The 1153433-nt window shown below is 36.9% G+C and overlaps 5 protein-coding genes and 1 pseudogene across 7 annotated transcripts; 4 read left to right on the forward strand and 2 right to left on the reverse strand.

Annotated features, from left to right (window-relative positions):
* The first annotated feature begins 1633 nt into the window (after nt 1-1633).
* Nucleotides 1634-102421, forward strand: LOC133099909 (NEDD8-activating enzyme E1 regulatory subunit-like; annotated as a pseudogene).
* A 128212-nt stretch (nt 102422-230633) lies between these two features.
* Nucleotides 230634-645333, forward strand: ANO3 (anoctamin 3). Its single transcript, XM_061203163.1, is given in 29 exon segments — nt 230634-230788; nt 348494-348548; nt 348550-348568; nt 443736-443930; nt 444823-444894; nt 483727-483845; nt 526653-526811; nt 539415-539515; nt 547420-547464; nt 552400-552531; nt 553249-553355; nt 555514-555569; nt 559066-559187; nt 563575-563709; nt 571700-571796; nt 578109-578169; nt 608022-608104; nt 608520-608660; nt 609195-609359; nt 618378-618414; nt 622932-623043; nt 623925-623982; nt 629176-629273; nt 633757-633890; nt 634760-634912; nt 635794-635941; nt 639794-639874; nt 640054-640159; nt 645151-645333. Coding segments are annotated over 29 exon segments (3129 nt in total).
* Nucleotides 481250-590806, reverse strand: MUC15 (mucin 15, cell surface associated). The gene is given in 5 exon segments (XM_061203164.1): nt 481250-481378; nt 481380-481576; nt 581505-581654; nt 583618-584339; nt 590476-590806. Coding segments are annotated over 4 exon segments (1161 nt in total). The 5' UTR covers nt 584303-584339; nt 590476-590806.
* A 10500-nt stretch (nt 645334-655833) lies between the features above and the next one.
* Nucleotides 655834-702332, reverse strand: SLC5A12 (solute carrier family 5 member 12). 2 transcript variants are annotated; one of them, XM_061203165.1, is made up of 15 exons: nt 701961-702332; nt 701628-701791; nt 693126-693177; nt 690625-690692; nt 686488-686642; nt 686227-686367; nt 681417-681546; nt 679930-680018; nt 674724-674836; nt 670040-670107; nt 665050-665136; nt 662374-662540; nt 661431-661534; nt 658324-658451; nt 655834-656347 (listed from the first exon to the last, which is right to left on the reverse strand). In XM_061203165.1, the coding sequence occupies exons 1-15, from the start codon at nt 702322-702324 to the stop codon at nt 656195-656197; spliced, it is 1983 nt and encodes a 660-aa protein (XP_061059148.1). In that variant the 5' UTR covers nt 702325-702332; the 3' UTR covers nt 655834-656194. The 2 variants fall into 2 exon arrangements, with proteins under 2 accessions (XP_061059148.1, XP_061059149.1); XM_061203166.1 differs by adding an exon at nt 694744-694809 and having other exon boundaries at nt 701628-702051.
* Nucleotides 702333-954837: 252505 nt separating this feature from the next.
* Nucleotides 954838-957851, forward strand: FIBIN (fin bud initiation factor homolog). The gene has a single exon (XM_061203167.1). It carries the CDS (start codon nt 955308-955310, stop codon nt 955941-955943), a length of 636 nt encoding a protein of 211 aa, XP_061059150.1. The 5' UTR covers nt 954838-955307; the 3' UTR covers nt 955944-957851.
* A 37492-nt stretch (nt 957852-995343) lies between these two features.
* BBOX1 (gamma-butyrobetaine hydroxylase 1) lies at nt 995344-1075967 on the forward strand. 2 transcript variants are annotated; one of them, XM_061203174.1, is made up of 8 exons: nt 995344-995588; nt 1001803-1002056; nt 1003280-1003394; nt 1021304-1021502; nt 1052213-1052318; nt 1057108-1057304; nt 1073581-1073747; nt 1075519-1075955. In XM_061203174.1, exons 2-8 carry the CDS (start codon nt 1001838-1001840, stop codon nt 1075677-1075679), a joined length of 1164 nt encoding a protein of 387 aa, XP_061059157.1. In that variant the 5' UTR covers nt 995344-995588; nt 1001803-1001837; the 3' UTR covers nt 1075680-1075955. The 2 variants fall into 2 exon arrangements, with proteins under 2 accessions (XP_061059157.1, XP_061059158.1); XM_061203175.1 differs by lacking the exon at nt 995344-995588 and having other exon boundaries at nt 1001832-1002056; nt 1075519-1075967.
* The last annotated feature ends 77466 nt before the right edge of the window (nt 1075968-1153433 follow it).

Consider the following 1153433-nt stretch of genomic DNA (forward strand, 5'->3'; position numbering starts at 1 on the left):
TTTCTTGGATCTCAACTAGTACAGAAAGGGAGCTAAATCTATTTTATTTATTCTGACTTATTATAGGCTCCAGCCTGATTTTATTTAAAGTACAAACAGTTTCGAACAGCAAAAGTTTCCAATTTTTTCAATCGCATTGAAGAGTTTGAGTACATCCAGTACTCATTGACATTTGCTGTTGTCCAAGCAAAATTCATCCATAAGCTTAATTCTCTCAAAGCCCTAGAACTATAACTTTACCATGTTTCTGAGGTGCGACAAAGCACTGGGCACAGCTTCACATGTTACAATCATCTGTTATTATAATTAAAGGTATAAATCTCACTTCCCTCAACATGATGCTTCAGTAGTCCAGGTTTTATTACTTGCTGGAGAGAATACTATAGAAGCACTTCTTGACTTCTTTTTCCAACAATATTCCACGTAGTGATTACGGGAATAGCAGAGTGCTAAACCTCCTAGTCATCCCCTCATCTCTCTATCTTCATAAAAGCCCTAAATCCCAGTTCCAAAATCTTAATGAGAAACCCATGTACTTCTAACAGAGTCAATTTGCTGTCTTACACTTGATGAGAAGAATTTAAATGTTGTATATCATATATAAAGTTTTAAAGTGGCATAAACTAGCATTTTAAAATTATGAAATCTCTGCTTTTATGTTAAGTGCCATTAGTTAAATTAATTTTACACCTTGAGAATCCCACTACCAGGAACTTGGCTTTTCTTCCTTTGTTGACTAAACTTGAAGGGGTCTCTGTGTTTTGGGTCACTGGGATACTTAGAATAATGGCCCTCCAAAAATAGGCACACTTTAATCCCTGGGATCTGTGAATAGGTTACTTTAAACTGTCAATAGCATTTTTCACATGTGATAAAGGTAATTATTCTGGATCACCCAGGTGGGCCCAATTTACTCACAGGTATCCTTAAAATGAGAGGATTATTTCTGGCTGGAGCAAGAGAGATGAAATGATAGAAAAGGAGGTAGCAGAGATTCCAAATGTGAGACATTCTATCTTCCTTTGCTGGCTTTGAAGATGGAGGGAGAGTTGCCAAGAGCCAAGAAACATAGGTGACCTTTAGAAGCTAAGAATGGCCCTGAGCAGACAGCCAGCAAGGATACAGGCCCTCTGCCCTACAAGCACATGGAACTCAATTCTTCCAACAAAATGAATGCAGGGAATGGATTTTTCCATTGAGAATCTCCAGAAAGGAACATGGCCTCCTTCCCATTTTGATTTCAGCCAATGAGACCCTAGTCAGACTTCTGGCCTACAGTACTATATAATAATACCTGTTTTAAGCTGCTGTTTGTAGTAGCATTAGAATGTTAATACAGACACTTTGTTGAAACTCCAGAAAGAAGAAAAAAAAATGAAAAGATAGTATTACCGAACCAGGTCCATTTGCCCAACACGCGAGCCAAACGCTGAGACGCCAGCGAGGTTTGCGGGAGAGAAAGAGCTTCTTCACAAGGTAGCCGAGCCAGGAGATCAGAGAACAAACCTCAAACCCACCTCCGCAAGGCGAGGGGACTTGGGTATTTATGGGATACTCAGGGTGGTCTTAGGTGTGGGGAAAGGTTTGGAAGTAGGGAAAAAGGTACGGTTATCAGTGTTCTACGCAGGCGCAAATGGACTCCCTTAGCAAACTAGGAGGGTGGGATTTCCGGAGCTCTGACGTTAAAAGGCCATTCAGCAGACACCTGCGCTGGCCCAACTTTAGGGCGGGTGGTCCCAACCAGCGCCAGCTGTCCATCACGGGGCAGGAGCTGACTACATGTTCCTGTAAAACAATGGGGCTAAGTGAAGCTGGAAAGGTGTGCAATTAAATGGGGTGGGGGGGGCGGAGAGGGGGAGGGGGGGAGGGGGGAGGGAGAAAAAGCGAGCTTAAACAGTGAAGGCAGTTTAAGATTCATGCATTTCATTGCATGTAAATTATACCTCAATAAAGTTCATTTGTAAAAAATGGTTACCTTCTCAGAATATTTTTCTTTTGTAGGAAATGATCTGGTCAAGAAGGACAAATCTAAGAAAGCAGGAAGAAAGAGGTCAGTTGCAGGAGGGATGTCCTTGAGTCGGAAGTAGGGGTAGATTCAGAAAGTTAAGTGAAGCCGTTGACTTTTAAGAAATGCAGGTAAAGTGTATATGTTTTAACATGATGAGTGCCAGAGTAAAGAGTCACAGATTCTGGTAACAGAAAAATGGAGCATTTTCATCTGATTGCTTCTGTTTTCTCATTTAAACATGAGTGATGCTAGCAAATGAGAGTGAAGAAGTACAGAGGTATTGGATGTTTGAACAAAGTTTTTTTTTTTTAAGCGTGAAACAACATTTCATCGAGTGGGAGAATAAACTAGCCTTAGCGCTGTGGCTCACCCATTCCCTCTGCTCTTCGCCTTGGGCTTCCTTTTACTGTGATTCTTTCCCTCATCACTGGGGTGTCTTGTTTGAGCAGCGGTGGTTGCAGAGGCTGCAGTGTCAGTTTCACAATCTTTGTTTATAGGTTGATCATCACCAAGGAATCTCAGAGTGAGACTCTGGAGGCACAGGGAAGGAATCTACAGGATGGAGCTGGAGTGTGCCCACCACACGGTGCACATAACACCTCTCAGAGAAGATTTCTGCTTGGTTTCTCAGATTCCTTGCAGATCCCAGGGACCTGTGAATTTAAGAAAGCAACGGGCTCCCAGCAGCCAGTGGCGAATGGAGACACTGGGACTGGGGTGGGGATGCAGGGGTAGCTCATGAGCGGAACTTCCAGGGATAGAGTAACAAGAGAGGGGTCAGGGGCTGCAAGTGTCCCCTTTTGACAGGAACTGATGAGGAGATGGGCCTGGCTGACTCAGGTGAAAGGTAAACGTCCAGGTTTCTGGGCTCTAAAACCACACAGAGAGAAGTCTTGATGATGAGAGACAGCTCCCTAGCCCTGTTCCATCATTGGGCTTCTTCCTTTTAGCGTTCTTCAGCATTAGCTCTAGAGAGGGGTCAGTTTAGACCTAGGCACCATTTCTGAGCTCTCACAATCTCAGCACTTTGTCTTCTACACTATCCACTCCCTACACAAAAGCTCTTTACTGGAATCTCTGTGGTGACACACCTGTTGCTCAGGGCCTTTGGATCTGAGTTTTTCTAGGGCCACCAGAGGAGCTGTGTTAAACACAAAGCCAAGGAATCTGAACTTTAAGGAGAGCTCCTGTTCTGGTTCATTTACATTCAGTGAAGGAGAAAGGAGCTGGAGAAAGAGGTATTAAACTCCATGGGTCATGAGAAAGGCTCTAAAAAAATAAAATTATGATAAAGCAAGGGCGATGATGACAAAATTATTGAGACAGGTACAAAATATAGTGAATGGCCTGGTTTACCTTCATTATAAGGTCTGAGTAGATCAGATCCTTATTGGTGGTTTGCAAACTCAGTAGTTTCCTGGATGAAATCTGAAACTGGCCCCTGCACTTGGAGGGCAAGGAGAGACCAAAGAAAGAGGCAGACCTTTCAGGACTGTTAGGTGGCAGGCAGTTTTTATAAGCAAGGGAACTTCCATATGAAGCTTGGTAAACAACCAATACACGTAGAACCATTCTGTACCCATACAACCATTCTTTCATTTTCAGTACAGTATTCAATAAATTACATAAGATATTCAACACTGTATTATAAAATAGGCTTTGTGTTAGATGATTCTGCCCAACTGTAGGCTAATGTGTTTTGAGCACGTTTAAGGTAGGCTAGGCTAAGCTGTGATGTTCAGTATGTTAGGTGTATTACTATGAAGGTTTCAACTTATGATAGGTTTATCATATGTAACCGCATCATAAGTCAAGAAAGATTTGTATATTTTCTTATATATATTTGAATATATATACATATTTATACATGCATGTAAATATACATATATGCATTTACATATATGCACACATATATACACGTTCAAAAGCACCATGTGTAAACTCATATTAGAATTTCTAAGTTATCTGAACAGGTAGCTATTTAATGCTGAACACCAGTCCCTATTTCTGTGTCCCTTGTCATCTTCGTTGTCTGAAGTTTTTTTTTTCACCCTTGTAAATTTCTCAGGAAAAGCACATAGTTACAATATCCTGTGAATGGTGAATGTTTGTTGATAAATGTGTATGTGCCTTTATATTTCACAGTCAAGTATATTTTAACCATTCTCCTTTAACGGAGATTTTGGAATAATTTTTTTTTTTTTTTTTTAATTTATTTATGGCTGTGTTGGGTCTTTCGTTTCTGTGCGAGGGCTTTCTCTACTTGCGGCAAGTGGGGGCCACTCTTCATCGCGGTGCGCGGGCCTCTCATTATCGCGGCCTCTCTTGTTGCGGAGCACTGGCTCCAGACGCGCAGGCTCAGTAATTGTGGCTCACGGGCCTAGTTGCTCCGCGGCATGTGGGATCTTCCCAGACCAGGGCTCGAACCCGTGTCCCCTGCATTGGCAGGCAGATTCTCAACCACTGCGCCACCAGGGAAGCCCTGGAATAATTTTTAATAGAAAAATTGTAATAGTAGAGAGTTCCAAATATTCTTCACCCAGGTCCTACTATTGTTAATATCCTACATCACCATGGTACACTTATCAAAACTAAGAAATCAACATTGGTCCATTGCTCTGAACTAAACTTCTGATTTTATTTACATTTTACTAGTTTTACCTTTTCCTGTTCCAGGATTCAGACCAGGATGCCACATTGCATTTAATCATCACATCTTCTTAATCTTTTTTTTTTTTTTGATGACATTCACAGAATTTCCTTATTTTTGATGACCTCGATAACAATTTGGAGGAGTGCTGGTCAGGTATTTTTGTCGAATGTCCCTCAGTTGGGATTTGTCTGACATGTAATTTTCATGATTAGACTTGGGCTATGTGGTTTTCGAGGAAGACCACAAAGGTGAAGTGTCACTCTTACCACATCACATCAAGGTTATGGGTATCAGCATGGCTTCTCATGATGATGTTAGCCTTGCTTACCTGGCTGAGACAGTGCTTGTAAGGTTTCTCCACTGTAAAGTTGCATTTTTTCCTCCTATCACACTGTATTATTTAGAAGTAAGTCATTAAGTTCAGTCCCTTTCACAACAAGCCTCTATATTCTGTTTTTGGGCACATCCTTACTTTCTGACATTACAAGATTTTTTGTTTAGGTAAAAATAAGTTTTTATTTTTAAAAATTCTTGAATGGTAGGAGACATTTACATGTAATTCACAGATTCTTTACAAAATAATTGCCAATCTTTGTCCAACTGTAATTTTTTTCTATACAGCCTTGGAAATTTTGCAGTGACATAGTATTTGCAAAATATTTTTTTTAGAAAGCATCACAATGCTAAATTTTGGCAAAATGATGTTTAAAACTAAAATTTTTACATGCAAGTCAGCTCTCAAACACCCATATTCTTTATTCCAGTGATAAGGTAATGGAAGAATGAACATTAAACTGACTTACTGAGGAAATAATGAATAAATACTCTGTAAACTTCTCAAACTTACTCAAATTTTTAAATTACTTTCAGAAGCAGCGCCATTACAAAGTATCAACAATCACACTAGGTACTCAAGTAAAATGAGTGTTAATCAAATTAACACTCAAAATATGGAAATATTGTTGCAAAGAGGCACCTTAGTTGTAAGATTTGTTAAAGAAGTCTTTATTACAATGAAGGCTTATGGTACAGGGCATACATCCTAGAGAAGACAATTTCTTCACACAGGATAATGATAATTCATCCCTTCTGAAAGTTAATAACATCTCTTTAATAGCATTGCTGGTATAAAAAAAAAGATACAAGTTCGAAATATGATGGCAACATATGAAAGTGACTGAAAAATAGCCTCTATTTTTTTTCTCTCCCAGCCATAGAAGCATCTATTTTGCCAAATAACACTGCTTCCTTTTATTGAAAAATGGCATTTAGAAACCAATATCTAAGTACCAGCTGTGCTTATTGCTGCTGTGTTGTCACTTTAACCTTCACTTTTAAGAGCTTTAGAATAATAGTTATCCCTTTCACATACAATTAAGTAAATACATTCAAATATTTTAAACTGCATTTAAAATTCAATATGTTCAATTTTGTTTTCAATATTTAAGTTACATGACTGAAAATAAATCCCAAAGGATGTTTTCTTTTTTTCTGCCAGAAAACAAAGGGAGCCTGTAAACCACAGAAGTTTATTCTCAGTGATAAATCCATAGACCCTCTGCACCTAGTCATGCTATAGAAAGAGGCTTGACCGGAGATTAGTATGAATTACAAGCTTCTGATGTGTACAAAGACAAGACAAACAGAAACTGGTAATATTTCAGAAATTGGTGTTTTGAGGGGAAGGGATAAATTGGAAGATTGGGATTGACATATACACACTAATATATATAAAACAGATAATTAATAAGGACCTACTGTATAGCACAGGGAACTCTACTCAATACTCTGTAATGGCCTATATGGGAAAAGAACCTAAAAAAGAGTCGATATACAATATGTATATGTATAACAGATTCACTTTGCTGTATACCTGAAACTAACACAACATTGTAAATCAACTATACTCCAATAAAAGTTTAAAAATTAAAAAAAAAAAAAAAAGAAATTGGTGTTTTTACAACCAACCCCATGAAGATGGACTCACCAAGACCTTCCACAGATAGGCCCTCTAAGCCACCAGTGGTCTTTTGGCCCCGTCATTGAAATAGACCAGGTCTTATATATCCCTTATTGGATGTACTGACCTGGGATGTCTTTCATTTCTGGTAAATGGAAGCGGGCCTAAAGTTGATCCTGTATAATTTTATGGTTCCCACATGGCCCTTGGGCATGTCTAAAGTGATCACTACAAAATATACTTCAAAATGGAGCCCTGAGGCACTTGACTAATGAATGAAAGCAGTCTCACCTGTTCTATGTGATGACTGCCCAAGCTGTGCCTTGTGCCAAAGACACACAGACTTCCAAACAAATGCCCAGCCTGGTCCCTTATGAGAAAGATGCCAAGCCAAACTGATACATTTGGATCAACTTCTCCCCTGAGGGGATTTTATGGACATCTGCCACTTCTTCAACTTTGATACAACTTTCTTGTACCTTATCCTTAAGAGACTTTACCTGAGTTATACCTGGAATATGAAGCATCTCATCACCGATGCTATGCTTAGGCATGTTCACTTTTCTACTTCAGTTTTGAGATTTTTGTATTTAGATACAGTATCATAAATAAAGATCACCTCACAGTGTAGCCTAACAAGGAATTGTTTACTTTTTAATTATTTCTAGTATATAATTTGAGTGCTAATTTAAATGTAATGCTTTTAAATCAGAGTTTTACTATTATGTTTTTATAAGCTCCCTAAAAACTTTAATGGACCATCAACGTTATGAACTAACCCCCCAGGGGAGTCTGGAGTCTATTTAAACATCCCAGGTTCTTGACACAGGAAAGGTAGAGGCTCAGAAAAGTTATCTTGCCCAAGATCACAGGAGCAAGTAAGCAACAGAAGTTATAGCTAAACTTGGTGTGCTCCTTACCAGGCACTATGCTGTGCACTTGACATGAACTATCTCATTTAATCCACACAACAACCATATAAGGTGGACATTATCATAAACTCTCTATCAGGATGAGGGAGACCAAAGCATAATCAAGGTTACATAGCCTGTACATGGCAAAACCAGTACTAGAAATCAGGCATCCACTTCTAAATTCCACCTATTGACCAGACAAGTCCAACACACCATAGGCCCTGCTTTCTTCATGAATGAGTTCAGCTCACCAGTGACTCTTCTTTCTCACTTCGGAAACAGGAGGAAGGCAAGTTCAATGTGCATGAAAGAACATGGCCACATAACCCAAAATTTCTCTTTGATGTCAGTGATGTACAGAAGTATTGGATGAAATCAAGGTTGAAAAAAAGGTAACTTAAGTTGCAGAGAATCTCCCCAAGAGCCACAGAAGTCACCTCAGTCCCCTCAGCCTCAGGGAGAGAAGCAGTTGTGTTGAGCATTTGCAGCCTTATACGGTCACTCCTCCTTGACAGGAAGAGGCAGATGATCACAAGAAGCAGCATCACTGGTTTATTTGTGAAGGGGACATGTCAGCAGCCCGTGTGTTTCATAGCTTCTATATCCTTGTGTATTCAGTGAGACAGTTCCTATTACTATTAATAAAGTTATTAATTTATTATAACTATAAATTATTGTTATTAATAAAGTCTCTATTCAGAATATCTCAGAATCTAAGTAGCATGTTTTAATATCTTTGAATTTTAGTAACATAACTGCATTTTGATTACACAAATGAGAAAGCTAAGTGTCAATGGGGTTAAATAATCTGCCCAAGGTCACATGCCTAGTGAGTGGTGGATCCAAGACAGTAATGTACGTCTCTTTAACTCCAAAACATATTACTTTAGCCACATTTTCTTTCATGGCAAAACAGGAATGAAAAAGTTATTAGGCCAGAGTCACAACGATGCTGTAAGGATTAGAATATCATTGATTGAAAAATGTCTGTTCCACTCCTTCTCCCTATTGAAATCTATTTTTACTGTGCCTCTCATGTCTGAAGTTCACTGTTTAATTTGATGGAACTAGGAAGAGAAAATCTTTTGGGTAATTCCAAGAATACTATTCTCCACAATCTAGAATAATGATATATTGGTAGGCTACTACTGACATCATGTTTGCACCTAGTACAGTTAGATGCTAAACCCCCAAAGACACCAATTTTTCCTAATATGTTCCACCCTATGCATCCTACTATAATCTTTATTACCCTTGTAAGTAGCTTTTTATAAGGTAATATTTCCCAAACTTTATTCATTTACATACCACATTCAAAATGTTATCTGCATACTATCTCTTTGTTTATAAATATTTCTTTAAATTGGTTCAAATTTTTGACTCATCTACTTATATTTCTTTAATATGTATTTAAAATAGATATATAACTTAAAATTTAAAGTTACTCTATATATTAACAAAAACCAATTTGTGTTATACAGAAACACAGGTGTGGACCTTGGAGACAATATCAAATTGGAAGTGATAGAGTTTTCATTAAAAAAAAAAAAGGCCAATTTTGATGTCCAGTGCCCCACACCAGCAGTATGAGTTGCTGTATCTATATCCTGTGTGTCAGGGGGTCAGTTAATTAACCTTTAAAAGGAAGTATGTAATAATTTCCCAGTTCTTGGAGACAGCCTTTAACACTGTTAGACATATAATAGATATTGAATAAATGATGTTGGATTGTTTTTTATCACCTTACTAAATTATAGAAACTTTCTTGGGAATGCCTTTTGGGAATCACATTTAATTTTCCAACCAGTTAATAATCATCCATGATAGATAAAAATGTATTTGCTAAAATGAATTATACCCAAACCTGTTCTTTTTATCGTTATTATATTATAGATAGCATGAAAAGAGACTGGCATAATAAGGGATTCTAGGGAACACTGTCTCTGACAGTTCATTTCAAATTGCAGCCTATAGAGGAGTTACCAAAGCCACAGCAATTTCAGTAAACTGGTGCAATTTTAATGCCCATCTTGCCTGATTGTTTTTCAAGAAATCAGTAACAACACACAGTCCCTGACAAATGACTCTAAAGCTTACTTCCGACACTGCAGCACAGCTCTCACAGGGTGCATGTGAATCTGTGGATTCCTGGACTGAGACACCTAAAGTTTCAGAGTTTGAGAGTCAACGAGAACTGTTTAGCCTGGTTCTCAGTAGCTGAAGCTTCACGTGCAAGGCCAATGTATTCTTTTCGTAGATACCGCCAGATATCATGCACAAAAACGGTGTCCCAGAAGTATTATCTTAATGGTTTCTTTGTTCTCCGATTTCTATTTGGTTTTGACCAATGATAAATACTAGAAAGAGACTGAAGAATGGGAAAAAAAGAGAGGCTCTCTACTTGCAGGGCTCTAGACTGGCAGTGAATAATTTCCTCTGTTAAAATTTCCTCTCTTGACTGGTGGTTCTTATCTACAGCTGGATTGCTCTCAGGTTCTGCTAGTAACTAACTCTCACCTTCCGTCCCCTTAAAATCATAGGTAGTAATTGCTTAACTCAGCTGCTAGCCCAGGGTGCTTCATCAATCCTTGGTAGTTTTCTTTAACTGTCCACATTCTCATAATAGTCCTTCTATTAAACGGTATTTAATAACCCCTTTTGAGCCTGCACTTATTTTCTTGCTGGGACCCTGATACAATGATACCAGGAGGGGACCCAAGAAACAGACTCTCAAAATGAGAATATGGGATTGGATTTTTCATATATTTGACAAATGCATGAATATTCTGGTGAGAATGGGACCCTGATAGCATATGACTTGCAATGACATCGTGATTATACAATTTACAGTGATAGGGTATGCAAAGTAGTGCAAATGGAGTGTAAGATGTGAGAGTTAGAGTATCTTTGACAACTTAGAATGACAATGAAGAATAAAGAAAAAGTGTGGCTTAAGATGCTACTTCTGAGAAAACTAGAGGCTACACAGAAAAATGGACAAAATATACGCTTTTAATGCCCAATTCAGGACAGAAGAGAAAAAAACTATTTACCAGTTTTAATGATTATGGAACAATCTCTGGGTCTGAATATATGGGTTGTAAAGCTGCCAAATCCACTGTCTTCAATTCATCCTTTTTTGGCCACACTGCACAGCTTGTGGGATCTTAGTTCCCTGCAAGGGATTGAACCCAGGCCCTTGGCACTGAAAGCGAGGAGTCTCAACCACTGGACCACCAGGGAATTCCCCATCCAATTTTCCAATAGTGTAGGGAAAAGACTGAGACTCTGAGACATAGGATGGGAACACCTGATCCGACGTAGCCAAGGAAAGGGACTTGAACATCTAAATCACACAGAACTTTCTTGCTAAAGAGAACATATTTCTACCTTCTCTCATGACCTCTAAGCACATACTGAGAGGTAGCTGCCAACAGGGCTGGCACAAAAAACAAAGCCTGGCCCAAGAGGAGTTAGCCTATACAACAGAAAAATTACAAGATCTTGCAAATTTGAATCAGAAGGATCATGAGCACATGTATGATTTTTTTTTTTTTAATTTGTCAACACCAATGCACTCACTTGAGATTTAAAGTACTGGCTTGCATTAGCTTTCCAATCTCAGTCCCATCATCAGGAAAAAGCTCGTTTGATAGAACCACGGAAAGACCTGTTGAAAGTTTAGTTAGAGCAACAGCTAGGAGAAAACACCCTGTAAACACGTGGTTCGCACTTAAAGGGTGTAGTATGTGCTCTAGACCAGTAAGTAACATAAGGTGAAGTCTCTCTTGTAGACGCATTACATGCATCCGGGGATTAAAATATAGAAATGAAAGTGGCTCTTGACACTATTTCACTTAATAATTCCCTTGAGAAATTTTTGCTTCCTGTCCCTTTACCTTTTGGTTCAGTAAGTTGAGAAGCCTTGTACCCAAATGGGGAATTGCCTCAATGTGGGAATACAGCCATACAACATTCCCATCTTCATGTGGACTCCTTAGGCCATTAAACTGTGAGGCAGAAAAGAGAGTCACTAGACTGGCCCAGGTTCTTAATAATGATTATACAACAGAAATTATTGGTAGGAGCAAAGACTATATCTGAAACCGCTGAATACACTGGGGAGCTCTTAACCCTATTCAAGCCTCTGTAAACCTTCCATTCAGTAAACACTTGTTTTGGAATGTGTCATCTCTTTCTTTTAGGGACCAGGAATTATATAATGATCAATGTAAGACTTACTGAAATCTGAGATATCTAGGAATTATGATATCCAATAATTTTTCCATCCTTTAAAAACACAAATCAGATTATTTCACTCCCTGGGCTAAAAGTATTCAAAGTTCCTACAAGGCCATGCATTATGTGGCTGCTGCTTCCTTCTCTGACTTCAATTCCTATAATCTCCACCCCCCACCCTTGCTCTTTCTGGTCCCATTACCCCTGTCTTGCAATTCTTGGAACATGCTAAGCTCATCTCTACCAAGGGCCTCAACCTAGAACATCTACCCTTAGGGCTTCTCAGGACTTTCTACTTCACATCCCTTGGATAGTGCTTAAATTTCACATCTCAGAAAAGCTGTCATAGCTAAACTATATAAAATATGAGTGCTTCCCTCATCATGATCTATCCCCTCTTCCAGATTTACTTATGCCACAGCACTTATCATTTTGAAAGTTATGCTAGTTATTTATTGGATGACTTCTTTATGGCCCATCTTCCCGAGGGGAGGAAAAAAAAAACTCTGTGAAATCAACAACTTTGTTTGCCTCCCTGACTTTTATATCTTGAACCTCTAGGACAGTGTCTGGCACCTCATAGACACTAAGTGTTATCATTATGAACATTTTACTGACCCTAAAGTTTCATGAGACTTTCCTTATCTCTATGTGTCTTGGCCCAGTGCATTAATTCTTCTATAGCCTATTTCCTCATCTATAAAAATTGGAAACATTAATATATTCCCTGGCTATCTGTGATGATGAATGTGAAAGTGAATACAAATTAAAAGTCCTGCTTTATAATTCTCAACTTCCTCTCTCCACTCCTAGTCCTTGAGCCGTGGTTAAACCACAGTATGCATCACTTCAGGCATATTATCTAATCCACACTTTTTTTTATAAGTAGTCAGCACTGTTTTTGATATAAGTGCTGAATTGTGTTTAAGTCTAGTGTTTATGCTATATAGAAATTCAAGTATCCTATTAAAATTGGAAATGGAAGTTATAAAATAATCTCTGCCCTCCTCAGTCTACTTCTTTACTACTATGTTTTATATGATTTGCAGTCATAGATGTTCTCAGGGATAAGTGTATTATATCTAACAGTGAATTGTTAAATTCTATTGTTCTTGGACAATGCTATAGTATATTAATTACTAAGGATTTAGGGTTAGACATACTGTAGATTCATACACTTTCTGAGAGTAATTATAATACAACCATAACTCAGGTAACTGTCGTAATCAATTATATTTTGATTACATATATAAATAGGATTAGTTAAGAAGAGTTTTAAAGGAAACTCTAATTTAAACAAGGCCTATATTTGCAATCACTTAAAACCAAAATGTTAAAACTATGTTATACCCTGGCCTACTAATTAGTGTAGATTGCTACACATATGAGGAAAACAACGGTTTGGAGATTAGACAAAATTGACATTTATTAAATGCCTATTATATATGTGCTGATGTCCAGCTCAATCTACATAATCACCTTCAAATCTCCATAAGAATCCGATGATGTAGATATTACTATCCACAGTTGGAAGGAATAGGAACTGTACCACAACCTTCTCAAGGGGCCAAATCTATAGTAAGAAGAGCTTCTCTCTGCCTCTGGAAACCAACTATATCTTCTTCTAAGCTGACTTCCAGACTCTCTCCACTATTGTTTCCACTTTAGACAAAGATGCCAGTGATTAATTCACTTGTTCTTGGAAGGAGAGCCTTGTGATCCTTTTTGGCACTCCTGCCTTCATTCTCACTGTGCATTCTCCCAGGAATACAGAGATATCTATCTTCACAGCATATATTAAGGCACTGATGTGGCAAGCCTTCTCTCACCTTCTTATTCTGCTATTCAACAAAGTGTATAATGGATTTAGGCTGCATTGTCACTCTTCTTCATCAGCATCTGGTATCAAATCATGATATTTACTGGCAGAAAATCTCTTTACTTAATATCTGCTATTCAGTAAAGTTAATGTTTTCTATTTTATCAGGCATAAATTAGCAATGCTTGCATTGTTGTACTATTTTCCTTTCACAGTTTTCCTATTTTCTTTTCAATATAGAGAATGCTATCTGAGTGCCTTATTAATGGATAATCATTACATGTAATATTTGCATGGTACTTTATGATTCAGAAAACAGTTTTACCAGATTATCTCATGTTATCTCTGCATATTACTATTTACATTCAGGAAATACTTACTGAGAATTATAACATCTCTGACCTTAAGGTTCTCAAACTAGGTGGGAAAAACAAAGAAAGTAGGAAAAAGCAATTGAATTATAGTGTGATTCAGGTTGTTAACACTGATTTCTATACTAGCACAGAGGAGCTTGTGGTGGGAGAATTCAGGGAAATATTTCTAAAAAGAGCTTATACCTGTAGAGAACCTTGAAAAGTGACTGGGAATTACTTTAGGGAAGGATACAAGAAAAACATTTCTGGCAGACCTAGATCAAGCCAAAGTTTCAGAGATTGGAATTTAGGACAGTAAAATTTAAGACTACAGTTCTGGACCAGATAATCTGGGTTCATGGAACAGCTTTCACCCCTTACTAGTTGTATAAATTTGAGCAAATTACCTACCTCTCTGTGCCCTGGTTTACTAATCTGTCAAATGTGGATTATCATAGCATGAATCTCATAGAAATGTTATAAGGATTAAAAGAGTTAATGTTATCGCAAGAAGTGTGCCCAACACACAGTGAGGCCAAACAAACTGAAATGTCGGAGTCGAGCAGAGAAAGGTTTATTGCAGGGCCATGCAAGGAGATGGGTGGCTCATGCCCTAAAAGCCCCAAACTCTCTGAAATGTTTTAGCAAAGCACTTTTAAAAGCCAGGTAAGGGAGGTGGGGTTGCAGGGTATGTGATCAGCTTGTGCACAATTCCCTTATTGGCTGATGGTGAGGTAGCAGGGTGGTGTCACAGGGGTTAACATTATCAGTCCTTAGGCTCCAAGAGGTCTGGGGCTATGTGCTCACGGTCCTCAAGTAGTTAACATCTTCCATTTGTTGGAGAGGGTTTTTTTTACATCTGCAAAACAACTCAGGAAATGTGCATCAAATACTACAGCTAAAGCAGAGGATATGGGGGAAGGCTCCCATGGGGTCCTGCTTGGTTACATTAACACACGTAAAACACATAAAAGACTTCTTTACACACAATAATCACTCAGTAAAGTTCAGCTGTGAGTTGTCATGAATGGATTGTGAGGAGACATTAAGGTAGTGGAGAGAGAGATGACCCTCCAAGCATGGCAGACATTGCCTCCGCTTTACACATGTAGAGACTAAAGCTCACAAAATCATAAGTAGAAGACATGCAATTCATTCTCTCTTTGATACCCTTTACTGCTACCTATACTATTTTTTTCTCAAACATAATACAAGAAGACATCTTTTTAACATGATGATTTTCTGAGTAGAAGCTACCTGTTAAACAGCACTTTAGTGCAAAAAGTCTTTTGTGGTAAAAACAGTGCTTGTAGTCTCCCTGGAATCTGACAATGAATACAAATGCAGTTCAGTCTCATCCCTAATCACTTCCTCTAGCAGTCATAGGCTTTTCTAGGCAGGATGTAAGCATCACCAAAATAATGCAAACATCCCAGAATTCTGTGCCCTTATAATGAGTACTGAAGCAAAGTTCTCCAATGGCAAATTTCAGCTTCCCAAGTAACCCTTTAAAGATGGAAAGCACTGTTTATTCAGAGCTTCAACATGAACAAAAATGCATCTTTTTTTTTTTTTGGCCATGCCACACAGCTTGTGGGATCTTAGTTCCCCGACCAGGGATCAAACCTGGGTCCATGGCAGTTGGACAGCTAGGGAATTCCCCAGAAATGCATTTTTTAATGCTGTCATTGATCATCATTTTAAATCAGAGGAACTTTTGTTCTAGGCTTCCCACCTGATCTAATCCTGATCTCTTCTCCTTATCTAATTTCCTCAGAGATAACCACTTTTAAAAATCTGGAGTTCTAAGGTGCATACAACTACTAAAAACATAATTGTGATATTATCCCAGTCAATATGAGGCTGTGGAAGAATTCCCCAATGCTAAAATTTCCAGAGTGCTTAGAAAGTAGTCAGGGCTATACCTGGCAAACAGAGAATATAAGTGTCAGGTGTGTCATTCAATATGGCTCCTGTTTTTTTAAGGTCAGTCACCGAGGGCTACTGTGAGAGTACTGAACCTCCACATCTTGAATGGAGATCAAATAAGGATAGAAAATCAAATAAGCTGCATGGTATCATGGTGAAACAAGTTAATTCCTTATTGTTAACTAAAAACAAAGGGCATGGTTATAAGTACACAGACAAGATAAGATTCTGCAACATAAAGATAAGGAGACTATCTTCAAACATCATTAGCCACAGGTCATCTTAAAGCTTAAATAGCAGTATGGCAACACACAATTATTTGGCTCGACTAGGTGAGGACCATTGCAACTGTTCCATGTTTTCTCTTCTGTAGAAGAATTTGAGACATCTAGGCCTGTCGATGTGACCACCAATCTTTCTCTGTATGGGTCTTCATTCTTCACTGGGAAAATAATTTAATTCATTTCATGTTTAGTGAGTACTTAGAACATGTGTACCATTGTGGAGCAACATTGTGCCATATTACAAAGACGACTAAGACAGTTACCTCCCTGTAGGAACCCAAGATGTGAAGGTATGTGTATGTGCACATGCAAAACTAAAGATCCCTCATGCTGTAACTAAAGATCCCGCATGTAGCAATGAAGATCCCGACTGCTGCAACTAAGACCCAGCGCAGCCAAATAAATACATACATACATATAAAAAAAAAAAGAATGCATACTGTGACTTATTTTAGAGAACAACTTCAGTTTTTCTTTTTCTTTATGAAAACCAAAACCCCAAAACACAGCAACACAGTATTTGGTTTTACCAAACTATCTTTTTTTTTTTAAGATCTCCATCTTTGGTAATGCCAAGAAGCCACTGTGAAAATAGGTTTATTTTATATTATTTTATTTTTTTGATTTTAAAGGGCTTTTTTTTTTTTAAGATCTTTATTAGAGTATAATTGCTTCACAATATTGTTTTAGTTTCTGTTGTACACAAAAGTGAATCAGCCATATGCATACATATGTCCCCATATCCCCTCCCTCTTGAGTTTCCCTCCCATCCTCCATATCCCACCCCTCTAGGTCATTGCAAAGCACCGAGCTGATCTCCCTGTGCTATGCTGCTGCTTCCCACTAGCTAACTATTTTACATTCGGTACTGTATATATGTCAATGCTACTCTCACTTCGCTCCAGCTTCCCCCCCGACCCCGTGTCCTCAAGTCCATTCTCTATGTCTACCTCTTTATTCCTGCCCTGCAACTAGGTTCATCAGAAGCATTTTTTTTTTTTTTTTTTTTTAGATTACATATATATATGTGTTAGCGTACATTATTTGTTTTTCTCTTTCTGACTTACTTCACTCTGTATGACAGACTCTGGGTCCATCCACTTCACTACAAATAACTCAATTTCATTTCTTTTTATGGCTCAGTAATATTCCATTGTATATATGTGCCACATCTTCTTTATCCATTCATCTGTCAATGGACATTTAGGTTGGTTCCATGTCCTGGCTATTGTAAATAGTGCTGCAATGAACATTGTGATACATGTTTCTTTCTGAATTATGTTTTTCTCAGGGTATATGCCCAGTAGTGGAATTGCTGGCTCATATGGTAATTCTATTTTTAGTTTTTTAAGGAACCTCCATGCTGTTTTCCATAGTGGCTGTATCAATTTACATTCCCACCAACAGTGCAGGAGGGTTCCCTTTACACCACACCCTTTCCAGCATTTATTGTTTCTAGATTTTTTAATAATGGCCTTTCTGACCAGTGTGAAGTGATACCTTATTGTAGTTTTGATTTGCATTTCTCTAATAATTAGTGATGTTGAGCATATTTTCATGTGCCTCTTGGCCATCTGTATGTCTTCTTTGGTGAAATGTCTATTTAGATCTTCCACCTATTTTTTAATTGGATTGTTTGTTTTTTTGATATTGAGCTCCATGAGCTGTTTGTATATTTTGGAGATTAATCCTTTGTTCTTTCATTTGCAAATATTTTCTCCCATTCTGAGGGTTGTCTTTTTGTCTTGTTTATGGTTACCTTTGTTGTGCAAAAGCTTTTAAGTTTAATTAAGTCCCATTTGTTTATTTTTTATTTTATTTCTGTTATTCTAGGAGGTGGGTCAAAAAAAATCTTGCTGTGGTCTATGTCAAAGAGTGTTTTTCCTATGTTTTCCTCTAAGAGTTTTATAGTGTCTGGCCTTAAAATTAGGTCTTTAATCCATTTTGAGTTTATTTTTGTGTATGGTGTTAGGGATTGTTCTAATTTCATTTTTTACATGTAGCTGTCCAGTTTTCCGAGCACCACTTATTGAAGAGACTGTCTTTTCTCTACTGTATGTCCTTGCCTCCTTTGTCATAAATTAGGTGACCATATGTGCATAGGTTTATCTCTGGGCATTCTATCCTGTTCCATTGATCTATATTTCTGTTTTTGTGCCAGTACCATACTGTCTTGATTACTGTAGCTTTGTGGTATAGTTTGAAGTCTGGGAGCCTGATTCCTCCAGCTCCATTTTTCTTTCTCAAGATTGCTTCTATTCGGGGTCTTTTGTGTTTCCATACAAATTGTAAAATTTTTTGTTCTAATTTTGTGAAGAATGCCATTGGTAGCTTGACAGGGATTGCATTGAATCTGTAGATTGCTTTGGTTAGTATAGTCATTTTCACAATATTGATTCTTCCAATCCAAGAATGTGGTATATTTCTCCATCTGTTTATGTCATCTTTGATTTCTTTCATCTTACAGTTTTCTGAGTACAAGTCTTTCACCTCCTTAGGCAGCTTTATTCCTAAGTATTTTATTCTTTTTGTCATGATGGTAAATGGGATTGTTTCCTTAATTTCTCTTTCTGGTTTTTCATTGTTGGTGTATAGGAATCCAGAGATTTCTGTGTGTTAATTTTGTATCCTGCAACCTTATCAAATTCATTGATTAGTTCTAGTAGTTTTCTGGTGGCATATTTAGGATTATCTATATATAGTATCATGTCATCTGCAAACAATGGCAGTTTTACTTCTTTTCCAATTTGTATTCCTTTTATTTATTTTTCTTCTCTGATTGCCATGACTAGGACTTCCAAAACTATGTTGAATAATAGTGGCAAGAGTGGACAACCTTGTCTTGTTCCTGATCTTAGTGGAAATGCTTTCAGTTTTTCACCATTGAGTATGATGCTTGCTGTGGGTTTGTCATATATGGCCTTTATTATGTTGAGGTAGGTTCCCTCTATGCCCGTTTTCTGGAGAGTTTTTATCATAAATGGTGTTGAACTTTGTCAAAAGCTTTTTCTGCATCTATTGAGATGATCATATGGTTTTTATTCCTTAATTTGTTAAAATTATGTGTCACATTGATTGATTTGCATATATTGATGAATCCTTGCATCCCTGAGATAAATCTCACTTGATCATGGTGTATAATCCTTTTAATGTGTTGTTGGATTCTGTTTGCTAGTATTTTGTTCAGGATTTTTGCATCTATGTTCATCAGTGACATTGGTCTATAATTTTCTTTTTTTGTGATATCTTTTTCTGGTTTTGGTATCAGGGTGATGGTGGCTTCGTAGAATAAATTTGGGAGTGTTCCTTTGCCTGCAATTTTTTAGACAACTTTGGGAAGGATTGGTATTAGCTCTTCTCTAAATGTTTGGTAGAATTCACCTGTGAAGCCATCTGGTCCTGGACTTTTGTTTGTTGGAAGATTTTTAATTACAGTTTCAATTTCATTACTTGTGATAGGTTTGTTTATATTTTCTAATTCTTCCTGGTTCAGTCTTGGAAAATTGGACCTTTCCAAGAATTTGTCCATTTCTTCGTGGTTGTCCATTTTATTGGCATATAGTTGCTTGCAGTAGTCTCTTATAATCCTTTGTATTTCTGCAGTGTCAGTTGTGATTTCTCCTTTTTTTATTTCCAATTTTATTGATTTGCATCCTCTCCCTTTTTTTCTTGATGAGTCTGGCTGAGGGTTTATCAATTTTGTTTATCTTCTCAAAGAACCAGCTTTTAGTTTTATTGATCTTTGCTATTGTTTTCTTCATTTCTATTTCATTTATTTCTGCTCTGATCTTTATGCTTTCTTTCCTTCTACAGACTTTGGGTTTTCTTTGTCCATCTTTCTCTAGTTGTTTTTAGTGTAGGGTTAGATTGTTTATTTGAGATTTTTCTTGTTTCTTGAGGTGAGATTGAATTGTTATAAACTTCCCTCTTAGAATTGCTTTTGCTGTGCCCTATAGGTTTTGGGTAGTCGTGTTTCCGTTGTCATTTGTTTCTTTTTATTTCTTCTTTGATTTCTTCAGTGATCTCTTGGTTATTTAGTAGCACACTGATTAGCCTCCATGTATTTGTGTTTTTTACAGTATTTTTCCTGTAATTGATTTCCAATCTCATAGCGTTGTGGTCAGAAAAGATGCTTGATATGATTTCAATTTTTTTAAATTTCCAAGGTTTGATTTGTGACACAAGATGTGACCTATCCTGGAGAATGTTCTGTGTGCACTTGAGAAGAAAGTGTATTCTGCCACTCTTGGGTGGAATGTTCTATAGGTTTATTTTTTGAGACAGACATAGAAGTGATATATCCCCTTCTATAAACAGACCTGAGGCAGATGCTGATTGTTGCTAGGTTTCCTTCTGAGAGGTCCATCTGGGCTGCTTCCTCTATTGTATTAGTAATGGAAACCAATCACTGACATACTGAATGTCAGGGTTTGGATTCCAAAGCTTTATCATTTCTAGTCTTTCACAAGCTGTTTTATTACTTATGTCTTGACACTTATTGCAATAGTATTTTATGAACAAGTCATGATATTATTCAGTAATCTGACTTGTTTCTAGTGTTTGCCACAAACATTTTTATCTGCATTGGATGGGATTATACACGAGGTGTGGAAATGCACCTGTCCTGAAAGAATGATCAATCTTTCAGTACTAAATGAGGCTTCCTGCATTACACTTAACTGAAAACATTTATTTATCTTTTTGCATTTATTCAATGAGTGATAAAGAAAGGAATGTTTCCAGATTCTTTCACTTCTACTGAAGCTTTTCTAGATGGTACGTTCCGAATCAACCTGAAGAGCCTAATATCTTTCAAATCCATTCTGTCCTCATTTCAAATCATGATTAGCAACAGTGAATATTTTGCAAATATTTAAAGTCAAATTCTCTTCTCACATTTTCAACAATCTCTGAAAATACTTGCCAAGGTAAGACTGATAACTACTAAGATACAGAGGTAATATATTTCCTTCCCTAATGCTGCATTAGATTTATTTCTTTTTTCTCTCCCTTTTTCTCTCCATCAATCTAAAATTTAAATGACTTTCAGGGTCATCTCAGGTTCTACCTCCTGCAGGGTAGTTTCCAGCAGAAACAATGTGATTTAAAAATTGGCTCAGAGTTTCCTCTGTTCTAACTCATTCAATCATCCTTAGGAGTCAGACAGATCTGTACTGAAATCTTGACTTCATTTATCACTAGCTGTGTGATGTGAGCAAGTTACTCAACTTCTCTTGTCTCACCTGAAATGTTGACCCTCAGAAGCTTTCTGATAAGGTTTTATGAGACTTTTATGCAAAGCATAGAGGACAGTGTGTATCTGTTTACTAACTGCTAAATATATCTTAGGGGTCACCATTATTATTATCACTATCACTATTCTTAAATTCTAACTCCATCTCTTATTATTTCTACCACTCTTTGGTTATTCCTTGCATTATTTAATTCTCTGTACATGCCTGTCTTTTCTCTTCAACAAAAGTATAACATCTGTGATAGCAGGGACTGGATTTTTATATTGTTACATGTGATGAATATAGAAAAGATAATATAAACTAGTAAAAGTCTGAGAAGTCACTAGGAGGAGAGGCTTCAAATGAATATAAAAGTTGCTCTTTGTTTAAGAAAAGAAATTTGCAAGTGCATGTGCATCCCCCTGTATATATGAGAGAGAGAGAGAGCTAAAGGCAGGCAGTGGGATACAGCAACTGTTGAATTATTCTCCCTGGTTAAATGGATTTTATGACAGAGAAAAACAATCAGTACTGTAGGGGGTAGTTTAAGGAAAGAGAAATAAATATATTCATGATAAAGTTTAAAGATGGGTGCTGATGATGTTGACAAAATAGAGTGAGGCCAAAATATGTGGTTGTAGTGGGGTGTGTTGTGGTGGACTGAAATGAGATGGTCATCAAATGCTTCAAAGAAGATCATTCACAATTCAGTTTGGGACTAGAGGCTAATTTCTGAGTGGATATTCAATCTGTCCATTACCATTGTGGAAATATCAATTAATTTCAATATGATAGGTATGAACCTGAAACCCAGAGCCATCACTTATTAGCTGTGTCATCTTCATTTAATTACTTAACTTTCTGAAATCTTATTTTTCTTAACTCTACATTAAGCCAGGTATATTACTTACTTCCTATGATTTCGGTGAGGATGAAATAAAATTCAGGATGTGAAAGTATTTTTAAAAACTAATATACAGGCTTTCAACATGTTTATAGCATTGTTATTATCTTTTGGTGCTGTCAATGCTGGTATTAAAAGACAACCCACAGAATGGGAGAAAATATTTGCAAACGATATGACTGACAAGGGATTAATCTCCAAAATTTACAAACAGCTCACGCAGCTCAATTAAAAAGAAAGAAAAAAAAAAAAAACAACCCACAAACAACCCAATCAAAAAATGGGTAGAAGACCTAAATAGACATTTCTACAAAGAAGACATACAGATGGCCAAGAGGCACATGAAAAACTGCTCAACATCACTAATTATTAGAGAAATGCAAATCAAACCTACAATGAGATGTCACCTCACACCAGTCAGAATGGCCATCACCAAAAAGTCTACAAACAATAAATGCTGGAGAGGGTATGGAGAAAAGGGAACCCTCCTGCACTGTAGGTGGGAATGTAAATTGGTACAGCCACTATGAAGAACAGCATGGAGGTTCCTTAAAAAACTAAAAATAGAGCTACCGTTTGATCCAGCAATCCCAGTCCTGGGGCTATATCCAGAGAAAAACATGGTTTGAAAGGATACGTTCATCCCAATGTTCATTGCAGAACTGTTTACAATAGCCAGGACATGGAAGCAACCTAAATGTCCATCGACAGAGGAATGGATAAAGAAGATGTGGTACATATATACAATGCAATATTACTCAGCCATTAAAAAGAATGAAATAATGTCATTTGCAGCAATATGGAAGGGATTAGAGATTATCATACTAAGTGAAGTAAGTCAGACAGAGAAAGACAAATCTCATATGATATTGCTTATATGCAGAATCTCAAAAAAAATGATACAAATGAACTTATTTACAAAACAGAAACAGACTCACAGACTTAGAAAACAAACTTATGTTTACCAAAGGAGAAAAGTGGTGGTGGGGGGTAGAAATAAATTGGAGTTTGGGATTGACATATACACACAACTATAGCTAAAATAGATAACAAAGATTTACTGTACAGCACAGGGAACTCTGCTCAATATTCTGTAATAACCTAAACATGAAGAGAACTTGTAAAAGAAGAGATAAGTATATGTATAACTGAATCACTTTGCTATACACATGAAACTAACACAACACTGTAAATCAATTACAGTCCAATAAAAAAAAAAAAAAAAGACCCTTATAATTAATCTGAGAATGAGTTAAAAGATATGTTGGAGAGGATAGTAAATGGAGACAGAAAATCTGAAGAGACACACTTGGAGTTTTGTAAATGTGAAGAAATAACAGATTTGATTGAGTTATTGAACCTTGAAGTAGCTAGCTTGCAATTATGATACACTCCAACCATATGCCCCCGAGATCAAAGGGTCTGAAAGACACTAGGCTCATTTATTCTTAGCATATCTAAATCAAACATCTACTTATAAGAAACCAGTTAATATTTCCAGAGTGTTTAGTACAATATCAATCTGAAAACTTTGCAAGTAGTTAAACAAATGCAAATTAATACAGGAGTATTAATTTAGTTCTTACTCTATTCAACAAATATTTATTGAACACTTGGTCTAGTTACTCTTTGCCAAGCTCTGATAGGTTATGCAGTAAAAAATACAGCAAATGTCACTATCCTTGATCATAAAAAACCTAGAATGTATTTGAAGATACACATTTTGTAATTAAATAGCTATGCAAGGACAAAAATTCAAACTATGATAAGTTACAGAAGGAAAAAATACAGTGTGTTAAGAAAGTGTATGGCATTCATGGCATGTACATGACATGAATGGGAGGCCTGTTGAGATATGAAGGATGAATAGGAGATGACTAGATGAAGAAGGCAGAGGGAACAGCCTGTTGAGTCATGGTCTAGAAAGGAAAAGGATGTGTTCAAGGAATTTAAGGAAGGTCAGTGGAGCAGTAAAGAAAGTAGACAGTCATATAGTGGAATAATAGTGGAATTATTATGGAATAATTATACTCTTGCATTGCAAAGGGACAAAGGAACAGATGTGAACCAACTCCTTCCTTTCTCTTTTTCTCTGAAGATTGTCCTGAAGAAGTGCACCATTTCCTATGCTCCTCCATGCTAAAAATTTCACAAGACAGCTTTCTATGTGCTTGACCTGCCATTATATAACAGCACATTATGAAGTGTTTGAGCATAATTTTGGAATAAAAATATTTGTAAACACACTTGGCTAACACATCCAAGTCATCCATGAAAATCTAGGCATTAGCAAAAATAAAGGTGATACTGTAATTTCTTTTGTATTTACCTAGTCTCTCTCCAAATTGTTTTGAATCTCAGCTAAAGAAAAAACGTGGTGTTATGCATTGACCACTCAAATTAAAATATAGATATAAATCAGACCTGGTGCATGTTGCATCATTTAGGCCATGGTAGAAACGTCAGTCAATTTTATTTGCAATGAAAACTGTTGAAGGTTTGTAAGAAACAAAATGACATGATAAGTTCTACAATTATTAATGTTTACTCTGGCTGATCTGTGGAGAATAGTTTCAGGACAAAACAGAATCAGTAACATTATGGGCTTATTAAAACAATTCTGGTAAGATATGTTTGAAGATATGTAAGAAGATATGGGGAAGACAGCGGAGTAGAAGGACATGACCTCACTCTCTCTTGCAAGAGCACCAGTATCAAACTAACTGCTGAACAATCATCGACAGGAAGACACTGGAACTCACCAAAAATGATACTCGACATCCAAAGACAAAGGAGAAGCCACAATGAGATGGTAGGAGGGGCGCAATCACAATAAAATCAAATCCCATAACTGCTGGGTGTGTGACTCACAAACTGGAGAAATTATACCACAGAAGTCCACCCACTGGAGTGAAGGTTCTGAGCACCATGTCAGGCTTCCCAACTGGGGGCTCTGGCAATGGGAGGAAGAATTCCTAGAGAATCAGACTTTGAAGGCTAGCCGGATTTGATTGCAGGACTTTGACAGGACTAGGGGAAACAGAGACTCCACTATTGGAGGGCACACACAAAGTAGTGTGCACATCGGGACCCGGGGAAGGAGCAGTGATCCCATAGGAGACTGAACCAGACCTACCTGCTAGTGTTGGAGGGTCTCCTGCAAAGGCGGGGGTGGCTGTGTCTCACCATGAGGACAAGGACACTGGCAGCAGAAGTTCCGGGAAGTACTCCTTGGCATGAGCCCTCCCAGAGTCCACCATTAGCCCCACCAAAGAGCCCGGGTAGGCTCCAGTGTTGGGTTGCCGCAGGCCAAACAACCAACAGGGAGGGAACCCAGCCACACCCATGAGCAGACAAGCAGATTAAAGTTTTACTGAGCTCTGGCCACCAGAGCAACAGCCAGCTCTACCCACCACCAGTCCCTCCCATCAGGAAACTTGCACAAGCTTGTTAGATAGCCTCATCCAGCAAAGGGCAGACAGCAGAAGCAAGAAGGACAATCCTGCAGCCTGTGGAACAAAAACCACATTCACAGAAAGATGAGATGGAAAGGCAGAGGGCTATGTACCAGATGAAGGAACAAGATAAAACCCCAGAAATACAACTAAATGAAGTGGAGATAGGCAACCTTCCAGAAAAAGAATTCAGAATAATGATAGTGAAGATGATCCAGGACCTCAGAAAAAGAATGTATGCAAAGATCGAGAAGGTGCAAGAAATGTTTAAAAAGACCTAGAAGAATTAAAGAACAAACAAACAGAGATGAACAATACAATAACTGAAATGAAAAATATACTAGAAGGAATCAATAGCAGAATAACTGAGGCAGAAGAACGGAGAACTGACCTGGAAGACAGAATAGTGGAATTCACTGCTGTGGAACAGAATAAAGAAAAAAGAATGAAAAGAAATGAAGACAGCCTAGGAGACCTTTGAGACAACATTAAACGCAACAACATTCGCATTATAGGGGTCCCAGAAGGAGAAGAGAGAGAGAAAGAACTCAAGAAAATATCTGAAGAGACTATAGTCGAAAACTTCCCTAACATGGAAAAGGAAATAGCCATGCAAGTCCAGGAAGTGCAGTGAGTCCCATACGGGATAAATCCAAGGAGAAACACGTTGAGACACATAGTAATCAAATTGGCAAAAATTAAAGACAAAGAAAAATTATTGAAAGCAGCAAGGGAAAAACAACAAATAACATACAAGGGAACTCCCAAAAGGTTAACAGCTGATTTCTCGTCAGAAACTCTACAAGCCAGAAGGGAGTGGCATGACATATTTAAAGTGATGAAAGGGAAGAACCTAAAACAAAGATTACTCTACCCGGCAAGGATCTCATTCAGATTCGATGGAGAAATCAAAAGCTTTACAGACAAGCGAAAGCTAAGACAATTCAACACCACCAAACCAGCTCTACAACAAATGCTAAAGGAACTTCTCTACGTGGGAAACACAAGAGAAGAAAAGGACCTAAAAAAACAAACCCAAAACATTTAACAAAATGGTAATAGGAATATACATATCGATAATTACCTTAAACGTGAATGGATTAAATGCTCCAACCAAAAGACACAGGCTCACTGAATGGATACAAAAACAAGACCCATATATATGCTGTCTACAAGACACCCACTTCAGACCTAGGGACACATACAGAATGAAAGTGAGGGGATGGAAAAAGATATTCCATGCAAATGGAAATCAAAAGAAAGCTGGAGTAGCAATACTCATATCAGATAAAATAGACTTTAAAATAAAGAATGTTACAAGAGACAAGGAAGGACACTACATAATGATCAAGGGATCAATCCAAGAAGAGGATACAGCAATTATAAATATATATGCACCCAACACAGGAGCACCTCAATACATAAGGCAACTGCTAACAGCTCTAAAAGAGGACATCGACAGTAACACAATAATAGTGGGGGATTTAACACCTCACTTACACCAATGGACAGATCATCCAAACAGAAAATTAATAAGGAAACACAAGTTTTAAATGACACAATAGTCCAGATAGGTTTAATTTATATTTATAGGACATTCCATCCAAAAACAGCAGATTACACATTCTTCTCAAGTGCGCACGGGACATTCTCCAGGATAGACCACATCTTGGGTCACAAATCAAGCCTCAGTAAATTTAAGAAAATTGAAATCATATCAAGCATCTTTTCTGACCGCAATGCTATGAGATTAGAAATCAATTACAAGGGGGCTTCCCTGGTGGCACAGTGGTTGAGAATCTACCTGCCAATGCAGGGGACACGGGTTCGAGCCCTGGTCTGGGAGGATCCCACATGCTACGGAGCAACTACACCTGTAAGCCACAATTACTGAGCCTGCACGTCTAGAGCCTGTGCTCTGCAACAAGAGAGGCCACGATAGTGAGAGGCCTGCGCATCGTGATGAAGAATGGCCCCCGCTTGCCACAACTAGAGAAAGCCCTCGCACAGAAACGAAGACCCAACACAGCCATAAATAAATAAATAAATAAATAAATACATGTTAAAAAAAAAAAAAGAAACCAATTACAGGGGAAAAAACATAAAAAACACAAACACATGGAGGCTAAACATCACTTACTAAATAACCAAGAGATCACTGAAGAAATCAAAGAGGAAATCAAAAAATACCTAGAGACAAATGGCAATGAAAACACGATGATCCAAAATCTATGGGATGCAGCAAAAGCAGTTCTAAGAGGGAAGTTTATAGCAATACAATCCTACCTCAAGAAACAACAAACACCTCAAATAAACAATCTAACGTTACACCTAAAGGAACTAGAGAAAGAAGAACAAACAAAACCCAAAGTTAGCAGAAGGAAAGAAATCATAAAGATCAGAGCAGAAAGAAATGAAATAGAAACAAAGAACACAATAACAAAGATCAATAAAACTAAAAGCTGGTTCTTTGAGAAGATAAACAAAATTGATAAACCATTAGCCAATATCATCAAGAAAACGAGGGAGAGGACTCAAATCAATAAAATTAGAAATGAAAAAGGAGAAGTTACAACAGACACCGCAGAAACACAAAGCATCCTAAGAGACTACTACAAGCAACTCTATGCCAATAAAATGGACAACCTGCAAGAAATGGACAAATTCTTAGAAAGGTATAGCCTTCCAAGACTGAACCAGGAAGAAATAGAAAATATGAACAGACAAATCACAAGTAATGACATTGAAACTGTGATTAAAAATCTTCCAACAAACAAAAGTCCAGGAGCAAATGGCTTCACAGGTGAATTCTATCAAACATTTAGAGAAGAGCTAACACCCATCCTTCTCAAACTCTTCCAAAAAATTGCAGAGGAAGGAACACTCCCAAACTCATTTTACGAGTCCACCATCACCCTGATACCAAAACCAGACAAAGATACTACAAAAAAAGAAAATTACAGACCAATATCACTGATGAATATAGATGCAAAAATCCTCAACAAAATACTAGCAAACAGAATCCAACAACACATTAAAAGGATCATACACCATGATCAAGTGGGATTTATCTCAGGGATGCAAGGATTCTTCAATATACACAAGTCAATCAATGTGATACACCATATTAACAAATCGAAGAATAAAAACCATATGATCACCTCAATAGATGCAGAAAAAGCTTTTGACAAAATTCAACACCCATTTATGATGAAAACTCTCCAGAAAGTGGGCATAGAGGGACCCTACCTCAACATAATAAAGGCCATATACCACAAACCCACAGCAAACATCATTCTCAATGGTGAAAAACTGAAAGCATAAGCTCTAAGATCAGGAACAAGACAAGAATGTCCACTCTCACCACTATTATTCAACATAGTTTTGGAAGTCCTAGCCACGGCAGTCAGAGAAGAAAAATAAATAAAAGGAATCCAAATTAGAAAAGAAGAAGTAAAACTGTCACTGTTTGCAGATGACATGATACTATACATAGAGAATCCTAAAGATGCCACCAGAAAAGTACTAGAGCTAATCAATGAATTTGCTAAGTTGCAGGATACAAAAGTAATGCACAGAAATCTTTTGCATTCCTATACAGTAATGATGAAAACTCTGAAAGAGAAATTAAGGATACAATCCCTTTCACCATTGCAATGAAAAGAATAAAATACATAGGAATAAACCTACCTAGGGAAACAAAAGTCCTGTATGCAGAAAACTATAAGATACTGATGAAAGAAATTAAAGATGATACCAACAGATGGAGAGATATACCATGTTCTTGGATTGGAAGAACGAATATTGTGAAAATGACTATACTACCCAAAGCAATCTACAGATTCAATGCAATCCATATCAAATTATCAATGGCATTTTTTACGGAACTAGAACAAAAAATCTTAAAATTTGTATGCAGACAGAAAAGACCCCAAAAAGCCAAAGCGGTCTTGAGGGAAGAAAACGAAGCTGAAGGAATCAGACTCCCTGACTTCAGACTGTACTACAAAGCTACAGTAATCAAGACAATATGGTACTGGCACAGAAACATAGATCAATGGAACAGGATAGAAAGCCCAGAGATATACCCACGTACCTATGATCAACTAGTCTATGACAAAGGAGGCAAGGATATACAATGGTGAAAAGACAGTCTCTTCAATAAGTGGTGCTGGGAAAACTGGGCAGCTACATGTAAAAGAATGAATTTAGAACACTCTCTAACACCATACACAAAAATAAACTGGATTAGAGACCTAAGTGTAAGACAGGATACTATAAAACTCTTAGAGGAAAACATAGGAAGAACACTCTTTGACATAAATCACAGCAAGATCTTTTTTGATCCACCTCCTAGAGTAATGGAAATAAAAACAAAAATAAACAAATGGGACCTAATGAAACTTAAAAGCTTTTGCACAGCAAAGGAAACTACAAACAAGACGAAAAGACAACCCTCAGAATGGGAGAAAATATTTGCAAATGAATCAATGGACAAAGGATTAATCTTCAAAATATATAAACAGCTCATGCAGCTCAATGTTAAAAAAACAAACAACCCAATCCAAAAATGGGCAGAAGACGTAAATAGACATTTCTCCAAAGAAGATATACAGATGGCCAAGAAGCACATGAAAAGCTGCTCAACATCGCTAATTATTAGAGAAATGCAAATCCAAACTACAATGAGGTATCACCTCACAGCAGTTAGAATGGGCATCATCAGAAAATCTACAAACAACAAATGCTGGAGAGGGTGTGGAGAAAAGGGAACCCTACTGCACTGTTGGTGGGAATGTAAATTGATACAGCCACTATGGAGAACAGTATGGAGGTTCCTTTAAAAACTAAAAATAGAATTACCATATGACCCAGCAATCCCACTAATGGGCATATACCCAGAGAAAACCCTAATTCAAAAAGACACATGCACCCCAATGTTCACTGCAGCATTATTTACAATAGCCAGGACATGGAAGCAACCTAAATGCCCATCGACAGATGAATGGGTAAAGAAGATGTAGCACATATATACAATGGAATATTACTCAGTCATAAAAAGGAACGAAATTGAGTCATTTGTAGAGACGTGGATGGATCTAGAGACTGTCATACAGAATGAAGTAAGTCAGAAAGAGAAAAACAAATATCGTATATTAACACATATATGTGGAACCTATAAAAATGGTACAGATCAACCAGTTTGCAGGGCAGAAATTGAGACACAGATGTAGAGAACAAACGTGTGGACACCAAGGGGGAAAGCGGCGGCAGGGGGTGGTGGTGGGATGAATTGGGAGATTGGGATTGACATGTATACACTAATATGTATAAAATGGATAACTAATGAGAACCTGCTCTATAATAAAATAAATAAATAAAATTTTAAAAAAAGAAGATATATAAGAACAATATTCTATGATTTTAGATTAAATATATAATATATATAATATTTATATTATATATATATACATATATATATAAAAAATATATAAGAGTTGCCTGTAACTATCATGTTTACCCGTAAGGCATTTTAAAACCAGGTGAATAAGGTTTGGCATATGGAAGTTTTTCCGTAGATATTGATGAATAAAGAAATGACAGTTGACTATCTGCTGGGCAAACAGCATATACAAGTCATGAATGTTTAATTTAAAAACACTTTCGAAAATATATTAATATCTTTTTCATTTTTGATTCTTCATTCTATAGGATCATCCTAGTTTCAGACAAAATGTTACATAGCCTTTGGTTCCAAATTATTAATGCAACTTTGCATGAATAAATAAGGAATTTAAGTTTAAAAAGTAACTTCCAAGATGAAAAAAAAGTCATTAAAAATATGATAGTCCTGAAATTACAGTATTATTGAATGAGTCAAGTTTTTTCCTAAATTTCAAAAGTTCTGTATCAAGTGCTATTTAAATGATAGAATTTTACTGTAAAGAATAGTGTAGAGAAGACGGTAGAAGTTGGTAGAAGGAAAATTCCCATCAGACAGGGAAAGGAAGGAGAGGAAGTAGAAAGCTACCATGGGAAGGTAAATTTGAATGTGAGAATGCTGACAGCTTGAGAATAGATGTAATATTTTCATCACTTCAACCTCTGTTAAAAGAGGGTTAAGATTTTCAATACCCAAATAAAATTGCTAGATGTGTTGAAAGAATCACAGAACATCCAGATACTGCACTTCCTTTCTGTTACTGATATGAACTGAACTGTCGGGTTCTTTTTGATAGAGATCAGTGCCTTCTTATTTTTCTATCCCCACAGCATCACTACCATGTGGTATGTTTTGATGAGATTTAAACCTCTGCCTGAATTTTGTTGCACATGGAGACATTTAACAGCAAGAGGGTACACATACATACAAAGATATATATACACAAGAGTTCCACATCCTCTTCCTGTAAAAGAGGTGAAGTCTCAGTTCTTGTTCTCACAGAAAATCGAATAGTCTGTTGAAAGGTTCCTTTTAGGTAGATGTAATGATATTACACTGGCAAGTTTAGCAAATTTTCTGGTCCAATCAGGGAAGAATCATCTCTTAGGTATAGGGACCCGGGACCAAATCTGAGCCCAAAGCTTGGAGTTGTACTCTGATAGTAAGGCAGTTAAGGACGTCGGAGTTTTACTAGGGCAAAATAATCCACACATCTTGACTACCAGCATTTTCCCCAAGAAAAAATTATATCTAATGTCACTTAGTAATTAAAGAATAGTCAAGTGAGGAGCCTATAGCCCTAATTGAAGCACTTTAAGTATTTCATCTTAGAGAATGCATGACTGATCAAACAGTTTCAGATACTAACTAACTGCCCTGAAAAACAGATTGGAACTAACAGACACATATACATTACACTGCTTATACTAAAGCGTTTGAAAGTAAATTAGAGACAGTATAATAACCAAGACCACTGTGTCAATTTACAATTATTACTGTGTGTACGAACGTACAAGAAATGATTGTACAACCAAATCATGGGTAGCTGCAGCAGAGAAGAGGGAGGAGTGTACCTATAATACATAAAGTAGTAGAATACATTGTTTCTTTGCAATTTAAGGTACTTATAAATCCCTGCTAAAAGTTTTCCTTTATTACAACTCTGACTCTGGGGAACCGCAGATGTGGAACTTCAGGCAGCTCCTGTGGACGTTTTTTGAGAAAACTCTCCTAAGTTCCAGACTTACACAAAGCTGTACAATATCTCATATGAGCTAGAGTAAGTAGAACAAGAACGCACCTAATGAGCTATTCTAGGCAAAGAGATTAACATGTCTTAATAATGAGTTGAATGTCTAGTACAAAAAACAGCCACTTAAAAGCAAAGTGATGCAAGAATCAGGAGGTTAATGGATGACTTAGAATTAGGACAAGTTTTAGACAAAAGAATCTGGATGCTATCACCTCCTAGCTATTTGCCTTTGCCATATTCCCGTATGAGTTTCACCAATTCCATTGTGAGGAAGCATCTCATATCAGTTCTCTCATGACAAGTATATATAAAATACATGTTTCATTGACTGAGGTTCTAAAATGTGGATTCAGCTCTTCTCATGGTCCTTTACGATGATTTTAAATAATGTCAGGTTAAACAATCTCGTCTGTATTTGAAAGATATATATTTCAATTACTGTCCATCAACGGCATCAGCATTCTGTTAACTCCAGAGACAGAACAGTCAGTGCACTCCTTGAAGACTGTTGCTATGTCAACCTTATTCCACTTTGGTTCTGCCTTTTATTATACGACTGAGCAAATAATACAGTATGCTAACACATATATATGGAATCTAAGAAAAAAAAAAAAAAAAAGGTCATGAAGAACCTAGTGGCAAGATGGGAATGAAGACACAGACCTACTAGAGAATGGACTTGAGGATATGGGGAGGGGGAGGGGTAAGATGTGACAGGGTGAGAGAGTGGCATGGACATATATACACTACCAAATGTAAAATAGATAGCTAGTGGGAAGCAGCCGCATAGCACAGGGAGATCAGCTCAGTGCTTTGTGACCACCTAGAGGGGTGGGACAGGGAGGGTGGGAGGGAGGGAGACGCAAGAGGGAAGAGATATGGGAACATATGTATATGTATAACTGATTCACTTTGTTATAAAGCAGAAACTAACACACCATTGTAAAGCAATTATACTCCAATAAAGATGTTAAAAAAAAAAAAAGACCTGATGCAGCCAAAAAAAAAAGAAATGGGCTACTGTGCTAATGGCAACTGAACTTAGAACAATTTTATAAACCTCAAAAACCTGAATCAATATAGCCATTAGTTTCTCACAATAAAGTCCCATATTCAGCATCCCCACTTTATAGAAATGTCAATAAATGTACTAAAAAAAAAAAAAAAAAAAAGAATATAAATAGTGGCACTCAATTGGCCTGTCAAAAATCTGCATCTTGGTCACTTGTGGAGCTTCTAAAAGCTGCACATGTTCTCTCTTTTCTCCACCTCCCCTTCCTGAGGTTCAGGCACCTTGCTTTATTGCCAGTGGGTGGAGGCATGGGTGAAGGAGCATAAAAATTGAGTTATCCCTGTGAAGTACTACAGTTTAAATAAGACTCTAAGCCTTATCCCTACTCTCATCCGTTATTATTCTGACTTGAGACTAAGTTACCTAATTTGGTTAAAGAGAGAGGGCTTGGGTTAATTTTGTCCTTAACACTTTTTCTCATATATAGAGATACAACGATAATATTAATGTGAAACAGCTCTCTGCCATGGAAGACAGAAAAGCCGTGATGTCCCAAAGGTTCTGGCACCACTTACATAAGCTTGTGGATGGTTTCCCATGTTAGTGGCATGTTACCTACTGAGCAACAGAGCATGATGTTAGGAGCAGAGGATTTGATGGTAAAGGCTGGATTTGGAATCCTGGCTCTTGTCACTTACTAGTTTAGCAGAGCTACTTGTTCATTTCTTGCCTTGGTTATCTCATCCATAAATTGAGGATAGTAATGATCTCTACCTCATGGGGATGTTGTTAGGATTAAATAAGAAAAAATGTATGTAAATTTCTTTGCTACATAGTAATTGTTTATAAATAATAGTTTTAACACTATTTGATTAGATTGAAAACATGTCATATGTATAGTAAAATAGTTTGTAGTGCTATACTCTTTGTGCTAAAAAATACACTCTAGTTGATTTACTGACATAATTATTGTATATAATTATAGCCGTATCAGTGACATTAAGACCAAATTGATTAATGACTTTAACTCATTAGTTACAGACTATGAAGAAATCTGAAGGTAACATTAAAGACTTGGTGGTAAAATGTGAAACAATGAATTAATCATTGGAATTAATCAAAATTAATTTCACTAGGTGATATCTAACTAATAAAAAGCAATGTAAATAAAAATAATAATGATTTATGTATAGAGGTACATTACTGTACCTAAAGTTAATGCTAAGAAAATAGCTAATTTAATTATCAACTTTCTAAATGCATCTAAAAAGCAATAAAAAGTAAACGCTCCCCTGAATTTTGTGTTGTTAACAGTTGTTCCTTTAGTCGGTGCAGTTGCAAAGCACATATATAATCATATCAAAGATAATGTCATTCATTTCATAACATTCAGTGGGAAACACTTCTGTCCTTGAATCCTAACTTCAGAAACACAGGAGTGACATGGAATAAAGTTCGAGTCCTCACACCTCATTAGCATTCTTCGCAGCACAGTCCTACAACTCATAAAGTGTTCTGCTCAGCAATTCCAGAAAATGTGAGGCTTCACCCATTTTCCATTTCAAATATAATTTGTATTTATGAATGTGTTTATTTTGGATTCATATTCCATTTTCTCCAAATCTAAACTATTTGAAGCAGTTTACAAAGCAGATATGATGCAAAGTAGGACTATTAGGGACTAAAGTCTAAGGGAAACACTGAACATGAGCTAGGGCATCAGAGATGCTGCCAGACCCCTTCCCTGGGACAGGCCATGATTACAGTGTTCATCACTAAGAAGCCACCTCACAGTTTCCTGGCAGTTAAAGAAAGTAAATAGGCAAAAGTTGAACATATTCTTCTAATTTCTGAAAAAACAAACATGATTTAACTAGGTCATTTACTACTTAAAAAAGTAGAAAATTGATCAGGTTAGGGTAGGAGTGAGGGTGTACTGCGCCCTAATGAGAATCTTCTCTCCTGTACATTCACTCATCTGAAATTCCAAGTTCATAACCTATCATTGTCCTATGGCTTCGGTGATGGATAATTATAGCAACTGTCTATTCTGCCTTTAATATGTGTCAGAACTGAGTGCCACTGCATACACCACAGACACACACACAATAGTATCGACTAAGCCTCTCTTATGATACATTTAAACTTCACAACAAACCTAGAAGCATTTTGTTATAATCATTCACTTTTATGGATGAAGAAACTAAGACTAAGAAAAGCATATGACTTATTCATCATGGTCACACAACTATTAAATGTTAGAATCATGAAACTAACTCAAGTCTTTCTAAGATCAGATCTCTTGTTGTGTTACCTCCCTTTATTTGTTTTATCTTTCATTCTTGGATCAATTAAATTAGCATAAGCATTAAGTTCTGAAATATACCCTATATCCATGTACTACTATCCATTTCTATTGTAACTGTTCTACGTCAGGTCAACATCATCTTTACCTGAACTATATACATGGCATCGTAAATGGTCTCCCTGGTTCCTGTTTCTTCCCGTCCAGACTATTCTAAATATGTCCATTTCCAAAAGCATAGCTCATTCTACTCTTCAAAAAATGGCTGCCTATTCATTGCCTTTTCAATTGTCAGTGTCAGAATTAAAGAGCCCCAACTCTCAGTCAAGAAATGAAATTATTAATTAACATAGCTGTAAAACACCACCATACCATGACATTAAAACTTAGAAAAAAAAGTGCTACAATCTTTCCTTCACATGCCAGACAAACTATTTATAGTTGTGGTTATCTACTTTTTTTTCCCCCTGAACTTCCACTCAGCAAAACTCAAAAGAGATGTACAGGCATCTGATTTTATCCACTCAGCTAAATGAATCTATTCTTTCACTTGCTCTTTCCTCTTTCTCCATTTTCTTAGTGTAGAATTGTTCTTGGAGAAAGGAGCCCATTGTATTTTAGGTATTTGATGTTCCTACCTTCAAAAACAGGCAAAGAGGAGTATGGCTCCTGGCCAAAAACCTATGCAGGACATTTCAAGCTCGCACTACACAGGTGATTATAAAGGCTTTACCTGGCAGGCATCATCGGAGAAAGCTGCCCTCTCTACACCAGACTTGGTACATAGCCAATGCATTACAGTCTTTAAGAGGAGCTGCAGTCAAGGACTCAGACCCTTCTGGCTGGTAATGCTCTTTGGCACATTTGCATTCGTAGCTCAGGTGCCTTCTATAAATATAGAACTCTGTCTTATCACTTTTTTTTGGTCCTTACCCCTCCACCATAAAATCAAACTCTTCTCTTCTCTTCCTATAGCATTTATATGCTCTGATGTTTTTCCAGGTTTTTACTACCCTCATAAACAGTACTGCAGTACAGATTATGTCATCACCTTCTAGAATCACACACACACACATTATATAGAACCATAAACACAATTTAAGTGTGTAAAATTGACAGACTAAGAGACATTTCATTAGATCATGCTATGCCATAAAAATCATGATATTTCTTTTGTTCTGTAAAAATTTAAACTTCTCAAATTCTTCAAGAAGCATCTATAACAAAATCAGTAGTAGCTGCAATTCTATTACCATAAGTTTTCTACAGAGTTTTAAATCTCTGAATATATCACCTCTATTGGACAATATACCAATCTATTGAAGGAAAGAACCAGTGCTCAGAGACATGTGTAATTGATAAGACTACATCGGGCCGCTGAACCAAGAGATTCCTAAAAGATAAAGTATTTAGTAAAGCAACCTACCAATCACTGAGCCATTTCTACCAGTGACATGGGTGGTATGTCAAAATTTAAACCCACTTATCCTTACTGGCAATTAAACAGAAGCTAGAATCAGATGAGTGATCTCTCTGTGTTGCTTGCAGCTGTTAATGCTCTGCTTTGTCATTTGTTAAAAGCCAGAAGCATCTTTGAAAACAATCAGACATTCACCTTTTCTCTAAGAAATCTAATGACCGTTGTGTCAGTCTCTTCAGATTTCTCCCCGTTCGACATGGTGATAACTGATAGCCTGAAGTTTGACATAGAAACACAAACTCTATATGTGTATAGAACAGAAACAGAATGAAAAAAAAAGTTCTGTGCTGAAGGGAAACTGAACAATAACATGAGCATTCTCCTTAAAGCACATATCTTACCTGACAAGTTCAGCCCCCATGAAAATCTGAAGTCTAGAATGTCTGTCCTACATTTATTCCCAAGCTTGTATCTCATCCTGTATCTATGGAAAACATTCACCCATTATTCTCTATAAGCACTTGACATTCTTTGCATTGAGTGAAGATATTTTACCTGCTTCATTCTCAAGCAATGTATTCCCTAAACACTAAGCATTTCAAGGAAGTTGCCTGCATTTGAAAAAAGCAATGTGTTATTCTTGACAGATCAGCCAACTGTTCCTTCGTGGTAACTGCTTTCTCCTTAAAGGAGAGTTGTTCCTATAGTATATTTATAAAAAGCAGGGATCGGGGAGGAAAGAACCAGATTAATACAATCTTAAATAGCTAGTAATACATAGCACCTACTCATAATGCTTTCATAACCTGGAAATGACTTGCTATGTTAATTTAGTTATTTTTCGAACATTTTCTACTTGCTAGATGCTATTTTTTTCATTGTGATAGAGTAGTGAATAAAAGAGATATAATTTCTGCCCTTATGGATTTTGTGGTAGAGATAGGACTACAGAAATTAGACACATCATTCTAAAAGTAACTAATTCGTTAGTTACAACTTGAGCAAGGTAGCTGAATAAGTTGAGGAAGCATCCAGCTTATATTCAATATAATAAATTCACTTTCTAGAATATGGGGTCAAAAGGTCTTCTGGGAGAAAGCGAAATTTAAGTAGTATGTGAGACGTACTGGGAAAGAATGATCCAGGCAGAGAAAACAACATGAAATAAAATCCTGAGGTGGGAAAAAGCTTGAGAGAATTGAAAAACAAGTAATATTATTGTGAATAGATCACCGAGAGGGAAGTCAGGGCAGGCAGGGGGGCCTGTGAAGCAAGGTTAAAGATTTTTACTCTTAGAAGAAAAGACATGAGGAACTACTGAGAGCCCCTAAACAAAGAATCTGTGCTGTGGAAAGTGGATTGAAGGAGGAATAATAATGGGCACAGGGAGACATGGCAGGAGAGGCTATTACAAGAACCTGAGAAGAGATGGCAGTGGCTTAGCCTGGGGTGACAGTGGTGGGAATGGAGAGGAACAAATACATTCAAGACTATTTAGAACTAAAACTCATGAGATACGATCATTGATTAGATATGGGGATGAAAGAGAAGATATCAAAGGCAACTTCAAGGTTTCTTAGTTTGAGTGAACACTGCTGTTAAAAACCACTTGTTTTTACCTGTGTGAGAAAAAAATCAGATTGTCATACAAGATTCACAAGAATCAAAGCTTTTGCTCACTATCAAGTGTTACTGTAATTAAAGGATGAAGGCACCATTTACAGGGGGAAGGAGGTGTCCTAAAGCTATCCAGCTCCTCCCTTTGCATTAGGATGCTCACTGCACTTACTAAAACATAATGCAGCCTTGAATAGATGTATGTTTTTAACAGAAGTAAGCAATGCCTCATAAATTCATAGATTCTAGAGTTATTTACCACAAGCAACCGTAGACAGATCAGGCAAATCATGCTGAAGGACTCTCATGGTAGTAAATACCATTAGTGTTTTGTCAGATCCATTATTCCCATGTTTGCAAGAAGATGCGAGCAGGTTACATTTCTTTCCTGGGCTTCCCACAGAAATAGGAGAGAATGGACTGAATTCCTTGTGTTATCCCTTTCCTTCTCACTGTGCATAGAAATTTAAACAAAGTATTTTACTTCATTAAGAATATATACTGGAGAGACTTCCCTAGTGGTCCAGTGTTTAAGACTTCACGCTCCCAATGCAGGGGGCCCAGGTTCGATCCCTGGTCAGGGAACTAGATTTTACATGCTGCAACTAAGAGCATGCATGCTGCAACTAAAAGATCCTGCATGCCGCAACTAAAGATCTCGCACGTGGCAAAGAAGATCCCTGCGTGCCACAACTAAGATTGCATGCGCAGCCAAATAAATGAATGAATAAATAAATAAATATATACATACATACATAAATGAATAAATAAAATATACTGGAAAAATAAACACATTCTTTAAAATTTCTTGAGTATTTTATGATATAAAATTTTTAAAAAATACTGTTATTAATTATTGCAACAACTCTAAGAAGTAGGTGGTATTTTCATTTTAAAGATAAGAGCACTGATACCTACAGAAATTATATAACTTAATAAGGACAGTTTTGACTCCAATTTCTATACTCTTTTCTCTAGACCACATTTTCTCCTCAATATATTTTAAAGGGTAACTTTAAACGAAAGCTAAATGCAAAGGTAAAATCGTATACTTTCCTCAAGTTTGAGACAGATATAGATTTTTTTTAAAAGTGGCTTGAATGCATGATTTAATTTTATTTTAATGGCCATTTCAAGAATCAAGATCTGTTATTTACTTGTGTACTGAAAGGAACAATTATTTCAACTTTGAATAGACACACTTATGAATTGGGGCTATATTAAGTGAGTTACTGGAAAAGACATAAAAATAGCAAAAAGAAGACTAGCCATTTTATTCTGATGGATCAAGAACTACATTAGAGTGTTTTATGCTAATAGTATAAACTGCAAAAAGACATAAAAAGATCTGTGTCCCACATTATTTGGAATGTCTACTGAGAGGGAATTTTGAAGAATAAATAATCTCTATACACGAGTGGATATATCCTCAAACCATATGGTTTTACAACTCTTCTAGACTAATATATTCACTCACAAATTTATAGAGACAAAAGTTAATTACAGATCATTAATAAGCTCTAAATCACAGAATTTGTGTAGTGTTGAGATTTGTCCTAAGACTCTGGAAGATGCAAGTGATACTTTAACTATACAAGTGCTTCACAGAAACACCTTCTAATAACATAAGATTTCAACCATCTCCAATATCCTTAGTAATGGCAACCTCCAGGGTTCCAAACAGAGGAAGGCTCCTAGGGGGAAAGATCACTGTCTTCTTTACAGAAGAAAGCAAAGACATGTTTTTCTACCCTGGATATTTATACATTAGCTCTCGACTGTCGACCTCCCCTCACCATGCTAACAGACACACATACACACACTCCTTTCCCCCAATCTCCCTTTGGTCTACTTTCACACTATAAGCAAGATCCATCTGTAAGGTCAGCACTCCTATCTGTTTAGTTTATTTGAGGCTGTTTGACTGTAGTCAGGTCATAATTTTGGCAGATACTACTCTTATCATGTTCTTAACATCTAAAATTCTGGATTTTCTGTGGCATAAGTATAGAAAATGAGAAGAAAATACCATTTTTTGTTTCTATTTTTACTTTTCATAGTATGATTCATACAACAAATTAAAATAGCTATAATCATTACTTATATTCACAATATTTAAATAAGAAACAAAAACAAGCCTGAGCTGGGAAAAAGCACTAGAACTCAAAATTTCTCATTGGACCTTGAGGTAATTTCTCTTTTGATATGAACAATTCTCTGCAAGTATAGTTTGAATGTGATTCATTCCATGACATTATTAATCTCTTCTTAATCTAATCCCAGAGCCTCTCCTCTCTGCCTCCCTGTTCCAGAGTTTTGGAAAACACCTTATAAAAATCCACTATGGAAAAGGCTGGCATCTGCCCAGGGATATATATCGAGAGTTAGAAGGAGAGTCATTTCCACCCTTACAATGAAAAAAAGGAGGACTAACTTCAAATGCAAGACTTTTTATAAGATGAATAAGGTCTGAGGATATAATGTCTAACCTGGTGACTATAGTTGATAACAGGTATTATATAATTGAAATTTGCCAAGAGAATAGAACTTAAATGTTCTCACCGAAAAAAAAAAAAAAGAAAGAAAAAAATACGTGAGGTGAGGGGTGTGTTAGTTAACTCAATGGGGGTGAAATCCTTTCACAATATATATGCGTATCAAATCATCACATTGAATACTTTAAATATTTTACAATTTTGTCAATTATATCGCAGTAAAGCTGAAAAAAAAAGAAAAAGAAACTGATGTGTCCGAGTTGTCACTTGATTAAAGTTAAACCATTTGTATTAATTTTTAGGGCTACCATAACAAAGTAGCACAGACTTGGTGGCTTAAACAACAGAAATTTGTTTTGTCACAGTTTTAGAGTCTGGTCATCCAAGATCAAGACAGGTTTATTTCTTTTAAAGCCTCTCCCATTGGCTCAGTCTTCAGATGGTCTTTTGTGCATGTCTGTGTCCTAATTTCTTTTTAAGGACTAGGGGCCACCCTAATAACCTCACTTAACCTTAAATACCTCTTTAAAGACCCTATCTCCAATACAGTCATATTCTGAGAGTTGGGACTTCAACATACGAGTTTTGAGGGAACATCAACACCCTACACTCTGCCCATAACACCATTATAGTTATTTTTTCTCAAATTAGCAGACCTTATACTCATCTTGCCCTGCTATCTGACTCTGCTCTTTTCCTCCCCACTGAGCAGAGAAGGAAACTAGAATGCTTAACTGGCTTAAACTGTTTAAGAATGTTTACACTGGTTGTACCATACCGATACCTAATAATGATCTGAATGATGCTATCCGATTCCAAAGCCTGTGCCATTCCCTCCTGAAAAGTGCCTACTTTTGCAGTATCTTGGGAAAAAGCCAGCACAAGGTGAGGTAGGTGTGAGGGTAAAATATGGGCATCAGCTAGATCAGGGTTCAAATTTCAGACCTGCTGCTTTCTTGCTGCATGACCTTAGACAATTAACTGCTTTGGATTTCAGTTTTTATCATGAGTAAAAATCAGAATAAAAATATATAACTTTTATTGTTTTAAGTGATATAAGCAAAGATGTTTATAATATTAGATATTTGATAGTACTGAAGTTCAGCCTCCTTTTCCACCTCCCATCTCTCTCTGTCTCTCTCTTCTTCTTCTTCTCCTTCTTTCTTCCAATTTGTTTTGACATTTCAATTGGGCTTGAAATAACATAAATGCCTTCTTACATATCACTCTATCTATTTCTTCCTGTTTTAAATGGAAGCATGGTTGATCTATAACCTCCTTGGATGGCCAGGTATAACGCAATTACTTGTTTTTATAGAGTTGGCCTAAAGGGCAATGCACAGGTTCATATATTTTCCTAAATATAATTTTTCAACTGGAGTAATGCATGGAAACAGTGTTCTCCTATATCTTTTGTCAAACTGAACTCCCAAGTAACTTCTTAAAGAAAAGGAGATTTTCAGATCCCACTATTCTTTGTTATTATAGGATGAACAACATGATTTGACTTTATGAAGCATGGATATAGATGTAATGAGGTATATGAGGTGATGGGTTATACAAAGGAACTACTTTCTGTATTAAAAAAAAGCAAAACATTAAAATACTTAAGCTTGAGAATCGCACAAAATAGTACAAAGAGTGGGTACAGTTCTTCAAACTACTTCTATCAACTCAATTATTCAAAAATTCAACTTCATTAGCAATCTACCTGTCTGGAAATTCAAGTAATGAAATATGCAGTTTGATTAGGAAATCATGCACTAATTCAGCTGCTTCAATATGTAGCTCGCCCATTCACTTATACAGGAGACCTAGGGAAGGGCACCGCTGAGCCTGTAAATTATGAAATGGGATGAGCCATGAATATCTTTATTAAAATGACTACACTCCCTCTCTCTTACATACATATCTTCACGAACACCACCAGAATAATCGGTTTATTTCTGTTCTTTTTGACAATGAACTGCAATCTGCCAAAATGTGATAACATAACATGACATAGGCAAGGAAACAACAAAACTGTAGATTAGTCAGACCCTGTTTGTTAGTTACTTACCTCTTTCCTTGAAAACAACACACAATAACATGCGGTGGGGAATGGAGATGTCACACTTCCTTGTCCTCAGTAATCAGCAGGACTCCTTTGCGGTGGGAGCAAACAGGCTTTGGAGCCATGTAAATGAATTTGAATCATAATGCCACTATATACTAGCTGTACCACTAGCTGTGATAATGTGGTAAGTTAATGCACATAGGGTTTCCTGGATTGTGATGTTTAATGGAAGAATCAAATTAAGTCATATTAACAAAATGTAAATTGCCAACATAAAGTGTTGACATTAAAACAAACCACCAAACAGAACAAAGAATATTTCAACACTATTTTAGAAAAGAAAAGGCATTTTAACAACCAAAGTACTGAAAGGATCCAATTTCAAAATAAATAATCATTCTTTAAGTTAAAGTGGTGGTGGTGGAGGGAGGAGAGAAAGAGATTGATTCATGGGAATGTCACTAATGTGTATTGTTTCACTTTCCATGTCATTTTTTACATCTCTGGACAATTGAGAACATCATCACATTTATCTGTGGGTCAGTGATCTGTGCACCAGTGCTTGGAAAGCACAGGCAAAACTGAGTTGTCTTTTATTATTCATTTGTCAAATAAGAATACTACTAATCATTCTCTAAATGCTGATACAAAAGTAAAATGAAATAATGGATATAACAAAACTCTGGAAAATTTATAGTTCGTGCTCAAAAAATGTAAATGAATCTCTTGGCTTCTTTCTTGAATTAACATTTAGGCAGTTAGGCAAAGAGCAAAGTGCCCATCCCAGGTTAGAATTCATTTACCACTTATTAGCTTTATAAATTTGGAGAAATAAATGTATGAGTCTGTAATAGGCTAAATGATGGACCCCAAAGGTATGAGGCCCTAAACCTTGGAACTTATAAATGTTATCTTTTATGGAAAAATAGTCTCTGCAGATGTGATTAAGGAGCTTGAAATATGGAGATAAGCCTGGATTATCCAAGTAGGCTCAAAATATAATCATAAGTATTTTTTTAAAAAATTCACCCAGTTTTATTGAGATATTATTGACATACAACATTGTATAAGTTTAAGGTGTACAACGAAAGGATTTGATATATGTATATATTGCAAAATGATTACCACAGTAAGCTTAATTAATATCCATCACCTCACATTGTTATAACTTTTTTTCCCCTTGTGATGAGAACTTTTAGGATCTATTATTTTAGCAACTTTCAAATATACAAAATGGTATTGTTAACTATGGTCATTATGTTGCACGTTGTACATTACATTCTCAGAACTCATATATCTTATAACTGGTACCTTCTTACCACCTTCACCCAGTCTGCCCACACCCCTACCTCTACTGCCTCTGGCAACCACCAAGCAGGAGGCAAAAGGGGATCTGGCGCACGCACGCGCGCACACACAAAGAAGGCAGTGGGAAGATAAAGCAGAGAGAGATTTCAAGATGTTGGCCTTAGAGACTGAAGGGATGAGGCCACAAGCCAAGGAATGGAGAAAGCCACCGGAAGCTGGAAAAGGCAAGGAACAGATTCTCCCCCAGACCTTCCAGAGGGAGGGCCGACCTCTAACACCTTGATTTTGGCCCAGTGATACTGATTTCAGACGCTGGCTTCCAAAATTGTGAAAGAATAAATTTTTGTTGTTTTAAGCCACCAAATCTGTAGTTACTTGTTACAACAACCACAAGAAACTAATACAGATCTCTTAAAATGATTGAGTGGGCTAATCTGATATTAATGTCTTAAGGAGATGAGGAGGAGAGTGGAAGAATAATAAATCTTCCTCAAGGTAAACTTTACCCACGAAGGCTGGAAGGTTTCTATTTTGATTCATGCACATCTTTGTCTTCAACATAAACATCCCATTTAGAAATGACAAGGATGAACACAGACCTTTCCCCTTTGGCCTGAACTTCCGAACAAGGCCAGACACAGATCCTTCTGCTTTCATCCCCAGCTACCTTCCCACTCTTTGTCTCATGAGCAATTACAATGAGAACTCTGTCCCCCTGGCGCTAGCTAACATGGAGATAAGCATGTCCTATTTAGCTAACTGAATGAGACGTCCTCTGATTGTAAAACAATCACAGCTTTAATCAATGCACCTGCAATTTGTTACCTGTCCCCATGAAAGTTTAAGGCAAACCACCCAGCTGAGACACTCCCATCTTGGGTTAGCAGGTTCTCCCTATTGCAACAGTCTGAATAAAATCAACTCAATTGCCTGGTGCATTTTGTCTTTAACAGAATTTTTTTAAACAAAATAACATTAGTAATTAGAAGGGCCTATGTCAAAGGGCCCTGTAACTGAATTAATTGTTTTTTAAAATAAAGTGGAGTGGTTTACAGTTATTCTTGGTACCACTTGAGGTTCGAGTCTGTGCTTCCTGCTCGTTGCCCTAACCCCACTATTGGCATTAATCACTTTGTTACACATTGCAAAAGAGACCAGTTAGAAATACTATGACCTTGTCCTAGTAAATTTTTAAAACTCAGCATAATTAACTCAAATGCATAATTGGGCAATCAGTAATCCTAGCAGCAAGAACTATCTCTGACATGATAAAAAACAAAACAAAACAAGACAAAAAATTCTCCAGTTCTCTCTGTTCATTTGAGAGATGGAAAGGATCAGCAGTTGAAAACAAGCACAATTTATTTCAAAGGGAAAAATTGGAATGAAGCCTTCTACTGCTTAGAGTACTTCTGCATATTAAAGCAGTATTTAACAATACCACGTTTTATACATGCATTAAAAACTACTGCTTTAATACTGGATAATTATTAACAAAAGTCAGAAATTGCAAGATAATAGTGAGGAGGAAGGAAGGTTCAAGATGGAGAATAAGATGCTAAATCATAGCAATGACCTTGAATCCAGCTGACAGACAACTGTGTGTTAGACTGGGGGGTAGCAGTTCATGTGGGTTCTAATAAGGATTATTCACTGACTGTCCAGGTGATTCCAGAAAGGTCACACTCCTCTGAACTTTAATTTCCTCATTCGTAAAGTGAAAGTGCTCAATTTGTTGAAATCTCTGATCGCTCTAGGCTGAAAATGATGCAATTTCATTCAACAAATATTAGTGAGTGTCTACAAGGGCAAGGACATTTATTGGTAGGTGCTGAAGTGAATACACAGATTCCTATAGCTCATGTTTTCAAATTTCTTTAATCTACTTCAAGTAGAGAAACCTTATATAGGTAGTTGAGCAAATAAAGACTTATACAAGTACATAAAGTAGATGATGACATCAGCTATAATATTTGAATAAACTAAGTACCATTCGTGGCAGAGAGGAAGAAGCCAATGTGTATCTTGGTTCAATGAGTCAAAGAATAATGGATCAGATTAATCTATGAGTTTGTACCTTTGCACTTTTCACAATTACCTTAGAATGTTGCCTACATTTCACTTTGCTTTTATTCCCCCAAATGAATATGAGTACTATTTTTAAGATATCCATAAGATCATAAGAATGCAATCACATCACTGCATTCTCTAAACCATATGTTACAGGAGGGTAGATGTGAAGATTGATACTTGATGGAAAAAAGCAGCCAGTTGGTCCAGAAACCTCAAAACTATCCATCATGTCTGCAATATCTGGAGACAAGGCTTGAAAAATACCATGTAAGTAGAATGCTGTGTAAGAAGCCTGTCTTCCCAGATGGCTTGATGCATTGATGCATTTTAGCCAGAGCGACAATGGTATGTGGTCTCTGTGATCAATATAGCAGGAAATGAATGGCTAAGAGATTTCTTAAAAATCAAATATCTGCCAACAATTCATCTAAGCCTGCAAATGCCACACAACAAACATGGAGTAACAGCAAACAGGGATTTCACAAATTATTGCCAAATTCAGTTTTAATTTTAAAAAAGCTGGCAGAAGTTTCTCTGCTCTGCTCTAGGACTTATTTTCTACACACCCTCTCCTCCCATTGTTCCTAGACAATGCCATGCTGTTAAATAAACTCCCCCTGGTCAGAAATGTGTAAGCAAGTGTAACATAGGAAACTGTGCATGAGGCCCCAGGGCTAATTAAAAGCCATTGTTGCTTTTCATTTCCTCAGTACATAAAAAAAAAAAAAAAAAAAAAAAATTGAGAAATGTTTTTACCTCTAAGAGTTGGAAACATTGCAAAACCCATTTAAATCAAGCATTAAAGCTCAATCCCTAAATTAAAAAAGGACTGCATAATTTCTTTAATTCTTGCTACACTATTAAACAGTATGAGGCACATTCACAAGCTGAAGGAGAATGGGTTGGAGCAGTTACATCCTTTTCTTTCTCTGTGTCACTTCAGTGCTGTCATTTAAGCAATATTGCTGAGACTATCCATCCGTTTTAAAGTAATTTCAACATATCCCAAACTGAAAATCTGACATTCCCTTAAGCCTTTGTTGATCCATTTCAAGTTTTCTCTAACTGTTAAAGAGAACCACAGGTAAGACATTTTCTGAATGGCCCTGCCAGGCTTCCAGAAGTTATAGGAACCCATGAATACATCTAATACTAAGCATGCCTTTAATAGCAACCTAGGAATTTTCACCATGGCTCAGGTATCTTAAATATTAATATTGCTAAGCAAGCTTTTTTGAGATGAAGTTAATAACTAATAACAGCCATAATGGATATTTTTCTTTTTTCTTTTTATTGGAGTAAAATTGCTTGACAATGTTGTTAGTTTCTGCTGTACAATGAAGTGAATCAGCTAAATGTATACATCTATCCCCTCCCTCTTGGACCTCCCTCCCCGCCCCGACTCATCTAGGTCATCAAAGAGCACCGAGCTGAGCTCCCTGTGCTATACAGCAGGTTCCCACTAGCTGTCTATTTTATACATGGTAGTGTATTTATGTCAAACCTAATCTCCCAATTTGCCCCACCCTCCCCTTCCCCCCCGGGTCCACATGTCAGTTCTCTACGTCTACGTCTCTATTCCTGCCCTGCAAATAGGTTCATCTGTACCATTTTTCTAGATTCCACATATATGCGTTAATATACAATATTTGTTTTTCTCTTTCTGGCTTACTTCACTATGTTTGAAAGAAGCCAATACACTTGCCAGTGTTTATCACTAATCAGAGTATTCTGGATAAATTGAGACAAACCAAGAAGAAACAGTTTCCATAACTCCAAACAAGGTTTCCACTTTCTTCTTATGGGCTAGAAGAAGATGGCAGAATTAGCTTATTTCTACTGGGAATTCATAGAAGGGAACAGCAGGGTTCCCCGGTTCAAGATTTACTTATACTCTGTGCTGCTTAGCTTGAGACTCTTATGATCCTCAGGCAGAAGGAGATTTGTTTAAGCAGGACTCTGCCTCAAGAAAACAGTCATGGGCCAGCACACTTCAAGGTACATGCAACTGGAAAGCTGTGTCCTATGTGTACCCCTCCTATACACCTTCCACACAGGTCTCAGAGTGATTTCTATGAAACATAAATCTTATCATACTGCTCATCTGCTTAAAAGTTTCCAAAGCCCCTTTACTATCCTACTCAATTGTCAATATAATTTTTGTATTTAATGTGCAATATAAAAAAATAAATAAAATTTGTATATCCAATTCAAAATGTTCTATTGTAAAGTAAACATATTGAGGTAAGATTTTAGACTGTAGTTTAAAATACTGCATAAATAATAGTACAGATAGTACAAAGACTTGGCAAAAATTGTGGTGGTGGGACATACCTTACTAAAATTGAAAACACTAGTCTAGAATAAAAGCCAGACTCCTCACTGGGAAGCAAGGTATTCCATACATTTCCCTAACTTCTGGTCTTATCCTTTTTAGGACCTCATTACCTGTCCCCTGCCATCTACAACCTTAACACACCTCCAGGAGTTCCCTGGACCTGGCAGACCATTTTATTTATCCCCGATTCTCTGGGTTTTCTGCCCAAGCTGAATCCTCTCCCATGAAAGCTATTCCCTTGTTTGGAAGCTTCTCCTTCTTTCTTGGGAGTGCATTTGCACTGAAGTACATTCTGCATACAATTTCTCCTAATTTATTACTTCTTTTAAGGATTAGTTCCACTTGAATGACTTTCCTAGTCCCTCCCCCAATCCTCCCCATCCCATAATATTGGCCAGTTCTCCTGTGCCCCCACATGTGCTTTGATCTTTCCTGTCATAACATTACTATTACCTACTTCACTTCATATTACATTAGTCTCCTCTACTACACTGTATCCCCAGAACTCAACACTATTGATGATACAGCTCCAACCAATTATGCTGCACAAATGAATTGTGTCTGCCTCTAATTAGTAACTCATGAAATGCTTCTATTACCTAAATAGAACACTGTTAGATTTTTTTATCATTCTGATGTTATTTTACAAGGAACAATGGGACTTTTTTTTGACAACCCACTCCCAATGCATAAAATAATATTAAGTTATGTTAGCTCTTTCTGTTAATAATTTAATATTTTTGACATACGTCCATACATTCTTTGATATTCTTCTCCTTAAGAGGTGAACCTTTAAATTCCCTCCTCTTGAATGTAGATGAAACTCTCTTCCATTGAATAGAATATGGAAGAAAAGATGTTATGTTCCTCCTAAGATTTGGTTATAAAAAACTGTGAATTTTATCTTGGGTTTGCTCTCTCTTCCTTGCATCTCACACTCCAGGAAAAGCCATTTCATCAGAACCACGTGCCAAGGAAATTAAATCTCCTGCCAACAGCCATGATGTGAGCTGGGAAGTGGATCCTCCAGACCCAGTCAAGCTTAAAATGACTGCAAATTAGTTGACACCTTGATTGCAGCTTTGGGAAAAACTCAGAGCCAGAACCACGCAAATAAGCTGCAGCTGTTCCCAGATTCCTGCCCCACCCCCCCCACCCCCCACCCCCCCTCCACCCACAGAAGCCTAGAGATGATTTTTTAAGCTTCTATTTTTGAAGGAAAGTGTTATGTATGAATAGATAACTAACACCAAACAGATGACCTTGGGCATATTGCTCAACTTCTCTGAGCATGATTTTCCTTGCATCTAAAATTAAAACAATAAAAATTTTAAAGGTTATCATGACATAAAGGGACCTATGTAACTTGAGCAGCAAAATGCCCAGTAATATGCAGACACATGATAAATAAATAATTCTTCCCCTGCCCCAAATGCCTTGTGACTTCTCTTTCTAAATGTGGTTATTATTAAATTAATGACCATAAGACTATAGTGCTATGCTGGGCATTATATAAAACAAGAAGGACAACTGTGACTCCTGTGTTGAAAGTACCATCCTCATTCCAAACTGCATTTTGTTTCTCAAGTCACTAGTCTATTGATCAATGATTCTTATGGTAAAGGTATAAATGAATGGTATACCCTGTCAGCTTTTTGATGAATTTCACAACCACATTACACAACTGGCCATGTATATAGTAGTTATATAATGGATAAAGGTTGGTTACAGGGATAAATCCCACCCACCCATAATCAAAAACCATGACCAAGTCTATAATCTTCACCAGAAAACCCACAGTTAAGAAGGAAAAAGGCTTTGCCCTCTTTAAGATGTAAAATATCTTGGTAGAAGAAGTAGAACACTTACTGATGCTTATTCTACTAGAAGAGATTTGTTTATCTATACGTCTCAAATTGTGGTCCACAAACCACCTGTCTCTAAATCACTATGGGTGTGTGTGGGGGGTGGGGGATGGGGGGTGTTTTTTATTAAAAATACAGGTTCCTGGGATCCACACAGCTCTCACTTTCATTTATCATTTCTTGCCAATAATTGGGAATATTCATGAACAAACAAACAAACAAAACACAAAACTCTCCAGGGATTCTTCTGTGCACATATTGATTTATAGTGGCTCTTAATCTTTTTTACACATTAAAATGTCCTCAGGAACTTTTTAAAGCTCCCCGGGTGACATGACATTGCAGTTAGCAATAAGAACTGCTGATCTAACATTGCAGATCCAATGAACCTGGTTCATTTTGCTCATTTGCATTATTCATTTTGCACTTGAATATATTTACTTTGCAACCTTTCAATTCAAAACACTACCTACACTAAAAAGTATAGCTTCTTGAAAGTACATGGCACTGGTGTCATAACCCTTCAGTTGGAAGGGGTGGTTAGAGAGAGAGCTTCCAATTAGTGCAGGTTATAGTCCCTTGGCAGGTCCAGTCCTATGATAATTGCAACTTGACACAAGCTAGTGAAATTACCCAAAACTACTTGCACTAGTTCCATGTTCATGAAGCTAAACATTTTAATATAATTTAGTTTCTTTCCTTCAACAAAAGAATGCACTAGTCCCACTGACATTCTGCAAGTACAGTCATATTTCTATGTGTAGTATAATGATATAATATTCACCTTTAATCACTCTTTACATTTTGGTTTTGTTTTTACTTTGAGAGGCCATGGATAACTTTGTAAATTGCATGCAATCAGCAGTGGACCAGATGACCAGCAAATATACATACGAGAAAATGCATACATCATTAGAGAAAACTCATGATTTCCCAGAAACCAATCCAACAATCCTAATTTTAAAATAGCCACAAAACGGGACTTCCTTGTTGGTCCAGTGGTTGAGACTTCACCTTCCAATGCAGAGGGTGTGGGTTCAATCCCTGGTCGGGGAGCTACGATCCCACATACCTCACTGCCAAACAACCAACACATAAAACAGAAACAATATTGTAACAAATTCAATAAAGATTTTTAAAATGGTACATGTCAAAAAAAGAATCTAAAAAAAAAAAAAAATAGCCACAAAACATTGGATATATTCCAAAGAAAAATCCCATAATTGTGTCTTTCTGGTATATGCTTTTATTTATTTATTTATTTTTATTTATTGAAAAGTGTATTGCAACTTTCCCGAGACCCATTTAGCCATTATTAATCTCAAAATTGAAGACTTTAAAAAGTGGGGGGATGAAGTAGGGGAGACAGAAAGAGGCCACTTCAGATGCTTGTGATTCTAGGGGCTCACTTTCTTTATACAGGGAGAAAGGAAAACTATTGCTTCCATCACCGATTCATTTTCATTAAGGCAATGGCTGAGCAGTGAGCAGTCAGAAAGTCCAGCCAAGTTACTAATGTAGCACTGTTAGATTTTCTTCCATGGAACTCCCCCTTTTCTCATTGTCTCACAATGGCTAGGCTTGGGAGAATCAGTGCAGAGTGGCATGAGGGACAGGAGTAAAACAAATAATCAAATTTCAAATATTTAGTCTATTAAAAGGCTTTCCTCCACGAAGCACTTGTTTTTCATGAGAAAGAAACAGGAGAACATAGTTAGACTCTGTTCAACTAATTGCTACCAAATTTCTTTTTAGCTTGCACTTTGCTGGAGCTTTATTCAGGAACAGCTCATGGCAAAGTCCAGCAGGCACTGGTTTGGGGCTCAAAACCCCTGGGTTTTAAGATTGGTACTGCCAATAATCTACTGTGTATCCTCAGTCAACCCACTAACCCTGCCAATTCTCTGGATCTTTATTTATAAAACAGTCTAAGTTTCTCTTAAGCATTACAGAGGTTAAGTAGTCCTATTTTAGGTTTCCCCCTGATCTAAAAGTCTGTGACTACATAATGTACTGATGTGGCTTTTGTCTGTAAGATCCCGCCTCCCCTTATGTAGAGTGAAATATCTCAAAGGCAAGTGGCAGTAGGGATGAGAACATGAAATTGAGGGGTCTAGAAAAAGATAAATGTAGATGATTCTTCCTTATTATTGGCACCTATGAAAATCTGGTTGCTGGAAAAGAGGATTTGTTTGTGCACAGTTTCCCTCTGGTGCCCCAGGAAGCTGTAGGGTTGTGGAGGCTGAAGATGGACGTAACACTGATTTGAGATTACGAAGTTGAAATACCAATTATTAACATCTGTAAAGTTTCAAAATATTTTCCCTGATGATCTTATTTAATCTTAATAGAACAAAGTGGGGGAGAAACATCCCTTTCATAGATGAGAATTACAAATCTCATCACATCCTAAGTGTTAAAGGGACCTCACATCTTGCCAACCCCACCCCACCCATTCCGAGTGACTCAGAATTCCCAAACAAAATAGAATGCAAAAAGCTTGTGATGACTAAGAGCTCAGGTTTTACAATAGGCTTCTGGTATATGCATCCTGGTTCTGGGACCTATCGGCTTGGTCTCCTCAGTCAACTTTCTTAACGTCTCCCAATTTTCTCCTGCTTAAAGTTAGGGTAGTACCTACCTTGTAGGTTAACTGTGAAGACACATTACAGGAATAGTAAAATATGCCAGAATCTGACATATATTAGATGCTTAGTCAATCTTAGCTTTTAATATTATTAAAAATGAATTTTAACTGCTATGCAAAAAAGTCATCTGATCATTTTTTTTTTTTTTAAGTAGGAGAAACATGTCCAAGAACCAGGGGGAGATAATCCGTATTAGGCTGTAAAAACGTAAAAACGAGATGGCAAGTGAACAGAAGGGAGCCTGCAATTGATTCTGCAGAAAGGACAGGTATATTACAGTCTAGAATTAAAATACTTCGAAAGAAATATTTTGTTGTCTAGGTTAAGATAAAAAGAGATGACTGTACTGAACTTGGAAGGATTTGACCTTGGGTGAAGATCAACCCTGCAGTTATAAGGAGAAAAAACTTTGCATTGGTGAGAGAAAGAGTTTAGAGCTAATGAGAAAGAATGGCTACTCAGTTTAGTGTTTCTGTTCCTTGAGCAGAGCTGGTTTAATTATAACTTCACTCTCATCCGTGAGTAAAGTTAATGAAGCCTAAAGAAAAATCAATTCAGTGAATGCTAACATGCTTGTGTCTAAAATTTTGTTTACAGTGGACATCAAAGGGTAGAATCAGAATGTGAATCAGGCCCACTGACATGAAAATCTACCCAGGCTTGTTCAACTGTGCTACTTTCCATGCAAAACTGACATTTTTTACAAGCAACTACATACCTTAGCAGGGGTACTGGCTATAAAATTGATGTCTGTAATAAAATAAAAAATAAGGTCTCTTAAGAAAATCATTAAAAATGAATTGGTCAAAATATTCAGAGACAGAAGAGAAAATAAAGCACCATATTTCACTAATATATTTCTTCAATCGACATATCCAGACTGCTTGGTTTAGAGCATGCGCACACACACACACGCAGGCGCGCGCGGGCGCACACACACACACACGCACAGGGAAAGCTATAACTCTTTTTCTAAACTTATTGAAGTTTAACTTACATTTTAGAAGGATGTACCCTCTCTCATTCATCTTTCTTTCCTTTTCTTCCTTATATATGACCCATTGGTATCTTTTCTGTGAAACAAACAAAAAAAAGTAGTTAAACTGGAAATAAAAATTTATATCCTCTAATCCTATGAATTATTTTCAACAATTTTGGTGTCCTCCTCTAATTCGAGATAAAAACCAAGCCATGGCTCTGTGCTAGTTGTTGCAGATGGACACAAGGATGAAAAAGGTGCTGTATTTGTGCTCAGAGTATGCACAGTCTAATCACTATTTAGATTATAGTAAAGCAGATTAAGTACTATAAAAAGTGACACAGCAGAGTTCAATTTGGACTGAAAGAAAGGAGATCACATTTACCTGAAATAGTAACAAAAAATTATAAAATGGGTAATTGTTAATGTTTTTTTTAATGATAGGTAGTAATTGGATTAGGGCCAGTATGGGAGGGCATTCCAAGTAAAGGGGGAAAAAAACCAAACATGAACAAAGATGTGGAGATAGTGGAGTCAGTTATGCGATCCAGGAATAGGAAGTCAGCTAGTTTGGTTAGTTTATAGGGTAGGAGAAGGACAGTCATGAAAGATAATGCTACAAAAGTGGGCAGGAGTTTGAGCTATAGAATTTGTACTTATATAAGTAAGGCATGGGAAGCCTTTCAGAGGTTTTAAAGCAGAGATGTGATTTTATTTGATCCCTTTCAGAAGGATGTAGCAGTGGTGTGTAAGCAGAATTAGAACAGAAAAAATAGCTTGAGCAAAACAGTTAGGCACTGTTAAAAAGACAAGGTAGCTGTTAATAAAGGGCTGAACTAATATGCCTACAGTGGCGATGTCAAAATCTACAGAAACTGGTCACACTGATCTTACGTTTGGAGAAAATGTTAGAACCTGTACACTTTGGAGAATTCTACACAAATAGAGTACCCAGGGGAAAGAGAAGATTTTGAGTGAGGATGAGGTTTTCAGTTTGGATAAAGAGAGTTAAAAACACTTGGGACTCCTATGTAGAGATGTGTTATTGGAGAGTAATAAAAATAATAATTAAAAAAAAACATATTAGCAAGGGTCAAAGGCAGCCATTTATTCTAACTAAAATCTACTGAGTCACTGGCATATTTCTTTCCATAGCCCCTAAAGTACAGTTGCTCCCAGGAAGCAAAGCCAACAAGAATTCATGAAGAATAAATAAAGACTAACACAGAATGACAGTCTCCCCAAGCATTCAGAGCAGAAATCACAGCTATAGTTAGAGAATAGAATTAAATCCCATTATCAGGTAAGGGAGCAATTTTAGAGTATTTTGCTGTTGTTGAATAGTGAGGAAACTGAATAAATAGTCCGAACTTTTCCTTATGTAACCATATTTATTTATTATATAACCATATTATAACAGCCTAAAGGAAACTGAAAAAATAAAACTCATCTATTTTTCTAGCAATAACTGTTTTCATTTCTCTGTGTTGTCTCCAAGTTTTTTATACAGTCATATACATTCATATTTTCATAGTCACAATTATATATCACCCATATTACTTTATATTTTGTTTTTAATTTTTCCAGGCTGCCATATAAGCTTCATATTTATACTTAGTGTCTGAATAATACTCCATTGAGTACACTTAAGAAAATTTATAAAATCATTTCTCTGTGATGGGAAATTTGGGCTGTTTTCAGTTTTGGTTTGTTTTAGCTAATGTTGTGACAAGTATCAGTCTTCTTGGCACCAGCATCTACGATAACGAGTGTCACGAGTCATTGGTCTACATGACTCACTCTCTGGATAAGCTGGGAGGCCCTATAGTGAAGACGTTTTGCCTTTTTTTTGTTGTTTTTACTATTGTATGCGCTGAATCTAGTGCATATTTTGAGTTTAATAATTTTTCGATAAATTGCTTTTCTTCTTTGATCATATTTTAAGATACACTATTAGGATAAAGAGGAGAATGGAAATTGGTGCTTAGGAAAGTGGATTTTTAATGTTTATAATTATGTTATCAAAATGTGTCAATTTTACTTACTTGGGCACTAGGAGTCAGAAAATATTTATTAAGCTTCCAGTCTGTGACAGCATTATGTTAGGAACCTAGAATCAAAGACAAGAACAAACATGATTACTGAGCTCAAGGAACTCATGAAAACAATAAACAGACATCTCTTCTCATTGTTCCTTCTCCCTTCCAACCAGCAACTAATTTCCTTCTGGAGTGTAGCCTCTTCCCCAGGATATACAAAGTGGAGCATCCCACACAGTTTGGTGCATCACATGCCAAGCCCTACTCAACAGGTGGACTCAAGATATGGGAGTCTCCCTCCCTAGAATTTGAATCTTGAACTGAGGATGGAGTGATTAAAAATGGCTGGGTATGTTCACTGAAGTAGGGTTCTCCGCTACAAAACTACTCTTATCCACAGGCTCCCTGGCCTTGTGGGGTTTCTCTTTCTAGTCCATTCTCAGACCTTTTTTCTCTCATTGTCTCTTTGGTACTGTGAACTCCCAAAGTTCTGACAATAAGCTACCTGTGTTTAAGTTGGCCAAGTCAGTGTTTGTTGTTTCCAACCAGAGAGTCATACCTGAAACCTGAGAAATTAATACAAATGGTGGAATAAAGATTTATCCCACCTAGTGGGGAGAGAGAAGGCGGGGAGGGACAAGACAGGGGTAGAAGATTAAGAGGTACAAACTTCTATGTATACAATAGGTAAGCTACAAGGATACACTCTAGATATATTTATTGTACAGCACAGAATATATAGCCAATATTTCATAATAACTATAAATGGAATATAATCTATACAAATTTTGAATCTTTATGTTGTACACCTGAAATTAATACAATATTGTAAATCAACTATATCTCAATAAAAAAATTAATTTATAAAAGAATTATACAGGAAACCAACAAGAAGGATAACTCACCCAGCTGAGAAACTCACCAAGATGAATGAATGTTGACCTATATAAAAATATTTGCTAATCATATATATACCATACACACACACACACACACACACACACATACACTTACACACGCACATCTATATATACACACACACACATACATTAAAACTATGTGTATGTTTTAGGTATATGCATGTATGTACATAGACGTACGTATATTTAAAAATACATGTGTATAGTTTTAATCAGCATGTTTATGGTTACTAGATATTTATCCATTTATATATTTATTCTATTTTTTCATAAAAACTGTGCATTTCAGAAATAGCCCCCATTTTCAAAGTAAAGTCAGAGGCAGTGGACACACCCATAATATAAGGAGCTATGTTTCAAGAATTTTGTGTGAGGGATGCTGAAATGAGCCCTATCTACTTAGAATCAAGGATAATAGGTGGGCCTTAATTAATTATTTAGGTGCAAAAATTTGGAAAGAAAGAAATGACAAATGTCCCTCCCTCCAGGAGCTTGTTGAAAACTTTGCTAGTGCTTATCTATCAAACAGCTGGAGTCCCTAACTTGCCAGTTTATCTGTTAACTCTGTAGTTATCTCAATTCATTCCATTTTAGGAGAAATATATGAATTAATTCTAACAATAAGAAGGAATTATATATAACTACACTAGTGTACTGATCACAGCTTAACACTCTTCCTTAGGGAAAAAAAACAGTGCCATCTGGATTTTACAAATTGTTTCTGTCCTTTGAGTAGAGAAGTAGAAGGAGAACCATATAAGCCTAGACCGTTTAACCATTTTAGACATTTTGCTAACTAGGCAATGGTACAAAAAAATAAATCTCATATCTTGACTTATTTTCTCACAATCTCCCTGGCTATGGCTGACCAATTCTCTCGGAAAAATCTCAAGTCCTAACTAATCAGCACAATGGAATCACATAACCAAGATTTCTATTTACAGGATTTCAGGTTGGAGACTATTGCTGCAGCCATTCATGTGCCACAACATACTGAACAAATGATAGTCCCTCCCTACACACAAAAATTCTTTCATGCATGTAATAACAGATATTCATTAAGAACAGCTCTTTCACAGAAAGGGAGAGGCAGCACGTGGAAAGGAGGGCTTCTGGAGTGTGGAGTTCCAGAGTCTGAAGCCATGTGGCTGACAGGGTCTTGGTGCTCCGGCCGGCTGTCAGGCCTGTGCCTCTGAGGTGGGAGAGCCGAGTTCAGGACACTGGTCCACCAGAGACCTCCCGGCTCCACGTAATAGCAAACGGTGAAAGCTCTCCCAGAGAACTCCATCTCAATGCTAAGACCCAGCTCCATTCAACAACCAGCAAGCTACAGTGCCGGACACCCTATGACAAACAACTAGCAAGATGGAAACAACCACACCCATTAGCAGAGAGGCTGCTGAAAATCATAATAAAGTCACAGACACCCCAAAACATATCACCAGATGTGGTCCTATGCAACAGAAAGACAAGATCCAGCCTCATCCACCAGAACACAGGCACCAGTCCCCTCCACCAGGAAGCCTACACAACCCACTGAACCAACCTTAGCCACTGGGGGAAGACACCAAAAACAACGGGAACTATGAACCTGCAGCCTGCAAAGAGGAGACCCCAAACACAGTAAGTTAAGCAAAATGAGAAGACAGAGAAACACACAGCAGATGAAGGAGAAAGGTGAAACTCCACCACACCAAACAAATGAAGAGGAAATAGGCAGTCTACCTGAAAAAGAATTCGGAGTAATGATAGTAAAGATGATCCAATATCTTGGAAACAGAATGGAGAAAATACAAGAAACATTTAACAAGGACCTAGAAGAACTAAAGAGCAAACAAACAATGATGAACAACAAAATAAATGCAATTAAAAATTCTCTAGAAGGAATCAATAGCAGAATTACTAAGGCAAAAGAACGGATAAGTGACCTGGAAGATAAAATAGTGGAAATAACTACTGCAGAGCAGAATAAAGAAAAAAGAATGAAAAGAATTGAGGACAGTCTCAGAGACCTCTGGGACAACATTAAATGCACCAACATTCGAATTATAGGGGTCCCAAAAGAAGAAGAAAAAAAGGAAGGGACTGAGAAAATATTTGAAGAGATTATAGTTGAAAACTTCCCTAATATGGGAAAAGAAATAATCAAGCCCAGGAAGCACAGAGAGTCCCATACAGGATAAATCCAAGGAGAAACACGCCAAGACACATATAATTCAAACTACCAAAAATTAAATACCAAGAAAAAATATTAAAAGGAGCAAGGGAAAAACAACAAATAACATACAAGGGAATCCCCATAAGGTTAACAGCTGACCTTCCAGCAGAAACTCTGCAAGCCAGAAGGGAGTGGCAGGATAATTTAAAGTGATGAAAGGGAAAAACCTACAACCAAGATTACTCTACCCAGCAAGGATCTCATTCAGATTCGATGGAGAAATTAAAACCTTTACAGACAAGCAAAAGCTAAGAGAATTCAGCACCACCAAACCAGCTTTACAACAAATGCTAAAGGAACTTCTCTAGGCAGGAAACACAAGAGAAGGAAAAGATCTACAATAACAAACCCAAAACAATTAAGAAAACAGTAATAGGAACATACATATTGATAACTACCTTAAATGTAAATGGATTAAATGCTCCAACCAAAAGACACAGACTGGCTGATTGGATACAAAAACAAGACCCGTATATACGCTGTCTACAAAAGTCCCATTTCAGACCTAGGGACTCATACAAACTGAAAGTGAGGGGATGGAAAAAGATATTCCATGCCAATAGAAATCAAAAGAAAGCTGGAGTAGCAATTCTCATATCAGACAAAATAGACTTTAAAACAAAGACTATTACAAGAGACAAAGAAGGACACTACATAATGATCAAGGGATCAATCCAAGAAGACCATATAACAATTGTAAATATTTATGCATCTAACATAGGAGCACGTCAATACATAAGGCAAATGCTAACAGCCATAAAAGGGGAAATCGACAGTAACACAATCATAGTAGGGGATTTTTAACACCTCACTTTCACCAATGGACAGATCTTCCAAAATGAAAATAAAAAAGGAAACACAAGCTTTAAATGACACATTAAACAAGATGGACTTAATTGATATTTATAGGACATTCCACCCAAAAACAACAGAATACACTTTCTTCTCAAGTGCTCAAGGAACATTCTCCAGGATAGATCATATCTTGGGTCACAAATCAAGCCTTGGTAAATTTAAGAAAACTGAAATCGTATCAAGTATCTTTTCCAACCACAACTCTATGAGACTAGATATCAATTACAGGAAAAAAGCTGTAAAAAATACAAACACATGGAGGCTAAACAATACGCTACTTAATAACCAAGAGATCACTGAAGAAATAAAAGAGGAAATCAAAAAATACCTAGAAACAAATGACAATTAAAACACAATGACCCAAAAGCTATGGGATGCATCAAAAGCAGTTCTAAGAGGGAAGTTTATAGCAATACAATCCTACCTCAAGAAACAAGAAACATCTCAAACAACCTAACCTTACACCTAAAGCAATTAGAGAAAGAAGAACAAAAAAACCCCAAAGTTAGCAGAAGGAAAGAAATCATAAAGATCAGATCAGTAATAAATGAAAAAGAAATGAAGGAAACAATTGCTAAGATCAATAAAATTAAAAGCTGGTTCTTTGAGAAGATAAACAAAATTGATAAACCATTAGCCAGACTCATCAAGAAAAAAAGCGAGAAGACTCAAATCAACAGAATTAGAAATGAAAAAGGAGTAGTAACAACTGACACTGCAGAAATACAAAGGATCTTGAGAGATTACTACAAGGAACTATATGCCAATAAAATGGAGAACCTGGAAGAAAAGGACAAATTCTTAGAAAAGCACAACCTTCCAAGACTGAACCAGGAAGAAATAGAAAATATAAACAGACCAATCACAAGCACTGATATTGAGACTATGATTAAAAATCTTCCAACAAACAAAAGCCCAGGACCATATGGCTTCACAGGTGAATTCTATCAAACATTTAGAGAAGAGCCAACACTTATCCTTTTGAAACTCTTCCAAAATATAGCAGAGAGAGGAACACTCCCAAACTCATTCTACAAGGCCACCATCACCCTGATACCAAAACCAGACAAAGATGTCACAAAGAAAGAATATCTCTGGTGAACATAGATGTAAAAATCCTCAACAAAATACTAGAGAACAGAATCCAACAGCACATTAACAGAATCATACACCATGATTAAGTGGGGTTTATCGCAGGAATGCAAGGATTCTTCAATGTACGCAAATCAATCAATGTGATAAACCATATTAACAAATTGAAGGATAAAAACCATATGATCATCTCAATAGATGCAGAAAAAGCTTTTGACAAAATTCAACACCCATTTATGATAAAAACCCTCCAGTAAGTAGGCATAGAGGGAACTTACCTCAACATAATAACGGCCATATATGACAAACCCATAGCCAATATTGTTCTCAAGGGTGAAAAACTGAAAGCATTTCCACTAAGATCAGGAACAAGACAAGGTTTTCCACTCTCACCACTATTATTCAACATAGTTTTGGAAGTTTTAGCCACAGCAATCAGAGAAGAAAAAGAAATAAAAGGAATACAAATTGGAAAAGAAGAAGTAAAGCCGTCACTGTTTGCAGATGACATGATACTATACATAGAGAATCCTAAAGGTGCTACCAGAAAACTACTAGAGCTAATCAATGAATTTGGTAAAGTAGCAGGATACAAAATTAATGCACAGAAATCTCTTGCATTCCTATACACTAATAATGAAACATCTGAAAGAGAAATTAAGGAAACACTCCCATTTACCATTGCAACGAAAAGAAAAAAAATACCTAGGAATAAACCTACCTAAGGAGACAAAAGACCTGTATGCAGAAAACTGTAAGACACTGATGAAAGAAATTAAAGATGATACAAACAGATGGAGAGATATACCATGTTCTTGGATTGGAGGAATCAACATTGTGAAAATGACTATACTACCCAAAGCAATCTACAGATTCAGTGCAATCCCTATCAAACTACCAATGGCATTTTTCACAGAACTAGAAGAAAAAAATTTCACAATTTGTATGGAAACACCAAAGATCCCGAATAGCCAAAGCAGTCTTGAGAATAAAAAACAGAGCTGGAGATATCAGGCTCCTGGACTTCAGTCTATACTACAAAGCTACACTAATCAAGACAGTATGGTACTGGCACAAAAACAGAAATATAGATCAATGGAACAGGAGAGAAAGCCCAGAGATAAACCCACGCACATATGGTCACCTTATATTTGATAAAGAAGGCAAGAATATACAATGGAGAAAAGACAGCCTCTTCGGTAAGTGGTGCTGGAAAAACTGGACAGCTACACATAAAAGAATGAAATTAGAACACTCCCTAACACCATACACAAAAATAAACTCAAAATGGATTAAAGACCTAAATGTAAGGCCAGACACTATAAAACTCTTAGAGGAAAACATGAGCAGAACACTCTATGACATAAATCACAGAAAGATCTTTTGACCCAGCTCCTAGAGAAATGGAAATAAAATAAAAAATAAACAAATGGGACCTAATGAAGCTTAAAAGCTTTTGCACAGCAAAGGAAACCATAAAGAAGATGGTTTAGTTTATAGAATGTGGTTGTGGCACGAGGGCTCAGTAGTTGTGGCCCATGGGCTTAGTTGCTCCGCGGCATGTGGGATCTTCCTGGACCAGGGCTTGAACTCATGTCTCCTGCATTGGCAGGCAGATTGTTAACCACTGCACCAGCAGGGAAGTCCCGCAAGATAGTTTTCTGAAGCAAGCTTGTGAATCAGTCACTTACACAGCAATTACAAGGGATCTATTTACATTTTTTTTAAAAAGATAAATACATAGCAAATAACTAAACATGCAGACTAATAATATAAAAATGCTTATGTAAAAGGCATTATATGTCAAGTCTATAAGTGTTGGTTGCAAACATTAAAAAAGAAATACAGACTATATAATCTAAAATTTAAGGACACTCTTCCTCAACCAAGATGGGAGAGTAACACTTCCTCAACAACTCAACTTGGTGATTAAGAAAAACATTTTCTACCTAAACAGAATTTTAACTAGCTGCTTCAGAAATGATTTCTTCTGGAAAAATAATTCACTGTTTATTGGACATTTGAAACTGAGAGAACAAAATGAATTTAGAACATTAGGCCTGTAAGTCATAAATTAAGAGAGGTATGAATGGGGTACAAAGTATATGGACTGAATATAAGATATTAAAGTTTAGGAGGGTTGGTTGGGACCAAATTATAAAGGATTTGGTACTACAGTTACTGAGGAGTTAGCCAGAGTTTCCAAGTTGAGAGATTACAGTGTAGTTAGTACATAAATTATATCAGAGGTCAGTAAACTAATGACCTGTGGATAAATCTGGCCTGCTCTCACTTTTATAAATAAAGTTTTATTAGAACATAGTCATGTCTATTTGTTTAAGATATTGTATATGGCTGCTTTCAACAGCAGAATGGAATAGTTGTATGAGAGATATTATCACCTGCAAAGCCTAAAATATTTACTATTTGGCTCTTTACAAGAAGTTTGCTGATAGCTGAATTACATGGTGTGATGTTAATTTTATATGTCAACTTGACTGGGCCACGGAGTGTCCAGATATTTGACCTAACATTATTCTGGGTGTTGCTGCAAGGGTGTTTTGGGATGAGCTTAACATTTAAATCGGTAGGCTGAGAGAAGTACGTTGCTTGCTATAAAATGGGTGGGCCTCATTCAATCAGTTAAAGGCCTCAATAGAACAAAAGAACGCTCTGCTGAGTAAGAGAAAACTCTCCTGCCTAATGGCCTTTGAACCACCACATCAGTTCTTCTTGGTTCTACAGCAGCCTGCTGGCCTTTGGACCTGACGTGATACATCAGCTCTGCAGATTTTGAACTTGCCAGACTCCAAAATTGTGTGAGCCAATTCCTTATAATAAATCTCTTTATATGAAATTGTATTTTTATTTTATATATTGTATATGTAATATATATGATATATAATCATATATAGAGAGACAGAGATTATAAGGAATTTTTATAAGAAAATAAATGTGCTTATTTTCTACATTATATATCCAATATATAATCATACATATATCCTATCTATTCTATTTCTCTGGAGAACCCCGAGTAATACACATGGTTACTTTTAAAACGAGACAAACAGTATGGCAGTGAGATGGAAGTAAGACAAGCAATCAGAAGCAAAGGGGACAGGTGGGAGTCAGGGCAATAAACCATGTGATTGATGATCTGAACCAGAACAGAGCTGAGGTGATTACAATGGAAGGCAAGAATAAACACAAAAAACCTGGCACCATGTCCTTGGATTATAAAGGCATTTTTATTTTAATGTAAGAAGAAAGCTTCTTAAATCTGTTCATGACAATGAGAAATTGACAATGTTCTCATTCCTGGATTATGGGTGCTTGTTATTTTTAATCTCAGGGGAGTTTTAATCTTTCAGGAAATTATGAATTCAGTAGGAAAAGAAGTGAAATTCTTAGAATTCTTTAATAATGAATTCTAGAGCTTCAAAATGAAAGTGCTTAGGAAGTTGCTTTTAATCAAAGCTGAGAAGGCATTTTTCTAAAGTATGGCTGGATGGACAGTGTTAAATTTAAATATGTTTATTGTTTATTTCTCCCTCTCTCCCTATTCTAAAAACTGTCCTGGTAGCCGAGGCTGATAGAGAAATCCCCTTCCCTGGGCTTAAGTATCGTGGGAGAGACCTCGCTTTGGAATGGAAAACTCAGTTGACGAGCTGGTGACTTTGGGTTTGAGGATCGTTTTCCCCAGGAAAACAGAAAAAAAAAATTCTTTTTGGAGATACTGGCTCTTTAACCCAGAGCTTCCTTCTTTATCGTGTGAATAAATAATGATAAATAACTAGCATGAGTTGGTTTCTCATCACACTTTGCACAATTTGTCACCTAGGAGGAATTTGACATTGCATTTCTAAAAGTTTACAGAGATGTTGTTTCTGGTTTTTGAACAGGAAAGACCAGCTCTTCTTTTACCTGCTTTCACTGCACTGTCTACATCTACCTGTGTCTTCCTGTGTCTACCATGGAGCTAGTGGGCAACACACTACTGCCTTCTCAAAAGCCTAATTGAAGGTCTATAGATAAAGGAAGGAGAGATGGGTAAAAAGAATTGTAAGGAAAGAGGCATTCTCCATTTTCCCAATTCTCTTGAGTATTATTAATTGTACCAAAAAAGGTACATCCAGAATTTTTTTAAACATCTTCTGGGAAATAAATTGTATTTTCCAAATCAGGCTAGGAATGGTAAAAAAATATTTTTGGTCTAGAAATAACCTGGGGAATACAATGGCAGTAACTAAAAGCATAATGAAATCTCATTTTCCTTAGAAGAAGAATGAATATTAAAAATGTTACAGGTGGATATTTTTATATTGAATCTTTTCCAGAATGGTGGATATAAAGAACTGAAATAAAAAGATAAAAGGATGCTAAGGAAACATTATCACACCTCTCTACTTCTATTGAGGACTGCATGGCAACCATTTAAGCCAAATGCTGATATACACACTTCTAAAACTGGGAGGCAGAAAAGGAAAAAATGAAGACTAAGAATTATATCCCACAAGACTCACTGATGACTTATAATAGGCTGAGAAGATTTGGTTTGTGATGCATCTAAGCCTGTTTAGGAAGAGCAACCCTGTAGGACACAGGAGGATTAGTGGGCAATGACAAAGAGAATCCTAAAAGGATTTAAACAGAGATATCTCTCTAGTCAGACTTTTCCTTAGCCCCTCCCTCTAGAGAGTCACCACTTCTTCACATGGATACAAATACTCTATCTGAAAACGTTTATTTTTTTGTTTTAAATCACACTATATATAAAACACTTTATGCTTTTTCTGCTGGATTTGACTGCAATTAGGCAAGGAATCACACCTGTATATTTCACAGGAACTGACATCTAGCAGGTACAAAATAAAGTTTGTTGGAGATAAGTTATGATATGGGTTTTATCTATTCAGAATGAGGAAGTAATGGGCACAAAGGAAAGATGACATATTATTTGTTGTTAAATTCTTTCCTAAGGATGCTTATGTAATGGGGTTCTATGACATCTTGAGGAAATAAGATTATACACTCTCTTCAATATTATATTTCCTTATTTATTTACCTTTCTCATCAAAATACTTGACTCTCTGTTTAACCTAGACCATTATTTCTGCAACTTAAGCCCATTTCCTTCTATTTTATTCTTCTGGAACATAAAAGATTTAATACCAAGCATGAATAGAAGGAGGAGGAGGAGGAGTAGAAGTGGGGGTGGGTAGAATAAAAAGAAGAAGGAGGAAGAGGAGGAGGAGGAAGACACTGGGGTATGGAGAAAAGAACTTGCATTTTGTAGACATAGACAACCAAGTTCAAATCTCAATTGTGCCATTTACTATTTGTATAATTTCTGTCAAGAAAGGTAATATCTCAGACTCTTTATTGATGCAATGTAAAATTTATCCCCTAAAATTGTTTGAAAATTAAATGAAATATTTATGCTTGAAACCTAGTTGGCACTCATAAATATTAAGATAAATTTCAAATGTGAGCTATAAAAAGATGTCCAAAGAAAGGGAAGATTAGCCCAAATAGGCATAATTATGCAAAAAAATTACTGAAAGTATAATTTATAAAAACACATTTTTGCTTTAGGAAAAAGAAATTGACACAAAACGTAGAAATTTCAAAAGTAGTCTTCAGATAAATTGATCTAGTTAGACACCTCAATGCTAGAAGCAATGACATAGTTTAAATCAAATACAGTGAATGTGTATCCGGAAAAAGAAATGCACAGTAACAGAAAAAGTTTCAGGTACTATAAATGACAAGATACAGAAGCATTCCTCAGATTCCCTTATAATTTATCCCTTCAACTAATATTTATTAAGTGCCTTCTGTGTGTCCAATGGATCTTTATGGATCTTATGAATGTTTGGGAATCATCAATGAAAGAAGGAGACAAAGATCCTGACCTTGTGGAATTTCAGTTTGGTTATAATTAAATTAATACAGTTCATCACAATATGATTTCTGACATCATGTTTAAACTTCAAGAAAACATGTTGAGATAGTCAATCATTACTTTTAAAAACATACTAAGGTAAATATTTCAGAATTAATAAACAAAAAAATATTTCTTTTTGGGCACTGGGCAGGATCAATACCTTTAGCAGTAAGCTTAAGTAAGTCAAGTCTATCCGTGAGTTAGCTATATGCTAGCTATAATTTGGAGTAGGTGAAACAAAGGCAAACACTCCAAGACTCCTGCCCTTGATACGCTCCCAGTGCAATCAAAAAGGTCATACACGTAAGGAAGAATTACAGTGTGCACTACAGGAAGTCCCAGAATGAACTTGTTCATTAGGGGCAGAATAAATTCTTAATTGTATTAGAGACTCAAAAATGTAGCCAAAGAAAAGGTGAAATATGTAGTGAATCCATAAAACTTGACTAGAAATTCATTAATTATATGGAAACAGAAGTCAAAATATTGTAGTTACTTGGAAAAGTCTAGAATCATGAAAGGATTAGAGGGACTCTTGCTGGCCCCCATTTAGCTTCTTTTCCCTTATTATTTGCCTTCTTAAACTTGAGCTCTAAAGTTGTCTAATAAATCACTAGGCCTCTCAATTCTACCTACTAAACACAATAGGGATCTCTCCCTTGCTCTCCATTCCCACAGCTGTCATTCTCTTTCGAGCTCTAATATCTCTCCTCTGTGTCATTCCATCATGTTCCCAAGTGGTCCCTACCTCTGGTCTTACCCTCACCTTCCAATCCAACATTGACAAGCCTGCCAGTTTGATCTCTCTCTACAACACACTTCCTACATATTTTATATGCCACAGTAAGTCTCCACAGTAAACCTATAGCAATAATTCTTAACTCACTGAGGACGTAGTTTTTCCACAGTTTTAAATGATCCTTTAGTATATTTCTATTCTACTGTAACAAATTTCTACAAAGTTAGTGGCTTAAAATAATACAAATTTATTATTTTCAAGTTCTGGAGATTAGAAGTCCAAAACTAGTCACACTGAGCTAAAGTACTGACAAGGCTGATTCCTTGTGGAGGCTCTGAGTGGAGAATCCATTCCAGTGCCTTTTCCAGTTTCTTGGAGTCACCTGCATTCTTTGGCTCATGGTCCCTTCCTCACATCACTCCAACTTCACACTCGTATTGTTAAATCTCCTAATAGTGACTGATCCTCCTGCCTCCCTCTTATAAGGACCCTTGTGATTTCACTGGGCAAACCCAGATAATCTAAAATAATATCCCAATTTTAAGACCCTTAACTTAATTAAATTTGTAAAGTCCCTTTTGCCATGTAAGGTAACATAGTCACAAGTTCTGTGTTTAGTACTTGAACATTTTGGGAAGGCCATTATTCAGCTTAACACAGCTATTGTGAAAAAAAATTAATATAAAATAAAATTTATTTTTCCTCATAATTTTTAAATATATAAAATTTCCTAACTGCAGTATATGAGAGATAAAAGGAACATGATTTATGATAAAATAACATGCATTTGAGTACACAGATGTTTGGGCACAATTGCACGAAAAACGTAATGATGCAGTCAGGTATCTTTACTGAAATGTATACGTACCATGAATGTCACAGAAATAATGCTGTAACATAGTAACGTATTGATATTGTCACATTGATATTGATATTGACATATTGTACTAGCAATTCAAAACAAGATTTTCTAAAATGAAGGACAACTCTTAGTAAAGTTCCAAACAAATATAATAACTTCTGCTGACTTACATGACATTCTCATTCCAAAAAATTTAGTGTATATTAAAATGTGCAAAGTGTTTTGTGTTCACATGTAAAAGAGTCTTGGTTCAGATAATTAAACATTGTTTTTTTACCTACCTGTATATCCAGTAGAGCATCAGAAACACTAAAACTTGCTGCCAGTAATATTAAATGGTGCAACCACTTTGGAAAATATCTTGGCAATTTCTTAAGAAAATTAAATGTACACCTAGCAAATGACTTGCCATTCCACACCTAAATATTTACTCAAAATAAATGAAAGCAATGTTTACATAAATACTTGTACATGAATATCTATAGCTTAACTTGCAACATCAACAGTTGAATAGATACACAAATTTGTGGTATATCCACATAATGGAATACTATTCAGCAATACAAATAAGTGAACTATTGATACCAGTATGAACATGAGTATAATACTGTGTAAGAGAGACCAAAAAAAAGAGAGAGAGAGAGAGAGAGGGAGAATGCATTGCTCTATCATTCCATTTATACACAATTCTAGCAAATTATAAACTAATCCTTAGTGATAAAAAAGATCAGCTCTGTGGGAAGCAAGAGGGTTGGAGGGAGCATGGAGAAAATTGTGGAGACGGTAAATATGTTCTTTACCTTCTTATGCGAAAATTTCATGTATACACATGTTAAAAGTCTAAAATTGTACTATATGTGTATTATATGCAGTTTATGCTGCAGCTGAAAAATAAACTTGAAGTTGTTTTTGCCTGGAATAGTTGTAATATGCTATACAAACATTTGATCAGAAAAAAAAAATCTGTGTATGTTTCCCTATTCCATCTTAAAGCTTCCCTCTAGAATTGAAAAGAGGATCTGTATCTCTGATCAAGTCATACCCCTCTCCACTTTAAATTAATAATACATTCAAGGGAATAACAAGTCAGCCCTTTCACTCCTAAAATATTCAGATCATCTTCTACGTAGATTCTTTGATCTTATATGTATGTTTGGGCAGGAACTCCCCAAATCCCTCTTTTAAAAAGTCTCTTGAGTAGGTAAATTGGGGCATCCCAATTATTACCCAGATTCCATGTCTTGAGAAGGTCATATTTGCAACATGAGTCAAGTTTACTACAGACTTACTTTTTAGGGGCCCATGGGAAATGGGTTTTCAGGTAAAATATAGGGTGCCTAGTTAAATCTGAATATCAGATAAAGAATAATATTTTAGTTTAAGTATGACCCCAAATTATTTATTGTTTATCTGAAATTCAAACTTAACTGGGTTTTCTGTACTTATATTTGCTAAATCAGGCAACCCTCCCTGAGGTTACTACTGTTGATTTTCATAGAAAAAAACAGAGAAACACTAGACATATGAATAAGCTGTGGGTGGTTAGCATGTCAGAGAGCCCTTAAAATTTATATATATTACCAGAGATTCTTGATGAATCAAGATACAGAAATATAATTAAACTTATATATTAGATTTGTTTCCAGTACAATTATACATGATGTAGAAGTTTTAGGGCATATTAGCCCTAAATTTTAATATTTGCAAGACTGAAGTTTTCTGAGAGAAAGAATGTTTGGCTACAAGATTTTGACTAATTGGTTCATCTTTTATTTCCCTCAGTTTGAATAAGTGTAAATTGAAACTAGTTAAGAATGTCTAAGAAAGTGAATTAGGACATAAAGTGATGATATGAACAAAGTTGAAAATGTAAGATCATGTAAGGCAAGCAACTCATTTTCTCAATATAAAAGATCTCACTTTCTCAATGTATGGTATGGTAAGCCAAACCGTTCATTTGTGCTTTCATCTTACCTTGAGTGTGTAAGGGGATAAGGAGGTGGCTGTAATTTTAGAATGTGTTTATAATTTGGATTTTGAATCTTGGAAGAGATCTTATTCCTCCTGATGCAGAGATAAACCAACCTTCCAAGTGAGAAATGAACTAGAAGTGAATAAATTTATTCTCAACCTCAGCCACAAAGTAACAGTGTAACCATGGGCAATTGCATTGACCCACAGACACCTTACAGGTCAAGTGAAGGTATAGGACTAGATAATTCATAAAATGTTTCTTTAGCTTTATGGTTTTGGAAGGACTTTAGCAGAGCTCCATATAATCTGTTAAATATGTGAGGGAGGGAGGGAGGGAGGGAGGGAGGGAAGGAAGGAAGGAAGGAAGGAAGGAAGGATGGAAGGGAGGAAGGAAGGATGGAAGGGAGGGAGGGAGGGAGGGAAGCAAGCAGGAAGGAATTATCCTCAAAATTCTAAGCACTATGACCACCATTTAGAAATTAACCACTGAAATGTTATTTACTGCATTTTAAATGTCACCATTTCTGTCATGCAAACGCATGTATTTTCTAACCTGGATGATCAACTATGAGAGAAAAAAAAAAAAATTGTTGGCTGAAGGTGGAGGAGTAACAGAGTCTCTGCACACTAGATTTTCCAGTTGATCTTGTGATGGGGTTTGGTTCCTTGAGACTTCACCTGTTCTATTTCTGCATTTACTTTTATTACTTTTATTTAATGTTCATAACAACACCATGAAAACATGACTAACAAAACTGAAGAACAGAGAGATTAAGGATGTGACTTTGTCAATTAAGACCTCAGTCAATTAAGCACATTATGTCACTGTTATAATTATCCAACTCTGAGGACTTCCCAGCTAAAATTTCTTATTTAAAGCAGTTACCTTTTTGTGTGTAAAGAAAAATTAATCTGTCTGGTGGCTCTATACTCATTCATTTATACTATTCAGGTTATTTCTAATATTATGTATGAGATGACTGCATAGAGATTAAGGCCAAAATTTATAAATATTTTTGCTAGTATTGAAAGAGTTAAAAATAAGCACACAACATAAATCCAAGCAAGCTTTTGATGCAAATATATAAAGAGAATTTTCTAGAACATTATTAACTGACATTGATTGGACTTTTATCTGAAACAATTGTATTTTTCTGATACCATTTTTGAGAAATGAGTAATCCCATAAGCAAACCCATCTGAACACTGCCTACATTTTTCTGTGATATGCCAAGTGAAATAATAAACACTAATTTTCATTTCACTCAAGCCTAGAAATCAGAAAATTCCCACACATTCAGGCTCATTAAAGTTATATATATATGTTAATGTAATGATAGACTTCAGCAAATAAATTTTGAGTTGGAGACAAATGTAGCATACCCATAGGATTATAAAGCTGTAACAGGGAAGAGCCAATTTTGACTCCATGCTGGATCTGTTTCTTTGACTTTAACCTTTGCTTCTCATTGTTTTTGTTATTATAATCATACAAAATGGCCTGCCTCAGGGAACCCTGCCCCTGTGCCTGAATGTTAAACTAAAGTGCCTTTGTTCAGCTCACAGGGAGACAACCTGACCCCACCCACTTGTGAATGGCTGCAGAAAAGAAGAAATTAACACATTCCCTCCACAGTGAAGGCCATGCCAGGAGATGTTTAGCAAGATAAATGGCCTTTTTACTTCACTTCCTCACTGCCTCTGCCTCTCCCTCTCCGATTCTCTAAAAGAAACTGACATCCAGATTCAGATGAGATGGTGTTTTGGGGACTCTAGTCTGTCATCTTCTCAGTCTGCCAGCTTTCCAAATAAAGTCATATTCCTTGCCTCAATACCTCGTCTCCTGATTTATTGGCCTGTCGTGTGGCGAGCAGAGCAAGCTTGGGCTCAGTAACAAAGCTGCTTCACTCAAAATTATCAGATCAAATTAAACAAAACTTTGTTCCTCCTTTTAAGTCAACTACCTACTTGGAGTCAGGATGTACCTCCTCTCCGTCTGTGAGGAGTTGGGTAGGTGGCTTTGATCATAGCACCAAACCATTATTTTCACAAACTGAGAATGAGGTTATTCTGCCACACTTCTGTTTGAGTTTCATTAAGCCAAAACACTCCAGATTTAGTGTTTTCAGAGAAGAGGTAGATTTAAAAAAAAAAAAGAAAATATGGATAAATATTAAAAATAGAGGTACTTTCTCTTTTCCCATTTTTCTGCCATTTCCGATGGTAGAAATACAATACTCAATGCTTGGAATATACTTCTTACATTACATTATAAAGTCTTTCCACAGCTAGTATTGAGACAGGAAAGAGGGGGGCAGGGCACAACCATTAAAAGAATGACACAACCACTAAGAACACGATACAACAAAAACTGGTTAGAACCAACTAGGCCCAAGAAGGAGGAAGATTTGACTTCCAGTGGACCTTGAGCCTCATTGTACATTCACTGTAATACGTCAGCACGTTAAACGACACACCACAGGCACCATGACAGTTCTGAGGATGACCAAAAAGGCCAAAAAGTGGGTGGTGCCCCAATTCCTAGAAATCCCCGACCCTTCTCAAAGATAATTATAATATTCCTTCCACTCATTAGCCTATGAAATTACCCAGCCTATAAAACTAACCACCCTATATTTCGACACTGCCTCTCGCCTTCTGAGATGGCCCACACTCAATATATGGAGTGTGTACCTCTCTTAACAAACCTGTTTGCACTTTACTATGGCTCACTGCTGAATTCTTTCCTGCATGAAGCCAAGGACCCTTACTTGATGGCCAGTCCCAGGGACTCACTTGAGACCTGTGACATGACTGTCTTCCTGCACCCATTTTTCTGGCAACAGTATTATCTCCATCACTATTTGTATTACGTGTTAGTGCATGGCACGAACCCTGTAAATGGATGGTGAGTCTCCACAAGATGCTGGTGGTGAGACTGGTGGTGTGTGAAGTTGGAATTCATGCACACCAGCAAGTGGACTTCCTGTAGCCTTTGCAGGATGGCCAAGGGTATACTTGCCCTCCATGAGCTTGGTGGTTGCTTTTTGTGATTTTAAGTGAGCATTTTATATGATTCCATTTTCTATCTTTTCATATCAGTTAAAACTCTTTTTTTCTTTTTTACTTTTTTTTAATGGTTGCCATAGAGTTTGCACATTTACAGTTGACCCAAGTGCACTTTCAAATAACACTATACTGCTTCATAGGTAGTGTGAACACCTTAAAATAACAAAATAATCCTAACTCCCATTCCTTGTATCATTGCTATCATTCATTTCATTTACATATAAGCATATATGAAATTGAATACATTGTTAGTACTATTATTTTAGACAAAGTGCTATCTATTAGATCAACCATGGATAAGAAAACAAGATGTTTTTATTTTACCTTTGCTTATTCTTTCTTTGATGCTCTTCTTTACATAGATCAGACTTTCTGAGCTATGATATTTTCCTCCCTCTAAAGAACTTCTTTTAACATTTTTTGTGAGGCAGGTCTACAGGCAACAAATTCCTCAAATTTTGTTTTTCTGAGAATGTCTATTTTTCCTTCACTTTTGAAGGATCAATTTCATGGTACAGGATTTTAGGTTAATTTTTTTTTTTTTTTCTCTCAACACTTTAAATATGTCACTACACTCTCTTCCTGCTTGCATGGCTTCTGAGAAGTTGGATGTAATTCTTATTTCTGTTCTTCACAGGTAAGGTGTTTTTTCCCCTCTGGCTTCTTTCAAGATTTTTCCCTTACTTTTAATTTTCTGTAGTTTGAAAATAATATGCCTTGGTGTAGCTTTTGGCATGCATCATGCTTCGTGTTCTCTGAGCTTCCTAGATCTGTGGTTTTGTGTCTGATGTTAATTTGGGAAAATTCTCAGTTATTTTTGTTTCAAATACTTAGTGTTCCTTTCTTTCTTCTTTTTCTGGTATTCCCATTACATGTATGTTGTGCCCTTTGTAGCTGAACCACAGTCCTTTGATGTTCCTTTTTTTTTTTTTTTCCAGACTTCGTTCTCTTTTCTTTTTAGTTTCAAGGATTCTATTAACATACCCTCTAGCTTGGAGATTCTTTCCTCAGCCATGTCCAGTCTATTCATAAGCCCAACGAAGGCATTCTTAATTTTGGTTATAGTGATTTTCACGTCTAACATCTCTTTTTGGTTATTTCTTAGAATTTCCATCTCTCTGCTGACATTGCCTATCTGTCCTTGCATGCTTCTACTTATCCATTAAAGTTCTTAACATGTTAATTAAAATTGTTTTAAGTTCACAGTCTGATAATTCCAACATCACTGCCATGTGGTTCTGGTGCTTGCTCTATTCCTTTTTTTGTGTGTGCGTGTGTCTTCTAGTGTGCCTAGCATGTTTTTCTTCATAACCGGGCATGATGTACCAGGTTAAAGGAACTGCTGTAAATAGGTCTTTAGTAACATGGTGGCAAGGTGTTGGGGGAGGGGAAGTGTTTTGTAGTCCTATGATTAACTCTCAGTCTTTTAGTGAGCTTATGCCTCTGGACTCTGAACTTTCCAAGTGTTTCTCAGAGTTTTTTTTTTTTTTCTTAGGTGGAACAGGATGGTTAGAGTGAGCTGGAGTTGAATATCCCCCTTCTCCCAGTCAGTCTCTGGTAATACTCCAGTAGTTTAGGCTCCAGTTAACTCCTGGAGTGCAGGCCTTGTTAAGAAGAGTAGAGTGCTATGGCATGTTTCAAAATGGTTCGTCTCCCCTTCTCCTTGCTAGAAGCATGAGGGAATTTTTCTCTGACATTTATTGTGAAAACCTGGTCAAGCTCCTGCAGGTAAAACTCACAAAAGTGTGGTGTACCCCTATGATTAAGTCCTCCGGGGTTTTTAACTCTCAGACTTGTCCACACTGAGCTTCCAGCAATTAGTCAATTTCATTTCAGGTTTTTCCACCCTGGTACTGGTTCCCACAGTTTTTTCACTTGTGAGTCTGCTCTAGTATGCTGTGATTCCCTGTGTTCACCTGTCTCTCCAATTTTGTGGGCAACGGTTTGACCTGTATCTTCACCTCTTATGCATCTGAGAAGAGTTGATTTTTTCAGTCTGTTCAGCTTTGTACTTGTCGTTTAGACAGAACAGCAATTTCCACACTTCTCGATGGGAATCAGAAACCTGAAGTCAGAAATACATTTTTAAAAATCATTCTTCATTTTTTTTCCTGTTTATAAAGCTTTCCAGTAAATGGTCAGAATTTTGAGGGTAAGGACCATAACTAGGTCCTTCAGAGTACCTTGTAGTATGCTTTCTGCTCATGTGTGACAGAGCTAATACTTATCATTAAGACAAAATTATATATTGCTATAATGGCTGTTTAAGCAATCTCACATTTTGTGATATTTATAAGAAGTAAAAACATCTGTAATGGAAACAGCTACTATGGTCTCTAGGGATGTGTTAGAAATAAGATAAACTTGCAATTTCTTTGCATTGACCTCATCTTGTCAAGTTGTCTAACACAGGATAAAAATCTAAAAGAACTAGGATAAAGGGGTGGTGGAATATGGGGAGAAGGGTACTGAATACATAAAACATAGGAAATATGTACACACACACTTTTTTTTCATATTTGTCACTTTGGATTTGCTTGCCAGGGTCCTTGGTTCCCTCACCTTCATCACCCCATTATTCCCTATCACCACGTTGATAGTTTCCTTCATATAATCTATTAGTGATTTTAATTTTAATATATTCATATATCAATGCACACTTTATACACAGTGCTTAGCATAGTTACCAACACAGAGATGACATTCAAGTGATAATTTTTAATACATGAACTTAACTAATAAAATAGGAAAACTTTCCTAGGATGGCAGTGAAAAAAGTTATAAGTAATTTGATTTTAAAACAAGAATATAGACAAAATGGCTCTTTCTATGGGTTATTTGCAATCATCTTGGCTGACTCTTCACTTCTCTGTCACCATAGAATAGGAGGTCATGGCATTGAATGTTGTGTCAGGAGTGGAATCAGCCAGTTGGCGCTGAAAAATTTAAGCATGATCCTCTTTTGCATATGTCAGTGTGACAATGAGAAGAGAGCCAATGTGACAGGGTTTGGAGTGTCTTGGACCAGAACCAAAGCCTATCTCGCTTTGAAACACAGACCTGAAATGCTCAGATTGGGCAGGAAGCAAGGATGGTTATTATCTCTTGAGCCAAAGACCACATCTCTATATTCATATGCTGACTCCTCTTACTATAATGCGTATCAAAACAAAACACTGTGTCTATAGAGATTAAAGGTACATCCTGACTGAACTGCCCTATCTCAATAAAGCACATTTCTTAAAAATAGATCTTAGATGCTAAAAAATGGATCTCTGAACTTATATTAATGGTTTTAAGCTTTTTGTTTAGCAGATGCTACATAGGCAAGGCAAAATTTCTAATATTTAATGGTCTGAACATTGACATAATTGTCTGATCCCACAAGGCAGCAGATATTGCCAATTTACCCAAAGCCATGAAGTCAGCAAGACACAGTGTCCTCTCACCTATCATGACCACTTTCATTCCTCTATTTCAACCTGCTCTTAAGTCTTTGGCTCTGAGTTAATTGCCCTTTTCACCACAGACCTGAGCTTTAACACCTCTGTTTTTGACTTTGGCTCCACTCCTGGATTACACTGTAGATCTCCAAGCTCCTCATTCCCACACACTCCCCACCAATCCTCCATTCTCCCTGCCATCCTCCATCTCAAGCAGCCTCAGGTTATCCTTATTATACTTTGTCCTGGCCCAGTCAGCTCTCCTCCCAATTAAACCCATACCGTGTCCCTGTAATTTAATGGAAACAGTTATGAACACTATTTAGTCTTGGCTTTAACTCAGTCCTATGAACAGGCCCTCCTTGAACAATCTTTATAAAATACAACACAGTTGTGTTTCCATTTTTACAGCTTGATACATTTTATTTTGAACCAACTGAACACTATTCACTCTGAAGTTCACTGGACCAGATTTCAGCTAAAATTTTTATGTAAATCCTACAGGTATTAATTTTCTCTGGATCTTACAATAAAAAAAGATAGATAAGCAGGTAAGTAAATAAATTCACTCATTCATTCACACACATGTTCTTTAATCCCTCTATTCAATAAATATTTATTATGTTCCCACTATAGGGTAGTCACAGGGCTGGATATTTCACTGTGGCAGAAATAGATCTAATTATTTAATTTTATACCCCTTAGAGTCTGTGTGTATCACCTCAGTTCTTTATATCTTCAACTCTTCATTTTTGAAATGGATGTAATAACCCACACCTTTTCTGACAAGTGTTGAGGTTGAGATATGATGCAATTTTTTTAATGTAAAAAGTTCCAAACAAATATAATGGATAATTATTCCTTTGGTGACCTCTGGGTTAATCTAAGTTTTTATGGCATATGTTTTTATGTTGCTACAGTGACAATTAACTGTAATTTATAAGATGTCACCTACTTAATAATTGTGCTGTAAACTCAAGGTTGTTTCTTAGATTTTGTTATTATTGTTGTTTTTATTAGAACTGTTAACTGAAGCTTTCTGCATAATGTACATGTAAAGAAACAAGCTGGTAAATGAAGATGCAGCTTTTGTATTATTTATGAGGTATTTAAGAATATTTGAGCCTGGACATATCATTCTTAGAAGACAAATAACCTAAGAGAGTAAAAACCTCATATAAGGAAGATGGAGAAACGTGAATAGTTATTGCATTGAACTATAGTTCCCATCCATTTTGAAGTGAGCCCAGCATTTCACCCTGAATTTAAGGCTGAAGTTTATGGGCATCAGATTTATCATACTGAGCTCTGTTGGAATTAGCCAGTAGTTAAGTGAAATGCTTTTACATTTCATGGTACCAAACTGAGCAACAAGCTCCAAATGTAAAGGAGGGAATTGCTATCACATACAGGCAGCCTCTGTGATCTGGTTCTCTAATAACTACTAAGTATGCTGAGTGTTTTCCATGTGTCAGGCACTGTTCTAAGTGCTTTTCATTTATTAAGTCATCTAACTCTTCAATGAACTCTTTGAAGTAGGTTCTATTATTATCTACAGTTATGGTGAATCATGAAGAGGTTATGGGATTTGCATAACAGCATTCATGAGAGAGCTGTGATTTCAAAGCAGGCACTATGGCTCTGGGGTCTCTTATCTTAACCACTGTCCTACATGGCCTCTCATCTAACACCCAGGAAAAACAGAAATTTGGGAGAAGAAATGAATAGATATGACCAAGGAAAGTAGGAACAACTCTACATTAACCTGGCATTTTGTGACCCAGACTTTTATTCTTCTTTCATGAAATGGTCATTCCCTTGCAACACTATATATAACTAACTCTTTAAGGACCAGACCAAATTCTACTTCTTTGATGAAGCCTTTTATGACCTCTCCATTACACCTGTACTTTCTGCTGTAAAAAATAAAGTCCTAAAAAAATTCAGTGTTCTGATTTATAACTATGATCTTTATTCATAGAATCATTCATTTTTATTCATTGCTCAAAGATTCATTGACTGCATCTGTGAACTGTGTATCAAGTATACAAAGAATAAGGTGAGATATCTGATCTTGAGCATCTCACTTCGATATGAAAAAGATAGTATTGATCTCACATATAAAATTCATATGTAATCCTGTGGTTACATTAAAAATCAGAATTATAATCAGTTATAATTAAGCCACTTTTATTTGCATGGTTTCTTAAGCAGCAAGAGGTAGGTCTCTGAAAATTCTCAAAGAAATGGATTAATGAAGAAGTTATTGAAGAAATGGATTGTGGAAATATTAGTTTACTAAAATAAACATAATAAAAATAGTACACTGAATAAAGAGAATGTTAGTGACTTTTTATACATCTACTCAACTTCAGTAAGTACAAATTATACAATGGATTGTATTTACCCTACTTGGTCTCTAAAAATTTGACATAAATTCCGCCAATACCCTCACAATTCAATATTACGCTTGTTAAGTGCATTTTGCTTTGTTGCAGACATTATGCTTCCCTGTAAACATATTTTCACTATATCTGTATCCCATAGAATTTGTAAATAACCATTTACTGAGATATAATTCATATGCCCTGCAATCACACATTTAATGTGTGCAATTATATGTTTTTTAGAATATTCTGAGCTGGACAGTCATCACCACAATCCGTTTTAAAACATTTTCATCACCCTTAAAAGAAACTTCATAGACATTAGCAGTCACTCCCCATTCTCCCTCCCCAACTGCTCCCAACACTTAAGCAATCAGGAAAGTGGTTTCTGTATTATAGATTCGCCTATCCTGAACATCTCATGTAAATGGAGTAATATAATATTGTCTTTATGACTGATTTCTTTCAATTAGCATGTTTTCAAGATTTAACCATGTTGTATCATGTGTCAGCAATTCAATGATTTTTATTGTCAAATAATAACCCATTATATAGATATACCATATTTTGTTTATTCATTCATCATTCATGGTAAGATTTGTGTTGTTTCCACCTTGGGGCTATTATGAATAATACTGCTATGACTATTCATAAGAGTTTTTGTGTGGACATATGTTTTCACTGATCTCAAGAATATTCATAGAAATGAAAATACCGGGTCATATGGTAACTATATGTTTAACTTTTCAAGGGACTGTGCAAGCTTTTTCAAAGCAAATACACAGATTTTTTTATTACAACCATAACCAAGCAGGACTCTGTGGGGTCTTCCCAGGACAGAACCTACTCCCACCTCATGTCCTTCACCTTCCCCTTGTCTATAGAAAAATTTTAGCCTCCTAGGCCTTCCCTGAGTTCCAAAGAATACATTTAATCACAGAAGTGAGGAAAATGCAGAAATAAAAGATTCAAGCAAGAAAAAGTGATAATATGTTAGCCATTAAACAAAATCAAGGACTTTTAGTTCCTCCTCAAGGGCTATAGATAATATTCTGAGCCATGTCCTTTGAGATATTTTTCAGATACTGAAACCCCCACCAGGTGGAAGAAGTTAACTGTATGCTGCCCACAAGCACATAGACCCCAGACTGGTTGGAACCAGAAGGTTGATGATGTTGACTACCAATTACCTCACCACCAACCCATCAGAAGAATGTTCACAAGCTAATCACACATCCCGCAACTCCCCTTCCTCACTCTGTCTTTATTTTTTTTAAATAGAATGTGATTACTAATTTTTTAAAAAATTTTTATTCATTTATTTATTTTGGGGCTGCATTGGGTCTTTGTTGCTGTGCACGAGCTTTCTCTAGTTGCGGCGAGTGGGGGCTACTCTTTGTTGCTGTGTGCAGGCTTCTTATTGTGGTGGCTTCTCTTGTGGAACACGGGCTCTAGGCACATGGGTTTCAGTAGTCGTGGTGCACGGGATCAGTAGTTGTGGTGCACGGGCTTAGCTGCTCTGTGGCATGTGGGATCTTCTTGGACCAGGGCTCGAACCCGTGTCCCCTGAATTGGCAGGCGGATTCTTAACCACAGCACCACCAGGGAAGTCACCCTCACTCTATCTTTAAAAACCTTTCCCTGAAAGCTATCAGGGAGTTCGGGTCTTCTGAGCAGTAGCTGCCTGGACTCCTCGCTTGGTGCCTTGCAATAAATACTGCACTTTCCTTCACCACAACCTGGTGTCAGTAGATTGGCTTTACTGCACACAGGCAAATGGACTGAATTTGTTATAAATAGCTCTAAATAGCTATATTATATGTCAATTAAACATGCTATATTCTTTCAAAATCCATTCATTGAATGCCTACTATAAGTTAGGGACTATAATAGGAACTTAACATTTGTAGGTAAATTAAATACAATTCCTACTATCTTGGACTTCATAGTCTGATGAGGAGTGGGTACATAGACATTAAACAATACACACATGCACATACAATTACACATCAAGCTAATGCCAATAAACAAACAGTGCACTGTAAAGAAGTCATTCTCTCTGATCATTTTCTCTCTCTGTGTTAGTTTAGGCTGCCTTTTTCAAATGGCTATGTCAGTGGTGTGCTGGTAAGCCAGTTCTGGGAAGGGAGGAAGCCTTTGTAGTTTTTGCCAATTTCCTTGGCGTAAACATTCCCACCATGGCTGATTTCAAGCTCCCAATACTATTCTACTGAATGCATAATTGATAAAAGAGGTGGATAATCTACTCTTACTAGCAGTATGAAACCAGCTCCAGCTAACTCAGGCTGTGTCCCAGCTAATCAATGATCTTGGATAAGGGCTCCATCTATTTGAGTCACAATTCCCTTAGCTGTTAATAAAAAGTTACAATGATTTGAACCATAAAATAATGTAATTCATATCCCCTTCACAAGGTGGTAGGAAAACACTTTGTAAAAGACCTGTACAGTAATGGAGTTATCATTGCCATTAATAATAATAGCAAAAACACATTTATTGGATCAAACAGTCTTGCATTTGTCTTGGCTTTACTATATATTGATGATATAATCTTGAAAAAATAATGCACATTTTTTTCTAAGTATAAGTTTGGTTGCAAGTTAAATGAGAAAAATAAGAGCATATAACATATAGCATTATGGTACATAAAGGGCTTTTTGTATTACCTGACATTTATGCCTTAATAAATATTAGCTATTGTTATTATTTCCCTTATACAAAAATCATGAAACTACATCCTGAGTCTAGTTTCTTGATTAGAAAGAAGCAGGTAACAACTCACAGGGGGGAATTATGGAGATAAAACACAAATACTCCAATAACTGGAAAGCACAAATACTAAGTTGGGGAGCAATGGAGATAATTAGAATACATTGAGCACATATTACTAAAAATCCAAAGTAAATCACTACGTACTTACTGAGATACGTTTTATCCACAGAACTCTTTTGACAACAAATGTGTGAGGTTTTTCCTCACACTGACAATTTTTAAACTCTCCAGACACCAGCTAGATGTTCCAGCTTAACTTTTTTCATCTGGATTTAGCATCAGATTCCCACAAGTTAAAGACCCAGTCCCACAAGACTGCCCTCACTTCAGATGCCAGTTCACAAGTCCTGGGCTTCCCATAATTCTGACTGATGGGCTATAAATTAGGGGCTGCCATTCTCCCCTGCTTTGGTTTGATAGTTTGCTAGAAACGGTCACAGAACTCAGGGAAACAGGTTACTTCCTATCACTGGTTTATTATTGAAGATACAATTCAGGAATAGACAAATGGAAGAGATGCATACATAGGTCAAGGCACAGGAGAAGAAGCACAGAACTTCCATGCCTTCCCTAGGTGTGTTACTCTCTCAGAACCTTGATGTGTTCACCAACTCAGAAGTTATCCAAATCCTATCATTTAAGGTTTTTCATGGAGGTTTCATTACATAGGCATGATTCATTAAGTCATTGGCCATTGGTGATGAACTTAATCTCCAGCCCCTCTCCTCTTCTCAAAGGTTGGATGGGGGTGGGGCTGAAAGTTCCAACTCTCTCATCTTGCCTTAGTTTTCCTGAGGACCAGCATCCGTCCTGAAGCTATCTAGGGGACCCCAGCCACCAATCATCTCATTATCATACAAATGATACTATTATCATTCTGGAGATTCCAAGGGTCTTAGAAGCTCTTTTGTCAGAACCTAGAGACTAACACCACATATTATTATAAAAATGCTTCTAGCACTCCTATCACACAGGAAATTACAAGGGTTTTAGGAACTCTGCACCAGGAACCAGGGACAAAGACAAATATACATTTCTTAGTATATGATAATATCACACAAAGCCATTTAGCCTCATGACAACTCTCAAAATACACCCACTTTATAGATGAGAGAATTGAGAGACTGAAAGTTGAAACAAACTGCCAAAGTAACAAGGGTTTGTAGGTGGCAAATCTGGAATCCAAAATTTGATGCCTCTCTCTTCAAGGCTTGAATCCATTTATTGTGGATTAAGCTGCTGTATGCTTCTAGCTGGATAAATTTTCCAGTATGAGTCTTTCCTCATATGTCCTTTAAAGGATGTAGAGCAGTTGTCATCCTGATACTTTTTATTCATAACCCTGATGATTATCTCTTTTGTCCTCATTCCAGATGTCATCCATTATTGATGGACTTCTTTTAACACCTGTCTCAGTGTTCAGACAATCCATGAATACAAGTTAAAGGTGTACACTGTATCCCGTTTATTCAGAGGCTTTAAACAAGATCCCAGTGCATCCTGAGTAATCACTGCTTGGGCAAGCACGCCTAGAATGTTGTTAGTTTGTCCTGTTGAACACAAATCTTTTAAAAATATTACTTAATACATAATCATCTGGCAATTTATATGTTGTATGCTTGCTGAGAGCACACACACACATTAAAAAGATTAAAATTTGGTGCAAAGCTACCAGGAATCCCTATTATACTTCAGAAAAGGTAGGAGTCAAGGTGGAGAAGGGTAGGAAACAGATATAATACAGGTAGAAGGAAGGGTAACTTAAGACACTCAGGAATTTAAATTCTGCCCACCATCCTTGAAAATATTAAATGCTTTTAAAGACATTCTCTTTTCCTTCTCCTTCTCCTTCATCTTCCTCCCCCCACCCCTCCTCCTCCTCCTCCTTTTTCTAACAATCTCAAACATATAGTAGTACAAAGAAAATGTTTTGCTTTATCCTGGACTATTTGAGTATACGGTGTTCTGTCTTATCACCCCAAAGTAATAAGTAAAGTAAGACTTTAGTGTGGATTTCCTATGAGCAAGGACATTCACCTGACAGAGGGTGTCTGATTTCTTTTTGCTTTGAATATTTATAGATATTGAAGTTAAATCTCCTCCAGGGCAGAGACATCCTTATTTTACTCATTCATTTACTTATTTGTTCAACAAATATTTATTTAGCGTACCTGTGAGTACAGTATTTGGAGTGCTTGTAACGTATTACTTGATATGGGTCCTGGTTGCATGGTTGTGCTCAGTTGGTGAACAATACTCAAGCTGGATACTTACATGTGCACTTTTCTATATGTACTTAAACATTCTTTTAAAATTTCTGAAAATGTGATACAATTAAACTTAAGATAAATCTCATGTGTTGGTTGCACAACCATATGAATGCATTTAATGTCACTGAACGCTGCACTTAAAAATGGTTGTAAGTTTTAAGTTATTCATGTTTTACCATGATGAAAAAAATAAACACATGGATGGACCTAGAGATTATTATACTAAGTGAAGTAAGTCAGAAAGAGAAAGACAAATATCATATGATATCACTTATATGTGGAATTAAAATATGACACAAATGAACTTATTTATGAAGCAGAAACAGACTCACTGACATAGAACACAAACTTATAGTAACCAAAGGGGAAAGGGGCTGGGGGAGGGATAAATTAGGAGTGTGGGATTAGCAGATACAAACTGCTATATATAAAATAGATAAACAACAAGGTCGTACTGTATAGCACAAGGAACTATATTCAACATCCTGTAATAAACCATAATGAAAAAGAATATATATATATATAAAACTGAATCACTTTGCTGTACACCTGAAACTAACACAACATTGTAAATCAACTACACTTCAATTTAAATAAATGAATAAATAAATAAACAAACCTCATGAGTGTTATACAAAAGGGAAAAACAGAGAGAGGATGATTTCTGGTTCTTTCTATGGGGCTTTTGAAAGGATGTGTAATAAACTACAAGCAATAAGAAATTCCATTTCTCCTTTAATTCTGTAGAATGAAATGATCTCTTTGTTTATAGGCTTACCTGCTATTCCTGTTTAATCTTAATGATGTCATTTGGTTACTCGGAAAACATCTGGAATAATTAAGATCTTACATAGTATATGTCAGTAACATTTCTTTGGTAAAGATATATGCTATTCCTCTCATACATTTCTTCATTTTTCCATCTTGTTTAGTGATTTTTTTTCAAGCAGGTATCTGAGGGATATTCCAAAGTTTCGTCTGCAGTTAAGAGTCCATTTATTTTCATGCATGATGCCTAAAAGTACACTGTTCACGTGAACTTCCTGCCCATTTAGGTCCAACCTCTCTGGACAATGACTAAAGTTAAATAATTTTTTCTCTTATTGGAGTTCAAACTCTGTTCCAGAGATTGTGCTACACTGGGACAACAGAGATGAGTAGGACATTGTATTTTTCTCAAGGAGTTTTTATTTGTCCAGATGATAGATAACAAATAACTTCAATATACCATAGTAGTTATAAATGTCAGTCCTTAGTTTCTTCATTCATTCATTAGAGAAACAGTAGAGCATAACAGTTAGCAGTTCCTGAAACATACCTTTTGGGCTTAATTTCCAGTTCTGCTTTTTTGTAGCAGCCGTGGGATTCGGGGCATATTACTAAACCCCAGTGTCTTCATCCCTATAAAGGGTAAAAAATATTACCTAACTCCTAGGATTATTGTAAAGATTACAACATGCAATACGTGCAAAGCTCTTATATGTGGCATATAATGCACATTATACAAATATTAATTATTCATTCATTTATGCATTCATCTGTAAACATTTCATTTTGCAGAGATTCATTTCAATTCCGTTGCAGTGTCCAGCTGTCCTGGGTGTGAGTTTGTCACAGCAATTGTCTCAAGGGGTGAATGCTTTATTTCCAGCTTTGCTCCTTGTGTAGGGCAGGGAGACATTTAAAAAATAACCTGTTTCCCGTTATCTGTGAATACTTATATATACCTATGAATCAAGCATTTTGACCTGCTGACTTTTTAACTTCAATTCCTTTTCTTGGTAAAAAGACGCCTAAGTTTCTTGTGCTATTTCTGTGATTTCTTCTTCCCAATCTGGAGTTTTCCATTTGCTTCTGTTGGGGAGAAAAAGCTTTTCCTATATCCTGTTGGATTCACACTTGGGAACTGAGAATTAAACTGACAAAAACCGGACTTCCTTGGAGGCGCAGTGGTTAAGAATCCGTTTGCCAATGCAGGGCACATGGGTTCAAGCCCTGGTCTGGGAAGATCCCACATGCCGCGGAGCAACTAAGACGGTGCGCCACAACTACTGAGCCTGTGCTCTAGAGCCCACGAGCCACAGCTACTGAGCCTGCGTGCCACAACTACTGAAGCCCGTGCACCTACAGCCCATGCTCCACAAGAGAAGCCGCTGCAATGAGAAGCATGTACACTGCAACAAAGAGTAGTCCCCGCTTGCTGCAACTAGAGAAAGCCAGCGCAGCAACGAAGACCCAACACAGCCAAAAATATATAAATACATAAATAAATAAATTTATATTTAAAAAAAATGACAAAAACCAGATTTTCAGGAGAAAAGACAAATTTAATCATTTACACATGAGAGTTCACAGAAAAAATGTGACTCAAAGATGTGGGTAGAATTTGAGGAGGACAAGAAGGGCACTAAAGGGCAAACAAATGACTTTTTGGAAAGATACGGTCCTTTAGGAGAATATATGGGAGATGATAGGTTTGTGACAATGGCTGTTTAGTGGGGTGTGGAGGCTTCTCATCTCCAGTGATAAGAGTCAGCCACCTTCTCTGGTCACTCCTGGGGAAGGCATCTGTGGCAATGGAGGTTTTTGAGTTCTTTTGGGAGGCTCTGCTTTTAGGCAGATGAGAGACTTCAGGAACTCAAATGCCTACTGCTCAAAATAACTTTTTTGCCACGCATATTCTGGACCCCTTCACTTGTTCCTCAGGATTGACTGACACACCCTCACCTTTCATCTGGTGATCACCCTCCCACTCCTTTACTTCTACTCAAGCTTTGCTAAGCATCCTCTCTACCCAGCACCTTTCTCAATTCGAATTTCCTTTCCAGGTTGCCATTCCTTCATTCCCTCTTATTCGTTTGCCCTCTGGAGCAGACCTCTCAAGCATATCTGCCTCCCTCTTCTCTTCTTTTCATAGGGAATGCAAGAGTTAGTAATGGAACTTTTCTTTCTCAGAAGTCAGCTTTTTGCTGAAGGAAATTAATGGGGATTTATCATGTCAGGCGCTCTCTTTAAAAAGGCACAGAAGGGCACATTGATTTTCTTGATCTTCCCCTTTGATGTGAAGCTGAAAGCCAGAGCCACTCACTGTCCTCTTACCTACAGTGATCTTAAGCGTTCCATTTCCCTCTTACTGTTGACTTTGTATTAATCTGAACTTTTTTTTAAATGAACACATTAAACTAACAATAAGGAAAGATCAAATTGACTTTTCTCTCTGGCCCTCTTGACCCTTATTCCCACGTATGGGTTTTCCAGCATCACTTGAAGGTCTCTGGGTAGCCGCCTTCCCTCTACATCTGGCTTATGGAAAATAAATGCTAGACTGACACTGAGACATCATAATTTTGAATTTTGCTCTGTTGTTCATCTGGGTTATGACACACCACTCAGAGGCTGATAAAAATTCACCAATTTACCAAGCAAGACAGGCAATAATAAGGGACACATTTTTCTGCTACAGAGATGATAACTATGAAAAGCACCTGCCGAGCAGGGGATAAAAAACTGGGATTCCAAGAATTATTTTTGCTCAGATATTAACTAGGTGTTTTACCATGAGCATTTTTTTGCACTCCAAAAACTTGTACCTGAGAATTTTTATCATTTCAATAAAACAGTAAAAATAGGGGATGTATACGAAAGCAATTTAAAAAATAATCTTAAACTACCTGCAACAGGATCTAAGTGCATAAGGTGTTTAACAATGAAAAGCACATCGGTAATTCCAATAGTTTGTATTCACCATGACCCAAATGCTGCCATCATTATGGGAGATATGGGGCACATGTGACCTGAAACAAGCGAGCAGAAAAGGAAAGAGCCTTGCTGTGGACTCAGGCTTTGGAATCCAGCTAAATTCTAAGAGATACATCATACTAGGAAATTTCCTATGGCCTGGAGAATGGCCACCATAACCCAGAGGTATTCCTTCGCAGTTGCCCCTAACATTAATGGGTTAGCCACCATGTCTGGGTTTCTAGTGACAGTCACCAAGAATTTTTCACAGACCAGAACTCTTAAATTTTAATTAATATAGATAAGGACCACTGGAATATTTGTTATAAATGCAGAGTCCCAGACCCCATCCTCAAAAATTGTTGATTCTGAAACAGAGTCCATGCCATTACCCATGAGACCTTGCACAACTGAGTCCCTGCCCATCCCTTCCACCTCAACTTGCACCAGGTTCCCCTTTTGTCTTTCGTCTCCAGCCCTTCCTTTTTGTCTGCAATGTTTCCTCCTGCCAAAAGTCCTTGTCATATACTATTCTTTGCACCTGAAACACCTTTTCCTTCTTGCTTCACTTAGTAAATTCCTAGTTCTATTTTAGATGTTAGTTAAAACTTTCCCTTCTACAGGGAAGTATTCTCTGACTTTCTAGGCTCAATCAGATACCTTAATTATAAGTTCCCTCTCATACTGTATAGCTTCCTCTCAGTAGTAATTTTATGTGTGTTTATGTAATTACTTAATTGATGTCTGACTCCTCAAATAAGCTCTATGTGAGCAAGAAGTTTACCTTTTCCATGTTATCACCAGTGCCCATGACAGAGCTTAGCACACAGTAACTGTTCAGTATATGTTCAGCACGTTTTTTATCAAGGTTTTTTTGATGATTCTCTGAAAGTGGCCTATAAATAAGACCTTGAGAAATAATGAATTAAGAAAACACTAACCTACCTTGCTCCTCTAAGAACAACCTATAAGGAAAAACTCAAGACTCTTTTTCAGGAAATAATTCTATTTCCTGAGCAAATTGGGAGTCACAGAAAATTAACAAGTCCAAGGTGTCTGACTGATAAGCCACACCACATAAATTTGGAAATCAGTCATCCATCATTCCATATCATTTGTGGGCTCAAGTTCATCAAGACTATATACCCTTTTATGCAATGTATATATATATATATATTTTAGAGAAGCACTTTATTTTTTTTTGGCTGCACTGGGTCTTTGTTGCTGCGCGCGGTCTTCCTCTGGTTGTGGCAAGTGGGGGTTGCGGTGCGCAGTCTTCTCATTGTGGTGGCTTCTCTTGTTGCAGAGCACAGGCTCTAGGCGCGTGGGCTTCAGTAGTTGTGGCACGCAGGCTCAGTAGTTGCGGCTTGTCAGTTCTACAGCGCAGGCTCAGTAGTTGTGGCGCACGGGCTTAGTTGCTCCGCAGCATGTGGGATCTTCCCGGACCAGGGCTCGAACCCACGTCCCCTGCATTGGCAGTCGGCTCCTTAACCACTGTGCCACCAGGGAAGTCCCCTATGCAATACATTTCATACTGGATATTTTCTCAGTCTTCTTGTTTTATTTTAAAATCAAAGAGATTGTAGTTTTTAATAGGAGGTCCCACATGCTTTGACACCTTCATGCCAACATGACTTTAATGATACTGTGGGACATCTTCTGGGCTCCTCATATAAGCATCATAGGTGTGCCAGAATGAGACAATATGTCAGCTCTCTTAAGCAGTATTTTATTCTGCCCTAAGCAATATTTAATTCCTCTATTTTTATTAACTATTAAACAGGGTCACTTGCTTAGAAAGTATATTCTTTAACTCTCTTAGGATACATTTTAGCATTCAATAATTTCACAGGTAGGACATTTTCATTAGGATACAGAGAATGGGCAATATCTACAGCAAAATCCTGGACTCCTCCAAGGCTGGATACATAATTTGTAGGACCCAGTACAAAAAGAAAATGTAGAACCCCTTGTTTAAAAACTAGGAGTAGGAAAATGCCATTAGTGGAGCATTTTCCTTTCTTCAGAGTCTTCAGTGTTTCATGTGTTTTTATTGACTATTTAATGTTCCAAGTAAAGAAAAATTAAAATTTTAACTTACTAGCATATTTTTTTTTTTTTACTATTCATCTGTTATGCAAGGCCAGTTTTGAATGAATGCACCATTTAAATTGCATGTAGAATCACTGAAATTAACAGAATTCCTAAGTTTATGGCTTGACCAGGGACGGTGCCTAAAACTGGCCAGAGCAATAAACACAAATCATACTCAGGAAGATTGGAAAGAGAAATAAAGCATCCCCACACTCACAGAGCTTGTCAAGAGAGTTCTCCTAGGCAAGTGACACTCATGGGGCAAGTGCAGACTCACAGAAACCAGTAGCCCCATTTTACCACAAGCCTGAGGGTTCTAGGTTAACCCTTCCACCAGCTGCCAGACTGATGTGCCATATCTTCAACTGAAGCAAACTTTAAGATCATCTAAATAAATCCACACGTATTTTACATGATGAAAGTGAAGTACAATGAGTTAAATAACTCATTCCTTGGATCACTGTTCATTAGTGACAAAGCAACAGTCACAACCTTCATTTTCTAAATTTCACCCCAGAGATTTTTCTCTAACAAAACATGTTTTCCAAATAATAACATCTCCAAATATTCTCCAACACCATAAATGGAAATATCCAGTTGTTTCAATTTTTTTTTTTGCAGGAAGGCAACTGAACTTTACTGAAGAACTGTTATGTACATATTGTTTCTGTTTAAATTAAACTTTTTAGGACATAATTGTAAATGCATATGCAGTTACAAGAATAATATAGAAAGATCTTGTATACTTTTAAACCATTTTACCCAAAGGTAACATCTTGCAAAACTACAGTGCAATATCATAGCCAGGACATCAGCTTTGATACACTCAAGACTGAGAATCCTTCCATGACCACATGATCCTCCCTATTGCCTTCACATAGCCACATCCACTACCCTCTCTTACCACGTTCCTGACCCCTGGCAATCACTAACATGTTCTCCATTGCTATCATTTTTGTCAATTCAAAGTTGTTATATATATAGAATCATACAGTATGTAAACTTTTGGAGTTGGCTTTTTAAACTCAGCCTAATTCCCTGGAGTTTCATCCAGGCTTTTGCAGGTTTATTATTTACTGCTGAGTAGTATTTCATAGCTTGGATGTAGTACAGTTTGTTTAATCATTCGTCCATTGAAGGTGTGCTGTTTCCAGTTTGATACTATTACAAATAAATTTGCTATGAGAATTTGTGTGTATGTTTTTGTGTAAACATAACTAAGTTTTTGTATTTCATGTGTATTATATAGTCTCCATAGTATAGATAGCATATAGTATACAGTATGGTGGATATCACATGTATATATACTAATATACATATTATGTATAATATATATTGTAACACATGGTGTCTACATATAATGTAACTTTTATATTGTATTAATTTTGTTTACCACAATCTTAGTGACTTAAACAACACAAATTTACTATCCTATATTTCTAGAGATCAGAGGTCCTAAAATGAAGGTGTCAGCAGGATGGCTCGTTCTGGAAGCTCTAGGGAGAATCTGTTTCCTTCCCTATCCATCTTTGAAAGGCCATTCTCACTTATCACCTTTCCCTTTTCTTCCATCATCACTTCACCTTCTCTCTTACATTGCCTCTATTGCTTCCTTCTTATAAGGACTCTTGTGATTACATTGGGTCCATCTAGATAACCCAGGCTAATTCCCCCACCTCAATATCCTTAGCTAGATTATATCTGCAAAGTCCCTTTTGCCATGGAAGGTAACATATACACAAACTCTGTGGTTTAGGGGATGTACATCTTTGTGGGGACATTATTCTGTGTACCATATATAGGGTAATATACTATATAGCATATATTACATGCAATATATTTATATCAATGTATAGATAGATTGCACATACATAATACATAAACATTCATACACAGACTTACAGGATAGTGTCTGTCTTCTTCACTGCTATATTGCCAGATCTACTGAGAATAGTGCCTCACACTGAACCTCACTCAATAAAATATTTGATAAATAAATAAGACCCTGTATCTTCTTCAACTTATGGAGAATATTTACTAACAAGCTTCCCTTACTTAAAGAAAAAGATAACAAGGATTTTGTAATACGTATACTAAAGCTTGTTTGGAGGCAAACAATAATTATGATTGTTGTAACATCAAACATCATTAAATCTACTGCAAAGATCTTCCAGCTAAATGTAGGGATTTGAAAATGTCTTGATTTTGCTTAAAGCTTTGTTTCTGCAAAATAAAGAGAAGTAAGATGGAGGAATACTGCCCTAGATCTAATTGCAATCAATGAGGAATAATGGCTGGTAAGATAGACAGCTGAGACCCCTGACAGTGGCCCTTGATTCACTGAGGGTGGTCATTATTGAAGACAAGACAACATGGTTGGATCAGACATATCTCTTGGGTCCTAAGTTCCTAAAAGACAACACAGATCACAAAGAATGGGAAAGGATGAAAGGGATGTTCTGACATCCCTATTAAGAGCTAATACTCTACTGTGAGGTGATGGATGTGTTAATTAACTCAGTAGTGGGAATCCTTTTACAACACAGATGTACATCAAGTCATCACTTTCTGCACTTTAAATATATCACAATTCTATTTGTCAATTATACTCAGTAAAGTTGATAAACAAACAAACACTCTTGAATCAACTGGGTGTCACTGAAAGAAAGGAAATAGGGATTGAGCAACCTACCAATGCACACGCAAACTATTAACCTCCAAATGTATATTCTACTTTTACTACTACTATTAACTCATAAACATTTCATCCTGTCATTAGATCTTTACATACACAATGACTTACATATAATTCCATCGTTTCCTGTATTTGCCTTGCCGTAAAAAAGGTTTGGAAACATGGATCTCTCTTACATCTTCTTACATCCTACCTATAGTTCTCATCATCTTCTTAACCATTCACCTTCATTGTACCTTCAAGTAACCTCAAAATGTGTGCTCTCTTCTTACTAGACTGTCTTTTGCAAACTTAAATGTTTGATGCAAACAATGCAAGGAAGAAACTACAGGAAAATTAGAAGATTTTTTTTCACTTTATTTTTTTAAGAAAGCCAGGTACAGGTTCATGGGAGCAAACAGCTAGTAACCAACTAAACAAGGGCAAGTCTATAACACAAATCCTGTTTAATAGGACTAGCAAGGTCTGGGGTCATGAAAGGTACGAGAACAGTTTCACTATGAAACTAGTGACTGTTTATAGAGTAGCAGAGTCATCTCAAGAAAATAGGGTCACAATTCCAAACAAGCTACTGCTCTGACCTCGTTAGCCTGCTTACAAATGCCTTATTATTCATTTCACCAATGTTAGCTTTTTACAAGTTCTCAGAGCAACTTTATAAAGCAGATGTCATTGTTCCAACTTTACAGAAGGGGAAACTTAAACTGATAGTTTATTTGACTGGGTCCTCACCATTTGGTTTCTTAGCTCAGAAAGTATCTGCTTAAAAATGTCTTTCTTCATCACTTTACCCATCACTACCAACCCTTTCTTTAATCTGCATCATATAACTCTCTTATTTTTTTGTTACAATTCTCATTTTATGTTACATTTAAATTTACTTATTTATTTTTTGGTCTGTCTCTACCACACAAATATGCAAACTGTTTGAAGGTACAGTATGCATTTGTCTTGGTTTCTTCTGTTTTCCCAGAGCCAAGAATGATCACTGGCCCATAATCAGCACTCAGCATTTATTTTGGAGAGATCAAACACCCAGGTTTTGTGGACTGCAGAGATGTGACTACATATAACAGGAAAATTCAGAAACATACATAAGTTTAGAATCAGGCATTTAAATTTAGCCTGGTACTTCTTTTATGGAAAATATGATACATTTAGGGAAAAACATGTAATTTTTTAAGTGACAGAATTTGAGGAATAAAAAGTTTAATAACTGTAATTTTTCTGTGCTTATGTGGCAATTTTGTCTAGTTGCAGAGCGAAACGCAGTAAAAATCATTGTGCTGGCAATGAAATTAGCAAGTATATCAAAAGTTCCTTGATCTTTTTATCTATTACATTTCAAAAATGCCACTTGTCACACACTGCAAAATATCTTCATGTAATATGAACACATCTTCCAGGTCATTTTTGCAAATGTGGATAATAAAATTCATTGTTTTCCTTTTTGCTACTAGCATGATATACTCTCATGCTATTGGTGCTTTAAAAAATGTTGGATATGGGCCAAGTTGTAATCAAGTAAAAATATTTAGGCTAGGCTAGGTAATTCAGATAATTTAGATTAGGCTAGATAATTTCCCAAGCACTTTAAGTGGCTGCAACTTAGTTCTCTTAAACAGCATTGGCTCCATTCCCGTCAACAGATTGGCGTAATAGAGATACTTGTCAATGGGAAATTTTTCAAAAAATCCTTTCAGACATTGACAAGTTGAATGATCTGTCTTGCAGTGGACCATGTTCAGGTTCTTTGTGTCTAGTAAACAGACACCACAAGTGGTTTCCTGTCAGGCAGGTGCCAATGAAAAGTTTTCTTTTGCTTTTTTGAGAATAGGTAATTCACTTCATTAACTAAGCAGAAAAAATATCACGCCCATTTTGTTTCTACACCACAGGTAACAAGTGATTTTTTAGTAACAGACATAGTTCTAGGGTCCCCACATATCACATATCCCTTTAGATTTAATAACTAGATACCTAACAGCCACAGACATTAGGATTTGAAAATATTTGTTTTAAAAGGATAAGTCTGATCACTTTGTAGGAAGTAACACATAAGCCTTAAAAACAAATTTCTTCCAAAAAGTGATAGGAGTCAGAGGAGAGCATATTAAAAATGGAAAAAAAAAAATTTGTTTGTTTCAGTCCTCAAATCTTTACTGAGTATCGGCCAGATGCTATGTCCTATGTTAGACAATGTCTATCAGGTCTTTCTGTGAGTTATTTCTACTTTCCCTTCAGGCCTCAGCTGAGGAATCTTGTCCTCAGAGAAGCCTTCCAAGAGTGGACCTTGTATTGTTTGATTCCCTTGTCATATATCCCTATATCCATCTTTATGAATCAATTATGAATATTATCATTGTTAATTTATGATGTGTGCCTTTCCCAACTGTCTGTAAGGTTCCAGAGATTAGAAACTGTGTCTGTTTTGTTTATCAACCCATCTCCAGTATCTATTACTGACTGCCATAAAACAGTTGCTCAATTGTTTCAGTATATGTATCCTGCATAAATGCAAATAATGAAAAATAAAATAATAATATGTAAAATGTAGATCTGCTAAAAGATACAGTAGGGGCCTATGGCTTATATAAACCCTGGTACCTGTAAAAGTCAGGAAAATTTTCATAGGGAGAAGACAATATAATTTACTTTGCAAAGAAGGTAATCAGGGCCAAGCAGATATAAGGGCAGTCAAAAGGAAAAAAGGGTGTAAGCCCAGAATGTGTGTGAGGGGCAGGGCTGGGATTACAAACTGAAGGAGTCACAGGAAAGGGACAGGATATGAGGCTACAAAGTTAGGCTGGAGCAGGTCACAAATGTCCTTGGATGCCTTGCTGCACAAGCGCCTTGATTTTATTTTTTTAGAGGTGATATAGATCAACAAGAAACTTCTGACCCCTGTTCTAAAAAGGGTAATTCAAAAATATTGTGGGAGTGTTTTGGGAGGAGACAAACCTGGATGCAAGGTAGGACTCCAGTTGAAATTGGAACATTAGAAGTGAGAACTGTGAAAAAATAAGGAATTGGAATATATTTCCAAAACTGATAATATTTGGTAACTGGCTGTTTGGGGTATGGGTATGAAAACAGAAGTAAGAAAGATCATGAGATCTGGAGTTCAAACTAGAAATAAATTAGTATTTTGGGGAGACTGAAAATGAATTGGAAAGTAAGATAAGATAACATGAAAAAGAGCTTAGAGTTCATCCAAGTTGTCATCCAGATGCCTTAATGCATTCTATGAAGCAGAAAACTTTATTTAATGTGACTGTGTATTAGTAACTTCACTGGAAGGTCTGAACCTAGAAAACAGATATGAACAATCTGATTCATGTCCCTCTTTGCACTTAATCAATGAAATTGCAAATCAACAAAATGGAGTGTAAATAACTTGGCAGTTTTTCTAATAGTGTTGTGAGACTAATTATCAATAAAATCAATGTATTGTATACCAGAAATATCCTATTGAAACTTTGCAAAATCAAAACAAACAAATCATGTGTTTATTTTCTTCCCTTGTGAAGGAGGAAATGATTGTTTGGTCAATGTAATTGATATATCATTATGTGAAGTATAGTAATAACAACTGTACACCTTTCTCAGTGCTGGAGCACTGCCTAGAAAATAGTGTGTCCTTAATAAGTATTTGCATGAAAGAAAAACTCAGTTCTCCAGATGTTATCTGCAGACTCTATATGTCAGTAGAATTTAAAATTTTACACACGACCTTTAATAATTCAAGTTATTCTTGTGTTAACTATTTTAACATCTGATATTAAGCTTATAATTGCATAAAAGTCTTTAAAGGTGCTCAGTAACTTTTTGTTTGAGGTCATATTTCCCAATAGCTGAACTCAGGCCCAGCCCAGGAGAATTCAAGGATCACAGCGGTTTAGTGTGTCAGTGAAGAGATGGGTGACCCTCTGTGAGTCTGGCACTGTCTAATCTGGGTTATAAACTAGCAAAGCTCAAAGAATACATGCCTTCCCTGCTCAGACTCAGATCTACTCAGAGAATGTGCCTCTACCTTAAACATGAAAACTCCTAGTAATTCCTCATCCCTACAGGGCTGGGTTTGTTCAAAACTGGTCTGACAATTTGGCATTTGGAGAGTGTGAATTAGGATAAGGGAAAGTCAGTAACCTTGAGTTATGAGGTCATGGTTTACAGAATACCGATAAAAGTTCTTGGCTCCAGAGGAACTGTATTTATTTTAATCCTGCTTCTGCCAGTTACTTATTGTAAGTATCTAGCATTCAACAGACTTGTCTGCTCATTCCAAAATAATAGTTGGTGTTAATTATATGCCAATTATCATTCTTGGCTCAAGGAATACAGAAGAAAACAAGACAAATGCATTCTGTACCCTCAGAGAGTTTCCATTCTTATGGTAGAGATAACCAAAAAAAAAAGTTAAATGAAATATAAAATTAATATTGTAGTAAAGAAATTAAAATAATATTACATGATGGGGCAATACAGGAAAGGGAACATATTGAAAGAAAGGCCGATTCAAGTCTCTACTGACAACCTCGATGGGGTTTACTAGGAGCAGGGCATTCAAGGGAAACACCAGGGTGCTGCACATCACAGACCATCAGAGCGGGGAGGCATCCGCTAGTCCAGGGCTGCTCTAATCACCACTCACTGAAGACCAAAGAGAAAATAATCGGGATGGAGTAAACTGATGAGATACCAAGTTTAATTTTTATTGCATGCTTTTCTTCTTCAGTTGTGCACATACATGTATAACATTCCTGACTTGTTCACAGAACACACCCTGGTTTTAGACAGGACCCACTTCTTTACACTAAAAATTATATTTCATCATTATTTCACAGATATGGGGCAATAAGGCAGATACACCAGTATAAATTCAACACGACTCCAGAATACAGAACTCAACGTGCCCACCATCCTGTTTGCAGGACACAGATATCCTTCTCCTATATAGCACACAAGGAACACATCTACTGCAACACTTAGGTATTCAAAATTTACATACAATTTCTCTCTATATATCCTGTGATACTGTTTGATATTCAATCTGGGACAGAAACTGAAGTATTACTCCCCCCCCCCTTTATATTTTGCTAATATATTTTGATAGTGCACATTGAGATTAATTATATAAGCTATATATTGGTGGCTATGAAGAGTGGCGGTTAAAGCATCTGGAGACTGAAAATAAGCCCATATGTCCTTGACTTAAGAGGGTTTTTTAAAGCTGATCAAAACTGATCAAAAAAAAAAAAAGGCAAGTATCTCCTTGAAGCCATTAAAGAAGAGGTTCTTTACACACACCACATATGCATGTGCTACTTTCTGGGCAGTGTATATTGTTGAGACAAACGATAATAAAATGATTTGTCAAACTTAGGCACCAAGGACAAATAACAAAACACTAAGAAATCCAATTTAATTTTCTTTCAAATGCCTAAAGCTGAATTCCTGATTAAACTGGTTATTATCTGTGATGATTTTAAAAATTCCTCTCAACATGGACAAAACACAGTAGAGAAAATACTTCCAGCAAAAATAAGAGTGACACTGGTTATGAGAACTAAAAACTGATGTTTTTTTCATATTCCTTTTATTTAAATTCATGGCACTGAATTTGTGATAAAATTATAAAAATAATAGAGATTCACTAATGTCATCATTTTAACAAGGACATTTGGTTTTAATATAATAATGGATATATGAACACATTTCCATTCTAAATTATGCAAGTACAGTTGACCCTTGAACAACTCGGGGGTTAGGGGCATGAATCCCCTGCATAGTCAAAAATCCAAGGATATCTTTTGACTCCCCCAAAACTTAACTACTAACAGCCTACTGCTGACTGGAAGCCACATAACATAAACAGTCAATTAACACATATTTTGTATGTTATATGTGTTATATATGAATTCTTACAGCAAAGTAAGCTAGAGAAAATAAAATGTTGTTAAGGAAATCATAAGAAAGATAAAATACATTTATAGTACTATACTGTATTTATCCATACCATAAGTTTACTTTGCCTGTTTACAAGATGAATTGTCTGTCAGTACCTACATCAATATTGTCTTATATGATACAAAACACTGTAGATGTTATACATATTACTAACACTAGACATAAAAAAGGGAAAAGATAATGTGAAAAAAATCGTATTTATTTACAGATATAATGATTCATGCATTGATAATGAACAAGTAGCAATATGATTGCTTTATGGTAGCCTAACGCCAACTGCCAAATGACTACATGACAAAGGTATAAGTTGAAGATTCTTTGTAGTTTAGAGAGTTTACACAGTTTATACTGGAGATTTCATTATCTATTACAAAATGGTCTTAAAATGAAATCAGAATTGAAGAGGTTTTTTTTTTTTTTCCCCCCCAAGATAACTAGTTTATTCTTATCCCTTTGGGACCTTTCTTTCTCACCTGTGGGGCTCAGTAAACAATAATATCAAGGAAACATTCAATATCAATGGAATAACCAAACATATGGACAGAAATGTTCGCAGTGAAATTTCATTTCTATATTAAACTTTACCCTGTACTGCATTAAAATATTAAAAATGGATTTCACTGTATCAAATCAACATGCTGTACACCTTAAACTTATACAATGTTATATGTCAATTACATCTCAATAAAGCTGGAAAAAAAGAAAAGCGTTTCTGATTAAAAAAAATACTGCAGGAGGTGATTGTGGCACTTTGCAGGGTCTTGGCTTTTTTCTGGGGGACAGGATTACTGAGTTTATGGAGTAATCATGGGCAAGATTATGGAGTAATCATGGAGTAATTAGTGTCTGCTCATGTTTGCCTAATAAATGCAACAGCCACAGGAACCGCAATTCTTAAGAACTTGGTACTCTCAGTACTGATTCATTTACAATTATTGATGGATATCAGATAAGCAGAGATGTTGAAAACATTTTTTCTTACAAAGAAGCAATATCAGCAAGAACCGAGATCAAGTTGTCATGGAATTATTATAACAATTAAATGACAATGGGTCTGAAAGTTTGTGGAAGTGAGTTTAGAAAATTTTCTGAACAATGACCTTTCTTTTTCCTCTAGCTTTACTACTATGGTTGCAACTAGGCTCCCCGAAAGTACAGTACTACCTTTGGCTGATGTCCTCTGGAGTTCTTAAATGGCTCTTTTAATCTGTAGAAGATATACGGCTAGTTGGCTATAGGAGGATCATTATAAAAGAACATCCAGATAATGGAATTTTACCCAGATGATGCACTGGAAGATCTACAACTGGATAAACCATTTCCTGAGCTGAGAGAACATTTTCAGTCTCATGATTTGGATCATATGGGGGGAAAAGGTCCATAGCCACACTCCATAGATTATAATCATCGCTAGATATTTAGCACAGTGGAACAGTGAAACAAATGGATGAACACCTAAAATGTACAAAGAAAAAGAGAACTTTAGATATGTGATTAGATAAAGGGTTCTAAAGAATGAAACTGGGGCTCCAGAAGCGAATTTTGAAGAAGCTATTAAAAATATAAACACAGCAATAAATATAACTCAGACTCCAATCAATATTGAAGATATATTTAATGATGATTGCTGCTTGAATATCAGCAAATAGACACCATCCTTTTGGATTTCAGCTTATGCCTTAAATGACTGTGTGGCCAAGGAGGACCAAAGATGCCTGTTTGAGGCATAACTTCCTACATGATTGCAGATTTTGGTGTGTATATATAAAAGTGCAAAATGTTTACAGTGTTAAAGCGAAGAAAGATGCTTCTTCTGCGAATGGTTATGTTGACAAAGTACTGCAGTCCATAGGCCAAGCAATGGAAGCTGTTTCACAGAAAGAATTAAAATTTTTCTGCAGTAATTCTTCATTTCTTGGAGTTGGTAGATGTTGATCTTTAACTAAAAAATGTGGTTTGGACACAATTAATAAAGATGGAATCATTTCCAGTATGAACATTCCAGATAACGAGATAGTACTGTACTTAATGTTATGGGCTGTTGATGGATTTCATAAAGGACATAGTAGACATCCAGGGGTATCTATTAGGTTGAAGAAAACATAGGAAAGTCTTGTCTCACTGGTTTCCTTTAGGAATATAGGTTATCTGTAATGGTGAAAGATGATTATGTCCACAAATTGTGCTGTTATGGAACTGCTGAGCCACACATAATTACTGCTGCCCAACAGGTTACAACAGATACCACCTAACATTGTCATTTTTAATAACCTACTTATATCTGCATGTCATAAACTTCAGGAACGTCCTCATTATAAAATAAGCACCCAGTGCAGTGTGTTAATAATCAAAATTATAATTGTCTTCAGATTGTGCTCAAGTCTATGAAATTCAAAGGGAAAACTCCTAAATTGTTGTTTTCTTAATAATCCTTTTTCTCACTTGTAAAAAGAAAAAATGTATCTCAAGTTATTCTGCCATCTAATGACACACAAAGGACTGGTACTATCCTATCCTCTTTATCATAATAAAGAGTAAACAATTTGGATGAAAACCTGAAGCCCACATTCCTAATGAGGGAATTTGATAATGGTGGGGGAAAAGGAGAAATGATCACTTTTCTTCCTTGAATCACTCTGTCTTTGCTTGACTTTTTGGATCCCATCTTCACTTGATTTTCTTCTTACACTCTTACTGTTCTTTCTCAGTGTCCTTGGAAAGTTCTTCCTCACATTCTTGACATCAAAAAATTGGAATGCTCTGGGGCTTCATTCACGGACACTGTTCTCTCTTCTGCCTACATGCATACCTTAGGTGATATAATCCAATTGCTTTACTTTGAGTACCACCTTCAAAGGAATAAATCCAGATGCACACTTTAAATCCATCCTGCCTCCCTGCATTCTGGGTATACTATGTAACTGACAAGACGCGGTGGTTTCATCGTGGGTCAACCTGGCTAATCTGGGATAATATTTCCCATAATTCCCTACTCTGTATATTTCCAAGTTAGGGTAGACCACAGAAGAAAATGAGATTTGAAAGCAAAGCCATGGACATTAAGTACTGAATGTGCCTGGTGCTGCCGCAGCTCACACACATTTCACTAGTCTGCTGGCTCACCTTGTTAATGAGGAAGGTCACACTATCCAATCCTTTCTGGTTGCCATTGCATTTCCTCTTGTCAGCTTCTCTGGTTTGGGCCAAGCACATCATGCATCTCTGTAGCAAAGTGATCCAGCTTCTTCTGCAAGGCAACCCTCATCATCGAGGTTAGAGGGAGTGAGAGAGAGACACATGTTCTGATTTGTTCTCACAGGTTTTATTTTGTCATCGTAGGTTGTTCCATGCATGCTGTTTCAGGGCTCATTTTGTACTGCTTACTTTCTCTTGCTATCTGTTTTCTCCCCAACTGCCAACCCTGCTGCGGAATAGTGATTTTAGGACCACCACCAGATGCAAAGATTACAGCTTTCCAAAAAATTCTTCATCAGTTCCAACAATTTTGGAAGTCTAATCTCTAGAATGAACCCCTTCTTCCCTACCATTCATACTGGTTCTGACTCCCTAATTGAATCCTAACTGATGTGCTACTTGACACTCAATACCTACTTGGCCTCTCAAATGCAATATATCCAAAACTGAAATTCTGACATTCCTCTACCACAAAATTTCTCTTTCTAATTTTCTCCAACATATATATAGCAACTTGATCTTTCTTTCTATTAAAGCCAAAAGTCTTGGTGTCACTCCCAATACCTCCCAGTACCACTCACACTCATATTCTGCATTTCAGAAAATATTTTCAGTCTATGTTTAAAATGTATCTAGAATCCAACCTCTTTCTGTCCTCTGCATGGTACCCCATTCTATCCCAAGTAAATCATGTCTCACTGGGATGATTATATCAGCCTCCTAATTTGTCTTCCAGCATTTATTGCTGCTCCTACGTCTATTCCCAACTCACTAGGCAGAGTAAGGCTGTTAGAAAACAAATAAGATAATGTTACTTCTTTGTTCAGAACCTCCTAAGGCTTCCCATCTCAGAGTAAAAGCAAAAGTTCGTACTCTGATTCAAAAGGCTTTACTTCATCTGGGGCCATCATTATTCTCCTCATCTTCTTATTCATTAGTCTTCCCTCTGGCTTACTTTATCTACCCATATGGACCCTCTCCTCACACCAGGCATTCTCCTGTCTCAGGATGTGCATGCTTGCTTTCCCCTCTGCCTGGAATGCTTTTTACAGACAGTAACACAACTTGTCCTTCACTTCCTTCCAGACTTTTTCTTGAAACCTTCCAGAACAACAACTTTAAAATTACAACCCCTATCCCCTCATAAAATATCTTCCTTCCCTGCTATATATTTTTGTTCTTAGCACTTAATACTGATTAAAATAATGTACATACATTTTACTTATTTATTTTATGTGTCATCTATTATATTACAAATTTGATGTGGGTAAAGATATCTATTGTTCTGTCCGATAGTGTAACCTAAGTCCACAGTACCAAGTCTGCCAAATAGTAGGCCCTCAATAAATATTGTTGGATGGATAAAGAAATATTAGTGTTACAATTAATACAGTGGCCTAAGTCCATTAGGTCCTGAAAAAAAAAAAAAAAGAGGCTACTGTCATGGTATGGCATAGCTCCATGAAAAGACCATGTCATTTTGTCTGTCATGTTGAACCATATGAATTTCTAAGTCTTTTTGATTTATATGAATAGAATTTCATGTGGTTCAACCAATATGTAAAATGAGATCCTAAAAAATATATGGTAGGCTGGGTAAACTGCCTATGAATAATATTAGTCAGTTGTTGTGCTTTGTTTTTTCTCAATGCTGATTGCTTTTCACTGCTGATAGTTTACAAATATAGTTCCCAAGTTCTAAAATCTACATACTAAGTGGATATCAGTAACTCTAATGATTAGATAGGTTGCCAAATATTCAGAACCCAATCACTTGTGATTCAGCTGCACCTCTCCAATTGCATACAGGGTAAATGCTGCCATTGATATTTTAATGGTACAAAGCTTAACCCTGGCATCCATGAGCTTTTTCAGCATCAGGAACAGTGATCATTAAATGTCTTTTTCTTGTATTGTAGAAATATAAAAAGAAAAAAATCAATACATCTACTAAAGGTTTTGAACATTGAGTCTAGCTCTCATTTCCCCTTTATAATTCCCTTTTAAGTACTTGTCCATTGAACAGATCAGATATTTAATATTGAACAAAACTCTACAGTTTATCTCTTTCATAGGGGTACAAAAGAAAATAAGAAAGATTTAGCTCTTTTACTCTCCAGTGGACAATAATTACGAGTTTGATACACATTAAAAATATCTTTAAAATAATAGGCTAATAGTCACACATCTTCTCCATTACTTATTTTCAATCTAGCTTAATAATAAGATGTGGCCATTATATCCAATCTATTTTTACAAGGGCAGAAAAAAATCCACAAGTAAGATAAAAATAAGAAAAAATGGAACATCAGTGCGGAGTTCCTTGAGTCAATAAGGCATGAGAAAGGAAGAAGAGTGTCCTTGTAATTTGGGGAGGCAGTTCTAGATGGGATGCTGAATTGGTAATGGAAAGGAGATGATAAATGGGTGAGCAGCCAAAAAAAAGAAAAAAAAGGAAACATACTGATCTCCTGAGATGTGGTCAGCTAAGTGTTAGTTTTTTTCCCTAGCAACTCTATTAGGTGAGTTTTTCTATCCCTGAGTAAACTAAAGGTAAGAAACTTGTCTGAGCTATCATGTATATTACACATACAATACACATATTTTATATATTTACACCTTGTCACAAAAATGATTTGAAATAATTTTAAGAAATTGCAGCTAGTGAGCAATGGGAGATAATTTAGAAGATATCTCTGTTTGATACCAAATATTTTGCTCTGGTAAGTAAATTATGTCATAATTCTTTAGGCAAATGAAAGTGTGTCAATGACCAGATAAATATTTATTGCCTTTATTGCTTGCTAGAAAACATACCCCTTATTGGCTTTATCCTTTCTTTTTCTCACTTCTTCACTCCTTTATTGGTATTTCCTCCACTCTCAAATACACTATTGCACTCAAAGCCTTCTTAGGGTATATTTCTAGCGGAAGCCAAACTAAGACACATATTTGGCTAGATGGTCTCAATGGCCATCTCCAGCTCTATTTTAAATGTCCTAAATACTTCAAAAGAATATGTCTAATGGTCTGACTTAAATGAATCATCTAGTAAATGTTTTCTGAATAAATTAATTGCCCTGGAGAGCTAATATAGACATCTGAAAAAAAAAATAAAGAAGCCAGTTAGTACCTTCTGTAATCTTCATATTTTGAGGGAAACATGGCAAAAACTTAGACTTTAACTGAGTGTCCTGGTTGTTTGTCTGCTGCCTTCTCAGTTGACTAATACTTACGCTGCCTCTTTGTCTCCTCCATTGCACTTGCCTCCAGTAATTCAATCTCTCAATGCCATTCTCTATTCTCTTGCTCATTTAGTTTGAACAATACCTAAAAAATATTCATTCCTTGAAGTCCTTGAAATTAAACCTTCAGTGCTGGGAATAAAAAGCTCTCTTTAAATTTAATAACACTGCCAGCTTTGAAAGCCTGCTCTAGGCACTGTAGCGAATATTTTATATATTTTTGCATTTTACATTAATAAAAAATTGAAGTAGTATAAGATTTATTTTGCAGAACAGTAACAGGCTTAGACAATTTAATAATTTTCCCCCATATGACCCAACTATTAAGTGACAGAGTCAGGTTTCAAACTTAAGCATGTATAACCCAGAGTATTTTCATTATATTATTTTCCAGAAAAATAAATATACTTATGCATATGCACACGAAGTTAAGAACAATTTGTCAACACTTCGCAGTAGGTATTCAGTATCTGTGACCTTGTAAATGTTGATGAATAAATACCCAATTAAGGGATCTCCCAGTTTTCCCAGTCACAGATCCATTTTTCATTAGCTGTGTTACATCAAGAGACTTATTTAATTTCTTTAGGTCTCAAAAAACAAAACAAAAGTGGAGAACAAATACAGTACCCACTTAATGGTACTGGTGTTAGATTTGAATGAAACAGCAAATCTGAAGTGCCTGACATGATCCCTGGAGCGTAATACATCACCCCAAACTGGAAACCATTATTGTTAATGATCTGAATAAAAAGTGGTTTAATGGTATATCAAGAAGGCTTTAAAAAGACAGAGGGCATGAGCTATAAAGGTAAGAAGTTCTATTTCTAGAATAGGGAAATAATGTTCCCCTATTATCCTTGCTTAATAAAATTTAGACTCTGTTGGAGATATTTCTAGAAATTCTATCACCGATAGCTTTGATGTGATGGGTAGTATGCTGACCCAGCAGAAGGAACATTTCCCTTGGAGACAATAACCCACAGAGAATATTGTATTATAAACAAAGGTCCTTTTCACAAATGTAAATGTTGAAGGCAAGCAAATTAAAAAAATAGAAAGAAGACAAGATTTCATGATGTAGCATGAAACAAAGAAGTGTTATTAAGGTTAGATCTACTCTGCACTTTCGCTACAAATCATTTTCATTCTGGTGGCAAATGCAGATACAATTCATAATAGTCTTTCCATGATACATTAGACACTAACACTATAACCATAAAGTAAGTGCAAATAAGCAAAAAATCCATTGTCCTTCCAGGGGAGAATTTGGGAAGGCATTTTAAGCAAAGCAAAGTTGACTGCAAATAGAAAATTGTTTCGAGAAGTTAGTGCATTTTTTATTTCTCTTATGCTTTGGAAACATTCCAATTGGGCCCTTAGTAAAATTTACGTGCATTGAACATCTGTCTAAAATCACAGAGAACAGTCCTGCCAGATGCTACTCATTCTCCCAGCATGAACAATGAATTGGAGATGACTGTGTATATATACACGTAGAGTCACTGCTGGGTTGAATGTGAATGTAACATGGGTAGGCTGGACGTGCAAACACTTTATCTCTGACTATTCAGTACCCCCTGCCTGAACTGTTGTCTTACATCTCATCTATTCAGCAGACTCGGATGGTAATATAATGTCATGGACTGGGTTGATTTTGTTAACTCAACTGAATCTGAAGTTAGTGTGTGGCAAACATCATCACGGTACAATACAGTGTGACACAAGGTCGAAAATGCTAAATCTGTTTGTTGTGTAAGACAGGAGGCTGCCTCAAAGCTCCTTCAAAAGGATTTCCAAACAAACACTTTCTGGGAAAGCTTTCAGTTTTACCACCTTCAGAGTTTCAGGTATGCATCTGGAGAGGACTGGAGAAGAGTTGAATGGTTTTCTCATTCTCTAGGCCATATGTAAATATAGAACTCTGACCTATAACCTGTGGCAACCAGCCCACCCAACCTTTGTAATAATCCACCCAAAATGGACAAAACTTAGTTAATAACTGTCAGCTTCCCTAATTTTTGCCCCCGCTTCCCCTTAGCCCTTACTCAGGAGCAAATATGCTCCCCTACACAGTCACATCGGATGCCTCGCGTCTAGTTAGCCGGCCTTCAGCTTCACCAGGCTAACGGCCTCCAGTCAGTGCACACCTGAAGCCTTCCCTTTTCGTTCCCCCACTACAAAGCTTCCCAACCCCCCTGCCTTTTAGTCTCTGCCAAGTGATGGTGGCTGATCCCTTTGTTAAGCAAACTCTGAATAAATAATTTTTGCTTGGTCTCATTTGAGCAGTATCCATTTATTTTTACAACAGTTTTATTGAAAAGTCTCTACTGTAGCAATCAATCAACAAGATTTTACCAGGGCCTAAGCTAGATTGTAAGAGAGCATTATACTTCATTAATTCTTTCCGAAACACACAAAAACAAAGTTTAATAAAATTTTATTTTGGGATACTAAGTCTCACTGCCAGATATTTTATTTAATATTCATGATGTCTCTTGAAGATAAATATTATTTACTCCATTTATGGATGAGGAAACTAAGGCTTAGAAAGCTACGTAACTATAATTGGTTTCAAAAAAAAAAAAAAGCTGGGATTTGGCAGAGCTAATATTTGAACACACTTCAAACTGAATCTAGAGCCAAGATCTAAATTACTCCAAGAAGGCAATACAGTGCAGTGATTAAGAGATGAACCCTGACATCAGATGGCCTGGATTGAGTTTACAGCTGCAGACACTAGCATAAGCTGCTTCTGCTCTTTGTTCTTTAGTTTTCTCATCTGTAAAAGGATAAAATAATTTCTATCAAAAAGGAATGCTCTGATAATTGAGTTACTTCATAGAAAGCACTTAAAATAGTGCCTGAAAGTAGAAAGTACTCAATTTGTGTTAATCATTATGAAGAAAGAAGGAATCTGAGGAGAGGAAGAAGATATAATGTTCTGCTTCGTCCTCTTCTCTTGGGTAAACCTTCCACCTCTTGGTGTTAGTTGTATCCCAGATAAAGAATGGGTGGCTTCTTAGAAAGGGTTATATTATGCTGAAAAGGCTAGCCTCGGCCAAAATAAACCTAACTATTGATTTACGTTTCATACACTGGTCATAATGCTTCCACCACCCGTGATGGCTAACTTCAGTGCTGTTTCCACGGGAAATGTGTCCTGAGGTCCACTTCAAAAGCTGGAAATGCAGCTTCTTCTCCACCTCTCTCCCACTTCCCCAGCTCTAGAGCATCTCTTCACTGCTAGGGGAGTTAGAATGATGTTTGCTGGATCTCCCAGCATAGGTACAACAGTTCTTTATATACTTGAACAACTTGTTAAAAAGAGTAGAGGGAAGGCTGTGTTTCTTTATCCTAACCCTCTAAATTGATTCTCCCTTATGTGTTCTGCTTGGATTGCCCTCAGGGTGATGAGAATTTAGAGGCATTCACTCTAGCACACCCTTCTGGTTCTGACTCTTTGCAAGTCTCTCAACTTAAAATAAGCTTTGAGCTTCAAAGAAAGAAGCTAGCAAAATACTTTGATTTTTCAAATTGTGTTTTATTTTGAAACCCCTCTGTGTTTCAGAGAGCATCAGTGTTAAGAAATGACTTAAAAATACTCTTTGCATTGTTATAGCTTATCAAATTTGGAAAATTTATCCTTTCTTATCTCCTTTACTTTGTGTCTGTCTTACTACTATTTCAGAGACCATCCTTGAGATTTCCCTTCACAAATAATGAAGGCTTCAAAATATCTTTAAGGAAACAAAGGGGAAAAATGTACAATTCAGTAGCACATTTTAAAATTTAATCCAAAACCCTCCTTAATATCTTGACAGCAGATGTTTCAAGAGGCCTCAATAAATAGAGCTCATGATCAATACCACTTGTTTTGTAGATTTTCTGCGATAAATCCTGAGAATAGTTGTTAGCTTGGCAATCTGAAATTAAGACCCTAGTGAAAAACTGTTTTTCTCCCATGTGATAAAAAATTGAATAGACAGGGAGCATCTTCTCCGACTAATTGGGAAAAGAAAAGACCTTGAGGATTGAATTTTGGTTATGCTACTTGCTTGCTTTGTGACCTAGAAGAAAATATTTAAACTTCTGCATTTTAAATGGAGGGAATTAATAATTAACTTGAAATACTGTTTCTAGAATTATATGATATAATGTACCTACCACACTCATAGAGCATACGCCAAATCTAAGTTTCAAGAGAGTGGCTGGCTACTCCTGAATGATCAAGTATGCGATTAGAGGGCTGGAAATTTCAGCCTCACCCCATCCTTCACCTCCACCGGAGGAGACAGGAGCTGGAGACTGAGCTCAATCACATGGCCTGTGACATAATCATACCCCAATAAAACTCTGAACAACCAAAGCTCAAAAATCTTCTTGGATGCTGAATATATTAATGTGCAAGGAGGGTGACACACCCTGGCACAGTACCTCAGCATCTAGCCTCCTCTCAGATTTTGCACCGTGTATCTCTTCCATTTGGCTGTTCTTGAGTTGTATCCTTTATAGTAAAACTGGAATTCTAAGTATAGTGTTTTCCTGATTTCTGTAAGTAATTTGATGATGTTATTGAGACTGATGGGATCACGGAAACCCCAAAATTCATAGCTGGCTGGTGAGAAGTACAGGTGGCCCTGAGCTTTGTGGCTGATGAGTGAAGTGAGGTAGTCTCCTGGAGGATTTGACCTTTTAAACCTCTGGAGTTCGGCACCAACTCCAGGTAGTTAGTGTCTGAATTGAAATGAATTGCAGAACACCAGCTGGTGTCAGAGAATTGGGTTAGTAATAAAATAATAATATGATACTCAATGACCTCCCTACCAAGTGAAGAGTTTGAGTATCAGAGAACATAGCCAAAGGGGAACATGTGAATCAGGTTGCTCAAAAAGACAAATCAATGTGATTTTGGAAGAATGTACCTTGCTTCACATATATAGTTTGTTTAAGATTTTGCAACACTAAAATGCTTTTACCCCTAAGAAATGTGACTGCTTAAGTCACCAGCCTCATTCACCAGACTTGACTCCAAATCAGTTGCAATTGCTTTCAAAAACAGACCGGTCCTGTAAACACAAAATTGTGCCATATTTGAGAAAATTCAAAATAATTTGCTTAAGGAAAAGCTGGAGTTTGTGGAGGGAAATGCACCTCCTAAGCATCTCTAAGCAGCAGAAAATGGGACATGGATCATTAACCTCTCACAGATAATGAGAACATGGCCAGAGTCACTGCATGCCATGCTCTCTGGAACTGCTGGGGTTGTGCTGGCATGTATAGAACATACAGAGAGGCTGTACATCTTGACGGAGATAATGCAGGTAGGTGTTGACAATTAGTTCCTTTAATGTCAATACAGTCTACATCACTGTAGTGAGATGAGAGAGTAGTGAGATTTGTGCTAAGTCACTTAAATTCTATGTCTCAAATTTTTAATTGATAAAATAGGGGTTAATAAATTATACCTCACATGGTTTAGAGGAGTTAAATGAAATAAGCTCATGGAAGTGATCTGTGAGATGCAAAGCTCTCTACACAATTTTGACATTTATTATTTTTATTTTCCTCTTAGTCACATAATTTACATGCTTTTTTATGCTGTAAATATCAGATACTGTTAGAGATTAATTAATAAACTTCCAGGCATAAAAATAAACATTATATTACTAACTTTTTACCAATTTTCAACAAAATGAAGTCAGAATAGAACAAAAAGCAGTAACAAAGAGGATAAAGAATATTCCCAACATATCTGAAGATCTGAGGTTACTTTTATGTGACAAGACATAATATTAATATTAAAAATAGTAAAAAAAAATTTTTTTTAAATACTAAAAATATTAATAGTACATGGAAGCAACCTAAGTGTCCATCAACAGAGAAGTGGATAAAACAGATATTGTAAACATATACAATGGAATGAATATTACTCAGCCATAAAAAAGAATGAAATTCTGCCATTTGAACAACATGGATGGACCTAGAGGGTATTATGCTTAGTGAAATCAGTCAGACAGAGAAAGAAAAATACAGTATGTTATTACTTATATGTGGGATCTAAAAAATAAACTAGTGAATATAACAAATCAGAAACAGATTCACAGATATAGAGAACAAACTAGTAGGTTACTAGTGGGGAGAGGGAAAGGAGGAGGGGCAAGATAGGTATAGGAAATTTAGAGGTACAAACTACTATATATAAAATAAATAAGCTACAAGGATATATTATATAGCACAGGAAAATATAGTCATTAATTTATAATAACCTTAAATGGAGTATAACCTATAAAAATATTGAATCATTATATGTACATATGAAACTAATATTATAAATTAACTATACTTCAATAAAAAATAAAAAATTAAAAAATTAAATTTAAGAATAAAAGATAAAAATATTAATAGTAAAAAAGTTAAAAAAATAATGTCACCCTATTTCCTAAAGTTTTATCATTAAAAATTATGCATACTACCCATGTGTCACCATATTTGTACCAGATTTGTGGTTCAGAATCGAAATTTAGAAGTTATCATTTATAATAAAGAGCACTGTGGAAAGTGCATTATGCTAGAAATTAAAATAACTTAAATTTAGCACTACTTTTGGGGTTAGCATTGAAAATGTTTAATTTTTCTCTGCCAATTACTCAAAAATATGACATGATTATTCATGTCAAATGATCCCAAACGTATTAAACCTTCAAACCTCTATGATATTTAGAATTTGCTTCTAGAATCTAGATAATCACAAGGTTAGTATAATAAGCATATTTATTCTTCCATTCTGTTAACAACATAACATTTTTATTACTTTAATCAACATGTGCTTTCACATCCATACTTTATTTGACCCTTAAAATAAAGCCAGTGAGAAAAGTGGGACAGAGAATACTATTCTCACCTTTTAAATGAGAAACTTAGGTATAAACTAACACAAACAGATTAAATACTTTATTGGTGCAAATCACAGCATTCCAAATTGTTTTGACTCCATAATAGTTTACAGAGCTCTATGTCCTTCTCCATTCCAAAATGATATCTATCAAAATAAGTGAATATTCAGTTCAAGTGAGTAAACAAAATGTCCAGGAGTCCAAGGTTGGGGTTTTTGATTTTCACTAAGTCTGATAATTTCTTTTGGTTTCTCTGTCATGGACCCCAATCCCAGTTATTCTGAATATAGAAACCATTGGGCAGCATCAAGACCATGTGAATTTCTGAAGATGAATAAGTGTACCCTCATCACTCACTACTGGAAACTAAACTCAAAAAGCACAACTTGGCCGATTAGAAGATTAATATGTACACACATGGAACACAAGCATCTAGTCTTGTCACTTTAACTTCTGCTGAGTCTGAGTTTAATGGGCTTTCTTCTCAAGCTCTTGGTATGACAGCTAAAGGGAATCCCTACAATACTAACAGGGTTAGGCTCTTGAGTTAGACTCTTAACCTTCTGCTTAAGATCCGATGGATATCTTGACAGGGGTGGGATAGGGAGGGTGAGAGGGAGGGAGATGCAAGAGGGAAGAGATATGGGAACATATGTATATGTATAACTGATTCACTTTGTTATAAAGCAGAAACTAACACACCATTGTAAAGCAATTATACTTCAATAAAGATGTTTAAAAAAAAAAAAAAAGCATCCCTTTCAGCTCAGGTTATTTGAAATGAGAAATCTAAGGCCAGGGTTAATGAAAATAGATTCCACTTTTCTCTCAAACTCAGTGTTAGGACAACTGTATGTTTCTCTCCTTTCTAACAATACATGATTAATGATCATCTGAGCACAAAAAAGAAAGGAGAAATGTTAGCAAATGTAACTCACTGTGACAATGTTTGAAACAGCTATAACATCAAGGCAGCTAGTAAAAGCATGTTAGAACAGCTGTTGCTAGTTTTTTTTTTTTTTTCCTTCATCAAGTTAGCATCAGGGCGATCCATAAAACCCTTCTCAACCACAACCAATCCATGAGCAGAGGGTATCCACAGGCATTTTCAGGAGGTCAGTAGCTGCAGCTCATGTTTCCGTGTGAGGGCAGTGCCCAGAAGCACACATACAGCCCTGCAGGTTTACTCAAAATCGTTTACCAAAAAATCAGAACAGAAAATTATAAAGAAAATCAATATAAAATAAAGCAAGATGCTATTAAGCAGAAAAGCTCTATAATTTAAAGGTCAAACTATAAAAAAAAGAGAGTAAAGTCTCAAGAATTAATATGTTAACTTTTGGGTTTATTTATTTATTTGTTTATGGCTGTGTTAGGTCTTCGTTTCTGTGCGAGGGCTTTCTCTAGTTGCGGCAAGCGGGGGCCACTCTTCATCGCGGTGCACGGGCCTCTCACTATCGCGGCCTCTCTTGTTGCGGAGCACAGGCTCCAGACGCGCAGGCTCAGTAATTGTGGCTCACGGGCCTAGCTGCTCTGCGGCATGTGGGATCTTCCCAGACCAGGGCTCGAACCCGTGTCCCCTGCATTGGCAGGCAGATTCTCAACCACTGCGCCACCAGGGAAGCCCAAGAATTAATATGTTAACAATGGCATAAACAAAACTAAACAATCTGATCTACTCAACTGGGCCACTGTCGGACTTAGATCAAAACAGGGCACAAAATCTCTTCAGAATAAAGTAAAATGAAATAACTTGTCTAAAACTGGTATGTTGCAGAGTAAAGATCCAAACTTAGGTTCTTCTGACTGCAAAGTCAAAACAGTTCCTGCCACGGCAGTTTGCTTTTCACTCAGGAATACTGACCAGGGATCAGGTAGATCAAATTTAAAGCACTGGAATTAGTCAAAGGAGAGCAAAGACAGGAATTCTCAGGAATGCAAAGGAACCAGAGTCAAAAATATGATTGAGAATCAATAAAAAATAATCTATAAAATCATCTATGGATAACATATGTAATGTATATATGCCATTTACCTAATGTATACATGAAAAATATGTATAGATGCGTATATATATAGCTATAATCAAAATGTAAATTAATTTCAAAGGAAGTTTGATTTTTAAAACACAAAAGCAATTTTAGTTTCCAGAATAAAGCAGAATGAGACAAGCACAGAACTGTAATCTAGGAGTCAATCACAAAGGTCCTTATAAGATTTTGCAAGTATTTTGACCTTTACTCTGAATGATATGAGAGGCCACTACAGAGTTTCGAGGGGAAGAATGACATATGTAACTTAAAGTTCAGTAAAATTCCTCTGATTCCTATGTTAAGGAGGGATGAGGTGGATTCCAAAAGACCAATTAGGATGTTACCATAACAATCCAGAGAAAGAATGGTGGCTAGACCAACACAGCGGTGTTGAAAGTAAAACAGGATTGGTTGATGGACCCACTGTAGGGTATGAGAGAAAGAGAAGTGTCAAAAATTATGCTCAGTTTTGTTTTGTTGTTTTGTTTGGTTTTGTCTTAGTAACTTCCACAGATGAGGAATCCTGTGGGAGGAATAGGTTGGTAGAGTGCCAACGATTCTGGTGGTTCACTTGTAATTGTTGGAAGTGGCCTTGAGCAAGAAAGATGAATGAATAAATGCAGCATATTGTTTCACTGAAGGGGTTTCCCAGTCACAGGATCTTCTTATGAACTGGGTTTTGTACACACAGCACATACAGGCAGTGATAATAGTGATTATGCTGAAGCTCCAAGGATAGCACCATCAAGTGTGTTGTTTGGAGGAACTAATTTTATGAGCAGTAAAGAACAATTATCAAATGCAAAGCCCTACCTTCCCTGTCTCATGATAACACTTAAAAATCGAACATCCTGTGAAAGGACAAAAAAGGGAGGTGGAGGATCAGTAAAACTTTACGAACTAGGAATAAGTAAATTAGGAACATTAATTAAGAGCCCTACCCTAGCAGCATGACCCTAACAACTCTCACTGATTCGTTTTTAACAGTTATACATGGAAAATCATCTGATAAGATGTAACCTTTTTCCCAATTTTAAATTACATAAAAACAAGAAAACTAAATAACGATTGTGAAAAGAGCTAACATGAATAGATGCTGACCTTGCCTTGGGTCGTTTCTAAGCACTTCCACACATACACCCTTTCTGTCCTCATATTAAACCCATGAGGTAGAGAGTATGATTATCTCTGTTTTCCAGATAAAAGAACTGATGTAAAGAATTGCCTAAAATAAATAAATATTTTTAAAAATTTAAGATATGTATCAACCACCAAAAAAAAAAAAAAAAATTCCCATAAACTGAGGTGCTGAATTTACTAGAATCAATATTCAGCTCAATCTCCTGGAACTGTAGCAGTTCAATCTATCCTAATGAGAATTGATCTTCAAAATGATGAACTCAAGACCCTGCAAAAGGCTTAAATTTTCAAGGAATTCATTGTTAAAGGAAATTAAACATTTGGGGTTTTAGAAAGATTACAACTTATAGCTGTTTGTGGAAGATGGGGAGGAAAGGAAGTAGACTGAGTTTGTGTTACTTATGTTAACAAGGACATTTGATTGACCCAGATACTCATTTCAAAACCTCTGATTAACTGGCAATGAATTGAATAAGCAATTCTGTCAATTCAGTCATATTTTAGTGACAGATATGGCTTCTTGATAATTTAAATTCTCTCAAGGAATATAAAAACTTTTTTTCCTCTTCACCAATATTGTGTTTACTTTTTAAAAGTTCAGTTTGTCACAAAAAGTAACTAAGAAAATGTAGGTGAATAACAGATAACTAGGATAAAGATGATTTTTCTTATCACTAAGCACAGGAAGAAAACAATCAATTGATTTTAATATTCTGTCGGTAATAGAAATCTTTAGTGATGCCCACCCCCTCAAAAATATAGAAAATATTAGCAAACTAAAGAGGAGGGTTCAGATGATACAAAAAACAGCTGTTTACCAAGAATATTTGATTAGAGAAAAAATTTATGTTACATTAAGTGTGACAGAACAGATACAAACCTATTTATGGTGGAATTCCAATCATATTTTAAAAAATACGTAAAACATGCCAGCATATTCTAAGTACTTATTTGTATGGTGAGAAAAGGGAACATAATATTCTGTAAGTTTCTTTAAGTGTTTTGCTCCTAAGGGAACACGTTTTACCATTGTTATTTGGAAAATAAGTTACTCCTCAAAGTGTCTTAATAAACATTTTAAAACAATGTATACTAGTAAAACATATAATATGCCTTTTTCTTTAGGTTTCCACAAGTGAGCTGAATATTACAATCTCTTCACAGCCCTGAAACATTTTTGAGAGGTTAGACTGAAAAGAAAATAATTTCCCAGGTGTCAGTGGGTGACAAATGCTCCCACCAAGTGAATACAGGTTAAATGCAAAGATGTGCTCAGTACCACAACTCACAACTTTAGCTCGAGAAACAAAACTCATAGTGTAAACTCAAGTAACTACACTTGGGGAATGCGTAAAAGAAACTGTAAGCATAGTTTCTGTGGGTAATAGCTAGTGCCAATTTGAAATGAAGTGTTTACAGGGAGAAATCAAACGCTCGTAAAAAGAGCCTTACTTCTGTAAGCCTAGGACTTCCCATCTGTAAAAGGATCAGGTTGTCTCCTCTAGGTCTGATCACTTAGATACTATCACTTAATGAAAATCCTAGCCACAATTTTATTACCAAACATAATGATTTATTTGTTTTAAATGAGTTATTTTGCCTTTATTATAGTCATATTATAATGACACATTGTGAGTAGAAAAGGCCATCCAGGTCTTATTGTCAAGCTCAGTAAAATTCCTACTGAAATGTCAGGCTCTTCTACAGATCTATCATTAATACTCTTAGGTAAATCAGTCTTAATATACCTTTATCCACCAGCCTGTCTACTTATTAAATTTAAATCCCTTCCTTCCTACCTCCCTTCCTCCCATCTAGGGATCCAATTCTTCCTCTTTTGATATCACCTAGAGCATTTCTACGGATTGCACAGTTGAAGACGGCCAGCATCACCTGGTTACACACCACCCATTGGCAAGGGGAGACAGGAAATGGATGACCAGTAGCATTCTGTTAATGGTATGATTAAGAGTATGACTCAGAGGTTGTACCAATCATATCTGATCAATTCTAGCTGCCAAAACTTAATATGTGGTAATGCCCAATTGCAATGGAGGATAGAAGGCTAATAATTGTAGTCTCTAGTTAAGCTATATAAGCCCAGCTAAAATTTAGATGTTCTATTACCAAATGGAAGACTTGGAGAATGGACACTGGTATATATATATATATATATATATATATACACATATATATACACACACATATATATATGTGTATATATGTATATATATGTGTGTATATGTATATATATGTATGTATATATATATATATATATTTAGCTGTCACATTACCTTATTTAAAGTCAAGTGTCTGGGATTCAGGGAAGGAAAGGATGGCAGAAAACATGTGAGCACTCCTTACAAAATTCTAAGTAGCACTAATTTTAGGATTCTGCCTTTATAATTTACTTCTTTGGGGCAATACATTATACAACATCTGTCTTTTTTTTTTTTTTTTTTAACCTTGAGCCTTTTGTGTCCCTGAAATTATATCTACAGGCCTTAATTTGAGAAAAATAATTTTACAAGCAAACATTATTTTAAGAAAAATTATTTCATTTGTCAGTTATCAATGCATATTTTTTAACTAGTAAAATGTTATCATGCATAGCAGGGCAGGGCAGTCATTTTATTAAGAACCAATTGCTCAGAATTGAAAATTAACAGACTCCTGTTTGGAAACAGAGGATTAGGTGACAGCTGTAGTCAAAAGAAGTTTGATTTCTATAAAAATCATATCCAAACATCAACATTCCCCAGATGGAACTGCAATAAGAAAAAAGTTACAAATTAGTCTGATCTTGTTTGGAGCAAAAGTATAAGTGCCATTCAATGAAAAACCCAGAGTAGGGCTTCCCTGGTGGCGCATTGGTTGAGAATCTGCCTGCCAATGCAGGGAACACGGGTTCGAGCCCTGGTCTGGGAAGATCCCACATGCCGCGGAGCAACTGGGCCCGTGAGCCACAACTACTGAGCCTGCGCATCTGGAGCCTGTGCTCCACAAAAAGAGAGGCCACGATAGTGAGAGGCCCGCGCCCCGCAATGAAGAGTGGCCCCCGCTTGCCGCAACTAGAGAAAGCCCTCGCACAGCAACGAAGACCCAACACAGCCAAAAATAAATAAATAATAAATTAAAAAAAAAAAATAGAATCTAGGCAATAAAATAAAGTCTAACCTTTAAAAAAAAAAAGAATGCATGGGAAGACAGGAAGAGTAGCATTCAATGTGTCAGATAATTCTTTATACAGAAAATAATGAATGGTTTCGTTTCACTTAGCTGTGGTATGAAGAGTGAGTCCCAAATCTGGACTTCGCCTGTGAAAATCCATATGTCATATTTATCAGGACTACAAATTATTTAAGTCCCAGCTTTAAGATATGAACCATGCCCACTGACCATTAGCATTCGGTTCTAACACCCCAATTAGTACTACAGAACTATCCCTTTCTCATTGGATACAGTCTGGTAGGACCAATTAATCAGCAGTCCTTCTTTAATCTGTACATCAAAAGAATAAATGATATATAGACAAGACCAAGGATGTTCTTTCCTTGTAATTAAAATGAAGATGGTTGGAGGCATGTAGCTATATGCATACCAGACTTTACATCACTACACCACTCCAGAAGCAGCTTCTTCCCAACCTTTCAGAGTTAATGGGTTAGCAGGCTTCCCATCATTTCTATGAAATCCTTATCTATGGAATGAAGTCCCTCTTACCTAAATTTAAAAAGTACAGATTCTCAAGTCCCAAGTCAGTCCTACCTACTGAGGCAGAATCATTAAAGAGATTTTAGTACTCTCAATATCAATACATATGATTGATGGTACCCACACAGCACTGGCACCGGCCGCTGACTAGCATTTGGCATTCTCTCCTTAGCAGCCTTGTACCCACATCAGTATCACTTGGAAGTTTTTAGAAATTTACAATCTGAGTCCTCACCCTGGATCTATTGAAATAAAACAGCACTTTCACAAGATTCCCAGGTTTGAGAATCAGTACTGGGGACAACAGTTTCAGGAAGAAAAAAAAAAAGAGTGCTGGAGTTGGGATGGCACTACATCCAGTGTGGAATATATGGTTTTAGATAAGCCCAGAGGTCCTTTGGTATGCGAACTTTCCCTAAAATGGCAACTTCTTTATAACTTCTGTTTTTGTTTTACTTGCTCAGGACTTTAAAGAATCTTGAAATGCAAGTTTCACTGACTAAGGAACTAAAAAGCTCCATGTGATGTTATCTTCTCTAACTTTCAGACATAGGTCAGAAGGGTCTTGATATGGTTTTGAGGGACCTTATATGATGGTTCAATCTACTTAAAAAATGGCAGAAATTTTACTTTAGTGCAGAGTTTAAAACATCACTAAGCTCCTTCAAAGTTGAAATAAATCTGTGTTTTAACCTGAGAAAGCATGGGGAGTTTTATACACAGGAGGGAAAAAGCGGAAAGGGGAGAACAGGCAGAAATAGGGGCAAGAGTTGGCCGATGATTGAAATTACGTTCAAAGGAGAGAGGAGAAATGTGTTGATTCCTCAGTCAGGCTTAAAGTAAAAGAATCTGGAAGAGGAAATACAGTGACTTCAGTTCAAACAAGATTTTCACTTAACAGATCACTAACTCTGTAGGCAGGAAGCCTGGGTTCAAATCCCAGCTCCAATATTTTCTAGCTGTTAGATACTAGGGAGCTACTTAACCTTTATAACCTTCAATTTCCTTATTTATAAACTGTGACTAAGAATACTAAAGGGGAATTTGGGAGGTCCTAGCCTAAACTGGGGTTTAGTACATTATTAAAAATAACTAAAAGAAAGAGAACAATGCAGAACCGATGCTGAAAATGTTCCATGGACTAAGGATTAAGATTAACCAATGTAATTATGGGTAACAGTTATCTGTCTTTGTAAAGTAGAGCTTTTTTGCTGTAGTTACATTTGATAGAGAAAATTCTTAGATTTATTTCCTGCATACTGAACTCTTTCTGTATTAATAAGGACAGGCTGCCCAAATGATTCCTTAAGTAGATAATCATAGCATTTAGATGGAGACTGCTAGGGCAGTCTTTGCAAACAAACTGGTCTGAAACTGTATTCAGTTACACAGCCATCAAATATAACTGTCTTAATACCACAAACAATAATTTTTATGTTGATAAAGGAACTTTTGAGGTATCAACCTTGTGTTATTTGGCTTTCTTAGTTGTGTGTAATAGATGCAAACTCCTCTGCTGTCATTCCTTCCAAAGGCCACCTTTTTCATGAAGCCTTCAGTAGTTACCACACCTGGATAAGATGCTGCCCTCGTTTGACCATGTACAGCATTTCATTACATTTTATTTTATTGTAATAATTATCTCAATCTGTTTTATACTGAAGTAATTGACATGCATTTTACAAAAGCTATATCATGCTATATATTATTATGTGGATGATATAACAGATAAATACTAACCTTGACTAAGAAAGGGATTATTCTGTATATTTTAAATTTAATAATTTTCTATTCTTTTGTAGAATCTAGTAAAGTGCTGAGAAAATATTAGGAATTCAGTATAGATTTATATTTTAAATGTCTAGATAAATGAACCTTACTATATGTGTATGTTAAATAAGAAATATGAATGGAGTATTCCATAGACAGTCTTCCATCAAATAAAATGTTTCCTCTTTACCTATTCATTAAAATTGTTGTTTGCCTAAAATACACACTAAGTAGAGATGTGCTAAGGTAAACTTTATTTTATTTATTTATTTATTTATTTACTATATTCATTTATTTATTTATTTTTGGCTCTGTTGGGTCTTTGTTGCTGTGCGCAGGCTTTCTCTAGTTGTGGCTTCTCTTGTTGTGGAGCATGGGCTCTAGGCCCGTGGGCTTCAGTAGTTGTGGCTTGCAGGCTCTAGAGTGCAGCCTCAGTAGTTGTGGTGCACGGGCTTTGTTGCTCCGCGGCATGTGGGATCCTCCCGGACCAGGGCTCGAACCCGTGTGCCCTGCATTGGCAGGCGGACTCCCAACCACTGCACCACCAGGGAAGCTCACGAAGGTAAACTTTAAATACTATATACATTATTAACCAAAGCAACGAATTACCCAGAACTTCTCAAGATTCACCACTTAAGATGGGCAAAAATGAAATAAAGTAAATCACAGTGATAAAATCATTCAAAAACATCTAAGTCATGTCTTGGACTCAGTATATAAGTGACTCAAACTCCTACCCCTATTTCATCTGCAGACATGAGAATCCACTTTCAGAATGATGATCCTGAAGCACTCTATCACATTATGAAATAACCCATCGTCTTCACTTCAAAGCATTTAATGAGACAAGAATATAGAATAATTTATTGTAGAGAGATTTACAGCCACAAGAGGTGGACAAAAATTGCTTTTCTTCTTAAAACTCACTAGAGTTCTCTCTAGATCAGTGGTTAATAAAGTTCTTTTTATTTTTTCAGCCATCTCCCTTTGAGAATCTGATGAAAGCTATGAGTTCTCTCACCTGAAAAATATACAAATATAACTTTCCTTTTTCTTTATCATTTCAGGAGGTCCAGTGCTCCTCCTACAACCATCCTTACACTGTTTACACTACTGAGAACCTCCATTCTATACTATAGCAAATTAGGAAAATCAGCCTTGCTCTCCAACTTTAGACATAGATTTCTGTGTTTCCTTGATTTATTTAAGCACTGGTGGAAGAGAATTTGTCTCTGCTATTTAATGCTAAAAGGGAGTTTTATTTCACACACTGTACAGAGGCCTGGGACCATGTGCTATGCTTCTGTGAGGATTCTGAATGAGGAGATCTTAGGGCAGCTAGGTCTTTTAACACTTATACCTCTTAAGGAAAGTTCTTGTAGTGCATGTTACTTCACAAACTTTTTGAATATTGCTTCTAAAATTTGATAGTTCCCACAGTGTTAATCCCATATTTCCAAGGAAAATTTCAAACAAACTACACCTTGCCCCCACTTTTCCAAGACCACTTGCAACTATAGGGCAGACATAACGTTCGCTTTGCTAGTCAGATATACATGCCTACAAGAGGTAGATATAAAAGTTAATTACCCGAGAAACAGTCTAGCTGTGTATTATCCATCTTACCTGTGCACAAAGTGCTAAGTCTAGTCAAAAGTAACATGCTCAGCTGCCAACTCTAAATTTATAGAGTTATAACCACATAACTCCCCCCTCCAACCCCATCACTAACTCCTGGCAACCACTAATCTGTTCTTCATCTACATAATTTTGTCATTTCAAAATGTTACATGTACCTTTTGATATTGACTTTTTTCTACTCAACATGATGCCTTTCATATCCACCTACACTGTTTATCAATAGTTTGTTCATTTTTATTGTTGAATAGTTTTTCATGGTACGAATGTACTGGAGTTTATTTAACCATTCACCCAATAAGGACATTTGGGTTGTTGGCAGCTTTTGGTTATTACAAATAAAGCTTCTATGATAATTTGTGTACAGGCTTTTTTGTGACCATAAGTCTTCATTTCTCTGAAATAGATGCCCAGTAGTGTAATTTCTGGGCTGTATGATAAGTGCATAATTAGTTTTACATGGAATTGAAAAAGTGTTCTGCAGAGTGGCTATACCATTGTACAGTCACACAAACAATGTATGAAAGATTCAGTTTCTCTGCACCCTTGCCAGCATTGGTATTATCTCTTTGTATTCTTGCTGTTTAATAGGTGTGTAGAGATACATCAACCTGCTCTTAATTTGCATTATTCAAAGGCTACTGGTGCTGAACATCTTTTCATATACTTATATGTCATATGAATATCCTCTTCAATGAAATGTCTGTTCATGCATTTTACCCATTTTTTATTGGATGATGATGATGATGACGATGATTGTTTGCTGCTGTTGATTTCTTTTTTAATGTTTATTTATTTTTTTTTCTGATTAGTCATCCATTTTCTACACATCAGTGTATACATGTCAATCCCAATCTCCCAATTCATCACACCACCATCCACACACCCCTGCCGCTTTCCCCTCTTTGTGTCCATACATTTGTTCTCTACATCTGTGTCTCAATTTCTGCTCTGCAAACCAGTTCATCTGTACCATTTTCTAGGTTCCACATACATGAGTTAATATACGATATTTGTTTTTCTCTTTCTGACTTACTTCACTCTGGATGACAGTCTCTAGATGCATCCACGTCTCTACAAATGACCCAATTTCGTTCCTTTTTATGGCTGAGTAATATTCCATTGTATATATGTACCATATCTTCTTTATCCATTCGTCTGTCGATGGGCATTTAGGTGGCTTCCATGACCTGGCTATTGTAAATAGTGCTGCAATGAACATTGGGGTGCATGTGTCTTTTTGAATTATGGTTTTCTCTGGGTATATGCCCAGTAGTGAGATTGCTGGGTCATATGGTAGGTCTATTTTTAGTTTTTTAAGGAACCTCCACACTGTTCTCCATAGTGGCTGTATCAATTTACATTCCCACCAACAGTGCAAGAGGGTTCCCTTTTCTCCACACCCTCTCAAGCAACTCTTGTTTGTAGATTTTCTGAGGATGCCCATTCTAACCTGTGTGAGGTGATACCTCATTGTAGGTTTGATTTGCATTTCTCTAATAATTAGTGATGTTGAGCAGCTTTTCAGGTGCTTCTTGGCCATCTGTATGTCACCTTTGGAGAAATGTCTATTTAGATCTTCTGCCCATTTTTGGATTGGGTTGTTTGTTTTTTTAATATTGAGCTGCATGAGCTGTTTATATATTTTGGAGATTAATCCCTTGTCTGATGATTCATTTGCAAATATTTTCTCCCATTCTGAGGGTTGTCTTTTCATCTTGTTTATGGTTTCCTTTGCTGTTCAAAACCTTTTAAGTTTCATTAGGTCCCATTTGTTTATTTTTGTTTTCATTTCCATTACTCTAGGTGGTGGATCAAAAAATATCTGGTTGGGATTTATGTCAAAGAGTGTTCTTCCTATGTTTTCCTCTAAGAGTGTTATAGTGCCCGGTCTTACATTTAGGTCTCTAATCCATTTTCAGTTTATTTTTGTATATGGTGTTAGGGAGTGTTCTAATTTCATTCTTTTACATGTAGCTGCCCAGTTTTCCCAGCACCACTTATTGAAGAGACTGTCTTTTCTCCATTGTATACCCTTGCCTCCTTTGTCATAGATTAGTTAACCACAGGTGTGTGGGTTTATCTCTGGGCTTTCTACTCTGTTCCATTGATCTATATTTCTGTTTTTGTGCCAGGACCATAATGTCTTTATTACTGCAACTTTGTAGTATACTCTAAAGTCAGGGAGTCTGATTCCTCCAGCTCCGTTTTATTCCCTCAAGACTGCTTTGGCTATTCGGGGTCTTTTGTGTCTCCATAAAAATTTTAAGATTTTTTGTTCTACTTCTGTAAAAAATGCCATTGGTAATTTGATAGGGATTGCATTAAATCTGTAGATTGCTTTGGGTAGTATAGTCATTTTCACAATATTGATTCTTCCAATCCAAGAACATGGTATATCTCTCCACCTGTTGGTATCATCTTTAATTTCTTTCATCAGTATCTTATAGTTTTCTGCATACAGGTCTTCTGTCTCCCTAGGTAGGTTTATTCCTAGGTATTTTATTCTTTTTGTTGCAATGGTAAATGGGAGTGTTTCATTAATTTCTCTTTCAGATTTTTCATCATTAGTGTATAGGAATGCAAGAGATTTCTGTGCATGAATTTTGTATCCTGCTAACTTTACCAAATTCATTGATTAGCTCTAGTAGTTTTCTGGTAGCATCTTTAGGATTTTCTATGTAGAGTATCATGTCATCTGCAAACAGTGACAGTTCTACTTCTTCTTTTCCAATTTGTATTCCTTTTATTTCTTTTTCTTTTCTGATTGCTGTGGCTAGGACTTCCAAAACTATGTTGAATAACAGTGGTGAGAGTGGACATCCTTGTCTTGTTCCTGATCTTAGAGGATATGCTTTCAGGTTTTCACCATTGAGAAAGATGTTTGCTGTGGGTTTGTTGTATATGGCGTTTATTATGTTGAAGTAGGTTACGTCTTTGCCCACTTTCTGGAGAGTTTTCATCATAAATCAGTGTTGAATTTTGTCAAAAGCTTTTTCTGCATCTATTGAGATGATCATATGGTTTTTATTCTTCAATTTGTTAATATGGTGTATCACATCAATTGATTTGCGTATACTGAAGAATCCTTGTATCTCTGGGATAAATTCCACTTGATCATGGTGTATGATCCTTTTAATGTGTTGTTGGATTCTGTTTGCTAGTATTTTGTTGAGGATTTTTGCATCTATATTCATCAGTGATATTGTTCTGTAATTTTCTTCTTTTGGAGTATCTTTGTCTGGTTTTTGTATCAGGGTGATGGTGGCCTCATAGAATGAGTTTGGGAGTTTTCCTTCCTCTGCAATTTTTTGGAAGAGTTTGAGAAGGACGGGTGTTAGCTCTTCTCTAAATGTTTGATAGAATTCACCTGTGAAGCCATCTGTTGCTGGACTTTTGTTTGTTGGAGGATTTTTAATCACAGTTTCAATTTTATTACTTTTGATTGGTCTTTTCATATTTTCTATTTCTTCCTGGTTCAGTCTTGGAAGGTTATACCTTTCTAAGAATTTGTCCATTTCTTCCAGGTTGTCCATTTTATTGGCATAGGGTTGCTTGTAGTAGTCTCTTAGGATGCTTTGTATTTCTGTGGTGTCTGTTGTAACTTCTCCTTTTTCGTTTCTAATTTTATTGATTGGAGTGCTCTCCCTCTTTTTCTTGATGATTCTGGCTAATAGTTTATCAATTTTTTTATCTTCTCAAAGAACCAGCTTTTAGTGTTATTGATCTTTGCTATTGTTTTCTTTGTTTCTATTTCATTTATTTCTGCTCTGATCTTTATGATTTCTTTCCTTCTGCTAACTTTGGGTTTTGTTTGTTCTTATTTTTCTAGTTCCTTTAGGTGTAATGTTAGATTGTTTATTGGAGATTTTTCTTGTTTCTTGAGGTAGGATTGTATAGCTATAAACTTCCCTCTTAGAACTGCTTTTGCTGCATCCCATAGGTTTTGGATCGTCGTGTTTTCATTGTCATTTGTCTCTAGGTATTTTTTGATTTCCTCTTTGATTTCTTCAGTGATCTCTTGGTTATTTAGTAACGTATTGTTTAGCCTCCATGTGTTTGTGTTTTTTACGTTTTTTTCCCTGTAACTTATTTCTAATCTCATAGCGTTGTGGTCAGAAAAGATGCTTGATATGATTTCAATGTTCTTAAATTTACTGAGGCTTGATTTGTGACCCAAGATGTGATCTGTCCTGGAGAATGTGCACTTGAGAAGAAAGTGTAATCTGCTGTTTTTGGATGAAATATTCAATAAATATCAATTAAATCTATCTGATCTATTGTGTCATTTAAAGCTTGTGTTTCCTTATTAATATTCAGTTGGATGATCTGTCCATTGGTGTAAGTGAGGTGTTAAAGTCCCCACTATTATTGTCTTACTGTCGATTTCCTCTTTTAGAGCTGTTAGCAGTTGCCTTATGTATTGAGGTGCTCCTGTGTTGGGTGCATATATATTTATAATTGTTATATCTTCTTCTTGGATTGATCCCTTGATTATTACTTAGTGTCCTCCCCTGTCTCTTGTAACATTCTTTATTTCAAAGTCTATTTTATCTGATATGAGTATTGCTACTCCAGCTTTCTTTTGATTTCCATTTGCATGGAATATCTTTTTCCATCCCCTCAGTTTCAGTCTGTATGTGTCCCCAGTTCTGAAGTGGGTCTCTTGTAGACAGCATATATATGGGTCTTGTTTTTGTATCCATTCAGCAAGCCTGTGTCTTTTGGTTGGAGCATTTAGTCCATTCACATTTAAGGTAATCATCGATATGTATGTTCCTATTACCATTTTGTTAATTGTTTTGGGTTTGTTTTTGTAGGTCCTTTTCTTCTCTTGTGTTTCCCACTTAGAGAAGTTCCTTTAGCATTTGTTGTAGAGCTGGTTTGGTGGTGCTGAATTCTCTTAGCTTTTGCTTGTCTGTAAGGCTTTTAATTTCTCCCTCGAATCTGAATGAGATCCTTGCCTGGTACAGTAATCTTGGCTGTAGGTTCTTCCCTTTCATCGCTTTAAGTATATCATGCCACTCCCTTCTGGCTTGTAGAGTTTCTGCTGAGAAATCAGCTGTTAACCTTATGGGATTTCCCTTGTATGTTATTTGTCGTTTTTCCCTTGCTGCCTTCAATAATTTTTCTTTGTCTTTAATTTTTGCCAATTTGATTACTATCGTCTTGGCATGTTTCTCCTTGGGTTTATCCTGTATGGGACTCTCTGGGCTTCCTGGACTTGGGTGGCTATTTCCTTTCCCATGTTAGGAAAGTTTTTGACTATAGTCTCTTCAAATATTTTCTCTGGTCCTTTCTCTCTCTGTTCTCCTTCTGGGACCCCTATAATCTTAATGTTGGTGTATTTAATGTGGTCCCAGAGGTGTCTTAGGCTGCCTTCATTTCTTTTCATTCTTTTTTCTTTATTCTGTTCCACAGCAGTGAATTCCACCATTCTGTCTTCTAGGTCACTTATCTGTTCTTCTGCCTCAGTTATTGTGCTATTGATTCCTTCTAGTGTATTTTTCATATCAGTTATTGCATTGTTCATCTCTGTTTGTTTGTTCTTTAATTCTTCTAGAGCTTTGTTAAACATTTCTTGCATCTTCTCGATCTTTGCCTCCATTCTTTTTCCGAGGTCCTGGATCATCTTCACTATCATTATTCTGAATTCTTTTTCTGGAAGATTGCTTATCTCCATTTCATTTAGTTGTTTTTCTGGGGTTTTATTTTGTTCCTTTATCTGGTACAGAGTCCTCTGCCTTTTCATTTTGTTTATCTTTCTGTGAATGTGGTTTTTGTTCAACAGGCTGCAGAATTGTAGTTCTTCTTGCTTCTGCTGCCTGCCCTCTGGTGGATGAGGCTACCTTAGAGGCTTGTGCAAGTTTCCTGATGGGAGGGACTGGTGGTGGGTAGAGCTGGCTGTTGCTCTGGTGGCCAGAGCTCAGTAAAACTTTAATCTGCTTGTCTGTTGATGGGTGGGGCCGGGTTCCCTCCCTGTTGGTTGTTTGGCCTGAGGCGACCCAACACTGTAGCCTACCCTGGCTCTTTGGTGGGGCTAATGGCAGACTCTGGGGGGGCTCATGCCAAGAAGTACTTCCCAGAACTTCTGCTGCCAGTGTCCTTGTCCCTTGGTGAGCCACAGCTGCCCCCTGCCTCTGCAGGAGACCATCCAACACTAGCAGGTAGGTCTGGTTCAGTCTCCTGTGGGGTCACTGTTCCTTCCCCTGGGTCTTGATGTGCACACTACTTTGTGTGTGCCCTCCAAGAGTGGAGTCTCTGTTTCCCCCAGTCCTGCCAAAGTCCTGCAATCAAATCCCGCTAGTCTTCACAGTCTGATTCTCTAGGAATTCCTCCTCCCATTGCCAGGCCCCCAGGTTGGGAAGCCTGATGTGTGGCTCAGAACCTTCACTCCAGTGGGAGGACTTCTGTGGTATAAGTGTTCTCCAGTTTGTGAGTCACCCACCCAGCAGTTATGGGATTTGATTTTATTGTGATAGCGCCCCTCCTACTGTCTCATTGTGGCTTCTCCTTTGTCTTTGCATGTGGGGTATCTTTTTTGGTGAGTTCCAGTGTCTTCCTTTTGATGATTGCTCTGCAGTTAGTTGTGATTCCGGTGTTCTCGAAAGATGGAGTGAGAGCATGTCCTTCTACTCTGCCATCTTGAACCAATCCCCCACTGCTGTTGATTTTTAAGGGTTCTTTATATATTCTGGAACCCAAGTCTTTTGTTACATATGTGGTTTGCAAATTTCTTATCTTAGTCTGTAGCCTTTCCTTTCATCCTCTCAATTGGTGGGTCTTACACAGAATAAGTTTATTTAAGTTTGATGAAATAACATTTATCAAAATTTTACTTTATCATGTTCTTAATGTCATGTTTATGAAGTCGTCACTCAATCCAATTCCTGAAGATTTTCTTTTAAAAAATTTTGTTTTACATTTAAAGTTTAAAAAGTTTTACATTTAAATCCAAGGTCCATTTTGAGTTTTTATTCTCCCCCTCACCCTGTCCCAGTATCAGTGGTTGAAAGTGGTAGCTTTACCTGAAAAGCTACCTGTCCTCCAATGAATTTTTAGAAAGCAAATATGGATTTTACAGGGATGGAAAACAAGTGTTGGAATAGAAACATTTAAAGAGAATGGTTTTGTTTGAAATGCTTGAGAGCTTTGTAGTATGATAGCTAAAACCTCAGAGAAGGTGAATTTTTAAGATTTTTATTGTGGAACGTCCTCTGGGGACAGAACCAGGCCAGACAAGAAACATCCATCAATAAAATTAATGAAACAAAAAGAGTCTTGTAATTTCTGAGTTACAGAACTGGAAATATAAAGAAGAACTGGTGGATTATTATGTTAAAATATATATATTTTAAAGTCAAGAATTTTCCTAGAAGTGCTACATCATCCTCAAACATTCTAAAATTACTATGGCTAAATTTGTATCTAAGAATAGCATATCAATGACTTACAGGCATTTCAGATACCCTTGGAAGATAGATTATGTCACCCTTGGTATCTTTGCCTCATTTTCACTAGCCACTTTATGCCCTTTATGATGGAGGGAAGATAAAGCCTTAATAAATATTTACCTGCCAATGTCATTTTCATATAACTCAGAAATTACAGCTTGGTTTAGTTGACAGAGCAAAAAGTTTGATTAAAAAGGGAATTTAGATTCAGTTCATTAATTAGTAGCTGTATATTCTTAAAGATTTCTCAAATCTCCTGCCACAAGTTATAAATAAATAAATAAATAAGCAAGCAAGTACATTAGATATGTTTATTAACTTGATGTTACTCCTTTGTACAATGGAGACAGGAAAATCTTAGTTTGCAGGATTGCTGTGGTAAAAGATTAGGACTTTGGGGACCACATAATAGGTGGTCAATACATTAGTTGCATTTTTTAACTGCTCACCCACTTCAGCATCCCATTTCCATTTTATTATCTCCTTTGGATCTTTGGAGATTCCAAGGACACTTATTACTCACTTAATACTATGAAAGGAAGTCCCATTTTTTCTTTGTTTCAATATACTGAATCTTTTAAATTTCTTGTTGTCTGGGATAAATGTACTGATGTAAATGTCTAGCACAATAAAGTAAGGTAGGTAGGAAATAAAAAAAGAAGGGTCATTTAACTGTTTTGTTTTGCTTTGCTTTGAAGTGTGTCCCTGGTAGTTACTGACCACTCAAGGGCAAAGTAATAATATAACTTTGTTTTTCTTTTTTCTCATCTTATCTTCCTCAACTTCTGTGAAAGAAGACAAGCTATAATATCTGGCTCAATGTACAATTGTTAGATTTGCTCAGGGGAAGACTACATAAAAGGGAATTATCATGATAGAAGGCAAAAAAACAAAACCTTACTCAATATTTCAATATCTTCAGTAGTTGATATTGATTTTTTTTGTATTTTTATAATAGAAGAAAAAATAGTTATTAAGTGATTATCCTTTCACGATGCTGCAAATCACAGATTGCAGAACTTTTCTCCAGTAAGCTACCTAGTGCTGGTATTTAGCCTGCATGTAACCACAGAGGAGCAGCTGAATCCTGAATAGTTGGGTTCTGGAATAAGTGATAGCTTTTTTTTCTTTTTACTGAAGTTACTGGTATTTGTTTAGTTTGTAGATTTTAGAATACGGGAACTACACTTCTGAATCATCAGAATGTCAAAGTCAATTTCTTTAAATATCCATTTTTAAATACTAGCACAAACTTCTCTATAGAAATGCTAATATTAATAAATTTACACCATTTATTTCTATAATTTCATTACAGATAATAACATTAAAAATTAAAGCTATGAAAATAACATCAATATTTGGGTTAGAATCAATGAGGTTGTTATATGTGTGTATATGTGTATATATGTATATTTTTCTGAAAGCACTTTCTCTACAGACTTTGGTGCATGATTGAATTAATATTAAAAATGCATCTCTGGAGATGATCATGAGTGTAGCTTTAGGCATTTTGGAGAATACTGAATTGTATTTCCTAGCACCTCAAATTTACCCTTTGTGAACAATTTAAATTTAAACTTACCTCAGTAATAAACACTTCCCAGCCCAGTGGGGCCAAATAAACAAGATCAGAGGGCAGAGAGAAAATAGAGCTCTTTTCTCATGATTTCTAGGCTGTTCTTGCTTTGTGAATAGCTTTAAGCAGTTCATCACATCTCACTTAAAGAAAGGACAAATGGGTTTGTTTTTCACCTTTCAGATCTTTCAGTTTCCACTTAACTTAGTGAATTGTCCTGTTGGAGATCCAATATATCTCTTATACCATAAGTTTACAGGTGCTTGATGCTATTTGTAGTATCAAAATAGGTTGGCAAAATACATTTTATAATTAGCTGAAATGTAAGTAACTCTTACTGTTAGAAATCAAATTCGGTCTTGTGGAATACAATTAATTATTGGCCTGTAGATACTAGCAAGTTTTGCCTGTTTTTGTATCTACTTTTAAATTTATTTCAACGTTTCATATTTGACTACAGATGTGTGGAGTGGCACTGTGAATTCTCCTTTGAACCTATTATAGCATCATAGTGTGTTCCCTCTTTAATTAATGAATTAAATGAAATCTTTAACATGTGTATACTTTATATCTATACTAGAATCATGATTATGATTTTCAATAATAATAACGACACAAATTACCTGGAGGAAGAATCACTCAAAAATGCATGGAAAATTTCAAAATAGTCAGAATTCTAAAATGATTATTATTACTATTGTTATCACTAGTATCAAATAATACTGAATATAAAAGATAGCAAAACAATTCAACAGATTAATTATGAAAACAAACCCTTCAGTTATTCCATTCACACACTGCTCAAGTCATAATTTTAAATATATTAATGAAATTAATGAAAAATATTATATTAAGAAAAGCTGTTCAGTTGTTTTCCTGTCTTTAATGCTCAGTATTTCCATTTCCAGGCAACCAGTCTACTATAAACAACTGTACACCAACTAATTGGACAACCTGGAAGAAATGGATAAATTCCTAGAAACATAAATACCAAGACTGAATCATGATGAAATTGAAAATCTGAACAAACCAATTACTAGCAAAAAGACTGATCAGTAATCAAAAATCTCTCAGCAAACAAAAGTCTAGTACCAGATGGCTTCACTGGTGAATTCTACCAAACATTTAAAAAAGAATTAATACCAACTGTTCTCAAATTTTTCCAAAAAATACAAGAGGAAGGAACACTTCCAAACTCATTTTATGAAGCAGCATTACCCTGATGCCAAAATCACACAAGCACACTACTAAAAAAGACAATTACAGGCAATATTCAGGATGAACACAGATGCAAATATCCTCAACAAAACATCAGCAAATCCAATTCAACAGTACATTAAAAGGATCATATACTATGACCAAGTGGGATTTATCTCTGAGATGCTATGATGGTTCAACATTCACAAATCAATCAATATGATATATACCACATTAACAAAATAGAGGATAAAAATCATATGATATCTCAATAGATTCAGAAAAAGCTTTTGACAAAATTCAACAACAATTTATGATAAAAACTCTCAACAATCTGAGTGTAGTGGGAATGAACCTCAACATGATAAATGTCATATATGACAAGCCCACAGCTAACATCATATTCAATGGTGACAATCTTAAAGCATTTCCTCTAATGTCAGAAATGAAGCAAGGATCCCCATTCTCACTACTTTTATTCAACATAAAATTGGAGGTTCTAGCTTGAGAAATTAGGCAAGAAAAAGAAATAAAAGACACACAAACTGGAAAGGAAGAAGTAACACTCACTGTTTGCAGGTGATATGATGCTATATATAGAAAACTCTAAACACTCCACCAAAACAATGTTAGAACTAATAAAAAAATTTTTAGTAAATTTGCAGGATGTAAAATCAATATACAAAAATTGGCTGTGTTTCTATACACTGGAAACAAATGATCAGAAAGGGAAATTTAAAAATTCCACTTATAATTGCATCAAAAACAATAAAATACACAGGAATAAATTTAACCAACGAGGTGAAAGATCTGTACATGAAAGACTATAAGACATTGATTAAAGAAATTGAAGAAGGCATACATAAATGAAAAAATATTCCATACTAATGGATTGGAAGAATTAATGATGTTAAAATGTCCATACTACCCAAAGCAATCTACAGATTCATTACAAAATTAAAACACATCAAAATTAAAATGACATATTCCAGGGCTTCCCTGGTGGCGCAGTGGTTAAGAATCTGCCTGCCAGTGCAGGGGACACGGGTTAGAGCCCTGGTCTGGGAAGATCCCACATGCCGCAGAGCAACTAAGCCCATGCACCACAACTACTGAGCCTGCGCTCTAGAGCCTGCGAGCCACAACTACTAAGCCCATGCACCACAACTACCGAAGCCCATGTGCCTGGAGCCCATGCTCTGCAACAAGAGAAGCCACTGTAATGAGACACCCAAGCACCGCAATGAAGAGTAGCTCCTGCTTGCCACAACTACAGAAAGCCCACGCAGCAACGAAGCCCCAACACAGCCAAAAATAAATAAATAAAATAAATTTTTAAAAATTAACATATTCCATAGAAACAGTAAAAGCAATCCTAAAAGTTGTATGGAACCACAAAATACCCCAAATGCCAAAGAAATCTTGAGTAAGAACAAAGCTGAAGGAATCACACTTCTGATTTCAAACTATACTACAAAGCTACAGTAATCAAAACAGTATGATATTGGCAAAAAAACAAACACATAGATCAATGAAACAAAATAGACAGCCCAGTAATAAACCCATGCATATATGGTCAACTAACTTACAACAAAAAAGCCAAGACTATAATTGGGGAAAGGATATTACCATCAATAAATGGTGTTGGGAAAACTGGACAGCCACATGCAAAAGAATGAAAGTGGATCCCTATCTTATGCCATACCAAAAAAACCAACTCAAAATGGATTAAATAAAGACTTGAACATAAGACCTAAAACCATAAAACTCTTAAAAGAAAACAAAGGCAATAAGCTCCTTTACATCACACTCGATGATGATTTTTTGGATTTGACACCAAAGCAAAGGCAAAAAAAAAAGCAAAAATAAATAAGTGAGACTACATTAAACTAAAAAGCTTCTTCACAGTAAAGAAAACCAACAAAATGAAAAGTCAACCTAAGGAATGGGAAAAATATTTGCAAATCATCAAATCATACATATGATAAGAGGTTAATGTCCAAAATATATAAAGAATGCAGGCAGCTCAATAGCAAAAAAAAAAAAAAAAAAATCTGATTGAAAAATGAGGAACTGAAGAGCAACTTTTCCAAGAAGACATGCAAATGGCTAATAGGTACATGGAAAGGTCCACGACACTACTAATTATCAGGATATGCAAATAAAAACCACAATGGAACATCACCTCACATCTGTTACAATGGTTGTCAACAACAACAAAAAAAAGAGAGCGAGAGATAACAGGTATTGGCAAGGATGTGGAGAAGAGGGAACCTCTGTGCACTTTTGCTAAGAATGTAAATTGGTGCAGCCACAATGGAAAACAGTATGGAAGTTACTCAAAAAATTAAAAATAGAGCAATCATATGACCCAGCAATCCCACTTCTGGGTATATATTCAAAGGAAATTTTAAAAGGATATTAAAGAGATATTGACACTCTCATGTTCACTGTAGCCATTATTCATGATAGGCAAGATATGGAAACAACCAAAGTGTCCACCAATGAATGAATGGTTAAAGAGAATGGGGTGATAAATATATATATATATATATATATATATATATATATATATATATAATATGTATGCAGCTGACCCTTGAAAAACATGGGTTTCAACTCTGAGGGTCCACATATACACGGATTTTTCTCAATAGTAAATAATACAGTACTACATGACCATAGGTTGGTTGAGTACATGGATGTGGAAGCTCAGATCCAGAGGAACCAAGGATACAGGGGGCCAGCTATAAATTATATGAAGATGTTTGTGCGGAGCATTGGTGCTCCTAATCCCCATGTTGTTCAAAATGTACATACAATGGAATATTAATCAACCATGAGAAAGAAGAAAATCCTGCCATTTGTGACAACATGGCTGGACCTTGAGGGCATTATGCTAAGTGAGGTAGGTTAGACAGAGTAAAACAAATACTTCATAGTAACACTTAAACGTAGAATCTTTAAAAGAAAGTCACGCTCATAGAAATAGAGGGTAGAAAAGTGGTTTCCAGGGCTTAAGTGGTAGGGAAAATAGAGAGAGGTTGGTGAAACAGTACAAATTTTCAGGGTACAAACCATAAGATGAATATGGTCTGAGGATATAATGTACAAAACCGTATTATATTTGATAACACTGCATCGTATGATTGAAATATGCTAACAAAGTAGAACTTAAATGCTATCACCAAAATAATAAGAACAAGGAGAAGGAGAAGAAGTGGTAAGGTGATAGATGTGTTAATTAACTAGATGGGATGAGTCTCCTCACAATGTATATGTACATCAAATCACCACGACGTACACTTTAAATGCCTTACAATTTTATTTGTCAATTATACCTTAATAAAGCTGAAAAAAAAAAGAAACTGAGGTGACGAGGTTGTCAGCTTTTTAGAGTTGAGAGTCTTTGATGGGCAGAGACAGGATTGTACCCTCCAGAATCAGCACTCTTATCCAACCTACTAACTACAGTGCCTCTTTCTTTAACTGTCTTAATTCTCATAACATCATTTGCATGTGTGTGTTACTGTCCCCATTATATAGAAGCATAAACAAGTTCAGACATCTAAGTTATACAGCTAGTAAGTAGCACACTACAGTATTTCAATGGCTTCTCTTATGCTCTGCTCTTGCAAATTCTTTCTTACTCTCATGTCTGATATTTCTCAAATTCATGTAGAGATTCCCATGACTCCTCCCTTCCTCTAAATGACAGCATGTCCCATGTTTCTATGCCTGACCTTTCAATTTTATTTTTATATAGTTACCTCTGTTGCTATTATTTTGTCACTCAATCTAACAAATTTTAAAGTTGAAATTTTAGTCAAAATATCTTGTTCAGTTTCTATTCCTAATGCTCCAAATGCAGTATGGATAATTCCCATCCAGAATCATGCTATCGGCCTAAACATGACTAAACACTACACCTCTGCCTTAGATATTACTCTTTCTAATCTCCTTTTTCCTTTTAAAGACGTTCAATTTTTTTCCCAGTTACTGAGACCTGAAACCTCTCAGACACTTTTAACCCCTCCCATATCTAGTTACCTGTCGCACCTTTCTTTTCCTCCTCTCTTGTCCACTGCTCTATCCAGATACCAGTGTAGTACCTGGCATGTAGAAACCATTCTGTAAATACTTGCTGTTAAGACTCGAGGGAGAAGTAGTGTTATTTAAGAAAGAACAGAAACACTAAAGTAGGTTGCTAAGATGTCTAATGTAAAGCAATAAAAGGACTGTGATTATTTACCTCCAGTGACGAAATTCCACACATAATACTCCTTTATTTCTCACCAAATCTCAGTTAGTTGAGTTAGGTACAATTATTACCTTTATTTTACAAATGAAGAATCCAAAGCTCAGAGAATTGTCTACCTAAATAACATTGCTGAGAAATGCTGGTGCTGGGATCCAAGTTCTCTTTTAGTGGAACTACATTCTTTCTACAATAATATAAAATTGTCCAGGGAACAATTCCAGACAAAAGAATGCCCAGGATATTGGAATGACATAAGGTTTTAGCTGCCTGAAGAACTCTGCTTACTCTAGTGGGACCACAAATGCCCCAGCAGACTTTTTTTTTTTTTTAATTTATTTATTTATGGCTATGTTGGGTCTTCGTTTCTGTGCGAGGGTCCTCCCCAGTTGCGGCAAGTGGGGGCCACTCTTCAACGCGGTGCACGGGCCTCTCACTATCGTGGCCTCTCTTGTTGCGGAGCACAGGCTCCAGACATGCAGGCTCAGCAATTGTGGCTCACCGGCTTAGTCGCTCCGCGGCGTGTGGGATCCTCCCAGATCAGGGCTTGAACCCATGTCCCCTGCATTGGCAGGTAGACTCTCAACCACTGCGCCACCAGGGAAGCCCCCCCCCCCACTAGATATTTGACTAGCCACTTAGTCATTCTATGATATTTAGAAGGATGTGTAAACATCTAACTGTTACCAACCAGGGTTCTTGGCCTCCTTACTCAATAGAAATTGATCAGAGGTCAGACAAGAAATTCAGGCAAGGCTTTATTGGGGTGCCTGCTGCAGGAGGGGGGAGCAAGAACAAACAACAGGTTCCCTTGCTGGCTCGCTCCCTGAGTGGGGGGCAAAGCTTGTTCCTTACATGGGGCGAGGGTAGGGGTGTGTCCAGGGGTTGGGCCGGAGGGGTGGCTTAGGTGTTTTGCCCACCCCTTAGGTGGTGGTGTGTGCAGGGGGCATGCTCAGTACCCTGCTTTTGCTCCCCACCCCCTGCTTTTGCTCCAGGCTCTTCAAAAGTGGCAGTTGGGTTTTTTGGTCTCTTTGTATCTTTTGTCCAGAATTTGTCCCAACTGCATATGCACGCAGTTATTTTTAGTCCCATACAGTTTCTTTGTATTTTGTTGCTAAAGGAGAGGTGTGTCCAGGTGCAAGCATTGCAGCACTGCAGCAAAGGGTCCCAGGGCCCAGCCTGTCTCATAAGTATCAGACCAACACCTCATTTAGGATAACACACAACATGGCTGTACACATGCTTACAGAGAACTGCACAGTGGACTGTACATAGCATAGGCTTTGGAGTAGGGCAGGTCTGGATTTGAATTCTGGCTGTCACTTAACCTGGGCAAGTTCCTTACTTTCTTTAACTTGCTTTTTGTCTGAACACTGGAATATTAAGGCCTACCTAAAATTGCTATTGTGAGGACAAAATAAGTAAAGGAATTAGAGGTTTTCTATGCAATGAATGCTTAGTACTAAATATGTCCTTATTAAGCAAAAATAATATCTTAATTAAAAGAAATTTAAATAATACTTTCTTACCTTTGTGTCATTTTTGACACAAGACCGTTAAATTTGACATAGGGAGTATGAAATTTAGATTGAGGGACTTTTGTTAAATCTTGGTTTTGCTCAGTGATTATGTATGAGTCCCTTATAAAGAGTTTTCAATGCTAAAATCTATCCAGTGTCAAGTAGATATTTGGAAAGCATAAGGAGAATCATTTAAAGGAGCATAACATTAAAATGCATCATTGAGGAGAGGATTCTAAGTATTGCCAGCCTCCAATATTAAACTTAAGCTTCATGTTTATGAAGATAATTAAATGAATGTTTATAAAGATAATTAAAAATCTCTCCATATGCTAAGTACTTACTCCCACGCTATAAATAATTATACATTTGAAGGTTTCAGTCATAAAAGGTAATGTCATTTGTTTGAATTTAGCCATTTTCTAAAATAAAAGGCTACCTGGTCCATATATATAGCTTGTTTCTCCAGACCTGTTTTCTATCCTTTCTACATTCATTTATCTTTTATCTATCCAAGGTTGCCCCAGTTATAAAGAGAGTGCTGCAATATATTTTACTTTTAAAATATTTATGTTCTCTAACTCAAAGAAATTGACTGAAGTGGAGCAAACATGATTGTTACTTTAGTGCACAATTTAACCTGATAAGTAAACATTATAGGCACTCATAAATCACCGGCCTGAAAAGAAATGTTCCAGCCTTATGAAGGTCGAGGGTCTGGCATGTTATAGTCTATTTACCAGACAGCTGAATTCCACAGAGTAAATACAGTTCAGGTGTTGGAAATCCTACAGCCTGCAGTAGAACTTTCTTAACACTGTATGTTAATACTGAATATGCACTCACACGAGGCTTATATTTTCACCTTTCTTTATATTTGGCCCAAACAACTATATGGTCAATGCTAATCTGATCAATGCCTAACAAGACAGAACAGGCAAATAAGTAGTTTTTGTCAGAGGTCTTCTCCATGCAGCTCAGGACAAATCAAGGAATGGTACGGACTCATTTCAGAGATTTGCTATCAAAGATCACAATGGGCATGGTTAAGCTCATTCTCTCTAAATTCTGCTTTGTAATCCATAATTTTATCTATTTGATGTTCTACTCTATAAAACCATGCCAAGTAGTAATATAATGATGAATAAAGCTTGGCTTCTCCCTGATGGAACTGACAGATATTCAGTGCAATGTTTCATGTGGTTTCTGCCTTTATTCCCTTGAAACACTGAGCCAGGTATGGTGAAGCCTCCTGGATAAAAGTCAGGACCGAACTGTCAGCAGATGTGAGGCTACTTTGGACCTTCCAGCTTGGGCTATTATCCAACAAAATACAACTCCATTTGTGGGCCCAAGTGAAACAAGCAAAGGTGAGAGAGCCCAGTTTCTGGGTTGCAAACTGACCACATCTTGTACCCTCAAGTGGCAGAAGGGATAGGGAGCTCTGCAGGTCTCTTTTATAAGGGGACTAATCACCTCCCAAAGGCCTCACCTCCTAATATCATCACCTTGAGGTGGGGGGAGGTTAGGATTTCAACAAATAAATTTTGGGAGGACACAAATATTCTGATACAATATTGCTTTGTATTTGTTATAATTTACTTTATGTGATATCTTCTAAGTCAGGGATCAGCAAACATTATCTCTGAAGGGTCTGACAGTAAATATTTCATGTTTTGAGGGTCCTAAGGCCTCTGTCATACCTATTCAACTCTGCCACTACACTGCACAGAGTAGGTAAACAAATGGCATGGCTGTGTTCCAATAAAACTTTATTTAGAAAAATAGGCAGATTTGGTTTACTGGCCATACTTTGCTGACCTCTGTTCTAATTTAACAGCCTAGGAGAATGTATGTAATTCTCATTTTATAGTATGAATTCAATTATTGGCAATTAGCCTTTTTGTTGTCTTCAGAAAATTCTATATTGAAGGAACTGTACAGACATTGTTATAGAGAATATCAAGACCAACTATTGCAGTCAACATACCAGTGCAAAGTGTGGAAAAGCCAGATAAACAGTTCTTATTACAGAATATTATACAGAACTTAGCAAATGTAAATAGTTTTGAGTATCATATTTTCCCTGAAATAATACTACTATTTTAAATACAATAACAGAAACTTAAAGACAATAATAAAGAATAATACAATCTCTTAGACTTTCTACTCTCCTACAATTATCAGAGCAACATAAATTAATGTGAACCTAAGAAAAACAACAACCTATTCCAACAGAATGTTTGTGTCTGATGAAATAACTACATAAATAATATAATTTAGCACCATGCATTGATAATAAAGATCTACATGCAAAGATCATTTGAATGAAATTGTATTTCTTTCACTCTTGGAACACCATTTGACACAAATTTTATGCAGATTCTCTAAATTTTTTCATTGTTCACTTGAGTTACATACATCAAAGTATAAACCAAAGTAAATAACATTGGAGACACAGATAAGAGCATTCTCACTGGAGAAGAAAATAAATATAACTTCAAAGAGACCAGCTTGTAGGACATTAAGCTTTTAAATGCCTCTTCTTACATGCTACCCAGGTTCTAACTAAATTAAACAACTGGCTCTTCCAAAAAGCCTCTCCTAACTTCAAAATTGATATAGCACAGACAGCAATGGTAATTTAAAAAGACTGAGACTAATTAATTTGAGTTGAAAAAACTGTTTCTATAAATGTCATTTCCTGGAATTTCCAACAGCCCCTATCTTGATGTTTGAGGATTGAAATAAACAAAAATACTTGTAATTCTAATAGTCACTAATTGATGAAGACTACCTCCTCTTGCTACTGACACATGAATAGATAAATCAGTAGAACAAGAGAGAAAGTTCAGAAGTATATTTAAGTACAGAGGGAAATCCAGGATATAAAAATATCTCAAATTACTGAGGAAAACTTATTAACTACTTATTGTGGGAAACCTGATAGAAATTTGGTAAAAAGAAAAAAAAAATGAACAACACTTTGCACAATACACAAGGGTAAACTCCAAAAAACTAAAACTAAAATAAAATAAGCCATATGTGTAATAGAAAAAAAAAATAGATTAATTATATTCTGAAGATGAGAAAACCAGACTTTTCCAACTATGGTTAAAAAATTCAAATTCAATACAAGAAATGCATAATAAATTCAACTACATTAAAATACAGTTATAAAGTGTAAAGACACTGTAGATAAAGTAAAAAGATAAATGAAAACAGGAAATATTTCCAAAAGATATCAGTGATGACAAGATAATCCCCCAATATAAAATGAGCTAATACTACATAAGGAAAAGATATCAGAAACACAATGTTAAAAATGAGTAATACTATAACTATGGTTCATCAAATAGATATGCAAAATGGCCCTAAAACTTATAAAAAGATGTTCAACTTCTTCCACAATAATAGTAACGCAAATGGAAAATACATTATGTCATTTCTCACTCATAATATTGGCAGAAAAACAAAAGCTTGACAAACCTATACAACATGTGAGTAAAATGCTTGGAAAACAGGCACTTTCACGTGTTGCTGGTAGGATTACAAGCATTCTGGAGAGGAATTTGGTAATATGTGACAAAACTTCCTATCAATTCACAATGTACGCAGCAAACCTACTTTTAAGAAGTTACTCCGAAGTCTCATTGTCAGAAGTATGAAAAAAAATATGTACAGATTTTCTCACTGTGGCATTGTTTTTAATAACAAAATATTGGGAACAAGATCTTGCCAAACACAGAAGGTTATCTGAATAAATAAATTATGATACATCTACAAATCCATACAATCATTACCATTCCTATGCAGTTGCCATAAAGAATGAAGACAATCTCTATAACTGATTTGGGGTGATTTCTAATATATACTATTAAGTGGAAAAAGCAAATTGCAAAATATGCTAACTTTTGTGCAAGAAAAAAAGGAAACAAGAATCAGTGTGGGACTGCAGAAGTACAAAGGATCATGAGAGATTACTACAAGCAACTATATGTCAATAAAATGGACAACCTGGAAAAAAATGGACAAATTCTTAGAAAAGCACAACCTTCTGAGACTGAAACAGGAAGAAATAGAAAATATAAACAGACCAATCACAAGCACTGAAATTGAGACTGCAATTAAAAATCTTCCATCAAACAAAAGCACAGGACCAGATGGCTTCACAGGAGAATTCTATCAATCATTTAGAGAAGAGCTAACACGCATCCTTCTCAAAGTCTTCCAAAATATAGCAGAGGGAGGAACACTCGCAAACTCATTCTACGAGGCCACCATCACCCTGACACCAAAACCAGACAAAGATGTCACAAATACAGAAAACTACAGAGCAATATCACTGATGAACATAGATGCAAAAATCCTCAACAAAATACTAGCAAACAGAATCCAACAACACATAAAAAGGGTCATACACCATGATCAAGTGGGATTTATACCAGGGATGCAAGGATTCTTCAATATACACAAATCAATCAATGTGATACACCATATTAACAAATTGAAGAATAAAAATCATATGATCATCAATAGATGCAGAAAAAGTTTTTGACAAAATTCAACACCCATTTATGATAAAAACCCTCCAGAAAATGGGCACAGAGGGAACCTACCTCAACATAATAAAGGCCATATACAACAAACCCACAGCAAACATCATTCTCAATGGTGAAAAACTGAAATCATATCCTCTAAGATCAGGAACAAGACAAGGATGTCCATTCTCACCACTGTTATTCAACATAGTTTTGGAAGTCCTACCCATGGCAATCAGAGAAGAAAAAAAAATAAAAGGAACACAAATTGGAAAAGAAGAAGTAAAAATGTCACTGTCTGCAGATGACATGATACTATACATAGAGAATCCTAAAGATGTCACCAGAAAACTACTAGAGCTAATCAATGAATTTGGTAAAGTTGCAGGATACAAAATTAATGCACAGAAATCTCTTCAATTCCTATACACTAATGATGAAAAATCTGAAAGAGAAATTAAGGAAACACTCCCATTCACCAATGCAACAAAAAGAATAAAATACCTAGGAATAAACCTACCTAGGGAGACAACAGAACTGTAGGCAGAAAACTATAAGACACTGATGAAAGAAATCAAAGATGATATATGAACAGATGGAGAGATATACCATGTTCTTGGATTGGAAGAATCAATATTGTGAAAATGACTATACTACCCAAAGCAATCTACAGATTCAATGCAATCCCTATCAAATTACCAGTGGCACTTTTTACAGAACTAGGACAAAAAATCTTAAAATTTGTATGGAGACACAGAAGACCCCGTATAGCCAAAGCAGTCTTGAGGGAAAAAAATGGAGTGGGAGGAACCAGATTCCCTGACTTCAGACTATATACTACAAAGCTATAGTAATCAAGACATTATGGTACTGTCACAAAAACAGAAATATAGATCAATGGAACAGGATAGAAAGCCCAGAGATAAACCCACGCACCTATGATCAACTAATCTATGACAAAGGAGGCAAGGGTATACAATGGAGAAAAGACAGTCTCTTCAATAAGTGGTGCTGGGAAAACTGGGCAGCTACATGTAAAAGAATGAAATTAGAACACTCCCTAACACCATACACAAAAATAAATTCAAAATGGATTAGAGACCTAAATGTAAGAGTGGACACTATAACACTCTTAGAGAAAAACATAGGAAAAACACTCTTTCACATAAATCACAGCAAGATCTTTTTTGATCCACCTCCTAGAGTAATGGAAATAAAAACAAAAATAAACAAATGGGACCTAATGAAACTTAAAAGGTTTTGCAAAGCAAAGGAAACTACAAACAAGACGAAAAGACAACCCTCAGAATGGGAGAAAATATTTGCAAACGAAGCAACTGACAAAGGATTAATCTCCAAAATATACAAGCAGTTCATACAGCTCAATATCAAAAAACAAACAACCCAATCCAAAAATGGGCAGAAGACCTAAATAGACATTTCTCCAAAGAAGACATACAGATGGCCAAGAAGCACATGAAAAGCTGCTCAACATCACTAATTATTAGAGAAATGCAAATCAAAACTACAATGAGGTATCACCTCACACAGGTTAGAATGGGCATCCTCAGAAATTCTACAAACAAGAGTTGCTTGAGAGGGTGTGGAGAAAAGGGAACCCTCTTGCACTGTTGGTGGGAATGTAAATTGATACAGCCTCTATGGAGAACAGTATGGAGGTTCCTTAAAAAACTAAAAATAGAATTACCATATGATGGTGCGATGAATTGGGAGATTGGGATTGACATGTATACACTGATGTGTATAAAATGGATGACTAATAAGAACCTGCTGTATAAAAAAATAAATAAAATAAAATTCAAAAAAAAAAAAAGAATTACCATATGATCCAGCAATCCCACTACTGGGCATATACCCAGAGAAAACCATAATTCAAAATGACACATGCACCCCAATGTTCATTTCAGCACTATTTACAATAGCCAGATCATGGAAGCAACCTAAATGGCCATCGACAGATGAATGGATAAAGAAGATGTGGTATATATATATACAATGGAATAGTACTCAGCCAGAAAAAGGAACGAAATTGGGTCATTTGTAGAGACGTGGATGAATCTGGAGACTGTCATCCAGAGTGAAGTAAGTCAGAAAGAGAAAAACAAATATTGTATATTAACGCATATATGTGGCACCTAGAAAAATGGTACAGATGAACTGGTTTACACGGCAGAAATTGAGACACAGATGTAGAGAACAAACGTATGGACACCAAGGAGGGAAAGCGGCGGAGGGGTGGTGGTGGTGGTGTGATGAATTGGGAGATTGGGACTGACATATATACACTAATATGTGTAAAATAGGTAACTAATAAGAACCTGCTGTATAAAAAAATAAATAAAATAAAATTTAAAAACTAAAAAAAAAGAATCAGTGTGGGAGCCAAGAATACACAATGGAGAAAAGACAGTCTCTGCAATAAATGGTGCTGGGAAAATTGGATATTCACGTGTAGAAGAATAAAACTTCACCCATAATTTACACCACTCACAAAAATTAACTCAAAAGGATTAAAGACTTAAATGTAAGACCTGAAACCATGAAATTCCAAGAAGAAAATGGGCTCCTTGACATAGGTCTTGGCAATCGTTTTTTTGGAAATCATGCCTAAAGCACAAGTAACAAATTAAAAAAAAAAAACTAACAAGTGGGCCTACATCAAACTATAAAATCTTTTGCACAGCAAAAGAAACCATCAACAAAGTGAAAAGACAACCTAGAGAATGGGGAAAAAAAATTTGCAAACCATTGTCAGGAAGGAGAAAATTCCCCCCTCTACCCGTCTTGAGCTCTTATGGCTGGACTAATAATAAAATTGACACAAGACAGATTATCAGGAGAAAAAGAAACAAATTTTATTCATGTGCAGGTCAAATTTTATTCATGAGGTCTCAAAGAAATAGGACCTAAAAAATGGTCAAAGTAGGCAGCTTTTATACTCTTTTTTAGACAAAGAAACAATAAATTTGTGAGAAATTGACAGGACAAAGAAACTTAGGTTTTGGGTGCTCAGTTAGTAAAGAATCTCAACAGAATTTGGATTTGTGGTAGTAAATTAAAGAAGTAACAAGATTTGCATATATAGGCTCAGGGCCTGAATTCTCTGTCTCTGGAAATAAGGGTGTCCTTCTACCTCCAGATGCAGGGAGTGCACCTTTCACATGAGAGATTTATTTCCTGCTTTCAGGGAGACAGAAAGGAGGGTTAGTCCCTCTTGCATTGGCCATTTCTTAAGTAACTTTAATCAAAATAATATGCCATTGTGTTATATTTTAGGGCAGCCCTCCCTGAGCCCCAACACCATATATCTGATAAAGGATTAATATTCAAAATATATAAAGAACTCATACAACTTGATAGCAAAAACCTCAACTAAAGAAATTTAAAAAATAAACATTTTTCCAAAGAAGATACACTAATGACCAAGAGGTACATGAGAAGATGCTCAACATCACTATTCATTAGGGAAATGAAAATTAAAACCACAATGAGATATCACTACACACCTATTAGAATGGCCATCATCAAAAAAGATTAGAGATAATAAATGCTGGTATGTATGTGGAGAAAAGGGAACCCTTGTGCACTGTTTGGTGGGATTGTAAATTGGCATAGCCATTATGGAAAACGGTATGGTGGTTCCTCAAAACATTGAAAACAGAACTACCACATGATCTAGCATTTCCACTTCTGGAAATATATCCAAAAGAAATGAAAACATTAACTCAAAAAGATATCCGCTCCCCCATATTCATAGCAACATTATTTCAATAGCCAAGGCATGGAAACAACCTAAGTGTCCACTGATGGAAGAATGAATAAAGAAGTTTTGGGGCTTCCCTGGTGGCACAGTGGTTAAGAATCCGCCTGCCAATGCAGCGGATGCAGGTTCCAGCCCTCATCCGGGAAGATCCCACATGCTGTGGAGCAACTAAGCCCATGTGCCACAACTACTGAGCCTGCACTCTAGAGCCCACGAGCCACAACTACTGAGCCCACCTGCCACAACTACTGAAGCCCACGTGCCTAGAGCCCATGCTCCGCAACAGGAGAAGCCACCACAACGAGAAGCCCGCACACTGCAACAAAGAGTACCCCCTGCTCGCCACAACTAGAGAAAGCCCACGTGCAGCAATGAAGACTCAACACAGCCAAAAATAAATAAATAAATAAATTAAGTAATTAAAAAAAAGAAGTTTTGGGGTATATATATATATATATATATATATATATATATATATATATACACACACACATATACACATGCAATGGAATATTATTCAGCTATAAAACAGAAGCAGTCCTGCCATTTGCAACAACATGGATGAAACTTGAGGGCATTATACTAAGTGAAATAAAGTTAGAGAAAGACAGATACTATACGATCTCACTTAAATGTAGAATCTAAAAACAAAACACTAAACTCATAGAAAAAGAGATCAGATTTATAATTACTAGAGGTGGAGGGAAGGGGGAGGAAGAAGGTGGTTGAAATGTACAAACTTCCAGTTGTAAGATAAATAAGTACTAGGGATATAGTGTAGAACATGATGACTGTATTAACACTGCTGTATCATATATAGGAAAGTTGTTAAGAGAGTAGATCCCAAGAGTTCTCATTACAAGGATAATATTCTTTTTCTTTTCTTTTAATTGTATCTATATGAGATGATGGACATTAACCAAACCTACTGTGGTAAACAGTTCACAATATATGTGAATCAAACCATCATGCTATACATCTTAAACTTATACAGTGATGAATGCCAATACATCAATAAATGTATGCTAATACACTTATTTCTCAATAAAACTGGGAAAAGAAAAGAATGTGTATGTCTATGTAAAAACTATATATAAACAGACATATATATGAACATTTACATATATGTATATACACACATATAGACATGTAGCTGTGTGTATATATGTATATATGTAAAATGCATGTGCATATATGTATATTTATATATATGTATGTATATGCAAAAACACACGTTTTGCAAAAAGGAACACGGGAAGATAAACCAAAATGAGTCAAATTGATCACCACATGGAGTAGGTAGAATCACAGTGGAAAAGACAGAGAAGGGAATGTGATTTTTCTTAATGTTGTATAGTTTGACTTTGACACCCCCCAAAAAAAAATCAGTAAGGATGGAAAAGCTTTATAATTGATTATGAACAAAAACAAATAAGCCTAAATATATTTTAAACTGATAACCCAAGCATACAGAAGAAAGAAGAAAAACAAATCAGATAACTTTTGAACATAGTACTGACTATATATGATCAGTGGGATACATTTTAAGGTGAAAAAAATAAAAAGAAATCTTGAATTTTAAAAGCAGGGTTTTTGGTAGTAATAGTATTGGTTGAGTGATTCTCAAACTACTTAATGTATATTGTAACATTAAGCAAATGGTACAGATGTATTATTAAAAGTTTTGGAGAACCAAGTTCCCTATAGGAGAAAGGGGAAGTGCAAGTATGGAATGGGAAAAGGAGAGGAAAGACTTTGTATTTTAGGATCAGAATTAGAATTGTCACTATGAACTCATAATTAAAAAACAAACAAACAAACAAAAAAACCCATTTCCTAGCTCTGTCCACAGAATGGGCCAAATAACAATGCCAACCTAACTATAAAACATACGCAATCTGAGTTTCTAAATTCCTTTCACTACTGAAATAGCCAGGGCTTCATGGATAAATTGTTGCTGCCAGAGGAAAGACAAGATATAAAACGAGACAGTTATTTGTGGCTGAGTGTATGGAAATGCTCAAAAAATGCTCATATCAAAGGATACATAGGGCCCAATTTGAAGGGTCTCCCACTGGTCACATCTGAGACATTTTAAGAATCAAAATAAATAACAACAGTAGTGAATTTTAACACATTACGTAAAAAAAGAAAAGAATCTATGAGCCCATGATGATACGAACAAAGCAAACAGAAACAAAGGGTGGGAATACTCAGAAGGGGAATCTAAGTTTTACAAAGAATGCCAACCATTAATTGTAGAAGAAATGGTTTTATTAGCATATCTCCATTTTAAAACCTATAATGGTAGTTTCAAGCAAATGTTATCAAATAGATAATAAATCACTGGGATCACTTTTCAGATTACTTATTAATGACAAGAGAAAATTACCTTTATATGACAACATCTTAACCCAGAGATCAAAGTTAGTATCACCAATAAAAGTACAACCTGACTGAGAACAGTACAATATCACCTCACAGAATTCTTATTAAAACTAATTCAAAGGAAGAATAAAATAAATAAAAACTTACATACATTAAAGATAACTTGTCTGAAATCTTAAAATATAATAGTGTCACAAAAGACAATAAAAAAGAAAGATTCTTCCATATTAGAGGAAATTAAAAAAAAGAGGCAACTAAATACAATATGTAATTCTTGATTGGAAACTTGATGCAAGCAAAACAAAAGGCATTATGGAGACAACTGGGGAAACTTGAATATGGGCTACATATTAGGTAGTAGAACTGTATCAATGTTCAATTTCTTAGTGCGATAACTGTGTAACGGTTATTTAGGAGAAAGACCTTCTGTAGGAGATACTGGCTAGAGTATTTAGGAGTAAACTGGGATATCTGCAAAATACTTTCAAAAGGTTCAGCCAAAGGAAAAATAAAAGGTAAACTGCTCACAATTGAAACATCTAGGTGAAGGGTATATAGGTGTTAACTCTACTATTCTTTCAACTTTTCTGCAACTTCAATTAAAAAAAAAAAAGAAAAAACAGAAATATGAAAGAATATTCCTTCTACTTTAACTACTACCTTTGTAACTGTCTTTAGACACTTTGGTGCTTTAGGTATTTCAGCCTAGATGTTGCATGTTGCGGATGAAAAAATATTCCTCCACCCTACTAGGTTCCTCTGGGTGGTCTAAGAATTAAATTGACAGATTAAGAGGAGAAAATCAAACAAAAGTTTAATAACTTGTATACATTGGAGAGACCCAGAAAAACTGAGTAACTCACCAAAATGGCTTAAACCCTCACCTTAAATACCATTTTCAGCTAAAAACAAAAGAGGATGTTGGGGGTAGTGGCTTGAGATGTCAAAGGGGAGGAATACAATTCACAGGAAGATGGAAAAGCAAATGTTTGTTAAACAAATTTTTACTGGGCCATGCAGAAACAATGGGTACACAGAGAAGGATTTTTAACAAATAGACTTTGCTAGGTACCTCCTGGTCAACCACATCTAGTCCAAACTATAGCTATCTATGGTGATCATTCCCTTCCTGTAAGAGGTCCTCTATCTAATTTCTTTAGGTAGCTAAGGGGGAAGGTCAACATTTCTTCCTGAGTCTTTTGGATCTTAATTGTTTTCAGCTCAAAATAATCTGCGTGCCAAAGAGACATTTTGGGGTTGCGACATTTGCTTTCCTACGCATACATATGAATCTACAGTATGATATGTTTATTGCACAGATTCCTAGGTTCCCACAATTTGAGATTCTGATATAGTAAGTGCAGGATACAGAGCTTCAGAAAAATACTTCAGGGATATTTTGAAGCTAGTGGTCTAAGATCCACACTGCAGACAGTTCCCCAAAACTGGTTGATAGACAACCTGAGGAAGTATTTTGTTGTTGTTGTTTTTTAAGTGCCTGGAATACTAAGCTGCCATCAACCTTACTAAGTAAGACTCTGCAGAATGACACCCAGGATTTGTTTTAAAAACTCCAAAAAAGCAAAATAACCTAGCAAACAATTCTCAATCCCCAAAGAGATTTTGATTCCAGAATCAATAATATGACATTTTATGCTCATTAAACTTCTTTGCAGCTTCCTGTCAAAGTGTGGTATGGTTTGGTCGAGAAAAGTTATAAATCCCAAGAAGTCACCCTATATTGTATTTTAAAGAACGAAAGATAAATTCTATCTACAAATTTCAAGTGAGCCTTTATTTTAACCACTAACTCCAGCTTCACCGGCATGGCTACCATACAGATTTTTTATTAGTTGTAGTACTACAGCAATTCCCTTGTTCTTTATAAATCAAACAAATAAGCATGAAAGAATCTGCACTTGCAAGGTATATGTAATTTGAGTAGATATTGTGTGAAGGAAAAAAAGTGGCTTTTTTTTTCTCTTTATAAACAAAACATTGAGAGGGGAAACAAAAGAATTACCTGCAGCATCTGGAGAGATCAGCATTCCACTTTTCCAAGTGAGAGTTTCTGTAATAGCAAAGAAGAAATCTGACTCCATATGAGATCTGTTTCTTTTACTTTAACCTTTGTATTCTATTGTTTTTGCTACAAGTTAAAAATGTTGCTTATAGCCTGAAATATACAGGAAAACCCATTCTCAAGGCTCTGACCTTAAAGGTATAATACTTTTCCATTCACATAGAGATAAAAAGTTGCAGAACAGAGAATAGCATTTGTCTTCGAGGTTTACAGTAACATCATGACCTGACCTACATGGAATGCAGCAAAAACAAAGGATTCTGACACCAAGAAGTCTGCAACAACCAACCATACCCCCTCCCCTTTTAATGTAAAAGAAGTCCGAATTCTAACCCAGGTAAGATGGTTCTTTGGGACACTAGTCCATCATCTTCTAGGTCTGCTGACTTTCCAAATAAAGTCACTATTCCTTGCCCCAACAAATTGTCTCGATTAATTGGCTTGTCATGCGGCGAGCAGTATGAGCTTGGACATGGTAACATTTTCACAGCTATTTCATAGGTAAGAGGATGGCTAGGTGACAGTTCATCATAGACCATCTACAATACCACCACCTGGGGGCTTGTTAAAAATGGAGGTGTTGCACAACTACAACAAGTGGAAGGGCTGGTAGGAGAAATAGCAAGTACTTCAGGGAGTATAGGGTGATAAACACAGGACTGGGGATGCAGTCACAGGAATGGGAATTTAGATTGAGCACACATTATACAGGATGTTAAATGCCAGCTGAATGAATTCAAATGTTATTTAGGTGGCAATGCTGAGATTTGAAAAGCTTGAAATTCAATCATCCTAGTGGTATGAATATTATCTCACAGTTTTGATGCACATTTCTCTAATGAGCAATGATGTTGAGCATCTTTTCATGTGCTTATTAGCTATTTGTATGTCTTCTTGGAGAAATATCTATTTAGATTCTTTGTCCAATTTTAACTGGATTATCTTTGTAGCATTAAGTTTTAAGAGTTCTTTATACATCCTGGATTCAAGTGCTTTATGATATATCTAAGTATATAGCAGTTTCTTTAAAAGTAAGAAATGTGTCTGAGAACAAATGGATAAATTACCTAGAGAAGTAAACTGTGGTTAATTAAAACATGGTTAAGGTTGTTTTTTAGGGGGAGAATTAGAGAAAAAAATTCTAGAGCAATGCTTAAGATTCCAGAATAATCACCAGCATAAGAATTTAGGCAAAAGTGTGTGTGGGGGGGGTATTTTCTTTCTAAATTGTACACTACACGAACTGTCTCACTGTTGAAACCAGACCTCTTGTCAACTCATATTTCAGAAGTATGTTTTACTAAAGAGACTAGAAAATTTAACACAGGATATCAGAGGTAAGTGATTCTTTCTACACATATTACTGCAATTTGAAAATCTTAAATATCAATTCCCAAGGCCATTTCCTCCCTCATGAAACATTCTGTTTTCTCAGTTCTAAAGAAATATATTGGTCTTTTGAGGTAGTTTGTTTCTGGCTTCCCTCTTTCAATGATGCCATTGAGACTGACCTCTACCTTTATGAGAGGATTTGATGGAGACATTTGAAGCCAGAGGAATTTTACACAGGCATTTAGAAGCAATGAAGAATGCCTCTTTCACAAAGTAGTACCAGTTTAATGTAAGCTTTGGAGAATGCCTAGGCCATGAGAATTATTATGTTACTATCATACTTCAAGTATGCTGAAATTTGACTCAAATTATTTACTCAGGTGGCCAAAACATTTTTGTTCAGAACTTTAGAATAAAAATGAGAAAGTATATTTACAGAATGTATCTTAGCAAAGTCTCTTTCTTGACAATGAGTCTCTGAGGAACCATTTCAATGAAAAAAATATTTCCACAGACACATTACAGGACTAAGGAATATCAGAAGAAAATGTATGGCAGAGGCTATAGACAATTTGCAACAAATACAGATTTCAGAAGTCACATATTCAGCAGCTTTGAGATGGCCCATCTTTACACATGTTGTTTTCTGCAATACACCAACCTAAGTGGGTTTCTGAAAACAGCTATCCTATCAACAGAAGTACTGGCTTGGTTGAAAATGCAATCACCTATATTTTTGGCCACAGCCTCACCATATCTGCTATATTCTTGTGCTCTTTTAATCAAATGCAAAGGTACAGCCCCAGTGTTGGAATTATAGTCACTCTATAGAATTTTTTTAAAACAACAATAATTACTGATTATTTTATATTATGTATTATTCTAAGAATTTTTTTCCTTATAAAATCATTCTCATGACTATTATTATTATCTTCATTTTATAGAAGGGGATACTGAGACATGAAAAGGTAAATTTAATTGGCCTAAGATCACAGAAAGATTAAACAAATTTGACAAGATCAGATCTAAAATTTGAACACCAGAGCCCACTATTTTAACTACTAGAATAAACTAGACTTTCTAAAATGCATTATTTCCTGAACCAGGAGTAAAATTTGTTTAATTGCTTGCATTTACTCTAGGACTATATTAACTACAGTGAAAATATTAAACTAAAGAGAAATGTAACCTGACTGAATATTTTAACCATGGGCAAGTAGGGAAAGTCATCATTCATTCAACAAATATTCATTTAGTATCTACTCTGTCCCTGTGTTGGGGCAGCAGTTATAGCCCTGAATGAGAAAGACAAAAGGCAGGCTCTCAGGGGGGTCAAACTGTGCAAAAGGAGGGCAATAAATAAGAAAAAAGCAGTAATTATTTAACTTCAGTGCTATAAAGAAAATAAAATAGTTAATATGACGGAGAATGCCAGAATGCAATGGATGATTTAAACAGTGTGTTGGAAAGGTCTCTTTGAAAAAGTGGCATTAGATTTGAAACCTTGTGTGTAAAATGTAGCCAGACTAGGGCTAACCTAAGGAAAGCACTCCAGGCAGAGAGAACTACAAGTACAGAGCAACAAAGGGTGGAAAATGCTTGGTGACAGCCCAGACATTGGAGAACTCAGCCCTGAACTCAGATCACAGAACCATTTTCATGAGTTGTATATTCATGGTGACACAGGTCAGCCCTGCTTCTTGCCCCCAAACCATGAAGCAGCATAAATGAGAGGTTACCACCTTATGGTCTCATATGAACTGGAATTTAAGACTTGTAGGAAAATCTCAGATCATTTAGCCAACTGCTCCTTGAAAACCAGTTAACAATGACCTCTGAATTATAAAGGAAAGATCTTTAAAAATTACAATACATTTTTCTATCTATGAAAGCAACTCATTATCAAGTAAAAAGTTAAACTATCTATATGCATTTCTGAATGTAAAAATAAGATAACATTAAAAATTAATATTGGTACCTATTATCATCCTTACTCTACTTTTTCCCATCTATCACCTTGTAATACACCAGGTAATTTACTTATTATTATATTTATTTTTTATGGATTGACTGTTATTGTAGAATGTACACTTCACAAGTACAGAGAGAGTGGCCTGCTTTGTTCACTAATATAGAACCTTGAACAATGTTTAGCCCCTACTATATAGAAAGCAGGGAATAATTAAGCAAATAAATGAATGAATATGTAACTGTGTTCAATGACTGAAAATTTAAAATAAAAAAGGTTGTGTTTGGCCATCAGTGGCGTGATTTTTTCCAGAGTAGTCTAGGGTTGGACCAGCTCATCTCAAGTTATTTTCAGCCTTACTCATCTATGATTTGACTCAAGATCTAACTTTGAACAGTGTAAAAATGCCATACTAAGTAAATACTTTGTTAATAATTTTTGCATTAAAAGAGATGATTTTACGTTCCCAGAATCTGTAAAAATTGTACAGTCAGATGGGTGAGTTTTATATTTTTATTACCATGTTTCCTCTTTGGGACTGGAACATGCTTAGGGTAATTCAGCCTTCAAAAAGCAAGTTTAATTTGACTAAATGTAGAATAAACTCTGAAAGTCTCTTTGTGTTTGTACTTATATCCACATGCACATGACTTTTTCTACAATACAAAAAGGGTGCTTCTATAAAGGGAGATAAATGTTTTCAGAGAATCTCTAAACTGTTTAAATGTGGAACCCTTGGCTTATTTGGTTAATATACAGTTTAAGTAACAGTATGTGTAAACTTTCCAGCTCTTGACTTCAAAACCACTTACCAGAAAGGGAATATTTAGTTTAGAATCACAAAATTTTCTACTGACATGTGACATTCAAAATATATTCATTTAAAAATAAGTAAAAAGAAAAGACTAAAGTAAAAGGTAGTTACTAAGCCCCCAAATTACAGAATACAGGTTAGAAATAGAAAACGATGCCTCAAATTCATCTCATTACTTTTGGCATATGTATTTTTTCCTTCTCTTACTTTCTTTCTATTGATTAAAAATAAATGACTTTTGCAGAGAATTTTATACAACACTGAAAGATATAAAGAAGAAAAAATTCCAGCTCAGATAAGAGGCAGATATATAGCTCATTATTTTCATGAACATCTTCAGTGGCATATGCAATTTGATGGAGTCAGGATGGTGGGCCTGTGCCAAGCACATATGACCTTGCACTAGTATCTAAGATTTGGAACTATATCTTGAGAACAATATGGATGTAGTGTATGAGTTAGAGGGTGCGGTTAGAGTTTAGGAGAGAGATGACACTGCCTTAAACGCAATGGACCTATTTTATACATCGATATTTTTCCACAATCTACACTCTACACACAAAGATATGGAACACCAATGTTCAATAGAGTTTATCAAGAACTACACAAATCAGTGAATAAACATGAATTTAATAATGCTATCATATCTTGATCTTTCCAGAATCTAATCTGGTCTTCCTGGTCCCATCCTCACCTTATGTGGTCTATTCTCCTTGGGGCTGTATGAGTGTTCCCCTTACAACATAAATCGTGTCATGGGACTACCTTGTTCAAATCCCACCCTCCACCTCCAATGACTTCCCATGATAAATATATTTACCACTGACTCTATATCCCCTAATAAGAGTGCCTGGTTCAGAATAAGAATTTTATAAGTATTTAAAGAAAGAGTTTTTGTTTGTTTGTTTGTTTGTTTTAAGTGTGAATGAATGAATCTAGGTGAACATCCCAGATTGGGAGTTATGCATTATTCTATTTGGGGCTTTTAAAAATTATTGTGGTGAAAAACATATAACATAAAAATTAATATCTTAACCATTTTTAAGTGTACAGTACACCAGTATTAACTAGAAGGTCTTTATTCCTCCATCATTTTTGAAGTACAGTTTTGCCTGATACACTGTTCTTAGTTGGCAGTTTTGTCTTTCAGTACTTTGAATATGTCATCCCACTCCATTCTAGCCTGTAATGTTTCTGTTGAGAAATCCACTGACGGGTGCTCCTTTTTACATGACAAGTCACTTTTCTCTCTCTGATTTTAAAATTCTTTGTCTTTGACTTTGGATAGTTGGATTATAAGGTATCTCAGCGTGGACATCTTTGAGTTCAACTTCATGAGTGTCTTTTGACCTTCTTATATTTGGATGCCCATTTCCTTCATCAGATTCCTTCATCAGTGAATCTGGGGTAATTACTTCATATAAGCTCTGTTCCTCTTGCTCTCTTTATTTTCCTTATGAGACACCCACAATGTATACACTGGTCTGACTTACGGCTTTTCTCACTTTTCTTCATTTTTTCTTTCTTTTTGTTTCTCTGATTTGATAATTTCAAATGACCTGTCTTCAAATTCACTGATTCTTTCTTCTAGTTGATCAAATTTGCTGTTGAACCCTCCTAGTGATTTTTTTCAATTCAGTTACTATATTCTTCAGGTCCAGAATTTCTGTTTAGTTCTTTTTTTAATAGTTTCTATTTCGCTGTTGATATTCTAATTTTGTTCATTTATCATTTCCTGACTTCATTTAGTTGTCTATCTGTGTTCTCTTGTAACTCACTGAGTTTCTGTAAGATAATTATCATAAATTATTTTTCAGGTAATTCACAGATCTCTGTTTCTTTAGGATTGTTTTGTAAAGGTTAATTTTGTTCCCTTGATTGGATTGTTTCTCCATTTCTTCCTATGATCTGTTAGTTTTTTGCTGGAATTTGTGTGTTTGTAAAAACAGTCACCTCTCTGGTCTTTATGGACTAACTTCATACAGGGGAAGATCTTCAACAGTGAGCCTGACTAGAGATTCTGGGGGACCTCTAAGACTTTTTATAGGGATGCATTTAATCTGGGTTTGTGTGTGTAATTGCCCAATTTGAGAGTTTTACTGGTTTCTTTCTCAGAAGCTCCTAACCTCTTGCTCTATGATGTTTGTCTATAAGTTCTCTCAGGCTGAAACAAGCTATCAAGCTCTGCTTTGTTCTCAGTGGTCCACAGACAGCCAAATTATGCCAGTTTCCATCAGCACTCTGAGGGAAGTGAGACAGAAAACATTCCCTCCAGCAGAATTCTGAAGTGCTAGAATGTTGGACATACATTCACCTCTTCTCTTTCCTTCCTAAAGGAAATATTTGCATTTGTTGGTTAACTAATTATTTTTCTGTTTTAAAATCTATCTTCTCCACTATCCCATAGCCTACTATACTCATGATGGCTACCACCCTCCCCCAACACTCACATATCAGAAGAAAAGTAGTAAGAAAGAGTCCTTCCTTGACCAAACTCTAGTCAGACTCCCCTGAGCCATCTTCTCAATTAGGCCTCAAACTTGGCCTATAAAAACTTAAGACTTCCGACACAAATGATTTTGTCCATCTGCTACAATAGACCTCAACAAACACTTACATAGTTTTTAACAGCTCAAGACTACATCCCTAGGGTGATGACTGCAGCCCCCTTCATTTCTTGCCTGGGCAAGCTCAAGGCTGCCAAAAAAAAAAATCACTGTCCATTTCAGCCAATGTCTGAAGATAGGGCCTCTGTCTCCTAGTTTCTGCAGGAGGGTAGGAGCCTAACTCTGATAAAGGTCAGTCAGGAAACCCAGATGGCCTAGTCACATGAGCCAATCTCCCCTCCAGCTTTTTGTAAATTTCCTCTTCTCTGATTCTTCTCAGTCCCCCACTCATCCTCATCCTCCCTCTGTCTATTCCCTCATGCTGTAATATATATACATATTTTATGTGTTTCAACAGCCAACAGAAAATGATTGGCAGTCATAATAGAGAATGATATTAATTTTGTTAATTATTAAAACAAAACAAACAAAAAAACCAATGCCAGACACCTCTGCACAAATTTGAGTTCAGTTCACACTGGACTCTTTTTCTTACCGCAATAGTCATTACTGATTAAAATTTGCCTGTACCACTTTAACTCACAACTGGTTTTATCTTTGACAGTAAACAGAATGGTATTAGTATCTTGATTTATTCATTTCCTGATGCACATCTGCACTTAAAACTAAAGGACCGATTTTAACTCAAAGGAATAAGTTGCTACCAGTGGAAGTAGGAGCATCAAAAACAGGCAAGTAGGAGAAACACGTCGTTAGGCATATCCCACAGGCACCACTGACAGCTGACTTTGCCCAGTGGTGTTTGGTAGTTCATGAAGAGAGCAGTATTCCTCTGCCAGAACTGTCTTCAATCTAACATAATGCCTTGTAGTTTAAAGCTGCTGAAAAATTCCAGCTCAAGTTTTGTAACTGCAATGCACATGGGTGAATTTGCCAAATATAAATGTCATTAAGTGACATGACTTGTCATCAGGGGATTTTAGAGTTTATTCACTCCATAGGTCACCACCTGTGCTTCCACCCTAAGCAAAAAATTGATTGTTAACCATGTGAGCACCTGACTGCAACATTTAAAGCAAGTGTTAAACATTGTGTCTTAGACTTCTCTGGCTGCCATGAGAAAATACCATAGAGTGGGTGGGTTAAACAGCAGAAGTTCATTTTCTGACAGTTCTGGAGGCTGGGAAGTCTAAGATCAAGGTACCAGCTTACTCAATTTCTGATAAGAACTCTTTCCTGGGTTATAAGCAGCCATCTTCTTGCTGTGTCCTCATATGGTGAAGAGACAGAGAACTCTCTACTATCTCTTATTATAAGGACACTAATTCTATTGTATCAGGGCCCCACTCTTATGACCTCATTCAATCTTAATTACCACCATGGAGGCCCTATCTTCAAGCACAGTCTTATGGAGAAGACACCATTCAGTCCATAGCTTATTGGTTTATAATTAGAAGACCTGGATTCAAGTTCACACTTTACAATGTGACTTAGCAGCTTCAGATCCATAGGTAAATCGCTAGACTTTTCTGAATCACAGTTTCCCTATCTACAAGGTACACATCATCATTGTATTTAGCTCACAGGACTACTAAAAAAGTAAAATATGAAAAGGACATAAGAGTACTGTGTACACTCTGAACAACTGAAAAAGATTAGTTCCCGAAAGAAGGGCTATGTATTCACATGGTCAGCAAAATCATACATCTTTGCTCTCATGAAAGAGTTTGATATTGTGGTTAAACCCTGCCCCCACCCCCCCGTCTCTGTAATCAGACTACCTGGATTCAATCTATAGCGATACCACTTACTTTTTGTGACAGTGGACAAACCACCTATCCCTTCTGTGCTTCAGTTTCCTTATCCGTAAAGACAGTTAATAATAATTTACCACAGAGGTTACCGTATATATCAGGGGCAATAACCTGTGCAACACTGAGGAGAAGTCCTGAGACACAGAAAGCATGCGGTAAATGTTAGATGATGATGATTATGAAATGATGAAGATGGTGATGATAATAATGATAATGACATCCTTTCCTCGTAGTTTCCTGTGGACTTTTCTAAGCTATATGAGTAAAAAATTCTATTTTTTAGTTAGAGAACACTATGATTAAAGTGTAATAGGTGTGCCAAAAGAAAAACTTTCAAGATTCTGCCAAATTTTATCTTGGATCACACTTAATTAACCCATTAAGATAATAAAAGTGAAAGGACTAATTTCAATTAGAAACTTATAATTGTGAATGAATTTAAAGTTATATAAAACATGTAGACTCAGAAAAGAAAAAGAAAAAGAAAAAAAGTTTGCAAACAACAAAGTCTCAGATATACAGTCAGGTCTAAATACCTGTGATCTCAAGAGGTTAGGATGCATCGTGCTTGACTCACAGCAATGGTGATTTATATGCTGGGTAGCCAAGTCCTTACTGTGTTGAATTCAGGCAAACAATTAGATTTTATGATCTTGCACCTTTTAAAATTCTTATTATACTATTTCTATTTTCTAGTGCTGAAATTACTAGATGTGATGTAAATTCTACTCTAGTAAACAGTAAGTTTAAGGAATTAATTACATGTAAAAAGCATTCAGTATTTTATAGATAAATGGAAAACTGGTTTCAACTAGTTGATCAAACACAATTGGGACTGACTGCCTGTATTGCTGTGCTGAAAAGAAGTCTAAGGTCTCAGAGAAACATAATACCATGGAGATGTCTGCCAGAGCGACATGGAATTACTACTGGAACCATGTACATGTGTAGCAGAATTTGATCTGAGACTCAATTTCATAGTAAAGTAGTAGCAGGGCTGTGGGGAGGAGGTCTGTAGTCCTTACCAAACTTTAATTGTTGAAGGCTATTTTATTTACTAAAGATCTAATAGTTGCACATGGTCAAAATGACTTACATCAATTCTTTACAAAGGAGAACTCTCATTTATCTTATTAGGACTATTTTGGCATTTTTTTGAGACTAGAGTAAGTGTCTTTTTAACTTTCAAAACCTCAACACATAGATGTCTAGAATAATGCCTAGCATATAGAATTTATAAAACATGTTGTTGGAAAAATAAAGGAATGATCCACAAGAAATAATTATAATTTAAAAGATTATTGGAGGTCACTAGAAAGCTGAATAGATAATTTCAAGAAATTTAAGCTGTTGTCTGTCTTACTTTAATAATACCAATTATAAGAGTGCGTTAAAAACAATATTGACGAAGCCACGTCTTGACACCATCCCCAGGATATAGCTGGCTTCATTCTGTTCCTTGGACATAGGCTGCATCTCATACCCTGCATTTTTTACACCTTATTATCAATGGCAAAAGAGAGACCAGAAGCACTTTGACCATTTACTTTGCCTAAATTCATTACCATAACTCTAACGTGTTTTATTGTTCAACACTCTTTCCAATTTATAAGCTATGTGTTAAGCATTGACAAATATTCAGAGCCAGCAATAAAAAACAAGACTCATTAACCCCATTCTATACATGAGAAAAATAAAATCCAGAGAGAACAAGTGATTTATCTACACAAAAATTGAGTGGTAGTCTGAAATCATGCCCATCTTTGTCTTCCTCCTGTTCTATTGCTACTTCTACAACAGCACACATTTTCATAGTTGTGCTCTGAATATATTAACCTGACCCTATAAGGGACTTAAAATCTAATTAGAAGAAAGAATTGTTACTGCGTACAATGGTTTTAGTAGCCTAGAATTCCCTGAAAACCCACTGTATTTTTTAATCATTGGCGATTTATTGAAGCACAGCATTGAGTAACATAAATCACTCCGCTTGTGACCAAGGCCAACAATGGTTCCCCAAGTAATAGTGTTTTCTACTCAGCTTTTCTTCATTCATCAATAGCCATGGCAAAATGGAAAGATTAGAATTCAACCACCAATAATGGACTTGAAGCAAAGAGAATGAAAAGAGATATATGGAATTCTGGTTTTTAATCAGAAAATAAAAGTTTTAGATTAAAAACAAGATTAGATTGTCAAATTCAGGGTTGACCTATCATTTGAACAACGATCAATATGTTATGTATTGAAATAAGAAAAAAAGAGTTAAAGAGTTTCAATGTAAGCCCTTGAGATAATGTAAAAAACTTCTTAAAAAGTGAGAAATAAAATGTAGGTGGGTGTTGAAACAACAGCTAACTTATAGTCTCAGTATATGGCATCAGATATGTGGCTTTTAGTGGAAATGCACTTCAAATAAAATTCATAAGCCTTTACAGCTATTTCTGCATTCATGATTATGGGAATTCCCTAAGGTTTCAGATGTATGTCTTATGAATACCAAGCATTTATTCTTCAAGAAAAGTATATATAAGAAGGCAAAGGTAAGAATATTAAAGATAACTGGAAATTAGAAATGTGGTTCATGAAAGAATTTTATAGGTTATTCAATCTTTTGTGAATTATTTAAGGAAACTGTATATTCAATGCATTGTGGAGTATTTAAGGAAGGCTACAGCAAGAGTGGGTTTCCATTTCTTGCATTCATGACATACATCTTATTAAATTTCTGTTGTTTAATAGGATTTATACTTGGCCCTGATGTAAAAACATGAACCAAAGACCAAGCCTGCCCACAATCTGCCTGGAATGCACATCACATGTGTCATCACTTATTTAACATCTATCTTCCTTGTTGTTTATTATTGAGTATAAAAGTTAAGAATTCTCTCTCTTTCTCCATTTATCTACCACACAGTGCACTGCACAAATAGTTACTCAGTAACTATCTTTTTTTTTTTTTTTTTTTTAGAAATTAAATTTCTTTTTTTAAATTAATTTATTTACTTTTGGGTGTGTTGGGTCTTCGTTTCTGTGCTAGGGCTTTCTCTAGTTGCGGCGAGCGGGGGCCACTCTTCATCGCGGTGCGCGGGCCTCTCACTATCGCGGCCTCTCTTGTTGCGGAGCACAGGCTCCAGACGCGCAGGCTCAGTAATTGTGGCTCACGGGCCTAGTTGCTCCGCGGCATGTGGGATCTTCCCAGACCAGGGCTCGAACCCATGTCCCCTGCATTGGCAGGCAGATTCTCAACCACTGCGCCACCAGGGAAGCCCCTACTCAGTAACTATTAATAGCAGGAATGAAAGTCTTTCCACCTCTCCTGAAAGCAGAGGCCATGTTTCTTTCCTTCATCTTTAAATTAATTGTGTATACAACGCCTCACATTTAGAAGGTGCTCAACAAATTCTATGGATTTGTAAAATAATATATTGTAAATATTTCAAAACTTGTACTTCATCCTGCAAATTTTCATTCTTCTCTTCATTTTTCTGTGATGAAATGTTTGCTTTCATATCACATTTTAAACACACTATTTATTACGTAATTTCATGAGTAACATAAGTGACTACCCTGCTGCATGGTATGTGTGGGTCAGAGCCAGTACATAAGAATAACCAGCCAGGTAATTGAGAGACTACTGAAAGGTGTAGGCATCCTGGAAATGGTTCCTAAGAAAGACCTGCTGGGTGACAAAGAACCTTGCTGACAAGTGCACAAAAACTGCAGCTGGCCCTTAAAAGCTGTTAAGAGGACTCCCAAATGCCATTCTGTTAGCAGCCATCCAAAAACAGTCCACTGAAATTGGGAAGAGCAGACCCTTTCGCTTGCTATAGCCTTGCACTTCCTCTGGTGTTCTTTTTCGGCAAAGCTTAAAATATCAAGCCAACGTGCAAAGGAGGAATATTTTCAAGGTCTAAATCTAATAATACAAAATGAGGCAAAGGACTGCAAATGTGTACCTAAGAGGTAATATGTTCACATTGGCACAGGAATTATTTTGACAGACTTAGAAGTCTCACCTCCAGTGTAGGTGAGGAAATCTGTGAGCAAAGCAACCGTCTTTACCCGTACAACTAGTCTTGCTTGACAATGCTACTAATGATACTTTCACATGGAGACAATTGTGCTTTTAAACAATTATCCTTGATATTTATGCTCTAGAATCTCAATCTTTATATCTAGATAAAATATTCTGGTCCTTTGTTTTCAATAAATAATGAAGAATTCATTTGGATTCTCCACAATGCCAATAAACACAATTTGTTTTCCCTTAAAAAAATGGGAGATTAGGAGTTCTTTGCTCTTTCATCAGTCTTAGGTGATTCTGACTATAGTTCAAGAATCATTTAGGAGATACATAAGAAGCACATTCCTGGGAATTCCCTGGTGGTCCAGTGGTTAGGATTCTGTGCTTCCACTGCAGGGGGCATGGGTTCGATTCCTGGTCGGGGAACTAAGATCCTGCAAGTGGCACATCTTAAAAACAACAACAACAAAAAATACTGAAAAGTCTATTCATTAACTTGCAGCTCTCAATTATAATTATACCAGAAAAAATTCTAATGCTCTCTGCCACCTTTCCTGTGAGAAAACTCAAGAAACTTTTGAAGGATTTTCTTATCACTCAATGTAATGTGTTTTCCAAATATTTTGGAAGTAATCAGAAGTAACATAATAGAGAAAAGTAGAGATTGTGAGGAAGGGGACATTGAGGGATATGGCTAAAAATGGTGTAAAATGTTTTTGCAAGATATCGTTAAAAGAAATTTTAAAAGTTGAAATAAGGTACACTTAAGCACTTAAGCAGTGGATTTTCACTCCTATCATGAACAGGCATTAGACCTATCCTATGAGGGTGTGTCTGAGTAACTGCATTAATTTATTCATTCATCATATATTTGTTTCCCTCTGATTCTACTACATTTTGCTAAATACTGGGAATATAGTGATGAAGAGAGAATCTGTATCTAATATCACTAAGTCTGGCCAAAGGAGACAGGCATTAAATAATTCCACAAATGTTGATGAAATGCAACTGTGACTGAAAAACTCAGACCAAAGCATCTCCAGCATGCTATGATATATGCTAATATAAAGTCACTGTGAACTGAGCTAATATCAAATAGCATTTGTGTGTTGGGGGGAGAGAGGTACAGATTTGGATGCTTACTCTGTGTCCACATGAGTTTTCCTCCTGATATTTCTATAAACATAAGGCATAAAGTTACTTTTCATTTCTTTATGGAATATCATATCCTTCTGCATTTCCTGAACTACATAATGAAGAAAATAAGAGTTGTCTAGAAAGATTATTTGACACTTGACAACAGATGATGTGTGGAGCCTACTCATCTCTCATTGTGCCCAACATAGTCCTGGTAACTTTGCAGACACACTGGCCATTCTAGCAATGAGGAATTCTTCCTTAGTCTTATGTTGATTCAATTCATGTCACAATCATTCTTCATTAATCATTTCCTGAGTAACAATGTGCACCCTGGAACTCCAATACAGATTAATGAAATAATGGTTCTCTAGATCTCAAAGACATCTTCCAAACTGCTAGCCCAGGGAAGAGAAAACATTATCAAGCCCCGTTCTCTGATTAATTTGTTGTGCTCTCTGGAACATTGTTGAGAAGGATTCTGAAGTCATATTTACACTTAGAAGCAAAGAGAATTGGAAGAGGTTATGCCATCCATGGACACAGAAGAGGATATTTGAAATGTGTGTACCAGTTATTTTGCATAAAATCACTTCAGTTTTATGCTAGGCTAAGAATGTCTCTAAATGAAATATCATCTACTTGAAAGGACATCGTTTTTCTTTAAATATGAATTTCCTAAAATGTACTGTTGGAGTCAATGTTCAGCCCCTGATGTTTTATGTTAACAGAAAAGAACACTGATCTGAATCAACTCAAATCATAATAAATTGAATGAACATATAAGCGAGCTAGAATCACAGACCACTCTTTACTTTGCCCCATTTAACCTATGTTCATCACATATATTATTTTCAAATCTTGACAAGACGGTAGAAAAAAATAAAAACTAAGCTTGCATCTCCCCATAGTGGGTACACATAGCTGGCAACGGAAATACTTAGTTTATGCGGGAAAGAGCTTGACATTCAGAAGGCTCTTGTATTTCGCCTGTACTAAAAAAAAAATGTTTATTGTATACAACATTTCTTCATAACTAATGATCCCAATGTTATCTAAAATGAGTAAGTGAACTGTTCCCTCCCAGCCTTTTAGGCATGCTGTTCTTTTTACCAGGAAACCCTTCCGCCCTCTTTGTCTCCTGACTCAATTCCTCCAGAAAGACTTCTATTACCCTTGGACTTATTAACATATTCTCTTTCTGCAATCCCATGGCTTGCTGTGCCTACGTCTTTCTACACAGTAAGTGCTGACATATCTTCTGCCTTATCCAGCAAACTATAAGCTCCTCTGGGTAGTTAACCATATTTTACTGTAATTTGCATCTCATGTTCTCATTCCCAACTACAGGGACAATTTTTCTTTTTCCATATACAATCTATAATGTTCTCAACACTGTTTTCAATTCTACTTATAAATGCGTATATTAAGTGTGTAGAAGCCAAAATGTCCACACATTGAGTTCTGTTCCTCTGAGGAACAAGAGGAGCTGCAACCTGGAAAGGAAGCCCCTGATTTCCTTTGCTTCTGCTTCTTTACTGCATCTTCTGACATGATCTATGTTTGCTGTTGGGGTCATTTGTCACTTCTCTGAGCCTCTTCTCTTTATGGGCTGAGTATCTAGGCAGCACTGAGGAATTTGAGCCAATGCCGGTGATGCTGTTTGTGTTGAAGATGATGTGATACTTTACTTTCACCTGAAACTCAGGGCTTCATCTGATTCTCTTCCCTGATAGCAAAGGCTAGGCGACAGTAAATATCGATCCTAGGGTACTGCACTGGGACCAAACTATTAACATGAAAATATCCTATATTATTCAATGGAGCATTTATTTCCTTGGTGATGATTTTGTAGGTGCTGTCTTGAGGCAGGGGGCATAGATGCTAGTCCAATTTGGACTCAAATAAGTCACTACGTCTCATTTATCTGTAAAGTGATTAAGATTGGGAGTGATTGTCTTCAATGTCTTTTACAGGTGTTGAATTTTTATGATTCTCTTCCATCTATGGGAGATTTCATTCTAACTCACCTATAAAAGTGCATGATACACAGCTGTTACTTTATGAATACATATTGATTGCAAAGCATGTTCACATGCTTAATCTCATACTTTTAACAATCCTTTGAAGTAAACAGGGAAAATACTGCCTTTTCTATTTTACAGTTGAGAAAACTTGCACATGGATTCAAGGTTAACAAGCAAATTCTGGCTACAAATCCTGTGCTCTTCCTTCCTTAGAACAAATTACTTTGGCCCACTATAACTATTTATTTCAAACATAAAGTTTTATAAAAATGATAGAACTTGGGTATATAAAAAAAATATGGGATTTTGAGTCCTCTCCAACACAAAAGCTTATAGAACATTTTTTCTAATTAAAAATTGCTTACTAGAAGAATATATGCATGAATCACTTCCGATCCTATCTCTTTACATAGAGAGAAAAGTGGCATTGTTTCCTAAAAGTATAAGATCCAGAAACTATGCTATAAATCAGATAACTCTTAATTATGACTCCCGTATACAGAACTCAACGTAAATTAATAATCAATACCCAAGTAACTAATTAAAACTGAGTTAATAAATGAACGATAGAATTCTGTATTTAAAAAAGGTCGTTATATTTTCACATCCATTTTCTTACAGACAATTTAACCATTACAATCAGAGATATCTGAAAGATTTCTATCGGATTGCCTGGTAGAAAAAAATAAAAAAGGGTGCATACCCTCTATATTTTCAAATTATGGTAAGGTTAATTTGAAACCTTTTTTTCTTGTTTTGTTTCAACCCTAGAGTTGCCTTAGTGTGTACAGTCTAATGAACATAATTTATTTCTGGATGATTAAAGATAATGAAGTGTCGTTAAGTTACTGGTAACTGTCTTAGACATAGCCTGTCGAGTATGATTAGTTTTAATTACAGAAGATAGGATGAAGACATTTATCACAGAAACTATATGTAAATTTTATTAAAAATAAATTCTTGTTCTCATTATGGTTAATTTGTGTATGATACATAGAGATATTTCAATAAAAAATTAATTTTTAGTGATAAACATCACTGCAGTTTCCTATTATTATATAACAAATCAGCCCCAAACTTAATGACTTGAGATAGTAAGAATAATTTTATTATTATCTCCCATCATTCTGGAGGTTGACTAGGTTCAGAAAAGGACTTCTCATTCAATATCTCTCGTGCAGTGGCAGTTGGATGAGGGCTGGATTTAATTCTGCTTGAAGTTAGCCAGATTATCTCTACATGGTCTCTACACATAGCCTGTGTGGCTGAGATCAGAGTCTACATTCCGAGAGAGAAAATGTAAACTGCCAGAATCCTAAACCTTGGGCCTAGAAACTGGTAGTGCCACATATCAACTTCACCATATTCTACTGTTGAAGCAAGCCTAAGTTCAAGAGGAGACACAGAATCCACCTCCCAGTGAAACAAATGTCAGTGAATATGGTGATTATATTTTGAAACTGCCAGAGTTGGTCCTCTGGCCACAAATCATTTATATACCAACCATATTCAAAAAACTCTCACACACTTCAAAGATTCCCTTTGCCAAAGCAACATCTCTTTACAGAATTAGTCTCAAGCTCGAGTCCTACATACTGTTATCTACATGTGGTCCAGATCCAGATGTACTCTCTGAGTGTGGTACCGAGAATAGACGTTTCTGAGTGCATTTCCTCTCAATATGAAGAACTCTTGACTAAAGAGACAAGATTTTGTCCCTACACAACCAACAAACGATGTAAGAAAAAGCATAGAATATCTTTCATTCAAAAAAGGGGAAAATAGGATGTACACAGCAGTCACCGGTCCATAGATATTCTGAAATATCTCTGGGCACAAGTTGCCAATCCTGTGATTAGGGCCCAACCTTACTCTGTGGCTTTTGGCTCTACCTTCTTGGCTCTTGGTTCTGTCCTCTGGTTCACCCTTCTATTTCCTTCAGAAATTACCAGTTTTTACTGTTACGTAGTTTCCTAACAGCTTTTCCTATCCAGCTTTCTAATTGTATTAGATCAAGGGCCCAAAGGCCTCTTCATTTCTTGTGGAGTCTGTACTTTAGTACAAGCTGGTGGTACTTCTACCAGCACCTAACAACTTTTACAATTTTGTAAAATTTCTTTGAATTTAATTTGGCTTTAGTGGATTAGACAAAAGTCACAACCACAAATCTTGTTAAGATAAATCCTTCTCTACCTTGGCTTCCCTATGCTACTGTGGGAAGTATCTGTGGGACAAAATCTCATGATTCTTTAGAAGCTTTATTGTTTAACAGAGTGGATCTGTTTGGCATGCAAAATCCTTAGAGTATCCTTATCTGTCTAAGTGGTTCTATGAATTTTTGCCTAAGATTTCTGTGATATCTTAAAAAAAAGTCATACGTGGATGGATCTAGAGACTGTCATACAGAGTGAAGTAAGTCAGAAAGAGAAAAACAAATATTGTATATTAACGCATGTATGTGGAACCTAGAAAAATGGTACAGATGAGCTGGTTTGCAGGGCAGAAGTTGAGACACAAATGTAGAGAACAGACATATGGACACCAAGGGGGGAAAACTGCGGTGGGGTGGGGATGGTGGTGTGCTGAATTGGGCGATTGGGATTGACATGTATACACTGACGTGCATAAAATTGATGACTAATAAGAACCTGCAGTATAAAAAAACAAACAAACAAACAAAAGTCACAATAGTCTCATCTTGGATTTAACCTATGGTCTGAAGCCCTTCTGCTCTCAGAAGATACTGGGAATAAGAAACTTTGATTTTTGTACCCAGCAAGTCTTTGCTTCATTTTAAGAGCTCATTCTTTAGCACATCTTTCTCTTCTCACATGTTAACATACAAAGCAGGAGGAAGCCAGATGGTACTTTCAATTATGCCACATCTCTTTAGCTAGATCACCAAGTCCATTGGGAATATTTCCTATTTGCCACATTACTCCATAGGACAGTGTTGCCAAATTTCTGCCGTTATATAACAAGGATCCCATTTCCTCCAGCTTTATACCATTTGTCTCTCTTTAAGCTCAAGGTCATTTAGGCTTTCAGTATCACTTTCTTTGATGCCCCTTTAAGCTTCCACATTCTCCTTGAGGCTCTTCTGACTTCCACCTTGTCCCAAAGCTACTACCATATATTTTTCATTGTTATTAATGTAGCACAAAATTCTGGGTACTAAAATCTGTTTGAGTATTTGTTGCATCACAAATCCCTGAAATACTGAATCCACTGGGTTCTAGACAAAGTCCTCCTTAGCCCTATTGTTTGGTAAAAACCCGATGTCTGCTCTGTAATCAGGGGATTGATGATTCTGGCCACTGCAGTTAGCATCATCTCTGCCTCTTGTTTCACAGACATGAGGAGCCCACAAGACCATGCCTCTATTCCCTGATGGACCCATACTCCCTTCAGCACAAAGACCTCAAGCTTACTAAATCTAAGATTGTGGGAGACAAGAATAAAAAAAATCCTTGTCCAAGTCTTGCATTTCTGATTTGAGATATGCTGATACCTAGCCTTCATTATGGGCCTAGAGGCTCATAGGAATAGGTCCTTGCTAGCAAAGAAGTGTCATGGGGAATTGGGATTCAAAATTCTCAGCCTTAGGACTTCCCTGGTGGCCCAGTGGCTAAGACTTCGCATTCCCAATGCAGGGGGCCCGGGTTCGATCTCTGGTCAGGGAACTAGATCCCACATGCCACAACTAAAAAGATCCCGCATGCCTAAGTAAGATCCTGCATGCTGCAACAAAGATCCTGCCCAGCCAAATAAATAAATATTAAAAAAAAAAAAATTCTCAGCCTTGTGTGTCTTAACCAAATGTCCTCATTCTATTTCTCAGGATCCCACACTATCTTGCCGGTGTCATTACTTTAGTGCAGGGGTCAGCAAACTTTTTCTGTAAAAGGCCACATAGTACATATTTTAGGTTTTTCTGGCCTATGTTCTCTGTTGCAACTGCTCAACTCCACCATTAGAGAACACGAATTGACAGTACACAAATGAATGGGCATGGTTGGGTTCCAATAAAACAAAAACTTTTTTTACAAAAGCTAGTGGTGGGCCAGATTTGGGCAGTAGTTTGCCTGCTTCTGCTTGAGTGTAACAGATGTGTCAGGATGAGCATTTAATTGGTGTTGCAATCGAAAAACTTATATTAATACCTTGGGATTGAGTTTCAGACATATCTACTACTGTAGATAAAGCACTTTTAAAAATTGTGATAGAGGCCTTCCAATTTTTCTCTAGTGTTCTTATTTAGGCATTTTTTCTTTGTTTACACCCTCTAGTTTTGTCAGAAACTGCAGCACGTTTCAACTGTTTTTAATCATCATTAACCATAATAGTAACAACATGCTACAGACAATTCATTTCTCAAAACCTTGCCCTCCACCTGCATTCCATTCAGGGCTGGCTATATAATTGGTAGGGACCAGTGCAAAATAAAAATGCAGGCCCCTGATCAAAAAACTGTAAAAAAGTTTTTCTTTCTTCCATGGTCTCCCTCTCAACTGTCATGGAATTTTTAACTTGCTATTAAGTATCACATTTGCTCAGGCCTGGGGAAAGTTGTGGTGCATGTGCAGACCCTCCTAGGTGCCCAGGGTCCTGTTCCAGGACAGGGGGGTGCACAAACCTCCTTCTCCCCTGTGCCAGCACCTGGGTTCCCTTTTGGGGCAGAGGAGGGCAGCAGTCACTGGGCAGAGGTGGAGGAGCAGGTGGCCAAGAGCAGTCACATGAAGGTAGAGAGAGGCGGGAGGAGGTGGGACCGTGTGTGAGCTGAAGCTCCAAGTCCTTGGCACATGCTCCAGGATCCCATGGGACTTCACTTACAAATTCTAAGATGAAATTTATTAAGAATTTCAAGACAGTGACTACATAGCATTAAACCCTAAGCATGGGGCCTTTATGACTGCACTGGTTGTATGCCCATGGAGTTGATACTAACCCTATTTCATCTTTCAATACCACAACCAATGATAATTTGTGTAACTATGCTTTCACTGAAAACCATGGATTACCATTTTCTTTTTTTTTTCCTCACAAGTAAGATATTCATGTACTCATTAAATAAATGGGCAACCCAATCCCAGATTCCCATTTGGAAGACTTGATTCCTGGGATTGTTCCTGGTCTAATTACCGTATCAGTAAGGGTGCCATCCACTCAAAAGTGGCGATCAAATAAATTCAAGGAAAAGACCATTTACAAAATTGTTGGGCAGGGTTAAAGAAAAATAACAAGGGTACCTTGTTAAGCACCCTGGAGTTAACTGGAGTGGAAAACAGTACTGCTTTTAAGTCTGAAGGGACGAAGACAGGGAGCTGTTTTCACGGAGAAAAATCTAGTTGTGGAATAACCAGACAGAAGCTGCATCATTCAATAGAGGAACTCATCCACTGCCAACCACACACCAGGAAGGAGGAAGCTGGTGGATAATTACCTCTACCTCTCTTTCTTTCCTTCTCTGATCTCCTCCTGCTGCCTCCCATTTGCCAACCAAAGTATTCCAAATGGCAGAGCTCATAAGGATCACACTTCTGAGACACAGAACAGTATCGAGTGGGTTGTAAAACAGAAATAATAGAGCAAACAGAAGATACAGTGCAAGTCAAATTTCACTTATGTGCCTACTGCTGTACACCTAGCAGTACCCTATACAACCACCACCAAAAATAAAATAATAATAAATAATAATAGTGTAATTCTATGGATTTAATGTGCTGAAATTTCAGATTTATAGAGTCAAGTCAACCAATGCTCAAAGATTTTCACATTCTGAAAATTACAGTTTAAGAATCTCTAACTGGAAACTAACTATTCAGCTGGCCCACAAATTCACACGTATCATCACTGGGTTGATCTAAAGAGTGAACAAGTTTCGGAATCATTTGTCAGGGAAAGTTTTTTGTTCTTTCTTTCATACAGTAATAATAATAATAATAATAATGATAATAATAGGCCAATTAGGCACTAAATTGAATTAATTCACGAGGATTTTTATGGCAGCAATTTGAAATGGATTGTCAGAGACAGTCTACAGACTCTCATATTATGCCAGGCTATTTTCATAACTATTTGGATTATAACAGAATAAAGATAAAATATAAGAGGTTTGGAGGATAAAATACCTTAGCAAAAATATTTTATGTAATACAGATGTGATTACTTAGTAGGACAATTTATCATGCTCAAAGACGATCTCAAGAACGACTGCATATTTTAACAACATGAATGTATATCAATTCATTAGTATTCATTCAATAATCATAGTGTACAACACTGTTCTGGTCTGCTTGAAGTGCAGGGAAAGTGTTACATACTTCTGCTTAAAAGCTGATTTACTGTTTTGCAAATTATTTAGAAAAACAATCACCTCTTTATCAGTCAGGATTCCTATTTGAGAGTAACAGAAGCCACTTCAATTAGTTCAAATGGAAAAGCAATTTATTTAAAAAGTATCTCATAAATCGCAGGAAGCAGGGAAGGGCAAAATATAAGATTTAGAGGCTTTTCATCTAAAGAAAACACTAAAACCACACCGCTGAAACTGGACCATGAGCATCAAACGCTTTATGTTTTAGCCACCAACACACCAGAAAATCTGGATTTCTTAATACATCTACTTCTTCACATTGCTTTCTTCTGAATCAAGGTCACACACTGGTGCCTCTGTTTGGTGAACCTAGGTTTTTGTTTTTGTTTTTCTAGGTGCAAGAAAGACTGAGAAATTCATGTTCTGGCTACTTTTAAAAGGGTGGGAATAATACACAAATAAAATTATGGCAAATACTCCAAACATTGGAAAGTCTTTAAAAAGGACTTCTGCATGATGAAATAACTTGGGGCAGACTGACTTCCCACTATGGAAAAACAAAAAACAGGATATTATGTGTGAAATAATTACTTTAAACATTAAATAATACACTTCTCAGTAACCCATAAGTCAAGGAGGATACCACAAGGAAAATTACAAAATATTATGAACTAAATAAAAATGAAAAAACAATGAACCAAAATTTACGTCTACCATTAACACAGCTCTTACAGGGAAATTTATGTTTTAAATGTTTATATTAAATACAAAGAAAAGTCTAAAATCAATGAACAAGGCTTCTACCTCTGAAAAAGCTAGGAAAACAAGAAAAACGTAAGACTAAAGTAAATAGAAAAAAAAATAAGAGAAAGATCATTAAAATAGGAAATGGATAAATACAGAGAAAAATCATTAAAACCGAAAGCAGTTTTTCTAAAAAAGATCAACAGAATTTAAGAAAAAAAAGTAACAACACTGTAGTTGGATTGATCAAAAATAAATAAATAAGAGAGAAGACAAAATCACCAATAACAGGAGTTAAAGAAGAGCCATCACCACAAATGCTACATACCTTAAAAAACATCAAGTGCAGATATATTATGATAAATTCAAGCAAATAAATTTGACATCTTATATGAATTACAAAATTTCCTTGAAAGGTACATATTTAAAATGATGCTAGAAGACTTATTAAATCTTAATAGCCCTGTATCCATTAAGGCCTTTGAATTTGTAATTTAAAACCTTTCCACAAAGAACATTCTGGGCCCAGAAGGCATCATTGGTCAAATCCATCAGACATTTAAGGAAGAAAAAATATCAATCCTTCACTAAATATTTTAGAAAAACAACAAAGAAGGAACATACCCAAACTCATTTTATGGGGCAAGCATTATGATACCAAAACCAGATCAAGATATTTCAAGAAGAAAAAACTAAAGACTGATATCCATCACTAATCTACATAAAAACAGGCTTAACAAAAGATTTACCAAATAAAATATAGCATTATAAAAAAGGATAATACATTGGGACCACATGAGTTTCAGCAGAACTAAAATAGTGGCTTACCAATTAAAAAATGCATTGATGTAATTCACCACATTAACAGAATAAGGGAGAAAAAACATATGATCATCTTAATACATGTTGAAAGCATTTAATAAAATGCAATATCCATTCAAAATAAAAGTTCTCATAAAACTAGAACCAGAGAGAAATTCCTCAACCTGTTCAGGGTATGTATCAAAATCACATACAACTTCATGCTTAATGGTGAATGCTTCTACTCTATGATCAGAAATAAAACAAGATGTCCACTCACCAGCTCTATTCAACACTGTATGGGAAGCAACAGCCAAAGGGGGAAAATATAAATGCCAGGGGTTTGGAGGGAAAGACGGATGAATAGGTGGAACACAGGGGATTTTTAGGAGAGCAGAACTGTTCTGTACTGTAATGGCTGAGACATACCATGACATATTCATCAAAACTGTAGGACGTACAATGCACATCAAATGTACCACACTGATGCAAGATGTTAATAATAGGGAAATTAAGGGGCACATGGGAACTCTCTGCTCAATTTTTTGGTATACCCAAAACTACTTTAAAATATCAAGTCTACTCATATATACTTAAATAAATAAATAAGTAAGCAAATAAATAAAATGTGTGTAAGTATATAAATATATATATATAAATGTAAAAATGGTGAATCTAGTGAAGAGTAGAGGGTGTTACTTCATGTTATTCCACTTTTCAAAATGAGAAGTTGTGAGAAATCTAAGGAATATATGAAGAAGTCTTCAAAATAATATTTAAGAATACATAAAATAAAATCTAAATATGTTAAAAATGTGTGTATCATCTTGGAAAAATCTAATCCTGTCATATCCCTGCTTAAAACCATAACCAGCTTCCCACTTTTCCTAGGATAAAGACACAACCGCTTAACATGGTGTATGAGGCACCTGCCTCTTCTTCCTCACTTCTGTCCACTGACTGGCTTCCCACCACCACCATCATCTCTGCTCTTCGGGCTCCAGTCATACCTAACTACACCCTAACACACCGGAGGAAACGACTCCTGCAAAGTTCTCTCTCCTCTCGGCCTTTGCACGTGCTGCTGCTTCAGGTTGGCTAAGAGGGACTGAGAAAGGGATTTTCATGCTGTCTCTTCTCGACTGTCCCCCTTTCTCTCCTTTCGGAAACTTTCTCCGTCACCTAAATCCAGGAACATGCTTCCTTAGCACCCAGTGCTTAGTCCCATATTGCATTTAGCACACGGTATTGTAATTGTATGCACGCTTGTCCATGTTCTCCAATGTTCTGTAAACCTAAGGACAGGACCTGTCTTTATTCCTCAGCCTCCAGTACTGGGTCTGGCACACAATAATTACATATCCAATAAATGGGCTCTATGTGAAATAAAAAAGTTGGACTAAATGATCGAGAAGATCTATTGGCATGTATTGAATAATCCCAACCCCAGGAAATACCTTTTTCTCTGAATTCCTCTGGTTCTGAGCGTCTGAAGACCTCAAGAGTCGGAGACTGTGGTTCCCATGAACCCTCCGCACGTCACGTGCTGCTCAGTCTAAGGTCACGGAACGTGGACTCCATTTCCCAGCATGCCTCGGGGCGTGGGGGCTGTGTCGCCCATGGGAGGCCTCGGCCCTGTGTGCGAGCTGAGGAGGTAGCCAAGGCGGAGTAGCCACTGACGCTGAGGCGGCCGTGGGTGGGCAGCCTGGTCTCCATGGCCGGTCGCGTTGCTCTGTCTGGGGCCGCGAGGGCTCAGAGACCATTTATTCATCTGTTCGAGGCGGCCATTCGCGTGAAGTTGGAGCAGATCCTGAGCCGCGAGATGCCGATCCCATCAGGCAGCAGATGCATTTCCGTGTGGCCATGGTGAGTTTTAGCCTTTAGGGGCTGAACTGGTACAAGCCACGCTGTCCAGAACGTGGACTGTCCATGGGCTGGCCAACCAGGCGTGGAACCTGCCCGGTGGAGGGATTTATTAACGGTGAGGACACTGGCCTCATTCTACTGGCACATGTTCATCAGACATAGCAATTCGTTAAAGCCAAAGCTAACCCAAGGGAAGGGCAGAATCATTCACTACTGCTCTTGCCGTGAACTATTCAGGAAGGCCTGTCCAGTTACTCTGTTTAATGATGACTAAGAAATCACCCTGGCCTGATGAGTTGGACACAATCCTGTATGTTAAAATAGAAATTATCATATGAGTTGCAAATAAGTAAGTAAATAAGTAAAGTTTATACAGATTAGAAATAGTTTCATTCCAGATGACATTACTCTGTGTGTAGAAAATCTCTCTCTCTATATATATATAAACAGATCTGGTAAGAGAATATATCAGTCTCACAAGATTCAAGGTAATATACAGAACTTAATTGTATTCCTATATTTAAGTAAGGTACAGTTGAAATTAAATACCATTAACAATAACATATAAATATATTACTTTTTGAAAAATATCCAGGAAGATATGTGCAATATATGTACACTAAAACCTATAAACCATCCTGAGAGAAGTTAAGTTTTCATTCTAAATTGATCTATAGATTGAAACTTAATGCAGTTAAAATTTCAGTAGTCTGTATTTTCTGCAAATGGACAAGCTGAAACTATAATATATATGGAAATTCAAGGAACATAGTATGATCTAAAGAATTTTGAAAATGCAAAAGTAGAAAGACACTACAGTACCTGATTTCAAGATTTACTAGAACACTAGAGTAATAAAAAGAGTGTGGTGTTTGTGTAAGAAACAAAATATTTACATAATATATAATTGGAGCAGAATAGTCCAGAAATATACTCACAGGTATGTGAACAAATGACTTTCAACATAGGTTCAGGGTAATTCAGTGGGGAAAGAATAGTGTTTTCAACAAATGGGACAATCAATAATTTCAAATAAAAATGAAGTTTATATCACACTATATAAAGTTAAACTTGAAATGTATCATAGAACTAAAACTACAAAATTTCTAGATGAAAACATAGGAGATAAAATTTGTAAACTTGGGTTATACAAAGATTTCTTAGAAAGGAAACAAAAAGTATGAATGATAAAAACATTTGTTAAAATTGAACTTAGTCAAAATTTAAAACTTCTGTTTTCAGGAGACACTTTAAAAAATGAGAAGTCTACCCACAGTCTGGAATACAAATTACATATGAAATACTAATATTCAGAATATTGTATGCACATATATACATATGCACACACATATAATATCTGTATATATGTATGTAAATTTATACATATACATGTATGTGAGTATTACGGAGCTGTAAGATTATATACGTATATGTGTATACATATATGTATAATTTTACAATTCAATAATACAAAGTGAACCAACGCAATTTAACAAAATGGTAAATGTTTTAAACAGACACTTCAACAAAGAAGATTGGCAGTTGAAAAGTAAGAACATGAAAGGTTGTCAACCTCATTATTCATTAGGGAAATGTAAACTAAAACCACAATGATATGTCAATACATCCACTCAAAGGGCTAAAATTTAGATATGCTAGCCAGGATGCAGAATAACTCAAACTCATTAAACTATATAGCTGAAACAGGTTATTTTATGCATATAAATAGTATCTTGATAAATCTGACTTAAACTTTCAAAGAAAACAGCATAACATAACTCAAAGGTGGTATGAGACTATAGGAAGACAGAGGAGGGCAAAGCCAGTCAGGAAAGACTTCTCAGAGGTGATGCTTGAGCTGGGTGTTGAGGATGACTAGGAGCTACCCAGCCACGTACAGAAGCAGGCAGGGAAAGAGGGTGCATATGAAGTTTGAAGAGAGTTTCAGGAGATTCAACAGTATATGAAAGCCAGTGAGGTATGAGAAAGGGGAGTGAAAGTGGCTCAATATAGCAAGAGTTTGGGGAGTGAATGAAGATTCAGCAGGAAATAATGCTGCCTAATATTATATGTTAATAATTAGGTATACATATATATAAAGAAAGATTAGTAGAAGCTAATTCATAAAGATCCTTGAATTATAAACTGAGATTTTAAACTATTTTATATGTGATGTTGTATAACCAAATGATTTTAAACAGGAGACTGATTTAATTAGATTTTATTTGTAAATGAATTCTGATTGCAATATGGAACTCAAAATGAAATATGGGGAAACTAAGTGAGAAACGTAGTTACAAAAGAAAGATGAGAAGGGCCTAAAACAAGACATTGGCAATTACATGGGGGATGACGTATAGAAGGTGATGTGATTCTGCCACTTAGACAAGGAGAGTCAGAAGATGAGTGTGATCTCCAGGTTGGATACCTTGATGATGGTGGTGTTTCCTGGATTGAGGAATGTAATGTTATGGTCAGATTTGTGTTGGAAGAAGTTAGAGAATCAAAGGTATGGTAGTAAATATGCTGAATCTGAGGTAACTGTGGTATAATTAAGTATAGTCTGGTACAATTTCTTTATTCCTTCCCCTCAAAATTGCATTTGTTTTGTCCTTTATGCCTCTTTAAAACCAAATATTTTCTTGTAGAGCTTTTAAAAATTGAATTACTTTTCCCCCATCCTTACTCTTGATCTTCTGTCTTCTACTGTAAAATTATTTACTTTAATGTGTATAGTGACTATGTGTATAAATATACACACAACCATCAAATCTCTTACAAACACGTGTAATTTGCAGGTCCTCTCTTCTTTCTTTAGACTGTGTATTTTCTAAGGGAAGTAGCTTTAGCTTGCTCCTTAATATAGTGACACTTGAAAAATCTCTCTAAAAAATAGCTCAAATTCTAGAGAATTAGGAGGCCTGAGGAGCTTCTCAGTATTTAGTCTGGATAATCATGTTTTGTTGTTGATGCTGCTGTGCTCTTGTTGTTGTTTATCCATTACCAAGCTTCTCTTATTTTGCTTATGATTGATTTGTTTCAGAGCTGATTAAACTTCTATCAGATATCAGGCAAAGGGAGAGGGAAAAGATAATATTTAACTGAACCCATTTCGGTATTGATTTTGAGCTAAAAGGTACACATTGCATTGTTAGAACTCTTTTCTTAGGCTTCTTGAAATAGGGGGAAATCCTTTCCATGTGGTGAGAATATTTTTAGAGAAGAATCACTTCCCTCTTTTTAGTAAACACTTCAAACTATATAGCAGGATCATGATGGATATTAGCGGATACAAATTAACTAGCAGTTACAGAAGATGAATAAATTGTATGAATCAGCACCTGGTATACATGTGTTGTTCTATCTAAGTTTTATAAAAACACAAGGTAAAGACATTTTCACATTTTTAGCATATGTTCTAGTTGAGTATGCTAATTATAAAGCAAATAAAACATTAGGAACTCACAATATTTTTTAATTCTTTTAAAAAATGTGTTCTGCTTAGTCAAAACTATTTTAGATTAATCTCTGAGTCATAATCTATAAGAATTCCAGGGAAGACAGGATATTGCCTGAGGTGATGGTATAGTCTGCTCTCCAAAGTGTACAAATGCATGAAATACTGGAAGTTGTTGATTTCATTTCTCTTGTGAAAGAAAAATAATCATTCAGAGCAGAACACACACACACACACACACACACACACACACAGTGAGACACCACATCTAATAGAACGGCTAAAATAAAAGATTGAAAACATGAAATGTTCATAAGAATGCAGAAAAATACAAATTTGCTGGTGGGAGGGTAAAATATTGCAACTAGTTCAGTAAACTTTCAAAATTATTTAGTAGTTTCTTACAAAGTTAAGCATGAATCAACTCCATGGTCCAACAATCCTATTCATAGACATTCCCAAAGAAAAATGAAAGTTATGCCCACAAAAGCAGTTGTACAAAAATTTCATAAAAGTATTACGTATAATAACAAATAAAGTAAAACAAAATAAAACTGAGAACAACCCAAATGTCAAACCATAGGAAAATGGATAAACACAATTGTGATGTATTCATACAATGAAATAGTACCCAGCAATTAAAAAAAAAACAAGAAAAGGAATACACTAGATATAAATGCAGTAGCAGAGACATTAGTGAAAGAATCTAGAGACACACACATACACACAGACATTACAGTGTGAAATTAAATTCCCATAAGGTACACATGAACTAGCAAAACCAGTCTATGATGATAGTCAGTGAGTGGGGAAGAGTGGGAATTATGATTGAAAGGGTAAAGAATTTTCTGGAGTGAGGAAAATGTTTCATATATTATTTGGAATGGCGATTACATGCTTGTAAAAACTCATCTTAAGAACTGTACATTGTATTATATATAAATCATGCCCCCTTTTTTTAAAGAAAGAAAAAACTGCTGAGTAGACCAGACATATTGGCTGATTTCTGTCTTTTGCAGTACTAGACCTGCCTCATTCCAAGATAGATGATGATTCCATTTGGAGTTAGAATTCTATTGCTCTGAGCTATTCTCTGGCTTTGTTTGATGCCTTTAGCACATTAAAACCAGGAGGACCGGGGCTTCCCTGGTGGCGCAGTGGTTGAGAATCTGCCTGCCAATGCAGGGGACATGGGTTCGAGCCCCGGTCCCGGAAAATCCCACATACATGCCGCGGAGCAACTAAGCCCGTGCGCCACAACTACTGAGCCTGCGCTCTAGAGCCCGCGTGCCACAACTACTGAAGCCTGCGTGCCTAGAGCCCGTGCTCTGCAACAAGAGAAGCCACGACAATGAGAAGCCCGCGCACTGCAACGTAGAGCGGCCCCCGCTCACTGCAACTAGAGATAGCCCGCGCACAGCAACGAAGACTGAACATAGCCAAAAATAAAAACAAATAAATAAATAAATTTATTTAAAACAAAACAAAACAGGAGGACCTTCGGTGTCTGTGGCCATAGTTCAGGGTTCTTGGAGAAGAACTAACAGAGTTGAACTGGTAGCAGAGGAGGGAAGTTACTGAAGTTGTTGGCCAAGGAAGAACTAGAGGATGAGGATGAGGTGATAAGTCATTTTCTCTTGTTCCAAAATTACCAAGTTTGGATCTAAAGTGATATTGTGTGAGTCATCTGATTTTCTTGTTTTGAATTTTACATACACAATATGCAGTATACAAAGAGTCAGTATTGTAGAAAGAATGTGGAATAAGTACAGAAAGTAGACTTCCATCCTGTGTACTACTTAATGGTATTTGAACTTTGCGAAAGCATCTACTCTCTCTAGATTTTTTTTTTCATTTTAAATATAAGTAGCTTGAACTAAATGACTTCAAAATTCTTACAACTCTGAACTGTTTTGTAAAATAAAATAATAGAAGTCACACCTAAACTATAATTATAGACTCCATATCACAAGAGCTACCAGAAAGAGTAAAGACAAAATAAACCGTCTAATGACAAAATCCTGTGGCTCACTTGGATATATTTACCTGACAGATTGGGCTTATATAAAATCAGTCTGTACTTGTGGAAAGATCGTAAGAACAAATTGGACATCAAGGCATTCATAATACATTATAATTATTTTTATGGCTGACAGGGATAATCCCTCTTCTGTAATTGGTTAGGTAAGTTACAGACTGATACTTGACATATTTCTAATACATATATTCTTTCACACTCCATTGTTTTTCCTGATTCCAGACTTTTTCATCTATAAACAAGGGTCAGTGGGCCAAAGAGGGCTTTGCTTATTGTTTTCTTTGTAGGTTTTTCAAAGAAAGGAGGGAGATCTGAATCAAAAGAGTGGAGTATAGTTGTTCATATATCAGTTTGAATGAGAACAAGAGAGCAACAGGGGAAATTTTAGAAGAAAAATGGGAAAATGTTCTTTCCATGAAGAGTTTTCTGAAGGATGTTGTATCTTGAGACAGTAAAGGAAGCCAAGACCCACTCTAGAGGAAGCAGCATGCAGTATTCTTCAAAATTATGCAGTGTTCTTCAAAATTATCCAGCCAGCAGTTTGAACCTTCCCTGGTTTCAACTCTTGTTAAATCTCATTTGTGTTCAGTTATTCTCTATGTTCTGTGAAAGGGTTCGAAACTCTTTAAAAATCCCTTCTCCTTATTAAGCCAAAAAAATTAGCCAACACTTTTTAATAATACAGAAATGTTCATGTTAAATTTTGTGTTTTGTTTATGTTTTTGTTATGCTGTAATTAGATGAATTAGAAAATTGAGAAGTAAGGAAAACCAGTAATGCTGGCCAGATTTGATTTGGGTAGCTTAGTGTATAAAACCATAGATGTGTGGCTTTCAGTTGAATGTAAGAAGAAACATTTTTTACTCAGAGTATTCCAAAGATGGGGTAAACTGCCTCAAAAAGTAGCAGATGTCAAAACATGAACTAGGTGACCATATCACTATGAAGTTGTAGAGGGGATTCAGCTTAGGTTGTTGTTTAAAATAAGCTAGAGAGAAATAAGTTGGCTTTTAGATGGTAGAGAGGTAAGTTAATAAGCATTGCCAAATGAGGAACGTTGTTTAAAAAGAGAAAAGTTATGGATGCAGAAGGCCCTTCAGCTCCAGAATGATATTTGCAGGAAGACCTGTGATATATATATATAAATTTTCCTGAGTCAGGCACTTAAATAATGTTATGAATGAGGCTGGTTGAGAATAAGCCATACTCAACTCACCTCACACCATCCATATATACAGAATTTATCTTTTCTGTAAACAATCATTTTCTTTATATCTGAAAGGGTTTTTTTTCCCAGTTAGACTTTATAGCCATTTAAGGAAAATTATGTTTTTTAATGGTTTGGAGGAATTTAAAATCCATCAGTGTCTCAAACTATTTCTCTTCAGTATCAAGAGATACTGTCTTTTGACAATATTCAAAGAAAAGTTGGAGTAACAGTTTAGTTAAAGTTCAGGTCACATGTTATCAAGCAAAAGGCAGGAAAATATGAGATGAGGTAGTAGAATGAAATGAACATTGTTTCTAGCGTACGTGGTGTAAAACCAATTGTGTTTGAATTTGGCTTTACACTGTCTACTTGCACAACCACAGGCAAGTGGCTTCATCTCTCAGAGCCTCCATTTTCTCACACGTTAAATTAGGATAACAGCAACTAGAGCTGTTCTGAAATTTATAGCAAATATTTGAGAAAAACTCCACATGCATTATCAAATTATAAACAAATATTAGCTACTTTAATTAAATTAATGGTGATATTAAATTAAATCTATCAGTAGCATGGGAATTTCAGAGAGCTGGTGATTCTTCAGTGTGAAACATGTTCATACTCTTGTTCCTTCATTCAGGATTTAGAGGAAATTGTGTTTAAGTCATCTGTGCCACTGCTTGTTTTAGTCATGTTTGTTTACTGAAGCTACTGTTTTTATCCTTGGAGTATTTGATCAGCTGTCTTAATTACTGGTAGAATAATGGAAGAAAATCAACTATCTGAACCATGTAGATGGAGGAAGAGCTGCCATGAAACCTCAACTCCTCTAGGTGAATGGAGTAGTAATTAGTGTATAAATAAAATAGTGCTGGAATCCCTTCCACCACCACCCTCCACACGCAAAAAAAAATCTGGGATTTTTTTTTTACTTTGTTCTGTTCTATTCCTTTTATTCCCTTTTCGAGCTCATACTATTCTGAACATGAGCATAAAACAAAATACAATTATAAATGTTTCAAATGATAATAAACTGAAAATTTTGACATCGATAACATAAACTTCCTGTTTTCCATAATGGCAGGTTATCCATCCAGAATCAATAAATCTTTCAAGCTAGAATATATTTTTTCTTGTTTTAGTTTCCATATAAATCTGTAATTCTGAAAGATATTAATGCTTTTTAGAAGAGGACAAAATTAACTCTAGAAAATCTCAAATATTGTGATGATGGCAATTTAAGAATACATACCTTTTAGCCCATTGTTGACCCCTCCTAGAAGACATGGCTGTTTTGCCTCATTGGGAGCCATTGCTAGGCTAAGATCAGCAATAATAAGTATATCTTTTAAGCTACATGGAGAATTTCTAAATCATTGGCAAAATTATATGCAATAAACTGCTGGCTGAAATTATCAGACTTGAAGCAGATAGGCACAGTGAAAATCTTGCTAAGTAAAATAAAAATGGAGAGATTGTGTTTTTCAAAATGAAGCTCATATGGACATCTGTTTATGTCAGCATAATCAGTTTAACAACTTTAATTTAGGCCTAAGTTTATTGCTTGGTTATTTATGAGGCAATTAGGTTTAGTTTTCAGTATGTAAAGCAATAAATGTCTCCCACGGTTTATTCATTCTTTTATCTGTTACAGATTTGTCAAGCTTACAGGTTTCAGTGTGGAGTGATTTATTTATTTAAAAAAAATTTTTAATGACCATTATGGCCCAAGTGTTTATATGTTCTGCAATTTTAAATACTTTGCAAGTGGGCTTCCCTGATGGCACAGTGGTTAAGAATCTGCCTGCCAATGCAAGGGACATGGGTTTGAGCCCTGGTCCGGGAAGATCCCACATGCCGCGGAGCAACTAAGCCTGTGCACCACAACTGAGCCTGAGCTCTAGATGACAAACATTCAGTCTTTCACCATTAGGATAATATTATCTGAAGGGTTTCCTTGGATGCTTTTTTTCAGGTTGAGAAAGTTTCCTTCTATTTCTAATTTGCTGAGAATTTTTATTATCCCTGGAAATGGACCTAAGAGACGAAAAACAGAGAAAAAAGTGAAGTAGAGATTGTGGAACTGAAGCCTGTTTCTTTGTGGTTGCAGTTACTATAGTTTCTAAACAATTATCTCAGATAATTTGGCTGAACTATATGTTTTAAGCTAGTGTTCCCCAATTTAAAAGTCTTCAATCATATCTTACCACCAAAGGATAAAATTCAGTTCACTTAGCATGGTGCGCATGGCTCTTAATAGTGTGCTCGCCGCTTTCAGCTTCCTGTTCTTAATCCTCCCTATTATCCTGCATGGCCTTCTATACTCTTGACAGTTGAACAGTGTGCCTTTCCTAAAACGTACAATAGCTAGCACTTCTGTTTTGTAACTGCCATTCCTTTTGTCTGGAATGTCTTCAGTTTGTATTCTGGGGGGAAATTTCCATGCATTTAATTTGAGCCACCTCTATGAACCAGTGTCAATCTGTCACACCTCATTATAAACATTTGTCTCAGAACACAATGTACAGTTACTATTTGTTATGTTTCTTGACCATCCTCTCCCTCCTCCCTTCCCCCCACACACACTGGACTGTGAATTTCCTAAAGGCATGGAGTTTCTGGATACTATGTTTGTATCCTGAAAGCTAAACTTACTTGTGTGTAGCAAGTGACACACATTAACAGTTTATAATGAATTCTTAAAGAAAGCAGTTTACCTGGATTGGCCAAGTCTGGGCAGAAGTATCTTGACAGAAAGAGTCAGTTTGGATTGATTTATCCTGGTATTTATATATGAAAATACCTGAATGGATGCTTAACTTTGGACCTTGTGGGTACAGCAAACAGATTTAGTATTAATGTGCGATTATTAATTTTGGAACAAGAATGAAATAAGTTTTGCAACACATTATTAAAGATAGAATTAATTAATACAATTATTTACACAGGGATTCTGAAGCAAGTTCCATCTCTTCCTCTCCAGTGACCTAACTAGGTACAATAAATCATTTCTAAATGGGACCTAGTTTTGAATTCACCTATACAATTTTTCAGCTATATGAATTTCAAAAATAAATTTAATCAATCCTTATTCACACCTAGAAGATGTATTCTTCGATATTCCTGGGCATCAACAGGAAGTTGACTCCATCCTATTTCCTATTTTCCCTCTGATAGCTCTCTGAAGAAAACACATTACTCTGACTGAAATCAAGAGTAGTGGTGTTAATCTATGCAGGATGATTTTCTAGGAATAGATCAACTTGGAGGTGTATGAAAAGGAATGAAAATTGAGAGATCTCTGCTTTTGTTTCAGGGTGTCAAACAAGAGATGAACTATAATAGCTGCCTAGACAAAATTGACGAAAGGGTGAAAAGGGACTGAAGTATGTCTTTGATGGGTGTGTCAGTTTGGAGGAGTGAATTTTGTGACATGCAGGAAATAAAGTCACAGCTTCCTTTAGAGATGTGCTCCGTAAAAACGTGCTTAAATTCCAGCTATGACGTCCCACCCGGGCTTGTAATTTGGTTCTGTTTGGGATCAGTCTCTCCTGCCCAGCTGTTGAGCTAAGGGTACATCTCTTGATCTTGGCACATCTGTGGCACATCCCTTATAGCAGTGATTTGTACATTTTAGAGTTTCATGGAGTCTCTAGTCCAAGTACACTGTAGTCAAAGGAGGTTTTTTAGTAACATATTATTTGACTGTTTTTCAGAAAGGACCACTTTATTCTTTTTTTTTTTTTAATTTTTATTTATTTATTTATTTATCTTTGGCTGTGTTGGGTCTTCGTTTCTGTGCGAGGGCTTTCTCTAGTTGCGGCGAGCGGGGGCCACTCTTCATCGCGGTGCGCGGGCCTCTGACTATCGCCGCCTCTCGTTGCGGAGAACAGACTCCAGACGCGCAGGCTCAGTAGTTGTGGCTCACGGGCCTAGTTGCTCCGCGGCATGTGGGATCTTCCCAGACCAGGGCTCGAACCCGTGTCCCCTGCATTGGCAGGCAGATCCTCAACCACTGCGCCGCCAGGGAAGCCCCCACTTTATTCTTAACAGTGTGACTTTATTTTAATGAGAGGCAAGGGTTAGTTGTCTAGGAAGGCCATGAAAGAATATCATAATTACCAGATGTTTTATTGATGCTATCAAATATTTGTCTGACACTAAGGTACCCATTAGCACTTTCAGAGCCCCAGAATAATTTCTCTGAATATTATTGATTGCCATGACACAAATCATACCTTTTACTTATTTTGTTCTCATATACTCAGTTTCCCCCTTTAAATTACTATCTAGAAACATTGGCACAATTGTAATAAAATGAGGCTATCTGCAGAAATACCTGAACAAAGTTTTGGTTTTTTTCCTTCTTTAGTGCCTTACTATTTTCTTAAGTAATTAGGATTAAAAAGACTAGATGAGAGATATTGGGAAATAGAAAACTGCATTTTCAATCTGTGATACAAGATTAAAAAGTTTAAATACTTAAAAAGTGATACAAGCTTAAGTCTAATCTTATAAGATACATGTTTATAAAATTTTGGGAAGAAAACAAAGCAGTATAAAGCAGAAAGTGACATCAGTGTATGGATGACCAAAATACTAACAGTATTTTTCTTGACAGATGAATAATCTCTAAATAGTGTAAAGAACACTGCTTCTCTTGACCGTCTATAATTGTAAGCCAGGAAAATACCTTTGTATAGAGGCATAGCCACAATTTGAATATTGGCAACCTGGAGGAGGGATAGCAGTAGACTTCATTGTTTAGAATCAGTCACTTGGACAATTTGTCATTTGTTGTGTTTTTAATGATCTGATAACACTCTCCTTTTATCCACACCTGTTGGCAAGATTCTGAACACGCTGAGTTATGACTGCAGGTGTATGTCATTAGTGAAGTAGGCAATTAATAAAGCAATGCTGATGTGGCTCAGCATTGCCTACAATGCAGGACAATATTCTTAATACTGGTTTGAAAACTGGTTTTAATGCAGTCAAACTCTGGAGGGAGTATTTCTCAAAGTTTTGAGGCAGAATTTGAGGCAGAATTAAATAAAATGCAGTTTTCTAAGCCCCACTGTAGACTTCTAAACTAGAATCTGAGCGAATGGGGTGAAGAACAAGAAATTTGATATATGATTTTAAGTATCTCCCCAAGAAAATTTCTTCACACTAAACATTTTGAGAAACACTGTTCAAAATTATAATATATTAGGTGAATAATGCAAGTTATTCTTGAATTTCCTTTTAAATTCTCGTAACCCCAGATCTAATCTGTCTCCAAATCAAATGGATTGCATCACTTCAAAGTTACTGGTATCTACTCTTTCTTATCAATGCCAACAACATGTAGGAACTCAGACCCTCCTTATTTCTAAGTGACGAGGTCTGTATTATTTAAGATAGTAGCATCTATCACATATAGCTATTGAGCACTTGAAAAAATGTGACCAAGAAAATGGTTATAATTCTATTTCATTTAAATTAGTTTAGCTAATTTTATAAATGAATACTTAATTCATATACTGGGAGACTTTTAAGTGTGTTTGAATCAATTTGGAAATATGAGTCTAATTTTTCCAAATGATAATTTTTTGAAATCTCAATATAAACCAAGTATTTCACATGGAAATTCAGCATCCAAATTGAGATTTTGTGTAAGTTAAAATATGCAGCATATCTCAAAGATTTAGTATGAAAAAAGGAATGCAAAATGTCTGAGTAATTTAATATTGTTTATATGCTAAAATAATAACTTGTATATATTGAGTTAAGTAAAATATATTTTTAACTCAAATATACCTGTTTCTTTTTATGTTTTTAATGTAGCTACCAGAATGCCTATATGCCATTCTCTTCTCCAAGAAATGAGTGATTGTTGGAGAAGTGACTGAATCCAAGGATAGGGCAACCGCACTTGAAGATTAGCCTGACACTTCTCATGCAAAAAGTAAAGAAATGTTCATAGAATAATATTTAAAAGGACACAGAAGCCAGCTTGTTCTCAGATAATTTAAGCACAAAAATAAACGGGATAGTAATGGATTATGATCCATTGAATAAAATGAGAAACCAGAAGCTCCAGAATAATAAAAAGAGATACGGGAATAAATTTAAAGATTTGTGAAGAAAGTATGTTTATATAATTTCAAAGCAACTCCCCACAAAACACCTATCTATTATAAAGCGAAAAAATATTATTTTGGAGAAGAGATGCCTAACAGTTATCACCCTTGTCAAGAGATCAAACATTATTAGTAATGGGACAAATTGAAATCTTGTGCCCCTAATAGGCTACAATGAGAAAAACATAGTATAACGTCTGCAATACCTATGGAAAGATGTATAACCTGAATCTGCTCATGAGGAAACATCAGATAAACCCAACTGAAGACCATTCTACAAAACAATTGGCCTCTAACCTTTGTTGGGGAGGGGGAAATTTCCCCCGCCCCTCTTGGTTCTTTTGGCTGGACTAATAATTAAATTGACACAAGACAAATTAACAGAAGAAAAAGAAATTCACACATACAGATGTCCCATAGATAAGGGAACCAAAGAAGTGACCAAAGCAGGAAGCTTTTATACCTTTTAGACAAAGAAACAATAAATTTGTGAAGAATTGTGAAGGAAAAGAAGTTTGGGCTTGGGGTATTAAATTAGTAAAGAAGTAACAAGGTCTGTTTATATAGCTTTCTAGGCTCTAAATTCTCTGTCTCTGGTGGTAAGGATGTCTCGCTACCTCCTACAGGGAGGGTACCTTTCACATGGGAGATTTATTTCCTGCTTTCAGGGGAACAAAGGAGGGTCAGAGTGTTCTTGCCTCAGCTGTCTCTTAAGTAACTTTAATTCAAGGAGTCAGGAAATTAACATTGAATCATTTCCAATCTAATCCTCATACCCCATCAAATCTCAACTTTGTCCCCAAAATGTCCTTTAGAGCCCAGAAATAGATTTCAGAATCATGCATTGCACTTAGTTGTCATGTCTCTTTAGTAATTTTCAGAATGGAGCAGTTCCATAGTCTTTCCTTAACTTTCATGACCTTGATACTTTTTAAGGTAATGAGGTTCAAGGCAGGCCACTTCAAATATGCTACTTTGGCATATTGATTATTTTGAATTACACGATGGTGGAAGAAGTAAGGTCCAGAAAGGAGAGTTGAAGGATCAGAGAAAATTTTTAATTGGCCTCCAGAAGAATTTCCAGCATTAAATCTCAAAGAGTATCACAGAAATGCAAATTTGGTCCTGGTAACCTGGTGAAGAACATCTATAAACAGAATGGTTTTGTGTTGGTTTTTGCTATTAAATCTTTATCAACAACACATTTCTTTAAATTTTGTATTGGTGTTTTGCTCCTAATATTTGCCAGCTTTTATGATTTGGCCTGACATTTCTCACAAGGAGAATTCTTGACATGATGAACTTGATGCTAAAATCCAAAAATTACTCATGAGTTCCAGATAATGATACCTGTTACTCCAGTTTAACACCTATGAGGTGATTATATTTAAGTCTAATCTCTTCCATGATTTGTGTTCACATGACTTTCATCGCTGAAATTTCTTATGAATCTGAAGAAACTGTGAGTTCTTTGTCTGTTTTTCAATATTAAAGGAGGTTGATGTCTTGTATTATGAGTTTAAAAATATCTATAGATAGGTTTCTGAGAAGTCTTCTGGAGATTGATATAATCAGCCATTGTTTGCAGGATTGTCACAGAGGAAAGTGCTGAACATTAACTGGATTTTTAAAATTTTAAACAAGATCTTTACTAGGAGTAAGTAAGGTGTATGGGAAAGAGATGTTATGGGGAAGGAGAGTTCAGCTATAAATGTTTATGGGTGGAATTAAAAGGTTTCCAAACAAGAGAACACAGAAAACCAAAAATGGAAGAAAAAAAAAAAAAAAAAGAACTAAATTTTATTGCCACTTAAAGATGGTAGAGTGTTGGGGCAGAAAGTTTATAGAAGTTAAATGTCCCTCTTCTAGCCCAATAAGCATTGAATTGCTTTATTTAACTAAACAGGGCAGGATGGAATTAGGCTGATATTTGGCAGTCTGTGTTAAGAAGAAATATTTTCCTTTAAATCAAATAGCGCAAGGGAGTGAATGCTCTGGAGTAAGCAGTCTTAGTTTCTGATACTACAGTATTTCCTAAAAATCTGTTCACAGATTTGAAGTTTCCTTCTAATCCCACAGCACATATGCCCAGGTCAAGCTCTATAACAGATAGTTTATTGGAAACACATTTCTTTGCCATTTTCAATTTACCTTACTTGAATATGAATTGAAAGAGGAAATGTACTACAAGCCCAAGCTTATGTTCAGTACTGAATGTAGAAGAAAAAGAGGGTCACATATGAATGATGTCTCTGTCTAGTCAAGAGATGCTTTTGGATACTTGCAGTTAAATCTGTGGTTATAGAATATGAAAGTGTCAGAGAAAGTATATTAATATAAAAGTAAAAAATAGAACACTAATTAAAGTTAGCAATATTTATCATACCAAAGGGCTTATAAAGGCTGAAAAATATATCTGTAAAATCTATTGTATCCCCTAGGTATATGCCATGTATATACAGCCTGCCAGAAACTGGCATCAAAGAAAAGTGCATATTGCCAAAATGAATGACTCTTGTGTCCTAACATGATACCACCTTGACCTGTAGTGTATGAAATTACCTGTCAGCTGTAACAAATTATCGCCCAACCAGTTGTGTGTGTCCTATTATAAAGGTATCTCTATTTCAGCCACTCCAAATCACAGACACTTTCTCAAGACAATCTTCTTCCCAATTCCTGCGTCCACTCTACCCAGTGTCCTTGTCAACCAGCATCTCCTGCAGTCTCACTTTTATCCCAACCCTTCTCCTGCCCTGATTGATGATTGCTTAGATCTATCAATAACAGCATCATCTAAGTGGAAACTCATAAGCTAGTGTCGATGGTCAGAGAATTACTGGACACCACTCCTATTCCCAGATTGTTAGTAATAATTTAACTATAACTTAATCTACATGGAAAGAATTATTAACTGGAATATATAATCCATTAATCCCAAACTAAATGTACCTTCTCAACTCAACTTTCCTTAAATCAGATTCTAAAACTGTTAATTGTCATGCTAAAACCACTGACAAGATGGGAAATATTATAAAGTGGAGGTAGAAATAAAAAAGACTAAACATTTTAAACTGGTTGTGGTTATACTGTCCTATTCTGCAAATTTTTAAGAAACATAATTATATTAATTAGGGCTCCTTAGAAGAGGCCTTGTGTAAGTGAGAGGCCATGACTCTTTTATTCCATTAGCTTCCCAGTAAATCTGCCTCTGACCATAACCCCAGCACCTAGAGTATATGGTGTATAGTAGGTTTATAAAAATGAGTTGTTAAATGCATGGGTTAATATATTAAAATGAAGAAAAAAGCAATGTAATATTGAATATAAGAATGACTGCTACTAGAATCCATATGTCACATTCCTCTAAAGGTCAGGGGTCCCTCCTGGTCCCTACCACCTTCTGATGAACTTCAGGGAAAACTTTTCCCCCATACAAATACCCCCGTATACATGTGCAGACTCAGAATGTAGGCCCTGATATCCTGGAGGTATCTGAGTCTCACCGTCATCATCATAACCGTCACCTGCATCTTTACCGTCTCCAGCCTCACAATTCAGCTAATTAGATGAAAGTGTTTTTATTATGTTGAGCAACTTGGCTCCTAAAGACAAGTCCCTCATTTTGAAGCAGGATGATAGTTTATTTTGAAGAGGGAAAAAAAAAAGACCCATTCAAAGTGTTTCTTTTAATCATAACGCACACAAAGGAGCAGTCTCTGCTGCCACTCCCCCTCCTCTGCAAAGGGATAGACTTCACCTGGTAGAGGAAATAGGGAAACAAGCTAAGGGTCTTAAAAATGTCAGAAGTAGTAGGTTATAGTTTCCAAGTACTCCACTAATCAGTGATAAAAGCTGCAATGAGATGGGTGCCCAAAGGGAACTGCAAGTAGTAGTGGAGTTCAGAGAAGAGAGAATCCACTTAGATACTTGCTGTAATCAGAAATTTGATGAAATCAGAACTGCAGCTGTAAGTGTAGGGCTCTGTAGGTGAGTGGAAAGAAATACTGAAGCTACATCCTCAAGGTTTTGAACATCAGTCCAAAAAATGACTATGTAGTGAAAGAAAAATAGTTTTTTCTCTACACTGCTAAATTCTTGACTGAGAACCCCCCCACCCCCATAATAAAAGGCAGATTAACAGAAGAAAAACAGAAGTTTAATAATATGTATACGTCCTGTATACATGGGAGAGACCCAGGAAAATGGAGTAACTCCCCAAAATGGCCCAAACCATTACCTTAAATACCATTTCCAGCTAAAGATAAAAGATGTGTGTTGTGGAGTGGAGAACCAGTTATGGGAGGTTTTCAGGCAAAGCACAATAAACAAAGGTACAGTTGTTATGCAGATTTAAGTCCAGGTGTTCTCCATTGATGAGACATTCTGGAGATTTAGTTGTCCTCCTCTTCCTGGTATAGCAATGGAGACACCCTTAGAAGGAGATTTCCCTTATCAATGTAAATGTCTATTTACATTACAAAAGATTAACTTCTGCTAGGTATTCTTAGCTTCTCCTGTGTCTGCTGTTTCTTAAAAGTAATCAGCTTAAAATAGTCTTTATGCCATAGAGACATATTTTAGGATAGCAGATTCTCTCCTTCAACTATTTGGTGGGAAATAAGCAACCCCACAGAGTTCCTGAGCAGATACCAGACATTATCAGATCTGTGAATCAGGAAGTTTTCTCCAGAGTGAGAAATATTGGTGAGAGGGAGAAGGAACCGGACTACTGAAGAGACAGCTGTCCAAGTGAGTTCAAGTCCAAGTGAGAACAAATCAAGAGCAATAGCAAAGGAGAGTGTGCAAAGAGTGTGGATACAGTAGGCTTTTGGGTGGCTTTCACAAGAAAAGGATCAGTGAAGTAGATACTTGATTGAACAAGTAAGCACTGAAGTTACTATTGTGAAACAGACAACACACGTGTTCCTATAAACTTCCACTGGTATGTAGATGCTCTATCAGAATTAAGCTCTGCTTATGTTTCTAGCTACTAAATAAGAATTTTGAGAGTCCCCTTGGCTTGTTTTTGTATTTTAACTACAGTGCAGTTCATAGATACGAGGACCATAGCTAATAGACATCAAGGCACATTACAAGAGTTAAGCTTTGTTCAATCTGCCATCATAAAGTTAAGAAACAGCCATTTTATTTTTTCAAATGAACATATATCATCATACATAAATTTGAATAAAATGTGCAACTTTAAAAATGGTCATGGAGATAGTGATTTTATTCAGTGATAGCTGAAGGTCACAGAATGCCTAGTTAAATTATAATAAAGTTTGTCTACTCAAAATCTTCTTCATAGATAGCTCTGAGAACTTCAAATTTTCCTGGGAAAAATTATTTTTCTCTTTTTCAGAGAACAGAAAGCAAAAGCCAGTAAACATTCAGGCCTCCTGCCAAAGGGAAATTATCTACGCCTAGAATGGTCAAATTCCCAGCACATAGAGATTTTTTTTCTTCATTTCCATGGCATAGTCATGTCTTATTCCAAGAGCTTCTGGCAGTTGCTAAAAAATTGTTGGTCCACTGGGCATGTCATTAAAACCACCTTCTCCCTTAAAGACAGTTGCACATCAGTCTTAGCAGTGATTCCTATTGTGTGTGCACACGCAATGAAACTTCTCATGACATCAAAAGCCTGAGAATAATTATGCAGACTATAGGAGAAAATAAATTAATACCTGTTGAGTTGTTGCTAATGCATGATAAAGAGTGTGCTTAGTGATTCACATTTTCACTTACTACTTGAGACAATCTATTGAGTTATGTTGCTATCTTTTTTTTAATTTATTTTTTATTGAAGTATAGTTGAATTACAATGTTGTGTTAATTACTGCTGTAGAACAAAGTGACTCAGTTATACATATATATAATCCTTTTTCATATTCTTTTCCATTATAGTTTATCACAGGATGTTTAATATATTGGTATAATTCCCTGTGTTATACAGTAGGACTTTGTTGTCAATCCATTCTAAATATACCAGTTTGCATCTGCTAATCCCAAACTCCCACTCCTACCCTCTCCCACCCCAGTCCCCCTTGACGACCACCAGTCTATTCTCTGTCCCTGATTTTGTTTCTGTTTCATAGATAGGTTCATTTGTGTCATATTTTAGATTCCACATATAAGTGATATCATATAGTATTTGTCTTTCTCTGTCTGACTTACTTCACTTAGTGAAGTATGATTCGTATGATAATCCCTAGTTGTGTAAGTTACTATCTTGACTCTATAAATGAGGAAGTTGAATCACAGAAGTTATGAAATTTGTCCAAAGTTATAAAGCTGCTATGTGAGGCAAAGATTTGGATTTGTGTCAGTTGCATTGTGTAGCATTAATGCTTCTACTGTAAGAACACAGTTTGGAAATTAACATTTATTGAACACCTCCCAAGATGGAACTTCAGAGTTAAACACTGCAACAGAAAGAGACTGCATTTGTTTGTTCTCTAGTCAGCTAAAAAGTAGATGAAATAACATAGCACTATTCAGGCTAATATCTCCATTGAAGTATATTTACCATATGATATTCTCAAAATCTCCTGGATTTACTGTATCCTCAAAAGTATATTTTGATTTTTACAAATTCTCATTGTTTTCACCAATGGTTCAATAAGCTAAGTCACTGTCTCCAGCCTGTACACTATAGCTCCTGAAATAGCTTTTCAGCTTCCACTCTTGATCCTCTACACTCAATTTCCCGAAAACAGTAGGAGCAGAGTTTTTAGAATGTAGATCATATTGTGCTCTGCTCAGAATCCTCTAAATTGTCTTGCCAAACTTTGTTTTGACTCCTGGCTCCCTCCCTGGCCTCATTCCTTCCTCTCTTCCTGTTTTTTACTGTGTGACAGCCACACTGGTCCTGCTGAAATTCAAATCAGGCAAAGTTCACTCTTGCCTCAGACCATTTTTTTCTATCTGGAATGCTTTCCCCTTGATATGCACTCCTTTTTCATGTAGGTCTCCTCAGAAAGCCCATCCTTGATTATTCTTTGATAAAAATAAATAAATAAATAACACCCCAGTCTCTATCTCTGGTTTCTGCTTGATTTATCTTCACATTTCTTGTTACTATTTGAAATTGCATTATATACTTATTTAATGTCTGGCTCCCCAGCAGGATGTGAGCTCTATGAATGTATGCCTGTTTTGTTTACCGCTGTATCCTGTGTCTACAACTTTGTCAAGCACGTAACAAGCTCTTAATAAATATTGCTTATGTGAATAAATGAGTGGATGAATGAAAGAAGAAAGAAGTCCTATCACCACTTTCCTCATTTGATTTTCCAAGCATCCAGAACCTTACAGAAGACATTGTAGGAATCATTTTATCCATTTGCCACTGTGTAACTCCAGAGGTCTTGGCAAATCCAGGACTTTATTTATTTATTTATTTTTTTTGATGGTTGGGGGTAGAGACTCCACTCTGCCCCTGCTGTCCATGAGGAGGCCATGGGAGGCTGGGAGGCTGCTAGTGATGACAGGAGAAAAGGCAGCCTGAGGGAACCACAGAGAAACCTGACGACACTGAACCTCACAACTAGTGAACCCACCCTACCTCTGCCTTTCTAGTTACATTTATAACCTTCAAGTGCTAAAGCCACTGGGATTTTTATTACATGAAATCAAAAGCAGCTTAGCTAATACATGCTTGCATCATATATCTGATTATTTAGCAAACATAGTTGTTCATCATAACTCCCTTTACTGTCACCTGTACATATTAAATTTCTAAGAAATGGAGTAAGGTATGATTAACCTGAATTTTCATTAAAGTTATAATTTTTTTAAAGCATTTAGAGACTCAATGAGAGACCATGTTATTGGTTGGATTTTTACTGAAGCTGTTTTTACACTTTTGTTTTTCTGTTTGCTTGCATGCACTTTTAGTTTGTTTCAAGGAATTCCAGTTCTAAAAGATTATACTATCTTTGAAATGTGATTGTCATCACATGCTAACTTGATCTCTTGGTTTTGTGAGAAATAAGATTGGTATTTCTTAAGTGAATATAAATCTATCTGATTCTTTAAAAATAAGTGGCATAAGCTACAATAGAAAGCAAAACTTGTGCACGGTATAAAAATAAGGAAGGTGAGACAAATGCATAAATAAGTACAATTAAGTTTTTTTTTCTTAAGGGACCATATCTGGAAAAAAAAAAGTAACATAAGCATAACAAGAGATATTCATGGGAAATAAATGCCAAATCAGCTTCCTCTTTGGCTTGAATTCTTTCTGAAGTTCAAACAAAGTTATATTATGTAATTTTAGGGAAAAAAGAAGAAAGGAAGATTTATTCTCATGGAAAAAATGACATAAGTTAAAGCAACATGAAACATAAAATAGTAAGGGGAAGAATATGTGGTGGGGAAAGAGAGAAAAAAATAAATTCCATTTAGGACTGTGTAGTACAGGAGTTGGTAATAGCATTATATTTGTACTCACATACTTGACAGGTGCATAGGAAAGATGTAGACATTTTTATCCCGTTGAATTCTTCCATAATCAAAGATCATGGACTGGTCCAGGGAATATTCTGTATTGATTCTTCCATGAAAGTTGGGTGCTACTTTGATAATTTACATTAATGTTAACCAGTCTGAACTTTGAAAACAATTATAGTGAAATGACATTTTATTGTGTGATCTCCTCCTACTAGTTATTAGTTGTAGTACTGGTGACAGCCTGGTTTAATGAATTTAGCTTTTCTTACATAGTGTTCTATGGTGCACTGTTTCCCAATATGCAATAACTGTTAACCAAAAAAAAAAAAAAGGAGTGGCTCTCTTTTCAAATACATATATACATATGTTAGAGAAATTCTGAATTAATGTTAATCTGATTCTTCCTGAAAAAAAATCAGAAGTTTTAATATTCTAACAGTCTTTTATATATCCTCGAAGTGCTTATTTTCAGATTTATGAGAACACTTTTTTTTAATGTTTCTTTTTTTTTTAATTGGAGTATAGTTGATTTACAATGTTGTGTTAGTTTCAGGTGTACAGCAAAGTGAATCAGTTATACATATACATATATCCACTCTTTTTTAGATTCTTTTCCCATATAGACCATTACAGATTATTGAGTAGAGTTCCCTGTGCTATAGAGTCACCCCTTATTATTTATCTATTTTATATATAGTAGTGTGTATATGTCAATCCCAATCTCCCAATTTATCCTCCCCCCCCCACCCCCTGGTAACCGTAAGTTTGTTTTCTACATCTGTAACTCTGTTTCTGTTTTGCAGATAAGTTCATTTGTACCCTTTTTCTTTAGATTCCACTTATAAGAGATATCCTATGATATTTGTTTCTCTCTGTCTGACTTACTTCACTTAATATGACAATCTCTAAGTCTGTCCATGCTGCTGCAAATGGCATTATTTTATTATTTTTTTATGGCTGAGTAATATTCCATTGTAACACATCTTGTTTATCCATTCCTCTGTTGATGGACATTTAGGATGCTTCCATGTCCTGGCTATTGTAAATAGTGCTGCAATGAACATTGGGGTGTATGTATCTTTTCCAATTATGATTTTCTCTGGATATATGCCCAGGGGCACGATTGCTGGGTCATATGGTAGCTCTATTTTTACTTTTTTAAGGAACCTCCATACTGTTCTCGATAGCGGCTGTACCAACCAACAAGGGATTAATCTCCAAAATATACAAACAGCTCATGCAGCTCAATATCAAAAAAGCAAATCCAGTCAAAAAATGGGCGGAAGATCTAAATAGACATTTCCCCAAAGACAACATACAGATGGCCAAGAGGCACAGGAAAACATGCTCAACATAACTAATTATTAGAGAAATGCAAATCAAAACTACAATGAGGTATCACCTCACACTGTTCAGAATGGCCATCATCAAAAAATCTACAAACAATAAATGCTGGAGAGGGTGTGGAGAAAAGGGAATCCTCCTATACTATTGGTGGGAATGTATATTGATATAGCCACTGTGGAGAACAGTATGGAGGTTCCTTAAAAAGCTAAAAGTAGAGCTACCATATGATAACAGTTTTAACATCTAAAGAAGTTAGTGTTCTAAGGAGCACCGATTGGAATTTGCTTATATACGTATTTTAACATCAGGGAATAAATGAACTATTCTAGGGCATTCTAGGGCATTAACCAATTCACCCTGTGAGGTTGAAGACACTTTCTCTCTCTGTCCCTCTGTCTCTGTCTCTCTCTTTCTCTCTCTTTTTATCTCTCTCTCCCTCCCTCCCTATTTCCTCCCTCTCTCTCTCCCACTCCCTCCCTTCCTTAAAAAACATTTGAAATCTATTTTCACAACAACATTCTATGATTGTGCATTTAATACATTTATGGCAACTTAGGACATCCCATTTGCCCGTGTGAATATGTGGGGCTTCTTAGTAAAAACTCTTTAAAATTCTCTTTCCACTAATATTGAACCTGAGAGCTTTATACAATTTAGAGCATCATTAACCAGTTATTTGTTGAGTGCCTTGAAGGTTCAGGGAAGAAAAAAATTTATGAGACAAAAACTGTAAGTTTCTTAAAGGCAAGGATGACTATTGGAACTAGTCTCAGACCTGTCATACCTGGCCATAGCTTGTGTCTTTTATTTATTTATTTTTTAAACATCTTTATTGGAGTATAATTGCTTTACAATGGTGTGTTAGTTTCTGCTTTACAACAAAGTGAATCAGCTATACATATACATATATCCCCATATCTCCTCCCTCTTGCGTCTCCCTCCCACCCTTGCTATCCCACCCCTCTAGGTGGTCACAAAGCACCGAGCTAATCTCCCTGTGCTATGTGGCTGCTTCCCACTAGCTAGCTGTTTTACATTTGGTAGTGTATATATGTCCATGCCACTCTGTCACTTCATCCCAGCTTACCCTTTCCCCCCCCATGTCCTCAAGTCCATTCTCTATGTCTGCGTCTTTATTCCTGTCCTGCCCTACGTTCTTCAGAACCACTTTTCTTTTTTTTTAGATTCCATTTATATGTGTTAGAATACGGTATTTATTTTTCTCTTTCTGACTTACTTCACTCTGTATGACAGACTCTAGGTCCATCCAGCTCACTACAAATAACTCAATTTTGTTTTTTTATGGCTGAGTAATATTCCATTGTATATATGTGCCACATCTTCTTTATCCATTCATCTGTTGATGGACACTTAGGTTGCTTTCATGTCCTGGCTATTGTAAATAGAGCCGCAATGAACATTGTGATACATGACTCTTTTGGAATTATGGTTTTCTCAGGGTATATGCCCAGTAGTGGGACTGCTGGGTCATATGGTAGTTCTATTTTTAGTTTTTTAAGGAACCTCCATACTGTTCTCCATAGTGGCTGTATCAATTTACGTTCCTACCAACAGTGTGAGGTGATACCTCATTGTAGTTTTGATTTGCATTTCTCTAATGATTAGTGATCTTGAGCATCCTTTCTTGTGTTTGTTGGCAATCTGTATATCTTCTTGGGAGAAATGTCTGTTTAGGTCTTTGGCCCATTTTTGGATTGGGTTTGTTTTTTTGATATTGAGCTGCATGAGCTGCTTGTAAATTTTGGAGATTAATCCTTTGTCAGTTCCTTCATTTGCAATTATTTTCTCCCATTCTGAGGGCTGCTTTTTGTCTTGTTTATGGTTTCCTTTACTGTGCAAAAGCTTTTAAGTTTCATTAGGTCCCATTTGTTTATTTTTGTTTTTATTTCCATTTCTCTAGGAGGTGGGTCAAAAAGGATCTTGCTGTGATTTATCTCATAGAGTGTTCTGCTTATGTTTTCCTTTAAGAGTTTTAGAGTGTCTGGCCTTACATTTAGGTCTTTAATCCATTTTGAGTTTATTTTTGTGTATGGTGTTAGGGAGTGTTCTAATTTCATTCTTTTACATGTAGGTGTCCAGTTTTCCCAGCACCACTTATTGAAGAGGCTGTCTTTTCTCCATTGTATATTCTTGGCTCCTTTATCAGAAATAAGGTGACCATATATGCATGGGTTTATCTCTGGGCTTTCTATCCTGTTCGATTTATCTATATTTCTGTTTTTGTGCAAGTACCATACTGTCTTGATTACTGTAGCTTTGTAGTTATAGTCTGAAGTCCAGGAGCCTGATTCCTCCAGCTCCGTTTTTCTTTCTCAAGATTGATTTGGCTATTCGGGGTCTTGGGGGTTCCATACAAATTGTGAAATTTTTTGTTCTAGTTCTGTGAAAAATGCCATTGGTAGTTTCATAGGGATTGCATTGAATCTGTAGATTGCTTTGGGTAGTATAGTCATTTTCAGAATGTTGATTCTTCCAATCCAAGAACGTGGTATATCTCTCCATCTGTTTGTATCATCTTTAATTTCTTTCATCAGTGTCTTATAGTTTTCTGCATACAAGTCTTTTGCCTCCTTAGGTAGGTTTATTCCTAGGTATTTTATTCTTTTTGTTGCAATGGTAAATGGGAGTGTTTCCTTAATTTCTCTTCCAGATTTTTCATCATTAGTGTATAGGAATGCAACACATTTCTGTGCATTAATTTTGTATCCTGCTACTTTACCAAATTCATTGATTAGCTCTAGTAGTTTTCTGGTAGCATCTTTAGGATTCTCTATGTATAGTATCATGTCATCTGCAAACAGTGACAGCTTTAGTTCTTCTTTTCCGAGTTGGATTCCTTTTATTTCTTTTTCCTTTGTGATTGCTGTGGCTAAAACTACCAAAACTATGTTGAATAATAGGGGTGAGAATGTGCAACCTTGTCTTGTTCCTGATCTTAGAGGAAATGGTTTCAGTTTTTCACCATTGGGAATGATGTTGGCTGCGGGTTTGTCATATATGGCCTTTATTATGTTGAGGTAAGTTCCCTCTATGCCTACTTTCTGGAGGGTTTTTATCATAAATCAGTGTTGAATTTTTTCGAAAGCTTTTTCTGCATCTATTGAGATGATCATATGGTTTTTATCCTTCAGTTTGTTTATATGATGTACCACATTGCTTGATTTGCATATACTGAAGAATCCTTGCATTCCTGGGATAAACCCCACTTGATCATGGTGTATGATCCTTTTAGTGTGCTGTTGGATTCTGTTTCCTAGTACTTTGTTGAGGATTTTTGCATCTATGTTCATCAGTGATATTGGCCTGTAGTTTTCTTTCTTTGTGACATCTTTGTCTGGTTTTGGTATCAGGGTGATGGTGGCCTCTTAGAAAGAGTTTGGGAGTGCTCCTTCCTCTGCTATATTTTGGAAGAGTTTGAGAAGGATAGGTGTTAGCTCTTCTCTAAATGTTTGATAGAATTCGCCTGTGAAGCCATCTGGTCCTGGGCTTTTGTTTGTTGGAAGATTTTTAATCACAGTCTCAATTTCAGTGCTTGCAATAGGTCTGTTTATATTTTCTATTTCTTCCTGGTTCAGTCTCAGAAGGTTGTGCTTTTCTAAGAATTTGTCCATTTCTTCGTGGTTGTCCATTTTATTGGCATATAGTTGCTTGTAGTAATCTCTCATGATCCTTTGTATTTCTGCAGTGTCATTTGTTACTTCTCCTTTTTCATTCCTAATTCTATTGGTTTGAGTCTTCTCCCTTTTTTTCTTGATGAATCTGGCTAATGGTTTATCAGTTTTGTTTATCTTCTCAAAGAACCAGCTTTTCGTTTTATTGATCTTTGCTATTGTTTCCTTCATTTCTTTCTGATCTGATCTTTATGATTTCTTTCCTTCTGCTAACTTTGGGGTATTTTTGTTCTTCTGTCTCGAATTGCTTTAAGTGTATGGTTAAGTTGTTTATTTGAACTGTTTCTTGTTTCTTGAGGTAGGATTGTATTGCTATAAGCTTCCCTCTTAGAACTGCTTTTGCTGCATCCCATAGGTTTTGGGTTGTCATGTTTTCATTGTCATTTGTGTCTAGGTATTTTTTGATTTCCTCTTTGATTTCTTCAGTGATCTGTTGGTTATTAAGTAGTGTATTGTTTAGCCTCCATGTGTTTGTATTTTTTACAGATTTTTTCCTGTAATTGATATCTAGTCTCATAGCATTGTGGTGGGAAAGGATACTTCATACAATTTCAATTTTCTTAAATTTACCAGTGCTTGACTTGTGACCCAAGATATGGTCTATCCTGGAGAATGTTCCATGAGCAGTTGAGAAGAAAGTGTATTCTGTTGTTTTTGGGTGGAATGTCCTATAAATATCAATTAAGTCCATTTTGTTTAATGTATCATTTAAACCTTGTGTTTCCTTATTTATTTTCATTTTGAATGATCTGTCCATTGGTGAAAGTGGGGTGTTAACGTCCCCTACTATGATTGTGTTACTGTCAATTTCCCCTTTTATGGCTGTTAGTATTTGCCTTCCCTATTGAGGTGCTCCTATGTTGGGTGCATAAATATTTAAAATTGTTATATTTTCTTCCTGGATTGACCCCTTGATCGTTATGTAGTGTTCTTCTTTGTTTCTTGTAATAGTCTTTATTTTAAAGTCTATTTTGTCTGATATGAGAATTGCTACTCCAGCATTCTTTTGATTTCCATTTGCATTGAATATCTTTTTCCATCCCCTCACTTTCAGTCTGTATGTGTCCCTAGGTCTGAAATGGGTCTCTTGTAGACAGCATATATATGGGTCTTGTTTTTGTATCCATTCAGCTAGTCTATGTCTTTTGATGGGAGCATTTAATCCATTTACATTTAAGGTAATTATCGATATGTATGTTCCTGTTACCATTTTCTTAATTGTTTTGGGTTTATTATTGTAGGTCTTTTCCTTCTCTTGTGTTTCCGGCCTAGAGAAGTTCCTTTAGCATTTGTTGTAGAGCTGGTTTGGTGGTGCTGAATTCTATTAGCTTTTGCTTGTCTGTAAAGGTTTTAATTTCTCTGTAGAATCTGAATGAGATCTTTGCTGGGTAGAGTAATCTTGGTTGTAGGTTTTTCCCTTTCATCACTTTAAATGTCTTGCTACTACCTTCTGGCTTGCAGAGTTTCTGCTGAAAGATCAGCTGTTAACCTTATGGGAATTCCCTTGTATGTTATTTTCCCCTTGTGCTTTTATTATTTTTTCTTTGTATTTAATTTTTGATAGTTTGATTAACGTGCGTCTTGGCATGTTTCTCCTTGGATTTTTCCTGTAATGAACTCTCTGCGATTCTTGGACTTGATTGACTATTTCCTTTACCATATTAGGGAAGTTTTCAACTATAATCTCTTCAAATATTTTCTCAGTCCCTTTCTTTTTCTCTTCTTCTTCTGAGACCCCTGTAATTCGAATGTTGGTGCACTTAATGTTGTCCCAGAGGTCTCTAAGACTGTCCTCAATGCTTTTCTTGAGGACAGTGTCCTCAAAGACTGTCCTCAATGCTTTTCTTGATTCCTTCTAGAGAATTTTTAAATTCATTTATTGTGTTGTTCATCGTTTCTTTGCGCTTTAGTTCTTCTAGGTCCCTGTTAAACATTTGTTGTATTTTATCCATTCTTTTTCTAAGATTTTGGATCATCTTTACTCTCATTACTCTGAATTCTTTTTCAGGTAGACTGCCTATTTCCTCTTCATTTGTTTGGTCTGGTGGGTTTTTACCTTGCTCCTTCATCTGCTGTGTGTTTCTCTGTCTTCTCATTTTGCTTAACTTACTGTCTTTTGGGGTCTCCTTTTCACAGACTGCAGGCTCGTAGTTCCCGTTGTTTTTGGTGTCTGCCCCCAGTGGCTAAGGTTGGTTCAGTGGGTTGTGTAGACTTCTTGGTGGAGGGGACTGGTGCCTGTGTTCTGGTGGATGAGGCTGGATCTTGTCTTTCTGGTGGCCAGGACCATGTCCGGTGGTATGTTTTGGTGTGTCTGTGACCTTTTTTTGATTGTAGGCAGCCTCTCTGCTAATGGGTGGGGTTGTGTTCCTGTCTTGCTGGTTGTTTGGCATAGGGTGTCCAGCACTGTAGCTTTCCGATTGTTGAGTGGAGCTGGGTCTTAACGTTGAGATGGAGATCTCTGGGAGAGCTTTTGCCGTTTGATATTACATGGAGCTGGGAGGTCTCTGGTGGACCAGTGTCCTGAACTTGGCTCTCCCGCCTCAGAGGCACAGGCCTGACACCCAGCTGGTGCACCAAGACCTTGTCAGCCACATGGCTCAGAAGAAAAGGGAGAAAAAAAGAAAGAAAGAAAGAAAAAAAGAAATAAAGTTATTAAAATAAAAAATAAAAAAAATGTTAAAAATAAAAATGGTTAAAAATTTATTAAAAAAAAGAAAAAACAAAGAAAGAAGAGAGCAACTAAACCAAAAAACAAATCCACCAATGATAAGAAGCCCTAAAAACTCACCTATAGCTTGTGTCTTTATTCCTTAACTGACCAGCACCCTGGATGATTTTAGTCTTCCAAGGCATTTGATCATATTAAGAAAACTCCCTAGTAAGCATCACAGTGGATCTCAAAGTGATTTAAAAACAGGGCATGCTGGTCAGGACCAGTAAAAACTGAAGACTTGGAATATAAATTTAAAATGACACTGACTGGAATTCTACACTACTAAAGTGCTAAGGGATTTTGTATTTTTTTGCTTATCTGAAGGACTGAGCTAGAGGTTTCTAAGGGGCCTTTTAACCAAATACTTAAAGAAGAAGTGATGAGTATTTATATGTTCCTTGATGAAAAACATTAGGACAAAATAGCAATCATTTTAAAAGATGGAAGTAGTCAATCAGTGAAAGTTGTTGTCTATGTGATCACCAACATTTTTGAATTGTTTTAATCCCTTTGAGGTAAATGAAGCAGCTGATTCCTGTCATACTGTGGGGCAATAGACAAATACCACTCAATAAGTCATTCAGCCAATCATTGATCCTTTCATTTATTTTTAACTCTGGCATTACCCTGTAATAGCTGAGAACGTCATTCAGTGTGCACAGAAAGGATTTGGTCTTACTCATAGTATCTTGGAGTCTGAAGAAGAGAGAAAGCAGCTATTTTCCATCCACCTAATGTTATCTGTCCACTGGTGTTTCTAATCCTTCATGTTTATCCCAAATCCCCTCCTCCTTCATTCTTTCACCTGCATTTATTTTCTCATCACTTCACACCAGGGTATTTTGCATTGTCTCATAGTCATTCCTTTAATTATTCCTGACATTGCTAAGAGTTGAGCATCCACAAAGTTTAAATCTCTCTTCTTAATATTGATTTCCTCTCATACATAACATAATTCTGAGATATGCAAATGCTACAAGACCTCTTTCCTGTGAGGTAAAACAAAATGGGAAAAAGAAATACAGACCGCCCCCCTTCAGGGAAAGAGCCTTCTAAAATACACTTTTACCATCTTCCTTAGTAACTGAACTCAACTGAATGATTTATATCAGTTAGTCATTGCCTTTCAGCTTCTGTAGCAAAGCAACTAAGTTCTGGTGAATGAAATAGGAATCAAATAGCTAAGAGGTACTTAAGGTTCATTTTTTGGAGGGGAGAGAAAATACTTCTGTGGCTCTTTTTATTATTAAGTGTGGTGCTGATGTTGTGGCTAGAGCTGCAGTGTTCATCTTGGACAAGTAGGGAAGCTTGAGGATGAAAACAGCCAGTGGTTGAGGTTCCTGTTGATTTTAGGAAGCATTAGATTAAACCCAGGATTGCCTGCCTTTTGATTTGTTTTACACGAGAGAAAAAACTCTTGAATATTTAAAGGAGGTCTTTTTTACTAGAAACCAAGCACAATGTTTATCTGATGCAAAGATTCTACTACATGTTTACCTAGAGCTCACTCTGCCCTCAGAACTGTACTAAGCTATGTCTTTCAATGATTTTGATGGTGACCCACAGTAAGAATTTACTTTATATCACAGTCCAGTATTCACATACACATTTTTTCTTATATATAATGGAAAAATATTTTAAGAAACAATATTTTATCCTTGCTATGTGCAATATATATTCAATATATCTATCCAATATATGTGATATTTGAAAATAGAGTTGGGTTAATCATGCCAAGAAGAACAAAAAGGGAATATAGAGGGAAAAATAATGTTAATCCTCATTTAAGCAAAGGAATGTCTGCTGCAGATAGAAAGAATGAATGAGAAAGAAGCTAGCAATTTAGTAATTACTATATGCCTGGCAGAGTGTTAGGTGGTTTGCATAGGTTGAGATCATTTGATTTTTATAAAAATGCTGTGAGTTAAAATTATCTACATTTAGTAGACAGTTGTAATTATTTGAGGTGAAAGAATTGTACCCTAACTCATGTAGTTAATGGGTCCTAGAGCCAGGTTTCAAACTCAGGCTTGTCTGCCAACTATGTTACTTTCAACTATTCACTTCTTTTTTTTTTTTTTTAATTAATTTTTATTGGAATATAGTTGCTTTACAATACTGTGTTAGTTTCTACTGTACAGGAAAGTGAATCAGCTATACATATACATATATCCCCTCTTTTTTGGATTTCCTTCCCATTTAGGTCACCACAGAGCACTGAGTAGAGTTCCCTGAACTATACAGTAGGTTCTCATTAGTTATCTATTTTATACATAGTATCAATAGTGTATATATGTCAATCCCAATCTCCCAGTTCATCCCACCTCCCCCTTTTCCCCCCTTGGTGTCCATACATTTGTTCTCTACATCTGTGTCTTTATTTCTGTTTTGCAAATAAGATCATCTATACCACCTTTCTAGATTCCACATATATGCGTTAATATACGATATTTGTTTTCCTCTTTCTGACTTACTTCACTGTGTATGACACTCTCTAGGTCCATCCACGTCTCTACAAATGACATAATTTTGTTCCTTTTTATGACCGAGTAATATTCCATTGTGTATATGTACCACATCTTCTTTATCCATTCCTCTGTTCATGGACATTTATGTTGTTCCCATGTCCTGGCTATTGTAAATAGTGCTGCAATAAACATTGGGGTGCATGTGTCTTTTTGAATTATGGTTTTCTCTGGGTATATGCCCAGTAGTGGGATTGCTGGGTCATATGGTAGTTCTATTTTTAGTTTTTTGAGGAACCTCCATACTATTCTCCATAGTGGCTGTATCAATTTACATTCCCACCAACAGTGCAAGAGGGTTCCCATTTCTCCACACCCTCTCCAGCATTTATTGTTTGTAGATTTTTTGGTGATGGCCATTCTGAACGGTGTGAGGTGATACCTCATTGTAGTTTTGATTTGCATTTCTCTAATAATTAGTGATGTTGAGCATCTTTTCATGTGCCTCTTGGCCATCTGTATGTCTTCTTTGGAGAAGTGTCTATTTAGGTCTTCCAGCCATTTTTTGATTGGGTTGTTTGTCTTTTTGATATTGAGCTGCATGAGCTGTTTGTATATTTTGGAGATTAATCCTTTGTCAGTTGCTTCATTTGCAAATATTTTCTCCCATTCTGAGGGTCTTTTCGTGCTGTTTATGGTTTCCTTTGCTGTGCAAAAGCTTTTAAGTTTAAGTTTAATTTTTGTTTGTTTTGTTTTTCTGTGAGCAGTGCTATTAGCTTGTTTCATTTTCACTCAAATGATGCCTTTGGAAATTTGAGAACTAAAGAAAAAAGTAAATAAAATAAAGGAAAATTATTTTGTTCACTTTTGCTCAAATGTACCTCCCAAATATGGTCATTGATGGACCAATTCAAAAGCAGTCCAATTTCAATGGATTCACTTTACATCTTAGAAATAGCCATGTTCTGTCTTGCATGTTCCTGAGCATTGCTATGGGATTTCATTGATCTGAACTTGATTTTATTTCTCTCTCTTGTTTTTTACAAGATTCTTTTAGAAGTTGTGAGTATTAAGTACCAAATCAAATTGTTGCTGAATAGGGCATTGGAGTCATAAAGACATTAATACAAATCCTACAAATACAAATACAAATCTCTAAATAAAGATGTTACCTTGTGCAAATTATGCAACTTCAGTTTCCTCACCTGTAAGATGGTGATATAAATATCAACCTCACAATGTTGGTTTTAGAATTATATATCTAAAGCAGTAAATGTAGAATGGACATTAGTAGTGTTAAGTGTTCAAACTTCAGGTCACACAGACCTAGTTCAATATCCTGGCACCTTCATTACTACCTGAGTAAACTGGCAATGTTACTTAACCTAGTTGTAAGCCTTTCTTTTCTTTCTGTAAACATTAAAAATACTCCTTTTGTGATAGCTGTGATATTATAAAAGATAATTTATTTGAAGTGCTTATCACAAAACATGTTATATTTAGGCACTCAAATGTTAGCACTTGTCATCATTCCTTAATGGATTAATAATGAGTTCATATATGAAATAGATGCTTCCAGATTTTAGCAGACAGGCTTTTATAACCCTGTTAGGAAAACCAATTAGTGCAATAAATCTTGCATCTTGGAGAATTATCAAACTCCACCTAACAGTATAAATATCTACTTACATAATCCTGCAGTGCTAGTTCTGGGGGACTTCTGACTGACTTCATAGAAGAAAAGATAGATGTAAAATGATTAAAACATGTACAAACTTTTGAAGTATATTTCTTTGTTTTGATATTTGAATAATTAATTAGAAAATATGCTCAATGTTAAAGTGAAAACATGCTTTTCCCACCATTTGGCTTAATGTGTTTTAGGTCATATACTAATTCTTAATTACATTGGGAGCAAAGATGAAAAATTCCATCTGGGACATAAAGTATTCTTTTCTTTATTTAGAGATTTCTCCTTGTGAACTCTTCAGTGTATTATAAGTCACTTGAGTGAAATCTTCATGAACATTAGGTGATGTTTTTTAACTGTCGCTACTTCAGAATAATCCACTTGTTGCTCAAGATTAATCTGTATTTCTGTATGACACACACAGACACATGAGCAATAAATCAACGTTAGGATTTTGCAGTTGTTTGATACACAGCAAACCTAGTTAATGTAGTCTGTTGCTTTCCCTTTCTTCAATTTAGTAGATACCCTGTCTGATTAATTGTTAACCTTAAAGCCCCTGAATAATTCCATTTCTGAGGCACATTTTATCTAAGTTTCCTACTGGATTAGTGCTTTCTGCTGGTACCTTATATTCAATCTATAACCAGTGATGTTACAATAGGCAAGATTGGAATTAATTTTAGAATGTGGAAAAACTTTATCAAAAAGGGCTCATGCAGGAATAAAGACGCAGACGTAGAGAATGGACTTGAGGACACAGGGAGGGGGAAGGGTAAACTGAGATGAAGTGAGAGAGTGGCATGGACTTATATATACTACCAAATATAAAATAGATAACTATTGGGAAGCAGTCGCATAGCACAGCGAGATCAGCTCTGTGCTTTGTGACCACCTAGAAGGGTGGGACAGGGAAGGTGGGAGGGAGACGCAAGAGGGAGGGGATATGGGGATATATGTATAGCTGATTCACTTTGTTATAAAGCAGAAACTAACACAACATTTTAAAGCAACTAATTATACTCCAATAAACATGTTAAAAAAAAAAGGGCTCACAAGGCTAATTTAAAATTAGTAGGAGTCCTCTTGTCATTTAATTTGCTGCTAGCCTAGGAAGTACAATAGTCTCAGCAACTTTGCAAAGCAACTACTGGCTTGATTGAAATTTAAGACACAGGTGATTGATCAGTTTATATCCTGCAGGGCAAATTTACTGTTGGCGAGGTGGTCTCCATAAATCCAAAGATAATCAGCCAGCATTTCCATACAACTGTATATCTATACCTTAGCTCAAATTTCCCATTATTATTGGTTTGAAATCCACTCATCCTTGTTTTTCACCATTTGATCTAATTAATCTAAAAGCATCAGCTAATTAAATGGCTCAGAGCTATCATTTTGAAATAACTAATAGAGCTATAATTTGGATACATTCATATACAATCATATTTATGCAACTTGATTTTATACAGTATTGGAAATAATTGCTAGTAATTGCAAAATTACTTTTCTGTTTTCAGATTAAAACAATACCCAAAATACCACTACTTTGATATCTGCCAGATTAATTGATGAATATAAATTGATCATCAACACATTTTCTATCAATATATCTTATTTTAGAGTCCAAAAGTTGAAAGATCTGGCTGGAGTCACATGAAACTTAAAACACAAAAATACTCTTTGCATCAGGATTTTAAGGCTTCATTTCAGAGATATCAACTAGAAAGTTATTTGCAAAAAGGCATCGTTTACTAATTATCTTTTCTCATCTCGAGGGCAAATTTAAATTTTAAGACTTGTACATGCATCTTCATTTGATATTTTTATATTACAAAATTTTCTATAAGAATAATTCTTAGTCAGGCAGAACCTTTTCCTAGTGCTGAAAACTTAAATTCTTAAACAAATGTTCTATACCAGGGAAGTTACTAAATTCTTTAAATTGGTACCCACCTATGAGTATATTTTGACCTTTTTTCATTCCACATTGTATGTATTATTTCTACTGTTACATCTAAAACAGTTTATCAGATTTGAGTAAATAATGCCAAGTTGGAGTTTCTTTCTGTCTTGTTCCACTCCCTCCATTCCCATTATCACCTTTCCTCAACTTTTCATCTAAAATGAAAATTTATTGAAACCAGGCAAAGGACCAGTAGTATGCTTCATTCAGGAGCTGCAAACATGAAGAGGAAACAGCCTGTTCTTCTCAGATCCTTCAAAGATCAGGAGCAAAGGGTATACAAATATTTGTAACTCCAAAGTAGTGTGACAAGTTTTATGATGGAAGTATAATCATGGGTGAATATGACAGAGAGATAATCATCTCTGGCTAATGAATAAAGGAAGGCATCCCAGATGCTGTAATATTTTCAAAAGGGCCTATTCAAGCCAGATTTTTATATCAAAGGAAGAAGGTAGGACTATTCAGATATAAGTATTTTCTGGAATAGAAAATGCAACAAGTGTTTAGACTTAGTATTTAAGGCTAGGGGATCATAGTGTACTACTTCATAAAACTGTGGATCCTGAATGGATATTAGAATAACTTTATTTTGGCTAAGGGGTTTGAATAATTTCCTCCTCTGAATTTTACCCTAGAAAGTGCTGGGGTGAACGGGGTGAAGGAATGACATTGGGCTAGTGAAGGTCAAAGAAGAGTATCAGATTTATCTGTAATGAGCTATTATTTCCAGTGGAAATTATTTTAATAAGTAATAACTATTACTATAATTTTTCAAAATTATAAATCTGGAAAAAAATCTCTGAAAGCAGTTGTGTCAAAATATTCAAGGTGGTTATTTCTGGAAGGTAAGAATGTAAGCATCTAAAAATTTTTTTCCTTGAACTATTTTTGAGATGTAAAAACTCATCTAAAGTTAAAAATTTGACCACTCCCAAAGAGAATCTATTTAACTGGAAGTTTGAATGACAGATTAATTAAATTAAGAATAAGGGCAGTGGGGAGTAGAGTAGGCAAAATGTATAAAAGGGGTCAAAAAGTACAAATTTGCAGTTATAAAAAAAAATAAGTCATAGGGATATAATGTGCAACACAATGACCATAGTTAACAATACTGTACTGTATATTAAAAAGTTGCTGAGAGAGTAGATCTTAAAAGTTCTCATCACAAGAAAAAAAATTGTAACTAGGGTGACGATGTTAACTAGATTCATTGTGGTGGTCATTTTGCTGTATTTCCAAATATTGATTTATTACCTTAATATTGTATGTCATACTTCAATTAAAAATGAGGGCAGAAATATCAGATAAGAGAAGAAAGCAGTAGTCCAAGTAAAAGGTATTATGTTTCTAAATGAAAGGAATGGCAGTAGGAGACTGAGTTTACAGACTCACTACTGTATTAAATAAAAGAAGCATCCTTCACAATACAGTTCTATTACAGTGAGTTGGAGGTATTACTTCATGTTAACTAGAGAGATATTTTTGTAATTAAAAAAATTTAAGATTTGTAATTAAAATTTTTATAGTGTCTAAATGAAGGCAATAGTATAAAACAACTATGTGCAACAGATGACAATTCTAAATTAATTCCTAGATTTTTTTAAGAGCCAATCTATATGTTTAAAAGGTAGGTAATGTGTAGAAGGCTTAAAGCCAAGAGCTAAGAGGAATCAAGTCACATTTTTAGAGCATAAGATGAGGCATTAATTGTCTGTGAGGGTAAAGAAAGCAGAAAGATTTAGAAACTCATACTCTAGACATAACAGTATATTCAAGAAATGCAGGTGCATGTGAAGGCTTGAGAAACATAATTTGTATCTCCCTTGACTTTGATGAATTCTCTAAATCTTTATGGAATGTACATCATGCCATGTTGCATTCTGTTAAGTTATGGAACCTAGCTATGACTCTAACTCTCACCTTCATTCTTCTCTCTTCATTTTTCCCCGTTTTGAGAGTTCAAGCAAACCTGAGAGAAAGACCATTCGTTAGTCCATAACTGGGTACCAGAATGCAAGGACAGATTTTAAAATTTCCTACCTAGGTCAGTCAGAAACACATAGACTATATATTGCATAAGTTCAAATCTTGGTTTAAAGAATAAGAGAAGCAATATTAAGCATTGGGTCCAAGAGTACAGAGATAAAGGTGGGAGATGATGGATCAGGAATCAATATGGTTATCAGGTGAGGGTACAAAGCAACAAATCAGGATGGAGTCACTAGTTTCAAGATACAGGTTATAAACAACACAGAGGTACTGTGAAAGCATTTTTACGGGTGATAGCTGCATCTGTAAGACTTACTATTGTTCTTATTTTATGTAAAAGGTAAATGAGACTCAGAAGATTAAGTATCTCACCTAATTTTACATGCATATGCCCATAAATAGAAGGGCTGTTATTCAAATCAAATCTTGCTGACTTTGAAGTCCACAATTTTTGCCTATACCATGTTGACCTCAAGACCTTAAGACATTTTTAAGGTCTTTTAAAATATATTCAGGTGTGCATTTTGGAAGGATGCTTTTGGCATAGTTTATTGTTAGAGACTATGTTATAAACCTTTTCTCCTACCTAAATATTCTCAAATTTTTTCGTGTTATGCATTCCACCTCCTCCAGCACCTAGTTGTTCTTCCTGTTTACATTTCAGTTTGACAATAACATGGTGTGTTAATCTGTTTTCTTCAAGAACCAGTCAACAAACAGGGTAAAATGTGGAAGAATTTTATTAGGGAAGCACCTGTTGTAAAGGAAATAGGGGAGATGTCAGAAAAGACAGGGAGGGTAAGTAAACTGTGATGTAAATTCAACGTTTTGTGAAGCAGAAAGGGAGGGAAGGTTGAGTAGAATTTTCCTAGACTGCAGTACAGTTTAATAAAGTTTGGACAAGGTCAGAATCCTTTAAGGAGTTCCGAGTCTTCCAGGAATAGGTCTGCCTTAGTAGCCCTGCCACACTGTCATTGGTTGGGAGCAGCTCTTGGGAAGTGGGATCTTGGCAAAAACATTGCAATGAATTTCAGATTGTAATGGGTAGGGCTCTTAATTAGTCTCTCTATAGGTGTGGATCTGCAAGCTACATTCTCATGGCTGCCACAGATGACTTCAAAAGTTTTATAAAAATTTAGAAAATTACCAGACACTATCCACCCTATACATTAAGGTGTATAGTTTTGACAATTATATGGCATTATATGTAAAGACTTTCTCATGCCTCTCCCATATCTCTCATATTCTTGGATGAGAGTCATGGAAGAATCCTTTCAAAGATTATTTAAATGAAAGGAAGAATTGAAAATCTAAATTTGAATTATAAGTGAAATGGAGCACAGTCTGCTACTAAGGGTGAAAAGTGTATTTTTCTTCTCAAAACTAAACTTGAAAGATAAACCAAGAGCATTAATGAGTCTTTGGAATACTAAATTAAAGATGAGCTTATTTTTGTTGCAAAATATAACATGTAATATTCGTTCAGTTTATTCCAACAGATGTGAGGGGTGGGGGGACTAGGAACACCAATACCTTTGAAATGACCATAATGTGTCCGAGATCATGGTAGATGATTTACATTTGAAGGGTAGCAGAATAGGCCACCCCAAAATATGACTGTAGGAGTTTGGGATGTGCCAATGCCAAATATGTCCCTTTGATATATTATTTTGAGCTATTGGCACTGGAAAAACAGCAAATGTGGGGAGAGGCTTACTCTGAACTCTTCTTATCTGCCTAAAAACAAATCCCCCCAAAAGAACTCAATTGTCATAAGGCCCCTCCCAGGAGTCTCATCAGCCAGGGAAGATTGACCCTTATTACAGGAGAGTAGACTAGAAGTTGACCCAACACCTAGACAAGCTTTGTACTCTCCCCTAAAAGATCTACATCCTCCCTCCCCTTTCCTTATTAATGTGGTATTTAAGCTAGAATTCTAAGCCACCTGGAGAAGTTATTCATTTTCCCTGGGTATCTCCCATGTATATGAGGTATACATCTTAATAAACTTCCGTTTGTTTTTTCTCTTATTATTCTGTGTTTTACTAAGTGGTTTCAGCTAAAAACTCAGAAGGGTAGAGGGAAAGTTATTTTTGCTCCTCTACACATTCAATCCATATAATGACTATGGTAGAAAAAAATTATTAGTCTTATTTAAAGATGAAGATAAGGCTCAGGATCATAGATCTAGGAAATGGCAAAGAACAAATTTCAGTCTAAATTTTTGTAGCTCTAAATCCTGTAATCTTTCCAAGTGCAGATATTTTAATTTGCTTATCAAAGATTTTCCAAATAACCCCTTTATATTCATACCCATTTTATAGACTCTGAAAGATTAAATATACATATATGTATATAATATTCAGTCCTTCTCTCAGGGAGTTTATAATCATTTGGAAGAGATAATATTATATACAAAGTTATACAACACAAACCCAATTGTATGTTATATGACTAGTAAAATCGGTGAGCTGAAGCCATTAGTGTGAGCTTTACGGTAGACTGGGTGCTTGCAAAACTAACAGAACGCAGTAGATGTTTTTGGATAGGTGTCTTGCTATAACATAATATCACAGACCGGGTAGCTAATAAACATAAGAAATTTATTTTTCACAGTACTGAAGACTGGAAGTCCAAAATCAGGGAGCCAACATGGTCAGGTGAGGGCCCTTTTCCTGGGTCCAGACTTCTTGTATCCTGACATGGTGGAAGCAACTAGAGATCTCTCTTTAATAAGGCACTAAATTCATGCAGGAGGGCTCTACCCTCATCACTTAAGCAGACCCCAAATGACCCACCTTCTAATACCATCACTTTGTGGGGGGCTAGGATTTAAACACATGAATTTTGGGGAGACACAAATATTCAGACCATAACAATAGGGAATATGTGTTGGACTTAAAACATCTAAGATTGAATTCTACCTCTAACATTTAACCTCACAGTTATTTTAAGTTAACTCTGTATGACCCTTAGGTTTTACCTCTTTAAAGTAGGGGAAATGATGCCCACTTCACTGTACTGTTGTCAGGATTGGATTGGAAAATGCATGAGAAAGCAAGCAGCAAACTCATAGTCTAAATACAAAAGGCATTATTATAGGCTATGAGATCTGCATTTTATTTGAATGCCAAATTCCAGTCATGCTTAAAGTAGATAAAATCTTCAACCCTACTGTAAAAAGTTTTCAAAAAGAAAACATCAAAACTATTTATTCTTGAATTTTAAAATTCTTCTTTGAATTTTATGATTCATCAGTTTTCAAAATGTTTGTTTGTATAGGTCACTGATGTTCAAGACATAGCAGAGCTTTTAAGTAAGATTTCTAAAGTTTGGAAATAAACAAAATACTTACTCTAGCTAAAAGAAACCTAAAAATAAAACAAGAGAAGAGCAGGAAAGACATATTTTCAAAACAGAAAACACCCATAAGATTCACACAAATAAAATGTATTTCAAAATGTTAATCCAAGAATTCTCATTGGACTATATTCTTGGTAAATGGAAGTTGATTTTCCAATAGGGGAAGCATGATAATCTATTCTATGTTTGGTATTAATTTAAAAAATAAGAGTCTTTGGTGTTTGCTATGTGCTAACACTTTATTATTTATTAATACATTTAGTTCTTACAACCACCTTAGGAGGTTTACTTTACAAATGAGTAAACCTAAACTCAGAAGGTTAAGTGACTTGCCACAGGATATAGACAGACAGTCTGATCCCCATGTCCTAGTTCTTAGCTATAGAATTTACCGCATGTATGCTCTTTGTGATGTTGTCTCCTAGTTTACATTCTAGGGACCTATTAGAACCTCTACACATTCACTGTCCTCCAACAGATGCAGTACATATGCTATTTATGGACTCTTCCCTTTGCCTGGAAGCCTCTTGCTCCAGATATCTACAAAGCACATCCCCTTTTTTCCATCTAGTTTCCTTACAGACAGCATCTCCCAACAGCCCTTCCTTGACCACCCTTTCACATGCTATCTTCTTACTTGTTTTGTTTTTGCTTTTTAATAATTTTTTATTGTTCTTTAGGTCACATTGTACCTTTGTTGGCTTTATTCTATCTTTTCTATTCTTTTGATAAACAATGCCTAAAGCAATGACTGGAATATTGCAGACTCTTTTTTTTAAACATGTATTGAATGAATAGGTGGTCATGAGCCAGATGTCATGCTAGCAGCTTTGAATATATTTAAAACAATCCTTCTAGGCATGGGTATCACTATTTCACTTTCCACACATGGGAAAATAGATTCAAATATGTCAAATAAATTTAACAGATGCACGTAAGTACTAAATATCCAAGACAGGATTGAATCCAGGTTCATATGACTTTAGAGTTCCCACTTTTTCAGTTACTCTGTGCTACCTTTCTAATTATTTTGAAAGAAAAATAAGGAAAATGAATATTTTATCTCTGCTGTAAATCATTATTTTGTATCACAATAACATGTTTTAGTGTAAGATATCCATTAAACTAAGTCTGTAGTTTTATAGGGATGTTTCTTCATACCATTATAATCAAAGTTCTGATTGTTTTTTCTGATATACTTTCATCTATCTTTGTACCTCTACAGAGATATGTAATTTAAGTTCTTCATTAAATAGTAACATGCAATTTCATGAACCTAGGAACTTTAAGAGGCACATCTATCCTTAACCCTATGTGCCTTAGGATCAAGTCAGAATTGTAAGGCTTTTTATAACACAGAACACTCCACAAGTGGCCACAATTATCTCTGCCCTGTTCCAAGAAAAACAAATGTTTCCTTTTCCTTTTTTCCCTGCAAATTTCTTTTATGAAGCCTCTATATTTGTGAAAAATATATTCATGATATTATCCTAGGACTTGCTTATAAATGCCTGATTGCTTGACTCTAAACTAATTTTTAAGAACACCCATAATGCATCTTTGGTTTAAGATAATAATCATGTGATGTGGTAAGTGCAGTGGTGGTCTGACAAAAAGGATTTTTGTGGCTATAGTTTGAAGTAGATGGAATGTGCAGCTAATGCATTCAAATAAATAACTTTTCCATTATTTCTAATAAAACTTGTGCTAAGTAGAATATTTCCAACTCTAAGCAGAGTTTTTAAACATACACTGGTGTGTGAGATTGAATCCCAGAAGTTAATTCTCAGAAGCTCACTTGAGAAATTTAGTAAGCAAATACCCAGGGCTTTGGGAATACGCGTTACTTACGTGAACTGTAAGTGTAATGAGATAAGGACGTTTTTTCCACTATCAGTAGTTGTTGGTGTTGGGGAAAATATATTTGGATGTGTAATCAATTTGATCATAGTGTTTAGAGCAACTTCAACATGGTTTGTGAACCTGATATGTGTGAGGTATTGTATAAAATGGTATCTGGAGACTCTTAGGTAGGTTAAAATGATCAATCAGGAGATTTGGGATCAAAAGCCATGATAAGATACAATAACATTCAATAAAGTTAAAGTTGGATACCAAGTAAAAGCAGTCTATTTTAATCTTGTTACTGATTTTTTCTGGCTCTAAAGACACTAAACGCCTCATGATTCAAGCTGAACTTTGTCTTGGTTTTCATATTCATAACTCATTTTGGAAGTTTAGGCAAATCAGCCAATTTCTATTGGACTTCCTTTATAGAATAAAATGAAAAGTCTGCATTATATGATCTCTAAGTTGCTTTTAAACATTAAGTGAATTATTTTGGAGCTAGCTAATATAAAGTCTTTAGAATCTTATATCATAGCGTCTTGAATAACTGAAGGGTTCTTGGGTGATATCTAATCCACTTATTCCTAAATATGACTCATTACTGAGATTGCATAGGTGGCTGTTGAAACATTCAACTCCTCTAACTCCAGTTCAAGGATTTCTGCTTCTGTAAATCTGAAGTGTGGCCAAGGAAAATGTATTAACACTTCCTGGATAAGTCCAATATACAATGGCTATGAGACAACAGAGGTTAAATGAATAATTTTCTCAATAATTAGAAATTAGTTTTGGCGAAATTTCACGGAAAAAAGATTATATCTGTAAAAGAATAAGAAGATGTTTCCTTGCTTTCTTGTGTCATTTGTACCTTGACATTTATAGATGAATATACAAACTTGTGAGTTGTCTTTTGAGGGGATATGTTTCTTATTTAAAATTGAGTGAGACATAGGACCTAAAAGACTGAAATTTATCACAGGATTATAGGATGCTCCCTCCCCCCCACATTTTAGCACCACCACAATAGGGCTTTAGTAATGTAATACTGGATTCCAACTAAAAGAGCTGGGGTGTGTAGACTCTGCTTAATCAGGCATTCTTAGGGAAATCCAAAGACAATTGGGGAGACAAAAACAGGAAACAGAGTAAAGCGAAACCTCTAAACCTACAGGTAGAACAAGCATTAAAGACAGACCAACTTCTATTACCTCATTATGTCTAACTAAGCCTGGAAGTGTTTGAGAAACCTTCACACTACATTTCCATCTGTTGCCATAGCCTCATCTAATAGTGTGAGAGATCACATGTACTGAGCAGTCTCTTCGCTTTCACACATGGGTTAAACCCTAGTCTGATTCTCTTTGCCATGGAAGAGTGCTTGCTGATAAAACACATTTCCCTCAGATCAAGTAACTAGAGCAACACACTTAATCCCATAACAATCACAAATGACAGTTAGAAAAATATTTTCTGCTGCTGCCTCTGCCAGCCACTTTTGTGAACAAGTGTCATGGCTTACAAAACCCATAATAAAGAAAACAACAAAGGCAGTTAGGTAGAAGAATCTGAGAGAAGTTTTAGAAAAATATGAAATTGCAAAAAAGAAGTGAAGAGCAAAGGACAGGGTAAATATTTGGGTAAATAGAAGTGAAACCATGATAACATTTTCTTGTAGGGATTAAACATATATACAGAATTAGAGTTACAGCCCCAAAAGGCAGGAGACAAATAAAGGGAGTTAAAAAGTGCTAAGGTCTATGCATTTTTAAAGAAGTGGCAAAAGCGCCAATTTATTAAACTAAAATAAGTATGCTGTATTATGATGATCACTAAGCAAAGATTGAAGTATGTATAATAACATTATAGGAAAATAAGAATAGCACAAAAGCAAAGCAGAACAAAACCATTGGTCTGTCCAAAAGGTTAAGCAAATTGAAAAAAAATGGTAGATTTAAACTTAAATATATCAGTAACTACATTTAAAGTAAATGCATTAAGTACCATTAAAGCACAAAGGCTGTCATTGAGATTTTTTAAAATCTTATTATATTCTCCTTAGAAGAGTCAGAACTGTAATATATAATGCAAAAAGCGTGAAAGTAAAGAGGTGGAAAAATGTTATACTATACAAATATTGACAAAAACCAGCCTGGTGTTGCTAAACTAGTATCAGATAAAGCAGACTATAAGTCAATAAATATTAGTAGACATAAGGAGGAGTATATCATTAAAAAAAAAAGGTTAAATCCACTATGAAGCGTTATAACTTTGCATTTGCACTAATAACATAGCCTCAAATTACATAAGGCAAACATGACAAAAATTGAAGGAAACAGATAAATACACATTCATAGTAAAAAATTGTAAGAGAATTTTCTCAGTTACTCATGAACCATGTAGATAAAAATCACCAAGTGTTTGGAAGCTTAATTTGATTAACAAATGGTCTTGCTGACCTGTAAGAATACTGCACCCAAGATCTTATTCTGGCTCTTAAATAAGTTTCAATAAAAGTCCAAAGACGGAAATCATGGTCCCTGGCCATGATACAACCCAACTTATCAGTAAAACCAACAAATGAAAAAAAGAAGGAAGGAAAGAAGGAAGGATCCCCAAATTTGTAAATTAAACAAGTGCTAAGTAGCCTGTAATTCAAGGAAGAAATCACAGTGCAAATTAGAAAATAATTTGAATTGAATAAAAATGATAATAATATTAATTATTAATAACAAAGTATATTAAAACACATGAAATATTGTTAAAGCCATGTTCAGAGGAAAATAAGTAACTTTAAATTTATACTTTAGAAAAGAAGAAAGATTGAAAATCTGTGTATGCCTCTTAGGAATCTAGAAAACAACAGCAAATTAATTCCAAAGAAAATAGCAAGAGGAAATTTTAAAAGTAAAAGTAGAAACTGAGATGTAAAACAAATAAATAAGAGAAAATCAACAAAACTTACTACTGTCAATTTAAAAACATTAATAGAAGTGAAAATACCCTAAACAGGGCTGATCAAATCAAAGGAAAGAAGGCATAAACTATCAATAACAGGAATGAAAAATGGAAATAACTTCAGATCCTATGTACATCAAAAAGATATGGAGAGGATGTTTTTAATAGCATTGTGCAAAAGAATTTTAAAAAGTAGATAGAAAGGGAAAATACCTTGAGAAAGACAACATTCCACAACTGACTCAGGGATTCAAGGAAAAAAAATAAAATTCTGTCTCTATTAAAGAGATTAGATTAATAATTAAGAATTTTCAAAGCAAGAAAACTTCAAAACTCAGTTTCCCCAGTTAGTTTTATCAAACATTTAAGAAAGAATAATACCAATGTTAAAAAGAAATTCTTCCAGAGAATAGGAAAAATAATAGTTTTTAACTATTTTATATAAGGACAGCATCATCTTCAATATCACATCTTACAAGGACTAAAGAAAGAAAATTATATTCTGATCTATCTCATAAACATAGATGCAATATTAGCATTTAAATCCAGTGACACATAAAAATAATCATTACATCAAGGCCAGTGTTGAACTTAATATAGGAATAAAAATTAGTTTTAAATTTAACAGTTAATCACTGTACCACATTAAAAGGGAAAAAACGTATTAATCATCTCAATAGATATTGAAAAAGCATTCGGCACAAGTCAACTCCCATATATTGTTTATAAAAGCAATACATTCTTATCAAAGTACGAATAAAGTGGATGGACTTAATCTAATAAAGGAATGTCTACAAAAAACATATGACAAACTACATAGTGAATTACTGAAAAATTTCCACTGAGATTAGGAATGAAATAAGAATATTCATTATTATCATTTCAATTAATATGTACTAGATTTACTAGGCAGTGCAGAAAGGAGGATAAAAAGAGCATAATTATTGAAAAGTTTTTAGGTAGATAATTGCTATAATTGTATTGTCCCTTGACCAAAACTGATCTAGGAGTAACACTATTTTTAACATCCTTTTATATATGTCCTTAACTATTATAACATTTTCAGTGATTTATACCTTTTTTCAATATGAAGCAATCTATTATAAATAACATTTCTATCTGGAATTTGGAATGTGATTTGAAGTGTGTCAGGGTTGAAGGGAAGACGGGAAAAAAGTAGTAGGTAATTCTGAGTCCCTGTTTAGTACGGTCATTAGACCACTTTCATTGTTACTTTATGTATTTGTTCCCCTTTTTATCTGTTCATCATTATTTTAATGTTTCCTTTCAATTAATTAATTTGTCTTATATTTATTGATTGATAAAGTTTTCTTTCTTCATCTTAAATCCTGTTAAAAAATAATCTGAATTAATAAATTATGAAATTCTCTTCTAATTATTTGTATTGTTCCAGAATAGACTTTTCAGCAATTGTTTAGGCATAAATACTTGTCTTACCAGATTATTTTTACTCACCATTTGCTATTTATTGTTTTTCTTTTTTGAATCCCTCATCCTGACTCTTTTGTTTTTCTCCCCATTTGGCTGGAGTATTTCCTCAAATAATGTTTTCAGAAATAACACTTGAGTTACATAATTTTGAATCTTGCTAGTTTTTTAATATTTTATTATTATCATGTTTTTAAATTATGGAGACGTGATATCTTTTTTTTAATTGAAATATAGTTGATTTACAGTGTTGTGTTAATTACTGCTGTACAGCAAAGTGACTCAGTTATACATATATATACATTCTTTTTCATATTCTTTTCCATTATGGCTTATCACAGGATATTGAATATAGTTCCCTGTACTATACAGTAGGACCTTGTTGTTTATCCATCCTATATATACCAGTTTGCATCTACTAATCCCAAACTCCTACCCCACCTCCCCCTTGGCAACCACCAGTCTATTCTCTATGTCTGTGATTCATTTTCTGTTTCATGGATAGGTTCATTTGTGTCATATTTTAGATTCCACATATAAGTGATATTATACGGTGTTTGTCTTTCTCTGTCTGACTTCTCTTAGTATGATAATCTCTAGGTCCATCCATGTTGCTACAGATGGCATTATTTCATTCTTTTTTATGGCTGAGTAATATTCCATTGTCTATATATGTGTACCACATCTTCTTTATCCATTCATCTGTCGATGAACATTTAGGTTGCTTCCATATCTTGGCTATTGTGAATAGTGCTGCTTTGAACATTGGGGTGCATGAATCTTTTTGAATTATGGTTTTCTCCAGATATATGCCCAGGAGTGGGATTGCTGGATCATATGGTAATTCTATTTTTAGTTTTCTGAGGAAACTCCATACTGTTTTCCACAGTGGCTGTACCAACTTACATTCCTACCAACACTGTAGGAGGGTTACCTTTTCTCCATACCCTCTCCAGCATTCGTTATTTGTAGACTTTTTAATCATGGCCATTCTGACTGGTGCGAGGTGCTAACTCATTGCAGTTTTGATTTGCATTTCTCTAATAATTAGCAATGTTGAGTATCTTTTCATGTGCTTATTGGCCATCTGTGTTTCTTCTTTGGAGAAATATCTCCTTAGGAGACATGATATCTTTTAAACAGAAACCTGTGAACTTCACTTTATATTATTTTCTCATTTGACATTGAAGCCAAGAAGTCCTCCACTCTGTCAGATTTGCACAACACTGCTTCCATCACTCTCAACTTTATATTGAAACTTGTTAGATATTATCTTTCACTGTGGAATTCAGATCACATCAAAAATTTTTTTTTTTTTTAAATTTTATTTATTTATTTATTTATTTATGGCTGTGTTGGGTCTTCGTTTCTGTGCGAGGGCTTTCTCTTGTTGTGGCAAGTGGGGGCCACTCTTCATCGCGGTGCGCGGGCCTCTCACCATCGCGGCCTCTCTTGTTGCAGGGCACAGGCTCCAGACGCGCAGGCTCAGCAATTGTGGCTCACGGGCCTAGTCGCTCCGCGGCATGTGGGATCTTCCCAGACCAGGGCTCGAACCCGTGTCCCCTGCATTGGCAGGCAGATTCTCAACCACTGTGCCACCAGGGAAGCCCCCAAAATATGTTTGATGTCAAGGTATGTACCTTCTTAAATTTGGTGCCTTTGGTTGATGTTAATGAGGTTTTTGAATTTAAAGAATCAGCATTTTCTTACACACAATAAACCTAAGTGTTTTCATTTTCTTATATTTTCATCATAAGTCCTATTCTTTATTAGTTTTTGTTTTATACATATTGTATTTTCTATGTTATCTATCATAATTTCCAACTTATATTTTGCTCTATATTCAAAATAATTCTTCATATTGATTTTCTAATCAATTAATGTGATTTTTAGCAGTGATGCCCCTGTTATCCAGTGCTTCCACTGAGTTGACTTTTAAGTGTTCTTTTTACTTACTTTAAACAACTTTTTCTTTACTCTGTTTCCTTTTCCTAGCAGCTTATTTTTATCATATGCATATAATATCCTCTAAAATCTCATTGGAATTAGGGAGTAAAATTATCATGCTGGTTTTTTTTGCATTTACTATGATATGGTGAAGCTCATTTTATTTGATTGCTCAATTTGATTCTTTAAATTGTTGTTTCTCTTCAATTTTTTTTTCTCCGTGAGGCAGAAATGGCTCTTGGGTTGACAGACAACAACCTGCATTTTACTCAACACATGAGCTGTACCAATTGCTACTCCTGGGTAGTCTGTGAGGAGGATTTTGTTAAAATAACCAAATTCCTGTGACTTACTCACTGGCTTGGCTTTTGCTTCCACCCCTGTTGGATGGAACTTGGTGCAACTGTTAATGGGAATTAGGGAAGGAGATTTGGCGGAGGCTGAGTGTGTACTAAAATTTCACTACTGAGAAGAGTGACTTTCTTCAGTTTTGGGGGGGCACTCTGCAGTTACCTGGGGAATGCTTCCTCCTCTGTCTTGCCCTGACATTCAGTTAAGGAAATGATTGAGCACTCATCTCTTGTTTCCTTATTGGGAGGCTAGAATCAAATGATGCTTAGGGACAAGGCAGCATATCCTGTCTTAGTTTCAGTCTCTCTGGCTCTGAACTGGGGGGGATTTGTCCATGGTCATCCTGAGTAAAACTCTTCACTTACTTCTAGGTAACGTCCTTTTTGCCATCATGAAGTTGCTCATTATTCAGTTTGTTTAGCACTCGCCTCCACCATATATTCCAGAATTTTCTAAAATTTTCTGATGTTTACTGTTCTGCTAGTCCTAGATTTTTAAAATTTCTTCAACTAGTTCAAGGGTATTCTATAGATTTTAGTTAGTTAGTTCAATGGTTAGTTCAATGGAAAGGATAGAGTATAAACCTGTGGGCTCAGAGTTATTCTGAAACCAGAAAAATGATAAATGATATGTCTAGTGGATTGTTTCACACAGTGCATCCAAGAGCAAAGCATCTGAGACAGTGAAAATATATTGTCTGAGTTACATTTCTAACAATTGTTCATTTGGGGATTTGTAAGTACACTAAAGCCTGTGTAAAAAGCAAGCTTATTATACTTGTTTAAAAATGTATTATATGATCTAGTTAAAATTGCAATTATTCTAGATAAGTTTAACTAGTTTCAAAATAAAATAAAGTTACTTTGGCCTGTTAAGAGAACCGAAGACAGATCATAGCAAAATTCAGCATTACTGAGAAGGACAAAGATTTGCAAATGCAGTTTATATTTTAGAATCAATGAAGGACCAGAGACTTGAATTTACTGTAACCACTAGCAAGTGAGTGGTTACTATAATAACAGAGACAAACTGATCCAGATTGAGAGAAAAATATTTGGAGCTAGACCAATCAAAAGGAAGGATGTTTCTGTGCACTGTTTCCTGCCATCTTATGTTCCCACTCTAAGAAGAAAAATCTTGGAGAACATGTTCCAGGTATCAGGAAGATGACATGAGTAAAAAGTTTGCACTGGTATTTCCAAAGATTTTCAGAAAACTATTCTGAATATAAGTATTAGCTAAGATGTCATGGAAAACACTTCACAAAAGACTTGAAGTCTACCATAAAGTTAGGTAACACCTCCATCTTACTCAATGTTATATATCAACTATACCTCAGTAAAGCTGGTGGGGGGGAGAGGTGGGGAATACAGTGCTTCTTGACAAAAAAAGACTTGAAGTCTACAGAGGTCTGGGTAGAAGGTAAAAGATTCTGCCCAAAGGCCCAGGAATAGAAACATGCTGAGGGTTCCAGTTCTTGAGTAGCCACATTAAGGAGAGGTTCTTTATTACCGACATTACTCAGGCCTCAGATATTTGTACCTACATCACTAGTGGAAAAGGACAGTGAAGTGAGTTTGTTGACAGAGTTTGCTCATGTATATTATTCATACCAATAAAATCTTATTTCTAATATACTAGAGAATAGTAATTCCCAGTTTATGGATATATGGACCATATCAAGTAATTATGTGTAGTTTATAAATCCACCTGTGTATTAACAATAGTCTTAGAGCAAATCAATAACATTTCTCACATATATATGAAGAAATTTTGAAGATATATATATGTGATTAATAAAATATATTTAAATGTTAGTGGATTTCAAGTAGTTTTTTAGGAATATGTCATATATTGATACTCAAAATATAACAGTATTATGAGTACAGAGGGATGGATGACGTTTATAGTTTATAAAAGCATGTGAAGCCGAGAGCCCGTTTTCTTTACTTGTTTGTTCAGTTACAGTAACTAATGATGAGTAAGACATGTCACTTTTTGTCCAGAATCCTTTTTATATTATAACAGCAATGGATTTGCAAACCTATTATATATATTTAACTTTCTCAAAGAGTGCTGAACATAGGAAGTAAAATTGCCATTCCTCATGTGTAGCACATCTATTGCCATACCTAATACCATCGTCATGATTAAAATCTCTAGTCAATCACACCTCTCTTTCCCACTGAGACCATATCCAGCCCACATCCTTTCCAGTGAGCCTGCCTTGACATTTTTGTATCTAAGTTAATACCTAATACAGGGTCAATAAATACTCACTTGAATGAAGAAATAAATGGTTAAATAATAGTCCATTGTGTATACACTACATTGCCTTTATCTATTTATCCATCAATGGACACTTATGTAGCTTTCATGTCTTGTCTATTGTGAAAAATGCTGCAGTGAACATGGAGGTGCAGATTTCTCTTCAAGATAGTGATTTCATTTCATTTGGATGTACATCCAGAAGTGGAATTACTGAATCATATGGTAGTTCTATTTTTTTTTAATTTTTTGAGGAACCTCCATAGTGTTTCCCATAGTGGCTTTACTAATTCACATTCCCCCGACAGTGCAGAGTTCCTTTTTTTCCATATCCTTGTCAGCATGTGTTATTTCTTGTTTATTTGTTTTGTTTTGTTTTTTTGGTAATAGCCATTCTAATGACTGTGAAGTGATATCTCATTGTGCTTTTTATTTGCATTTCCCTGATGATTAGTGATGTTGAGCACCTTTTCATGTACTTTTTGGCCAAGACATACAGGTTGTTTGCCCATTCTTTAATTGGATTCTTTTGCTGTCAAGTTGTCTGAATTCTTTGTACATTTTGGATATTAAACACTTTCAGTTACATGGTTTACAAATATTTTCTCCCATTCCATAGGTTGCCTTTTCATTTTGTTGATTGTTTCTTTTGTTGTGCAGAGCCTTTTAGTTTAACTCATCTTTTACTCTCCATAATCACAGGCATATTTCAATAAGCATTAGGACTACAGTCTCACAATCCTGACCCAGGAAATATAATTTAGAATTAACTTCCTTCCAAATTAAGACATTCCTCTGATGAGCTGCCCAGTGGAATAAAGTTACATTCTCTGACAGTCCTTAGCCCCACCCAGCTGATCTTTTGTACAGAGATATGTGAATGAGACCTTCTAATACCAAGTTACTAAAAGCATCTCTCTGCTGCCTTGGCTATGTCTTCACTTAGCTCATTTTACTTTCTATCGCAGCCTCTCTGAGATGGGTTTAGCGCTGCTATCATTTAAAGGCAGCAAGATATCTTCAAGAAAAACAGCTGTAAAATCCATCCATCCTATTGACGTCAATTGCTTAGGAAAGGAGTGAATACAGAAAACTTCTTAGAGAGTCAGCTCTGCATGTTTTATCTCTTTTAGATTTCCAAGTGAAAATAATTATTGGAAAGCCTGGGGTTGTTACTGATTATAAAACAGTGATTTTCCCCCTCCTATGATTTTTAAAACTTCAGTAGTTTGAACTATTTGAATCAAAGTTTAAACTTTGATTTAGATAGCTCTTTAAGAATTTTGCAATGTCAGCTGTGAAGTTTGAACTGGATTATCTTTCTCCTGAATGCTTCAGACATGAGCATGCTTCCAGCCCAGATTTTACTTTAACCTGCTTGACTGAACTTTCTGGTGATTCTAGTCAATTGGAACTTCAGCACTCGAATTCTGTCCCTGTTGGTAAGCTAAACTTTAGATTGATATTTTTGAGTATCTTAACTTACATCTGTACTTTTTAAATGTCAGATGTATAAAAAATAAATCTTGATGTCATTTACTTTGCAGTGGTATAGCTGATGCCAATTTGTTTCTTGAGTTATTTTTTCCTGAACTATATAAATAAATTTTTATAAAAAAGAACAGAGGGTTTGCCAATAGAATAAAGTATCAGAAAACAAATTCAATGAAGTAAAAAAAAAAAAAATGTTAATAGTGAAGTAGATTTTGTTTGTCTGAACACTCAAGCCTATCAAGGCTTAGTTTTGTTTGGGATGACTGATGAAATCAGGGATTTTATCCATAAACTGCAAAAAAAAAAAAAGTCCTGCCATCTTTCATTCCTCTCTTTTATTTCTGTTTCCTTTTACATAATTATATAAAAGATAATACATGTTTTACTTTCTCATTAAGAGCAAGATAATATTCCTTTTGGTTATGTTATTTTATAACTTGGACTCTGTGTTAGCTGACAGTGTTGATAGAATTCAAGGCAAAGAATTTCTTTTTTGATACCTTTGGGTTTTACTTATTCAGAATCTCAGTTTTCCTTCTTGCTCTGCAATTTTGAGGAAATAATGCTATACACTAATAGTTTGCATTCATCAAAAATTTCTGAGCGTTTGGTTTTTAATGAGATGTCAATAATAAATTGTGCTTTGTAGAAAAATTTTGTATAATAAATAAATAATACTTAAATGTTATTCTAAAGGAAATTTCCATTATGATTTAGATGATCATCTTTACTCATAAAAAAGGCAGTATAATGTGAATGTAAAAGTTAAGCAAAGCCTTCATAGCTTTGGATGTTACTGGGCATTAATCTTTGTCCAATGAAAAATATTTGTAGAAATAATAAATTCCATTTGGCAACCAGAGGATTCTTCCAAGAGAATTTGGCACATTTATGTATTTTGAGGTGTTTAAAAGAATTTTTATGTGACTCCCAACCAATCACTGATTTTTTTGTTCATAGATTCTTTTGTCTTGTATGACTTGTTTTACAGTATAGGCAGTTCTACAATCAGGAGATATAACAATCTTTTGTAAATTTTCTTTCAACTGTAAGAAAAGAGATCTCCATGCTATTGTTTTTTTTTTCTTAAATTGAGAGTCTTCCTGGGTGTTGAACCTACAATTTCATAAAGTGAAAAAGTCAGTTCTTTACAAATAAACATAGGAAACTTGGACAGGAAGATAAAATTTATAAAGTATTTGCCAGTTCAGTTATTTTATCTTCTAGTCATCTCTGTCACAGCACATCTATTCCAATAGATTGAATTGTTGTCTTTATGTAGTTGACCTGCACATCTCTAGCTTAGGTATAAACCCAGAGCCTGGAAGACACTTCCTCATTGATACCCTGGCAGTGCCTCAAATTCAACACAACTAAGCAAAACTTCCTAAAAACACCTCCTCCTTCTTACATCCTTTTTTCTGTCAATAACCCCTTAGCATATATTGCAGTATAAAGTTTGTGTTTATTTGTATGCATATTAGTTTAATATTTGTCTTCTCCGCCTCTTTGACCACCACTGTAGCCCCAGTACTCAATAGGGTGCCTGGCAATAAAAGGTTATTTTTGCCTTGACTCCCTGACTGCCTGCCTAAGGGACTGAAAGACTGGCCCTCTTCATTCCCCCTAGTGCATGCACCTGTGTGGACTTCTAACTGATCTCACCTCCAGGTTCTCCATAGCAAGCCTCTTGCCCATTGACAGCCACATAGTCCTGTGTAAGTACAAGTCTGACCTATTTCCACTTTTGTTTACAATTTCTATAATTCTCTGTGACGTAGGTTATAAACCTGGTGCTCTAGGATCTAAATCTGTTTTTTCCAAAACTTTTCCAGCCTCATATAACCTACACGTGTCCTACAAGAATGACTTACACTTTCAATCAGTGTGCATATTATTCTTTCAAAATAATTTCCAATAATTCTTTCTCCCAGCCTCTATTAAGATCTCACTGAGATAAAATACTGTTTTATTCCCAAATACCTATGGTTAACTCTCTGTATAAAGGAGTTTTTCCTGTTGCTAAGCTTCTACAAAATGTTTGTTCTATGTGTTAAATGCTCACATTCTATTTTTTTTTTTTTTTTGTAAATACATATGCTCATGGCTCCTCTCCTGTTAAATTATGTTTCTTAAGGGTAATTGCCATTTCACAATTGTTTGTATCTGTGCATGAGACACATGCAATAAATATGATTCCGTGAATTACCAATTAGTACAGTATAGTTTATCTTTTAATGAATTTTCTGTCATAGGTAGTATTTACTTAAATCAAATTATACATGTATTTTAACAGACAAAATATTATGTGGAAATTATTACACAATTTGTTACCTGATGATAACAGGTACCTGGAATTTGTTTTTCATTTGAAACTTTTATGGAGCATTGAGCGTTCTAGAATCTGTTTTGTATGCTAGATCTTTTTGCCCTATTTCTAATATAATCAAGTTGTATCCCTTCATTCAAAATATATTAATTGAATATTCATGATTTAGAGTTAGTGCTTGGATATCTATATGAAAATGAAAATAAGGTGATAGTAGAAGTAGGGAAAGAGCTGTGTCCTTTTAATCTCAGTGGTGTGACAGTATGTTTTTAACATGCATATGCACATACTCCAAGCATGGGAAAATAAAGTATAAGAGATGAATGTTAGTCCATAGAAAGTTGAACAGGTCTGCCTAAAAAGAAATATGTTCCATTGTCAGCAAAAGCGGTATTTATACCTTTCACTTATTTAATACCTTAATGATAACTCATACCTACAGAATTTCAGTAGTTCTCACAAGACATCTATGAGGTAGATTTCATTAATCTTAAACTCTATCCCCTAGAAGAAAAATTCAAATTTTGGAGAAGTAATTTAATTGGACCAAAGTCACATACATATAGTGAGAATGTGCGTGTGTGTGAGTGCGTGTGTGTGTGTGTGAGTGCGTGTGTGTGAGAGTGTGTGTGTGTGTGAGTGAGTGCATGTGTGTGAGAGTGTGTGTGTGTTGGGGAGGTGGTACAGACAGAGGGAAGCTGAAGAGCTCTTAATCTGTTTTCTGTCTGTAAGTTTAGTGTTCTTTTTTCCTCCTTAACACAACTTGGAAATTAAGTTTAAAAAAGTCATGTGGGGGAAAAATGCTTTGTTGTGTTCCAGAAATGGATTTAATCAGTAATCAGTAATGAGGATATAAATTTCCTGTCCGGACTCTGGAATGTGCTTTAAATGACTTGTAAGCCTGTGAGCATTTCATCATGGCCATCGTGGTCATCATCCCCTTTGTGGTATTAATGACAAGCACATATATATCATTTCCTGTGTATCAGGCAGTGCTCTAATTGTTTTATATCTATAATGTTTATATTTATATATAAACATATGTTTATATCTGACATACTTTGGTAAATATATATATACACATATTTACATATTTAATTTCTCACGTTCAGCCCTGTGGAGAGTTAGGTAACATTATTATTTCCATGTCACACTACTAACCAAATCAACAAATATTTCCTCGACCTTAAGAAATCTGTAGTGGAGCAATGGATCATTCCCTGCTGTGAGATCAGTGGTACACATTTGACACATGGGCCATCATGAACAATAAGAAACTAATTATGTGTACATAAATACAGTGGTTACCACTGATTCATAGATATTTATAAAATCTACACATCTTTAATTTTCTGTGACAATCTGTTATGCATCTATAGTTCATAAAAACTTATTTAAACCTAATTATGTCTTTGATTTTCATGACTTTTTGTTGACTGGCTCTACTTGAAGTCTAGAGGCCCGCAATTTAGGAAGCAGATCATTTGCTCATGTTATAGTTACTATAATAGAGCAGAAAGAAGACATGACTATTCCTGACTGAAGCAAACCTGAATGCAATTTTAAAAGATTTCTTCTCCCCTTGTCTAGTGTCTGCTTCCATGGATGTCTAATTCTCAATTAGACTGACTTACTGCTCTGTCTTTACATCTGTTTTTTCTGTATCCTTGATGCTTCTGAATGCCTGGTTTTTGTTTGTTTGTTTGTTTTTGCCAGCTCCTCAGGGTCTCCTACCTATTTCTATTTTTCATGAATTGTTTTTCTCGTTCCAAATTAACCTATTGTTACATGATGCGGATGTGACATTCCTTTAGAATTTAAGTACCTCAATACAATTAGATAATAACCTCTTTACATAAAATCCTACATTATTAAAAAAAAAAGTTGTGTCAGTTATCCCAATTATATGAAAACAAGCCAGTACGAGTAAACATCCAATTGAAACAATGGGCTGCATACTGAAACAGTATAGATATAATTCACATAAGTACTGATATAAATACTTCACAGTGGTGGTAAGTATGCAGTGCTAATTCCGAAGAATTCAAGATCATTTGGTCCTTCATCTGTTATTCCTTCCAAAACAGGTATGTCCCACTGGTAGTCATATAACTTCCAGTGTGATAAAGTAACATTTCAATCAATGTGATCCATAATTCACTTAGCCAATAGCATAATCTTTAAAAAAATTTTTAAGTGGTTGAAAAGCTTTTGGCCATAATAGATAGTATAAAATTTTTCTAGAGTTTCAGACAATACAGTCTATCATATTCAAGAATGTATGTGATTAAGTTTCTTAATTTCATTTAATCTAGAATTGCACGTTTATTAGACCCTAGAATGCTTTTACATAGAACATTTCCTAACATCCTGCAAGGTTTGCTTTGGAGATTTAGTGTTAAAGAATAAATTATATAACTAATGAAGTAATGGGAGAACTCTAATAAAAAATCAGGATAGGGTCCCACTCAGTCACCAACAAACTATGTCACCTTAGGCAAGGTTTTAACATCTCTCCTGGATGATTTTCCTAATCTACACAATGTCTAGAATAGATTAGTTGATCTTGAAGGCCACTGACAATTATAAAAAAGCTTCATGAAAACAATTAGAATTAGAACATTTCCAATGGGCATCATTAAGCTTGGTAAAGCCAATAATATAAAGATGGGCAAAGACAAAATATCTGTTTACATGTAAGTTATAACAATAATAATGAGTGTCAACATATGCAAAGAACTTCATAATTTACAGAGCTCTTTTACATTTGATTTTTCGACCACTCTGTATATCAAATCATTTTATTACTCCCATTTTTACAAATAAAGAAACTGCATATCTAACAGTGATATTTTACAGTGAAAGTTTAGTAAGTGACAAACCAAGAACTTAGATCCAGACTTTCTCCAATTCCAAATGTTATTGCCACTATACTACTACAAGTATGAGTACCACTATTGCTGCTACGATTATAACGAAAAATAACAGTAACGACAGTATTTACTATGTTAATTGCATACCAAACACTTCTAATCTCATTTTACTCTCCCAATACTGTTGTGAAGCATGGAGAAATTAAACAGTATTATAATCACTCATCATATTTCAAATATAGATTTATAGATCACTAACTTACAGACTAATTTGCTATTTTCAATTCAGAATGGTTGAACTGATATCTTTGTAAGGAAAAAAAAAACATTTACAAGTAACTTGATAAGCTAGGAAAGACTACTTGGCCTATTGAAAAGTAACTGTTATGCTGATTTTAAATAATGACTATATTCATTTCAAATGTGTTCTATATATTTGGTGAGGCACTTGCAGAATCTTTTAATTTTTTTTTTTCTGTTTAAATTAGGAAGCTTATTCAATTCAAATGATTTCTAGTAAACTAATCCTAACTTTTGACCAGCTGTCATTAAATACTAGACATTGACATGATTGCTATATTTTTTAAAATTGCCTTTGAGTTATTTCCATAAGAGACTTGCTTCCTTCTCTAAATTCTTATTTTTAAGAAATCCAAACATCTTAGCAAGGTGCTGGTGTACTATGGATTTACAATAACATTTTGAGGCAAATAAGCATCCTCTCTGTTTTCTTTTGTTTATAGCTGAAAATTAACTTGAAATGATTTATTCAGAGTCATACAGCTACTTATTACCAAAAATGAAGATGAGAAGCTGGGTCTCATGGTTCCTTGTCTATTGCATTTCACACTATTAAAGTAACTATCTTCCCTCAATGGTTTCTTAGTATCGTGTCTCCCTGATACCAGATGAAAATAAATCTACTCCACTGAAGTATAACTGAGTCATAGGACAATAAACTATCGTACTTTCCTTAGAATAACAGATTTTTAAGGTCTCATACGATCCCAAACAAATGCTATATTTTCCAAAAAGTGTTACAACATTCAGTAGTAGAGGAGTAAACATAAACCCATTATAAATATTACATAATATCCCCGTCAAACTACATGATCACACACACGCACACACACACACATTCAGTCACTGCACTTTTTAGAGAATTTGACTCTTGTTATCTTTCTGGATATGTTCTAGAACCCAGAAATGACTGACCACTCTGCTGAAATTCTAGTTGTGCTAAGGTCAGCATAAAAACAAGCTTTTCATCATCATGGGTGGTTTGGGGTTTTATGAGGTGGGCTTTGCAATGATTATTTCTTTGTCTCAAAAAATGAAGAGCATGACTACTAAGGATATGCAAGGAAATCCAAAGAATAGGCTCTGTGTTCCCTGACCTTGGGGTAGAGGATGAACATCCAACTAATTGCAGCCCAGAAGACTATCTCTGATCAAAAATTAGAAGACAGGCTACTACGTAAAAAGATTTTTGTTCAGTTAGAAGTATATAATTAGAGATCCTAACTTCTTGAGATGCTTAGAACTATGACCAGTTGCCACCTGACTAGTTATAGTTGTGGTGTTACCGTCATCAACTGTTCGTGTTTATTAGATGTCTACTCTGTCCCCAACTCTCTGCCAGTCTCTGTGAGAAATGTAAAGTATCTGGAAGGTCCAGTGCCTGCTCTAAATTGTACTCTCTAAATCTAGTTATGAAAAAAATCCATGTGTGATTGAAATAGGTGACTATCTCATCCTGCCAGTGTCATTCAGGGCAGAAACATATCAACTGGGAGGATAGTGCTTTTAGAGAGGTTGTTCTTAAAGCCAGAGTGTAGCCCACAGAGCACTTGAATTAGTATCACCAGAATACTTGGAATCCATGAAGATTCTAGGATCCCATCCCAGACCCTTTACATGTAAACTCTGGATATAATCCAGAAATATAGATTTTAGAAATTTCTCACATTATGACTGTATACACAAAGGTTGAGAACTGGTGTTTGTGTCGGGGGTCACGACAGGTTCATTGGCAAGGGCTCCTTACAGTGATCACTGTGCTATGGCATTTTTTCCCGATTATTTCCGATCATAGCAATTTGCAATCAACTATAACTCTTTTGTCAGCAACTTGTTTAATGGCTGTTGATCCATTTATATACTTGCCAGAGTGTCTTCCTATTTTTCTTACATCTACATATCACCCTCAGATAAATTCAGATTCAATCCCTTCTAAAAAGCCCTTCTTCTCATCCCTTACATAAAACATTTTCTCTGTATTGGATGCCCATAATACGTATTTATGTGGTACTGATATCAGTGTAAAATGTTTATTTTTTGCATTTAATCTTGCATTTAAATGTTTTAGCTATTAGATATTTGGTGTAGCTTTCAATGTAATTTTATCAAAATAGAGAATAAGCTCCTACAAGATAAGAGATATGTTGTACTTCTTTTCCCTCAAGAGGGACCAACAGAGAGCTCTATGAACAGAAGGAGCTGCATTACTTGTTCCTAATATGACTTTACAAAGATGGACCAGTTGATAGAAATCTTCACTTCCTTTGTGGATTTTTTAGTATAACTCTGATCTCTTAATGGCTCTGCCGAGGGGCCTTCAACTTGTTCTGTCTCAAGAAGAGCAATCTAGGTTCATATAACATGCATACTTTGGCTGCCTTGGTAAAAGGGAAAGTTAATGCTAATGCAATGTTGTAAAATGAAATAACCCCAACAACCATCATTTCACTAAATGCCTGCTGAAAGTATTCTACTAAGAATTGAGTACATCTATTATAATTCAAAATAATGAATTAAAAAGTGGTCTTTCTGATAACATACAAGGAGTGCTTATGTGGCCATTGCATTACTGCATAATAATTGGTGGAATTCCTAAAATATATAGAGATAAAGATAGATGCAGATATATAGATACCTCTCCTCAAATGTTTTCTGGTGTCATGTCTTCCTGATACCAGATGAAAAAAATTTACTTTTTTTTTGGAATAAATCTCAGTACCTTGGCTTACCCAACACTTTATTAAAAAAAAAAAATTAAGGCTTGTGGTAAAATGTTTATGATAATATTCTCAGGTTGACATGATGATATATAGCCATAATCTTTATTCATAAAGCTCTTTCTGGGAAACAATTGACAGAAACCTCTCTCTAAAGTAAGGGTTGTGTTCTCGTCTGAAGTATGGATTCAGGCATGCTACCAATAATTTATGACCAATTACAGAAAATGTACTTCACTGAAGCTTGCAAGTATTATCTCTTTACAATAGATTCAAGAATCTCTTGTAGTTAATCAATCTCACTTTAATTCCAATGGTTTTTTTTTTAAGTGGGAGATAAAGTAGTGGGGTACAGGTATACACTGTGAATTAATCAAATCCTGCATATATGAGTGCATTTCCATGTGTAAGGTAGAAACAAAATTGAAAATCACTGTCTTTAGTGATATAAGCAGGAGGATAGAGGTCAATGAGTAAACTATTCTGGAAAGAAATTTGACATTATTTTTCAAATGGATTTCAAATCATGTATAGCTTTGATTCAGAAATTCAACTTCTAGGGATTTGTTTCAAATAAAATCAGGGATATACACAGAAATAATGGAACAAAAATGCTCAATGCAGTGTTGCTTTTAATAGAGGTAATAAGAAATAAGAGTCCAACAGTGTGGAATTCATTAAATCATTAAACTATAACATATCTCCCAAGAAGGAATGTTTTAGAGACTTGTAACATGGGTAGTAAAGAAAACGCTATTGGCAATGGAAAATACTCAGGGTATAACGCTAAATAAGGCAATAAAATTATATGTAGATATTTTATACAACTTTTGTGTAGATGTTTATAATTATATGAGATCTGTGCAAAAAAATACAAGAAAAACATATACCAAAATAGTAAAATGTTAGTCCTGAGGTATACGATCCCAGTAAAATTTACCTTTTGTTTTTTGCTACATTTTCCAAATTTCCTTGATTAATCATGTATTATTTTTAATCATGTAATATATATATATTAAAGGAGTTTTACCTTTTTTATAACTTAAGAAAAAATTAGAAGCAACTTACATGAAAATAGACATAGAAGAAGGTGAAGTGTGCCAGAGTCCTTGACAAAGTATAGGTTTCTTGACATTTGAGAATTTTCAGGTCTCCACTTGACTCTCACAGCATTTCCACGACCCTCTTTATTCCAGTCTCATCTTCAGACTGGGGCCATAGCATAGAAGCCCACATGAAAGTATTAGATACTCAGAAAACAATTGTTCAGGATGGTGAGAATAGTAATCTTTAGCACGATTTTTGCAGCCATTGTTCTCCTCAGCCCTGCAAATCCCTAACCCTATTTCCAACAAAACCCTTCCATATATAGAAATAGCTAGTACACACACATAAATGGTCATTTATTATATCCAAGTAAAATTACAACCGTCACTTTTATGAGCTTCATTGTGTTTAATTTCTCAGAAGAAGAAATCATTTTACAACCATTCAAGAAATAAGATAATGCAGGGAAGACAAAGGCACCCAACAAACAGGTGCTCCATCTACTTTTTAAAGGCTGGAGTTAGCAGAAAGGAAAGAAAAGATACATAATGATAACTGTAAGCATCAAAAAGTCAGTGGGCATCAAAAAGCTAACTATAGGAGAGAAGAGAAAGGGACATGTATTAAAAACTATAACAACAGCAAAAGTATGGAAAGCAAGAGGAAGATAATTGTATAATGGAGAGAGAATTTTTTATGAATCAAGGTCTGTCTGTTTAAACACAAAGAGATTTGTTAGGAAGATACATTATAGCTCATAGAATCATTGCATCAGCTTTATAAATAGGCCTTAGGCTAAGTTTTCAGAAAAAAAATCATAGGACATGCTGATGTCCACACATGAAAAGAGAGACATAGCTGCTGCCAACTCCAAAGGCATGCTGCTTTTGCTGAGGTGACAGACTTTTACCTCTGCTCCAACCCCAGAACTACACAGAAAATCACTGAGTAAACAGGAAAAGGAAAGAGTGCTACCCCTCCAACCCAACTCAATGCCCTGATTGGTTTCTGACTAAATCACTGCTGAACCCCTAGCACTAGGGTGGGATGAACCCCACAAAGGACCCATTGCCTGAGAGTAGTCAGCGGGCAGATTCATCAAGAGAAGGCCACTCTGGACTTGTTTCCTCATTTGAAAAACAAGGGACTTGGACCTCTTTCAAAGATTCTTTGATTTTTTTCATAGGCATTTGATCAAAAAATAATAAGGATCTTTGTTGGGAGGGTCTACAAAGTCCTGCAAGTCACCATAAATTCAGAATGCTTATTGCTTAATATAAATTTGCACACTGGAGAAACTCCTCATTGGCTTCTGATCTCCCAGCTTCCATCGTTATGTTCTCACCCATCGCTCTGCCTTTTCAAAACTCATTGTGCCGCATGAGTACAATGCGGGGGTATTGCTCGGGGGTACTTTTCATCTATATCAAGAGCATTGGAGAAACCATTGCTTATCCCTTGAGTCAGCTGTGGTGGATCCTGTTACTAATAGTGGCATTCTGCATATTTTTAGATGACCAATGAACTACCCGCATGTTTCCCATGTTTGTATCTTACACATTCTCGCATTTCAGCTTTTGTTTTGCTTGTCCTTTGCTTTTTCTTGGTCTATAATTTGAGTTCTCAAAAACTAAATATACTAGTTTATGGTCTCTGAAAATTCTATGCAGAAGGTTCTTGCTCCAGTTTATGAGTAGAAACTATAAACTACAATGATAATCTTAGATTTAATATTCTCATTTTCTACTTCTCGTAAGTAAATCCAGAAGTTGATGGCATTTATTTTTGTAATTTTCTGAGCTATACATGTAAACTGAACAGTGACTGGCTGGTATAGAAGTAGGAGCTGTCTACCTAGAAATGGAACTTACCACATAATCCCGTACCCTATGGAAATTTGAATTCTGATTCCTCATATAAAGCAATAGAGAGGTAGTTGCTTAGACCCTAGCATCAAGCTAAAGTTCAGAGGTTGCTCTGATACTTCTTAGTTATGTGACTTCAGAAAATTCAATGAATCTCTATGTGTTTCTATTCCCTCATATGTAATAAGGGTGTAACCTCACAGAGTAGTTAAGAATATTAAGTGAAATAATACCAAAAAAACATTTAGCACAATGCCTATAACTAGTAAGTATCCAGAATATGATGACTGACCATGTTCTGGGGATTATAATCCACATGAGGCAAATTGCAGAATCTGTGTAGTGAAAACTGAGCTTCTCAGTTCAGGTACAGTTGTCCACAGGGATATATGAATGTGCAGAGAATTAACATCACAAATTTCGGGAGCATTTATTTTACTTGATAAGTAATCTTATTGAATTTTAATATTAAAAAAGGAGCATTTATTAGGAAGTGAATAAATACCTAGATTAATTTTTATAATAAAATGTTAGATTTCAAAGAAAATTCCTATTAGCCTAAAGATGTTTGTGGGCATTCACTTTTCTCTAACAAGAGAAATATTTCTAGAGGAAAGTTTGTGAGGCACTGGAAAGAAAACAAACCGAAACAAAAAGGTATTGGCTGCATTAGAACCCTGGTTTCTGCTGGTTACTTGGGTGTTGATGCCCCATGATGACAGTGGATGCTCAGTGCTTTTGATGGGGTTGTAATTTGTCTTGGGTTCAGTGAGGCCATGTAAGTTTTAGCATTGACATCATTGCATTGACATGAGACAGTGTTCTCTTCTCAGAATATCATGGGCTTTCAGAAGCAGTTGGGAATTTTACTTTATTTAAAACGAGAGTGGGAAAGGGAAACTTGAACTTTTTTTCTGTGCTAGATATTAAACTTGCCTATTTTGTTCCCACTCTAGATAAAAGTAGCCAAAAGAAAGTCTCCCCTGTGTTCATCTTTAAGAGGTAATCTAGCTTTTGCAACAACATGGATGGACCTGCAGAGTATTATGCTTAGTGAAATAAGTCATACAGAGAAAGACAAATACTGTATGTCATCATCACTTATGGTGGAATCTAAAACATAAAACAAACTAGTGAATATAACAAAAAAGGAACAGACTCACAGATATAAAGAACAAACTGGTGTTTACCAGTGGGGAGAGGGGAGGGAGAGGGACAAGATAGGGGTAGGGGATTAAGAGGTACAAACTACTACGTGTAAAATAAATAAGCTATAAGCATATTTGTACAGCACAGCAAATATTAGCCAGTGTTTTATAATAACTATAAATGGAGTATAATCTTTAAAAATTGTGAATCACTATGTTGTACACCTGAAACATATTACATTGTTCATCAACTATACCTCAATAAATTAAAAAATCTAGCTAGGTGATCTGACTTTTAGAAATGAGATGTCTTCTCTCAACATTGAATAATGCACTTAACAAAGAGGCAGAGATATTAGTGACGTTTATGCATTATCTGGATTAACTTGACTAAATTGTACTTGGAGTTGGGAAGAGCTAGATTTATAAGCTTCTCTTATGTGAGAATATGCGTGTGGGGCCAAGAGAGCACGTGTAGCTTGTCTAAGATCACACAAATAGTTAGATACAGAGGCCAGCCTATAATTTTCTATATCTTACATTGTCAGACCTTCAAGTGTCTTCTAACTCCCAGGGGTCATAATGAGTAAGAGACAGGACGTGGGCTTTGTCATAGGAATCTCTGACTGTGATTCAGACACATAGTATCGATAGATTCCAGAACTTGTGCAAGTTACTTAACAATTTTCTTCCTCTTCTCAGTGGGACAGCCACTTTGCAGAGTTGCCTATGGGATTGAGAAAATGTGTGAAAAAATACCTTGTGCAGGGAAGGGACTTACAATATATGTTTAATAGATATGAGATGTCTCCCCATTTCCCATTTCTAGTGTTTTGCCTTCTTATTTACTCCCTGTGGCTTCTCAAACCAAAAATTGCTGGGCCATTCCTGAGTTGCTGTGATAACCAGGGACAATGAATCTGAAAACCAAAAAGAGTTCTACAAATACATGTATCACTGTGAGTTTCCTAATTAATTCTTGCAACTACATGCCTTTTAAACAAAACTCCCTTGAGAGTGATTAATGACTAATTCCAAAAAGACAAAGATCTGGGAGTACTGGTCTAAACATCTCTGGTAATATAAGAATCTTGATCTCATCATTGTTGGTTTATTTTCCATTAACACTGAAGAAATTATCTTTCCCCTGTATCTATCCTGCAGGTGTTTTCTTTAGAATTCTTATTGGCTTCCTCGATAGATAAGCACAATTCAGTGTTTTATTTTTCTTCCTTTCCACTGAATATTTGCCTCCAGCCAGCCAAATTTCAGAATGCAGTCTCCATTTCCAAGGCCACAGTGGAGACAAGTCTCAAAGCAAAAGTATGTAAAGAAGTGGTCAATTCTGTAGCAGAGCCCAGAGTGTGGATTTTGGAAGTTGCCTAACTTCTACATCCAAAATGCTACTACATATTTCATAATTTCAGATGAAATACCATAGAATAATCACAGAGAGCTTGGTCATTTTTTCTCTGGTTTTGCCTTGGAAGACAAATGAAACTATTCTCAACAATTTACCTCATGTCCTTATTATAAGGATTCTTTAAAAATAAGTTTTTAGAAAGTAGCATTCTATTAGCTCTGTAAAATACATATGCAAACACTTTTAAATTTTAGTTGAAAGTGACCACTTATTTCATCACAGAGAAATGATGAGGAGAATAGGTGGAACTAGTGGAAGTTCCAGTGTATTAATTGTTTATTTATGAGTCAACAATATAATGTGTGACCTACTAAAATGTAAGACATTGTATAATACAAGGATAGGGATTAATTAAAAGATTAAAATATAGTGTCTTCTTTTAGTTGACTATTAGAGAAGACATTCATTACATTAATACTTGCTGAGTAGCCATATATACAATGTACCATATATACATATATACAATATACAATGTACCGTGTATACAATGTACTTTGATACACATGCATTAATGTGTGTGTGTGTGTGTGTGTGTGTGTACTGCCTTGGCTCGTACCAACCCTATTCTTCTTGACAGTCCAGACATCACTGACATCCCTTCCTTCATTCTTATCCATGAGTGTCCAGAATTAGTTAGAGCCACCCTTTCAGTCTTAGGATCTTGTTCTTGTCTCACCCTGAACATGGTCAGTATTAGGATCTTGATAGATGGTTATAAAGAAGGAGAAGGCAACCAAGAACAAAAGGAGAGCCTGCACGGGAGTTTTGCAATATAGTCACTGTGTGGATGTGTCCATGTCAGTTTAATTTTAGTCTTTAGTTTCCTGAAAGTTAAGCTAGAGCAGAGTCTCTTCCAGGACTTACAGTCTATGCTTCTATGTCATAATATCTCTTTATTTGTGTTAGTCTTCCCCTAGTGTTTCTTTCTAATATATACCCTCTTAGCTCTGGACTTGGCCACTGTTTTAGTCCTCATCCACACTAGATACTCATCCTCCACAAACATCACGTTCTGTTCTGTATTCTCTACCCCCTTCCCATGCCATCTCACTCAATCACACCTGTTGGAACATCTGTGCCTTGTGCATGACTCCAGCCTCCATATTGTTTGAAGACCTTTGAAGAATATGGGGGCATCAAAATGATTGGGAATGGACACCCTCTTTCACCTCCCAGGTCCAGTGAGGAAAGAGGTGGGAGCAGTGTCCTTCCCTCTCCCAATATAAGTGGTCAGGTGTTAGAGAACAGGAAGGGATTTAGGATTGTTTGGGAAAGTCAAATTAGAACTTTAATATTGTACCTCAGTCACATGATGAATTAATTAAATTTTGCTAAGCTATCCTGGAAAACTAACACACTGTATTATACCATTTTTCTAGGGGGAGAGTTTTCTGTCTTCTGTGCAGTGTAATTTAGGATTTAACTCTCACCAGCATACACAGATGCTTGTACGTTGGGATTGATCACTCGGGGGAAAAATGAGGTAACTGTTGATTCTAGTGTATGCCAAACGAAAAATCAATGATCAAGAATATGTGTCCTGGACTTTCAGAAGAATATATCAATATGACCCAAAGAGAGTAGAAAAGGAAAGACATTTTGAAGTAGGACAGACTTTTAAAAAGAAAGGAGGAAGGTATTCCTGGGGGATGGAATGACGCAGACTGACCATAGAACGTGGTGTCATAAAGCATTCATTTTTGTGTCTGTGTTTGCTGGTTTATTTTTTGCCATCCCTGCATACATACCTCTTTCTTCCAGTATGAATGCTCTGAAAATTTCTCTTGGGGAATTAATCCCTTTTCTACTCTTTGGTGGTATGGTTTATGCCCCTAATTTAAGCTATGCCCAAAGTCAGCCTTTCTTCCAAGTTATTTCAATTATTGGGCCAATGAATTCCTTATTGGTTATCACTCATTTGATTTGACTCTTCTATCACTTGCAACAGGAAGAGTTCTCAAAGGTAGATATGGTGATAAATTTCCAGTTTTTGGTAGGATAATGACGAGAAATGACCTGTTTAGCTAGAGTAGAAGATCCCTGTTGTAGGGTAGTGGAAGGTAAACTAAGTACGGATAGAATAGTCTATAATTTAGCCTCAAAGGCTAAATTAATAGTATTAGCCAGTACAGATGATAGACACCTTGCTATTTATGGGCGACCCAATTTAGCTTTCCTCTTTTTTTTCTAGTCAAGACCTCGTAACATTAGGCTGGGCCCGTAGCCAAACGTCCATTCTTAACTCATGGAAGTCTAACAAACTCTGGCCTTAACCTCTGCTCTCTAGGTTCCTGACTGTATATCCTTTTGCAGCTAAAACAGATGAAAACTGAGCCTCATATAGAGGCTTAATATGTCCCCAAGGCAACACTGAAATTTTCTCTTCCTCCCACTAAAGGGAAAATTTTATTTAATTTGTAGGAGGAGGAGGAAGTGGCTAATCTTAGGCTGTTTACAGAAACTCCTCCAGGGGTCTCAGATTGGCCTAGCCTGACTCAGTTCTATTTCAAGGTGGAATCCATGTGGGTACTTGATGTTCCTGTTTTTTGTTTCATTCAGGCATGGGACCTAGGCATAAATTTATACTTGCATAACCACCGAGAGATGTCATATTTAACCATCTGGTTAGGAACTGGGACAAAGATTCCTTTACACTCTGAGAAGCTGTGGCTATAGAAGTTGTTGATATTAACGACTTCCTGTGTTTCTATATTTTCGGGGTGCATTGGGGGCAAATGTTAATGGATTTAATCTTCCTTATATGAGAAAACTGATTTTTTTTCCAGTGGTTGGTTTTAGGACTAAAAACATAAGGCCTGTCTTGTTGGTTGTGTATAACAACTCCAACAGTGCACATTTTCCCCTCTTAATGGAAACCCTTAGCCATGTTTCTTCTAAGAAACCTTCCTTGCCACATTCTAATCATGATGTTCATAGATAAAAATCATATTCTCTGGGAGTGTGTCTGACTGACTCACGATCATAGAGTACCTTATTGATTTAGAAGGGAGACTGTGCTTGTTCAATTAGAGTGGACTTTAGACTTTAGTTAGGAATTCTGGGCTTACTTTTTGGGTTTGGGGAAAGATATGAGGCTAGAACTGAGACCTGAAACAATCATGAGGTGAGAGCCTGGAGTTGTCAGAGACTATCTGTGGAGCAAACTGAGAGAAAGCGGAGCCAAGAGGTGGATATTACTGTAATCTTTGAGTATTAATCAGGCTCTAATTGAAGCTGGTCTGAATCCAGAGTTCAGTTAAGTCTTTTATTTCTTAAAACTAGCTTATATCAGAATTTATGTAGCTATTTATAGTTTGGTACTATAGGAAATATTTTCCCTCTTTTGCCTTTTCCCTCAGAAAACCCTTTCCTTTTCTTCAGAATTTCTCTCAAGTATCTCTTTCTTTGTGAAGCTTTTTTTTGACACAACTTGATTGTTGGTTAATCTATCATAATCTTTATCATATAACATAATGATATGTTTACTTATCTGTATCTTTCATATTGCAAATTATTCTAATTAATTTTATAATATCTGTTTAGCACCTATTCTGTGCCACATTGTGTTCAATTTGGGAGACTGATCAAGACAAACATGGTTTGTGCTCTGAGTGAACTATTGAGCTGACAGGTTATTGATTATTAAAGGTATGATGTGTTTCATTTTTTTTTTTTTTTTGGCCACACCATGCAGCATGTGGGACCTTAGTTCCCCAGTCAGGGATTGAACCCGTGCCCCCTGCAGTGGAAGCTCAAAGTCTTAACCACTGGACCGCCAGGGAAGTCCCAGTATGATGTGTTTTAGACAAAGGACGAACTAGGGAAGCAATGGAAGATGGCTAATAAACAAGTTATTACATATGTGATATATTTGGGGAGTCATAAAAAGGGGGAATTGCACAGTGCTAAGTAAGTATGATGATTCCTAGAGGGCAGGATTGGCCTCTTGATCATGGTGTTTTGTTTTAAATTAGTGGGAGCTATTTCAATTCTTGTCCACAACAGAAACAAAAGAATTGCTGAATTAGTGCAAGGTTCACACATGCTCATCTCTGAATCGTTCTTGACTAACACCGCTCCACAAAGATCTTAAATCTTCATTGAATATACATCTTTGCATTCATTTGTTTCTTAACTTTTTGGGAATTGAGGCTTGGCATTCATAAGCCATATATCTCAGATCTTCAAAGATTTCCCAAATCAAAACTGCAGAAATATTTACCAAAGCAGGTAAAATTCTCCCTGAATCACAGTATCACCAAAAACCACATATAAACACCATGTGCCCGCAGCCTATGCTTGCCATCTTTTCAGTTTTCACAACATTTTTTCATCTATGTTGTAAAAATGTTACATTGACTAGAGAATTCATTAGAACAGTTAAAAAATACTTTTCTTATTTTTATACACACCATATTGTAGATTTTGTTCGAGTGATAGGTCAACACTGAATTTGACAATTTACTCTTGAGAGTAACTAAAATTATTATGCCCAGGCTAAGAACCAAGGGTTTATTATAACTATCGGCTTTATTTTTTCTTCTAATCCAGTGTCTTCAGTCAGACTTTCATTCTGCCTTGTGCCAGGGCCAACTTTTCATAATAAATATTTGCATAAATGACTTTCAAGAGTTATTATTTACTTAAATAATGAATGGAGAAAAGATGAGAAAAGTAACATATTATGAGCTGATGCTTGGCTTTGATCATAAGCTAAGTGAATCATATACTATTCAATTTTGTTAAGTCAGTAAATCACAAGTGAATCATATTGTGGATTTTCAGTGTGGTCAAAGCATATAGAAACCATGAATATCAAGTTCATGAATGTTATGTTTGTGGAGTAGTAACACGTTTAATTCAATGAGACTGTAAGTTACATGAAGGGATAATGATTTGTATATTCAAACTATGTAAATAAAACATTGAATGTATCTGGGTCTGTTTCTCATCTATCGTATCAGTACATGAGCTAATATTTTTATAAATGTCACTCAGAGCCTTTGAGTTCTTAACATACAGGTGATCAAATGAAAGACTGACCATTAGTAAAACCCTATTAGAGATGTACTAATGATTTTAGGCAGAACACTCTCATTTATGCTTATAGTCTGTTGCTACCTTTGCATTCATCTATAAAAAGGTCGTTTAGAGTTTGGGATGCAGCTGATGTTGGAACAGAATTAAGCAAACTGGTTCCCTGGAGATTAGGTTCAAGCTATTAGCTTCCTTGGTATTAATATTTAACCTACTCATATAACTGGTTGGGTCTAGAAGAGTCAGCAACAAAAATTTCTTAGAAGTTTCTTATCCAGAATTTCTAACTGACCTCAAATAATCTTCTAAATTATATTTCCATAATTCCATTCATTAATTTGTTATTTAAAAAAAAAAACACTTTTTAGAATCTTACATGGTGGATCTTCATCAATGAAACAGTTTAGTGGGAAGACAGACACTTAAACCTTCTATTAAAGTGCAACATGATTAGTTCTATAGTAAATTCATGAATAGTGTGTTGTGGAAACACAGCGCTGGGAGTGTTAAGTCCCGACAGAGAGAGTTAGGAAGGAATCTGCAGAGAAAGCACACGACGAAGGAGACATTTGAACAGACTCCTTATGAATAGAATTTTTTCATAAAGTTAAAGTATGAGGATAGTAAAGTAGTCCATGTAAAGGAAACATCGTAGTCAACCACGGAAAAACATGAGAAAGAAACCTGCAGTTCAGAAATCAAAATCAGTCTTTAAAGCCACCCCGAAGCCACCAGAGATATTCAGTCATTCCTCTGAACTCCTAGAACATTTTTCATATATTTGGTAGAATAGTTTTTTATGAGTCTCTTAGGCTACTTCCTTCAACATACTCTGTTCTTCAAGGCAGGGACCATTTCTGATTTACTTGGCAAAACATATGTTTGCTTGGCAGCAGTTTAACAGATAGTTGTTAAATGGATTGTAATGTAGCTGGACTGTGGGTTGTGTGAGACAGAGATTGAAAGATAAGAAGGTTAAGTTGGGCCAGTTTGTGATGGGATTTGAATGTCAAAACAAGCAGTTTAGCTTGTATTCTTTTAGTGAAGACAAGCCACCAAGGGCGTTAAAGGAGGTTAGTGACGCAGTCCAAGTTATGTTACTGATAGTTCCAAAAGAAAAGCTATTTTCTTTGGTCTCCAAATGAAGGCCAATTATCTCAGTGAAAAATGTTTTAGTGTAACCACACACAACTCTTAGGTTTATTAATAATTAAAGTAGCTTCTGAATAGTTAGAGGTGGGTAGGGATAATGTCTCTTCCTTGTTACCAGTGTATAATGAAATCAACATATACTGCTACATACAAACACTCATTAACAGACTAGTGTAAAAGAGTCATTCCAGTTCTGTAAGTTCATGAAGTCCTACGGCCAGTCCTTTTAGGTGCTCCAGTAGTGCCTTGAGTGAAAGATTTATCTGACACAACACAACAATGTTCTAAGGGTAGGGTTCACCTAATTGGAGTCAGGCACTTAAGTACCTTTTGAATTAACAGCTGTGAAACAAGACTGTTTAGAATTTAAATCTAGGGAACCATTCTTAAGAAATCTGGGGTATGGTTTCCCAGATTTGTATACCCTATTATGTAAAGGCAAAAATGCCTTTGTACTGTTTCTACATAAACTATGTTTTAAGCATCACTCTTTTCACCAATAAAAAAATCGTATATAACATTCACTGTTTTAATTGATAAACCATTGATGTTGACTGCAGATAATAATAGTGAAGAACTGGTAGTAACTGATTCTGGAGTGTGGATCAACTCCACAACACCCAGCCTCCTAGCATGTAGAGTAGTAGAACAAAAAGACACCTGCACACACATCTCACACACACGTGCACACACACACCCACTCAGATGCATGCACAAACTTATCACATCACATCCTCTTTGCAAAGGCATATTAAAGTAAATTTTAGAGTATAGAATATCCTTTCAGAATGTATATGCATTTTTTCTGCTTACTATGCTAATATTTCTATACATTAGTCAAGTCTGCCTTCTCTGCTCTTGAACACTAACACAGGACAATTCTGCTGCTTTTGCCAGTCACATTCAGGTTTACAAGAATCAAGTTTTCAGAAATTAAAAAGTCCAGAAAATAATGTGATTTACAAACTTCAACCTTCCATGCAGTTCAAAGTTATACTCACTTTACCTTCTGCTATAGATTCAGTGTTTGTTTCCCCTAAAATTCATATTGAAATCCTAACCCCCAATGTGATGATATTATAAGCTGGAGCTTTTAGGAGGGATTAGGTCCTGAGGATGGAGCCCCCATGAATGAAATAAGTGCCCTTATAAAAGAGACCCCAGAGAGCTCCCTGTTTCTTTCCTCCATGTGGGAACATAGTGAAAAGATGGCCATTTAGGAAGTTGGTCCTCACCAGACACAAATCTGCTGGCGCCATGATCTTAGACTTCTCAGCCTCCAGAACTGTGAGAAATGTGTTGTTTATAAACCGTTCAGTTTATGATATTTTTGTTAAAGCAGCCCAAATGTACTAAGACCCCTGCTCTGGACTGAGAACAGCAGAACAACAGCAGTAGGGAAGAGGGGGTAGGGGCGGTGGCCTTATATTCACTGTTTATTCACCTCGCTTTTCCACTCTTCCAGTTTTTATGACACAGGGGCTCTTCCAGAGCTGGTAGATGGTGGGAGGAGGTGTTAGTACTGACTAGTACTGTTGTAATCTGACCTTTGATTGCCCAAATGCAATCTCCTCTCTCTCTCTCTCTCTCTTTGCATGTGGAACACTTTCTGTGGATTTCCTGGAGATTCTCTCTGATCCCCACATCCATACCTCCTCTGCTGTTTCTACTCCAACCTCCCTGGGAAACTGGTTGCAGCCCCCTGCTCACACTTTATAATGTTTCTTCAGTTCCCATACACAGAACGTGCACCTCACACAGGCCTTTTGTTAGAAAAGTTTCCTCATCTTGGCAGGCATTCTTATTAGGCAGGTCCCTTTCAATGTGTCTGGGGCTCTGTTTCTTCCAAGCATTTGCCTAGACCACAGGATAACACAGTGATATTACACCCAACACATTCCAGAAGGGCAAGTAGCTAAGTAGCTACACTCCAGTTTTCTCTCTTTGCTTTGTCATCAGGGAAATCCCCAGCACCTTTGTCCTTCAGAATTTTCCAGGAAAAAAGTAAGATATCAATTTCTGTACCATGGGAACCCCAGAGAACACAGGTCAGTTTTTCCTGAAAAGACATTTATCACTTATCACTCTAGTCTCTTGAAGCTCTAAGAACCTTTCATTATCGGAGCTTGTGTGTGGGTGAAAAGCAGGTCTTTCCCTGCAGTCACACTCACTCTCTGGACTAGTTTTCTTGAATCTGCTACACTTGGTTTGAGATAGAGGTGAAGCACACTGGGGAGGTACACAGAGTATACAGCAGGCTAACACTTTTTCTCTGTACACAAGTCTTCACTCTTTCTTCCCTGTTAATCTTCTGCATTATCTTATATTTAGACTGGAGCTGAACGATGTGCTAAGGGAAGCAGACATGTGCTTTATAATCTATAAATGTGCCTAGCATCTTTCTTTGGAACGTGGGGGTAAATTTTACCTATTGTTTTCAGCTTTGTTGCCTCTTTCTAAACTGAAAAAAAAAAAAAAAAACAGGATAAATCTCGTTTTGCATCCTATTAGATATTCTGCAGCTCATTTAATACTCATATTGGATCTAAGAGGCAGTTATTATCTTCATTTTACAGATGTGGAAATGGATGTGGAGCTCATTATCTCTCGAAGTGGCAAAACTCAGCTGTACATCTGGTGCGTCTAGCTCTAAAGCCCAAACATGACGCTACCCAGTTCTGAAATGTTTGAGCAAGGAGGCTGCTGACAGAATAGACACTGTTGTGAGACTAAAAGGTCATTATCTCAACAATGGATATTTTCTCAAGGAAAGGCTCTATGTTCTAGAAGATTCCTCAGAAAATCTGAGTTTAGGTGACTTGACTACCAAGTTGTTTTGAATATATCAGTCTTTAAGCATAGGACCCAGTCATTCCTGTAGACATTAAATTGTATATTCATATTTCCAAGTAAAATGGCAGTTAAATCAAAGCTACCAATTCATGCCTAAAAGCCATTGTCTAACACCCAAGCTAAAGCTTAAGTTTCTTATGTGTCCTCTTCTAGTTATTTTTATTCCTTCACATGTTAAAGGAAAATCCAAAAACCTTTTAAGAAAAATGGAGGTATACGCATATATGAGAAGGGCAAAGATAGCAAGAAATACTGATAGCCAATAACAATATACTGTTGTAGTTTCCCAATTACAATTCAACTTTTATGGTTTAGTTTTCTATTGAATATATCATTGAAACAAACTATTTCTGATTGAGAAGATATTATCAAACATAATTTGATTATACATTTGAAAATTTGGTTTAATTAATAATTTGGAACTTTAGGTTTATATGGATGTAATACTCTTTTAATTGTGCTTCCAATTTATATTACTTTAATCTTGCGTATATGTGAAAAATCCAGCTTGCAGTCAAAATGTCACCTCTCCTTGATTTCTTAACATGATACATGATTCAACCCATACATCTCCAAATGCATATATTACATTGTTAGAAGTACTGCATAGTTAGAGTTCTTCTTAAAAAAGTCAGAAATCTGGTATTTGTTAATAAACTTGATCTGCGTTTCTAAGTAAACTTACTACCTTTATCTCCATTTTCACTACTTCTCTAAAAATAGCATCAACACTGTTTCCTTCCTGGGTAGTATCTCCCCAAGGAAAAGACAAGGTGGTATGTAGAGGACATCAGCATGATTATTATTTGACAAATGAAAATAATTTTATGTTCTTGGTACAAAGCTGTTTCAGAGACTGAAGAGAAAAATGTGTACAAGGACAAATTAATCAGAATTCTCAATCAGAACTATCTAGCTCAAGGTTAGTGAGTTATTTATCCTCATTTAAGGATTAGTTGTACAGAGATTTTGACACACTGGGACATAATGTACGTTAAAACATTAAGTTAGGGTTGAGCAGATGAATGAACATACAGGAAAGAAGCATTTTACTGTGACTCTGTCCTTTTGCTTTGCTAATTTAATAACTAATTTAACTGTTTCAGTTAATTATAGTTGATTTCTAAAATAAAGTCAAATTAATAGGGAATGTAGTACCTAGAGAAATCATTGTATAAGGATTAAGGGTTTAAAAAAAATAAAGCTTATGTTTTAAAGTATAAATGCCTTGTAATAAATCTGATTCGTAAATGCAGAGTTAATATTCCAAGGGTTTTTTTTCTATAACCTTTAGAAGTTTGAAAGAAAAACCTCAGCAATACCTCTCTTTTGTACCTACTGCCTAATTGCTTCATTAAGCGTTGATGTGGGTTTAAATTCACATGCCTCTCTCTGCCAACCACCTTTCATGAACAAGTACCTTCAACTTCTCCACTCTTCCAAAGTGTCTTCATCTTTAATGATAATAATAATGACATTAATAAAAATAAATTCATTAAGTACTTGGTGCCAGGCATTGTTTTACATGCTTTGTATAATTTAATTTATTTAATCCTCATAATGGGTCATTGAAGAAGTTACTATAATTATGGAGAAGAAACAGCTGAGGCACAGAGATGTTAAAGAGGCTGCCCATGATCACCTACTTTGTAAGTGGTAGAGCCAGGGGGATACAAAAACGGTTAATTCACTCTTAATACCAATATTAGGTTATAACAAGGTCGCTAAAAGGTAGAACTAGTAAAGGTGGCCTCTGAGCATTTCACTTTTATTAATATAATCCATTATAGGCCAACACTGAAATCTCTATGAGCTAATGATGTCAAAATCCATGCAAATGGTATGCATGATTAAAAGATATAATGCCAAGCTTTTTATGCTTTATTTGCTAAACATTGAGCATGGAGGCTCCCCACAGAGAGCCACAGCTCTGCAGATCATTTGACTGCAGGGAATTGAATGATGTATAAAATATGAAAATAAATGTCAAAACTAAAAATATTCTCATATATTATGAAAATGTTGTTAGCCCTCACTGAAGGAAAAAAAAAAGTCCTAAGGTATCCAAAGCATGTTTTTTAAATACTATTTTGATTAATATATTTAGTTTTCCACAAATATTTATTGTTTTGAATACATAAGTATATTTAAAAAAATCAAAGCAGTTAGCATGTCCTTGTCTTGGATCTGAATGAAGCAGCAGCCTTCGGTAGAGTCATCATGAGACACAACAGCCAGAATAAAAAGGCATTGAGGTGATTTTACTTTTGTCATATATATTCAGTTTTCTGATCCATTAAATTTGTTTCATTTTATAGCGTCTAAAGGCTATGTGAGACCTTTAACTTGTATTCTAACCCTTTGCTTCAAAGGATCTCCTTCTCTAATTTCCTTGTTTCTTCCGACTATTGAGGAACAACTTGGGCTGTTGTTGCCCTTGTTGAGGAGAGGAAGTGGGTGGAGGTGGTGGGGGTGGGTGTACTTGGTGTGACTCTAGCTTGTTATTCATCCTCATCCTTGGAATTTTCCTCGGAGATGGGAGTCTTATAAGAGAGTAGGTTAGGAGGAAATCCATGTTATAGCAGAAAAGATGCTGAAATTGGAATTGGAAGAACTAGGTTCCAGGACTGGCTCTGTTACTTGGTAACTTTGTAACTGCAAACAAGATAAGTAACTGTTGGAGCCGGTATAGCCTTAATTGTATAATGGGAATAGCTTTGATGCCACAAGGCTGATATTATCACTAAGTGAGCTAACTGATATGAAAGTGCTGGGTAAACTGTAAAAAACTGTTTATATACAAATGCATAATAAGTAGTAAACTAATGTGGTGTAGTAGTAGTTGTGATAATAATATTAATAGTAATGACAGTAATTTAGTGACATTCAACACCAGATGTACCTTAGTTTGTATAAAGACCTTTGGTATTGCTTTATCACAACTGGAGAGAAAATTCAATTTCAGTGGTATTAGTGGATTCTTTCCACATTTTACAGAACAATTATTATATTCGTGACAAGGTCAAGAGTTGACTTTAAAGTTCAAGTAAAACTGTCCATGATATAAAGAAATCAAGTTTGCAGTGAGTCTTGGGATGAGTGAAATGGGCTAAAAATATTCTTTATATGTCTGTGGTAAAAAGCATTTATGAACTAGACTAGCCAGGGGCACCTAAAACCCAACTGATTTTTCTCATTAGTGATTTTAAGACATTTCCACATTTATCAAGAAAGAGCATCAGTCCCCTGGGATTAAAATATTATTTAAATGGAACTGTTGCTCTCATATCTCCCAACCATTGAACCCTCTATGATAGTAACACACTATTCTAACAGGATCTTAACTCACTGACAATGTTACCATGAATAACATTCTCTGTTAGGGCAGAGAAAGCAGAAATATGGCCCCACTCACCTTGAAATCAGAAATTATCTGGAAACGAAGACTAAAAGGAACAGGTGTGTCGACTATTGAAATGAAGAAAAATCAATTCTGCCTTCCCTAAAGAGACTGCACTGAATTTTGGAAAGTTAGATTATTACCTCTTAATTACAACTTGGGCCCTCTTTTCTAAGGCCTAATGTATGAAAAATCATACAAAATTTAAGATTATAGTATAATCTCTTTAAGATTATATATCATAGTTAATGAATTGCCCTGAGTAATAGCAGTGATTTTTTAGGGGAAGTAGATTTATTTTCTACTCATTATTTTGCAATGGAGAATTGATGACCCTGTTTGTCCAGCAACTCCCCACTTACTCCCTAAATTGATATGGGTTGATGCAGTCCTAGTATTATTTTAGTGAGAATAATACTAACTTATCCTATGTGAATGTGATGACAGCTAATAAAAAGATACATTTAACAAATGAATTAATAAACTATTGCCTCAACCAATAAATAATACCTTCCTCCTAACTACAAAGAGTAAATTGATTGATGTTGGTTTTGTATATTCCTTATTTCTGTTAAATATAAATCTTTTTCTCCCTGTGGTCAAACATGCTGGTAACATGCACTCCTAGTCTCCCATCACTCCTCCTTGACAATGTTTCTCTTGAAAAAAAAAAAAGAATCTCTGCTAAATAATAGGTACTTAGAAGTTTTTAAGTCTTGGATGAGACTTTTTTTTTTTTTTTAACTGAACTAAAGGCTGCTTCCTTGAGCATAAAACTCAGGAATAAAGAATATAAATTTACACATCTAGCGTATTCTGGAAGTAGCAGTAGCTAAGAACTTGAGTATTAGGTTATATTCTGGCTCAAAATTACTGGTGGGAATTGAAACAGCAGTTACATAAATGTTACCACTTCTTCATTTATTTTCTATGTCTTTTTATGCATCTTTCATATGTTTGTGCTTGTCCAAACACATGTGTGTGCATACACACACATACATACTACTCCTGTGATATCATATACACTAGAAAAAAATTTCCATCTTAATTCAAATTGAAGCCTTCAAATATATGTAGCTACATAAATTTCCCCAAGCCAATGTTTAATGTGATTCTTTCCAGATTCACATCCACCTCCATCCAACCATTTTCCAAAACTTCTGAGAATATCAGAAATACATAGCAAGCATCTTTATATTAATCAGCATTAATTTAATGGTTGGTATATGAAATGTACAATGCTACCTTCTCTTATGTTATCAGGTTTTTAAGCTTATGAATATTTACCCAAATTTTCAATGACTGCAATTAGATATTTTTCAGGAGCGTTCTTTGCACAAATATGGTCACATGAGCAACTTTTGCACTTTTATTCAACATCTGATGAAAGCCACAGTTTCTTCTTTCCTCAGTAATGTGTCCCTTTATTCAGAGTATCTTCTGAGCATCTATATTTAAAGTACCATAAAAAACATGCATTCATAATCCAGAGGAAAAGTTCACTTTTGTTTCTGTGGTTTGAAGAAATTTGGGGAAGAAACTGGAAACAGTTGTATTTTACAGAAAAGTTAAAGTTTATAAAAGTGGAAAAAGTGGAGGAAGGGCAAATAAGTCAGTGGGAAAAAGTAGGACAAATGTCTGTCCTGTCTAGACCTAATCAAGACTGTTTCCATGCAATAAGAAGTTTTCCTGTAAAGCAAGAAATACATTCTTGCAGTAACTCAAATGATAGATTACTGACTTTGATAAGGTAACTTTCTAGTACCATCCTGATGAATCTCTTTTAGGTCTGTTCAGTAAGAACACATCATTCACTTGATGGTAATTGTCCTTTCTCACATGAGGGTGTGGCCAAAATGGGAGAACATTGTTTAGGATTTTGCAGGAACTATAAGGAAAGAAACTAATTCTGAGTTTACAAACACTAAGGATAATATCAGTCTGGAAATATCAGTTTGTCACTGTGTGGAAAATAGTCTTAAGAATACTCTTCTGGGAAAAACAAATATCATATATTAACGCATATATGTGGAAGCTAGAAAAATGGTACAGATGAACTGGTTTGCAGGGCAGAAATAGACACAGATGTAGAGAACAAACGTATGGACACCAAGGGGGGAAAGTGGCGGCGGGGGGGGTTGGTGGTGGGATGAACTGAGAGATTGGGATTGACATGTATACACTAATATGTATAAAATGGACAACTAATAAGAACCTGCTGTATAAAAAAATAAATAAAATAAAATTCAAAAATTCAAAGAAAAAAGAAAAAATTGCATGTAAAATTTAATAAAAATTGTTCTGTACATCTTAAAAAAAAAAAGAATACTCTTCCGGGACTTCCCTGGCAGTCCAGTGGTTAAGACTCCACACTCCCAATGCAGGGGGCACCGGTTCCATCCCTGGTCTGGGAACTAAGATCCCTCATGCCGCACAGCACGGCCAAAAAAAAAAAAATAGAATACTCTTCCCTTATAATGATAAAGCTAACCTCAAGGTAAACTTGGGAAAAGTTCAAATTTTCTGCTTTTTTTAAAAATAACGATAAATATTTTAAATGATATACTTTGATGTGCAAATTAATAAAGGTGATTTTAAAATGTTTGTATATCTGACATGTTTTAAAAGGTCTATTTCAAAGAAGTAGTCTTTATTCATTTAAATTTGCATCTATCTCTCTCTTCAAAGTACATTACATTGAAATATGTCTTGATTTGATTTCTATTTGGACGACTGCAAGTTTAATTAGATTTCTGAATCCAGAATATAATTTGGTTTCTCTATACATGGCTTTTAAAAGCAAAATAATTTTAGGTATTTGTTCTGAACATTAGAATAAAAATGAAAATTAGTTTTAATTTTACAAATCGTTTGGTAATAGGGGAGAGTTTTGAAAGGTAATTTTCACGTACATGACCTTTCATGTAATACCAGCATACTGATTTCCAAACAAATGTTTGTCCCTTGAAATAAAAATTTCAATACAATATATTATGCCACTCTCCTAAATTGGAAAAATTTAAAAAAAGTTACAAATATCATCTTTGTCTAAACCATAAAAATATGTTTGTGTATTTATGTAAATAAGTAACAACATTGATTTTTTTTTTTCTGTTGTGGAGATTAAGGGTGGGCAGTGGTGGTGCTTGTAAGATAGGCTGGCACCTTCTAGTTTTCCATGAGTTTACAACTGTCATGCTTCATTATCTTCTTTCCAATGGAGAACTATAGATTTAAGTGTTAGGCATGGATTCTGGCAAAAATATTCCACATCGTAACAGTAGTCACAAAATAGATTCCATCACTGTTAACTAAGAGTATCTGGACATGTGCAGCTACATCCAGAGCCACAATCTCAGGAATAATTTGATTCCTCTTCATATTCCATCCTTTACTCAATTTCTTTTCCTTCTCCTCTTCAACATAATATTTTAAAATAAACTTTTCAGAAAAGATTTAGATTTATAGAAAAGTCCAGGGAATAGTACAAGGAATTCCCATATACACCACACCTGGTTTTCCCTGTTACTAACATCTTGCATCAATTTGGTGCATTTGTACAATTAATAAACCAATATTGATATATTATTAACTAAGTTCCATACTTCATTGAGATTCTCTTAGTTTTTACCTATAGTCCTTTTGTTGTTTCAGAGTCTCATCCAGTATACCACAATACTTGTATTTGTCAAGTTTCCTTAAGGCTCCTCTTCGCTGTGACAGTTTTACAGACTTTCCTTGTTTTTGATGATCTTAACAGTTTTGAGAACTGGTCATCTATTTTGTAGAAAGTCCCTCAATATGTATTTGTCTTACACTTATGTTTAGACTGGGATTATGGGTTTGGGGGAGGAAGACCACAGAGGTAAATTCAATTTTCATCACATCGTGTCAAGGTTATACTATCAACATTACTTATCACTGTTGAAATTAACCTTCATCACATGGATGAAGTAGTGTTTGTCTGGTTCTCCATTAGAATGTTTTCATTTTTTTTTTTCTCTTCACCCTACTGTAGTCTTTAGAAGGAACTCACTAAGTACAGCCTGCACTTATGGAGTAGGGAGTTATGTTCAGCCTCCTTGAAGGAATAGTATTTAGATAAATTATTTGGAGTTCTTCTGCATGGGAGATTTATTCATTTTCCCTCATTTGTTTAGATATTCATTTATTTTTATCAGTATGGACACATGCATACTTATTTTGTATTTTGGGTTTTAATACAATACTGCTTTAGTTATTTTTTTGCTAAAATTGTTCCAACTTTGGCCATTTGGAGCTGTTTCAGTTGTCTCCTGTGTCACTTTGATGTACCACTACCATTGTGAGATTTTTTTTCCCTTATGAAACATTCCATACTTTTGGACAATACAAGATATTCCAGACTCTTCTTGTATATTTCCTTCCCCAGTCCTTCAGTGAGACATTTTTCTGAAGACTCTTGTTCCTTTTATTGAAGAATAGTATTAGAAACCAACATCTGAGCATTAAGTATACTCATTAGTATTCTCATATCATTGCTGTTAGGCTCTCTCAGCTGAAAGAACAATGAAATATATGTGTACATAATAACCTGTATGTATGCATCTTTCTATAAATATTTCACTGTGTAACTGTATCTATCTATGTTAAGCTAAACATGACTTCATACTTATATATCTGACTCTGATCCATTACCACATGAGTCATCATAGCTTCCTCCCTTGTTTATCTATAACACTTAGCTCTCAACAATGAGAAACTTGGCTCCCACCATCTACCATCCATTTATTGATTTATTTTTCAATACCAGTATACATGTATAGTGTTACCAGAATTGTTAACCTATACCTCCATCAGAAAGAACTTTATCAACTAGAGTACTGTACCTACGTTTAGTCTCTTGCTTTTAGTCTTATAGATTTCATTCATTTTCAAACTTTAGGACAGCAATGTTTTCCTCCACTCCCTTCAGTTAGGATGTTTCATATGTTGCAATACACGTAGATACCTTGGTCACATTCTGCCTTCTTTCCTGAAATACCCTGACTGCTTAGAAGAATTTTTTTTAAATTTGCATGTATTAGGGTTTGCTCTTTGCGTCACAAAGTTCTGAGGGTTTAAACAAATGTGTAGTGTCATGTATCCCACATCACAGTATCATAGGTAAAACTTTAACTGTCTTAAATATCACTGTGTTCCACCCATTAACTTTCCCTTACCCCAACACTTGGCAACCACCAATCTTTGTTTTTACTATCTTGATAGATTTTTTCCATTTAAAGAATATTAAGTAATTTGAAATCATACCATATGCAGCCTTTTCAGATTGGCTTTTTTCATTTCAACAGTGTGCATTTAAGGTTCATCTGTCGTTTTGTGGCCTGATTAGCTTATATCATTTTATGGCTGAATAACGTTCTATTGTATGTATGTGCCACAGGCTTTTTAGCCATTCACTTTTTTTTTTTTTTTAATTTTTTATTTATTTATTTATTTATTTATGGCTGTGTTGGGTCTTCGTTTCTGTGCGAGGGCTTTCTCTAGTTGCAGCAAGTGGGGGCCACTCTTCATCGCGGTGCGCGGGCCTCTCACTATCGCGGCCTCTCTTGTTGCGGAGCACAGGCTCCAGACGCGCAGGCTCAGTAACTGTGGCACACGGGCCTAGTCGCTCCGCGGCATGTGGGATCTTCCCAGACCAGGGCTCGAACCCGTGACCCCTGCATTGGCAGGCAGATGCTCAACCACTGCGCCAGCAGGGAAGCCCGCCATTCACTTATTGAAGGATATCTTGAATGCTTCCAGTTTGGGTGATTATGAATAAAGTTACTATAACTTTCATGTGCAAGTTTTATGTGGACATATTTTCAGTCAGTTTAGTAAGTACCTAAGAGCATGATTGCTGGAGTGTATGGTAAAATTATGTTTAGCTTTGAAATAAATAGCCAAACGGTCTTCCAAATTGGCTGTACCAGTCTGCATTCCCATCAGCAATGAATGAGAGTTCCTGTTTTTCTGCATCCTGGTCAGCAATTTGTGTTGCCCCTCTCCCCCCCCCCCCCCCCGCTTTTTAAACTTCTAAAAGGTGTGTAGTGATATTTAATTTTTGTTTTAATTTACAACTCTCTGATGACAAGATCTTGAGCATCTTTCATATGTTTATTTGCCACCCAGACATCTTCTTTGATGAGGTGTCTAGTCATATCTTTTGCCCAGTTTTTAACTATGTTAGTTTTTTCACTGTAGAGTTTTTCAGAGTTATTTCTATATTTTGTATACAAGTCCTTTATCAGATATTTATTTTACAGATATTTTCTCCAAATCTGTCTATTATCTTTCAATTAAATGTCTTTCTCAAAGCAAGAGTTTTAATTTTAACAAAGTGCAAGTTATCATTTTTTTCTTCCACAGATGGCACTTTTGGTGTTGTAGCATTCTCCTATATTACCTACTAGAAAGTTTATAGTTTTATATTTTACATTTAGTTTTATAATCTAGTTTGAGTTAATTTTTGTGAAAGATACAATGTCTGTGTCTAGGTTACAGACAGGTAATGGAAACTTTGATTCAGTGCCTGGATGTAGGAGAGGGGGTTTAAAATACCTTTCTCTGTCTCTGTCCCTGTCTCTGTCTCTGTTTCTCTCTTGGCCTGAATTTCAAGGAGTCTGAATGTCTATATGCCTTGCCAACAGACTGAGCTAATGATGGCCTCTGCCATGTCATGTACTTTCAGATGGGAGTTAGGTGGATCACAAAGTAAAGATTGGTGAGTCATAGTGAGAGATCATAGACTCCGGATTTAGACATCCTGATCAGAATCCTAAGTCTGTCTTTTACCAGCTAGTTGACCTTGGATGTGTTTTGCATAACCTCTTGTGTCTTGGTTTCTCCATCTGTATGAGGATGATATTAGTCCATGTTCATGGAGATGATGTGAGGTCAAATTAATACTTGCCCTGGAACAAAACCTGGGACGTAGTACATGCTGTAAAAATATTTGATTTTTAAAAAATTTTTATTTTATATTGGAGTATGGTTGATTAACAATGTTGTGTTAGTTTCAGGTTGTACGGCAAAGTGATTCAGTTATACATATACATGTATCTATTCTTTCTCAAATTCTTTTTGCATTTAGGTTATTACAGAATATTGAGCAGGGTTCCCTGTGCTATACAGTAGGTCCTTGTTTGTTATCTGTTTTAAATATAGTAGTGTACATGTGAAAAGTATTTGAGATATAAATGTAAATTTAAACTCAAATTATCTCTAGATATTTGTGGGCTTTTTTTTAACATTTTAACTTTAAAAAAAAATCCTTAGTCATTAAGGATATTTGGTATGTGCATGTGTATCTATGTATGTGTGTGTTCCTCTCTGAATGACTGGAGTTGGGGGGTGGGGGCTGGTGTCTGTGTTCATGCATGGACCAAAATGTTAAGTGGAGGATGTCATTTGCATTGTGACCAGTGTAATAACTAAGGACATTGAACTGCAGGCAGGAGAATTCAGGAACACCTGCGGCTATATGCTTCAGCTATCCTATGCTATAAGGAACTCCCTCTTTAACAACTTTACTGTTTCTGAAATTTAATTATTTATTTATTTTCTGTAGGTGAGGTAACATTGTTTATAGTGCACATTAGCAGAAATTAAGCATTCTTTTCTTGAGAGACAGTGGTCCTGGTTTCACTTTATGCCAGACACATCGGACCATGGCTGTCTGTTGCAGTCAGTTCAACCCTGGAAAGAATAATGACCGGAGGAAAGACTTGTAGCTGTATCTAGTGGTATTAGCAATAGGATGGCCTTTTCCTGGAGCCATCTAGAATCCTGGACGGACTGTATTTTCTCTGCTCTCTGTTGTAAGTGTAGTCTCTTGAATTTTTTCTCTTCCGTATTTTCTCATGCTAGTTTCCACTTTTGCTTGAGCAACAACGTTTTAATTTAATTTGTTACACTCATCCTCCCAGCTCTCTTCTCTGTTTCCTCACTTCTTCTCTAGATACTATCTCTGTTCAGTCACACTCCCTGACCCTTTATGCCCTGATCAGCTGCTTCATATCAGTGTTCAGCTCGTTGCAAATTTGCATGTGCCAAACAGCTATACTGATGTGAACTCCCCCAAAGGACAATATTAACAATCAGAATATTTATACAAGGTAAATAAATGTGTAAAGGCTTATATTTTTCTTGAGAGAAATAGCAGAGCTCCAGACTATTAAAGAAGATTGTTTTGTTTTTTTTTTCAAAAGGAAAAAAAGATATGTAAATCCATAGCCCCAGAACGTGACACACACATATTTTTTATGTGAAAATAAAACTGAAATGAAGCGGCGGAGAGCTGGTGTCTTGAAAATTGATGGTTTCAGTCATCATTTGAAAGCTGGATTCTAGTTGTCATGTTAAATCTCAACTCTTGTGTGTTTGCCATCTCATATCAGCGTTTCTCAATCTTGGTACTACTGACATTTTTTGCCATAAAATTCTTTGATTCCAGTGGCTGTCTTGCTCCTTGTAAGATATTTAGCAGCATCCCTTGTCTCAACAACACTAGATGCTAGCAGAACCCACCCCCGCCAACCAGTCGTGACAAACAAAAATGTCTCTAGTTATAGTCAGAAGTCCCATGGGGGGAAGAACTGCCTCCAGTTGAGAACTGCAACACAAAACATTTAAAAAATTCTTTTCCGGGAGATGTTTAAACCCATGGGAAAGAGATATGGTGAGATGGAGAACTTGAAAGTAAATATGAGTTAGAAACTTAGGCAGAACTTCAAAGAGTTATATTAAAGTTTCTGTGTTATCTGAGCCCGCTTAATCATTTTGTGCTTGGTGTTTGTTTTATTTGAGTAGAAATCTTTAATAACCAGCAGTGTAAAAAGAAATCATATCTTGTTTTTATTATGGTAAAATAAACAAAGCTCTTTTCCTTGGGATCTTAGTTTTTTCACAAACCCTGTCTTCGAGACATGATAATGTTAAATATTATACCAATTTGTGTGGCTGAGGAAAGTAAAAGACACAAAAGAGAGCACCTCACCTACGACACCTAACCAGTTACCCAGAGTCCGTGAGGAAACCAGGAGTTCGAAAATCCATATTCTCTTGCTTATAGCTTAAAGCCACGTACTGCTGCTGTTTTGGGGGTTGTGTTTTTACTGTAAATTTTAAAAAGGCATGTTCTCTTTATAGTGAAATTTTAAAATATCCATTTAATAAACTCTCACTACTGAGGTCATATTAAGCAAAGATTCTCAACTTAGAAAGCCTTCTTAATTCTGTATAACATTTTGCATGTCATAGGCACTGAACTAGAATAATTCAGCTTTATTCAAGAACAAGTAAGTGACAGAAAAAGATAGAGACCATGAAAGTCTCACAGAAAATTCAAATGAGAAATTACTTCTGGCTGGAGAATAAGGAATGATCCAGGATTTGTGAAGCCTGAAGCTTATATAATTAGTAGGGCCTGTTTCAAGAAATAATAATGCAAAATTTTGTATACAATAGTTGGTAGGAAGGAGAGCATTTATTTAGAGTTGAGAAAAGTAAATTACTACAATTACACTTTTTTTCAATGACAAGTTGCACAAAAGCACAAACTGCAAAAAAAAAAAAAGACATGTTATTTTTAGTAATTAACTTCCTGACACCCTCTACCATGTTTTTTCTCTGTAATTTTCAGATTCACACTCTTTGATAGCCTCTTCATATGACATTGATTTTATAACTTTTTCTATAGCAAGAATTGTTTTAAATGATTTATTTTCTCTCTCATGCTTGGTTGAAGTAGCTTATTTTCATTAAAAAAAGTTATTTTCAGCTACATGATAATTTTTGATAATGCTGTGTACATTTTTAGGATTAATGCCAAATTTGGAAATACCTGTCTCCAGTTTCTCATTTGTGATCTATAACAGTTAGTATAATTTCTCAGACGTTTCGGGTTTGGTACATCCCAAATGTTGTTTCCCCCCTAATCACAAATTTCTGGAGTGAAGCAACATAGGACACATCCCATTTTGCAAGCACAATTACTGTCCTTGTGCCTTTGTGCCATATCAGTGGGTGAGTTCACACAGCAGATGGTAGGAATATTCCTAAAAGCCATCTGTACACCGGGACTGCCAGAAATAACTTAATTCTACGTAGGTATAGGTGCTAAGCCCGCAATCATATCTCACTAAACCCAAAATAAGTGCATTCTCACTCAGCTTCCCCTATCAAGTCACAAAAGTGGGGCCAATCCAGATAAGAGGTGAGGTGTGACAGAGGGAGTTCAGAGTAGACAGAGACAACAGTCCTAATGCATTATGACTTTTGTAAATTTACAGAAACATATGCTTGATCATGGGGATATATATAAATGTGAAGCACCTTGAACTGTGGGCTTCATTAATTCCATTATCTGTTTCTGCATGGGAATTATCTTCAATAGAAAAAAAGCACTGTTTTATTCTATTATGACATGCAATCTATGTCATTGCTTGCACTACTTCTTTGCATTTTGATTTTTTTTTTAATGGTTTATACTATGTGGCACAAGCATGAACATGTCATGGTTGTGTAAGAGATAGGCTAGGCCTTGTGTCTATTCTTGGATTTTTTTTCTGGTAAAGCAGTAGATTATAAGGATTAGAAATACTGGCTGTGGGTTTGGCAGGCTTTAAATCCTGGCTGCCCATTTACTGCCTTGTGACCTTGGAAATGTTATGTCACTTCCTTATGCTCCAGTCCCTCATCCTCCACTTGGAGAAGATAATGCCTCCTGGGTTACTTGCTCTTTCCCACTAGCCTAAGTTTTTTAAGGATACAGTCTGCAGCTTGAGCACACATGGGCCTCTGGTACCTCACGGATTGCATGCAGTGGGCACTTTGAAATGTTTGTTGAATGAGAGTGAATGAACGCATAACTACTACTTGCTAAGGCCTGTAGTCTAATGGAGTGATCAGAGAAGTAAATAATCAATGAGAATTGGATTTGATTAAGAACTCGAGGGACATATCTAAACAATATCTAAACATATCTAAAACAATATCTGAACAATCAGGAAAAACTTTCAAAAGGGGTGAAATATTAGTGGGGACTTTTGAAGCATGAGTAGGGATGAACCTACAGAGAAGAGAGGTGTTCCTGATGGAAGGCACGCTATATGATAAATAAGGAGAGACACAGAAGAAAGAACACAGTGTTCTACATCTGGAGCATGGGATGCATTTGGGGCAATAGCAAGCAATGAAGTGGAGAGGTGGGCAGAAAGCAGATCTCCAAGGACCTTGAATTTATAATACCAAGTTACTTATAAATTAATAGACGCCATCGGCTGGTTTTAAGCAGAGGAGCAACAAATCCAACTTCTTATTTTCTGTAACTACTTCTCACCTCTTGGCTCACGTACCCGAGGAGCAGTTTTTGTTTGGATCATCCTAGTATATACAACCTCCACAGCCTCTTGTTAACCCCTTTTTATGCATATTCAGTCTGTTAATAAAATGATGCAAAATTGTTACCCTGCTACACTTTCCTTTTTAGATATTAAACATTTTTTGACCAGATTAAGATTTTGTTATATCACATAGACAAAGCTGGCAGATTACATTTAAAACAAGATAAATAGCATGACATTTCTTATTTTAGTTAAATGAATTTTGCAATACCTAACTTAAAATATATTATCCTTAAATCTTGAGTTATAAAAATTCACACTAAACTCAAAAAAAAAATCATGGAAATTTACGTTACTGAAAATTTTACTGTTGCCTCATGAGTTCGCTGTATTTCATTTTATGACTTCAATGAATTTCATTGACACCTGCCTCCATTGAGAAACATTCCTTTGAGCAACTGCTTTATAATGGGAAAGTCATGACTGGATCATCTATGTCCTCCTGCCACCTGCTGGTTGTAGTTGAGAACACATATTTACATCTTTACTGGTCTTCAGGAAATGATTGTGTTGATAAATATTGTGAAATTAAATCCATTTGTAGAAAACAGAGATGACGTTATCAATGATTCATCTCTAGTCAATATTGAGACGTTTCTTCCCTTTGTTGCTTATTAGAAGCTCTCAACTTTCATTTATTCATCCTGAGTTCTATGATGGAGAAAGATTCTTTATTTGCATGATTTCACTTGAGTTTCCCATGTGCTTTGGGCAAACATCTCTCTTCAGTCATGCCTTTCTCTTCCTCTGATACCTTATACTCCTCCTCAGAATAGCAATCCAAACAGCCAATTGTGTATGACCAGTGAGTTGAGGATATTTTGCTATTGTTGTATACAACAATGAACTTTTAAAACAGAATTTTTATTTCTTAACCCACTGCTTACACAAGTGAAGTTATGGTCACTTTGTGGTAAGTCAGCCCTAAGAAAAAGGAAAACTGACAAAGGAGTTTAAAAATGTAAGCTTGCCTATAAAATCTCACTATTTACCTCACTTCAACGCAAAGAGCTTCCCTGAGGCACAAATAAGTTGTCATTTCAATAACTCAGGCATAATGTATCCTAACCTTTTGAATTCTCAGGTGTTTGTTTAGACCTGACCATGAGCTTGAGACATTGTGGTTTGTATCTTAGCTTAGCAGAGAAAGCATGATTATTTTTAAGCTAATGCCTTTGTACAGTTCTAAACTAATTTAGTTCATTATGGTGAGAGGAGGTCAAATATAATAATCAGTCCTTATGGTTTCTGTGACCCATATACTTTTCAAATGCCTGTTCCATTCACACCAGCTAGTGCATTCCCTTCTAGCAGTATGCATCCCACTTTTCCTCTCGGACAGTTTTAAAATTTGACTGCCACATGGTACCAGGGTGCTGTCTGTGCTCCTTCTAATATAAGGATAAAGTACTCCCTGCCTTTGCACAACAAGTAGTCTAGTGCTAAAACCTGACATTATTTTCTCTTTTCTCATTTCATTTATGGCATCGATTGGCACAAGTCAGGTCTTGTGGTTGGCAATCCCTGAGACTGGCACAGGGGTAGGATATTTATTAATATTTATTAAAGAATGTCCTTGGGATCAATATCCATGGAAGGAAGGGGAAGGAAACTGGATTGAGCAGAGGGAAAAGTTGAACTGCTATGATGAAGTCTTGATGACAAAGTTAGCACCACAGAGAGCTCTGAAACATAATGGTCTGTCGCTGTCAGAGTTCTCCCGTGTTGAGCCAAAATAGCTGGGCCTTTATACTATACCTCCATCAGTTATTGGGTGTGGCCCGCCCAGGGAAGGGCATGCTCTTAGATAAAGTAGTAGTTCTCTGTAACTCAGATAATCCTAGAAAGGCTAAAATTAGAAGGCAGATATGATGGTGGGATGTTTGCCAAAGCAGTACGTATATTTTCAAATTTAATTGACTCTATCTGTTCAGAAATTGAATTAATAACTGTAAGATTTTGACCAAGTAAGAAAAAATAATCAAGAATGTCATCTTGTGGCCAAAACTGCCACTTCTAGGCCAAAGTCACCTGGGCCCCCAAAATATTTGTACTGTGCTACAACCCACAGCTATTTTTTTCAGGTGCTTACATCTTAGATAAAGAGGACTCTTTTTCTGCATAGACACAAGCTCTACCATATTGGCTTCATATAGGAATTTCTCTGAGGTTCTTAACCTGTCAATCCAGCTGGCATTAACTTCCTTCAGCTTAGAATTCTCTGCATTGGCCAGATTCAAGAAAAGATAGTATCCTTAGATGTTTGTAAAACATAAGGTACAACACAGTTATCCAGTATAATGATAATTATTATCAGGAGCATATAAAGCTCTGAGTCATAAGCATGATGTGATGCCTAGATCTGCCAGTTACTTATTCTGTGACCTTGAACCAAGCCATTTGACTTCAAACCATTTATTTCAGAACACCCTATTTTGTTAACTCAGCATATTATTGTCTACTCACTCCTTTGTGAATATAAAATAGGAAAATTATGTAAGGGAACTTTGCCAGTGGTAAAACGTGACATAAATGCTGTATCTTCTTAGTTCTGAGCATGTGGCCCCCTCTCGTATTTCGGTGTGCACATCCTAGCTTGCTTTTATTTTTTTAGAACGCACTGAGTGGTTTTTTTGTTTTGTTTTGTTTAATGCTAACCTATCCTCTCCTTCTTCTTTTTTTTTTTTTTTTTTTTGGCTTTTACTTCTATCCTAAAAATCTCTATCACCTACCTCTTAATGATGGATGACCCTGCTCTCTTTTCAGAACTGACATAGAGCCTTCGTTCTTCACCAGTCTACACTAGGTGCTAATCTAGGACCCATTGCTTCTTCATGGACAACATTTCCTGGGTCCACAGCATATGTATTTATTATTATTTAAGTTCAAGATCCTCAACATCTACAAGAGGTTAGAAAATGGGTTAATTTAAAATATTACCTATACACAAAACTACTCAGTATTCAAGTTGTTATGTCACTAATGCATCTGCAATATTAATATACAAATAAAGCCAGAAATGGAACATGAATAAAAGAATGATTATTAGAGATTTCCTGTTCTTTTTTGCCAATTTACTTTGCTATTGTAAAATTATTTCTACTTTCTGATTCTTAAATCTTAGCCTCGTTCTGTTTCGGGATCAGAGCCTTTTTGCTTTCTTCTGGGATTGGTGCCATGCAAAGAAATGTGGGCCGCCCAGAGATTAAAATAGACTGACACAGACATGCTAGTTGGCTAAAGACTTCAGCCTCTTGAAAGTGTGATTCTTTCTAGACACATACATTTTAAATTAGCGAAATTATGGAAGTGGAGAGTTGAATAAAACAGGTTGAATTGTTTGTAACCCATCGTCTTTGACCAGAGAGCAGAGGTGAGGAAATGGACACAGATAGGAAAGTTTTAATAGTGAGAAATGACAGTGTTATAAGCAGGGACAGTATGGAGAACTAGGGGGGAGGAGGGTCTTCAATGGAGAGCACTTGCCCATGAGGACAAGTCAGTACACCTACAAAAGAGTCCATAAAATATTTTGACTAAAAAAAGGAATGAGAAAGAAGTAGAGGGATCTAAAGACAATTTCTATCCCATATCTAGACTGAGATTCTTTTGATGTCTTAATTCATCAGTTTAATTTTGAAATAAGATGATTCTTTAGTGTCATTTTCATTGATTATTTTAAGTTGAAATACAGTTGAAGTACAATATTATGTTAGTTCCAGATGTACGATGTAGTGATTCGACAATTAAATACATTATGAAATGGTCATCACTATAAGTCTAATAACCTCTGTCCCCATACAAAATTATTACAATAACACTGACCATATTTCTTGTGCTGTATTTTATATCCCCTGACTTATTTGTTTTAAACTGGAAGTTTGTACCTCTTAATCTCCTTCACCTATTTCACCCAATCCCCCACCCACCTCCCCTCTGGCAACCACCTATTTGCTCTCTAAATCCGTGAGTCTGTTTTTGTTTTGTTTGTTCATTTGTTTTGTTTTGTTTTGTTTTAGATTCCACATATAAGTGAGAAAATCATGGTATTGGTCTTTCTCTGTCTGACTTATTTCACTTAGCATGATAGCCTCTAGATCCATCTATGTTGCCCCAAATGGCATGATTTCATTTTTTAATGGCTGAGTAATATTCCAGTGTGTGTGTGTGTGTGTGTGTGTGTGTGTGTGTGTGTGTACATCTTTATTAATTCATCTGTTGATGGAAGCTTAGGTTGCTTCCATATCTTGGCTACTGTAAATAATGCTGCAATGGATATAGGGGTGTACATATCTTTTCAAATTGGTGTTTTTGTTTTCTTCGGGTAAATACCCAAAAGTGAATTTTCTGGGTCATATGGTGGTTCTCTTTTTAATTTTTTGAGGAACCTCCATACTGTTTTCCATAGTGCCTGTACCAATTTACATCCCCACCCACAGTGCACATCCTTATTAAAGATTTGTCTTTTCACAAGAGTTTTCCTGGTTCTTCTTCAGTGTTTCCTTTTTGTATTCCTCTGAATAGATGATTCTCATAGACAAGATCATCTGGGGTTAAACCTGAGGTCTATCCTCAGGAGTCCTGGCCTTTGATCAGAGCTTTGGGTTTGGGTCAAGGCCCTTTGCTAAGAGTGTTCAAGCTCTGTGAGAATTATACTTAAATGAAGAAAATGCAGAGGAGTCACCATTGACCCATGATAGCCATGCATGTGTTTTGATGGAGATTCAGTAGGAGAATCCACAGTCTGGGATCTCTGGGGATGTGACTTGTCCAACTTTATCTCTGCCATACTGAACAATAGTAGTGAACCAGTCATCTTCAATTTAATGGTATTAATGCTCATACACAGAAGAAAGAATAGTGTACGTTCATCAACGCAAGGAAAAGTGAGTGTTATGAATCAGAATTAAGCCTCTGGGGCTTCTTCTCATGAGTCATGTTTCCTTTCTCATCAACAGTGTATTATACTTCAAGCAGTCTTTTAAAAGTGTTTGTGTGTTTGTTTGTTTGTTTTGCCTCAAAAGAATTTGTAACATAAAACAATTTCTTAAAGAAATATTTGTATTTCTCATACTTGTGAGATTTGATGGTATGAAATACTGGCTCCAGTGTCTTCAGAATTCCCAGTTATCGAATAAGTATTAGGTTAATTTATTCTGTGATTCTTATTGAGTCAGAAATGAGGATATGTACCATTCCAAAAGATTTCTGAATTTAGGGAAAACATATATTTTGGGTCAAAATTCAGTTATTCATAAATTTGAATTATCAAGGATTTTCTCTCTTGTACTGAGTCCTCTTCCCTCATAGTTCCATGTATAGTAAAGTAGAATAATAAAGGTTTTGAAGTCTGGCAAAACTGGTTGTGAATCTCACAGTTTTCACGCACATGATATTAATAGTTTGCTTGTCATCTCTAAAATCCAGGGTTTTATTCTATAAAATTGGTTCTAATTATATTTCCTATTCTGTCATTGCTAGGATTAAATAGTATAACCTATGAAACTTTACATAGATCATCAGAAATAGGGTAACTTTAAATTATATTTTTCCTTTCCTAAAGCATTTTAGGTGATTGAGGTTTGATTAAATTTTGGTTTTTAAAACAAGTTTGCTGTTTTTCTTTTTATCAATAAGTATCGGGACTTCCCTGGTGGCACAGTGGTTAAGAATCCACCTGCCAATGCAGGGGACACGGGTTCGAGCCCTGGTCCTGGAAGATCCCACATGCCACAGAGCAGCTAAGCCCTTGCGCCACAACTACTGAGCCCACGCGCCTAGAGCCCATGCTCTGCAACAAATGCGCGCTGCAACGAAGAGTAGCCCCCGCTCGCCACAACTAGCGAAAGCCCACGCACAGCAACAAAGACCCAACGCAGCCAAAAATAAATAAATTAATTAATTAATTAAAAAAAAATTCAAATAGCTGTAAAAAAATATCATACTTTTAATTGTACTTATATCTTTCATTTGTCAAAATATGTTTCCTGTTGCAACACATTTTAAGTAATTTACTTCAACATTTTGCAAATAAAATGGACAAAAATCATAATAAATCTTAAGAAATTACTAATTTTAAAAATGATTCTAAAAATATCTGAATATTTTTTCTTCTTTCGAAAAAACCATGAGTCATAGGATAACAAAAATTTAAGTTTGTTCCTGCTTTTATAAAGAGAGCTTTATTTATGTCTTTTTTTGTAGGTAAAACTAAAGGAAAGAGGGTTGGGAGTCCCTGTGTTACTGCAAATATCCTTTTATTTGTTGTCTAGAAATTCATTATAGTCAGGTTCCATAACATATTTAATTATTTATCTATTTCTGGACAGTTATTTAAAATCATTAACCCAAATTTGGAAAATCTAAATTCAAGGTTCTTCTACCTAGAGATAACTTCTTTTAGCATTTCATGGAATTGTGTCCATTTTTGTCCAGCATTTAAAAAATATTTATATTAATCATAATTTGGATTAAAAGACATTTATGGTTTTGTGTTCAGATTTTTTTAATTTGAAACTTTTTACCTAATAAAAGTTGGTTATATTCATAAATGATTGAGACATTATTAAACTATTTACATGGTAATGTATTTCTGCTTTACACAGAAAAATAATACCCCACACATGTTGTTAAAATAAAGATCCTTCATGTTCATGTGGTGACAAGCTGGTGACCCCCCATTTATGCTAATTAGAGCTCTGTTTCATAGCATTGGAACAAGAAGCAGGACTAATTTGCATCCCCATTTATATTCAGCCTCCTGAAAATGAGTCATGACTTGTGGCTCAAAGTTTTCTACTGTTTGCTAAATGCCAAACAGTCCCTTGCCTTCACAGCTGATCTGCTTCTGTTGCTCCAGATCAGCCCAGGGTGGCCCCTTCTCACAACTGTGATCTCAACTCAAATGTCATCCCACCAAAGAGATTTTTCTTCCCATGCTATTAAAGCAGCCATTCCCCTGGGTCACTTTCTTCCATATCACCCATTTTATTTCCCTCATAGCACTAAGGTTGATTTGTTTGTTTCCTGGTTTATTATCATTTTTTTACCTTAGCTCCTTGAGTGTCCAGTTCCTATTTGTCTTCGTCTCTGCTGTAACTCCTCTGGTCTCAGCTGAGTATCTGGAGTATCTGGCACATGACAAATGCTCAAGAAATACTTAAGTGACGAGTGAAGAATGATAATGATCCTAAACTTTCCATGATTAAAATATTCCAGGAAATTAATTTTTCTCCTTAATTAAGCATTTTCACTCTAGTTTTTAGTGCAAGATTAGGTGGAAATTAAATTAAATCGACACTTTTTGGGAGAAAAAAAGCATTTACAATAGAGTAGAATAGTATGGTATAGTATAGTAAGTTTAGTATAATGGTTAAAGTCACGGGCTGTGGGTCCATGTGGTCAGTATTGAAATTCTGGCTCAGCTACTTACTTGTGCAAGTAACCCCTCTGTGCCCTTTCATCTGTAAAATCAAGATCATAATAGTTACTCATACATTTACTGTGAAGACTAAATGAGCTTATTTCTCTGCATGTTTATGATAGTGCTTAGTACATAGTAAACATATGACAATATTGGCTATTATTATTATTATTATTATCATCATAATCATCATCATTCAGTGACTGTAATTCTCTTTCTCGTGATGGCCCCTGTGCATATAATAAAAAGAGCACGGGGTAATCCCCTCATATCCAGTAAGGTTCTACATAAAAATTTAGGTTGGAGCACTGTTCAGATCTTTAATCATAACAGAGCTTCCCTTGATAGTATAGCTGTCTTCAGAGGCCCATTTTGGTCAGTGCTGTGAGAGAAAAACAAAACATTGGGCTATTTCAAAGATGCTGAGTACATGAGTGCTGAAAACTGTATTTGCTGGAAATTATGTAAAGCACCAGCATTGCACTTTTTCCCCATGGTCCTCAGTCTTGTGGGAATTTTTTCATTGAAATTGGTCTCCAGAGACATGAAAATCAGAATCAAGCTTTGCTAAAGTGCATTCTTTAAATATACTTTCTTTTCTTTACTTCCAGTTTCATAAGAAAAATATTTTGACTGCTTGGGTAAATAGTATGAGTCACATTTAATCTGAACTTAATATGTGATAGCAACTTAGTAATTCCCTTCACCCAGGCACTAACCCAAACTTAAAACTACTACCACATTGTGAAAAAAGATATCTTATTATACCTGAATATCCTGTGTAAAATTCCTCAGGCTTCAAACATGACCATTAAGTCAAGTCTTAAATGAAAAGACCAGATTCAACACCATAATGAAAATTGGAAGACCCAGAAAAAAATACTACAAAAAGTCACTATGTTCTCCCAGAACTGAGATAGCCCAGTACCTCATGTGGGCAAAAGCGATCTTGGCAGTTACTACCTAAAATTGTTAAATTTCACAATATGTATAAGTAAAATGGCTTGCATAAGACAGCTTGTGTTAACATTTCTACTTCATTCTAATAATGGACATTTCTGAAATATGAGAGTTGACCTTTTGGATTTAAACAGAAAAGTAATCCAGGTGGCACAGGTCCTAAAAAGACTCCTTACCCTAAAATATATTCCCTGATTTAGTCTGGGGTCTTAAGGTTCACCATAGAATTCTCACTTTGTTACTCTAATACTCCTAACACAACTAGTTAACATATGTTGAGTACCAACTTTGTACAAACGAATCTTCTAGGTCTTTTCCCCATTTATGCTCAGATACATTTCTGCCTTTAAAGAAATTACTCTTTAGTAAGAAAGATGTAGGCTGATAACAATACAAACAATAAGTGCCATGATAGTAGCAATTAATAGCTAGTGTTTGCAGAACATTTACTACATTACAGAAACTAATATAACAGTTTATAAAGCTTACTTAATAATTCCTTTTCATCATGTCAGGTAGTGCTATTAATCTCCATTTTACAGATAAGACAACTGAGGCACATGGGGTTGAATCATTCAACTATGATGATTCAGAAAGCAACTGGTGGAGCTAGGATTCTAACCCAGGCGGTATCTGATGCCAAAGCCCTAATTTTTAATTACCCTGCTAAAATCAAGGCATGGATATAGTTATAAGTGGACAAAGGTAAATAATAAGCTTTTAGGAGAGGTGTAGAATAGAGAGCTTTCAAGGAAAATGAGAGAAGATATGACATTTGAAATGAGTTTTGAAGAATGCATAGTTTTGCAGGCAGATGGTCAAAGAAAGGATGCTTCAGGCAAAGAGAATAGCCTGAACAAAGCAAAGAAAGAGGGACTGATAATAACTGAAGCTGTTGTAAACATTTCTTTCCCCCCTGAATAGTGTTCAAATAATTAAACTAGCATTTAAGGCCCAGTGTGATCTTCTTTCAACCTAAATGTCTAGTCCTGTCTTTTACTATTATCTTCTACTATCTACTTTCCACATTGTGCCGTACCCTCTTTATTCTACCATCTCCATGCTTTCCTCCCTCTATCTCTTCATTCATATTATTTCATCCATATGAAATCTACTCTGTGGATCTCCACCTGTGTATCTTTTACTTAGTCTTCATGGCCTAGTTTAGAAACGCCTTCCCCTTCATGAAACGTTACCCTCCAAGGCAGAATTTTCCATTTCTCCTCTATCCTATTTCATAGCACTTACTTTCTCTGTACTTCCTCATGGTTCTCATTACTTCTCCCATACAGTTTATCTATGTATATATTTATGCATCATTCCATTTATCCATAAATAATTATCTATGCATATCTATCTATCTATCTATCTATCTATCTATCTATCTATCTATCTATCTATCTATCTATCTAGAAATCTACCAGAAAGCTTGATTGAATGGAAAGTTGCATAATAACAGTTAAGATCTTGGGCTTTGTAGTCTAACACAACTGGAAGGGAATACTGGTTCTGGGTTTACTAGCTTACAGAATTGCTAACAGGTTAGTTACATACTCTGAAGTTAAATATCCTCACCCTAGATGTGTCATAAAAATACGTCCCTCAGAGCACTGTTGTGAAGATTAAATTGAATAGTAAATGTAGATTGCTTAGCTCAATGTGAGCACTAATGAAATGATAGCTATGACTATTACTATTGTTAAGATAAACGGAAAGTTCCCAGGAGCAGACAACTAAGAATCACCAATGAAGAACAGAGCAGCATTTTAGTATTTATCTTTCTCATATATAGTCATCATACTAGGAGCTTATTAAAATATAGACTCCATGGCTTTGCTCTCAGATCCTCTGATTTTCTAAGTCTAGTTTGGGGCAAGAATCTCCATTTTTAAGAAGCAACCCAAGTGACACTACTACAGATAGCCTGGAGATGGTATTTTGAAGTCTCAGAAGAAATGTCAAAGCAGAGACGTGGCCAATGAAAATTCTCAGCTCGAAAAATAATACAGTAAGTCCCCTATAAACGAATGAGTTCCGTTCTGAGAGCGCGTTTATAAGTCCAATTTGTTCATAAATCCAACAAAGTTAGCCTAGGTACCCAACTAACACAATCGGCTATCTAGTACTGTACTGTAATAGGTTTATAGTACTTTTCACACAAATAATACATAAACAAACACAAAAAATAAAACATTTTTAATCTTATAGTACAGTACCTTGAAAAGTACAGTAGTACAGTACAACAGCTGGCATACAGGGGCTGGCATCGAGTGAACAGGCAAGAAGAGTTACTGACTGGAGGAGGGAGAAGAGGTGGGAGATGGTAGAGCTGAGGGATCGTCAGAAATAGGAGACGGAGGGCAAGCTGCAATTTCACTCATGCCTGACATTGATGGCACAGGTTCTGGTTCCTTGCTGGATTCAATTCTACCTACCCTCTTGAAAAAACGATCCAGTGATGTCTGGGTAGTAGCTTTTTTTTTTCTCATGATGACACGGTAGCACTGGATTGCATTCTGAACGGCTGCTGCAACCTTTGTGTACTGTTCTACGTTCGGGTCCTGTGCCTCAAAAGCTAACAGTGCCTCCTCAGATAAAGAAAATCCCCTTGCCATTTCCTGCATCGTGAATCTCTTCGGTTCTTCAGTCTTTTCTCTCTTCATCCTTCCTCTAGGCCGCTGCTTTTTTCTCATCACCACTGCTTTTACGCTTGCTTCCGGACATCTTGGGCTTGAAATAAAGATACTGTAGTACTGTACTCTATACAGTACTTACTGTACAGTAAACTACACAAAAGCACAACTACTTGTAGAGGATGCACGCACGTGACAATGTATACCAGACACGTGAACTAACTTATCTGATTGGACATGCGAACACATGTTGGCATCTTTGGAAGTTCGCACCTTGAAGGTTCATTGTAGGGGACTTACTGTATGCTTATTCAACCAGATGGATGAGAGGGATGTAATTAATTTCTTATCAATTTAGTTCCCATTTATCTCACACTCGTTTTTTAAGGAAAAATAGCATTTTTCTTTATGCATGGTCTTTCCAGATTATATATTCTTTGCAAGAATAGAGGCTTTGATGCTTACATTTAAGAACTCTCATGTATTTCTTTGATTTTCAAAGAACAAAGGAAAGCTATAATAAAGAAAAACAAACAAAAAAAAAATGGAAGATGAGTTTATAGAGTAGTAGTGACAAAAGTAGTAAAAGACAAAAGCTATTTCATTGCTTACTAAAAGATTCACTTTTGTTTGGTTAACTAATGCTGTCTTTTGTTCCTGACAATACGATTGAAAGTTCCCCATGGTGATTTTAACTATTCTCAGAAACAGAACACTTTTTGATTGCTGAATAGCCACTAGAATTTTTTATGGGCTAAAGACTAACACCACCTATCAGTGAATCTCAAATCAAGACCTTACGGGAAAATGGATTTGTTTTGATTCTGGTATCTAGGTGTAGTTTTAATATACATTTCCATTTTTAATGAGAGAAAACTGAACATTTCTTCATGTTTTAGGGGCAACTGTGTATTTTCGAGACTGTCCATGTCTTTTGCCTATTTTTCTCTTGAATTTTTGGTATTTATTTCCTTGATTCTTAAGAGTTCTTTACATACGAAGATATCATCCTATTTTCTGTGATAAGATATTGAAAATCTTTTCTCCCAGTTTTTAAGTTTTTTAAATTTTATTGATGATTTTATTTTTTATGTAACCAAATTTATTATAAACTTCTAATGTATCAGGATTTTCGACTCAGTTTGAAAATTAAAAAAAAAATAAACAACTTACCTCACACTGAGTTTAAAATGTCAGTTATATTTCCTTTTAGTATTGTGTTGTTTCATTTTTTTTTTTTTTTACTTTTAGAGCTCTGAGTCACTTGAAGTTTATTTTTATGTATAACATGAGGTCTGGATACAGTGCTATCTTTTTTTCTAATGAGGATGCAGTTGTCCACCTACATGTTTTAATATTTCATCTTTCCCTGAGTGATTTGAATGCCATTTTTATCAGATACTAAATTTCTGTACGTGGCTCTATTTCTAAATGTTTTATTTCACTGAGCTATCTGTGTGCCCATGTGCCAGTACCAAAAGGGGAATATACTTCATCAGTTACTCAGTGATTATTAGAATTGTAAGCACTTTTATTTTTGTTAGTCTTTTGTTAGTTGTTGAAACCAAGAGACAGGCCATTGGGAGTTGAAAGAAATGGTATTTGCAGAAACCATTGTTTCAGCTCAACTTAATTAGTGCTGGAGCCTTTTTCAATTACCATCTCTGTCTGTGTTATCCGACTATTTGTTTTGAAGGGAGGGGATTACTGCTAAAAGATCCAGATGTTTTATTTAGTTGGAAACTCCAGTCACTTTTAAGAGGAAGGATTTAAAATTTATATCTTCCAAGTGATCTCTTTCAAGTTAACCTTCTTTCCCAAATGAGATGGTTATTATATGTGACCATGATACTGGCTTTGGTTTTTGTTTACTTGAATGAATGACAGCAAATACAGAGAAACTGAAGAAAAGCTATGGCAAATGCTATTTATTACAACAAAAAACAAAGACATTCTTTCAAGGAATCTTTTCAATTATATCCTCTTGAAATCAATTAATGGAGCTTAACTGGATTATACATGCAGATACTGTTCACCCAGACACAATCATTCTGTTGAAATGACTTCTTGAAGTTCTGAAGTTTTTATTTTTTTGTGTGATATTCTTTAGTCTGTGGAATGCACCATTTTTTTAATTGTCTTTAGATTTCTGTATTTCTTTTATATCAGAACTGTAACTTAAGCAAAGATAAAATATTGACCATGACTTACATTTGCATAGCTCTTTAAAATATTCTCAAATGGAAACTGATTACCTAGCTTTGCCACTGGGGCATGTGGATATTGATTGCTACATTTGAACAGGACCCACTTAATCCAGACATCCTTCAGTCACCCTGTATACCTGCAAGGCTTTGTTGATACAGGACTTTGTAAAGACAACAAAGGGTTACTTATAAAAAACTGAATTTATTCTATGGAGTGACAGTTGAACACATTCCACTATGTAGTTAACACAGGAGATAATATATGTAACATGTTAACAAAGATATAGTGATATTCTGATATTAATTATCAATTGCTACACAAAGGAACAGATGAGAGGCCTTAGCCAGCTTTGGTTAAGGAATGAATTTTATGGTGATCTGGTTTCTATTCTTTTTTTGTTGTTGTTGTTGGACCTTGTTTATATTTTGATTCAAATAAACTGGTTACAAAACACAATTTTTGTGACTATCAGGGAAAATTGAACATGGATAGGGTTCTTCTTGAATTGTGCAGTACTTTGCCCCTCTGGTGCAGAGTGCAATACTCTGCACTTGGTGACTGTGCTAAACTAGTTTATGCTTAAAAAAAAAAATGGACTGATCAGAAAGGAAATATAAATATTTTGAGCATTGCTGTGCCCTTAAATATATATATTTTATATTATCTCATTTAACATACTGACTGTAAGATGTTTCCGTTTATGAATCTGTACGAATTTTATATTAAGTAATATAAATTAAATTGATTTAATATATATACTTAGTATATATCAAGTATATATATTAAGTACATATATATTAAATTGATTCTTATAAACATAATTTTCCTATTAAATAGACTAATCTCTGCTGCAGGACAAATCCAGAAATCTTAGTAGCTTAACATAGATGTTATCCTTTTTCTCCCCATGCAAAGTCCTCTGCGTTTCCCTTCCAAGCAGTGTCTCAATGACCTAGATTTATAGACCTGAGGGCTTTGTTCCCTGGACACCTGATCTCTACTCTCACTGCAACAGAAGGAAGAAAGAACATGGAGAACAAACATCTGTTGTTTCCTGTGACTAGAAGTGACCCACCTACATCACTATTACTTGTGCTTATAGGCCACTGGCCAGAACCTTTCACTTGTCCCCAACCCAACTATAATCTAACTATGAGGGAGTTTGGGAAATGTAGGCTAGCATATGGACTGTTTGGTGAGCAGTAACTCTCTCTGCCACTTGCTTTGCAAAAGCCTTGCTCATAAACTAGGAAAAGTTCCTTTTCTATTTACATGTGCTTGAAATTTTCTTTCCCCTGCAGCTCTGAGCAATTTATGTTTTCTGGCTGGCTGCCTCTTTGTTTTACTCATCTGTGTTGGTGAATATATAAAAATAAAGGAAAAGTAGACTCTGTTCTCTCTGGAGGACCAGGTAACCGTTTGATTGCATTTGGAGCTGAAGAGGCCCATGATGGGCCTAGTTCTAGATGCCACAATACTCCCTGAGTAACATGTTTAATCACCCCCCAGGTCAAAACACTTCTTGTATTCCTGTTTAATCTTTTCATTTCCAATATACAGACTACAGTGAAATAAACTTCCAAAGGTCACTATTTTAACGATTTTTCTGCTGCCTGAGGCTTACATAAGCTATCACTGAGCTGATTTTATGCAAAAATTTCCATTGGACTCATCAGTGCCATCCTTCAATATTGAAGCAGTCTACCACCTGAAAGATAGGGTTGAGACAATGAATTGATAAGCAAGAGAACTAAATTATCTTTTGAGTTCTGTCACTAGCTAGTTGTTTTCCTCTTTGAGCATTTTGCTTAACTTCTCCAGGCATAAGATTCTTAATCCGTTAAATGAAGGTACTATTATTTGACTCTCTTTCTAAATTTTACACACACACATACAAGCTGTTTTTTAAATGAAATTTGTCTTAGTTTCCCTAAATATAAACAAGAAAATGAAAAAAATTCTTTCTAACTGAAAAGTGGGTACAGGGAAGGAACAGGAGGCTTATCCTTCTACTCTGGGTCAAAATCTGAGGCATAGCTCTCTGATTCTAGGTGTGCTGTTTGCATAAAACTAAATTCAATTTTAGCCTTGACTCCAAAAGAAACTCAGAAAATCACGTGGTTTAATTCAAATTTTTTAAATGATATACTCAAATTTTTTAAATTTTCAAATTTTTAAAATGATATAGTTACTGCTTCAGTCTTATTTTGGAGTATAAAATACAGAAAAAATATCATCAGAAAAGTTATTCTGAAGATAGTGACATCTTAGCAAAGCCATGGATTACTGGAATCCCTTTAGGAAATCTCTTTTATTCTCCAGATAGTTTTCCTCTGGTTTCTGAACTAAAATTTCAGAGTCTCTTATACAGTGAGGCCAGTGAGGACCCTGAAGACAGACATGCGAATTGTTCTTTGATTTTCTAATATTTAAACTGAGTAGTTTTTAAACTCTTCCATGGAATACTACTTTCATCACCTTCTTAAGAAAAGTGAGTCACTTTAGTGAATGGCAATGACCACTTGGTGTTCCTAATTACTTAACCTTTATCCTCTCTCTCTTTAATTTTATTCAAGGCTTTTCACACACCAACTCATACAATAATTTGAACACCTCCCACACATAAACCCCTACTTAGACATATTAGACAGATACACATATTCATTTACACACACTTCATGCCTGTTTTCCTTTCTTCACCACTCACCCAGTGAACTGCATTTCATTAAAGATAAAACTTCTTTTTTATCTTTTCATGCTATTTCTAAGATCTGAACAAAATTCACATTTAAGGTAGAATATTAGTGTACTAGTGCCCTGGGTAAACCATTTAAAGTAATCCACCTGAAAGATTCTTCTGTGTCACTGATCCTAAAAGAAACACTTGAACAGTGCGAAAATGAGACACCTTCCCTTGTTAGATTTTAGTTAATTGAAAGTTAAAGTCCACACAGGACAATAACACTGGAGTCTCAGCCGTCCTGTCTAGAATGAAAATGCAGGAAGCAAACGGCTTCTTTAACACTTCACAATAATGATGACCATGTCCGCAGAAAGCAAACCCTTTTTCTCACTGCACTGTCTTTGGTGGAAGCCACTGTTGTAGCCCATACCATCTCTGCACACATTGACCATGGTCAGACTGCTGCACCAATGCTTTACAGCTCTAAAAGAGTATTCTAAAATATATAAAAATAAGAGGACACATTGGACATATTTTTCACAATTTGCAATGAGAGAATGCTTTATTTTGAAATAACCTTAAGAAATCAGTGAGTCAAATGCTTTGTCTTTTTAGATGAAGAAATTGAATTAAGAGATAATGACACTCTTATCCAAGGCCCAACAGCTAATCCATGGTAAAGATGAAATGTGAGGCCAGATAATCTGATTGCTAATCCACTATGCCACTCTACTTTGTGTTTGCCAACTTTGAGTCTGTGCCACACCCTGACTTATCTGGGTTTCATGGGCAAGGCCTCTGACACAAACAGCTCATTTACTTGGTCTGTCTGCTCTACTGGATGTTGAGTAGATTATTTAGGGGCCAGGATGGTAGTTTGGAATAATAAGAAGGCATGCTCAACAGTAACACTCAATGCTAACCTCTGCATGCTACAGTCTCATTCTAGAAGGAATTGCCAGCACCTGGATTGTGCTTTATGTTGTGGATTTCATGCCTAAATTTCGGCCTTTGTGCACCAGTGCCGAATGGAATCTCGGAGACAGAGTGTTGGGTGAAGTGGAAAGAGTAGTTTTATTGCTTTGCTAGGCAAAGGGGGACACAATGGGCTACTGCCTTGAAAAACTATGTGTCTCAACCCGGGGGGGATTTGATGAGGAGTTATATAGCAACAGTTCAAGTATGAGGTTGTTGATAGGATTTGCATGTGTGCAGGGCCTGCACTCCTCTAATCTGGTCTCATGTAATCTGGATGAGTTTCTCTGATTGCTTTACTCTGGCCTCAGGTAGTCTTCTCTGGTATGAAGAATGCTGACATCTTCCATTTGTTGGGTTTTAATTCTACAAAGAGCTTAAAGACATTGTTATGTGTATTCCTTGAGGCAACCAGGACGCTGCCCCAAGGCTGTGCTATTGTATCTCAGCTGCCCCTCCCTTGTCTTTGTATCCCTTCCCTTCCTGGATTAGCAACTGTTAGAATCTGCCCTTTGGAACTCAGGGAAGGTCATGGAGTCTGGAGTCTGTTCCCTAAAAGAAACGTGGGACTCAGAAAGTCTTCTGTGACCCAGGAGCCCCACAGGATCCCACTTGGTTTCAGATTCCATTATATGGAAACAGATTTAACATGTCAGGCTTTCAACGTCCACAAGGCTGGTATGTTTCTTTTCAAGGCTGATGACTTATGAGTGTTTGTAGCTTTTCCTGGAAAGGTTTTATTAGGTTACATCGTGCACTAAAGTACAGGTTGTAGCTGTCCCAATTCAGTCAATTTCTTTGGGTCAGAGAGCCTAAGTATTTTAAGATGTAGTATATTGCTGCACTTTCTGTCTAACTAGAATGACCTTGAATGGAGGAAAGATAAATGAACAGCAAAAGGAAAAAGCAGGGCTGGAGAAGAAAACTATCTGCACCAGAAAACCAATCTTTATTGTATATTCTTGCCTCCTTTATCAAAAATAACGTGACGGTATGTGCCTGGGTTTATCTCTGGGCTCTCTATCCTGTTCCATTGATCTGTATTTCTGTTTTTGTGCCAGTATCATACTGTCTTGATTACTGTAGTTTTGTAGTATAGTCTGAAATCCGGGCGCCTGATTCCTCCAGCTCCGTTTTTCGTTCTCAAGATTGCTTTCGCTACATGGGGTCTTTTGTGTTTCCATGCAAATTGTGAAATTTTTTGTTCTAGTTCTGTGAAAAATGCCATTGGTAATTTTTTTTTTTTAAATCTTTATTGGAGTATAATTGCTTTACAATGGGGTGTTAGTTTCTACTTTATAATAAAGTGAAACAGCTATACATATACATATATCCCCATATCTCGTCCCTCTTGCGTCTCCTTCCCTCCCTCCCTATCTGACCCCTCTAGGTGGTCACAAAGCACCGAGCTGATCTCCCAGGGCTATGCGGCTGCTTCCCACTAGCTATCTGTTGTACATTTGGTAGTGTATATATGTTCATGCCACTCTCTCACTTCATCCCAGCTTACCCTTCCCACTCCCCGTGTGCACAAGTCCATTCTCTATGTCTGCGTCTTTATTCCTCTCCTGCCCCTAGGTTCTCCAGAACCATTTATATATATATAATATATGTATACATAATATATGTATACATATATTATATATATATATTTTAGATTCCATATATAAGTGGTGGGATATGGTATTTATTTTTCTCTTTCTGACTTACTTCACTCCGTATGACAGACTCTAGGTCCATCCACCTCACTACAAATTACTCAATTTCGTTTCTTTTTATGGCTGAGTAATATTCCATTGTATATATGTGCCACAACTTCTTTATCCATTCATCTGTCAATGGACGCTTAGGTTGCTTCCATGTCCTGGCTATTGTAAATAGTGCTGCAATGAACATTGTGGTACGTGACTCTTTTTGAATTATGGTTTTCTCAGGGTATATGCCCAGTAGTGGGATTGCTGGGTCGTATGGTAGTTCTATTTTTAATTTTTTAAGGAACCTCCATACTGTTCTCCATAGTGGCTGTATCCATTTACATTCCCACCAACAATGCAAGAGGGTTCCCTTTTCTCCACACCCTCTACAGCATTTATTGTTTGTAGATTTTCTGATGATGGCCATTCTGACTGGTGTGAGGTGATACCTCACTGCAGTTTTGATTTGCATTTCGCTAATGATTAGTGATACTGAGCATCCTTTCATGTGTTCGTTGGCGATCTGTATATCTTCTTTGGAGAAATGTCTATTTAGGTCTTCTGCCCATTTTTGGATTGGGTTGTTTGTTTTTTGATATTGAGCTGCATGAGCTGCTTGAAAATTTTGGAGATTAATCCTTTGTCAGTTGCTTCATTTGCAAGTATTTTCTCCCATTCTGAGGGGTGTATTTTCATCTTGTTTATATTTTCCTTTGCTGTGCAAAAGCTTTTAAGTTTCATTAGGTTCCATTTGTTTATTTTTGTTTTTATTTCCATTTCTCTAGGAGGTGGGTCAAAAAGGATCTTGCTATGATTTATGTCGTGGAGTGTTCTGCCCATGTTTTCCTCTAAGAGTTTTGTAGTGTCTGACCTTACATTTAGGTCTTTAATCCATTTTGAGTTTATTTTTGTGTATGGTGTTAGGGAGTGTTCTAATTTCATTCTTTGACATGTAGCTGTCCAGTTTTCCCAGCACCAATTATTGAAGAGGCTGTCTTTTCTCCATTGTGTATTCTTGCCTCCTTTATCAAAAATAAGGTGACCATATGTGTGTGGGTTTATCTCTAGGCTTTCTATCCTGTTCCATTGATCTATATTCCTGTTTTCATGGCAGTACCATACAGTCTTGATTACTGTAGCTTTGTAGTATAGTCTGAAATTCAAGAGCCTGATTCCTCCAGCTGTTTTCCTTTCTCAAGATTGCTTTGTCTATTCAGGGTCTTTTGTGTTTCCATACAAATTGTGAATTTTTTTGTTCTAGTTCTGTGAAATATGCCATTGGTAGTTTCATAGGGATTGCATTGAATCTGTAGATTGCTTTCAGTAGTACAGTCATTTTCACAATGTTGATTCTTTCAATGCAAGAACATGGTATATTTCTCCATCTGTTTGTATCATCTTTAATTTCTTTCATCAGTGTCTTATAGTTTTCTGCATACAGGTCTTTTGTCTCCTTAGGTAGGTTTATTCCTAGGTATTTTATTCTTTTTGTTGCAGTGGTAAATGGGAGTGTTTCCTTAATTTCTCTTTCAGATTTTTCATCATTAGTGTATAGGAATGCAAGAGATTTCTGTGCATTAATTTTGTATCCTGCTACTTTACCAAATTCATTGATTAGCTCTAGTAGTTTTCTGGTAGCATCTTTAGGATTCTCTATGTATAGTATCATGTCATCTGCAAACAGTGACAGCTTTACTTCTTCTTTTCTGATTTGGATTCCTTTTATGTCTTTTTCTTCTCTGATTACTGTGGCTAAAACTTCCAAAACAATGTTGAATAATAGTGGTGAGAGTGGGCAACCTTGTCTTGTTCCTGATCTTAGTGGCAGTGGTTTCAGTTTTTCACCATTGAGGATGATGTTGGCTGTGGGTTTGTCATATATGGCCTTTATTATGTTGAGGTCAGTTCCCTCTATGTCTACTTTCTGGAGGGTTCTTATCATAAATGGGTGTTGAATTTTGTCAAAAGCTTTTTCTGCATCTATTGAGATGATTGTATGGTTTTTCTCCTTCAATGTGTTAATATGGTGTATCAAATTGATTGATTTGCATATTCTGAGGAGTCCTTGCATTCCTGGGATAAACCCCACTTGATCATGGTGTATGATCCTTTTAATGTGCTGTTGGATTCTGTTTGCTAGTATTTTGTTGAGGATTTTTGCATTGAAGTTCATCAGTGATACTGGCCTGTAGCATTCTTTCTTTGTGACATCTTTGTCTGGTTTTGGTATCAAGGTGATAATGACCTCGTAGAATGAGTTTGGGAGTGTTCCTCCCTCTGCTATATTTTGGAAGAGTTTGAGAAGGATAGGTGTTAGCTCTTCTCTAAATATTTGATAGAATTCGCCTGTGAAGCCATCTGGTCCTGGGCTTTTGTTTGTTGTAAGATTTTTCATCACAGTTTCAATTTCAGTGCTTGTGATTGGTCTGTTTATATTTTCTATTTCTTTCTTGTTCAGTCTCCGAAGACAGCCTCTTCAATAAGTGGTGCTGGGAAAACTGGACAGCTACATGTAAAAGAATGAAATTAGAACACTCCCTAACACCATACACAAAAATAAACTCAAAATGGATTAAAGACCTAAATGTAAGGCCAGACACTATAAAACTCTTAGAGGAAAACATAGGCAGAGCACTCTGTGACACAGATCACACACGATCCTTTTTGATCTACCTCCTAGAGAAATGGAAATAAAAACAAAAATAAACAAATGGGACCTTAAAAGCTTTTGCACAGCAAAGGAAAACATAAACAAGATGAAAAGACAACCCTCAGAATGGGAGAAAATATTTGCAGATGAAGCAACTGACAAAGGATTAATCTCCAAAATTTACAAGCAGCTCATGCAGCTCAATATGAAAAAAACAAATAACCCAATCCAAAAATGGGCAGAAGACCTAAATAGACATTTCTCCAAAGAATATATACAGATTGCCAACAAACACATGAAAGGATGCTCAACATCACTAATCATTAGAGAAGTGCAAATCAAAACTGCAATGAGGTATCACCTCACACCAGTCAGAATGGCCATCATCAGAAAATCTACAAACGATAAATGCTGTAGAGGGTGTGGAGAAAAGGGAACCCTCTTGCATTGTTGGTGGGAATGTAAATGGATACAGCCACTGTGGAGAACAGTATGGAGGTTCCTTAAAAAATTAAAAATAGAACTACCATACGACCCAGCAATCCCACTACTGGGCATATACCCTGAGAAAACCATAATTCAAAAAGAGTCACGTAGCACAGTGTTCATTGCAGCACTATTTACAATAGCCAGGACATGGAAGCAACCTAAGTGTCCATCGACAGATGAATGGATAAAGAAGATGTGGTACATATATACAATGGAATATTACTCAGCCATAAAAAGAAACAAAATTGAGTTATTTGTAGTGAGGTGGATGGACCTAGAGTCTGTCATACAGAGTGAAGTAAGTCAGAAAGAGAAAAACAAATACCATATGCCAACATATATATATGGAATCTAAAAAAAAAAAAAAAAATGGTTATGAAGAACCTAGGGGCAGGACAGGAATAAAGACGCAGATGTAGAGAATGGACTTGAGCACACAGAGAGTGGGAAGGGTAAGCTTGGACGAAGTGAGAGAGTGACATGGACATATATACACTACCAAATGTATAATAGATAGCTAGTGGGAAGCAGCCGCATAGCCCAGGGAGATCAGCTTGGTGCTTTGTGACCACCTAGAGGGGTTGGATAGGGAGGGAGGGAGAGAGACACAAGAGGGAGGAGATATGGGGATATATGTATATGTATAGCTGATTCACTTTGTTATAAAGCAGAAACTAACACACCATTGTAAAGCAATTATACTCCAATAAAGATGTTTAAAAAAAAAAGAAAACAAATCTTTAAAATGTCCAAATTATAACAAATGAAATGACAAGCTCTCTAAATTCTTCATAATTATTATCAATATAGCTATTATTGGGCTTCCCTGGTGGCACAGTGGTTAAGAATCCACCTGCCAATGCAGGGGACACGGGTTGGAGCCCTGGTCCGGGAAGATCCCACATGCCATGGAGCAACTAAGCCCGTGCGCCACAACTCCTGAGCCTGCACCCTAGAGCCCATGAGCCACAGCTACTGAGCCCACGTGCCACAACTACTGAAGCTTACGTGCCTAGAGCCCGTGCTCCGCAACAAGAGAAGCCACCACAGTGAGAAGCCCGCGGACCACAACAAAGAGTAGCCCTGCTCGCTACAACTAGAGAAAGCCCGTGCTCAGCAACAGAGACTCAACGCAGCCAAAAATTAAATAAATAAATAAATAAATAAATTTATTTAAAAAAAAAGAAAAGCATAGCTCTTATTGTAGGAGGTTATTACTTAGCACATTTGGAGAAAAAATGCATTTTGTAAGCATTCAGTTATTTCTGAAGCTTGGAATTAGTCTTATTGGTGGCTGGCAATTCTCAGAATTCTGTTTACCATTATGCATTTTGTTAATGCTATTTCAAATGTCTCTCTATTCTTTAAGTAACAACTGGAGATAAGATATGCTTTAATATAAAATGACTGTTTATAAGGAATATATATCATAAGATTTAATAAAAAATCATCAATCTAAGTAGCATAATTTCTGTATCCAGTTGAATAGTGTGGAGTTAAAAATGATGTGAAGCTCATTTAATATTTCAAAGGAAGATGTTATTATGTTTCAGGCATTCCTGCACAGCACTCTCAAAGTGTTTTATCTCTTTTAGTCCTCAGCACAACCATTTGAGGTTGGCCTCAATATTCCAACTTTATAGATGAAGAAACAAGTTCATTTAGATTAAAGAAGTTGCCCAAATTAAGTGATAGATCCAGAATTCAAATTCAAACCTACAGGAAAGCCCACACTGTGCTCAATCCTTCAAGCTATTTCTCTGTAATTATATGTTCAACCATGTTGTTTATTACCCTCCATGAAGAAATGATCTGACAGCTTGGTTAGAGTTTGGCATCTCTTTCTATGCATCTTAAAGAGATTAATTAGGAAAGCTGCTGAGGTGTCTGTGGGACACGGGATGGTTAGAGTAAACATCTTTTAATCTTATCCTCAGGCAACAAAGGCATTTTGTTTGTCTAATTTTGTTTTGTATCCCTCTGTCTGGCATTATTCCCTGGTTAGCACTATTATAGAGACAGTGTGGTGTTGTAGGGGAGGGGAGGATGGACTACGGGTTTAGATAGACCTCAATCCCAGCAACACCATTTCTAGCAGTGATATTTAATAAGCTACTCCAACTCAAAGGTACTTTTTGCTTCCTCGTGAGGATTAAGTGTGTGCTGTCTATGGAATTTACATGTTAATCATGGCTCATAAATTGCATTATATTAGACCCTTAGTAATCTACTTTATGTTTTCAAAACATTTTCAGACAGTACCATCTTTAATTTATTTTGAATCTTATTAGCAGGAATAGAACTGGAGATACACAGCTGAGAGGTTGAAGATACCAGTGAGAAAATATAAGAAGGGATTTGGGTCTTATATACATCAAACATTAGCAGACTATATAGAAAATCCTGATGTTTAACACTTCTATCCTTCAGTACATAAACTATTTATATGACATCTTTCTTTTTGAGATTTTTTAAAAATTGAGGTGCATTTTAAAATACCATCTTAATGTTATAAATGTGATGATGAATTGTTATAAATGGTTGATTCTCTCTAATTTCATGGATCAGATCAGCTGTGCTTGGCTGATGGAATAACAGTTCCCAATGGGACTCCTAGGAAGTGGGCAAGAAGAGGGGTCTCCTAACTACCACAAGCTGAGATGCCTTCTTCACTTAGCTTTGTCAAGAACCAGTTGTAGGGACTTCCCTGGTAGCGCAGTAGTTAAGAATCTGCCTGCCAATGCAGGGGACATGGGTTCGAGCCCTGGTCCGGGAAGATCCCACATGCCACGGAGCAACTAAGCCTGTGTGCCACAACTACTGAGCCTGCCCGCCTAGAGCCCGTGCTCTGTAACGCGAGAAGCCACCGCAATGAATAGCCCGTGCACCGCAATGAAGAGTAGACCCCACCCGCCACAACTAGAGAAAGCCTGCACACAGCAACGAAGACCCAACACAGCCAAAAATAAATAAATAAAAATAAATTTATTAAAAAAAAATAATGATCAAAATATCTTAAAAAAAAAAAGAAGAACCAGTTGTCATCCTTAGGAGTCTCAAATACAGTTCCATATGTGGTTGTGAACCTCAAAATATTGCCAGGTAACCAGGTGAGTTGAAATTATTCTAGTAGCAAAGACTACCACTTCGATTGATGGATGAGTCAGAAGTAGTGCTGAAGAAGTGCTTTAAGATCCAAGCTCAAGTGTTTTAAGGTGGGTTTTTTAAAGTAGGGTACAGATTGGAAATGGGAAAATTTCATGGTATGAGTTGAGGATTGGTGGACACAGAAAAGCAAGGGTCATGAAGTAAGCTGTGATCAATGAAATGGTGTTGATAAGAGAGCTGTTTGACCAGGGGAGCAGATTAGTGACTCAGATAAATTGGTAAGTCGGAGCTTCCTAGAGCCAACAGGGAAGTTATTTATTAGTTTACAGTTTTATCTTTCCCAGGCAGAGTTTTCCTGGAACACATAACTAAGTCATGATGACATAGGTGCTCTACAGTTGTATCTAAGGTATAATGGCAAAAATGTTCTCACTTCTCAGCAAAGTCACACCAGATTCCAGAGAGGAAGCCAGCATTCTCAGACTCTTGTTCAAACTCCAGAGACTTGACTAGAGAAGGCCAGTCACAGACTGTGTATAGACCTCAGTAATCTGACACTAGGCCTCTAGAATGATCTCCATGTGAGAGGATGGCAAAATATAAAGAGGAGAATTAAGTGATTGATGAGGGAAGAGGTGAATGAGAGGCTGGAGACTATCAGGAGGAAGGAGACGTAGGAAGAATCATTTAAGCCTGGAGACAAGTGTTTGGGTACCATTCCCTGCACTCTGTAAGTTAATAGGGTAGGGAAAAAAAAAACAAAAAACAAGACTAACCTCTTTGAATCCAAGCTGCTAGATGATTTTTAGCAAATGCCTTAGCTCTTCAAAATCATACCATATAAAACTATGTCATGTATTGAAACTTAGTCTCAAAGAGGTTACAATGGACTTTGTACTAAAGCTGGAGGTTCCTACTCTCAGTTGTTGAATGGATCAGTAAAACACCACTGTATACAAGAGATCCATCTAAGTTCCTTGGCTATTACCTTTCTCTTAGAATTCTTCTAAAATTATAAAGATTATAAATTATAAAAATGTTATAAAGATTACTTCTTTGCTTTCAGTTATGATCTTATTTGTCTTCCAGATATATAAAATGGTGGATAAAAACTTGAAACTTCTGGTTATTTATAGACACAAACTTTGGTTTCAAGTTTGATCAGGTTACTTTACTCTCACAAACCTTCTTACTTATTATTTAAGCAATATACTTATTATTCCTGTGAGTTTCTTATTCTATAAAATGATGCTAATAAGAACAACTTACCTATTTGTTGAATGAATCACAGGAGATAATGTATGTGAAAGTAACTAACACCACAATCCCTGTCACAAAGTAGACACTCAGGTATTTTATTTCTTCTCCCTTTTCTCAGCTACCAGATTTTTCACAGGCTACAGCCAAAATAGGTGCATGTCATCTTCTTTGATCATGTGCTAGCTAAGTAAGTCGTCTGAACTGGAGAGATTTTTCCCTGTAAGGGACATTTGACAATGTCTACAGTTATTTTTGTTGTTACAACAGGAGAGATGGATGCTACTAGCATCTAGTAAGTAGAGGCCAGAGATGCTGCTAAACATCCTGCATTGCATAGGACAGCTTCCTGCAACAATTATCCAGCTCAAAATGTCAACAATGCAGATCAAAATTGATTAGATGATTATTTTATTTAAAAGAGGTTTGGAATTGAGAGAATCATCAAAATCAAGACCATTATTAATATCAGTAATGTTTATTGGCAACTTTTGCTAAATATGTATGTGTATATATATAGTATATGTGCATATATATGTATGTATATATGTATATATATATCCATGTATTACTGTCATTATATCATTTTGTTTTACATCATTCAGTAGAGTTGGTTATTTTATACCCATTTTTATAGTAGGCTTGGCGATGTAATATAACCTGACCCAAGTACATGCAACTAATAGTTGATGGAGAAAAAAATGTAACCCACGTGTCTCTGACTTCAAAACCTATGCTTTAAACCACTAAGCAGTGTTGTCTCCCATTGGTTAAATCCTGGCCCTACCACATAATGGTTTGGATCTTTAACCAAGAATTTTATCTTCTTGAGTTACAGTTTCTATTCTGGGAAAAAAAAAAAAAGAAAAAAAGCAAGTTTACATTTCCATCTATGTTATGGAACCAATGTGAGCATCAAAGTTATGAAGTCAATGAACACACTTTAAAATTTTAAAGTACTGTAAAATGCAAGCTGCTATGCCTCCTAATTGACAGATCCATCTCATCCCAGAGTATATGTGGGGAATTTCAGCTTTCTGTTTCTGAGACATGTTGATAGCTCCATGCAGAAAGAGAGATAAATGAAAATAAAAAATTCTGTCCTATTGTGACCTAACTCCTGTTTGGATAAGTGACATTTCTGACAAATCATTAAAAGTAGAGGGACAAAAAAGAAATTGTCTAAAAGCCCCATGTTTCCTTTAAAAGTCCAACCTGTTGTATTTAGTGATGGGATTAGATATGATTGAACCAAAATAGTTGATACTAGAGAAGAAATTGAGTAGCCTGTTCACACAGCTTTACCCACACAACTTTCATGTTTTCTGTGAAAAATAAATCCAAGAACTATCAACAAATACCAGGACTCTAAGCTTAGAGACCAACATAACACATGTATTTTCAATAGAAGAATACCTATTTCTGTGAAGATTTAAAACTAGGTTACTATCACAATATATTCAAATAAAGTTTCCTTATTAATGTTACATTTTATAGAGTAAAAATTGATGTATTCTGGTTCTTACAAAAGTAAGTATATAATATATTAACTAACTTTTTATGAAGTTTTTGTTCTTGATTAATGTCTCTCCATGGTGTAATATTTTTTGATTGCCTTGCCTAGATCAGGACAATTAACTTCAAAAAGATGTTTCCTTTAATGTTCTTATTGATCAAAAATGTAATATAACGGTACTCACTACATATTTACTAAGCAGTTACATCAGTCAATCATTCAACACATTTATGAAATAGCTACTCTGTGCTCATCATTGTGCAGCTGTGTGCAAGGAAACTTGGAAATAGAAGAAGTTCACTTTCTGAAAATGAAATTGAAATTACTGATTTAATAACTTTTTCTTCCAGGAAGCTCAGAGCCAAGCATGAAGCTGCGTTATAGCCGCTCTGTAAGTCTTTAAGTTCCTCATATTTGAGTTATTTACTGAGTCATAACAGTTTCTTTTCTCTTTAAGCCGTCTTTTCACAGTATTATTTCTCTGTTAGATTCTTTTGTTTCACTCATACTCCTTGGGGACATTTCTGACCTGTTAAGAGTCCATTCCTATTAATTCTGAGTCTTAACAATCACATTAAGATACAAGATTAAAAAAAAAAAAAAAAAAAAAAAAAAGATACAAGATTAAATGCTAGCTTCATAGTAAACCTATACACCTCAGCCTATAACCAATGCATATTTATGAGATCAGTGCCCAAAGAAAAATCAAAAACTTCAAAATTCCCCTTGTAAGATGGCTCAACTTCTGTATAGAATGAGAAATGTTATCAATAAATTAAATATAAATATGTAGAGACATTCTCTGAGTGAATAGCCACTATGGACATTGTAGCTCTGTTGACAACATCCATGCCTTTGCTTCTCCACAGTGACACCTTAATGGGGTTTGGGTTGCAATCACTTCATAGTGAGCCTTGATCGACCAAAAACTGGACTTTGTCCATTCTTGCCACAATAAAAGATTCAGGTAGCCCAGGCCTAAGGTCAATACATGGTATTCCTCTGTCCACAGGACTTGGTTCTGGGATAATACCAAGATAAATACCCCCAATACCAAGGAAGTACGCATCAGACACCACCCCAAATTAAATCCACATAACCATTGTGGGTTATTTTTGTTTCATGGCTTCAGAGCACTTTAATGCACATAATGCACAAATTTTCCTTGGTGATTTTTACTTCTGTTAAGTTTGCAGGCCCTTGCGAGAGCCTCCCCTTGGTGAGTGTATTTATGATGCTAGGAAGGCTCTTTGAAGTGACTCAGGAGGAAATTACTAAGGCACAGAAACCCGCCAAGGAGATGTGCCTTTCCAGAAAATTAGCTTTGAATAGAATAATATGTCAACACAGCAGCTAATTCTACACATGACATAATTTATCAACAACCGCTGTAAGATTCTCTGTGCCGGAAGAGAACCTTCCATAGAGAACAAACATGAACAAAACAGGAGAATTTACTTTTTGGCTATCCTAAGCGGCCTGAAATACCTTTTAAAGAACGCATCAAACTAGAACTATCTATTTAGTTTTTAACAGGTCACTTGGAATGGCTTTTCACTGTGTTTCTTGCTTTTCCTGGGAAGTGAGACATTTTTATATGACTTCATTACTGATCTACATACCTGTCTCTTTATCAGGTATCTACAGAATAGCATTCTTTCCCTTTTCTGTCTTTTCCTCTATCAAGACGTGCCTAGTTTCTGCACCTTATAGTTCTAAAATCAGCCACACTCTGACAGAGTTTCTGGCCATGATAAGAAGCATATTTGGAGAGACTCCAAAATATTTTGACTCAGTTTCAAAATCTTTACCTTATTGCTGTGACCAACACCCATTTTCCTTGGCTGTCCTTTTTCTCTCATTTGTGTATATTTCCTCCTTCTTAAATGTTTTTTAAGTCCCACCTTGTACTACCCACCAGTGGCAGCAGCCTCCTCTGATTACTTGACTTATGGCTGACCATGCTGACCCCAAGCAACTCACTTTATTCCACAACAGACAGCTGCCAGGGCACCATCAAGACAAAATGTCCCAATTTTGATAGGCCTTAATGTTTACATCATCAGAAACTCAAAGAAACCTTGACATTTTGAAGGAAGAAGAGTGTATTTATTTCTAGAAAATTAAGGGTAATGCTTTAGCTTCGTAAAAGGAGTTGAGAGCATTTTAATCAAATAAATTTTGCATGTAATTGTATCCTGACACTTTTAGATTAGGATTCAACAGGTGTTTATAGATTTCAGAATAACATATGCAGGATGTTCTTTCTTGCAAAGCTGGCCAGAGGCACAGGCTGTAAAAAGAATGGTCAGTAGGACGAGATCTTTGAGATTGTGTAACTTTGAATCACGTGTTCAAGTCTAAGCGTCAGCATCATTGTACATGATGGCAGGTGCTACAGATCTACAGTGTTCTAGATGAGGAGGAGAGCTGTTCATGGCCTACACCTGCCTGAAAGAAAAGAATAGAGGAAATTTAGCCCCCAAGTCCCGTCATGACATGGCTCACGCTGACCTTTATAACATCATCCAAAACTACAAGAGTATTTTTCTTTATTAATTCCAAACTTCTTACAATTGTGTGAAAATGTGATATTTTCTCACACTTCTGTTTTATATGCATGTACTCTTCTCTCTGATTGAAGTGATTTCCCACTCTCTCAACACCCTCCTTCAGCCAGCTAAATTTCATTAAGACAAAATCAAGTGGCACATTTGACTTCTATTCTGTCTAGTTGCTGTTCCTCTGAGGCCCAATAATCCACTCTGATTATCTTTATCAGCTTTCAGGAACATGTATTAAAATTGATGTTGTATATTCAGCTTTTCCTATTAGCCTGTGAGAACTGTGGCACCACAGGGGTTGATATTTTATTATATTTCCTTTCCTTGAGTGACAATATTTGAAATATAATTGGCACTCACTGAACGTTTACTGGGTAAATAAGTGACTGAGTGAATGAGGTTTGTGAGCTCTTTGCCTTTATTTCCATCTGCAGTGTGGTTTTCTTCTCTTGTTGCCCATCTTCTTTATTCCAAAACCAAGCTTTCTGTCAGCCTGCCTAACCCTCTGCTTCCTCTATTGTTACCTCTTTGTCTTCTGCCCCCACATTTGCTTTACTTCCAGTACACAAAATGTATATCTGTATCATGTAAAAATTATTTGAGATCTAACTTTTAAAAATGCTGTTCAAATTTGTAGTTATGTCCAAATCCATCCTCCATCCTGCTCTGAGTCTCTCTCCTTCAGGCTTCTGAGGGCACTGGCTTGAACACTAGAGAACAGAAGGAAGAAACCAGGGGATTTACCCCCCTCTTTCTCTGCACGAGCTACACTCTTTCCTCAGTCCCACTTTGCTACTGACAAATGTGTTATACTTTCAGATTTGACCCGGATATCCCATGCCTTGATTTCCAGTAACACTGCCTCTGCCTGTTGTCACTCCATTCCAAGAGAACATGTTCTTTCCTAATGTCATTCATTTCCGGGTTGCTTCATAATTCCTTGTTTAGCTCCTCTGCTTTTCCACAGCCTGAATATTTAATTCACTGACTTAAATTTTCTTTATTTTTTAATACTTAGGATAGTTTTTTGTTTTCCTGCTTGGATCTTCACTAATAAAATAAATTTAGAGATAAGGGCAGAGAGTAGCCACATTTTTCTTGGTATATTTTTGAATTACAATGAAAATTCCATGTTTTTGGAATAACTACAGGGACTCCGTATAATTAGTCCACATTATATTGCTTTCAATGATTACTGGAAGCTCTGTGGAAATTGAAATAATAGCAAATGCAAATGAAAGTAAGAAATGAACACATGTTTATCATTTGATACTATAAAGATTAATATAGCTTCTTGGTCAAAGGCCTAAATACAGCCAGAACAAGTATTATTTCATGATTCTAGAATCTCAGGGTTATTTTGCTAAAAGTAAACCATTACATTTAGTTCCATATAAAATTATTCACCTTCATTAAAAAGATCAAAATTAAACACTCTTGGTTCTGTTCTGTGAAATGTCGGAAAATATATTTTCTTCAACTACACAGGGCAGGGGGGTGGGTCATGTAGGCTGAAGTGATAAAAGTAGATTTCCTGGAAGATAATGCAAGTTACTCAAAGAGAAAAATATAGTCCAGTAGATTTTGTAATATTTCCAAGTAATAAAGCTAGAAATTTAGCTCTCACTTCATCAGGAACCCAGTTTATTCAGTAATTTAAATTAAATGAATCAAATGATTATGAAGCTTTATCAGGTATTCTTGCATGAAAAAGCTAGCAATAATCTCTCCAACCATGTGCCTAGGTAAACATTTGGCACCGTATAGTCTTTGAAAGAAGTCCAGGGAAACAAACAAATGTTACAACAAAGACAACAATACCAGGACCCAGAGGAAATTAAGGCGCCGTCTGCTCTAGGTGTGTTTTTATAATACAAAATGAGGGAAGGACCTTTATTTTGATACTTTTTGTGTGATAATCCTTACCTTTTTACCAGTAGAGGAAGGACACTTGTGATATTGTTCATTGTATTAGTCTGCTAGGGCTACCATAACAAAGTACCGCAGACTGGGTAGCTAAAACAACAGAAATTTATTTACTCACAGTTCTGGAGCCTACAAGTCTGAAATTAATGTGTTGGCAGGGTTGGTTTCTTTTGAGCATTTCTCTCCTTGGGTTGTAGATGGTTGTCTTCTCCCTCTGTTTTCAAATGGTCTTCCCTCTTTATGTGTCTATGTCCTAATTTTCTCTTCTCGTAAGGAAAATAGTCATATTGGATTGTAGCTCACCCTAAGTATCTCATTTTAACATAATTACCTCTTTAAAGGTCCTATCTCCAAATACACTCACATTCTGAGGTACTGGGGGATAAAGACTTCAACATATGAATTTTGGAGGACATAATTCAGTCTATAACACATATAGTACTTGAATTTCTCTTTTGAAGGTAATATATATTGGATCTGGTGGTGTTGGTACTAAGGAAGAAATAAAGGGGGAAAATAGGAGACAATCAAGTAAAAGAAGATAAAAAGAAAAGGAGAATTTCTTCTCACTATGCTACACCCACACTTGTACCAATGTGACATTCTTTTCTACGTTTGTACACATTTTCTGTCAATAATAATTATTTCCCCATTTTTAAAAAAAATTATTAGCACCTTTAATTATTATTTATTTATTTATTTATTATTTTTTTTTGGCTGTGTTGGGTCTTCGTTTCTGTGCGAGGGCTTTCTCTAGTTGCGGCAAGCGGGGACCACTCTTCATTGCGGTGTGCGGGCCTCTCACTATCGTGGCCTCTCTTGTTGCGGAGCACAGGCTCCAGACGCGCAGGCTCAGTAGTTGTGGCTCACGGGCCTAGTTGCTCTGCGGCATGTGGGATCTTCCCAGACCAGGGCTTGAACCCGTGTCCCCTGCATTAGCAGGCAGATTCTCAACTACTGCGCCACCCGGGAAGCCCAATTTCCCCATTTTTTACATAGCTAATTCCTAGACATTCTTGAAGAATTAACACCATCCCCTGTAGGAAACATTTGCTCTCTCCCACTTTTATTGATTTGAATTCAGTGGTTTTCCTTGTGTTGCTTTAGCACCTGGATGTTTATCAGCACTGGTAGGATTATCATCTTGTACAATAATCATATACATTCCCTCCATTAAAATGAGAGCTCCTTGCGGACTAGGACTAGCTGTTTCATCCCCGTATCATCAATGCCTGGCTTGGTTGTACATAAACATAATTTCTTGATCCAATAGCTGTTGTTCAGCATCCTCTCTGTGGCAGACAGAGAGGAGGCAATGAGGAGAAAAATCAGACAGTCTCTGTTTTACTAAAACAGTTTAGTCAAAGCATCTCAGAAGCAATGCATCCTGGACACACCCCCACCATTAACACCACTACTATCCATAATCACGAAAAGGTATTCTTTATACCTTCTTCTCTAGATAAGTAGATTTTTATGAGGAACATTATATTCTTTGGGCAGAGATTTCCTTCCATTCTTAGTAATCCTGTCTAGGACAAATATTAGTGGCCCAAGACTTGAATTTTGTAGTGAGTCAAATACTGTGAAATGTAGGGCTGTTTCTCAAAGCTCAGGTGGGAAGCAGAAATTCACATACGACAACCTTTATACTGAATAAGATGCACGAAAAATTACAAATATAAAAACCTAGAGGTAAAATGGTTACAATTCAAAGGATGGTAATGATGAATGTAATACATGTCAAGTAAACCTGAAATTCCAACTGAGTAGCCTACTTCACAAGCTATACAGTGTAGGGGGAAATCCTGTCAGTGTCAGCCCATTTTTACTAGAATCCTTCTGGGGAATAAGGAAGTATTTTAAAGACATTCTCTATCTCTCATCTCTGGGATGAAGTTCATGATCAAATACAATTTTATAACTAGACGTTTACACTGTGATTCATCAAATCCCTCTATGAATAATCTAGGAGGAATTTTTTAGTCTACCTCTGCAAAGTTGCTCAACTTTCAAAATGAAGTACTTGCAACCTCCTGATACCTGTCCCCCAATTACTCTGAAATCTCTCTCCTCTCTCATTCATCACTTCCCCTTTCCCTGTGGTTCAGATTTTAAAGGTTTATTAATTAGAATTTATTCATTAATTGATTTTAATACTACTACGGGGCACTTACTATATGCCAGACAGTTCATATAATTCCTGCCTTTATGGAACTTAAATCCAAGCAGTTAATAATTAATTCAAACAACAAATGTAAATATTTCTAAGTACGGGATATTCAGTGGTTAGTATTTTTAAAAAACTTTCATGTATAAAGTGCAAGTTGAGTGTGTATAAGAACCACCTTCCCGGACTTCCCTGGTGGTACAGTGGTTAAGAATCCGCCTGCCAGTACAGGGGACACAGTCCGATCCCTGGTCCGGGAAGATCCCACATGCCGCGGAGCAAGTAAGCCCGTGTGCCACAAATACTGAACCTGTGCTCTACAGCCCACGAGCCACAACTACTGAAGCCCGTGCGCCTAGAGCCCGCGCTCCGCAACAAGATAAGCCACCACAATGAGAAACCTGCATGCTGCAACGAAGAGTAGCCCCTGCTCGTCACAACTAGAGAAAAGCCCGCATGCAGCAACGAAGACCCAATGCAGCCCCCCCAAAATAAATAAACAAAAAGTTTTAAAAATATATAAAAAAGAACCACCTTCCCACATATACACCAAAATCTGCAATGGTTCAAACTAAATTTACCTAGGATTTTCCAACACTCTTCAATGTCACCAAAAGTTTTCCTTTGAAGAGCACGTATCAGAATAGATGAGGTTCTAAAATTCTAACTGCTTGATGTTACCTAAAATATTGTGCCAGAAATTCATCACTAATAATTTATATTACATGGCAAGTGTTTCATTCCATAGAAAATTTATATTCAGAGATCCTTATATTTTTGCATGAACATTAAGGAAACATCTTAAAATATTATTTTTCTGCTTTATCAGTTTCCTTTATTTTATCCTTGGTTCAGCAGATAGCTTAAATGCCTTTAAAAAATCACCATCAGCTAAGAGAGTATAAAATCACAATCATTTCCATAACGTTTCCTTCTTCTTTTGAAAGTGAAGGTCAGGAATTTCTTTTCAAATTCAGTAGCAGATTAGTCAGATTTATTGTGCGGGTAGTTACCGGCTAAATTTGCCAGTTTCCTTGCCCTTCTTTATGGTTCTCCAGTTAATCTTATTGCACCTCTTTACTCATGTTTCCTTCTGCTGGGTCTACTGGGCAAAAAGTCTGAGATAAAAAACTTCTGCTTACTCTCTCTACAGAATTATGTAACTCCTTTTGTCTCAATTTGTTCTTTCCCTTTGATTTCTTGGCATATAAACCTTGGATAATATACTAAAATAAAAATTTAGTAAAGAAACTATTTTAGAACTCTAAAAGAAATATGTGAATAACTAAGAGTAAAATTAAGCACAGTACTAATAGCACAAAGACAAATCATTGTGGAGAAGAGAACAGACCTAGATTCTATGGTAAATTTATGGTCTGGAAAGGAATATGAGAAAATGAACATTTACAGAATATTTACCATGTGCCAGATACTGTCATAAGCACCACCAAAAATATAAATAGAGAGTTGGTTGTTTCAAATACTTGGTCTGAGATCAGAGAGCAATGGTGCAGTCACAGAGCTGAGACTGAAGGCAGGTAGATCTGATCCCAAAGAAAGTCCACATTCTTTTCAAATTCCATTCTAATGGGATTGATAGTATCAATGTCCAGTCCGTGGCAGTCTCAAAATCTGCAATGTGGAGGTAACATTACCTACCCACGTGATTGTTGTGAACATTGTATGAAATAATGTACCCAATCCCGCAAGGATGGTGCCAAGCATATAACTCAAATAATCACCACATATTTGTTCCCTCCAGAGACCTCTGTGTAACAGGTTCTTCTCAAGCAGAGAGAATGCATATGAGGATACCAAAGCCCCCTTTCACCTACGAAATTGTATCTACTGGAGTGTTGAGCCAAAGATACCAGTTTTTACATATTTATGTAATACTGGCTTATTGGCTTTTAAAAATTCTAAATTAAGAGGAGATTGCTAGAACTAATGATCTGAGGGTAATGTTTGCTGTCACTGTTGGCTGCCAAGGAAGTTACAAATCTCCTAGTTCCAGATCAGGACAACCGCTAACACTGAGCCACATTCAGCTGAGGATGTTCCTTTCCTAAATGATTTCACCCACAACATGATTCTCTCCATAGTCGCACTCACCATGGTAGAGGCTTAATGGACCTGGAAGGGAGGAAAAAATAAGTCACTGTGAGAATGTGATGCAGACACAACTGCAACAACAAGGACCTGGTCAGAGCACGTCAAAGGAAAAACTATTCCACATGCATACATATGGTATTTCCCACAACTCACAGGCTCAGAATCTTGCGGGGAGGTTCCCTTAACTCTTACACACTCAATTATTAAGTAGTTTAGACACTGGCCAAAAACCTATTTGTGGTCTTTCAAGCCCAACCATAGGCAACTACAAAGACTTTACCTGGCAAACCTCACAAAGGGAAACTGCCCTCTTTGCCCGGGGATTTGGTGCACAGCCAGTGCACTGCAGTCTTTGAAGAGAGTGCCAGTCGAGGACCTTGCTCCCCCTCGCCCACCAAGCTGGCCATCCTCTTACCTATAATCTGTATTCCTAGAACTGGCACCGCCCTTGGAGGCCTGTTTATCAGGGGCCTTTGGCAGAAGACTTTCTCAGGCACCTCTGCTGAGGTCTCCTTATCGGAGGTGAGAGAAGGGGACCGTTAACACATTTTCTCCGCTCTGCCTCAGGACTCAGTGGTTGTCCACTCCTCACCCTCTCCCCACTCCCCTCTCCCCTCCCTCCTGGGGCTCTCTCAGCAGTGAGGCAGTGCCCACACCTGTGCTTATCCAGCTGGCCCTAGATCAGCGCTCTCTCATGAGCAAAAATGGAACAGGGGAGCGCCAGGGCTTTCTCCACTTCAGCTTAAACTAGTTTTGCTTACACTACTACTGCAGGGAGTGATTAACGGCTTGAAAGTTACTTTTCCTTCTGGTTTGTAATCTTAATTGGCTACTTCAGCACCTGGTAGCTGAGATCTCTCCAGCTCATCTCCAGCTCCTGATCTTCATTTTCTTTTTTTTCTTTTTTAAAAATATTTATTTATTTATTTTTGGCTGCATTGGGTCTTCCTTGCTGCACGCGGGCTTTCTCTAGTTGTGGCGAGCAGGGGCTACTCTTCGATGCGGTTCGCGGGCTTCTCATTGCGGTGGCTTCTCTTGTTGCAGAGCACGGGCTCTAGGCGCGGGCCTCAGTAGTTGTGGCACACAGGCTCAGTAGTTGTGGTGCACGGGCTTAGTTGCTTCGCGGCATGTGGGATCATCCAGCACCAGAGCTCGAGCTCATGTCCCCTGCATTGGCAGGTGAATTCTTAACCACTGCGCCACCAGAGAAGTCCACCTGATTTTCATTTTCAGTTCCATACTTCGTGGAAGAGTGAAGTGTTGTCCAGAGCAGTCACAGAATCTGGAGTCAGATGACTGGATTCAAATTCACACTATGCTACTTTTTAGTGTTCGACAGTTGTTATGGGCTGACTTGTGTCTCCCCAAATTCATATGTTGAAGTTCTAACCCCCAGTACTTCAGAATATGACCATACTTGGATCAAGTCTTTAAATAGGTATTTAAAATAAGGTCATTAGGGTGGGCCCTAATCCAATATGACTATTGTCCTTATAAGAAGCAATTAGGACACACACCCAGAGAAGACCAAGTGAAGATACAGGGAGAAGACAGCTATCTGTAAGCCAAATAGAGAGGCCTCAGAAGAAACCAACCCTATCGACATCTGATTTTGGACTTGTAGCATCCAAAACTGTGAGAAAATAAATTTCTGTTGTTTAAGCCATCTAGTCTATGGCACTTTGTTATGGCAGTCAAAGAAAAGTGATACAAGAGTGATCATGTTACTTTTCTTGGCCATAATTTTCTCCTATGTAGACTGGGAATAAACTGATTATTGTTACAGCAGCATTTAAAAAAATGATAAGACCATTTAAGTAGAGAATATTGTAAATACCCAAGAAATATCAGCTCTATTTTCCTTTGTTTTTAGCTTTGAAATGATTAGCCTTCTTGTTCTAGGACCTCTGACCTAATAATGGTCTACATATACTGGAAGCTTAATCTTTGATCAGATCACTTACCTATGCCAAATGATTGAACAACTCCTAACTTTCCTGAGGCCGTAATTTAAACTTCTTGATCTGGATCTAAAATCAATCTGCTAAAATGGCCCCATTTTATTTTTTCTAACTGTATCGTCTACTATTAGCCAGACAAAATTTTCCGATTCAGTTACAATATATACACTCTTCTCTCAGAAGCCATTTTAGTATTTTAGTATTTTGCCTTTGTACATACTTTCATTCTATGCTTGAAATCTTCCTCTTTTTTTCTGTTCTTAAGCCTTCTCATTCTTTAGTGATTAAGTTGAGGAAGCATTTTCTTAACATTCCCACTCCTAGCAATCTCAAAGCAGGTAAGGAATAGTGGTTAGGAAATGAGGGTATTTATAGATAGATAACGAACTCATTTATTCATAAAACAATTACTGGGAATTCTCTATTTGCTAAGAATTGAGATATGTTTGGATATAAAAGTAAGAAAAATATAGACCTGTCCTCCAAGGTTTCATAATCTAGTGGGAGAAGGAACTATATTACATGTTGCTAAATACCCTGCTTGATGTATGAAAAGAATGCTTTATACACATAGGAGGATATATGCAAAAAAAAGAAGGGCAGAGCCAACTTTCAGGAGTAGAGAGCATTTGAGCTGAATCATGAAAAATCTGGAAGCATAAGCTAGGAGGAAAAAAAAAACTTTTTTCTGAAAAAGAAAGAGACATGTTCAATACACCTGGAGTGTGTAAAGAAGAGAGCAGTAGGAGGGGGGAGGGAGGAAAATCTCAAGACAGGTGAGAGACACATTTGGATAAGCAGAATTCACGTAAGCCAACCTGAAACCAACGTGTGTTTTGCTTTCCCTACTTCCTGTCTAGTCTGAAGCAGATATATTTTATGGGTGGTATATCTGTACCTGCTGGCAAATGGTTGGCATTTACAGATGGAGTCTTGACATAGGGCATATTACTTATCTTTATGTCTAAAAATCTTCTACTGCAGGAAAATCAAAACCAAAAGAATATTTATAAAAATTTAAGAACTTCAATTATACAAGAGAAGAAAAAATGATTTAGTGAATATTATCCAGGACAAATAGCTTTAGTATTCTCTTTCCTTTTTTCCCCCTAAGCTCTTTCTGCTGATTTTTTTGGTCACTCTTTATTACATTGCCATCCTTTCTTTGATCTTTGTACAATTAATAATTTAGAAGTATAATGGCACCACTTGAAGAAAGAAATTTAGCAGAACTTTATAAGCATTATAAACTTAAAAGATTACTTTCAAATACCATTTAGAGACTTTGCTGTACAATTTTATGTTGTTTTCCTTCTAAAAGTATTTAAGGTAAATATTCTTTTATCCCTGGACAGTCATTTATAATTCTGACAATTTCTGAGCAATACTTAAATGTGAGTGTGCTTTCAAAGCTCTGGAAATATAAGAAAGGGCAAATGGGAATATTAAATACTAAGCATTTACTCTGTTCTGAGTATTTATAACTTTATCTCATTTAAGCCTCATAAAACTGAAAAATAGGGATTATTAAGTACATTTTATGGATTAAGACACTAACCATTAGAGATATTAAGTAATTGACCTTTGCTTCATACTTTTATATTACAAAATTTCAGTGTTACCCCAGGCATTTCTGTTGACAAATTCCATGCTATTTCCATTAAACTAAGGCTAATTAAAAAGTGTTGTGGGAGAAGCAAAGGATGATAAACTTTATAATGTCATATGTTTTTCTGTGTGTTATTTTGTTTTGCTTTTTTGTTGTTTTTGAATTGCTGCTGGACTAAGTTCAGAAGGATTTAAAATTATTCATTATGGAAAGAAAAGTCATACACCACGTAGGATCTACTAATTCATGATGATGAGCTTCATAATAACAAGTGATAGTGCTATTTTCAAGATTCTTCATGTCACAAATGGTAAAACAGAGGCACAAGAGGTTAAGTAGTAAATGTGGGTGACTGATAACTATTAAATTTATTGGTGGGAATCAAATCCAGTTGATATAATATCAAACTTTCTTCTTTGGAAACTCCATGGTTTTCCAGCTACAATATTACAAAAAGAATCTCATCTAAATGATTTTAACAAAGAATCTGTGGCTCATGTTCCATCAGTAGAAGCTTTAATGTATTTTTCTGGTTGGGCTCTGATTTTTCCGAACAAATTCTAAAAATAGAGAACCCATAATATAAAAGGCTTCACAGTGAGCCCCACAGACTAGCATATCTGAAAGTAGGCACATGAATTGCTAAGAGAAGATCTGTTGTGCACAAAGAATTCATATTTGATAAGAAAATGTTCTCAAAAAATATACATAACTTGAAACTGACACTGTCCTAGAGAAACGTCACAGTCAGGCCCTCCCCACGATATCCTTTAGTAAAATATGTATCTTGAGAATGTTTATCTCTTTCTTTGATTCTTGATTACATATTATCTGGGTATAAATATTTTAGTGACAAAATTTCTCTATACTTCTATACTCATATTTTATGAAGAAGCCACCTAAGGTCAGTTTGTTTCAAAGTTTGTTAGTGTCATTATCTATCTATCTATCTATCTATCTGGCTGAACCACACTGACTCCATTTTGTCAGCTCCATCTCAGGCTGGCTGTCCTACCCCCTCCCCTTTCTGAGTGACTGAGCTTTAGCCTACTCACAAGGACTGTGCCCAAGCCAGATAAGTTCTCTATCAGCTTTTACCTTTGCCTTTGCCTTCATCTGATATGAAAACTGGAAGAGTGCCTTTTGCTGATGCAGATGGTTAATGGTCATGAGACCCCTAGGGGGAGGAAAAACCCCCAGTTCCCAGAAATGTGGACTTGCTTCTTCCTAGTGGTCAGATTCTATTTTTAGCTTTGGTGCCCTTAAATCCCCCTATACCCCTTTCAGCTGTGTGGAGTGCAGCTGTGAAGGCCTCTGGATCATTGTTAGCCCAATCCCACCAGTATGTAAGTTACCCACAATAAATTTCATAAGTGCACTTTGTGGAGTTGCCTGCTTCATTTTTCAGTCTTAAAGTTCCTTCTAGTTCAGAGGATGTTATTCAATATCTCTGCCTCCCAACATTGTCTGTCAGGTTTTTTTGGGCCACTCATAAGAGTCTTTCTTTATCCTTAAAATGCAGCCATTTAATTGGTATGTATCTCATGATTGATCATTTCATATGTTTCCTTGGGACACCATTGCCCTTTCAAACTACATATTTTAGGTTTTTGTTCTCTCCATCTCCCCACCTCAAAATTTTTTCTTTTCTCAAAAGTCTTTGAATATTTTTGTTCTATATTTTTTCTAGTTTCTTTCAAGAATACCACTCTAGGAAGTTGAAATGCTTTTATCTTTTAGTTGAATAAGTTTCTCTGTAATCATTTTTCTTTTGTTTGTTTCCATTTTATTTGCTCATTGCCTGTGTCTTTCCTAGTTTTCTCCTTGTAATGTCTCTTTGCTGTTTAATTATATTTTCTTGGATTTTTTGGTCACCACTGGAATTATAGCACACAGTACAATGCCTGCCACATAGTGTAGTTTCAACAAGTATTTGTTGAATATATTAAGAATAAAGGAAAAAGCAAGAACTTTCTTGCTTCTTTATCCTATTAATGTTAGTGGTGAGTGAAAGGAAGCTCATTTTCATTGATTTTATGTGTTTCGTTTGTCAACCAAGCAGAATAGGCAAGACTATTATTTACTTAGTAAAATATTTATTGATAGTGTAGTCTGCACATGTTTCTGTAGGCCATAATATATAGTAGTTAAAATTGCAGGCTTTGTTGACAGATAGATCTGGTTTCAGGTCACAGTTCTGCTGGGTAATAACTGGGAGAGTGTGGTAACAAGATCATGTTGTTCCTCCATAACTCCAGTGCCTTATCATGGTGTCTTTCACAAAGTAGGTCCTCAACAGATATTTCTGGAATGTCTGTTGGGTGAATAAATTTACAAAATTTTGGACGTAGTTTTTCTTTTTTTTCAGTTTCTTAGAAATATTATAATTAATAAATTTATACATCATAAAATACCATAATATATATCAAAATTACAAACAAGACTATGGATTTAAAAATATTTAAAGCCAAGTATAACTGTCCATTGATTTAAAAAAATATTACCCACTGTTTGATTGTGTTTGTTCAGTGACATAGGAAAAGAATGGCATTATTTCTTTCAAGTGGCTGAATATCAGGTATGTGTTAGAGCTTGAAATGGGCATGGAGAAAAAGAAGCTACCCCAGAGTTGACCCAAACTCAGCTAATGATATCCAAGTAGCCAAAAAGCTTACAAAGAATTAATTCTTTATGTAACATAGGTTTACAAGGTAAAAAAAAATATGATTAAAATAGTGTCAGAGGACAGCAGATTATCCTTCCTGAACTGCTTTTTCTTTTAAAATAAATGATCAAAAGTAAAGAGGACTTCAAATTCCAGCTTCCTGACACAGTAATATATATATATATATATATATATATATATATATATATATATATATATATATATATATATATATATAAAATGAAAAGTTGGTGGGTTTTTTATTAATTAATTAATTAATTTTTGGCTGCGTTGGGTCTTTGTTGCTGTTTTCTCTAGTTGCGGTGACTGGGGGGCTACTCTTCATTGCTGCACGCAGGCTTCTCATTGCGGTGGCTTCTCTTGTTGTGGAGCATGGGCTCTAGGCACACGGGCTTCAGTAGTTGTGGCAGGTGGGCTCAGTAGTTGTGGCTCGCGGGCTCTAGAGCTCAGGCTCAGTAGTCGTGGCACACGGGCTTAGCTGTTCCGCGTCATGTGGGATCTTCCTGGACCAGGGATCCAACCCGTGTCCCCTGCATTGACAGGTGGATTCTTAACCACTGTGCCACCAGGGAAGTCCCAGTAATAGGAATTTTAAGTCAGCTTCTGTCAGGATTTTGGTGAAAGGAGAGGCTATTTAACCAGGCAAGAATGACTCATATTATTTTATAAAAGAAAAAAAAAATGTGAGGAAAATGCAGGCATAGAAGAGAATCTATGATTTTCATATCTAAAAAAAAAATCTATGTGTATAATCTGTAGTTATTAAACATAGTCCAGAGGAAATGTGTTCATGTGGGTTTATGTTGAAGTATGTTCAGCCAAGCATTGTTTGTATTGAAAAATTAGACATAATTTTAGACATAAATGTCCACAAATTATGATGCATTCATATGATGAAATAATATATAATAATGCAAGTGTTAGATTTGGCAGATACTATTACTATTAAAAATACCTATTTTAATTTATATATTGTTAAAAATATTTGCTCACCCTCCTTATACATCCCAGACTCACTGGTATCAGGCTTGACCAAAGGACTTAAATAAGGAAATGAAATGTGAGCAGAAGAGATGCCTGCCACTTTTCTACAGAAACATCCATTCTCCATGGTTTTTCTTCCCTGTGCTATGATACATGCAATGTCCCTGTTAGTGTCTGTTCCATCATTCTGGTCTCATAGTGGAGAGTGACGGAGTCATGGAACAGAGCAGCTACCCACTCCTGTTGGCTGCACAGTAAGATTAAACCTTTGTTGTTGGGAGTCACCAGCGTTTTAGAGTCATTTGTTATTGCCAACAGCATCACTTTGAGCTGACACTGAGAGAGTAAATCCATCATCCTGACATAGCTTATATTGTTAACATTCTACCTCCTCAAATTCTGAATGTAAATCGATTAATTCATAAATCTATATTGGCTATATACAAATGATATATAATGCCATCTGCTTGTGACTTTGTCATACATCCTTTCACTTTAAGTCAGGGAATCATTTTGCTGTTTGCAAATGTGTAAGTTCAGATACAGTATACAGAGGCACTCCAGTGATACATTGTTCTTCATTAAAAAAAATGGACGATTTATCTAATCTACTTACCCTCCTAATTGTCTACCCTTTTTCAACTACTGATTTACCTATATGGATAGATATAAAAGAACACACAGTAAACCATGAGCCATGGTTAGAAGTGAGGGGGCAGAAGGAGGAGGAAACATAATTTTTACTTTATACAAATATGTATTAGTTTATTCTTTATAAAAATTGTAGCACAGATTGTGGTGATGGTTTCACAAATGAATGCTTATCTCCAAACTCATCAAATTGTATATATTATTATAGCTTTTTGTATGTCTAAAAAATTAATAAAACAAAATAGCTGAGGGAAGAAAATGCCAAATATGTATGTGTATATATGTATTATATATATAATACATAATTTAAAAATGAAAATAGGCTAACTGAAAATGCTATAATTTATCTTTACCCCTGTGAATATTATCATGGATTTCAGAAGTATTTTTTTAAGTCATTTGATTTTTTTTAAGGGTTAATTTTGTTGTGTGTTTGTTGCTTTATTCACATATTTGTAAGGGTGTCCAACTGTGTGTATATATATATGAAAATCTGGATTTTATCTCTTGGCTGACATATTTAAATGCATGCTACTGAAATGAAATACAGTTTACCAAAAAATGTTTTCTTTATTTAATGAGAATGGCCAAATCTACTAAAAAGAAAAGAAAATAAGCCACATTTCATTTTTATGCTATAGTATTTCATGACTACACTCTAATGAGTGAAATATGCTTCTTTAGAGAAGTCTAAAAAATCTGCAATAATTTTTCCAGAATTTTTATTCACTTTATTTTTGGTAGAGATGAGATGCCTGACCTTCTTTTAACTTTAAATGTTGAGGCCCATAGTTTATAAAATGCTACAGACACATCTCTAAACCAAAGAAATCCATTAAAATGGATTTTAAATGGATTTCCTTCAAGAAGATAGCATTAGAAGTCTTCTTTACCTCTTATTTTGAAACAGTCAGGAGTTAATGTTTTTCTCTAAAGTCATGTTGGTCAAAGATTAGCTTTTTCCCCGTGTAACTCTGGAGATCTCAGGAGATTGGGTGAATGTTCTAGGACAGCAGATTTGAATTTTATATAGGGGGGCTTTCTGACATCCAGTTCAATAACTGAGGAGTAGGAAATGAAGAGGAAATTAATACGTGAAGTCTAATAAACCTTGAAATGCTTCCCTCTTCCTCTCCTTCTTAGTTAAAGAACTTTAGAGGTAAATAGATCTTGCTTTTAATTCTGGTTTGGTTGCTTTCTAGTTGCAGGACCTTGGATGAATCAGTTAACTTCTCTGAAGCTGTGTTTTCTCTGATTTATAAAAGGGAATAACAATATATTCTTCACTGGCTTGGGGAAGATTAAAATACGATAATGTACATACAGTGCTTAGCAGAGTATGTGTCTAAATACAGGTGTCCCACACAAGGGAGGCTTTGCCTGCTTTATAAAAATGTGTATTTTTATGTAAGCAAACAGATGACCCTTAGATGCACTTAAGAGCCTGACTCATCAAAAGTGCCTAACACAGATATCATGCAGGTATCTTGAGTTATGCCACACTTCTGTCCCCAAAAACTGCAAATAAAAAGGGTCACCTAAGGCTCTTGTCAACAATGCAGATGCCTAGACCCCACCTCAGAAATTCTGATAGGGACGATCTGGGATGGAACCTACTCATCAAAAGTTTAGCCACTATTCCCATGTCTGAGGAAGGTAGCCTGAGGCAGGTAGTCCCCCTTCAAGGAACTCTGGCTTCATTTTTATAGGTGAATTTGATATTATTATAACTTTTAGCTCTTTTCAAAACAACACCAAGACTTTAATCTGAGATGAGGCTGTCTGCATACAGGCTATTCTAGGATCCTCATGCTTATATTCAAGTAGGGGTCAGTTTCCCAAGGAATAAACTCCTGTGAAAAAGGATACACCCCTCGGGGGTCTTATTTAGCCATTGTTTTTAGATTAAAAAGCACTTCCCACACTGCTCTATTTCTATTAGGATTAACCCCCGGTTACAACACGTTTTCAGCAGCTTATTTAAGGTGTTTGAAAAATGCCCCCACCTCATTCATGTAAAGGTAGAATTGGTTAACCCGACAGCCATCCCCTTCCTCCCTCTACAGGTCATCTCCGAGTCAAAATGATACTCTTCGCTTCTCTGATTTTTATTACCTTTGGGCTTTGATGGGTATAATTGATCAGCTTGGCTTCAAAGTGACTCAGATGATATTTCATCTCTGTCACTTGATGGACTGACCTCTCCTTTTACAGTAATGGGCTCTTGCTAACCTCTGCTGAGGTCACCTTTGTTGCCAAACCATGCTCTGAATTAAAGCAGCTGGTTGCTAACTGGTCACATCACGAAGTAAGCTTGTCCTCTAGTGGCCGCTGTTCAGATTGCGCCTTCAGGGCTTTGGTTCTGCCTTCACTCGCGGGGGTCGGGGCTGGAGCAATTTAAGTCAGAAGTAAATTAGTCCACACAAAAAATAGATGTCTCTCAGTTTCACCAAATAATAATGTTATTAGTGTGAGAATTTTTCTCAAAGTATTATTTTGGATGAGCCGACACGAATAGCATTTCAATAAAAATAAGCAGTTATTAAGAAATGCTTTGAAAATGTACATGTGTTTAGTAAAAGACTATTTCCCATCATATAAATGGAGGAGGAAGTGAGTTGCAAGATAGAATTGTTCATACTATACCTAGACTTTTTTTTTTTTTTTTAAATGAAAGCTTATTTATTTATTTATTTATTTTTGGCTGTGTTGGGCCTTAGTTTCTGTGCGAGGGCTTTCTCTAGTTGCGGAGAGCAGGGGCCACTCTTCATCGCGGTGCGCGGGCCTCTCACTGTTGCGGCCTCTCTTGCTGCGGAGCACAAGCTCCAGACGCGCAGGCTCAGTAGTTGTGGCTCACAGGCCTAGTTGCTCCGCGGCTTTTGGGATCCTCCCAGACCAGGGCTCGAACCCGTGTCCCCTGAATTGGCAGGCAGATTCTCAACCACTGCGCCACCAGGGAAGCCCGCCTAGACTTTTTATATTAAGGAATCAGTTTGATTCCCAGGATATCTGAATTCTTGCCTCATCATCTACCCACTCTTGTTAAAAACCCTTCATTGAATTCTTGTTGTCAATACATTAAAATATAAACTCCTTAGAAAAACGGGCTTTCACAATTTGGTTCGAAACAATTTTTTAAAAGTTTTTGCTACTCATTCATTTTTCATTCTAAGATTCTGGCCAGATCAAATTACATGTATCTAGACAAGTTACATCCATTCATATTTCTTTGCTTTACCACATGCTGTTCTTCTACTTGAAATGTCCTTCTTCCCTTCTTCCTTTCTTTCCTCCTTCAGAGACTTGTCCAAACACAGAATTCCTTCTTCTTGACTTAAGTATTGTCTTCTCTGTAAAACTTTCCTGACTCTTCCTTTTCCTAATTCTGCCTTAAAAATTCTACTACATCATCACTTGATATAGTAGACTGAGTTTTTGAGGATTTTCTTAAAGCCTGGTAGTGTGCCTGTGATCTAAAACATACTCAGGTCACACATTTCTATGAATAAAAGATTGATTTAATGTATAAATAAGCTTCATTGTGTTTCCAAGTATAAACTGGTAGACATACTCTGAACTTAATTCTGCCTGTGGTTTTCCTTCTAAGACACTGATGGTGGTAACTGTCATTATTGCAGCCCAGCATCCATTCCCCATTATTTTAATAATGACTCCCAGTCCCATTGTTGTAGTAATGACTCCCCGATTCTATTTCTGTACTTCCATGCACTCCCATGTGCTTCCAGTGATGTTGACTCCATTCAATTCTGCTTCTGTTAATGAGCGTGTGGTTTAGATCTGACTGATGAGAGTACCACATTCTTCTGGCCTTGGTGATTGACTCAAGGATGGACAACATTAAGACACTGCTAATCCTCCTGGAAAAGAGACTCATAGTTTTCCACTAACTATGAATCATGAAAGATGAGAGGAATGGAACTTCTACCACTATCTTGCTACCACACAAAGCCAGCGTTTTGGTAATAGAGCAGAAAGGCACAGAAATTGGAATGTTGGCGATGTTGTTGAGAATATAAATTGTCATGACTCAATAGAGCATATTTTGGAATGTGATCTAGTTAATATTGGTTTTTCTACCTTTCTGGAGTCCAAAGAGTCATAATTGATTATATGTATTTCACTACTTATCCTTACTCAGACCTTACTATTTATCCTTACTTATCTGAGCTCAAACAGAAAGCAAGCAAGCATCCATCAACAGATAGGTCTTAATAGTTGTCATAAAATTTTTTAAAAAATGCCATGGTTGGTTTGGACCTCAGGTGTACTAATTCTGAGATATTGAGTTTTGCACCTGTGTCTGAGAATTCCCCAGGTGCATGAAACTCCAATTACCCATGGTAGTAACTTTCTGGTTAATATACCCTTTATTATCTGTCTTCCCTGAATCACTTCCCCACTTTTCTGTTAGTGTTCTCTGTACCTCCCAAGCAAACTATCTGCATTTGAAATTTTGTCTCAGAGTCTTCTTCTGGGGGAACCCAGACTAAGACTCAGACTGTGTGTGTGTTGTGTGCACATGAGTGTGTGTTTGTGTGCTTTTGTGAGATGTGTGTACTATATCCTGGGATTTGTATAATAGGACCCTTTTATAATGTTGGGGAGGTTTGGGTTTTTTTGTTCTTTTTTCTTTAGTAGATTATCTGATCCCTGTGTCTGTGTTTATGTCTTTTTGTTGGCTGTCAAGTAACTCAGGGACAGATTTGTTGCCAACTTCTAATAATATTAGATTACCCCATAGCCTGCCTTCTACATATTAATTTCACTTTTGGATTCTTTTCCCAATAATATCTTCCTTTTGTTCTGTTTCTTCTCTACTTTTAAAATCTTACCATGTGTATTTGTTCCTTTCTGAAAAAGACAAGATTTTTTAAATTAAGTTTAATTTACTATTCCTAACACTATGTAGGTCACTTTGTGCCATTAAAATAGAAGTTGATTAAGATGACTAAATAAAATTGGAAATACAAGCATATATCTCCAATCTATCCAGTTGAATACAATACTTATCATGTATCACTTCAACCAAGCATTAAGGGAAAATTCAGGTTTCAAGAAGCTCCAGTAGTCTTTAATTTGAGGGGACTTTTGAAAAAAATAATACAAAATTACAAACATAGAACTAGAAAGTGAACGAGAAAACAAAACAAAAAAAATTATAAATTTTTAAAAGGTCACATACACCGAAAACATCACAAAACTCAGAAAAATAACATAAGGTATGTCTTAAGTAACTACCTGTCACAACTCTATAATTACTTTTCTGACATTTTGACTACTTGCTCTTTGAATATTTTAATGCATTTTTATAACATTTTCTACAGAAAACAAAATTGAAAGACAACTCATTGCTTCCTCCAAAAGAGCTGATCAGACACTTTAAATCATTAATATTGTTTTTTAAATTTTTGTTTCACAACTTACTGCCATGCAAATTTTTATCAATTATGGGAAATCCCCTTTTAATTTAATTTAATCCCCTTCATATATGAACTATGTGATGTCATTGTATTTCACATTTTCTTGTGCAGGAACTACTCTTAAACCCTCTTTGAATTGATGTCACTCATATACTAGTCTGTTAGCATAACCATATCTTAAGAAACTTTTAAAAAATGACAATGTGACCGTGTTTTTAGGGTCCCTCGCTTGGTCTTGGAAGGTCCAGGGAAAATCTGGGCTCCTGGTGCTTAAGGTTTATTAGCTTCACTTATGTATAAATATGCCCTGCAAGCAAGGGCAGAAGCACCATGTCTTTAGTTAATTACTTAAAGCATTAAACATTTACAGTTGACCCCTCTGTATCCAGGGGTTCTGCATCTGTGGATTCAACGAACCATGGATCAAATATATCCCCCACCCCCACCCCCCAAAAAAACTCCACAAAGTTCCAAAAAGGGAAAATTAAATTTGCTGGCAACTATTTAAATAACATTTACATTGTATTTACAACTATTTACATAGCATTTACATTATATTAGGTATTTTCAGTAATCTAGAGATGATTTAAAGTATATAGGAGGATGTGTATAGGTTATATGCAAACACTATGCCATTTTATATAAGGAAGTTGAGCATCCTTGGATTTTGGATTCCGAGGAGGGTCCTGGAACCAATCCCCATGAAAACCAAGGGACGACTGTAGTTCAACATAAAAAGTAGCTCGTAATTGCTACTAGAAATGAGAACTAGTTGAGCCCACATCTTCCTGGAAAGAGAAAAGGATTGACATTTAGTGAGGGCCTACTCAGGCCAACCTGTATCACGTAACTGTATAAAAATGAATCCATTTACAAATCTATTCAATAAATACTTAAAAGCACCAATTCTCCAGGATACTGGAAATCTAGTTGTCAAAGAAGACAGATCTGTACCTTAAATTCTAATAGGGGAAATAGATAATAAAGATTAAACAAACAAATAACTACAAATTGTATGAGTGCTCTGAAGGAAACAAATAGATTGCTATGAGAAAGAAAACTGAGGGATGGGAAACCAAGTTTAGATCTACAAATCTCTAAAGTATTATTTAAACTGAGACTTGCAAGATGAGACAGAGCAGACACAAGAAAAATGAGAAAAGTGTGTCCAAGGGTGGGAACAGTTTGTGCAGAGACACTGAGACATAAAATACCATGACTTATTTGGGACAACTTAGAGGAGATCACTGTGCTGACTCGAGTGGGTGGCACAGGTGGCCCCCAGATCACTGCAGCCTTGGAGGCCGGGGCAAGGAAGGTTCTGAGTGCAGCAAGGAGCAATTTAAGGGTTGGATTTAAGGCTGACAACATACTTGTCATTCAGTCCATTGTGTGCAGCATGGAGCATATAAATACAATACAGGGAAGCAGGGAGGGCAGGTAGGAGACCCTCCAACAGCATGGGTAAGAGGTGACGGCTGCTTGCACTAAACAGAGATTGCAGATAGGTGGAGTGTCAGAAAACAGATGCTAATTGCTGTCGAGTAGAATGTGAAGCAAAATGGGAGAAGGAGGATTCAAATTTGATTCCCTGGTGCTGCACACGTTTACTGATGTGGAGAAAGATTGGGGGAGAAACAGATTTCATTTATAAGCCTGTGGGGTAAGTGTTTTTGTGTTTATGGATAATGAGAGAGCTTTAACTTTCCCCCCATCATTCAATGCAAAAGGGGAAGAATATAAATCAATTTTTCCTGGATCTATTACCTTCAGAAATACACATTTTGAATACTTATCTTCCTTTCTCCCACTGTTTTGAATGTTTGGCCTAGCTGGTCTGTAAGTATTGGTATGGTATTCACGCCTCTGAATGTAGAATGGCTGTTCTGTTAGTGCTGCCTTACCTTCAGAATGTCCACTAGAGGGAGCTACTACAATGTTTTTTATTCATAGCTTTTGATAACTATGGTGAAGTTAGTATCTTTGGTCACCCATAGACTTAATAAAGATTACATCGTTATTTTTTATAAAATTGTATGCATATTTTACATACAAGATCCTGGAGTGTTGATCAGAAACCTTTTGGAAGGAGAAAATGTAGGAAATGAAGGGGAAAAAAAGAAACTCATCGTTTAAATAATTGGCAACAAAGCATCTAAGTTAAGCTGTGATTGAGGAAGAATCTGAAAATATTTTAGTAAGTAAGGCATACAGGGTTATATAAAATTTAATAGAAACCAGTGTTATTATCTTAAGATGTGTAAAATTATATTATTCATTGTGCTGTCTTTATTTTTTATTTTAAGTGAATAATAAATATTTAAGAACAATTTAAAAAGTTACCTTTTACATGGTCCCCAAATCTGTTTTTCCTCTAAGGTCATACGTTACTGAACATAAAATTTTTCTACCATAGGAAGTTTTCAGAGCACACGAGTCACATAGTATAAATATCTCCAGTTAAATAAATAACACAAAATAAGCATAAACATAACAAGAACAAAAACAACAATAATAGCAACCATTTGGGTGCCGCTTGATCTGCTAATAATGTTATGTATAGATTCTTATTTAATCATTTCCATTAGATCGGAAATGTTGGTTTCAGATACAGTGCAAGACAGGCCAACCCTGGGGTGTCCCTTCCCTTTGTTGTGTGCTGAACCATGAAATGCTGCTTGAGGACAGTAGCAGCAGGGTAGCAGCAGTCCATGCAAGGGTATGAGCGATAAAGACATCACTCAAAATGGAGTTTCTTAGGTGCCAGTAGATAGATGAGCGCCCTTCCAGTGAAGCATGTGTTTCTAATTTGGGATTGCCCTCCTCCCAAGGATCTAACACGTAATGTGTTGTGAGTTCTGAAAGTGCCTTGGATTTTATTTGTTACCTCCGGGTATCAGATAAAGTGGTAAATACCACCTTTTTAACTGGCACTGTTCCATCCTAACCGATGGCCATTAGCTCAGCCTGCTGGGGAATCGGCCTTTAGCTGTCTGTCTGAAAATAAGCAGGTCAGCTCTGCACAGACCCAACTCACAATGAGAGAAATAGTCCAGGAGGTTTGAAAACAGCATGTGACAATAAATATGCGGAAGAAAACTTTCTCAACCACGAAAGATATGCATTGGATATATCTTAACATTTTTTTATCCAGAGCCCATGAAAGAAATCATCGTAATTTAATGATACAAAACCTGGGATGTGTTAATATTTAGCTCAGTGGTTCTGAATTCTGGCTACACACTGAAATCGTTTGGGAAAATATTAATCTCAGATGCTCAGGCCACACTTCATACCAATTAAATCAGAATTGCTGGGATTAAAATCCAGGCATTAGTCATTTTTTAAGTTTTCCAGGTGACTCCAATGTGCAGCCAGTTCTGGAAATCATTGGTGTAGTGTAGTGTTTCCCAAATCTTTATATTATAGGAGTCACCTTGGGATCTTGTTAAAATACTGATTTTGCTTCAGTAAGTTTTGTGTGAAGCCTGAAATTCCCAGAAGATGGCGATGTTGCTGTTCACATACCACTGCTCAGCCTGGGTACCAGGCAATGTGGGTGGGCTTTCCTCTCCTCTATCAACACAGAGCTCCTAAAATGCCAGGAGTCTTTCAACTTATTTGGTGATATGTATTGTTGCTTGATGGTGTGGAAGCTTTTGGATATTTGACACAAACCTCAGCCCATCGTCTGAGAGTCTTTAGCTTTGCTCCAAAACCCACTAAGATTCTCTGCTTAGATGATTTTTTTCTTTCAGGAAACCTGGGCAACAGATATTCAGATTTTCAGCAGGAAGGAGTTTATAAGCAACAAAGTGTATATGAATTAGTGGAAGCACAATGAGTTTGTGGGCAATACATTACCCACCTGATTATCGTATCACTAGTATAGTAGGTAAAATTAGGTCTGTGGATTTTGAGATGCTTTTCCACTGAGTCAGAAATGGAAATACAGAGAAGTTAAGAAACTTACCTAAAGTCACACAGTAAATAATCGGTGAAATCAGGATTTAAACCCAGGCAGTAGGTGTTTCTAAGCCTTTGCTTCTAACCACCATTTTATACAGCTTTGCAATAAACCTGATACTGAGGAACCAATTAATAGATGAGAAAATTAGAGCACTGAAAAGTAAGTGACTTATTCGATTATCAAAAAGTGGTCAATGGGGCTTCCCTGGTGGCGCAGTGGTTGAGAATCCGCCTGCCAATGCAGGGGACACGGGTTCGAGCCCTGGTCTGGGAAGATCCCACATGCCGTGGAGCAACTAGGCCCGTGAGCCACAATTACTGAGCCTGCGCGTCTGGAGCCTGTGCTCCTCAACAAGAGAGGCCGCGATAGTGAGAGGCCTGCGCACCGCGATGAAGAGTGGCCCCCGCTTGCCGCAACTAGAGAAAGCCCTCGCACAGAAACGAAGACCCAACACAGCCATAAATAAATAAATAAATAGATAGATAGATAGATAGTCAATGGCCAGGGATGGGTTGAAACTCAGATTTATTTTCTTTCAGTTGTAAAGTCCAAGTTGTTCTCCATGTAGCTTCTGAAACCAAGGGAGAATCTTGTCAAATACCAGAAAATACTGACTTCTGAAGAGTCATGAAGACCTCCTTTGGATTCAATTTCCCTTCCATTTTCTTCTTCATATATGTTATGGACTGTCCACACTGCAGCGTGGACTAAGTACATCATAAAATTAATCAAATCATTATGGAAGGCAGAGAGTGCCCTCCTTCCTGCGGAGAATCTGAATATCGCTGAGGAGGAGACTAAGTACCCAAGAGGAAAGGGGGTGGACTCAGAAGATGCCTTAGCGAGACGGGCTGGCAACACTCTCCCCACAACAGGACAAAGGATTTTGAGGGGTAACCATCAACCTGCCATTTTCCTAGCTTGCTTTTAAGATCAAGAAGTGGAGGTTTACTTCAAAGGTATCTATTATTGCTCGTGTTTGAGAGAGTGGTTGTTCAGAAAACGTCAAGTGGACCCCATGTCAGTGGACAGTAAAAGTGGGATTTTCTGTTATTTTTTTAAAAATTGTTCTAAGAAAGTGCCTACAGGAGAAAACATAAATCTTGTCTCTTAAATTGTCACTATTCTGTGAGTGGGTAGAAAAGGGATTCCCAGCCTTATTAGTAGTAGTAGTAGTAGTATTTCCAAATAGGCTCAGTAAAGCTTGTCATTCTAGCTTCAGTAATAATGAACCCAAACAAGAGTGGATGAACGTGTAGACTTTCCCTGGCCTCTGCCCTCCTTCCAATTTCAGACCAATTTCTTTGGCCATTGTGTGCCTGGAGCAACAAAGAAAGAAAACATCTAAAGTAGACTGTTTCCCTCTTTAGGTCTGTACCATGTCCCAGAAAGCAGCAAGGTAGGAGGAGAGAGGAATATTGCTTTGCCAGCTTATACACTAAATTAGTCATCATGTGTGTGTGCAGAGTGGATGAATAACAGATATTTGAAGAAGTGATTACCAGTTAACCTACCAAAGATATGTGTTATGTCTACTTTAAACCAAGGTTAAATTTTAGTGGTTTATTTATGTAGACCTTGGTGCTTACAAAAAAAAGGTCATATATTTTTGAGAGACAGAGTAATGAACTGCCAATGCAAGTGGTTGAAAACGAACATTTGTTAAAATCCTAGCTCCTCCACTCTACCCAAGTGTGTTTTTAGACATGTTACCTAACTTCCTTGAGCCTTAGCTTCTTTAGTTAGAAAGAGAGAAAACAAGTCCCTCTTTCACACAGAAGTAGCATGACAAATACTCAGCATATAGCAACCACCAATGAATGGTAGTTTATTCATTTCATAAATGTCTATTGTGTGCCTTTCAAGTTCCAGATAGTTCTTGAAAATACAGGAATGAATGAAATATGGGTCTTGCTCTCCATGCATGTACAGTCTAAAGGCAAGACCCCTACAGAGAGAGAGAGAGAGAGGCACTAAGATAAGGGCAAACAGGATGCTGTTTATCACTATTGCTATTATAGAGTTTGGCCCCTCTTTGGACCAGGCTTCTTTCTTCACCACGAGCTCACTTAAACAAATTAGTCCATTTAATCCTGAAACCATGTGCGGAGGACCATGAATTAATGGACTAGATGGTGTGACTTGCTGTAATAGAAACATGATTAGAACAACACTGTAGTATCAGATGTCACACTGGCATTATTTTTATATTTGAAGGCCCCTCAACTAATAGTCCTACCAGATCTCTCTTCTCCTTCCCTGCATAAGGAACATTGTTTTGATTGAAGTGAAATGGATGGGATTTCTTATATTTATCAGAATTCTGTTCTACTATAGAGCTTGTTTTGAAAATAAGGATTTGTTTCAACGCAATTGATATATTAGAGGACAAATGTGAAGTCTGCATTTACTTGTGCATGAGTCCATCTACAGAAAACACTAGGTGAACACAGAAAACTGCACCCAACTGAACCCAGCCAAATAGGAATACACGAAACACACACATGCACACCCTCAAACAATTACCAGCTCCCTCAGCCATTTTGTGTGTTATGAGCCTCACCCATCCTCATCTGCATCACAGAATTCCCTTAGATTCGGATAACACCCCTTCATGATCTACAACACTTCCATAAACAAACTTTAGGTCTCCGTCAGTATAAAAGGGCATGTTTGGGGGTGGAGTCAAGATGGCGGACTAGGAGGACGCGGAATCCGCGTCTCCTCACAGCTAGGGCACCTACCAGGCACCGGTGGGGGTACACGGACACCTAAGGGCACGGGAGGAACCCCCAGCAACCAGGTAGGATGTGGGGCTTGGGGGGAGTGAAGGGGGAGGAGAAGTGGAGGCGGGAAGGGACTGGGGCCCCTGAGGGGCGGCTGGGGGAGGGGAAGGGATCCCACGCCCAAGGGAGAAATTGGGGAACCATTGGGAGGGCAGAGGATCAAAAGGGAGTGTGGCCAGCTTTCCCCTGCCCGCTTGGGCCCCCAGGAGCCTGCTGAGATCTCAGGCCTGATGTTCTGCCCACCTAGGCTCCCTCCAGCCGTGCGGGTCCTGAGGGAGTGGGAGAGAGGGAAGGGGGAGCAAATGTAAAGGCCGGACCTCCCGGACCGGCATCCCTGAGGAGCGGCTGGGGGAGGGGAGGAGTTCCTACACCCAGCGGGACCCACCCACGGTTAGGGGTCCAGTGGCGATGGGGGAGACCCTGGGGGAGACGGTGGGGGAGGGGCAGAGGAATGAAAGGGAACCCGGCCAGTGCTTTCCCTGTCCACTCAGCCACTGGGGAGCCTGCTGGGCTCCCGGGCCTAACCCTCTGCCTTTGGAACCTCCTTCCTGCCACACAGATCCCAAGCCCCGCCCCTACACCCCCACCCAGGGCCCCACCTCTACCCTCGGACACCCCCTCCAACGAGCTGGGCCTAAACCCCACCCACACGCCCTCACTCAGGGCCCTACCTCCAAACTCCGGAACTCCACACTCCACAGGCCCTCCTTTCCACCTGCTGCCTCCCCGCTTCCCTGCAGATCCTAAGCAGAGGCCCCGCCCCACGCTCAAACGTCACCCCCCACCCACCTAGGTCCCGCCCCACCCAAACCCCCCACCCCCACCCCCACCCCCACCCCCACCCCCACCCCCGTAAGTTCCATCCCCTGCCTAAACTCTGCCTCCATAGCCATGGCTTTTATTTATTTATTTATTTTTTCCTCTTTTAGACTGGGGTTCTGTTTTACCTTGTTGCTTCATTGTTGTTGATTCTTTTATATTTTTATTTTTCCTAATAAGTCTTTTATTTTTATTTATTTATTTATTTATTTACTTATGGCTGTGTTGGGTCTTCGTTTCTGTGCGAGGGCTTTCTCCAGTTGCGGCAAGCGGGGGCCATTCTTCATCGCGGTGCGCGGGCCTCTCACTATCGCGGCCTCTCTTGTTGGGGAGCACAGGCTCCAGACGCGCAGGCTCAGTAATTGTGGCTCACGGGCCTAGCTGCTCCGCGGCATGTGGGATCTTCCCAGCCCAGGGCTCGAACCCGTGTCCCCTGCATTGGCAGGCAGATTCTCAACCACTGCGCCACCAGGGTAGCCTGTCTTTTATTTTTCTAATTTTATTTTATTCTTTACACTTTGTTAGTGATCTCTCCTTTTGGCTTGTTCTCCCCCTCCTTTTCTTTTCTTTTTTTGGGGGGGGGGGTTTCTAAATGATTTCAAAAGTATTTTGAGTCTTTTACATAAAGAAAATACAAGAAAAAGAAACATGGCAGATCCATAAAATATATGGAGGATAAAACTGTCCATAATTTAAAAAATTTTACAGTCCATAAAAGTCATCATAAAAGTCTCAAAAACATGAACCTCAATTATAATAAATATATGGCCTACTAGAAACGAAATTACTGTTACTAAAACTACTGATAAACTGCAAACGTATTTTAAACAAACATCTTATTATCCATTTTAATGGCAAACATACTGATTAAGTTTTAACTTGATGGCCTCTACGGATTGCAGATAATTCGAATAAATACTTCCAAATTTGAAAAGTAGCTTTTGGTCGGAATTTGAACAATCCTCCAGATTGGCCATGATTGCAGCCCAGCCTTGGTGCTGAAGATGTTCATCATGTACCAGACCGTCACAGAAAGAGCAAAGTTTCTTGGCAACTTCGTACATTTCCACTGCAAGTTGTGTCCTTGAAGCAACAGTGTGAAAAACTGCAGGCATCATAAGGGACTCTTCAACTTTTCTTTCCATGTCATTTTCTGTTGAAAAGGTAGTTTTAGGAATAGCAGGTAGACGTTCAGATAAGACCATTTCCTTGTTAAAAAGAAAAAGTGGATTTGTGTCTGTCCCGGCGCTGTAGGTGCACACTCTCCGGTCTGCAGCCGTGCACTCTCCCCCGTTGACCACCAACACCTGGTGCTGAATAGCGATCTTGTGCTTGCTGTGGATGGCATGCTTCAGGTCAGCCACAGTTTGCACTGTAAGTTCAGTGTCAAATGTCAGGGTGGTTCCAGTGTTCACCAGAAATACATACAACTTCATGATGATTTCTCTGGATTCTGTGAGCTTATACCGCACTCTGATACGATTACGCCAGGCACTGTGAAAAGGATTACCGCTTTTCTTAAAAAGCAGATTAAAAGTGTCTTATGTTTGCTTTGCTTGATATTGGCAACTGAATGGCGTTACTGGTTAAACTCAGTGAACGGGCAGCGCCTCCTCCTCTGCCGGCGGCAGCAGCAGGGCCCGCGGCTCCCGGCACCATCTTCCGCCGCCGCCTTGTCCTCGGCGGCTGCTACCAACCGTCCATCGGCGCCGCCAACCGACACAAGCGCCGCGGCTGGGGCCGCCGCCTCTGGGCGGCGGGGGCGGGCAGGCCCCTCGGCTCTGGGTCGGGGGCCGGGGGAGGGCGGGCCGCGGCCGGTCAGAGCCGAGGGGCCGGGCAACGGGGAGCCGAGGCAGCGCTGGGCTCGTCAGGGCTGCGGACACGCCCTCCTTTTCTTTTTCTTTTTTTTTTTCTGCTGTGGTTTTATTTTACCTTGTTGCAGTTGTTTCAATTATACTTTTATTTTTCCTAATATATTTTTTATTTTTCTAATTTTATTTTGTTTTTTATTCTTTGATATTGTACTTCTTTTTTTCTTTCTTTCTTCCTTTTTTTTTTTTTAACCGTGCCACAAAGCTTGCGGGATCTTGGTTCCCAGGCCAGAGGTTGGGCCGGAGCTTCTGTGGTGGGAGCTCCGAGTCCAAACCGCTGGACTAACAGAGAAACTCAGACCCCAGGGAATATCAGTTGGAGTGAGGCCTCCCGGAGGTCCTCAGCACCAAGACCCAGCTCTATCCAACTGCCTGCAAACTCCACTGCCAGACGTCTAAGGCCAAACAACCAGTAAGACAGGAGTACAGCACCACCCATCCAAAAAAAAAAAAAAATGAAACGACAAAAGAATTTGTTACAGATGAAGGAGCAAGGTAAAAACCTACAAGACCAAATAAATGAAGATGAAATAGGCAACCTACCTGAAAAAGAATTCAGAGTAATGATAGTAAAGATGATACAAAATCTCGGAAACAGAATGGAGAAAATACAAGAAACATTTAACAAGGATCTAGAAGAACTAAAGAGCAAACAAACAGTGACTTACTATTATCAAATCATATGTCATTCATCTTTTGGAGATTCAAAGAAAGTCCTCTTTCAAGCAGTTCACAATCTAATGTAGGAAATGGAAGATAATAAATTACATTAGAGTAAAAGAGTAATATGAAAGAGTAGTTACAGGGATATTGAAGAAGAGCATGTGGCTTTGTCTTTGATGGGGATTTTGCATTAAAGGCTTACCAGAGAAGTTAACAATTAAGCTCCACATTGAAGCTTAAGAAGCACTAGTTGGCGAGAACTGTACTGATCAAATGAACAGTTATGCAAAGATTTTGAGTTATAAAGAGCATTGGGGAAATATAAACAGGTAGGTAAACCTAGAGCATGGAACTTTTGTGGGGAAATAGCAAGGGATGTAAGACAAAATTTGCATTCATATCTAAGGAACGTTGGTCTGTTCTATAGGCAATAAGATATAATTTCAAAACTGTTAAAGGGATGAATGCCATGACTGAATTTTACATTTTAATGAGAGTATATTGACAGACTATAGAAGAACAGTTGGTGGATTGCTCATGTTAATGACCCTTCTAGGATGCTAGTTAGGAAGGAAGGAAAGAGCTTTCAAAAAAATATTAAGAATAGGTAAACTTCTCACTCCATTCAGCAGTCAATGACTGCATTATTTCTTTGTCTGGTTTTCTACCATCCTCTCCTATCGACTATCAAGCAACTATTTTTGTAGTTAAATAATTCATACCCAATTTTGGACAGAAGGGATAAAGTACATTTTAATAATTCAAGTTTAAAGTAGTTTAATGTGGCAATAAGCCAAGTGTGAGGTAATGGGGGGCCTGAACTAAGTTAATAATAAAAGGAAAGAAAGGAAAGAGGATAACAGATGCTGGACACATATTGGAGATACCACGGACAAGATTTGGCTGTTCATTGGATATGAAAGACAAAGGAGAAGGAGTCACTGATTTATGGAAGGCTATTTTGACTGGGCTCCGAGATAACATGAGGTATAGGGAAGTCAGAAGGAAGAGCTGCTTTAAGTGTCTAGTCTGTGACTTTGATTTTGTATGTAATGTATCAGTGTGTCAGCAGACTAGGAGATTACAAATCAAGTTTTGAATGAGTAGCCCTGATGTTCCATGAGTCTCTGATGAGTAGTTATCAAAGACATAATTAAATGTAAGTATTATAATTCATTTGAGAAGCAATTCCAGGGAATGAGAGTAGGGAAGTAGAAAAGTAAGACAGGGAGTGGAAGAAGTTAATAGAGTAATAAAGTCATCAATGTAGGTATCTGTAGCTTAGTCCTGCTTGGAATCCCAGGTGATTTGGAAATGGCATAGCACACATGCCTCAGATTATCCCACCCCAAAGGTGAAGGACCTGGGATATTTATCTACTAAGACCCCTTAATCATTGTTTGAGGGATGTTCCCAGGGATGCTAATTCCCTAGAACTCCTAGCCTGCCTTTCACATGAACAGAATAGATGCTAACAGCAAAATTCAGGAAGGCATGTACTACAATGGCAAAGGCAGGGCACTGCTACAGCCATCTTTAGAGGTTATGTGTTCTAAGAATGCCAAATTCAAATATTATAACATTATTTGCAAACACGATTAATACTTAAGTGAAATTATTTGTCTTTCAAGACATGATAAAGGCACATTTTCATGCTAACACACTGACATCAGCTCTGTTGCTGGCATGCAGGCATGATAATAGTCACTGGAAATAGAATAAGAAACACCACATGCTACGAGACATCATAGAAACCAGAGGAACAATTATATATGGTTAGAGAAAAAGTCAGTGTTTTCATCATGTACCTTATAACTTAGAGTGTGCATTCTGAATGTGTTTATGTGTATGAATGGTATATGTTTATGATGTTCAAGTTACTGCTAAAGTAATTGTACCTGATGGTTTCCACCTGTATCAGAAATTTCCTTTTTTTCTTCACTGGTAAACCCTCCTAAAGACATATTTTTCTCAGACATTCAGCTGGACTATGTACTACTTATTAAAACTCTGTTATGATTCTTTTCCATATCCTTATTAAATGACTGTATTTCACCTTCTGTCCAAATGTATGTATAACCATTATTACAAATCAGCTGGTTTCTTTACTGATGATAAAGGATTCTCTCAAAATAAGTTTATCATCTAAATGATTTTTCTAGGGCTTTTCACTTGCGCCATGAAGCAAAGCATTGAAAGAAATACAAATTGAAATAAGATAAAGAAATTTGTGCTTGTCCTGCTTGAATAACAAACTCTAGTAATAATATAATACAAAATTTCAAAAGAAATAGCCTGAAAACTGGAAAACTGGATAACATAGTTAAGAAAAAAAAACAGTGTGATAAAATATTAGCCATCATAGTACTACTTACAGAGATATTCTCTCCGTGCATTAATATCAGCGGGTGTATTTGAGTGATAAGTGTTTAGATATCTAGAACAAAAAATCTATTTTTCTCAAGAACAATACATTTTATTTTTTCTATTAAAGTGATCATTAAATGTATAGTTAAATTGTAATATCAACTTCAGAAATTGAAAGTTTTTTTACATACACGTCTACACAAATCAAAAATTATCAGATAGAATGTCTGAAAGTTCAAGAAGTATGATCATTGATACTCTGAAGATCAAAAACATTTTACTAACATAGAACGTGAGTCAGAGTAATGGATCCTTGACCTTGACCTTGAGAATGAGAAATGAGTTCTAAAAATCACTTACATAGAATAACATCTCAATCACCACTCAACAACTCTAATGAATTTTACCTTTCTCTGGGCAGAAAAGAAATATGTCTTACACATTGAACCATGCTAATTCCAGTTTGAGAATAAGTTGATGACATGTTAGGTCATTTTGCTTTCCAAATACTCAAAGTAGGCTTAGGTCCTGTGGTTTGACATTTTGCACCAAAAGATTGGGAAACACCTCTTGTCTATGCAGCATTCACCTATTCCTATGCCCAGAGATGGCCAGAAGCAGGAAGATAGAGTAAGAAATTAGTAAGAAGTCTGTTTTCCCTGAATTCCCAATTCTGTGCCTCTTCCACTCCATTTTGTATTATTGTATAATTTTTCAATATAAACATAAATATGTGCTGATTGTTTAAAATTTTTTAAATACAAAAATATATCATGAAAAAGCAATCAAAATTAACCATAAGCCAGACATCCCCACAATCACTGTTAATATTTTAGGATATACCTTCACATTGTATTTTTCCTGCACAATTATGTGATTAGAAATACATCTTAGTGCACCTAACTATTGCTTTTATTGGATTACTTCCACAGGATAAAGTCTCAGAAAAATGATTATCCGTTGAAAGGGTATGAATAAGGAGTGACATTTTAGTGGTAGATTTTGGCTATTGGCAAATACGTGGCTGCCTCCTTCACCAAAGCAAATGATCCAGTCCTATTTATATGAATAATACTCTAAAGCTCCATTTCATGAACCCATCCTACTGCCCATTTTATTTTACTCTTTTTATGAGTAATTTAATAATTTTTTTTATCATGAATTTTATACTCAAGTATTTCGATTTTCTTATTTGTCTGATTGTTGCATGGGAGTTATGACTCAGGAGCTTAAAGTTTGGCTGAAAGAACAAATTTCAATTAACACAGATTAGAATTTATTGACCTTGGTTTTTCATGACAGACAAATCAGTCAGTTAATGACTAAAATGTGCTTTTGACATATAGAGAAATCTTCCTAGAGTATAGACATAAATACGCCAACAATGACTTACGATTATCTTCAAAGCTAAGTCCAATTCTTTTTATCTTGGCCTTCATGGTCCTACTCAATGTGGTCCTTATTTCCATTTCTAAATTTGTCCTTAGGATTTTTCATCATGTTATAATATATGACATTTTTGAGAGAATATGGGCTTTATAATTAGCTTTGATTTCAACTTCTTACCAGAATACATGTTTTCTCTGTCATCTTGTCAATTATTTATTTTTGTCAAAACTCTAATAATACCCACTTCACTGAGTTCTTGTAATGATTAAATAAAATTAGGTATTTCATGTGAAATGTACAGCAAGGTGACTAGCACTAAAGAACACACTCAAGAAGGTTATGTTCCTTCTCTTTTCTTTGGTAAGACTTATACTCCAGCCAAACTGAAATTATATTGCTTCTGTGCTCTTCTACCCACCTTCCTCCCCCACAGAATTTGCTCATATAGTTCTCTCTGCTTTGGGGGATACTGTACCTATTTTCACAGTTGAGAACTTCCTGTCTTAGAGATCGAAAGCAAAACATCTTCATGAGGTATTTGCTCACCTTGCCCCTATTAAAAAAAAAAAAAAAAAAAAAATATATATATATATATATATATATATATATATATATATATATATATATATATATATATAATTTTTCTGAAATTCCATCACAGTGCTTTATCTGTACCTCTGTTGTGGTCATTATTACTTTTTTCCTCCTATTATAATTATGCATATACATAGAAAGAAAAGCTATAAATTATTTAAAAGCATGAGTTTTAGAGTATGAGGGGTATGGCCTTTATTCCATTCTATTATTAACTTCTTGTGTGTGTGTGAAGTGAGTTTTCAATCTCACTGTGCCTCAGTTACCTCTTCTTTAAAATAGTACCCATTTGTGAGGTTTGTGTGCGTATAGAGCTTGACACAATGGATCTAAATAGTGATGATGATGGTTATGAGCTTTGTGAGGGCAAGTCCAATTTTATGAGACTTGGGAACCTCTGCAGAAGTGAATAACATGTATGTATTGAACACAGTAATAGGAACCAAGTGGCATGATGTTGTGTCCTGCTGCCATATGCTCCACTGTGTTCTCTCTGATACTTGTAACATCATGGGCTATCTCACTGTTTATCTCTTAGTGCCTTTGACATGTCTTCCTTTGCCAAGATGTTGGGAGTTGTTACAAATGCCCTGTAGCTGTTTGAAAAAATAATTATCATAGTGTTATCATACCATGCATGTATGTTTACTTGAAAACTTAATACCCATTGCCTTAAAATGTAACATGCTACATCACTCTCATTTAATTTGCATAAGTAAATGCATCTATTGACATTTTTGTTCTTGATAATCCTTAGTTCTTACTTGCCTGAAAACTAGCAGATACAAACCTATAGTCAGGGATAGATAGATCTTAAAATGTTATGTAAGTGACGTCCCTGGCAAGTATTAAGAAGAGGAAAATGTGCACGTTCCACTTCCATTGTGAAGTGTAAGAAAGAGAAGAGAGAAAAATACAGAACAAGGTGGTGTGACACCAGGATTCAGACTTTCTTTTTCTCTGACAGGAACCTAAGTTGGAGGGTAGTATAAATATCTGTAATGGTATGGAGAGTCTGAGAATATTTGTGCTATTGGTGTACATACACAAGCATCAACTGAGGATTCTAGGGGCCTCTAGGAAAATCCATGCTTCAATTTTGTGCCTACATATATGATACAAAGATGAAAAGGGGGTAGGCATATAGATGGACCAGGAAGTGGTCCAAGAATTCTGTGATCTGTGAATGGTATGCAGTGGATTTAGAACTTTCTGCATGCCCTGCTGAAGTGACATGGAGATTTTGGAAGGTGCATTGAACTGCAAATGCCTAAGAGGTCATAGTATGCCTAATTTTAAAATTCCCTTCTATTCACTAATTACTAGGGAAATAATACTTACCTTAAGTAAAATATTTAGTAACCAAAGCATCTGTATATATTGTTCTTGCTTTAGTTCTGTTCAGTGTTTCTCAAACTTAAGTGTGCTTAAGAATTATTATATAGGTTTATAAAATGAAAACTACAAATAAAAATATAAAGGCGCTTTCAAGGTCAGGTTGGCCATATATGGTTTGTTGATTTTATAGTGATTACAGGAAGTATGTCCATTTAGCATTCTGCTGATGAACAATTTAAAGCAGTAGCTTGAAACCACAATTCTCTTGTGGTTTGATGATTTTCTTTAGTGTTACATTTGGGTTCCTTTCTCTTTGCTTTTTTGTGTATTGTAGGTTTTTGGTTTATGATTACCATTTTATATGTATATGCGTGTGGTTATATATGTGTATATATATATATAAATATAAAAGATATATATATATCTATATATATAGATATATATATATATATCTATATATATAGATATATATATATATATCTTTTAAACTGATAGTCATTTAAGTTCAAACACATTCTAAATGCTGTACATTTTTACTCCTCCCCCATGTTTTTTGTTTTTGACATATGTAACATATTTTTGTGTATCCCTTAACTACTGTCTAGAGCCAGAGCCCAACATGGGCCAGGGTTTCTCCTGGGATGTGCTGAGGGCCTTTATCTTGGTGAGAGTGCTGGAGCCAGAGGGGCTAGAGCTGGAGCCTAGCTCTAGCTAGGTGTATTGTAGCTTCTCCTGGGGCATGCTGAGGGTTGCTGCCTTGGCAGAGGGCTTAGAGTTGGAGCTGGGTTTGGGCTGGTGTGTATGCTGGGGCAGCCTTGGCAAGCCAGCTTGAGTTTCAGGCGCTCTTCTGTCTGCTGCTTCTGTGCCGGCATTCAGAGCAAGTAAGTTCATACTCACCTTTAAGAGGGAGTCTTGGTTTCTTATAGCCCTCTGACTCTCCTGGTCATAGGCTCCACTGGTTTTCAAAACCAGTTAAGTGGCTCATTTTACAGGTGCCAGTCCCCAGGGCTGGGGTGCTCAAACTGGGGCTCAAATCCCTCACTCTTTAGGGAGGATCTCCTAGTTTTTGATATGCCCTTCCTCTTTTGGGTTGCCCACTGGGGGTGTGGGTTCTGATTGCTTTCTCCCCCACCTACTCATCTCAGTGTGGTTTTCTCTTTGTATCCTTAATTGTAGAAGAACTGTTCTGCTGGTCTTCAGGACATTCTCAGGAAGAATTGTTCTATATGTAGCTGTAGTTTTGGTGTGTCTGCGGGAGGAGGTGAGTTCAGGGTCTTCCTACTCTGCCACCTTGATCCCACCTCCTTGAAAATGCCTTTTAATGTATCTCTGGGTTTTGTTCTTACAGATGCTATTGTTTGGAAATAATCCAGTCTGAGAAAACAGAGCATAATGGACCCTTTGAACCAAATTCCTCTCTCTACCCTCACCCATGCTCTCATCTTCTGTGTTCCTCATGGGATTGTTTCTCCTCCTGCTCTCAAACTACAGAGCTGACACTGTCTATATGCCTCTGTTTCTTTCAGCTTGGAAATTCTCTTGTGATAAGCGCAGTCCAATGCTAAGTGGACAGAGGGATGGTAGAAAAAACACTTAAACACAGTGCTGCCACTGCTCTTCATTGCCTAAATATGCTTGTTTGTTTTTTCTTTAATAAGGAAAAGAAAATGAATTTGTTTAATATTCTCTGTAATAGAGTGGTGGTGGGTAGCAAGATTATTTTTTTTTTCTTGTAGTGGTAACTGATCCTGTGTGCACTGATTTATACATAAGAATGTTCTTGATACCTAAGGAAAACCAACTGTCATTACATGAATGGGTTTATTAAAACCTTACTGCCTTGGGCAAGTTAGCACTTTCTTTTTAAGTCCCTGAATGTAAACATCTCTAAAATAAGAAATGAGGAAATGTCTGCATGAGATGCCAAGGCTGCTCCTGACCCTAGATTAATTGACCCTCCCTTTAATGCTTTGAGGGGGTGACTAATAAGCAACATGTTTAAGTCATTGAAATTCAAAACATTTCTTTTTTACCATCTAAAAAGGAGAAAAAAATTAATATGCTGTTAGGGTAGAGTCCTTCCAGTCACTGACACAAGTTGGATTCCTCCTTAAACCTGAGAGTAGTTTTACTGTGAGATTTGAAGGTTTTACTGAGGTTGGGGATTAGGAGACGAGAAGGGGTCAGTCATTCTTACAGTTTTTGTGTTAAGTGACAGAAAATCATCCCATAGGTAAGAAGCTGTAGATGCTTCTATTATATTTCACTGCAGTGAGTAATTATCATTGATGAATGATAACAAGGGCACTGATTTGGCAAGCACTCCTATTTCCAAAACCGATAGAGCCTTAATAATTAAAAAAGATTGGTATAATTTACATATGAACAAAGGAACCAAGATTTTACTGTGAAAAATGTTTTAAGCTTCCAAGTCACATAAATGTGGGTTTGCTCTGAGTCCTTGAGACCAGGAACTGGAAGCTGGAACACTTGTAAAGATCATCTAGAATTCCTAATTATTATTCATGAATCTTCTCTAGGACTACTCCAATTAATAATCATTTAAAATATATTTGGGCATCTCTAGAGGTATAGGGAGCCACAAGAAAGGTAGCTCATTCCATATTGGGTAACTCAAAATTATGTTGGTCCAAATATTTACAAGGAGTTGGGTATCCCCTTTTTTACCTTGCTGATATCTATGAGCATTATTTAAGTTTGCTTTATAAGGGATGTGTTTTAGTAGTGAGTATGGCTGTCAATATCAGAAGTAACCAGTGAGTGTCACTGTTCTAACACAGACAGATATTTATGGGTTTGTTGTCATGTAATGATCAACATCCTTGCAGCAGCCATTAAAAAGTTGTAATTATGCAGAACACAAGTAGTTGGCTGGATGAATCAAGGGTTCTCTTATTCCACCCACATCAGCTACTGTAGAAATTTTGGACATTTACTGGTACCTTTTTCTTGTTCACTAGTCTACTTCAGTTTTGCAAGAAGATAATTTATTTGCTTTCCCTTCAAAATAAGAAACTAGTCGTTTTCCCTAAAATGCTGTTTGTACAACTCAGTTGTTTATGGTCTGTAAACAACTTTCTCATGACTACTGGTAAATCTTATTTCTGACATTTATCCAGTGGAGTATTGATATAAAGGGAACAATAAAATTCTGAGCATACATTTGTACCAGGTTGCCTGCTAGTCATTCCCTGTATTTTATTTCTTTTAACTCCACAATGATGCAATGAGAGAGTCATTGTTCATGCCATTGTATAGATTAGAGAAAAGAGCCCGAGAGGTGTTAAATAACTTGACTCAGGGTGACATAGTCAATAAGTAACACATCTGACATTAGAAGCCAAGACTGACTCCATAGCCCCATTCTTTCCGCCATACCCTTTTGCCCTCAGACTCTACATAAATAATGGGAAGCTTAGAAACTAGTATCGCAATCCTTGAATATGTTGGGATTTTGATGGACTCCATAGATTACACCTCTCTCTTCCCTGCCTGAATTTTAAACCAGTTGATAAATAGAGCACTAGAGACTGACAGATGGCTATCAAAAGGTCAGCTGTATAACTGATGAAAGCTAGGAGAATGGGACTTTGATGTGAGCAAATGAGCTTGCCCAATTTCCTCTTCTTCTGAGCTTGAGACCTTCCCACCAAGTAACTGACACAACTGGGAAACCTCAGGCAACCTCCATAGTGTCAGACCCCATATTATGTGGCAGAAGAGAGGGGAACAGACCAAAATAGAGGATAAAAAATTGCTGAACCAAGCATTCCTAGCTCCTTTTTCCCCAAACTTGCAAATCATATAAGCCAGATAAACTAGATATTTTCCCCTGGGGAAGAGAGGCCAGGGGTGTATTCTGTTGAAGTCCTCCACTTAGGAATTTTATATATGCAAGTTTATAATTCATATATTATTAACAAATACAGAAAACAATGAAAAGGAGTACTTAGCCCCCCCTTTCCATGAATCCAGGATTTTTTTCTTTAAACAGTTCACATTTATTATTGACAACAATAAAAATAAATATTGTATTATATACTGTATATATATTGCATCGTATTACCAAGAGTGAGGTAATAGGTTTATAAAACATTTATAGAATTTGATATGCAAAATATGAAATTAGGAAGGGAAGTGAATTAAGACACTAGTAATAGAAGGGGAAACCAAAATTATTAGGGCTGAAAAAAGATGAAATGACAGCAGCATTTTTAAAAGAGTATAAGGTACTGAAAGTGAAGAGACATTACAAATGGCATGATCAAATTATATATGCCCTGTAGTTCCATTGCAAGGATGATCAGGTGATGTATTAGTCATGAATAAACTCTGTAAGCATTTGTGCAGTGATGTGCTTTGAACTCTTAAAGATGCATTCACAAAGGAATGTGGAAAAATTGTCCCCTGAAACAGATGTGTTTTTATATCTGTAATGCCAAGCAAGATTATTTTAGGCCTTGTTGTCATATATTAATTATAAAAATTTGAGATTTTACTCTGAGTGAAGTGGAAGTTCACTGAATGAAGGGTTTTAAGCAAAGGGGTCATATTAGCTGGATTTCATTTTAAACTCATCTGCCTCATGTCTACTCACTCTCAATCCCAAACCTACCCCCATGCTCAGCAACTGTGATAGTAGAGAGACCAATTAGGAGACTTGCAGTAGTGGAGATGGTGAGAAGTCATAGTTAGATTCTGGATATATTTTGAAAGTGGACTGAATGTGGGTTATGAGAAAAAGTCAAGATTTTGGTCTCCAAGGTTTTCCCCATCAACTGATATGGGAAAACTATGAGTGAATTTGGTCTGGGAGCAAATGTCAGGAGGTTCATTTGGGAATGTTGTGTTTGGACATGATTCTTTCAGATCAAGTGGAAATGCAAAGAACACAGATATGTGATATAAATGCCTGGAGTTAGAGAGAGAGATCTGGACTGGAGATGTGCTTTTAGGAGATATCAGCATTTAGATAATGTTTAAAACCATGAGATATTATGAGATCACCAAGGGTAGGGAATAAAGATAAAAAAGAGAAGAATCCAAAGACTGAGCTGTGGGCCTTTCCAAAGTTGATAGGTCAAGAGATGAGAGTAACGCACAAAGGAGACTGAGAAGGAACATCTAGTGAGGTTGGGGAAGAGCCATGGAAGAGTTGTGTCCTGGAGGACAAGTGGGGAAAGTATATCAAGGAGGAAGGCACAAACAATTGTGTCAAATGTCCCTAATATACCAAATAAGATGAAGATGAAGAATTGACCATTGACTTTGGCAATGAAGAGCCATTGGTGACTTTGGCAGTCTTCCTGGAGCTATGGTACAACAACAATGACAAAAACCTACTATGGAGGGTTTAAGAAGAGGAGTTATAAATAATGACTACTGACCCTACTTTTGTGGAAGTTTGGAGCAAAAGGGAACAAGTAAATTGGGAAGAAACCACCAGGAAAACTGGAGTCAAAAGAGGTTGCTTTTTTTTTTTCTTTTTAATTTTTAGGGATTAAAACAGCATACTTGTATGGTGATGGGGAGTTACCAACTAAGGATAGAGTGGGGTGGGGAGAGAGGCTGGATTTGACTCTGTAAGGAGAGAGCATGGGAAAATTATTGGTCTGAAGTAGGTGAGAGCGATGGAAACTACTGCGTAAGTAGAGGAGATGGATGGGCTTAGTTGGGAGTGCAGTTAGTTTATCTTGAGTATCAGGCAGGAAGTCAGAACACATGGGTACAGATGCCAGTGGGTGGGTGGGAGCTGTGGAAGTTTTCTTCAGATTGCTTCAATCTTCTCAGTGAAACAGGAAGCAAAATCATTAGCTGAGAGTGAGGATTGGGGAGGAGGTGTTGGAAGACAGAATTTGCAGTGAGGGAATAAAATATGAAATATTCTTCTAGGAGAGTAGCAAAATAAGATGACCAGGGAAATATATTTTGACTGCTCGTCAGCATTAAGGACCCATTCGAGGTTATTGTTATAAATTTTAGGGAGATCAGCCTACATGTTGACACATTTTTTCCTCCAGTTGTGTTGTGGTTTAACTGCCCAGGTATATTCATTGAGTTGGTGTAATGTGCACATGTGCACAGACAAACACACACACGACTCATATTTTAAAAAAATTGTTTTGTGTCTCCCCTGTTCTATTCAAAAGAATATTTTTAATAATATCCATGGTCATGTTACAGCTCTATCTGAGATGGTATTTTTGAAAATAATAATACAAAGGCTTGATGCCATGTCTCTAAAACAGTTGCTAATATTTTTCTTCCTTTTGTCTTTTTCCCTCTAGACATTGAACCTGATTTTAAAACCAAACAAAAATACAAACAAAAAGCACTACACCCCAACTAACATAACCAAGTATGTAAGAATTGAAAATTATTTTAGAGATCAATTCTATTCCCCTCATTACAGATGGGGAAACTGAAGCCCATGGGAGAGGGATTGGCCCATAATACGCAAGATTCCATATAATTCTACCCATAGAATTTCCCAATCAAACTACCTTATTTGTTTTCTTTAGAGCCATATCGCAGATCAGATTCTGCTTTATGTTATGATATGGCCAAGGGGTATTACTGGTTCAGATTTTGGCAGTCATGTTGGAACAAACTTCTAGGCGCTTTCATTATAGATCTTCTTCTGCAGAACAGGTGTGTAGAAAAAGGTCTGTGTTAATTCCGGGCAGATGCTCAACCTCTCTTCTCCTACATATGCAACAGCTCAGCTGAAGCAAAAGTAACCTATCCCTGCATAATATCCCTCACATTATTTTTAGGAAAATGGCATTACTGTTGCCTGGTTACCTCTTTATTTTCTTAATTGCCTCTTTATAATGTGAGTTTCATAAGCTATAGCAACCTCATGGAAAATCCAGAATTACAGATGATTACCATTGTCATTAACTTTCTCATTTCCACTTGGAATTAAAAGTCTAGATACCTGGATTCTTTTCCTGTTTCTACCATAGATTTGTAACCTTGGTTAAGTAACTGAACTTTCTGGGCCACTAATTTTTTAACCTATTAAATGAATAAAATGGACTTGATCAGTGGTTACAATATTTTTAAAGTAGCAGCATCCAGGTTGTGTGAGAAATGAAAATGAAGTTGCTGTTTGTTTGTTTTTGTTTTTGTTTCTTAATTTAAATCAGAGCTAGGATGGCCCAGTTGATTACTCTTTCAGCACCTTCCAACCTTCCCAGGTTTCCTTGAGACAGCTGCACAGAACCCAGGTTCTCCAAGGATCACAATTTAAAACTGCTAGAGGGTCTAATATCACTTCTGGTTCTATCATTTTATATATGATGTTACGCTATGTGTGTGTGTGTGATGATGAAAATGTTCAGGCAAAAGATGCACCTGTAGTTTGCAAAGACCCTTAAATACCTTAGGCCATAGACCATGAACTTTTATTTTTCCCCTCATTGATGTAGCTTCAAAGGAAAAGAAGTAGGCTCAAAGTGAGATTGATGGATACCTTTGCCTTCTCATCCCATTTTTAAGTTCCATAATATAGATAAACTTATATCTGTTAGAAGAAGGTTCATGGTTATGGGTGGTGGAGAGTGAGTAATGCCACAGATTGCAAAGTGGGGAGAAACTGGTGATTCAGCCCTGCTAAGCTCCAGGTACTGGGCAGAAGCTGTGAAGGCATCTGCCAAGATCCAGCCAGTCTGCCAGTTATCGTGTGGTATCTGTCTCACATGATTCTTTACATGTAAACTGAATTTTACCCTGATCTTTGGAGAAGTGAGGAGAAAGGTTCCTTCATACAGAAGTGGTTAAGGCTTAAGAGTTCATTTTCAAAAACCAACAAAACTCAGAATACCTCTGATTATTCTAATGAATAATCTAAGGGCCTTAAACAAATACTACTTTCAAAATTCTTTTTATGTTTATATCACTGTAGAAGCAGTACAGATAACAAATTACAAACACTGGAATGTATATAGTTCAGAGAAGAAAATAAAAGTCTAAAATATTACTATTTGAAGATTAGCAATTTTAATATTCTGTAATATTTTACTTTCAGCTTTTGTGTAGACATATACATGCATTAATGAAATGATAATGATACCATACAAAAAAGTGTTACCACCAGCAATATATAAAAGTACTTTGTGATAAGATTCTCACAAATATTAAATATTATCAGTTTTAGCTTTTGTAATATGATACCCTATTCTTGTTTTTATTTCTTTGATTTCTGGTGAGAATATTTTTAGTATTTACATAATTTTTAATATTTTAAATTTGCTTTTAGAATAGAGCAAGCTTTCTCCTTAGGCTTTTATAGTGACTTAAATTGACCACTTTTAAAATAGTATGCTTAAGTACATGCAGCAGTGGCCAATGTAGGTTAACCTCTATATAATACTTTAGTGTTGAGGATTCATATGTTATATAACTAGTCACCAATGAGGAGCAATAATGCAGCATTACCTTTTTATCCATTAAATTCATGTTAAATTTTTGTGTTATTTGAAATTAATTTTCTCAAATTACAAACACATTATATATAATATGTAACGTATTTATAATATATTTATTTATTTAATAACATGTAAATCCCCCCATGACCTCCCAAAGCCACTCACCACAGGTGACCACTATAACAACTTAACATATTATCCTTCCTTAGTCTTTCCAATTTATATAATACAGATACATTCATAAAATAGGGGGATTACAACTAGGGAGGTCATAACATAATAATTTTTGAAACTTGCTTTGTTCCCTAAGAATATATAATAATATCTTTCCACATCAGTATATGTAGATCCACCTCATTCATTTTAATGGCTTCTTCATAGGATTGTAAAATTTTGAAAAGTTTTTTTAGGACTTGTTTTCAATTGTTCAGTGTTAGACATAATATGGTAATAAATATCACTGTGTGTCTATATTTTGGCTTTGTACATGTATTTCAGTAAGAGAGATTCCCAGAAGTGTAATTGCTGTGTTAAAGTTAATGTGTGTTTTAGTTTTTAAGTTACTGCCAAACTGACCTTAAAATGGGATTTGCCACTTTAAAGTTGTATCAACAGTGTATGTCAGCACCCATTTCTTTATACACTGTCAAACCTGGCTCTTATCAGTGTCTTTAGATATGTTGGCAATCTGACGGATTTTTTTTTTTTTTACGTCTTTATTGGAGTATAATTGCTTTACAATGTTGTGTTAGTTTCTGCTGTATAACAAAGTAAATCAGCTATATGTATACGTATATCCCCAATCTGATGGCATTTTGTTTTAATTTGTGTTCTTTAATTGTTCCTAAGGTTTCACACTCTTTTTCAAGTACAATCTCCTTATATATGTTAAAGAATGACTGATCTACAATTGTGTCTTGATTTCCTCTTTCATTCAATTGTTAATGTTGGATTTTTGAAAACTTTTATAATTAACTTCTAATTTTGTTGGATTGCAGTCAGAGAATATGTTCAGAGATACACTTATTTGGTCTCTTGAAAGTGAAATCCTATAGCTGTCTCTTTCTGACAGCCTGGTGATGTGCCCTGGTTGTGCTGCTAGTTTGGGGAATTGCGGAGACCAGGAGTTGCTGTGGGAGGACTTGGTATACTATTCCAACCAAACAAATGACATCAACAAAATGCCCACTTTTGCATGGTTGTTTCATGATTGCTTAAAAGGTTTATCTCTATTTTCTATATCTAGTGTTCATATTTCTACATAGTAATTGCACACAACACACACACACGCACATGTGCACACACACACATACACACACTACCGCCTTTGAGCTAAACAACCAGGTAGTCTCTCCCCATCTCCTAAAAGCTTTCCTGCCTTAGAAGCAGAACTTTTGCCGTCCTATGTTTCATAAAGCTTTGCACTAATTTTCCACATGATACATATCTACATTAATCTTTAAACCTCCCACAAATATACTTTTTAAGAAAATCTATTCACTTCAACCTAATGCTTAAATTTAATGCTTTACTTATAGCAAGTTATGTATTCCATACCTATATCCATATCCATGTTACAACTATGTGAAAAGTTAAGTTGCAGGGGGTTTGATAAGAGACATATTACCATCCCAGTTCAATAATTAGAAACTACTTAATTCTCGTTAAAGAGAGAAGGAACTTCAGATCATCCACCTCAATCCCATTTTACAGAGACAGAAATTAAGGAAAAGTGAACTTCCCAAGATTATCTGCTTAGTTGGGCATGACTTACTTTCATTCTGAACTGATTCATTAGTTTTTGTTTGTTTGTTTTTGTTTTTGACCGCACCACACAGCTTGTGGGATTTTAGTTCCCCGACCAGGGATTGAACCCGGGCCCTCGGCAGTGAGAGTGTGAAGTCCTAACCACTGGACTTCCAGGGGATTCCCCATTAGTTCTTTGAAAATTGAAAAAAAAATTCACACAAACCTTTGTAATCATGAAAAACAATCATAGGTTAAGTTGTGTTTCACCGTTGATGGTATACGATTTATTGTGGTTTAAAGAGCATCATTCAATGAATCAGTGAGTGGTTGCAAGCTTTTTAATTTAAACAAATTCTGACGCTGGTTGTCCTTTCTTCTTCCATCTCTTTCAAGATTATATGTAGCTCCGTCAGTGATACTGGTGTCCAGATTTGTCAACTTATTTAAGCAATTTAACCACACTAGTGAAGGCTTTCCCACTGAGTCAAATAACAGACATCATTTGTGCCTTAGTCATAAATCCTGATAAAATGGGTTTCAGAGCAAAAGCAAATTTGATATCTAATATTTAACAAGTAGTCTGGGGAGACTTTTACTTAGAAATCAAAATTTAATGAGATATTTCAATTCACTATTGCATTTCTGAAGATGAACTAGTCTGATGTAATTCTCTTCTTTCAAATTTCTTTACTGAACTTTCTATAATTGTTTTTCATGCAAGATTTGAAACATTTGTCCAGATATACATACTGACACAGAAACTAGCATTTTGAAATTGATATGCATATACATGGTGGACAGCCTCCCAAATTAACATTTAAGATATAGAATTCTCCCAAGATAGAGCTGAAAATACCATAGTGTTTTTGTTTTTTGTTTGTTTTTGTTTTCAAATACTCCACTTGTGGCCCTTCATTTCCTCATTGATTCCCTTTCTATCTTCTGCCAACCAGATGTGAGTATTGGCTAGGAATCTGTCTTGGCCTCCTGTACTTTTTTCTTCCTATTTTTCTCTTCCAAGAGCTTTCTCCTTATATAGGTTCAGTTCTCACCTTTATGTGTGTACCATCTCAATCTATGTCTCCTTCTCCTACCCCTCTCTCAGCTCATGAACACATGTACTGAGTTGTCTCACATTCAACCCAAAGATAGTGTGTCTGAAGCTGAACCTGTCATACTGAACCTGCCTGACCTTCTTCCATGCATCCTAATGTCGACATTGGAAAACTTGGGTCTCCTGAGCTTGAAATATTAGCATGAACTATGATATCCTTCTATTTCCATCTCTTCCCTTTACCTACTCTCCAGCCAATTGTGATTTTCTGATGTTTCTTTTGTAATGTTACTTATGTGTTTTACTTTCTACTGCTACAACTTGATTGGAGCTTCAGCCTACCTTTAAGGATTCCCAGATGATCTATGAGGATCTATACCATGACTTTTCCATAATCTTCTACACACAATTGCCAGATTAATCTTCCTAAAACTTACTTTTAATAATTAGGGCCTCTTCCTCAGTGTCCTTCAGATGTAGTTAATGATTTAGTGAAAAAGACAAGATGTTTCAGTTTTGTTTACCATCACATGATTGAATTGGACCACATGTTTCTCAGATTCCTTATAATTATGTCATTTTCTGCATTTGTTGGGCTGGAGTTCTGTAAACATGCTTCTCCAACCCCATCTTCTTCTCCTTGTCTCTCAGGAACCCTTTGTCTATTCTACTTCCACACTTATCTCATTACTTCTCACACTTGAAGTAACTTTAAAATATCCTTGGTCTATCCAGATCCTTTATACTTTTGAAGGTCAACTTAAATCTTATTACCTGAAGATATTCAGTTCAAAATTATTATTACCATTCTGAAAAAATATCTGGCCTTTGCTCAAAATCATTTTAGATGTTTTATCATATTGATAACACAGTTGGAAAATCTAAATACTCTTTTCCAAAGACATGTAAGTGCTAGGTAAGAAAGAATAATGAAGAAACCTGGGTTTAAGTCTCAGCTCTTTGACTTCCAGTCTGCATGTCTCCTAACAAGCCCTTTACCCAACACACACTGTGTCTCCGTTTGCTCATTTGTGAAATAAGTAGGGTTGGATTAGATAGTCCCCAAGTCTCTTTCAGTTTATAATTCATAAACCAATATTTAAAGACATTTCATATAGTATAGTGTAAACTATACTCTACTATTATACATCAAACTCTACTATTATGAAATAGACTCTATTTTATTACATGTTTATCTGGTGATCATTAAATTTCTCAAGCCCAGGCCCTTATAAAAATATTCAAGCTTCAGAATCAAAATGATAGATAAATTACAGGGTAGTTGTTATATTTTTATTACTGTATAAAACCAGTTTTATTCAGTTGAGCTATTAAAATGTGGGGTTACTTACTCAATAGGTTCTGATACTAATTCCAGTGTGGGTTATGGGAGAAGTTTCCCATACCAGCAAGCAATTCTTGGGACACCACCTGGATATCCTACAATTCAACTCAATTCTGACACTGTCTTTCCAGAAATATCATCAGATTCCACAGGTTACAAACTCCATCCTACAAGACTGCCCCCCCACCCCCATACTTCGCATGCTTGTCACAAGCCCAAGTTGTTACCTGTGCTTCTGACTGGCTACAAATTGGAGGTTTCAAGGACCCCCCTCCTTGGTCTTCAGATGCCAGTCACAAGCCCAGGCTGTTACCTGTAGTTCTGACCAACTGGCTATATATTAGAGGTTCCCATGAGTCCCTCCTTCCTTGGGTTTGATCAGTTTTTTAGAGAGGCTCACAGAACTCTGAAAAACATTTTACTTACTAGATTACTGGTTTATTGTAAAAGGTTATAACTCAGGAATAGCCAGATGGAAGAGATGCATAGGGCAAGGTATGTGGAAGGGGCACAGAGCTTCCATGCCCTCCCCAGGTGTGCCAGTCTCACCAAATCTCCATGTGTTCACCAACCCAGAAACTCTCAGAGCCCTGTCCTTTTAGGTGTTTATGGAGGCTTCATTACAGAGCTGTGATTGATTAAATCATTGGCCATTGGTGATTGAATTCAATCTCCAGCCACTTTTCCTTCCCCAGATGTCAGGATATCAGGGGGTGGGACTGCAGTTCCAACCTTCTAATCACATTGTTGACTGTCTTAGAAATTAAGCCCCTATTCACAGGTGCTTTCCATAAGTCACCTAATTAACGTAACAAAAATACCTTTAAGCCTCCCACACTTAGGAAATCCCAAGGGTTTTAGGAACTCTAGGCCAGAAATGGGGATGAATACCAAATATGTATTTCTTATTATAAATCACAACATCACACTTATATAATATATTAATTGAATAAGCTAGGGAACTTTTATTGGAAAAAAAAAGCTTGCTAAGTACAAGTCACTGTGACAAACATCGATGGATTGGGAATGGGGATGAAGATACAGAAATGAATTCAAAGGTTTGGTATCTACCTTCAAGGAACCTATTGTCTAATGGGGGAGGCATACAGATAAAGAAATTACTGTAATTATAAGCATAAGAAGCTGTTAATTGTTACCACTTATTGAATACTTACTGTGAACTAGGACCTATGCCAGAGACTAAAATACAAATGCTAATTAACATGCACAAACTATTTTTTACAACAAGATTCCAAGATTATTATTCCTATTTTGCAAAAGAAAAAAATGAGATCAGAAATCTTAATCTCTCCAAAGTCATATAACTAGAGTGATGAGAAAGTACTATCCATTACATCTTATTAGGTATCTTTTGAGGCTTGGAAATATTTCTGTAGAAAGGCTTATTCAAAAAGAATAATTATTTCTAAATGGAGGTGTCACTTAGAAAATTGCCTTTGAAAGTAGCCTTAGAGTTGAGTCTTATAAGAAGAGTAGATTTTCCATTGACTTGGTGGGTAGAGAAGTCATTTTAGGCACAGAGAACAGATTGAATAAAATCCCAGAGGCAAAGAAGTAGAAGTCATATTCAGGGAATTCTGGTGATTAGGCATATATAATAAGAAGAGCAGGGAGTGAGCAAAGAAAAAGATTTTGAGGTTGGGTGGGCAGGATATTAGAAGAGTGTGTTACTTACCCAGGGCAAGTTAATTGGAAAAAATAGCCATTCTAAGTTCTTTCAAAGATGACATCTCAATCAGCTTGCATAACAGGGAATAGAATCTACCCACCTGCTTAGTTCCTAATGCAATTTACTGAGGGCTGTGTCTTCCTACACACTTCTTCATAACTAATTTGACCTATACCAGATAGTAGTTTTACAGCAGCTGCAGTCAACATGAAAAGCTCTTTTTTTCATGATAATTTTCTACTCTCTTTCTGGTCTATTGAGTTTCTAAGCAATTTTTTTCTTGTTCTTTGTTCCCTCTTGCAAAAGTTTTGCTCTTCTCATCGTGGGCTTGAAAATAGTGTGTGGGTTGCCAAAAGGCAGATACAATGAAGGTGAGTTTTGAGGTTGGTTTCAGGTGCTCCCACCAACTTTTTTCTTCAGTATAATGGAGGAGCAACTCCAGAGTCTTTGTGGGGTGTGAAAATTTAACACATTTCCAGGATCACATTCATATTATTAATTATTATGTATTTTATTTAATTTTATCCAGTAAAGCCAATCTACTGACACCGGGTTTTGGTGAAGGAAAGTGCAGCATTTATTGCAGGTGCCAAGCAAGGACATCGGGCAGCTAATATTCAGAAGACCTGAACTCCCTGATGGGTTTCAAAGAAGGGTTTTTAAAGGCATGGTGAGCGAGAGAGTCTCAGGGTACATGATCAGCACGTGTACAATTCTCTGATTGGTTGACGGTGAGGTAACAGGGTGATGTCACAGGGGTTAGCATCATCAATCCTCAGGCTCCAGCCAGTCTGGGGGCTATGTGCTCATGGTCATCTTGCAGTTAACTTCTTCCATCTGGTGGGGGTTTTAGTATCTGTGAAACAGCTCAGGAATGTGCATCAGATGCTATTATCTATGTCCTTCAGGGAGGAACTAAAGATTCTGTGACTCTGCTATATGGCTGATCCATTGTTTAAATTGATACCAGTTCTCCTGGCCCAATTGCTATTTCTTTGTTACTACGTGTTCACATTTTTCTAATCATTAATTCTTGAGCCAGCCTTTTGTGACTCAGGAGAGGCCTAGGAGACTAAAGTTTTTCTATAAACAAGAGGTGGGCAAAGGACATGGAGGGGTCTGTTCTGGGAAGGCCCCGTAGGATCCTGCTCAGTTACATATCCTTCTAGTGAAATAACATTTACTTATAAGTGTCTAATACAAGAGCTTACATTTAAAAACCTTTGTACCACTTGTTTTTAAGAAGTGATCTTACATTATAAAATAACTTGGTAATCTAAGTATTAGTAAATTAATCAGCAAAAAAACACTGTGTAAACAATGCAATATATACTTAGTTATATCTTTTAATGTGAGACATTTAATGTAGATTTCATATGGTGAGGGTTTAATTTATATATATGAATACACACACGTATCTACATATATAAGACAGCAAACTGCCCTAAAAACCTTTAACTGTTAAAAGTTAACAATATAACAACACATAATAAATGATATCAGATAAATGCAAAATATACTTAATGATCAACTCCTTTTTGAAGTCCAGTCATAAAGAGAAAGACCAAGCTATTGGTTAACCAGTTGATTGGTTATTGGTTAATTAAGTTAACCAATTAAATTACCAGGGTTAGATGGAGAATAGATCACTCAGAAGGTAGATAGTTCAAACAAGAAAACATAAAACAGAGAGACAAACATTGGCAATACTTTTTAGAGAACTTTGCTTAGAAGAATTTACTCTGGTCTAAGAGATCCCTTTACCCCCAAAACAAATTGAGATGTGTACATTGAGATATCATAGCTTCATGCTATTAACCTTTCAAGTTATATAACTCACTTACCTTGCCTTGATTCTAGGCTTGACAGAAATCTTTGGACTAGAATTTATTTTCCAGTGTGTGTGGTGTGAATGTGTGTGTTTTGGGAAATGCATGTGCTGGATATATGATATGACTGCCAGTCCTCAAAGCAGTACTGTTTCCTATGACATAGGATTCATTTTATTAGTATCATATTGGTATTATTTTATTCCAGGTTTACTGATAGATCATTGACGTATGTGTATTTTTAAGGTGTACGATGTGATGATTTAATACACGTGTATATTGCAAAATGATTACCAAAATGAGGTTAATTGATACCTCTATTCCCTCACAAAATTACTGTGTGTGTGTGTGTGTGTGTATGTGTTGATAAATTTTAAGATCTATTCTCTTAACAACTTTCAAGTATATAATACAGTATTGATGATTATAGTCACCATGCTATACATTAGATCCCCAGAACTTATTCATCTTATTGTTGGAAGTTTGTAGACTTTGACCAACATCTCCCCATTTCCTCCTCCCCTATACCCTAGTAATCACCATTCTACTCTATGTTTCTAGGAATTTGGCTTTTTTATATTCCACATATAAGTGAGAACATACAGTATTTGTCTTTCTCTGTCTGACTCATTTCACTTAGAATAATGCCCTCAAGATCCATTCATGGTGTCACAAAAGGCAGGATTTCCTTCTATTTATGGTTGAATATATATACACAATAGAATATATCACATATCCCATCTTCCGTATCCAATCATCCATCGGTGGACACTTAGGTTATTTCCATGTCTTGGCTATCATGAATAATGCTGCAGTGAACATAAGGGTGCAGATATCTCTTTGATATCTTATTTTTATTTCTGTTGAATATATACCTAGAAGTGGAATTGCTGGATCATATGGTAGTTCTATTTTTAATTTTTTGAGGAACCTCCATACTGTTTCCATACTGGCTTTGCCAATTTACATTTCCACCAACAGTACACACGGTTTCCTATTCTCCACAGCCTCAATACTTGTTATTTCTTGTCTTTTTGATAATAGCCATTCTGACAGGTGTGAGGTTATATCTCATTGTGGTTTTTATTTGCATTACCCTGATGATTAGTGATGTCAAGCATCTTTTTATGTACTTCTTGGCCATTTGTATGACATCTTTGGAAAAATGTATTCGAGTCTTTTATCCATTTTTTTTTTTTTTTGCTATTGAGTTATGTGAGTTCCTTATATATTTCAAACATTAACTCCTTATCATATAGGTGATTTGCAACTATTTTCTCCCATTCGTAGGCTGCCTTTTTATCTTGCTAATTGTTTTTCTGTGCAGATGCTGTTTAGTTTGATGTAGTCCCACTTGTATATTTTTGCTTTTATTGCTTTCATTTTTTGCAATTCTCGTCATATTCAAAAAACTGTTTTCAAGACCAATATTAAGGAGCTTTTTCCTTACGTTTCCTTCTAGTAGTTTTATGCTTACAGGTTTTGCATTTAAGTCTTTAATACATTTTGAGTTAATCTTTTGAATAGTATAAAATAAGAGTTCAGTTCACTCTTCTGCATGTGGTTAGCCAGTTTTCCCAGCATTATATTTGTGTTATTAATATATCCTGCGAACTTTGGTACCCTGACTCCACCTTTAAAAAGTTTCTGCTTCTTTCTGTCAAAGTCACATTTCTGAGACCATAACTGAAAATCAGTCTCTCACCATTGTAAGTAAAAGCCACCTGAGGATGTCCCTTGGCAACAGTAGACTAGCTTTTCTGTGGTATAAAGTTTGCTGTTGTCTTCTTTCTTTGCTGTTTAACATCAGTCATTATTTTGCCTCTATTTTTTTATATTAAGTAGTATATGGAAGAAATTATCAGAAATTTCTACATACCCACAGAAAGGAAATTAGCAAGAAGAAATAGTGAATCAATGAACACTCACATGAATAAAAACAGGCTCTTATATAACATTAATGGCAATAAGAATGTTAGCAGGAACTGGTATTTATTGAGTTAGTCTATGTACCAAGTATTATGTAGGCTCTTTGTTTGGGATCATTGATTCCTCCCAGCAACTCTATGAGACCAAGACTACTATCAATTACAGATTAGGTAAATGAAGATTAGACAAGTGAAGTAACATGTTTGTGGTCTAGCTACTTCTGCCCTCATAGGGGCCTGAACCAAGACATGAAACCAGGTCTGACTTTTGAAGAGCCCTTGAACATTCACAGGTAGTGGTGTGATCCTAAAAATCAGTAACACACAAAATTTCCACCAACTGTGGAAATCAGAATTAGATGTATTGTTGAGAAGGCGAGTTGTTAGTTTGTCTTCAGACATATCCAAGAGAAATAATTCTTACATGATAAATCATCAAAATCCTGTGTGTAGATGAATAAATTATGGAAGAGGATAAGGATAACTTACTAGGTAACTCTAAGTTGATTTTTTTTAATTCCACAGTTCCACAGATGTTTTTATTTTTACCAAAAGTGAATAATTGCACTTTTCACATTTAGATTCACCTGTGGTATTTATCTCGGAGAGGCAGCAGCAGTGAGTGGTGGCTTGAAGCGAGATCTTAGTTCCACTGCCCAGGAATTGAACCTAGGTAGCCTAGATGAAAACCAGGAATCCTAGCTACTAGACCAGCAAAGGCTAGAGGCTAGAAGCAAATTTTCCCTGGCTCTTGCCTCTGTTTAAAAGCAAGAATGTTTCAAGGAGGCAAAAACTGTAAAAACAGGTGCAAAGTTTATTATTAGAGGCACAGCAAAACAAGTGGGAGAGCACACAGAGAAACAGTTTATTTAAGACAGAAGCAAGGCAGAGATACACACCTGGAAAGAAAGGGTGTCGGCATCCTCCCTAATGAGGAGGAGCTCGGCAAAGAGGCGGTTAAATCATTTATATAGGGCATTTCTTCCAGATCTTTGTTTACCTTTGGCCAATTATCTGGTTTCTTTTTCCACACCTGACCTGCCCTAGGACCCTGCCCAACATGCGTGCGCAACTTTTTTCCAAGATGGATTTCAGCCCAGAGGCCTATGAGACGGCCTTAGCATCACATATTATGGGGTGGTGCCCCCTCCTTTAGACCCCCAAGGAGCCTTTCTGCGCATGTGCAGTATTTCCCTTGTCCCAAGGATGGGAAATATATGACCTCTTGATCTTTTACTCAAACAAGGTTTATCCCTTTTCTGTTCCTGCCGTGACTATTATCTTAAGGTGTCCACAGGAAACAAAGTCCAGCTATTTACCCTGTTCCTGTTATTTCCATCTTGAAGTGCAAACAGGAGGCTGGCTGTAAATACCTAGTCTAGAGCCCACCTGCCTCCTTCCTCAGGAAATGTAAACAGGAGGCTAGTTGTAAATGCGTAGCCTGGAGCCCATCTATCTCCTGCCTCAGTATTAAACGGCAGGTCCTTTCTATCCTACTCTACGGAAGTTTCAGGTAGGGTTTTTATATCAAAGAATTTCCATTTATAATGAAGAAATTGACATCCAGGGGCTAACCTGTCTCCTTGTTAGCAAGGCTTAGGCTTCCAAGGCTTTCCTGCTCCAGGACCACGTGGCCACAAACCAGACCTGTCAGAGAAAGAAGACCTCTTGCCTCCTCTCTGATGCCCAATGGAAACAATCCTCTGTGCATTATACCTATTTTTGTATATTTCTTAGTGTCAAGTCGGAGTATTTACTAGTTTGTTTATTCTTGGGGGTGAGGGGCGAGTTTTGCTGTATTTGGCTTTTTATGTGTTGTTTTGTTTTAAATTACTTTAATGAGGTATGATTTACATTTAAAAAGCTCTACTTAATGTTAACAATGTGACGAATTTGGAGATAAGTATACACCCATGAAACCATCTCTGCAATCAACGCCATAAACATATCCATCACCTCCAAAATTACTCTCCTGCCCTATTCAGTCATTCATCCATTAATTCATTCTTTCATGGTAAGTAGAATGTTGGTTACTAGGAGCTGGGGAAAGGGGAACATGCAAAAGTGTTGGTCAAAGGTTACAAAACTTCAGTTATGCAAGATGATTAAGTTCTGAAGATCGATGGTATAACTAATGTTATAGCTGTGTTATATACCTAAAATTTGCTAACAAGGTAGGTAGATTTTATGTTGCATTTGTTTCAATGCCTCGTCCCTACTCCACTGCACTTATTTTTCTTCACAGCACTTATCTGATATACTACATTTTGTGTTGTTTTTATATTATTACCTTTCTTCTTCCATTAGATTGTACCCTACATGAGAGAAGGAAGTTTTGCTTTGTTTAGTTGTTTGTTTTGATCACTATCCTCAGTGCCTAGAACAGTGCCTGATAAATGGTAGGTTCTCAAAAACATTGCTGATGAAATGAACTACACAGTAATGTGTCTTTAATATGTAGAACTGACAGAAGTTTATGCAGTACTATATTAATTTCCCTGGGGTGAACTGTAGCATCAATTTGAGCTCCTCAGATAGCAGTCTCTGCTCTGTTATATGTGTCCTTCTGAAGATAGTCATTAGCCAAGTCCATGACTAGTGTATACACATCCCTAGTGTGAGGCAGAGCACTAATTGCCTCCCACACTAAGGCTTTATGGGTCTTCCAGTCTTAATTAAAGCCAGATTAGTAACTGTGGGGAAATTCCTATGATTCTTCTGGGATGTTGGTCCAGATTTCCCCCTTAATATATTCAAAGTTTCTCTCTTCTTTTAACACAGTTCTTATTCTCCTGGACATGGTAGATGCTTAAATATCAAAGGAATATACTTTTCTTCCATTTTCTTAAGAAAGTCTGTTTTAAAATAATTCCAAATCCTTGAGGGAGAATGTAATTTAATTTTCACTGTTACAAACCAGAAGTTGTTGCTCCTACTTACCATTTGTTCCTAAACGACAGCCTAGAAAAGCCCAATCTTTGCACCTAGCCATTCTATCCTGTGAATAAGAAGAGAAAGCTAGAAGATCTGTACAAAAGTATGTGCAGTGGAGTGATCTTCTTTTATTAGGACATGTGCTCACTCATTTATCACAGCATTGTAGTGGTTCTTTTTGCAACAGACATTGAGCTAGGTGAGAAAGTACATGAAGAGAGACTGAAAAGAACATTAGATTCAAAATTAGAAGAACCAAGATTGAGTCAGAATGGGGCATATAATAGCAGTGTGACTTTGGCAACTCAAATTTCTTTGAGTTTCATATTTTTTATTAAGAAAATGAAGGTGTTAATACGTACTTTAGAAACTTGGATTTTCTGAGCACTGGAAGAATTACTGATTACATTAAAACAAAAAGTTTTGTTTTTATATGAAATTAAATATTATAAAAAGTTTCATAATATAATAAGAAGGGGATATATAAGAAAGACAGAGAGAGAAAGGGAGAATGACTGCCAGGGTTCTTTTCTCAACATAAAAAATTCAGCATGAGAAAAATATATAAATGTTTGAAGTAAAAAGCAACTACATGGCATTGAAGTCAACTACATGGGATTTAGAGTCAGATTATCTGTGTTCAAATCTAGGTTATGCATTTCTCTCACTGCATGATTTTGAGTATTTACTTAATCCCTTTGTTCTTCAATTTCCTCATTTATAAATTTGAAATAATAGTATTGGTCTCATATGGCTAGTGTGAGGATTGGGATAAGCATTTAGCATACTAAGCTCCCATGTTGTTATTTTACGTATTAATGTTATTAATATTGTAAGTGGGACAGCACACAAAATTCCTGTTGCCAAAAGTGGATTTTCAGGAGTGCCATGCAGAGATGTGAGGTGGTCCCTTAGTATGATAAAGGAGAATGGCAAGTTGGCCATCTTTTTCTTCCCTCTTTTTCTCTTTCTTTGTCTTCTGTACATTGATGTTTCCACTTTCCAAAGCTTAGGTTGCCCAGGGCCCTTGCTGCAAACCCATCTGGTGCTCAGAGATCTTGGCTCTTCCCTTTTTGGGACTACAGTGTGCAAGGAACAGGGAGTACAGAGAGTAAATTAAATAAGTGACAAACTGACCCAAGTCATATTAATTATGACTTACTGGATTTTTTTCTCCATTTTCAACAAGAGGTGGTCAGTGAATAAAATGTGTGAAGAAGCAAGAAATACAGACTCTATCTGGGTATTCTAATGACCTCCCAAACCAAAAAGCATGCTCTATAAATATAGACCATCATCATCATCATCAGCATCATCAAGCCATATAACATTTTATAATTATTATAGTTTAAAATCACATTTACTGATTACTAGGTTTGATCCCAACAGTTTTATAGTTAAATAAATATTATTGTTTTTATTTTACATGTAATCTTTGTGTCCTTTTTATAAATTCTAGGCAGGTCTGTAAGTATGTTATTAAAAAAAAACAGCTGTAGATGATCACACTTACCTATGGTATTCAGATGAATGGTGAGCAATGTGATCTGTCAGTCCACAAATATTTAGTAATTATATATTATTTCCTGCCTCCTTCTATGTTATTTCCTATCTCAGTCCGTAAAGATCCACTTCAGTTGGGTAGAGTCCACTCTTTTCTTCTAGTCTCTATCCTTTTTCCCTTTTAAAATCTCCTTAGTTTTTCTAAGTCTCTGTTCTCCTTCTTGTTTCCAGCACCGCTCTGAAAATCTTTGCTGCAAGCTGTTTGAAGGGGGTTTACACGAAGCTCAAAAAAACATCTAAAATATTTCAGGGTCTTGGCAGGACCTGTGGGTGAATTGGGCAGGCAGTTCATAATATTACAAAGGGAATGATGAATGAAACTAAACCTCAACTTCAGGAGAAGTGTGATGACTTGGAGAGAGAATGAGAGAGGAGGCACTGACAGTTCAGTTCCACTTGACCCTTGACAAGTGATAATGAAGTTTCAGTTTTAACACATGTCTCCGATTTTTCAAGAGAAGTTGCAAATGAGGGTATTTATCTAAATATCTCAATTTAGAATATTGGCAATACTTTCAAATCCTTAAAAAAAAAATACTGTGTATGTCTTATAAAATGACCCCAAGACCGGATTTGTTCTTTGTCTATCAACCTGAAACCTCTGCTTTATACCCTTCAGAAGTTTGTGAGGGGACAATGTAAAGAAAATGTAGCCCTGTTAATATCGACTGCCCTTCATCAAGTAGCTGATGAGTTATGCCAGTCTGTCACTTTATTCTGTTTGGCTAAAGACCTCTCCTCTTTACTGGGGGCAGGGTTGAGAACAAAAAGGGCGAGTAGAGAAACTCCTGCTGCTTACGAATGAGGTATCTATGGCTCAAATATTTGCTCTAGATGGGGTCACCATAGGTTCTAGTTTGCCAGGGACAGTCCCTGTTTATACCTGCTGTCCCACCCAGTGTAATAATTAGTAGTTCCCCTTTCATACTCAGAAGTATGCAATTAGGTAAATAAATTATGTGGTGACATGAGTGCTGGTTAACACACGTGTCAGCTATTGACAGGCCAAAATCACTTGAATGCAGAGAGACAAGTAAATAATTGCTGGGTACTATATGAGATCAAACTGTTACAGTGTCTAGACTCAAAGCCAGGTTAGCTGACTCTAAAATCAGAACTCTTTCCATAATCCAGGCTGTTTTAAAGTTTTACATTAAGCTTTAGAGACCTATTTTACAGATACTGGAACTAAGGCTAAGAGAAAATGTACTCAGGCACATCTCTTAGGAAGTAACATAGCACAGATTTTAACTAAGATCTTTTGAGGTCAAGGCTGCATACTTTCCTAACTGTCTCCCTATTTAGAAACCCAAGACCAATCATTATACTATACATGACAATCACTACGCTAAAGGTACAATTTGGTGACGCATCTGTTAAGGGAAAAAGACTCATAGAATAGGACTAATCATTGGGGAGACAAGACTAACTGGCATAAAAGAATCAGAGAACAACTCATGATTCTATATAATTAAGTGCTGAATTATTTAGTAAGGATAAAGAAGTTCAGAAGAGACTCTGTGTGGGCTGGTATATTCAGGGAAGAGGTGGCACATCAACTACGCCTTGGAGAACTTGGGTGATGAACAGCAGGTGGAGAACATTCCCACAAGAGAAAACAGAGAGTATTTTTGGTTGTTTTTGTGAGGCAGATCAAGGAATATATTCTGACCCAAAACTGAGAAGTTGTGCTGGGGAATCAAGAGAAATCTGGTGGATAAATTAAGTTGGGCCAGATTATAAGATTTTTTTAATGTTTAATTTTGTTTTAGCCATACATACACATAACTTTACATAAATGCATAAATGTGTATTCAAATGTATAGTTATACACACGCTTTAGAATGTATAGTCATTTTTCTTTTTTCCCTTTTTTGGCTTCCTTCTCTCCCTTTCTTCTTCTATCCAGCTGTGTTAATCCACCCACACCCATGTTAACAAACTAGTATGTAGCTTTGTATATATTTTAACCCTGTTCAAATAATCGGATAGACTTCATGGTAGGATAAATCATAATTTACCATATTGCTGGGTCTGAGTTTTGTTTCCAGTGTTTTTCTACCAAGATCAATGATGCGATAAAGATGCTGACATACAGGTCATTATTTATGGCTGCTATGTTTGTATGGGATAGACTTTGAGGAGGTGGATTATTGGTTAAAATAGGCTCTCATATATCTCAGTTCCAAAGCAGTGTATGAAAGAATGCTTTCCCCAACATCCCCTAAAAAAATAGGTATCATGGCTCCTTTCCATTGTTGCTAATGTGAAGGGCTTAGAAATATACCTAGTTATTTTAACTTATATTTCCCTGACTGCCGGAGAAAATATTTTTCCCACTTTATTTATGATGTTTTTAGATTATGATCTGAGAATGTGGTCTGTAAATACTCTACATTCTTCTTTTATTTTTTTTCTATTGTGTCTTTTTTTTTCCTCCCTCCCTCTCTCTCTCTCTCTTTCTCTCTCTTTTAAATTTATCAATCAGGGTTTAATCAGGGAAGCAGAATGAGAAATATTTTAGGTATTATAGAATAGGGATTTATTTTAGAAATTGGAATTTACCTAACTATAGGAGATTTTGATAAAAATGGTTCAAAAAGGGATGTTGGAGGATCGGATGAAAGCTACTAACCAGCCCTTCTGTATCACTCGTATGGCAGACAATCAGGGAATCTGGAATGGGACCGTGATGGAGCACTGGTGGAGCAGCCCATGGAAAAGCTATTGCCTCTGCACCTGCTGGTGGCATGGCTTCTCTATAGGAAAAAAAAGCTGGCTATGGTGCCAGGAAGAACAGGAGTTAGCTAGAACCTGTGTGCACCTCAGTGTCATTCTCTCATTGCTTGTGAACACAATGACCTTCAGAGTGCAGTGGCTGCTGCTTCGCTTCAGCTTTCCTAGCCATGCACAAATTTCTCTCTTGATTAGCTTTAAGCTGGAACCACACAGGGAAGGCAATTCCGGAAAACATAGTTGTAGCTTAGTGAGGTTGATAAAAAAGGTGATGTGACAGTTTGTTCCGAAATACAAAGATAATGTATGTTCTTACAAAATTCTGTTAAATGAAATGTTCATTGATTGCAGTAAGTCATCTAGATCGCTCTTTGTTTACTTTGGTCTACTATATTGTTTAAATTTTTAGAGTAGTACCCAGTCTCTTCCATTACAATTGCAAATTTATTAATTTCTTGATTTTCTAATAGTTTTCATTTTGTATTAAAAGCTATACAATCTAAATGGGAAAATAACTTAAAAAAGAAGAGATACATGTATATGTATAACTGGACCACTTTGCTGTACACCTGAAACTACCACAATATTGTTAATAAGCTATGCTCCAATATAAAATAAAAAGTTAAAATAAACAGATGAATGTTAAAAAACAAAAAGTATATGTATTAAAGAAACCAAAAAAAGCTGTACAGATTGGTACAAAAAATATATGACTTATGTTTTATTTATAAATTATACCTTTATCTTTACATAATATGCCTCTGACACTTTAGTCATTGTAATGTGAAATTCCGTCTTGACTGATATTAATATGCTAGATTTGCTTACTTTTTTATTAGCGTTTACCTGGAATAACTTTGACCATCTCTTTGTTACTTTGCCTTAAATATTTTTATTTCTTAGAAAGTGCATATCTTGCCTTTAATCCAATACACCTTTCTTTTCTTTTTTTTTTTTTTTTAACATCTTTATTGGAGTATAATTGCTTTATAATGTTGTGTTAGTTTCTGCTGTATAACAAAGTGAGTCAGCTATATGTATACATATATCCCCATATCCCCTCCCTCTTGTGTCTCCCTCCTACCCTCCCTATCCCACCCCTCTAGGTGGTCAAAAAGCACCGAGCTGATCTTCCTGTGCTATGCAGCTGCTTCCCACTAGCTATCTATTTTACATTTGGTAATGTACATATGTCAGTGCTACTCGCTCACTTAGTCCCAGCTTACCCCTCCTCGGGTCCTCAAGTCCATTCTCTACGTCTGCATCTTTATTCCTGTCCTGCTTCTAGGTTCATCAGAAGCATTTTTTTTTTTTTAGATTCCATATATGTGTGTTAGCATACGATATTTGTTTTTCTCTTTCTGACTTACTTCACTCTGTATGACAGACTCTAGGTCCATCCACCTCACTACAAATAACTCAATTTTGTTTCTTTTTATGGCTGAGTAGTATTCCATTATATATATGTACCACGTCTTCTTTATCCATTCATCTGTCCATGGACACTTAGGTTGCTTCCATGTCCTGGCTATTGTAAATGGTGCTACAGTGAACATTGTGGTACATGTCTCTTTTTGAATTATGGTTTTCTCACGGTATATGCCCAGTAGTGGGATTGCTGGGTCATATGGTAGTTCTATTTTTGGTTTTTTGGGTAACCTCCATACTGTTCTCCATAGTGGCTGTATCAGTTTACATTCCCACCAACAGTGCAAGAGGGTTCCCTTTTCTCCACACCCTCTCCAGCATTTATTGTTTCTAGATTTTTTGATGATGGCCATTCTGACTGGTGTGAGGTGATGTCTCATTGTAGTTTTGATTTGCATTTCTCTAATGATTAGTTGATGTTGAGCATCCTTTCATGTGTTTGTTGGCAATCTGTATATCTTCTTTGGAGAAATGTCTATTTAGGTCTTCTGCCCATTTTTGGATTGGGCTGTTTGTTTTTTTTGATATTGAGCTGCATGAGCTGCTTGTATATTTTGGAGATTAATCCTTTGTCAGTTGCTTCTTTTGCAAATATTTTCTCCCATTCTCAGGGTTGTCTTTTCGCCTTGTTTCTGGTTTCCTTTGCTGTGCAAAAGCTTTTAAGTTTCATTAGGTCCCATTTTTTAATTTTTGTTTTTATTTCCATTTCTCTAGGATGTGGGTCAAAAAGGTTCTTGCTGTGATTTACGTCATAGAGTGTTCGGCCTGTGTTTTCCTCTAAGAGTTTGATAGTGTCTGGCCTTACATTTAGGTCTTTAATCCATTTTGAGTTTGTTTTTCTGTATGGTGTTAGGAAGTGTTCTAATTTCATTCTTTTACATGTAGCTATCCAGTTTTCCCAGCATCAGTTATTGAAGAGGCTGTCTTTTCTCCATGGTATATTCTTGCCTCCTTTGTCAAATATAAGGTGACAATATTTGTGTGGGTTTATCTCTGGGCTTTCTATCCTGTTCCATTGATCTATATTTCTGGTTTTGTGCCATTACCATACTGTCTTGATTACTGTAGCTTTGTAGTATAGTAAGAAGTCAGGGAGCCTGATTCCTCCAGCTCTGTTTTTCTTTCTCAAGATTTCTTTGGCTATTTGGGGTCTTTTGTGTTCCATACAACTTGTGAAAGTTTTTTCTAGTTCTGTGAAAAATGCCTCTGGTAGTTTGATAGGGATTGCACTGAATCTGTAGATTGCTTTGGGTACTATAGTCATTTTCACAATGTTGATTCTTCCCGTCCAAGAACATGGTATATCTCTCTGTTATTTTGTATTGTCTTTAATTTCTTTCATCAGTGTCTTATAGTTTTCTGCATACATGTCTTTTGTCTCCTTAGGTAGGCATATTCCTAGGTATTTTATTATTTTTGTTGCAGTGGCAAATGGGAGTGTTTCCTTAATTTCTCTTTCAGATTTTTCATCGTTAGTGTATAGGAATGCCAGAGATTTCTGTGCATTAATTTTGTATCCTGCTACTTTACCAGATTCATTGATTAGCCCTCGTAGTTTTCTGGTAGCATCTTTAGGATTCTCTATGTATAGTATCATGTCATCTGCAAACAGTGACAGTTTTACTTCTTCTTTTCTGATTTGGATTCCTTTTATTTCCCTTTCTTCTCTGCTTGCTGTGGCTAAAACGTCAAAAACTATGTTGACTAATAGTGGTGAGAGTGGGCAACCTTGTCTTTTTCCTGATCTTAGAGGAAATGCTTTCAGTTTTTCACCATTGAGAACGATGTTGGCTGTGGGTTTGTCATATGTGGCCTTTATTATGTTGAGGTAGGTTCCCTCTGTGCCTACTTTTTGCAGAGTTTTTATTATAAATGGGTGTTGAATTCTGTCAAAAGCTTTTTCTGCATCTATTGAGATAATCATATGTTTTTTCTCCTTCAGTTTATTAGCATGGTGTATCACATTGATTGATTTGTGCATATTGAAGAATCCTTGCATTCCTGGGGTAAACCCCATTTGATCATGGTGTATGATCCTTTTAATGTGCTGTTGGATTCTGTTTGCTAGTATTTTGTTGAGGATTTTTGCATCTATGTTCATCAGTAATATTGGCCTGTAGTTTTCTTTTTTTGTGATATCTTTGTCTGGTTTTGTTATCAGGGTGATGGTGGCCTCGTAGAATGAGTTTGGGAATGTTCCTCCTTCTGCTGTATTTTGGAAGAGTTTGAGAAGGATAGATGTTAGCTCTTCTCTAAATGTTTGATAGAATTCACCTGTGAAGCCATCTGGTCCTGGGCTTTTGTTTGTTTGAAGCTGTAATCACTCACAGTTTCAATTTCAGTGCTTATGATCGGTCTGTTTATATTTTCTATTTCTTCCTGGTTCAGTCTTGGAAGATTGTGCTTTTCTAAGAATTTGTCCATTTCTTCCAGGTTGTCCATTTTATTGGCATGTAGTTGCTTGTAGTGATCTCTCAGGATCCTTTGTATTTCTGCAGTTTCAGTTGTTACTGCTCCGTTTTCATTTCTAATTCTGTTGATTTGAGTCTTCTTCCTTTTTTTCTGGATAAGTCTTTTTTTCTGGATAAGTCTGGCTAATTATCAATCTTGTTTATCTTCTCAAAGAACCAGCTTTTAGTTTTAGTGATCTTTGCTATGGTTTCCTTCATTTATTTTTCCTTTTTCTCTGCTCTGATCTTTATGATTTCTTTCCTTCTGCTAACTTTGGTTTCTTTTGGTTCTTCTTCCTCTAATTGCTTTAGGTGTAAGGTTAGGTTGTTTATTTGAGATTTTTCTTGTTTCTTGAGGTAGGATTGTATTGCTATAAACTTCCCTCTTAGAACTGCTTTTGCTACATCCCATAGGTTTTGGGTCGTCGTGTTTTCACTGTCATTTGTTTCTAGGTAATTCTGATTTCCTCTTTGATTTCTTCAGTGATCTCTTGGTTATTTAGTAGCATATTTTTTAGCCTCCATGTGTTTGTGTTTTTTACATTTTTTTCCGTAATTGATATCTAGTCTCATAGTGTTGTGCTCGCAAAAGATACTTGATGTGATTTCAGTTTTCTTAAATTTACCAAGGCTTGATTTGTGACCCAAGGTATGATCTATCCTGGAGAATGTTCCATGAGCACTTGAGAAGAAAGTGTATTCTGTTGTTTTTGGATGGAATGTCCTATAAATATCAATTAATTCCATCTTGTTTAGTGTATCATTTAAAGCTTGTGTTTCCTTATTTATTTTCATTTTGGATGATCTGTCCACTGGTGAAAGTGGGGTATCAACGTCCCCTACTATGATTGTGTTACTGTTGATTTCCCCTTTTATGGCTGTTGGCATTTGCCTTATGTATTGACGTGCTCCTATGTTGGGTGCATAAATATTTACAATTGTTATATTTTCTTCTTGGTTTGATCCCTTGATCATTATGTAGTGTCCTTCTTTGTCTCTTGTAATAATATTTATTTTAAAATTTATTTTGTCTGATACGAGTATTGCCACTACAGCTTTCTTTTGATTTCCATTTGCATGGAATATCTTTTTCCATCCCCTCACTTTCAGTGTGTATGTGTCCCTGGGTCTGAAGTGGGTCTCTCGTAGACAGCATATATATGGGTCTCGTTTTTGTATTCATTCAGCCAGTCTATGTCTTTTGGTTGGATCTTTTAATCCATTTACATTTAAGGTGATTATCAATATGTATGTTCCTATTCCCATTTTCTTAATTGTTTTGGGTTTGTTTTTGTAGGCCTTTTCCTTCTCTTGTGTTTCCTGCCTAGAGAAGTTCCTTTAGCATTTGTTGTAAAGCTGGTTTGGTGCTGCTGAATTCTCTTAACTTTTGCTTGTCTGTAAAGGTTTTAATTTCTCCAGCGAATCTGAATGAGGTTCTTTCTGGGTAGGGTAATCTTGGTTGTTGGTTTTTCCCTTTCATCACTTAAAATATGCCCTGCCACTCCCTTCTGGCTTGCGGAGTTTCTGTTGAAAGATCAGCTGTTAACCTTATGGGGATTCCCTTGTATGTTATTTGTTGTTTTTCCCTTGCTGCTTTTAATATTTTTTCTTTGTATTTAATCTTTGATAGTTTGATTAATATGTGTCTTGGTGTGTTTCTCCTTGGATTTATCCTGTATGGGACTCTCTGAGCTTCCTGGACTTGATTGACTATTTCCTTTCCCATGTTAGGGAAGGTTTCAACTATAATCTCTTCAAATATTTTCTCAGACCCTTTCTTTTTCTCTTCTTCTTCTTCTGGGACCCCTATAATTCGAATGTTGGTGTGTTTAATGTTGTCCCAGAGGTCTCTGAGACTGTCCTCAATTGTTTTCATTCCTTTTTCTTTAGTGTGCTCTGCGGTAGTTATTTCCATTATTTTATCTTCCAGGTCACTTACCCGTTCTTCTGCCTTAGTTATTCTGGTACTGATTCCTTCTAGAGAATTTTTAAGTTCATTTATTTTGTTGTTCATCATTGTTTGTTTGCTCTTTAGTTCTTCTAGGTCCTTGTTAAATGTTTCTTGTATTTTCTCCATTCTATTTCCATGATTTTGGATCATCTTTACTATCATTCCTCTGAATTCTTTTTCAGGTAGACTGCCTATTTCCTCTTCATTTGTTTGGTCTGTTGGGTTTTTACCTTGCCCCTTCCTTTGCTGCATATTTCTTTGTCTTCTCATTTTGCTTAACTTACTGTGTTTGGGGTCTCCTTTTCTCAGGCTGCAGGTTTCTAGTTCCTGTGGTTTTCGGTGTCTGCCCCCAGTAGGTGAGGTTGGCTCAGTGGCTTGTGTAGGCTTCTTGGTGGAGGGGATTGATACCGTGTTCTGGTGGGTGGGGCTCGATCTTGTCTTCTGGTGGGCAGAGCTGTGTGTGGTGGTGTGTTTTGGGATGTCTGTGAACTTAGTATGATTTTAGGTAACCTCTCTGCTAATGAGTGGGTTTGTGTTCCTGTCTTTCCAGTTGTTTAGCATGGGGCATCCAGCACTGGAGCTTGCTGGCCTTTCGGTGGAGCTGGGTCTTAGCATTGAGACAAAGATCTCTGGGAGAGCTCTCACTGATTGATATTACTTGGCCCCGGGAGGTCTCTGGTTGTCCAATGTCCTGCACTCGGCTCTCCCACCTTGGAGGCTCAGGCCTGACACCAGGCCGGAGCACCAAAACCCTGTCAGCCACATGGCCATGTACGTGGGGATTTTCTTGCCTTTTGGGAAGTCTGAGATCTTCTGCCAGCGTTCAGTAGGTGTTCTGTTGGAGTTGTTCCACATGTAGATGCATTTTTGATGTATTTGTGAGGAAGAAGGTGATCTCTACGTCTTACTCCTCCGCCATCTTGAAGGTCCCCCTGCAATAGGAGACTCCACCAACGACGCCATCTCCTCAAGAACTAGTGGTGCAGAGGCAATTTTTTCAGAGGGTTTGAAGCTTGCTTTTTTATTTTTCTTTTCCTTTGTGCTTTGTCTAGTTTCACTTGTACACAGGGTGCTTCCTGCAGAGACCTCTCACCTGGCACTTCAGATCAGAGTGCCTAGTAAGAAATGGCTGTGCTGACATCTCAGCTCGGTGGGCTGGGCCATTTGCGGAAGTGCTGCCCCTGACACTACAACTCAAGATGGCCAATACATCTGTTTTTTAATGGGAAAAATGAATTTGTTTATATTTCGAATATTGGCTGATACACTTGATTTTAATCATTTCATTTTGCTTTGAATCTATTATGTATGTCCATTGTTGAGTGCATATTTTCCTTTTCCTTATTTTTCCTGGATTGATCAAGCTACAATATATTTCATTTGTTTTCTTATTGAACAATTTACTGTTCTTTACCCATTCATTAAATACTACTTTCATTCTCCTTGTTCTCATTATCAGATGCTTTAACCCAAATTATTTTGCCTATTAAGATACATGCTTCTGTTTGCCTCTTGTTTTATCCCCTCCTCAATAAAAGAAGGTCTTAAGATTGTTTTCACTTTTCACTTTTCCTTTCTCATGCTCCCTTCCCTCATTAGACTTCTGTAACATTTTTACTTCCCCCACTCTCAGCTACCCAGACTTGTTGAAAGAAGTGATAACTAACTAGAATTTATTTTATAGTGTTTCCTTTCTTTTAAATATATCTTAAATGCTCTTATATTAAGTATCCCTGGAAATTGTATTATTATTCACTTGAATACAATTAGATAAATATATATAAACATGATACTACTATACTTTGTTCTTCTTTCTCTTGAGGTATCTCTTCTGATTCATCTTTTTGTTTTTTTTTTTTTTTGGTAGTAGCATCTTTCCTTAAGTGTTTAACCAAAGAAATTATGTAAGTTATGTATCCCTCAAATTACTGCAAATCCTTAAATGTCTTCCTATACTTAAGAATAAATTATATCCTGCCTAGATATGTGATTTTGGTATGAAGTCATTTCACCATCAGTCTGAAGAAACGATTCTAGCTTCCAGCATTGCTGATTAGAAAGTCTGATGGCAGTCTATTTTCTTTTTTCCTTACTCAATATTTTAGTGATTCTTAGTGATAAAACTAATTTGGGGATTGGAAAATACAGTTACTAGCATTAACAAGCAAACTTTCCCTAAAGGAACCATATGCAAATTTTTGTTTTTATTGTGTAAAATGTAGTGCTATAATTTTTTTCCAAATGTTCAACCATTGTTTTACGATAAAACACCACAAACTTGGAAGACTTGAAACTTCAAACATCTAAGGTTTATACAACCATTTGCTATCTATTCTTAAAGTAATTACAAAGATGTACTGTTTCTTCGCCTATAAAACTTGCAAAGACTAAAATTATATATCCCTACTGAATTTGGCACATAGATTCCAGTATAAATTTGTTAAATGTACTGAAAAGAAAATATATAGTTTTCTCCTATTACTTGTAGAAATTACAGGAAAGGAGGAAGAAGACGTTTATTTGATATAAAATATGATTTACTGAATATTTTCAAGGTGATATAATGTAATCTACTATTCAGTGATGCTAAAATATTTTCTTTAGATTTATTTAATGAATACAAAGGCTATAATTGACACATTGACTATTGATTCATAAATGGTTTCAAGTAACCAATATTCATTTTTAAAGTAAATTCAGTGGTGTCTCATTAGCTAAATAATTAACTCAATAATTTTTTCATCCTATAACTTTTGTTTTTGCAAACTCTGTGTCTCTTCATTACATTACGATGTTCAATTTCAGATCTCACTCAAGTTCAAGTTGCACAAAGCTTCTATTTGTAGATTTACAACAGAGAGGATTTTCTGTACTATTTCCACTATTTTCCTTCAGAGGGGAAAGAAGGCCAACCATATGGATTATATTTCTGAAGTCATAGCACATGAAATTCTCTTCCAGCAGACACGAATCCTGGAATATGAGGAGCATAACAGACCTTAGGGAGTACCTAATCCATCAACCTTATTATAGATGAACCACCTTGGGCCAAGAAGGCAAAGCGATTTTCACACTGTTAGCATGCCAATTTATACACCAGGGTAAGTGTGTAGGCTCTAGACTCCCAAAGCAATGCCTTCCTTCCACATTTTTCTGCTAGGTTAAAAAGGGGGCCTCCATGGCTAATTGGCGATTTTTTTTCAACTCCAAATCTGTACTATTATTGGATTAAAATGGCATAATGATTTTTTATATCCAGGTTATTTTAAAATACTTGTTATCATTTTGTATTTCATTTTTATATTTATTTTTCTAACATAAATAATACATATTTGATGGTTAAAGTGACTGCATAACTTACTGTCCAAGACAGGACACTTTTTTTAAAGTTTGAGGCTATTAATAATTACATTATGACAAAAGGCAACCCAGAACATAAGGTCACTCTAGGAATAAATGGAGAATAAGGTTAAAATATCAGTAAGTAAAATGAAAAAACCTTCGATTCATTCATATCTCCTCCATGTAGACTTAGCTGTATTTTGAGTTTCACCATTATAGATGTATCTATGCATACATATGTTTTTGCAAAAGCTTATCTCACACTGAAATATTATTTTTCAGTCTGCTTTTATTAATAAAAAATGTATCAGGAACACTTTTCCAGTAAATAAATATTCATGCACACTATAGTTTTAAAGGATTTCTTAGATTACATTGTTAATATCTTTGGAGAAATGACAAGGCGGCAGACATAACTCCTTGCTCAGCAGGACTGGTAATGTTCAAATAGAGACCACAGTTTGTTCACAATCAGTCACCCCAGCTTCCCAGGAGTCAAGCATATATTATCTTTGAAAAGTAAATTGGTAATTACAAATTCTACCTCCATTTCCACATTCCTACTGGCAAACACCCAACAACCAACAATAGGACAGGCCTACACAAGTCAGGCAGAGGCATCAAGCTATTAGAAGAGATTGTAGCCGCACCCAGAGTCAGTACCACCACACCCAGAATACCAGCTGAGTATCAGCTGTGTTCAAAAGCATGGAAATTCACCAAAATGTAGTAGAGTAGTCGATATGACCAGAGTATCAGCTTAAGAACTTACAAAGATGAGCAGACATAGAAAATAAATCAATAATTATTACATTCTTAAGTTTTCAACACAGCACAACAAAAGCAGTCTTTATGAAATTATCTGCCTGGAGTAAATAAAATTACAAAGGAAGGCAAATCCATAGTCTCGCATTCAAATCTTGAAAGGTAAGGACTTATACTTGAATATCTTGTTATTAGACTCTTCTGACAAATATACAACAGTTGAGTATCAGAGAAAACCCTTATTTGGCAAATGTGTATTTGATCAGCTTTTATGTGCCAGACTATCCTTTAGGCAATGTGAGAAATAAAAAAAAGTGAGTCAGTACAGAGTCTTCCCTGAAGTATTTCTTTTGAACTGGAAGGAAAGTATGTGCCTACTTTCAAAAGCTAATATATATAATGCATGGTAGAAACATGGCAAAAATGCCATGAAATGATGTTAATCATATTCTATAGGAACTAGAAGAGGTAAAATTCACATCTAACTGGCTTTATAGTAGGTGGATATAGATAAAGGAAGTCTTCATCCTGAAAATGGCATTGTTCTGGGGCCTTGGATAACGGGTAGGGGTTGAAAAACCTTATGAGTCAGATAGGAGTTTTAGGATGAACATTCCAAGTAGAGGAAACAGCAACAGTAAAAGCAGAGAAGCCTATGAGGAAGAAATCCATTGTAGCATCAAAAGAGTTTATAAAGGAAAGCCTTAGAAACAAGTCTGGAAAGTGGTGAGAGTAGATCATGGAACTCCTTGAGTGGTAGAGCAGTGAACATGGACATGTTCCTATAGGCAGCTTGAAGAGGTAATTGTAAGTTTTTCCGCAGGGACATACAATATAAACTGTGGTTTAATCCATCATCACCTCTTTTGTCCCACATATCTGCCTTCTTTTGATGTTGTCTTTTTAAGAAAATCATTTTGTGTTCTTGTCTCTTGAAAATACTTGTGATAAGACCTTATCAGGCTGGATTCAGAGAAGGTGGAGGTTGCTGATTTTCCTCCATTGCTTTCTTTTAGTCACATGTATCCATCAAGAATGTTACTCCTGAATGCTTCTCTGAACATATAGTCTGGATTTGAGGAGGACTAATCTGATAAATTCTGTTGTTATATAGTCACATGTAGCCAGGAACCACTGGCTTTTGGGGAAACAATTGTACCCCATGCTTCCATTTATCACAGCATATGGTTTTTTTGAAGAGCTTTTTTGTGCCTTTAATAGAGTATGGAGAGCAAGTAGAACCAAAAAAGTACTTAATATAGTTATATATATATATATATATATATATATATATATATATATGTGTGTGTGTGTGTGTGTGTGTGTGTGTGTGTAAAATATATAAACTATTCTAAAATAATTTCCCTAGGTTTAAGAAAGCCTAAGAAAGAAGACAACTGCTCAGTGCACTAAACAAGCATTTTTTTTCTTGAAGTCACTTTACATGTTAAAATTCATTGCTTTCTTTACTTACTCATTAATAAGCATTTATTAAGCATGTGTGACAGGAAATACACTGATCTCTGAAGAAACAGATGCTCTACACTCAGTCTGCTCTCAAGGAGACCATAATCTTCCACTAATTGTGTCTTCCAGGGATATTTTGCCTTCTCTGTTTGTTACTCTTTGCAGATAAACCCATACTGACGTGACTTGGCTATTTCATTTTGCCCATTAATACCTTAAATAACTGGGTTCTAGAAAGGGAATAACCTCAAAGAGAATTTCTATCTCTATTTCTGTTTGCATTTAGGCAATGAGAAGCAGAATTGGAAATTTCAATTTCAATTAAGTGAGTTATTCAAGACCCAAAGAGGTAACAACGAAACTCTCTATTTTCCTGTGATAGAGCACAGTATGAGGAAACTCACAGTTGGCTGAGCTGAGCAGTCATATTTCAGAATTCAAAAGAATAAAAACCCCTCTCAATTATGTAAAGAACAGAGTCCCTTACCTCTCTGGGAGGCAACAGTTAGCATGGGGCCTGATAAATTAATTACTTAAAGAGGACAGGAGACAGGTGGCCAGCTGTGGGAGGGCAAATGCAGCAGAAACCTCAACAAGGAAAAAAAAGTCAGGTTCCAAGATCAAAAAAGAAAGAAAACTTGGAGTTGTAGAAAGATAGATATGGAGGAATTTTAAAGATATGTGTATTTAATCAATATAAAATCAATATTATATAATTTGTAGCAAGCATGAACGTGACAAACATACATGGAGGTATTAAAAAAAATCTACCCTAATCCCAGCTTAATCCCAGAATTAATTATTCTGGACATTTTGGTATGTTTCTTTCCAGTCTTTTTTTTTTTTTATTGTTTTGCAAAATATAGTCAAGCTCATACTACATGTATTAATCATGCCCCCCCTCACTGAAAAAGACATAAAATAATTATTTCTCATCATTAAAATTTGAAGATAGTAACTTGCTCAAGAGCAGCCATCTAGCAAGTAAAGAAGTCAAGATTTAACCCCAAGCAGGCCAAGTCTGGCTCTGAACCTCTGTGCTCTCCATTCTGCTTACACGCCTATGGTGAACATGTATCAGCCATTCCAGTATTCTTATTTTCGTGATAGTTCCCAAAAACGTATTATCTCCCTTCCTTCCTCTTTTTCTTGCTTTCTTACTTTTGCTCTTTCATTCGTTCATTCATGTGCCCACATTAAGCACTGCGATTGGCTCTGGGGAATACAAATTTAAATAAGACACATTCCCCATTCACAAAGAGCTGCCCTATCTAGAGGGAAGGCAGACAAATAAACAATTTCAAGGTATGCATGTATTTTCTTTCAGAAAATTTTGGAATCATTTTACTCAGCATATTTTCCACTTTGCATTAAAGTGCAAGAAATTTTTTAAAAATTTGAAGAATGAAGTTTGAAACCAATAATAGTAATACAAACCAAGCCAACAATCGGTTTAGCTTTCCCTAATGAGGCTATTTAATATTCATTCCTAAACTTTCTGCACTAGAGATGTCAGTATAAAATATTTCCTTTTATCAAATCACAGATTTATTTTTCAGGAAAGTCTTTGTTCAAACCCCTCTTTCTGCACTCCCCACTTCCAAAACACACAAATTCTCTTTCTTTACACACCACACACACACAGACACACACACACACACACACACACAGCCTTTCCTGCTCTTTGCAGTGCTTTTCCTGTAAACCAGATGGTGCTAGAAATTTCCTAGGCCCCTCACAAAGCTGTTCCTCTAGCAACCTTCCTTAAAAGACTGATTTTAAAACAAGCAAAGATGTTCTTTGAGTCCCTTGCTAGTCAATCTGTCAGTCCAGCCTAAAATGTTTCTAATTAAAAGTAATCAGCTTTATGAGAAGATAATTTAATCATAGCTGCCCTGCCGAGGTTTGGGTGCTAGGGTGTTAGAAAGAATGCCAAACTCCTTTTTTGGGAAAAAAATAATGAGGTTAAATTCTTTCTAATGAGGTTCAAATTCTTAGTCAGTCTTAGCTCCAGCGCACACATTCTTACCTCCTGCTGGGCTGTGGTTGGAGAAAATCAGACATCAGCAGAAAAAAGAGGCTTTAGGAAATTGAAGATGTTACCTATACCTGGAGTATAGGTAGAGTAGAACCAGAGGCTTTTAATTCTTTCAACTGTTCCTCCTGATCATGAGTTGAATTAATGCTCACATTTCATAAATATTTCTGATTCAAATCCCAGTGATTTAAAAGGATTTGAAAAGGAAGATCGATCCACAGGCATCATAATTATAATAATAGTATCTGATATTTTGGGGGTGTTAGTTTCCTGCCATAAACTAGTCCTTAAATACATTATCTAGTCTTTACCTGCGAGTTGGGTTGTATCAGAATGACCTGTGAGTTGAGTTGCATTGGAATTTTAATGAAACGAGCAAATATAACAAAAACATCCCCAGGCAAGTGATTTATTGCTCTGGGTTTCAGTGCCCTCTTTTATAAAACATCTCTAAAAGGACCCTTTGTGGAGATCATGTCTGAGGTTTGTTCCGAATCTTCAGTTGGAGATAAACTGGCATTGAGTTCATTCTTCTAACCAAGTATTTCTTCAGTGTCTGCGTCCTGAGCTCTTACTGAATGCTCAACATTTTCCTTCTGTAGGACCCTCCTTCATTAAAGAAGGCTGTACATCCTTGCCATGCCTCCCACTGAGAGTGGAATCTAATTTCTCTCTTGCTTCAGATGACTTCAGGCCCAGTCACTGAAAACTCAAGAGAGACTCTGAGTCAGAACCACCAAGCTGAGCCTAGCCTGTATAATAACATGAGAGGTAATAATAAATTGCAGTTTTAAGCCTCTAGTTTCAGTGTGGTTTGTTATGCAGCCATATATAACTGGAACATCTGCTTGTGCAAAGCTGCATTCCCTTTACTGTCCCTGTATCATGAACCACAGGTGAAATCAAAGAGCATATGTCAGTAGCTCAGCCTATTTGAGGTTTTGAAAATTTTGAAATCTGTGCATGTTTCTCTTTTTTATCTACCTATATTTGGATCTTTCACCTGATTCTGAGTTGATCTCACAAACTTCAAAACTCTTTTGCTGTGTGTCTCTTCTGTAATATGTTACATCTTCCAGGAGGAACTTGAGAAGTTTGAATCAGGCAGTATTGGTAAGAAGGAAAGAGACTGTACTGAAAAATATGTTGAGCAGGCCCCTGATTCCTATTTTGGCCACTGTGACCTTCTTAAAGTGACTTCACGTCTTTCGGTGTCAGATGCCTTCTTTGTCTCTCAAGTAAGGTGTTGGTTTACATGATCTTGAGAATTCTTTGTTGTGCTGCGCTTCAGTTTCTTTTATAATAGTAGTATGATAATAGTCTACCCACTTTGTAGGGCTTTTATGAGGATTAAATTAAGTAGCATGGTTATTGTTTTTTCAGCACCTGTTACTTAGTAGGTGATAAATGGTCCAGGGTCACTGTCATATATGGTTCAGTCCCAAGAGCTGAAATACAAGAGGAGAACTCAAGTGTAATGTGCAAGACATTTAATATTGTTTATCTAATAAAAACCATTCTACTGTATAAGTGGAGGTTATCCATATTTTCCAAATTCAAGTTTAAGAGGAAAAACAAAAATGTCTCTGCATCTGCAACTGCATTCCTCTCAGAGCAGAAACCAGCTTTGCCCTTCTGTAGGTGCTAGTGTTACAGACCAACTTTTAGGAAATCAGTGTCTGTGCCTGGATATAATAACCAGCCTCAAAACGAAAAAGAAGGAATTATTAGCAGTTCTAGAGATTTGTTCAGGTTTATTTACAGTCTCTAGGAAAAGTTCTCGCCTCCCACGCCCAGCATACCCCGCATAACGCCCACCCACACTGCGGCACTGGACTCTGGGTATGCGGGGCTATTCCGCGAGTAGCCGCTAAGGGGAGCCGGACGCTGGACCGCCCTAGCCGTTGCCAGGACAACAGAGGGCGCGCAGCCTAGGGAGCGAAGTGCCGGCTAAAGCAGGTGTCGGATTGCAGGGCGCTCGCGGATATTACGGAATTGCATTGAGCCCGGGAGGCTCTCTCAGGGTCCGGCTACTGGTCACCTTTCTCTCGGACAGCTTCCTAAACCGGCGGGGACGCACTGAGTGAAAATGGTCCATCATTCAGGCTCGATTCAGTCCTTTAAACAGCAAAAAGGTCAGTCGGAATCTCGGTCCCCCCTCCCTGTGGGCGTCACGTACCGTCTGCATGCCCTTGCAGTTGTGTAGGAGCATCCTTTCCCGACTAATGCGACGCAGAGGTGGAGAACTCTGTGAAGTTTAAAAAATGTTCTTCTTTTATTTTTTTAATGCCTCTTCACTCTGCATCCGAGATGAGTCTGATCTCTGAGCCTCCGCACGGTCCCTGGGAGAAGCGGAATTCGTCATTTCGGGGACTTGATTTAATGTATATCTCTCTAAGACTGTGTCAATGCATTGCAGTAAACCAGCTTAGTAGGGGTTTTCCTACCAGCACCCTGAGGTTTGAAGACAGAGATATTGGACCGGGTTTGTCCCAGTCTGTGCTTCAAATGGCTAATAAGCTCCACATAAGTGTGTCTCCTATTTGAGACGATTTTACACAATCCTAGGATAAATTAATTTTGGGACTGTTCCAGAAGTTGGCCTGTTGCAGGAGCTCTGGAAGTTTCTTAGAAAAATCAATTTTTTCCTTGTCCTATGCTTGATTCTGGGTTTCAAGTTTTTGTTAATATTGGTAGGTTCCTCTTGTAGGGCCGTTGTATTATCCTTCTTTGCTTCTCCTTCAAGTTTCTCCCTGGATGCAGTGATGAGTCTACATGTTCATAGTCAAATCAAGAATTTTTCCAAGTTATTCTCACCCTTTGGTCCTTGTTCCTTATTTTATTTAAAAGGTTTTTAATAGAGCATATATATTTTTGTACATATTTCCAGTTTTCTGGAGTTTGTCCAAAAATTATTAAACAACATAATTGCCATCTAATTGAATTAATGACGGTAATTATGCCATAGTTGACCATATGGTACCTAAGATATGTGAATTCTGGAATGGTAAATTTGCTCATGCAAAGTGAAGTAAATAGGGAATTCCCTGGTGGCCTAGTTGTTACAACTCCGACCTTTCACTGCCATGGCACATGTTCAATCCCTGGTTGGGGACCTGAGATCCTGCAAGTCGTGAGGCACGGCCAAAAAAAGCAGTGAAGTAAATATTTAGTTACATATTCCTACTCCCTCCAACCCAGATTTTATCCATATTATTTTGGTCAACAGTTTCTGTGTAGCTCTTTGCCTTTCTTTAAGCAAAAATTGGTGAACCCGCCAGGGATGATTTAGTAGGGATTCCTGCATTAAGTAGATTATTGGACTGAGTGAGCTTTGAACAGCATAATTTTATACTCTTTTCAAATCCAAGTTCTCTAGGTTATTTTACAAATATGTTGGAATTGGGAGTGAGGTGAAAGACTGTCTGGGTAGACAAAACATTCAGGTAGTATGCAGTTCCACTTCAAATCTAAATGTTCCAAAGAAAATTCAGTTGTTCAAGAAGTTGTATTCTCTTTAATCATTATTTTAAACACATACAAACTTTCAGAATGAAGACAATTATAGGAACTTTGCACCAGCTTCATACGATTAATATCCTCCTCTGAGGCATGGCTATGGGTAACTTATTTCTGGGACCTGGAATCTTGACATGCCCCCACATAACTTATTATGTATGGACACATACTGTGTTTTTAAAAGCAAATAATTGCCAACTTTAGGACTAACTGTCATTGCTCAAAGTGATTGATAAAAAATTATGCAAGTTCTGGAGCTTCATATTGTTTCCTTTATGATGCATTATGAGCCATTTATTTTCAAGTCTTCCTTTACTTTTTGGCACAAAAGGCAACTTTAGCAGAAGGATAAATGTGGAGAGCAAGAGGGATAGGAAAGGAAGCATCATTAAAGTGGTCCTGGTTAATTGCTTCTTAACCCTGAGTGGGCATTCCAAAAAGACATGCCAAACTCAGGATTAGCTGTTTTAATTTTACAAAGAGGGAGGAGTAAAATACTATTCTAGATGCTTTCTGACCCAGGAAGTATGAGACAGAAAACTTTTAAGGGTGCTCTTCATCATAACATTAACCTGAAAACTGCACATTAAAGAGGAGAAAATTCTGTACTGGAACTCTGGAGTTCTAAATGCTAAGCTCGCCTTTGTAACTAGCTTAAAAACCTTGAGTGAAGTTTTTAACTTCTTTGGAATTTACTTCATATATAAATATGAAAAGAGTGAACACCTGACCCCTATGGTCTTCCTCTGTTCTATGGGAAGGGCAGGTGCAATGAAAACAGAGATGATTTTTTTTTCCCCCTGGGCCAGATAAAAGGAAAGCCCTGCTTTTAGTTCACTCTTAGGAAATAATTTAGGTAAGTAAACCAAGTTATGAGGATTATTTTTTATCTTAATCAAGTGATATGTCTTTTGTGATTTTGATTTCAACTTTATAATACCTAGAAATAACCTGAGATATTCAGAAAACACTGTTATTATAAAACATTAAAAGTGTTCACTGACACTTGAAAAACAGACACACTCTATAATTAAACTCTCAGCAGGCTTGGAGATGTTCCAATATACTTGAGAAATATGTAGTAATCAATCACTGATCCAAATTCCCTCACTGATATTGCTTAGTGTTTTTCAATAAATCAATATAGATGTCAGAATAGTTATCTTGAAATGAAATACTGTATGTATTTCTCCTTAAGTTAATCTAGTATTTAGACCAAATTTCTTCTTAAGTTAATCTAGTATCTTCATTTTCAGCCTTGGATTTTAATCCTACATATCCTTCTTACAAGTTATGTTCTTTAATATGTCTGAGCCTCCATCACCACCTCTGTGAAGTGAAGATAATATATATGTTGCAAAGTTGTAAAGTACTTAGCAGTTTGTCTGGCACACAGTTGGGGCTCAATAATAATAATAATAATAATAGTTGTTATTCTTCCCAGGCTCATCCATCTTTTCTGACTTCTTAGGAGTAAAAATAACCCTCAGTGGTTTCTTTATAATTGGTTGCCCTTTATTTGCCTTTGTCTCACTCAGTTTTATTACTTTAGGGTTTCTTAGGGAAAACTGGATTCCAGACCATCTAAGGATTCCTTGAGTTACGGTCCCAAACTACTCAGTTCATACGCCCATCCCTCAGGAAAACTTCCCCCAAATTCCCGTAAAGTAAATTTAGGTATTCAATTATCTTCATAATTTTAAAATTCTATTGCAAATAAATTGCATTTATTCACTATCCACTCAACCCATATTTAGCAGGCTCTTGCTATAGAGAACTTTGTACAGTAGGAAGCCTGAGAGGTTTGCTAAACATAACCTTTATTTATAGGCAACTCTGCATTTTTCTAGGAAGATGTTGACATTTTGTTTCTTGGCCATGCCAGTTAAGTTTTGTTTTCTGAAGAAAAGACCCACATATATTTTTGATTTTTTAATTAAATCCTAGATTTTTCCATTAAGTGGCGTAATAAGTTAAGAAGTATAAAGTGAGAATCCTCAGCTAGAGTGGGGGGAGGGTTGGGATGGGATTATTTCATACTTTATTTCTGAAGTCCCAAAGGTAAACTGGAGTGTAATATGCTTACAGACAACTGGGAGTGTGTGTTTGCCTTTGCCTTGGCACGTGTTGGAGGAACATATTAGCTGGCAAATCATCAGTGATTTCTGGTAAAAGTCCAACTGTGCTCCTCAGCCAGGCTTGCTCTGTTTCACTTGATTTAAAATGGACTCATGTGTCATACAAGAGTGGGTGAGAAAAGGACAATGTTAGTTCTGGCTTCTGGTGGCTGTTATTTACCAATACAGCTAGTAAGACTTTCAGAGAAGCCATAGGTCACATCAAACACAGCCTGTCCCAAAAGGCTTGGGTTTAATGGAATCAGCTGAAGCTGTTAAGTGATTCATCATTATCCTAAAGGACATTTGGTTAAACATGAAAAGAGTGTTTTTAATATTTCCACATAATCAAATACTTCCTACTCAAATAAATTATGTAATAATAATAATCTTTACACTTACATGGGGATTTACAGACCACAAGCACGTTCATTCACTTTTTCTCAAAATAAATTACTCCCTTTTGCAGGGGCCCACCTGTAGAGCCTCTCAGCCACCAGCCTGCTTTGTGCCCAGTTCCTACTTCATAAGAACGAGGACGGTGTTGGGGAGAATACCTAGTTTCAGAATCTCTGATATCCACTGTTTAAGCCTTATTTTCCCCTCACTGATATTTTTAGGACATAGAATCTTCCTGTACCCTTACCCTGGTGAAGCCAGGAAAAAGTCTGAAGCCATTTATACATTGACAGAAATGCATTCACACATTCGTCTTAACTATCCCTGGTATTTTGACACTCTATTCTTTTTATTTATGACTGAAGAAGAGAAGGCATTGTGTCTTGTTAAAATACTTCCCAGCTATATAGGGAAAACAGTTGGGGAAGATATTTTAGGGTCAGAAATTATACTGACTGGTACTTAGGTACTGACTGGTACTCAGGCTCATACTGAGTATCAACCTGTATCATCAGAAAGAATTGACCATATAATCTAATTGAGAGCCTCTCTGGTCTTCTGATCTATTAATTTTCACCCTTCCCTTTCTTTCTCTTTCCACAGCAGACTTCTTAGATATTTATGACTCTCGTTATAGATAATCTCCTAGTAAGGGTGAGCCAAACTATGAAAAGAATATAGAACACTACCAAATGTAAAATAGATAACTAGTGGGAAGCAGCCGCATAGCACAGGGAGATCAGCTCGGTGCTTTGTGACCACCTAGAGGGGTGGGATAGGGAGGGTGGGAGGGAGGCGCAAGAGGGAGGGGATATGGGGATATATGTGTACATATAGCTGATTCACTTTGTTATACAGCAGAAACTAACACAACATTGTAAAGCAATTATACTCCAATAAAGATGTTAAAAAAAAAAAGAATATAGAGATATTTCAATCCAAAAAGCAAACGTGTGTCTAGCATCATTTCTTTAAAAATCCTGTACACCTCAAATGGCTCAGAGGAATTATTACCATGCTACTTCAAAGTAAGAACATGGATGTTTAAAATGATAACTTTGAATTAGCAACAATAGTATATATTATGTGATAAATATATATCTTATATTAGGAATGAAGACAAGTGATAAAGTTTAAAAGAAATTCCATCCAAAATAATTATAATGTAAATATGTGTGTTTATTAAAGCTGTCTAGAAGTTCAGTTATCCAAAGCCTCACATTTCTTGAGGATTCTAGAGAGCTGAATTTTTCATCTGAATCTAGAATTTAACATTGTACTGTGCACATGAATGTTCCTGGAAAAAAATATTGGGGGTTGATGATCACAGTTGTCCCTTGCACAACATGGGTCTGGCTTATGTGGGTCCACTTATATGTGGTTTTTCTTCAATAGTAAATACTACAATACTACACGATCTGCAGTTGGTTGAATCCACGGATGCAGAACCACGGATACAGAAGAACCAGGTATTTAGAGGCCAACTATAAATTACATGTGGATTTTTGACTGCATGGAGAATCAGCACCCCTAACCCTCATGTTGTTCAAGGGTCAACTGTATGTAAATTAACTTATCAAAAAAAGACCCCCAAATCTTTAAGAAAGCACAGAAAAGCTCAACCTTCTTCTATTTATTATTTTAGTATTTTATAATTGCTCAGATGTTTAGAAAATATTGATATTTGCAGATTCATGTAAAGTAGTTGTGCCTTGATGGAAAGAGCATTGACTCAAAATTTCCTGTGACTGAATCCTGTCTTTACCTCTGTAACTCTGGGTATTTACTTTTTCTGGGCCATAGGTTCCTTATCCACTGTTTCGGGGTGATAATCCTCATCTCTCAGGATTGTAGCGAAGGATAACAACAAAAACAGCAGAGGCAGCTAATGTTGTGTGAATACTATTACTGCCCACTGTCACAAAAACTTAAAAGTACACTGCATTATTTCATACTTACTAAAGCTTTAGTAGTTAGATATATAATTTGTTTTTTATTTTCAGTGTGAGGGAACTATGGTTTAGATGTTACATGCATTGCCAAGTTAACTCTTAATGAGTTCAAAGCAGAGTTCTAAGATCTCTGAGTTTGATTGTGGTTAGGTCACTATCCCTTCTGTGGCCTTAGTGAAATGAAAACTTTAGACAGAATAATCTCCATGACCCCTTCTGACTCTGCAGTTCATCAGAAGTTACAGAAGTGTGAAATCATATTCTAAACCTGACAGATCATTAGTACGACCAATCCAGCTGTCCCTTAATTTATTGCCTTTCCTCCTAAATTGCACAGTAAAGCAGCAATTACTTTAAATTCTGGTTGGTTTCAACTCAACAGGCATGTAAGAAGCCTGCACCAGCTGCAGGATCCAGGTTCACCAAAAAATGAGGCCCCAAATTCACATCCTCATGATAACTGAGATACAGTTGGCTATGGAGGAGAGGACTTTCTTGTGGGTAAATTGGATGGATGTGAAAGTACATTGCTGAAAGTATTTTTCAATTGCACTGTGTTATTCATGGTACACTTCTTATTATTACGTTTCTAGAAAGTTAATAGGCTGACCGAAAGGCATTGCCCCAGAATAACTCCTAAGAGTGTATATATTTTATGTTTGGCTTTGGAGCACTATTAGCAGCAATTTGGGGGTGGAGGTGTGGCTACGTTGCAAATATATGCAAAAGTTCTGGCTTAAACACAGTTTCCATCGCTCACCGGTATCTTGAGCAATTTGTTCTATCTACCTTAGCTCATTTCCCAAATTTGCGAGATCTAAATAATCACCTGGAGTTCTTGTTAAAATGTAAATTCTTCAGTGCCTCCAGACATAGAATCTCATCTGCAGGGAAGGAAACTAGGAATCTGTGTTCTTTACAAACATGCATCCTATGGAATTCTTACAAGGCCCATTTGAGAAACAATTTTGTAAAAAATTAATATAACTATGTAAGCACTGAGTGAGATAATGGATTTAAGTGAGTGGACTAAAGTAAGTTGTAAATAGATGATCTCTATTATTAGTAGAGGCAAACTGTATAGATTCTAGATACACTTAGCTGCATACATGCATCTAGTACTATGAAAATATAACTTTAATGTGTTTCTAATATTAATTATAATTCCCCAGTTCCTCCTCTTTAAGGTTTGATGAGGTTCCTAAATGAGAGTTACTGTCTGGTCTCCTTTACCGGACACTTCAGTAAAGGAGTTTTTATACTTGTAAGGAAGAACTCAGACTTTGTCTCCAGTTGTCTTATCATGACCTTTGTAAATACCACAAATGCTGTCAATTTATTTTTGCTCTAGGTATTTTAATTCCTAATTTTTACTGTATAACTTTTTGCAAAAGAAGACGCTTTGGTGAATATTCTGTCTTGATGACGTGTCTCAACATGGCTTTTTTAAAAATAAAATATATAGTAAAAGTTTATAGTTCTCCTTGATTTATGTATAGGATAGATATGTGTTAGGTTTGTGTTTTTTAAATAATTTACTGTCATAATTTAAAGTCATTGTGAGAAAGGCAATGTGTGCAATAAAAAGCCACGATATGGAATCACACAGACTGTGATAGTGGGTGATCATGGGCAAACTAATTTCAGTGGATTTCACTTTCCTCACTTCTGAAATCAGAATAATAATGTACTATTATTAAATGTTTAAACACTGTTTAAAGTGTTTTGCTTGTAGTAACCCCCTTAATATTCATAAAGAGACATTTCTATCAATGTAATTTCATAGATGAGAAAACAAGAGCAGAGAAATTAAGCAAGTGTTCAAAGTCACAAAACTAGTAGAGATGGAGCTAAGATACCTATCTGGCCGGTAGAAATGTTATGAAGATTAGCACTTGTGTATAGTTAGTTCCTCCTATAGGAATTGCTATATAGTAGCCTCAATACTTTGTAAATAATGTTTTTATAAAACATCATTAACTCTCTACTCTGACTCCAAATCAATGAGATTAAATATTGTTCATTACTCAGCACAGGGTTTTCATTCTTTACCTATTTCCTCTACCCGCTTGGTTGCACCAACATTTCCCAGTTCATTTTTTCAAATGATTCTCCCAAAGTTTAGCTCATTGCAAAGATTCAACTTCTTTTTTCTCTTTTAAGTAAAGTGAGTTTAATTTACTGACATTAGCTCAATTTAGACATATTCAAAAGACATAAAAGTAGTTTTTATCTGTGAACTGGTGGATCTCGCAGACACTGTGTTATATTTACTTGCAGTCAGTGGTACACTTATAGTCTATTTGCCCAAAATTACTTTGCATACAGACTGAACATAACACAAGGTGGCCTCAGACTTACAGTAAGAGAGAGATGAATGGTCACGAACTTGAGTGCAAGAGTCAAGAAGCTTGTGTTCAAATGATACTTCTGTATGATTTGCTATGTGTGATTGCATGATCTTTGCCATAATTTTACTTTTTTAAACTTCCCTCTTTCTCTTATATAAATTGGGGCTGATATGGTTGTTTTGAGGATGGCTTTTTGTAGTGCATTCTAAAAAGTAATCCATTTACCAAATTGGCTCTCCCCGTTTTTGCTACTTTTTCTAATCTTAAAGATTCTAAGATATCCCAGTACTAGTTATGCTTGTAGTATAGATGTTCCCATAAAACGCAGATCAGGAAAAGTTGAATTTAACACACTTTCCTTACAGTTCAGTACTTATGCCATGATTCAGAAGAAATCAGGCCAGGGCAGGAATAAAGATGCAGACGTAGAGAATGGACTTGAGGACACAGTGGGGGAAGGGGAAGCTGGGATGAAGTGAGAGAGTAGCATTGACATATATACGCTACCAAATGTAAAATAGATAGCTAGTGGGAAGCAGCTGCATAGCACAGGGAGATCAGCTCTATGCTTTGTGACCACCTACAGGGGTGGGATAGGGAGGGTGGGAGGGAGGCGCAAGAGAGAGGGGATATGGGGATATATGTATACATATATCTGATTCACTTTGTTGTACAGCAGAAACTAACAAACACAACATTGTAAAGCAATTATACTCCAATAAAGATGTAAAAAAAAAAAAAAAATCAGCCTATCTATGAGTTTCAACATACAAAGGTTTAAACTTAGAAAATAAAATTATCTAAAAATAATCCATATATTGTTAATCTCTGAATTTGCATTTATTTTTTATGTAACATTAGTAATTTATGATTATGATCTTTTATTATGCTTATAAAAATTATAGAGCAATATTATTCATGGATTGAAAGTATGGAAAATGGTAACTAAAACAAATTTTATTCACATTGGATTCAAATTACATGTTCCTCTTCTTCATATTTTGTGCCTGTTATAATATGAAACAAAAAGATTTACGAAGTCCATCACTGAAAATAGACCAAAAAATTGGGGGTGCACAGTAAATTCGAAGTTCCTTACTAAGGAAAATAGTCTTTGGCGTAATGCCTCCTTTGGGCCACTAATATTTTGAATGATGCTTCTCTATTTCTCACACGTTGCTCCATGATGAGTGAGTTGGGGGTGTGCACAACAGTGAACAGCTTGCAATTAGTCATAACTCTTACCAGATGTGAAGAAATCACCTACTCAGAGGCACTTATGACCATTTAGACAACATTAGTCTAGAATTTTAATCATGGATAACAGTTACTTTAGTATACAGTTCATGTAAATTCATGTTTTGCAAAACATTTTATATGTTCTAAAAACACTATATAATGATAGAACTGAACAATGAATGTATATACAAGGATATTCTGTCTAAATATGTTGTTTAAGACATGATTATTACAATTTTCATCATCTAATCCGAGACCTGCATAGTGCTTGAGTACCACATTGTCTTTAAGAATGGCATGTTTTGATAGTAAGAAGTAAAAAAGGGATGGGGAAATTCTGAACCTTTCTCTGCTTCAGACCCAGGCTTGAAAAAACCTTCCATAGCCAACTGGAAATGTCACAATCAAGGCTTTCTTTGAAATTATCTGATATTCCTTCCTTTAACCAAGATAATAATCCTTGATGTGAATAGTAGCCAACAGATACAAAGCTTAATATGTTTGAATTTTATTTCTGCCAAGAATATTTGGGCCAGATATAAATCTATTCTTCAATTTCTCAGTAAATGAAGAGATATTATCAAGTGTTTATTGAACACTTAAAATTCTTGTCTTAAAGCTGTGGAGGAATTTGTAATTGAACTTACTGTGCATGAAACTCATCACTATGTGCTTGATGTGCATGAATTCAAATAATTCTCTTGAAAACCCATCAAAGAAGGTACTATCAGCTTCATTTTACAGATGAGAAAATCAAGGCACAGCAGGACAAATAGTTTACCTGGTAACATAAGATGAGTGGTTAAGAGATGGACTTTAAACCAGCAATATGTCTGTATAACTTGTTCTCTAACACAGTATAAACGTTTTATTAAGGTGGGTAAAAAGAGTTGATAATATTTCAGGGCCTGCTGTGCATCTATCAATGTGCTGGCTATTGTATACATCCTATATCACACAATTTGTATATTTGAGGCAAAGATCTGTTTTACAGATAAGGAAACAGGTCGAGAAGTTAAGTTGCATGTGGCTACGTAGCTAATATGTGGCAAACCTGGAGTAAAATCCCATTGACTTGCTAGTACCGTGAAATACATTATGTTTAGGAAGAGTTGTTTCTGCCATAAGTCATCCTGAAAGAATTGGATTAGGAAAAGCACTTTATTAATGAATAGTTACAGTGAATACTCCAAGATATGAGCTTTGTGTGCCATGCAAGGTGGAAGGATTATGGGTGCTTGTGAAATTCAGTCAGTTACAAGGTACAACAAGGGGTATCAACAAAGTATCTTTGAGAATTTCTGTTACAGCTTATATCTCACTTTTTATAGGGTGGTCACAATCTATGAAGATTGTTTTGCCGTCTCAAAATGACTCCCTTCCAATCTCATGCTATTCTAAACCATCCTCTCCCAAAACACCCAATCCCCTTTAGTCGCATATCCTCCACACTACCCTTTCAAATCTGGACTCGATATTTGTTACTTTATTTCCCCTGAATATGAATATTGAATGTTAAGCTTTTGTTTACTGGGATATGTATACTGGGATGGGAAATAACAGGAGACCAGGAATCATAACGTGGCTCACCTTAACTCCATAATTGTGTGTTTCTGAAAATACATATTGAATATCTACTATGTTCCAGGTACTGTGCTAAATATTGGAAATACAACAGTTAATTAAATTTGACATCTGCTGAGGAAGCTCTGCTAAAATTTATGTTCCTTTCCATCGATACTCATGGTGTTTTAACATAGAGCTATCTCTTAACCAATCATTTTTTATTGAAGAAATAACTGGCTGTCATCAGTTTGGACATAAGCTTTAGTAATAAAAGTGCTTTTGTGGTCAAGGAATCACTTAAAATTTTGAAAGCAAACAAAACTTCTTTAAGAACAGCTATAGTCAGCCTTGTCCTGGGAATAAACTACTGGGAGCTGATCCAGCACTGAAGTTCAACATGTGCTGCCCATATTAATATTTTGGAAGTATTTTTAATAAAATATCATAGTATCTAATTCTTATAAGGAAGTAGTATAAGATGAGAGTTGTATACAGAAACTTCAAATTCTTGTTCTATTACTTACTGGCTGTGTCATCCTAATAACTTCAAAAATTATCTAAAACTAGCGTTATTATTTCTCATTCTTCCATTCTTGCCTTATTGTTCAACCATCACAATTAATTGTATAAACTCAGGGATATACACCTTTCAAATTAATTTATCTTCTCTCTTGTTATTGTCATCAGTTTTGCACTTTTTTTTCTATATTCTGACAGTGCTGCTTAAGATTGTCTTCTCTATCAATGATCTAGTTTTTTCATGGGTAGATTTTTTTCTTTATTTCTTCAAAAAGCATTTTAAGTGCCTACCAACAAATTATTAGCAACCCTGAATTATTTCTTCAATTTGCCCAGCTCTGTTTTCATTTTAGCATGTTGTAACAATTTTTGAGAGTACTTTTTGTTGTTGTTATTTAGGGGAAATTGCAGATGCTATCTGTATTTTGTTTATTGTAGCTTGCCTTGTTCAAAGTTTTACTCTTTTGCAACCTTTGAGACATATTATTTCCTCTTTTATTGAAAAAAAAAGAATAAGCATTTTCATTAGTCCTATATATTAATTTCTAATTTTCATCCTAATGAAGGAGAGGTCTATACAAGCCAGGTATTTGACCCAAAGCAATTGAGAGGATTCTCCTAGTCATTGCTCTCTGTTATCCTCTTTCAATCACATCTTAAAGTGGATGGCTGTTTGCTGTCAGTTCATTTGCTAGCTCAGTGAACTAAAATCTTGAGATGATTTGGGTAAGAAGTGGGTCTTTGGGCAGTTTCCTTTGTGCCATTTTTTTTTTAAGTGTTTATTTAATCAGCTATGCTTCTGGCTACATTTACTAATGAAAATTTTTTTTGGCCTGGTTTCTACTTCAGGCAAATTGTGTGTTTTTGTCTAATTCTTTCCTGCTTCTGTTTCTCCCTGTATCAAAGTAAACCCAGTAGGACCAATGAAAAACTCCACTTTGAATTGTTTTTCTGTTTGGTATGGACAAACTTGCCCTGGGCTATCGCTTCTCACCTGTTAACACATAGTGATGAAGGGATGCTAAACAGTCTATTTGCCCTGTCCACTTATCCTTGCTTTTCCAATCAACAGATATTAGTGAACTCAAATCAGAATCCCTTAAACTTTCTTCTAGTAATTTAGCACCAAATCTGACTAGATATCTTTATTTAATCTGGCTTTGTCTATTCCATAACTCTACTAGTTTCTAGCATTGAGGTAGGAATGAAAATTCATTCATTTACTTTATTTCTCCCTCTCCCTCCTCTCCCCTCCCCTCCTCTTCTTCCCCTCTCCTCCTTGGTCATTTCATTTGGAATTTCAGACAGAGGGAATTAAATGCTTGATCTTAACAGATGACTTTCCCAGAATTCTCTGAGAAATTTAATGGAAGAACTTTACCAAAATATGAATTACATTTGTCAAAATGGATGTGCCTTGCCCTTTTTTCATTTTATCTTAGTGCTCCTTGGATATTATGTTTCTTTACCATTCCTTTTGCTTTCTGTCTTTGTTATATTAAACTTAGTTTGTTGGTTTTCAACTTCCTCAATGATTTGGAAGGTATATATTCTGTTTTAAATTCTAATTATCTGGTGGCTTCTGCCTGCTATTCAATAAGTATTAGATCATTCACACCCTCCCCCCTTCATTATCTTGATTACATTTGCCCATCCAAGAAGTTTTTCTATAAATTTGGAAACTATCCCAGTTTTGAAATTTCTTCATAACTGAACTCAGCCACCCTCCCCAGTTTTATGAGCATAATCACCATGAATTCTAATCTCTGTTTACTTGCTGCCACTGCCACCCACTAATAAACTATAACCTGTTAAGAACATGTTCTTATTAATTTTTATCACCAGAATTGGAGTCCTTGCCTAACACACAGTAGATAGTCACTTTTTATTTTATTTTTGGAAAATTGGCATGATGAAATTTAGACCTCAATTAAAATATTTTGTTTAGTTATTTTTCCTTTTAACCGTAAAGCATGTTTTGCTGAAAATAAATGATTCGTCGTGCAAACAGAGACTTATGCAGAGCTGCACTGATTAGGAGGCATTGCTAAGACAACAGTTGCTGATTTCTTATTAAACATTTTTTAAAAAATTAAATTAATATACATGAATGGTTAGAAAAGTAAAGGAATAGTGAAAAAAGACTTAAAAAGACAGCAATGACTATTTCACCTATTTGTCCTCCCCAAGCCCTATTCCCAGAAGCAACCTCTTTAGCTCTTAGTAGTCTTTGTTTTGGCATTTCCCTCTATATTTCTAATTTATTATACTTATGATGCAATTTATTTGTTAAATTTAATTTTTTTTTAAACACTATTTATTTATTTATTTTTGGCTGTGTTGGGTCTTCGTTTCTGTGCGAGGGCTCTCTCTAGTTGTGGCAAGCGGGGGCCACTCTTCATCACGGTGCGCGGGCCTCTCACTATCACGGCCTCTCTTGTTGCGGAGCACAGGCTCCAGACGCGCAGGCTCAGTACTTGTGGCTCACGGGCCTAGTTGCTCCGCGGCATGTGGGATCTTCCCAGACCAGGGCTCGAACCCGTGTCCCCTGCATTGGCAGGCAGATTCTCAACCACTGCGCCACCAGGGAAGCCCCTATTATTTGTTAAATTTAGATATCATCTACTGATTTCCTATTGAATTAGCTGAAATTTAACTTTTCACACTGTCACTACACCACCACCACAATCCCTCTTCCTTTATTTTCCCAATAAAGTGCATCAGTTTTAATTAAATTAGTAGTTAATGAATATATTATTTTCATATTAAAATTGTTTAGTGCTTAGTCAAGTGGTAGTCAAATAGTATACTAAGATTAAATTCCTTTCTTATAAGTAAGAGTTCTTATTTTTTTCTTAAATAACTCCTTGTTTTTCATTTGCTTTATTTTAATCATTAACCCTTCCATCATTTTTTTAATGTTCAAAAGTAATATATCAAAGGCTGAGCAATTATTTTTCCTTATACTCAAACACAGGTGATTATAACTTTTTTTTTTCTCTTGAAGATGCTACTCCATCTTACCAGTCTCCTTCTACTCCAATAAGGAACTTTTAGCTTTCAAGATTGATGCAGAGCTGTCATACTGGGACTTCTTTTTGCAATTTTCTTATATCAGATCTCTTCTTGATCCCATGTCTTTCACTTTTTTGATTTGCTGCCTTATTTTACTAAGACATTCTCTAGTAGCTTCCTAAGAAAGGGTGTTTGAGGAGTTAATTGTTTGAGCCTTTGCATATCATAAAATGTCTTTTTTTTTTTTTTTTCCTACCTACAGAGTTGATTAACTATTTGGCTGGATGAAGAATTCTAAGATAGAAATTATTTCCTCCCAGAACTTTTATGGAATCATAATGCTGCTCACTTTAACAGACAAATTTGCTTTCAAATAGCCTAATATCATTCTGGATCCAAATCTGTTTTGTGATTTTTTAATTTGTCTGTTTCTTTCTTTCTTTCTTTCTTTTTCTCCCAACCTCTTGTTCCTCCACAGTACCAACTCTTCTAAAGTTTTAGGATCTTCTCTTTAACTCGGTATTCTGAAATTTCATAATGCTGAGCCTTGGCATGGTTCTACTTATTCTTTATGCTGACCACTTAGTAAGCTCCTTTTTTCAGCATATAAAATGATACCTGTTATTTCTGGGAGGGTTTCCTATATTATATCTCTAACAGTTCTCTAATTTTAAATTTTATTTGCTTTTTTTCTTAAGCTACTATAAGATAAATTTTAGAACTTGTGGCTTCTCAAATTTTCTCTCTTATCCTCTTCTACTTTTCATCCATGTGTATTTTTTCTTTTTGTTCCATTCTTCCATATCCACGCTATATATTATATATACATACATATGTATATACATTATGTGTATATGTGTATGCATATATGTGTGTGTATATATGCATATGTGTACCTGCTACATGCATATATATATATATATATATATTTTTTTTAAAGATTTATTTATTGATTGATTGATTGCTATGTTGGGTCTTCGTTTCTGTGCTAGGGCTTTCTGTATTTGCGGCAAGCGGGGGCCACTCTTCATTGCGGTGCGCAGGCCTCTCACTACTGTGGCCTCTCTCTTTGCAGAGCACAGGCTCCAGACGCGCAGGCTCAGCAGTTGTGACTCACGGGCCTAAGTTGCTCCGCGGCATGTGGGATCCTCCCAGACCAGGACGCGAACCTGTGTCCCCTACATTAGCAGGCAGATTCTCAACCACTGCGCCACCAGGGAAGCCCATGCATATATTTTTAATTTTAAAAGCTTTGAGGTATAATTGGCATATTATAAACTGCACGTAATTAAAGTGTACAATTTGATAAGTTTTGACTATGTACGCACCCATGAAACCAAACCTACAGTCAATATAATAAAATATTGTTTATCCCTGAAAGTTTCCGCATAGCACTCCTTTCCTCACCTACCTGTCCCTCATGTCCCCAGACAACTAACATGATCTCTGACACTATAGATTACTTTGCATTTTCTAGAATTTTGTGTAAATGACATAATTTTATGTAAATGGTATATACTATTTTTGTCTTTTTTGTTTACTCAGTATAATTATTTTTATATTCATTTGTATTATGGATATCAATAGTTCATTTCTTTTATTGTTGATTAGCATTCCATTATATAATGTATTTATTTCCTTTTGCTGCTATAACAAATTACCACAAATTTATTCTCTTACATTTTTGAAGGTCACAGTCCAAAATGAATTTCACCAAGGTAAAGTCAAATTGTTGGCAGGACTAGTGTGTTTTGGAGACTCTAAGGGGAGAATCCCTTTCCTTGCCTTTTGAGCTTCTAGTGACTGCCTGTTTTTCCCACTTGTGGCCCCTTCCTCCATTTTCAAGGTGTGCAGTACAGTCCTGGCTGCTGTCACCATATGGTCTTCCCTTCTGTAGTCAAATTTCTCTTCTCCTCCAGTTTATAAGGACATTTGGGGTTATATTTATGGCCCACCCAGGTAATCCAGGAGAATTTCCTTACCTGAAGATCCTTAACTTAATCACAACTGCAGAGTCCTTTCTGCCATATAAAGTTACATTCACAGGTTAATGAGAAGAGGACTTGGATTAATCAGCCTGTCACATATGGATATACCAAAAATTGTTTATCCACTCACCTGTTGATGGTCATTTGAGTTGTTTCCAGTTTGGTGGTTATTACAAAAAAAGGGACTGTGAACATTGAGTATATGTTTTTGTGTGGATATATGTTTTCACTTCTCTGAAATATCGAGGAGTCAAATGGCTGGATCATCCTATAGATGTATTCTTAACTTTTTAAAAAACTGTCAAACTGTTTTCCAACATGGTTCTGTCATTTTATATTTCCACTAGCAGTATATGAGAGTTCCAATTCCTTCATAAATTCACCAACACTTTCCACTTTTAGCCATTCTAATAGGTGCTTAGTAGTGGTATCCCTTGGTGGTTTTCATTTGCGTTTCCCTAATGATTCATTATGTCGAACATTTTTTCATGTACTTATTTGCCCTCTACATACCTTCCTTAGTAAAGTATCACTTCAAATCTTTTCCCCATTTTAAAAATTGGGTTATTTGGGTTTTTAGTTTGGAATATTCATATACATTCATATATATTGCATATAAAAGTACTATATTAGATATAAAATTTGCAAATATTTTCTCCCACTCTGTGGCTTGTCTTTACATCCTCTTAACGGCATCTTTGGTTGAGGAAATGTTTTTAATTTTAATGAAGTAAAATTTTTCAGTTTTTATCTTTTATGGGTCATGCTTTTGTATCATATCTAAAATATATTTGCCTAACTGAATGTCATAAATGTTTCCTTTTATGTTTCTTTCTAGAAGTTTTTATAGTTTTAGGTAGTAATTACATTTATTTCTATGATCCATTTTACATAAATGTTTTATATGGTGTGATATATGGATCAAAGTTTGTTTTTCATATGAATATCCAATTGTTCCGACACCATTTGTTGAAAATAATATCCTTTTTTCTCTGAATTGCCTTGGCAATTTGTCAAAAATCAGTTGTCCATGGATCTATTACTGAGCTATTTCCATTCCATTGCTCTATTTGTCAACCTTTACACCAATTTCACAGTCCTGATTACTGTAGTTTTATAATAAATATTGAAATTCAGTTAACATTACTCCTCATTTGTTCTTTGTTTCAATGTTCTTTTATCTATACTATGTTATTTGCATTTTCATATCAAACTTAGAATAAGTTCATTTCTACTTTATAAGCCTGTTGGAATTTTGATTAAATCTATAGACCAATTGGGGGAGAAATGGCATCATAACAATATTAATTCTTTTGACTTATAAAATGGTATATCTGTTTAATTCTTGTAATTTTTCATTCATTATTGTGTTTGGGGTTTGTTGAACTTCTTATATATATGCATTTACAGTTTCTACAAATTCAGAAAAAAAATTTGGCCACTAGTTTTTCAAGCATCCACCCTCCCCTTTTGTAGTCTCCAGTTACATATAAATTAGGCTACATGAAGTTGTCCCGAAACTCAATTATGCTCTCTTCATTTAAATTTTTCTTCTTCTTCTGTGTTTAATTTGGAATTGTTTCCATTACTACATGTTCAAATTCACTAATGTTTTATTTCTTCCATAATTATTATTAATCTTATTCAGTGTATGTTTTTTCTTACACAATTTTGGCTTTATCTCTAGAAGTTCAATTTGGTTCTTTTTTATGATTTCATGTCTCTGCTTAACTTCATGAACATGTGGAATAAAATTATAATAAGTATTTTAATGTCTTTATTTACTAATTCTGTCATATGTGTCAGTTCTGGGTTAATTTTGATTAATTAAATTATCTTGTCATTATGTTTCAAATTTTCCTGGTTTTTTGAATGCCTAATAACTTTTTAAAATTAGAAACCAGACACTGTCAATTTTACCTTGTTGAATGTGGGACATTTTTGTATTACTACAAATATCGTTGAGCTTTTTTCTAGAAGGCAGGTAAATTACTTGGAACTACTTTGATTCTCTTATGTCTTGCTTTTAAGTTTTGTGAGATGGGAACAGGGCAGTACTCAATCTAGTTATTTCTCACTATGGAGCAAGACTTTTGAATCTTGAGGGTTTTTAGTCTAGCTAGTGGGAACACACACTATTCCCTGGAATGTATGAGTACTGTGTACTGTAACCTGTAACCTGTAATTCATTGGAGTGGTACCAGCATTGACATCGGTTTTGGTGATGATTTTTTGAATATGACACCGAAAGCAAAGACAACAAAAGTTATGGGTTTACATCAAACTAAAGAGCGTCTATACAGCAAAGGAAACCATCAACAAAATAAAAAGGCAACCTACCAAATGGAAGAAAATGTTTGCAAATCATTTATCTGATAAGGGGTTAATATTCAAAATATATAAAGAACTCATATAACTCAATAGCAAAAAAAATCCAATTAAAAAAACGGGCAGAGGATCTAAATAGACATTTTTCCAAGAAAACATACAGATGGCTAACAGGTCCATGAAAAGGTATTCAACATCACTAGTCATCAGGGAAATGTAAATCAAAACCACAATGAGTTATCACCTAATACTTGTCAGAAATGCTGTTATCAAAAAGACAAGAAATAACAAGTTTTCGCAAGGATATGGAGAAAAAGGAAGCCTGTGCACTGTTGGTGGAAATGTAAATTGGTGCAGCCACTATAGAAAACAGTATGGAGGGCCCTCAAGACTTTAAAAATAGAACTACCACATGATCCAGCTATTTCACTTCCGGGTACTTATCTGAAGAAAATGAAAACACTAACTGGAAATATATATACACCCCTGTGTTCATTGCAGCATTATTTACAACAGCCAAGATATAGAAACAAGCTAAAGGACCATCAATGGATAAATGGAATATTTTTCAGCCATAAAAAAGGAAATCTTTTCATTTGTGACAACATGGATGGACCTCGAAGGCACTATGCTAATTGAAATGTCAGACAAAGAAAGACAAATACCAAATTATCTCACTTATATGTGGAATCTTAAAAAAACAAACAAAAAAAGACCCACGCTCACAGATACAGAGAACAGATTGGTGGTTGCCAGAGGCAGGGGGTGGGGAGGGTGAGCAAAATGAGTGAAGGGTATCAAGAGGTAGAAACTTCCAAAAAAAAAAAAAAGAGGTAGAAATTTCCTCTACTTATTTATCTTAATAAATAAGTCATGAGGATGGAATGTACAGCATAGTAACTACAGTTAACAATACTGTTATTTTATATTTGAAAGTTGCTAAGAGAGCAAATCTTAAAAGTTCTCATCACAAGAAAAATTTTCTAACTATATATGGTGACAGATGTGTATTAGTTTATTGTGGTGACCATTTAGCAATATACACAAATACTGAATCTTTATGTTGTACATCTAAAACTGATATATGTCAATTACTCCTCAGTAAAAAAAACAAAAAAGAGAGAAAGTTCTTCAGTAGGTATGTAAATGCAACTTCACCCCTAAATTTTAGCCTATTAAACTTCAAACTCAACATGTGACTACATGTTATACTTGTTTGCCAGAAGTCAGGATAGGCCAGTTTAAACTTAATTTGAGGGCTGTTTAAACCATATCAGAGGTCAGTGCTTGTAGGCTAGATAATGAAAAGCTGTTGTTTGAAATGAGAAGTATCCAGGTTCTTATGAGTATTTTGTTAAGAGTTCCATTGTCTTGGGAAAAAGGCCCATGGGTACTATTGCAGGTGTTTTGCATTTGCAGCAGTTTGGGGAATATTAGATTTATTTTTCATTTCACATACCTGATGATGTTTTATTGTTTCAGGCTTTGCCCTACATCACAGCAGAACAAAAAGAAACTGCACTTTGAAGAGATCTATTCTTTATTAAAATATTTATAATAAAACATAATTGCATTTAACACAGAAATGTGACTTAACTGCCTTTTGTAATATAACTGATAATGTAATTGTAATGACTTAGTTGAACCATTGTTTATGCTTCTCCCTTAAGAGTGCCAGGCAAAAAAGAGTAGAGAGCATTTGCAATAAACATATTTATTTTGAAGGAAAAGCAAAGGGATGGTAATTAGGCTTCTGGTATCAGCTGCCAACTTTGGTGCTTGCTGCCCCGAAGATTTAGAGGGTAATATTTCTGAAATTACTTTTCTAACTACCTTATGCATGTCCCAGTTAGTACATGTATAGTACTTACAAAACCACCAGTAAACATTCATGTTTATTCCTCTGGCCCTCTGATTTCTTTTTGCAATAACCCCCTATTTAAGATTTTCATCTCCTCTCCATAGGTAGTTGCCTTCTGACTCTGCTTCTGGGTGGTGAACCCTGTTCCAGATTTTCATAAAATACCTTTTTTTTCCCCTCCTTCCACACATCTCCATTAGAATTTAGCTGAACAATTGTCAATTCTTTGGACTTACTCAGTGACTGATTCACAGATTCAGGAGAGTTAATGGAACTATATGTTACTCTCTCTGATTACCATTTCCTCCTTCAAATAGGAGTTTTTAATATGAGAATGACACTTTAATGTGCAGCTTCTCTCACTGAGCCCATGACAGAAATTTTTCATTGACTGTGGGCCATGGATCTTGAGTCAAATCACAGACTCTTATTATTCTCATGACAGTGCACCAAGAAGCCACAATCAATTGTTAAAAATCATTTTGCCATTTTTGGGCTTCCCTGGTGGTGCAGTGGTTAAGAATCTGCCTGCCAGTGAAGGGACACGGGTTCAAGCCCTGGTCCAGGAAGATCCTACAAGCCAAAGAGCAACTAAGCCCATGTGTCACAACTACTGAGCCTGTGCTCTAGAGCCCGTGAGCCACAACTACTGAGCCCATGCACCACAACTACTGAAGCCCACATGCCTAGAGCCCGTGCTCTGCAACAAGAGCAGCCACCGCAATGAGAAGCCTGTGCACTGCAATGAAGAGTAGCCTCTGCTCGCCGCAATTAGAGAAAGCCTGCATGCAGCAACGAAGACCCAGCGCAGCCAAAAAAATAAACTAAATAAAATAAATAAATTTTTTAAAAGACCAGTAGGATATTAGAAATGAAAAAAAATCATTTTGCCATTTTTGCTTTGAAAAAAATAATGATTATAAACATTTTGTGTTCCTACTATATGTTAAATAGTGTCTCTGGAGTTTTGTGTATATTATCTCTAATTCTCAACTGTACAGGTAGATTATGATTTTCCATCACTCAGTTATAGAAATTAAAGCTCTGAAAGTTGAAGTAACAACTTCAGATTATTCTTTATGAAGTCTAAAACAGCTCTACCTGACCCTGAAAGCCCTCTTATTCCAATAAGCAAACCAGTTTATCTTAAAGGAATGACCGATGGCAAGCAAAGCCTGCAGATTTTTGAACAGACGGCTTTGTGGCAATTATGAAATCATGCTGGCTAGGGCTGACCCTAACAGAGGAGTTTCACCACTGATTTTAAATGCATGAGCAAATTGTGCTTTTGGTGTATGCCTCAGATTATTAGTCCCTCTCCTAAATTAATTTGATCTTTAGAGGAAGGAATTACCTTCCTTTGAATTCCAAAATAATATTACACTGTTTTTTTTCAAATATTCATTAAGGAAATATTAACATATTATTTCATATTTTACTAGTTGTTATATTTCTGAATTAACTTGCATAGTTTTGTTTGTCAGTTTCTTCCATAAAAGAAGGTGTCATATGCATCCTCTTTATAATTCTCAGCATCAGTGGTGCTTCACACATAGGATATGTTTAAGAAATATTTTTAAATGACTCATTAAATGCATGATGTAGAATCTTTCCTCAAGGCTGTTACAGCTCAATTGGTGGACTAAAATATGTTTGTATCAGTCAAGAACGAATGATAACTGGAATTTGTTCAACAGTCAGTAATGCAATTTATTAAGTGCATTTGTCAAGAGAATGGGAAACCTTGATGGGTTGGCATAATTAGGAATGTCGTCATTCCCATTAAATTTAAATTTGTGAATATCTTAGAGTTCTCCCATCATCTAGATGAGGAAACTGTGACCTACAGAGATTAAATAACTTCCCATAAATCATCCTGTTAGTTAATAGCAGAACACAGACTCATCAGGTAGTCCATGTACAAATCTTAATTGATGCCCATTTTAGGATTTATATTAGTCAGAATTCTGTTTAGTGCTGCCATAACAAAAAGCACAGACCGGATGACTTAACAAAATTTGATTTTTTTTCTGGAGGCTGTAAATCCAAGATCGTGTCACCAGTTTGGTTTCTCCTTAGGCCTCTCTCTTTGGCTTGCAAGTGGCCATCATCTTGCTGTGTTGTCACATGGCCTCTTTCTCCGTGTGCATGCATCCTTAGGGTCTCTTTCTCTTCTTATAAAGACATTAGTTATATTGGATTAGATCTTGCTGCATATGATCTAATTTAACCTTAATTGCCCCTTTAAAGGCCCTATTTCCAAAGACAGTCACATTGGGGGTTAGGACTTCCTAACTGAATCTTAGGAGGCACAGTGCAGTCCATATGAGGGTTCAAGTCTGTGCTTTCTGTGCACATGTCCTTGTGTTGCTTTCATATTCTTGAGGCAAACATACTCTTTACTAATGAATTTATTTTCTTCCAACCTCCTGTCACCTTCAGTTCTTACCGATAACTATATTTTCTATATTTTCTTCATGTTCTCTATTATAAGTTACAGAAAGAAAGAGATGAAGCCAATTGGCCTAACCCATCTCTCAAAGGAAGAAGATACCATAGGTCTGAGAAGAAAGGAGATTATCTTTTCAAAGTTCAAGGGCCTACTTTTGGTACATTTAGCCATGACCAGGACAGTCCTTTCTAAAGGACTGGCTTTATAGTGGGGGTTGGGGTATATGAGTTTGTAATGTTACTTAGAAGAGGTGGCCTTGTAGAAACTGTAATTAATCTCTGCAGTTCATTGTATTTTAATTACATCCTTTTGTATAGTTTCAACTAATAGTAGATGTTGCTATCCCATGTGGGTCCACATAGCTCCAGGGTCCTGGGTGCTGTTCCAAATCCAATAAGCTGAAAAGAAGAGATTTTAATTTCATTTCTTCTTCCATACAGAATGAGTGTATTGGCAAACTTAATCCTATCTCTGCGTGTCTGGCCTCTGTTTGCTTTGAGGATCATCCAGAAGCACAAAGGTTGGACCTACTCTTTGGGTTTGATAACCTTATTGGTTCAACAGCACACCATTTGCTAATACTTTCAGCAATTTCTTCAGTAATTCTAAAACATCATTGCCTTTGGTCTAGAAAGGCCCATCTCTCTTAATCTCTCTTTTTCATGCCTTCAAGGCCATCATTTAGAGACGGCACAGTCTTTGTATTGATGCTCTTTCCAGTTGAGATCCTGAATTCTGTAAGTACTAAATTCCACCTGAGTGGGCAACAAATCTTGGTGACAAAGAATTGGTGTCCAGAAGTGCTGAGAGCACTCTCTCTGCCTCCTCACTGTGAATACAAATATTAATGACAGATAGCTCTGTGGGTTTTATAGAGTAAGCCAGGAGAATCTATGTCCTGTGACTTTCCTGTAATAATTAAAGGTTAGCTCTAACATCAGTTCTGAATGATCTCTGTATCAAAGTTTATATCAAGAACCTCAATAAAAATGAATCTAATTTAAAATAAAATTATGCATTTTCTGGAAGTGCAACTGGCAAAGTTCAATTTTCTTTATTCTTACCTAATTTTGAAATAGTGGAGCATGGCTTTTCATATAACTTAGGGTTCAAAAAAGCACAAAGATCTACAGTCATGGTATAGGTAACTTAAAACCCTATCAATTTACAGGGTCCACATTCACAGAAGTAAATATTGTAAAAGAAGGCCTCATTTATTTTTCTATTCTAAATCAGATAAGTATGACTCTAAAGTAATATATGTCTTTTCAAATGACATGAATCTGTGTGTGTGTGTGTGTGTTGGAAGTGTGGAGGTGAGGAGTGAGAATAAAGGTGGCAAAAGAAGCAGAAGCTGAATTCTGAAATACTTATCAGATTTCAGAAGGGAATCTAGGAAATCATTCAAATCTGTCCTTTCTGGAAACATTTGAATGTCAAAGGAACTATAACATTTATCTTTGGCATTTTTTAATTTTCAATTTCTTCCTTCACTTCTTCCTCCTCCCTCTCCTCCTTCAAATTTTTTTTCCAGTCTGAGAGCTATGAGGCTAACAGGTAAACATAAAGCTGATTTTTAAATACTTTATGATTTTTAAAATAGGAAGCAACAACACACTGCCAATGACCAACTTTTTTCTTTTTTTCACTTTTGTTATAATACCTTTGGCAACCTTTAGGATACTCCTCCAATTTTAGCTCTTATTTTCAACATGGTCTGATTTTGTTTAACAATACCAAATGATGTACTCAACAGAATCTCTCTCTAACTGTATCCTCATGTTTTCTACTCTATCCCTGTGTAAGGAAAACATCTTTTTCCATTTTCTTTTCAAACAGTATTGACTACTTTCTGGTTTACTGTTATCTTCTAAATTGAAATTCTCCCTGCTTGGTGTATCATTGACCCATCATATGGGACTTATCCTTGGATACTCAAACAAATTTCAGTTTTTGAACATCATCGGTTCTACTTCTTGTATCCTGCTGATTGCCCAAAGAGGAGATGAAACTGAGCAGGTGAATGCCTTCTCATCTTTTCTCTCCCTCTGTACTCAGACTACTCTTTGATGTGAGGATTCAATCTGTTCTTGGATGAAAATTAAATTGACCTATTTAGAACAGCATATGCACTAAGAATGATTAACCCCTTAAAAATGGATTGCTAGCCTTTTTGTCCTCCCATGATGAAGAATCAGACCTGGATAAATGAGCTTAAATAAGTGTTCTTTTTATAAAAGAGGTTACTGCACATTTATAAAACATCGTCAGTGGATGCATTTTCCTTTTAATTCAAGTGTAAATCTTTAACAGTACTTTTTATACTATTTCAATTACTTTTTAAACAAATACTGATTGGTTTCATACAATGCACCAGACATTGTTCTAGATCCAACAGTAAACAAAACAGATAAAAATTTTGATTCTTAGCGAGTTAATATTCTGATGGTAGACAGAGACAATATAAGAGAAAATATATTTGCATAATGTATCAGACAAATGCTGACTGGTACCAAAGACATAAAATTAAAGCAGGAAAAGCACTGTAAGGTGGCACAGTAATAGTTGAAATTTTAGATAGGTTGGCTAATTCACTTTAAACATTTATATTCATATCATAAACATTATGTTTTTGTATGTGTTGTTTTATGGAAATAAGAGCAGTACATGTTTATTATAGAATATTTGGGAAAATGTAAAAATATATAAAAGATAACAAAAATTATAAACTACTACCTAGATTTTACAACTTTTATCATACTGGTTTATTTCCTTCCAGTTACTTTTCTAAGTCTAAAGATATATACATATAAACATATGCATACATTTATACTTGTATACATGTATACAGACACAGACACATAGGTGTAAGGATTTGTTGAAAGTCATTACTACTCACTGTTGATGGTTATATAGTATTGGGTTGGTCAAAAATTTGTTCGATTTTAAGTAAAAATAAAAGACACTTTTTATTTACACCAAGAATTTTATTGAACAATGTATTTAGTAACCAAACTTTTTGGCCAAACCAATATATTGGGCAAGAATTTAATTTTAGGACCAAATTGTTCTGGTACAAATCTAAGTTCTGTTACTAACTAATATTGTGATCTTGAACAAGTTATCGATGTTTGTTGATTAGTCAGATCTGTAAAATGGAATAATTATAACACCTGGCTCACAGTGTCATAAGGATTAAAGTATTATACAAACAGACACACATTCATGCACACACACACGAAGTCTATAGAACAGTACATAGCTTACAGAGCTATATTAAAATTAGTTATTAATAGAAATTAATATAAACTTGATGAAAAGTGTTGGTGAAAGTGTTTATGAAGATAAGAAGATGAAAGAACAAACATTCTACTTTAACAAATCTTAGTAATTAAGGAACAAGCCCCAAATAATTTTCCAGGAAAGATGACTGTATCCAACTGGCCAGAAGTCTTTGATTTCCTGACTTCCTTCCCTTCCAGGACTTACTGTTACTTTAATTTTCTCTGCAGGTTTAAATCATACTGGTAGGTAACACTTCCACACCTACCCCACAGAGTAAAATATACAAATGGTGTCAATCTTACTAGATTCTGAGATCTTATTTGCTTCCAGGTTCACAGCTATGTCATAGGTGCTTGTGTTTGCCAGATCTTATAAACCTGTGTGATTTAAAGCAGTATTAAATGAGGATATACTGTAGAATGTCTAAAGATCCATATTCCTTTTAGCCTCTTCTCTATTTCTGGAATCAATCTTTTTTGTGGGAGAGAGGGACTTTTTCATCAAATAATAGTTATTCTTTCTTATTTCTGTTGCAGAGTGGCAAAGAAACAGTTAAGGCATCTTATTTGATGCCTCAAATCTTATTTGAGGTGATAAACATCACATGATTTGCTATGGCAGTGGCAAAGGGAAATGCTTCTCAGTCCTGCATAGGAGGCCTTAGTAGTGAAAGGACCCATAACTAGGATATACGGCAAATTACTGTAGACCCATTTTCCTTTAATGCTTTTGTCTGTTTCTGGAGTCAGTCTTTGTAATTAATATCTTAAAGATCAAGAAACTTGGTCATAGGGAAAACAAATAAAATTCAAGTAGAACCAGAGAAAAGGTGAGTAATAATCATTTTTACATTTTAATTATATACTTTATTCAGGAAGGCTTTTGAAATTAAATATTACATTAAAATTTTAGTATGGATAAAAATGATAGATTCCTATTCCCTAAAAGTATAAAGATATTCCTATTCCCTTTTTTACTCAGGAATACAGTTTATACACATGCCTAGAAATTCATTCATCTCCAAATAATAAGTTCTTAATAAATACATGGCATTTGGTGTAGAAATTAATGTTAAAATTATTAATGAAGTGAGTGGATTATTGTTGGCTGCAACAAGTCATGTGATTGGTCACTGATCCTGATGTGCATCAGTTATTTTAGTAGTGATTTGTGGATTGAAGAGCTAGCAGTGAAGTTCATCCTTTATTCAACTACATATAGCTAATATATCATAGTATGAACTTTTTAAGTGTGTTGTTAAGGGACTTGTTATTGAATTATATTGTAGATATTGAAATTTGTCCATTTTAGAGCCATGCAAAGCAAGGACTATGTGTATCATCATTGAAGGAATGGACTAGACAAAAAATCTTGTTTGTCTTGGCTGTTGCTCAGTGAGGAGGGAAACAAAAAGCCTACTTTAAAAACTCATAAATCCACTCTAGATGTACATAAATCACAATAAACACAGTGTATACAGCAAACCACAATGATCAAGGATTGGCAAAACTAAAAGATGCCCAAGGGCTTCAGATATTGAAATTATCAAATATAGAATATTATTATTTAGGTATAAATAAAAGAAATGGATGAAAAGTATCACTACAGAGACCATAAATAGAGAGAACAGGTTTGAAAAGGAACCACACAAGCCTCTTGATTTATAAACATATAAGTGCTGTCATAAAAAGCTAACTGTTAAACTACAAAATTGACATGTATGAAGACAACTAATAAATTGGAATATATGAAGATAATTACAAAATATAACAGAAAGGAATGAGTTAGAAACTATAAAGAATAGGCTAAGATATGGAGACTAGAATGAAAAATTTTAACATGTATCTAATTGGAAATCTGGAAAAAGAGAATAGGGAAAACTAGGGAAGCTTCCAGAATTATTGAAAGTCACCAATCTTTAATAACAGGAAGTCCATGAATACCAAACATATAAATTAAAATAAATATACATCTGGATACATTGTAGTAAAACCGCAGAATATGAAAAAAGAGAGACTCTGAAAAGCATCCAGAAAAAGAAACGATTACCTACCAATGAACAGTAGAGAGCTGACTTCTCGAGAACAATGGAAACCATCAGACGGTCGTACAGTGTCTTCAAACTAAAGAAAGAATTGTCAATGCTGAATTTTACACTCTGTGATAAAACCATCTTTCAAAATCAGCTGTGAAATAAAGATATTTGCAGAGACTCAAAAACCGAGTTGGTTACCAAGAATTACTCAGTAAAGGACATTCTATAGAATATGATTCAATCAGAAGAAAAATACCCAGACTGAAGACCTGAGATACAAGACAAAATGCAGAATTAAAAAAAAAAAAAGAAATGTGGATAAATGTAAACAAACAATAATAATCCGTAATATCTTGGGTTCGAAAATAAATTGAAATAAAAACTAATGGACAACAATACCATTTGAAGAAGCCAGACATATCAACTCACAAGCAACTCTGGACCAAGACAAGCCTCCCCTCTCATGCAGTATTAGGATATAAGGTGCTTGGCAACTTTGGTATTATTCGAAGTCTTTGAGGCACCTGCTGAAACTCTGAGACAAAAAAGAAGTCCCATTTGATATAGTTTACACAAAAAACAAACCAAACCAAGAAATGATAAGGAATGCAGGGAACGAAAAGAGCAGTGTGGAAAAAGAGTGACATTCTCTGAATGTTGTCGGAGAAAGTATCTTAGCAGATAACAGAATGATAGACAGCTCTCCCTTGAAAGGTGCAGAAAAAGAGCTACTAAAAATATCCTAAGGAAGGAAAAACGTGAAAAGATATAGGAGAAGGTGGCCTTGGTTGAAGTGAAAAAAAGATAAAAGATACAGACAAACCACATGAAAATTATAAAGCTGCTTTTAAAGTTTGGATTCCCCCCACGTCCCCCCCACCCAAGTTTGAAGCCATTAGACTGTTTTAAACAGAAGAGAGGCATGATCTAATTTCCATTTGTAAATCCCTTAAACTTAGCCTGATCCTTGGGAAAGGACTAGGTGATGAATTGGTTTCAGGAGAAAGGGAAAAGGAGGAATCAAGGAAACCTGGGAAATGTGCCTTGAGCAGTTGGATGTATTGGTGAGCTCTCTTTACATTAAAAGATTTTTAGTTAATTCTGTTTAAACTCTACCCCATGTAGCTCATTAAGAGGTTCTTAATATTCACAATCTCTGAGCTGTTCTGCCTTCTAGGAGCTGATAGGCATGATTTCTTGTTGATTTCTCCATGCACCTTCAGCTTTTCACTAATTTCCAAAGTCAGTCATCAATCGCCTACCTGCTTTTCCAGATCCCACAGTTATGAGGACATCTACTGTAATTGTTATTGGAAGCAAAACACTCAGAAATGCCTGGCCCAAAGTATGTGCTATGTAAATGTTAGTTATTATTTTGCTATATTTTACTACTTATTTTTGTGGGTTATCTTTTGGAATATTTTACTGTCGTTTCCTTGCCAGTTGTGATAGGGATAGAAATAAAACATGAGTCAATGTCCATATGTAATCTGAAGTCTGAATTTTGTATTCTTTGTTTTTTCTAATTCAGGCTGAATCCTGGTACATGATTCAGGATCATTCTCTTTTTTCAATGTAATTCTTCTTCTAAAGGCAACCTGAGGTTGTGTAAACTAAAGCTTAACATGTTAGCAACCAGAATTTAATAATCTAAACTAATTCACAGTAGGGTGACCCATTATTTAAATTATTGTCAGCTCCTGAAGCTTACCACCCACTCCCCTAACTTGAGATTATTATCAGGAGCTTTTTAGCACATGATTATGGAAGGTCCATAAGACACCACACCAGAGTAACAGATCCTTGCTGTTTCCTCTTCCTGGGATGTTCTCTCAGAGCTCACATGGTTGGTTTGACTTCCTCTTATCATTCAGGCCTATCAGTACCTTCAATAGGCTTTTTCCTGCTTTGAACACCCTTTCTAAATAGCACTTGTGTTACCCTACTTTCCATCCCATCATCATGTTTTGTTTTCCTTAACCGTCTAGAATTATTCGTGCAGTACTGGCTTTCTATTAACTGTCTCATCCCCCTTGAAAGTTCTAAGGAACCATGTCTGTCGTTCATTGGTACATAGAACAGTACCTGACACACAGTAGGGTCATAATAAATGTTTTTTGATGAAAAAAGTATTTCATTGGCTGCTATATGAAGCTGGTAAAGCCTCATTCCTAAAGTATCTCCACCTCCACCCTCCATTTTTGTGAGTCTGATATAGAATATTACCAACAATGTACAAAGAATAACTTGTCCAAAGCTCTCCTCATCAGGGATTATGGGCAGGGCTATTTCCCACAGAGGGTGATTGTCAGCTATGATTGAGAAGTTAATAGTAACTCTGTAGTAGAATGGAGAATGGGTATTTTATTTTCAGAAAGAAGCATAGGATGGATCTATGCATAAACACTTTTTTTTAAAACTTCTTGGAAAAATACCCTTGATAGCAGGAAAAACCTTAATTGTGTTCTTTGTTTCTCAAACTGGGTTTTGAGGATACTGCATTTTTATTGATAAATAGATTCACTCTATATTATCATAATCTTTAAATTTTAGCCAATTTGGGTAATAATTTAGCCTATATACATGTGTATACATACATACATATCAATCTGTACAGTATATATTGTGCAACGAGCTTTCTGGGCTTAGCAGTTTTATTAGAAATTCATCAGTAAGTTGCTCAAAGAAGGGTAAAAATCATAAAATATGTCAGTGTATATTTCCCAAGTTAGAGGTTCCAAGACAGTAATTTGGACACTACTGATATTATAATAATAATAACAATCGTGTCCATATAATGAGTATACGGCCTTATAGTTTCCAAAACAATTGTCTCTTCATAACTGGTAGCCAAACTGACACCCTCAAAATCCAGTTTGCTGGGATTTCCAGAGATGAGAATGTAATTAGCAAGAACAATCTCTAACACACTGTACTTGGCTCCTCTACTCGTCTTCCTTCCTCCTCCCTCGACCACCCACTCTGATAATCTCTCAGCTAAAAAGAAGTATGAACTCCTACCTTATAAAATTTAATAAAAATGGGTGTTATTTTTTAAAGAAGAAACAGTTGTAGAAACAGGCTGGTTGTCCCCAAACGCTCCTCTACCGTGGAGTTAGTCATCCTGTCTCAGAAATTACATAAATATTCTCTCAAAGCCCACCTTCTCTCTGGTAACAAGCTTATAACATTTATGAACCTAGCCTTGTAAACCCATTTCTGCCTCCTTGATGATTCTCCAAGATAATGCAGTAATTGCACTGCTTATATAATTAGAAGTATGTGTTACCCAAGCTGGGAGATTGCCTTCTTTAGTTGTGAAAACACTGGCATTATTTGAAAAGAAGTCAAAGAATTGCAGCGTCTGAGCCTAACTATTTTTGTCAAAATAGCTTGCCTGCAGTGGTGAATCTGTATAGGAAAATTGGATTTATCCAAATCTGTGATATCCTGGACTTTGAGTAAACATATGCCTGACCTGAGGTATTTGTAAATGTCACTATTACTGTGATATTCAGTACTAAGTAGAAAAGAGGTATTCACTTACAATTAGATTGTGGCATTTTTAGATGAAGTTCAGTCTATATCCACATTTTCCAAAGTGTGGTCCCAGAAATTCTATTAAATATCCAAAGAAAAAGGAGTTAGTAATCAAATGAGGTAGGAATTTGTTTCTTAATAATATTTACTATCCCCTATCCCCTAATCACCTCCAAGATGGATATTAATAGTGAAAATTAGCATGCTGAAGACATACATAAGTTAGTTTTACCAAGCTCTGGCCAAATATGTTTTAAACAGACTTGTTTTCAACCAATATATACTAACACACTATAAAAGAATTCCATAAGACATGCTCTGAGAACTTTTAACCAAAGAGTGGGTCATTAAAACTACATGTTCTATCATGTTTAATTGTGAATTTAGTTGTGAGAATCTTGACTTATTCTCACTTTTGATGATACAATGCTTTATGGACATTTCACAATCACATGTTAGAATGTTCCTGATAATTAAACTCAAGTTAGGGTAGTAGATTGGCTGTTTTAGGAAATGACAGCAGTTTATATAAAGGGTTACCCCATCCTAAATGAGTTTAGACTATTAAATTGTGACATATAACATGTCAAACAATATGTTTTCATAATTATTTCAGGTTGCCTTTAGAGAATAACTACATTGAAAACAGAAACATCCTAAAACAAGTGTCAGGATTCAGCCTGAACTAGAAGAGAAAAAATACAATACTCAGACTCTTTATTAAATATGTATATTGACTAATATTTGCTTATGTCTAATCCCATCAAAACTGGCAAGGATGTGGAAGAAATAATAAGATATAACAGAACAACAACAATAGCTAACCCTTATATAGCATATATTTTGTGCCAGGCATTGTTCTCAGTGCTTTACATACAATAACAATTGATAATAGATGCCCTCACTGTTTTGGAATCTGGAAAAAGCAGATAAGCAAGTAGTAGCTAACTTTAGACATGATAGGTGAAAAGCTGAGAATACATGGAGAAGCCAACAAAAACCATGCCTATCAGACCTCAGAACAGCTCAGAAACTGTAAATAGCAAGAACCTCTGAATGGGCTACCTGGAATGGAGCTTAAACAGAATTAACTGAAAATCTTTTAAAAAGTAAAGAGAACACTTCAATTCATCCAAATGCTCAAGGCACAACTCCCAGTTTTCCTTCCTCTTTTCCCTTTCTCCTTAAACCAATTTATCACTTAGTCATTCAACTCTACTCCCAACACATGCCGGATCTTTCTTTTTTTCCTTTCTGTCCTGCATTCTTTGTAATTTGTTTAAATCCAATACCCCAGATCTCGCTATAGCTGTATCTAATCTACTGTTTATATTTTTCATTAATTTTTTTCATGTCTCAAATCCAAATTTTATGAATATTCCTTGTTTGTTCATCTTTTCAATTCTGTATTTTATTTTTAAACATTTTATCCTCAGTTACTTTATTATATGTGTTATGTGTGTTATTATTTAAGTATATAAAACTCTGAAGAATCTAAACCTATTTTTTTTTCTCCTGATTTTCATTTTCTTCTTTCTTTGAGTGATCTTTATGTGTCATATTTGCCAGATCTTAATCATCTTGATCGGTGGGAGTACTAGTGACCTCAGAGAAGCAACAGTGAGTGGTGGCATGAAGTGAGATCTTAATTCCCTGCCCAGAAATTGAACCTGGGTAGCCTGGATGAAAAGCAGGAATCTTAGCCACCACACCCCCTGGCTCTTGCCCCCAGTGAAAAATGCATTTCTCACGCAGGCAAAAACTGTAAAAACAGGTACAAAGATTATTGTTAGAGACACAGCACAACAAGTGGGAGAGCACACAGAGAAACAGTTTGTTTAGTTAAGATAGGAGCAAGGCAGAGATGCACACCTGGAGAGAAAGGGTGTGGGCGTCCTCCCCAATGAGGAGGAGCGCAGTGAAGAGGCAGTTAGGTCATTTATATAGGGCAGTTCATCAGGGTCTTTGTTTACCTTTGGCCAATTATCTGATTTCTTTTTCCACACCTGACCTGCCCTAGGACCCTGCCCAACATGCGTGCGCAAATTTTTTCCAAGATGGATTTCAGCCCAGAGGCCTATGGGATGGCCTTGGTATCACATATTATGGGGTGGTGCCCCCTCCTTTTGACCCCCAAGGAGCCTTTCTGCGCATGTGCAGTGTCTCCCTTGCCCCAAGGATGGGAAATGTATGACCTCTTGATCTTTTACTCAAACAAGGTTTATCCCCTTTCTGTTCCTGCCGTTACTGTTATCTTAAGGTGTCCACAGGAAACAAAGCTATTTACCCTGTTCCTGTTGTTCCTTCCATTTCAGAGAGCAAACAGGAGGCTGATTTTAAATGTCTAACCTGAAGCCCATCTACCTCCTGTCTCAGGAAATGTAAACAGGAGACTAGTTGTAAGTGTCCAGCCTGAAGCCTACTTTTTCCTGCCCCATGAAATGTAAATGGGAGACCAGTTGTAAATACCTAGCTTGGGGCCCATCTATCTCCTGCCTCACTAGGGCTTAAACCAGGGATGCTTTTCTCCAGAGAAAATTTGTGTTTTCCTTTGCTGGGAGCCAGGGGACAATGTGCCTGGGACCACTTTTTCCTGATTTAAATGCCCAATCTTAACGTGAAAAATCGCAATTTTAGCTCCACACTTTGGAGTGGCCAAAGGTCTAGTCTCCTGGGTAACACAGGCTTTTACAAGCTTACCACTCACTACCTCTGTTCTGGTTTCAGATCATGATTATTTCTTTGTTTAGTTTTTGTTTAATTTGTTTTGTTATGCTATTTTTTTGAGAGTTTCATTACTTCCAACAGTCTAAGAAATACATCAAAATATGTTTTAACCAGAATCAGGTAGTTCTTTAGCAAAAGAATTCTTTAAAATGTCAAGTCTTTTATTATGCAAAAAGAGGAATATTTTATATATAACATTTTATTATTTTTCCTGAAGTGACTATAAGTCTCTTATGGATAACACCAGTGTTGCATATGCTTATTGTCTTGGCTTTAGCACAGAATTTCACACAAAATAGTTGATTGCAAAGTCAACAACAAATGAATTAATAAAGGTCTATTTGAAATCTCTTAACAATAGCCTTTAACATATGTAATAATAGCTAAAATTTACTAAGCATTTAAATATGACAAGCTATGTTCTAAGTATATCGCATGTATCTCATTTAAGCCTCCATAATACATGCATGACTAGGCACTAATTGTTTTCTCATTTTACAGATTAGAAAACAGACTGAGAGAGCTAAATGAATTGTTTAAAATCAAACCTTATAAGTCATCCCATTATGACCAATTTTTAATACTGCTTATTGAACCACTTGAAGTCACTGCTAATGACCCATATTGAGAGAATGCCAGCAACTACACAAGGGGGAGGGACCTTTAAGCAAATATCAATCAGTCAATCAATCAATCAACAAAGTTTACCCAAATAGAGTAATGTTGGGTATTCTGTACGATGTTAACACTTGCAAGAAATATTGGGGAACATTTTATACTTGAGAAAATCTAAATGTCAAGGCAAACCTAGAGGTGTTCACGTGTGCAGAATAAAAATTCAGTGCTTAGAGGTGAAGCCTGCAGAATTTCTTCCTAAGCCATGCATCCTTAAGACAACTTTGATATGTTAATTTATAAATTCACATATTTTAATTTCTTTTCTACTCCATAGCAACAAGATCAAGCCAGTGTCACAGAGATATCAGCAACTACTACAAATGTGATTTTTTCCCTCTTTATTAGTGAAAAAGTGTAGAAACAAAATGGTACAGCAAGGAATAAGAACATGTGCTGAGACTGCCTGGGTTCAAATCCCAGCTCTACCATTTACCCTGTGGTGTTAGGCTAACTCAGCACCTCAGTTTCCTCCTGAATGTAACGTGAACGTTAGAAGTTTCTATCTCAAAAGGATTTTGTGAAGTTGTCGAGTGAATAGAGCTGAGTGCCTGACTGACTGAATGAATGAATAAATGATTCCAGGGTCTGACACAGAATTAGCACAATGTATGTATTTCTTATTGTATTTCTCCAACCTTAGCGAAGCTGACCCTCTCATGTGCAAACAGGCACTCTTTGCAAATTGATAGGTATAGATACAATTCTTTAGAAGCTTAGGAACTTTGATTAACCTTTGAAAAGAATTTTAATTCCTATGAAAAGTCTTACTTTATAATCATGAATATGTACTAAGTACCACATGTTTGCTAATTTTGTCTAAAAGTTGAATATCTCAAATTACATTTTATAGTTCTTTATCTTTTCATTATGCATACTGAAAAGGTATTCTTTTTCATCTTAAATAAAAGACTGAGGAATATTGAAATTCTAATTCTGTATGTACTCTGCAAAATTTTAAAATTTAAAAGAGGTTTATGGTAAACTTGATGTATTTTTGAAATATTATAATTAAAAGGCCCTGTGCACCTCTGCTGCCTAACTCAAGAAGGATGTACTGAGCTGTCTTAGGAAGTTCAGTACAATATGTGTGTAGTGGTCCGAATTGAGAGGTAACACTTGAGAGCCGATATAAAAGTTAAATAAGAAAGCAATCAGTAATCAATAAACCACTCACTGTCCTGCCTTCACATGGTTTTGCTTTTTATTAAGTTTCTCCAAACAGTTAGAAGCCATAGGATGTAATTTTGTGGTTGGAAGAGAATAGTGTGCCAAACTCTTAGAATATCACTAAGAGGGTCTTTCTTTCCTCTTAGTGAAGTTTTACAGAAATATGCACTCAAATTAGACCTCAGGTGTTTCTTTTGTATAGTATAGATGTTAATGTCTCGGTAATTCAAAAGGGAATGTTTTCATATTTATAAGCAATGTGAATTATAGGTGAGAGAGAAAGACAGAAGTGAGAGACACATTTAGGAGGTTATTACAGTAAGGTGAAGAAAGTGCTGATAAGAAAAGAAAGAGATCCCAAGTTCTACTGCAGAATTACCTTTATCTTGAATTTTGTAGGAATTGGCATTATGTTGAGAGAGAGAGGGAGAGAGAAACTGAATTAATTGAAAAAAATTATGTGATTTGTAATCACTATTTAAATTTTAAAATGATTTAATTATTTTGGTCTGGGCTCAAGCCTGAGCTCTATTACTCGTTAGCTGAATAACCTTGGATAATGACTCTCCCTCTTTCTTAAAACAGGAATAATGATACTCAGCTGAATGGATTATTTTGCAATTCTGTATTTCTGAGAATGCACTTGGCTTGAAAAACTGAATGAGAATTTTAAAAGTCATAAATCAGAGAACTTTTGAGATTATCTGGTTCTGGCATTATTATAATTGTGGGGAAACAGGCTCAGAGAAGTTATACCGCTTGCTTGGATCATAACAGAGACTAGAACCCAGGCCTTCTGACTAACAATTGCTTTTTTTTTAAATCACATAATACCTATAAAACCCATTCTTTAGACATTTCATTATATATTATGTATCCTTACATATTACACTACTTCCTAAAAGCTCTCTTTCTTCAAAATTAGTTATCTTTCCAGCGGATTTAGAATTGTAAATAAGTTTAGGTTTAGGAAGTCAGAAACCACACAAAAATTTATGGAGTTAGAATGCTATTATGATAACTTTGGCCAAATAACAAAATTGGTCAAAACTCTAAATCTCTCCTTAAAAACATTATTGGGAATTTCCTGGCAGTCCAGTGGTTAGGACTCCAGGCTTTCACAGCCGAGGGTCCGGGTTCAATCCCTGTTCAGGGAACTAAGATCCCACAAGCTGAGTGACGCGGAAAAAAAAAAAACAGTATTGATTAATGTCTTCAGTAATAGGAGCTGGATTGAAAAAAAAATTAATAGATTTCTGTAGATTTTCACAATTTTCTACAGTGTCAGTCTCATAGATAGTAACCAATACATAAACAAACATACAGTAAATAATGTTTCACCAGAGGCCCTTTTCCCAGTCTTCCAAGGCTCCTGGGAACAACATCATATTATGGGAAAGCTGTGTAATTTGGGACCAAATCTGTAGACTTGGTTAAACTCAATGTTTGAATTTTGTATTCAGCTAGGCTGTATGTGTATATGTGTGAGTGATCCTTATAACAAACTTGTATGGAAGAAATATTGTTACACTTTCTTTGCAGATGAAAAACCTAAGACTTGAGGATCTGTTTACTCATCCACAGTCCCAAAATGGCAGCACCAGGTGCATCTTTGTGCCCCTTTTATAGTGATACCTTCCTCAAATCCTGGGAGAATTCTTTCTCCAGTCTCACATTCCCTTAGCCCTTGGATGTGTCTATCACTGCACTTGCCATACTCCATTGCATTTATTTGGAAACATTCATTTCCTGCTTTTACCCATGTAGTCCTCAAGTACGAGAACCAAGGCCTATTCCATGGGTGTCCTCCGACACCGACATGGTATCTTCAGCTGTGAGCAGGTGTCAGTACATGTTTGTGAAGGCAGTGTGGAGTCAATTTCTGTAATAATAGTAATAACATAATAATATACTCTTTCCATGTATTGTGTTTTTACTATGTACCATGCACTTGACTAGGCACTTAAAATGGATTATCTTTTCTGTTTCTCTCAATGACCCATGTTATAGGCACTATTTCAGTATATTTGTTTAGTTGGTTGGCTTTCCTCCCTCCCCTGGGGCTAGGAGACTCCTGGTGCAGAACCTCCAATTTCTCATTCTCCTCAGTTCGTAGGACATTTAGGTGCAGCTATTATCATTGTGTTACAGATGAAGAAATGTGTATTAGCCTCAAGATCATCACAAGTACTGAGGAAGTTTCCAATGAGAAAAAAATTCAGTTTGTTCAATGCAATCAATTAACCCAGAGAAACATATTGAAGACCAAAGACAGAGTGATATAAGCATTTGTCAGACAGACGTGAGTCCCAGTCTTGAACATTTGTCACCTTAGAAAAGACAATGTACTTACTTTGAACCGCACTTTCCTCAGTGGTAAAAATGATGTTATAATTTATTTTTCTATGAGATATGATGAATAAGATTTATCATCACAGCATAGCCTTTAGAAGTTTGCACCTGGTATCACAAAATGTCATTTTATTTAGCCTGCTTCCCTTTTGTACAAAAAAAAGTTACCTGGAATTAAAAAAAAATATCAAAACACAGAAATAGCAAGGGATCACAAGATCACTTTAAGAATGTATTTGTTTCATAAAAATGGAGCTGAAGTTCTCTCATACAAAAAGAAAACGTCCTGGAAAGAATGCCAGTATGTTTTGTATAACTTTTGAGAAGAGATAAAAATACAGCTGTAAGATGTTAAGATGTTTTCTTTGTCCAGTCCCATGTGGGTTATGACACTTACAGATCATCTCTTACATCCTTTATTCCATGGTTTATATCAGCTCTAAAATGGTGAAGAAAACTTGTTCTCTTCAATTTTCTCAATCGTTATAAGGATGGATGAAAAAAAGCCCTTGAAAATAAAAGGTGCTGTACAACAGCATTGTCTTACATGAGAAACGTGTGATTAAAATCTGCAGAGCTCAGTAAATATTTAGGAAAAGAGCACTCAGAATGTCCTGGTGCAATTCCAAGCGACAGCTCTGATTTACAATCCATTAAGGGAGAGTGTACCCAGAATCACACTCCATCCAGGGTTCTGGACACACTAATTTTGAGGAAGCCAAAGAGCATAATTGATTTTTAAAGCAATCTGGAGAGAGGTTTTGCAGGAAATAAAGAACTCTTAGCCAGCATACGATTGAGGGGAATGGGCTCTATGAATTTTCATAAGATCCCTATAAGTATAGTGTTACCTTTGGAGAGGAATGGAGGGAAAGAAGTAAAAAGTATATTTCACGTGTGTGGGAACTGTTTTATAACTTAAAAAACGTGACACAAAGCAAATTTTAAAAAATGTTAATATTTGCCAAATATGTAATTTTAGTACATAGATATTCACTGTATTATACTCTATGTCTTTTGTATATCTGAGATGTTTTATAATTTTAAATTGATTTTCAAACAGGACCATGTGGGGTACTGCAGCATGGATGATGATTATTAGGACTAACTAAGTGAAAGGAACTGTGTAAGGCATGAATAAACATAAGCCATACTTTCACTGTCTGGTAGAGGTAGGGCTTCCTCATAGAGCCAGGCAGGATGTGCCCTGCAAAACTCGAGTGACGCTATCCAGATAGATTATCACGGGAAGAACTTGTGTCCCCTGGTGTTGTTCCATTCATCAGTCCTTGGAAGCAAAGGTGAGAGAGAGGAGCACAAGCTACCAAAGTGCCACTTATAAATTGGAGAGGACTAAGTGGGCAGGAACAGTTTTGTGAATGTGGTGACTGTTGAACTCAGTCTAGAAAGATGATTAGAATTTGGGTAGGTGATGGGGTAAGGGAGAGAGACAGCACATTCCAGGAAGATGGAATATTAAGGATGAAGTCATAGAGTTGAGAATATAGGGTATTTGTACATTCCTTCAACTCAGAATTTGTCCAGTACAGACACTTTATCTGGAAAACCTTAAAATCTGGGAAGATAAATTTATACCCAGACTCAGGTTTTGCTCTCCTCCAGAGCCCAATTTTACCTTCTTCTGTCCACCACTCTCTTTTTGTGAGTTTCAAGGCGCCCTTTTGCACTAAAGTCTTAAGAACTATAGGTATTACTTCTTTGGATATATTTCCAGAAGTGGAATTGCTGGATCGTATGTTAATTATATTTTTTAAGGATTTTTTAAGGATTCTCCTTAAAAATTTTTTTAAGGATTCTCCATACTGTTTTCCTTAGTGGCTGTACCAATTTACAATCCTGGCAATAGTACACAAGGGATCCCTTTTCTCCACGTCCGTGCCAACACTTTGTTATTTCTTGTCATATTGATAATAGCACTTCTGACAGGTGTGAGGTAATATCTCATTGTGGTTTTGACTTGCATTTCCCTAGTGACTAGTGATGTAGAGCATCTTTTCATGTGCCTGTTGGCCTTGTGTATATCTTCTTTGGAGAAATGTCTATTTAGGTCTTTTTGCCCATTTTTTAATTGTAACCCAAACATTTGAGGAAACTTTAATATGCAAGGTCATCAGGAGAAGTGGTTTTTGTAATTACTGGTCATGAGCTTACAGTGGATTGCTGGGCCATTTTCACAATCAAATCTTAATACTGAGGAAGCACTCAGATGATCATGTATGCCAACACAGACAATCATAGCATGTGAGAGAAAGAGATCATCCTGAATAACTGCCAAATTTTATTTTACTTTTTGTTTATTGAAAATATAATATAAAACAATGCTGAAAGCCATTTTGTAGTAAAAATCACTGTAACAAATTATAACGCTTTTGTTTTGCTTATCACATCCTGATCCTTGACCATAGACATACCTACTTGACAGTTGTAAACATAAACATAGTGCATCTGTCATTTGGCCTGTTGGTTTTTATTTCATAATTTAATTTTTTAAAAATTTTATTCATATGTTTGCTTTCTGTCAGGGAATATGCTAGGTGCTAAAGATACAGTGGTGAACAAAGCATTCACCACAAATTACACACACATATATATACTAAACAATGAAAGAAAATGAGGTTTCCATTAGTAAGAAGGAAATGGAGAAATTTTTTCAATAAATAACTAATAATATATCTCATAGCCTATCGCTTTGCTCCATACATGAATATCCTTTTTACTGTGTGCACACATCAATAACACTTAGACACCCCACAGCCCAAAAAGAGAGAAAATACCAAATTGCCTTCATGAACTGCTTTCATGCAAAAGTCAAGTATTTCTGTTTACTGTTGCTATTCTTTTTAGAAAGTTTTTTATATGTTTCTATGTGTAAAAATTATCATTCACTTTTAGATACCCATTATAGGATGGCACAAAAGGAACAGGATATTGGCAAAAAAAGTCCATTTCCAAAAGGGAGACTGAGATATCAAAAACAGTAGTCATTGTGACTTGACATACAGCATATCCCTGCGAAGAGGAAAAGTTTTTGGTCATGGAAGTGGAGTGAGTTCTGGGATCAGCTAATCATGGAATAGCCCCTGAGTCTGTTCTCTAAAATAATTTCCTCCATTTATTGTCCTTCATTGTCCTAGTTTTACCTTCTGAGAAAATCTCCCTTGTCATTCTTCTTCATGGCCTTCTCTGAGATGGGAGAAGACCTTTCTAGAGAAAGCACATGGTTAGTAATACACTTCCTGATATCTAAATTCAAGGATACAAGGATGACCTTAGTAGTTGAACAATTAGAGGATTTTGTGAAACAGAAATAGGTTTCTTTAATGTTAAAGTTTCATTCTAATTGAATATGCTCCTGGTCACTTGTTTCTTGTCAATCCCATGCGCTAAGAGCAACAGCCCGATATTTTGTGATCTTGTATAACATGAGACTCCGTGCTCTTAGTCACATTTTTCTATATTTTGCCAACTTCCTTGCTAAATTTTCTGCTTCTCTGGCTTTTCTGTCACCAACTTTAGTGTGAAATGGAAAATAATTTTCCAGCCTTATGAGAGTCCAAAAAATTCATTTTTTATTGTATGCCACAAAACATGTCCTTAGAAAAGCTATATTTTACTCCCTCCCTGCTTTTTCTTATGAGGCAGCTTTATATAAATTTTATCTTTTCTTGAAAAATTTTACTGAAAAAAAGTGGGAATCAGTCCTTCTATGAAAGCATTCTGATTTCTTTTTTTATTATTTCCCCTAAGATGAGTAACTGAATAAAAGTTGAAAAATATGTAACTATTTTACAAGCTCATAACAGGGACTGTCATCTCCCAGGCCTGAAATAATGGTATCACTGGTGCCGTTTGCTGCACGGTGGAGTTTGGCACACTTTTTTCTGTAAAAGACCAGATAGTAAATACTTTGGGGTTTGCAGGCCACATGGTCTCTGTTAGAACCACTAAATTCTGACATAATAGCATGAAAGAGCTGTAGTCAATATGTAGCTGTAGTCAATATGTTTACGCATTGTCTAAACAACTAGACAATATGTAAACAACTGTGTAGCAATGAAATTTACTTACAAAGATAAGTGGCAAGTCAGGGTTTGACCTGCAGAGAATAGTTTACTGACCGGTACTCTCAACTTCTTCACTCATTCAGTTCCACATTTTTTTTTAAATTAATTAATTAATTAATTAATTTATGTCTGTGTTGGGTCTTCGTTTCTGTGCGAGGGCTTTCTCTAGTTGTGGCAAGTGGGGGCCACTCTTCATCGCGGTGCGCGGGCCTCTCATTATCGCGGCCTCTCGTTGCGGAGCACAGGCTCCAGACGCGCAGGCTCAGTAGTTGTGGCTCACGGGCCTAGTTGCTCCGCGGCATGTGGGATCTTCCCAGACCAGGGCTCGAACCCGTGTCCCCTGCATTGGCAAGCAGATTCTCAACCACTGTGCCACCAGGGAAGCCCCAGTTCCACATTTTAAAGTCTGTTACTTCCAAACTCCTGCTGTTTTAAAATAAATTCTGATTTGACAATAGCATAAAACCTAATTCAAAACAGTTTAAACAATGAGGAACATTTATTTTCTCACCAAAGCAGCAATTCCAAATTAGGGCTCCTTCAGTATTGTTTAATGCACCAATTTATCAATACTTGCTCAAGGTTGTCAACAAGGACCCAGGTTATATACATCTGTCTGAACTACCATCTTTAGAGTCTTGTGCTCTAGTTATGCACAAACACACTATCACACTGTAAAAAAAGGAAGAGTCTTTTCCTTATATCTCCTTTTCAGAGTGAGAAAACTTTCCCATATGCCCCATTAACATATTTCACTTCACTTTCCATCCACACAAACTAGGTCACATGCTCAGTTGTAAGCAGATTACAGTTAAAAGAAATAGTATTGCCACCATTGGCTTGGACTTCTCAGAATTTATAACTGACTGAAGATAGAGTCACCTTTTTAAAATAGTGGATGCCTGAACAAAATCTGGGTCCTGATTGCAGTGATGTGGGAAATGGAGTTTTGGGTGGAAAACCAATAAATGTAAAAAGCATACTTAAGGCTGCTTGTGAACTATTTCCTTTGGGCAATATCTCAAAAGAGTAACTGATTCATCAAATATTAAGCATATTCTTACCATTCATGGTTACATTTTTTCCCCAAAAGCTTAAAAGAATGCACTTGGAGAGTAAGACTAGATTAGTTATACAGCAATCCTGCCAATGTTTCTACTCAATTATCTTTTTTTAGTTTTATAATCTTTTATTATGGAAAATTCCAAATGTATAAAACGTAGAGGGAATCATATAATGAATACCTATGTACACACACTGAGCTTCAACATTATCAACTCCTGGCCAAACATGTTTTATCTATACTCCTATTCACTTCTGTCATCCACTGGATTAGTATTCATCAAACACCATGTATCTCATGTTTTATAAAGTATTTCAGTGCGTATCTCTAAAATTTAAATAACATTTAAACCTAAAACCAAAATATAAGTTTCATACTTTAAAAAATCATCATCCTTAATATCATGTACTAAAATCCAGTCCTTGTTTGTGTTTCACAAATTGTTTCTTAAATTGAGTTTTGAAGTTGTTTAAATAAGAACCTAAAAAGATCCATACATTGCAATCGGTTGATGTTTCTCAGCTCTCTTTTAGTGTATAGGGTCCTCTCACTATCATTTTGTCTCTTGCAGTTTGTTTGATGGACAGCTTAAATTTTTAGCTTGTAGATTTACCCACATTCTAGACTTTGCTAGTTACATTCCCTTTATGTTGTTTAATATGTCCCTTGGTCCCCTGTGTTTCCTGTAACTTGAGAGATAGATTTTTAAGTGTGATCAGATTCAGATTCAATTTTTGTTAAAGAATATCTCGTAATTGGTGTTGTATATTTCCATCAGGAGGCACATAATGAGTGGTTTTCTCTCTTTTTGCAATAATAGCAGTCACTGGTGATCATTGTCTGGATTTATTATTTTACTAGGACATCATTTTATCCTAAAGATGTAGAAATTGAGGTTCAATTAGGTTCAGTTATTTTTACATAGTCACAGAGGAAGTGTGACAAAATTCATTAGCAAATCCTTTTGGCTCTAACTTCAAAATATAGCTTGAATAGGACTTTTCACACATCCTCTCTCACTACCACATTAGTTCAATGTCTGTTTTCTGTTGCCTGAACTACTTCTGTAGCATCTTAATTATCCAGTTTCAATCCTTACTTCCTCCAGCCTGTTTTCCACATAGTAGCCGAGCCAAGCCTTCGAAACAACAGACCAAGTCACTGCTTTTAACCTTCCAATGACTTCCCATCTCATGTATTATAAAAGGCAAATTCCTTATTGTGGTTTACAGGCTCCTACATTATACGGCTCCTGGCTTTTTCATTTGCCTTATTTTCTGCTACTCTTCTCCTGCTTACTGTTCTGTAGCCACAGAGGCCTCTTTGCTCTTCTTTGAACATTTCAAACTCTTTCTAATTCAGGGCCTGCACTTGTTTTGCGTTTGCACCGGGATGCTCTCAGCCCATATGTTTGCATGCTTCATTCTCCACTTCACAGATTTTTGCTCATTCTTCACCTTCATAGAATGAGCTTTTGTGATCTCCCCATCTAAAATTGCACTGCCCATCATTCTTTGTTCTCATACCCTGCTTTTTGTTTCATTTCTGAGCACTTATAAATACCTGACATTACATGTTTTTATGGACAGTCTTTCCCACTTGTATGTGAGTTACGCAAAAGGAGGACTTTGTGTTATTCATCCTCTTAATGCGATAGAACTAAAATAGTGCCTGTCACAAAGTAGGTGCTTAGTAATGTAAATGTTTGAATAACAGGATGACTGAATGAGTCAAAACAAGAAACTATACTGAATAACTCCTAGTCTTCATCAGAACTTGTCCAGGTGACGCTATGTGATGAATTTGAGCTTCTGTTTTGTTGGACTCTAGAGCACCAATACTGGGCTTACACACCTTATGGGGCCTGTTTAATGTTGTTTTGCCTAATCACTTTGGAAAACTACTGCTTCTCAAGGCAAATTTACTCCCTGTCTGATTTGTAGAATAATTGCTGCCCTTACTAACTAAACCTTTCTCTAGATTTGATTCTACATCAAGAAGAAAAGTAATTAATGAACAATTGTGTTGCAAAGTTTAGAACTAACACAGGCAGAGTTCCTAGAATATTGCTGATGCTTGATAAAATCTGGCAGTGCTAGTGGCGGTAGTAGCAGGAACAGGAGAAGAAATCATTATCCTTATTCAACTTACACTTCATTTTGGTTTCTTTTTCCTTAAGGCATTTCCAGTTTAGCAAGCCGTTGGAGGGAGGAACATTTATGTAAACTAACATTTATAGCAATGTAACCATTGTCAGTGTTGTGATGAAAAATTGCATGGGGAAATATAACAGTGATTTTTTTCAGAAAATACCTCCAAAAGATAGGATACTTAAAAGAAAACCATAAAAGTCCATGTCTTGTGCAGTGGAATTAAGTTTTAAAATCACATTACTAATTCTTGGTAAATTTGTTAATAGTCAGCGGCTAATTAGAATAACAAGTAATTCCGTGTGTTTGTGTGTGTGTGTATCTAAAGTCATTAGATAGCAGTGCCTACTAAAGTGTTTGCCTCACAGCAGTCATTCAAAAAAATGATACTTTTTTCTCCCCCTCACAGACACTGTATAGCTTTTTGTTCTTTCCATGAAAAAAAAAAAAATCTACAAAGTGAAAAAAAGAATAATTAGATAAAATGCCATTTGCTTTATATGGTATTATCTACTATCAACACTTTGCTGATGCTTGAAATAATCCATTTCTGGAATTCTCTTATCTCACTTGGATGATGTCATAATATTGCCTAAATATTTTCTGAGCTTGTCACAGATTCTAATCTTGAAGTTATTTTCTTCCAGGTTCTATTAAAGAAAATAGAAAGGAGGTATGTCTTTTTATTGACAAAGAAATTACGAATGTATATATGTTCATTTCTTTAGTTCTTTATTTTTTAGGTGTTCTGACTTCTGCTGGTAAAACCTAGTAACCAAACATGATTGAAAACCATTGAGAAGACACTGAGTTCAGGATATCAATGGCCAAGTCTGCACACATTCTTTATAGGCCAACCTATAAGATGATGAAGCTAGTACATGGCTGTCCTCTGTAAATGTCATGCATTCGAGCTAATGGTCAAGACCAACTGACCAAGAGCAAATAATCGTGACACAAAAGATCTGAGACAAGTCCCCTATCATCGTTAAAAGCTACTTGTGCAACTTTGAGCAAATCATTTATCTTCTCTGTCAGTTTCTCTATTGATTAAATGTGAAGGTTACATTATACAAGAAGTTTTCAAACTTAGGGAGCATGAGTATGTATATTAAAAATTCAGATTCTTAGACTCCTTCTTGAGGGATGTAGTAGTCCTGGAAAAGGACTGAGGGGTCTGCATTGTAATACACTCTGCAGGTGACCATGGACCTCACATTGAAACTGCAGAGCTGTCTGCAGGGTCTCCCCTGACTCTACAATTTCTAACAGTTTTTTTTTTTTTCCTTTTTCTCCTATTTTTGGCATTCTAAGCCTTGATGGCATATTTTCTAAGTGGGATCAAACATCCCTCTAGTCACCATGTTTCATCACTCAGACCCTTTGCTGATAGACCATTGAAGGCAATTTTTAATATCACAGAGAATTCCTGTGAGAATTCCACAGGAATCCCATTTTATCTTTTGATAGAATTTTCTCAGTAATCACAAGATTCTTGGAAAACTTTGGTTTAGTTAGCCCTTCACCTACATTACACAGAAAAAGAAAGGTGTGGGGTCCATATGGACCTACTGATTACACTGGCAAAATAAGACTGAACATATAACCTATTGTTAACTTTTAAGTGGGTAAGTTTTGCAGTAGATAAAAAGTAAACCAGCCCGGTTTAAAAGGTCTAAGAATCTATTGCAGTGTGTGTGTGTGTGTGTGTGTGTGTGTGTGTTGGAGGGGCAGTGGGAGGTGTGTCTGACATTATCTATAACATCAATTTCCTCAGTTGTTCCAATCATACAAAATATACTTACTCTTTCCCCTCAAGTTGTCACCTACTGTGAAGTTGATTATGTATGTTTTCCAGAAATCAAGACTTGGTTTAAGTTTCTTATGTTCTAGGAAATAGATTAACTCATTTTTAAAATCAGCCTGAATAATTTCCACAGAATTATATATAATATATATAATTATATATATATGAATTAGGAAAAACTATGTTATAGAGTTCAAAGTCCAACATTGTGCAATGATCAGCAAAAACAAAACAAACATTTCTGCAATTGAGTGTTCCAGTTAGTTCTATACATATATCTCTGTGCCTGGGTTAATTTGCTTTACTGTTTTGTACATCCAGCTTTGCCCTCTGAAAACCACATTCATTCTTCAAGACATAACTCAAATGGCACTTTTTTTCTTCTACCACTGTTACTATCCCCACTTGGAACTAATGTCTGCTATCTCTCTGCTTCTATGCTGTTGAAACATACTCTAGTGCTGACAGGATATTCTTTTACATTTAGTATTAAATGAGTATTTTCAATCAAACCTCATGGCCTGTGAATTCTAACTTTCTAAACTGTCTACTTTTTTCTAGTTCCACAGCCACAACCATGGCTCTAAAGCCACCTTCTGTTCTCCTGTCGATAACTGAAGCAGCCTATTCACTTGTTATCATGACTTACTCTTATCCTATTCACATCCATTCTCCACATTGAGAAGATGAATTAGACTGTGTCACTCCACAGCTTAAAAGCTTGCAGTGGCTCCCTATTCCCCTTAAGATAAAGTCTAAACTCCTCAGTAGGCCATGCAAGGCCATTCAAGAGCTAATCTCTGCTTTCCTCTGTAGCCCCATCTCTGTCCCCTGCCCCACTCTCCATCACTTTCTGCTCTATTTTCCAGTAATAAAAAACTTTTTCCTCACCTCCAGATATTTCTACACGATGTTACTTCTCTCTGGGCAAAATATAACACAGTGAAATCAAGCACAGGTTAAGAGTTGATTCTGAATTGAATCCCAAATCATCACCTTTACCTTTATAGGAATTGAAGGAAGATGGTGTGTTTTGGCAACATCCCAAAAAACAGTTGTAGAAACAAAATCTTTAGTTTAGAGAATACAGGATTTGAAGGGGAAATGATAGCTGTCTGCAAATATTTGAAGAGCTGTCATATGAAAGAAAGACTGCATTTATTTTTTTTGATTTTCTGAAAGGCAGAACAAACCAATGTCGGGAACCATAGGCAGGCAGATTCTTGCTCTGCAAAAAGTTCTTAACAGCTGGAATTGTCTGAATGTGGAACAGGCTGCCCTGGGGGAGCCATCGACAGTTTTAGAGCAGGGAATGACATAATGTAAGCAGAGCTGCAGAGTCTAATGTTAGAGCAGTATCAGTAGGTATTTCCATTGTTTGGAGGATGGACACCCTGTGCACTCACCATGCTACTGGCTGTCAGAAGCCGCTTTGTCTTTCTGTCCTGGGACCTGAGATTCCTGAATCTCTGGCAGAGGGTTTTTCTGGTTCTAGGAGAAATTGCTAGGCTTGAATTATAATAATTTTCTAGGGTAGGAGAAAGGGAAAAGTATCTTAACTTTGATGGAAACAGAGGCATCCATTTGTAAAATTTGTCACATGGAAAACCAACTTAGATGTATCTGAGGATTGAAATATTTCATTCTTTCATTCAGGAATTTGCCCGCTCTGCAAAATATGCAGGGTATGGTGTCCCATGGTTTGCAAGATATAAAGATATATTAGTTTGCAGATCTTGACTGCAAGTAGTCTGTAGTCTATAGTCTAACAGAGAAGACTGATGTGAATAATAGCTATGGTGTGGATAAAGAGATGTTAATTGTAACAAAAATGTTAAGTCTAATTAGATTAGCTAAAGAGTTGCAAATCTTGCCAATGGGAGAAAAGTGTTTTATCATTTCCACTGTCTCCAATAATTACCATAAGTTAAGCTAACATTTCTTTTGGAGATATGCCAATTATAGTGCGAATATTAGACTGCGTAGAAGCAGACCTTATAAAAAGGAACTTATCTATCCCAGATTTTTCAAAATAAATTGATCCTACTAATACCATTTTGCATTTCACCAAGTACTAACTTTTAATGATTCAAGTCAAAACACTCAGAAGTATGTTCACAAACTTTAGCCAGTATGATCTCCAAGTGACATGCTGGCACATTTGTATGCACTTATTGAATACTTCTGTACGCATCTCACTTCCTTTTTATCATATCTGTTCATTTGCTCACTTCAAGAAACCCACACCTATATTTGCCTTTCCTGTGTTCTTCATTATTTGTAGTTTTATATATTCTATATTATAGGTACAGTTAGCAGTATAACTGTTTTGCCCATCTTTGCATTTGAGGAGTGCATTTTCACTTGTCCTTTCCCCTCCATGAAGTCTAAGATTAGATGTTATAACCCCACATTTTCTACTCTCCTTGTAACTTTCCACAATAGGACCAGTGAAGTAGGTACTTCCCAATGTGTGTGGTTGATCATGAAAATTGGGGGAGTATTAATTGAAAATTAATGACATAAAATCAGTCACTATGTCTGTTAATTAATATGCTCTCCAACAACAAATATTTCCAAGTGATATACTGATCATTCCTTAAATTAAGTAAATTATAATTTAAAAATTCAAAATATGTATATAGAGATAAGAGAGCTATTGTGAAAATTCCACAGGATTTGGATAAATATAAATCTGTGTTTGAATATTAGCTCAACTGTTTATATGACCTAAAGCAGTTTAATTAGGCCATCTGAGCCTATATATTCAGCCACCTGTTAGATGAGGATAATGATACATTTTATGTGATCAGAAATATGGTATGTAAATGGTTTAGCATAGTGCCTGGCATATAAAAATCCCTTAATGAATATAGTCATTATAATAATATTGACTAAGCAAAAATAGAAAAGTCAAATAAAGGATTTATTTGATAAATAATAACTCATCAAAATCATAATTTTTAAATCATAAAACATAAAAAATTACATGAGTAATAATCTCTGTGTGTATACATGTTAATAGGCAATATACTTTAAAAAATCTAATAGCTGCAGCATATAGTGAAACAATATTGCTATTGATATAATACTCTGATAGCTGTTTTAGGATTTTTAGTCTGTGATGATATATTGGTATATTTTAAGGAGCATGGCTGGCCCTTGGTATACTGAAATCTACATAGTGCTTCAAGTTGTTCCGTGAATGTAAAGCACTGACCAAGCTACTATGGCAGAAATGAGGAAGCATCTGTTGTCCCTGACCTCAAGGGACTGAGTTCAATGGTAGAAATATAGCTTACTCGCAAAAATTATAATGCAAATAAAATTACCATTATTAGTTAAGGAGCCTAGGTGCTATTAAAACTCAGAAGAAAGAGACATTACTTTTAAGGAAAGAATAAAGGGAGATTGTGTGAGTGTATGGATGCTTTTGAATGTATTGCTAGATATATTAAACTCCCCATGAACCTCTAAAGTCATAAGTGGAGTCAGAAAAATGTCTGTGTATTTCTGGAAATGAATGTTATATGCCGTCACCAGTGTTCCAGAAATCAGGGTCCTTTTAAAAGAGATTCACAAGACACAGACTATTTCATATGTGTGCCTTACGGTTGGGAATGGCTTGAACACACTTACAATTGTACCTCATCCTACAATTCCATGGCAGCCATGAACTATATTTACTCAGCAGTGCTGAGTCCTGCCTTGACAGTACGTTGCCCATGGTGCTCTTAAAATCAGGCGAAGGAAGTAAAGGGAATTATGCCTGTTTCAATCACACATATTTGCAAGTTGTCATCCTATCATCCCTGAATGCCATTCCCATTGGTACTTCACTGAAGAAATTACTTTATATATTGTTTAACTGAAGATAATAGTTACACTGTCTTTATGGTATACTCTTTTAATCCCTAAATAAGAATGTATGAAGGCTGCTATGCCATGCATTTGGGAGAAACTGTTATCTGAAAGTGACTTAAATGCATTTCCTTGGAATTGTCTAATTTTTCGATCTTAGTATAATTACTCTTTCTATGTTTGTAGAGAAATATTATTATTTTAACCTATGTATAGAACTATCATAAATTTCAGTCTATTTTAATATGGTAGAGAACCAGTTTAGGTTGAAAATGAATTTAATATGAAACTAACCCCTTACCTTAGGAGTTACTTTAGAACTTAACCTCAAAGCACTAATGTCATAAACTATATTTATGTACTCCTTTCATCAATTTAATCTTTGAGTTTCCTTGTTATTTCTTTCAAAAACAGAACAAAGGGATTGGGTTAGTGAAGAGAATTTACACACAATGGCTCCTGCCCAAGTCTATAAAAATATGCTACCTGAGTTTATAGCCTCCTTGCATTTATTGGCAGCTTCACAGTTGCAGACTTAAAGAAACTGACAGGAGGTTAAATAAAGTAGGGCTGAGAAGAACTAGAACAAAACTTGAAATAAAGGCCTTGAGACTTCTCTTAGAAACAGAATCACAAAATTTAACTATGAAAACCATAGTATATTGCAGTCTTGGAATTGAAATTGTCCAGAATCTGGAAGTTAATCCAAATCTAACATTGGAGTAATCCCCTGCTTTGGGATTTTTTAAAAAATAATATGCAGTACTCTTCCTTAAAATTGTCCATGACCATTATGATCAGGCCAATTTATTTGTTTTGATTTGGGGGAAATTACTTATAGTTTAGAGGAGTGATTTCTTTTATCCTGAAACCATACTCCCAACCCCAAAACACACACTGTGGCTGTGAAGTAGCCATGGGTACCAAGGCAGAGAGCCAGACTGACCAAATGTTACTTGGTGTAGGTATGAGTATATGTGTGTATGTGTGTGCATGTGTGTGTGTATGTCTGTTTGGAGGTGCAAGTAAGCTACTTTAAGGCCTTTATATGCCCAGCTCTATCTGGAATCTCTTTTGGAGCTACGGAATATTCTTAGCACTGCCCTGAGACCACAATACCAGCTGACATATTGAAAAATACTGTATGCTAGACCTGCTGGGGTATTCCCTTTTGAAATGAGAGTCCCATCTAAACCTTTTCATTCACATAACAGTATGGCCTCAAAAAGACCTATTAGGCCTAAAGATAACTATATTCAGAGGTTCAGTGCCATACCCTGAACTGTGTTTGTGACCTATACCAATTCCAGTCCCACCTGTTTGACCACTGCTGCCTCTGGCTGCAAAAGGTCTGTAATCCAGTCAGTAAGGTAAAAATAAATAAAGTAACCTTTACTCACAATGCATATCTAAATAAAAAATTATGGCTATAGTTTCCATTGGAAGAGACAAAGCAGCCAGTGGGCTCTTGTCTTTTGAATCTGTTCACATTTCTTTGCTGTTCATTTTTTTTTCCTATTGAAAAAAGCAGCTCTTCTTCATCCATCAGTCCATTTTCCTTTTTAAAGAGTAGAAAAGAAAATTCCAGAACATTGCTTTGTTCTTTTGTGTGCCATTTTGGAAGAAAACCTATCAAGGACAAGTGATTCCTTGAAAACCAGGGAAATAAAGCAAGGGACTTGTTCCCTTTTTCTCTATCTTTGAACTGGCATGAAATTTCTGCATATCGTGAGTGATTTGAAAACATTCTTTTTTATAATGTCAGTCTATCAATTTAAAATACATTCTTCATATTATAGTGACAAGATTAGAACATTTATACTCAGACAGCTTTTAAAAGAAAATTAGGAGGCAATGAAGCTCCCTTGAGGTTTTTGACATTAGACTTTTACTGAATTAAATGAATTATTCTTAAATTTCTTACTGCTTTCAGCTTTGATATAATAACTAAAGTGCTGAGCATTGATTTTGTATAGGTTGGCAATTGTTTTCTTAATAACTTTCGTATTACGTAACAAGTGGTCTTGCTCTAGATACTCCAGTCATATTCTTCCTAAGATCATCCAAACTCTACTCTCCTTCTCTACCCTAAATAAAAAATATATGTATATTTATTTTAAAGCACATTTTTATTGTCCCTTAGACATTATTTGAATGTCGGTATCACTATTCAGTAAATTCCAATAATGCTGTGCAACTAGACAAAGAATGTGAGCATAGAATCCCTAAGGATTTGTAAGCATTTCTTGAATTAAGATGAAGATTTAACTGAGACCCAGGAAATTTATTTTCAAATCTTAAAATAGATTCATGAGAAAGATATGCAGAGAAGACACAAGACAGTGTGTTTTGTTTGTTTTATTTTTTTCTAACTAGGGCCTTGGCCTCAAAATTCTAGGTGAAACTATTGGCTCTGCTGAACTGGACTATGCTTTAAGATATGAAATAACAGCAGATCTAGTGGCCTTTTAGGTTTCTTTCTTCTAGGCCTATATCTAATTTTGAACCTTAAAGTCACATTCTTTCAAAACCTTAATAAACACCAGGAAATCTGAAAGAAAATGAAAACATATCCCTAAGGAGTAGTCTAAACTGGTTACACTATCCTCCAAAAGGTTAGCTGCATAAGCCCTATACTGTTTTTGCTTCACCTTCACAAATCCCAACACATGGAAGACAAATATAGTGAAAAGGCAAGACCAAGAGAGAGGCTGTACATGACAGAGTTTGTGATCTCTTTTATCCGTGTACCCATTGGCTTCACTCTTAAGAACCCTGGAACAAACATGTCCATTTTCTAGAACATTACCAGGGCCTCTTTACCTTGGAAGTGGAGTATAGAGAGGGAGAGTCTTTGTTGTTGCCCTAGAGGCCATTAATAATATTTCTTCTTGCATATTTGTGAAAGGCAGGGTGCTATGGTAAAAGGAACATAGCTCAAGCATCTCATGGACTTGAGTTCAGTTCATAGGTTTGGCAATTACTGGGCTGAATGTCCTTAAGTTAGTTAACTCTAATTTTCTCAATCTTAGATATGCATAATCAAAACTTTCTTTTAGGATTACTGTGAGAATTAAATATATTAAGTATCACCTAGGAATGCAAGGTTGGTTCAGCACTCAAAAAACAATCATTATAATTTACCACACTAACAGACTTGAGAGGAAAACTATATGATATATCAATAAATGCAGAAAAAGGCATTCAACATCTATCATGATAAAAATGTCAGCAACCTAGGGTTAGAAAGAAACTTCCTCCATGTGATAAATGCATTTACAACAAATTTACATCTAACATCATACTTAATCATGAGAGCTTGCTTTCCCCCAAGATCAGGAACTAGGCAAGATTTTCCACTGTCACCACTGCTATTCAATATTCAATTGGAAGTTCTAGAAAATAAAATGAGGATAGAAAAAGAAATAAAAGGTATTCAGTTGGAAAGTAATAAATTAAAGTACCCTTTCTTGAAGACAACATGATAGTCTATGTGGAAAATTCCAAGGAATCTACAAAATGTTTATCATTACTAGAACTAATAAATAATTTTGAAAGTTCACAGAATACAATAGCAATAAATAAAAATTAATTGCATTTCTGTACATTAACAATGCACGATTGAAAAATGAACAGTGAAAAACTGAAGTTTAAAAAGATTATCTTTTGTAAAAGCTCCAACAAAATGAAATAGTTAGCTATAAATCTAATAAACTATGCACAGGATTTGTATGAAGAAAACTACAGAAATATAGTTCAATCAATCAAAGAAAGACCTAAATAAATAACCATATGAGATTCATGGCCTAGAAGACATGGCGTAATTAAGATGTTAATTCTTCCCCAAGTGATATATATTAGATTTAATTCAACCTCAGTCATAATGTCAACACAATTATTTGTAGATATAGATAAGCTGATTCTAAAATGTATAAGGTCCGGTAAAAGAACTCAAATAGCCAAAGCAATTAAAAAAAGAAGTACAAATTTAGAGGACTAGCACTACCTGTTTTTAAGATTATTATAAAGCTAGAGAGGTCAAGACAGTATGGTATAGGTGAAAGGACAGACACATAACCAATAGTGTAGAATAGAAAATTTAGGAAGAGACCTACATAAGTATGGACAACTGATTTTTTACAAAGGTGCAGGGGCAACTGAATGGAGAAAGGACAGACTTTTCAACAAACAGTTGAACAACTAGCTGGAACAACTAGATAGGCATATGCCAAATATGATTGCTGTTCTATACCTCATACTACATAGAACAATTAACTTAAAATATATTATATACCTAAATGTCAAAATAAAACTGTAAAAGCCTAATCTAAAATATTCATAACATTGGGTTAGGCAATGATTTCTTAGATACAACACCAAAAGCATGATACATAAAATTTTACCTCATTGCAAATAAAAACTTTGCTTTGCAAAGGACACTGTTGAGAAAATGAAAAGGCAAACCACAGACTGGGAAAAATATTTACAGAGATGAACGATTTGTGTACAGAATGTATAAAAGACTCTCAAATCTTAATAATAAGAAAACAAACCACTTAGTTAAAAAATAGTCAAAATATTTGAACAGAGACTTCACCAAAGAAAATATATGAATGGTAAAAAGCGCATGTAGGGATGCTCAATATCGTTAGTCATTAAGGAAATGCAAATTAAAGTCTCAATGCAAACAGCCTCTCATGATTAAGTATTAGAAAAATCTAACAATAACAGCAACAACAATTCTGTTGATGAGTGTATGGTACACCAGAAACTCTCTCATACATTGGTGCTGGTACAGCCACTTTTGAAAAAAATTGGCAGTTTCTCTAAAAGTTAAATGTGCACTTACCATATGACGCAGCAAGCCTACTTCCATGTATTTATGAGAACTTAAAACCTCTGTATGAATGTTTATAGTAGCATTATTCATAATCACAAAAACTGGACACAACACATATGTATCAATACTTACATGAGTGATTGTATAATCAAATTGTGTTACATCCGGGACTTTCCTGGGGGTCCAGTGGTTAAGACTCCACACTTCCAATGCAGGGGGCACGTGTTCGATCCCTGGTCAGGGAAATAAGATCCCACATGCTGCGTGGCGTAGCCAAAAAAAAAAAAAAATTGTGTTACATCCATACAGTGGAGTTATGACTTAGTAATACAAATGAATAATTATTGATTATTGCATTGATTATTGCATTTTGCCAAATGAAAGAACCTAATCTTAAAATTTATACAGCGTATGATTCCGTTTATGTGGCACTCTGGAAAAGGCAAAGAATAGGTAAAAAGAACAAATCACTGATTGTCAGGAATTAAGGGTAAAGGGAGAGTCTGAACACAAATGGGAGGACTTGGGAATTCTTTGGGATGTTGTAATTTTTCGGACTTTGCCTTTGGAGTGGTTATAAGAATTTCTGTTTGTGTCAAAATTCAAATAACTCTACACCAAAAAAGTCAATTTTATTCCATGTAAATTAAAAAATAGATAAATAAAAGGGGAAAAAAACCCCAAGCACATGTGCTATCTCTCAAAACACATATGGTTTTTATAATGAGAATAAAAAGTGCTTGACAAAAATAATCTTAGGTTTTATTGAACTCAAAACTTTGCAAAATTGTATAATCTTCCTGATGAGTGTAAACCATGATTTTAAAAATATAATTTCAAAAATCAAGGCTAACAAAAAAAAAAAACAAGGCTAAAATACTATTAAACTAAATTAAAACTCAAATTCTGACTTTCTATAAAATAAATATCCCTGAGAAGAGTAGTTGATAAATAATAGGTGGTAAATTAATTATTAATAATTAGTATTACAAACATAATAAACAACAATATTAATAATAGCAATAATATATCCAATCCTTATTATTTATCACTTGTCTTTAAAAATGGACTTTATTTTTAAACACCATGACAATAGTTAAAATTTCTCATCCTGAACTGGTTGAAAAAATACCCAGAATAAATACTATTTTTCTGGGTTTTTTTTCTAGCATTAGTAAACTAATTTTTTCCCATTCTTAAGCTTTCGAAATAAGCTTTCAATGATAGAATATGCCAACCTTTGTTCAAAAGCAGATGTAGAAATTGCCAGCCTTTGGCACAGTATAAAGAAACCCGTAAGTAAGAACAAGAGCAACAGGTGGCAAGAAGTGGGAAGTTCTGTGGTTACAAATGTTCACAGCAGGAAAGAAATATAGAACAAGTTGTGCCCCAGTGCAGTACTGGTTAGACTAGTCATGCCTGTGTTTGGGTTCATATTCTACACATCAACAAAATTTCTTCTAGTTAAGTTATCGGTTTTTCCAATAACAATGTGTGGTTGGAAGAGATTGGACCAGATTTTTCGTTTTTCAAAATGTTGTCGTAGACCTGTGAGATGCAGTGGGGGGTCTCCAGAACCTCCCTACTTCAGGACAGGGTGTAATCCAGGTTCATTGCAGGGTCCATGTACTTTGGCCAAATGACTTTTTTGAGCTCTTTAGAGTGGAGCAACCTGTGCTGTTCTCGGCAGTAGTATAAATATTATAACTTTGCAGCTTGTCAGAAGTACTATGAGACTTTAAGTGTTTTATCTTTATCCAAACCCAAGGTTAGTTTTCATTTGCTATTACCTTCCATGAGGCAGGCAAGGATGATCAGGGATTCCATTTTACCCTTTTACACACACACACACACACACACACACACACACACACACACACACAAATACGTTGAGTGTGATGCAAGGAGCACCAATATGGTTTTCATAATAATAACTCCAAGGTATTTAAAGGTTTCATTTTCATCCCTTTCTCACAATGTTGAGAACCCAAACACTTTGATTAGGCATTTGAAGTCTATCAGTGGTCATGGTAGTGCTAGAAAAAAAACAACGAATATTTTTGTTATACCTGATGGCCATGTACTGCATTTCCATTTGAATATGAACTTGATGATGAGTGAATGTTACTGAAATCTCCTTGTTTTTAGCTAACTTCAGGCAAGAGATAGCTCAGGAGCCAATATCCTGAAAGCACCTTGTGTTTTGGGTCACAAGTGATCTTGTAGGAATGTGTGAAGGGGCATAGATTTCAGGCACACACAATGGGATGAACTGTCAATTGTCAGAATTCCTCCAATGATCACTACTTGGTTCCACCAAGATCATTACCAGTCTTTCCTTCAAGAAGTCCACTGCTCCCATCTGCATGAAACACAGCTGTGGTACATTAATTGAACGATAAAATTCAAGGTTTCAAAAGTTATCTGGAGGTTATTTTAAAAGGATATCTGCAACTGTTCAAGGTTATTTGTGATACGTGCCCTAACCAGGCTATCTCCTGTTCGTGCTTCCATGATTTCCAAACACAAAAGAATTAGCAAAAGGAAAAGAATATTTATGAGCCTTGTTAGACATTGTAATTAGGCAGATCAGGAGGAAGTTTTGGTCCCATTTGGGTTTCTCCATTAGAACCATTGTCAGTTTGCATGAAATCCCCTAATTTCTTATTATGCTGGTAGAAGGTTTGCTTCTGCTATTAGATTTTAATCTTTGAGAGTGTATAGGGAATCCACTAAGTCTCAGTTTCTCTCTTGGGCATTGATTCATGAATCCTTATTCAAATGGCTGTTGTCTTTTGAACATAGAGGTCTCTTTCCCTCAAGGACTTAGGCAGGAATTCCCTCAAATATATTGCATTTTCTTTCACCCAGATGCAGTCCTTGACCCAAACTACCAAAAGCTAAACCAGATTAGTTTCTTTATAGTGCTCTGTATCTCTGTGCTACATGAAATATGAATTTTTTGGAAAATGAGCTGCTCATTATTTTATTGGTATAAAAGCTCCAGAAGCTTCCCTTTTTTTTATTCTACATACTACATATTTATGGCTCTGACTTTAAATCTTATTACATCTTACATTTGCATGGCATCATTGATTCAGTTATAATAATAGCAAATACATATAGGATAAACTATGTACCAGGCATTATTCTAGCACTTTATGTTTAATCATTTAATTTTCACACTCATAATTCTGAGTTTATTATTATTATTCTCATTTTAAAGATGAGGAGACAGAGAGATTAAAGAGTTTATCCAAGATCAAAAATTCATATTATGTCAGATTTTGTGCATGAGTGAAACCATCACTCTTATCCATCTACCCGTACATTTCTCTCTCTCTCTAAACCAAAAATGTGCAAGATGCCAAGATCTCAAAACTGAATGAGACTTGGTTTCTTCCTTGAGGGGGCTCATGGTGTCACAGAAAAATGCATATCAATACTAGAATAGAGATGCATTGAGAGTGTTACAGAAGCACAGGGAACATGGTAGCTAATACTGCATAAACGCATTAAGAAAGATTTTCCAATGTTGGTAGCATCTGAGCTCCACTCTGAAGGGTAGAAGTTTTCAGAACAAAAAGAAATAACATGAGGAAAATGTAGCTGAGTGAATGACCAGGTTATTGAAGGAATAAGGAGACACTGACTATGGATGAACTATATATCATGAGCTTATGAACTTGACTATGTTGGGAAATTATGGGAAAAAAAACTGTTACAAATTTATCTTTTACTACTTCTTTTTTTTTTTTCCTGCGCATTCTAAAGAGAGCCCTTTGCATCATAGCACCTTTCATAAGTAGCAGGCATCTCTATGACTCTTCGGTTCAATTCCTGCCAAAATCTATTTGAGTTTTAAAAAGGAAGCAAGAACATTAATGGCATGTGGGGGGAGGGGGGATTTGCAATACCACAAATAAGTATATGGATCATTGTTTTTGTTTTTGTTTTTGTTGTTTTTTTATTGGAGTAAAATTGCTTTATAATGTTGTGTTAGTTTCTGCTGTACAATGAAATGAATCAGCTATATGTATACAAATATCCCCTCCCCCTTGGACCTCCCCCCCACCCCCCATCCCACCCATCTAGGTCGTCACAGAGCACCGAGCTGAGCTCCCTGTGCTATACAGCAGGTTCCTGCTAGCTATCTATTTGTAATGGTAAACATTCATATCTTATTTGTGGCATTACCGAATGAATATTTGATTTAAAGAAAAATCTCATTTGTACTTCAAAAAAACACTAAGGTGATAGGTTGTCTGAGCCTTCAAATTTCAGAACACTGTACCACAAAGAGTAAATGCCTCTCGAGGTCCCCTTGAGATTTTAATCTCTATGGGTACAGGGTCTTTTATCTATTTGTTCACTGCCATATCCCCATTGTCTAGAAAGAATATCTCGCATCTATTACAATAAACATCTATTACAATAAACACTTGTCAAATGAATATATTAATTAGTAAATTAATTAATAGAGCTTTATCTTTATCTCACTCTTTCATTTGGTAAGTATTCATTTGCATACTGTACGTGCAGACCCAGTGCCAGGTGCTGAAGTTGTGGCTGTAAACAAGACGAGTGTGACCCTTGCCCTCATGGAACTTCCCTTATAGCTAAAAAGGCTATATGTTAAATAATATCCTAATAAATAAATACATGCAAACATGGTAAGCAAAGTATATGTTTCTAACAGGACATATAACAAGGGAATGAACCTACTGGGGTGGGCTGTGTGACTTGGAAATTAGAGAACAGTACACAAAGATAAAGATAAAAACAAGGGCACTCATTTCACCTGCAAAACTTTAAAAATGTATTTTCATCAATTTAGAAACCCCTTCATAATTTTGTGCCCTTCTTAAAGTATTCTGTCTTGCATTAGACTTATAAGAGAGCTTTTCTTATTCACTGTAATATATTATAATTGAAGAGATAAATTTTGATGTTGCTAGTTACTAATTTAAAAGCTCACTGTATATTGTTCACCTTTGTCTCCTGCATCGTCTTGCACAGAGCAAGCAAACTCAAAAGTACATTAACGTCAATAGTTGCCGTTCCCATGTTTGCTTGTAAGCATCTTCAACTACTTACAGTTTATTTAAAAAAAAAAAAAAAACTTTAAATTTTATTCTTTAGTGGTAGAAGTGCATGCATTGTTTTCTGCCCCCAAAGGTGGTGCTCAAAGCTCCTCTGAAGTTATACATCTGTACATGTGTAGTGGATAATCTCTGTAGATCCCTCCAGACTCATCCCACACCTTTTTCTACCCTGCCCCGTGCCCCAGCAAGCTGATATCTATGACTTACAGCAACCATGGTTTCTCATGACCTCTAGCTACTGTTTAGATTTGACCAGTGGGAGGCATCAGCAGCAGATTAGAAGTTGACAAAAGAGAGGTTGGGGTATTTTATTTCCCTGGCTCCCTTCATGTCAGTCTGTGGTTGGCAGTGGCTGCATTCCTGTGTCTAAGCACACAGGATCTGCCAGATTTCCTCTCCCCCACCTATAATTGTCTCCAGGTTCATATATCTACTTCCTCTCCTTGCTCTGCAGGCCCAAGGGTGGTCAAGTTTTCTGGGCATTGTTAGTTGTAGGGAGCCTTACCATTATCCTTTTTCTCTTAATCCTGCCCACACCCTTTAAATAATCCCTTTATTAAGCTTTCTTCAGTTACTCTGAGTTAGCCATCTCTGCCCTACTAGGACTCTATAAGTAGACAAACTTTTTCTTGTTCAAAGTGAGGGGAAAACTAAAAAGTGAGTGAAGAGCAAATTTGTAAAAGAAGTTTCTGTGTAAACAGAGAAGTTGCTTGTTATATTACAAAGAGCAGAGGCCTTGAAATCAGATGGACCTGGTTTGTTTCAGGCTCCAACACTTCCTGTGTGTGACTTGAGACAAGTTACTTACATCCTTTGTGTCTCAGGATTCTCACATGTAAAGTGGGGATGACACATCCTAACAGGACTATTATGAGAATTACTGGTAACACACAGGATGCATCTAGCACTTTGTAGGCACTCAATAAATAGAGCTTTTATCACGTAGAAATAATTTATGCCAAAAAGGACACACTCAAGCCACATGTTCTTTTGAAGGAGAGAAAACTATAATAATTTTGACAAGGCAGAAAAATAAGAAAAGTCTGTGCCCATTTATGCTTTCCCCCCCCCCAAAGCTTATTATTTAGATAAATGTGCTTTGATTGTATCCACTAATATAGAAAAGTGTGTTTGGATTTTATGAAATTAAATGGCATCCTAAGACACCACCTCCCCTCAGCCCATCAGTTCTAAAATACTTCTGATAAAGGTATAAAATCTTACTAAACCACATAATTCATCTTGAGAATAAAACAAGAGACAAATATATTTATTTTTAAATTTATTTTTTAAATTTCCCTCTTGTGGACATAATATAAAATTCATTAGGTTATAATATCATGTTCTTTTGCTACATATATCCCAAAATTCTTGTAACAATATACTTGGCAGAAATTTAAAAGTTTGATCTATAAAAAAATACATATTTTTTTTTCACATGAGTCCTTAGGATGAGTTAGTCTTCTTGAAATTTTACTAAAAGACTGAATCTTTTGAAAAATGTGTATTTTTCACTCAGAATAACCAATTTTTCTTTTCTCTTCAATTTTCTCTTTGAAGTTTTCAAAGAACCTATTTTTCCAATTAAAACTCCATATCAGCTCAAAGCCCATTGAGTTAAGTAGTATCTTGATAACAACTTTACCTCCTTTGATGTCAGGTGTCTTATGTGAATGTATTTCTAGAAGATACCTTATTTGCAATTACATCTTATTTGCAATTGGACCTTTGTGTATACCCAAGTGAAACTGTCATTTCATGAGATCCTTTCAAATATGTGAGCATTTATGAAGTGCTCCTAGAACAGTTGGAAGTAGTACTAATTGTTGCTTTAGAAAAATCTGTTCTAAATATAGGAAATGACACATTTCTACACTTCTACAGGTTTATCCTTAAACTTAAGAGTTGCATATGCTTACCCAAACTTATGTGTTACTGTGGTCTCTTTTCTAGTTATTAGCTTTGAATAGGTAGCTGTCAAATATTATTCAAGGGTACCAGGTAAAGTCATACAAGAAAAGAAATGGAACTTTAGAATATAGAAGAAAAAAGGCCTGAATGTGCTGTGGGGGTAGCTAGTGTTAATCATGGCAAGCAAAGAACAGATATTGCTGGTTATGCCAAGCAGAATATGATGGCATTCGATGTGGAACTTTGAAAAGAACTGTACTCTTTCGAACATTAGGATCTCATATTTTCAGCTTAGATTATATTGGTTTCTAGCAAAGCTGATCTGTATGATAGCTTTGGAAACACTTGGTAGTTCAGGAAATGAGAAAGCATTGCTTTACAGATAAATGGGAAGGAAAATGCAGAGCTGTAGGAAGGATATGTGCATCATCAACATTTTTTTCTCAATTTTCTTTATATGTAGCATTTAACAAATATTTTCTGCAGTTATGTGTTTATGGAGAGTTTTATACAGGCTTTCTTACTTTATATGCATAATCCTTTGAAAAAAATGTATTAAATCCAAGAATCATAAATAAATAAAAATATAGGAGAAGGAATATTTCAAAAAGAATCAGCTCAGGTTACCTTCACAGTCAAGACTTCTCTGGTACTACCACTTGGATTCCTCTTTGGTGGTTCTATGATGCCTTATCTATATTTTGTATATTAGTTTTTAATATAAAGAACTGCTTTTATATATATATATATATATATATACTTCTCCTGATAGTGACCACCATTTTCACCCAACACTGAGTTAAGTTCTGGTCCAGAGAAAGATCTCAATAATTGTTTGGAATTGTTAAATAAATGATAGAACACTGAATGAATAAAAAGTTTAAAAATAATAATTAATATTTATTTCATATAACTCAGTTACACACATTGTTAACTAAATGATGGAAACTGAAAAATAACAATTAGGATTACAAATAATAGCTGATAACTTATTTTGTGCAACTCAGTTACACACATTGTTAACTCATAGCAGATTTTATATTATTCATAGCTATTATTTTATAGATCAGCAAAAGAACAACAGTTTGATAGAAGATGGGTAGACATTCCCAGTTAATGTGTACCAAATAGCACATATTCATTTTTCATCAACATATATTTCACAGTTGTCTAAGATTGTGGATATAGAATTACAGGTTCTGAGGTTTGCTTTCGCTCTGTGGTTTCTACATTCAGAGCTCTCTGCTTAAAATTTGTGTGATATTTCTACCAAGTGAAACCATGGTAACGACCCATCCAGGATTGGGGTTCATGAAGAGCCATGGAGCATTCTGGAAAGATCATCGGTTTTGGAATCCAATGGCCATAACTTTCACATTCAGTTCTGCCAGTTGCTTGATTTATGACCTAGAGTAAGTAAATTTCATTGCCTCTCCCAATTTCATTTCCCATTTGAAGTGAGTATATTTAAAATATTTTATGATTTTTGGCAAATGCAATTATTCAAAAAAAAGGACATAAGGCAGTAAATTTGTGGAAAATAATGGGCAAATAAGCATATGCAGAATTCCCCAAAGAACAGTAGGTAATTTTTATCCCCTATCTGGACTGCAGCTATAGCTCCTTTACACCTCTTTCTCTCACTTACTATACTGCAAACAGTTTTGTTGTTGTTGTTGTTGTTTTCAGTTTGTAAATACATTGCAATCTTCATACCTCAGGGCTTTCACACATGTTATTATCTTTGCCTAAAAGCACCCCCCCACAAACACACATATATATAAACGCCAACACAAACATACATAAACACCTTTCTGTATGTTAGGTTCCTTTTCATTTTTTGACCTAACATGTCACTTCTTCAGACAAAATGTCCCCGACCACTTCATAAAGAAAGTCCCCTTTATTATTCTCCATAATATAGCCGTGCCTGTATTTTCATAGCATTTCAGACAATTTATGTGTATATACATATTTATTTGTTTGGTCAATGTCTGACACTCTACTAGAATGGAAGTCCCATGAGGGCAGAAATTATATGTCCACCTTGTTCACCACTGTATACCCAGTGTCAGCAGGATGCCTGCAGAGAGCAAAAGCCCAAATAACATCTCCTCGATGACTAGGTGAATACAGGGGTGAATCAAATGATGGAAAATACTGACAGCATTGATATGCATAAAGCTAGTCTCACCCTATATTGGTTTATAAAATAATAATATCTACCAATGTGATTGTCATCTTTAGCTCAAAGAACAGTTTTTGAACATACGTGCTGGGGTCAGTGGATTAAGGTGACTAGTATTATTATAGAGTCCCCATCAAGGCCATTTCTCAGGGGCCCAAGGCATTACTCTCTGAGTCTAATATCTTTACTAGCAACTATCACCATCTTCCATCTGTGTACCACCACCTCCAAAATAATATTTATTCTTTTACTTATATGTTCTTCTAGAGTAAAAGGCAATTCTCAACCAGAGCCCAGTAATAAAAAACTGATCTTTTAATATTCTACATCTGTGTTTCCTAAATAAAAGAAGATATAAGACCACATGACAAAATATTCACAGGCATTAAAAAACTACTAGGACAGATTTTTCCTGTGCTATTCCTTGAATGTAGTTTAGAAAACACTAGTCGGTCCTTAAATAAGGGGGATTGTATGGTGTATGAGTAGGATTTCAGTATGAGTCCTGTGGGCCTTGGGGAATTCCTCTTCAAAAGGGTATTTTCCTTTCTTATCATTACAGAGTCCCAGAAAGCTAAGAGACTGGATCAATTCATAATTCTTTCTTCAATCCCTTTCTAGTTCACATTTTATTTTCACACTGAGAATTAATGTGAAAATAAAAAATACATTTTTTTATAAAACAGGAAGAGAAAATCCCTACTGCTAGGTTTGTCTGCATTTCATCTATTCAACCATGTCTTATTTCTATAGAACCTCTTTCAAAAATTGTCTTGTTATTTTTTTTTCAAGATTCTCGTTTGTCTCAAAGGGCAATGAACATTGGTACCTCTGCTTGTCTTTATCTGAATTCATGAATTTGAAAATTTCCTTAGAAATCTGGAGTTAATTCATGAGCTGATTATAAAGTAGCTAAAAAGTATTGACTGAAACAATATGAGTAGAGTTTAGTTAAATTTGTTTGTCTTATAATAAATATGATAATTATGGAAAATGTACCTTTCCTGTCTGTACCCCTTGCCCACACCTGTTAAGATCCAGATTCTACTCTGTCTCAAAAATAGAATTAAGATGAGTAATTGCAAGGCAAAATTTTCATTACTTGAGTGCTGTATGTACTGGTGGGTTTGCTTCGTCTTTTTCACCTTTCAGTCACTACATTTCAAATTTACTTTAATATAGAGAATATGGGCAGGTGAATAGGGAGGGTGGTAGAAGCAGATGTGTTTCTAGGTATATTCGGTCTGAGTTTTAGCCTCTACCAGAATGAATTTTGGTGTCTGTTCTTTACATTTCAGTGTCTGTGATTTTCGAGGTAAATGGATGGTGTGCAGGAGTTTCAAACTTAATTTATGGATGCAACATGATGTGATGGTTTTAGCACTAGAAACTGTTTGGAATATAAATCCCACACAGTTTTCTCGTTGGTGTGATATAAGGAATGTTACATATCCTCTCTAAGTCTCAGTTTCCACATAGCTAATAGGTATAATGTCCGCCTGGTAAGATTGTTAGAAAACTAAATGAAATAAACACAGCATATATTATGTTTAATATGTAGTCACTAAAATACTATATACATATATATGTATATATGAATGTATATATGTATATATGAATGTATATACAGTTGGCCCTTGAACAACAAAAGTTTGAACTGTGAGGGTCCCCTTACACATGGATTTTTTTCCATAAAAAATTCTACAGTACTACACAATCTGAGGTTGGTTGAATCTGCAGATGCAGAACTACTGACAGGAACAGTGGAGTCAGAGGGCTGGTTTTATATTGTATCTGGATTTTTAACTGCATGAAGGGTTGATACCCCAAACTCCCGCATATGTATATACACACACACATACTATAAATAATATGAAAAAGCCTAACAACACACTAGAAAAACTATAAAATAGCTTAGTCACTTAAGAATTATAATTGGCTAGAAATATATGAAAACATGTTCAATCTGTAACATGAAGATTAAAACAATTTTTTTTTGTTTTTTGTTTGTTGGCTTTTTATTTTATTCAGAATTAAAACAAATGATACTATCTAGAGTTCCCTAAGGAATTTCATAAGGAAATGGATTCCATCTTGTACTATTTGGGGAAGTGTGAAAAGATAAAGCTTTTAGGGAAGGCAGTTTGGCATTATTTATCCAAATGATAAATATTCATGCCCTTCAAACCAGCAGTTGTACATCTAAGTGTTTCCTCTTAGAGAAATACTCAATATGTGCAAAAAAGGCATATACCAGAATACCCACAGCAGTATTCCAGGGCTGAGGAATGCCCTGGGATTAATGTAAGGGAGATGAGGACGGATGGGGACAGAGGCATACAGGGACATGGGGTCATTCATTGCTGGGAGAACACAGTTACTGGGACTTCCAATTATGGAGGCAGAGTCCTGTTGAGGGGCATTCTTTCTTCTGGCAGGTCAGTCTTCTCTGCGTGAGGAGAGGGACTGTTACACAGAGCACAGGAATGCTGTCCCCCCGCTGGTCAGTTTTTGTACTAAACCACGTATGCTGTTCCTTTCCAGCCTCTTGATCACTATTAGTACATTATGCGGTGTGTTTAAAGGAGGATAGGTTATAGAAAGAAGTGCTCTGGTTAATAATAGTAATTTGAATGTCTATGCATTAGGTTTTATTTATTTTACTGCTTAAAAACCTAAATGGTTAAATTTATCCAAAGACAATCCAAATTATTGTTCTCATAACTCTCCAAATGAATTTAAACCTCAGTTTCTTTTTTACAGAACCTTTAAAAAACAGTGAAAGCTCAAACTGGAAGAGGAGCTATTTATTTCTCATAACTATTTGACAAAAATCTCAAAACACTTCCCCTGACAATATAGAAACAAATGAATTCAACTAGTCCTAATCCCTAGGTGATGCTTTTCAAGAGTACTTTTCTGAAACAGCCATCACAAGAATTAAAATTATTTGTTGATTTCTGCTGATTATTTCTAATTGCTAAAACTTGCCATTTTGAATTTGCAGGCATGAATATAAGCAAGAGTGAGATAGCAAAAGAAACTTCATTAAAACCATCTCGGAGATCCCTGCCTTGCCTGGCCCAGAGCTATGCTTACTCAAAGAACTTGAGCCAATCTACCTCACTCTTCCAGTCAACTGAGAGTGACTCTCAGGCGCCCACTTCTGTAACCTCAATCTCTGCTGACAAAGCAGAGCAAGGTGAGCTCTACTTTCTTGTTTAACTTTTAAAGAGTAGTGTTTTCCTCTAGTGTTTATAGAGTCTTCAGGAAGGAGATTGGCATAGAAAGGAGAACAGTAGCCCATGCCAGTCAGACAAAAGGCCATTCGTTGGCGAGATGTGTATTCATTTCTTTCTATCCTTGAAGGTAGCCAACCCCATGCAAATATGGACCTAACACTTTCTGTTGGCAAGAGAAGACAGATCAGCCACCTAAATCACTGGCTCATTAGCATTCCTGGTGAGAATTTATTACCAGTAATTAAATATGCCAGCAATAATAAACTCAGTTCCCTAAAAAGAAAGACCCAAAGCTATAAATAATACTGACAGTAAATCAGTGAAGGTTTGGTTGCACGAAGATGTGGTTAGACAAGTGTTGGCAAATAAAACTACACACATCTGACCGTCTGAGACACATTATACCTTTAGACAATCCCTTTTCACAAGAGTCAGGAGTCAGAATACAACCAGGCCCCTGTCATTCAGTGGATGGGTGTGTTTTTATTTTCCCATCCATCTCTAAGAGCTTTTATGTTATGAAAATTCATTCCCTTATGATTCCTTAGGGTTGCTTCTTCCTCTGGATAACTTGAAAATGCCAATATTCTCTTTTCAGTAGTATTGGGAAATCACTACCTATTTTAAATAGTCAGCTTACATCCATGTCCAATAAGGAAAGTGGCTAATTGTTCAAGAGAATCAAAGTGTTAAAATGTAATATAGATGTATCTCTCATTTCCACTCATTAACTTAAAAATATTTCTTCATGTTTGGCTATTATTTGGACAGCAGTCACCACGGTACTTGTTCTAGCTGTCATTATGTTTTTATTCCCCCAAACTAGAAAGTCTTTTTTGTTCTTGTTTCCAGTTAACACTGAGGAAGGCAGAAAAGACTCTGTGCTCAGATGTTCTTTTGCTGACCTCAGCGACTTTTGCTTGGGTGAGTTGCTTTCTATTACTTCCTTCCTCCTTTCCCCCTCTCCAAAGGTAAACTGACTTCTACTTCAAACAGAGAACATTATTTTTTTAAGAAAAAAAAATTCATGTTTAGTCTTTAACATTTGATGGATGAGAATAATATTCTAAGGTTAAAATATTATTAAGGTATTTCATGTACAGTTTGAAAGTCAAATACAGAAGATTTTTAATGAATAACATCCTATAACTGAAAAAAATTCTGTTATTAGTCTTTTGGAAATTTCCTTCAATTCTCTATGAATAAGTACATTTATACTACTGTGTCTAGATTTATCAAATTTCAGCATTATCTGTTGATCTCTTGTGCTAGATGAAGGTTTATTAGTTCATTCATATAACCTTTCCTATTTTTTTCATAGTTACATTGCCATTTTAAATTTTAAACCTCTCTCTACTTATTAAATTTGTAACTTTAGTATATTTGCATCTTTATATCATGTTTTTTTCCTTTTTAGCTTTTTTATTTTTTAATTTTTGTATTATTTTTAACATCTTTATTGGACTATAATTGCTTTACAATGGTGTGTTAGTTTCTGCTGTATAACAAAGTGAATCAGCTATACATATACATATATCCCCATATCTCCTCCCTCTTGTGTCTCCCTCCCACCCTACCTATCCGACCCCTTTAGGTGGACACAAAGCACCCAGATGATCTCCCTGTGCTGCGCGGCTGCTTCCCACTAGCTATCTATTTTACATTTCGTAGTGTGTAAATGTCCATGCCACTCTCTCACTTCGTCCCAGCTTACACTTCCATCACCCCGTGTCCTCAAGTCCATTCTCTACGTCTACATCGTTATTCCTGTCCTGCTCCTAGGTTCTTCAGAACCATCTTTTTTTTTTTAGATTCCATATATATGTGTTAGCATACAGTATTTGTTTTTCCCTTTCTGACTTACTTCACTCTGTATAACAGACTCTAGGTCCATACACCTCACTACAAATAACTCAATTTCGTTTCTTTTTATGGCTGATTAATATTCCATTGTATATATGTGCCACATCTTCTTTAACCATTCATCTGTCGATGGACACTTAGGGTGCTTCCATGTCCTGACTATTGTAAATAGAGCTGCACTGAACATTGTGGTACATGTCTCTTTTCGAATTACGGTTTTCTCAGGGTATATGCCCAGTAGTGGGATTGCTGGGTCTTATGGTAGTTCTATTTTTAGTTTTTTAAGGAACCTCCATACTGTTCTCCATAGTGCCTGTATCCATTTACATTCCCACCAACAGTGCAAGAGGGTTCCCTTTTCTCCACACTCTCTCCAGCATTTCTTGTTTGTAGATTTTTTGATGACGGCCATTCCGACCGGTGTGACGTGATACCTTATTGTGGTTTTGATTTGCATTTCTTTAATGATTAGTGATGTTGAGCATCCTTTCATGTGTTTGTTGGCAATCTGTATATCTTCTCTGGGGAAATGTCTATTTAGGTCTCCCGCCCATTTTTGGATTGGGTTGTTTGCTTTATTGATATTGAGCTGCATGAACTGCTTGTATATTTTGGACATTAATCCTTTGTCAGTTGCCTCATTTGCAAATATTTTCTCCCATTCTGAGGCCTGCCTTTTCGTCTTGTTTATGGTTTCCTTTGCTGTGCAAAAGCTTTTAAGTGTCATTAGTTCCCATTTGTTTATTTCTATTTTTATTTCCATTTCTCTAGGACGTGGGTCAAAAAGGATCTTCCTGTGATTTATGTCATAGAGCGTTCTGCCTATGTTTTCCACTTAAAGTTTGATAGTGTCTGGCCTTACATTTAGGTCTTTAATCCATTTTGAGTTTATTTTTGTGTATGGTGTAAGGGAGTGTTCTAGTTTCATTCTTTTACATGTAACTGTCCAGTTTGCCCAGCACCACTTATTGAAGAGGCTGTCTTTTCTCCACTGTATATTCTTGCCTCCTTTATCAAAGATAAGGTAACCATATGTGCATGGGTTTATCTCTCGGCTTTCTATCCTATTCCACTGATCTATATTTCTGTTTTTGTGCCAGTACCATACTGTCTTGATTACTGTAGCTTCGTAGTATAGTCTGAAGTCAGGGAGCCTTATTCCTCCAGCTCCATCTTTCTTTCTAAAGACTGCTTTGGCTATTCGGGGGCTTTTGTGAAATTTTTTGCTCTAGTTCTGTGAAAAATGCCATTGGTAGTTAGATAGGGATTGCATTGAATCTGTAGATTGCTTTGGGTAATATAGTCATTTTCACAATGTTGATTCTTCCAATCCAAGAACATGGTATATTTCTCCATCTGTTTGTATCATCTTTAATTTCTTTCATCAGTGTCTTATAGTGTTCTGCATACAGATCTTTTGTCTCCTTAGGTAGGTTTATTCCTAGGTATTTTATTCTTTTTGTTGCAATGGTAAATGGGAGTGTTTCCTTAATTTCTCTTTCAGATATTTCATCATTAGTGTATAGGAATGCAAGAGATTTATGTGCATTAATTTTGTATCCTGCTACTTTACCAAATTCATTGGTTAGCTCTAGTAGTTTTCTGGTAGCATCTTTAGGATTCTCTATGTGTAGTATCATGTCATAGGAAAACAGTGACAGCTTTACTTCTTCTTTTCTGATTTGGATTCCTTTTATTTCTTTTTCTTCTCTGATTGCTGTGGCTAAAGCTTGCAAAATTATGTTGAATAATAGTGGTGAGAATGGGCAACCATGTCTTGTTCCTGATCTTAGTGGAAATGGTTTAAGTTTTTCAACATTGAGAACTATGTTGGCTGTGGTTTTGTCATATATGGCCTTTATTATTTTGAGGTCAGTTCCCTCTATGTCTACTTTCTGGAGGGTTTTTATCATAAATGGGTGTTGAATTTCGTTGAAAGCTTTTTCTGCATCTATTGAGATGATCATATGGTTTTTATCCTTCAACTTGTTAATATGGTTTATCACATTGATTAATTTGCATATATTGAAGAATCCTTGCATTCCTGGGATAAACCCCACTTGATCCTGGTGTATGATCCTTTTAATGTGCTCTTGGATTCTCTTTGCTAGTATTTTGTTTAGGATTTTTGCATCACTGTTCATCAGTGATATTGGCCTGTAGTTCTCTTTTTTTGTGACATCTTTGTCTGGTTTTGGTATCAGGGTGAAGGTGGCCTCATAGAATGTGTTTGGAAGTATTCCTCCTTCTGCTATATTTTGGAAGAGTTTGATGAGGATAGCTGTTAGCTCTTCTCTAAATGTTTGATAGAATTCACCTGTGAAGCCATCTGGTCCTGAGCTTTTGTTTGTTGGAAGATTTTTAATCACAGTCCCAATTTCAGTGCTTGTGATTGGTCTGTTTATATTTTCTATTTCTTCCTGGTTCAGTCTTGGAAGGTTGTGCTTTTCTAAGAATTTGTCCATTTCTTCCAGGTTGTCCATTTTATTGACATATCGTTGCTTGTAGTAGTCTCCCACGATCCTTCGTATTTCTGAAGTGTCAGTTGTTACTGCTCCTTTTTCATTTCTAATTCTGTTGATTTGAGTCTTCTCCCTTTTTTTCTTGATGAATCTGGCTAATGGTTTATCAACTTTGTTTATCTTCTCAAAGAACTAGCTTTTAGTTTTATTGATCTTTACTATGGTTTCCTTCATTTCTTTTTCATCTATTTCTGATCTGATCTTTATGATTTCTTTCCTTCTGCTAACTTTGGGGGTTTTTTGTTCTTCTTTCTCTAATTACTTTAGGTGTAAGGTTAAGTTGTTTATTTGGGATTTTTCTTGTTTCTTGAGGTAGGATTGTATTGCTATAAAAACTTCCCTCTTAGAACTGCTTTTGCTACATCCCAACGTTTTTAGGCCTTGTGTTTTCATTGTCATTTGTTTCTAGGTATTTTTAGACTTCCTCTTCGATTTCTTCAGTGCTCTCTCGGATATTTAGTAGTTTATTGTTTAGCCTCAATATGTTTGTATTTTTTACAGATTTTTTCCTGTAATTGATATCTAGTCTCATAGCGTTGTTATCAGAAAGATACTTGATATGATTTTAATTTTCTTAAATTTACCAAAGCTTGATTTGTGACCCAAGATATGATCTATCCTGGAGAATGTTCCATGAGACTTGAGAAGAAAGAGTATTCTGTTGTTTTTGGATGGAATGTCCTATAAATATCAATTAAGTCCATCTTGTTTAATGTATTGTTTAAAGCTTGTGTTTCCTTATTTATTTTCATTTTGGATGATCTGTCCATTGGTGAAAGCAGGGTGTTAAAGTCCCCTACTATTATTGTGTTACTGTTGATTTCCCCTTTTATGGCTGTTAGCATTTGCCTTATGCATTGAGGTGCTCTTATGTTGGGTGCATAAATATTTACAATTGTTATATCTTCTTGGATTGATCCCTTGATCATTATGTAGTGTCCTTCTTTGTCTCTTGTAATAGTGTTTATTTTAAAGTCTATATTGTCTGCTATGAGAATTGCTACTCCAGCTTTCTTTTGATTTCCATTTGCATGGAATATCTTTTTCCATCCCCTCACTTTCAGTCTGTATGTGTCCCTAGGTCTGAAGTGGGTCTCTTGTAGACAGAATATGTACAGGTCTTGTTTTTGTATCCATTTAGCCAGTCTGTGTCTTTTGGTTGGAGCATTTAGTCCATTTACATTTAAGGTAATCATCGATATGTATGTTCTTATTACCATTTTCTTAATTGTGTTGGGTTTGTTATTGTTGGTCTTTTCCTTTTCTTGTGTTCCCTGCCTAGAGAAGTTCCTTTAGCATTTGTTGTAAAGCTGATTTTGTGGTGCTGAATTCTCTTAGCTTTTGCTTATCTGTAAAGCTTTTAATTTCTCTGTCAAATTTGAACGAGATCCTTGCTGGGTAATCTTGGCTGTAGGTTTTTCCCTTTCATCACTTTAAATATGTCCTGCCACTCCCTTCTGGCTTGCAGAGTTTTTGCTGAAAGATCAGTTGTTAACCTTATGGGGTTTCCCTTTTATGTTATTTGTTGCTTTTCCCTTGCTGCTTTTAATATTTTGTCTTTGTATTTAATTCTTGATAGTTTGATTAGTATGTCTTGGCATGTTTCCCCTTGGATTTATCCTGTATGGGACTCTCTGAGCTTCCTGGACTTGATTATTTCCTTTCCCATATTAGGGAAGTTTTCAACTATAATCTCGTCAAATATTTTCTCAGTCCCTTTTTTTTTCTCTTCTTCTTCTGGGACACCTATAATTCGAATGTTGGTGCATTTAATGTTGTCCCAGAAGTCTCTGACACTGTCCTCAATTCTTTTCATTCTTTATTCTGCTCTGCCGTAGTTTTTCCACTATTTTGTCTTCCAGGTCACTTATCCGTTCTTCTGCCTCAGTTATTCTGCTATTGATTCCTTCTAGAGAATTTTTAATTTCTTTTATTGTGTTATTCATCATTGTTTGTTTGCTCTTTAGTTCATCTAGGTCCTTGTTAAACATTTCTTGTATTTTCTCCATTCTATTTCCAAGATTTGGATCAACCTTACTATTATTACTCTGAATTCTTTTCCTGGTAGACTGCCTATTTCCTCTTCATTTGTTTGGTCTGGTGGGTTTTTACCTTGCTCCTTCATCTGTTCTGTATTTCTCTGTCTTCTCATTTTGCTTAACTTACTGTGTTTGGGGTCTCCTTTTCACTGGCTGCAGGTTCATAGTTCCCGTTGTTTTTGGTGTCTGCCCCCAGTGGGTAAGGTTGGTTTAGCGGGTTGTGTAGGCTTCCTGGTGGAGGGGACTGGTGCTTGTGTTCTGGTGGATGAGGCTGGATCTTTATTTTCTGGTGAGCAGGACCGCGTTCAGTTGTGTGTTTTGCTGTGTCTGGGAACTTATTATGATTTTAGGCAGCCTCTCTGCTAATGAGTGGGGTTGTATTCCTGTCTTGCTAGTTGTTTGGCATAGGGTGTCCAGCACTGTAGCTCTCTGGTCGTTGAGTGGAGCTGGGTCTTAGCGTTTAGATGGAGATCTCTTGGAGAGCTTTCACCATTTGATATTCCATGGAGCCGGGAGGTCTCTGGTGGACCAATGTCCTGAACTCAGCTCTCCCAGCTCAGAGGCTCAGGCCTGACACCTGGCCAGAGCACCAGAACCCTGTCAGCCACATGGCTCAGAAGAAAAGGGAGGAAAAAAAGCAAGCAAGCAAAAAAAATAATAATAAAATAAAATAAAGTTATTAAAATAAAAAATTTAAAAAGTTATTAGAAATAAAAAATAAAGGAATAATAAAAAAAAGAAAGAAAGAAGAGAGCAGCCAAACCAAAAAACAAATCCACCGTTATAACAAGCACTAAAAACTATACTAAAAAAAAAAAAAAACAACAGACAGAACCCTAGGACAAATGGTAAAAGCAAAGCTATACAGACAAAATCACACAAAGAAGCATACACATACACACTCACAGAAAGGGAAAAAGGAAAAAATATATGTATATATTAAAAAAAAAAAAGGAAGAGAGCAACCAAATCAATAAACAAATCTACCAATGATAATAAGCTCTAAATACTAAATTAAGATAAACATAAAACCAGAAACAGATGCAGAAAGCAAACCCAAAGTCTACAGTTGCTCCCAAAGTCTACCACTTCAATTTTGGGATGATTCATTGTCTATTCAGGTATTCCAGAGATGTAGGGTACATCAAGTTGATTGTGGAGATTTAATCCTCTGCTCCTGAGGTTGCTGGGAGAAATTTCCCTTTCTCTTCTTTGTTCGCACAGCTCCTGGGGTTCAGCTTTGGATTTGACCCAGTCTCTGCGTTTAGGTTGCCTGAGGGCATCTGTTCCCTGCCCAGACAGTACGGGGTTAAAGTAGCAGCTGATTAGGGGGCTCTGGCTCACTCAGGCGGTGGGGGGAGGGAGCAGTATGGAATGTGGGGTGAGCCTGTGGTGGCAGAGGCCAGCTTGACGTTGGAACAGCCTGAGGTTGCACCGTGTGTTCTCCCAGGGAAGTTGTCCCTGGATCACAGGACCCTGGCTGTGGTGGGCTGCACAGGCTTCCGGGGTGGGAGGTGTGGATAGTGACCTGTGCTTGCACACAGGCTTCTTGGTGGCTGCAGCAGCAGCCTTAGCATTTCATGCGGATTTCTGGTGTCCACGCTGATAGCTGCAGCTCATGCTCATTTAGGTGGTGCTCTTAATCCTCTCTCCTTGCACACCCCAAAACAATGGTCTTTTGCCTCTTAGGCAGTTCCAGACATTTTCCCGGACTCCCTCCTGGCTAGCTGTGGTGCACTAGCCCCTTCAGACTGTGTTCACGCCGCTAACCCCAGTCCTCTCCCTGGGATCTCACCTCCGAAGCCCGAGCCTCAGCTCCCAGCCCCTGCCCGCCCCAGCGGGTGAGCAGACAAGCCTCTCGAGCTGGTGAGTGCTGGTCGGCACCGATCCTCTGTGGGGAATCTCTCCACTTTGCCCTCTGCACCCCTGTTGCTGTGCTCTCCTCCATGGCTCCGAAGCTTCCCCCCCACCACACCCCCATCTCTGCCAGTGAAGGCAATTCCTAGTGTGTGGAAACTTTTTCTCCTTCACAGCTCCCTCCCCGAGTTTCAGGTCCCATCCCTATTCTTTTGTCTCTGTTTTTTCTTTTTTCTTTTGCCCTACCCAGGTACGTGGGGAGTTTCTTGCCTTTTGGGAAGTCTGAGGTCTTCTGCCAGCATTCTGTAGGTGTTCTGTAGGATTTATTCCACGTGTAGATGTATTTTTGATGTATTTGTGGGGAGGAAGGTGATATCCATGTCTTACTCCTCTGCCATCTTTGAAGGTCCCTCCTCTATATCATGTTTTATCACATTTAAACAATACCTCTTCCCTCCTCACTTGACAAATATATTACAGCTATGAAAATAATGCTTTCTGACAATGCAGTATCACTTCTTTTTCTACAATTCCAAGTTATGACCTCTATGCCACTCTTGAATACTCTTAGCATCAAGGTCAAATAAACTCTTCTTTGCAACCCTCCATCAAATACTCAAAGTCGTTTCACATTATATTTGCTTTGTTGCTTATACCCAAACTTTTGTTAGTTTTATTTTCCTAGATTATTTGATTTTTTTTTCTTAGGAGAAGAAAAATATCCCTTTTTCTAAATATTTCCATTATATTCCAGTTTCTTGTTTCTATATCCTTTCTCTCATTCTTCTTTAAGAAATTCTTGGTGTCCACTGACCTTTCATTGGAGTACTGGATTAATTCTATTTTCTAATTTCCCCACATATTCTTCTTTCTTAGTTTCATGCTCATTTTTTCAGAGTATTTCCTTAAACAACTACCTCTGAAGATTGATGTGAGATGCAAACTTTTTAAGTTACTCTGTATCTGAGATGACTTCAATTGGCTCTTACATTTGATTGATATTTCCTTGCTTATAAAATTCTGCATTAAAAATAATTTCCTATGAAATTTGTTGATTAATTCAATGTCGTCTAACATCCATTGTTACTGTTAGAAACCTGATTGCTATCTGATTCTTCTTTCTTTGTAGCTGATTTTTTCTTCTCTCTGTATATTTTTTATTATATTTACTTTTTGTGTTATAAAATTATATAACATTATGTTTATATGTGCCCACATGTATATGTGTGTGTGTGTGTGTGTGTGTGTGTGTGTGTGTGTTTTAATTTAACCCACTCTAGATATTGTCTGTCCTTTCTATTTGTCTCATGCCTCCTTCCACTTCTATGGTACTTTTTCCACAATTTATGCACTTCCGTTTTCCTCCTTTTTCTCTTTCTGGAAATTCAGTTAAAAGTTCAACATTTTCTTTTATCTCATGGTTTTGATTTCTGCCTCGGTTCAGGATGATTCCTGGAATTTTTGCTCCAAATGTCTTTTCATTTGTGTGTTTGTGTGGGGGGTGCAATAGTATATGTATATTTAATTTCCTAGACTGTTTTCTGTTTTCAGAATGCAATTTTTTCAGAGCATCCTATTGTATTTCATGAATACAACGTCTCTAATCTCTCTAATAACACTCGCGATTGTCTTAAGTTTTCCTTTGCTCTTTAAATTTTAGTCTGTTTTCCCAGGGATAATTTTTTCTGCCCGTTTTAATTATTCCCTTTTAGACTGTAGAACTTTCTCAAATATCTGGTGATCTTTGGTCATCGGTTTACATTTTAGAGTAGAAAAACAGAAAGACTGACTCAAAGCTGGGTACAAGGACAAGTCTTAGAAACAGAAAGCATCCACTCTAGAGTGAGTGGTTAAGGAACTATTGCTTAGATGACCCACCCAATGTTAGATTGAGGACTGCACATTACTGCTCTTGCGCTTTGAATTTCTTTAGAGAAACGGTTTGTGTTTGCATCTTCTATTGTCAGACCTTCAGTTCTCATCATGTTTTCACTCTCAATTCTCATTCCCATCCTCTGTTTATCTGCCATCTTTGAGTCCAGATGTCTCTAGGGTTTGGCTAAGGAAAATCATTCTCTCTGTCCGCCTCTGAACACATTCTAAGCTAAGCTACTCCATCAGTTAACACTCTTCCATCAGAATTTTGCCTTCTATTAAACTGTTGTAGGTTTTTACGTTTTGAAAGTTTTCTTATTATCATGTTAATGAAGTCTCCAGAGGAAGGGACAACAAACATACCTGAAAGTTCATTCAGCCACCTTGAACTCTGCTTCTTTACTCTATCAAGTTAATGATAAATGGCTCTTTGATGAGATATTTTATTGTATGGACCAAAGGAGGAAATCTGTGGAACATTTATTGTAGAGACTCAGTACACAGTTTTACATCTAAAGATCTATCCTAAGAAAAATAATATCAGAAATGAAAAATATTTTTTTCTCACAGCTTTTCTTTACAGTAATTATCAAATTTAAAAATGGAAGCAAATTGTACCACCTCACACCAGTCAGAATGGCCATCATTAAAAAGCCTACAAATACCAAATGCTGGAGAAGGTGTGGAAGAAAGGGAACCCTCCTATACTGTTGGTGGGAATGTAAAATGGTACAGCCACTATGGAGAACAGTATGGAGGTTCCTCAGAAAACTAAAAATAGAATTACCATTTTTTCCAGCAATCCCACTCCTGGGCATATACCTGGACAAAACTATGATTCATAGAGAATGGACTTGAGGACATGGGGTGGGAGGGGGAAGCTGGGGCAAAGTGAGAGTAGCATCAACATATATACACTACCGAATGTAAAATAGTTAGCTAGTGGGAAGCAGCCGCAGAGCACAGGGAGATCAGCTCGGTGCTTTGCAATGACCTAGAGGGGTGGGATAGGGAGGATGGGAGGGAGGCTCAAGAGGGAGGGGATATGGGGACATATGTATGCATATGGCTGATTCACTTTGGTGTACAACAGAAACTAACACAGTATTGTGAAGCAATTATACTCCAATAAAGATCTATTAAAAAAAAAAAAGGTACGTACACCCCTATGTTCATAGCAGCACTATTCACAATAGCCAAGACATGGAAACAGCCTAAATGTCTATCGATAGACGACTGGATAAAGACGATATGGTATATATATATATGGAATACTACAATGGAATACTGTTCAGCCATAAGAATGAAATTTTGCCATTTACAGCAACATTGATGCAGCTAGAGATTATGATATTAAGTGAAGTAAGTCAGAAAGAGAAAGACAAATACCATATGATATCACTTATATGTGGAATCTAAAATAAGGCACAAATGAACTTATCTACGAAACAGAAACAGACTCACAGACCTAGAGAACAGACTTGTGGTTACCAAGGGGCAGGTGGTGTGGGGAAGGGATGGGCTGGAAGTTTGGGTTTAGGAGATGTAAACTATTACATATAGAATGGATAAACAACAAGGTGCTACTGTATAGCACAGGGAACTATATTCAATATCTCAGGATAAATCATGATGGAAAAGAATATAAAAAGAATGTATATATGTGCATAACTGAGTCACTTTGCTGTACATCAGAAATTTACTCAACATTGTAAATCAACTATACTTCAGTTAAAAAAAAATTTTAAATATAAAAGTAAAAAAAATAAATTAAAAGTTTATTTTAAAAATTAAACAACAAAACAAAAAAACAAACATAAAAATGGAAGCAAATTGAGTATTTTAGTAATAGGGGAGTAGTTAAATACATTGTAAAACATCTACATGCTAGAATATCACAGAGACCCATTAATAAATTGTATTATTGAACCTTTAGTGACATGTTGCTAAGAGCGGAAAAATAGCTTAATATAGATGTAGACTGCCTCTCATTTTAGTTAAAAATGTATTTCAGGGACTTCCCTGGTGGCGCAGTGGTTAAGAATCCGCCTGCCAATGCAGGGAACACGGGTTCAAGCCCTGGTCCGGGAAGATCCCACATGCCGCGGAGCAACTAAGCCTGTGCGCCACAACTACTGAGCCTGCACTCTAGAGGCCGCGAGCCACAACTACTGAGCCTGAGGGCCACAACTACTGAGCCTGCACGCCTAGAGCTGGTGCTCCACAACAAGAGAAGCCACCACAATGAGAAGCCTGAGCACCGTGATGAAGAGTAGCCCCTGCTCGCCGCAACTAGAGAAAGCCCGCGCACAGCAACGAAGACCCAACACAGCCAAAAATAAATAAATAAATAAATAAACTTATTTTTAAAAAATGTATTGCAAAAGAGCTAGGAATAAATATACCAATATGCTAGCTGATAGTATCTCCACATGAGATTATTTGTGGTTGTTATATTTCTTCTTGCTGTCAGTATTTTCTTTCTTTTTTTCTCTAAACAAGATTTATACAAATATTGTATAATAAGAATATGCAAAGAAAAATATTCACATCAGAATTTTTTTATAAGTTGGGAAAAATGCTCATATTTCAGTCAAACTTGCACACAATTCTATGGATAGTTTTCAAAACTGAAATTTGAAGTTGGTTGATAGTCACTGATAGATAGTATTTGGTATAACAGTGGTACTGAAAGATTCTATCCTAACTCTCCATTAGTAGACAATATACTTTTTATTTATTTTTTCTATAACAGAGACAGTTTTACTCAATCTACTCTTTTGCCTTTTGCAGTTACAATGCAAGATTTGCTTCATTTGAACAAGACTTATATTCAAATCTGTACTTGCTGGACTTGCCTATGAGCAATGCCTTGAAACTGGGGTCTTTCCTCTTCATAAATTGAATAGAAATAAAATGAAGCCAAAATTCATCAAAAAATGATACTAGTCTGCCCCAACACTTATTTTATAACCTCAAGTGAATTTATTTGTAATCCACAGAAGTTAAGCCCTGAGTTTTCAGTAGTGAACACGTTGGTGGCCTGGCTGCATTGCCTAAGTCACCCCAGAGCTTTAAAAACTCCCTGGGACCCAACTCCAGAAAATCAGTTTTAATTGGTCTAAGGATTGAAATCAAGGTCCATACTTTCAACTCTTCCCCAGCTAAATATTAAATGTAGCCAGAATTAAGAATTTCTAGCCTAAAATATGTATATTGGTTTCTCTCTGAGGACATTGCTGGGGTACTTTTTCATAATTTTTTAAAGGATGAGTTGTGTTATTTATAATAGCACTCTGAATGACTGCAAATTAGTCATGTTTCTTATAATACTCCTTTTTGTGTGTGTGGCTCAGAAACAGTGCTGGCTTATTAAGTTTCCTAATTAATGGAAGACAGCCACCAGCAGGTTCATTTCACATACAACATCAAGAAGAACATTTCGTCAGAACAACTACACTCAATCAGAGTACAAAGGTCTTTCCCATAGAAAGTAATTAATTCTGAAAGAGGCTGCTATTGTTAGTTGTTTTCTGATAAGAAAACGAAAACAGAACAAAAATCTTGTCCGAAATATCCATACAGGTGGTAGAGTTTGCACAACACCTTTCATTAATAATTCTCCCAAGTTAGTAGCCTAACGATGACTCCAATCATGCAAACCTTTCTATTCAATTGAGGCATCTTATTTTTGACAGCTTGCCATTCCAAATACCAACATTTTCTCTAATGCATAATGTAATTAGATGCCCTAACTTCTCATTTCTTTCCTCATCATTCTAGTGTCTCAATCATTTGACACACTTGACTTGTGTTTATATTTCTCCAGGCATTGTACCTCATACCCGGTATTTTAGCATCTCCCAGCATCAGTCTATCATTTATTCAATTTAGAGAAACATCAGAGCTTCTGGAGGGGTTAAGACAGCACACAAGAGGTTTTTGCCCTTATCATGAAGGTGAGAATGAAGCTCTAGCTTACTGTAGTATCACCAGGAATTCCAGGAACCCATCTGGACGCAACATCTGGCTGTGAAATGCTCTTTTAGAGTCACCTGCATATCTGTAGTGTGTATGCCTTTATCATCTTTGAGAAGAGGTCAAGCAAAGCGATGTTAAATATGCCAAAAATGTAATTTCATAAAGCATGAGTATTTTAGTAATACATGCTCTCTTTTAAATTCAATGAGGTTACATTCTCTAATTTTGCTTTTAGAATGCAGACTACCAGTTTCTAGCATTGGGTTGGTTAATGTGTGGGAGTTTCCAAGTACCAGCAGGCTCTGATACAATTTTTGGAACCTGACTGATGTATCTAATTAATGGCTTTTCTTTTTTACGGTGAACTACTTTGAACTGCCCCATAAAAATATTAATGGTGTGGCAGAGTTACCTGTATGTGATCAGTGTTCCACTGAGGATTGATATTTCTCCCTGTTCAAAAATGAGAGCTATAGAGGAAGGAATATTCATGATTCTATTGATTCAGAGCTGCAAATTTCCAGTAAGATTGCCTAACAGAATTCCTAGTAGATGAAATGCTGTTTTCCCATCCAGACATTGGTCAAATCTTCATTCTTGTATCTACTAGCTGTGTGACTGTGGCATATTATTAACCTCTCTGAGCCTCAGTGATCTCATTTGTAAATCAGGATTAATGATCCTGCTTTGAAAGATTGTTGAATTAAATGAAGAGGCATAGCTCCATCACAGATGCTACTATGTCAATGAATATTTGTTGATTGCTTTATTCAGCCACTCATTAAACTTATCTGTCACACCAAATTTTGCTGGGCTCAGAGATACCTTCACTAACCAGCTCTTTCTTTTATCACCAAAATGTGACTCTTATGGCAGAGTGAAATAACAATAATTTACTGGACTCATTGCACAACTCTCTGCCTATGTTATCTCACTTAATTTTCTTAACAATCCTTTGGGTTGGGTATTATTATCATCCTCTTTTTACAGATGAGGGACCTGATTCACCAAGAGGCAAATTAACATGCCAAATGCCATATAGCTAGCCAGTGGAGAACTGAGGTTTCAACCCAGGAAGTCTTAATCCCTTACCACAGTAGCAATAGAGGCATTTAAGGTGAAAAGTGGTTAGTGATATCCAGGGAACACCAGCTCTACAAGGTGTTAATAAGTATCGGACTGGGAGTAGCAAAAGGTGGAGGGGAACACTGTGTGGTAAAATATATTTGGGAGATGACTGATTAAAGAAAGCTAATCAGGTTGGGAGGTTAGAATTTTGTTGCTTGGTTTGCTTCCTTCATTCTTTTAATTGCCATCTCTGAAATTTTAATTCTACTCTTCATAGAGCGGCCAGGGCCCCATTCCTCCCCATTACCCCCCAGCCACACACACACACAGACGCGCACACAATCATTCTGGAAAGTACTGATCCACGTAAGAATGAACTTGAAATCCTGGTGTGTCAGTAATCTTGTTCATCAATCCTGGAAGCCCTGTTACCATCACCCACCCTTTTTGCTTATCAGTATGCTGAAAAATGGCAAAGAGAGAGATGTCCACATTAACAAATGACTGATGCCTAATTCTACCCATGCCCATGCTGCAATAAAATAGGTAACTTGGAAGTGAAATAATCAGGGCTCATTAAAACCAACATAATTTGGGTCCAACCCACCAAAATATACGTCTATCTAATCTTGTGAAATCAACATTTTGCCAGTGTTACGAAATGACTCCCTCGGAAAATGGTTTACGTTAAATAATCAAGGCATCCAACTTTCTACAAGCTTAATAGTTCAGCTTGGTGGCATGTTCATTGGCCTTATTTCTTAAAACAGTTATGTTCAAATGAGTATGTGATGATTTTGCTTTCTTTCTGTAATTTCAATCTCCACTAATTTTCATGACTTTTTCCAGTGGTTTCATGTTAAAATGGTATAAAAAAAAACCGTTTCTACTAGTGTTACCAATCTACTTAAGGATTACAGAAAAAAGGGAATTACAGTGAACGACATATTATTTTTCATTTTTGAAAGCCTCACAGTCACTGTAAATCATTTCAATTGTATACTAAGCACATTACATAAGTCATCTTGGCACTCTTTTCAAATTATATTCAGAATCCGACACTGTTGACCAGTTGCTGCTGCAAGTGCTTTAGCCACTGCTACACCCTGATCCAGTCTGCCACTATTTCTTGGTAAACTAGTGTAATAACCTCCTAATTGGTTTCTCTGCTCCAACTCTTGCTTCCTTATAGTCTATTTTCTACACAACAATTACAGGAAGCTTCAATAAAAGGAAATTAAGTCTCATCATTTCTCTACTCATATCCCTCCAGCTTTCCCATTACATTTATTTATTTGTTTTAACATCTTTATTGGAGTATAATTGCTTTACAATGTTATATTAGTTTCTGCTGTATAACAAAGTGAATCCGCTATATGTATATATATATCCCCATATCTCCTCCCTCTTGTGTCTCCTTCCCACCCTCCCTATCCCACCCCCCTAGGTGGTCACAAAGCACCCAGCTTATCTCCCTGTACTATGCAGCTGCTTCCCACTGGCTATCTATTTTACATTTGGTAGTGTATATATGTCAGTGCTAATCTCTGATTTCATCCCAGCTTAACCTTCCACCACCCCATGTCCTCAAGTCCATTCTCTATGTCTGCATCTTTATTCCTGTCCTGCCCCTAGGTTTATCAGAACCGTTTTTAATTTTTTTAGATTCCATATATATGTGTTACCATACAGTATTTGTTTTTCTCTTTCTGACTTACTTCACTCTGTATGACAGACTCTACATCCATCCACCTCACTACAAATAACTCAATTTCGTTTCTTTTTATGGCTGAGTAATATTCCATTGTATATATGTGCCACATCTTCTTTATCCATTCATCTGTCGATGGACACTTAGGTTGCTTCCATGTCCTGGCTATTGTAAATAGTGCTGCAATAAACATTCAGGTACATGTCACTTTTTGAATTATGGTTTTCTCAGGGTATATGCCCAGTAGTGGGATTGCTGGGTCATATGGTAGTTCTATTTTTGGTTTTTTGGGTAACCTCCATACTATTCTCCATAGTGGCTGTATCCATTTACATTCCCACCAACAGTGCAGGAGGGGTCCCTTTTCTCCACACCCTCTCCAGCATTTATTGTTTGTAGATCTTTTGAAGATGGCCATGCTGACTGGTGTGAGGTGATACCTCATTGTGGTTTTGATCTGCATTTATCTAATGATTAGTGATGTTGAGCATCCTTTCAAGTGTTTGTTGGCAATCTGTATATCTTCTTTGGAGAAATGTCTATTTAGGTCTTCTGCCCATTTTTAGTTTGGGTTGTTTGTTTTTTTGATATTAGCTACATGAGCTGCTTGTATATTTTGGAGATTAATCCTTTGTCATTTGCTTCGTTTGCAAATATTTTCTCCCATTCTAGGGTTGTTTTTCATCTTGTTTATGGTTTCCTTTGCTGTTCAAAAGCTTTTAAGTTTCATTAGGTCCCATTTGTTTATTTTTGTTTTTATTTCCATTACTCTAGGAGGTGGGTCAAAAAGGATCTTCCTGTGATTTGTATCATAGAGTGTTCTGCTTATGTTTTCCTCTAAGAGTTTTATAGTGTCTGGCCTTACATTTAGGTCTTTATCCATTTTGAGTTTAGTTTTGTATATGGTATTAGGAAGTGTTCTAATTTCATTCTTTTACATGTAGCTGTCCTGTTTTCCCAGTACCGCTTATGGAAGAGGCTGTCTCTCCGTTGTGTATTCTTGCCTCCTTTGTCAAAGAAAAGGTGACCGTATGTGTGTGGGTTTATCTCTGGGCTTTCTATCCTATTCCACTGATCTATATTTCTGTTTTTGTGCCAGTACCATACTGTCTTGATTACTGTAGCTTCGTAGTATAGTCTGAAGTCAGGGAGCCTTATTCCTCCAGCTCCATCTATCTTTTTAAAGACTGCTTTGGCTATTCGGGGGCTTTTGTGAAATTTTTTGCTCTAGTTCTGTGAAAAATGCCATTGGTAGTTGGATAGGGATTGCATTGAATCTGTAGATTATTTTGGGTAATATAGTCATTTTCACAATATTGATTCTTCCAATCCAAGAACATGGTATATCTCTCCATCTGTTGGTATCATCTTTAATTTCTTTCATTAGTGTCTTATAGTTTTCTGCATACAGGTCTTTTGTCTCCTTAGGTAGGTTTATTCCTAGGTATTTTATTCTTTTTGTTGCAATGGTAAATGGGAGTGTTTCCTTAATTTCTCTTTCAGAGTTTTCATCGTTAGTGTACAGGAATGCAAGAGATTTCTGTGCATTAATTTTGTATCCTGCTACTTTACGAAATTCATTGATTAGCTCTAGTAGTTTTCTGGTAGCATCTTTAGGACTCTCTATGTATAGTATCATGTCATCTGCAAACAGTGGCAGTTTTACCTCTTCTTTTCCGATTTGGATTCCTTTTAATTCCTTTTCTTCTCTGATTGCTGTGGCTAAAACTTCCAAAACTATGTTGAATAATAGTGGTGACAGTGGGAAACCATGTCTTGTTCCTGAACTTAGTGGAAATGGTTTCAGTTTTTCACCATTGAGAATCATGTTGGCTGTGGGTTTGTCATATATGGCCTTTATTAAGTTCCCTCTATGCCTACTTTCTGGAGGGTTTTTATCATAAATGGGTGCTGAAACTTGTTGAAAGTTTTTCTGTATCTATTTAGATGATCATATGGTTTTTCTCCTTCAATTTGTTAATATGGTTTATCACATTGATTGATTTGTGTATATTAAAGAATCCTTGCATTCCTGGGATAAACCCCACTTGAATAGAGTGTATGATGCTTTTAATGTGCTGTTGGACTCTGTTTGCTAGTATTTTGTTGAGGATTTTTGCATCTATGTTCATCAGTGATATTGGCCTGTAGTTTTCTTTTTTTGTGACATCTTTGTCTGGTTTTGGTATCAGGGTGATGGTGACCTCATAGAATGAGTTTGGGAGTGTTCCTCCTTCTGCTATATTTTGGAAGAGTTTGAGAAGGATAGGTGTTAGCTCTTCTCTAAATGTTTGAAAGAATTCACCTGTGAAGCCATCTGGTCCTTGGCTTTTGTGTGTTGGAAGATTTTTAATCACAGTTTCAATTTCAGTGCTTGTGATTGGTCTGTTCATATTTTCTATTTCTTCCTGATTCAATCTTGGAAGGTTATACTTTTCTAAGAATTTGTCCATTTCTTCCAGGTGGTCCATTTTTTAGGCATATAGTTGCTTGCAGTAGTCCCTCATGACCCTTTGTGTTTCTGCAGTGTTTGTTGTCACTTCTTTTTCATTTCTAATTCTGTTGATTTGAGTCTTCTCCCTTTTGTTCTTAATGAGTCTGGCTAATGGTTTATCAATTTTGTTTACCTTCCCAAAGGTCCAGCCTTTAGTTTTATTGATCTTTGCTATGGTTTCGTTCATTTCTTTTTCATTTATTTCTGATCTGATCTTTAGGTTTTCTTTCCTTCTGCTAACTTTGGGGTTTCTTATTCTTCTTTCTCTAATTGCTTTAGGTGTAAGATTAGGTTGTTTATTTGAGATTTTTCTTGTTTCTTGAGGTAGGATTGTATTGCTATGAATTTCCCTCTTAGAACTGCTTTTCCTACATTCTATAGATTTTGGGTCATCGTGTTTTCATTGTCATTTGTTTCTAGGTATTTTTGGATTTCTTCATTGACTTCTTCAGTGATCTCTTGGTAGTTTAGTAGCATATTGTTTAGCCTCCATGTGTTTGTATTTTTTACTGTTTTTTTCCTGTAATTGATATCTAGTCTCATAGCATTGTGGTCAGAAAAGATGCTTGATACAATTTCAATTTTCCTAAATTTACCAAGGCTTGATTTGTGACCCAAGATATGATCTATCCTGGAGAATGTTCCCTGAGCACTTGAGAAGAATGTGTATTCTGTTGTTTTTGGATGGAATGTCCTATAAATATCAATTAAGTCTATCTGCCTGATGTGTCTTTTAAAGCTTGTGTTTCCTATTTATTTTCATTTTGGATGATCTGTCCATTGGTGAAAGCAGGGTGTTAAAGTCCCCTACTATTATTGTGTTACTGTCGATTTCCCCGTTTATGGCTGTTAGCATTTGCCTTATGTATTGAGGTGCTCCTATGTTCGGTGCATAAATATTTACAATTGTTATATCTTCTTCTTGGATTGATCCCTTGATCATTATGTAGTGTCCTTCTTTGTCTCTTGTAATTATGTTTATTTTAAAGTCTATTTTGTCTGATATGAGAATTGCTACTCCAGCTTTCTTTTGATTTCCATTTGCATGGATTATCTTTTTCCGTCTGCTCACTTTCAGTCTGTATGTGTCCCTAGGTCTGAAGTGGGTCTCTTGTACACAGCAGATATATGGGTCTTGTTTTTGTATCCATTCAGCCAGTCTGTGTCTTTTGGTTGGAGCATTTAATCCATTTACATTTAAAGTAATTATTGGTATGTATGCTCCTATTGCCATTTTCTTAATTGTGTTGGGTTTGTTATTGTAGGTCTTTTCCTTTTCTTGTGTTTCCTGCTTAGAGAAGTTCCTTTAACATTTGTTGTAAAGCTGGTTTGGTGGTGCTGAATTCTCTTAACTTTTGCTTGTCCGTAAGGGTTTTAATTTCTCTGTCGAATCTGAATGAGATCCTTGCTGGGTAGAGTAATCTTGGTTGTAGGTTTTTCCCTTTCATCACTTTAAATATGTCCTGCCTCTCCCTTCTGACTTGCAGAGTTTCTGCTGAAAGATCAGCTGTTAACCTTCTGGGGTTTCCCTTGTATATTATTTGTTGCTTTTCACTGGATTTTAATACTTTTTATTTGAATTTAATTTCTGATAGTTTGATTAATATGTGCCTTGGTGTGCTTCTCCTTGGATTTATCCTGTATGGAACTCTCTGCACTTCCTGGACTTGATTGACTATTTCCTTTCCCATGTTAGGGAAGGTTTCAACTATAATCTGTTCAAATATTTTCTCAGTCCCTTTCTTTTTCTCTTCTTCTTCTGGGACCCCTCTAATTCAAATGTTGGTTCTTTAATGCTGTTGTCCGAGAAGTCTCTAGACTGTCCTCAATTCTTTTCATTATTTTTCCTTTGTTCTGCTGTGTGGTAGTTATTTCCACTATTTTATCTTCCAGGTCACTTATCCCTTCTTCTCCCTCAGTTATTCTGCTATTGATTCCTTCTAGAGAATTTTTCATTTCATTTATTGTGTTGTTCATCATTGTTTGTTTGCTCTTTAGTTCTTCTAGGTCATTGTTAAACGTTTCTTGTATTTTCTCCATTCTATTTACAAGATTTTGGATCATCTTTACTATCATTACTCTGAATTCTTTTTCAGGTAGACTGCCTATTTCCTCTTCATTTGGTGAGTTTTTACCTTGCTCCTTCCTTTGCTGCATATTTCTTTTTCTTCTCATTTTGTTTGACTACTATGTTTGGTGTCTCCTCTTCGCAGGCTGCAGGTTCATAGTTCCTGTTGTTTTTGGTGTCTGCCCCCAGTGGGTGAAGTTGGTTTAGTGGCTTGAGTAGGCTTCCTGGTGGAGGGGACTGGTTCCTGTGTTCTGGTGGGTGGGGTTGTATTTTGTCTTTCTGGTTGGCAGGGCCACATCCAGTGGTGTGTTTTGGAGTGTCTGTGAACTTAGTATAACTTTAGGCAGCCTCTCTGCTAAAGGGTGGGGTTGTATTCCTGTCTTGCTAGTTGTTTGGCATGGGGCGTCTAGCAGTGGAGTTTGCTGGCCATTTGGTAGAGGTGGGTCTTAGTGTTTAGATGAAGATCTCTGGGTGCACTCTCATCGATTGATATTACATGGGGCCGGGAGGTTTCTCATGGTCCAATGTCCTGGACTTGACACTCCCATCTCAGAAGCTCAGGCATAACACCCGGCTGGCACACCAAGACCCTGCCAGCCACACGGCTCAGAAGAAAAGGAAGAAAAAAAAAAAAATGAAGAGATAGAACCCTAGGACAAATGGTAAAAGCAAACCTAAACAGACAAAATCACACAAAGAAGCATACACATGCACACTCACAAAAAGAGAAAAATGAAAAATAAAAATAGATAAATAAATTAAATAAAAAAGAATTCAAAAAATAAAAAAATTTAACGTAAAGGAGGGGAGCAACCAAACCCATAAACAAATCCACCAATGATAATAAGCACTAAAAACTAAACTAAGATAAACATAAAACCAGCAAAAAATTAGATGCAGAAAGCAAATCCCAAGTCTAAGTTTGCTCCCAAAGTCCACTGCCTCAGTTTTGAGAACATTCATTGCCTGTTCAGGTATTCTTCAGATGCAGGGTTTATCAAGTTGACTCTGGGGATTTAATCTGTTGCTCCTGAGGCTGCACAGAGAAATTTCCCTTTCTCTTCTTTTTTCACACAGGTACTGGTGTTCAGCTTTGTTTTGGCCCTGCCTCTGCATGTAGGCCACCCTGAGCCTCTTCCGTACCCAGACAGCAGGAGGTTAAAGCAGGAGCTGATTAGGGCTCTCTTGCTCCCTCAGGCCGGGGAGAGGGAAGGGTATGGTAGTAATAATTAGAATGCAGGGTGAGCCTGTGGCCACCGGTGTGACATTGCAACAGCCTGAGGCAAGCCATGTGTTCTCCCAGGGAAGTTGTCCCTGGATCACGGGACCCTGGCAGTGGTGGGCTGCACAGGCTCCCAGGGCAGGTGTGGGTAGTGACCTGTGCTTACACACAGGATCCTTGGTGGCAACTGCAGCAGCATTAGTGGTTCATGCCCGTCTCTGGGGTCTGAGCTGATAGCCGCGGCTCACACCCATCTCTGATGCTTGTTTAGACGGTGCTCTGCCTTCTGTGGGCACACTGGGAAGGAATCCCCTCTCCTCACGCACCCCAACACAATGGTCTCTTGCCTCTTAGGCAGGTCCAGACTTTTTCCTGGACTCCCTCCCAGCTAGCTGTGACACACTAGCCCCCTTCAGGCTGTCTTCACACAGCCAACCCCAGTCCTCTCCCTGGGATCTGACGTCCGAAGCCTGAGCCTTAGCTTCCGGCCCCCACCCACCCTGGCAGGTGAGCAGACAAGCCTCTCAGGCTGGTGAGTGCTGGTCGGCACCAATCCTTAGTGCAGAAATCTCTCCACTTTGCCCTCTGCACCCCTGCTGCTGCACTCTCCTTCATGGCTCTGAAGCTTCCCTCCCACCCACCCCCCACCCCCACCCCCACCAGTGAAGGGGCTCCCTAGTGTGTAGAAACTTTTCCTCCTTCACAGCTCCCTCCCAGAGGTGCAGGTCCAGTCCCTATTCTTTTGTCTCTGTTTTTTCTTTTTTCTTTTGCCCTACCCAGGTACGTGGGGATTTTCTTGCCTTTTGGGAAGTCTAAAGTCTTCTGCCAGCATTCAGTAGGTGTTCTGTAGGAGTTGTTCCACATGTAGATGTATTTCTGATATATTTGTGGGGAGGAAGTTGGTCTCCACGTCTTACTCCTCTGCCACCTTGAAGGTCTCCCCTCCCATTACATTTAAAATGAGAACCTCCTAATGTGGCCTTCAGAGGCCTTAAGAGATATCTGGGGCCTGGCCTCTTTAGGCCATTTCCTAATGCCTCCTTCCCCTTACAATGCTGCAGCCAATCCAACCTTGTTTTGTTCCCTGTTGCTCTTATCCCAGGGCCCTCCATTGAAATAAACCAGATTCATACAAGCTTCACTTTATGTGCCGCAATCTTGATTTATTTTTCTTCTTAATACTTAAGAAGTATTACCTGTAATTATGTGATTTGTTTCTCTCTCTCTTTCTTTTTCCAGAAGACAGAGAGTTTGCTAATTTTCTTGATGTCTGTAGCACAGAATAAAGAACATTATCTGGCACATAGTAGGTGCTCCAAGAATATTTTTAGGATCAGAAAAATGGATAAAAGGCAAAAAGGATATTGACACATATATCTTTGGAGAGTTTACTGTAAAATTTGCCCATTAGTTTTCTCTCCATGATGTCATTCCTCACTGTGACTTTTCTCACCTGTTAGAAATCATTACTTTGTTATTTTTCTCACTGAGGACCTAATCTGATTATGTTCCCCTTTTTCATTTAGATTGTGTTGACAAACATTTTGGAAGAGCATTTAAAGACCTAATAATCAACACTCTTCTTAAGAAGTAAGAGTATGACTTTCTAACATTACTCTCTTCTTTGAAGTCCTCCCTAACCCTCAGTCCTTGAGATTCCTCCTCATTTCTATTATTATAGCACTTTGGATATGGCTTTGTTCATATTCAGCTTACTAGATGATAATAATTACTATTTATATCTGTCTTATTCATATTTCCTAGCACATACCATGTTCTCAATAATAGATAAGTAGATAAATGATGATTGGGTGAATGTATGGAAGAGTAGACGTGAGTAGAAAAACACCAACACATAGACACTGGAACGTAGTTTATCTGCAGAATTTCCTTAGTTGGAGGGTTGACCCTGTCCAGCTCCAACCGTACCCTCACTGTGACTGGCTAGTGTCAGGACTTTAGAACAATGGTAGTGTTAGGGAAAAGCAGGCAACAAAGGAACAGCAAAGGATTAATAAGTCTGGATCTTCATTACCACCATATTCTAACCACTGAATAAACCATCTTATGAACCATTAGATTTATTTTTAACAGGAAACTTTGGTGGAGTAATAATTTTAAAAATTGTGGAATGTATTGGCAGTCAGAAGATCCAGTTTCAGGTATTAACTCTATCACTAACCAGAAGGGTACACACCATCTGCCTTAGCTACCTGATTTGTGAAATGGAGACAACAATATTACAGTTTGATTTTTTTCTTGTAATGTAACTAGAGATTGTTTGTTAAAATATAGTCACTATTACTGACTATATTCTCCATGCCATATATGCCCATGACTTATTTATTTTATATCTGGAAGTTTGTACCTCTTGATCCCCTTCACCCATTTTGCACCCAACCAACTTGCCTCCTCTCTGGCAACCACCAATCTGTTCTCTGTATCTATGAATCTGGTTTTGTTTTGCTTAATTTGTTTGTTTTGTGTTTTAGATTCCACATATAAGTGGAATTATACAAGTGAATTATGTAGTATTTGTCTTTCTCTGTCTTATTTCACTTAGCATAATATCGATGTTTTCCATCCATGTTGTCACGATTGGCAAGATTTCATTCTTTTACTTATGGCTGAGTAATATTCCGTTACATATATATACCACTTCTTTATCCATTCATCCACTGATGGGCACTTAGCTTGCTTCTGTATCTGGGTTATGGTAAATAATGCTATAGTGAACATAAGGGTGCATATCATTTTGAATTAGTGTTTTTGTTATCTTTGGACAGATACCCAAAAGCAAATTGCTGGATAAGATGAGAGTTCTATTTTTAATTTTTTGAAGAGTCTCCATACTGTTTTCCACAGTGGTTGCACCAATGTACATTTCCAGCAACAGTGTACAAGGGTTCCCTTTTTTCTGCATTCTTGCCAAAACTTGCTGTTTCTTGTCTTTTTGATAATAGCCATTCTGACAGGTGTGAGGTGATACCTCATTGTGGTTTTGATTTGCATTTCCCTGATGAATAGTGATACTAAACATCTTTTCATGTGCCTGTTGGCCATCTGTATGTTTTCTTTGGAAAAAATGTTTATTCATATCCTGTGCTCATTTTTTAATCAAGCTGTTTGTTTTTTTGATGTTGAGTTGTATGAGTTTTTTAATATTTTTTGGATATTAACCCCTTATTAGATATATGATTTACAAATATTTTCTCTGTCAGTAGGTGTCTGTTTCTTTTGTTGATGATTTCCTTCACCGTGCAGAAGCTTTTAAGTTTGATGTAGCCCCATTTGTTTATTTTTGCTTTTTGCTGTTGAAGTCAGATCCAAAAAAATACATTGCTAAGACTGATGTCAAAGAGCTTACTACCTATGTTTTCTTCCAAGAGTTTTATGATTTCAGGTCTTAAACATTCAAATCTTTGATCCATTTTGAGGTGTTTTGTTCTGTTTTGTTCTGTTTTGTTTTGTTTTTCATATATGGTATACAATGGTGCTACAATTTCATTCTTTTGTGTGTAGATGTCCAGCTTTCCCAACATCATTTATTGAAAAGACTGTCCTTTACCCATTTGTATATGCTGTCCTCCTTTGTCATAAAGTAATTAACCATATGTGCTTGGGTTAATTTCTGGGCTGTCTATTCTGTTCCATTGATTTATGTGTCTTTTTTGTACCAGTTCTATACAGTTTTGATTACCTAACTTTATCATATAGTTTGAAATCAGGTAGCAGGGTATCTCAGCTTTGTTCTTTCTCAAGATTGCTTTGGCTATTTGGAGCCTATTTGGAGTCTCTTGTGGTTCCATACAAATTTGAGAATCATTTGTTCTAATTCTGTGAAAAATACTGTTGGAATTTTGATAGGGATTGCATTGAATCTGTAGATTGCTTTAAGTCGTATGAACATTTTAAAAATATTAATTCTTCCAATCCATGAGCATGGAATACCTTTCCATTTATTTGTGTCATATTCAGTTGTTTTCATTAGTGTATTGTAGTTTTCAGAGTACAGGTCTTTCATCTTTTTGGTTTAATTTATTCCTAGGTATTTTATTCTTTGGGGTGCAATTGTAAGTGGGATTGTTTTCTTAATTTCTCTTTCCAATAGTTCATTATTAGTGTACAGAAACACAACAGATTTTTGTATAGTGATTTTGTATCATGAAATTTTACTGAATTTATTGGTTTTAATAGTTTTTTGGTAGAGTTTTTAGAGTTTTCTATATATAATATCATATCATCTGCAAATAATGACAATTTTACCTCTTCCTTTCTAATTTGGATGCATTTTATTTCTTTTTCTTGCCTAATTGCTCTGGCTAGAACTCCCAATACAATTTTAAGTAAAAGTGGTGAGAGTGGGCATCCTTGTCTTGTTTCTGATTTTAAAGGAAAAGTTTTCAACTTTTCACCATTGAGATATTACCTGTGGGTTTGTAATGTATGTCCTTTATTATGTTGAGGTTCATTCTCTCTATAACCACTTTTTTGAGAGTTTTTTATCATAAATGAATATTGAATTTTGTCATATGCTTTTTCTGAATTTATTGAGATGATTATATGATTTGTATCCTTCATTTTGTTAATGTGGTTTATCATGTTGATTGATTTGTGAATGTTGAACCATCCTTGCATCTTTGGAATAAATCCCAGTTGATCATGGTGTATTATCCTTTTAATGTATTGTTGAATTTTGTTTTCTAGTATTTTGTTGAGGATTTTTGCATCTATTTTCATTAGGGATATTGGTCTGTAATTTTCTTTCTTTGTGGTGTCCTCTGGTTTTGGTATCAGGGTAATGCTGTCCTTGTAAAATAAGTTTGGAAGCATTCCTTCCTCTTTTTGGAGGAGTTTGAGGAGGATAAATATTAAATCTTTGAATGTTTGGTAGAATTCACCAGTGAAGCCATCTGGAGCTAGACTTTTTTGTTGTTGTTCTTGGGAGATTTTTGATTGCTGATTCAATCTTCTTAGTAGAAATTGGCCTATTCAGATTTTTATTTCTTTATGGTTCAGTCTTGGAAAACTGTATGCTTCTAGGAATTAATCCATTTCCTCCATATTGTCCAATTTGTTGGCATATAATGTTCATATTAGTTGCTTATGAGCCTTTGTATTTCTGTGATATCAGTTGTAACTTCTCCTCTTTCATTTCTGTTTTTACTTATTTGAGCCCTCTTTTTATCTTGGTGAGTCTAGCTAAAGGTTTGCCAATTTTATTTATCTTTTCAAAGAGCTAGCTCTTATTTTCATTGATCTTTTCTATTGTCTTTTTAGTCTCTATTTTATTTATTTCCACTCTGATTTTCTTTTTTGTTTCCCTCTACTAACTTTGGGTTGTGTTTGTTTTTCTTTTTCTAGTTTGTTTGGTGTAAAGTTAGATTGTTTATTTGAGTTTCTTGTTTGTTTGTATGCTTCTTCAGGTAGGCTTGCATTGCTATGAACGTCCCTCTTAGAAATGCTTTTACTACATTCCATAGATTTTGAATGTTCATATTCATATTTATGTTCATATTATGTTCATTTATGTCATGTTTATGTTCTCATTTTGTCTCTAGGTATTTTTTTTATTTATGCTTTGATTTTTTTTTTTTTTTGATGACCCTGTGGTTGTTCAGTAGCATATTGTTTAATCTCCACATATTAGTGGTTTTCTAGTTCTCTTCATGTAATTGATTTCTAGTTTCATGCTGTTGTGGTCAGAAAAGATACTTGATATGATTTGGATAATCTTAAATTTTTTGAGACTTGTTTTGTGACCTAACATGTGATATATCCTGAGAATGTTCTGTGTGTGCTTGAGAAGAATGTGTATTCTTTTGCTTTTGGATGGAATGTTTTGCATATATCAATTAAGGCCACCTAGTTTAATACATCATTTAAGGCCAATGTTTTTTCTTACTCATTTCCTAACCAAATGATCTATCCATTGATGCAAGTGGAGTGTTAAAATTCAATACTAGTATTGTATTATTTCTCCATTTAGGTCTCTTAATATTTACTTTATATAATTTAGTGCTACTATGTTCAGTGCTTATGTATTTATAGATGTTATATCCTCTTGTTGGATTGTCCCCTTTATCATTATGTAATGCCCTTCTCTGTCTTTTATTACAGTTTTTGTTTTAAAGTCTATTTTGTCTGATATGAGTATAGCTACATGAGCTTTCTTTTTGTTTCCATTTGCATGGAATATTTTTCTTTTCAGCTCTTAACTTTCATTTTGTGTATGTCCTTCATTCTGAAGTGAGTCTCTCATAGGCAGCATATAGATGAGTCTGGTTTTTTATCCATTCAGCCATTCTATGCCTATAGATTGGAGCATTTAGTCCATTTACATTTAAACTAATTATTGATCGTATGTACTTTTTGCCATTTTGTCAATTGTTTTCTGGCTGTTTTTGTAGTTCCTCTCTGTTTCTTTATTCTACTCTTTCTTCCCTTGTGGTTTGATGATTTTCTTTAGTGTTATGTTTAGATTCCTTTCTCCTTTTCTTTTGTGTATCTACTGTAAGTAGATACATAGCAGTCTAAGTTGCTAGCAACTTAAATTTGAACATGTTCCAAAGTTCTACATTTTTACCCCCCAACCTTGTTTTTTATGTCACATTTTATATCTTTTCATTTTATGGATTTTTAACTAATTTTTATACTTTTAGTTAATTTTACTACTTTTGGCTTTAAATTTCTTACTAGATTTATAAGTGATTAATTCACTACCTTTTCTATATATTTACCTTTGCCAGTGAGATTTTTACTTTTATGTTTCCTCCAAGGGAAGAAATCTCATTTAGCACCTAGTTTCAGGCTGATTGAAAACCATGCCCTCAGGCAGCATCTTTTAATGTATGCAAATACATGCAGTTCCTATGGGGCCCGCAATCCTAAACCCTACTGGTCTTTAGACCAGGAGATCTGAGGGTGGCCTTAGGGAACAGTTACAAATATCAGGGCTCCAGGTAAGTGTATAAGCTATTATCAAGTTGTAGTGATACAAAGGGGTTGCACAAGGTTGCTGTCTCCCTGCTTATCTCCCTGCTTCCCTGGAAGTACCTCCATAGCCTCTAGGTGTGTGAGAAAACTTAAGCCTGTCACTCAGGCTGAAGCTCCAGCGTAAATAAATAGGCTTTTTCACAGGAAGATGGGGGTGCGTTTCAGTCTGCTCTCTGTGCAGTGCCCTGAGGGCAGTTGCCTGCCAAAAACTGTCTCTGTTACAGTCCAGTGGAGACCAGGAACCAGCCTTTTTGGCCACCAGGGTCACCTGATCAATAAATACCACCAGGGCGCCTGCTGGCTTTTCTGAGGCATCTAAAGTGTAGGAAGCCGGGCACTGTTGCAGGCTTTAGGAAGAGAGAAAATGCCTTGACTGTGCCTGCTTGCAGGCTTCAGTGATACAGTGGGAGAGTGCCTTGTAGAGCTTTGGAACATGTTCAAATTTAAGTTGCTATCAACTTAAAATAGACTGTTATGTGCATAGGATGTTATATGTGAGCCTCTTGGTAACCACAAAGCAAAAACTTACAGTAGATACAGAAAAGAAAAGGAGAAAGGAATCTAAACATAACATAAAGACAATCATCAAACCACAAGGGAAGAATGCTGTGACTGCTCTTGTTCCCTGGTCCCAGACAGCAAGCAAGGGAGTGTCACAACTGCCTGAGCTTTTTGGTTTCAGCAAGGCAGTGAGACAGTGCAGTGACTGCTTGCCCCGCCTGTCTTAGCAAGGCAGCAGGAGGCTTTGACTCTCCTGCCTGTGCTAGCAGGGCAGGTAGAGAGTACAAAAATGGTGTCCACCAACACCTCTGTCTCTGGGGAGAGATTTCAACTATCTCCTGCCCTTCCAGCAGATGCTTTATTTAAGATTAGCAAGTGAATCTCCTTCACATACAGTCTAGGCACTTTTTAAACTGCTGCTGTTGTGAGGGATCCTGGGGTGAATGAGACCACATGCAAGCCCTTTAAAAGGTGAATCTCAGTTCCCTGTGGCCCTTTGGGCCCCTTGAATGTATTCCTGTTTGTTTCCTAGCTAGGTATTTTGGGGGCTCGTCTTTCTGGTGCAGATCCGAAGGGCTGGGGTGCCTCATGCAGGGCACAAATCCCTTGCTCCTCTGAGAAAAATGCTGAGCTGGGGGGATCCCTCCCTGTTGTTTGTCACTGCGATGGGAGTGAAATTTTGGCAAGACTGTCAAATATGTTCTCTCCTACCTGTCTCGATGTCTTTTATCTTGTGTCTTGGAGGAGCAGTTCATCTAGTTTTCAGGTCTTTCTCAGAAGAAAATGATACATATGTAACTGTAGATTTGGTGTGTACCTGGGGAGAGGTGAGTCCTGGTTCTTCCTATGCTGCCATCTTGGACTTCTTAATTTTATTTTACTCTTCAGCCTCAACTACTTTGGCAGTCCTAAAACACGTTATCTTTAGTAATGAATGGGAAGGTTACATAGTGGCAAATAAGTGGAGACCAACTAATAAGATCACTCACACATATTTAAAATTGTTCAAGAGTTACATCATCCATTTCCAGAGGCTTAAGCAGTTATAATACAATGTAACAGCGTAATGAAATGAAATAGCATTATAATAAAGAAGAATGGTTGAGCTGGAATAATTTGGCTATTAAAATTATACTCCCAGAGATGACTCTAAAGTTTATGTTGCAATCTTAGTAGCCTGCTGTATTGATCAGTCCCCTCCAGTTTTGAGCTGGTGCTGGTTTGCAAACAAAATTTAGAAGACTTTATGGATTCCCACTTGACTCAACAAAAGTTTTTATCATAAATCATATTATTGGTGATTGGAAAAGAGATATTTAGATTAAATTTTAAATTGTTCATTGGCATACTCAAGGTAAGTACATTGTTTCCTACCCACTTAGGCTTAAAAGGGAAGATTACTCCGAATTACAAAATTTGTTTTGTGGATTCTAAACATTAGAATTATGAATTTAAAGAAAGACCAAAGGAAGGGAATATATATTTCTTCAATACCTTATGTGTACAATTCACATAGATTATTCCATTTAATCCTTGGAACGAGAAGATTTATTATCCCAAATTTTCATATTAAGAAACTGACCCACTGCCACTCAGCTAATAATTGGCACAACCAGAATTTTAACTTGGGTTTCATGGAACCAATATTATTTCTCTTTCCATTACATTAGGCTCCTTGTTTCAACATACTAAATGATTTTCTTAAGCTTTGAGAATCTTGGCTTCTTGGTTCTTTTTTTGTTTGTTTGTTTAATATAATGGCTTTATTGAGATACAATTCACCTTAACCATACAATTCACCCACTCAAAGTAGTGGGTGAAAATTCAGTGGTTTTTAGCATATTCTCAAAGGTATGCACCCATCACTACAGTCAATTTAGATCATTCCTGTCACCTCAAAAAGAAATCCCACACCTATTAGCAGTCAACTTTTATTGCCAGCCCAATGCCCCAAGCTGTAGGTAATAACAATTTACTTTCTGTCTCTATAGATTACTCTGAAAAGTTCATAAAAAATGGAATAATACAATATTTGATCCTCTGTGACTGGCTTTTTTCACCTGGCATAATGTTTCCAGGGTTCATCCATGTTTTTGCATTAATCAGTACTTCAGTCCTTTCTATTGCTGAATAATATTCCATGGTATGGATAAACTGTATTTTATTTATTTGTTCATCAGATGATGGACATTTTGATTGTTTCCACTTTTTGGCTATTATGAATAATGCATGTACGAGCATTTGTCTACAAATTTTTTGTGAAATTATGTTTTCATTTCTCTTGGGTGTTATACCTATATCATATGGTAACTCTATGTTAAAAGTTTTGAAGAACTGCCAGACTGTTTTTCACAGCAACTGCGCCATTTTTCATTCCCACCAGCAGTGTATGAAGGTTCAATTTCTCAACGTTCTCACCAACACTTGTTATGGTCTTTCTTTTTGATTATACCCATCCTAGTGAGTATGAAATGGTCTCATTGTGGGTTTGATTTGCATTTCCCTGAGAGCTAGTAATGTTGAGCATCTTTTCGTGTGTTTGGTTATTTTTGTTTATTTGTTTTGTTTTTTTGCCACTTGTATCTCTTTTTCAGAGAAATGTCTATCCAGATTTTTTGCCCGTTTTTATACTGGGTTGTTTGTCTATTATTGAGTTGTAAGAGTTATATATACGTATACAAGTCCCTTATCAGATATATGATTTGCAAACTTTTTCTCATATTCTGTAGGTTGTCTCTCTTTCTTGATGATATTCTTTAAAGTACACATTTTTAATTTTGATGAAATACAATTTATTTTTTAAAGGGTGTATGTCTTCCTACTGGAGAGCAACAATAGTTCCATTTGTCATAATCAAAATTATCTGTTTTCTACTGTACCAGAAAGTTGTTAGATGTTTTTGTTTTCTGAAAGTCTGTTTTTCTTAATTATCAAACTTCCTGGATTTTAAGACACTATCAGTTGTGAAAAGCATCATCAAATTAATAAGCACTTTTAGGAAAAATGGGTTGCTCCTATGTTAAATAAATACATGGAATGTTGACCCCATCCTGATTTCAGAAATGCTAAAATGTGGGGGAAAAGCATCTTAAGATAATGAAATATGTTATATATTTGGTATTGTAATTTAGTGTTATTGTTGAAATTATTCAGTTTGTTTGAAATTTAATTTATTTTTACCACATGGGGCAAATTTCATACAAATAAGGTCTGTGTCCTTGATCAGAACCAAAACACATTGGTAGGTTTTGTTTATATTTCAGATAATCCTTCTAATGGAAGAAGGATTAGCTTTATTAATCAAAATGCAGTGTGGTCCTCTTCACTGTCACTCTCAGATCTTAATACCAGCTGCAATTTTTTTAAAGTTCTGCTATTTATAATACACATAAAATTCTGGCAAGAATAACAGAAAAAGGTCTAGGAGGAGGGGAAAACTACTATTCCTCTGCCAAAATAAAAGAATGTTTCACATTCTTTTCATACTGTAGTTTTCACTCTTTGTCCTTAAGTTTACATAGTTTTACAAAGTTGCATTCAGAAGGGAAAGCATATTTGAAATAAAATATATCAAAATAGAAGAAAAGTAGCTTTTTAACTTAATAGTATACATTAAGCATTTCTATATGTTGTCAGTCTGTAAAATTAGCAATTTAACAAATGGAAAATAGTCCCACGTATGAGTGTACCATCTATTCATCAATTTATTCAACAGACACTAAGTGCTTACAAAATGCTAAACAATGAGCTAAATAATGGGTATGTAGCAGTGAACAAAACAGTCACCTCACCAATGGCACTTACAGTGAGAAGAGATAGATAACTGTCTATCAGCGCTCTCTCTCTATTTTTTTCTTTGTCTCTCATATAGGTACAAGCACAAATATATGCATGTAGAACATGTATATGTTCATTTGTATATATATACATACATATGCACATGTATATATACATGTGTATATATAGCATAAACATATAACATATATATGTTATATAGCTATGTTATAACAATGTCAGTTGCTGATATATAGGTACATATGTAGCACGTATGTTTTGCATATGTGTGTATTATTTTATATCAGGTGCTGATAAAAGTAATAAAGCCTTATGAGAAGACAGAGAACTATAGAAGTTTCTATTTTAGAAACAGTGGTCAAGGAGAGATTCTCTGATGTGACGTGAGCAGAACTCTGACTGAAAAAGGGATTGAGCATTCTTGACAGAGAGAGGAGCAAGTGCAAAGGCCCTGTGGTGAGAGTATACTTAACATCAAGGAACCCAGTGCAGCTGGATTGGAGGAAGTGAGGGTAGGGTTGTAGGACAGGGATGAGATGTGGTAGTAAGGAGACAGGTGATGCATACACGGTGTGTCATATTATGGACTATGACTTTTACTTAGAGCTACAAAATTATTGGAAGATTTTGAGTAAAGGTTAACGTGATTTAACTTCGGTTTTAAAAGGGCTACTCTGGCTGCCATGTAATAGGGGCAAAAGATAGGAACAGATCAGTTAGGAAGTCTCTTATAGACTTCTACTCAAGAGATAGTGACGGCTTGGATTAAGAAACTGTTATCAAGTATTGACAAATGATCAGTTTCTAGATATAATTTGAAGATAGTTCAGGTAAGATTTGCTGAGCATTTAAATCCATTTAGTTATTCAACAAATATATATTGAATGGCAACTAAGTGTCCTTAGTTGTTCTAGATGTTAGGGATGAAGCAGTGAACAAAAAGACAACAAAAGTGAACAAAGTGAAAACCCAGCACCCAAATACCTTGCTGAAGGAAACAGATAATAAATGAAGGTAAGTAAGTGAAAATGTACAGCATGTTAGGTGGTGATATATGCTAGAGAGTAAAGCAAAGCAGAAAAATGATGCTTTGTGCTAAGTCAACAGAATTTACTTAAGGATCAGACATGGGGATAAGAGAAAATGAGGAGTCAGGATTTTGGCCTATGTAACTGGAAGAATTGAGTTGCTGTTTATTAAGATGGCAGCGGTCTCTGTAGTATAGTATCCATAGGCTTGGTGAACATGCTTGTGAACATAGGTTTTCTTTCTTTTAGATTATAACTTTAGGATCACTCTCCAGTCATTCTGTTAAAACATATTGACACATTTTGTTCCAAAGGTTTTACTAACTTACGTTGGTACAGAAAATAAATGATGATACCAGTTTCCCTAGCGTCTTTCCAGCAATGGGTATTTTAATTAAAAACAAAAGATGCAAAAGAATATTTATGTACTAGCATAAAAGAGTACCATTTTTATTTAAATTATTGGTCACAGAGAATATTAAACCACATAAAAATAAATGTGTCTCACTTTTTATTACTTGTCTGTTGATAGTCTTTATCATTATCTATTGGGATATTAATATTTATCTATACATCATTGTCAACTTCAGGAAGATAGAGAGCTATGTCTATAATCTAGAAATTTCACCTATTTTTCATTCAACAAGTATACTGCATTTTTTAATAACCCACTTTTTTTTTCATTTGTAAATATTTTGTTGCCTCAACGTTTCCAAAATCATCATCTCTCCAATACTACAAGAAGCAATGTTACATAGTAGCTGGGAATGTAAGGTTTAGAGCCGGATTTCCTGGACTCTAATTCTGCCATACACTAAATGTGATATCCTAGGTAACTGCCTAAATTTCCTCATGCTAATGGAGGCTGGTAACAATACCTTTAAAGGATTTAGTAAAATATTATGTGAAAAATGGCACCCTTCCCATTGCTCAAGCCAAAAACATTAGGATTATTGTTGAACTCTCTCTTTCATGCACCATGGCCAATAGGACTCTGTTAGTTTTCCCTTAAAAATATATTCTCAATCTGATCATTTCTCAGTCTTGCTACCACCCTGATGCAAACCACATCCTCTCTCCCTGATTGTTGCAATAGCTCCTGACTAGTCTCTTTCCCTTTGCCGTTGGCCCCTTCAACCTATCTTCATCTCAGCAATCAGAGTAATTTTGTTAAAATCTAAGAGAGATGATGTCATCCTCTGCTCAGATTCATCCAGTGGCACTCTGTTTAACTCAGGATGAAAACCAAAATCTTTCTAATGGCCCCAATCCTGATGTGCTCCCACTTCCTCCATTACCAGTCTACAGGATATTCTGCCACTCTCACCCTTGCTCACTCCTCACTGCCACACTGATCTCCTTGTCTGTGAACAGACAAGGAAAGCATGCTCCCACCTCAGGGCCTTTGCATTTGTTGTACCCTTTGCCTGTGATGATATTACCAATTGGCATTTTTGCTCCAATGTTACCTCAGGGAAGCCATTCTTAAACAATTTTATTTAAAATTGCAAATTTCTGCCCTCCCCATACTCTTTATCTCCCTGCCCTTCTTTATATTTCTTTATTGATGGCATGACCTTCTAATACGTAAGTGGTATATTTGTTCTTTCCTTAATTTCATCACTGTCTACTTCATGAGGGTAAAGATTTTTGTTCATTGTGGTTCCCACTGTATCCTCAACCTGGAATAGTCTCTGGTACACTGCACGGCAGAACTCAATATATTAATTTAATGAATGAAGGATACCTGATACATTAAGTAATTATTAGCTATCCATGTTAAAAAACATTAGCTGTAAGTAATACTGTGTATAAAGTTAGTGTGAGAAAAAAATCAAGTATTTTAAAAAAGAACACAAACAACTTTAAGACCTTTTTATATTCAGGAATAATACATACTAAGTCACTAAGGATAGAGATTTCTAGTTTCTAAGCTGAGGAACATTGTATGAACATTGTGAAAAACAGTGATACCATTTACATTATGAGGACAGGAGTTTGCAATCTTGATAGTAGTAAAAAAAAAAAGAAAGCTATTGTTACATAACAGAAGAATCCTTTTGTGTAATGTCAAGGAAAATGACAATAAGAAAGATAAACATATTTACATTCCTAGCAATAAAAGGGAATTTAAAATTATATCATTTAGGATCAAGATTTTCCAAAATAAGTACATTTTTTCCTTCTTCTTCTTTTAATTAACTCACCTACTCATGATCAAGCTGTACTGGACTCTGTAGTAAATTAGAAAACAAATAATTAAGAGAACATGGCCCTAGGTGAATTTTTTCTAAATTCAGAAAAATAAAAGGAGCCATAAAAAGAAAAAAAGCAAGTAAGGAAAAGATGAAGAGAGAGGACAAAGGAGGAAGGGAGGGAAAAGAAAAGAGAAGAGGGGGGGAAAAGGGGGAAAATATGATGCAATTTGGAAGAGAAAAATGAGCAGTTCTAGTTGGGGCCTTGGGGCAAGAAGGAACAGAAGATTTGAAAAGTTTTTGTGAAATTTGTGGCATTTGGCACGTCTTTTAAAACTGAGCTTTCCTCCATCAAGATGATGATGTAGGTATGTTCTTATTCCAGGAATGTCTGTGTCATAAGAATTAAAGACAAAGAAAAGAAAGTCAAACTAAACAAAACTTAAAAACCTCTGCATAAAAATTAAATTGTGAGTGGAATAAGATTTAAATGAGTGAAAAACTTCTATAAATTGCATTTACTGTGTTCCATGGGAAATGAAATGCATTAATTAACATAAATGGAATTTTATCTTTTATAAACATTAAATTAGTAATCAAATAACTTTTAGAGTTTGAGGACTCTTTGAGAACTTCAAAAATCTCTGTTTTACAGATGAAGAAATAGACTCTCAGGGAAAGGAAATTACTTGGTTAGGACACGGCAGATTTAGGATGAGAAATGATGGTCTTGTGACCCACAGGCCAGTGCACTCTCATCAATAGCATATGCCGTTTACCGATTGCTGTTTACACTTTTTACTTTCTCCATCTAGACCATTCTTTACCTGTGTGACTTACTGCCTCACCTCATCGGGTCTTTGCTCAAATGTTACTACAATCCTCTGTACTAAAATAACATCTGTCCTCTCCACCTTGTACACCTGCATCTTTCCTCCTTACTGTATTTTTCTCCAATGCACTGACCACAAAGCATACCTAATATTTTATGTATTTTTTGTTGTTGCTTATTGTTTTTTCTTCTCTTACTTGAATCTTCCATGAAGGCAGGGTTCTGTTTCCTGCTATATGTCCTAAAAGAATATCTGGCATATCATAGGTGTTTAATAAATAATTGTTAAATAAATGAAATGTAATTTGCCTAAATCTAGGGAAACATTATAGTATTGATATATTCACAAACATCAGCTTCGGAGTCAATCTGGATGTTTTTGATGCACCCCCTACTGGTTTAGTGATTTTGCCATGCTACTTAATTTCCATATGCCTTAGTTTATTTATTATTAAGTGTAGGTAAAAATCGTACACACTTCATAGAGTTGTTATAAGGATTAAAGGAAATTATATATGTAAAGTTTCTGGCTCTTAGTATGTGCTCAGCAAATGTTAACCATCAATCAGTGATAGCTATTATTATTAATAGCTGTAGGTATAACTCAAATGCCTAGAGCATTTTAACATAATTGGTAATTAATTACATCCTAAGGTGTACTGTGATCTGTTCATTCTTAGTTCATACCACTGCTAATAACCTGATACTGCTAGCTGTACATCACATTCCATATGTTATAGCAGATTTTAAGCATTACTAATAAAAGAAACTAATGCATGTAGTGTAAACAAAATTATTTTATTTTGTTACAATGCTAAGTCACACAACTGAACTCTTGAAAACACTATATATAGTTGTCTATGTCAAAATTCGTTGTTGATAAGTATCAACACATTGAATAAAATAATTCCAAAACATTTTAATTTATTTGAAAAGACTAAATATTTAGGAATCTTTTTGAATTTGAAGAGATACTTGTATCACCTGGAACACAAATCCCAACCACCATGGATATTTCCTATTTTATACTCTTTTACATTGATTATAGCTTGCTCATTATTCATATAAGTTCTTACATGTGATTTATGTTTGTGGTTTACCCTTTCTGATTATTCCAGTGATAAATGCCATATTTCAATGTTCTTCCTCCTTTTCTGCTGTTGTGGTTTCATTTCAATCTCCTAATATTTTTTAAATCTTTCTTGTAAAGTTTGTTAGCTTTTCTTCTATGATTTCTCAGACTTCTTACTCTCTTCAAATTCACATTTATAAAACTGCAAATTTTTAAAAAATAAATGACCAAAATCAATAGTTTTTTTTAATTAAGTAAATAAATGCTTAAAATTTGCTTTAAAAAAAGCAAAATTCTATTGAATTCTTGCAAATATCTCGATCTTCAAGTTCAAAAGAAATGATGTGTCCAATGGCATTTGCATGACTCTAATTTTGTTTTCAAAAAGTTTAAGTACATTAAATAACAGAGATGCATTTAATTTTTTTGCAAGTTACTGGAGTGTTGACATTAATCCAATAACAGGCAAGATTCCCTGTTACTACCTTTTTTTGCTTATTTATTAGATGCATGGGTCATATGAAAATTATACCTGGTTACCTTGGGAAAACATGAAAAAAGAGAGCTTAGTATATTTAAAGAGAGAGAAAAGGAAGAAGGATAAAAATGGATGTAATTTTCTCTTTCTCTTTTCTAGCCCTAGGAAAAGATAAGGATTACACGGATGAATCAGAACATGCTAATTATGACCGATCTCGCCTCATTAAAGACTTTGTCCCCCAAAATAATTCTGAACCCAAGCCCAGATTGCCTAAGGTAATGCAAACTAAACAATGAATAAGTCATTTGAAGACTCTAACTTCTAAATCCATTCAGTTCTTTTCAATATTAATCGGTATTGTGCTGGAGAGAATAAGAGGCCACACAGGTTAATATATATCTTAAGGACTTAAAATTGAAACGTTATGTGTAGACATCATATTCATTTATACTATCAAACAGAATTTTACAAACATTCTGAAACATGAAATTATTCAGTAATATTTTCTTTAGAGGCTTATTCCTTCATGTTTCTTGTTTTTTGAAAGGCACCATGTTTTAATGAGAACATGGATTTTAGTATCAAGTGAACCAAGATTTGAATTACAGTTCCAGTACTTATAGTTGTGGTAACTTGGCAGGTTAATTAAACTCACTTAGCCTTGTTTTCATCATCTGTAGAATTAGAATCATGTTGTCCACTTGACAAAATTTTTTGTTTTTCTTTCAGTTTTATTGAGATATAATTGACGCAGCACTTTATAAGTTTAAGGTGTACAGTATAATATTTTGACTTACATACATCATGAAATGATTACCAGAATAAGTTAAGTGAACATCCATTGTCTCTTATAGATGCAAAATCAAACAAAGAGAAAAATATATATATTTTTCTTGTAATAAGAACTCTTAGAATTTACTCTCTTAACAACTTCCATATACGGCATACAGCAGTGTTCGTCACAGTTATCATGTTTTATCTTTACATCCCTAGTACTTAATTATCTTATAACTGGAAGTTTTTACCTTGTAACTGCCTTCATCCAATTCCCCCTCAGCCACTCCCCACCTCTATTAACCATAAATCTGATGTCTTTTTCTATGAGATTCTTTGTTTGTTTGTTTTTAAAGTATGACTGACCTACAACACGATGTTGGTTTCTATTACACAACAGTGATTTGGTATTTTTATACGTTTCAAAATGATCACCATGATAAGTCTAGTTATGATATGTCACCATATAAAGATATTACATACTTATTGACTATATTCCCCACACTGTATATTTCATACCCATGACTCATTTATTTTGCAACTGGAAGTTTGTACCTCTTAATCTCCCTCACTTATTTCTTTCCTCCTCTCATCCCCTTCCTGTCTGGCAACCACCTGTTTGTTCTATCTATAACTGTTTCTGTTTTATATTTGTCCCTTTGTTTTGTTTTTTAGATTCCACATATAAGTGAAATCATACAGTATTTTTCTTTCTCTGTCTGACTTATTTCACTAAGCATAATACCCTCTAGGTCCATCCATGTTGTCACAAATGGCAAGATTTCATTCTTCTTATGGCTAAGTAGTATTCCATATAATATATATACCACATCTTCATTATCCATTCATCTATTGATGGACACATAGGTTGCTTCCACATCTTGGCTATTGTAAATAAGGGTGCAATGAACATAAGGGTGCATGTATCTTTTCTAATTAGTGTTTTTGTTTTCTTCAGGCAAATACCCAGGAGTGGTATTGCTGTATCATATGGCAGTTGGATTTTAAATTTTTTGAGGAGTCTCCATACTGTTTTTCCATAGTGGCTGCACCAATTTACATTTCCAATAAAAATGCACAAGTGTCCCCTTTTCCCCACATTCTTGCCAACACTTGTTATTTGTTGCCTTTTTGCTAACAGCCATTCTGACATGTGTGAGGTGATATCTCATTGTCATTTTGATCTGCATTTCCCTGAAAATTACTGACGCTGAATATCTTTTCCTGTGCCTGTTGGCCATCTATATGTCTTCTTTGGAAAAATGTCTATTCAAATCCTCTGACCATTTTTTAATAGGATTTTTTTGGTTTTTTGATATGAGTTCTTTGTGTATTTTGGCTATTAACCACTTATTGGAAATATTGTTTGCAAATGTCTTCTCTCATTCAGTAGGTGGCCTTTCTATTTTGTTGATAGTTTCTTTTACTGTGCAAAAGCTTTTTAATATAATGTAGTCCCATTTGTTTATTTTTTATTTTGTTTCCCTTGCCTAAGGAGACATATTCAGAAAATATTGTTGAGACTAATATCAAAGAGCATACTGCCTGTATTTTGTCCTAGAAGTTTCATGGCTTCAGGTCTTACATTTAAGTCTTTAATTCATTTTAATTTATTTTTGTGCATGGTGTGAGAAAGCAGTCCAGTTTGATTTTTTTGCATGTAGTTGTCCAGTTTTCCCAACATCATTTATTGAAGAGACTGTCTTTTCCCATTGTATATTCTTATATCCTTTGTCACAGAATCATTGCCCAGACAAGTGTGGGTTAATTACTGGGCTCTCTATTCTGTTCCATTGATCTGTGTGTCTGTTTTTGTGCCAGTACCATACTGTTTTGATTATTTTAGCTTTGTAGTATAGTTTGAAATCACATAGCATGATAACTCCAGCTTTACTCTTCTTTCTCAAGATTGTTTTTGGCTATTTGGGATCTTTTATGTTTCCATACAGATTTTAGAATTATTTGTTCTAGTTCTGTGAAAAATGCCATTGATATTTTGATAGGGATTGCATTGAATCCGTAGAATGCCTCAGGTAGTATAGTCATTTTAACAATATTAATTCTTTCAATCCATGAGCATGGTATATCTTTCCATCTGTTTGTGTGGCCTTTGATTACTTTCATCAGTGTCAGTTTTCCAAGTATAAGCCTTTTACACTGTTAGGTAGATTTATTCCTAGGTATTTTATTCTTTTTGATGCAGTTGTAAATGTGATTTTTTTTTTAAATTTCTCTTTCTGGTAGTTTGTTGTTAGTGTATAGAAATGCAACATATTTTCATATATTAATTTTGTATCCTGCAACTTTTCAGAATTCATTGATGAGTTCTAGTAGTTTTTTGGGTGGTATTTTTAGGATTTTCTATGTACAGTATCATAGCACCTGCAAATATTGGCAGTTTTACTTCTTCCTTTCCAATTTGGATTCCGTTTATTTATTTTTATTGTCTGATTGCTGTGGCTAGGACTTCCAATACTACGTTGAATAAAAGTGGTGAGAATGAGCAGGCTTGTCTTGTCCCTGATCTTAGAATCAATGCTTTCAGCTTTTCACTGTTGAGTATGATGTTAGCTGTAGGTTTGTCATATATATTGAAGTATGTTCCCTCTATACCCATTTTGGTGGGGGGTTTTATTTTTTATTCTTATTTTTTAAATAGATTTATTTATTTATTTATTTATTTATTTATTTTTGGCTGCATTGGGTCTTCATTGCTGTGTGCGGGCTTTCTCTAGTTGTGGCAAGTGGGGGCTACTCTTCATTGTGGTGCGCAGGCTTCTCATTGCAGTGGCTTCTCTTGTTGCGGAGCACAGGCTCTAGGCGCGCGGGCTTCAGTAGTTGTGACATGTGGGCTCAGTAGTTGTGGCTCCTGGGCTCTAGAACACAGGCTCAGTACTTGTGGCGCACGGGCTTAGTTGCTCTGCGGCATGTGGGATCTTCCCCGACCAGGGTTCGAACCCGTGTCCCCTGCATTGGCAGGCGGCTTCTTAACCACTGCACCACCAGGAAGTCCCTAGTGGGAGTTTTTATTGTAGATGGATGTTGAATTTTGTCAAAAGCTTTTGCTGAATCTATGGAGCTGATCATATGATTTTTATTTTTCAGTTTGTTAATGTGGTATATCACATTGATTGGTTTACAGATGTTGAACTATATGGAAGGTTTTTATAACAACTTGGAGGTTGAGTACACCTCATTGAAACTATAGTTCTTCAGCAAATGAGTCACTGGGTTGGGGTTCAGTTTTAAAAATCCCTGGCTCCAGCAATCCCATCATTCCTAAAATTCTTTTGCAGATTCTTCAAAGCATCTGAATATGGTCATCCAGCACTGAATACCATCCCCTTTTGATACTTTCCAATAGAAATTCTGACTCAGTCCAAGCTCACTTTTTAAAAATTGCTTCTTATTGATTAAAGTGGGAATGCCTTTGTAAAAGAAATTTGGATATTAAATGCAATTTAACCCAAGGAATGACTTAGCTTTTGGTTATCACTGCATGGACAATAGCCAATAATCACTTCCTTGAAGATATCTTTTCCTGTGATGTTTGATTTAGTTTGACCTGGATTAATTTTGCAAATCCCTTCATTAGTCACCATCAGTGTGTTAGTGAAGAAATATGGCACAATTTAAACATTACTGTTATAATGATTCTGAACTGTAGTAAGTAGATACAGAAATAAATGTTTGTGTGAGATTTATTCATTCCTCTTTGGTTTTGTTTTGTTAAAGGGGGTTTACAATTTTATGCTGATAATACTTAGGTTATCTTCACAAATCAGGAGTTTCTCTCTCTCTGTTTACTTCATCTGCCTCCCTATGTCTGTCTGATTGGCATAGGAGAGTCTCTACTATCTGTAAAGCATTGTTTCAAGAGAACTGAGCCTGAGACAAATTATAAGAAAAGTTGAGAAAAAGCAGATGTTGTTCCTTAAGGTACTTATTGCACCAGTGAATGGGAAGACAAACACGATATGTTTCAAATAATTAGAAAATGAACTAAGGTTAAATAAAATTTGTGTTATCAGCTTCTCTAAAATTTAGCACATGCCACCAATGATACCCGCCACTTCATTTCTGCTCAACAGTAGCCATTTCCCAAATCTCGCTTTGACTAGACTTGAACTTTAGAATAGTAAAGTTAAGAAGAAATAGTTAAACCTGTATGCATGTTTTGTTTTTGACAGAAAAATAAGAGAATAATGTGTGATGATGGTAACATACCACAGCTGTTCAATCCAAGAAATCCTAGCCTAATGTCCTGTTAGTCTTACTGCACTTCTATTCAAATTCGAAAATGTAATGCATCACCTAGATGTTTTTGGATTCACTCTTTTAGCATCTATGTAGATGTGTCCACTTTTATCCATTTCATAGGTTAGGGTGCGGCACAAATCCAATTTGCATAAATGGTTCTATTCCAAAAAAAAAAAAGATACTTAAAATCCATTTAACTAGACTACTTGCTTGCAAAGCTTATCTATAAATGAAGGGCAAAATAATCTTCTTAGATATAGTCTTTGTGTACATTTATCAGAGAGAACCTCAAAAAAACAATGACCTATATATCTATTGTTTGACCTAGTATCTGGATAACCTTCAATTTATAACTTTGCTGACGTTCCTCATTCCATCCCATCATTAAATTATACGCATATATATATGTGTATACACATGTGTGTGTGTATTTTAAGGTTTGTCTTATGAAATTGACAATATTCATTCACTTGTGACCTACAAAATGGCAACTTTCATGTGGTTTAAATTAGCATGTATTAATCTGTATGTATCTAATTGTATAGCTGATGATCTGTGCCTCACATTATTTGCTTGGGATAATTGTACTGGTTGCAACCTGTCCCATGCATATTATACAATGTAACTGATATTTTATTTCTTCACAGTAGTTACTCGGTTACATTGTAGAGATGACCTTTTAGAGATGACAAAGCAATTTTATAAAGAGTCAACAGGAAGGGAGCAAAGACTCACAGAGGAAAATGACTCCTAATGTAAACTACATTGTAAGTAATGCAAGTTTTGGATTACAGAAAACAAATACAGCTTTCTAACAAGATTTGCCATCAGCTATAAACTAGGTTCTAGGAGGTAACTCCATATCTATCAAAGTAGTATCTTACATTGAAATTATGAAGAAACTCTGTTGAATTTATCAACAGTATAAACAAACAAATATAGAAATGCATCTGACTAGAGTACTGGGCATTGTGTAGATAGACTTTACATCTGCTTGAGAATTTGGTTTGTCAGTCATTGTGCAAATATTTCCTGAATGATCTCGAATCAGTGTGGTGAATTTTATTTTGATCATATATCCACTGCTTATGATAATTTTATAAGCCAAATATATTTATAAGACACTATAGTTTGCTCTAAAATTGAACTCAGAACAATGAATTGTCTTTAGAATATTTTGCTTCAAATCATTAACTTTTAGCACATATCATTTATACTAAAATTCTTTAATGTTTTAGAGATTAAACTCATCTGTGATACTGATATCTAATATGATGAAGTGATATTGATAAATTAATAGGACATTTTTCATTTATTTGAAACCCACTGTGAGTAAAGTTTGACGCTATAGGACAGAGAATAGAGAAAGATGGCAAACACGGACAGGTCTTGATTTCCATGTAATACAGTTCAGGAGGTGTGCATACGTATACATGGAAAAAGCTAAGAGGCTCTAGAAATTAGAGATGATACTAAATATGGGGTAAGTCTAGATTTATCTAGCCTCAAGCTTTATAGTAAAAGCCATATTTAAATATCTCATGGGCATTGCAGTAGATAGAAAAATTGTCCACAGCCCTTCTCTCTTCCCTATACCTACTTTGTTTTCAATGAGACTTTGCAGGTCCTCCCATCCAAGAGGTTGACTCTGTTAGACTGGCTTTGGGCCTTGCTTTGACCAATAGATGGCTGAAGAAATGACAATGTGCCAGTGCTGAACCTTGAACTCGAAAGACCTTGCATTCCCATTATTCCTCTTGGGACTCTTCCCCTACCATTTGAATAAGTCAGAGCTATCCTGCAGGAAGATAAGGCCATGTGGACCAGAGCCTAGTGAGTCCAGTTGCCCCAGCTGAGACAGAGATGTGAGAAAATCCAGTGGCAAAGACCAGGAAACTCAGACCCATAAGAAGGTCTAGCTGAGACCAGAAAAACTGCACAACTGGACCCAACCTATTCACAGAATCATGAGCTAAATAAAAATTATTTGGTGATGGTTTATTTATCAGCAATAGATAATGGAGACAGCCATAAATGTTAGAGGATATCATATTTGCTGATACCAACGATTGTTAATATATAGTGAATTCTTCATCACAAGAATGGGAAGAATTGCAAAATTGTCCCTGAGTTTTCCACAGATACTCATATTATCCATTTAACTCTATAGATCCCGAGTATATTTTAAATGTCATAACCTAAATTGCATAAAATCTAGGCATCTAACACTTTCTGAAATTATCTTTTTTTAAACTCTATTTACAAAAGTAGTTTTTTATACCTTTAAATAAGTGCAGAATTCCAAGATTACCTTCAGCTGAACCATATGTGTATCGTTAGCAGTGTCCCAAACACCCATTAAAATTGGTGAAGAACTAACTTTTTAAAGGCAAGTTTACTTCCTTTCTAGCATTTTGACAAAAACGTTCTGTAACACATGTGTGGACAAGAAAACTGAGGGAGCAAATGTATAATGTAATGTGAGAAAAGGAACAATTCTATGAATTCATAGACTGGAGCTCCTGGGCTGACTTCTCATTAGTATAGATAGCACTGTGAATAACACTTGAAGATAAGGTCCTATAACCAACTGGATGGTACTGAGAAACAAAATCCCTCTCTCCATCAAGGAGTCATGTCCTACATACCAGCTGAGGCCTCCAGATGTGGACAGGGAATGTCTATAATTAATCTAGGTTAAAAGGAGCAAAGCTGTGAAGCAAAATCCATGGCTTGTGTAATAGACATTAATGAAGAGTTTGCTGCTGCTACTGTCCCTCAGGATGCCAAAAATAACTACAGATGTTGCTAATAATGTCTGGGAATATAAATCTATACTCCAAATTACAGTGACTTCTCCTCTTAAAAGACATTGGGTATCAAATCAGACAGGAAAGAGGTCATAGACCAGGAAAATCTTGATGTGGATATTTTAGCAGTTCATTAAATTTAAATCACAAGGCTATTCAATTTGACTGTGTCAACTGGCATTGGTAGATGGTGTTCATCTTTAACTAAACTGGTAACAGGAATAATTTTCTCTTAAGAATGGATACACAGATCATGTGATGGCAAAGGTGCAGGGAGATGGCCTCTGTAGTCTTCTACAATGCACCTTTCACATAAGGCATTGGCAACTGTTTAATTTGGCTCAGTGGTTCTTTGCCTCCAAATCACGTACAGATACTGATATTCTGAACTTGCACACTTTTTCCCAGCAAATGTAAGATAACGTTAACTTAAACTACAAGATAAATGACTAAACTTGGCCCTATATGGCTGCTTCAATTGACAAAATTATACATGAAATTAAATACTATTTATTTGCATTTATTGAGATAGTTTCTAAAGAAAATGTTAATATCTCCCTAACTTAGGACCTGAAATAATACTTTCTTTATATTTGATAATTTCATTGTGGGAAATGGTACCCTAAATATTTAATTTTTATATAAACATGGGACATCCAGCAAATCATCTTGGTTTCTTAATCTTTTTAGCCAGTGTTTTAAATTTATCTTCTTGCCTAGTAGTAAGAAGACTCCTTTTTAAGCAGCCAAAAGGATACCTGGTCTTGTCTACAAAATCTTTGTTACTGAGGAAGGCATTGTCTTTCCTCTAGCCATAGGAGGCAACTCCCTCCCTGGTACCATTTAATTGGCTACCTTGACCATCAGAAGCCCTCCCCAGAAAATGTTCTACACTAGCTAATTGCTAGTGTGTGTTTTCCCAAAGATTTAGCATAAGATTTTCCAGAATCGCTCCACATTATCTATGGATTGCTTAAACCCAAATGTGTGTGCATGTGTGTATTATGATAAAAGTAGCATTTCAAATTGTAAAGAAATACTGATCTTAAAAATAATGTGCAAATGTTCTCACAATAACTGATCAATAATTTGGTCGGGGTTAAAATGTTTTCAGATGCCTATCTCACATCTTACACCAAAATGAACTGAAGATAGTTAATCAATTCAAAATTAATATGTAAAGATAAAATTAGCATTTTTTTCTAATCACAGGCTAGAAGAATGTCATTTCTAAATGGCTTTTCTACACCAACAATAAAATTAATCATGGAAATCTTGATAGAGCTATTTAGATACTAACCAGTATCAAAATTACAATAAAATTAAGAAGTGAGAGATAAACTTAAGATGTGATGATGAGCTGACATACTAGAATATACCAAAGGAGGGCTTCCCTGGTGGCGCAGTGGTTAAGAATCCACCTGCCAAGGCAGGGGACACGGGTTCAAGCCCTGGTCCGGGAAGATTCTGCATGCCGTGGGACAACTAAGCCTGTGCGCCACAACTACTGAGCCAGCACTCTAGAGCCCATGAGCCACAACTACTGAGCCCGCATTCCACAACTACTGAAGCGCTCGCGCCTAGAGCCCATGCTCTGCAACAAGAGAAGCCACCGCAATGAGAAGCCTGCGCACCACAACGAAGAGTAACCCCCACTCGCTGCAACTTGAGAAAGCCTGTGCGCAGCACCGAAGACCCAACACAGCCAAAAATAAATAAATAAATAAATTAATTAATTAATTAAAAAAAAGAATATACCAAAGGATGGTTAATGTTCTTATTCTACAAAGACATCATAATAATATAATTGATGAATGCAAGAGTAAAAAAATCATTAAAAAACAATATAATTTTAACATGTAAAATGATTAGCGGTACTAGTAATTGCAGAAATACAAATGTAAGCAACTTCTTTTAAACCAAATTATAATTTTTTTTAAAATAAAACTCAGAATTGACACTATAAACTGTTGCTTTTATTTCTTGCTGGTAGGTATGTATATTGATCCAAATTTTCTGGAAAGTAATTTAACAATAAGGATTAAAAGCCTTAAAATAATCTTTCCTTTTGACCCACTTCTAGGAATCTATTCAGGGAATGTAACTAGATGTTAGCCCAAATAATTGTGTTTAAAGATGTTTCTCACACTGTAATTTGTGAGGGACTTGTGGGGGAGGGAAGATAAAGCACTTAAATGATCAAGATGAAATTAAAAGTATTAATGCTTTTAAACAAGGTGATACTATATTGAAAAATAAGTCCCCAAATTATTTAAGGATGATAGGAAATGATCGCAGTGTATGATTATATAATAAGAAGGTGGTTTTAAAAAAACAATATGTGCTCGGTTGTTTTTTTTTTTTAATTAATTTATTATTTATTTTTGGCTGTGTTGGGTCTTCGTTTCTGTGCGAGGGCTTTCTCTAGTTGCAGCAAGCGGGGGCCACTCTTCATCGCGATGCGCGGGCCTCTCACTATCGCGGCCTCTCTTGTTGTGGAGCACAGGCTCCAGACGTGCAGGCTCAGTAGTTGTGGCTCACGGGCCTAGTTGCCCCACGGCATGTGGGATCTTCCCAGAGCAGGGCTCGAACCCGTGTCCCCTGCATTGGCAGGCAGATTCTCAACCACTGCGCCACTAGGGAAGCCCAATATGTGCTGTTTGATACCAACTGTATAAAAATAATCTAGCTCTTTTTCATAGATAAAATTATTAGAATTGTATACAAAAAATTACACCGATTGGTCAAATTCACATGACATAAAGTTTACTTCATGTATTCTTAAATTTAAGCCATAAGCAAATATTACAATATTATCATTCCCATTTTAAAATCTCACACGGCAGCTAAATGGCTGATCCAGGATTTGAAATAAGATGGTTCTGTTTTCCAAAACTGCTTTTCCACTTTGCTACACTGGTAAAACAAGAACAATTCAGGGCTTCACCTTTTCAGTCTGTTAACCTTCATTAAATAGCATTTTAGGTTTTCCCCTAGTAAGTATTCATCACTTACACACCGGAAGCTTTATATATACATATGCATTATCTAATTTAATTCTCATAATAACTCAATGAAAGTAAGTAGTGGTAGTCTCACTTTACTAATGAAGAAAATAAGGTTTAAAGAGGTAAGTTTCTTGCCCAGTCTCTGAGCTAGGCAGGAACAGAGCTGGACTGTAGCGTGTCTCTTTGACTCCTATGCTTTTCTGACTCCCGCTCAATAGTTAACTGTAAGAAATACACTCACATATATTAATCATATCTTTCAAAACCCCTAAAATGTTGCTCTGAAGTAGGCAGTTCTGTATTTTATTATTGTGTGGCTAACCCACAGCATCCAGGAGTGGGCTGAGCTGTTGTAATTTACTCTTGTATCAAAAAAGTAAAAATCTACAGGGAGTTGGTTACAAATAATATTTCTAGCAAAAGTAGCCACAAGGGAGAATGTGTACACTCCTTGATATTCCACAATAATCAGTAGACTAAATATTTTCAACTGCATCTGCTACACAGTGTAGGAACTACCCTTGTAAATCAGGAAAAAAAAGAACTCTACTCCGCTCCTCCACAAAAGCCCCTACAACTATGTCTAGAGCAGGAGGCTAGGAAATCAAGACATGGAGACGTTAATTATGAGAGTAGATTTAGGTGAGAGATGGATTTGTCGGGATCCATGTCTTTGTTCCCTCGAAGACTATATAGGAAAAAATGTACCTATATAGGAAGTCTTATTTCATAACCAATACCAGAAAACAAACAAGATGCCATAGATGTTTTCTGTCTCCTGGAACTAATGTCTTGGTAATTAGACACAGAACAGGCTTCCTGAATCACCAGCTTGCTGGTTTTCCCCGTGAGTATTTAGCTCATCTTGGGAGATCTCCTAAGCTTCCCTGGAGGACTTTAGCTCTAAAATGAGAGCTGCAGTAACTTGTCTGCAGAAATTTTACATATGTTTATGGGATGTGAAAGTAAATTCAGTAAATTAATGTGTGGGCACACCAGTTAAATGGTGCAGGTAATTGTTCTACTTGATATTTATACATTCAGTCAGTGATAGGCTCACATCAAATCAGTTCTCTACCTGCTGAGAAATGAAGGCAGCCAATGGAATCAGATCAAAACTAATGTTATTTGAACATAGTAGAAGTCAAATCTACTTCATTAATCTCCTACTTCAAGGCTCTCCAGTTTGTGTATGTAGCAGAAGGAACACTGGATTGGGAGTTGGAACATTAATAATAATGATAATATTAAATAATTACAACCGCTAACATTTATTAAGGACCCTTCAGGGATTTTATTGATGACCTGTATTCATTTATACTCACATCTCTACAAAGTAGGGTAGATTTTTATCCCCTTTTCATAGGTGAGGAAATGGAGGCTTGGAATGGCTAAGTATCCCTGTTCTCATACAGCTAGGTAAGCAGTAGGCAGGAAGTATATAGAGGCCACCACAGTGTTAAGCACTGCGCTATGCCAAGTATATTGGAGGTGCACAAAAGGGCCTGTAGAGGCCATGAGACAAGCACATCAGTAGTTAGAGAACATGTTTGCATCCCTCAGGAATTCTCATGTTCACTAGGGGCCATGAATATCATGCTTTCCTCAATGTTTTATGTTTAAGAAGAAAGTATGAAATTGAGGTTCCTGGGCTCAAATCCTAATCAACTGTGAAATACTCATCCCTTCCCTGCTGCTTGCAGCCCTTCACTTCCCCATGTCCTTTGCCTCCATTCACATTGGCCTACAGGCTTCTTAATCCCACCAAATGAGTCCATCAAAATATGACTATTTTGAGCAACTATCCCTATTTTCAAAGGGAAATATCAACAAAAATAAAACACTGTTGTGTTTATTAAATAACTTCTGAAGCTTGTGGATTTTTAAAAAGTTGTTTTGTGGCTGTTGACTTCTCTGCAAGATGAAAATCAAGATTCCAGATGAGGGTCCCAGTCATGGCGACCTGTATGATTTTATTGATCCCTTGATGCCACAGGCAGTTTAGACACAGGGATTACAGTAATCTACCATTTGTTGTTTAAAGGTTCCAAACTCTTGTGTGAAGTTAAAATGTTCTGTTATGTGGGCCTAACTGGAAAATCAGTTTTTAGCATGCTGATTAATTCAAGGCCATATCCATTAAGTGGCTGATTCTTAGTTCAATGTCTTGTCAGTCCCAATTACAAGCTATCCTGTGGAGGTTTTCTTGACAGAAATAAATGTAACCCTCTGTTGCACTGCATTATGTGAATGTTAACCACAAAGGGGCAAAATTTTTCAATTTTATTTATTACTTTATTTCTCTTTAGATAGCAGTTACTTCTATTGCTTTCATTATATGCAGCCCAGAACCAATATAATGCAATATCAAGTTTAACAGTTGTAGGATTTTTCAGAAATTACAAATGTTACTATTGTACCTTTCTCTAGTGAAAAAGAAAATGAGGCAATTTACATGAAAAGCTGAAAAAATATATAGGCAATCCTAGTAAACCCCATTCTATAAAAAAACATTACCTGGTTCACCAATAAAAAACTTTTTGTTTGTCAGACCACTATTATTCAGACTGAAACATACCTCCCACCTTTTATGTTAAACTGCCCAACTAATTCAAATAACCTAAAAATATGCAATAGATTATTAAAAATTGACAGTAAAATCATCAAAATGTCACCGACATTATATGACTAAATGCCACTTAGGTGAATCATACATAGACACTATTAAACAAGGGCACACGAAGGCAGCCCCCTACCCGACCCCATAAACACCCCGCTTAAAATAAAGTAATAAAAAACAATACAGAAGTTCTTATAAAGAGATGAGTTATCTTTTTTTTTCTTTTAATCATTATTCAGACTCAGGCATTTAAAGAGTTGTCTAAAAACCCTCCAGTCAAATGCTTTGTGCAGCGTTCAATATGTAACACTCTAGCTAATGGGAAAAGCAGGTGGTGGAAGAGAGAACTTTCTGTTGTCATGCTGAAGAGTGTGTCAAAGAAGATTGTCATTTGAAACTCTGTTGTCAGCAATGAAGGATTCCAAATGCAGCTGAACCCAGAGCTCTGACTGTGGTATGTTTAAATAAATATATCAGTCTAGGAATTCTCTTTTACTTTTCTGTTTTCTTAAAAATATGTAAGAAGCCAACTAAGAATAATAGATATTGATTTCAGAATTGGAGATGAGTGTATCTGTTTTGTCAAAATACTAGAAATGTATTTTTAAAAATAAGAAATATATGATCTAAATTGTTATATTTTAAGAATCAGTGTTTATCTCACATGACAGATGCTGCCTCTCTGGAGTTTTGACTATTTTTAAGTCCTTTGATTTTTGGTTTCAATGAAATAGGTATTTACCAGTTCTACTCTAAAATTTGTTCTTGATTCAAAAATACATGAAATATAATCACTTGTAAAAGTATGTCTTTTTAAGATGTTCTTAAGAAATTATTATACAAGATGCTTTAGTAAATAATTTCAGTCAAAGTAGAATATCTGAGAAAAAATCTGAATTTAAGGAAACATATCTTATAACATTAAATGTTAAAATAAATAAGTGACACAACTATGAAATTTATTGTGATTTAAACTAGGGAACAAAATGTTTTTCAACCCACCGTCTTTATTTTCTTATGCTTTTAAAGGTGATAAAATTAATTAATTTGTCCCATTCTGAAGGCTTCATTTTCATTTCTTTTAAAAATGTCAACTGCTTCCCTTTGGAGAACAGAGGTTCAACTTCTAGATCTGCATGCAAGGTTAGATCACCTAAAATAGATAATCACTGATATGGAAATAAGTGTTCTTTTCTTTGAGAAAAATAAGTACTTAAAACATTCATCATATAGTATTTAAAATATAAAAATCAGTGAGCAGGAAAGTATACTCAAATGTATCCTCGGTAAATTACTTTCACTAAGATTATATTTAAAGGTCACATATTAAAAAAGTATTTATTTCATTGAGAACCCAATAGAAAACCACAGTCTGCTCCATCATAGACTATTCTACTTAGAAAGGCTTGGCTTTTGGTTTTCATTAGAAAAAACAGAAAAACTTTGATTTTAAGCAAATAAAAATGGGTACAGAGAGAATCATGTAAGATAGTCTAAAAAACAGCACTTAGTTTAATGCCTGTTACATTATAGAAATTCAATCAGTATTTTGTTTCTGTCTTCCCTTTGGTTCCTTTTTAACTTTTAAAAAGAATATTTATACCTGCTTCATAATTTGTATCTTTCTATGGGTATATGTCTTATTCTATGGTACTGAGAGTCACAATTATCCAGTTATGCAGGTCAGGTAACTCAGGTGTTTTGGATCCAATCTGAAGTCTCACCTTCAATGATTAATTTTCAATCTCTTTGCAATCCCATTGATACTGTGCTGCTTAATGAACCCGTCCATTCCATAGGACACTCCAAATGTGAAAAACTGATTCCCCTTAAATAAAATAACTGAAGTCACTAATGGAAAAATTCACCTCGAAGACCAAGTGCTTGATACATCATTCAGAACAATTCATTGTTTGAACCATCTTGAGAGAAGTAGGAAATGTACTTTTCCATAATTATACCTGATTTTAACTGAATTAATACTCAGCCATCAGTAGGAAAGTAGCTTTACATTTGAGGACTCTTTTCAGGGAAGAGTATATGCTGTGTAATTTTACTTGATATTCATAAGAAGTATGTGTATTTTATTATCTTAAAAGCAAAATTATAAGCAAAACACTAATTGTCAGGTTACAATATTTTTTAAAATTATCTGTGGGCATTTTTTTCTCAATAAATGAGAGATGACATTTGGTGATATTTAAGGTTCAAATTTCACATCCCAAGAAATTTTAGCTGTGGGAAGTTTTAAACAAAATATGTATGTTTCTTTTTCTAAACAGATACCTTACAACAGTGGTTGTCAAACTGGGAACATCAAAATCACCTGTAGGGCTTATTAAAAAACAGATGACAGAGCTCTAACCCCAGAGTTTCTGATAACAATAATTCCAGTTGAGACCGGAGAATTTGTGTTTCTAACAAGTTCTCAGGTGATGTTGATGCTGCTGGTACTAGTACCACATTTGAGAACCACTGCCTTAAATCTTCCCTTAATATCTCCAGTGTACTCTGCATTTTGAGAGCCTATCATATGCCAGACCCTGTACTAAGTCTGGATATTCCTTGATGAATGAAACAGGCAGAATTCCCACCCTTGCAAAGCTTGTAGTCATCTAGTGGAAGAGTCAGGAAATAAATAGTAAACCAACAAGTAAATAACTATTTACAAGTTGTCATTGAGTGGGTCATTAGGTAGTGGAAGAGGAGCTACTTGGGGTGATCAGGGAGGCAACCTCTCAGAAGGTTTTAAAGGCAAGAACTGAAAGATGAGAAGTCAGCCGAGGGAGGAGTGGGAGAAAGAGGCATTCCAGGCAGACAGGTGCCTCTATGAGGGCCCTGAGGTGGGAAAGAGCTTGGTGTGTTTGAGAAACTGACACGTAGCCTGTGTGGCAGGAACACAGAGACTGAACACCAGGATGGCCGAAATGAGAGGAGACAGAGAGGTGAGCAAACACACCATTACAGGGGGCCTATGCTGGGGAGTCTGGATTTTATTCTAAGTTTAAAGGGTTTTCAACAGATTTCTGTTTTCAAAAGATCACTCTGTACATGAGAGTGGGGGAACAGTGATGGAAGTAAGGTGGCATTATAGCATCCCAGCTGAGAGATGATGGTGATTTAGCCAGGAGTGCTTGCAGTTGAGGTGGATACATCAGTTTCCAACATCAAAACGTGTATAGATGTATGATTACAGAGATGACAGTTATTAAAAATTCACAGTGAGGTTGATTAAAATGACATGTGAAGAAAGGAAAAAAGAAAGCAGGTTTGAAAGCAAAATTATACTTGTATGTGTGTGTGAGAGAGTCACCAAGCATAGTACTAGGATTATAGGTGATTTTTTATTCCCTTTATTTTTTATGCAATAAGAAAAAATGCACATTATTATAGAATTTCTAAATTCACATATATCATTGAAAAGAAAAAACTGTGACTTTGAGAAGACAACCCCAAGTTGAATGACTAATTGAGTCATTTGTGCGTGTGTGTGTGTGTGTGTCGGTGCCTACACATGCGTATATACAAAGTATATGGATATAGCACTATCCAAAATATAGTGGATATAAAATGAATAAAGTATAGTTCCAGTCATCAAAGAGTTTGTAGTTAGTTGGGGAGGATAAGAATAGGGACAGAAGAGCAACTCTGACTTATCCTTTATGTTCTTTGACAGTCCTTTCAGGTACCAATTTCTCCGAACACAACCAACACCCTAATAGGTCTTGAATACACTCTCCCATTTCCATGACCTGTGCCTTCGCGTGCAGAGTTTCCTCCCCTTTCTTCTATTCATTTTTCAGGAATCAGGTCACATATCACTTTTTAAAGTCTATTTTTAGAGCAATTTTAGATTTACAACAAAATTAAGAGGGAGGAACAGAGATTTCCCATATCCCCCGGCCCCCACACATGCATAGTCTCCCCCATTATCAGCATCACTCACCAGAATGGTACATTTTTTACTAAGGATCAACCTACATTAGCACATCATAATCACCCAAAGTCCACAGTTTACCTTAGGGTTCACTCTTGATACTGTACATTCTATGGGTTGAATAAATGTACAATGACATTTATACAGCATTATAGTAATATACAGAGCATTTTGACTGCCTAAAAATCCTCTGTGATCTGCCTATTTATCTCTCCCTTACTCTTGCCCCCTTGCCAGCAACCACAGATCTTTTTATTAGTGTTTTTGTTGTTTCCAAAGCTTTGTCTTCTCCAGAATGTCATATAGTTGGGATCACACAGTATATAGGCTTTCCAGATTGGTTTCTTTTACTGAGCAATATCCATTTAAGATTCCTCTATATCTTTTTCATAGCTTTATAACTCATTTACTTTTAATGATGAATAATATTCTGTTGTCTGGATGTACCACAGTTTTTTTATCCATTCACCTGCTGAAGGGCATCTTGGTTGCTTCCAATTTGGGGCAATTATTAATAAAGCTGCTGTGAACAACCACATGCAGGTTTTTGTGTGGACATAGGTTTTCAATTTCTTTGGGTAAATACCAAGGAGCACAATTTCTGGATCATATGGTAAGATTATGTTTAGTCTTGTAAGAAACTCCCAAACTGTCTTCCAAAGTAGCTGTACCATTTTGCATTTTCACCAGCAATGAGTGAGAATTCCTGTTGCTCCACAATCCTCACCAGCATACTGTTGTCAGTGTTCCAGATTTTGGCCATGCTAACAGATGTGTAATGGTACATCATTGTTGTTTTAATTTGCATTTCCCTGATGGCATATGATGTGGAGCATTTTTCATATGCTTATTTGCCATCTGTAGATCTTCTCTGAAAAGGTATTTGTTAAGTGATCACATACCATTTTTAATTGGATTTTTTATATTGAGTTTCACGAGTTCTTTATTTTGGCTAACAGGTCTTTATCAGATATGTCTTTTGAAAATATTTCCTCCCAGTCTATGCCTTGCCTTCTAATTCTCTTGATATTGTCTATTTCCAGAGCAGAATTTTAATGAAGTCTAGCTATGCATTATTTCTTTCAGGGATCATGTCTTTGGTTTTGTATCTAAAATGGTATCACCATATCCGAGGTCATCTAGGTTTTCTTCCATGTTATCTTCTAAGAGTTTTATAGTTTTATATTTTACATTTAGGTCTATGATCCATTTGGAATTATTTTCGTGAAGAGTGTAAAGTCCGTCTACATTAGTTGTTTTGTTTTGTTTTGTTTTGCATTTGTTGTTTTGCATGTCTAGTTGTTCCAGTACCATTTGTTGAAGAGAAGACTTTTCCTTTCTTCTCCAGACAGTCACTTTATCTTTGTTCTCATAGCTCTTGCACTCACCCCTCGTACAGCCCAAATCACACCAAATTGTAATTACTTGTCCTCCTCTCTGTCTACTTGACTAAATTACTCTCTCAAAGGATAGGGATCACGGATTATTTTTCTTTGTAATTACATCAACCCCTTGCACGGAACCTGCCTCATAACAGGAACTCACAATAAACTTGTTAAATGAGTGAACGTGAAAGAGAATATTAGGAAAACATTACAGCTTTAGGTGGAATAGAGTTATTAGTGTGGCCTTAAGAGTTTAGATAAAGTTTATGAAGAAGGAGGAAATCAAGCTTGTCTTTGAAATTGGATAAAATTTTTGAGTAATTTTAATTCTAGGAATTCATATGAATAAAACAATTAGAGAGGTTAATAGGGATGTATGAACAAGGATATTCATTGAATCATGATGAATCATAGCAAAGAATAGTTTAGCAAATTAAGCCAAAATATTCTTCAGTAGAAGGTAAATAAATGATAGAACGATAAAACTGAATACTGTTCAGCTATTTAACAGTGCAGTAGGACGTGGCCACCTTGCACCACTAAAAAGTGGGCCTTGGCATAACAATAAATAAATCATCAGAATATAAAATTGTGGTATTCCCCATGCCTGGTCTGGGATCCCCTGACCCAGCAAGTCTAATCCACATGAGCTACTGAGACTACAAAGCCTCAGACGCTCCTCCCTAAAAAGCTGGAAAAAGTTTAGGGAACCGCAGTATCACGTATCCTTGATCTCACTGTATTCTTTGCATTAAAACAGGATGAAAATACCTCATCACTCTCACCTGGAATAGGCTTTGTTTTCTGCCTAATTCAAATGAAATTAGATAAAACTTTGTCTATTGATATAAAGATATATAATGGACTTTTCCTGTTGTTTTACCCAAACATCACTTCCTTTGACATGCAGGTGCTACTGACCCTCTTTCCCTACCCTAAGAATGCCAATCAGAATCCTCCACCCTCTTGTCTATAGCAACAGACACAGTGACGGACAAGATCCCAAAGCTGAATTCCACTCTGGGATGTTCTCCAAGAACTATAGGGAAAGATGATCTCTCCCCAACTGTGGGAAGAAAGTTATTTTTAATGTAAGGAATGAGACAAATAGAAAAACAAACAAAAAAAGAATTAAAAGACAAGAGATAGAGAAGAGATATAATAGTAGAGAAAGTAAGAATCCAACAACTGCATTTGACTCTCTAGAACCAGCTGTTCTTGAAGCTAACTAGCTCTACTTCTGGACTTAGAGTTAAAGAGCTGAACACATTTTATAACAATATGTATAAAATTCCATGCCTGTGTATCTGTATTATGTATTGCATATTATATATCATATAAGTATATATGCATGCACACATATAGTTGCATCTATATCTGGGGGGAGAGAGAGGAGAGAATGAGAGAAAGAGAACTCTGAACTTGTAATAGCAGGCACCTCTGAGCAATACTTTGCATTTGTTTGCATTTGTTGTTTTGCATGTCTAGTTGTTCCAGTACCATGGAAAAGTCTTCTCTTCGTCTTCATTTTGTATCAAGCATGCATATTATTGGGGAAAAAAGAGCAGAGTTGGAAAAAAGGAAACAAAGGAAGGGATGGGGCAGCATGAACAAAAGTAGAGTCTAGACAAAATTATGTATGTGCAGTGGCCAAGGCAAGAGACACACTTAGCTATAGAACAGAGTATGGGACAAAGGGACTGTAGAAAGACTACAGGTATGGAGGCAATATGAATTTATATAACAAGTCTTATTCAGGAGCCTTTATTGCCTCATACCCATAAACTCAAACCTTTGTGACATCCTGCAGATTTGCAAAACACTTTCACACAGTGAATTAGTCGGCCAACTGAGCAGCTCCTGGGGGCACTAAAACATCATTCAAACAAATTGGAGCTATGTTGCCACTTAACTGGGCAACACATGTAACTCCTTACATAAATAACAGAATGAATCTTTCAATTTATGTAATAAACCCCTCAGTTTGGTTCTGAAGGACAGATATGGCATTGGAGGATCTTTTGTTTATGAGGTCAGGATGTTGATCTTTTATATACTTGATAGAAGTAGTAAAAATTAAAAAAAATAATAACAGTAATTATAAAAGTAATTAATGGGAATTCCCTGGTGGTCCAGTGGTTAGGACTCCACGCTTCCATTGCAAGGGGCCCGGGTTCAATCCCTGGTCGGGGATCCTGCAAGCTGCATGGCACAGCCAAAAAATATATATATATATATATGTAATTAACAAATAGTATGTGTTAAAGAGTACATGGGACTTTACATAATAAACATGTGAAATAGGTATGATTCTTATCACTTTATAAATATAAATCTTTTAATATAAGATAATAGTCAAGAACTTAGCTCCTGGATTTAGGACACATGAATTTGGATTTGGTGCTGCCTCTTACATGCTATGTTGGAAAAGTTGTTTAAATTCTCTTTGCCTCAGATTTCCTCTCTATAAAATAAGGGGGGAGAGTAATAACAGTCAATAATACCTACTGCATAGGGTATTTATAAAGAATCAACAAATGGGTATTCATATAAAACAGAATTGTGTTGGCACATAGTAATTTATCAATAAGACGGAGTATTCATATAATTATTGATGGGAAAATTGAAGATTTGAGAGATTAAATAACTGGTCCAAGGATGCACAGTCATGTTAAGTGGCAAAGCTGGCTTTATCCCTTTGGTGGCCTAATTCTGGGCTGAGAAAGGGAGGGAGATTGGGATTAAGGAAAGAAAAAATCCAAGAGGAGGAGGCAGGTGCTTAGAGGTTGTAGGACTGTAGGAGAAATAAAAGAGAAACTAAGAAAAAAATGATCTGGAAGAAGAGATTTGTGTAATGCACAGTGTGATGTACAGCCTCTCATTTCATTCTACACTATAGGTGGCAAATTCTACTTTGTTTACTAATTGCCTCCACAAATGGGATTTTGTGGGGGAGGGAGAGAAGTGAAGAAGAGGACGAGAGGAAGTTCGTAAATGCTATGTGTTATATGTTTATAACTTAAGAAAATAGACCTTGAATGTTGCGTCTGGCAAGCTAGTCTCTCCCTACGTCACTAAACAAGTGGTGACAAGTCTTTGAAAGGGCTTGGTGATGTCTAGGTTGGAAAATATGAATCTTCTGTTGCTCTGAAAAACTTTCAAAAGGCAAACAAAACTTAAGCAATATATAAAAAGATCAGCAGCCCCCATTACCTATTTAAATGTGTTCAGTTCTCTCTCCCTGATGAGTACTGCTCAAATCACAGGAGCTTCATGGGGATTATGCTTGTGACTTGGGATCGATTTTATAGAATACTTATGAATCTGGTCTTTCATCTTTTATTTTCCCACTTAACAAATAAGTTTTTTGTATGTATGTAAAAAAACCTTCCTACTTAGAAATTATCTGACTTCAGATATTTTCATATATAAGTAAAGTTCACGTATGTATATAATTGAGTTCCATTTGTATTTATTCCATTGTATTGTCTAAAACATTTAACTTTGCCTTTTAAAAAATAAACATGTGTACGTCAATAAAGCAAATATTGTTTAGGAAACATATTTAGTTAAAAAATCACAAAGGGTTAGAAGAGAATGCTTTTAGAATTCCTAAATAGAGGTCTCTGGACTCACATTATCTATAACTATTTTTCTTTGTGGTATCACTGCTTTGGAAAGCAATATTTTCGAAAACTATAGAGACTTGCCAAAGTGCTCAAAATGCTTATGTGTTTATAGGTGCAAATTTTCCTTTGTCTTTCTTAGGTAAGCAATTCTTCCTTTGGTAACAAGGAGATATGCAAGATACTGCCTTCAAAGGATTTCTCATCCTGACCTGAGATCTTAGAGTTTAGCAGATGCTACTGGCATTTTTGACACTGAAGTAAAATGTTTTCCATTAATGAATAAAAAACAGCCATCTGTAAAAAGAAAGTGATCCTGGAGCAGGGACAAAGGTTAAAGAAACTACTACTCTTGTGGAACCTGGGACCTTGGAATCTGTCATCTTTGTTTGATGGGGTCTTAAATTGGTACTGGGTCAAAACAGGCAGACAGGAGGGGAGGCTTTTAGTGGAAAAAATAGCATTATCTAACCATTTGTTGAATACTATTATTAAGAATTATCTCTAATGCTGTGTGCTTCTTGTTCATCATTACTTAATGCAGTTGCCACTGCCCTGCAGATGCCAACCTGATTCGCAGGGACTCTTTCATGACTCACAACTGTTTGGCTTTCAAAGTCTCCAGAAATTCAGTCACCACAATTCTTTAGCCCAAACACCATTGCATTCTTTATTCCTTCACCATGGTTGTTCCTAATAGCAAGAGGTTAAAAAACATCAAAACTATAGCTGTTCAAAACCCTACACGAAAATCAGGTTACTTATCCTACTTAAACTTATTTGCTGTGAGCAACTCCATCCCCCCAGTCAGGAGATGTTCTGCCTTGAAGTAAGAGAAACTTTATAAAAATCATGATTTATTCTGCCTTCTTCCATATATATAATTCATTCCTCAGCATCTCCTTTTTATCATAAGGGAATTATGGAAATGGTGGAACAGAGTTACTACACAATTGGGGATTTTTGTGTCCCTGGGTTATGATTTTAAAGGTCATATATAAGTTCTGAGAATGAGTCATCGCATGGATTTTCTACGTCTCCTATCTGATCTGTCTAGCTCAGATACACCCACCATATAGCAGGCACTAGACTAAGCGCCACACAGACGTTGTGAACAACAAAGATGTGGTCTCTGTCTTACTGCAACTGACAGTATAAGCAGTGGTGGTAAAGGGCTCAAACATTTATTTTGCTGATTTCCATGGTGCAAAAACAACAAACCCGCCTCCCCCTGCCTATTCAAGCTGTCAAAGTGAGGTCAGCTAGTTCATAAAATTTCCCAAAATTTAAAAATTGGCTCTTGTTGGCAGGTACAAGCTGGCTCTGAATGAGGGAAAGATCTCAGTGTAGAGAAGGGTATGCAGAAAATGGAGGCTGTGTATCAGAGTGTATCTCTTCATTACCAAGATACTGTAGGAAGTCTCAGAAGAACAGAAGTAACAGTGTTTCCCTGTTTATTTTTCACCAGTTTATTTTTACTTTTGATTATGAAAAGATAACCATAAGAAATCCTGATTTCTGACACAATTCGTCTATAACTTCTCCACACCCAGAGGGGAAACAGATGAATTTTAACTGACTCTTTCCACAGCCCCCACCTCCACTGCCACTTTCATCTTATTCCAAACAGTGTTAGATTTAGAGAAATCCTATTATTTACAATTTTCTGAAGTTTTCTTAAAACCAAACAAAATTATAAAAACTCATAACCAAAACATTTAATTACCTGTAAATTATTTATTAAATGATAACTTGTGCTAAGGATGCTTAATTTGTTCATAAGTGCAGTTTAACATCTCCTCTAAATACCTTTTAAAGTTAAAATCAGAGAATGTCATGTTTAAATCAGTCATTAAAAAGACAAGGGCTCCTCTGTTTTCTAGAGTTTCTCATTCCAACATGGATAAGCAAAAATGTATTGAATGTGGACCGTAGACTATGGACCATGCACCATGGCATACAAAAAACTTAGTTATCTAGAATTAAAATGGTGTTTGATAAAACTGGGTTCTCTCAAGGCATTGGAATGAGGTTAAGCATTAGTGTTTTATTAATGAGTTAGGGAGCTGAGATGTGTGTATCTTTTGCTCTACCTCAGCGCTGCCGTTGCACTTCTAGAGTATTCATAGATGCTTTTGCCTAAATGGTTATTGACACTATCTGATCTTTTTTTTCTTATATGTTGTCTGATTAGTAAAACCTATCTTTTCAGTTAAGCTACCTTTGGTCAGTGCCAACTACCGCTGCAGCTTCCTGTATTTAAATTCTGGGGTAGCAGTTGTCTGTTTAAACATATGATTTTAAATGCTTATTATTTTTCAGACAGTCATTTGTCATTTAATACCTACCACTTATTTTATTAAAATACTCTTATGTGCATGTATTCATCATCTTGTCCTCCATTCAAATTATCAATATTTAATAATTACAGCAATAAGTCCACTGTATCAACTTCCCACTAATCACTTTTAGATAAATCCACTCATTAGAGATTAATGTGCCCAAGTCCACGTAGCTAGCTGAGAGGCAGGGCCAGAATTCAAATTCAGGTCTGTCTACTTCCAAAGAATAAGCCTTTTTTTTTAAACAGATTATTTTTTATATTTATTTATTTATGTTTGGCTGTGTTGGGTCTTCGTTTCTGTGCGAGGGCTTTCTCTAGTTGCGGCAAGCGGGGGCCACTCTTCATCGCGGTGCGCGGGCCTCTCACTATCGTGGCCTCTCGTTGCGGAGCACAGGCTCCAGACGTGCAAGCTCAGTAGTTGTGGCTCACGGGCCTAGTTGCTCCGCGGCATGTGGGATCTTCCCAGACCAGGGCTCGAACCCGTGTCCCCTGCATTGGCAGGCAGATTCTCAACCACTGCGCCACCAGGGAAGCCCTAAGCCTTTAATTCTAGGCTGCACTAGCTCCCATAGGGTGGAAAGAAAAAAAACTAAGGTAAAGAAAAAGGCACACTTGTCAGCACATAATGAATGCTTAATAAACATTTTCTTATGCAAACTGGAGTATACAGGACTTCACTTTAGTACTCATTTTATTCTCCTGATTGCTGTTCACCGCTCTATCCCCAATGACTGGAAAAAGTGTCTGGAACTGAGTGGGCAGTAAAAAAATATTTGTTGAATAATAGATGCCTCTTTGTTTCTTCAGCATGTAGCTCAAAGTAGTTGCTAAGAACATTAGGGGTGTGTGTGTGTGTGTTAGGTTAATGAAAGTTGCACCTCTGAGTATTAATAATCTGGCTTTCATAAGATGTGACTTGTTTCCATCTGTTTTTTGACATATTTCTTATTGTCCATAGAGAAGCATGCTAGAAAGGACTGCTGTGGGCAGTTCTAGGCAACATTGGCTAAAAGATAAGCAGTGCCTTAATGACCTTCCAAATTCTTCACAGAATTACAACTTTGTGTGTAGCTTCTAAAAAGGGGTGTGTTATTAAAGATTTGCATCAGTAAATCAGCAGTTGAGAGCCATTTTTCTGCCTTCCAAGCTAATGTCCTGACCATTCCTGCCTTGTGTTTTAATTTTTACTTTTTGTAAGTGATAAATTATCTGTTACTTTTTGTTAGCTTTAGAATACTGCCCCCTTTAAACAGAGATGCAGCTTTAACCTGCTAAAAATGACAGGAGCTTGTCCAGCTCTGGACCTGAGATCAGTAACATCAGTCTTTAAAATTCATGCATCTTCTGTCCTGACCTCCTTTCCTTCTTCTCCTTGCTCGAAGCCCTCAGGGACTGTAATTCACTGGCTGAACGTCAGATGCCCACGGTACTGCCACCTGGACTCCTCAAGGCATTTCCCACCATCAAAACGCCAACCACCTTGTCTCCAGTCTTGCTCTTTGCCAAGGGAAATAATAAACCCAGATTAGGTTTAAGCTAAGGTTTAGTGGCTTGCTATAGCTGCATGCTTTCCTAATCATAGTTTTCAAAATAATTTTTAAGCTGCACAGAAACAACTTCAAAAAAGTTAATAGATATGACATCATTTTAATATGTGTTAGAAAAAAAAACATAACTAGCACACCAAACTTGTTATTTTTAGGTTAACATTATTTTGGCAAAGCCTATTTTTTTAGAAAGAGTGCCATCTAAAGAAAAAATATTTAATAGGTGGTCTGTAGCTGTGGCAAAAAATATAGATATATGAGTAAAGTTTGAGAAACAATGCCATATTGTATCTTGTCTAATCACTTCCCAGATGACAGTTGTCGTTTATCTAGCACCTAAGAAGTCTGGCACTCACGCTAGTTATTTTATACACATCAGCCACCATCTTCACAATTTTTCAGGGAAATAAACAGGCCTTATTATTACCATTTTATAAATAAAGATGCTGAAATTTAATTATTTGTGCACAGTAACACAAGATAAGAAGTAGAAGTGAGTCCTCATCTCTGGTACTCCAACTACAAATCATGTTGTCTTCACAAAATTAAAGAAATACAAACTGTCTCCACTTACCTCGGTTTCAAACATGAGGCATTGTTTTGTGTTGGTTTTTCACAGTGTCCAAAAAGGAAAGATTAAGAGGGGAAAAGAAATGTTGGGTACCTTCACTAGCACACACTTCTTTTATAAACTCAAATGGCCACACTTTTAGTTTGACTGTGAGCTTCCAAAGTGCTTGGAGGATTTGCTGTAAGAGATGCAGCTTCTTTCTGCCAAGGCTTGCCAAGGGGAGTTTAGTTTACAGAGGCAGGTGTTCCTAGACCTGGGAGGATTCTGAGACTGCCTGATGCAGAAGTTCTCAGCCTGGTGTCCAGGGAGCTCTACGGAGGCTTCCACATGAGTTCCAGGGGATCCATGAACTCTCTGAAAATATATGTATAATTATATGAATATGTAAGTACGTGCCTTCCTTTTTTCTCCAGATATTGTCTATTACCAAAGAAGAGTTAAAAGCCACTAGTCTTGTCTTGACCTATCCTTCTACAGTTTAGGGAACTAAACGACCAACGCTGGAGAAATCTATACAAGTACAAACAGCCAGGGCCATAATCTTAAATGACACCCATGGGTGCCTCAGAGAGTTCATCTTTCTATCTGTTTATAAATATCTAAATCTTAATAGCAAGAGTAACTCTGGTACTGGAAAGAACTAAACTCGTGGTAAAATAGGCATTCATATTCTATGGTATATTTTCAATGTTAACTTTCCAGAGTTTCCAACATGACCCAATTCATTTTTACTCTAAGTAGATTATTTGCAGCCAGTGTGAAAAGATCATGTGCTTTATTATATTAGCAAAAATATTTGCTTGATAATTCTTCTTCCTCTTACTGTGTCTCAAGAGATTCTTGTCTTATTGAGCTTTTAGGGAGAAGGCAAGAGGAACATAGGAGTGCTGGATCATGAAAAATAATTTTCTTCAAATGTAAGGAACACAACCTAGGACTCCTTTTTTGTGCAAGAAAGTCAACACATTTCTCATCAGAACAAATCCATCTTGCTGTAAAGGTTATGGAAGGCTTTATTCTCTGCCTTCTTAGAGTATATATATGATTGATGACAAATAAACATCTAGTAGTTTAGAATAGTTTGCTTTGGAGCATTATGTGAATTGTCCTAATTTCCACATATGGTCAAGGACAATGATGATGATACTAAGCAGTTATTCAGTGCCAGAAACTTTGATACCCTGATCTGAAGGTCTGCTATTTCAAGTTAAATATTCAAGTGAAACAGTAGCCTTTGACCAGGGTAATGTTCTGGGCTATTCCCCTCTTTCAGAGATAATATTTTCCCATTTCTATATTTTGACTTGACATTTTTACTTTTTTTTTTTTTTTTAATTAATTAGTTAATTTATTTTTGGCTGTGTTGGGTCTTCGCCTCTGTGCGAGGGCTTTCCCCAGTTGTGGCAAGCGGGGGTCACTCTTCATCGCGGTGCGCGGGCCTCCCACCATCGCGGCCCCTCCTGCTGTGGAGCACAGGTTCCAGACGCGCAGGCTCAGCAACCGTGGCTCACGGGCCCAGTCGCTCCGCGGCACGTGGGATCCTCCCAGACCAGGGCTCGAACCCGCGGCCCCTGCATTGGCAGGCGGACTCCCAACCACCGCGCCACCAGGGAAGCCCCGACATTTTTACTTTTGCATTTGCAAAACTGCGAATGAATTCATTCTGGCCTTGCATAATTTGACCTCTTTGTGTTGAGCTTCTCATTCTTTTTAGCATCTCCCTGCCCTTCATCTGCTATGAATTCAGAGCCAAAAGAAGGGAGTATCTTAATATTTTAAGTACACTTACTACTAAGGTGTCCTAAAAATATCTCGGCAGATTGGGCTGTCTGGCCCATTCACCATTGTATCCCTGGCACCCAGCACACAGAACAGTGGAAGCCCACACTTGTAAGATCTGCAAATGTCCTTGAGGGCAAAAGCAACTTAAGTGCTCAGGTATGCAATTTACCTCTCCACTTCTAATTTCTGCTGTCCTGAACTTAACATAACAATTCCTCACTATCTTTTCCTATCAAAGACGCTTTGATCTTCCATATGAGGATTAGCTTGTTAAGTTATGTACATACACACAAAACTCTGTTGAGATCTTCATTTGAATGATATCAGCTTTATAGATGAATGTGAGATAATGGGTATTTTTACAATACTGAGTCTGCCTGCGATGAACAGATGCTTTTACATGTAATGTAGGCAAATTTATCCATCTTTTTCTTTTTCTGTCCTGTTTTAGAAATATTCGCCTACTCTGAGTTCCTATGTTAGCTTCTAAAAGCTATATTCTTATGTAGTTCACAGTGAATAATCCATCTGTAACTGATTTTTAGTGCTTTACTGAGATAAAATTCACATACCATACAATTCATGGCCCATTTAAAGTGTACAGTTTACTGTTTTTAGTATATTCATAGGGGTTGTGTAATCATCACCATAATATTATTTTAAAATATTTTGTCTCCCCCCAAAAAAACCTGTACCTGTTAGCAGTTACTGTCCGTTCTCCCACTCCTCCAATCCTAGGAAATGATTAATTGATACTCTGTATATATTTGCCTACTATTGAATTTCATATTAATAGAATCATATAATATATGGTCTTTTGTACTAGCTTCTTTCACTTTGTATAATATTTTCAAGGTTGATCTATGTTGTAGCATGTGTCAATATTTAATTCCTTTTTAAGGCTGGATAATATTTCATTATATGGGTAATACCACATTTTATTTATGTATTCATCCAGTAGACACTGCATTGTTTCTTCTTTTTTACTATTTTGAATAATGCTGCTCTGAATGTTTCTGTACAAGTTTTTGTATGGATGTGTGTTTTCATTTCCCTGGGTATATACCTAGGAATGAAATTGATGATTTGGTAACTCTATGTTTAACATTAGGAGTAATTGTCAAACTGTTTTCCAAAGCTTCTCCACTATTTTACATCCCCACCAGCAACGTAAAAGGGTTCCAGTTTCTCCATATCCTTGCCAATACTGGTATAATTTTTGTCTTTCTGATTATAGCCATCATAATGGGTAAAAAATGGTATCTCACTATGGTTTTTATTTGCATTTCTCTGTAACTTTCATTATGCTGAAAATCCTTGAATGTTTATATGGCCATTTGTGTATCTTCTTGAACAAATCTCTGTTCAAAACTTTTACCCATTTTTAAGTGGGTTATTTGTGTTTTTAATTGTTGAGTTATTTATATTCTATGAATACAAGTACCCTATCAGATATATGGTTTTTCAAATATTTTTTTCATTCTGTGGTTTGCCTTTCACTTTCTTGATGGAATTATTTTGAAGCACAAAAGTGTTTAATTTTGATATAGTCCTATTTATATTTTGTTTGTTTAATTGTCACTTGTGCTCTTGGTGTTGTATCTAAGAAATCATAACCTATAAATCCAAGGTCCCAAATATTTACTCATGTTTTTAGTCTAATAATTTTATAGTTTTCTCGTTACATTTAGGTCTGTGCTCCATTTTGAGTTAATTTTTGTGTATGGTTTAAGATAGGGGTCCAAATTCTTTTGCACATGGATATATAGTTGCCCTAGCACCATTTTTTGAAAAGACCATTCGTATTCCCCATTGAATTGCCTTGGAACTGTTGTTGAAAGTCAATTGACCATAAATTTATGGGTTATTTCTGGACTAGAATTGATATTTGACTAGAATATCAATTGAATTGACTAGAATATCAGTTCTAAAAAGTCTATCAAGTCTAAAGTCAGAGTCAAATTAATCTTTTTCATATGGATATCCAATTCATCTGAATCAGCATCACATTAAATAGACCATATTTTCACTTTCAATATTTTCTAACTTTCATAGAATTTTATTTTTTTAGTTTATTAGTTATTTAGATGTTTTATTTTTTAATGTATAATTTTTTTTCCCACTATTGTTATTTTTGTTATTAATTTCTAGATCTTACCCAGAGTAGCCACACTCTAGACTTGCCAGCGTGTGTTACGGTTTTCTACCTTTTTTTTCTACCTGGAAGCTAGAGTTTTACATGCTTTCCTGCTAATTCCTCTATGAATTTCAAAAGATGTATGTTTTATTTTATCTATCATTTCTAGGTTTTTTATTGCATGAGGGTTTTGAAATTATGTTGTTTGCCATGTTGCTGGAATCACAGCCCTGCTTTTCTATTTTTATGCCCTATTTCTGAAAATTGGTGCTAGATTTTCCTAGGAGACTTTTACATCTCTGCATTTTCCCCTTCAGACTTTATTTCAGTGGTCAAAAAAGAGTGCTACATTCCAAAGTATGTGTTTTGTATTCCAGCTGATTTGTGAAATTTGATAACACTGATAAGATACTGCTTTTTATTTTGGAATAAGAGCAGCCTTTGTCTCCTGTTTTCTCCTTCATGATGTTAAAGGTGCTTACTGAGGCAGAAGTAAAACAGAGCTCAATTGTCATATACAATTTTCCCTGAAAAGACCTTTGGCTCACTTCAGTGAGTGAATTCAGCTGCCAGATATTTATGTGAGCATTATTCTGAAGGGAAATAAAAACCCTAGACAAAGTTAGTTGAAAAACCTGAGTGATCTTTAAAAAACAGCCTCTTGGAGAAATATTTGGAAAAAAGAAGAGCATCATGAATGTCAGAGCTGTAGGAACCCTTACTTGTTTTGCACCCACTCTTTGATTCTTGGTAGAGGAATTGAGCAACTGAGAGGAAAACACAATTGTCTGAAGACATTCTGTGCAGGCATAGAACCATGAGTAAAATCTAAATTCTTTCATTTCCTTATTTTTGTATTTTTTATGTCCTCCTGACATTTCCTAAACTGATATATTATCCCCCAGTTGTTCCACTGAGGAGTTTGGTGAATGAGACCATAAGCTTTCCTTCCCTTGTATAGGATTTCATAAGATTACTTTTAAAAATCAACCTTTTAATCTTTTAAACCAGATCTTTAACTTTTATCTAATTCATAAACTTTACTGTGACAGACAGCCTCTAGGATGGCCTGAATCATCTTTACCTCTTTGTGTTTACTTTCTTGTATAATCCTCTCCCCTATATACTTGCTTCTAAATACTAGAATAAGGCAAAAGAGATATGTTCCTTCTGTGATTATGTCACATTACATAAGACTCTGTCTTGCTCTCCAGCTCACTCTGGAGACTTTTCTTGTGTGTTTGATGAAGTAAGCTGCCATATTGGGAATGCCCACATGTCAAGGAACAGTAAGAAGCTACTAGAAGCTGAGAATGACCTCCAGCTAACAGCCAGAAAGAAGTCAGATACTCATTCCTTAGCCACAAGGAAATGAATTCTACTAAGAACCTGAGTTATCTTAGAAGTGGATTCTCCCTAGTCAAGTCTAAAGATGAGATTACAGCTTTGCTGACACCTTGATTGCAGCTTTGGGTGGCCCTGACCCAAAGACCCACTGAGCCATGCCTGAACTCCTGACCCACAGAAATGTAAGATAATATATCTACATTGTTTTTAGCTCCTAAGTTTGTATTAAGTTTTTAATGCAACAATAGATAACTCATACACTTACCATAAAATCTGCTATTCTGATACATTAAAATGCAACCCCATCAATGAATTTTTGGTATACCATTAATGGACCAAATTGAAACTGAAATATACCAGCAGGTGCTTGTCAGCAGGCCAGGGAAATATAATCAACAATATCCTTTTCTGACTGACCAAAACAGATTTGAAGTTTTGAGTAAATTAATTTTGTATAATTCATAAGCATTCATTGAATTAATTCAATAAAAATTTAGTCAACAAGATGCTCTACCAGCACAATTCCAAGTATTTGGCTTGACAAAAATATAATGGCCTAATCTCATGAATCTCTTTAGTTTAAGAAGCGATATTTTCAAAAATCACTTTTCTTTTGTACTTCTTTACTTCCCTGGCTACACAAAGGACCCCCTCTTCAGAACTTTCTCCCTCTCCTCTATATTTCTACTTAATAATAATATTGAGTAGAATAATGGTAATAATATTGAGTAGAGTAAATAATAACATCACATAATTGTAATAGTAGTAGTAATAATAAGTTTACAATATTTTACGTAATTTTTACTCCTGTCATTTATGCATTATCTCATTCAACATATTTATTGTATCCTATGTGTAAGGATGGGGTGTTAAAATGAACAAGAGATCATCCTACTTATGCACATTGCCTTATTACTTAATCATCCCTTCACAATAATTATGTGAACTATTGAACTATTCCTTTTATAGAAAAATAAATTTGACTGCTCTCTGTAACTTGAATCTTATTGCCCCAACTGCAAACCCTACATCTTTATTTCTGTCCATTAAAGTGGTCTTTACTGACGTTCCTCCAAAACACCAGACTTATTTTTACATAGTACTTGGCACTATCTGGATTATATCATATATTTATTCCTTTACTATATCTTCCTTACAGGAGGATATACCTCATTTTGCCTTGTTCATTGCTGTATTCTCAGAGCCTACAAGCATCCTTAGCACATAGTAGATAAATAAATAAATATACATGTATATAAACATTGTAAAGTAAATATTTCTTGAGCAAATACATTGTCTTATTAGAGAAAAAGGATCATGCAGCAAAATGAAAAGAAACAAAGTCCTTCAGTTTTTACTTTTTTACTTGAAAATGTCTCTTTTTTCCCCAAGATGTAAATTTAATATTGCTAGGAAAGTGGCAATAAGAGACATAGAGTAGCTTGTAAGGTATATGACATTTAACTCGGTCTTTTAAAAAAAACTTTCAAAAAGATTTTCTTTTTAAAAGCAGTTTTAGGTTCACAGAAAAATTCAGCAAAAAGTCAGAGATTTCCCGTATACTCTCTGCCCCCACTCACACATAGCCTCACCCATTATCAATATCCCCGCCAGAGTGTACATTTGTTACAATTGATGAACCCACATTAACACATCATAATCACCCAAAGTCTGTAGTTTACATTAGTGTTCACTCTTGCTGTTGTACAATCTCTGAGTTAACACAAATTTATGATGATATGTATCCATCATTATAGTATCATTCAGAGTCATTTCACTGCCCTAAAAATCCTCCTAAGCCCTGGCAACCCCTGATCTTTTTACTGTCCTCATAGTTTTGCCTTTTCCAGAATGTCATATAGTTAGAATCATACAATATGTTGCCTTTCAAACTGGCTTCTTTCACTTGGCAACTCAGTCACTTCTAAAGCTGAAAAAATTGGTATGATTTAAAAACAAACCGTGAAACTCTGAACCCTGTGAAGTTACCAAGAAATAGGAAAAACAGGAATCTTTAGTCCTATCTTTTCCCCAAGTGACTCTCTTCCTCTAAAAGTCCTCTCCCTGGGAGAGTGAGACTCAAAAATTAGATCCAGGTCAAGATTAGAGTAAGGTCCAGAATTTTTAGGGTGCTTTGTTATTGAAGCTACCATTTGGAGCAAACAGCTTTGTCCCACTAATTACATATGCTGTGACCAGGCAAGGCTGCTGAATCCATGTGCACCTCCCTCTAGGTCAGGGTAGAAGGCAGTGGCTTGTTTCCTTCCCTATTTTCCCAAGAAGCATGAGCAGTGAGAAAGAAGAGGCACTGACTGCTTCTCCCAAACCTCATTCCTTAATCTGGGGGTTACACAGAGCCACACAGCTTGTGCATCCACTAAGTCTCAAGTGAAAGGGAGATGAAGAGACTCCCCATGGGAATCCCAAATGGGACAAGTGGCTCTTAGACTGCCACTAGAGAAGAAGCTTATGACTGATTTCTGAATCCTGCTTTCAGCTCACCTTGTTGCCTTAGCTCTGCCTCTGAAAGAACAATCAGTCAGCAACATCTCTCTCTTCCATGCCGTAAGCTCCATGTATACTGTTCTCTGCCAGGCCTCAGAGGGAGCCTTCTGTGGTTGGCTGACAAGGCACCCTTTGGGTTCCTTGAGTGATGTACTGTCTTGTGAATCTTAAAACATTTTTTTTCAAAGTCAGTGTGACACAGCTTGCTAAATATTAAGCCGATCATATTATGGAGGCCCAGCTGCCAAGATATCACAAGCTATCTCTGGGGGTTAATGAAATCAATACCTTATTAGTTATAAATTGATTGAATTCCATGGTTAATAATGATTTTTAATCAGTAGCATGCCATAATTATGAGATATACACACGCAATACAGAACAAGAGTCGGTGTGAAGAAAGCAAAATGAAAATAGGAATAGCATCTCGCTGAGCAGAGAGGGATTATAAAATGCAGTGCTTAAGAGCTGGTGCTTCATCTCAGCCTGCCTGGATTCTAATCCACACTACAGCTGACTGACTCACTGACTTTGGGCACTGTTGCCTTATACACGTAACTGGGCTAATGATGAAACTGCCATATTGGGTTCTTATAAGGATTAAATTAGTTGGTATATATAAGTGCTTGGCTAAATTCTTGGCTTATAGAAAAGCTTTGATAAATGTTAGCTATCGTTATGACTATTGAGTCAATATATATTAGATATAGATATCTCAAATCCTAATAGTACAAGGTTAGAAAGCTAATTCAGCAAATGATTCTTTTAGTTCTTTAATTGAAATTATTAAAAATTCTCTATTTCCATAAGTGACAACATCAGTGGTGGTAATTATAACAGTGATATAAAATGTATGATGCTTTCCAGTGCCCTTGGTTTTCTATCTCAGCAATAGTTGAGAATACAGAGAATGAAAAGACCTTTCCATCCATTTTAAAGTCTGCCTCAATTTTAACATCTGTGATATGGGAAAAACAGTAGTTATCTCTCAGTTTCTGTGAGCATGAAATGTGTTAATATATGCAGAGTGTGTAGAGGAGTACTTGTTTTCTGCTTAGCTTATATTAGTATTATTATTTCTTTAAATGTTAGTTGTTATTTTCTTAAATCTCTGCCAGACTGTAAATAATAGGAGCTGGAATGCAATCAGTTAGAGACTCTGCCATCTGATTAGAGTACTCCAGAGTTACCGAAATAGAGGTTTGTATATTTCTGAAGGCTGCCTGGATTAGAGGTGGGATTGACTTTCTGTTAAGGAGGCGGTAAGACGAGCCTGGCCAGGTTTTGACCAGTAGTGAAACCACACTGTGTAGCACTGAGGTCAGATTTTTTGAGATTCCTCAGACTCATAATTAGAGAAGATTTGCATAGAAACGTTTGAATAGTAATAACATTTCTGGCACATTTTAAGTTAAGGTCGGTGCATTAAAATATGTATATATATGTATATGTATGTATTAATATATTTCTTTATCCCCCAGGAAACTCAGAAAATTAAAACATTTTTCTTCTATAAGTACCACTTTAAAATTAAAACTTTCTCTGATAGAAGAGCCAGAATTTTAATTAATCCAGTAGCACTTACTGAATTTACACCTATGCGTGGAATTTCTTTTGAACCATAGTGTAAGATGTGCTTTCTGTTAATTCGTTTTTTTTTAATAGGGATGTTTTTTGTTGTTGTAAATATGTGATTTTTCTTCACAAAACTGCTTCTCATTGGTCTGAAATGGAAAAAATATTAAAAACCTTTTTTTTTTTCCTCTGTAACAGGTAAGGCCAATAACAAGAGCTATTATGAGGAATGGTTTTACTCTGAAATAAATTACAGTTACATATAAGGGCTGCTTGGCTGTTTCTCTAATTAAGGAGTGTAAAGCTAGAACTTCTGAGTAAAACATGGCATCAGAATCACAGTGTCTGGACTGCCCTCTCCTAGTTTTCCATTAGGGACTGCCAAAAAAGGATACAGAAACACGAGAGCAAACACCACCACTGGAAACTAATGAAAAAGAATTTCATTATTAGAAGATTGGTAGGATGGGATTAAGAAACACAAGCCTGGAACAGACACTTGGCCTTATTAACTGAAACCAGCCTAATGGCACCGAAATTACAGAGGAGACTTGGGCCAACCTGGCCCATGGTCTATCCTTAATTTGGGGTTGCAGTGGCCACACACTCTAGGAAACTAAGCATCTGCTACCCTTCTCAACAGGCGCAGTCTTTTGAGTGGGCCAGAGTCATGCCCTGCTTCCTCTGCCCGTCCGCATCTGTGCCTCTCTCTCTAAATCCAAACAAAAACAGAAATACCCGGTGAATGGGCATGGCAATAATTTGTTGCATTCCAAACACCGAAATTTGGATAAACGTAGTGTTGTGGGTAGGAGTAGATACTAGTAGCACCTGAGACTCTTGCATACTGACAAGAGTGTTTTCTTCTCATTTCCACATATTATGGAAAATAAGTCCAATTTTTAAGAATAGACCAGGATGTCTAAAAAAAATAGTAATAATTATTATTTCTAAAAGACTGGGAAAAAGTTATAAAGCAGGGGTAATTTAAATACTACTGGTAGAGATTTAAATTGGTTTAGAAAGTAGTTTGGCATTATCTACTGAAGTTGAAAACAAGCATTCCCTATGAATCAGCAGTTTTTCTCTTAGGTACATACTTGATAGAAATGTATGGACAGTTGTATTACAAGATATACACATGAATGCCTATTTTAGCTTTATTTGTAATAATTAAGACTAGAAACAGCCCAAATATCCATCATTAGTAGAAAGCATAAATAAGTTTTGTTGTATTCATAGGGTAATATATTATAACAGTGAAAAAATAAACTACAAATATATGAAAATCAGGGATGGATTTCACACCCATAATATTACATGAAAGAAGCCAGACACAATAGATTACTCATTATATATTTGCATTTACATAAAGTTTGAAAAGGACAGAACTCAAATATAATGTTGAAGGATATATCCTTTGGTGATAAAACTGAAGAAAAGTGGGAAAATAGTACCATAAATGACAGGATTATGATTACCTTGGGGGAGAGAGGTGCAGAGGGCATCATGATTGAGAGAAAGGATAAAAGGGGGGCATCTGGTGTTTCATGATTTAGGTAATAGTTATAAAAGTGTTTGTCTTATAATAATTGTTATGCTTCTGTTTGTTGCACTTTTTATTTTGTAATAAATCATGTTTCATAAGTATATATAAAGCATATCTGCTTTCCTTTGCTCTAATTCCATATTCACACTAACATCCTTAGGCTTATTTTTCTATGTTTCTATCTGTCTTTGTCCTGAGAAAGATAACATTCCAAAATGTGAAAGGTGTCATTTGGATCATTAGAAAACAAGAAAAATTCCAACAGGAATTAATGCATTGCATACATTTTTTACCTTGTTTTCTTGTGACAATAGCTAACTTTTTCTTAAGTCTTGTAAAGTGAGTCAGATTACATTGAGAATGCTCTGTATGCATTATCTCATTTAGTCATAACAACAATCTTACAATGTTGATAATATTATTATCTTCACTTCAAAGCTACAGGAATTGAGGCTGAGCAATGAAGTTAAATTACATGTCTAAGGACACAGTTAATTAAAACCCAACGCTGTCTGATCCAGAGCTCAATACCTTAACTGTGTCATACTGCGTTTTACTACCTCAAAGATATGGTTAACAGATAATCAGCAATCACTTGCAGATTAGTGGCAAGATCTAATTTTGCAGTGGCCTGAGGAAGGACTGTGGTAAATTCACCTAGATAATATGACCCTTGATGGCTTCTGATACCCATTAATCAGGTTTCCTCTGGCTATACCCTGACATTCTTCAACTCTATAACTCAGATCTCTATTACTGCACATGTAAGATAGCAATGTAACTAAACATTTGCAGGCCTATCACTCCATATGTATGCTAAGATCTCTGAAGATATTCAGTGTCTACTTATTTTTATCCCTGGAGTTTAGCACAGCACCTAGCACACATTTGGTGTTCATTAGGTGTTCTTGTTAGATTGAGAAGAATAAATGCTAGAAAAAATATGCATCTCACAAACAAGCAGTTACTGCCATAATTTTATTTGAAGAATACCCTAAAAGGCATTCTCATGCAAATAGGCAGACTTCTATTGCAGTTTTGCAAATGGTCTAAAATCTTTGCAAACCTGAGCCTTAACTTGGGTATTCTCAAGATATTCTTTAGGAAGACAAGCTTTTCTGAAAGTCTCTGTGCTTCATGGTTTACAATGCCTTAAATAATTAAGTGGTTTTCAAAGCTGTTGAAAGATTAGGTACCTGATGGATGATCTGCATCCCAGCTTCTCTGAGAAAAGCTAGTTTTATTCTGTCTTCTGGGAACAATAAACATGAAAAACCTGGTGTAAAATGGAATGCATTCCACATTGTAACTGGAAAACATTTCACTGTTCCAGATGAGTCTTGATTTCATGTTTGAACAACCGTTATTATATCAAAAAAAGAGGTGGTTCTTTTGCTGTCTAGATAATAAATTTCCGGTCAATTCTGCTTTTAGGCAACAGATTTGAACGTGGGTTAATCAACATCTTGGTTAATGGTTGCCAAATATGTATTAAAATAAAATGTAATATTCTTAACCTTAAAATTATGTAAAACCTATATTATGTTCTTTATACGTAATTCAGAAGAGATTTCCAAATCTTGCCATGCTTCTTTATTACTATTTTGAAAACTACTTTTCTTTTTGCCTGATAAACTGGTAAAACTCATTATTCATAATTTAGAATGATAAAATAATTAGATACTAAATTAGAATGCTAGTTAATAGAGTTTGTGAACATGTTTACACAGAGACAAAACCTGTGAATAATACCTAAGGTCACTTATCATAAAAAGATGTAGGTTTTTTGGTTTTTGTTTTTTAAATAGTTAGGCAGTTGCTTCTCTGGGAGAGTTTAACATTTATTTTGCTTAATCTTAGAGTAACAGATAACAATACCTATCAGGGTTCTACTTTCAGTCCATGCTACTCTTAAAATAGGGAAAGCACATAAAATATTTTAAAACTATCTTATCTTCTCATAGTTTTCCTACCAACCAGTCATGTGATTCCTAGGTCTTCTCATTGAAGGATTTTACCTTCACCTGGGATTAAATATGTTATTATTAATTTAAGATTCAGGTGATACTTAATACTGGACTGGTATTAAGAGGGTGGTACACTTTAAGAAAAAGAAAATGCAGAGGAAAAATTTTATATAATCTTATTTTAGCTCCATCTTTGTTTACATTACCATAGAGATGCCTGGAGGCAGTGGGTCATAGTATAAAACAAAGGGAAAGCCATGGCTATTGCAGTTCTGCTACAATTTTGTGATCATTCGTCTTATTTGATTATAATTTGATTTGTGTTAATGTTGGAGGGGAGGGGATGAGAAATGACCACATGATATTTTAATGGCCTTATATTATTGAGGTTATTCCTACCTGGATACACATAACTATGGATTATTCCCTTCTTTCCTTTCCCTTCTTTCCTTCCCTCCTTCTTCCCATAAATATCTATTAATGCTTACTATGTGTCTGGCCCTGAGTTAGATGTTTGAAATACTCTGTGAACAAAACAGTAAAAATTTATCATCTTTGTAAAATTAATATTCCAATAACATAAGGTAGACAGTAAACAAAAGATAATTAATAAATAAATTATTTAGTGTTATATAACATGTTGGAATTTAACAGTTGCTAAGGAAAATAGATTAGGAAAAGTAGGATCAAGAATGGAATATCATGGAAAGCAGCTGGAAGGTCTTGAAGAGAGGAGTTACATAATGTCATTTAAAATGCGGAGGATCACTCAAGTGTCTTAACTGTCATGTTGAGAACAGACTTTAGAGGAGCAAAGATAGAAGCTAGGAGATGAGTCAGACTATTATAATAATGTAGTCAATATGTGATATATCTTAGAAAAGAGTAGTAATGAAGGTGTTAGAAAGTGGTCAGATTCTATATATATTTTGAAGAATTTTCTGATGATCTGAATATTAGATGGGTGAAAAGAGAGGAAATAAAGATGACTCAAGATTTTTGATCTGAGCAATTTAAAGGATAGATTTGCAACCAATCAGAATAAAGAGTGTTTTGGGAAACATCTGCTTGGATAAAATAAGGAATTCCATTTTGGACAGTCAACTCTGAGATGTCCATTAGACATCCAAGTGAAGAAATCAGGAAGGCAGTTGGATACACAAGCCTATGAATATTAATTATGTAGTCAGCATATAGATTGTTATTTAAAACCATGAGACTGAATGAAATCACAAGGAAGGGAATGCAGATAAAGAAGGCAAGAGAATCAATGACTGTTCCTTTAACAAATCAGAGGAAGAGAGAAATAATCAAAAGCTGAGAATAAGGAACCATTTATGTAGGAAAAAATCCAAATAAATGAGATGTCTTGGGAGTGCAAAGGAAAAAAACGTATTTCAAGGTGGAGTGAGTGATTCAACTACTGAAAGGTAAAGAAGAGGATAGAAAATTGATTAATGGGATACATCAATGAGTATGTCATTGGTAACACTGGCCAAAGAAACCTCTGGAGTGGTGGAGGCAAAAGCACTCTAAAGTCTGAAGTTAATTGTGTCTTCTCTGGCCATAAATTCTCGGTGTCTCCATCCTGTAGGACCTGTAAATGGCCTTTTGGCCAGTTAGCCTTCTATTACTGCTCAAGCCCCAGACCTAGTAATCTGCACTTATATATGCTTCCTTGTCTTTTTCAATATAGTCGTCAAGACCACCATCAAATAGGTGAGAGTTCTAGTTTCACTATTGCCATTTCCATGACATCTGGGATGTCACTTAACCTCTTTGGCTTCTGGTACTCATATCAATATCTACCTTAAAGAATTATGAGAATAAAGCACTTGGCACACTGCCTGGCACTATAGTAAGTGATCAGTTAGTGATAGCTATTACTATCATCATTATTATGCAACTACAAGGCCTTGATGACTCTGCTGGAGTTGTTAGTCACTTTATAGTATCCAATAAAATAATCCTGGGAATCTCAAAATCTTTTCATTCATTGAAGAAAAGGCTATGCAAACCTTCTTGTCCTTGAACGTGGGAGTCTCTAATACCCCCGAATTCACACACATGAACCTATTCTCTCTAAAAAGACAGCTCCTGAGCAGCCTAGCCTGTCCCTATACGATGACAGTCACTCAGATATCTTTTTTGTTGCTTCACCTGGATGACTTCTTGGCCACCAGGTTACTCTGGTCCTCACTTTTTGACCTCAAGCTGCATGTATGTCCCAAGTAGGCTCCTCCAAAGAAGATGGAGATGGCTTTGTCTGAAATTATCAGATAGCTCTCCAAATGTTAAGACATTTTTGAATCTCAAGAATGCCTGTAAGGGGAAAAATGGAATAGAGAATTGGTACAGATATTTAAATAGCTTGATGGAAAATGTGGAGAAAGAAGGATAATGTATCTAATACTTAAGAACATGGACCGGGAGTCAAACTTGAAGTCAAGTAATGCTGACAAAGTGCCAGCCCCCAAAAAAGACCATCGTGAAAATCAGTTGATCATAAAAACTAATTTTATTAAAGTTACAGCAAGTAAGGATACCATCTGGGTAGTCTTCGTAGTGTTTTAAAAAGATGAAGTTAGGGAAGAGTTTTCAGAGGGTTCTAGGACCTGGACTGGGGGATTTTAAGGTAAATCTTGCAAGGGAGGAAGTTGGTTGAAAATTGGTCGGAGTCTGTGAAAAACAGCTGGGGTAGGTGGACAGAGCAAGGTGAGGACCTTAAAGAAGTCTTAATAAGCATGCAATTAGTCTTAATAAGTAGGCTGTTTTAGTTGGATCACAGTCTTATATTCTGGGAGCAAGTATTTCTTGGAACAAGCAGCCCAGGAATTGTTTGGTTTGGTATTGTTGAACATAGGTTTAGGAAAATAATGCCTTATCCGAGTATTATTTCATGTAGGAAATTATGTTAATTTCTGTTCTCAATGCTTATGTTGTTTAAACCTTGTTGTCTTTATCTTCAAAATGAAAGTTTGAATACTAAAATATGTAAAACATTTATGTCTGGGCCTGATTTTGAGCAAATATTCAATGTATGTTGGCGATTATTTTTATAGGGTCTTATTGAATAAAACATACGCATTTTGATGCTAACATCAGAGAATCCATGTTCTGGTGTCAGACTGCCTAATTTCAAATCCTAGAACGTCACTTGCTAGCTTGTCTCCTACTGTAGATTGCAAACTTTTAAAATGATCTTTTCTTATCTCACAATTGGAATGTAAAAAACACCTTTTTATATTGGATTGCCAATATTCAAACGGAAGTGACTGAAAGCAAAATGTGTGTGCTTATCTAACCCACGCTATCAACAACCCTTGCTTTATTTGCAGAATGACATGAATTACATAGCATCCAGTGGACTTCTATTCAAAGATGGCAAAAAGCGGATTGATTACATCCTGGTTTATAGAAAGTCAAATATACAATATGACAAAAGAAACACCTTTGAAAAGAACCTCAGAGCAGAAGGCTTGATGTTAGAAAAGGAGGTATGTGCTTTAATAGTATTAGCTATGTGGCATAATATGCTGGAAGAGATATGATCGTTTATGTTTTAGTATAAAAGCGTATAACGTGTGGCTTTTTAAAATGTATAGCAATTATCTCCCAAATGTAAAAGAAATGCATATGTATAGTACTGTTTTAAAATATATTCCTTTTTTACTCTACATGTCTCTGTAAATTTAAATATTTTTCAAAGGGCATAACTATTTTTACAATTTTAAAAATTAGAGAAGGAACGATTCTATATAAAGTACAAAACTCTATGAAAAGAAAAACAAAATGTTGAAAGAAAAGAGTTTGCCAAACTGTTAATGTCTAGGTTTTAATATTTGTTGTTTTTAAATTTTTATTTTGTATTGGAGTACAGTTGATTAACAATGTTATTGATAGTTTCAGGTATACAGCAAAGTAATTAAGTGATTCAGTTAAACATATACATGTATCTATTCTTTTGTGCATGTATCCTTGGAACCATGTTTTTCTCTGGATATATGCCCAGGAGTGGGATTGCTGGATCATATGGTAACTCTATTTTTATTGTTTTAAGGAACCTCCATACAGTTCTCCATACTGGCTCTACCAATTTGCATTCCCACCAACAGTGTTGGAGGGTTCCCGTTTCAGCACACCCTATCCAACATTTATATTATTTGTAGATTTTTTGATGATGGCCATTCTGACTGGTGTGAGGTGACATCTCGGAGTTTTGATTTGCGTTTCTCTAATACTTAACAATGATGAGCATCTTTTCATATGCCTCTTGGCCATCTGTATATCTTCTCTGTAGAAATGTCTATTTAGGTCTTCTGCCGATTTTTTGCTTGGGTTGTTCATTTTTTGGATATTGAGCTGCACAAGCTGTTTGTAAATTTTGGAGACTAATCCCTTGTCAGTCACATTGTTTGCAAATATTTTCTCCCATTCTGTGGGTTGTCTTTTCGTTTTATTTATGGATTCCTTTGCTGTGCAAAAGCTTTTGAGTTTACTTAGGTCCCATTTGTTTATTTTTGTTTTTATTTCCATTACTCTAGGAAACAGATCTAAGAAAGATATTGCTGCAATTTATGTCAAAGGGTGTTCTGCCTGTTTTCTTCTAAGAGTTTTATAGTGTCCAGCCTTACATTTAGGTTTTTAATACATTTTGAGTTTATTTTTGTGTACGGTGTTAAGGAATTTTCTAATTTCATATTTTACATGTAGCTGTCCAGTTTTCCCAGCACTATTTATTGGAGGAATGTCTTTCCTCCATTGTACAGTCTTGCCTCCTTTGTCATAGATTAATTGACCATAGGTGCGTGGGTTTATTTCTGGGTTTCTATTCTGTTCTGTTGATCTATATTTCTGTTTCTGTGCCAGTATCATACTGTTTTGATGATTCTAGCTTTGTAGTATAGTCTTAAGTCAAGGAGCCTGATTCCTGCAGCTCCATTTTTCTTTCTCAAGATTGCTGTGTCTATTCGGGGTCTTCTGTATCTCCACACAAATTTTAAGATTTTGTTCTAGTTCTGTGAAAAATGCCATTGGTAATTTGATAGGGATTGCATTGAATCTGTAGATTGCCTTGGGTAGTATAGTCATTTTGACAATATTGATTTTTCCAATCCAAGTGTATGGTATATCTTTCCATCTGTTTGTGTCATCTTCAGTTTGAACTATTTCTTCTTAATCCTGTTTCTTTTATGCTTTTAAAAAAGACTTTATTTTTTAGAGCAGTTTAAGGATCATAGTAAAATTGAGAGGAAGGTACAGAGATTTCCCATATACCACGTTAACCCACACATGACCCTTTTATCATTATGTAAAGCCCTTCTTTATCCCTCATAACTGTCCTTTCTTCAAATGCTTTTTTTTAGTGTTCTTTAAGGAAAGCTATTTTTTTCAAGTGAAACAATAAAAGTAACAATGCTCACTAGGAAAAACATGAAAAATAGAAAGGATATAACACATAACCCTCACTCTTATTATCCAAAAATAACCACTCGTGCTATTTTAAACATTCTAGGGTTTTTTAAAAAAATGTATTTATAACATTACAGAAAGAAAAAAAAACAATGTAAAAAATCAGAAGTATAACAATGTACAAAATAAAAAGTCAAAGTGCACATCTACCATCTCTCAAATCATACCCTTTTCTCCTTTGGTAGCCTTGCTAATAATACCTTGAATTATCCTGTTCAGTGTCCCTCGATATATTTTCTATGTATATACAAACACATATAAATTTTTTACATAAAATTAGTCATGGTATACTTACTATTCTGCTATTCAATTCTGTTGTTTAACAATGTATTATGTATATGTATATCTTAAATTGCAGTGTATTTAGATCCAACTCATATTTTTTACTCAGGTGCCTAGTATTACAATTTGGTGATTTAGCCAACTGTTCCCTTACTGAGAGAAAAAAATTAAATTAAGGATTTGAGGGACCCCTAAATTACCACTGATTGGATTTAACTACTTTACCAATAAGTGGATTGACAAGGTCAAAAGCTTTGATGATTTATTTGCTTAAATATCTGGATAATTTGCTAATAAGCTTTATCAATGGAATAAAGTGGTCACCCATATTTTTATATGATATTGGAAACCACCCCTACTTTTTTGTTACCACGGGACGTCTCTTGTGATTAGTTATCTGAGGAACATCCATAGGAAATACTGAACTATAACTCAAGGTGGCCCTAGCAAAACTAATCCATTTATACTTATTAAAACTCTTTTACTATGTATAAAATAACAACCATACACTGCCTTGACTCTTTATGAGGTAAGGATTTATTCACACACTGCCTAGTGTTACAGAATTGGGCAAGTGGAATTCTGATCTCAGTTTCTACTGACTCCTTTAGTTGTGTTTCCTCTGGGAATTTTAACCCAGAATATCCATATCACTAGTGATTAATTCATTTAGGAAGTATTTATTGAAAAAATCTTATGAACTCAAGTCTTGTGATAGGTTTTTATTAATTTAATTTCCTTGTGATTTCTAAAAATCTCCATACAAACAGAATCAATCAAGTGATTGATTGTCATCTGTTCCCAGAGCAGTTTATACATGCTTGCTATTATAATACTGGTAGTTATTTTGCTCATGTATTTATAATTATTTCTTAATTCAGCAAGTAATTTTGACAGATTCCATGAAGATGTTGGAGATCAGGTGAGTTAAGCAGACCACACTCCACTCCTGCCTTCACTGAACATACAGTCTGTGGAGGAGTCAGTCATGAAAATTGTTTACTTGTAAAAGAGATGTAACTTGGCTCACAGTCTGCACCTAGTTTTCTTGGTGGAAAGTCCAGATTCTCTTGTGTGTGTTCCTCTCCCTCGCTCCTCCAAGTTTTCCCAAGAATAATACTGGATGTTATTCATCCAAAAGGGGTTTTGTTTTGCTTTTAAGGGAAATCCATTCATTCTTGAGCTCCCACTCTTCAGTTACTGCCAAAAGATTCCCATTTTTCTTAAAAAAAGCATCATGTCCCATTTTTTTTTTTCTATTTTTTCTAGAAAAAAAGTACACATGTTTACTTTTGTTCCTGGACAAATGGCTTTTCATTCTAGGTTCCATAATTACAGCTCTTTTAAGTTCACATTCACATGATTAGGATTTGGTCCCCACAGTTCAATAAAGTGCCAGGACAGCTGGCCAGAAAGGGTATTCAACCTCAGCTGCACATTTCATTGGAATGACCATCCCCACAAACTGTAGCCATCGTGTTCATACAAGTTACCAGGCTCTACTTCCCCTTTCCTTCTATTTACCTCCTCATAGAGATAAATGACTTATTTTTTTGACAATGGGAAGGGTTAAGGCTACCCCAATTCTGCAGAATAGATGATATTAGTTTTGTGGCAGAGTTGAGGAATTTGTATATCTTCCCTCCAGAAAGGCCCTAAAAGCCATATGAAATTTGATACAAAAATCTCTAAGAAACTCTGCCAACCCAAGCAAAGGAGACTGCTACAAAGTTTTTAAAAAAATCTTGTTATACTCTTTCCACTTGACTAGTACTTGCATATCTAAGAGGATATTTAGGTGGCTTTGCAAAATAAAGCTATTCTAATCCAAGGTGATTTTCAATCTCTACTTATTAATATAAAGTCTAAAATCCTTCCTTACAATACCCTTTATAAATTCAAATCATGTTAAGTGACCTAAAAGAGAAGCAAATGGTGCTAGAATGGCTTATAAGGAGGTCAGTAATCTAATCTTGAGGATGAGGGAAGACAAGAAGGAAAGGGAGAAGTGAAATCAAAGAAATAAACTTTGAACTGAGATTTGGAAAATGAAATAGTTAAAGTAGGTGGATGAAAGGGATAGGTGTTTTCATCTATGAAACCAGTATTGAAATCTGGTTTTCAATAGTGGCTGCACATTAGAATCCCCTGGGGATCTTTTAAACCCTTGATGCCAGACTCCACCATAGCGTGGATCAACTGAATATCAGTATGGCAGTGGGAGAAAGAACACTGGTATTTTTAATACCAGAAATAAAAAGTACTAAATGAGTTTGGATAGAATGGTTAGGGTTAAGTAATTCCATTTTGTAGTTTAAGACTTTTGATGATTTTCTTAGGAAAAATGGGAAGCTGCTGAATGATTTAAGCAGGCAGTATCATGACCATATTTGTTTTCAAAAATGAAACCTTAGATTGCTGAAAAGAGTATAGATTTAAAAGCAAGACTGGATATGCACAGAGATCATGGGTGGCATTAGAAATGGAGAGAAATGAATAGATCTGATAGATATTTAAGTTAAAATATAGATATTTGGTGGTGGTTTGGATATGGTAGAAAGAGAAAAGATTTCAAGGATAACTTGGACTTGTGACTTGAGCAATTTCTTTAATCATTCAAGGAACATTAATGAAGTACCTATTATATGCTACATTCTGGGGACAAATAGAAACCAAGATAAAAATGGGCCACGTTCTCATGGGAGGAAAAAAACCATAAATATACAAGAAAATGACATAGCAAGGAATATTACCAGTAATTAAAACCGAAAAGGGTATTATATAGAGAGTGTGACTAAGTAGCTATGTTAGCACGTGTGATGTGAAAGAAAGTAATCTGAATGAAAAGGAGTCCATCATGTGGAAGATAAGGGAACAGAAAACTATTTGCAGAAGGAATAGCCAGTATAAAATTTCTGGCCATCAGAAGAGAGCTAATTTGGGGAGAAAGTGGAATGGGATTTTGGGACTGAAGATCATAAGCTTGTAATTGAGGTACCATTGAGAAGTAGAAGTAAAAATGTTTGAAATTTGTGTCTAGAGCCCAAATGAGGAGTCTAAACTGAAGGTAAATGCTTTAGCCTTTATAATATAGATGGTAATATAAGCTGTGTATTAGTATGAAATCACTGGAGAGAATGGAAAAAAAAAAAAAGAGCCTAGGAGTGAGCCTGTAAAAAGTAGGAAAGGAAAAGAGACAGTTGAAGGAGTTGGATGTAGGTGGAAGAGGAAGAGATGAGGAGTCACAGGGAAGATTGGTTATCAGGGTAAAATACGCTAAGAAGTCACTTAAGACAAGAAAGAGGCCCAATTAGTTGGAGAATGTGGAGATCTTTGGTGAAATCAGTGAGAATCATTTCTCTGAGGAGATGGACTTGGAAGCTAGACTGTCATGAATTGAAGAGTGACTAGATAATGGAAAAATAGAGGCTGCAGCAAATATCATCAACCAACTTGCTCATCTGTGAATGGGAGGATGAAGAGCAAGAGCCAGAGAGGGAAATGCGGTCTCATGAGGTTTCACTTCTTTCTTCCTGTTTTCATTTTTTCTTATATGAGATGTTTAAATGATGATGGGGAAGATCCAGGAAAGAAGGGTGAATGGAGAGAGGCAGGAAGAGAAAGGAAGAGAAGGGAAGAGAAGGAAAGGGAAGAAACGGAAGAGAAAGATCGAGGAAACAGAAGACAGATGAGATAGAAAATTAAAAGGCTTTTGGGGAAGGATGAAGGGGGAGATCCAGTATAGAGTTAGAATAGCAAGTGTAATATCAAGGAAAATTAAGATTTCTAAATTGAATTTTAAAGTTAACTTTCTGCAGTTATTTGTTTTGGTTGCCAAAGATATTTTTACTTATGTTCCTAATTCTAAGAGTAATGACATTGATTTTTTAAATGGTTGAGTTAATTAGGACTAAATTAATTATCACAGTGTTAATGTGTAAAGTCAACCTGCTATGACAAACACAGTTTAAGTGAACAAAACATGTTTATATAATAAGCATGCTGGGACTTCCCTGGTGGCACAGTGGTTAAGAATCCTCCTGCCAATTAAGGGAACACGGGTTCGAGCCCTGGTCCAGAAAGATCCTGCATGCCACAGAGCAACTAAGCCCATGTGCCACAACTACTGAGCCTGTGCTCTAGAGCCCACGAGCCACAACTACTGAGCCCACATGCCACAACTACTGAAGCCTGCATGCCTAGAGCCCATGCTCTGCAACAAGAGACCCACCACAATGAGAAGGCTGCACACTGCAACAAAGAGTAGCCCCTGCTCACCACAACTAGAGAAAGCCCGTGCGCAACAACAAAGACACAATGCAGCCAAAAATAAATAAATAAATAAATAAATAAATAAATAAATAAATAAATAAAATAAGCATGCTAACATTATATCATGAAAAAGTATTGTCTTAAAATTTCCACAAGATTGTTTGACACTGTTTATATTGATTTTCTATTGCTGCTTAACAACTCACCACACATTCATCAGCTTAAAATAAAATCCATTTGTTAGCACACAGTTCTGCAGATCAGAAGTTTGGGCATGGCATGGCTGAGCTCTTGGCTCTGTTTCTCACAAGACTTAAATCAGTGTGTTGGATGGGCTTGCATTCATACCTGGAACTCAGGATACTCTTTCAAGCTCTCCATTCTCATTTCTTGCCGCATGCCCCCCACCATTTTTCACAAGGGAGACTCTCCCTTGTGTCCCTCTGCTGTTTTGAATCTCTCTTGCCAGGAAAAGCCCAGTCCTTTTTAGGGACTTACCTGCAGTGGAAGACAATATCTCTTTTTTAAAAGCAAATGTGCCATATAATAGAACTTAATCATGGGAGTGAATATGCCATAATATTCACAGATCCTGGAGATTGTACAAGACAAGGACAGTAGGGCATGAGGATCTTAGAGGACTTCTTAGAATTCTGCCACTATTAAAAAAAATCAATATCATGTGTATCGCCCTTTTAAGCAAACAAACATAGAAAGATACTTAACTCCATGATTACAAGATAGAACCTAGATATATTTTTAGTTTAAACCTTATGTTAACTGATGACTAACTGGTATCTAAATACTTGTAGCTATCTGAACTATCAAATCCAGCGTTTTGCATTATCATAAACATTTATTTCTTCTTAAAGTTTCTACTATTATAGGCTGTGAGCTTTGTTTGCAACTTAATTTTAATAACTATTAAATTGAAAATATTTAGGGCTTGTGGCAGGTGGAAAGGGAAAATGAAATTGTGAAAATGTCAGCAAGTATTGGATTTGTTAGCTGAAAAAAATGGGAGTATTCCCTAGGGAACAAGTTCCCATTTTTAAAATTTATATTCCCCAGAGTTAAGCACTGAGCCTGACACAGAGTGCATCTCAAATCTTCATTAAATTGCATGTTGATGTGGACAGTTTCTAGATAATCACATCAGCAGCAGATAATGATCCATATTTGAAGACCGTATAAATGAATAGGTAGATGATCTGTAACTGTCAGGATAGGTGCTTCGTTATCCAAGTGTATTTCCAGATTATATCAGCATTTTGTTTTTATCTTAGACTTAATACCGTGAGCTACCATATTCTTTTTTTTCTTTTTTCAGCTCTCTGCCACCAACTTGTAGAGCGACTGTGTAAAAACACATTTTAAAATTTCCTTTTCTCTCAAGAATGAATCTTCTACCTCTTGAGAATTTTGGATGGAATAATTAAATAATAATGTGAAGTGTGAAGGCGGTGGGTGCTTTGTTCCCTTGGAAAAGCCTGCCTGCATCAGAGCTAAGCAGAATAGTGCCAGATTGGGAGCTTCTGATTCCAAGGGAGAAAGTAATTTTTCTCCCTGCCAACACTAGCCCTTCACCAACCTCCTGCTCAGTAGCTGCAAGAAAATAAAACTACTTTTGTTTTTTGTTTTTTTGGTTTTTAAGTAGAGGTACAACAAAAGAGAAATTAAGTTGAGGAAATTATAAGAGAAGACAATTTATGTTGCTTGGAAAAGATATATATATATATTTAAAGTTAAGACATACAAAATTAGAAATGTTCTAGCTGTATGTGCACTCAGCTTGACGTTTCATTCATCAATGGTAGAATTAATGAAGTAACATCCTTCTAAAGCATCTCCTTTATTTGAATGTAATAGATTTTTTCACATCTTAAGGGTTGACAGGAATGAATTAATAATCAGTGCTAAGCCAGCTATTCATGATGCTAATTTGAATCCTGACATAGTACCTCTTCCAGAATAATTCTGGTTTATTTACTTCCTTGTCTTCATCATCTCTTGCTTAGGTACACGTTACATAGAATGTGTACTCAAAGTAAGTTAACTCATTCATTCATTCATCCTCTCAACAAATGCTTAGTAACTACTATGTGCCTGGCGTAGAACTAGGTGCTCAGTAGACATAAATGAACAAAGTGAAAATCCCTTCTCTCACGGCATTTATCATTCATTAGAAGATAATAAGTACTATAGGAAAAAATAGAGCGAGGTAAGAATGGTGGGGTGAGGGCAGGAAAGTCATAGTAAGTGACCAAATGATGGAAGTAGAGTGAATGAAAGGGAGATTAGTAGGAGAGTGGATTCACAAGATATTGAAGGTGAAATTGTAAAAGGCTGTGTAGGTCATTGGAAAAACTTTGGTTTTCACTCTGATTGAAATGGGGTTCTGAGAAATTACATGATTTGAGTCACGTTTTAAAGAATAATTCTGGCCATTGTGCTACGAATAGACTATTGCGGGCAAGAATGTGAGCAAAGCCTCTGTTAGAAAGCACTGTAGAAATCTAGGCCAGAGATGGTGGTGACTTAGGCCAGGGTGGTGGTTGTGGAGGAAGTCGGGAGTGACCAGATTCTAGCTGTGTGTACCGTAAGGTAAAACAAATCAGGAACCAAGTGGTAGTATGAAACCCAGGTTCTCCCGGTGTGGAGGCTAAACCTTCCCAGGTCTCTCCCAATACCCATGCATGTATTAGTCACTACTTCTTCATGCTGCTAAAATATTCTGGCAACCAAGATGCCTAGGTTCAAGAACCATGATGCTCTGTGGGAGAGTATGATCTTCATTCATACTAGAATAAGGCTCAGCTCCTGAGAAACTATTTTTTGTGTCCCAACATCTGCTTATTCAACAATAGAGATCCCTGCTTTCAAACTGTGTGAAACCATTGGAGGGAATGCAATAACCTAACATCAGTGCATTTCTCAAGGGATTGGTTGTTGTCTTAAATCATCCCACATGTAGAATGTGTCATTCTGGTATAGATTGATTTTTGTCTGAGTCTGGACTCATTCATTTTCATAGAGGTCTCACTTCCAGATGCTGGGGGGAAATAAGCACTGAATATGTTTTCTGTCATCTTGAGGATCTCATTTTCTCTGTCCTTGAATAACTGCTGAAAAAGAACCCACATCTCCCCACGAACTAAACAATGACATAAAGGCATAGGGCACTTTAAATACATACAGAGGAAAGAGAGAAATTTTCCAAAGAAACTATAGTCTATAGAAATACAGTTATTACAATTTATACCATTTATATTACCAAAAGAAAATATTTAACTCTTCAATCACTTGATTCAAGTCACTCTACTTCAGAGTTTTCCCCAAATCATAGGTTGTTACTGACTTTTTACTTGTGTGATTCATAGCCTACTATAGAAGGCCTACAAAATCAAGGGAAGGTTCCACCAAAGATGAATCAGGTAGCCATTTACTGAGAAAAAGAAAAAAGAGGAAGATTCTAGTGAAGATTTGAAATTAGCCATTATTTTGACCATGGTCTTATTTGAGAGGCATGCTCTTAACTGAGAATGAACATTCTGGGTAAACCTCTTATACTTGGGCCCTTTATAGTACAGTCTCTCATAAGACTCACAACTCTGTGAATTAAGACCATTCTCTCCATATCCCAGGAGAGAAAACTGAGGATCAGAGAGGATAGGTAATTTCCCCAAGATCATAGAGCTAGTAGATGCTAGAGATGGAATTTGTACTTACCTCTTTGTGATTCCAAACACTATGTTCTTTCTTCCATACCATGTGATTTCTTCTAAGTAGGCAGTTAGGATTAAATAAATATATTTACATTGTGCTTGGTAAGTGAAAGGCAAGTTGGTGTAACACCAGCAGCCGACACCATCATTTCAAAAAAAGGATATTTGTTATCACTTTGAATATAAGAACTTTTGTATGGATAAAACAGGAAAAACTATAATAAAACATGAAATGATCCTTTCACTTGCCTCACATGAGGGAGTCATTTAAATAGGTGAATGCCTATGTTTTATATGTTTTAGAAAGACTTTTTTTTGTCTCTACCACTCCTGCACAGAAACCTTTCAACCAAGTCTGGGGCAGTTACTAAAAAGAGCCTGGAGATATCAACATCATAATTATTCTTTTTTTCCTTGATCAGTGACAGATTTCTAGCTGAGTGAAAAAGATATATTTTTAAATAAACAGTTGTTTGAATGAATTAATGCTCATTTAAAAAGTTATACACATTATTTCCTCAAGCGTAGCTAAAGTGTGCAAACTTAGTCTGAATTCAAAGGCCTTTAGATATTTAACACCTACTATGCCTTCTGTCATTGTTAATTTTTTTTATCATTCTTTATCTTTAATTTAAAACAAACATATTCGAAGTAGGAAAGTCCTTTGGAAATTGCACAGGAAGCATCTTTTGCTATTTTCCCCTGGTGATTTGAAAAATACCTAGCACCTCAATAAACTATAAAGAAAAAATAGCACATGGTCCAAAATTTTGGAAATTCTGTTTATTTACCTTCTCGGATATTTTAGCAAGTACATGCATATTAAAATGTCTCACAAGTCCTCTAGTGAGAAACCCTAAATTGTCTTGACCTTGGAATGATCCCCCCTTTTTTCATAATACTTCAGGGAACAAACACTTCCAAATGCTAGTCTGTGAAAGTGCCTGTCCAGTGTCAATGGTGATCAGCCTGCTGTCTACACTTGAGTATTATTCCAATGATTGTCCCATGGATCTCTAATAATACTGTTTTAAAATGTGGGTACTACAAATTTGAAATATGTTCTGGCAAATTCATGAAATTAGCCATATCTAAAACATAGGGCTTTTTGAATATATGAATATAAAATTGTACAGTTTAATTTTTAAATATATAATTTTAAATTAGACTGATAAATTTCTTCCATACTTTTGAGCCTTTAAGATTGTTATGTTTCTTGAGATGTTCCATCTAGTTGAAGTTTAAAGGAAAAATGTTAACCAAGTGGAGTCCAGCTGTATGTAACCTGACATGTGTGCCTAAATGGAAGCGAAGAGCAGTTCTTCCTTGACATAATTCAGCTTCTCTAATCATTTGAGGAATAAGCTCTGTGGAATTCAGTGCTACAGTGGCCACAAACTTCTTTCTTGCTCTATGGGCCTCAGATATTGTAGGAATTTCAGAAAATAACTGTCTAGGCTTTTTTTTTTAAAGTATAATATGAACATTAATGATATATGATGACAAAATGGTCAATTATTTAGTTACTTATTTTAGACTACTGGACAAAATCTAGGAATCTTGATGATTATCTGGTTCAAAAAGGCATCTGATTCTCTGTTAGTGGTATGAGAAAAATATTCAGAACAATGGAATCCAATTCTGGGAATTCTTAAGAATTAGACCAGAGTACTCAATTTTGTTAAAAGCTCCTTAGATAATTCTGATGCACACTTGATTTTGCTTAAAAACCTCTTGTCAAGATCAAAGACACAAAGTCTTATGATCTCTTGCAGGAAACAGTATACTAACCTGTTAAGATTCGAGTAAGCATGCAAATCTGACAGCTCTGTAAGGCTATGGACTTGTAGGATTTTTACTCTGTTTATCCCCAGGATTTTCATAGGACCTCTCAAGGAGTAATTATGCAATAAATTGTGCTAGAAGAATAAGTGAATGAACAACTGGTAGCAACTGTCAGTGTTGTTTTTACCACTACCACCGCTGCCCCCCACCCCGCCACCCCAGAGCAGGAAAGAGAGGATCATGAGAAGGTGTCAAACAAGAATAATTTCAGATTCCTAATTGGCTCATGATTGTTCCGATTGGGGATTCTGGATCTTGATAATGATCAAGGGAAGAAAATGCACTAACTCACATGGATGATTATTTCTTGCATACAATGGCATTAGTACATTTTGATTAAGGTATTTCTGAATTAAGACATTTGATTCATATAAATTCCTTTTAAATGGGTGATAAGGATTCATGTGTAGACAAGGGGACAACGTCCTTCCCTCTCAGATCAAATTGTGGCATGATATTATCAGCTCTGATTCTAAGTGGTGTCTGTTCTGCTGTCCTTTGCAGCCAGCTGTTGCAAACCCTGATATCATGTTTATTAAAATTCATATTCCATGGGACACGCTGTGCAAGTATGCAGAGAGGCTGAATATCAGGATGCCCTTCAGGTACTTTCAAATTTTATTTCATTCTGTCTCAATGTATATTAAGATGATCCTGATTTTTGCAAAACTTGAGAGCAATAAATGTAATTCTTTCTACAGAAGAAATGCTTTTTCTTCCAAAGTTTAGCTTATCTTGGACATTTATCTTTCCTTCTAATTTTCTTGCTTAACGTGGTAAGCGTTCTGGTTCCCAGCTATATCATTCCTAGCTGGACTTGACTAGAGGGAGGGAAAAATAGTTGTTTTCAAATTTTAACTTATAATTCCCAAGATCAATTTCACTTCTTATTTAATGTAGGTAGATGGAACTCTTATTTCTGTGAAAGTCAGGAAATGTAAGTGTGTAGCATCCTTATGTATACAAATACAGTGTTCTTTCTCTGTATAGCAGTTAGCAAGAATCATTCCTCAGGTGGAATTCAACCAGATGGTTTCTTAGCTCTGTCCTCAATGCCAAAGGATAAATGGTAATAAAAGGCCTTCTCAGTTCAAAGATTTTTCAGTCCTTCCTATAGGCAAGCAAAAATTGAGTAGATGTGTTTCCCCATATTGTGTGTTTTGTGTTATATGCAGAATCTATCACTTTCCTTCATGATCTCTCACAATAAAATTCAAGTGTTTCTACTATGTGCAAAGTTTTAACTCACATTGAAGATATGAACATTTACACTTATTTGGAGCTCAGTATGCTTTATCAACTGCTAAGAAAGTTTAAAAAGGTTTAGGGTAACAAGATACCAAGTAAAAGAACCTCTAGATAATGAATATGAATGAACAGTAAGAGTGCAATTCAAAAATATGGAGAAATTTCTCAGACCTGGTAGCATGGAAGAGGCCAGCTCTGTAAGAGTGCTGACAGCCTCAGGTCTCATGACAAGCCTCTACAGTATTCAAGATGAAATATGGGGTGTTGATCACTGTCTTTTTAGTCATCTGAAACACCTCAGGCTTTGGAAGATGCAACCACAGTCATTGCCCACAAAACAGCGTTGGCAACTACAGAGGAATCTTACTGTGACAATATTAGAATTAGATACCTAAATTGGCTCCCATTCCTGCTTGGGTAAAAGTTTCAAAATTCTCTGTACAGATGATATTTATAAGATAGGTAAATAATACCTTGAAGAGCTTGGCAAAAATAATAATAATAACAAAATAAAAAACAAAAGAAAATGAGTAAAGTCTTTTGAATTCTTTAGCACCTTATATAAATTATTAATAAGATACCTACAAAAACCTGAAGTTTGTACATTTTTATGAAACTTGGTCCCTGAAAGAAGCAAGTAAGGACCTATGAGATATTATTTGTGTTATGATTAGATATTTTGAAGTCTACAGAGGACTGTTTTTAATTCAGGTCATTCTACTGAACCAAACTTGAGAGTACAACTAAGTAAGTGTACACTGTGCAACTCTTCATGTCTTGAGTTTTGAGGAATTTTTTCCTGCTGACACTACGTCTCCTTCTAAAAAGTCTTTTGAAATACATGCCGTGACTTATTACAGGCTGATAATGGGAGAATACTTGCCTTTGCTCTATCTGCTTTCTTCTTGTTTGGTCTGTATATGTGCATGCTACACAAAATCATGCAGAATTAAAACAATGAGTTTCATTTTAACTTATGAAATTATCAAAGACTTTCACAAGTAGTACTCTTCAAACCTCGCACAGATATAGTGAATAATCACGTCTGTTGATTTATGGTGAGAATCAAACCATAAAATATTCTGAAACTGAATTTAAAATTATTTGCTGTGAGACTTAAAACTTTTCATAACCACTTTTTATCTTAAGAAGATAATTGAAAAATATGTAAAAACATTCCCCGAAGTACTATTTATAATTATGAAAAATGGAAATATCTCCTATGTTCAATGGTAGAGGATTTAAATAATTTAGATATACCCTTGCAATGCAATATAATTCATTTAGAAAACAAATGGGTACAAGGATTTATTAATGATTGTAGAGAAATAATAAATAATAAAATGTAAATAAAATGTGAAGGATATGCATGTATTCATACAATGAGATTTCAACAGTGTAAAATGAATAGAAATAAAATTGGAAGAAAATATAATATGCTAAACATGATTGCTTCTGATGGGTGGGATTGTGGGTCCCTATTATTTTATTTGTTTACATTCTTACAAAATTATCTTAAACAAGTTCTATTTTGACTGCAGGATATAAACAAAGATGCAAAAGAAGTGTGACACCCAAGACAATAACCTACTTTCTGATATCAGGGTGAAATTGCTAAAAAATTCCACATTAAGCCTGATTTCACATACCTTTATCCTACCCCTATTCCTGTGATTTCACCATTGTTCCTAAGCAGAGGTATAGTTGAATTTATGCAGAAACTAATTTCCTTGTAGATCTAAAAGGAGGAAACCCTTAGAGACTATCACAAAGCATGCCATTTCAGTGGTTTTCAGTACTCAGGTTCTCTTCAGGTTAACTGAACATTGTGTTAAAATATGCCATCAAAAAAGGAGCAGATCTTCCACTTATCTCCTCTGGACTTTATACAAAGCACGTGTTTGCCAGGGGTGCAAAAGACTGAATCCTTTTTTGCTATCCAAGGGGGAATTTGTCATCATTTGATTCTTAGCCCCTGGCAAAGACACTTATTATTAATTTGAAATTATACTTTCATTCAATGAAAAACTAAATGTTGGTTAACATGTTTGCTTTACACCAAATATTTGACATTCATAATTTCAAAGATGGTTTTTCTTTCTTTGTCAATATACTTTCAAAGTATGTCCATTCTGCTGTAGTTTATAGGGAAAAAGTCTTACAAAGACGATGGCAACAGAATCTACAGCATCACACATTTCATACAGCTCATTCCACCATCTCAGTTGGATTTTATTAATTTTAAAAATGGAAAGTCTGTTAGAGCACATTGACCTTTTTTCTCTCATTTCCCTTACCCTTGACTTTTCAGATAAATTTCGAGGAACTCTGAAAGAATAATCAATATTCTCATAACTTTGTTTTTTTAAAAATCTGTATCAAATTTAATTATTTGTGTCTTTACCTTAGCAGTTCATTAAAAACAATTCCCTTACCAGACTGTGTCTCCAGTTTGTATAAATTAGATCCTAGGTCTCCAATCTGTGTACCATAGTGTCCTTCTATTTCAACGGAGGTTTTGAATAAGATGTTTTCTTCAGTTGATGGTTTTGCTTTTTATAAATGATATTCATTTTTATTTTCTGGTAAGATTGCATTTGAAAGAAGAGTTCTGATACAGCCAAAGAAAGAAATATGAAAACCATGAAATGGATGCAGTTACTGTCTCTTTTTATTGATGATATGGCTCAAATTTCTTCTTTATAATATGTTTTTCAAGATAATGTTCACAATTTCCACATTAGTGAAATTTTGGAAAATGCCATCGTGATGCTTTTGATTTAATAATATAAATATTAGAAAATATACAGCTTTTTTCCAAAGTTTGTCAAAGGAACACTGGTTCCAGAGGATGTAAAAGAAAAATATCCTGTGACCAAATATGTTCCTGAATTTCTAAGTTAAACAATAAATTTATTTACTGTAGGAATTTTTAGAGACGTGGTTCTCAGTCTTCAGAATACATCAGAATCACCTGGGAAACTTAGTAAAAATGAAGGTCCCTAGAACCTACATGCAGAGATTCTGGCATATTAAGTCAGGGATAAGATTGGGTATTTTTAACAAGCATCCCAAGTGATTCTGTTACAGTTGGTAGAGAAATATTGTCTTGAAGATTTTTAATATTTTAATAATTCTTATAAGTTTTATAAATTTCAACAGACAGTTACACAGAGAAGTCTTTCCTTAATTTCCATGTGATGATGGATTTTTTTTAAATCTTAATATGATGATGCTCTTGGGAAAACAGTTTGAGAAATGCTGGAACTCAGAGTTCGTTTAGAACATATTTACAGATCAGTTTAAATAATAGATGTAGCATTAACTAACTCCTTAGTAACCAACTTCTGATTTATTTATAAGGTACACCTAAAATTTGGGATAGCAGTCAGCTCATAAAAAGAGAATGTTATTCAAGCATAGAATAAGTGGCAAAGTGTTTTCATGACTACCAATTCATTTTCCAAATGTCCACTGTTATCATATTTAGGAACATATATATTGTCTTCAAAGTAAAATATACAAGAATAACAAAGAACTTAAATAGGAAAAATACATCTCTTTTTTCAAGACAAGATTTTTAAAAGATGTATGCATAAAAACATATCCGTGCTTGACTATTCCACGTATTTATTCAGTGTTGAAACCTATATATTGCATTTCAGAAAGAAAAGCTGCAAATTTATTCAGAAAAAAATTATTAGAGTTATAACCCTTCCTTCAAAAGTTTTCTGGTAACTTACTGTATGAACATGAAACTTCATCATATTATCTAAATTTTAAGCTTGATATTCTGCATGTATAGAATTTTATATACATAAATTTTCTAGCTATTTCTTTTCTTGATTATTTTTCCAAAGTAGATATGGCTTGCGTATTGGACTTGACGTTTCCAAACTAACCAAGAAATTTCAGAGAGTTAAAATAGTCCACATTTTCTAGTTTTTATTCTATCAGGAAAGACTTAGCCTGTGTCTTGTACATTCTAGAAATATCAGTTCCCACATTCATTACTTTTCTTTTGATTCAAAGGTGATTCCTATTCATTCTTACCCTTCTCTCACATTAAATTGGTCAAACATATTTTAAGATGATTCAGTCATCCTGTGGCTTCTCAGGTTGAGTTCAAAGGTGGGGTCAACCTTCCATCTTTCCTCAAGCTCCTCCTCCCACAAATATTTTAATCATAGCAAATTTGGGGGAAAATTTTTTAAAACATTAAGAACCATCTTTTATCACAATTGGGATTAAACTTAGATCACTTTTTTATGCAAAGGATATCTCACTCAAAAATGAAATAATGTAATAACATACAGGGAGCCCAATATATAGAATAGATAACAGTGCGGTAGCTTTGCTTGACAAGGAGCAGGGACCCAGGGTCGCACCCATGTGACCGTCCTTCTCATTTGGCCACACAGACATCTCCACAAGTGGCCACTGGCTGTGTGAAACGCTGGTTGGAAACAGTGATGGAGATAAGCATTTACTTATAATTTTGAGCGGTTGTTGTAATAAATAGATGGGTAAGTAGGTAGGTAGGTAAATGCTGTCTTGATGCAAGGTGTAGAATAGAAGAATCTTTCAAATGAAAAATTAAGGGAAAATAAAGAAAGCTCTGTCCATGAACAATATGCAGTTAATAAATTATGGAGTGAGGATTGTGGGTAGGAAATAGTTTGGTCCTGCAGGCTCATTTATGCAGAAGAACTAAGGAAAACTGCAGGTTATTATTGACTGCATGAATTAAAGGTACACTTGTATATGTTGGGGAAATATAATTAAAAACAAAATCTCCCCCAACCAAGGAAACTTCTCCACAAACATAAAAGAGAAAGATAACCCTTTTATCACTGAATAAACATTAAACCAGAATGCAACATGCATCACAGGCAATTCACTGAGATTGCAAATACAAAAAATAATCTCACCCTTTTCTATAGCCAAGCAGATACACCCACTACAGGCATGTCCTCAAGATAAACAATAACCTAACCGGTCCTCAAGTAAGAGGACTTGACAGCACTAATTGTCACACATAGTTCATCCTAGATTTGACTGGTAACTAGGGTGTTAGTTAATTGGGAAAAATTAGTCTCTTAATTTTATTCGTTCTTACAGTATAAGCAGTTTAAAAAATATGTGTATTCATCTTGTATGACTTTCTCCCTTCACTTGTTCTTATTTCTCCCAAAGCATTTCAAAATTGAAAAAGAAAATGTTTAAGAGAAATATTTCAAAATAGCAGCAATAAAAAGAATAATGTTTTATCCAAATGCCACCTTGTTCTTTTACATCATTCCTTACCATATCCACAACTGATCATTATAACCATAATCTTTATCTCCTCTTAATCACATTCCTAGATTTTTTTGATGCTGAAAATTATTTTAAACCAATTTCTACATTTGCAGTTTTTTAAAGAGATACCTTATTTAGTAAATGTTTATTAAATTCAAAGTGCCCTCCGGCACTGAAGGAAATAAATGCAACTGTGAATTAAACAAAAGCCCATTCACTTATTCATCAGCCATCGGAATGCTTACTATTTACCAAAGAATGTGCCGAGTATACACAAAGTCAGATGAACTGAAGCTACCGTCTTCAAGAAACCCAATCTCCTATAGAAGATAGTCATTGAACAGTTACATAATACGGGGTAAATAGTGCAAGAGAGTACTTTGTAGAGGAGGTTCGGAGAGAAGATGGGTTTATAGTCCAAAAGGGATTTTTTTTTTTAACATCTTTATTGGAGTATAATTGCTTTACAATGGTGTGTTAGCTTCTGCTTTATAACAAAGTTAATCAGCTATACATATACATATATCCCCATATCTCTTCCCTCTTGCGTCTCCGTCCCTCCCACCCTCCCTATCCCACCCCTCTAGGTGGTCACAAAGCACCAAGTTGATTGAATGATGTATGCACACAAAGCTGTGTATGTTTGATAAAATGAAGGAAGGTGATATTTAAAGTGTGAATTAGGATAGACAGAGCAAGCCTTGAAACTCATATCTGAATTTAGTGTTAGAGTATGTCAGAGACAACTTAAAAATTCTGTTCTAAGCTTATGACTGGTGAGTGCAATGAAATATGGTAGCTCAGAAGGTTTTTCAAGTTTTCTAAGCAGTTAATAACACAGGACTAAATATCAACTGTCCTGACTCTCAGCCCTGCTTTCTAGATACCACACCATGGAGGAGTTTTCTGGTTCTCTGGAATGGATTTTAGTGGGTGGGGATAAAGAGGCATTTTAGAAGGCCCTGAATGAGATTCTTGAGCTCCAAGACATGAATTTAGTGAGAATCTTTTAGCAGGTGAATTAACCTCTGTCACTAGAATATTTAGTTTCTCTAAAATCAGAATGCTACACACTTACTTAAAACACTCAATATCTTCCTATAACTTTTCACCCAAAAACCTTAGCATCAGTGGTAAGACCCCTCATCCTCTGTGCCTTGTTCATCATCCCCTCACCTCTTTTATTATTATCCTCAACTTGCAATTTATACCCCAACAATTACCAAGTAAGTCAAAGTTCCCTGAATCTTACAATGTTTAGTCTTGCTTTCATAACCATTTCATATGCTGCTACCTCTGTCTAAAATGCCATGTCCTAAGTACTCCATTCAGACGACTCCTGCCATTCATGCTTCATGATTCAACACAGATAACACATCCTCTGGGAAAGCGTCCCTGTCTCTTTTCTCCTCCATCTATGAAAACTAATTGAGATCCCTTCACAGGTACTTCCATAGCCCTCTCTGTTTTACTGCATTATCACACTTTGTTATAACTATCACTTGTCTCCTCAACTGAAAAGTAGCTTTTTGAGGGTAAAGACCCCCTTTTTTTCTCTAAATTTTTAGTGGTTATAACTTAACATTCTTTGCAAAGTCATAAATATTCATTACATATGTGTTTAGATCAATAGATGACTTCATATAACATACAAGCAAGTGATCTGGTTAATATGCATTACGTAGCAGAAGACAAACTTTCAAAAAGGACTTAAAAATCAAATATTCAAAAGTGATCTATTGATTTATGAAAGTGTCTTTGTTATTAGTAACTTAGATTCTGAAATTGAAACAATGCAAATTCAGAGTTCTTCCTATTATACTGGTTCATTTCGTGTCTTTCTTTAGCATGTGGAAATTAGAGTACTGAAATGCTCAGTATAATTGAATGTTGTCACTCGCTGGTTTCACTATTTTCATGTGACTTTCCTCAGCTGATTTCTTTCTTTTTTTTTTTTCAGGAAAAAATCCTATTACACTGACAAGAGGAGCAAATCAATGGGCAGGTTGGTGGGTGATATGAAATTTGTTTACGACCAATTTTTTCATTTGGGAAAAAAATAAAAAATACATTTGATTACCCATATCAGCAGCTGTAAATTTTAGAAAGAAAAACTTTACTGATTTGTTCAAGATATTTTCAAAATGACTTATGCCAAATTTAACAATGTTTAAAATCAGATGATCCCTTTTTGCTATTTACCATTGCCGTTCCCACAATCCTTCCTTGATATAATGTTATGGAACAAGGATTTTAATTGCAAGTTAGTGTTTCAGGAGATTTTAATTTTAAAAATAGTTATAAAACCAGGATTGATGGGTAAATGATGACCCACTAGAGTAACAGAACAATAGGCACAGCAGAAACCTCTTGGATCATTTAATCCAAACCTCTTATTGGTGAGGTGGTAAAAGAAAGACTAGCATCCAGAGTGATGAAGTGGTTTACCAAGGCCATACAGCATCTTTTGTATTACGGACCTACTCTTATTCCACCAGCTGAACCTGCCTCTCTTTCAATTCTGGTATTGAAAGGAAACTTCTTTTCAAGAGCTTTATCTCAAAACAACATCTCTTTACCTACTGTGGTAACAGTAGCTATGGCAAAGGAATTAATTAAAATACAACCCTGAGACACAAGAAACTCTCCCACCTGAATTGCCTTGACCCCGTTTCACTGGAGAAAATGAGCTTCCATTTAATGAACTCTACAAACAAAAGGCTTGTAATATTCGCTGTTTTTCTGCTCCTTGCAAAAAAATTAATCAACAAAAATAGAATGTGAATGTCGTAGAGGAGGCCCTATTGAATAATGTTGCAGAATATTGCAAATCAGAATGACACAAAAACTAGCAAAATCATACAGTGTAAATATCTGACCATTTTAGGAAAGAATTTAATAAATCTAGTTCCTTTACCAAAGAAAATGTCTGAATATAATTTAGAACTCTAAAATAGGAAAATTTTGAATTCTAGAAGAGAGTATTGTACTCTATTAAACATTAAATTTAGGTTGGTAGGAATGAGTGACAAGAAAAGTAAATCATGAAGGGGAAAACTTGAAATCTGAATGAATGCTAAAGGAATTAGTACTCAAATGGCTCTTAAAAAATTAATGATGTTCCTTAGCCAGTCAGATTCTTCTGTTTATCAGGTTGACATGCTCAGATTTACAATGAGCTTTCATCATTTCTCTTGTGCTCATTCATTCCTGGTCTATATAAGCAAATTTCCAAAGTTATTTTTGCATAATAAGGTCAAATTCATTGGAATATTATAATATATAAATTTACAACCGCAGGTTTTCCATATTTTTCTCTGCATGTGCCTGTTTAATATTGGATGTGTTGATAAAACATGTTTAGGTTTGTTTCTGGGTGCTGTATAGAATTAGTGAGATTTGCCACTGTATAATTAGTGTGTTTTCTGCTAAATAGGCATCTTCCTTTCAGAGACTCACAGAAGGATAAAATCCTGTATATTAAATTGGCAACAAATGTCTATGTAATACTGTCATAATTTAGTTTTAGAGTAAACTTGTATTTAGAATTCCTGATAAACATGTATATTCTAAATCCTAAAGAAACATTTTTAATAGTGGAAAAATGTTTTTCTTTACTATTTTGGTCAAACAAAAGTAAACTAGAAAAATAAATGCTATATTATGTGTCATAATATGTTTTATTATCTTTTGTGTTTATTATTTTTTGTTTAATTTTATGAAATGAAAATAAGGTTGTCAGTTATTCCAAACAATTGTTAATGTACCTTAAGCATTACTATAGTCTACTGCTTTACAGTTTACATATTACAAATAGTTCTCTTTGTTCTTTGAGTTAGTGGATGCGTATGGGGAGGGTAACAGATAAATAGGAAAGGCATTTATAAAGTTATATGACATATTAAACTGAAAAAATGACTGTCTTGGTATTTGCCTGAGTTTATACTTTCAATTAAGGAAATGACTGATTTTGATTTTTTTTAAACTTGACCTTTGGAAACGAAAATTTAAATGTTGTGTGTGTGTATGTACGGGCATCACTGTTATAAAATTATAAAACCCAATTTTTAGACAATTGGAAAGAGGGAAGCAAAAGTCTAATGTGTGTACTTAGATGTCACTTGTGCTTTCCATTTCCTGATGTGGGAAAGATGTTTTGTGCATGGGTAATTTGACCAGTAAACATTAGGGGTAAATATGTACAGGCAATTTTCCAGGTTTCAAAGATCATCGTTTCACCAGGCAGGTCGAAAGGAAATGCCTATAGTTTTATTATTGCTGCTCTCTGTCATTAGTTTACAAAGTACTTTCATATTCAATTATCAAAGCATCTTCAAAAGGACCATTCAAGGGGGCAGAACAAAGAGTAACTGGTTTGCAGATCAGGGAAAATAAATGACTCCATTATCACCACTCCTTACCACCCCACATCTCATCCCCTAGCTTTCACAGCTGGTGTGATAGAGTTTGTGCTCTGACCACGTTCTTTTGACCCTTTAATCCAGATTTCTTTTCAATTTCCATTGAATTCTCTGCGTTCCACTGATTTTAGCAAAGGAACTTAAAGCTCTGTTAGAAGTCATCCTCACATTATGCCATGAAATCTTGAGTTTGCAAGATGGCTAACGTGATAAAAGTTTGGTAGAGTGTAGGTAATACGTTAGATCATGTTGGTGGCATGGTGGTGGTAGTGGTGGTTGTAGAAGTGGTGGTGATACTCCTTTTCCTTATTATTATCATAAGTATTTATTGAGTGTTTACTTTGTGCTGGTCACTGTGGGATCAGTCATTACCTATTTAATTATCAGAATATCCCTTCATTTAAGAGATGAGAAAACTGAATGAGAATCAAAGAAATTAAGTAATGAGCTAGATCTTCACATCCTGTGATTCAGATCCAGCCCTGACCACATTTCACTATTAGACATCATGTATTCCTTCATAGAAAGTATGTGAAAAGCCTAAACTGATAATATGGTTTATTTTTCTGTAAAAGGCCAGTGATGGTCTAAAAGTCATTTTATTTCATTTCTTTAATTTTTTTGATTGGCATTTATTTCTAGTATGTTTGCAATTTTGTCAGAGATAGTAAGCCCTTGGGTGCTAGAGCTATCAGCATTTTCTAAGTGTCATCAGATGCCTCCTTTTATTTGATCCTCCTAGCCACCTAATGAAGTAGGACAGATGGAATTACTTTCTCTCTTTACAGATGAGGAACCTAAAGCTCAAAGATTGAAAATGTTTGGCTCAATTTCAATGACTGGCAAATTCATCCTCTAATTTTTTATCCCATTGTTTTCTCCACTAGGCTAACATTGAAAAGTTGGAGTAATTACTATATAATCCATTCAGTGTTTTTACATGTCTGTGCACTAGTGGCTGGAATACAGCGATATTTTGTGATTTCAGAGGCTTTCTTTGTAATAAGAAGAAGCAAAATGGACACTTCAGATAACACTCAATTATTTTAGGCTAGAAAGAAATGCTCTGGTCCCTCCAAAACCAAAAAAGGCTTGGCATCTAAGTGATAACATCACTTGGCAAAGAAAATGTCCAAACTCTTCACATGCTAAACATCAAAACTTGATGCTTATTTCAAATTATATATACATGGTAATTGAATGAAATCATGTTTAAGATACAGTCTGCCTGCACATTGCTGTACTAAATTTTTTAAAGTTTAAGCAGAGTTGGCCAAATATTAAGATGCATTGTACTTCTCTCATTGTACTAGGAAAATATTCTATCCTGCCACTTCGGCTCACTATTGCAGAAGAAGTCCAAAAACTGCCAAAGATAGAACCTCATAAATAGTGTGTAAATATAGCACATTTTTAAAGTAAACACAGCTGTTATTATAGCAACTCAGAATCTCATTTTCAGAATCAGTCTCTGGAGTCAGTATCTCTTTTGCTTTCATTTTTGTGTTTTGAAAAATAAATATGATTCCAATCAGTATATATACCACATAGAACTGAGTTGTGACTGTAATCTAAAGCTGAGGCCAAAGTATCCTCATGTGAGATTTCCTGAAACAGTGTTTTAATGTTCTCTAACCTGGTGTCTATGCTAAATCCACCCCTCAAAGCGCAGTCAGTGGATAGCAGGATGAGCCCCCCCACCCCCACCCCGGGAACTAGTTAGAAATGCAGAATCTCAGACCCCACCCTAAGTCTACTGAATTAGTATCTGCATTTTAACAAGATCTTCAGGTGATTTATATGCCCGTTAAAGTCTTAAAAATACCACAAAGGCTCCTTGACTCAACTATCCTTATTGTTAATCATCAAGTTTAATGTAAAACACCAACTCACAACTCTCCAGCAATGTCAGTATTATTACTTTTATTTTATGGGTAAAGAAACCAAGGCAAGAAATTAAATAACTTATACAAGTTTCCATAGCTACTATAATGCAGAGCTGCCTTTGAACCCAGTTTTTCTGGACCTGAAACCCTTGCTGTTACCATAGGACATGTGGCTCCCAGAACTGAATGCGTTGAGTGCATTGTAGCCATTTCTCTCTTTTCAGTCTCCACTTTTCTGGAGCCACATTGCTATAGATTTTTTAAAGTGATCTATAGCCACACATATATAGATATAGATATATACGTACATACACTCAACTTTAATAAACAATCTTGCTGGTTTTATTCTTTATGCTTTTTCCTACCCCATCTTTATGTATGATGATTTTCTAATATTTTCCACAGATTTTTCTTATGAGGATCACCTAGTTGCCCTGAAAGAGTTTAAATAAATGCAAGATTTGGTTTGCTTTGGAATTATTTCCTTTGTGTGGGTACAGGAATAATGCATGTATGTGTGTGTGAATGTGGGTGTGTGTATGTCTTTTGGGAACTCTTTCAGAACAGTAGTGGAAGGTAGGCATGGCTCTGGAGTGCAACCTAATTCAGTTCTAAAATGTGAATTTGTTCCAGGGTGCAAAAATATTTTAGAAGAATCAAAAAATGGATGTCCCAAAACCCAATGGTTCTTGACAAATCAGCTTTCCCAGACCTGGAGGAGTCAGACTGCTATACTGGCCCCTTCAGCCGTGCACGAATTCACCAGTGAGTTCCCATCTCTTTTCTCCCATCACCTCTTTTTTAAAATTATTTTTTAGTTATTTAATTTTTTTGGCCATGCCTTGTGGGATCTTAGTTCCCCGACCAGGGATTGAACCCAGGCCCTTGGCAGTGAAAGCGTGGAGTCTTAACCACTGGACCGTGCCAGGGAACACCCCTCCCACCTCCCACCACCTCTTGAAGTCACCCTTTTGCTCTTTACATCATTGGCTCTCATGTTTACTCCATACAACTCTTTCTATAATGGAACAGTAGGATATGAAGGGGAAGTGAGAAACGTTGCTTGTCGCTGAAGTACTGAAAACAAGCTAGCTCGGAAAGTGCAGTATTGGGGAATGACATCAATTTTTAATGTGTTCTATTTGGAACCACATTGCTTAAGGTAGTACCAAATTTATGGGAGCCAGCGGACAATCTGTTCTTGTTCCATGCTCAATAAGAAATATGAGGACATTTAGGCTTCCTTATAAACTGAAGGATATTAAAATGAATATTTGATATTCCCTGTATTATTTATAAGTGTATATTTTCTCAGCCAAATGATTTTTTTTTTAAGAAGATGGTTTCTCTTCTGATTTATTATACTTTACATGCATTCATTTTAATGGAGAAAATACATGGATGACTACCCAGGAACTTGTAACTGTTGCTAGATTCTGTGGTCTGCATTAAATATTAAAACCAATCCGCTTATCTTCCCAGCTTCATAATAAACAATAAGGACACCTTCTTCAGCAATGCTACTCGAAGCAGGATAGTCTATCACATGCTGCAGCACACCAAATATGAAAATGGAATATCAAAACTGGGTAAGAACACTAATTAAAAACGTACTATGGAATTTACTTTTACTGATTACACTCAGAAGTATTTTTTAACATCTGAAGCTTTGCCTTCGTGCATTAGATATAAGGATATAATTCAGTGAACAAACTCTAAACATTGTATTTTTCAGCCTTTCAATGAAAGAAAACAAAATAAAACAAACAAAAAACTTTTTTAAGGGCACTTGGCAATGTGTATCAAAATGTGAAATGTGCAAAAACTTTGGAACAGAAATTTTATTTCTAGAAATTTATCCCAAAGAAATAATCAGACTTTTGAATAACAATATATGTAGAAATTTGTTCATTGTGGCTTTGTAAACAAAGAATAGAATAGAATAATACTGGAGATACTTTAGCTGTCCATTAGGCTATATGCACATAATGCATCCATTAAAAATGATGTGATTTTATTCACTCTTAACTCAAATGTATTCAGCATCTATTATACACTATGTATTATGGAAAGTATATGACACAGACCCTTTACTCATGGAGATTGAAAATTTGTATCAGTTCTCTATTTATTGACTTCAAAAGATATCCGTAAAGCATTATTAAGTGGAAAAAAAACAGATTACAAAACTGTAAATTTAATGTGTAATCCCATTTTCTAAACACTCACAAAAAAAAAGAAAAAAATCTAGAATTTATATGAAACATTTTAGAGATTATCTCTGAGAGGTGAGATTACAGCTAATTTTAAATTTCTAAATGTCTCTGTTGTTTGAATGTTTAGCAGTATGCTACAACATGTCTGATGCAAAAGAAAACAGAAAGTTTCACCTGGGAAAATTAAGTAAAATTGCAAAGTTTACACAGAGCAGAGCAGAAAGCAACAGGTAACAAATGAGCTGGCTGTTTGTTAGTGTGAAAAATACAATATGGCTGAAGAAATAAAATGTTAATCATGTTCTAAAATTCCTTCAAATAAAAAAGTTGATAGCCAGTGGAAACTTGTACCAATATCTACTGATTTGCATTCAAATAGATTACCACATTAGTAAAATGAACTATGTTTCAAGTCATCCAAAGAGGAATGTTCAGACTTTGGTTCTCTTCTGATTAATGATTCATTTATTACTGAGCAGTCAAAATAATTAATTTAAAAACTAAATCCTTATAAAAAATTTGACACTTAATCAGAAGTTTTCTAAACAAGAAATAAAGGTAGAGAAATCCAGAATGTAAACTACAAATGTGTCTAAATGATAGCACTATGTGCTTATGTAGTCTTTAAAAAATAAAATTGACATTTAAATGATTGTAAAGATAGCATGCCCTTTGTCAAACATGCAATAAACACAGAAGGGTATAAAAATAAAATTTAAAAATCCCTACATTCAATTTTCACTGTACCAAATTAGTACTGAATATATATACATATACATCTCATAATTAGAATCGTGCAATGTTTACAATTTTCTATCCTTTTTGAAATTACCATTATGAGTACTTTCTCAAGCCCTTTAGTATGTCTGAAAACATTATTTTAAATAGCTGTACAATATTCTATTGTAAGCATTCATCAAATCACAGTCATTTACCAAGCACTTATATAATTGATTGAACCATAATAATGAAACAATCACCCAATTTTGGATGTACAATTATTTCTAATTCTTTACTAATATAAATAATATTGCAATGAAAATTGCTCTTCATAAGAGTTTTCCAAATATCTAGTCTTCCCAGAACTATATGAGAGAGTCCATTTCACTACACTCTCATTGGGATGGAAGAGATTTTAAGAAGGGTCACATATCGCTATTTATTCTCTTTGGATCAGTATTAAAGAATTAAAGATTTCTCAATACCAATCTCCTTTGAGACATTTTGAGGAGTGGGGAATTCCTCTGCTTCCTTGACCAAATTTTGTTTTGAGTAAAAAAAAAAAGTTGTTCCAGGCTCATGTGCCCCCAAATAAGTGGGTATTAAAATCCCCACATTTCATGATATGGAAAAGTGCCACATGTTGGCACCTTGCAAACCCTCACTGTCCTCATAGGTGATATGGCTATGGAAGTCATTTGGGTTATTTTGTTTTTAAATTAATTTATTTTCCCAAGTATTATGTAGGTTGCTTCAGAGAGAAGTCTTCAATTAAACTAACTCAAGAACTGTTCTTTTCTTCTTTTTCCAGGTATCTGTAAACTTATAAACAATGGCTCATATATAGCAGCTTTTCCCCCACATGAGGTAATTTTGAAATACAATTTCCATTTTAAAAAAATGTTTCTCTTGCTCAATGCTTGATCTCATTTTTTTTTCCACTTAAGTCTAGCTGCCTTATTCCCAGAGGGTTCAACCGGTGAGTGGCCTTGGACCCTTCTGAGACCCCGTGATAATCTGTGGCTGCACACTGGCTCCTGTGCTCCAGAACCCTTCTGCAGTTTGCCCTGTACCAGGAATCCCACCCTCAGAGGGAACTCATGGACATTGCTCAGCCACTCTGACCAGACATAGATAGCCCTCTGCTCCAACACAGCTCCATGCCTGACTCAGCTTGGGATTTACACAGCTTCCAAACAGGGCAGGTTCTGGTCTGTGCCTACTACTTTGGGATACCTGAAAACCTAAGACAAACCCAAACCAAAAATCTACACCCCATTATTTACTTGATTTTCTGCCAGATTATTACCTCTCTTCCAGTTTTAAGTAGGTCATGTTGTGGTAACTCTGCCTTCTGAGTCATGAATGACATGTGAATCAGTTTTAAACTCCCCCCCAATACACACACATACTATACTATTTTTAAGGCAGTTTTACATTTCAAAATAAGAACAGGTCTTTAGAGGTTTAATGTGTGTGTTTTCAAAGCCCATCAGTCTTCTTTTTTTAAAGGCTGAGAACTCATAGGACATAACCCTTATACCTGAGGAATTCACAGTCGAGTATAACTCATAAAGATAAAATGTATTGAGCACTTCCTGTCTGGTACTGAGCTAAACGTTTCATATGGACTATCTCATTTAACCTTTGCAACAACCCTTTGAGATAGGCAATAATATTAACTCTGTTTTACAGATAGATCACTGAGGCAGAAAAAGGTTAAGTATTAAAGGCACAGTTTTGAGCCCAGGAAGCCAGATTCCAATGCTTCTATTCATTATGGCATACCTACTTATATTAGGAATAGAAATAATGATAACAGATAATGTGTTAGAGTGTTTCATGCAACAGGTCCTGTGCATGGATTTTCCCACTCATCTGACAATAATTTTGGAGGGGAGATATTATTATTTTTCCATTGCAGAGATGCAGAAGCAAGGCTCAGAGAAATTAAACACCATGTCAAATACGACCTAGTCAGTAAGTGGTAAACTGTTCAGAGTGGCAAACCTGAGTCCCTGGGAGAGCTTCTGTAGCACAGGAAGGTTTGTTTTGTTCTCTAAGTAATTTTGTTTACCTAACTAGTCTGTGTTCTGACAGTTTATTTGACAGTTTCTTGTGAGAAATTTGGAACCTATTGGGAATAGGTTGTAAATAATAGTCATTTTCCCATTTATTCTTATAATTTGGTAGAAGTACTAGTATATGGTATACATACACAAAACGACTGGAAAACAATATTGTTGAAATACAAGTAACGAAAACAAAGCAGCAAGTCAATAAAATGGACTCAGGAATTTTCTATCAATTTTAAAGACTACTACTTGAAGAAAGAAAAACAAGACTTATTTAGAGGAAAATGGAGTCAGTGGCACTGACTATAATTTGAATAAGAACACTCACAGTTTAGACCTCCTTCTTCCTTAATGCAGGAGTATTATTAGGATCGGTCTCACACTTTTCACCCACAGTTGAGATTTATTTTTTACTTACAAAAGAGACAGTAGCTAGAGGGGAGAAAGAGATATGTCCAGTGAAATTTGGCATGACAAAGAAGAAAGAAAGGGAAGAAGGGGAATATATATATGAGAAAGAGTTTGCCTAAAATATTGATAGAATTGATAATCCCATCAATTATGAATAGTGGAGACAGAAGAAAAGTGTGTCAGTTGGAGGAAGGGGCCGATCATGGAGGTGGTGGGGATCACTGAGTGTACATAGTCCTCTGAAAAGGGATGAGAATGCATGGGTGGGCAAGAGTCAGAACATTATGGTTGATTGAGGTTACTGAGCTGAGTCAGAACAATGAGGTACTAAGGATCTAAAGCTTAGCGCCTAAAACCCAGGAAATGCCTATGTCTGACCACTGAGGCTGGGAAGGAAAGTCACGTATTTTAGGATTATCAGGAATGCATGAAAGAAACCTGAGATTTTGGTTCACCTTCCCTTACCTTCCCAATCTCAGGGCAGGCTACCTTAACAAGTCAGTCCAGTTTCACAAGCAAACAAACTTTTCTCAAGTGGATGTCTTAGAATCTTGATCTTTACTTTCATCTCCTTAGCTTCCAATCTTTAGGGTTTAAACACTTTGGGCTCCCTTAGGGAAGACTGTCCTTCCACCCTTACTCAATTAATGTATCTATTTTCTTAGAAAGCCAGAGGCAAAGTCCGTATGTGTCTCTCATTTCAGCCTTGAGGCACCTACAGACCATGATTCAAGGTGCCATCTTTCTTCATAGGAACTCACAGCCCTGGTTGTCTGGAACCATTCAGATGATAGTTTTGCACTGTTCGATGGCCACAATATAGCAAACACCTAAAATTAACTGACATTATTTTTATGCTTCTTATGTGGCTGGCACTTTATAGCTATTCTCCAAGGGGGTCCTCACAAGATCCCTCTGTATTGGTATCATTAATACTTATTCTTATCCCCATCATTTAGGTGAGGTAACTGAGGCATAATTCCACTTGTTTTAAATTTTCATCAAACATTTCATAGAAGTAGAATCACACATTAGAGTGAGCAGAGAGACTTTGTCAAATCCTGTGTCCTAAGTTTTGATTCAGAAAATAAAGTCACTATATCTATTGTCATTTTTTTAAATTATAAAAGCAGAGCAGTTCAGCCTTCAGGGAACACGTTCCTCTAAAAGGCATATATATTCTATGTTTCTGAAATTGCAACCCATATGACAGATGTTTGAGGGGAATATAAAGAATTGGAAAACATGCTTCCATTTTTGGAATATCTAACCTGAAGTAAATTTTACGGATTTCAAAACATGAATAACACTGGAGACAGGCTTCTTATACGTAAAATTTTTTTTATTGAAATATAGTTGATTTACAATATTATGTCAGTTTCGTGTGGACACCATAGTGATTCTTTTGGGGGGGGTCTATATTTGCTGAATGAACACTGACTCTTTCCCTTAGCTTCTATAAATGAAATAAATATTTTCTGGTACTGGATCGCTTCTCAAAGCAGAATAATGCTCAATTTCTGAACTAAAGATTACAACAATTTCTCTCAATGATAATAAAGATATTGTGTTTATTACAAGACCTTGGGTTCCAAACAATGAAACCTAAAGCTTACTTTAAGTGAAAGGGATCTCATTGGTTTAAAAAAGGAATTTAAGAAAGAATTTTTAAGGAACTATCAGAATATTTTCAATGAAAGATAGATATATAAATGCATTTACTACATCACTCCAGTGATGGGCTTATGTTTATAATTTCTGAAGCTTTCAGTAAGTTATTAAATTATTCCGTAAGGAAATACAGCAAAAACAATTCCTATTAGTTCAAATTTCACTAAAAGAATAGATATCACTTCATCTTATTTTATTTGTTTCAGGGAGCCTACAAGAGTAACCAGCCCATCAAAACCCATGGACCTCAGAATAACAGACATCTATTATATGAGCGCTGGGCACGCTGGGGAATGTGGTACAAGCATCAGCCCCTGGATTTAATCAGGTATTGGGGATGGATTGATAATGGAAGACATATTATGCTATTTTGTTATCCTTTTCTTATTATTTTATTTACCCACCAAATCATCTGTATTAGTTAGGGTGTGATTAAGAAAAAAGAAGCCACTATACGTCTTTTCAATGAAAGGAACTTAATTTAGGGAATCAGTAGCACAGGGGATGGGAAAGCTGAGAAATCAAACAGAAATGTGAGGCAACCAGCAATTAACTACAGCAGAAAATTGCTAACAACCCTTAAAGCTGGAGGGAAGATGAGATGAAGTATATTTCAGACCTTACTACCTGAGCTGTTGGGCAAGAGCTATGCCATCCATGAGTAGGACTACCTGCAGAAAAGTGAAGTGTTGAGAGTCGAGCCACAGAGAATTATGGAGCCATAACAAATTATAGCTGCTCTGGAGACAGCCCTGAGGACGGCCAGGAGAGGAGGAAAGATATGGGTTCTTCCCTTCCTTCCACCTTCGAGACTTCCAGTACCTCCTAGTGTAACTTACCAGCAGCAATTTACAAGTGAATCTATATAATCTACTTTTCCGTGAAAACAAATCCAAAGAGGAAAAGGCAGAAAATGGATCTAAGAGCAAAGAGAAAAATGGCCAATATAGCATCTATGCATGTATTTATCCTTCAACAAATACTTAGTGAGTGTCTATTCTATTCCAGGAGGTATATCCTAGTAAATAACTGCTCTCAACTTGAATTAGTCTTGAAATAGTGTTATATTCATGATTTATTTTATTTTGATGGAGAATAATTTGTTCTTATTTTTAAAAATCAGGAACTATATATTAAAAAGGACTTAAGTCCCCAGATAACTAGAAATATTTATAAAGTAAAATTTAAAAAGAGCATTCATATTATAAGGTTATATATGTTGATATTTTGAGCTGTTTATGAAATATAAATATCAAGAATAACTCATAACTGTATCAGTCATTTTCCCAACAGGAAACTGATAGAACTGATAGAATAGAAGGGGTATTTGAAGAGAATTTAATAATAGAATTTAATATGCAGAAGTGTAAATAGGATCAAGGGAGCCAACAGATGATAATGAAGCTTCCAGGGACTGGCAAAAGCTGGAAGCCATTACCAGACCTAGACTTGAAGGGACAAAGGCAGAGAGCAGTTGGCAGAACTTGTTAAAAGCTATAATCATAGAAGAAGAAAGTCAGGGTAATAAAAAATACCCCACATCTCTTATCCCTCCTTGTGATCTCCTGCTGGTACCTTCAGTTGGCCAATGAGCCTATCAGGAAGCAAGAAGAAGGAAGAAGCATAGGTGATACTATGCATAGAGGTGAGCCTCCTGGGCACATAGCAGGAAGGAAAAGGGTAGAACGTGGAATGGATGTACAAAGCATACTATCCAACACCAAACCATTTTTATCTCAAACATTAAGTACTTGGGTATATCCAAAATCAAGATTCTTTGATTCTAATTCAATCACGACAAATTATCAGAGTCTTATTTATGCAGGTTAAAGAATAATTGTTTTAGAGATACCTGAATACAGTGAGATGTGCTAATTCACAAAACCATATTTAATAGGAATTAAAGTGAAGTTGGGATTTTCAAGCAAGCATTTCAGTGTCAACAGTTCTCCTATCTATAGGAGACATTGCTATTGCTGCCTCAGGTAATTTCAGCAAGCAACCTTTATTTTCAATAAATAGGGTGATTCAGCTGCTATTACCAATTCTCTGGGTGTTGACTCAGAAGGGAAATTTTGCTTATGAAAATCATGTATTTTGTGTTCAAGTGGCTAAGGGGAGAGATGTGATGAGGGACCCACCCAAGATGAAGGCCATAAAAGAGTATAGATGGCATTTCAACAGGTGCCTGCTCTCTAGGAACTTGCTTGTTACCAAAACTGAGATGGCGATGAGGCATTCAGGTTAAACTATACAATCTTGTGCATAGCATTTTGTACAAGACCCAGTTTTCTACAATGAGTAGGAAGATTGCCTTAAAATCTGTGACTTTTAATTATTTGGAGTTACATTGTTCTTAAGACTAGACAATTTTGAGGACGTGAGCCTCTTATTGTGTGGCTTCCTCTCCATAGTGAGAGAAAGAGGGTGTCTTGGAATCGGAGTTTTTTTAATATACTTGTGTCACAGATGATGAACACCCACAGGCAAGGCCTGTATTCTCTCCTGCTGAAAAAGGCAGTTCAGTAATAGTGGATGAAAAGTGAGGGACTATCAATTCATTTTATTTTTTATAAACAACCATTCCTGAACCTGTGTTTGTGATTTGTTTTCATTTTAAGAATAGACTCAAACATTTAGTAGCCAACGCCTATCTTCGTTTCAATCTATTTTTCCATGGGAAATACTGGAATCTGGAAAGAATACATTTAAAAAATGGTCAACTACAAAACCTGCTTAACAAAATAGCTGTGTGGTTTTTTTTTCAATGTTTTTCAATAGGCACCGGAAGGATTTAAATTTAAAAACTAAATGAAATGATTCTCTCTAAAAGAGGTCAACTTAACATTTGTTTTTATAATAGAAGTCTTTTATGATAGAAGTTATTTCAGCAGCAGAGTCCTATCATCAAATGAAATGTCACATAGGATACCAGTATATAAAACATGAAAAGAAAGTGACTGTGGGTGAAGTGTGATGGGGTGACACCAATAGCAACCCCCTGTTCCTCCTTGCCCTGTCATTTTAAAGAAATTTAAAGGAACACCTAGAGATCCTAAAAGATTGTGACTTCCCACGTTCTAGGTTAAGGACATTTTCATTAGCCTTCTTGGCCTGGAACTAGCTTCTTCTCATGAAACAGATCTGAAATCTGCTGTAACTTAGGTAATTATACTCCTGTCAAATAACATTATTGCTCCTCTTAACCTTCAACAATGTATGATTTAAAATCTTGGTATAATGCACTCCGCATAAGGGGGTCTGTCTGTGCAGTCCTTTATAGTCATCGTTATAAAAATGTTAGTAATATGTGCCAAAACCCTACTCCACCCCACAGAAGAACACTTGTTTAAAGGAACAAGTGGCTATATTAGAATACCTGTTAATATTATAAGCTTCGTCTCAAAGTAGAACACTGCCAGTATATAAGAAATGAATAGACTATTGATCTGTCTCCTAGGAGAAATAAATGAAAAAACAAAAAAATTAGATAAATGATGCTCAGTGGAGGACGGCTCCATGTCTACACTTGGTAGAATACGCACAAATTTTAGTTGGCACAATATAGAGAATGGAGTAGAAAGAATGATTTTCAGAGAGAGAAGTCTTGTTAAGGAAAAACAATTAACAAGAGAATTTTCTTCCCATCAAGAATTTTTTCCCAGAGAGGTATTCCCAAATGAACTGTAAAACACCAATCTTTAAAACTAGTGCTGGGACAAACACCAGTACAGAATTCAAGAAATTATTATTTCTTACCAGAGCTTTATAAACTGTGACAGTTACTATTGGCAGTAGATTCGGTGAAGAAAGAACAACTGAGTGGTCATTAGAACTGCCTTATTCATCTGCTACTTCCATATAAATAATGTTAATAAGCTGAAGGGAAATAAAATGCATTCATTCCCTTCACTTCTTTCAATAAAACACTTCTGTGGTGGGTGCTAATGAAACAGGACACAGGTCCACTTTCAAGCAGCTTGCATTCTGATGAGGAGGAAGAGGAATAGGGGAGTGACAGGTAATTGTCATGAAGTTTTACAAGTTTAAGACACTGAAACATGGGTGAAGGGAATGTGATAGCAAGAGCAGGAACGTCTAACCCAGGTTTGACGTGAAATCAGGGCAGGCTTCCCGGGAGAAGTGATATATAGTACAGGATAAGTATAAGCCAGACAGGAGAAGAGGATGAAATGTAATATTCCAAAGTGAGGGAACAGCATTAACCAAGGAAAGAATCATGTGCTCCAGGAACAGCAGAGTTGAACTTTGTTGAGGAAGATGTGTGACACAGTTGTGCAGATTGTGTCTGGCATAAGGGAGTCTGGCCAAGGGTGCAGATGGAGACAGAAATCAAGTCTGCTTTTAGCAGCTACCTAGAGGGGGATGTTCTTCTAATTTACGGCAAAGCAATATGGTTTAGCACAGCTTTGTGTAAGGAAAACAAAAAGGGATTCTACTAGGAGGATGAAAGAAAAGCAAGACCTGGCTCACAAAAAGAAAGAAATAAACACATTTTATAAAATTGCTCCTATAATGACAATGTTTAATGATAAACAATATCACCATTATTGGATTCATTAACAAGCAAGATGGAGCGCAGGAGGAACTGAGCCATTATAGTCAATTGTCCATCTGAGATTGACTAGGTGCGACATCAATATTTGTAGTGTCACTTATGTTGCCTTAAGCTAAGGATTTGCTTTCTCATGCAGGTTATACTTTGGTGAGAAGATTGGGCTATACTTTGCTTGGCTGGGGTGGTATACTGGAATGCTGATTCCTGCAGCTATTGTTGGCTTGTGTGTTTTCTTCTATGGAATATTAACAATGAATGCAAGTCAAGTCAGGTAAGCTATTAACAGACTTATTAAAAAAATTTGGCCTTTCTTCTGATAGGATGAAAGCTTTATAGTAATGCTGACTATAAAAGCAAGTTATGGTACTAAATTAATTTGCTTGTTTTGTTTTTGCAGGGGAGAAGCACTATAAAAATGTCATTTCTATATTTTTATATGCAAAGTCTCTTGGATAAGTTCTAAGACCGTTTCTCTTTATGCCAAATTTCTCTTTCTAGTATATCCCACATAATCAATAATTCAGCAATGCAACAGACAGTTCTATATAATTTAAATTTGCATAGTATTTTGTAGTCTGGAATGCTCTCTCAATACATTAATTCAAATAATTATAATAGCTACAGTTCTTTAAACACTTAAGATATACAAAGACCGTCCAAATATATTGTTTCTGCAACTTTCACTACCACCTTTGGAGATGAGTATTCCTTTTAGCAGATGTGGGAACCTTACATAGTTAAAGATGTCTGAACAAAATATTCATACCACATAAATCCTACCCTAAGTAGTCTCCTCTCATGAGAACATAAAATCATTTTCTACTTTCTTCTTACTCTGTATGAGAATAGATTTATGAAAGATTTTAGTATCAACTTAAGATATCAAAATGGTAGTAAAATAAGATTTGAGAAACATCAAAATTTATCAGAATGGTGATTTTTCTGTTAAAGTTTAAATGACTCAAGATTTGGGTATAGGAACAATACATTATTATTCAGCAGAGGTAAAAATCACATTAAAGAATTAAATGAGTTAAAGAATTAATTTAAGAATCCTCTTAACAACATGTTCTATTTACTATACCACAAGGATTTCATCAAGTTCAACCTTGTATGATACAATTCAAAATATGAAAAAGTACTTTTCCCCTCCTTAAAAAAAAGCTCAGTACTTTTTTCCCTTTTGGTCCATCTTTTAACCATGGCCTTGCTACTGGGTAGTAATCATGACAGTTAATGGGACCATAAAATGCATTTCCTTGAATTTTCTTTATCTATATATATGTGCACATGTATTTGTATAACAATTTTGCCTAAAAGCAAAATATTTTCATTGTCCCAGGGTTGAATCCTATTCCATAACCAAATTCCTTGATTTGGTATCTCAGAATCCCCTTGTTCTTCATGAAGGCCAAATGGTAATTAGCATGAAAACAAAGAAACACCTACTGTTCAAAAGCATTTCACCTAGTGACAAGTTTATTTCAGAGTTTTGCAAACTCACTACCACTCTGGAAGGCAGCATCTTCCTGGACAAACATGTGCCCACTGGAAATATTCATCACCCTTTGGGCATTTCTTTATATGATGTTGAATCAGTAACCTCTGAAGCTGAGAAGTGATATGTAATTTGGAGTTACAGTGTCTTGAAAATAAAAATACTATTTTTTTTTTTTTTTTTTTACTACTTCTCTATTCTCTATGAGTTTGGCTCTTTTTTTTTTTTCTTTTTTAAGAGTTCACATATAAAGTGATACCATACAGTATTTTTCTTTTCTATCTGGCTTATCTCACTTAGTGTAATACCCTCAAAGCCCACGTTGTCACAAGTTGCAAGATTTCCTTCTTTCTCATGGCTGAATACTCTTCTATTTTGTGTGTGCGTGCGTGTGTGTATGTGTGTGTGTGTGTGTATCTCAAATCTTCTTTGTCCATTCCTCTGCTGATGGACACAAGTTGTTTACTTATCTTGGCTATTGTGAGTAATGGTGCAAAAACATGGGAATGCATATACCTCTTCAAGATCCTGTTTTCATTTCCTTTGGATATATACCCCGAAGTGGAATTGCTGGATTATATGGTGGTTCTATTTTTAATTTTTTAAGGAACTTCCATATTGTTTTCCATAGTAGCTGCACCAATTTACATTTCCATCAACTATGCACAAGGGTTCACTTTTCTCCACATCCTCACCAACACTTGGGTTTTTTTGTTTTTTGTTGTTGTTTTTGGCAGTGGAAGTGTGGAGTCCTAACCACTGGACTGCCAGGGAATTTACTATTTCTTGTCTTTTGGATAATAGCCACCCTAACAGGTATGAGGTAATTGTGGTTTTGATTTACATTTCCCTGGTGATTAGTGTTGTTGATCACTTTTTTATGTACCTGTTGGTTTATGTATATTCTTTGAAAGAATGTCTATTCAGTTTCTCTGCCTATTTTTTTTTTTTTAATTAATTAATTTATTTATTTATTTTTGGCTGTGTTGGGTCTTCATTTCTGTGCGAGGGCTTTCTCTAGTTGCGGCAAGTGGGGGCCGCTCCTCATCGCGGTGCGCGGGCCTCTCACTATCGCGACCTCTCTTGTTGCGGAGCACAGGCTCCAGACGCGCAGGCTCAGTAGTTGTGGCTCACGGGCCCAGTCGCTCCGCGGCACGTGGGATCCTCCCAGACCAGGGCTCGAACCCGTGTCCCCTGCATTGGCAGGCAGACTCTCAACCACTGCGCCACCAGGGAAGCCCTCTCTGCCTGTTTTTTAATCAGATTTTTTTTTTTTTTGCTATTGAGTTGTATGAGTTCTTTATATATTTTAGATTTTAACCCTGTATCAGATATATGATTTGCAAATATTTTCTCCCATTTGGTAGATTCCCTTTTTTAAAATATTTATTTATTTATTTATTATTTGGCTGTGTCGGGTCTTAGTTGCGGCACACAGGACCTTTTAGTTGTGGCATGCGAACTCTTAGTTGAGGCATGTGGAATCTAGTTCCCTGACCAGGGATCGAACCTGGGCCCCCTGCATTGGGAGCTCGGAGTCTTAGCCACTGGACCACCAGGGAAGTCCCCTGGTAGATTGCCTTTTAATTTTGTCGATAGCTTCCTTCGCTGTGCAGAAGCTTTGTAGCTTGATATAGTCACTCTTGATTATTTTTGCTTTTGTTGCCTTTACTTTTGGTGTCAAATCCTAAAAATCATTGCCAAGATTGACTTCATAGTTTTACAGTTTCAGGTTTTAAATTTACATCTTTAATCTATTTTGGGTTAATTTTTGTGTATGGTGGAAGATACAGCTGTAGGTTCATTCTTTTACATGTGGATATCCAGTTTTCCCACCACCATTTATTGAAGAGACTATCCTTTCCCCATTTAGTATACTTGGCTTTTTGTCGAAAATTGACCATATATACATGGGCTTATTTATGGTTTCTCTATTCTGTTCCATTGGTCTATGTATCTGTTTTTATGCCAATATGTACTCTTTTGATTACTATAGCTTTATAATATTGTTTGAAATCATGGGGTGTGATGCCTCCAGCTTTGTTCTTTCTCAAGATTGCTTTGGCTATTTGGGATTTTTGTGGTTTCATAAAAATGTTAGGATAGGTTTTTCTATTTCTGTGACAATACCATTGAAATTCTGATAGAGATTGCATTTAATCTGTAGCTCTTTGGGGGTAGTATGGACATTTCAACAGTATGAAATCTTCTAATCCATGAGCACAGAATATCTTTCCATTTATTTGTGTCTTCTTCAATTTCTTTTGCAAACGTCTTATAGTTTTCAGTGTATAGACCTTTCACCTCCTTGGCTAAATTTAATCCTAAATATTTTATTCTTTTTGATGTAATTGTAAATGGGATTGTTTTCTTAATTTCTCTTTTTGGTAGTATTTTGTTAGTATATAGAAACACAACTGATATTTGTATACTGATTTTTTTATCCTGCAACTTTACTGAATTCATGTATTAGTTATAGAGTTTTTTGATAGAGTCTTTAGGGTTTTATAAAAAAGTGGTCTTTTAAAATGAATTGACAAAAGCAGAAAATGATTTTTAGGTAGTTAGCTACTGTTCAAATTGGTTCCATGGAGAACATATTCACTAAGTTTTCCCATGTGGTGTAGACTTCCTCCTCCAGGCTTACAAAGCTGAAAATGAACAAAAGGCAATGAAAGGAATAGATTTTCTGTCCCTATTGATTTATGTGCCAATGAAGTAAATTAGGCTCCTTTTGTATGAGATAAGTATTCTTTAACCTTTAGCACAAGGAGTGTTTTAAAAGGCTCTAGCAAACTCTTTTCTTCTGTGCTTTGTGGTATTATATTACTGCTACTTCTGTCACACTGTAATTAAGATCCTGTCAGACTTTCTATTCTAAACCAAGATAAGCATCACTGAATATCTTGACTTTCAAAATTTCATGGGACTGAATTTTTCCATTCAAGGTGTCAGACATGGTTAAGTCTTAGGTGTTATCATGGCGAGTGAGTGGAGGACATAGGGCTTTTGTTTTGAGTTGCTTTGTTTTAGTTTTGTTTTAAGCTCTTTTTTTGTTTATTGCAAGGTAACAAAATGTTGAAAAGCTGAAGATTGGGTTGTATTATGTTTCTACCAGCTATGTTCACGTGAATTAATGTCATATTTCTTACCTGCTCTACAGTTAATTTTAGAATTACATGAAAATCATGTTATAGATTATTTATTGTGTGTATATGTGCATGTATATATTTACATGCACATTGGTCTTATACAATCAAAGGTGGTCAGATTTGTGCCAGGTAGAGCATATATCATAGGAATATAAAAATGAACAAGCAGGTAGATATGGTCCCTGCTTCTCAGGCTTTGGGTTTCAGATCAGGGACAAAGAGTAGAAATGACTCTCTGGCCCATTCTTGCCTCTTTGGCATGAGAACTCTGTATTTGGTCCTCAGTATTGACCAGCTTTTCAAAAGCTGTTACATCCTAAAGGGCCTCTCAGATCCTCTCCTGACAACATCCTTAGCAATAAGGGCTTCTTCCATTTATCAGGTGCCTATGATGTGCCAGGCACATTATCAATATTCATTACATAATATCCCAGTTGCATACTATCTCCAACTGGAGATGAAGAAATTGATCCTCAGAGAGGTAGGTGACTTAGGGGGAAATATCTAGTAAGTTTAAACCTATATCTGATTTTTTTAAATTGTGATAAGAACACTTAACATGAGATCTACCCTCTTCACAAATTTTTAAGTGCACTACAGTATTGTTAACTACAGGCACGATGTTGTACAGCACGTCTCTAGAACTTACTCATCTTACATAACTGACACTTTATACCCATTGAACAGCAACTCTCCATTTCCCTCTCCCTTACGCCCTAGCAACCACCATTCTACTGTTTCTATAAGTGTGTTTTTTTAAGATACCTAATATAAGTGGAATTACGCAGTATTTGTTCTTCTGTGACTGGCTCATTTCACTTAACATAATGTCCATCCATATTGTTGCATATGGCAGAATTTCCTTCTTTTCTTAAGGCTGCATAATATTCTATTGTATGTCAATTCCACAATTTTTTTATCCATCCATCTGTGGATGGACATTTGGGTTATTTCCATATTTTGGCTATTGTGAATAATGTTGCAGTGAACAAGGGAGTGTAGATATCTCTTTGAGATTCTGATTTCTGTTCCTTTAGATACATACCCAGAGGTGGGATTGCTGGATTAAATGGTAGTTATGTTTTTAATTTTTTGAGGAACCTCTGTATTGTTTTTCATAGTGGCGGTACCAATTTATAGTCCCACCAACAATATTCAAGTGTTCTAAATATTCCACATCCTTGCCAACACTTGCTACTTTTATTTTATTTTGTTTGTTTTGTTTGATAATAACAATCATAACAGGTATGAGGTAATACCTTGTGATTTGATTTGCTTTTCCCTGACGATTATATCTGATTCTAAAATCCATGCTTTACTCATGCTTCCATACTGCCTTCCTTTAAACCTACTTTCATATTACCACATTTCCCCAAAATGGACATCACCAAGCGTCTTATTCTGTGCTTTGTCAGGTTAACAGGATTACAGGAAGCATCAAGACCCTAGAGCAGGTCCAGGCATCCATCCCCAAATGGACAAATTGCTCCCTCCTCCCATATCTTAAATGGGTTGTAATTATCATTCCTTCCAATCAGCCCTTGATGTGTATATCTAACAACAGATATAAGACAAAAGAAAGCCACACTTCAAGCAGTGGTTTATATTATGAGGTTCTGCAAAAGAAATTAAGAAACACTCAAGTTGGGCACTCTCCCTCCATCTAGTGGTTAAGTAAAGTCAAAGAACTTTGTGATTTCATCTCAAATTCCATATTTTAGGCTAAAAAATACATTGCCAAAATTGTTTAATATTTTTTATGTTACCTATCAAGTTGAACTTCGGACAACTTATAGAAAATGAGTTTGATGATTCCGGAAATAAAAATAAGGCTCAGTCTAATGGCTGGGATTCTAGACTGAGTGCTTTGAAACATCTGTGCTTTTGTGTGATCATTTGGAAGGTGGGAAAGATAATATAGTATTAACCAAACTTAATACCATTTTAGTATGAGGTTTCAATGCAGGGCACATTATGTCATTATCGAAACAGTTAATTATGATAGCAAGCCTATTTTAATAAAAATTTTCTTCAGGAGGAACGTTAATTCTTATTTATACAAATTAGTAGTATTACCAAGAGGAGATATAATTGTCTTTCTTTTGAGTTTTTAAAATGTACGTTTTACCTGCTTCCTCCTACTTCACATAGACATTATGATTACTAGCAAGATGATGTGTGTGAAAGTGGGAGAATTATAGTATATATAAGACCTGTTACACCATCATCATTATTAATAAATTAGTTTTTGATGGGAAAGTTCCTCTTAATATGACATAAACTTATCTCTCCTTTAGATGAGTTATAGGTGATGGAGAACTGGACCTAGAAGCAGGAAAACCTAAACTCAGTTCCCTAAATTACCTCTTGTTAGCTGTATGACCTTGAGCAAATCACTTAAATTAAACATCAGTTTCCTCTCAGTTTGGAGACAGTTACCATTGCAGGAGATTGCATCGAGGACTAAACTTAATGGACATGGACCCATCTTTGCTTATTGTAAAGTATTGTATTACTGTATAGCATTATTACTTACTAGTCATTTCCAGTTTGGCTTGAGATTATACACATCAGGCATTTGAAATACACATGCATTATTTTTTGCTTTGAGTGTATACATTTTGAAAACAGCAAATCTTGCTATCAACACTGCCAACTAAACTTTTAATAACAGTTGCATTTCCAGGCATATTTTCAAAAGCCTTTATATTACTTTCAATATTTCCAAAGCATATTTACTTGGACAATTTATTTATGGTATACCTAGTGGGAAAGGGTCAGGTATGACAGATAAAGGCACAAAACATCTTAAAAACAGGTTGCTGTGAACTCTTAGGCTGTGAGGCTTTTGAGAAATTGTTATTGATGCCCTATTCATGTCACAGTGTCATCTATAATGTATGCTGAGATTTTTAAAAGATAGCATAAAACTTAAGAGACAAATATTATGAAGTTACCTTCTAATAGAGAATATTATATATTTCAGTAAATAAAATCTATGCCATGTTATCGTGACAGTGTGTGTCAGGGCACTGCAAAAAGAAAATAAACTTCCTCAGATTTCCAATGAACATAATGCACTGATTGACTGCAGTGGGGGTTATGAAATTATGTGAATTATGGATGCTGTTCATTTTGGTGATTGTAAAGCAACGAGATCCATGGGAAAGATCGTTAGACCTGAGAAATCAGCATAGTAAGATGTGACTCCAGCTCAGCCATGTCCAAGCCTGTGAGCTTGGTTAAAACACCCTTGGTTGTTCCTCACAAGATTACCCTGCATGCCATGAAATCAGGTGTAAAAGTGTCCTTGTAACAAAGCCCCGCAGGTGCCTCCCAAGTATAAAATATGGCTTATTATCATTACAATATCTTGGCAGAGATTTCTAAAACAAAGAAGCAAACAGAAAACTCTGTATCACAAAAATTCTAAAAATTTGAGTTGGAGCCACTCTAAGTTCTTCCTCACCTGTCCACCACCCCCCGCCCCAACTATTTCCATTTCTTCTTTTCCTCCCTGCCTTGCCGCTTCCCACAGGATTGGCCATAGGGTCTAAGTACCTCCTAAACATGGAGGTTCATGCTTTCTTTTTCTTCTTTGATTTCTCAAGCCAAGAAATTTGCAAGGCCACTGAAGTCTTCATGTGCCCTCTCTGTGACAAGAACTGCTCACTGCAGAGACTCAATGACAGCTGTATTTATGCCAAGGTGAGTGTGGACCCTCACGTTCCCCTCCCCGCCCTCTACTTTTTCTAGGAGGCAGGTAGTAAAAAGTCCTCCAGCAAACCGCTTTTTACCAAAGTTAAACGTTCCCAAGTGTTTCAACAATAAATATCATTGACAACTGAATAAAACATCACTCTGTGGCAATTACAGAAAGAGTATATTTTATTAGAATATCTTTGTCTTCCTTTGTTTTTATAAGTGATTATTGCCATCATAGACCTAAAACGTCCACCTGGAATGACATCTAGATTCTTTTTTGGGGAAAGATGATTATTTCCATGGGCAGTGATAAAATTTTTATCTTCCATGAAGACTGCTGAATTTAAAATACTTCTAATTTTACAGAGAAAATGAAATAACATACCAAAGCTCTCAAATTGCTGCCTATCAGAATCACCTGAAAGGGGTTTTAAACTCCTGAAGCCCAAGCCACATCCCAGAGCAATTAAATTAGAATCTTTGGATTTAGAACCTAGGCATCAGCATAACTTAAAACCTCCCAGGTGATTTCAAGGTGCATACAAGTTTGAGAAATGTGTAGTTGAATTTTACAATTACTATTATTCATTTGTAAAATGGTTTTATTAAAGTATAATTAACAGATAATAAAATGTACATATTTGAAGTATATAAGTGAATACATTTTGATTATATATATGCTCCTGTGAAACCATCACCACGATCAAGATAATGAACTTATTCATTACCTCCAAAAGTTTCCTCATGACCTCTTGTAATCTCTGCCTCCCATCCCTCCCAAATTCCACCCCTGTGCTCAGGCAACAAACTGTTTCCTGTCATCATAGATAAGTTTGTATTTTCCAGACTGTTAACGTAGATGGAATCACACAGTGTGTGATTTTTTTCTGATTTATTTCACCCAACATAATTATTTTGAGATTCATCCATGTCATAACATTTATCAGTCAATCATCTTTCTTTATTGCTGACTAGTATTGCATTATATGGCTATATCAAAATTTGTTTATCCATCTTCTATTAATGATCTTTTGGGTTGTTTTAAGTTGTTACCATTTTAAATAAAGATGCTACAAATGTCTACAAATCTTCATTTAGGCAAGTAGTGTTATTTCTCTTGGGCAAATACCTAGAACAAAATGGCTGGATTATGAGATAGAAAGATGTTTAACCTTCTAAGAAACGTCCAAACTGTTTTCCGAAGTGTCTAGACCATTTTACATTTCCACCAGCAATGTATGAGAATTCCAGTTTTCTATATAGTCACTGATTCTCAGGATGGTCTGTCTTTTTAATTCTAGCTGTTCTAATAGATGTTTAGAGAGATCTCATTGCGGTTTAGTTACTTGAAAAAAATTTGATTCTTTTGGGTGTTGCTTTTAGGATTTGTGAGCTGGGCTCACAGCAGTGCTCTTTCTAGCACTCATTTTTCCCCACAATAAAAACAAGATCTTTCTGTGTACTCTACCCAGTGCACTGTGAATAATGAGGATTTCCAGTCTGGCTGGCGGGAACAGGCACTATTCCTGACTCTGTGAGTGCCTGAAACTGTTTCCTCTAATCCTTTCAGGTGGCTCTTTCCTCAGGTAGCTTCCTCACATTAACGCTCCCTGTCTGGGTTGCCCCTCTCTGCACCCTGGTGACTACACTTTCAGTGTAGTAACCTGAGGCAATCATAATGCTCACCTCACTTGTTTCCTGCCTCTTAGGGATCACTGCCCTTCATTGCCTCGCATCCAATCTTGAAATCTGTTGCTTATATATTTGTGCATTCTTTGGCTGTTTCTGAATTATTTATTTTGAATGCATGACATGGGAAAAATCTGTTTTGTTTATAATTTAATTTCTAAAATGTGCTCAGTGTTGAATTCTTTTAAATGTTCCAAAAAGATGTCTTGTTTGGGGAAACATTTTCTCAACACTTTTTGCAGAAACCAAGTGTATAGAGTCATTAGATGTAAATACGCATGTTTTTCCCTTTGCCCATGCATTTCAAAGACATATAACAGCCCTAGGGACACCAACAAATCCATATATACATGTGTTACTTCTACTTGGACAGTTCTAATAAAACACACTGGCATTATCTGAACACTAAAGCTAAGAATCATATGTGGCAGAGTGATAAAGTGAAGAAACTGTCCAAGGAAACATTAAATCTAGGGGGCCTTTCTCATTGTACAGTATCTACATCCTTCCTTTACTCTGTAGAAATAGTATATATAGGGACAGGTATGACTCAGAAGGAATTCACTTGGTAACTATTATAAGGTAGGTGGAAAAGTTAGCTTGCAGAGGAGAATATTGCCTTATGGAACAAAACAAGAAATAAAACCCACTACGGTGAAATCTTTAATGTGTCTTGTATTTGTTCCTCTGGCTAAGGTAAAATGTAGCTACTTGGTTTACACCTTAAAAATCAGAATTACTCTTCCTTCATTGAATGAAAATAAACATTCTCTTTTAAAATCAGTTTACATACTTAAACACCTAGAGGTTACTGTATGGGCAGTGTCAGAAATAAGGGAAGAGATTTTTAGCAAAGAAACAAGGCCACCAATCTAGAATCATCTAGCCTACACCATCACCCAGCGACATCATCTAGGAACTGGTCAATTCCTTATGGAATCAATCACCACTTGTGACAAGTAACAGGAAATTAAATCTGTCATATTTTACTGAAATATGTGTGTGCATGTAATAATTTCCTGAATAATTTCAAGGGTGTGTTTCAGAGAAAATGCGGTCCTGTCATATAATAAAAATTATATTTAAGTACATTAACATTTTCTTTGGTGACTGTTTTCACTTTTAATACTTAAAAGTATGGGAATTAAGAAATATTTTCAATTAACTAATTCAGTGATATTTGCATACTGTTTTCAAAGCACCTGACACCAAACTGTCAATTTCCATTATGCTAGGATTTCTCAGTTAAGGTGAAATCATCAGGTACAAGGGTCCTGCATTGTTTTTACATATGATTCTTTTTAAATTAATTAATTAATTAATTAGTTTATTTATTTATTTATGGCTGTGTTGGGTCTTTGTTTCTGTGCGAGGGCTTTCTTCAGTTGCGGCAAGCGGGGGCCACTCTTCATCGCGGTGCGCGGGCCTCTCACTATCGCGGCCTCTCCTGTTGCGGAGCACAGGCTCCAGACGCGCAGGCTCAGTAATTGTGGCTCACGGGCCCAGTTGCTCCGCGGCATGTGGGATCCTCCCAGACCAGGGCTCGAACCCGTGTCCCCTGCATTGGCAGGCAGATTCTCAACCACTGCGCCACCAGGGAAGCCCCTACATATGATTTTACAAATGACTCAACCTTTGAAGTTAGCCTTATTTATAACAGTTATTAGTATCTGGGGTTTTTTCACTTGTTCAACAAATATTTATCCAATACCTAGAGTGAACCTCAGACTGTATACTGATATTAAGGCTACAACAGAATTAGGACAGACCATCTTTCTTCTTTAAGAAATTTCATGGATGAGTCTGCATAAGATTACACATCAGAATCACCTAGAACTTTTGTTAAAAAGCAGATTCCTGGGCCCCACGTCCTGAGATTCAGAATCAGTTGGCCAAGGGCGAGGCTTAGAAATCTGCATGTTAAGAGGCTCCTCAGGTGATTCTGATTTCTAGGACCACATTTAAAAAGCTGTTGCCCTAAATAAGTAATGAGTTGGGGGAGGGGTAAACAAATGAAGTTGCCATGTTTGGTGTACCTTTGCCCCGGTCCAATGGACATGGATAGTTACACAGATTTTGCTCTGTCGAAGAATTAGGAACTAAGGAACTGAGAGAGGGCTGAACTTCAGCCTAAATTCCAAACCCTGCCTCTCTCCCCGGTAATCGCCTGGCCCGCAGCATGGAATCTGCCCAAGAGGCACCTTGTTCACCTTAGCCCAGAGGGGCTTGAATGGAGTATAAGTGGCAGTTTCCAGAGGCTTAAGTTATTCTGAACCCATGAAACAATTTTAGAAAGAGATCTATCAACTACAGTAGAGGAGACATAGAGTTTAAGCTTCCAACCTAATAAGAAATTTATCTCCTTAAACAATATCCACATTTATTGATTTCCAGCCACACTCAGCTCTGCAAGAGAAATCACATGTCAAAGATAGTGGAGAATTTATGCTAAAACACAGCTTTGTTTGAGGGATAGTTTGCTTCTGTCTTCTTATATCATCCCTATTTACATCAACAATGTTGAATAAAAAGCTTGTCCAGAGGTTCCCTATGCATAAAAGCAAGCTATTTTTCCAATAAAATATTTAACTGCAAATATACATTTGTAGATCAGACAAGCTTTTTCTTTCTTTTTTTTTGGCTTTTAGAAAAGTCTGTTTTGTTGCTTTGGGATTTTTCTGATCACTCACGATCTAAGCTTGAGCCATCCACACTGGCGACTCTTATATCAGCACCCTAAAAAACCCATATCATCGGAAGCTATAACCACAGGCTTCTAAGTGCTTTTCTTATCTCCACAGTCTCCCCTGTCATAATACACCCCGCATGTAATAGTTTAGTGGGTAAAACAATGATTTTATACTTTTACACTCCTCCTCAGGGCAAGTTCTGAAGACTTCCCTAACTCCCATTCTAGCTTTATCTTGCACTACATGTATGTAATCTCACATTACATCAATATGGCATGTGTACCTCGCCGTGTCTCGTGGATGTGTTTCTGAAAAGCTGATATTTAAATTTACTTAGTTAAAAATGCCTGAAAGATTTGTAAACAAAACTAATAAGAAAAAAAAATGAAAAGCTTTTTTAAGGAAAATATTGCATGAGCAATGACAAATTATGTCTGTGCAACACAATTGTTGTTAAGTATTGCTTTTTATGTGTCACTTTTCTAAAAACACGGCTGTTTCTGGAGCAGGGGAAGCCATTATTTCTTGGTGACCTTTACGTCCCCATGTGTGAAGTCTCTGTTCTAACACTCTAAGAGGCTGTTTCCTGCACTAGGCTTGTTTATAAAGGAAAGCAGGCAGCTGTTCAGTTGCTTGGCAGCCGCAGGTGTCTCTGTGGGATGCCTTTGGACACAAAAAAGCTGGATTCCCCCGCTGGGTGGAATTTTATCAACTCTGTGAGAGAATTTCTTTGCGGTCCTTTTCTCTATTGTACATAATATATACTGATGATTGGTGTGAAAACCAAGTCTTATAACATTTTTTAAAAGCCCAAGCCTTAACAGTCTTAGAAGTGTAGAAGCATCTAGGACATCTTGCACCTATCCACCAACTTTCAAAAGGAGCACAACTTTTGTATAATAAAATTTGCAATAATGCTACATAATAGGAAAATATATCCCACGTTTATCTGTTTTATATTATTTTACAGCGTGTTCCAGATGTTACAATTAAAATACACATTAATGTTGTTTTAATGCACCCATTGAGCAGCCTCTAGACTGTAGACTGAGCAAAGAGGACACCATTCTACTCCCACTTTCCTTAGAATAATGTTCTTTAGCCCCCAATTGGCCTCTCACTCCTGTGAGGATAATGCCCCTATTTTCTCTTTAGTTTCTATGGTATTTAAATGACTGCCAAACATACATTGGCTTGGCTATATTGGTTTAACCTCCCTCACTAAATTATAAATATAGTTAGGGCATTACGCAAATAAAAAGAGGCAAAGGTAAATTGAGTTTATACTTTATTAAAGTCAAACAATTCTTACAACCCTGAAATGTATATTCAATAATGTTGTATAACTGTACATTGTTCTTTATAAAACTTCAGGTCATGTCTGATTAAAAAACACTTGGACTATATCCTAAATGTCCAGTGATTTATGAAATTTCTTAATGACCCATGGCACATTCTGAAAGACATCAGAGAGTCGGGATAGCACTGTGATACCTTTCCCTTGGAAGTGCTGGATCACTAATGGAATTCTGCATTTTGCAACTGTCCCAATCCTGGAAGTTTTGCTAACAGGAAGTGCAGCTAGGCATGCCTTCACTGGAAAGCTAACTTCTTAAAGCTCTCTGTGTAGCTTCTATTTGTGGCCCACAAGTACTTCCTCAGGGTACGAGAACCACTTCTAAGCAGAAATGAAGGTAGAGTCAAAGGGGAAAAGAGAAGAGAAGGGGGGAAATGCTGATTCCTCACCTCTCCCCATGAGAAAATCACATGAAAAAGTTGCAGGACCCATGAAAGGATTGCCTATCTTATATTTGCAAACTATAAAATAATGTGATCCCATTGGGAAAGAAAATCAATAGTACCTAAATGCAAACAGTAATCACTGGATTATTATAACCAAAAGTGTGACTAATACTTTTGTTTGTTTTCCACTAAGGTAACATATCTGTTTGATAATGGAGGGACAGTCTTCTTTGCTATTTTTATGGCAATATGGGGTAAGTATGTTCTTCCATTACTTACTTCCTGGCCCTCATTTTCTGAGGCTGTTGCTTTGTTTATTCATACCCACCATACACACACACAAGCAAACACACATACCATGTATCAATTCAACAGTAAAATCTCTTGTTTCGTAAGCTCTCTTCACACATCCACTGCTTCTTTGGGAATTTAACTCTTGATTTAATCTTCTAATCCCTAAAGCCTCAACCTTCCTATACTGTGGAGTATATTTTTCCTGCCAAAAATGGCAGTAATTGAAAACAAACTGAAATATACTAGAATCCAAATTAAGCTTCTTGTATTTTCACTTGTGAAAGTGACACTCAGAAAATGTTTTGTTTGCTTAAGGCTTCCATTATATATATTTTTAACCTTATATTTTATGCACTTAGAGATGCAGAATCTATTCCATATATGATTGAGCAATAATGTCTAATACAAAATAAATCCTGTTCCTATCTAACATGTTAAAACTGTAAAAGTTATGTATAGGTATATGTATTGGCTGACTTTTTTCACTAAGTTTCTCACTGAGTTTTTAAAGAACCCAATTAATTGAGGCCTAAAGTAAACCACAGATTGGAATTCCTGAAGCTTTGAAGAGAAGTGATTACTTTCCTGGTTAGGGTCAGCTTTCGTACCATAGTCTGTTGGATGCAAAGTCACTGTCAACTTGGCAACTCAAGGGGCTGACTATGTACCTGCTGATACAGAAAAGTAAAATGTACTAGAATTCAAGCCTCTCACTCCTGTTACTTTAATTTCCCAGGAACGGAATCTGTGCCATTCTCTCTTTCTAGCTTTAAGTCAAAATTAAAAAAAAATAAAATCACCCTTCCAATTTTCCTTCAGGAAAATGCCAATCTTGATATATGGTATTATGACTACACAGGGAGCAGTGAAGAGTCAATTCACCCCCCCCCCAAAAAACGTAAAAATGTAATTTGGGGTCCCTATTTTCATTGAAGGATTTTTTAATTAAATTATCGGGCAGGACAATCATGGTGAAATCTTTCAGTTTTACCTGATTCCACAAACATTTCCTGCTAAGAAAGAAATAGACCAAAATACAAGTTAAGGTTACTCAATAGATGATTCAGCACAGTGAGAAATGGAAGAAAGGAAACCTTTTGGATGATTTATCCTCTATGTTTCTGCTACTTGTCTCATGCTTTTACAGTTCTCTTTGGCACAGGCCACATGAGAGTGATCTTGCTTCAGCTTTTGGATGATGGATTTGAAAGGCCAGGATATAGTGAACATTTGCCATCTGAAGCCTTTTTCCCCTTAGTTTTATACTGAGGTACGAAGTGGAGGTATGTCATCCATAGGAATGCCATCCCGTGCATTTTCTCGGCCTGCTGGTGTAGATGAATCATTCTCAGCTGGGTTATAAGAACTAGAATTTCCAAAACTCACATCATAAGGTTCCGGTGCATTATCTAATCGCAGAACTAAAAATGCAACAAAAAAATTGCTTTATAGTGACAGTCTGGAAGATGCATGCTTAGGCACCTGCTAGACTGTAGGAATTGTTCTGGATGAGTTAGTTACACTTTTTTATATGGGCGTTTCAGAGATTAGTTTTGAATTTTAAATAAGTACATATTTTGCAAGCCACATTTTTCTTCTAAAACTATGAACAGTTTAACTTCCAAAATTTCACTGCTGGTGGTCCAAAAATAAAGGAACTAAGGGAGAGATCATGTCAGAAATATAGCAATACTTCATATGAAGAAGTATTGACATGTCTCATTGACTTTTAAATCTTGTGAATTCAGAGCCTTGTCAACATGTTCAGAATTTTTACTTCTGGTATAAAAATAATTTTTAAAAAGTGAAGAGCTTTAATTTTAAAATGTGTCATTATTTTACCAAGTGTCTTAATATCATTATGGGTGAGCCATTGAAGATGGAGATGAAAGAAAACAATTTGTAAAATCTTATGTTTCCTTCTGAGAGATCCAGGTTATTATCCTGATTAATAATATTGGAGATTGTTTTTATTTTCAACAAACAACTAATTATTATTTCTTTTATGTTCTTGAATTCAAAGAAAACTTGGGGCACTAGGTATTTGAATACTAAAGCAGGGACTACTTACTAATTAGACTAGTAATCTAATTATTCAGCTAGGTATTCTCATATCCTACCTATTCCTTAAGCCTTCTGTTTACAAATTGGACCCCCAGGAACCTTAGGAATTTGGGAAAGGTGTCTCAAAGCTGAAAGAGTAAAACAGGTGGTGTGATTGAATTATTCCATTATGCCTCAATCACAATATCTTAGATTATATCAAGTTGTTAGACTGAGCTTTTGCATGTGATAACATTTAAAGAAAATATTCTGAAGTTAAAAAAAAAAAAGTTTGGAAAACCCTGTTGATTGAAATCCTATCCTTCAATTTTGAAAAGTGATATAGTTTTTATTTTCTATGGATTGCTAGAAGCCCATAAACAGAATTCAGTTAATTTACAATTAATGGATTTGATTTTGAAAATTAACAATATATCAGTAATGTTCCAAACTTATCAAAAATCAACAAGACTTTATCAATGAGACCTAACAGGGGTATTTAACTATTTTTTATGGTGGCAAGAGTCCCTTGTGTAAACCAGAAAACAGATTTTTTTTTTTGTCCTGAAATATTAAAGAAAAAAAGGGTTGAATCAAGCATTTGAAGTGATTTTATTTCTGTCCTAATTACTACTGCATTATTAAGATCAAACTCAGTGCTTTATTCTTAGCAGACACATTTCTCATCCATAGATGTGGTGGGTTTTTGCATCACATGATTGGGAAATTTCTGAATTAAGGTTTATCTGACTTTATGTACCCAAATATGCAACCCTTTAGCAATTCTGTTTTAGAGACTCATTAAGATAATTAATAGAGGGCTATTGTATACGTGTAAACTTTGCAAGAGCTCCAGATTAGAATAAATCATTGTTCAAATTACTGCTACTAAGAGATCCAACAATGGTGAATAATGGCTCCCCAGTTACTTGCTAACAAAACTGCCCATTTTGTTCTTAATATCATGCCATCATCTTTCAATTATAATGATATGTTTTAGGTTCTGGGATTATTACTTAAAACCAATTGTGATGCGATGAGCAACAGTTCCAAATGGTTTTAAAATTTCACACACAGTTCCATAGTTATTTTGGTTATGTTCTTTGAGAAAGAGAGAATAGATCAGAATAAATCTTTAGTTCATTTCTGTCATATGAATCTCTAAATCCCTTCTAGATAATGCAGAGAACGTTAGCAACTTCACTTACTTAAAACCACTGTGTACAGGTGAAGTTCTGAAAGTTGTTTTTACCTGGTTCATTTCTGTCGTCATAAAGTCGCCGATGGGAAAATGAGTCTGTTTTCCTTTTTCCACACAGCAAGTAGCCAACAAGACTAAGCAATGAAGCACCCAGAATAGCACCTAAAATGGCCCCAAATACTACTCCTGTATTTCTGTTCTCTAGAGGACAAAGAAAAAATAATTTACAGATAAGAAATAGAAAACAATTATTCAAAGAACAGAAATATATACATGTGGACTTTGTGTAAGCAAAGAATGTTTAACACTTTTTTTAAAATTAGATAATGGATATGAATATACAGAGAAATATATATACATTGTGTGTATGTGTGTGTGTGTGTGTTTTACAAAGTACTGAGTTTTGGGGATATATTGGAAAATTTGCTTCCTGATAAAACTGTACTTCAAAATTTGAATATCTTGAAATACTTCTAAGCTTTAGTTTTATAACTGTTTCATTACATATTAACAGTAATAGTACTGAAATGCCATGTGTATTCTCTATTAAGATCTAATTTCTATGTTGAATTCTATATTACATTTTTAATCAACTCTGAATCTTTGATGAACTTTAATGATGAGATAAGCTTTGAGTTTGTTTCTATAATAATTGAAAAGTAAAAAGCTAATGGGAGTAAGTAGGTAATAGGAATTGAATCCACAAACCCCAAGTGAAAAGGCATTATGAAGAAAAAGAAATATATCGTGATAGAGGGTATTTCCAAATACAACAAATAGACCAAACAAAGCAGGATGTTTGCAGTGCCTTGCACATTGCGAACAGATGTGTAGGTCTGAGTTAAAGGAGTCCAAAATTTCATTCTATTATCCCCTTTACCAAGCACCTTATTTGAAGACTAAGTCATCAATAAATCACTGAATGCTTCCTGGATTTATACTTAGTGCATTTTATTTTCAGGTTTAAAAAAAATTTGTTGAGAAGCTTATTAATTAGGTAGGCAAGAGGTCTTATAGGGTCTCTAATTCTATATCAGTTTCCATTTATACACAAAAAACATGTTGGAAGGTTAACAGCAGCACATTTTTTTACCAAGATAAAAGTGAAGCAAAGTTAACTAAGTTTTTTTTGATTAATGAGCAATGGTAGGATTAAGTACTCAGTATTCTCAATATGTATATTAAGTTTAGAAAGACAAAACAGAATAGTTTTTAAAAAAATCTTTCTGATGGAATATCAGAGTATGTATGAATGGAAAGGTATCTTAAAATTATGAAAATATATGTATGTACAATATATTGGTTGCAGTACTATAATAATCCTAGATTTCAGAATTTAAAACTTTTCCTGTACACTAACAACAACTTTCAAATAGGAATTTGTTTATATGATTTGGTGTTTATATCACTAATATAATCTGTAGATAAGTTGTATTGGAAATCAGTGAGTTCATGAGGGGGAAAAGAGGAGTTATTTTTTTTTAATTCAGAAAACAAAACCATGGTTAGACCTGAGAAAATAAAATAGAATGAATTTTCATTAAATATTAGAGATCTTTTCCACTTTATGTTTTAAAGCTTGACTAATCTCTAAATGAAACAGAAATGTCCCCATAACACAATTTTCTTGTGATACTCAAAGCTGAATTCCATTTTTATGGTGTTCAGTAGGTACTGAACTAAAAATTAATTGAGGGTATTCTTCTGTTGAGTTTAAATTTTTAAAATACATATATTTTTATATATTTTTAAAATATATATATTTAAAAATGCATATATTTTAAAACTTCAGTTGTATCGTATTCCTAAAAGCCTGTGAAATTTCAGGTAGTCTTTCTGAAATGCAGTAAAAATTGTTACCCAGTATCTCAAAACTGTACCACTACCTCAGTTTCTGTTTCTTTTCAATCTAACCTACTTCTCATTTTGTCCCAGTCTCATCACATTCTCACATTCCCATACAGTAATGACTAGTATATGCTGACTTAAGCCCTAAAATCCCTTCACTATTCACTATGAATATCATGGTTTCTCCCCCCAAAATGAGAACCACCTGTGCTATTGCAGTCTCCTTTTTTTCTAGTGTGGTACATTTCTTAGGTGTAATGACTTATTTGGAGATTCAGTTTCACACAAAAGGAAAATTAAATCCATTTATATTTACCTTCTTGGGGGTCTGATGTATTTGGAAAGATTTTTGAATTATTGGTGAATTTCAAGGTGGGATATAAAGTTGTTTCTTGATAGGCAGTAAACCCCGCCAAGCTATCTCCAGTCATGGTAGGCCATCCATCTGTTTCCATTATCATGGGGGTCACAGATATGGTGTTTGATCCTGAAGGGAGGTTGCTAACTGTAATGGAACTGTTGTCAGGAGCTTTCATGGTATTATTGACCGAAGACCGAGTGAAGTTTTCGGAAGATACAATAGCTGTAGTATTGGGAGGTGCTGAGACTGGCAGAGGATTTTCGTCTGCTACGGATGAGTTCCAAGGCAATTTAGAAACAAAGCTGTGGCTCAGGGGAGGGCTTGGGGAAAGTGTGGGCATGAGTTTCAGACTGGAAGAGTTGTCTGTTGACAAATTATGGTAGAAATCTGTTCCATGGGTTTTATTTGATGGATCCCCAAAAGAGAAATTACTTGCCTTGGGATGGGAGGTTTCTCTATTTTCTTTATCTGAGGTTGAATTTGCTTCACTTTCCAAAGGAATAGATTGATTTTCCCTTGTTTTTAAGTCTTCTGCAGTGTTTTGTGTTGTGTTTATTTCTCGACCTTCTTCTCCGTGGCTTCCAAATAGTAGTAAACTAAACAAAATTGAAATCAACAGAATTTTGGCTGAAGTCAACATTGTAATCTTCTTTGGTATTGGTGTTAATAATGAGAATCTGAAAGAAAATAATGACAATTTGAATTATTAAATGAAGTATTGAGGTTTTTTTAAATGGATCTACATTTTTAAAGTGATAAAAAAATTCAGAGACATAACATTGACATGATAGTACCATACTCTTTATTCCAAAAGTTTGTTTCCTTTGGATTTTATTAAAACTAGAGTCACTGAGTTCTATTTCACTGAGTTCTATTTTCTATATGGTATTTCTTTCTTTCTTCCTCTAGGGAATGCCATGCAAAATCTTCGTCAAGCCAGACACTACTATTTCATTATTTCAAAGACCATTTAGCTTAGGACAAGTTGAAATACACACACACACACACGCACACACACATACGTATTGTACAATATATGGACTACTAAGTAATTTTTTAAAAATAATGTAATATAGGGCTGCTTTCTTCAACCTATTTTTAAAAAAATGTTCTTTATAAAGATGTAATTTGGAATATTTATTATGAAAATGATGTTATTGATTATACAGTAAACATACCACTTTAAAATGAGTCAGTCAGGAACTCCACTTGAAAACATTTTATTAGTTCCTAATTTGAGTTACTTGAATTTGAGGTTAACATCCCTTTTTTCACAGCATGTTTACTTCATGTTACCCTTTTTCCTGTTAATCCCAAATAACAGAAAGTCAGAAAGACTTTTAGAATTGGGGATTCTTTCATTGCATTCCCTTATTGTATAAATGAAGAATCTGGTTGTGAGTGTGTGTGGAAAAAAAAGTACCTAACTAGATTGTGGCAGAGTTGAAGTTTGAAACCATGGTTCTGACCTCCAATCTGGGCACATCATTCTGCCTGCCTCTTAAGCGTGGAAGCGCCACAATTCATAGATAGGAGGATATGGGGTAAAGGTTTTGAAATTATATTTATATTGTAATTCTGGTTTCTATCATGAATAACATGTGAAAAATAATCATCATATTAAGCAGTTGCTTTATCAATATCATAATCATATGACTTCATAGTGTTCTGCAGACTAAATGAAATGATTTATGTAGAAGTACTCTAAACAATATCTGGCCTAAAGTAAGCAGTTAGTAAATGTTAACTTCCATTTCTTATTATTAAAATATAATAATATTTCTATAAATGTCTTACAGTTTATAATATCATCTCATTTGAGCCTCACAATGATCCATTGAGACAAAAAGAGTAGCTCACGTTATCCCCATTTTCCAGATGAAGAAACCGAGGTTCAGAGTGGCCAGTAATGGAAGCTAGAAGAAGCAGCACTGAAAGCCAAGTCTACTGACTCCAACCTAATTAGGTGCTAAAATTTAAAGTGTTTTTAATTGAAAAAGGTAAAAAAAATGTTAGACTATTCCTCTTCAAACAATAAAGTCTGAGAACTGATTTTATGTTCTTTGAATTGGACCTTAGAGCTTATTTTTCACTAAAAGCCTCCAGGATGACTGAGATAAGAAAAGGAAGGAGGTGCAACTGCTATTATTTATGTCCAACATTAATTGCCATTTCTTAAAAGCTCCCCCAGAAATTTTTACAAATCTTTTCAACCTTGATGATTTTTCACTAGGGTCTGAGGAGCCTCTAAATTACTCCCTCTGATTATCGTGTGGTTTTAAGTACCCCTCTCCTTGCTTAATGACTACTTACACAGTGGTACAACTTAGACGTATCTATAATACATCCTGATACAATATTTTTTTCTCCAAAGACTTCTAGCAAGCAGTCTATACCTGTGGATTTCTAAGGTTTAAAAGATATAGTAATTTCCATGCCCTGTGCTTATCACTTAAGAAAGTTCTACTTAAAAAGCAAGCAGGCAGACATACAAGAACATTCATAAGGGCATTATTTATGTGTCTCCAACCTAAACATCCACCAGTAACAGGTTGGATAATAAATTGTTTAATATTTGCACATGAAAAATAAACGAGATGCACAGATGGGTTGCATACAGTAACATGAGTGATTATCACAAATATCATGCAGAGCTTAAAATGCCAGTTGTACTGTATGATTGCATGTTTATAACGTTCAAAAACTAGAATGTTAAAAGTCAGGAAGGTGGTTACTTGTGGGAAGGAAGGAGACAGTATTGATTGGGTGGGCATGAAAGGGACTTCTGTGTGCTCCTAATAATCTGTTTCTTCACTTGGTAGGGATTATATAGGTATTTGTATTTGTGATAATTCTGTTCATTTATATTTCATTCACTTTTCTGTGATAATCAAGAAAATTCATTTAGATCCTAAAAATTGTTCACATAATTGGAAAACATATTACTAGTATGCATCTATTACATCAGATGCTTTGCATGTTTTCTCATTTAATTCTTAACAAAAACAATCGAACAATAAGGAAGGGATTATTAATCCTATTTTACAGATAATTAAATGGGACATAAAAAATGTAAATAATGTATTCAAGGACACGTAGCTAGTGGCTGTAAGATAGGGTTAGGATTCAGACCTTGGCATTAAAAGCTAGTAATCACTCATCTATGTAACAAAAGTTACAAAGGAGTATAGAATTTGGTAATCAGCTGGTTTTTAGAACTCTTCCCACAAATGTTTTCTTAGCACAGAATAATAAAGAATAATGAAATCCTCCAAATTTTATTTTAACCAGAGCAGGTGATAATCCCACCTTTTTAAACACTAGAAACATAGTGACTTCTCCCTTAAGTGCCTCTTAAACATACTAAGTACACTTTTATCCTAATTTAAGAAAATCCCAACAATTGTCTCCATGGTTTCTAGATAAACACTTTTACCATGTAATTTACAGATTAACATTAACAACACAGGAATGATTATCCCCAGGACCTGAAGTTCACCAATATTTCATTACACTGTTGCTTCACCTAGCACATTTAAAATAGAATTCAATTTAGTTTAAAAATTCATACATGGACCTTTTCAGAAACAGCTCTTTCCTGTGAACTCTGTCAGTTTCATAGCAAACGTTATAACCTTTTTCATTGTCTACTGCCAGTGATCTGATTTGTTTATGCATTGTACTTGGCCACCTGTCTTATTGTTAGGCAGTTTGATTGCTTTCCCTAAACCTAGGCTTTCTGGTTATTTTCTCTTCCTAAAGAAGTGGTTACCAGAGGGGAGCAAAAAACAACCCTTAGCTTTTCATCTAATTTTCTCATAGTGTCACATGAGGAACGTGGCATAGAGCTTTTGCTCCGTTCCAGTAATGAGAATCCACATACCAAGAGTCAACAAAGTGAGTTTTGTTGTTCCTGTTTCACTTTGCTTGTAACATGGAACCACCAAGGGGATCTTGCTACCCTTTACCCAGCTTTTGATTGTAACTTGAAAACCTAAGGTATCAACACCCCCAATGAGCCAAGCATTCTGTTACTGCCTATAATTCATTTCCAGGGAAAAGAGAGAAAGGGAAGAGTGGGATAAGACAGTATGTTGTGAAGGCTATTCGCCATTTATTCCAAAATTAATACAGTTGTGGGAAAGGCTTTTGTGAATATTGATTCGTTCCTGTTGTCCTAGCTTGGCAGCTGGGGACAACTTTGCTTCTGCTCTCTGGCTTCTAAGAGAACAAGGTTACACCTCCTACTCAGGTCCATTCATCTTAAAGGGACAGAAGCAGCCAGGAATTGAAGCCGTCAGCTATTCAGAACCCCAGCCCTGGATTTTTGCTGGGGCAAGAACTAGGCAATTTTGGTTAAGTTTGACCCCATTCTGAGTTGAACCAAGCACATTATAAGCAGGGAAGGTTAATGGAAGTGGTACAGAAGCTCCAGAGGACAATAAAAGTACTCTGTATTCTTTATCTTTACCCTTTTCTTGCAGCCTCTTTCCATCTCTAGAGTTGAGACATGTAAACTGTGTGGTATATTTGTGTGTAAAGCTATGCTGGATGATGGATGGCATGCTTCTGTGTTCCCAAGTTCATCAGTCAACCAGGTGCACAGTAGAGACAGAGAGAATGTGGGGATGAAAGAAAGTGAAATTGGAGAGAGAGAGAGAGAGAGAGAACCAGGAGGACGAGGCAGCATCATTTCTTCTGTTCTTTGCCCCTTCTTGCCCCTAGGTGGAAATTCCTAAGAGGACTTTTCAGGATGTAACCTAGGAACAGAGATAAACTCATTACAAACTTGAAAAACTTCTAAGATGAGAATTATTATAAAGAGAACAGAAAGAGAGAGGAGGATTTCCATCCAATTTGTGATACCTGAAACAAAGATTCTAAATCTTTCTGTATATATTGAAATGTTTTTATTGTTTCTAATGTTCAGTAACTTTTAAAATATACTTTTGGAGAGTGTGAGTTTCACTGGTTTTTTAAAAAAAATAATTCGTTTATACAAAGAAAATGAAAACTGTTTTCTCCCCTGTCTTTGGTGTTGGCACTAAAAAGTGGTTTCACATTACTAGTTTTGTATAGAGGGCTTCAGGAGGTGGTGAGAGGGAAAATAAACAAAAAAAACCCAAAAACCTGTGGCCATTAAGGAAAGAAAATCCACACTTACTGTGCATAAAATTGTTCCTCCTTAAGTTCGTAAAGTTATTATTCTGCCCAGCCGTCCTGTTGTAACCGAGTCATACCCATTTTATACCAAGCTTTAAAAATAAGGAGGTACCCTGGTTTCTATCAGGTAATCAACCCATGCAAGGGAAAAGAAATGCTAGTCATTCTAAACTAAATCAAAATCAGAAATGTTAAATAAAAACATTACTTTAGCTGCACTGAGGGGATAATATAAAAACATGTTTCTGTAGTGAAATAACTAAAGAGTATATTCTGTACTACTTCTCTCTCAGTTGCCTGTGATCATTCTTCTTATAGGTTTCTGGCTAAAAATTAAGACAGATGAGTTTTGTTTGTCTTTGTCATAGGAAACTCAGTCTGACGTGTAGCCAATATCCCAGGCAGAACTTGAGTGTGACACTGAGCGGACTTTCCAATCTTGGACAGTATTTTGCTGTCCCTAGATGAAAGAACCACAGTAAATGAAGACATAAGGAATTATGCTTCTCGAAATGCCTCTTTTATAAGAGGGTTTTGAAAGGGCGTGAAGACTTAACTAGTCAGAAGGTAGGATTATACCTGAGGACCCACATCATTTCACTTTATTTGAGTTTAAAAGAAAGAAACAAATAAAAGGAAAAACATGACTTTCTTTCAGGAAATAATAAATTTCAAAAGTTTGTAATCATTTTAATTAAAAGACTGAGGAATGCATAAGCCCAGGAAAATAGATAGAATGTCATACTCCCTGCTAACTTGGGCATTCTCAGTCATAAACTTCAATACTGAAATAATTAGGTGGAAGAGTGTTAAGCTTAGAAAGATTGTGTCTCCAAAAGAAATATTCTGGACCCAAATTTCCAAACATGGGGTTTTCAGCCTTCTCTCGTGTTTCACTATCTGTAGAAGCAGCCTCTATGGATTGATTAGAAAGTGTTAAATAGTGAATCAGCATCCCTTTAATAAGAGAAGCCTTACACAGAACAAACTGAAAATAAATTTAAGAAACTTAATCCACATCTTTGATCCATGGGATGTCTTTTGCAGCGACTGTCTTAGCCTTTTAGATTTCCATTGAGTGCTATACATGTACACATACCATGCTAAGTAAAATAATACATAGACATCACTTTGCCAATTTTTAATTAAGAAAATCTTTGGGAAAGATATATAGAAGGTTAATAATTCATTGCATTAGCAGACTGTTTTTCAAAAGCTACCGTATTCTAATACTTTAGCAAGAACCTTTGAACCAAATGCATACTTTAAATCTACATATTCATTTATATTCATGTAGCCACTTCCACTTTAAACATTTTGAAACTTACTAAGATCTGACTTAAGAAAACTCTCTCTTGTAGTCACTTACGTTTTAAGCAAGGTTTTTATTTAACTCTTCAGCTGGTTTCATCATCTAGCAAATTTGGCAATAATTCTTAAAGTTAACTCACTTAGCAGAGATGCTCGTTTGGAAGGTAATTACTTAATGAAACAACTACCTGTCTTTACAAGGGTCTCTGTAGGTACTTGCCAGGCTGTTCTGCCGAAAGTTCAACTTGCTTTGATTCTATTTGGTAAATAAGTAAGAGAAAGAGCGAGAGAGCGAGGGATGAGGGACTAGGGATCCTACGTAATCCAGCACACACTTACCTTCAGGTCTAGGAGGTGTTGACAGACAAGAACTGAAGTATCACTGCTGTTCTGGCTGGAATGAGTCTGCCTTGCATTAGAGAAAGCAGATGGGTTAGGTGTACTGATGTCCCACCGAGCAGGAGGGTGCCAGAGAAACAAAATTAGGTGGGGCTGGTCTTATCTTGCTTGTGTAATAGAGCACCCAAGAACCTGACTGACCTGCTTCTCAGCTGTCAGCATGACGATATCGCCTCATTCAGACCTTTAAAAAAAAGAAAAAAAAAAGCCCAACCCTCCAGCTTTCATAGGTTGGTTGCTTTGACTTTCGGGACAGGCTAGTTCTCTTAAGTGCTGGCAAACAAAGGACATACATTTCTTGCCCTAAATGAAAAAAAGAAAAAAAAAAGGACAAAGACTTTGGTAATGGTCCCTGCTCTATCAGGAATTTCTGACACATGCTGGGTTCCCCCTTTGCAGGTGAGGAAACCAAAATGAGTCAGCCCTGCACCTGTCACTCATGTGCCAGCCACATGCTGTCCTCCTAACACATAAACAAATCTTTCTTTCCCGTGGTGGGGATGCCCTATTTGTGTACTTAATACCTGAATGGAGAAAGTGGTGTCTGCAGTGCACTGAAACTGGATTTATAGAAAGTCACACTTAACACCAAGTGGATTAATGTGCATCGGATCCTTGAGAAAGCTGTGAAATATTAAGTTAGAAATCATCACCAGGACTTCCGGAAGTTTGTGGAGTAACTGGAGTCTGGCTGAGAATGGCCACGTGATCCTGAGTAATCCTGGGAGCCTGCTCAATTAAGTGTTTTCCATCCTGTGTTCTCTTTGCTTTTCCTCTCAATTTAGAAGCCGGAGAGTTTCAGAAGAGCCTGAGTAATGCTTGATTAAATACTAGAGTTGAATAACAACCTGGCATACTTCCTTCACTTCCTTTCACTGCTTATGAAAGGGAGAAGAGTGAAACTGCACTTTCTGGGAGATTCTGCACATCAATATTTGGGGACTGGCGCCAAGGTCTGTTCAGCTCAGTACGCCTGAGGTTCATGCTTAGTTTCTGTTGCGCAAGGAGATAGGTTTCCAACTGCTGAGAGAGAAAATGAAACTTTAGCTAAGGTTCAGGAGCCTCAAATTGAATGCAAAGAATCTGCCCAGTTAATTGGCCCCAAGAAAGAACAAGGTAATCCTATAGTTTCAAACTTTCTGAAGCCCAAAGGCCCTTCAGAGTTTGATTAGAAATTAAGCCAAACCCTAGAAAATATTCACTCAAAAGATATTTAAGCTGTATCTGCACTAGTATGAAGAAAAGCAAGTTCAGTTTAATCAAATAACTGTTTACTGAACAATGGCTTAATAAAAATCAATTGGTTATTTTCAGATTAGCTAGTTACTAGGAAAAAATCCAACTGAATAAATATTTTATGTCTGTACTTAGAGAAATGAACATGACTTAGCAGGATTGGGTGTACCATACCCTGAGGGATTTTCCCAGATATGTGTGTGAATATCATTACCACTTTCTACTTAAGCATAGTAATTATGGCCTATACCAGGCAAGGAAATTACAAAGCACTTTTGCTACAACTCTGCTTTCACTGCCACAAGAGTCAAAGTTCATCTCCAATGACCCTCTTTTCTGAAGACCCTAGGTGTGGCCTCAGAATCCTTTTCATTACTGCCCTCCTGACAACCTTAACCAATTGATTAGAACTGACCCTAGAGATACACTTTATTTACCTTTCCTGTCATGAGCACATCTGGAAGTTGTAAAATGAAAACTATGCATAAATTTAATGCCTCACTTATTACTTAGCTCACTTAGTTGTGATCAGACACCTTTATGGAAGCACCTGAGTTGGAGTTAAAAAGTAATTTCTTGCCAAACAAACAAGCCTTGCCGAGATACATTTCCAGGTATATACCATGATACCATGTTCTGGGTAAGACCAATCCCATTTTGGACCTTGTTTCTCCAGAGGAACGCAACAATAACTGATAATCACCTGACAACTTCATCAGCCGAGCCAGCTGAGATGACACATTATGCAACGGTTACATAATTTTTGTTGTGCTTACCTTCTATGGAGGCTTTCATCTGGAACTCTCCAATTGCTTTACACCCATTAATTAAACCTCACAATACATAGTGGAAGAAGAACTACTGCCTCTTTGCCTGAAATGGTGGAACCACTCACCAGTGGAGATTCCAGAACATGAAGTCACATTATTGTCTCTGATGGATCTGAAAACAGAACCAGAATGTAGCTTGGCACCATGCCTCAGATAAAACTGAAATATTGTTCTGGATCCAAAATGGTATCTTATTTTACAAATCCTATAACACCATTTTGGATCCAGAACAATGTTTCGGTTTTACCTGAGGCATGGTCCCAAGCTACATTCTGGTTTTGTTTTCAGATCCATCAGTGACAATAATGTGACTTCATTAATCGAAACGTCGAAGAGCTAGAGAGTTGAGGGTATATGCAAGTGAGTCAGTATAATGATTGATCAATAGGATACATAGAGAAGAAAGTGAGGGCACAAGGGTGGGAAAGGACAGTGAAAATGTGATGGGGAGAATGGATTGAAAATCTGCGTCAAAAGTTAATGGATTGAAAACATCTGGGCCAAGGGATTACTGGAATTGGAGTTTATAGGGAGTGAGCTGCAAGGATGGAGGTGATAATTGGAGATTATGGAGGGTTTGGAGTCATTGATCAAAATTATGCCATGGGAGGACCAGGCATAAGGTAGAGTAGGAGAAAACAGCTCTGAAGATAAACATCAAAGAACTGAGAAGCCAAGATACTAGAAATATTATCTGTGTATGTTGTAATTTCAAAAATTTATTTTGGGAGTCATGTTGATAAGAGTTACCCTCAGCCAAGAGTTGAAAAACCTTTAGAGAATTTGAGGAAGTGTTCCAAGGGAGTGGTAAATGACTTCCACAAAGAGAGACAGTAGGAAGTATGGATTGATAATATGAGACTCAAATCTGTGACTCTTTAAGGAGAAGGGAGAGAAAAAGCCTTGAAGCAGCAATGAGGAACAAGAAATTCACCACCTCATCTTCGACACAAATAGCCATCACCTGAGATTGCCACATAGAAAGTGAGGTTTCAGGAGTGTCCCAGGTTTCAGTTCAGCAAGGAGGTGAGGGAACATTAAAGACTTTGCTATTGATGACTTTGAATAAGAGGGCCTAGTTGAAAGCATCTCAAATAGTTGGGAAGGAGTGGGAGAGGATCACAAAGGCAATTCCCATTTCCCTAGAACTAGAGGATCAAAATCTGAGTAAGGAATGATCTGGAAATTCTGGTCTTCTTGAAGTAACTGATAAGTACGCAGTTAAGGGGCAGAATGAATTAGTCCTGAGGGACCCACTTGTGAGTGATGACAGAGGGAAAGGTGTGTGTATAGGATATGGGGATGGGGGCATCTTGCCAAGATGGAGAGTTCTGGGCTCCTTCTAGACTCCTGCTGATAGACGAGTTCTGAAGGGAAGCCTCTTATTGCTGGCACCTAAAACAATTTCCAACCCTGCAGTAGCTGACTGCTGGGAAATGATATTGCTCTCTTTAACAAGTACATGATATTCCATTGTGTGGAAGTACCGCACAACTGATTCATTCCTGCATGATGGAGTATTCTGTTATACAAGTTTGCATCTTTTAGAACCCTGATTTCATTACAGAGTCTAACCTCATTAGATGGCTATTGCCCAGTTTATCAACTATGTAATCTATTTTGATATGAACTTAATTAAATGAAGTTACAACTATGTTTAAATACAATAAAATGGCAAAACTGGAAGATTGATAATATTATAACTTATTTTGCCACCTTTAGGAAAAGATCCAAGTGATTTATTAACCCTTTCTAAAAAAAAAAAATCAAGGTGGGTAATTAGATAATCCTGTTATTTCTAATTTTTTTTTTCTGGATCTAAAGTTAGAATAACTAAGTAATAACCTTGTAGCAACAGAGTTTGTTTGCTGAGTGCTCTCAGCACTGAGCCATGACCTGGAGAGGGTCAGAGTGAGGAGAGAAGGAGATGCCTAGGCTAGGTCTGTACACTCTGAAGAAGAATCTAGATTGGTTCCTTGGCTCAAAAGCAGGGGCAGAAGAAAAATCAAATGTATTCATGACCTGAAGGGGATTTTGACATTAAGTTCATGGGCAGAAAATAACAATAAGTGGTTTTCTCATCCGTTTAGAGGACTATAAACAACATAAACATTTTGTAGAGAACAATGAAAACACATTGGGTTTAACTAAGCTGACAGTTCTAGAAGCTCTTAGCTACAGAAAAGGGAAGACATTTTTGTGTTGTATCAGGAGAGAATCCTTATTTGTTTTTTAATGGCATTTGCAATCAAAACATTTATTGTAATCTACATTAAAATTCCAATATCCTTCTTTTACAGAAAAAGACTTTCAAAGAGTATGAATGCATTTTATGCAAGGTTGAAGAACTTTTTAACGATGGGCTGATCAAAAGGGGGTGAAATGCCTTTTCCGTAATACATTTTTAATTGATGTAGTATTAAAGTATAAAAATCACGTGGCCAAGCATTTTTTCTTTTCTTTATAAACAATATAATTATATTAACTTAAGAAAGTTAGTTTTTATCATTTCTCAATAACAATTAAGTTCAAACATTGAAAAAGAGAATCCTTATCAAGATACACCTAGGGTTGTTGTAAATCCCCTCTTTGAATGAATACTTTAAAGTTTAAAGTTTAAACCAGTACAGTACAATCATTTCTTGCACATGGAGCTGTTGTGAGGATTTCATGAGTAAATATGTGAAAAACATTTAGTAGGATGTCTGGCACATATGTGTCTGATGCATGATAGCTATTCATTGGAAGGAAATACACAATTTTGGAATCTCTCTTCAAGAAAAGAATACAAAATTATGAATATAAAAAGAGATACGAAAGTAAATGGAACAATCAAAAATTTACAAACTTCAGAAAGCTTAAAATACTACATAAAATCAAAATCCAGAAAAATAACAGTATTTTAATAACTAGATGCCTGACACATCTCTGTAGTGCTTTTTGTCTTATACTTTTATCCATATTTTTTATTATCTCTGCATATGATGTTTAAAAAAATATTTCATAGAAAGAATAGAGAACTAATTCAGTCTTTCCTCTTCCTCTAGCACAGTTAACTGAAAATTTTTTTTTATTATTGGCAGTTTTGAAAATCTTATTTCTGCTTCATAATTTATTATTGATAAAGCCATGTGCATTTTTAATATTGTTGGAACTTTGGGGAAATCTCTAGTGTGTTTCATATATGACTTGAAGTTTGTGAAATAATTTCCATAAAGTAGTTTCTGGCTCCATATATTTCAGACCTTATTTCTCTTTCATTATCAGAGCTGGATACCATAGAACATGTGCATTTCATCATATATCCCCTGGCCTGGCAACTGAAAGAGTCAGCATGTGAACTGGAGGAGTTTCCTCAGAATCCATTGCTACATTAGGATAATTAGCAATAATTGAACAACACTTGGAAGTGCCTGCAAATCACATAAACATATCTCACTAAGCCCAAAATAAATGTATACCTGACTCAACATTCCATTAGTCAACTGTCAAAAACACTCGGCCACTCCAGCACCCAATATTTGGAAAAGTCAGAGATTCTGGCTATGTCTAGAGGAAGCTTTTAGACACATCAAAATTGTAAATATAAGCAATTTAATTATCCTGGGACTAACTGAGTATTTGCTTGAATTGTGGACCAAGAAGCATCATGCTTACCTCTGCATGTCCGTCTTCACAAATTCAGATATAGTGGTCTAATGAAGGAAAAAAATAGTCTTTTCAGACAATTAAGTTATAAGCATGTGTCAATATTTTATTAGAGTTTTACTGCAAAAGAAAAGTTATCTAAAAGACCAATGCAAAGATTTCGGTCTTGGTAGAGACATATAAGAAAGGAGAATGGTTAGTAATCATTTTTAGACTCCAAACAAAACAAAAATGGCGTCAGATCAAACGACTGTAGACTTCTTTTTTTTTTTTTAACATCTTTATTGGAGTATAATTGCTTTACTATGTTGTGTTAGTTTCTGCTGTATAACAAAGTGAATCAGCTATACGTATACGTATATCCCCATATCCCCTCCCTCTTGTGTCTCCCGCCCATCCTCCCTGTCCCACCTCTCTAGGTGGTCAAAAAACACCGAGCTGATCTCCCTGTGCTATGCAGCTGCTTCCCACTAGGTATCTATTTTACATTTGATACTGTACATATGTCAGTGTTCCTCTCTCACTTCATCCCAGCTTACCCTTCCCCCTCCCCATGTCCTCAAGTCCATTCTCTATATCTATGTCTTTGTTCTTGTCCTTCCCCTAGATTCGTCAGAACCATTTTTTGCTTTTTAGATTCCATATATATCTGTGAGCATACGGTATTTGTTTTTCTCTTTCTGACTTACTTCACTCTGCATGACAGAATCGAGGTCTATCCACCTCACTACAAATAACTCAATTTCGTTTCTTTTTATGGCTGAGTAGTATTCCATTGTATATATGTGCCACATCTTCTTTATCCATTTATCTGTCAATGGACACTTAGGTTGCTTCCATGTCCTGGCTATTGTAAATAGTGCTGCAACGAACATAGTGGTACATGACTCTTTTGAATTATGGTTTTCTCAGAGTATGTGCCCAGTAGTGGGATTGCTGGGTCGTATGGTAGTTTTATTTTTAGTTTTTTAAGGAACCTCCATACTGTTCTCCATAGTGCCTGTATCCATTTACATTCCCACCAACAGTGCAAGAGGGTTCCCTTTTCTCCACACCCTCTCCAGCATTTACTGTTTGTAGATTTTTTGATAATGGCCATTCTGACCTGTGTGAGGTGATACCTCATTGTGGTTTTGATTTGCATTTCTTTAATGATTAGTGATGTTGAGCATCCTTTCATGTGTTTGTTGGCAATCTGTATATCTTCTTTGGAGAAATGTCTATTTAGGTCTTCTGCCCATTTTTGGACTGGGTTGTTTGTTTTTTTGATATTGAGCTGCATGAGCTGCTTGTAAATTTTGGAGATTAATCCTTTGTCAGTTGCTTTGTTTGCAAATATTTTCTCCCATTCTGAGGGTTTTCCTTTCATCTTGTTTATAGTTTCCTTTGCTGTGCAAAAGCTTTTAAGTTTCATTAGGTCCCATTCGTTTATTTTTGTTTTTATTTCCATTTCTCTAGGAGGTGGGTCAAAAAGCATCTTGCTGTGATTTATGTCACAGAGTGTTCTGCCTATGTTTTCCTCTAAGAGTTTGATAGTGTCTGGCCTTACATTTAGGTCTTTAATCCATTTTGAGTTTATTTTTGTGTATGGTGTTAGGGAATGTTCTAATTTCATTCTTTTACATGTAGCTGTCCAGGTTTTCCAGCACCACTTATTGAAGAGGCTGTCTTTCCTCCATTGTATATTCTTGCCTCCTTATCAAAGATAAGGTAACCATATGTGCGTGGGTTTATCTCTGGGCTTTCTATCCTGTTCTGTTGATCTATATTTCTGTTTTTGTGCCAGTACCATACTGTCTTGATTACTGTAGCTTTGTAGTATAGTCTGAAGTCAGGAAGCCTCATTCCTCCAGCGCAATTTTTCTTTCTCAAAATTGCTTTGGCTATTTGAGATCTTTTGTATTGCCATACAAATTGTGAAATTTTTTGTTCTAGCTCTGTGAAAAATGCCATTGGTAGTTTGATAGGGATTGCGTTGAATCTGTAGATTGCTTTGGGGAGTATAGTCATTTTCACAATGTTGATTCTTCCAATCCAAGAACATGGTGTATCTCTCCATCTGTTTGTATCGCCTTTAATTTCTTTCATCAGTGTCTTACAGTTTTCTGCATACAGGTCTTTTGTCTCCTTCGGTAGGTTTATTCCTAGGTATTTTATTCTTTTTGTTGCAATGGTAAATGGGAGGGGAGTGTTTCCTTAATTTCTCTTTCAGATTTTTCATCATTAGTGTATAGGAATGAAAGAGATTTCTGTACATTAATTTTGTATCCTGCCACTTTACCAAATTCATTGATTAGCTCTAGTAGTTTTCTGGTAGCATCTTTAGGATTCTCTATGTATAGTATCCTGTCATCTGCAAACAGTGACAGTTTTACTTCTTCTTTTCCAATTTGCATTCCTTTTATTTCTTTTTCTTCTCTGATTGCTGTGGCTAAAACTTCCAAAACAATGTTGAATAATAGTTGTGAGAGTGGGCAACCTTGTCTTGTTCCTGATCTTAGAGGAAATGGTTTCAGTTTTTCAACATTGAGAACGATGTTGGCTGTGGGTTTGTTGTATATGGCCTTTATTATGTTGAGACAGGTTCCCTCTATGCCTACTTTCTGGAGGGTTTTTATCATAAATGGGTGTTGAATTTTGTCAAAAGCTTTTTCTGCATCTAATGAGATGATCATATGTTTTTTCTCCTTCAGTTTGTTAATATGGTGTATCACATTGATTGATCTGCATATATTGAAGAATCCTTGCATTCGTGGGATAAACCCCACTTGATCATGGTGTATGATCCTTTTAATGTGCTGTTGGATTCTGTTTGCTAGTATTTTGTTGAGGATTTTTGCATCTATGTTCATCAGTGATATTGGCCTGTAGTTTTCTTCTTTTGTGACATCTTTGTCTGGTTTTGTTATCAGGGTGATGGTGGCCTCATAGAATGAGTTTGGGAGTGTTCCGCCCTCTGCTATATTTTGGAAGAGTTTGAGAAAGATAGGTGTTAGCTCTTCTCTGAATGTTTAATAGAATTCTCCTGTGAAGCCATCTGGTCCTGAGCTTTTGTTTGCTGGAAGATTTTTCATCACAGTTTCAATTTCAGTGCTTGTGATTGGTCTGTTTATATTTTCTGTTTCTTCCTGGTTCAGTCTCGGAAGGTTGTGCTTTTCTAAGAATTTGTCCATCTCTTCCAGGTTGTCCATTTTATTGGCATATAGTTGCTTGTAGTAATCTCTCATGATCCTTCATATTTCTGCAGTGTCAGTTGTTACTACTCCTTTTTCATTTCTAATTCTGTTGATTTGAGTCTTCTCCCTTTTTTTCTTGATGAGTCTGGGTAATGGTTTATCAATTTGTTTATCTTCTCAAAGAACCAGCTTTTAGTTTTATTGATCTTTGCTATGGTTTCCTTCATTTCTTTTTCATTTCTTTCTGATCTGATCTTTATGATTTCTTTCCTTCTGCTAACTTTGGGTTTTTTTGATTCTTCTTTCTCTAATTGCTTTAGGTGTGAGGTTAGGTTGTTTATTTGAGATTTTTCTTGTTTCTTGAGGTAGGATTGTATTGCTATAAAATTCCCTCTTAGAACTGCTTTTGCTGCACCCCGTAGGTTTTGGGTCATTGTGTTTACATTGTCATTTTTTTCTAGGTATTTTTATATTTTCTCTTTGATTTCTTCAGTGATCTCTTGGTTATTTAGTGACGTATTGTTTAGCCTCCATGTGTTTGTATTTTTTACAGTTTTTTTTCCTGTAATTGATATCTAGTCTTATAGCGTTTTGGTCGGGAAAGGTACTTGACATGATTTCAATTTTCTTAAAGTTACCAAGGCTTGATTTGTGACCCAAGATATGATCTATCCTGAAGAATGTTCCTTGAGACTTGAGAAGACTGTGTATTCTTTCATTTTTGGGTGGAATGTCCTATAAATATCCATTAAGTCCATCTTATCTAATATGTCATTTAAAGCTTGTGTTTCCTTATTTATTTTCATTTTGGATCATCTGTCCATTGGTGAAAGTGGGGTGGTAAAGTCCCCTATTATGATTGTGTTACTGTCGATTTCCCTTTTTATGGTTATTAGCATTTGCCTTATATATTGAGGTGCTCCTATGTTGGGTGCATAAATATTTACAATTGTTATATCTTCTTGGATTGATCCCTTGATCATTATGTAGTGTCCTAATTTGTCTCTTGTAATAGTCTTTATTTTAAAGTCTATTTTGTGTGATATGAGAATTGCCACTGCAGCTTTCTTTTATTTCCATTTGCAAAGAATATCTTTTCCCATCTCCTCACTTTCAGTCTGTGTGTGTCCTTACGTCTGAAGTGTGTCTCTTGTAGACAGCATATATATGGGTCTTGTTTTTGTATCTATTCAGCCAGTCTATGTCTTATGGTTGGAACATTTAATCCATTTACATTTAAGGTAATTATTGATATGTATGTTCCTATTACCATTTTCTTAATTGTTTTCCATTTGTTTTTGTAGGTCTTTCCCTTCTCTTGTGTATCCTGCCTAGAGAAGTTTCTTTAGCATTTGTTGTAAAACTGGTTTGGTGGTGCTGAATTCTCTTAACTTTTTCTTGTCTGTAAATGTTTTAGTTTCTCCATCAAATCTGAATGAGATACTTGCTGGGTAGAGTAGGTTGTAGGTTTTTCCCTTTCAACACTTTAAATATGTCCTGCCACTCCCTTCTGGCTTGCAGAGTTTCTGCTGAAAGATCAGCTGTTAACCTTATGGAGATTCCCTTGTATGTTATTTGTTGCTTTTCCCTTGCTGCTTTTAATATTTTTTCTTTGTATTTAATTTTTGACAGTTTGATTAATATGTGTCTTGGCATGTTTCTCCTTGGATTTATCCTGTATGGGACTCTCTGCACTTCCTGGACTTGATTGACTATTTCCTTTCCCATGTTAGGGAGGTTTTCAACTATAATCTCTTCAAATATTTTCTCAGACCCTTTCTTTTTCTCTTCTTCTTCTGGGACCCCTATAATTCGAATGTTGATGCATTTAATGTTGTCCCAGAGGTCTCTGAGACTGTCCTCAATTCTTTTCATTCTTTTTTTATTCTGCTCTGTGGTAGTTATTTCCACTATTTTATCTTCTAGGTCACTTATCCATTCTTCTGCCTCAGTTATTCTGCTATTGATTCCTTCTAGTGTATTTTAATTTCATTTATTATGTTGTTCATCATTGTTTGTTTGCTCTTTAGTTCTTCTAGGTCCTTGTTAAACGTTTCTTGTGTTTTCTCTATTCTATTTCCAAGATTTTGGATTATCTTTACTATCATTCCTCTGAATTCTTTTTCAGGTAGACTGCCTATTTCCTCTTCGTTTGTTTGGTCTGGTGGGTTTTTACCTTGCTTCTTCACCTGCTGCGTATTTCTCTGTCTTCTCATTTTATTTAACTTACTATGTTTGGGGTCTCCTTTTTCACAGGCTGCAGGTTCGTAGTTCCCATTGTTTTTTGTATCTGCCCCCAGTGGGTGAGGTTGGTTCAGTGGCTTGTTTAGGCTTCCTGGTAGAGGGGACTGGTGCCTCTCTTCTGGTGGGTGCGGCTGGATCTTGTCTTTCTGGTGGGCAGGGCTGCGTCTGGTGGTTTGTTTTGGGGTGTCTGTGAACTTAGTATGATTTTAGGCAGCCTCTCTGCTAATGGGTGGGGTTGTGTTCCTGTCTTACTAGTTGTTTGGCATGGGGCATCCAGCACTGGAGCTTTCTGGCCATCGTGTGGAGCCGGGTCTTCACGTTGAGACAGAGATCTCTGGGAGAGCTCTTGCTGATTGATAGTATGTTGAGCCAGGAAGTCTCTGGTGGTCCAATGTTCTAACTCGGCTCTCCCACCTCAGAGGCTCAGGGCTGACACCAGGCTGGAGCACTTAGACCCCATCAGCCATGCGGCTCAGAAGAAAAGGGAGAAAAAAAGAAGGAAAAAATAATAATAATAAATTTTAAAAATTATTAAAATAAAAACAAAAATAATAATAAAAGACAAAAGAAGAGAGCAACAAAGCCAATAAACAAATCCATCAATGATAACAAACCCTAAAAACTAAACTAAGGTAAATATAAAAATCAGAAACAAATCGGTTGCAGACAGCAAACCCCACATCTACAGTTGCTCCCAAAGTCCACCACCTCAATTTTGGGATGATTCGTTGTCTCTTCACAGATGCAGTGTACGTCAAGTTGATTGTGGGGATTTAATTGGCTGCTCCTGAGGCTGCACGGAGAAATTTCCCTTCCTCTTTGTTCCCACAGCTCCTGAGGTTCAGCTTTGGTTTCGGCCCCTTTTGCATGTAGGTTGCCCTCAGGCTTCTGTTCCCACCCAGACAGAATAGGGTTAAAGCAGCAGCTGATTAGGGGGCTCTTGCTCATTCAGGCTGGGGGGAGGGAGGGGTACAGTAGTGATAATTGGAATGCCAGGTGTGCCTGAGGTTGCAGAGGCCTATGTGACGTTGCAACAGCCTGAGGTGCACTGTGTGTTCTCCCAGGGAACTTGTCCCTGGTCACGGGACCCTGGCAGTCGCGGGCTGCACAGGCTCCTTGGGGGAGGGTTGCGGGTAGTGCCCTTGCTTGCACACAGGATTCTTGGTGGCTGTAGCAGCAGCGTTAGCGTTTCATGCCTGTCTCTGGGTCCGATCTGATAGCCGCGGCTCGCGCCTGTCTCTGGAGCTCGTTTAGGAAGTGCTCTGCCTTCTGTGGGCACACTGGGGAGGAATCCCCTCTCCTCGTGCACCCCAAAACAATGGTCTCTTGCCTCTTAGGCAGTTCCAGACTTTTCCCTGGACTCCTTCCCAGCTAGCTGTGGCGCAGTAGCCCCCATCAGGCTGTGTTCACGCAGCCAACCCCAGTCCTCTCCCTGGGATCTGACCTCTGAAGCCCGAGCCTCAGCTCCCAGCCCACACTCCCCCCAGCAGGTGAGCAGACAAGCATCTCAGGTTGGTGAGTGCTGGTCGGCACCAATCCTCTGTGTGGGAATCTCTCCACTTTGCCCTCTGCACCCCTGTTCCTGCGCTCTCCTCCATGGCTCCAAAGCTTCCCCCCTGCCACCCACTGTCTCTGCCAGTGAAGGGGCTTCCTAGTGTGTGGAAACTTTTCCTCCTTCACAGCCCCCTCCCAGAGGTGCAGGTCCCATCCCTATTCTTTTGTCTCTGTTTTTCCTTTTTTGTTTTGCCCTACCCAGGTACATGGGGATTTTTTTTGCCTTTTGGGAATTGTGAGGACTTCTGGTAGTGTTCAGTAGGTGTTCTCTAGGAGTTGTTCCACGTGTAGATGTATTTTTGATGTATTTGTGGGGAGGAAGGTGATCTCCATGTCTTACTCCTCTGCCATCTTGAAAGTCCCCCCAAAAGACTGTAGACTTCTGATTGATGGACCACTTGGTGTTTGAGCAGCTAACCTCCCAGAAGTTCTCAGTCTCATTTAGGTCTGTTAGAAATTTGCTTAAACCTTTTGTCTATAACGCTAATTTCTTCCCAGAAGGATGTTGCAAATTATGTAGCTCAAAAAGTTCTATCCCAAACCATGTTTAAAAATAATTTTTCCTTTGGCATAGAGAAAGGTCAGTGTTTGGATCTGGGTGTGAATTTCAACCAAGGGACTTCCTCAGGTAACTTAACCTCCAAGAGTTTCGATTTGCTTCTCTACTGAAGGAGATTAATAATCTTTATTTCACCTAGGTTGTTGTGGAAATAATAGGAGTCAATTAAAAACATCTAGCACAAAGTCTGGGATCTTGCAAGTGCTCAGTAAATACTAGTTCTCTTCTTCCTCTTTGGGACTCTGATGGAACTCATTTTCATTGTTTTTGTATGCTCTCTCTGAGAATAGACAAACATCATGCTCTCAAAAAATAATTTCGAATTGAATTATTTACTCTAGAGGCAGCTTTACCATCTTAAATACAAAAGAAGAAAAAGGACAATATAAGCTGTTTGCCATGTCACCAGCAAAAGATGGAAAGTGTTATGACAATTATGACTGAATTTTTATAAAAGTGAAACAATCAAAATATAAATAATTGACAATAGCCCATATTTCCTGCAGAAAAATATACAGTATCTTTATACAATGTAAGCCAAGAACTTTGTCTACAAAGTTCCCTATGTATAACAATGAACAGAATGTTGAAAAAAATGGGTTATTATAATTTATTGTACTCTTAAAATGAATTAAGCATAGTTAGACCACTTACAAATTATACCTCAGTTAATTTGTACAACACTGCCATAAAGACAATTTTACTATTCTTGTTTTTAAGTTGTGAAAACAAAGGCTTATCATTGTTTAGTCATTTGTCCAAGGTCACACAATTAGAAAAGAATACAGGCAACTCTCAAACCCAGAACATTTGTACCCCAAGCCATGCTCTTTCTCCAGCACCGCATTGCCATTCCTAGATGGTCTTTTGAGGGTCATTATAACTTGATCCAGAAGATAAATTGTATTTATTATAAAAGTGAAGTTAGTAATTTCTTATATTATTGTCATCATTCATCTATGGTGCTAAGTACAGTTCTAAGTATCCAGTTCTAGGGGGATGCTTATAAAGTGAGCAAATATTTAAGAGTTTTTAAGGCTCTGTACTGGCCAATCAGAATGGATATAGACTTTAGTTCTGGAGCACTTTCCTGGAGGCCAGCGCTGTTCCAAGGGTTAATTCTACATATACTTCATCCTGGTGAAGGTTTCCTAGGGAAGAAGGGCCAGCCTGTGAGGAATATGACACCTTTAGAGGGTTCATTATGAATCAGTTTTTTCTTTTTTCTGTCATAAATGAACAACCTATATGGCTATATCTCTGAGTATCAGAGATATATCAGTCCTAAGTATACTTCTTAAGAAAAATGCTTTGGATGGGATTACCTAAATTGCAATAGTGACTATTTATGAATGGTGGAATTGTAGGTGACTTCTGTTCTTTACAGTTTAATTCACTCATTCAGCATACATTTATTGAAAGCCTAGTAAATGGCAGGCCCTCCTAGACTCCTGTATTTCAGAAGTGAATAATACAGGAGTTGTTCCAGTTATTTTTGTTGGTTTTACATTTATAATCAGAAAATGTTCAACAGAGTTAAGTAAAGAAAGTATATCAAATAGTTGAATGGTAAGATGAGGAAAAGTCCTGAGAAAAATCAATACAGAACTTTAAAAAGATTACATTGTATTTATAAAAAAATACATGGCGAAAAGCTGACAGCTTATTTGTGCAGACACCTAATTGTTTAGCAATTCAGTTGAGAGTATCCATTTTAATGTGAACAAATACTACTGAATGTGTATTTAATGTACAAATGCCAATACCATACTGACAGGAAGTGTTAGCTTAGAGAGACACATTACATCAAATTTAAGAGTCTGCTCTGGTCAAGACTGTAGTGAGAGTTCTCCTATTTTAATATAGCACGATGCTATTTATGTGTAGCTTCTTCTTTCTAAATGAAATTGCTTAGGGGAAAAATTATGAAGTCTGATTTTAGAAATTGGTGAAGATTTTCAGTGATTATAGTTCAAATGCTGGCTTTCTCATGTTCTTAGAACTCAGATGCTTGTTATTTTATTTCTTACTTAGTGTTTTTAGAGAGAGAGAAGAAGGAGAGGGAAATTGGAAGTAAAGTTAGAGAGAGATTCCATGTCCTTAGACAAAGAGGAAATTTAACAATAAAGTAGGTCTTGACTAGCCAGTTCTATAACTAACCAGTTGAGGCTGTGTCAAGTACAGTTCAGCCCAAATATTCAAAATCTGCTGTTTCACACATATGTATAGGCTCTTTATATTGATTAGTCTACTAGTCAATAGTCTACTAGATACTCATGCAGAAAACTCTACTAATTGTATTGCTGTAAGGCATTAACCAGAAAATCAGTAACTTACCCTAGGCAGGGAAATTTAAAATGTCCCACACTCATGGCCCTTCTATTAATTGTAGAACCTGTTTAGTGAGGTTTCTATTTCTAACTCATGTACAGTGATGTTGCAATACCATGTGGGAAAGCTCATTATGCTTGCAGATGTTGCTGAAAACAAATCTAGGGAATGGAGGATTCTTTAGTAGTTCTTGGGTGTTGTACAAATTGGCTATGGCAGAGAGGTTGCTCTGATACACTCTCGTTTCAGCTGGGTCTCCTTTTGAGAAAGCTTTAAATTTTTATCTCTTCTGATGAAAACAATACTTGGAATTCTTTTTTGGGCTCCATATTCAGACATACTTAACTTCATTTGTGTTTGGAATTGACCTCTTGCCCCTGTTGCCCCTCTCATTAGCCACTCCCCCACCTTGAAGTACAGTGAAGTAGTTTTTAAAACTTTTTAAACAATAATTATTTTTCCAAATAAAATTGAACATGATTGCTTAATATATATATTAAAAAAAGAAGGGGATTCTCTGGTGAGGGACTCTCTTTCTTCCAATGTCTTTAGTGAAATTCCATAGAGCATAATTTGAAAACCTCTAGAATAATGCAAAGAACACTCCCCCAGGAGTTAGTCACAATCACTGAATTCTATTCAGTAATTCAGTTCAATTTAACAAACTTTTATTGAGCATTTTCAGTGTGCCAAGTACTAAAAATGCTAAGGAAAAAAGGGCCTCAAGAAACTTACCTTCAAGTGTGGGGAAAAGCAGGTACAGAAAAAAGTGTAATAAACTGTTGTAGATGCTTTGGCAGATTTCTGGACAAGGTCAGTGATGTATGTCAGTGACTCTGGGCCTTGTTTTCTGTGAATTTAAAATAACTTGGAACAAACTACATACAGAATCTTACCTCTCTTACATGCTTGACCCTATGATTCTGTTACTCTGTGCCATTGACTTTAGATCACAGAGGAAAGCCACTGGAAATGGACATGAGAAATGGAAGTACAAGGGATGGATGCAGCATGTGCATCTTTGAAATTTTTGTAAGGTTGAGAAAAGTATGTCATTATAGTCAGAGAGGTAGGAGTGAAAAAATAAATACAATGCATAGTTGCTAAGGAGCAGAATTATGGGGTATGATCTTCAGATTTTCCAAAATACTCTCTACCTCCATTGATGCACATGAAGCCCTGCTTTCCCCTGACAACGAAGTTCCTTTTTCCACTGAAGGCCTCTTATCTCCAGCTTCATCTCCAACCCAGTTTCACAAGATCAAGATCATGCTATTGTAACAAAAATCTCTGCTTATGTATTCCAATAAAAAGAATCACTCTTGGACTTCCCTGGTGGCGCGGTGGTTAATAATCCGCCTGACAATGCAGGGGACACGGTTTCGAGCCCTGGTCTGGGAAGATCCCACATGCCATGGAGCAGCTAAGCCCATGTGCCACAAATACTGAGCCTGAGCTCTAGAGCCCGCGAGCCACAACTACTGAGCCCGTGTGCCACAGCTACTGAAGCCCACGCTCTAGGGCCTGTGCTCCACAACAAGAGAAGCCACCGCAATGAGAAGCATGTGCACTGCAACGAAGAATAGCCCCCACTCGCCACAACTAGAGAAAGCCCGCATGCAGCAACGAAGACCCCATGCAACCAAAATTAAATAAATAAAATAAATAAATTTATAAAAGAAAATCACTCTCCATCAGGAGTGCATGCTGATAGCAGTTACACAGATAGGGAGAAGAGGGTAAGGGAAAAAACATTCCAGCTGTATAAATTTAATACAAATGTAGTTAATTTTAATTATTTAATAATAGGATGTGAATGCATCAATACAAGAAGAAAGGCAATGATGACAGAGTGGGATATGGTCAGGTAAAGAATTGTAATAATAATAATATTATTATTATTTATAGCCACAGTCTTCCTGGAGTTTTGGAAAAGGAGAAGAAGTACACTGACCTATACTTGGGACCTTATTGAATGGGAAGAAGAGGAGGTAAGATGTTAAGAAACCAGGAGATAAGGAAACTGGAATAACATATGGTACAGAAAATCATTCACTGTCCTTAATGTCCAAGCAGGAAGCAGCAAAACACCATTCAATTTTTACTTGACTTTTTTTACTAACAAGATTCTTATTTTATGAAGACGGTAAAGATCAATGATGAAATGTGTAATTTTTTCAAAGCACTTCTATGATGTTTCCTTAAATTGCATTAATGGAAAACCGTGCTAATTAAAATATAGTTTAAGGTTAAATAAACCCTAAAATAACTTTCATCTAATTTTTTACAATTTGCTTCTTTGCCAAGACTTGATATAAAAGTAGGCCAAATTCCAGGAATTTATTAACTATTGGATTTTTAAAAAATTTATGACAGATATTTAGTTAACTTCAGTTTTTCTCATAGGAAACACTTCGTCCCCAGTTTGAAGCAAAGTATTACAAGATGGAGAGAGTGAATCCCATCAGTGGAAAACCTGAGCCGCATCAGCCTTCCTCAGACAAAGTCACTCGTCTTCTTGTTTCTATCTCAGGAATATTCTTCATGGTAAAGTATAACCATAAATCTCAGAATATGGGATTCCAGGTTTAGAAAGACGTTCTAGGATACCAAGGCTCATTTTGTGACCCTGGGGGTGTAAGAAACTGTATCCTGTTCAGTACCTTGGTAATACATACATACTATTAAACAAAATAAAAATCACAGCAGGTCACAGAATAATTACAAAGGGAGTTTGTGCATATCCCTAAATAAAACACTCTTTGGGAGAAACAAAGATCATCTAAGATAAAATGGAAATTATATGGTCATCCTAAAATTAGATATTTTGTTTTAAAACCAAGCATTCATGTGAAAGTGGAGATTTGAACAGCATATCCCACTGAAACAACTGAATCTTGTACCATTTATTTTGACTCTAATGAAACTTAGTTCCTTAAAGGAAATTTTAAATTTACATATGCTTTCTTGGAAAAGTAAATTTCTTTAGCTTTTGGGGTCAGTGTATTGGATCTATGGTGTTGCTTTTGTTTTGTTAATGATGCACAGTGTGGATGTCTCCTCTGGTCTCCCATATTGTAGATTTCTCTGGTGATCACTGCAGTGTTTGCAGTCGTGGTGTATCGCCTGATTGTCATGGAACAGTTTGCATCATTCAAGTGGAATTTCATCAAACAACACTGGCAGTTTGCAACTTCTGCTGCTGCAGTCTGTATCAATTTTGTGATCATTATGGCACTGAATCTTGTAAGTGTTTACAAATTTTTCAATAGGTGTACAAGGAGTGGGTAAAGGACAGGACTGTGTTTCCTTTATACTTGGATTGGATTTACAGGAAGCCAAAATAAGACCTAGTATCATTTCTGGCAAAGACAATTTGGCTTAACAGAAAATATTTCATTTATGTGGTTTACATGATGGATTTTTAAAAAATTAAAATCAATGATAGTTGTATTGTCTTCCTTGCTCTTTGGGTTTAGAGTTTTGTTTAGCGACAACTTCCACTCATCGAGTATCTAGTGTGTGCTAGAAATGGTGCTATGCTCTTTTCATTCAGATAAGGGATTGTTTGGATTAGAAAGCCATTCCAACAAACTCAAACTCAGAGGAGAATTTATTGGAAAGATATAGGAAATTCTGTTTGAAAGTGTAGCCTTGTTATCTCCAAGACCTCATGTGAAATGGAAAACAGTCAGACAACTACTCCATTTTTATTCCTCTGGGACTAAGTTTTTTTTTTCCTTCCTTCCCTCCCTCCCTCCCTCTTCCTCTGTTTTTCTCTCCCTCTCTCTATCTTCTTTCCCTCTCTCTTTCTCTTTTCCTTTCTTTCTACCTCTTTTTCCAATGATTCTATTTGCATATCTGCTCCATTCTATCAGGAAGAGACTATCTGCCTACCCATGGCCTCCCTTTCAGAGTCTGGTATACTGTTGCATTGCTATGCTTTTGTTATTTTCATTGGCTCTAAATTCATGACCATGTTAGTCAATTTCTGTAGTTTATTTAACTTAGATCGTCCAGTGTTTCAATGTGCTAGTTTCTCAGAGAGAGCATCTGATTGGTTCAACTTCACATATACCAAGTGACTTATGAACCAAATGTCTATGGCTGAGAGGACAATATTATGCTTAGGTCTACCTCTTCAGCAAGATCTGTGGATGGGGCCCCATTTTCTCTGAAGACAGGAGGCACTTATTGGCACATTTAGAATAATATCTTTCCTTTAATTCTTCCAACAACACCACAAGGTCAATATTTTCTCCATTATGTAAATGAGGAAGCTGAAATTCAGAGAGCTTAAATAACTTGTCGCAGAGTATGCATATAGTAAGTGTTAGTGCTTATATATTTACATGATGAGATAATTCATATAGAGGGCTGACCAATGCACAAACAATGATGTTGATAACATAAACAGGTAATATGCATTTGGTTCCAAACGTGGATTGATACTGATGTTACATGGTTAGTCGGGAGGGGACCGGAACCATTTGTTATTTAACTTTAAAATTATCAGAGATGTTCTTAAGAGAAAATAAATAGTCACTGAGAAATGGGTAGATATTAATGCAAGGACAATAGTTAATATTTTCTACTGGAGTCTCCTTTCTTCAGTTTTAGGTTAATTTGCAGAAGAAGAATGTTGTTTACTGTATCTCCAAATAAGCCGTACAGTATTTTAATTTATGCTTTTGACTCATAAAGTGAACAATAAACATTGAAAAAAGACAGTGCTAGGATTGAGAGGCTTGTGTGGTAGCCTATATAAGGAAGTATATGTTGTGCATTGCACAAAGGCACCACATTGAAGGAGGAACCATTCACAGCAAGGACATTGTAGATTTTTATATTTATGGTTTTTATATTAACTATTCTGGCAGATAGGGAAAGAAATTGTTTCTAACAAAACCAGTGTATTGTGGCAGTTTTCCAGTGGACAGAGGTTATTGTGGTTGATCTCATTATCTAAGGAAAAGGAAGCTAAGTGGTTAATGTATTTATTTCTAGGTAATACTAGCGATCAGCTAGTCTGATTTTAAATTGATCCAATTTCTTATCCTTAGTAGGTTGGTTGAATTTTAAATTTTAATATTATTTAAGTACATGGCATACAGTTACGGAAGAAGGATATACAATTTCACTTGATTTCCATTGGAACACACCTGCATTTTGAAGAGTGACAATAAAATGTTAATAGTGGTTATATCTCAGGATACTGTTTGATTTAATATATATTTTTTCTGTTCATTCAAATATTTATCTCTATATGTAGGTTTTGATTTATAATCAGAAAAAAATAGCCTTTACTTTTAAAACATTCTACCATGATATAAAATTTGGAACAAATTAGAATTGGAATGTACTTTATTTTTACTTTATATATGAGCTACCCATAAAACCGCAGCCACCTAGGTAGCAACTTTGGGTCATTTTTTAAATTTCGTCTTTCACCAAGTAAGGAACAGGCTTATCAATGGCTAACATCCCAGGACACACACTCACACTCTCTCTCTCTCTCTCTCTCTCTCTGTCTCCGTCTGTTCCTTCTGTTCTCATTTATGCTCTCTCCCTCTCCCCTGCCCCTCTGAACACTGCCCAGGCTTTCATCAGTTTGAATCGTCAGTTCCTCAACTTAGTGTCCTAATAAAAGTCCATTACTTTCTATCAGGCTGGCTGAAGTTTTCACTGATGTACCAGACTCCAGTTTTATATTATTCCATGTGCTTCTCAATTCACAGTCCCTTGAACTCTGATTCTACTCCCCCTCCAATTTCTATCCTCGGTGATCACCCCTTCCCTAGAATCACAACTGACCCTCCAACATACATTCCTGTCTCTTATAGGTTCAGATACAACTTCTTCTCACTAAGTTTATATTTTTGATGAGGCTTAATGTATTCTTTCTTCCAAAGTACTTGCATTTACAGACAACAAAGACCTCTGTAGACAGGTAAGGATAGTACTATTTTTATCATAGAAACCATCCTTTGAGATCCTTAAAATCCCACTAGCTCTACTTAAATACAAAAGCCCATGTAAGTGCCTAGTGCTATGAAATAAGCATCCATAGTTCCCAGGAGAAAACAGAGCTGACTTTTCTCTTTCTAAATGTTTATTTCTACTTGTTGAGCATTTTGGCTTTCAGATTCAGGGATTGTTAGAAGTGAAATAGACCATACAACTTCTCCTTTGCCCTTGTAACTGACTCAGGAGAAGATTTTAAAATGGATTTAGCATAACAGAAGTGAATTACACAGCCAACTCAACAAATGTGAAAGGAATGTTATATTTCTCAGATTCAATCAGTGTAAAAAAAAATAATGCCCTTTTGAATTTATGCATTTCCTTCCCACCCAGGATGTTAAGGCACTTCACAGATTATTAAACAGCCCTTCTGACTCACCTGAACACACAGGATCAATTTAAGAGCTTAATTAAATAAGGATAGATTAACATCATTAATATCAAAATATCAGACTCTTTAAAAAATTATACCACCAAAAAGATTCACCTAGAATACCAAAGGCTATCTTTTGTTATTTGCAGAACAACTCTAAATATACAGCTCATACAAATGTACTTTTCAAATGTACTCATACAAATGTTTCTTTCTTTTTTTTAAATTAATTAATTAATTAATTAATTTTTGGCTGTGTTGGGTCTTCGTTTCTGTGCGAGGGCTTTCTCTAGTTGCGGCAAGCGGGGGCCACTCTTCATCGCAGTGCGCGGGCCTCTCACTATCGCGGCCTCTCTGGTTGAGGAGCACAGGCTCCAGATGCGCAGGCTCAGTAGTTGTGGCTCACGGGCCCAGTTGCTCCGCGGCATGGGGGAATCTCCCCAGATCAGGGCTCGAACCCGTGTCCCCTGAATTGGCAGGCAGATTCTCAACCACTGCGCCACCAGGGAAGCCCCACAAATGTTTCTTAATAGCTTGACTTTGTGATCCCTGCGCTAACATATTCCCCAAACGAGGGATTTGGACCCAGTTAAAATATTCTATTAATCTAATATGCTTTTCAGCTATAAGCCATATACATGAAACTATGAAATGAGTGCATGGAAAAATAGTTTAAATCAGCCAAATAATTTTTTAAAGCTGAACTTTTCATGTTTAATGTACACAGCCAGAAACCTTGTCATTCTTCATGCATTACTTTTGTCTCCTTCATCGTATCAGTGACTGTTGTGAACTGTGCTTCCGTAACATCTCTCTTATCCATTCCCTGCTCCCCATCCTCACTTCTGCTTCCTCAGTTCAGCTGTTTGTCATTTCTAGCTCAGGCTATTGTCACAGCCTTCTAACTGGTTAGTCTTCCTGTCTCTATTCTCCACTCTTCCCATCTCCCTTTCACACCACTGCTGCAAGGGTCTTTCAAAATTACAAATTTGATCATTTTATTTTGTACTCAGATCTGTATAACAGGTTCCCATTGCCTCTGACATCAATGGCATGGGAGGGTCTCCATTATTTAAAGGCAGTTTTCCCTTCTCCCCTTGTCGGAGTTTGTGTCTTGCCCCCTCCCTGTCACACCCTGCAGTCTAGCCTATAGAACCACTTGTGCTTGCTCCCTGGCATCCTGCTATTTCACACCCATCTCCTGGTTCACAGTGCTTCCTCTATTGACCTTTTTTTCTTTTTGTCTCCTCGAAGAATATCTCTTCATCTTTGAAAATTCCAGTTAAGGATCACTTCTTTTATAAAATTTTTTCTCAATCCCATATGTGGAATTAAAGAATCTCTTTGTGTCTGTTCTTCTCACAGGTGCTTGGACAGGTCTACTCTCCCTCCTTATCAGATTCTCCTGATAGCATTAAACAATCTCTTTTGTGAATACTCTTCTGCTACAGTGTTTGGGATATGCCTATTCTCCAGCTATCAGGTTATAAATTCCTCATGAGCAGGGGCTGTAGCTTCCTCATGTTTATATCTCCAGGTCTTTGCCTAATGCCTAAAAGACATTTAGAATATATTCTTTCAATACATTTAAAATATTTTATTCTCCAAATATCCTAGCATTTTGAATATTGTTATGTGCTCAAAGTCATTTTTGTTACTGGAATTATATTTTCAGTGTCTTTCAAGTTTTCTGCCCTTGTTAATTTCATTCAAACTAACAATCGAAGGATATATATTCTCTAAGCTTTTAAAACAGGTGGATTGTGGCATTCCTACCAATATTTAATTTGGGAGAGAAATATGGATCAAGATAATAAAAATTTGATGACAGGCCCATTTTACAGATCATAAAAGTAACTTAAAGGATTGTTTCCTACTCTTATACTCATCAAATCATCTGAAACACTTTTGAAAAACTACAGATTCCTGAGTCTCATTCAGAATCTTCTTTGTAGGACTATGAAGTCTGTATTTAAAACAAAAAATTTCCCATAATGCTCTCCAAGTGATTCTGATCCAGTTAGACCCCAAAATAGCATAATGAAATCAGTGATTTAAGGAGCTAAGGTGATTTTGATACACAGCCAAGATCAGAAATCACATCTTCCAAAGATAAATTGCAAATAATTTAACAATAACTAAAACTTCAAGTTATTATCTTTAACATCTTTTACCAGGCATATAGCTAAAAAACTACAAAGCCAGAATTTGAAACCAGGAGTTGCTCTGTACAAATCCCATCCTTTTTATTCTTTATTTTGCTGCCCCTCAAAATATAATGCTACCGAAGGTGCCATAAGTAGCATGGCTAACCATCATTAGGAAGTACTTCCAAAGAGATTTTAATAAAAATTTAAAATGTGCAGTTACTTTAAAAGTGTATATTCTTGTTGCTTGACAATCAAACCTCAATTAATTTAAGAATTATTTTAAGAACGAAAGTTCTCTGGTCTCATGATTAACATGTAATTTTTAAGAAAAAATAGAAACATCACAGCAGAAGTACTCTTGTACTTCTGGGATTAAGCCAATTAAACCATTTCAGCATTGTCAATAAAAGGATAAACTGCTTTTGGTATTCCTCCTCTCATTTTAAAGTCCATGTACCATGCATAGAGCACACGATAACCAAAAGGAAGGAAAAAAAAAAAGAAAGCCCTGAATACACTTGGCTATTGTGTATTCATGCTGATTCTGGACTCGTCCACATTATTGACCCACTTCCATCTCTAAAGTCCAGAGAATACATTCCTATGTTTCCTTCATGGGCCTGATCCCCAAAGACCTCAAAATGTACCTGACTTTCCTCAACACCTGATTCCCACTGGTAATTACAATGCAAATAGGTTATTATGGAATAGGGTGGTTCAAAGTGTTAGACCACACATCTTAACCTCGAAAGGAAGCAATGGCAAATGACTCATTTAATAAGAAGGTTAGCTTTTTTTTTTTTTAATGTATTTGTTTAGTTTTTTCATGTGTATGTCCACGATTTCTAGAAATTCAAAAAGGAGGATTCCTGGAAAAGTGCAGACTCTTTTTGACTCTGCAAAAGTCTGTTTGGAGCTCCTTTTTACAAGGAAGGTTAGATTGTGAGACTCTGACTCAGACATAAAGAGCATTAAAATACGTGTACAACTCCTTAATTTGCCCCTTCACAACAACCTTGCTGTTTTTTCTCTGCCTTTGCCACTTTTTTCCCACAACTGATTTCTGCATTGCACCCCAAAACAAAGCATTAGTAGGGAGATGACTTCTCAGCTCAGGATGAATTCTAAAGTCCTCACCATAGCCTACCAGGCCCTGAAAAGGTGTTTCCCTCTGAGATCTCTCTGACTCATCTCTTACTACCTTTACTGCCTCCACCCTTGTCCCTCTACCTTCCTTGTCCTTCATGAAGCACACCAAGCCCATGGCAGGCTCAGGCATTTGCACTTACAATTTCCGTGTCCCCCAGATACTGAGCTGCATCCCTGCTGGGTTCCCTCACTCCATGCAGCTCTCTGCTCAAATGCCACCTTCTTGGAGAGGCTTTCCTGACCACCCTCTAAATAGCACGCTGTGCCACCACTACTCTCTACCCCTCAGCCTGCTTCATCTTTCCTCTTAGTACTTTGCATCTCCTGGCCAATTACATATTTCTTTGTCATCTGTCTCTGAGCACTGGAGTTTAAATTCCATGAAAGTAGAGACTATGTTTGGTTCACTGTTATTTGGTTCCCTGAATAGTACCTGACTCATGAGAAATTCCTAATAAATATTTTTAACCCAATATATATGACCACAGAATATCAGCTTACTGAATGCACTAGTGAATAATTTTTAAAAGCATAGGTTCCTCAATATGGTATTTTATATACTTTTTAAATTTTATTTTATTTATAAATGTGTTTTACACACACACATATATTGCATATATATATATATATATATATAAAATGATGTATATTTATGTAGTGTATACATATACTACATGTATATAATGTAGTAACCAGAACAATTGACCCTGAGTCCCCTTATTCTCTCCTCCCCCAAGTACGTATCCATTCTACCACACACACACACACACACACACACAACTTGCTGTGTCAATGTGATTGCTGACACCATCCAGTTGGTTATATTTGAATTGTGGTTTCTTCCTACACATGTCACTCTGCATGGACTGATTTTGTAGCTCATCATCATGATGATGCCAATGGGCATTTGGGCCTTGGGTGATGCAGGCTGTCCACTACCCCAGAGAGCTTTCCAAGAGCAATATATCCAGGGGTGGCACAGCATCTTTTGTGATTCATAACATTCCTCCAAAGGTTATTAGGTTATTGTAATCCCTTGGGGCATCAGCTGCAGATATCACCATCCCAGGCTTACCGACAGGTCTATGTGCTAAGTATTAAGACAAAATCTGAAGTGGTTATGTGACAAGGCACAACATAGGTGGTACAAGAGAGCCATGATACCAAATCCGGACTTTGCTACTTGCTTAGAAGTATTATCTCAGGTTAGGTGCTTAACATTCTAAACCTTAGTTTCCTGTTCTGTAAAATGGGAATCATAATACCTATTTGATAATATTGTTGTAAGGACAAATATAAATAATAGTATATATAAAACACTGTTTGGCACCAGCCAAATACTCTAAATGGCAGTTATTTAAATAAAATTTTCTCTCAGTCCCCATGAGGGCACTTAATTCAGTGCCTGAGGCACAGGAGCTACTCAAGTACTATTTGCTGATTGATAAGGCTATCTTACCATACTCTCTGGAGACCCTTCTCTAATCATCTTAGTTGATAAATGGGGCATAGAAAAGAACAAAGTCAAGATAACTTTGGTGCTCATGAATTCAAGCTAATCGGGTCCTAAAATTTGAAAATGATTACTTGAGTGTACAGTTAAAAAAAAAAAAAAACTGCACCGGGGTAGAATGAGACTATAGTACTCAATATAATCTTTTTGTCTCAAGATAACACTTTAAATCTTAGGAAGGGATGGATTGAATCATGGTCAAGATGAATAATCATAAGAGTTCTATTGAAAGAACAGTCAGGGAAGGTGAACAACTTTTAAAGTGTCCAGACACCTTTTTGATTTTGCATGCCAATAGGCAGGGTTATTGGAATTTATAATCTAAAGAATAATTTGTTGAATTGCACACACATATCACCCTTCTGTCCATAGTAAATATACATTTCCAGCTGTATTTACTTGGAATATTGTGAAATATGTTTTCTTTCCTTGAGTGTGTATGAGTGGTACACAGAGTACAGTGGGGCAAGGAGAAGGTGGCAGAATATAAAAAATGTTATAAAAATCTATTGTGCATGTGACTTACAGATTCAACTGATTTGACTAGTGAATCTTGTTTTAAATAACCACCAAACCAGCTTTGTTCTTTAGGAATGCAACTTTGCCCACTGTCTTTGTCATAGTTTGGAAAATTCTTTATCAATAGTAAAGAAGACTTACTTCCACTTAACCTTCCAGTGTAGTAAAAAGCACATATAATTTGATTATCAAATCCCAGGTCAGCCATTAACTAGTTGAATGTCTTTGGGGTTTTTTTAAGTCTCATTTGTTTGATTTATAAAGTGGAAATAAAGGTAGCTAGCAGAAAAGACGTTATTGCAGAAATCAAGTGTGTCTGTATATATGCACATATTTACAACACGTTTTTATTGCATGCATTTTGTGTGTATGTGTATATATAAAGCACTGTAGAGTAAGATTTAAAACTTGCTTCTGCTTAATTAAAAGTGTAGCCACTATGTAGAATATACTTTAGATGTTTCTTGAATAGTGTAAATAACAGCCTTTTCTAAAAGAAAATAATAACATTAACTATTTGTTTTCTTTTATTACAGGCTTATGAAAAAATTGCTTACCTTCTCACTAATTTAGGTAAGTCCATTTTTCTTCACTCTTTAGTAACATGGGCATATTATTCTGCAGTTGCTTTACACACTTTAGCATTTTTTATATGTTTTTTATATCAACTTTAGTTATATAATTGTCAATAAAAGTGAAAGAAGTGGCGTAGGAAGTTGGACTACATCACATAACTATAGAGAGGCAATGTATATAGTTACAAAATCTTACTAGAAATTAGCAAACCTTGTTCTCCCTACTTGGAATTGCTTTTTTCCACTACCTTTTCTGTTCTTTGTGATTTACCCCCCCAATATTTATTTTTATCAAAGTGTCATATTACATGTACACAATTTAAAAGGCAAAAGATTATTAAGAGATTTATAATAAACACCAGTCCTTTGCCACATTACCCATTCTTATTTTCCGTATCCCTGAGGGACAGCTTTTTAGCATTTTAGCAATTAATTTCTTCTGTTATTTTCTACCCTATTTCTAAATTGCATGCCATTCTTGGGTTTTCCAGCTTTGGGAAGTGATTGCCTTCCCATCATAAACACAAGAACTTAAGTCTTTATTCCCTGCAGTGTCCTGTCCCCTCACACTTTCCCGTCCATCACCGGCTAAAAACAGACTTAATTCCCCTCCTTCCAAAGTAGTTGTACCAGCAGTTTCAGCCAAATGAATAATTAGTGTTCAAATCATTGTGTCTAGAGAACTATGTTCACATCTAAGGCATGGTGTGTACTGTGATCCTTCCTTTCTTACACAACCTTTATCTTTTCATGAAGCTAATAATAGCACTTTTTTTGCTTAATTGTCTACACATACTTTCCTTAATTTATCCCAAACTTCCTGCCATAACTCTAAATTCTCTCTAAATACATTCGAAAACATCAAGTATTGTATTCATTTTATTTCTTCTTAGAATTATCCTCCCTGAACCACTGTCTACTCCAATCTCAATAAGTTACCCTCTGGGCTTGTGCTCAGCTGCATCTACACTTCCCTTCACCAGCACTGTGGGAATTCCTTTCACCTTTTTTTTCTCGGTTGGACATTACTTTTTGGACCCTGTGTTTCTTCTGTCTTAACTTAATTCCTTATTTTGCTACCTGGAAAGTAAATTTCTCAAAACCTTCCATGTCAGAAAATGTCTTTTTTTCTATCCTCGAGCTTAATTTTTGGTCCCCCAGTTTGGGGTACAAAATTTTTATTGCAGATTTGTTTGAGCAGTGATCTTTTTTTTTTTTTTAAACTTTGGGTTTATTTATTTATTTATTTATGGCTGTGTTGGGTCTTCGTTTCTGTGCGAGGGCTTTCTCTAGTTGCGGCAAGTGGGGGCCACTCTTCATCGCGGTGCGCGGGCCTCTCATTATCGCGGCCTCTCTTGTTGCGGAGCACAGGCTCCAGATGCGCAGGCTCAGTAATTGTGGCTCACGGGCCCAGTTGCTCCGCGGCATGTGGGATCCTCCCAGACCAGGGCTCGAACCCGTGTCCCCTGCATTGGCAGGCAGATTCTCAACCACTGCGCCACCAGGGAAGCCCCAGCAGTGATCTTTTATTGTTTGAGAACTCACCGGAGCCAAGGCACTGGGCTAAGCTAAACACTTCTCCTTCATTATTTTGTTTTATTGTCATCACAACTCTATGACAGTATGATCCCTAGTTTATGGATCAGAAAACCAAGATAATTAAGTTAAATAAGTAGAATTTAAACTCAGAAGTGACAGACTCCATTGACTATGGTGGAGGAACTGTATGACTCTATTATGATCTATCACTTTCGTTATAACGTATTTACAAATACAAGTAACAAGAGAAGGAACAGTGTGTAGAGGGAAGAACTAGTCCCTAGTTCATCCTCTGGATGACATGATCACTTGGAAATTACATGACTCTGAGCAAGTTTTCCCCGCTCTCCATTCCATTCTTCCTCCTCCTCCTCTTTCCTCTGTTCTTCCTCCTTTTTCTTTTTCTTTTTTTTTTTTTTTGAGACTCAGTTTCTTCACTGGTAAAATGAGAATGATAATACTTCCTGTTTCACCATTGTAGGTTGGCTGCCTGACACATGACAAGTGCTCCATAAATGGGAATGATATTTTTCATCATTTTCATTGTTCCTTAAACCCACTGAGCTACAATTTCTTCAGTTGGGTAACAAAGCACTTGAACTAGACTGTCTCAAAGGTTTCTTCCAGCTCTGATTCCTTATATTTATTAACTTTTAAAGTACTTTATACCCAAGATAGAAGCAAATCTAAGCAAGTGATTTGGGGACCATAATTGATAGTAGGAAACAGAGCAGTTATCTGTGCTAAGTTCCAGGTGTATTCACTTCATATTTGATTTTTCCATCTGTAACTCATACCATAATGCCTGTGGATTCATAACTGTTGATTAATAATGAATGAATTGTAGTGATTTAAATTAATAAAATATTGATATTTTATTTAAAGTAATATAATATCATTGCATGTATATACCTATAAATATATAAATATATATATAATATATATGACATTATATTCTGTATAACTTTTGGCTTGCAAATTTATGCTTCAAATTAGAAATTAGGTTTAACTTTCTAGAAGAGGCCAAACACTGTTTTATTTAAAATATTTTTTTAAACTTTGTTTCTTGATTTCATTTTTTGTCCAAATATTTTATTTTCAAAAACCACACACACAAAAAAATCAAAGCTTCAATTCTATCACATTAAGGTTTTTTTAGAGAGGAAATATATAACATTTGATTCCAAGAGATAATTTTTTCAGCCTAGTTTTATAGTTGTTGAGAATTAGATCAGAATGGTTGTCAGTTTTCCAAATAATAAAGTAACTATAATAATGAACTGTGATTTATCTGTAATATTAATTATCTATAAAAATAAACCTGGATTCCAAGAAACAAATTAGGTCAACTGGTAAAAATAGTTTTTGTTTTGTCAGAGGTCAATTCAGCAATAAGAGCATCTATATCAAGAAAATAGTAACAATAAAATCATATGTCACCATATTAACATTAGGCAAACAAGAATTGAATATCTATTTGAGAGAGACAGAGAAACACTTCATACTGATAAAAAATCTACCAGGTCAATATAATAGTCATGATTTCTATACACATTTTCACAAACCTTCAAAACATAGAAAGCAAAAAATGATAGAAATACAAAAATAAATTGATAAATCCACACTCAAAATATAAGCCAGGATATAGAGTATTTGAATATCATAACTAGCAAGCTTCTTTTAAAATATATATAAACTGTATGCTCAACAGAAATATTATTTTCAGACACTTGATACATTGATAAAACTTATCCATGTAATTTGGCCACAATGAAATTGCCACTTTTTTGCCCCAAAGCAGAAATCACACAGGACACATTTGTGGATCACGATGCAATAAAATTAGAAATGGAGAACCAAAAGCAATCTTACTCACAGGATTTTTTTAAAAAATCCACATTGTCATTTCTAAATAAGTTTTATGCTTAATTTACAAACTATTTAGGAGGAAACAACAATGAAAACACAACCTATCAAAACCCATGGGGAAATGTCAGCCTCTCCTGACTGCTTTCACTGGTGCCCACCAACCAGTCACTCTTTTGGGTGCCCCACAGACCCCCTTCTATTTCTGGCACCTACCCACTTTGGGCTTGGAGTTCCCCAAGACCTGTTGCGTTCTTATTCTGTGCTTTGCTCATGCATATATTTTGGCCTATCTTTTCCTTAAGTCAGAGCCCATCTATTTTCTGCCTTTCTTGAATTTTTCAATTATATTAAAATATATATAGTAGATGTGCATATATATTTTCTATCACTTATTTGGATACTGAGTGGGAGCAGAGGCCGCAGTACATGCTGCCATCTTCATCCAATCTCGCTCATCACTGTATTTTGTTGTGTTTTGTTTGTTTTGTTTTGTTTGAAAAGTTAGAACCCTAAAGTGTGAGTTGACAGAGTTCTTAAAATTATCTTGTCTAAATTCCTCATTTCACAGATTATAAAACTGATTACAAAGAAATGTGAAGAGACCTGCCTGAGATTACCAGCAAATTAGGTGTAAGGTTGAGATAAAAACTGGGCTCTTGTGACTGATGCAGCCCTCTTTTCTCTTTACTATTCCACTTCAGTCTGCATACAAAATATTCCTTTTTCAAAGAACCCTGTGGACAATTTAGGTCCCTATATTAAGTATAGCCAGTTTGGGTGAAAGACTGATCTGATATTTATGGTTACCTCTAAATGAAAGGAGCAGAGAGAATCCTGAAAATCTTTATATCTTAATAACAAGCATCATACTCCTGTAGCTGTGGGAAATGTCTAAAGATTATCTCATCGGATCCTTTCAGCAACTCTATGGAACAGATATTATCATTCCTATTTTTACAGATGCAGACACTAGAACTCAGAGACATTGAGTGGCTCATAGAACTAGTAAATGACTGAACCAGACTTTGAACATGGGACTTCTGATTCTGTATCCATATTTCTTGTCATTTACCTCATCTATGTAAACACACCCTATGTTCCTTTTAGAATATCCTCGAACAGAATCTGAATGGGAAAACAGCTTTGCTTTGAAGATGTTCCTCTTCCAGTTTGTCAATTTAAACAGTTCTATCTTCTATATTGCTTTCTTTTTGGGGAGGTAAGTCAACTCCATAGGCATTATCTTTGCAGAATGACAGAGATTGTCAACAGTTCCACTGCCAGTTTGTTAACAGGGGTGGCAAATTCTTGTCCTCTGCTTTAGAAAACTGTCCCAATCAATCTTCACATGCTTTTTCAAATCAAAAGACTTCTCACTACAGTGCTTCTAGCTGCCACTCCCAATTAAAGTTGGCATAAAAAAATAAAATCATATAACCGAATCACTTTTCTGTATACCTGAAACTAACACAACATTGTAAATCAACTATACTTCCATTTTTAAAAAATAAATAGATAAAACATATATGCCATCCTTGGGTTGAATTATGACTCTCCAATCATAAGTAATGGTTTTGTTAAATAAGAAAATAATTTTTATGTAACCCCAGCTTACAGTTCCTTAGTGGGGAAACATACCTATCATGGTAATGTTTTTCTTTTCCCTAAATTTGCTGCAAAATATGAAAAAGAAGCATATTAAGCTACTGGTTCTGGTTTGCCATATGCTTAACACTCTGACAAGTGCCATGGAAACATACTGAAGCTAGAAACATTTTAAACTAAACCATTCAGCACATTGTATTAATATTTGTTAACTAGGTCAAGAAAACACTAAAACTCCACAGGTAAAAGTGGAAAATTTCATTCGGTTGGTTTCTCTGTACTTTCTCAACTCATTGATATTGACTTCACACATCATTTTTCCTTTTTAAGTTGGGTCCTTTGATGTGTAAACATGACCTAAGTCAACTGTTTGGGTACAAGTTGCTCCAGAGAACACTTATGTCTCTACCCACACATGCACTTGTTGTAATGCATTAGTAAATGTTCTTCAGTCAACCCACATAAACGCTAATGAATTAAAATGGCTTTTTACAGATTTGTAGGCCATCCAGGAAAGTACAATAAACTTTTCAACCGGTGGAGACTGGAGGAAGTAAGTAATCTTGTAAGGGTGGGTGTGGGGATAGGCATGGATATGGACCAATGACTATGGGAGGAAGAGGGTGTGGGAAGGGAGAGAAAGGGAAGGTGGAACAGGGAATTTCAGGCATGCTGAAGATGTGTTTTTGATAAAGGAGACTTCCTATGGTTTCAGAAATGAAGGAACTAAGTCTTTCCAAAAAAGAGGGTGAACTTGAAGGTTAAACCCCAAGATCCTGACCTCAGCTCTTTTTTTTTTTTTTTGTAAAGCAGGAATTTGCTCATGTATTTATTTATTTATATTTATTTATTTATTTGATTGTGCCGGGTCTTAGTTGTGGCTCGTGGCTCCTTAGTTGCAGCACGTGGGCTCCTTAGTTGTGGCATGCGAACTCTTAGTTGCGGCATGCATGTGGGATCTAGTTCCCTGAGCAGGGATCAAACCCAGGTGCCCTGCATTGGGAGCCCAAACTCTTACCACTGTGCCACCAGGGAAGTCCCTCAGCTCTTTTTAATATTCCATCAAAACTATTTTTTCCATTCACAAAGCCCAGAAATTTAGCTCCAGGACTGTTTTTCTTTGGGGGAATTATTATTGTCTATTGTACTGGTTTCCAAACTTTTAAACATGCTGGGTTTCCTTTTAAGCAGGGAAAATTTAGTCCAAAAGAAATCTTACTTCAAATACTAATTTATAAATATATAGGTATATCTTCAAAGTCTCATATTTCTTTATTGATTTATTATATGTATGTCATGGAAACAAAATGTCTAGGAATAATATCTCTCTATCACAGTGTAAGAATATTTTATATTTTCACTGAGACTGACAAATTGTCCTCCCAAATGCCATGCTCTACCTATAGAGTATGAATCTACTTTTCAGACTTTTGCCAAGAGAAACATTTTAATTTTTACCAATAATCCAAAGGATATCTTCTTTTGATTTCAGTTCCTTTAATTACAAGTGAAATGGAGAATATTTTTCATATGTTTGTTGATATTTTATACTTCTGTGTGTGTATTATTCCTGTTTATTTTCATTAAACTGTTTTTCTGTTTTAATAATTTATAAACAAATAAAATTAGACTCTAATCTTTCATATTTGCTGCAGACATGTTTCCCATTTTCTTGTATATAGTTTAGTTTCGTTTTGATGTATTTTTTACAAAACTATATAGCATTTTCTAATCAAAATATTACTGTTGTTAATGGTTTGGGGAATTTGTATCATGACAAAAAAAAATGTATTCTCCATTCAGGAAATTTTAAAAATTCACATTTAAAAAAAATTTTTATTTATTTATTTATTTTTGGCTGTGTTGGGTCTTCATTGCTGCGTGCGGGCTTTTTCTAGTCGCGGCGAGCAGTGGCTACTCTTCGTTGCGGTGCCTGGGCTTTCTCATTACGGTGGCTTCTCTTGTTGTGGAGCCCAGGCTCTAGGCGCACGGGCTTCAGTAGTTGTGGCACTTGGGCTCAGTAGTTGTGGCTCACAGGCTCTAGAGCGCAGGGTCAGTAGTTGTGGCACATGGGCTTAGTTGCTCCGCGCATGTGGGATCGTCCTGGCCCAGGGCTCAAACCCATGTCCCTTGCATTGGCAGGCGGATTCTTAACCACTGTGCCACCAGGGAAGCCCAAAATTAACATGTAGTTTTAGCTAATGTTATTTTTTTTAAATACTGATATCTCTGGCCCATTGGAAGTTTATTTTGGTGTAAAGAGTAATCAAGATCCCCCCATGCCTAATTGGCAGCCACACATTTAATAAATAAATGTAATAAATACATTTTTTCATTCGGCAAAATGAGACTGTAAGATTTTTTATATTCTACATCTTGAAATTTCTGGACTCTGTTCAGTCTCATTGTCAGACTGTTTATTCCTTGTCTAGTTCAAAATTGTTTTAATTATTCTAATGTAAAATCCAATTTAATTTGTGGCAGCATTAGTAGGAGGTCATAATTTAGAGAGAGGCTAAGAAAAGATTACCTGAGAAATAGGAGACATTCCTAGTCTCTATCTAAAAAGTCCCCAAAACTCAGGGCCTCTCTCATTAATGTTGTCTCCCCAGAGTCTTCTAAAAGTTTATTGGAATACATGGAGAAAGCCTAAAAATCCCAAAGAACATATGCTTTATATCACAGAAAACTGGGCTCAAATGTTAATATTGCTGATTATTCATTCTTTGTCCTTAATTTAACCTCTCTGAATATCTGTCTTCTCATCTGTGAACTGGCAATAGTAACACTTAGGTTGCAAAGCTGTTAATAAATAAGAGATAATTTGCATAAGACAATTAGCACAGTCCCTGGACTGCGGTAGGAACTCTGTAAATTGTAACTGATATTTATCTATGCTCTGTCTCTACAGCCACCTGGGTATTATTCTATTGGGCAGAGATCAACTAAGGCCTTTCATAGTCCCAGGCCTCCTGAAAGTCCCCAAATCAGACTTGCAGCTTTCTTTCATAGCCCAGAAGTATGACTATATCTGCTAAAAGGTTTTCAGCTACCCAAATGGGGGGAAAAAAGCAAGGCTTACTTTTTCCAGGAGTGTTCAGTGGAGTTAGCAAGGGTAGTGTGGGCAACAGTGTAGTCAGGCACAGGGAGATCTGCATATTGATGCCATTTTAGTGGCCGCTAGCACCAATAATTTTGTTTAATTGGGTACTCTTAATCGTGAAATTATTGGAATTCATGATTCTTCTTTGAAAGTACCAGGGGAATAATTATAATACTAATGTCAGGAAAAATATTTCATAACCATCCTAGATATTTTCCACAATACACGACATAGATAGTAGCCATATTTTCCAACAAAGGATTATTTATTTGCAAAAAAAACTCAGTGAAATAAACATATGGGTTTGTGATAGACCCTAGAAATCCTGGAAGTGTAGATAGAAAAAGTATACACGTTGGAAGATAAGAATTGACCCTCTGAATTCAATCATACAGCAAGCATTTATTGACACATATTCTACCCTAGGTCTCTGCTGGGTAATATGTGGTGTACAGATGAAGAAGTCTCTTTCCTTCCTTAATGATGTTAATAGTCTTGAAGAAAAGAACATAACCATGATCTGTAACAAATATTTTGTCTTTGGAATCTGACAGTCTACATTCTAATTTTGCCGCACCTGAATGCATGATCTTAATATCTCTACGTCTTGATTTTTTTATGTGCAAATTGCGATAAGAATAGCCATCTCAGTAATATTAGCCATAGGTGGATTAAATTGGATCATGCATGTAAAATCCCTGGCATAAATAATGGTAGTCATTATAAAGAAAGGAAAAAAGTACTACAAGTTTATTTAGAACATTTACGAACTGGCTGTACTGGACTTCCCTCATACTATGCCATATAATATCTCATGTATGTAAATCTGTGTAAAGTGTTAATAATAGGTAATATTTAATGAGTGTTTACTATATGCCAGCACATTCCAGCAATTGGGTCTAAGTGTTCTACATATATTAATGCATTTAATCCTCACAACAATTCTGTTATTACACTCATGTTACTGATGAGAAAACAGAAGCTTAGAGAAGTTATATAATTTGCCTAAAATTATTGAAACATACCTATAAATTGATGAAGTCATCAATTTGATATCAATTTGATATCAAATTGATGACTTAGTGATCTAAGTCGCTTAGTAATTAGCTAGTAATTATTCTGTAGCTTAGTAATTATTCTGTAGCTTAGTAATTATTCTGCCTCAGACATTCTACCGAACCAACTTATGGTATATATGTAGCAGAGTTCAGGGGGTCCTAAATTCAGAAGGAGCATGCTTGGATAGGAGACTTGAAACTTCTCCACACAATAAAAATTATCACTGGCAAACCCTCTCTCTGGCTCAGATTAGGGAGTTTTAAATTACTGGGCTGGAAACAGAAAAGCAGGCTCTTTGTGTCCTAAGTATTTGTTCCCTTTGAAGTCCCACTGGTACTGATTTGATAGAAATAGGAACTGTAGATCAAAGCTATAGACACCATCATCCTTACGAGCAGGACAGGAACCCATTTCCAAGGAAAAAGACCCATGCTTTCCTACCCAAATGTCTTCTATAGTGCAAAGTTTTCAAGCAAAACACATTGATTGCAATTTTCATTGGAATCACACTTTTGTTTGTGTGGGTTTCTAATGCTGTTACTGAGCATCTGAAAAACAGAGGAGCACAGAGAAGGCAACATTGGGATCATGCTGACAAACTATTTTGTGGCATACTTTTATCACTTAAAATACATTATAATATATGTAGATACTCCCTCTCCAGGAGATACGGGAAAATGAGTAACTTTGCAGTAGAAACACTTGGCAAATACTCTATTAACCAAGTGATGAAAGTTAATATCACTGATGATGTCATGTGGATACCATGTGGCCCTGATGGGATGTGATGGAAATGGCACTTTACCTCTGTGCCCTGCCTCCATTCTTAAAGCACATAACCCCAGTCTAAATACGTGAAAACATCAGACAAACCCAGATTTGGGGATTTTCCACAGGGTGCTGGTCCAGCAGTACTCAGAATTGTTAAAGATATGAAAATCTGAGAAACTGTCTAGACCAGAGGTGACTGGGGGGAACATGACAAATAAATGCTATGGGGTATCCCACGTTGCGTCCTGGAGCTGGTGAAATCTAAGTAAAGTCTGGAATTTGGTTAATAGCAATGTACTAATATCGCCTTCTTAACTTTGACAGTAGACCTTGGTAATGTAAGGGGCAATGGAGGGAATTGGGGGAGGGCTGCATGGGCACTCTCTTACTATGTTTGTAAATTTTCTGCAAATTTAAAATCAGTCTGAGACAAAAAGCTGATTTAAAAAAATATAAACATTTTGTCATAGAATTAAATATTTTGCTATCACCTGATTGTTAATAGATATGTAGTATTCCAGAGCATTCATTAAATGTGATCATGCCTAGCACAGAGCTTGGCAGTACTAAGTGCTCATTAAAAGTTAGATTTTTTGGTTATTGCTGTTATAATTTTGATCAATATTCCGATGTATATTACTGAAAACTTCCCTATCAGATATCCTCATATGCGCTATTTCTTCCCTGTTTTTATTCTCTATGCATTGATATAAGGTGCCCTGGCTTTAGAATTTGCTGTACAATTTGAATGTGGGGGTGTTTAAGGCAACCTAGAAGAGCAAGACCATTAATGCTCTTGTTGTTCTGTTTCAGTGTCATCCTAGTGGCTGTTTGATAGACCTTTGCCTCCAGATGGGAGTTATCATGTTTTTGAAGCAAATATGGAACAATTTCATGGAACTGGGATACCCGTGAGTACTTAATTTTTTTTTTTTTAACATCTTTATTGGAGTATAATTGCTTTACAATGGTGTGTTAGTTTCTGCTTTATAACAAAGTGAATCAGCTATACATATACATATGTTCCCATATCTCTTCCCTCTTGCATCTCCCTCCCTCCCACCCTCCCTATCCCACCCCTCTAGGTGGTCACAAAGAACCGAGCTGATCTCCCTGTGCTATGTGGCTGCTTCCCACTAGCTATCTACTTTATGTTTGGTAGTGTATATATGTCCATGCCACTCTCTCACTTCGTCCCAGCTTACCCTTCACCCTCCCCGTGTCCTCAAGTCCATTCTCTAGTAGGTCTACATCTTTATTCCCGTCTTGTCCCTAGGTTCTTCATGACCATTTTTTTTGTTTGTTTTTTAGATTCCATATATATGTATTAGCATACGGTATCTGTTTTTCTCTTTCTGACTACTTCACTCTGTATGACAGACTCTAGGCCCATCCACCTCGCTACAAATAACTCAATTTCATTTCTTTTTATTCCTGAGCAATATTCCATTGTATATATGTGCCACATCTTCTTTATCCATTCATCTGTCGATGGACACTTAGGTTGCTTCCATGTCCTGGTTATTATAAATAGAGCTGCAATGAACATGGTGGTACATGACTCTTTTTGAATTATGGATTTCTCAAGGTATATGCCCAGTAGTGGGATTGCTGGGTCGTATGGTAGTTCTATTTTTAGTTTTTTAAGGAACCTCCATACTGTTCTCCATAGTGGCTGTATCAATTTACATTCCCACCAACAGTGCAAGAGTGTTCCCTTTTCTCCACACCCTCTCCAGCATTTATTGTTTCTAGATTTTTTGATGATGGCCATTCTGACCGGTGTGAGATGATACCTCATTGTAGTTTTGATTTGCATTTCTCTAATGATTAATGATGTTGAGCATTCTTTCATGTGTCTGTTGGCAATCTGTATCTCTTCTTTGGAGAAATGTCTATTTAGGTCTTCTGCCCATTTTTGGATTGGGTTGTTTGTTTTTTTGTTATTGAGCTGCATGAGCTGCTTGTAAATCTTGGAGATTAATCCTTTGTCAGTTGCTTCATTTGCAAATATTTTCTCCCATTCTGAGGGTTGTCTTTTGGTCTTGTTTATGGTTTCCTTTGCTGTGCAAAAGCTTTTAAGTTTCATTAGGTCCCATTTGTTTATTTTTGTTTTTATTTCCATTTCTCTAGGAGGTGGGTCAAAAAGGATCTTGCTGTGATTTATGTCATAGAGTGTTCTGCCTATGTTTTCCTCTAAGAGTTTGATAGCGTCTGGCCTTACATTTAGGTCTTTAATCCATTTTGAGTTTATTTTTGTGTATGGTGTTAGGGAGTGTTCTAATTTCATTCTTTTACATGTACCTGTCCAGTTTTCCCAGCACCACTTATTGAAGAGGCTGTCTTTTCTCCACTGTATATTCTTGCCTCCTTTATCAAAGATAAGGTGACCATATGCGCATGGGTTTGTCTCTGGGCTTTCTATCCTGTTCCATTGATCTATATTTCTGTTTTTGTGTCAGAACCATACTGTCTTGATTACTGTAGTTTTTTAATATAGTCTGAAGTCAGGGAGCCTGATTCCTCCAGCTCTGTTTTTCTTTCTCAAGATTGCTTTGGCTATTCGGGGTCTTTTGTGTTTCCATACAAATTGTGAAATTTTTTGTTCTAAGAGTACTTAATTTTTAAACTAGCCTTCTATAGAGTTACAAAGAAGACTAGTTCTTTTTTTTTTTAATTTTTAAATTTTGTTTAATTAATTTTTTTATAAAAAATAAATTAGTTATCTTATCAGTTATCCATTTTATACATATTAGTGTATATATGCCAATTCCAATCTCCCAATTCATCACACTACCACCCCCTCCCTGCCACTTTCCCCCCTTGGTGTCCATATGTTTAAGAAGAACTAGTTCTTAAGAATTGGGGCTTGGTAATCAGAGAGATGACAGTTCAGTTCCTACTCCGCTCCTTACTAAATGTGTGACCATTTGTAAGCCAATCAACGTTTCTGTGCCTCAGTTTTCACATCTCTAAGAGAGGCTCAACAGCTGTATCTACCTCAAGAACCGTTGTAAGGATTAGAGGAAATAATGGATATAGAGTAACTTGTACTATGTTCAACATCTTAAGACACTTGTTGGTATTCTTAAAATATTATTGGCAGTGCAGTTTCTTGAAACAAAAATAACTTTCTGGTTTCTTTTGGCTACCAAAAGACCAAGGTTGTTGTTGTTTTTGTTTAATGCAGAGAACCTCCATTTCTATCTCCCCCCTTTAAGAATGAAATAAAATTAAAATCCTAGGTGGGGAGGTTTAGGGCTCTTTGTTACAACAACAACAGCAATAAATATTTAGAACAAGATTGATTGTGATAACATCAAAACAACAGCATTCTGTTTTGTCCCTATAGATAAATTCTAACTGTGAAATACTGACATAGAAGGACCCTGAATGCCCACTTTTACATCTGTTAAAATATATTATCCTTTAGAATACAGTGAAATAGAGTGTATTTAAAACATTGTGGTATGGAAGCATTGAGGCCTAATTAATTTAAAAACATTATAATTTTGAGGAATTTCCTTACTATGGGGAAAGAACTGGTTAGTTGATTAATGATATAAATAACTTAGGCTCAGTCATCAAATTATACCATGTTTCTTTCTCCTCCTTGGCCCTTAAGTAGCATCAGGATATTCCTGAGCAGAGACCTGGGGGTTGGAGAGGTGATATTAACCCAGTGCATCGGACTGGGAAATTGTGGAGACCTGGTACAAATTCCTTTTCTGCCTCTTGCTAAAGATGCTTATAATTTACTTAACCTCTCTGAGACATTTTTTTTTAATTTGTAAAATAAAGGATTTATAAAGATTAAATGAGATGACCCAATGGTATTTAAACCTTCATCAATAAATGACAGAAGCTTTTTGTGAAGAGAAGTTTACACAAATCCTCAATAGTCAAAACAGATTAAAATGAATCTCTTCTAAATGAAAGGAGAATAGGCATGGAGGTTTGGGAAACCCAGTCCATTTTTCGTATTCCTTTCTATCTTTGGCTTACCTCTTTGAAACATAAAGTTTGAGGAACATAATTTGAAAATATTTGAGTAAATTAGGTATCAAGTGCCTAGCACAGGATCTGACATGGTGTGGGTACTTCATAAGCACAGTCAAGATGGTGTAGTAGTCATTGTAATATTAAGAATGATTCTTGTTGTTATTATTATCTATGTACTTCTGTACATACCATGCACTTTGGACATCACATTTTCACCATGGCCTTGCCCAAGAGGTGAGCCTGGATTTTGTATATCAAATCCCAAGGGTACCATGGCAAATGACATCCTGGTGGGGTTTTCCCAACAGCTGGACAAAGGCCTTGCTGAAGAAACTCTGGCAGGAGTGAACCAGTCCTTAAAGCAATGATTTTTAAACTTTTAAAGCACAATTCTCTTTCCTCAAGTAAAATCTTAAGCAGACTGAAATAAATAAAATATAAGAAAGCAGGCCTTCCATTCTCAACCCCCTTTTTCATCTTCACGAGGCTCCAGAGGCAACCTCCATGGAGCACACATTGAAGCGCTACCTGACGTTTTGATCTAACTGTGGTGGTTCTTCCAACCCCCACTGAAGCTCTAGGTCCATGATTAATTAAAATTGAGAGTTGGATACTGTTCATTGAGTTCTGTGAGATTCACCTTACCCTAGAGATAATTTTTATCTAACTCTTAAGATAATTCATTACCCAGAAGTCTACAATATTTGCATACCAGGATATTTCTGAGTCATATAATTTCAAGACTGCCCCTGGGTTAGGGAAAGAGTGTTGCTACTTCCTTTCCAAGTCTGATAAATGGACTGAGACACAGATTCATTACCTGTAAATTATTGTTCACTATAGGAGCAGAGTGTAATCGCTTGAACCCTTCATATTTATAAACTCAGAGAAGTGAAGTGACTTGCTAAAAGCCACACAGCTAATGCATTGTAGGGTGAGGACTAGAAACTACATCTCTTGAAACTCTAGGTAGGGCTCAGTTATCTAATGTGAAACATGATTTTACTCATGTTCAGAGAGCATAGCCCAGCAGATTTGGAAGGAAGGGCTCAGATCCAATCACAACAGGCAGCATAAGAGTTTAGGTATTTACGTAGGTGGGGTAGGGGAAGGAATCACAGAAATGAGTATTTGTCTAATCAGTATCAGGAAGCACCTAGTATATGGGAGGATCAACTCTTTGATAACTATGTAGATGTTTATAGGGTCTAGGAAGTCTGAGGCCTCTTCTTCCTTGCTAAATTTAAAGTTGAGACCATGCAAAGACCCGCCCAATTCCCAGGCATGCTTAGTGTAGTCCCAAGGTAGTTGGAGTTTCTCTTTTCTTGATACACTATAAATTGTTTACCAGGTGCTTAAATATGAGCTTAAAAGGCCTTTGTCTTGATGCAGGTTGATCCAGAACTGGTGGTCACGACATAAAATCAAGCGGGGAATACAAGATGCTTCCATACCTCAGTGGGAAAATGATTGGAATCTACAGCCCATGAATATTCACGGACTGATGGATGAGTACTTAGAAATGGGTATGGAAAGAACCTTCTGCAAAGCTATTTGACCTTCTTGATACTTTTTTTCTACTTCACTCAGGCTCTGATTCAAGAGAGAAAACCATCTCTCTCCTTTCCAATCCCAACATTCTAAAACACATTTGTACCTTTATCTCAGCAGAGCTAGAGAAGATATTAAAGCAGTACCCCTTTATGGAAGGCTTATGCGTTTTGTCCTGTCAACCATAACGTTTGACCAAAATGAAAGCACATACCTTTTGAGCAAATATTTTAAAGGAACAAAATAAAGCAAAACCCATTCCTATGTTAAGAAATGTATCAGCCCACCCAAATAAAGCAATAATTCTTTCTCACAATAAACATTTGCACAGACCCAGTCTGAGTCTTGAGTCCTCAAGAAGCTTACTTATTTATATTACAAAAATAAGGATTCCCATTCCAACTGTTAAGATCACTGCATGTTGTTTTGACATTTGCTTTTGTTCTCTGGCCCTCAGTTTTCTCATCTATAAAAAGAGAGGACAAGATTAGGTCTCCTGCTTCCCTTCTAGGACTAAGCATTTTTCTTCAAGTCCTTCTCTGATGTTTATCTTCCTTCATGCTGCATGGCATAGCGGTGAAAGGCTCATAGACTTTCAATCTATTGAGATCTGAGTTTGAATGCAGGTTTTAACATTTTTCATTCATCTACCCTTTAGCCAGTTTACTTAACATGTATGAGCTACAGTTTTCTCAACTGTAAAGTGGGATAAGCATGCTTACTTTGTAGGGATGTTGAAAGGATTAAAGGCAATCTATGTAAAGATGCCTAATATGGCACAAAGAAAGCACTCAATAAATGATACTGTTTATATTACCGATTTTCTAACCCTCTCCCTTTACAGTTTTGCAGTTTGGTTTTACCACCATCTTTGTTGCGGCTTTTCCTCTGGCCCCTCTTTTGGCTTTGTTAAACAATATCATTGAAATCAGGCTGGATGCGTACAAATTTGTCACCCAGTGGCGGAGGCCTTTGCCAGCCAGAGCAACCGACATAGGTAAGATTCAGCAAGTACATGATTTTTGCATTGCTAAGGCCAAGTGGTGGCTTGATCTTACTTAGCACAGTGTGGGTTTCTATTGCTGGAGCTCCCTTCCAGCCATAACAAAACTGTTTTCGTTAACCAAAGAATGAAATGAGAGTAAGTTTAGTTATAACTCTTAGTTGAGAGTAAGTTCATACTGAACATGCTATTTCATAAACTTATTTGTAACTGAAAAGGATCTCATATATCCCTTTCCAGAGCTTATTTTTTCATTCCATTATTTTTTAAAGTTAACTTTAATCCTATTTGAAACATCAGTTTTGACCATAATCAATAGTCTATTGATACTATATACAATTTCAAAAGCTTTTTTGTGTATCTATATGATGCCAGATTGGCCTCTTAAGAAGTAGAAAATGTCAACTAGTGATTTCCAGGTGTTGACACTAAACTAGTTTTACTTTTGCGTATTTTTACATTAAAAAGGTAGCTGACAAAGATAAAGGCAAAACCCATAGTGAACACAGATATTTCAGAGTTCACACAATGATGTAGAACTTTATTTTTATAGGTTTGAGTACCTCATCAAGTTCTATACATAGGCTTTGAAGAATCTTAAGCAGCTGTGTCTACATCTCATTGGTACAGACATGAACCAGTTCCTAATGATATTTTAATTTTCAAATCTCTCTACATGGTGTCTACCTCCCCTCTATGGAAAAGTATTCAACAACTGTAATATCTGTAGTGAGATACATACCATCCTAAGAAAGTTAATAATGGACAGAGCCGTGGTTCCAACATAACTAAAACATTTTTTCCAAATTAAGGTTGATTAAAGGGTTTTAACTTTTTTTCTTTTTACTCACTATCTTTAATCTTTCTCTTACTAGGTATCTGGTATGGAATTCTTGAAGGAATTGGTATATTGGCTGTGATTACCAATGCGTTTGTAATTGCTATTACATCTGATTACATCCCACGTTTTGTCTATGAATACAAATATGGCCCCTGTGCAAGTCATTTTGAATATAGTGAAAGGTAAGGTTGAAATGTACGCATTTTTTATTTGTAATTAAAATGGGAACTTATTGGGAAGCTTTGTTCTGTGACCATTAAGGGTAATGTTTCTGATCATTGCGTTTATGTGTTTATTAGATGGAATCAAGTGGGATAAAAAGGGCAACAGTGTTTTTTACAGCAAATAATTTTAGAGTCTATGATTTTCTGTGTAAATGCATCACCGGTATTAAAATGTTAAAAACATTTTAATGTATTTAGAAGTTAAATTTAGAACTAGAAGAGACCTTTGAAAGAATCCAATGCAATATTTTGTCTATATAGATGGGAAATTGAGGCCTATACTAGTTAAATTACTGAAGGGAATTAAGCTAGTTTGTGGGGATATACAGAATATGAAGAAACTCTTAGCTATGTGACTAGAAATTTTTCTAAAGGAATTTACTGCTAGAGATTTTAAGCATGCAGAAAATGATACCCTAGACCTGTCTCCTTTTTCTTTTTTGTTAAAATTTAAATCAACACTTGAGAACAGGGTTTCTCAACCTCTGCACTATTGACGTTATAGACCAGATAATTCTATTTTTGAGGAGGAGGGGTGTCCTGTGCATCGTAGGATGTTTAGCAGCAACCTTGGCCTCTACCCAGTGGATACCAAGAGCAACCTCCCTGCTCTCCGACTTGTGACAACCAGAAGTGTCTCCAGACATTGCCAAATGGTCCCTGGGGGACAAAATCACCCAGTTTAGAACCACTGCCTTAGGGGATATGAGTTTTTCAGATCTTTCCTTCTTGAAAGCTTGAAGAATGCAAGGGAGCACTGGACTTGGAGACAGAGAGAAACTGGAGTTTTTAGCTGGAGGTTAGCCTTAGGTGTGGAAGTAGTGATAGGAAATAAAGTAGTGATAGGAGAAGCTGTGTCTCCTCCTTCCTTCAGGAGCAGCCCTGGGCATGCATCTTATCTAGATGCGGAACGTGTGCCAGAGCAAGCAGAGCCCCGGTTTAGGATGAAGTCAGCCCTTAGTTCTGCAGATGAACTCATTTGTCTCAGAACACTGCAGTGCCTTTTTGAACACAAACGTACGTCTCAAGTTTTCAAAGAGAGGTAATAAAGGCAGGAGATTTTCTTTTATATATTGGAGTCTTGTCAAGAGATTTTAACTTGAAGTCAAACTCCCAAGATGTAAGTGCTAACTTTGCCTTTTACTAAAAGGCACATCATCAATCTGGACCTATGTTTAAGAAATGGTGCCTGAGGTAACATTTTATGAACTGTAAGACACTAAACAGATATAAATTGGTTTTTAGTATTAATAGTGAAAACCCAAAAGTCTCCTTTTTCTTTATTCAAAATGGTCTAGAAGCAGATTTTAATGGTTTAAAATATGTAGGCTCGCTTGGCAGCCCTCTTCCTTACAGGCATTATTTGTTGGTGTGTTTACTGCCACCTAGTGGCAGGTGAAAATGAGATTGGATGGGGATAAACTCTGTTCACATTCCAGGTACTGACTTTTCACGTGGATAGCGCCTGACCCCTTCTCCATTAGCAGTGACTAGGGATGTAGAATCATTTCAAGAAGAGATGTGGAGGACTTATGTGAGTTTGAAACCACACATTCATAGGGACTTCCTGGTATTTAATTTTCTCCGGGTACGTTTAGCAGCTAAACTGGAGTAAATTCATTCAGATTGGAAATTTTCAGAGCAAGGGCCCAAAAAGACAAGGTGGCAATGGAGAGGATGATACTGGCAAGAGAGCAGCTGAAATGATAAGTTATGAGGTCTAGGATGGCCAGGGAGGGGAGTGAAGTTGAAGTCAGTGTGGCCCTGTAATTAAAATTTGGGGTTTAGAATAAGATAAATGGGCACTTGAATCCAGTCTCTAACAACTCTGTGTTCTGGGCAGTGGTTCTCAACCTATGGCCTGCATATCTCCTTCAGGATCCATGAGGTCAATACTATTTTCATAATAATACTAAGATACTATTTGCTTTTTTCACCACATTGACATATGCACAGATGGTACAAAAGCAGTGGTGGGATAAAATTTTCTGGTGGCTTTGCATCACTCAAGGCAGTGGCACCAAAAAATACTAGTAATGATTCTATTTCTCACCACTCTACATTCACCATTTTTAAAATGCCAGTAAGAAATTTCAGAATGTCTTTGATGAAGCAGTAATAATTATTCATTTGATCAAACCTCCACTCTTGAATAAATGTCTTCTCAATATTCTATTCGACAAAATGCAGAGCGCGCCTAAAGCACTTCTGCTACATCCTAAAGTGTGATGAGAGTGTCAAAGAAAAGTGCAAACTTTTGGAGCTGCAAACTAAAGAAACTTTTTTTAACATGAAATAAAATTGTCAGACAAGCTATGAGTATTCAGACTTGGGTATTTAAGAAACACTCTTTTACAGAATGCACAAAACTAGCTTGTCATTTTAAGGAAAATAATTGACAATATTTGTTGAGCTTTAAAGGTTCCCCGTACTTATAGGTTTGTTTTTTTTTTCTGATAAAAGTCAGTGACGATATTAACAATTGTGCTTTTTCATGGTCTATAGTAAAAATATATCAACATTTGGAAGATATGCATAATTCAGGGAACACACGTTCTCCAAATGGCCCCAATTTGATGTTACAAAATCATGCATGGATAAATGACGAATTCAAAGTACAAGATAGACCTATGGATTTTAATGAAAAATCCATATGGAACAATGCATATGAAAGTTCAGTTACACGAAGATTCCACCTTACAACTAAACTTTAAGAAATGACCACAGGTAGAGCTTTGGTGTAATATCAAAGAAAAATATTGACATTTATCTGAAATGATATTAAAATAGTCTTCCTTCTTCCAACTACTTGTCTGCATGAGGGCAGATTTTCTACTTACCCTTCAACCAAAACAACATATTGCAATAGGTTTAATGCAGGTATGAGTATCCAGCTGTCTTCTATTAAGGCAGGCATTAAGGTGTTTGCAAACACGCAAATCAGTGTCATTCTTCTCACTACGTTTTTTTTCTTTTGGAGTACATAACTATTTTTCAAATGTGTTATTTATATTATTTGAATGGATGTGATAGTTATTTTAAATGAATGAACATAAATTTCTATTTCAATTTCTAATGTGGTAAATATCAATAGATATACCCCTATGCAAAAAGCTCCTTGAGATCCTCAACGGCTTTTTTAAATGTAAAGGGTATCTGAGACCAGAAATTTTGACAATTATAGGCCTAGAGAAAGTCATTTAGTCTCTGTAAATCTTAGTTCTTTTATCTATGTGGTGAAGATAATAATATACATGTTCTAAGGCTATTGTAAAACTTAACCCTGATCACAGTTTAATACCTAACCACCAGAGTAAGGAATTTTGCCTTTTTTGTTTACTGTTGAATACCAAGCATCCAGAATTGTTCTAACAAATTATCGGTCCTCCATAAATATGTATTGACTAAGTTAATAAGTTACAAATAAACATGTTTATCAATTGGTTGTTTGATTATAATTATCCAAATCGTGTTACATGTATATATATATTTATGCAGTTTCAATGCATAGGAAGTAATTACCACAATGCCTAGTGCATAGTAAACACTTAATAAAACATAAGCCAAATAAGGCAAAATAGAAACTATTGGAGGGAAGTGGCAGGCAAGAGTCTGTCTCATTAAGGCATAATCACAGATGTAATGGGAGTCAGAGAATAGAATCAGAGAGCTGAATTGCTAGGAGTTTATAATTATAATGAAAGGCATAATGGCACTTATTAAATCTTGTCATTTGTAATGAAGGAATTGGACTAGAAATTCATGAATCTCTGAATCACACATGCTTTCTTTTCTTTTCTTTTCTCCCAGTTGTTTAACAGGGTATGTCAACAATAGCTTATCCTTCTTTGACCTGAGTGAGCTTGGCATGGGAAAATCTGGTTATTGCAGGTATTTACTTATAAATTATAGTTATCTTTTCTTTTTGCTTTCACCATTCCGTCTCCTCCCTTCAGCATGCTAATGAGCCCATTTAAACTGTCATTTTGGAGTTTTGGCAAATTAAGAACATTTGGGGCCTTCACATTTTGGTCTCTGTTCTTCAAATTCTTTGTTTTTGTGGATTTTAGGTACCGAGACTACAGAGGTCCTCCTTGGAGTTCCAAACCCTATGAATTTACCCTACAATACTGGCATATCCTCGCTGCTAGATTGGCCTTCATTATTGTGTTTGAGGTTAGTCACAGGCTGATAAAATTACTATAGGTAAATGCTTTTCTGACTGATATATTAGTTGCCTTTTTTTTTTTTTTTTAGATTTTATTTATTTATTTATTTTTGGCTGTGTCGGGTCTTAGCTGCGGCACGAGGGATCTTCGTTGAGGCATGTGGGCTCTTCGTTGCGGTGCACGGGCTTCTCTCTAGTTGTGGTGTGCAGGTTTTCTCTCTTTAGTTGTGACTCGCTGGTTCCAGGGCACGTGGGCTCTGTAATTTGTGGCATGCAGGCTCTCTAGTTGAGGCGCGTGAGCTCAGCATTTAAGGCGTCCGGCGTTACTTGCCCCGCGGTATGTGGGATCTTAGTTCCCCGACCAGGGATCGAACCAGCGTCACCTGCATTGCAAGGTGGATTCTTTACCACTGGACCACCAGGGAAGTCCCTAGTTGCCTTTTTAGAGTCAATTTCTCACTGACTTCCAAAACAGGACTTGAGTATGTCCCTGTAAAAGGTTCAGATACAAGGAAACCACTATGACATGCAAAAAAGCAAGAACTGAATAATGTATATTAAAGAGTATTTATATCAGAAAACTAGGATAATCTCTAGGTCCATGGGTGGACCTAGAGATTATCATACTAAGTGAAGTAAGCCAGACAAAGAAAGACAAATATCATATGATGTCACTTATTTGTGGAATCTAAAAAGATGATACAAATAAACATTTACAAAACAGAAACAGACTCACTAACATAGAAGACAAACTTATGGTTACCAAAGGGGAAAGGGGAGGGATAAATTAGGAGTTCGGGATTAACATATACACACTACTATATACAAAATAGATAACCAAAAAGACCTACTGTATAGCAAAGGGAACTATATTTTGTAATAACCTATAAGGGAAAAGAATCTGAAAAAAAATAGATATATATGTATGTATAACTGAATCACTTTGCTTTACACCTGAAACTAATACAACATTGTAAATCAACTCTACTTCAACTTAGTTTTGAGCCTCCTAATAACCAAATTTAAAAAGGAAAGGTTGATTTTCATCATCTAACAAAAGAACCCATATTTATTCATCGGGGTGGAGAGACTTATTTTCTGAACAATCAACTCTAATTATAGTTGATCATGTGTATTTGTACAGCAACAGTGCATAATTCAATAAATTATGCCTGAGAACACTTTTATAAAACGTGCACAGATTTTGATGATCAGAGTCATGCAATAATTTTAGATTGTAGTCTGTGAAGAAATTTTGGAGAAGCTACAGTATTATTGCCTTGCTTAAAATATAACCAGCTTGATACAGTGAAGAACTTAGCACTGGAATATATTGAGTATCTATTCACTAAGGTCTATGGAAAAACTTTAAATGCATCTGTTTCCTATGGCCAAAATTATGTAGAGAAAAAGATAGCCATACATAAGACTTTTTTGCATATGAAATAAGGTTTAATCCAGGACTAAATTCTATTATTTAGTGACTCTATGGGCCTATAAAAATGTCTCCTGATGAAGTTTGACTTTCTATTTTATTACAGGTAGCAAAAGAGTTTAAAGCATATTTCCAATCCAATGATTCCAAAAAGTCTTTTTTATTGTGTGTGTTAAAATGTACACTTTTTTCTTCTTCATCTTCTTTTGGAGCTCAGGTGGAAAGACTTAATCAAATGCCTCAATTAATAGCAACCTACCATCATGGATCCATAAGCCCAATGATTCCTTTTTCTTTTTTCCTCTTCATTCCCCATTACCCACCCACTCCAAAAGCACCCACTGTCTTTTCTTCTGTGGAAGATTTTCCACATCTTTATTTGAATATATGTTTGTTTATAAGTATATTGAATATATATGTGTGTGTGTATATATAGAGAGTATTATTTTTCAAAGTATTCTTTTTCAAAATTACCTCAATGGTATTATGTAATAATTCATTTTTATCTCTTACCCATTATACTTTTTCAGATCTAGAGAGACATCTATCCATGAGATTTATAATTTCTTTTGTCTATTTATGATATTTCATCAAAATTAAATACCATATTCCCCTAAGGATAGGTGCTTAGACCTACAATAATTCTCTCTACCTCAATAAATCTTTTATTAAGAATCTTGGGCATGTTACCTTGTAAACATATTTAAGGGTTTTTAAGGAGTATTTTACTCAGGTGTGGAACTGTTAGTTTATACACGTACTCGGTTTCATGTAATACCAACAGATTGCTCTTCAAAATTCTCTTGGATTTTCACCAGATTTTCATAGTATCTGAATTTCTAACATTTTGCAGTTGTATAAGAGTAAGGTAATATTTTGCTTTAATTTTTTTGGTTTTAGTCTGTTTACTAATGACACTGACCATCACTTTTAGTACTAGAAAGCCATTTGGGCTTCATTTTTTTGTAAATTTATAACCTTGATCCATTTTTGGTTGAGTTACCAAATTTGACAATTTCCTTATATATTCTACATATTAATCTTCACCAGTTATATACATAGCAGATATCTTTTCCTTGTCCATAACCCATTAACTTTATCTGTAAACAGATAATGTTCAATTTTGATGTAGTCAAGCGCATCATTTTTTTCCTTTTATGGTTTGTGCTTATTTTGTATAGCTTATTTAGGACATTTTCCTTATCTCCAGTTCAAAAAGATATTCTACTACATTTTTTACTATTAACTTTACAGTCTTACCTATCACATGTCTTTAATACCAGGAGTTTTTATAGAGTCTGAGGGAAACGGTTATTCTCCATACAATGAAATAATTTTTGTACTGCTATTTACTAAATCATCTATTATCTATCCACTGATTTGTAAATCCATCTGTGTAATATTCCAAGTTCCTACGTAGTCATGGGTGTATCTCTGGCCTCAGTATTCTGACTTATCACTCCGTTTGTCTGTTCCTGGATCACTATTGCACTATTTAAATGCAATATTTAAATATGTCATATCTGATAAAGCAAGTGACCGTCCACCCTGCCACACTTGCTCTTATTTTAAAAAATTATCTTAGCTATTTGGAGTTATTAATCATTCATATAAATTTTAGAAGCCATTTTTCAGGTTCCCCTGAATATTGAGCAAGGACTTTGGTTAGAATTACGTTTGTAGAAATCAAATTTTGACTTATTTACAAAATCTGTGCTGTTTCATTAATGAATGTAGAATTTATTCAAATCATTCTTATGTCCTTTAATATATTTTAAAATACTCTCTTACTTATTTGTACCTTCTTATTTCTAGAAACTTTATAAATATTTTTATTGCTGCTATGAGTACTGTCTTAAACTTCATTATATGATTTGCTTGATTTTTGCCGGAATACAAATAGTCTTTCTAAGATGGGCATACCTCCTTGTTTAAGTCTCTTACTGGTTCTAGTATTCTGTCTGCTAAATTGGTTGGGATTGTCTTTTCAAATGATAATACCAGCTGCAAATAACAACAGTTTTGTATGTTTACTTCCAAGGTTTATGTTTCATTGCTTTTGTTTGCCTTACTGTGTTGCTGGAATCTTCAATATGGTGTTGAATAGCAGCGGTGAGAACAAACATGTCTTTTTTCCAACTTCAGTGGAAATACTTCTGTTTTTTTCTTTAAGTATGATATCTGCTGTAGGTTTTTTGTTTAAGATGATTGGTTATGATAGTGTCTTGATAAATGGGTATCAAACTCTAGCTTTAAAAAAAAATAGATTTCCTTTTTAATATTAAGCCATCCTTGCATATCAAACTCTCTCTGTGAATCAGTTTATAGGTTTCTCTGTTACTATCGTATAGGACTTGGAGCATATTCTTTCTTACTAATTTAAATTGTAACAAATGTTTTTAATTTTTATATCTGTACTCTTGAGTCACATTGCTGGCTATTTCTGTGAATATCAAATATGTGGTCAGGAAAGAAGCTCTTGATCTGCTTCTCTATGGGAAAATATGACCTGCTTTTCTATGATCTATCAATAAATACTATGCAGTCCTGGGACACATATAGCAAGCCCAGTTAAAAGTGCCTTCTTCCTTTCCACGTAGAGACTACTGTCGCAAAGTCCTTTAGGTGAATGGGTTCTTTTCTACAGATCATCCTAAGTCTGTCAATCAGATTTTTCTTCTTTTATGAGAAATTAAAAGACTTATTGTTCATGGGAAAAGAAATAGGATGCATTTATAATAGTTGGAGATAATATTTAAGTAGTGCTTATACTGTGCGAAGCACTCCTTTGAGCCTTTCAAATATATTTACTCGTTTAATTTTTATACCAACCTTTAAGAGACACTATTATTAGCATCACTTTAGAGCTGAGACATAGAGAACATAGGTGGTCTGCATAAGGTTACACAACTAATGAGTGTCAGAGTAGGGTTCAAACATAGGCAGTCTCAGTCAGCATCTGTACTCTTAACCACTGGCGTATTACCTTTTGATTTTTGTCCCTGCTTTTTTTAAATACAATACTTTTATCAGTTTATTTTTTAAGTCTATTTTTATCATAGAATAAATAATTAATAGAGATAAGATATTTTAGAGCAGTTATAATAATATATGCTTTTAATAGAGTAGAAATTCTGAAAACTGTATGTGCTGGGGGTTGAGTCCAAATCCAGCATCACAGGCAGGACTGTATTCTGTGAGTTTTGTACACTGTGTATTTTAATCTGTCGAACAAGGATTGTCCCTGCACGTGCTCTCTCTTATCTGTGTATAACAAAGCATATCATAACAGTATTGCATAATATATAAGGTTTTTATAGGTGTGAATTTCAGATTCATTCAGTGTTTATAAGGTGACATCAACATGTCTTTGTTGGAATACTTATGTGATGGAAGGCAATAATTGTATTCCCAATATAATTTTGAAAATATTAATATTCTAGATGGTACATACTGAGTTCCGATGCTTGATTGTAAGGTAAATGCAACATTGTTCATGACTTCTGTTTTATAATTAGCATTTCAGAATCGTTGAAAATGTACTTTCTTCTCTTAACTTTTCAGCACCTTGTTTTTGGAATCAAGTCATTCATCGCTTACCTGATTCCAGATGTACCAAAGAATCTATATGACCGAATACGACGGGAGAAGTACTTAGTCCAAGAAATGATGTATGAGGCTGAACTAGAACATTTGCAACAACAACGGAGAAAAAGCGGTCACCCTGTTCACCATGAATGGCCTTAGTTGATAACTGTTGCCCAGCAGGGGCAATACCATTAGTGGGCATGATGGCAACTTCAAATTCTAGGTGGGATCTAGGAGGAAGGCATACCTGGCAAAACATACGTATAATATGTTACTTGGAAATGCATCACAGCCATCTCTGGGATTTGAAATATCCAGGCTTCTAGGGAAGAAAACAAATGACTCATGACCTTAAAAAAAAATGGTTAAATTGACATTGCAGGAAGCCAGGATCTAATTCTCAGAACCAGCCTCAGGGAGTTGTATGTTTGGAAACCTCCACCTTCCATCAGCTACAGTGTAATAGGAAGGGTGATGATGAGGTTTCTAGAGACAGATTTCCATGTAAATGTACACAAGCCAGGCATGACTTCAAGTATCATGTGGTCCTCACCCACATGCTAATCTTTGGATGTCTTTGGAACCTTAGGCTGAGTTGAGATACTTACAAGAAATGGCAAATCAATTATTACCTTTGCTGCCTGAACTCCATGTCCCTTCAGCTTACTGTTTCATAGAAATTTCCCTTATTTCTTGCTGAGATTTTGGATCTGTGACACAGGGAATTTATGCTGCTTTACACTGGCTATGCAGTTGAAGAGTTACACATCTTTAGTAGTCAAACCAAAAATCTAAGACTCCAAAAAGAATACCATTCATTGAAATAATATTCTATTGCATTGGCTACATTCAAATCTGTTTTATCACTGGCAGATTCAGTTTTACTGCATTTTTTTTTTTTTTTTTTTTTTTTTTTGCTAAATGCCAATAGAGCCCAGAGTTACAAAATATGGATGTGTGTTCTCATATCATTTAGAACATGATGAACCCATATTTTACTGTGGAAAGCTGTTTTATAGTATATTTAATTTCCACCTCCCTGATTTATTACAACACTCTCACAGAATAACTTGAAATGCTGTAAATATGTTGATTTTCCGTGTACCTTTGCACCTTAACAATATGGAATGCAAGTTACAATTCATGCAGCTCTGAGACCAGTTACACAGTATGCCACTGTGGCTTATTTATTCAGGAAAACAGAAGCCAGATGCTTTGCAACACTTAAGCTTTTCCAACAATGTGCACTCTTGCTCATGAGCTGATGAAAACAATGCATGAATATAAATTTATATTATTTGTAAAAAACATACATTTTTTGAGCTTTACTTTCTTTTCATCACTGAAGGGAGTTTTCTGTTATTATTTCTTTGGTAGATTGGTTTGGTTTATTTTTGAAAACTCACTAGAAACAAAGTCAAATTAATTGTGAAAGACATCATTTTTGCTTTGTTGTGGAGTTGCTGTTTCTCTGAACTCTGTATCTGTGAGTGTGAATGTTCACAGGCTGACGTTGTAGGAATGATGACGCATTCAACTAAAGAAAGTCTGGTGGAGGCATAAACTATGGGAGCAGGATGGGAAAGAAGAGAAGAGTTGAATTACGAAAATATATGGTAGAAATCAAGACACTTTTTCTTGCAAAACAAAGCTAATCTCAGTTTTCTTCCGCTGGGAATGGGATGAGGAATACATAATCATACAAATATGTGATTATTTTTTGTGCAATTTAACAAAGTACAGTTATTTCCAAATTTTATAAAGGTCAGATTAAACCCAATGGGAATAAAGCTACTTTGTAATATATATGCAAGGGTTTCTCTAGCAAGAAAAGTATAAAGTTTCTCTTAACTAAAAAACTATTTTTATAATGTTAACACTGAAAAATTTTTTGACTTTTCCTTTTTTCCCTCCAAGGAAAAGCTGATAAATTATAGTTGTTGGTTGGTTGATTGGTTTTTGTCAAAACTATTCACTTCCCTACTTGCCCTCTGACTGAACAAGGGGAAGAACCTCAGACTCTAAGTTTCCCTCCCATTCCCTTGCCACAAGGGATTCTTCCATTCAGATTCCAGAGAGGTTTTGTTTCTGCCACCTGCTTATTTATAGCAACTAATTCTACTAACTACACGAAGGAACTTTGAACGCCTCCATTTTTGTAGCATCTGCATTTCCTTTTTTGTTGTTGTTAGTTAAATGTATACACATGCCTGAGGATAAATACTCTATGCCTGTTGAAGACATAAATGAACCTGACATTTATGTCCCTTTCGAAATTAGGGACACAGACAAAGACATTTATCTTATAGTAAAGAATAATGATAGCTGTGTCCTTGAGAATTATTCTTCTCTTTCTGAGTTATTTTTATATAACCATATTGATTACTAGAGAGAAAAACATGAAAAGAGAAAGGTGTTTTTAATAAAAAATTATAATACCTTGATTTAGAAAATGCTTTCTCTGATATTTTTTGAAACCGATGGAAAAATAGAGAAACAATGAAAACATTGTCTGAAATTTTCCTTTTGTGAAACAATGCAGTAGAATCTAGCTATGCCTTCATCATTGTTGACATCAAAATATTGACAGCCCCTCATGGGTATATCAGTTTTAGAAGACTCTGCTTTAGTTGAGAGAAATGTTTTATATCATGGTTTTCAAATGAATACAAATTATTTCTCAAAGATTTATACGACACACACTATTCTCAGGAAATCTGTATTACATGAATGCTGCTTATATATTTTCTTATTCTAAATTGTTGTCTTTTCAAACAAATAAATAATATATATATATATGTGCATGCAGTCAGCCTTGACAAGTTGCACGAAGCTGAAGCGTTTTCATAGTACAGTATGTGGGAAATCGCTCTAGGTTATCGCTGAAATAGTCTGCAGTTGTCTGAGTCTGTGCACGCACTTTGAGATAAAATGCTCCTGAGTGACTGCATGATGACGTACAACTTCTGAATGCTGCACATCCTTCCAAAATGACTCTTAGCACAATCTGTTGTAGAATGCAATGAAAAAGAATCTTTTTCACTCAATAAATTTTCATGTGATATGGTATTTTTTCCTATAATCTGCATGTTAAATTTAATCCTGCTTGTTTTTTAAATATTAAGTTGGGATTTGTTGAGCGTGTATGGGGAGAGGGGATTGCTCACTCTTTAGCTCTCCAAGGCAATAGTTTCCTATTCTTGTGGGCCCTTCCCCACTCTTGAAAACTTTTGACTATGTGTCTTCCGTTAAGCTCATTGTCATCATCAAGGCGTTTGCACATGAAAGTGCAGGTGGAGTATCACATTGATCCTAATAATGCTTTGTGTTAGCAAAGTTGGGGGAGGAAGCTTGATTAGTTCTTCTGTCACACAAGCATTTTCTTTTTTTCACACTTGTGCTGGCTCTATCAATCACCATCAAAATCTCCTTGGAACAGGAATTTTAGCAGATATAATTCATGCCAAGGAAGGAGGACATATTGGGCCAAGTATCAATATGAGGCTACCAAATTGCCCATTTTTTTCTCAACTTGATGGTCAAAATTGAAAATCCAGGTTGTGTAGAGTTGCTTAACTGATAAGGCTGAATTGATTAGTCTGTCAACTGGGGACAGGGAGACATAGACCCAGGGTGTGTTTGTGTGTATGTGTGTGTGTGTGTGTGTGTGTATGCATCCGCACACATGACTAGGAATTCTTTTTATTATGTAAGAACTGGTGAGCACTTATTCTCTGTGAGATACGCCCAACTCAGTCCTGTTAGAGTCATCAGATATTTTCACTCCATTTTCCCCCAAATCACAGTATTATACCAAACTCTGGGGATAGTTGTACATTTTATCCAGGGAATCAGTTAACATCTTATGTCCTTCCTGTTATCCTCAGTAGCTCAAAAGAAAACATTTTAGGAATGGCCTAGAAAACTCAACTTCTGATGGAAAGGTGAGCATTTCCCTACAGACATTTCTGTTCAAAATGAAATGTGCCAACAAAACGTAGTCCAAAGGGAAAATTGATTGGGCTTTAGCTTGAATCATTGATCAGCTTAGGTTCTTGCTAGCTAGGATTTACATACTTGTAGTGGTGTTAAGTTACCTTCAAGAGTACTTGCTATCTGGGTTCATCTCAAAAACCACACCCACAACCACATTTGATGGTTTTCTTTCTAGAGAACACAAATATTAGAGCCACTGCATCCTAGCCACATTTACATTAAGGCATCTTTTTCAAGAAAGTAAAATAAAGCAGACAGATTGGGAGAGGAGACTCTTTGTTTGAGACCAGATCCAATTTCTTGGACCATCAAAGTCTACCATCAGGGAGAAGAAGCCTATACACCCTACCTTACAACCTTATGACTACCAATGTGTGCTCCAGCACATTCTCCCTAGAAAAAAACTACTGTTCCATGTACAACTATCCCAAAGTGGGAGCCTTGTACACTAGACAGTCAGCTAGGTCGATTCTGCTTTCCATCTTTCCCTAAGAAGGAAGAGGATGAGATTTTCAGGCATATGCTGGCATTGACTTCTTCAGAATATTTATTTCTATCTCAGTTCTCACTCTTTCTGTGGGAAAAGCAGTATCTTTGCTCTGTTTTTCAGAAAGCAAACATTTCCTAAATTTATTAGTTGAAAAACAAAACTGAATGAGATCCATTTAGATATGCCCCACAAAAATAATTGTCATGTGGATGGCTAGCCACCCTGTGGTATTTAAGCTGCCTCAAAACCTTTATAATTATTTTGTCGATGCCACTCAATGCTACCAGGTAAACACTTTAGACCACATTTAGTATCTTTTCTAACAAGCAGTGTGAGCAGATTTTCCCACTGATTTTGACCCATTGTCATCTTGTGGATGCTGTTCTCTAAGTGAGAAGAGGGGGATTGAATGGCCAGAAAATTCTGATGGCAAAGATAATTGTGGAAGCAATGTTTTGGGGTTGGTGTGTTGGGGCACACAGAGACTTTACTACCAAAGCAAAAATGTCTATTTTGCGGATCCTAATTCGGTATCTGCTGTCAGCACACCCTGCCTTCTTTCTGACTGAGAAACAATTGCAGTTTAGTTCATCTTTTAACGTGAAGAAGAAATGAAAGGTTTTTGTCTTGTTTTCCTTTTTTTTTTTTCTTGTCTATTTTAAGACTTATGAAGCTAAATCTAGTAAGCTTAGATTTCAGTGACAACTCTAGCCAAAGAATAAACGTCTCAGTTTTCAATGTTGAAGATGAAAATGCACTTAAAATAAGTGCAAAATTTTATCTTCCTAGGACGGGTGGTTATTGGCCTCTATATTGTAATTTTAAAGTAGGAAAGAACTATTAGAGTCCTTGACGACTAGAGTAATTGAAGAGGGAATTTGGGGAAGGCCAGAAGAGACAGACTGGATTTCTCCAAGTGTTTTCATTCTGAATATGAGAAATTATGTTGCAACCATATATTTAGCCAGACGATTATAAATATTGATTTTTTCCTTTTACTCTCAATATTTCCTCTGAAAATCTTAAAAATATGAATCTTAACAATGCCGATTGTTAATCATTAAAAACATTCTTTCCAAACTCTCATAAGAAATTTTAAAGCCAATTTAAGGAAGCTCTTTGCTCTGTTGAAATAAACTGAATCAATTTTTTAGATGGTGTCTTCGTCAACATTATTGAAAGAACTGAACAATAAAGATTCATAAACCTTTATAATGTAGATTCTGAATCAGTCAATAACATGGTCTGATTGCTCAGTTCTCTACGAATTCTGCCTGACTGTATTATACTGTTACAAATAAGCAATTTAGGGATTGATCATTAATTTTCTTACATGGCAGTTACATTAGGGGGCATGAAATCAATACACTACATGAAATTATTCTTGGCTTTTCAAATGTGTCAAAGCAGACTCTATAATTAGGAACTGTGTGTTATGAATACCTGTGTACGCACTTGCTAAAACAATTTTAAAAAACAGATGAATTGTTGTTTCTGGAAATTCCTGAGGACAAATAGGTCAAGTCCATAAATGATATCACCATTATATATTGCTTTTCTTGATATATAGTAACCTATTGTATTGTCATAAAATCTTCTTAATGTTTACTTCTGTGTGTGTGTGTGTGTGTGTGTGTGTGTGTGTGTGTCTGTGAAGCCCTGGGTAGCCCAAATGTTATAGGCATTATCGAAAACACTGAAAAATATGTCATGTTATATAACAATATGTCAAACCTTATTCTGATATATGTTTGCTTGGTCACTTGGTAGACCTGCCTTACTATATTGTTTAAATAAAAGATTTTAGGAAAAATAACTATTTTACATCCCACTCCTAACCCTGTAGAGAATATTCACATTAATCACTTGAATGCACTTCAATCTGCACTTATTTTTAAAAGAAATAATTAAAACAATTATATATCTATACTTATTCTATAGGCATTTTTTCTAAAATTAGAAAAATATAGCATTAAATGCTATAAAATATAGCATTAAATTTAGTGGTATTCCAGGGCTCTATGAAAAAGCTGCATACAATTTTGGAAATACAAAAATATCATCTTGAATTTCCTGTTGATGTACAGAAATATCATTATCAACTAACATTTTCCATTATAGAGTAGGATTATTTTTCTAGTTTGTCATGAGAGTATAGTGAGAGAGCCACTGACATACTGACATCCCAAGTAAGGGCCATTTTGTGATTAAGTAGCCAAACATTTATAACCTTACATCTGTCTTGTGAAGATAGCTTGATATTTCAAATACCAAAAGTGCAGTAAAAGAAAGGTGGGCTTACTAGTGTTTGTTATTCACATAGGTGTTTACAAATCTAGATTGATTTGGTCAGGAGATTGGAATGGCGGAGGAAATAATGGCATTAACTCTTTCCAAGAATTACAAATAAAAATAACCCATTAGGTGATTTACAATTACTAGTTACGCTTGTTTAATTTAAATTTTTGTATCTTTTTAATATACATCATTGGTAATATCAATTAAATTTTATTTGTTTGAAAATAGATTATATCAATACTTCAAGGTTATTAATGCTGAATAAAAGAGGTTAACTCTACAGAAAACTTATTTACCTTACAATATTGAGATTGAGCCATGAGATTTCTAAACATTCAAATGTACAGAAGGAGAGCTAAACTGTTTAGTATTTTAAAAGAATTTATTTCTAAAAGAACAATTAAAGGGAGACTCCTCTGTTTTTTCTATTTTCTGATCTGATCTTTGCAATAATGTTTAATTAAGATTGTAATACCATAAAAATATTTCAATAATACTCTCTTTGAAATACTGTTCATAAGCCCCCTGGTCTGTGGTTTGTTTTTATCTTTAGAAAGAAATGGTATAACCCCATAAAATCACAAAACAGTGAAATTTATATTAAAGAAAATTTATTTGAATTAAACAAAGGGAAAAGTCCTCCCCCTTCTATTGTTGTTTAGAGAATCACAGTTGCCATTAACTGTGCATTGAGTGGCAAACTTGGGTTGAGATGCTGTTTACGTATCAAGGTTTACATTTATAAATGTAGTACTTAAATCATAGATATGAATATTGCACTTTTCAGTAATAAAACTTGTCTATCTTTATAACAGTAGATTTTTTTTCTTTTTCAAGAATTTAAGATCTTTAGAAAAGTTACTCTCTGGAAAATCATATTTTATTTAAACTCAGCATTAAAAGAGCTACTGTTTGAAAATATGTGACATGACTTTTAATTTATATAATGCATTATGTTTATCTTGTTATTTCTAATTTCAAACTAATTCAGTAATGCATATACTAAACCAGTATCTTGAAAATCTTAAAGGGAAACAGTGAACCAATTTAACTTAAAATGAATACTGGAATGGATACCATTTTCTTCATATACTGCAGACTAACAAGAGTTGAGTGTTCCATGCGGGTCAGTCACTGTGCTAACTACTTTAGAGGATTAACTCTGTAAATCCTCACAACAATCCTATTAAGTAGGGACAATTTTTGCTCCTTTTAATTTGTGAATAAACTAAAGTTCAAAAAGCCTTGCCCAAGATTACCAAGATAATTTTTGTTAGAGCTTACATTTGAACCTGAAGCCGTTTGACTCCAATCCCTCACCTCAGTCAATAAGCTGTACTCCTTGCTCCAAATGGTGACAAAGAGAATGTCAGTCATCAAAACGAATTCATTCCGAATGAGTGAAAGAGGCATTGAGGTCATTCTGTTCCATTTTTACCCATATCTGTGAGTATGTTTAAAAGATAGAGACTGGCATCAAGTTTGGCACATTTTAGGCCATCCTAGGAGCTCATCATTCATTGCCTCTCTTATTGAAAATATCCCTGCTCACGCTGTGACCAAACCAACCACAAATTTAACCCATTTTTATGGCTTTGAACTTAGCCCTGGACAGACTTTGTACTGCACCTGTGGCCTTGACATAACTCTGAGCTGACATCCCTAGGGAAGAGTGAGGGAGGAGAGGTGTGCTATGACTGACTAGGCAAATCTGTTGACTGTGCCCTTGTAGTTCCCGTCTGCTTCATTACACAGCAAATGTAGTTTCTACGCACTCTGGAAGATGGTTCCCCTGTGGATCCCCATCTGCTCTCTAGCTAAAATGTTAGATTTTGCATCTGTTTAATCAGGAAGAATCAAGCAGCATACCTATACTGACCTCTAAAAGCTCTGAAATGTTACCTCAGAATGCCACAGGTTCCATCACATGATATTTTTATAATAATATAGTACTATTTTCCATGTGCAAGTCATTTTATGCTTTGATAACACTCCAGGTGAAAGAATTAGTGACTGAAAAAGAAAAAGGATCCAAAAAACTTTCTGGGAAAGTACTGAGCTAGTGAAATATCTGTAGGATAATTTGTGAGTAAAATTTGTGAGAGAATTTGTGAGTAAAATGAAAAAGTATATGGTACATTTTGGTTTTGTGGAATTCCAAGTGAAAGTTGTATTCCAAATTTCATATATATATGGCTACTATATATATATATAAATTTCATATATATTGCTACTATATATATAGTGCATATATACATATATATAGTGTGTGTGTGTATATATATATATATATAGCTACTGTTAATCTAATTCTTATCCTGTTTTTTTTTCCTTCTCTATCATATTAACTAAGCCAGTGAGGTTTGGCCCAGATTTCAACACTCACCTAATGTATTTCTGAAGTTCTAATTGATAAAAATGTCCTAACTACTAAATCATTTGGAAAGTAATTTCACTTCTCAATTTGCAAATACTTAGATCAATACCTTCATTAACTTGCTGGACCTCAAAAACATTTTTAGAAATTCTTTTCCTTCTCATTTTCAGATATTTTCCCCAGTGTACTCCCTTTTCACTTCTTTCCTCCTTTTTCAAAATGTATTTTTCTCATTTCTCTTGTAAACCACAGCCCAATTTTCTCTTCCTCTCCTATTATTTCCCCTCCTCTTTGAGACTGGAGAAGAGAAGGCAAGCAATGGACTGTGGCTTATGAACTCCAGCTATTTTTTTAATTCCTCTATTGACTGTTTTTCCCCTCTTTCTAGCTTCTCTCCCTATTAATAAACACCAGTTTCATAAACTTTTTCCCCTATCTCATGCTTCTTTTAAAGTTTTCTCCTCCTGGGTAACATTTAAACCACCCAGCCTTTGGGACTCCTTATCCCTGCCTATTTGGACCATTTCTTCTTACTTTGCTGACACATATTCTTTCTAGGCCTCTTGATCTTACCTGGCCACCTAAATAAATATCTGGCACCTGCCCTAATATGCCTGACACTGAGACATTGGTTTGTTTCCTACTATCTCTCCTCTGATCTAGCCCATATGGCACTGGTTCTTTTTTACCCTTTAAGGATTTTATTTCTTTGCTTCTTTCAAAAAGCTTTCACTGCCTCTCCATTTATTAATTCACTTCTTGATCCGTAGTCCCCTCTTACTCCAGAACTTTAACAATTATTTTCTAGAGTTCAACTGCTAAGATCTTTACTTCTGTCACCTTAGCCTGATGGAATGCATTGAGCTTTCAGGTGTGAACTGAGCAAAAAGAGTAGAAATCCTGTGGACAAAGCCTTTGGCACCAAAGAAGACCCTAGGGCTACTGAAATCCCCTGTGGGCTGGTAAGCTATCTACAAGGTTCTTTTACACAATATTGTCCTAACAGCTTCCTATAGGATGTGCCTTTCCTCTTTACCCAGCCCTGGAGAAAGACTCCAGACTTCTTACTGAGCACAGACTGAATTTTTCATTGTAAGGTGATAGAAGGGAAGAAGAAATACTACACTGAAAACACAAAGGGAGCAGAGTATTTAGTTATAATTACTCCTACTTACCAAACATACCAGTCTCTCCTTTGCTGAGCAAAATTAATTTCAAGGCTTGGTCAGGACAGCTGTAATCGCAAGAATGACTGGAAGAGGACTTAAAGGTGTGTGGGTGGGTTGGGGGGAGGGATCAAAAGCAGTTAAGTGTCCTAACTGCACCTGCAGGATGCAGGGATGTGACATGAGTTCACATATATGTGATGGGGGTGGGCTGGGGTGGATGACATTCCCTTGTCTTATCAGCAGTGTCAGAGAAGCATTTAATATGCATCTCCCCTCCTGCAAACTCCAACATATTTGATGGTTAAAAAAAACTACAGAAAAACCCAACAAACAAACAAAATCCCTGAAGTTTATTATAACACAAAGCAAGGAGACTGATTCTTGCACTATGATGAAATCAAGCCCTAGTTTATTCAAAAAGGAAGTTGCCGGGGCACTTAACGCTTGGCTGTTTTTTCTCACCTGAAAGTGGGGTCTTCCAAAGAATAACCTTCAGAATATTCTGGGGAACAGTCATGTTATTTGTGGTCTTAAATAAGTGTAAATACATATTAGACATCCCTGTCTTCTAGCAGGGGCAAGTAGAGAAGTCTACTAACCAATGGGCAAGAAGTATGCGGGCTGTGTGATGTGTGTGTGTGTGTGTGTGTATGTGTGTGTGTGTGTGTGTGTGTGTGTGTGTGTGTTGCCTTAGAAATGGGTAATCTTCTCGAAAGCCATGTTGTCATAGTTTTTGTCCTTGGGATCATAGCCTGGAACATGGACCAGGCTTTCTCGCCTGAGGCCGTTTTGTAAGACAGATTCAGCCCCTCGTTTCCAGGTACTGCCATTCTCAAGGTTTTCCTGAGGAAAATGGAAAGACACATATCAGTGGGATAGTCTTAATGCATTCCAAATCAAACTGAGGGAATCTTGCTTAGGCTTCTCCCTTTGGAAAAAATTGATAGATAAATATGCAAATAACTAAAGATAGATAAACATGAAATAAATAAATGATAGATAAATGTGAAATGATAGATTGATATGAAAATAAGTACAAATAACTGACCAAGGCACTTCCTAACTGATAATTTTGATGCCTCAATCCATGTAGGTACTACTTCTAATGATAATAAAAACAGAAAGAACAATTTAGTGAGCATTCACAATACATCAATGTGTGGTGTGAAGAAGTTTATATATCTAGTGCAACAGTCCTGTGAGGTAGTAGTATTACCTCCTGAGGAGAGACAAGCCTGTGTCTCAGAAGGGGGGCCCCCCTCCTTCCTGTGAACAGCAAGGCCTCTGGTTACAACAGGGGTCCCTGTATGCAAACTTCCCAGGAGGCTGCTGTTATCCTTTGGCAAAGGAACCCAGTAGTGACATACTAAGTGCCCCCTCCCACTCTCGACTCAGCCTTGAGAACAGAAGCTGCCTGCATCAACAGGATTTCTCATTTATTCCAGGAAACTCAGGCCTGGGAAGGTAAGTCTATAAAGCAGTAAATAACATGATTCTTTCCTTCTAGAACTTCCTCAAAATCCATTTATCCAAACAATACACTGCTTTGCTGGCTGTCATCTCAGCAAATAGATTGCCTTCCCATTCTGAGCCCTTGTCAAGATGATACCCTCCTCATGGCAAAACTATGAAACTCAGCTTTACTTCACATACATGTTATTATGGTGTTTTGGGGAAGGAAAGCAAATGACATCTTAGGAGTTGTGATAAGGACGAAGAGTCTCTCTCCTGAAGTACTGAAAGAGTAAAATATCTGGGTCTGAAAGAACAAGAATAAGCCCTCATTAAAAAAGAAAAAAAAAAATGCCTGCCTATAATCAGGCTGAGAGGACAGACACGGATAAGACCCGTTGCAACTCCAACAGGAAACAGTGCTTCTCCCAAGGTCTTGGAATTACCGGATGCCATAATAACTCATCAAGTGATTGCTGCTCTAACCAGTGCTGCCCCAGGTGGCTTTATCTTCATTCCCACTTCTCTTACTTAGACCCTTCTCAGAATCTTTCAGTGGGAACCCGAACCTTACCCTCTTGGTGAGGGTGGCACTCCCTGGTTCCCCTGGGGTAGCCCTGTCCCCTTGCTGTATGTATCAAGTCACTAAGTCCAATTTGGTCTGACCACAGGCTGTTCCTGGTGGTCTTGGGCTGATATGACCTTAATCGTACTCAGACAGTGTCTCTAGACCTTAATAGCCCTGGAACAATGTCCCTAGCCCTGTGTGGCTTAAACACAATTCTCAGCGGGATAAGAGGAGAGCTGGGAGGTTATGTGTATCCTGTCACTTCTCCACCTAAGAAGTTCCACCAATAGATCTTACTTTATATTTACACCTCATGGCACTCTGGAGATGTTCATGTGTAGATCACGATGCATGGTTTCCCCCCAGTTCACAGATAAAAGCTGAAGTTCCAAGAGGTTAAATAACTCACCCAAGGAAAGTTAGACATGGAACCAGGATTAAACCCAGGGCTGACTCTAAAGCCCATGCTTTTCACCATTATACTAGATGTGCCCCCTCTTTTCTATTATTAATTTTTAAAAATTTTCCTAGAATTTACCCTCACAGGGATTAAAGGGAATTTTGGAACTTGATCAGTTGCAACGACAATTCAACCCAAAGGCACATTTACCTATCAACATAATTTACGTGCTTAAAAACTAGTTAGCTGAGGTAACTGAAGTGGAAACCCAGATTCTTTCAGGTTCTCATATCCACTGCCTTCCCTCCTTGCACCCAGCCTTGCAGATGGTTTAAATGGGCAGAAAGGGAATCCTTTTGAGCCAATTCACATTGTTCAGAAGCTCAAACATCAGCTCACCTGCTCTGTTCCACTGTCATGCTGAACACCACACCAGCACAGTGTTTTGTATTTCTTGGACCAAAAGCAAAATAAATTGCAAACCGGTCTAATTAGCAGTGGTTGAATATCCTTGCCCTTTTGGTGACCTATTAACAAAAGGAAAAATGGATAAGGTGTTGCACGCTTCCAGGAGTTTCTTTGATGATTTAAGCATTGTCCACATGAGAAGCAGGTCACTTCTTAGCAGAAGGGTGAAAAGAGGCCTGATTGGTTAAAATACAGAAATTGGTAACTGCTCAAAAGAGTGAGAGTTTGCTTTTAAACGTCCACAAACTGTCAGGTCAGGCAAACTCACGGCTATAAACAAATAGAAACAACATATTTATTTTTAAATATTTATTGTGGAAAACCCTCCTAGTACCCTTTGTAGGCCAGCAGAGGAGATTGCAGGAATTATTTAATTTCCTCCTTTAGGAAAGCTCTCAGTTTTCCACCAAATCAGATCTATTAGAGGTCATCAGAATCAATATTAGTGAAATTAGGAAGATTATTTTTACTGTTTTTTCTTCCTTTCACCCCAGCATCCTGAACAAGGAATACCTTCATGTTCCCTCCAGCTACTCTGGACTTCCCTGACATCTCCTTCCTTATCATTAAAACATACCTGTTCAATGTCCTATTCCTTCAATCCTGTTGTGGAACCAGAGTCTCTGGCCAGCAGAGCCTAAAATATTTACTGTCTAGCCTTTAACGTAAAAAGTTTACTAACCTCTGTGTTGGATCTTTGATCTTGTCAGAGAAATGTTATAGATTACATTCTAAATTGTCAGGAATCATATATATGTGTACGGTAAACATATGGCCAGAGGGTCTTTGTTGCAATTACTCAACTCTACCTTTGTAGAGTGAAATCAGCTAGAGACAATAGTATATGAATGGGCATGACTGTGTTTCTCTAAAACTTTATTTATAAAAAGAAGTAATGGACCAGATGTGTTCTTAGTTTACTGACCCCCGACCTAAGAGATAAACCTAATGAATTGATAACTAAAGGTTTTATATCTGAGACCTGTAGCTATATGATACATGAAGAAATAAATTGGGAAGGTTCACACGAGTACAAACTGTTGTGCAGTGGAAACCAGAATAGAATAAACCCACACAGTGTCCTCAGAGTGGGAGGTTCTGGCCACTTGATAAACTGATGAAGATATTTGTTCTTGATTTAGGAAATGGTATTTTCATTTCACAAGGTTAATGAGATAAAGGAAAACAACTCTTAACTGCCCAGTAGAATTTTACCAGTAATAACGAAAACTTTAAAGTATATCTTGGGCCAAGATCACCTTTTAATAGCTGATGCAGAGAATCATTAATGATATAAACCATCTGGAGGTACTAATCAAAATAGACATAATTCTATTTTATGAGTAACATAAATAGCATATATTTGAAGTGCTAGATCATCTAGAAGAAGCAGAGTTGAAATTATCACCTATTAAGACCAAGCAAGACAAATAGCAAGAACAAGACAATATACGACACACGATGAGCAGGCCCACAAAAGGCCTCTGGCTTCCCCACTGACCCTGTCCTGCAAACAGTTAACATTTTAAGACATTTTTAAAGATTCACTGGGTGTTATAGAAGGTTTTTGAAAGCCCCTTTGTGACCAGACCTGAAGGTGTTCAGTTAGCACTAGGGCCTCATTTGGAAGATAGGTACCAGGAGGCAAGGATCAAAACTATTTTCAAAGATTCGGTCGAGTGTCATAATTACCCTCTGATAAAGTGCTTCCTTTTGGTGCTAAGGACATTTCCCTAAGATTTGGGATATTTGTAGGAAAATAAAACACAAGGGTTGATACAAGGACAGTTGTTTGTGCTCAAGATGGCAAAGAAGTTTCCATCTAAATACAACATAATGGCTGCTGCATCAACACAAGAACATGTCAATCCCAACAAGCATCTGGAAAATACCTAGAATTTATGATGCCCACAATACCTTCTTCGGAATCAGGCAACTAAAACTTTAGCTGTCTTCTAAAGGTGACTGACCACTCAACTGATAAGTCTAGGTGTATCCTACTAGGATCAAGGAAGCCTCCATGGTTGTTAGGGCATCGAGGCAAAAATCTAAGCACCATAAATAGACCACCTTTCATTTGAGTCCATTTTCCATAAAGAAAAATATTTGGGGAGTTGTTACTACATGAACGGCTGGGGTTACAAAATTTATGTTCTATTCCTTATCATAGCCGAGATTGGCTTAAATTTAAATGAAGAGCTGGTGGTCTCTTGCCCAGAGTAATAAGGCATTGGAGCTTGCACATAGTGTTTCTAGTCACCAGGAATATTGCCATTCAGATTTTGTGTTAAGTAGGAATCTTGACTTCCCGTATAGCCTGTGACTATATAATGGTAGTGGAAAACTAGAATATCTTAATATTTGATTCAGCTAAACTGCATACTCCAAGGAGGCAGAGTAGATTACAGTGGGCTTATTCCATGCCATCCTCCCCCACCAATCCTTCATGAGCTTTGGCATAAAAAGGACATTGAACCATCAGAGGAACTATGGCTCAAGGTACAGGAAAGTCAACACTGGTACCAGAAATGGCGTAGAGTGAAGCTGCTCACTGCAGAGCTCCTGGCCCTAGAGGAGTGGCCTCCGAAGGACACCATATGCAAAAGCAACAGTAAGACTCTCCTCTGCTTATCTGGTAGGTTAGTAAAGGTTAACCCATGAGATAGTAAGGCGTTTATGAGGAAAACACTGAGATGAAGGGGAAAAGAACCACTCTTAATATTTAATCTTCTTACTGATATATTACAAAGGATTTTTCCTACTCAGGCCCCTGAGGGCCACGTGTCTAAACATCTTTTTTTTAATAATATATGGGTAATATTTAAGAATACACTATACATATTAGTAATCACATGTATAATAATCAGGGGGATGCTTTTACATGTCAGTTTGGAGAAAGTAGATAATACCTCTTTGGGAAAAAGGACTTTTTGTGGTGGACCCAAATTCAGACCCGTAAGACATCTGCCTAGTCCAGAAGTGTGTGAGACCAGCCCACGTCTTCCTTGGTCCCCAGAAGAGGAAGGCATGTAACCAACCTGTCGCAAAGCTGATGATTACTCCAGCAGCCACGCATCCCAGGCAGCCTACTGCACTGTAGTATAGGTAGGAGAGCGCATACCAGGTCTCAGCGATGGCAGGTCTGCAGAGAACAATGGCACATCATCAGTTCCGTGAGTGTGAAGTCATGATGCACAGTGACTTACAGGACAGCCGAGGGTTCATTTTAGGGACTGGCATCTCTCAAAACCCCTAAAGCTTAACTTTTTGTCACTTGATTATTTTTGTTTAAAAACTGACTGTAGACTAGTTGTACTTTATATTCCACTCAACCCAATCCATCTGTGAGTTACAAGTCTTGCTACTGAACCACAATTGCAATGAGGACCGTCCCTTCCATTTCTTTTGCATTATTTATTCTTCAGACATTTACAAGGCCCAGATTTAGTGCCAGAAATTGTGACAGACACTGGAGATTAAAGATGAGTAAGCCACGAAGTCTACATGTAGGAGCTAACAATCACAAAATAGACTAGAACGCTGTGGTAGAAGAGAAACAAAGGATTTGGAGAATATTCAGAAAGAGTGTCAAACCCAGGCTGATATGTGAGATGATGCCTCAGCTTATTTTTTAAAAATAGTTAGTTTTAATCAATCAAAGAAGGTAGTTAGGGCTAGGATTTAGCATTCCAAGAAAAGAGGATAGAATAAGCACAGGCAGTAAGGAAGAAACAACATAGTGGACCTGAGAACTCAGATTAGCCCTCTTGCCAAGTTCACTCTTGGGCATCAGGATGCAGAGGGATAGATATTTACAGAAAGCTGGAGCCCCCAGCCACTCTTCAATGCTAGGTACCGCCCAGAGCGATTCTCATAGGGGAGCAAGATGGTCTCCCTCAGACTTAGCACAGAAGAATGCACTTTTCTCTAACCTGGTGACCCTCTCTCTGGGACTTGATGCTATCCTGAAGGTCAGCGTACCTGCTGGACAGCACTGGAGGCACGGATTCTGTCACATTTGATGGGACACACTGGTCAGTTGATAAAGGCAAAGGCCATGTCTTGGAGGTTGGTGCAGGGTAAATTAAGGCCCCAATGGCCACCCAAAATGACAAGATGATCCCAGTCAGAAGGCCTCCTAGGGCACCCTTGATGAAGAAAAAAAAAAAAAAGTAATGAGAGATTTGACAAAGCCATTGAAAGAATAATGAGATGAGGAGTCTTGTGTCTCAGGGATTCTGGTTTTCTACCCCAGATCTTGGCCACATGTGCTAGAAACAGCCCACTTAAACTACCTGCCTTCAACCCCCCACAATGTAGCTTTACTTAGGAATAAATGGTTCCTTAAATGAAGACATTGGAGGGTTTTACTGTGGTCATTATACGTAAAATTTCTAGCAGGAACTTTTTTTCTCCTTTTTGGCTTCTTCCTCATCACTTAAACATCTGCTGAACCTCAGTTTCCAGTAGAAGAGTTTCAGAAATTCAGGAAAACCTCAGATAATGGAGATGCTGGGGTCATTTTTCACTGACAGCCATTATAAGCTACTATATAGAAACTTTTACCCTCATAGCTCTTCCCAAGTAATTCTGCTCAAGTCCTCTGACTCCCAAGTTTGGAGTTTTTAGTTTGAGTCTAACTACTAGCAAGTATATTTACTAGTCCTGTCATTTGAGGGTCATACTTCTTGATAAAAAGTTAAAAGTCAATGAGTCATTTCTCCTGTAAAGGAAACAGAACAATCGAGCAGGGATCCGGACCACTGGAAACTAAAATTGGATGTTGCTGGTCTCTGCCAGATAGCTGAGCCTTCTCTGTGACAGAAAACAACTTGTTGGTTTCTCTATTTATTCAGAAAAAAAGACTCCTCAATTACAGCACCAGAATGTTCTGTTCGTTATAGTTTGGGGGAAACTAAAGCAATGTGTATGATTTGAATACCTGGGCCCTTGGTCTAGACCAGCAGTCTGCAAACTTCTTAACAGCCAGCTAAGGAGTGTTTTAGGTTTTGTGCGCCATTCAGTGTCTGTCACAACTACCTAATTCTGCCATCACAGCACAGAAACAGCCATAGACAGTGTATATACATAGGAGAGTGTCTGTGTTCCAGTAACACTACTTGTGGTCACTGAAAGGTGAATTTCACATAATATATATGTGTCATGAAGTATTATTTTTCTTTTGATTTTTGACAACCATTTAAAAATGTCTAAACCATTTTTAGCTTGCAGGTCATCCAAAAACTGGAGATCAGCTAGATTTAGCTTGAGGGATATAGTATGCTGGCCCCTGGCCTACCAGTAAAGGGTGAATGGACTTCAGTAGGAGAGTCAGCCCTCACTGATTTATAGTAGCTGCCTGGAGAGCAGTGCTGAGAAGGATTCTGAGGTTGCATCCACATTCTGTGGAAAGAGAGCCATGATTGATTAGTAGGCTCAGCCATGGCTAACGACAAGGGGAGAGGTGACCCCAACTGGTATTATTTACTTTCCTTTATTTACTTTCCTCTATCTAGAACAAGGTGGTTTCCTGGATTAAATAGCAGGACCATAACTCGCTAACATAGATAAATTAATGTTTAGAATGCACTAAGATGTTATGTTGCTAGTTATTAGGTTTTTTTTTTGTAGCTAGGAAATTACCTTCCCTCATATTATCTCTGCAAGAATAAAACTATCCCTGTCAACCTCAATCTCAGAAAAGTTGATTAAAACAAAGTGTCTCCTAATAAGACTGCAAGGAAGCACTGCAAATTCCCAAATGTTTCACATCTATCCACTCTCTTTACCTATCTACACAAGACTTATCTAGAATAGAGGTCAATAAGGGTCAGGTAGCCACAGAGACCTAATTAGGTATACCATGTGGCTCGGGCTTTATCAAGACTCCTATAGTATATTTAAAAATATGAAAAACTAACTAACTAAATAAAAATATGCATACAGTCAGGTTTCCTAGAGTTTAAAGACTTTCTAAAAAGATTTGCATGTAAGTGGATGAATGGCAATAAATGACAAACGGCAATTTTGTTAGATTGAAAAAATTATATTTAAATATTTAAAAATATTACTATAGTACTATTTTTCAAAATAAGTGTTCCTTTTGATTTATGTTTACTACACAGTCATCCAACCAATGTTTACTTAAAGGCAAACCACTAGCTTGTCAGCCAACAACACCAAGAAGATTCAGCTGTCAGACTATACCAGGCTGGTCTCCCCACCCCTTCTTTAATTAGTTAGTTAATTAAATTACTTATAATTTTGGGTAACTAAATATAGAAAAGAAAATTTACATTTTTAAAGTTTTCAAAATCATGTTTTAACTAAACTATGTCTGATCTCAATATCTATTTTAAATTTCATTTTGTGGGCTCTTAATTTAGAGAAGACAATTTAAACCCTAAAGAATCAGGTTTGATGCCATGACATACGGTATTTCATGACCACTATTTTCTTGGCTTTCTTCTCCTAATACAGCTTCACTGAAGTCAGAGATTGGAAGGCTGGGGTTCTATTTAGTTCTGCTATAGAAAGAAGCCCCCATTTTTTTCTGGCAAAGACAAATAGCCTTTCCATGGAGGACTGAGAGGAGGGAGAAAATGTCTGGGGCCCAGTCTCAGCTGGGAAGTGTGAAGAGGGGTGTGGGAGACTTACCTTCCAGTTCACAAAAGGGAACAGGATTCCCAGAGAGAACAAGCCCAGCATCGGTCCCCCACACATGCCGTGGATGCTGAGAGCAGCCTGTGGATCAAAGCAGATCAGATCAACACTATACTCCCCTGAATCTGTGGCCCACCTAGGACCACCCCCTTTCTTGGACCTGAGATGAAATACAGTCCTAGTCCTGACTGTGTCACTCATTAATCACGTGCTTTGTGGAAATCATTTCTCCATTCTGGGCTCATTAATAAGCACTGTGTATGTAAAACACCAAGAACGCCTACAAACATACGTGTGTGAGGGTGTGCGCGTGTGTGTAAACACACACAGGCAATTTGGATTTGGTAGAATAAGTTTTCCCTCAAGCTGGAACTTAATGATTTGTTTATATCTTCTATCTTTTCAAAAGCTTTTTAAATAATGTACCTAATAAATACATCTATAACTTATGTGGAATATCTCAGGTAGTTGATCCAGCTGTTCTAATTTAGTTTGAATAATTCTATAATTTTAATAATAATAATTGTCTGTTACCCCACTCCTGCTATCCCACCAGAATACCTCAAGGATGTTGAAGCATTAAGTTGGGACATGATGGGGAAGACATTGGACATTCCATATCCTATATCCCATTTTTATGGCTCTATCTCCTTTGGATATAGAGAGAGTTTGGCAAATGCATTTCCATATCTCTTAACCTCTAAGTTATTGAACCCGGCGAACTGGTTAGGGGCTTTAATTAAGCTAGTTTTCTATCAACCTATAGCCTTGGGCCATGGCCTTGCAAAAGTCTTGAACATACACAGGCACTGACATGCCTGCAAGGGAGCATGTACACACATATGTGCACACACACACACACACACACACACACACAAAGCTACTCTGCAATGCAGCCCTGTCTAGTTCTATCAATACAACTGCAGGGCTCTTAGATAAAGCGGCTGTGATAAGGATGCTCTAAAGATTTTATACATACTTCCTATTTGTCAGACACCCCTACGTGTCCTATGTGTCAGATAATAAAGATGAAATACCCTGGCACTCTAAATAAATGACCTCATTTCATCCCCACAATTACCCTGCTTAGTTGGTAACACTGGATTTTATAGATGAGAAATTTGGACTGAGAGAAAACATATTAAAAGTATACTTTCAGTTAGAAAGTGGCAGAGATGAGATTTAAGAGTTTTAAGCCAAGTTTGTCTGGTTCTAAAACCTACATTTTCTCTCCTAAGAGCAGTCCCACCTAAAAAAAAAATAAAAAAAAAAATTAAATAAAGTCAAGAGCACAGACCACCATCATGGTCTCGTTTTTCTATTTAAGGGGAAAAAGTTCTTGAAAGAGTCCATCACTAAGAGAATATTGAGATTCAAATTTTGGCCCTGCCACACATAACACATAATTTGGTGAACCTTCAGTTATTAACTCAGATTCATTTTACTTCAGAGAGTCTTCTTTCTCTATAAAAAAATAGAAATAGGACCAAGGGGCCTTCAAGTCCACTCCAGCTGCAATATAAATTCATTTATCCAGAAAAATGAGTTGCAATGCACTGTTATGATTGCTTTTCCAGGATAATTTTTAGAGAAGTCAATGATACAGATTGATCTTTGACAAGATGGAGGCAAATAAGATTAAAGTAGATACTTTTCCCTAATGTCAATACTTAATATTCTTGACATTTTCTCTGCTGATTGATAGTATTAATTCATAGATGCTGTGGTTGCTGAATTTGGAAGTTAATTTACTAGCTATTATATGGGAGAATCAATAAGTTAGGAAAAATGTTTATTTTCTCCTGTGGGAGAGAAAATGAACAATCTCTTACAAAGTCCTTAGCCAATATGCCCCAGGGGGGAAAAAGTCTTCACATGGTAGAAAGAGAAATAAATCAAAGAGTTTCTGGATTTGAAAAATATGTATTTCTGTAATGTACAAAACTAACCTCAATTTCTTATCTTTCTTTTTTTATTGTCATTAAGCGTGTTTAATTGGAGAAAGACAGAGCTCATCTGACAACCTCCACCTCAGTGGCCAAATTTCACCTAAGCCCCTCCTGCAAGGAAAGGACAATGGCTCAGAAAGTGTGTTCTAGGACTGAGGCTGCCTTGCTGTGTCTTAGCTTTCTCAGATGTAAAGTGGGGATCAAAATACCTGTTTCCTGGGTTGTTTTTGTGTACATGTATGAGAGTATTCAATGTGGAATCCAAAAGAAGTCTCTGAATAGTGCCTGGGCACTCTGGAGCACACGATAATTGCCCCCCAAATATTATCTACTATTATAATCTTACTATTATCCTTTTACCTACCCTGTTAGTGAGCTCTCTGATTCCTGAGGTGGGCCATTTGATGGTTGGACTGTTTTGAGAGCTAGAAAGTACTTTTTTTATACTTAAAAAGACAGAAGGAAGAAGGAAGGAAGGAAAGGAAGGAAGAAAGAAAGAAAGAAAGAAAGAAAGAAAGAAAGAAAGAAAGAAAGAAAGAAAGAAAGAAAGAAAGAAAGAAAGAAAGAAAGAAAGAAAGAAAGAAAGAAAGAAAGGAAGGAAGAAAGGAAGGAAGAAAGGAAGGAAGGAAGGAAAGAAAAAAAAAGAAGGAGGGAGGGAGGGAAGGAAGGAAGGACGGAAGGAAGGAATACCACTCCCCCCAAATAAAAGAGAAAAAAAAAGAAAGCACTTTCTTAAATTGAGAAAAGAATACTCCTGGAGTTCATCACAAGCCTTGGTAGAACTAGCTGAGGGTCAGTAGGATAGCAGCATAATGGACAGAATGGCCTTTCCCGGAGGGAGCTCCGCAAATCACTAGTTAACAGACCTTTGCTGCTGTTACCTGCCCCTCCTCCTATCTCTTCTCCCCGCATTTGGTTCTGTGGTCACATATTTAAAGGGAAACAGCTTTCTTGCTAGGTCTTCCCAGAGCCTTCGATATGCTACTGTGTGCTGTGGATTTCTGAAAGGGGAACGCATTGTGCAGCATTTCCCAAAAGTCTTTGACTTTGGAAATTTTCACTCTTGGAGCATTTCCCAGGGTGAGGGTCTCTAGAACACACTTTGAAAATCCTAAACTAAAACACTGAAAGGGCCTTTGTTTAAGGAGCTGACATCTGCCCACCCCCAGCACCACCAACAAACACACGCCATGAGTGTGTGTCGGTTTTGTGAACATGAAATTAAATCTGGCTCTATGCTGTATACCTATGGGATGTTTGGTTTCAGTCTTCCATATTCCCTGAATACATTATTCCATTATATTAGATCTAGCAAAGCTGTTTGGAAAATTAAATAGGGGGATTATAGTCTTTCTGCACCTGTCAAGTCAGATGTGTTCGGAGAAATGAGGGGGCCATTTTAGACACAAATATCTCTCCTAGGAAACAACACATCAGTGTTTTCATTGTCCCCTAAACTGTGTGAACACATTTTAACCAACGAAGAAAGCGAGCCTAGCATACTTATCTGAATAAGGACAAGTCAACGAGAGCATCACTCACAACTCCCTCTTCATTATAAGTTTTATGTGTTACACCAGTCTTGCAGAAGTCCTTATCTATTCCAGAGCCTTCATACCTCAATGGCAAACAAGCTTAATATGCAAATAATTCTGGAAGGAAACAATTTAGTGATTCAAATCCTCACTAAACTGAACATGGTGATACTTTCTTAAGAGTAAATAATAATTAGATAAAGGGGAGAAAAGAAAGGGGCACAAAGCATTAGAGGCAACTTGGAAATGGGAGAAAATAAACCTAAAAAAATGCTGCAGAGGTTACTAAAGACAAACCTCATCAACCCACCAGTTCTGCTGTGTGGATGGGTAGATATCAAAGTGCTTCAAAAATTGTAAAGAAATCACCAAACATCTGTCATTTTAAAAAGTTCATACTTAGCAGAGAGGACATCAAGTTTCCAGTCCCATAACTTCTCTTATATAGAAAGTGAATTATCATGTCACTCAACTCCCCTAGACTTAGTTCCTTGAACTTGAAAAAGGAAATAATGGAACCTATGTAAGCAGTCATTGGAAGGATCAAGCAAGATACACTGCTCTGGGAACTCAAACACATTCTATAAAAGTCAGTGATGACTATTCACTCACTCTTGTTCATGTCTTCATTTAAGCAGCATTTAATGAAAACCTAATCCATGCCAAGAAAGTATACAGGATGTTCAAATTATATAATGACACAATGGGACTGAGAGGGTTGAAATAGAATCTGAAGATTGGTTTATCTAATGGTCCTTTGTGAGTTGGGCAATTTGGGAAGGGAAGAGGGGTGGCTCCAGAGACTTTGGTCGTAAACCTGGTTTAGCCACTAACCAGATGTGAGAAGTTGAGCAGGATACTTTCACTCTTTTCTGTAACCATCTACAAAATGAATTTTGAAACAGATTATCCTTGAGGCTCTTTCTAGTGCTGATATTTTATGGAACTGGGAGTTGGACGTATGGGAGACAGGTCAGCCTGGATAACAGGTAGAGGCGGGCTCATTTCCCAGCTCCACCACTCTTTCATTATGTGAATTTGGGGCAGTTCTTCACCTTTCTATTTCTTAGTTTCTTCATTTGTAAAATTAGTACATTAATCATACTACCTCGTAGAGAAGTGACGAGGATTAGATGAGATAATACATTTGGGGTGGTAGCTTGAAAATAAGCATTCCATAAATGTCAATTGTAATTATTGTTTTTCCTGCTAAGATTATCATTCCTACTTTTATTTCAGGATCATACATTCTCAGATCTGGATTTCAAAAGGGTTTCTAATTTTATTACAGTGTACCTTGTCACTGAGTCTCATTACTAGTTTTTAAAAGTTTCCCCTCTTGAAAGAAATTTTGGTTGAAATTTTACATGTATGTGTAATTTGGACCTGGTATCGGAGAGTATGAGCATTTGGGATTTGGAGGAATAGGCAAAGAACTAGAAAAGAAGGTGGGTAAAAAGGTGCTACAAAATCAAATGTGTCTTTTTCCTCTTTCATTACCTGTACAACGCTCCCCAGGAGGGATGCAGCCACAGCCATGGAGGTACATATCACGCCAAACAAGAGACCTGGAGGAAAGAAACTTCATGACTATCATCCAAGCTGGCTTTGAGGGATCCACTGAGCTCCTGCCCAGGGCCATCTCTCATGTAAGCCCTATCAGAAGGGGTCTCAGGAAGGACCGTCCACCTCGCTTAGCCATCACAAGCCCCAAGAGGGGCATTTAAGAGACTTTCTCCCAAAGACATGCTTTCCTAGGTCAGGCAGAAGAGCTGGAATCCAGCCTTGAGGAGTCTTCTCTTCAGGATTTAAGAAGAACGCTGTCCTGGTGATTTCTCTGGCGGTCCAGTGGTTGAGACTTCGCCTTCCAATGCAGGGGGTGTGCAGGTTCGATCCCTGGTCAGGGAGGTAAGATCCCACATGCCTTGCGGCCAAAAAACCAAAATATAAAACAGAAGCAATGTTGTAACAAATTCAAGAAAGACTTTAAAAATGGTCCACATCCAAAAAATCTTAAAAAAAAGAAAAAAGAAGAAGAAAGCTGTCCTGTGGAAGCAACATGAAAATGCAGAAAGGTCACTGGTCTACTAGGCTAATCCAGATTAAATTCGTGAGAATTTAATCCATTTCGACCACTCACCAATAATCAGCTGAAGAGGTTACTAACCTCTCTGGGATATGGATAGTTTTTCATAATAAAAATGGCTAAATATCTATACAGTTTACCTCACAGATTTTGCAAATCTGGAAAATGTTCCTGATCTTTTCATGCTTTATTCATACCTTCATTATGGCCCTCAGTATACTGCATAACGATTTCTTGGTTTACATGGCTATGTTGGAGCACCATAAGGGCCATCAGGGTACCGCACTCTGCAGCATCTTGCACAGGGTGCCTCCAGCATCATAGGATCTCGCTGGATGAATCAACATATCCATCTTAGTAATCTTTTAAAGGTGATGTCTTCTTTCAAACTATCTTTTTAAAAATAATTGTTCTTATACATCTTTGTTTAAAAACTATCTTAAAAGTCATTCAATTCCCATTACAACCCATAGAATAAATGAGAGAGGGTGAGAGACAAGGTGCTGGAGATAGATTTAGACAGACACACAGGGACAGAAATAGAGAAAATGATTTTTCTCATTCTGTTTGAAATTCTCTCTCAGCTAAATATTTGGCTCAGTTCCCAATGTCACCATTAATGCAATTTTATTGAGTACTGACCATATGTCAAGCACTTTACTAAATGCCAGTGCTATAAATGCCACTGCCCCAGAGATCTCACATTTTAGGAAGGGACTACACATAAATAAATTAATTTATCCAACAGTGCCTGTTGCATAGCAAGTACTATGTGCTTGCCATTATTATTATTATTATCATTATTATTATTATCATCATCATCATTTCAGATTTAGTACATGATATCTATAAAATTTATTATCAGGAATTCACTTGTAAGATGAAATCAGGATAGCAAATTTTAATGCTATATTTTCCAACTTCTCAATAAAACACAGAAAAATAAGGAAACTCACACAACACTAAAATCCAAGTTTGATCAATAAACACCTTTCAGAATTCTAAAATTGTTCCCATTATATTTAAAGATGATAGATTAGAAACAATGTTTGCCCTCATTCTGTTTCACTTCATGAATAAGCAGAACTCCACCTGCCTGAAGAAAATAACAGAAGTGTCTTTTCTCTACTACCTATTACCCTCTTGCTGGGCCAACAGTTATCTGTTTCAAATGGGATTCTAGGCAACCACCCCTCAATCCAAGGGTTCTACTTTTTTGTGCTGACTAGGGAATTGATTCAGTCCCACTCTCCCCCATATCTTTACACTTCCACCAGATTGCAATCAATAGCAACCTGCAAGGCAGGGAGTTTAGGGGAAATTGGTGGGGTTCCATGGAGACCTGGAGTGTACGGATCCACAGACAAAGCAGTAAATGTGCGGGGTAGAGAAAGCACCACAGTTGCAGCAAATACTATGGATTTTCCAAGTGCTACATCAGCTCGGAGGATCAGACAATAAGCCATGGGCGTAAGAGAAACTTCTACCCAGCATATTCATGAATACCTGCTAGAAATTGGGAATTGCACCAGGAGTTATGTCAATCCACCTGCTATTAGCTGTAACTCATTATGCAAGATACTGAAAAAATTAAGGCAATTCAACTACCCAGTTAACAAACATTCGGTCAGCACCAATCTCTCCTCGTTCAAGTATAAGTAAAAAGAAGAAAAGAAATATGGGATCCATGCCAAAATGTTACTAAACAAGGAAATGAATAATTAACCTGAAAACTCAAATACAGAATATGTTTTCTGGAAATAAGAACCAGAAAAAAAAGTATTTAGAAACTGGCAATTTCAATATGATGCAAAACACATAGATTCAATGACGCAACAAGTGCAGTTCAAGAGAAAGCAAATGATATGAAAACACAACAAGGTAGGGTTCAACACCCATAAGTTTAGATGAAGATGAATCCAGGTGTGATAAGGAAGAACTATAAGGAAATTAAAAATTATAATAGTTGACCAAGCACTTCCACACCTAGGTATTTACCAAAGAGAAATGAAAACAGGTTCACAAAAAAGACCTGTGCAAGAATATTCATAGCAGCTTTATTCATAAAAACTTCAAACTGAAACAACCTAGGTCCATCAATAGAAGTAGAAGTTAAAAAAAAAAAAGGTAAATCCATACAATGTCATACTACTCAGCCATAAAAAGGGATAAACTACTGATACAAAAAAACATGGATGTATCTCAACAATATTATGTTGAGTGAAAGGAGTCCTTACAAAAAAGAGTGGTACTGTGTGATTCAATTTATATGAAATTCTAGAAGAGGTAAAACTAATCTATGATGAAAAATACCAGAATAGTAGCTGCCCCTAGAGGGAAGTGGGAGTAGGAATTGACCAGAATAACCAAGAGAACTTTCCAGGGTGATGGTAATGATTTATATCTTTAGTGATTGAGTTACACAGGTGTACGCATTTTTCAAAACTCAGCAAATGTATACTTAACATTTGTCCAATTCATTGTGGGTAGATTTTACATTTAAAAAACTTTAACCAATTATTGAATTCTAGTTAATAATATGCTAAAATAATTAGGGGAAAGTGTACTGATGTCTGCAATTTATTTTTAAGTGTATCAAATATATGATGCATTAATGAATGGATAGAGAGCTAGATAGATATGTGAAAAAGCAAGTTTAATAAAACATTAATGGAGAATCCTGGTGGTATATATACAGGAGATCATGGTAAATGTCTTTAAACTTTTCTGTATGATTGAATTTTTATAGTAAGATGTGAGGAACAAAACACAAGAGCAGAATTCAAATGATTATTATTAAGAAATTTACTTTGTGGAGAACTTAAATTAACATTGAGAAAAAACCTGAGCCCTTCAAGCATGCAGAGGAAAAGGACAAAGTTATGAAAATAAGGGAAATAATGAAGATTATGGAGAACACAAACCCCAAATTAGGGGAACATTTAAGAATAAGGATATGATAAAACTATCAATATTTGTAGGCAATAACCACACTTATTAGAAAATCAATTAAAATTTTGAGAATCAACAAGAGTTGTGCCAATGGCCAGATATGTGCTTTACAAAACAAACAAACAAAAACAAAAAGCTATAGCATTTCCACGTTGATAGTAAACAGTTTAGAAGATATTATGGGGAAAACATTCCATTCATAATATCAATGAAAGAAGTAGAAGAAGGAGGAGGAGGAGGAGGAGAGGAAAAGGGAGGAGGGGGAGAAGCAGAAAGATGAAGACATGAGGATAATTAATATCTAAGAGAGAAAATATGATGTTAAATGGAAAATGCTATTGCTAGATGGAAAGCTTATAAAGATGTTCATTATTTCCAAATACATTTTTCAATTTAATGCAATTCCGTTGAGATGGGGGGGGGGTGTGCAACTAGATAACATGCAGTGAATTATTTTAAACTTAATCTGAAAGAATAAATAAACATGAACAGCCCAAAATTTGTTTTTGCAAAAAAAGAAAAAAAACAGTCACAACATTTAAAATTTCTACCTAAAAGTGACAAGAGCTGCTCTACCAGATATTTTAAATAAAACACTGCAAAGCTATAATATAAAACAAGATGGTATTAGTTCTGCAATTGATAAATAATTTAATTTAATGAAAATAAGTATATAATATTAAACATATCCTTATAGGTAAAATAATTTTATATTGCATATTATTACTACTAAAACTATTAAAAACCAATGAAGAATATTTGGTAATAAAGGACTCTTTAGAAAAGAATTTGGCTTTATTAGACAAGCTGACTGGCGATAATGAGCAGAACATCTTCCTCTGTGGAGAGACTAAACAGGATCAATACATGGCATAATCAAGAGGTGTTGATGTGATGAATCTAGAGTGTAGGATGAACACAGAAGAATGTCGAATGTAAGGTTGGTAAAAGCTAAGCTAACTGGTCATTCTTTCCTAGTACCCTCCTGGTATCTCCAGAAGTGTAAGAATTGACATGTGAGATTCCTCACGTATCTCCACATGCACTTGTGCCTGTCAGAGTGCCCTGAATAGCGTGTGCAGGATTTGCCACGTACCACACGTTCATTTCATGACATGGAATAGACGATCCACCGGCTGTACCTACATAAGCCTTTACTGGTCCAGGTGCTCAGCTTGTCGGAGAGATGGGGAAAACAGCTCTTGACAAAATCCTCAAACGTCACTGTCGCTAAGGCATTGATGCTGGCAGCCACGGTGCTACAGGGAGAGAAAAGCGAGAACATAGTCCAAGGTAAATAAAGCTGACCAGGCTGCCCTGGTGTCCAGGGCAATTAGACAAGGCAGGGCTCTAGAAAAAAACAGAGACAGACATATGTCCTTATTCTGGAACTTCAGGGGAACTACATGACCTGTCTACTCACTCTTCAAAGCTGCTTCTGGGCTTAATGCTCTTTGATGTCTTCCTCTAACTCCAGTGAAGAAGCTAGGCTTCCATGCTGGAACTCTCACTGATTCCCCTAACGAGACATTAAATGAGTTAGCATGCAGTAGCGGAGAGATTTTGTGTGTGTGTGTATGTGTGTGTGTGTGTGTGTGTGTGTGTGTTTAAAGGTTAAACTTGAGGCAGAAAGTACTGACTATCCTAATCCAGGGATCAGTACAATATGCCATTCATTCATTCATTCATTCACTCATTCATTCATACCATTTATGCATCTGTTCATTCTGAGTACTAGGCATACAATGGTGAACCAGAAAGACGTAGAGCTTACACTCTACTTGGCGACATAGACATTTAACAACCAATTATACAATTGACTACAATTGTTATGAAGAAAAATAACAAAGAGCTATGAAATCATGTCTTTCAGAGGCCTAAACCGATATGAAGTTAGGATATTCTTCCCTAAGGAAGTGATGGTTAAGATAGGCACTGAGGGCTTCCCTGGTGGCGCAGTGGTTGAGAATCTGCCTGCCAATGCAGGGGACACGGGTTCGAGCCCTGGTCTGGGAAGATCCCACATGCCGCGGAGCAGCTAGGCCCATGAGCCACAACTACTGAGCCTGCGCGTCTGGAGCCTGCGCTCCGCAACAAGAGAGGCCGCGATAGTGAGAGGCCCGCGCACCGCGATGAAGAGTGGCCCCCACTTGCCGCAACTAGAGAAAGCCCTCGCACAGAAACGAAGACCCAACACAGCCAGAAATAAATAAATAAATAAATAAAAATTTTTAAAAAGATAGGCACTGAAAGGACCCATGCAAATTCAGAAAAAGATGTTTTAGAACAAAGGGAAAATTACAAGTAAAGATGTTTTAGAACAAAGGGAAAATTACAAGTAAATGCCTACAGGTGGAAAACTTGTTTCGTTCAACAACAGGAAGCACCAGTGTGACCAGCATGCAATTAATAAGGGAGAAAGGGGCAAAGATAAGACTAGGAAGCAGGCAAAGACCAAAAGCACATAAAAGCTCTGATATTCTCTCTCTGACTTTCCAATCAGAGTTCAGTTTTATAGCCCTAAAACTCGCTTAGTGGACAGAAAACCCAAGAAGTTGGAGTTTTCTTTGCAGAATAGCATGAAAGCTTATTAAATTCCTCATCTAGACTGGGAATATTTTAGCTAGTAGAATAGATGTTCCCTATGAGACTCCTCTTCTATATGTAGATCCATGCAAGTCAAATAAGGAAAGGAGATGATCAAGTAAAATAAACTTCCATGCTCCCAACATATATGGCTCAAAATCCATCATTTGAAAGTTTCGAACATTAGGGTTAACCCTTGAATCCATTGGGAGGGAGGGAACAAAAAGCTGATTTTGGCCCAGAGGGAGCAGATTTGTAGAACCTTTGCTGGGTTGCTTTTGAGGTCAGATGTATTATCCATATGTCAATTTCTCAGATTCTAAAACTGTTACAAGATGGTGAAAATCGTTTTTTTTTTTCCTATCGCTCAACCACCATCTCTTAACTCCACCCCCACTCTTGTCTTTCCCTTTCCCTAACCCAACACCCTCCTTAATGTTATAGTAATAGTAATCTCTCTATAATATGTACTGTCCAGTGTGTCTATTTCTTGGCATTTTCGAACTTGAGATCAAAAGAATCAACCATTCTCTTATGGGGGAATTAATCTGTTGACAGCTATATTTCTCCATTCTGGAGTCAGCTTTAAGAAAAATAAATAAAGCTCTGTAGGGAGGGACAAAATGAAAGCTAGCGTGTCACCCTACTTGTGTTTGATCCTCTGGTGTTCATCATTTCTGTCCTTAGTTTCCTTGAGATACTAATACCAACACCACAGAACAATATGATTTTATATTACTGATGCAAAATCCTACAAAGAGTATTAGTAAAAATAATTCAGCAGAACACTAAATTAAAATTATACCATAAGCAATTTAAAGTCATTATATGAATTAAGAGATTTCGTTATTTTGGAAATGTCAATATATTAATATTAATATGCCAAAAGCTAAAAAAGAAAAAAATACTCATTTCAAAAGTGCCAATAGTTTACCAAAATTCAGTATTTCTCCCTGATAAAAATATTTCTTAAAGTAGAATAAATATATGCATTTTTGTTCTTTTTTATGATTTTATTAGTTTTATATAAATATTTTAAAATGTAAATAAATAATATAGTTTAAACCAAAACCTGAAATCATATTTAATGGTAAAATCCAAGAACAATTCCCTTTAAAGTGCATAACAGGGACTTCCCTGGTGTTGCAGTGGTTAAGAATCCTGCCTGCCAATGCTGGGGACATGGGTTCGAGCCCTGGTCCGGGAAGATCCCACATGCTGCGGAGCAACGAAACCTGTGTGCCACAACTACTGAGCCTGTGCTCTACAGCCTGCGAGCCACAACTACTGAGCCCACCTGCCACAATTACTGAAACCCGTGAGCCTAGAGCCCGTGCCCCACAACAAGAGAAGCCACTGCAGTGAGAAGCCCGCGCACCACAAGGAAGAGTAGCCCCCACTCGCCGCAACTAGGGAAAGCCCGCACGCAGCAACGAAGACCCAACACAGCCAAAAATAAATAAATTTATTAAAAAATAAAATAAAAAGATAAAGTGCATAACAAAACAAGGATTTCTGTAATCCCTCAATTTTTTATCATTGTTCTCAAAGCATAATTACATAAGAGTGAACATAGAAGTGTAACTATTAGAAAAGAAGAGAACTCAAAAGTATTTGCAGGTATTATGATTTGAGTACACCCAAGTTCTATAGAATTAACTGCAAATAATTAGGAAAAATCTGATATCAAGGGAAATTCTGTAAAAGAAATGTAATGAATAAATACTAACCTAACATATTTTAAATCAAACTTTAAAGCTTAGTCATTAAAATTATTAGTATTGTCATAACTGTACACAAATAGATCAAAGGAATATAAAAGAAAATCCAGGAAAAGTTCCAAATATATAAAAGAATGTAGGACGTGATAAAAGTAGCATTTCAAGTCAGTGGTGAAAATGTGGCTTTTTACTAAAAAATAATGGGACAACTGTCTACTAACTTAGAAGGAAAATAAGTCAGGAACTCCACTTCATTTCTTATACCCCATGTATAGTCTAGATGATTTAGTAATTTTAACATTTAATAAGGCCATATACTAGAATGATGTCTGGATGATTATTTATAAACATGGAATGGAGAAGCCTTCATAAGAATGATATAAACCCAGAAACCATAATGTAAAAGGATTGATTAATATGAAATAGAAGCTCAACATACTCAAAAATACTATTAATAAAGCAAATATATACAGGACAGATGAGAAAAATGAGACATATATCAATAAGATATTTTCCTATATATATAAGGAAGAAAACTCAAAAGAAAAAAATAGCAGGGAATATGAATTGGCATTTTACAGAAAAAGAACTACAAACGGCCAGTGAATGTATGGAAAGGTAGCCAACCCCACTTCTGATCAAGGGAATATGTATCATACTAAGTGAAGCAAGTCAGACAGAGAAAGACAAATACCATATGATATCACTTCCATGTGGAATCTAAAAACATGATACTGTCTTAGTGTTTTAGTCCATTGCTCTCAACACTCTTGCCCCCATTCTCCAAGTCACTATCACGTCTAACCTGGATTAAGGCAAAAGCCTCCTGTATAGTCACCCACTTTCACCACTCTTGCTTTTGTGATAGCCACTTCCCTCCACAAAGAAGACTGAGTCTTCAGTTGTATGACATCATCAAACCTCCTTGCTTCAAACCTTCCTATTTAATATGAAATGCAAGCTCTTTACTCTTTCATAAAGGTTCTCCCTGATCTGATGCCTGCTTGCCTCTTTAGGCTCCTCCCCATCTGCTCTCCTCCCCGTTCCTTATGCTTCAACTCTTCTCTTGGATCCTGAACTATTCCATACAGATGATCTCCTTGGGGCTTTGGTATTTGCCCTCCCCCCTGCCTGTAAAAGTTCCTGCCTGTGATCTTCACAGAGCTGGCTTCTCCACACACTTTAGATCTCAACACAAATGTCATATACTTAAATAGGAATTCACTAAAGACCCTATCAAAAACAAAGCCCCCAAACCTAACCTCTCTCTAGGCTACCACTCTGTCATTTCCTTTATACTATTTGTCATTATCAAACAATATCTTGTCTTTTTTGTTGTTGTTTAGTTATATATTGTCCGTCTTCCATGTCTACGGGAATGCAAACTCTATATCAGGGCAACACTTATGCTAGTCTTGTTCCCTGAAGTATCCCCACTGTCACCAGCTGTGCCTGGCATAACATAAACCTTCTAAAATATTTGTTAGAATAAATGTGTGAAAAATTTTGTATTTAGAATTCTGTCTACATTTTGGATATGGATGTTCTTAGCTGCCTGAGTGTGTTATTGAAGATAGAGAGAACGGATTGCAAAGGATAGATCTGTAAGAATGTATTGCAGCTGAATGAGAAATGCCAGCAGAGACAGCTGCCTTGTGTGCAGGTGATGCGAAATCATGGGGACAGTTGGCATCAGACAAGGTTGAGAAAATAAACAGAGAGATCTAGTGCAAGGGCAGACCTAGGTTTACGTACCACCTCTGGAGTTTACTGTCTCACCATGGGTAAGTTATCTACCTTGCTAAATCTTAGTTTCCTTATTTGTAAGCTGATGATAATGAGTAGTTTTGGCCTCATATAATGTGTGACACCTAATGAGCAACTACATATAAGGCATTCAGCAGGGCAGCTGACATGCAGTGAATACTCAGTAATACTGATAATGACTACCACCATTACCCTTGTCATCCTTGTTGCCTTGCTATCACCATCCTCACCATCATCATTATCAGAACATTATTGCCAAGTGTAGTCAATACACTAACCTCAGAGTTCCACTGAAGGCACAAGCCACAAAAAGTCCTGGAAGTCCTGGCATTGTGGCAAATAACTCCATGACGAAGTATGGCATCAGCTGAAGAGGAGGCAAAACAGATGGGATTAGTGGTCTCATCAGCAATGTCTGAAATGTGGGACTGTATTGTAGCTTTTTAGCAAAAGGAGGTGGGAAACAAAGAAATAAATAAAGTAACAATAAAGGAATTTGCCTGGACTATCGTTGTTAAATGCTAACAAATGAGGTTATGATCAATCCACTTCCATGGACCTGAGGTGCAGCTGTAGGGGAGGGGAGGGGATAGGAAGGGGACAGTCATATAAGGAAAATGTTGGATGAACTTTAGAATATTCAGGAACTTTTAACTTTTTTTATGTTTGCAATGTGTGCTATTTTCTTGCCTGTTTACCCTTAATGTTAGAAACTAAATCCTAAAAACAAATGCTTAAAACAGGTCTTCAGGGAGTCTAGGTATTATGGTTCTACTCTGGAGCCAGATTTGTGGGAGAGGAACAGCCACAGGACACAGTGGGATAATTGCACATGTAGGGGGAGAGGATAGAGACGATAGCTCCTCCTGAGAATATTCTCCGTGAATGGAGTTTTTAAGGATGGACCAAGAGATTGTCATACTGAGTAAAATAAGTAACACAGAGAAAGACAAATATCATATGATGCCACTTATATGTGGAATCTTAAAATAATGGTACAAATGAACTTATTTACAAAACAGAAATAGAGTCACAGATGTAGAAAACAAACTTATGATCACCGGGGGGAAAGGAGGAGGAAGGATAAATTGGGAGATTTGGACTGACATATACACACTACTATGTATAAAATAGATAACTAATAGGAACCTACTGTATAGCACAGGGAACTCAATACTCTGTAATGACCTATATCAGAATAGAATCTAAAAAAGAGTGGATATATGTATATGTATAACTGATTCACTTTGCTGTACAGCTGAAACTAACACAACATTGTAAATCAACTGTACTCCAATAAAAATTAATTTTAAAAAAGCATTTTTAATGTAATATATTGGGGTGATATTGTTTAAGCCATAATGAGAAGACATGAGCAGAAGCATTATAGAAATAAGGGTCATTTTGTTCAACCTGAGATTAAAGCATCATTAATCAACCTTGTGATGGATAGAAAAAAAGAATTGAATGGTGGCATTGAAAACCAAAGCTATAGGTTCAAGTCCTCTTCCACTCTCCCCAGCCCTGCCCTGGCCCCAGTCCTTGCCTTCAAGGACAAGGTAAGGTACCTTCTTTTTACATGTTCACTCGCCAGTATTAGAACCTGATCTGTGATAATATCATCGAAGAGGAGAGGAAAGAAATCAAGTCTTTGGGGTTTGGGAAATACCTAGAGGTCCAGGTCGAAAAAGAGAAAGGCTCAACATCGATGGCCAGAAACACACTCATTTCAGCTGTTCCCCACTGGCCCCAAGGGAGCACATACCTGGTCTGGTGCTGAGATGATACCAGAAGTCCAAGGATCACAGTCTTTGAAGTGGGAGTACATGATTAAGCCAGAGAAGACAGCACATGCCAGAATGACCCAGAGGCCCAACAAGTTGAAATACAAGGCTCTAGAAAATAACACATGGATCTACTGGTAGACTCTATGTCATATTACAGTGTGGTGAGGGCATTACCAAAGACTCAAGGTAAAATTCTGGGGGCCTTTTTGCTATAAAATAAAATTCTATAGCCTTCAGGAATGTATATATTTTGATATCAAGTCACTATGTTATACACCTGAAACTAATACAAGTCGATTATATTTCAATTTTTAAAAAATCATTACTTTTTATACTTTTGCATATTTTTTTGTTTGGGCATGTTACATTTTTAGACTGATTATGAAATTTGAACAAGGTAGATTTTTGATGGGTTTGCTTTTGAAATAGCTTCTCTGCAAAGTCGCAATGTGTAGTGTGAGGTCTATTTCCTTGGATGAAATTTCACGTTATCAGTCACTCATATTATATAACTTCAAGTAATTTCCCCCCACTCAATTCATGAAACTGTCAAAAAGCCAACTTACATTTTAACGTCTTTTATTCCAGAGGAATGATGAGATAAATGTAGAAGTAGACACGTTTTGGAAATATTCGCTTTGGAGATTAAATCAGATGAAGTTTAAAGTTCAGGTTTTTAAAAGGCAATAGAAGGTATGAAAAACCTAAAGTCATTTTCCCCACATTCTTTGGAGCAATTCTTTTTATTCTACAACAATTCTTTTTATTCTATAACATTCTGCTTAACTTCACTTTGAGTGCATTTGTAGTATCCTATGGTTATTTTGTATTCATACCGTTCTTTGAAAGTCAAAATATTACACATCTTCTAAATCTCAGGAAAGACTTGAAAGTCGGCTGGCCTCACACTGGATCAGTGAGAGAACAAACAATCTCGCTCTAGAGAGAGTTTCAAGGGGCAGGGGGCCAAAAAAGCAACAGGAGGCATTTCCTGGGATTCAACCATTGTTTGAAGGGATTCAGATGCACTCACATTCAAATGTAAGGACACATATTCATTTCAAAGCCCCTTAAAACCCCTGCTGTACAGGTGTACCTGACTTTCAGAAAACCCTTAAATCAAAGTATTCTTTTATGAAGCAAATATGTTAAATAATCAACCCATTTGGAAATTTTTATTTTACTTTATTTACATTAGGAAAGGGTCTTATCTCTGAAATTCCTTCCTTGGGATTATTCCAACCATATTTATCTTTGAGTTTTAGTTGTTTGTTTGCTTTTGTTTGAAAAAGGTTGATTTAGACATAGTCTTTGGGGAATACATTTGATACATAAAATGGTCCATATCTGCAGACTGAATTAGCTGTACTCTTATTTCTGCCATTTAGACAAATTCTATTCAAACTTTTCTCAGGCCATATCCTGGCTGGGCCTCTTTACCTGAAAGGTCACTCCCTGCTCTCTCATCAGATTCTACTCCTTATACGGCTTTACATCTTTATAGCATTTATCCTTATCTGAAATTGTATAATACATCATTTATTTGTTTATTATCTGTTTCCCCCACCTGAACACACACAGGGCTATGTCCCCAGAACACACAATAGTGCTGGCACATAGCAGACATAAATTATTTTATTTTTGTTAAAAATGATTAAATGAATAAATGAAAGATAGAAATTCTTTACAATATGGTTATACTCTTTACATCATTTCTTTTTTGAAAAAACATTGGACCTGGAGTCAGAAGACTTTATTCTTAACAACTGTGTGACTTCAGACAAGTCACTAAGACTCTGAGCCAGTTAAATCCTTGGTAAAAAGAGTGTAACATACCTGCCTTACTTCTTATTATTGGACTAATATGAGGATTGAATGAGTTATACTCCGTAAAAATATATGGAGGTTATACAGCCATATGTAGGTTATATAGCCATTATTCAAAACAATTTTAAAAACTCACCAGTCAACTATGGGAAATGAGAAATCAGTGGCAAAATTGTATAATAGAATGTTAAAGCTTTTGTATTTGAACTTTTTTTTTCTTTAGAGATAGACTTTAATTCCCTACAGGGCTAATTCTCCTGTTTGCAACTTAAGCCACTTCATCGATTCATTCAGAAAATATTTATGAAGCATCACTATGTACCAGGTTCTTCTGGGTACTGAGGACATAGCAGTGAGCAACCCAGAGCCCACCCTCATGAAGATGATATTCTGGGATTAGAGGCAGGTAATAATCACCAAAATGAAATAAATAAACAAGGTGATTTTAGATGCAATAAAAGATATAAAGAAAATAAATAAAGGCAAAGAGAATGGAACATAAGTGACTGGGTGTGGATGTGCTCATCTTAGCTGGGACATGAGATGGTGATGGGAAGGGACCTGGTAACCTGCACCAGCTTCTCCTGCCATCACAGCATCATCTTCTACCTGCAGTCCTGAAATGTAAACTGAAGTCTAGAAACAAAAGCGTCCAAAGCAGCTTCCAGGGAGCACGTCTAAAATGACTTGGTAAGTGATAATATTCCTAAGTGTGAAGAAGATCTGGCTTAAGATGAAGCTGTCTTTAGTGAGTAATCAGCATTCTGGCCATGCAATTAAATGCATCTATAATGGGTCACTTCTGGTTTTAACCTATGGCCACATTCAGTATGAACTTTATGGATGTATTTTCACCTACCTATGATGCAGAGATTTTTCTAAACCCTGATGGAATGTCCTAATTACATCAGGCTCTCAGATAATTGAGCAGAAGTGATGCATGTAATCAACATTCTATAGAGCCTCCTAGATAAGAGTCTGTTGGCAGCTGGCTCTGAGTGGCCCCCAGTTGCCCTGGAAGCGCCCTTGAGGCTCCAGTTGCTTGACAAATGAGAGGTCCCACTGGAACCCCAATATAGCAATCTCCCCTCCAGCTGTGTGCACTTCAACCATACTGACCATTTGGACCGATTTCTCACTCCTGAATTGTATCAACTAAATCAACTAAGATTCTTACAGGAAAGTCTTTTCTGAAGACAGTTTTTGTTTTTTCATCTTTCCTTATTCTAACAAAATTCCTATCATAGCTCTGGTCCTTCCATGGGAGTGGGGATGGATGGAACCAGGAATGGCAGTCCTAAATGCTTAGGAAATTATATATATTTCTTCCTTCGTGAGTATCTCTCCTTTTCTGACAGTTTTCATACCCATCAAACACTAGTGTAACAAATTCCAAGAAACTATTGTGAATGGGTTGCTTAGTTTAAACCAATCCACTAAACGAGATTTAAAGATACACAAGCACAAGTACACATGCCTGAATATACATATATACACTCCTACACACACACACACACACATAAATTCTTATGTATATATGTGTCCATTTATGTGCCTACACATTCACACATTCAAGCATGACCTTCTTGAAGCATTACCTTGTTCAATAAGTAAGCAATATTTAATAAGCACAAAGTACTATTCTTGGCCTCTTGAAAAAATGATGAAAAAAATACATTTCCTAACTTTTAGGTGCTATTATAATAATAGGGAGAAATTAGGCATGTTCACAAGAATAAATAGTATAACACAAGCACATAAGATTTTAAAAACCCCTTGATTTAACAGAGAATTATTATTTATTTCACCTAAAGATTCTTCCCTTATCAGATATCGTCAACTCTAATTTATTTTAATGCAGAATTTTAAATGAATTCTAATTTTAAGTGAATTTTAAGATCAAAATTATATTTGAACCTAAATACATTTTTAGTAATTCAACTATTTGAGAAAGTGATGATCACATGTGTAGAGAGTTTAATATTATTTATTGTAATAGGATATGAATATGTTACCAGTGAATTGATAGAACAGTAGATAATGCTTTCACTTCTTCCTTCTGAGGATATGTGAACTATGTAAGTAATATATTCCCTTTTGAAATTCAAGTTACAAAATGTTGAACCATATCCAGTCAATTTTATCTTTTATTCTGTCTAAATAAGAAACTATGCATTGAAAGTATTTTATGATCAGTTGTGGAAATATTCATAGTGGCTGTTTCTCACTCCAGGAAAAGTTAACGGCATTCTGACAAGTCTGCAGAGGCTGGAAACTTGGGTAGCAGCAATGAGGATGAAATGCCCATTTTCAATGAAATTCTAGCTTATTTCTGCCAGTTTTACAAAAAAAAAAAAAAAGTGCATAACTTCCTTTGGTCTCCATTCTAGAACGTGGGATGAATTGCATGGTTTTAAAAAGCCTTAAGTTGTGGCTCTGTGGAGTCCTTCAGAGTAAGCAGACCTGGTAAAACTGGCGACTGGTTATTCCGGCAGGAGTTGGAGAAGCTGAAGCCCTGTTACGACTTGCTTCATTACCTTGGGTTTTCTTCTTTTAACCTCTCCTTGGAAACTTTTACAGTACATCCATCAAAATAAAAATAGTAATTGAAGAGACCACATGCTGAATGGAAATAGTGATGAGGACCATCTCATCACAGAAACTGTAAGTAAGAAATATGTGCTCCTTATTTCTGCATTGCTTCCCACAGCACCTAATTTAACCCAGTAATTTCTCAGTAAATGAAAGCAGCAAATGACGGTGAGCAAAGGCAGACAGAACGATCTAAGTTCAAATCCCAGCACTGCCACTTCCTTGTGGAGAAGGGAATAGTAATGCCTGCCTCAAAAAATCGTTGAAAGGTTAAATGAATCTTTCTCTCTTTTACACACACACACACAAACACATTTGAAGCATATAAAGGGCAGAGAAAAAACACTGAAATGTTCATTAATAACTCACAGCTTGGCATGTTTTTCTGTTTTGCAAGAGATGCATCGCTGGATGGTCGACTGATTAACTCCATAGATTCCAAGCCATGTAAAAGTTCCTCCCACTGAGATTGTCCAAAAAGTGTGCCTCCTGAGAGGATCTACATCAAAGCTATGAGGGAGAGAAAAGTGAGTGAACAAATACATTCCTTTGATGCCCAAATATTATTTTAGGTGATGAGGTCATATGGCTAAATCTTTATAAAGCAAGAAAAAGTAGCATTGGACATACTCAAATATACTTAGTCGAGATCCATTTGCTGATTGCTCTAATACATTGTGTAATCCACCAGCATCGGCTGAGCCTTGAATGAGAACCGTTAAGAAGCCCACAGTCATGACAACCATCTGAAATGCATCGGTCCACACCACTGCTTTTAATCCTCCCTGAAATGAAGAGAATGGATGTGAGTTCTTAAAAATGAAGCCTCAACTCTTCCATTTCTGCACAGCCTCTCTGCTAATGCATCTTTCTTTCTCCCTTTTCTCCCTTTCTTCCCCCTTCTCTCCCTCCCTCCCTCCCTCTTTCTCAATCTCTCTCTCTTTTTCTCTCTCTCCCTCCCTCCCTTCCTCCCTTCCTTCTTTCCTCCCTCCCTCCCTCCATCCCTCTCTCTTTCTCTCTCTCTCTCTCCCTCTTTCTTTCTCTATTTCCTTCTTTCTTTCTTTCTCTCCCTTTCTTCCTTCCTTCCTTCCTTCCTTCCTTCCTTCCTTCCTTCCTTCCTTCCTTCCTTCCTTCCTTCCTTCCTTCCTTTCTTTCTTTCTTTCTTTCTTCCTTTCTTTCTTTCTTTCTTTCTTTCTTTCTTTCTTTCTTTCTTTCTTTCTTTCTTTCTTTCTTTCTTTCTTTCTTTCTTTCTTTCTTTCTTTCTTTCTTTATCACTGAGCACCTTTTATGTGCCAGGTTTATTGAGGATGATCACCTGGGTCTGGCTTGTACAATTTGAGATTTTTTTTTTTTTTTTGTAAATTTAGTGCAGTGAATACATTTGGGGAAACTGAGATGGTAGGCTACTGAAAAAGAAGAAAAGAACTAGGAAGGAATGATAGATTCCAGACACTCATGGAGAAAGGTGTTTTAAGAGCTAGAGGATGGTCAAATAGTGAGGTGAGCAAACCAGAGTGTCAGGAGGGTGAATCTGACAGTTGACCTCAGGAGACGGTGATTCGGCAATAGGTTAGAGCAGTGGTTATCAAACCTGGATCCTTTTTAGAGTCACTTGGGGAATTTGAAAACAAACAAAAAAACCAATGTCTGAGCCCCATCCCCAGGAATTCTGAATACATTGAGGTCTGGGCTGGGACCCAGTTCTAAGTGTTTTTACAGCGCCCCAGGTGATTCCAATGTACAATTCTAGTTGGGACTATGTGCGCAAGAATAAAGGAGGAAAGAAAGAGGCTGCTGGAGAATCCCTTAGGAACATGGCGAAGGTGCCATGAGCAAATTAGGAAAGATTAAATGAAGTGATGTATTTTAAAAGTACTTTGAAAATGAATAAGCACTATGTGAATGAAAGGATGTGGTATTTTTAACATTGAAAAATAGAATTATCCCCGGTTACTCCCCCAGAGTGTCAAGAACTTCTGTGAAAAGATGACAGGCTTCATCTTTATCTTGAGAAGAAAGAAGACACTGGATTTGTCTTATCATTTCTCGTGTAGTTAAAATTAAAATGCAATCTAAAAATAGACATAAAAGTCCCTTCCACATGCATGTTGTTTCTGTATTCTGTTCAATTTCCAATTTGAGGAATATTCAATCTCTTACTTCCACCTTCCAAGAGTGGTATTTTGATTTTCTTTAAAGACATTAAGACTTCTAAACCCAAATCACAATATCAGATTTTAGTGATATGAAGACCAAATATCAAAGACCTCAGTTTTCAGAGGCTACTTGGCATGGGTTATATGCATAAACCTGAACTAGAGCTAGACCTGGGGCAAGAGAACAAACCACTTCATCACCACTTTACCAAATGTGCATCAAAAGGCAGATTACTATAGCTACCATGAAAACTTCTCTGATTCTATGACTCCTTCATACAGCAAGAGACACACCTGCCCACACACCACTCATCTGCAATCCTGACTGTGCCTTGAGTGTCACTTCGGTATTTTAATCAGTCTGTTGTTTTGGTTCTACTGTTTACCTCCCTAGATTGCAAACTCTTGGATGGCAGGAATCACTTCTTTCTTTCTTTTTCTTTTTTTTAAAAATATCTTCCACTGGTTATCTTAGCTAGGCTACACATCCACAGGATTAACAGAGTAAAGAAACTGCTCTATGAGCAAAAGTGTTAGATAAAAGAGCCACCAGTTTGGTGAGACATTGAAGCCTGTGGCCCGGCTAGAGACAGGAGATGGAACAGAGGTGTGGTGAGAAGAGGTTAGATGGGTGGATTGACGCAAAGATTTCCAACACTAGGTTAAGAAGCTTACACTTTATCCTGTGAACAATGGGAAGCAAGGAGAGAATTAGGTCAGTCAAGTGGCGTGAAGAGATGGATGTTTTAAGAAGATTAAGTTAACAGGCATGCAGGGTGGAGGGAAACACTGAAATCAATTAAGAGGTAGTACATTTAGCTTATTTTTGTTTATTGTGATTATTAAAGTATCCAGACTTGTTTCTGACATCTTTTTGGTTTCTATTTGTTCTACTTTTTCTGTATTTTTTTCTTGTCTTGCTTAAATCAATTGCGGTTTTGTTTTGCTTTGTTTTAATTCCCTTTTTCTACTCTGATTGTTTTATTTAAATGTCCCCTTGAAATTTTGCCATGAATTTTTCATTTAGAGTCTATATTTTTAAAATGTTTTAATCCACAACAATTCAAGGATTAAAAAAATCTTTAAGTCTAATTACTCTCTTCCTGATTTACATGCTATTGATGTCCAAATGAAAGTTATTCTTTTTCTTAATCACAAAATTACATATAATAGTAATCATTATTATTGTATTTATACTATTATAAACTATATTATTAGATACTATATAAATTATACCATACTATAAAATTATTGTCGTTTTCATTAAGCACCGGAAATTGTTTGACTAGACTTACTAAAGGTTTACTATTTTATTTTATTATCATTACTTCTTCCATCAAAAACTGGATAATTTTCCTTCTTCCCACAGTATTTCCTCTAGGTTTTTCTCAGGGGAAGATATGTTAGAGGTAATTTCTCTCAGTTCTTGACAGTCAGTTTCTGAAAGATAGTTTTGCTGAATACACAATTATAACTGACAATTGTTTTCCTTCAGTGCTTTGAAGATATTATTCCACTGTTTCTGGCTTCCATTGCTGTTGCTAAGCAATGCATCTAGTTATCCTCCTATGGGCAGTTACTTCAGAGTCACTAATCTGTCACATACGGCCAGGCATGTAAGGAATAGGAGACTATTTTTAATTTAGGTAGGAGGAGTATGTCTGGAATAGAATTATGGTAGTGAGAATGGAATGGAAAAAAAAAATAAGATAAAACTGTAGTGCAAAGAAATGGTGGGATTTGCAAGTATGAAAAGAGAGATAAGAGCATTTTAAAATTGTATGTTATCATGATATATGTTAAAAGAGTAAGTGATATGCACACAAGGCCAAAATACATGGATGGTGCTATATGATAATATATCAATTACTTTATTTTTCTCTGTAAAGGAGAATCCAACTATCTGGGGACCATTGCCATATTCTTAACTGGTTACTTAAAGCCTCCCTATATGGTACCAATGACTCAGAAGAATAAAGATTTCTATTGCAGGGTGTGGCAAATAATAGGTGCTCAATGAATGTTTGTTAAACTAAACCGATTGTAACAATTATATAAATATAATTGACAATACCACCCAGGTTCCTTGGTTAAAACTGACCATGTGTAAGACCAAATATTAAATGTAATCCAAACTTATCTATCTATAAGAGACAAAAACAAGTTGTGGAATCCTCAAGTTTACAAAATACCAGCCATCCTTGATCGTTCATTCATGCATTTTGTATTCCTCAACCAGTAGACAGTGAAGTGTAAATGCTACCTATGGTTTATAATCATTGTTAATGAGCACATTTTTATTTTTTCTCAGTAGTTGCACATGGTCACCTACCCTCCGAACACGGAGATATTTCTGTCATTAAATCTTCTCTTAGCCATGGCTTTCTCAAATGAGCCCAGAGCCCAAATTCTATTAATGGTTGGTACTGAAAAGAATTTTAAACAAAACAACGGCACCTTCCTCTGGAAACTGTGACAGATAAGCCAGCATATTTCTATTTAATTGTGGAATAGCAATTTCTGCTATACTTAGATGCCCTGTTGTTGGAAATTTGCCCTTATCCCGTATTAGGAGATAGTGCTAAATACTTTTTCACAGCTAGATACATACCAGGGTACAGTAGAATGTGCAAACAATTCCTGTTGCAAACACAGAGCCCCAGAGATCAAACCCAGTCACTATGAAAGGAGAAAAAATATTGAAAGAAGTTTCTCTAAGGAAAGTAAAAGAACAAACTTTATGAGGAAAAAGTCACAATATATTTGTCTGTGTTCTTTGTGCACAAATGGAAATCAAATTAGAGTTGTCTCATTAAATTTTCTCACCTCTGATAAAGATTATTTTATTACATTATTATACCTCAACCCAGTCCATAATTTTCATGTAATGTTAAACGCCAAATTTTTCCTCTTAAGATTCTCGAGGTCCCAATCTCTGCAACAATTGTTTGTTTGTTTGTTTTTCTTAACAAAGTTAGTCTGAGTACTTTGAAACCACCTAAACATTGACCATGAATAAATATTTCTCATTATAAGCACATAGCACAATTAAATTGAATACTGAGGACTTCTAATATTACAGGTATTATTATGAAATTTCTTTTACTTTTGCTTCTTCTTTCCTTTTTTTCCCTAGGATTCTATTCTTTCAAAGAGGTCAAGTATAAATCTTAAAATAATTACTACAAGCACATTTTACTCATGTATTCAGAGTATCTACTTCATGAGATTACTGAGAAAGGACCATATATTATAGATGACCTTATTTAGTGGTTGTGTATATACCATACAAAATTGCCAAACTTATGGTTACCAAAGGGGAAAGGGAAGGAGTAGGGATAAGTTAGTAGTATGGGATTACTGAAACACACTACTATACACACCTCACACCAGTTAGAATGGCCATCATCAAAAAATCTACAAAAATAAATGCTGGAGGGGGTGTGGAGAAAGGGGAACCCTCTTGCACTGTTGGTGGGAATGTAAATTGATACAGCCACCAGGGAGAACAGTATGGAGGTTCCTTAAAAAACTAAAAATAGAATTACCATATGACCCAGCAATCCCACTACTGGGCATATATCCTGAGAAAACCATAATTCAAAAAGACATATGCACCCCAATATTCATTGCAGCACTATTTGCAAAAGCCAGGTCATGGAAGCAACCTAAATGCCCATAGACAGATGAATGGTTAAAGAAGATGTGGTACTCATACACAATGGAATATTACTCAGCCATAAAAAAGAATGAAATTGGGTCATTTGTAGAGACGTGGATGGACCTAGAGACTGTCATACAGAGTGAAGTAAGTCAGAAAGAGAAAAACAAATATCGTAGGTTAACGCATATATTTGGAATCTAGAAAAAAGGTACAGATGAACTGGTTTGCAAGGCAGAAATAGAGACACAGATGTAGAGAACAAACGTATGGACACCAAGGGGGGAAAGCAGGGGTGGGGGTGGCAGTGGTGAGATGAATTGGGAGATTGGGATTGACATATATACACTAATATGTATAAAATAGATAACTAATAAGAACCTGCTGTATAAAAATAAATAAATAAAATTAAAAAAAAAAAAAAGACACATGTATCCCAGTGTTCATTGCAGCACTATTTACAATAGCCAGGACATGGAAACAACCTGAATATCCAACGACAGACAAATGGATAAAGAAGATGTGGTACATATACACAATGGAATATTACTCAGCCATAAAAAAGAACGAAATTGGGTCATTTGTAGAGATGTGGATGGACCTAGAGTCTGTCATACAGAGTTAAGTAAGTCAGAAAGAGATAAACAAATATTGTATATTAACACATATATGTGGAATCTAGAAAAATGGTACAGATGAACCTATTTGCAAGGCAGGAATAGAGATGCAGATGTAGAGAACAGACATGTGAACATGGGGGGTGGGGAAGGGGAGGGTGGAATGAATTGGGAGATTAGGATTGACATATATACACTACTATGTGTAAAATAGCCAGCTAGTGGGAACCTTTTGTATAGCACAGAGAGATCAGCTCGGTGCTCTGTGATGACCTAGATGGGTGGGATTGGGGGGGAGGGTGGGAGGGAGGTCCAACAGGGAGGGGATATATGTATACTTATCGCTGATTCACTTCATTGTACAGCAGAAACTAACACAACATTGTAAAGCAACTATACTCCAATAGAAAAAGAAAGATAAACAACAGAGATTTACTATATAGCACAAGGAACTATATTCAATATCTTGTAATAACTTATAATGGAAAATAATTTGGAAAAAATATATATACAACTGAAAAACTTTGATGTACAATCTAACAAAACATACTGTAAATCAACCATACTTCAAAAAAAATTGCCATAACTTCAGTGATTAGAAAACAAACAATAATCAAATTGGGTGTTTGGAACCATGTGGATAAAATCAAGTAACTAGTTATTTGCATGATTTTCAGTGTTCAATTTATAGAGCTTTATGTTGTGACAACTACAGTAATTCAAGCACCCTAACCACAGGAATGTCTCCTCAACAAGATGTTGTGTGTATATTTCTCAAGGTGACAAGGCAGGTATAAAAATGGTGGACAGTACAAGAGAGTGTCGCTAGCTCACCTTGATTGAGGGCCAGAGCAGGAGCATACACCACCACTCCTGTGTAGAGAATCTGGTGGAGAGACGAGAATCAGGTGAACAGTGAGAAAAGTGACACAGAAAAGAAGCCTGCCTAAAAAATTCCTTATGACCTTAGAGCTACATTTCCTTAAACTTCTTCATCAAACACTTCAATCCCATGCACTCTTGTTTTGAAGTCCTTGGCTACTGTAACTAATTTGCAGAAGGGATAATAAGCATGAGATGGAGGAAGAGTGTTGGACTTTTTTTTTTTTTTTTAATTTTATTTATTTATTTATTTATTTATTTTTGGCTGTGTTGGGTCTTCGTTTCTGTGCGAGGGCTTTCTCTAGTTGCGGCAAGCGGGGGCCACTCTTCATCGCGGTGCGCGGGCCTCTCACTATCGCGGCCTCTCTTGTTGCAGAGCACAGGCTCCAGACGCGCAGGCTCAGTAGTTGTGGCTCACGGGCCCAGTTGCTCCCTGGCATGTGGGATCTTCCCAGACCAGGGCTCGAACCCGTGTTCCCTGCATTGGCAGGCAGATTCTCAACCACTGCGCCACCAGGGAAGCCCGAGTGTTGGACTTTTAAGATGGCTGCATATTTTGAGATTTTATGGCTAGATCTGGTATATTTCTGAAGGATATGAAAATAGGGTTCAAGTTAAGTTTTTTTTTTTTTTCAAGTTAAGTTTTTGATTCACCCTTCCACTACCCCATCATACATATATCACCATGACACAAACACATTTTAGCAATTTGAAATATAAATTTTAGAGTGGAGATGGAAATAATCCGTGATTAGAACACCATGCAGGGAAAACTACCAACATGGGTGATCTTCATAGGGGGTATATCTTCAAGCTCCCAGAACTGCAGCCACTACACCGATGGAAGTGGATGGAGTCCCATTTAATTTTAAATGAAATTTCACCATTTAGAGATCCATGTGGGGTTTTAAAAGGCAAATATTTATGGACAGGTCAAGGAGCAGTGTTTCCCTCCTTTTCTTGTTCTTAAATCCTTCAGTCAGTGAGTGGGAGTTTTGATTAAGAAAAGAGAAGGTAGTTATCTCCTAGCAGAAATTTCTTGGTGAGTCATGGGAAATGCATTGAGGGTGTCCCACAGGCAAGTGTGGGGCAGCAAGAGGGCACCCTAGAACCCAGGAGAGGAGTCCAAAAGGGGAATGTGAGAATATTGGTTTGACAGTATAGTCTTAAACAGATTTTCAGCAAAATGGGTATTTCTGGTTCAACATAGTTTACTAGTAAAAAAAAAAAACAAAACAGAATTAGTTACCAGATCATTTCATATCAAAAGCAACTTGAACAGGTTAAATAAGAGTTCAAAATAAATTTAAGAAAAAGCTTTTTTTTTCCCTTGGTGGTTTATTTTATATATATATATATTTGTTTGTCATTATTTGTACAGATATATGGGGTCTATGAAATGTGGAAATACCTTGATATAATCACTTGTCTTGAAAGTGCTATCCTTAGAAGAAAGTAGTTTCTTCTTAGTGTTTAATCTTTCTTTTAATTGTGTTAATTGCCCCCTGAAATAAACAAACCCATACTTGTCACTCCCCAATCCACCTCTGCAGCAACCCTTACCACTTACAGTCTGCAGAATGTAGATGGCTGTGGCTGCATAGCGAACTGGTTTGTTGAATCGTAGTTGTAAGTACTAGAAAGAACAGAGAGAAGGACATGCAAAGAATCAGCAAGTTTTATGTAAGGGTTGCTAAGAAGGTTTTCTGTTTTCTTGGTATTTCTCTGAGTTTAGTGCTTAGTTTATAACATGATTTTACGTTATCTGTACTTGGGAGAAAAGGAAACAAATTTGGATTATTTAAAGTCAAAGATATAGTAAAACTCAATTTTTGCTCAAGCTTCCCTTGATGGTCAGAGAAGATAAATGTTTTTTATTTTTAAATTGTTATTGCTTCAATAAAAACCAAATTTTCTGGCTCATTATCCAGGGCTCTTCCTAGTGGATATGCTAAAGCCATTATTTCCTTTTATATCCCCACTGTCCCCAGATTCACCTCAGGCCTTCCTTTCCTCTTTCCCAGATCAATGCAGTAGCCCCCTAACTGACCTCTCTAATTCCAAGCCTTGCCCGCTCATTCCACCAACCACACACCTGATGCATTGATTCTCCTAAAGCAGGACTCTGGTCATGTCATGCTTTTCCTCAAACTTTCCAGTGATTCTCTATCATTGACAAAACAAAATACACATCCCAGGCTTGACATTCTAAACCCTCTACTGTCTGACCCACACCCTTCCTGTCTTAGCTCACATCACTAACCCTCACATGATTTATTCTCCACATAAAATCATTATGTATAATTCAACCATCATGCTTTGTACTCTGCAGATTTGTCCTTTGTGTAGGCAGATTTTCAGTGTGAGAGAGCCTTCCTCTCTCCAAATTCACCAATTCTTAGTCATCTTTCAAAAAGAATAGCCCAATTGCCATTCCTATTCCTACTCATACTTTCTCCTCTGAGCATTTAGGGCAACTATATTAAACTTCTTTCATATGTAATAACACTTGATCACCTGCTGCCTTGTATTTTAGCGTTGGATTCACATATCTTACTGTATTTGTTTCCTATGGCTACTGTAACAAAATATCACAAATTTGGTGGCTTAACGCAACAGAAATGTGTTCTCTTACAGTTCTGGAAGCCAGGAGCTCAAAATCAAGTTCACTGGGCCAAAATCAAAGTGTTGGCAGGGCTCTGCTCCCTCTGGAGGTCTTAGGGAAGAATTTACTTCTTGCTTCTTTGGAGTTTTTGGTGGCTGCAGGCAGTCCTTTAGCTTTTAGCTTTATCACTCTAATCTCTGCCTCTTTGGTCACACTGCCTTTTCTTCTGTCTTTCAAATCTCCTTCTGCCTCCCTCATATAAATGTGATCGTACTTAAGGCCTGCCTGGTTAAACCAGGATAATCTCTCCATCTCAAGATCCTTAATTTAATCAACTTTGCAAAGATCTCTTTTTCTAAACCATATAAGGTAACAGTCACAGGTTCCTGGGATTAGAACATTTTTTATGATTTTTAGAGGGAGGGGGATGCATTTTTCAGCCTACCACACTTACTTTCCCTGGTACATGTAAACAGGGTCTTATTTTATCCATTTTATCTTCGTCTTTCATGTATTCATTCATCTAACAAATATTTATTACTTGCCCTCTATATGGCATTCTGATATACAATGATAGCAAATATTATCTAGTTCATGTCACAAAGGATTTTACGGATTAGAGGAGACCATTAACAAATTTATACTAAAGTAAAGTTACAGTGATGGTATGTACTAGAAGAAAGGCTACAGGGAGCTGTGAACACACTAAACAGATGGATGTGATTTACTGTTGGAGGTCAAGAAAGGTATTCCTGAACAAGTATTCTAGAAGGCACTAGTATTTGTCTTCCAGTGCATGGTAAACATGTACCGAATGAACAAAATAGATGTTAAAAGTAGCAAATGACTTGAGGACTTAATATCCTGGTGGTAGTTCTTGGTAGTAATTTCTAATTGGTAGTAGTTCTTTCTTATCTAATTTAAGAAAAATCATTTTGATTAAACCAGGAGTTTACTGATGTGTCCTTTTCCTAGAAATGATACGTAAGTAAGTGTTGATTGATGGCTTAAGGTGGAACCTTCTTTGAAACCCTAGAAAAGACTCCTCTTGACAGAATTGTCACTCAGTTTCACACTAATCCACATCTCCCAATTTACTGCTGAACCCTTCCCCCAAGGAAAGAACCACCTTATTTTCAGACCATCTTTCTTCAGACAACACATTCAGTACACTGTGAGTCAGGTAATAATCCAGTGGATGTGTGACTGAGGGCACCAGGTATGAGGAAAATATTTTTAAAGAAGTGAGGAAGTCACTGAGAGAGGAACTGAAAGTCTCAGCTATCATAGGATAAAAAACAGTGCAAAACTTTTAAGCTGAAGACAACATGGGTTCAAATCACATGTCCTTGGAAAGATTAGTTTATTGCACTAAACGATGCCCACCTCTTTCTAAAATTGGCATTTGTAGGATCTAATGGTATCGTGCACGATAACGTCAAGTGCAGGGACAGGAATATAGTGGGATCTTAGTGACTGTAGTAGTCATTGTGGGTGTGACCCCTGGAGCTTATTGGCACTCTCTGTCCCGGTACATGTTGATAGCATCTAACTGCACCGTGATTTTCTGCTTGAGAGCTTTATCTCACCCCTTGCACAGGGCGTACTAGAAGTGCTTGGGGGTGTCATCATTGGCTTTCAGCCAATGACAAAGGAAGTTGGACCAAAAAATCCCGGTTATTTTCATTTCAAGGAGGCCAACCCTGCTATGTGATCTGTACTGTCCCCCAGAAATCCCCAGTGAGATAGAACCTCAGTTGCTCATAATTACAACCTGCTCAAAAACAAACCTTTTATTGGCTTCCTTTTTTTCCATGTCTTACTTGCCACTTGCCTACCAATGCTTAATAAAATCATTTCCCCCCAAAATGACTTGCATTCAACTCCTTGTCTCAGGATTTGCTTCTGGGGGAACACAACTTAAGACAGTGATATTTCTACCAAATATGATTCAGGTGGAGACTGCAAAATTGCTTGTGTAATGAGCTGTGTCTTCTGGTTGACAGGGACTCTTTTCGCATCACATGAAGAGCCCAGGATAGCCTACTAGAGGATGAGACCAAGTGTAGTATGCTACATGCTGTCCCATCTGAGTTCCCCTAGACCAACGAGCCACTAACCAACCCACTAGCTGATGGCAGTTACAGAGATGGCCCCAAATAAGACCAGAAGAACCTTACTGTCTTACTAGACTCTCTTGAGCTCAGGTCAGATTACTGACCCACAAAATTTTGAGCAGGTAAAATTGTTCGTTTAAGAAATTTACTTTGGGATGGTATGTTACACAGCAATAGATAACTGATGTAAAATGTGGTATCAGAAGTGGAGAAATGTAACAAAACCCAAACTATGTGATATTGGCTTTGAGACTGTTTGGCATATGAAGTCTAGGAAAGCAAAGAGGAAATTGTTCCTGAAAAATGGAAAGGTAGTGAGAAAACTGCTATAGGAATCTGCAAAAGTCAATGGTTTTAACATCTCAGTTTAGTTCCTCTAAATTCAGTCAATTCAATCAAACTAGAGAGACAGTATTAAGAAAAATATATATGAAAAAACAAAAGAACTAGATCAGAAGTAAGACACCTTGAATTCTAGTTTGAGCTTTGCCACTATCTCACTCTGTAATCTAAGCCTCTGGTTTCTCATCCATGAAATAAGAGACTATTCCAACTGCATAATTCTCCATCTGAAAGATTGTATTCACTCACTCACGTATCCAATGGTCATCCTGGATCGGTGTATAGCTTTAACTACAGTCAAAAGTAAAAATGGAAGTTCAGCAGAAAAGTTGCATGCTTTGTGCTTGCTTTTAAAAGTAGCACAGGTAACATTTACCATCATGTTAGATTATTTTCAAAACCCCAAACCTGATATAGCCACACTATTTTCCATCTCAGGAAATAAGTCCACTTTTCATGTTGGTTCAAGTATCATGGAGCCATCCTTGACTCCTCTTTCTGTCTCACTCCCCACATGCAATTCATAAAAGAATCCTGGCACCTCCTCCCCCCATTTCAAAATTTCACTTGCATCATCCCCTCTGTCTCCACGCTAATACCATCATTCTTGCCTAGATTACAGCAATAGCTTCCTAACTAGACCCCCCTGCTTCAGCAGTAAAATCCTTATAATTAGCCTCAACATACAGCTAGAGTAATACTCTTAAAATACAAATCACATTACAGCACTCTCCTGCCCAAACAGTGCAATGACCCATCTCACTGAGAGTAAAAACCAATCCTTATAATGACCTAAAAAGGCCTCATAACATTGGTTTAGACCCTATCACACCCTAAATATCCATTTTACAACAAATATTTTGTCACTGTATTTACTATACTGAAATAATACTCAATAATGATATCTTATACCTACACATTTAATTTCTCAAATTTTAAATCTAATTACTAAAATGCCACAAATGTAATTTAAAGGAGAACTAAAAGGAAAGCAATTTACAGAAGAAAAAAAGTGTATAATCTATGCTTAGAAAACACTATGGAAGAAGTAGTAGCCTGGGCATTATAATGAAAAAGTCTGGATTAGAGAGAAGTAAGTAGTTCAGAAACTATTTAGTTTAAGAAGTCCAAGAAAAATGAGAAAGCAGGTAGACATCAGCTCACAAGGTAGTGTTAAGGGTAAATAATAACAGACTGGATCTATTAATGTTTGATAAGAGAAAGAGGAAAATAACTCTAAGTGAATTGGAGACAACATGATGAGACCAATTATAAACTGTCCAAGTGGAGATAATGAAAATGTATGATATTGCAAATGAGCTGAGCCTAATTTATAACTTGAGGGTGAGAACAGTTCCTTATGCTTTGACATGGGAGAGGAGAGTGACAAAGTAGCACAGATGGCATAGATTAGTCTTGAAATCCCCCTGCATATCAAAGCATTTAAATCAGTTGGCTATTGCCAATCCCAAAACTCAATGGCTTAAAAACCAAGGACTTAATATTTCTCACAATTTTTAGGATTGGCTGGGTGATTCCTCTACTTGATTCTCCAGGGCTGCCATGGGGCTGCAATCAATGGGAAGGTCAGCTGGGGGAGAAAAATCCAAGATGGCATCACTCACATGTCTGGTGATTGGTGTTGGCTGCTGGCCAGTGTGCTTCTGTTCTTCTCTACTTGTTCACTCATCCTCCAGAAGCTAGAACAACTAGACCCACTTCCTGACATAGCTATATCAGGACAACATTCCAAGAAGGCAAAGGCAGAAGCTATAAGCCTCATGAGACTTAAGCTTCCAATTCACACATCACTTCTGCCACGTGCTATTGGTCAAAGCAAGTCACAAGGCCATCCCAGATTCAAGAGGTCGGGAAATAGACTCTACCCTTTCAGTTTTTACTACTTTAAAAGACCCTGGTAAGAATATCTATGGCTAGGGTAGCAGAAAATGGACGATGAACAAATAAACATAAATTCAAGTTTCTATACACAGATTGGTAGAAATTTGGCGACTGTAACAACACGAAAAATAATGATAAATAATATAAAACTCTTCCATGGCATTTACAGCTTGCCAGGCTCTGTTAAAAGTACTTGCATGTAATAACTCATTTACTCCTCACAGACATTCTTTAAGATAGGTAGTTTTATTATTCTTATTTTACATTTGTGAAAATCAGGTACAGAGAAGGTAAGTCATTTTCCCAAAAGTCATGCAGCTAGTTAAGCAGCAGAGCTAGTATTCAAAGCCAAGTAGCCTGAGTTTAGAGTTCATACTTTTAACCCCTATGCCACACTGCTAATTCTTTTTTTTTTTTTAATTTATTTATTTTTGGCTGCGTTGGGTCTTTGTTGCTGCGTGCAGGCTTTCTCTAGTTGCAGCGAGCGGGGGCTACTCTTCCCTGTGGTGCACGGGCTTCTCGTTGCGGTGGCTTCTCTTGTTGCAGAGCACGGTGGCAGTAGTTGTGGCACATGGGCTGAGTAGTTGTGGCTCGTGGGCTCTAGAGCGCAGGCTCAGTAGTTGTGGCGCACGGGCTTAGTTGCTCCGCGGCATGTGGGATCTTCCCGGACCAGGGCTCCAACCCGTGTCCCCTGCATTGGCAGGCGGACTCTTAACCCCTGCGCCACCAGGGAAGTCCCCACACTGCTAATTCTTATAGAGAAAGAGGCAGTCCCAAAATATGTACTTTACACAATCTGAATTTCTTCTTATTAGGGTACTACAATTTTAAAAATATGTAAAGGGCAAAGGTAAATGGTAAATTAAATTCAATGAAATGCTTATATGTCCTCTATCTGTACTGTCTCAAATCTCCTCAGTTATATATTTGCAATTGGTTTAATGTAGTAACTGAACTGTTTTACTAAAACTGTACAATCCACTGTACAATCTTGACTAAGTCATCTATCTGTATCTCCATTTTCTTAGCTGAAAAGTGACAATACACAATGTTCTTCCTGCTTTTCAGAATACTGATGTTAATAATAATACAAGTAATAACATCAGCTTTCCTTCATTGAGAATCTCCTACAAGTTAGGCAGTATATTAGATGTTTACCTACAGGTTCTCATTTAATCATTGAAGTAGCCTCGTGGGCTTGACTTTGTTATTTCTGTTCTACAGATGGAAGGTGTAGGTGTCTGTAGATGTCTTTGGATACAAGTGTATCTGTATCCAAAGCTTAAGCTTTCCCCAATAACACTGCAATATTTTTTCCCATGATGTGTAATTGCCCTGAAAATAAGTGAGTGTTTTTCAACTATCATGGGTTATTATCAAGACAATGTGTATTACTAGAGAAAAAAGCAAGAATAACAAAACATGTTCAAGTGGAGGGGAAACAGCGACTACCTCCCAAAGTGAAGATGAAGGAAGTAGTTGTCTTACCTCATATGTGCTGGTGATGCCAGATCTGTAGAACACAGGGAGAAAGAGCTCTGATGTGAAGATGATAACAAATGCGTATGCAATGAAGAAGAGGACGAAGGATGCCCCAAAGCGGTAGACCTCGGCCGGGGTCCCCAGCACAGTGACAGCGGACATGAAGCTGGCTGTCAGAGACAATGCCACGGGGCCAAAGGTCATTTGCCGTCCCCCAACCAGAAACTCCCTTGAAGTTGCCTTTTTTCTCTCCCTAATGGCAAAGAACACCCCAATTCCAGAGGAAATGACAAAGAGGGCTGCAAAGACTACATAATCCCAAACTTCAAAATTCTTCACCTCCATGCTGGGAAGTATGGCACCAGAGAGTTGCTCTCAACCTGGTCTCAGGGAGAAGTTCTTTCCAAAAGCAAAGCTCAGTATAGTAGACGCTTTTCCAGGAGAGGAGACTGTGGTTGTGTGAAGAGAATGATGACCAGAGGCACTTGTGTAGCACTTCGGAAACCAAGTTGTACTCAGGGAAGATCTCAAAAGTTGACGACAAAGAGGGATCTGGTAGTGGTACCAACAGATGAGAACTTGAAATCTGACCCTGGCCTGGAGCTGTCTTTTCCTCTGCTAAAGCATATGCCACAGAGAAGGAATTCAGATGTGTTCCGAAATTAATAACCACCGGGGGTGGAATGGACTTGCCAGATAACATGCTCTTTAATCTCCTAGACTTTTTTAAACTTAAGGTTAAACATTACTGGGAACCATAGAAGTGATACAAGTTCACCACCTCAGCATTTTTAATGAGTGAAACAGAATCTGTAAAATGCCAACACAACTATCACCTGTATCTTCCTTCTGAGTAAGGGAGGGTGAAGGTGTGTACCTGCAACTCCATGAGACGGTGGGTGTGGGGGAAAAGGAGTAAAGAACGAGGGATCAGGAGACCTTTGCTCAAGTTGGGGCAAACTTAAGTGAGCTGTGATATTGCTGATGAAATATTTAACCCCTCAGAGCTTCATCTGGAACATGGCATAATAACACCTCAGAGGGTTATGATGAGTCTTTAAGTGTCTCTGACTTTCTGACCCTCTTTATTCTGATAATAATTAGCTATTATGTGTGCTTATAGTGAAGCACCCTGGAACATAATAGAGTTGACTCTCTTTTGACTCTAGGCTTCAGAAAATAGATTTACCAATAATTAACAAATTTATTTGTTGTCCTCAGTTTTATCTTTTCTGTCTCTCCTTCATTTTGACCCATTCACAACTCTTGTACACAGAAGTTAAGTTTTAGTTAAGACCAGGACAAATGAGAGAAAGAAGGGAAGAATCCAGTTATAGATTCTTTTTCTTATGTGCCTTAAAATTATTTCTCTTTTTTATTTTTTTAATTTTACATTGGAGTATAGTCGATTAACAATGTTGTGTTAGTTTCAGGTGTACAGCAATGTGATTCAGTTATACATATACATATACATGTAGCTATTCTTTTTCAAATTCCTTTCCCATTTAGGTTATTACAGAATACTGAGCAGAATTCCCTGTGCTATACAGTAGGTCCTTGTTAGTTATCTATGTAAAATATAGCAGTGTGTACATGTCAATCCCACACTCCCTATCTATCCCTCCCCCCCAGCCTTCCCCACTGGTAACCATAAGTTCATTCTCTAAGTCTGTGAGTCTGTTTCTGTTTTGCACAACAAAGGAAACCATAAACAAAACAAAAAGACAACCCACAGAATGGGAGAAAATATTTGCAAATGATGCAACCGACAAGGGATTAGTCTCCAAAATTTACAAACAGCTCATGAGCTCAATATCAAAAAAACAAACAACCCAATCAAAAAAATGGACAGAAGACCTAAATAGACATTTCTCCAAAGAAGACATACAGATGGCCCAGAGGCACATGAAAAGATGTTCAACGTCACTAATTATTAGAGAAATGCAAATCAAAACTACAATGAGATATCACCTCACACTGGTCAGAATGGCCATCATCAAAAAAATTTACAAATGATAAATGCTAGAGAGGGTGTGGAGACAAGGGAACCCTCCTACACTGTTTGTGGGAATGTAAATTGGTACAGCCACTATGGAGAGCAGTATGGAAGTTCCTTAAGAAACTAAAAATAGAACTACCATATGATACAGCAATCCCACTCCTGGGCATATATCTGCAGAAAAACATGGTTTGAAAGGATACACACACCCCAATGTTCATTGCAGCACTGTTTACAATAGCCAAGACATGGAGGCAACCTAAATGTCCATTGACAGGTGAATGGATAAAAAAGATGCAGTACATATATGTGATGGAATATTACTCAGCCATTAAAAAGAATGAAATCATGCCATTTGCAGCTACATGGTTGGACCTGGAGATTATCATACTAAGTGAAGTAAGTCAGACAGAGAAAGACAAATATCATATGATATCACTTACATGTGGAATTTTTTTTTTTAATTTTACACTTTATTTATTTATTTATTTATTTTTGGCTGTGTTGGGTCTTCGTTTCTGTGCGTGGGCTTTTCTCTAGTTGCGGCGAGTGGGGGCCACTCTTCATCGCGGTGCGCGGGCCTCTCACTGTCGCAGCCTCTCTTGTTGTGGGGCACAGGCTCCAGACGCGCAGGCTCAGTAGTTGTGGCTCACGGGCCTAGTTGCTCCGCGGCATGTGGGATCTTCCCAGACCAGGGCTCGAACCCGTGTCCCCTGAATTGGCAGGCAGATTCTCAACCACTGCGCCACCAGGGAAGCCCTGGAAGTTTCAAAAAAATGATACAAATGAACTTATTTACAAAACAGTTATGGATTCTTGATTCTGCTCCTATTAGACTCTGTTTATTGTTCTGAAGTACCCCCAGCAAGCTTCTGGAGGACAATTTCTCTACATCATTCATGTTCTCCTGCCTTCTCAAAGGTCCTCCCCAACACCATCCCTACGAAACCAGTATGTTCCACAAGATCTAGTTCATGTCTATCTTGCTCTGTGGAGCCTTCCCTGACTCACATCTCCTGCTGCCCTCTCCCCCAACTCCTGTAGGAAGCAGCCTCCCTTGGTACTCACTTTTTACTCTGAGAATATCCTCACCTATTTTAAAGAATCTCTATGTGTATGTCTGTATGAGCCAGTCAGCAGTTGTAGATGACCAACTCATTGAAGGCAGAGGCACAAGGCCTGGTCCAGAGTGCCCAGTACGTAGTTATTATGTAGCTATACATAGTTAGCTATTGTAGAAAGTAAGGAACTCATCCAAAAAGCAAGAGAAGAAAACAAAAATTATCCATGATGTCCAAGGCCAGAAATATTTCCTATCAAACAGAGGAAACTTTAATTTTGTTTTTGACATCTGAGTAACTGAATGAATCTTTTATTATTTGTTTAGTCTGGGTACTGTCTGCACTCCCTCCTTTGATCCATGGATTTGAATTTGACCACACAAAGCTTTGATGGCTGAAATATGCTTTTAGTTGCAAATAAATGTGCAAAAACTCTGCCAGGAGTTGTCTGTGTCCTGTTGTTTAAATTCCTCCTCTAAGTTTACACAGTTGATATAATCAGGGTTAATGGGAAAAATAGGTCTTTAATATTTTGTCTTAACCTTGGCTTTTACTAATTTTTACTGTGGGGTATTCTAATTTTATAACAGATTTTTATTTGTTAACAGTCTCAGCAGAAAATCACTTACGTGTTAATGTTCAATCCACAAGGCATGTGGACAACTTGTACAAGTCTGGTGAATGTTAATTCAAAACACTATTATTACATCAATGAGGTCCCGAGGTTAAATACTAGAAGCTTGTAGCTGAAAAGTTGATGAGTACTGCTGATTCAATTAACCTTCATCAAGAAACAGTATTATCTACATGACTTCCACTGGTCTTGGACTTCAAAACAGTGGGGAAGCAGAGTGGCTAATGGTTCGGGATGTGAACCTCATGCCTCTCACAGTAAAGTATTCCTTGCTTCCAACATTTTGCTGATTATAAGGCACAGCATTAATGTATTAATTTAATTCTCAGTTATTTTCTATTTCTTTACACTTTCTCCCTTTGGTAGTATCCAGTGTCTTCATACTCTCTGTCTATCCCATTGAAACTCACTCTATACAAGGTTCATGCTGATTATAAGGCATAACACCCATTTATTCATAACTTTTCAAGGAAAACAAAAAGCCAACACATTCAATGGCTACGTGAGTTAGAAAGTACATCCCTATGTCAGAAATACTAACATGGGAGGAGAACAAAGGAAAATGTGCTTCTTTGGAGAAATCTCAGTATCTCCTGCACCCTCTTGCAGGGGCCTCCAAGGCCACCACCTCTAGTTTATTCCTTTAGTGTAAAGCTGGGACCCTTGTTAGAATGCAAACACCATCGTCTGCCACACATACACTCTCACACACACACACACACACACACACACACACACACTACCTTAACAAGGCCCAGCTACTCAATTACCCTCTTGCCTAATAGGTTAGGTTCATAGTGGTGATCATTAGTAGTCTCTGTAGTGTAAAATAGTTCTTCACCTGGCATAGGGTATTTATAATGGAAAAGAGGAAAACAGTTGGACATTGGATGCTACCAAGGTAAGGGTGGGGGGAAGGGTATAGAACTGGAAGGATAGGGCATCCAGGGAAAAGAACCATTGTTGCAATATTCCTAATAGCAGGCTATGCACACCATGTTTACGTTGGCCTAGGACAGAAAGGAGAAAAATAGGACAGGACTTGTCCATTTTGAGATTGCATTATCACTATATTACCTTTTCGTGGCTGTTATTTTGTTTTGTTTTGAATTTGGACAGGGAAGTGGCATGATCAGAACTGTGCCTCAGAGAGATTAATTCATTCTAATAATTTTACATGATGAATGAATTTTTTAATCCAGTGGACATTATTAAGGGTGACTCAAAGAACTCCCCACATGGTAAGTAAGCTGCTTAAATCAGGTTGTGAAAGGAGTCCTCCCCATAAAGTTCTTCTCTCAATGATCATGCCTATCAAACCAACCCCTAGGAGACAAACTCGTGTGCCAAGCTACAGTTGAACAGAAATTATCGTGCTTTTTTTTCAAACTGCAAAGGGACTGCACCCATTTTTCTCTTCCAAGGGAAATTGAATAATTCCTATCTTGAGGAAGATAATTCTATATAATTCTTACAGAGACTGATAAAGAAGGGACCACATCCAAGAATTTTATCATGAAAAAGAAAAACTACAAGTCCAGAGTTTCTGCTCCTCCTTTGAGCAGAAGACATGGTCTGGAGCTCTGCTGTAGAAGTCTCTTGATTAGCTGGTATTTTTATGAATATAGAAAAGTTAGGTTTGAGGAGAAAGTGAAGAAGCAAAAACTCTGCCTGCAAATTAATTAATTTTTTTTTCTTCTTTTACCCTTGGGAATGATGTTAGAGACATGGCATAGGAGTAAAGACAAGGAAATGGTACACAAATGTGAATGGAGGCAGGGACATTTCTCAAAACTAGTGAGACTGTCTCAGTATAAGGGAGAGCCAAAGGGATTTTAACAATGGAAATAATTAATATTAAATGTTAAATGTATTCTAGCTTTGTTGAGATATAATAACATATAACATGTGTAAGTTTAAGGTGTACAACATGATGATTTGATGCACTTATATACTGCAAAATGGTTACCACAGTAGGATTCCGTAACATCTCCATCACTCCACATAATTACCCCTTTTTGGTGAAGGGAAGGGTGAGAACATTTAAGATCTACTCTCTTAGCAACTGTCCAATATATAATACAATATTATTAACTATAGTCACCATACTGTCCATTAGACCTCCAAATAAATGTTAAGTTTTAGCCATGATGTGCTGGAGTGTAGTTCCCGTCTTTTCTCCTAACCTTTAGGGAAAACCTCCTATATCACTGGTATTGTATTGATGTTTTATCATTTAATTAAAGGGAAAAAAATCTGTGTTCATCTTTGATCTCAAAATGGAGCAGGATGACATAATATTAGTGAAGGAAGAGAGACACGAAGGAGATTGAGAACCCGGAAGAAAAAAAATTGGAGAAAGCGATCCTGAGAGCTTTATGATCTTTGAGGTTAAGTAGGGAAGACCACTTGGTATTCTATCAGAGTCAGGATATGGAGATTTCTTTCTTGTCTTTCTTTTCCTCCCACCCTTCTCCCTCTCCCCTCCCTTCCTTCCTCCCTCCCTCCCTCTTCCTTCCTTCCTTTTTTTTCTTTTCCCCTTCCTTCCTTCCTTCCTTTCCTTCTTTCTTTTTTTCTTCCAAATATTAAAGAGAGGAGTGATCTGAAAAGGCTGGAAGATTTAGGGCACCCAAGTGTTGACATTTGAATTTCATTCACATACTCTCACTAGAAAAACGTTCGTTTCCCAAGCCCTGGTGAGATATAGTGGAAAACATCCTTTATCTGCAACAAGGACCAAATTTCTTTCTCCACCCTCTCACTAAACAATCATGTGATTTTTGGACACATTACTGATTTCTCTGGTTCTGAGCTACCACATTTGAAAATGGTATATCATGTTAATAATTAGATAATTAGATTAATTTAAGTAACTAAATTACCTTTTCAAGACTGCTCAAATGTCACCTTCCTTGACCAAACAACCTATTTAAATTACAAACAACCACATTCTAAATCTCTACTCTCTTCATTCTCCATAAAATGTATCTCCTACTAATATACCATATAATATTTTAAATGTTAACATCTCCCCACTAGAATATAAGCTCCATAAAGGGCTCTATTTTGTTCTCTGAGGTACTCTTAGTACCTAGAAGTTTCTGTCCCATAGTAGACACTCAACAAATTAAATTATATGACTTCTAGGGGTTTCTTTCATCTTTATAATCTATGTTTAAATCTTGCTTTACTGAGAAAAAAGGAAAACTAAAAGAAAATTTTCCAAGATTTTTTTTAAAAAGCTGAAATATTTATCTACCTCCAAACACATTTTCCCATCTAAATAAAAACTGAAATTTATATTTCATTCTATTAGATTCTCAGAATTCATTATAGCTATATCTGACAGTAGTTAAAACTTTATTCATTCATTCTACATACACTTAACAAATTTGAAAAATGGTGATTTGCAAGTTTAAGAGGCAAATTTCAGAGTCCAGCAGAGAACATCATTTAATATTAAAACAGACTAATGGCACCACACATCTACAATAAACAAGTAGAACACTTAAAGTGAATGTCTAGTTGGGAGGGTAATTGAGCGTGAGGCTCAAGGTCCTTTGTTAAACATCCTTAGATACCAAGCAACCCCTCCATTTTAGAATGCCAAAGGGGAAAAGCACCAGCATGATCTACTATGAGCTTGATTTTGTTAAATAAGCATAAAAGGAAGGAATTCCTTGTTTGGTTCAGGCTTCTGACCATTAAAATAGAACTTCTGAATAAGTTTCAAAAGGGGACAGAACTTCCTATGTGTCTGACACTTTCATATATCATATCATTTTGGTCCCTATACAGCTATAAAAATCTGTTAAAATGAGTGTCAACAGTCCCATCTTGCAAATGGAAGAAAATGCACATAGAAGTGCTTTGTCCAAATCAATATCAAGTTCACACAGTCACTAAGCAGTGGTTTTAGCCTCAAGTCTAATTCTAGGTGACTAAAATCTATGCTCTTTGTACTGAGTGTGTCTTACAAAGACAATTTCTACTTACTCACTTTTCCAGCTTTGATGGGGAGACTTTTCAAAAGTAATAGAGAAAAATCTGGGGTTATGTATCCTGTCAAGCTGAACATGGATAATCAACACATCTCCAGCAAAACAGAGCAGTGATAATCAAGGCTCCTTGCGTTGATCCTGTGATATTGTCACATCCTCAAGTATCTTATAAATAAACAAATAACATTTCAATTAAATTCAAGCAAAATTTAATGTTGAGTGATTTTTGTTATTCAGATTCTTTGGAAATATACTTAAACATACAGTATAGTTAACAAGCTCAGAGGCAATTTTATCAGTTACCATGGAAACTCTTTAGTCCCTCATTTCCTATCAATTCCAACGTTCCTCATGCTATCCCTGCTATCACTAGGCACAACCATGAATGAATGACTTTTGTATATTTCTTAAACTGAAATTAACTGGTTATGTTTCATCACTAAGAATATACAAATAAATATGTCCCAGCCTCAAAGGCAACGTCAAAAGAAAATTTCGCAAAATGTGTAGTACAATGGTAATTACAACGTATAGTTTTCCAATAGGGACTTGTTTGAAGCCATGATTTGGGTGATTATGTTCTCAAGTGTTTAGTGACAAATAAAAGACGATGTTGTCCTCTTTAATAAGAAATCAAGATGATAATAACGGAGGTCCATCCACACTGGTCACAGGTCATTCCCTCTTCTTCAAGTGTTGAGTTTCTCAGTGATATTTGCGTGTGCCTTTTGGAATTCTATTTCTAGGAAATAATTCTTAGAAATTTTATTCTAATTCTATACCTTCTAATTTATTCTAAGACTTGCTTTCCTTACTCGGTAAGTTGCCAGGTCCCGGATGGTATTTTATTTTGGTTCATGATACATGGAAAATACGTCATAAAAAGAACTCCCCTTAGAATTCAGTTTTTCAGTTTTCTAAAATTTCAATTTTTAGAAATTATTTAAATTAATTATAAAATATTCTTCATACATTAAAAGCAGAAAGAACTGAATGCAAATCTCATCTCAGTAATCTACCAACCTTATGACCTTGGGAAAGTTGTTTTATGTCTTTCATTCTTCAGTATGAAACTCAGGATAATGCCAAAGCACACACAGGGGAATAAGCTGGTGCAATTTGCCAGCATGGCTTTCTGCAGGAGGTCAGTGGGCATACCTGTAAAAGTTCCATGTAAAGATTTTTAGCTGGTCCCCACTTGATGGGGACCTTGAATTTATTTTATTTATATCTTTTTTTTCTTGAAGCTTACTCTCGGTGGCCCTGCTTATGGTTTGGGGGTGAATTTAACAGTCAAGTGATTGACACATACTTAAGTGTATCAAGTGAAAGTGTATAAGTGATAGCTCTTATAATTAATAATGGAGACTGGAGAATTTGAGTCACAGCTAGGCTCAAATTTTTCCTCAGGTATTTATTAATTTTATCACCTTAATAAGTTATTTCATTTCTTTGATACTCAACTCCTCATCTTTAACATAGAAATAAGACCCTTTTCATTGTATTGTTTTCTGTATTAAAGATGTATGTCAACTACCTTATGCAGAGTTGGGCATATTATAGGAACTTCAGTAATGATATCTATCCATTACCTCTATGATTGACAACTGTCACATTTCAGCATTTGCACCAGGTACTTCCAATACTATCCTGGGAAGAACAAAGCCTAGACAAATAACATAGGAGCTACCATACTATCACTCATAAATATTTATTCCCCAACCAGAGGGACAGAAGTCATATTTCTGATTTGCGGTTCCCTTGGCTTTTGCTCTATTCTTTGTCTTCAATGTCTAGATTATGGAAATTTTCTCAATTTCATTGCACTGATGATATTCATCATTTTGTACCTTTTGTAACACTTTCTTCTTTCTTTTCAAATGAGCACTTTGTCAATCCTAATCCCCCAATCCGTCTCATCCTCCCCTTCCCCACCCCCGTGTCCACATGTCTGTTCTCTATGTCTGTGTCTCTATTCCTGCTCTGCAAATAGGTTCGTCTGTACCATTTTTCTAGATTCCACGTATATGTGTTAATATATGATATTTGTCATTCTTTTTCTGACTTACTTCACTCTGTATGACAGACTCTAGGTCCATCCACATCTCTACAAATGACTCAATTTCATTCCTTTTTATGGCTGAGTAGTATTCCATTGTATACATGTACCACATCTTCTTTATCCATTCATCTGTTGTTGGACATTCAGGTTGTTTCCATAACCTGGCTATTGTAAATAGTGCTACAATGAACACTGGGATCCATGTGTCTTTTTGAATTATGGTTTTCTTAGGGTATATGCTCAGTAGTGGGATTGCTGGGTCATATGGTAGTTCGATTTTTAGTTTTTTAAGGAACCTCCGTACTGTTCTCCATAGTGGCTGTATCAATTAGGATTGACATATATACACTACCATGTGTAAAATAGATACCTAGTGGGAACCTGCTGTATAGCACAGGGAGCTCAGCTCGGTGCTCTGTGATGACCTAGTTGGCTGGGATTGGGGGGACGGGTGGGAGGGAGGTCCAAGAGGGAGGGGATATATGTATACCTATAGCTGATTCACTTAGTTGTACAACAGAAACTAACACAACATTGTAAAGCAACTATATGCCAATAAAAAAATAAATTAAAAAAAATGAGCTCTTTGTGCCTTGGGATGAGAATCTCCTTATGAACGTGCTAAAAATTTTAGCTCAGCTGAAATCTGTCAGGCAAGCCTACAGCTGACTTTGTTTGCGATGCTGTAGGTATTTGCAGCCATTATGCTTTTAAGTAATTTCTCGTCATTTCTATACATTAGAAAAGCAAGTGTATGGCCCATTTTTCAAACGTTTTAAGCCTTCCCAAGTCAACGTTATTTCAGTTCCCCCATGAAGCAAAAACGTTATGTGATATCATAACAACTAGAACTTAGGGAAGAATGTATAAGAAAGCACATTTGCAAATGATCTTGCTGTGCACTATATTTTTAAATTGTAGAGGATTAGAAAAAAAGGTTTATGGAAAAACGTTAACAGTATCAGTGCCTTCATGGGACAAACATGAGTTGAAGAAGCTAATTTCTGCTTGTTTTAAAATATATCTATGCATGGGAATGCATATACGGATGAGATTTTAATATGTGTTTACCTGCTGCATTTCAAGTTCAAAATCCCACTTCTTGTCCCTGCCAAGTAAAATTATTAGACTTTGCTTGAGGTCTGTCTGGAATTGCTGAGGTTTTTCTAATGGGAAAGCATGGGTTAGTAACAAAAATCATCAATTGGGAAAGATATACTGTGACATTTTAAATCATAAGCACTTTTGATAACAATTTTAGAAAAACATATTGCAAGCCAAATAAATGCACAATTTTTATTTTTAAGAATTCATCACCAGCATAAATTAAAAGGCTGTGTATAGTATCCCTGAGGAAGGAGGGTTAGGGTGGAGTGGGGAGGGCACAATTAATCCTAAGGTGCTGAGGATGTCACCAAGTGAGCTATTCACCATTTTCAGTATTTTTAAAAATATCAGATCAAAGCAATTTGGGATTTGAAGTGAAAGGAACTGAGTTTGAGCCAAGCTCTATTGCTAATCTGCAGTGTGATCTTGAGTAAAACAAACAAGCAAACAAATTTAAAAAGTCACCTTTGTTAAAATGAAGATGATACTACTTACCTCAAAGGGCTGTTGTGAGGTTTCTGTACTATTATGCATTATAAACTGTAAAACCATTACACAAGGATGCTGGCATATGCAGTCAGGGGGAGACAGGGAGAATAATAGAATCTTGTGCTTAGATATCGAATAGAACTGAATTGCATTTTGCTATATTATTTATTAACTATACAACTTAGTCTGATTACTTAACCTCTCTTGAGTTTCCTCTTTGGTAAAACAAGAATACCTTGCAAGGTATTTATGAACAACAGAAGAGATCACCTAAATCAGTGCCTACCACACAGTAGTTTTTCTATACACATTAGGTGCTTTTTTTTTTTTTTTACCATGGGGGTATGAACACAGGAATCAATGTAGTAAAATAAGCACATGTTGAGTGCAAGCTATGTAAAAGGGTTAAAGCTTAGTGCTGAGGAAGCATGCAAGGGCAAAAGAAGTCTGGTTCATGGTCCCAGGAAAGCTATTATCTAGTAGGAGTGTGAAGATGAAAAGATAAGATCTATAAAGACATGATGTAATTTACGATTCATCATCTTAATCGGGAACACTGACAGTGAAAAGGGTGCTATGATACTGGGGCAGAGATTGCTGTTGCAAGCAAACCAAAACCTATGGCCACCTTCTCTACAGGGCATATGTCAGGCACTGGGAAGGGAGAATAAATTCAGCTGACTTTCTCCAATTGCCTAAGATCAACTTTTAGGCCAGTGATGTTTTGTTTCTGATCACAGGAGGATCCAGAATGTTCTGGTTTCCAGCCCCCACATTCTGGCAGTGTCTCCACTGGGTAAATGCTTGAGATCCAGAAGGGGCACATCCTCCAACGTCTTGTGAAAAAACACGCTCCGAAACAGGATTCTCACTGCAGTGGAGGAAAACCTACACACTGCAGCTGATTTGCTTTGATGCCCTGATTTCTGCCACTAAGCCTGACTTCTTAATATGTTTATTTTTAGTCACCAAGGAATGAAAATGCACCTAATGCCCTTGGGATTAAAGTTAACCTCACCGTCAAAGGAGGAAAAGCAGAGAGCAAGTAGAACTCACAGTACTGCTATTAAAAATATTTGTGCTTGATTTTGTCTTTGTGTTAAATCGAGAAGCTTCTATATAATTTATGTATAAGAATCAACTGAAAAAACAAACAAAAGAATCAACTGACACTGTTCCTACTCAAAAGGAACAATTCTATTTTTAGGGATGGTGGCTCTGTCTGTCCGTTTATTGTATGCCTTACATTCTGTTTCCCTAAGAGAGGCCTTGTATTTAATTAAAGGATTCTGGTTTTGAGTAACAACCTGAACTTGCAAATCTAAATTAAATACAAAAAAGGGGCGGGGGGAGCTTTTAAAAACCAGTGAGTGACCTTGTCAGGCAGAAGTAAATATTTTTAAGAAGACAGGGTATCATGTTGGACAGCTCATGACTTTGATTAAGTCTGGATTCTTTCCCAAGTTCTGCTCTACACTATGGCTTTGAAGAAAGTTCTGAAAACTGACTTAGTGTCCTCAGCTGTGAAATGAGTATAACACTATGAAAGATAGTCATTTGGATTAAATAAGATAATGCTTGTAAAGTAGTTAAGATGATTAATACAGTACTAGACCTACAGGTGGGGTAACTCAATAAATGGTCTTACTGCTTAGGATATAAAGTTCATAAATATGCATCTTGTAAGAAAATCTTACATCACTAAAAATTTTAAAACTTTTACTTAGCAATTTGCACACTACCAAGACAATTTTCCCTTCAGTTAAAGATTTACTTTTGGACTTTGGCTTTTGTTAATAATTGTTTTATCTAGTAAAAAGATGTTGCTGCCTAGCTATACCAAAGGTCACCGATCACAAGCATAAGACATAAATTTAGCTGTGACTTCATAAATTGTAAAGTTTCATTGCAGGGAATAGTCATTGAGTGTGAAGGAAAAGTATTAATATTACTTGTGAGAATAAAAAAGACATTCTCAACAATTTTTAGAATCTGAATCATCTTGGATAAAACATTTCCATAAATTGATTTCACATCCCATCTTTCCAGGGAATCAAAGGCTCATTGAGGGGGCATACTATGCAGTCTTGTTCCCAAGTCCAGCCCATGGGAAAGAGCTTACAGGAGGGAAAAGAGAAAAAAAGAAATGTACCTTTATTATGTGCTGATCAAAGGGCTACACACTGCATGACAAACCCAAATATCATCTGAGGTCCCCTTGCTTCTTGAGATGGAATCTTAATTTTCTCAGAGCCCCACTAATTAAACTACCTATGAATACCAGGAGACATCTGTACAATTTTGTTAATTCTCAGGAACCTATCTTTTCTATGGTCATCTGTACCTCCAGTGAGAACATAAGACTAGATAAAGGAGAGCTTGGGGAACCTGGGGAAACCTCTGTTAGGTAACGCCTTGGCCAGGACTCCAGGGAATGGTGCAGATTTACTGCTAGGATGGTTCCTAGAAGATCGAAAAAAGTAATGGCCCTTGATGAAAGAAGTTGAAGTCTGCATCGCCAAGGCAGATGGTGGAGAAAGGATAAAATGGCTCAGGACCCCTATCTAATCATAATAAAAATATCAGTCAAATGTAAATTGAGAAACATTCTATAAAACAAGTACGCCTCATATCTGTCAAGGTTATCAGAAACAAGGAAAGTCTGAGAAACTGTCACTGCCTAGAGGAGGCTAAATAAAAAGATGACATAATGTCATGGAATATTCTGGATGAGATCGTACAACAGAAAAAGAACATTAAGTAAAAATCCAGAAACTCCAAATAAAGTATGGACTTTAGTTAATAAAAATGTATTAATAATAGTTTATTAGTTGTGACAATTGTAGCATCGTAGTGTGAGAGATTAATAATAGGGGAAACTGACTGGGGGATAGATGAGAACTCTGTGCTACCTTTGTACCTTTTCGGTATACCTAAAACTATTCTAACATTAAAAGTTTATTCAGAAAAAAATAGGCTCGGGTAAGTGAGCAAGCTGGACATATATATTATAGGCAGCCAGAAGACTCAGGAGAGGATTAGGCTTCACCAGAGGGCCCCTGAAGCAAAGAAGCTAGATGTCAGCCTTAACTGCCAGAAACTAAGATGTCACAATTGTTATAACAAATGGCAAGGCCAGAGTGACAGTCAAGGGGGCTTAAATCAGTGAGAATTATGGACACGTAAATAGAGGATAGTGCCTCTAAGGGTAATGATACCTGGAGATCTGAGGAATCAGAATGTTCCCTAAAGTCTGAATTACTGTGAGTCCCCTGGGTTCATTAACTCACCTGGTGGTCACTTCTTCAGTCCATGAATGTGTACTTGTGACTGACATCCTTGGCTATTGGAGAATCCACCACACTAAGTCCCTTGGCCTATGGGGTAATTACCAGCATAGTAAGGAAAACAAGTGGAAACCTCTGAAACTTCATCCCAAGCCTGGCCAAAATAGTAAATTTAAAGCAATATCACATCCCAGAGGAGATGACAGAGAGATTAAAACATTACAAGATTTAAGGAAAGCAGGAGTGAGAGTCATTCTCCTAGTTCTATTTCATTTGTTAGACTGAGTTCCTATAAAAACCAAATGGATCCTGGAGAATGGTGTAGACGATCACAAGCTCAACCAAGGAGTAGCTACAACCAGGGTTACCATGGCAAACAAGATATTTCTGCGACAGTAGGTTGATATAGTATGACTTTGGGTACATGGTATGTGACCATTAATTTGGTGAATGTATTCCTTTCAATCCCATCACAATTGAGGATCAGAAACAGTTGACACTCACAGTAAAGAGATGGCAATATATTTACAATTTTAACCCAGAGTTATGTTAACTCTCCTTTTCTTTGTCATAATATAGTAAAGAGATTTGGGCTTTTCTGACATCCTGCAAAATATGACACTGATCTAGTATATCATTGATATCACATTGATCAGCTAGAATAAGAAGGAGGTGACTTACACGCAAAAGCCTTTGAGACATAAGTGCTACAGAGGCACGTAGATCAACCTTAAGAATATTTAGAGACCTGCCACCATAGTGAGCCAGAGGTCAGAGATGTGTGAGGACATTTCTTTAAAGTAAAAGACAAATTATGAATATTGCATCCTCTTCCACAAAGAAATCTAATTCCTGGAAATCTCTTTTGTTCTGGAGGTAACCCATTTCACAACTAGGAATACTGCTCTGACCCGTATATTGCATGCCATGAAAGAATGTCAGCATCGACTGGGAACCAGAGAAATAAAGATCTAAGCTGCAGTGTAAGTGGGCCTGCCACTTGGGTCACATGATCTGCCAGAATCTATGATTTTGGAGATGTCATTGGTGGAAAAAGATGTACTAAAGAATTTGTGTCAGACCCCTGTGAGATAATCAACACGTAGACTCCTGGGTCCTGAATCCTGGTAGAGACAGAAATGTTGGATATTTTTGGAACTTCTCATCATGAACTGGATGGATGGACCAAGTCATAAAGCCAGGCAGTAGTGCCAACTGAAATCCATTAGAAGACAGAACTATTTTTTATTCAGGATTGAGTATAGGCAGAACCAAGTTTGGTTTAAGGATCGGTCAACTTGGTATGTAGTGGAAAACAAAAACGGACAGTGGCTGCAATACAACCTCCCTTAGGGTGGCCTCTGAAGTAGCACTGTTACTCAAGTAGATCTATAAGCCACTTGGTGGAAAGTTGATTATTTTGGGCCCCTTCCAACTGGGAAAGTGATTCATTCTCAAAGAGCGGGCATTTAATCCAAATGTGGGTTTTTCTTTTCTGTCCACGGAACATCAGATAGCACCACCCAAAATGGGAATACTGCTTTCTCTTCTTGATTCACACTCATAAACTTGCACTAGGGCTTTTAACATGGAGCAGACTTTACTAAAGCTTTGGGAAGATGAGGGTGGGAGGGTTGTTTACATAACCACATGCAAACAACTTGAAACTGAATACCATCCATCCCTTTTCGATGTGTTTTTCCTTGGGTTTTTCCTGCCTGGGACTCTCTGCACTTCGTGGACCTGGGTGGCTATTTCCTTTCCCAAGTTAGGGAAGTTTTCGACTACAATCTCTTCAAATATTTTCTTGGGTCTTTTCTCTCTCTCTTCTCCTCCTGGGACCCCTATAATGCGAATGTTGGTGCATGTAATGTTGTCACAGATGTCTGTTAGGCTGCCTTCATTTCTTTTCATTCTTTTTTCTTTATTCTGTTCCACAGCAGTGAATTCCACCATTCTGTCTTCCAGGTCACTTATCCATTCTTCAGCCTCAGTTTTTCTGCTGTTGTTTCCTTCTAGTGTATTTTTCATTTCAGTTATTGTATTGTTTATCTCTGTTTGTTTGTTCTTTAATTCTTCTAGGTGTTTGTTCTTTAATTCTTCTATGTCTTTGTTAAACATTTCTTGCATCTTCTCGATCTTTGCCTCTAATCTTTTTCCGAGGTCCTGGGTCATCTTCACTATCATTTTTCTGAATTCTTTTTCTGGATGGTTGCCTATCTCCACTTCATTTAATTGTTTTTCTGGGGTTTTATCTTGTTCTTTCATCTGGTACATAGTCCTCTGCCTTTTCATTTTGTCTATCTTTCTGTGAATGTGATTTTCGTTCCACAGGCTGCAGGATTGTAGTTCTTCTTGCTTCTGCTGTCTGCCCTCTGGTGGATGAGGCTATCTAAGAGGCTTGCGTAAACTTCCTGATGGGAAGGACTGGTGGTGGGTAGAGCTGGATGTTTCTCTGGTGAGCAGAGCTCAGTAAAACTTCAATCCACTTGTCTGCTGATGGGTGGGGCTGAGATGCCTCCCTGTTGGTTGTTTGGCCTGAGGCGAACCAGCACTGGAGGCTACAGGCTCTTTGGTGGGGTTAATGGTGGCCTCCAGGAGGGCTCATGCCAAGAAGTATTTCCCTGAATTTCTGCTGCCAGTGTGTCCTTGTCCTTGCGGTGAGCCACATCCAACCCCTGCCTATTCAGGACACCCTCCAACACTAGCAGGTAGGTCTGGTTCAGTCTCCTGTGAGGTCATTGCTCCTTTCCCCTCGGTCCTGATGCACACACTACTTTGTGTGTGCCCTCCAAGCGTGGAGTCTCTGTTTTCCCCTGTCCTGTCAAAGTCCTGCAATCCAATCCCACTAGCCTTCAAAGTCTGATTCTCTGGGAATTCCACCTCCTGTTACCGGACCCCCAGCTTGGGAAGCCTGACGTGGGGCTCAGAACCTTCACTAGAGTGGGTGCACTTCTGTGGTATAAGTGTTCTCCAGTTTGTGAGTCACCCACCCAGCGTTTACGGGGATTTGATTTTATTGTGATTGCGCCCCTTGTGCCATCTCATTATGGCTTCTCCTTTGTCTTTGGATGTGGGTTACCTTTTTTGGTTTGTTCCAGTGTCTTCCTGTCAATGATTGTTCAGCAGTTATTTGTGATTCCAGTTCTCTCGCAAGAGGGAGTAGGTGCACGTCCTTCTACTCCGCCATCTTGAACCAGTCCTCACCACTCTTTTACTATTGTCTGTGGTTGCTTTCCTACTACAATGACAGAGTTCATTAGTGCAACAGAGGCTTTATGGGTCACAAACCTAAAATATTTACTGTTGGTTCATTTACAGAAAAAGTTTGCCAACCTCTGCTCTAGATACTAGAAAAATATATTTACATGCTGTGGTCTAATCTGCATTGTGGAGACTCATGCCATTTTCCAGATCATTCAAGCCCAAAACAAGTTCTTTTCATTATGTCATTATTTTGGATGGAGGAGTTTTAAGGTCTGAGTGAGCCAGACAATTGTTCATTTCTCCAATTTACTTCTGCTGCTCATAATTCATTGGACTAGGTAATTTTCAAATATTTTTACAAGTCTCTCTCTTTCCAGATCTCTCTCAGAAATTACAGAAAGTACAAGGAATCATTCTTCCCCATTCTGCTTCCTACTTAACAGCAAATATATGCTGTGAAATCATGACAAGATAAAAATGTATGCCTAACCCACCGTCACACGTTTATTTATAAGATGACTTCCTCCTTTGGCAGTGAATGTGCCTATTAACAAATGTATAAGAACATGCTTGTGTTTTTGCTAGAGCTCAAAAATGAATGAGGGCCTTAGTCAGCAAAGAAGTATAGTGAATCCATCCCCTGTTTGTGCTTTACAAAAAGTAGTTAGTGTTAGTTGTTTCTTTATCCAGTAGGTTTTATCTTGATGTAAAGATTTTGGGGCCATTATAGAAGAAAGGAAGTTTACATTTTACAAGTAATTTGAAGTTATGTAATTCATTGATTTCAGACTTCATTAAAAAATAACTTTTGATCAGAAACAAAAGATATGACAGACACACTCACATTGACATTTGGAATTAAAATGTAAACATCAGACAAATATATCAAATCTCAACTCTGGCAGCTTCCAACTCTCAGTTTTTCCCTGGTTATATGTTAAAGAGAAGATTACACAAAAAGTCTGCAGACTGGTGATGAAGTGGAGCCTGCTCTCAGCATATCAACCCCTATGAAACAGAACTATCCATAAAAAGGGCTAATTATAACTCAAAGATTTGCTCTGAGACTCAGATAAGACTGGATCCATGAACAGATTTTAAAAATTGGATTTGGTCAAGTGTGATACAGAATTACTAGAACCAGACTGTCATGTGCTATGATATATGAAATGGTTAGACCACATGAGTACAAACTCTGACTTTACTACTTACTAGTTCTGTAACTTTGTGCAAGTTACTTAGCCTCTTTGACACTTTGTCTCCTCATTTATAAAATACAAATTCTATTAGTAACCACAGATGTTTATTCATTTTAAATGAGAAAAGATATACAAAGTGCATAGCCCAATGTCTGATGAATGATAAGGATTTAATAAGTACCAGCACTTAATGAATACAATTATTATTATATTATTGTATCATATAAGCCATAATTATATTATTGTATTATACAAGACCTCCATCTTGGATACCTATTTTGCTTAAGCAGTAGCTCATGCCTCCTAAGAGTTTAACTAGAGCCTTTGCAAATTGGCATCTTGTAGCAAATTAAATATTATTGTGCCAAGAAAGTTGTAAATTGTCTTTTAAACTCTTTCTTAAAATTTTACAACCCAGCATTAAAAAATTTCCATCACACTTCTAATATATATTTTGTCTACTTAAATGTTATTGACATGTACTAATATGTTATGCACATTTTAAAGCATATTTAAATATAAACATTTAAGAGAAGATATGATATATATTAGAATATATATTATATTTATATAATGTATACTAGGATATTACATATATTTAGATAATAAGATATATAGATAGTAGATATATTACATAATATTTATTATTTATAATATATAGACATATATATGTGTGTGTGTATATATATATATACATTTATAAAGTCCCCTAATATTTTTCCTGCATCCCAATAGAACCACTAGAGAAAAAAACTCCCCTTTCCACACCATTATACTAGTCATTCAGAAGTAGATTGGGAAAGAAAGCCATGGGTACACCTGATTGTGAGCTGGATGGTGAGGGTTTGAAACTATGTTTACTGAATTAGCATGTGCTTTGTGAGTAATAATGGTAATTAACAAATATTGAATATTAAGTATTTCCAGGCATAGTGCTAAGCAAATTACATATTCTCTCATGCAATCCATACAGCCCCCTCTGAGGTAGATAATAATTTTGTACCTCATTTTATGTTTGAGGAATATGAAAATAAGGAGGTTAAGTAACTTGTCCAAAGTTTCTATCTAACTAAGCTATAGAGTGATACTTTGCAACCATATATCTCTCCCATGACCAGTGCTCTTCCCCTTGGCAAAATCATAATAATGATAATTACTATCTCCATTGTTATAAAATGCTATATTACTGAGCACATCGTATGTGCCAGAATTTTACTAAGTGTTGCTTGTAGGTAACAGGATAAAAGTTTTGTTCAGGAAACTCCTTTGATAAGTAAGCCACATCGGAGGAAGTGAAAATCTAAGGATATATGTCAACAGAAGTCAAAGAAGCAAGAGAGAAATTAATTACTTTGGGGAATGGTGAATGAAGTTGCAAAAGACTAAAAAGATAAAAGGAAAAGAGAGAAATAAGCTAGATGATTTGAGGCTAGGTTACACTGAAATGTGAAATGATGAGAGAAAAATTCCCTTAAGATGTGTACTTTAAACAACAACAATATCTAATTTTTAATTAGAAATTTTGTTCTCCCAAATCTTCAGTGATTTTTTACTACACACTTAAGTGTCCTGTATTTATTTAATCTCCCTCTCAATCCCCTCTTATCCTTCCTTCTCTCCCTTTCTCTTTTCTGCTATTCAAGGAGGGAACTGTGATTCTGAGAAAACCACTACAGAACTGACAAGAGCATGAGAGAGAAGGTGAGAGTGTTCATATACCTAAACAAATTCAGAAAAAGCAAAAAGCTCAGCGCGAGAGTTGACCATGAGAATATAAAACTCAGTCCCATCTGAGAAGAGATTCGGAATTCCAGGGAGTGTACAATGGAGCTCCAATTAAGTCTTATTAGATCTGGAGGGTTGCATAATGTTAGATCACTAATTTTTTATAACAGTCCTGTAAGGTGGTTTCTAGTATTCTGATCACACTGTACACCATACATGTGCTGGGCGCAAAAATGAGTGTGGATCCATCAGGAGATCACATGTTCTTAATGAGATTGTATCTAAAGATAATCAAAGAGTAACTCATCTGCCCTCTCATGAGATGAAGTCTAGTAATAAAAAATGCCCTGCAAAGTAGAACACCCTGAGATAGTCTATTAAAGTTACAAATCCTCCCATCATCACCTTACACAAGAGTAATTAAAGCTAATGTTTACTGCCCATTTATTGAGCAACAGAGGCAGGTCTAAGAATTATATGCCTATCATGTCTTTTAAGTCTCTTGACAATCTTTTGAAAAAGTACTATTATTACCATTAGCCTACAGATGAGGAAACTGAGGTACAGTTATCCAAGGACATACAATTATTAAAAAATGGTTATGAATTCAAACCTAGGCAGCTTGATTTCCATTCTTGTGTGCTTAACCACTATTCAAACTGCCTCCTTTTTGTAGCAGGTGAAAATAACAACTATAAAGACGATGTACACAAGACTTTATAAAGGCCATTTATTGAACAACTATGATGTGCCATGCTAGTTAATATGTATACATTGCCTTATTCAACATTATTAACACTTTTCAAGGTAGTATCAATTTCCTCATTTTATTGTCAGGAAACTGAGCCTCAAAAGAACGTAGTAATTTGGTCAGGGTCACACAGCTGGCATCAGAGGTCAAACTCAGGTCTGTTAGACCCCCCTCCCTTCCACCCAAACCTCTATTCTTTCCTTAAAGTAATGTTGAACCTTTGTTGCGGTGAATAATCCTATCCAATGGCTAACAATTTGAATTTATTCCACCTCTTTAAGGTTGAGTGCCTTCTAAGGCCTAGGGAATATGGTAGGAGATAATGCTCAGTTCAAAGGCATCAAAGATACCTCTTCTGTGGGGTAGAAAGTCAGGGGACCCTCCACAACCAACACCATATCTAGAGACCTGGAACCATACTCTCCATATTTTCTCCCTCAAAGGAAAAACAATTATAGATTATTTCAAGAGCATGAGAAAATTATTGTAAAATATTAAATAATCATATTAGATGACCGTATTATGATAATATTGGAGTAATATCCTTATTTCCACTCATCTACAAAAGTTTTAGAAAGGTTTAATAATAACATAATCAATTCCTAAAATCTAAATCATATTGGCTTTTCTCAGGGAATTTAGAACAATCATTCTCAAAGACACACATGAAACTCACTCTTTCTTTTGTATCTGAGATATTACTCTTCCCTGGTTTTCCTCTTACTTCTTCAAACACTTTTTTCATTCTCTTGCAATAATATTGCTTCTTTAGCCTGTCGTTTATTAGTGTCTTTCCAAAGATGCACATGAAGCCAGGTGTAAGCAAGTCAGCATAACCTGTTCTTCTAGCCAGATTAACTGGGAAGGAGGGAGACCATGATTTAAACTGGTCAATCAGAGCAAATCTGTGGAAGGCAGAGCAGGAATCAGGAATTGAATGGAAGCTTGTTCTTGTAAGACATTGTAAGCCAAATTTCAACCGAACTTACCCTACTTTTGGACGTTTCAATTATTAAACATCAATAGATTAGAGTTTGAGTTTAGCTTCCTGTTCCTTGCAGTTAACAGCTTCTCAGTTGACTCTGTATACTTTCCCTCTAAGGAAAGAAATCCACTCTCTTTGTGTATAATTATTTAGCTTCTCTGAGGTTCCCTGTGTTCAATAAGAAGATATTGACAGAATTAAATAAAATAATGTATTAAAGCTTTTAGCACCATGACTGGCACATAATCAGTACTCAGTCAATGGTAGCTATTGCTGTTGTTGTTACTGATGTTGTTATAATTACTTACATTCTTTCACCTTTTATCTTCATCTCTGAATCTTGAGCTCCAGACCACAATGTACAACTATTTACTGCACATCTCTTCTCAGATGACCCCTCAGCACTTCAAATCAACCCATCCAAAATTAACTTCAATATTGTGTCTGCAAAACTGCTCTTCCTCTTCTGTCAGATTGATGATTCTATCCATAACACTATCGTAGCTGCCATCAAAACTCCTATTTCGTTAATCTCCAATATCTGACTATTACCACCTTCTATTCATCTACCTCTGAAAAGCCTCTGGAATTTCAGTCTTACCCCTTTCACTCTCATTACCAGGACTTTGGTGCAAGCCCTTATTTTTCACATGGACTATGGCAATGACCAGTTTATCTTCTGTCTTGATTCTCCAAATTCTTTAGTTCTTATTCTATAGAGTTGCCAGAGTTCCTTCTAAAACAACATTAGACCAGTCATTCATTTACTTAAAAATCATAAAAACCATCCATAACCTTCCTGCCGAAAGACAAATTCCAAATCCTTAGCAAAACATACCTTGCTTTTCAAAATCTAACTCCGACCTAAGTCTTGGTCCTCAATTTTGTGCCGTGTCCCCATTTACCCCTTACTCCAGGATTTTCATGCATCTTTATATTTGTTCAGGCTGGTCCTCAGATGGAAAAATGGCTACTCATCTTTAAGACTGGTCCAAATGTCATTTCCTCCAGGAAGCCTTTCCCAACTACCCAGAACAGAATTAATAACTGATGAGCCTGTGCCCCTTTAGAACATCATACATGTTGCGCCTGTAATATTTATCACATTATTTCTTATTTCTTTATTTACCTGGCTGAAGCCTCTGTTAAGCTCTGCATTCTTGAGGATAAGAACTATGTTTTTATAGGCCAGAATCCAAAAAACAAAACAAAACAAAAAACCCTTTAAATGAGTAAAGTTGTTGTCAGGTATTGATTACTCCCATGTGCCTGTCTTTGAATAAGGTGTGTTAAAGAGTGTGTCTCCTTGTTTCTTCCATCAACCCTAAGAAATTGGTATCACTATTCCCATTTTATAGATAAAGAACTTAAGACTGAGAAAGTTGTTTGACTTTTCCAAGGACATGCAATTAGTAAGTGCCAGAGCCAGAACACAAATCCAGACCTGTATAACTCTAAAGCTATGACTATTCACAATGACTTACTGTTTTCTTGGGCATGAGCTTTTTTTTCAATTCTCCTATAATATGTTTCAGTGTTACCCAATATATGTGTTCATTTCTCCATTTAATTTCAAACCCTAGTCAAGGTCATTTTCCTGCCCTCTTTTTGCTTAAAAGGATATTATTGAATAACCTTCATAAAATTCTCCTTTGCTAAAATAAAGCCTTCTTCCTTTCTATTTTATAAGCTATAATTCTACTTTCCCTGACTGGAGAGACGGAGTCCTTTGGGACTGGTGGCTGGGATGTAACAAAAATTAAAATATCCCAAGACTTCGTAGTGGCTTTGCCTATAAAAGCAGGAATCCACCAAGGCCTTGCTGTGAATACCTGGTTATCTTTATGACAGAATTATGGAGCAGGAATATGATACTTTAATGAGCCCTTTTTCATTTGGGGAACTCACATTGGCAAGAATTTGCACATAAATGCTTCTAAGACCACAGTACCTAATTAAGCAGTCATTGTACTCTACTACAAATAACATTGTGTTATTATTTCTAAATGTTATTTCAACTGGTACTTGATCTCCTTCACATTTGAGTTACATGAGTTTTCTAATATTTCCTTGAGTATGCAACACTATCTGCCTGCCAAATTTAGATAATTTCTTGGAACAGATTCAGTTAAACTTCGTGGTGTAGTCCCATTACAATCAAGGTCAAACATTGGCTCATGATAAGTTTTCAAATCATAAGAAAAAATCTAAAAGAAAATCCCACTTTCCTTCTCTCTCACGTCTCCTCTCCTACCTACTTCTTTGTCCACTTGTAAATTCTTAATTTTATCAAGTCCATCATAAAGCATAAGATTAAAGCAATCAATTCTATATTTGTATCTCAAGGGAATATTTTCTGGGATTTTTTTTTTTTTTTTTTTTTGGTGAGGAGGAGGAGGAGAAGGAGCATTGAATTATCCATCAAAAGTAGTCAATATGGCCACAGTTAGGTGTTAGCTATTCTTTAATTACTATTAGCTCTAGTATTTTTCTCTGTGTGTGTATGTGTGTGTAGAGTGGGTGTGTGTGTGTTGGGTGGGAGCTGGGTGGGGGACAGAAAGAAACAGAGAGAAAGAGAAAGCCAAGATAGAGAGTATTATTGCAGGAAAAGTAACTTTCACCTGAAATAAATGTAGTGGGTGGTTATCTTGCTAAATTTAGAACCAAGATTACTTAAAATTCCATTTAGTAATCCATATGGTTTTATCTGATGACACTGGTTTATTTAATTGCCAAGTTTTTACCTTTTGACACCAGCTGCTCAAACCCATGTTAAATGTGTAGTTCATTATAGTTTGAATGATTAGCCTTATTTATGGCTCCATTTCGTACCTAGTCTTTCATAATTTGTTTGCCTACTTTTAACCTGGGCTAATTTATCATATTTTATTATGCTCTACAAGTCATTTATAAGCCTTCTGAAATTCTTGTTAGAACAAGGTGGGATATCATAAATAGTCAATAAAGAAGGCCTCAAAATTGTGAATTAACTGAATAATTATCTCATACACCCATGTAACTTTCCTTTCTTTTCTTTCTTTCTTTTTTTTTTTTTGTGGAAACACCAAGTTATTGTATGTGCTCCCTGTCTGCCAGGAACCAGGAGTAGATTGGATGTGGAGCTTAGCTGTTAGTCTCAGACGTCTCTCTAACCTACTTTGATTCTTCCTCTGAAATCTCTTAAACTCACTCTGCCTTCTGCAGTCCAAGTGCCTTTATTCTGTTTCCAGTTCTCTTTCGCATTTATAAGCCTTTGTATCATGCATTCTAGTTTACAAAGCATTTTACAATGCCTATTAAGCAAGGTCTTTACCTCATGTCTTCATCCATTCTAATTCATCCTGCAAATCTATACAACGTAGTTTTCTTAAAATGATAATTTTATCTTGCTCAAGAACCACTTTTTGTCACTGTATGATGAAACTTCTTTGCTTAGACTCCAACAGCTCTCATTAGCTTGTCCCATCCTACTTCTATAAATCACTCCTCTCTGCTCTCCAACATAAACCTTCTTCTTCAGTCCTTGTTCTATTGTTTCCACAGCAGTGCCATCATCATTCCTGCTTCTGTTCATTCAGTTTTCATTACCTAGAATGCCATCCCTGCTCCTGTCCTCCCATTCAAATCCAATCCAATTTTTAGACTCAGCTAAGCCATGGTTCTTTCACAGAGGTCCCAAATCTCAGAGGTTGTTCCCAATCAAATGTGCTAGATGTTTCTTTTTTTTTTTTCATTTTTTTTCCAACTGAATTACGTGTTCCTTGATGGCAGGTATACTATTGTGTCATTCTCTTGGGGCGTGTCACTAAGCACAGCATTGAGAGTTAGTATAAAATTAGTAGAGACTTACTGAGCCTTGATCTCTTCACATACATAATCAAGTACTCAGCTAGGGCTATATATTTTAGAATCAGTGAAAGAAAAGGCCTTAGAAACTCCAGGAACTCTTTAATGGCCTGATTCATCTAAGCAAGTATTTCATGATGATAATACTGAATCAAATGTGGAATATAATCAGAGTCTCCAACATGATCTAGATGAAAATATCTATGGCCTTTGTTTGCTTACTATAAACTGAGACTGAATATGGTCATGGGGAAATATCTCCATTTAAAGAACGGTCAAAAAGAATGAATTGGGGTTTTCTTTTCATGTACAAGAGACTCATGTTCCTTCCCAGGAGTTTGAAAAGTCAGTCTGAGTTTTCCAAGATCCATATGTCCTTAATACCTCATTTCCAGGGAAGTCAACTATATAGCATGTATGCTACCATTTTCCCTTGCCCACACTTAGCATAGGCATACTTCCTCAACCATGGCACTTGCTTTCCCTGATGTCATATGCATGCCAACAATCTTTCTCAACTTACCACTCCAGACAGCCATTAGCAATTAGTCTAACTTAGCACAACAGCTGAAATTTATTTATCACTCCCACCCTTACGATAAAGTTCAACTCTAATCCAACATTTGAAAATTTTGGATTCTGTTCCTACTTACCTTCAAAATCTTCTACATGAATCTGCCCTCATACCAACTTTTGTTCTAGTCAAGCTGGTTTACCCAACTGATCTAACTAATATACTAACTATAACTGTGATATTTGGCAAGTTACTTTACCTCTCCACAATTCAATTTACTGGCTGAAGTAAAATATGTGTGACAATAGGACCTGTCTATGAGCATTATCATGAAGATTAATTAAATTAAATTATGTAAAGCACGTGCACATGTTTGCTCATTTAATTCTTGTAACAAACCTATGAGCTAAGTATTATTATTCCCATTTAACAGAAGGAAAAAACCAAGTTACAGAGAAGATGGCAATTCATGCATGATCAGAAAGATCTTACTTGCTGGAACCAGGATTTAAGATGAGGCAGTCTGATTTCAGAGCCTACATTCTTTATAAGAAGAAATACAAGCCTCAGCATCTACCATATGCCAGGCTATGTGCTGGATACAAGGATACAAAAATAAGTTAGATTTGGCCTGGCTCTGGAGGAGGTTTAGTGGAAAGGCAGACAAGAAAGAGCTGTGATATGATATAAGTAAAAGAGACCTATCAGAGGATATTTAATAAGAAGCATTTATCGAGGCCCAATGGGATCAAAGATACAGAAGAGATGAAATCTGCCCGAGGGAATCAGAATAGGCTCCCAGAAATGGTAACATTCAAGCGGAAGCTTGAAGGAGAACATAATGCTGAGTGGATAATAGTGGAGAATGCATGGCAAGAGGTCCCAGGGAGAGGACTAAACAAGTGCAAAAGCAGGAGGTGACAGAGAAAACAGCTTTTGTGCGGGATGCGTCAGTAATATTGAAGCTTAGAATTTGAAAAGGGGAAGTAGATGAGGCTGTATCAGTTAAGCAGGCAACTGACCATGCCATGAAAAGAAGATTGGATTTTCAAGTATATATTATTGTACATTTCCTCATTGTCAAAGGGAAGTAGGCAATCACATTTGAATTTTTAGTTATTCTTGCAAATATTTATTGAATGCCCACCACGTGGAAAGCATTTTTAGATTAATTTGGTGATTGTATGGCAATAACTTGGCATGAGAAGAGCATGGAGACAGAGAGACCAGTTAAGAGGCTTATGTATTATTACATTAAAAATACTGGGGCTTCCCTGGTGGCGCAGTGATTGAGAATCTGCCTGCTAATGCAGGGGACACGGGTTCGAGTCCTGGTCTGGGAAGATCCCACATGCCGCGGAGCAACTAGGCCCGTGAGCCACGATTGCTGAGCCTGCGTATCTGGAGCCTGTGCTCCGCAACAAGAGAGGCCTCGATAATGAGGCCCGCGCACCGCGATGAAGAGTGGCCCCCACTTGCCACAACTAGAGAAAGCCCTCGCACAGAAACGAAGACCCAACACAGCCATAAATAAATAAATAAATAGATAAATAAAAATTAAAAAAATAAATAAATAAAAATACTGAATCACTCATTCATTCATCCATCTATTCACCACACATTTTTTTGGAATCCCCACTGAGCTGTGTTCTGAATATCTGTTGGATAGTCAGTAGTGAATAATTTCCCTTTTAGAGGGGAATTATTACATTTCCTGCTCTACCACTTGCCAACTGTGTGTGAACTTGGGCAATTATTTAAACTCTCTGTGTATCACTTCCTCTTTTGTTAAATGGGTGTAATAAGGGGTATCTTCCTCATAAGGTTGTATTAAATGAGTTGATATGTGTAAGTGTTCAGGATAATATCTAGTATGCAGTGAATGCATTGTGTGGCTATCCTATAAAACTTTCCTCTTTCCTCACTTACTACAAACTATCTCTTAGCCCCAGTCTTGTGCATGGCCATGGACCACACAGGCAGCCCCTAAATAGAGCTTGGGATTTATGAGGTTTTCCCTCTTCTTTATTCCAGCCTACAGAATCAGTGATAGACACCTACATCTCCTTTGACCCAGTTTAATAATAGATCATGCTCATCTTTTCCTCTTTGAAGACCCCTCTTCTATCACATAGGCCTAAGGTGCAATCAGAACAAACACAGAACAACTGACAGGTCAGCTAGAGTCTCTGTAGGTGATGACTTGCATCGAACAGAAAATTCATATCCTGTGGCTCTTGGTCCCACACTGGGCTCATGGCTTTGGTTAAGGGTTTCTTTTGTAGGCCATGAGTAGGCACTGGAGGTTTATGAATTGACGATCAGTATGATCCTTAATATAAAATGCCAATAAGTGTAGAAAGAATGATAAAGTTTTCAACAAATCTCCATTTTGCAATCTTATTTACTAATAATTGATTCAGGCAAGAATCAGCAGTGGATGCTAAAGTATTGGGTGAATGTTTGATGGGATAGGGATTAACATCTATAGTCTCAAAGTATCTCTCACAGATTATTATCACTTATGAAAGGGAAAATGGCAACTACATAGTTAAAAACCCTGGTAAACACTGCTAGTCAAGTAATCAAAATTAACATCACCCCTAACCGAATAATCTGATAGTATGCGCCTCCCTATGTAATACATTGAGATGACACAGCATCACTGCTGTGGTATTGCTACCAAAAAAATATCACCTGAGTCTAATCATGAGGAAAAAAATTCTGAAAGACCCAGATTAAGGAACATTTTGTAAAATAATCATCTTGTACTCTTCAAAAATGTCAGCAATGTGTGATCTTGAGTTGAATTTTTTAAGGACATTTTTTAAATAACTGGTGAAATGTGAATATTAGATAACAGTATCATCATCATTAATTTCCCATACGTTTTGCTAATTGCACTGTGGTTATAAGTGAATGCGCTTGTTCTTAAGAGCTACATTCTGAAGTATAAAGGGTTATAATGTCTGCCACTTACTTTCGAGCATAAGTAATATCATATATAATTACTATAATATGCATATATGTATAGGTATAAATATAGATAGATGGAGAGAAAAGTCATGATGATGAAGGGAATATTGAAGTTCATTGTACTTTTCTTTTTTTGTTTTTTTCTTTCTTTTTTAAAATATTTATTTATTTATTTGGTTGTACCAGGTCTTAGTTGTGGCAGGTGGGCTCCTTAGTTGTGGATCGAGGGCTCCTTAGTTGCGGCATGCGAACTCTTAGTTGGCGCATGCCTGTGGGATCTAGTTCCCTGACCAGGGATCAAACCCAGGCCCCCTGCATTGGGAACATGGCGTCTTATCCACTGCGCCAGCAGGGAAATCCCTCCTTGTACTTTTCTTGTGAGGCTTCTCTAACTTCTTGAGGTAGACAGAAGAGTGATCCCTGCATACATCCTCATTCTAATCCCCAGAATCTGTGAATATGTTAGCTTACATAGCAAAGGGCAATTAAATATTGATGATGAAATTAAGGTTGTTAATTAGCTGAACTTGAGATGGGGAGATTATCCTAGATTATCCCGGGGGCCCAGTGTAATCCTTAGGGTCCTTATAAATGGAAGAGTGAGGGAGAAAAAAGAGAAACAGAGAAACGGCAGCATGAGAAGGACTCTGCCTGACGTTGCTGGCTTTGAAGATGAATGAAAGGCCCACTAGCCAAGGAAGTCAGATGGCCTCTAGAAGCTGCAAAAGGCAAGGAAAGAGATTCTTCCTTAGAGCCTCCAGGAGTCTAGCACTGCTTGCTGCCATGTTGATTTTACCCGAGACCCACTTCAGACTTCTGCTCTTCAGAACTGTAAGATAATAAATTTGTATTGTCTAAGCAACTAAGTCTGTGGAAGATATTATGGCAGCAATAGAAAACAAATACACTTTTTTTTCAAAAAAATGATTAAAAAGAGAAGGTTATCATCAGAGTGATTTTTAAGAACACTATCTCTGGAGAGAGAGCTCAGTTGGGGAGGTCAAATAACGTTTACAGGGTTTGCAATCTTTTGGAAGCTTGATTTGTAACACAAATGAAGAACCAGAATAGTGTATCTGGGAATCAACACATGACAGAAGAATAATGGAACCCAGAGGAAGTGCGGCAGGAAGAGAGAAGAAAGTTTTCATCCTGAAAGTTCTTAGGCATTTACCAAGAGAGGAAGGAAAGGAGATAACTTTAAATAGGTATTTATATATTTGTAAAGTGTCATTTGGGGCATGTGAACTATTACAAAGGGGACTGAATTCTAATCCTGCCTCTACCAACCTGTTTTATCAAACTGGGAAACAATATAAATCCTCTGAGCCTCAGACCCCTCAACTGTACAAGAGAAAAAATGATACCTACCTTGATGATTGTTATGAGAATTAAATGAAAAAAATACAAATATCTACAGGTGGGGTTAGTATAAAATGGGTGATCAATATAGAGAAGAGTCAATATATTTTATTATTATCATTTTTGTAATTGTTATTATTTTGTTGCTGCTTATACTACTGTTGTTGGAACTCAATGACATTGCACTCTTGTTTTTTTCATCTTTCACCCCCTCTCCATCAATTATTTTCTAACCTTTTTCTCTTTGTCCAAGCTTTCTATTCAGCCATTTCTTTAATCTTTAACCTTCAACCTTCTTTTGTTCTCAAACTAAATTCATACCTTGGATGGACTTTTCACTTTGATGACTTAAAATATTGCCTCACTATTAATGACATCTTAATCTACATATCCAATTGAATTCTTGCCTCTGAGTCACACTATCAAAGTCACAGAAAGGCAGAAATGTAAATATCACTCTCAAGAGGTTTGTCAGGGGAAAGAAGAAAGAAGACTAGGAATGGTGGCTTAAGAGAAATAGATGGTTAAGCAAAGCTAGTCTTATTATTTGGTTTTGTTTCATTGTATATTTTTAGGGATGAGGAAGTTTTAGTTAATTTATACACTAATGGGAAATTGCTGAAGGAAATAATAAAGATAAAAGAAAGATGATCGAAAAAGCAAGACATCAGAGGAGACTTAGAAACATGGAATCAAGGGAAATTTGGAGGGAAAACCTAGTATGATGTGTGAGTGTGACAAGAACACAGATTCCCCAGAACTGAATTAGAATTCAATTAGGATGGGTTAGCTACAAAGATGCATTGAAAGATAAACTCACTTCTTTAAAATTTTTTGGTCCCAGAAGCTGCAACTCGCAGGCATTGGTTGACAGGTGGTATGTATAGTGCTTCTTATGTCTAAGGAGCCTACAGTGGAATAGATCTGAAGTGTTTTGTAGTAATTTCAATGTTACTTATTTCAACAAGGAGCCATCTGCATATCAGACAAAACGACACAGGCAATTTGAAGCCCACCATGCCATTTCCTCAAACATTAGCAAAAGCAAATGAATAGGTAAATTGAGTGTGTGTGTTTGAACAGAGCCTCCATATAAAATTTTTTGCACACTCTGAAATTCTAAGATATCTTTATAATATTTTCTCTGTTAAGCTACTACAGAGAGCCTTCTGTGTGGCTGTCCTTCCCTTAGTTGTCTGGGAAAAGTCCTCAGAATGCAGCAAACACACACAGTAAGGGGCACTGTGAATTTCTGAAGGCCTCCAATGACTGAAGACAGTAGGTCATTCAGAATAATGTTAACGGCAAAACTGCCGGAAATGGGCCACACGCCCAAACTCAAATGACCCTTTCTTTTTAAAAAGTCATAAAAAATGACTGTGTAAGACCCCAGTCCTACTCTAACACATGAATAGGATTTGTATTTATAGTCTATAGACCACAGTCTAATATGAACAAGTCTAATATGAACCAGCTGTTTTTTATTACCGGAAAGCTATGCAGACAGTGGACGCGTGCTCTCAACGGCCACAAGATGGCAGCCTCTACATGGTTAACTCTTCTGTGGTTTCCCTGCTTCTGCTGGGTTTTGATTTTAGGGGCAAGAACCTCAGGGTAGAAGGGAGGATTGAGAGCAGGGAGTCAATGAAGGGCCACAGATAAATAAAAGGCAACTTATTTTCCTTCTAAAATTTATTTTTTATCATATATTTAAAATTGTATTTTATCTCGTGTTGTCATCAGGAAGATAATAAAAGAACAAGTGTATTTACAGGGATCTGCCCCAAAGTTCCATCTGGTCTGACTCTGCTTGGCTGGGGGGCCTGAGGCCTTATGGTGCCAATTTGAGCCTGAAAGACAAACAGAGTTAAGGCTCTTCCTGGTTGTGGCAACCACATTTTCAAGGTTCTGTTTGTCCCTGCAGGGAAGAACTCTTTCTTATACTTTGTTTCTTTAGTCTTCTAAGTGGTTGAAAATGCACTTTATCTTTTATTTACTTTAAATTCGAATTTTAATTTAATTTTCTCCTTTTAGTAAGCACTTTTAACTGTATAATTTATCTTATAATTTATCTTATTTGAGAACAGGTAAAATAGTTACATTCAATAAAGACAGTAAATGTGTTTGACGTTCCTTTGTAAAACCATTTTATTTGACATGCTATGTACACTAAACAAGGACAAAATTTAAGATATGAAAACATGAAAAAGAATAACATAAAACAATATATCTTAGTACCACCCAAAGAGAAACCCTGTTAACTGTTTTATAAGATTCCACACCTCTATAAATAGGATATTTTCCAAAAACGGGATTTTGCTATATAGAGATGCTGTTTTGTAGGTTTTTAAAAACATTTAACAACGCATTATATACATTTTTCTATGTCAAAAACATATTGCTACACCATAAATTTTAATGGTTGTATAGTTTTCCATGGTGTTGATATGCGATTGCATGTTTAAGGCTTGACAGCCAAGAAGTTTTTAAAAATACTATAATTCTAAAAGATGAACTCTTAAGAAAGGAAGAAAGGATAGAAAAGAAGAATGTGAGCAAAGGAAGAAAAGATGCAGAATAGGAAAGGAGAAAAGAGAGAAAAGAGACAACCCAGAAAAGAAAGACAAAAACATAGAGAAGGAATGGATATGTGAAAGAGAGAAAGGGGTAAAGGAAGAGGGGAAAAAAAGGCAGACCTGATCGATGGTAAACCATCAATCAGAGGTTGGCTTTTCATTTGGGTTAGAGATTTCAAATTATCAGTCTTTGTCATAGCCTTTTGAAATATTAAGTTGCTGGTAGACAAGTGCTCTATACTTGTTCTTTATCTCAAAGGACAATAAATTTTCACTGAAGAACATGGTAAAGGAATGATGGGAACAAATGTTGATGCTGACATTATTCCCTGGTTGCAGCTACAGAAGAGAGGAACATAAACCTATGGTTTAGAATTAAGCAGAGGACCAAATCTCCAGGGGGGGAAAAAGACACAAAAACATATTTCTATTCCTAGTTCATTTCAACGGTAATATTGTGAAGAGAACACTCATCCCTGACATGATGTCATATATGTAGACAAAAATACGTATGCACACACGTTTTAGAAGATGCAGACAAGATGAAGTGGAAGGGTACATACTGAATTGGGACTGGCTGTAAAACTGGAGGTCTAAGGGGGCAATGAAAGAATAATTTGACTTTTTACTTGATATTTTTATAGTTTTCGAATTTTTATAGTAAGCCATGTATCATTTTTATAAACAAAAATAAATGAATATAAAGAGAAAATGTCAGCTTACTGAGCATGTGTTATTCATGGTTGGAAGGGAAGGGGGATGATTCATTTTAGGATGAAAATGCCTAAAACGGGGCTTCCAGGAACAGCCCCTCTGGTCTCACTTCACTGAGCGCTTTCTCCAGCGGCCCGAAAGACCTTATTCTCAGCTGGTGTCATGTGACTCATGCCATACTGTGCCTTTTAAGCCTCCCTTGAAGAAAATTCTTTATGAGGCTTGGATCTGGACCTCTTTATCTTCAAATAGTTGCAGATGGCGGTATTAGGTTTCATGAAGAAATACTGTGGATTAGCAGACCTGAGTCATTAACATATGAGTCCCTTCAGAGGGACTAGAGGATCTAAAAATGAAGACCTTTTCTGGGAGTAAAGCAATAGGATGAGAAAGTAAAACTAAGGGAAATATTAAGTTCTTCATGTTCCAAAAATAAAGGTGAGAGAATGGAATTGATTCACTCTAATGATTCCCCCAAAGCTTACATGGTGGGTTCCTCAGAATCTACAAAGATTGTAACAGGGGTCTGCAAACCATCTTCCATGTTTCTTAAAATTTTATGATAATCATATATTTCACCACAATAAAGCTGCATAATTTAGCTAAATGTCAAGAGTTTTCCCTTGTCTGAAACCATCTCAGCTCACTTCGATATATCATGCTACATTTCGACTTAGAAATTTTTGTTTTTAGTAAGAATGGGAGAATAATTAGCCATTACTTAAGAAATGGAACCTTTACCCTATTTTTGCAACTGAGTCTCATTTATCTTATAAACTCTACCCTTTGTTTAGACTTTCAGCTAGTTTCCCTTCCCATGTCCCACCTAGTAATTGACCACATGTTGGTGTCTCCTCAGGACACGTCTCTATCTGATACCTCTGAGCAGCTCTGGTAAGACCTCCCCAGAACTCCAGGCTTCCCTTCCTTGGTTCCTGCAGAAGTGCAGTGGAATCTACTTTCTCTTGCTTGGGAACCTACTTTTTCCTATTTTCAGGCAGAATCTTTGCTTAAGACCCTAGGCAAGTATCTGGTGTAGGGGTGATTCTCCAGCGCCAGCCACCAGAGACCCAAGCTTCTGATACAGAAAATTAAAATAAAATTTAAAACCCAGATTACTGTCCATGCCTCTTGGAAACTTGGTAAGGCTAAGAGGACTGATGAAAGCCTTTAATGAAGACTGTTGGGGGCTTATGTCAAGCACAAACATTTTTGAATGAAGTTTCACCTTCTGCCTCTAAAGTAACAGAAAAGATCCCTTCTTCTTACATAGTCATATTCTCTCTCTAGGAGAATTTTCAGAGGATAATGTAGCAATTGACCACTGTGGGGGAACTAAATTATTTTAGAGACTCTGTTAAGGTCTTGCAGAGATACAAGAGGAAACAACTTAATTCACTAGGAGTTTACAAGTGTGAAAAGCAGGTCTGTAGAACACAACAGAAGGTTGACTGAAATGTGTGCAAAATTCTGTGGAAGTACAGATGTAGAAGAGCTGAAAGGTCTTTATGTTTCCTAAAGGAACACTTGAGCTGGTCCCCAGAGGTGAATACAAATTTTTTTTTTTAAGTATGGAAAGAAAGAATTCCAGCTGTAAGGTATAGCAGGAGCAAAAACTTGTAAGTATGAAAAATGCGTGATAAAATGGAGGATGATAAGTACAGTATTATTGCTGGAGTTCAAAGTAGAGGGGAGTGTAGAGGGAAGAAAATCTGAAAAGAATTTCAGGGCCAGAATATACAGTGTCTTGAATCCCAGGCTAAGAGGATTTCATTTTGTTCTATATTTAATAAAAAGCCATTGAAGGATTTTAAGCAAGAAGTATTTTCAAAACTATGCCTTAGAAAGATTTATCTGGCAGCAACAGTAAGATAGTAAGATTGGAAGCCAGGAAACTAATGATTAAAATAATACCAATGGCAGATGTTGAAGACCTAAAATAGTACATTATGAAAAGAAAAAGACTGCATTTTGGCCATAACAACAAACAAAAACATCTGTCGTTTGAGAAGGTGGGCAATGAGCTTTTGCCTGTGGTTGTCAACGCCATCCCTGTCAAGCCCACAGGGAAGATCTAAAGTAAATATTTCTACTTGAAAAGGAGCTTGACAAAGACAAACATAAAACATTTCTTGGTGGACTTAAGGGCATCAATAGTGCCCTGAATAGAGGAAAAGCCCTGGCAAAGCAAGGCCTGATAGTAACATTTCCAAATGCTGTTTTATCCTTTAAATTATACCTACAATGCAGTCAAAGAAGGAGAACTGTAAAATTCACTGCTTCTGTAGAGAAAAACGTCTTCCATTGCCTCTTCATGGGAGGGTGAGTTTCACAAGTTTAACCTGGGAAATTTGTTTTGGATAAACAATTTAAGATGTGATCATGACAAATTTAGGCCACAGAAATTAGAAACTTCAAACTGAAGAACATGAGGATTTGAGGGACAATTATAACCTACGTATTCTGGAGTTTCCTGTCTTTTCATGTTGTATTTATTTTTTTCAATTAATAGAGAGCTTCACTCTTTGGTCATGACCAAGGTGACCCTGTTTTAGTACCAATGCCTGGTCCACCAATCATGTTCCAGAAAATTCTTAAAGGTATCTATAGCCAGGTAACATTTTTTATCACCTTTAAATAACCAATATAGTCTCAGTGCATTGATAAATTTCAAACAAAACCAAACTCAATAGTAATTACTTTTATAGCCCTATGATTTCCATTAAAAGTTCAGAGATATCAAAAACAATTTAATGATTCTTGTCACTACCTTATATTCCTAAATCCTTAAGGATTCCGGGAACCTTAGGTTAGGAACAGTAGTTCTAACCTTATTTCAGATGAAAATGAGATACGGAGAAGGGAAATGATCTCCAGGGAAACACAAGAGTCCTCAACATCCTATAATTTAATCTTAAGGAACTTTTCAGACCAAGGAAAAGAGACTAATCTTATGATCTATTTCAGTGGTTCCTTGCATCACTAGATTATAATAAGGCTGGTTTACATGCTGTCTTGCTTCTGACTTATAGGTAGACGGCAAATGGCTGCCCTTTCAGCCCTGCTCTTGTCTGTAGGTTTTTCCCCCAAAAGTGTTTAATTATGCCAAAAAAGCAACTGTCTTTGATTCCACAACTTGCTTAGCTGATTTCCCCAGGTTGTTTTAACACTGCTATCTGGACACATTACTGCTCTCTTTGGATCACTTTTAAATAATCATGGCAAGGAAAATTTAAAAAATAAAAAAATCAGAAAACAAAAAATAAAACCCAAAACCCAGAAACAGAAAAAATGGAAAGAAGCAAGACAAGGTTGACTTTCCTGGAGGGAAAACATAGTTGCATGGTAATTTCATCTTACTTCTGGGAAAAGAGGCCTGGCTGTGTAACATCCCCCTTCTCTCCTATTTCTCTGCTTTCTTTCCTTCTTTACCCCTGCCCTCTTTATCTTCATTCTGTGCACATAGGACCTGGAGCATTTCAAGTACCAGGTTCCTATTAAAGGATTCCTGTCAGTGAGAAAGAAGGACATGGTCAGATTGTTTGATTCTTCACCTATGAATTTGATTCCAGAGATGCTATAAATTAATGATCGGAAAAAAATTTTCAACAACTGAGCATTTCGTTGATGTGCAGAATGTATGTGGCCTGAGTAAATAGATGTAGGGTGTATTATTTATATCAGCAGTATTTTCAAATACACAACGTATGTGTGCTTCTACAAGGAAGCCTCAAAGACTCCTGTCTGATTCCATATTGTATGAGCAAATATGTTTTATAACTTCTGTCAAATATTTATCCAGTGTATTTCTCAGTGCCTTTCATAAAAATAATACATATCAGCCTGCTCTGACATTCAGAAGAAGATTTCTTTTTTTATTTTTTGCATCTTTTTTGGAGAATAATTATAATTGCTTTACAATGGCGTGTTAGTTTCTGCTTTATAACAAAGTGAATCAGCTATACATATGCATATATCCCCATATCTCCTCCCTCTTGCGTCTCCCTCCCACCCTCCTTATCCCACCCCTCTAGGTGGACACAAAGCACCGAGCTGATCTCCCTGTGCTATGTGGCTGCTTCCCACTAGCTATCTATTTTACATTTGGTGTTGTATATATATACATGCCACTCTCCCACTTCGTCCCATCTTACCCTTCCCACTCCTCGTGTCCTCAAGTCCATTCTCTATGTCTGCATCTTTATTCCTGTCCTGCCCCTAGGTTCATCAGAACCTTTTTTTTTTTTTAGATTCCATATATATGTGTTAGCATACGGTATTTTTTTTAACATCTTTATTAGAGTATAATTGCTTTACAATGGTGTGTCAGTTTCTGATTTATAACAAAGTGAATCAGTTATACATATACATATGTCCCCATATCTCTTCCCTCTTGCATCTCCCTCCCTCCGACCCTCCCTATCCCACCCCTCTAGGTGGTCACAAAGCACCGAGCTGATCTCCCTGTAGCATACAGTATTTGTTTTTCTCTTTCTGATTTACTTCACTCTGTATGACAGACTCTAGGCCCATCCACCTCACTACAAATAACTCAATTTCATTTCTTTTTATGGCTGAGTAATATTCCATTGTATATATGTGCCACATCTTCTTTATCCATTCATCTGTCGATGGACACTTAGGTAGCTTCCATGTCTTGCCTATTGTAAATAGAGCTGCAATGAATATTGTGGTACATGACTCTTTTTGAATTATGGTTTTCTCAGGGTAGATGCCCAGTAGTGGGATTGCTGGGTCATATGGTAGTCTATTTTTCATTTTTTAAGGAACCTCCATACTGTTCTCCATAGTGGCTGTATCAATTTACATTCCCACCAATAGTACAAGAGGGTTCCCTTTTCTCCACGCCCTCTCCAGCATTTATTGTTTGTAGATATTTTGAGGATGACCATTCTGACCGGTGTGAGGTGAAACCTCATTGTAGCTTTGATTTGCATTTCTCTAATGATTAATGATGTTGAGCATTCTTTCATGTGTTTGTTGGCAATCTGTATATCTTCATTGGAGAAATGTCTATTTAAGTCTTCTGCCCATTTTTGGACTGGATTTTTTGTTTTTTTGATATTTAGCTGCATGAACTGCTTGTAAATTTTGGAGATTAATCCGTTGTCAGTTGCTTCATTTGCAAATATTTTCTCCCATTCTGAGGGGTGTCTTTTTGTCTTGTTTATGGTTTCCTTTGCTGTGCAAAAGCTTTTAAGTTTCATTAAGTCCCATTTGTTTATTTTTGTTTTTATTTCCATTTCTCTAGGAGGTGGGTCAAAAAGGATCTTGCTGTGATTTATGTCACAGAGTGTTCTGCCTATGTTTTCCTCTAAGAGTTTGATAGTGTTTGGCCTTACATTTAGGTCCATTTTGAGTTTATATTTGTGTATGGTGTTAGGGAGTGTTCTAATTTCATTCTTTTACATTTAGCTGTCCAGTTTTCCCAGCACCACTTATTAAAGAGGCTGTCTTTTCTCCATTGTATATTCTTGCCTCCTTTATCAAAAATAAGGTGACCATAGGTGCGTGTGTTTATCTCTGGTCTTTCTATTGTCTTCCATTGATCTATATTTCTGTTTTCATGCCAGTACCATACTGTCTTGATTACTGTAGTTCTGTAGTATATCTGAAGTCCAGGAGCCTGATTCCTCCAGCTCCATTTTTCTTTCTCAAGATTGCTTTGGCTATTTGGGGTCATTTGTGTTTCCATACAAATTGTGAAATTTTTTGTTCTAATTCTGTGAAAAATGCCATTGGTAGTTTGATAGGGATTGCACTGAATCTGTAGACTGCTTTGGGTAGTATAGTCATTTTCACAATGTTGATTCTTCCAATCCAAGAACTTGGTATATCTCTCCATCTGTTTGTATCATCTTTAATTTCTTTCATCAGTGTCTTATAGTTCTCTGCATACAGGTCTTTTACCTCCTTAGGTAGATTTATTCTTAGGTATTTTATTATTTTTGTTGCAATGGAAAATGGGAGTGTTTTCTTAATTTCTCTTTCAGATTTTTCATCATTAGTGTATAGGAATGCAAGAGATTCCTGTGCATTAATTTTGTATCCTGCTACTTTACCAGATTCATTGATTAGCTCTAGTAATTTTCTGGTAGCATCTTTAGGATTCTCTATGTGTAATATCATGTCATCTGCAATCACTGACAGCTTTATTTCTTCTTTTCTGATTTGGATTCCTTTTATTTTTTTTTCTTCTCTGATTGCTGTGGCTAAAACTTCCAAAACTATGTTGAATAATAGTGGTGAGAGTGGACAACTTTGTTTTGTTACTGATGAGGAAATGGTTTCAGTTTTTCACCATTGAGAATGATGTTGGCTGTGGGTCTGTCATATATGGCCTTTATTATGTTGAGGTAAGTTCCCTCTATGTCTACTTTCTGGAGAATTTTTATCATAAATGGGTGTTGAATTTTGTTGAAAGCTTTTTCTGCATCGATTGAGTGATCATATGGCTTTTCTCCTTCAGTTTGTTAATATGGTTTATCACATTGATTGATTTGCATGTATTGAAGAATCCCTGCATTCCTGGGATAAAACCCACTTGCTCATGGTGTATGATCCTTTTAATGTGGTGTTGGATTCACTTTGCTAGTATTTTGTTGAGGATTTTTGCATATATGTTCATCAGTGATATTAGCCTGTGGTTTTCTTTCTCTGTGACATCTTTGTCTGGTTTTGGTATCAGGGTGATGGTGGCCTTGTAGAATGAGTTTGGGACTGTTCCTCCCTCTGCTATGTTTTGGAAGAGTTTGAGAAGGATAGGTGTTAGCTCTTCTCTAAATGTTTGATAGCATCCACCTGTGAAGCCAACTGGTCCTGGCCTTTTGTTTGTGGGAAGATTTCTCATCACAGTTTCAATTTCAGTGCTTGTGATTGGTCTGTTTATATTTCCCATTTCTTCCTGGTTCAGTCTCGGAAGGTTGTGCTTTTCTAAGAATTTGTCCATTTCTTCCAATTTGTCTATTTAATTGGCATATAGTTGCTTGTAGTAATCTCTCATGATCCTTTGTATTTCTGCAGTGTCAGTTGTTACTTCTCCTTTTTCATTTCTAATTCTGTTGATTTGAGTCTTCTCCCTTTTTTTCTTGATGAGTCTGGCTAATGATTTATCAATTTTGTTTATCTTCTCAAACAACCAGCCTTTAGTTTTACTGATCTTTGTTATTGCTTCCTTCATTTCTTTTTCATTTATTTCTGATCTGACATTTAGGTTTTCTTTCCTTCTGCTAACTTTGGGGTATTTTTTATTCTTCTTTCACTAATTGTTTTAGGTGTAAATTTAGGTTGTTTATTTGAGATTTTTCTTGTTTCTAGAGATAGGATTGTATTGTTATTAACTTCCCACTTAGAACTGCTTTTGCTGCATTCCATAGGTTTTGGGTCATGGTGTTTTCATTGTCATTTGTTTCTAAGTATTTTTTGATTTCCTCTTTGATTTCTTCACTGATCTCTTGGCTATTTAGTAGCGTATTGTTTAGCCTCCATGTGTTTGTATTTTTTACAGATTTTTTTCTGGTAAATGATATCTAGTCTCATAGCGTTTTGGTCAGAAAAGATACTTGATATGATTTCAATTTTCTTAGAGTTACTAAGGCTTGATTTGTGACCCAAGATATGATCTATCCTGGAGAATGTTCCATGAGCACTTGAGAAGAAACTGTATTCTGTTGTTTTTGGATGGAATGTCTTATAAATATCAATTAAGTCCATCTTTTCTAATGTCATTTAAAGCTTTTGTTGCCTTATTTATTTTCATTTTGGATGATCTGTCCATTGGTGAAAGTGGGGTGTTAAAGTTCCCTACTATGATTGTGTTGCTGTCGATTTCCCCTTTTATTGCTGTTAGCATTTGCCTTATGCATTGAGGTGCTCCTATGTTGGGTGCATAAATATTTACAATTGTTGTATCTTCCTCTTGGATTGTTCCCTTGATCAACTGTATGTAGTGTGCTTCTTTGTCTCTTGTAATAGTCTTTATTTTAAAGTCTATTTTGTCTGATATGAGAACTGCTCCTCCAGCTTTCTTTTGATTTTCATTTGCATGGAATATCTTTTTCCATCCCCTCACTTTCAATCTGTATGTGTCCCTAGGTCTGAAACGCGTCTCTTGTAGACAGTATATATATGTGTCTTGTTTTTGTATCTATTCAGCCAGTCTATGTCTTTTAGTTGGAGCATTTAATCCATTTACATTTAAGGTAATTACCGATATTTATGTTCCTATTACCATTTTCTTAATTGTTTTGTGTTTGTTATTGTAGGCCTTTTCCTTCTCTTGTGTTTCCTGTCTAGAGAAGTTCCTTTAGTATTTGTTGTAAAGCTGGTTTGGTGGTGAATTCTCTTAGCTTTTGCTTGTCTGTAAAGGTTTTAACTTCTCCATCGAATCTGAATGAGATCTTTGCTGTGTAGAGTAATCTTGGTTGTAGGTTTTCCTCTTTCATCGCTTAAAATATGTCCTGCCACTCCCTTCTGGTTTGCAGAATTTCTGCTGAAAGATCAGGTGTTAACCTTATGGGGATTCCCTTGTATGTTATTTGTTGGTTTTCCCTTGTTGTTTCTAATATTTTTTCTTTTTATTTAATTTTTGATAACTTGATTAATGTGTGTCTTGACGTGTTTCTCATTGGATTTATCCTGTATGGGACTCTCTGACCTCCTGGACTTGATTGACTCTTTCTTTTCCAGCATTTTGGAAGTTTTCAACTATAATCTCTTCAAATATTTTCTCAGTCCCTTTCTTTTTCTCTTCTTCTTCTGGGACTCCTATAATTCGAATGTTGGTTTATTTAATATTGTCCCAGAGGTCTCTGAGACTGTCCTCAATTCTTTTCATTCTTTTCTCTTTATTCTGCTCTGTGGTAGTTATTTCCACTATTTTATCTTCCAGGTCACTTATCCGTTCTTCTGCCTCTGTGTTCTGCTATTGATTCCTTCCAGAGAATTTTTAATTTCATTTATTGTGTTGTTAATCATTGTTTGTTTGCTCTTTAGTTCTTCTAGGTCCTTGTTAAACGTTTCTTGTATTTTCTCCATTCTATTTCCAAGATTTTGGATCATCTTTACTATCATTACTCTGAATTCTTTTTCAGGTAGGCTGCCTATTTCTTCTTCATTTGTTTGGTCTGTTGGGTTTTTACCTTGCTCCTTCATCTGCTGTGTGTTTCTCTGTCTTCTCATTTTGTTTAGCTTACTGTGTTTGGGGTCTCCTTTTCGCAGGCTGCAGGTGTAGTTCCCGTTGTTTTTTGTGTCTGCCCCCAGTGGCTAAGGTTGGTTCAATGGGTTATGTAGGCTTCCTGGTGGAGGGGACTGGTGCCTGTGTTCTGGTGGATGTGGCTGTATCTTGTCTCTCTGGTGGACAGGACAGCGTCTGGTGGTGTGTTTCAGGGTGTCTGTGAGCTTATTATGATTTTAGGCAGGCTCTCTGCTAATGGGTGGGGTTGTGTTCCTGTCTTGTTACTTTTTTGGCATAGGGTGCCCAGCACTGTAGCTTGCTGGTCGTTGCGTGGAGCTGGGTCCTAGCGTTGAGGTGGAGATCTCTGGGAGAGCTGTCACCATTTGATATTACATGGAGCCAGGAGGTGTCTGTTGGTCCAATGTCCTGAACTTGGCTCTCCCACCTCAGAGGCACCAGCTTGACACCCGGCCAGAACTCCAAGACCCTTTCAGCAACACAGCTCAGAAGAAATGGGAGAAAAAAGAAAGAAAGAATAAAATAAAATAAAATAAAGCAAAGTTATTAAAATAAAAAATTAAAAATATTATTAAAAATAAAAAATTAAAAAGTAATAAAAAAAGAAAAAAAGTGAAGAAAGAAAGAAGAGAGTGAGCAAACCAAAACACAAATCCACCAATGATAACAAGCACTAAAATGTATACTAAAAATAAGAAAAAAAATAATGGACAGCCAGGACCATAGACAAATGGTAAAAACAAAGCTATACAGGCAAAATCACACAAAGAAACATACACATACACACTCACAAAAAGAGAAAAAGGAAAAAATATATATATCTATATATTAAAAAAAAGGAAGAGAGCAACCAAATCAATAAACAAATCTACCAATGTTAATAAACTAAATACTAAACTACGATAAACATAAAACCAGAAACAAATTTGATTCAGAAAGCAAACCCCTAGTCTACAGCTGCTCCCAAAATCCACTGCCTCAATTTTTGGATGATTCGTTGTCTATTCAGGTATTCCAGAAACGCAGTGTACATCAATTTGATTGTGGAGATTAATCCTCTGTTCCTGAGGCTGCTGGGAGAAATTTCCCTTTCTCTTCTTTATTTGCACAGCTCCTTGGGTTCAGCTTTGGATTTGGCCCCGTCTCTGCATGTAAGTCACCTGTGGGCATCTGTTCTTCACTCAGACAGGATGGGGTTAAAGGAGCAGCTGATTAGGGAGCTCTGGCTCACTCAGACTGGGGGCAAGGGAGGGGTATCGAATGCGGGGTGAGCCTGCGTCAGCAGAGTCTGGCATGACATTGCAACAGCCTGAGGTGCGCCGTGTGTTCTCCCAGGGAAGTTGTCCCTGGATCATGGGACCCTGGCAGTGGCGGGCTGCACAGGCTCCTAGGAGGGGAGGTGTGGATAGTGACCTGTGCTTGCACACAGGCTTGTTGGTGGCGGCAGCAGCAACCTTAGCATTTCATGCCCGTCTCTGGTGTCCACGCTGATAGCCATGGCTCACGCCCGTCTCTGGAGCTCGTTTAGGCAGTTCTCTGAATCCCCTCTTCTCGCACACCCCAAAACAATGGTCTCTTGCCTCTTAGGTGGTTCCAGACTTTTTCCCGGACCCCCTCCCAGCTAGCTGTGGTGCACTAGCCCCCTACAGGCTGTGTTCACGCCGCCAACACCAGTCCTCTCCCTGGGGTCTGACCAAAGCCCGAGCCTCAGCTCCCAGCCCCCGCCCACCCCTGTGGGTGAGCAGACAAGACTCTCAGGCTGGTGAGTGCTGGTCAGCACTGATCCTCTGTGCGGGAATCTCTCTGCTTTGCCCTCTGCACCCCTATTGCTGCGTTCTCCTCCATGGCTCCAAAGCTTCCCCCCTTGCACACCCCCGTGTCCGCCAGTTAATGGGCTTCCTAGTGTGTGGAGACTTTTCCTCCTTCACAGCTCCCTCCCAGAGTAGCAAGTCCTGTTGTATTCTTTTGTCTCTGTTTTTTCTTTTTTCTTTTGCCCTACCTAGGCACATGGGGATTTTCTTGCCTTTTGGGAAGTCTGAGGTCTTCTGCCAGCGTTCAGTAGGTGTTCTGTAGGAGTTGTTCCACATGTAGATGTATTTCTGATGTATTTGTGGGCAGGAAGGTGATCTCCACATCTTACTCCTCCATCATCTTGAAGGTCTCCCTCTGAGATTTCTTATAATAAGCAAAAATTGGTCTCCCTGTGGGTTACCCTTTTTGTCCTAATCTTACATCTTTTAGTCATATAGAATAAGTTATATGCCTTTCTTCTCCAGTGGATCTTTTTGAAATTTCAAGAGATGCTTTCACAGCTCCTCTGAATTTTCTCTTCTCCAGGAAAAATTTTCCCTTGTTCCTGAAATTGTTTCTCCTAGGACTTACTTCTAGATGTATCCCATGTATGGATCTTTCTATTTTTCATGTCACCCAGAATTAGACATGATTCCATTTTGAAAATAATACAACTAATAAATATTTATTGAAGAAAAATTAGAAAACACAGGCAAGAATTATTTTTCAAATGACCTATGAAGTATTTCTAGGAATAAAGGGCTGCTTCTGATGTTTTGGCATATAACCTTCCAAAATTAGTCACATGTGAACATGCACTGTTAAATTTTAGCAGCATAGTCGGGTGAGATTGAACTTAAAAAGTGATGTTTTCTATGTCTCTTTCTGAAAATGGACACAGAAAAAGTGACATTGGAGTAGATCTTTTTTCCAGGAAGTGTCATTCAACAAATTCCTTGTAGTTATGTAAATTTAAGTTAGTTATAGCTCGATTCTCTAAAGCAGAGCTCAGCAAATGTTTGCTGTAAAATGCCAGGGAAGAAAATAGAATGATTGTTTAAGGATTTTGGGGCCACGTAAGGCCTCTATTGCTGCTGCTTCTCCTTCAACTCCTCCTCTTCTTTCTTGTTCATTTACAAAATTTTTTAAAAATGTTAAAACCATTCTTAAATTACAGGCCATACCAAAATAAGGTCCTGAACAGATTTTGCCAGCATGCTGTAGTTTGCCCATCCCTCCTCGAGAGGAAGTATTTAACACAGCTTCTCAGTTACTGACAAATGCTGCTTGTTATATAGAGCTGATTCCTGGGGAGAATTTGGATAAATGTGGAGCCTCCTGGGAAGAAAGGAATAGCTCACAAACCAGGCTTTTGTAATTAAATTATATTGAAGACTGTCCCATAGGTTGAGATGTTCCCAGCTGCAATGTGACAGTTAGAAAGTATACCAAGGGCTCCAAATTTGAACTAGCTATGAGAGAAATAGACATCTGGATTATTGTCCTGGACCCTTACATGGTTAAAGAAGAGAACTGACTTTCACATGGTTCATGCCTAATTAAGCTAGTTGAGTATAAAGATTATGCTTTGGAATTAATGACTAAGGGTATGAGTATATTCTTGGAAAATTATAATCCTCAAAGAAACTCAGGTAGCGAGCTCTCTGTTTTACTCATAGATTATGCTTTAGTAACAATCACTCAAAATCTCTGTGGCTTAACAAGATAAAGCCTTATGTATCACTTCCAGTTTGATGGACAGCTCCCCCAGATAGCTCTTTTGTACAGCTCTCCTACTGTACAAGTTCTCCTACATGATCAGCCAGGGATCCAGACTCCTTCCATCTTATAATGTCACCATCTTTAATGCATAACCATGTTTTCCATAGGAGGGAAGAAATAGCCTGGGCAAGCATTCAGGGTATTACGCTCAGGACTGAAATTGCCATGCATTACTTCCTTTCACATGCATTGGTCGGAATTTATTCATAGGACCCCAACCTAATTTCAAAAGAGGCTAGGAAATATAGCTGTCCTATGTGCCATGAAAAAACAATATTTTTCAATATCTATCCAGTCTTGGCCACACTCCCTTTACCAATATGTGGGTATGGGACAGGAGTTGGGTAGCATATGTGGCCTCTGCAAATATCTGGATCAGCAAAAGTGTAACTAGAGTAGCCACAAGTATGTACAATAACTTCAAATACCAGTTTTCATTAGTGACTTAAATAGGAATGATGACATACAGAGATTAGCCTAGAAACTATTTTAGTTCTTGAGTTCTCTCTTTGTCTGGTGTTTGGAACCCAGATGTAGTCAGTCTTTTTGAACTGAGCAACCTCTGGGGGTTTTCAGAAACTAGAAAGTAGAGAGCAAGAGAAACAAAACATCCTGCCAAGTTAGACAGATGAGGGCTTGAGCAATTTACTCAAATACTATATTTTGTGACTTTATATACGACCCAAGCTGGTGAAGTAGGCCCTACTCTTTACAAATATGTGTGAGTGTGTGTGTGTGTGTGTGTGTGTGTGTGTTTGTTTGTTTACAAATATACTGGAATAATTTATTTTCATCTCAACAACATGTTAAGGTTGATTTTCCCAGCATGATCTGAATACACATATTAGTATACATCTATTACTTTCTCATTTATCATACCTTGACTCTCAGTGTAGCCTAAGAGCAAATGAGAATTTAGTGGCTACATTACGCTGTTTGACCCTAATGGTGTCTAAAATTCTGAATCTTCTCACATGTGTGCTATATCTCTGCTATTTTGTGCTTGCACAATTTGCCTTGGTGGTTCACACTTGCTGTTTTACAGCCTCCAGCATTTTTCCTTCCCTCCTATTAGTAATAACAATAACTTGAATTTGAAATGAATCAGGGTAAAGGGAGAGATTATAATTAAAATGCTATTCTCTTCCTCATTGTAGACATGGGCATACAGTTAAGCATTTAGACTCTGTTTGCCCAGAATACTTAGTTTTATACAAAAGAAAATCAGATTGAGAATAAAAATGGTCATCATTTTCATCCCAGAAGTGGTCCTTCCTGAGGACTAAAGATGTTCTTATTACCTAGATAACTAGATTGGACTTGTTCTTATCTTTCTTGCAGTAGGTTCCCAGGTCTCTCATAATTTCTAGGTGTTAGCTGATACTTTTCAAATATTCTTTCGTATTAAGAATAGCCAGGATTGCACTCTGTTGTGTGTGGTCTAAGGGTATGTAAATGATATACACTTCAACCCCAGTAGAGGACTTATAGTCTTTTTTCATTAAAACTATTTTTTTAAAATTTGTGGCCTGTCGATCCACACAAAGTAGTCTTTTTTTGTACCTGGTTTCTGTCTAATAACTTATTCCCTAACCCATTCTGTTTCATTTCATTCTGTTGGATCCGTAGACATGACAAATGTGTCCTTAATATTGCTATCAAATATTTGATAAATATATTGCTATCTATAAGGAACATCTTTTTCCTCTCTCATAATTTTTAAGACATTTTTGTGACCTCATATGAGTAAACGTTTCATGTGAAATTTTTTAAAAATTAAATTTTATACACATACTCATCTCTTTGTGTCTTTTTTTCACCATCTTAAGTGAATCTCTAAAAATTTAGAATGTCTACTTGGTCCAATCTGGAAAAGAACGTGTACAATTAACCCAAAGTGTCAGTCCTGAAATTAGAGTGAGTTACTCTTTGTTACCTACTTCTTTGTAACAAATTACTTAAAAACATAGTGACTTAAAGCAATGATAAATATTTATTATTTATCACATAATCTGTGGGTCAGGAATTTGGGAGTAGCTTGGCTGAGCAGTCTGGCTCACGGTCTCTCATGAAGTTGTAACCACCTATTGCCTGAGGCTACAGTTACCTGATAGCTTAACTAAGGCTGGAGGACCCATTTCCAAGGTGACTAACTCATGTGGTTTGCAAGCTAGTGTTGGTTGTTGGTTGGAGGGCCTCAACGCCTCTCCACACTGGCTTCTCCACAAGGCTACTCAAGTGACCTCATGACATAGCAACCAGCTTCTCCCAGAGCAATTGATCCAAGGGAGCAAAGAGGAAGCTTCAGTGTTTTGTATGACCTTATCTTGTAAGTCACACACTGTCACCTCCATTATACTTTATTTGTCACACAGACCGGCTCTGATTCACTGTGGGAGAAAACTACACAAGGGAATAAACGCCAGGAAGCAAAGATCATGGGGGCCATTTTGGAGGCTGACTATGCAGTCAGTGAATGAATCTGGTTAGTGTTCAACAGTGCAGTTCCTTTAACCACTTAGCCAGTGAATGGGCCATGTAGGCTACACACTGAAATAGACTGTTGCTCTATGCGGGAGGAAAGTACATGCGATGCACTCAAGGATTTTTTTCAAACTACATGTAACATGCCTCCTCATTTGCCAAGATTCTATTAATATATGCTCCAAGACTTTTAGAATCATTGCTCTATTGAAACATCATTAATTAAAAGATATAAGTGGCTGTATCTCTCACATCAGTGTAGAAAAACTTACTTCTCTAAAAGTAGCCCTCAGCTCTCTCACTTTTCACAGACTCAGACCCGAGCCACGTACCCTGACTCACTCCATACAACCGACCACAAGCTGTTTCCAACACACAACCTCAATATGGCATGTTTGACTACAACCTTGGCCCCATTCCTAACTAGATGCCGGTTTATCCCTCTAGCTTCATCTAACCACATATCCTCAAGGACCCATATGTGAGTCCTTTAGAGAGAGGAGTTCCTGGCCAAAAAGCAAAGAACTAGCTTTATTGTTGACCCTGTGAGATGTGGAGGCCAAGCAGTACTGCTTCTGCACCCCAGCACAATCATTTTGTTCTTAGTGAGGAAAATGTATACCTTCCCCTTCTTCTGGGCAGAGCACATGCAAGTGTGGGCAGGGTGGGGAGGATAAGGGGGCATGGTGTTCTGTAGTACCATGACAGATAGCAATTTCAGGAGTTCTGGGAAACCATGTAGACAGCAGGGATTTACGGAAATAGGAAGAAGTAGAGAATGCTGTGAGGTTCCTTCAAGGACCTACACGGACAGGGGTGTGGATAAGGGGATTCATTGCAAGAGAGGAAGAAATAGAAGAAATTACTTACTAACTAAAAATGGCATACTTGCTCATAAGTATACGTGAGAAATTCCCCACAGACTCCTGGGAATAATTGGGAGACAATTTGAGAGAATCTGGAAGTTCTGTGTGAGCAGGTCAAAGCAAGAGTCATTAAACTAAATTTTACAGTTATTAAACCTCATTTTTCCCACAAGCCCACATGGTCTGGAAGATCTTAGAAGTAGTTGTGCTGTGTGTCAGTTTTGTTGAGGAGATGATCTGTTAGCAGGTAGCTGGCTCTAGTTCCTGAGTGGAAGTCTGGCCAGAGAAGCAATCATAGCATTATGTCCTCTTGGAATATCACTTTACTGATTGAAAACTGCTCTCACATTTATTACTTCAGCTGATCTGCACAGAAATCTGTGAACAAAGGGCTATTCATCCACTTATTACAAAGTTGTCAAAAATAGAAATCCTAGATGTTAAAAGCTTTGTTCAAGGATGTGTATTTGATAAGTAATAGGCTTGCAGTTGCAACTTAGAATTTGTGACAAGAAATCCTAGGCTCTTTCTGTTATAACAGTGGTTTTCAAGCTGTGCTCACTAGAGCCCTAAAATTCCACAAATCTGTCTAAAGAGAAATTTGGGGGAACAAGAGAAAGAGCACACAACCAGAGAAGTATTTATTTTAAACAAAAACTTTATGGCTAATAAAAAAAATTTAAAGCCCCTGCACCGAAACACACTATCTTGTGATGCAATCTGTCAACTCGCCTGCCTGATCCCCAGAACTTTCCTCTATCAGAGTTACTCCTTAGACAAGAAAGAGTCCTGTTAGAATACAGGACTTACATTATATGTCATCAATCTGTAAGTGTAACATGGCAACATTTCTCTGCTACCACCCTTAGTAAACACCTGTTATTTTTGTCTGCTGCAATCCTCTCCTTTCTTTTGGTAATACCATACTAAATGTCCTTGAGGAAACTATCCCTCTTCTATTTTCAATCTATGTAGTTAAAACAGGACTGAATCACCTTCTGTTTCTAGAGTTATGTGTTTGATCCAGATCTGTCCATTACTAACTGGTAATTATTTGAGAACTTAACCCTCTAAGTGGTGAATGAATGGGTACATGACTGAAAGCATGGAGCCTACAGACACCTTGGAATAGACACCGTTCTCAGGATCCATGATCTCAGGGAGCTTCCAGGAAGAGGAAGGGGGCTATCATGGAACAGTCAGGGGGAAGATGAAGGCATAAGTGGTTCTGAAAGAGAAGTCAAGGAACAGTGAGTCATGGAGAGGCAAGAGCAGGCAGCCGGTCTCCTCTAACCTGCCCTGTGCCTTGCTGGATGGATCTGGAAGCTACAATGAGATTCCCTCCACCCCTAAGTTTTAGGTATAAATGAATAGAGATTCCTTATAAATGTTAAACATTGGAATGGATCAAATCAGAGACATATTCACAGTCAACCTTAAAAAGAAAGAATGGTGGACTTCCCTGGTGGCGCAGTGGTTGAGAATCTGCCTGCCAATGCAGGGGACATGGGTTCGAGCCCTGGTCCGGGAAGATCCCACATGCTGTGGAGCAACTAAGCCCGTGCATCACAACTACTGAGCCTGCACTCTAGAGCCCGCGAGCCACCACTACTGAAGCCTGCGCCCCTAGAACCCACACTTTGCAACAAGAGAAGCCACCGCAATGAGAAATCCACGCACCACAATGAAGAGTAGCCCCCGCTCGCCGTAACTAGAGAAAGCTCGTGCACAGCAACGAAGACCCAAAGCAGCCAAAAAAAAAAAGAAAAGAATGGTGTCCAAGCCAACAGAATATGACTGCAACTTTAACTTAATGTATTCACGTTTCACTTAGAAGGGAGAGGGTTATTCAGCCAAATGTAGAAAAAAGAAGTCCTGAAGCCAATGAAGCTGGGCCCATATAAGCAGTGTGTCTAGGCAAAAGGTCACCTCCTACTGGCAAGGTCTATGATGGCAATGGACCTCCATCAGTGAAGAGCTGGATGGATGCCATTAATCTCCAAATCAGAAAATGAACTCTCCTCCTGAATCTGTGACCACCAACTCTGATATGATATGGTCCATGTGGGAGAAAAAGCATTGCCCAAGTGATATGAATGCTAGTCCTTTCGACATTCATGTTGCTTGTTGTAAATCAATTAACTGAAATCATGAATGTCAGTCCTAGTCTCTGGGCTTGGCAGATGTGAGTCTGCCACTCAAGAAGGCTCTCCTCTCAGAGTCAGAGCCGGGGGACCCGTGCATGTGTCCTAGCCCCTTAGGTCACTAAGGTAACCAGGCTGCTCCAACCCTAACCTGCCTCTCCTTCTCTCAGGACTTATTAGCCTTCCTCAGTCTCTTAAAGTTTCCACATAGATGCTTCTTTCAAATAATGTGCATGTTATATTAGAGCCAAGAGGAAAAATTTGTGGGAAATATACAGGGGCTTGATGGGAATAGAGTGTAATTGTTCACAGGCCCTGAGATGTACTCTATTCCCTTTGAAGGATGAAAGAATCATCCTTCCACATCATATCAAACATATTAAAATGCACCTACAGACCACTTAAATATAACTTTCCCTAATTTTTTGAAACTTTTAATAATATTGTTTTTGAAATTATTTATATATAAGTAATACATTTACCTGATTTTATTTATGATTTCTGTGTAAATACAGTGCACATTACTGAGAAAAACTCTATTAAAAATTGCTTAACAAGTAAAAAAAAAAGAATGGGTACATGACCACCCACACTGGGTCAGTGAGAGTCCTACCCAGGACTCTGCTAGATCCACCAGTTTTTAAGCTGGTGTGTTGTAAGCTTAAAGCTGCTGGTGATTAATTCTGTCACTATATTCTGAGAGCCAACCTGAGAAATGAGGCAATACTAAAGAGAGCACACTTCAGAAGTGGAAAAAGACAGATGATTGGTGATGAAATGTGAATATCTGGATACAGTTGTGCCTGAAACTATACTTTAAGGAATGTGAACTAATATTTATCTATTTGACTGGCTGTTTTCTCCTTACATATTTTTAGTTGGGTTTTGATCACTTGTAACCAATTAGAGTCCTAATTCACCTGCTGGTCATATAAATTAATTCCAAGTTGTCACTGATTATTATGCTTGGAAACTTACTCAAATTTTGATTTGCATTGTCCATTACAGGTGTTGTTCTAGATCAGAACTGTATATATTCTCTTCTACAAGTTTTACTTTAGGCATAGACCACACAATGGAACTCTGACATTTTTGCTCTTAATCCATCATTGACACATCTGATGAGCTAGTCAGAACCAAGCTGATGAGGATGAGACATGGAGAATTCTACATAAGTGTTTAGAACCTGGGAAAAAGTCAGAAGGTAACCAAAAAGTGAGTGTAAGTCCGTAAGGGAAAATTTTCATTATTGGCAAAAAAATAACATTTCTAGATCACCTGGAACTTGAGCATTTCCAAATATATGCTTCTGCTTAATCTTTATAATAAATCTGTAAAGCAGTTAATTTTTCCTTCTTATTAAAAACAGTTAGGCTCAAAGATAGTCATTTACCTAAGAACCCAGAACAAGTATGTGGTGAAGCTTGGTCTAATCATTTTTTTTTTCAATAAACATGTATGGAGTACCAACCCTGTGCCAGATGCTCTCTAAGGGCTTGGACAACAATGAAAGACAATAGAGAGAGCTGACATTCTGTCATGTTTACTCTGTGCCAGACACTGTTCTAAACTTTCCCCATAGTCACCTGCTTAAACTTCACAACAACCTGATGAGTTAGATAGTATTATTAGCATACCCCCTCTTTTTTAAAAAAGACTTAATTTTTTAGAGCAGTGTCAGGTCCACAGAAAAATTAAGAGGAAGTACAGAGGTTTCCTATGCACCTCCCTGACCTCACGTGTGTAGCCTCCTCCATTATCAATAGGCCCCACCACAGGTGTAGATTTCTTACAATTGATGAACCTACATTGATACATCATAATCACCCAAAATCCACAGTTTCCATTAGGGTTCACTGTTGGTGTTGTGCAAGAGTATAATGAAATGTATTCATCATTAGCATACCTTTCTAGAGATGAGGAAACTGAAGGAAGATCAAAACAACCTGCTTGTGAATATAATGTAAGGAGTAGAGCCCAGATATGAACCCTAGAGAGTCTAGAGTCATACATCTATCCCCCTAACCACTGCTCCCATGGTCCTCAAAGTGCCAGACCCACGGGGGTCTATGAGACCCTTCCATGAGATCAATGAGGTCAGTGTAATTTTCATAATAACACTAAGACATTATTTGCTTTTTCACCATGATGACATTTACACTTATGACACAAAATAGTGGTGGGTAAACAGCTGGTGTCATCTCATGAATCAACGCAGTGGTACTAAACTTACTAGTAGTCACTGTGTTCACACACAGAAAAAAAAAACTTACAAAGACATTAAGAATACCCTTGATGAAGGAGTAGAATTATTAATTATATTAAACTGCAACCTTTGAGTATGCATCTTTTTAATATTCCATGTAATGGAATGAGAAGTGCACATAAAGCACTAATCATACTTACAAAATATGACAGTTGTCTTGAGGAAAATCACTTACAGGATTGTTTGAATTGGGAGATAAGCTAGCCAGCTTTTTTTTAAAAATGAAATACCATTTTTATTTGAAGGAATAAGAGTCAAAATAAGGTTGCTCACATTTGGATATTTTGTAGATAATTTCTCAAAAATGAATGAAGTAAACTTATCAAAATTAGCAGGATGCAGTGAAAGCAATGCTTAGAAAAAATGCATAACTTTGAATAAATATATTAGAAAGGAGAAGGGTCTAAGATCTGTAATCTAAGTGTCCACCTCAGTAAACCAGAAACAGAAGATCAAATTAAATCCAAAGAAAACAAAAGGAACAAGAATTATATCAGAAATCAAAAAAAATTTGAAAACAGGAAACAAAAAGAGAAAATAAATGAAACGAAAAGCCAGTTCTCTAAAAAGATCAATAGAACCAATAAGACTCTAACCAGGCTAAGACAAGAAGAAAGAGGATGCAAATTACAAAAATCAGAAATGAAAGGGGGACATTACTACAGATCCCATGGACATTAACAGGATATTACAAATTATAGAAAACTGTATGACCACAAATGATAACCTGGATAAAATGAACCAATTTTGTCAAAGACACAATTTGCTAGAACTCACATAAGAAGAAATAGATACTCTGAGTAGGACTATATCTATTAAAGAAATTGAATCAATAATTAAATAAGCTTCCAAAACAAAAAACACCAGGCCCAGATGGGTCACTGGAAAATTCTGCCAAACATTTAAGGAAGAAATTATACCAAATGTCTACAAATTCATTCAGAGAATAAAAGCACAGGGAATATTTCCTAACTCATTCCATGAGACCAGCATTACCTTAAGAACAGACAAAGACATTTCAAGAAAAGAAAACTACAGAGCAATATCTCTCATGAACATAGATTTAAACTTTTTTCAACAAAATATTAGATCAGTGGTTGCCAAGAGAAGGGATGAATAGGCAGAGCACAGAAGATTTTTAGGACAGTGAAAATGCTCTGTATGGTACAGTAATGATGAATACCTGTCATCATACATTTATCCAAACCCATAGAATGTATAACACCAAAAGTGAACCATAATGTAAACTATGGCCTTTTTGGGTGATTATAGTATGTCAATGTAGGTTCATTAATTGTAACAAATGCACCACTCCAGTGGGGAATGTTGATAATGGGAGGATGTGTATATGTGTGGGTGGGGATTGTATGGGAAATCTCTGTACCTTCCCCTCAATTTTACTGTGATCCTAAAACTGATCTTAAAAAAAAAGTCTTAATAAAAAAAATTTTTAAGCCTGTCACTGTAAGACAAACAACTGACAATATTTGTTGCCATTCATGAAATTTAAGCTTTTAAGCAACAAACTAGGGTTTTGAAAAACTTGTATATGTCACTGTGAGATTAATAGCTTCCTAACACTTAAAGATTTTTCTCATGAGATTAGTGATGATATTGACAAATTAAACTATTTGATATCCTATCATGAACTATGTCAGCATTTGAGAGATATGCATAAACCAGTTAACCAAATTTATTTAGATGATCAATACATGGTATTAGAAAATCATTCAGAGGTAAAAAAAAAAAAAAAAAAAAACTCTTTCAAAGTACAAGGCTAATGTAACAGATGATTAGAAGTCCATTGATACAGTTTCAGGTTTCATTTTGCAACCAACCTTAAGGAACTACCACTTGTCAACTTTGGGTAAAATATCAAAGGAGATTGTATGCAATATTTTTTTCATGTTCTTCAACCAAAATTGTATATCACAACAAACTGAATGCAGAAGCCTATGTGACAATGTAGCTTTCTTTTAGCAAGACAGATATTAAAGAGAGTTACAAAAATATAAAACAATGCCACTCATTGCACTAATTGTCTTTTTATGTTTTGGAAGACACAGTATTTTTTTAATTAAAAAAATGTTCTTTATGTTCACATGCAATGAATTTTGCTACTCTTGTTTTTAAATGACTTAACATATTGCTAAAATTTATGCAGTTTTAGTTTTTAATACAGTAAATATAGATAAGTATAACTCACATAACTAAAAGTTCTTGGGATCTTCCATAGTTTTTAAGAGTGTAAAGGGATTCTAAGACCAAAAAAGTTTGAGAACCATGATACTATCTATTCTGTTTCTCAGATATAAAACAGATGTGTTTACAGTTCTGCTCTCAGGTAACTTGCCTCTCAGAGTGCAGGGAAAAACTAAAAAACAGATAAACAAAATACTTATATTTGGAGAAAATGTTTTGGACTAAATAAACCCAGGTTTGTGACGATAATATCTAGAGGGAGACAGGAAGGGTGTAACTTTCACTAGACTGGCCAGGGAAGGCCTCTTTGGAAAAGTGACAATGAAGCTGAGATGTGAAGAATAAGTTGTTAGTAATGCAACAAGCTGAGCTAAGAGAACAGTGATTCAGGCATGGGGAATAGCAATGCAAAGACCCCGAGGTAGTAAAAAGTTTGGACTAGATTCCAGAATTGTATCATTCCAAAGCCTATGCTTCTCTTTCCTTCTCATAAACCACAATTGATTTTTTTTTAGGCCAGCTATGCTCTGGCCCTTGGAACCTTCCATCTGGAAAATGGAGTGGAGATTGTTTTGATTCTTCCTAAACGATGGCTTCATATTCAGTTAGTTGGCAGGTTAATCAGAAGCTTGCAAACAGCCTTCCATGGCTCTAAGGAACAGCACTCTCAAGAGCTCAGCTTGTCAGCCGTGCCAGGAAACTGCTGTTGCAAGAAGAAGTAGGAAAAGGGTGGAATTTAATTTTACAGGGAGAAGACTTAAATGGGACCTATAAATTATGTAGCTATTTTTCTATACCTTGGCCCCAGTCTGGAATTCTTCAAAATAAATGATTTGAGCCAAGTTCACTGTGGTTGCAAACATTACATTGTGTGCTGTTGTCTCTGAAGCATATGTCTTGCTGACCAGGCATTTTGAAAAACTGCTGTAACGTTTTGAAGACAGTGGTGGTTCCCAGGAAAAGTGTTCTCTCACTTCCCCCTCCCCAAGATGCTCATGCAGGGACCAGAGGCAAAAAGCTAAATGACATCTGGGTAGTAAGTGAGGGACACTATAAGCATCATTTCACTAAATGATGGGATTTCCTTATATTTCCAAAAGTCAGAAAGTAATATATTCCCTCTCCTTCTGGAGTAAGCCTTCATAAAGCAGGAATTGGGCAAATATGAAAGGAACACATGAGTCAGTATCACAGTGCAGACATCCATGTTTAAACACTAGATACAGATGCAGGGGGAAAGCACGAAAGAGAAGGCATAGGCTGGTCAACGTGACACAAAAACAGCTGGGTGACTAGGACGATTCAGGCAAATCACATCTCTGATACAGCCCGACAGTCAAAAGAGCCTGTGTTCATGGCTGCTTGTTGTGTAGGGAGAACCACTAGTACTTTCTCCTATGATAGATGAGACAATTGATCTCAGGCTTCCCTTCTATTCTTCTCTGACATCTTTTTCTTCATAAAAAGGTATTTATTCTCAGAGTTTCAGTTGTTACCCCCATACCAGTGACTCAGTTATTTATCTCCAACCTCAACCCTCTGAAAGTTGCCATCTTTGATGTTTGTCTCCTGGATATTTCAACACATCACCACATATCCAAAGTGACACCACAGATCCAAAGTCAATGCCAGCAGCCTGCCCTCAATGTGGATGTCATCTTCTATCTTGCTATTTTTGCACATGGCTGCTTTTATTTTCCAGTTTTGGGGAGTCAAATCTGGAGGGTATTGATGGATTGTATACATTTTGCTCACATCCAACCTGCCAATACCACACTGTAAATAACTGGTGGGGCTGACATTTAAGCCTTGAGCCAAGAGAGTCTAAAGCTTGTGAACTTAAATCCAGGCATTCTAGTATGATCCTGAGGAAGTCACCTTGAAGGAAGCTGGGCTTGATTCTCTGTTCCAGGACACAAAGAGAGCAACCCCAAGATGAGATTTCTTAGAGTGAAAATCACCTTAAAGGAAACACCCTAAAGGGGAGATTCATGTCTTTCAATTGGCTAAACTCCCTGAAATGGACTTGGAATTTTTATTTTTTCCTGAGGTGTTAGCTATGTCAGTTATTCCTTTAAAATGCCTTTCATTCTCCTTCCCATCCCTACCTGCAGTCCCTACCACCAGCAGAGTCTAAATTTATATTATCTCACATATGTTTTGTTCATATAGTCCTAGCTGTTCTCTCTGTTTACAATCTTTACCCATTCCAAGCCATCCTGTAAACATGACTGTCCGTGGCTATCTATTGCTCAGAAATCTATAAAGTCTCCCTCTTTTACTGCCTCAACTCCTCCTGCATGAATTGAGTAACTGTTAGTTGAGGCAACTCTGGTTTTAATTACTTCCCAAATTTAATTACTTGCTTCAATGCAAGCAGCCTAGGAATCTTATAGTATGGACATAATTGTTTCTTCTGCTCTTTAATCAAGCTTTTTTCTCCTGTAGAGAATATCTTCCTCACGTATACTCTCACTTCTTTGTAACTTCTCTCACTTCTTTCTATTTTTAGGAAGTGCCAAGGATCATTATGAAAGAAAAAAAAATCCGTCTATGGAGGGGAGAGATAAAGCACCTAATGTATTGTAAAGATGAATACCCAGTTACAGAGTAGAGGGATTCATTTTAGTAGTGATTGAGCTACTCATATTATCTACAGGGTCAATGTTTTTCTCCAGAAACTTATGCCAGAGTCTTGGGCAGAAGTAGTGGTTAAAAATAAAAGTGATTTCTGCTAAAATTTCTATTGAGATCTTGAATGTGATGCTTCAGAGTCTCTAACAAAGGACAAGGGAGAATAAAGAATACACTTCAAAAAAAGTGATGGAAATATGGTGAAGGCATATGGGGAGCATGAAGCCGACAGGCTCACATCAGGAAAGGAGGAGAAGCTGAGAAAATAACAGACGTGACAAGCAGAGATATCGTGGCTCAGAATGCATGCGTTTGTGAAGTGAAAATTGCTGGTACCCTGCCGTGGCATGGAAAGTGCTCCCTTCCCTGTGACACTTGCCTGAGGAGATGGCAAACATTCTAATGTTAGCTAAAATGAATGAATTCACAAGCAGTGGAGTTACTCTCTGGGGACCCCGTAAACTAGCTGGGAAGGAGCTAACTTCAAAGAGCACTACAGTTCCCAGGATTCTCATAATTGTGTTAGTGAGAATAGAATTAGAGAAATTCAGCATTGCTACTGGGGTTGTGAAACGGTTTAACCCATAAACTAATGAGGGGTAGGAAACAGGAGGAAAATGTGAGGTTTATGTAGGGTGACTACCTGTTTCAGTTGCCAGGAGTAGCCCTAGTGTGTATGCCCCTCCCATAACTCATAAAAGTGTCCTAGTATGGAGGAAACATTATAGTTTTTCACCCAGTTTTTCCTTCCATAGCATAATATTCACCTTTTTAAAATTATTATCTATTTTATACATATTAGTGCATATACATGTCAATCCCAATCTCCCAATTCATCCCAACACCACACTCACCCCCCGCCACTTTCCCCCCTTGGTGTCCATATGTTTGTTCTCTACATCTGTGTCTTTATTTCGGCCCTGCAAACTGGTTCATCTATACCGTTTTTCCAGGTTCCACATATATGCGTTAATATACAATATTTGTTTTTCTCTTTCTGACTTACGTCACTCTGTATGACAGTCTCTAGATTCATCCACGTCTCTACAAATGACCCAATTTTGTTCTTTTTATGGCTGAGTAATATTCCATTGTATATATATACCACATCTTCTTTATCTATTCATCTGTCTATGGGCATTTAGGTTGCTTCCATGACCTGGCTATTGTAAATAGGGCTACAGTGAACACTGGGGTGCATGTGTCTTTTTGAATTATGGTTTTCTTTGGGTATATGCCCAGTAGTGGGATTGCTGGGTCATATGGTAATTCTATTTTTAGTTTTTTAAGGAACCTCCATACTGTTCTCCATAGTGGTTGTATCAATTTACATTCCCACCAACAGTGCAAGAGGGTTCCCTTTTCTCCACACCCACTCCAGCATTTGTTGTTGGTAGATTTTCTGATGATGCCCATTCTAACTGGTGTGAGGTGATACCTCATTGTAGTTTTGATTTGCATTTCTCTAATAATTAGGGATGTTGAGCAGCTTTTCATGTGCTTCTTGGCCATCTGTATGTCTTCTTAGGGGAAATGTCTGTTTAGGTCTTCTGCCCATTTTTTGATTGGGTTGTTTGTTTTTTTAATATTGAGCTGCTTGAGCTATTTGTATATTTTAGGGATTAATCCTTTGTCTGTTGATTCGTTTGCAAATATTTTCTCCCATGCTGAGGGTTGTCTTTTTCTCTTGTTTGTAGTTTCCTGTGCTTTGCAAAAGCTTTTAAGTTTCATTAGGTCCCATTTGTTTATTTTTGTTTTTATATCCATTACTCTTGGAGGTGGATCAAAAAAGATCTTGCTGTGATTTATGGCAAAGTATGTTCTTCCTATGTTTTCCTCTAAGAGTTTTATACTGCCCAGTCTTACATTTAGGTCTCTAATCCATTTTGAGTTTATTTTTGTGTATGGTGTTAGGGAATGTTTTAATTTCATTCTTTTACATGTAGCTGTCCAGTTTTCTCAGCACCACTTATTGAAGAGACTGTCTTTTCTCCATTGTATATCCTTGCCTCCTTTGTCATAGATTAGTTGACCATAGGTGCGTGGGTTTATCTCTGGACTTTCTATTCTGTTCCACTGATCTATATTTCTGTTTTTGTGGCAGTACCATATTGTCTTGATTACTGTAGCTTTGTAGTATAGTCTGAAGTCAGGGAGTCTGATTCCTCCAGCTCTGTTTTCTTCCCTCAAGTTTGCTTTAGATATTCGGGGTCTTTGGTGTCTCCATACAAATTGTAAGATTTTTTGTTCTAGTTCTGTAAAAAATGCCATTGGTAATTTGATAAGGATTGCATTGAATCTGTAGATTGCTTTGGGTAGTATAGTCATTTTCACAATATTGATTCTTCCAATCCAAGAACATGGTATATCTCTCCATCAGTTTGTGTCATCTTTGATTTCTTTCATCAGTGTCTTACAGTTTTCTGAGTACAGATTTTTACCTCCTTAGGTAGGTTTATTCCTACGTATTTTATTCTTTTTGTTGCAATGGTGAATGGTATTGTTTCCTTAATTTCTCTGTGGGATCTTTTGTTGTTAGTGTATAGGACTGCAAGAGATTTCTGTGCATTAGTTTTGTATCCTGCAACTTTACCAAATTCATTGATGAGCTCTAGTAGTTTTCTGGTGGCATCTTTAGGATTCTCTATGTATAGTATCATGTCATCTGCAAACAGTGACAGTTTTACTTCTTCTTTTCCAACTTGTATTCCTTTTATTTCTTTGTCTTCTCTGATTTCTGTGGCTAGGACTTCCAAAACTATGTTGAATAATAGTGGCGAGAGTAGATATCCTTGTCTTGTTCCTGATCTTAGAGGAAATGCTATCAGTTTTTCACCATTGAGAATGATGTTTGCTGTGGGTTTGTCATATATGGTCTTTATAATGTTGAGGTAGGTTCCCTCTATGCCCACTTTCTGGAGAGTTTTTATCATGAATCGGTGTTGAATTTTGTCAAAAGCTTTTTCTGCATCTGTTGAGATGATCATATGATTTTTAATCCTTCAATTTGTTTATATGGTGTATCACATTGAATGATTGGCGTATATTGAAGAATCCTTGCATCCCTGGGATAAATCCCACTTGATCGTGGTGTATGATCCTTTTAATGTGTTGTTGGATTCTGTTTGCTAGTAGTTTGTTGAGGATTTTTGCATCTATATTCATCAGTGATATTGGTCTGTAGTTTTCTTTTTTGTAGTATATTTGTCTGGTTTTGTTAGCAGGGTGATGGTGGCCTCATAGAATGAGTTTGAGAAGGATGGGTGTTAGCTCTTCTCTAAATGTTTGATAGAATTCACCCCTGAAGCCATCTGTTCCCGGACTTTTGTTTGTTGGAAGATTTTTAATCACAGTTTCAATTTCATTACTTATGATTGGTTTGTTCATATTTTCTATTTCTTCTTGGTTCAGTCTTGGAAGTTTATACCTTTCTAAGAATTTGTCCATTACTTCCAGGTTTTCCATTTTATTGGCATAGAGTTGCTTGTAGTAGTCTCTTATAATGCTTTGTATTTCTGCGGTGTCCATTGTAACTTATCCTTTTTCATTTCTAATTTTATTGATTTGAGTCCTCTCCCTCTTTTTCTTGATGAGTCTGGCTAATGGTTTATCAATTTTGTTTATCTTCTCAAAGAACCAGCTTTTAGTTTTATTGATCTTTGTTACTGTTTTCTTTGTTTCTATTTCATTTATTTCTGCTCTGTTCTTTATGATTTCTTTCTACTAACTTTGGGTTTTGTTTGTTCTTCTTTCTCTAGTTCCTTTAGGTGTAAAGTTAGATTGTTTATTTGAGATTTTTCTTGTTTCTTGAGGTAGGCTTTTATTGTTATAAACTTCTCTCTTAGAACTGCTTTTGCTGCATCCCATAGGTTTTGGATCATCGTGTTTTCATTGTAATTTGTCTCTAGGTATTTTTTGATTTCCTCTTTGATTTGATTTCTTCAGTGATGTCTTTGTTAATTAGTAATGTATTGTTTAGCCTCCATGTGTTTGTGCTTTTTACATTTTTTTCCCTGTAATAGATTTCTAATCTCATAGCATTGTGGTCAGAAATGATGCTTGATATGATTTCAATTTTCTTAAATTTACCGAGACTTGATTTGTGACCCAAGATGTGATCTGTCCTGAAGCATGTTCCATGTGCACTTGAGAAGAAAGTGTAATCTGCTGCTTTTGGATGGAATGTCTTATAAATATCTATTAAATCTACCTGGTGTATTGTGTCATTTAAAGCTTGTGTTTCCCGATTAATTTTCTGTCTGGATAATCTGTCCATTGGTGTAAGTGAGGTGTTAAAGTCCCCCACTATTACTGTGTCACTGTCGATTTTCTCTTTTATAGCTGTTGGCAGTTGCCTTATGTATTGAGGTGCTCCTATTTTGGGTACATATATATTTATAATTTTTATATATTCTTCTTGGATTGATCCCTTGATCATTATGTAGTGTCCTTCCTTGTCTCTTGTAACATTCTTTATTTTAAAGTCTATTTTATCTGATATGAGTATTGCTACTCCAGCTTTCTTTTGATTTCCATTTTCATGGAATATCTTTTTCCATCCCCTCACTTTCAGTCTGTGTGTGTCCCTAGGTCTGAAGTGGGTGTCTTTTAGACAGTATATTTGTGGGTCTTGTTCTTGTATCCATTCAGTGAGCCTATGTCTTTTGGTTGGAGCATTTAATCCATTCACGTTTAAGGTAATTATCAATATGTATGTTCCTATTACTATTTTCTTAATTGTTATGGGTTTGTTTTTGTAGTTCCTTTTCTTCTCTTGTGTTTCTCACTTAGAGAAGTTCCTTTAGCATTAGTCATAGAACTGGTTTCATTGTGCTGAATTCTCTTAGCTTTTGCTTATCTGTAAAGCTTTTGATCTCTCCATCGAATCTGAATGAGATCCTTGCTGGGTAGGGTAATCCTGGTTGTAGGTTCTTCCCTTTCATCACTTTAAATATACCATGCCACTCTCTTCTGGTTTGTAGAGTTTCTGCTGAGAAATGAGCTGTTAACCTTATGGGAGTTCCCTTGTATGTTATTTGTCATTTTTCCCTTGTTGCTTTCAATAATTTTTCTTTGTCTTTAATTTGATTACTATGTGTCTTGACGTGTTTCTCCTTGGGTTTTTCCTGCCTGGTACTCTCTGTGCTTCCTGGACTTGGGTAGCTATTTCCTTTCCCATGTTAGGGAAGTTTTCGACTATAATCTCTTCAAAGATTTTCTTAGGTCCTTTCTCTCTTCTCCTTCTGTGACCCCTATAATGTGAATGTTGTTGCGTTTAATGTTGTCCCAGAGGTCTCTTAGGCGGTCTTCATTTCTTTTCATTCTTTTTTCTTTATTCTGTTCCATGGCAGTGAATTCCACCATTCTGTCTTCCAGGTCACTTATCCATTCTTCTGCCTCAGTTATTCTGCTGTTGATTCCTTCTAGTGTATTTTTCATTTCAGTTATTGTATTGTTCATCTCTGTTTGTTTGTTCTTTAATTTCTCCAGGTGTTCGTTCTTTAATTCTTCTAGATCTTTGTTAAACATTTCTTGCATCTTCTCGATCTTTGCCTCCATTCCTTTTCCGAGGTCCTGGATCATCTTCACTATCATTATTCTGAATTCTTTTTCTGGAAGTTTGCCTATCTCCACTACATTTAGTTGTTTTTCTGGGGTTTTATCTTGTTCCTTCATCTGGTACAAAGTCCTCTGCCTTTTCATTTTGTCTATCTTTCTGTGAATGTGGTTTTTTCCCACGGGCTGCAGAATTGTAGTTATTTTTGCTTCTGCTGTCTGCCCTCTAGTCAGTATTCACCTTTTGAGATGAAAGATGTCAACTCTGGTCGGGCTGAAGACCTCAAACTTACAGGGCGTGGAAGTGAGCTTCAACTTGCGGGGTTTGTCTGCCCAAAGCTGAACACTGGGAAGAAATTGATGGAGATTGGTGTTAAATTCTTGGGCTGATATAATTTTTCTCCTCAACTTCTCAATGGATGCAAATTTCTTCAGAATCTTACCTGCTTTTTTCTTACTTTCAAAGTAGCTTTCTTCCATTCTTAACTTTTGTTTGGTTTTGTTTTTCACCTTCAAAGGAGGTGAGATGACATGGTCAGGAGAGTGTAAACAATCATGATTGCTACTAGTTTTCTTATATTGCAACAGCTGAAATTTGCTAAGCTCTTTCATATTTGTTATGTCATTAGAATACCATGATCATTTGCAACTAAGAATATTTATCCACTATTTTACAGATGAATAAATTAGGTTTAGGAATATCATGTGATTTCTCAAAGTGTTAGAAAGAAGCAGCATGGGTAATCTAAGGCAAATCATTGAGATCTTAGTCCAGATTTCTTTCCATAATATAAGGTTGTCTTGAAAGTCTCCCCATAGTTTCCATCATCTCCAGAACATGGTGAGGGATCCATAAATTTAGCACGTGTTTCATCTTGTAATACACAGCTCATCACTTAATTCTCTGGAACAGCAGGCCTTGTAAGGCTCAGTGAAGAGCACACAATTTATTTTTCTATTCTATATTTCAACTGTCTTTTAAATTATTTAATACATTCATGTTTATTTTCAGACTAATACGAATTGCTTTGCCTCTGTTCCACACACATTCAAAAGATGCAGGATATATATATATATATATATATATATATATATATATATATATATATATATACACACACACACACACACATATATATATATAAAAAGCTAGTACATTAGGGGTATGTTTCTTTACTTGTTCAATCTAGTAACCTTATACAAACATCATATAGTTTATATCAGCCAGAGTTTTTGAGCGACATGGATAAATAAGCATCTTGAAGCATCTTTATTTGGGAAGAAATAGTATATAGCATGTGATGATGAACTTTGTCAGTATTTTACCAGATATCTATTGGTTTATCTCAATTACATCCTTAACTCTTATTAACATTAATAGATGTTCTACACATTTTAGGGAAAAAAAAAGCATATCCATTAGCATAGGAGAAATGTAAGCCTCTAAGAGAATGAACTCCTAAGAAACTCTGGTGACGAGGCTCAAAGTGGAGCACAGTCTCACAATTAAATAATTCTGGGCAAAATGTCCCAGTAGGTTTCTCAGACAATTTCATTTCTTGGACAGCAGGTATGGAGAATTGAATAGCTCACACTCTTCACTTCATTGCATGTCATTCTCAATTATCCCAGTAAGGTCCCTTTCTTATTTTATTTAATTGTATTCATTTTTTTATTATACTCTCCTTCATCCCCACCCCAATGTCATTTCCTTACTAACCCCTTCCTTTAGGGTGAAACCATTCTACAGTGTTTAATGTGCTTTTGGGTATGTATATATCCCTGAAAGTATAACATTATTTTAAGTGTATTTATGTTTTAATTTATATAAAACTACTAGCCTCTAGCTCTTGTTTCAATGATCCCTCCTTTTTTTTTTTAACTCAGGGCTTTTCCCCCTTAATCTGTCCATGTTGTTGTTATCAATCTAGTTAATTCCTTCTCATTGCTGCATCGTACTCCATTTTTACAATTGTATCTATTGCATTTTATTTAACCATATGTTCAGTAATGGACATCCAGGTCACCCCAATTCCCTAGTTCCCTAAACAATGCTCTGATGAACTCCTTCTCACCTGTCTTATGGACCTTTGGGAGAGTTTCTCTAGCATATACATATGGGAGTAGGAATATTTGTTTATAAGAGGTACCATAACACATTTCACTAAGCCATGCCAAATTACTATCCAGAAAGGCTACAACTGGTTAAACATTCACTAGCAGTGCATGTGCATTCCTCACAAGCTCAGGAACACCTGGCATAATCCAATTTTACATTTTTGTTAAGCTGATGGGTGTAAAGTTATTGTTTTAATTCATATTTCTCAGATTACTATAAATATGAGTATCTCATCATAAACTTATGCTGAGTTTGATTTCCCTTTTTTGATTTGTTTATTCATATACTTTACTTTCTTTTGTGATTTTTATCTTTTTTCTAGTGACTATTATTTTTTATTATTTCTAGTGATTATTATTATTTTCTAGTGGTTTCTATTATATTCAAATATTATTCTCTTACCAGTATACCAGTCATCTGGTAACCTTGTAGGATCCTCCATTAAAGAGAAGTCTAAATTTTGATTTAGTCAAATCAATCCATTTTCTTCCTTAGTTTGTGCTTTTTTGAATGTTGTTTAAGAAATGTTTTCCCACTTGGATTTTGAAAGATAGAGTCTAATGCAAAATAAGCACATAGATCAAACTAGTATCAATCCAAAAGTCCAGAGTGATAAAAAACCAAATAGGAGGCAATGGAACTGCAAATAGAGACAGCAAGAGGGAGAACATAGCTTGAGAGGACAGAAAAGAAGAGAACTGAAGTGGAAAAACTGAAAACTCTATGGCATTTTCCAACTTGCTCATCGTTTAGGAGGGAACTCTAGGGATGCCAGGTCTGGTCACCTGTGTCTTCTAAACAGAAGCTGCTTTAAGCCTCAGGTATATGTGAATTGTGCTTCCTAGATTGTGCAGTGCAAAATGTGCACAACCAGAAGTGGCAACTCAGGGTTAATTCTAGAATCAGAGACCCAAGGATGCCCCCAAGATAAGTACAGAGATCCATCCCTGCCATTGGCTGAAGGGAGACCTAAGGGTACTCTTCCTTCTTTGCATAGACTAGACCTGAAATCTATTCTAAAAAGTAAAATTTATTAATAACTAATGAATGCCACTCAGTTTTCTAAGTAATTTACATGGACTCATCTAAAATCACAAAAAAACTTATGAAATTGACACAAGGACAACCCTACAAGAAACTGAGATACAGACTAAGTAAATACATAGAGAAATAAGTGAAAATCTATTATTTTAGTTACTATGACACAAGACCTGCTAGGGAAATATGAATTCAACTTATACCTGAATGGGAGGAGAAGTGTAGCAAAATTTGAACTGTTGGATAAAGATATCCTTTTGGAAATATACAAAATAAATGAGTGAAAATATTAAAAAACGGTCTTATTTATGGAAACCCTATACAGTTGTCCAGAGTATTGAACTTAAATTTGTCTCTAAAAGGACTTACAGACCATTTCAATGTCATTTCTAGTGGTATGACTGTCATAAGTCATATTCATTCCTCAGAAACCTATGGTGGCAATCAGAAGTCAGGAAATTGGATAAACTAAAAATTAAATTAATTAAAATTCTTGAACAAAACAGGAAAGAATAAACAAACATGGAACCACATTTGCCCAGGGCAGATACTTTTCTGACCCATTTGTTCATCTCTCAATTTTCTCCCTTTCTTTTGGAAAAAAGGGACTCAGAGAATACCGTTTCATCATGCATAGCAGGGTGGTGGGCTAAGTCAATATGTTTCACAAACATACTGGTTGTTCATCTTGATATGGGAGAAGTTGTGATTAAGTTCTGAGTTTCAAAATAACATATTATTAATATCATACAGAAATGAAAAATAAATTGTACTTTTATCTGATTTGAGCAAATGTAGTTAGCTTGATAGGCTGGATTGAACAGGAGTCTCTTTTTGTGTTAAAAATAATCTAGCTGTGTATAAGGCACTTTAGAAAGTTCTGAGTCTTTGAGCATGTTGATATTTGATCATTGCATACGCTTGATAGGATTTAAAGTGCATTAGGCACTCCCTTATCAGAGTCTTCCCAACCAGAGAGCAAAAATACTGAGGGGGCAAAAGTTTTACAGAGAAGACTAATGTTGTTTTGATATTGATTAGAGAGACTAATGTGATGTGATGAGAAGGCTCTGGATGAAAAGTGAGAAGTTCTGAGTTCAAGTTCTAGCTCTGTCACTATCGGTCATGTATGTCTTTTCTCCACTATAAAGCTGTTGAATTTTATTATCCTGAGATTGAGGTAGTATAACCTAGGACTCAGGCTATGGAATCAGACTTGACTCTGGATTTGAAATTTTCACTTGCCAAGAAACAGTATAAGTCCCCTTAAAATTCGTCGTTGAATAAATGCACTAAAGTATCCAGGATTGGAAGCCAAACCAATAACCAGGATGAAAAGCATACACCTCCAGGGCTGACCTTCAGTTGGCATGCTACTGCATGTTTGGATCATAGTTAAAATATAGATAAACTTCCCTTGGGCTGGAAGAGTCTCCACCCTAAGCCAGCTCACAGACCTCCCCACAATCCAGCAACTAAGAGACACAAACTTGGCATAGCAAGGAACCTCCAGGATCTTCTTGATCTGGGGCTAGCCACTGTATTCATCCTGATGATTTTCTGCCCATGTCAAACCAATTACAAAATATTTTTATTAGTCCCTCTGCTTCTACCCCAGCAAACAGAGTGTCCTCTGGCTCTTTCACTAACCAACTGAAAGGGCTCAGCCACAAGAAACCAAGGAAAGAGTGATGAGTTTGCCTTCTCTAGGTCACTCCCATGCTATCCTTCCCACCCTACCCACAGCTTCTCATAAGGGAGAAAAACAGGTATAAAGAACCTGAACCTGGGTTTACCACAACAAGGAATTGAAAAATGTATGGTTGAATATGTCATGGGATGTTTCTGTGTTAAGCTGCATGGTGAAGTGAATATGAAAAGGACTCGGTGTTAAGAAGATCTGAATCCAAACTCTTTTTCTAACTTCTTTGCCAATTGTCTAGTTCAAGCAACTTATTTAAACTGCCTATGCTTCTGTTCCTTCATCCATAAACTTTTTAATAATAATCAAAATAGCTAACATATATTCAATAGTTACCAGGTACTGAATGATTTATATAAATTAGCTTATTTAATCTTCATAATAAACCTGTGATGTAGGAACTCTTCCATTCCATTTTCCAATCAGGGAAGCAAAGTTCAGAGGGTGTAAGTAGCTTATCCTTGTTCTGGATCACACAACCTGAGTGGGAAAGCACAAATTTGGACCCAGTTAGTCTGATTCTGGCACTCATGCCCTTCAATACTGCCCCAAAAGAATGTAAAATGTTCTCTAGGATAGCTACTATTATTATAATGATAACCAGATCTCTAAGAACAATAATCTTATTTTCTAACAAGTACTAATATCAATATGTTTATACTGAAAACCCTTTGAAAATTACCCTAAAAAATACAGGCTGTATGTTTATCAAATCTCTAGGGTATCTTCCAGCTGGATCATCCCAAAACACCCCAACAACAAGCATCGTGTCTCCAGAAATTTCTAAGCACACCTAGTTCTAGTGCTCAAAGAACTGATTATAGTGCCTGTGGTCAATGTCTAACCCTTCCAGACTATGAAATTCTGTACATTCGAGGCCAACAGAGAAGATTATGATCTGGAGGGAATAAAAACAAAAAAATAAGCTTCAGAGATCGTAGTAGATAATGAAAAGCAGCTGCCACATGAGAGTCTGTTTTGACTAACTGTGGAGCTTACATATTGCACTGAGTTTTCTAGGTCCTGGTATTCAGCTTTTCAGGCATGTCTGATCTATTTCCTGGGTTATTTAGTGAAGACTCAAGACAGTCTCTTTCTCTGAGTGCAAATATTATTGATTTATGTCCTCTCTATTAAAAGAGAACTTACTTAGACCCTAAGGAAAACATGAAAATACAAAAAAGGGACACCTCTTTTAGACCTTCTGTGCTCCCAGAAGCCAAGAGAGGTAGATTCTACAGAGCAAGCACGGATAGTGCTTTGTTGAAGTCTTGGAGTCATTATTTTGCACATAAATTCCACATCTGTGTCATGATCAACTGTCATGATTCACTGGCTATGTAAATCATATTAACCTCTTGTTGCCAGGTCAAAGTTAGATTCAAAATTTGAGTCATTTATTCTTTTCATAAGCATTTCTCACCAGGCTCAGGTCCTATTCTCAAGGAATGTACAGTTTGACAGGCAAGATGAGGTAAGAACACAGATGCCTCGAACACAAACTCTGAAGAGAAGGCTGTGGAATAGACAGATGATCAGGCACAAACGACTCTACGGGACAGGTGCAGGAATTGGTTTTAGCCTGAAGGTGAAGGGGAGTCACTGAACTCCCCTTTCTGTGTTAGATCACTCTTTTAGCAGAGAAGGGCATGGATTGGAAAGTGGAGAGAACAGGAAGAGATTTCAAAGAAAGATTCAAACAGGGAATAAGGGAAACTTTGATTGAAACTAGAAGTATGTAGATAGGAATAATTTCTGGAAAAGGATTTTTAGAAGATGAAAGATAATTATGGAGCAGTGAGAATAGGTACCGAAGGGGAAGAATCAATAGAAAAAAAATGTTGATGATCCAAGGAAGAGAAGGGCAAGTGGTAGATCAAGACAGTTTAATAGATAGGAGGTTCTAGACTCCAGATCATGGGCAAAAAGACACTCTGGAAAAAAGTAGGGAGAACTTATCTTGAAACTAGAGGGACAAAAGCAAGAAAACTTATATATGTACCCTTTAAAACCTTTCTCTCTTGGCTGTTTAATTTCTTTGCTTTATCAACACATGACTACTTATGCCCCCTCCCATTCCTCCAAAAACCCTTCCCCAAACACCTTCAGCATCTCTGTGAGATCCACAACATGGGTCCTCTATGAGAAACCTGACATCTTTACAGCTGTGCAAAGAGCATTCCCAAGACAAGAACTTCTTCCTTATAATTTTTAAAATTAATTAATTAATTTATTTATTTATTTTTGGCTGTGTTGGGTCTTCATTGTTGTGCAAGGGTTTTCTCTAGTTGCGGTGAATAGGGGCTACTCTTCGTTGCATTGCGTGGACTTCTCAATGCGGTGGCTTCTCTTGTTGTGGAGCAAGAGCTCTAGGTGCGTGGGCTTCAGTAGTTGTGGCACACAGGCTCAGTAGTTGTGGCTCACGGGCTTAGCTGCTCCGCGGCATGTGGGATCTTCCCGGACCAGGGATCGAACCTGTGACCCCTGCATTGGCAGGCGGATTCTTAACCACTGTGCCACCAGGGAAAGTCCTTACAATTTTTTTTTAAAATAAAGGTATTAGGAATCCTCTACCCCCATGAATTGATTTACAAATTGTAGAAATTTTTCATATCATAATTATAGAATGTCAAAATATATTCATTCCCTATATAATTTCATATAGAAAGTATTTAACAAAAGTTAGCATTTTTAAAACAGGAAAGAAATGTTCTTGTTTTTCCTAAAGCTCATAAATAGTAGACTTTTCACATAGTATAGCTTTTAAAGCACTTTTGAGAGAGACACAATTTTTAGAGACCATATTATAAGATTAAGTGAAGATATGGAATTATTACATTCATATATCAAGTCATTAAAAAAGTGTCTCTCTCCCTATTTAAAACATTCAAGCCAGTTTTCCTTGGCTTAAAGAAACTCATTGTAAATTCAAGTCAAATGACCAAGAAAATTACTCTAGTAAAGTAAATTCTCTTTCATCCAGCAGGTTATCTACTGGAATTATGTGAACAACCATTTGCCCACGTGAATAAGTAAAATGCAAATTGATATTCGGGGCCTGAATTAGTTTTCTAATGCTGCGTAACAAATCACCACAAATCCAGTTAATGTGAAAGAACACGTATTAATCATCTTGCGGTTCCATGAGTCAGGAGTCCGAGCATGGCTTAGCTGGGTTCATTACTCAGGTTCTCGCGGGGATGCAATCAAAGTGTTGGCCAGGCCATGGCCTCGTCAGGGGCGTAAATGGGAAAAGAACCACTTCTAAGCTCCTTCAGGTTGTTGGCAGAATCCACCTCTTTAGAGTTGTAGTGCTGAGGTTCACATTTTTTTTGTTGTTGTTGTTGGCTGTTTGCCGGAGGCTGCTCTCAACTCTTAGAATTGTAATTTCTCACCACCTGGCTCTCTCTACACACAGTTGACAACATGGCAGTTTATTTCTTTACACCAAGAAGGGAGAAAAGTCAAAAAGCCTCTCTCATGTGTGATAGTAAGATGGATATATATGTACACACACACCCCCATAGTAATATTCATAAATCACAGGAGTGACATCATCCCATCACATTGTAAAATATTTGCTATATTGCATTTGTTAGATGCAAGACAAAGGTCCCAGACATACAGGGTGTGAACACAGGGGCCACCCTGAGCTCTGTCTACAACAGCCCCCAAGACACAGAGAGTACTTCAGCATGTAAAAGAAAAATGTTTTTACTTCGACATAATTTAAAAATCAAGTACATATTTTGACATTATATATTCCAGCACCAATACTGTTCCAGAATGCATGCATAAAATCTGTCTCATTTCTTATAGTTATCTTTTATAAATATAAATTCATGATCATCTCTTGAAGGAAAGGAGTGAAGAAAGAAGGGCATGAAGAGAAAGAAAAAAGAAGACAGTATAACATAACTTCTATATTATGAAATAGGAGCAAAAAGTGATAAAGAGGCATTTTCTTTTGCTTACTACTGAATTAACTAGGGCCATCTGAGGAAGGACAAACATAAACAACAATAGTAAAACTAGCACAGGAAATGAGTATTAGAAATAACATCACAAAGGAAAATAAAAACTCATATATTTACTTATTACACAAAATTCTGGATAAATAGCTGGGACTTCTCAGGAACTCTGGAACTCCTCCGAGGAGCTCAAAAAAAAAAAAAAAAAAACTCTTGCTGAAACTTGAAAAATATATTATATATATCCAGAAAAAAAGTTAAGCAATGAATTCATGTGCAAGTACATAATATATTTTTAATTAAACAAAAAATCATGTGTATGACACAATGAATAGTTGTGTGTGCGTGTGTGTGTATGTGTGTGTGTGTGTAGTTGATTTCTCCTAATATACTGTGGGGCAGAGTAAAATCAAGCATGGTTGAAAATGGTATATCAAATAGTCTCCAGAAAGGCCATGAAAGAAAGTTTAATGTATAAAGCACTAGGCTTGTAGGCAGAAGCTCTGTAGTAGCTGGACATTGTTTTCATTTATTTCTACATTGGTATTTTATGTCTTAAATGCAGCTGTCATCTCTTGTATTATTCTTCTCTACTTCTGATATGTGCAGGTATATAAGAATTTATAGAATGCCTTGAATAAAATGGGACTGTAGAAGCAATAATATACTGGGTGGTACAAAAATGTATTTTACATTTAAATTCTATTTTTGCTTTAAAGAAATATATCTTCTTCATTCCAGAATATACTGGCAAAGACAACAATATCACGCCATGGTTAAGTCAGAATCAGACAAACTGGGGCTTGATTTCCATCTCCACCAATTATTTACCTAGATATCTTTCACTGGTAACTTTAAAGAGTAACTGTGTTGCTTAAAGTAAGTATTTAATAAATATGGCTATTTTTATTGTGGGGTGATTCTCATTATTATTAGCAGTAGTAGCAAAATCAACCACATTAGCCAAAGGAAAATGTCTAATAAGGCGCAGAAAGTTGTCTTTCAACAAAGAAAGAGATGAGACATGATGGAAATATATAAAGGGAAGTTAACATTTGATGAATCTTTTTTAAATGTGAAGATGTTTTCTCAATATCAGCTAGATCTCTGTCATTATATGTTTATTGGGTATTCACACTGTACATGAATTAGAAAATAAAAAATAAAAATCATATCATTTCTAGGATGCTATTTCATATTCAACTTAGCAGTATATTTTTTTTTATTAGGAAAAGCCATCTTAACAAAATCTACCCCAAATGACCTGTGTTAATGTTACATGTCAACTCTTAGCCGCTTCTAAGACATCTATATTATGACTGAGCTGTAGAAGGGGCCTCTGTATCCTGTTTTGAAAATGAACTAAGCAGTTTTCCTCTTTCCTTTTAGGTTAATTAGGGAATTTGAAAGAAGAAAAAAAACCAAAACCCTGACACCTGTCATAAATAATCTAGTCCCATAAACAACACATCTGGAAAATGTATCTGGCATTCCATGGGAAATAGATCTGGCATTCTAAACTGTAAATCATGGGTGTTTTGAATGTTTCGGTCCTATAACGAAGTAAATTATTTATAAAAAATGAAGGTTTTAAAAATAGTCTTCTTCCTGTGGTAATTCTTCCATGGACTAATAATTCATGGTGTTTTCTTTTCTTAGACTCTGGAAAATTAAGAAGAGAAGGAAAAATAGAAAAACATAATTTGGAGTCTAGAATTGTTCCTGTTCAAGTCTCGACAGCTGTGTTTCTGATTACACAGGGGGCCTTAAGATGACCATTTCCAAGTATTTAGCTAATGTCACTGGAAACTACAAAAGTGCATTTTTTTAATCCATTTGATTATTGGGCAATATCTTTCTTTTGCATAACAATAACATGTTCCAATTATAGATAAAATACACTACAAATTTATTCTAGACAACATGGTCTTATATACAGATAAAGAGAAGACTATAAACATCACCTAAATACCACTCGAGGTACAGTCTTTATGTACATTTTCACACCATTATATGAACGCCCTACTTCTCCCCAATGTATATTTACATTTCTTACTAATATGAGATCATAATAAATGTGATACTTTTAAAACAGCTTTTACACTTTACAGTGCACTGTGTTCATCTACATGCCAATAAATGCAGAACTTAAAGGCTTTTAATGGCTGATAACTAACCAATACATGGGCACTCTAGAATTTATTCTAAAGTTGCTTATGGATAGCAGCATTATAGATAAAGGCGTCTTTGTACATTCATATTCTCACACAAATCAGATTATTTCCTTAGTATAAAGTTCTAGAAGTAGAGTTGATGCCACAGGATGAATGGGCATTTTTGTAAGTTTTTGTTATATTACCTGTTAAATTACTCTCCAAAAAGGTGTATCCATTTACAAGCCCATTTACAGTTTACGTAAAACCTATTTGGCCATACCCATGCTAACAATGGATTTTACTCTTAAAACAAACAGACAAGATACTCAATCTGGTAGTTTTAAGTTGATATCTCAATATGGGTTAATTTGATATTTCGATTACTTGTTTGGTTAAGTATCTTGATTAGAGATTACTATTTCTTCTTTTGAGAACTGTCTAGCTATGTCATTTATTGATTTTGTTTGTTTGAGTTTGTCTTTTTCTTATTTATTTTAAAGAGTTTATTGGAAACCAAAGTTATTAATCTTCATTTTATTGTATTTTCTGCAAATATTTTTTCCAACTTTGCATCTAAAACTTTAATATGGTTTTTCATCTTTGCTTGCAGTATTTCTGCTATGTGGAAACAATACATTTCATCAATTGGAATTTTTTTTAAGTCTTTATTGAATTTGTTACAATATTGCAAAGATGTTTTGGTTTTTTGGCCACCAGGCATATGGGATCTTAGCTCCCCGACCAGGAATCGAACCCGCACCCCGCGCACTGGAAGGCGAAGTCTTAACCACTGGACCATCATGGAAGTCCCATATCAATTGGAATTTAAAAATATTGTTTCTGCCTTTATTATAAACAGAAAAATTTTGTTCCCAAACCCCTAATACTATACTTACATATATTTTATTTTTTAATATCAATAACATTACAATCTTGAATTCATCTGAGATTTATTTTATCTAATGTGTGATGTGTGATCCTAACCCAATGTTTTTTTCCAAAGTGATTATCCAGTTGTTTGAACTCCATTTATTGAAAAAAAAAAGATCCTTTCTTTCTTTGGATATTTTACCTTCTCTTATTGATCTGGTTATTATGGCATCATTCTAGCTTAATTGTTTATAGTAAAATATGTTTTATTAGTTGGTAGGGCAAGTCCCCGGGTAATTTTTCCCTACTTTTTCAGTTTGTCTTATTTCTTTACATTTATTATACTATATATTCCTAGTATGTTCAAGGGATACTCTTTAATACTCAATGCAAAGTAGCATTTTCATCAAAAAGTTGACAATGAAAGGTAAAGCAAATAAGAACGACTCAACAGAGGACGGTGAAATACAGAATCTAGAAGTAGTGTAAAGAGTAGAGTGATTCATTCTGATAATGAAAAGATGCAGGGAGATCAGAGGGCTTTACAGAAAAGGATGACATCTGGGTGGACTTTGAGGGACAGATAGGAGTGGGGAGGCAGAGAAAATTGTCGAGGAAGAGCAGTCCAGGAAGAGGAAAGCCTTTCTTGACCTTCCTAAGAAGAAAAAATATGACCTCTCTTGTGCATTCTGCTCATATCCCCATTACAATCAGAGTTAACACTTACATAGATTGTATGATGTGGCAGAACTTTCTTAAATAATTTATAAAGATAAAATAGTTTAATTCTTCCAACCACCTGTCAGATAGGTACTATTATTAGCTCTACTTTGTAGATGAGGAAAGTGAAGCACAGAGATTCTATGTAACTTTGCCAAGCTGGTAAGTGGAGAACAGGATGTTCACTTAGCTGTTTGGCTTCAAATTCTACACTGAACGGTATTATTAAGCCATACCACCTCTTAGAACTTATCAAATTTAAGATTTTTAAAGAAAACTCATATATTTACTATGAAAAATAAGCATGCTAGTTATGTATCACCTATTTCCTTCTGTAATTTCTATTTACCAAGAGTTATATGCTTTTTTTGCAAAAAGAAATGTAATTAGGTTTATGTCAATTATTTATTGTCTGTGCAAACTTTAGCAGTCACACAAGTCTTGGCTGCTGATTGGCCCTGTGAATTGCATGAAACCATGGCATAGTGCCTTGAGTGACTGTCATTTACATTCAGTCTCTGGACCTAAGAAATTTTGTCTCTCAGGTGGGACACAGCACCTAGGATAAACCTTTACTTATTCTGATATGTACTCGAGCCCAGCTCCCTCAGAGAGCATTTGAACACTTATTTTAAAGCAGCCGCATAGCACAGGGAGATCAGCTCGGTGCTTTGTGACCACCTAGAGGGGTGGGATAGGGAGGGTGGGAGGGAGGGAGACGCAAGAGGGAAGAGATATGGGAACATATGTATATGTATAACTGATTCACTTTGTTATAAAGCAGAAACTAACACACCATTGTAAAGCAATTATACTCCAATAAAGATGTTTAAAAAAATAAATAAATTAATTAAATAAAAGGCCAACTATTAAAGCAACTATAGAGATGAAATAGGAGTGGAGTTCACTGTCACTGAAAAGTCAGTTTTGCCACCAAAGTGTGATTTGATTTGACGTGTTTTACATGTTTCGCATAATACAATTTCATTAAGAGACTGGGCGAAGCCATTTTCTTTTACAATTTCCTTAGCAATCAATCTAAATTTGGAAAAATAATATTCTTTACATGAAACTATCCCAATAATCTTTAGCTATAGTGTTCATAAGTATATTTTCATATTTTAAATTTTTGGATAATAAGTAACTTGTGTAACTAATGTTTTATGTTTCTAAACATGAATTTAAATATAAAAATAATTAGAAAATAATAAGAGCTAACAATGTACACAACTTACTATGTACTAGGGGGGTTTTTTGAGGCAATTTTACATATATACTTATTTAATATTCATTATAACCATATGAGGTAGGCAAGATTGTTATCTGCAGTTTATCAATGAGTAGTTGAGGCATAGAAAGATTATGTAAATTTCCCAAGTTGCACAACTAATGACCTACAGAGCTGCAGTTCCAACCCAAATTGTCTCATACCAGTATTCATGGTTTTAATGACTGCAACAATGTCTTACTACAGAGTGAAGGTTAATATAAAACAGAAAATTCAAGGCAACTGCTTGGTAAAAAAAAACAAAAACAAACAAAAAAATTAATATTGGTTTTATCCTAGTTGCCTGAATAACTTAATAGCTAAGTATAAAAAAATGGTACACAACCAAGATCTATTGTGATGCTCTAAATATATAGGCAACTTTAGCCAAGCATCACTAAATGTATAGGAAAATAAATTTAGAAATCAAAACATACATTGAAATATAAAGCACTAGGTGGCTGATAATGTTTAAAAAAAAGGTAATAATAAATTATGTGTTTTCACTTAATGCTTAATTAATGAATATATTTGTGTTTGCACATGCATTCAGAATCTAGATATTACAGGTACCTTTCTCCATTGTTTCAAGAGTAAATGTGGCCTCAACAACTGACAAATTTGGATCTAAAGCCCTGTTCTCTGACCTGACTTCTGACTTCATATTGCAAACAAATAGACATCTCCATGCATATGGCTCAGAGAACCTCATATTGATTTCCAACATTAAACTTGTTATTAGCCTCCCTAAACTTGCTCCTCTTAACTGTTTCCTTTTCTCAGTTAATGCTTTCATCATCCTCTGTGCTGCATAAACTAGAAATCTATGGTCACTCAAGACTCATCTCCATTTCTCATATTCCCTATGCATCGGCTGTAGCTAACTCCTCAGCCTACTAGGGGAAAAGTTCATGATGTTACTGTACTATCTATGGAGCTTGGACTCTCCTTGGCTGCAGAGTAGATGCTCCAGCCTTAATTGTTTCCTCAATGAGTGGGTGGTGTTCCACAGCACCCCCTTTCCCTTGTCTTCCTGCCAGATATGGTTGGAATAGACACTTCTCAGTATTTTAACTGACCTCCCAGCCCATGATAGTCATGGTACAAAAATCTCATTAATTCATCCAATCATATTTATTCAGTTCATACTATAAAGCATTGCTTTAGAAGCTGTGGAAAGCTGTCATTGTTCCCTTAAATAAGAAGGAAAAAAGAGTATTGTGACAATGGAGAAAGTATAGAACAATAGCTCAAGAAGTCTTGGTGAATTCCTTGCTCTACTATTTTATTAGTTGTGTGGCTGCAAGCACATCACTTATTTTAACTATATTCCATAAGTAGTTGAAAGAAAGAATGGCATAGCAGCTGTGAAAGTGCTTAAGTTATTATTACCAAAGAACAAAGAGGCAATGGCCCAACAGTTGGTAAACACCCCCTCATTTCTCCTCACTCTACAAACACATCACTACACCATGATTTTCTATAGAAAGTTGCATCTTGGAGGCCATATATAATAATAAGTATAATGTTACCAACACTCCAGAAAAACTTTATTATATCCCAAGACACTACATTTAGAATATCGTTTTTTTTAATCTTACAACATCCTGGTGAGGTATGTAGCACTCTCTTCAATACATCTATAAATACTCAAAATGAATGTCATATTCTGGGAAATTCTAGTATAAGAAAAAAAACATCTACTCCCCTATTCAGGTCTTAGGCACAAAAGAGGAAAAGTATCGTGTATTGAATTTGAACTCTTGGACATGAGACTAAGTGGTTCGGTTGCAGAGCCAGAGGCATGCCATTCATTGCTCATGTCCCTTTCTTTCTGTGGGATGGCTGGCTTCTCCAATGTCTACTTTAGTTTTCTCAACTACCAGATAATTTTAGGATAAATGATCCCAAGCTTCTTGGGGAATACAGCCAGTAAGTTTCCAGAATGCAATGAAAAAATGCCTGCTCGTGCTTTAAGGGAAAGGCCATATTTAATTCTAAGGTTAGCAACAATCATAAATATTTGAGTCCATACAAGTTTCCAAAAATGTTCTGTAAATGTGGAATCAATTTTAAAGCAAGAAATAGGACTAGTTTATAAAACTATTAGCCCAACATCTGTGCTCTATAATAGAAGGAGAGCAAGACTTGGGTAAGACAGATGATAACATATGTAGGAATGGAAACACAGTGGAAGATAAACAATAGTAATTTGGAAGGAATGTTTTGTCTTCTGAGTGGTTTTGACTTGTTTGAGTATTTATTTATAAAGACTACACAGTCTGTTTTCTTATATTGTCTTCCAGACAGACACTAATAAAAAATCCATGACAGATTCCTCCTTGCTGGGACCACTAATGGACTAGAAAATAAGTATTTTGGTTATTTCATAATTTCTATGATCCCAATTAACTCAATAGCCTCTGACTTTATATACAAAGAATGGAGGACATAGAGATGATACATTTGTATCTCAGAATAAAAACTTATCCTCTTGGGGCCAAGGTGCCTTTCAAGAAGGAAACCTAGATAAAGACACACACGCGCACACACACACACACACACACACACAAAAGATCCAGTTTGTTTATGATGAATGAGTATGAGCTTTATCTTAAATCTTCCTGCAGAAGAGAGAGGCAGAGTCAGGAGATATAATCCTAAATTTGCTTCTAACTATGCAAAAATTGCTACAGAATTTGCCTAAATGTCATGATGGTACAAAAAAACATATTTCCTCTTCACTTGGAGACCTATTTACTGTGTTCTGAGGCTCCAACCATGGTTGCTGGATATATTTTTACTTGTGTAATAGATTGAGGGCATTTTGAAGATAAAAGGAAAATTAGAAAACACAGACTCTCACCTCTTCTTTATGCAGATGAGGAAACCACAGCATTCAAAGGGAAAGATGCTCTAGGTTATATGGTGTGTTGGTTTCAGAATAAGGACTAGATATCAGGGGTTTTGACTTCCAGATTAATATGCAATAACTTCTACAAACATGTACATTTATTCATTCAAATATTAAATAATATCAATATGTATACCACCAAAGACTATGCTAAATTACAGTTCAGAGGAAAGCAAAGAAGATTTGACTCCTGTTCTCATGAATTTTATAGTCTACTAAGAATTTCAGAAAAAAAGATAATCATACAAAGAAATAATTTAAAACTGTGATAAGCACTACAAAAGGAAAAGAAAAGAATAGTATGCTTGAAAGTGTAGAAAAGAAGGACTTAATTTAGATCAAGGGAACATACACAGTCAGGAAAGATCTTTCTGAGTAAATGAACTTAAACTGTGATTTAAAGAATGAGGAGGGACTTCCCTCGTGGCACAGTGGTTAAGAATCCACCTGCCAATGCAGGGGACACGGGTTCTATCCCTGGTCTGGGAAGATCCCACGTGCCGTGGAGCAACTTAGCCCATGTGCCACAACTACTGAAGCCTGTGCGCCTGGAACCTGTGCTCCGCAACAAGAGAAGCCACTGCAATGAGAAGCCTGCGCACTGCAACAAAGAGTATCCCTCGCTCGCTGCAACTAGAGAAAGCCCGTGTGCAGCAACTAGGTCCGAACGCAGCCGAAAATAAATAAATAAATAATTTTTTTAAAAAAAGAAAACCAACAACAACAAAATCCCTTAAAAAAATAAAGAATGAGGAGATGTGAGTCACACGAACATCATAGGAAGAGGAACCAGTATGTAGAAAGGCTCTGAGGTTGACACACTGGAGCAACTGAGAGAGGCCAGTGTTGGGTAAGAGTGCAGAGAAGGAGGGAAGGAAAAGAGAGCCATAAGATGAGGTTGGAATGAGGGCTGATAAGAGAAGGACCCTATAATTTATGCCAATAATTTATCTTCCAAAAGCCAGAAGGAAGTCACTGAAGTTGTCTAAGCAGAGAATGGTGACATGGCTTCATTTCCATTTTTAAAAGATCATTATCTAACATTGTTGAAATTAGATTCAAGGGAGCAAGTTGAAAAGAACTGACATCACTGATTTAGAATATGTTAATGGTGAGAATGTTGGGCAGTGAACAGAGTTGAGACCTCTTTGGTTGATATATACTCAAGAGGATTTGCTTATTGATTTGATGTAGAAAGTGAAGGAGGTGAGGGTGTCACAGATATCATTCCTGGTTTGGGACTCAGGTATTGGATTACATGATGGTGTCATTATTGATTTGGGGGAGACTGGATAGAAATAAGTTTCTCTGAAGAGGTGGAAGATAGGCAGAAAATAAGAGTTCAGAGATCAATGTTTGACCCATTAAACTTGCACCGGCATGTGGCAATCTAAGAATGGCAGTCATATCTGAATTCAGAAGGATGTGGTGGAAATACAATATTTATGAATTGTTGGCATATAGGTTGAATTTTAATTGGATGTGAATGGATGAAGTCATTTAAGTAGAGTGTGAGGTGAGAGAGAAGACAGGCCACAGCTGAACTCTGAGAAATTCCAACATTTAGTAGCCAGACATGGGATGATGAACTGGCAAAGTTACAGAAGAGACAATATCAAATTAGAAAGGAAAAAATATATATTATATTGTTATGGAAATCAAGAGAATACAGCCATTTTAGCCTCATGCTTCCAATATTTTTGTACATATTGAAAGCGTAGAAATTCACATGTTTTCGAGACACTTACCTATTATGAACCAAATGTGTGACTTTGGGAAGTCATTAAAACTTTCTTATCTGTAAATGGGAGTAATAATCTCCTCTCACACTTTAGATTGTGATGGACATTAGTTAAGATAACATATGCAAGACACACTTTGTAAACTATTAATCATTTTGTATATGTAAGATTTTGCCATAAATAAGGCCAGAAGTTTTTATTTGTTACTGATTGCTACTGATTTCTACTGAATTTAGTTATTATTAAGGTACCTAATGCTACTAAGATATCTAATCATATGAGTATAAATTACATTATCAGGATTTATTTATTATATTACTATATGAGTGCATATGGTGGATTTAAGTGACCAGTAAATATAGTATTCCATCAGAGGAATATCTCCATGTTGGGTACCCCAAGGTGAAAACAGGAAAAAAGAAGCTGGGTAAATGAAAAAAATTTCTGTTAAAGGGAGAACTGATCCACCATGACAATGAGCACTTGTTAGAGGCCTCAAATTAAATTAAAAATAATGAATTGATATGTTCCTCTCCACACTTGTTCCTCTCTTCAGCGGATAACTAAGTCACACTGAAAACAGTCTTTACGCTGCTATAACATTAGCTGGTCCTCCTGCTCAAGATTGAGGTCTTCTTTAATCCTTGGACTGTTTTCTTCATCTTCCCCTTTATCCACGATGGAAAATTTCTCAGGACTCTAGTCACTTTGAACAACAGTTCGAGTTTGTTCCGCAAGTATGCAATCTTATCTCCTGGGGTGGGGCAAGAGAAGGCACACACCATTTATTATAGTAAAAGAGAGGTCCAGAATCCCTGGTGGTTGTTGAGATCTGGGGTGGAAGGATGGAAAAGTATATAGTTACAGATTCTGGGTCAGATTTGGTTTGAAGTAAGAGGCTCATTCGGTGACAGGCACAGTTTAGGAAAACTCTCTATTCAGGGATATCCATTTTAGGCTTATAGACCAATAAAGATTAATTTTATTAGGTCTTGAAAGCTGTTAAATTTTGTGAGTTCCCTATAAAAAGGGTTTGAAACTTTTGGAGCTTTGAAGTCATTATTAAAGGTAATCACATTATTGGGTGGGGCAGGGCAGGAAAATAAATAGAACCATGCAACATGGTGTGAAGCAGGGTGAGAGACATTGAAAGAAGTAATGAGAAACATACAAGAAATGCAGAAGGCAGCATGATCAGGAGCCTGGAGTCCAGAGTTGTAGCTCCAGCTCTGCCCAAGTTAGCTATACAAATACTTCAAGGCCTTCTGGGTACAATGTAGATGGTATTCTTCTTCTACAGAGTACATGTGAAGCTACCTCTATATCTCCCACTTGTCCTCTCTCTGACCTGTAGCCATTGGCCACATGTCCTAAATTTTAGGGGGATGCATATCAACTTGAAGTTCCCAGGAGAGGCAGAGATGAAGATAATGTGATTCAAACCCAATCCTTTCCTACATTAATTGATGTCATCCTAAGATTATGTTGTATAAACATAGATTAAGCTGATATTGAGAATATAGCTGCTTCAAATGTAGAATTAGTAGTTGACTAGTTATGCTTAGGGCTTTAATTTTTTATGCCAGGAGTTTTTAATGGTGTAATCTGAAACGTAACTCTTTTTGTAAGTCATTCCTCCAGGATGAAAGAAAAAAAATGTGTGAAAAGAAGAAATAATTTAGTGAAAAAAATATAAGCCTGTGAATTCTCACCTTGTGGAAGTGGGAATTGTCAGATGACATAAAAAGGCAGCCAAGAGGAGATAAAATTCCCATTTGAATACTGCTGCCTTTGTTGCCATTTAAATTCTCAAGAAAATAATCATAAGTGGTTTCCTAGCCCTTATGGAAAATAAACACATATATTCAGTGGTTTTGAATCCTCTGGAGCTTCTGATGACCTGGCCAATTGCTTCATTTACTTTAAAAATGGCCAAATGAAAGGCCTCAGCCAAGATAGGAACTTGGAATAGAGGCTGTCATATTAAAATAGTTGAAAATCTGCTAGTTTATATCTTCACATTGTAGCATTTTCTGGTGGTAGTTGAGGTTATCTGAAGGGAAGAATCATGAGAACTGAAAAAATAGTTGCGCATCCTGGTTTAAACAGCAACAGCTTGAAAATTAGTTAGTAGACGACATATTCTAAAACAGAGGTTCTCAAAGTTTGATTCCTAAACCGACATCATCAGCATCACCAGGGAACTTGTAGAAATGCTAATTCTCAGGCCTCGACCAAAAACTTTGGAATCAGCACCTCTGGATGTGGGGCCCAGCAACCTGTGTTTTAACCAGCACAGGTGAATGGGATGCCAATAAAGTTTGAAAACAAACTAGAGGAACACATTTTCCTCTTAGCTGGAAAGAAGTTCTTCATCTTTGTTGCCAGGAAACAGCACTCTGTTGCTGTTCATCTTCAGTTTTCTGTTCTTGGCAGTTGAGTTTTTGGATTTTCTTCTAAGATCATCAAGTTACATGTGGCACAGGCAGGCCTTGTACCCAGGGCATCTGAGTTCAGGCCCAGTGTTGTCCTATTCCATGCCCATCACTCACTCCCATGGGTTTACATCAGTCCCCAATGTACTTTGGAAAGACACTTCCGGAATTCTGACTCATCACATGAAAAAACTAGGTGCAGAGTGGTTTAGTGGCTTACCCCCAAACTATAAAAAGGGCAGTGATGCCAGAAACATTATGACAGCACAAGGGACCTAAGAAATAGACTTATGTATGAAATTCCACTGGAGGGATTTTGAGAATCTGCACAATCTCCACTTTGCATTTGCTTTTTATTCTGCCTGAAACACTTTTCCTGCTCTTCTCCACCTGGATAATGTCTATTGATCCTTTAGGTACTAGTTTCGATAGCACTTTCTTTGGGAGGTTTAGCCCAAGTATACTAGACTAGATTAAACACTCCCTCAAAACCCTACTTGTGGGGCTTCCCTGGTGGCGCAGTGGTTGAGAGTCTGCCTACCAATGCAGGGGACACGGGTTCGAGCCCTGGTCTGGGAGGATCCCACATGCCGCGGAGCAGCTGGGCCCATGAGCCACAATTATTGAGCCTGCACGTCTGGAGCCTGTGCTCTGCAACAAGAGAAGCCGCGACAGTGAGAGGCCCGCACACCACGATGAAGAGTGGCCCCCGCTTGCCGCAACTAGAGAAAGCCCTCGCACAGAAATGAAGACCTAACACAGCCATAAATAAATAAATAAATAAATTAAAAAAAAAAAAAAAAAAACCCCTACTTGTTTCCCTGCATCCTTTACTATTATTGTTTATTTAATTGTCTGATAGGAGGCCTGGAGCCCAGTCCATCATCCTCAACAATGTATCACCAGAACTACTAAGCATAGCACCTGGCATATTACTGTTTAATTAATATTTTATGATTTAATCCATAAGTATAATTCATATAATCATACATGTGTGTATATAAATGTACATATATATGTGTAAAATATCTTCTCTTGTTCTGAGAAAAGATTACACATAAAGTAATTCCTTTGGAAATATTAAAGAGCTCAAAACATCTTTTAGTTATCAATTCCAGCATACTGCATGCAGGCCTATCTGCTGGGAAATCCAGCCTTCCGTTGGACACCAGTATCTTATGTTAAGGCTTAGTTAATTTCCCTTTTCTGACATCAGCAAAGATAAAGAATATCTGAGTACTAGTGTCTGTATACACTCATATTGTCACATTTATTTGTTGGCCTTCTCTTCACATAGTTCATCCAGTCTCTATTCTGTTCTGGATCTTTCCAAATCTTCTGTTTCCTGCAACATTTAGGAACTACTTGCTGTAGAACTCAAGAGCAGTCACTTAACCTTTGATCTTCAATTTCCTCATCAATAAAGTAAGTATAGTAATAATGTTTTTATATACTTGCCAACACTAAATTAGACCTTATATATGAAAGTAATTTGCAAGGTGACTGGCACATAGCAATTGTTCCAGAATTGTTCATTGTAGTTTCTTTCTTTTACTTATTCCTTGTAGTTGTATGTCCAGAGATATTTAGGTAGAGGCTACATGGAGTCACTTAGTGCCTTACTGAATCTTCAAGGCAATGGCCATAAATCATTTTCTATTTCATGGTTGTGTTTAAGTGAAATTTGCTGATCCAATGTCCTTAGCTTGTCCTAAATTGATCTTTTCTGAGTTTCAAAGGATGTTCCTTAGTCCTGTATCCTAGAATTTTGAGATTAAATTTTTGACCTTTATCACTAAGAATAGAATTTGGGAATGAAGAAGAATCCAGAAGTTATGAGGAGTCAATCCAGGCAAGCCAATAACATGTTTGATCCCTATTCTGAGGCCAAAGTCTTGGTTGATAGTAAGGCCCAAAACAGGAAATGTATCTGGGAAATATCAAGATTCATATTCCATGATAGAAACTATTAAGAACCAAAAGGATAAGACATTCCAGTAGAAAAGCTTTAATCCAAACAAAGAAGCTATCAGAAAACAAGAGCAACTAACCTTCCTAATGACAAGAAACAGAAAAATAATATAAAGGAAGAGTGAATGTCTTCCTGCGGCTTGATTGTGTCATGGAAGTCATACACAATTGGAAATATGAGTTATAACTTTGTACTTTCTGGGCACCAATTCAGTGTTAAGCAAGGTCACTAATCTAGTAAGCAACCTCAGTGGCTGGTCAAATGACTTAGCTGAAATTAATCAGAAATTACTACCTAGTTCTTAATTCATAGTCATGATTCATATTAAAACCCACTAACACAATGGGAACATTTGATAGCAGGCTCAACAAAATCAAAGTGACTGACTAGCAAATGAAAATGGGGCATGAACTAGAATCCAGCATCCTTCTCTTTCCTGATTATTCCTTTCAATTTGGTTGAACTCCAGCTACTGAGAGAAGGCTTATCAACAGAATTTAGCAGCCTGAGTGACAAAGTCTTGGATTCATGCTTTATTCTATCCTATGATATTACAGGTCACAGAAGGTCCAATGCAAACTGGGTAAGACTAGGACTCAGAAGTAGACACTCCTACTGCACTAGAACAAGTTCTAGAACTGCAGTGTTCTATATGGTAGCTGCTAGCCACATGCAGCTGTTTAATGTAAATGTAAATTAATTGAAATTAAGTAAAATAAAAATTTAGTTCCTCAGGTGCAGAGGCTACACTTCAAGTGCTTAATAGTCACATTTAGCTAGTGGCAAATATTTGGACAGAAGACATAGAACATTTCCATCATGGACAAAAATTCTTTAGACAGCATTATTCTAGAAAGAGGTAGAAATGTGTAATAATACAAGGAAGAATTCCATCCAGGCACTTTGAGGGTGGTGTATAAGTTTACTAATGCTGCCATAACAAAGTACCACAAACTTAGTGGCTTAAACAATAGAAATTTATTATTTAACAGTTCTGGAGGCAAGATGTCAGCAGGACCATGCTCCCTCTAAAGATGCTAGGAAGGATCTCTTCCAAGCCTCTTTCCTCACTTCTGGTAGTTGTTTGGCTTGTGGAAGCATAATTCCAATCTTCACATATCATTCTCTCTGTGTACATGTGTCTATGTCCAAGTTTCCCCTTTTTTATTAAAAGAATAATTATACTGGATGAGGGGCCCACAATACTCCAGTGTAGCCTTATCTTCACCAATTGCACCTGCAACAACCCTATTTCCAAATTAGGTCACTGTCTGAGGTAATGGGGGCTAGGAGTTCAACATATACATTTGGAAGGGAATACAATTTAACCCATAATACATAGTATCCAGCATATATGATGACATTAATGAAGTGTTAGCAAGGCAACAAGACCCAACATGGCCTAAGAGCCCCAGAATGAAGGATAGCTAGTGAAGAGTCACAGCAGAAACTTTAGGATAAAGTAATAGGAAAAGGTCCTGGTAACAAATTAGCGACCACTATAATAGCTCAATTGAAAAATGAGTATTTGAATGAAATGATTGTATGAATAAATTACTCCATCAGTATCTATCACTAGGTACTCTACCCTACTTTAATTTGGATTTATTCCCTACCACTCTATTAAAATTATAATTTTAAAACTAATCAATAACTCTCAAATTGCCAAATCAAAAATCTTCTACTCAATCCTCATCTAGATTACTGGTACCGTAAGTGAAAACATCAGTGTAAACTTAGAATAGAATTCCTGGTTCAGCCCACTGAAAGCAAACCGCTCTGCATCACCTCCATGATGCAGAAAAACAACAAAGAAATATTCCAACTTTCTTATGGTAAAGCATGGCAAACAATCATACTAAGTCACAATTCAACCAATCGAATCAAGAAAAATGGGGAGTCAAAGGCTTTGAGGAGAGGTAAATAAGTCAGTTTTCTGCTCTCAAAAAAAAAAAAAATCCAACCTAAGGAAAAATAACAAAACAAAATTCAAAAATGTATGTGGCTCAGATTAGAGTTCTCGTATTACAAACTTTTGTAAAATATCTGAGAAAATATCTAAGATCTGAGAAAAATCAAGGAATGCTTAAGAGAGGAAGTGGATGTAGAACTGAGCCTTAAAGGAAAGGTTGAAATCAGATATGTGGAGATGATGGGAGAGAAAGTTCTAAGTCAGAAAGGCATGGAGGTTGAGATGAAAATGATGTATTCTAGACACATATAAGTGTATTCATCTGACTGTGATGAGAGCTTCCTTTTGGTAAAGAGGGAGATGAACGTTGACTAGACAAGGTAACCCAAGATTAGAAATACCAGGACTGGTATTTGAATTTATTGGATTAAGTTTGAACTTAATCCAATAGGCGGAGGTGGTTTAAATTTTAAGAAGATTAAATTGAAAGGACATATTCCAGGTGGAGACAAGCCAGAAATTTGGAAATCAGTTAAGGGATTAATGATTAATCTTCTAGGCCAATCTAGAGTAGTGACTGTGAGAATAAGAAGGGAAGACAGACACTTAAAATAACCTTATTTTGAAATAAGAAATAGGATATTTTCAAAGTGAGGGGAAAAAATCTTCGAATACATTATATAAAATATAAAATTTGAGAATTTTTCTGATTTAAAATTTCTATGATATTCTACACCTGTGGCATAAAAGATTGAATCATTCCACAGTTACAGGCTTAGAAAACATCTTGGAAGGTCTATAATTTTATTTGATTTTTCTTTCTCTTTGTTTAAAAAAAGAACTACAGTAAAATGGTTTGCTTCTCACATGGAAGAATATTGTTCTGCTTATTAAAGAAAAATCCATCTTGAAATTTAGAAGCCAGATACGTAATTTGAAATTGGTAAAAATTCTTTCTTTTTTTTGGCTGTATTTGTTAATAAGTGATTCTTATTCTGTGCTACTTAAAACCCTACATGCTTGTCCAAGGTTACACAGCAAGCTAATGAAAGAAATGGGATTAGAACATGAGTCTCCTGGATCTCAGTCTGATGTTCTTTCCACTATGTGCTCACATCAGAAAGTGTGCCAATTTATCCCTTGGCTGAAATGAACTGGGAAAAAAAAATGTGAAGTTCATTTGAAGGCCCCTTAGGAAAATCTCTCGCTCATCTAATGGCCAAGCTTTCAAATGAAATGATGAGACAAATAAATGCATCGACATTAACCTAATGGGAACTCTCTTGGGACCTAAAACAATGGTTTCAGTTGCACAATTAATCTCTGTCTTGACCTAGGACATAAATTTAGTATGAAGGTATTTGAAAATGTAAGAATTCAAAGATTGTTATCTACTGGAGAAACACTAGAATTAATGTAAAAAGTGTATCTGCCTTTTTTTGTCAATGGTTGGGGTTGAGATGTTAAGAGTGGGGTTCCACTGTAGTAAGTCATGACTCAATATTCCAGAGTCTATCAATAGTCCTTGTATCTCATCTAACATATCAATTTTTCTATCAAAATTTGAAAGAGAAAGATATACTAATGTTGAGAGACAATTCTCCACGCTTCTGCTCATGTTTGCCTTTCTCTGAGACTATTTTTTCAAGGATATTGGTAGAGTGAACAGCCTTAGATAAAGATAATGTCTCCCTCTAGAGCAGTGGGCAAGTTTGTTTACCGTCAAGTGTAATAAAGATAACGTCTCCCTCTGAAGCAGATGTCAGGTGGATTTGCTTGAGGTCCATCGAATGGGGTTTTCTAAGGATGCACCCAGGTGACTCCATCTCACTCCCATTGAAATTGGCAAGGGGAACCAGTGCAAAAATAAAGCTCGGGCTATGTGTTGTGCTATGAAAAATGCACTTTTTGACCTAAAAATATTAAGTCTTCTGCCAGCATCCATGAAACTGTAGTAAGGTAACTTGTTAGCTTACAAGTAGTGTGAAATTGTAGACCTTTCTAAGAGTTACAGTTCTTGAAGCAATTTCTATTTAGACCTCAAAATAACCATGTGATAAACTATTTCTTGGTATTCATTTATAAATAGATTTTTATTCCAAAAGGTCTTTAAAAATAAAGAAATTAGGGATTAAATAATGTCTCTGGGTTGAGTTACTAGACCTCAAAATAAACATCTATATTGGGAAGCCAGACTTGAAGTTTCTATTCTGGGTTCTGTATGACTAGTTCTGAGTAGCTGGCTACATATGACTCTAAGTTAGTATGGTCATGTTATTACTCTAATTGCATTTACTCCATGGGCCAAAAAATCAGTGTGAGAGTTCTACCAGCTACATGTATAGTAGAACAAATATATATTCAGAGCTACAAATATATATTCAGAAACCAGAGAAGTGAATACTGGTGAGACAGGCCAATACTAGAACTCCGTTTATTACCTGACTTCCACACACCTCTACTCTAACAGAAGAGGCACAATGGCACTTTGGTTCCCTGGGTATTCATTTCAGCTTGGACCTTATATCCAACAGATCTTGAAAATCTGAACTTTTCCTTTTCCTCATTATAAATGGTCATAAGTTTGGGGAAGGACTGGGGAAATCACCACTTAAGGAGATGGGACCTCTATTTTAACTGATGGGTCCTGAGGATTAGAACTGACCCGAGATTCGAAATTGGGCAGTGGATCATGGCTTATTATTAAGGAGCTGACTCTTTTTGGTTACCCATCTTTTTTTTTGTAGAACATCATGTTTTATGAAGCATATACATAGATCCTTATGGATCAGGACCTTCTGGAGGCCATTATGACCATGCTGCCCATTATGAGAATTATGCCTTGACTCTGATGGTTAAGTGTTGGCACCTGGTCTCTGCTGTTCCAGAATTCTATCAATCCCCTTGCAACTAGGGATCTCAGCATCTTCTACCATCAGAACAAGGTTCTGGGGGACTTACTATACCTGACTTTAAGCATAGCTATAAAGCATGTAGTACCATCATAAGAATAGACAAATAGATCATAAAAAGCCCAGAAATATACTACTCATATAGTCAAAAGATTTTTGAAAAAGTGACCAAGATATCCACTGGGGAAAGGAAGAGTTTTTCAACAAATAGTCTATAATCTCATACGGAAAAATATTGAACATTTATTTCCACCTCAGACCATATATTAACTTGATTATATATGAATTATATACCCAAGCTTAAAAATTGAAATTATAAAGCTTCTAGTAAAATATCTTTGCATCTTAGGGGCAGACAATGAATTCAAGTCACAGAATGTAGTAAGTATAAAGAAAAAAATGATAATTTAAGTGTAATTATTTAGTGTCATTTAATGATAATAAATTAGATCCATGTATTTCTATCCTCTCCCTCTAGAGGCCCTACTAAAATTAGTGTATGAGAACTTTTAAAGTTTTAAAATTCTAAATAATGAAAGTAACAGAAAACATCATCAGCGGATAAGCAATTCAATAAAACTCTGACAAAAGCAGTGGTACTGTTGGAGCAGGCCAAAGGTTAGAGTGTTAGCAAAAGAGAATACAGAGAAAAAAAGAATAGACAACACAGAGTGCAGAAAGTCATGGAATCCAGCAAAACTAGATATAGCTGTGGAGAACAGGAATGAGATGTGAAGCTGAAAATAGGGGGAGGAAATTTACCACAAAGTGTGACAGACATCAATAGCATTCACTCATATTTCTGTTTGTTCCTTCCTAGCACCTGTTAGGATTGTACTGCCTGCCTCTTTAAAGTCAGAGGGGCCATTAAGATTTGTTTTGTTAATTAAATGTTAGCTGAAATGATATGTGTCGCCTCCTTTAACATCTGTGACACTTTAACCTCTATGACACTTTACTCTCCTGTTTTGTCCTAGCTATATAGCTGCACAAACTTACTGTGTTCAACAGGCATCTCTCTGCTTATCGCTTAAATCACATGTTCTTTGTAGTTCTGTCCTAGGCCTCTTATTTTATTACTACAAAGTCTCCGAGGCTGATCCCATCCATTCCACGGCTTTATCAACATCTGCGCTTCTGACTCGCAAATGTGCATATCCGGCCAAGATATCTCTGCTGACCTCCAGACTCACACACTTAACTATTTACTGGATATTTTTACTTAGATATCCCATAGACAAATAACACTCACCATTTTAAAAACTTAACTAAATTTTCAAAACTTGCTTCTTCTCCTGACTATTCTATTTCTATGAATGATGCCACCATTAATGACATCACTATACTAGAAAAAAAATCATAAACTGGAAGTTATTTTTGAGTCTCTCTTTTATAAAGAATTTCCCCATATCAACAAACACACGAAAACAAAGACAAAATTAATCTCAAAATATTGTTCGTCTAAATTTTTGACCATTTTGGTCCATTTTCAAATCAACTTTACTGAGGTATAATTTGAATACAATAAAATACACACATTTTAATTGGACATTTGGTTGAATTATAACAAATGTATACACTCATATAACCAACACACATTCACAAAGTAGTAAATCTCCATTATCAAAAAGTTTTTTCTTTCTCCTTCTCAGTTAATCACCTCCCACCTCCAACCCTAGGCAACTATTGATCTGATTTCTAACCGCATAGATTAGTTTTGGTTGTTCAGGAACCTCATTTAAATAATTATACAGTGTGCCTGTCTTATTATAGAGTTGAGGGAGTTTTCTATATTTTTTTTTTCAAATTTTAAAAACATTTATGTGTTGAAGTTTATCTTGGTCCATAGCAACAGTATTAAACACATTGAAAAAAAGATGGATGTGATTTCATTAAATAACACTTCGTTTCTATGCAGTTTTTCCTTACAATATTTTCTTAAATCTATCATCATTCTGTTAAATGCTCATTTAATGACAAAGATACTAATCTAGCTGGTAATCTCTTTTTTGTTTTATTAACATATTTATTGGAGTATAGTTGCTTTACAGTGTTGTGTTAGTTTCTGCTGTATAACAAAGTGAATCAGCTATATGTATACATATATCCCCATATCCCCTCCCTCTTGCATCTCCTTCCTACCCTCCCTATCCCACCCCAATAGGTGGTCACAAAGCACTGAGCTGATCTCCCTGTGCTATGCAGCTGCTTCCCAAGCTATCTATTTCACATTTGGTAGTGCATATATGTCAATGCTAGTCTCTCACTTCATCCCAGCATACACTTCCCACTCCCTGTGTCCTCAAGTCCATTTTCTACATCTGCGTCTTTATTCCTGTCCTGCCCAGCTAGGTTCATCAGAGCCATTATTTTATTTTATTTTATTTTTAGATTCCACGTATATGTGTTAGCATATGGTACTTGTTTTCTCTTTCGGACCTACTTCACTCTGTATGACAGACTCTAGGTCCATCCACCTCACTACAAATAACTCAGTTTCATTTCTTTTTATGGCTGAGTAATATTCCATTGTATATATGGGACACTTCTTCTTTATCCATTCATCTGTCGATGGACACTTAGGTTGCTTCCATATCTGGCCATTGTAAATAGTGCTGCAGTGAACATTGTGGTACATGAGTCTTTTTGAATTATGGTTTTCTCAGAGTATATGCCCAGTAGTGGGATTGCTGGGTCATATGGTAGTTCTATTTTCAGTTTTTTAAGGAACCTCCATACTGTTCTCCATAGTGGCTGTATCAATTTACACTCCCACCAACAGTGCAAGAGGGTTCCCTTTTCTCCACACCCTCTCCAGCATTTATTGTTTGTAGATTTTTTGATGATGGCCATTCTTGACCGGTGTGAGGTCATACCTCATTGTAGTTTTGATTCGCATTTCTCTAATGATTAGTGATGTTGAGCATCCTTTCATGTGTTTGTTGGTAATCTGTATATCTTCTTTGGAGAAATGTCTATCTAGGTCTTCTGCTCATTTTTGGATTGGGTTGTTTGTTTTTTTGATATTGAGCTGAATGAGCTGCTTATATATTTTGGAGATTAATCCTTTGTCAGCTGCTTCGTTTGCAATATTTTCTCTCATTCTAGGGTTGTCTTTTCATCTTCTTTATGGTTTCTTTTGCTGTGCAAAAGCTTTTAAGTTTCATTAGGCCCCATTTGTTTATTTTTCTTTTTATTTCCATTTCACTAGGAGGTGGGTCAAAAAGGATATTGCTGTGGTTTATGTCATAGAGTGTTCTGCCTATGTTTTCCTCAAAGAGTTTTATAGTGCCTGGCCTTACATTTAGGTCTTTAATCCTTTTTGAGTTTATTTTTGTCTATGATGTTAGGGAGTGTTCTAATTTCATTCTTTTACCTGTAGCAGTCCAGTTTTCCCAGCACCACTTATTGAAGAGGCTTTCTTTTCTCTGTTGTATACTCTTCCCTCCTTTATAACAGATAAAGTGACCATATGTGCATGGGCTTTCTATCCTGTTCCATTGGTCTATATTTCTGTTTTTGTGCCAGTACCATACTGTCTTGATTACTGTAGCTTTGTAGTATAGTCTGAAGTCCAGGAGCCTGATTCCTCCAGCTCCATTTTTCTTTCTCAAGATTGCTTTGGCTATTTGTGTTTCATTACAAATTGTGAAATATTTTGTTCTAGTTCTGTGAAAAATGCCATTGGTAGTTTGATAATGATTGCATTGAATCTGTAGATTACTTTGGGTAGTATAGTCATTTTCACAATGTTGATTCTTCCAATCCTTGCACATGGTATATCTCTCCATCTGTTTGTGTTGTCTTTAATTTCTTTCATCAGTGTTGTATAGTCTTCTGCATACAGCTCTTTTTTCTCCTTCGGTAGGTTTATTCCTAGGTATTTTATTCTTTATGGTGCAATGTTAAATAGGAATGTTCCCTTAATTTCTCTATCAGATTTTTGTCATTAGTGTATAGGATGCAAGAGATTTCTGTACATTAATTTTGTATCCTGCTACTTTTCCAAATTCATTAATTAGCTCTAGTAGTTTTCTGGTAGCATCTTTAGGATCCTCAATGTATAGTATCATGTCATCTGAAAACAGTGACAGTTTTTTTTCTTTTCTGATTTGGATTCCTTTTATTTCTTTTTCCTCTTAGATTGCCATGGCTAGGACTTCCAAAACTATGTTGAATAATAGTGGTGAGAGTGGGCAATCCTGTGTTGTTCCTGATCTTAGAGGAAAGGTTTCAGTTTTTCAACATTGAGAACAATGTTGGCTGTGGGTTTGTCATATATGGCCTTTATTATGTTGAGGTATGTTCCTTCTATGCCTACATTCTGGAGATTTTTTATCACAAATCGGTGTTGAATTTTGTCAAAAGCTTTTTCTGCATCTATTGAGATGATCATATGGTTTTTACCCTTCAATTTATTGATATGGTGTATCACATTGAATGATTGGCGTATATTGAAGAATCCTTGCATCCCTGGGATAAATCCCACTTGATCGTGGTGTATGATCTTTTTAATGTGTTGTTGGATTCTGTTTGCTAGTAGTTTGTTGAGGATTTTTGCATCTATATTCATCAGTGATATTGGTCTGTAGTTTTCTTTTTTGTAGTATATTTGTCTGGTTTTGTTAGCAGGGTGATGGTGGCCTCATAGAATGAGTTTGAGAAGGATGGGTGTTAGCTCTTCTCTAAATGTTTGATAGAATTCACCTCTGAAGCCATCTGGTCCCGGACTTTTGTTTGTTGGAAGATTTTTAATCACAGTTTCAATTTCATTACTTATGATTGGTCTGTTCATATTTTCTATTTCTTCTTGGTTCAATCTTGGAAGTTTATACCTTTCTAAGAATTTGTCCATTTCTTCCAGGTTTTCCATTTTATTGGCATAGAGTTGCTTGTAGTAGTCTCTTATAATGCCTTGTATTTCTGTGGTGTCCATTGTAACTTATCCTTTTTCATTTCTAATTTTATTGATTTGAGTCCTCTCCCTCTTTTTCTTGATGAGTCTGGCTAATGGTTTATCAATTTTGTTTATCTTCTCAAAGAACCAGCTTTTAGTTTTATTGATCTTTGTTACTGTTTTCTTTGTTTCTATTTCATTTATTTCTGCTCTGTTCTTTATGATTTCTTTCCTTCTACTAACTTTGGGGTTTTTTGTTCTTCTTTCTCTAATTGCTTTAGGTGTAAGTTTAGATTGTTTACTTGAGATTTTTCTTGTTTCTACAGATAAGATTGTATTGCTGTAAACTTCCCTCTTAGAACTGCTTTTGCTGTATCCCATAGGTTTGGGTCCTCGTGTTTTCATTGTCATTTGTTTCTAGGTATTTTTTGATTTCCTCTTTTACTTCTTTAGTGATCTGTTGGTTATTTAGTAGCATATTGTTTAGCCTCCATGTGTTTCTATTTTTTACAGTTTTTTCCTGTAATTGATATCTAGTCTCATAGCATTGTGGTCAGGAAAGATACCTGATACGATTTCAATTTTCTTAAATTTACCAAGGCTTGATTTGTGACCCAAGATATGATCTATCCTGGAGAATATTCCATTAGCACTTGAGAAGAAAGTGTATTCTGTTGTTTTTGGATGGAATGTCCTATAAATATCAATTAAGTCCATCTTTTCTAATGTGTCATTTAAAGCTTGTGTTTCCTTATTTATTTTCATTTTGGATGATCTGTCCATTGGTGAAAGTGGGGTGTTAAAGTCACCTACTATGATTGTGTTACTCTCGATTTCCCCTTTTATGGCTGTTAGCATTTGCCTTATGCGTTGAGGTACTCCTATGTTGGGTGCATAAATATTTACAATTGTTGTATCTTCTTCTTGGATTGTTCCCTTGATCAACTGTATGTAGTGTGCTTCCTTGTCTCCTGTAATAGTCTTTATTTTAAAGTCTATTTTCTCTGATATGAGAACTGCTCCTCCAGCTTTCTTTTGATTTCCATTTGCATGGAATATCTATTTCCATCCCCTCACTTTCATTCTGTATGTGTCCCTATGTCTGAAGTGGGTCTCTTGTAGACAGCATATATATGGGTCTTGTTTTTGTATCCATTCAGCCAGTCTATGTCTTTTGGTTGGAGCATTTAATCCATTTACATTTAACGTAGTTATCGATATGTATGTTTCTATTACCATTTTCTTAATTGTTTTGGGTTTCTTATTGTAGGTCTTTTCCTTCTCTTGTGTTTCCTGCCTAGAGAAGTTCATTTAACATTTTTTGTAAAGCTGGTTTGGTGGTGCTGAAATCTCTTAGCTTTTTCTTGTCTGTAAATGTTTTAATTTCTCCATCGAATCTGAACAAGATCCTTGCTTGGTAGAGTAATCTTGGTTGTAGGTTTTTTCCCTTTCATCACTTTAAATATGTCCTGCCACTCCCTTCTGGTTTGCAGAGTTTCTGCTGAAAGATCAGCTGTTAACCTTATGGGGATTCCCTTGTATGTTATTTGTTACTTTTCCCTTGCTACTTTTAATACTTTTTCTTTGTATTTAATTTTTGATAGTTTGATTAATATGTATCTTGCTCCTTGCATTTATCCTGTATGGGACTCTCTGCATTTCCTGGACTTGTTTGACTATTTCCTTTCCCATGTTAAGGAAGTTTTCAACTATAATCTCTTCAAATATTTTCTCAGACCCTTTCTTTTTCTCTTTTTTTCTGCGACCCCTATAATTCAAATGTTGGTGCGTTTAATGTTGTCCCCGAGGTCTCTGAGACTGTCCTCAATTCTTTTCATTCTTTTTTCTTTATTCTGCTCTTCAGTAGTTATTTCCACTATTTTATTTTCCAGGTCACTTATTCATTCTTCTGCTATTGATTCCTTCTAGAGAATTTTTAATTTCATTTATTGTGTTGTTAATCATTGTTTGTTTGCTCCTTAGTTCTTCTGGGTCCTTGTTAAATGTTTCTTGTATTTTCTCCATTCTATTTCCAAGATTTTGGATCATCTTTACTATCATTACTCTGAATTCTTTTTCAGGTAGATTGCGTATTTCCTCTTCATTTGTTTGGTCTGGTGGGTTTTTACCTTGCTCCTTCATCTGCTGTGTGTTTCTCTGTCTTCTCATTTTGTTTAGCTTACTGCGTTTGGGGTCTCCTTTTCGCAGGCTGCAGGTGTAGTTCCCATTGTTTTTGGTGTCTGTCCCCAGTGGCTAAGGTTGGTTCAGTGGGTTTAGGCTTCCTGGTGGAGGGGACTGGTGCCTGTGTTCTGGTGGATGTGGCTGTATCTTGTCTCTCTGGTGGACAGGACAGCGTCTGGTGGTGTGTTTTGGGGTGTCTGTGAGCTTATTATGATTTTAGGCAGCCTCTCTGCTAATGGGTGGGGTTGTGTTCCTGTCTTGCTAGCTTTTTGGCATAGGGTGTCCAGCACTGTAGCTTGCTGGTCATTGCGTGGAGCTGGGTCCTAGCATTGAGATGGAGATCTCTAGGAGGGCTTTCACCGTTTGATATTACATGGAGCCAGGTCTCTGGTGGACCAATGTCCTGAACTTGGCTCTCCCACCTCAGAGGCACCAGCTTGACACCCGGCCAGAACTCCAAGACCCTTTCAGCCACACAGCTCAGAAGAAATGGGAGAAAAAAGAAAGAAAGAAAGAATAAAATAAAATAAAATAAAGCAAAGATATTAAAATAAAAATATTATTAAAAATAAAAAAATTAAAAAGTAATAAAAAAAGAAAAAAAAGTGAAGAAAGAAAGAAGTGAGTGAGCAAACCAAAACACAAATCCACCAATGATAACAAGCACTAAAATGTATACTAAAAATAACAAAAAAAATAACAGACAGACAGGACCATAGGACAAATGGTAAAAACAAAACTATACAGGCAAAATCACACAAAGAAACATACACATACACACTCACAAAAAGAGAAAAAGGAAAAAAAAAATCTATATATAAAAAAAAAAAGGCAGAGAGCAACCAAATCAATAAACAAATCTACCAATGCTAATAAACTAAATACTAAACTACGATAAACATAAAACCAGGAACAAATTCAATTCAGAAAGCAAACCCCTAGTCTACAGCTGCTCCCAAAATCCACTGCCTCAATTTTTGGATGATTCATTGTCTATTCAGGTATTCCAGAAATGCAGTGTACATCAATTTGATTGTGGAGATTAATCCTCTGTTCCTGAGGCTGCTGGGAGAAATTTCCCTTTCTCTTCTTTGCACAGCTCCTTGGGTTCAGCTTTGGATTTGGCCCCGTCTCTGCATGTAAGTCGCCTGTGGGCATCTGTTCTTTGCTCAGACAGGATGGGGTTAAACGAGCAGCTGATTAGGGGGCTCTGGCTCACTCAGACCGGGGGGAGGGAGGGGTACGGAATGCGGGGTGAGCCTGCGTCAGCAGAGTCTGGCATGACGTTGCAACAGCCTGAGGCGTGCCGTGTGTTCTCCCAGGGAAGTTGTCCCTGGATCACGGGACCCTGGCAGTGGCGGGCTGCACAGGCTCCCGGGAGGGGAGGTGTGGATAGTGACCTGTGCTTGCACACAGGCTTGTTGGTGGCGGCAGCAGCAGCCTTAGCATTTCATGCCTGTCTCTGGTGTCCGCACTGATAGCCACGGCTCACGCCCATCTCTGGAGCTCGTTTAGGCAGTTCTCTGAATCCCCTCTCCTCTCACACCCCAAAACAATGGTCTCTTGCCTCTTAGGCAGCTCCAGACCTTTTCCCGGACTCCTTCCCGGCTAGCTGTGGCACACTAATCCCTTCAGGCTGTGTTCCCGCAGCCAACCCCAGTCCTCTCCCTGGGATTTGACCTCTGAAGCCTAAGCCTCAGCTCCCAGCCCCCGCCTGCCCCGGCGGGTGAGCAGACAAATCTCTAAGGCTGGTGAGTGCTGGTCAGCCCTGATCCTCTGTGCGGGAATCTCTCCGCTCTGCCCTCTGCACCCCTGTTGCTGTGTTTTCTTCCGTGGCTCTGAAGCTTCCCTCCCGTCCACCCCCTATCTCCACCAGTGAAGGGGCTTCCTAGTGTGTGGAAGCTTTTCCTCCTTCACAGCTCCCTCCCAGAGGTGCAGGTCCCATCCTTATTGTTTTGTTTCTGTTTTTTCTTTTGCCTACCCAGGTACGTAGGGATTTTCTTGCCTTTTGGGAAGTCTGAGGTCTTCTGCCAGCATTCAATAGGTGTTCTGTAGGAGTTGGTCCACATGTAGATGTATTTTTGATATATTCGTGGGGAGGAAGGTGATCTCCATGTCTTACTCTTCCGCCATCTTGAAGGTCCCCTCTCTCTCTCTATATATATATTTTTTAATGTATTTTATGTATTTATTTATTTATGGCTGTGTTGGGTCTTCGTTTCTGTGCGAGGGCTCTCTCTAGTTGCGACGAGCGCGGGCCACTCTTCATCGCGGTGCGCGGGCCTCTCACTATCGCGGCCTCTCTTGTTGCGGAGCACAGGCTCCAGACGCGCAGGCTCAGCAGCCGTGGCTCACGGGTCCAGTTGCTCCGCGGCATGTGGGATCATCCCAGACCAGGGCTCGAACCCGTGTCCCCTGCATTGGCAGGCAGACTCTCAACCACTGCACCACCAGGGAAGCCCCCCTCTGTATATTTTTAATACAAATCCTTTTTCTGATATATGTGTTGTAAAAATTTCTCCTTAACTGTATTTTGCATTTTCATTATTTTATTATTTTAATTAATTTTTATTGGAGTGTATTTGATTTACAATGTTGTGTTAGTTTCTGCTGCACAGAAAATTATTGTTATACATATACATATATTCATTTTTTTTCAGATTTTTTTCCCATATAGGTTATTACAGAATACTGAGTAGAGTTCCCTGTGTTATACAGTAGGTCCTTGTTTGTTGTCTATTTTATATATAGTAGTGTGTGTATGTTAATCCCAAGTTCCTAATTTATCCCTCTCCCCGACTTTCCCCTTTGGTAACCATAAGTTTGTTTTTGAAATCTACGAGTCTGTTTCTGTTTTGTAAATAAGTTCATTTATATCATTTCTAAAAAATTAGATTCCACACATGAGTGATATCATAAGATATTTTTCTTTCACTTAGTATGATAATGTCTAGGTCCATCCATGTTGCTGCAAATGGCATTATTTTGTTCTTTTTTATGGCTGAGTAATATTCCATTGTATATATGTACCACATCTTCTTTATCCATTCCTCCATTGATGGACATTTAGGTTGTTTCCATGTTTTGGCTATTGTAAATAGTGCTGCAATGAACATTGGCATGCATGTATCTTTTCAAATTATGGTTTTCTCCAGATATATGCCCAGGAGTGGGATTGCTGGATCATATGGTAGTTCTATTTTTAGTTTTTTAAGGATATATTTCAAGTTTATAAATAAATAGCTGATACTTGAACAACTGAACAACACATGTTTGAACTGCATGGGTCCACTTACAGGCAGATTTCTTTTACTAAATGTGTACTACTGCCCTATTCAATCTGCAGTTGGCTGGATCCGTGGATGCAGAAACTCAGATACAGCAGGCTGACTGTTAAAAAGTTAGACATGGATTTTTTTACTCCATGGAGTGTCGACACCCCTAAGCCTTGTGTTGTTCAAAGGTCAACTGTATATATATCTTTTATGGTTAGTGTGTTTGTGTCCTGTTTTTAAAACTTTTTGCTTATCCTCAGGTCACAAAGATTCTCTCCTAGAAGTTTTAGAGTTTTAATTATTATATTTAGATCTACAATTATTTTTACTTATTTAATTATTTTTGTACATTGTGAAGTAGGGATCAAGGTACATTTTGTCCATGTGGATAAAGTTAGTGTTGCTTCATTTAAAAAAAAAAACCCTGCTTCTCTGCAATGAATTATCCTGTTGCCTTTGTCAAATGGCCATAAGTGTGTGGGTCTATTTCTATACTCTCTTTTCTGTTTCATTGATCTATATGTATGCCTTTATGCCAATACCTTGATGACTTGATGACTGTTGCTTTTACAGTAAGGTTTGAAATCAAGTAATGCATATCACCTAAATTATTTTGTTTTTCTTACTTTTTTCAAAATTGTTTTGTTTATTCTAGGTCCTGTGCATTTCCATATCGATTTTTAAATCAGTTTGTCAATATTTACAAAAAAAGGTAAGCCATCTGGGATTTTGGTTGCTAAATCTATATATCAATTTGGGGAGAAAGAGCATCTTGGGAAAGGTGCTAAAAATTTCAGAGCCTCTGATTCTTTACCTGAAAATTTGAAAAAGAAAAATGGTTTACATGTGTGTTGTATAGTTCAGGTAAAAGATTTTATGCCAAATTCTTAACTTTGCCTGGCACATAACAAATGATTATCATTATAACTATTATTATTATTATGCAAATAGTTTTATATGTGTCATCTCATGTGATTCTGGTAACCATGTAAGATAAAAGGGGAAGCACTTAGTACCATCAGGTATTTACTGAGAACTCTTTATTAGATGTTAACTTTATGGATAAAGAAAGGAATATTCAGGTAAGGAAGTATCTTGCTCAAAACCACACAGCTAGGAAGTGGTGGACTCAGGTCTCGAATCAAGTAAGTCTTCTAATTCTGACACCATTTTTACTACAATAGGTATTCAGAGAAAGATGGGAGGAGTCAAGGAGATAGAGGACTCAGAACAAGGATTCGTTCTAAGCAGAAGCAGGATAGGGGCTGACAAAAGAAGAAGAAACTCTGGCTCTTTAGTTCTTTTCTGTCTCTACCCCTGAGCTCACCACACTTTCATTTTCCCTGTCCTCACTGTCCCCTCAGTCATCCAGAGAATTTTTTCATCAGCTTTTCTACAATGGACCTAAAGTCTTAAGTGCTGGTGGCGGCCTGGCTTCCCTGCCACTGGGTCAGCCAAAAAAGCTGGGATCTCAGTCAGCATTCCCTCTGCAACTCTGTCCCAAGCACATCCCCTGCTGCAGCCACATGTGGGTTGGTCCTCAGGCCATTTCCTGACAGCTGGCATGCAGTTGACGGAGACCAGAGATGTATGTTTTGGTGCAAATAACACTCCTGCTTGGCTATACTTGCTTAGTTTGATAGTTTCCACTTTCCAGGATGATCTCATGTTAGAAGCTTCTGGGTAATTAATAAAGTTTCTCTCTCTCAGCCCTTTATTGGCATCCTGTCTATTTTGGGTGCTGCTTTTTAGCTTAGTTTAGTCATTGATAGAATAGCACAACTGAATTAGCTGAGAAAGGCTATGAATTGAGAATGTTCATGCCTGGCACACCTATCATCTTGTAGAAACAACTGAGTTAATCTTTGAAGGGATATGTAAACATTTACTTTATGGTTTGGTGCCAGTTTTCAGTGGAATATTAATTTTTATGGACATACTAATAAACTTGGGCTACTTTAGGGTAAAAAAAGAAGGGGTGTAATGGAAACACTGACATATCCCTGAATGATTCTATTTTACTCAAGTCAAAACTATAAACACTTCACTGGCTAAAAGGCCTGGAATGAACTGGGTAAACTGTGGGAGATGTTTTCTAATGAAAGATTTCAGTAGAATGGGTTTTGTTTCATAAACCAGTTACTGGTGCTAAATGTCATCATGCTGAAATAATGCCTTTCCCTGAATCTGACACACACCAACACACATATAATTCAACAGTTCCCAGATGCTAAGATTCATGCAAAAGCAATGACAATTGGAAATCACAGCCCCTGCTTTCAAAAACCTTCATTCAAGGAACTTCTTCTTTTTTAAAAATTTTTATTTTATAAAGGAGTATAGTTGATTGACAATGTTGTGCTAATTTCAGGTGGACAGCAAAGTGATTCAGTTATACATGTACATGTATCTATTCTTTTTCAAATTCTTTTCTCATTTAGGTTATTACAGAATATTCAGCAGAGTTCCCTGTGCTATCCAGAAGCCCTGTCAAGGAGCTGCTTCTGACATTCTGAGAGGTTCCCAAGAACTCCAATATTGGAAGAATGTTCATAACTACACAGAGGGCTGGCCTTTCTACAAAAGGCCTCAGTGAAGAAAATGTATACCTGAACTTGAGGTAAACTAGAGCTTGCTCCTGAGATACCAGGAAAGTCCCAGGAACATTCTTTGAGTGTTTAGCAAATAGAGCATCACAAGAAACATATGGCTTATATAGAGTGGTTCTGTGACACTTAAGCCAGGTATTTTGGTTTAGTTCCGTATCTAGGATTCGAAGAAAAGGAATAAAGGTTTGATTAAAACAAGTATTCATTTTTAAGTTAAGCCTAGATTTGAAAAGATACTAAGAACACTCTCCTTAGGGATTTTCTTTTAAAAGCATATTCTGGAGAGAAAAAAATTTTAATATGTTTCCATTATTTAGGAAGCCTAAATTTAATTAGTTCATTTTGCAGCTATTCACAGCACAGACCCATTTAACAGTTACTTAAATTCTTTGAGTTTTAAAAAATTTTTCATGGACTACTCTCAAGCCATCTTTTTCCTACCCCAAGCTATGCTTAGAAAATGCAGAGAAGGCCACATTTCAAGAATCCTGGAAAGCTAAGATTTTTGAAGCTACTTTTAAAAAAATCAGATATCCAGGCATATCTGATACAAACTATCATCATATGTGGACCAAACATCTGGGAACATCTGTTGGAACCCAACCCTTCATTACTGTGCGTGGATGTTTTACATGATAGTTGAACATGAATTTAGTTATGAGCACATATCATTTCAGTGTGGTACTTTCTGTCATCTTTTAAATCAGAATGAAAATACAGATATAAGCACCAGAAGGAGGTTAAGAAATGTAATTTCTTGGAGCTACAGCTTCCCTAAAATTAAAGATGTAACACTGTATCCTGTGGGAGAGCATCATGAGAACAAAATAAGATAACAAATATTTTGCTTTGCACAGTACATGTCACATCATTAGCACCCCAAAAATGCAGCCATTTGCTTAAAACAAATAGGCTGGACTATACTTTACTGTCATGAAGATAGGTGTATGGGATCTCCCCCACCGAGATTCTATCCCCCAGATGTCTTGTTGAGGCCCAGATGGGATCCCAGATCCTGTGTATGGAGACATTGAAATCTCTCTGCATCCTCTGCCCAGCCCACATCTATTACACACATATGGGGACTTAATCTTTAACTTCTTTCTCCAATTTTGATCTCACAACAGAGCTGCAAACTCAATTTTCCCCCTGGACTTATACTCTTTCTTCCAGACCAAAGGAACTGTCTATACTCTGACCCAAACTGCCTACATGTCATATTTCTGGTCCCATCCCTTTGGCAACATGTGAAAGCTATTATGAAGTAGAGCCTGAAATGAAATTGCATAACTGCCAACTTAACCGACAGATTGTTGCCTTAATAGTCCCCAAATTGGAGTATTTTCCACTTTTTATGAAGGTTTGGTTAGGTAGAGATCTCTCTGGGAGCAGTCTATATGAAAGTGCAGGATAGCAGAGCCATAGAGCAAATGTAGCTCTGGTAAACATCTCAATCGCGCGAGGAGACATAGACGTTAAAAGCACAGGAAGGCCTGAATTTGAACCTCAACTCCATTCTTTACTAATTACGTGATGCTAGTTTAAGTGATTTGACCTGTAAGCGGGACTTTCTCAGCTATAGAATGGATAATTGTGGTCCCTATGAAATAGGGTGTTTGTAAGGATTAAAGGAGACATGAATATTGCTTAGTAAATGCCAGGTATTATTAAGACAAGACATTGGTCTTGGTTAAGTATTATAATATCTTCCTAAAAGAGAGGATCCTTGTCCCCCTCCCTAAAACTTGAAACTGCTCAGGGCCTATTCTTCAGGTACTAACAAAACTCCAAAGGTATGTTTTTGGTGATTGGTCAGGTGGTTACTAGGGTCATTCGGTATGGTATGGGGAACTCCCCCCAAAAAGGCAGAGTTTCACGATGCTGTGACTGAGGCCCTGAGAATCCCTCATGATTCTAACCTGGGGCAGGAACATTGCTTTCTTTCTCTGAGATGTGTGGAGTAAAGACAGCTTTGGGGGGCAGAGATTGAGAAGAATAGTGAAGCAGGAAAAAGACAGTCTGACTGTCAGACCAGGGAGCTATTTTGCCTACTTAAGTCAAAGACCTGCTGACTGCAGAAGAGAAGATCTGTCATGGCTCCAGTGAAATGAAGTTCTGTTTTGTAGATGTGGAAAAGGAAAAGGAGTTTTGAAAAAGACCCACCTCAAGTCTACCAGAGAACTGCAGGTGTTGAAAGCTGTAAAATCTGACAGCAATTGAAATTAAAGCTCACTTAATCACATTGAGGGAGTGAGTCCATGAACTTCATAATGGAGGGTTGTTTCATAATTTTCACAAGCTTCCTCCGGCTGCATGTCAGGCTGTATGTGCGTAAGAGAAGGTTTCTGGGTCAACATTTCATTACTGCTAAGGGAGCCACTGTTGGTTGGAGTAGAAGCAAAAGATTGACTGGCATTTTATTACATAAGATTAGTGTCAAATCCAACTCCAATTATGCAGTCCTGTATCAGGCTCTGTCCACTTCACAACCGTTTTCACATGTTGCTACAAATAAAAACCTGACTTTTTCAATGTGCTGAGTATGGATCTTTACTGCAATACCCAGCAAGATCTCAAAGATTGCCCATGTGAGCTGTGAGGTTTGGAAGCAAGACAAGTAGATACTTTATGTTTGATATAATTTATGTGTACATTCATTTCAATTCAGTCCTAATTGACTTCATGAAATTTACAATCTAGAAGTTGGTTCCAACTTTTCTTACCCCCAGCTAGGCTATTTCTCTTCACATCCTGCTCTTAAGAATAAATATGATTCTTTCTATCTGTGTGCTTAGAATAACCCCCGAACTACTCTCTCTTCAGCCAACTTGACAATTGAGATAGTTGCTTATTTTCCTCAGTTCTAAGCCTGTAATCTTTTGAATATGACATAAGTTCTCTTTTTCCTTATATCTATTTTACTATTTTAATTGTTAGGAGGCTTTGAGGTGCAAGTAACAAAAATTACAATCATCAGCCATTTAAACCATAGAGACATTTATAGCCTCAGATGGAATGAATATCAGGAGATGGATGGTTTCAGATTCATTTCAGCAATTCAGTCAAGTCTTCAGCCTTGTCACCTCTTGGACCCCAGATGGCTGCTTCTGCTTCTGGCAATTTTTCCTCTTACAACTGCATAGAAAAGTGTAGAGAGAAGTTATTTCTTCTTCTGTATCTCTTTTAATAAATAGAGGAAAAATAAAGGAGAAAACTTTTCCTAAAAGTTATTGAGTAGACTTTCCCTGAGGTTTATTTTCCAGGATTAGGTAACTGACCATTGTAGAGGTCTGAATAGTAGTCTCCAAAAGATATTTCCATGCCCTAATCCCTGGAACCTATGAATCGTACCTTATGTAGAAAAAAGATCTTTGCAGAAGTAACCAAGTTAAGTATCTTGCGTTTAAGAGATCATCCTGGTTTATCCAGGTGGGTTCTAAATACAATGGCAAGTGTTCTTATAAGAAACACACAGAAGAAAAGAGGAGGAGGAGGCAAAGTGACAATGGAAGTGACTTAAATAGGAGTGATGTGGTTACTAGTCAAGGGATGTCCACAGCTACAGAAGTTGGAAGAGGCAAAGAACAGATTCTCCCCTAGAGCCACCAGATAGAGTGCAGCCTTACTGACAAACCTGATTTCGGACTTCTGGACTCCAGAACTGTGGGAGAATAAATTTCTATTTGTTTTTTTTTTTCTTTGTTTTAGTAGACTTTATTTTTTAAAGAAGTTTTAGTTTCACAGCAAAATAAGCAGAAAGTACATAGTTCCCATATATCCCCTGCCCCACACATTCATTCCTTCCTTATTATCAATATCCTGCACCAGATACATTATTCGTTACAGTCAATGAACCTACATTGACACATCATTATCACCCAAAGTCCATAATTTACATTACGGTTCACTCTTGGTGTTGTACATTCTATGGGTTTTGACAAATATTTAATAACGTGTATCTGCCATTATAGTAACATACAGAGTAGTTTCTCTGCCCTAAAGATCCTCTGTACTCCCCCTTCCATTCCTCCTTCCCCTATGACCCCAGGAAACTACCAATCATTTTATTGTCTCCATAGTTATGCCTTTTCCAAAATGTCATATAATTAGAATCATATCGTATTGTATTCATCAGGGTTCTCCAGAGAAACAGAATCAATAGTGTGTGTGTGTGTGTGTGTGTGTGTGAGAGAGAGAGAGAGAGAGAGAGAGAGGGAGATTTATGATAAGGAATTGGCTCACATGATTATGGAGGGTGGACAATCCCAATAGCTACAAGGTCAGCTGGTAAGCTGGAGACCCAGGAGATATAATGGTTCAGTTCCAGTCCAAAGACTGGCGGGCTCAAAACCCAGCAAGAGCTAATGTTTTCAGTTTGAGTCTGAAGGCAGGGAAAAGGCCAAAGGCCCAGTTCAAAGGCCATCAGGCAGGAAGAATTCTTTCTTAGTCAAGGAAGGGTCTGAGGTATTCACATACAATGGAATATTACTCAGGCATAAAATAGAATGAGATAATGTCATTTACAGCAACATGGATGCACCTAGAGATTATCATACTAAGTGAAGTAAGTCAGACAGAGAAAGACAAATATATGATATTGCTTATATGTGGAATCTTTTAAAAAGGTACAAATGAACTTATTTACAAAACAGAAATAGAGCCACAGATGTAGAAAACAAACTTATGGTTACCAGGGGGGAAAGGGGGGGAGGGATAAATTGGGAGATTGGGATTGACATATACCCACTACTATATATAAAATAGATAACAAATAAGGACCTACTGTATAGCACAGGGAACTCTACTCAATACTCTGTAATGACCTATATGGGAAAAGAATCTGAAAAAGAGTGGATATATGTATATGTATAACTAATTCACTTTGCTGTATAGCAGAAACTAACACAACACTGTAAATCAACCATACTCCAATAAGTTTTTTTTTTTTTTTAATGGAGGGTCAGCCTTTGTGTTCTATTCAGACCTTCAACTGATTGGATAAGGCCCACCCACACTCTGAAGGGCAATCTCCTTTACTCAGTCTACCCATTTAAATGTTAATTTCATCTGAAACTATCCTCACAGAAACACCAGACTACTTTTTGACCAAATATCTGGATTCTCTTTGGCTCAGTCAAGTTGACATGTGAAATTAACCATCACAAATATTAATATGTAGCCTTTTCAGATTGGTTTCTTTCACTTAGTAATATGCATGTCCATTTCCTCTATGTCTTTTCATGGCTTGATAGCCCATTTCTTTTAGTGTTGAACTACATCCCATTGTCTGAATATACCACAGTTTATTTATCCATTCACCTATTGAGGGACATCTTGGTTGCTTCCAAGTTTGGGAAATTATGTATAAAACAGCTATAAACATCTGTCTAAAGGTTTTGGGGGGGACATATGTTTTCAATTCATTTAGGTAAATATCAGGGAATAGGATTACTGGATGCAATAGTAAAAGTACGCTTAATTTTGTAAGAAAATTTTCTATTGTGTTAAGCCAACCAAATTTGTGCTAATTTGTTGTAGCAGCCCTAGGAAACAAATACAACTATCCATATTTGCAATGAAAGAAAGATAGATATTTGTATCTACCATTTTTATCTTAATAAAGGAAATGAGATCAGCCTGTAATGAAGAAAAATTTTGGAAATCATCCTTGACTAGAGAACTAATTCTTTAAGAATGGTGGATTTGCAGGGTTTTTAACTACATGAATTTTCCCTGATATTAGTGTAGCTTTTACCCTAGCTTCAGAGGTCAGAGTCCTTTAATTAAACTGATAATAACCAACACATGTTTAGCTTTATAGTATAGAAAGTATTCTTTTTCTACATTAACACATTAGCTCTTAATGACAGTCCTGAGAAGCAAATGTAACTAGTGTGCTTATTTGGTGGAGAGGAGTAGTTGCAGTATGTAGAAGCATAGACTATGAACACGAGCTCTGATGTCTACCTGTGCCATGCCATGTAATCTCTTTGAGCCTCAGTTTATCATCTATAATGTAGATCTAATACTAATACCAACCTCATCATTGTGAGTATTAAATTGGATTATAATTATATGTGGGTTAGGGCATAGTAAGCTTTCAATAAATGTTCATGACAATTATCATTATTGTTATATTTATTATGGTAATAATAATTTATCATTATTATTGTTATTGTACATATGAGAAAACTAAAGCTGAGAAAGATTAAATTACTTCCATGGATTAAACATTTATAAGGGCAGGTATTCTGGCTCCAAATCCTTTTATTATGCTGTCCACTATATAAAGAGGGTAGAATATGTATTTAAATGTTTGCAAAAATTGGAATCTTTGTCTTAAATGGTATCAAGGGGAAACTCATCGCGTGCTATACATGAAAAGAATATAAATCAGTACTCAAGACTGAATAAGGCTCTGGTGTGAGCTTTCATGTACACTTATAAATATTCCATGAAAACAAAATCATTTTGATATAGTCTGTGTGAAAAATAAGGAATTGGCCTGGGACAAGTCATAGCATGTGTTGTTTTATTTCCCTTCCCCAAAGACATTTAATACTTTGGGCAGAAGACTAGGAAAAGATTGTGCAAATAAATTATAATGGAGGAAAACACATGAACATGTTTAAATGCACATGTCTAGCCATATGTGCAGAATTATAGATTTATTTTATTTTGATTTTCAGGACTGCAATACTATCATTTTACAAATACCATGGAGATCCACCATGGTGACATTTAAGAGGAGGAAACTAGCATATGCTGAGACATTGTGCTCTGTGCTTTTCATATACGTATTCATTTAACTTGCATAATAATTCTGCAAGATATTTATTATTATTCATTTTATAAATAGGGATATTGAGACTCATAGAACTTCTGTGAATTTTCTGTAAGCTATTCAACTCTTATTGGCAGAGTAAAGGCAGACTCAGGTCTCTCTTGATTCAAATCTTTTATTATGTTGACAGTACCATTTTCCTTGGAAAAAAATGTGGGTGTTTTGTCTAACAAATTTATCCTGTAGAAAACCTTAGTTAAACTGGAATGAGAATGAAGGGAAACCTAATTGCTCCACAAAGCCATACTTTCATTCCTGAACTGAAGTCAACCCTGCAGTTGCACTTAGCAGTCAAGGTTTCAGGTAATGCGCCAATAGTGAATCTGGGCTTTGTTTCTGGATGGCGGCCACAGGGAGTCTTGCTGGAATTTTTCTAGTATTTTATGCCAACTTAAACAAACTTTGGAGGTTCAGGAGAGTAGTCCATGGACCTGAGAGCAGAAATGGAAAGCCCATAATGCTAAAAATTTTTTTTTAAAAAGGAACTTTACAGAGGACAAAATCAAAATATGAAAAATTAAATTTTCTACTATTTTATATAATAGATGTTGTCCCCCAATAGGGGAAAGACATATAGAACTGCGAGGACCTACGCAGATCTTTCATTATAAACAAATGATCTAATTTATCATTTTGACAACTTGTTTTATGAAAGTTTAAGATAATTATCACATAATCATTTGCACAAAAATGAAAATGAAAGATGTTGCCATGCCCAAAGAAGTAAGAAGTAGGCTAGAAAAATTTCATCCATTTGTGTGGATAAGTTCAATGATATAGTTTTCAAACCTCAAATTATCAGATATAGAAGAAAATTACTAGAGTTTTATTGATTAGTTAGTTCTTTAATATAGTAATTTGATTTGTATGTTTTAGAGAGTTTGATTATAACTTTCCAGAGACCTAAGTATATCTGAATTAAAATAACTTGACAAAAAGTGAATTTAATTAGAAAACAAACACACACACACACACACACACACACACACGCAGAAAGTTAATGGAGCTAAAACAGCTGATACCCAATTGCTATTCTGTGCTTCCAAAGAATAATTATAATGAATGAAGTCCTGGTGGGACACATACAAAGATCTGCCCATAAATTGATAAATGCTGAAGTTGGAGTAAAGAGAATGGAAAACAGAGACATTTGAAAACATTTTTTAAATGCCTCAAGTATTTTAGATTTCAGGTATACAGATTCTCAACTCTTGTTTCTAGATTTCAAACTTTAAGGTGCATATGAATCACTTACCGGTCTTATTAAAATACAGTTTCTGATTCAGTAGGTTTGAGGCGGGGCCAGGATTCTCCATTACTAACAAGTTCCTGGGTAATAGCAGTGCTGCTGGTCTTGGTCATAGAGTGACCAACCTTCCCTGTTTGCCTGGAATTGAGGGATTTCCTGGGACGTGAATTTCTCAGCTAAATCTGGAAGAGCCCTGGGGAAACTGGGTTGTTTAGTCATGCTATTGGACATTTTAAACAAAATGGAGTAGGTTATACCTGAGCTTCAGCAAAAGAATTTCTGATCAAGCTTAGATATTCATAAGTGAGAACAACAGGCACACCCATAAGCTTATATGACATTGCATTAAAATTCTTCTTTCTTTGAAGAAATGTCTTATATAAATATGGACACCCTGACTGGGTCTGGTCCAGCTTATGATTCCATCTCTGACCTAGGTCTAATTTTATTTCTTAACAGGCTTAAAAAAGAGATTCTCGTGTTACAAATAAATTAATATTTCTAGAAACTAATAGTTTTTGTTCTTCATTATTTACCTAGGTTGCAAAATTTAATGTCCTAAAATAGAGGATAAATATTCTATTAATATTTGTATCTCCCCAAATCAGAAAGGATGTTGATATGCACATGGGGACCCTCAAGAAAACATTGTTCTGGGAGGAGTTTGGGATTAATATATACACACTACTATATGTAAAATAGATAATCAACAAGGATCTACTGTATAGCACTGAGAACTCTACTCAATACTCTGTAATAAACAATATGGGAAAAGAATCTGAAAAAAAATGGATACATACATATGTATAACTGAATCACTTTGCTGTACACCTGAAACTAACACAACATTGTAAATCAACTATACTCTAATGTAAAATAAAAATTAAATTAAAAAATAATAACATTTGTTCAATATCAATAGCTTTTTGAAAGCTGTATTCTTTAAACTTGGGTTGAGATATATAGAAAGCTTTCCTAATTTATCAGAAGATCAGTTCTCTCTCAGTGTTCTGAATGTATGTCATAAAGCAAAATAAAATAAATGGCAGCTTGCCTTCATGATGCTGAAAAAAGAACAAAGAAAGCATTGTTCAATTTCTGCTTCCTCTTAAGACGAAGCTCTATCTACCTAGGAAAGAGTATCACTTCCAAATTCAAAATGAGAAGTATTCAAATAAACTATATCCACATGACTTTTCTTGAACTCACTAGAGAGTTGAGGTTGTAAAACACTGTCAAATAACCTGAATGTCAAAGAAGACCAAGCTCCTCCAACAAGAGATGATACATCCAAATTGTAGCAGAACACAGGGTAAATGGGGTGCTTGCCATATAAGTGACCAAGAAAAAATCAGCTAAAATGTTACCACATTTTTGAAGGACAAATGTGACCTGCGTCAATCTAAAATAGCTGGGGCCCCAGACACAGGGGGAATTGACATTTACTCTCAGGCTCTTTTCCATAAACTTCTACTAATGAGAAAGATTAACGGCAGCACAGGCAAAAGATTGAAGCCCCTTTGGTAATGCAGACCTACGAGAAGTAATCAGCTGCTGCTATAGGAGAGTTAAGAAACCCCACCTTTTCCCCCAGAACTTTTTCTCACATGAAGCTTCTAAAGGAGAAAGAGAACTCTGTCACCTGCAAGACACAGGCAAAGACTACTGCAGTTGGTAGAAGGATAGAATGAACTGTAATGTAAACCATGGGCTTTGGGTGATTATGATGTGTCAGTGTAGGTTCATCCATCTTAACAAACGTACCACCTTAGTGGGGGATGTTGATAATGGGGGAGGTTATGCAAAGGTAGGGATTGCATATGCAATCCTCCCCCTCAATTTTGCTGTGCATCTTAAACTGCTCTAAAAAATAGTCTTAATCTTAAAAAGATTTATAAATACATATAAAAAGATCAATAACTACCATGCTGTGGCAAGATGGAGCCCATTCACGTTTGGTCTCAGGTACTGACAGAGTAGGAAATGCTTGGATCCAGTGTGATGGATCCCGGAGGTTCAGGAAAGTTCTGCTTTGCATTTCCATTTTCTGCCTAATGAATGATGTCTGAAATGTCATCCAGAAGTCTCTTAGTTAGCTATTGCTGCATCGTAAGTTACTCAGAAATTTAGCAGCTTAAAAGAGCATACATTTACCATCCACTGGTTTCTGGGGCTCAGGAACCCAGGCTTAGCTTAACTGGGGCACTGGCTCAAGGTCTCTCACAAGGCTACACTCGGGTATCAGTTGAGGTGGCAGTCACCTCTCAAGACTCAATAGGGGCGTATTCACTTCTGCACTCACTTGTGGCTCCTTGTCATGCCTTGGGTTTTCAGCGGTGCTTGGTCTTGGCAGACATCAGTTCCTTGCCATGTGGGCATTTCCATAGAGTCGTTTACAGCATGGAAGCTGGCTTCCCTCATGGAAAGTGAGGCAGAGAGAAAGAGAGGCCAAGCAAACTGGAAGCCAGGGTCCTTTTGTAATCGAATCTCAGAAGCGACCTCCCATAACTTTTGCCATATTCTATTCATCAGAGGCAAGTGACTAGGTCCAGCCTACACTCAAGGACAGGGATTATGTAAGAAAAGGAATACTGGTAGGCAAGAATTATTGGAAACCATCTTAGAATCTGCTTACCACAAAAAGAGAGGGAGCTTGTAAAATAAGAGTTAGAAATAAATCTTAAAATAAGGTCCCTGGGAAGAATAACCATGGTGCTTAATTGTTCTCCAAGGTCCACATTGTTACCTAATCTATAAAACTTTTCTTGCACTCCCCTGCCTCTCATGACAAAAGGAAAAGCAAGTCATTCTCTCTTTATTTCCCATAGCGCTCACTACCCTCTCTCTCCTGCCTGGTACTTATTACGTTGAATTGCAATTATTTGCTGGCATGCCTGTCTCCTCCCCACGTATGTGAGATGTTCCTGAGGACAAGAGCTGTTACTTATTTTGCTTGCCTTTGTTCCGTGAGTATTTGCTGAACTAACTGAAGCTGTGACTTCCTGATCACTGAATAGTTCTTGGAGGACAGACCAAGGATATTGAGTGCCTAAAGTTAGGGTTAGAGGGTTTGAAGAAACACAGCATAGCAGTGGCAGATGGCCATATTCAATCCAGTGCTGGAAGTCTTCAATTTGCCCCCCAGATCCAGTCTCTGTACTTCTCCCTCCCCACTCTGTGCTCCAGCAGCCTAAACCTAAGGGACTATAGCATATGTTCCTCAACCTCTAGCTCCCTGTTCTGCCCTGCCAATAGGAGATGCTGGCAGGAGCCCAGAGACAGGGAGACAGTGAGGTAGGAGAGTCATCTCCTTGGTTGGTTCCCTGCCAGTGTTCCACAGGTTGCTTGTGTCCTTCTAGCAAGGCCACAGTTCCTGCCAGGCCTTTCCCTCCATACAGCTACCTTCCCTCTGGCTTCTAGTAACTCTTTTCTGTCCTGGTCTCTCCAGGTCAATGGGTAGCCCCAGCTCTTATTGCCCAGGTGAATGCACTAGACCTTGTTGGGCTTCCTAAAGCCTGCCTACACTTTTCAAATTAGTGCATTTATTAATGTCTCCTCAAATCACCTAGTTTGCGTTAGCCATCTATTTCCTGATGGAACGCTGAATGTAGAGAGCCAGACTATTCTGGAATTAGTCATAGCAAACAACATTAAAAATAAAACTGTTAAAATAAATAAATAAATAATAAATAAATAAAAATAAAACTGTTGTTGTTAGTTTATATGTACCCTAAAATAGTGAATGAAACAAACATGGTCCTTGGCCTCCTGGATCTTATGAAGAAACAATTATCTCTTCAGTCATATCCAGATGTTGGTGGTTAGTTGGTTGGTTTTTTAAAGAACTGTTTTTCTTAAATGCTATTAGTAAGTTTGAATGTGAAAAAGAAAACCTTTTTAACTGCAGGCAAATTATCTCAAGCTAAGTGAAAAGCAGGAGAAAGTTTGTTGTTACCTATGACTTGTGACAGCAAATGCCACAAGTGACAACAGTCAATTCACTACACCATAGGTAGGAAAGTAAGAAAACAGACTAAAAGCCAGCCTAGAAAATTGTGTGTAGGTATAGATGGGTCAGACGAGTATAATAAAATATAAGAACAATAACTAAAAGTTACTGCACACTAAGTTCCAGGAAATACTCTAAGGCCTTTACATGTTTCGTTATACTTAATCCTCACAAAATACTCTGGGGTAGGCACACATTGCCCCAGCTTTAAAGATGGGGAAATTGAGGCACAGAGAAATTAAGAAGGCTGTCCAAGCAGTCAAGGAATGATGATCTGAGTCTAAGCCCAAGATCCATCCTCTTAACCATGACTCTAAATTAAGAATAAAGGATAATACTGAATAACCTAATTTGGAGCATCAGGTACTAACTTGTTCAAAAATACTTGCTTGTATAGTCCAGAAATAGTTTAGGGTAAAAGGTATTTTAAAGGCTTGTAAGCATCAACTATAAACCAAAGTTGCTTATTCACTGGAGCCAAGAGGTAGAGAGAACAGCCTAGTTTTTATTTCTCCCTCACTTCAATTCCATCCTTAGTTTTGTAAGAGTTCATGCCAGCTCTTGATGTAAGAGCCCAAATTGTGTTTGAGAATCATTATTTCTCTTTTTTTGACTCTATTTACCGGCCAGTAAAACACATGGAAAAAGAACTTGCCCCCATGAACCTTCCTCAATTCTTTTCCTTACTTCTAGGTCTGACAATCATCTATCAGCAATACTGGGTCCACCCTGCCAGACCAAAACCTCAAGAAACCATTCCCTCTGGGGAAGTTCCAAATGGACCCAGTAACTGTTCCATACCTTTTCCACAGGTGGAATGCACGGGGCTTCTTGTTGTCTGACCCTTTAGGATTTGCATATTTTGTTTTCATTCGCTTCACGCCTGGCCAGAAGCAAAAGCATCCTGCTTACCTCTTCATTTGTGTAGACCTCACATTTTTTTTCACCTTATGGTAGTGAGGGGACAGCTCTGTTAATGTGTAACAAGTCTGGGTTGCCTATTGTGCACCATGGCTATTGTCCAATTCTAGTTTATAAAGAGTTTAGAACGATATTTTTTTCTTCATGGTACCAGGGGATTAATAACAAGAAAATTGGCAAGAAATTGCAGCCTGCAAGCTGCAACCAATATGATTTGATGCAATCCGGATGTGAAAATCTCCCTGCACCATCCTATGCCCACCACAATATAGGTGCGTGAACTTGGTAAACGCAGAGACAATAATTACATTTATTTGGAGACATATGGCCTCTGCCTTTCCCCCTCCTTTTCCCACTTTGAGGGAAAGAGTGATTTAGAATGTATTTTTACACTTACTAAAAAGGATGTGGAAATAAAACTTTAAATACTGGAAAAGCTCTTAAGAAGAAAATATATTTTATTCTTCCAGAACCATGAGTTTTTCAGGACAGAACTGTCTTAGATCTCTTCAGTTGCTACAACCCCAGGAAGCAACGGAAACCTCACAAATTGGACAACGTCCCTTACCCACCCATCACAGTGGTCACTTCGATTAAGGGATGGAATGTTCTAAGACATGGCTCATCTGTCAGACAGTTTGGATTGAACTGGCTGAAGAAATCTTTTTTCCCAATTGTCCTGCTCCTGTTACTATGGTTGCATGACAAATCACCCTAAAATTTAGTGTTTTAAAACAATAATAATTATTTATTACTTCTCACAATTTTGTGGGTCAGGAATCCAGAAGCAGCCCATATGTGCCTCCTGACTTGGGGGCCCCTAATGAGTGTGTAATGAAACAGTGGCCGGGACTGGAATCAGACTGAGGGCTTCTTCACTCACATGTTTTGTTACCTGACCTGGGAGGATTGGAGGCTAGCACAGCTGGGGCTCCTTTGGCACCTTTCTAGGTGGCCTCTTCACATGCTCTCTCGAGTATGGGGGCTTGAGGGTAGCTGGACTTTTTGCATGTTGACAGTGTTCTGAAGGTGCATGTCCAAAGAGAGACAGAGCCAGGCGGGGAGGACATAATGTCACTTCTGGTATGCACTATTGGCTGAGGCACTTACAGTGGTTCATTCAGTTTCAAAGGGTCAGGAGAGGGCATAAACCCTGCCCCTTCTTGGAGGTCTATCAATGTCGCATTGTAAAACAGGTGTATGGGATGGTCATCTTTGAAAATATAATCTGCCATATGCTCCAGAAGCTCTATCCTTGAAAAAATATCAACAATATCCTACTCATGATGGCTGCTTTTTAATATCCAACATCAGAGCCAATTGGTTGACTAAGGATTGTTAAGTCAGTTGGAAGTAGAGTTTTAGATATTCAGTTTTGGGAATGCAGGGACAACCTAATCTTATACAGAGTCCAGTTCAACTCCCAATAAGGGATCCATGAGCTTGCATGGTCATGTATGTATCATGGTTATGAAAAAAATGGGAAATAAATGCCATATATTAATTATCTAGTTATGATAACCATTAATTGAGCAAACATTTACTAAATTTCTCATGTATCAACACTGAAATTGTTGTGGGGAAGATAAAAAAGACTGTGTTTAATTCTCTAGAAGTGGAAAAACAGGGACTGTTTTTAGCATTTAGCATTCGGTGTTTTCTTTTCCAATCAATATTCACATATTTTTCATCAAAAATGGCATTCCTGTTTTAATTTATTTGGTAGTAAAAAGTGCCTAAATCATTATGAGGGAAAATAGACATAGCCGTTCCATTAGAAAACAAAATTAAAGGATATAATGATGTTTGTGAACAAACAAGCATTGAAAAGTGCTTAGCTCATTGTTTCCTTTATTTCTTAGTTTTCACAGTGATATCTGTTGCTATAAATCTATATTTGTTTAAAACACATACAATCTATTGCAGTAATAGAAGAGTAAGAGAGAAATCGTAGAGAGTTGTTTTTTCTATTTTACCTACATGTGAACATCAGGACCTTACTTCTATAAGATAAGAAAAATCTGTGCAAACCAGTTTGGATGAAAGTATATATTCATAATAACAATATTGATTACCACTTATTGAGAGTCTATGTTATGTCAAGTTATTTGCATAAAAATAACTCTCTTTTAAACTATAACCCTAAAAAGTAGCTATCCTAATTTCCTTTTATAGGTCAAACTAAAGTACTGAAAAATTAAACAGGCTACCAAACTACCAGTTAGGAAGTGACAAGGCAATATTTGAACCTGAGTCAATTGGCTCACTCCAAGACTGTGCTTCAATATGGAAGAGTTGATGCTTTGAGTCATTGTTCCAGTGGGGAGATACTACTACCTGCTAGCTAACATCAATCCTTAACCCCTGACTCGGGCTTTTTCATTTACTAGTTGTTTAGACTTGAGTAAGTTAGTTAACCTCTCTGTTACAAAGTTTATCTTATTCAGATGAAATGAGATAATTCATATGAAATAATTGTGTAAGAAGCTGTCCTATAGCAAGTGATCAGTAAAGATGCTACTACTGTTAGTTACTCTTACTGTACTACTGTTTTACTATCACTTTATATTTATAAGATAACTGACTTGTATTCGAGGTACAGCCTGGTCTGGGAGAAAATCAGAACCTTCCCAGGAAAATCGTTTGCATCATTAACAAATTGATCTATTTGGTGGACTATAGCCGTGGTGATGATCTAGCCAATGAACTATAGCTTTGTGACCAGCATTCAGCCCCAGCTCTTAAAAGGGCAGATGCTATAGAAAATAACTGTCCATAGAATTTGTAGTCCCTATTTTCAGTCTTATTTAATGGGCTGATTACCCTTAGAACCAACAGTGATTCCTCATAATGCATCTCTCTTTCTTACCTTTCAAGGCAACTTGAAAGAGTGATTGTTAGCAGAAGATGATATTTTGGTAAAGAACAAAAAAGATAAAGTAAGACTGGGAAAGAGATAATCCCTAAAATGTTTTTCTAAAGTACAGAGAATTATAATTCCAACCAAGAGGAAAATATTTTAGACATCTTTTCTTGTCCTTAAACTTAGAGTTGTCAGATAACATACAGGATGCCCAGTTAAATTTGAATTTTAGATAAGCGGCAAAATTTTTAGTATAAACATGCCCCAAATATTTTATGAGACTTACTTATACTTTTAAAACAGGGTTTTTTTAAATCTGAAATTCAGATTTCATTGGGTGTCCTATATTTTTATTTGCAAAATCTGGCAACCCTGCTTAAAATGGTCACAATTAGCTCAGGCATTTTCATACTTTCTAATTTCACATTGGAGTTGAAGTCAGTATGGGAAGCCACGCTTTGGAATATGGAGTCCCAGGCTGAGTGTGACGCCAAGCAAACATTCATAATGAAGTGTGCATACTGAGCCCAACCTCCCACTCTTATCTCCTGTACTGTCTAGCAGGTATCCTGTATTTCTGTTGAAACGTGAAATGTTGTTTCTCTAATCCTAAACTTTCCTTCCTTCATCACTCATCTTTACCCTGGAACACCCTTCCCTGTCATATTTTACCCATCAAATTCTTAAATACTCTTTAAGACCTATTAGAAATGGCTAATTGCCCACCTATCCCATGGCATAAATTTGTGGGACCAAGAATGGTTTTTATAGTGGAATGTCAGCAGAAGTGAGGTATTTTATTTCTGGGGCAAGGTGATCAAGAAGAAAGTGTGCTTTCTCCTGCCTTTTTCCCCTTTTGCTGTTTGAAGCAGATGGGCATAAAGATATTGGAAGCCATGTGCTGTAGATGGGAGAGCCACATGATGGAAGCATCCTGGGTTTCTGTATTACGGTTTTGAGGAGAGATACCTGATGATCAGACATATGTGTTTGAAATTTTACAGAACCAAGATATGAACTTGAATTGTTTTTTCTTATTTTGTTATTGTTTAGTGTTTTTCTAACATAGCCCATAATGAATCATACCCTATCCTATGAAGCTTTTATCTATGAATTAAATAAAAACATCATCAGACACTAAATATAAATGACACAGATTTTACACTTGAGATTTTGCACTGTCTAGTATGAAAAATAGGCATGCAATAATAGTAAGGTGTAAGATTTGTTGTGATCTATATGTCAAGTACTATGCTAGCCACTTTATCCCTATTATTTCATTTAATCCTCATAATAAACCTGTTAGAAAGATACCATTATTATTATTATTATTCCATTCTACTGATAAGGAAACTGCATAAGAATAGAGACATCTCTTAACATCTTTGAGCCAAACATTCAAAGATGTTAAGAAATTTGCTGAAAGTCAGGCAATTAAGTGCGGAAGTCAGGTTTCAATCCCAGACAATCTGACTGTGGAGCCTAAATGCTGAATCAATACTGGAATTCAGCGTGATACATGTTATTGAATAATAAAGTAAGAAGACAAAGAAGGACCAGCAAGTTTTATTAAGACAGGGATATCCAGAAAGTTTTCTCGGAAGAGGTGATTCTTGAACTGACTCTGAAAGAAGAGTTATTGAATCATAAAATCGTAAATGTATGCCATGCTAAGGAGATTGTGTCTACCCAAAAGATGCTGAGGACCCATTGAAGAGTTAAGAGGAGGGGTAAGGGGTCAGCCTCACATTCTTCCCAGATTTCCCCAATAATTTTTTTTTTTCCAGAAAATACCGAGACCTGTTCTATGATGCCAAATACTTGGTTTTTAGAGCACTGAAGGAAGTGAATTCCTTTATGTAGACTTTTCTGGAAAGAATCTACTTGTTCTGAACACTTTGTGCTTTTTTGTCATTGTTGCTTCCTTTTCACTGATGGCACTCTGAGAAAACATTCCAAAGGTCACCATGTCAATATTCAAATCAGACCTATGATGAGAACAGCATTCTATATTAGTAATAGAAAAACAAGGCTCTAAACTCTGCTTCAAAGACTTCATGTTGCTCTTGGCTCTAACTAGGGGAAAGGCTTCAAGCAGGCATATGAAATACGAAAGTACAAGTGCTGCTTCAAATAGAACAGTGATTGAGTAACATGGTTAAACCCGAAACAAACATTAAGACTGGTTCCCATAAGAGGGTCTGACACATAGTAGGCACTCAATAAATATACACGAAATGAATTAAGACCAAGAGAGAGATTTTCCTCTCACCTGTACTGGTACCAATGGATATGGATTGCTCAGCACATTATTCTTTTTTTTTTTGTTAAACAAATAAATTTATTTATTTATTTATTTTTGGCTGCTTTGGGTCTTCCGTTGCTGTGTGTGGGCTTTCTCTAGTGGCAACGAACGGGGGCTACACTTTGTTGCGGTGCGAGGGCTTCTCATTGCGGTGGCTTCTCTTGTTGCAGAGCACAGGCTCTAGGCGCTCAGGCTTCAGTAGTTGTGGCACACAGGCTTCAGTAGTTGTGGCTTGCAGGCTCTAGAGTGCAGGCTCAGTAGTTGTGGCACACGGGCTTAGTTGCTCCATGGCATGTGGGATCTTCCCAGACCAGGGCTCGAACCTGTTTCCCCTGCATTGACAGGCGTATTCTTAACCACTGCACCACAAGGGAAGTCCAGCACATTCTACTTACTGAGTGTTTTAGGTTGAAGGGAATCAGGCAGGTGGGCAGGAATCAATAACCTGCTTATCCAAAGTTAGCTTTCCAACTCTCTCATCCACTAAACACAAAACTGGAAATAAAATCTAAAGGGTCTCCATTAGGCCGAAGGACAACAATTCTGCTTCATAGGAGAGGCTGCATCACTCACATTTGGCTCACATCTGGCATCGCTTGTGCATTGTATGGACCATTTGATTTTTCTGTGCTTGGCACATTGTAGGCATTCAATAAATTGTTTACTGAAATAACAGAGGAGAGAGGACTATGCGGTGCTCAGCTGAGACTAGCAATTTAATAAGCTTGACTGTGTAGTTTCTCTATAGCAGACAAGAGGCATGAGTAAGACAATTAGGGACAAGAGGAATGAATGAGATGGTCTGTTGTAGATGACATTGATGTCAGACAAATAAGCAGTATTCAAATGTTGGCTTTGCCTCTTACTTGTGGTGTGATGTTAAGCAAGTTGCTTGGTCTTTCCGAACCCTTTTTCCTAAGTAAAATGTAAACGATTTTACCTATATTATGTCATTTGAGGATTAAATTAGCCAAAAAAAAAAAAGTAAAGTAGATACTTGATAAAAGCCAGTTGGCTAGGGGTACTTAGTTTGAGGGCACTGACCCCCTAAGAACAGGGCTGATCATCTCCAAGGGCTCATTAATTAGACCACATGGGTTATTCATGGCCAGCACCTATTCTAATTGATTAGTTCCACTATGTACCACTGCTAAATATTTTGCCTCCCACCTCTGCCTAAACAAATCATATCACACCATGCAATAAATGCAATAAATCAATACATTTAATTATGATCTCAGGTCATCAAGGAAAGTGTAGTGTTACAGTCAAAAGTGTAATAAGAAGGAAATAGGTATTGCTTTTAAAGAAAGATCTTGATCCTCCCTGAATAATTTTTTTTCCTGAAGATCAAATGGTTAGTCATGATTTATGCAGACCGCTCACTTGCTGTAAGAGTGAAACCCCTGATGAGGCTAAGTCAACACAATATTCTTATAGTAGCTATGCCTCATTAACTCTTGGAGAAATTTGCTCACAGAAGCACACAGGTTCAGATAAAACAAAACCTTATGAACAGGAGTGTTTTGTTGAGATGAACAAAGTCTTGAAGTGCTAGGGCAAAGGCTCCTCAAAGCAGGACTGGGGTGTGGCCTTCAGACAGTGTCTTTGCCTACAGAGCAAGGCCAGCCAGGGCTTATGTAACAGAGGGCCTCTTTCATTCCAGCAGGAAACCCTACGTCCAGACGACACCCTGCTTCCAGACACTGCCAGGTAACAGCCTGACTGCCTCCTTTCTTCTTCCTTCCCCATGAAAGACAGACCCAGAGCAGGGTTTTCCCTCACAGCCTGAATTCATTAGATTCATTTTTTTTCCTCCCAACCATGCTGTGGAGGTTGAATTGCCCTCATTCATAAGTCGACTCCAGACAAGAGAAAGTGACAGAAAGATCCAGCTATCGCACCTCATAAAATGTGTCCACTGAAAATCACAAGCAAAAATTGGATGAAAGATCCTAAATAACAGGGTACTCAGGAACCCATATGGAATACCAACACTTCTTACAGGTCTGGGAGCATAAAGGTGCTTTGGGCTTAGCATGAAAAAACAACAACCACCACAAATCCTCCTGATCACCCTTGATCATCATTTCATTCCTGGTTCCAGATGGTTCTCAAGGTTTCTTTCACTCCAGACAAACCCCTTGTTCTTTAAGGAAAAAAAGTGTATTGAGCTTAAGTGTGGATCGGAAGCAAGGGTTTGGGAATCAGACTGGTTTCAGTCAGAGCCCCCGCTCCCTTCTTCTCGGAGCTATCTCTTCCCAGTACTGCTCTCTAGTACTGTTCATAATTATCTGCTGTCACGATGCTATTGCTTTTGGCAATAAACACTTAGCACATTGCTACTGGTTTTTGCCAAGACAGCATGCCCCACTCTGATTTATGGTCTAAAAGATGCAAGACCAGCTTTCATACCATACTTCATTCCATAAAAGAGATTATATAAGAAGCCAGCTCTCTCCCCATGTCCATCTCCCCGCTTTTTCCCCAGATGCAGGACAAGCTGCAGAATGTACAACTGGAAATGAGAAGGGCAGAGGCTAAATGAGACATGAGCCTGAAATCTGATTTGAAGTCTATTTTTCCTGTCAGAATATATTTCCCTTTGTTCTTCAAAAAAATAAACCAGAGGCAAAATCATAAAATAGAAGTTTCCCATTAACATCTGATCATTCATCCCCCATTTGTATCTTTTTTAGCACCTCTATTAATCCCCTCTGTACCCCCCAAACATCCATCTTATCCAAGTCAACATGGCAGAGAACACAATAGGCTTTAGAATCAGATGTATGTGGGTTCGAATTCACTAAACCTCTTTGAGTCTCAATCTGTGTATTTTTAAATAAGTTAATAGTTGGCATAAGAAGATTTTTTTGTGTGGCTAGTGTGAGGGAGGGTTAAAGACAAACCTATGCTGAAGTCTCTGGGTGCAGGATTGGCACTTACTAAAATTCTAGCTTCCTTCTTTCCTTACCTTCTACCCTTTTACTGCCCATCAGGTTTTCCCTGTAAGCTTGTGTATCCCTTTAGTAGCCATCTTCCTTCATACTGACCTATGCAAAAATACTATGGGTACAAAACCTTCCTATATCTTATTTACCTCTTTCCTCTCCCAGCCTCTCAGAACATTGAGAACAAATGAGTGGTTACTGGTGGAGAGAGGGGCAGAGGGAGGGGCAAGTTAGGTGAAAGGGATTAAGAGGTACAAACTACTAAGTATAAAATAAATAAGTTATAAGGATGTAATATACAGCACAAGGAATATAGGCAATGTTTTATAATAACTTTATATGGAGTATAATCTATAAAAATATCAAATCATTTTGTTGTATGTCTGAAACTAATATTATATTTTTAAGTCAACTATACCTCAATAAAAAAAGAACATTGCTCTGCCTTTTGTTGTTCTGATAACTTAACCATAATTAGAGAAAAATGGATGTACTTGGTCAATGTGTTGCTACGTTCAGGTGACATCCTCATTTTAATAAAAATGGAGATAATACCTTAAACCAAAGTCCTGAGGACCTCAAGTAATTTAACTTGGCAAACATTGATTGGATGCTTACTAATGTAATAGATGAAATAGAAATCTAATGAAATAGATGTAGGGAATGACAAAGAGAAAAGAATTGACCCTTGCCCTTGCAGAATTTAGAGTCTGGTATAGAAGACAGACACACAGAAATAAGTATTAAAAGAGTGGATTCCAGTATGTTAGAATAGAAGTTGAACCAAAAGTCATGGGAGTATGTGGAAGAAGGAGATGAATTCCAGCTGGAGAAGTAAAAGAGCTTTTCATGCAGGAGGAATGTTTGAGCTAAATTTTTAAGGATGAGTTTTGAGAATGGCGTGAGTAGCTTGAGTAAAGACCCAGAAGCTGAAGAATGAATAGTGCTTTTGGAGAATAGCAAGTAGAACATGGTGGTTGCGTGCATGAAGAAAGCTGCTTACCATATCATTGAACAAAGGATGTTGTGGCCATCAAGCCACCAGCCACTGCACCACCCCCAGCTATGCACCCTGTGGGGATTCAGGATGGAGAAAAACAGGATATTGTCCCTAGATAGTTAAGGTGTATATCAAAGGAATGATTTCAGTAAGTCTAGATTCTTGCATCTTTCCATACACTGAAAAGGGCTAAATTCATTAACTTGAGATGTCTGGTTTTCTTTAATTAACAGTAATGTTTTGATGTTCCAACTACCTGGGGTTTTTTGTTTGTTTGTTTGTTTATTGTGCAAAAAACTACATATTCTGGCCCCTCCCTTACCTCATTGTAACAGTCCCTCAGAGCTATCTGAGAGGCTGTGTCCCAGGCTTAAGTCCTCAGTATGTCCACTGAATAAAACATAATTCCCAACTTTTAGGTTGTGCATTTTTTTTCAGTCGACAGCTGTAATACAAGTTACAGGTTGGGAGTGCATATTGTAGTAGAAAATAAAATTATAAATGAAGTTGGTAATACCGTTGAGGGCTCTGCTTCACAGCTTGAGCAATCTGAACTTTTCACTTGCAGTATAAATCTACTGTAGATTCTAAAGCAGGAAGGATCATGATTGTTTATATACGTTAGAGAGACAGGGCACTCTGGTAACAGATTTGTATTAGAATCAGAAAGAAGCTGGTAGCAGGCTGACCAGTTGGAAAATGGTTACTAGAATTTAGGTCCACGGTAACACAGCAATAGCAGTCAGAGGGTGATGAAGGGACAGAAGGAAGGAACAGATGGCAGGGACATTTTGGACCAAAGACAGCAGAGCTTGGCTTCTTCACAGAGTGTAGAAAGTTCCAGAGAAGGAAAAGTTGAAGATTAATCTAAGCTATTTATCCTGGAAGACTGAAAGCATGGGTATGCCACCAGTGAAATGGGTAAGTGGTAAGTTTGGTTTGGGGTTTGCAATAGAACAAATAGAACGCAGGCAGATTTTTTCTGATCTTGGACAGCTTTAAACTCACTGGGCCACAATTTCCTCATCTATAAAATAAACATCATAATCCATGTTGTGATTATCTCACTGGGTTACTTGAAGATCAGGCAAGGTCATGAGTGTGGCTGTATTTTCTAAACTATCAAATACATTTCCAAGTGAGGGATCAATGAAACCATTCAAAGCCCCTGTGCTGCCCATTAGAGACAACTTGGTATAGGTTGGCATGGGGCTTCCCACACACGAAACAACACCCTGACTTGTAAGAAGATGAGTTTTTAAAAAAAGAAATCTCAAGAAAATGTTCTCTAAATATCACATTTTTATGTCCGACCCAGCAGTCTCTGGTGTTTTACTGCCAAAGTGTTCTGAATTGAATCAGCTCCATTTAGGGTTTTGACCAAAAACGTTTTCAAAATAAAAAAGGAGAACAAAAGCCATTGTTATGGAAGACTGAAAGCCTTCTCCTGTTCCTGAAGTTGGCTCACATGTGTGACTTCAGCCTTCGTGGAGCAGCTTAGGATATGAATGAGGCCAGAAACCAAAATGGGTCTGGAATATGAAAATGGATTAAATCTAGCAGCATGAAAGCTATAAAACCTTCTTTACTATCAAGCTATCCAGGGGATTTGATATGTCTTTACTTCTAAGTGTCACCTGTATGTGTCTTGGTGAAGTTGGCAATGATCTGCCATGCTCTGCATAGATTGCTAGGAATTCTGAGATTGGTAAGAGGATCAGAGGGATAGCCTTCTGAGAGGATGTGATTTCAGTGCCTGATTCTCTGCTGAAAATATAAGAAGCTGGGTGAGAAAAAGAGGCATGTGAGGAGATGCTACCCACAGACATATGGTTAGAGGCATTTTATTTGTCTTTAATTACAACATTACACATCTATATCTATATCTATACCTATATCTATATAGATACCTATGATTTTTTTTGTCCATTATGGATGTATGTATGAATGTATATATGTATTCATTCCATTTATTTGTTTATTTATACCTGGCCTTTGAACTGGAAGGAATTAAAGCAGGCTTTTTTTTCTTTCTTTTCTTTTACTTTTTTATTTTATTTTATTTTTAACATCTTTATTGGAATATAATTGCTTTACAATGTTGTGTTAGTTGCCGCTGTATAACAAAGTGAATCAGCTAAACATATACATATATCTCCATATCTCCTCCCTCTTGTGTCCCCCTCCTACCCTCCCTATCTCACCCCTCTAGGTGGACACAAAACACTAAGCTGATTTCCCTGTGCTATGCGGCTGCTTCCCACTAGCTATCTATTTTACATTTGGTAGTGTATATATGTCCATGCCACTTTCTTACTTTGTCCCAGCTTACTCTTCCCCCTCCCCATGTCCTCAAGTCCATTTTCTACATCTGCATCTTTATTCCTGTCCTGCCCCTAGGTACATCAGAACCATTTTGGTTTTGTTTAGATTCCATATATATGTGTTAGCATACAGTATTTGTTTTTCTCTTTTTGACTTACTTCATTCTGTATGATGGTCTCTAGGTCCATCCACCTCACTACAAATAATTCAATTTCATCTCTTTTTATGGCTGAGTAATATTCCATTGTATATATGTGCCACATCTTCTTTATCCATTCATCTCTCAATGGACACTTAGGTTGCTTCCATGCCCTGACTAATGCAAATAGAGCTGCAGTGAACATTGTGGCACGTGACTCTTTTTGAATTATGGTTTTCTCAGGGTATATGCCCAGCAATGGGATTGCTGGATCGTTTGGTAGTTCTATTTTCAGTTTTTTAAGGAACCTCCATACTGTTCTCCATAGTGGCTGAATCAATTTACATTCCCACCAATAGTGCAAGAGGGTTCCCTTTTCTCCACACCCTCTCCAGCATTCATTGTTTGTAGGTGTCTTGATGATGGCCATTCTGACTGTTGTGAGGTGATAACTCATTGTAGTTTTGATTTGCATTTCTCTAATGATTAGTGATGTTGAGCATCCTTTCATGTGTTTGTTGGCAATCTGTATATCTTCTTAGGAGAAATGTCTATTTAGGTCTTCTGCCCATTTTTGGATTGCATTGTTGGTTTTTTTGATATTGAGCTGCATGAGCTGATTGTAAATTTTGGAGATTAATCCTTTGTCAGTTGCTTCATTTATAAATATTTTCTCCCATTCTGAGGGTTGTCTTTTCATCTTGTTTACGGTTTCCTTTGCTGTGCAAAAGCTTTTAAGTTTCATTTGGTCCCATTTGTTTATTTGTGTTTTTATTTCCATTTCTCTAGGACCTGGGTCAAAAAGGATCTTGCTGTGATTTATGTCATAGAGTGTTCTGCCTATGTTTTCCTCTAAGAGTTTGATGGTGTCTGGCCTTACATTTAGGTCTTTAATCCATTTTGAGTTTATTTTTGTGTATGATGTTAGGGAGTGTTCTAATTTCATTCTTTTACCTGTAGCTGTCCAGTTTTCCCAGCACCACTTATTGAAGAGGCTGTCTTTTCTCCATTGTATATTCTTGCCTCCTTTATCAAAGATAAGGTGACCTTGTGTGTGTGGGTTTATCTCTGGGCTTTCTATCCTGTTCCATTGATCTATATTTCTGTTTTTGTGCCAGTACCATACTGTCTTGATTACTGTAGTTTTTTAGTATAGTCTGAAGTCCAGGAGCCTGATTCCTCCAGTCCATTTTTCATTCTCAAGATTGTTTTGGCTATTTGGGTGGGGGGTGATGTTCAAGCATGGGGCGCAGCCTCTGCTTAGGATCTGTGTGGAAGGGGAGAGGCAGCACATTGAAAGGAGGGTCTCTGGAATGTGGAGTTCCAGAGATTGGAGGTAGGGCCCTGAGTGAGGGTGTGTGGGTGGGGTTTAGGCCCATTTTATTGGAGGGGGTCACAGAGGGCATCTCCAAATGTAGAGGTAGGGCTCTGGGTGGGGTATAGGGGTGGGGCTTGGGCTCTGCACAACAGGACAGAGGCTCCAAGGGCAGAGGGTTAGGCCCGGAAGCCCAGCAGGCTCCCTGGTGCCTAAGTGGAGAGGGAAAGCACTGGCCCTGTTCCCTTCTGTTCCTTCCCACCACTCCCCCACCATCTTCCCCAGGGTCTCCCCCGCTGCCATTGGACCCCTAACTGTGGGTGTGTCCTGCTGAGAGTAGGAACTCCTTCTCTCCCTTAGCTGTCCCTCAGGGGTGCCTGTCCTGGAGGTCTGGCTTTTACTTTTGCTCCCCCTTCCCTCCCTCACACTCCCTCAGGACCCATGCAGCTGGATGGACCTAGGTGGGCAGAGGGTCAGGGCCAGGATCTCAACAGGTTCCTGGGGGTCCAAGTGGGCAGGGGAAACCTGGCCACACTCCCTTTTGATTCTCTGCCCTCCCAATGGTTCCCTGAGTTCCCCCTTCGGGCGTGGGATCCCTTCCCCTCCCCCAGCCACCCCTCAGGGGTGCCAGTCCTTTCCCGCCTCCACTTCTCCTCCCCCTTCACTCCCTCCACGCCCCACATCCTACCCAGTCACTGGGGGTTCCTCCCATCCCCTTAGGTGTCCATGGTCCCCCACCGGTGCCTGGTAGGTGACATAGTCATGAGGAGATGCGAATTCCGTGTCCTCCTAGTATGCCATCTTGACTTCACCCCCCACCATGCATTATTGAAGAATTGCCACCTAATTCTGGCTTTAGATTTCTTGATAGCCAAGGTAAACATGAAAGCATGCTCAATGACCATGGGTATTCAAGAGGCACACATCTATTTCTGGTGGTAAGACTCGACTCAAGTTTCTGCTATGGATCCTCATAAAGGAAACACCTTAAAATACAGTGGACAACATCTTCATTGTAGATATCATGGAAAGTTTCGTCTGATTGTATTTATGATAATTTTCCTCAATGAATGAGGGTCAGTGTCCTAACACTGAGATACCATAAATCAGTGTGTATGAAGATCATTTTTGAGCTAATTAACAAAATTGAAATTCATACTATAGATAAAAAAGCAGTATATCAAAGTTAAATTTACTGAAGTTGATAACTATTCTGTGGCTATGTAAGGGATTATTTTTATCCTTATGATATATACACTGAAGTATGTAAGAGTAAATGGACATGACACATGCAACCTAGGCTCATATGGGGGAAAAGAGAGAGAAAATGATAAAGCAAATGGGGCAAAATGTTAACATAGGTGAATTTAGGTAAAGGGCATTTGGATATTCAAGGTACTATTTTTATTCTTGAAACATTTCTACAAGTTTGAAATTATTTCCAAATAAAACATTTTTTTTAAAAAAAAAGGAATAAATTTTCATTGAAATTCAAATGCAACACTCATTTGAAAAGAAGTATGAAACCCAAGTTAGTTGACACAAGAATTTCGTGAGATACAAGTACATGAAATGACAATGACTTGATTAAAGCTTCATCAGTAGAAGAAAGATCTGTTCTGAGAAGATTGTTTCCCTATGACACATACCTGTGGGGATAGCCATCTTGATCATGATCAGTGAGGAAAACATTTGGCCAAACTTATGTAGAGCTACAACTTAATTCATCTAAATAAAAGTCTAAGGGGAAACATCATTCACATAGTCAAAAGACCAGCACTGTTGATCATTTAGCCTTTCCTGGTGGTGATAAAGGTATTGATGTCAAACATACGTGTGAAGAATTTGAAATGTTTAAAGTGTAAGAAAAAAATATAGAGAAATAAATGCAATGGTGCATTTTAGGAAGTTACAGAAATAATAAATACTATTTTGGTTTATATATATAAATTACTATTTTCGCTCCTTGATCTATTTGCTTAATTTATTTAAGACTATACTATATATAACGAAATATGAAATAGCTGAAAAAATTCACAACCATTGTAATGACCTTAACTTAGGTTTTAAAAGAAAATTTAAATTATTTTACTACAAAACTGATGCATTTGTAATGCGGACATTTTAGAATACAAAACCGAAATTAAAACCACTCTAATCTTATTATTCAAATGTTTTGTATGTATGTTATTTACAAAAATGGAATTATTTTATAATAGAGTTTTGAAATTGCCTTTTATAAACTTAATATAAATTGCTTTCTATAAAATTTTATCCTTTAAACAGTTGGATGTTATTCTTAGCTTTAACAGTCCATTACTATTCATTTTCTCCAGTGTAAATTACTAGTTGAGTTTGTTGTATGTGTAAAAAGAAACTTAGAATATAACCAACTGGTAAATTTTAGAAACTTCATATATAATGTAATTTAGGGGAAATAATCCTTGCTGAATTACTAAAATCAACCATTAAGGAAAGCCAATAAACTATAATAGACCAATTTAACCTTGACACTTGTATTTAAGCAAAACAGCTTTTGGGTGATGATGGGATTTTACCTTACTGAGATTTTTTTTCCCCAATAAAAGTTAAATAATAGCAATGCTGGAGTAATTAAAGGCAAGTCATATTTTCTTGGGAAAACTTTTCCAGTGAACAGAAACTCCAGTTTTCAGTTTGCTTTCCGGTCTGGTTTATAGGTGAATTTAGAAATTAGTCGTAGATGATGGATAGGAAATGAAAATATAAATGGAGAGAATTAAATCCTAAAAGTTTAATGAGTTCCCTGATTCCAGAATGCCTGGTTAATACTATAATGTGAATATGTTTGGCAAAGCAAGAAAGATTGAAAATAATCTGAGATGTCTATCAATGGTTCATAAATACTATGTCCATGGAGGGTTAAGAAAAGAAAACAGTAAGACCCCCTTTCAGTTGGAGGATAATTGCTACCTTCTCATACAACTCGGCTGGACTTCAAAGTCAACCAGGCATTTACTATTACAGTCATTTAAGGTAAAATAGGCTGTTTGCTTTACAAGGAAGCCAGTTGGAAGAAAGCATGTAGTAAGAAGTTTCTTCAACACAATTTCATGCAATTTGAAAATAAAATGTATTCAAGAGAGTTCAAAGAGATATATTAACTCGGGCTGAAAATAGAAAACAGGGACAGAATGATATGACTTTATTTTGGAGACAAATAATTTACCTAATTAAGGTTAAGTGTAACTTTCTTGCTTTGAAGGTCGCTGAGATAAGCTTAGTGTTTGCAAAATTCCTAGTTCACTTTTCTTAATCTGATCTGCTCAGAGGCTTTCCCTCAAAAGTACCAGGCACCCTTGCTGACTTTTCTCCTAGACTGGAAAAGAGTTAGTAGCATGCAAAATTTTGAAAGAACTGGATTATCTTGCCATTTCCACTTCTTTTCAATAACATTTCTTATTAAATTCCATTTCCCCAAAAATCACTAGGCCTGTCACCAGCCTGTCAATGCCTCATATCCTGGGTCTCTATTTACCATCAAAATATATTGGGGACTTCAGGGTCCCAAACTCATCCTAGGGGACAAAGAGAGGAGATAGCTTAATCAGAGAACTCATACCTGCTAAAATTCTAATTAACTAATGAATCCTTTCAGAAAATGATATGCTTTGATCAGCTGATGTCCTTACGGAACTTTTAGTCCCTAAGACTATAAGGAGAAATACTGTTTGTCCCAGAGTCCTTTCTGTGAACTAAATAACTAATCATCTATTTCATCCATGGGAAAAAAACAGATCCAAATAAGGCCTTTATTTTTGGAGCCCTATTAATGAATACTGGTACCCTAAACAGGAGATTATAGACTATGTCTTTAATTTCACGGTTGAAGAAACCAAGTTCCAGAGAGACTTGTCATATTGCCCAGGGTCAATGAGAGAGTGTGTGCCAGACTGGGTTTAATAATGCAGGTCTTTGGCTCCCCTAAAAAAATGACCTCCAGTAATATCCTGCTGCTAAATTAGGGATTTCTTACAAGATTATAAAATATAGAGAATAGCCATAGAGAATTAGGAGATTTTAACAAAAAACATGTTACAGATGTTTGGAAACTAGCCTTCAAAATATTTTTCAATAGTCCTTAGATGGAAAACATTCTGATTGGTCTGGAAAATACATATCTATTTTAAATATGATTATCTTCCTTGAGACTAATTTGTTAATTAGATTTACTGTATTATTCAGTTTAATTGGGTTTTATGTAGATTTTGAAACAGTTAATTTAGAATGTTTGCCTGATCAATTGCTTATTCAGAATAGTATACAGTTGCCTAACTGCTTCCTTGTTTTATCCAGAGATACTGGCATGAAAAATGAATGCAAATATATGAATAATTTAAACAAATATATTTGTATATTTAGATCAATATTCAATATTTTAGGTGAAAGATTGCTACTGTCTGATATTATAAAGTGAATCAATTATCTACTTCATGTGTAGATATAAAGGAAAGTTTATCTTTTTGCTAATACAGATATTTTGAGGAGAGATAGTACAATACATTCTTTTTTCTCCTAATTATTATATATTTTACAAATAACATTTAATAGTACAAAAGGAAATAATGAGGAAGGAAAGAAGGAAGAAAGGAAGGAAGGAAGGAAGGAAAACTACCTATAATTCATACCTTGAACCATAACTGTCTTCAATTTTCTTATTGTATTCTTTTTATGGATAGTTTCATAGTTGTGAACAAGAATAAATACCTTTTTGATTCCATATCAAACATTAAACATTTTGTCATAGATACAGGTATTGTAATAATTTCTGTGATTACATGTTTAGTGACTTTATAGTTTATCAAATTAAAGAACATGGGTCACCTAAATCACTCTACAGTTCAAAATTTTATTGTTTTTCAAGTTTTTCTAATGTAGATAATGCCACAGTAGATATATTGGAGCAAGTATCATGTACTCTTACATAGAGTATACATTTCTAGAAGACTGAAAAACTGTTGGCCCATAAGATGCAGTTTTGTGACTCTTAATACATAGGTCAAATTGCTTTTAAAAGAGGTTGTGCCAATTGATAATAAGGTAAACTACTCTTAAAACTCTTTAAATGTGACATCGATTATAATTTAAACACTTTCTATTATAGGGATAGCATTATACGTAGGACTACATGACCCACTGATTATTTTCTATAAATAAACCTATGAAATTAGACATAAAGAAGGTCTTATCTTTTAAATCTTGAATTCCTAAAGTTCTCTTCACATTGGATATGAGTATGGTGAAGAAAGTAGGGCAAAAAAGGAAGGACACCTTTACTATACATCCAGATTAGGTGTTATAGAATTATAACAAAATATAGAATTAAAACTAAAGCTTGTTGGGACCTCCCTGGTGGTGAATTGGTTAAGAAACCGCCTGCCAAAGCAGGGGACACGGGTTCGATCCCTGGTCCGGGAAGATCCCACATGCCACGGAGCAACTGAGCTCGCATGCCACAACTACTGAGCCTGTTCTCTAGAGTCAGCGAGCCACAACTACTGAGCCCACATGCCACAACTACTGAAGCTCGCACGCCTAGAGCCCGTGCTCCACAACAAGAGAAGCCACCACAATGAAAAACCCACGCACCGCAACGAAGAGTAGCCCCCGCTCACCACAACTAGAGAACGACCGTGCACAGCAATGAAGACCCGACGCAGCCAAAAATAAATAAATTAATAAATTAATTAAAACAAAGCTAAACTAAAGCCTATGGATTTAACATTGGTCTAAGTTGGTCTGAGGTGACTGTGATTGTCACACAAGAGCAGTTTCAGCAAAATTAGAAACTTAATTGTCGCTCTATCTAAATACAGCAAACTGGAAGATTAAAGCAAATTAGGTACAGAAAAATTAATTTCCAGTAATCCGAATATATTAGGTAAGGTCTTATTTTCAGTACATAATATCCAAATAGCTTTCTTTATCCTTGGATATATTGCAACACTAAATGTCTATGAAATCATTCTATTTCTAAACTGTATTGTAAAAAATTGTTTTAGTCTCCATTCCACTAACCATAGCCATTATATAATTAGAGATTCAGGAATTGTGATTATGGGATCATGTATCCACAGTGTAGCTTAACCATGGAAAACTTGAAAGTATTATATTGTTATTTATGAACTTTTACATTTAGTTAAATAATGGTGGGGTTTGAAGAAAGAAACTATGAGAGAATCTAACAAGTTTTGTTTAATTTGTCATTTTCAGTTGCAATAAAGAACAAAAGTTTATAAAAGTGGCATTTCAGCTGCACTAACAGGTATTTTCAGTTTAGCACTAGACCAAAATTTAACTTCAGACTCCTCATATTTTGAAAGAAATCTACTAAATAAGAAACTGAGTTAAAGATTTTCTGATTATGTTAACAAATTCAATAAATCTAGAAAAAGTAAAATAGCCACCTCATTTCACTTCCCACATTTCACCAGTAGAAAATATAATTTTCTTTACTCATGAGAAATAACAAATAATTTTTTAAAAATCTTGTACATAAATGCAAGAAAAAAGGATTCTAAAAAGTCACTGAAGTAATTCTTAACCTAAAAAGTACAACAAAATGCAAATCTAAACTATATTTGATATAATTTGGTTAGTAAAATACATCTAGTAGCTGAGTTAAAGAACTATCCTCTACTTAGAAATGTTTTTTTTCATATATTGGTGATACAAAGGAAAAGTAGAAAACTCTTTGGGGAAATAGCTGGCTACTTCCCATTATATACTAATTTGCATCTTCTGAATTCTTTTCCAAAACTGAATCTGTTTTCCCAAAATAAATTCTTCATTAGTTGCTTTCTAGTTTAAACTGCACCTTCTTCTTTCCCTAATTCAATTTATCAAAAAGCAACTTTACATTTGACTATCTCCCTATGTTTTATTTTGATTTTTAATAAAAATATAATTTTTTTTGAGAATTATGTTTTATTTGGTGGACATTCTGAGGACTTCAAGCCTGGCACATAGCATCTCAGATAACTCTGAGAGACTGCTCCAAAGAGGCAAGGGGTGGGTGGGTGGGGATCCAGTAAATATAGGAGTTTTTGCAACAAATACCAGGTAGTCTGAACATCAAAAGATTACTGTTAATTAAAGAAAACCAGATATCTCAAGTTAAGGAATTTAGTGCTTTTCTATGTGTGGGAAGATGCAAGAGACTGGGTTCACTGAAATCATTCCTTTGAAATGCACCTCAGCTCTCTGGGGCCACATCCTGCTTCTCTCCATCCTGAATCCCCTCAAGGTGCACAGCTGGGAGTGACTGCAGTGGCTGAAGGCTTGGCAGTGAGCAGCTTGTTTGTCTCCATCCTGAGTTCTTTCAGGGTTCACTATCTGGGCAGCTGTAATGTGATGGCTTGGTGGCTGCAACATCCTTTGTTTTACTGATATGACAGGCAAATAAAAATATAATTATTATAAGAATAGGTAACAGGGATTGAAGACTAACTATGACCAAGGCATTATGCTTTACACTCTCTATGTATTTTCTCATTTAAATTTCACAACAGTCCTATGACAGACACTATTATCTTCATGTTATTGATTAGGAAAGTGACATTGGGTCTTCCCCGATGGTCCAGTGGTTAAGACTCTACCTTCCAATGCAGGAGGCATGGGTGCGATCCCTGGTCAGGGAACTAAGATCCCACATGCCATGGGGTGCAGCCAAAAACTTAAAAAAAAAAAAGTGACATTGAGAGAAGTCAAGTGTCTTGTTCAGTATCATAGAAATAGTAACTAGTGAATCTGCAATTTGAACTCAGATCTGTAGCACTTCATAGTCGTCTGAATGTGAATTACTGCATGAGGCTGCCATCTGACTATTACCTCTGAGGTGTTACTGTCTTCAATAAACCAGTGGAATAGCAGTTTACTGAATACAAACCTGTGTCAAAGAGTAGAATCTTTAATGTGTCAAATAGCAAAGATTTGGGGAATTCTTTTCACACCATGAAAGCACATATTAATTTCTGGGTTAGTCAATTTAATGAAAAATATTTCAGGAGACATTGCTTGTAAACTGAATTTAAGAAAGTGATTCAGATATGTTTAAGAGGGCCAGGAATCCCTGACTAGAGTCAGGAGAAAGCTCACAAAGATAATCTTCAAAACACGTGGCTCAGACTTTGGGTCCATTTCTTAGAGCTATACTATAAAGAGACTGGGTATTCAGGACAGAGAGCAGAGCAGATGTGTAATAGGTTCCTCTTGGCTCCTAATCCAGGGAAAATGAGCCACAGTGTGCTCCAGCTGGAGCTTCTGGGTGGTCTCCAAAGGTAGAACCTCACAGAGAGTTTCCACATCCAATCTGAAGGTCCCACATGTGCAAGGGAAGTGTTTGGAGTATCCATAGTAAGCACTGCTCTCCTATATTCTTTTTCTGTTGTTCCCAGGGACTTCAAAGGGGCTGGTTTCTCATTAAAATGGTACATATAAAGTGACTGTTAGAAATAATGGGAATATTGCTACCATCAATTGGTGAAAGGGTTTCTCTTCACAACTCATGTTCTGAAATGCATATTGAGTGCCTACTATATACCAGTCACTGTTATAGATATGGTTTTTTTATTGAACACTTCTTTCAACCTCTGAGGTAAATAATAATATCCCCATAATACAGGAGAGAAAACTAGGGTTTAAGCACCATGTAACTTGCCCCCAAATCATACAGCTTGAAAGTGAGAAAGCAAAGATTCTTATCTAACACATCTTAAACCTGAATGCAGCATTCTGACTTCTTCTCACAGACTAGCATTGCCTTTTGTAGCACAGAAGAAAGACAAGGCTGAATTGCCAACTCTCATCACGTTCATTTTAGTCACTGAGTATCCCTGACCCTTCCCATTAGCCTTCTTTGTGTCCTTTCCTTTTTTGCACTTTTTGGGGGACAGTACACCATCTTTATACTGGTTTTCCTTGTTGGCTGTGACAGCAGTCTATGAAAACCACAAAGACAATTAAAAACCCAAGTCAAAACACCAATAATGTCTTTAGGAATCATTCAACCCATGATAACAAAGATAACCACTTCTTTTTTTTTTTTTTTTTAAACATCTTTATTGAAGTATAATTGCTTTACAATGGTGTGCTAGCTTCTGCTTTACAACAAAGTGAATCAGTTACACATATACATATGTTGCCATATCTCTTCCCTCTTGCATCTCCCTCCCTCCCACCCTCCCTATCCCACCCCTCTAGGTGGTCACAAAGCACCGAGCTGATCTCCCTGTGCTATGCGGCTGCTTCCCACTAGTTATCTATTTTACATTTGGTAGTGTATATATGTCCATGACACTCTCTCACCCTGTCACATCTCACCCCTCCCCCTCCCCATATCCTCAAGTCCATTCTCTAGTAGGTCTGTGTCTTTATTCCCATCTTGCCACTAGGTTCTTCATGACCTCTTTTTTTTTTTTTTTTTTTCCCTTAGATTCCATATATATGTGTTAGCATACTGTATTTGTTTTTCTCTTTCTGACTTACTTCACTCCACTTTCCCTGTGACATACTAAAAGAGAAATTTCTGTTCTCCTGAAACTGTTCATCCAATACATGTTTCCACATACATATCAAAGGACTGATACATAATTATTTTGGTCTTATTTGATGATTCTAAAAAGAATTTTTTAAACTATTACATATCTTTTGATAGAAAAAAATCCTATAATTGAACATGTATTGGGAATTAAGTGAAACACATTAACTTTGTTTTATGAAGACAGTCCAAAAATTACATCATGCTGCTTGTTTCTTCATGAGTACAATTTCATGTGAAACTATTTAGCAACTATGAGCCATCTGCTTCCGAGGGCTTTCTATCAAGTTGCTAGAGTAATAGTGCAGAAAACAGAGTCATTTGTATTCAGAATTTGATAACTTTAGAATCATTATTATCCTTGATTGACAATTTATAGCTATTGTTTTCAATTTTTAATGAAAAGCAATGTTTGTAAGATTTTCATGATCATCACAGGAAATGATCCAACAGTATCACACAATTAAGTAGTTTCCAATATGATTCTATAAATTGTCTTTCATTATTTTCTTCTAGTTGACTTACAAGGGTATGCAATTGTATACCGATGAGACTTTTCAAAATTACTTTCACATTTGTCTTCCTACTTCCTTTTCTATATGGTAGTTAGATGATGGTGGTATTGGTCTTATTACTACCATTTAAAAGTTGGGAAAATAGAGGCACAGAAAAGTTTAAGCAACTTGCTTAATTTCATATAGTTGCTTGATGGCAGACAAATGATGAGTGCCCAGGTGTTTTTGATTCTCAGCCCTTAAATCATTTCGCAGAATCAGTTCTGTGGAATACTAGTGTCCTAATAAATGTGAGTAAGTATTCTAATAAAAATAAGTGTCCCAAGGTCACATCAGTTTGAGAAACACTGCATGATATAACTTTATGGTTGCCTTTAAATTTTCACAGCAGTCATGAGATATTAAAAGGTCAGTGAAGTCCTATAATTTAAAAAAAATGTTTAACCAGAGTATCTTCAATTTATTGGCCCATGAACACCTTGAAAACCCACTAATATTCTGCAGTACATAGTTTAGAAAGTGTTACACCAACTATACATGTAAGTTTTACTTTGGACATCACTATATCTAATTATTTTATTTTTCACAAAGTCTAGAAAATGCTAGAGCCAAGAGTAAGAGTTTAACGTTAGTTGACTGAGTGATAAAATCTATGCTATAGGTATTTACAGGTAGCAGCTTAAACAAATGGATGTCAGGTGTTTTTTTTTAATTATTTATTTTATTTATTTTTATTTTTGGCTGTGTTGTGTCTTCATTGCTGCACGAGGGCTTTCCCTAGTTGCAGCTAGTGGGGGCTACTCTTCGTTGCGTTGTGCGGACTTCTCATTGCGGTGGCTTCTCTTGTTGCAGAGCACAGGCCCTAGAGTGTGCAGGCTTCAGTAGTTGTGGCTTGCAGCCTCAGTAGTTGTGGCACACGGGCTTACTTGCTCCACAGCATGTGAGATGTTCCTGGACCAAGGCTCGAACCCGTGTCCCCTGCATTGGCAGGTGGATTCTTAACCACTGTGCCACCAAGGAAGGCCCTGTATGTCAGTTTATTGAAACCATAAACCAGTTTATTGAAATCCCCCCAAAGAGAGGGAGACAGAGGGAGGGAGAGAATCTACTGAAAATTCAGCAATAGATAGGAATACACATTGAGAAAGAATACAGTGATGTGATGAAATCAAATAAATTAATAAATATGTATTGTGTATATACTGAGTACCTACTATCATCTAGATACTACAAATGCTTCCTCATTTAATCTGCCCTTACCTTTATGAAATAGGTAGTGTTGTCATTCAACAAACAAATGCTTTTTTGTTTCTCATTGGTCAGTGTCTAGCCATCCTAGTTGTTAAATATTTCAACTATCACCCTAGGTAGAGAGAAATAGCAATGGAAAAAATTGGACTTGAAATTCTAAGGTCCCAAAATTCTGTGAGTCAAGGACCACACTTTTATGAAGCTATCACTATCCAGACATATACGAATAACAATTCTATATTCTAAATTCTAGTCTTAGGAGCCCAATCATGTAGTTAAAAAGCAAAACTATTCATCCCTAGTGCCACTGTGCTACCGAAATTACTCCTCATTGGAGCCTAAGGTATCTCAAGAAGGTGGCAGCACTTGGCATGACTGCAGAGTTAACATGAACTCAGGTAATTTAAGCTTTTATACTTAAAGATCAATGTCAGGCTAAATATTATCCTCAGCTCATTAGGAGCTCAAAACGAAGTGATGGTTTGGCCCTGTGATTTGAAAAAAAAAAATCTCAAAAATTCAACAATGCTTTGAGATGCCAGGGTCATGTTGTTTCAGTTATCCACTCAGTAAATATAACTAGATGTTCTGGGACCAAAGAATGAAAAACATTTGTTGCTATTCCCCAAAATACAGAGCCATATTCACAGGTATACTATGTCAGTTAGAACCCTTTCAACTAAATCAAAGCCCCATGGTCCCGTCGGCCGTTCATCATCGACCATTCACAGAGGTATCCCCTGCAGATTTCCCAGCTGTTGTAAAGTCGTTCTTGATCTCTGCCAAGATCGCATGAGGACTGAATTACCATGAGTCATGATTTCCCCAGAACTGCTCTAACTCCTTCTTGTACAACCAGGCCCACATATTTCAATAACAGATTTTCTGCCGGGGAAAATCCAGGTAAACTTTGCAGAGACAGTCCTTGAAGTTTGATTTGGCACAAACTGACTCAGATTCTTCTGTTGCTTACTGTATGATTTTGAAATGACTTTCCATTGAGGGAGAAATAGTCATTTGTCCCTTAAATACGCACATGCAATAATCTATTGCTAATACTCTTGAGAGATTCACTAGCAAGATTTATGACTTGAATCAGGACATTCCATTTCTTTTAAGGCAGGAGGAAACTTCAGCGTCTTGTTTGGGCTTACTTCTACTGGTTTTCTCTAACTTGGGTCAAAATATTTGCTAGGGCAAGGTTTTGTTTCTTTTCACCACTGAGGTCTGGCTCCACAAGTGGTAACACATCATGTTATCTGGTTGTTTTAATTGGTTACCTAAATGCTGGTTCTTCCTGCAGCCATCAGTTTGAGTCACTTCCTTCATGAAGCCGTCCCCAGTTCAGACCAGGCTTCAGTGGTCTTTTCTGCCTTTGCAACAAGTGAAGAGTTTTAAGGATGAGGCCACAAAGTGGTGCTGCATAATATGTCTTCTTGCTTTTCTTACATTGTTTTCTTCATATTCTTTCTTTCCCTCCAAGTCTAAAATGGTGACCATTTTAGATGATCTATAGTATGTGCTCTGGAATCAGAATTTCTGCAGTCAAATTCTAACTTTCACCTGCTAGTTATTTTTTAACCTTGGGCAAGTTTCTGGCTTTTCTGTGCCTTAAATGCCTTATCTATAAAATAGTGATAATAGCAGAGTCAACCAAATAGGGTTATTATAATTATTAAATGAGGTAATATCACAAGCCCTTAGCACAGTGCCTGGGATAGTAAGCGTTCACTTAGAGATATTGATACCACTGCCAGCTTCTAGAAAATGGGAAGCACATCTGTGCATCACCTATCAACCACAGAAGCCTAGGAGTAATAAGAGTTAAAATTCAAGATCAAGCCTACCTTAAATCAAAGTCCAAACTATCTATATAGGTAGAGATAATACATGTTCAAAAGACAAAAAAAAAAATCATATAATAATTAATTTTCACATTCTACCTAGCAAATTTATGGCTGATTTGTAATTAGTGCTAGTGTCCCAAAATTTTACATTATTTTGAGTTATTTTCTCAAAAGTTACCCCTAGTTTTCAACCTGATAGCCCTGGGTCTGTATTTAATTTTAACACAAGCATACTTTTTTGGTTTTTTTGCTTTTTCAAGTCTGCCTACTGCAAATCTTCCTAAGATATTACGAAGGTAAAGGGAGACTACTTGCCTTTGAACTTTCATACTTCTTCCAGGACCTTCTCTGTTTCTTTTCCCACAGGAGACAACTGAGTGATTATACCAAGCATCCCAGATAATACGATGAGAGCCAAGAAGACATGAAAACCACACTATGATCTCTATTTTACCAATATGGAAAATGATGCTTTACAAAGCTAATCAGTTTGTCCGAGGACCCATAGCCAATGCATGTAAGAACTCAATTAGGATCCCACAACTATGACCCAAAAGGTAAGCTCTGAACTGTTCAGTTAGTGTCTCCCAAAGCATTAAAACTCAAGAAGAGAGAATCTGAGCACTACCTGTAGATATTTCATTTAGAACCTTGAGGTTTAGTGTGCCTGTGGGAGCATATGTGCCTCTGTGTGTATCCAAGCATCACTATGGGAGCATAGCCCTGCTCACCCCTGCTTTGCTTCTCAGAGGATCTGTCCTTCCATGTTTTATCCCTCCCCACTGTTACATGTGAAAGAATCCCACAGCACCTCTGGTCTCTCTCCCCAACCGAGGACCAGATTATTTATTTAGATGAGAAAAGAAATCAAAATAAATTACAAAGCTGGTGTATATCATAAATATCAAAAACTCCAGAACTATAAGATTTTTGTTACCTGCCTGATGTATCTTTATATTTTGTCTTGTAGTTCTTGGCCTGCATACGCTTTGAATGCCTCTTCATATGACAATAATAAAATAATAATAATATGACAAATAATATGATAATTTTGTGATATAATTTTCTGGAGAGAGAACAGAAAGATAAGCCAAACTTTCTTCTTTCATTGTGGATCAAAACTTGTCTGTGTGCTTTTTATTATTACTGATATTTTAGAGAAGTTTCTTTCAGTTTCTAAACAGTTATTGCTAATTTCATGTAAATCTTTAAGATGACTGTCAAATTTGGGAAAAAAACATATATTTTTTCACATGTGCACTCTCAAATTTTGTGGAAGTTCAAATTTTCTTAGTCAGTAAATGGCATTAAAACTTTTTAATTCACGATAATCTTTAACCAGTTTGTTCTAGATGTTTCCACTGTACTGTTGTAGTGTAAGTTTTATGTTGTTTTTGTCCATGTTAGTATTTCATTTCAAAATAATGGGTATCCACTTCTTTTTCTAATGAATTCATATGATTCATTCCAGTTTGTTAATTTAATTATTTATCAAAATTATAGCCTATTCATTACTTATATTCAAAATGTATCTCTTCTTAATAGATTACTGCTTTAAATGTAATGAGAAAAAATTGTCACAATATACTTTTCAGTATCAGGATAATTTCTATTGATTGCATACAGTACACTATGAAAAATAATTTCATTGTATGAGGCATTAATAATTTTATATGCTACATTATTGAAAACATTCCCAATAGGAGAGAACTTCAATTGAATTAGATGTTATTAAGAGCTGACTATGCAGCATTAAATATTATAGTTGACAATTTTAAAAATTTCCTCAGACCAGATTCTGGTTCCATTCATTTCTAAGCTTGTTTCTCCTCCACTACCTCCAGTCTTCCATTGCCCAGGTGCATTAGGAAAGTTCGTATCATCACATGGCACCTGCACCATTTAGCCTCACCACTGCGTGAGATGGTATCCTGGGAGTTAGGATTATTCCTTCAAGTCACTGCTACACTGAGATGGCGAGCAGTAACTTAAGTATACACAGAGGTGACTGCAAGCCACTAAATGTATCCTTGACTCAATTTCCCTTTAGTTAGATCCCCAAAATACCCAGAGTCACACTGGCATCACCAGACAAGAAAGAGAGTAGACGTGAGAATAGAAAGAGACAGCAGCCTTAAGCAATGATGCTTAAAAATGTCTTACTATGTCAGCTTTACCAAGTGAGAGTCCCCAAAGCTGAACATCATTAGATTCACAGCCAATCCACCTCTGCTCTTCCCTATACTCTATCTTACCTCCCATCTGGATGCTTCACTCCACACGAAACTCGCACAACTACATGTCTCTCTGTGCCCACTTTCCAAAACAACTTACACCTGCTTCCTCACCTGAATTTCCTGAACCTTTTCCCTCATATGTTTCTTTTTTGTGCCCTAGGTTCTTGCTCCTCAACGTGTGGTGAATGGACCAACAGCAACTGGAAATTTTTAAAAGTTCAAAATCTCAGGTCCCACACCAAATCTACTGAATCTGAATCTTTCTTTAAACAAGATCTCCAGCAGCATTTCATTCACTTATGGGTTTGAGAAGCATATCCTAGAGAACCACCCCCCCCATCCCATGGAGAAGGAGAGAATACTCTTTTTACTCTAAATGAAGTTTTTACCCATTGCAAACTCAATGCCCGATCAAACCCAGGTTTTCCCTTAACCCAGGTTTTCCTGAAAACATGCTTATCACCACCCTTTCATAAAGAATGTCTCTACTTCTCAGTCTCTAAAAAGGAAGGACTGGCCTTCTTTCCAATTTGTGTCTTCTTCTAGACATCAAATTGGTTATCCTCATTTAGTGACCAAGTGGGCTGTCGGGTCAGTCTTGGAAGATTATCAATACTATTAATTGTTTTCATAGACACATTTGAACATTTATGGGTCCAGCACTGATAAGACATTTCTTATCCTGGGTCTCACTATTGTCCACATTTTGATGATCTGCAAAATGGTTGACCTCATGTTCCCACTCAACTGAAGCCACATAAATATTATTTAATCATTTTGAGCAGACATTCTGGTCTCCCGAATTAGATTTATGTGTTTTGAAGGCAGGGACAATGTGGTTGATGCGTTTGAGTTCTCATAGAGCCGATCATAGGACTTGACACATTGTAATTTTCAATTAAGGCTTCTGGTTTAATCAGGTAATAATTAAATATTTATTTGATGACTGAGGAGCATTCAGGGTTGCAGAATTAACACTTTGAATTATAATTCTTACTGAATATGATAGAGAACCCAATGTTTTATTGTCATTATTGTCATCAAATGTGCATTTCCATCACACATTTTTACTGAAAAGAATGGAGTTTCCTGTCATTGTAGTGGCAGTTTCATATTGTATTTTAATGCAGAATATTTAGTGTAGTGAAAAAGGTAAGGGGTCAGAAATGTTGTTTTCCTAAATAGTCATCTACTAGCTGTGTGACTTGAATCCAGTTAATGACCATCATTCATTCTGTTTCCTTATATGAAAGAGAATAATAATAATGCCAACCTCATGGGGTTTTTATGACATTTAATGAGATAAAGTATATTTGAAAAACTTTAAAAACTAATACAAATCTTGACATTTTCCCCTCAATCCATTATTCTAAATTATGAATTTTGATATTGATATTGAAATTGAAATCATTTTTTCTAATACATATGGTAGCATTTAGTATTAGTTTCAAAAGTAAATAACAACCAAAAAGTCTTAAGTTTGGAATTAGCCCATGACTATATAGCTACTTGTACCTTCTACCCTCCAAATGAACCATGAAAATTTCAAAATTAACAAGGGAGTAGTGCAATGACTCAGATGAATAAGAAAGATTAGAATTCCTTTAAAAAGTAGATGTAGGCTGTGAGCCTTTCTCTGTTTTTTTTTGAGAAAAAGGTGTGCTGCTTGAGGTTGGGAATGATGATGAGGCCGTGCTTATTTTCAGTTAGCCCTAGGCTTCTGGACTTTCCCAAGAAAGTCTATCAAAAATTGTACGTAAGAGTTTTAGAAGTTGGACAGTGGAAACAAGCAAAGAAAGAAAAGAAAAAGCAGTGTACTGAATATTTATGTCCCACCAACATTCATATATTGAAATTCTAACCCTCAATGTGATGGTATTGGGAGGTGGAGCCTTTGAAAGACGATTAGGTCATCAAGGTGAGGGGTGGAGCCCCAATGAATGGGGCTAGCGTCCTTATCAAAGAGAGCCCAGAGAGCTCCCTCACCTTTTCTTCCATGTGAGGACACAGCAAAAATACAGCTGTCTATAAACCAAGAAGCAGGCCCTCACCAGCCACTGAATCTGCTGGCACCTTGATCTTGGACTTTTCAGCTTCTGAACTATGAGAAATAAATTTTTATTATTTATAAACTACTCAGTCTATGGTATTCTGTTATAGCAGCCAGAACAGAGGAAGGAGGGAAAGAAGGAAGGAAGGAAGGAAGAGAGGAAGGAAGGAAGGGAGGGAGGAAGGAATGGAAGAAGAAAGGAAATAGCCAGTGAGGACCAAGTATGAGTGATTAGGCTCAATATATGTAACTTTCAAGTGTTATAATGATATATAGTCAAACAATTTGCTGATTTGGTCACAGGCAATAAGACATGTTTTAATCTTTATCAAAAAGCCTTCCCTGAAAAGACTTGTATTTTTCAAACATGTCCGCAATATCTCCTGTCATACATGCTCATCTGCCACATGACCTTGCTGCTCCATAAAGAGTCAGAATCTGTGTGTCAAACCTCCCTGAATCTGGCCCAACCCCATGACTCTTTGAGCAATAGAATAAGGCAGAACTGATTCTGTGCGAATTTCTGTAAAAGCTCTCAACACACCTGGCAGCTCTGCTTTCTGTCTCTAGGAAGACAGCAGCAATGTAAGAAGTGCACCAGCCTCAGATCACCATCTGGGAAAAATCAGAAGACAGAGGTTTCAGATGGATGAGTAAAGAAGCCATCTTGGAAGTAAATACTCCATCCCCAGACACCACAGCTGGGGATCAGGTACAGACTTCCCAGATAAATGATTATAAAATACCTCATCCACAGAATCGTAAGCAAAACAAAACTTTGTTTTAAGTCACTGAGATTTAGGGTAGTTTTTCAGATAGCAAAAAATAACTGAAACAGACTCATATCCTAGGATATACAACAAATTTCTACAAATTAATAAGAAAAAGACAGATAAATCCAAATTTAAAATGTGAAGATAGGGCTTCCCCGGTGGCGCAGTGGTTAAGAATCCGTCTGCCAATGCAGGGGACACGGGTTTGAGTCCAGGTCCAGAAGATCCCACATGCCGCGGAGCAGCTAAGCCCGTGCGCCACAACTACTGAAGCCCACACACCTAGACCCCATGCTCCGCAGCAAGAGAAGCCACCTTAAGGAGAGTCCAGCACACCACAATGAAGAGTAGCCCCCGATCGTTGCAACTAAAAAGAAAAGCCCACGCACAGCAACGACGACCCAACGCAGCCATAAATAAATAAATAAATTTATTAAATAAACAAATAAATAAATAGTGAAGACAACTTAAACAGGCACTTTGTAAAAGAGGATATCCAAATGGCCAATAAACATATAAAAAGATGCTCAATAGCTAGGCATCAGGGAAAGCAAGTTAAAATCACGAAGAGATAGCACTACATAACTTCCAGAATGGCTAAAATTTAAAAGGTTGACAATACCAGATTTGGGGAAGGATGTAGACCAACTAGAACACACACACACACACACACTGAAGGCAGGAATATAAATTGGTACAACCACTTGAGAACATTTGTCAGTAGCTTCTAAAACTAAACCTCTCTATGCTCTATGGAGGTCCTACAATTCTTCTCCTGAATATACCTAAAAAATGTAGTTTTATATCCACCAAAAGACATCAACAAGAATATTCACAGCAGCTTTAGTCATAATCACCAGAAACTGAAAACATCCCAAACACATCAACAGTAAAATGAATAAAGGATCATGGTGTAATATTCATATAATGAAATATTACACAGCAATAAAATCACACATACATATTCACATTTGTATTATATCATATCATATCATTTTATATTTGTGTTGTCATATATGTACATATATATGCACAGGTGAATCTCAGAGACAAATGTTGAAAGAAAGAAATCAGACTGAAAGAATATTTATACTGTATGATTTCACTCATATGAATTTCAAAAACAAGGAAAACTCTTCTGCAGTGATAGACACCAGAAGAGTGCCATTGATGGGTATACCCAAGAGGAGAAATGAAGGAGTCCATTAGGTCCCTCCTTTCAGTTAATGGGGTTTGAACTGGGCTATCCCACCCTTAGTTCTAGGGATTGGCACCATCAAATAAACTAACTCGATGATCTTTACTGAACACCTATGAGATGTCCAGGCGAATTCCCTCTTCTCACAGAGCTTACATTCTAAAGTGGCATGTGACCCATCGCTGTTAATGTTGAGCTGAGATGCCATTCTAGGTCTTTTTTCTAGAACTGTTAGAAAAGGTGTGCTCTCTTTCCACTGGAGTTTGTGTGACATTAGGGTGCAAGTCTGGAACTGCTGTCAGCCACATTCATGATACAAGGAAACAGACTAGCTGAAAATTAAGTCAGCACAGAGGAAAACAGATCAAAAAGGGGGAAAAAAAATCCATTGAAGCCTCAAATCATGCCCTATTTCCAGCCATACTAGAAGCTGGCATAGCCCTGGACCTTTTGGTTATGTGAAGCAATCAAGTCCCAGTTTGAGGGAATTATTTTTCCAACTTGCAAACAAGAGTTCTGGCTAATTCTGTGCCCAAGGATAGAAGCACCTAGAAAGGAAGCATCTTAGAAATTAATTAACAAAGCCACACTAGACTCAAAAGTTTAATCTAACTTCAAGCACCCATTATACCATATAGCTAGGAATGAGAAAAACAAGCCACAGACACTGGGTTTTTAATCGCGCTAGTCAGCTCAAATCAGATCCCCTTTGCTTCTTTTGTGCCCTCGTTTGGAGGCCATAACACTGCCTCTAAATCCCTGACTCTGCTTTGTTTTTAATATTTGTATCCATTCCTTTTCCTCTTTAAATTATTGAATGGCCTTGATTTATCCACAGGAACATCAATTCTTTCTGGGAACGTGCGTTTATACTCTTTTCATTCCCTAGAACACCTGGAGAAGAAAATCAAAACACATTCCTGAAGCACAACCTAGCACTCCTTCTGGCCCTATCCTAGCTTTGCAGCATAAAGTGTGTTTCAACATTTATATTATTTTTTCTTATATCTTCTGCTTTTCCTTATGGTAAGAGAGAGGACATGGAAAAAATCTTCCTCTTTTTGTTCCAGAAGGCTGGAAGGCCAGAGAAGCCTCCCTTCTCTTTAGCTATCTGTTGCTGAGGGAACCCTAGGAGAAAAAAGGAAGTATTGGAAAGGAGATTCTTCCAAAGGATTTTGATGTCAAACCACTTGGGATCCTACAACTAGACACAGTGGTAATTAAGAGATACAGTTTCAAATATCTTCATATTCCACAAAATCACTGGTTCAACCAAATTTGGCAATTTTGTTAAATGTACTTGTATAAGAAATTTTCTGATTTTATTAACACACTGTGGTAGGTATTAGGGTTGTTCACAATTTGCTTCAAGGGCTGGAGGGCACTTTCCTCCTATGGGCCTTGGATGTGGCCAGATGACTTCCTTTTGCCAGTGAAATATGAGTTGAAGTGATACCTACCAAGGCTGAAGCTCTAAGGGGCTAGCAGATCTTGGCCACACCATGTTTTCCCTCTGCCACAGAGCCTGGGAAAATTATAGGTATTAGCTGTTTTGTCAGCCTACCTACCAGAGAAGCATGGCAGCAACGTGGAAGCAGCATTCCTAGATAGATAGCCCACAGTGGTCAGAGAGCAGAATGCAGAAATAAATTCTTGTGGTTTTACACCACTTGGATTTTGTGGTTGTTGTATAAGTCGGGGTTCTCCAAAGAAACAGAGCCAATAGGATGTATATGGAAAAAAACTATTTTAAGAAATTGGCTCATACAGTTGTGGAGTCTCGCAAGTCCAAAATCTGAAGCGCAGGCTGGCAGGTTGGAGATTGAGGTAAGAGTTGATATTAGAGTCTTGGGTCAAAATCTATATGGCAAGCCAGCAGGGTGGAAACTCAGGCAGGATTTCTATATGAGTGGTGAGGTAGAATTCCATATTCTCCAGGAAACCTCAGTTTTTGCTTCTCCAGGAAACTTCAATTGATTGGATGAGATCTGCCACATTATGGAGGATGATCTGCTTTACTTAGATTCAACTGATTGCAAATATTAATTACATCTACAAAATATCTTCATAGCAACATCTGGAGTAGTATTTGACCAAACAGCTGGGCACCATAACGTAGCCAAGTTGACAGGTAAAATTAACCATTATGGTTGTTTTTTATTATAGCATAATCCAGCTCAAACTGACTGATAAATACAATTCTTGTATTTTAGAAGTTACAAAACAATATTTAAAAATAACAATTACTCCTATTTGCCATAAATATCTGCTATAAACATTTCAGTGTACTTTCAGTTATTTTCCTATACAAAAAAATTTTTCCCTCTACATTTAAAAAAATTAGTTGAAAGCAAATTATAGTGTATTAATGAATCCTTTGGTACCTGAATGGTTTATATGAATAGAAAGCAATCCAGTATTATATGACCTTTGTTAACATCCAATGTATTAATTAATAAAAATAAACATTTTACTAAATATATACATACCACTTGCACAACCAATAATATTCAAACACATTAGGCTTTTCCAATATTTATCTCTTGACTGCAAATCCAATCAACTCTCCTAGTCACAAAATATGCAAATTAAATATACTAGATTATTCTAAATATTTTAATCTTCTTTTCCCTCAGACAAAATCCTCACGTTATTATAATCATAAAGCCAACAATACACTTATATTAAAACCATTTAGAAGTGCTAAACATAGTGAATTTCTATTTATTTTTCTACTACCTTTTTTTTCTTATTCTGATTCTGATTTCTTATTCTTCCAAGAGCTACGATTTTATTTCGCCAACCTAAAGCGAGGGTTTGATTTGGGGCAGAAGATGATGAGTGAAGATTTAGAAGTGGAGAACAAGTCTTGGGTGTGTCTACCAAAAAGATTCTACCTACACATATTATCCGACTAAGCCGGTCCTGCTTTTTGATTTTGTGTATTATACAGTCTGTTAGAATTATCAACTCTAACCAACCCTACAGCTTTTAATCTGTATGTGTGTCTGTGTGGGCAGGGGAAGTGCACAAGTTTTATTATAATCATTACTTCATAGTATAGCCTAGTAAAGGTCTACCTTACAAATATTTGTTTTCAGTATCTTGATATTTTTATACATTAGATGAAAGCCTTTTTTGCAACTGCTGCTTCTGAGTGGGTCCTGTTCAGCTAAATCCAAAGGTGTTTCTCAATTATTTCACTGGAATTGCAATTTTTCTTTCTTATCAACTACTAAGACATACAATGTTATGTCATAAGCGTTGTTTCCATGGCTATTAACTTTTTTGAAACATAATTGTCATGACTGTATAAAATTATATGGTAAGAGCACAACATAGTTTTGACAAAATTTATGTATATCACAAAGCAGGTGATGTTTTTGGTGTTTTTTTGCTAACAGTTTTCAGCACAACTTTTTATGTGAAATAAAATGTCAACTAAAAATATCCCAACAGAATGAATTAATATCTACCACCAAAGGCTTTTTATTTTTATTTTTTTGTCTGTAGAGTATTGTACATGTTTATTTGTTTTAGTTTTTTTTTTTTACTAAATTGATTGGCAATTTGAAGTTGTTTAGGATTGACCAGTGAGTCTTCATTCTAATCCTATGTGTGTAATAGGTATAAAGGTTAATAAATGCTTTTAAAAATTATCACTAAAATGAAAACAATAAAAAGTAAGAGAAAAATTCCAGATTTGAACAATTAGAAAGATTTATACATAACTGAAAACTAACTTCAAGATATGGAATAAATGTAAAGTCCTCTATAAAGCTATACATTTTAGAAAGTCATAACAAAAACATCAATAGGAAATATTTAGAACTTGATAAGATCTGAAATTAATCTAGAAGAAAAAAATAAGCAAAATAGACAGTGCAGTACATTTTTCAATAGAACATAGCAGTATTAAAATACGGTATTAAGTATACAAATTAAAACAGTCTGGGAATGGTAAAGGAAAAGAAAAATAGACCAATCACAAAGGCACATTAAAATTTTATATAAGAGATGGATTTTTTAATACATAGCATTGGGACAAATGTCTGGATATCTGGGGACAAATAAGCAGATTATATTGCTACCTCATGGTTTATAACAAAACAAATTCCAGGAAGAATAAAATTAAATGTATTTTTAATGAAGCAATAAAAGTGCTATAAGATGATATTAAATATTTGTATCTTGTGGCAGGGCATGACTTTCTAAGTGTTTTATATCTGGCACCAAAGGTGGAAACCACAAAGAGGGATATTAATGTTTTAACATAAACATTTATAAAAACTTAAGAATATCTATAAATAACATTTAAAAGTTAAAGGCATAATCTTCAAAAGTGTAAAGGTCGTGAAAGACAAGGAATGACAGGGGGACTGCCACAGACAGGAAGGGGCCAAAGAGATATGATAACAAAGTGCAATGTGGAATCCCAGAATGAAAAATGACACTAACTGAAAGTGGATAAAATCCAAATAAATTGTGTACTTTAATGGAATTGTACCAAAGTTAAGTTCTTGGTTTTGATTACTGTTCTGTGGTTATTAAAATAACAAAGGGGAAGCTGATATAGGGCGTATGGGAGTTCTCTGTATTATTTTTGCAACTACTCTATAAATCTCAACTTATCATAACACAAAAAGTTGGCAGAAAAACATTAAAAGCAAATGACAAAGTGTGAAAATTATTTTAAATGAGTCATGAGAGACTAGTATCTTTAATGTATAAAGATCTCCTTTACAACCTAAGTGTCCATCATCAGATAAATAGATAAAGAAGATGTAATATAGAAAAGTAAAAGAAACTGATCCAGTATGGAGTCAGATTTGTCCTTCCCAATTACACATTGAGTTTCTGCAATGGACCAGGCATTGTAATAGGCACTAGATAAACAAGGATAATCCCTGTCAAAAAGAATCTTCCCTTCTGGTTTGTGAGTAAATGCGGTGTGGCTGACAGGGTCTTGGTGCTCCAGCCAGGTGTTAGGCAGGGCCTCTGAGGTGGGAGAGCCGAGTTCAGGACATCGGAGCACCAGAGACTTCCCAGCCCCATGTAATATCAATCAGCAAGAGCTCTCCCAGAGATCTCCATCTCAATGCAAAGACCCAGCTCCACTCAATGACCAGCAAGCTTCAGTGCTGGACACCCCATGCCAAACAACTAGAAAGACAGGAACACAACTCCACCCACTAGCAGAGAGGCTGCCTAAAATCATAATAAGTTCACAGACACCCCAAAACACACCACTGAACATGGTCCTGTCCACCAGAAAGATGAGATCCAGCCTCATCCACCAGAATACAGGCACCAGTCCCCTCCACCAGGAAGCCTACACAACCCACTGAACCAACCTTACCCACTGGGGGCAGACAACAAAAACAACAGGAACTATGAAACTGCAGCTTGTGAAAAGGAGACCCCAAACACAGTAAGTTAAGCAAAATGAGAAGAGAGAGAAATAGACAGCAGATGAAGGACCAAGGTAAAAACCCACCAGACCAAACTAATGAAGAGGAAATAAGCAGTCTACCTGAAAAAGAATTCAGAGTAATGGTAGTAAAGATGATCCAAAATCTTGGAAATAGAATGGAGAAAATACAAGAAATGTTTAACAAAGACCTACAAGAACTAAAGAGCAAACAAACAATGATGAACAACACAATAAATGAAATTCAAAGTTCTCTAGAAGGAATCAATAGCAGAATAACTGAAGCAGAAGAACGGATAAGTGACCTGGAAGATAAAATAATGGAAATAACTACCACAGAGCAGAATAAACAAAAAAGAATGAAAAGAATTGAGGACACTCTCAGAGGCTTCTGAGACAACATTAAACACAACAACATTCAAATTATAGGGGTCCCAGAAGAAGAAGAGAAAAAGAAAGGGACTGAGAAAATATTTGAAGAGATTATAGTTGAAAAATTCCCAAATATGGGAAAGGAAATAGTCAGTCAAGTCCAGGAAGCACAGAGAGTCCCATACAGGATAAATCCAAGGAGAAACACACCAAGACACTTATTAATCAAATTATCAAAAATTAGATACAAAGAAAAACTATTAAAAACACCAAGGGAAAAGCAATAAATAACATACAAGGGAATCCCCATAAGGTTAACAGCTGACCTTTCAGCAGAAACTCTGCAAGCCAGAAGGGAGTGGCAGGATATATTTAAAGTGAAAAAAGGGAAAAACCTACAACCAAGATTACTCTACCCAGCAAGGATCTCATTCAGAGTCGACGGAATTAAATTAAATTAAATTAAAAGTTTTACAGACAAGCAAAGCAAAGAGAATTTAGCACCACCAAACCAGCTTTACAACAAATGCTAAAGGAACTTCTCTAGGCAGGAAACACAAGAAAAGGAAAAGACTTACAATAACAAACCCAAAACAATTAAGAAAATGGTAATAGAAATATACATATCGATAATTACCTTAAATGTAAATGGATCAAATGCTCCAGCCAAAAGACATAGACTGGCTGAATGGATACAAAAACAAGACCTGTATATATGCTGTCTACAAGAGACCCAATTCAACCTAGGGACACATAAAGACTGAAAATGAGGGGATGGAAAAAGATATTCCATGCAAATGGAAATCAAAAGAAAGCTGGAGTAGAAATTCTCATTTCAGACAAAATAGACTTTAAAATAAAGACTATTACAAGAGACAAAGAAGGACACTACATAAAGATCAAGGGATCAATCCAAGAAGAAGATATAACAATTGTAAATCTTTATGCACCTCACATAGGAGCACCTCAATACATAAGGCAAATGTTAAGAGCCATAAAAGGGGAAATCAACAGTAACACAATAATTGTAGGGGACTTTAACACCTACTTTTCACCAATAGACAGATCATCCAAAATGAAAATAAATAAGGAAACACAAGCTTTAAATGACACATTAAACAAGACGGACTTAATTGATATTTATAGGACATTCCATCTAAAAATAACAGATTACACTTTCTTCTCAAGTGCTCATTGAACATTCTCCTGGATAGATCATAACTTGGGTCACAAATCAAGCCTTGGTAAATATTAGAAAATTGAAATCGTATCAAGTATCTTTTCTGACCACAACGCTATGAGACTAGATACCAATTACAGGAAAAAATCTGTAAAAAATACAAACACATGGTGGTTAAACAGTACACTACTAAATAACCAAGAGATCACTGAAGATATCAAAGAGGAAATCAAAAAATACCAGAAATAATGACAATGAAAACACGAGGACCCAAACCTATGGGATGTAGCAAAAGCAGCTATAAGAGGGAAGTTTATAGCAATACATTCCTACCTCAAGAAACAAGAAACATCGCAAATAAACAACCTAACCTTACACGTAAAGCAATTAGAGAAAGAAGATCAAAAAAACCCGAAAGTTAACAGAAGGAAAGAAATCATAAAGATCAGATCAGAAATAAATGAAAAAGAAATGAAGGAAATAATAGCAAAAATCAATAAAACTAAACACTTGTTCTTTGAGAAGATAAACAAAATTAATAAACCATTAACCAGACTCATCAAGAAAAAAAGGAAGACTCAAATCAACAGAATTAGAAATGAAAAAGGAGAAGTAACAACTGACACTGCAGAAATACAAAGGATCATGACAGATTACTACAAGCAGCTACATGCCAATAAAATGGACAACCTGGAAGAAATGGACAAATTCTTAGAAAAGCACAACCTTCCGAGACTGAACCAGGAAGAATTAGAAAATATAAATGGAACAATCACAAGCACTGAAATTGAGACTGTGATTAAAAATCTTCCAACAAAAAAAAGCCCAGGACCAGATGGCTTCACAGGTATATTCTATCAAACAGTTAGAGAAGAGCTAACACTTATCCTTCTCAAACTCTTCCAAAATATAGCAGAGGGAGGAACACTCCCAAACTCATTCTACAAGGCCACCATCACCCTGATACCAAAACCAGACAAATATGTCAAAAAGAAAGAAAACTACAGGCCAATATCACTGATGAACATAGATGCAAAATCCTCAACAAAATACTAGCAAACAGAATCCAACAGCACATTAAAAGTATAATACATCATGATCTAGTGGGGTTTATCCCAGGAATGCAAGGATTCTTCAATATACGCAAATCAATCGATGTGATAAAACATTAACAAACTAAAGAAGAAAAACAATATGATCATCTCAATAGATGCAGAAAAAGCTTTTGACAAAATTCAACACCCATTTATGATAAAAACCCTCCAGAAAGTAGGCAAAGAGGGAACTTACCTCAACATAATAAAGGCCACATATGACAAACCCATAGCCAACATCATTCTCAATGGTGAAAGACTGAAACCATTTCCTCTAAGATCAGGAACAAGACAAGGTTGTCCACTCTCACCACTATTATTCAACATAGTTTTGGAAGTTTTAGCCACAGCAATCAGAGAAGAAAAAGAAATAAAAGGAATCCAAATTGGAAAAGAAGAAGTAAAGCTGTCACTGTTTGCAGATGACATGATACTATACATAGAGGATCCTAAAGATGCTACAAGAAAACTACTAGAGTTAATCAATGAATTTGGTAAAGTAGCCTGATGCAAAATTAATGCACAGAAATCTCTTGCATACCTATACACTAATGATGAAAAATCTGAAAGAGATATTAAGGAAACACTCCTATTTACCATTGCAACAAAAAGAATAAAATACCTAGGAATAAACCTACCTAAGGAGACAAAAGACGTGTATGCAGAAAACTATAAGACACTGATGAAAGAAATTAAAGATGATACAAATAGATGGAGAGATATACCATGTTCTTGGATTGGAAGAATCAAGGTTCAGAGAATGACTATAATACCCAAAGCAATCTACAAGTTCAGTTCAATCCTTATCAAACAACCAATGACATTTTTCACATTTTAGAACAAAAAATTTCACAATTTGTATGGAAACACAAAAGACCCCGAATAGCCAAAGCAATCTTGAGAAAGAAAAACATAGCTGGAGAAATCAGGCTCCTGGACTTAAGTAATACTACGAAGTTACAGTAATCAAGACAATATGGTACTGGCACAAAAACAGAAATATAGATCAATGGAACAGCATAGAAAGCCCAGAGATAAACCTACGCACCTATGGTTACCTTATTTGTGATAAAGGAGGCAAGAATATACAATGGAGAAAAGACAGCCTCTTCAATAAGTGGTGCTGGGAAAACTGGACAGCTACATGTAAAAGAATGTAATCAGAACACTCCCTAACACCATACACAAAGATAAACTCAAAATACATTAAAGACCTAAGTGTAAGGCCAGACACTATGAAACTCTTAGAGGAAAACATAGGCAGAACACTCTATGACATAAATCACAGCAATATCCTTTTTGACCCACCTCCTAGAGAAATGGAAATAAAAACAAAAATAAACAAACGGGACCTAATGAAACTTAAAAGCTTTTGCACAGCAAAGGAAAACATAAACAAGACGAAAGGACAACCCTCAGAATGGGAGTAAATATTTGCAAACGAAGCAACCGACAAAGGATTAATCTGCAAAATATATAAACAGCTCATGCAGCTCAATATCAAAAAATGAAACAAGCCAATCCAAAAATGGGCAGAAGACCTAAATAGACATTTCTCCAAAGAAGATATACAGATTGCCAGAAACGCATGAAAGGATGCTCAAAATCACTAATCATTACAGAAATGCAACTCAAAACTACAATGTGTTATCACCTCACACTGGTCAGAATGGCCATCATCAAAAAATCTACAAACAATAAATGCTGGAGAGGGTGTGGAGAAAAGGGAACCCTCTTGCACTGTTGGCGGGAATGTAAATTGATATAGCCAGTATGGAGAAGAGTATGGAGGTTCCTTAAAAAACTAAAAATAGAACTACCATACAACCCAGCAATCCCACTACTGGTTAAATACCCTGAGAAAACCATAATTCAAAAAGTGTCATGTGCCACAATGTTCATTGCAGAACTATTCACAATAACCAGCACATGGAAGCAACCTACATATCCATCAACAGATGAATGGATAAAGAAGACGTGGCACATATATACAATGGAATATTACTCAGCCATAAAAAGAAATGAAATGAGTTATTTGTAGTGAGATTGGTGGACCTAGAGTCTGTCATACAGAGTGAAGTAAGTCAGATAGAGAAAAACAAATACCATATGCTAACACATATATATAGAATCTAAAAAAAAAAAAGGTTCTGAAGAACCTAGGGGCAGGACAGGAATAAAGACATAGACGTAGAGAATAGACTTGAGGACACGGTAGGGGGAAGGGTAAGCTGAGACAAAGTGAGAGAGTGGCATGGACATATATACATTACCAAATGTAAAATAGATAGCTAGTGGGAAGCAACCGCATAGCACAGGGAGATCAGCTCAGTGCTTTGTGACCACCTAGAGGGGTGGGATAGGGAGGGTGGGAGGGAGACGCAAGAGGGATGGGATATGGGGATATATGTATACATATAGCTGATTCACTTTGTTACACAGCAGAAACTAACACAACAATGTAAAGCAGTTATACTCCAATAAAGATGTTAAAGAAAAAAGAGGTAGTATATACACACAAAAGAATACTACTCAGCCATTAAAAAGGATGAAATTTTGCCATTTGCAGCAGCATGGATGGACTTGGAGGACGTTATGTTAAATGAAATAAGTCAAACAAAGAAAAATACTGTACGATATCACTTATATGTGGAATCTAAAAAATACAACAAACTAGGGAATATAACCCAAAAGAAGCAGACTAATAGATATAGAGAACAAACTAGTGTTTACCAGGGGGAATGGGGGGAGGGACAACTTAGGGGTAAGGGAGTGGAAGGTACAATCTGTTGGGTGTAAGATGTAAGATAGACTCAAAAATGTGTTGTACAACATGGGGAATATAGGCAATATTTAATAATAACTATAAATGTAGTTTAACCTTTAAAAATTGTGAATTGCAATATTGTACACCTGTAACTTACATAATATTACTGTACATCAACTATACTTCCAAAAAACTGTTTCATATCCATATTCAAAAAGAATAACATAATAGATAAATGATTCAATGAAACCACAGATAAATCACAGGAGAAGAAATATAAATGAATAATAAATATATTAAAATATTTCATCTCAAATAAATGTCATTATTAAATGCCATTTTCATCCATAATATTGGCAGATGTTTTAAAATATAAATATCCAGTCTTAGTAGGATGTGGATAAATATGAAATCTTGTATTCTGCTAGTGGAAGAAGAAATTAATTTCTTTCTAAGTTTATTTTGGAATTATCTATCCAAGCCTCCATCATCTCAGTGATTTTTCCCAAGGCAATAACTGTTGATGGACAGAAAGCTCTAGAGCCACAACAGCGTAGGATTGCTAAAAGAACAAAAATCGGATATAGCTTCTAAATAGCTTCTAATATAAGACTGATAAAATAAATAATGATTGATTCATAAATGGAAAACTAGACAATCATTAAAAATGATAATGCAGAGTAAAAGTTAAGGATATAAAATATTAATAATATTTTGATATGTAAAAAGTCTGATGTTAAGAATATCTTTACCTTCATTTTTGTTTTTCTGAAAAAGAAATTCAACTTTTTATTTTTTAATTTAAAATTAATATTTAGAATATTGCAGCCAGAAGACAAAAGAACACAGAATTCCTATGGCAAATCAGACTGGAAAATAGAGAAAAAAGAGCAAAATTTATGTCAACTGAGTTGAATAAGAGCAGTAGTGAGTGGATTAGAGTGATTCAGAACTGGTCCATGCCTGGAGAGTATCTGCCAGTTATGGTTGATACTTGATAACTGATATGTATTGATACTATGAGGAAACACAGCTGAAAGAAGTCAGGCTGTATAAGGAAGCAAGTAACTGGGGGTGTTTGGCACAGGGCATGTCACAACATGACCAATAACATACATTTTTAAAAAATTATCATCATCGCCTTCATCATTGTCGTAACTATTACAATCAAATTGAGGCCCAAAGAGGTTAACTGACTTGCTCAAGACCACCCAACTAGGAAAGAATCCCTGTGCTAATTTGAATTCTAATCTATTCAACTCCAAGGCCTCTGATGCCCATTTAGAGAATTTGGGACAGACGATGGAATACCAGCATCAGAATGCAAAAAATGAAGTGTTGCAACTCCACCCAGTTTGGGAATCTGGAATTCCTGTTCCAACACATATTTTTATAGCAATTTCACAGATGTTGTTTAGTGCTAAGTATGGAGACCACGGGAAAGGGTGGCCAGTGGAAATAGCTTCCACTGAATAATCATATTTTTCATTTAGGATTTTTTATTTAAAATGTTGTCAAGGGACTTACCTGGTGGCGCAGTGGTTAGGAATCCACCTGCCAATGCAGGGGACACGGGTTTGAGCCCTGGTCCGGGAAGATCCCACATGCCACGGAGCAACTAAGCCCGTGCGCCGCAACTACTGAGCTTGTGCTCTAGAGCCCACAAGCCACAACTACTGAAGCCCACGCACCTAAAGCCCATGCTCTGCAACCACAATGAGAAGCCCGCGCACCACAACGAAGAGTAGCCCCCGCTCGCCACAGCTAGAGAAAGCCCTCGCGCAGCAACAAAGACCCACCGCAGCCAAAATAAAGAAATTAATTAATTAAATTTTAAAATAAATAAATAAATAAATAAATAAATAAATAAAATAAAATGCTGTCAACCTGTAATGTTACTAATCTGACCAAGAAGGAGGATCTCATACTTATCATTTGTTTACTCACGCAATAAATATTTCTTGAGTGTACACTATGTACTAGACTCTACTATTACCACGATAAGCTAGACCCATGATCACTACTTCTAGGTAAATCAATCTATTTCTAGTTTTGTTTTGTTTCGCTTGTTTTATTCACCTTTGTACTCTTGTTTACCTTATTTCTACTGGTTAGGTCAAATGGCTACTCATTTCTTCCTGTAATTTGGGATTTCCAGTGAACTCTTACTTTGATTTATAACTTAACTTCTTTTTCTGAACACAATAACCAGACACATACTTAATTTTTTTGAATGACGAAGGCTATTCCCTTGATCAAGATATTCTATTTCATCCGTGAGTTGTCTCTTTCCCCAGCACAGCTAGACCATTTAAGACGTTTCCTTCCCCACATTCCCCCACTCCCTGATATCTGTAAAAGGCATTTACTTGTCTCCCTTCATTTGCCTCCTCAAACTCTCGAGCTTGCTGTTCTTTTAGTACTTTTAGCTTGAGACAAAATTAGAATTTCCTCTGCCATCTATCTCTTCTAGTTCAATAAGTTTTACTCTGTGCTTAAATTCCACATTCCCGGTCACTCTGACTATCCACTTAGATTTTGACTATAATGATTGCAAAACTTATCACCCTTGTTCTCTTTTCAACCCATATTCCACTGTCTCGAAGTCTCAATTCTGATTTATTTGCTTTTTGTTTGGAGTTCCTACATAAATATTCCTTCAAGTGGGATAGATGAGTGGTAAGTATTCTTTGATATCTTGAATATCTTGACATATTTTTTTCTTATCCATACAATTAAATGTTATACTTGGGTTGCTGTCCTTTTTGCTAACTAACTATTCTGTACCTGCTACTCCACCAGTTTCTAGCTTCCAGTGTTTCATACGAGAATCAGATGCTGATTTGATTTTTTCTATCTTCTCTCATCACCACTATCTAAAATTCAGTGGGTACTTTTCCATTTTCATAATAAATTGTTTATTTATTTGTTGTTTTTCTCCAATTACTTTGTTTTCTCCTTTGGAAAACTGATTATTTTAACATGCTGATATCCTGGCTCCATTCTCCAAAACTCCTTTCCTTAATAATATCCATCTCTTGCTATGTTTTTATAGAAAGTAGAAAGTTCCTTTGAAATCTTTCATAGGCAGACATGGCATGAAATGAAGAGTATCCCCCCACTTTCTGAAAGTTCGCTTTATGGCATTTGTTTCTATGAAAGACCTACATTAGTATAGTAACAGCTTTTTTCATAAAAGTGAATATTCTCTTTGAATTTCTTTTGGTTAGAGAGAACAGGTACTAATGTAGATCTTTTGCGAAAGCAAAGTGGTGGTAACATGAACTTTCAGAAAAAGGGGGGATACCTGTATTTATTCCAAGCCCTAACTAAGGTCTCAGCTATGACCCCCCCTTTTCTTCTACTTGACTAGATGCTTTTTTAGTTCCCAAGTCATGTTTATAAATTTAAAAAGATTAAGGATTTTTTTTTGTATTTGACTCCTTATATGTGATCTTTTACATAAAAAAAAAAAAAAAGTTGTCTAACTTCTCTTGCAGTATCATTCCTCTGGGAGCCACCTGTTCTGTGTCTTCTGTTTGTTCTTTCTCTCTCTGTTTGCTGACTTTATTTGCCTGATCAGTGGATCTCAGGTAGAACTGTTCAGGTGCCCTAAGTGGCATCAGCCCTTTCATTGGCAAGAAGCACAGAGGTCTCTACACGTGTGACCTGGGCCACACAAATGCCATCAGAAGGAGCCCTCTCTGCTTTACCATCTCCCAAGCTACCAGGCTGGCAAAAGCTGACAGATTGCAGCTGGCACTTGCCCAGCTTCAGGTGAAGGGGAGATCAAAGTCACCTGTTGGACTTTGCCAAAGCTCTTGATACTCAAAACATGGTCCTTGGAGTAGCAGCGAATTGAAAAGTAAAAACTTTAGAGCAGGAGCTGGTTAGTGAAGCTCAATGATCCTTAACATGTTTGACAATTACTCCTACCAATCAGATTGGATTGATTCGAGTTTTGTATTATGCCCCAGCACATATACATACACTTGTCACAGTTGAGCCCAATCTGCCTAAAATGATGACTAAGGAAACAGCGTACAATTAGTGTAATAGATAGTATACTCAATGAGCCCCAGGATTATCAAATCATCCTGTTCCACAGATAATTTGAGATTCACAATTGTAGTAATGCTTTCCAATGTCTGTAGGATTATGGGATTTATAATATCTTATAGATTTTTTGGAATGAACAGATTCTTAGGAAGCCAACTTAATAAAACTTTGTCATTATTCCTGAAATAATGAACCCAACTCAAATTTTCATCAATGATTGCCTTCAAATATAAGAAAGTATAATTTTAATAGGCTTAAAGAATCTTACGGAATTGAAATTGAGCTGAAAGGCACACAAAGGGTCAAAGTTCTAAAAATCAATGGAACTTCCCAAAACACATTCACAAAGTTCCTCCATCCTTCAATCTTATAGTTAGACATTATAAAGCTCTCCATGATTCTGTTTTTTCTTCTCCATGGAAAGGGCCATTTAATGATGCACTTTAATTCCTTTTGTTTTAAGATATTTTAAAAAGTCAAATCAGGATCCTTTTTCCTATGTAGATGTTAAACAATCTAATATCTTTCATCCAATGAAGGACAGAATGGAGGAAACTTATTTGAATACATTTAAATGTAAGTTATATATTTGGTAAGAGGATGTTAGGTATGCTAGAACTGGAGCCTTTTGTAGTTTTCATAGACAAGTGCAAAATGTCCCAGGATGACAAGAGCCCACACAAGGATGATATAGTACCAGATAAAGCCTAAAAGAAGACACATTTTTAGTCTTCACTCTTCCCATCTCTCCTGATAATGCCCCAATCATTATTTTTCGTAGGATTTGGATGGTTTTGGTGATTGGAGAGGGAGTTATAAGAAATTTGGATATAAATAACAACTAAATAAAAATAAAATTTAAATCAAAAAAAAAAAACCTTCAAACTAAATGTGCTACATTTCTTTGCCTTCTACCATAAAACTGGTATGTGAACATTACCTAAGATTTCTCAAGCCACCCTAGTCCATCATTTCTTTTATACCATGTGGCATAAGAAAGACATTTAGCAGGGCTTCTCTTGGCAGTAAAAACATGATACCTCTGAATTATCCATATGGTCCCTTAAATCATGGGGCAACTGGTACCAGCCCATTCCACGGTCTTTGCAGTGCTCGAAATCAAGTGCACCACAGAACACTCACTACGCCTCCAGAATTACACCTATATTATATTTTAGTCCCTGATTCTCTGGATGTGTCTTACTGTTCAAGTACAGAAATCACAGTTTCCATGGGTGGAAAATAAGATAAAATAGAAAGGTAGGAGGGCAAGTTTGGTGACATACCCTCTCCCCATGTCTCTAAGCATAAAATTTCTCTCTTTTGTTATATGAAAATAGATGCCTCAGGCAAAACTGAACTGTGCTTTTACACAACCTACTTCTTTCTTCTGCTCTTCCATTCCTGATCTTCAGGCTCTAGAAACATTTCTATGCCCCCAAATTTATTTCCTGTTTCTTCTTTTCTCAGTCACTATACTCGGTGCACTGTACTCATTCAAGGTGAGGCCTCAGCCTATATTTTCTAAAGTATTGAAGCTGGGAAGACCTATAGAATTTATCTGAGTCCAGATTCCTCTTCCTTCTATGAGGAATTTGTAGTCCAGAGTGGAAAATTCATTAGATCAAGGTCACAAAACCATACTTGAGCCAGCACTACACCCTGGGTCTTCTAACTTTCACCCAGTTTCTTCTTCTATTACCTTCATGCCTTGTCATAATGGAAAAAAATATGAGTTAACATATGATCTGTCATATAAAATAATTTTTAATTATAATTTTTTAAAATTAGGATTTAGGGATCTGACTCCCAGCCCCCTGCTTCCACTCGCCAGAAGGCTAGTATAGAAGTAATTAGACAGAAAAGTACCCTTCTGATCTTCAATATTTATTGACATTTAGAAACATTTGACGGAGAAGAAAGATGTCTTTTTCTCAGGAACACAATCCATATAGTCATTTGAACCCAACAAATATGTTTGAAGGCTTAATTCAAATATCAAGTCATGCACATTGGAGATATAAACAGAAAGCGAACAACTTGAAAAGGGACAATTCTCTTTGAGGATTCAACTTCTGTTAATGGAAAAGACTGTCTCACAAATAGGAGCTTTTTGTTACTAAGGGAAGCCAATGTTAGAATAAAGGCCTTGGGGATTAGAAAGAATGAGTGGAACAGTTCTTTGGCAAGGTTGCCTGAGGGATTTGGCTTCTTGACAGTGAAAATAGGCCTCAAGTAAATAAATTATGCAGGTTGGGACAGCTTGAATCTCAGCCTTCCTTGATGGAGTCATGTGGGAAAGAACATCTAGACATCAGAAATCAGGTCATTGTTTTTATAACTCCCTATTTAAAAACTGCTAACAGTAATACCTGCAGTGGACTCTAATGTAAAGCTGTGGGACATCAGTCAAGTTGACTTCAGCAGTTGTAGAACACAGATGTTTTGACCAGTTGAAAATGACTGATGATTTCAAATAGCATCACCATTTGGAAAAATACTACTTCTTGTTGATTAGAAAGCACAGTTACTCATACTTTTAAAAAATGCTTTGTAATAGGGGCAATTCAACAGCCAATAAACTTGCATCTGCTATGCGTAAGTTCTACAGTGATAAGCCTTCTCAGGGCCTCCAAGGCAGGGCAGGGGAAACCCTCCTTTTAAAAGTTTCTGGTGTCTCAATTTATAGTTAAGGAACATTAAAGAAACACATTAAACAAAACCATGAGCTAGTATTAGTTAAGTGGCTAGCTGTAATCAAGAAAGATAGTAAATATTTTAGGTTTCAAAACTCTGAAACATTGGACCAAAAAATGTCAGCTGTAGTAAGAATCAATGTAAAGTCACGCAGTTTGGTTCTAAATGTTCATTGTTCAACTATAGTTTGAGGGAGTCTTGAGATCCCAAAGGAGTTCTTTGTAGGACATTCAGTTTATTACAAGAACAATATAATCTAATAATATAGTGAAATACCTAAATTAGCCAATGGAGTCTTTATTTCTTGGATAGAAATAACATTTCTACAACAGAAGAAGTGATATTTCCATTTTTATTCCTGAACTTGTCTAAACTATACCTCACACATTGCATTGATTTTTTAACAGGTGCAAACATTTTACATACATTCTCAATTAATTCCCATGAAATCTATCAGGTAGTATTATCTCTAGTCCCATTTTACAGATGAGGAAACAGACACTAGAACATTGAACAACTTGCCTGAGATTACACAGACAGTAGATACCAGAGCTGGGATCCAACCCAAGTAAGACCACTTCTAGAACCTGTAATTGGAAGGCAATAATTTTAGTCTCAAATTTGAAAAAGCAGTTATATGAGGAACAGTAGAAAGGACTGAAACATTGTATTCTGGCTAACATAAGGGGAAGAACTATAACTTTCTTCAACCATCTGAAGCGATACCATAGGAAAGAAGAAATTGTTTCGGAATATAGAACTAGAATCAGTGGGTAAAAGTGACAGAAGTTCAGATTCTGAACGAAGGTGATTCCTATGGCAATTTGGCTTATCAACAAAGAATGATGAACTATCATAAAAAATAGTGATATTAGCAAATGGTTTCAACCAGAAATTACTGTTAGGTTCTCAGAGAATCACAGCAGAGGAAGTTCTGGTATAGGACATTTTAATATTAGAATTGATGAAAAAATAGTGGGAGAGAGAGTGTTCCCTTAAAAGTATAATTCATGATAGATGATTCCTAAGCTTTCTGATTGAGAGCAAACTTTCAGTTGGCTACCCAAATGTTTCTTCTCTATACTGCTAGTTTTCAAAAATGTAGGTCTGTTAACATTGGGATGGGTATCTGTACCAAGAAAAACAATCTGGAGGAAAATAAGAAACACTACGGTCATTAAATAAATACCTTTCCTCTAACCATAGACCAATCCTCTTGTGGGGTCCTGAGGAGCAAAGGCTGGTAGAGTCTTTTACCCAAAGCTTACAGGGATGCAGAAAATAGCAGAGTTAGGATGAATACAGATATCAGTCCTAATTAGGAACCTGCACTGGAGAGTGAATTTTGAATGGGTTTTCAAAATCATGGGATCAGAAGCAGACAAAACTGGAGGCAGCAGTGGAGAGAAGAGCCAGCCAAGGAGTGAGCAAGAAAGAGTAGATTCAGAGTAGAGAGAGAGCAGAACTAAGCACTACTGGTTTTCTAAGTGGGGCTTTTTCTGTGCACAGCTACATGAGAAATTACTGGACAATGAGCATTTCTGGACAATGAGTCAGGTAGTAGTGTTGTCTTTGGCTTTTTTGTCCAAAAGAAGGGAGTAAACCTAAAACAAGAGATCTGTAGGGGCTTCTAAAATGATGAACCAATTAATTTATGTTATTTATTTTGCAACCAATTTGAGGCATTACAAGAGATATAAATGCAACTCAGCCTCCTTTGCTTGCTCCCTTCCTTTTTTCCTGCAAAATACGTATAAATTATTCTAAAATATATGGAATTAAAAATAATAAACAGAAACCTCAATAAAATAGAGTCGGGAGACCAGAAGGAAGAGCTCTCATGCTCTGAGACAATAGCAGAGCCCAAAAAGAAGAGGAAAGACTCCCGTCCTGGCAACAACTCAGCCAATGAAAAGCCAGACTGTTTACTTCCAACTTCTGTTTCCCCTCTATAAAAGAGTTCTCCTTCCCTTGCCCTGTGGGATGTGTGTGTGGCTCACCGTGATTGCAGACCTCGAATTACAATTCTCTGCTGATCCTGCATAAACCCATCTTTGCTGGAGAAATATCTGACAGTCTGTTTGTTTCAGGTCAACATAAGAAAGTTTCAATTTTTTTATTTTTAAATTAAATCCAGATTGATACCCATCAACAAGATTAGCGAAAAAAAAAAATTGTTATTGTTAAGAATCATCCTCCCCCATGCCCAGTGTGGTATAAGAATATCCAGCATTGAGTCCCAGAAAAAGAAGAAATAAGCTAATTCTAGTTCTCAGTCCATTGGGATCACACCTATTAAAAATTCTTTATAAATCCCAGTACCCATGTGAAAGGGGGGAGCTCTGCAAAAGTCCCATTACTCCATGAGGAGAAACATGAGAAGCTGCCCAAAGCTCCTAAAGCTTAGTTCCAAGTGCCATAGGGCAGTGCCCTCCCATCCCTTTTGCAGGGGAAGTCTACAGTAGAAATTAAACACAGACAGCAATATTTTTTCAATCAGTATAATTGTTTCCTGCCTTCCTTTCCTCTTCTTTTCCTTCTGTCCTATCTAATTTCAAAAAGAATTTATAATCCCCAGGGACTTCCCTGGTGGTGCAGTGGTTAAGAATCCACCTGCCAATGCAGAGGACACGGGTTCGAGCCCTGGACCAGGAAGATCCCACATGCCGTGGTGGAACTAAGCCTGCGTACCACAACTACTGAAGCCCGCGTGCCTAGAGCCCGTGCTCTGCAACAAGAGAAGCCACCACAATGAGAAGCCCGCACACCACAACAAAGAGTAGCCCCCGCTCGCCACAACTAGAGAAAGTCCGCGTGCAGCAAAGAAAACCCAACACAGCCAAAAATAAATAAATGAAAAAAAAAAAAAAAGAATTTATAATCCCTTAAGGAAAAAACACAGATGTAGCAAGACCAAACTTCTTTAAACCAGAAGAAATTGCAAAAGACTTGTTATGAAGGATTGGGTATGGATGAGGTATTTGAATACAAGTAAAGGGACAGAGGGAGTGATGGCAAGGCACATATCAAAATGAGAACAACATGGCCTCTGTCTCAAGGAACTTACATTTTACCAGAGGAAATACCAATAATAATAATCTGTTGAGTTTTTACAGTAAGTAAGCTTATAAATTGTTCTAGTATCCAAGTCCTTCGCTTGCACCTACAGTGCCCTTATGCAAATTACAAAAAAGTGCCCCTTCCAGGTGTATACATTACAAAAGTGTCTCTCTTCCTCCCAACCTGTCTCAAACAGAGTTCCTCATCTGAACAACAAAACACCAAAAATGATTTCAGTGACTCTTTTCTCAGTTCTCCCAAGAATGGTACATGCATGGTACCATTCTAATGCATAGCAGATATGTTAGTTTATTGCATACAATGGATGCCTTAGAGCATAGAGCTTGATTTTTTCATGGAACTCCAAATGAGAAAGATTGCTAGACTCAGATTTAGACTGGATTTAGCACCTACTCTCTTCCTCATCAACACAGTTGAATACAGTAGCCCTAAGAGTTGCTTTGGTTTAATAGCGTTCTGACTTGCATTCAGGTTATTAACTAGAAGTTAAATCATGACCCTCTCATTGCCTCTTATGTAATAAGAGCCAAAAGTAAGTATAAAGTGCTACATATACTACATAAGTTAAAGAATGTTTTTAGTCCAAAAGCCAAAAACTACTTCATAAAGAAGATGATATTTAATATTTTAGCCCTGACTCTGTGATATGATTAATATATTGAGATGGGGAAGGACAGTCCTGGTAAAAGGCATTGAGGTTTGGATGTATCTAAATTGGGCAAAGGTGGAAATTTAGTGAAGGAGGGTACAGTGTCACCGTATGGTGTAGGAGCTCAAATGCAACTGAGACATTTGGGAGGCAGTAAAGACATCATCAGAAATGAGCGCTGGGAAGAAACTGGCACTAGAGTGTATAATAGATTCAACGACTTAAATGCTTATAATATCTTTAAGGTCATGTACCTGTAGCATACTAGTTAAGGTTATGGTAAGCAGTAATAAATCTGCTGAGAGCCTAGTAAAAATTAATGTAGACTCAAAGGAAGAGAGATGAGTGGGAAAGCACTGGTTAGGAGCAATATCTATAATCAGACAGACTGGATTGACATCTCTGCTTCACTCCTTATTACTAATGTGAATTGACAAATTGTGCTTTCAGCCTCAGTTTCCTCATTAATAAAATGTATTTTAAATTTTTTAAATACCTGACTCGTAGTTGTTTTAAGGTTTAAAATGCATCATGAATATAATGCCCCTATTGCAAGTTCTCAGTAAATGTTGACGAAGATGAACAATGGGGACAGGCGACAGGAGGGGCAGGCACAGGGCTGGGTTAGCAATCTGCTTTCCCATATGATTGAATCTAGGAGATGGAGAAAAAGGCTGAAGGAACAGTCAGAGATAACTTACAACTCTCAAGCATTTATAACTGGGAGAATGATGGTACCATTAATAAAATCAGGGCTATCTGCCAGTGGTTAAGTTCAAGTTTGAAAGAACAGAAAACAACATGGTACAAGGTGATCTCACCTCTCCAACACAAACACTTGTGCCATCCAGCCCATCCAGCAGAACTCAGAGCTCCAGTAAAAAGCCAGCACTCTAGTCTTCTGTGACCCTGTGGTCTCAGGACTCTAGCTCTTAACTATTCAAAATGTGGTCTCAGGACTAGCAACATTTAAGCCACCTAGGAGCTTGTTAGAAATGCAGTAGCTTTGGCTTCTCTGCAGACTAACTGAATCATAATCTGCATTTTAACAAGATTCCACGGTGATTAGTATGCAAAATACGTTTCTAGAAGCACTGCTCCAGTCTACACTGGGGATAGGAAGAGGGAATGTCAGTTAATTAGATGGCTGAATCTCAATTGTTTACTCTTTAGACTAATCTGATTAAAGGAATTTTATTGTGCTTGTTGACTACATGAATAAAGAATCATAAAACAAAGTCTCACTTTGCCTCAGTTTGTTCTATTTTCACTTTATGGATCCTTTATAGGTCTGGAGAAGAAGCTACAAATAGATGTTATACTGTTGGAACTAAAACCATTATGGAACTAAAACAGTCACATATTTAAATTCCACAAAATAATAAAAATTATCACTAAGTGATGGCATTTTCCCTCATTTAGAGAAGATGGCTTGGCTCTTAGTGTTATGTTCAGGTTTTGAAATAAAAACTCTTTGATTCAATTACTCAAACCATATATGATATTTTATTTAGAAATTTTGCCATTGTAAACCTTGCAGTTTTCTTTTGTATGCTTCACGTATAACATATACCAGAGCTTTATATAAAGCAAATTTTTTTGACAGTGGTAATTTAGAAGACGTTTTTATTAAAATGCCACACCAAAACATCTGGATTTGCTCAAAGTCATAGTGGAAGTATTTATTTTTATTGTCACAGCAGATCATCTCTGTTACATATTTTGCAATGCATTCAATTCTGATTCATAAAAATTACTTCAGAGACAGTTTCATGTTTTTCCTCATGCATAAGGAGAATAGAAAAATTTTAAATGTAGATACTAAATGCTAGAGTTAGATTTGGGTGTACATATTAGATTAATCAATAGTTATCACTTCATATTTTTTGTTTTAAAGAGTCAAAAATCATTATCCATGTTTATCTTCTACATAACTGAATACCTAATTAATTCAAGAGATATTTATTAAATACCTACTATGTGTAAGGGTCCTAGAGCCTGAGCATTGGGCACTAAAGATGCAATGGCAAGCAGGAAAACACATGTTAATTTCCCTGAGGGAGTTTTCAGAAATTGCACAGATAATGCACAAGGGCAACTATGAGAAATGTACATGATGCAGTGAGGCTATATGTTCTGGGCATTTGATTTTTTCTGGAGGTGCCATTGTGAAGAGGCAATGATGCTGGTAAGAGATAGAATGCAGCAGTCACTTTAGGTGTCAAGGGTCAAGGAGGAAGAAAGAGCCAAAGAAAGTGCATTCCAGGTGCAAGGAACAATATAAGCCCTGTGGCATGATGCATTAAAGGAAATGAAAGAAGGCATCACTGTGAGAGGAGTGCAGGGAATGGAGAGCAGCATGGGATGCTTGAGGTTGGAGCAGTGGGCAGAAGTGAGACCAAGCAGGACATTGTAAACCATGTTAAGGATTTTACTACTTCATCCTGAGGATTATAACAAGCTTGATTTAAGCAAAAATATGTCATTTATTGTATTTGCATAGATGGATTAGAAAGCATTAGGAGTAAATGAAGGGAGACACTTTAGAAGGCTAATGCAATAGTACCAGTGAATATACTCCAGAGCTTACCTATGAGAAAAATTTGATTTATGCCATGTTCATCTGTGACCTTTTCCAGGGAGCTTCTTCTTAACCTCATCTCTTACCACTCTCTCAAACCCACACCCATATAGAAGTCTTACACTTCTGACTCTTCTGTGAATTTTACATCTTCTTTCTTTCCTCTGAGCCTTTACACACAGTGTTTCTTCTACTCAGAATGTCTCTCTCCTCTCTCTGCCTCTCTCTTTCTTCAAAACTCAGTTCAAAGCGTACTTCTTTAAAAACACCTGCCAGTCCTCTTCAGGAAGAGTTCATTGTTTCCACTTCTTTGCTGGTGTTCTCACCTTCTAAAAAAGAATATATAATATTTATCACACTGTGCAGTGATTATTTTTGTTTTTCTGCACCAAAAGATCAGTGGATTTCAAGCTGGTGTTTCAAGCCATACAAAATTATTCCATAAACTCTTGTGGAAGCCCCCAAAATAAAACAGTAGCAAAGGGTGTGGGGTTTTTTTCAGCTTAGGCAGGGATAGGGGTTCTGTTTTCCCTCTAGTCTTTCCTTGGAGAAGAATTCAAAATGACCCCAAGTTGGCTCCATCTGTAGAACCATCAATAAAATGAATCATCAATAAAATATACATCTTGGGACTTCCCTGGCAGTCCAGTGGTTAAGACTCTGTGCTCCCAGAGCAAGGGGCATGAGTTCAATCCCTGGTCGGGGAACTAAGATCCTGCATGATGCATGGCACGGCCAAAAACATAAAATAAGATAAGATAAAATAAAAAAAATATATCTTGGATTTACTATGGGTAGAAGTAAAGTTACTGTGCAATACAGCTATTCTAAGATACTAGAAAGCTATAATCTATTACCTTTAGAGTATCCTGGGCACCAGACTACCAGTAGTCTCCGTACCCCACAAACTCCAGGATACAGGTCAAACTCCTTGCCTGGTTCTTTTGAAGCCATTCTCACTTGGCTTGAAATGAAAGATAAACAGCCCACCACATTCAACTTCATGTGGGAGGTATGGGATTAGGTTGGGCAAAGTAGAACATTACTCAAGTCCAACAACTTTCTCCATAGAAATTATTTCTAAAAAGGGCCTCTCCCACCTTCCAACATTTGAAGTATTATTGAGAAATTTGTTGAACTGAGAATCACAAAACTGATTCTCAACTACGATCTTTGCTGATCTGCATAGGTGATCAACACCTCACTCAGGAATGTGAGGGTACGTAGAACTTCTTGTACTGTTCTCAGACTTTGGGGTATCAGTCAATACTAAAACAAAAGAATCTCATGACAGCATTCTGTTAAATATGCATAGCTTATCCCCTGGTATAGATTAAAAAGGAAATAAATGCTGTTCTTCATTATCAGCAGGGTATACTTAAGTATCTTATTTTATATATTGCAATTATATCGTAGTGTCTTCTAGCCCCTTTTAAAAAATTTGAGTGCTGACTATATTCCAGTTGAGGAACCTTACATTGTATTGTGGGAAAATGACAGTAAATAAATAAACATATGATATGTGTGTTACAGGTGATAAGCATTTCAAAGAGAAAAAATAAAGCACATTTAGAGATTGAAAGTGGTACAGGGAAAAGGGTTGCTTTCCATACTAAGTGGTCAGGGAAAGTCACTATGAAAATACGGTACTTGAGTAAGAACTTGAATAAACCGAAGGAGGAGAACATGAAGATAATTTAAGGAGGAGCCTTCCTGGCAGACTAATATGCCTGAGGTGGGAACACACCTGATGACTTCGAGGAGACTAGCACGTTTTTCACTGAGTAACCTAGAAAATAATTAGTAATAAAAGATGAGTCAGAGAGATGGTAGGAGACCAGATTAAACAGAGCCTGGTAAAGTCCAGTTAAAACTTTGAATCTTATTCTGAGGAAGTGGAAATTCTTGGAATGTTATAAGCAGAAACAGTGACATGATCTGACTGAAGTTTTTAAAGGATTTTCCTGGCTGTTGCTTTGACAATTAACTGAAAAGGATAAACTCTGTAGCAGGAAGACCAGTTAGGTGATGATCCAGGTGAGAGGTGACGGACTTGGGTAGTGGCTGTGGAAGTGGTGAGAAATGGTTAGATTCTGGATATATTTTGAAAACAGAACTGTTAGGATTTGTTGATGGATATTGCAGTAGACTGAATAATGGCCACACCAAAATATCAGGTCCTAATTTCTGGAACCTGGAAATGTTACCTTATTTGGTAAAAGGGTCTTTGCAGGTATAATTAAGTTAAAGACTTTGAGCTAAGGTGATAATCCTGGATTATCCAGGTGAGCCTAAGTGCAATTATAAGTGCGATGAGAGGTAGAGGGACCTACAATAGGTACAAAAAAGAAGAGGAGGAAATGTGACCATGGAGGCAGAGACCAGAGGGATGCAGCCACAAGTCAAGGAGTGCCAGGAGCCGCCAGATGTTGGAAGAGGCAAGGAACAGATTCGATCTAGCCTAGAGCCTCTGAAATCTTGATTTGGGCTCACTGAAACAGATTTTGGACTTCTGGTCTCCAGAACTGTGAAAGAATAAATTTCTGTTGTCTTCAGGTACTAAGTTTGAGGTAATCTGTTAACAGCAGCCTCATGAAACTAACACAGACTTGATGTGGTATATAAAAGATGAGAGAGATCTAGTATAACTTTAAGGAATTTTGACCTGATGAAGTGAAGGGATGGTGTTTGCAATTACTGAGATGGGAACGACTGAGAAAGGAACAGGTTTGGAGGAGAGAAAAATTAAAAATTAGGCTTTAGACATATTAAGTTTGAGATCACTATCAGACGTCTAAATGTGGATGTTTAGACGGAAAGTGAATAGGTGAGTCTTGAGTTTAAAGGACACGTTGGGGCTGGAGGTAAATGTTTGATTTATTAGCATATAAGTGGTAATTAATGTCATGGAACAGAATGAGCTCACCTGGGGAGTGCATGAGATAAGGAAGACATTCAAACATTGAGCTCTGAGACACTCCAGTGTTTACACAACCAGGAGATTAGAAGGACATAACAATGGAGACTAAGAAGGAGCAGTGATTGTATCATAAGAAGAACCAAGAGATTCTAGATTCATAGATTTCAAGCAAGAAAGGTGTCTCAGGAAGGAACAAGTGAGTAACCCTGTCAAATGCTGTGGAAAGAGTAGAAGGCAAAAAAGTTTAGAGAGCTAATAGAGATACCTGAGGAGTTGTGCTCTGAAAGTAAGCAAAGGAAGGGGGAGGTAGCTAAAGAAGAATGGGGGCTATTTTTTAAGATGAGCGTTACCATAGCAATGCTGGCACAGGCTTCAAAAGTGTGAGGATCAGAGCATAGCGAGGGGATGCGCTGAATCAGAGAGGATCGTGAATATAGCATCAGGAAGCTCTTCTGGAATCAGAAAAGTGGCTGTTCAAAACTAAAAAGATGAGTTGATCTTGATGCTGTAGAAAAGTTTTTTTTTTAATTTTATGGAAATGACATGATAGAATATTTAAGAATAAAATATATAAATATATGATGATTTGTATTTTGTGAAGGTCTTTCATATACATGATCTTCACTTCTTACATCTCTGTGGGGTTAAGTGTTATTAACCACATTTTAAAGAAGAATAAACTGTGGTTTCAAGAGTTAAAGTGACCTTACCAAGATCTAGCAGGTTACTAAGTAGTAAGCTGAAAATACTAAACGAAAAGCAGTCTTGAAGTTATTGCAGCATGTAGGACACTAGGAGAGAGAATCACAAACAGGAAGAAGAAAGAATAGGAATCTGTAGCAATCCAAATGGAAGATAGTAAAGACCTTAACAAGGATAGTGCCCAACACAGTGAAAAGACAGCAATACACAGTGTGTGTTTGTGTGTGTCTGTGTGTGCACAAGCCTACATGCACATGCACTTTTATAGCCTCAGGTTAAGAAATCTCATTGGAGCCATGGCTTTTTCATCATCAAAATAATACAAAACCTTCCATACTACATTTCATTTCAAAATCCCTTCACATTCATTACTTCATTTTAGAGTTACTTCAACCCTGTGGAAGATCATTGACTTTTTACAGAAGAGAAACCTAATTTTCTCAGACCATATAGAACTTGAACAGAATTATGAGGCTGGAACATTGGAAGAGCTGTTGCCCAAAATTCAAGCTTATGGCTCCAGAGTCAAAGTAATTTTTTAAAGAAAAAAATAAATGGAAGAAGGAAAAGAATGAAGAAAGAACAATGAGGCCCACGAAGTTTTCTTGATAACTTAGGTGGGATATACTTGCTAATTCTGTTAAATTCTATTATGGCAGAACTCCTTGTGTAGCTATTATGGTTGGGAGAATTAATCACTCCTAAATCTTTAACTCTAGCCCCAATAGACCTCTGGAGCCATAGACGCACTGGATGACTCCATCAGGGTACACTGTAGCATCTCAAACGCAACATGCCCTAAGTTCCCATCACAAACCTGTTTCTCTTTTTGGAGTTCCCATCATGATAAAAGATACTAATCCACCTGGAGCCTGAGACAGAAATCTAAGCATTATCCCCAATGCTTCCAACTTGACTCCCCATATCCAATCAATTATGAAGACCTGTCAGATCCATCCCTGCATTTCTGTCCTCTTAATTGTCACTATCATGATGTTCATACCATCACTGCTTCTTGCCCGCCTGCTGCTCTTGCTTCCGATATGTTCTCCTTGCCTCTGGTCTTTTTATTCTCTGATATAATCTCTACCCTGATATCTCTGTGATTCTAAATTGCAAATAGTATCACATAATGCCCTGACTTTAATCTTTCAGTATCTTCCTGTAAGCTAGTGGTGGAGTTCAAACCATTATTTAATATACATAGCCTGTCACTATTTGACCTCTGTCTATCATATCATCTTCATCTCCTTTTGATCCCATTGTACACTAAACCACTTGCTGTCCTTCAAATGCACCATATTCTCATGACCTGCTCTCCTCTCTCCTCCATCCTAATGAGGCTTTAAGACTTATTTCTTGAACCCCCTTCTTGGCCTTTTTAACCCCTCTTACTTCCCCTATCAAGGTATTCATCCTTTACTCCATGTTCTCATAGTACATTGAATATAACAACCTTTTAAAATACGCTATTGGTTTTGTAGTTGTTCTTTTGCCCTCACAGCATCATTTAGCTCCCTGAATACAGAAATTCTTTTATACATCTTTGTATCTCCAGAACCTTCCATAGTGTCTGGTATACAGCATGTCTTAAATAACTAACTGATTAAAAATGTGGAAAAAATGATGATACGTTAATGTGATGGAATACTTGAGGGACTGAAACTCAGAAGAGTTAGATCAACCTAATTTATAGCATAAATCTGGATACATTTTTTTCACGTCTAGGCTTTGGTTTTCTCATCTTTAAAATCATGCCTCTTAACTAGATACTCTCAAAGGCCCATTCAGCTCTAAAATGTTCCAAACATATCTGTTTGAAATCAAATTGTTTAATGCAGTTCTACTTTTTCAGCAAAACCCCAAAGCATACAAAATCATCTAGCCACCTGAGAAAGTCAATCGTCTTCCAAACAGTGAACAATTTATTTCCTAGTCACTGGCAGGAACGCTTCCAATCTTTTATAAATAGAATCTTCCAGTAATATAAACAAAATTGATTGCACCTAGAGATTGAGCCTTTGGAAAATATGATCGTATTTCTCATCTCCTTTGGAAGATGAGTATGATTTTGAGGGTTTCATCTGAAGTCAGCTTGTACATGAAAATCCCACTTTGGATGTAAATAGCACTCATGCTTGGAGTCTTTCTGCTTCATCTCTAAAGTCATTTGCTAAGTTCAAAAGTATTTAGCAAAATAAGTATTTTTTGACAGAAATCTTTGCTTCCCTAATAGCATTTGGAAGTAAAAAAAGCCTTCTTGCTTATGGAATATTCATTATTGGCAATTTGGGGTGCATTTGCAAGCCACAAAAATCTTCCGCTGATTATAGACTCTCTCCAAGTTGTCACAGAGTGTCCTGGAAGCAGCTGAATTTGGTCAAATTGGAGCCAAGGTACAGTGGCCTTATACTGGAAACACACATGGCAGCTGAGTATTATGTTCTGCTGCAACATGGCTGAGTAGGGAATGTCACGTGAGACATTTGTAACACAAGAAGATATTTTTTAAACTACTGTTTAGTCATAGTCAATATATTAAAAAGCTGATGTTAAGAGACTGTGAATATGGTAACCCTATGAATTCTATAGCTATAATTATTTGTGTTCATGGGACAGAATCAACTGAGTCGCAGGATAAAGTCATGGATGACCAATGATGAATGACAGAAATTCAGCTTGCAGTGGATGTAATTCCAATCTCTTCCTGCTAAACATCAGCCTTGGTTGACAGAATGTCTGTAACTGGTATATAGAAGGCATTCATTCTATACTTAATACAAAAGCAAAATTTGTTCTATTCCCTGTTATTTCCAAATGGTGGCCTTAAACAAATAAGTTTAAGTCAAAAACATCCTAATGACTTCAATTTATTTGTGCAAAACTTGTCTTTTTTTAAAAAGAGTAGAATAGATTGAGAGACAAACTCCCATCTCTCTCTCTCACACACACACATGCACACACACACAGTCACTCAGGACTTGACCAGTGTGTTTTTCTAGGATGAACAGTTTGTACCTGCACAAAATAGTAATTTGGCAGAAAGTTAAAAAAGTAGTTCGATGAGTAGTTCACACTATAAAGACCCTGTGTGATTAAAAGTATCAAATGACTATTTGGAGAGTTTCTTGCAGTGGTTAAGAAGGAATGTATGAATTTTGATCAAGCAATGTTCCATTTTCCTCAGGCCATATTTCTAACAAATTCAATCCTCCAAATATGCTTTTAAGTTAAGCAAAAAATGCCCCCTTTACCTCATGAAATAGCCACCAGAAAGCTCAAGCACCAAAACCATACACCTTGAAAGGCTTATAGAATAAGCCTAAGAGTAGAAAAGTCTGAGAGAGAGAGGAGAGAGAGATTCAGAGAGAGAGAGAAAAAAAGGGAGAGACATTTGAAAATGACTGTTTATTATTTAACATAGAAGAAGACAGAAAACTGCAGTGCAACACAAGCTTTTTTTTTTTTTAAATTAATTAATTAATTTATTTATTTATTTATGGCTGTGTTGGGTCTTCGTTTCTGTGCGAGGGCTTTCTCTAGTTGCGGCAAGTGGGGGCCACTCTTCATCGCGGTGCGCGGGCCTCTCACTATCGCGGCCTCTCTTGTTGCGGAGCACGGGCTCCAGACGCGCAGGCTCAGTAATTGTGGCTCACGGGCCTAGTTGCTCCGCGGCATGTGGGATCTTCCCAGACCAGGGCTCGAACCCGTGTCCCCTGCATTGGCAGGCAGATTCTCAACCACTGCGCCACCAGGGAAGCCCGCAACACAAGCTTTTATCACCATCAAATACAAGAATGTAGACCCAGAGGACTGATCCTTGTTGATTAGAAAAATTGTTACAAGTTCAGTATTCCCTGTGTAAGAAGGCAAAGGGTAGAGAATACGTATTTGGATACCAAAACTTAACATTTTTCAGTCTTGGGATTGAAATGAACAATTTTAACTCTGAGAAAAATCATTTATACAGAAAAGGAGCTTTTGTAAAGGTGCCTAACCTAAAAAGCACTGCTGTTCATTTCTAAGGAAACTTAATACACTAACACGCAGGAGCTGTAAAGTGGGATATATTTCATCTCCAAGACACTATTCAGCACATCTGGCCAATGGCAGTTTCTGGCTACTCCTCTGCATTCTTCCAGTAAATACCTATCTTTTCTCCTCTTTTGTTTCCATGGTGACTTTGCCAGTGCCTGGTGATGGCGATGTCTGTTAGCCTGGTGGCAGCCGCTTGAACAGCACAATTTGTTGAGATTTCCTGCTGGCACGAATGATGACAATGAAAAGAGAAAAGTAAACAAGATACAATTGTTTGGGTTTATGTTGGAGAAACAGAGAAAAATCAATAATGTGTTTAGAGAAAAAGCATTCTTCCCAGGAAGCAACAAGAAAAGCTTACTTTCACACTTCCAGGAGGAGAAAACCTGCCATATTTTTAATCCACTTCAATGATAATCATGATATCATTGGAAGACGCTTCCAGTTGGAACACCTGGGCTCAGCTCTGTGCAAGAAGCACAAAAGCTTAAGCACGTCTCTCTGCTTGAACACAACACAACCTTGTCCAATATTAAAACAACCAGAGGGGAAGTGAGAACATTCCTCAAAATCTTGTGTACTCTACACTAAAGGCTCCAAACTTGTCCGTGAAGAAAAACTGGTGGATGGCCAAGCTTTATGAAATTGCTCACTAGTAGGGTCGCTCTTTCCAAGAAAGACGGAAGTGTATATTGAAGGGTCCTGGAAGCTACAACTTATTCTGATCTGATGGGGAAATGGGAGAAATTGACTAACCACTTTGGCCTGTTCCCTGTTTCCTTCTCCCTGGCAAATCCTCGCATTTCTTTTCTCACCTTCCTTCCTCTTCTTTTTCTTCTGCCTCCTACCTCGACCTTCTCCTCCTTTTCTTTCTCTACCATCACCCTTTTCCATCACCTGCAGCTCTTTCTTCTATCTCTCTCTGCCTCTTAATATCGATTGCTCTATTAATATTGATTGCTCTTCTTCTCCTTTTGTGGTTTTGCCAATCACCCACTAGTGTTAAGCACTGTTCTTTGCAATGCAAAAATAAGTAAGTTAAAATTTAAAACTCTAGAGACTTGCACTCAAGGAGGTCACAATCTCCTGCTGAAGATGAGAAAACATGAAATGTATTTCCACTGATTTAGTAGAACGGCTTATTATATTCAAGACTGTTATTATGAATATAGCTCAAATAAAACATTATCAGATAAAGCCTTTCCAACAATATTTAAAATTAGAAGTAGCACATAATCAGGAATTTACTCCTGGTTTGCACTATTGTCAATAAAACAATTTGCCTAAAATTATGGACTGTTTTACAGACATATTGACAGACAGAATAGCATTGCATACGAATGACTCTCGGTCATTTCCCCAGGATGTCTTTGGTAACAACCAGCCTGACTCTGGGTGCTAAGTTGCATGCCCTTCATCAATATCCCCATCTCTCTCCTATGGCACATACCATTGGTGACAAACTCAAAGTGTGCAAGAAGCAGTAACTTTATTTTCTAAAAATTAAATTAGTTCTAAATTCAACCCTTCCCCATTATCAATATCCATTGTCAATATGCTTTACCCATATCCCACAGGGCTGTGTACTTCTTTATCTATCATTTTGGGAAACTCTTCCCCTCCCAAGGTATGTAGGATCTTGGATATTTATAGGGTAAATATCCCAAAAGTGGGAGATGAAGTATTTTAATCTCCAATCTATCATGGTCACAACATACAAAGCCACTGACATAGCTTGTGATATTTTCTTTAAATATGGCATCTCTGCTACCATGTAGTACCTGCCAACCATATACTCAGAGGCTTGCCTCTTGAGTCCCACCAACGTCTCTGACCTTCCCAATGGAGCAATATCTCTTCTTTGATATGATGCCCATCAAATATGATTGCACTTTTCCCTCTGCCTCCAAAACACCTTGCATAATTTCTTCAATGCCTTTAGCCTTCTACAAAACTAGAAAAGCTATAACCTTAAAACTGTCTTTTCTACCCTCTGAGGATACCTGAAGCAAGGCATTACAAAGATTGATTACCTACTTGAAGTGAGAGAAGTAAGGTGGAGAAGGAGAAAATTGAAAAATATGGAGAAAACAAGCACACATAGATTATTCCATAATTATTCCACGCAGAGACTACAAGCGTAGCAATCATGAGGCTTAAATAAGTTTGGCTTGTTCAAAAGAGAGCAAGAAGGTCAGTGTGGCTAGAGCAAGAGGGTAAGAATAGAAGCAGGGAGACCAAGTTAGGAGGCTATTGCTGTAGCCCCACAGAGAAATGCTGGTGGCTTAGGCTACGCTGGGAGTGAGGTGGGGTGGTGTGTTCATATTCCAAAAATATTGTGGTCATATAGTCATCACAGTTCTTTATCCTTTTTCAGTCTTCTTTAGTAGATAAGGAAGGAGAAAGGACCAAAGTCTAGTTCTTTGATTCCTGGACTGTACTTCCCAGGAGGGAAGATGGAAAAGGGACCACTGAGAAAGGACTAAAAGTTTTATTTAATTTTCTAAACTTTATTGTCACAGGAAGCTTTGCTGATCATTTATTCTCCAGCTGGACCTCAATCCGTAATCCCAGCATATGATGACATGTGAAAAAAAAAAAATGTTACAAAACCTGGCTGGTCATCAGATCACTTGGATACTTTCTTAAAAATATAGTTTCCTAGGCCTTACTCTAGACCTGTAGAATCAAAATTCTTTAAATGTGGGACCCAGGAATCTGATTTTTAAAATCTTCCCAGATGATTCTAATGATGATGGATTTAGGAACCACAGGAGCAGAATATATGTAAGATATCCCTGTGGTCTCCCAAAGATAATTGGAAGAGACCTGGAAGGTAAGAAGGCAAGAGGATTCAAGGGTCAATAAAAGGGTTGGGATATTTGCATTCAGAGACTCGTGAAACCTCAGGATAAGGCATGGTATATTATAAATAAAAACTGTTTGGATCTGGGAATTTGACAAACCCAGATTTAGTTTCAGCTCATCTATCTATTGGCATGTGTATCTCTGGGTAAGGCAGGTAAATTCTCGTTCTCTCAATGTCTGTATGTGTAACAAGAGGTGGAAGGTCACTATATAGGGATTGAGTTCAGTGTCCCTAGGATGCTTATCACCATGTCTAGGATCCTAGTAGGACCTCAATTAACATTTAGAAAAGGAGATGTAGAGAAGAAAGTAAGGATTAGAAACAACTGAAAGGTTTCTCTTCTTGATGCAAATTTCTATAAGAAGGATATTTGGAAAGCAGTGGCCCATTTGGAACAATTTAAATGTTTTCTGTTTTTTTAAAAACTTTCACTTAGACTGAAATTGGTTTAAGGACAGCAGATAATTTTCTAGTAGCATGAAATTTTCTAATAATAGGAGTAGTTCTTGATATGGGTCATTGGCCCTGCCTTGAGCAAAGTTGTTATTAAGGATTTGGATGAAAATGTACAGGAAAGTCTATCAAATCTGCAAATGGCAGGAGCAGGAAAAGAGAGCTACCACATGAGTTACTAAACCAAGCTTCCATAAGACATTGTCCAGTTACCCCAGTAGGCCAAAATGGATAAGATACAGTGTAAGTGGTATAGAGTATAAAGCCCAGCACTGAGATCCAGGATATCACTTATTCAAATAAAGGGTGGGAGACACAATAATAGTTCCTGTGAAAATCTCCTAGGAGTTTTAATTCACTAGAAAGAGCAGAATTCGGTCACATCTATTTTTGCACTCATAGGATATCATTCTTATGTCTATAATAGCACTTAGAACATTTTGTTTTATGGTTTATTTGGAATCTGTCTCTCATTTTAGTTTATTAAAAACAGAGATTACATCTTGTTCATCTTTAAGGGTCCAACATCAATATCAGACCTGGCATAGAGTGTATGCTCACTAAATATTTATTCTATGAGTGAAGATATGTATGAATGCAAGAATAATGATATACATCAGTGGGATAAGGCCCTCAAAATCAGAATATGAAAGAAACGGATACCAAAGGAGGGGTAGGGTGAAAAAATATCTATTTATTAACCAATATTGATGAGGCTAACTTCCAAAGATCAGCAATTTTGCAAGAATGATGTGATAATGTAGCATTTCCTAAAGTGTGATCTTCACTTACAAGGTACTTTGAAGAAAATAAATACTGGGGGGAGGGGATGGATCCTGTGTTCAAAAATGGTCAGTAAGTTCTGAATACTCTGCTAACTTAGGATTCACAAGGAGTTTTATTATGCTAAAGGCTTTGAGAAGCTCTTCTGCAAATAAACCTATTTAGCCTTATTTATCCTAGTGTTTAACCCTGTCTTTGTGGATTAATTTGACCGCAGAATCACTTTTGTGTGTGAGACAGAGATACCGTATTAACCTCCAGAAAAGGCACTTGGGGAAGGCTGTTAGGGCAGAAGGAGTTCTGTACCGGGAGTCAGGAGATCTGGGTTCTAGCCCTGACTCCTCAATACTGCCCTCATAGCCTAGGGCATAAACCCTTAGTGTCTGTATCTCTACAATGAGTTGTTAGTTCTGGATTGCCTTTATCATCTTTATCACTATCATGTCTTATTACGCATGGAATTAGGACTGGAGTCCAGTGTAGAGGAGACTACACTTCCTAGTATTTCAGGGAGAGGGAGGAGCATGTGTCTAGTTCTGACTAATAAAATATAAGTGAGAATGGGATGTGGCAATTCCAGGCTGAGTCAGTGAAAAGCTCTGTATGTCTCTCTAATCTCCCTTCCCTCTGTCCCGGCAATCACGGAGAAAGTCTCACATTGAGATGGGGGAGCCCCAGACCGAAGCAGTGTGGACTGCTGAATCCCTGCCCTGGCAGCTGCCCTGGGCAGTTGACTGGACTTCCAACAGATTTTGCATTAGTGAGAAATAACTTGAGGTGTTAAACCTCTGAGATTTCGGGGTTGTTTGTTACCGCAGCGTAAGCCTAGCCTCTCCTGACTAATAAAGTAAGGCAACTATTTTAAATTAAAAAAATCTGAACCAATGTTTTATATGCCTTTAGGTTCTTGCAATTAAAAGATCATCATAAATGAAATATATTCATTCTTTTAACTTCGAATAGTGTTATTTAAGTTACTGTTTTAAATGCCAAATTTCAGGAAGAAAATCATAATACCATGCCTTGGGTCTGTCACTCCTGACTTCCAAGGAGTTCCGATTGCTTTTACACATGTTATTCTGGACTCCTGCAGTTCGGGGAGGTAGAGAAAGATACTACTATACTTATTTCTCTTAGAGCAAGGTGCAGTGTTCAAAGAGGGTAGGTAATATTCTCAGAGTCCCCAGAGGGAACAGACTTTAAAACCATGTTTCCAGCTCACCCATTCCAGGGTTCTACATATTCATTCCTTGATTTTGCACTGCTACGTTGCTTTGTGACATTTCCCCTTCAAACTCCCACAGCAATTTCTCTGGCCCTCTCTGGTAATGTGTTTTGTTTGTTCAGAATATCTATTTTAACAATCTTTATGGAGCCCCTGCAACGTGAAGAATACCATTTCTGGCTATCAGACAGAGGAGTAAGGAACTGAGGAACAGAATGCATGGAAGAGAGATTAAAATGAAAGTTAGTCTCTTGCCCTGCCAGGAGTTCACAGTTGAGAAGAGTTGAAGGAGGTGGATGGAGGGGAAGCAGATAAGACGCATTAATACAGGGGCAGGAATAAAGAAACCAACCAGCTGGACGTGGAAGTCACCAGCCTGCAGGGCCCCATGCAGAACTCTATTTTAGATTGTGAGAGGGATTTCTTTTATATATAGTACCTAAAGCCTGGTCAATGGTAGAAATGAGTCCCAGGTCTGCAGTTAATATAGCAGAGACTTTATCTTCCTAACTGTGCCTTACCCAGTGGATGGAACATAATAGTTAATTAATTAAGGAAGAGAGAGAGGTGGGCTTGAAGAGGAGACTGAAAGAAGAAAGGAAGGAGGAAAGGGAGGAAGGAAAGGAAGGAGGGAGGAAACTGTGTATCCTATTTTTATCAATAATTATCCATCCTAAAACCATAAATATATTTTTTTCTTTACCCATTTACCCAGTAGAAAATTAGACCATAAATATTCTAGGGGTGTTAGATTGAAGTATCAATATAATGCTGATGATGAGAGCACAATGTTACTATCTGTTCCTTCTTTGTCTAATGCCTGTGTAGGTATCCTGAGCATCTGTCCAAAATTTCTTTTGGCTAAATAGTATGAGCTATATACACTGCATATATGAATGGCAAAGGCAAATCTATGTTCTGTGTCTAACTGCAATGAATACAGATCCCTGCAAGAGGCGGTAAAGGAAGTATTTTTTCATAGATTCCCATGGACTGCTTAGATGTTATAGAATTAATATAAATTTCATTTGTCGAAACTTAGTCTTCTTCTTGTTATGTTTCTGGCTTTAGATAAATTGCTTCTTTTCAGAGAGAGGAATGAATGATTATTTTTGAAGAAGCAGTGAGGTTTATTGGGGTGCTAACAGTGGAAATGTTTTACCAGCCTGTCATTTCTGCTCTTCCCCTCTCTATAAGGCCTGTTACATAAATGGCATTCTGTTTTCAATAATCTAAGTAACCAAAGAAAAATGGCATAGACTGAATACCTCTTATGCAAGGCTAAAGTGAAAATGATTGAGTTTTAATGAGCCTGGTCATCTGGCAGAATTGCAAGGACCTGGACAAGAAGGTCAGGAGAGGAGAGGGTCAGTGGGTGATGTGTGAAAGGCAACAAATACTGATCACATCCAACTTATGCACAGCTTTAACTTGAAAACTTCAGATAATCAACTTATATGAAGACTCCTCTCTGCCTTTAAGAAACTAACAATCTAATTAAGTAGACTGTGTTAACAGATCATCAAAGAACAATAGCCAGACTGATCACACAGCATGGTTTTCCACCTAATCTAAGAGGTCTCTGATCCTTTCTTTTATTTTATATCCAATGCTACAGTTTAGTTCAAATCAAGACCATCTCTTACCAGAACTATTAAAAACTATGCCTCATTCTCCCCTTTTCTTCTAATATTTTTTGAAGATGTATGTGCTAAGTGTTCTCAGCACATAAGAACTACACATATTATATGTGTTATATATATATGACTCTTAGATTGCTAAGGACTACACATGACTTAAGTCATCTGATCTCCTTGCTGTCCACAAAATGCCCCTAGCTTTATAGTGCATTCACAGTCTGGGCTCAGTGTTTATTTACAGTTTCTACTCTACCGCCATACCTGGAATGACCAACTGGAGTGAACTCAAAGAGGTAAGAGAAGATACTGTAACTATGAAATCAAAAGAAAGTGCCAGGTAGAAGAGAGAAGGAGAGCCCATATGCCTAAGAAAGCGTTTCCAACATAGAAGCCATGGCCTTTTTTTTCATAATGTGACATCCCATTACTTCTGCCATATTCTGTTTGTTAGAAGTGAGTAAATAATTCCCACTCCCACTCAAGGGGAGAAGATTATGCAAGAGCATGAATACCAGGAGATGGGATCTCTAGAGGGCATCTCAGAGACTTCTGACTACAGAAAGGATGACAGAGAAAGAGGTCTCCAAGGGAAAATATCAAAATGGAACTAAGAGATTATTTGATACATGTTACAATATATCAATACATGTGAAAAATAGTGCTGAGAAGCATATTGGAATTGTGTTGCATTAAGAAGGAATTATTGAAAAAAATGTATAGACAATTTCAGTAAAGGAAAAGAAATAAACATAAAAGCAGGCAATTAACTTGAGAAAGGAAACAAAACTTTCAAGAAAGAAAATAGAATCATAGTATACTACTTGGCTCAGCAACAAATAATGTTTACATGACAAAGTAATGTAAATGAGTACTTAACAAAATTGTGACTTAACTATGCTCAAAGGGAGGGTAGGAATAGAGAAGTTAAAGGATATGGAGGGTAACACAACTAAATCCTCATCTACCATAGTAGGTCAATGGATAATTTTTAAAGTTGATAGCAGATGAATAAATAATTTTTAAAATTGGTAAATCAAGAAGTCAGCATTAATGTATCATTTAGAAATAAGAAGGAAAATGTCAAAAAATAGTCAAATATTTTAAAGCTGCTAGAGGATGGAACTAGGGTGTAATGGGAAAAATCAAGAGGCTGCTGTTTTTCATTATAAGACTTGAAAGTATTTTGGCTTTTTTTAAAACTGTGAGCATATGTTTGTTTGATGAAAATAAAAATGAATTTGAAAACAAGTACATTAAGTACAAAGATACTTAAGCACTGTATTAGGTGAGAAGGATACAAAGATGAATAAAGGCCATGTCCGATTTCAAATACTTATACTCTAATAGAACCTAGAACATAGTCATGAAGGTTGTCTTTTTTTTTCCATTGCTTTTACAATAAATGTGTCTGGTTAGGGTTTATCTCTTCTTACTGAAATGGAAGGGAGTTCTGATTAATTGAAGCTTCTGATTAGCTGGGTTTTAATTACTCGGAAGACAAAAGTCTCTCTCCACTTTACCTCTCTTCACTTTTCTCTGTAATTTTCCCAACACATCAGACCCACTTTCCACCGGAAACAGAAAGAACTGACCCTGCTCTTTACTCAAAATGAGGGCCCCTTAGAATGCAGTGGGCATCTATTCCACATGAGCCTGGAGGACCCAGCACTCAACATGGCTCTGCCACTGGCCCACTGCTGCTTAGCACACTGGCCTCACTGACCAGGAGTAGCCAACTGTGCTTCCAGGCTCAAGCCACTGATCACATCTGAAGTGCTATGCTTGAAACCCAGAGAAATAGGAATGTACTTATTGGAGAATGTGCTTTTACCATAAAACTTCTGAGAAAGTATAACTGTAAACTAGTTAACATTTTTTCTCTGGACAGCTGGTCAGATATAAAAGTCAGCTGGTGATAGTTTTGTAAATAAATATGATTTCCGTGGCAGAACAATTCTAAGAGCACGAACAGCTTTATAAATATCAACAGCTGGACAGTTGAAGGAGATAACCTCTGCCTTTATTTTTTTTTCTTTTGCTTGGAGCAGCATGCAGTCTGGAGCTGAAAACTGTCTTCTAGAATGACAGAAGAGTTGGATTTTGAAGGTCATGTATCAACAAAAAATTTACTCATCCAAGGATTCAATAGTTTAACAGAGCCTGGCTTTTGGTAACCAATGCAGAGATGAAAACACTGAAATTTATACTGCTATCAGTTTGTAGAATCCTTTGCAATTCACCAAGTGTCATGGAAATAAAGACTATGGATCAGTGACACTCACATTAGATATAGGGCACATGAAAAAAATACTGATGTCCAGGATCCAATTATACAAATCAAATTCAAATCATTTGGGATAGGGCTTTGGCATTAGCAGTTTTTAAACATCTTTATTAGAGTATAATTGCTTTACAATGGTTTATAACAAAGTGAATCAGCTATACATATACATATATCCCCATATCTCCCCCCTCTTGCGTCTCCCTCCCAGCCTCCCTATCCCACTCCTCTAGGTGGTCACAAAGCACCGAGCTGATTTCCCTGTGCTATGTGGCTGCTTCCCACTAGCTATCTATTTTACATTTGGTAGTGTATATGTGTCCATGCTACTCTCTCACTTCGTCCCAGCTTACGCTTCCCCTTCCCTGTGTCAAGTCCATCCTCTACGTCTGTGTCTTTATTCCTGTCCTGCCCCTAGGTTTTCCAGAACGTTTTTTTTTTTTTAGATTCCATATATATGTGTTAGCATATGGTATTTGTTTTTCCCTTTCTGACTTACTTCACTCTGTATGACAGACTCTAGGTCCATCCACCTCACTACAAATTACTCAATTTCGTTTCTTTTTATGGCTGAGTAATAGTCCATTGTATATATGTACCACATCTTCTTTATCCATTCACCTGTCGATGGACACTTAGGTTGCTTCCATGTCCTGGCTACTGTAAATAGAGCTGCAATGAACATTGTGGTGCATGACTCTTTTTGAATTATGGTTTTCTCAGGGTATATGCACAGTAGTGGGATTGCTGGGTGGTATGGTAGTTCTATTTTTAGTTTTTTAAGGAGCCTCCATACTGTTCTCCATAGTGGCTGTATCAATTTACATTCCCACCAACAGTGCAACAGGGTTCCCTTTTCTCCACACCCTCTCCAGCATTTATTGTTTGTAGATTTTTTGATGATGGTCATTCTGACCGGTGTGAGGTGATATCTCATTGTAGTTTTGATTTGCATTTCTCTAACAATTAGTGATGTTGGTCATCCTTTCATGTGTTTGTGGGCAATCTGTATATCTTCTTTGGAGAAATGTCTATTTAGGTTTTCTGCCCATTTTTGGATTGCATTGTTGGTTTTTTTGATATTGAGCTGCATGAGCTGCTTGTAAATTTTGGAGATTAATCCTTTGTCAGTTGCTTCATTTGCAAATATTTTCTCCCATTCTGAGGGTTGTCTTTTCGTCTTGTTTATGTTTTTGCTGTGCAAAAGCTTTTAAGTTTCATTAGGTCCCATTTGTTTATTTTTGTTTTTATTTCCACTTCTCTAGGAGGTGGGTCAAAAAGGATCTTGCTGTGATTTATGTCATAGAATGTTCTGCCTATGTTTTCTTCTAAGAGTTTGATAGTGTCTGGCCTTACATTTAGGTCTTTAATCCATTTTGAGTTTATTTTTGCATATGGTGTTAGGGAGTGTTCTAATTTCATTCTTTTACATGTAGCTGTCCAGTTTTCCCAGCATCACTTATTGAAGGGACTGTCTTTTCTCCATTGTATATCCTTGCCTCCTTTGTCATAGATTAGTTGACCATAGGTGCATGGGTTTATCTCTGAGCTTTCTATCCTGTTCCATTGATCTCTATTTTTGTTTTTGTGCCAGTACCATACTGTCTTGATTACTGTAGCTTTGTAGTATAGTCTGAAGTCAGGGAGCCTGATTCCTCCAGCTCCGTTTTTCTTTCTCAAGATTGCTTTGGCTATTTGGGGTCTTTTGTGTTTGCATACAAATTGTGAAATTCTTTGTTCTAGTTCTGTGGGAAATGCCATTGGTAGTTTGATAGGGATTGCATTGAATCTGTAGATTGCTTTGGGTAGTATAGTCATTTTCACAGTGTTGATTTTTCCAATCCAAGAACATGGTATATCTCTCCATCTATTTGTATCATCTTTAATTTCTTTCATCAGTGTCTTATTGTTTTCTGCATACAGGTCTTTTGTCTCCCCTGGTTGTTCTAATGTGTTTAGCACTGTCTGAGGGAATGTTAAGAATGGGAAACATGGGAGGGTGAAAAAAGCTGAGACATGGAACACACCAGTCCTTCATTTACTGGCTGTGAGACCCTGGATAGGAATCTCAGTCTCTTTAAGTCTTGGTTTCTTCATTTGCAAAATGAGGATAAGAATCTTCTTATCCCTTATAGGGAAATTTAAGGCTCAGAAGAGGTCTTCTGAAAACACTTTGCAACTATGATACTCAGAGCACATATCAGTTATGAGGTTTTTCTGACCCTAGTTCTAACACATGGAAGTGTCTTGTAAGAGAAAAAAGCAAAACTCACAGCCACCCTGACAGCTGGAATCTCTGGATGGTCATCCTTTCCAAGAAAAGCTCTTCAAGGCATAATATTATGGTCATCAAAACCCAAATGGTTGCCTCTTGATAAGACCAACCAAGAGAATAAAATTCTAAGAATGGAACATGGGTAAGGAACAAGAAGTAAGAAAGAAGATTCAGAAAGAAGGAATCCACAAGACCTCCATAACCCTCCTGAAATCCTAGCCCTGGAAACTTGCATATTTTATTTCAGTTTAGATTGGCCCTGCTCTTTGAGCACTGATTCATGCTGATGTAGGCAAACTGCATGGCACAGAGTAGACACTTAAATATCAATTTGAATATTGTCTAAAATCTCAATATGAAGAAATACTCTCATTATAAGGTTGTATCTATTACTAGGTACAGTTTGAACCCTACAGATGTAAAGAAGCTGAGGAAAGATGGATGTGTTAGCCATGAAGGACACAAAACCAAAAGTCTAGCCACAAAAGCTGGATCATGAAGCCGTTATTAACCACCATCCCAGGAACGGTCCAGGACACAGGACTATATCTGCCTAAAACACTCTTTACCCAGTGGACCTAAACCCTCAGCCTCTAAAGATAATCTGTTGGGGCTCCTGGCAATCACTACCCTGTAATTGGTGTTAAAGTGATGTAATCACTGTAGGAGCAAATAGAGATCAAGGAATTCTGGGGGAGGCATTCGGGAGGAGAGGGGGTCTGAGCTAAAACTGGAAGGGGACAGGATTGAACAAGTTGAAGAAAAAGGGCATGTTAATGAAGCAAACAGCATGACTAAAGGGAAAGCTGCAGGTCAACATAAATGAGACATTAATTGTGATCTATTTTCAGGTAAGAGGGGCCAGCTGCCAGGCTATGTGGGGGTGAGAGCAGCCCCTGGAGAGGTCAGTGTAACAGTGGCATTTTTCTCTACCATATTCCTGAGTGTAGATGACTTCCAGTAAAGTTGGTTGGAGAGTCATGGTTTTTAGGGAAGAAAACAAACATCCTTCTACTGTAAAGGCACAAACTTGTTCTCAATTCATTTGACATCTACTCATTCCACAAGTGTTGGGTTTGGGGGAATTTGAGGTTTTTCATTTGTTGTTGTTTTCATTTTTGTTTTTAGCATCTTCTGTGAGTGAGGCGTTGTGTATTGAGGACTCAGTGCTGGACAATTCATGATTCCTGCCCCCAAGGAGCTTACAAGAATCCTGCTCAACAGCAGAGAAGTAGGCAGACAAGCTATGTGACCTTGGACAAATGACTCACCTGCGGATTTCAAAATGTTAAAGTTAGGTAATATTTAGAACCATGCCATAAGGTAGTTGAGAGTATTTAATAGGATAATGCATGTAAAGCATTCAGCACAGTGCCAGGCACATAATAATCATGTTATAAATACTAACTATTGGTATTCCTGACCACGTCACTGGGCTTGATCAAGGCAAGCAAAGGGGAGGGAATAGGTTATTCTCTGGAGCTGAGACCACTGTTAGCCCTCAGCCAGCAGGCCCTCCCAACAAAATGAACATGCATTTGGCTGGATTCCACAACTCGAATCTTACAACTTCAGTTTCTAAGCTTCTAGACAGCTGTACTCACAGAGTTGACGAAATGCAACTGGTCATGCTTACCAGTTTAAGCCAACTAGTCCCCTGCCATATGCCAGACATATGTGTTCCCAGGGTAAACAACTGCATATGAAAAGAAGAAGGAAAGAAAATGACAGTTGCTGCCTTTCCAGTGAAAAGGATGGGGGTGACCTACAGTGCAGCCATTGTCATTTACAAGAAGTAAAAGGAGCCCTTGGACTACTCACGCCAGAGTGTTTCCACTTGGACAGAGCAGCTGTGAGCCAGATGGTCGCTTGTGGGCAGATCCAGGCTGGGAACCTTAGCATGGTTTGTGATGACGAGGAGGAGCAAACGCAAAACAAAACTTGTTTTCCTTTGGAAAATATTGCCTCAGCCTGCTGAGAGAATTTACCTCATCAGTAACCACAGTGAAAGTGCTGATGATTAGCAAGAGATGATGAAGATGAGCACCCCCCTTTTTACCCTCAAAAAAAAGGAAGCCTCTGGTCTCCCTGCAACACTCTTATTTCTGACACTGAGCCAGGTGATGGGTAGGATTTGGTCTTAAATGATTCAGAGACAAGTTTCATGATACAGTTTCTTTGGTGCTTGGGGATTTGGCTACGTTAATGAAAAAGTTCTTTTGAGAGATTTAGGCTTTTTTAAGGCTGAAGTTTTTGGCCTCACCATGATGATGCAGGCTCCTTTATTTGAGAGCTCCTTAAGGCCAAGGACCACACCTTAGTAATTTTTGTAGAGCTGACGCTTACTATGTGCTCAATAAATGGTGAGTGTGTGTGTCAAGGAGTTGGGTGGTCAGAGCATGAGAGAGAGAAACAAAGAAACACATGAAGAAGAGAAAAAGGGGAAGAAGGTAAGAGGGATATGAGGAAGTGGGGGAAGAAGTAAGCAAAGGGATGAAGAAGGCAGCATAGACTGTGGACCATGGAAGCCAAGTAGGGACGCAGACCTTTCAAGAGATGCAGATATGGGGAAGGTTCAGTCTCTTCAGCAGACGATTAAAGAACAGACTAGACAATTGTACCTCCCAGAAGACACAGTGCTGAGGACCTTGTATAGACCCCAGTGGCAGGGACTAGGGAAAACTGGAGAACAAGAAGAGAATTCTGAATGGGCCTGAGCTTCCCATCTGAATTGACTGAAATCATCTGGAAGCGAGTAGATCACGCAATCTGCAGTACGCATAATAGAGGGCAAGGAGAGAAAGACCAATTATAGAAAAAATAAGATAGTTTTTGCATACTTGAAGTTTTAACATCAGCTACGCATAAAATGTTTCCAACCTAATTCAATTGGACGAGTATTTATGGAGAGACTGCTATGACAGCTGAAAAGCCGTATTTTCCCCACATGCAAAGTTTTCTTGCTTTGAGTTGAAATTAAATCAACCAGGGGCTCTCTTGGTGCTGATTCAGACATTCGTTTTTCTAAAGGTAAGGTCTCAAAGAAACAATCTCTCAAATGCCTTCCATTCAGGGGATAATGATTTCAGTGTATCATGATGATACCATGTATCCACTGAGCATTCTTCAACTACCGGGTGTGAAATTGTCATTATCATCCCTTTAGTAAAGAAAGGGGAAAATGGAAAGCAGAGAGTTTAACAAAGGACTTGCCAAAGACAGTCACTCAATAGTAAAACTAAGACCCTAACCCTGGTCTAACATCAAGGGCACTGCCTTTCTGCTCTATTGCATCCACTCACAGATACAGTTTACGGGATTCATTTTACTTGTTCAGAAACTAGATTTTTAACAGTTCACTCAGGGATGACTGGGTTCTGGAAGATGGAATTGCTAACCCCATTCATAAGAGACTAAATTCTACCAGGTAGGGGAGAAGAAATCATTGGTTCTAGAGTAAGAGACAATTATCTGCCCAGAAAATTCTGGAGTTATCTGGAAAACACAGAGAGAATCTGTGTGTGTGTGTGTGTGTATGTGTGTGCACGTGCACGTGCACACGCATGCATGTGTTTCTGTGTTTCTCTTTATTTCTCCACTTACTCCATGAAGTCTCCTAACCTGACAGAGCACCTTGCTGTTTCTTGAGAGCAGTGTCCAAGAGGGGCCCGAGGTTCTGCTGTAGACTGTGTACTCATTACTCTACCTTGGGTTCTAGGCATAAGGATCATTTTCCCCCCCGACCCTGCTTTGTGCTGACAGGGTCATTTCATTCAATGGGATAGCCATCCCGGTCCATTGTGAGAGGTCTACTTTGCCATAGGTCAGGGCAGAAAGCCATTGCTTATCAGCACTTAAGGCACAAGACAAATGCATAATCAGAGATTGGAGAGCCAGTAAGAAGAGGTCTTTCTTTGATGGGTCACATCATCTTCATCAGCTTACTCATCCCCAAACATTGGAGGGAACCCAAATGGCACCGTGACTATATTTTCTAAACCAAAGTTTGGTACAGGAATTTTGACAACTTTTGCTCTTCTTGGTGAATTAACTTTTTTGAAGTCTAGAAGGTTATAAACATTGAATGACATTAAGCATTCTCTTTTATGTATGTATATAAGCACGTATATATTTTTTCCATGCCACTTCCATAAAAATAGTTTAAAGTGCCTGTTTATTTTTAAACATTGCATGTATTGAAAATAATAAAATTATACGGAATTGGAATCATCACCTTTCTATACTGTTTGCTGTCCCTTGTATAATAATTAACATTATAATGTTCTCTTATTTCCCAAAGCATATACATTCTATCAACTGCTTCTATTTTTTAAAAAAAATAATCTGTTGCCCAAAACAAACCAAAAAAATTATGGATTTGGGATTTAGGCTCACATATTTTTAGTAGACCTATATTGGAACTATATGATGTGTAGCATGTAACATATGAGGCTGTGGACATGATGACATCCTTCCTGCTCATCAGAGAGCCTTCAGCTGTCTGCCCCTCCAGATACTGTCTCAGCCACAGAAAGGAATTTGTCCAAAGTCATTCCCTTCTTGGGAGAGCTCAGATACAACCATTAGTCAAGGTGGGGGATAAAGACCCAGCCATTTCAGTGGGGATAACTCTGATGGCCAGTTTAACTCTAAATCTCCCCATGGGGTAACCAAGACTGTCACTGAGGCTGCATTGCCATTCAACTTTCCCTCTTTCTAATCCTGCTTCCTTTCCTTTCCTTCAACAGATCTTGATACCAAGAGTACCTCATAATAAACATCTTGGTCCCTAAACTCCATCCCAGAGAAACTAATCTGTGGCTTAAAACAAGAATATAAAGTTCTTGAGAACAGGAATATTTGTCTTGTTCACAGATGCCAATATATCCCCAGTGCCTAGAACAGTAACTGGCAAATAATAGATTCTTTATAAATTCTTGATGATTATATAAGGCTTCACCTGCATGACTGTTCTTTCAACATTTTCTGAGAGCCTACTATATGCCAAGTAAAGAAGGAGAAAAATATATACAAAAGGAACAGTGCCTTCTCTCAAGTAGTTCACCATGTATTTGTGGAAAGAAAGAAAGCAAAGATTACAGCACAGTGATAAGTACAATGATAGTGAACACAAGGAGCTGTCAGAGCACAGAGAAAAACAGAACATAACAATAAACGCAGCCCTAGAGAGAAGGCTTCCCAGGGAAAGTGACATCTGTGGGGTGATTTAGTAAGAGCATAGTGTACCACTACGAGCACAGACTGAAGTTCTGAAGTTCTGAATACTGGGTTCACATCCCAGTATTATATACCAGAGGCGTAGGTGGACAAGTTATTTAACTTCCATCTCAGTGATAACTATTCAAATTGGGGAAATAAGAGTATCATGAAGATTAAATGAGTCAACATCTCTGTAGAACACATCTGTCCAATATTAATCTCTCACTAAGTGTTAATTCAATAGATACAATGGATAAATAGGATTATCTCAGTAGAGAAACACTCTCCAGACAGTAAGTAAGAGACCAGAGTGAGTCTGGAGCCCTCAGAACTCATTATTTTTAGGACAATGGGAACATGGGTGTGAATGGAGGAGGGACCAGGGGAGAGGCAGTTGGGTAGGAGGAAGACCCTTGATGAAAGCCATCTCTTGGGAGCAGATGTAGGCTTCCCGGTTTAGATCATAAATTCCTTTAAAGGGAGAGTCTGTTTAAAGGTCCTAGGGCTTAATGTCTAAAAGTTCTATTGAAAATATTAACAAATTGAGTCTGAAATACTTAGTAAATATCACAGTCATCTGACTGTAGGAGTTTCTGTAAATGGGTAAATTGAATCTATGGGCTGAAGAGAACATGAAAAATTCCCTTCCCATAGAATTTTCTTTTCTTCTCTAAAGACAGTCATTCAGTGTAAGGCTACTACTGTCTCTGAGATTAAAAACATGATATCTGGAATATTTCATTTTACACATTTATATATGACTGTGGAATCAGTAGATTAGTGTCAAAATGTTCTGGGAATATTTACTTAACCCAAGATATTTTAAGAGAATGAAAGTGTTGGGTTCAGAAATAAGGAGAAGCCACAGACTACAGTTAAGGGAACATGGTCAACCTTTTTCTTGGTCATGTCTTGATTACATATCAATCCCACTTCCACCTTGCAAAAAGTAGAGTATCTGCTCAGGCTGCCTGAAAATACCCCTGGCTGGGTGGCTAAAACAGCAGAAATTTATTTCTTACAGTCCTAGAGGCTGAAAAGTTCAAGATCAAGGTGCTAGCAAGGCAGGTTTCATTCTGAGGTTTCTTCTCTTGGCTTGTAGGAAACCATTACCTTGCTTTGTTCACACATGACCTTTCCCCAGTGCCTGTGCTGGAGGAGGGAGAGAGAGAAAAAGAGCACAAGTTCTCTGGTGCCTCTTATAATAAGGACACTAATTCTATCAGATCAGGGTTCTACCCTTATGACTTCATTTATCCTTAATTACCTCCTTAGAGGCCCCAGCTCCAAATGTAACCACACTGGGGGTTAGAGTTTCAGCATATAAATTTTGGAGGAGACACAAATATTCAGTTTATAACATTCTGTCCCTGGGCCCCCCAAAATCCATGTCCTTCTCACATGCAGAATACATTCATTCCATCCCAACAGCCCCAAAACTCTTAACTTATTCCAACATCAAGTCTAAAGTCCAAAGTTTCATCTAAATATCATGTAAATCAGTTACGAGTAAGACTAAAGGTACAATACATCCTAAGATAAAATTTGTCTCCAGCTACGAGCCTATGAATCCAGACAAGTATATGTTTCCAAATACAATGGTGAAAAAGTCACAGGATAGACATTTCCATTCCAAAAGGGAGAAATAAGAAAGAATGGGGTGATGGGTCCCAAACAAATCGAAAACCTAGCAAGGTAAATTCTATTAGATCTTAAGGCTTGAGAATAATCCTCTTTGGCTTGATGCTCTGCCTTCTGGACCCACTAGGGCAGTGGCTCCACCTTCCAGATTTACTTAGGGCAACGTTCCCAGCTTCTGGACCCACTGGGGCAAGACCCACACCCCCATGTCTCTGCCATGTGGAGGTCCCACAACCAAGGCTTTGGGCAGGGGCTATCTAGCCTGTTGAAACCAGGGTGGTGTCCCCCACTTTGAAATCAAGGAGACAGCTCTGATGATCTCTGAATCAACTTCAGAGTCATCGTTCCTTATTCTTGAAGAACAATGCACATTTGCAACTGAATAACTCTATTATCTTATCCTACAGAATCTAAGTCCAACTGCCTTTCTTCATTTCATCTCATCTTTATCCCACTCAATTCAAACTGGTGGTGTTTCTGCTTCTATAATCCCGTAATCTCTTCATCAAATGATAGTCCAGTTACACTCTTGGTATTCTCTTTAGAACGTGCTTTTTCATATTTTGCAATATGAATAGACTGAAAATTTTCCAATTCCTTAAGTTTTGGTTCCTTTCTGCTTAAAAATCCTTTCTTCCGTTCGTCTCTCCTCTCACATTATATCAATAGTATAAGCAGTGAGGAGGGCCCAAGCCATACCTTCAACATTTGGCTTAGAAATCTCCTCTGTTATATATCCAATTTCATCACTTACAAGTTCTATCTTCCACAAAAATCTAGAACACAATTCAGCCAAGTTCTTTGCCACTTTATAACAAGGATTGCCTTTCTTCCAGTTGCCAATAACTTGTTCCTCTTTTCTATCTGAGACCTTACCTTTTTCCATCTGAGGCCTTTTATGTTCATATTTCTACCAACATTCTGTTCAGGATCAGTTATATATTCTTTAAGGAGATAGAAGCTTTCTCTCCAGCTCACTTTTTTTTTTTTTTCTGAGCCCTCATCAGAATCACCTTTAACATCCTTATTTCTAATTTCATGGCAATCTAGGCTTTTTCCAGCATACACGTCAAATCTCCCCCAGTCTCTACCCATTACCCAGTTCCAAAGCCATTTCCACATATTTAGGTATTTGTTACAGGAGAACCCTATTCTTAGTACCCAAATCTGTCTTAGTCCCCTTGGGCTGCCATAACAAAATAACACAGACTGGGTGGCTTAAACAACAGAAATTTATTTCTCACAGTTCTGAAGTCTGGGAAGTCCAAGATCAAGGTGCCAGTGGATTCAGTTCCTAGTGAAGACCCTCTTCCTGGCTTGCAAATGGGCCACCTTCTTGCTACATCCACACATGCAATGTCCTCAGTGTGCTTGGAAGGACAGAGTGGGGGGGAGGGAGGAACACGTCTGCTGTCTGATATCTCTTTTTATAAGGACACTGATTCTCTCAAATCAGGGCCCCACCCTTATGACCTCATTTAACCTTAATTACTATTTTAGGAGGCCTCATCTCCAAATACCATCACACTGAGAGTAAGGGCTTCAAGATATGAATTTTGTGGGGACACAAAAGTTGCAGTCCATAACATATATACAACTCCCATAATGATTCCCTGTAGAGTGCTCTGAAATACTAGAAATCTCTAGTTAATATGGACCTAGTATAATCATAATTAAATAAAACATTTTCTGTGGTCTGCTTTAACTTCATTTAGCAAAAAATTAAGCTTTAATAAATATGAATGACCCAATCAATGTCTCCAGTACACTGATGAAGGATATGGTAGAAATGCTTACAGTATAAACAACCTTCTCTCAGAACTACGAATGTGTTCTATCATTTTGCCTCAATATAAAGCAGACAGCAAATCATTACCTTTAAAAACAAAGCAGTTGGGCAGAATGGATATGTTCATTTTTCCAGATAAACAGAATGCACTGTCTATTTGTGAAGCGGATTCAGAGGTTTGCATGATTGATGGATTATCTTGAGAATTAGACTTAAACATTTCAATAGAAAGTCCAGCATCCTTTCCTTTTGCTGAGTCCCCAAGACAGGCCAAGGTTGTCTTTATTCTGCTTTGTCAAGCCTTCTAGGTTTCACTTCATGAGGACCACTTTCACCAGAGTGAGATGGAATCCATCACGATGTGTGAGATCACACTGGAGCAGAACCAAGAAAGACTTGAGCCAGCCGGCTCTCCTGCAGCAATGTACAACTCATGTTCCGCTCCCTTGGCCAGCATGCCTTTGTGAATTGAGCCTTCCCATGTCTGGCTAACTCAAGGCTAGAACCCTTTGCTCCTTATGGAAACAGAAAATCGAGGCTTCCAGGTTTGCTTTCAAACAGGGACTGGGACGCAAAAGGATCCCATGCATTAGGCAGTCTTTTCATCAGGAAAACATTTGGAGAAATGTCAGGCTGGAGACTGTTTCCAGTTCAAACTGCATTTCAAAGCTTGTGGTTAAAGCATGGATTCAGAAAGTATTGCTTCAAAATGCAGAGACCTGGCTGAAATCATTCGAACTGAGTTGCTTTCTCCTCTGCCTTTCTAACATTTCTACACGCCTCTTGTCCTACTCTCATTTTTATTTTCTTCTCTCTTTTCTCTCCTGTTTGTCTCTGCTTTCTTCCTGCCCCTTTACCCCCTTTCTCTTTTCTTCCTTCTGTTACTTTCTTCTTCTGGACACTTCATTCCTTTCTTCTTTCCCTGTCATCAGTTGCTTCCCTCAACTTATTTTCCTTCTCTTTATTTACTTCTTCCCTTCTTTCCTTTCCTCATATTTGGCAAAGTTTGTTTGTAAAATGAAGTTAAAGCCAGCCGCAGACAATGTTTTATTTGATTGTGATGATACTAGATCCATATTAACCAGAAAAATTATAGAATTTCAGGACAATCAAAAGAGAATTATGAGAGTATCTATTCTTTACTTTTTGCAAGGAGGAAAAAGATAGATATTCTATTGAGACATGAGTAAGAAAGAAAGAAGTTGTATATGTTCCACTAAATGTAGCTAGTAGGTTTTCCTTTAGTCTTCCTTTATTTTTTCCCCACCTTTATTCTCACATTTTTCTCACTATAATCATTCTTCAAGGTGAGTACATAGTATATTGCTAATGCATAGAATATTGTTATAGATGTATAACGGATTTACTTTGCTGTATACAGCAGAAACTAACACATTTTAAATCAACTATACTCCAATAAAAAATTTAAAGACTAATAATAATAAAATATACACAATAAAAAATAATAAAAATAATAAATTTAAAAACAAAATAATAATAATAAAAAATAATTTTTAAAAATAAAACTAATACCCTGATGAATCGATTATTTAGGTCAAAGGTGGCATAGTTAGTGACCCTACTCACCCGCCCTCATGTGGCAGCAGGATTAACAAGCCCTCCCCCCACCCACCCCAAGTCATAGTCACACAAATTATACCAACAGTTAAGACCACCAATGGCCTATAATTTGAACAAAAATAACAGGGGAGTAATTCTAAAATAACTCCATCATGTAACGCAGGTTTGGATTCTTGAGTCACTTAACCGATGTTTACTGCTTGCTTATATGCATGCTAGCATTTGGATACTACCATGGATGAAAACCAACTCACTTTTTATTTAGTAAATTACAGACTTAAAGTAGGATTTGTTTTTCTTATTTGAGAAACCTTAGGTCATATTGTTTAAAAATAGGGTACTTGCAGTCAGGCAGGTCTGGACTTCAATCCTGACATCACCTTCTAACAGTTGTGTGACTTCAGACTATTATTTAACATCGCTAAGCCTCAAGTTCTCCATTCATAAACTAGAAATAATTACTACCTTCAGAATGGTTGTAATTATGAAAGCAATATGCTGATCATGATACCTGAACTGTAGATATTATTATTAAGTTAAAATACAGAACTGTAATGTGGGGATGATTGCACAACTCTGTATATTTATTAAAAATCATGGGATTGCACTTTTAAAATGGGTGAAGGTTCTGGTATGTAAATTATACCTCAGTGAAGCCATATATGTATACATAGGCTTGAATATATACATTCAGGCTTGAAAAGAAATGTAGGTATAGTGACATGAAGTTCAGAGAAAAAAGGTATCTTCTTGAAAAGGGAGAAGGACAGGGAAGGTAAAGGCAGGTGGGGGAGTTGTCAAGAGATTCTTAAGAAGGGTCAGAGTTATATGAAGTCACCAGGTAAAGGGAAGCATTTTAATCAAAGCAGGAATCAAAGTTTGGGGTAGTGAGTCTTGAATATCATTCTAGAGATTTTGGATGCAATCCATAAGACAGTGAAAAAAATTAAATATTTTTGAGCCAAAAGTAAAACAAAACAAAACAAAAAAAATTGAGGCTGTGCTTTGTTGATGGAGACAAGAAGACCAGTTAGAAATCTACTGCCAAGAGAGGAGCTTCAAGATGGCAGAAGAGTAAGACATGGAGATCACCTTCCTCCCCACAAATACATCAGAAATACATCTACATGTGGAACAACCCCTACAGAACACCTACTGAACGCTGGCAGAAGACCTCAGACCTCCCAAAAGGCAAGAAACTCCCCACGTACCTGGGTAGGGCAAAAGAAAAAAGATAAAACAGAGACAAAAGAATAGGGACGGGGGCTTCCCTGGTGGTGCAGTGGTTGAGAATCCGCCTGCCAATGCAGGCGACACGGTTATGAGCCCTGGTCTGGGGAGATCCCACATGCCACAGAGCAACTGGGCCCGTGAGCCACAACTACTGAGCCTGCGCATCTGGAGCCTGTGCTCTGCAACAAGAGAAGCCATGATAGTGAGAGGCCCGCGCACCGCGATGAAGAGTGGCCCCCCCACTCGCCGCAACTAGAGAAAGCCCTCGCGCAGAAACGAAGACCCAACACAGCCAAAAATAAATAAATAAATAAATAAAAAGAATAGGGATGGGACCTGCACCAGTGGGAGGGAGCTGTGAAGGAGGAAAAGTTCCCACACACTAGAAGTCCCTTCGCGGGCGGAGACTGCAGGTGGCAGAGGGGGGAAGCTTCGGAGCCACGGAGGAGAGCGCAGCAACAGGGGTGCGGAGGGCAAAGCAGAGAGATTCCCGCACAGAGGATCGGTGCCGACCAGCACTCACCAGCCTGAGAGGCTTGTCTGCTCACCTGCCGGGACGGGCGGGGGCTGGGACCTGAGGCTCGGGCTTCAGAGGTCAGATCCCAGGGAGAGGACTGGGGTTGGCAATGTGAACACAGCCTGAACAGGGCTACTGTGCCATAGCTAGCCGGGTGGGAGTCCGGGATAAGGTCTGGAGCTGCCGAAGAGGCAAGAGACTTTTTCTTGCCTCTTTGTTTCCTGGTGCACGAGGAGAGGGGATTAAGAGCACCGCTTAAACGAGCTCCAGAGATGGGCGCGAGCTGCGGCTATCAGCGCGGACCCCAGAGACGGGCATGAGACGCTAAGGCTACTGCTGCAGCCACCAAGAAGCCTGTGTGCAAGCACAGGTCACTATCCACACCTCCCCTCCCGGGAGCATGTGCAGCCCGCCACTGCCATGGTCCCGTGATTCAGGGACAACTTGCACGGGAGAACACATGGTGCCTCAGGCTGGTGCAACGTCACGCCAGACTCTGCTGACGCAGGCTCACCCCGCATTCCGTACCCCTCCCTCCCCCCGGTCTGAGTGAGCCAGAGCCCCCTAATCAGCTGCTCCTTTAACCCCATCCTGTCTGGGCAGGAACAGACACCTTCAGGCGACCTACATTCAGAGGCAGGGCCAAATCCAAATCTGAACCCCAGGAGCTGTGCGAACAAAGAAGAGAAAGGGAAATCTCTCCCAGCAGCCTCAGGAGCAGCAGATTAAATCTCCACAGTCAACTTGATGTACCCTGCATCTGTGGAATACCTGAATAGACAACGAATCGTCCCAAATTGAGGCAATGGACTTTGGAAGCAACGATATATATATATATATATTTCCCTTTTTCTCTTTTTGTGAGTGTGTATGTGTATGCTTCTGTGTGTGATTTTGTCTGCATAGCTTTGCTTTTACCATTTGTCCTAGGGTTCTGTCTGTCCGTTTTGTTTGTTTGTTTGTTTGTTTTTTTAGTATAGTTTTTAGTGCTTGTTATCATTGGTGAATTTGTTTTTTGGTTTGGTTGTTCTTGTCTTTCTTTCTTTCTTTCTTTTTTTATTACTTAAAATTTTTTTTTTTTTTACTTTTAATAATTATTTTTTATTTTAATAACTATTTTCTTTCTTTCTTTCTTTCTTTCTTTCTTTCTTTCTTTCTTTCTTTCTTTCTTTTTTTCGCCCTTTTATTCTGAGCTGTGTGGATGACATGGTCTTGGTGCTCTGGCTGGGTGTCAGGCTGTGCCTCTGAGGTGGGAGAGCCGAGTTCAGGACATTGGTCCACCAGAGACCTCCCAGCTCCATGTAATATCAAACGGTGAAAATCTCCCAGAGATCTCCATCTCAACGCCAAGACCCAGCTCCACTCAACGACCAGCAAGTTACAGTGCTGGACACCCTATGCCAAGCAACTAGCAAGACAAGAACACAACCCCACCCATTAGCAGAGAGGCTACCTAAAATCATAATAAGGTCACAGACACCCCAAAACACAACACCAGATGTGGACCTGCCACCAGAAAGACAATATCCAGCCTCATCCACCAGAATACAGGCACTAGTGCCCTCCAGCAGGAAGCCTACACAACCCACTGAACCAACCTTAGCCACTGGGGGCAGACACCAAAACAACAAGAACTACAGACTTGCAGCCTGTGAGAAGGAGACCCCAAACACAGTAAGTTAAGCAAAATGAGAAGACAGAGAAACACAGAGCAGATGCAGGAGCAAGGTAAAAACCCACCAGACCTAACAAATGAAGAGGAAACAGGCAGTCTACATGAAAAAGAATTCAGAATAATGATAGTAAAGATGATCCAAAATCTTGGAATAGAATGTTGAAAATACAAGAAACGCTTAAAAAGGACCTAGAAGAACTAAAGAGCAAACAAACAATGATGAACAACACAATAAATGAAATTGAAAATTCTCTAGAAGGAATCAATAGCAGAATAACTGAGGCAGAAGAACGGATAAGTGACCTGGAAGATTAAATAGTGGAAATAACTACTGCAGAACAGAATAGAGAAAAAAGAATGAAAAGAATTGAGGACAGTCTCAGAGACCTCTGGGACAACATTAAACGCACCAACATTCAAATTATAGGGGTCCCAGAAGAAGAAAAGAAAAAGAAAGGGACTGAGAAAACATTTGAAGAGATTATAGTTGAAAACTTTCCTAATATGGGAAAGGAAATGGTTAATTAAGTCCAGGAAGCACAAAGAGTCCCATACAGGATAAATCAAGGAGAAACATGTCAAGACACATATTAATCAAACTATCAAAAATTAAATACAAAGAAAAAAATATTAAAAGCAGCAAGGGAAAAAGAACAAATAACATACAAGAAAATCCCCATAAGGTTAACAGCTGATCTTTCAGCAGAAACTCTGCAAGCCAGAAGGGAGTGGCAAAACATATTTAAAGTGATGAAAGGGAAAAACCTACAACCAAAATTACTCTACCCAGCAAGGATCTCATTCAGATTTGACAGAGAAATTAAAACGTTTACAGACAAGCAAAAGGTAAGGAATTCAGCAGCACCAAACCAGCTTTACAAGAAATGCTAAAGGAACTTCTCTAGGCAGGAAACACAAGAGAAGGAAAAGACCTACAATAACAAACCCAAAACAATTAAGAAAATGGTAATAGGAACATGCATATCGATAATTACATTAAATGTATATGGATTAAATGCTCCAACCAAAAGACATAGACTGGCTGAATGGATACAAAAACAAGACCCATACATATGCTGTCTACAAGAGACCCACTTCGGACCTAGGGACGCATACAGACTGAAAGTGAGGGGATGGAAAAAGATATTCCATGCAAATGGAAATCAAAAGAAAGCTTGGATAGCAATTCTCATTTCAGACAAAATAGACTTTAAAACAAAGACTATTACAAGAGAAAAAGAAGGACACTACATAATGATCAAGTGATCAACCCAAGAAGAAGATATAACAATTGTAAATATTTATGCACCCAACATAAGAGCACCTCTATACATAAGGCAAATACTAACAGCCATAAAAGGGGAAATTGACAGTAACACAATCATAGTAGGGGATTTTAACACCCCACTTACACCAATGGACAGATCATCCAAAATGAAAATAAATAAGGAAACACAACCTTTAAATGACACATTAAACAAGATGGACTTAATTGATATTTACAGGACATTCCATCCAAAAACAACAGAATACACTTTCTTCTCAAGTGCTCATGGAACATTCTCCTGGATAGATCATATCTTGGGTCACAAATCAAGCCTTGGTAGATTGAGGAAAATTGGAATCATATCAAGTATCATTTCCAACCACAACGCTATGAGACTAGATATCAATTACTGGAAAAAAACTGTAAAAAATAACAAACATATGGAGGCTAAACAATACACTAGTTAATAACCAAGAGATCACTGAGGAAATCAAAGAGGAAATCAAAAAATACCTAGAAACAAATGACAATGAAAACACGATGACCAAAAAACCTATGGGATGCAGCAAAAGCAGTTCTAAGAGGGAAGTTTATAGCAATAAAATTCTACCCTAAGAAACAAGAAACATCTCAAATAAACAACCTAACCTTACACCTAAAGCAATTAGAGAAAGAAGAACAAAAAAACCCCAAAGTTAGCGGAAGGAAAGAAATCATAAAGATCAGATTAGAAATAAATGAAAAAGAAATGAAGGAAAAAATAGCAAAGATCAATAAAAATAAAAGCTGGTTCTTTGAGAAGATAAACAAAATTGATAAACTATTAGCCAGGCTCATCAAGAAAACAAAGGGAGAAGACTCCAATCAATAGAATTTGAAATGAAAAAGGAGAAGTAACAACTGACACTACAGAAATAGAAAGGATCATGAGAGATTACAACAAGCAACTATATGCCAATAAAATGGACAACCTGGAAGAAATGGACAAATTCTTAGAAAAGCACAACCTTCTGAGACTGAACCAGGAAGAAACAGAAAATATAAACAGACCAATCACAAGCACTGAAATTGAAACTGTGATTAAAAGTCTTCCAACAATCAAAAGCCCAGGACCAGATGGCTTCACAGGAGAATTCCATCAAACATGTAGAGAAGAGCTAACACCTATCCTTCTCAAACTCTTCCAAAATATAGCAGAGGGAGGAACACTCCCAAACACATTCTACGGGGCCACCATCACCCTGATACCAATACCAGACAAAGATGTCACAAAGAAAGAAAACTACAGGCCAATATCACTGATGAACATAGATGCAAAAATCCTCAACAAAATACTAGCAAACAGAATCCAACAGCACATTAAAAGTATAATACATCATGATCTAGTGGGGTTTATCCCAGGAATGCAAGGATTCTTCAATATACACAAATCAATCAATGTGATATACCATATCAACAAACTGAAGAATAAAAACCATATGATCATCCCAATAGATGCAGAAAAAGCTTTCGACAAAATTCAACACCCATTTATGATAAAAACCCTCCAGAAAGTAGGCAAAGAGGGAACTTACCTCAACATAATAAAGGCCATATATGACAAACCCACAGCCAACATCATCCTCAATGGTGAAATAGTGAAACCATTTCCACTAAGATCAGGAACAAGACAAGGTTGCCCCCTCTCACTACTATTATTCAACATTGTTTTGGAAGTTTTAGCCACAGCAATCAGAGAAGAAAAAGAAATAAAAGGAATCCAAATCGGAAAAGAAGAAGTAAAGCTGTCACTGTTTGCAGATAACATGATATTATACATAGAGAATCCTATGGTTGCTACCAGAAAACTACTAGAGCTAATCAATGAATTTGGTAAAGTAGCAGGATACAAAATTAATGCACGGAAATCTCTTGCATTCCTATACACTAATGATGAAAAATCTGAAAGAGAGATTAAGGAAACACTACCATTTACCACTGCAACAAAAAGAATAAAATACCCAGGAATAAACCTACCTAAGGACACAAAAGACCTGTACGCAGAAAACTATAAGACACTGATGAAAGAAATTAAAGATGATACAAATAGATGGAGAGATATACCATGTTTTTGGATTGGAAGAATCAACATTGTGAAAATGATTAGAATCAACATTGTGCAAATGATTATACTACCCAAAGCAATCTACAGGTTCAATGCAATCCCTATCAAACTACCACTGGCATTTTTCACAGAACTAGAACAAAAAATTTCACAATTTGTATGGAAACACAAAAGACCCCGAATAGCCAAAGCAATCTTGAGAAAGAAAAACGGAGCTGGAGGAATCAGGCTCCCTGACTTCAGACTATACTTCAAAGCTACAGTAATCAAGACAGTATGGTACTGGCACAAAAACAGAAATATAGATCAATGGAACAGAATAGAAAGCCCAGAGATAAACCTACGCACCTATGGTTACCTTATTTTTGATAAAGGAGGCAAGAATATACAATGGAGAAAAGACAGCCTCTTCCATAAGTGGTGCTGGGAAAACTGGACAGCTACATGTAAAAGAATGAAATTAGAACACTCCCTAACACCATACGCAAAAGTAAACTCAAAATGGATTAAAGACCAAAATGTAAGGCCAGACACTATGAAACTCTTAGAGGAAAACATAGGCAGAACACTCTATGACATAAATCACAGCAAGTTCCTTTTTGACCCACCTCCTAGAGAAATGGAAATAAAAACAAAAGTAAACAAATGGGACCTAATGAAACTTAAAAGCTTTTGCACAGCAAACGAAACCATAAACAAGACGAAAAGACAACCTTCAGAATGGGAGAAAATATTCGCAAATGAAACAACTGACAAAGGATTGATCTCCAAAATTTACAAGCAGCTCGTGCAGCTCCATATCAAAAAAACCAACAATGCAATCCAAAAATGAGCCGAAGACCTAAATAGACATTTTTCCTAAGAAGATATACAGATTGCCAACAAACACATGAAAGAATGGTCAACATCATTAATCATTAGAGCAATGCAAATCAAAACTACAATGAGCTACCATCTCACACCAGTCAGACAGAATGGCCATCATCAAAAAATCTACAAACAATAAATGCTGGAGAGGGTGTGGAGAAAAGGGAACCCTGTTGCACTGTTGGTGGGAATGTAAATTGATACAACCACTATGGAGAACAATATGGAGGTTCCTTAAAAAACTAAAAAGAGAATTACCATACGACCCAGCAATCCCACTACTGTGCATATACCCTGAGAAAACCATAATTCAAAAAGAGTCATGTACCACAATATTCACTGCAGCTCTGTTTACAATATCCAGGACATGGAAGCAACCTAAGTGTCCATTGAGAGATGAATGGATAAAGAGGATGTGGCACATATAAACAATGGAATATTACTCAGCCATAAAAAGAAATGAAATTGAGTTATTTGCAGTGAGGTGGATGGACCTAGAGTCTTTCATACAGAGTGAAGTAAGTCAGAAAGAGAAAAACAAATACTGTATGCTAACACATACATATGGAATCTAAAAAAAAAAAAAAATAGGAAGAACCAGGGGCAGGACAGCAATAAAGACGCAGACCTACTGGAGAATGGACTTGAGGACATGGGGAGGGGGAAGTGTAAGCTGGGACAAAGTGAGAGAGTGGCGTGGACATATATACACTACCAAATGTAAAATAGACAGCTAGTGGGAAGCAGCCTCATAGCACAGGGAGATCAGCTCAGTGCTTTGTGACCACCTAGAGTGGTGGGATAGGGAGGGTGGGAGGAAGGGAGACACAAGAGGGAAGAGATATGGGGATATATGTATATGTATAGCTGATTTACTTTGTTATAAAGTAGAAACTAACACACCATCGTAAAGCAATTATACTCCAATAAAGATGTTTAAAAAATTAAGTCTAATTAAAAAAAAAAAAAGAAATCTACTGCCAAAACACCTTAGAGGTAATACGTACATGACTAGGAAAGGAAGCAGCGAGGAGGAAGCATATGTAAGAGATCCCAGGGAGGGAGGTACCGGGGAATGGGTGAACATGTTGACTGACTGCCAAGAGGAATACAGAAGAAGAAATCAAAATGACTTAGATTTTGAGCTTGGATGTTAAATTTGAGGTAGATTGAATTTGAATTACTAATGACACATATGGATGGATATTCAGTAGGGATGTTTAGCAGATTATTAAAATATGGGCCTGAAACTCTGGAACCAGAGACAGTAATTCATGTGAAAAATAGTGCTACTTGGGTTTCGAGTTGCAAATTAGACCTTAAGTTTACTTTGAGTTTCTAACTCCTTAACCTCCTTGCCTGAAGCTGTCGTTCGATCTCCATATGACTAAAATTACCGATGTGAGAATGATACTTTTTCTAAGGAGAATGAGACTTTTTCTAAGGAGAATGAGACTTTTTTCTAAAAATCCACGGGCTTTTTCTAAGCTTTCATCAAATTCTCAGAGAAGTCTGTGACCCCAAAAAGTTAAGAACCACTGGTCGAAGCAATGTCAGTTGAATGAAAGAAACCAGGGGATTATTTGAGCTGCTCATTCTCTTCTTCTGTCTAAAGGTCTGGTTCAGGTGAATGTGTAGAGTCATACCCTTTGGTCCCATTGTTTGTTCACGGCACCAGTCTCCACTTCCATATTTACATGTCAGCTTCACGGTCATGCTCCAGGCTCCAGATAATTTGTTTGTGGTTGCCCTGGTTACTATGCAAAGGGAAATACATTTTTTTAAAAATGCTCTGCTAGTTCATATTTAACTATGAAGAAATATCCTCAAAAGCATTTCTGAGCTGGAACATCTCTGTTAATTGCACTGACACATCTAAGACCAGCTTTCTTGGGGGGAGAAGAGGCATAAAAAATCCAGATTGTCACATGAAGTGAGCAGATGGAAGGTTTAAAAAAAATATTATATCCAGACGGTCATTATTAGCATGGGCTTTTAAGGCAAACTAGTGAAGAAAATTTAAGACTACATTGTTTTACCAACAAGTGAGCCTAAATTTAAAAAATTGCAGAATAGCTCAGATGCTTTTTGTTGACATGGCTCATTTTCCTTTATTGCTCAGTTTTGCTTCTTCCTTGAGAAGATATTAAATCTAGAATGTTGCAGTGTGTAAAAGTGTTGTAATTAGGCTGTGTGGTACAAGGCATGATTCACTGAGGGAAACACAGATGTTGGGGCAGAGAAGCACACCCAGGTTTATTGCTTCTTTAGCAACATCTCTGTTCTGTGCTTGGAAATCATAGAATTCGGCCAGCTGTAAGAACTCAGCCTTCCAAGTGGTTGGGCAAAAGGAGAGGACGTCTCCTTCCTTCATAGGTGCATATCTCTACAACCTAGAGAACCAGCTGACTCCATTAAGAAAGGATTCAGAGAATTGAGAAATCTCTAGGTTGCTTCTCTATCTGTTCATGAAAGATGAAGGCAACCAGCAGAAGGGAGACCAGGGGAAAGAGATCTCAGGATAGAAGGGTCCCAGGCCAAGGGAACTAAGAGCTGGGCTAATCCTAGGCACTCAGATGCAGCATAACTGGGTTAAAGAGAAGGCAAAGTGTGGATCAGTGTCATAGGACAAACCATCAAGTCTTAGGAATGGCTTTAAGAGGATTACAATAAAATTCATTGTTGGAAAGAGAGAAGTCAAATGGAAGCAGGTAGAAGGAATTGTTTAAGAAAAGTAGATGAGAGCAAAGATGGAAATTGTCAGGAGTTTGCCTATGGCTGTGTTTGGGGCTCACAAGTGGCTGAGTGGCATAGGTAGAATGGAAACTCTGGAAAGTCTATACACTTAACTATTCTACTCTCTGTAGTATGCCAGAAGTCTGTTTCTTTAGTCCAAGCTGATTGTCCTCTGGAAAGCTTATCATGTACCGAGGCAGTAGATATCACCTGGCAATTCCAGCTTCTAGAAAGACATCACTTTTATTAAACAGAAATCTCCCAAGAGGAGATTATAACAAGACCAGCCTTATGCCCACTGGCAAATCAGGGAGGTTCAGGCTCTTTCCATGACCTCAAGAGCCCACTGCCATTGTCTCTGTTAGAAATAAGTGAAGATGATAGAAATTTAATGGTTTTCAAACTTGGAATATATCTGAGGCTCTGGTTACTAAAATACTTCAGAGGCTTCACAAGGGTGGTACCATGGATCTGCTGGATTTGAGGACATATGTCCTATAGTTTAGAGTTTATAGAATTATTTAGGCTTGTTTGCTAAGTGACATGCTTCCTCTCTCAGATTCATTTTCTGGCTGAAGATTTCCAAGTAGGAGATAGGCACCAAGTATTTGTCCCCATTCAGCAATACTTCATTCTGTATCTCACCCAAGAAGGAATGTTGAGTGCTGTGCGATAAATACACATCCTTGATCCTGGTAAATGTACCACCGTTTGGGAATTTCATGATTTTTAGACATATACCCCTAAGAGATGAGTGTGAGCTATTCTATGGAGCATATTGAGGGAGGTTCTAATTTCCACACTTGCCTATATTTTCTACCCACCAATCTCACTTTTGTCCCATGAAAATGCATACAATAAGCTTACTCTTGCTGCTACATAGAAGCCCTTCAGATATTTTTAGAAAACTCTCATGCCAGCTCTAATCCGTTTCTTTCCTGAGTGAATACTTTTAGGGCATCGAACCAGTCTTTACATCATATGCTTTCTAGCTAGTCACCAACTTTTTCCCTCTCCTCTGAATGTGCTCTATCTTATCCCTATTTCTTTGAAGACAGTAGTGACTAGAACTAAATATAACACATTATCTCACCAATCCAGGTGACTGCCTCACCCTGTAGTCTTGAGATCATGATTCTGTTTACATGGCTTAAGACCACAATACCCCATACTATAATAAACCCCCCTCGCCTTGCCATGGCTGTGGATTATAGTTTACTGCTAAGTAGTTACTAAATGCTGACTCTGCAATGGTCCCTGCAATAGAAAAAAAGAGAAATAAGGTGCTGCCCTGCCTGAGGGACTTAGAGGCTAGCTGGAGACACATGTTTTCAAATGTGTCTCATTACACCCTACAGTCAGCTGTTTCAAAAGTCAGGGGTTCTGAGACAGCCCACAGAAGGGAGATGCTACATAATGCTAGAGTGAGTCAGTGATCATTTCAGAGAGAACATGGCACTTGGCAGTCGAATTGCTGTCTAGAGAGAAATCTAAGAATTTGTTCATTTCACAAATATTTATTTTTACACTTATTATGTGCCAGGAACAAAAAGGGAAATTAATTTAATTAGAACTCAGAGAATGTTTTGATGTAACCTACGTTCCAAAAACATCAAGGATTCCGAAAGTGTTCAAATTCTTTCTTGAACAAGCCTCTGGAAAGCAGATGAGAATGCCAAAATCAGTTAACACTTCCTTTGCAGTAGTCCATTGAGAAGACAAAAAATACGTGAGAATAGTACATCCACATCTGTCCCTGTTATGATGGTATTTCACTCTGCTCAGATGCTTTCAATGTGGAAAGCATTGTTGGCTTATGAGACCCAAGTCAATGGCTTTAGGCTTGAAATAAAAGACTGCTGATAACTCACAGGATGGTGATTATGTATGGATTCATCATCAAAAAGCCCACCCATCCCAGGGATCTGGGTGTGGTCTTCTCCTAGTTGTAATGTTCAGAGGTTAGAAACCTAAATCCAAACACACCAAAAGCCCACCATAGATCTATTGGAAAATAACAGAACTGAGAGAACTTCAGATAATTCTACTGCCAAGAACAGTGAAGGGTTTCTTTTGTTTTGAATCTCACTTACAATCTTGTCATTTAAAAAACTCCAATAGAACAGAAGTGGCTTCTTGTAGTGTCATACAGAAATGAACTCTGATCTTGCATATAGGTTTGATGAGAATGAGTTTAGTAGTTGACTAGCAATGTCTGCCTTGAGCATAATAGTAATAAGTAGTATAAGGAGTGCCACGTAACTGCAATCAAGGCCAATGTCCTCATTATGCTAATGGAAAACTGGGACCAGAGAGACAATCCTCATCCAAGTTCACACAGCTGATGTAACATAACTAAGATCAATAATTTCTTTTTTCTCACTATAGCTTCTTATTTCATTTCAATCTTTGTTTTGAAATAATAAAGCATATTAAATATACATAGACCTCAAGTCAGGAGATGTTGAATTGGGCCGTGGCTTTGTTAACTAAGAAAATGAGAAAACTCATTAGAGTTTCTTATAGTATTAAATCCTCAGCACTGGAATATATCATACAGATAGTCCAATCAAGTGCCCTCATTTTATAGATGAGAAAACAGAGATCCAGAGAGGTTACAATGAGTTAATAGAAGACCTAGGATTAGAACATGTCTCCAAAGTTCCATTCCCTGCTACTCTTTCACAGTTTCTTTCCTTATTTATAAAATCCACTTATTAAACAAGTATTTGTTGAGTAACTGCTATGTGACAGGTAGTAGGCTATAGTCAGGGGTAGTACAAAGACAAGCCAATGGCCTAATGGAGGAACAAATTATGCAAACAATTTTCTTACAGATTGATGAATGCCAGAAGAGGTTTTTCTAAACTGCTACATAAAGAGACACTTGGCTCTTCCTGAGTCATGGCAATGTGCACAGATGAGGTGAGTGTTTTGGTGAGTCTTAAAATATGAATAGGAGCTTTGCAAAAATACAGAGTAGACCAGGGCATTCTGGATAAACATTACCACATGGGAAAAGACACAGAGATATGAAGGGGTGTGAGATGTTTTAGCAAGCACAAGTCATTTGGAAACTAAGCAGAGGTGGGCAAGGACTTAAACAAGAATCTTATGCATCACACTATTGGGTTTGGACTTGACCTAGTAGGCAGTAGAGAGTTATTGGCTACTTTAAAAAAGAGAAGTGGCAAGATCGACCCCGTGCTTTGGAAATATCATGATAATATTGTGACGGTAAAATCAGAAGTTAAGGAGACTAGCCAGGATACAATTACAAGGGACTATATGGAGAAAAATGGCAGTCTGGGTTAAGCTGGTAACACTATAGGGTAGTATAAGGACCTGACTCAGGAATCATTGTATAGGTAGAGTCAATGGCCTGGATTTTATTGGATACAGGGATTAGGGAGAGAAACAACCAAGAAATAAAAATAATGCATTTTGTTTACCCTGTGGGGTAGTAAAAATGAACTAAGATTATGGATAAGAAAGTACCTAAAAAATGTAAAGCTCTTTATATATGTAAGGTATTTTTATTATCACAAAATCTTATTGCCAAATACTATTTCAGTTTACACCTTAGTGCAAGGAAATGGGTCCAATGCACTGTGGACAAAGCAACAAAGAGAAGGATGCAACATATAATTCTGAACTCATTCATTTACTCCTCCAACCATCATTAACACCATTATGGATCAGGCATTGTGCAAGCAGGAAGGACACAGAGAGGAAGGAATCAACCACACTTCCTGTAAAAGGATCAAGAGGTTATTGTTTGAATCTTCTTAAAGAAACTCATCTACCTCAGTAAAAAGGCACCCTCTCAGACCTACTCCAAATTATATAAAAACCCTTAAACAGACCTTCACTAGGTGAGTAGCAGAAAATGTTGAAATGTGTGAATCTGATTTAGCTGCTCCACAAACAAGCTGCCAAATTGAGCTTTTTGGTAATTAGCAAAACATCTGTAACAGGATTAGTGTCTCAGAAATAGCTGCTGCTTTCTTGGCCAGAGAAGGGGGTGTGAATGTTGAAAGAGAAGTGGGCAGAGAATTTGGGCATGGACTTGACTTTAGCCCAGCTGTTTCCCATTTGAAGCGAGGATAAAGGATAGACACTGAGTCAGTGGGAAAGCATCAAGACAAAAGCGAAAAAGGACTTGATATCAAATCACCCTGGCCCTAAGTTGACTCAAGTGCATTGGCATGTGGCTAGCAAACCTTCCCTTCTCTCCACAGTCCTTGGAGCTAGACTTGGTTGCCAAAAAAATGTCCCGGTAAAAATATTTGTATGAAGACAATACAAAGGCAGTGTTAAGAGTACCACTAACCTTTTAATGGTTTGACCTCATCTCACCACAGCAACAAGGACTTGGAAAATCTCCCTCTCTCTGTCATTGATGCAAGAGTCTTGGTTGCACTCGGTGGTTTGAGCTCTTCCCCCTGGCTCTGAGCCTTCACAGACTGGGAGAAGTACATGGGAAGCACCAGTGGATTATAGGAATCCTTCTACGGGAGAAGTAGTTCCCACTGAGAAAGCCTAGGGCAAATTACTACAAGATTTGGGCTCTACCTTTCCAACTGGGAGGAGAAACTGGCTGAGTTCAATCATTCATTCAATCAACCTGGCAAATATTACTGAGCACATACAATGTGTAAGATGACGTGCTAAATGCAGAGGATAACGTGTTGAAGGGGAGAGACAGGGTACCTGCTTTGTAGACCTCACGACCTAGGGAGAGTAAAAGACATGAAAATAATGAGCCTTGGACTTCCTGTTCTTTTATCAGATGTTCTGACTCTCTAGCTGTGGTCCTACCTGTGCTATTTTCTGCATTCCCATCTGCCAGTAACTACACAGACTCTGATCCGTTAGCTCCGATTCTGTGCCCTTTTACTCCTATTGATCAAAATTCTATTTCTCCATCCTGAGTACTCAATGAGACACCCATGCAAGAAAAGTTGACTTCATTCCAGTAATGGCCAGGCCCAGGCCAGAGCTAGACTCGGAGGGGGCCTTTAAGCGTAGGGCTGAGCAAAGCATTTGGCCAAATTATGAAGTAAGCAAGGCTTGTCTTTGATGGTCTGCACCTCCTCGACAGTCACTATTCCTTCCTGTTCCAGACTCCCTCGCATTGTTCACTTTCTTCCTCTGCTTGAACTAACCTTCTTCCTTATCTCTACCTTTCAAAATCATATTTGTTCTTCAAATCTCAACTTAATTGCCACCCTCTCAGTAGGGCTTTCCTGCTTCCCACTTGCCTGGTATGCACCTCCTTTAAACTTCTTTAGTACTTTGTGCTTCTCTTGGGACATCAGAGAATGTCTTATTTTATTTTTCTGCTATTTTATTTTGCTTCTGACTGAAATGGAGCTGTCTTATTCACTACTGTATTTTATGTAGCTAGAAGTGCAGACCTTTGCACATAGTAGGTGCTTAATTAGAACACTTTAATATAGGCCCTCAGGATAGAGGGGGCCTGTTTTTGAACCTTGACACTGCTTTTTATGAAAAGACAATTCATTTATCTCTGTCTTAGTTTACTCATCTCACCCAAAAAAGGGAACAATAAGAATAGTAATAATACGGCTAAGAATAATAAATGTTATATCATATGGAAACCCCTAGCCAAGACTCTGGCTCATTGGAGGCATTCAATAAGAGTGCCTTAGATCAAATCACTCCATGAGGTTTGAAAACAGGGAATGAGAATTGAGGGAGTAACTCTCTGGCGGGAATGAAAAGAGAGAGGAGAATCTAGGCTGAAGTTGTTGACTCATAAATCAGAGAAGTAAGCTTCCTTTTGTGAGTAGGAGAGTGGAGAGCTGATAATCAGCTATAATCAAATTAATCTGAACAAGAGGAGGGGTAGTGGTAATAATAATAACTTTGCCTATCTTTGCCAGGGTTCCCAAGAATACAGAGACTGAGACAAAAGTTTATATGCTAACTCCCCAAAAAGTATTGAGATCACAATCCCAGAAAACGGGAGTGAAAGCACGAGAGGAGTCGGGCAGGGAAGGAAGGAGAATAATTTTAGTAACATGTTTGTATCAAACACATCGAAGGCTCAGTCTCCTGGGGCATCTCCAGAGAGCTGCCTGGAACCACTTCTCCCCAAAACTGTCTGTCGGAGATTGAAAAGGAGGTGGCTCCTGCCTCCTATTCGTCAAAGTGTGCCCCGTGGGACATCGACTCCACCACACCTCAGGATTGTCCATCTGGCTTGCAGAAACTAGAACCCCAAACAGCAGTAGTGACGCTGGCAGCACAAACCATGGCATGGGGGCCAGCCTGTCGGTGGCTGTGAGCCTCACCTCTGCATCCTGTACCAGTAGCCTCACCAGCCTGGCCGAGTGGACCAAAGCACACACGTGGGCACAAAGGGAGCGCTGAGGTCTGCTGAGCCCCAGGGGAACAGGGAGGCTCTGGAGCAGAGGTGAGAGGTGAGGCAAGGCACTGCCAGGGCATGACTACCAGTGACACGAGGGACCAAGAAAAGTCATCACGGCAGGCCTGGCTGACCATCGGAGGGAGAGCCTAGAAGACACAGCCCTCACGACCAAGGGCTGCCTTGTAGCTTAGTGAAGACCAAAACCTCCCCTCCGTGGCTTTCAGGGAAGCAGCGGATGCCAGGCAATCTTCCTTGAGTCATCAGTCACATAGACCAGAAACGCATGGCGTCTGGGGAGGTGCTTAACCTGGGTTTGGCACATCACAGCTTACTGAGCGCCTACTGTATGACGAGCTCTTTTCAAACACACACGTTTTTAATCCTCAGGAAATTCCCTTGAGGGTGAAACAATGATCTCCATTTTACACAGGCATAAACTGAGACCCAAAGTGGTTAAGTAACTCCTCCATGTGTCCTCCTGTATTGGGGGACCTGTCATATGGAAAAGGGACTAGACCCATCCCAGGTGGCCCTAGGGAGCTGAACTGAGGCCAAGAGGTAGAAATTACAGGACAGCAGTACTTAGAACAGGGAATTTCTGAGAGTCTGAGCTCGTTTTCCAACAATACAACGAGCTACCGTGCAAAAGACTGAGGCGTTCATGAATGATGAATTATGCAGGAATGAGCGCGTTGTTGCTGCCTCTAGGAGAAGGAGGCAGGGTTCTCTGGTCTGGTAGTGGCTGGACCAGATGAAGGCTGAAGTCTTCAAGGGTTCCTCTGAATGAAGAGTCAATCCCAACACCCAGATATTTTTACTGTTGTCTCATTAATGTCAGTGCAGGAGAAGAAAAGATATAACAATAATAACATCTACTGGTATTCGGCTCTTAATAGGTACCAAGCACTTTGCAAATAGCTTTATACATATCATTTAATCTTCACTGCAACTCTGAGGTAATTATCATCATTATCCCCAATTTACAGATGAGAAAACTGAGACTGGCAGAGGTAAAGCTCAGAAACTTGCCCCAGGTCTGCTTGCTCTACTCTGCTGCCTTGATTATTCTGCATTTGCCTGCTGTCAGCAACTCAAAACCTTTGGAGCCTGAGCTCCTGGGAAAGAAGAGTCATGTGTAAATAGACTAGAATAGTCAATCTGGTGGACAAAGCTGCCTTTTCAACAGTTTGAACATTTTTTTCTGTGCAAATTCCCTGAAAACCCCTTCCTCATGAATCCCTTATTTTTCCATTGCATTTAAACACCTCCCAGACTGTTTGCTGCCACTGCAAAGGTTTTGAAAAGCCTTTTTGCAGATTTCTTCCAAAGAAAAATCAACAAAATCATCAAAAAACAGACCCCCTTTTTTTTTCCTCTCGGGATGAAAATTACTTTGAAAAATGAAGGAGGCAATTGAAACAAGGGAAAATAGCCTCAGGAGCAAGATTTTAGCAAAACAAAGGGCACACCACCGGTCATAACTTTAGATGATTCGGGGATAGTCAAGTCTTCAGGAAATAAAGAGAAAAATGGAGAGGAACGTCAGCATTCAGGTGGCTCTGGCACCAAGAAGCTAGTGACAAGATAACCCAAAACTGCATCCGTGGAAAATCACCGCTGCAGGAAACCACAGAGGAGCACTCAAAGCTTTCGCCATATTGCTTGCAATCTCCACCTGAAAGGGTGCACATTTATCAGATGTCTGTAATGCCTCACAGCAAAAAAATCTTTAAATACTTAAACCATATTTTAATTTCGAAAGGACACATCTTGCTACAATTTACTTCTTTGATTTTTCCACCATAGCTGAAATGTTTTGTCTTACATTAGAATCTAACACTTTCCTCAGTTTGGAATGAAAAGTGTGGGCTCTGGAATCAGCCTGCTGGAGATGTAATGTTGGCTCAATCACTTACTAAGAGATGTGAACCTTGGATAAGTTACTTAACTGCCCTAAATCTCAGTTTTCTCTTCTGTAAAATGGGAGCAATTATAGCTCATCCTTCATACAGTTTTTACTTGAGTTAGATGAAATCATGCAAGATAAGTGCTTGAAACAGTTCCTGGCACATAGTAAACCCTCTAAAAAAATTACCAATTACTATTATTTTTTTATGTTTCCATCCATAGGAAAGAAAGAGAAAGTTATTTTCCTCAGAAAGTAAAAATCTGAGAATAGACGACTTATCAAACTGGTAAGGGCAAGATTTTGAAACAGACTTTCAGAAAAAGTTAATTACACACTTGGCCCCTCTGTGCCCATCATCCCTTCCATCCAGCCCATTTAAGACATTCAGTATCTTTATGCTGCCTCAGATTCTAGTCTAAGAAATACGTGCACTGGGTGGGACACCCTCTTAGATGATTTCTCTAGAGTTCTTCCAATTTTTACCCCTTGCTCTGTCTTCTACAATGGAGCACTTGCCTTGGTCTACAACTTCTTTCCTCTCTTTCTCCAGAAGGTTTTCATTCTCAAGATAATACTTAGCTTATAGGATTGTTAGAGGATTAAATGAGATGGTACATGTAAAATTCTTAGAACACTTCCTGAGACATAGTAAGACTAAGTGTTAGATATTAATGTATAAATATTAACATTCCTCCTTTCCTCTTGGCAAAAAAAAAAAAAAAAAAATTCTCCTATCTGTGTGACTTCATGATACATCTGCTCTCTCTTGTGACATCAGCAGTTCACCCTGCTATCTTAGTTCGGGCTGCTATAACCTAATACCATAGACTTGCTGGCTTAAACTACAAATATTTATTTCTCACTGTTCTGTAGATGGGGATGTCTAAGATCAAGCACTGGAAGTTTCAGTATCTGAATGAGGGCACTCTTCCTGGTTCAGAGATGGCCATCATCTCGCTGCATCCTCACATGGCTGAAAGAGGGCTAGAGAGCTCTGTGAGGTCTCTAATATGGGCACTAATCCCACTCATGATGGCTCCACACTCATGACTTAATTACCTCCCAAAGACCCCACCTCTTATACTATCATTTTGGTAGTAGGATTTCAACATATGTACTTTGCAGGGAGGGCACAAAACTTCAGTCCATAACACCTGCCCACATGGTATATTTCATCTTAAACATCTCCACTTCCTGCGCCATGAGAAAATGAATGAACTAATGGTGAATAGCTGGATTCTGACCACCATCATCTCTTCCTGAAAATGCCTGTGACTCTTTCCCTAGTTTGTTAGGTGTCTTGTCATTGTACATCCCCAATCATAGCTCTTCTTATACTGAATTGCTTTTGCAAGTCACATGTCTGTCTCTCCTTGAGAACCAAACACTAATCTTATTTATTTATGTTTTTTCCAGAACCTCATACAAAGCCTAGCACTTGTTAGATAATATACGCATTTATTTATTTATTTTTTAGATATAGGACCCCTTGGGACATAGTTCAAATCAAAACACAAATACAACTAGGTCCTGAGTCTGTATGGGGCCAAGCTACACCTCTTACATGTGGCAAATTTGGATGCATTATACATGTGTGCAAAATTTAAGCAAATGGGTCTATTTTACTTCAAAACTCTGAATTCAAGAGATATGTGACACTCTACTGGGAAATTACTTTGTGTTGAACTGGGGGGTTACCACCTTTCTAGCTAACTTCACTGGGACTATTTTACAGAAAATCCAAAAAAGCAATAATGGAAGAAGGTTGTGGTTGCCTGTGGTATTTGCCTATTCCACCCTTGACTAGGCTTTTTATATCATAGTCCGGTGGGGTCCTCAAGTCTGGTTGTCTCATATATTAAGCAATATACTAATTTTATATATGACATTGTCTATACTTTTGTTTCTGGCATCAAATCTTTTGCTTTTCTATTTTTAATAGAAACCAGACATCATGTCATTAATGTGTCATCAAATCTGGCAGTGCCAGATTTCCTGTTCTCTCTGGGAACTATTCAATGGCTAGTGAGAATATATGGAAGAAGTCACCCTCGGGATTCAGTTCAAATATATGCAGACCCAAAAAACACCAGATCCAGGGGCCCAAGATGTAAAATCAACTTTGCACAGAGAGGACAGGGCAGCTTCTAAACAGAACTGCTTGCATGCCTCAGATTTCCAGCATTGATTCTTTCTCTGGACAGATGGGGATTTGCCAACTATATGCCATTGTCTGTTCTATGTGCTAGAATCACAAAGATGAAATATGTGTCTATTTATACACACTAACAGATATGGTACATTTAAGGAACAAATAGAAGAGTGATTCAATCTTCCTAAATATATTAAAATTACATAATACTAGAGGTAACATAAATTATGACATATCAGTTGTGTAGGCAAACAGTAGAAACCTGCAGGTATATTATAGTCACAGGAAAAATAACACTTTGAAATTTTCTGGTACAAATCATGTGTATGATTTTTTGTGTGTGATATTATAAAATATTAATATCATTGACCATATTTGTTAAGCAAGTTGCACCAAAGTGAGCCACACAGTTTTATGTAGAATATCTGCATATTTGCACTGAAAAAAAATTCCTAACATTTACGAACTGCATAATTCAACATGCTAGCCTTGCTTGCTCACTCTATCAAATGCGTTTGGGAAGAGGCTTGTTTCTTTGTTAAGGTGTAACACAATTGCCTATAGAATGTTCATTGTGACCTAGCCTTGAGAGGCCGCAAACTCCACCATTTCCAAAGGGTTGGGAAGAGGCAGGTGATGGAGAGAAGGCCAGAAGCCTGCAGAGTCTCCAGTATAAAGTCCAAAAACTCCTCTGTGTTCATTCACTCATGAACTCTTACTCTGGGGCAAAGAGCACCGGGAGAGAGTACAATCTTGCACCTAAGAAAGGCTAAAAGCAATAAAGGGTATATCTAATAATGTTTGATTGTTGTATTTAATAGAGAAATTAAAAGTGTGGGAAACCCTTTGGCTAATTTTGATGACCTGAAGCTTTATTCTCATTATACAATAGATAAACGAGATTATTCTCTATGTGGCACAGAAAAAAAATGTCACCCAGATTTGGGGCAGGTGCTAAAAAGGGTGGGATGAAGAGACTATCAAGTGAAAAGAAACAACATTTAAAAAGACAGAGTGGAGTAATGATAATGTGTACTTATTCTGTGATTGTGCTAAGTACCATACTTAATTAGTTACATACATTATCTCAAGACACCTGAAGCAATCCTTGAATTAGAAATTCTCTTTTTTTTTTTAACATCTTTATTGAAGTATAATTGCTTTACAATGGTGTGTTAGTTTCTGCTTTATAACAAAGTGAATCAGCTATATGTATACATACATCCCCATATCTCTTCCCTCTTTCATCTCCCTCCCTCCCATGCTCCCTATCCCACCTTTCTAGGTGGTCACAAAGCACCGAGCTGATCTCCCTGTGCTATGCGGCTGCTTCCCACTAGCTATCTATTTTACATTTGGTAGTGTATATATGTCCATGCCACTCTCTCACTTTATCCCAGCTTATGAATGCAGCCAAAGTCTCACACTCACAGAAAACAGAGCCAACATTCAGGATTAGCTTTCTCTAATTCCAGAACAAAATTTCCTAAATGTGAATCTATACCAACTCTTAATGGAACAATATAGAATGCTCCAGTCTGTTAGTTCTGAAGAACAAGTGCATCTGAATAGTGAAAGTAGATGTACATTATTATTTACATTCATTATATACAGTGTGTGTGTATACATATATTTTATATGTCATATGTATTATATATTACATATATATTAAATATATATTACTTATATCACGTTTTCTTTATTCATAAATTGAAGGACATTTAGGTTATTTGCATAGATATCTTTTATCACAATTTTTTTTTTAACTCAGGTGTACTGGATTGGATTAAACATAGTCTTGATTTACAATACCCTCTCATCATCAGGCCATGTGTGGCCCACTTATTTATGTTTGTTTGTATGTCTGTCTATATGGTTAGTTAGGTATTTTAGAGAATCTACTATCCAAAACCTCAATCCATTATGTACCCCACATCAACCATTTATTCCCACCCCAAGTCATTTTCTACCTCCCCTAAATAAGGTAATCACCATCCTAAATCCTGTGTTTATTATTCCATTGTTTTTCTTTACAATAAATTTGTAAGACATAAAATAAGCACAAAATAACAAGATCCTACAGTTGAAGTAAATTGAAGTATTTTCTTCATTGAAGGTGACTCTGGCAACAATAAAATCTAAATTGAGCTCAACCTCTGACCAAGTTGACTCAATCCTCCACATTAACAGCCTGACAGAAGAGGTGTGTCCTTTTTCAGGTGTAAATATTCTTTACATCAGGCTCTATTGTTTTTCTACACATGATACCCAACATTTAATCAAAATTAGTGACACACAAAACAGGTTGGATAAGAAAGAGAACTCATTGTCAAGATACAAAGAAATCAACAGAAACAGACTCGGAGTTGACCCCTATTATGGACTGAGCTGTGTGTCCCTAAAATTCATATGTTGAAGCCTTAACTCCTAATGTGACTATATTTGGGTATAGGGCCTTTAAAGAGGTAATCAAGGTTAAATGCAGTCATAAGCATGGGGCTCTACTCCAGTAGGACTGATATACCAAGAGGAAGAGACACCAGGGAGGTGCATGCACAGAGAAAAGGCCATGTGAGGACACAGGGAGAAAGCAACTATCTGTAAGCCAAGTAGAGATGCCTCAGAGAAACCAAACCTACCAAAACCTTAATCTTGAATTTCCAGCCCCGAGAACTGTGAGAAAATACATTTCTGTTGTTTAAGCCAAATCACCAAGTCTGTGGTATTTTGTTATGGCAGCCCTAGCAAACTATTACATCTATTGTGTGGAAACTATCAAACAGAAATATTAGACAACCATGACCAACTTTTTTAAGATATAGTAGAGAAGGTGTACAAAATGCACAGACAGATGGGGAATTTTAGAAGAAATTATAGAAGAGAGTCAAATTAAAATGATAGAAATAAGAAACACAATAACAGATATCAAAAATTATTTTGACAGGTTTATCAAAAGACAGGACACAGTTGAGAAAAGAATCAGTGGATATGAAATTTATTATAAATTACTGAAGTTGAAATATAAAGAGCAGAGAGAGGAAGAAGCAGAAGAGGAAGAAGAAGGAAGAGGGTAGAGAAGAAGGAAGAAAGAGAAGGGAAAAGAAAAGAACAGATGAAAAGAGAAATAAACAGAACAGAGCATCCAAACTGTAGGATTATATCCACCTAGTATGAGTGTAATTGGAATCCCAGAAGAAATGAAGGTCAAAGAAATATATGAAGAGATATGGCTGATAATTTCCAAAAAATAATGAAAGTCGGCAATCCACAGACCCAAGAAACTCAGAGAACTGTATGCAAGATAATTACACACACACATGCACACACCCATGCATACATCAGAGTTAAAGAGATAAAAAAGAGAAAGAGAAAATGCTGAGGGCAGTTAGAAAAAAATATTACTTATAGGCCAAAAAAATTTATAGCAGATATGCATACCAGAAGAAAATGAATAACATCTTTCAAGGACTTAAACAAAATTAGCCAAGCCAGAATTTTACATCAAACAATAATGTCTTTCAGACAAACAAAAGCTTAGAGCATTTACTGCCAGTACAACTGCTCTGCAAGAAATGTTAAAGAAAGTTCTTCAAACAGAAGAATTAAGACACCAGATGAACATTTGGATTTACAAAGAAATGAAGAGTGCCAGAAATGTCAAAAAGAGAGTAAATATTAAAACACCATTTTCTTAATTTTAATTGCTTTAAAAGATAAGTGATGGCCAAATGAAAATTAGTAGCAATATATTTAGGGGTAGATAAAATATGTAGAAGTAAAATGTATGCCAACAATAACACAAAGGATAAGAAGAAAGAATTAGATGGTATGTGTTAAAGTTCTTATTCTAAATATGTAGTGGTATAATATTATTTAAAGGTAGATCATTATAAGTTAAAGATATATACTGGGAACCCTAGGGCAAACACTTCAAGAGAGACATAATGAAAATATATGGAAATAAAATTAAATCATAAAATACTCAATTTTATGAAAAGGGGGAAAAAAGGAAAGGAAATAAAAAGCAAATGAGATAGAGAACAAGTAGGAAGATAACAGATTTATGTTCAACCACATCACGAATTTCATAAAATGTAAGTGTTCTAATCACTTCAGTTAAAAGGCAGAGATTGTAAGATTGAAAAGAAAACATAACTGTTTTATTTTCAAGAAATCAACTTTAAATATAAAAATATAAACAGATTAAAAGTAAAAGACAAAATACAGTCAATATTTCTAGGTTGAAAAAAGGGAGAAGTTAAGGATTGAAATATAGTTTTGCCTTGAGAAATTTGGGTAGTGATACTATACGTAAAGGTGGAGAGGTTAGAACAATAATAGGTTTGGAAAGTACAAACAATAATTTAGTTATAGACACTGTATTAGCCAAGATCCAAAGTTATTAACCTATGGACTTTGGGCCAATCCAGCTGGCTTCCTATTTCTGTATGGCCTGTGAGCTAAAAATAGTTTCTACATTTATAAATGGTTGAAAATAATAAAAGAGAGACTATTTTGTGAAATGCAAACATTATATAAAATTTAAGTTTCAGTGTCCATAAATAAAGCTTATTGGAGCACAGCTGCACTCATTCATTTACACATTGTTTGTGGTTGCTTTTGCACTACAATGACAAGGTTGAGCAATTGTGACAGAAACCATGTGGTACTAATTTCTTCACACTGTTCTTGGCACACTATAAATCACAGTTCATAGTTATTACTCAACAACATGTCAAGTGTCACACACATTGTCATACAATTCTATTTTATGTAACTTTTCTTGCTAGTGCATCCCATCATGTCGGTAAAAGAGAAAAAGTGGACTTTGAATGGCATGTTTTTAAGGCACAGTGAAGTGTAGATGATTTTGTTATTGAATTAGATAGCACAGCATTGTGTTCATCATGCAATGACACTATAGCTATAGAATACAATATGTGATGACATTACCAGATTAAGCCTTTATCACAATATTCCCAATTCACAGGAAAGCAACAGTCTGAAAAATTACTAGAAAGTTTAAAACTGAATATCTCATCCCAGCAGAATTTCTTCACACAAACATAAATAAGAGTAAGGTTACAACCAAAGTAAATTTCTAAGTGGCTCATTTGTTACCCAGCCAAACAGTAGTTGGTGAGTTAAATAAATCATGCATGATTGCAGCAGCCAAAGAAATGTGTTCAGACAAAACTTGCTTAAGACTATTAGCCTTTCAGATGAAATAGTTGCTCAAAGAGTTGAGAACATTAGGGGCAACATCAATAGTCAATTTAAAACAAAACAAATGATTGTGAGTGTTGCCATGGTGCTTAATGATTCAACGGACGTTACCAATACTGCTCAGCTGTTGTTTATTCAAGGAGTTAATGCTGAGTTTGAAGTGACTGAAGAATCAGCCTGAGTGATCTGTGTGGAATAACTACAGGCAGGAATAGTTTCAAAGTTGAGAAAACATAATTCAATATAACATGAAGTGGAATCTTCTAAGATGTGTTACAACTAATAACAGTAAAAATGTGGATGGAGCAGAAAATCACAGCTGAGCAAATTTACAAAGCTTGTGAGAAGTATAGTTTTTATAGCCTATGGTTATTTGCTGTATTATTCATCAGCAGATATTTGCAGAAAATTTTTAGCTATCATGTGATATTATTCCAGTAGTGTCAATGGTGAGCTTTGCTTGCTCTCATGGACTTAATCATTGCCAATTCTGGGAATTTATGAATCGAAGCTGTGAATTGCAGCTGAATGTTATGACGGTCTACCACACAGCAGTTCAGTGACTTAGCACTAGTAACATTTTATTTCTATTTTTTGGAGCTCACAACCAAGATTGGAATTTTTCTGAGCAAAATGAACCCCAAACACTATTATCAGACACTGAACAACTTTGAAAATTACTTTTTGCTGTGGACTTGACAAAGTTTATTTATGAGTTCAACCTAAAATTATGAGGCAAAACAATGTTTATTCAAGATACTTGTAATAGTTATTTCAATGGCAATAATGTTTAAATTATAGTAACGTCAATCTGCTTTACATACTTCCTGTGCTGTCAAAACAAAAACTGAGATCTCCATTCCCACACAAATTTGCAATAGCTATATTTTCTATGTTCAAAGTAGAGTTCCAAGAGCCTTTATCAGATTTCAATGCAAGTACAAAAGAGATGTTCAAACTTCAAAATCCATTTAACTGTGCTATCAAAGATAGTCCACCTAAGCTTCAATTTAAAGTGATTAATTTGCAATGTTTTCACATGCTCAAAAGCAACTATCAGGAGAAGAATCTAATGGAATCCTATCAATACATTCCAAGCAATGAATATGCTCAACTAAAATCATAGACACATGGATTGATATCAGTATTTGGTAGTATCTATCTTTGTGAAAAGACATTTTCAAAGATGAGATGTACTTTTATACATGATATTACAGCTCAACATTAACAGAAGAAAATTTGCAATTGATTTTGTTAATAGCAAAGACTACCTTTGAAATTCAATTAGGCAAAATATTATCCTCCCTCAAAATAGAATTCCATTTATCTCATTAGTGGATCCACATTACAAAAAGTAGTATATTAGTTCTAATATAATATAATATAATAATAATATTATTACATTTTTTATTTCCTCAATAAAAATTTAGGGAAATTTGTCTCCTCTATTGTTATAAGTACCTATAATATCTTTAATTTAGCCTCTTGACCAACAAAGTCTAAAGTATCAATATTTACTATCTGACTTTTTACAGAAAATGTTTGCCAATCCCTAGTCAAGATAAACTATGTTGTAGTAGCAATGAACCCTGAAATATCAAGGACTTAACACAATAGGGGTTTACCTGCTCTTCATGGCTCAGTCTTACATGTGTCCCACAAGTCTCCTTGTGCTCTATTCCAGTGGTGACTCAGGAATCCAGGCTTCTTCCATCTTGCAACGCTATCATTTTGGAGTTCTTTATTTTCAAACCTGTGTATGAGAGAGAGAGAGAGAGAGACTATGAAGAATTCACAACTGTTTTATCTACCATGGAATGGAAGTGACAAATCCCTTCTGCTCAAATTTGAGAGTCATCAGAATACGGATGATATTTAATGACATGTGAAGAAATGAGATCTTCTACAAAGAAAATAGAGTGAGAGAGAAAAATCACTAGAGGAACATGCCCCAAGGTACCTCAATTTATGGAGGCCCAGTCCACAAGAGGAAAATGAATATGAGAAGGTCATTGAGAGTGACAGCTCGAAGAGGAAAACAACCAGGAGACTTTGATGTCACAAAAGCCAAGCAAAGCCTCGAAAAGAGTGTCATGTATGATCTATAGCATCAGTTACCAACCATGACTAAGGCAAGTCACAACTTCCCTGAACTGAACTGCCCACACCTCTATATTAATATATTAATAATATTTACCTCAAAAGATCCATAATGAAGATGAAACGACATAGTGTATATGAAAGTACTGGGATCCCTACATAAATTATGACAGTAATTGTTTTCATTGTAGTCACAAGCAGAGGCTCCTCTACTTTGTGCCAAATCTTTCTGAAGAGTTAGAATTCTTCCATAACCTACCCCAACCATTGCCTCCAAATTAACACAGGAGGTTTCACCAAACTGGTTTAGGTGCAGATAACAACAATTCAATTGAAATTCAGTGATTCCTAATCTGAAGCATTTCAGAGGCAAGAACGACTCAGGGATATGAATCTCTCTTTCATTAAAATCAGAGTAGTGTGTGAAATCCTTATGATCTTTCTGGAACAAAGATCCAACTCAAGCTGGCAGCTTCTAAGCCACCATATGGCTATAGGCAGACACAGTAAGCTATAGTCTGAAATTCTGGTAAATAGTGCCCCAAACTTCGGGGAAATCATAAAAGCAGCTGAATGAAAGCTGTGTCTTAAAGCTCTCTGGTTGTTAGGTGTGATCGACACGGAAGGTAAAAATAAACAAATATAAATGGGTCTCTACTTAGCTCTAGAGCTTTCACTTTATAGATTTTTATTAAAACACATTTGCAAAAGTACAAAGGTTAGTTTATGTTTTTTTTCCTTCTTTTTTTCACAATGATATATTGGAATTGTTCAATTGAAACCATATGTTGGCTCAATAATTCTCAATTGCAAAATGTGCACCATTTTAAGACCCAATAAAAAAGAGGGGGAGGGGACTAATGTGTCAGCATAAATACTCTTGAGGAGATAGAAATACTATGTTTCCAATCTATTGCAAAAGAGGAAAAGCCACCTCTTTGGTTACTTAACTACAGAGCAGAAATGTAATGCAACTGAGGTAATGACACACTGATGCATCAGGGAAAAAATATCATATAATTTCGAAAAAAAAAAAAAACAACCCTGGGTTCAAATCCACCTCTTTCACCTATTGGCTCAGTGTCCTTTTAAAACATTTGTAATTTCAATGAGACTCAGTTTTATTTCCTGTAATATGAAGATAATAATTCCTACCTTGGATAGTTGTTATATGGATTAAATAGATTTAATGAGACAAAGCACACATATGGATGATACATGGTTGGAACTTGACACTGAATGAAATGGACAACAACTTAGTCCATTCTAGATTCTGCTACTCTGTTTTGTTCTCTTTTTTTCTGAAAATTAATTATGGAAAACTGAGAAGTTGAATAGGACAGCAAATTCAATAATATGCCAAAACCTGAAGCATGAATAGGAATGAAAATAAATCTGTTCACTCATGAGCACCTGTCATGCACCCCTCCACCGAGTTTAAGCTTCTCCAAAGCCAGTGTGTATCCCAATTACCAAGGACCTTGATAAAATGCAGATTCTACTTCAGTGAGTCTAGGGAGGGTTCTGAAATTCTGTATCTGTAACAATTACTAGGTGATGACAATGCTTGATCATTAGTGAGCAACATTTTGGCACAAGGGATAATTTAAGAAAAATAAAAATGTTTGTGGGCCACTTTTTTTCTTCAAAATTCCAGTAGCTTTACTGAATTTCATAGAGAAAAATACTTGTTATTAGAATTTAGGGTAATAATAATAGCTAAAATTATTGAGAGCTTACCATGCGCTAATTGCAATGCTAAATGCTTTATAAATATTTTCTTATTTCATCCTCTTAAGAGTCCTTATGTACCTACTACTGTATTAGTATCTTCACAATAAGGAACCAGAGGTCCAAATGTGTCTTTCCTTTTCACTCAGCCCTTCTCCTTTGCCTAATTCACTCTCTTTTGAGCATGGGAATCTATATTCATTGCCTTTAATATAACAGACAGACAGAAAAAGTATATTCAAGGTAAGATTGATTACAAAACAGTCTATACTTGTTGACTGTTAAGTAGTAGCTTTTAAACGGCATTTTATATATTTTAATATAAAGATAAGGGACAACACCGTTGGACACCAGGGTGTCAGAAATACCTGGATTTTTGCATGCATCCTTCATAAAAATAAGTTCCCATTACAAGTCTTTTCTCAAAAAGTTCTTTTTTCCTATTACATAATTTTGGCATATTATGGATATTCCATACTCAGAACAGATTAAAATAGCTCTCATACATTCTATAAATGTATAGTGAACACCTATTCTAAACTATACAAGAAAATTTACTTTGAAAGCAAGCAGATAATTTAGAACAAAGATAATGTCAAAGAGGTTTTGGAGAGCCACACAAACTTTGAGGCTGCTTTGGACTCACTCATTCCAGCCCCCAAAGGAAAGTTAGAATAATGGTAAGGAGTGTTGGTACTTGTATCAGACAGATTTGTGTGAAAATCTCAGCTCCTCAATTTACTAGTTGTATGACCCTGGGCAAGTTGTTTATCTTTATGAGCCTCAATTTCCTCACCTGCAAGGTAGAGATGAAAAATAATAATCCTGATTTCCTATGCCTGTTGTAAGGATTAAGCAAAGTATGTAAAGCACTTAGCCAATGATATATGCTATCAATGTTGCACTTTTTTGGTTCTAAGATGCACTTTTTTTGTAGCATTTTAACATCTCCAAAATTAGGAAGTGTTTTCTAACAGATGTGTAGTGTAAGTGTCTGACAATTAGCTTTTCTTGATTGTAATGTAAGTGCCTGACATTAAGCTTTCAATTGCAAGGCATCCATTTCAAAGACATCCATCTATAATAAACACATTGCCAGCTACACAACTGGATAAAGATCCAGGCGGCTCCACCCATGAAGTTTCCCTTTTAGAAAGCCCTAGTTGACCTAGATAACTGACTGACTGACCCTGCTTTCCCTTCCTGTGCTTTAATTCCCACCCTTATGTTTTAAATTCACCAATAAAGAGTGAAACCTCAAAACCCTAAGCACACCACCCTTGATCCCAATAAAGGCAGAGCCACAGGTCCTCTCTCTCACTCTCTCTGTCACTCTCTCTCTGCCCCGCTCACCTACCTTTCTGTGTGGTCCTGGGTGTACCATGTACCCTCTAGGGCTTGTGAGCAATAAACCTTGTTTTTTTCAAAGTTCCCTGATGGATGTTGTTGAGGTGTGTCTTGCAATCATAATAAGAATCACAAGGGTCAGGCCAACCATACATTGGGTCTGGTTGGTGAAATGTCTGTGGAGCCTCACCACAAGTAGTCTGTTATGGTAGGTGTGTGCTCCCAGGCATTTCTAGCTGATAGCGTTAGGGAACCATTGATCAAAACCTCCCGCTTTGGCCAGACACGATAACAACGGCTTGTATGAGTTGCCTCACAACAGGAGGTCCCATAAGGAACACAGTGCTGCCGCCATGAGAGAATTCGTGAGGGGTTGAAAGGAAGGAGGAGATGCCAGCCCATAATATGGGCCAACCTCCCAGAAGCTCTTACACTAGAATCTTGGCAGAGAGATGCACGCGCCACCAGGAGGGACCTGAGTCTGACCAAACATGACACAAGCAAGATGACTGACAAGAGACAACCTGGAAAGCTAACCCCATGACCTTAAAACCTGAGACTGCGAGCCACGTGGCAGAGCAGTTCTCCTGGGTTCCCTTACCCTGCTGCTCTCTGCCTGGGCCCCGCTTCCCAATAAAGTCTTTTGCTCTGTCAGCACATGTGTCTCCTCGGACAATTCATTACCGAGGTTTAGACAAGAGCAAACTCTCAGGCCCTGAAAGGGGCCCTATTCCAGTAACGATAGTATCATTATGGATAGGCAGAGACCAATCCCAAACAAGATAGTTTATAATCACTGTTGGCCAGGTAGAATTCATGAGGTAAGTGTCATTCTCTGTGCTTGCATGATTTCAATAACAGATGAGCACATCTTTGTCACTTCAATTGTTGTATTTGCATAGCTGTTTCCATATGTGCTGAGTGTAATTGTCATTTTAAGTGTCTTTTAAAAGATTATGCTATGATTCCATGTTGAAACAAAAGTTATTATGTATCCTCGAGATCACAGGAAAAGAGTATTGAGACGTTTGGGACATTGAGATATTTGAGTATTGAGATATTAGGTACACAAATATCATTTTTGAGAAATCACCAAAATTCCATATTTTCTTGCAAAGCAACAATCAAGTGTTTAACAGGACCTAAGAAAGTAAAATACCCACAAGTAAATGAAGCTGTTAACATTTTCTTGCCTGCATATCTACAAAAAGATTGTCTATCACACACCAAGCAATGGAACTAAAGACAGGAGAAATTGATATCTGAAAGAGATAAAGGAATCTTAAAGAAATGAGAGGCTGATAAGACCAATTCTTATTTTACACAGGACAAGTGATAAGGTATTAAACAAGAATTCATGAAAAATTTCCTTCTAACTTTGAATTTAAATTCCAGAGATATATGATCAATGAAGACAAAAAGAAGGAAGGGAAAAAAAGGAAGAGGGAGGGAGGAAGGACAAATTAATTTCTCTTATATTTTCCTTTTAATGTATGCCCCAAAGTGATAAATGATTAAGGTCTATGTTTACATAAATCTAAAAGGGCTCTTTCAATAAAAAATTTAAAAAAAATTCTACAATAGCATTATGTTATAGTGTAATAGACAGCATTTTTTTCTTTTGGTACACAAAATAATAAGGCATCTCAAAGTTTATAACATCTTGGAATGGATGAAATATGGAAAGGATTAGCTACTACAGTATAGCTATATCTCCATAATATTAGCAAGATTTCTCTCAAAAATATTTATTGATAGAAAAATAGCCACTTTACACTTTCAATGTTGCACTATACCTATCAGGGTCCAATTTACAATATGTAAAACAATGACCAAGCAATTAGACAAAATTAAAAATTCAGGGACTTCCCTGGCGGTCCAGTGATTAGGACTCTGTGCTTCCAGTACAGGGGGTGCGGGTTCAATGCCTGGTCGGGGAGCTAAGGAACTAAGCTCCCATATGCCGCGCAGCCAAAACAACAACAACAACAACAACAACAACAAAGAGCCTCATGATAACATAAATAAAAACTGTATTAAAAATTCAGACATTTACTTATTTTTTTCATCTCAAGTACAGTTTGGTAATCTGTGACTTTTCTCCTGGGGAGCTTTTGGTAATACTTCTGCAAGGCTCAAATGCATGCTGTTAACACTTAGGTTAACATTTTTGACTGATTTGTCTGTTTAGTCCAAAAAGTGATTCAATAGATATTTCCCCAGTGAACTTCCTGCCAGGACTGTGACCACCCAACATGAATAATAGTCTCTAGACCATGGAAAGCACTAGAGTGGGTTCTGAAGGTCATAACCAGGGACGGCCCTTGAGAAAGATTGCCCAGCATATAAATTTGTCTTGAGTGTTACCCTCCTTCCGCTTCAGTTACTCATTGTGGGTGTGCACCCATGCACAACACACACACACATACACAGTAGCATTCAGACTCTCAGCTGGCTAATAACAGAGTAACAGAAAGTTAAACATAAGCAATATGACAGGAGAAAATATTGACAAAACTAATGGGTTGATAACTTGAGTGCGTGAGGTATTTGTCCCCTAGACTCTATTTGTGAAGGGTTGCAATGGGAGATATGCTAATAAACATAAAGAACTTAATTTGTGAATTTAAGCTCCTAGCAGTTTGAATCCTGGCATAAACAAAAGATTTGCAGGCATAATTAGCTAGCCAGAATTTCCTACTGCAGAGAGAATACATAGAACTTCTAAGGGCTGGAGGAGATAGACAGAAAATTTTCAAAGAAAGTGAAAGAGTTAGGCAGAATGTGGTACGCCTACACCTTTTCCACTCCAAGAATAGAGCCCTGGGATGGGAATAGGGGAAAACAATAGAACTCCTAATAAAAACTTAAACCCCAAAGTAGAAAATTCCTGAATATTTTTTCTTGGGTGCAGCCCAGAAAAAATGATAAGCATCTTAAAGAAATATCCCACACTTGCAAAGAGCTGTAGTAGATACGGTGGTAAGTATGGTAGTTGCATCTGGAGGTACTGGAAGACAGAAAGACCCTCAGAATTTTTCATGCTACTGTAGCATACAAAGAGAGAGTAACGATGCTTAGGCGAATGGTCAATCTTATGCTGACTACAGCTTCTAGTGTCCTTACCATGTCTGGCATCTCACTCTAGCAACATCCTACTGCTGGATTTACCATGTGGTATATTTGTGAGTCCGATGACTTATACCATCCTAGCAAGAGTGATTTTATGTCCAGGCTGTCTCTTCCATGGCTTTATTTTAAAACATATTTGTGCTGGATAAGAATTCTTTGTTGACAGGTTTGGGGTTTTTTTGTTTTGGTTTGGTTTTTTGGTTTTGTTTTGTTTTGTTTTCAGTACTTTAAAGATGTTGCTCTACTGTCTTCTAGGTTGCATTATTTACAAGGGAAATTTGTTGCTATCCACATCTTTGTTCCTCTGTTCAAAATTTGTCCTTTTTTCTCTAGCTGATTTTTACATTTTGTCTTTATCACTAGTTTTAAGCAGTTTGGTTCATGATTCTTTTATTGGCTTTCTTGAGCTTTCTGGATCTGTGGGTTTATATTTTTCAGCAAATTTGGAAAAATATTGGCCATTATATCTTCAAATACTCTTTCATTTATTCCCCCTCTTCTCCTGCAGGAACTGCAATTACATATGCATAAGTCTGATCCAAGACGTCCCACAGCTCACTGATGCTGTCTTCATACTTTTTTGATCTTTTATATTTCTGTTTTATATTTATATATTTTTATAAATATATAACTACACTTATATTTTGGATTTTTTATGTCTTCAAGCTTGCTAATCTTTTTTCCTGCATGTGTTATCTACCTTTAATCCACTCTGTTTGTTTTACACTTCAGATGTTTTAATTTTCATATCTATAAGTGATTTGGTTCTTTTTTATACTTTCCACATCTCTCCTTAACATCATCAGCCTTTCCTCTAGCTTTTTGAATAAATGGAAAGCAGTTATATACCTGTTTTCATGTCCTTGTCTACTAATTCAATTATTGGTGCCATTTCTGGGTCAGTTGTGATTGATTTTCCTCTTCATCATGGGTTCTGTTTCCCTAGATGAGAAGTGCCTGGTAAATTTGTATACCCAGTAATTTTTAATTAGTGCTAGACATGAGTGGTTTTACCTTGTTGGGTGTTGGATATTTTTATGTTCTTATAAATATTCTTGAGTTTTGTTCTGGTATGGGTGCGTTATCTGGAAACAGTTTTGATCTTTAGAGGTTTGGTTTGTGAGCTTTCTTAGCCTACAGAGCAGCATTTAGGATATGACTAACATTTCCCCACTACTGAGGCAAAATTCTCTTGAGTAATCTACCCAACATTCAGTGAATTGTGAAATGTTCTACTCTGCCTGGATGGAACTGGACCTCTTTCCAGCCCTGTGTGAGCTGTAGAGATTATGCCCTCTAATTCTTTTGGGTGGTTCTTTCTCCACTTCTGGTAGTTTTCTCACATGCCTGTGCTTATTAACACTCCGCTGAAGACTCCAAGGAGATCCTCTACATATTTCTGGTGCTCCTACTCCGTACAGTTCTATCTTCTCCATGACTCTGCTCTGTGAACTCTAGCCAACCTAGCCTCCCTGGACTTCAAGACCCACCTTGGTTTCCCTCCCTACTCATGTTTGGTTTCCTCTCTCTCAGGGGTCACTCTCCTCCATTGCCCAATGCCCCATGTCTTGAAAACTGTTATTTAATGTATTATGTCTGGTGTTTTAGTTATTTTCAAGTTGGAGGATACACTCAAACTCTTTTACACCATCTTGGCCAGAAGTACAAACCAATGTGATATTTTTTTACTGTGTTAAGTTTCCCTATAATATTTGAGTTTACATATTCTGATCATATTATGGTTTTGGTTATTTGGGATGGCATTTTTCAATCAACAGTCTTTCTTCCTCAAATTAAAATACCTATAAATCTCTACGTGTTTAGGATTCTAAGTCCAGATTCCCAATATATTAAAATATCTAGAGTAAGAGCAAAACACAGAAGTATTTTGCCTACATATTACCAAGCATCCAAAATCTAAATGTATCCAATAGCCTAATGTTTGGTTTCATATAGGCTTAACATTTGAGTGCTTACTGTTTCTCTTTCCTGTCAGCTGTTGGACCTCCACATCCACAGATACAAACCACAGTGAATTCGTCATTCCAAAGCTAATCCCTTTCTTCTCTTCAAGCAGCTTTGGAATGCAGTCATACCTGAGCCAAGGAGGGCCCGAGAGGTTAAAAATAATAAATATTTTCCTCTAATTGAAAATTGTAAAAATCATTCTACAAGTGGAAAGCAAATTTTTAATGACAAATCACTTTTAGTTATTTTTAAACTTGTTTCTGTAATTCCTAACAGGAATATTTTTCTTCTCTGGGGATCATTTTGTCCTTTTCCTTGGCGCCTGCTTTTGAGATAAAGCCATTATCAATAAACCACTTGGGAGGAGAAAAAAGGAAGATGGCTTTTCCTAGGCAGAAAGCCTCTTTCTCATCTTACCCAAACATACATGAACTCCAGTGACATACCCCATAGTGAAGTGGCTCAGTATCCTTAATGCTAATAAAAATCTCTAAGAAAACAACGAGAACATTTTTTTAATTAATTAATTAATTAATTAATTATTGGCTGAGTTGGGTCTTTGTTGCTGCGCGCGGACTTTCTCCAGCTGCGGCGAGAGGGGCCACTCTTCACTGCGGTGCGCGTGCCTCTCATTGCGGTGGCCTCTCCTGCCGCGGAGCACGGGCTCTAGAGTGCAGGCTCAGTAGTTGTGGTGCACAGGCTCAGCTGCTCCGCGGCATGTGGGATCCTCTCAGACCAGGGCTCGAACCCATGTCCCCTGCATTGGCAGGCAGATTCCCAACCACTGCGCCACCAGGGAAGCCCTGAGAACATTTTTATTTTGTGTTCTCTCTGTATTAAACATCATCAGCCCTATTATATTACTGTGCTGTCACAACAGGGTTATTATAAGTCACAAGTCTTTCCACTATTCATAAATTATAATTTGCTGTCAGTTTGTACCAGACACTAGTCTACTTAGGGGAAAGGAAAAAGGATGCTCTATCTTTTTATACTGTTAAGAGTCTTTCTAAACATCATCAGTTACTTGGATACTTGACAGACCTCCCTGGCAGTACACACTTTATTTTTAAACTTTCTTAAAATCCAAACTTTCTTTTTTTATTTCACAACACTGAAAAATAAAAAACTTCAAAGGGTATTTTCCATGATTAGTGTTAAGACCAAGACAAATTTTGCTGTTAAATTTCATTAAAACATGTTCTCTTTATTTTTCATATTTGAAAATGAGAAATTATAACTTTTCCCCCATTTTCTTTACAACACTACATTTTCTAGACAACTACACATCTTCAAACTTGGCTTAAACATTCCTGAAAGAAACCTTCATTTATATCAAAAGAAATGAAAGAGAAAAAATATATGGTATATAACGTTATGGATTTTAACATTTTCTCATGTACATTACAGGATACAAATTCGGTTATGAAGCTACCTAGCAGACATCCCTTCCATTTAAGTAATGGTGTGAGGCAAAGTCTGGAAAGCAGCAGTCTTAATAAATATTCAAAAGACCAGAAAGTGAGAAAGAAAAAAAAAAGAAAATCCAGTTCTTGGATTATTTATCTTGACTCTAATTCCTGGATTTTAAGATTTGTGGTTAGAAGCTCTTCATCTAGCCTAGAGTAGAGAGGCCTTATCACAAAATAACACTCTACAACACATAGGAATTGCATCTTCCCTCACCTTGCCCTCCAGCCCAACAAAAATTCCAATCCATGAAAATTTAGGAATTTAACCTCAAAGTCTACAGTAATGGAACATGCTGTGTTTTATTTTGACAGTGGAATGAATCTACCAGAGGCTCCTGAATCCACAGGGCTTGGGTATCTGGCTCCAGAGCCAAGTGGTTTAGGAGTCTAATGCATGGGAGAGTCTGCAAGCTGCAGACCCAGGATGAGGATGTCAGGGAAGCCTTCTGCCTAAAGAATGAGAAGTCAGGAGCTCCAGGAGGCAAGTGCTTTCAGAATGCAGCTCAAGTTTTTCTACCTCTATATTCTATTTTCCTTTCTTTGTTTCTCTTTTTCTTCCCAAAATTCATACTATCTCCTATTGTAGAAAATGTGAAGAAAGCACACCAAATTAAAGAAGAACATAGCATTGCCTACAATCCCTCCATAGAAATAAACATGCCACCTTTCGTCATGTCACCATCTTGGCTTTGTGTTGTTCCTTTTGTTGTTGTTTTCTTTATTAAACATTTTGATAAAATGGGAAACAATCATGATACCATACTCTATATAAATATATAAATATAGTATGGTATCATGATTGTTTCCTATTTTATTAAAAAATCTTTAAATTTACTTTTCAGAAAAGGCAAAATAGTTCCAACGTATGGATGTACCATGTATTTAACTTTTTCTCTCTTTGGATGTCTTGCTTGTTTCTAGGTGTCTATTCTTGTACACAATGCAGCGATGAACATCTTTGCTCATAAATCTCTCTGTGCATTTCTGTTTATGTTGCTGATATATATTCTAAGAACAAAATTACTAGGTCCAAGGATATGAAAACTTTTGAATCTCCTGATACAAATAACCATATTGCTTTACAGAAAAGTCAAACCCGTTAATATCCCACTTTCAGTATGTGAGTATACTTGTTTTTCTGTGACATTAAAGCATTAAGAAATATAATTATTTTATACTAAGGTATTAAGGCAAACATCATTTCATTGTTATTTTAATTTTTGGCTTTTCATTACTTGCAAGGTTGCATACTTTATATGTTAAACAGGTCTATAATTTTCTCTACTGAAAATTGCCTATTCATGTCACTTGCTCATTTATCTTCTGGTGTGACAGTGTTTTTCTCACTGAGTTCTATGAATATGATACACACGAAGAATATTAAGCACTTCTTATCAAAATGTGTTGTAAATGTTGTACCAATTTATTTAATTACAACTATAATAATTTTTAATTCAATTTATTTAAACTAAAAACAACAACAGCAGTTCGTTCATTTCTTCCACCCACCATCCTCTGCCTCTGGCAACCACCAATCTATTCTATGAGCTTAGTTGTTTTTAATTAAAAAAAATTTTTTTTAGATTCCACATTTAAGAGAGAGCATATTTTTCTCTGACTTATTTCACTTAGTATAATGCCCTCGAGGTCCATCCATGTTGTTGCAAGTGGCAAAATTTCATTCTTTTTGTGGCTGAATAATATTCCATTGTATATGCATATCACAATTTCTTTATTCATTTATCCATTGATGGACTCTTAGTCTCCATATCTTGGCTATTGTAAATACTGCTGCAATGAACATGTGGGTGCATATATCTTTTCAAATTAGTGTTTTTGCTTTCTTTGGATAAATACCTAGAAGTGGAATTGCTGGATCATATGGGAGTCCTATTTTTAATTTTTTGAGGAATCGCCATACTGTTTTCCACAGTGGCTAAACCAATTTACATTCCTACCAACAGCGCACAAGTTTTCTCCTTTCTCCACATCCTCGCCCAACACTTATTATTTCTAGTCTTCTTGATAATAGCCATTCTAACAGGTGTGAGATGATATCTCATTGTGGTTTTGATTTGCATTTCTCTGATGATTAAGGATGTAGAGTATCTTTTCATGTACCTGTTGACCATTTTGTATGTCTTCTTTAGAAAAATGTCTATTCAGATCTGCCCATTTTTTAATCAGGTTGTTTACTTTTTTGCTATTGAGTTGTATGAGTTCTTTATATGTTTTGGATATTAGCCCCTTATCAACTATATAATGATTTTTACATACACTTTTTTATGTAACCGAATATATCATACTTTCCTTTTATAGCTCCTTACATTGTTTTATTTGCTGATCATTACAGAGCTGCAATAACATGCTAAAGATAAGATAAGCTGTGACTCAGACTCACTCCCAACAAATCGAGTCGTTTGTCGTAAACAAAATTTTGCAGAAAAAGTTCATCAGTAAATGAGAATGTTTGCCCAATCTAAATAATCTTTAGCTACATGTTATGTAAATTCTGTTGAAGAGTCTTAACCACACTAATGAATCATGTCTCAAATCTATACCATTGAGTCCTCTTACAGCCATAGTTCAAAACATATGGTCATTATTAAATCGGTAGGCTCACTTATCTCATGATCATTTGTTTAATACTTCTATCAACAAATATTTGCTGAGCACCTACTCTGAACATGATCAGATTGAAGAGCATCCCAGTTTCAAACAAGCACATGCCCTAAATTAAGATTCAATACCTAACAGGCATATTTAAGTGACCTGTTATATGACAAACGTCTAGATGAGCTGACTCTTCTCCCTCCATCTGTTTGACATTTGGGGTCATTAGCAATAAGGGTCCAATGAGGAGTAGGTGAAAAAAATGAGAAACAAAGTGTGGGTATTCATTAGGCGGCATAAACAAGGCTGCAAAATAGGAAGTGGAGTAAATCATGTCCAGCCTGGAAATAAGCTTTGTGAAGTCTATTCAAACTTCTCCTCCTAAAGGCAATCATGACAAGCCCGTTTTAGACTCACCTTCAAAATAGCCTCTATCATCCTCTTCCAACTGCATTTCTTTAGAATTAAAAATTGGATTTGAATTTGGATTCAAAGCATAATCAAGGACTTGTTCACTGCAGGACAATTTGAAAGTCTTCAAGATCTTGAAAAAGAAAAGACAGCCAAGAACCAAGAAACCCAAGTGTGGAAGATATTCCTCTTTTCTAACAAAGAAAAGAAAGAAAAATGTGAATACTAACCCTGCCACAACCCTCCATTTCCTGCCCAGGCTGATTTCTGAGGGACACCTCTTTGGCCATTTCATGGGCTCCTTTGTAAGCTTTATTGAGACCAGAAACAGCAGAACGCCTTAAATAAGGGGACTGACTCAGCCCCTTTGTTCCTCGGTAACCTCAGTCAGTGGCTCTTGGCTTAAAAATTCCATGACACTTGTCCTGTTCCCAATCAGAGGTGAGATTCAACTCCCTAAAATCATCACAGTCTTTGTGGGACCCTCTCTTGTGATCCTCACTGTACACTTCAATTTGCAGACTCTTTGCACCCATGTTTCCCACAGCCTGCACAGAGTGTAGACCTGCATCTACTCCTCCTATTTCCCCATGTGGGCTGCTGAACAAAGTGCCTGCAGAATTGAAGTGAGACCAATAAATTTACTCTCTCATATGCTGTCTCTACCTTTTCTCATCTCCCCCGATTCTACCGGACCTGAAAATTAAAATAAGGAAAAATAAAAACACTGCTTAAAGAGGGGAAATAAACAAGGCCAGATTCTTCTCCAACCTGGTTCAATCACAACCCAGGCATGCGCTTTCAACAGCCGAAAAGTGAAAATCTTTACCAGGCAAATAACAAACTACCCTGCAGGGTGGTCTGATGCTTCTGAAGCTTATAGACCAGAACACTAGGATCACGTGTACAGACTGCTGCATAGTTTATTTAGATTGGGTCAAAAGTCACCCTTCTGAGTGATACTCCCTTCTGAATGTTCTGAATATTGGAATGCATAGGGCTCTTCCCTTCTCTCCTGCCAGGATCATCCAGATTAAGTGTGAGACATCACTGGTTGACTGTTGGCTGGATAAAACATGTGCTCAAATAAGATGGATTATCTGACCATCATTAAATAATAGAATTCCTTAAATTCTACAGTTTAGCTATCATAACAACTAACAAATATTTGGTCCTTGCTATACGCTTGGCTCTGTGATAATCACAGAGAAAATAAAGGTAAATAAAACACATCCTTACACTTGGGAACTCACAGTTAAGTAGGGGAGATAGACCAGTTTAACAGAAACCCAATGCAATGCAATACACATTACAAAAAAACAAAGAACAAGTACCTCTGAAATACTACAAAAACATTTTGTCAAACACTAAATAGGAAGTGATCAACTTAACCTAGGGTTTGCTGATGAATGCTCATTAAGCACCTCCTATGATTCAGGCACTGTGCCAGGCACTGGGGAGAGAGAAGTGAACATAGCTCCTATCTTCATATGCTGTAAGTTGAGCTGGACTGACAAACCTAGAACAAATAAATACATAAAGTACAATTATAAATAGTGGAAAGTGCCATGAGGAAAAGAACAGGGTGGTACGATAGGGAATGCTCGGGAGAACTAAGTAAAATCTGGAAATCAAGGAGGGACTTTTAGAGGAAATGGCATTACAGTTAAGACATGAGAGAGTAGGCATGAGCCAGGACAGGAGTTGGGTAAGAGGGTTCTAGGCAGGGAAAACAGAACGAGTTAAGACTTTGAGATGAGAACAAATTTGAACAAGAATCTCATATGGCTTAAGCATAGTGAACAAAGTGGGGCATTGCAGGAGGTGGAAATTGAGAAGCTGGGACCAGACAGTGCAAGACCTGGTAGGCTAACTAAGGAAGCTGAATTTCAGTCAAAGTGCAGTGGGAAGCCATTAAGGCATCTACAATGGTGGATAAAATCCCTCCCAAATGACTCTGAATCCTTATAATGTACTTAGTTTACGTGGCATGGTGCTGCACAGACAGACACTATTTGATCCCTGGCTCAAGACCCAGCCTCTTAGTAGCACTCTCCTTCTCTCCTCTGGACCCCCTAGCTCTTATTTTCAATGATGCATCTCCTCCCTGAGAATTTAACTGCCCCCCTCCATCCCCTCCCTTCCCCACTACCATATGCATTATTTCTTGTACCTGTGTCCTCAGAATCCCCTTCAGCTAAGGGTGGTCCTCTACCTGACACCATGCTTTCCCTCTGTACCTTCCTGGAAACCCTCCTCATACTCTTGACCTCCCTCCCTTCCTTCAGACTCTCCTACTCCACCTCTCTGACTCTCCCTATCTCTTTCCTCTATGATTAGCATAGACTGTGTTGGTGGCTGAAATGGGTGGATAGGATCACAGACTCCTTGAATGTGGTAGTGACAATAAAATAAGTGCTTATAGTCTTTTCTTTGAGAGTATTTTCTAACCTAGCTGCAAATAAGAAATATTTGCATGATTGTAGAATCTATTTCACAACCTACATCTTCATTTCCTGTTTGGCAGTTCTACAATATTTCTAATAGCTTTTTTTCCTGGAAAGTATGGTAGAGATACCTAGTGTTCTTCCACATCTGGTTTTCCTCTCCTTCTGGGCATGTGAAAGAATTAGACTCCCCTTCCCTTTGCACCAAGGCAGGGTCATGTCACTGGCCAATAGGCAGTGTGCAAAGTGGCACGTGTCACTTCTGAGCCAAAGCATTTAAGTGCAGCACGTGTCTCTCTGGAGCCCTCTTCCCCTGCGACGTTAACCAAGGAGGTCTCATGTTGTAAATGGTCAGGTAGAGTTGCCACATAGAGGAGACTTACTGAGTCACCTTGAGCTGCAGTAGACTTGAATTTGGTGCTAACATTTAGTGATGTTTGTTACCACAGCATATCATGCCTATTCTGACTAATAGAGAAAGATGGGAGAACTAATCACTCTCTTCACACATTATACTTATTTCCTTGTAACCATTCTAATTATGATTTCATAGGTGAGTTTACTGCCTATTTTTTTATAAATTTATTTATTTTATTTTGTTATTTATTTTTGGCCGCATTGGGTCTTTGTTGCTGCGCGCGGGCTTTCTCTAGTTGTGGCAAGCGGGGGCTACTCTTCATTGTGGTGCGCAGGCTTCTCATTACGGTGTCTTCTCTTGTTGCGGAGCATGGGCTCTAGGCATGTGGGCTTCAGTAGTTGTGGTACGTGGGCTCAGTAGTTGTGGCTCAAGGGGTCTAGAGTACAGGCTCAGTAGTTGTGGTGCATGGGCTTAGTTGCTCCACGGCATGTGGGATCTTCCCGGACCAGGACTCAAACCCGTGTCCCCTGCACTGACAGGCAGATTCTTAACCACTGCGCCACCAGGGAAGCCCTATTGCCTAATTTTGATGGGAACTTTGTGTGATTGTTCTTGTTAATTAACTCTCCTCTGCCCCTAACCAATGTTCTTAAAGTAAATAATAATGACCATTTCACTGAGTTAATGTGACAAATAGTTGACTAGAAAATCAAAATGTATTCCACTCTCTTCCTTCTTTTCTTCCTTCTGTCTTTTCTTCCTTCCTTCCTTGCTACCTTCCTCATTCCCTACTTCTCTCTTTTCTTTCTTTCTCATCCATTTCTATTCCTCTCTCCTTCCCACCCTTTGTAAACAATGGCTGCTCAATCAAAGCTACTGACATGTTAATTGATCACATAATCCCCAAAGTGCTAACTACTGTGTCCTTCTCATCTTCCCCCCTTTCTTTTTTCCCCTCTTCTCCCACCCCAGGACCCCTATTCTGGTCCAGGCTAATTCCCTTTGTTCATTTATCTTCTTTGACATGGTCCAGGGATGAATTCAACCTGACAGTTTTGGGGGGATTTGGGGAGCATCCACTTCCCAGAGGCTCCTTTTGAGTTAGAAACCAAATATAGTCTAAAAGACTATACAGTGGAACCTAATCTCCCCAACCTTTCTTATACTTAATGCATACAAGGCCCTTTTCTATAAAAGTTCTACCATTACCATAATCAGAAACAGTCAGAGGATCACAAAAAATCCTGTCAGGGGTAAGTCACAGAGCTTAAGAAATCTTTCAGGTCTTTAGGCTCAGGGTGCCAACCTGAATTCCTCCTTCCTTCTCTGAAGTGGCAACTGGACCAAAGGAGCAAGATTTTAAAGTGCACTGAAAAGGATAAGGGATAAGCAAGTTTTAAGCTAGCCAAACCTGCTGGCACTGCATAGCAAGGATTGCATATAAGAAGCTGGTATTGGGCAACGGTGTTCATCTACATGACATCTATATGACTCTGGCCCCTGCCCCTGAGGTCCTCCTTTATTCTTGAATTCACCTAGTTCCTCTCCCTCAACTTTGTCTCTAATCTTCAGCCCTAAACTCAACTGCTGTCCCTTTCAGCAGATGGTGCTTCTTGATTTTACTCTTCAAAGTCCTCTATGTGGCATGTCTGTGTTTAGATGTGTCCTCTGGCTCCATTTATTTTAGACCAATCCTCAGAAGCCCACCTTAACTCTGATCCTGGTAGACCAGCCCAAGATGGAATTGGGCATATACAAAGAATGTATGAACAAATGTTTATAAAAAGTGAACGAAATGAAGTGTTTAATGCAAAAGGCTACAGCGGGCTGGAGCTGGCTGGCACTGGCTCACGAGAGCCAGTTGTTAGGTTTTCAGGAATTTTGCAAGTCAGTTGTTAAACATCGATCATCATTATTAAAAATTAAGTTATCTAAACTTACAATTAAATAAATTATACTAAATTAAAGGGAATGCATAAGTAAAACTCATCAGTTCTTAATTATTTTACTACATTTTACTATATTCTATGCTTTTGTGGTCATCTGTGTCTAATGTATCTGTATGAAAGGAATGCTATATAATGATGTGTCGTTGCACATGTCATTCTAACTCTGCATTCAGTGGCATCAGCCATGGTGAGAGTATTTACCCCATGGAAATCAGCAAATGCTAGAAAGGGGGTTCTTTTCTCCCCTCAAGCCTACTGTTGAATGCTTACCAGCACAGCACTGCAATAGGGTGCCAGTGTCTTTCAGAAGTGGGTACTGAAGACAAAAGCATGGGGAAGGGGGAATATTTGCAGTTACTTCCCCAGAATCTATTCTCACTCTGTCCCCTTGTTAAGCAGGTTCCTGTTTCCCAGCTATATAGTTTGCATGGTAACTTGCATTTGGCTGCAGACCTGGGTCCTTATTGTCTTAAAGCCCAGTGACTATCCCAAACCTCTGACTATGATCAGCCTGGTTCAAGGACGGATTCATCTTCTAAATCAGGCCAACTGTGGCCACTGAGGCTGATCTGAAGGACCTGTATTTGAGCTACCAGGAAATCTAACCTGCCATTCCTGCTAGACATGAACAAAGAAGTCTGTAACCCCCAGAAGACACTGGTAGCCATCTTGGAACCACAAATGAAAGAGACTGCCCAAGAATGAATATAAACTGAGGAAGTAGAATCAAAAAATGGTAAGAGAAAAACTAGATTCTGGACAGGTTTGGGGTGAAAACAATCTAATCTTAGACTTTCTGTAAGTCAAGGAATTTCCTTTGCCTTTAGTCTGATTAAATTGGACCTTCAGTTACTTGCACCAGAATGATTCCTTCCAGCTTCGTGACATGCGGTTTGTCTTTTAAAGGAGGTAACTGCAGGAAAAAGCAAATACTGTGTGTGTATATACACATCTGACTCTTCAACCAAAGAGCAAGCTCTTTGGAGGCTGTAACTCTTTATTGCACACCTTTGTATCTGTAGCCAACTTAACACTGTGCCCTGCACATAGTAGGCGGCAAGTAGTAGTAAGTGCTTAAAATAAGCTTGTTTAGTTGAATTGGTTAGCAAGTCAGAGAAGGGATTGTGCAAGAAGTGGAGTGAATCAGAGTAAATTCCTCTTGCTTTTCTTGGCTGACTGGCCAATTTGAATCCATCTGTTGTCATTTGTCAAGGTGCCAGGGGAAAAGCAATGAAGCAATATGGCACTTGAGTCCAAGAGTCCAGTCTCTCAAATGGAGAAAGTTGGAGTTTTCTGCTGAAACACAGTGAAAATGTCATAGTCTTTAGTTAGCATAAACACTAAGAAAACTCATTTGACCTACGTTTTCACGATGCCAAGAATCTGGATAAAAATTAAAATGTGTGGTCAACATGTTCCTCAAAATCTATGCATGTGGCCCCACATCGACAAATATCCAATTACGTAACTGGACTTCTCACTGTCTAGCTAGGGTTGTTTATGTCATTGAAAGTGATGGCAGCAAGTATGGCACTGTGGCGCTAAATGACACCAGTGCCTTATGATTCTGAGAGGGAGATAAGCATAAACACAGGCAAATCACATGAGTGTTTCAGGTACATTTCAAGGCAGAAAGAGGAAATAACCGTAGAAATAGGGATGCTGCCTGTTTTCCCACTCCTTCCCTGTCTTCTCCTCCACTACCCTATTCGACATACAATATCTCTTATTTATTTATATTAATTTTCTTTCCATGTCCCAGAATGTAAGCTCCAGGAAGGCAAGGATTTCTCTCTATTTTTGTTCACTGCTCTTTCTGTGAACAAAATAGACTCTGGCGAATGATAAATGCTCAATAAACATTTGATGAACAAATGAGATGGCCTGAAGGATGGCAATATGCTAAGGAATTCATAAATCAAAAACTAAGATGGCCTGGTGAAAAAAATACTTTTTTTCTAAATTAAATTAAAAGACCCAGTGACTTAATGAGTCCTGGCTGGCTGAACTGCAATCTTTGTGATAATAAATAATTTGTTTAACTTTCTATCCCTTGGGTTCTCCACCCAGAAAACTGGAGATAACAGTACCAGTCCCATATTGTTCAAAAACTTTTAAGTGTCCCAAAAGAGGCAATAGCTGTAAAGGTGTTAGGTTAAAGATGCAATGGAGGAGCTTAGCAAGGATGGGCTTTCATGAAATTAAACAATTATCTCAGTTGCCCATTGACTTATTAAACTGGCAAAATTCCATTTATCAGCTTTTGTTCCTATACATACTAGCAACCATACGTTAATCAGTTTTCTATATTCCTATTTCTACCAAAGTATTGTTATTGTAAATTTAATTAACTAACCATTTGCAAACAAAACTGCAATTTCATACACTTCAAATTTTCCTTTAAAGCCATAAACTTTTTAATGCTAAAAATAGACATATCCACAGAATGCAATCTAACTGACATTTATTTTATTGTTTTGGAAACAATTTTAAATTGTGAAATGGCATTTCTCCAGGGTAATTACCCTTCCTCCCGATTCGTTAATAGCAAAACAGTCTTTCTTTTATGGGAATTCTATTTATCCTCTTCCCATTTTCTCCTTCAAGCTAAATTCTATTTTCCGGGGTCTCCTTACCAATCCTCAAAAAGAGACCCTGTACCTTTAATAGCACAGACCTGGTGAGAGGTTTCTTTCCAAACTTGTTCCCTGGCTTCCAAGTGACGAAACCAGCTGTAATTTGAGAGCAAAGAGATCCTCAGGATATCATTAGCCAAAGGAAAAGCTCCGCATTCCCACCCAGTCCTGGAGTTGAAATAGTATTAGAGGGCAAGAACCTTTCTCTCCAGCTACAGGCTCCATTTCCCAAGGAGCAAGGGGGAGCTCAGAGAGCCAGAGTGGGGCAACGGAGCCAGCCAGCGTCCAGCCAGAGAGCTGGAGGAGGGGTTCCCCATCCGTGCCGGGATCCCGTCGGGAAGGAGCCGGCTGAGTTTCAGCCACCCGAGCGAGCGCAGGAGCTCAGAGCGAGGGTACATCCTGGGCTGCGGGCTGCGGCGGCTGCTACCCAGGCTCTGGTGCTGCAGCCACATGAAGCCAGTTGGGGAGGGGGTGCCAGGGTGCAGCGAGGCTACTGGGACTGAGGCTGACGCCGTCTCAGGGAGGCGCTGACTCCCTAGGGGACCACCCCCCGCACTTCCTCGCGCCTGGGCGAAAAGTCTTCTCCAGGGGTCCCCGGTCATCCTGAATATCCAGGATGGTGTTCATGAAGTTCCTCTGGATGGGTTTTCTGTGCCACCTGTGTCAAGGCTATTTCGACGGCCCTCTCTATCCAGAGATGTCCAATGGGACTCTGCACCACTACTTTGTGCCCGACGGGGACTACGAGGAGAACGATGACCCCGAGAAGTGCCAGCTGCTCTTCAGGGTGAGTGACCACCGGCGCTGCTCTCAGGGGGAGGGGAGCCCAGCCAGCAGTCTGCTGAGCCTCACCCTGCGGGAGGAATTCACCGTGCTGGGCCGCCAGGTGGAGGACGCGGGGCGCGTGCTGGAGGGCATCAGTAAGAGCATCTCCTACGACCTGGACGGGGAGGAGAGCTATGGCAAGTATCTGCGGCGGGAGTCCCACCAGATCGGGGATGCCTACTCCAACTCGGACAAGTCTCTCACTGAGCTGGAAAGCAAGTTCAAGCAGGGCCAGGAACAGGACAGCCGGCAAGAGAGCAGGCTCAACGAGGACTTCTTGGGGATGCTGGTCCACACCAGGTCCCTGCTGAAGGAAACGCTCGACATCTCTGTGGGGCTCAGGGACAAATACGAGCTGCTGGCCCTCACCATCAGGAGCCACGGGACCCGGCTAGGTCGGCTGAAAAATGATTATCTTAAAGTGTAGGTGGAGGGGCAAACTTCCAGGGAGAGGGAATCAAATCAGACCCGTGGTGGAAGGTGGGGGACAGAGACGGGACTTTTTCCCATATACTTATTACTTTTTATAACCAGATTTGCACTTGGAGAGTGATCTGATGTGATCCTAACAAGAAAGAAGTGAGAGTTGAGTGGTTTTAGTTTTGTACACTATTTATGTGATTGCTATTGATTTGTCACCTGGAAAGAAGAATTTAAAACCATGTCTCCTGCCTTTCCTAGAAGGGCTTTATATCTCTGCAGAGACACCTGTTTCAGCCACATCTGAAAGGACACAGTTTATGCAGTAGGGACTGTTTAATCTTCCTCATCCTGAAGATTATGTGAATATACCCGGGGAGCATGTGCATAGCTCCTTTCTGCCTTCAGCCTTCTCCCCTGGGCTCTGAAAGCTGTCAAAGTCTCCTGTTTTTCAGATGAGGTCAGAGGTGCTGCTCAGCATGCCTGCCAGAGGATGGAAGTTGCCGGTTTCTTCTCCTTTTCCTTCTTATTTATTAACCATGTTCTTTAGTTGTTTTCTTTTTGGTTTTGGATTTGGGTTTTTTGGTTTGTTTTTTTTCTTAAGTATTGGCTAGAAACTATATGCAAATCACCTTTTGCAGGGAGATGTCTGCTGTGCCTCTGTGGGTGTGTGTAAGTTAAAGGGGTCACATTCAAGAAGTCTAAGGTTTGTGGTGATTATGCACTCCTGTGATATGCTGATTTGCTGTGTCTCTCATTGTGTGTCTGTGTCATCAGCACTGCAGTCCATTACAAAGAAGTAGGTAGATTGCCTTGACACACCCCCAAATGCCTGTGATTTAGGTTACCAGTGTATTCTTTCTCATTTAAGGGTTTTGCTTCTGTTTGCTTATTGAAAACTTGTACTTCAAGTAGAGGGAATTTTAATTCTCATAACTCCTTAACTAAGTTTTATTATTCAGCCAATAAATATGTTCTCATATAATACCTGCTTATTTTCTAATTTATATTCATAACTTTCATACTGCAAAGAGGAGCCAGTGCAAAAGGCAAGAGAAGGCTGGGATTGAAGCCAGTTTACTTAGAGTATATGATAAAGAAGGCAGAGGGATCTCTACGTATTTGGCAATCCTCCCTTCCCTGGCCACCCTTACCATCCTCAAAAGGAAAAAATAAAATCTAGGCTGTGCCAAAACTTGATCTCTGCTGGTCTGCCTAAAAACTCCAATTTTCTCTAGTTTTCCCCTAGAATTAATCGGAAAAGTTTATGGCAAGGCTCAGAGCTTATATGCCCTCAGAATGCAGAGGAAAGGCTCCATTCTAAGCTGTAGGAACTACAGTGATGTTTAATAACTTTGAAGACAGGTCTACGTTACTTCATTAATGATTTTTAAAATGGAAATGCACTTTATTTCATATCTTTTCCCAGCCAATCCTCACCCTTACCTTAAATATGCTTTCCTTTCATACATAGGCACACACACACACACACACTGGGAAATAAGTGTTCATAATCTATTCTTCAACAGGGAGCCATTTTTTCTCTCCCATGCACGAGGAATCCAGTTTTTTATTCCTCTGAAGTGTCCAATATCCTCCTATGACAATAGGGGAAACTGAGGCCCAGAAAGTGACTGATCCTCAGTTAGTTCTAACAGCACCAAGTCTCCTAGATTTAAGTATGGGACTTTCCCACACTGCTCTTTTCAAAGATGCTGAGAGATGAGAGGGAGTGGCCTGAGGCCTGAGGCTTTGCATAACTATTTCATTGTTTTAAATAAAAAGGAACAAAATATGGAATAATACTTCAGATAATCATTTGTCATTTCTTTTCAGCACCCAGGGGCCTGATTTTAGCCACCTCTAGTGTATGGGGAGAAGACTGGTGTGTGGGAAAAAGGTAAAGATCTTTTAAGAGGGTTTCCATCTTTATTCTATGAAAGATGAGGAAAAAAATAACAGCAGAGGCAAAGGAGATGATATTTGGTACCTAAATGATTGTAGTTTGTAGTCACAACCCTTTCTATCTCAAAACTTTCATATCACTCACTTCACAGTGATCTAATCCACAGATGTATTAAATGTCATCTCCTTAATTTTCCCAGTTGTAATAAGAGGATATTAGACTCATGATATGGATGGAAAACTGATTTCCTCTTGATGCTGATTTCAATCAGTTGGGAATGGCTACATACAGTAGTACCTCAAAAAGGATTTAAATGACACAGATGTAAAGATTGCTGTACCCAATTAGAGATATCTTCCATGCGTGCAGGAAGGCGAGTGGTGACACATCTGCTACAAATTTGAAAACCCAAAAATAGATAATGTCTGAGGTTCTTTCCAGTGCTGACATTCTATGATTCCTACAAAACCAGAATGAAATTATCTGACATTGAATCATCCATTCAAGGCTAGATGTAATGCCAGTAATCTCACAGAGTCTTATGTAAATGGCCCCAGAGGGCAAATTGGAATTCCCAGGTGGGGAGAGCAAGCCATCCTGGACTATTAACCCAGAGGCTAGTATCACGAGGAGTTTCCAAATCCTCTTATGACAGGGAGCCAGCCCCACGCAGATCTTGCCTCTCTGCTTCCTTATTCTTACTAAGACTTTATTACTCACACAGTGACAAATTCTTTTTTTTAAGTAGTGGTTCTTTATTTTTTAGACCATGAAACATTTTAAGAATCTGAAGAAAACTATATACTTTCTTCCCTGAGAAATCTACTTACAAGAACATTTCATCCAATGTAGGATAGTCTTTCTTTAATAAATATTTGTCGATCACTCAATATGTGTCAGGCACTAGGTTAGGTTGTGGGTAATTCTGAGATATTACAAAGTGTTGGGACACCAACTAACTGAAGGTTTAAAAAAGCCTCTTAGGGTTTTATTTGGAGTAGGAGACATTTTTTATTATTATTATTATTATTGTCATCAACAACAACAAAATATCCAACTTTTTTGAGAACTCAACTCAGCATTATTGGTGAGACCTTGTGCTAAGAACTTTGCCAGGGTATTTCCCTTAATTCTAACAACAAACTGTGTGAGGAAAGTATTATATAAAAGGAATTATTATATGCCAAGGGCTTAGAATAGTACCTGACACAGAGTGAATCCTCAATAAATGTTAGTTGTTGCTTTACTGTATTTATTATTATCATTATTTCTATAACTGAGGCCCAGAAAGCCTAGGTAATTTTCCCAAGGTTAAAACAGTGATGTCTTATTTGCTTCACTATTCTCTCACTTTTGAAGCTGATGATTATCTAGTGGGACATATGATCAAATAAAAGAAGAATGTGGAGGGTAAGGGTCCACTGGAGCTGCCAGCTGTCCACTCCAAACATTGTCCCTTCTAGGCCAGGCAGCCTACAGCCTACAGCAGTTCAGATGCCTGAGAGCTGTCAGTCAGAAGCTGAGCGGCTCCACTGGTAACAGAATTCCTCACTGATACTTTCTCCATGTAGTGCATTGTTCAGTATCCTCACACTCTCAATCTGACCATGTGAAAACTGCCATATACCTATGAAGAATTCCATAGATATCTGTCCATCTATAGTCTGCTGATAAAAGACACCAGGCCACGTTAGCCTCTGCAAAAACCAAAGCCACACACGGAGAAGCTGACAGGTGTGGGTGTGTTATGCATGGCAGCACGGAGTGGCTGTTCCACAGTTTACATATTTCCATTGTCTTTTAAACTCTCACTTACAATTCTGCTAAGGAAACAGACACAAAACTTTCTTAGAGAAGCCTTGAAACTTCAATTATAAACTATTTGACAAGTAATAAAAGCATCCATGAGAACTACTAAAGATATGAAATCTCCCTAAAGGGTATGGTCAAATTTCCTTGGGACATTTTTCAGAGGATGATTATTAAAATCTTCTTGATAAAGAATAATACTAGGGTGTGAAATATGAATGGTAAATGTGGTTTATAAATGTTTTAATATAAAAGGAAAAACAACTGGAGACATAAAAATCTTGGTTAGAAATAGAATACAGAAATACATGACAATCATTCACCAGTATAGAGAATGAGATTCTGCAAATTATCTTAGTAATTTTGGAATCAGGGTGGTCCTTAGGAATACTATTTCCAGAGTCAGAATCCCCAAGGATATGTTATTCATCAGACATTTTTAAAGTGCCACCATATGAGGTAACTAGGATAGAAATAGTATAGTCGGCTCTCTGTATCTGCGGGTTCCGCATCCCTGGATTCAACCAACCTCGGATAGAAAATATTTGAAAGAAAAAAATATTCCAGAAAGTTCCAAGAAGCAAAACAAAAAGCAAAAATAGTGCACTGACAACTATTTACATAGCATTTATGTTGTATTAGGTATTAGTAATATAGAGATGATTTAAAGTATATGGGAGGATGTGAGTATATTATATGCAAATACTAAGCCACTTTTTATAAGGGACTTGAGCATCCCTGAATTTGGGTATCCACGGGGGTCCTGGAACCAATCAACTTCAGATACAGAAGGACAACTGTGTTTAGGCATGTGAGGAAACTGACACCTAAAAAAGGATTTGAGCTTGGCACACTGTGGATTGGTATGTACAAGGTCCAGCAAGAGTCTAAACTAGAATTGTCTGGACAATGTAAAACAGTGTAAATAAAATAAGGATTTCGTATAACCACATATTCAAGGGATAAAGGAGTTTCATTGTTGCTGTTATTATTGTTGTTGTTTTGCTTTTTAAATAACTTTTTTTCTAGTTATATAAGCCATACCTGCTGAATTCTAATAACGTGGCAAACAACAGAACATAAAGAAAACAAAATCGTTCATATTCTCAAACTCTCCCTGCCATACACTCACTATTTGCATTTCGGTGTGCATTCTTTTAGTGCTTTTCACACATATCTATGTATTGTATTTTTTTTAGAAAAAATGATATTATAATAATGCATTGTTTTGTAGCCAGTGTGAAGTTTAAGTGTTAAATATGCTCAATTGCATAAATCTTTTAAAAATGCTTAAATCTATCCACCGTGCTTCAGGAGGTGGAAGTTCTGGATTCAGATCTTGGCCCAACACGTGTTAGCTGTGCAACTTCGAAGAAGTCCCTTCAATGTTCCGAAATTCAGTCACTTTGTTTGCAAAATGAAGATAATAATAGCTAATATTTACTGAACAGGCACAAAATGTTTTCCATACATTACCTTATAAAATCCTCACAGGGTCATATTTCAGGTAGATGTTATAGTTTCTGAACTTTTTGGATAATGACACTGAGGCACAAAGAGGTTAAGGTCTCACAGCTAAACAGGAGTGGAGTCAAGATTCAAAAGCAGGCAATCTGACTTCTCTATTGCCCTCATAACCACTAATGATGCTTTTCCTTTCTGGAAGCAGGAGACTGGACACATGATTTCTTAACTCTCTGCCTATTCCAGGATCTATGACATGTGGCCTGTGAAATGAACATTTTCTCTATATGAGTACCTTAACCGAAAAAAGTTAAACCCAATTTATCTCAAAGAACTTTTCTATCTGCTTGATTTTACATTGGGCCAAGTATCTCCTTATACCTGTGTCACTCTGTGATTCTTTGCCTAAGAACAACTGGCTTCTTGCTAAATATGACATTTTTCCAGTCACTTTCACATGTATTATCACTTTCTATCATAACACATGTTATGATAGCAGAGTAAATCAGAGAAAGAAAGAGCTTGGGGTCAGAGACGAGAACTGAGACTAGGTAGTATAGGAACTAGATGGTTATCATAAGAAATTTGGATATTATTCTAATTTCAATGTACTTGAAGTCTAAGGAGAGGATCTATTTAGATATTAATTAATATAATATATGTAATGGATAATATTTGGGCATTATTCAAATTTCAATGATCTAATTTCCATTTGGATATTATTCACATTTCAATGCACTTGGAGCTCTAAGGTGAGGAGTAGTATGATCTGATTTACACTAAAAAGACCACGTTGGGAGGAGATTATATGTAGGGCAGCAAGAGTGGAAGCAGGAAAGCCACTTGGATAGATGGCTACAAGGTCATGCTGATGAGAGATGACGAAGGCTTGGGCTAAGGTGGTAATGGGAAAGACAGCAGGAACTGGCCTTGATCCTCTACCAATATGTCTCATTATTGCTTTTGTCCCAGAAGAGTGTGTGTCATTTTTCCCAACCTTCTTCCGCATTGATCCAATTTCCCAACTCTTGGCTCCATTTCTTCTCTTCCTCCCCTTTTGGATTTGACTCTAGCATTGCCTCCCTCAGATTCTTGACCACCTTCCTCTCCAAAAGGTGGCTGGATATGTATGAATGACTACATCAGGCAATATATGGACCCCAGCTGACCCCTCCCACTCAAAGCTCCAACTCTGGCCCACCAGCCCAAGCCCTGTCTACCCTACTTTTTAGGCTGGAATGGACAGACCTGTAAAGGTGGAGATTTGCATTCAAACCACAGGCATGACTCACATGATTGCTTATTACACAAAGATAACTGTGATCGCACTAAAATTTAGACATCTCCCCTTTACTAATGATCTCAGGCATCACCATTGCATCTCTATTTATTCTGCATTTTTCTTCACAGGAGCTTTAAGATAGATAAGCTATATCTAAATACATAACTTTTCTTTTGAGGCTTTCGAATGACTTCAGAATTTGTCATTGCCTCGTACTCGATAAGGGCATAGAGCATCCTATTTTGACTCTCACAGTGTTTACTTGTATGGCTTGTACATTTCACCATGTCTCTTTTTTGCCTTTCCACGAAAAACAGAAGACATTTTGTGTGTCAATAGCTTGCTGTTTACAGAGCAGAACCTGACAGCTATGATTAATGAGGGAGAGCCTCCATGCTTTGGGATTGGCAGTAATGGCTTGCATTTTCCAGTTGTGAAAAGTTTCCTCCTGCAGGAGTTAAGGACATGTTTTGCCTGAATGTCTTTTCTTGCTTTGATCTTTGCCCAGCTCTAAATGCAGGCACTCCGCTCAACTTTCAAAATGTATGCTTTGCTGGCAGTCCCACTGAGTCAACCACTAATATTTTCCACATGATTCTACTACAGATTAAATTATAAAGAGTAGAAAACCTAGTGGGTTCGCTCTGCTCTGAGGTATATTTTTGCCTACCCTTCAAGTGTCTGTTTTCTCCTGTCCTGGTTTCCCCTCCCCCTTGCCTTAGCAAAGCTCTTTCTCTCCTGTTTCCTCCTTTGCTCTCCATCTCTCCCTCTCCTTTTGCTATTAGGAGCATGGGAAGTAGAGGCAGAATTCTGATTCATATCATGACTCTGCAATTTATTAGCTGCAGAAGCTAAGCAAATCGTTTAACCTCTCGGAACCCCCGTTTCCTCCGCTGTACAGTGGGAAACATGACACATAGTTTGCAGGGTTCTTGTGAGGATTTGATATGCCATTGTATGAAGAGGACCTACTATAATACTGAGCCAAAGTGCGTGCCACTATACCCATGCTGTCTGGCCATGGGTAGCTCATCGAAGACCCTCCTTTAAGAAGGGACACCTTATGTGTTCTTAGGTTAAAATGAAAAAGATGTATTTCAAATAAGCCTTAGACATTGTATGTATGTGTCATGAACCTGTATTAACCTCCGCATTCTAGGCAGGCATCTCAGAACCCAACAACGTGTTTGTTCCCATTCATGTAAGAGAAGCTCCTTTGAATGTATGTGTGTATACCTCAAACATTCCTCCCTATTTAGGCCAAGAGAATGAATGCTATTGCAGGAAACAACAGTTAGCAAACTTGCTTACCTTTCCTTTCCAAATGTTAACAGTGCCTTTGCTTTGTGCCTTGAGCATGGGGATGATGCACATGAAAGGAACTCGGGAATTGCAGTACTTGGGCAGCTACAGTGAGAGAACTCGCAAATCTTGGCAACAGGGCTACCAAGTGAGAGAGAATAAGAATATTAATTCCTCATATTTATTGAGCACTAACTACATATTTGGTCCTGGGTACCCTGGAAAAGTCCAGTTTTCAGGCCTATCAGACTAAAACCAGAACCCATTTGTGGTGATCTCAATATGGAAAGCATTAGGGTGACAGCATGATCTTCTTTATGTAAACCCACACTTTTGCTGTGTGATTTGCTGGCCTTAATTGCCTGGTAGTCCTCTATAGCAGCGGTCCCCAACCTCTTTGGCACCAGGGACCGGTTTCGTGGAAGACAATTTTTCCACTGGTGGGGTGGGGGAAGGGGGGATGGTTCAGGCGGTAATGCGAGCCATGGGGAGCGGTAGATGATGCTTCGCTTGCTCTCCTACTGCTCACCTCCTGCAGTGTGGCCCAGTTCTTAACAGGGGTTGGGGACCCCTACTCTAGAGTCTCCATGTCATGAGCTTGCCAGGACTGGTAGATTGTACTGATCTAAGCCCTGTTTCAGCTCGGACATATGTGGGCTTCACTAAGAGGACCCGGGGACATTTGCATGCAGCTTGAAGACTTCCTGACGTGAGAATTTCTGAAGTTAGTAATTCTCTAGCTTGCCTGCTTCTGCCCCATGCACTCTCTACCTGCGCTGCAATGGAAGAGGCCCTGGGTCAGTTGAACAACGACTCAGGATAGGGCATGGTGATCCCTGCAAAACACACTCAGAGAAGACTTGGATCTACATCCTCTTTAGTATAAAAGCAGACAGTGTGGCCCAGTGAACACTAATCTGTGCATATATTTAGCAGTAAATCTAAGGAATAAATAGGCAACATTTCTTTTCTAATTAGAAGCATTTTGTTCACTTGGGAAACTTCAGAAATAGAACAATTTTTAACTGTTTGGCTCGAACAAAAACTCATTCAGGCTCAGAAATTGGCAAAGGCCATACTAATAATAAATACTTATCCCATAATCACATTTTCCATAGCCCCTTTAATTTCCAAGAGTTTTGTCATAAAAAGAATTGCAGTGAAAAATCTGGACTGACAGTTCACAATAATGACATAATATTAACAGGATGTCAGGGTTTACAGGGCTCTCCCATTTCCTCTGTAAAAATCTGACCATTACCAAAGCCACCACTTTGCCTTTCATTCATTGTTAAACAACTATTTTTCAGAGGGGCTATTCATTCATTTTTCTGTTCATTCAACACATATTTATTGAATACCTACTATGTGCAATTACTTTACTAGATTCAGAGCATAATAATTGTAATAATAATGATAATAATAAAAATAAAACAATAGACAATATTTTTACACTACTTACTATGTGCCCAGCACACTATTTTGAGCATATCACATTTATTTAACACAGGTAAACCTTGCAATAACCCTTCAGAAGGTTTGCTTGTAAATTGCTCAACAACCTTTCTAGAATGTCACCAATGCCAATGCCAACCCTTCTTCTTGCCTCTTCCCTGATCCCCAGCTTTTCCAGAGTCCCCTCTCTGGCTACTAGCCTCTCCTGATCTGACCCCTCCTACTTTCTAATGGAATGCTAATTCTGGAAGGATGGAGAAGTCTTTAAATCAGGAGTTCAGGAATATTTGGAGAAAGTTCTTCCTCAGTGATCCAGGGAGTTAAATAAAACAAACTTTAGATTATCTGAGAAAGAAATGTTAGAGAAAGAAAGTTAGCAGAAGAAGACCTTGACCCCAAGCTCAAGTTTTCAGGATTGAGCCAGCCAACCTGATCATGAAACCCAAGATTTCAACATTATGTTAACCTCTGTCAGGCTAAAATAGTAATAAAACCGTACTTGTAATTACATCCCTAGATATAGTTTTGGCCCTGAGAGCTACACAGTCTGAGAACATCAGAGCTAGAAATAACCTTCACAAATGGAGAATCTGAGGTCTAAACAAGTGAAGAAATTTATTCCAGGTGATATCAACTCATGGTATTAAGGCCAGGATGTCACAGAATCACAACCCGAGCGGCCAAGTTCATCCCATTTACCTGGTCAGTCATCAGCTGCCTGAATTCCTTATATTATAATATGGCAGCCCTGCCAAGTGATAATACAGCCCACATGCTTGCACTCCTCAAATTGTGGCGCACTCCTTTGTCTCTGGAGGAGTGCATTCAATTGTCAGAGAGTTCCAACTCTTAAAAGTTCTTCTGTAGTTTGAACTGAAATCTCTCCTCATGGAGCTTCCACCATTCAGGGACCCACAGCCTCATTTATCCCTTTTTCATATCAATTTAAACAATGACCTGGCAGCTTCTTTGGCCAGGCTCCATAGCTTCCAACCCTTTCTTCTGCAGCATAATAACCAAGGTCTCCTTGCTCTACTTTATTACCAGCAAGCAATGATTTACAGTGGTTAAAAGCATGGGCTTTGCAAACCGACAAACCTCTGGGTTGAATCTCAGTTCTACACTTACAACACAAATGTCCAAGGGCAGTTTATTTATTCTGACCATAACCTGGGTTCTTTTACGTGAATTGGTGATGATGATACCCACAACATAGGGTTGTTGGGGTGAATAAATGAAATAACATGAATAAAATTCCAAGCACTACACCTAGCACTTCGTAAGAATTCAACAAATAGATCTGAATGGATGAATGAACAAACCCCAGGTTGGGTCTTTGTATAAATTCAGCATTATTAAGGGAGCTGTATAGAAAGAATTGCAAATCTGGAGAAGACCCTGTTGGGGAGAAGGCCGAAGGAGGAATGAAGGGGAGAGGCCTGAATGATTACCCCAAAGCTGCCACGGCTGACGACTGACGAGCTTTCCGTGCAGGGCATCCTCAGCCCTTCTGTCACAAGTTCACCAACCACGTGATAAGCTGTGTAGTTCATGCTCATGGCTGTGCTCAGTAAGGGGACAGGAGGAGTCTTAAATTCAAGTCTTTTTCAACTAATTCTGGACTTTCTCATAAACGTCTGACCACAAGCTAATTTGAAAGTCCAAACACTAAGTTATTTTGGGAATGGGAGAAAAGGTACTTTCTATCTTATCCCTCCCCACCCCCTCACCAGCTACAAAAACAGCTGAACAGACTTTCCTAACTCTTTCCTAAAACTTTCCTGTTTGGGCTGAGCTCAGCCCTGGAAGATTTCACCCTCAAGAGAAAGACCTGAGAAAGTCATTAAAGGCAAATGAAAGCCCTGGAATAGAAATACACAAGGAAGATGGGAATCCAGTTGGCTTTTTCTCCCAGGAGATCCATCTCTCAGTAACAGGAAGATGAAACCAAAGCAAACTGTCTCAAGGATAATATCTTTTAAAGCATATAAACTTCAACATAGTGTTACGAAGGGGCTCTTGGGCACAGACTGCCTTGCATTGAATCATGGCTCTTCCTTTGTCATCTGGGTTATCTGTGGCGAATGACAGCACCCCCTGGGCCTGTTTTCTTCTCTATAAATGGATATTATGGACCTTATCTCCTAGTATTTTGAAGAGAACCAAATGAGAGACTCCAGCTTGGTATATGGTCTGGCATGTATGTTACACTATTTCATTAAGTGTAAAAGGACAAAGAGCAAGCAGTCTTTGTCCCATGAATATGATGGGATCAAAATGATTAACACCTAGAGTCCACACTCTTTTTTTTTTTAACATCTTTATTGTAGTATAATTGCCTTACAATGTTGTGTTCATTTCTGCTGTATAATAAAGGTAGAGCCCACACTCTTTTTCCTGTCCCTTACCTGTTTGGCCCCTCCTCTCCTCCTATCTCCCTCCTTACTCTTGGTAAAAGGAAAAAACTGCACTGACACATGATCCACCCCACTTCCCAACAAAAACATTTTGAAGGAGGAAGAACCACATGCATTAGGGTGATAGAGTGTGACATGAAAGGAAAGGGATAGAGGCCAGGGATGCTGATCTGCATCCTACAGTGCACAGGACAACCCCCATGACAAAGAATGATCTGGCCCGCAATGTCAGTAGTGCCAAGGTTGAGAAACCCTGGTCTATAATATGTAAGACATAAGGGAGCAGGGGGACAATAAGGGTGTGATAGTTAGATTGAGGATCTTGAATATCAGGTTAAAATTCTTCCCAGATGTAATGGGTGTATTATAGAATTAAAGGCACAAAGAAAATACAAATTTCGGAAGATTAGTATTACAAAGGTTTGTCTAACATATTAGAACACAGAGATACTAGAGACTTTCAGGCATCCTGATGCAAATTCACATATTTTATATAGTATCATGGTTACAATGCCCCAACATCTGGCTGAAAAGTGAAAGCGTCTATCAAGAGGCTAATTTTATCTCCTTGGCTTCAAAAGACAACTGGATTCCTGGCCCTTCTATTGATTAGGGCTTCCTCTACGCTCTGGCAAGACAATTAAAAGGGATGAGGGATGTTGATTTTTCTAAATAATAGTTTGGCATGATGTAGACAAAACATCTGGTTGATTGGCACTTTCATTTTGCACTTGGTGGTTTTGATATGGAGGAAACATAATCATTGTTGGATGTTGGCTAGTCATCATTGTAAACCTAGCTGATGGCAGGGTAGAATCAACTGGTCCTAAAGTAAAGAATTGTAGGTATGAATCTTCAACCTGAAAGACCATTGCTTATAAGAAAGAGGAGCTCTAGAGTTGAAAAGGAAGAACTCAAGCATAACCTTCATTTATGTCGCCCTGTGATTGCTCATATCCAAATACCTTCTCAATGTACTCCTAAGAAGTTTGTGTAATCCACCAAAGCATTAGATCAAGCCACGTTCTCTGGACGAGGAATATATCTGCCCGGAGAACGGGGCTCCTTTTTCTTCATGCACAAGTTACTGTCTGCTCACAAACTCAAGTGAATGCATCCACCCAGAAGGGGAACATTGTATTTTTGTTTGTTTTTTAGTTTCTTTTTTATTCATCTACCAAGAGGTGACACCTTGTTCTAATTCATCTAAAGGAACGATATAAACCAGTGAAGACCGTGGTCCCTTTTTTCTGCTTTTCCAGTTCTTACATATCTTTCCAAGCCCAGCTCATTCTACCTCCCTAAAGCCTTCTCTAGGGTTCCTGTCGATGGTGATATAATGCATAACAACTGTGATTAATAAAGACTACCTGGATCACTGTGTCAGGCAGGATATTAAAGTCTTATCAATACAAGGAGAAAGAATTCTATGATTTATTAACAACACCTTTTAAAATTACAAGATGGGGAGGAGGTAATATGTAAACCAAGTATTTTCTTTCCTCATCCTTTCCTGACATTTACTGACATTATCATTCATTTTGGTACCCATTATAGACATTAATATAACAATAGTGAGCAACAGTAGATATTATCCCTGCATTCTCAGAGCTTAAAGTCTAGTGGAAAGAATCAGTAATCAAATAATCTTTTACCTTCTGATGAATTAGAGATAGCCCCAATTCTTTGCTGCTTCCTTCATCAGGAGGTGGCATTTTACGTTCCTCCCCTTGAATCTGGATGGCCGTGTGACTTGCTTTGACTAATAGAATGTGGTGTAAGTGACACTGTGCCAGTTCTGGGCCCAAACTTTAAAAGGCCAAGAGCAGCTTCCATTCTTGCCCCCTGGAATCTAGCCACAAAGGTGTGAAGAACATTGGGCTAGACTACTGCATGAAGGAGCCCACATGGAGAGAGACCAGGGAAGGTGAGAGGCCATGATGGACATGACAGGGCCAACTGAGCCCCCAACTGAATGCAGCCACATGAATGACCTCATCACAGAATGTGGAATAGAAAAACCACCCAGCTGAACCCAGTCAACCAAAAGAATTGCACAAAATTTAAATTGTCATCATTTTAAGCCAGGAAGCATGGAGGTCATTTGTTATGCAGCAATAGCTAGCTAAAACATATCATATCTAAGATAGACTTCCACCACATTCTTTTTCTATCACATTACCCTGTTTTCTTTATAGTTCTTATCACTGCCTAAAATTATTCCATTCAGGTTTCTGTTGTCTGTCTCCCCCAGCAGGAAAAAACTGGAGAGCAGGGACCTTGTCTATACTGTTTCCTGCGATAACTTCTGTTCCTAAAACAATGCCTGACACAGAGCAAAATGTTCAGTAAGCATTGTAGATTAAATGAATAGATGGACAGTTGCCACTATGATAGATGAGATAACTGAGAAGTAGATGTTGCTAAAACAGTTTGTAATAAGGGAATTAGACCTGGAGAGGGAAGTCAAGGATGAGGAGATTTGTTCTGATAAAACCTTCACATGGTTTGTTCAGGAGGAGAGTGGGGGAGGAGCTATTTTCTTTCTAGTTACTGTTCAATTAATCATTCTCTTATAAGTGACATTATCACTTTAAACTTCCCATGGTGGCAGAGCATAGAAATTTTTTCAAAATATTTTTAGAGCAACCTTCTGAGGATCCAGATATTAAATAGGTAAGTAATCTCCTGAATTATATAAAAAATTTAATTTTACAAAAACTGCTCAAGAAAAGATGTGGAATCTGCTCTAGTCCTCTGCTAGAAATCTGAATGAAAGAGAAAATTCTTCTTCCTCAATTTGAGAAAGTACCTCTTTCTAAATGTGAGGGAATTTTGAGGTACATTTTGTGTTTCCTAAGTGTAGAGTCCATCTGAGAAATTTTACAGGAAGAAAGAAAGAGAAAGAGTTTGTAAAGAAGAGAGTCAGTGAGAGAGAGATGTGGAAAGATCTTTTTTCTCCTTCTTCCTGGAAAATGTTTCCTTGCTGGGAAAGAGGAAATCAGAAGAACTCTGGAGTTGCATGAACCAAAAATCAGAATGCTGTAGACACATAGTTTCAGGGCTGTGAGTGAGTTGGTGAGTAAGCAGCTGAGACCCTTCCTTCAAAGCCAAAAGATGAAGATAAGAAAAGATCAGAAAGAGAAAAGGATAAGAATGAAAACAGTTAGGAAATAATGGCGCTGATAGCAATTTTGCTATGTGTGTAAAATATATATGGAGTGTGTGGTAGAATTAAACCTATTTTCTTCCTTATAGTTGTATGTATTTTATAAAAGTTAGCTTTATACACACACACATATACATGCATGCATATCTATAAATATATACATGCACCTTGAGTTTCTATCTGTTTTTAAATTTTTTTAATTACTGTTTTGATCTTTGTTTAAAGCTTGGTTTGGGTTGTTTTAATAGAAAAAGATAAACAGCATGAAAGGAAGAGAAATTCATGGTTATAAGACTCTGAGATGAGTTTGAAAAGAAAAATACTATCAATTCAGTACACAGAAAGACAACGAGATTCAGATCAACAGGTAAACAGAGACTCTGGCTTCATTTGGACCATTGTCTGAATCTTTGATCCACCACTTACAAGCTCTAGAAACTGAGAACACTACTTAACCTTTTATCTCTAAAGGACAGGTTCTTTCAATGTTTTGAGGTATTTATGCATGAAATAATATGATGTCTGAGACTGGGTTTAAAATAATCTAATAGGAAAGGTCATGAGGTGGGAGGGGATGTGGGTAGAGGTGAAATAAAAGTGTCCATGAGTTAGCAGTCTTTGAAACTGGATATAGATGACTTTTTTGTTCTATTCTCCTTACTTGAGTATATGTTTGAAATGTCTATAATATAAAATTTTAATGCCAGGAAAAAATTAATAAATAAAGGACAAGTTCTTTCTATTCAGTTCAAGAAATATTCTATGCTTGAATAACCTTCTATGCTAGGTTCTGACACTACAGCAGGGAGCAAGACAGCTAGCTGTTGCCTTCATGGAGTTTAGATTTTAACCAGAGAAAGAGACATCTGGAAAGTAAATTATAAATGAGCTGGGAATCTCCTCAAAAATCTTTAAGAAAAGTTCCCTTATAAAGTAGTTGAGAGGATTTTGTAAAATAATACTTATAAGGTTTCCAGGATCGTGCTTGTCACATCATAGACATTCAATAATTTGGAGTTCCAAGCCCCTTGGCCTTGAAGCAAACAGAAAGTAGACAACCAATATCTTCCAGATTTGAAAGGTTGATGGGGGCAAAGATCATAGTTGCCTATTGTTCACCATAGTTCTAATGCTTAGATTGGATTAATGAATGACTGAATTGATACCTCTTAAAGCTTAAATACAAAATGCATTATGTAAGAGTGTAGCTTTGTAGCATTGCCTGTTCTTTGAAAGCCAGACAGTGTCTCACTTACCTTTTCCAAGTCCATGGTGAGTAGCACAATGCTGAAGAAATGATAGAAAGCGTAGACCAATGGGAAAACACTGGACTGGTAGGAGAAATAGTTCTCTCTCTGCCAGTTCTCACCTGTGAATCACTTCATCTCTAAATACCAGCACCCTTACTTTCAAGTGAGTTTTGAAATCTTTGCTTCCCTCACAAAATAGTCAAATGAGATAATATAAGGGAAAGTGCTCTGAAAACTACAAGACACTACACAAATATAGAGGAGTGTTATTATTAAGACACTTTCATGCTCTAATCCCCTGCAGTCTGGCTTCATCTAACCATCTCTTTATTGAGATTGATTTCTCAAAACTTACCCATAAAGTTGGCTTTAGCAATCTTTCAGAGTTAATTATATTTGGGATGACAACTTGTACTGATTTGGATATCTAAACCAGGGTATGTGTTAAAAAAGAAATAGAACAGTTGGACACTCTCTTTTTGTTGTACATTCTCTCCCTGTAGAAAAGCCATGTGAAGCCAGTTTATCAGGAGGTACCTTGATCAGCCAAGAACTGGCTGTCTTGTAGTCAACTCTGGTGACTGGAATGTTTAATGACACCAGCATGTCTGCTTCCAGGATAAGGATGCATCTGCCTGTGAGAAATGGATGTTTATACCATCTAATCAGAGCACTCTCCCCTCTGGCTTGTGTCTCTCTGCTTCTCTTTGCTGGTCAAAATCCCTTCTGAAATGACACATTCTTTCCTTAGATAAGGTAACTCCTTCAATCAAGTTTCAGTCCTGTCTTACTGGCCTGAAAGGCACTCTTTCTTCTTTATGTAGCTTTGACCATCTCTGATGGATCAAGCCTTAAGTGTTCATGTTATAGTTTAATTCTCATGTGGCCATCTTATTTCATTTTGTGTGTGTTTTTAGAGGGCACTTCATTATTGCCCCATTTATCACCAACAATAATGACCTTCTCATACACCTTCAAACTAAACGGCCCCTTTTTGGTCCTCCTTCTCCTTCGTCTCTAAGCAATGTGACAAAGTCCACCTTTCCTGCACTAGGAAGTTCCCAGCATCATCCCTTTTCTCAATAGTACCCAGTTTCTTTGGGAGGAATTATCTTCCCCCCATTGTTTTTGAAGTTGATAGAAGGGTAATTCCTGGCTTGCAAATGCACACCTCTAATTATGGACCAGACTCTGGTTCAGCCATGATAGGTCTGTGACCAAATCTCAGCTAATCAGATGATTTGGGAACTTTGAGGGGCAATTATTCTTATCACGGGGAGGATGAAGTGGCAATGACTACAACATCACCAGCATACAAGATTCTTGGTCTTGCTGGAGATATTTATTAAATGGTCCAATCTTCCTGCATATTTTTGGCCTCTGGATTGATAAATATATTATACATATATTTTTTATATAATGTATAGAGTATATAATATATAACATTATTATTACATAATACATTTATATATTATATTATATTATATTATATTATATTATATTATATTATATTATATTATATTATATTATATTATATTATATTATATTATATTATATTATACATTGATTCCTATTGTTCCTGAGCCTAGTCTACTTACTACCATTTTATTGCATTTAAGGACATTTTCAATAAAAATCTTGAGTTTGAGGTCTTGGCTAGGTAATCCCTTTGCATGAGAAATCAGGTTTCTCTGACATAACACCATGGCCAGCTATGGGACTAATCAAAACCACAAGCTCAAGCACATTGAATACTTCAATATTGTACTCAGTTTTTCATATTGAACTATCTCATTAGCTACAAGACAAACCAATGAAATTCTTAATACATAGAAGAAAACAATAAAAGAATAACTTTCTACATGTCCCCTGTTCTTTAGTCCTTCAGTAATAGTATTTAAATTGTTTCAAGGATAATAATATTTATGCATCACTACCCATGTTTTCTCAAAATTTTTAATCTAAATTCTAAAAGGCATAAACAAGGATCTGTATAGTCACAGCCATTTTTATAAACTTTTGATGTTTATTTTGTTGTATATCTCACAAAAATGAATATCTGGAGATAAGGACAAATGTACAATGATAAGTGTACATTTAAGTCATCCATGGTTGTATGAATTTTGCTTATATGGCTATTTGCTTATATGAGTGCTGTAAATGGCCAGATATAATAATTCTGTGTTCTGTGACCCCTGAACACTTCCACTAAATCCTTTTGCTTAAAGTAGACAGAGGGATTTTTATTGCTTGCTACCAAGGAGCTTTTAGTCTCCTTGTGTAAAATGAATACAGCAAAATGGTTTCTCTTCACCTCCCCCAGCACACTGCCTTGTATATAGTAGGTTCTCAATAAAGTCCGCATAATTGAACTATTGTTATTCAGCAACTATAGTTGAATTGAATTGAACTGCCCTGAATCGAATCAAATTGAAATGAATTGGACAGGCTTTTTCTCAGACCCACAGTAACTATAAACCTAGATTATTTGACCACCATTCAGAAAATTGTGCTCACAGGAATCTTGACAGATAAGATTTCAGGAACCCCTAATTTAAACACTTCTCAGACAAATTACATGTCGCACTACATTACTAGGATTTCTGGCAAGGATTTCCAAGTAAAATGTTATTCCAAAGCAACTACCTGTGTTTGTAGGTGGTGTGTCATCGTGAAGTGGCCGTAACAGACTGCAGTGTAGTTTGGGGCTCTGGTTTAACCACAGACTCTGACTCAAAGGCAACACTGGTTTGCAGAATCAGGTGGAGTAATGTATGCTGAATAGGAATTGCAGATAACAGCACATGGATTGGGTTTTTTCCTCCTGAAGCTCAGAAAAAAAAAATGTTTTCTCTCTCTGTTACTGGGTTTCTATAGTACCTCCCTTATCCAGCGTTAGATCAATGCTATTTGGCAGTTGTGCAAAAGATTGTTAAATAAAAATGAGAGAGCAAAGTTATGCTCATGGGAAACACTTCTTCTTAAGCAACCTATTCAATAAGACACTTTTTAAAATCATAAGAATAGACTTTGATTTTTTTTAAAAAAGTGGTCCATATTTATGTGGCTCAAAAGTTTACCAAAACAAGACTATATGCTAACTTTGTCAACTAGTATTTTTACTTTTTCCTGAAAATGAACCTCTCTCCCTGGAGAGAACCATCATTGGAAACCACCAGATCTTGCTGACCACAGAGATCTGGATTTCATCAATGAGGCCACGGAACTCACTAAACACCACCACACACTTGTACTGGGTGCATATATGCCATGCAGAACATACCATCTCAGCAGGTTTTCACTTTTGAACCAGTGTGTCTTTCCCCAGCTTTGCAGATCACTCAAACCTATACTTTCTTCAAAGTGATCCTTGAATACCCTGGATGAAACCTCTACCAAAGGAGACGAGACACTCAAGGCACACATACTTCATCTTTCATCACTGATTGTGATCAGGGAGGGAGGATTTGGAGGCAATAATATGGCCCAGTTCTGAACAATCAACCTGGAAGAACTTAAGAGAAATGGTTTAGAGCAAAGCAAATCAAATAATTCTGCCACTAAGAAAAATATAAAAAACAAACAGTTTAATCAGCTTCACTAAAAAATAAAAAAATAAAAAATTAGCCTTGGTGAGGACAGAACCTTTTCCCGCTCAGTTATGATGGGGAGAATTTGTCTAAGGGAAGAAATAATGAGGCCCATTCTATATCATGCATGATGTTAACCCAGGTAGAATGTCAAACCCAAATCCCTGAAGTACAAATGATGTAATAGAAAGACCATCACAAATTGGTTATCCATACAGCGAAAAATAAAATTGGATTTCTGCCTGCCCCATAAAAATCAATTCCAGATGGATTAGAGAACTAAATGTCAAAAGTAAAGATTTTAGTGGGAAATATAAGTGAATTTCTTTCTGACCTCAATGTAGAAAGGATTTCTTAAAATACAAAATGTGCCGATGTAAGTGAAAAAATGGATGAATTTAACTATATTAAAATTAAGGCCACTTGTTAATCAGAAGACACATTAAAGAAAGTGAAAATACATGTTATGAACTGGAAGAAGATATTTTCAACATGTATAACCAATAAAAAATTAATAACAACATATAAAAAACTTTTGGAAATCATAAGGAAAGGACAAATAACACACTAACAAATAGTCAAAGGCATGAGCACACACCTCGAGGTTAAGGAAATGCGTGTTGCCAATATACATACAGAGAAAGATCCAGTATCATCAGATATCTGGAAAATACAAATTACAACATAAGACGCCATTTTAGACCCTTTTGATTGGCAAAATAATAATAGTAGTAATAATTTTTGACAAGTGCCAAGTGTTGAAAAGAATTTAGATAATAGGTTTGAGAGGTACATATTAACTCTCTGAGACCAATCCACTGCAGGCTGATCTCCCAGAAAAAGAGAGGACTTCCTGCAAAACTTCATAGAAACCAGCATTGGTCAAATACTTAAGGTGACATCAATCCCAGTTAACCTCAAGGCTTAGACCCCAGCACACTGATGATGCCCCATGATGGACTGGTGCTTCTGTGAACATGAATACTCTTGCCAGGTGACAAATTCTTCCATTCACTCACATCATCATAAAGCTGCAACTGATAGATTGGGACCCTGACCTCCTGATCACTGCAAGGGAAAGGCTAATGATACCCTCTACTGAGAAGACTCAACTAGCAAGATAAGGCTGGACTAAAAGTTTTGCTATATTACTTTGCTATTTTATTCTGGAATCTGATCACATTGGCAGAGGAGCTGGAGCACCCTTAACCATAGAGATTAAAAGCCCCACAACCCAAGAACCAGGGTCTTCTATAGTCCGACATCTGGTTATGCCAAATAACTGTAATCTATCCCATAATGGGTGAGCAAAGGGTAGTTTCAAGCAGTATTCTAGTTCTTATATTGAATGGTGAGTCCTCAAGTGTTTATTGTATTATTGAAAATAAATGAATAATTATAAACAAACAAAACAAATGCAACCATTCATGAGCCGGTGATGAGAGTGCTTCATAGCTAAAGCCTATGATTAATCCAATCCTGTGCTCCTGGGTTCAAAATAGAAGGAAAAAATGGTTTTAAAGCTTTAACTTAGATGGTTTACCTACTTTCTCTAAAATTTTAATAAGTATTTGTAATGTAGCTATTTTTGTATCCATATTTCATACAAAGTGAGAGGATCAGAGAGGATAAGTGAAGAGCCCAACACTAAGTATCTAATAAAAGGTAACTATCAGATTTGGACTTAAGTCTACCTGATTATGTATTAGTTTGATTAAGCTGCAGTGATACTAGCCCCCAAACTTTCAGTGGCTTAACACAATAGAAGCCTCCCATTCACATAAGTGTCCCAGGAGCATCATTTGAGTCAGTGGGGCAGCTCTCCTTTATGTGGTCATCAGTGGACTAAACCTCTCTGTCTTGTGGCTCTATAACCCTTTAAATCTTCATCATCGTGTACAGGAAAGAACATGGAAGAACAGATTGGGGAAGTCGTATAGGCCAGCTTTAGAAGGATACTCATTATTCCTATTCAAACTGCGTTAACAAAAATGAAGTCACATGGGCACACTTAACTGTGAGGGGGGCTGGGAAATGTGGGAAGAGTGAATTTGGGTGGACAGATGGTGACTTCCACCACAGGCTCCAGATCTCATGCTCTTTCCAATCTTTCCAGTGTAACAGGTTGCTTCCCTTGGAGACAATGGCAGGCCATTAACCACAAGTTCTGTGATGCTAGGGCACATGTGCTCCCTGAACAAATGTATTCATTTTACTAGAGTATAAAAGAAACATATCCCAAGCGAAGCTGTGTGAGGTGCTTCCTCTTTATGCTTAAATCCATGGATGCATATTAAACAACTGCATTATACATAGAGTTGGCCATCCTTCAGTTGGTAACTATAGGAGAGAAACTGCACTGACTAATGTAGTGGGCATGTGTGCATTGGCATGAATACAAGGAAATAATGAAAAATGTAAACAATCATAATGTTGAAAATCAGTATATGTTGGTTGTCATCCAAGACCATCTTTTCTGGACTTTGCTTCATAAAATATAGCATATTTTAAATTTGTTTTTAATTTTGGCTAGTCCATTAGAGACTGATATATTAAAGAATAGCCAATATTATTTATATGTTCTTCATAATTAGGACTTGTAAAAAAGAGAGAGTTTTTCAAACAAAATTAAAATTTCTGTAGAGTGTGACTAAGTTATTAGAGGGCAGTAGCAGATATTCTCTAAGTAAGCATGTACATGTCATACTAACTCAATCAGTTATCTGCTTTCATGGTTTTCTAAATAAGAGTAGCCATTTATTAAGCACATACTGTGTGCTAATAGCTTTATATACATTAGATCATTTAACTACAATAATGCTATCAGGTCGTTATTAGGATTCCCAGTTTTCAGATGAAGACACTGAACTTGGTTTAACTGCTTAAGGTCACACAGCTAGGAATGAGTAGATCAGAATTAGAATGTAGGTCTCTCTGATTCCAACACCCTTCTTCTACCCCATCATGATCAGTAGCCAGAAGTCCAGCTCAGAGACAATAATGTTATTCACAAGGTGTCAAAAAGAATGATGATTTCCTTATTTTGATTAGAGTGTTTCTACTGGGAAGGCTACAGCTGGTACTATATATGGTAAGTTTAAGTGATATCCTTGCATCTTGCCTCCCAGGATGGTTACAATTAGCCACCCAATTCTGACCCACTCAGACATAGGGTGCCAGACAGCTGAACTGAGGATAGAAGAGATTAAGGTGTTCTCTTGGTTTAGTCATTTTGGAAGCAATGCTTATCCCTAGGATCCCACCAACTAAGAATTTTAAGATGGAGCAATTTTATCCAAGACAGGATCTTTCCAGGGCACTCAAATTATATCCTGCAGGTATAATCATTTCCCTAGTAGCATGGCTGCTCTTGACTGGGAATCCCAGTTTCACATATACTAAGTAATATGAAATCGAATGGACTTTTTCCCATTTCCTTAGAATTGACTCTTGGGAGCCTCTGCTGATGACAAAGAAGTGACAAGTACTCTACATTTTAAAAAGAGCAAAAAACAAAGGTGAGCCAAAGAAGTTTAGAAGTAGTAGATCTGGCTCTTCCAAACCCAACCATGTCTCAGCTACCTGAGTCATCTTCCTCTCTTCCCTGCCACAACATCCGGCCTAAGTAAAAAGACAGAGAGCTAGAGGTGTGTGGGAGTAGGGAGTCATTGACACCCCAACTCCAGCTTCTTTTGGAGAAGGGAAAGATGCCTCCTAACTTTACCCCAAAGCAAATGAGGAGGGCACATAGAAGACAATCTGAGAGCCTGAGGGTGTCCACAGCAACATGAAATTGTTATCTCATTCCCTGGTTGGACCTTTGCTTAGGCAATAATCATGTTAATCTGCCTATTTGAGCAAGGCATAGGGACTGGGGAGAGATGGCAGCATGGAGAGAGGGACATCAATGGTGAGATTTGGCAAAGGTGTGTGAAATTTTCAAGGTTAAGTAGACATGTCAAAAGGTGGTGAACAGGAAATATCTTGCTGGTAGCACACCCAAGAGGGCTGGGCACCCAGTGAGATATCAAGAGCATCAAGAAGCTGTGGGATAAACTGCCAGGAGCACACGCTGCATGGGTTCAAAACAGTTAAGCTAGAAAGAATCTCATAATAAAAAACTAGGCAGTAAGGAAAGCTCAAAGGGGCCTCTTGTACCCCACAATAGAGTCGGCATGTTTGCCTTACAGGGGCATCAGCAGCCAGCCCATCTTAGCCAGTGACTCAGAGATTGCCCAGAGACATGGAGAATTGCTGAGACCTGCTAAGTTAGCGATGCTTGTACTATTCTGTCTTTTTCCATACTAGAGAGAACAAGAAAAGGAAGATAAAGAAGAGAGAGATCTAACAGGTGCCCCAGCCCTAAATCAAGCTGAAGTTGGATGTAGAAGAGCAGAACATAAGCAGTAAATTGAATATGACATTGAAGCTTTAAATTCAACTAGACTGGATTGGACTTCTTTGTACCTAAAATTTACAGGAAACCTGTGGGATCTGTTTAAAATTGTTTAGATTATTCGATTTCATTAGATTGTTTGCAAATGGTCACTCCCTCCCCCTTGACCTCCTCCATAGACTGGAAGATAATGGCATTAATCCTGCATTCATGTTGGGCTCAGCTATGGCACCTGCTTTGGCATATGGGTTGTTGGCAAGAACTCAAATAGCACTATATGGATTGGCCGGCCCTTTTGCACTTCTGCTTTTTACCATGAGAAGAACATGTCTCAGGTGGTCACTGGTCCAAAGAGGATGGGAGACCCATGGAGAGGACATGAACCCAACTCATGAACTACAGCCAAGCCCAGTCTAGAACAGCTGGAGCCCAACCAACTGGCACAATGTGAGAAGTAAAAGGATGGATATGAGTTAATGTAGCCATTCCACCATATTTATATGCATTAGGTTGTTTACCTTCTCAAATTTTTTAAATTCAGAGAGTGCTGCAATAAATATCTCCTTGAATATATCATTGTACATACGAAAATTATTTCTATATGCTAGAAAACTAAAGAGGAATTTCTGAGCCAAAGACATTGCACATTAAAACATTGTTATATACGGCTTAAATTCCCTGGAAAGCTGTTAGAGCTCTTCATATCATCACTATTTACATTCCCACCTACTGGACCTAGAAGGGCCTGTTTCTCCATGCCCTCCTAAAGACAGGCCTTAACAATCTTTTCCAATTTTACCAAGCCGAGAGGAAAAAACAAAATCTCATTTTTTCAATATCAGTGGTTGAAGATAGTAAGGCATTACTCCATGTCCTCATAGGGAAAGTTTTCCACAATCCAAGTGAAAAAGCAAGTTGTAGAACTATGTATATAATATAATCTCATTTCTTATATACATGTATGAACTTATACATGCCTCTTGTATAAATGTATGTATGTATGTAACTGTGTGTGTAGGCATGCCTTTATGTAAATCTATATAAACATTAAAAATCTGGAAAGGTATTCTCCAAACTGTTACCATGATTCTCTCTGGCAAATTAATTTGGGGACAAGAGAGTAAGGAGAGAACTTCAGTCGTGTACTTTATATAGTTCCATGTTGTTTAAAATTTTATGATCATGTAAGATTTTATAAGAAAAGAAAGTGAAACAGATGAAAATATTTCCTTAAATGTAAAACAAAGATCTTCATTATCCAGAATTATACAGCCATAATCTCCATTAATGATTTCTTTTATTTCCAAACTCACTAAGAAATCAATAAGTTAGTATACTCATATGATATGTCACAATTCTTCTGTGCCTGATATTTATCATTAATGTTATTTAACTTAGTAATATATCAAATATGGTAAGTTATAATAAAAATATTTGGAATGCTAGTGTACTATAAAACAAACGAATTCCAGATTTCCATTTGTATTTCAGTCTCAGAGCTCTGTGTTTATTAATTTTTTTAAAGCCATTAATGGGCCAGCCCAACCCTTTTAAGCAATTTATTGCCTTTCCATTGAGATGTTTTTATAGCTCTAGTTTATCTGTCTAAAAGCATCTCAAAGTTAAAACTCACTCCTACGTTTGCAAATCAAGTACACATGTCTGGATGAAGCATTTTTTAGTGGCTCTTGATACTCAAGATGACAGTCTGTGAAGTAGGACAAAATAGAGTATTTTGAGAAACTGAAATTTGGCTAGACAAATAATGAACCCACAAATCATTGTTTCCCAAATGTTTTATATAAATGGTGTGTTAACTCTCTCTTCCCACTGTTCAAATCATGTAGTGAGTGAGGAGTTACCCTCTTTCTGCCAAAAATGCCGTCAGAGCCTTGTGAGCTAATTGGAAAAGTGATCATGAAAGAAAAACAAAGAATGTTATAGAACCCTACAAAGCTAAGAACAAATAAAAAGTATTGTAAATACATCTGGATAAGAAAGGAATGTGAGATTTAGGATCTAGTGTCAAGGGAACAAAAGACACTTAATATACTTTCTTAAGTGCAAGTCTGCCCATAGATTGCACTCACTGGACCAGGTTCTTTAAGACATTTCAGTGTAGTATATATTTTCTTCCAGTCACATTCTAAATTCATCTTCCACAGTATATTATCAAATCCTAAATCCATTTACCCACACATATGTTTAAGTCTTTTGTTGAGGTATCCAAACAGCCTGGAGAGCACTTCATTTGTTAAACAACAAATCAGAAAACAGAACTATCTGTTACTTTGTTGAATTTGATTGCTGGCTTGCAGAAAAAGGTTTATGCAGGAGATACACTCACAAGAAAACAGCAAGGAATGTTCCCTTGGATCCCCCTGGGTCTCCTAGAATTTAGCCACAGACTAAGAAACATGTTCCATCTTTGAGATCACTTGAACCTTTGCCTTAGAAACCCACTAATTTCAAGGTGGACCTATAGGATTCAGACCCATGTTACAGTGTTGATTTGGGAACCATCTGATAATCTAAGGAAGGCATGTTTATCAGTTTATGTCCTCAAATCCATGGGTATCACTTATTTAGTCCCATTTCCAGCTATTTGTGTTGATCTCAACAACCATCAGTGTGTTACACATCTTTCTAAATGTAAAAATCTTAATTACAAACAGCTGTTTGTAATAATGCATGCTTGACTTAACTGTGCTCAATGCTATAGACAATCTTGTATCTTGTGTTCAACAGGTGCTTGAAGGAATGCAATGGTTTGCATAGCTAAATCCAAATCTGTAGTACATGTCACTGGGTCTTGGGGGGTGGGTACAAATTAAGACTCTCTGGGAGTAAGATTGGTCCCTTGAAAGAAATATTTTTTTAAACCTCTGTCTTCCAAGACTCCTCAATTTTTCCCTCTTGTTTCTTTTACTCTCATCCAAGAGCAGATGCTGCTCCCTGCCTCTCATCTTCTGCCCTAAATGATTCCTGCTCATCTGTCTAACCTCGTCTCCTCCAATTCTTCCCCTTATCACCATGTGCATCTGCAGTGGCCCAACTGTTCCTCAAGGGCACCAGACTGACCCTTCTCTCAAACCGTTTTCCATTGCTCTTCTCCCTGACTGGAATGTTCTTATACTCTCCTGTCCTCTGTTCTCTCTGCCTGCAATGTTTTTCATCCTCTCCCAAAGGCTGGCTCTCTCTCATCATTCACTTCTCAGCTTGAGCATTTTCTGTATTAAAAAAAACCCTTTTTTAAAAAAAAAAAGCTTTCCCTGACCACCACAACTAATATATTTTCACTCAAATTTCTCTCCACCTCATTTCCCTGTTTAGTATTTTTTACAGCACTTACCACTAATTGGTGAAATTATCTCATTATGGAATTATCTCATTAATTTATTTCCTCATTATTGTCTATGTTCCTCAGTGGAATAATAGCTCCCTGAGGAGCATCTCGAAGTGTTTATGGTGGGCTCTTAAACATGCTTGTTGAATAAGTGAGTAAATGAATATTGCAATTACTTTTAGTCTCTTCGTTGCTACATAGTGATGGGGAGCTCTGGTTTTGAAGTCAGAACTGTATTTGAATTCCAGCCTTGATAATTACCAGCTGAATAAACTTTTGCAAGTTACCAACCTTCTCTGAGCTCCAGTTTACTCACCTGTAAAGTAAGAATAATAGTGTCTACCTCATTGGGTTTTGTGAAGGTTGAACAAAATAGAGCATAAAACACTGATTAAAGTGTCTGCTCCACAAGAAATGCTCAGTAAACATTAGTGACAAAGTAATGCTTCTCTCAAAGGACACTTGCATTTGAAAAGATATCAGGAAGAGACTAAATCTTAATGAGAAGATTCTTGCCTTTCAATCAATGGAAAGCCTATTACTAGTGTAGTTTCTTTTGACAGAAAAGAGATCATATTAAGAAAGGAAGTTAATGAAGGAAACAATAGCAAAAATCAATGAAACTAAAAGCTGGTTCTTTGAGAAGATAAACAAAATTGATAAACCATTAGCCAGACTCATCAAAAGAAAAAGGGAGAAGACTCAAATTAATAGAATTAGAAATGAAAAAGGAGAAGTAACCACTGACACTGCAGAAATACAAACGATCATGAGAGATTACTACAAGCAACTCTATGCCAATAAAATGGACAACCTGGAAGAAATGGACAGATTCTTAGAAATGCACAACCTGCCAAGACTGAACCAGGAAGAAATAGAAAATATGAACAGACCAATCACAAGCACTGAAATTGAAACTGTGATTAAAAATCTTCCAACACACAAAAGCCCAGGACCAGATGGCTTCACAGGCGAATTCTATCAAACATTTAGAGAAGAGCTAACACCTATCCTTCTCAAACTCTTCCAAAATATTGCAGAGGGAGGAACACTCCCCAACTCATTCTACGAGGCCACCATCACCCTGATACCAAAACCAGACAAAGATGTCACAAAGAAAGAAAACTACAGGCCAATATCACTGATGAACATAGATGCAAAAATCCTCAACAAAATACTAGCAAACAGAATCCAACAGCACATTAAAAGGATTATACACCATGATCAAGTGGGGTTTATTCCAGGAATGCAAGGATTCTTCAATATACGCAAATCAATCAACGTGATACATCATATTAACAAATTGAAGGAGAAAAACCATATGATCATCTCAATAGATGCAGAGAAAGCTTTCGACAAAATTCAACACCCATTTATGATAAAAGTCCTGCAGAAAGTAGGCATAGAGGGAACTTTCCTCAACATAATAAAGGCCGTATATGACAAACCCACAGCCAACATTGTCCTCAATGGTGAAAAACTGAAACCATTTCCACTAAGATCAGGAACAAGACAAGGTTGCCCACTCTCACCACTATTATTCAACATAGTTTTGGAAGTGTTAGCCACAGCAATCAGAGAAGAAAAAGAAATTAAAGGAATCCAAATCGGAAAAGAAGAAGTAAAGCTGTCACTGTTTGCAGATGACATGATACTATACATAGAGAATCCTAAAGATGCTACCAGAAAACTACTAGAGCTAATCAATGAATTTGGTAAAGTAGCAGGATACAAAATTAATGCACAGAAATCTCTTGCATTCCTGTATACTAATGATGAAAAATCTGAAAGTGAAATTAAGAAAACACTCCCGTTTACCATTGCAACAAAAAGAATAAAATATCTAGGAATAAACCTACCTAAGGAGACAAAAGACCTGTATGCAGAAAATTATAGGACACTGATGAAAGAAATTAAAGATGATACAAATAGATGGAGAGATATACCATGTTCTTGGATTGGAAGAATCAACATTGTGAAAATGACTCTGCTACCCAAAGCAATCTACAGATTCAATGCAATCCCTATCAAACTACCACTGGCATTTTTCACAGAACTAGAACAAAAAATTTCACAATTTGTATGGAAACACAAAAGACCCCGAATAGCCAAAGCAATCTTGAGAACGAAAAATGGAGCCGGAGGAATCAGGCTCCCTGACTTCAGACTATATTACAAAGCTACAGTAATCAAGACAGTTTGGTACTGGCACAAAAACAGAAATATAGATCAATGGAACAGGATAGAAAGCCCAGAGATAAGCCCACGCACATATGGTCACCTTATCTTTGATAAAGGAGGCAAGCATATACAGTGGAGAAAAGACAGTCTCTTCAATAAGTGGTGCTGGGAAAATTGGACAGGTACATGTAAAAGTATGAAATTAGAACACTCCCTAACACCATACACAAAAATAAACTCAAAATGGATTAAAGACCTAAGTGTAAGGCCACACACTATCAAACTCTTAGAGGAAAACATAGGCAGAACACTCTATGACATAAATCACAGCAAGATCCTTTTTGACTCAGGTCCTAGAGAAATGGAAATAAAAACACAAATAAACAAATGGGACCTAATGAAACTTAAAAGCTTTTGCACAGCAAAGGAAACCATAAACAAGACCAAAAGACAACCCTCAGAGTGGGAGAAAATATTTGCAAATGAAGCAACTGACAAAGGATTAATCTCCAAGATTTACAAGCAGCTCATGCAGCTCAATAACAAAAAAACGAACAACCCAATCCAAAAATGGGCAGAAGACCTAAATAGACATTTCTCCAAAGAAGATATACAGATTGCCAACAGACACATGAAAGAATGCTCAACATCATTAATCATTAGAGAAATGCAAATCAAAACTACAATGAGGTATCATCTCACACCGGTCAGAATGGCCATCATCAAAAAATCTACAAACAGTAAATGCTGGAGAGGGTGTGGAGAAAAGGGAACACTCTTGCACTGTTGGTGGGAATGTAAATTGATACAGCCACTATGGAGAACAGTATGGAGGTTCCTTAAAAAACTAAAAATAGAACTACCATATGACCCAGCAATCCCACTACTGGGCATATACCCTGAGAAAACCATAATTCAGAAAGAGTCATGTACCAAAATATTCATTGCAGCTCTGTTTACAATAGCCAGGACATGGAAGCAACCTAGGTGTCCATCATCGGATGAATGGATAAAGAAGATGTGGCACATATATACAATGGAATATTACTCAGCCATAAAAAGAAGTGAAATGGAGGTGTTTGTAATGAGGTGGATGGAGTTAGAGTCTGTCATACAGAGTGAAGTAAGTCAGAAAGAGAAAAACAAATACAGTATGCTAACACATATATATGGAATCTAAGGGAAAAAAAAAACAAAAAAAAAGAGGTCATGAAGAACCTAGTGGCAAGATGGGAATAAAGACACAGACCTACTAGAGAATGGACTTGAGGATATGGGGAGGGGGAGGGGTGAGATGTGACAGGGTGAGAGAGTGTCATGGACATATATACACTACCAAATGTAAAATAGATAACTAGTGGGAAGCAGCCGCATAGCACAGGGAGATCAGCTCGGTGCTTTGTGACCACCTAGAGGGGTGGGATAGGGAGGGTGGGAGGGAGGGAGATGCAAGAGGGAAGAGATATGGCAACATATGTATATGTGTAACTGATTCACTTTGTTGTAAAGCAGAAGCTAGCACACCATTGTAAAGCAATTATACTTCAATAAAGATGTTTAAAAAAAAAAAAAAAAAAAAAAAACTAAAAATAGAACTACCATACGACCCAGCAATCCCACTACTGGGCACATACCCTGAGAAAACCATAATTCAGAAAGAGTCATGTACCAAAATATTCATTGCAGCTCTGTTTACAATAGCCAGGACATGGAAGCAACCTAGGTGTCCATCATCGGATGAATGGATAAAGAAGATGTGGCACATATATACAATGGAATATTACTCAGCCATAAAAAGAAATGAAATGGAGGTATTTGTAATGAGGTGGATGGAGTTAGAGTCTGTCATACAGAGTGAAGTAAGTCAGAAAGAGAAAAAGAAATACAGTATGCTAACACATATATATGGAATCTAAGGGAAAAAAAAATTTAAAAAAAAGGTCATGAAGAACCTAGTGGCAAGATGGGAATAAAGACACAGACCTACTAGAGAATGGACTTGAGGATATGGGGAGGGGGAGGGGTGAGATGTGACAGGGTGAGAGAGTGTCATGGACATATATACACTACCAAATGTGAAATAGATAGCTAGTGGGAAGCAGCCGCATAGCACAGGGAGATCAGCTCGGTGCTTTGTGACCACCTAGAGGGGTGGGATAGGGAGGGTGGGAGGGAGGGAGATGCAAGAGGGATGAGATATGGGAACATATGTATATGTATAACTGATTCACTTTGTTGTAAAGCAGAAGCTAGCACACCATTGTAAAGCAATTATACTTCAATAAAGATGTTTAAAAAAAAAAAGAAAAAAAAAAAAAAGGAAAAAAAAAAAAAAAAAAGAAAGGAAGTTAACTAGGCCCTGCACATCATAGTTTGAAGACAGTGTTTCCAATGGAGAAGGCAAGAACTGTCTTTTAGAGGGTGAGACAGGAGCTCAGATATTGGTGAGGAGAAGGTCTTATCCAGCAGCGTTTCCTGGGTGAATTTATCTTAATCAAGTATTGGCCTTGCAGACCCAGAAAATGTCAGTTTCTCAGAGTTGATAACACTGAGACTGCCTTGCAATGTCCACACTGAAGCATATAAACTAGAGACCAATTTGTTGAATTAGAACAAGAACTCTTAACTTTGAAATGGAAAATATTCCTATTAGCCTAAGCTGTCCATTTTCCCCCTCTATGAAAAAAAAAAAATCTGTGAAAGCGAAATTTTGATATAAAAATATCTTGGTGGGCAAGGAGAACTATTTGTGGGTCTCAAATGTTACTGGATATATGCTGTCAGACACTAATGCATCCATCTGCACTGCCAAATCCTTTGGTGGTTCTGGAAGGGTGCTATCAGCTATCTTCTTCTAACTCCTGTTTTTAAATGTTTCCTCACCTTCCAATTGACACTTTCCTTAGATAATCTTAATATCATTTATCTTGCAACTGCTTGGGTCTTACTAATTCAGACAGGTGAGAGTTGGAAGAAAGGTTTCAGCCACTCAGTTCTATGCTAATTTCCTAGAATGAATTTTCTATAATCGTATTCTCAAAACATCTTATTGTTAAGGTCTTATTATGCCTTAGTATATATTCTGTTTACAATCTATGTCTGTGAGTTCACACATTTGAAAATTGTCAGTGACTGTAGGAGTAATACGGATTTGCAGACATTGGGACAGTTCAAAAATATTCCAGTTTCGTCCTCCCAATAACACAGTTGGATTGCAGTTCTTTACCTCCTTGAAGGGATGTGTGATGATTGACTTGCCTAACTAATGAATGAGTGGAAGTGGTATGTGACACTTACAGATGGGAGTCTTTAAATTCCAGGCATAATTAGCCATGCTTATTGTCCCTCTGCTACAGCATCTGGTGTTGTGCCAGGTAGTAGAGACTTCATCAGTCTTGATCCCCAAGTTCATGGGGAAAATCCCACTGCCCACACATGATGGGCATGTCATGTGTGTGAGAAATACCCCACAGTGGCTTTAAGCCATTCAACTTTTGCAGTTATTTATTTATGCACCATAACCCAACCCATCTTCACTAACATAGAAATGAAAATCTCTAGAGTGGACACCTAGATGATATCACTCTTGATGTTATCTGGTTTTTCTTTCCTTCAGAAGTATTCCAGATTCACCATCTATAAATTAAGATTTTAGATCAGAAGATGTCTAAGGTTCTTCCCAACTGCAATTGTACTTCTACATTTACTGATGATTTTCCTGAGTTCTACCTTTAGGTTCATGTGCATATGGATCAATCTGTGCTTCCATTCAGCAGCCTGTTCAGATGAGTTTTCAACACTTTTGTGGTCTGATCCTAGGATATTCCTTTTTGGAGATCTTTTGGAGAAAGAACTGTGTTTTTTTTTTTTTTTGATAGTGTAAAGGAAGATTCCCAGACAGATTTTTGCGATTTACAAGAGATTTCTTTCCCAGAGTTCTGAGTTTATAGAAACAGAGCTCACTCAACTTTTTTCATAGAAATTGGGAGGTAAAACAAAAAGCTATTGGTGACACTATGAAAAGAAAACATGGCTAAAAAAAAAAAAAAAAAGGAAAGGAAGAAAAATTACACCTAAAAAAAAAAGAAAGAAAACATGGCTATCGGCTAAAAAATATTGAGGAGGGAAAAAATGGTTCATTGAGCACATGGGAGCAATACTGAAATACTTTGGGAGGAGGAAAACACCCTCATGAAAAGTAAAATATCTGCTATTAGGAATGATTGAGAAAAAGCAATGCTTAAACTAAGTGTATCAATAACCAGTCAACGGACTATGTTTCACAGGTAACAACTCTCTCAGCAGAAGTGATTACTCATCATTAAGATTTATTCAGTTAGCCAAGCAAATGAGAGGGAGAATGCCTCTGCTGAATCTTCCTTATTTCTCACATGTTCATCTTGAATTCCTCACTGAGGATAATATATGGAATGACTAAATCTCAACTACTAATTCAAAGCCCTTTTTCTCTTCACTATCCCAGGATACAAAATACAGCTGAGAACAAAGTTAGAGCATAACACACAGCCTTTCCTCCCCTAAGCTCGAATAACAGACTTGTAGCCAAATGGAATTTTACCAAACTTTCTAAAATGAGTAACATTGTGTGAGCACTGTTCCCTTGGGAACTGTATGAAAATGAGATGTCTATCACAAAGGATTCTCCAAGAAAAACCCTCAAAGAAATGGGCATTTGTCTTGACCTATAGACAACTGCAGAAAATTACAAAAACCTAAGAATAGTTTAAACTAAAAAACTTGAATTTTTCCCAAATATAATAAAAAACATATGAAAATTTATTGAAAGTCTATTATTCATTCTTTCAACAACATTTATTGATTGTATATAAGGTGCCAAGAGCTGTGCTAGATGTTTTCATATGAACTGTATCATTTGGTCAAGAACTCTATAAAGTACAGATGAATTTATAGCTGAATGGCTTACCTAAAGTCATGCACCTGTAAAGCCTCTTATCCAAGAGATATTTATTAAGGTTTACTATATTCCAGCACTTTTCTATGCACTAGGGTGCATCATTAACATTTGGCTGGGGGGGAGGGGGTGGTCCAAGAATGGAAGTACAAATTGAGGCTCCTATACCACAAAGCTAAATATTTAAAATATAAATGTTACCTATGCACAATGAGGCCAAACAAACCGAAACATCAGAGTTTGGAGCAGAGAAAGATTTATTGCAGGGCCATGCAAGAAGAATGGGTGGTTCCTGCTTAAAAAAAACCTGAACTCCCTGAAGGGTTTCAGCAAAGCACCTTTAAAGGCAAGGTGAGGGAGGAGGCATGGTTAGTTGTTGCAAACTTCTTGGTGTCAGAATCCTTTGTTCTTGCTGCTGTCCAGGTAGATCAGGTCATGATGTTCCTATAAACCTCTAAAAAAACAAATGTTGTTCTCTGTTCTGCAACTTTTTATCTCTAAATGAATGGACTCTTAAATGTCAGAGCACTGAGAGTAGGCTATCCTGTATATTTCAGGCTATAGGCAACATTCTTTTACAAATCGTGCAGAGCCAGCATGACTAAGCACAAGGGTTAAAGTAAAAGGAACAGATCTAATATGGAGTCAGATTTGTTTTTCCTTATTACATAAACAGCGCTGTGCTAGATCCAGCTGTTATCAGCTCAGGAGAGCCAACTGTATGCATCTCTTCCCAAATTCACGTTCAGTAATGTTGCATTGGCAGTTTGAATTTGGCTGTGGTGGGAGAATTTACACCATGGCAAATGGAAAACACTACAAATTGGTTCATTGTTGTTGTTGCTGTTGTTGTTTTCAGAGAGCCTCTTGTTAAACATTTACCAGCATACCACTGCTTATGACAACCTAACTGTTGAATAAAATAGGTTCTATCCCCCAACCTTGAAAAATATACCTTCAAAATAATCTAGGAGGCCAAGTTTGAATTTATAATTCCCAGATTCCTGTTGTTCTGCACCAGACTTTGACAGGGAAGGGAGAGCCAGCCCCTAGACTCTAGCCCCCAGCCTGCAGCCTGAGGCCACAGCTCTGTCCACTTCTCATCAATCTCACGTTTCACCCTTCACTGGGAGGAAGATCATGTGGACACTCCAGAAAACACATGTAAGCTCATCTATCTACACACCACACACACATGTAGAGCTGCCCCTGGACCACCCCTTGGGCCTAGGGTTTTTCATATCAGGGGTGCTGTACAACCTCAGTAGCCTAGCGGAAGAGAAGAGAATGGTTACAGACCCTGGTAGCAGACACAAGTCTTTGCAGGTCTGAAATGTCAGGGTCTGGGTTCACAGAGCATCATCTAGAATGGAGGGATGGTACAGGCTCCAGGTGGGTCCCCTGGTCCCATGTGAAGTCACCTATGGGGAGTGGTATGGATGGAGGGGGGCCAGAGTAGAGCCCCCTAAAACACAGGGCACAGCGTAGAGTCCTCTATTTTTTGTTCTAAGAATGATACTAAATACAGAAGTCTCAAAGTCCTCATGGAGCTCATATTTCACTAAGAGGACATATAATAGTTTAAATATCAAATATTTAAATATTTAAAACAAATTATTTTCAAGATCAAATTGGCTATATTACCACCCCTCTTTAAGATTAGTAGTGACTATTAATCATAAGATTAATAGTGACTATTTATGGACAGATTATTTATTCAGAAATTACTCAGTTCTTGGAGACTGAATGACTAAAAATTCAGAGCTTGGCTATTGATTTTAGTTCACAAAATGATTACCAATATTTACTTTTCATCACAGTATTTGTTATGATGTCTGAGGAAGGACTCAGGACAGCTTCCCACTCAATATAAATGTTCCTTCTACCTACCTGAATGAGTCCTTTTGCAAATTCTGGGCTGGGCTTGCTCCTTGCTCATGGGTCCCATCACCCTAGATAATGAAAGTATTTTTGTTATTTACCTGAGAATTAGAAACTTGTGGGCACAGAGAGCTGGTTTTTCAGTGCTTACCAGCATACCACTGGGTTACATATATGTATGGTAAATACTTCAGTGTAGACTAAAAAAAATTATTAACAGCTATTACTTTTGGGAAAAGTAATTCAAAAGAAAGAGAAGGAAGGCTTTTCATTGATTGTATTTCCATATTTTTCTTAATAATAATATGAGGTCAGTGGGATTATGGGCCATTTTGGTTTTCTTCTTTATAGAGAAGTATGTATAAATTATAGTCTTTTTAATATCATTAAATTTTTTGTGTGTTTTCAACCTTTATGAAATGACTAAAATTTAAACAGAAAGAATGCTACTATCTTGACTGTATAGGAAGTATCATGTGCAAATCCTGTTAGTTTTTCCTCCTTCAAAAGTGGAAATGGTATAAGCAGCAGAATCTTTCCATAAGCACTAGATTTCACTGAAACTAAAGAGTCCTGCCAGTTAACAGTGTTTTCTTAAGCCCAAGACACCCTTCTTAACCTCACCAGATGCTACATATGATACAGGTATGTTACCACTGGAGTCTCCAGGCTCCAATGGCTTTCCTCCTCTGGAAACACCACCCACCTTCAAATCTGTGAGTGAGATCTTGCTCAGTCTCATCAAATCCTGCCACTTGGACAACACCAAAGAAGGCTTTCAAGTAATCAAGACCATCTTTCATTTCTGCATGCTCACTGAAATGAGGGCATCATTCATTCTATTTCTGTTTAAAATAAAAACGGAGTTACAATGTGTTTCTAATGTCTAACTCATTGGCTGTACTTAAGTTCAATTAGCTGTACTTAACATGGAATTAACTTTTAAAATAAACTTTTCTTCAGCCTAAACCTAAAAGAAACACATGGGCAAAATATCAACATTTCTGGTTCTGGTACGGATGTCACCTCTTGCGTGTTTTGTGACCTTCTGTAGTCCATGAACCTCTACAGTCTCATTTTCGCTATCTGAGACCCAGAATTTTAATATTGTTTGCCACTGCCAGGATAGTACACTGAGAGACCATATATGAAAGCAAGCTGAAAACTGTAAAGGGTTAATACAGATAGAAGAGAGGCCTCAGGGAAACGCTTATTTTTTTTTTTTTCAATCTTAAAGAGGCTTCTCACAGTCAAGAGTAGGATTTGTCTGTCTGTTTGCTTTCAATGTGGGAATTAATTCTTTATGTGCAGGTGTTTAGACTTTAACCTTAACAGGTTTGTTTGTTTATTGTTGTCGTTTTGTTTTCTTTCACTCTTCTGTTAGAAACCATGTTCATGCAACCCATTTTTTTCAACAACGTTCTGAAAGCTGGAACAGAATTTACCTAATTTATTCCAGTAATTGTTACTAAAGCACAAAGTGTGAAAGAAAAGTCAGTGGAGTGTATGGACACCAAGGGGGGGAAAGCGGCAGGGGGCGGTGGTGGTGGTGGGATGAATTGGAAGATTGGGATTGACATGTATACACTGATGTGTATAAAATGGATGACTAATAAGAACCTGCTGTATAAAGAAATAAATTAAATTTTAAAAAGTCAGTGGAGTGTATTTCTACAATATTATGTCATCTGAATGTTTAAAATATAATTAACTGATTGCTTCTGGCATACCTATCACCTCAGTTACTGTGGGTTTAAAGTGCTGGCAACACTGAGGAAGGAACCCCATGTCCACACACCTTCTCCTCCCATATGTGGGAAACAAAACCTGCCTGATTTTCACTGGATTCCTGCGTGTCAGTCTTTTGACCTGGAGACTTGGGGGAGGGAAGGAGGAAGATGGAGGAGGAGACCACTGATGAAGGGACACAGTTTAAATTTTACTGTGAAAGAGCTGACAGGGCATCATTAATGGAGGGGACGCTGCAGTTCTGGAAGCGGGGAGTTGTCCTGGGCAGGAGACCTTAGAAGAGGCTATGGAGAGTGGATCTGCATTCCCTCTCTCTCTCTCTCTCTTCTTCTCTCTCTCATTAGCTCTTTTGTGGCTGCCTGTCTGAGTCTCACAGCTGTGGAGTCCTTCAGGCAAGAATCAACAAGTTGTGGGCGGAGGCTCTTTGGGTGTCTTCCTGGGAAGGGTGTTTGGTGGGAGGAGGGCAGAGGGCTCATAGGTCACTTTCCTGGACTTCAGTTGCCACCTGCAGACCTTCTTTTAATGGAATCTGGACCCCCGTTAAGAACTAGGACTTGAGACTTGCCCACCAGCCCTCCCCCTGCACCGGGCACGCACCTACTGAAGGCCCGGAAGCCAGGCTCTGGGTCCCTGGCAGGCTGCCCACCCTGGCCTTTCCCTTTTGTTGCCCTAAGGGCTGTGTGTTGGGAGTCAAGTCACTTGGCAACCAGGTGCCTTCAGAAAAGCCCCATGCTCTCTGGCTGCTACTGTTCACTCCAGCCAAAGCGGCAGAGAAAGGAGGGCATCGGGCTCAGGGGGGGACCATCCCAACCTTCCTACTAGCCCCAGAGAACTAGTCAAGCTCCCTCCAAAGAGACTCATATGGAATATTCTATGGGCACGGAGATACCACCTCATCTCTGCTCAGGTGGGAGCTAGTAGCTCCTCCCTGTTAAACGTGCATCTCAATGTCTTTTCTCCAAGTGCGTTTTTCAACAATAAAGCTGTTGCTGTGAACAGGTGAGACAGGAGTAAAGGAGTTCCTTCACTTGCTGCTGCTGGCTCAGGGGCAGGAGATAAGACAGGTGAGAACTGTTCTCCTTCTACCAGGAAAGATTCTAACTATGGCAATGCATTGCACTGAGTCCTGGGGTTTTGTGGTTTTAGGCACTAGTAGAAGTTAAAGTATTTTCTCTTTCCAACTCCTTCTCGTCTAGGCCATAAAAGCTCTTTACTTTTTTTTTTTGTTTGTTTAATCTCCAAGCTCCCTTCAGGAGTTGCTACACCTTCAGATTGCGACATCCTTCCTCATTTGCAAACCTCAGCTGTGTCTGGGGGCAGGGCAGCAGTGGAGCTGCCAGGAGCAGGAAGGCTTCCAAGTCAGAGCGCTACATCAGACGTAGGGAAACTGGGGGCAGATATATCTGGAAGGTGACGGGCATCAGGAGGCTCCCTGCCCAAAGGACATTGAAGATAAAAGCTGATGTTTTCTTTCCTTGGTAAATTTCGCATGACTTGGCACACAACGCACATCTGAGAACAGGTATAATTGAGCTCAACTTTCCCTTATTTTGAAGAGCTTGTGCATTCGGGTCTATGGATTGGGGGCGGGGTGGGGGGGAGTATCCAATTGGAAATCCAGTCACATGTATCTCACAGCCATGTGGGCTGAGATGGGGATGGTCCATCAGGCATTAGGAATAGGCTTGATTTTGGAATGCAGTGGATCTGATTGCTTCTTGGCAGCTTCCTTTTCCCAATTATGTTTGGCTTAGTCTAGTAGTCAAATTACTTTGCAGTCCCTAAGCTGATCCAGGAAGCATACAGAGGGCACAGAGAGGATACTGTCTAAAAAGTAGACTGGGTGATGGGGGAGGGAAGGTTCTGGCTGGAAATTGGAAATGTTCACTAACTAATCCACAACCCAGCCCAAAGAAAGTGACTGTATATTATAGCTTGGCCCTTTGTTAAGCCCCCAAACTGAATGTAACATGTTTTTTTAGAATATTGGTCAATTAAGGCTATTGTGCCCTCTTTCAATTATTTTGCTTCCTGAATATAGCTCAAGAAGACATATGACAGGTATTTTGAATTGATTTTATTTGAAAACATAGAATTTTTCATAACGAATATATGTTCTGTTTCAAAGATTTAGAAACCTTCTTAAAATCTAGACCCAGTACTCTGTTTTACCTTGGTAAACAAATGAATTGATAATTTGAGTTTCAATCTAAATGTAGCAATGCCACCAGACTGAAGCTAAAATTTTCCTTTTTATAATTTAGGAAGGAAGTGTTTGCATAAAATGTGATACTTTAAAAAAAAAAAATGTGGTACTTTAAATAAGGGAGCAGTCAGAAGGGTAAACCTACTCAAGAGAATGGGCCAGTTTTACTAATGGCTTCATAGAATTCATTATTCCTATGAGAGTGTATTCATGAATTATTAAGTAACTCAGCCACTTATTAAATCAAGTTAGAGAAAAAACAATAACGTCTAAAAGTTGAAAGGACTTAGGTAGCAAATGTAATGAGTAGAGTATGTATGTATTCAAACCATATTAAGGTTCACACGCTACAAATGCAGTTTGGTCTACTTCTACCTTACCAAGTGGAAATTGAGTTTTATGATTTAAAGGTTGTATATAAAGGAATAATAATATTTTACGCCTTTATGGTGTAATGTCTGAAAACTTCTTCCTGTCCTCTCCTTTCAATGATGAAATGTCGGATGGTGAGGTCAACCAACAACCAATAATCATGAGAGTTAGCTGCTATTTTAATAGTACCTTTTTGGTAAATTGAAGTTATTGCCTGGAAAATTATTCAGCCACAGATTCTCCATGAGGTAGTCCTGTGTAGTGGTCACAATTTCTATTTCCTCTGCCTTCAAATCAGTTTCTTTACCTCTTGAAGCTTAAGATCATCTGTAAAAGGGAAGTGATGGCATGGGTCTCACAGTGTTTTCTGGAGGATTAAATAAGGTTTATGCAATCGAAAGCATCATTAGAGCAGCTAGAACATAAAAAGTGCTAAATACATGGTTTTGTGATATACCTTACACACCTACCCATATGATTTGCATGTTTCTTGCATTTTGATCATTTTTTTGAGCCTAATACCTAAAAGCAGGAGGTCAAACACAGAGAATCCTGCTCTATGACAGCAAGTCTGATGACTTACCAGAGGAAGAGAAAATAGATATTAACAGATCCTGACATTTGATAACATGAGTCCACTCTATCTGGTCTTCCATTATAAAAATCAGTCCAAAAATGACAGCCTTTTATTTTGGAGGGTGAGTAATCTAGTAGATGAATCAGCCTTCTCAGGTGTATATTATTAATCTCCAGCAATTTTAATTTTATATATAGTAACTATGCAGTTTCTATATCAACTTCCTGAGAATCCTAACTAAAACCTCTGAATCAAATTAGTTGTAATTCGGATTTGAGGAATTTTTGCACTCTCTTGTATAGAACCAGAAGTTGTTCACTTTCTATGTGTGTACTGACTGGACTGGCAAATCCATGTTTGGGGCAACCTCTCCCACTAGCCAGCAGTATGTGCTTGGACAAATCATACCCAACATCTCTGAGCTTCCACTTTCCTTGCATAAAAAAAGAGGCCACTTAACCTCTGTGATATTGAAGATTGTTCCTTTCCAGCTCTGAGAGTTCTAGTTCTAAGTTTCTTTTATTTCCAAGATCAATACATAAAATAACTTTCAGAGCTACTTTCTTGATTTTCCAAACCAGCTGACAAAATTTGAGTTTATAAAATTTTAAAGATGACAAAAATCACACCCATGGCTTAAGTAAGATAATCTCTAAAACAATTTAGTTGTGCAAAACAGGAGTGCCAAACACACTTCCATAACTCTGAAGGGGAAAAATATGGTAAGTGAGTTAGGAAGGAAAACAACAAAAACAACAACAACAACACATACACATCAAGTGATGGGATGAAATTAAAAGAAATCTGTCCCATCAGATAGTAATCCCCCCTGACCCCAATCCAAGGTCTATTTTCCAGGACAGATAAAACTGCTTCCTCCCACAGAAGTCAAGCTGATATTTCATAAACTAAATTATAATTGTGAATAATAAGCAGAATAGTTAAGTATAAAATAAATAAACATTTTCATTTTATAGGACCTCTTTAATTCAGCAAAAAGGTCACACTGAGATAGATATAAAGATATATATATATACATATCTAGGAACATCAAACTTTTTCTTTTTCTTTTTTTCTCTTTTCTTCAGAGAAACACAATAGTTTATCAAATAACTAAATGGTCATTATGCTTCAACAGGGCTCAATTTTTTTTTAACATCTTTATTGAAGTATAATTGCTTTACAATGTTGTGTTAGTTTTTGCTGTATAACAAAGTGAATCAGCTATATTTATACCTATATCCCCATATCCCCTCCCTCTTGCATCTCCCTCCCACCCTCCCTACCCCACCCCTCTAGGTGGTCACAAAGCTCTGAGTTGATCTCCCTAACAGGGTTCAATTTTAACAAGTCAAATTGAAAAACAGATTTCAACAAATCACACACACGTACAAGCCTATTCATTTTCATGAAGAATCTGCTTTCAAGTTCTGATGATCCTTGATGGTTTCTTCCTGTTTAAATTTTCAGCCCATTTGCCCCAATACAGCTTTAAATAAATCAAGAAAAGTTGAAGAGGGAAACTATTTTCCCATTGCTCCCTGCTTTTGTTTGGATTACCATTCACATTTGTCATGAAGTTGAGAAAGGAATTGTGAAGTGTAAAAATAACCCACCAAGTTCCTTCATAGATACCCAAACAATTTAACTTCAGCAACACCCAGGTCTTTCCAGTTCTTCCACCCTCTCCCAGGTGCCTCAGGCAGCCTCCATCAACCACCCTCCTGATGTGGCCACGCTCTGGAAATACCCTCCTCAGAACATCCATTTCAGGAGGGCTGGGGGGAAGAGTCTCAGGTTCCCCTAATACCTGGGAATGCACTTTCCCTCTCCAGTTCAAATTTGCTAGGCAGAAGAAGAAAAATAAAGGAAAAAGAGAGAGAAAGCCTAAAAAGGAAGGTTGGATTGTAATTAGTGTCTGTTAGTGCAGATACATCTATCGGCGTGATCACTTCAACAGTTAGTGGGACTTGGCACGGTGCCAAGTTACATACAGACCAGTATTTATTGTGGTAGGAGATGCACCCTTCAAACAATGTATCCATTAAGAATTCAATGTGTTATGACCCAGCAATCCCACTACTGGGCATATACCCTGAGAAAACCATAATTCAAAAAGAGTCCTGTACCACAGTGTTCATTGCAGCTCTATTTACAATGGCCAGGACATGGAAGCAACCTAAGTGTCCATCGACAGATGAATGGATAAAGAAGATGTGGCCCATATATACAATGGAATATTACTCAGCCCTAAAAAGAAACGAAATTGAGTTATTTGTAGTGAGGTGGATGGACCTAGAGTCTGTCATACAGAGTGAAGTAAGTCAGAAAGATAAAAACAAATACCATATGCTAACACATATATATGGAATCTAAAAAAAAAAATGGTTCTGAAGAACCTAGGAGCAGGACAGGAATAAAGAAACAGACGTAGAGAATGGACTTGAGGACAAGGGGAGGCGGAAGGGTAAGCTAGGATGAAGTGAGAGAGTGGCATGGACATATATACACTAACAAATATAAAATAGATAGCTAGTGGGAAGCAGCCGCATAGCACAGGGAGATCTGCTCGGTGCTTTGTGACCACCTAGAGGGGTGGGATAGGGAGGGTGGGAGGCAGACGCAAGAGGGAGGGGGTATGAGGATATATGTATATGTATAGCTGATTCACTTTGTTATAAAGCAGAAACTAACACACCATTGTAAAACAATTATACACCAATAAAAATGTTTAAAAAAAATTCAAGGTGTGAAATTTATAAAAATCCTTTCTACCAAGACATTTTCAAGCTCATTAATAAACACTGTATTGACAATGAGTTAAGCTTAGAATATACACTGATACACATGAAAGTTTAATGATAAAAATAAGAAGGATATTTTTCCTTAATTGTGTTACTCCTTGGGAGAACTTAAGATGGTATCATCTGTATTCTGATATTCCCCAACCTCTTTCTCCTGCTGTTTACTTGGGTAATTGCCATAGATTTTTCACTGGGCAGTGATGGTTCCAGTTAATTTGGGATAATATAACCAGACCCTTAAATAGCATATAACACTTAAGAACAAAACAAGTAAACATAGTAAATTTTTCTCTAGCTCAGAGGTTGGCAAATATTTTCTGTAAAATGGCAAATATTATATTTTTTTGCTCTGCAGGCTGTATACATTCCCTGTCACATGTTCTTGTTTTATTTTTTCAAACCTTATAAGAATGTAAAAGCTATTCTTACCTCATGGGCTGTACAAAAACTTCTGGCCCACAGGCAGTAGTTTGCCTGTCCTTGATCAAGTTATATAAGTCATGCTTTTACTTCAGTAGATACAATCTTACTTAAATACGGAATAGAGTTCTATTTTTCCTCCTCATATGTAAAGCTAGAGTTATCATTCAAATATATATTAAATATCTTCTATGTGTCTGCTGCACTAGAGGATACAAAGATCACCATGAAGTTTCAGACCTCAAAAAAAGAGTGAGATAATTATGAAAGTAAACAAAAAATAAGGAAGACTGGGCACAAATGGCATTGATAGTTGTCTGAAAGGCTCCAAAATGCCTCCTTAAAGATGTCTATATGAGTAAGTCTTAAAGGATGTGATCAATGCTGCTGAATGCATATTAATTCTATCTTATTTTCCTTCCTCACTAATAAAACATTGATTTCTGCAGAGCAAGCATGTGACTAGTAAACAGCTATGTTTCCCAGCTTCCCTTGTAGCTAAGGTTAGATTGTGATATAATTCTGGTCAGTGAAATATACTTGGAAGTCACTAGATGGGGAAATGTTTAAAAATGAGGTAGACTTAGCTGCCACAAGATGTTTTCCCTTTTCCCTTCTTCCTCTCTGGAATGTAGATGTGGTATCGGTGATGCAGCAGTCATTTTGCAAACATGAGGCAAGAAGTAGAAGGAGAAAATCTACCAGTAGCCTGGGCTTCCCATGGTTCTGTGAAATCACATTACCATTACTGGACAGTCATGTTGGGACTTCTTTTCACACAAGAAAAATAAACTCCTTGCTTATTTAAGCCTCTATTTGTCAGATCATCTGGATACAGATATGTTGGCTCATGAAAAGAAAAGTTTGTGAAAGGTCATCCCAAGCAATGGGGGCAGAATGAGACGAGGAACTGAGATTTGAAAGTATGGAGGTTGAACAGTAGAAAATATTTAGTTTGGCTGGAGCCAGTGTACTTGGGCATCAGTTAAAATAGCACAGGTATGATTATTACACTTTCAATTTGTGGAGTATTTTTCTCCCTTAAAAAATTTCCAGAGCTTTTATGCAAACATAAAAGTGCCTGTGTCATTGGTTCTGAACTTATTATCTAAAATTACTGTGAGAAAAACAAGGAATTCTTTTCATCTGGATCCTGACTCAGCACGTTTATCTTGTTTACTTTTAGTCACTGTGTTTCTGTTTACAGCTCATGAAATTCATCAGAACAAAGGTCCTAGCACTGATAAGTGAAACCGCAAACTCAAGCAAATAGCAGAAGCCAGAGTCCATTTGAATTGAAGTCAAGTTCAGAGCCGATCTTCCTGAGAGTCCTTTTAACACTGATTTGTCATAACAGGTAGCTGACAAGATTTACCCTCAAGGACCAGAAACATGCACTGTGCCATCCAACAGGCAGAAGCACTGGATGGGGCTCATTTGATGCGAATCATCTGGCAGGATGGTGCAGAGTCTGTCTACCCCGCTGTGTGGCTGAGAGACAACTGTCAGTGTCCCGACTGCTACTTAGACTCTGCAAAAGCACGGAAACTTCTCATCGAAGCTCTTGATGTGAACATCGGTATCAAAGGCTTGACGTTTGACAGGAAAAAGGTAACTATCTCTAAATTATCTCTCCCTTCTCTCTCACCTTAAATACAGGAACTAGTCTCCAATAATTTACATAATGAATTATATTTTATTTGATCATATTTTATATGTAAAACCGTGATTGCATAGTCCTTGGTGCAAAGTCCACATGCTTACTGAATGGAAGCTTCTGCTATTATTATTACTATTTTTATTACTACTGCTATTATTTTTAATAAAATGTACAGTGTGGCTCATTATTCCTTCAGTGAGTGGCAGCCTTGAAGGCACAATCAAACTATGTCTCTAATAAAAGGAATGACCCTGGGCTTCAGTTTACTCATCTAGAAACGAGGGATACTAACAAAATTTGTTCCTAGAGATGATGTGAAGATTCAATGAGCTAATACGGGTAGAAATCTTAGCATGTGGCTGGCATATGGTGAGCACTCAAAAACTTGTATTGATGAGTATTTTTAGTCAAATTCGTGAGTAAATGTGTAAGGCTTTGTATGGGATTCCTGAGAGCGTAGCTGTCAAAACCGCAAACTAGATGTGGCCTCACCCTGTGTTTCTCTCTTCCAAATTTGCCAAGATAGTTATCAGAAGAGCAAGTGTGACCAGCAAGGTCCTCCTCTCCCACTCCTGTCTCCATCTCGAATTAAGGACTTTACCCCCAGGGTTCGCTGCTTGCTAGCTGTGGGACCTTAGACGTGTTATTTCCTCTTACTTTGCTCACCTGAAAAAGGTGAATATTAGTTATTGCTTCTCCCTCAAGTTGTATGAGGAATAAGTGGGTTATATTTATAGTACTCATTGTAGAGTATACACTCAAAATGGTGTTATTCTTACTATTACTATCTGCCTCATCATCATCATTACTATTTCTGACACTCTTGGCAGGAATATTAATTGATCTCTAACTTCAAGTCATCACAGAAAGTTTAGGGACCACAGGTTTTCAGAATATAGAACAAGAACTCAGATCTAGCCAGGTTTTATTTCTTTGCGATATTTAAAGGGCCTCAGATCTCAGCTGTATCCCCTTGGCTTTCAGTTTCCTTGTTTTCCAAAAGCTTATTCTATGCCTGTGAGTATATAAGTTAAAAAACGGAAAGAAAAAAGAGCAAGGGCTCGTTCGATTCCCTGATAACCTTAAATAACATTCAGAAACAGCAAGAGTGGAGAACCAAAGTACGTAGAAGCATAATATACGTTTACGTGATATTTGCTTTCTGTATTATAAGGTTCATATCACATGGCCAAACGACCACTACAGTGAATATGAAGCTGATTGGCTGAAGAAAAGATGCTTTTCACAGCAGGCCAGAGAAAAACTCCAGAGAGAATTGTTTTTGCCAGGTAACCTTGCTGTGAACTTCAATGTCCTTTAAAACTTGTCCGGTAAGAAATTTGCTCAGAAGCAAATTAAAACCCTTGTGCTTTGGTTAAAATATTATTGTAATTTATGTGGAACGTTTAATGATTTACCAACACAGATCATGTAGGTAGAGATGGAAAGAAACATAGAGCAGTTCTAGACATTCTAAAGAGACAGAAAGAAAAGAAATGCAGTAAATATTTGTCCTTGTCATCTAACACAAAAACTGGCACACCGTAGACACTCCATAAGTGTTCCCTGCAAAGGAGCAGGATGAACCAGAGGCAGACTTGCCCTTAATAATTTTATCTAAGGCCAGAACCACACAAAATCAACAAGGCAGACATTCCTAACCTGGCATCACATAAAACTATGTGATCCATGAACCTCATGAAATGATATATACAACATTGACAACATTGAGTGTGCATGTGAGCATGTGTGTGTGTGTGTGTGTGTGTGTGTGTATATGTGTGTCAGGCTTGTGCACAGCAAATTGCTTGGGGAGAGTTTATATGAATCCCAAGGGAATCTATGAACACAGAAACATTCAGAAAATCTCCAGTAGACAGATTCGGTCGAAAAGGAAGACTTTATTCTTTGTTGGTTTTTTTAAAATTTCCTTTCAGTCTTTTTTCTTTTTTTATTGAAGTATGGTTGATTTACAATGTTGTGTTAATTTCTGCTGTACAGCAAAGTGATTCAGTTATACATATATATATACATTCTTTTTTATATTCTTTTCCATTATGGTTTATCACAGGATATTGAATATAGTTCCCTGTGCTATACAGAAGGGCCTTGTTGCTTATCCATCCTATATATAATAGTTTGCATCTGCTAACCCCAAACTCCCACTCCATCCTTCTTCCACTTCCCCCTTGGCAACTATGAGTCTGTTCTCTATGAAGAAGACTTAATTTTTGATCTGAGAGACAAAGTAAATACTTAATATAGATAAAAATTATTTTTTAAATACGACTTTTTGGAGATACACAGTAATACAGCTCAAACAGAGGTGCTGGGGAGAAGTGGGAAGTATTAACACTTTGCCCTCTGTGTATTTTGAAGATTTGTGTCATAAGATGATGTGGGTCAAAGGTCCACAAATTCATGTTTTCAGATTCTGTAAACATGCTGATTCATATGTATTTACTAGAACCTTGACTTCTACAAACACACTAACAAGCCAACTTTCCCTGAACATTCTTTTCCGCTGTGTACCAGATATATTGGACCACTGTCCCTTTGGGCAACTGACCAGCCTTGTTGGATTTTACACACACCTCTTCTGGGATTTCTGGGTCATACACCAAGATAGAGATTTTACCTTACTCCTTTCAAATCTGAAATTCTCAAACATGTGTGGTAACCGCATGGTTTTCAATGTTAGACTTACAACAGTTTACTGGGTGTGGAGATGTTACTAAATAGCCAACTTGAGCCCCACAGCTTCACCTTGTGCCATGGTTATCAATAGGGTATGACGTGGTCCCCTTCCTGTTCAAGCATAATCCAGTCTTATCAAGAGCTAGCTTCCGGCATTGTCTTAATCTCAACATTCTGACAACTGACAATGTTTTGCTCTAGTGCTTTCTGTCTAAACCACCAGGAATCCATTTTCCTCTTTATCTAGTCCAGCTAGCTGGTGGAATCCAGATGGATATCCAGGGAAAGATGTTTTTCCTGCCTTCCCCCAGTGAGTGCTTTGCTAGATTCTTCAAAGAGTCTTCAATTACAAAACTGAGTGGCAACTGTCTGGGTCAAATAGCAATATCACAAGTATATTATTATTTTTTATTTATTTTAGATTTCTTCTGGTACTCAAAATATTTTTCCTTAACTCTGCCCTAATTTTGTAATCCCGTTGGATTTTACTCTAATTTCCTTCAAGTTCTTCTTTTGATTATTTCAGGGAATAGAAGCCAACTTTTTATTATTACAGCTTATGCTTTTAAGCATTGTAAAAGTATACGGCCACCCCCTCCATTAATATTTCTTGATGAGTTCAGTTTTATAGCTTACATTTCTCAGTACTACCAGGCAGTAGCAGGAGGGAAATGATACTACATTCAGTTAAACAGTGGAAAAAACTAGTCACACTGACAGGCTGCAATCATGAATAATATAAGGAGGACTGGCTGCTATTTAGACAACGGAAACTATTTCAATGGTTTAAAACAAGATCAGATTTTGAAAATATATTCTCAAGCTGTGCAGTTGGTAGGTGAAAGAAGAAATTAATGGACCATTTTTGAAATATTGCTTCTATGGCTTTTTGCCTGTAGAATTTGACACCTTATTTCCCTGCCATTGCATATTTTCAAACATTCATACTCAGAACAAGTAAACAAACTCAGTTACATTTGTCAAAGAATTTTGTTTTTAGTCCTCAGTGGCAATGTTTCCTCTGCTGCTCTTTCCTTAGAGTGAGGAAAGACTTTTAAAATCTGGCGTCAAGATGCAGATCACTTTTCCTTGATCTTCGCTTGGCACTAGATGTTGAACTCAAAAATGAAAAAAACATCAGCAAGAAAAAACTTTTGTCATGGGACAGCCACAGCTGGAAAGAAGGCATTGGTAATGATCATTCCGTCATAAATTTCTATTCAACTGCATGTATATCGTGCACCTATCTTGTGTGAGAAGCTGTAAGGAAATACCAAGTTTTCAAAAGACATGGATTCTGCCCTAGAGGATTTATCCAGTCTAGGAGGGGACACTAGCCATGGAAACAAATAAGTATAGTACATCATTTTAAGTACATGAAAGTGTGCATAGAAGGTTAATTAGAATGTAGAAGGACTCTGAAGAGACAAGGAAACGGGACTCAAATAAGAGCTAATACTTGAGCTGGGTTTTGAAGGATCTGTCAGACAAAGATAGAAGGAAAGGAAATTCTCAACAGAGAAAAGGGCGTGTAGAAAATCAGAGAAGCATAAAAGAGCAGGGTAGGTGTAGGAAACTGCAATTAGTTTAAAATATGGGTGAAGTTAAAGTTGTTAGGCAACAAGGAAGGAAGTGGCTTAAGTACCCTACTAAGAAGCTCAGCCCTAAACCCTTAGGCAAGGAAGTTTGCTCAGCACAGAGGTCAAGTATGTTTCCTTCCATTAGTTTCTCAGGCTGATTCTCTTCCTAAAATTCCAGAGAAATGAGTTTAAGGTCTTTATAAGTTTAAGAAGATTGCTTTACTTATTTTCTTTAGGATGCATTTTATATTTTCAGAGTTATATCTTTCTGATTTTTACCAAATGCATATAATTTCGTAAATGCCTACAAGGTTGTGAATGTCCTCTTAGCTTCCTTTTTCTCTTGATGCATTCTCTCCCCCTCCAGTGTACCCCTTTGGTTCTTGGTTTGTACTTATCTTACTAAAGACGGTGAAGTGATCAGTGCTGTGTTGTAGAAAGGTCTTGGTCATGGTCATCTGTGCTGAATGGATTGGCGTGGGGAGTGCCTGGGAGCAGGGTAACCATAGCATGGCCTAGAAATCGTCCTGTAAGAGCCATTAAGAACTTAAACTAGGGAAGTAGCAGAGAGGATGGGGGTAGAATTTGTACTCAAGAGAAACATATATTGACCTGGAGGACAGGAGGTTGCTGGCCCTCTAATCTCTACCAGTTTAAAACCAGACTGTTGAAGCCTCGCATGTGAATGTTTCCAGATAGGTGGATGAAATGGAAGACTTTAATAAAACATTGGAAATACGAAGATTTTTTAATGTAATTGTTTTTTAGCCTCCATGTGAAATTGACGTAATTATACACTCATTTTTTGTGACTAACTTCATGAGGCAAAATTCCCAAAATAAAATTGATAAGACTAAAATGGGAAAAAAAATCAATACATAGCATGATCTTATATATATGAACCTAAATATCTGTTCTTCTTATTAACACTCAGAGGCAGAATGAATGCTTGTTTTCCTATCTATCTCCTTGAATTGGTACTGAAATGTTTGTGTATTATTCTCTGACATCAATAGTATTTGTCATTGCAAATTGAGATTTAAAATGTAGTAATTTGAAGAAAATCTTTTGTTTTATGGAAGCAGTCTGCTCAGTTTCCTCAGCAGTGCAGGGAGTGAGTACATTGCACGGTCAGAAAAGGGTATTTCCCCTCGTTTCAATATGCCCCACTTTAGCAGAGCAAGTCTTCACCTATGTACTTTATCAGACTACAACCCTTCGGTACATAGCTACGACTCCCTCCTTTGTTTCAAAAGGCATATGCCACAAGAGGAGTGAAAACTCTCAAGGAGATATAAGGTCCCTCTAAGATCTCTGTGCCTTGCACATGGTGAAAAACAAAAAACAAAAAACAGAGCTCCCCCTTTCTTACAGAGGGCATGTGTTTCCTTGAAGATGAAGCTTTCTATTATAGTGCAAAGAACAGAATTGGTTTGGTACCCAGGCTATTTTTACAGAAATTTTCCAAAAGAGAAAAAATCACTATCTTTTAAAAAAATTAACAAGTTATGTACACAATAAACATGCCTAGCTCCCATGTAATATTTCACCCATGTCCCTAAGCTTTGCCCCATCCTTCTCCCTTTCTTAAACCCCTAGAGGTGGGAATCTGCAGTGCATGTCAGGGATGGGTGAGGGCATTTGTTTCACATATTACTTGGTAATTATAAAAAAGACTGGGAGTTTGTTTGTTTCAAGCTGCCTTAGAATGTTCCAACTGTATCAGAACTGCCAGGTCAGAATGGCTTCAGAAGAGCTCTGTTAAATCAGCTGCATTAGGGCAATCAATTCACCATGTCACATACCAAAATACATTCCCTTCCCAAGAAAGACCTTATAAAAATTCCTTCCCTGAAGTCATCCAGGCTCACACTGTCTGATGCACAGGTGGGAGAATGGTTCAAAGTCTTCGTAAGTTTAAGAAGCAAGTCTCTATTCTACTTTGCCTGCCACATGTGAAATGAACCTATTGACTTTCAGAGAAATGTCTTTGGGGTTTTGATGAAACGAATACAGGTATCTTAAATGCTTGTGAGTTTACAAATGCATATTTTGCTTCACTTTTTCTCTGTGCCATAGTGATGTCTTCCAATGTGTCTTGTTCTTTTCTGAATTACATATCATTTATCCCACTCAGTTTCTGCATTGTACTTGGTAAACATGGGCATAATATGTAAAGGGTCTAATATCCCTCCATGGGCTGTGAGTCAGTGAGTCCAAGATGGGAGATTCACAGCCTGGGAAGTACCCTGCAGTGCTGTGTACCCAGCAGAGGCCCCGAATCTGCAGGTTGTTCCCACAGCCATCTGCCTAGTTTTTGATTCCACTTGTGAACTCTAGGTCAGATCCTTTTTCTTTTGCCTTTTCTCATCTCCATCCATACCTCCAATTAGAAAATACATAAACACATACTCAGAGATAAGTATTGGGTTGGCCAAAAAGTTTGTTCCGGTTTTTCGTAAGATGTTATGGAAAACCTGAACAAACTTTTTGTCCAACCCAATATTAAAAATGTCTATTTTACAACTAGATACATTACAGAAATACTGGGGAAAAAAGGCCTGTGTACTACATCTATTACTTTTTTTAATTTTTAGGTAAGAAACATTAATTATATTCTTTTTAAAAAATCATTTTTTATTACTTAACAACTTCATAAAACAAAGTGTCATGTCATCATCCAATGTTAGTGCGAAATAGTATTTTGAAAAGCTGGTGTCTTCAAAAGCTGATATCTTTAAAAGACTTGAAAAAGTTTGAGGATATTTTTGAGAACCTAAAACAAATCTATTTTAAGGAATAATTATTACGTTGTATTCCCTTTTCATATTTTTTCAGTATACTTACCACATCAAAAATTAAGAAAAATATACTAACTTTTTTTATTCTTGGAAAAGTAATTTCTAGAGTTACACTAAAGTAAATTTATTTCTTTTCCTTCCTTTTTCTTTTCAAACAGGGTAGAGTGGGCATTTTTCAGTGAGTGAAGAACTTCCATTTCTCACAAACAAGACTTACTTTTTCTTGCAGCCCAGGAATAAGTTTTATAACATTGGCAATTGGACTGCAAATTTAGAATTTATAAAGTTAGAAAATTGCAAAGTGTGGCAATTTCAAGAAGTAAAGTTGGATTGCTTTATATGCTGGCTTCACTTTTACCAAACCTACACATAAGTTATAAACAATTACTTCTCACTTCTGGTTCTGCTTTGTTCTTCAAGATGACAGAACACAGCAGAACAACCATAGTTTTGGGATAGTAGATATCTTCATCATACTTCAATTTCTTCCTTAAGATTCCATTCCCAAACTTTCAAATATGCCCATGGAAAAAATTGATTTTTAATTTCTTTTTAAAGTTTTCTATCCCTGTAGGAAAAAATTGATTTTTAAAAAGAATTTTGATGTTGCTATTTACCCATTCTGTGTATTTGCCTAATATCTAGCTGAGCAAATTAGATAAATAATTTTTAATCACTGCTCCATTGAATGAATCCTCTAACTTTATTCTTTTCCTCAAAATTCTGTATTTTTCTCAATCTGTAACTTTGCTCTTAATCAAAAGAGCAGTGTAGCACTGAAATTAAAAGTGCTCTTGAACTTAGGTCTTTCTAGGTCTGTGATCTTGAGCAATTTACTTAACCTGTCTATACCCCTAAATCTTTAACTGCATGATGGTACCTACTTATCACCTTGAGTAGCGCCATGTTGAGAGAAAAACAATGTCTCACTTTACATATTAACTCACTTCATCTTCACAAGTTTCCCTTAAAAGCAGTTGTAAATAGCTACAGAGAACAGCCTTGAGAGGCTTCTTGAACTTCTTGAACAGTATATGTTTACTGTTCAATGAAACATATGAAACAAAAAAATGTAGAATCCTATTAGTAAAATTCTTTCTCCTTTTTTCCATTAGCTGTCAAGCTTCCATGCACATCGCCTGTTTACTCAGAGAAGACTGACATTCAAAAGGTTTTAGGGGGAAAAAGTTGTATAGGTTGTCCTTCTTGCCAACAACTTAGTTGAAGCCTTTTATTATCTCACACTTGAATTACTGAAATAACATGGCCTCTGTGTTCACTCCCAGCTTGCACAACTCTGCAGGGTAATCTTCCCGATGCCCACCATCATCTTTCTTCCCCCCTGGCTCTGGTGTTTCACTGCAGCACAATAAAGTCCAAAGTCTTCCCTGGGACTTTCTAATCATCCCACAATCTAGTGCCCCCTCAGCAAGCATGTGGATTCTTACTTTTGTCCAAACTCCGCTAGTTTCTCAGATCACTTATTCTATTCTTTCTGTCTGGCCAAACTTCACCTTTCCATCCTGCAAGGTCCAACTCACATCCCAAAGAAGCCCTTTATCAACCTACCCTATATTTATATTTATCCCCAAGTCAAACTACAAAATAGAGACCAGAAAGAAAGCAAGCCCAGGAAATGGACATAATTTCACTGGTAACACTAAAATGCAAAGCTATAATATAACAATGGAAATATATATTTTTTTCTAAAAGAATTTTGTTAGAATTTGTTAGGAGAAGAAGTGAAAGAATGTGGTCTGCTAGGAAAGTGCTTCCCGCCCGTGAAACAACACAGTGTTTTGAAAGGAGAACAGCTTTGGAGTCAGCAGAGGGGCTTTGACTTTCTGCTCTGTGAACTTGACCTAGTGTCATAAATGATCTGACTCTCACTTTTTCCATATGTAAAAGAGGCAATGTCTCAGCTCCAGGATGTGAAGAATAAATGGAAAAATGTAAGTACTTTGCTTAGCTCAGTGCCTGCCACACTGTGGATGCTCAAACCCTGTTAGGTCCTTTCCCTCCCCTTCTCCTTCTACTTTGAGAGCCATGAACATAGCAGAGGCATAGTAAAGAGCATTTAGGTAAGGACAGGAGAGAGAAACAACAGTGGCATGATCAGCTCTTATGTGTGAGTTCCCCTTACTTGACGCATAATCATGTTATAATCCCGATTAAACACTTGAGAGTGACTCAGAGGTGAATTATTGCCACAAAAAGGATTTTAGTTATTCAGACATTGGTTTGAAGTCTGGGCCAAATTTTTACCTACCTGACAGATAGTTTCCTTTAAATAATACTAAGGAAGGCAATGAAAAGACTGGTCAACTATGACCCTAATTCCAATCAGTGCTGTAAAAATGTTTGCTGAAGCTGGGATGATCAGCAAACTTGGGGAAAAGTGGTGAGTTATCTACTAGTTAGTTAAGGATCACTACAGATGAAAATACCAGCACTCAGTAGATATATTTCATGTACAAACCTAGATACCTGGATGAAAAAAATTCCAGACCCATCTAGATACAGTCCCATCACCATATAGAAAACAGATAATATGAATAAGGAAGACAGAGGAAAGGTATCTAAAGAGAACAATGTGCTCATGCAAGGAGGAAGCAGAGTCTCTCAACTCTAACTTCACTGAGACGTGGTGGAAGTTTCTAGCCCAGAACAAACTGGTCAAGCACAATATATGATGGACAACCAAAAAGGAGATTTATAAAGTGATTTACTTGGAACAATAAGAAAAAATGAGGAAAACCAGAGAAAAGGTGAACCCTCTGATGGGAGCAGATGGTCTTAGATAATCCTGTTTCACACACAGTCGTTCCCATCTCAGTTGATGGCAACCCCATCTCTCAGGCAGCAGGATCATCCTAGACTCCTCATTAACCCTTATACTACACACCCAATGTGTCAAGAAAATCTACTAAACCTATTACCAAAACAATCCAGAATCCATCCACATCTCACTACCTCCACCACCAACCCTCCATCTGAACTACCAACATCATACACCCTCTTCCTCCCCTTCCTCTTCCCCTACTCCTTTGCCAGTCTTCCTTCTTCATATTTTTAAAGCATTGCTATATGCCAGACACAGAGCTCAATGCTTTATATGTATTACTCTATTTAATCCTAGCAACAACTTCACAAAGGCAACATCATTGTAACCAGTTTACACATGAGGAAAATAAGGCTGATAAAAGTAAGTAACTAGTCCAAAATCAAAGAGGCAAAGAAGTAACAGAGCCAAGATTTGACTGAAGAACATCTGCTTTATTGAATGCCTTTCTATCATCCTCCACGTCTTCTATGTGCTTGCAGCAATTTGTGCCGGCTAGTCTTTTTGTGTCGCTGCAATTATTGCACTGAAGGGTCAGTGTCGGTGTATTTGACTGTCATCCCCACTAGACAATTGGAATCCAGCGAAATCGCTAATATTAATAACAGGTACCATTTATTGAACATCTTCCATGCATTATATTTATTCAGCAAGTACTTAATGAGTGTCAGCTATGTACCAGCCGCTGTTCTAGGTACTGGGAATGCAGTGATGAACAAAACAGAGGTAGACTTTATCTGTAAGGAGTTTACATTTTGGTAGAGAAAGAGATCGTGAAATTTACAAATTTATCTACATTACATCAAGTGGCCGTAAGGACTTGGACACAGGCAGGTTGGTCTATGTGGCGATGGGGTGTATGGAAGTCTCTTCTGAGTCCTTCTAATTTTTTACTGAAATAGGAAGCAAAGTTATCAGCTAAGCATGAGTAGGAGGAGGAAGTGTGGGAAGTTTGAGGACAGGGAACGTGAGAAACAGTCAGCTAGGGGAGTATGAGATAGAGTTAACTATAGATTAATGGGTGTGCAATAAATTCGGTCATCATGGTATGTTTTCCTCCAGCCGTGTTCAGCTGCTCTGGGTCAAGTGCAGATTTAATTAAGTATACAAAGTCAAGTTCTTTCTAGGTATCATCTCCTTTAAATTTCCCAACAACCCTGCAGGTTGTTTAACTCTGTATTTTCCAGATGAAGAAATTGAACTGAGAGAATGCATCACTTTCTGAAGGTCATGTAGACGGAAAGTATGAGAATTCAGATTTGAATCCAGATCTGTCTCCTTCAAACCTTGAGTTATGAATTTTGACACAAAGTCCCTATGAAATTGGACCCACATCCTCAACTCTATATGTGCTTAGTATGTTCTCAGTGAACTAGCTTCGGAAACTTGGCTGAGGAGGAATTCTTACACATTTTGGTTGACTGAAAAGTTAGTATGCGTCAACAGACTTGAGACTGCCAAAACAAGGTTAATCAGATTTAGGCTGCCTGAATAAAAATGTAGTAGCAAGCCCACTGTGCCGGCACGCCTGTAGTATTATGTCTGATCTGAGACGCCCAGGCTGTTGTGGGACATCAGCAAACTTGAAAGCATCATCCAGAGGAGAGCAGAGAGGGTAGTGCAGGGCTTGGGAGCCATAAAACACGAAAAATATGGGACAGAAAGAGACTATTTAGCCTTGGAAAGAAAAACTTAGCACAGTGACTGTCTTTATACACATCTCCAACACTGCCATATTCTGTGTGATTCTGGAGCACAGAATTAGTGCCTAAAAGAAGGTGACAGAGGTAGATGTGCCTCTGCATAAGGAAGAAGATTGTGTTGATTGGAGCCGTCTGGAACCAGGATGGGCTGTGCCATAGGGAGATGTGTGCTCTGGAATTAAAAGCCATCAAGAGGGTGTTCTATAACCTTTTGAGAGATGTCAGAGGGGATAGTCACAACAAGGACAGAGGGTGAAACTGAATTTTCTGTTACTCCTGCCAATTCCAAGGAAGTCTGAGATAATAATCTCCCTTCTCAACATCCTTTGGTGTTTGTTATCCTTTAACAAATTTTTTTCTGAACATCCAGAGTCTAGTTCTTCGTGTGGGTATCCCAGCTCTGACATATATTAGCTGTGTGATGCTGCATAACTTAGGTATGATCCTGATGCCTGTCTAACCTATAAAGGGGGAATAATACAGAACCTCTATTATGGGGTTGTTGTGAGGATTACAGGCATCACTCCATGTAAAGTGCTTAGAAGGGTGCCTGGAATTATAAATGTCCAATAAGTGTTCACTCTCATTTTTTCAAGTGTTTTTCACACACTCCCCTTTAGTGCTGCTTCATTATTTCATGAGTTCTTGTTTTTTCCAACTAAATTGTCACTCTTGTCATAGGGCTGAACATATATATATTACCGGGTACTTAATAGTTCAAAACAAAAATGTATTTCTCTTCTTTCAAGCAACGTAAACTTGTTTAGAAGCATCTTTTGTACGTTCTCAGGAAGACTTTTCAAGTTTGGTGGGATTATCACCTAGAGGAAAGGTTTTATGGATTTCTCCATCTTTTAAAATGCTAAAGTGTGCTCAAACATTCCTTTTTCAGGGGTTGCTTCTTGTTTCCAGTCATCATTAGGAAATAAGCAAAGATTTGTTTAGGATACAGAACATAGCAGTTTTCTGAAAATCTACGGGGTGCAAGCCCTGGGCTATATACCAGGGGGAGGAAGAGTAAGGGGGCAACAGTGGTGAGGAAATAAAGATAAGCAACAGGATCTCTATAGTTTGCAAGGATCGTACAGTCCAGTGGAAGAGAGAGAAAGATAAGGACCTGCCTGACCCACACTTGCTTACTTTTTCCCTTCATCTGTGACACCCACCTCTTTGTCTCATGGGTCCTAGCTTCAGTGACTTTGAGTTCCTCCAACAAGCTAAGAGATCACCCCTTTTCCTACTGTCTTTCCTTCTTAGACACTTTCCCTGCCCTTTGCGTGACTGGCTTCTCTCACCTCTCAGGATGTGGCTTAAACAGCTTCTTTTCAGTTACACCTTTCTTATCTGCCATGTCTAAACAAATAAGTTCTCCAGCCCACTCCCAATGATTATCTGTCAATATACCCCATTCGTTACGCCCACAGCACTTGCTACAATGTTTATTTTTATGTATTTATTTGTTTGCTTCCTTGTTTATTCACTTTTTCCACCCCAAAGGTAGCAATCACATCTATTTTTATTCACCAAAGCAACCTCTTTCGCATAGCCAGACTTTCTACGTGTGGAGTAAGTGAAAGATCCGTTCAGCATAAGGTGGTGAGCACAGGGTCTGAGGTGTGTACTGGTGCTGGGGATCACAGAAGATAGCCATCTAACCCAGTCTTGGAGATCCTGAAGGAGGGCATTGCAGAGGCTGTCACTTCCCCATCAGACCTCCTCAGCACTCTTCCCATACTTGCCAACAGTTTGCTATTGCAAGATTCCCAAGCTCCTGGAGGGTTCTCTCTGCCTGAGGGAGCATGCTTGGCCAACACACAGGGAAGGCCAGAAAGACCAAGGATTGAACACCCAGAAGCAGCTCTCAACCAATAAGGGGTAGGTGTGGGTGGCCTCTGCATCTCAGCTTCCTTGCCCCTGGGTGGGACAACTCTGTATCTGAGTAGAGTCTACAGTGTTGCCATGAGGTCCAGCAGGGCTGAGCCCCAGCCGCAAAAGCAGTAACCCATTCATTAAAACACCTTCCAGAGGCCCCCTTCCCTTTCTCACTTCCCCACCTCCTAGTGGTGCCTCCAGGGTGACCTCCTTAGTAAATTGCTTGCATTCAAATCCTCATCTCAAGGTCAGCTTCTGGAAGATCTCAATCTAAAAAAGGACAAGTGACCAGAATCTTGAAAGGTGTGTCGAGTTCACTAGACAAGAGGTAAAAGAATTTCCAAAGAGGGCAGGATTTCCTTAGTGCAGAGAAGAGAATCAAAGTCCCAAAATCTGGGGGTCAGGTTTTGATTATGGCTGGGCCCCTGCAAGACATTTATAGGAAAATATAGTAAGCAATCAGCTGATCCTCAGCACATGAGATTAGCTGTTTCAGAGCCAACAGCACAGTTCCGTGCAGGTAGACAGAAGGTCCTAAACTCTTGAAATAACACATTGCAACCCTGCATGCTGTACTCATGAATCTTTAACTGAAGAGCTTCTTTGTGTCTTTTCCTTTTTTGAAATACAACTCAGGATCCAGGAATGTGAGGCTTAATCCTGAAAAGGAAGCCTTGTACAAATGGTTTCTTGAAAGCCAGCATGCAGCCTGTTCATAAATTTTATGATGTGTGAAGCACATGTTCAAGGAAGTATTTATTAGTAAGGCCATAAGTTAAATTAGAAAGGGTGGTTCATGCCTTAAATACTCCGTCATTTTCCATACTGTTTATGTTTCCACACCCAAGTGTGAAATTTAACTTTTCTTTTAATGTATTCACCTAACAAATGATTTACTCTAGGCCAACATGTTTTCTTATGGTCCCCAGTAGTGATGTTTTGCAGTTGGGGGGAGACTGGGAAAATGCTTCTAAATTACTTTTTCAATGTCAAAGTTTCTGTGCCGAAATCATAGAATGATCTTACTGGTAGATTTATTAAGAAGATGTAGTTTATTTCTCCCGGAAAGTTGGAGTATTTTATATTGGGGATGTTTTGATGAATTTGGAAACTGGCTAGTCATAGTGCTGTCTCTGAAAGTCACAATTGGCATAACTGAGTCTGTGAGTGGCTTGTATTAGGACACAGTCCTGTGATGGGTTGTGGCCCTTGGTCACTGATTTTTTCAAAGCTCCTGCCAAGGCACACCAAAATAGGAGCTATAGTTGGAAAACTGTAAACTCTGTAGAACTTAAAAGGTATTGTGACCAACTCCTGATAGTAAAATCCTATGAATTTGAAATTATTTATAGTACAGACTATGCTATGTATGATATTAACAGCCTTATACTGAGCTTTATACTGAGTCTTTGTGTGAATATGGTTAATTTTACACATGTAAAGAGTAACAAATTTATTAAAAGAATCTAACTCATTTTGTATTTTTAAAACAAAGAATATCATGTGTGTATGTGCATGTGTGTTTGAGAGCATGTGTGTGTGTGTGTGTTATTCTATAATGGGAAAATGAGTCATGTAGAAACAAAAATTCATTAAAATATGCTATAATTATATATAGATGTATATAGTGTGTGCCCTTAGCAGAGCCTTCTTGAATCCACAAAATGCTCAAAATACAAAAGTTTTGAAAAAATTTGCATCTTGTGAAAGTGTTTTTTCCATCTCTATTTATTACATTTCCCTGCTACACAGTCACCAAAACTCTCTGGAAAGTGATAAAGGCCTTAAGTAAAACCAGACTGGCATGGATCACTGACATATACTGGCATAAATTTAAAAAAAGAAGCTAGCTGATTTTTAAGCCTTGGTTCATTTCACAAAAGCAATGAATAGCAATGTTGTCAAAGAGTTGTGCCATGAAACCTAGTCATAAAGCTTTTTCTGCATTTAAAATCCTGACTGGGAGCCAAGGTTTATCTTTAAACACTCATGCTTGAACATGTCCAGACAAAGTGTTCCTAAGTGTAACTTGCCCTGCTTTCTTTTTCATCTAGAAAGTAGATTTCCTTTGTAAGGGATAGAATAAGCTGTGGACATTCAGACATAGGACTTAAGAATACATGTAACCACAGTATTTCAAGGCATTAAATGTTTATTTTCTGTGTAGTTGTTGAAATTACAGACTTTGGAATTAGTCACCTGAATTTTCCTAACTAGCTCTGCAAATCATTAGCTGAAAGACTTGGATCTCTGTTCCCTTCTCTGTAACATGGGAATACTGAAAGCATCTATCGCATATATTTATTATGGACATTAAAAGAGATAAGGTATGGAGAGCACCTAGCACTGTGCCTGACACCTAGAAAGTATTCAGCAAATATTAACTATTATATTATTATTATTATTATTATTATTATTAGTCTACTATGTGCCAGGCACTGTACCAAGCTCCTTGCATAATCTCGTTGCATGGTCAACATATGACCTGCAAGGTAAATATAAGTATGCTTATTTTATAAATTAAGAGATGGAGGATCAGCAAAAAGTTAAGGAAACAAGCTGGTAAGAAGCAAGACAGTGACTCAAACCCAGGCCTCTTTAGCTCCATGTTCTTTATTCTATTCATGTCCTGTTTCATACAGTATCAGTGATATGTGGCTACTTAAGTTTAAATTTAAATCAGTTTGAATTAAATGAAGGAAAAAATTTAGTTCCTTCGTTCCACTAGCCACATGCCAAGTCTTGATAGCCACATGTTATTAGTAGCTATGATACTGGATGGTACAGATAGAGAATATTTCCTTCATCTGTTCTGTTTGACAATATTGCAGTCTAGACCATACTATCTCTCCAGGCTGGTTTGCTCTCAATAGGACAAAAAATTTTTTCTTTTAAATATTATAACAAAGGCTCATCAATTAATTACTTAACCCTTTGTAATAAAGACAACACATTGCTATAGATGGCCATGTAGATTGTAGCTAATCCATCTAACAGTCTACACAGGAATGAAAAATTTGCCCTTGGCCAGATCATCACAGTGCCCAAGAACTAGGAGAATCCTCAGCTGTAGTCTAGATGATCTTTTTATTCAATAATAAGAACCCATGGTGATGGGAAATCCTAAAGCCGATGTGAAAATGCAAGATGAGTCTCCACCTCTCATCTACCTCTAATACTCTATGGACCTATAACTTTCATCTGGGGCTCAACAAGCTTAAAGCTGTTTTCAATATTTTTTAAGTTTCTGGGTGTAGTCTACTTAGGTGTAAGCTTTGGAAAGAGGAGATAGTGATTTATTATGTCGTTAACACTGATATTTTGCCCAGGAAATTTTTCTCTTAACTGGAAGCCAAATGACTTTTCTAGCTAGGTAGCCAATAAGCAATATTTATGATATTTATCACCTTCTTTTCTCAGACCTTTTTGATTAGTATCAGATATTACAATCTGGAGACTGTAAGTGCAAAGGGCAAATGGGAGTGGCAAAGCAAACAACCATATAATCCAATATTCAAAACAAAGTCAAGTAGATTGCCTCTTTGAACAGAAGCTCTTTCATATAAAGCCAACTCTTGTTAGAGAGCAGAGTGGTGCCCCAGAACCACGCTGGGCCCGTAAAACCAACTTTGATTTCAGAAGAAATAGTTGAGGCATGAGGGACAGACCTGAGGAACTTCATGCATATAAAAGAGCAGCTGGCATCGTAGAAGGGGCATTAGGTAAGGAATCAGAAGATCTGATATCTGCATGGTATCCCGAACGTACTTCAACTATAGCATCTACCATATTATGTTTTAATTGTCAGTTTCCGTGTCCAAGTCTCCCATAGACTATGAGTTCCTGAAAACCTACCGCCTATCACAGTGTCTCACGACATAGTAAAATATTAGACTTATTGAAAAAATAAACCAACCAACAAATAATTATTGGGTAGCTAATAGAATCAAGGAAGACCAAGAACCTGTATTTTACACCATCCACCCTCCAAAAAAAATTATGCTTATATCCCAAACCCTTCACACCCCATTGTTATCGCTTTAGCCAACTTGCTCTGGCCCATGTGCTGACCTGCTTCTCTTTGCCAAGCTGACTTGGTTTAATAGTAAATTCTAAGGTTTTTCTCTAAAAGCACTTGATAAGCAACACTGAAAAAAAAAGCAGGAATGGCTATAGTTCTTTCAGTTATGGTTAGTCCCACAGAGAGAAGAGTTAAAACAAAAATTAGGAACCAGTGGCTGAATATAAACTCGACTTCCTGAGAAGATACAGTAAGTCACTTGGGCCTGTGGAATGTATTCAATACTGAAGAATATTAACGTTGTCCAAAATAATGAATGCAGCCACTAGGGAGGACTCATTTAGAGTTTGCAATTTAGGCCCTGAAAATTCTGCCTCATTATGCATTATGCAATATTATGCAAACTTTGGCAATATATGTGTTTATAATCTGATTAGTTCTCCCCCTTCCCCCCGCCCCGACACACACCTGCTCATCTCTGTGAATGTCCTCATGCAACTCGCTGGTGGGAGATCAGGAAGTGTCTTCCTGCACCTGTAAGTATCTTTGCTACTACTAAACCAACATCTGACTCCTAAGAAATCCCTGGTTCTGCAGAAACAGCCATGCTGACATCAAAGAAGAAATGATTTCCAATCTACAAGTACTACAAGGGAACACTGACTCAATCTTTTATCTTAAACTGGAGGCTCTGGGGTTGTTTTCTGTAACATGACATATATTTCCCAGTTAGAAAAAGGAGGCATTGCACAGGATGATTTTGAGATCATAAGACCTCATTCCGTCACTTTTTAGGAAGGCTTGCCTTCCTAAGGCAAATTCTTTCCCCCAAAATGAAGAAATCAAGTGGATTAGCTAGAGTGGTCTTTGCTGAATGCAATTATTAATATCTGAGTTATTTTCCTTGGCAAAATTATGTTTCCTCTGTGTTCTACCTCCTTTGAGAGAGCCTGGTTTGTAAGCAAATTATTTTCTACATTTGTTTTCTTTTCTGTTTTTTCAAGTAAACATTTTTATGAGCAATAAATCATGAGGAATCAGAAAACAAAGAAAGGCATTTGACTTTATCTCATGTGGCATTGTCACCAAAGTGTTTGTGCATGCCATGAGCACAACTTTCATCTTTTTCCTCCCCATGGACAGCTTTTGCTGACTCCTGTGGACAAGTTGACCCTAGAGAAAGCTTCTTATCAGGTAAAATAAGAGGAAGAAGGAGAATTCCTACCATGGCAAACACGTCTCACCCCAACCCCCAGGGATAGGCATACACTGTTCTAGCACATGATTCTGAGTTTATCTCTATTTGGAATTGAGCAATATAACTTGGCTGTTAAAATACACAATATTTCAAGGCTATTTCTAAGCAATGTCCAGGCAAGGAAGCCCTAAGGACATATGTATCAAGAGCCATCACAAGCTAAACAACATTCTCTTGACAAATGTGCTATAGTGAATACCTGTCATGGGTCTTCCACAGTTGTAGGCAGAAAGCATAGAGTAGACTGGCTTGGGTCCAGGGAAGAAGAGCTGGTAACTTGAGCATTTCTAATATGACTGAAATTTAATCAATTCCATGATAGAACAAAGGTCATCTTCAATGAACTAGTCCCTTCTCTGAGGTTCTCATTGTATGTTAAAAACAGTGCAATCCCATCTGGTTTCTTCTTTTTCTTAATTCACAGAATGTCAGTACTGGGGCTCAGAGTTCCAGCTACCTACTCTGGATTTTGAAGATGTTTTAAAAGATGATGAGCATGCATACAGGTGGCTCTCCAGGCTCAAGAAAGTCGGCATAGTGCGACTCACAGGAGCATCTAACAAACGAGGAGAAGTTTTAAAACTTGGGAAAAGGATTGGTTTCCTTTATCTCACATTTTATGGGTGAGTCACCAAATAGTTGGTATTCTGCCATCATATATAGGGTTTGATATACTTACCAGACAGGGGACTCTTTTGATTGATGATATAGAAATTTCCACAATGTCTTGACAGGAAGTCAGATGAGAATCTAAAAGTGGGATTTCTCTGAGAATGACTGGAATGACGTCAGACGCCAAAGACAGGATAGTTAAAGGTCGAGGATTAGTTTGCTAGGGCCGCACAACAGAATACCATAGACTGGGTGGCTTGAACAACAAAAGTTTATTTCCTCACAGTTCTAAAGGCCAGAAGTCCAAGATCAAGGTGCTGGCAGGTTTGGTGCTTGGTGAGCGCTCACTTCTTCACTTGCAGTTGGCCAATTTCTCGCTGTATCTTCACAGGGCCTTTCCTCAGGGTACCTGCACTCCTGGTATCTCTTCCTCTTCTTATAAGGACACCAGTCCTATTGGATTAGGGCCCCGCCCTTAAGATTTCATTTAATCTGGAATTCCCTGGCAGTCCAGTGGTTAGGACTCCACGCTCTCACTGGAAAGGGCCCGGGTTCAATCCCTGGTCAAAAAAGAAAAAAAACCAAAGATTTCATTTAACCCTAATCACCTCCTTAAAGGCCCTTTCTCCGAATGTAGTCACATTGAAGGTTAGGGTTTCATCATATGAATTTGGGAAGGACACAATTCAGTCCATACCAAGTGGGACAGAAGACTGTTTCTCTAAGGCTTTTTAAAAATATTCAGCTTTACAACTGTGAATGTTTATTAAAGTTTTACCTCCCAAGAGTTGGCACAAAATTAGGTTGGGCCCTGGGGAAATGAAACCAGCCACCAGATGTTTTAAATAAAGCTAACATGCAGAAAATTAAGTCTACGCACTTTAGCAAGTAACAGGAAATACAATTGATTTTAACTTTGGAACAAGAGGCTGTTTGCATAAGAATTGCCTGAGAGGTAACATTAATTATGGATAAGAAAACACTAGCAACAGGAAACACTACCTGGAAGTGGGGGTATGACTGTATTTCTAATCTTTAGGGTGAGCCTGTCATTTGCGATGGAGACACTTATTCTTGGGCTCAGAGTAGAGGGCACTAAAAGTGAAAAGGACCTGCAAAATGCAAAGTTTGCAAACTGGTAGCACGCGGGCAGTATTCAGATGTGTTTTGTTTGGCTCACATGATGTTGAAAAAAAATGGAATCAACACTTAAAAACTAGGAGATTTTACATTAAATATGGAGCTGACTTTTCTTGAAAAATCAAATGTAGCAACAACTGAGCTTAAACCCCTCCTTGCCAGCAACCTGCTGGAGGTAAGAAAAGGCTGAGCCCTGAAGAGAGCATACTCTCACTCTCCAATTTCACGAATTCTGCCCCCAACTCCTACCTCAGACCTGCAAGAGCCCTGCTAGCCTTTGACTTTGCCCCTAGGTTTGCTAATCTAGAGCAAGACCTCGTCTGTAGGTAAACAGAAGGTCAAAAATATTCAGTCACTTGCCTCCAATGATTTGAGTATGTTTATTCATGGCAGAAGACTCTATCATGTTTAGGCTTGGATGACCCAGTCCCCACTCCCATCCCAAGAACAAACTTTTACCATTAGCGAGTTTGTGTCATACAAAATTTTTATCTCCCCTACATCTGTAAGAATTTAAGCTGCCTTACAGATTACAGCAGCAACAACAGACAAAGGAAAGAGGAAGAGTCTTGAAATTATTAAGAGCCCCAACTGTATTATTTGCTCTCTATTTATTTTTCACAACTTTCTAGAATAGATATTATCCCTGAGTTCACTAATGAGGAAGCTGAAGCCCAGAGAATTAAAGTATAAACCCAAGTTTCCACAGATAATAAACAAGGAACCAGAGTTGGAATCTGTGTCTGTCCCATCCCTGGGCTTTCTAATCTACCTCACTATCAATCATAGTGTGAAGGAAGAACACGGAAAAGATGCTTTAGGGCGCTGGAGGTAAACAGAGCACTTCAAATATCTTCTAAGTTGTTTTACTTCATTTTTATCGTTACAGTGGCCAAATGTGGGGCTCTTTGTTATGGTTCCCTAACTTCCACCCCCATCCATCACATTAAGGGTCAGATTCTTAGTCCTGATTTATGACTTGTGTTTTATTTTGTTTTGTTGTTACAAATCCTAAAAAAGGCTTAATAATTTGGCCACTGATCTAATATTGTGAAATTTATTGGAATGAATACTAAAGGTTCGTTGTCAAAACAAATCAGATTTCCTACTACTCTTTCATTCCCTTTGTCCAAGATCTTTGCATCTGACCACATAGTTTACCTACACAATTTCACCTTCAGCAGTTGATCACATTTCTTCCCTAAATCTCTCAAACTATACCACACTCCAGAAAATGCCTTTCTTTCCACCTTACTGCTTCTTCCACCAATGATTACCAAGATCTTTTTTTAATTTTTATTTATTTATTTTTTGGTAATTTCTAATTCCCTACCTCAAGAACTTAACGAAGAGAACAGTTTTGTTGTTGTTGTTGTTGTTGTAGCTTTGATTTTGTTTGTTTGCTTACTTGTTTCAGGGGGTTTTGTCAACAGAATGAGAAAAGTGAATATTTTCCCCGAAGTTATTTGCCTTTTCTATACTGAAGTTAGGGTAACATGAGATTTTAAAAAAAGGGAGATATTTAGGACAATGTTTCTCAACCTAGGCTGCACAATAGAATAACCAATTTAAAAAATACTGACATCTGGGTCCCATCTCCAGAAAATTTTTTTTTTAACAGGACTTGGATTTGGCCTGGGTATCAGGAATTTTAGAAACTCTTCAGGTGATACTCATTTGCAGCAAAGCTCATAAGCCTCTGGTTGAGAGGAAGGGTAGTTCAAGAGAAGGCAGGTCACAGGTGGTGTGGAGCTTGGGTTCTTTACATCCTCTGAACTCTCACAATTATGTAGACTAAATGGCACTTGTCATGTTCTTCTTTGTACTGTGGTAATGCCTGGACATGATTTAGAACAGAATCAGTAGCTGCCTTAGACAGGGTCTCTCCCTTTCATATCTTTGTTTCTCCACTGGCCTTACTCTTGTTTGAAAAATAACTGGTTGGTGAGTGAGTAAACGGAAAGAATAAATGAAGGCAATAAATAATGAAGGCAATAATAATAATGCCAGAAATAGGAGAGGGACAGAGAAAGGAAAGTGGGAAATGTTAAAGGTAAACTTTGCTTTCCAGGTAGATTTTTCAAGGAGCCTGGTTTCCGCTCTTGCTTAGTTGCCAAAAACAATAATAGCTTGGTGCTACTTCACACGTGCTTGCCTTGGGGAAACTAACCTAGTACTTTTCCATTCGAATAGGGTTACTAGTTTAGAGAATTTGAACTGCGTGGGTCTAAAGTGAGAATTATAATGTCTATTTTGGGGTTTTGGCTGCCATCTACATTGTTAGATTGTTGGTTGGATAAACAAAAACAGTAGATTCCAGAACTTTCTGTAGTTTTAGCATATGGTAGGCAAGGAATAAATGTATAATGAATAAATTCACACCTAGTTTTTAAAAGACTATAAAGCAGCTGACGAATGCAATAATTATTAGAGCATTTCATATTATAAAATTATGTTCACCTACTAAATCAAAATGGCAATAGCTTTGAGGATAAATGTTTACATCATTTTCCATAGCTGTATTTTCTCAGATACTTGTTATTTTTTGACAGTGCATCATCTAAGCAATATTTTTTCATGCAGCCATGTGAAATGCTCAGTAACCTTACTGCCTTAAGGATGAAATCTTTCCTGGGAGAAAAGAATAAGAGTTGGTAAAGAAACCCCCATTGTCAATTTTGTCAAATACATATACATGTGGATCAGTATGTAAAAAGATGACCTTTTCAGGAGGATTTAAACCTTTGACTTGGAACAATGTAGTTTTTGCAGAGTGCGGCCAAAAGCCTCATCCCATGTCCCTGACCACACCCCGCCCCCACAAAAGGAATAAAAACAGCTTTCTGGATCATTTCTTTATTGAACAAAATATCTGAACTTTATGACATAATTTAACCCAATGGGAAATAGTCATTGTAAACTACACTCCACTGCCATCTTCAATGACTGAATGCAAGTTAGAATAATGCATTCGACAATGCATCCCACAGAGTAAGTCTTAAAGAAAGTACAGTCACTGTCAATGAAAGAGAATGTCCTGGTCGGTGGTATTGTCGTCTTACTCATCCATGCAACAACCATTCCTTGTATACTTTACCACGTGCAAGGCACCATGCCAGGCATTTTGTTCTGAACTAGATCTGGGTTTCTACTTTATGGAAAACTATCTTTGGTGATTGCTGTATGTGGGTGATTATAAAGAGTTGAGTTGACTTCATCTAGATAATCTGGAACAATAAATATTCCATAAAACCAAGGAACAAACTGTAAAGTACCCCTGGACTTCTGGCATTACAAATGAGGGAACAAGATAGTCAATACATGCCAACAGTACTTAAAAGGTAACACATAGCTGAAGGGTGATACTCTCCCAGCCTGGTGAAAGCATGGTGAAGATGGGGTGATATTCAACTATCAATATGGAAACTAGAGAGAATGAAGCCAGACTCCTCAAACTTACACAGGCTACCACTGTATAAATAGGTGTGACATTACTACATACATATTTAATTATGACTATATAATTCCATACAGCTCCTCCTCCCCATCTCAAGCTAGCCCAACTTAGATGCAAACCATTTTATCCACCAAAGAGAGTTGGTAGGGAACGACTACAGCCATAGTTCCTTTCTCACTTTGCTCAGATTGCTTTCCTCCCTTCCTACTTAACACCTTCTTTCTTGCATGCATCTCCCTCGCTTTTGCATCTCCTGACCTTTATCCTGTCTACAAACAACCTGTTCCAAGTCCTCCTCTGATTTTGGCTGCTTTTTGGCCTTTTGTGCCCTAGTTGCTTGACCTATTAATCTTTCTCCTCCTGTGTTCCAACCACCATCCCTGCTACATCCTCCCTTGATCTGGTAGCCTCTGAAGTTTTAAGGGAGAGAACCCCTCTCCCAGCCTCAGCTCTGTGAGATCACTACCAGCGCCACATCCCCATGCCCAGGCATTACAAGAAAACAAAATAAGTACTTTACTACTCATCCTAGGAGCTAGTTTTGCATTCTGAACCGCCCATCCAGAAAGAGAGGTGGAAATTCCCTTATCTCCCATATATTCCTAATATCTAGTTAGGCAATTTCTGTTTCCTGTGGAAGATTCCACTTTTAGGGATAATGCATGCAGTGTGAAAGAAAATAAACTACTGTGTTGTAAGATATCACTACTGTTAAGTTTGCTGGGTTGTAGTAATATTTACTAGTCATCATATTTGAGACTGTAATTATAAGACAACAATGAGAAGTTCACATGCTCTTCCCTAAAAAGGCAAAAGCGTAACCTGAGAATTTCTTCTCTAATTAGTTGGACAACTAAATTAACTGGTGAGGTTAGGGTATTACTATTTATATATACTTGTGTGTGTGTGTGTGTGTGTGCATGTGTGTGTGTGACACAGAGATGGGGTGGGGGAGGAGGGTTCAGCATCATAATTTTTAGTGTTTACCACTAATATTGTATATTAACTAGTTATCTTGCTTGTGACTACTAGCCAGGATAACCTTTGAAAATAAGGCATGTGTATCTCATTGCCATTGCCACCGTCATATTGAGCTCTTTGCAGGCAGAAACGGTGGCCTGCTCAGTACTAGCTTGGTGTCTCACACACACTTATCTCTCAGGAAACATTAATGAAAGGGAATGTATGCTACGATATTGAGAAATTCCATTTGATCAAGACATCAAAAATTCTTTCTTAGCATTGTCGATATTTATCAGTCCTTAGAAAGTTAACCTCATGAACAACTCATCAGAAAGTCAAGAGGAAGAAAAATAAAAATTTCAACCGTAGCTAGCAAAACTCCTCTTTTCCAGATCAGAGCCCAGAAGTTCAGTTCTTTCTTCTTCTTTCTTCTTTCTAAGAATATTTTATTTTCTAGCACAAGCAAGATGCAGTAACACATGTAACAAGGATTAGACTAAGAAGAATAATCAGGTGAAAATTAAAAAATATATTTTTCTGAAACACTAACATCAGGAATAAAATAAAGATGATGAGAGACAATGAGGAATAGGGGTAGAAGCAAAGAAATTTATGAATCTTGGTGGTAGTCAAATTTTATCTTGTGGAGACAGCATGAAAGCTATGTAAATGCTGAATAAAACTTATAAGGCCACAAATTGTTGTGGAAAATAAATAAATACTTTGAAACACTTCCTTCCAAAAAGTTTAGGAAAGAATTGAGGACCCAATGCCCCAGAGCATCTATATTGCCTTACTGCCCAGAGAGCTGCCCACGGGACCAGTAGGGAAGCAGAGCTTAATCATGGCTTCACCACCAGCTATTTGTAGGTGAGAAGTTGGTCTAAACTTTTCTTTAGTTTCCCAGAGTTCTATGCTTCTCCTCTACTGAGGCTTTGTTTCTCTTTCTAAAGGAGTGTTTTAATACCTATCATGCCCTTTGAGGCCTTTGGATGAAAATTTGCTGGAAAAATCTAAAAATGCTACTATTACTGCTGAGTTTTGCATTTGCATGAGTACCTTGCATGCAGGCTTCATGAGATGAATAAAATAATGTCAAACAGCAAATGTTTCTATTGGGCTGTTTGTCAAATGCACCAGCCAAGCCAGTTAAGAATTAACATTATTGAAATAGCCTCTGGGGAGAACAAACATATCTCCTTTCCAGCATTCACTGGATTTCTGCTAGCATTTCTGTAAGCCAGCCCAGCAGCACTTCACACATTAACTTGTATTAGAGATTGAGGACGTATGAGTGAAAAATATGATTATTCTTTGGCATCTGGCTCCTTAGAAATTGCTCCTACCATTAGTACTCCCTCCAAATCTGACTTTGAAACAGCTACTTGCTTGATATACATGTTACTAGAAAACGTTTGTGAAGTGTGGGGACTGAAGAGGGGAAGAAAAAACAAGTTTACCGATTTTGCTGAAGTTTCTAGCCAAGAAATTGCTTGAGAAAACCACACAGCCCTTCTTGAATAAAAATGGCTATAAAATAAAAACTAACCGAGGAGCAATTCAGACTTGGGAAGAAAACAAAGAAAACTTGTCTGAGTTCTGAATTGAGTTGTAATTTCATCCTACTTTGTGAAAAATCTACACTGAGATTTCTTAATGAGTTGTTTTAGATTTAGTACTGATCACAGTATTTGAGGATTGGGTTGGGGGGAGCTTTAAAATGTGTATTCTTCTGAGTATTAGGGTTTCCCAAGCAGAGTAACAAGCTGTGTTCTTTCGGCCATTGTGAATCCCAGTTTATGTTATCAGCCAAGAGCCAGTCCCCGGAGTTCCCTTTGTAATATTAGGTTTCACGGTAAAGTAGCTGCCAAAAAAACCACTTGAGTATGAGGTCATCTCATGAATGAAAGGAAAAATAATTTCTGTATCTGATGCTCCTCTAGAAATCACTTGAGGAAATTTATAGGCTACCCTACTAAGGCAGTTGCTTTTCCACAAGCCCTCCGATCCCCATTACCTCCTTGGTTATACTCTGTGCAGCCAAGACAGGCAGCTGCTGTTATTGGGATGGGAGAAAATAATTTTCTGTTAAGCACTTTTTATGTGCTAAGTGTTGAGCTCCATGCTTTACCATCATGATCGTGAATCTTGACAATTCTGATAAGAATCAGTATCCCCATTTTAAAAGTAAGGAAACTGAGGCAGAAGAATCAGCTGCAAACTCAGGTTTACTTGACTCAACAGTCTGTAATCTTTCCTTTACAGCGCGCCACTATGGTGGTTTGTTGATATTAACGTTTTCCCATAGTCCCTAATGCCATAATAATTGTTGACTATCAAATGTGGCTTCGACTCATACTGCTAGCCCAGATGCAAGGGAATAATTTGACAGGATTATGTGGAAAGTTCTCAAACTAAACCATAATGACAGTACCAGACTATTCATTCCCTTCCCCTCTATTAAATTCAAATTAGAGCCAACTGTTTATGCAAAGGGAAAATGACAGTTGACAAACAGATAACTTGTCACAAGAGAAGATAAAGTTTATATTTTTTCTTTTTTTTAAAATTTTTAAATTTTATTTTAGTTATTTTTTTATACAGCAGGTTCTTATTAGTCATCAATTTTATACACATCAGTGTATACATGTCAATCCCAATCGCCCACTATATCACACCACCACCACCACCACCCCGCCACTTTCCCCCTTGCTGTCCATACGTTTGTTCTCTACACCTGTGTCTCAATTTCTGCCCCGCAAACCAGTTCTTCTGTACCATTTTCCTAGGTTCCACATATAAACATTAATATATGATATTTGTTTTTCTCTTTCTGACTTGCTTCACTCTGTATGACAGTCTCTAGATCCATCCACGTCTCTACAAATGACCCAATTTCGTTCATTTTTATGGCTGACTTATATTCCATTGTATATATGTACCACATCTTCTTTATCCATTCGTCTGTCGATGGGCATTTAGGTTGCTTCCATGACCTGGCTATTGTAAATAGTGCTGCAATGAACATTGGGGTGCATGTGTCCTTTTGAATTATGGTTTTCTCTGGGTATATGCCCAGTAGTGGGATTGCTGGGTCATATGGTAATTCTATTTTTAGTTTTTTAAGGAACCTCCATACTGTTCTCCATAGTGGCTGTATCAATTTACATTCCCACCAACAGTGCAAGAGGGTTCCCTCTTCTCCACACCCTCTCCAGCATTTGTTGTTTGTAGATTTTCTGATGATGCCCATTCTAACTGGTGTGAGGTGATACCTCATTGTAGTTTTGATTTGCATTTCTCTAATAATTAGTGATGTTGAGCAGCTTTTCATGTGCTTCTTGGCCATCTGTATGTCTTCTTTAGAGAAATGTCTATTTAGGTCTTCTGCCCATTTTTGGATTGGGTTGTTTGTTTTTTTAATATTGAGCTGCATGACCTGTTTATATATTTTGGAGATTAATCCTTGGTCCGTTGATTCGTTTGAAAATATTTTCTCCCATTCTGAGGGTTATCTTTTCATCTTGTTTATGGTTTCCTTTGCTGTGCAAAAACTTTGAAGTTTCATTAGGTCCCATTTGTTTATTTTTGTTTTTATTTCCATTACTCTAGGAGGTGGATCAAAAAAGATTTTGCTATGATTTATGTCAAAGAGTGTTCTTCCTATATTTTCCTCTAAGAGTTTTGTAGTGTCTGGTCTTACATTTAGGTCTCTAATCCATTTTGAGTTTATTTTTGTGTTTGGTGTTAGGGAGTGTTCTAATTTCATTCTTTTACATGTAGCTGTCCAGTTTTCCCAGCACCACTTATTGAAGAGACTGTCTTTTCCCCATTGTATATCCTTGCCTCCTTTGTCATAGATTAGTTGACCATAGGTGCATGGGTTTATGTCTGGGCTTTCTATCTTGTTCCATTGATCTATGTTTCCATTTTTGTGTGAGTACCATATTGTCTTGAGTACTGTAGCTTTGTAGCATAGTCTGAAGTCAGGGAGTCTGATTCCTCCAGCTCCGTTTTTTTCCCTCAAGACTGCTTTGGCTATTTGGGGTCTTTTGTGTCTCCATACAAATTTTAAGATTTTTTGTTCTAGTTCCATAAAAAATTCCATTTGTAATTTTATAAGGATTGCATTGAATCTATAGATTGCTTTGGGTGGTATAGTCATTTTCACAATATTGATTCTTCCAATCCAAGAACATGGTATATCTCTCCATCTGTTGGTATCATCTTTAATTTCTTTCATCAGTGTCTTACACTTTTCTGCATACAGGTCTTTTGTCTCCCTAGGTAGGTTTATTCCCAGGTATTTTATTCTTTTTGTTGCAATGGTAAGTGGGAGTGTTTCCTTAATTTCTGTTTCAGATTTTTCATCATTAGTGTATAGGAATGCAAGAGATTTCTGTGCATTAATTTTGTATCCTGCAACTTTACCAAATTCATTGATTAGCTCTAGCAGTTTTCTGGTGGCGTCTTTAGGATTCTCTATGTATAGTATCATGTCATCTGCAAACAGTGACAGTTTTACTTTTTCTTTTCCAATTTGGATTCCTTTTATTTCTTTTTCTTCTCTGATTGTTGTGGCTAGGACTTCCAAAACTATGTTGAATAATAGTGGCAAGAGTGGACATCCTTGTCTTGTTCCTGATCTTAGAGGAAATGATTTCAGTTTTTCACCATTGAGGATGATGTTTGCTGTGGGTTTGTCGTATCTGGCCTTTATTATGTTGAGGTAGGTTCCCTCTATGCCCACTTTCTGGAGAGTTTTTACCATAAATGGGTGTTGAATTCTGTCAAAATCTTTTTCTGCATCTACTGGGATGATCATATGGTTTTTATTCTTCAATTTGTTAATATGGTTTATCACATTGATTGATTTGCGTATATTGAAGAATTCTTGCATCCCTGGGATAAATCCCACTTCGTCATGGTGTATGACCCTTTTAATGTGTTGTTGGATTCTGTTTGCTAGTATTTTCTTGAGGATTTTTGCATCTATATTCATCAGTGATATTGGTCTGTAATTTTCTTTTTTTTGTAATATCTTTGTCTGGTTTTGGTATCAGGGTGATGGTGGCCTCTTAGAATGAGTTTGGGAGTTTTCCTTCCTCCACAATTTTTTGGAAGAGTTTGAGAAGGATGGGTGTTAGCTCTTCTCTAAATGTTTGATAGAATTCACCTGTGAAGCCATCTGGTCCTGGACTTTTGTTTGTTGGAAAATTTTTAATCACAGTTTCAATTTCATTACTTGTGATTGGTCTGTTCATATTTTCTATTTCTTCCTACTTCAGTCTTGGAAGGTTATACCTTTCTAAGAATTTGTCCATTTCCTCCAGGTTGTCCATTTCATTGGCATAGAGTTTCTTTTAGTAGTCTCTTAGGATGCTTTGTATTTCTGTGGTGTCTGTTGTAACTTCTCCTTTTTCATTTCTAATTTTGTTGATTTGAGTCCTCTCCCTCTTTTTCTTGATGAGTCTGGCTAATGGTTTATCAATTTTGTTTATCTTCTCAAAGAACTAGCTTTTAGTTTTATTGATCTTTGCTATTGTTTTCTTTGTTTCTATTTCATTTATTTGTGCTCTGATCTTTATGATTTCTTTCCTTCTACTAACTTTGGGTTTTGGTTGTTCTTCTTCTTCTAGTTCCTTTAAGTGTAAGGTTAGATTGTTTACTTGAGATTTTTCCTGTTTCTTGATGTAAGCTTGTATAGCTATAAACTTCCCTCTTAGAACTGCTTTTGCTTCATCCCATAGGTTTTGGATCGTCGTGTTTTCATTGTCATTTGTCTCTAGGTATTTTTTGATTTCCTCTTTGATTTCTTCAGTGATCTCTTGGTTATTTAGTAACGTATTGTTTAGCCTCCATGTGTTTGTGTTTTTTACGTTTTTTGCCCTGTAATTCATTTCTAATCTCATAGTGTTGTGGTCAGAAAAGATGCTTGATATGATTTCAATTTTCTTAAATTTACTGAGGCTTGATTTGTGACCCAAGATGTGATCTATCCTGGAGAATAATCTGTGCGCACTTGAGAAGAAAGTGTAATCTGCTGTTTTTGGATGGAATGTCCTATAGATATCAATTAAATCTATCTGGTCTATTGTGTCATTTAAAGCTTCTGTTCCCTTATTTATTTTCATTTTGGATGATCTGTCCATTGGTGTAAGTAAGGTGTTAAAGTCCCCCACTATTATTGTGTTACTGTTGATTTCCTCTTTTATAGCTGTTAGCAGTTGCCTTATGTATTGAGGTGCTCCTATGTTGGGTGCATATATATTTATAATTGTTATATCTTCTTCTTGGATTGAACCCTTGATCATTATGTAGAGTCCTTCCTTGTCTGTTCTAACATTCTTTATTTTAAAGTCTATTCTATCTGATATGAGTATAGCTACTCCAGCTTTCTTTTGATTTCCATTTGCATGGAATATATTTTTCCATCCCCTCACTTTCAGACTGAATGTGTTCCTAGGTCTGAAGTGGGTCTGTTGTAGACAGCATATATATGGGTCTTGTTTTTGTATCCATTCAGCAAGCCTGTGTCTTTTGGTTGGAGCATTTAATCCATTCATGTTTGGGGTAATTATCGATATGTATGTTCCTATTACCATTTTCTTAATTGTTTTGGGCTTGTTTTTGTAGGTCCTTTCTTCTCTTGTGTTTCCCACTTAGAGAAGTTCCTTTAGCATTTGTTGTAAAGCTGGTTTGGTGGTGCTGAATTCTCTTAGCTTTTGCTTGTCTGTAAAGCTTTTGTTTCTCCATTGAATCTGAATGAGATCCTTGCCGGGTAGAGTAATCTTGGTTGTAGGTTCTTCCCTTTCATCACTTTAATTATATCATGCCAGTCCCTTCTGGCTTGTAGAGTTTCTGCTGAGAAATCAGCTGTTAACCTTATGGGAGTTCCCTTGTATGTTATTTGTCATTTTTCCCTTGCTGCTTTTAATAATTTTTCTTTGTCTTTAATTTTTGCCAATTTGATTACTATGTGTCTTGGTGTGTTTCTCCTTGGGTTTATCCTGTATGGGACTCTCTGCACTTCCTGGACTTGGGTGGCTATTTCCTTTCCCATGTGAGGGAAGTTTTCGACTATAATCTCTTCAAATATTTTCTCTGTTTCTTTTTCTCTCTCTTCTCCTTCTGGCACCCCTATAATGCGAATGTTGCTGCATTTAATATTGTCCCAGAAGTCTCTTAGGCTGTCTTCATTTCTTTTCATTCTTTTTTCTTTATTCTGTTCCACAGCAGTGAATTCCACCATTCTGTCTTCCAGGTCACTTATCCGTTCTTCTGCCTCAGTTATTCTGGTATTGATTCCTTCTAGTGTAGTTTTCATTTCAGATTGTATTGTTCATCTCTGTTTGTTTGTTCTTTAATTCTTCTAGGTCTTTCTTCAACATTTCTTGCATCGTCTTGATCTTTGCCTCCATTCTTTTTCTGAGGTCCTGGATCATCTTCACTATCATTATTCTGAATTATTTTTCTGGAAGGTTGCCTATCTCCACTTCATTTAGTTGTTTTTCTGGGGTTTTATCTTGTTCCTTCATCTGGTACATAGCCCTCTGCCTTTTCATCTTGTCTATCTTTCTGTGAATGTGGTTTTTGTTCCACAGGCTCCAGGATTGTAGTTTTTCTTGCTTCTAAAGTTTATATTTTAATGTTTCACAATAATAATCTAAACTAGCATCCAATTCTTGTTCTGATGAAATAAATTAAACACAGTTTTCCTTTCACACCCCAAAAAACTATTAAATATGCTTAATGTGGAAATCTCATAGTTTGTTTTTTTTCTTTTTTTGCAATGTACTACATTCTAAGTTTTTCCTAATGAAGGCCTTTTGAACTTTGGAGCAAATTGCTGTAACGTTTTTCTTTATGTTTTTAGAGGCAGCTGCCATCTTTCTATCATTACCTGTCTTCATTTTTATTGTTGGGAGTATTATTAACCTTTAAAAATAAATTTTCAAAAAATACTTCTCATGGTAGAATATAGATACAGAAAAATCACATAAAACAAATGTATAGCTTAATGAATTACTAAGGCAAACACCCTTAAATACCATCCAGGTCAAGAAATGGAACATTGCCAGCCACTCTACAACCCATCCACAAATCCTAACCAATCACAAACCTCTCTTTTCTCCCCACATGTAATAGCGCCCCTGAATTTTAAGGTATTCACTATCATATTCACTTACATTTTTTTCTAGTTTAAAGTATTAGCACCCAAGTGTGACTTCCTTAGCACTACAGTTTGGTTTCCCAACTTTTTAGTTTTCTGATATCTTTTTTCCTTACGTACAATCAGTTCTATTTGTAAACATAAATTTATTAATCAGCACCAGTGCTATGTCAATGTATTTCTATTCACTTCCGTTGCCTGAAGCCCATTCTCTTGTAAATTCCTCAGGAAGAACTCATGGGAACAATACTCCATGAATTCTTGCATGTTGAAAGCAACTTAAGACCTTTATACTTGAAAATCAGCTTGGCTAAATATCAAATTCTTGGCTCACAGCATCTCTAAGATGTCAGTATGGTTTTATTGGTAATCTAATTTTCTTTTCCTTATAAATAATTTGATATTTTTACCTAGATTTATTTTCTTTGAAGACCAGTAATTTTATAGACTATTTCTTCATGTTGGTTGCTCTGGGATAACTTTTTCAGGGAGTATCTTTCAGTGTGCAGTTTCGAATCTCATTTTTTAAATTTCAAGAATTTTTTTGAGTTGTAGATTTTAGTATTTGTTCTGTTCTTTACTTTGAGTTTCTTCTCTTGAGGACACCTATTATGTATATGTTAAATCATCTTTGCCTATCCTCTTGTTACTTTCTCTCAAATCCTTCTTACCTTTTTTTAAAAAAATTTTTAATTGAAGTATAATTGATTTAGAATGTTGTGTTAATTTCTGCTATACAGCAAAGTGACTCAGTAATACACACATATACTTTTTTATATTCTTTTCCATTATAGGTTATCCCAGGATATTGAATATAGTTCCCTGTCCTATACAGTAGGACCTCATTGTTAATCCATTCTATATGTAATAGTTTGCATCTCCTTACCCCAAACTTCCAATCCATCCTTCCTCCAACCCCCTCCCCCTTGGCAGCCACAAGTCTGTTCTTGTGATCATGGTATCTTCCCTGCCAGGTAAGTATACAAGTCTGTTCTCTATGTCTGTGAGTCTGTTTCTGTTTCATATATAAGTTCATTTCTGCCATATTTCAGAATCCACATATAAGTGATATCATATGGTATTTGTCTTTCTCTTTCTGGCTTACTTCACTTAGTATGATAATCTCTAGTTGCATACATGTTGCTGCAAATGGCATTATTTTGTTATTTTTTTATGGCTGAGTAGTATTCCATTGTATATATGTACCACATCTTCTTTATCCATTCATCTGTCAGTGGACATTAACGTTGTTTCCATCTCTTGGCTATTGTGAACAGTGCCAACATGAACATAGGGGGGCATGTATCTTTTGGAATTATAGTTTGGTCCAGATATATGCCCAGGAGTGGGATTGCTGGATCATATGGTAATTCTATTTTTAGTTTTCTAAGAAACCTCCATACTGTTTTCCATAGTGGCTGCACCAGTGTACATTCCCACCAACAGTGTAGGAGGGTTCCCTTTTCTCCACACCCTCTCCAGCATTTGTTGTTTGTAGATTTTCTGATGATGCCCATTCTGACTGGCGTGAGGTGATACCTCATTGTAGTTTTGATTTGCATTTCTCTAATAATTAGTGGTGTTCAGCAGCTTTTCATGTGCCTCTTGGCCATCTGTATGTCTCCTTTGGAGAAATGTCTATTTAGGCCTCTGCCCATTTTCTGATTGGGTTGTTTGCTTTTTTGTTGTTGAATTGTATGAGCTATTTGTATATTTTGGAAATTAAGCCCTTGTCGGTCACATGATTTGCAAATATTATTTCCCATTCCGTAGGTTGTCTTTTTGTTTCGTTTATGGTTTCCTTTGCTGTGCAAAAGCTTGTAAGTTTGGTTAGGTCCCATTTGTTTATTTTTGTTTTTATTTCTATTGCCTTGGAAGACTGACCTAAGAAAACATTGATATGATTTATGTCAGAGAATATTTTGCCTATGATCTCTTCTAGGAGTTTTATGGTGTCATATCTTATGCCATTTTAAGTTTATTTTTGTGTATGGTGTGAGGGTGTATTGTAACTTCGTTGATTTACATGCTCCTGTCCAACTTTCCCATCACCACTTGCCGAAGAGACTGTCTTTCTCCCATTTTATATTCTTCCCTCCTTTGTTGAAGATTAATTGACCGTAGGAGTGTGGGTTTATTTCGGGGCTCTCTGTTCTGTTCCATTGATCCATATGTATGTTTCTGTGCCAATACCACATTGTTTTGATTACTGTAGCTTTGTAGTATTGTCTGAATGTGGGAGGGTTTTGCCTCCTGCTTTGTTATTTTTCCTTAGGATTGCTTTGGCAATTCTGGGTCTTTTATAGTTCCATATAAATTTTAGGATAATTTATTCTACTTCTGTGAAAAATGTCATGGGTAATTTGATAGGGATCTTGCTTTCTTTTTTTTAACATCATTATTGGAGTATAATTGCTTTAAAATGGTGTGTTAGTTTCTGCTGTATAACAAAGTGAATCAGCTATATGTATACTATACCCCCATATCCCCTCCCACTTGCATCTCCCTCCCACCCTCCCTATCCCACCCCTCTAGGTGGTCACAAAGCACAGAGCTAATCTCCCTCTGCTATGCTGCTTCTCCCCACTATCTATTTCACATTTCATAGTGTATATATGTCCATGTCACTCTCACTTTGTCCTAGCTTACCCTTCCCCCTCCCTGTGTCCTCAAGGCCATTCTCTACGTCTGCGTCTTTAGTCCTGTCCTGCCCCTAGGTTCTTCAGAACCATTTTTTTTTTTTAGATTCCATATATATGTGTTAGCATACAGTATTTATTTTTCTCTTTCTGACTTACTTCACTCTGTATGACAGACTCTAGGTCCATCCACCTCACTACAAATAACTCAATTTCGTTCCTTTTTATGGCTGAGTAATATTCCATTGTATATATGTGCCACATCTTCTTTATCCATTCATCTGTCGATGGACACGAAGGTTGTTTCCATGTCCTGGCTACTGTAAATAGTGCTGCAATGAACATTGCGGTACATGACTCTTTTTGAATTATGGTTTTCTCAGGGTATATGCTCAGTAATGGGATTGCTGGGTCGTATGGTAGTTCTATTTTTAGTTTTTTTAAGGAACCTCCATACTGTTCTGCATAGTGGCTGTATCAGTTTACATTCCCACCAACAGTGCAGCAGGGTTCCCTTTTTTCCATACCCTCTCCAGCATTGATTGTTTGTAGACATTTTGAGGATGGCTATTCTGACTGGTGTGAGGTGATACCTCATTGTAGTTTTAATTTGCATTTCTCTAATGATTAATGGTGTTGAGCATCCTTTCATGTGTTTGTTGGCAATCTGTATATCTTCTTGAGAGAAATGTTTATTTAGGTCTTCTGCCCATTTTAGGATTGGGTTGTTTGTTTGTTTGATATTGAGCTGCATGAGCTGCTTGTATATTTTAGAGATTAATCCTTTGTCAGTTGCTTCATTTGCAAATATTTTCTCCCATTCTAAAGGTTGTCTTTTCATCTTGTTTATGGTTTCCTTTGCTGTGCAAAAGCTTTTAAGTTTCATTAGGTCCCATTTCTTTATTTTTGCTTTTATTTCCATTACTCTAGGAGGTGGGTCAAAAAGGATCTTGTGATTTATGTCATAGAGTGTTCTGCCTATGTTTTCCTCTAAGAGTTTGATAGTGTCTGGCCTTACGTTTAGGTCTTTAATAAATTTTGAGTTTATTTTTGTGTATGGTATTAAAGAGTGTTCTAATTTCATTCTTTTACATGTAGCTGTCCAGTTTTTCCTGCACCACTTATTGAAGAGGCTGTCTTTTCTCCATTGTATACTCTTGCCTCCCTTATCTAAGATAAGGTGACCATATGTGTGTGGGTTTATCTCTGGGCTTTCTATCCTGTTCCATTGATCTATACTTCTGTTTTTGTGCCAGTACTGTACTGTCTTGATTACTGTAGCTTTGTAGTATAGTCTAAAGTCTGGGAGCCTGATTCCTCCAGCTCCATTTTTCTTTCTCAAAGTTGCTTTGGCTATTCAGGGTCTTTTGTGTTTCCATACAAACTGTAAAATTTTTTGTTCTAGTTCTGTGAAAAATGTTATTGGTAGTTTGATAGGGATTGCATTGACTCTGTAGATTGCTTTGAGTAGTATAGTCATTTTCACATTGTTGATTCTTCCAATCCAAGAACATGGTATATCTCTCCATCTGTTTGTGTTGTCTTTGATTTCTTTCATCAGTGTCTTATAGTTTTCAGAGTACAGGTCTTTTACCTCCTTAGGTAGGTTTATTCCTAGGTATTTTATTCTTTTTGTTGCAATGGTAAATAGGAGTGTTTCCTTAATTTCTCTTTCAGAATTTTCATCATTAGTGTTTAGGAATGCAAGAGAGTTCTGTGCATTAATTTTGTATCCTGCTACTTTATCAAATTCATTGAGTAGCTCTAGTAGTTTTCTGGTAGCATTTTTAGAATTCTCTATGTATAGTATTATGTCATCTGCAAACAGTGACAGTTTTACTTGTTCTTTTCCAATTTGGATTCCTTTTATTTCTTTTTCTTCTCTGATTGCTGTGGCTAAAACTTCCAAACCTATATTGAATAATAATGGTGAGAGTGAGCAACCTTGTCTTGTTCCTGGTCTTAGTTGAAATGTTTTCAGTTTTTCACCATTAAGAATGATGTTGGCTGTGGGTTTGTCATATATGGTCTTTATTATGTTGAGGTAAGTTCCCTCATGCCTACTTTCTGGAGGGTTTTTATCATAAATGAGTGTTGAATTTTGTCAAAACTTTTTCTGCATCTATTGAGATGATCATATGTTTTTTATCCTTCAATTTGTTAATATGGTTTATCACATTGATTGCTTTGTGTATATTGAAGAATTCTTGCATTCCTAGGATATACCCCCACTTGATCATGCTGTAAGATCCTTTTAATGGGCTGTTGGATTCTCTTTGCTAGTATTTTGTTGAGGATTTTAGCATCTATGTTCATCAGTGATATTGGTCTGTAGCTTTCTTTTTTTGTGACATCTTTGTCTGGTTTTGGTATCAGGGTGATGGTGGCCTCGTAGAATGAGTTTTGGAGTGTTCCTCCCTCTGCTATATTTTGGAAGAGTTTGAGAAGGATAGGTGTTAGCTCTTCTCTAAATGTTTGATAGAATTCGCCTGTGCAGCCTCTGGTCCTGGACTTTTGTTTGTTGGAAGATTTTTAATCACACTTTCAATTTCACTGCTTGTGATTCATCTGTTTATATTTTCTATTTCTTCTGGGTTCAGTCTCAGAAGCTTGTGTTTTTCTGAGAATTTGTCCATTTCTTCCAGGCTGTCCATTTTATTGGCATATCATTGCTTTTAGTAATCTCTCATGATTCTTTGTATTTCTGCAGTGTCAGTTGTTATTTCACCTTTTTCAAACCTAATTCTATTGATCTGAGTCTTCTCCCTTTTTTTGTTGATAAGTCTGGCTAATGGTTTATCAATTTCATTTATCTTCTCAAAGAAGTAGCTTTTAGTTTTATTGATCTTTAGTATGGTTTCCTTCATTTCTTTTTCATTTATTTCTGATCTGATCTTTATGATTTCTTTCCTTTTGCTACTTTGGATTTTTTCTGTTCTTCTTTCTCTAATTGATTTAGGTGTAAGTTTAGGTTGTTTATTTGAGGTGTTTCTTCTTTCTTGAGGTAAGATTTTATTGCTTTAAACTTCCCTCTTAGACTGCTTTTGCAGCATCCCATTGGTTTTGTGTCATCGTGTTTTCATTGTCATTTGTTTCTAGGTATTTCTTTCTTTTTTTTTTTTTATCAGTCATCAATTTTATACACATCACTGTATACATGTCAATACCAATCGCCCAATTCAGCACACCACCATCCCCACCCCACCACAGTTTCCCCCCTTGGTGTCCATACGTTTGTTCTCTACATCTGTGTCTCAACTTCTGCCCTGCAACCGGTTCATCTGTACCATTTTTCTAGGTTCCACATACATGCGTTAATATACGATATTTGTTTTTCTCTTTCTGACTTACTTCACTCTGTATGACAGTCTCTAGATCCATCCACGTCTCAACAAATGACTCAATTTCGTTCCTTTTTATGGCTGAGTAATACTCCATTGTATATATGTACCACATCTTCTTTATCCATTCGTCTGTTGATGGGCATTTAGGTTGCTTCCATGACCTGGCTATTGTAAATAGTGCTGCAATGAACATTGGGGTGCATGTGTCTTTTTGAATTACGGTTTTCTCTGGGTATATGCCCAGTAGTGGGATTGCTGGGTCATATGGTAATTCTATTTTTAGTTTTTTAAGGAACCTCCATATTGTTCTCCACAGTGGCTGTATCAATTTACATTCCCACCAACAGTGCAAGAGGGTTCCCTTTTCTCCACACCCTCTCCAGCATTTGTTGTTTGTAGATTTTCTGATGATGCCCATTCTAACTGGTGTGAGGTGATACCTCATTGTAGTTTTGATTTGCATTTCTCTAATAATTAGTGATGTTGAGCAGCTTTTCATGTGCTTCGTGGCCGTCTGTATGTCTTCTCTGGAGAAATGTCTATTTAGGTCTTCTGCCCATTTTTGGATTGGGTTGTTTGTTTCTTTAATATGGAGCTGAATGAGCTGTTTATATATTTTGGAGATTAATTCTTTGTCCGTTGATTCGTTTGCAAATATTTTCTCCCATTCTGAAGGTTGTCTTTTTGTCTTGTTTATGGTTTCCTTTGCTGTGCAAAAGCTTTGAAGTTTCATTAAGTCCCATTTGTTTATTTTTGTTTCTAGGTATTTCTTGATTTCCTCTTTGATTTCTTCAGTGATCTCTTGGTTATTTAGTAGCGTATTGTTTAGCTTCCATGTGTGTATTTTTTCCTGTAATTGATATCTAGTCTTATAGCGTTGTGGTCGGAAAAGACACTTGATATGATTTCAATTTTGTTAAGTTTACCAAGGCTTGATTTGTGACCCAAGATATGATCTATCCTGGAGAATGTCCCATGAGCACTTGAGAGGAAAGTGTATTCTGTTATTTTGGGATGGAATGTCTTATAAATATCAATTAAGTGCATCTTGTTTAATGTGTCATTTAAAGCTTGTGTTTCCTTATTTATTTTCATTTTGAATGATCTGTCCATTGGTGAAAGTGGGGTGTTAAAGTCCCCTACTCTTATTGTGTTACTGTAGATTTCCCCTTTTATGGCTGTTAACATTTGCCTTATGTAGTGAGGTGCTCCTATGTTGGGTGCATAAATATTTACAATTGTTATATCTTCTTCTTGGATTGATCCCTTGATCATTATGTAGTGTCCTTCTTTGTCTCTTGTAATAGTCTTTCTTTTCAGGTAGACTGCCTATTTCCTCTTCATTTGTTTGGTCTGGTGGCTTTTTACCTTGCTCCTTCATCTGCTGTGTGTTTCTCTGTCTTCTCATTTTGCTTAACTTACTGTGTTTGGGGTCTACTTTTTGCAGGTTGCAAGTTCATAGTTCCCATTGTTTTTGGTGTCTGCCCTCAGTGGGTAAGGTTTGTTCAGTGGGTTGTGTAGGCTTCCTGGTAGAGGGGACTAGTGCCTGTGTTCTGGTGGATGAGGCTGGATCTTGTCTTTCTTGTGGGCAGGACCGCGCCCGGTGGTGTGTTTTGTGGTGTCTGTGAACTTACTATGATTTTAGGCAGCCTCTCTGCTAATGGGCGGGGTTGTGTTCCTGTCTTGCTAGTTGTTTGGCATGGGGTGTCCAGCACTGTAGCTTGCTGGTCGTTGATTGGAGCTGGGTCTTAGCGTTGAGACAGAGATCTCTGGGAGAGCTCTTGCCAATTGATATTACACGGGGCTGGGAGGTCTCTGGTGGTCCAATGTCATGGACTTTGCTCTCCCACCTCAGAGGCTCAGGCCTGACACCCGGCTGGAGCACCAAGACCCTCTCAGCCACAGGGCTCAGAACAAAAGGGAGGGAAAAAAAGAAAGAAAAAATAATAAATAAAGTTATTAAAATTAAAAATTAAAAAATATATAATTAAAATTTTAAAAATAAAAATGTAATTTAAAAAAAAGAAGAGAGCAACCAAACCAATAAACAAATCCACCAATGATAACAAGCGCTAAAAACTATACTAAAAGAAATGGACAGACATAACCTTAGGACAAATGGTAAAAGCAAACCTATACAGACAAAATCACACAAAGAAGCATACGGATACACAATCACAAAAAGAGAAAAAGGAAAAATATGTACATATATATATATAAAAAAGGAAGAGAGCAACCAAATCAATAAATAAATCTACCAATGATAATAAGCTCTAAATACTAAACTAAGATATACATAAAACCAGAAACAAATTAGATGCAGAAAGCAAACCCCAAGTGTACAGTTGCTCCCAAAGTCCACCGCCTCAATTTTGGGATGATTCGTTGTCTATTCAGGTATTCCACAGATGCAGGGTACCTCAAGTTTATTGTAGAGATTTAATCCACTGCTTCTGAGGCTGTATGGAGAAATTTCCCTCTCTCTTCTTTGTCTGCACAGCTCTGGGAGTTCAGCTTTGGATTTGGCCCTGCCTCTGCATGTAGGTCGCCTCTGGCATCTGTTCTTCGCCCAGACAGGAGGGGTTAAAGGAGCAGCTGATATGGGGGCTGTGGCTTACTCAGGCCAGGGGAAGGGAGGGGTACAGAATGCAGGGCAAGTCTGTGGCAGCAGAGGCCAGCATGATGTTGCAATAGCCTGAGGCGTGCTGTGTGTTCTCCTGGGGAAGTTGTCCCTGGACAACTGCACAGTGGCGGGCTGCACAGGCTCCCAGGCGGGGAGGTGTGAATAGTGACCTGTGCTTGCACACAGGATTCTTGGTGGCTGCAGCAGCAACCTTAGCATTTCATGCCCATCTCTGGTGTCCGTGCTGATAGCCGCAGCTCGCGCCCATCCCTGGAGCTCGTTTAGGCAGTGCTCTGCCTTCTGTGGGCACTCGGGGAAGGAATGCCCTCTCCTCCCACACCCCAAAACAATAGTCTCTTGACTCATAGGCAGTTCAAGATGTTTTCTCGGACTCCCTCCCAGCTAGCTGTGGCGCACGAGCCCCCTTCAGGCTGTGTTCACACAGCCAACCCCAGTCCTCTCCCTGGGATCTGACCTCCGAAGCCCGAGCCTCAGCTCCAAGCCCCCACCCACCCTGGCGGGTGAGCAGACAAGCCTCTCGGGCTGGTGAGTGCTGGTTGGCACCGATCCTCTGTGCAGGAATCTCTCCGCTTTGCCCTCTGTACCCCTGTTGCTGTGCTCTCTTCCATGGCTCTGAAGCTTCCCTCCCACCCACCCGCTGTCTCTGCCAGTGAAGGGGCTTCCTAGTGTGTGGAAACTTTTCCTCCTTCATAGCTCCCTCCCAGAGGTGTAGGTCCTGTCCCTATTCTTTTGTCTCTGTTTTTTCTTTTTTTCTTTTGTCCCACCCAGGTACGTGGGGAGTTTCTTGCCTTTTGGGAAGTCTGAGGTCTTCTGCCAGTGTTCAGTAGGTGTTCTGTAGGAGCTGTTCCACGTGTAGATGTATTTTTGATGTATTTTTGGAGAGGAAGGTGATCACATCTTACTCCTCAGGCCATCTTGAAGGTCCCCTATCTCTTTCTCTTTTTTTTTTGACATTTAAATTTTCCTCCCTTTCATCCTCTAGTCATCCAAAGGCATTATTTGTTATGCTTATTTGATCTTGTATTTCTTCTAATTTAGTCTTCATTTTCTAATGATTTTTAATTTTTTTTTCTTTTCTGAGTATATCATCCCATTTTTGAATTTCTGCTTCTTATGCAAGTTATTCTTTCATATATTGTACCAAAGTCTTCTGGATTCATTAGAAGTAGCTATAAATAGAAAATAGAAGTTAGAAACAGAAAAAATATATTTTTCATCTTTTAGAGGCATATCCTTCTATCATGTATTTTCTGTAGGTGTGCTATTTCACTATTTATTTTCTCCCTTTTATAAATTAACTATGAGACTAAACCTTAATCATTTGTATGTTGCTTATCTTTATATAAAATGTGTTTTCTTAACTATTAAAGGGAGATGTGATTCAGAAACCTTTTATAAGTTATGGTTTTAAGCTATATTTCAAAATTATGGATGATAACGTTCTAAGACCTCCCAGTCCTTCTCCTTTACTTTCATCTAGACCTTTTTATTTTGTCCCTGTAATGCTCAATGTAGGATCTTTTTCTCAGAAGGAAGCTTTATCATGGAAGGGAATTTGGTAAGTTTTTAGAGTTCATGGTGCCCAAACTATTCCAACTCCTTACCATAGACCTCTTGTATTCAGCTATAGTGGAATGTGAAAATCCCCTCCCAGATTTAATTACCATTCTCAAATTGCCCTACTGCACTTTCCAGTGAATATCTGTCAGTAATTTGGGAATTTTTCAGGTCCATCAGATATCTAGTTGCTTCCCTCTGCTTCCTCCTACACAGTTGCTTTGGAAGGCCCATCTCTATACTCACTCATTTTGGGGGTTCATGGAAATATCTTGTCACCTAATTTTGATTAGATATTGTCACTGAGTTTTGGGGTTTGTACTCAAGATGTCTTGCAGAGAGAATTCAGAGAGATTAAAAACTTTGTCACCACCAACATTCCAGAATCCTCCTTGTTTACTTCATATCTTTATGTTTTATGGAGCTGTCAGTTCCCTGCTGTAATGAGATTCTTTTTTGTAAGATTTTACAGGACTATAGGGAAGCAGAAATTTGAAGGGAAGCCAAGAATAGCCATTGAGCAAATCTTCCTTGCTCCAGCCCGGTTGACCATCTCTCACATCCTCTGATAGACCATATTCTTTCCCTCCACTGGGCCTTCTCACAAGCTATTTTTTCTGCCTGCAATGCCCTTTACCCTTCTAAGTAAATCCTACTCAATCTTCAGGTCTCCACATGACTGTCACTTCTTTACTCTCATAACACCTTGTACGTTAGCTTTGGAAGATAAATCACACTACTATGTCTTCCGCATAGACTGTAAGTTCCATGAAGTGCAAGCACCATGTCTATTCTATTCACTCCTGCATCCTCAGTTCCTGGCTCGTTGTATGTGTCTAATAAATGATAATGGAAAAATAAACACCTGGATGTCTGATGAGTGACTGCATCTAGCAAGTCACATGTGGAAGCATCACAACTATAGTTAGAAATAATAAGCAATATGGTATTCCTTTAGATGGTTAACTATAAAATTTTTTGGTTTATTTTAGCTAAGAGAACATTTTCCATGTTAAAATTTAAAAAATAAAAATAAGATATGAACATTATGTTTTCGATACAATGGGATAAGTAATGATGCTCAAAAAAAGGCATTCTTTCTTATATCTGACAATAAGAGTTTGCAGCAAGTCAACATTAGAGTTTGTAGCTGCTGGGGAAAATAAATCGAGGTTGCAGGTTTAGAACATCTTTTTATATAAATAGTACTTCAAAAAAGAAAAAGATTACAAATAAATTCAGCATGATTTTCCAAGTGTGAGCCACTAACCAAAAGAGTATAAAATCTATCACCTAGGGTATAAAGAAAAAATCTAGTGAAAAGAAAATTTCAGCATTCCATAAATACTGAAGGATTCAAATTTGTCACAAAACACTATCAATATCATGAAATACCATGGTATCTATGACTGGCCATCTAGATTAGGGTGAATCTAGTAAATTAGCATTCAAACCAATTCCATGAAATATAGTGCTACCTTAACATCATGATTTTAATGTACAGAAGCTTTTGACAAAACTCTTGAATAGATGAGGAAAAATAGGGAAAGTTCTAATTAAATGTTGAGAATGACATGAATAGCTCAGTGAAAATACTTAGGCTTGTTTAATAACATCTTTGGCAAAAGCAGTATTATTTGTACAGTGACAATTACCTGCCCCAGTACAATTCCAAGCAAGTCTACACCATCAGATTTAGATGCTATACTGAGCCTGCTTCTTCAGCTTTGGAACAATCTGGTCCTGCACCTCTGTTTCATGACAGCTCCTGATAATCTGCTTGAGTTGTTTCCTTTCTTAGAACAACCTAAGAATATGTCACTAATAAGAGGTGCATGTAAGTACACCCTAATCTCACTAAGGCCCCACAAGTGGGCTTTTTAAAAATGCTTTCTACACAGGCCAATGGATCATGCTTGCATTTATTTCTGCTGTGTTTTATTGGAGATTTGGATTTGAGAAGGATAAGTGAAAGCTTAGAGTCATAGACAATCAGCAGCAGTCTTCCTGGCATGACTCATTTCTATAAGGAGGTAGAAAGGTAAATCAAATGACATTTCTAGGATTTTTCCAGACTTATGCTATAACTATTAAGAGAATGTTTTATGATTGGAACTGGCAAACTCTGTTCCTGGGATTTATCATTATGTGTGAGCATAGACTTTTAGGCTATACATCCCATACTGTGCCTAAGACACTTCAGGGCTATAAAATGTTTACCATCCCCTGCCAGTTAGCTCAGAGGGCTGGAGAACTGCTTTGAAGAAGCCAAGTCACAAGCCCCATCCCTGTAGAAGCCAGTTAGTGTCAAAAAAAGATCTGTTCCCTGCCAAAAGCTTGCACCTTGAATCTCAGCCAGCTCTTGGCCACAGCAAAACTCAGTTCATTTACCCTTGATCATAGGAGGAACCAGGAAAGAGAATGTAGATGGATCAAAGCAAAACCATCATCACTCTTGGACAGAAAATCTAAATAAAGTCATTTCCTCCTGACAGTGTCAACAGCATCATCTTCTTAGAAGACATTATATATTCTATAATTTGATGAAATTACTCTTTTTGTATCCTTAAATCCCTTCCTATATGTAGATTATTCTTAGAATGCTGATGTTGACAATAGTCTGAATCTGTATTATATATGGACCATGGAGTGACATGAACTTCATAGAGAACATGTATCTCTTGGCTATAGTCACAACAATATAATGGATTGCCTGACTCATACTTGAGTTGCAGCAGGCTATACATACCCTTTTCTCCTTTCACTAGGTCTCTTTCCAGTTCATGGCCACATATGGATGGCTCTTTAATTTTAATGAAAGATATAACAGGCTTTCCACCCTAAATTTAAATGAGAAAAAAAAACAAAACAAAACAGAGCAAAATAGCTAGTTTCATTCTCAGTCCCAGAGAATGGGGAAGAAGCCCAACCTTTTCATTTCAGATTCCTCTGCCTCAAATACATCTCTCAGACATTCACATTTCTCCTTCCCTTATTTAATTCAGGTTTCTATGAAAAATTTCAGCTCTTTCTAGAGTACTTCCCAAAGCATCATTTCCACCATGATGTTCTCCTGGCCCCAAACCTTATCTCCTTGCCTTGCTTTATTTTCTTTATAGCACTTATCTCTATCTGATATTAGATTTGGTGATTACTTGTTTGTCCTTTTTGTTCCCTACTATATTACTAATGCTAAAACAATACCTGGAATAGAATAGGTTTTTTCAATATATATTTATTGAAAATGACTTAATATGAACATAAATTAACAAATAGACATTATAACAGCAATAAAATGGCATGCATGTATAGTGACATCTTTTCAAATCAGCTTTGGTTTATTTTGAGACACAGCTTCCTTCCAATTACCCATTGTTTCAATCTTCCAAGGAAAAGCCTTACAAAAATCTGAATAATGGTTGCTTCTCTTGCCACAGAGTTGCAAGTAATCTCTAGTTATTTTTTTAATTAACTTTTTATAACGTTTAAGTCAAGCTATTTTTTGGTAATAGAGGTAAAATTGACATAACATAAAATTAACCATTTTAACATGTGCATTTCTCTGTCATTTAGTACATTGGCAATGTTGTGAAACCATTACCTCTATTTAATTTTAATCCATTTTCATCTATGATGTTACTTTTTAAAAAAACTTATTAATCATCTTGGAGTGGTAGAAAACTAACCCATGACATAGCAAAATGGTAAATAAAGGAAAGAATCAAGCATTTATCTCATCATCCCTATTTAAGCTATTATATGGGGTAAACAAATAGTAGATGAGGGAAAATGAATCTTTTTAAACGTATTCCAACTGATAAATAAAAAAGAAATTATTAATTTGGTATTTCACTATTTGGAATCCCCAGTGAATTAGTGGGTCTAGCCATTGAGCACGAGCAACAAATATCACAAAAAGAAAGACATCTAGATATTCTGTGCCTTGTAATAAAAGAACACAATCACATCTATAGTTTTGTTAAAGAGAGAAGAGAGAGTCTGCCCAAGCCTCTGCATTTAGCTGCCAATTTTCCACAAACACAGAGGACAAGGAACATGTTGAACTACACCATGAGTATACAATCTACAAAGTCCAGGCTGTGAGGAACTCTATAGAGCAAATTCACTAACTTCTTCAAATAATAAATTGTAAGAAGAATAGGCTGGAAGAGAAACATATAGATTAAGAGACTTAAAAGACATAACAATTGTTTTTAATGGGCAAGATTAAACATAGTGTCTTAGGATACACATTCAGGGAATAAAAATGTAAAGAAATGCAAAGAAATGATAAATATAGAAGTCATGGTCATGGTTATTCTAGAGAAGAGAGAAAGGATGGTGACTCGGACAGGGCATATAGTTGAGCTTAAAGTTCTGTTTCTTGATCTGAGTGAAGTTACAAGAGTGTAATTAAAAATTCATTAAGTTCTCCCTAAGATCAGGAATAAGACAGAATGCTGTTTTTTACCACTTATGTTCAACATTGTACTAGAAATTTCGACAAGAGCAGTTAGGCAAAAAATAGAAATAAAAGCATCCAAATGATAAAGGAAGAAGTTAATCTATCTCTCTTCCCAGATGGCATGATCCTGTGATCATGCACAAAAAGAATGCACAAAAAAGTTACTGGAGCTAATAAATGAATGCAGCAAAGTTGGAGGATACAAGATCCATGCAGAAAAGTCAGTTGTTTTATGTATATCAGCAATGAACAGTCTGAAAAGGAAATTAAGAAAACAATTCCATTTACAATAGAATCTAGAAGAATAAAATACCTATGAATAACTTTAACCAAGGAGGTGAAAGACTTGTAAAATGAAAACTACAAAATGTTGCTGAATGAAATTAAAGATCTAATAAATGGAAGGACATCCCATATTCATGAATTGTAAGACATAATATAGTTAAAGATATCAATACTAACCAAAGTGGGCTACAGAGTCAATGCAGTCCTTGCCAAAATTCCAATGGCCTTTTTGCATAAATGGAAAATCCAATCCTCAAATTGATAGGAAATTGCAAGGGGTTCTGAATAGCCAAAACAATATTGAAAAGAACAAAGTTGGAGGACTTACCCTTCCTGATTTTAAAACTTACTACAGATCAACAGTAATCAAAATATTGTGGTACTGGGATAAGGATAGACATATAGACTAATGGAATATAAGTGAAAGTGCATAAATAAACCCATACATCTATAGCTGATTGATTTTTAACAAGGGTGCTGAAACCATTCAATGGGGGAAAAATACTCTCTTCAACAAATGGTACTAAGACAACTGTATACCCACATGCAAAAGAATGAACTGAGACCTCTTACTCACACCACTTATAAAAAAATAACTCCAAGTGGATCAATTATAGAGCTAAAACCATTAAATTCTTAAGAGAAAACATAGGAGTAAATATTCATGACCTTGAATTAGGCAGTGGATTCATACATATAACACCAAAAACAGCAACAAATATAAATTAATAGGACTTCATCAAAATTAAAAACTTTTGAACATCAAAGGACATTCCAAGAAAATGAAAAGACAACCTACAGAAGAGGCAAAAATATTTGCAAATCATGTATCTAAGGATCTAGTATCTCAGATATATAAAGAACTCTTACAACTTAACAAAAAAAAAAGACAATTTTAAAATGGGAAAAATACTTGAATACATTTCTTTAAAGTAGATATACAAATGCCCAACAAGCACATGAAAAGTTGCTCAACATCTTTAGTCATTAGGATATCACAAATCGAACCCACAATCTACCACTTCACACCCACTAAGATGGCTATAAATAATTTTAAAAAACCAAACAACAGAAAACAAGTGTAGTGAGGATGTGGAGAAATTGGAACCCTCACACATTGCTGGTGAGAATGTAAAATGGCTCAGCTGTTGTGGCAAACAATTTGGTGGTTCCTCAAAAAGTTAAATATATAATTATGACATAATCCCATAATTCCACTCCTAAGTATTACCCTCCCAAAAAATTTGAGAACAGTTATTCAAATAAATGCATGTTCTTGAACATGTTCACATGTTCAAACCAGCAATATTCACAATAACCAAAGAGTAGAACAGCGCAAATGTCCATCAAATGACGAATGGATAGACACATTGTGGTATATCCATACAATAGGACATTACTCAACCATAAAAGAGAATGAAGTACTGATACATGCTACAACATGGATGAATCTCAAAAATATTATGTTAAGTCAAAGAAGCCAGACACAAGAAGTCACATATTGTATGATTCTATTTACATTAAATAGCCAAAAGAGGTAAATCCATAGAGAAAGAAAGCAGATTGTTGTTTGCCAGAGACTGGGAAGAGGACAGAATAGGAAGAAACTGCTTAATGGGTAAGAGGTTCTAGTTTGGAGTGATGGAAGTGTTTTGAAACTACATAAAAAAGGTGTTGGTTACCAACATTGTAAATGTTCTAAATGCTTCTGAAGTGTTCACTTTAAAGTGGTTCATTTTATGTTCTGTAAATTTTGCCTCAATAAATCATTTTTTCAAATGCATTAAGCTATTAAGAAACATAACCTACACCCATATACACCTCTTTATAAATTCTGCACTCTTTTTTGGAGAGGAGAAGAGAAATGAGGAGATGCTGATTCTTAAATGGTTACTTTGGACAAAGAAAGGTCAGACTCTTTACCTGACTCATAGTCATTATGGTAATTATTTCATAAAATGAAGTTTCCATTTGCCCCATGTCTCAAGTTCATTCTAACACATTTCCTCTGGCTTAGTGACAGCCTGTTTAAACACGTTTCTTGTATTTTACAGACACACTTGGCAAGTGCAAGACAAAATCGACGCAAACAATGTGGCTTACACAACTGGGAAGCTAAGCTTTCACACTGATTATCCAGCCCTTCATCATCCACCTGGGGTAAGGTGAGCCTCAACATATTTTCCACAAGGCAGGCCAAGGACTAATATCCTCCTGCATTTTGAGCCTAGAAGATTATATGTTTCACTAGCTAATTTGTCTTATGTAGATCTTTCTCCAAACACAATCCAAACTCAGAAAATCTCTGTACTTAAATTCTGAATAGCCTCATATTCCCAAGGAATAGAAGATTTTCATGTTTTTTTTTTTTTTTTTTTTTTTACATTTCTTCATTTCTCCCTGGAAATAACTATTGGCATTTGTTGCTTTGCCAAGACATTTTACCACAGTGGTACATCTTGAGGTCTTTTTGCACATTTACCATTCCCAAGAGAGTTAAAAGAGAAAATAAAACCAGGGAACACAATGTAGAGTTTTTCCCACAAAGTCACATGGCCACCATTCATATCAGTTAGCTATTGCTGCAAAAAAAAAAAACTAAAAAACAAAAAAAAACCCACTCCATAACTTCACAGCGTAAAAGAACAGCCATTTACTTAGCTCATGTTTTGACAATTTGGGCTATGTTCAGCTGGGTAGTTCTGCGGCTGCTGAGTCAGCTAGGGACTTGTTGACCTAGGTGGTAGCTGAGATGACTTGCCCCTGCTCCGTCTGATCTGTCATCCTCTCCCCTCAATCAGCAGAATGTCATCTCTGCCATGTTTTATTGGTCAAAGCACATCATAAGTTTAGCCCAGATTCAAGGGATGAGGAAGTAGAGGCCACCTTTTATGGGAGACGCTGCAAAGATGTACTACAAAGGAGTGTGAATACAAGAAGCAGAATAACCCTGGCTGGTTGTGGAAATCATCTACTCTCCCAGCTATCAGATACTTCATTGAGGAGGGGGATGTTCACCATGGAACCACAAATCCTCCAGATTTTCTGGAAGCCTCCTCTTCCACTACATTGTTACAAAATTACCATTTTACTAAACCAGCTACATTTTTACAAAAGCATCATTTTGTTAAACCAAGAAATAAATGGTCAGGAAACTACCTTTGGAAAGATATTTTGTTCCTATTTTTAGAGCTAAATGGGACTAAATGAAATAGCCACACAGAAATTTATATCTTCAAAGGTAAATGAAAGTGGAAATTTGGGGCAGTTCTCTAGCTAATGAAGGTGAAATGGGGGAAAATCAAAATTCCTGTGTTTTTCATCATATTGACTGGACACATTTTCCCTGTGCCTTTGTTACCCATTGTCCTCATCAGTATTAACTAAGCTAGTCTAGTATTTGACTTCACATGTTTTAAATTATTTTGTTGATTGTAAAACACCACATGATTACTCTGAACTAAATGACGACAGTGAAATGACCCTCAATAGTCACCTTTTTGGGTAGGGATTGAGGGGAAGTCACACAATGTGATTTGTTTTAAATGTGGCCCAGAAATTTTCTAAAACCCTGAGGGTTAAAAGCCAAACTAATCAGCTCAGTTCATCTGCCAAAGAGGTTGGAGAAGTTAAATGGAATAAAGTTTTTTAAATTAGACTAGAAAACTAGGTTCTATTAAAATTTTTAAATTATCTGCTTTTTATGAGTTTATGTTTGTTTCTGGGTTAAAATTGAAAGCCTATGGAAAAGTGATTAAATGACTTCATAAATGTCCCCGAAGTATAAGGCTTGACATTTTCATAGCATTTTATATTTTTTTTTCTGCATTTTATATTCTTTCAAAGCATTTTTACTTATATTGCTTTATTTGATGCCTCTTAGAATTCCTTTAAGGTAGACAGGAGCCATCATGTCTTTTTATGTTAAATGATGAAATGGCACCCAGCATGGTTAAATACTTTCACAGGGTGACAGCTGATTAATAGGGAACTTGAACTTGAAACCAGGCTTCCATCAAGTTTTTTCACCACACCATAGGGATCTTGAGTTGGACTTTCTAATTACCATAATTTCTATAAAATGTTGATTATTTATAGACTTTGTCATATATTACAAACTCTTGAAATACAGGAATTGAATCTTATACTTCCATAAATTTCAAGACTTAACCCAGCACCTTGCATGTAATAGAGACTTAATAAATATGCCAAAAAGAGGTTGAAAGATGCCACAAAATTGTACCAATCTCTACCAGCAAGTGAAATATCCAAATCTAAGTGATCTGATAGGAGATTTTTAAATAAAAAATGATTCCTGAAATGTCTAGATTCTGGTAAAATAATGAATAAAATGTAGCCACCTGCTTGTGCTATTGTTTAAATTTCCATTTTGAATTATTCAGGGGTTGAACCAAAGTTTGAGCTCTTTTGTAACAAACAAAATAAATCAATGCTCTTTTCAGTACAGATGAAATGATCTGGATAATGAGTTACCTGTTGAGAGTTCAGTTTGATCAATTTCAATCACGTGGGGGAGGATAAGGAGACATCTTTAATGAAACACAGATGTTGCTTCCTTCACTGTCTTTGTCTGGGCCAAAAGTCACATGCCGCCATAAAGTAACATTTAAAAAGAAAATATTTTTGGTTCTGAATGACTTACATGACATCAAATTGGGTTTTATACACATCAGGCGTATATTTACCTTTTGAATTCGCAATGAAAGTATTGTCTGGCTCCATCGTCTTTTTTCTTTCATAAGATGGCATTAAAATGTAAATGTACAAAAGAAGATTATTAGTTGGCCTTGCCACATGTAAAAGACATCAGCTGACCTTTTTTTTTTAAGGTTTGTATTTGAAATATTCTGTGACTTCATTATGGCAGAGTATAAAAGGATTTAAAGAGCACTCAGATTCTCCCAAAGACAAAGTTATGCTATTGCTTTGCCTTCTTGGAGTTTGGAAGACTTGAGTTTGATATTTCCATTTCATCTTCTTTTTAATCATGCTGTTTCACCCCTCATTGCCCTGGCAATGAGATAATTCTCTACAATGACTTGGTCAGCTTATGCACATATTTTTTCAAGCTTAAAAAAAATAGCATCAATTTAAGGACTGAACCATTATTCATTTAGATCAGTTATCTCCTAATAGCAGAAAATAAGGTATTATCAACCTGTAATGGAAGTTTAAGTTTACAAAACACATAAACACACACACCACACAATACCAAATTAGTAAGAGTACTATAAAGGGACTTCTCCTATTACAGGAAAGGAACTTGCTGTATGAGGACTTTGAAGCAAATAGTCTGAGGTTTGAACATTAGCTTTGCCATGTATTAGCAGAGTTCTTACCACCTGGCCAGTGTTTACACCTGACTCTCAGTTTCTTCATCTATATGATGGAGATGAAATTATCGAATTCTAAGGACTGTTGTGAGGAATTAATAAATATGCATTATAACATCATAATTTAAGATCAAGTATGTATAAAATTTTAAATATTGAGAAATTTTGTGTGGATTTAGGAGGAGGCAGAATTTGTGTTCTAGATCTGCACTATCCAATATAGTAGTCACTAGTCACCTATGATTGTTTACATTGTAATTTAATCTAATTAAGTCACACTAACCACATTTCAAGTGCACAGTAGTTGTATAGGACTAGGGACTACTATATTGGGCAGCACAGAAGAACATTTCCATCATCACAGAAAGTTCTAATGGACAGCACTGCCCTAGCCATCTATGGAGATAACCAAGCCAAATAGATATTTTCCCCACTTATACTGATATCCCCCTAGTCTGAGTATTTGATCATATTTGCCTCTTCCTTTCTACAAGAACTGTCAGACACTGGCTTTTATTTTTATTTTATTCAGTAGAGGAAGTTTTAGTTTATAGTGTTAGTTTCTTTAAGCTGAATAGTGTTAGTTTCTTTAAGCAGAAAAATTACTGTCTAAATTTAGGTATTAAAAATTTAGGTATTCAAAATCACCCACCCATGCTGACTTACCAAAAAGAATCATATAACCGAGGAAAACAAATCAACTCCATTCAAAAGAATATTGTTAAAATATTACTACATTTAGTTTTTCAAAATGAAATAATGTTAAACATTTTTCCCTAACTCTTAGTAAAAGTAACTAACACTTACTCCTTTTGGTTTCTCATTCTCAGTGTATCTTGGGCTTATTCATCCTCATAGCCACATCCTTCCTCATTCCCTTATCATTATGCTTGAACTACTGCATTAGATTCTCAAGTAGTTACTCTCTCACTAGTTCCCCCCCTTAAAAAATGTATCTCTTGTCAACACCACCAGACTAATAATTTCCAACTCAGTCTTGACTACATTACTTCCATATTCAAAAGACTTTAACGATTCCCCTCTGTGCACAAGAAAGTCCAATATCTTTCATCTGACATTCCAGACTCTCCCTGATGAAATCCTAAATTACCTTTCCAGCTGGATCTACTATTCCCAGCTGTGACCCTCTACTGCAGCCAAACTTTTTGAGACCCAGTGAAGTATGCATTTTTGCATACCCATCAACACTGCCACCTGATTAGCTCTTGCCATTCTATTCTATGTATCCAAAATTTTATCCACCCTCCTTTGCCCATATTAAATCCCACCCCCTCTGTAAAGTCAACACAGAGTGCTCACTCATAAGATCACTGCTCTTATGATCTGTGCCTTTTGTTTACTAATGAACATTATATGCCTGTGCCCTTGTCTTCAACTGTAACAATGTTTGAACTATAAATTATTGATTACAAGCAACTTTTTCTCCCTAACCTCTTTCTCTGTTGTCACCAAAGAGACAGATATAAAAGGTTTGCTGATTTTAATTCAATTACTTTTATGAATCTTTCCTTAAAACTGTCAAAAATGTTAAGTGCATACCATTTTAAAACATAGTCCTCTGTTTCTTTTCATAGGTTCAGCTTCTGCACTGCATAAAGCAAACAGTCACTGGGGGTGATTCAGAAATTGTAGATGGATTTAACGTATGCCAAAAGCTCAAGGAAAAAAATCCTTGGGCATTCCAGATTCTGTCCTCCACCTTTGTGGACTTTACAGACGTTGGAGTGGATTACTGCGATTTCTCTGTACAATCCAAACACAAAATTATAGAGTAAGTACTGTTTCTAAATTTGTCAGAGCAGTAAAACTGTTGACAGCAAAGGCTTCATTAACCTAAAGCTTAAACAACAGAAAAATTCAGTTAACTTCCGAGCTTTAGTTTTTATTAACTGTTTAATCCAATTCTTGAATGAAAGAGGAAAAAAGAACCCTTTCACCATTAAAAAAATTCTTTATCAAATTCCCTGTTCTTAATCAATATAAAAAAGTAACTAAGACTTCATGTATACTTCATTTTTAAAATATAAGTTCTACAGAGTTATAATCAGTGTGATTGTATGCTAATCAGGACCCTTTCAGAAGTGAAAAAATATAACTCAAATTAGGTAGGTCCAGGAGTTTAAAAATATCATCTGATATTGATCTCTTTTTTTCCTTCACCTCTTAGCCAACATATTCTCTGTGTTGGCTTCATTTTCAAAGATAATCAATAGAAGCTCCAAGTTTTCATTGTTATTAGAGCTGGTAATCACAGCACACAGAAAACACTTATTTCCCAATAGCTAACACAAAGATGTAGATTCGTTGCTCAACATGTGTTCAAGTCTATACTGGAAGCAATCACCACGGCTAGGAAGTCAGAGAATTCTGACTGGCTGTCCCTGGATCACATGTTCATCTCTGGAGTAAGGTCAGCCTCACCTGAACCACAAGGGCTGAGAATGAAAGAGTGACATCTCCCCAGACTGATGCCAAAAACTCATATGTTCCCTACACAGAATGTTTTGTGTTCTTTTTTCATTTAACATTATTTCACAATAATTTTTCAAGTATCTACAAGGGCCACACATTTATTCTCTTATATGAGAATTATCCTACATTGTGTTTCTAGGACATGTTTTATTTAATCCAACCTCAGTTAATGAATGCTGGGGTGTTTCCAATTTTATAACTGAGTTTGTATTCTTCTTTTAGGAGAAATAACCAAATAATATGAAAATAAACTCATTTAATAAATAATCAAATCCTCAGTATACTAACTCAGCTTTCTTATATACACATATGATCTTCATTTATTCATTCAACAAATATTTACTGAGGCCAGTCACTCTTCTTGGTGCTTGGGATACATCAGTGGACAAAACAAAGATTGCTGCCTTCATGTAGCTTACTTTCTAATAGGGGAGGGGAGAATTAGGAATTTTAAAATATATGAGTAAATTGCAATGAATGTTAAAACATTTTAAGTGCTTAAGAAAAAAGGAAAAGTAAGGCAGGATAGGGGAATATGTAGAGCCAAAAACATAGGGAGGATGAAATTTGTATCATTAAATAGTGTGTCAAGGATAAGCTTTACTGAGTAGGCGATATTTGAGCAAAAACTTAAAGGAGTGAGGGAGTTTGTCCAGAAGATGAGCAGCTAGAGCAAAGTTCCTAGGATAACCCTAAGAAGATGCTCGGTGTGTTCAAGGGACAGCAATGAGGCCAATGGGGGGATAGTATTACAAAAGGAGGCCAGGTGGGGGTAAGTTTATATAGAGCCTTACTAGTCATTGTAATAACATTAGCTTTAATTCTTAGTGAAATAAGGGCTTGCTGGAAGATTTTGACCAAAAGAGAGCCATCTATATTTATATAAAGTCATTTACATTTTAAGTGGATCACCATGGCTGCTGTGCTGAATATAGTGTATAAGAGCAAGGGCAGGAGCAGGATCACCAGCTTGGAAGCTCCTACAGGACGAGAGGTCAGAGATGAGGGTAACTTGAACATGAGTGGTCCAGGTGGTGATAGCAGCAGTATGGAGAAGGGTCTGCTTGGGGATATATTTTGCATATCGAAACAGCATATTTTCATGACAGATTGAATGACGGTGTGAGAGAAAGACAGATATCAAAAATAAATCCTAGTTCAGAATAACATACCCTGAGAGGTAGGTCATTGGGGTGGGAAAAAGATAAAATAGCTACTGAGATTCCCAGTTTTAACAGGACAACTTTCACTGTTTAAAAGTTAACTTAGAGGGCAGACAGCAGAAGCAAGAAGAACTACAGCCTGTGAAACAAAAACCACATTCACAGAAAGATAGACCAAATGAAAAGGCAGACGATTATGTACCAGATGAAGGAACAAGCTAAAACCCCAGAAAAACAACTAAAGTAAGTTGAGATAGGCGAACTTCCAGAAGAAGAATTCAGAATAATGATAGTGAAGATGATCCAGGACCTCGGAAAAAGAATGGAGGCAAAGATCGAGAAGATGCAAGAAATGTTTAACAAAGACCTATAAGAATTAAAGAACAAACACCTAGAAAAATTAAAGAACAAACAAACAGAGATGAACAATAAAATAACTGCAATGAAAAATACACTAGAAGGAATCAATAGCAGAATAACTGAGGCAGAACAACAGATAAGTGACCTGGAAGACAGAATTATGGAATCCACTGTTGCAAAAAAAAAAAAAAAAAAAAAAAATGAAAAGAAATGAAGACAATATAAGGGACCTCTGGGACAACATTAAACACACCAACATTCACATTATAGGGGTTCCAGAAGGAGAACAGAGAGAGAAAGGACCTGAGAGAATATTTGAAGAGATTGTGGTCAATAACTTCCCTAACATGGGAAAAGAAATAGCCACCCAAGTCCAGGAAGCACAGAGTCCCAGGCAGGAAAACCCAAGGAGAAACACGCTGAGACTCATAGTAAACAAATTGACAAAAATTAAAGACAAAGAAAAATTATTAAATGCAAAAAGGGAAAAACGACAAATAACATACAAGGGAACTCCCATAAGGTTAACAGCTGATTTTTCAGCAGAAACTCTACAAGCCAGAAGGGAGTGGCATGATATATTTAAAGTGATGAAAGGAAAGAACGTACAACCAAGATTACTCTATCCAGCAAGGAACTCATTCAGATTCGACGGAGAAATCAAAAGCTTTACAGACAAGCAAAAGCTAAGAGAATTCAGCAGCATCAAAGCAGCTCTACAACAAATGCTAAAGGAACTTTTCTAAGTGGGAAATACAAGAGGAGAAAGACCTACAAAAACAAAAACAAAACAATTAAGAAAATGGTAATAGGAACAGAGATATCAATAATTACCTTAACTGTGAATGCATTAAATGCTCCAACCAAAAGACACAGGCTAGCTGAAAGTACACAAAAACAAGACACATATATATGCTGTCTACAAGAGACCCACTTCAGACCTAGGGACACGTACACACTGAAAGTGAGGGGGTGGAAAAAGATATTCAATGCACAGAAATACAAAGCATCATAAGAGACTACTAAAAGAAACTCTATGCCAATAAAATGGACAACCTGGAAGAACTGGACAAATTCTTACAAAGGTATAACCTTACAAGACTGAACCAGGAAGAAAGAGAAAATAGGAACAGACCAATCACAAGTAATGAAATTGAAACTGTGATTAAAAATCTTCCAACAAACAAAAGCCCCGGACCAGATAGCTTCACAGGAGAATTCTATCACACATTTAGAGAAGAGCCAACACCCATCCTCCTCAAACTCTTACAAAAAATTACAGAGGAAGGAACACTCCCAGACTCATTCTATGAGGCCATAATCACCCTGATACCAAAACCAGACAAAGATACTACAAAAAAAGAAAATTACAGACCAATATCACTCATAAATATACATGCAAAAATCCTCAACAAAATACTAGCAAACAGAATCCAACAACACATTAAAAGAATCATACACCATGACCAAGTGGAATTTATACCATGGATGCAAGGATTCTTCAATATACACAAATCAATCAATGTGATATGCCATATTAACAACTTGAAGAATAAAAACCATATGATCATCTCAATAGATGCAATAAAAGCTTTTGACAAAATTCAACCCCCATTTATGATAAAAACTCTCCAGAAAGTGGGCAAACAGTGGGAACCTGCCTCAACATAATAAAGACCATATATGACAAACCCACAGCAAACATCGTTCTCAATTATGAAAAACTGAAAGCATTTCTCTAGATCAGGAACAAGACAAGGATGTCCACTCTTGCCACTATTATTCAACATAGTTTTGGAAGTCCTAGCCATGGCAATCAGAGAAGAAAAAGAAATAAAAGGAATACAAATTGGAAAAGAAGAAGTAAAACTGTCACTGTTTGCAGGTGACATGATACTATACATCGATAATCCTAAAGATGCCACCAGAAAACCACTACAGCTAATCAGTGAATTTGGTAAATTTGCAGGATACAAAATTAATGCACAGAAATCTCTTGCAATCCTATACACTAACAACGAAAGATCAGAGGGAGAAATTAAGGAAACAATCCCATTCACCATTGCAAAAAAAGAATAAAATACCTAGGAATAAACCTACCTATTAAGGTAAAAGACCTGTACTCAGAAAACTATAAGACACTGATGAAAGAAATCAAAGATGATACAAACCAATGGAGAGATATACCATGTTCTTGGATTGGAAAAAACAATATTGTGAAAATGATTATACTACCCAAAGCAATCTACAGATTCAATGCAATCCCTATCAAATTACCAATGGTATTTTTTACAGAACTCGAGCAAAAAATCTTAAAATTTGTATGGAGACACAAATGACCCGAAAAGCCAAAGCAGTCTTTAGGGAAATAAACGGAGCTGGAGGAATCAGACTCCCTGACTTCAGACTTTTACTACAAAGCTGCAGTAATCAAGACAGTATGGTACTGGCACAAAAACAGAAATATGGATCAATGGAACAGGACAGAGACCCAAGAGATAAACCCACGCACCTATGGTCAACTAAACTATGACAAAGGAGGCAAGGATATATAATGGAGAAAAGAGAGTCTCTTCAATAAGTGGTGCTGGGAAAACTGGACAGCTACATGTAAAAGAATGAAATTGGAACACTCCCTAACACCATACACAAAAATAATCTCAAAATGGATTAAAGACCAAAATGTAAGACCAGATACTATAAAACTCTTAGAGGAAAACATAGGAAGAACACTCTTTGACATAAATCACAGCAAGATCTTTTCTTACTACCCACTGGAGTAATGGAAATAAAAACAAAAATAAACAAATGGGAACAAATGAAACTTAAAAGCTTTTGCACAGAGTGAAGTAAGTCAGAAAGAGAAAAACAAATACCATATATTAAAGCATATATGTGGAATCTAAATAAATGGTACAGCTGAACCAGTTTGCAATGCAGAAATCAGACACAGATGTAGAGAACAAAAGTATGGACACAAAGAGGGAAAAGCAGGGGGGTGGGGTAGTGGTGGTGGGATGAATTGGGGTATTGGGATTGACATACATACACTAATATGTATAAGATGGATAACTAATAAGAACCTGCTTTATAAAAAATAAAATATAATAAAATTCAAGAAAAAAAGAGAAAATAAATGGTAAGATTGTAGATTTAAACATGACCTTATCAATAATGGCATTAAATATAAATGGGCTAAATACAACAATTAAAAAAAAGTTACCTTAAAACCCCATGACAAATTACCATTTTGTTGTGACACAATATGGTTGCAGATTCTTCAGGGCTAGAGAACAGAGGCAAAAAAACAAAAACAAAAACAAAAAAAAACTTAGCTATTGAGTGAGATTTTTTTTTTTAACAGCTTTACTGCAGTATAATTGCTTTACAATGGTGTATTAGTTTCTGCTTTATTACAAAGTGAATCAGCTATACATATATATATATCCCCATATCTCCTCCCTCCTGCATCTCCCTCCCTCCCTCCCTATCCCACCCCTTTATGTGCTCACAAAGCACCAAGCTGATCTACCTGTACTATGCAGCTGCTTCCCACTAGCTATCTATTTTACATTTGGTGGTATAGATAAGTCCATACCACTCTCTCACTTCGTCCCAGCTTACCCTTCCCCCTTCTCGTGTCCTCAAGTCCATTGTCTACGTCTGCATCTTTATTCCTGTCCTGCCCCTAGGTTCTTCAGAAACTTTTTTTTTTTTTAGATTCCATATATATGTGTTAGCATATGGTATTTGTTTTTCTCTTTCTGACTTACTTCACTCTGTATGACAGACTCTAAATCCATCCACCTCACTACAAATAACTCAATTTTGTTTCTTTTTATGGCTGACTAATATTCCATTGTATATATGGCCACATCTTCTTTATCCATTCATCTGTCAGTGGACACTTAGGTTGCTTCCATGTCCTGGCTATTGTAAATAGAGCTGCAATGAACATTGTGGTACATGACTCTTTTTGAATTATGGTTTTCTCAGGGTATATGCCCAGTAGTGGGATTGCTGGGTCATATGGTAGTTCTAGTTTTAGTTTTTTAAGGAACCTCCATACTGTTCTCCATAGTGGCTGTATCAATTTACATTCCCGCCAACAGCGCAAAAGGGTTCCCTTTTCTCCACACCCTCTCCAGCGTTTATTGTTTGTAGATTTTTTGATGATGGCCATTCTGACTGGTGTGAGATGATACCTCATTGTAGTTTTGATTCGCTTTCCTCTAATGAATTGTGATGTTGAGCATCCTTTCATATGTTTGTGGGCAATCCGTATATCTTCTTTGGAGAAAAGTCTATTTAGGTCTTCTGCCCATTTTTGGATTGGGTTGTTTGTTTTTTTGATATTGAGCTGCCTGAGCTGCTTGTGTATTTTGGAGATTAATCCTTTGTCAGTTGCTTCATTTGCAAATATTTTCTCCCATTCTGATGGTTGTCTTTTCATCTTGTTTATGGTTTCCTTTGCTGTGCAAAAGCTTTGAAGTTTCATTAGGTCCCATTTGTTTATTTTTGTTTTCACTCCCCTTTCTCTAGGAGGTGGGTGCAAAAGGATCTTGCTGTGATTTATGTCATAGAGTGTTCTGCCTATGTTTTCCTCTAACAGTTTTACAGTGTCTAGCCTTATATTTAGGTCTTTAATCCATTTTGAGTGTATTTTTCTGTATGGTATAGGGAATGTTCTAACTTCATTCTTTTACATATAGCTGTCCAGTTTTCCCAGCACTACTTATTAAAGAGGCTGTCTTTTCTCCATTGTATATTCTTGCCTGCTTTATCAAAACTAAGGTGACCATATGTGCATGGGTTTATCTCTGGGCTTTCTATCCTGTTCCATTGATCTATATTTCTGTTTTTGTGCCAGTACCATACTGTCTTGATGACTGTAGCTTTGTACTATAGTCTGAAGTCAGGGAGCCTGATTCCTCCAGCTCCGCTTTTCTTTTTCAATATTGCTTTGTCTATTCAGGGTCTTTTGTGTTTCCATACAAATTGTGAAATTTTTTGTTCTAGTTCTGTGAAAAATGCCATTGGTAGTTTGATAGGGATTGCATTGAATCTGTAGATTGCTTTGGGTAGTATAGTCATTTTCACAACTTTGATTCTTCCAATCCAAGAATATGGTATATCTCTCCATCTGTTTGTATCATCTTTAATTTCTTTCATCAGTGTCTTATAGTTTTCTGCATACAGGTCTTTTGTCTCCTTAGGTAGGTTTATTCCAGATATTTTATTCTTTTTGTTGCAATGGTAAATGGGAGTGTTTCCTTAATTTCTCTTTCAGATTTTTCATCATTAGTGTATAGGAATGCAGGAGATTTCTGTGCATTAATGATGTATCCTGCTGTTTTACCAAATTCATTGATTACCTCTACTAGTTTTCTGGTACCATCTTTAGGATTCTCTATGTATGGTATCATGTCATCTGCAAACAGTGACAACTTTACTTCTTCTTTTCCAGTTTAGATTCCTTTTATTTCTTTTTCTTCTCTGATTGCTGTGGCTAAAACTTCCAAAACTATGTTGAATAATAGTGGTGAGAGTGGGCAACCTTGTCTTGTTCCTGATCTTAGTGGAAATAGTTTCAGTTTTTCACCTTTGAGAACGATGTTGGCTGTGAGTTTGTCATATATGGCCTTTATTATGTTGAGGTAAGTTCCTCTATGCCTACTTGCTGGAGGGTTTTTATCGTAAATGGGTATTGAATTTTGTCGAAAGATTTTTCTCCATCTATTGAGATGATCATATGGTTTTTCTCCTTCAGTTTGTTAATATCATTTATCACATTGATTGATTTGCATATATTGAAGAAACCTTGCATTCCTGTGATAAACCCCACTTGATCATGGTGTATGATCCATGTACTGTGCTGTTGGATTCTGTTTGCTAGTATTTTGTTGAGGATTTTTGCATCTATGTTCATCAGTGATATTGGCCTGTAGTTTTCTTTCTTTGTGACATCTTTGTCTGGTTTTGGTATCAGGGTGATGGTGGCCTCATAGAATGAGTGTGGGAGTGTTCTTCCCTCTGCTATATTTTGGAAGAGTTTGAGAAGGATAGCTGTTAGCTCTTCTCTAAATGTTGGATAGCATTTGCCTGTGAAGCCATCTGGTCCTTGGCTTTGTTTGTTGGAAGATTTTTAATCACAGTCTCAATTTCACTGCTTGTGATTGGTCTGTTTATATTTTCTATTTCTTCCTGGTTCAGTCTCTGAAGGTTGTGCTTTTCTAAGAATTTGTCCATTTCTTCCAGGCTGTCCATTTTACTGGCATATAATTGCTTGTAGTAATCTCTCATGATCCTTTGTATTTCTGCAGTGTCAGTTGTTACTTCTCCTTTTTCATTTCTAATTCTATTGATTTGAGTCTTCTCCCTTTTTTTCTTGATGAGTCTGCCTAATGGTTTATCAACTTTATCTTCTCAAAGAACCAGCTTTTGGTTTTATCGATCTTTGCTACTGTTTCCTTCATTTCTTTTTCATTTATTTCCGATCTGATTTTTATGATTTCTTTCCTTCTGCTAACTTTGGGGTTTTTTTGTTCTTCTTTCTCTAATTGCTTTAGGTGTAAGGTTAGGTTGTTAATTTGAGATGTTTCTTGTTTCTTGTGGTAGGATTGTATTGCTATAAACTTCCCTCTTAGAACTGCTTTTGCCGCATCCCATGGGTTTTGGGTTGTCGTGTTTTCATTGTCATTTGTTTCTAGGTATTTTTGGATTTCCTCTTTGATTTCTTCAGTGATCTCTTGGTTATTTAGTAGTGCATTGTTTAGTCTCCATGTGTTTGTATATTTTGCAGATTTTTTCCCCTGTAATTGATATCTAGTCTCATAGCGTTGTGGTTGGAAATGATACTTGATATGATTTCGATTTTCTTAAATTTACCAAGGTTTGATTTGTGACCCAAGTTATGATCTATCCTGGAGAATGTTCCTTGAGCACTTGAAAAGAAAGTGTATGCTGTTATTTTGGGATGGAATGTCTTATAAATATCAATTAAGTGCATCTTCTTTAATGTATCACTTAAAGCTTGTGTTTCCTTATTTATTTTCATTTTAGATGATCTGTCCATTTGTGAAAGTGGGGTGTTAAAGTCCCCAACTATGATTCTGTTACTGTCAATTTTTCCTTTTGTGGCTATTAGCATTTGCCTTATATATTGAGGTACTCCTTTGTTGGGTGCATAAATATTTACAATTGTTATAACTTCTTCTTGGCTTGATCCCTTGATCATTATGTAGTGTCCTTCTTTGTCTCTTGCAATAGTCTTTATTTTAAAGTCTATTGTGTCTGATATGAGAATTGCTACTCCAGCTTTCTTTTGATTTCCATTTGCATGTAATATCTTTTTCCATCTCCTCACTTTCAGTCTGTATGTGTCTCTAGGTCTGAAGTGGGTCTCCTGTAGACAGCATATATATGGGTCTTGTTTTTGTATCCATTCAGCCAGTCTATGTCTTTTGGTGGAGCATTTAATCCATTTACATTTAAGGTAATTATTGATATGTATGTTCCTAGTACCATTTTCTTAATTCATTTGGGTTTGTTATTGTAGGTCTTTTCCTTCTCTTGTGTTTCCTGCCTAGAGAAGTTGCTTTAGCATTTGTTTTAAAGCTGGTTTGGTGGTGCTGAATTTTCTTAGCTTTTGCTTGTCTGTAAATGTTTTAATTTCTCTGTCAAATCTGAATGAGATCCTTGCTGGGTAGAGTAACCTTGGTTGTAGGTTTTCCCTTTCATCACTTTAAATATGTCCTGCCACTCCCTTCAGGCTTGCAGAGTTTCTGCTGAAGGATCAGCTGTTAACCTGATGGGGATTCCCTTGTAGGTTATTTGTTGTTTTTCCCTTGCTGCTTTTAGTATTTTTTCTTTGTATTTAATTTTTGATAGTTTGATTAATATGTGTCTTGGCGTGTTTCTGCTTGGATTTATCCTATATTTGACTCTCTGTGCTTTCTGGACTTGATTAACTATTTCCTTTCCCATATTAGGGTAGTTTTCAACTATAATCTCCTCAAGTATTTTCTCAATCCTTTTCTTTTTCTCTTCTTCTTCTGGAACCCCTATAATTCGAATGTTGGTGAGTTTAATGTTGTCCCAGAGGTCTCTGAGACTGTCCTCAATTGTTTTTATTCTTTTGTCTTTATTCTGCTCTGCAGTAGTTATTTCCCCTATTTTATCTTCCAGGTCAGTTATCCGTTTTTCTGCCTCAGTTATTCTGCTACTGTTTCCTTCTAGAGAATTTTTTATTTCATTTATTGTGTTGTTCATCATTGTTTGTTTTCTCTTTAGTTCTTCTACGTCCTTGTTAAACGTTTCTTGTATTTTCTCCATTCTATTTCCAAGATTTTGGATCACGTTTACTATCAATACTCTGAATTCTTTTCCAGGTAGACTGCCTATTTCCTCTTCATTTGTTTGGTCTGGTGGCTTTTTACCTTGCTCCTTCATCTGTTGTGTGTTTCTTTGTCTTCTCATTTTGCTTAACTTACTGTGTTTGCGGTCTCCTTTTCGCAGCCTGCAGGTTCATAGTTCCTCTTGTTTGTGGTGTCTGCCCCCAGTGGCTAGGGTTGGCTCAGTGGTTTGTGTAGGCTTCCTGGTGGAAGGGACTAGTGCCTGTGTTCTGGTGTTTGAGGCTGGATTTGTCTTTCTGGTGGGCAGGTCCACGTCCAGTGGTGTGTTTTGGGGTGTCTGTGACCTTATTATGATTTTAGGCAGCCTCTCTGCTAATGGGTGAGATTGTGTTCCTGTCTTGCTAGTTTTTTGGCATAGGATGTCCAGCACTGTAGCTTGCTGTTTGTTGAGTGGAGCTGGGGCTTGGCGTTGAGATGGCGATCTCTGGGAGAGCTTTCGCCATTTGATATTACGTGGAGCCAGGAGGTCTCTAGTGGACCAATGTCCTGACCTCAGCTCTCCCACCTTCTCATCTCAGAAGAAAAGGAAGAAAAAAAGAAAGAAAGATAGGAAAAAAATAAATTAAATAAAGTTATTAAAATAAGAAATAATTATTAAAAATAAAATAATTAAAAAGTAATAAAAAAAAGAAAGAAGAGAGCAACCAAATGAAAAAACAAATATACCAATGATAACAAGTGCTAAAAACTATACTAAAAAAAAAACAACGGACAGACAGAAGCCTCGGACAAATGGTCATATCAAAGCTATAAGACAAAATCACACACAGAAGCCTACACATACACAGTCACAAAAAGAGAAAAAGGAAAAAAATATATATATATATCGTTGCTCCCAAAGTCCACTGCCTAAATTTTGGGATGATTCGTTGTCTATTCAGGTATTCCACAGATGCAGGGTACATCAAGTTGATTGTGGATATTTAATCCACTGCTCCTGAGGCTGCTGGGAGAGATTTCCCTTTCTCTTCTTTGTTCGCACAGCGCCTGGGGTTCAGCTTCGGATTTGGACCTGCCTCTGCGTGTAGGTTGCCTGAGGACGTCTGTTCTTCGCTCACACAGGATGGGGTTAAAGGAGCAGCTGATTCAGGGGCTCTGGCTCACTCAGGCAGGGGGAGGGAGGGAAGGGTATGGATGCGGGGCGAGCCTGCGGCGGCAGAGGCCGGCGTGACGTTGCAGCAGCCTGAGGCGCGCCGTGCGTTCTCCCGGGGAAGTTGTCCCTGGATCGCGGGACCCTGGCATTTGCGGGCTGCACAGGCTCCCGGGAGGGGCGGTGTGGATCGTGACCTGTGCTCACACACAGGCTTCTTGGTGGCAGCAGCAGCAGCCTTAGCGTCTCATGCCCGTCTCTGGGGTCCGCGCTGATAGCCGCGGCTCGCGCCTGTCTCTGGAGCTCCTTTAAGCGGCGCTCTGAATCCCCTCTCCTCGCGCACCAGGAAACAAAGAGGTAAGAAAAAGTCTCTTGCCTCTTCGGCAGCTCCAGACTTTTTCCCGGACTCCCTCCTGGCTAGCCGTGGCGCACTAGCCCCTTCAGGCTGTGTTCACGCCACCAACCCCAGTCCTCTCCCTGCGATCCGACCGAAGCCAGAGCCTCAGCTCCCAGCCCCCGCCCGCCCTGGCGGGTGAGCAGACAAGCCTCTTGGGCTGGTGAGTGCTGCTCGGCGCCGATCCTCTGTGCGGGAATCTCTCCACTTTGCCCTCCACACCCCTGTGGCTACACTCTCCTCCGTGGCTCCGAAGCTTCCCCCCTCTGCCGCCCGCAGTCTCCACCCGCGAAGGGGCTTCCTAGTGTGTGGAAACCTTTCCTCCTTCACAGCTCCCTCCCACTGGTGCAGGTCCCGTCCCTATTCTTTTGTCTCTGTTATTTCTTTTTTCTTTTGCCCTACCCAGGTACGTGGGGGGTTTCTTGCCTTTGGGGAGGTCTGAGGTCTTCTGCCAGTGTTCAGTAGGTGTTCTGTAGGAGCTGTTCCACATGTAGATGTATTTCTGATGTATTTGTGGGGAGGAAGGTGATCTCCGCGTCTTACTCTTCCGCCATCTTGAAGGTCTCCTTGAGTGAGATTAACTGAATATCTATCATCATAATTTGCTTTTGTTATTTTTTGCAATAAAATTCCAGAATTTGGCCATTATCAAGGTCTCAAGGATATCCCTAGAGAATATCAAGTGGTTAACATTAATTCACTTAAAATGTATTTTTAACAACAGGAGATGAAACAAAGAGAGTTTTCAGTTAATCAAGGGCCTTGGTCCCCTGAGTGTTTGGGTTAATTTTCCTGGTGGTCAAATCTTTTAAGTCTTTTGAGATGCTTATGTCCTATCTAATACAAAAAGATCTTGGAGGCTGCTGAGAAAGTTAAGAATCATGCAGTACAATAAAAAACAAAGTAACTAGGACGAAAATAATAGTGAGATTAAGCTATAGTGTTGCATCCTACTGGTTACAAATTCAGTCACATGAACACAACTCTTCTTTTTATCTGTGAGTTGTTGGTCAAGTGACTTATTCTTGCTAAGCCACGAAAAGGAGTAATTGTCAGTAAAAAAAAAAAAAAAAAAAAGGAGTGATATTAATACCTACCACATAACAATTGTAGTGGGAATTATCTGACAGACAGCCCTGTCAGAGTGCCTGGATCAGAAAGGGCAGAATAAATTTTAGCTAGCCATAATTTTCATAATCCAACACATTTACTGGTGATAGATTTTAATTTCAGCTCTGAGTTTCTAAAGACCAAAGCAAGGAGGGAACATAATCCGTTTGCAAGATTTGAGATGCTTTTAAAGTCTGAAATAAATTTTTCTTGCATAAAATGTGATGTGGTGGGCAAGACCATAGTGATATTCTCACAACAAATTCACATCACATCTCTCAATGAGAAATAATATTTTAACTAACAAGGCGTATCCACAGCATCCACTTGGATTGTAGGAGATGATTCTACAGTCTTCTCCTTGGGTTCTTTTATTGGCATCACTGATGATGTTTTGCTTTTACTAATTTGCAGTCACCATGTTGCTTGTTTATGTTTAAATGCTTGTCCTTTATGCATAGCTAATACATAGCTGGTTATTCCTCATCTTTGGGGGCTTTTTACCCTTCCTCAGCATATAATCCTACATAAAGACCTTCTTTTCATTCTGTTTTTGCACACAGAATATCCTGCTTACTAAGATTCAATTTTGCATTTTAGGTTGATCTTCAAGATGCCAGCCACTCATCTCCTCTAACATTCTTCAATCCTCAGGATAACATCTTCTCTAGACCTCATAACTAAATTTACTTTCTATTTCTCCTCAGGTCATTACTGAGAATGCTAAATAACAAATTTGTTTCTTATTTTCTCATATAGAAAGTAGATACCAGGTGAAAAGAGACAGAGGCTGTGTTACACACACGTACACACACAGAGAAATTGCTTATTTTTGCCCACATGTGTGAACTCTGGGAAATGAAAACTTAATAGAATGTACCATGGGACACACAATTCTGATTTCATGAGATTAATGAATCACGAAGTTCCTTTCAAAGATATGTGAGGATGCATACATGGACTCCAAAAGAGAGAGCTCATAACTAGCATAACCATTTCCATGCAAGAATTACGGTGTTAGTGGAAAAAGAAACATCACCAGAGTGGCTGGGTTGGAAGACCCCAAGAAGTTTCAAAGATGTGACATACTTGTCAGTATCATGGAGGATGACACAAAGGGTGTCATTGGTATATGTACGGAAAATAATGCAAGGTGAGAGGAGGGAATGTGGGTCAGGAGCAGTCAGGCTAGAATTTTAAAGATAAGATGAAAAGGCAAAATGCCCTCAGAAACTGTGAAAGTGGTCTGAAACCAGCAGTATGAACACTAATGGGACAATTGAAAGGCCAAACACTGTCCTTTGTACCCCTCAAACCCAGAGGTCCACAGTCTCTTCTGCTGACTGACCTCTTCCTTGATTCTTTGTTCATAAAGCCACAACCTGCAGGCCACAGAGCATCCTTTATCTATGTGGAGAAGATGGGGCAACAGGGGAGGGCCCTTCACTGCCTATTCAATCATATTTGTATTTTATCAATATATATAAATTCAAGTTCTAAGAGCCTTTTTTGAAAACCTGTTCCTTTCTTACATCCTTTCCCTATATGGTTCAATAGGTAGTTTTCAGTCACTATTCAATAAACAAAGAGTTGCTGCTAATCACTATTTCTTAGAGTTTATCATTACACTTGCCATTGGCTCAGAGGATTGACTATTAATCTGAGATACAAAGCACAGGGGCCCAGATAGCCATACTTTGTATACCACAGGCCATTGCATCCTTCCTCCCATAACCTAGCTTGTTGATAATGGTTCACTCTGTGTGAGCAGCCAGCTAAGTGTAATCTAGACCCCAAATCAGTGTCACCAACCCCTGGAACATGTGACAGTCTGTTCAGTTTGACCCATCAGTCAGCTGTGGGTTCACATTACCACCTCCTAAGCTGGCCCAGGAGTAATTCTTGGCACTTTGTCACCATCCTTGCCCACCTTCAGTTTTTATCCATCCCTCCTGTACCTAAAGAAAAGGTAAAGTTGGTTGATGTTTTAGAACTGGATAAAAGTCCACCTTCCGAATAAGCTAAAAAAAAAATTTTGTCTCTTCCTTTTGTCTCTGTGGCTAAATGGTCATGCCTTGCTAATTATAACCAGCAAACTTAAATTTAGAAATAATGTTATCATTTGTTACATTGAAAACAGTATTATGTTACATTGTCATGATCATGATTTATATTCTAAGAAAGAATATAGAGATCACAATATTAGGATCTCCCAAGGTACTAAAAAGACCTTGGTACTCTCTAAATGTACTGAAAAAATATATACAAAGTTACATATGCAACAAATATTTAATAACTGCCTGTTATATCCAGGATCTATGTTAATTGCTGGGAATACAACGTTAAATGAGATTCAGTATCAGTCTTCTAGAAGCCTATACACTAAGATGCATAGTATAGATGGAAAGATCCAAAGAAAGAATGTGCCTCAGGCTAGACTCTTCTTTCTCTGTGCCTCCGTTTCCCCATCTATAAACTAGGGAGTGAAATAGAACAGAGTATTTCCAATTTTTAAAAAACAAATTTTTCTTCCCAATATTGTTCCAGTAAAATCATATTTAAAACCTCCATAGATGAAACATATAAAGTGATTGACCTATGAACTGTAACATAAAAATATTTTAATATGTAAAATATGTAAAATGTAAATATGTAAAAACTACTGTTTGTAAAAAGCTACAAACATATGTAAAATATGTTAATAATATGTAAAAGCTACTGTTTTAAAGAATAAAGAATGAATTCATTTTCCTAAACAAACAAACAAATTTTAACTGGAATTTCTCAGAAACATTTATTTTAAATTAATTTGAATCAATTCTGGCACTTATGTAGTAAGATTTCAAAAAATTCTTGCTAAATGAATATGTGAAAAAAAATAAATGAATACATTGTACCACAGATAACCTTAATATCTTCTGTACATGTGTTTGGATTCTTTAATATTGTATTTCAGAAATATCTTCCAAGATGAAATGACCCTTACAAATGTAAAAAGATACTTCATGACTTCTATATTTTAACTTTTTCTCTTTGAAAAATAGATTAGATGATAAAGGCCAAGTGGTTCGCATCAACTTCAATAATGCAACTAGAGACACAATATTTGACATACCTGTTGAAAGAGTTCAGCCTTTTTATGCTGCTCTGAAGGAGTTTGTTGACCTCATGAATTGTAAAGAATTCAAGTTTACTTTCAAGATGAATCCAGGTCAGTGAACACATTTTCTCAGACAACTGAAAGAATGGATTTTCTTCAACCTTAACCATTTAGCACAATATCTAGAGCAGTGTTTCTCAAACATGGCATGTGGAACACTAACATCAGAATCTTGGTGAGCAGCCAACTTGCTTAAATAGCAGACTCCTGGCCCCTACCCTTCCTCTAAATTGACTCTCCAGACTTTAAAATACTCATTTTAGTAAGTTCCTAGGTAATCCTTAAGCACACCAAAATTTAATAACCTCTAACCTAAAGAATAAATATTGAAAGACAAGCTACAGACCAAATAAAATCTCATGTCTGATATGAAGACTGATGACTTATATTTTCTATTCTGATAGCCAATCAATACAAACTGAAACCTGTACTTAATTTTTCTATCTTGGTAAATAAATAAAATTATCTCCATGAGCCTCACTCTAAAGTACATGAGTAGGGTTTACTCATTACACTTATCTGATCTGGCAAACGTGGTGCTACCTGAAATAAAGTAGTACTTGAAGTATTCCAGCCACTTGGATAAAGGAGCAGAAAGCACTATGGTTTTTCTGGACCATCTCTACTCAATGAAGTGATATCAAACTTGAGGCTTTTGATTTCTAAAATAAAAAGCATAATTTCTCCCTCCTGCTGATTGGGCCAAGTGGAGATACTTTTCATGTGTGATTATTTTTTGAATTGATCTTTGGTATAATAAGGTAATACTAGAAATCTCCATAAATCCGCTGCTATGAAGTCAACACCAAGTTGAGTTTAAGAGCAGTAACATGTAAAATGGAAATACCATGGGAGAAAAATACCCCCAAAATAGGAGTTGGAATTCAAGCTTCACCATTCAATGGCAGTGTATCTCCTGGCAAGTGCCTCAACTGCTCAGAGCTTCAGTTTTCTCATGTATGAAAATATGAGATAATACTCTCCTTTCAAGATTTTTATGAGGCATAGAAATTATGTACATAAAATACTAGGAACATGAAAGACAAACCAAGAATGTCACTATCCTTATAATTGTTTGAAGCTGTTAAAGTAGAAATAAATACTTCTTAAGTCAGAAGGAGAAAAACAAATACCATATGATATCACTTATATGTGGAATCTAAATTATGACACAAATGAACCTATATGTGGAATCTAAAATATGACACAAATGAAACAGACCACAGACATAGAGAACAGACTTGTGGTTGTCAATGGGGAGAAGGTTGGGGAAAGGGATGGATTGGATATTTGGGGTTAGCAGATGAAAACTATTATATATAGAATGGATATACAACAAGGTCCTACTATATATCACAGGGAATTATATTCAATATCCTGTAATAAACCATAATGGAAAATAATATTAAAAAAAAGTATATATAACTGAATCACTTTGCTGTACAGCAGAAATTAACACAATATTATAAATCAACTATACTTCAATTTAAAAAAAAAACAATTCTGAGTAAGAGATAAGTAACCATCAGGAAGAACAATTCAAAAGTTTTATACAGAGATAATACTTTAAGTAAGAATTATAAAAGTGTCTACAAGTGCCCCCCAAGCTATGTAGTTCAAATGTCAAAAGGTCTAAAGCAGTCTCCATTCAGTGGGCCTGATTTGTATGAAAAAGCAAATGTGCAGTTTTATGTAAAGAAATAAACATATTGTGTCTTGATGTGAACCAAGTAGCAATGCTATTTTGCAGTTTACATTTTCTAGCTCAGCAAATCATTTACACACAGAATTATATTCATATTGAAAAAAATCTTTTGTCTAGGTGATGTGATTACCTTTGATAACTGGCGCTTACTTCATGGCCGACAGAGCTATGAAGCAGGAACTGAGATATCCCGCCATCTAGAAGGAGCTTATGCCGACTGGGATGTGGTCATGTCAAGGCTTCGTATCTTAAGGCAGAGTGTCCGGAATAGAAACTGAATCTCCTGTCGATAAGATTCCAGTGAGTGTATTTTATAAGATATGGCAAGGTTATTTGTCTTCACAGGCCATGAGCCATGTCAGTAACACATTAATTTCTTTAACACAAGAGTTCTCTTCTCTTTGTAGTCATATACAGTGCCAACTTTTTAGATGTTGTAGCCATGCTCTCTCTTTTTCAAATAAAGCATCTCCTCTGTCCAATTGCATATATGATCTAATTTCTTTTGCCCATCTGTGAGAGTCTCCAGAATGCCTTCAAATAGTTTTGTATCAAAGTCTTTCTTCAAGTAAGGCTTCTTTTAAATAAAGCTTTTGTTTCAAATAAAGGTTGTGTTTCAAATAAAACTTGTCTCAAAACATGTTTCTGGGGCTTCCCTGGTGGTGCAGTGGTTGAGAATCTGCCTGTCAATGCAGGGGACACGGGTTCGAGCCCTGGTCTGGGAAGATCCCACATGCCGCGGAGCAACTAGGTCCGTGAGCCACAACTACTGAGCCTGCGCGTCTGGAGCCTGTGCTCCGCAACAAGAGAGGCCGCGATAGTGAGAGGCCCGCGCACCGCGATGAAGAGTGGCCCCCGCTTGCCACAACTAGAGCAAGCCCTCGCACAGAAACGAAGACCCAACACAGCCAAAAAAAAAAAAAAAAAAACATGTTTCTGCTCTGTTGCCTGGAGGGTCTCATTTTTCATGACTGCATATGACTGTCTTTAGCATGCTTGGGAAGAGGCTTCATATTTTCAAAGATCTCTTTTGTTTACTCTTATTACAGAATTACGTGACCCCAATTTCCAGACCTCACCAACCTGGTGATCTCAGCATTTCTTTTAATACATAAATTATGATACCAAACCCAAGAATGTGCCAAATGAAAAGAAAATCTAGTTCCACCCCCCACCAAGTTGCTCTTGCCCCAAATAAATACTCCCAAGGACTGCAAGCATAGCTTACCCCTGTCCGTGGATCAGTTCTCCTCACTCCTTGCTTTTGACTAATAACTAGAAAAGGTAGAACCAAGATGCATGCAACACTGATAAGTGGACATGATGTTTGTTAACCTCTGGACAGCTTGACCTGCTGGTCTTGGCTTCTTATATGGCCGCTGCCTTGCCTCCAGTGATGGAACACAGGTGTCACCACCAGCCATGAAAGTTCCACTCCGGTTGTGCCCAGTCCCTTCCCTACCTCTGCCGAAAAGGGGAGTCTCAGCATTTCCTCTTGCTGAAATCCTGGTAGTACATAGATTTTTAGTCCATACATTTTGGGACCTAACCAAGCCTCCTATTTCAAAAGTCTTAATCACTGCCACCGCTGTAAAGCTCTACCTGTCACCTTAAGACCAAGTGAAAACACTACCTCCATCTATGCTTTAACTTTTGTTTCACACTCATAGTGTGCCCATGGCACTGGGAGTCTGGATCAAAAGTGTCTTAGGCCTATGTCAGCACACCCCTCTATTTTCTGAACTCTAGTAGTAAGTCCACATCGCCTGCCCAGGCTCATCTTTCTCTTGGAACACTGTCCCTTTCTGGGGCCTTCTTTGTCCTTTCCCATCATCTGGTCTTGCCTGGGGCTACTATAGTACACCACACATGTTTGATTCCTCTATACTTCAAATGAAATGGATTGGGTTCTCAGTCCCACCTCTCCTAAGAGACTCCTAGAATGAAAACAGGTAAGTTCAATGGAGGCATGGCTTGATTTGAAGAGGCTGCATTCAATACCTGAAAACAAATAAGTTTCTGGAGCTTATAAGCAAATAAGCTCCATCCATTTACAGCATCTAAACCACAAGCACTTGCAACACTAAAGTGACTTGTTACACTTTTATTCATTTGACAGATATTTAATCACATACCTGGTATATATCAGGCACACTGCTAGACTAAGGACATAGAAGGACTTGGGATGTGCCTGCTTATAGACTGGTAGGGGAACAGATAAGGATGTAGATGACGATGTGTTATGTTAACAGAACGGTTCATAGGAAGGCAACCAATACTGGGGAGGTTAATGAAAGCTTCAGTGTAAATTGAATGAGTGTTAACAGTAGTTTTCCTGGCAAAGATGGGAAAATGACTTTCCAAGTCAAAGGGCAGAAGAGGCACAGAGAACTGAAAGGGATCACAGTGCACGCACTGAGAGAGTAGAGCATAGCAGGGGTGTAAATCCTGGGATTGGATGCCTAGGTTCAAAGTGTAATAATGATAATCAGTTAACTATGTGTCTTTGGACAAATAACTTCTTCCCTTAAGCCTCATATTTCTGTCTGTAAATGAGACTAATAACAGTTCTTATCTCATTAAATTTTTATGTGGATTAAGTAAAAGTTCATGTAGAGCAGTGTTTCCCCAAACTTCTCAGATAATGAGTCGTGTGTGTGTGTGTATGTGTGTGTGTGTGTGTGTGTGTGTGTGTGTGTGTGTGTGTGTGTGTTTAATACAACTTCCCAGACTCAGTCCCTGAAGACTATGACTCAGTGGATCTGGGCTAAGAACTAGAAACTGTATTTTGAGCAAAGATCCCAGGTGATAGGCATCAGCAGAGAAGTTTGGAAAATATTAATGTAAAGCATTTAGCATGGTTCCTAGCTGAGGGTAAGCACTCAATAGATGTTAACTATAATTAGTTATAATAACAGAGGTTGTAGAGGGAGAGGGTAGATAAGGATGGAAAGAGATATATGATGCCGGAGACGGAGATAGGGACCAAGTCATGAAATGTCAAAATGTATGTTGCACTAAAGAGTTGACATTTTATCTTGAAAGCAATGAGGAGCCATTTAAAGGTTTTTAAACAATAAAGTGACTTGGTCAGATACTCATATTTTTAAAGATCTGCCTGGCTACATTGTGGAGGAGATTGTAAATGAGCAAGGCTAAAAGCTATACATCCACTTAAGAGGTTATAAATCTACTTACTGTAGGAAGCCAGGTGAGAGATTAAGAAGGATTGAATCAGAATGCTGGGAGAGGGAATAGAGAGATACTTAGAAGGCTAAATCTAGAGAACTTGGTGCCTCTCTGCATGTAGAGAATGAATGAGATGTCCAGGATGCCTGCTGGGTTTCTAGTTAAGAAAAATGGATTAACAGTGATTCCATGCTTAAGAAGAGAAACGACAAGAGCAGAAGAAAGCTTGTGGGCAAGACAATGAATCCAGTTTTGAACAGACTGAACTTGAATTGTCCTTGGATTAGTCCATTTGGCAGTTGGCTCTATATATACATACAGCTCCGGACAGAGACCTGGATTGGAGATCTGCATGTGGAAAGTATACAAATGATGGATGAAATCATTACTTGTTTTCCTGGAGACATTTAGTGATCATGACCAAGATTACAAGCCTCATGATATGATGATGAACTAATGATATTGGCCTAGTTTGTGGAATCAGTTACACCCTGAACATATCAGCGGTGTCTTACATTCAAAATCAGCTAGACCTCTTACATATCGTATTTTGTCACTAGACGACAACATTCCAAACCAGCGCCCCATGGACTGGCTGTTTCCTTCTCTGCGGAAAAATTATTTCTGCCCTGGAAAGAAAGGACAAAAGGATTGGATGCCATTGCAACAATTTCTGAAGTGTTATATAGGACACGACATATTATGGGCTATGGCAGCTGGTGCTGACTGAAGATGATTAGGTTTCCTGGATATAATAGTCTAAAGATTTGACTTTCCTCCAAACTCATAATAGATCTGATGCAACTTGGATTAGAATTTACCCCTATTTGGCAGCATGGACTCTTACTGTCTGTTCTATGTCTCCGATTTGACTTGCAGAATATTAGCTTCTTGGCTGGTTAATCAGAATAACTTCACAGGTCACCAGAATGACATGTCACAAGGTATCTTTGTTGTTCTCTATTTCTCCCCCTAATGGACAATTAAAAGGTAAATAAATGAGTTTCATTAGAGGGAATTTATGCAAAAGAAGGAAATACATGGAAAAGCTGAGTGATACTGAGGGTAATTTCTCTGTTCAGAATTTAAACTAAGAAACAGGAGACACTTTATGAACAAAAATAGCCTTTTATGTTAAATATCATTTTGAGGATAGATTTGAACCAAAAGTTCTTGCAATGAAAAGGTGATCTGTTCAGACTAAATGGCTTAGAACATACCTCTGTGTCTCTGCACATACTTTTCCAACTGTCTGGACTACTCTTCCCTACCACCTTTTATGCCAGGAAAACTTGTCTTCCTCCTTTCACCTCTCTTGTGACTCCTTCCCTGATTCTCCCAGTCAGGCTTAAGCACCCTTTCCTCGGGCTCCCAGTGAGCTTTACATAAATGTTTGTATATTCATCTATTTAATCTGTCAATATTCATGAGCACCTACTATGTGCCAGACACTATTCAAGGCATTGGTAATGCAGTGGTGAGCAAGACAGACATAAGGGCCCTCATAGAGCTAATGGTCTAGTGGTAATATCGGGCATTGACCAAGTAATCACAGAAGTAATTAATTACAAATTGTGGTAAATGCTATAGATGAAAAGTCTAAGAAGATACAAAAGCATAAAATAAGAGAATAGGACTAATTTGAAGGGAGTGTGGCTCAGCCTTCCTTGAGGAACTGACTTTTGAGTTGTTTGATGAAGAATGATATACAATAATGGTACTTTTGACATCAACAAAAACTCTTAATCTAACAATAAAGAAATTTTTTATCTCACAAAACATGAAGTCCAGGAATGAAGAAGTCGCCTCACATCACATTTCCTCAGTCCCACTCCTCTGTAGATCTCTTGCTTCTGCCTCACTTCATGTGTGTGCTTTATCCTCAAGTTGGTAAAATGGCTACAGAAGTTCCAGGCATCACATCTAGACATGGCTGTGTGAAAAGGAATAAGAAGTCTGATATTTTTCTTGGAAACAGAGAAAGTTTTCCTAGAAAGCTCTCTTTCTTGGAAGCAGAGAAACTTTTCCTAGAACTCCTACAGGCTTCCTCTCATGTCTTCTCAACCACAATTGTGTCAAATACACTCTCCTAAACTAGTGACTGACAAAAGAAAATGAGATTTCCATGTTTAACTTAGATGAATCAGGATCTGCCCTTGGACAGGGGAGGTAGTCTCTATCACTGGTGCAGATGGTTGTGTGGAGAAGAGCAAATAACTAAAACATCAGGATGAAGATTAAGGTTAGATGATGTGTAGGCAACCACCAGTGTATGCTCTAGATAGGAGAGACTTGTCTAGGTGAAGGAGAAAAGCAGGCAAGGAGAGCATAGCAGGCAGAGCAAAAAGAGTAAGGGCTCTGATATGGAAGGCAAGATGGTACCTCTGAAGAAATAGATGAAAGCCATGAGTCTAGAAGCTGAGTAGCCAACCAACAGTGTCCAATAGATTTTACACTCTTTAGACAGAGATATTTTCATTAGTGTATCCCCAGTGCCTAAGTATGTGGAATAAATGAGTGAAGCTAGGGCATACTAGTACTCTCCATTTTACATCCTAGGTCACAACCCCAGAGCCTCAGTCATCTAGAAAAACCTCAGTTTTTGTGCCAGGTGGGACCACATTTTTTTTCCCTCTTCCACTTGTATAACACATTTTATCTATGCACGTACCCAATTTTAGCCTCAGAAGCTTTTTCATTCTCTACCAGGATCAGTCCATTCACCAATTTAAACATCCCAGCAGGGAACTTTCAGTTTTCAGACCAGCATGCAAGGAGCTTCAAAGCCCTTGCTCTCTTTACAACAAGTAAAAAGCTAAACAAACTGAAAAATCAACAACACTTCCTAGATCCATCAAACAAGTGAAGTCACAGGGCTAACTGCTCTGACAAACTCTACAGACAAACAAGCAAGTACAGAAAATCACAACTTATCAGAGCAGAAACTTCCACAGCACCAGTGCCAGGGTAGGAAACCCTAATTTATAATTGACAAATTGCTGGAGGCTCAAAGTGGACATATCTAAGAGGGAAGATCTCTAGGGGACCCCAGTCATAGGGAGGCCCTCACATTTTTGTGAGTTTTACCTTCAGGAGCTCTACAAGTTCTCATAGTGAATATCAGAGAAAAATCCCCTGCTCTTCCAGCAGGGGGAGGGAAAAGGAACCATTTTAAAATGTGCCAGATTATTCTGTTCTTAACAAGGCCTGCCCTCAGGGGAAACTATGTTACCAGAGCCTAATCTGTTGGTGCTATATCAATCAGAGCCTAACCTACCTGAGGGAAAGGAAACACAGAGCTCCATACCCCTCCAGCCATCCTGTCTCACCTAAGAGAGTGAAACTGAGATGTACTGGTGAAGTTAACAGTCCAGGGGCATAAGTTCACCAAAAGACTGAGATCTAATCATAGGACTATGGAACCCTATCCTCACTCACCATCTTACCACTACATTATTAAAGGCCTATTTACTAGTTTCTTTTACCTAGTGTATCATGACCACATTTCAACAGAAAGTTACAAGGCATACTAAAAGACAAAAACACAGTTTGAAGGGACTGATCAAGTATCAGAACCAGAGTCAGATATGGCAGTTGGAATTATCAGACCAGGAATTTTTTAAAGTTATGATTAATATGCTAAGGGCTTTAATGAAAAAAGGAGAAAACTTGCAAGAACAAATGGATAATATAAGCACAGAGAAGGAAATTCTAAGAAACAATCAAAAATAAATACTAGAGATAAAAAACACTATAATAGAAATGAATAATATCTTTGATGGGCTCATTAGTAGAGGGGACACAGCTGAGGAAAGAATCTCTGAGCTTGAGGATATAAAAATAGAAATTTCCAAGAGTATTAAGTAAAGAGTAAAAGGAATGAATAAAAAGAGAACAGAATATCCCAAAACTGTGATACAACTACAAAAGATATAACATATATGTAATGGAAATAGGAGAAGAAAGAGAGAAAGGAATAGAAACAATATTTAAAGCAATAATGACTAAGAATTTTTCCCAAATTAATGTCGGACAACAAACCACAAATCCAGGAAGCTCAAAGAACACCAAGCAGGATAAATATCAAAAAAACTACACACAGTCATATCATATTCAAACTTCAGAAAATCAAAGAAAAAGAAAAAATCTTGAAAGAAGCCAGAGGAAGGAAACAACTTACCTATGGAACAGAAAGGATAAGAATTACACGTGACTACTCCTCAGAACCCATGAAAGCAAGAGATTGGGGTGAAATATTTAAGGGGTTGAAAAGAAAAAAAAAATACTAAAATTCTACAGAATGCAAAATTTTCTTTCAAAAATTAAGGAGAAATAAAGACTTTCTCAGACAAACAAAATTTGAGGGGATTTGCTGCAAGTAGTCTGCCTTGCAAGGAATGTTAAGAAGTTCTCCAGAGAGAAGGAGAATGATATGTCAGACACTCAGGTCTACAGAAATAAAGGAAGAGCATTGGAAAATGGATAAGTGAAGATCAAATAAAATATTCCAGCACCTGGAGCAGCAGGTAGGTCCTCAAGTATTTGGTTAAATTAATCCCTCAGCTTCTGTCTCTGATGACAGTCCACTTTTTACTAGATTCTTTTAGTCAGGACCTGAAACAGTTTGATCCAATCATCTTCTCACAAAACATTTTTCTTGAATCTAAGTAGATAGCACTGAGTGTTTTCCGTATTGATAATGTTGATACAGGGCTATAGTATTAGCCTGTTGATATCAGACTCTAGTCATTATATTGTAAAACCAAAGAATCTTACTCTCTCTTTCATGGACTTCTATGTCCAGTGATTTGACTTTGAGAATTACATGAATACCCTGAAAGTATATGTAAAAGTCTGGGTGTATTTATGTGTGTGGTATGTATGCACATTTTTCTGAGTCAAAGGATCATAATTTTATCAGATTTTCATAGATCACTTAGATCCCTTGTAAAAATTAAGAAACTATTCTTATAAATTCTCATTATGTCCTTAAAAGAAAAAAATATATAATCTCTTAAGCTATTAGTCTTTTACAACTTTTGAAAACACTTTCAATCTATTATCTTATCCCCCCAACAGCTCTCTGAAAAAGGCAGAAATTGTTCTACCTTTTTCCCAGTAGATAATACAGCCTTCTCATCTTATTTAGTAGAACACTACATCCAAATGAGATGAGTTTGTGTTCATCTTTACTTTTTCAATACTACCAGTTAACAGAAAAAAATTCAGTCCTGTAGAGAGTTGTTAGTCTTTACCATAGGTAGTGTTGACTATCCTTTTTATTTTTACTAAAGAAACCAATTATTATGTTATTGTTTTGTTATTACAGAACCAAAATGAATTCTTTTGATGAAGGAGATAAAAGACCTATACTCAGAAAACTATAAGACTCTGATGAAAGAAACTGAACACAACACAAACAGATGGAATGATATACCATGTTCTTGGACTGAAAGCGTTAATATTGTTAAGATGACCATACTACCCAAAGCAATCTACAGATTCAGTGCAATCCCTATCAAAATACCAATGGCATTTTTCACAGAACTAGAACAAATAATTTTAAAATCTGTATGGAAACACAAAAGACCCTGAATAGCCAAAACAATCTTGAGAAAGAATGAAGCTGGAGGAATCATGCTCCCTGACTTCAGACTGTACTACAAATCTATAGTAATCAAAACATTATGGTACTGGCACAAAAACAGACACATAGATCAATGGAACAGTACAGAGCCCAGAAATAAACCCACACACTTATGCTCAATTAGTTTATGACAAAAGAGGAAAGAATATACAATGGAGGAAAGATAGTCTCTTCAAACTGGACAGCTACATGTAAAAGAATAAATTTTCTCATACCATATACAAAAATAAACTCAAAATGGATTAAATACCTAAATGTAAAACCTGAAACCATAAAATTCCTAGAAAAAAACATAGGCAGAACTCTTTGACATAAATTATAGCAATTTTTTTGGATCTGTCTCCTAAGGCAAAGGAAACAAAAGCAAGAATAAACACCTAACTAAATTTAAAAGCTTTTACACAGCAAAGAAAACCATCGACAAAACGAAAAGGCAACCTACTGAATGGGAGAAAGCATTTGCAAATGATCTAACAAATAAGGTGTTAATATCCAAAATATATAAACAGCTCATACAACTCAATATCAAAAAAATAAATAACCCAATCAAAAAAATAAACAACCCAATCAAAAAATGGGCATTTTTCCAAAGAAGACATACAAATGGCTAATAGGCACATGAAAAGATACTCAACATTGCTAATTATTAGAGAAATGCAAATCAAAACAACAATAAGATATCACCTCACACCTCTCAGAATGGCTATCATCAAAAAGACCACAAATAACAAATGTTGGGGAAGATGTGGAGAAAAGGGAACCCTCATACCCTATTGGTGGGTTGTAAATTGGTGCATCCACTGTGGAAAACATTATGGAGGTTCCTCAAAAAACTAAAAGTAGAACTACCATATGACCCAGCAATTCCACTCTTGGGTATATATCTGAAGAAAATGAAAACACTAATTTGAAAAGATACATGCACCCCAAAGTTCATAGCAGCATTTTTTATAATAGCCAAGATATGGAAGCATCCTAAGCGTCCATCAACAGATGAATGGATAAAAAGGATGTGGTCTATATATATATAGACCACATCTAATGCACAGCATTGTGATTATAGATAACAATACTGTATTATTAATATTTACTTGAAAGTTGTTAAAGATTAGATCATAGATGTTCTCATTACAAAAAGAAATGTTAATTATGTGATGTGATGGAAGCGTTAGATAACACTATGGTGGTAATCATATTGCAATATATAAGTGTATCAAATCAATATGTTGTATACCTCAAACTTACACAATATGTCCATTATATCTCAATAAAGCTGAAAAAATGATGCACAATAAGTATACTGTGAACAGATTTCGAATTTCATTTATGCTAAAACTGTAATTTTTTTCCAGTTCTATTCTACTTTTAATCATTTGAAAAAAGAAACAGATGGAGTTAACAGATGTTATTAAGTAAAATATTTCTTGCTTAAATACTGTATACTTAATATAACCATTTAATTAAATATTTGAGTAGCATTAAATGCCATTTATTTTGAGGAAAAAAAAGTCATTTTTTTCATAGCTTTTGTTATGAAATTTTTGCCTGATAATCCCCCAAGGTTGATTTTTCAGAAATTGTTTCTCAAGTTTAAACTCTTTTTTCCTCCCAGAAATAATGAAATAATTTGCATGACACTCCAATAAGTCCTTAGATTTATAAAACAGAAAATGGTCTTAAATACCATTTAATTAGCTGTTTCCCCAAGTATGGTAACAATAATATTAAAAGTAGATTTGATTATTTTAGCACTTCAGGGATAGACTTTTTAAATGTTTAGTTGTTATATATTTTATACTTATGACTTTCTAATTATAGTGATGATTAGTTTTCCATTTATGGTAATGATATAAAGTTCCTTTTTCAAATTAAACTTAAGTAACAATTAAAAGAAAAATATTTCTTTTTTTTTTAAGTTGCTGGGATTGGGATTTTGTTTTTTTGTGTTTTCTTGTGTGTTTTTTTTTTATAAATTTTATTTATTTTACTTCTGGCTGCATTGCATCTTCGTTCCTGCATGCGGGCTTTTCTCTGGTTGCAGCAAGCAGGGGCTACTCTTCATTGTGGTGCACAGGCTTCTCATTGCAGTGGGTTCGCTTGTTGCAGAGCACAGGGTCTAGGTGCGTGGGCTTCAGTAGCTGTGGCACGCAGGCTCAGTAGTTGTGGCTCACGGGCTTAGTTGCTCTGCGGCACGTGGGATCTTCCCGGACCAGGGCTCGAACCCTGGTGGCCCCTGCATTGGCAGGTGGATTTTTAACCACTGCGCCACCAGGGAAGCCCAAGAAAAATATTTCTAATAGCACAGGTGATACTATTTTCAAGGTGATACTCCACTGACTGAAATTGGGAAAATGTGGATCATCTTATGAACAAGCAAACAGAAAGAGAGAGGAGAAATTACTTTCCATGGTTATACATAGTGAGTGACAGAGCCAGAATTCAAACACATATTTTGGTTTTCCGTTCAGTATTCTTTCTACTTTTTCACATTGTGAGGATTTCAGTTTCACGTGGAATTAGGCTGGCTCCTTGCTGCTTCCAGATTTCTGACCAATGGCTTCACTTTACTTTCCCTGTGAAGTAATCCCAGAATTGATTCAGAGACAAAAGTGAAAGGGCACAAAGGTCATTTGAGGGTCTAATAAACAAGAGAATCTAAATCAGTGCAAAATTCTCAAATTATGGAGCACGTAAAAATCACTGGGAAGCTTGTTTAAAATGCTGACTCCCGACACACCCCCATTTGGATTCAGTAGACCTAGGTCTTGGAGTCTTGATATTTAACAAGCATACCAGGGAACTGGCTGTAGGTGGTCCATGGATCACACTTTAAGAAACACTCTTCTGAACACATGGTCCAAAGGAAGCATTGCCACCCTGACTGAAAAGGCCTCTGGGACTTTTAATAGCCACACATTGTTTGCACTTGTTTCACTGTCCTCTCTCAAAGATTTCCCTTATTTTCCTTTGGTATAACAGTAGCAAAAGAAGTGTCACAGAGAGGGTCTCCTTACCCTACTCTATGTTAGTAGAGGTCAGCAACTACATCTGTCAGCCCCAAGAAGTCATATTTCTTCCTCAGCCTCTTGTCTACCACACATTTTCTTTATAAACTGAACATTTCCTTGGAAGCATTTACCATAGCTGCAATACAAGGGTTTTCTGAATAACTAATTATTTGGGTTTATTTTTCTCCCTGGACATTGTTATACTCATGATACACAGTATACATGGCACCCAGGAGACACTCAATGAAGGGTTGCCGAACAAACAAGCAGAGTATCACTTTGGGATACAAACTTTTGAAAATGATCCAAATTTCATACTTTGTAGGTAGAAGAGAGGAAAAATTTCCCTTCCTTTTATTTTTGGAGAAAGTGACGTTTCCAAATGTCATCCTGTGATATGGCCTGGAAGATACTGGTTATAAATGTTCTCAAATTGTTGAAATCAATATAATGAAAAAACATTTACCATGAGTGCAAAAATGGTGTTTTGGCTTGTTTATGTATGATGTAAGCAGTGGCACTGAGCCAAGCTTTACATTCCCTGGAAACCATATGGAAAATATCACTGTCTACCATGCTTGATGAGCCCAAATATGCTATGGTTTCTCTCCAGGAAATAGCAGTGTGCTGACCCAGCTGCTTAGTGTTCATTATGTATTTAAAAATACAAATCATAAGGTTTCCCTTTTAATACATTTATGCAAAATTACAGATCTTACCACCTGAGTTTTTCTAGGTTAAGTCATATTCAGAGAAACCTAAATCATCATAAAGAGCTAGGTGGTGAGGAAGCAGGGTACAGAAGATGCAATTCATATAGATATGTGTTTTCATTTTAAGACATAAATCAAGCATTTCCTTTTTAATACACTTGGGCAAAATTGCAGTCCTAGTTGTTTTGAGTTAAGACATACATAGAGAGACTTAATTCTTGGACCAGTGGTGGGTCAGGGCCAGATGGAAACAGGATGCAATGAATATAAATATGCACTTGAAAAGCAACCTTATTTAGTGGTTTCTGTTTTTCCCCCATACAATTTGCTTTCAAATTTTAGGCAGTATCTTTGAAATGTGGGATTCAACCAGCATTAAAATGAAACCCTTGTGAAAGCTATCATTTAATGATTTCTGGAAAGTCCTGCCCTCTTTCTTGGATACCACTGAAACCATTGGTGGTGATAAATAATGTACCTTCTTTCCCAGGAACCAAAGGAACACCTGATATCAAGTTTACAGAAGCCCACATCTGAAGCCATCACCAAGGTGTTCCCCACTGGGATTATCTGCTGAAAAAACTGAACCAGGATCCAACTGGAAAGCCTCTTAAATGAGACAATCTAAGATACCATTTGCTTTCCCTTAGCAGCAACCACTAATAATGTAGTTTTTTAAATTAACTTTAAAAAACAATGTGGTATTTAAAAAGAAAAGCAGAAAAAGGTATGATTTGCTTATCAATAAGTCAACCAAACTAGATGACCCTTACGTCAAAAGCTTATTTTTGGCAAATTTTATTTTTAATATTTTGGCATATAAAAAATGATTCAGCAAGTATATCCAATTAAAATAGGGAGCCATAGCCAGCATTAGTGACGCTGGATATGAGTCTCATCCTTGGTGATAGGACTGTCCTGAGAGTAACCGCAGCTAAGTTACTACTGATTCAAGAGCTTAATAACAAAGCCACTTTATTTATTATGGTATTGGTACTGAAATAGCCAAACAGAAATAAAAGGATGAATACCTTATTAAGTGATGATAAAACAACTGACTGTCTTTCTGGAAAAATAAAATAGAGACATCCCTATCCTAATCTTACATCATCCACAAAAATAAATTATAGATGGATAAATGACTTTAATTTTTTAAAAAGAATAAAATCTTGAAAATAAACCTAGGAAACTGCATGCACAATCTGCATTGAAAACCCAGAAGTTATAAAATAGAAATTATAGCCATTTGACTATGTAGAAAATTTTTTACAAGTTTTTTGTCTGAATAGAAAACCAGCAGGGGTTGCTGCTGGCTTCTTGCCAAATGTCACACCTGATAAAACCATAGACATAAGAAGGAAATATGGATTCCCAGAATCATCAAGAAAATGTGAGAAACCCTGGAGAGCATGATGACTGTCTTGACCCAATTGTATAAGAAACAGATCAATGCAGCCTGGGGCCAAAGATGGTCTGAAAAGCAGTGAGAAGATAAATTGCAGAAAATCTTTAAAGTTCTCTTCTTGTTCTCAGGCTGTTACTTTGAAAAACTCATGGCCTGTCCCTTCAACACTCAAATCTACAGCAATAGCACAGACACAGGGGTCAGTTAGGTAAAATCTTGATTTTATGGCAGCTCAGTAGCCATAATGAGATGAAGAATTATTGAAAATGGGTACAGCTGCCAGATTCTATCCTTCTACTCTAAACACCCCAGGATTGGCAATATTACTACCTATAGTGTTGACATTCTCACCATGCTATTTTTTCCTAAGAGTTAAAGGAGAAGTTACCTGGTAGAGTGGCACTAAACAAGAACGATCTTATGGTGCTATGTTGTAAGCCCTCTTTCTTCCCCTCCCCTCAAACTAACTGAGGTGGACACAGACTAGGGCCTGACCTGTGGCCCTTCATTAATATTCATTTCCAGTGTAATTGTTACCCCTAGGTCAATGTGATCTCACAAGATAAAATAATAAGTCACCTGAAGATATGGGCATTATAACAGAAAGGGAGCAACTAAAGAAACAGCCAGAACAAATGGCTAATAATTTAAAATAAACATGAAAATATATATTTAAGGAGATAAGGAAAGATAGTAGTAATATGAGTAATAATAATATTCATAAAAAGAAATTAAGAAAAATAACAGATATGAAAAAACACAGTACTTAAAATTGAGAGCATAATATATGAGACAAACAGCAGGATGAATTCAGTTAAAAATAAACTAGGGAATTCATCATTAGGACAATTCAATTAAATAGAAATAAAAGACAATATAGTAAAATTTTTAAATGAAATAGAATGACAAAAATCAGTCCCAATTTAACTGCAATTAGAATAAATATAAATAGATTAAGCTCACAAATTAAAAGAAAGGGACTATCAAATGGGATTTTTTTTTAATTTAAATTATTGAATTTTATTTTAATTTTTTATAAAGCAGGTTCTTTTTAGTTACCTATTTTATACATATTAGTGTATACATGTCAATCCCAATCTCCCAATTCATCACACCACCACCACCCCACCACCCCGCTTTCCCCTCTTGGTGTCTATACGTTTGTTCTCTACATCTGTGTTTCATTTCTGCCTTGCAAACTCGTTCATCTGTACCATTTTTCTAGATTCCACATATATGCATTAATATACAATATTTGTTTTTCTCTTTCTGACTTACTTCACTCTGTATGACAGTCCCTAGGTCCATCCACGTCTCTACAAATGACCCAATTTCGTTCTTTTATGGCTGAGTAATATTCCATTGTGTACATGTACCACATCTTCTTTATCCATTCGTTTGTCGATGGACATTTAGATTGTTTTCATGAGCTGGCTATTGTAAATAGTGCTGCAATGAACATTGGGGTGCATGTATCTCTTTGAATTATGGTTTTCCCAGGGTATATGCCCAGTAGTGGGATTGCTGGGTCATATGGTAATTCTATTTTTAGTTTTTTAAAGAACCTCCATTCTGTTCTCCATAGTGGCTGTACCAATTTACATTCCCACCAACAGTGCAACAGGGTTCCCTTTTCTCCACACCCTCTCTAGTATTTGTTGTTTGTAGATTTTCTGATGATGCCCATTCTAACTGGTGTGAGGTACTACCTCATTGTAGTTTTGATTTGCATTTCTCTAATAATTAGTGATGTTGAGCAGCTTTTCATGTGCTTCTTGGCCATCTGTATGTCTTCTTTGGAGAAATGTTTATTTAGGTCTTCTGCCCATTTTTTGATTGGGTTGTTTGTTTTTTTTAATATTGAGCTGCATGAGCTGTTTACATATTTAGGAGATTAATCCTTTGTCCATTGATTCGTTTGCAAACATTTTTCCCATTCTGAGGGTTGTCTTTTCATCTTGTTTATAGTTTCCTTTGTTGTGCAAAATCTTTTCAGTTTCATTAGGTCCCATTTGTTTGTTTTTTTAAATTTCCATTACTCTAGTGGGTGGGTCAAAAGATCTTGCTGTGATTTATGTAAAAGAGTGTTCTCCCTATGTTTTTCTCTAAGAGTTTTATGGTGTCCAGTCTTACATTTAGGTCTCTAATCCATTTTGAGTTTCTTTCTGTGTATGGTGTTAGGGAATGTTCCAATTTCATTCTCTTACATGTATCTGTCCATTTTTCCCAGCACCACCTATTGAAGAGACTGTCTTTTCTGCATTGTATATCCTTGCCTCCTATGTCATAGATTAGTTGACCATAGGTGAGTAGGTTTATCTCTGAGCTTTCTATCTTGTTACATTGATCAATATTTCTCTTTTTGTGCCAGTACCATATTGTCTTGATTACTGTAACTTTGTAGTATAGTCTGAAGTCAGGGACTCTGATTCTTCCAGCTCCGTTTTTTTCCCTCAAGACTGCTTTGGCCTTTTGGGGTCTTTTGTATCTCTATACAAATTTTAAGATTTTTTTGTTCTAGTTCTGTAAAAAATGCCATTGGTAATTTGATAGGGATTGCATTGAATCTATAGATTGCTTTGAGTGGTATAGTCATTTCACAATATTGATTTTTCCAATCCAAGAACATGGTATATCTCTCCATCAGTTTGTGTCATCTTTGATTTCTTTCATCCGTGTCTTATAGTTTTCTGAGTACAGGTCTTTTACCTTCATAGGTAGGTTTATTACTAGGTATTTTATTCTTTTTTTGCAATGGTGAATGGGTTTGTTTCCTTAATTTCTCCCTCTGATCTTTCGTTGTTAGTGTATAGGAATGCAAGAGATTTCTGTGCATTAAGTTTGTATCCTGCAACTTTACCAGTTTCATTGATTAGCTCTAATAGTTTTCTGCTGGCATCTTTAGGATTCTCTATGTATAGTATCATGTCATCTGCAAACAGTGACACTTTTACTTCTTCTTTTCCAATTTGTATTCCTTTTATTTCTTTTTCTTCTCTGATTGCCATGGCTAGGACTTCCAAAACTATGTTGAATAAAGTGACAAGAGTGGACATCCTTGTCTTGTTCCTGATCTTAGAGGAAATGCTTTCAGTTTTTCACCATTGAGAAAGATGTTTGCTCTGGGTTTGTCATATATGGCCTTTATTATGTTGAGGCAGGTTCCCTGTATGGCCACTTTCTGGAGAGTTTTTATCATAAATGGGGGTTGAATTTTGTCAAAAGCTTTTTATGCATCTATTGAGATGATCATATGGTTTTTATTCTTCAAGTTGTTAATATGGTGTATCACATTGATTGATTTGTGTATATTGAAGAATCCTTTCATCCCTGGGATAAATCCCACTTGGTCATGGTGTATGATCCTTTTAATGTGTTGTTGGACTTTGTTTGCTAGTATTTTGTTGAGGATTTTTGCATGTATATTAATCAGTCATATTGGTCTGTAATTTTCTTTTTTTGCAGTATCTTTGTCTGGTTTTGGTATCAGGGTGATGGTGGCCTCATAGAATGAGTTTGGGAGTGTTCCTTCCTCTGCAATTTTTTGGAAGAGTCTGAGAAGCATGGGGGTTAGCTCCTCTCTAAATGTTTGATAGAATTCACTTGTGAAGCCATCTGGTCCTGGGTTTTGTTTGTTGGAAGATTTTTTTTTTAACATCTTTATTGGAGTATAATTGCTTTACAATGCTGTGTTAGTTTCTGCTTTATAACAAAGTGAATCAGCTATACATATACATATATCCCCTTATCTCCTCCCTCTTGCATCTCCCTCCCACCCTCCCTATCCCACACCTCTAGGTGGTCACAAAGCACCGAGCTGATCTCCCTGTGCTATGCGGCTGCTTCCCACTAGCTATCTATTTTACATTTAGTAGTATATATAAGTCCATGCCACTCTCTCACTTCATCCCATCTTACCCTTCCCCACGTTGGAAGATTTTTAATCACATTTTCAATTACATTCCTTGTGATTGGTCTGATCCTATTTTCTATTTCTTCCTGGTTCAGTCTTGGAAGGTCATACCTTTCTAAGAATTTGTCCATTTCTTCTAGGTTGTCCATTTTATTGGCATAGAGTTGCTTGTAGTAGTCTCTTAATGATGCTCTGTATTTCTGTGGTGTCCGTTGTAATTTCTCCTTTTTCATTTCTAATTTTATTGATTTGAGTCCTGTCCCTCTTTTTCTTGATGAGTCTGGCTAAAGGTTTCTCAATTTCGTTTATCTTCTCAAGGAACCAGCTTTTAGTTTTATTGATCTTTGTTATTGTTTTCTTTGTTTCTATTTCATTTATCTCTGCTCTGATCTTAATGATTTCTTTACTTCTACTAACTTTGGGTTTTGTTTGTTCTTCTTTCTCTAGTTCCTTTAGGTGTAGTGTTAGATTGTTTATTTGAGATTTTTCTTGTTCCTTGAGGTAAGATTGTATTGCTATAAACTTACCTCTTAAAACTGCTTTTGCTGCCTCCCATAGGTTTTGGATCATCATGTTTTCGTTGTCATTCATCTCTAGGTGTTTTTTTATTTCCTCTTTGATTTCTTCACTGATCTCTTTGATATTTAGTAACGTATTGTTTAGCCTCCATGTGTTTGTGTTTTTCTACGTTTTTTTCCTTGTAATTTATTGCTAATCTAATAGCATCATGATCAGAAAAGATGCTTGATATTATTTCAATTCTCTTAAATTTACTGAGGCTTGATCTGTAATCCAACATGTGATCTATCCTGGAGAATGTTCCATCTGCACTTGAGAAGAAAGTGTAATCTGCTGTTTTCAGATGGAATGTCCTATAAATATCAATTAAATCTGGTCTATTGTGTCATTAAGCTTATGTTTCCTTATTAATTTTCTGTCTGGATAATAGTCCATTGGTGTAAGTGAGGTGTTTAAGTCCCCTACTATTATTGTGTTACTGTCGATTTCCTCTTTTATAGCTGTTAGCATTTACCTTATGTATTGAGGTGCTCCTATGTTGGGTGAATATATATTTACAATTGTTATATCTTCTTCTTGGATTGATCTCTTGTTCATTATGTATGTCCTTCCTTATTTCTTGTAACATTCTTTATTTTAAAGTCTATTTTATCTGATATGAGTATTGCTACTCCAGCTTTCTTTTGATTTCCATTTCATGGAATATCTTTTTCCACCCCCTCACTTTCAGTCTGTATGTGTCCCTAGGTCTGAAGTGCATGTCTTGTAGACAGCATATATATGGGTCTTGTTTTTGTATCCATTCAGTGAGCCTGTGTCTTTTGGTTGGAACATTTAATCCACTCACATTTCAGGTAATTATCGATATATATGTTCCTATTACCATTTTCTTAATTGTTTTGGGTTTGTTTTTGTAGGTCTTTTTCTCCTCTTGTGTTACCCACTTAGAAAATTTCCTTTAGCATTGTTGTAGAGCTGGTTTAGTGGTGCTGAATTCTCTTAGCTTTTACTTGTCTGTAAAGCTTTTAATTTCTCTGTTGAATCTGAATGAGGTCCTTGCCGGGTAGAGTAATCTTGGTTGTAGGTTCCTCCCTTTCATCACTTTAAATATATGTGCCACTCTCTTCTGGCTTATAGAGTTTCTGCTGAGAAATCAGTTGTTAACCTTATGGGAGTTCCCTTGTATGTTGTCATTTTTACCTTGTTGCTTTTAATAATTTGTCTTTAATTTTTGTCAGTTTAATTACTATGTGTCTCAGCATGTTTCTCCTTGGGTTTATCTTTCCTGGGACTCTCTGTGCTTCCTGGACTTGGGTGGCTATTTCCTTTCCCATGTTAGGGAAGTTTTCAACTATAATCTCTTCAAATATTCTCTCAGGTCCTTTCCCTCTCTCTTCTCTTTCTGGAACCCCTATAATGTGAATGTTGGTGCGTTTACTGTTGTACCAGAGGTCTCTTAGGCTGTCTTCATCTCGTTTCATTCTTTTTTCTTTATTCTTGTCCGTGACGGTGAATTCCACCATTTTGTCTTCCAGGTCACTTATCCGTTCTTCTGCTTCAGTTATTCTGCTATTGATTCCTTCTACTGTATTTTTCATTTCAGTTATTGTATTTTTCATCTCTGCTTGTTTGTTGTTTAATTCTTCTAGGTGTTTGTTCTTTGATTCTTCTAGGTCTTTGTTAAACATTTCTTGCATCTTCTCGATCTTTGCCTCCATTCTTTTTCCGAGGTCCTGGGTCATCTTCACTATCATTATTCTGAATTCTTTTTCTGGAAGGTTATCTATCTCCACTTCATTTAGTTGTTTTCTGGGGTTTTATCTTGTCCCTTAATCTGGTACATTGTCCTCTGCCTTTTCATTTTGTCTATCTCTCTGTGATTGTGGTTTCGTTCCACAGGCTGCAGGACTGTAGTTCTTCTTGCTTCTGCTGTCTGCCCTCTGGTGGATGAGCCTACCTAAGAGGCTTGTGCAAGCTTCCTGATAGGAGGGACTGGTGTTAGGTAGATCTGGGTGTGGCTCTGGTGGACAGAGCTCAGTAAAACGTTAATCCGTTTGTCTGCTGATGGGTGGGGCTGAGTTCCCCGCTGTTGGTTGTTTGGCCTGAGGCAACCCAGCACTGGAGGCTACAGACTCTTTTGTGGGGATAATGGCAGACTCCAGGAGGGCTCATGCCAAGGAGTACTTCCCAGAGCTTCTGCTGTCAGTGTCCTTGTCCCCATGGTGAGCCGCAGCCACCCCCTGCCTCTGCAGGACACCCTCCAACACTAGCAGGTAGGTCTGGTTCAGTCTCCTGTGGGGTCACTGCTCCTTCCCCCAAGGTCCTGATGTGCACACTACTTTGTGTGTGCCCTCCAAGAGTGGAGTTTCTGCTTCCCCCAGTCCTGTCAAAGTCCTGCAATCAAAACTCGCTAACCTTCAAAGCCTGATTCTCTGGGAATTCCTCCTCCCATTGCCGGACCCCCAGGTTTGGAAGCCTCATGTGAGGCTTGAACCTTCATTCCAGTGGGTGGACTTCTGTGGTATAATTGTTCTCCAGTTTGTGAGTCACCCATCCAATGGTTATGGGATTTGATTTTATTGTGATTACACCTCTCCTACCATCTCACTACAGCTTCTCCTTTGTCTTTGAATGTGGGGTATCTTTTTTGGTGAGTTACAGTGTCTTCCTGTTGATGATTGTTCAGCAGTTAGTTGTGATTCCAGTGCTCTATCAAGAGGGAGTGAGCGCACATCCTTCTACTCCGCCATCTTGAACCAATCTCCTCAAATGGGAATTTTAAAAGTTTTTTTAATCTAACAATATGTCATTTATCAAAGACATTTATAAGGAAAAATACACAGAAAGAGTGAAAAAATGATATATGAAGAAGATATGAGACAAAATAAAATTTGGCAACAACCTGTAAAAATAGTGTTTAAACCAAAAAAACCCACAAGACACAAAGGGGAACACTATACTACCCTATGCATAGCAGTGTACACTGTGGACAACCACCAATATTCCCCTTCAGGAAAAAGACATTCATTCACTCCATTACCAAGAGTATTAGCTTCTAACAGCTCACAGCTGAGTGCCATAATCCACTAAAATAAATTAGGAATTCTAGGAAAAGTGGTTGATTCCAGAGCCATCAAAAAAGAATAATTCCAGATCCAGAGGGGAAGTACAGGTTAAGCTAGAATATCTTGTGCCAGAAAGAAAGATGTGCTTTAAGCATCATAGTCATGTCAAAGTGATATAAGAGCCAGCTTGAAAGGGTTCCACTGACTGAATATGGGACGATTTGAGTATCAAATAAATTATTATGGTGACAGATTGCGTAAAGAGTAATATCTGAGTCCATATTAATATAAATAAATAGATGGAGATTAATGGAAATCTCTACATTGCAACAGAATGTCAATTAATAATGTAGAAGGGGGACTTCCCTAGTGGTGCAGTGGTTAAGAATCCATCTGCCAATGCAGGGGACATGGGTTCAATCCCTGGTCCAGGAAGATCCCACATGCCATGGAGCAACTAAGCCTGTGCGCCACAACTACTGAGCCTGTGCTCTAGAGCCCATGAGCCACAACTACTGAGCCTATGTGCCACAACTACTGAAGCCTACGTGCCCTAGAGCCCACACACTGCAACTACTGAGCCCACACTCCACAACTACTGAGCCCATGCACTGCAATTACTGAGCCCACGTGCTGCAACTACTGAAGCCCACGTGCCTAGAGCCCATGCTTCTCAACAAGAGAAGCCACCACAATGAGAAGCCCACGCACTGCAGTGAAGAGTAGCACCTGCTTGCCACAACTAGAGAAAGCCCACACGTAACAACAAAGACCCAACGCAGCCAAAAATAGAATTAAAAAAAAAAAAGATCTTCTCAAAAAAAATAATAATAATGTAGAAGGAATAATGGAATTAGAAAACTACCATGATAGTAATAACTGATTCAGATAAAAAATCATCAATTAATATTGAAACTAATGGGTGAAAATTTGTTGAAGAACAGGATATTTACATAATCTCAAAGTAGCTTCCTATAAGTTATTTATTAATTACTTATTAGTACAATTTTTTATTGATTAATAAGTAAAATACTTATAAGTAGACTCTAACATAGAGAAATCTTACAGACACCATCTTAACCAAGTAATAAAAGTCAATATCAAAAGTGATGGTTCAAATAGACACCATCTGCTTCCTTATATGAAGAAATGAGAACACAGCATCATTCTGTGATATTCGTGCCCAAGGATAAAAAGTGTAAAACATTAATTAAACATGAGAAAATATTAGATAACCCTAACTGAGTAACATTCTACAAAGTAACTTGCTTTTACTTCTCAAAAATGCCAACGTCATGAACAAGGTAAAAATGAGAAACTCTTCCAGAATGAAGGAAACTAAAAAGATCACAACTGAATGCAACAGGTGATCCTAGATCCTGGAGAAAAAGGAAAGGGTGCCATTTACAAAGACATTATTGGGGCAATTGCCAAAATTTAAATGGGGTCTGGGTTTGAATAGCAGTATTATATCAATGTTATTTGATTCTAATAGATGTCCAATCGTTCTGTAGGAGAGGGTCCTTGAAGCACTTAAGAATAATAAGGCATTAGGTTTTCAACTTGTCCTCTAATGTTTGAGAAATAATAATACAATAATTAAAATTATAAATTAAATACATAGTGGAAAAATGAAAAGATAAATACAGTAAAATGTTAACTTTTGGAGGATTTGAGTTAAGATTATACAGATTTCCTTTTTACTATTCTTGCAACTTTTCAGTAAATTTGAAAGGAGAATGGAAAGAAGGAAGGAATCTTTGAAATGAAGATAATAATATCTACCTTGTAGATTTAAGTAATATGTGTAAAGTGCTTTGTGTTGTGACTAGAATCTAGAAGATGCTCAATAAATGATAGCTATTTTACAGCCTGAAGCTCTCATAATATACCTATGCAGTGGTTCTAATGGACTTTTGAAAAAGGTTTCTGACAAGTTTTACTTCTCTTTAACTTAAAAGGATATTGTAACATACAGGGATATTTGAGTTATAGGAATCTTCCAGAGTTTATTAAGTCCATAAAAATGTGTACTCACTCACCATTTTCCCAAATGTTTTAGTGAAAAGATTTCTACTGACAGTCCTTTACATTCATATAATGCATATTCCCAAATACCATCTCACTGGATACTCATAATGACCCTGTGTGTAGTTAAAATTATTGCTCCCATTTTACAGATAAGAATCTAACAAAAAAAACCTTATGATTACATATAATATGTAAATTATTTACATATAATAAATGCTGGGCGCAATCTCATGTTTCATGACTCTAAATCTAGCATGTTTTCTTCTACTTAGAATTAATGTTACCATATTGTTCAGCATGACAGAATATTATATAACTCAAACAAATTAGTTCCTCTGAGGTGAGTAAAATCTGGCTGAAACAAGACTGGCAGTACCATTTAGAGAAGACAATTTAAAAGGACACTAAACTATATAAGAATAAATAAATCTAGCAACAAACATGAAAGATTTAGATAAAAAGCAATGTTAACTTCACTAAAGTGCTTTAAAAGACCTGAACACTGTAGAGATACCATGGTCCTGGATATAAAAGTTCAATATTATAAAAATGTCAGTTCTGTTCCAGTTAATAAATTCATAATAAAATGCAATTAGAACCATAATTCCAACTGGATCATCTATAAACTGTGACAAGTTAATTCTAAAATTTATGTAAAGATAAAATGTGTAAGTATAGCCAAGAACATTAAAAACAGAATAAGGGGAGGAAAGGGGATTCTTCCCTACCAGATGTCAAAGCAAACTGTGTTGTAGTGACAAAAACAATGGTATTGACACAAGAATAGAAGACTCTTTCATGGTATAAGATAGATTCCAGAAACATATCTATAATTTTATTTATGATAAAGGTGACATTTCATATCAATGGGGAAAAGATGATCTTTTCAATAAGTAGCATCAAAAACTATTGGCCATCCATTTTGAAGGCATTAAATTTAGACACCGCCCCACCTCATTCTATATACAAAACTAAACTCCAGATACATTATGGGGTTAAGACAAATGCACAAAACATGAACATATAATAAGAACTATAGGAGAATATTTTATAACCATGGAGGAGGAAAGACCTTCCTTGACAAGACACAAAACCTGGAAAATAAAGGAAAGATTGGACCTCCCCAAAATGTAAAACTTCTATACAAGAAACATCATCATACACAAAGACAAAAATCAGATGACGGACTGAAAGCAAATATTTGCAAAATATTTAACAAATGACATTATAGGGAAAATATATAAAATCACAAATCATTTCTTAAAAATTACTAATAAAGAAATGGTAAAAAGACATGAACAAGCAGCTCACAGAAGAAGAAATGTGATTGGCCAATAAATATATAAACGATACTCTATCTCACTAGTAATTGGGAAATTATAAATTAAACAAGAGTGAGATATTTGTATCTATCAGATTGGCAGAATTTTTTTAAAAGATTAATATCAAATAATGAGTCAGAAGTGAGGAAAAGGCTACTCTTACCCAGAGGAGTCAGAAAGACAAGGCTGGTGAGATGTGGGAGGACAAGCAGAAGTTCTAGATGAGGGAAGATGAATAAAAACAACCACACCTCCTTTCCTGAAGCAAGGCCAATATGAAGTAGGGAGGAAGCCTCAACTTTAAATCAAAGCCAGATTTTTGTATTATTACTTGGAATTTAGCATGGTAATTAGTGCACTGAGATGGTATTTTGTGACTTGAATTGACTAGAGAAGGCACAAGACCTAAATGTGCTCTCATCCAGGGCAGGGGAAGAACTAGCTCCCCAGATAAGGACCAGTGGGAATACAAATAAAATTGCTCTATGATTATCTATGAGTTATGCCTAGTAACCATTGTATACATATATATAAACAATATATGTATTATGTGTGTATATGTGTATGAATATATACATATACTAAAAAGATACAACTAAATTGTTGCCAGAGGTTTCCTCTGGAGAAGGAAGTGGGAAGGTGGGAATTCTCATAAATGGTACATCTCTTTCAACAGTGGTTCTTAAGCAATTGTTACTAAATAGCAGCAGCTTAATTCTGTGGCATAATGAATTGAAAGAAAGAAGGAAGAATGATACTGAGGCTAACAAAACCATATCTTATTCAAATAACAAAGAAGGAAAGATTCCATCCTAACTCATGCCCTCATCATTTCTCACCTGAACTGTTGGAATCAGTCAGAACTTGACTCAGTTCTTTACCCTGGTTTCTTATTGGCTGTGTGATATTGGGCAAGTTACTTAGCTTTTCTGAGCCTAAATTTCCTCACTTGTAAACTGAGGTTAAGATTGTTATATTTACCTCTAGATATTATTGTGCAGATTAGATATTATGCAAGAAACAAATGACATTATGTTTGAAAATTAGCCCAGTGTCTCAATCCTTATGCTTAATATAAATATTTAACACTGAATACTTATGATAGTACAAATACTTAATACTTATATTAAATACCATACTTAATGCTCAGTATATGGTAGCTATTGATACTGTAAGAAATTCCTAACTGACCTCCCTACCTCTAATCTCACCACCATCTAGTCTCACTATGACAAAATTTCCTTTCCAAAATAACAGTTACGTCAACTCCCTATTTTAAAATTTTCTGATGATTTTTCATTACATTCAAGATGAAGTCCAAAATCCTGAATAAACATCCAAGCCACATTTTCTACTCCTTCCCCTACCACCTATGACCCCTATACTCTACGTATAACAATTTCCAATCTCCCAAATATGTCATATGCTTTGGAACCTCTGTGCTTTTGAGTCTATCCTTCCTTCTCATCCTCTAAGCCTCAGCTTGGACATGTCTTCTCCAAGAAGCGCTCCCATTTCTTTCCATACTGTGGGAGATAGTCCTTCTTCATGGCTCCTCTGTATAACCCTCTGTTAAAATCTATTTCATTTTACCTCATATATGTAATCTCCCTTACTTGGTGGAGCCATACAAAGTGAGAGAAACGAGCATATACTGAGTACATCTAATGTGAAAAACACTGCTTAGCATTCCACATTATGTTTTTAAATTATCTTTAACAGGTAAAGAAACAGATGTTAAATAGTTTGCCCATGGTCATTGGGTGACTCAGGTGGAGAGTTGCTAGAGAAACCCAGTCTTTCTACTCTAAAGTCCAGATTTCAACTCCTTGGCCTTGTACCTCTTGGTGTTCCCAGAACCTGCTACATGATTTAGTAAATACTTTAGTAAGTACTAGGGATGTAATGTACAACATGATAAATATAATTAACATGACTGTGTGTTATATATGAAAGTTTTTAAGAGAGTAACTCCTAAGAGTTCTCATCACAAGGAAATTTTTTTTCTTTTACTTTATGTCTATATGAGATGATGGACATTTACTAACCTTATTGTGGTAATCATTTCATGATGAATATAAGTCAAATCATTATGCTGTACACCTTAAACTTATACAGTGCTGTTTGTCAACTATATCTCAATAAAATTGAAAGAAAAAGAAGTCAACCCCAAAATGACCCAGATTCAGGGATTATCAGACAATGATTTTCAAAAAGCGATTATGACTATGCTCAAGAGATAAAAGAAAATATGTCTTAATAAATCAAAAATGAGGAAATCTCAAGATATGGACGCAACCTGTGTCCATCAATAGATGAATGGATAAAGAAGATGTGGTATATACATACAATGGAATACTACTCAACCATAAAAAAGAAAAAAATTTTGCCATTTGCAGAAACATGGATGGACTTGGAGGGCATTACAGTAAGTGAAATAAGTCAGACAGAGAAAGACAAATACTGTATGACGTCACTTATATGTGGAATCTAAAAACTACAACAAACTAGTGAATATAAGAAAAAACAAAGAGTCACAGATATAGAGAACAAACTAATGGTTACCAGGGGGGAGAGGGAAGGGGGGAGGGGCAATATAGGGGTAGGGGAGTAAGAGGTACAAACTACTAGGTATAAAATAAGCTACAAGCATATATTGTACAACATGGGGAATAGAGCCAATATTTTATAATAACTATAAATGAAGTATAACCTATAAAATTTTTGAATCACTATATTGTATAACTTAAATAATAGTGTACAGCAACTATACTTCAATTAAAAAGAAAAACTTTACTCTTGCAAAAAAAAAAAAAAGAGGAGATCTCATCAGAGAAATAGAAAAATTTTAAGAGGACTAGACTGAAATTTTAGAACCAAAATATACAACATCTGAAATAAAATTAGCTGAATGTGCTTATGATCATAATGGTAATAACAAAGAAAATACTCAGTAAACTTAAAGATAAATTAATAGAAATTATCCCAACTGAAGAAGAGAGAAAAAAGATTGGCAAAAAATGCACAGAGCTTTAGGAACTTGTAGGAAAAACTCAAAATGTCCTAGCATGTGGATAATTTTAATCCAAATGAAGAAAAGAGAGAATGGAGAAGAAGAACCTATTTGAAGAAAGAATACTGAAAAATTCCCAAACATAGTTGAGGATACATGTACTGATCCACAGTTTCAAGAACCTCAGTGAACACTAAACAGGATAAGTATGAATAAAATCACATCTAGGCATATAATAGTCAAACACCTGAAGCCAAAGATAAAGAGAAAAAATCGAAAGCAACCAGAGAAAAATATATTTCATAAAGGGAAACAAGGATGCAAATAACCATGAACTTCTTATCAAAAATTATGGGGACCAGAAACTAGTAGAGCAACATCTTTAAATTGCTGAAATAAAACTGTCAATCTAGAATTCTATATCCAATGAACACATTTTTCAAGAATGAAAGTGAAAAAAAGCCACTTTTTTATAAAATTAACTAAGAGAATTGATTGCTGGCAAATCTACAGTGAAAAAGGTACTACAATAACTTCTTCAGACTAAACAGATTTGATAGCATAGGAAAACACAGTTCTTTAAGAATGAGCAAAAAGCATCCAAAATAGTAAAAACTGAGTAAATTAAAATCCAAGTTTTCTTTCTTAATGTCCTCCAAATACATATAAATACTTAAGGCAAATATTCTTGTGATGCTTAATTTTTTGTGTCAACTTGACTGGGCTATGAGATGTCAGGTAACTGGTAAGACAGTATCTCTGAGTGAGTCTGTGAAGGTGTTTCTGGAATTTTTAGGACAGTGGAAGTTTTCTGTATGATACTATAAGGGTGGATACATGTCATTATATGTTTGTCAAAACCCATAGAATGTAAAACACCAAGAGTGAACCCTAATGTAAACTATGGGCTTTGGGTGACAATGACAAGTCCATGTTAGTTCATCAATTATTACAAATGGACCCTGCGGTGCAGGACGCTGTGGGTGGGAAGGAATGATCCATCCTTTCCACTCCATTGTGCTGTGAACTTAGAACTCTTAAAAATTGTTTACTAATTTAAAAAATAATAAATAAACATAAACTCTAAAAGACATTTACATGTTCAATACATCTGTCCTCCTCTAGCTATGGGTCTAATAGAAATACAAAAACAGCAGGCTCTAGTATTGTTAAATTCCCAAGATTTTGCTTTTTCATATTTTATTTAAAGAGGTCCTGACTTCGATCCAACCACTTAAATGAAAAAGAATCTGGACTGAATCAGAAACTAAATTTTATTTGGAAAAGTTTTGAACAGTTTCCATCATTTGATTCTTTATAAATGCATCCCTTAACCACTACCTGATTTTCTATTTGGGGAATTCTAGGTAGAGAAGGTGTTTAGGCTACTGTATGGTCATCAGTGCCTACTGATATAGGAAGAAAGAAGACGGGGAGGAAGAGAAGGACGGGGTGGGGAAGGGAGGGAAGGAGAGAAAGAAGGAAAATGTAGTTTTAAGTACTCTCTTTTTATAACTTTGCCCTCGGATTCTACAACAGATTATAATTTGATAGCCTAAAAATAACCATTTTACTATTGTCAGATCCTGTCCTTATGGAAAAGGGCTTTTTCATAATATTTGGGTTTAGAAAAAATATAGGCCAAATTTCAATTTTGCCAGGTGCCTTATCTGTGTTGTACTGTCAAGAAATCTCTCTGTAGAATCACAGCAAATGAAACCAGCATGTGTTGTATTTAATAGGGTTTATAAAAACTTATTTTGAAGGAAAAAAATAAAGAAAACATAACTCTTAATAGAATCATAATGGAAAAGTTTTTTTTTTTAAGTGATCTTAAATGCCACCTAAGAACTATCTGGACCTAATACAAAGGAGAAAGAGATTAGACTAGAGGGGTCCAAATTTAATAAAACAAAATCTACATACAGAAGTGCTGGCAGGCTAGCAAAAAGGGACTTAGTCAACAGTTATGTCCCCATCACAGTAGGCACAATTACAAGCCCCCTAAGCTGGGCTTGCACGAAATGGTACCCTTGATGGAGAGATCTTTTCCATTCCTGCATAAGGGGTTTTCCCTTTCCTTGAGTACTCAAGTTATTCACTAAGCCGTTAAAGGAAAGACCCCCAGAAGGTCTAATACCCCAACCAAGTTAATTCTACATCTTCCCTGCATACTTCATACCTGCTTCTTTACCCTGTCTCCTAACTCAGTGAAGAACTCCATCATCCATCCCATTGCCCAAGCCCTAGGAGCAATCAATCCATGGCTCTCCCTCTCCCGCAATCTCAGCATCCAATCACTCACCTAAACCCCTTTGATTCTACATTTAAAATGGAGTTAAACTCTGCACACTCTCCTACATTCCCCTTGTCACTTCCCAAGTAGAGGCCCCATCATCTCTTTCCTAGTCTAATATTCTGCTCCCCAGCATCCCTCGAATCTTGTAGGGATGCCTCCCATCTATTCTGCCCTTGACAGCTAGGTCAACTTACAACACACAAATCCAGCTCATCCTTAGCTATTATGTACCCATATTGCCATAACAATTGTTTAAGACTGAGTGGTCATTGCATTTTACCAGTTGTTAAATACTGAATATCAGCCTGATTGATAATCCTATCACTCTCTTCCTTAAAACCATTCTCTTATCTAAGATTTATTGCCTTCAGGATATAGTCCAAACTGCTTAGCAATACAAATAAGGCAAGATAATTTCCTAAAATATCAATTTTTGTTTGTTATTGCCATTTCCACCTAATGCTTGTTCCAAACAGGTAACCAAGCTTTGTAATTTCTTGCTTTGGGAATTCCCAGGGAAGAAAATTAGAAGTTGAAGTGTTTTGTAAATGTCTAAACCTTTTAAAGAAATTAGATTATGTTAGACTGCCTGGAAGGTTAGGGGAAGAGAGAAGTGATAAAGTCACAGGAAACAATTGTAGGACACTGGGGGGAAGGAGAGAAGTTTATGAACAGTAGGGATCCAAGCCCTACACCTCAACAGTAAAGCAAGAAAGTGGAAAGACCTTGAGAAGGAAGGCAGAACGGCCTAATCTGGGAATCCGGATCCTAGACACTAGAGTTCCCACCTCAACAAAGATTCTCCTGGGTGACGGGAAAACAGCATATGCACAGGAACCATGAAGGCTGAAGCAAAGTGTTCTCCATGACAACCACTGTGAACAGATGACCGATACCCTAAGAGGCCTCACTAATGGCATGACCCTGGAAGCATGAGATGCTTCAAGAATATCCCAAGTGTTGCCTCTCTTATGCCCTCCTAAGGCATCCTACATTATATTTCCTTTCACGGTTTTTACTCTCAATGCAGTTACTATTTATTTGTCAGCCCAGTGGATGGCAACCTTTCTTTGTAAAGGGCCGGAAAGTAAATGCTTTAGCCCCAAATCACAATCTATGCAGTCTGTTGCAGCCACTCAACTCTACCAACGTTGCATGAAACAGCCAAAGACAATATAAATAAATAATGGGTGTAACCCTGTTCCAAGAGAACTTTACTTATGAGCCAAAGTGGTGAGCCAGGTTTGGCCCAGGACCAGATTTTTCCAACCCCTAGTTCAGCATATTAAACTATTAGTTCACTGAAGTCAAAGATTGTATCTTTTTCCAATTCAGCAAAAATTTATTGAGAATTTACCATCAATAGCCCTGAAAAGCTGAGCATCGGGGTTTAGTAGTGAATAAGATAAAATCTGTGCTCTAATGTAGCCTAGCTTCTAACACATGGGGAGAGAGTAAATAAGCAAAAATCAATAAAATCTGAGAGCAATCAGTCTAATTGACCAATGAGGTTCAGCTTCCTGGCCTAGCATTCAGTACCCATAAGGACTGAGAATACTTTTATTCAATGAACATGTTTGGTACTAGGAAGTTTACACTCAACCCTCAGCGCCCCTATTCCTAAGCAGCCAGGGGCCTAAGCTGCTGAGAATTCTAACAGAAAGTGAATCCCCAAGCTAGCCCTGAAGCAGCTGGCTCAATCACTCATCATTTAATGAAGCCACAAGGCAGTACCTGCCTTCAGCCCCCACCAAGAGAGTGGTGAGGACCAGGAGCTGGAGAACAGCCATCTTCAGTGTGGGTGATTCTCCAGGACACTGTGCCACCTGCTGAAATGACAAGGGATAAATGCTTTTATGGGAAGCTGAATAAAGACCCCCAAATATATCCATGTCTTAATCCCCTGAACCTGTGAACTTTGCAGATGTGATTAAATGAAGGATTTTGAGATGGGGAGATTATCCTGGATGATCCAAGTGGGCCCAATCTAATCATAAGGGCCCTTCTAAGAGGGTTTCCAGAGGGTCAAAGTAGGGAGCAGAGGTAGGAGAGAGAAAAGGGGAGGGGGTAAAAGGTAAGGAGGGAGATTTGAAGATGCTATGTTGTTGGCCTTGAAGGTGGAGTAAGGAGCCAGGAGTCAAGGAGCACAGATAGTCCCTAGAAGCTAGAAAAGGCAAGGAAGTTATTCTCCCCTAGAACCTCCAGAAGAAACTCACCCTCCCCACACCTTGATTTTTGCCCCATAAGACTCATTTCAGACTTCTGACCTCCAGACCTATAAAATAATAAATCTGTGTTGTTTTAAGCCTGTGGCAATGTGTTATAGCAGTAATAGGAAATGAATACGGTCCCTCACGCCAGAGCCGGCACAACTCTGAAGACGCCTGCAGGTCCTTTGGGTCTTACCGTAGATGACCGGACCCACCATGCCAGCTCTGTGCTTGTGGCCCCTGCTCCAGAGGCAGCGGTGCAGAGATGCCCAGGCGCCACCAGAGAGGCTGGGCGAAGCGGGGGCCGGCCCAGGATCGTGCTGTGCTCTGCATCTTTCTTCCCCTTTGGGAGCATTCTCCATCTGCTCCAGCAAACCCAGCCCAGCCGAGGGTTCTGCAGGACTATCCTCCCCCACTCCTCGCCTCCCCATCAGCCCTGACTCACACCAGGCCAGTAGGGCTTCCTGTGTCCTTGATGAGAAAATCCTGTTCTTGGACTCTTCTCAGCTGTGCAGCTCAGCTCACTACAACCAATCCACCAGGCACATCAAACAAGCTTGTGTCAACTCCTAAATTTCAGATACAAGGAAAAGGATCATGTAGGAAGGTGCTGAGAGTACGATCTTAATTGGACAGGTCTTGTAACCAAATGGTGTGGCCAAGAAATATTCCCTATGCCTCCACCTATTCACCCCCATCACTGGAACTACACCTCTTTCTTCAATATAGGCCTTAGTTCACAAATCTATAGGCAGGTGATTGGACTAGATGTGTTTTCTTAGGAACCATCTACCACACCATGATCTGTGACCGACACAGTCAATTAGGTTTAAGAGAAGGGTTTTCTTAGTAGACTGAAGCTGCATTCCAGCATCCGCCTCACAGCCCTGAGGGCCCTCTGCCCTAGAGTTCTTTCCAAGGCATCCTTCAAGGCCTCTCGAGTTTACAGGTCTGGCTTAGCCAGTAAGGCCAAAGTTGTTTTCACGTGGCAGGGCTAGAGAAAGAACTCCTATGGTGCCAAGTCCACATCTAATCTTAAATTGATTTCTTTTTTATAAACCTAAACCTGTCCTTGCTTTTATCTCTGCTTAGCTTGATTTAGTCTTTGAATCTTTTATTCCTTTCATTTTAACTCTTTACTGTATTTCCATTGTTCTTGGTCTACTTTGTGTTTTTATTATTATTTATACTGCTTCCTTATCCTCATTCCTTTTAAGACCTTGTCATGATTCAGTGTTATTTTATTGTTTTCTCCTGTCTGTTTTCATCGTAATTTTAATGTATTCTTTTTGGTTTTCTAGTCAATTTATTTTGTGTTTTATGCTTTCTGGTTTTCTAAGTTATATAATTGGAAAGCATAAGGCTAACATCTGCAGGAGTAACCCATAGTCCAAGCAAGAAAAGTGGAATATATTTTCTCCTCCAGGGACCTACCAATTTGTTCTGTGGGTAATTTCTGAGATGTTAGTAAGAATTACTGGCTGCCTGCTCTCAGTGTGGAAAACTAAAATAAAGTGCAATACAGAGTCTCTCTCTGAGAACTAGGAGCTTGAATCCCCTTTCTGTGGAGATTAACTGTCCCTAAGTGGTTAGAATTAAGGGGACAATGAGATGAGAGGCTATGACCTTCACCTGCGGGTGCTGTCGGGAGCTCAGAGTCAACAAAGCGCACTTCTGAGCCCGACTGCCACAAAGGCCTTCTTGGGAAAAGTGAGTCTGATTATTTTTTAATACTTATTGATTGATCAACAAATTGGTTTTATTGCATGACTGGATCTATAAAATAGATTAATTTTAAAACTATATTTAAGTTCATTTTAAAAAGTTAGCATGACATTCGTCTGTGTACATGCAACAATTGTTAAATCTTCTTTAAACTGATAATGTGAAGCTTTAAAAAAAAATGAACAGAATATTCTAAGAATATGCACCTGGGTCTAATCCTGTGTCACAGAATATGCTACTGAACACTTTGTTTTGCATAATCTTATTTTGAGTCTTTTCATAAAATTGTCTGAAAACTTCAAAGTAGCATTTTATGGTTATTAAACTGATAACAGCTTTAACTGAGTCTTCTCAGTAGGTCGTTATATATTTAATTTGAAAATACTTTTTTTCTACAGGTGCTAAGGTTCCTAGAAAACTCAGGGCAAAATCTACTAAATAGAGAATGTTAGCATTTTATTTTTTATTAAATGTATGAAAACTCAGCCCAAATGTGATCAAAGGCACTTTATTTTTGCCTCTATTTAAATCTTTATTTGATAAATATTTTATTATAAGGCAACAGTTATCAAAAAGCTTGTCTCTATGATTCTTTTGAATATGTCACCAAATTTAGATTCTACAAAATTATAGGTCTTCTTGTTTTTACTCCATTCTGGAGCAGAATACAAACATACCCCATTAAAATTTAGAATCTCCTTCAAAAATATTCTTCCCAAAGTCAAGATATTACCAAGCACCATTCAGTTTCTCCTATGATTTTGTCTTTTATTTGGAGCATTTAGTCCTTGGCAAACTCTGTTTCTAATTTCTATCTCCCCAGCACCAGCACTGTAAGATTGCCAACAGCTGTTGCTTCTCCCCTCATCCCCTTAGATGCATGTTTCTCTTGCCTTCTCTGCCTCTCTATCTGGCCACTTAGAAATCAGTGAAGACCTCCAGGGGAAAGGCAATTTAGAATGCTTGACCACCTCCATGGGCTTCCCTTCTCTCTGAGATCTTGGCTCCTTGAGTGCTGACTGCTTTAGTAACAATCTGATCCCTTAAAACAGATTTTTAAAACATCTTCCACCCTTTCTAGTATTTTTCTGTAGGAAGTATGGTCTGTGGTAAGCAAACCCAGCACAGTCTAAAAGAAATGGACCTAGATCTGGGATAAAAGCATGCATTTCTGATCAGCAGAGATTGAAGACAAGGGAAGTGCTTAAGTACAGGTGGTGAGACAAGAAAGCATACAGTACTGGAGGAGTAGATCCTATTACAGCTTAGATATATGGGTCTGAGCACTGAGACTTCTAGAGGCCCCATGACAGCATGAGGCCCGTTCAAGAAACACTGAGACATTTTTAACAGAAGAGCGGGACTCTTGAAAAGAGAAGAGTCTTTTCAAGGTCAGCTGCCACTATGCTAGGAGCAGTCCCTCAACTAGTCCTCACAACAACTCCAATTATCAACTCCCTACAACAGATGAGGAACTTGAGATCCAAAATGATATAACTACTTGCCTAGATCACACAGCTGATAAGCAGTAGAATGGGAATAGAAACTTGGATCTCCAGACTCCAGGTCCAAGACTATTTCCATGACCCCATAGCTGCTCACCTTTAGGAAGGCAACAAGAATTTCAGGTTCTAAAAACAAGAGGATCCTATTGTCCCCTCTTTATTTGACAAGTATTACTGCACACTGACCCTGTGTCAGGAGATGGGGAAGAGAAAAAGAAGGTGACCTAGTACAGAACTCAAGGAAACACTAATATTTAGGGTCATGCAAGGAGCCATAAGTGTTTATAGAATATCAAGTCCTCAGTGAGACTAGGTCCAGAGGCAGTCAGTGGACAGATGGAGGGGCCAGAAAACGAGCCCTGTCACAGGTGCCATGTCCTCTGAGAGCTTGCAACTATGTAGCATAGCAGTCACATATTTCCTTATCACACAGTGATGCAAATCTTTTTTGGCGGGGGGGGGGGGGGTGAGGGGAGGAGAGAAAATATCTAAAGAAGCAAATAAATTAACCCTACGAGCTTACAGGGGTAGAAGACCTCTGTATAGATATAAGACCCGCAAAGCCAAAAATGTTTACTATCAGACCTTTACAGAAAATGTTTGCCAGCTTCTGGCTTATGGTGAGTTCAGCCAATGGGAGGCACTACTGGGAGATTGAAGAGCCAATGAAGGGAAAAGCCCGGGTATTTCTCCATCCTGCTCTGCCTTGGGTATCATCTCAGATGGGGTATGCCCCTTCCCCATGGCTCAGGCTCCTGTTATCAGCCTTCTCTGGCTCCAGGTTCTGATAGGTGATCCTAGCCCTTGAGCTCAGGTACCACCTTCTCTCTTTGTCCCTTCCAGCCTGGGGATAGTAATGACTTCTTGTTATTGTTGATCTCTGGGTTGCCTTACTGCCCTCTTAGGCATTATAGCTCTTTCATCACTTGTGTAACCAATTCCCTGCATTGTTTCCTATGTTTTAAATATGAACTCAGAGTAGCTTAAGTTATCCTGGTAGATCCTGGTGGTATTGCCCTGGTCTAGTTGGCTGGGATGGTAGGATACTGCTGCCCTCTTCCCAGTCTTGGACAGGGAATTGGGTGAGCACGCAACTGACAACCATGTCCCCTGCTGCTGACTTGCAGGAAGTGACGAGATAAAGAGAGACAGACAGTGGCAGGGACCCTACCTGAGCACTGAGGACACTGGAAAGAAACATCTTCAGCCCCCAGTTGTCTTTCAGCCATCTTGACCTTGGTCAGCCCAGCAAGGAGGGATTCAGAGGCCATTTGGTATAATATTTCCCCAGGCTAACATTAATGTAACCTAATTCTCCATCAGGCTAAGCAAGAAAACAAATCATTCTTTGTCAAGTGCAAAGTTGTCACTTTCTGACACACAAAAGGGAAACAGGCAGACCCTGTGAATTGTCAGTTCACTCATAAATCTCAAGTGTGAAGCTTTTTGTTGGAAAAAGTGTCAAATATTTCTGAATTTATAGCTCATGAAATCGATCGATAGTATGTTTAAATTCATGGAGTTTTATTTGCAGAATAAATGTGCACTTGCTTCTAGTAATCCTCGCAATAAAAATAAAGTCTGTCCCGAGTCCCTTAGCTATGGGGTAATTGGCATCAGTCAAAAAAACTCAACTCAACCCCCAGAAAGAGAGGTTAGCTACCTTCAGATTTATCTGAGTTCATTTACTGCCTTGCTTGCACTCAAAATTCTCATATTGAGAGAATTACCTCTGTTTGCAAGGTTTCCTTTCAAGGAACAAAGAACGCTTCACAGGCAGCACTTAAAGCTCATAAAATGGAGAATAAAAGACAAAACTGGCCATTCTGACATTCAAAGGAATAAAGCATGGAAAAAGTAAACATTCTTACGGTTGTCTAAGTGTAATGAACCATGTGGCACCAAATGACCCATATTTGGAGCAATTTCTGAGTAAGAAAATAGAGACTTGCTGCAGCAGATTGAGGGGAAGTGTGCTCCACGATGAAACAAGATCACAGGGCCCTTTGGGTAGATTAGGGTTTCACCTGGTGCCCCCAACTCACGTTTCCATCTAGAGGAGGAAGCTTGCAGATTGCAGTGCCTGGGCCTTCGAATGTGTTCTTTAGGCAGGACCTCCATCTAGTGGTTTGCCTTGGAAATTGTCCCACAGCCTTAATCTCACACACACACAAACACACACACACACACACAATTTCCTTGTACAAACTTGTTGAAAATAGAAAAATCGAATTCTCTCTTGTTGCCTGGCAGGGTTCCCCTGGAACCCACTGAACCCTGTCCCTCCATCCCCAAGGACTGAAGATTTCTTAACCTCTCGATTTTGTCATACCCTGTCCATTCATGGCGATGTCATCCAGTTTACCTCTTTGCACATAGAAGAAAAGTGATTTCTAACGACCAAGAGGAGCAAAGCTGTGCGAGTGTGTATTGTGTTTGTAGTATGTAGTGTGTGTGTGTGTGTGTGTGTGTGTGTGTGTGTTGGGTTGGGGTGTGCCGAGGACGAGCTCAGTTGTGGAACAGAGTGGGCTATGGCAATTGCTAAAGGTGAGGATGTAGGATACAGATCAGTAAGAAAAACAGGAGACGGAATGAATGAGAATGAATGAATGGGCAATGAGATACAAGTAGATACACAAACACTCAGAGTAGGGACAGCATGGTGTCTCGCAGAACTGGGAAGCAGAGTGTGGCCGAAATGCGACCAGTATCAGCCAGGACGTATGTGATTCATAGCCCTGAGCAAGTGACCTCGGGTTTCCAGAGCCCCCCTCCTCCTACCTGCATGTGACTGTGATCACATCCTTCTCTGGCTGAGCTTCTGACATTCTATCAGTGTATTTCAAAGATTCTTTGGCCACATACCACTTTACAGTTCTAAGTGTTATGGACCCTCTTCTTCTGTGTGTGTGTGTGTGTGTGTGTATATATATATATATATATATATATATATATATATATATAATTTGGTACACAATTTTGATGGTTTCAGTATGCCCCCCCAAACCATCCCAGATCTCTAGGTTCACTCTTCTGTAAATAATACGCCTGTGACAATTCTTAGCACTGGTGCAGTTTTCCCTGTTCTTTAATATTTCCTTACTTCCACCCTTCAATGTTTTTCAGTGTCTTCTTCGTGTGCTCTCATATATCATTCAACACCACTGGCTCTGTTTTCCCCATCATTGTTTCTACTTGTGTTTCCCATTATTCATTTGTGTCTTTTCTCTCCATCTATGTGCTTCCTTTATTTGACATGCCTCCTTTTAGCCACACGAAAAGCAGAAGTGTTTTTAAAGGAAATCTTTATGCCCACCAAGGGAGAATCAGAAAACATGACATGGGAAAGAAGATGAATGATAGTGGGTAGGGAAGGAGTTCTAAGAAGCCATGAAGATGTGAAAATAGAGGGAGAGAAATACAGAAAGACATCAGATAAAAACCCATCGATTTTAGAGCAGCAGCTTTCAGCTTTTGTGAGTTTATGGCACACTTTCAAATGCTAGAGTTTTTGGCAGCATAGCTGAGGTGAATGTGTGGCAGAATTTTTTTGCAAAGATGACCAAAACCATGTCATTCCACAGACTCTTCTTAAAATGTGACCTTGGCACTCCACCCAATGAAAGGTGGGTCTATGTCCCCTGCCCTTGAATCAGAGTCGTCTGTGACTCAGAACCAATAGGATGCAATGATGGTAAATCCAAAGCTGGCTCAGAAAAGGTGAGGTTCCCTCTGCCTTGTCCACTGAAATACCTGCACTGGGGCTGTTAATCAGTGTGCAAGCAGCCCAACTGTTCTGAAGCTGCCATGCTGTGAGGAAGCCAAACTAGTTCATGTGAAGAGACCACATGGAGAAGCCCCGAGACTTCTAGAGAAGGAGGGATACAAGGACGAGAGATACCTGAGTGGTCCCCAGCTGCTTCAGACCCCTACTGTTCCAGCGGCAGCTGCCAAGTGACTGAAACCTAAGGAAAGGCTCCAGAACCATCCAACAGAGCCTTTCCCCCAAATCATTAACCCACAGAAACCAAGAGAGATAATAAAATAATCATTGTTTTAAACCACTAAGTTTTGGAGTAATTTACTGTACAGCAGCAGGTAGTTGGAACAGAATGAAAGACATAGACCAATATTGAACAAGTCAGGAATCATTAGAAGGTAGTCACTGCTACACAACCGTCATGCCTCACACTGGCTACAAAAACATGCTCAATTTCTTCCACAGACTCCCCTCAGCAGTGTTCGCTTTGGAAGATACTCAAGCTCCAGTAAATACTCTTTCTTGGACCCTGGCTTGATATTATTATCCTATACCCTGCCCTACAGGGCCTCCCAGACCAACTCAACTTAGTGTTTCATTTAACAGACATTAACATGAGAGCAGAAGTATTTGCATCAAAATCTAGTGGCTCCCCCAGCCCTCACGCCTTGGTTTCGAATACCATTCTTCAGTAAAAGAACAAGGGCTCCTTGGTGGAATGGCCAATTCCAGAGCTGGGGCAGGGGAAATACAAAGTGGGTCTGGAGAATCTTGCAGTGACAGAAAGTAAATAAGTGCTCAAAAAAAACCACAAAAAAAACCAAAAGGGGTTGGGGGGAGGAGGCATGTCAAAATTTAGGAGTTTGGGGATTAACAGATGCACACTACTATATATAAAATAGATAAACAAGGACCTCCTGTATAGCACAGGGAACTATACTCAATATCTTGTGATAACCTATAAGGGAAAAGAATCTGAAAAAGAATATATATATATATATATATATATGTGTGTGTGTGTGTATGTGTGTGTGTGTTTGTGTGTGTGTGTTTGTGTGTGTGTGTGTGTAACTGAATCACTTTGCTGTACACTTGAAACTAACACAACATTGTAAATTAACTATACATCAATTAAAAAAATTTAAAAAAAAAACAGGAGTCAAACTGAAAGAGGTTGCAATGGCCAAAGCTGGAACAATTTCAGCAAAATAACATAATATTAGATTATTACCCAAAGTACAAAATACGTATTCATGAATACCACTCTTATAGATAACAGTTACATAAAAATCTTTAATAACAATAATTGCTTACATATATTACTTACTTTGTGTCAGGTCCTGTCCTTAAACACTTTTAAATATTAATTATGTTAATCCTTACAGCATCCTATCAGGTAGATATTATTGTTATCATCATTTTTACAGATGAGGAACCCAAGGTTTGTCACATCAATCCACAAATAAAAAAGGATACAATTAGTACAGCACATTGTAGGTACTGGCAGCCATAAGAAACCATCCCTGGGTCCTGGCACCTTAGACCGTCCAGCCACCCAAGAGCTGGGGGCATTAGTGTACCCTTTCAAGTCATACCAAGTGGCTCTGATATAATTTTTTCAATATCGGCCTAGGACTTAAACCTAGATGTCTCTGTCTAACAACAAAATGCAATCTCTTGAGTTCTCTGCCATACAACCAAAATAGTAAATGCCAACACTGTGATAATAATTATATTGAGATTATATGAAGATGATACAATTTTACTAAGATGAAATGTAGAGTCTCAGAAGTTATATGAAGTCTCTAGGGCCCTGAGGAAAATGTTGTTAATAACCTGTTAAGTAAAGAGACAGTAAAATATCTGCCCAAGCAAGAGACCTGGAACAACTCACTCTATGTAGAAACACAGCGAAACCTCTCAAGCAGAACCCCGTTAACCTGAACGCTCTGTTCCCAGAATTTTAGCTGAGTTCCACCTCTTGGAGGAGAAACACACAGGGAACAAGCTGACTTTTTTTCTCTTGAACTAAAACAACAATCACAACAACATCCAGAGGTCTTCCGGGGTCAGAACAAAGTCAAGGTCCAGCCTCCAGCCCCTCCCACCGCATGCATATTACTGTAGTAGAACAAAGAATAATGGCTCCGTGGGGCAGAGCAGAGAGCAGGACTTGGAGAGGGGTGGGATGCTGGCTACAAAGTACCTGCTTTGTGCTAAGAACTGTGCCAGATATCATCCAGCATCCTTTATTGTTTCTCATAACAACCTTTTGAGAAGAGTTTTATTAACACCATTTCACATGTGAACCCAAGGTTCAGAGAGGTAAAATAATTTGCCTTCAGAATTAAAAGTGGGATGTGTTCATCAAAGGCAAAACCCCCTTGGACAATTGTCCTTCCTCTTTCAGTGATTCCTTCTCAGAGCTCTTCCCTTCTTACTTGTAGAAGTTTGAGTTTAGCTTTTTTTTTTTTAAGAAATAATTCTCTTATCACACCACCCTACCCCCCATGAACATCCATGATTTGAAAATTCCAAACTCTAACAGTTTCTGCTCACACTATGTGGAAGGAAGAGTCAGAAGCACATTTCACAGTAAGCACGAAACGTGGCAAAACTAGACAGAAAAACACCCGGTGAGGGCACAATTCTGTTAAGAGCAATGGGGCTGCTTCCTTTACCAGGCAGCAAAACTTATTTTAGAAGCATACCTATCTATCTATAAAACAAATTAGATTCTATAAAAAAAAATAATAATAATAATTTGCCTAAGGTGACACAGCTAAAAAGAGATGAAGATAGTATTTGAATCCAACCAAGACTGGCTCCAAATCCTTTGTTTCTCTTTGTAAAACCACAACCAAGGAAGTGTAGTTAAAGGTATAGGCAGACCCCCAAGCTTGAGGGAAGGCTAATTCCTAAAGACAAAGCCCCAGAAAGGACCTCGTGGCTCTATGACCAAATGCAGGCCCCAAACTCCATGTTTGTAAGTAGGGGTCAATCTACAACTGGGTAGTAGACGATACATCCTCCTAAATTATGGTGGGTAACTCAGCAGGAGATAGCCAATTGGGAGATAATCAGGGAATTGGGCATAGAAGGCTAGATTACAGAGGCAGGTTTTCTGTCTCTGGGGAAGTAGAGAATGAGTTTCATTTGCATATCCTCGAGTTCTCCCCTGACTATAACCTAACACTTTTATTGAGTGCTTACTGTGGGCAGGATACTTTCCTGCTTTTTCTCATTCAGTTCTCCTTACCTCCGATTCATAATGAGAAGCTGAGAACTAAATTGCTTACCTAACAAACCCAATGTCAGAAAGTCAGGGTAGAGCCAAGTATTCTGTTTCCCGAATCCAAGTTCTTAATCACTAAGAGGAAAAAAACAAGGTTCAAATACTGAGGTTTAATCCATAGTATTTAGTCTATTAAGAATATTAAGTTTTATTGCCATTACAATACTGAATTTTATTTTACTCTAGTAATAAATTTTATTAGCATTGAGTTTTATTACCATAGTTTTGAATTTTAGTACAACTACAATACTCGCCTTGTTATTAATACTATATTATATGTATTATTTTAGTACTATTATTTTAATTTTATGACGATAATTATTATCATTTTTACAGTTCTAGACTTTATTATTGCTACCACGTTTCATGTTTTAGTAATAGTTTTTTTTAAATTTTATTGAAATATAGTTGATTTACAATGTGTTAATTTCTGCTGTACAGCAAAGTGATTCAGTTATACATATATATATTCTTTTTCATATTCTTTTCCATTATGGTTTATCACAGGATATTGAATATAGTTCCCTGTGCTATACAGTAGGACCTTGTTGTTTATCCATCCTCCGTATAATAGTTTGCATCTGCTAATCCCAAACTCCCAATCCTTCCCTCCCCCACCCTCCTCTTCCTTGGCAACCACAAGTCTGTTCTCTATATCTGTGAATTTAGTAATAGTTTTATGTCCTGGGTAGAAATGGAAAATAATGACAATCATGGTATGAAACCAATCTCATGTTTGCATATGTCAAACGAAGAATGAGTAAATCTAGCATACTGCACGTTGGTTTACCCAATACGTGTTCAAAAACCTTTCCCATATGCCTTCCTGTACTGCAGAAAGTGGAGAAAACTACATTTCCCAGAATTCTTTGCAGCTAGGGTACTCATATGACATATTCTATAAAGAAATACATCCACTCAGTTCTTGGAAAGCAGAAGCGACACAAGGTAGAGTAACATTATGTAGTCATCACACTCCATGAGACCATATCTGGGGTACTTGGTCCTTCTGGGTAACTATAATTAAGGTTCTGGCATCTCAGATGATAAGAGCCAGACATCACTGGCAATGGAATTTCTTCTAGATGACTTCATTTTGCAGCCGGGAGTTTCTCCTTGCTATGTTCTTCCAGCTGTGTAACATTAAAACAAGTTTCCTGGCCCTCATTTAAATGTAATAAACTTATTAATGTCCTATAACAAATCCCATTCCCAGAGTGGATTCTGCTATTTATTACTAAGATTCTTGACTAATACACATGCTTCCACTGACTGACAGACTTTTGAAGTGGGAAAGAATATTTAGAGGTTACTGAATTTGAAGTATCTCCTAATGCGAGAGAACTTTTTAGAGTAACCTTGACATTCAGCCTCCTTTTTATTCCTTCTAGGAAAAGGGGATTCACCTTTGCTGCTTGAAATCCTTCTCAGTACACAATGCTTTCATCTGGCATTCCCTAAGATGTCTTCCATAAGAAAATTTTTGCATATACACATTTAGGATTCCGTGGTTGGATACATTTGGAGAATAACTGCTAAGTTAAATAGTTACATAGATTTCTTTACTGCAGAATTTCTCAGAGCCTTTCACATACTAATATTCACAGATAATCTTCAAGAAGTAGTAAACTGTGCAATTATTTTCCAAACATTTAACCAAACATTTTTCTTTTGTGATGAATCTCCAAGAATTGATGTCACACAAGATGCCTTTTATGATACTTGCCTTAAATTAGTGGGTTACCAGAAGAATAGGAATTTCAGCTTCAAAATAGACCAGTGAAGAGGTTGTTTGTAAAGCAAACGTCATTTGGCCCCCTCAGAGAACATTACAGAAAAGCCACCAACTACCCAATCTTGAGTTCAGTACTTTTTTTCCAAGATCCGCAACTCAAGAAGAACCCTGCTGGAGTGATCTGAGTTGCTGCCTCTGTTCTGGTGTTTCAAGTAACTACTGATACATTACACATCACTCTGACACTGTTACAAAAATAGTGTAGAGGGTTCCTACGCACCCATCACCCAGGTTCCCCTAACCTTAATACATGACCACAGCTAAGCTAATGTGGTACAATGCTACTGACTAAACTACAGACACTATTAAACTTTGTCAGCTGACCTACTAATGATCTTTTTCTATCCCAGAATCCTATCCAGGGTCCCGCATTATATTTAGTTATTATTTCTCCTTAGTCTCTTCCAATCTGTAACAGTGCATCAGCCTTGTTTTTCATGCTCTTCACACACCTTCGACAAGTACTAGTCAGTTATTTTGTAGAACGCCCCTCAATTTGGTTTTATCTGATGTTTCCTCATAATTGGAATGAGGTTACCGTCAAACTACATACATGATATCTGGTTTCTAAGAGGGAAGAGAGAAGCTGCCTGTGCTCTCAAAGCCTGCCAAGCAACGCTTCGCTGCATTCTACTGGTCAAAACAAGGCATAGAGCCACCCCAGATTCAAGGAGAGGAGCTGGATGCGAGGAGCTGATTGACCTACAGCAATGGAAGTAATAGATGGTGGCCATCTTTGAAGACCATCTATCACAACAGGGTTTTGAAAAATATTTTAAAAATCCGCTTAACAAGACAACCACGAAACCTGGGAATCTGCCGTTATCACACTGAACATCTTTAATTATCTGAAACCTTTTTAAAATAGGGCTAGTAGTACCTGCTCTGCCTACTTCACAGGGTGTGGCAGCCATGGAGCATTGCTGCTAAGATCTTTCTTAAAGAAGAAAAACTTCCAGGAGGAGTACAATTAGCCAACAACTTCCAGCAGCTGTGCCTCGAGCATCTGTGACAGTATTCATGCCAGGGCCACACCCTCCCCAGGCTGCTTCTAGCTAGTGACTGAGTATGGCAGTGAACTAGAGCCAGACCATTTCTGCTTGTCACAGGATTCCTCTGTGGAGATCCCCGTCAGCCCATAGAGACGTACTCAGAGCTACGCTGCGGCCTGAGGCTCTTCCTGCCCAAGCCTCCTTCCTCCTCTTGCCCCCTGACGGCTGTCAGACCTGCATTGTAGTTGAAGGTTCTCCTTGCCTACTTGAGCTCCCTCTCCCCGTCATCTTTCACAGACATTTCCCTCAGTAAATCTCTTGCACTTTTAATTTCATCTTAGCTTCTGCTTCCAGGAGGTCCTGACTTGACACACAGGGTGCTGTGAGCATCAGATGAGATCATGGAGGCAAACATCCTTTGAAAACCATATCATGAGGAACAAGTATCAGGTATTATCTTTAAAAAAAAAAAATAGGGAGCAAATTGTTTTATACAACTCATATTGTTACCCCATGCATTAATTAATATTGATGTTCTTTCTGGTTGTTGGTGTTCATTTAAAGAATAATTATATTTTTGTGACAGTGCTCGGTTTACAAAAGGGTTGTATTATACCTAACAGGCCCCAATGTGAGAAGGTAGCTAAATTTGTATTGAATTGAAAGAGACTTTCATCCAAAAGAGAATTTAGTTCTTAAAGAGATGTTTCAGTTATCTGGGATATTTATTCAAAGTGAAAAGCTTAGGTGTCTTTCTTTGTTGATCCTCTCCCTGGGACACCACCTTTTCCTGGTAATGGGGGGAGAGATGGCCACCCCAGACTAGCAATCTTTGTGGCTGAAGCCCCCACTAAGAGCTCTGAGATGATGAGGATCATTCCTCCTCTTTTTATTAGAATAACCCACAAAGCAGGAATCCTCTGGAGCCTGCCTCTTCCCTCGATCTACCAAATTTCATCTTGTTCCCATCCAGTCCTGTTCACACTTGACAGAAGGGTTGTCATTCTCATGCTTGATATCCTTGTTAGCGTAACACTCTTAGGATACAGTTGAAATGCCTTAAGACATTTGGTATGACCACAGGCTACCACTTGCCATCTCACCCTGCTTCCTGTAACACACACACACACACACACACACACACACACACACACACACACACCCTCTCTGCTTTAGCCATATTTTATCACTCTTGGAGATGCACATTTTTTTTTCACATCATAACACCCGCCCCCTGAGATTAGGATGCATTTAAAAATCATTCTAGAACAGACAACAGTTGTTAACTAATTGGTTTGGTCTTGCATGCACAAACATGAAAGGCAGCAGCTTCAAAACTGTCAGAATGGGTGTTAGCTTGGAAGAAAATCCCAGAAACAACAGTGGGCCACCTCAACCTCTCTGCACCAAATGTTGTGGGAGGTGGTGAATCAGAGGAGTATAGCAACATTTCCCAAGTGGGACTCAAAAGATGGCTAAATCCATGCACTCACAAACCCAGCTGAAGAGCCCAGCCCCAATGGCGTTCAGTTCAGCCATGAATTCTATCACTGAGGCTCTTGACCATATTGTGTGGAAAAGCTCGACATCGATGCCTCTAAATCAAAAATGCCTTTCAGAAGAATTTAACTCTAAAAGTAAGTTTCAAGAATACTGAAAGCAAATTACGTCACATATATTTTTATTTCGCTATATTTGATAGAGCACTGTATGATAAAATGTATGTCCAGTTAAGAATTTAATACACTCTTTCAAAAAGTATTAAAACCCTAAATGATAAAACTTTATGCCATAGTTCGACTGGCAATGTTTTTTCTTTCTTAAGGGTATATAAAATAAGGGCACATCTTAAAAATGAATAGTGTCTCAAAGTAGATGAAATATGGTAGAACCACTTGATTCTCTTGCTTTCTCCAGTCGCTGGGTTTTCACATGTGTTCCTCTCTTCCTTCCTAGAACACTTTTCTCTCTCTTTGCCGGTTACTCCTACCCATCCTCTGGGTTTCAGCTTAATTATCGCTTCCAAGAAGTCTTCCTTAACTTCCCTACCTCCACCCACAAACTACGTGAGTACCCTTGCTGTGTGCCTCCACAGCACCCCATACTCCGCTCTCATAACTCATAATCATCCTCTAACTGCTTGTATGATTTTCTGTGCCCCCCACAGACTATAAACTCCTTGAAAACAGGGAACTCCTCTGTCTTGCTCACAGGGTGCCCCGCACAGCTGGCACTCAATAAAAATTCATTCAGCAAAGAATAAATTATCAAACGAATGAGTGTCTCCATTGCATAGCATATAAATAAACTCAATCAATTTTTAATGGGGAGCAATGAGGAAACTGAGGCACAGCAAATAAGAGGCTAGTTAATGATAGAGACAAAACTAAAACATCTTAAGCTTCCACAGAATAGTAGGGATCCCTGACATTTATTAGGTATTTACTGTGTGCCTGGCAGAGTTCTGACCTCTGTGTATGTATAATTTCACTTAATTCTCATAATCACTCAGGGTTAGGTGATGTTCTTCGTATATCCCATTTTATGAAAAGGGAAATCGGGGTGCAAAGAGGTAAAATTTCATTAAGATAATAGAGCTAATAATTAGTGCAGCTGAGACACAAACCAAGACAGACTCCCAAAGTTCTACTCTCAATCACAACATTAGAGAGCCTGGTAAACTGGGTCAGAATATTTAGCAATAGTAAATACTGTTAGTTACTAGCAGATGACTTCTTAAGAACATGTTTTCAAGCTGAGCCAAGACAAATCGCTTTATCTCAGTGGATATTGATACCAACCAAAACAGAATTACGTCTAGTATGGTTGGAAAGTCACTTTAATACAAGTTAGGAGCCCTCAGTTCTTTCTACACAGCCCACTGATCAAGTGGCTATATAAGCCTGGGTGAATCACTTAACTTCTCTGAAACTCAGTTTCTTCCCTACTTAAGAAAAAAACAGTGGGGTAATGCAAATGAACTCACAATCCTCTGTTGGGGTCTGTCACTTTATCTCAAAGCAATTAACAGTTATATCAAGTGGGAGAGATCAACAGTGATTATTGTCCTATGCCAACTATTGAATTCGAGGATGTAACTTAAACTCCAGTGTTTGTTCTACAGAATTCAAATAATGTTTGGCAAGGTGAAGGGCTCTTGATCCCCCACCTGAAAGCATAGGTTTTCACATTTCAGCCTTGGACTTTTTTTCCCTTTCTGCTATTAACAGTGTTTGCCTTAGTGGAGAGAGGGAAGTCCAGACTTGTGTTGACAGAGTTTGACTGTTGGGGCAAAGTACATACCTGGAGGGGGAACAGTGTTTAACAAGAAATAAGGCATCAGTCTCCACCTGACTCATTCCGAGCTGGGCCTCCCTCCGCTGTTGCTTTGTTCCAACACTAGATCAGAGGCTCGTGTGGAAACTTGTTGAAGTCAAACACTATCAGAAACTCCAGCCCAGCTATGCTGAGGAGGAAAACAAGATTCTCGCCAGATGGGTGTTGGAGCCAAAGCTACTGGGAAGAGCTGGAGACACTTACCAGGGCTCCAGGGAGTAACCGGCCCTCACTCCTCAGTGTCACAGGGCTGCTGAAACTATTCATATTCATCCAGTCCTTTGGGGATGCTTTTCAAATAGTCCCTGGAACCCCTTTTCTTTTTTTGGCTTGGTAAGAAGTAAACAGTCATAATAAGTCATCCCCCAGCTTTGCCTCCAAAGCCAGATTCTTATTCCAAGGCATCCAGTATTTTCAGGCTTCGTGATTATACTTCGAGCAGATAAATTTGGGTGAATTTCTCAACCTCTCAAAGGTTAAGTTTCCTCACCTGTAAAACGAAAATAATGATGCCCACACTTGAGAATTAAATGAGATTAAAAAGTACCCCTAACATACAGTGTGCTTAATAGGGGGAGCACTTTTATGATTCCTTTCATGAAGGGTACCCAAAGGTCAATCATTTTTTTAATCCTCTAAAACCAACCAAACTTGGGAAAGAAGCCCTCCTACTAAAAGATTTTCTAGAAGATTGTTTTTTGGTGGCTTACAACTATTCTTCTTCACATAAGTAGGACCAAAAAAAAAAAGTTAATAGATAAATGTATAGAGAGATAGATAAATTGCATTTCCAATTAAGTAAGTATTCATTCAACAAACATTTAAAAGCATCAGACTTTGTGTAGGATAATAACTGCTTCCTTTTTAAAGTGCTTTTAGCTTACAATGTTTTTGTTACAAACATTTATTCATTTGAAACCCCAACATACTCTGTGAGAATAGACAAGGATTTTTTGATTAAGTATAGTTGATGTACAGTATTATATAAGTTACAGTGTACAATATAGTGATTCACAATTTTTAAAGGTTATACTCCATTTATAGTTATTATAAAATATTGGCTATATTTTCTGTGTTGTACAATATATCTTTGTAACTTATTTTATACACAGTAGTTTGTACCTCTTACTTCCCTACTCCTATATATTGCCCCTCCTCTCTTCCCTCTCCCCACTGGTAACCATTAGTTTGTTCTCTGTATCTGTGACTCTTTCTTTTTTGTTATATTCACTAGTTTGTTGTACTTTTTAGGTTCCACATATAAGTGATATCATACAGTGTTTATCTTTCTCTGTCTGACTTACATGGAAAGATACACCATGTTCTTGCATTGTTGTTAAAATGACCATACTACCCAACGCAAGCTACAGATTCAATGCAATTCCTATCAAAATACCAATGGCATTTTTCATAGGCAAGGATATTTATTCACCTATTAGAGGTAGGTAGGAGTGAAAGTCATAAGATCATAGTCTTTGATATCAGACAGACCTCTGTTTGAGACCTGGATCTGATATCAGCTCTGTATCTCATTGATCAAGTTACCTTTCTGCATCTCATTTTCCTCATCTGTGAAATGGAAATAATATGCCTATTTCATAGAGTTATTGGGAGGATTAAATGAAGTAGTACGTGGAGGGTACTTATTACGTACACTGTCTAACACACAGCTTAACACACTATCAGTTAGTGTTCATCGTAGTCATTATTATAGTGTTTATTATTGTTCAAGGTCATAGAGCTGAAATAGCAGAATCAGGACTAAAACACTTGTTTGCTAAATTCCAATCCAATATTTTCTGCCATACCAATAGTTTCCAAACATTTCAGAGCGTCAAAATACCTCTTTAAGAGAACAATATTTTACATAGTTCACGTGTATATAACACAGCAGAGGTGCCCTTGTTACAGTTGGAGGAGGGAAGCTAAAGTGCCTTCTGCCCATCGCTACTTCCCACCACCACAGACAAATGTCTCTCCACACCCCCCCACTGCATTAACTCCCAAGTTGGCTGCCTGCAGTCACCATTGCCTGAGAGTCCCCAGGGACTTTGTCTCTGAATTAAGAGGACAGGTGGGCAGCAACGCTTCCATTTGCCTTGTCAGTGCCATTTGTTTCTTCTCCTACTTGCCTTGCTCTGCTCCTAATTTCCTCTTTGTCCTTTGACTATCCACCTTTTTCTGACTCATGAGCTCCATCAACTTGACCACTTCCTGAGTGTTACTAGGACCTGAGGTCTCCCATTTTGTTCTGCCAACCAGAATCTGTGCTCTCCTTGTTCATGGACTCTCACCCACTTCACACCCACCACCCACCACTGCCTGTAGGAGAGGGAATGCTTCCGCCCCTCTCCTTACATCATGCAAGGTTTTGCCATCGCTTTCTAGCTCCCTCCCTAACTTTTCAAGAGAGGAAGAGTTATTCATCTGATTGATCAAAATTCTAGATCATTTTTCATGTCACATTTTCTTTGGAGTCATAATCCTGTGTGTTAAAGGTACAATCCCATCTATCCCTATACCTTCTCCACGTGACTAGAAGTAGACAGCCAGGCAGGCCCACGATATCTCCATATGCATGCCTGAGCATGCTGGCCCTTGCCTCGCTATATAACTCAGCTAGTCAGAAGGATTCAGATTTAAGTTTTTAAGACTTTAAGCCCAACCTCGTCTTCAAGCTAAAGTCAGCATTTTGTCCAGAACTCCACAGTGAGGGTTATTGGGTACTCCCAGGGCTAATTAAAGTCTTAGTTAGCTGCTATTTCTGACTTTATTTCAACAGGGAAATCAACTGGAAGAAGTGACTGGTGGGGTATAATTAGCCTTCCCAGGCCCCTGGACATAAAACCATTAATAATCCCACCTCAATTCCTAGTACCTCTGTGACCTTCTTCTTTAAGCATGTCCCCTTTCCTCTGCTCCTAGCCATTCTACAGGTCCCTCACTCTACAGCCATCCCCTGGTTAAACAGAACATTGCAGACACTCCAGCCTGTGATCCTCTGGACCCTGAGCCCAGCATGTCTTTCCCACCACAAATCCCTCACCTACCTGAAGTCTTCCATTAGCCCTATCGGAATGAGGTCTCCCGCCTCTGGTTCACATAGCACGTACTTTTTCATTCAGTTATAGCATTTACTTCATTTGGTCTCATGTTTTAAAAAGTTATTTACAACAGGTCAGTCTTTCCCTCAAGAATGGAAGCAACACAAAAGCAGGGAGCCTGGTTAATCACTTCTGATACCCCTCAGCTTCTACCGTTGGGCTTTGCAAACCACAGATGCACAATAACATGTTGTGATTTGAGAGCCAAATAATGTCCCAATAAACCTGATCAGAAGAATTATACATAGTATAATATATAATTAATATCATGATATATAGAATGCATCTGTAGTTTGCAAAGAACAATTATAAATAGGTAAATACTGATAGATACTTATATTTTATATTTTTATATTTATACTTATAGAAAAATAAATTAAAATTATATATATATACTTGACATATATATACATACACATATATATATACATATATACATACATACATATATATGTATATATATACATATATATATATGTCAGGTTGAATTGTTAAAGAACACAGTATTAGAAATTCCACGGCCACTGGACACTTTTGGGCCTCCTGAAGCATGAATGGAGAGCACTTTGTCAGAAGCAGGAAGGAACTCATCAAAGCAACCATCATCTTTGGCCTGTCTATGAGTCCACTTGTTTTCCTGGGGTTTTTTTCTCATTTTAATTTACAAACAAGCTGCCACACATGTTTCCTTTTTTTGCTTCTGGAACCTGCTGTCAGCTTTGAGTGTTGGTCTAAACACTGATGCAGGAAGTGCTGGTCATCAAGGCTGGGCCTTGTTTCCTGAGGCACGCAGAGGGATTCCAACATCCTGGGCCAACAGTCAGGCTTCATGATGAGCTCCTACTTCCCTCAGAAGGTCAGGTGGCACTTCTGGGAGGTACTGGGAAGAGCACAGGGTGTGAAGACTGAGGATTCTATTCAAGTTTCAGCCCCGTCACTGGCTTCTTCTCTTTTCTTTTTTTCTAAAGATTTAATTTTATTTTATTTTTGGCTGCATTGGGTCTTCGTTGCTGCACACGCGGTTTTCTCTTGTTGTGGCGAGTGGGTGCTACTCTTCGTTGCAGTGCTTGGGCTTCTCCTCGTGGTGGCTTCTCTTGTTGCAGAACACGGGCTCTAGGCGCGTGGGCCTCAGTAGTTGTGGTGCGCAGGCTCAGTAGTTGTGGCTCGTGGGCTCTAGAGCATAGGCTCAGTAGTTGTGGCACATAGGCTTAGTTGCCCCGTGGCATGTGGGATCTTCCGGGACCAGGGATTGAACCCGTGTCCCCCGCATTGGCAGGCGGATTCCTATCCACTGTGCCACCAGGGAAGTCCCCCTGTCACTGGCTTCTTATATGACCTCGTGCAAGTTGCTTAACCTCTCTGAATCTCGGTTTCTTCATCTATAAACTAAGACCAATGAGGTTTAAATGAGTTCTTATGGAAAGGCAAGTATAGAAATATTTTGTAGACTCTGGTTCTCTGGAAAATAAGATGCTATCATTCTCATATGTCAAACAACTTTGTCTGCTAAAGGGATGAATGTATCTCTCCTAGAAAGGAAATTGCCATGGCCCAGTTTGGGGTGAAGGATAAATAATTACTACTAAAAGACAGTGGGAACGGAAGGTCAGATACTAAGTCTCCTCCAAGGACTCACCAAAAATACAAGTGCTTCATGACTGGAAAATATGCTCTTTTGCAAATAGGCTGCTGCTTTCTCCCCACTCTTCCTTAAAACTCTCCCATCTGATGATGGGTTGGCTCTGAGGATAGAAACGCCAGACAAAAAGGGGGCCTGCCTCTGGGTACCTCCGGAGAGACTAGCGCGTTGCTGTTGGCTCCCCTGCCAGAGGTCTACTTTCAAGTTCAGTTGAGGAGGCCCTGGACAATGAGACTATGTTACCACCCAACATTTCTTCACTTGCCGTATGCAGGCAGGTCTGCACGCCAGCAGCCGACAGCTGTGTTTACAACTTCCCATCACCCTTGTTAATGAATGGATTCTGGGCCTGTTGCTCACCCTGAATAGACTTCTGCAGCATGGGATGGTGGCAGGTCATCCCTGCAGGAGACAGCAGCTGGGCACTGGTCTTAATTGGGGGCAGTGCAGGACATGCGTGGGGATGGGTAAAAAATGGCTGAGACAATAGAACGCAAGCATTATGCACAAAGGTTAACCATCCTAATAAAATTCACAGAGGCTCTCAGCTTCAGTTTCCACAACTTTGAAGACATTGGCTCCCAATTTACAAAAGTACAGCACATTTCAGATCACATGCCATACAAAGTGTCCCTGAAGATGTGAACTAAAAATTGTAACCACTTCCACTGAAATGATCGATTATTCCCTGGATTGTAAGATGTGCCAATAAATCTTATCAGAGGGTGTAAAGAAGCAGCTACCAGGTCCCATGGCAATTCCAAGGGAGAAAGGGAGTCTGTCTCATTTTCTCAAAAGCCCTGCCTCAACAGAGACTCCAACCTTGGAACGCTCTAAAATGGAAGCAAGGAGGGAGACTCCCCTGGTGGCGCAGTGGTTAAGAATCCACCTGCCAATGCAGAGAACATGGGTTCGATCCCTTGTCCAGGAAGATCCCACATGCTGCGAAGCAACTAAGCTCGTGCGCCGCAACTTCTGAGCTGGCTCTAAAGCCCACGAGCCACAGCTACTGAGCCCACGTGCTGTAACTACTGAAGCCCGCGTGCCTAGAGCCCGTGTTCTGCAACAAGAGAAGCCACCGCAGTGAGAAGCCCGCCCACCACCACGAAGAGTAGCCCCCGCTTGCCGCAACTAGAGAAAGCCCAGATGCAGCAAAGAAGACCCAACGCGGCCATAAATAAATAAATAAATTAAATATTAAATTACTTTAAAAAAATTTAAAAATTAAAAATAAAATGGAAGGGAAATTGAACTAGAAAATGGCCTCAGTCTTTAGAGTTTTACTCTAGAAACAAAAATGTCTATTTGTGCGATTGTAATGGCAAATGAATTATATCCTCAAACCAGGTTGTTCTGTGTGACTAGAGTCAAGCATAAATAACATGACAGAACAGACTTGCTATCAAAATACTCATGTTTTAGAAGATTACCATGAATAGAAAAAACTTAGGTTTTCATAGGTAATGAAATTATCCCTGTCTTTTAGAATGCAATAGATCTAACAGTCTTTGTGATTATCTAATAGAAAAAAAAACAAAACAAAAAACCTGTAATACCAGGTGCCTAGTAAGCATAATTGAACTCAGGTTTTCCATCATAATTCTGGCTCTATCACCAGCCAGCTGTGTGACCCTTGACTGCTCCCCTCCCCGTCTAGTCATCACTTTCCTCGTCTGCAAAGTGACAGTAACAACACCTGGCTTGGTTCCTGCATTTCCCAGGGCCGTTGGTTCCTAACAGAGGATGGATAGGAAACTGATTGGCAAACATGAAGGAGGAATATGATGATGATGATTATATTCTGGGGTAGAGTTTTTTAATGTTTTGCTGCTGCTGCTGTTGTTATTGTTGTTGTCGTTTTCTTCCTTACAAGGAGCTTTTACAAGCTCTTTGTTTCAAAACATATTTTTTAAAGTTTGTTCCATTTTGGAATGTTTGGTGGCACGAGGCAGGGATATAATTATGAGTTGTCTCTAAAACATAATTTACAAAGACAGTTAAGGAATACCACCCTTTTAAAATATTGTTTGAAAAAAGGGAAAAAAGGAAATATTAGCCTAATAAAGGAAATATGAATAAACATTTTATAAAGTAGAACAAATACTAAGTGACAGTTTAACTCAAGACATCAAATGGAGTGTGTCTGGGAACTAAACTCGGTACATGGTGTCACACTTGTAAGAACATAGAGACAAATACATTGATATATTCCTGGAGTAATTTAGACCCTCAACATTTACGTGAGAAATCGCTGTTTTTCTCTGGAGTCATGGAATTTTACTATACCATATTTCCTTTACAGCTGGGAAACAAACAAAGAAAAATGTTCTCGAAACCCAGTTATGGATGGCATTATGCTGCTTGAAAGAAGCAAAACTCAAAAAGCTACACACAGTATGGTTCCACTTATGTGGCATTCTCAAAAAGACAAAACTATAGTGACAGAGAATAGATCAGCGGTCACCAGGGGTTCAGGATGGGGGTGGGTGAGCCCAGAGAGGGATAGCATGAGAGTTTTTTGGGGTGACTGAACTGTACTGCATCCTGATTCAGAGGGTGGTTTACAAATCTATACCTATATTAAAACTCATAGAACTGTACACCAAAAATAAATCAATTTTATTGTATGATTGTTTAAAAATAAAATGAACAAAAGGGGGAAAAGAGAAAAAGTAATCACATCACTGAATCATATGTAGGAGAACACAGGCCTTGTCCTCTGAAATGTCACAGCTGTATTTGTAAACAAGCTTTACCACAGCACTTTCCAACATAAATGGGCACAGAATTCACTTCGGTCTTTAGTTACAATGAAGATGCTCATTCAGTGGGTCTGGAATGGGGCCTGAGTTTTTGCATTTCTATAAAGTTCCCAAGTGATGCTTCCGCACCTATAGATAACACTGTAGAATGTGTAGGCTTTGTAGAATTTAGTACATGTAGAACAATTGCAGCAAATATATATATGTGCTGTCATGCTAAACGCCTGCATCACTTACCCGTAGCAGAGATCACTAATTGGTCAAACACATTTTCTTCCTAAGCCCAGATTAGGACCACCAGATAGAGTGCAATCAAGGGCAAGTGATGCTCAATAGGGAAGATTATGTGAGATGAAACCTACTGGTCACCTTGACCTACAGTGCTGAGGCAAGTCCCATCCATCAACATTGCAAAGAATCCACTTAGAAAACCCACTTCCTTTCTCAGGCCTTAATGTCCTGGCTCCAAAACTCTGTGTCCTAGACAAATTAGCCGCAGTTAATTACAGATGTATCCTCCCAGCAGAGATAAGCAAGCCTATCTTTCCAATTAGGCTGTAGATGGCTTAGGGTTAGTGATATATCATCTACTTCTTTTATTTTAGTAACTCCCTTAATGTCACTTTGAGCCTCAGTTTCTTTATCTACAAAATAAGGATAATAATACTATCTCATAAGGTTGTTGTGAGAATTAAGAAGAAATGAATGTGAAGTGCTTAGAATAGCACTCTGCCCAGAGTAAGACTCAGTAATTGATAATTGTTATCACTATTCCCCAAGGATGCCCAGCACAGTGCCATGCCCATGGCAAATGTTCAAAAATAACTGCTATAGGGAAGCCAAGAATGAAGAGTAAAGCAAGCAGTGAACTTGGAGCCAGAAGATGGTGGTCACAGCATCAGCCCTGTTCCTCTACCTCTCTGAACTTTCATTTTTCAGGGGTAATGAAAAATGGAATAAGTTATTTTTGTGATTACCTTCAGTTCTGACATTCTGTATACATGTCTGTATGTATCGATAACATTACATAACACTCCTGGGCTTCATTCCACCATTAAAAAAAAAAAATCTGTATAGTATCCTAAGTATCCACATGAGAGCAAAAGAAAAGTATACTATTTCCAAAATCTAGTTTAGGCAATAATTGAGAGTTCATTTTCACCTGAGTTACTGGTTTTCTGCCACTGGAGGGCGTGTGGTGCTTGGTTGTAAACTATCCCTCTGGGCTTTCGCTGTCTTGCTCACAGCTTCAATTTCAGTCCGTCGAATTGGAATCAGAGCATCAAAGAAACCACCTCCCGCATTTGACAGAGTTAACGGATGAGGTGTAGCCCCAAGAGATTACGTGAGTTGGTAAAGTCAACAGAGAGAAAAGTCTACTTAATCTGCCTGGTGCCATTTCGACTACCTTTATTTCCCCTTAATAGTAGCCCCATACAGACCTTCAGGCCACATCCTCTCTTAACCCCGTTATGAGCGAATGTCTTCTGCTCCTCTCTCCTGCACGTGGCTTCTCGAAGTTGCCTTGTCTTTTTCACAAATCTCCAGCAGAAACTAGATCCTGGTCCTCTTGAATATGGCCTAGTGAGTGGAATGGGTTTAGTTCATGGACAGCCAGTGTCCACTTACTGGGCTATAGAAGATTTGCTCCTTTCTTTATCTGGGATATGAATGGTGCAAAAGGTGAAAGAAATGGTGCTTTCCAGGCAACTAGTTTTTACTGAAACTCTAGTGTCCACTAAGTGCAAGGAATGGGTCCTACTCTTTAAAGAGCTCCCAAACTAATTAGGGTGATTAAATAGAGAATGGGAGGGAAGGGACACAAAATGACAAGTCTTGAAGGAACTTTAGGAATCAAGTGTTAGGAATATAGACTTCTCTCTTGCTACATGTCATCAATTGAAGTTCTATGTTGAAAACAATTGGGAGGTGTCTTTCCAATTTGGAGAGAATGAGTGCTGTGATCAATTACTCATGCCTGCCATGGGCACAGAATGAAGTTAAGATATGCATGGATTTACCAACCCTGATTTCCAATCCAGACCCCACATTTTTTTTTTTTCAGTTGTGGAAACTAAGGCCCAAAAAAAGGAAAGGAACCTGGTCAAGCTCTTTCAGTTAAGTGTCAAAGGATAAGTTTTCAAAGCATTATAACCCTAGGCAGATCAATCCAGGATTAGAGAAGGGTGTTTTTACTGTTCTGAAAGCCCTGGATGGTTCTCCCCACCTCACTTAGTTATTCCTGGCACACTTTGGACTGATTTGTTTCTTCTTCTGAAAAACCCCATAATTTCTTCTTTCTTTTTCATTTTTTCTTATGCAATTGTCACTACTTATAAAAGAATGCATGTCACACACATAAATAATAAAGCATAAAATGTAATAAACACCCACCTGTAATCTACCCCTTAATTTATGAAATAGAAGCTATTCTTGTGCCCCTCCCTCATCCCATCTCTTTACCTCCCTGCCAAGAGGTATCCACTATCTTAAATTTAGCTTTTTTTCTTCATTCCCTTAGTTTCTCTTTCAAGGTTTGCTACATAAGTATGTATCCTTAGACATGGCACTTCTTGTTTGTTTCATTTGTTTTTAAATGCTGTGCAATGGAATCATGGAGTTTGCATTCTTCTGCAGCTTGATTTTTCACTCAAAATAATATTTCAAAAATGTCCAAGGTTGTAGTTTATTCATCATTATTACTGTATAGTATTCTGTTGTGTGAACATATCACAATTTATTTATCCATTCTGTTGTTGATAAATATTTGAGTGCTTTCCAGGGTGTTTTTTTTTAATTGTTAAGAATAATTCTACTGTGAACAATTTTTTTATGTGTTTCCTGGTACACACGTGCAACGTTTCTCTAGAGCAGTAGTTCTCAGTCAGGGCAATTTCGCCTCTCATGGGACGTTTGGCAATGTCTGGATACATGTGTTGTTGTCACAACTGGGGGGATGGGGTGGAGAAAGCAGGGGGCAGAAAACTGTTACTGGCTAATGCGTAGGGGCTAGAATGCTGATAAACAACCTAAAATGCATAGGCTCCCGGAAGAGAAGGAGGAAACGATCTATAAATGGCAGAACTCCAGGCATTGGAGGCAGTGGGGGATGTTTTCGTAGGGTCTACCCAGAACCACTCCAGAAAGAGCAGGAGGCAGCTGCCAGCTTGTGAGGAGGGAGGCCCAGCTCTCCACACATCTTGTGGCTGAGCCTGTGGCTCCAGCTGCCCAATTCTCAGCCCCAAGCAGTAGCCAAAGGCAGAGAAGGCAGTGAGGGAGGTGCACAGCGGTGTGCTGGGGCCAGTAGCACAGGCTCCTAAGAGCCAACTGTGCTCACCTTTCCCCGACTGCATGTTCAGTGACGTCACCTCTGCAGCTTAAAATGAGCCATTGGCCCTCAAGCCCCTAGTCAGTCTATCTGCAGCCTATTTCTTCAAATATATCATCCACCATTCTCCTCCCCATCATGAAGCTCCAGCCACATAGACTTTCTTTTCCTTCCTCAAACTTGCTAACGTCTTTGCCATTGCAACTTTGTGAGCCTAGCACGTTCCGTATATGGCTGTCTCCTTCTTACCTCAGTACAAAAATCATCTCAGAGAGGTCTTCCTTGATCACTCAGTAAAATTCCACCAGTTTCGCCCCCCACCCCAAGGCATTCTCTATCACAGCACTCTGTTTTGTTTTCTTCCAATTCCTTATCCTTAACTGAAATCATATTATTTTGTTGTTTACTTGTTTATTTTCTGTGCTTCCCTCTAGGATGTAAGCACCATGAGGTCAGGGACCCTGTCTGCTTGGCTTTAACCTGTGCCTTCAGCATCCTGCGTAAAGCCTGGCACATGGTAGGCAATCAATGAATATTTGTTGCCCAAATGAATGAATTTAATGTTGTTGAATGTTTGGTTGTAAATGGTGGCACCAGAATCCAACCAGACCTGTCCCGGATGTTCACAAAAGCTACATTTTCTTATTGTCCTCACCTTCCAGTGGGAGGGCTCTGCTTGGTACTTATACTCCTATCCTCTAAGGGAGATGTTCACTTCACCCTGAATTGACTTCAGAAGCGCAAAGAAACTCAAATGCTCTACAGTACAAATAAAACCACCCATGTCCTTAACTCTTTTCCTTCCAGTATGCATTATTTTTCTGATTTGCAGGATACTGGAAAAAGGTCTGGGGCCTAATCAGAGAAAGAGGTCCTCCATAATACAGCTCCTCTACAGGGAAAGTTCCAACATTTGATCTCTTCCCAACAACTTCCCAGCCTCCCACTCCAGTGCTGTGAGCTTCTATCTGTGTGATCTGTGTCCTATTCTCTCTCTCTGTCTCCAGCTCTGCATGTGTGTCTCTCTGATTCTCTGCAGGGATCGCCAGAAATCTCTTAATCTCCTTTGGATATAATCTCCTGTTCTATTTTAGTCTTGCAATTTTTTTTCAATCTCAAAAGAAGCCTAAATTGGGCAAAGCCGGTTTGGTCAGTTTATTTTCAAATGTACCTGAAGGGAAATCTTAGTATCAATCACATAAGAAGAGGATACCTTTCTTCCCTTTCTTTTAAAGAGGACCCCAGGGCCTGGTCTAGACCCCAAAAGCAAGATCTGGTCTTTAAAGCTTAATACAAACTTTGGTTTGCTCAAGATCCCCCTGTTGGATCTACTCTCAAAGGAATATGTTAAATGAAGATGAAAATAAATGCCTAATAACTCTGCTGTGACCATAAAGACGATATACCCTGCCCTGTCTACACAGCTTTTGGGTTTGCTCCCTGAATTCTCTCCCTTCCTTAATTATGATGTATATTGCTAAGAACTTGGTGTTCTGTGTGAGTTGTCCATTAGGAGATTTTAACTAGATAAGGAGTCCTGACTTTGCCCCAAGCCCTACTCCCATGATACTAATAACCTAGCTAGGTTGAAAAGTGATTTAACACAGCTTTTATGCTCTACAAGCTAACAGTAAACTTCTGTTATTTGCCCAACATATGTCCTGAGGTCTTTGCAAATCTTTAATTTTGAGACCACCCATGGCATATAATTGTCTCTGGAAAAGGTATATTTAACCTTGCAGTGCAATCCTCATCTTACTTGATCCCAACTAATATAACTGACTGTTCCTTCCTTTTTGAAATATTCTTCCTCTGGTTTCCATTCTCTCAGTTTCCTTTATTGGCTCCACCTTCTCTGCTAAATATTGAAGTCCTCAAAGCACAGTGCTGAGCCCTTTTTCTTCTCACTTGACATGTTTACCACAAGGGTTCTTACTCATTCCCAAAACTTTAAAGACCATCCATATGCCAATGATTCCCATATTTATCTCTCTAATTCCAGATAGCTCCTTGACCTCTTAGTCAATACTTGCAACTTCTTATTGCATGCTTGTGCCTGATATCTGCTAAACATTTCTATGATTGAACACTTGATTATCTCTGTTAAGCCTTTTATTCTGGCAGTCTTCTCCATCTCAACAAATGTCACCTTTATCTACCCATTTGCTCAAGCCAGGAAAACTTGAGTCATCCTAAATTCTTCCTTCTCCCCCACCCTCATCTTCTCACATTCAATCCATCACCAAATCCTATAATTCCTATTTCCAAAATGCATCTCAAATCCATCCCCTCTTTCGCATCATAATTGCCACTCCCCAAGTCTAAGATGCCACGGCCTCACTGTCCCCTTCCAAAGCATAAGTACACAAACATTAACTACACAAAGCAGCCAGGATGATCCTTTAAAATTATACATCAGATCGTGTCACCCGCTGGCACCAATCTCTTTAATGGCTTCTCTCTGCACTGTAATAAAACCCCAGATCCTTCCCAGGGCCCACAGAGCATGCTATGATCTTATCATCCACCTCTCCAGCCTCATCTGCCACTCTCCTGGCACCCACTCTGCCCAGCCACCATGTACCAAATCAATACACAGAAACCTTAAAGAGCTGGAATGCTCTGGGTGACAGAGGGATAAGCAAACCAAATTTTGTGTTTCCACTCTTTAGGGTTGAAAGTCTTTCCAGAAAGTAGGAACCCTCCGTGCTGTTATGGAAGTCAAAGTCAGCAAAAAAATGACAGTAGTGTTCTTTGTAAACTGAAAATTTGACAGGGCTTTGGCACCATTTTTCACCAGTAACAACTATACGAGTTACTGTTCAGGGTGGTGGGTAAAGATGAAAACGTCATAGGAATGAATCTTTACAGTTTTCACAAAATCCACTGGGATTGACTTTTGCTAATTTTTTAGGAGAACTAAGCTATTTATGTAGCTGTCTGCTAATTGGCCTCTTGCTCTTAACAGTGGAATATGGAGAGAGATTCTTAATAGTCAACCCACATGGCTCATCAATCCCACTTAGTCAAGACAGCTTTCATCTGTGTATGTATGTGTATTTGTGTATGCAGCTCTGTGTCATGGGAAAGTTATTTAAGTTTTGTGACCCTCAGTTTTCTCAGTTGTGAAAAAGGATGATAAAAATCCAGGTTGTCACAAGTCTGTATGAAGCATTTAGAACACTAAGCCCTTAAGTTGGTAGTTATTAACAGCAAGTGGGGAGGGAAGATGCATAAATAAATCTTCCTCTATATTTTACCTCACTTTCTCCCAAACCAAGATTATCTCACTTTGCTATTACCAACTGTTAAAAATTTAGGCTCATAAGTACTATATAATTTGCTTTTCCCAACGACATCTTTGTACTCTCCAAAACAGACATTCTAGGGTTGGGCAGTGGTTAGGGAGACCCTATTCATGCCACAATGGCCATGCTTTGAGCTCTTGCAAAATTCCTCTTTCTGGACGTAAACACTTTTAAAACAGAGTGCTGTTATCTCAATGTCTGGCCCCTGGGTTTTAGATAAGCTGGGACTTTCCATCAGTCTTCTTTCCTGCTCATGGTAAATATCATCTCTCTCAGAATGTGCCCTGTCTCCCTTGTAGGGCTCCAGACAAGTCAGATATTCAAACAGAAGGTTCATGACACTGCCGTGAAGAAGGATGACGCTGGGAGGGGTTTTCCATGTTACACCAGATTTGAAGGCCAAAGGGTCAACTTGGGCAACTCGGGTCCTCCATCAATAACTCCAGCCAGGACAGGAGCATCAATTCCCTTCATCTTAACCAAGATCTATGATCACTCTGTTGGAAGCTGAGCCAATGGCCCCAGATAATTTAACATTCTTCCCCTTACTAGGTTAGCCTCAAATAGAGCAACATGGGCCCATCTAAAGCCAGCAAGATTTAAAGAAAGTTGGGGAGTTTCCAACTGTACATAGAAAACATCTTTACTCTATGGGAGATAAAAACGCAGGGGAGAGGTAGCTCTCTTTGGGAAAATTTATTGAACCTTTTTAAGGAGTGATGGTACAGAGATTCAGATGTCTAAAGCAGAAGCCCAGAGAAGACAATCACATGGTTATTCCTTTAAGTTCCCATAATTAACTTATACTGCAAATTTGTATAAACGAATGAGTTATGAAACAACAGGATGCAAAGAATGACCCTTCCATTTCTACAAATGAGAGATTTATACTAGCAAATTATAGGTCATTGTCCAAAAGCTAACCATATCAGAAATCCTTGAATATGATGATTATGTCACTCTTGTTTTTATTAGTATTCACTTATAAACAAAAGAGTCAATAAAACTTCTGGTCAATGTGTAAGACATTAGAAGACCAATTAGCAAAAATTATCTACACCAAAAGAGTCATGGGTAAACCTGGTTTCAGTTATTAAAAGGGGAAAACACACACATGTGAAGCAAAACAAGTATGGTCTGTAGCTTTAGAAGAATTGGAAACAGAGATATTTAAGGAAAACCAGTTGTCAACTGCGTGGCAACATTGGTGCAACACATACCGTTTGGGGTTCATTCTGTACTAGTGACAATGTGAAAGAGATGTGATATGTCACCAGGAGATTTCTGTCATCAGAGTCTTGTGTGTGTCTCGATTTGTTATGCTATATTATCTAAAAGAGAACAGTAATTTTTTTAAAGGGTTGTTTCTGTAAGAAATTATTTTTTAACCTTCCAGATCACTTCCATACCTGTTATCTTATGCCATTTCCTCTCCCGGGTCCAGGAGGAGACCTGCCTGTGAAGTGAGAGATGAAGAGGGAGGCTCTGGGTTTTGGATGGGCATCCACTCTGGTCACACGTCATGCTGGAGGCCAGTGTTTTATGGTTCTTGAGTTGCCTTCTACATGATCCTAAAGAAGGGAATACAAAGATACAGACACCAGAATTTAAGGTAAGTATGAAAATGTTCTAATTTTCATTTTGTTTCTAACATCTTATGCAGAGAGGTGAAAAATATTTCTCAAAGGAGTCTGCTTCAGAAACAAGGACTTGAAAAACCATGCTCAAGCTTTCAATTTCTCTTCTTTCTTGGTTCACTTCCTACCCGTCTCTCCTTCCTTTGATTTGCCCTTTCTTCATTAATACATCCCTAACTTGTTAGATTTTCAAATAGAACATCCTTTCGAGAACTGGACTCAAGTGTTACCAAGTGTTCATTTATCTTTAACCAGAATACAATGCATGATATGTAATCTCCTGAGACATAAGGTCAGACTATTACTACTGATTCAACATTTTTTAAACTGATGAATTTGAAATGCAAATCGAAAACTGTCTTTAAAAAAAAAAAAAAAAGCTAAATTAGTCATTTTTTTCCCAAAAATCAGTCTCCATACTTTTTGTCCCAGACCAAAAAACAAAAGGCATATGCAGTTCATTTTGCATTATGAGGTCATCAGCGCTTCTGGTTGGCCCTCTGTTTTATTCTTAATTTCCCCTAGGCTTCCACATGAATGCCAACACAACAAGGCAAACCCTCCCCACCTCCGATTTTGAATTTTAAGGAGTAAATACTGATGCAGACACAACCAACCATGTACTTTCTCAACACTCTCTTCTTACTTCCCATAGAAAGCAGGAGGAGAAGAATGATAAAGGGAAGAAGGATGAAGATGAGATGGAACCAGGGTGGTTTTCAAAAAATCAGATCTACTCCTAATATTCCCTTTCTCAAAAGCCTTCATGCTGACTCACAGCCAACAGACCAGCCCACCCTGTAGAGAAAAATTCAAGCACCCTACACCTAGCCTTTCTCTGTCTCCCCTCCCATCATCCTCTTCGTTCCAGCCACACCATCTGCCGTCTGTCAGTGCCTCTCCAGACACGTTCTGTTCTTTCCTGTCCAATTCCCCTACTCTTCACGGGTTTCTTACAGACCATGACTGGTCTTCGTAGTATTTGTCCTCTCAGGCCAGCTTGCAGAATGCTCACTCTTACTTGTTGTCTATGGGTGTTTGCTAAGTTGAGATGACCGGACAGTATTTGAAGTCTCCAACTTTGTTAGCGTTTTTACACTGCTTATTAGTAGGTTAAGAAGTCACGTGCATGGATAAAATGTAAATTAGTGTAACCTTCCAGAAGAGGAATTTTTTAAATTTTTATTTTATATTGGAGTATAGTTGATTTACAACGTTGTATTAGTTTCAGGTGTACAGCAAAGTGATTCAGTTATACATATACATATATCTATTCCTTTTCAGGTTCTTTTCCCATATAGGTTATTACTGAAAATTGAGTAGAGTTCCCTGTGTTATATAATAGGTCCTTGTTGATTATTTTGTATAGTAGTGTGTATATGTTAATCCCGACCTCCTCATTTATCCCTCCCCCCTACCTTTCCCTTTTAGTAACCATAAGTTTGTTTTCTGTGAGTCTGTTTCGTAAACAAGTTCATTTGGGCCTCTCGCTTTCTGAGATGGCCCACACTCTTTCTACAAAGTGTGCATCTCTCTCAATAAATTTACTTCATACCTAAAAAAAGAAAAGTTCATTTGTATCTTTTTTTTAGATTCCATATGTAAGTGATATCATATGATATTTGTCTTTCTCTGTCTGACTTACTTCACAGAAGAGGAATTTGACCATGTATTTTCAGAAGTGGAGTTGTCACTCCTGGCCCAACAACTACACTTCTGAAAATTTATTCTAATGAATAATCCTGTATAGAGACAAGGAAGTTTATCACAGCAATGTTTATAATATCAAAATGTTATTTAAAAAAATCAAAATTCCCAACAGTGAGAGATTCATGAACTAAAGGATGGCTCATTCATACAATGGAATGGCATGGCATCTAGCCTGTAGCCCAGCATCAGGGCACGTGTGTACTCAATCCATGTGGGACAATGAAAGGTAAATGAAATAAACAAAAGTATTTGCAGCCTTGCAAAAAAAGATGGCAGTGTTATGTTAATAAATAAAAAATGTAGTCTGCATATTATAATCTCATTTTTTAACAAAAGTAATGCATTTTATTTATAGAAAATGTCTAAAAGCACTCTTGATTATTTTTAAGTAGTTGGGCAACTGAGTGTTTAAAATTTTTAGTAAGATACTGTGAAGTCAGGTAAACCCTAATAGGGTATGTACCCTATTACATGTACCCTAATAGGAACATGTCAGACTGCCATAGGCAAGCCTTCACAGGAACAAAGCAACCCAGACAAAGGCCATTAGCTTGCAAGCCACTGAAAAGTCTTAGCCACATCCATGGGATAACGCAGATACGTGCTAGGGGACTCCCCACCATGGAAAGTGGAAACACTCCATTACATAAGCAATAGTAGTCTTTACATCAGCTAATACTTTTTTTAAAGAAACAAAATTTTTATTTCAGAACTCCTCTTTCTGTACCCATCTCACCACCCACATGCTCAGCTGAATCATTTCATCAGGGTGAGAATGAAACTCTTTTCCAGCATTTTACCCCCAATCCCATTTTAACAGTTAGCTTGAAACCCATCCATCAACCAGAAAAATCTCAACCAGAACATCTTAAAAACACACAGAGAAAGATAAACAGAAATATACAGAATTACAGTTTCTTGGACATTTCAACCCCCAGTCGGTTTTCAAATTCCATGTGAGGCCATGATTGGGTAGCTTTATTGATTCACTACTAACCAGTCACCCGATGGCTTAAGACAGAGCTCTCAGTCTGCGAAAATGAAGATGTTATCACCAAGAAAGTCAAGGGCCTGGGAGACAGATGGTTGCTTTTACAGGGACTGACGTATATGGAAGGAGGCTCAGCCGGGCTTCTGAATATAAACAGGAATTAGGCAGGTAGAAGCAGAATAAATAAGCACAGTGACTGAGAGACCTTTCCCAAAGAACAGGCCCCGAGGAGTGGAACAGACACCCAAACCCTCCCTGGGGCTTCTGCCAGACCCAGAGTCAGGAGAAGGAGGACAGGCTTTGGAGTTGACAAACCTGATTTAGAATATGGATTCAGCCAGCTCATAAGAATATGTGTGGGGCAAGTTATAAAACTCTCTGAGCCTCAGTTTTCCTGCCAGGAAAATGGATGCAATAACACCTACCTCACAGGGTCGTTGGGAATGATTAGAGCTAATATGGAAACTCATAAGGCCTAGCACGTTGAGAATACTATACAAATGGTGATATTGTTATTTGAGGAGAAGAGAAGCCAGGCAGAATAGAGGAAACATTCTTAAGGAAGAGAAAATTTCCAAATATTCTCTTTTCACTTCAGATCAGCCAAACATCCAACAACCGGAGTAGAAGGCACCAGCTGAATTCACTCTCTCCACCCAGCTAGAGGCCAGTGTTACACCAGTCTCCCAGAGGAAGAAAGCACGGATCCTACAGCCTGTTTTTAGAGAATCTGTCTGCCTTTCCAGCCTCATGCTCTTTGGTGTTTTTTCCTACAATTTTCAGGATGGCTTCACCATCATGGGGACATGTCTCCCTGTCATTAGAAAATTGCATCAACTCCCCACTTATAGCTGGAATCGGAGGGATTTTGAGGCATAGATTCAAAAAATAAAGGGGAGGAAGGGATTCAAGAGAACAAGAATTACCAGCTGAGACTGGAATTCTTCACAGAGTGTGCATTTGCGTTATTGGAGTTTAATCATAAACCCATTATTTGGAAATGCAAAATTCATTGATGTTAAGGGACCTGACATTTTTCAGCTGGCCTACTCCCTGCCAAAGGAGATATGAGCTCTCACTTGCTTGAATGAGGCAAGAAGGGAGACCACGGTCATTTCCAGGGGCCTTTCTGGGTCATTTCCCATCGCCTTGCATGCCAGCACAATCTCTTTCTCTCTCTCTGTGTCTCTGTCTCTATCTCAGTCTCTGTCTTTTTGTGTGTCTCTCAGTCTCTATCTTATGTCTCTCTGTCACACCCACACACACACACTCACACACACCCACACACACACAGAGTTCCCCATGAGAATGATAAAAGCAATGGCTAAAGCAAAGTGACAAACAGCGTTTCTGGAGCAAAAGGCTCATTGGCCTGGAAGGATCTCAGACATCATGTCCCCTATCTGTCTGATAAGATTTCATCTAAAATCCTTCCCAGCTGAGTGGAGATCAGGCCAGTCTAAATGATCACCACAAAATCGATCCTTCCTTTTTTATTGATTCATTCATTCATTTGTCCCCAAAACGGACAGATTTTTTTTGAATTTTATTTTATTTATTTTTTGATACAGCAGGTTCTTATTAGTTATCCATTTTATACATATTAGTGTATATATGTCAATCCCAATCTCCCAATTCATCACACCACCATCCACACCCCCCCACCGCTTTCCCCCCTTGGTGTCCATACTTTGGTTCTCTACATCTGTGTCTCAGTTTCTGCCCTGCAAACCGGTTCATCTGTACCATTTTTCTAGGTTCCACCTATATGCGTTAATATACGATATTTGTTTTTCTTTTTCTGACTTACTTCACTCTGTATGACAGTCTCTAGATCCATCCACGTCTCTACAAATGACCCAATTTCATTCCTTTTTATGGCTGAGTAATATTCCATTGTATATACATACCACATCTTCTTTATCCATTCATCTGTCAATGGGCATTTAGGTTGCTTCCATGACCTGGCTATTGTAAATAGTGCTGCAATGAACATTAGGGTGCATGTATCTTTTTGAATTATGGTTTTCTCTGGGTATATGCCCAGTAGTGGGATTGCTGGGTCATATGGTAATTCTATTTTTAGTTTTTTAAGGAACCTCCATACTGTTCTCCATAGTGGCTGTATCAATTTACATTCCTGCCAACAGTGCAAGAACGTTCCTTTTCTCCACACCCTCTCCAGCATTTGTTGTTTGTAGATTTTCTGATGATGCTCATTCTAACTGGTGTGAGGTGATACCTCATTGTAGTTCTGATTTGCATTTCTCTAATAATTAGTGATGTTGAGCAGCTTTTCGTGTGCTTCTTGGCCATCTGTATGTCTTCTTTGGAGAAATGTCTATGTAGGTATTCTGCCCATTTTTGGATTGGGTTGTTTGTTTTTTTAATATTGAGCTGCATGAGCTGTTTATATATTCTGGAGATTAATCCTTTGTCCATTGATTCGTTTGCAAATGTTTTCTCCCATTCTCAGGGTTGTCTCTTCATCTTGTTTGTAGTTTCCTTTGCTTTGCAAAACCTTTTAAGTTTCATTAGGTGCCATTTGTTTATTTTTGTTTTTATTTCCATTACTCTAGGAGGTGGATCAAAAAAAATCTTGCTGTGATTTATGTCAAAGAGTGTTCTTCCTATGTTTTCCTCTAAGAGTTTTATAGTGTCCGGTCTTACATTTAGGTCTCAAATCCATTTTGAGTTTATTTTTGTGTATGGTGTTAGGGAGTATTCTAATTTCATCCTTTTACATGTAGCTGTCCAGTTTTCCCAGCACCACTTATTGAAGAGACTGTCTTTTCTCCATTGTATATCCTTACCCCCTTTGTCATAGGTTAGTTGACCATAGGTGTGTGGGTTTATCTCTGGGCTTTCTGTCCTGTTCCATTGATCAATAGTTCTGTTTTTGTGCCAGTACCATACTGTCTTGATTACTGTAACTTTGTAGTATAGTCTGAAGTCAGGGAGTCTGATTCCTCCAGCTCTGTTTTTTTCCCTCAAGACAGCTTTGGCTATTCGGGGTCTTTTGTGTCTCCATACACATTTTAAGATTTTTTGTCCTAGTTCTGTAAAAAATGCCATTGGTAGTTTCATAGGGATTGCATTGAATCTGTAGATTGCTTTGGGGAGTATAGTCATTTTCACAATATTGATTCTTCCAGTCCAAGAACATGGTATATCTCTCCATCTGTTTGTGAAAACAGACATTATTAAATGTTAATAATAAAAATAATAAAAGCCTACATTTGTTAAGCCCCTACTATGCAACAAGCATAATGGTGGGGAAAAGAGGCAAGGTGCCCAGAGCTAAAGGCCTTCCACAGATATCAAATAAATAGCTGCAAACAGAAATATATCATTACAAGCTCTAAGAAGTGCTGTGAAGGAGAGGTTCAGAAAGCTGTAAGTGTTTAACTAGAAACCTGACTTCATCTGGGTAAGACCTTGGTTTGTCCAGGGAACTAAATGAAGGTTGTGTCCTCAGAGCAAGTGGAGCAAAAGTCTAGAGAGGTGGGCTTGAGCTGGACAATGCTGGTCTCATTAAGCTTAGAAAGGCTTTTGGTCTTTACCCTGAGCAGGGGGAAGACGCTGAAGGATATCCATGGAATTAATCTTAAAAGAAGGCAGACAGCATGGAATTAATTTATATCCACTTCATCAGAGCTTGGGCCCCTAGAGTCCAGGGCTGTAGACTCAGACCCCCTAAAAGCTAAACAGTGTCACAGAGAGATAACATTCTATATGCCTCCCCCACCCCAGCCACCCTTTCTCAGAGGCTGTCTATGGCCTATAACAATTTGAATCCAATACATTTATTGAGTTGCCCCCACTTCTACCCCGTGCCTGACCCTGTGTTGGCAGCTGGGGAGAGGCAAGTAGTCAAAATAAGACAGATAAATAACCCAAATGCAAGGCAAAGTATCACAGGGGCTATAAAAGAGGTACTGAAAAAGCAGCCAAGAAGGACAGCAGAGTTCAACCGAAAGATACAGGATCTAGACACTGAGTTGAAGTTGTGACTGTGCCACTTACTAGCCATGTGACCTTAGACAGGTCACCTCTGTGAATCTAGGTTATTCAGATGCCCTGAGAGTGAGTTCCATGTACTGAAAAGACTACTAACTCTATCTTGGATTTTTAAGTTAATGGTCAGTTTATTAAAGTTACACATTTAAAAATATATTTTCTCCTTGGGTTGTTTTTTTTTTAATTTGTTTATTTTATTTATTTATTTTTGGCTGCATTGGGTCTTCGTTGCTGTGCAAGGGCTTTCTCCATTTGCGTCGAGTGGGGCTGCTCTTTGTTGAGGTGCGCGGGCTTCTCATTGCGGTGACTTCTCTTGCTGCGGAGCATGGGCTCTCAGCACGTGGGCTTCAGTAGTTGCAGCACACAGGCTCAGTAGTTGTGGCGCACGTGCCCAGTTGCTCTGCAGCATGTGGGATCCTCCCAGACCAGGGCTCGAACCTGCATCCCCTGCACTGGCAGGTGGATTCCCAACCACTGTGCCACCAAGGAAGCCCTCTCCTTGGGTTTTATGTTCTACTTACAAATCTTGTTTTTCTATTTATAAGTGGAGCAAATTTTAAGCATCACTTTTCTTAGTCACTTTTAATGAGCCTTTCACCAATGCTTGGTTACATTTGCAAACTTAGGTAGTGGAATTCCTTCAAACAGTTGAAACTGCATTTATAAATTCAATTTTTCATTTTAAGAATATCAGTTGTCTGACCAACAAATATTCCCAAATAGTCAATCTAATAAATTATGCTTATAAATGTGATTGACATGAATTTCCACTTAAAGACGTCTCAGTAATTTGTCAATTATACTTTTTAAATTAGAATTACAAGAATATCATTTTAATATGCCAAATTTTCTTAAACATTATAAGTATATAGGAATACCAAATGTGGCCTGACTCTTTCTTAATACAAAACTATTTATACTCTAGTTTTGATTACTTTAAACATGTATATGTGTAGTCTAAGACTTCCAAGGAATGAAAGACGTTTGCCCAGTAAGAAAGACAATTGTACCCCTGTTAACTGAAATTGCCTTGCACAGAGCTATTTGGCTGGACAGAAGATTGGGCTCCCTGGGTGGTGCTTTTCACAAAAACTAAGAAAACTATTAAAACTATTAAATCATCCCAAGAAGTATGGGAGTTGCCATCTCAGCATTCTTGGGATTGCTTGTGATCAGAGATTTTGGTAACCTTGATATGACATCCTGAACTCTATTTTTAGAGGTTATGTCAATGAATCTATAACTTCAAAAGGGGCATGGTCACATCTTGGGACTCAAGTTATACACAACCCTGATCCTGCCTCACAAATGTCTGAAACTCCAACTCAGCCTGATCTCTTGATTAGATTACAAACTTTCTTTGGCTCCTAAGATCTCTGCAGGTCTCGTCCATCTAATGTTATAGACGTTTTAATGTCATAGAATCTAAAGCTATGTGAATGTCTTTCTTTGTCTAACTCTTAAACGAATCCTGCATTCTTGGGCTACTGAATTTTAGATATCTCAGATGATTTTGTCTGGCTTGTAATCATAATTTATGAAGCCAATCTACTAACAACCTCAAGTGTTTGGGCCTCTGTATCCCTATACTTAGTATCACAGAGTTGCTGAGAATTAAATGAGAAAATGCACAGGAAATTACTTTCTGTACAAAGTGCAGTACAAATACTAGTGCCCACCAGAGTGGGGAGAGAGAGAGAGAGATTGAAAGAATGAATTAAGGGCACCATGAGAGCATGGAGAAAGGAGTGATTACTTCCATCTGGGCATTCAAACAGAGCTTCAAAGAAAATGGAGCATTTACATGGACCTTGACAAATGGGTAGGATTTTAACTGACTGGCAATAATGATGGGGAAGCCAGCAAAAGCCCATTTGGAAGTCTTTACAGAAGGTATTCAGCATAAAGCTGGCATTGAGTTTCAGGAAAAGGTCAGGGCTTCTATGGGCATGCAATAGTCTTCCACCCTTCACCCTTCTGACCCTCCTAGACTTCTCATTTCCTACATTTTAATACGGTTTTAATTCCACATCTTTATTACCTAGGACTACTCTTACCACATAGAAAGTGCTCCAAGAGAATACTGAGGACGCCCAATGCTCTTTCCAGTCGGCTGGTAATATTGTCCAAATTATTAGCTCTATCCAACAATGAGGATTTTCCATGACCACAGATAGAAGGACTTCTTCTGAGTGGTAAACTAGTAAAATTCAATGCAAGTGGAACTAGCCATAAGTGAGAGAGAATCACCCAAGAAACTGCAACAAATATATAATGATGCTTTGGGGTACCTTCAAACTCTGATCCAGATGATTCAGGTGTCCAAGCCATTTCCATTTCTTGAGGCTCATAGCAAATTAAAAAATAACGTTAAAATAGTTTTTTAAATTATGTTATGTCTATATTAAGAATGTTACACTTTTAACACTCAAAAATACAATGCACTATAATTATGCTAGTCAAAGATTAATTGCAGGATTTATGTCATATATTAATTCATACTCTATTTCAGGCATTGTGGTTCAGTAATGGGACATAAGTTTAAAGATGTATACTAAATGTCTTCCTCTTGCAATCCTATCTGAGCATTTCTAGGTAATGGAAAAACAAACAAACAAAAAACAACTTTGAAGGCTTTCAGACTTTGTAAGGCCAAGTGACCTCTCTGTCTCCCAAGGATGCCCCCCAACTCTGACAGGCTCTAAGCAAGGCTTTTACAGCCCAGGAATTTAATAAGTGGCAATATTATTCATTCATTTATGTTGCAAGTGTTGTCCACAAGTCGAGTAAAGATTAAAATTATTCATATTTACAACGAAGGCAATCAATAGCTGCTTTGAGTACCTTGGTGAGTGTGGAACCAACCAGCAGGCTTCCCCTTAGGGTGATCAGGCAGGAAGTTACCATCACACTGGGGGATCCCCTAAATTCCTCAGCAGGGCAGTCATTTCTCTAGGGCTATCCAATGTCTTCAGAGAACCACACTTCAATTTGCTTGCCTTGGGGACAGAGCTTAGCTGCCAAGAGTCCTTAGGCAAGCATGGCAAGCCACCTATTCTGAACACAGATAAACTTCCCATTAAACGCCTTGTTTTCAACACCACCTCTTACTCCTGCTCCTTATACTTTTTTTTTGCTTCCTCATCTTTGCCCAGGCTCTAGAAGAAAGATGAGCCCCCTCCTCAACTGAGATGTCTGGACTATAGTTTCCTCACTCTCCTGTGGTCAGTCTGCCTTCCACCTTCTAGTAGTGTGTTCCATCTCACCAGGAATACACATTCCCAGATATCTCATGACAAGTGCCTTCTCACCTTTCAGGTCTTAGCTCAAATATCATTTCCTTAGGAAGAAAGGACCCCCCCCCGCCCCCGTCTAAAGTAGCCCTCCAGGGACTTCTCTGGTGGTCCAGTGCTTAAGACTTCGCCTTCCAATGAAGGGGGTGTGGGTTCAACCCCTGGTCAGGGAGCTAAGATCCCACATGCCACATGGCCAAAAAACCAAAACATGAAACAGAAGCAGTATTGTAAAAAATTCGATAAGGACTTTAAAAATGGTTCACATCGGGCTTCCCTGGTGGTGCAGTGGTTAAGAATCTGCCTGCCAATGCAGGGGACACAGGTTAGAGCCCTGGTCCAGGAAGATCCCACATGCCGCGGAGCAACTAAGCCCGTGCGCCACAACTACTGAAGCCCTCTCGCCTAGAGCCCACAAGTGACAACTACTGAGCCCACGTGCCACAACTACTGAAGCCTGCACGCCCTAGAGCCCATGCTCCACAACAGGAGAAGCCACCGCAATGAGAAGCCTGCACACCACAACGAAGAGTAGCCGCCCCTCGCCACAACTAGAGAAAGCCCGCACGCAGCAACGAAGACCCAACACAGCCAAAAATAAATAAATAATATAAATAAATCAAAAAAATAAAAGTAATATAGAAAAGTAATAAAAATTCACCATTCAAAAAAAATGGTTCACATCAAAAAAATCTTTATAAATAAATAAATAAAATAACCCTCCATCGTCGACCTCCTCTCCCTCGTCATCCTGCCTTCTGGTCTTCACAGGGCATTTATCACTCTCTCTAATTATCTTGCTCACTTATTTGTTATTGCTATTGTCCCCTCACCATAATTCAAGTTCCAGGAGAGTTCACATCCTGTCAAGTTTTGCATTGTGTCATCAGATTTTAGGCCCCTAGCAAATAATAGGCATTCAATAAATATTAAATAACTAAAATCACTCATTTCTTCAACAAATAGCCATTCAACAAATATTCATTAAAAGTGTATCAGGGTTCAGCCATAAAAAAAGAATGAAATAATGCCATTTGCAACAACATGGAGGGACCTAGAGATTGTCATTCTAAGACAGAGAGAGACAAACATCATATGATATTACTTATATGTGAAATCTAAAAAAATGGTACAAATGAACTTACTTACAAAACAAAAATAGAGTCACAGATGTAGAAAACAAACTTATGGTTACCAGGGGGAAAGGGGTAGGGGGATAACTTGGGAGATTGGGATTGGCACATACACACCACTATATATAAAATAGATAACTAATAAGAACCTACTGTATAGCACAGGGAACTCTACTCAGTACTCTGTAATAGCCTATATGGGAAAAGAATCTAAAAAAGACTGGATATATATATATGTATAACTGATTCATTTTGCTGTACAGCAGAAACTAACAACATTGTACATCAACCATACTCCAATAAACATTAATTTGAAAAAATAAAAACAAATATATAAAGTAAGCATGACCTTAAATTTAAAAAAAAAAAAAAATGTACCAGGGGCCAGGAATTGTGCCTATAAAGGAGAATTTCGTCCATTCATGAAAAATATCGTCCTGCCTTCCTACCACTTCCTGCCTCCACCTCGTGGCCCAAAGAAAAGAAGCCCAAAGAGAGGGTGACCCTGTCACCATAGCCAACTGCAATCGGAGGCCGCCCTGGCAGCTGGCCAGACAGTGAAGGCTGAGTGTTTCCTGGGCCCAGCCTAGTAAATACTCAGCTGCAGGAAAAGCCATGGTCCAGTGAGCAATTAGAGAAAGAGGCCCAGGTGTCCCTGAAGGCGCTGGTTCCTATTGACAAGAACACACGGAGGCTGCCTAGGACACAGCCCTCCTGCTCGGCCTTGACTTTATCACAGCAAACACGTCTGACCACGAGCTTTCCTCCAGACACTTGCAGCTGGCTGGAAAACGAGCGTGATGGTAAACACGTGTTGCCACGCCTGTGATCAGACAAATCAGATCACCTGCCTCAGACCCACACAGGGGCTTGACTGTGAAATCAAGTTCTCTGAAGGTACATACGACTGGTTTGTTTTTGTAGTTTGTCAGGGATCTAAGGTTACTCAGGATACCTCGGGGTCATGGGCAACAGAGTATCTTTTATTTATTTGATTGTCCCCTGGTCATCAGCCTTGTTCTTGTCAAGGGGCCCAAACATTCTCATTCAAAGGCTGTATTTACAAACGAAGCGGGATGGCCATAAAACTGATGACCTTGCTGCTTCTGGAATCTCATAAAAAGTTTCCAAGCTGCTCCTCCCCAGAGCAAATAAGGGCGTTGCAGTTGCTGGTCCCCTGGCAGGGCTCCAGCCGCAGCTATTACATTCCTCCCTCATCAGCTTTCCTCTGAGGCTCCGAAGGCAGACACGCCTGGCCTGCATGTCAGGGTGCTTAACTCTGAAGGTGCTGCTGTGCTTGGAGCGCTCAAACCCAGAAGTGGGGGCAACAGAGAAAACAAAGGGGAGAAGGGAGGAAAGAGGCAACGTTGTCTGAGATGCTGTTATGTGCCAGGCACTGGGCAAAGACTTTTTCATGAATTCTCTTATCCAAGTTTTATCACTTATTCATAGGCTAGCCCTCCCTGGACGCTTTAACCCATGTGGCCACATATTGAAAATGTCTGTGGCAGATACTGCTCATTTTGTTGGGGTCCCATGGATACGGCTCATTAAAATGTATCTATTTTCCGATGGCCTGTGCAGTAGACCCAACCAGGTGATACTGATGAGGTCAATGAGAGGCAATGCACACACATGTGGGTGGGGCTTCTGGGAATCTATTGTTTTACTGATAGACTCGTACTTAGTGGGCATGTGTGTGTTGTCTTTTTTCATGCCTCCTGAGGATGTGAAGCTTAGAGGAGCAGCACCCATCTTATGATCAAAAGGATAAACGATGGTAAAACAGAAAGAAGGAAAGAGCCTAGGTGTGAATGGCGAAATGGAGATGCTTCCTCAACCCCCATCTTCCTGTGTAAGACTTCTTGTTACTGTGAGAAAATAGCCCCCTTCCTTGTGGTGGTGACAGACTTGCGAGTGGCCCTGGGGTTCCCATCTACTCCACTTGAACGCGGGTGGGACCTGTGACTTGCTTCTAACCAATAGAATACGGCAAAGGTGATGGGATGTCCCTCTGTGATTACATTAGGTTATATAAGGCTTCACCCTGTTAGTGGACTTGCTATAGATACTTTCCTTGCTAACTTAATAAAGTCAACAGCCATGTTGGAAAAGCTCACATGGCCAGGAACTATGGGTGGCTTCTAGGAACTACAGAAAACCTCTATAAACTGTGGGAGACTTCTAGGAACTGTGAGTGAACTTTAGGAGCTAAGTAAGACCTCCAGACAGCAAGAAGTCAGGACCTCAGTCCTACAGCTGTAAGAAAATATATTCTGTCAACAACCTGAGTGAGCTTGGAAGTGGATTCTTCCCCAGACAAGCCCCCAGATGAGAATGCAGTCCAGCTGACACCTTCATTGCA

This window comes from Eubalaena glacialis, chromosome 10 (assembly GCF_028564815.1).
Source record: "Eubalaena glacialis isolate mEubGla1 chromosome 10, mEubGla1.1.hap2.+ XY, whole genome shotgun sequence".
Classification (NCBI taxonomy): Eukaryota; Metazoa; Chordata; class Mammalia; order Artiodactyla; family Balaenidae; genus Eubalaena; species Eubalaena glacialis.

Excerpts from the sequence above, each read along its gene's own strand:
- SLC5A12 (XM_061203165.1), bottom strand. The coding sequence starts at position 702,324 with ATGTTATCTGGCAAGTCCATTCCACCCCCGGTGGTTATTAATTTCGGA. Across the intron at positions 658,452-661,430 it reads AATCATCAGCTTTGCGACAG|GTCACCAAAAGGGCAAGGAT; the intron begins GTTGGTTACATG and ends TTTTGTTAATAG. Across the intron at positions 656,348-658,323 it reads ATGACAGTGGAACAGAGCAG|GAAAACCTTGAGAATGGCAG; the intron begins GTGAGCTGATGT and ends CATTTTCCTCAG.
- FIBIN (XM_061203167.1), top strand. The coding sequence starts at position 955,308 with ATGGTGTTCATGAAGTTCCTCTGGATGGGTTTTCTGTGCCACCTGTGT.
- BBOX1 (XM_061203174.1), top strand. The coding sequence starts at position 1,001,838 with ATGCACTGTGCCATCCAACAGGCAGAAGCACTGGATGGGGCTCATTTG. Across the intron at positions 1,003,395-1,021,303 it reads GAGAGAATTGTTTTTGCCAG|AATGTCAGTACTGGGGCTCA; the intron begins GTAACCTTGCTG and ends CTTAATTCACAG. Across the intron at positions 1,057,305-1,073,580 it reads TCCAAACACAAAATTATAGA|ATTAGATGATAAAGGCCAAG; the intron begins GTAAGTACTGTT and ends TTTGAAAAATAG.